Source organism: Trachypithecus francoisi, unplaced genomic scaffold (genome assembly GCF_009764315.1).
Source record: "Trachypithecus francoisi isolate TF-2019V2 unplaced genomic scaffold, Tfra_2.0 Lachesis_group4, whole genome shotgun sequence".
NCBI lineage: Eukaryota > Metazoa > Chordata > Mammalia > Primates > Cercopithecidae > Trachypithecus > Trachypithecus francoisi.
In genome coordinates, this window is record NW_022681469.1 from 102,008,937 (window position 1) to 103,148,442 (window position 1,139,506).

Here is a 1,139,506-nt window from a genome sequence, read left to right on the forward strand (position 1 = left end):
CAGCAAATCTTGTTGCCTCTTCCTTTAAATTATAATTAGAATCTCACTACTTCAGTACAGCCACCTCCACTTCTCTACCCTGATCCAAGCCACCATCATTTCTTGTCTGAGTGATTGCAATAATTTCCTAAATGGTCTATTCTTAGCCAAGCAGCCTGCTAAGTCAGATTATCTCCCTCTTGGGCTCAGAACCCTCCAATGTTTCCTCATCTCACTCAGGGAAAGTAAAAGTCCTTATAATTGTATAATCTGTCCCCTCCTCTGTTATCTCTTAGACCTTGGATACAAAAGTAGTGGGTAGAACACTGGAAGAGGAATTGGTGGCTACTGCCATTTACTCATTCAGTCATTCTTTCAACCAATGTTTATTGGGAACCTGCTATGAGTGCTTTTCTAGGTGCTTGGGCTATATATGCTTGTGGAAAATTAGATAAAAAGTCCCTGCATCTTCGATGTTGGATCTTACATGATTTGTTAGAAGGAAATCAGTGTCAGGGGAAAACATAGAACAGAGGAAAAGGTGGAACAGGATGAGAGAAATCCAGAGTGCTGGGGAAGGGGATGGTGGTTTTAAATAAGGTGGCCTTGTTGAGAAGGTGACATCTGAGCAAAGACTCAAAGGAGGAGAGGGAGACAGCACTGTGGGCAGCAGTGGTAATGAGATTTTCAGGCAGTGGCCATGCTGGGAGTTGAGCAATAGATGCTCTCTTCAGGGTGATGCAGGCTGCAGCTGCCTTGTAGTTCATGTTACCCACAGCCAAGTGGTGGTAGTGGTGGTCACAGTTAAGTCAAATAACTTGGGTCAAAACAATAAACTCTCTAGGTAGCTTTGATGAACATATATTTGTTAGTGCTCTACTTCTTTTAGAATCAGACTCCCAAAGTAGAATGAGGAATAGTTTTCAACAAGAAGGTTCCTTGGTCAAATAAGTTCAGGAAATACTCCCCATCTTAGAGTTTCACAGAGTGCATCAGCATCTTTCTTTTTTTGAGACAGGTCCTCCCTCTGTCGCCCAGGCTGGAGTGCAGTGGTAGGATCACAGCTCACTGCATCCTTGACCTCACAGGTTCAAGCGATTCTCCCACCTCAGCCTCCCAGGTAGCTGGGACTATAGGCATACACCACTACACCCAGTGATTTTTAAATTTTTATATAGACAAGGTCTTGCTATGTTGCCCAGGCTGGTCTCTAGTTCCCGGACTCAAGTGATCCTTCCACCTTGGCCTCCCAAAGTGCTGGGATTACAGGCATGACCCACTGTGCCCAGCCTTGCATCAGCATCTTTTTTTTAATTTTTTTTTTTGAGACGGAGTCTCGCTCTGTCGCCCAGGCTGGAGTGCAGTGGCCGGATCTTAGCTCACTGCAATCTCCGCCTCCCGGGTTCATGCCATTCTCCTGCCTCCTGAGCAGATGGGACTACAGGTGCCCGCCACCTCGCCTGGCTAGTTTTTTGTATTTTTTAGTAGAGACGGGGTTTCACCGTGTTAGCCAGGATGGTCTCGATCTCCTGACCTTGTGATCCACCCGTCTCGGCCTCCCAAAGTGCTGGGATTACAGGCTTGAGCCACCGTGCCCGGCCTGCATCAGCATCTTAAAGGCTCTGAGGAGTTCTCTGGTAAGAAACATGTTTTGTTCTTTAGCTCAGCATTGATTAAGCTTATTTAGTTGTGGAATCCCTCCCTTTTTTTAGTAGAACTTTTAGTCAAATTCCATAGAACTATTAACTTGGGAGTGTTTATACAGGCAGATTGACACCAACCAATTTGGGAAGATTTCATTGAATTCTCCCTGGGAACAAAGTGCTTAAAGGAGCTGGAAAACAAAGCTTGTTGCTAGGATAAGTGGGGTCCTCCGACTGGGAAAGCTAGAATAATTACGAGGTTGAAAAAGGCTGGGGTTGACTTTAGGGTCAAGTAACCATTAATCAAACATTATCCAGAGCTTCCTATCTTGTGGCATGCTATGTGCAAGAATTGGCAAATTTTGTTTCTGTAAATGAACAAATAGCATTTTAGGTTTTGTGGGCCATATGACAGCATGAGAGTCGCTATAGATAATAAGTTAATAAATGAACATGGCTGAGTTCCACTAAAACTTTGTTTATGGACATTGAAATTTGAATTTTACATAATGTACATGTATCACAAAATATTCTAATTTAATTCTTTTCAGCCATTAAATCATACTTAGATTGCATATCCTAAAAAGCAGGTGGCAGCCCAGATTTGGCCCACAGGCTGATGTTTGTTGACTCCCGCTCTATGCTCTGTATGTACCTTGAAGGAGGCTCACAGCCTGGTGGGAGACACATGTACAGAAAACCACAGTGTGCGATGGGAAGGGTTATATTAGAGTTCAGCACAGGATGCTTGGAGCTTCCAGAGGAGGAGCTCCAAACCCACGCTGAGGTGGGGGATTTCAGTGGGTTAGGAGGGACAGCTAACACTAAAGGCTCTCTGGACTTTCTGTTTCATCCTCAGGTCCTAACTAGGCATTGCCTGAAGGTTTTGCCTTGTTGTACTCAGGAGTTTCCTTTCTGGACCAGGCATCTGTATACCCTTTGAATCTTTTTTCTCATGCCACTCTTTTCCTCCTGGATCTTTGACTTGGTTCCGTGGTTGACATCCCCATTTGCCCAGAGTTTGTTTTGGGGGCTGGCAGCATGCCGCCCTACCTGCTTCAGCCTTCTGGAGATTGAGCACATGTTCTCTCCTTTCTTAGTGCCCGAGGCCTCTCTCCCTTAGGAGTGGGTATTTTCCTGCCCACCTAACTCTGGGCTCCTTCGGTTTCTGATTCACACTGCAAGAACTTCATGCGGTGGGGTGCTGGAGCTAGATCAGACTGGCTCTTAAGACCAGTTGTATGTATCTCTTCTCAACTCTGAGTTGAATTCAGTGATATCTGGTTGGTAGCCTGAAATCTGCCATCGTAGGAGTATTAACGCCATGGAAACTGGCAAAGTAAATCTGCAAATACTTGGGGTGCTTTTATTTTGGCTTTTTCTATTCTGGAGAGCTTTTTACCAGCACAACATTCTTTGTAAACCCAGTAAAAGTTATTCTTTAGGTTATGACACAACCCTGCTCATGGATTTACAGGATGGTAGAGCTAGGAGAAATTTGATGTTATATGTCTCTTTAGTTTGCTAAACTAAAAAATGCCTCAAATCTCTCCCCACCCCTGTATCTTCCTGAGAAATTCCTACTAGACCCTCCCAGTCTTTGTTGGTCCCTTTTCTCAAACCACTGAAGCATAGTAACACCTTTGTGTCATCTTCTGATTATATCCGTCTTCTTTTTTTTGTTTGTTTAAATAGAGATGGGAGGCTGGGCATGGTGGCTCATGCCTGTAATCCTAGCACTTTGGGAGGCTGAGGCAGGTGGATTCGAGGTCAGAAGTTCAAGACCATCCTGGCCAAGATGCTGAAACCCCATCTTTACTAAAAATACAAAATTAGCCAGGTGTGGTGGCAGGCACCTCTATTCCCAGCTACTTGGGAGGCTGAGGCAGGAAATTGCTTGAACCTGGGAGACAGAGGTTGCAGTGAGCCAAGATTACGTCACTGCACTCCAGCCTGTGTGACAGAGGAAGACTCTGTCTCAAAAAAAAAAAAAAAAGAAGAAGAAGGGATCTTGCTCTGTCACGCAGGCTGGAGTGCAGTGGTGCGATCATAGCTCACTGCAGCCTTGAACTCCTGGGCTCAAGTGATTCTCCTGCTTCAGGCTTCTGAGTAGCTGGGACTACAGGTGCACACCACCAGGCCTGGCTAACTTATTTTGTATATGTGTAGAGATGGGGTCTTGCTGTGTTGCCCAAACTCATCTCAAACTCCTGGTCTCAAGTGATCCTCCTGCTTCGGTCTCCCAAAGTGCTGGTTTTGGGAGGCATGTAGGCCACTGTGCCTGGCTAACATGTCTATCTTTTATTCAATTATGAGCTCTTTGAACGTGGGCCAGGAATGGCTGCTGTAGAGTAGTGATTAATTACCAAGGCTCTAGAGCCAGGCTGTGTTCAAATTCTTGTTTTATCACTTATAATCTGAGTAACCCTGAGCAAGTTACTGGATAACTCAGTTTACTTCATCTGTAGAGTTGGAGTAACAGTAGGATATTCCTTATAGAGTATAAGGACTAAATAAATAAATATACATAAAAGCTCCTAAACCATATCTGCCCTTAGTAGGCCTTCAGTGAATTCAACTATTATTAATACTCATTTTGTCTTTAGTCTTCATCATATTGTCTGGCTCATGTCACATAGCACACATTTAATACATTTAATGTACTTATTAAATCTAATTGTGTGAGAAAAGTGCAAACAGAGGTAGAGAAGAACTGATCTTTGTGGACTGGATTAAGGAGATTTGAACAACTGATGGGGTTTGAAATGGGGCTTCTAGGGTTTGTAGAGTGTGGATAGATAGATTAATTCAGGAAGCATTCGTAGAAAAACCCTGCCCTGGGAAAGTTAGGCTAGTTGGTAAGTATAGAAACTGAATGTGAAAAATAAATCAGCATTAAGCTGATTTCATCTCAAGTTAGTAGCAGATGTGCTATCAAAATTCCATCTCTCTCCTCCCCTGTGTGCTGAGGTTTTAGGAATATAATGGATTTTAATTAATTGAACAATGCGCTTGAAGAGAAGCAGGAAGAAGTCAGGAATGTTCCTTAACTCTGGAGCATCTATTTTACGAATGCTGGAGAAATTAAGATAACAGAGTAACATTCCCACAGCCTCCCAAAAGTAAGGGGCATCTATTTTATGCATGCTGGAGAAATTAACATAGTAGAGTAATATTCCCACAGCTACCCAAAAGTAATTTTACAGTGGTTTAGAGATTACAACCCCTTGATTCTTCTCCTCTCATATTTATTGTCATTTTGCCTTTCATAAATTGTTCTTCCTTTTGAGACTCACTTGTGCTGTGTTTTGGTAAATCAAAGCCGGGCTAATAATGCAGGCTCTGCCCTGTGATTGTACTAAAAGAGAGGCTGTGTCACAAAAGAAATGAGGGGTCTTAATTTGTCTTTTTTTAGGACCTGCATAGTGATTAAGGTTGGTGTAATTCTCTTTGAGATTTTTGTTCTTTTGTCCTTGAGCGATTGTTCTTCAGCTGATGAGAGTAGATCAGAGCAAGAGATGGGGGACTGCTGTATTGCAGGGATCAGGATTGGATTGTGAGATTTACCTTCTTTCTCTCCCCATTCCAAAACTGGGGGCCTGAATCAGGACTCTGTAGTGGGTGACCTAGGTCTGTGATGCACCTTTTATTTTGAGCCTCACTTTACTCCTCTGTAAATAGGGATTATGACACTATCTCCCTGTCAAGTGGTCGATGGATGGGTTTCAGGAAGATGCAGCTCTGGAGAGACTATAGGACAGAGCCCTGGGGGCTTAGTAGGTGCTTAATAAATGCTTCTTTCCTTACTCTGCTTTTCTAAGTTCCTTTCCCTGAGAGGCTCAACATGTTATATGAATAGTGGAATTTTCCTTGAGCATATTTAAATTGACATGGATATGTGAAAATTAACATATATGTGAAACTTTTATTTTGCTCATGTGGGAGAGTGTGTGTGTGTGTATGTATCTGTGTGTGCCTAAGCACCTGGTGGGAGTGCATGCAGTTGAAAGTGTGACAATATTCCTAGAACAATTCCTTGTGGCCGGGCGCAGTGGCTCAAGCCTGTAATCCCAGCACTTTGGGAGGCCGAGACGGGCGGATCACGAGGTCAGGAGATCGAGACCATCCTGGCTAACACGGTGAAACCCCGTCTCTACTAAAAAAATACAAAAAATTAGCCGGGCGAGATGGCGGGCGCCTGTAGTCCCAGCTACTCGGGAGGCTGAGGCGAGAGAATGGCGTAAACCCGGGAGGCGGAGCTTGCAGTGAGCTGAGATCCGGCCACTGCACTCCAGCCTGGGCGACAGAGCGAGACTCCGTCTCAACAACAACAAAAAAAATTCCTTGCATTCTCCCGTTAACTCTACCTTTTTCCCCAATTTTTAAGTTCAGGGGTACATGTGCAGGATGCGCAGGTTTGTTATATAGGTAAACGTGTGCCATGGTGGTTTGCTGCACAGATCACCCCATCATGCAGGTATTAAGCCCAGCATCTGTTAGCTATTCTTCCTGATGCTCTCCCACCTCCCACCCCTGAACTTCCGACAGGCCCTACTGTGTGTTGTTCCCCAGTTCTACCTGCTTTTCCCTGTTCCATCAATAAAGCAAATCGACTAACCAAGAGGATAGAAAACCTTTGATATTTGTGACAAACGTGATACTTAAAATTCAAAATACACAAGCAATGGTCATTTAAAAAATATACTACACATGCAAAATGACACACAAACCTTAGTAAACTTTATAAAATGTAATTACAAACAAAAGTTTGGTGGGGCAAAAATCTGTCAGTTGGTACTGTGGTGAACTGCTGTGTGACAAATTAATGTTCACTGAATTGGCTTCAAGTCGCCCCACCTAGCCCCTCCCCAATTTGGCTGTGTTGTAGGCAGGGAAGCTTTGCTCTGTCCCTAAGGTCATGGGATTCTGGGACCTCTTTTATCTATCCCTTTCATTTTTGGACTTTGAGATAACTAATTTTTACCTATCTATGTTCAGGGGACATAAAAACTATACAAAACAGAGGGAAAATACTTTCAGTCAACATGAAATAGGTGCAATTACACACTATCTTAAGAAAAATGTCTATAGGAGAAATTTCACTTTAGAATCCACTTGACTTTTCAGCCTGCATACTCAGAGGGGTCGCTGTTGGGAAGAAGAAAAGTGCAGAGACTTATTGAAGACAGGGTCCCAATCCTGCTGCTTCTGAGCTCTGTGACCTTGAGCAGATTACGTGTTAAGCTGAGTTTGTGTTTCCACTTGAAATATGGGAGTCACTATAACTCCTCACAGTGTTGTGGCAAATGGCATTCTATAGCAGAGTTTGGCCTACTTTTCCCGTTTGGCCTCCCCTAGACCATGGCCCTCAGGATGCAGGAACATGTGCCAGGTGGGGATCAATCCAGAGGCCTGGGGGAGCTCCCCTAACTTTCCCAGCTGGTTCTCACTCCGGCAATGGCTTGCCGGATGGCTCTGGTCCCTTCTCGTGCTGGCAGGAGGGAGAAGAGTCAACAGCACCTAAGGGCACAGATGCCATCACTAGCAGAGCCCTTGGGAACACCAAGTCAAGGGGCAGGGGCAGGGTGGAAGGCCCGCCATGAAAGGGCTGGGCAGGGGAGTGCACAGGAGCCAAAGTCAGGCAGAGGAGCTAGTGAAGTGTCTAAAAAGTCTCCAAGGACGTGGTGCTCTGGTTCTCTCCCTGCGCCTCACAGATCACGTTTCTTTTCTTTGCGGAAAGAAGCAGGCGTCGGGAGCAGGGCGGCTGCGGAGGACTGCAGCTCCCGGGTGACTCCCCGGAGGGCGCGGGAGAGCTAGGGACGTGGCTCGAATGCTCTCTTCTGCTTCCGCTGCCCTTGCAACAGCTTAAGGGAGCACGGACGTAACAATCACCACCGGTTCTTTTGAAAGGATGAGAAACCAAGTCTCAATGCACCAACGCTGATTTCAGCCATTGCGGAGTGAAGATTTAAGTCCAGCCCTCCCGAACCTCAGTCCAGTGCCTGGAGCTTCCTAAACGTTTCCAGTGCCCGAGCCCCAGCCTGGAAGTGAGCCGTGTCGCCCTTCCCATAGGGGTCTCGGTCACACAGAAGGCCTCTGCTGTGGCTCTTTTTGTGAGTAGATACACGGGCAAATGTAGTGCATCTTAATGTCCTCGTGACCAACTGTGTCGTGATTTCTCGCCGTATTCCTGCTCATGTGTGCAGCCCTTCACCCAGGTCACCGCTGGCAGACAAGTGGGGGCACCTACGTCCTGGTGAAAAGACCACCACGCTGCCCAAGAAGGCTCGTGCAGTTTTCAGAAAACTCCCTGCTCGCATGTCCTCTTTCACTTGTTCTGGGTCCCTGGTACCACACCCTTTTGTGTTCCTGCTGCCCTTCTGTGCGTGGTGGGCACCCCGCCAGCGGTGCAGGCTGTAAGCACAGCTGTGTGGACAGCAGCAGAGGGAGAGCGCCTCCCTAGAGGGCGAGAGTTGGGCAGGAAGAGCCCGTGTTTTCCCAAAATGAGGTTCCTGGTGGTTGGACTGAGCAGTTTGGGGAATGTTTAGAGGGAGGGAACCCCTCGAAACATGGTGAGGCCATTCGGGGTTTGGAGGGATTTTTATCACACTCAGAAGGGAGGTTTGGTTTGGATTCTACATATCCACAAGTTGCCTCTAGGTGTGAGGCCCTGGCAGCTGTGGAATGTTGCTAGAGAGGTGTCTCCCGGCTGAATGTCCCTCCTTTTTTATGCTTAAGGAGCACTGCAGTCATTAAATCTTTTAAAGGAAGTTTCTTTTGAAAATTCAAGGGTTAAAACAACTTTATAAAGTGTTGTTACGCATTGGAAATAACGTGGGCAGTCTGGTGCTGACACCAGAGCTAACTAGTTGCAATTGTGAGGGTTATCTGTTCCCCTCTCTGACCCTTTATGGTAAGGCATCACACCCTCCACGGACTATGTCAAATGAGATATTGTATGAAAGTGCATTAAAATGAATGAAGGGCAAAAACATGGTAACGATGACACAGTGATACCAACAGCTGATATTTATTGAGTGGTTACTGTGTGCCAGACACTACTCTAAACACCATTCATGTATTAAGTCACTTAGTCCTCACAACAACCATATGAGGTAACTGTTATTATCCATGAGGAAACTGAGGCAGAGCCCAAGGTCATGCAACCAATAAGGACAGTGCCAGGATTCGACCCCAGCAGGCTGGCTGTGGAGCTTGCACTGTTCATGTCAATATTTTACTGCATTAACATGGCTATGGGTAGGATGAAAATGACATGACCATGGTTAAGTTGAAAATGACACTAATAATGTAAAAAAAACAAAAAAAATCACTCTCACGTTCTGTCATGTCTTTTTATCACTCTCATCTAAAAAAAAGAGACAGTGCTATCTCCTTCAGGAAATTGTGGGCCAGGGAAGTGGGTAGAAGGGCCATCAGATGAGGGTATCTAGAATTTTACACCCTCTCAGTAGACAGAGAGGCAAAGGTGGATTGAGCCTTTGAGAGGACAGGTCTCCATTTAGATCTCATATCCACTTTACTGGGGCTGGGCCTGTGTCTTCATGTGTACAATGGGAGTTGCTGTGAGGGCTAAATGCAATTCTGTAGGTAAAAGAGTCTGGCACAGTGGCTGGACCACGGTATGGATCCCAACAAACATGAGTTGAGAATGAAGAACACTACCAGAGAGGTCCACCAACTCTTCTGTTACTTCTTTCAATCTAATCATTGAACTAAGACCTAATCTTTACCCTTTTCCATTTCTTGTTCTTTCCAACATGTGGTCTTGCATTCCTAGCATACTGCACAGTTCTATTTTCCTTGTGATTTGCTTCGGTTGTCACACATTTGGAGTCAATTCCTCAGGTGTGTGTGGAGCGCTGGCTGTGTAAGTGGCGGTGCCCTGTGCTTTGGAGGAGGGCTTCGAAACTAGAGGGAGAATAAATTAAGTCAAGAGGTGACACATGAGGAAAGAGGAAACCAAATTGCCTCTCATTCTCACAAATGCTCTTTGTTGGCTTGAGAGGCAGTGTGTTAAAAATGTGGTTTCCAAATGCATGTGCAAGAATTTATCACAATGAAAAAAGTACCTTTTGGTAACTTAAATGCCTGACAAAAGCATCTCAGCATTAAATCATGAATACTCCCACCTGCTGCCAAGTATAACTGCTTTCTTTTATCATGATAATACAGACTGTCTGACTCTCTGGTAGAGTTTTTGGGCAACAGTGTAATCAACATCGGGAAAGACTTGCTTGTGATTCTGAGATTTCAGTCATCTTGTCAATGTAGAGACTTTGTGCTTTCCCTGCACACGAAGATTTCGTAATTCATGATCATTAGTTAGAACTTCAGTCTCATGCAAGTCTGTGATCTACATCTTCTGGCATCAGCTTGCCTTGTATGGTGATGATGCCAAATATTTTTCTAATAAAGTACCAATATATAAGGTATCACATGTTGATGGTATGGTAGCAGGAGTTTTTCACTGGTCCTGGTATGATACGGAAGAATGAAGCCCCTTTTGCAAAGAGGAGCATGGAGTCTTTAGATGGCAGATGTGTGTTCTTCTTTATTCTATCATTGGTAAACATGGATCATCTCATACTGATATATGGAGAATAGTTACAGTGCATTCCTGACTTAGAAAGTTGACATGTAATTTCCAGGTTTCTTCTTAAGCTACCACCAAAAATAGAGTATTCATGAATTCATTCATTCAACAAGTATTTATTAACCACCTACTTGATGCTAGGCATTGTTCTAGGTGTTTGGGATACATCAGTGGTCAAAACAGACACAGCCCTCATGAGGTTTACAATCTAGTGAGAATATCAGATTGGATGGTTCATTGATCTGGCTTAGGACAATTTAGTTTAATATTTATTTTAAATTATAAAAAATACATATATTTTTTGAGATGGAGTTTCGCTCTTGTTGCCCAAGCTGGAGTGCAATGGCACGATCTTGGCTCACAGCAACCTCTGCCTCCTGAGTTCAAGCATTTCTCCTGCCTTAGCCTCCCGAGTGCCTGGGATTACAGATATGCGCCATCACGCCTGGTTAATTTTGTATTTTTCATAGAGACAGGGTTTCTCCATGTTGGTTAGGCTGGTCTCGATCACCCGACCTCAGGCGATCCACCCACTTCAGCCTCCCAAAGTGCTGGGATTACAGGCGTGAGCCACTGCACCAGCCAAAATATTTTAAACAAAGAAAAGTACAGGAAGTAATTTAGATATCTATGTCTATAGTGATAGCTGACTTTTAAAATGTTTATTTTTCTATTTTCTGATTATGAGCATGCTAGAAAATTTGGAGGATACATATAAGAAGAAACTAAATTATAAACAATATTCCTGGGTAGGAAGCCTCCAGGGTGCAGTCAGGATATGTTCATAAGAACAAACTTGAACTTGCTGGCTTTGGGAAACCAAGAATCCTATAATCCCAGCACTGGAATATAATCACTGTTACATTTTGATGTGTTTCCTTCCTTCCTGTCTGCTGTCTTCCTCCTTTCCTCTCTACCTTCCTTCCTTTCAATTTGCAATTTCTTTTTAATTCACAATTTAAATATTATTTTAAGCACCAAGCAGGCAAAAATCACCCCAAAACAAAAAATCACATCCCTGGGCTGCATTTGATCCCAGGGAAGCCAGTTTGTAACCTCTGATTTAAGCTTTTTGTCCTTGGCTATTCTCTCACTCATTGGGCTGTTCTTGCTCACTTTCCTGTCTTTCTTTAGTGCATTTTCTTTTTGACATAGTTGAGACTCTATTGAATCCTACTTTGTGTTTGCTCTTTTTCCTTAACATTTTGTTCTGTGACATTTTCTTCAGAACTCCAGCATCCTCATCATTGTCATCATCGTCAGAAGCCACATCTGAGATATAAAAGTGGGGTGTGTGTGTGAATGTCTGTGTGTGTGTCTGTTTGTGTGTGTGTGTGTAGCTGTGTGGGGATGCATGTTTGCTGGTGATAAGGAACATATTTATTGTTCAATTTGAGGTGAATAAGCTGGAAGAAAGTTCTAGGTGAATTTAATCACCAGTGAACAGCAGATGGAGGAGCATGTCTCTATTATAGGTCATTTCAGCAAATAGCTGGATCTACTCTGTAGGTCTGTGTTCCCTTTTGGGCTGCCTGTCTATTCTCTCTGGTTTCAATGTTCTTGGTGCTCTTGGTTATTCCGTTGCCAAGGATGCCACTGAGAAGAGCTACCTTCTCCAGGGATTTAAGAACCACAGTAAGAAAACCTAATTCCATAATTCCATTCTTTGTTACTGAGGGCTTGAAATGAGATGCATGAGTACTAAGCACAGAGCTTAACCCATGATGGCCTGACCAAGGCTAGACCCCCTAAGAAACCATATTATCTTCCTCATCTCTGAGTGTAAGTCCATGCCAGGTCTACCTGTAACCAGTTATCCATCTGGAACTTATCACTGTGCAAGTGGTATCCTGGGATGCTCTGTATTTAATTGCATATTTCCCAAATCCTCATCAGGAGTCTTTGATGTGACAAAGTTTGCTGGCCTGCTAAATATTAGTGACTGAATTTTTCTCTGCGATTCCCTTTGTCTCTTAATGAACTAGAATTTTTGTATTTCTGGGTACAGTATTTATGTTTTCTAGTTAGTGAAAGAAAAAAAATCGTGTTACAAGATGATGCAATTTTCACCTCCTCAGTGAATTATATTTTTGTCTTGCTTTCTAATGCCAGAACTGTAATATAGTATTAAAATTATCAATATATTTAAACCTTCTGTAAGTGATAACAACAATAAGCCACATGAAAAGGGCCTTTCTGGGGAAAGTGGGCCCACTTTATAAAATTTACATCACAGTAGTGGGTTCAGGTGCTTTGATCCTGTGAACCTGGGCTTAATAAGGTAGAAAGATTCCAACTCTGATTTGGGGACAGATTATGACCTCAGTCCTGGGCATGCAGGATTTAACCGTGTCTCCACCTGGCAAGTTAGTGGTCAGATTGAGTGAAAACAGTGGGGAGGATAGGGTTTCAAAGGATCGGTGTTTACCAAACCTCCTTTTCCTTCCTAACTTCATTTTCCAGATGCCACCTACCCCTTGCAGTTTGGTGGAGCCATATGACTAATTTCTGGCTAACAGAATGTGGGAAGAAGGGATGCGTGTTTATTCCATGCCTGGTTTCTGAAATTCTTCACAGTCTTCTACTGTTTTTTCTCTTCCTTCACTGGCCAGCTAGATGTGGAGGATACAGAGAAGGATTCTGAAGTTCTAGGTGCTGATAAAGCTATGAGATGAAAGCCAGCTTAGTCCCTGAATAACTCCATCGGCCAAAACTCCACATCCTGCTCCCCAGAACCTAAGCAAGAAAAAAAAAACCTTTATTGTGGTGTTAGGTCACTGAGAATTTGGATATTTGTTACAGACGCAAACTACTTACACGTGGTAGTGTACAATAAACGACTAAGTGCTGTTTTTCTTGGTCATGGGAAGCACAGAAGGTCTGAATCCTCTCCAGGAAATCAGAGGTGAGAAGAGTTGATAGGGCGTGTCAAAGCCAAACCCTTGAGAGAGTCCAGAATCAGGTCGGGAAACCAGATGCATTGCCAATGGCAATTTGACACTGGCTCCTGATGTTTCTTAGAGGATTAAGCCCCAGGTGCCCACAAGGGTGGTGGCTTTATTGGTTGCTTTCCCTTCGCTGACTAACTTCCCCGCTCCCTTTCTGATACTTCCTAAGTCCTCTTGTATGTGTTTTATGCTTCCCACTCCTTACAGGAGAAGATCCAAACTTCCCTGTGTTCTCCAGTTTCCCCCAAGATTCTGTAGGGCCTGATGAGCCAAGGTAAGGAGTTTTTACTTTGTTCTAAGTATTGATTTTTCTACAGCGACAGGGAGTCACTGAAGGGTTTTAGGCAGAGGAAAGACATGACTACATTTTTATTTAAAAAGGTCTCTTTGGCTCCTGGATAGACAGTGGCGTGGAGCAAGAATGCAAGCTAGCTGTGGAGGTGAGAGGCTGTTGTGATAGTTCATGTGAGAGACAGTGGTAGCCTGGACTAAGGCGGAGTCGTCTGTGGATAGGACTGGACAGATGCCAGACATACTGAGGGAACATTTCTGTTCAGACTTAGTGACTGTTTAGATGAAAAAGGCAGAGGGAAGAGTAATGACTCACAGGCTCACCAATTTGGTTGTGGAGCAGTAGGGAGGACCTTTTCCAGAGATGGCACTATTGGAGTAGAAGAGTAAGGCTTTGATAATATTCTGGAAGTATTAAGACCAGGAACCCAATTTACTGTATTAACCCATTTTAATGCTGCTGATAAAGACATACCCAAGACTGGGTAATTTATAAAGAAAAAGAGGTTTAATGGACTCGCAGTTCCACATGGCTGCGGAGACCTCACAACCATGGTGGAAGGTGAAAGGCATGTCTTACATGGTGGCAGACAAGAGAGAATGAAGGACCAAGTGAAAGGGGTTTTCCTTTCTAAAACCATCAGATCTATGAGACTTATTCACTACTATGAGAACAGTATGGGGGAAACCGTTACCCCTATGATTCAATTATCTCCCACCAGCTTCCTTCCACAACACGTGGGAATTATAGGAGCTACAATTCAAGATGAGATTTGGGTGGAGACATAGACAAATCATATCAATGCCTGACCGAGGGACTGGGTGGGAGCAGCATTCAGCCCAGGCCCTGCTCACTGAGCTCTGTTTGTTCTGGCATGGGGCTGCTTCCACCTGGGAGAAGGGCACCCTTTCCTAACTCTCACAGAGGTGCCACATGGGCTCTGCCTAGGAGAGACTCTTGCCCTAGTGAGTTGGGCCCAAGGAATGCCTGAAACTCTAATGAGTCAGATGAGAAATGCTCCTTCTATGGGGAAAGAGGGTGGTAAAGGTTAGCCTGGCTTGAGAAGTATGTAGAAGCTTTGTCTAGCTCACCTAATACCCCAAGGGAAACTCTGGAGGAAGGATAGGAAGATGAAGATTTCAGATTTGGATGAGTCAAGGCCAAGATGACTGTAAGACCTACTGAAGGAAAAAAAGGTCATTATACTTGTTGCATAGTGATCTGGGCTGGAAATAGATATTTGAGAGTCATTAACAGAGCTGGGAAGAGCCAAAAGGATTGTTCAGGAAAGAGGGAATGGAATGAGAAGATAAGAGTTTTCCCTGGTTAACAACAACAGAAAAGGCATTGGCTGCAGAGGTAGCAGGAAAACCAGGAGGAAGCTGTGCCCTGGAAGCCCAGGGAACAGAAGACATCCTAGCTGATGCAGCGGGTTCACAAGACAATATGCATTATGAGGACCATAATGCATCTGCTAAATGAAGCGAAGCATAGCTGACAGAAGTGTCCTGGAATAGGGAGGGTGATGGAGGCTGGGTCTTGTGGATGGAAGAGTGATTGAACAGGCCCTGTGCAAGCCCCAGACTCTAGCTCTCAGAAAGCCCATGAGTTTCTGCAGCTCAGCTGAGTCATGGAGACCTAGAACCTCTGGTCCCATTGCTCACAGGGTGATACTTTGGGGCTTTAGGCCCAGGGTTGAGTGAGCTCGAAGCCTGTAACTCTTGCCCCTGATTATGGATTACCTTAAGCACTCTGTAGAAAAGAGAAGGGCAAAAGGGAGCTAGTATGCTAGTGATGATGACGATGTTAAAAATAATAACATCGTTATGTTGTAATAATATAGATGATATAATAATAATAAGTAAAATGGAATGTTTACTCTGGGTTGGGTCCAGGACAAGTCTTTTACATACATTATTATAACTCATACATTTCTTATGAGATAGGTATATGTCCATTTTACAAAAGAAAAAACTAAGACTCAGAGAGGCTAAGTATTTTCCCCAGATCACACGGCTAGCAAGTAGAGGAGCTTTTTGTTTCATTTTATTAATTTTAAAAGTTACTAACCTATTTGCTACAGAGCCGTGTTTTGCACTTGCTCCAAAGCTCATCACAGAGAAAGACAGAGGATGAGTGGAGAGAGGGAATGACTAATGGGGCTGGCTGTCCTACCCCAATCCTATCATCTCCTGGCCACACAACCTTGCATTATACATCTTTATTTACTTTGTAATTCATAAATGTTTTAGCGAAGGCCTACTCTGTGCCAGGCACCATGCTGGGGCTGAGGATGGAAGACCCATCTCTGCTACCTGCAGACCATATCCTTATGAGGAGATAGGCAGGCAAACAGATAGTATGAGTTCAGTGTGATGATTTTATGATGGGGACACAGAATGGGATCCAGGGGAGGCTTCAAGTGGGGTGGTTACCTCCCCTGAGGAATGTCAGGCAGAAAATGCTTTCTGGAGGACCTGGGAGATTAGTAGACACCTGAAGGGTGAGGAGGGAGGTCTCGAGGCAAACCTGGTTGGCTGAGGGGGAAGAAAATTCCAGGCTTGGTAGTCTGGATTAAGCAAAAGAAATTAAAAGTAGTTGTTCTGGTCTCCCTCACCCCCACTACAGAAAGTCTCCACTTCTAACTCCTAACTTCAAAGGCCATGATAAAATTCTCCCCAAACTCTTAATGCAAAACAATAATTTAATTTACTCTAATTTGCTACATAATGTTATGGGGAGATCTTTGGCGGCCCTCAGCTATTATTTTCTGAGACACTAAAGGCAGGTACTTAAGAATAGTCACTTTCACAGATGCATAAATAATATGTAGACTCAAAAAAAGTTGAAGAATGAACAGGGGGCCAAAGAAAAAAATTGCCTCCTTGTGGAAATAGAATTCGGTAACTTCCATCAGGGCCTTCTGGGTATGTTTTTGGCACCTTTTTTGGACCCTCAAGTGTTTAAGCACACTGCTTTTTATCTTTCCCATTTAATTAGATTGTCTCTGCCATTCCTGGATCTAATTTATTTGAGGAAAAAAAAAAAAAAAAAAAAAGGACTGTAGGGAAGCAATAAGGTAGAAGTAAAATGAAACAGAAGAGGGTACCGGTGACAGCTGAAGAGGAACTGCATCCAGAAACACCGACTTTCTGTGACTGTTTTCTCATTCTGACACCCAGTTCCAGGGACTGTTCTGAGACTTATTCTTCCTGTAAAATTCTAAAAGGCAGGGACTGTTTCTTGGTTAGCACAATGCCTAGTATATAGTTGGCACTCAGTAAATGTTAGTTTAATTCCTTCTTTTCTCTGTTCATTTCTTCCTCCTCTGCTTCCCTTCTTCAAGGGAGTCTGTTTGGTAGACTAGCTAGAACTCTTGGTTTCAAGCAATAGCAACTCACATTGGGTCACTCACAAAAAGGGACTACTGTATAGTATAAGGGTAGTACGGTAGCTTACGCAATTTCGGAGGAGCTGATTTTCAGATGCCAGCTGGAACTGGGCCTGGAATGAACTGGGACTTTTTCTTTACCTCTCAAAATTCCTATTCCCAGAAATGGTATTCATCAGCCCAGTTTGGGTTCTATCAATTACAACCAAAGGAGCAAGGTTGCAGTTCAGAAACTTCCTTGCCTGAAGCCAATGATTATATGAATGGAAGGAGGCCCTTTCTAGAATTTGGAATGGTTGTCAGACAGCTGGATAGGTGTCTGTGAGGTGTGTGCACGATGCTCTTACTGGGGCAACTTGGGTCTGCAATTCTTGGACCATTGGCTGTTGGGAGAATTCCAAATAGTAGGTAGCTTCCTACCTGAGAATGGTTGAAATGCATTAGTGAGATGCTGAGGAGCTGTCTTCTCTCTCATATGAAAAATAAAAAGATGTTTTCTTAGAAACTACACTTTTTGATACATTCTATATATGTTGTCTTATATTTTTCTAGAACTTTAAAAGTGAAAAACCAATGAGCAACAAGAACTTGCCATTAATATCCTTTCTCTTATATAGAAACGTATAGTAGAATCCACCATCAGATCCACAGAGCGAATCAAAAGACTTGATATTAGCACTAGATTCAGAGGAGCATCCTGCCAGATTCTTTTTTATATTGTGTCATATACAGTTGTTATATTTGAAGGACATTATTTGATTCTATGAACTGATGTAGGTAATGAGTTCAGCTCTTCCTCTACTTTCTTGCAGTGAAGACAGGATAACACATTACTTCTTGGAAGAAATTAATCTTAACCTAATTAGTCTTAGCTATTGACTGGATCAAACAATTATGAGGGACCTTCTTCCCTCCCTGTTTCCCTTCTTTGTTAGAATGTACTCGTAGTTCTTCCATATTAGAATCCGTCCCGACCCGCAGGACAGTCGAACGGGCCCTGGAAGGGGGAGTGGGAATGGAGGAGACAAGAAAACACGAGAAATGGAGACAAGACAAATAGCCTGATCAAGTTTCGTTTATTGAATGCAGGGTCATGCCTTATATAGGCTGGCAGAGGAAGAGATTGGGCCAGGGCGGTGACGGGGTGCCGGGTCTTCTCAAATTACAATCGCCCATGCGCCGTGGGTTTGTACTTTTCCCGGGCGCGGGATCGCGCCTGCGTCCTAGGCTGCATATCTTCCTGGGCGGGAAAATGTTTGCGCGCGCGGGGAAAAGGTTGGCGCGCGCGGGAACAGTTTAGGCGCGCGCGGGAAGGGTTTGTAATAAAGAACCCGGAAATGTGCCGTCTTGTCTCCGCTTTGCGGAGATCAAGCAACAGAGGTCGGCTAATTCCGGGTCTCATGGCTCCGGACAAGAATCCATTCCAGTAGTTAAAAAAGATCAATTTCTCTCCAAACCCAAATTTTAAAGTAAATATAATAAAACTAGAAGTTACCGAAACCCTGACAGATGTAAAGTATACTTACTATAATTTTAGGAGTCAATAAGCATTTTATGTAAAGGGCCAGATAGTAAATATTTTTGGCTTTGCGGGCCATATGGTCCCAGGCACAGCAACTCAACAATGGCTTTGTAGTATGAAAGCGGCCAGAAAGAATATGGAAATAAATGAGCATAGCTATGTTCCAATGAAACTTTACTTGTGGATACTAAAATTCAAATTTCATGTAGTTTTAATGTGTCACGGAATATTATTCTTCTTTTGATTGTTTACAATCACTTAAAAACATAAAAGCTGTTTTTAGTTTGCAGATGTCACAAAAACAGGTGATGGGCCAGATTTCAGCTGCAGACATTAATTTGTCAAATCCTGCTCCAACTACCAAAGCAGATGATTGACACATCTGCTTGTCTGTCTTGGTTTAGTTTTCTTACTTCCCAGGCTTTATTGAGTGAGCATTTCTGAAAGAGCAAACAGAAGCAGTGCTTCTTTTGATCTCAGTCTTGAACTCATTCTTTCTTGACTTATGTAATGGTAGCATTCAACTTCACTTGGTTTGGTGTGAGAACCCAAAGACTGAAAAGGCTGCTTTAAGAGTTTGCACTTGAAGCAGTGCATTTTAGTGGTTCTGTAGGTGTACAATCTCTAAAACCAGGGAGAGAGATAATGATTCTGGGGAGAAGCAGTTTAAAAACAGTTCTAATTATTCAGGCAAGTTATTTTTACCAGACTTTAGGGGACAGAGAAATGATTGCATTTTTATTATTTTTATAGGTTATATTTCAAAAAGCTTTTCTGTTAAGATGATTAAATACTAAGTTTTAATTTCACTCACTTACGCAAGGAAAAATTCCATTTCAATAGACTTTTTCTTTTTTTTTCTTTTTTAGATAATTTACTACAGGAGACTTAGGGCTCTCAGCTGAGGACTTATTTTGGACAAAAAAAGACATGTTGTTCACTTAGAAGCTTGGTAAGATGAGAGAAATACAAGGAAAGGGGAACTATAAGAAACCTTTGGTGGTTACTATATTAAAAAATGCATAATATTAAGGTCAAGCATGTGTCTCATTCTTGTAATCCCAACATTTTGGGGGATGGAGGCAAAGGATGACTTGAGCTCAGGAGTTCAAGACAAGCCTAGGCAATATAGTGAGACCTTGCCTCTACAATTTTTTTTTTTTTTTTTAAGCAGCCGGGTGTGGTGGCGTGTATCTATAGACCCCGCTACTTTGGAGGCTGCAGTGGGAGGATCACTTGAGCCCAGGAGGTCGAAGCCAGTGAGCCATGATTGCACCACTGCACTCCAGGCTGGGCAGCAGAGTGAGACACTGTCTCAAAAACAAACAAACAAAAAACCAAGCCCACATTATATTACATGTAATATATATAAAATGTTACATATAAAAATTCTCTTCACCTGTAAAATTAATGGTGGCAACAATAACTAAAATACATTATTGTCACAGAGAAGAATTTTCCATGCAGTCTACGTAATAAAATCTGGTAGTCAGCTAGTGATTGCAATAATTGGATGCATATTGTGTGCCTAGGTTTTATGCCCTTACTCCTACTTAATCCTCATTGTCAGAGAAGGAAAGTAAGATTCAGAGAGGTCAAGGCAATGTAGCTGGTAAGTGGTGGAGCCAGCTTTCAGACCCAGGTCTATCTGTGAGCAGAGCCCTTTTCATGTCTTCATGTTGTAACAGGTTCCAGGCGTGGGTATTACAGTCTCAGGGACTACATGATGATTTTGAAACACCCCTGACTGCATGCTGAAATAAGCCATTCTATGTGGCATGAGGTTCATGACACTGGTGGTTGCCTTTATGATTAATTAATCTTGCTACCAACCTAACCAGACCATGTGAATATGGTTCTAGGTCTTCCCTGAGAGAATTTACAACTGAAGTGTCAACTACACTCTGACACAATTCCATTTCTTTAAAAATACATGGTGAATTGAAAAAGATTAAATTCTGGGGACACGCATTAACCCAGGTTCCAGTAGGCTTGGGGGTTTTAATGGGCCCCCTGAAGTTGTATGTAGAATACGGTACATGTGTGTCTGTGTGCTTTTTTTGGGACAAGGTTTCTAATCTTCATTAGATTCTGAAGATAAGTGGAGCCATTACCCTCTAAACTCAACTGGAATCAATTAGGAATATACCTAGTTGATTCTTATTATTGTTTGTTATTGGCAAATGTTTGTTAAGTGTGTCAAATTTCATCACAAAAATGAGGCTAAATTAATTGTAGTCTCACAATAGCTTGAGCGCAGAACCCTCATTCCACGTTGTTACACCGCGGACTCTTCTGTGGGACTCAGCTCTGGTCTCTTTTCCCGTGGGCATCCGCAGCCCCTAACAGCACTGCAACTGTAAATCCTCAATAATTGCTTGCTGATCGGTGGGAATAATTTTCCCAGTATACGCCTTGCCTAACTCGGTCATTTCAGGCACTGGAAAGGCCAATGGCTAACGTGGCATCATCATAAAGTGAAACTTCTGCCTCCTAAGTCCGCCGCTTCCTTGTGTAGCACTTTCCTCAAGCACCACCCAGCCTCAGTTTCCTCTCCTGTAATAAGAGCGTCAGCTATGGGATTGGTAGATATGTTCCACATCAGCAAATTCCAGAAGTCTATCACATTGGGCAAACCCAAATTCGAAAGGACAGGACAAGCTATTTGGAATAGATGGTAAGGGGCGAGTTCTAATTCGATGCTACATTTCACATCAGAGAGCCTCCGGTGACTTTGACAATTACCTTCCTGGGAGGGACAGTGGAGAAGGAACACTATCGGGGCTCCAGGTCATTGCTGGGGACAGTAGCTGGGAGGAAGTGGGCGTGGTGATTTTCCCGACTTCCTTGTTTGGAGTAAACTTCGGCAACATCTGATGGCTAAGGGGTTTGCTTTTCCATCTGTTGACGTGCTTTCTGGAAGCTCCCCCGTCTGCCAGAGAAAACATATCCAGAAGACGCACGACGCCAATCCAGCCATCCCTTGGGTCCCCAAATCCCCCCAGCCACCAGAGACGGAAGGAGAAGCTGAGGTGGAAAACAGAGGTGCCTGGGGCGCGCGGACCCCGCGGCTGGCAGAAAGTAGCCTGGTCAGGCAGGGATCTCCGCACCCACCCGTCAGCCCCGTCCACGCGCTCGGGCGCGCGTCCTCCCTTCCTGACACTCCTCTTGCCGCCTCTGGAGCTTGGAGATGGGGCATTCGCGACGGCTCCTGCCTCCGCCAAGCTCCTAGCCCTTTAGCTGTTGACGTTGGGTCCCCGCGCTTGTCTCCAGGCACTCAGCTGCCAGAGCGCGGCGGGGCTGAGGGTGACAGCGCGGCGCGGCCGGGGCAGAATTCGCCGCCGAGCCCGGGGCTGCTCACTCCGCGGAGGTGGAGGAGGGACCGCGGGACGCTGCTCACTCCGCGGAGGTGGAGGAGGGACCGCGGACGCCGCTGGTTGAGCTGTGAGGTCCCTGCCCGGCCGGCCGAGCCATGACGGACGCCAGCAACAGGAAGGAGGGCTTCAAAAAATGCCGGAGCGCCACTTTCAGCATCGATGGCTACAGCTTCACCATCGGTGAGAACTTTCCACCCCTCTCTGACTCCTGGCTCGGGCAAACGCCCTCCGCGGTGGCGGCCAGAGTTCCTTACTAAGCGGGCAGGGGGAGCTCAGGGGTTGGGCTGGGGCCGGAGGGTGCTCGCCAGGCGGGAGTCCCCGGGAGCGGCGACCGGGTCGGGACAGAAACCGCACCCTGGGCTGTCTCCCCGGCACTCCTCGCGGGCTCCGACCCGGCGTCGCGCGGAAGCTGGTTTTCAGCATCACACCTCCCCGAACCGCTCGGTTTCCTGGCTGATTTTAATAACGCAGGCCGGGGGACAGGAGGGGTGGAAATAGGGCTGGAGACACTGCGATGGAGAGATGAAGATAGGAGTGCCGAGAGAGGGAGACAGAAAGCGACAGGGAGATGTAGACATGATAGAGACACACAGAGCGGTAGGAACATCCAGACACGGGGACGCTGATAGAAACACCTAGACCCCAGAGATAGAGACGGACGTCAAGACAGACTAGTAGAGTGACAGAGACGTGGAGACAGGGACTGAAACAAGAGAGGAGAGGCTGAGAGAGGCAGAGACTGGGGAATTCAGAGAGAGAGAGAGATTGAGATTGAACAATAGTTTCTAATAAAAGTTGAAACAAAGGAAAAGGGACACATGAAGAGAGAGAAGAGAACAGAGAGATTCAGAAAAATAAAGCAGAAAAAGAGGCCAATTCAGTCTCAGAGAGAGAGGCCGCAGGGAGGGGGGATCATATGTCATGCTACCGAAAGTATTGGAGAAAAAGCTGTGATGTCTCTGAGCTGCAGGTGGTGGTTTCCTCTCCTGCCCTTGGGACTCCCAGTGGCTCCTGTTTTCTTTCCCCCAAAACCCTTCACCAGGAGGGGGACCACAGGGGGTTGTGGGGACCCTCAGGGAGCAGCAGGGCCACAGGGTTGACCCTGTGGAAGCCTAGCATTTGAAGAGGTGGGTCTTTGATACTGCTACCTTCCGTCCCATGCTGTGGCTGTTTTGAAACAACTTGTCAGGGATTGCCTCCACATCTTCCTTGGAGGTGAGTAGAACTCAAGTCCCAGGTAGAGCCCTGGAGGCCTGCTCCTTGGGACTTCAGCCTCTGGAGAACAACAGGACAGAGGCAGGAGCTACTCTGATTCCTACTTTTGGAAGTACTCAAGTTACTGTGGTCTTAAGCTGAACTGAACCCCAAAGCCTTTGAAAATGAAGGGGTAGGTTATTTTGCTTTCTGTGGACTGTGTCTGCTTGGATGTGTATCAGGAAAGTACCAGGGCCAAGAAGAGACCAAGGAAAGGATCTCATCTGAGGGCCACTTTTGTTCTTAATGAAGTCACCCAAGGTTTCTGAGGCATGGACTGAACACTTGCCCTTCTGCAAACGTACCAAATCCCACCCCTCTGAGCCTTTACCTAGGCTGTTCCCGCAGGCAGGAACACCATTCCCCCAGCACAGCATTGAGAAATCTTGTCTATGCTTTAGATCCCAGCTCTCACTTTCCACCTCTTCCGCTGTCCATCCCCATCAGAAAGAATTTCTTCCTTGGCACCCCCTCCAGTCTTGGAGTTCTCTGTTGGAGCTCACACCCTGCCTTGAATCAGTTATTTAGGCACCTGTTGGTAGTCCTCATTGCATTAACAATTCCTTAAGGGTGAGACTGCTTATGTATATTTCTCTCTCAAATGGTGTTGGTGGGTGCTAAGGGAGTGTTTGTAGAAAAGAATTAAAGGTTGCTAAAGTCAAAAGTGTTTCATTAATGGGTCATTGTCATGTTAAATTGGTTTTCTTGACTCTGGTAAGCAAATTCTCAAAAGTTATACCAGGTTGTCCTTATGAGATCTTATCCTCCAAAGTGTGGCTTTCTAAAATCCAGGATCATAGTGTGGTCCTCCTCCTCCTGACGTTTTCCCTTTCTGTTAGAAGAGATGGTCTAGCAGATTGGTATGGTCTGGTGGTCAGTAGAGACTCTAAAAATGAACTGGTCGCTTCCAAGTGAGATAGCTGCCAACTTATTTCAGATTGCTGAGAATTTATTCATTCACTTATTTCTGCTTATTCTTCTTCCCTCCCCCTTTCCACATTTATTCAATTTTACTATATTAAGAGATACAATTTAGCACAATGCCTGCCACACCGCAAACATTCAATAAATGATAATTGTAATTATTCAAGGCACTAAGCTAATATCATGGAGAGTTTATGAAGATAAATCAGACTTAGAATCTGTGTTCAAGGAGTTTGTATTCTTGGGGCGATGTGATATGTTCATACATAACCATTTTAAAAAGCAGAAATTAGTAAGTTGCTAGAGAGACATTTAATAAATTTTAGGCCAAGTTTAGAAAATACAATAATAAAAAAGAAAGAAAATCAACTGTCATTTTATCATCCAATGCTAATTATTATTAATTCTTGTATATACTTCTAATATGTACATTGTTTTTACAAAATGAAATCATAATTTTTGAAAAATGTGTTATTTAAAAAAATTATTAGTTTTGTTTCATGCTATATATAAAGTATTTTACAAATCAACTTCCTAATGTTGTGCTACTTAGGTTACTTTTAATTTTCACCATAATAAACACTGATAAAAAACTAAATCTTTGAGTATATCCATGAGTACTTTTTTTGAGACAGAGCCTCTCTCTGTTGCCCAGGCTGGAGTGCAATGGTGTGATCTCAGCTCACTGCAAGCTCTGCTTCCCGGGTTCACACCATTCTCCTGCCTCAGCCTCCCGAGTAGCTGGGACTACAGGTGCCCGCCACCACGCCCGACTAATTTTTTTTGTATTTTTAGTAGAGACAGGATTTCACTGTGTTAGCCAGGATGGTCTTGATCTCCTGACCTCGTGATCCACCTACCTCAGCCTCCTAAAGTACTGGGATTACAGGCATGAGCCATTGTGCCTAGCCCATGAGTACTTTTTAAAGATAACCTTCTAGAAGCTTAATTGCTTAGTCCAAGAGTATGAACATTTTTAGGAACTTTAAAACATATTGCTCAACTGCCTTCTGAAAAGATTTACCAGCTTCTACTCCCATCAGCAATGTTCTGACAGCTCTGAAAGGTAGCTGTTATGACCCCTGTTTTAGGAGAAGAAACTCCCAAGACTCCAGAGGAAATAATTTGCCAGAAGACATACAGCTAGGAGGTGGCAGAGTTGGGTTCAAACCACATCTGCCCTGACTCCTCAGCCTGGGGTTTGTCCCATACACCATGTGGCCTCCCACAGTGGACTTTATTTCTGCTGGACCCTTGGGACTAGCCCATCATCCTGCAGAAGAGAGATCTGGGAGTTTGTTAGCTCTGCTTAACCAGCCTAGGCTGGAGCAAAACCAGAAAGAGATGGGACCATTGCTGCAGGTGGGACAGGGTGGGGTTGCTGCTCCCTGGAGGAAGATCAGGTAGAAGAAACAAGGTTAGTTAATCTACCTCACTAAACTCCCTTAGTCCCATGCTTCCCTGTCCTGGGGCAAATGATTTTGCATCCTCTTTATGTAATTTTCTCAGGTCATGAAATGGGTGTGTGGTCAAGAGGTCTGGGAAACAAGACTATGAGATTGAACACGTGCCACATTCAAGCAGTGACTTTCAAAGCACCTTGATGCTTTGAGAGTTCCATCCCTGAGAAACTATTGAACTTATAATGATTGCAGCAAGTGATTATTCTGATGAGCATAATTGAAGGCCATATGTAGAAGTGCAAGTGTTAATTGACTCTGGTGTGGTAGTACTTGTGAAGGAGCATTTGCATATGAAGTGAATGACTGGGGTGCGTAGGTGCAGTACCTTGTATTTCAGAAGAACTTTCCTTCTGGAGTTTGGATGTCTCTTTGGGTTTGTATTAAGTCATTCACAGATTCTTGCTCTCTCCAGAAGGCTGCCTGAAATACAAACAAACACCTCCCCCTCAAAATGATGTATGTCTGCCAAAAACAAAAGCACATTTTTTTCTTTTAAATCACCTGAGTGGGCCCCACTTGATCTCTTTTGATGCTCCTCCCTGTTCATTTTACAGATGAGAAAATGGGACTGAGGGAGGGCCCATCACTTCCCTCCTGCCCTCGGTGATGACCTGCAGGGTGTCAGAAGGAGGTGGGTGAAACCAGAGGCTCAGAGGGATGTGAAGTTGGCGGAGTGAATGTCAAAGAAGCTGCTTCCTTCAAAAATGAACCTATTGGTGTTGTGGAAAATTCTAGGCCTGTACTGAAGAGGTGTTGCTAACAGAGATGTGTTTCCTGTAGCAACGGCCACTGGCTTTTCTGCCTTTTGTTTCTCTCCTTGGGTTGTCCCAGAGGAGGAAAAACAAGAAGCCCCTAGACAGCAATCAGAGGCTCAAGGGGCTGGGAGTTGGGGGTTCCCTGACTTACCCTTGGACAGCAGGGGATGGAGGCCAAACTGAAGGGAAGAGATTTGCTAATGGATGCTCCTCTCAGAGGGGATCTGGGCAGGCAGGGCTCTGTGGGTGGCCGAGGCCTGAATGAATTGGCTGCGCACACTGGGAGTGTGGCCCACTCTCCAGCTGAGGCAGAGAGGCCCCTGGCCTCCTCTGGGGCATATGGTTGAGGACTTTCTGAGCCCAGACTGGTCTCTGTGCTCTCTCAGCTGAGTGTCTTGTCTGCCTTCCATCCGCCTGCTTAAACAAGCAGGCAGTCTGGGTGAAAACAAGAACTTTGGACATTTTACACCTTGTTGGGAGTGATCGCGGGGAGCAAAGAACCCAGTAAGGATTCCATATCTATGGCCATCTCCCAGTGCTCATGGACCTACTTCTCTCCCTCACTTGTATCTCAGAGTCAGAGTCAGGTGCAGCAGGGTGTGCGAAGAGGAGTCTGCAAATGGAGGCTTGCAGTCTCTGCTCTGCTGTTCATCCTCTTCCATTCTGCACCATGGGCAAATCACATTATCTCTGAGCCTCAGTTTCCTCACATGTAAAATGGGGAGTAAGATCCTTAAGTTTTGGCAGTATGGTGAGGATTAAGTGAAGGTTTGCACGAAACAACTGCGCTGTTAACTCTAAAATGCCCTCCAAATGCTTCTTGTTATTAGGGAAAGTTAATGCTGGTTAAAACTGGTGTATGCCACTTCACAGCATTTGCACTTCCACCGAGAGCAGCCCTGTCTTTAGCCTGAGGAGCTCTCATAATGGAGTTGCCACTGTCAGCAAACAATTAGAGTGCACGCTTTTAGGGGGCCAGCTGAGAGCTTGTATTTGCTGTGGGAAACCCTGGGCTTTGGAGTCACACACAGATTTATCAAGCCCATCAGGTGAGCCATTTAACTTCTCTCAGCCTCAATTTTCTTCTCTGAATAAATGGAGGTAGTAACACCTTCCTTGTGGGTGAACCATGGCCAGGGGAATGAAGGGCCATACACAGTGCCTGGCTGTCACACTGTAGGTGTCCATTCAATGTCCTTTCCCTTTGCCTGAAATCATACTGTGAGTAGAGCTGGTGCTGGCTGGGAGTGGGTGAGCATCAGTGATGTGATCCCCAGGATTTGTGACTGCACTCTGTGGGTGGGCAGCCAGGATGCCCTGTACAACTGTGCTGGCCCCTGACACCAGATGAGAGTAAATGTTAAGTGGGTACTGGGCACCCTGCCACCCTCCTATAGGTTGATGCACTTTCCAGAGCCACACAGTGTGCCTGGCATGTCTTCTCAGCCTCCACAGACCTGGACAGGGTCCACCTGGGGCCATGGGGAAGTTGGGAGTGATGGGGAGAATAGTAACGAAGGAATAACAGTCCTGAGCTGGGCTTTGGAATCGGCCTGGAACACAGCAGGAGGAGGGGACCAGGATGGGTAAATTGCACTGAGTAGAGTCCAGAATATAACAGTCTCTGGAGTTAGACACTTGTGGTTCAAATCGAGAACCCCATCTTCCTTTGGTTGTGATCTTAGAGAGGTGGCATTTCATGGCTAATGTTAAGACTCCTAAGCTGTAAAATGGATATAATAAGTAGTATCTACCACACTAGGGTAGGAAATCAAATGAGATAGTGCAACTAGAACACCTAGTAAGGCTGATTGATCCACTGGGCACAGTAAGCCTAGTGATCAGACAGCAATATTTTTAGGATTCCGAAAATATTTTAATTTCTTTTAGAATTGAAAGAAAAAATAAACTTTTAGATTGAAGAAAATACTTGACTTCATAAAATTTCAGTCACGCTCTAAAGATCTGCAGTACAACATCATACACCTAAAAATTTGCTTAGAGGATAGATCTCATGTTAGGTGTTCTTACCTCAACAAATAATAGAGAAGTTAAGAAAACTTAACATTATTGTATTCTTCATTTCAATGGAATCCTAAAATATATTTTAAATTAATTTTTTTTTTTTTTGGTGGAGGAAGGGACCCACAAAAGCAGAAGTTTCTAGGGCCCATGAAAGTCATAATGAAGCTCCGGCTTCTAGTACAGGGCCTGGCACAGTCAAGGCATTCAAAATTGTGAACTATTATTATTGGTAGGTTAATAAATATTTGCTGAACATAACACTGAAGTAGACACTGTAGAAGGGTGGGGGAACCATGGAGAGGAAAAGCACAGACTGGCAGAAAACACATACTGGACACAGAGATGGGGTTAGCCCCTTACTAACTTGCTTTTTGATCCTGGGTAAGTCACTTAACCTGGGCCACGGTTTCTCCATCTGTAAACAAACTGGTTAAGTAAGGAAATCTCTGCAGTTCCTGCCTCTCCCGGAAGAGGTGAGTTTTGAGTCCTGACCCCGGCCTTCCCAGAGTAGATGAGATGCTGGGAATGGCTAAGTGAGGTACACCGGGGATTTGTGATGGATGCTTTGTAGAGTTCAGAGCAAAGAGGAGGCAAACTGCGTACAAAACTAGTTAAGAACTCAGAGGTGAAATTAGTCATGAAGTAAGCATACTACACTTTGTATATACAGCATTGTACAGTTTTCTTACAGTGAAGTTTAATAACCACTGAGCTAAACTCAAGAAAGGACCAAAGGCAAGTCCACGTATAGCTGCCCGGGCCTTCCAGCTATTTCACCTATATGCTAACCATCAAATTCCAGTGGGAAATGGGGACTAGCTGGAGATTTCCAAGTGTTTCTGAGTGCCTGCAGGGCTAACTCCATTCTGATGTGATATGAAACCTTTTTGACTTCAACTCATGTTACAAGATTTGTTATGAAGAATAAACGTACGAATGAATACCAAATTAATAATAGATATAGAAGCATCTAGCATGGATCCTGCTTGATAAATGCTTGTTGGACTTGAGAGGCAGTCTGTGCAGAGATTAAGAGTTGGATTCTGGAGTTTGACTGCCTTGGTTGAATTTTGGCTTCACAGTTTATTAGCTGTGTAATTTTGAACAAGTTACTTAACCTTATTGTATTTCAATGTACTCATCTATTAAATGTAGACAATTACATTACCTACCTCCTAGGGTGTTAGAGGAGTTAGTACACATCAAGCACTCAGAATAGCACCTGGTACAAAGTAAGTTCTACATAAATGTTTTTATTATTATATATTTATAGTTTATATCCATTATAAGATATTTTCATAATATTTTTAACTTGGAAATAATAATAACCAACTCTGAGTCCTGCTTGATCAAATCGCCATATGTACTGTTGTTTGAAAACCTGTAAGGATGACTGTCTTCTGCTTTCTGTTCAATGTTGGCTTTTTTCGTGTGCTTCACTTTTGTGTCTTTGGATAATGATCTCTTGATACTTTATGGTTGTTCTTCATGGATCCATGTTCCCGTTTCCTCAGCTGGTTAACATCTTTCAGGATTTACTGCATCACTTGTGATGGTTTTGCAAAGCGAGTCCCTAGGTGCCAGGCCCTTGTTAGAATGTTAGTTCTCCTAGGCCAGGATGCCAGGTGGAAAGGCAAGTGATACAGAAGACCTGGGCTCTAGACCTAGTTCTGGTACTTCCTAGCTCTGTGGCTGTGGGAATGATCATTCACCTCTGTGACCCTTGGGGCCCTCATTAGTAAATGGAGATAGCAATTCCTTCTTTGTTTCATTGTTGAGAGGGTTCAAGAGGATGAGGAATGTAGGAACCCGGTGTGCTCTAGGTGCCTGTTAATTGGTAGCTGTTAGTTGTGATGATGGAGGGACTCTGAAATCAGGGTGTGGGCAAGACTCCCAGACCCACAGCTGCTTCCCTGGACGGTGCTCACTCACCTGTCCCTGGCTGCCTCCACCAACCCTCCACCAGCTACTTATGTAGCATTCTGGCACGGCTGCAAGTCTATCTTTGTTTTAGGGTAGGATTTCCGACCAGGCCAGGGATCTGGAGTGCCTGTCTCAGCCAAGCTGGGTGCTTCCAGCTGGGTCGGGGTAATTGGTGCCAGCTGCTTTGGGGAGAGCTGGTTGGCATTTCCTGTGCTGCTGGCAGACAGGCACTGGAGTGTGTTGGAACCTTGGCCTGAGAACCAGGCCTTCCCCAGGGAACCCTGGGCAGGCTTAGAGACAGAATTGCTAGAAGTTGATTTTCACTTGGTGGAAGGCAGTGTCTCCTGGACAAGGGTCCAAAGCACCCAAGACTCTGCCCTTGAGTCACAGTACTGCTGCCAGAGTTTGAGAAGAAACCACATTGCAGGAATTGATCTGCTGACTTTGTCTCTGCTTCTCCAAATGGCTGTGCTTCCTCTCTTCGTGGTAACTTCATAGAGTGGCTCAGGTATGATTCCATGGGCTTGGGTAGGAGAAAAGGAGAAAAAACCCCTTCTGGACTTGCATGGACTGCAACCACCAGCATTATAGATAGTCTAATTCAGTTTTCAAAAGTTGAAATTAGACAGATGGGGAAGTGACTTGCTCAAGGTCAAAGTAATAAGTAAGGGTTTCAGTGCATTTCAACTACAGGGCTCTTTCCTGGCTTATTTTTTATTTTTATTTTTTGGTTTTGCTGTGTTGGACCTGTTGAATTACATATTTCATTTCTCAGACATATTGGCTCTTGGAGAGTATCTCAATAAAACTTTTGTAGTGTATATGGTAGAGAGAATATCCCTTCTTTATCTTTGGACAAACCAGAATGTGAATGGATAAGTTGTCATGTTCACCATTTATGAAATAGCTGACCACTTATTTATTTAGTTAGTTTTTAGAGACAGTCTTGCTTTATCACTTAGGCTGGAGTGCAATGGTACGATCAAGGTTCACCACAGCCTTGACCTCCTGGGCTCAAGCGATCCCCCTGCCTCAGCCTTCTGAGTAGCTGGGACTACAGGTGTGCACCACCATGCCCAGCTAACTTATTTTTATTATTTCTAGAGATGGGGCCTCGCTATGTTGCTCAGGCTGATCTTCAACTCGTGGGCTCAAGCAATCCTTCTGCTTTGCCCTCCCAAAGTGTTGGGATTACAGGTATGAGCCACTGTGCCTGGCCTCTGACCACTTTTTTTTTTTTTTAACTTTCTGAGTCTTGTTTCTTAATTTTGTAAAGTAGGAATAATAATATCTGCATATGATGTGACATATGTAAAGTTCTAGCCCAGTAATGACAATTGCAGGTGGTTATAAAAATATTGACTCCTTCCCCTTCCCTTTTCTTCTTCCTAGTTCATGCCAAACCTGAAGGTGTTTCTGCTGGCTTAGATGTTTGCCCAGTAATCACAAATATGGGAACCCTCCAGCCCTTCGGAAGTTACATCTCTCTGAGAGGCCCCAAAAGAAAACTGGCATTGTTTTTCTCTGACTTTGGGCCCAGGGAACACACATTAACACAATAGGATTTAAGCAGTGAGTGAGAAAGTGAATGGATTTCTTTTTTAAAGTGATTAGTTTACAGTTTCTCAGAAAGGTCCACTGTATCTAGTGACTCACCTTTAACAATTGGAAATTACTTTAGCTTTTCAAATTGTATTGAGTCAGTTAGTATTGGAGAGGAATCCATCATCTCTTAAAGAGGGAGCCAGCAGGACTTGAGCCAGACTAGATCCCAACCATCTGCTGGGCCCCACGGAAACCCAATTTTCCAACAGGATGCATTTTCTTCCTTTCTGGTCTGGGTCATTCGTGAGGCCAACTGTTTAAAACAGTGAAAAGTGTTTAAAAGATGCAGAATTTAGTCCAGTTGTGTAAGACTGTAAGCCTGGTCTTAGTGACTATTTCAAGGAGGCTATTTTTTTTTGGGTAATTATGCAAACCATTGCCCTCATGTTGCTGATGATAATGAGAGGCTTTACTATTGGTAAACATTCCCAAACATCAGCTCATTTGATGCTACCAATTCCCCTGAAAGAGAACTATGAGCAGCTCCATTTCATAGATGGAGAAAGGGCTACTTCAGGAAGTCGGAGTGAACCATGACTCCAATCCAGTTTCTACATTTTGTTTTTTAAGACGGAGTGTCACTCTGTTGCCCACGCTGGAGTGTAGTAGCATAATCTTGGCTCACACCAACCTCTACCTCCCAGGTTCAAGTGATTCTCCTGCCTCAGCTTCCCAAGTAGCTGGGAGATGGGGTTTCACCATGTTAGCCAGCCTGGCCTCGAACCCCTGACCTCAAGTGATCTGCCTGCCTGGGCCTCCTAAAGTGTTGGGATTACAGGTGTGAGGCACTGTGCCTGGCCAGTTTCTACATTTTTTAAAGTTTGGGCATTTGAACTAGAAACGTGGGAACCATTGTAGATTCCTTTTCCTGTGCAGATTCCCACCCTCACCTCATCTAATTAGTATTTAAAGTCTGTAGGCTTTTTGATCCTGCTGCCCTTCCATTTAAAACCCAGGAGGGAGACTCCCATTGGATGCAGGATCAAGCCCACATTCCCAGGTAGGGCCCATGGGCCTTCCATGACCTGGCCTTTGCTTTTCTCTGGACTCGTATTTTGCAGTGCATTGCCTGCACATGGGCTGTAACCACTCACTTAGCCCGTCTTTACGCAGTGCATTCTTTATGGCAGTGACTGTGTTAGGCACTAGGGATATTATGTGAGCAAACAAGCCAGCCCTGATGACATGGTGTTGACAGCCTAGTGGGGCCCACAGACATTGGTATAACTGTGCTTCGTCCTCTGATGGCAAGGCCAGGGTGCTGTGGTCATGCCCAGCAGGGTTATCTAATCTGTCTGGGGGTTGGGATTGGCTTCCCTGGTGAAGGGTGTTGGGGAGGTGATGGGAGAGCCTCCAGGTGGATCAGGCAGCCTGTGCAGAGGCCCTGTGGCTGGAGGGAGGAGATGGGATATTGAGGGCTGTGAGAGCATTAAGAAGAGACTGGAGAGGTGATTATATGAGGCCTTATAGGCCCACTGGAGGATTTTGTTTTTTTCTCCAAGAGCAGTGGAAGGCAGTTGGCCATTTTAGGGAGAGGGGACGAGATCAGATTTGTGTTTATAAACACACGCTCTGGCTATGCTGTGGAGAATCAGTTGCTGAGTGTTTGCTGAATGTTCTTGCTATTATGTAGTAATAATAACTAGCCATTTCTGTGTGACCTGCATTCTTCCTTTCTATCTGGGCCTTCCTGTAGCCTTCTGGGTATTAGTTCTCTCTTTCAAACAAACCAGGCAAACTTTTAGGCTGCCAGAGCGGTAGGTGGTCCTTGGGGGCTGGAGGCTGTCTTAATTTTCCTAATTACTTAATTCATTTTGTAACAAAATGAAGATAGCATTATTAATTTTATTTGCCTGTAAAAATGATCCATGTTCATTTTAGGAACTCAGGAAAGAAAACCTCATTATCCAGAGATGACCTCTTAATATCCTATCCTTGATCCACATAATATTCTATTGCAGTTCTATTTAAATGGGATCATACATGTTATTCTAGTACCTGCTTTTAAAACTTAATTGTATATATGGAAATTTTAAATTAGTCAGCTCTCTTGGTCTCTCTAACTTAGTGCCTAGGCTCTCTTTTGTGTTTGTATCAGCTTCCCTAATCCTGAATGCCCCATGAGGCGGGTGAAACTTTTCTGAGTATTTCACAGCATGGCCTATTTTGGCAGAGGTGTCTCACAAATTATATGCAAATATATTTTATATACAAACACACAGCCCCTCCACACACCATATATACTACTTTTTTTTTGTAATTGAGTGTTTACTATATGCCAAACGCTGTTCTAACGGCTTTGTAAGCACTAGCTCATTTAATTTCTCATTTTTGAATGAGGAAATGAACACACTTATCCAGGGAAGTGGAGAGATCTGGATTTGAATCTGATGCTACAATGGTTATGTGAGAGCTTGACTATGCATGGGACGTATCAGAGGAAGTGCCCTTCTTACACCTGTGGGACATGCCTTGGGTAAAAATCCAAAGCACTTTTGGGACATCTAGCATCTCCTCTTAGCATCCCAGTGAGAGCGTTTATGACTTTATAAGAGGGAAACTGAGTATTAAGTTATTAGAGGTAGAATGTTTCTTATGGTGTGTTTCAGCAGAAAGTTCAATCAACCACTCATTCCTTCCTACATTCTCTTACAAATATTAGTTAGTGCCTACTAACCTCCCTGCAAGTATAGGAAGATATTAAATAATTTTCTCTTTTTTTGAAAAGCATGTAGGCTTGTGGGGAAACTGACATTGACAAGTAACATGCTGAGGCCAAGTGCTGTTTGTGGGATTTATAAAGGATGAAGATAATGCAGGGGGAGGGGTTGGCAAAGGCTTGAACTTAGTTTTTTCCACTCTTGTTTGATCTTTCCCTTTCTTCCCCTCCCCTTCTCCTCTCTCCTTCTCTCCTCTCCTCCCTGTCCCTCCCCTCCTCTCTCCCCTCTCTCCTCTTCTCCCCAGTATCACTCCCTTCCCTTCCCTTCTCCTCCCCTCCCTCCTCCTTTCTTCTTCTTCTCCCTTCCTTCTCTTCACTGTTCTTCCTTCCTGTTCCTTTTCTCCTTTTCTTTTCCTTTCCTTCAGCTTTGTTGAGCTGTCATCTACATACCATAAAATTTACCCATTTTAAGAGTACAATTCAACAAGTTTTAGTGAGTTTACAGTTGTGTAATCATCACCATGTATAAGTACTTCATTCTGTTTTATTTTGAATAATATTCCTTTATATGAACATACACATTTGTTTATCCATTCAATAATTGTTGGACACAGGCTGTTTCCAGTTTTTGGTTATTTTGAATAATGCTGATATAAATATTTACATACATGTCTTTGTGTGGACATATGTTTTAAGTCTCTTGGGCAGGTTCCTAGGAGTGGGATTGTTGGGTTGTATGGTAAATTATTGTATAACATTTAGGGAACTGCCAAACTTTTCCAAAGTGTCTGCACCATTTTATGATTCCACCAGCGATGTATGAGAGTTTTTGAATAGAGTTTTAAAGAAGTAGGAATCAGCCACGTCAGTGGTTCTCAAACGCTGCAGCAACAGGGCTGGCCACATAAAAACCAAATGGAGAGTTTGTTAAGGATTTCTGGGCTCTATGCGCCGAAGATTCCAATTCCATAATTGTGGGTTGGACCTGGCAAGTGCATTTTTTTCTTTTTATTTGTGAGACGGAGTCTCGCTCTGTCACCCAGACTGGAGTGCAGTGGCACGATCTCTGCTTGCTGCAACCTCCGCCTCCCGGGTTCAAGCGATTCTCCCACCTTAGCCTCCCAAGTAGCTGGGATTACAGGCACTTGCCATTGTGCCCGGCTAATTTTTGTATTTTTGTAGAGATGGGATTTCACCATGTTGGCCAGTTGGTCTTGAACTCCTGACCTCAGGTGATCTGCCCGCCTCAGCCTCTGAAAATGCTGGGATTACAGGTGTGAGCCACTGTGCCCAGCCTGGTGTGTGCATTGTTAGAAAGCTCTCTAAGTGATTCTGCTGTGTGCCTTGTTTAGGAATCACAGAGCTGGATGAGATTGGGGATGGGATGGACAAGGGAGAAATTCTGGGAACATTCTAGACAGAGAAAACACCATGTATAAGAACAGTGTGATATGTGAGCATGTTAATAGCAGTAGGCGTGGCAAGAGAGAGGGCAGTTTGGAGACTCTTGCATTGGTTAAGACTTAATAAGGAAGCAATTAATTCATTGACATATCTGTCTAGTTTTCTGTGAAACTTTTCAAGGGGAACTAACTTTTTTTGGAACACTAGGTACTAGGCTCCGAGTTTTATGCTTAATTTTCCAACTCTTTTGACTCATTATTATTCTCAGTTTATAGGTAAGGAAATGGAGGCTTAGGAGGTTAAGTAATAGAGCTGGGACTTGACACCAGTTCTGTCTGGCTCCTTCCACCATAGCAGTTTGCCCCTATTCTATGCAGAGCACTGGTGCTAGTGCCATGTGAATAGGGTCTTGGGATTTCATATTCATTGTAGGAGAATTCATTATGCATATTTTGCAATTGATTCCCCAGCTTGCTGTGCAGTCATTCCTATTTGCCCTTCTTTTCTATGGGTTACAGGTGTATTAGATTTTCTTTAATGGAAATTATAATATTTAAATGTTCTAGGAGGATGCAAAATAAGATAACTTAGTTAAACACCTTGAGGCTCTAGTCTATGCTGGCGTTAATAAACGTCCTCTGGATGCTTCTTCCTGCCCTGGTCCCTGTTGATCAAGGTAGTGTTTACTGACTGCACCAAAACTTGACCCTGGTTCTCTGGTGGCAGTCAGTCTGAGCGCTACAGAAATGGAAGATTAAAGCCCCCTGTGAGTCAGGCATTGGAGTTCTGCGGTAGGGCTGTTTTCAAAGTTGGATGCGTGATGGAGGGAAACTTGTAGTAATTACTGAACAGATGCCCTTAATGAGGTCTCTGCTGGATTTCCAGCTGGTAGCAAAGCTCTGCATTGGGACGGGACCGTTGAAGTCACTGGATCATTATGTGACATCACATCCTCCCCTTGTTGTCATAGCAGCTGTAATCATCCTACTGAAAGTGTCCCTCAGGGTGATGGCAAGCCACATCTTTCTTTTAATGTGGATCCATGGTGCTTTCTTTCATGCTAAGGAGAAAAAGAACTAGCATGCCAATGCTCTTCAAAAAGAGAAAACGCTTAATGTCAGCATGTTATTACTATCCTTGTTACTATTTTAACAATTATTATGCAAGTTAAACATGATTGTGTGAAAATTTATAAAATAGAGATTGGCAAAGAGAATACAAAAATCCTACCTGTCATATCAACATGTAGACAGAACCACTATTAACATTTTGGTGAATATCTTCCTGAACAAAAAAAAGTTGTTTTTGCTTAATGAATGTAGATATGTACATTTATTACTATGTTTTCAAATATGGGACCATTACTGTATTGTGGTTTATTTTTTTCCCATCTGACAATGTATAATTAATGTCTTTTCATATCAATATTCTTCTTCATCACAGTTTTTAAGGTATCACAATTGATTTAGCTGATCCTCTATTGTTGGGTGTTTCAAGTTCTTTCTGCTTTCTTGCTGCCACAAATAACATTACAGTAACTATCATTGTCTCCACATCTTTATAAATCCTTTTTGCCTTAGGAATTGTTGAGTTGAAAGAATCGACTATATTTGACACATTTGAAATGTACATTCTAAACCACTCCCACTCTCCAACGTCTTGCCAGTTTACAATTCCCCACATGAGGTATGAATTTTCATGTTGATGTTATGAACATGGGATTTTAACCTTTAAGGAGTTATAACTTGATAAGTGAAAAATGGCATATAGGCCGGGCGCGGTGGCTCACGCCTGTAATCTTAGCACTTTGGGAGGTGGAGGTGGGCGGATCACAAGGTCAGGAGATCGAGACCATCCTGGCTAACACGGTGAAACCCTGTCTCTACTAAAAATACAAAAAATTAGCTGGGTGTGGTGGTGGGCACCTGTAGTCCCAGCTACTCGGGAGGCTGAGGCAGGAGAATGGCATGAACCCGGGAGGTGGAGCTTGCAGTGAGCCGAGATCGTGCCACTGCACTCCAGTCTGGGTGACAGAGCGAGACTCCATTTCAAAAAAAAGAAGAAAAAAAAAGGCATAAAACTGTTCTGTTATTTGACTATTTGTGAGATTGAAACTGTTTTGTTCATGTGTTAATTGACCATCTACATTTCTTTTCTTTTTTTGCTTTTTCTTTTTGATGGAGTTAGGCCCTTGTTGCCCAGGTTGGAGTATGCAATGACATGATCTCTGCTCACCGCAACCTCCATCTCTTGGGTTCAAGTGATTCTCCTGGCACAGCCTCCCAAGTAGCTGGGATTACAGGCATGTGCCACCATGCTCGGCTAATCTTGTATTTTTAGTAGAGACGGAGTTTCTCCATGTTGGTCAGGCTGGTCTCAAACTCCCGGCCTCAGGAGATCTGCCCGCCTCTGCCTCCCAAAGTGCTGCGATTACAGGCATGAACCACCGCAGCTGGCCGACTTTTCTCTTTCTCTTTCTTTCTTTCTCTCTCTCTCTCTTTCTTTTCTTTTTCTTTCCTTTCTTCCTTTTTCTTTTTTTTTTTTAAATTATACTTTAAGTTCTAGGGTACATGTGCCCAACGTGCAGGTTTGTTACATATATATACATGTGCCGTGTTGGTTTGCTGCACCCATTAACTTACCATTTACATTAGGTATTTCTCCTAATGCTATCCCTCCCCCTGCCCCCCGCCCCACGACAGGCCCCAGTGTGTGATGTTCCCCTTCCTGTGCCCAGGTGTTCTCATTGTTCAGCCCCCACCTATGAGGGAGAACATGTGGTGTTTGGTATTCTGTCCTTGTGATAGTTTGCTCAGAATGATGGTTTCCAGCTTCATCCATGTCCCTACAAAGGACATTAACTCATCTTTTTTATGGCTGCATAGTATTCCACGGTGTATATGTGCCACATTTTCTTAATTTAGTTTATCGTTGATGGACATTTGGGTTGATTCCAAGTCTTTGCTATTGTGAATAGTGCCGCAATAAACATATGTATGCATCTATATTTCTTTAAAGAGACTCATGCTCTACTGCCTCTGCTAGCTGTGCAACTTATTTCTTTTATAAGTAGTACGTTGCTGCCTTTCACTAGTTTTTCTACTGGAATATTTCCTTTAGTTTAGTTTTGTTTTGTTATAGGCAAGGTCTCACTCTGTCGCCCAAAGTGTAGTGGCACCACCTTGACTCACTGCAGCCTTGAACTCCTGGGCTCAAGCAATCCTCCCACCTCAGCCTCTCAAAGCACTGGGATTACAGGTGTGAACCACCATACCTGGCCTGACTTCCTTTATATGAAATTTTTATATATAAAGATTAGAAATTAAAATTAAATCTATTCAGCCTTTGTGATATTTGTTGCAAATAATTTTCACAGTTTTCAAATATGCCTTTTAACCTTGTTTATGTTCAGATGTTAAATTTTTAAATAAGCCAATCAGTTTTATTCATTTATAATTCATGTTTAGAAAAACTTCTACATTGAAAATATGCATCAATATTTTCTTCTAGTACTTTATAGTTTTATTTTTATATTTAAATCCTTACTTCAATGAATCTAAAATTCATTTCATAATAAAGTAGAGATTTAATCTTGTTTTTTCTGTAAATTTACCCCCTTTTTTCTGTGCTGATTTAAAATATTAATTTAATAATACTAATGTTACACACACATACATATTTGGGTCTTTTTTTGGAATTTTCCCTTTATTTTTAAGATTTTTTTAGAGAAAAAGTCTCACTCTGTTGCCCAGTCTGAAGTGTGGTGGCATGATCATAGCTCATGGTAGCCTCAGACTTCTTGATTCTAGTGATCCCCTTGCCTCAGGCTCCCAAGTAGCTAGGACTATAGGTGTGTACCACCACACTCTGATAATTTTTTTGATTTTGTGGAGACAGTCTTGCTATGTAGCTCAGGCTGGTCTCGAGTTCCTGGCCTCAAGCAATCCTCCTGCCTCAGCTTCCCAAAGCAACAACTTTGCCCAGCTATTTTTGCTCATTTTTATTCTTGATGAACTTTAAATTTGCCAGTTTTCATTAGAAAATTTTTAGGCTTTTTGATAGGGCTGTAGTCAAGAGCATAACTGCAACTTTCTATGTGGTCTAATTCTAAATCAATTTTTGTACATGTTTCATGGGCACTGAAAAATAGAGTATGTTTGTTTTTATATGTATCATCAATGTATTTATTAAATTAATTTAATTATGTTATAATGATATAATGAAGACTCATTATCGAGATTAGTAATTACATTAATACAATTATTTAGCTCTTTCTCTATTTTTTGGCTGTTTGACCTGGTGAAGACAATTTGTTTATTAAAGAGTTATCCTAATATAATTTGTTCTTATGAATTTCTTCTTGTATTTCAGTTGTAGCTTTATATATATTTTAGTACACTATAACTTGTTTCATGGAATTTATGAGAATTATATATTCACAATCAATTTTACTGTTTTCCAATATAAAATTATTGGGTAAGTACCACTAAATGGTATTTACCACTGTTTTTCTACAAGTTTATAATATCTTCTGTGTGTATCTGTGTGTGAACATATTATATTCTCATTGTTAAAAACTCAACCAGACCAAAGCATTAAAATCTCCCCAAATCTACTTCTGATGTTTTAGTGAATCCCTTTTATATATTCTATTGGGTGTGCGTGCACATGAACACACACATTCACAATTTGCCGTGGGATCATTCTGTGCATGCTGTTGTGTAGTCTACATTATTTTCCCACTTACAAATATGTCATGGTCACCTTTCTGTTGCAATAAACATAAAGTTGAATAACCATTTTAAATGACGTTCTCAGTTCAAAATGTTTATACTTTTCATCAGATCAAGAAATTAGGTTTTTGCCCTTATATATTTATTTTATTTTGTTTTAGGTACAGTATTTTGTTTTTTGACCCAAGTTTATAGTTTCAAAATTTTTAATAGAGGAGATTAATGTAATTGTTATAATTATTATATTTGCTCTTATTTCTGGCATATCAGCATTTTCTACTTAAAAGATGCTGTGTTGCTCTTTCCTTTATGTTTTCTTTTCTGGTATATAGATTATATTTCTTTTAAGTTTTTAATTGACAAATAATTGTACATATTTATGGGGTACAATGTCATATTTCAATGCATGTATATATTGTATAATGATCAAATCAGGGTAATTGGCAAATCTTTCACCTCAAACATTGATCCTTTCATTGTGGTGAGAATGTTCAGCATCCTCTTGTGTAGCTATTTGAAATATACAATACATTATTGTTAATCACAATCACCCTACTGTGCAATAGAACACCAGGACTTATTCCTCCTATCTAAGTGCAACTTTGTACCTGTTGACCAATCTTTTCCTATCCTCCCTCCCTGGGCTATATTTTCTTTAGCTTTTATCTTTTCTAATGTTTGGAAGACATATATTATAGTCGTAGTTATTTTTAATTTTTCAAAAATGTTCTTTGATCAGCCTTTTCAGATTGTGACAGTCACGTGTGAAATGGCACCTCTGGTGATAAAGTGTTGAACACACTCTGTCATCCTGCTTACTTCCTGCACTATGTTAGTGTATTTGATTTTGGTTTTTCTTTTTCTTTTTTTTTTTTTTGAGACGGAGTCTCGCTCTGTCACCCAGGCTGGAGTGCAGTGGCCAGATCTCAGCTCACTGCAAGCTCCGCCTCCCGGGTTCCCGCCATTCTCCTGCCTCAGCCTCCTGAGTAGCTGGGACTACAGGTGCCGCCACCTCGCCCGGCTAGTTTTTTGTATTTTTAGTAGAGACGGGGTTTCACCGTGTTAGCCAGGATGGTCTCGATCTCCTGACCTCGTGATCCGCCCGTCTTGGCCTCCCAAAGTGCTGGGATTACAGGCTTGAGCCACCGTGCCTGGCCGATTTTGGTTTTTCTATTTGATCAGTTTTTATATTTGAGTTTGGTTTTTAAAACAGCTTTATTGAGGCATAACTTTCCATAAAATAAATTCATCTTAAGTATACAATTCAATGATTTTTAGTAAATTTTCAGAATTGTGCCACTCCCACCACTATCCAATTTTAGAACATTTCTCTCATTCCCCAGAGAATCCTCACTCCAGTTTTCATTGAGTCCACTTTTATAGCCAGCTTTCTGCCAATTGTTTATCTTTTAAAACTAGTTTTCTTTTTCATTATCAGTCACTTTGTCCCCTTTCTGGACAACAAATTCAAGAAACTTTCTGGAAGCTCCTGTGTGTCTTAAGAGCTCGTGTATCTGAACATTCCTTTTCAACATGGCAGATACATTGGTGGCAGAAAATTACTGGATCATAACTTTTTTTTTTCTTCAAAATGCTATAGGCATTAAGACAGCATTTCCTTGGAGCTAGTCCAGCATTGGAGAACTCTGAAGCCTGACTAATTTTCATACTTTCTAGGCAACCTGGTTTATTTGCCTTGGTGCTTATAGGTTTCTAAATTAAATTTTATTTTAAACTTGTCCTTGTAAATAGTTTGTAAGCATGTGAGTAGATGTGAGTCTCTTTTAATGGATTTTTCAGAAAACTAAAGGCCCATTTGATCTGCTTATGCAGTTTGTCTTTCGGTGAGGAAGAATTTCTTCTACTATATCTTTGATTATTACTTTTTTCCCATTTGTTCTGAGTTCTCCTTCAGGAACACTCTTTTTCCTCATATTGACTTTCCAGTCTTTGTCTTCCACAACTAGAGTCATTTTAATTTCCATGTTCTTTCCCTCTATGTTCTACTAGAACTTGGAGAATCTGTTTTCCACACTACTAAATAGATTTTCTATAGCATCAGTTTGGTTCTAAACCTGTTTCCAATATGTATATTACTTCTGTAATCACACTTTTATCTTCTTGGAATCCTTCCCTCTCTCCTGCATTTTTTTGGCAACTTGTTGCATTTAATTTCCATCTGTCTGTGTTTCAGCTTTTTTTTTTTTTTTTTGACTATATAATCCAATTCCCTTTTCACACTTGTGGCATATTGGTATGCACTGCTGCCAGTCCAGTTTCCTGTTTCCATTAGGACATCACTGGTGTGTCCTGCTCTACTGAAGTGGCACCTTCTATCTCTTCCCACTGCCTGATTATCTGATATTGTGAACATGGACAAGCCAATTTCCAGTACGTGTTGTTATTAGGGTTGATCGTGATGGTATATTGCCTTTATCTAAGACAAATGTGTTGTGCTATCATCAAGTCTCTTCTTACCTACATTAGTGTTATATTTTCTAGAATTTGTGGTTTCTGCTTAGATTTGGAAGAGGTGGAGATAGAGTTAGGAATGAGGATAGGAGAACAGACATGAAGCTGAGGAATGAAAGAGGAGGTTTTTTGAAGCATATTTCTTTCTTCCTTTTCTCTGGTGACCTCTGTTGTATTCATCAAAGCCAGACTATGTCAAGAACTGAATTCTCAGCTGCTCATGTTTTAATTTAGTCCTGTCAGTTGCTCCCAGGTTCTAGTATTAGGGTGTGGTCAGTTTTAGTTCTGTTATTATTAAAAAAATCTTTTTCTATGTTTTTATTGCAGTTTATCAGAAGTATCTGCTTTAGGACTTGTGGCTTTATACCATTTTGGGCCAGATGCATCATATCTAATTTTACAAAGCTTATATAAAACTTTCCAGATGCCCTTTGGTAATTTGAGAAGACTTAGTAAAAGTGGGTTTATAGAAGATTAAATAAACTATTCATGTATGAGTAGTGTCATATGTTTCTTATTGTTGGAAAACAGCATGCATGCAGATATTTTTTGCTTTTGTTTTTTGAGGCATGGTCTTGCTCCATCACCCAGGCTAGAGTGCAGTGGCGTGATCGTGGCTCAAGCCCACCATGACCTCCCAGGCTCAGGTGATTCTCCCACTTTAGCCTCCTGGGTAGCTAGGACCACAGGTGTGCACCACCATGCCTGGCTAATTTTTGTATTTTTTTGTAGAGATGGGGTTTTTCCATGTTGTCCAGGCTGGGAACTCCTGGGCTCAAGTGATCTGCCTGCTTCAGCCTCCCAAAGTGCTGGGATTACAGGCATGAGCCACTGCGCCCATGCTGCATGCAGCTTTTGAGTGATATGGGGTATAGGGATTTTTTCCCCGTATGAATGAGTCCAAGAGCAAAGTAGTACACAACTGTCTTGTAAAAGCCAGGATTTTGTTCTTTCTATCTTATAAAAGCTTCAATTTCCAGTTATTTCTCCAGATGGTGGTAGTAGTGGTCATAGTAACAGTAACTGATATTTATTGAGTGGTTCTTATGGACCAGGTGCTATGTCACACCTTCACAAGGCTCATTTAATCCTCACAACATCCCTGTGAGATAGTTATTATTATTATTATTTCTTTGGAAAATATTAAACAACTTGCTTAAGATCACAGAGCTCACAAGTGGTGAGCCAGGGTTGGAATCCAAGCTCTCTGGTTCCAGAGCTCCAACACCTGACCATCACACAGAAGCCTTGCAAAGAGCTGCCTTTCTTGCAGTCACCCAGACCCCCTCCTAGATCCTCAGGTTCCATTCAATCTAGGATTTAATCAAACTGTTTGTTCTTGGATTGAAATGTCTCTTATTTGTGTTAACATGAGAGCTGAAGGAGATGTTGCATGTTTGGGAAGTTTAAACATGTTTTTATTCCTTGTTTTCTGAGTCATGATTAGATACCATTTAATATCTAGGTAGGAAGAAACACATACTCATTCAAATCCTGTTTATGCTTGTTTTTGTCACTTCTAATACCTCATTTCTTGTCTTTGCCTTGGTTTGCTTTGCTGTAAAATTGGGCTGACAAATAGTACTTATTTCTTAGAGTTATAGTGAAAATTAAAGAGCTAATACATGTAAAGTATTTATAGCAGTGCTTGTTATATGGTAAATAATCAACAAAAATAGTTATTGTTGATATCAGGAGTAGTATTGTGATACAGTTTTCTACTTACACTATGGTCATTTATACCCAAAGTAAATGAGAATATGTTTGCATTTTTATAAATTGGATATTGAGTTTTACCTATCTTGCAGTTAATAATTAAACTCGAGCTGATATCTACAGTTACAGGGTTGTACTAAGTGAGCATGCTTCTGTGTTATGTCATCCTGTTAATGAATTTGCTGGATATTTTCAGCAATGGGAATGATACCTTGTCTTAGACATTCAGTTAAATACAAGAGCAAGTGATTCATCAACTCTCTGTGGTTGTGGGGTTTAGGAGTACTTGCATAAGTGAACCACAAGGGGAACTACACATTCACTTAATTACATTGCCCTTCTGCAACGACAACCCATTTCCAGGACCTGTTTGCAGGGTCAACCTGAAAGACTTAAGGCTTTTTGTTTGTTTGTTTGTTTTTGGTTTTATTTTGTTTTCCCTGATGTTCCTGCTAACTTGCAGGTAGGGGAGGTTTTAGGTAGAGGCTGGATATGGAAAGGAGGTTGAGCTGTTTTCCTGCTGCTGGTATTTGTTTGATGTCAAACTCTTCTCTAAAATGTGCCTTTGTGAACATAAAAGCTTCTCACTTTTTGTTCAGCAAGATTTACTGAGGAAGTGCAAAGTATAGGCCATGGAGAGAGTGGTCACTAGCATGAGTGACTATGCAGGTGATGTGCCTACAAGCTCATCAGGAGCCTGCTTGGCTCACCAGAGCCACTGATGTCAGTAGGAGCTGGGTGTGGGCATCCTGCAGAGAAGTTTTTATTGAGAAGTTTCTTTTTTTCCTCATTAGCTTGGAAATACACGTCAAAGTGTTCAAGGTCTCATCTGATGAAATGTGTGAGCTTACTTTCTTTGCTAACAGTAGAAAAGTCGTCTATATAAAAGAGAACATTTTTGCATAGAACTGCAGCATCTTTAGGGGAAGCCCCTGTAGATTTTGGGTAAAAAGTTCTGGATTTTAGTCCTAGATATGCACCGCTAAATGTGTGACTTTGAGCAATAATCTCTCCGATCTGGACCTAAATTCTTTATCTATAAAAAGAGGAAATTTAATTCAATCAGTGTGTTCTAGATGGTTCTGCAGAATCTTAGCGACCTGTAGAGTTACTTTAGAAATTGGGCAAACATTTGATTCACCCATCAGTCATGAAATATATTTGTACTTAAACATTATATGCATGCCCTTGCTTCATGAACCATATCAATTTTTAAAGCACATTAGCAAACTGTAAACATGTTAATTTATGTTGCAGGATGAACTATTTTTTTGGTTCATCTTGGAATAAAGCTTCTCCTGTGATTTCAGTTTCTTTGAAAAGTGTCCTGAGATTGCAGGGTGAGTGGTGAAGCTCATCCCTACTTTCAAGTTTGTCCCTACTTACCAATCAGAAGTTTCTCGATTCTGTGTAACTAACATACAACGGAGAAATACAATGGATGCTGAAGCTGATCTAGTCACAATAATCCTTAACCCCTGATTTGAAATTTTCACATCCAACAAAGCATCTAATTGGTCTTGCAGACCCACTTTATAATATGAAAGTTTTCACTTGAAAAATAAACTATCTGCTAGGTGTGGTGGCTCACACCTGTAATCCCAGCATTTTGGGAGGCTGAGGTGGGAGGATCCCTTGAATCCAGGAGTTGAGACCAGCCTGGGCAACATATGGAGAACCTATTTCTTAAAACAAACAAACAAACAAACAAAACAAAACAAAACAAAAAAAGGCCAGGCATGCTGGGGCACACCTGTGGTCCCAGGTACTGGGGAGTCTGAAGTAGGAGGATCATTTGAACCTGGGAGTTTGAGGCTGCAGTGAGCTGTGATCATGCCACTGCACTCTAGCTTGGCTTACAGAGCAAGATCCTGTCTCAAAAAAAAAAAAAAAATTAAATTAAATTAAAAAACTACACTAATTAAATGCCATTATATCCATATTGGGGTTCTGTGTAAAATTTCATTTGAATAAAAGGTTCTACTGCTAAAAATGTTTGAGACATTATACTAGATGTTTCTAAGACCCCTTCTAGTTCTAGAGCTCTCTTCAGATTAACTATCTTCAAGCTTTCCTGCTGTCCTCTGGTGTATGTTTCTGCCCAAGCAGTCCTCCATTCTCCTCTTTTGTAATGAGAATGACACTCAAGTCATGCTTTGAGATCTCTAGAAAAGATGCAGCAGCGAGACTGATACTCTAACTGCATTGTTCTCAGGAACTCAACAAGGTGAGGGAACAATTTAACCTCAAGCACAATTTAAAAATCACTCAGTGTTTTTAAATTTAAAACACTTTTACATTTGATTTCTCTGAACGAGGCTGCCACATTTATGGTTTTGACACAACTGATTTTGGTAATGAGTCAGTTGGCGTCATGCTAACTATAGACACACCTATAGCTGTGGTACCCCCACAAATGGGTGTACAAGTCTTTGAAGGCAAAATGCAAACTTTACCCTCTGGTTCTCATGAACCTCCTCTTCTGAAAACCCCCGTGCTCATCTGTCCTGTCACCTGAGCCCTGAAGTGAATACTGTCTCCCTAACAAACAAATGCAATGAATGAAGTCCAGTGGGGTCTGAAATTGAGTTCCAGTTCCCCTTACTGTGATAACCCTATGTCTGCTGTGAATCCACTTACCCTTACTGTGATAACCCTGTGTCTACTGTGGCTAAGTAGATAGTTGTGGGATGACTGTCCTTTGGGGTAGCCCAGCCATACTTTTACTTCAGAAGTGCTGTAATTACAGGAAGTTCTTGGTTTATGTTAATACATTTGCTCAAAGCATAGGACCAAGACTTTTTCAATTCATTTTAATGGACATCTTTGCTTTTCTCTAATATGCTTTGCAAACTGCTGGCTGCCTATTTTCCTGGTTTAGGGGACTGATATGAGAGGCTGAACACTACTGTCTGCCCTCTCACTGGGCCACTCTTTGTCCTATGTCTGTCATTGCTAAGACTGTAACTACTCTTCTTTTTTGCAACTAATGTTATTTGAGTGCTGTGCTGAAAGTCACGTCCTGGGTATGTCCTAGCTGAAATAGATTTCTTCATCACCAGTAACTAGAGCACTTCTTTAACAACCTGAAACACCGTCACCTCCATCTCCATTTCAAAGCCAGTGCTATAGAGGTTGATAATTATTCCATACCCAGTATCACAGGGTTAACTAAGCGTATGGCAGAAGCTTAATAAATGCTTGTTAATATTATAGTATAGACCTGTTTCTTTTTGCTTAATGCATTCTTTTCCTTTGTCACATTCAATATTTATGCACAATAAGAATAGCTCTGCAATTCTCAGCTTTTGTTTGCCAGTTCATTGCTTAATGGTGGCAATGTGGCTGCTTCAGCAATTATTTCCTCAAATCTCATTGACTAGAACTGGGTCACATGCACACTCCTAAATCAATCATTGGCTTAGTGGAAGGGGGTGTCATTATTGAGTTAGAACAATCATAAGTCATTTCATGGGACTGGTCCATTGCACCCAAACATAGAATTCTGTTTGCTAGTCTTTGAAGGGAGAATGGCCGTTGATTGGATAGCCAAGAGTGACACAGGCAACTTAATTTTTAATATTTTGCTGGTCAAAAGTCAAAGTTTTTACAGCATAATAAATCTCACTGAAGGCAATGAACTTCAGCTTTGAGACGCTATTGATTTGTGCAAATGAGTGTTTAGAGTTTCTAGGATTCACTTAAGTGGGAGAACTACATCTTCATTAGTTCAATGAGAAGTCATTTTTTTCCTGAATTTCCCTTGTGGAGCAAATAGATGTATATGTAGATGATCTAGCCTGGTGGAATGGTTGGAATGTTTGTCCTGGATGTGTGACGATTTAATCATTTCTTAGGCCAGCTGTATTTCCCAGCACAGGACAGTCAAGCTGGGCTGTATGGGCTACCATTGAGTCTGGGCCTCAGCCTGCTGGCCGTGCCTCCTCACTATTCATTGAGGGCCCCATTGCAGTTTCACCCTCCTGATTAGTTTTCATTTCCCTGGCTGATCACACAAGGCATCTTAAGATTCAAGGTCTACAGGTGCTACACTGTCCAATCTACTGACCCAAGTTAATGAGCTTCTTCATTTCTCAGGCAACGTCCGTCTAAGGCTGAGCTGCTGCTGATGAGAACAGGTGAGACAAAGTGGGGGTAACTTCTTGGCATTTGTTGTAACTAATGCAATGGCAGAAACAATGGGTTGCAGCACCCCAGGAGTTCCTAAGCAAGACAACCCAGTTTATCTCCCCAAAGACTTCCCTTCATGGCGTCTTCCTGTATTTGCAGCAAAAAGTCCTGCTGCATGCCTCTGTGGATGTTCTCCAAGGTGGAGTAGATAGACCACAAGGCTGCCCCTCTGGCTTGTGTTCATTTTCTTTGCAAGCATTTGCCTCATGTATTATTATTATTATTATCATAAGGTGGAGGCCCTGTTGCTAAAGCTGGGAGGGATGGTGCAAAATCTGTAACAGGTATGTGAACTTCATCCTGTTTTGTCTGTTTGTCAATAAGTTCTTCTGGGGCTGTTAGTTTTCTACATTTTCACAAGAACGTTACTTAATTTCTACTAACTAATCTGCTACTATATCTTCTTCCAATGTAGTAGATTTCCTTCTAGTAAAAACTACCCACTTACAGCATTATTCCTATTTTGGATATGATTGTGTTCCTGGATTAAATATTCTTATTTTTAAATTTTTCTCCCGTACACTTTTCTTTAAGAAATGATATCTCTTATTGTTTATCTGTTCTAGAATAGTGTGGGATTACATCTTCATATGAAATTATCTAAAGGAAATAATGTGTATCTAATTTAGCACAATAATATGTGCTGAAGTTAAAAAACAAACAAAAAGCAAAACTCTTTCCACTGGCTCCACCCCTGTCAAGTAGATTAGACTGTCCAGAAGGCTTGCCCAAGGTGGCTGACATTGTGGAACAATTCTCAAAAGTTATCTCATGTGACTGTCAGCAGAGCCCTCTTTGTTTGTTTGTTGTTGTTGTTGTTTTGAGATAGAGTCTCACTCTGTCACCCAGGCTGGAGTGCAATGGTGCTATCTCTGCTCACTGCAACCTCTGCCTCCTGGGTTCAAGTGATTCTCCAGCCTCAGCCTCCTGAGTAGGTGGAATTACAAGCTCCCATCACCAGGCCCAGCTAATTTTTTTTTTTTTTGTAGAGATGGGGTTTCACCATGTTGGTCAGACTGGTCTCGAACTCCTGACCTCAGGTGATCTGCCTGCCTTGGCCTCCCAAAGTGCTGGGATTACAGGCATGAGCCACCATGCCTGGTCGCAGAGCTCTCTTTGTATGTCTGTTTTGCATTTGAGGAAACAGAGGCACAAAGTGGTTAAGCTGGTAAATGGTAAAGCTGGAATTTGAATCTGGATCCCATGTGCTCCAAAGCCCTCTGCACTGTGGATCCTCGTGCCCCAAAAGATACGCTCCCCAGATCTCTAGGGTCACAGCATCCAGCCCCTGTCTGGAGGCTTGGGGTGCCTTGGGCCTCCAGGCCAGCCACTATCTTCTTCACTATTCCTAACCAGCTCCTTACATGTTGAGTTTCAACTTGTCCTGTTCAAAGTCCTTTCTTCACAGCAAGCCACTGGAAATCAACCTCCTTTTCTAACGGCCTTTGGGGTACCTTACCTTGGTGGGTGGAGTGGTTACATTTGAAATTAGTTTGACTTTCTGAGAAGCCTTTCATATTTTTCTATTCTTGACTGATTGTGTATATATATTCTTATGCAATCATCTAGAGAAAAAGCATTTTTCTTGGGCCTTATAACCTCTTGCAGGTTTTTCCTTTTATATCACCCAGTGCTACTTGTTTATTGTAAAAAGAAAAAAAAAAAAAAGAAAAAAAGAAAGAAGGAAAGAAAATACAGTTGCATTAAAAGAAAAATAAATGAAATCACTCTAAATTTCACCACCTAGAGATAAATACTGCCAGATTTTGGAGTATATTATTTTAGATTTTTTTCTTTTACATGCAAACACTTGCATGTAAAATAGAACTATAATATACATATTATTTTATACTCTGTTTTAAAATCCTTAACTTTTCAGTTGGATGCCCTACTTTTATCACTTAACAATCCCACACCTGTAATCCCAGCACTTTGGGAGGCCAAGGCAGGAGAATTGCTTGAGGCCAGGAGTTTGAGACTGGCCTAGTCAACATAGCAAGACCCCATCTCTAAAAAAAAAAAAAAAATTAGCCAGACATGGTGATGCATGCCTATAGTCCTAGCTACTCAGGAGGTTGAGGTGGAAGGATTCCTTGAGCCCAAGAGTTCAAGCTTGCAGTGAGCTAGGACTGCACCATTGCACTCCAGCCTGGGCAACAAAGTGAGACGCTGTCTCTTAAAAAACAAACAAGCAGGCCGGGCATGGTGGCTCACACCTGTAATCCCAGCACTTTGGGAGGCCAAGGCGGGCGGATCATGAGGCCAGGAGTTTGAGGCCAGCCTGGATAATATGGAGAAATCCCGTCTCTACTAAAAATACAAAAATTAGCCAGGCATGGTGGTGTGTGCCTGTAGTTCCAGCTACTCAGAAGGCTGAGGCAGAAGAATCACTTGAACCCGGGAGGCAGAGGTTGCAGTGAGCTGAGATTGTGCCATTGAACTCTTGCCTGGGTGACAGAGTGAGACTCCATCTAAAAAGAATAAACCAAAAAAACGAAAACAAAATAAAACAAACAAACACATCAAAAAACAATATATCCTACACTCCCTTCTATATGCATATATACAGATCCACATCATCATTTTTAAGAGGTGTACATTATTCCAGTATAAACTTATTACTGGTTATTTTAACCAAGGTTTTGCTACTCAGAATTGTGGTCTGTGGATACCGTTCTCACCTAGAAGCAGCATCTCACCCCCAGCTGGCTCAGAATCTGCTGTTTTCACAACATCCTCAGGTAGTTCATGTCACATTGAAGTGTGAGAAGCACTGGTTTAAGGCAGTCTTCATTGAGCAACATTGAGGTTGCTTCCTGTGTTTTAACTATAAACAACACTATGGTGAACATTTAGTGGGCATCTTTAAGAAGGCCTCTGTGCTGCTACTGCCACTGCTGTTGTGACAACATGAATTCAGTTTGAGCGACTTGTGTTTTATAGCTCACTGTCTGTTTCAGGTCTCATGGTAAAGAATTCATAAGTTGTGAGAGGTTCTGTCCAAGTCAGAAGAACTAATAATTTATTATCAGTTACTCTGATAATAAATTAGCTAGCTGGTCCCTTGAACTCTCCTGCCCCCTCCCTGGCCAGCATTCAGGAATTCTTTCATATGCATGCGTTTGAGGACCCAGGAAGAAAAGGGGTATGGGGATGTAACGTTCAATGCTATTAACTAGTGAAAAGAGGCATATTATTTGGAATGTTACCTATTATCCTAACTGTACCTAAAAACTATAATAAATTCATTTTTTCCTTCCAGTGAAAGGCTGGAGTTCAAATCATTGATTTGAAAAACAACCTAATGAATTTCACCGTAGGCAATTTCCCCTCATTTTCTCTTTGAGCCTCTCTGTGGGAGATCAAGCTCATTAGTCTCTATTTTCTATTTTACATTTATTCAGTTAGCAAATATTTATTGTGCACCAGCGGCCTTAAATCTCTTTTGGAACAAGGAAAGTAGAAATAAATAAGTACAGAGCCTTTACTTTGTTTTTCTTGTGTCTCTATGTGCTATGCTTTATATATATTATTCAATCCTCCTATCATTCCAGAAAGAGAGGTTATCATTAGTCTCATTTTATAGTAGAGAAACTGAGGCGGGAGATGTGAGTGATTTGCTCACAGCCAAGGGGTCAGTAAGCGATGGGGCCAACACAGCAATTAAACCCAGGTCTGTCTCCAAGTCCTGCCCCTGTAGTCACCAGACCACAGTGAGCCAAACACCCTCCTGAGACTTTTGGAAAATGCAGCAGTGAACCATTCAGAAACTTCAAGACTGAACTGAACTTCAATTCCTGACATCAGGACTTAGGCTAAGTATCTTGGGGCTGGGCTTAGGAATGGACCTCCACATTTAGGTTCCAGGCCTGGTGTGACCCGCATGACTGGTGGGTAAACCCCGATGTTGCCCTGTGACCACTGCACCTAGTGGCTGGTCCTGCTAGCGGTGCCAGCCTGACTTTTCCTTCACCAAAGGTCACGAGTGTCACCTTCAGCACAGTCGTCCTCACTAAGCTTCTCTGAGCCTGTTTTCAATTCTGTAAAATGGGGAGAATAATCTCTAATTCCTAGGAGGGCTGTGATTATTATAAAGAATAACCCTTGTAAAGTGCCTATGCGCTCCATGGGTGGAGGGGTCATAACTGTGGTTTGTGGCCGAGGCATGCACGGCCCTGGTTGGACAGAGAAATGAGGCAATGACTAGGAGAAAAAGAAGTGACTTCTGAGGGGGTTTCATCTCATTGTGATGTTCCATGGCTTCCCTGTCACTGCCAGGGGTGCTGGAGAAGAGACTTACTTTGTTGGGGTGCTGTCATTTGCTGGGCTGTTAGAGAGCGTGTGTGTGTGTGTGTATGTGTGTATGTGTGTTTGTGTGAGAGAGAGAGAGAGAGGCTGCATTTTCTGTAGTTTGAGGAAAAGACCACTTCTGCCTTCTTCCAGAAGCCTTCCTTGGCCCCAGGGCTTGATGGGTCACCCTCTTCTACCCGACTCCCCTTTCTTCATCTGTTCCTTACATGGAGATGCCCCCTCTTTTCACTCCACAGGTTCTGAATGTTCCCATTCCCTCTGAGGTGTTTGTGCCACCTGTGCGCCACAGATTCCTGGAGATGTCTCCCAAACTCCAGAGCCATGGTCCACGGGATAGCTCCACCCAGTGCCCCTTAGACGTGCTCCCTCTCTGCCCTTAAGTTAAAATCTCCTAATCTCAGACTGCCAGAGGGCCTTTGCATTCCTTTCTGACCTGGTCTCCTTGCACTCAGCCTTGCTCAGGGTTGGGTCTCTAACAACAGGGAGGGTCATTGGCCAGGGGCCGCCACTGTGCAGGGCTTTGGGTCGAGGCCCTGCCTGTCAGGGCTTGGCCAGCTGGCAGGGAAACTGAGGCAGGTGAGTTCCTGGGACACTCTGAATTTTGACTGCTGACTTTGCTTCCAGACAGCCTTGCCAGACCATGAGAATGCCAGGTGGCCTAGGGAGCTTTCACCCAATTGTCTCTTCCTCTTCCAGCCTCTCCAGCGCCCCTGCCACCCACTTTATTCACAGGCATTGCACCTCTGAAATCCTTGCACCTTTAATCCTGTCTTGGCATCTGAGGACTGAGGCTAAGACACTCTTGTTGGAGCTAATTTGCACTCTGTCTTTGCACTGCCCCCTGCCTTGACTGTTCATCCGCACCGCTAGCTCCAGCTCCTGGTTCAGGTCTCTGCTCAAATGCCAGAACCTCAGCGAGGCCTGCATTGACCATTCTGTCTGAAGAAGTCCAACTCTTACCCCTGGCCCTGGACCTTATCTATCACATGATGGATTTTAATTCATTCATAGCATATCTGAATTATTTTTATTTGCCAAATTTGTATTTTGTTGTTTATTCCTCTCCCTCACCCATCAATTAGCATGTAAGCTCTGAAGGACAGGGATTTTTTTTTTTTTTTTTTTGACGGAGTCTCACTCTGTTGCCAGGCTGGAGTGCAGGAGTGTGATCTCGGCTCACCGCAGTCTCTGCCTCCCCAGTTCAAGCGATTCTCTTGCCTCAGCCTCCCAAGTAGCTGGGACTACAGGACAGGGATTTTGTCCCACTTGTTCTCAGCTGGGTTCCAGGGCTTATGGCAGACTCTCAAAAAACGATTTCTTTTTTTCTTTTCTTTCTTTTTCTTTTTTGTTTTTTGAGATGGAGTCTCGCTCTGTCACCCAGTCTGGAGAGCAGTGGCGCGATCTCGGCTCACTTCAAGCTCCGCCTGCAGGGTTTACGCCATTCTCCTGCCTCAGCCTCCCAGGTAGCTGGGACTAGAGGTGCCCGCCACCATGCCTGGCAAATTTTTTTTGTATTTTTAATACAGACGTGGTTTCACCATGTTGGCCAGGATGGTTTTGATCTCCTGACCTCGTGATCCGCCCACCTTGGCCTCCCAAAGTGCTGGGATTACGGGCGTGAACCACCGCACCCGGCCAAAAAACGATTTCTTAAATTGATTAATTTGTTCTCTAAGTCTTCTTTCTGCTTCTGCTAATGGTGCTACTTCCCCACTCTGCCTTCACCTTAATCAGAAAGTTATTTGTCATCCTTCATTCCTCACCTTTGATTCCTTCCCTTGTAGGAAGACTTTATCTCCTACATAGTTTCAAATCCACCCCTCTCTCCATCTCTACAGCCTCTTCTCCCTCCATGTTTCTCACTAAGATCATAGCTGTCACCTCCTAACTTACCTACCTTCAAAAGGTTTGTCACTTGTACATTTTTGAGATTGATCTTTTAAACTTGTAAATCTGACTGTTCAAAGCCTCTGGTGCCTGTCTTGCATCAGGATTTGAACAAATGTGAAATACACATTGGACACCACTAGAAAGTTGAACATAGACTGGCTATTAGATATTATTAAGGAATTATTTTTTGTTGGGTGTCAGAATGGTCTTGTGTTTATATTAAAACAGTCTATCTGTTTGAGATAAATACTGACAATTTTATTGGTGAAATGATGTCTGGAATTTGCTTTTAAACACTGTACACCTTTGCTGCTCTTGATCATCTTCATTGGTATATTCTCCTTCCCTCTTACCCCCACTCGACTTCCCACCTTATAGGGGAGGTCTTCCAGATGTTCCTAGAAATTCACTGGGAGCTTGTCCAAATACCACCTCTTCCATGCAGCCTTCCCTGATTGCTCCATTGGAAGTGATGTCTTTCTTCTGTGAACACGCCTAATACCACATGTTCTTCATTTCTGACAGCTACCAATCTGACACACTGTAAAGCTATTTGGATACGTATATGTCTCTGTTGGTTAGGATTATTTTGGTTGCAAGTAACAAGGGCTAAACTGAACTGATTTTGGTGAACATCCTAATTTCTTGACTCATGAAACAGAAAGAAACTAAGAAGTAGCCTAGCTTTGGCATAGTTGGATTTAGTGACTCAAATTAGGCCCTCACATTTGTTCCCTGTCTCTCTTTTTCTGTCTGTTGGCTCTACTTTCTTTTGTGTTGGCTTTACTCTCAGGCAAACTCTGTCTATATAGTGGCGTCCATTACATTGTCCTTAAAAGAGAAAGAACATTTTTCTCTTCCTGTTATTCTAGCTTTAAGTCTATGACAGAATCCTGTTGTCCTGAATTGGATCATGTGCCAATCCCTGAACCAATCACTATGGCTGGGGGACAGTTGGATGCATGCATTGGCCAGGTTTGAATCAGGTGGCCACCCCTGGAGCAGAAGGATAGAGCAGCTTCACTCAAACCTCATCATCTGAGAGAGATTGTAGGTGCACTGCCCAAGATTGCTCATTACATGTTAGTAGCATTATAAATATCTGGACTAAGGGGTAGTAAGACAGCACAAGGTGCTAGTGAAATAAATTCCCTTCTCTTTTACTACTTTCTTGCTAAGGTTGCTCTCTCTGGAGTAGCCACCCTTTCTGTTTTGTTAACTGCTTGAACTCATTACTACCCTTAATTTTATATATCTGAGTGAGTTCCATCACAAACTGGACTGTTGCCATGGCTTCTTGGCAAAGCCATTCCAGATTCCAAAGGGAAATGTAATTTGGCTTAAAAAACAATAGAGGACATTGTAGTGTGAAACTGGGGGAACAAAAAAGTATCTGTTTGGGCATTTTGGGAAAGCCTTCTTGAAAAGGAAAGGAGAAGTTCAAGAGGCTTCTCGGTAGAACTTTCACCAGGCCATATGATTGGTTGTTTTCTGGCTCCATTATCATGGAGCCTATCGGCTCAGACAATGTGGAAGCATGGGACATCTTGATTCATCAACTCCAGGACAGAAAGAAAAATGGGTCAGTGTGGGTACTGAATCCAGTGAATCTATTTGGATAATTGCTGTTGGCCTTCATCAGCAACTACTTGAGCACTGCACATGGGCTGCATCCAACCAAAGTTCTGGATGGCATGGAGTATTCCTGCATGATGTCTCCCATCCCAGTGGACACTCAGTTTGATGAGTAGACCTAACACTTGGATCCATTTTGGAGAGAACCAGAAGCTAGCCACGAAAATAGCAGAGCCTAAAAGGCATTGGTTTTTAAGTCAGATGGAACTAGGTTTACATTTCAGTGTAGTCACTTGGTAGATGTGTGACTCTGAGCATGTTAACTAATCCCTCTGAGCCTCAATGTGTTAACCTATAAAAGGCAGTAAGAATACCTACCTCAAAGAGTGGCCATAAAGGTTCATTGAGATAATGTATATGAAGGGCTTGGATATATTAATAGTAGGTGCTTGATAAATGTTGGGTTCTGTTCCTTCTTTGATAAATACCTATAACATTATCTTGCATAACTCCTCTACATAAAATCTTCAGCACCTGCCATTGTTTTAGGAATTCTCTAGCTAGTGGTTCTCAGTTGTTTGAAATATAGAGGTACCAGCACCCTAGTGACCTGCAGAGCTTCAACAATCATAATTTTGCATCCATCGTGGTAAAGATCAGATCAGGCAAGAATCATCAATGGATGTTCTATCTGGGGGGTGGGTGGAATTTTCATAAAGGGTAGGATATTTGCATGGCCTTAAAGACTCTTGCAGGGGAGAAAATAAGACAGCGAAATATTGAGGAAAAATTTGATAGTACCTTGACCAGGTGATCAAAATGAGAATTATTTATGAGAGACTGATATTGTGTGCCTCTAGATGTGAGGCCCCAGAAGGAAACATTGTTTATGCAGAGTTCTGGCTGAGAATACAAAACCTCAATCTAATCACAAGGAAACATCAGTCACACATAAAATGAGGAACATTCTCTTATTAAAAAATTGTTGGGGGGAGGGTGTATTCTTAAAAAATCTTGATGTCATAAAAGACAAGAATAGGCTGCTGGAAATGCTCCTGATTAAATAGGGCTAAAGAGGCATGACAATTAAATGCAATTGCTGACCACAGACTGGATTCTGCCTGGAGAAAAAAGTGCTATAAAGGATATTATTAGATCAGTTGACAAAACTGGAGTGTGTATGGGAGATAAAAGTACTGTATCAGTGTAAATATAAAAGGTTGATAATTGTAGTGTGCTATCGCTATTCTTAGGAAATAGAACCTTAAGTATTTAGGGGTAAAAGGCCATAATGTATGCAACTTATCTTAACATGGTTCAGAAAAATAAATAAAAATTAAATTAAATTTATTCACTACACACACACACACAGACACACAGATACACAGACACACACACATGTATATATGCAGGGGGAGGAGGGAGAAGGCAAGGGGGAGAAAAGCAAATGAGATAAATGTTAATAGTAGGTGAATCTGGGTAAAGTGTGTATGGATATTGTTTGTATTATTTTTGTTTTTGCAACTTTTTGTAAGTTAGAAATTACTTCCAAAAAAGTTAAAAACAATACCTTGTGCTCTTTCTACCTTCCCTGCTCCCAGAGATCTGGGTTAGCAGGGATGTTGGGGTGATAATCATGAATGTGGTGTGTTGAACACATTCCAGGAGATCTTCATATCCCACCAGCTCCACCTGACTGAAAGGAGGAAGCTGGACTCTGGCAATCACATTTGATATCTAAATTCGTTAATTATAATTCAATGGCGATAAAACCAAGAATCTTAATTTTGTAGAGTCTTGAATGAAATGAACTTTGTGAGTGAGGACTAAAGTGGGAATAGAAGCCTTATGGGGCAAGGAGAGCCTTTAGGTAGAAATTTTAGCTCCTATACCTAGGCCTGCAAGACACATCATCTGCCTTAATTTTCTAAAACTCAACTTTAATTTTATTCCAAAATACTATCCCCAAAGGTTGTCAGAAAGTTCAAAGAGTTTTTCCAGGGCTCCCCGTTCCCAAGGCTCACAAATGTCCTAGGAATCAGAGCGGCTCAGAGTGGGAGGGAGGGAAAAGCCCAGCTGTGGCTCACTGGTCTACATTGGGTACCATGGACCTGCGTGTCCCAGCTTGGCTCCCTGCAGTAGTATTGGTGGCTTTGCTGTGTATCTGCCATAGTCAACACACAAGGACCCTGTGTGCCAGGCATGCTCCCATGCTGGGGCCTCCTATAGCCACCCTTGTGAGGTCCTGCCTCCACCCTACTACATTGCAGGCCGCACAGTGCTCCTCAGAGGAACCTGTCTTCAGTTTGGAATTCTTGCCCTTTGGGGGCTATGACTCCCTTTTCTCCTTCAAAGGCAATCAGCACCCTCTGTTCCTTCCTCCCAGCACCTGCTCACTCACCAGCATAATTTTTTCATTGAGTTTAAGATTTTACAGAAGATAGGAGGGGACCACAGACTTAGCTACCTGGTTATTTGCTTAGAATTGAGTGTAAAGTGGAGGTGGGAATCACAGAGAATAAAATACAAATTAATGTCAAGAATTATTCTGGCAGATAGCTTTTCATCTCCTGTGAATAGTTCAATTTAGAAATTAAAAAACTAAAAAATATTCCCATCCAGTGGGAGTGAATCAGGCGAAGTTCTACCTCTCTACCTGGTTTTTGATGGCTGTTTTTTCACCAACCACTAGATGTCACATCTAAAAAAAAAAAAAAAAAAAAAAAAAAAAAAAAACCCCAAAGCAACCCCAGGTGTGAGTCATCCTTCTCAGGGTTAGCTCACCATGTTTGTAAATATTTTGCTTTTCTGAATGGAAGATTCAGGCTAATTATAGTCCATTAGTGTTTTTCCCCCTTAAGAACGATATTTTAAAACTGGTGGCATATTAAAAGAAAAATCTACTAAGTAGTGATATTGAATGGATGCTGAGAGAATACATGATTTCAAAATAACTTATATGCACCAAAATGTCTGCCTAGCTTTTCTGATCCACATTGTTCTAACTATAACATTTATAGACACTTCTGGGCAGGTTCAATGTAAAAATCAAAGTAGACTTAATTCTTGGCTTCTGATCCAAGAGGCCAACAGTGAACTCATAAATCATTGATGGGGACTTTCTGACTTGTGTCAATCCCACTGTAACCTCCCAGTGGTTTCACCTTGCCCACTACCTAGACAGAACGGATTTGTCAGGATGGGGAATTGCAATGGAGAAAGAGTAATTCACACAGAGTAATTCACACAGAGCTGGCTGTTCGAGAGACCAGAGTTTTATTATTATTCAAGTCCCTGAGCATTTGAGGATCAGTTTTTAAAGATAATTTGGCGGGCAGGGGCTTGGGAAGTGGGGAGTGCTGATTGGTGAGGTTGGAGATGGAATCACAGGGAGTGGAAGTGAGATTTTCCTGCTGTTTTCTGTTCCTGTATGTGATGGCAGAACTGATTTGGCCACATTACCAGTCTGGGTGGTGTCAGCTGATCCATCAAGTGCAGGGTCTGCAAAATATCTCAGGCACTGCTCTTAGGTTTTATAATAGTGATGTTACCTCCAGGAGCAATTTGGGGAGGTTCAGACTCTTGGAGCCAGAGGCTGCTTGACCCCTCAACTGTAGTTGCTTTTCTTTCTTTCTTTTTTTTTTTTGAGATAAAGTCTCACTCTGTTGCCCAGGCGGGAGGGCAGTGGCGCAATTTCAGCTCACTGCAACCTCCCCATCCTGGGTTCAAGCAATTCTGCCTCAGCATCCCGAGTAGCTGGGATTACAGGCACCTGCCATCACGCCTGGCTAATTTTTGTATTTTTGTAGAGATGAGGTTTTACCATGTTGACCAGGGTTGTCTTGAACTCCTGACCTCAGGTGATCCACCCACCTGGGCCTCTCAAAGTGCTGGGATTACAGGCGTAAGCCACCGCGCCCGGCCAGTTTCTAATCTTTTAGCTAATTTGTTAGTCCTGCAAAGGCAGACTGGTCCCCAGGCAAGAAGGGGGTCTTTTCAGGAAAGGGCTGTTATAAATTTTGTTTCAGAGTCAAACCATGAACTGAATTCCTTCCCAAAGTTAGTTCAGCCTATGCCCAGGAATGAACAAGGACAGCTTAAGGGTTAGAGGCAAGATAGATTTGTTAGGTCTGATTTCTTTCACTGTCATAATTTCCTCAGTTGTAATTTTGCAAAGGGGGTTTCACCGCAGAGGGGAGGAGTGAGATCGCTCCATAGAGAAAACCCACAGAGGGCTGACCTCCATGAACTGAGCCCTCTGCTCATGAAACAAAGAATCAAAGTGAACAAATTTGAGGGCCATGTTTTACGGGGGCCTTCTCTGTGCTGGATGTTTCACACATACGTCTTCTCACAGTGCTCAGGGCAGTCGTGAATATTAGAAATAATCACACATTCCCATTTTGCAAAAGTGAAAACTGAGAAAAGTTGAATAAGGTTTCCAGGGTCATGGAGCTAATGAGTGGGGAGTCAGGCTTCAAGGCCTCTCCACTGTTGACTGATTTGCTAATTGACTTTTGGTGGGACTGCGTTCAGATAGTGCTCTTCACTTCATTGCCTCCCTCTATGACTTTAACTCTCATTTTCACAGACCTTCTGCTTTGAGTCAGAACCTGAAGCCAAAGCCCTAAAAACACTGAAGCCTCCTATGGTCAGGTGGCCCCCATCAGTCTGCCTGGAAACAGGAAGAGCCTCGTAGCAGCCCTCTAGAGACTGGTTGGGCCTGGTCCTCAGAGTCTGATGACACCTGTTGGGGAACAGCCCAGTGTTCAGGTGGGATGAAGAATTTCTGGGCGCCAAGCCATGGCTGGGTGAGAGAAAGGACATGCTGCAGGATTGTGCCAGGTGTTTACCTCGTGTCACTTGATGGGTTCCTGTAGCTGGAGGTTTTGAGAAGCGAATGTGCAAAGTAAACCCATTCATCACCTGCTTGGGGGCAGGAGGGGCTCGTGGGGGTGACAGATGGCCTCTGTGGGCAGTGTCCTCTTACTCCAGACTAATTGGGTCCATTTTGGCTTCTTTAGCAACATCGTAGGGTAGAAATATGATAATGTTAGCTCAAGGAATTTCTCTGGGACTGGATGAGGAGAATAAATAAAATCTTTCCCTAAGAGAAGTGATTTGTTTTGTTTCACTTCTTAAAATTTCAGCCCAGGGTAGTGAGAAACCCATGAGATTTTAAGCCAGAGCTGGATTAGAGTCCCAGGAATGCCTCCTCATCCCAGATGAGGCCACAGAGGCTCTAAAGGGTTTGGGAACTTGCCCCAGCTCCCACAACTGGTGAGAGGCAGAGTCCAAATTGAATCCAGTTGCCCCACCTTCTTCCTAGAGCAGAGACTTGCCTGGGCCCTGAGCACAGTGAGACATTTGTCCTGTACCTTTTGGGCACTTATTCAGCCATATTAGCATGTAAGTGAAATTTAAAGAAGAGCTGATGATGGAAGGGAGAGAGGAAAAGGAAGAAAAGAAGCTAGACAAAGAAAGCCTTGAGTTGGGGTCTCCGTGCTGCCCCTCCCCAACCTTGGCTCTTTCTTGCTCTCCATTCTGAGTATGGAAGAACAATTTATCAAAACTTATGTTTGGTAGGAGAAAAATGCTGACACCATCTCTTGTAGGTGTAGGGAGTTAGGAAACATACACCACGCGAAATCCTAAAAATCCGGAATGTAAAAATGTCTTTCCAGTTAATAAACCTTTACTCATGTTCTACCATGTGCAATAACCCACCAAAGTCCAAACCATGAAGTGATATGGGGGGAACCTACTGAGGACCCCCTCAGTCCTGGATGCACCATGGACATTCCGTCCTTCAGTCTTCCCAGCTGCTCCAATAGGCAGATCCTACTGTTTGCAAGTCACACATGGGAAGACTGAGGCTCCAGGAGGGTGAGTGACTTGGGTCTTGCAGGCCTGGAGGGAGCTGGGCCTTTTGAAGGATTCCTTGAGGGTATGAAGAAGATATCCTTGGGTAAAAGATACTTGGCTTGAGTAAAAAATCATAGAAGGCGGCAAGCTTATCCAAAATCAAGTTTCAGGAAGTTGGCTGCTGTTGCCTGCTGGATTTCCTGGAGTTTCCATGTCTTAGCCAGTCCCTCTTTTTTCATTCATTGGCCTGGCTTTTTTTTTTTTTTTTTAACATTATGATTCCTCAGGGACCCCATAGTCTTGAATTCCCTTGGGTGGTACAGATTGTGCTGGGCATGTGCACAGCTTGTTAATGGAGAATTTGGCAGGGCGTGCCCTTGCCCCGTCCCTCTGCACATCAGCCACCCCCACGTGCAGGGCCCAGCTCTCGTGCGCAAGAAGGGAAATGCATGGAACATGTGTTGGTGAGTCATTGTCTTTTTCCTGTATGGAAGATGCAAGTAATAGTCAACGCCAATATTGATACCAGGTCCAATACAGAGTTTCATCTCACAGCTTCGAATGCCTGTAATGTGCTACACCTTTGGCTAGGATATAACTTAATTCTGAGAAATAGGTTTTATTATTCTCATCATATAATTGAGGACACATATAATCTAAGAGGTTAGGGAACTTACCCGTGGTCCCTCAGCTCGTGGGCGGCAGAGCCTAAATTCAAGTTCAGCTGCCCTGACTCTAAGTCAGTGTCCTTCTTAGAGCAGAAACTTGCCTTTGGCCCTAAGCACAGTGAGGCATTTGTCTTGTACCTTTGGGGTACTATTCCATGCATCTGCTGCCCCTGGAAACTCTGCAGAGAAACCCGGTGGCTTTGAATTGGCCTATTTGGCTCTTTGGAGATTATCCAATTTGCCTGAGCAGGTAGATGGATAGGCAGCACATAACCTGCTATGCCCATTTCCGTGGCTGCAGAACAGTCCCTGAGAGGTCTGGTCTCTGCCTGACTCTTTTGGACACATTGTCAGGAGTAATGAGGATATTTGGTTCTGCTCCCAGAGATAAAATGTGGTCATGCAAGTCAGAGAGCACCAGGCAGAGCCCTTGCTGGTGTCTGGTTGGCTGGAAGCAGCCCCCTCTTCTGGTGTTTAGCCTCACTAGGTTTGGACAATTGAGGTGATTGTGAACTTGAGTGGCTGCCTGCTGCCTAAGAGATGGCCACTACTTCTGTTTCATGATTGCTAATAATTATAGTAGTAGTGATAATAATAATAGCAATAATAATGGTAAACACTCATAGAATAATTACAAGGTGCCAGGCATTGTTTTAAGCATTTTGTAAGTATTAAGTCATTTAAATTTTCACAACAACATTTTAAAGTAGGTACAATCATTATCTACCCATTTTATAGAGGATACAGGGCACAAATAAGTCATATAATTTGCCCATGGTCAAACAGTAAATGAGGGAGTCAGGATTTGAATTCATGGAGTTGGTTCCTGGAACGTCATTTAAACATCAATTAGTCTTCATTGCACCTTTGTTGTGTTCCAAGAACAGGCTTAGCTTTGGAGTAGAGGTGAATAGAGATGAACTGGATATAGGAAGCCAGGGCAATTTTTGGGCAGCACCACAGAAGTTGCCATTCCTCTTTCTCATTTGTTTTTTTTTTTCTCCTTTCTCTGTCTAACTTCTTCAAAAATCTTATGTTTAGTTGTTCATCATCTCAGTCTTTCCTCATTTCTTACACTGGTGTCTAGTCACAAATCATGAAACTTTGGTTGAGAAGCTTATCTGTGAGATCCTTGAGGTCAGAAACTGTGTGTCTGATAATCCCAGCAGCTGCCTGATGCATGAAATATGCTGGGCATATGCTTGTGGAAAGCAGGGAGCAATGGATGGACAGATGGACTGATGAATTTCATCCCTGTCTCCCTGGGATCAACCTCAAAATGACCTTTGCTGGGGGCCTGCTCAAAGAAGGTAGAGACAAAACAAGAAGCTGAAATTAGGAGACTGGATTGGAAGTTGAAACAGTGGCACCCTATTATTGATTTGGATTTCACAGAGCATTTTAATATAACTTATATTTAATCTTCATAATGATGCATATTGTAGATAGAATAGATGTTATTACCTCTGTCTTACAGATGAGGAAATTGAGGCCAACAGAAGAGGTGACTTGCCCAAGGTCACATTACTCTCTATTCAGTAATTCTCCCACTACTCCATAGGACTGGTCAGACCCAGAGCAGGGCGGGGGAACCTGGTGAACAGCTGAGCAATCCTGTGGCCAGGTGAGGCTGAGTGGGCAACAGGAATTTGTTGGCTAGGCTGGCAGAGATGTTGGCAGAAGGAACTTGCTGCTTCTGGCAGAAAAACAGGCTCTCTGGGGAGCTGGCTGCCATCAGGCCCTTGCACTTATGCTTTGGAGGAAGGGGAGCTGAGGTGTGGACTCCAGGGCTTTGCCACCATACAACTGGCTTGGCTGCCTGGCTGCCTCCCTCTTGGGCCTAGTACTCCAGTCAGCTGACAGGACAGTGACACTTCCAGGGCTGCAGTGGGAGCCACTGGTTTGTGGCTCCAAACAGGATGTTTATGCTAAACTTTTAGAAAACTCCATCAAACAAGCTGTTAATGTCATCTTCGCACTTCAGAAAAAACTTCTTGGGAGACATCTGTTTGCTAAAGTTCATACGTTCAGGTCCCCGAGGAGTAATTTTTTTGTGTGAACCTTGCCTTGGGTGAAGTGGCAAAATACACTGGAATTACTAGTTCGGGCAATTCCCGTGAAATGCTTTCTGATTTCCTTCCCTGATCTCCTGCCCTGTGTAACACTCTGCTTCAGTCTTTGAGCATCTCTAACCTCCTGAATGGTTTCTCCACTTTTAATCTTCATACTCTGCTCCCCTTGCACACAGTTGCTGCGGTGCTTTATCCAAAACACTTGTGGGATTGTGTCACTTCTCTGCTTAGACATTCAATTTGTCCTCTTTCCCTCATGAAGAATTTCTTATCATAGTCCACCAGCCCTTTCTGTATCGGCACAGGTATCTGCACCAGCCTCTGCCACTCCTGACTATGCATACTTAACTCTGGGTATACCACAGGATGAGCTAGTAATGCCCAAGCTTGCCACCTATTATTCTGCCTCTGTACTTTTCTTTCTATTTGGGGTGTCCTTTCTCCTCCTTTTATGTATTTTCAAGGCCCATCACAAATGTACCCTCCTTGGTGAAGCTTTCCAGACCTCTTGTTTCCTTGCATGCAGGACAAATATCCTTTTCTCTTTGGCTTCCATGACCTTTCATAATATGTCTAAGGTGATACTTAGCACAGTGCATCGTAGTTGCTCCTGACGTATTCTCAGGGACAGAACTGGGGCCTGTTCCAATGTGTTCAGACCCCAGAGCCCGGTGTAAAACTATGGCTCCCTCTAATGTTTCGTGATTAAATGATCCTGAAGCCAGAGGCTAAGTGTTTCTGATGCACTCTCAAGTTAAGAAGTTTGAGTGTGGCCTAGCCACATGCAAACTGAGGTCTATGCAAATCCAAAGCCCAGGCTCCTTCGCCTCCCCTGCGTCTGCTGCTCTCTCAGTGAGAGAGGGAAGGATGTGAGGCAGGACCCCACTGGCATAGAAACAAATCCAGGCGGTTTATCTTGGTGTCTCCCATCTGAGAGGCCTTGACTCCCATGAACTCATTAATGCTCTTAAGAGCTTTGCAAAGTGACGTCAGCCACCCTGGGTTCACGCGCTGGGCTCTTACTAGCCTCTGGGACCTCTTGTTATCAATGTGGGTGATTTCCAAAACAGAGACTTCGGTTTCTGAGCTCTTCTGGGAATAGTTTGGCAATGGGGAAAGGTTCATGTTTCATCTAACTTAGGCTGGCTGCGTTTGGCAGATTCCGAAGAAGAAAGGAAAGATGTTTGTTTGATTTTTTGCAAGTCAGACTTAAGGGCATGAACTGGACTTTCTGGGGCAGCCATTATCTGCTGAGTGAATTTAGGTGGAGTGTGGGGGAATTGGGAGAGGGGTGCTTGTTGGAAGCACAGAGTTGATTGCAGGGTCTTGGACCCCTGAGTAGTGCAGCCCTTCTTGGAGTGGAGTGTAACTCCTCTGTAGCAGGGGTTTCTGAGATCTCCTCTGCCTTCCCCTCTCTTGCTTCGGCATGTGTGTACACATTCATATACACACATGCATACACACATACATGACACACACACAAAAACATACACACTTACTCTGCATGGATTTCCCCAAGTTGGTGCTGTCTCTGATGAATAGTAGAGAAAACATTATAATCTTTTGCTCTTCATTATCTACCAGAAAACTGCATTTATTTATTACTTTTGGAATGTGATATCAGTGAAGGAAGATGTTGGGCTTTCTGGCCACATTTTAAAGTTGTGGAGGAAAAGGGAGAGGGTTGTTTTCCTGCTCTCTCAGGAGGTCTGATAGAGGAAAGTTATGCTTTTTCCACCAGGGCCAACACAAAAAGTTCTGTACCTTCTCATGAATGTGCAGGGGACTTGTTTCCTGGACCTTTCAGTTCCAGTGAGGTCACAGTAGCAAGTCAAATGTCACTGGCCTTGGTCCTCACCTGCATAACATAGGACCTCCAGCTCCCTCAGAGTCTCATCCTGTTGTTTCTAGAGATATCCATGGAGGAGTGTCATGTGGACAGAACTACTCTTTTATTTTTTATTTATTTATTTATTTTTTGAGACGGAGTCTCACTCTGTCGCCCAGGCTGGAGTGCAGTGGTGCGATCTTGGCTCACTGCAAGTTCTGCCTCCCAGGTTCATGCCATTCTCCTGCCTCAGCCTCCCGAGTAGCTGGGACTACAGGCGCCCGCCACCACGCCCGGCTGATTTTTTGTATTTTCAGTAGAGACGGGGTTTCACCGTGTTAGCCAGGATGGTCTCGATCTCCTGACCTTGTGATCCACCTGCCTCGGCCTCCCAAAGTGCTGGGATTACAGGCATGAGCCACCGCGCCTGGCCCAGAACTACTCTTTTGTTCTCTTTCACCTGCAATAATGCGCCAACAATAACCTGTACTCAAATGTACTCTCAGAGTCTAACCCAGTCCAGATCCTCTGATACGCCCCGTATCGCCTCATTTCATTGTTTCAGTGGTGCATGAGGCCCTTTGGGATTCACTGTTCCTGTCCTGCCTTCTTCTATTTCCCTCATTCCCATGGATTTTCTCAGTAGTGAGCTGCCTACGTTTTCCAAATGCATCATGCTGATCCCTCTCCCTAGGATGGTGTTCTTAGGCTTATTTCCTAGGAAAATCCCTTTTCCTATTTTAAAAGTGAATCAGACACTGATCTCTAATCAGAGTCATTGATCTCTGATCAAATTCTCTGATCTCTGTCCCCTGACCTTAGAGTGAACACTCCCTCTTCTGGGCTCTGCTTATACGTGTGTGTCTGCGTATTGTGTTTGTTGTGCAGCAGCGCCCTTTATTGTTTATACATCATCTGCCCATGTCTATAACCTCCATGTCTAGCTCAATGCCTGGCACATTGCTTATGCCACAAAAATATTTGTTTGAATTAGACTGAAATCATCTTGCCTTTCCCTGAATCCTCTCTTTTCCTCAGCTGCATAAACTCAATTGTCTCCTAAAAGTAATCAGGACCCTTTGGAAATCCATCAGTTTAAGAGAGATGAGACAGCAGTGAAAAGAACAGGCTATTATAAGCAGATTCTCTTTCTACCTCTGGGGATTCATTCATTGTGAGACATTTGCATGAAGAATGGCAGCTGTATTCTCTGGAAGGCACGTAAGGCTGTTGGAGCACCATGGGGTTTCCGTAAAGGCCAGATCAGCTGTGAATGGCATAGAAAGGCTATTTACCGAAGCAACAAAAAAGATCTGTTAGAAGGTCACCAATAAGGTGGCCCTAAGGACTGTGTTTAAATAAGGCTTCAGAGAGTCTGGATTCACTGTTTTTGGAAATGTGAATTCTACTTCTGGGGATGACCTTAAATTTCCACTTCGTAATAGACGTTGATGCCTACTTCATAGGTTGTCACAAGTACTAAATATTTTTCTTTCTAAGATACATGATCTCTCACTAAGACATCTCCAATAGCCCCAATTGCCCCTCCCACCCCGAATCCATTCTCCATTCAGCAGCCAGAATGATCTTTGAAAAACACAGCTCTGAATTTGCTACACCTTCTGAATTTGCTACACCTATGCTTGGAGCCGTTTGATGGCTTCCTGTCCACTGTGCTACTCAAAGCATGAGCTCAAGAGCTGGTGTGTGAGCTGTTTGTTATGGTTAGGCCATGAGAAGGGACACAAATAGAGGTCAAGCATTTAGAAACTTTTAGAGTAACTGGCAGAATAATTTTATATGTGTTAAAACTAGTGGTAAAACATTTGGGCTCATATTTTGTATGTCTTTTAATTTCAATTTTCTAGTAATTAATTTTTATTGTATTTCACGAAAGTGTCAGTCCTTGACACGCTGCAAATACATAGTTTGAGTAGCACTGGACTGCGAGGCCTGAGGGCTCTGGCCCTGCCTTCCTGGATTGATTTTTTAGTCCTCTCCCACCCTCCTCTGTGCTGCAGCCACAGCGGCCTCCTCAAACATTCATCCTCCTTCCACGTGGACCTGTGCAAATGCTGTTTCCTCTGCCTGAATGCTTCCTCCTTGCCTGCCCTTACTGTGGATTTAATTCTTGCTTATCATTCAGGTCTCAGCTCACAGTTAGTTTCTCAAAGAAGTATCCTTTTTGCCCCAGACTAGACAGTTATATGCTCTCCTTGCACCTGGTTCTTCTCCCTCATGATATTTTACAAAATCATCAACAAATAATTGTGTGATTTGTTGTTAAAGTCCATCTTCCTACTAGAATATATGTTCCATGAGGGAAGAGATTGTGACTGCCTTGTGGTTTGTGCCTTATAGTCCTAGGATCCCGCACAGTGCTGGGCACAGAGCAGATGGTCAGGAAGTAGTTACTGAGTGAGCAAATGAAGAATCATTTGGGAAATATGTTTGTGCATTGTTTATATACTTATATTAGGAAGGAGTTGACTAAGAGTAGACAAGTCAGAGAGGAGGAGACATAAGTGATCTTGTAATATACAATTAGATAATTGGTCCCTGAATAATTGAAATTTGCATTAGATATTCATAACCACTAAGGATCCTGGCTCTATAGAGAGATGCAAAATGGAACCCTCCCTGAAGATATTCACGGTTGTCCATCAATTGGGTCATCTTTACAACCCCAGGAGGAGATCTGATTGATACTGTCAGACCAGATCTCACCTAAAAGGACCTCACTGTTGCTGGCCCTGAGTGTGAGGAGGGCAGTAGCAGGTGACAACCCGGGCTGATGGCCATGGCCAACCTTTGTCAGCAATCATAAGGAGTTTGGACTTAGTTTTAAGAGCAAGGGGCAGCTACAAAAGTTTAAGGGCAGACATGGTGGAAAATGGAGAATGGAGAAAGGGCAAAGGGTTATGAACATTTCAATAAGATGTTTAGTATTCATGGATGATATTCAGTGTGTGTATTATTCTCCTCTGAGCCAGGCACTGTGCATGTGCAGGGGGTGTGTGAGGGGGCAGGGTGGGGAGGGACAACTCTTGAGGCAGGGGAGCAGTTAGGAAATGATGACAACAATCCAGAGAAGATGCATGGTGGTTGGAACAGGGACTAGGATCATCCTGGAAGTGGTGGCTGGAAAGGGGCGGACAGGTTAGAGGTGGAACTGACAGGACTTGGTAATGGATTAGATTTGGAAGGCGAGGGAAAAGGAGTGAAGGATGATGCAGGTGCCTGGTCTGGAAAACTGGGTAGATGATGGTGCCCTTCCCTGAGTTGCAGCTCTAGGCCGCTTATGATATGTTTAGAGTAGGCCATCCCAGCTTCAAACATGCAGGTCAAAGTGGGGTGAGAGAGGGCATAAGGGGCCTAGTCCTGAGCTGCTGGATTCAGGTCTAGGTCTGCCTGGACTGTGGACACACCAGCAGCAGGTGAGCAAATGTGGGAGTGTATCCAGCTGGTAGAGGCTGGGGACAGAGGCCAGGTAACAGGGATAGTGTGACAGGGAATCTGTTGCCACAGTTTAAAGAAGTTAGCATTAGTCTGTGTGTGTGTGTACGCGCTTGTGCGTGCGCACGCTCGCATGTGTGTGTTGATAATCCGTCATTTTCTTTATCTGCATCATGCTTCACTAGAGCTCCTGACTTAATCCGGCTTGACTTGTACAAATGTCGCCATCTGGCACTAGATCATGCGCCTTTTCAATCAAAAGAAGCAGAATGATTCCATTCAGAAATGCAAGCCCATGACAGGATGCCTTCGCGGTGTGTTACAGCCAAATCTGAACTCATAATCAGGCTTTGAGGTATTTCTTTTTAGCAAAAAGCTTATTTGGGTTAACTATGAAACAGATTTCATGCAGGAAAAGGTCTCGTCGTTTCAAAGGCTTTACTCTGCCCCAGATCATTAAAATGAACCCAAGGTCACTGGGTGTGCTTATGGTGGGGCTGTGGGCTGTTGCTTCTGAACTGAGTGGTAAGAGGATGTGGCTACAGCATTATCAGTGATCGTCATCAAACATTTTATTTATAGTCCTCACGACATTAGAGAGATAACACTGACATGTGATTTCATAGAAAACGTATTAGGTAGGGAATTAGAGCCGACAGCAGGGTTTCTCAAAGTGTGGTCTGTGGACCACCCGGATCAGAATAGGCTGGGAAGGGAGCCAGGGATCTGATTCAATTGGTCTGAGATGGACCCAAGGAACTCTATTTTTAACAGGCTCCCTCCCCAGGTGATTCTGATGCACACCTAATTTGAGAATTGCTCCCCAAAGGCCATGTTTTTGAGTCAGACCTCTGGCTCGAGCTCTGCTGCCTAATGGCTGTATGTGTGACCCAGGGTCTCCTTTTCCTGTCAGTCTCAAATGTGTCATCTATAAAATGGGGATAGTAGCAGTGTCTTCCCCAGAGGCAGGGGGATGTGAGGATTCAATAAAGTGCTTAACACAGTGCTTGGCAGGCAGGCAGTGTCTAATAAATGGGAGCTCTTGTGTCATCATTCAGCTTCTGACAGGCCAGCTGACCTAGGGCAGCTCACTTGTCTTAATACAGAGCTATAGATTGAAGCACACTCTGCATATGGTGGAGTGGCAACCTGTGCACATTTTACTTAGGAAAAGTTAACTGTATATCCTGAATTTTTCTCTCTTTTATATAATTTAAAGGCAAATGCAAATTTAAAATGTATATTTTGTATTTATATTCTTTATTTGATACTCTATTGCATGGACTATACAATTGGATTAAGGGATTTTCACAGGTAACCCTTGAGCACATGTGCTTTTTGCCTCATGAACTAACTTTAGAATCTCACCCCCATAGAAGGTATGACTCCACTATACTTAAGACACGATGATTGACTTATTTTTGTGCCTTGATTTTTTTTTTAATCTGCAAATTGAAATAATGACATTTCCTGGGCTGTGGAATGGATATGCGAGATAGCATTTGTGAAAGGCACTTAGTTCTTAGAAAGAAAAAGTTTTAAATTAGTCCAAAGAAGAACTGACAAAGATAGTCGCCAGTGTGGTGGGATGGCTCTTCAAGATGAACTCTCAAAAATAGATTTTGGGTGTCCTTTGTCCTCTTGCTACAGGCATGAACAGCCTTTTTACTGAGTTAGCCTGGGGTTTAAGAGGGCATCTCCTCCCTCAGTGTCCCATGCAATCACTGAGGGGCACCCCTGCTTCCAGCAAGGTGATGGATGCCATATCCCTGATCCAAGTGAAGCTTGGACCTTACTGCTCAGCAGATCCTCTAAGGAGCAGTTAGATGCCTACTTCTGTGGGCTTGCATTTACCACCTTAAGGAAAAAACACCACCAAGTAGTTCTCCCATATATATTTTGTAGCATTTAGAAGCACCACCTGCAGTGACATGATCTAGGTTGTTTGGCTAAGAATTGATTGCAGAACCTTAGAATCTTGGAAAGGAACTTTAATTGAACCCATTCCATAGCACCCTTGTTGTCCAGACTCTGCCTGCACACTGCCAGCTGTGAAGGGTACCTTGTTATCCCCCAAGGCCACCTACTCCTTTCTGATACCTTTGACCGTTGAACATCTTTATAGTGGTTCTGGATTTTGACTCCCAAGAACTCCTGTTCACCAGCATCTTAGGGAATATGTCTAGTCCCTCTTCTACATGACAGCCCTTCATACACCTGAAGACTGTGGGCACTTCTCTTCCTTGCCATAAACAACTCCCCTGATACCCCTACCCAACATGTCTCATGTCTGTTCTTCCCACACATGGTAGCATGCACGTACAAAGCGCAAAAACAAAAGGAAGCTCTTCACAAAGTCTTTTCTCTCCAAATGTTTTGTTTTACAAGTGTTGCTGACATTTTTGTTCATCAGTGTGATTAGAAGTGAATTATAGTGCAATATCTGGGTCAGAGAGCATTTGCTGCAACAGAGGGTCCTGGCATGTCTACCTGATGAGAGATAATAATGGTTATTTGCAGAGGTTGTACTTTTCCTTTTATAAATCGTACCCATCCTTCTAGGTCTCTGCAGAGCTCACCTCCTCAGGAGGAATTTTTTCAGTCTGTGCCCCCTTGCCCCCCTGCCCCCCTGCCCCCGGCTTTGTATTTGTGTAATTCAGTGGGTAGTCTTTCTTCCAGGTTTTGGGAAATTCCTTCTGGGACTGAATCAAGCTGCTGTTTCAATTTTGCATGCTATATTTTAATTCTCTATTTCATGTTTATCTCTTGAGTCCCTGTTAGGTTATAAACCCATTCAAGCCTGGGAATCTGGCTTGTATACCTAAGTATTTATAATCCAGTGAATTTCACATTCTTGGTGCACATTCTTTGAAGAGGATTTGATCTTCTCCTCCACTCTAAATTCTTTCCCTCGAGGACTTCGCTCATTGCAATACATTTTGTCTGGAGTCCCCCACTGTTTCTATCAAACTCCGAACTTACATATCCCATTGCCAACTGGACCTCTCTACTTAGGTGCCCCACAGGGACCTCAAACCCAACATGTATAATATTGAATAACTATCTTTACACCCTCATCTGAGCTGCCCAAGCCTACTCTGAATGGCAACAGGTCTTACTTCAAACAGCCATCCTGTGCTCCTGCCCACATAGTATATTGTTACTTACTGAGCTGAGTCAATTTCACTTTGGAAATGTCTATGAAATCCAGTCCTTCCTTTCCATCCTTATTGCTATGCTTCCCTGGAGGCCCTTACTACTACCATAGTCTAGTACAAATGCCCCTTGTACTAGTACTTTGTACTAGTCTGTACATAGTACAGACTTTTGATGGGGTTATGTCCTGATAAAACCATTGTAAGTTGAAAATGCATTTAATATACCTAACCTACTCAACATTATAGCCTGCCTTACCTTGAACAGGTTCAGAACACTTATACTAGCCTATAGTTGGGCAAAATCATCTAAACCAAAGCCTATTTTGTAATACAGTGTTAAGTATCTCATGTTACTTATTGAATACTATACTAAAAGTGAGAGAAAGAATGATTATATGGGTACTTGAAATACAGTTTCTATTGACTGCCTACACTTTTGCAGCATTGAAAAATTATAAGTCAAACAATTGTAAATTGAGCCGTTGTAAGTTGGGGACTGTCTGTACTCACCATGTCACTTGTCTCTTCTTCCTGCAGGCCAAGTTTTATCCCATTGCTTCAGTGGGCTTACTATGGCCCACCCATCACCTTTGGGATAAAATTAATTCATTGCCTTAACAAATGGTTCTTGAGAGAATTTGCCATGTATCATTCCCTATCCTGGGCATTGAGGACACAGAAATGCATAAGACAAGAGCCCTTATCCTCATATAGACAGACAATACGTAAAAAAAATTTGAGTTTGGCCAAAAAGCCCTAGGCTCCCAGGACCTGGTCTGTGGCCCCTGCTTCATTGCGCACAAAACCTCTCTAGTCATTTCCAAACATGCCATGTTCATGAACTCTTCTTGGCCTTTGCATATGCTGATACCTTTCTTCATTTGTTAAAATCCTACTCCTCCTTTATAGGTTCAAGTGTCATCTTTTCTGTGGAGCCATTCTTGATTCTCCCAGTGTTATTCACTCCTTCTGGTTTCCCACAGCACTAATTTATGTACTTACAGTCTTGGCCCTATAAGGTTATGATGATCTGTTAGCATGACTTCTCTCCCACTGAATGCTTCTTGAAGGCAGGGACTGTATTTTATTTATCCCTTCAGCCTCAGTGCATAGTATTGTGCTTGACACAGAGAAAGCACTGAATACATTTAATAAAAAATTATAGCCACCATTTATTGGCACATTACCTGCTATGTATTGTGACAGGAGGTTATTAACATGAGTTATCTCATTTTGTTCTCATAACAGTCTTACAAGGTGGGTACTCTTATTAAACCCATTTATATCTGAGGAAACATAGCTGAGGTCACACAGCTGATATTTAGGAGAGCCAGTGTTTGAACTTGTGTCTGTTGGACTCCAGAGCCTCTGTTCTTCATGAACATGCTTCCCTTCTTGCAATAAATATTTTTTAAATGTGTCAATAAAGAACGTCATAGGGATTGTAGATTTCCATGTTCTCACATTCTGTGTAGGCTCACTTTTGCTAAGTGCTTCTTCTCTGTGTTCTAAGAAGTTTCCAAATACATAAACATTGACCAGCCATGGCCAGTAGCTACTTAGGGCTGTGTTCTCTGTGGGAGCATCTGATCTTCTGGGCTTTCTTGAAATTACCTAATTGGCTTGGGAGTTGGAGAATACACATCTGCCCCCTGCTACTGCCTCCTACCTGCCTTTAATGGGGCAGAGCTCTTCTTTATCATAAGCATAAGAGTCAGTGCCTGATTGCTACGGTCTGTGTGTTTATGCCCCCTCAAAATTCATACATTGAATGGCCAGGAATGGTGGCTCACGCCTGTAATCCCAGCACTTTGGGAGGTGAAGGCAAGAGGATTGCTTAAGCCCAGGAATTTGGGACCAGCCTGAGAAACATAGTGAAACCTTGTTTCTACTAAAAATAAAAAAATTAGCTGGGAGTGGAGGTGTATATCTGTGGTTCCAGCTACTCAGGAGGCTGGATAAGGAGGATTGCTTGAGTCTAGGAGTTCGAGCCTGCAGTGAGCTCTGATTGCGCCACATACTCCAACCTGGAGTAAGACAGAGCAAGACTCTATCTCAAAAAAAAAAAAAAAAATAATAATAATAATAATAATGTATTGAAATCCTAACCTCCAAGGTGTTACTATTAGAAGGTGGGGCCTTTGGGAGCTGATTGGATAGTAGGCAGAGCCCTTATGGTTGGGATTAGTGCCCTTACAAAAGAGACCCCAGAGCGCTTGCTAGTCCCTTCCACCATGTGAGGACACAACAAGAAGGTATTGTCTGTAAACCAGAAAGTGGGCCCTCACCAGATGCTGAATCTGCCAGTGCCTTGATTTTGGACTTCCCAGTATCCAGAACTATGAAAGATAAATCTCTGTTGTTTGTGAGCCACCTAGTTTATGTTATTTTGTTAGAGCAACCCAAACAGACTAAGATGCTGATACACCTGGGAGAGAAAACACAGAGCTATAAACTGCTCAATAAGCTGTGATTGGCTTTTCTTAGGTCTTCTCTGGGAGAGCAGAAGGCAGGATAGTAGAGCGGGGGACGGTGGCAGAAGGGGAAGCAGAACAAGGATTGGGCTGGAGAAGGTACAGAAAATGGTGTTAGAGAGCAAAGCTCACAGAAATGAATTCTGCTTCTTCAGAAATTGCCTTAGGATCAGCTTTGGGCAATCAGTGAGCTAATTATATTGCTTAGTTCCTTTATAGATGCAAGATATCTTAGGATTGGAGGGCATTTTAGGGGTTTTGTTGTTTCAGCTAAAGATAAACAGAGAGGGGCTATCTGTCTGCTTGGGCTGACAGGATGGCAGTACTATGATGGGGTCATCACGGCTCCCACACAAATTTATTTAGTTACAATGAGAAATTGAACTTCCAAGGGAACTAGGACACTGTGTTGCTGTGAGTGCATTTTCTCCCTGGGAAGTGCCCTTGGCATAGGAAAGAGCATGGCCTTGGGGATCCCTCAGACTTTGTCCTAGGTCCTACCCAGCCACACATTGATTAGGTGGAAATAGTAAGTACCCACAAAGGAAAAAGATCTAAAGTGAATTCCATTTTCCATGTTCAATGTCAGGACTCACAGACACCTCTTCTTAAAATGCTGCTTCAGTGCAGGACTGGCCAGGTCGGGTCAGTTGGTTCTGGAATACTGAGAGTGCTTGAAAGGCCAGCTTTCATGTGTGATTTTGGCTGCACGGCCTTTGGGTACACTGAGTTTTAAGAACCAGTCTGGGCTCTTGCCTTCTTTCTTGTTATTTAGCACCTACTAATTGTCCCAGGGCCAACAACTACATCCCCAACTACCTCTATCCTCCTTCCTTGGGTCCTATGTGGCCACTTTTACATGTCCTCCCCTCTTCTTTTTCCCTATCTCTGCATGAAGGGAAAACACAGCATTAGTTCATTCATTCATTCATTCCACAAATCAGGCGTTGGGTTGCTGCCTTCATTTCTGGCTTTTAGGCCTCGTCCTCCTACCATTCCATCATGTGTCAGAATGTAGAAGGAACGTACTGAGAGCAACGTATGATGTTATCTTGTCTTGGTAGAGGAAGCGTATCTCATAGTAGCTTTTGTAAAATCTGTCTCCTTGGAAACTCACTGACACATAAACCTTCATCTTGAAAGGCTTTTGAGACATGCTTCATTCTTTCTACAGCCAGTCCAGAATCTCTTGTGTCTAAGTGTCCTTCCTATCACGAACACCCACATTCTCTTGTCCTCTTACTGCACTGATTTGCTACTGAGAGCTCAACAGTCTTTGCTCTTCATAACTACCTTCAAATGCAGATATTATTATACTCCACCTTTACATGCAGAGAAACTAAATTTTGGAAATATGACTTCTCCCAGGAAAAGAGGCAGGATTTAAATCCAGGCCTGCCTGACCTACCTCTGGTTGTTGGTCACTAGAAGGACTCTTCCAGATTCCACTGTCACCACCTCCTGCTCCAACCATCATGTTCCTGATATCTTGACCTTTCTCCAGTTCTGTGTGATGGAAGCACTACTTCGTTTTGTGATGTCTGGTGTGCAGTTTGAACCATTTTGAGTCTACCTAGAGCTGGTCCTGTGACAGGTGGGTTGAGGAGCGTATGAATAATTGAAAACCACAGATAATTTTCATCTCCCATTTTAACCATTGTCATCAGCTTCCCCCCTCTCACAAACATCACCCCAAGCTGCTGATCTCTAAGGGCTCAAAGGACTAATGTGAGTTTTCCCCATTCTCCCTGCCTTGTGAACAGTATGTGCACCAGCCCAGGAAGACTGAAACCCCCTAGTTATGGAGGGACCTCTTCAGGTGTTCATTTGTAGAAAGCTCTGTCTCTGAACCATTTTCCTAAATAATAAACCATGCATATGTTCATTGTGCAAGAGTGTGTAGTACCTGTGTGGTCTAGGCAAGACCCACTCTCCCTCCTTACTCTCTCCCACTTACCATCCTAATCTGCCAAAGAGACTGTCTATCCCTGGGTGTCCACCAGGAGTAACTTGTTTGTGTCAGGCACCCCAGTAAGCCCAAGGTCATCCATCACAATCTCCTGGACCCGTGTCCCTTGTATCTCTTGTATCCTTGAATCTGATTGTACTGTATCCTTCAATCTCTCTCTTTTCCTTATTCCCCTAAACCTTCCACAGGGCCTTGTACAGCTCTCATTCTCTCATTGACAAAATTTCTTGTGTCCTCAATGTTTTCTCTGAATGGCCACTTTACCCTTTTGCTTCAACTAAAACTGGATTGTCTTTGGAGGACACTGGCAGTTTTATTCTCCCATGGCCTCCAAGCCCAGAGGCTCGTAGGTGAAATTCTCCCTTCTCATGGCTGCTTTGGGCCATCATTCTTACATCCTCCTTAGAAGCCCCCACAGCTCTTTTAAAGCTCCTGCCACCAGTCTCTGCCACCCACCACTCCTCCTTGTTATGGTTATCTGTACACTACCTCCAATTGTTCCTCGAAGATGTTTGCACTCAGGCCACCACTCTTGTCATAGTTTTTGGTGATTTTGATTTACCAAGTAGACAATCCTCCCAGTGACCTTCTCTTTTCATTAACTGACTTCCTCACCTTGAATGATCTTGCCGTCTTAGCTACTTGCTTCCATGCGCGTACCCTAGGCTTTTACCAATAATTGCACCCCTTCCAATACCCCATTAGCAACATTTCATTGACTACTCCTTTCTTTGCTCCCAGTTCATTCCTTCTAGACGCCCACCTTCAACAATTGTTCATGCCCCTGGGAACTCCGAATTCTTGAACCTATCTTCATTGTCCATCAGCCCTATTAGACTCTAAGTTCTCTCCTTACCCAATTTTGTTTTCATGGGCTACCATTACACTCACTCCCTTGCATATCCTTTCAACTCTCTCTCCCTTCTATTTGCCTGGCAAGCCCCAAATCCAGGTAAACCATGCTTACTGTCTCATTTAAAAATTCATGACCACAAATCTTATAATGGATGCTTGTGCTATCTGGCAAATCTTGGTCAGTGCATTCTCCCACTCTGAGAGACAACTATTTTATACTCTCAAAATTTGCCCACTCTTCCCATTCTCTGCTGATGACCTTGATTCTTATCCCCCTGAGAAGGTAGAAGCAATCAGAAGAGAACTTCCACATGCTCCCCTTGCTGTGTCTCCCACCCTCCCTGCATCTGCACTCACACACTCTGCATTTGTTTCCATCACTTGCTGTTTCTACCCATCTCCTCTCTGTGGATACAGCAGATAGGCAGCGGCTGAGGCTAGCATCCTTACTGGTGTAATGGATCCTATCTTTCCTCGCCTTCTCAGGAACTTTGCTTGCAAGTGCTGCCCCTCCACTGCATGATTGATTATTCCTTTCCCACTGGATCATTCTTACCTATATGCATATATGCTCTAATAGCTTCCATTTTAAAAAAGAAACCATGTATTGACATAACTGTTTCCTCTAGTGATTGCCCCATTTCTTAGATATCTTTGTAGAAAATTTTCTTAACGTAATTTTTTTTTTACGTAGAGACCCAGTTTTCTCTCTTCAGCCTACACCAGTCCTGCACCCCACCACAACTCCAATGGCATTGCTTTTGTGAAGATCACCCATGACCTCCACATTGGCCAAATCAGGAAGCCATCATATTTGACACCCTGCAGCATTTGACATGGTTGGCCACTCACTCCTTCTTAAAACACCTTCTTCACTTGGATATGAGGTACAAGTCTTGGTTCTTCTTCAGTGGAGGCTCCTTCTAGGTTGGCTGTGCTGCCTCAAGGTTAATTCCTTGGGTGGCTTCTCTATCTACATTTATGTTGTAAGTGAGCTAATTCAGTCCATGGCTTAAATACCAGCTGCAGGCTGACTGCTGTAGCCTGAACATTTCCCCTGAACTCCAGGCTCGTGTATCTAATTGCCTCTTTGATGCCACCATTTGGAATTCAAATAGGACTCTCAGACAGAACATAGCTAAACCAAATTGGTCCGGCCCTCTCCCCCAACTTGCCCTTCCTCCAGTCTTTTCTACTCAGTTAATGGCATCTCCATTCTTGCAGTTGCTCAGGCCAATGCTTTACAGTCATCCTTGACCTACCTCTTTCCCTCATACTGCATATGCAACCCAACCACAGATTCTGTTGTCCAACCCATAATCCTGAAGCAGATCATGTCTCACCACCTTCAGCTCTCCTTTTTGACCAAATCACTATTTTCTCTTGACTGAACCTTGTATTAGCCTCCCAAGTGGTCTCCCTGCTTCCACCCACCAGCTCTTAAAGATTCTTGCTACAGCAGCCAGAGTGACCCTTTAAAAACATGTCAGGTCATATCCCTGCTCTGCTCCAAACCCTCTGGTGGCCTTCTATGATCTGGAGGGCCCTATCTTGTCTTGTTCCCAGCTCTCTCGTTCAGCTCCAGACACAAGAGTCCTCACCTTTTTAGTAAAATTTTTGCCACTTACTGTCTCTCCTCCCTCTCCTAAATCCCTGCATTCTTTTCACCACTCAGATGTTTCTGTATCAGAGACTTTGTTGACCACACTGTTTAAAATAATACTTTTTTACTCTCTATACCCTTAACCTTGCTTTTTTTTTTTTATCATAGTAAAGAACACCACCTGACATATTAAATATGTATCTGTTTGTTTTCTGCCTTTCCTCTTGTAAAGTCTGCAAAATCTGGGACTTTCCATTTTGTTCACTGTTGAATCCCTAGCACATGGAAGAGTGCCTAGCACATAGTAAGCCCTCAGTTAATATTTGTAGAATGGAGGCATGTATGTCTTATATCTAACCTAGATAATCATTCATTATCATAAACTGTTCTTTAAAAATTATGAAATATTTTATATTCACAAAGTACAATGAATAATATAATGTGCATACACGTACCGTCCATCCAGTTACAGGAATAAAAGGTAACTCTCAGAATGGGCTAGCTTATGCTGCCACAACAAACAGCTTTCATGTGTAAGTGGCTTAAAACAAACAAACAAGTTTTACCTCTAACTCATGGTGCATGCCTATACATGGGGTGGCAGGGGCCCAATTCAGGATCCAGGCTGAGAGCATCGTTGTCAGTCACTGACAGACTGTGACAAAAGGAAAGAGAGATGCTGAATTGCATGCTGGCTCTTAAAGGTTTCCACCTATAAGTGACAACTCTGCATACATTACCTTGGCAGAAGCAAATCATATATACTTGCCTACCTTAAAGATGTGAGGAAGAACAATCCTACCATGTGCCTAAAAGGAGTGGAACCTAAATGTTTGTGAATGGTTCTAGTGATTGTCACAATTACAAATATAGTCAGAGCTCTCTGTGACCTCCTTCCTGGTCTCATTTCTTTCCCTGTCCTCTAAAGAACATTGCTATACTTAATTTGATGCCATTTCATTGTGGTTTTCATTTTTCATTTTCCTGATTATTAGTAAAGTTTAGCATTTAAAAAAGCTTATTATCCATTTTAGTTTCCACTTTTGTGAGTTGCCTGTTTATCTACTTTATCTAATTTTTAAAATTATGTTATTTGTTGCTTTCTATTGACTTATAGGGTTCTTTTGTATTTTGTATAGTAGCATTTTGTTGGTTATAAATATATTCTTCTGTTCTCTGGTTTGTATTGCACTTTGTTTATGGATTTTCTTTTTTAAAGAAACAGAGTCTCCTTCTGTCTTTTGGGCTGGAATGCAGTAGTGCAATCATAGCTCACTGCAACCCAGAACTCCTGGGTTCAAGCAATCCTCTCATCTCAGCCTCCTGAGTAGCTAGTACTATAAGCATACACCATCACACTTGGCTATATATATATATATATATATATATTTTTTTTTTTCTAGAGACAGGGCCTCACTCTGTCACCCATATTAGAGTGCAGTGGCAAAATCATGACTCACCGCAGACTCAACTCCTGAGCACAAGCGATCCTTCCACCTCAGCCTTATTTTTTAAAAATGTTTTGTGAAGATGGGGTTTTGCTACATTGCTCAGGCTGGTCTCAAACCACTGGCCTCAAGCAATTCTCCTGCCTTGGCCTCGCAAAGTGCTGGCATTACAGGCATGAGCTACTATACCCAGCCTGGTTATCTTGTGAAACACAGATGTTTTAAAACACTTTGTTGTTGCTTGTCAATCCTTTACTTTATGGTCTGCACTTTTTGGCTAAGGAAGTCCTTTCACACCCTGAGGAAATAACAACATTTTGCAGTTCATGTTTAAGTCTTTATTCTTCCTGGAATTGAAAGGTGTAAATGGTGTGAATTAGGACTTTATTTTCCCCAATATGGGTAACTAACAGTTCCCATGTCTACTAATTTGTAACTTGTTCTATATTGAGTTTTCATATAGCAAACATTTTAGAACTCTTTATTTCATTCCATTAGTTTGTGTGTCTACTCCTGGGCCAATAAAAACATTGTCTTAATGGTTTCATAATTAAGTGCTAATATCTGATAGAGTGAACATTATCCTTCCTCCCACCTCTGTTCTTCAAGATTGCTTTGGCTATATTTGGACCATTGTTCTGCCTTACAAATTTTAGAACAAGCTTGTCAAGTTCCATGAAAAACTTTGTTGAAATTTTGATTTATTTATTCAACAGCAGTTATATCTCACTTATTATATGTCAGGCACTTTTCTAAATGCTTTACAAATACTTAGTTGAAATGTATACCTTTATTTGGAGAGAACTGACATCTTTATTCTGTTGTCTTCCTATTCATGAAAGGATCAATATCTGACCTTTTAAAATATCTTTTAATAACATTTTATAAGTTTCTTCATAATGGTTTTGATGCATTAGCTAGATTTATTCCTTGGCACTTTATAAATTTGTATTGCCATTGTAGAAGATGTCATTTGAGAAGTTATACTTTCTAATTGTACATTGGTGGTGTAAAGGAACACAATATAGATTTTTGTCATTAGCCTTAGATCCAGCAACTTTGCTTAACTCTCTTATTAATTCTAATGGTTTGTCTGTGGATTCTCTTGGATTTCCTAGGTAAAAATTATAACCTTTGGCTGGGCGTGGTGGCTCATGCCTGTAATCCCAGCACTTTGGGAGGCTGAGGTGGGAGGATCACCTGAGATCAGGAGTTCAGCCTGATCAACATGGAGAAACCCCATCTCTACTAAAAATACAAAATTAGCTGGGCGTGGTGGCACATGCTTGTAATCCCAGCTACTTAGGAGGCTGGGGCAGGAGAATCACTTGAACCCGGGAGGCAGAGGTTGCAGTGAGCCGAGATCATGCCATTGCACTCCAGCCTGGGCAACAAGAGCGAGACTCCATCTCAAAAAAGAAAAAAAAAAAATTATAACCCCTGGCCTAACAGAGCCAAGTGTGGATAGTGGCTATCCTTATTTCATTCTTGACCTGAAAGGAAATTCTCATGTTCACCTCTTAGAAGAATGCTTGGTAGGTGTCTAGTAGATTCTCTTGATCAGAAATTTTCTCCTATTTTTAGTTGGCTGAGAGTTTTTTTGCTTCAAATTTTATTTTTTAAATTAATGTAGAAATATTTTTGGCATACTGTTCAATAAGTTTTAGCATATTTAAATTCATGCATTTACCACCACAGTAAGAGTATGGAATAGTTCCATCACCCAAAAGAAACTCCATTGTGTAATCTTTTATAATCAAACTCCCTCCCAATCCCTAGCCCTTGGCAACCACTGATCTGTTCTCTGACATTATAATTTTATTATTTTTAAGAATATTACGTGAATAGCCGAGACAGCGGATCATGAGGTCAGGAAATCAAGACCACCCTGGCTAACATGGTGAAACTCTGTCTCTACTAAAAATACAAAAAAATTACCCAGGTGTGGTAGTGGGTGCCTGTAGTCCCAGCTACTTGGGAGGCTGAGGCAGGAGAATGGTGTGAACCCAGGAGGCGGAGCTTGCAGTGAGCCGAGATCATGCCACTGCACTCCTGCCTGGACGACAGAGGGAGACTCCATCTCAAAAAAAAAAAAAAAAAAAAAAAAAAGAATATTATATGAATAGATTCATGCAGTATGTAACCATTTGAGACTGACTTTTTTGACTCAGCATATGCCTACAAGATCCATTCCAGATGTTGCATGTATCAGTAGCTTTCTCCTTTGTATGGCTGAGTAGTAGTATTCCATTGTATGGATGTACCACAGTTTGTTTATCTATTCACTCACTGAAGGGCATTTGGGTTGTTTCCAGTTTTTGGTGATTATGAATAGATCTGCCATAAGCATTTGTGTACAGGTTTTTGTGTGACTATAAATTTTCATTTCTTTAGGATAAAAACTTGTATTAGGTAGATGTTTAACTTTATAAGAAACTGTAAAGCTATTTTCCAGAGTGGCTGTACTATTTTGCATTCTTAATAACAGGAGTTGAGAATTCAAGTTGCTCAGTATTGTCACCAGCACTTGGTATCATCACAATTTTTAATCTTAGCCATCCTATACAGCCTGAGATATGGAATAGCATCTCACGGTGGCATTTCCTTAATAGATAATGGCATTTCCTTAATAGACAATGATGTGTAAGATCTTTTTATATGCTTTTTTGGACTACTGTGTATCTTCTGTGTAAAATGTGTAAATCTTTTGTCCATCTTTAATTAGGGTTGAATTTTTTTTCCTATTGAGTTTTGAGAATTTTTTATGTATTCTGAATACAAGTCTTTTGTCATATATGTCGTTTGCAAATATTTTCTCCCAGGCTATAGCTTGTCTTTTCATCCTGTTAACAGTGTCTTTTGCAAAGCAACATCTTAAATTTTGATGCAGTCTAGTTTATTTTTTTCTTTTATGGATCTTTTGTTGTCATATTAAGAACACTAAGAATTGGGTCTTCCAATACATGAATGTGGTATGTCTCTCATTTATTTAGGTGGTCTTTAAAGTTTTTAAAATAGATTTTATGTCTTATATTTAGATCTATGATCTATTTTGAATTGATCTGTTTATAATATATGAGGTCTAGGTCTAGGCTAATTTTTTTTGGTATATGGATGTTCAATTATTCCAACATCATTTGTGGGAGAGACTATTCTTCCTCCATTAAAGTGCTTTGCAATTGTCAAAAATCAATTGGCCATATTTGTGTGAGTCTTTTCCAGAACTTTCTATTCTGTTCTATTGATTACATGTCTATCCCTTTGTTAATACCATACTGTCTTGATTATTGTAGCTTAAGTCTTAAAATAAGGTAGTATGATCCCTCCAACTTTATTCTTTAAAATTATTTTGGCTATTTTAGCTCACTTGCCATTCCATATACATTTCAAAATCAGCTTGCATATATTTACCAAGATTTCTGCTAGAATTTGATCAGATTGTGTTATATCAGTAGGTCAGTTTCTGGAGAATTGATGTCTTTACAATATTGAATATTCCAACTCTGGACCACAATATGTCTCTCCTTTTATTTATGTCTTCTTTGGTTTCTTCAACAGTATTTTATAGTTCTCAGCACTCAAATCCTGTATATGTTTCACTAGATGTTTATGTATTTCATGGGGAGGGAGTGTATTGTAAACAGTGTTGTTTTTGAAATTTTAGTTTCCAATTGTCCTTGCTAGTATATAGAAAAATTATTTTTGTGTGTGTGTTGATCTTAGATTCTCTGACCTTACTAAAGTTGCTCATTAGTCCTAGGAGTTTTTTTGTAGATTGTGTGGATTTTCTACATAGACAATCATGTCACTTATGAATAAGACCAGTTTTAATTTTTCTTTCTAACATGCTTGACCTCTCTCTATCTCTCTCTTCCTTCCTTCATCACTCACTTTCTCTCTCTTTTCTTGCCTTATTGCACTGGCTAGGATTTCCAATATGATGTTGAATAGGAGTGGTGAGTGGACATTTTCCTTTATTCCCTTATTGGGAATTCCCCTAAGTTCCTAATAAGGGAATAAGGGAAAACATTGCTTTTCACTCTTTAAGTATGATTTTAGCTGTAGGTTTTTTGTTGATTGCCTTTATCAGGGCAAGAATGCACCTTTCTGTTCCTAGTTTGCTGAAAGTTTTCATCATGAACAGATGTTGAATTTTGTTGAAAGCCTTTCCTGCATCAACTGATATGATCATAGGGCTTTTCTCTTTAGGCTGTTAACATGGCAAAATTCACTGATTGATTTTCTAATATTGAACCATCCTTGCATTCCAAGCATAAACCCTACCTGTTTGTTTATATTTTGCTATATTCAATTTGCTAACACTTTATGTAGGTGTTTGCATCTATGTACATGAGGGATATTAGTCTGTGGTTGTTTTTCTCTTTATACTGTCTTTGTTTGGTTTTGGTATCAGAGTAATGATGACCTATAAAATGAGTTGGAGAGTCTGTCTCCCTTCTATTCTGTTTCCTGGAAGAAATTTTGTAGAATTGGTGTTAATTCCTCTTTAGACTTTAGTTTTCTAGAATTCAGCAGTGAAGCTATCTGGACTTGGAGTATTTTTTTCATAAAGTTTTAAACTACAAATTCAACTACTTTAACAGTTATAGGATAATTTAGGTTACTATTTCATTTTAACTGAGTTGTGGAAATCTGAAGTCTTTGAGGAGGTGTTCTAAGTTTTATCTAAGTTGTGAAACTTACGTGCATAGAGTTCATAATGGTCTTTTATTATCTTTTCATTGCCTTCAGGGTCTGTGTTGAGCCCCTATTTTATTCCTGATATTGGTAATTTGTGTCTCTATCATATTTTCTTTGTCTTGCTGTCTTCAGGTTTTGCCATAGGTTCATCAACTTTACTGATCTTTTTAAAGAATCAGGTTGTGGTTTGATTGGTTTTCTTTGTTGTTCTTTTAAATACTTCATTGAGTTCTGCTCCAGTGGGTATAATTTTATTTTCTTTTTCTAGTTTGGTAAGCACATATTATTGATTTAATAACTGTTTTCCTAATAAAACATTTGATGTTGTAATTTTTTTAAAGCACTGCTTTAGTTGCATCCCACAAATTTTGATAAATTGCATTTTTATTTTTAGTCAGTTCAAAATATCTTAAAATATCCCCTGATATTTACTCTTTGACTGATAGATTATAAGTGTTTGGTTTAATTTTTAAGCAATTAGAGATTTTCATGTTATCTTTATATTAGTGACTTTCTGTCTAGTTTCATTTTGGTGGGACAACATACTTTGTATGCTTTCATTTCCTTTAAGTTTGGTAGGCTTTGTTTTATGACCCGTGATTTAGTCTATCTTGATGAATGTTCTGTTCTGCTATTTTGGGGTAGAAAGTTCTATAAATGTCATTTTTATTCAGTTGGTTGATGGCATTGGGTTCTATATCTTGCTAATTTTTTGGCTAATCGTTCTGTTGATTACTGAGTGATAAGAATTGATCTACAATTTTTCTTTTTTTTCTTTTCTTTTTTTTTTTTTGAGATGGAGTCTTGCTCTGTCGCCCAGGCTGGAGTGCAATGGCCAGATCTCAGCTCACTGCAAACTCCACCCCCCGGGTTTACACTGTTCTCCTGCCTCAGCCTCCCAAGTAGCTGGGACTACAGGCGCCCGCCACCTCGCCTGGCTAGTTTTTTTGTATTTTTTAGTAGAGACGGGGTTTTACCGTATTAGCCAGGATGGTCTTGATCTCCTGACCTCGTGATCTGCCCGTCTCGGCCTCCCAAAGTGCTGAGATTACAGGCTTGAGCCACCGCGCCCGGCCCCAATTTTTCTTTCATGTGTTGTCCTTTTCAGTTTTGGAGAGCAGTGTCTCTCTGGTGCAGTTTGTATGTTTTGATTGATCTGTTCCTTGAATATTTAATAGAACTTGATTGTAAAACTATCTGGATTGGGTGTTTTCTTGTATCTTTTTTCCTTTGGTAGATAAATGTTTTATTACAGATTTAATTTCTTCAGTGGTATAAGGTCTATTCAGATAGTATTTCCATCTCTTTTTGAATCTGTTTTGATGTTAAATTTTTTCTAGGAATTTATCCATTTCAACTATTTTTACATTTATTGACATATAGTTGTCCATAGTTTTCTATATACTGTTAACGTGTGTGAAAGTGTGTGTGCATGCACGTGTGTGTGTGTGTACACATGTGTATTTATATTGGCATTCTATCCTATGCTCTCAGTTACTCTAAGCTGGTGAGTATCTTCCCAGAACACTATTGCAAATCCTTAGAACCAGTGAACTCTCTGTTGTATGGTTTTGGATTGGGTGTGATTTTCATAATTTCTTTTGTGTTCTGGATAATATTTTGACTGAGAATGACTTCTATATTATGACCAAATGTTGCACATTCATCTTGTTCACTTGCAAAATGGGACTAAACTCATTAGTAATACCAGGAAAAGATTAAATTTTCCCAGACCCTCTTTCAGGGTGTTTCTCATTTAAATAATTATCCCCACAGGCTTTAAGATTTACTTAGCTCCTGTGGGGTGGTAAGCTGGTCTTCCTACTTCATAAAAATTGGACTCCAATTATAATGGAAGAGTGCCAGATGAGCAGATAGTTGCACAGAGATCTGTTGGTGACTAATTAGACCCTTATTCTATGACTTACCCAAAAGCTTTGTCAGGCATCAGTTTTCAGGGAGCTCAGTAGTCATTGCTCCCCTGGGTTGTGTGAAGTATGGAGCTTCAGGAGTACAGCATCCTGGGTCTTCTACCTCCATGACTCCTAACCAGCTGTACATAGGGTCTGTATCAGTGACTCAAGCAGGAAAAGGGGTGGACTCTGGGTTCACGTGAGGCTAGAGTGACCATTTTCATTCAATGCTGCCTACAATTTCATCTCATGGCTGCCATTGAGCCAAGAAGGATCAGTTGAGTGATTTCAGGCAGGTAGGTCTCCCTGCCTCCCTGAGCTCCAGTGTCTGTTGGTGGGAGGAGGGGTGGTGGTTACTGTGATTCTAGAGGGTCTTAAGGCCTCTAACTTGGGCATGTTTGGGCTTCATTATCTGGAAAGGAGGCTGCACCCTGGGGACACTGGAAGGGGCTGCGAATGAGGCAGCCCCATAGGAGTAGGGGCTGAATGGGCATTCTTCTCAGACAGAAGCATTTTAATTGGCATCTTCCAAGGAAGAGCAAATTACGTGCTCGATTTCCTCCCTGTGTTTTTCCTCCTTTGGCTCCTGTCACCTTGGCATGAGCCCAGACAGAACTGAGTTGCCACTCAGGGGCCATCACCATGGTTTTCAGAGGCTCCATGGGAACCAGGATGGCTTGTGCAGGGGCTGAGTCCTCCTTTCAAGGTGGACAATGATTGCCTTGAGAGCCACATGGGAGGGCTTAGAAGCTTTCACTTGACAACATTTTCCCTCCCAGGACCTGACAGGCCTGCAGAGGAATGTTCTTTTCTATTCCAGAGAGGCTTCTGAGCTGCCCCCTCCTTCCCTTCAACCTCTTTTGTTTTTAAGCTTGGACTTCAGAAAGTTGTCAGGTGAGGGACACTGTCTCTTGTGACCCTTCACTCACTGCCTCCACTCACAACTGAAAAAGTGATTCTGCTGCAAAAGACAGTTGAGACCACTAGCCTACATAATCTAGCTCTGACCATTTATGGTTGTAATTAGAATGACTTTATAGTCAGGCTGACCTGCCTTCAGTTGCACAAGATGTAGGTCCCAGCTGTGCCACCTCCAGCTGTGTGACCTTGAGCAGCTCACTTTCCATCTTTATTCTTGTATTCTTCCAATGCAAAGGGAAAGTTTTGAGGTAGATTACAGATTGCCAATGTCTTTTCCAGCTGGAATGGTCTAGATGCCTGTGATTCCATCACTGTCAGTTCAGCTCTGAAGAACTTGATATGAACATGCTTGAAATTATCCCAAGAGAAGTATAAAGGTCTGGTGGAAAAAGACAGGGCTTTAGAGTCAACCAGACACGAGGTCAAATCACCACTGACCAAGAGGATACTCTCACAGAATCACTGCGACCCAGATGTTCCTTTGTGCAAATAGGAAAAGGTACCCCTTCTGAAGTCACTTTCTGCTGCAAAATTTTCACAATAAATATATAAATCTATGTTGACTATGATGTGACAAGTGCTCCCTAGACTTGTGCAGTACACAACCTGCCTGGCTGTACACAACAGTTGTCCATGACCTTGGGCAAATTAACTTATTTGGACCCCTGTTTACTCACCTGGCAAAAGAGAATAGTAATGCCTACCTCACAGGGTCATGGTGAGGACAGAAATAATGTGGAGAAAGCCCAGGACTCATATAGAGAAGTTGCTCTGAACTGTGAATTTCTTTTCTCTTTTTCTAGGTGTGGTCTTCAGGACCCAAAGCACCTCTCCCTTACAAAAGAGGAGCAGGTGGTAGTCTAATGTCCTCATGGTGGGCTTGGGGGTGGGAAGCACATCCTGTCAGCTTGCTCCAGCTTCTGCTGCTGTCTCAGGAGGTCATTCGAAGCTGCCTTGGAATGTTGCCTTTGCCTGGTCTACAGGAGGGAAGAGAGAGCCCCCCAGGGACAGAGTTAATCACTTGGGGGTACAGAGTGGCGTCATGGTTGTGAGGCAGTGGGGAGGCCCAGGAGAGCTGGGGCTAGAAAGGAAGAGTGTCTTGGGCTGTGAGGAGTTCCTCCCTGGAAGAAGGTGACCCTGGGGAGTCTTCCACATGGGCAGGGCAGGAGGACACAGGCTGTTATGTCACTTTGCTCTATGCAGCAGGCAGGGCAGAAGCACTGGATCACCCATTGGGTCAGGCTGTGGGGAGTCTTTGGAAGTTAGAAGTCACTGGGGATTGAAAGTTTTCTGAGCCTTTGAGGCCCCTGTTTGAGGAGCCATGGAGCTTTCTGGACACAAAGGTGTTGGAAAGAGCACCAGCTCTGGTGTCAATTTATCCTGCATTTGAATTTCAGGACTGCCACTTACTAGCTGGGTACCCTTGGACAAATTCCTTAAACTTTCTGAGCTTTAGTTGTCTCATTCGTAAGATGAAAATAATTATTCCCGCCTCTAAAGAACCTAGATCCTTTAGAATAATATTCAAGGACTATGCAGGACCCAGGTCCAATTTCCTCTTTCAATGACGTTCCTGGTACCTTGTGCTCCAGCCACCTGAGTTGCTCTCCCATTTCTTGATCACACAATCCCCTATGTACTTTCCTTATTTCATTGTATGAAACACAATGCATGTGTCTCTGGGCCTGGTGAAATCCTTTTTGTTCTTCAAAGTTTGGTTCTCTGAAGGTTCTCTAATTCCTTCTTGTATTAGTTATCTATTGCTGAGTAACAAACTACCTTGAAGCCTAGCAGCTTAAAATGACAGTAGAAAGGTATTATTTCACATACTTCCTGTGGGGCAGGAAACTGGAAGCAGTGTGGCAGGGTGATTTTGGCTTGGAGTCTCTCATGAGATCACATTTGAGATGTCAGCCAGGACTGCAGTCATCTGAAGGCTTGACTGGGGCTGGAGGTCCTACTTCCAATGTGACTTATTCACATGATGAGCAAATTGATGTTGGCTTTTGGGAGGAGGCCTCTGTTCTTCCCCAGATGCACCCATCCCCAGGGCTGCTTTCATGTCTTTATAGCATGGCTGCCTGGTCTCCCCACTAGAGTAATTGATCTAAGAGAGAGCAAGGTGGGAGTAACAATGTTTCTTATGAGCCTTGGACGTTTTCCAAGCCTTGGAAGTCATACATCATCATTTTACAGTATTTTGTTGGTGACATTGGTCCTTCCTGATTCAGTGTGGGAAGAGTGCACATAGGGTTTGAATTCTAGCAGGTGGCTTATTGGGAGCCATCTTAGAGGCAGATATCACACTTCCCCAACAGAATGAAGTGCTGGGTTGTTCATCAACCTTCATTTACTTATGGTGTCTTTCTGTGCCACTGCCATGTTCTAGCCATGTGTTAGGTGCTAGGAATACAGGTGTGAACAAGAGAGAGCAAGCCCCCTGGCTCACAGGGCCCCACAGTCTACCAGGGGAGATAGATTTTAAATCATTATTCATTTATAGTTTTCATAAGGGCCACAAAGGAAAGACAGGAAAGGAAGTGGGTACAATGAGAACATATAAGGGGGGACCTCATGTCATGAGCGGTATAGGTTGGGCTTCCCTGAGGATGTTCTCTTCTCTATGCCCCAGAGCTGATGATCACCCTGCTCCTTCTCTAGCCGGGCTGGCGTTACTTTAGAGAAGCTTTTTTCCTCTACCCATAACTTATCCCCAAACTGTGAGCCCCTAGAGAGAAAGAGCTCACCTTGTGGCAGTTCAGGGTTCCCAGTCCTAGCCCAGAGCTGGGCACACACTAGGCACTCAGCACATGTGAGCAGTGCGACTGCAAGGTTGGTCACTGGCAGAGACCTCCTTTCCTCAGAAGGTGCATTTGGGGAAAGGGAGGAGGCAAATATGGAGGAGGAAGAAAGCAATTGAGGATGAAGTGGAGTAAATATGCTGCTCACCTGTGCCTGTTCCTAACGGTCCCTGACTGCACCTGGCTCTTTTCTGTAGCAGCCTAAAAAGAGCCCCCAGAGCTGCAGTTCTGGCTGGGGAGCTGCTGTCTGAAGGGGCCCTAACTAGCATTAGTGGTGATGTATTAATATACTGGGTTTCCCTGAGTTTGGTTCACCCACAACTGGTAACTCGGTGTTTTGGCAGCAGTAAGAACAATGCTCATTATCACAGTGGCTCCTGCATACTGCGTGCTTCCTACGTGCTAGACACTGCAGTGGGCATGGTCTCCAATCCATCACACTCTGCCTCAGGGCCTTTGCACTGACCACTCTCTCCCTGTGCTGTGCTTTTCTCTGGACATCCCCACTTCACGTGGGTCTCCGCTCAAAGCCCCTCATCAGAGGCCCCCCTCTAACCAGCCCATCTAAACCCCAGGCCTGCTTCATCTTCTTACTGGTTGCATTTCTCCTCATTGTACTAATGATACCCATTATGATGATGTTTAAATACAGACTCTGAAGATGAATAAAGGGGTCATAGTGTTTGTCCAAGAGATTAAAACATTAAAATTCTTTGTATTAGTTGAGATATAAAATTTCAGTGTGTCAGGAAGTCCCTTTGAGGCCCTCGTCTCCTTATAGCTTACGTTAGCTCATTCAGTTTTTTCTCAGTGCTGTGAGATCTACAGGGCAGATACTGTACAGTTACAGTTGTTTTGTAGGAGAAGCAGCTCAGGCCCACAGAGGCTGAGGGAGGGAGTCAGGGCCAGACAGGTAGAGGTGGGGCTTTAAAACCAGGCCCTGGGACTCTAAAACCAGAGCTCCATCACTACCCTATGTTATAAGTGACAAAGAGCAATGGACGTCAAAATCCTCTGTCACACGATTAGAAGCAATTTTCGTTTTTTTTGTTGTTGTTGAGACAGAGTCTCATTCTGTTGCCCAGGCTGGAGTGCAGTAGCATGACCTCGGCTCACTGCAACCCCCACCTCCTGGGTGCAAGCGATTCTCCTGCCTCAGCCTCCCGCGTAGCTGGGACTACAGGCATGCGCCACCATGCCTGGATAATTTTTGTATTTTTACTAGAGACGGGGTTTCACTGTGTTAGCCAGGATAGTCTCGATCTGCTGACCTCATGATCGGCCCGTCTTGGCCTCCAAAAGTGTTGGGATTACAGGTGTGAGCTGCCACGCCCGGCCTAGAAGCAACTTTCATAATACAGCTTTGCTGACACTCAGTTGCTTACAGTGAATAGAAAAATCAGTTTCCTTTGGCTGCGCACTTCCTTGGTTTTTCCTTTCTCAAGGCTGTGCATGAAGATGAGCCGAGGAAATGTAGTTCCTCTTGGACACTCAAGGGCAGTATGTTTTTGAATTCTGGTGAGCTTAAATTTAATTTCCTCAGGGTCTTGTTCTAATCCCCGACCTAACACAAGAACCCCTACTACCTTCCTCTCTCAGTGTCCTGGACTTTTCATGGATTGGAATCCTTAGTGAGTAGACACTAAGCTCAGCAGCAGAAAGCTTTGTGAGACAGAAAATGAAAACTGCTATGGTTCTCCAGGTAATTAGGGGTTGTGAGTGTGTGTGTGTGTGTGTGGGTGTGCACGTTTAATGCTTTGGGATAAAAATGAACCTGTGTAGAAACGTATACAAAGGGAGACGAAAAGAAAAACCAATCAGGCAGGTCCATGAAGGTTTATAATGGACGTTCCAAAAGCACAGGCTGCCTCACCACCCCTTAATGTTATTCATTGTTTTAGAGGGGACACTGGAAGTTTAACAAATCCAGCCAGGTTGCCAGTATGTGATGAGGAACTGCCTTATTTGAAAACTGACAATGATAGGTTTGCCCATAATGCTTCATTTCTTTCTGGCTCACAAATACATAGTTGTATATTTTAATAGTCTTCCTTTTTTTTAAATAAGAAAGGTGATTCCTGAAGGTTCAATCAGATGCCCAGGTTCCTGGGGGAGCTCTTCATTGCCAGCCTTCCTTCTCCCATCCCCTCCCAGAGACCATAGCCGAGTCTTTCCTGTCCCCCCTTTTTTTTAGGTTATTTTCTTCTAACATAAGATCAAAGGTGCTGAACATGGAATTTTATCCATTTCCCAATTGTTTTTCTCTTGTTAATAGCAAAATGAAAGACCAGAGCAGGGTTTGGGCTTCCTGGGATCCTAGAGGCATCTGTAAGCAGCTTCCAAGGACATCCTTTACCCATTTCTACAGTAGGTGTTTATTGAGATTTATGTGTCACACACGTGCTCAGTGAAGATGCAAACAATGTTAAGGAAGTATCTCTATATGTTTCTTTAATACAAATAGACCTTAAACAATACCACCACCACCATCTACTTCTTACTGAGCAGCTCATCATGGTCACATGCCAAGACTGTTCTAAGTGTTTTACATAGTTTATCCCTCATTCTGACAACCCTGAGGAGTGAGTATGTGACATTTTTACCTACAAGGAAAGTGACTTAGAGAGGTTTGGTAAGATGGCAGAGGAGCCAGGATTCCAAATTAGGTCTTCCTGACCTCTAAAGCCTGTAGTCTTTTTTTTTTTTTTGAGATGGAGTCTCACTCTGTCGCCCAGGCTGGAGTGCAGTGCTGCGATCTCAGCTCACTGCAACCTCCACCTCCTGGGTTCACGTGATTCTCTTGCCTCAGCCTCTTAAGTACCTGGGATTATAGGCATGTGCTGTCACGCCTGGCTAATTTTTGTATTTTTAGTAGAGATGTGGTTTCACTATATTGGCCAGGATGGTCTCGAACTCCTGACCTCAGGTGATCCACCCACCTCGGCCTCCCAAAGTGCTAGGATTACAGGTGTGAGCCACTGCGCCCGGGCAAGCCTGCAGTCTTTACATTCTTCATTATAGAGAACTGGTGCCAAGGGATAGGAGCATGTACAGAGGGACTCGTTCATCTCGGAGGTGGGGGCACGCAGGTGGAGCGGCTCAGGACAGCTGATGTGCAGGTGTGTGTGGGAGGGGAGGAGTGGGGACAAGGCCAGAGGGATGGCTGGGCCACATTATGGAGCGTTTTGTCATCCAGATGTGGACTGTGTCCTATAGAGGAAGCTGCCGGGAGCCTATGGAATGTACAGGATAGGACAAGGCAGAGTATGGAGACTCAAGCGCGCGCAGGACCCCGGTGCTAATATAAAGTAGGCAGTAGGGTGGTTAATATTTGATGAGAGGGGCTTGCGCCAGGCACTATTCTGGTTCTTAGGGTACAGAGAATGAGGCTGCTGGTGGCTGCTTTCAGGGAGCTTATATCCTTTTGTGTCTGTGTTTGTGATGGAGAAATATGTAAGCACATGAGTAAATAGGCTAATTCTAGATACTGATAGGTGCTTGAGACAGGATATGGTCAGGGAAGTACCAGGGGACGTGATGTTTTGGCTGAATCTTGTAAGGTGAGAAAGCAGCTGTGCAAGTGACGAGCTCTGTAAGAGGCAGAGTGGCAGTGATTCAGTGAGGTCCTGGATAGACTGCTCAGATATAAATCCAGCGCTGCCATTTATCTGCTGTATGGCCTTGGGTGGGGCACCTCCCTGTGCCTCAGTTGCCTCATGAGTAAAGGGGATAACAATAGCCCTGCCTCCCTGTTACAAAGCTCTGTTACGAAGACTGCATGAGTTTGCACATGTAAGTGCATGTGGAAGGGTCTGCCAGGGTGGACACTACAACTGGACCCTTAGTACCAGCAGCATAGCATTCCAGGCAGGAAAAACAAGTGAAATGGGAATACATTTGGCAGATTCGAGAGCTTAGTTAACTAGAAGATGAGAGGAGAAGATGAGCTCTGGACAGGAAGGGATTTGGAGGCAGTGATTTGAATGCCAGGAGAAACACTGAGGGCTTTGCACAGGGAGGTGCCACAGTCTAGGGGAACCTCTAAGTGAGGGGCCTTGCATGCTTGGGTCAATTTCAGGGGAGAAGCTGGAAGGAGTGGTAGGAGTTTAGGATCTATTTTAAAAGTGAAGCCCACATGATTTACTGATGCAAGGGCTATGAGTATGACAGAAAGAATAGAAATAAGGGTACTGTCGCATTTTTGTCCTGATCAATTTTGGTGGGGAGGGCAGGGTAGGGGAAGGTGGTTCCATTTACTGAGATGGTAAAATCTGGAGAAGAGCAGATTTCTGGGAGAAACAGACAGTTCTGCTCTGGTATGTTTGATGTTAGAGTCCTAATGCACATCTGTGTGGAGATATCTGGGAAGCAGCTGGAATGAAGCAGGTCTGATGTTAGCAACAGGGATTCATGTGACCCTGGAGAACTATTCCCCACCAAATTCAGACAGATTTTTTTTTTTTTTAATTTTCTTAAAACATTATGAGTTTTATTATTGTTATTATTATCATTATACCTTAAGTTCTAGGGTACATGTGCATAACGTGCAGGTTTGTTACATATGTATACTTGTGCCATGTTGGTGTGCTGCACCCATCAACTCGTCAGCACCCATCAGCTCGTCATTTACATCAGGTATAACTCCCAGTGCAATCCCTCCCCCCTCCCCACCTCCCCGTGATAGGCCCCGGTGTGTGATGTTCCCCTTCCCGAGTCCAAGTGATCTCATTGTTCAGTTCCCACCTATGAGTGAGAACATGCGGTGTTTGGTTTTCTGTTCTTGTGATAGTTTGCTGAGAATGATGGTTTCCAGCTGCATCCATGTCCCTACAAAGGACACAAACTCATCCTTTTTTATGGCTGCATAGTATTCCATGGTGTATATGTGCCACATTTTCTTAATCCAGTCTGTCACAGATGGACATTTGGGTTGATTCCAAGTCTTTGCTATTGTGAATAGTGCCACAATAAACATACGTGTGCATGTGTCTTTATAGCAGCATGATTTATAATCCTTTGGGTATATACCCAGTAATGGGATGGCTGGGTCATGTGGTACTTCTAGTTCTAGATCCTTGAGGAATCGCCATACTGTTTTCCATAATGGTTGAACTAGTTTACAATCCCACCAACAGTGTAAAAGTGTCCCTATTTCACCACATCCTCTCCAGCACCTGTTGTTTCCTGACTTTTTAATGATTGCCATTCTAACTGGTGTGAGATGGTATCTCATTGTGGTTTTGATTTGCATTTCTCTGATGGCCAGTGATGATGAGCATTTTTTCATGTGTCTGTTGGCTATATGAATATCTTCTTTTGAGAAATGTCTGTTCATATCCTTTCCCCACTTTTGGATGGGGTTGTTTTTTTCTTGTAAATTTGTTTGAGTTCTTTGTAGGTTCGGGATATTAGCCCTTTGTCAGATGAGTAGATTGCAAACATTTTCTCCCATTCTGTAGGTTGCCTGTTCACTCTGATGGTAGTTTCTTTTGCTATGCAGAAGCTCTTTAGTTTAATTAGATCCCATTTGTCAATTTTGGCTTTTGTTGCCATTGCTTTTGGTGTTTTAGACATGAAGTCCTTGCCCATGCCTATGTCCTGAATGGTATTACCTAGGTTTTCTTCTAGGGTTTTTATGGTATTAGGTCTAACATTTAAGTCTCTAATCCATCTTGAATTAATTTTCATATAAGGAGTAAGGAAAGGATCCAGTTTCAGTTTTCTACTTATGGCTAGCCAATTTTCCCAGCACCATTTATTAAATAGGGAATCCTTTCCCCATTTCTTATTTCTCTCAGGTTTGTCAAAGATCAGATGGCTGTAGATGTGTGGTATTATTTTTGAGGACTCTGTTCTATTCCATTGGTCTAGATCTCTGTTTTGGTACCAGTACCATGCTGTTTTGGTTACTGTAGCCTTGTAGTATAGTTTGAAATCAGGTAGCGTGATGCCTCCAGCTTTGTTCTTTTGACTTAGGATTGTCTTGGCAATGCGGGCTCTTTTTTGGTTCCATATGAACTTTAAAGCAGTTTTTTCCAATTCTGTGAAGAAAGTCATTGGTAGCTTGATGGGGATGGCATTGCATCTATAAATAACCTTGGGCAGTATGGCCATTTTCACGATATTGATTCTTCCTATCCATGAGCATGGTATGCTCTTCCATTTGTTTGTGTCCTCTCTGATTTCACTGAGCAGTGGTTTGTAATTCTCCTTGAAGAGGTCCTTGACATCCCTTGTAAGTTGGATTCCTAGGTATTTTATTCTCTTTGAAGCAATTGTGAATGGAAGTTCATTCCTGATTTGGCTCTCTGCTTGTCTGTTACTGGTGTATAAGAATGCTTGTGATTTTTGCACATAAATTTTGTATCCTGAGACTTTGCTGAAGTTGCTTATCAGCTTAAGGAGATTTTGGGCTGAGACAATGGGGTTTTCTAAATATACAATCATGTCATCTGCAAACAGTGACAATTTGACTTTTTCTTTTCCTAACTGAATACCCTTGATTTCTTTCTCTTGCCTGATTGCCCTAGCCAGAACTTCCAACACTATGTTGAATAGGAGTGGTGAGAGAGGGCATCCCTGTCTTGTGCCAGTTTTCAAAGGGAATTTTTCCAGTTTTTGCCCATTCAGTATGATATTGGCTGTGGGTTTGTCATAAATAGCTCTTATTATTTTGAGATATGTTCCATCAATACCGAATTTATTGAGTGTTTTTAGCATGAAGGGCTGTTGAATTTTGTCAAAGGCCTTTTCTGCATCTATTGAGATAATCATGTGGTTCTTGTCTTTGGTTCTGTTTATATGCTGGATTACGTTTATTGATTTACATATGTTGAACCAGCCTTGCATCCCAGGGATGAAGCCCACTTGATCATGGTGGATAAGCTTTTTGATGTGCTGCTGGATCTGGTTTGCCAGTATTTTACTGAGGATTTTTGCATCAATGTTCATCAGGGATATTGGTCTAAAATTCTCTTTTTTTGTTGTGTCTCTGCCAGGCTTTGGTATCAAGATGATGTTGGCCTCATAAAATGAGTTAGGGAGGATTCCCTCTTTTTCTATTGATTGGAATAGTTTCAGAAGGAATGGTACCAGCTCCTCCTTGTACCTCTGGTAGAATTCAGCTGTGAATCCATCTGGTCCTGGACTTTTTTTGGTTGGTAGGCTATTAATTGTTGCCTCAATTTCAGAGCCTACTATTGGTCTATTCAGGGATTCAGCTTCTTCCTGGTTTAGTCTTGGGAGAGTGTAAGTGTCCAGGAAATTATCCATTTCTTCTAGATTTTCTAGCTGATTTGCGTAGCGGTGTTTACAGTATTCTCTGATGGTAGTTTGTATTTCTGTGGGGTCCGTGGTTATATCCCCTTTATCATTTTTTATTGCGTCTATTTGATTCCTCTCTCTTTTCTTCTTTATTAGTCTTGCTAGCAGTCTATTAATTTTGTTGATCTTTTCAAAAAACCAACTACTAGATTCATTGATTTTTTGAAGGGTTTTTTTGTGTCTCTATCTCCTTCAGTTCTGCTCTGATCTTAGTTATTTCTTGCCTTCTGCTAGCTTTTGAATGTGTTTGCTCTTGCTTCTCTAGTTCTTTTCATTGTGATGTTAGAGTGTCAATTTTAGATCTTTCCAGCTTTCTCTTGTGGGCATTTAGTGCTATAAATTTCCCTCTACACACTGCTTTAAATGTGACCCAGAGATTCTGGTATGTTGTATCTTTGTTCTCATTGGTTTCAAAGAACATCTTTATTTCTGCCTTCATTTCATTATGTACCCAGTAGTCATTCAGGAGCAGGTTATTCAGTTTCCATGTAGTTGAGCAGTTTTGATTGAGTTTCTTAGTCCTGAGTTCTAGTTTGATTGCACTGTGGTCTGAGAGACAGTTTGTTATAATTTCTGTTCTTTTACATTTGCTGAGGAGTGCTTTATTTCCAATTACGTCAATTTTGGAATAAGTGTGATGTGGTGCTGAGAAGAATGTATATTCTGTTGATTTGGGGTGGAGAGTTCTATAGATGTCTATTAGGTCTGCTTGCTGCAGAGATGAGTTCAGTTCCTGGATATCCTTGTTAACTTTCTGTCTCGTTGATCTGTCTAATGTTGACAGTGGAGTGTTGAAGTCTCCCATTATTATTGTATGGAAGTCTAAGTCTCTTTGTAAGTCTCTAAGGACTTGCTTTATGAATTTGGGTGCTCCTGTATTGGGTGCATATATATTTAGGATAGTTAGCTCTTCCTGTTGAATTGATCCCTTTACTATTATGTAATGACCTTCTTTGTCTCTTTTGATCTTTGATGGTTTAAAGTCTGTTTTATCAGAGACTAGGATTGCAACCCCTGCTTTTTTTTGTTCTCCATTTGCTTGGTAGATCTTCCTCCATCCCTTTATTTTGAGCCTATGTATGTCTCTGCATGTGAGATGGGTCTCCTGAATACAGCAGACTGATGGGTCTTAACTCTTTATCCAGTTTGCCAGTCTGTGTCTTTTAATTGGAGCATTTAGTCCATTTACATTTAAGGTTAATATTGTTATATGTGAACTTGTTCCTGCCATTATGATATTAACTGGTTTTTTTGCTCGTTAGTTGATGCAGTTTCTTCCTAGCCTCCATTGCTGTCTTCAAAGATGTCAGACAGAGTCATTTGTGTGTGCAGCGGTTTCTGCTGCTTTGTTGTTGTTGTTGTTGATTAGCTGTGCCCTGTCCGCAGAGGTGGAGTCTACAGAGACAGGCAGGGCTCCTTGAGCTGCTGTGAGCTCCACCCAGTTCGAGCTTCCCAGCGGCTTTGTTTACCTACTTAAGCCTCAGCAATGGTGGGTGCCCCTCCCCCAGCCTTGCAGTTAGATCGCAGACTGCTGTGCTAGCAATGAGGGAGGCTCCGTGGGTGGGCGTGGGACCCTCCATGCCCACCCACGGGCCCTCCTGGCTAGGTGTGGGATATAATCTCCTGGTGTGCCCGTTTGCTAAGACCCTTGGTACAGCGCAGTATTGGGGTGGGAGTTACCCAATTTTCCAGGTGTTGTGTGTCTCAGTTCCCCTGGCTAGGAAAAGGAATTCCCTTCCCCATTGCGCTTCCCAGGTGAGGCGATGCCTCGCCCTGCTTCAGCTCTCGCTGGTCAGGCTGCAGCAGCTGACCAGCACCGATTGTCCGGCACTCCCTAGTGAGATGAACCCAGTACCTCAGTTGAAAATGCAGAAATCACTTGTCTTCTGTGTTGCTCGCCCTGGGAGCTGGAGACTGGAGCTGTTCCTATTCGGCCATCTTGCTCCGCCCCTCCCAGATTATTCTTAAATGCTATGCTTGTCAAGCCAGATGCACCTGCCTCCAGTTTGTGACCCCCCAAATGGTCCCCAGACTTCCAACAGGCTTAGAAGATGCCAAGTTAACATCAAGTCCTTAACTGGTTGGTAGAAGGGCTCTTTGGCTTCTCGACGGAGGAGGACAGTTCCTAGCAGCATGGCTCATGTCCATTCCAGGACCTCTGTGACTTCAGGACTAGCCCTTTATGGAGCAGCTCAAGTGTGCCAGGCTCTGTGCTAGTCTGGGGGAACAGTATGCAAAGGTGTAGCTCTGCTGAGGACAGCTCAGTCTAGTGAACATCTGAGTTCCCAAAATGCCCAAGGGAATGATGTCCTGTGCCTCATTTCATTTATTTGATCCATTTTGATCTGTTCAGCCTGAAGCCAGTTGGTAACGATGCGATGATTTATGCTCCTGGATATCACAGTGCTGACAGTGCATGCCCGATCTGATGTTGGGGAGGCGTGTTTGTGTGCATGAGTGCATGAGTGTGTGCATATGTGCATGTGTGTGTGCACGTGTGTGTACATGCTAGATCTCATGAGCTCAAAGTACTGCCAGGAGCTTGGATCAAAATAGAGAACCTCAAGTGAAGTCGTGGCTGTACAGTTGCTTTCCTGTCTCAGATCTGAGCATCTCCTGATGCATTTTGGGCTTTGTGCTCCGCTGGCGGCTTGCCCAGGTGGGTAGTGATCTAGCTCAGTTCTGCTCTGTTGAATGCCAGTTGAGAGGGGTAAGTTTCTTTCCGTCACCCTCTGCATTGGATACGCCTTCTCATTCTTACACAGTATCAACATCTCTCCTTAGGCAGGTTTAAAAAGTCATGATGTTAACAGTTATTTTTCTCAAAAAAACATTGCTGAAGAAAAACCAAGAGAATTGAGCATTAAATTCCATAGCATGCATTTTCACAACCACCCATGGCTTTCCAGTGAGCTCTTAGAACATGTACTTGGCTTTTCCTTTTTAAAGAAGGTAATGTCCTTTAGCACCGAGCTACTCGAACTGTGGTACCTGGACTAGAACCATCACCTGGGAGCTTGTTAGAAATGCAGACTCTCAGGGCCTGGTCCAGAGCATCTGAAAATGAATCTGGAGTTTAACAAGACCACGGGCTTGTCAAAGGCATGACCATGTCTGAGATGAGCTGATTTAGATGACAGCCTCCTGGAAACTCCCAGCCTGTTTGGGTGGCTTCTGGGCGTATGATGCTGAAAATGGCTCCTAGGTGCCTTCTACTTCTCCCAAGAATCAAACAAGAAAGGGGCTTGATGGAGGGAGATGGAAATTTGACTCAGCCTGAAGATTACTGTGGGAATGAGTGGGGTTGAAGAATATGTTGCTGAGGCTTATTTAAGATACGAATATTCTCTTCTTTCAGCAATGACTTAAGTAACTTTGCTTTTTTGAGTAAAGGCCTTGGGACATTTTTGTCACAGGAGGAGGGATCTGGGCTTGTCAGTTTGGAGAAGAGAAGGCTCAAGGGTCTGAGTTCATGACAGTTGTCCTCAAATGTTGGAAGGGCCTTCAGGAGGAAAGGGAGCCAGGCCTATTCTGTGAGGGGCAGCATGAAGACCTTTGGAAAGATGGCATCATTATGAAGAAGAGCTTCCTTTCTTTTGGAGAACTGCTTCCTGCCTCTGGAAGCAAGGTGCTCCCATCCCTAGAGACAGTTCAGGCATGAGCTGGAGGCCCACTTGTTTGGGATGTTGTAGGGGATCCATGCATGATATGTGGAATTGGACCAGAGGGTTTTTTGTTGTTGTTGTTGTTGTTTTTGTTTTTTTGATGGAGTCTTGCTCTGTCGCCCAGGCTGGAGTGCAGTGTCGCGATCTCGGCTCACTGAAAGCTCTACCTCCCCGGGTTCACGCCATTCTCCTGCCTCAGCCTCCTGAGTAGCTGGGACTACAGGCACCTGCCACCTCGCCCGGCTAATTTTTTTGTACTTTTTTTAGTAGAGACGGGGTTTCTCAGTGTTAGCCAGGATGGGCTGTATCTCCTGACCTCGTGATCCGCCCGCCTCGGCCACCCAAAGTGCTGGGATTACAGGTGTTAGCCACCATGCCTGGCCAGACCAGAGGGTTCTTAATGTGTTTCCGACGGTGTGAACTGTAGAGAAAAGTGAATAAAGGGGCTCACACAGACTGGGTTTCAATCCCAGCTTTCACACTTCTCAGTGTTGATTTGGGAAAGTGACTTAACTTTTTCTAAATCTCACCTTCCTCAACTGAAAATAGGAATACTATTTACCTCCTGGAACAGTGTGAAAATTGAATAAAAATTATGGGCATAAAGTTCCTACTGGTGCCTGGCATGAGGAAGGGGCTTAATAAATTTGAGTGTCCCTCCACCTCTTCTGTATACTTTTCTTTGCTTTGTCCGGGGTGGGCTGTAATTAGTTAACAGCTTGAGCAACCAGCTTGATGTCTGTATTAGTCTATTTTCACACTGCTGATAAGGATATACCCAAGACTGGGTAATTTTTTTTTTTAAAAAAAGAGGCTTAATGGACTCACAGTTCCATGTGGCTGGGGAGGCTACAATCACTGTGGAAGGTGAAAGGCATGACTTACATAGTGGCAGATAAGACAGAATGAGAGGCAAGCAAAAGGGGAAGCCCCTTGTAAAATCATCAGATCTCATGAGACTTACTCACTACCACGAGTATGGGGAAAACTGCCCCCATGATTCAATTATCTCCCACTGGGTCCCTCCCACAACACATAGGAATTATGGAAGCTTCAACTCAAGATGAGATTTGGGTGGGGACACAGCCAAACCATATCAATATTGTATTTCTGTCTCAACACTTTTGATTCATGTTAACTGCTAGTGATTGGCTTTGCCTAGTTTGCTCAACTGGGTTGTTATAGTGGGATTGCAGGGGGCCTCATGCGAGCCAGCAGTCCTGCAGCCTGATGCCAATGGTGGCCACCAGGGTATCAACCAGGAGGGCTGGACTGGGCCGCCCAGGCCATCACCACAAGGAAGAATTCACATCCAAGTCAGGCGGCAGTGCTTTGGAGCGATTGCTGGCACTGGATCGGTGTCCCTGCACCTGAATTTAGAGCATGTTCAGACACATCTGCTCTTAGATAAAATCACATCCCCATCCGCAGATGCAACATATTTGTATATGGAAATAGGAAAGAAGGCAGATAGAAAAATCTGAGTGCTAGCCTTTCATGGCGTTTCACTACTCCCCTCCTCCAATAAAAAACTTTTCTTGCTATGAAAGGGAAATATTTATGAATAATTGATGCATCTCAGTCTGCTCCCAGGTCCTAGAATGCACCACACCCCTTTCCTCTCCCTGGGCAGACTCCATCATCCTCTCCACCTCTCTAATCTCACCTGTCCTCATCTTCCAGGAAACCTCCCACTACTAGTCACTCCAGGCCACAAAGGACCCTTTGTCTAGCATTCAACAGAGCTTGGGTCATCTCATGCATGAAAATTACATTTCCACAATGAGATCTCAAGTTTCCTGAAGTCACGGCCTGGTAGCTTGGCCTGATGATTTCCACAGAAACACCAAACACCTTGATAAATTCATGTGGCAACAAGTTGAATGATATGTACCAGGACGTTCAGGGCCAGGCCTTTGGGTCTCAGCTGGATTCCTGGCTACCTGAGGATGAGGTTACACCCATTCTCACATCCAGCACAGTTCTGGGATGAGGGAGCCCAATAGATGGGAGGGGGACTCAACAGACGGCAATTGATTGTTGGATCTCGTTGTAATGGAGGGCCCTGTAGAGTTAACCTGAAACCTGGAAGCCTGGAAAGCGGGATCAGGGAAAGGGAGCAAGGAATTGATTGAAATAAGTAAATTTCAGTTTTCATTAACATTTCACTTTGTTGCATAAAGGATAGGAGCATAGAGCAAAACATAAAATGTAATTTGTGAAATGAGATAGAGTGTAGATAAATAAGCAAACTTATGAAATTAGGTCCAGGGAAGAAGTAGATTGCTTGAGCCTCTACATATGACTCAAATTCTTCCAAACTAAAAGAAAAAGTACAGGATGTGTGTTTTTCAAGCTGTCTTCTCAGCTTGGTAAAGGCCTCTTTGATTTCACCTCTGTCTGTGTGATACCCTGGGCTGCATGAGCCAGGGAGCCATCCTGCCCTCTGGAAGATGAGCCTTGCCTTCTGTAAGGATTTGCCCATTACTCTAGGAGAGAAGGGTCTGGAAAGTGCACCATCCCTGCCACTTTCAAATTATCAGCCCTGATGCGTCATCAACTACAAATTGGTTTTATTTTCTTTTGTGCAAGTGCCTGATTCAGAGTGGATTTGACAGCCAAATTGGCCCGGAAGGTATAATGAAGCAATGCTGAGCATTTCTGAATAAAGAAATGGGGAAGGAACAGAGTGGGGGTTGTGATGCCTTTTATGGCTCTGGGGTACAAATTTCAACTGGATTGCTGAGATCTGTTCCCGTAAGGAGCAGGCTTCTGACTTGAGGCTAAGTGGAGGGGAGACAAGGGACTGGATTTCATGGCAATGAGGCTGATCCTGCGGTAGTAACACTTGGATGTTGAAAATGCGATGGGTAGCACGAGGTGAAAGGCACTGCCTCTGAAATAAGGTGGTACCAGCTTCTATGTCTGGACCTACCAGTATAAGTTATTTCATCCCATGCAATTAATCTGCATTTTCACAAGACCAAGAGCCTTGTGAAAGGCATGGCTAAGTCTGATGTAGATGACAGCCTTCTGGAAATGCCCAGTCTGTTTGGATGGCTCCTGGGTGTATGAAGTTATTGTATTATATAGCATTTCTCATTTTAAGCAACTGGGATAATATATTTTATGTGTTGAATGAAGTCAATTACCTTTGTGAATTATCCATTTTGTGGCCACATTCTTTTATGTTCCATATAACCTGGCAGTATTTTCCCATTTACCCATCCTACTTCCTCCCTTCAGTTTCCCCCCACCCCAACCATGGCAGGCTTTCGTCATGTGTCACAAAAACATCTTGCTAAGCTCAGTCTTGGCATCAGAAGACTTCTCAACACAGCACACGATTCAGCCATCGCCTGAGTTATACATTTACACATTTTTATGCTTGAAGCAGATCCCAGGCTTGTCAAGCATCAACATTTATCAAAGCACACGGGGGCAAAGGAAGTCAAGCCTTTTGCTTTACCATTGATCATTACACAACAATTAAACAGATGGGGCACATCCCTTCTCTGAGAATGCTGGACTCAGAGCTGGAAGGAATGGATGACATTTCTCACTCTACTGCTTTACTTTGGTCTGCTTTTGGACAAGCTACCTAATCTCTTGGAATGTCACTTTCCTCACCTGTTAAAGAGAATACAATTGCCTCGTAGGGGCTGTTTTTGTGAGTTGTACTTGTTCATACTGAGATGCATTTGATTCTAGATTCTATTTCCTTGTTGCTATTTTCTACCTATTGGAGGCTTAATAGGGTTAGGGAGACACCTTGGGGCTCTTGAATGAACATGGCAATGAAGCTCCTCCCCTCGTCAGTAGCTTCTCCCTCTACTGGATCCTATTGCTGTGAGTCCTGGCCTCCTTGCCCACCTCAACAAAGACCCTTTCTCTCCTGACAGTCTCCTGGCCTTATGCCTGGTACCAGGGGCCAGGCGGGTGACCTCCCCTATTGCCTGGCCCCTCCTCCTACTCGGGCTAGAGGCATAGAGGCTGCAGCCTGGCTCTTCTCTAGGTGCAGCCCTCTCTGGAGCACGGTTCCTACCTGTCTCCCCTCCTTAGAAGGCAAAGAGACAAAGGTGGAAGAGACATGGACTTTGGCACTAGATACTCCCAGGTTTAGATAGGGTTTGGCCATAAAAACCTGTGTGGTCTTGAAAAAAATTAGCCAGTCTTTTTGTACTCCTGCCCATTAAATTGGAAGGGCAGTGTTACTCAATGTGAAGGCAGGGACTATGACTGGGTGTTTGCAGATTTATTTGGTATCTGTGATTTATTCAGTGTCTGGTTTTTGAAGACCTGAACGGGTATTTAGGGTGTTCAAGGGATGTGATATCCTTGCACCTTCCTTTTCGTGTCTCCTTCCAATATCCTTGGCTCCATCACATTCTGAATGGTAGATTGCTAGGAGGCTGGTCATTAATTCAGCCCATAAATATTTCACGCCAGGCATTTGGGCACTGGGGAGATCACAGCTTTTTCATTGGCAGAGAATCTATGCTCGTGTGGAGCTTACATTGTCATGGAAGGAGAAAGGCAATAAGCCCACTGAAGTACAGAGCATATGAGAAGGTGATAAGTACCATAACAAGGAATAAACCAGGATAGGAGGATGGGGACTAGAGAAAGGAGGCAGTCGGGAGCTGCAGTCTTAATAGGTGGTCATGGAAAGTCCCACCTAGAAGATGATATCTGAGCTAGGATAGTTAATGATGATTTTGTACCAGGTCTCCTTCCCCCCAGCATTCCTTCCTGTTTTCCTTGCTATTGCTTGGGTCTTTGCAAGTTGAAGGTAAGATGAGGTGAGGTCAAACACCTGGAGTAATTCCGAGCTTCACCTTCTGCAGTAACTATTGAAAGTGCCTGGAACCTCATTCCAATGCTCTCTTCTTTGGGAATCTGTGGTGCCTGACATTCCAGCCACCAGCCTTCCCAAAAGAGTTCACTTGGAGAGAATGCCTGGGCCAGACCCAGGGCTGTGGTAAAGCAGCAGCCAACCAGTGCACTGGGCAGATTTCCTTGCAGGAAGCCAGGCTCTGCCCTGGGTCGGCTACTCGCTGTTTGCCCTGGCACCCAGGACACCAGCTGCATTTATGCTTACCCAGGTGCCAGGGCTTTCAAAACAAGGGTGGCACTGTTTTGGTTACAAAGCAGTGTGCACCTGCCTAGGTCACCACCACAACGGTTTGGCCCACCTTAGCTTCCCCCTTATTCTCCTTTGTCCTTTCTGATGTCCTATATTGTTTGTGTCATAGCTGGGACATCAGAGCTCTCCGAGTTGCCTGGGGTAAGGATGCTCATTGCTCCAAGTTATCTTCCTGTCTCACCTGCCTCCTCCTATTGATCTCCATGACAACTACTTACTCTGAGATTTGTTTCTGGTCAATTTTTGGGAGGGAAAACCTACAGCAAACACACCACGGGAACATTTCCTTTAGATTGCTGCTTCTCAGACATTCGTGTGCCCAAGTGGCTTCTGGAGCAATTGTTTACAACAGTAGTTCTCAACCTTTATGGCACCAGGGACTGGTTTCATGGAAGACATTTTTTTTTCTACAAAACGGGTGTTGAGGGGAATGGTTTCAGGATGAAACTGTTCTACCTCAGATGATCATAAGGAGCATGCAACCTAGATCCCTCACATGTGCAGTTCACAATAGGGTTCATGCTCCTATGATAATCTAATGCCACCTGGAGCTCAGGTGGTGATGCTCAGGCCCCCATTTCTCACTTCCTGCTGGGCACTCAGTTCCTAACCGGCCATGGGCTGCTAGGTTCTGTGGCCCAGGGGTTGGGGAAAACGTAGAGTCCTGTCCTCACTTGCAGGGATTCTGACCCAGTGGATCTGGCACAGGACCAAGGAAACTGCATTATCATCATCATCATCATCATCATCAAGTCACTTCCCTAGCTGATCACACTTAGATACTAACTCAGATTGAAAGGCACAGTTTGCCTTCCTTGCTTGCACGTCCAGGTTGGGTGGAATCCATTGTTGCAAAGCAACCCTCCTCGAGTCTAGTTCACTGCCCAGCGCCCAGGCAGAGCTCAATCCACATATGCTGAAGGATGCAGGCAATGTGAGGTGAATCCTTTTATAAAGAACTCTTTACAATGCAAAGAGTTGCTCACTAATAAGTCTCCATAGTTAGGTTTGCATCTTAATGGTTGAAGTTTTTTTTAAAGCAGAGATACACCTCGCTTGATTCAGGATTTTGACAAAGCAATAGCATCCTGAAAAGAAGAACTGAATAGGGATGATTATTTTTTGAAGGAATCAGAGCCACGTCCTCCTCCCTAAGTGTTGCTTTGGTAAGGATGTATGGAGTTGCACCATTTATTAATGCTTCCCAAACTCGGCTGCTCACTGGCATCAGGGGCTTAAAAAACACTGATGCTTGAGTCCTACCCCTAGAGGCCCTGTTGTTCTCAACATCAATATTTTGGTCTGGGCATCAATATTTTGTAACATTCCCTAGGTGATTCTCATGTGTGTCCAGGGCTGAAAACCACTGACCTAAAATGTGTGGGATCCCTGTAGTGAGGAGTAAGAGATGCATTTCTTGAGTCCTACAAGGAGCCCTCTTGGACTAGAGATGGCAGGTGCCTTGGATTCTGTGATCCAGGACTACTCTTAAATCAGAATCTAAAACACATCTTATATATATATGTATGTTTTTTTACATACATACATGTATATAAAAATGTGTATATATGTTCACATGTATATATAAAAATAGTGTAAACATTTATACATGTGTATGTATAAAGTCTTTTACATACACACATATACATACACATGTACATATATACACACACATATCCAAAATAATATATGGATTTTGAAACAGAGCAATAACCAATTGTCTGATGCCCTCTAATTAAAACATTTTTTCCTGATTATAAACACATGGTTATCATAAACTATAGAGTTTTTGCAGAAAAGTATTTCAAAAGTTACAGATTTTCTCAAATGCCACCACACAGGAGAATTAACTGTTAATATATCTGGTGACCACACTTCTACTCATCCTTCTGTGCCTATATACACATGTAGCCTAGACACTCAACTGAACGTCTACAGAATCATTATGCATTGTGAACTGGAATCTGTGTTTTGTGAGCATTGTGGCATAGATAACTTTCCATAAACCTACATAATCATTCTTATAAGATCTCATCACATTTAAGCTCAATTGCACCTGATAAACGGAACATCTACTTTATTGTGAAAGCTTGCTGTATACCTTTAAACATGCAAGGCAAGCAGCAGTGTTTGAGGGTTACTGTGCCAGTGGAGAAGGCTGGGTGTGTCCGAGCAGGCCTGCAGCGTGCTGGTGGACGCATCTGGGCGGTTCTGCACTGGGGACAGAAGGGCTTGGTGAGCTGGGCTAAAGCACTTTTGTGGTGCTAGCATCTGTTGAGGTTTAGTTTCATTCTTTAAGCTTTTAAGAGGTTCTGTTTTCACCTACCTTCTAGACCATGTGGAGTGTATAGTCCAACAACAGTCAGTATAGAGTTGCATTCTGAACATCCAGGAGGCAGAGCCACTCGAGGGGGCATCTCAGTGGTGAACCATGGCTGTCATGTGGGATGGGGGCCTTGTATTCCAATCACCCGAGTTATTTGAAGGAAGCCAGTAATATGTATTTCTATTTGAAATCTCTTGCTTTTAAATGTGGGCTGACAATTGTTTAAAAATTAAAAGCACTGTGAGACCAAACAAAACACACCTGGGACTTTCTGTAGTCATCTGGAAGGCAGTCTGAGATGTCTGGTCTACTAAACCATTTGTGGCATTCAGTCTACTTGAGTTCCAAAAATATTGACTGAATGCATAGTCACTGTACAAAAGAATGGAAATACAATGATAGAAAGTGATGATCCTTGCCTTGGGTGGGGTAGCTTTTATGGTCCCCAGACCAGCATCCACCATATCACCTGGGAGCTTGTCAGACATGTAAATTCTTGGGCCTCACACCAGATGCATCAAATTAGAAACTGTATTCTAAGAAACCCACCCAGTGGTTCTGATGCCTGCTGAAGTTTGAGAACAACAGGCAGGTGTGGGAAGGGGAGTTACACGTATGGGTAGAGATCTGGGGGATGGAGAAGGTGGGGTGTGAGGCGACGAGACTTTTCAGAAGTGAATGGCTCCACCTGGATCTTAAAGGATGAGTAAGGAGTTGGCCAGGTGGACATGAGGGAGGAACGCACCAAGATTAGGGGGCAGCAGGAGCCAAAGCCAGGCAGGAAGAGTGTGTGAAGTGCATTGTCCATCTAGCGCATGTGACTAAGTGCTGGAGGATGCTCTGGGAAATGAGGTGGGAGAATAAGTTGGGGCAGGTGAGCTGGATTATGTTCTGTAGGGGCTGGGAGACCCTCCAGTAGTGGAGTGTGGCATTGGGTATGTTTGTAGGGAAATCACGCTGGTGGTGAGGTTCAAATTCCTTCTGGATAGAGGAAACTCTCCTGGTGTCCCACTGGCCTGGATCCTGATTCTTGCCTTTCCTGGTGTGACTTGGATCTGGGTCAGCAATTCCCATCCTTGGATAGGGTGGCGGGCAGGGAAGGCCTGGCTGAGTGAAGATGTGGCTATTGCTGCACGTGAATTAGCGACATTGGTGTCTCTGTTCTTTTATTCTGGGAGGAATGTACATACTCTTGGAGAATGCGCAGACTCCAAACTGAGTATTTAGGTGGTTGCTTGTGTTCTCAGCAATTGCAATGGTCTTTGTAATCCCGTTTTAAAATGTCATTTTAAAGTTTCTGCAGCAAAGGTTTTGGTAAAACCCTGGATCTATTTCTTTTTCTTTCTTTCTTTCTTTCTTTTTTTTTTTTTTTTTGGATATAGGGTCTCATTCTGTTGCCCTGGCTGGAGTGCAGTGGTTTGATCACAGCTCACTGCAGCCTCAACCTTCTGGGCTCAAGTGATCCTTCCACTGCAGCCTCCTGCATAGCTGGCATTACAGGCATGCACCACCACATCCAGCTAAGTTAAAAAAAAATTTTTTTGTGGAGACAGGGTCTCACTATGTTGCCCAGGCTGGTCTCAAACTCGTGAGCTCAAGTGTTCTTCCTGCCTCAGCCTCCCAAAGTGTCGGGATTACAGGCGTGAGCCATTATGCCCCACCCAGCTCTATTTCTTTCTTCAGACATTTGCAGTGTCTAAATGGAAGAAACAAGTTGAACTCAAGGTCATGGAAATTCATGTCTATACCTAACTGGGGCTCATTCCTTCTTTCTCCATCCCTCCCTCCCTGCTCTCTTTTCTTCCTTTTTTTTTTTTTTAAATTATAAGACAACTTTGGTTGTAGAAAACTCTTGAGAGTTTTCCAAGTGCTCATAAGATTTTTTTAAATACTTAGCTATGATAACATCCAAGTTTTCCTGATGTGAGGATATGCAGTTGTGGTTAAAGACTTCTACCGAGATAGCTGACCATTGTTCTGAAATATTTTGGACGTAGCTCTGAATGGAGGCAGGAATATGAATGTGAATTATTTATATTCATGTGGTGGTTCTACAAAACATTTGAGAAGACAGCAAGAATAGCCATTGCTCTTAGAAGTCCTGGATCTTTTTTTGAATTGGAAATCTTTTCTTTTAAAATGTATTTGGTACAGAGTGTAGTAATTATTTCATTTCATTTTTTTTTTTTTTTTGAGATGGAGTTTCGCTTTTGTCACCCAGGCTGTAGTGCAGTGGCATAATCTCGGCTCACTGCAATCTCCACCTCGCGGGTTCAAGTGATTCTCCTGCCTCAGCCTTCCGAGTAGCTGGGATTACAGGTGCCCACCACCACGCCCGGCTAATTTCTCGTATTTTTAGTAGAGATAGGGTTTCACCATGTTGGGCAGGCTGGTCTCCTGACCTCGTGATCCGACAGCCTTGGCCTCCCAAAGTGCAGGAACTACAGGCGTGAGCCACCCGCGCCAGGCCCATTTCTTTTTTGAAATGCTGCCGTGTGACAGACGATGGGAGCTGGATGAATTATTGCCTCCCCCTGCTGGTCATTTTTATGTAACATCTTATTAGTAATAGTGCAGATGACCAGGCAAAACTAATGCCAGAAAAACAAAACATACTAAGACAGAATCAATTAATTTTTAAAAATTGCCCAAATTAGTAATAAATTGCCCAAACTAGTAATTGCCCTTACTAGTAATCGAGTGGAGATGGTGAGGCAAAGCTAATGCCAGAAAAACAAAAGATACTGAGATGGAATCTATTAATTTTTAAAAAATTGCCCAAATGTAGTAAATTTTAAAATGCTTACCTTTGTGAGAGGGTGGAATAAATTTTTGAACTTTTCATTCTTTGTAAAATCATGTAATAAGTTTAGAAAGTAGTTACTGCATTGGTTTTGTCCTGCTGCTGCAACTTCTCATACATTCATGATGACGTCAGCAATCTCCTTTATTCTGCCAATGCATTGAGTGTTTTTTCTCAGCTAGAATGAACAGGTGTTTCTTATTGATTGCTTTGGGTGTTTATTCAAGTAGATCACAAATACCCATGTCTGTCTGCTATGTATACATACAACAACCAAGGTATAATGTTTATGGGCATGAAACATGGTATTTAAAGTGAGTGAAACTTGTGTTTCCTCTTAATAACCATCTCTTTTACCCAATAAAATGGGTTCATAAGTTATAAGAGGCATTAAATATGACTATATCCACTGATAAATTGTATGGAGGCTTTTCGCAGGAGGTAGCCTGCCCTGCTGAGAAGCTTTAGGGGTAAGGTTTCTAGGGCAGTTTTCTGAACAATTTTATTGATGAACTTCCCTGTTTGTTAGCATCTAAATTTAGTATCTTTCTGAACATAAACCAGCTTTTTATCTTCCGAAATTCCTGCCTCGGCTTTGCCCCTATGGATCCTAGGAAACCAGACTCATTTTGATGCTTGGGGTGCATCAGCGTGTTGACAGACAGCCCTGTTAGAGGACTCTTGGAGCCAAAGGACGTCCACTAGCTTGGAATCTGGTGCGCATGCCTCTTACTAAGTGGATGTAAGCCAATTAACTTCTTTAGGCCTACTAAACTGGATGTTGTTGAGATCCTCTCTAGCTTCATCCAAATATTCTAATCAAAATGATTGAGACATTTGACGTCATTTAGGTGTTGAGGGCAGCCTTGGAAATACAGAAACGGAGGGAGTAAATTGCTTTTATTCACTTACAAAGACTCTTAAATACAGCCTGATGTCAAAGTATCCAGGGGATTGGCTGTATTGGGGAATATTTGGTGGACACATGTGCTTTATTTTAAATGGCATCCTATGTTTTTTTTTTTTCCAGTTGCAAATGAAGCTGGAGACAAGAATGCCAGACCACTGGCCCGCTTCTCTCGTGAGTAAATCTTGTTTCACTCCTTTCCTGGTCTCCATCAGAAAATGTTCTCCAGAGATCTTTCCCCTGTGAGGTATAGCTGTTCAATCCTATCAGGTGTTAATAAAACAGTAATGTAGGAAATGTCATCATCTGGTTAATATCCCACTTGAGCCCAGGCTGGTGAGCTACTCATTGCTGCTGCCTTTTCAATCCTTAGAACTGTGGTTTCCAAATTGTGCTCTAAGCCTTTGCAATTCCAAGTATGGTCCTCAGAGCAGCAGAATCGACATCACCTGGGGGCTTTTTAGAAATGTGGAGCTTCAGTCCCCCCACCATTCCTTCAGACCTATTGAGTCAGAATCTGTATTTTAACAAATCTGCAGGGGATGCCTGTTCACATTAGAGTTTGAGAAGTGCTGTTGACGATCCTTTTTATGAATGTTTTAAGATAAAGTGAGGAGACGTACGTGAAATGCTTGTAGCTATGAAGGCATCATCACCATTCAACATGGACTTATGAACTTACTCCATGGGCTCTTCCTCAATTTGGTGACATTTTGAAGCTCAGATGGATTGAATGGGTTTCCTTAGGCATTGGGGATATTCCTAGGGCTGTGGTTAGGCCATGGGGCTTCCCTTAGCTGCTTTGTCTCCAGGTCTTGATCCCTGTGAAAGAAGAATAGGAGTCTAAAGCCTCTAAATGGTTTCTGTACCAGGGTGATCAGCAAATTATCCAGCAAGCTAATGCACTTCCTGGAATGAAAACCCAGATTCCAAAGGGAGTGGAAATACTAGAGACGGATCAGGGTGGAGTGGAGATGCTCCCCAAACCCACTGTGCACCAGGTGGATAAATGGTAGAGCTGTAAACGGAAACAGATTTATCGCTGCCTCACTGGCTTTCAGTAAAAGTAATTTCACTCACACTATCTAGGCCTCTGTTTTCTCACTTGGAAAATATTCAAAATTGGACATTGCTACATTAAAAATAATTTTGTTTGCTTTCCTAAAAGCCACCCAATCTTTCCCTCTCTAGTATTGACTACAAAAAGACTTAGTAGCTCACATGCTGTATGACGTTTTTCCAGGGCAGTGAAAAATGTTGCTGTCTTTTGAAATTGTGGCATGGGAGGAACTCTACAAATCTCCAGTCACTGCATTCCTCATGCAGGGTTGACTAGGTCTGAGTGTGGACAGTGCCATAGTAAATCTTATTACATAAAGCTGAAAGTATAATTTCTCTATTTACAGGGCTTCCTCTAAACTCTACCTCCCAACTTTTTGGAAGGCTTTGAAATGTTGAGATTGATTTCCCAGAAATGATTTTTATAGAACTATAATAATGTACGATAATGAAAGAGCATGAAGTGCTCATATTTTAGAAATTGTGTAATAAAACACTCACTTCTCATGAGCCCCATTCCTCACTGCCCTCCTACCTGGAATCATTATTTCCAAAATAGATATTTCATCCCGCAGCTCAATGAGGTTGAAGAATGTGCTTTTATCCCATTTTTTCCTTCAACTCCTGAGTAGTAGTCAGGCAAATAAATAAGCTGGAATCGTGACCCAACCACGCTGTGGGGGCTATGGTGGGTGCCCCTCCCCCCATAGGAGTTCCCGAGGCTCACCACAAGACAGAGGAAGGTGGGGGGTCCTTGCATGAGAGTGAAGGCAATTAGTCCCTTCACAGACAAAGGAAGGCAATTTCTTGTGTGACGTTCTCAACTGTATGACTGGGTTGAAAGGATGATATGTCTCTTGAAAGCTTATTAGCTTGAGACAAGTGAGGACATGATGAACACATATCTGTAGAGGCAACAAGTAATTAGTGGCAAACCAATTAGGTTAGACTGATATAGGGGAAAAACAGGAGAAAAAAAAAATCTCCTGAGTTAATCGCATTGCCCTGGAAAAAGTCAGATGGCACGTGAGCTACTAAGTCTTTTTGTAGTCAAAACTAGAGATGGAAAGATTAGGTGACTTTTAGGAAGGTAAAAAAATTATTATTATTATTATTATTTTTTGAGACGGAGTCTTGCTCTGTCACCCAGGCTGGAGTGTAGTGGCCCGATCTCAACTCACTGCAAGCTCCGCCTCCTGGGTCTACGCTATTCTCCTGCCTCAGCCTCCCGAGTAGCTGGGACTACAGGCGCCCGTCACCTCGCCCGGCTAGTTTTTTGTATTTTTTAGTAGAGACGGGGTTTCACCGTGTTAGCCAGGATGGTCTCGATCTTCTGACCTCGTGATCCGCCCGTCTCGGCCTCCCAAAGTGCTGGGATTACAGGCTTGAGCCACCGCACCCGGCCAAAAATTATTTTTAATTTAGCATGTTGGATTGATGCTCACTTCACTTTACCACCTTGAAACTGAGCTTCATTGTGTGGTGTGAATGAAGAGTTCAGTTTGGGAAGATTGGGGGGATTCGGATGATATTTTTTTTTTTTTGAGACTGGAAGATGAAGTACTGCAACATTCTCTAATTTTTGCCTTCAACAAGAGAGATAGAAAGCCTTGACAGTGCGCATTGCCCAGCATGAAATCAGGTACGATGGGGATGGGGGACCAGAGCCTCTGCTGTGATTGTTGGACCCTCTAGGGGTCAGCATAGAAGATCTGGCAGTGGGGATGGGGGAAGGGCTGGTTATGGTCGTGGATGCTGTGGAGTGAGTCCTGTGAGACTCTGGCTCTACCAGGCCCTTTCACCACCCCTGCCCCATCATAGCAGGCTCAAGCAGTGGCTTCCGATCAACCTGACTTCAATTGGAGCATCTGCCTAGCAACTGTGGGCACATACAGTAACATGGGGAAGTCATTCTCCCAGAAGTGGGGGTTAGAGAGGAGGGAGGCAGGGGAACGCAAAGGAAGCAGAGAAGATCTCTTCCCCTCACAAATGCTGGGAGAATGACAGTGTCCAGGAGAGTGAGAAGTTGAGAATGACCTTGACTTCAGAATGCTGTGTGAATGCAGGCACGCCGGCTTCCAACCAGCAAATGGTTTGAGAATGGTATCCATCACAAGGCCAGCTGCAAGGCGAGAGCCACCAGGTGTGGGCACTGCCATGCTCTGCAGTGGGCAAGGTGAGCCAGCGGAGCACCTCATGTGCGTACTTCATGGTGGGCACCTCACATGGGTGCCGCATGGAAGTTACCCCATGTGGATATTGCATGGTAGGCACCAGAGCAGTGTGGGGAACAGCTGACCTCCCCAGCTCAGGTCCAGGCCTCAACTCGGTGAGGCGCTCCTGAACCCACTGTGGCTGGGGCTCCTGACATTGGGGACTTCTGGGATGAAGTCAGCTGGCTCTGGGTCCCTTGCTAGTCCTGCTCTCTGGGATGCTGGTGAAGCTGCCCTCCAGTACCAAGCCCTAAAAGCCCTCCTCCCTGGAGATGTCTATTTTATGCATCTGTCTGTCTAATAGGGAGACTGACAGCTCCTTGAGCCCATGGGCCCTGTCTGGTTGACTGTGCCTGGTGTAGAAACAAACGCTGATTGAATGAAGACTGCGTAAGCAGACCCCCTTCTGCTCTGTTAAATGCTCCTTATCCTAACATCACAAACACCTGTGAGCCGTCCCATTGCCAATGTACACACTCCCCAAACCCCTCCAGAATATGTCTTCAAGGGTCTCCTACATGCTAGTGGGAGAGTCCTCAGAAACCATTAGGTATGTAAGCGCTGGTGTCAAGCCTGGCGTTGGATTCTGCGTCCAGAATTATGAATTCTGTACCACCTTGGGCAGGTAACTTAACCCCTTTAAGCCACACTTTCCTCACCTTGATCCTAGGACAATACTGTGTCTGGAATTGATTCCTTCCGGTGGGTTCTTGGTCTGGCTGACTTCAAGAATGAAGCTGCAGACCCTCATGTGTTACAGTTCTTAAAGATGGTGTGTCCCGAGTTTGTTCCTTCAAATGTTCAAATGTATCCAGAGTTTCTTCCTTCTGGTGGGTTGGTAATCTTGCTGACTTCAGGAGTGAAGGTGCAGACCTTAGCAGTAAGTGTTACAGTTCTTAAAGGTGGCGCGTCCAGAGTTGTTATTTCCTCCCTGTAGCTTCGTGGTCTCGCTGGCTTCAGGAGTGAAGCTGCAGACCTTCGCGGGGAGTGTTACAGCTCATAAAGGTAGTGTAGACCAACAGTGAGCAGCAGCAAAATGTATTGCAAAGAGGGAAGCAACAAATCTGCCACAGCTTGGAAGCCCACCCCACAGCGTTGCAGCTGCTGGCGCAGGTGGCCTGCTTTTATTCGCTTATTTGGCCCCACCCACATTCTGCTGATTGGTCCATTTTACAGAGAGCTGATTGGTCCATTTTACAGAGTGCTGATTGGTCCATTTTTACTGAGTGCTGATTGGTGCATTTACAAACCTTTAGCTAGACACAGCCCTGATTGGTGCATTTACAATCCTTTAGCTAGACAGAAAAGTTCTCCAAGTCCCCACCCCACCCAGAAGCCCAGCTGGCTTCACCTCTCAATATTACAACTTATTTCCAAGTTGTTGTGGATGATCACATGCAAGGGTGAATGTTAAAATACTTAGAAATATGTTAAGTGGTCACTGAACATCGGAACAGATGTTGGTCATGGACTATATGAAGGACTAGAGTCCAGGAAGCCCCTGACAGGACAGACATGGACCCTTCAATTGCTGGATGAAGTTGGGGCAGCAGAGGTGGATATTGGCCCTCATACCCTGGAATCCATTATATGAAGCACAGGGACTGTATACCACAAGCGCTCAATAAGTGTGGGTGGTTGTTATTATCCTGAGTTTTCAGCCTTCCTCCTTTCTCTTCTTCTCTTTTTTCTTTAACTTTATATATACTTATTGAAGAATTTTCTGTTCTTCCGTGAGCCCTGGAGATAACACAGATGAGTCAGTTTGTCTTCAAAGAGTTCGCAATCTAATCAGGGAGACAGAAGTGACTGCTACAATACAGCATGTGGAGGGAAATGCTAGCGAATGGTAGGAGGAGCTGGGAGAGTCAGAACGGGGAGGCCTCAGCCAGCCTGGCGTGGAGGTGAATTCAAGGGAGTCCTCCTGGAGGAGGCGAGCATCAGCTGAGGCTTAAGGGCTTGAATGGGGATAACAGGTAAAGAAGGTAACTTCTAATCTTCAGTGAAAAAAACTCAATACCACATGTAAGGGAATGAAGGCCACATGTAGTGTTCAGACATGGCCACAGTGTGGCAGAAAAAGCCCAGATTTTGGTGGCGTCTCTCTCCTCTAGAAGATGTAAAAGACACTGCATTCAGTGCATTGGACAGAGCTTCTGTCGGGAGTCCAGGGCATTGGAGGAGCCAGAGCCAGGGAGACAGCGCCCACAAAGCTGTTGTGGCTGGGCAGCTCTATGCTGGAGTTCTGACTGCTTCCCTGAGGGAGGACTAATTTCTCCCCTAAGATGAGCAATCGTGGAAAAAAAATTACAAAAGTCTTCCTATGCTGGAGTTCTGACTGCTTCCCTGAGGGAGGACTAATTTATCCCCTAAGATGAGCAATCGTGGAAAAAAAAATACAAAAGTCTTCCCTTATCCGCGGTTTCACTTTCCCAGTTTTGTTACTTGTGGTTAACAGTGGTCTGAAAATGTGAAATGGAAAATTCCAGGAATAAACAATTCACAAGTTTTGATCTGAGTGCTGCTCTGAATAGTGAGATGAAATCTCACTCTGCCCCACCCATGATGTTAATCCTCCCTTTGTCCAGTGGATGCATGTGTAGATGCTACCTACAAGTTAGTGACTTAGGAGCCCTCTTGTTTATCAGATTGCAGTGCTTGTGTTCAAATCACCCTGATTTTATTTTATTTTAATTTTCTTTCCTTTTATATAAATCATTTTATTTTATTTTAAGGGTACATGTGCATAACGTGCAGGTTTGTTACATATGTATACTTGTGCCATGTTGGTGTGCTGCACCCATCAACTCGTCAGCACCCATCAATTCGTCATTTATATCAGGTATAATTCCCAATGCAATCCCTCCCCCCTCCCCCCTCCCCATGATAGGCCCCAGTGTGTGGTGTTCCCCTTCCCGAGTCCAAGTGATGTCATTGTTCAGTTCCTACCTATGAGTGAGAACATGCGGTGTTTGGTTTTCTATTCTTGTGATAGTTTGCTAAGAATGATGGTTTCCAGCTGCATCCATGTCCCTACAAAGGACGCAAACTCATCCTTTTTTATGGCTGCATAGTATTCCATGGTGTATATGTGCCACATTTTCTTAATCCAGTCTGTCACAGATGGACATTTGGGTTGATTCCAAGTCTTTGCTATTGTGAATAGTGCCGCAATAAACATGCATGTGCATGTGTCTTAATAGCAGCATGATTTATAATCCTTTGGGTATATACCCCGTAGTGGGATGGCTGGGTCATATGGTACATCTAGTTCTAGATCCTTGAGGAATCGCCATACTGTTTTCCATAATGGTTGAACTAGTTTACAATCCCACCAACAGTGTAAAAGTGTTCCTATTTCTCCACATCCTCTCCAGCACCTGTTGTTTCCTGACTTTTTAATGATTGCCATTCTAACTGGTGTGAGATGGTATCTCATTGTGGTTTTGATTTGCATCTCTCTGATGGCGAGTGATGATGAGCATTTTTTCATGTGTCTGTTGGCTGTATGAATGTCTTCTTTTGAGAAATGTCTGTTCATATCCTTTGCCCACTTTTTGATGGGGTTGTTTGTTTTTTTCTTGTAAATTTGTTTTATTTAGGAATTGCCTAAGTGCAATTTCGAAGTGCACTTAGTAAAAAGTGCAAGAGTACTGATGCTGGCAATTCAGATACACCACGGAGAAGCTATCAGGTGCTTCCTTTAAGTGAAAAGGTGAAAGTTCTTGACTTAATAAAGAAAAAAAGTAAAAAAAAAAATTGTATGCCAAGGTTGCTGAGATCCACAGGGAGAGCAGATTTTCTATCTGTGAAACTGTAAAGAAGGAAACAGAAATTTGTGCTAGTTTTGTTGTCACACTAAAGCTACAAAAGTTACAGCCACAGGACAGGATAAGTGCTTAGTTAAGATGGAAGTGTTATTACATTTGCACATGGTAGACATGAACAGAATCGTGTTCTGATTAACAGCAATCATGTTAGGCACCATTCCTGGTTTCAGGCAGTTGCTGGAATGTACCCCTTTGGATAATGGGGGACTACTATAGTGGTATCAAAAGCAATAAGAAAATAGAGATTAATTAAAAATCCAGGTATTTTTTGGAAATAGATTTTCCTGTGAAAGAGCTGGAGTACTTACGGTAGATGGGGAATTGAAGCAAGGGGAGGCCTTTTGTATTTTTGTGCTGGGTGAATGATCCCCTTCCCTCAGCAGAGGTGGGAAATGGGAGGCAGAGATGTGCAGTGGGGTGAGCGCCAGGGTTGACTGAAATAGAGGGAGGCAGCACCTATGACATGGTGATGCCATGTGTGGAACCCCAGGGAGAACTCAAAATCATGTCTGAGACAGTGCTAGAGTTCAGTCAGGGAACTTTGCTAGATCAGTTGTTATAGCTAAGAGGGTTGGTGACAAAAGAAGGGAGCTTGAACTGGGGATGGGTGAAGACAAAAAGAAGAAGAAGAAATAAGTGGGAGGAATGACTGAGAAATGCCATGAGCAGAGGTATGTGGCTGGTGGCTGGGCTTTCAGTGTTCTCAGGGGCATGTACTACATTTTAGGCAGAACCATATAAGGGATCCGGGACAGACGAATCAGGTACATTTTGGGTGCTACGGCAAGCAAAAATAGTCAAACTAATAGAAACGCAGAATTGGATGGTGTTTGCTAGGAGCTGGGTGTGGGGAGGAGCAAACGGAAAGTTGTTGCTCCATGGGTGTAAAGTTTCCATTATGTAAGAGGAATAAGATGTAGAGATCTTCTGTACAACATAATCCCTGTAGTTAACAGTATGGTATTGTGCACTTTAAAATACATTAAGAAGATAGCTCTCATGTTAAGTTTTCATACCACAAAAACCAACCAATCAATCAACCACGCAAGCAACACAAAAGAACACAAGACAGCTGGCTACTAGCTTCTTACCTACACTTATAATCATCCTCTCACAGCTCCCCCAGTGACCTGTGACACATCTGTGTTTCAGAGCCACAGTTAGACCGCAACTTGTGTTGACCCAAAATTTCTCTGATTGCCCACAAGGGGCTTCACCACTTTATCTTACCCCCTCTCTCCACCCCTTTCATCAGACACAGTTGTTATCAGGCAAGCCGATCAGTTTGGTTCAGTCAACAGATGTATTTACTGGGATTTGAAAAATTTCAAGTTAGTAGAGTTTACAAATGATCCAGTCCAGTGCTCACCACTCTGTCTAAAGCTCAAATTCCTTGTATGACATCCCTGTCATGGGGTCATGAGCTCTCTGCAGGAGCCCATCCAGCGGAGGAATATTCACCGTGTCCTGGAAAGCACTGATGGTCATGGTCAGAGTGATGGACTGGCATGTGTATGGGGGTAGGGGCAGGACACTGAGACTCACTCTGCCTTCTCTTTTTGAATGTGCTTGATAGAGTCTTTGCAATATATCCAAAGACATATCTCTAGGTCCCTAATATGTTAGCCAGTGGTCCACCAGTGGACTGGTTGATGATACCATAAGTAGCTTCTAGGAGTTTATGGATCATACATGTAACCCAGATGTCAGCTGGAAGCTCCCAGTCCATTGAGATCTAGGTGAAGAGGCTTACACTGCTGTTGTGTGCTGACATTTGGAAGTTCAGAGCACTCCCCGATGCTTCCATGAGTACCTGGCACGGTGGTGTTCTTCTGACCCTGACCTCTGTCGATTGCTTTCCTTTATTTGCTTCTGGCTATCTTCCTATTGCTCTGACATAGTCTCAGATGTGCTACAAAGCTCCTCCTCCTTTTTCTGGAGAGTAACCAAAGGCTTTGGTCAAAGCAGAGCTTGACTGAAGATTAAGAAGGGATGAGCAAGAGAGATCCACACTATGCACTGCAATTGCAGACCATTTAAATTCAGTTTGATTTTCAACAATCCATTTAGCCATTCTACCACCAATAAAAATTTTAAAGACTACTTCGCCCATGCCGTTCTTGACCTACCACTGTACATCCTTTTATCCTTACCCTCCTCCATTATTTACCCTTTATTTCCACCTCCCTTTTAGGAATCAAAGCCACTCCTGGGATCTCTCATGTAGAGCAGCAGCTTGACTATCTCTCTTGCTCACACCTTTGTCCTCTGCATCTCACATTCTATACTACTTTCAACTTATTTTTGCCTAAATGCAAACCAGTTTCTGCTCCCTTAATGGGAATTGTGGTACCACCTATTGAGATAATAGCAAATATTTACTCTTGCTACATGTGTACAAGCTTACATAATTGAAAAATATGAATAGAAATGTTTGTGTGTAATGTGACCCCAGGGAGGGCAAGGAAGACGTGGCTTGGCTGTTGCATTCTAAGCATCTCCTCCTCTATCCTCTCAATGTATACTCCTTTGAATAAAGTTAAGATGAAGTTTTAGGTTTCTGCAAGAGACAGACGAGGATAACCTGAAACCTTCTCAGTTTTTACAAGCACATAGAAATGCTGAGTGAAATGTTTTAAAAATACTTTTAAATGCATAGTTAAACTTGCAATAAAGAAAGGGAAGCCCACAGGTGCCAGAAATGAAGGAGGAATTTAATATCAGTACGGTAAGCTGTTAACATGTGTGCAGATTTTGCAGCTATGCTGCATGGGGGTGGTGCTGTTAAGTCCATGGAATCTAGTAACACATGTTTTAACATCTACATGGGGAAAGAAGATAAGACCTTGGGCTATGCAGGGTAGGGAAGTTGGATCTGAAACTTCTGCCTAACTCGGACTCTTAAAACATATGGCAGATTGTGTTTTCCAAAAATATTTGTAACTATATCTCCCATCCCACATGCTCTTCTTGCAATGTGATGCTGACAAGCCTCCCACTGAGATGGCGAGGCCTCTGTTTTCTTCCCTTGAGTCTGGGTGGCCTGTAAATGTGGCAGAGATGATATGATGTGACTTGCAAAGTTAGATTATCAGAAGAGACAGCTTCCACCTGCTGCCTGTTGGGATACTTGTTCTTAGTGTAGTGTCATAATGCTGTGAGGAAACAGAGACCCTGTGGAAAGCCCATCTCTGAGTGCTTCCCAAAGTGCAGGTTTGTGAGCAAAATGGGTAGTTACTGTTGTTGGAAGCCACAAGTTTGGTGTGGCCTGTTATGCATCAATAGGTAGTTGAAACAAGGGCTATATCTTTGATAAAAGAGAGATCAGGAAAACAAAACTCGTCCATTAACATAGGGAGGTAATAAGGTAACCTGCTTGGTTTTTCTGGCTCTTGAGGAAAAGTCTTCCCTGGGCAATTGAAACTACCTGAATGATCCAGGAACCCTTTGAGCCTAAGAAATTAACAAACATTAGTTCTGGGCTACTAATGGCAGAATCAAATGAAAAATCTTTTGAAATACAACCCAAGTCATAACATACTCTCATGGAGAAAATAAGACCAACTAAGTGTGAGCTCATAGTCAAAATTAAAAACAAAATAAAAAACCTATAAGAGGCAGCAATCCTCCATGATGAGCAAGAGTCAGTGAACACAGATAATTAGAGCCTAAGAACTTGAGATGCAGGTCGAGTATCCTTTACCCAAAATGTCTGGGACCAGAAATGTTTTGGATTTTGAGTTTTTTTCTGACTTTGGAATATTTGTGTATGCATAATGGGACATCTTGGGGATGGGACCTAGGCCTAAACACAAAATTCTTTTGCTTTTCATATATATCTTAAACACATAGCCTGAAGGTAACGTTATACAGTATTTTAAATAATTTCATGCATGAAACAAAGTTTCTGTACGTTAAATCATCATTAAACTGCGACCTGTCATGTGAGGTCAGATGTGACATTCCCACTTATAGTGACATGCTGGTGCTTAAAAAGTCTTGAATTTTGGAACAGTTTGGATTTCAAGTTTTTGGATTAGGGATGTTCAACCTGTGGTATAATGACAAACTGGAAAAAAAAAAGACTAGGTCTATTTAAGAATGACAGAAGATATAAAATGAGTTGAAACTCTAAGAAAGGAACAAGACCTTGGAAAAAAATGGAAAATTTTAAAGATAATCTGTAGAACTTCAAGCAATGTAAAATATAGCATAAAACCCCAACAAAACGAAACCCAAACACAGTTTACCAACTGTGTTGAATAGGACTAAAAGGAGAAATAATGAACCAGAAGAAAGATATATCTGAGGAGACTATCCAAAATGTAGCACAGAGAAATGGTGGATGTAAAAGAATGGTCAAACACTACAGAAGACAGAATGAGAAGGGCCAGCAGACATTAGTAGGAGTTCAGAATGAAAGACCAGAGAGAATATGGACAAAATAGTAACTGAAGATCTAGTGGCTGAGAATTTTTCAGAATTGACTAGTGATATGAATCCTCAGACTGATGACTTGTACCTAGTTTCAAGCGGGAAAATAAAAATCTGTTGGCAGATACATTATAATGAAACTGTAGAACAGTATAAATGATGAGCAAACACCAAAGATAATTGAAAAGACAGGTTACCCACTGTGTCTGAGACTATGAGTTTAGTGTTTATTTTTATTTTTATTTTTAAATTTTTGGTAGTTTTGCTCTTGTCACCCAGGCTGGAGTGCAATGGCGCAACTGTGGCTTATTGCAACCTCTGCTTCCTGGGTTTAAGACATTCTCCTGCCTCAGCCTCTCGAGTAGCTGGGACTGCAGGCATGTGCCACCACACCCAGCGAATTTTTGTATTTTTTTTTAGTAGAGACAGGGTTTCACCATGTTGGCCAGGCTGGTCTTGAACTCGTAATCTCAAGTGATCCGCCTGCCTTGGCCTCCCAAAGTGCTGGGATATAGACATGAACCACCACGCCCGGCTGAGTTTAGTTTTATCTGTGTTAAAAGAACTTCAGTTTTTAGCTGGGCCTATGTCCCCATATCCAAAAACAGAGTTAAAGCTAGATGTGACCATGTAACTAAGTTCTGGTCAATAGCATGTAAGCAGAACTGTCAAATAAAGGTTTCTGGAAACTTTCTTAAGGCTTTTGTGTAGTCTTCATCCCCTTTCTTTTTTATCCCTTTTTCATCCTGCTGCCTAGGACACAAATGTAATGCTTAGTGCTGTAGCTGCCATCTTGGACCACAATGGTAATGCTCAAACCCAAGGGTTGGTAGACTGGTAATCTAAAGATTTTGTGAAACAGAGCTGCTATATCAGTTCTGAAAGGCTTACATCTCACTCAACAGAGATATAAACTTCTATCTCTGATTTTTATATAACAAAGATACAAGCTTTTATTTCATTTAATCTAACTGGAATTTTGAGTTTCTGTTATTCAGACATAACTAATCACAACTGATGTGTCTATCATAGATTAATCGTCAAACTGACTGCAGACTTCCCAATAGTCTATTTAGAAGCCAGAAGTCAAATTGAATAATGTTTGTATAGAGATGAGGGAAGAATACTGTTGACCTGAAATTTTAAACTGAGAGAAATATCATTTAAGAGTGAGGGCAAAATAAAGACATTTTTCAGGTGAACTCATTCTGAGAGCATTTATCATACACGTCCTTCCTGAGATAACTGCTAAAGGATATACCTCAGGAAGACTGTTGAATCCAGAAGGAAGAATGAACATAGGATAAAAGGACTAACCATTATTTATGTAATTCACAATTAAAAATGAAAATGAATATTAAGATGATTGCTGCTATTTAATTTTAAGAAATAAAATAGCTTTATCAAAATATAATTTACATATTATAAAGCTTATCCATTTAAAGGGTGTAATTCAATGATTTTTCGTATATTTATGGAGTTGTGCCACCATCACCATAATCTAATTTCAGATAATTTTTGTCACTCCAAAAAGAAGCCCTGTGCTCAATAGTTACTTTCCATCTGAGATCCATACCCCCAGTCCTAGGAAGCTATTTAAATACTTCTTTTCTTATAGATTTGCCTATTCTGGTCATTTTATATAAATGAAGTCATACAACATGTGGTCTATTGTGACTGGCTATGTTTTTGATTTAGCATAATGTCTTCAAGGTTCATCCACATTGTAACATGTATAAGCAAATCATTCCTTTATATTGCAGAACAACATTCCATAGTATGGATATACATTTTATTTTTTCTTTCATCAGTTGATGGACATTTGAGTTGTCTCTAATTTTTGGCTATTGTGAATAATGTTGCTATGGATATTTGTATATTATTTTAAAAAGTGTGTATATGTTTTTATTTAGCTTGCTTATATACCTATGAGTGGAATTGCTGGATTATATGGTAGCTCTAAGTTCAGCATTTTGAGGAACTTCCAGACTGTTATCAAAAGTGATTTTGCTCTTTTATATTTCTGTTCACAATGTGTGAGGGTTCCAATTTCTCTAAATCCTCCTGTATACATGGTATGGTTATTTAAACAAATTTAACCCTAATGTGTGTGAAATATTGATCTATTGTGGCTTTGATTTGTGTTTCTCTGATGACTAATAATGTTTAGCATATTTTAATATGCTTATTGCCCACTCGTATCTTATTTGGAGAGCTAGTTAGGTTTTAAGAAAAGGGGTAGCATCCCATTCTCTGAATTTCTAGTTGAAGGAAGCATACTTAAGATGGAAAATTGCCATCACAAAGAAGCTGCCAAACTTATTTATTAACCAAAAGTAGAAGAAAGTAGAAACCCCTAAAGTGTTAGTTCCAAAACTGGACTCATAATTTCTCCTTATCCCTATACAAGTTTCTACTCCTGTGTTTTCTAACTGAATTGGTACCATCCTATTTATTAGGCAATATTAACTGAAAACCTACAAATCATATTCTCCCTCATCAGTCACCAAATTCCACTGATCCTGACTCCTGAATTGTCTTATTCAGATCATTCTACTTTATTCTCACAGCCACAACTTTATTTTAAATCCTTATCATTCCTTATGTAATGGATTCCACTGAGTCTCCATCTTCCTCTGTGAAATCAACTCTCCTCCCTGCCAGAGCAATCTTTTAAAAGATAAATCTGACCATGTCATTCTCCCTCTTAAAAGCCTTCACACATATTCTAGGAAGATAAAATAAGACATACATTTTTCTATTTTTCCCATGAATTATAACTAAAACCCCTGGATATTATATACAAAATAAACAAAAGAATACTCTGAAGATAAAATAAGACATACATTTTTCTATTTTTCCCATGAATTATAACTAAAACCCCTGGATATTATATACAAAATAAACAAAAGAATACTCTGAAGGCAAAAAGAAGGCAGAGTGACTAGAAGACTTGGGACCCAAGAAACAACATGGTGATGAGTTCCCTGAGTTTTCATTTTTATCACATACCATAGACTTAGAGCTGAAAAAGATAAAAACCTTGAAATGACAACAGGTACAGATAAAAAAGAGCCCCAACATAACTCTACTCTCTACCTAAGGACCAGGAAAGGGGAAGCCTAGCAAGACAGAAAACTTTTAGATAATAAATGCTCTACTCCCACCAAACATCACAGAAAAAGCTGTGGCCCCATCCTCACCCATTCCGAAAAAGGCTTGCTGGGAAACCTGGATGTCCACCCTCACAAGGCTGTAACAAGGTATCTCAACACCCTTGCTGGGGTGGTATCAGAAAAAGTTAAGCAGGGAGCTGGCCCTTTCATCTAAACCAGCCTTCCTCCCATCATGATGTCAGTGGAGAATATGTGGGGAACCTAGACTGCCACTTCTAACTGACAGTAACCAAGCATCCCTCTTCCTCCCTGCTGGGCTGAGTGTCAGGGGAGGCCTAGAGGAGAATCAGGAGTATAGCACTATGGAATGACAATGAGGTCATTCCATACACAGTGTCAGTAGAGACCATGTAGGGAGCTGAAACTCTCACCCCTTCCCAGTGATAACAAAGCTACATCCTTCCTCAGGTGTCAATGGAGCAATGGAAGCCCAGTAGGGAACTTGAACTTCTGCCTCCATCTGGCATAATAAGGGAGTGCACCTTATTCCTTTGCTTGATCTGTGACAGAGAAAGTCAGCTCAAACAGGATAAATATGAAGAAACCCATGCCAAGATTCATTATTATTATTATTATTATTATTTTCTTTTTAAAAATTTGAGACAGGGTCTACTATGTTGCCCAGGCTGGTTTTGAACTCCTGGGCTCAAGCAATCCTCCTGCCTTGACCTCCCAAAGCGCTAGGATTACAGGCATAAACCACTGAACCTAGCCTCATAATTAAACTTCTAAAATCTCAAGAGAAATCTTGAAAGCAGTCAGAGAAAAGAGACAACTTACTTATAGGGAAAACACAATTTGAATGAGAACAGATTTCTCATCAGAAGCCATGGAGCCACAATATTTTTCAAGTGCTGAAATGGTAGAACTGTCAACCTAGAATCCCCTCTAATCAGCAAAAATATTCCTCAGAAATGGAGGGGAAATAAAGACATTATAAAATGAAGGAAAACTAAGAGAATTTGTTGCCAGTAGCACCACTCTAAAAGAATAGCTAAAGAAAGTTCTCTAAACAAAAATAAACAATAAGAGAAGGAAACTTGGGACATCAGAAAGGAAGAAAGAGCACAGTAAGCAACAATGTGGCTAAATCAAATAATGTTTCCTTCTCCTCTTGAGTTTTCTAAGTTATGTTTGATGGTTGAAGCAAAAATGTTAGCACTATTTGATAATGTTCTAAATGTATGTATAGGAAATATTTAGTACAATTATATCAAAGAGGAGAAAGTAAAGGGACATAAAGGGAGATTAGGTTTCCACATTTTACTTACTCTTTCAAAATGATAACATCAGAAGACTTTGGTAAGTTATTTATGTATCTATAGTGTAATATCTAGTACAACTATTTAGAAAATGATGCAAAGAGATACACAATAGATAAAGTGGAATTCTAAAAAAGGTTCAAGTAAGCCACAGGAAGGCAGGAAAAATAAACTAGATAAATGAAAAACAAAGAGGGCAAACAGGAAACAAAAATTAAAATAGCAGATATAAGCCCTGACATATCAATAACTACATTAAATGTAAATGGTCTAAGTATAGTAATTAAAAGACAGAGATTGGCAGAGTGGGTTAAAAAACATGACCCAACTATGTTCTATTAAAAACTCACTTCAAATATGACTATATAGACAGGTTGACAGCTCATGCAAATATTAATTGAAGGAAACCTTGGCTATATTAACATCAGATAATGTAGACTTAAGAATGAAGAAAATGTAGAGGCAGAGAGAGACATTATATAATAATAAAAGGGTCAACCTACAAGGAAGACATAACAATCCTATATATCTATGCACAAAACAATACAGTTGCAAAATATATGCAGTAGAATCTATTACACCTAAAATGAGAAATAAAAAAATCTACAGTTATGATTGGAGACTTCAACACATCTTTCTCAACAATAGATTGAACACAAGACACAAACTATGAATATCAGGAATAAAACAGGGGATATCACCACAGACCATGCAGATATCAAAAGGATAATAAGGGAACACTGTGAACAGTGCTACACAGATATATTTGATGACTTAGATGAAATGGGCCATTTCTTAAAAAACATAAACTACCAGCCAGGTGCGGTGGCTCACGCCTGTAATCCCAGCACCTTGGGAGACCAAAGCGGGCAGATCATGAGGTCAGGAGATCCAGACCATCCTTGCGAACATGGTGAAACCCCGTCTCTACTAAAAATACAAAAAAATTAGCTGGGCATGGTGGCGGGTGCCTGTAGTCCCAACTACTCGGGAGGCTGAGGCAGGAGAATGGCGTGAACCCAGGAAGTGGGGCTTGCAGTGAGCTGAGATCGTGCCACTGCACTCCAGCCTGGGCAACAGAGTGAGACTCCGTCTCAGAACAACAACAACAACAACAACAACAACAACAACAACACACATAAACTACCAAAACTCATCCAATGTGAAGTAGGTAAGAAAGTTTAGTATGTAATAAAAAACTGCCCCCCTCCCTGCCACAAGCTCTAGGTCCACATGGTGTGACTTGAATATTCTACCAAATTTCTAAAGAAAAATTAACATCAATTCTACATAGTCTCTTCCAGAAAATAGAAGAGAAGGGAATATTTCTCAATTCATGTATGAAGCTAGCATTGTCTTGATGCCAAAACTGAGACAGTACAAAAAGAGAACAATTACAGACCAATATATCATGAATATAGATGCAAAAATCTTTAACAAAATTTTCACAAATAGAATTCAATAATATATAAAACAAAGTCTACACCACCCAACCAAGTGGGGTTAATTCTATGGATGCAAGTATCATTCACTATTCTAAAATTAATCAGTATAATTCACCATGTTAATAGGCTAAAGAAGAAAAATTACATGATCATATCAATTGATGCACAAAAATATTTGACAGCATTCGACATTCCTTCATGATAAAAACTCTCAGAAAAATAATAATTTAGGGGAACTTCTTCAACTTGATAAGGAACATCTACAAAAACCTTCAACTAACATTATATTTAAGGGCAAAAAACGGATGCTTTTCCTTAAAAATGAGAAAACAGCAAGAATATTCAGTTATACCACTCCTATTCAACATAGTGTTGAAAGCTCTAGCCAGTGTAATAAGGGATGAAAGGAAAAATTTAAAAACATACAGATAAGAAAGACAGAAGTAAAATTATCCCTTTTGCAGATGACATGGTTATCTACATAGAAAATCCCAAGGAAGCTAATTAACAAAATTTCTAGAGCTAATAAATGAGTTCTAGCAAGGTCACAGTATCTAAGATAAACATACAAAATCAATTTTATTCTTGTATAAAAATAAAATCATATTTACAACATATAACAAGGTGAATCATATAACAAGGTGAAATATGTAGACGTAAATCTAACAAAACATGTACAAGACTTGTATGCTAAAAACTATTCAGTGCCCATGAAAGAAATCAAATAACATCTAAATAAGTGGAGATGCATACTGTGTTCATGGATTGGAAGAAGATGAAACATAGCAAATATGTCAATTTTCCCTATAATTATATGCAGATTTAACACAATTTCTATCAAGATCCCAGCAAGATTTTTTATAGACATAGATAAGAGTATTCTAAAATTTGTACAGAAAATCATAGAAAGTAGAACAGTTAAACCATTTTTAAAAAGAAAAAAAAAAGTGTGAGGAGTATATCTACTCGATTTCAAGACCTAATATGTAACTACAGTGATCAAGATGAGTGATATTAGTGAAAGCACAGACTCACAAATTAATGGAATAGAATAGAAAACCCAGAAATGAATCCACAAAAATATGCTGAACTGATTTTTGACAGAGATGAAAAAGCAATTCAATGGAGGAAATATGACCTTTTCAACAAATTGTGCTTCAGTATTGGACATCTATAAACAAAAATGTGAACTTTGACCTGTCTTACACATTAAACAAAAAGTAATTCAAAATATATCATGGGCCTAAATATAAAACTGTAAATTTTATAGAGAAAACAGAAAATCTTTGGGACTTAGGACTAGGAAAAATGGACTTGACACAAAAAATAAGATCTATAAAAGTAAAAATTGATAAATTGGGCTTCATCAACATTAAAAATTGATGTTTTGTGAAAGATTTTGTTAGGATAAAAAGGCATTCTACAATGTGGGAGAAAATATTTGCAAACCACATACACAACAAAGGACTGGTATCTGGAATATATAAAGAATTCTCAAAACTCAACAGTAAAAAGCAAACAATGCATTTTGAGTATGGTCAAATAACATGAATAGACATTTCACCAGAGAAAATATACAGATGGCAAATAGACACATGAAAAGATATGAAAAGGGAAAATGCAAATTAAGCGCATGAAGAAGGAAATGCAGGTTAAAACCATAATGAGATACCACTACACACCTACCTGAATAGCTAAAATAAAAATGGTCATCACTCCAAATGCTGAGGTTGCAGCAGAGAAACTGAATTACTCATACATGGTTGGTGATATAGCCATTCTGAAAAGTAACTTGGTAGTATCTTAAAAAGCTAAACATACAACTACCATACGACCAGCAATTGCACTCTTGGGCATTTATCCCAGAAAAATGAAGACTTATATTAACAGAAAAACCTACATGAATGCTTATAGCAGCTTATTTCATAGTAGCCAAAACTTGGAAGCAACCCAGATGTATTCTAACAGATGAACGGTTAAACAAACTGTGCTGGACTATTACTCAGCAAGAAAGAGGAATGAGCTACTGATCCGTGCAACAACCTGGATGACTCTTCAGCGAATTATAGTGAGTGAAAAAACCAGTCCCATAAAGTTACATATTTTGAGTCTATTTTTATAACATTCTCGAAATGACACAACTATAAAGATAGAGAACAGACTAGTGGCTGTCGAGGGTTAAAAGAGGGGGTAGGGTGGAAGGAAAATGAGTAAGGCTATAACAGGACAACATGAGGGATTTTTGTGGTGATGGAAATGTTTGTAAATTGACTGCATCAGTGTCAACGTTCTGGTTGTGATCTTGTACTGTGGTGTTACAAAATGTCACCGTTGGTGGAAACTTCGTAAACAGTACATGGAATCTCCATATTATTTCTTACAACTGCATGTGAATTTACAATGCTCTCAAAAGGAGGGAGTGATTAAAAGAATTTAATTTAAAAACATCTTCACTGACTTCTCATGGCCTGCAGAATAAAATCAAAGCCCTTGGAATACCACATAAGCTCCTTCAAGCTGACTTCTTCTGTCATGCAGTAATTCACCATTTAAGCCCCAGAAAAATGTAACTAGTTGCTCTCCCAGGGTATTTCACTTCTCCATGCCTTTGCATATGCTGTCCATTCTGCATGGAAAATCCTGTCCCTCTGCTGATCACTAAACAAACCCACTCATTTCTCAAAACTTTGATCATAGACCACCACTTCTACAAAGCCTGGCCTGACTCCGCAGGGTAAAATTAATCACTTTCTCTTTTATTTGACACCTATATATTTCTACATGGTTATAGTATTGCTTGCTTCACACTGTATCCTAAGTATGTCTTTAATGGCTGTCTCTCCACTAGATTTGGAGTTCCTTGAAAGCAGAAACTGCCCCACCAGTCAGTGTATAGTAGGTGTTCAATAAATGTTTGTTTAACTGGGCTGAAAGCAGAGTGAATGAAAAGATTCTGGATCTGTGCCACCTCCAAACCAGGAGGGAAAATCCACTCATTCCCTGGAAGTTCTTAGAGATTCATACTCAGTTACTCTACTAGACAGAATTCAGATGCATTATTAATTTACGAGACTACATGATTTATCAGTCATAAGTTCCTGTGATGCCTCCTTTTCAATGAATACTTATGGAGTACCAACTCAATAGTGTGCCAAGCACTATGTCTAGCACACCTCCCCTGGACAGGCAGGTAGACCAAGGTGGTGCTACAGTTCCTGCCATGGTGTGCTTTAGGCCATGGCTAAGCCATGGGCTGAAGCCCAGGGTGAACACATACAGTTTTGTAGGCTGTGAAATGTGCAAGTCCAGGGAACATCATCCTATAGACTAAGCTATGAACAACTCCCTCTTCAACTGTGTAGTTTTGGAGGCCCTATTGAAATTCTTACATTTGCAGCTGCAGTTCTTGAAACCCATGAAATAATTGCCTGATTTCCAGGTCAGTACATTTTATGAAGCTAGTTTCCCTAATCCAATAGAGCAATCTAGTAAGAAAGGAGGTGAAGATGTGAAGCCAGTTGGGTCAGAAACCAAAGAAAGCCCATGAATGATATAATTGAAGCAGGTGGAAGACAGACAAGGCTAGTGAGATGTTCAGCCAAGTTTTTAATGTGGTTTCTATAACCTCAGAAGAAGACATCTTAGAAGTAGATACAAAAGTTAACCTTGAAAGGACATTCTGGGTGCAGGAGTATAAAAATGAGTAAGTCACAGTTCTTTCCCATAGGAGTTTAGTGTCTTCATTATCAGCAAAGGCTAGTTTGGGCAAAAAGTAGAAAAATTACTTTTTATGATCTATATATTACCCTAAAGCCTCTGTTTTTTCTGGAACTCTTGATTAGAAACCATAAATCTTCAATTACTTTCAAACACTTTTATTTTTGATCACAGTGCACATCCCATTTAAACGCATCTCAGATTAATGTGGCACACTCTTCCAAGTGCTCAGAGCACTTCATATGTACTATATCCCTGAATTCATTCCCACCAAATTTTTATAATGAGGTTAAAAATCAGCCCTGGAACTTCCCAAAGGAATACTAGGCAGATTTACAAAGTGAATCATCCAGCAGATGGTACGACTTGGATTTTTGCTTGCTTTGCAGACGTTAGCATACTTCAAGGTAATTACACATTAAAAAATTTTCACTTAATTTTGGGGGAGGCAGTGTCTGAATTAATGAAAGTATAAATTATAGAAAATTAAAAAAATGCTGTCTTGTAACTCTCAAGCATCCAGCTTACACTAAACATCAACAAAATGTTTGTCAAGTACATGTCACTGCTAACAGATAAGCTTTTGTTCTAATTAGTCTACTAAATGAATGCTGTTGAAGTTCTTCAAAGCAGTCTCCCTTTAATCTTTTGTACATCATTACTCTGCTGAACAGATTCATTCTTTTTATGTATGACAAAGAGTAATGGAGACCTTTCCTCTTGGAATTGATGGTCTCACTATATAGTGATCCACTGCACCATGTGAATTTCTAAACAGACTTTGAAAATTATCTCGGGGCTGTGCACGTCAGTTGGATGAGGACAGATGTAATGCTTTGCTTTGAAGCAGGTTGAGTCCCATTCTTGCTTCTAACTCTTTAGGCTTAGGTTATGCATTGCTTATTGTGATAACTAGCTGTTTGAATACAAATGTTAATCTTATTCTTGATTCTTTCTGCTGACAGCTCAAGTAAATGGTGCCCAAATAGATGATGAATAAAATCTAGAGTAACACACATACCTTGCCTTGTGAAAATTAACAAGCGCTTTATGAGTTTTTTTGAACCCCAGAATGATTAAACTAGGAATGAATCTAAAATAAAACTTCAAATAAAGTCTGAAGAACTAGGGAAAGAAAATACCATCCTGAAGACTTAGGAGAAAGGTAGACTTCTGAATATAGAAGCACAAAGAAAAATACAAATCTTACTTTGCCTTCTCCCAAAGAAATGAGAAGATGTAGCCTGGTGATATAGCAGCAGAAAGACTTAAGAAGAGAAACAGGTGTTTTTAGAGATAGAGATAAATAAAAATATGTGACATAGGAATTAAAATCCTCACTGAAATATAAAAATTACAGTAACAAAATTTTAATCAATGATTAGAAGATAAATTTGAAAACACTGTCTTGGAAAATAGATGAAAATTGAAAATGATGGGAAAAGATAGTAGGAGGTCAGAAAAGAAAGAACCAACATAAATAAATGAATCATAGGTATGCTGAGACAAAAGCTGGAAAAGAAGTAGTGAAGAAAAAATTGAAGGCAACTTGCTTGAACAGAAGAAAGTGAAGACCTGGGTTTGCAGATTAAAAGGGCTCCCTGTGTTCAAAAGAAATAATTTTTTTTTAGTAAAAATCTCCCCTCCCCCGTAATTTCATATATACTAGCAAAGTTTTTGAATTACAGAACATAAAGAAAAATGTTTGCCTGCAAAGAAAAAAAACCCATCAGACTTTATTCCTAATTCTCTTCTACAGCATACAAATAGCATAAGACAACTGAGAAATATGTTGAATTTAATGAAAATTCAATAAATCAATACCTAAGTTGTTGTTCTTGTGTATCTCATTAGCCACCATGCCATTCTTGGAAAGAATTCTTCAAAGATATACTTCAGCCAATTGAAACATGAATCAAAATAAATTCTGCAGAACTGTGCTGTCCTGTATAATGTGGCTATTAAGCACTTGAAATGTGGCTAGTCCTAATTGAGATGTGCTGTAAGTGTAAAATACACAATGGATTTTGAGAAAAAGCAAAAGAATATAAAAATTCCATTAATATTTTTTGTATTTATATATTAAAATGACCAGATTTTTGACTTATTGGCTTAAAATTGATAAAATTATTTTTGTTTGTCTTCAGTGAAAGTAGCTACTAGACAATTTAAAATTACATATGTAGCTTGCATCTGTTCCACTGAACAGTGTAGCTCTAGATTATAAATTGTTATGTTAAAGAAGTATTGAGCACCAAAACCAGGTAAATATATCTTTAAATCCAAATATTTATTGGACATAAACTTAGAAAACAGAATGTAATGTGAAATACCATCCTAATTCTTAGCAGTGAAGCATCATAATATTAAAATAACAATTTAGCAAAATATCTAAAAATTCACATGTTATCAGTAAAAGTGAATAGAGGGAAGGAAAGAGATGGGAAAGGTAATCTCATCACCTCAGACAGATAGGAGTCAGTTGACACTATTAAGTTATTGATGTTGATAAAAATACAAGAGAAACAGAATATAAGAATATATAATTTTAAATTTAAAGATAACTATCAGCCAGGCATGGCTGCATACACCTGTAATCCCAGCTACTTGAGAGACTAAGGCAGGAGTATTGCTTGAGTCCAGGAGTTGGAGGCCAGCCTGGGTGACATAGTGAGACCTTGTCTCTAAAAATAAAAGAAAGAGAGAGAGAAAGAGAAAGAGAGAGAAGGAAATAAAGAAAAAAGAAAATTATAATAGTTTCCCAATCTGGATTAAAACACATTACAGCTATATATTGTTTCAAGAGGAAAAACTAAAACCAAAAATGATAGGCAAGAATGTTTCAGGTAATTACAAATAAAAAGGAGCTAGCTCTGGTAGGATCAACTTTCTAAAAAGCAGAATTCAAGGAACAAAGAGCAAAATGAGTAATTTTCTATTGATAAGGGAGGGATGTAGTCCACAATGAAGATGTGAAAACGCTACACCTTATTTCAGCCATAGGATAGATCTTGCATGCTACGCCAGGTATGGTCCTTTTCTTTAAATTAGTGCCCATGAAATAGTTACAAAAATTCCCATAAGTTAGATGACAAAAAATCAGGTTAGATTAAATCAAGATTAGATTATGTAGGACATACTCTCTGACTCTACTGTTACAATGTTACCATATTATAGTCATATAATATGTAATATTATTAAATTAATTAATTATTAAATTAATTAATTACATATTATGTAACTATCCATAATGACCATATTGTTATCTAGAAAATAAAAAAGGTAAAGAAAGGAAGAAGACAAGTTTAAGTTGCACCACCACTAAAAACAACTATTGGAAATATGTTTTCAAAAATAGACAACTTCTGGGAAATAAAAATTGCCATTGTGGTCTTCTTAGAAGTTGACATGTCAAATGGGTGACCTGTAGCCAAAACCATAGACAGAAATTCTCTGATTTACAAAACAATTAGGGAAAAAAGTGGAAGACTAATCTATTGAAAGCACGGGAATGAAAATATCAAATCTAAAAGCAAAGACAAATGAATTAGAAATGAGAAAGCAGCAGAGTTTCTAAATTCAAGAACTACGTCTTTAAAAAGGCAATGAAATTAACAGATCTCTAGAATAGCACCGTCCAGTGAAACTTGCTGTAATGTTGGAAAATTCTATGTTGGTGCTGTGCAATACAGCAATTACTAGTCATGTGTCTATTGAACATTGAAATGTGCTAGTGAGACAAAAGAAGTAGATTTTTAATTTTATTCAATTTTAGTTATTCCAAATTTAAATTGCCACATACGACTAATGGGTATCACATTGGACAGAAGAGCTCTAGAAAGTAGACAGAGAAGAAAATCAGCAAATAAATACTCAAAAATGTTAATATATAGATGTGGATTAAAATAGAAGGTGCAAATAAATTTATGCAAATAAATTTGAATCTCTCTACAAAATGGCAATTTTAAGGGGAAATATTCCAAAAGAAATAGATAAGATGAATGCAGCAATAACAAAGACTTTTAAAAATTTGTGAAATAATTACTTTGCTAAAATTATTTTGGATTCCAAGAGTTTTATAGGCAATTTTATTCAAATATTGGGGAATAGACTATTCCCAGGATAAAAACAATGTAAAAGAAGAAACTAAAGGCTAGAATGGAAACCAAAGGCAAGGAATAGAATTACTGGCAGTACAAATCTGTAAGTATGTTCTAGTAACAATATAATATGACCAAATAGAACTTATCTGAGTAATGCAAGTTGGCTTTACTATTAATAATTTGCTTTTTCTTTCTTTCTTTTTTTTTTTTTTTGAGACAGAGTTTCGCTCTTCTTGGCCAGGCTGGAGTGCAGTGGCACTATCTTGGCTCACAGCAACCTTCTGCCTCCTAGGTTCAAGCGATTCTCCTGCATTAAGAATTTTTTTTTTTTTAATTTTTTTTGAGATGGAGTTTTGCTCTTGTTGCCCAGGCTGGAGTGCGATGGCGCGATCTTGACTCACCACAACCTCCGCCTCCTGGGTTCAAGCGATTATCCTGTCTCAGCCTCCTGAGTAGCTGGGATTACAGGCATGCTCCAGTACGCCCAGCTAGTTTTGTATTTTTAGTAGAGGCAGGGTTTCTCCATGTTGGTCAGGCTGGTCTCGAACTCCCGACCTCAGGTGATCTGCCCGCCTTGGCCTCCCAAAGTGCTGGGATTACAGACGTGAGCCACTGCGCCCGGTCAAGAAGTTTTTAATACATGATCCAGATGTCATTTAGACTTTCCCTTTAAGACCTATATAAGATTGTTTCAAACCTTCATTTTACATACAGTTTTAATCCTTAAAGTTTCTGTGAAAATTTTAGGGGTTTCCCCTCATTACTTCTGGCTATTGTTTTCTGAGTCTGTTGCATTTTTTCCTATACTTCGTGTCTTGCAGATAACAAAGGATGGGACACAATCCATTCTTCATAATTTCTAAATCCTCTCTGCATGGTAACTTTCAGAAAGCAGCAAGTGTGTGAAACTTTTATGATTCCAGACAGCCAGTTATATTACAATTCCACATAGCATTTAACTTAAACACAAATGCCAGAGGTATATGTTTTTGGAAAATTCTGCACTTATACCTGCCAAGTGTCTTACACCATTTGTGTTGCTATAATAAAATACCTGAGACTGGGTAATTTATAAAAAACAAAAATTTATTTCTCACAGTTCTGGAGGATGAATATCCAAGATAAAGGTGCTGGCAGATTCAGCATCTGGTGAGGGCCTGATTTCTGCTTCTAAGATGGTGTCTTGTTGCTGTGTCCTGTGAGGGGAGGAACGCTGCGTCCTCACATGATGGAAGGGACAAAAGGGAACCAGACTCCTTCCATGAATCCCTCATGACCCAATGACCTCCCAAAGGCCACACCTCTTAATATGTTATACTGGGGATTTGGTAAAACAGATTAATCTAATAAGATAACTCAGAAATAAACTCTAGTGTCTTTGGGAATTTAGAATGTATCATCACAGATCAAATTTGATTCTTATATTTTGATGGGGGAGTCCTTTTCCCCACCCCTGATGTATTGATAAGGAGTTGAATTTTCAAATCTTTTTGCAATTGCAGGAGACAGAATTCCTGAAAAGTTCCTAAAACCAATAATTACTGTATTGAAAATAACAAAACAGTATCTAGGTGACTGATTTAAGATATTCAAAACATTATTGGTACTTTATTTTTTGTACCATCATTATTTTTTTGTTTTAGTGAGCATAAAGTTCTTCATCTGGGCTTTATTCCATTCATTCCTGATTCCTATGTATCCCAGCCCCAAACTTCCTACCCACTGAGAATTTTAGGGGTTTTATTCATCAAAAGGAGAGGAAGGCTACAAACCCATGTCACAGATATTTTGAGAACCACCGAAGGTTTTCAGTAATGTTTTTTCCTTCCCTTTACAGAGAATTAAGTCTCTTTCTTTCCCTGTGCTTCTCAGGACTCAGCTTTCTGCCAGCATAATCTTTGAGTATTCTTATACAGAACTGAGTTGATAAGTCACTTGTCAGATTTAAATGGGATTACCACATCACCTTGGGCTCCTCCTAGCAGCAGTTTATCAAGCTGCCACTCTTAGCCACATCACAAAATGAATCTGTAGTTATTTCTGATTTAGATTCTTCTTATCTCATTTTCTTGCTTTCTTGTCTTTTCTCAGCCCATTAAATTCACCTTGCATTATTTATCCTCCCCTGCAGCCCGAATTTCTTTTGTTAAAGGAAGCTGCAAACTGCTGCATGCAAGATAGTAAGTCAGGCCTGTAATCCCAGCACTTTGGGAGGCCAAGGCAGGTGGATCACGAGGTAAGGAGTTTGAGACCAGCCTGGCCAACATGGTGAAACGCCGTGTCTATTAAAAATGTAAAAATTAGCTGGGCATGGTGGCGGGCACCTATAGTCTCAGCTGCTCAGGAGGCTGAGGCAGGAGAATCGCTTGAACCTGGGAGGCAGAGGTTGCAGTGAGCCGAGATCACGCCACTGTACTCTAGCCCGGGTGACAAAGTGAGACTCCAAAAAAAAAAAAAATCGTGGAGACTAAGTCAGGACTCTTCTTAGTTGCGATAAGGCAAATTCTATTTCCTATGTAAAAAATTGTCTGTTTCCTATTCAGAAATGCAGGACATTCTGCATCATCTACACTATGCGTCTGTTTATTTGCTCTGTAATGAAGTAATAAACACAGGGTGATGTATCACACAGAGCCTTGGATTAGGAGAATGAGAATTTAGGTCAAAGTAATCTGTTTTCTAACCCTGTAATCTGGGTTATTTGATTTCTTGGAGACTTAATGTCCCAGTGTTCAATAGTTTCCATAATACTTACTTTGAAGGGCTAATGATTCAGTAGGCTAACACAGGTGAAGTCCAGCACATAGCAAGTACTGAACAAATGTTTGCTACATCTGAATCAGAGACCCTGCTCTCTTGATGAGTTCAGTGGTACAGATGCTGCCAGTCTGGAGGATTTATAACCAGTCTGGAGGGTTTATGGGTCCATGAAAAGTTGTCTTTGTGAAAAGAAGGGAGATGATTTATGGCAGGGACAGAGGGGAGGTAAGAGGAAAGGAGAATGTAGTAGGCATTGAATGAGAGTCAGGAATAAGTCAAAGGAGAGAGGAAGGAGGTGAGGAGGGGAGTGAGGAGAAGCTGATGAGATGGAGTGGGTTGAAGGGAGATTGTCACCTCCTGCACCTGAGCCGCATTATTTTTGGTGTCCTGAAAGCTTATTTCACCTAAGAGTTCCCTCATGGGGTTTTTGATATTATTGAGAAAGACCTGTGTGACTCTACCTGTTTGTGTATTTTTGGCTCTATTTAGTCAGAAACATTTCATGCTTTCAACATCAGCTTAAAATAAATCAGAGCAGGGGAATTTTTATTTTTCATTTTGTCAGAGCAGACCTTTCCAGTGCCCCTGGAGAGTCTTCTGCCCACGTTTGTGGAGAGTCAGAGGAGGGGTTCTTTTCCACTCTCTCAGAGTTCACAGAGGAGAGTACTTACTCCAAAAGAGTCACCAGATTGAGTTGAGATGAGCCATGGGAGAGGTCCATGGTGATCCTTCTAAGGCAGGAACGAGTAGCAGATTAGATTCTGGCTGTATTTTCTAGCATATAAAAGTTGTGTGGATACCCTGTATCCTGGGCACCTCTTTGGCCTGGCTTCACATCCTCTTGGTCCTATTTTTAAGCTCCAGCTTAATTTCTCTTAATATCCACCCAGTTTATGTGGGAATCGCCCCATACTCATGTGTGGGTAGACCCCGAAGGGCTAGAGAATTAATTCCCTATGGAGTTACCTTTGACCATGGGGGATGAGAGCCTGCAGATAAATGTTCCCTGTTCGATTCCTCTGGGGGATAATTCTGAGCATGCTCCCCACCTTCTCTGTAATCCCCATAGAACCCAGCCCCAGGTATCCTGTCTTGATAGGGTTTATTATTAAGTACAGTAAGGCCAACAGATCAGAAGGTGACTGACATTGAAAAGATAGTGTGTTACACTCACAGATTCCAAGAGAAGGCACACATCATACCGTGGGTGCCATACAGGAAAGCACTGGGGCTGGTCACTGGGCAGAGGGGGATCAGGCTGCTGTGGGCAAGAGCCTCAATGTGGTTCAGGAAGCAGTGAGTGAGGCAGGGTAAGCAGATTTAGGATTGGCTAGTTGGATAATGTCAGTGGTCTTGGGGTAATTAAGGCAGATGGATAGTGGCCAGGAACACAAAAGCTCTGTAAGGGCAGTGGTTGGGGGTGCGGACTCTGGGTCAGTTGGTTTGTATTTGAAAGGCGCACCCCTGGGAGGAGGACTACTGCCTGAGGAGGTGCAGGGACAAGGTGACTCAGATATATTATTATTGGGTTGTCTGGAACCAGACATGTCTGGCATATGCACATAGGGCAGATGTTACAGTGTAAAGTTTACAGATGCTAGAAACATGGTGAATACACCCACGGGGATGACGACTTGACAGGATGACGACTTGACATTGCACCTGTGTCTTGGTTTTCCCTTGTTACTCCCTGATTTACTCTCCCTGTTCTCCTCTCCTGCCTCCCGGAATCACTTCCAAAATAAAAAGCTTGCCACAAGCCTTGTCTCAGAATCTACTTTTCAGAAAGAAACTTGGTCAAGACCTTATGCTGGGTGCAATTCAGAATGGGCTGAACAAGGCCCTTTTTTTCTGCACACGGCAGTGTTCTTTGTTCATCTTTCTTAGAGTGTTTCCTGCGATATATTTTTTTACTTTAAAATTGTTAATATTGTTATTACTCACCTTTTGCCTTAAAGTTTTATTTTTACTTTTTGAAAAATAGTCTATCATTTATGATTTCATTCAGCAAACATCTTTTCAGAGCCTGCTGAATATATAATCATGAGTTCACACTGATAGTTCTAGTTCAAATCTAACACAATAGGCATCTTTACCTTCTCCTATTGTCTGTTTGTATTTTCTGTCTCCTGGAATAAGAGCTGTGGTTTCCAGCACCCTCATTATGGCTGCTCATTTGCTCTGTCCTACAGTATATATGATATAGTTTAGAACTGCTCCTTTATGATTACTAACAACAGCAAACCTACCCAGGGAGGTTCAAGATTTCTCTGCTGTGTGTGTGTGAGTATGTGTGTGTGCATATTTAGAATTGATCTCTCTAGTGATACATAGTAGGGGTACTGTATTCGTAAGATATTTAAATTAATTATTTTCCATTATAATTATATTACTAATATCACATACAGTTAGGTTTGTTTCTGTTTCTATTCAATTTTAGGATTTAAAAAATTTTTTTGTTAACTATATATTTGAATATTAAAACATTTACATTATTCAAAAGTAAAAACTGTATAGAAATGTGAAGTCTTTCATCTCTAACCTGTCTTACTTTTTCCGAACTCATCCCTTGTGGGTAATTTTCATTGTTTCTGGTCCTGTCTTCTTTGTCTTTTGCAAAAATAAACACATATATTTCTCCTTGTTTCTTATTCAAGAGGGAGCATAATATAAACAGACTCATGCATGTTTCTTTTTCACTTATAATAGATCTTGAAAATCACTCCTTATCAGCTTATAGAGATCTTTCATTTTGGAATATTGGTCAGTGGCATAGCAATCCATTACATAAATGTACTATAGTTAATTCAGATGTAGTTAGGCTAACTACAAGAGATTTCTTAAAGGGGAGCAGCATGAGGACTTTGGCACTGTTAAAGGATAATTTTTTGAAAATTCATACAAGTACAAAGTGAACACGTGTCAAAGATCTTATTCACCACATTGATGAAGAAACTAGTAAGATGTTTTAACTAGTTTGGAAGAAAATCCAAAGAGCATACAAATATGTAAATCCATCAGGTATGCTGAAATGAATTTACTTAATGGATGTGAAACTGGCAAGACTCATCAATATCTACACGGCCATAATTAATTGCATTCCATGGGACACATTTTACATTTCTACGGACAAGATTCATTTGTGTTGCTATCAGTTTTCTCCAATTTACAGTACTGTAAAGTAGTTCCAAGATAGTGAAAAGTGAAGACAATTCAGATGGGTGAGATAGATAGGACATTCATGAAAGTTTTTGGTCAATTTCAAACACTTTGATGGATTGGAAAATTGTTTATGGAGGGTATTAAGGAGAGGGCTAGGGAAAACAAATTTAGTTTTCTAAAGTCTGACTCTAGTCTAAATCAATTAGCAGCTGCCTTGTGTTTTTCTCCCTCTTCAAACCTTCTTGAGTGCAGGGATGGTAGAGTTTTATTTTGAGAAACTGTTCCAGCCACCCAACCTTTAGCAGCACCACCCTGATCAGTCAGCAGCCATCAACACTGAGGCACGATTCTCCACCAGCAAAAAGATTACATCTCCTTGAAGGCTCAGATGATTGTTACCATTTTTTAAAATTTCAGCAATAAAGCATTTTAGAATTAAGATATGTATATTGTGTTTTTAGACAAAATGCTATTGCACACTTAATAGACTACAGTATAAACATAACTTTTATATGCATTGGGGAAACCGAAAAAATTTGTGTGACTCATTATATTGTGAATTTGTTTTATTGCAGTGGTCTAGAACTGTGAACCTATGATATCTTCTACGTATGCCTGTATATTGTTTTCTAACCTTTTTAGAAGATGAAGGCAAGCGAGAGGGGAGTTGAGAGTGAGTGTTGAGTGAATCATAGTCATCTCTTCAACCACAGTCTTCTTTTAAACTCATCAATGTGTGTCTTTGTGGGGCTGGTACTTTGGAGGTATCATCACAATTTTGTTTGGGAGCCCTTAATGTAGAGGTGGCTTTGGTCTTATGATCCTTCTGATTCATTGACTGAGAAAATGGTGAAAAAGCTCTTATGAATTCATTAATAGTTTTAGATGAATTTGTAGATTTATTAATCACATCTATGTATATTTAAAAATTAGTTACATATTTATGGGTAAGATGTAATTTCACCCACAGTTAAATGCATGGCACTCTATGGATTCAGAAGCTCTTCCTATGAGCCTGCCATTCCTCATAAGTCGCTACTCCACAGCACAGTAGTTTCCTCTCTGAAACACAGATATGGCTGTGTCACCACAACCTTGCTCAAAAATCTGTCTTTTCTTTCTTTTTATTGCTTGGAGGATAAATTCTTAAATGAGTAGCATTTTATTCAAGGCACTTTGCAAATGGTCCAACAGGCCTCTGACCCGATCTCTGGACACTGCCCCCGTGGCTTCGTGCCAGCCTCAGGAGCTGCTTTGTTACGCCTCTAAGCCTTTGCATATGCTGTCTGCACTGATTGTTTTCCCCTCTTTTCTACCTGCTGAAGAGTGTCTCATGCTTTAGACCATATCCAATGTCATGTTCTCTGTGTGGTTTTCCCCAGGGCCCCGAGGCAGAGTGAGTGAGCTCTCCTTCGGGTCCCATAGCCCTCTGTTTGCCCCTCAGTTATGGTGCATTGCCAGTTTATTGTGATTGCTTGTGGGTTCCCTTGGGAACCAGTCTCATTCATCTTTCCATTTCTAGGGCTAAGAATGAAACCTGGCACATTGAGGGAATTCAATATGTGTTTACTGAATGAAAAAAATGAAGGAATAAAGGGGGATGTGCAGGAACTTTATTGTAAGGCCTTCACTTAGATCAAGTTTAAGAAAACAGGCTGCTGTTCTTGTTCTTCCTCCCAGAAGCAGACCTTCATTAACATAGAACTGATCTTCATTAATACAGAACCAGACTTCGTTAATAGGACCAGATCTTATTAAGATATATGTGTAGGGCCTTTAAAAAACAAAAAAAGCTGTCTTGTCTTTCAGGGGTTTGAGGAATCTGTTTCCTTCCACTGATGCACTTTAATTTTCTCTTGATAGACACAAAAGCAGTTTGTATGGACACCCCAAGGGAGGTCAGTTATGGCATGGGCATTGAAAGAGCTGTTTGCTGACACATGGGTGTCCTTGCTTGTAGGCTCAGGGATCCATGTGAGGCACTCCCTGTTGTGCGTGAGGTTCTTTCAATCTTCCTGGCAGAGCTGTCCTTCTGGCACAACAAGCCAGGGTGATTTCTTCTGTGGTGGGCTGCAGGTGGCTGGCCAAGGTGTCAGGGAGGAATCCCCATGTGCACACAAATCCATTCTCTATCTGCCTATCCCATGCATGGTGTGTGTTAGCTAGCACTGCTTCTCACTCCTTCATGCCCATCCCTCATGCCCCATACGGAGCCTTTGTGTGAATTAGAAAAATCCAGTATTTTGCATAGACACAGCTCTACGGTGCATGGCTTAGTGATCTGACAGTGGTTTATTTTTTAAAAATTTTTATTTATTGTTATTTTATATTATTCTATTTTTATTTTACTTTAAGTTCCACTATATGTGTGCAGAATGTGCAGGTTTGTTACATAGGTATACATGTGCTGCGGTGGTTTGCTGCACCTATTGACCCGTCCTCTAAGTTCCCTCCCCTAAACCGCACCCCTCAACAGGCTCTGGTGTGCATTGTTCCCCTCCCTGTGTCCATGTGTTCTCATTGTTCAACTCCCACTCATGAATGAGAAGATGTGGTGTTTGGTTTTCTGTTCCTATGTTAGTTTGCTGAGGATGATGGCTTCCAGCTTCATCCATGTCCCTGCAAAGGACATGATCTCATTCTCATTTTTATGGCTGCATAGTATTCCATGGTGTATATGTGCTACATTTTCTTTATCTAGTCTATCATTGATGGGCATTTGGGATGGCTCCATGTCTTTGCTATTGTAAATAGTGCTGCAATAAACATATGTGTACATGTGTCTATATGGTAGAATGATTTACGTTCCTTTGGGTATATACCCAGTAATGGGATTGCTGGGTCAAATGGTATATTTCTCATTCTAGATCCTTGAGGAATCGCCACACTGTCTTCCACAATGGATGAACTAATTAACGTTCCAACCAACAGTGTAAAAGTGTTCCTATTTCTCCACAGCCTCGCCAGAATCTATTTCTTCTTGACTTTATTTAATTAATTAATTTATTTTTTAAGCTGGAGTTTTGCTCTTGTTGCCCAGGCTGGAGTGCAATGGCGTGATCTCGGCTCACTGCAACCTCTGTCTCCCAGGTTCAAGCGATTCTCCTGCCTCAGCCTCCCAAGTAGCTGGGATTACAGACATGCACCACCATGCCCGGCTAATTTTGTTATGTTTAGTAGGGACGGGGTTTCTCCATGTTGGTCAGGCTAGTCTTGAACTCCTGACCTCAGGTGATCCACAGATGCATTTTTTTTTCTGAATATTTTCCTTCTTTAGTTGTTTGAATCCATGGAACCCATGGATATGGAGGCTCAACAGTATTTGGTGCCTTTGGCTGTTTTGAAGAGCGCTAGTCAGGTGTTCTGTCACAAGTTCTTCAAGTGGTTTATCTAATGTTTTCTCCATGACTAGACTGGGTGTTTTAGACTGATTGTTTAATAAGTTTTATTTCTGTTTAGGTATGGTAAGTTCAACAGATAAGGAGACAAATGCCATTGTAAAGAGAATTTGTTACCCACAGTTCCCAAGAGCGGGCTTCCATGTCATGTTATGGGGCCATCTGGGGAAGCACTGGTGTCAATTAGGAAGCGGGGGTGGGACATTGTGGGCAGGAACCTTTGTTGTGGTTTCTGCAAGAAGGAACAGGCAAGGCAGGGTAAGCAAGGTTGGGACTGGCTGGTTTGAATGATTCTGGGGGGCTGGAGCCTAGGGGCTGCCTAATACCTAGTTTCCTGGTACCAGGCCCTGAGGTGATTAGGCCCAGTGGAGAGTGGCCAGCGGTGTGAAAGTCCTACAAGGGAGGTAGTTGGTGTGTGGACTCTGGATTGGCCGGTTTGTGTTTTAAAAGCACACCCCGGGAAGGAGGACTTTCCCTGGGGAGTTGGGGGTTCGGGGAGAGTGGGGCAACAAGGGAGACAGGAGGCCAAAGTCAGGTGACTCGGGCATACTATTGGTTGTCCAGAACTAGCTGTGTTGGGCACATGCATGTAGGGCAGATGTTACAGCATCAAGTTTATGGAAGCTAGAAACATGCCTACTATACAGAGCAAAGTGACATTTTCATGACTTCATATCAAGGGCACACACTATCAGCACAACTTCTCACTGTTGAGTTTGACCTTGATCACCTGGCGGATCAGGCGCTCCTTTTGTAGACACCGCTTTCACTTGATGCCCACCTTTAACATTTATCTCACATGTTTGAAGTTTTACATGCATAAACATACATGTAATTTTCCTGGGTCTTGATATTGTAGAAGAATCAACCTGTTGATCGTGAGTTCTAGTTCTTAAAGGTGGTGCCCTCTTTGGGGTGGGTGTCTCCATAGAATGGAGTCTTAGGCTTCAGGCAAGCCGAGTTTATAGGGGAGACTTGTGTTTGAACATCCTCACTGTTCCTTAAAATGGTAGTGCTTTATATACTTCCAATTGCTGACTAAACATCTAAATAGATACCTGCAATGAGACAAGGTATATCCAATAACTTAGCTTTGAGTCAAAATACTCAGAGTGGTAGCCTATTTTCTACATATAAATGTAAAAATTCCTGGTTACAGCTCTCTAATGTTGGTGGAGATGATGAGAAATATATAAATTTCCCTGCTCTGCTTTGGAAGATCCTGAGTTGGGGAAGGCAGGACATGGAGTCAACTGGTGGATGATTCACCTGCATCTCTCTTTTCCCTATGCCTCAGGGTCTAAGTCACAGAACTGTCTGTGGAACTCCCTCATCGACGGGCTCACAGGGAATGTCAAGGAGAAGCCACGGCCAACAATTGTCCATGACCCTCGACCCCCAGAAGAAATTCTAGCTGATGAATTGCCACAGCTGGATAGCCCGGAAGTCTTGGTGAAGACATCCTTCAGGTTTGGTGGATTGCAACTCAATGTGTTCCTTCTTATTTGCTTGTGGAGTTGTTTCAATCCAGTTAGATGCATAGTCAGTGTGGACAGCAAATTACTTCATTTCTTTGCACTGAGTAAATTAGAATTGATGAAGGAGGGTTGGAATCAATGCTAGCTGGACTTCTGGCTGGATTTCCTGAATGTAGTGAAGATCTTATCAGTAGTTAAGTTGCTGTTGGTATTTAATTGGTATTGGCATTTAAATGCGGAGGCAAAGGATTTACTGATGTTGGCAATTTGAATTGGATTAATGAGTCTTTTGCTTCAAAGGAGGATGACGCATCCAGATAAGGGCGTAGAAGAAAAGCACGTGTTGGGAATTAATTCAGTCCTGTGTCTTTAGAGTCTCTTGCTGGGGGAAGGTTTCCAGTTGTAAAAGATGTTAAGAGCTGCTGCTGACGGAAATGAAGCGAGAATTTTCTCGTGTTGTTTACCAGGTGGCTGTTTACTCTGTTCTAGTTCATCATTTAGCCTTGCATCTTCCCGCAAGGTCTCTTATTTTCTTTTGGTATTGTACTCCATTTTCATTATAACTCCGTCCCTTACCTTCTCACCCATATTAAATAAAAACCAATCTGAGTATGAATGTGGTGTTAAAAGGTGATTTTTTTTCCCCAAATGGGTCTTTCAGACTCACATTTGAAACAGTATATTTACAGTACTACTGGTTTCAGAAATTAAGACTCGATCATTTTTCCAGATTGCTTTCTGCCCCTCCTTTCTTCCTGTTATATCAATTTTACTTCTTTCACTTTTCTTTCCACTATAGACTTTCATACTCTCCACATGGTTAGCAGAACATATAAACCTCATTTTTCTTTCCCCATAAACAATTCAGACAGCTCTTGGAGTTCCATGAAATAGATTTGAAAAGTGTACTCTCTTTTGCATCCAGGTGATATGCGTAATTCCTCAGTGAGAGCCATTTCATTGTGTGAAGGTTCTTAGTGTCTATTGAATTATAGATGAGTTCAGAAAGGAGTGATAAATAGGGGTTTGGATTTCTTTATACAGTGTGACGAGTGCATTGGTGAGACAAGAATTGCAGGCAAATGCTGTTTTTATTCCTACTAAGGGCCTGGTTATTGCATCATAAGGTTTTGAATAAACTAAAACTCACTCACCTGGAGAGAAGTACATCTTATGAACCTGCAATTCTCAGCAAGTGACTGTGATGAAAGAGGGGACTGTGAATGGCTTTCACTGTCTATGTGTTCTCGCCTTGGAGCATCTCTTATGGAGTCAATCTCTTCTCCTAAGGGTTCTTATAGCTACTCTTTTCACCCCAAACCAGGTTCATCATCTTCTTCGATGAACGGGCAAAGAGCTACTCTCATGAAAAGAACATCTTATTTGTTCACTCAACTCCTTTACCATCATCTGTTTTGTTTGCATTCTCTTGGTGCTCTTTAATAGAATGTATTGATGCCCATGAGCGTCATTTGATCTGTTAGGTGTAACATGTAGCAGTGTCTTGGTTTCTGAAAGAGATTAAGTTATACATTGAATATCAGGACTTATTTCTGTTTCCTTGTAACATTTGGTGCTGTAGGAAGAAGACTGCAGGTGCGTGCAGGTATATGCCAACCCTTTAGCAATTGAGACAAGAAATCCATTAGCATTTATTTATTTATTTATTTATTTATTTATTTACTGGTACCCTTAATACAACTGTATACTATTCTGTAACTATCCTTTCTTCCAAAAAAGATGGTTGATTTTGATGACAATGCTAAATGGTAAATATTTTCTTCTGCAATTGTCCTTAATTGTGGTGGCATGATCAGCTGTGAGATTTGTTGTGCATAAATTACTACAAGTAAACTACTCAGGTATGGGAAGAGTTTATCAACGAATAAATCAGAGCAGAATCAAGGTCACCTTACAGCTCCTCTGTAGGGTCATTACCACTGACTGGTACCACAATAAGGGTTAGTGATAGCTTTGATTACTTCCTTCTCTTTTTCCTTGGTCATACTTGGAGGGCATTTGGAGTTTAGGGCCAGGAAATATGGTCATCAGCTCTTACCAAACAAGATACAAATGACAATGTCAATAAGCCCAATGTGCCAAATTATCAGGAGGTCCAGTCTTTTCTTGGGGTTCTTGACCCTCACTATTCCCAAGGACCCCCAGCCTTATTGACAATGGTTCAAGAATCATTGCTTATCCTGCTATGCCTTTTGTCCCTTGCTAGGGAAATGAGGTCTCATGTTGAGCGTGGACTTTCTGACCTCAGTGAAACTAGGCATTTTTGTCACCAACCTAGATTACCTCTTCCTTGTGATGTCTCCTGTCTGTGGCTTCTGTTGTCTTTTCCTGACCCTTGGCCTCAGCACAACCACAGTTTTTCTCAGATGTATTCTAATAATGTTGATTCTCAAAAGGAAGGGGTTAGATACTTAATTCCACTTTCCCCAGAAATCTTTTCTAGCTCTCTGCAAGGTGGAGGCAAATATATACAAGCTACCACCAGGACAAAATGTGTGTACTTGTTTAATATTTGCATTTAGTATTTTCATTTAAGTAGTTGTTCTCAGAGCAAAGGGACAGTCTGCTCTAAAGCTAAATTCTACTTTCCATTTCCAAATATATGAATTATTTACAAATTTATCAATGATGGGTGTTTTTCAAAAAAATTTCAAATGTTTGTATGTTTCAGTCTCCACCAGACTCCCTGTTACATCAGCAATAACTGTTCTTATTTGCCAGGCTTAACCCAAAAAACTCAAGGATTCTGCCCATTTTAGAGATGAAGAAACTGGCCTGGAGAGAGAAAGCCTATAAAAAATTGCTGGTGGATTGCTAGTCTCCAATGCAGCAGCAAGGAGTGGCTTGGGAAAACTTTAAGTCTTACTTTATCACCCCACCCCAAATAAGTATATCATCTATAAACTCACATAAAAAGCATGCTTGTGATTCAAATGCAGCTTCAAGGCATGTCCCTGGGCCTTGTCTTCCAATCAGGCTGCAATCCCTAAGTATGGCCTGCAAACACTCTGAATTGTTGCTGGATTAATGTCAGTTACTAATAATGCCAGAGGGTATAGCTGAAAGTGAGAATTTGACACACTGACTTGGAAATAAAGATTTTGGAAAATGAAGGCACCACCTTTCTTCCCCAAGGGTTGTGTCAATAGTTGAGGTTTGTGCAAATGCCATCTCAACTCTGGGTGTGGTCCCTGACAGTCTTCCCTCTTGTCCCCTTCCTGGCTGGGCAGTGCTGATGAGGCAAATACTCTGTGTATTGGGGCAGACAGTTTAGCAGAGTCTTGGGACGAAGCTTCCAGGGCTTGAGGGGAAGGTCTCCTCGTGGCTGCCCAGATTCAGATCCCAGCCAATATTGCTGGAAGGCAACACAGTTTAGTGCTTAGTTGTACTAAGGGCTTTAGTCTTTGCTCTCCAAGAAAGGAACAGTTTAAGCTATCCAGGTGGGAAAATTTGACTTCTGATAGTGGCTGTACTGGGTTTCAGTTCCAACTCTATTACCCCTGGCCAATTGCTTCATCTCTTCAAACCTCTGTTTTTTCCTCCTCCCCCCAACCCCCCGGCTTTATAATGGTATAATTGACAAAATTTGTATATCATTTACAATGTAAAATAATATGATGTTTTTTCATATGTGTACATTGCAAAATGATTAAATCAAGCTAAATAACATCCACCACTTCACATAATGTCTTTTTTTTTTGGTGGCAAAACCTCTGTTTTCTTAACTGCCAGGCTAAGGTTGGGCTTGAAGAGTGGTCTGATGACTCAAACTTGAGTGTGCATCACAATCACCTGGGGGGGATTGTTAAAACAGATTGTTGGGCTCATCCCAGATGTAGGTGGGGCCCAATAATGTTCCCTAACAAGCTTCAGGTTATACTGATGCTGCTGGTCCAGGATCACACCGAGAGAACCACTGCACTAGGTGAGAGTTAGGAGTGTTTTGCTATGTTAATTTGAGCGGGTCACTTACCTATTGATATGGTTTGGGTCTGTGTCCCCACCCAGATCTCATCTTGAATTATAATTCCATGTGTTGAGGGAGGAATCTGATGGGAGATGATTGGCTTATGGGGGCATTTCCCCCATGCTGTTCTTGTGATAGTGAGTGAGTTCTCACAAGATCTGATGGTTTTATAAGCTTCTGGCATTTCCCCTGCTTACTCTTCTCTCTCTTGCTGCTATGTGAAGAAGGTCCTTACTTCCTCTTCACCTCCTGCCTTGACTGTAAGTTTCCTGAGGCCTCCCCAGCCATGTGGAACTGTGAGTCAATTAAACCTCTTTCCTTTATAAATTACCCAGTTTCAGGTATTTATTTATAGCAGTGTGAGAACAAACCTACCTATTCCGGCCTGTTTTAAAATCTTTGAAATGGGGATAAACCCCTTCCCGGGGTTTGGGGAGGATTTAAAGGAGATAATGCATGTGAATGAGCCAAGCACAGTGTCCAGAACCTAGAACGAGCTCAGTAAGTGTTAATTTTGTATTCGTGCTCAGCACTCACTGGAATCCTTGCATGCCCTTGAGCTTACACACACAAAGTTAAATAGGATCAGGCCGGGCGCGGTGGCTCAAGCCTGTAATCCCAGCAGTTCGGGAGGCCGAGGCGGGTGGATCACGAGGTCAGGAGATCGAGACCCTCCTGGCTAACAAGGGGAAACCCCGTCTCTACTAAAAATACAAAAAACTAGCCAGGCGAGGTGGTGGGCGCCTGTAGTCCCAGCTACTCAGAGGCTGAGGCGGGAGAATGGCGGGAACCAGGGAGGCGAAGCTTGCAGTGAGCCAAGATCACGCCACTACACTCCAGCCTGGGCGACAGAGCGAGACTCCACCTCAAAAAAAAAAAAAAAAACAAAACAACAAAAAAAAAAATTTAATAGGATCAAACATGGGTTTTATGGCTCCATGTGCAGACAATGTGGGCCCTGAAAGCTCACTAAACTTGTGGCATAAAAGGTCTGTTTTCAAAATCTGAGATTTTTGAAAAGAAGAAAGTGGGAGCCATAAATAAAGAAAAAGGCTTCAGTGCCTGGAAAATAGACACTTCTGGGAACTCACCTTGGGTGCCTCTTTCCTTCTTTCTCATATTTTATCCCTTTAAACCTGTTGCTCTGCTTAGGCTTTTCTTAAAAGAGGATAGAAACTAAATTGAACCTGGGGCTAAGGAAGACAGACAAGTCCATCCAGTCTGATTAGTCACAGGAATCTCAATACCTGCCACTAGAGGACCCAAGGGAACAGGAAAGAGCTGGCTGCTGAGAGAGGTTTCTCTCCCCAGCCTCTGGTGTACACATTCCCAGAGGTGGGAGGGACCTGGCTCAGATGGTACCACAAGTAAGAGAAGCCAGTGTTTATTGAGCATCTGCTGTGTGCCAAGGACTGTGCATTCATTTGCTCATTTAATCCCCCCAAACCCTGGCAAGTTGAGTATTATTTTCTCAGTTGTACAGGTCAGGAAACTGAGGCTCAGAGAGATCAAGCAGCTTGCCCAAAGTCACCCAGCAGGTGGCAGAGCTGGAGATTTCAACCAAGTCCACCTAGCTCTACAGCCTTGCTCCTTCAGCATATTCTACTAGCACCACATAACCTTGGACTTCATGTCTCTGGATTTGTTGTTGGTGAAAAAAGATATGGTGTGATTGGTTATACTAATTTGAGTGTGCACTTTGGATATATAGTTTGAGTTATATTTTGATACATATTTTATGTATCCTATAAGACTGGCCCTGTTCTATTGCACTGAATCTTTTTCTAGTCTAGACTTATGTTTTCAATCCACCTACCCCTTTTGGATAGAAGCCATTGAAGGCACTGCTTCTCAAACCTTATGTCTAAATGAATTCCTTGGGGAATCCTGTTAAATGCAGATCCTGATTCAGTAGGTCTGGGGTGCAGCCTGTGAATCTGCATTTCTAACAAGCTCCAACTGATGCAGTGGTCTGAGGACCACCACCTTCTGTGTGGTGAAACACAGGCTTTGGAATCCCACAAGTGTGAATTTGCAAACAATCTTTTAAACTACATGATTTGAGTAATGGTTTTGTTCTCTTTCCTCATTTTTCACATGCAAACAGTAAAATAATGGGCTTTGGGGGCTGCTGTTAGGATTAAGTGGGCCAACGAAGGTGATAGCCTCTAAGTCTTTCTCACTCAGTTTTTAAAACCCTGTTTGGGAGAAGATTGATCCTGTACACCCCCAACTCTTTCTTTTGTGACTGGGTTACGCAATGGGCCCCAGCCAGGGAATATGAGCCCTATGGATGCTTTGTGAGTGATGCTGGCTGTGGGCCCGACCTCCTTGGGCAGTGGTGGAAATTCTGAAGCCACTCAGTGCATTGCCCATCTCAGTTACTTTACCTTGAATCATGTGACTCCCAACACAGGTTGAGTTGCCAGGTTTTGATAATTTTGCACTTGGAAGAATCGTGTGCTTACTCCCTACAGAGTCAGTGGGGGCTTGGTGAGCTTCTCTTCCCACTTAGAATGGACTTATTTGGGCTTTGGCAAAGGCTTTCTAGATTCTATAGATAGCTTACTAAGAATATGTTCCAGAGAGCAGAACCGCATTGAGCCAACACCCTCAGCTACGGATGAGATTAAGGCCTTGTCAGATCCCATTTAATGGATTGCATTTTCCATGCAGAATTAAATCGTTGAACTCATCCTAATTTTGACTTTTGGCAGTCATTTTTCCACTAGGGGCTGCTGCCAAAATGTCAGTTTCTGACTTGATTACTTTCAGGAAATGTGCAATCTGGCTGATGATATGGCATGGTGTGGGGTAGCGTCCCCTGGAGCTTCGGCCCCTCCCTAGGATGAATCATGGGTTAAAATTCCCAATTAGCTCATAGGAAGTCTAGTCACACATACTCTTCTATCACTGAGTGTTGCTCACCCACTGGAAACTTCTGGGGACACCTACTCTCCTGACTTAGTGTTGCCTTCCTGGAGTTATTTTTCACCTTTAGTCTTTGCAAATCCAAATCATTTGCCAAGGGGAAGAATGAAAGAATGAATTCTGAGAATTTTTAAAGCCTAGAGAAGTTTTTATTGCAACCTTGGCTTCACATAAAGGCAATGTTTAGGTCTCTCTTTGTAAGTTTTTAGAGACAGATTTTTCAGTGTTAAAAAATGACCAAGTATATATGAGGTAGACATTATTCCTCTTGCATTCTTGTTGGTCCTCTCCCTGGTATTTTGGGAAGGGAGGGCTTATCTCTGTGGTGGCCATGAGAATGTACCTTTCATATCTCTGATCACAGAAAGTGAACTTGACCCATGGCCTCCTAGCTTGTGTGGGGGAAATTTATCCCTGTGATGGCCGAGGCTATGCATCCCAGAGGAGCCCATTGACATTGACTGAGCATGGCAGGGACCCTAAGGTCAGCTGTTCCTGGGAGACATGGAACTCCTCTGATGGTGACTTTGGTATTCAGACTCACTAATGGCCTTGCTGAACTTTCTTTAGAGCTGCAGTACAGTCTCAGACACTTCTACCCAACTTTCTTTTACTGGGAGTCAGACCTGCATCCAGGTCTGATGGCTTTCTCAGCCTCGCTCAGCTCTTTACTCATTTATTTTTACAGATTTTACTCCAATACATCTCTTGTATGTCTAATCCTGTCTTGACATCTGCTTCTCAGAGAACCACAGTCTCCCATCACACTGCAGTTCTCTGCTGGTGCACTACTTCTAGCTTGGCGTGGGGGGCATAGCTCCAACGCTACTGGCATAGATATTCTGGGCCAGTCTCTCTATATTTAATTTTATATTTGATACTGTATCTTCCCTATGGGCTCTAGTGGGAGGGAACATGGGGCAAGCCACAATTTTCTTTAGTATCTTGTACTTTTATTGCCTTACAGGGGATTTTGGGGAAGCATTGAGATTAAAGAAACTACAACATAAGGAGAAAATTGTAATTGTACTCAAAATATAATGTTGAACTCCACACAGAAGGTCTGCTGATGGACGCCTCTGGCTCCTAGCCAGTGGGCTTGTCTCCAGGGCTGACTCCCCTTAGAGAATGCATCCTTTTTCCAACCAGAGCACATTCTTCTCAGGCCGTTGAGAAATCCAGGCTTCCACTCCCGGGAATGTAGCTCATCTGAGGTGTCCTCAACCCCTCAGCATATGCCTCAACCACAATAAATTTTAGCGGCACATTTTACCAAGTGTGAGTTATTCATCCTAGAATAACCCTCAGGAAGCTTTCAGTGCTGTTGGGTTGGGAGGAGGAGCGGGACATTCCTTCTGGAGCTTCCACCTAACTCACCCTGCCAATGTGAAGTGTGGATAAACTTCTCTATGTTTCCTAATTAGCAACAGGAACTGCTGTTCCAGCCCACATAAAGACCCAAAATATGCAGGGAATCCCTGAAGTTCTCTCTGGATAAAGGAAGGAAGTGTGAAGATTTGAGATCAGCTTGGACTAAACTACCCCTGGGGGTCAGTGTGGGGTACGAGGTAAATGCACTTCTCGTCTTCAGTTGCATAAGCACTAACTTCATTGTACACAACCTGTAGACTCACAGGGAAGAGATTTTCAATAGAGTACTTGATGTGTGAAGGTAGCACCAAGAAGCTATGAAGGTGGGAGCAGCAGAGTAGAGGAGATTGGCAGTGAGCTCATGGGTGTAGCCCAAGGTCAAGGGTGCTCTTGGATACCTCCACAACTGGGCTGCCCAACCTCCTATCCACGTGCTGTCTGGACACTACCATTGACCCATAGTAGCACATCCCACACTATTCTTATTCATATTTTGCATTAGATAGAAATTTTTCTGGGTGGCAGGGACCCACTGCCTGGATTGCCTGGCATATCATAGATGCTTTGGGTATATTTGTTGATTGAATGAATGGGCTGTGGTTTTGCAATCCAATTCATTTTTTATGGTTTAGCTCATGAACCTCCTATGAAAAGGGTGGTATAATTCTAGGAGCTGGAAGTATAAATTCAGTACATCTCAGGCATTAGAGAAATTCCTGGTTGGGAGAGAGGGCAGCAAGAGTAATGCTGTTGAAAATGCATTGCAGAATTTGGAAGCCTAAAATATAGGCAGTGGTTTGCAGAAGTCAGCTAGTAGGGGCCTACCCCCACCATATTCCTTCTCTCTCTCTCTCTTCCCTCTCCTCTCCTCTCTCTCTTCCCTCTCCTCTCCTCTCCTTTCTTTCTTTTGACAGTGTATTGCTCTGTCACCCGGGCTGGAGTGCAGTGGTGTGATCTCAGCTCACTGTAACCTCTGCCTCCTGGATTCAAGTGATTCTCGTGCCTCAGCTTCCATGCCCAGCTAATTTTTGTATTTTTAGTAGAGATGGGGTTTCACCATGTTGACCAAGCTGGTCTTGAACTTCTGGCCTCAAGTGATCCACCTACCTAGACCTCCCAGAGTGCTGGGATTACAGGCGTGAGCCACCACACCTGGGCCATATTTCTTTCTTCACTAAAATTTTTTGACTTGGCTTATTGGAGGATAGAGGGTTTATTCTTGTCAATTAGTAGGGAATGAAGAATTACTATCCAGAAAATGTACTTTATAGATTATCAGCCTAATGTGAGAAATACCTATGTAACAGGGCTGCAACTTTGTCAATACCCCAAGATGTGTGAGAAAATGTTGCTTCTTAATTTCCTTTTTAGTTGAACTACTCTTCCTCTGGAGCCCCCACTTTAAGGGGAACTAGGGAGGAACCCTACATTTAAAGTCAAACATGAACTTACCATTTGGATGACACTTTTTTTTTTCCTGATGATTTAGTTTTCTTTCAGAAAAATGCTCATTGGTTCAGATGTCCCTTCTGGCACCCTGCAGCTCACCAAGATGGTGTCTGGTTTGTGTGACTCTGCTGTCTGGTGTGATCTGGCCCCCCTTGCTGCCTGTATTTCTCTCCCAGCCCCTTTCCACTCCCACTACGGCAGTGCTACAGGCCCCGAGGAGGGTCTGGTTTTGATTATTGTGTGGTTCAGGATCAGATGGTCCAGACTTTAGCCTGTGGCTACTTTGTCCCCATGGCAACCTCCAGGACTAACTCTCAGTCACAATCCCAGGTAACTTCTGAGATTTGGCTTCAGGAGCTTGTGGGAGCCTCTGGGGCCTGTCCAAACCACAAAGAGCCTACAGACAACCTGGAAAAACTAAAACTCAGCTTCCCTTTACCTGACTCTACTGGCCACCAAGTTTACTTTGATGTAGAGCTTCCGGTTTTTGGGTGAATATCCCTCCAGAGAGAGAAGAGGAGGACACCCACGTCTCACCCTTGCCTCTTCTGCTCTAGTTTCTCTTCTCCCTGTCATCTCCCCTGCCAGAAAAGTTGGATCTCTGCCTTTCTACTTCTCCTCCCTTATAGCCTCCTCCTCCCCAGTACCAGGCTTAGGGCTAAGTCTTAATGGTGGATGAAGTAAAGAGACAGATTGGCCTACCGATATGGGACTCTACGCTGGGAACTATCTCAAAAACACCATATGTCACCCCTTACAACTTTCCATGATGAATGACTTTAACTGCATTTGTTTGTTGCAATGAAATTAAGGTACCCTAAATAAAAATAAAGCAGACCCCTTTAAAACTGTGCCCTGTAATAATGCAAATCTGTCTTGATGTGATTGGTTCATTACCTTATGATAATTTAGCCCTGTGTTTTACTCTGTAGAAATATTTGTTCCTATTTACAGCATTAGGGCAGGGTTTTTGACCTTGCTAGAGAAAAAGGAGCGGTTTCCTTCTTATTAAAATTTTTCTGATAACAAATGCTCTCTTCCCATTATTGTGCCCAGTGCATACTGTACAGTTGCATCCTGTGTTGGGCACTGAAGCTGCATGAGGTGAATCAGACCACTGCAGGCCCCATTTGTCTTCCACTACCCTCTCCCCGTCTCCCGGACCTCACAGAGATGGGTGAATATGTTGAATGGCACTATGGTATAACCATAAAACAGATCACCCTGGATTATGGTGGACATAAAAGGGAAGCAAAAGGAACAGTGTGAACCAAGGCCAGGAGACAGGAACACATGCCTTATGTTGAAGGAACTCTTTGATTTGTGACTGAGGCACGTGAATGAGAGGCAGGTAAAGTTTGGAACCAGGTAAAGGAAAGGTAAGCCTGGGACAATGCAATGTAGGGCCCTGTTTGCCATGAGAAAGAGTTTCAGTTTTATTCCACAGGCAGAAATCTTCGGAGCTCTCGGAAATCTTTGAGTAAGTGGAAAGGAGACTGTATATATTTTTAAATTAAGTTACAGAATTAGGAATTATATTTCCATGCCTCAGTTTCCTGCACACGTAGCATCGAAATGAAGGTTTCCTGGCCTGTGACAGAGATGAAATAATGGAGCTAGAGAACAGCATGGGGATTAAACACTGGGTGTTCTATGGTGCTTGGAGGAAGTACATGGACAATTTTGGGAAGAAACTTGTGAAAATACGCTTTCCCACGTGGATTGGAACAGAGACCATTTTTTAAAATTACATTCTTCTAAATGCTGTAGTAGCTAATGGTCATTGACTAAACAGCCCTACAACTGTATCCTGGCTGCAGATCCCCATTTATTGATTACTGTTAAGTGCAGCCAGAAGTGAATTTGCTAGGTCCAATTACCTCCTAACACTGGAAGTCAGCTCAGCTGTGGGAGCATTGTTATTTGCACAAGAGCTACAGACATGCTTGTCCTAATTTAGAAGGGATGATAACTCCAGCTCAGGCAACGAGGCTCAAGTACTTGAGGTGGGCATATCACAAACTGCCTGAGAGCGTGACTCATGAACTCTGCAAAGTCAGAAATAGGAATATGTCAGTCAAAGAGTAAACGTGGTCTAGGGATCCAAAATTTTAAACTTTGATTTGTTTAACATTCTCATTCTTTGAAAATGGCCCCGGTTTTGAATAAGAAAACTGTGTGTGAAGGGGACCTGTGTTATAATTGTATAATTACATGCTTGTGCAATGTTCTGCTAATTATTTTATCCTTAAGTTCATCTACTCAAATCAGGGTTGAGTTTCCTTAGTTGTTAAATTTCCCTGGTAGCACTCAATCTGGCTGTAGTGTATAACTCTAAGCCAACTTATAGGTACTTGTATTTAAGAAATGCTTTTGCATTTGTTTTTTAAAATAATGTTTTGACAATATTTAAACTTCTAGAACAATTGCAAGACTAATAAAATGACTATTGTCTTCCATCTAAGTCACCTTTTAGCCTTTTGCTACATTCGCTTTAAGTTTATCATCTGTCTATCTATCAATCTATCTATCCATTTCCCCCCCCAAATCTTTTAATCCTAAATTGTAGACATCATGACCTTTCAGCTTTAGCTTGCATCTCTTAAGAATAAGGTCATTTCCTTACAGTATGGTTACCATATTCAGGAAACTTAATCTTGATATTATGCTATTACCTAATATACAGTGTGTGTTCAAATTTCACCAAATGTCCCAATAATGTCTTTAACAGCCATATTTTTTTTCTGATCCAGGCTCCACTCTAGAAGCATACATCACTTTTAGTTGTCATGTTTCTTTAGGTTCCCTTATTTTATTATTTGTATTTTATTGACATAGTTGTACATATTTTTGGGATACATGTGATATTTTGATACAGGTATAAAGTGTATAATGATCAAATCAGGGTAATGGGGATGTCCATCACCTCAAACAATTATCTTTTCTTTGTTTTGGGAACACTACAATTCTCCTCTAGTTATTTTGAAATATACAATACGTTATTGTTAATTATAATTTTCCTATTATACTGTCGAATACTAGAACTTATTCCTTCTATCTAACTGTATTTGAAATAGGGAGGGGAATTGAAGAGAAGTTGGTTAATGGGTACAAAAAGATAGTCTCCTTTAACTGAAACAGTTTTTCAGCCTTTCTTGCCTTTCATGACACTGACATTTTGAAGCAAACAGGCCGTGTGTTTTGTTGTGCAGAATGTTCCTCAATTTGGTTTTTCAGATCATTGCCTCTAGTGTGCTCAAGTCATCCATTTGACAGGGATACTACATAATTGACACTGAGTCCTTCTCGGCACAGCAATGAGGAGGGAGATTTATCCTATTATGGGTGATGTTGACTTTGGTCACTGGTTAAAGTTGTTTCTCACAATTTGTCCACTATCAGGGTACCTTTCTCACAATCAATGGGCACCTTAATTGTGATTAAATCATCTGTGGGGAGACACTTTGAGACTCTGTAAATAACCTTTTCCCCAACAAACATATGCAGTGATTCTAGCATCACTTGATGGCTGAATCAATGATATTTTCTAACTCTATCACTTCTTTTCTATGTATTGGATGATATTTGACTATAAATAAGAGCTTTCCCTTTCTCTTCCTTTCTACATTTTAGTATCAGTATAGACTCTGGACTCTTCTCTCATCCAGTGTTTTATAAGCCATTGTATCTTCACCCTACCTGGAGTCCAGGCAGTTGCTTGTGAGAGAAAGGTCACGAGGCACAGCAGAGGTGAAGTGGGGTGGCCCGTCAACCCTAGAGGGAGAGACGTCAACCCTAAAGGGTAGAATTGAACTTTGACTTAGAATATGAAGGTGTGTATCAGCAGATCCAGGTCTGATTCCCTGTCCTGCTGGTGATGTGAAGGGCCAAGTGGGGCTCTTGTGGGGTCCCCTAATCTGGTAGAAAACACTCATAAGTGGGAGTTGAACAACGAGAACACATGGACACAGGGAGGGGAACAACACACACTGGGGCCTGTTGTGGGGGTAGAGGGAGGGAGAGCATTAGGATAAATAGTTAATGCATGTAGGGCTTAATACCTAGGTGATGGGTTGATAGGTGCAGCAAACCACCATGGCACACATTTGCCTATGTAACAAATCTGCATGTCCTGCACATGAATCCCAGAACTTAAAATAAGTAAAAATAAAATAAAATGAAAACAATGTCTTTTTTGTTTGTTTGTTTTTTGTTTTTTTTTGAGACGGAGTTTTGCTCTGTCACCCAGGCTGGAGTGCAGTGGCTCGATCTTGGCTCACTGCAAGGTCCACCTCCCAGGCCCACACCATTCTCCTGCCTCAGCCTCCCGAGTAGCTGGGACCACAGGCGCCCGCCACCGCGCCCTGCTAATTTTTTGTATTTTTAGTAGAGATGGGGTTTCACCGTGTTAGCCAGGATGGTCTCGATCTCCTGACCTTGTGATCCGCCCGCCTCAGCCTCCCAAAGTGCTGGGATTACAGGCCTGAGCCACCGCGCCCAGCCAAAAACTATGTCCTTTATCTGGCCTTAATGATGCCATTAGAATTATAGGAAATTGCACAGTAGAGAGAAACTCATGGAATGGTTTGGGGGAGGCAGTTACTTAGCCAGGGAAAGGAATTTGGGTGAATCATCCCACTTCTCACATGGCTGTTTCTGCCCAGTTATGCTGCTCCCTGCTCCTGCTGACCCATGACCCATGGCTGTGCCAGACACTGTTGTTACTGAGCGTTGTGTTCGTCTTAATGATGGGTGTAGTGGGAACACTGAGCTCTGGTTTAATCCCAGTTACACCCCTTGCCTGCTGTCTGACCTTGAGCACACTCTTTAAGCTGAGCCTCAGTTTCTTCATCTGTTTAACAGGATTAGATGTTCTTTCCCTCAGGGGCTACCTGTGAGGAGTCGAGGAGGCATGCATGCGGTGAGCATGGTGTCTGGCAGCAGCTGATGCTTTATAATTAGAAAGTGATATGATTCAGTGTCAGCATCCTGCTCAATGCTTGGAAGGTGCACTGTGAGCTCTGGGCTCTGTGTTGTTTGGAGGAATTAACCTTTTCTGGGTTAATCAACTATGTTCACTGGGCCGTCAGCACTGACCAACCACTCTGCTACCTGGGACCTTCGAGGTGGTTTCTCTCTTTCCTTTCTAGCATTTTCCTCTTATCCCTCATCCAGTCACATTGTGTATGATGACGATAATAGCTAACCTGACTAGAAATTGTGTGTCAAGCATTTTTCTACAAGCTGTATGTGTTAAGCTGTGGAATCCTTACAACAACCCTGTGAGACAAGTGTTTTTATTACTTCCATTTCACAGATGGAGAAACTGAGGTACAAAGACATTAACATATTCAAGATCCTACTATCAGTTGGTAGATCTGCGATTCAAAGCCAGAGAGTTTGACTGTAGAACCCACAGTTAACCACTGGGCCACACTGCCTCCCTGGTCTAGCAGTGAGGCAGAAGGTCTGCGTCCTCTGGTTTTGATGCTGCTGTGGACTTGCCTTTCAATGAGGTCTCTGCTTCCTGCCTGCCTCTGCACCCTGATCCAATGCCGGTGCCACACCAACCTGCTCATTTCCTGCCATTTCCTTGTGCCTGGTGTGGACTCTCACTGCAGCACTGGTTGGCCAGTCACCTTGGGCTTATTCGCTGCCTGCCCGGGCCTCCTGCCGAGCAGGAGATTGTTCAGTCTAAGAATGCAACTTTAGCTGCTGGGCTGGAGAACTAGGAAGCCCTTCTTCAGACTCACTGCCTGTCTGGCTGTGAGCTCATGTCTGCCACACATTTGCCTCCATAGACCTCACCTGTGAGCAAGTCACCAGCATCACCTGTGGGCTTGCCAGAGCCCTTTCTCTGCTGTGACCACAGTGGTGCCCGCTGTATGGTATGCGGTGGTAGGGAAGGTAGGTTAGCACTAGAGCTTGGAGTCAGACAAACCTGAGATTCCATCCTGCCTCTGTAACTTACAGAGTTGACTCAGTAAGTTACTCAGCTTTTCTTGGACTCAGTTTTCTTTTCTGCAAAATGGAAGCAATAATGATGGGAGGATGGAATGAGAAAATGTATGTGAAAATACTAGGCATAAAAATTCCTGAAACCTGAGTAAGGTTGTAGTTTAGGTAATTCTATTATGTCCACATCAATTTGCTGGTTTGGATAATGTACTAAAATATTATCATTGGAGCTGGATGATGGGTACCTGGGACCTCTCTGTACTATTTTTACAGCTTCTTGTGTGTCCCTAATCATTTAAATAGAAGGTTAAAAAAGGCATTTAGTGTAGTGCCTAATCTCTACTAATTATACTTATTTATTTATTTCATTTTAAATTTTTAAATTTTTAAGTTTTTGAGGCAGTCTCACTCTGTCACCCAGGCTGGAGTGCAGTGGTACAATCACAGCTCACTGCAGCCTCGACCTCCCAGGCTCAGGTGATCCTCCCACCTCAGCCTCCCAGGTAGCTGGGACCACAGGTGCAAGTGACTACACCTGGCTAATTTTTAAAAAATTTTTTTTGTAGAGACAGGGTTTCATGATGTTGTCCAGGCTGGCCTCAAACTCCTGGGGTCAAGCAATCCACCTGCATTGACCTCCCAAAATGCTGGAATTATGGGCATAAGCTACAGTGCCTGGCCATACTTTTTTAAAAAAAAATTAGAAAATATCACTAGGAATTCTGTTATTCGGCTCAAGCTCAACCTTTTGGTTGAGAGAGAGAGAAAAAGGCAGAGAAAGAGAGGAATCCACCTAAGATAAGGTGACCAAACAAATTCTAAAATCACTTCCCTACTCTAACACATTGAACAACAACACTTCTCTTCTTGCTGACATTTTATCTTCTCCCACTTGAAAACCTTGCCTTTGACTATACTACGTGGGCTCTATCCTGTTTAGATTTCTGATTGACATTCCATTTCACTGATTGTTAACTCAGGCTGCATAGTAGAATTATGAGCTATCAAACCAGCCTTGCTAGGTAGGGCTGGGAGGCACATGTTTAAAACTTCTTTGGTCCCATGCTGCTGCCATGCAGCAGGGCTGAGAACCCCGACTCTGCTTGTTCCAGGCTCCCCCTTGACCTTTTCTTGTTTTCTTTCATTCTTCTCCTTCCACACTGCCTTGGTGGGTGCTGCTTCTGCAGGTCACTGTTTCTCTCATGACCATTAAGGCCCATCTTAACTGTAGTCACCAGATAAAGACTTTGCTCCCTTCTCTTCACAAGTTTATAGCATTTATCTGGAATGGGCATCTAAAGATTTGGAATGATCACAGAATGAGCTTTCCCACCCCGTGAGATGCCATATGTCCATGCCATTTTAGATAACTGAAGTGTCACCAAATGTCCCTTATGTTGTCTTTCTCCAAAAGCCAATTCAACAGAATGCAGGCGAATTGCATGTATTCTTTTGGGAACGTGATCTGTAGAAGCTTTCAAAAGCCTGCTGGGCACTGACTATTTTTACTACTATTTCAATGGCTGCCACGTTTCGCTCTGGATAGGCTGACTTTGAGACATTGCCTCAGTTTCTTAGACACCAGTTCCTCCTTTCTTAGTCTTTTCCAAAGTGAAATGTTGACATAAAAATAATAGGCATACACTGTAGACCACTGATAAATGGTAAGAGATAAAATGTCCTAAATATGATCCTCATGATCATTTTGCTTTCTGAAGTCTTAATATCTATGCCTTATTCTCATAGTTATAATTATAGTGTGGCTACAATTTTTTTTTGTCCTAAGTTTTTCGCGGATCATTTTATCTTAGTCATTTTGCCATGTTGCCACATAGTGTGTATGTGCCTGAATGTGATAAATGAGCATTTATTTACCCACATCACTACTGCTGGACATTTAGATTCTGCTCAGATTTTCACTCTGTAAAGGAATGCTATGATATAAGTCCATATCCATCTAGATAATTTAAACTGCATTGTAGGGATAGATAACTAGAAACACTGGGTCAAAGGGCATCTCGACTTGATAATCCTCATTAAAAGAGGGGCCCTGAGTAGCCCTTTTCGTGGGGCTTCTTCCAGCAATTCCCATCAGCCTGGAACCCTTAGATTTCATGCAACAGGGCTCATTTGTCACAGCTTTGAAGTCACTATTTAAAATTATTATTTTCAAGGTAGCCTGCCCTTTTTTTTAAAGCCAGAGCACGCCTGTGCTGTTTTGGTGCCTTTTGCTGACACACTGCTCATGTGAGGACTGTAGTCACTGTCTGTTCTGCTCCTGGTAGGGATCCATAGCTTCCCTCTTTTATGCCCTAGCAAAGTGGGTTCAGAAAAATTATCTGCCACACCCAAGGACACACAACTGAACAGCAGCAGAGCGGAGGGTGAAACCTGCATCATTTTGACCTCCAAGGCTTTGTGCTTTCCGCTCCACTCCATGACCTACCTGGAAACAGGAGCACAGAGAATGGAGTCATGCTCTGCTCCAGAGCAAGGAGATGGGGTACAGGAGAGGAGAAAGCATGTGCCTAGGAAAGACTTCATGGAGGTTCTTGCCCTCAAGGAACCTAGAATTTAGTGAGAGAAAGAGAGAAGTAAATCAATGATTCCGCGTAGTGAAGTGGCATTTGTTTGCACTTATTCAAATAAAAATGTCATCATAGCAATAAACAGAAGAACATTTGAAAACAGCTTTATTAAGATATAATTGACATAGAAAAACTGCACGTGTTCAAATATTCAATTGGCTAAGTGTGACATTTGAGCCTGTGAAGCCATCACCATAATCAACATAATGAGCCATTACCCTCAAAAATTTCTTTGTTCCCTATTGTAACTCCTCCTTCCTGCCTCTCCATGCTATCCCCAGTCTGTCCTAGGCAGCCACTGATTTGCTTTCTGTTGCTATTGATTATATAGATTAGTTTGCGTTTCCTAGATTTGTATATAATGGAATTATGCAGTACATATTCTGCTTTCAAATCTGTATTAGTATAATTATCTAAAAAACCATTTATGTTGTTGCATGTATCACTAGGTCATTCCTTTTTGTTGCTAAGTAGTATTCTGTTGTATGGATGTACCATGATTTATCCATTCAGCTGTTGGTAGACATTAGCATTTGCCAGTTTCTGTAGTATAAATATTCCCACCATTTCCAATTTCAAATTTCCAAAACAGAGTCACAGAATGGAGTTGGGAAGAGATGCACACAATTAGCTCTCAGGAACTGTAAGAACAATCTGCTCCATAAAGGCTAGGAAATTAGTTCTGGGCAATAAGTAACTATAGAGTGGAGGGAATTGAAGCATTTCATGGGAACAGTTGGTAAGTGGAATATCTTTGTCTTGAGGAGTCTTTTATCATTCTATTTGTGGGGGTGGGGCTGGTTCTAACTTAAAAATAGCTGGTTTGGGGACTTTGCACATGTGACTGCTAAGAAACACTATTGTGTTTACAGAGACTGTTTGGTTTGAAGGAAGATTTATTGCTTAGGAAATAAATACTGATTATGGGCCAGAGTAAGTAATGTTTTTAGAAGTTTTTACATATATGATTATTTGAAGAATAGAAGTAAATACATTCAATCTTTTGGGGAAAAGCGTTTTTAAAAAACTCTTTACATTCCCTATCTAGACAGTTTAAAAAATCACTGTGTTTTAGATGAAGTGTGGAACTGTGCTCTGACATTTTAGGTATCATGTGGAATGCAAAAGAATTAATTTTCAAAGTTAATAGAAAAACATGTGGAAAGAAAAATTGAGCTACTTTACTTTATCTTTCAATATTTTATACATCTTCCTCTCTGTGAATAATAAACTATGTTTATAGGAAAACAATGTACATTTATAGCAGTGCTTTTCATTCCACACAATCCCAAAATGTTCCTCTCTGATCCCTCCATTCGTCATTGAATAGCAGCAGTTTTCTGGCAGAAACACCACCAGCAACCTGACTGTGACGCCAAGGAAGTCTCATTAGGGACTGTGGTCAGACATACGGCATGAGAGGTGGCTTGGAAAAGGGCAGGAAAATTGGGTCAGGCATGGACTTGGAAACGCTTTAGGTTTCATTCATTTATAATAACCATGTATTGAGCTCCTACAATGTGCCAGGCACTGTAGTAGGTACTGTGTGTAGAGTGAAAACAAAATAGGCACGGTCCCTGTCCTTGTAGAATTATTTATAGCTCCAAAACATAGCAGGGAGCTAAGAACTTTCTCAAGCCTTGTCGCAAAGAGGCCTACTAAAGTGATCCTATTATCCTAATCAAACATCATAGAAATCATTAGACCAAATCTTAGCTTTCCCTTGAAAAATTTAGGCTCTGTGGTCATTCAGTGCTTACCCCATAAGGGTATTTCTGAAATTTTCAGTTACTAGTCCATCTTTGAAGGTCAAGAAAAATCTCCCACTGCCTTGTCCCATGTTGACTAAAGCAAGATAATGTTACAGTTTTTCTTGAGGATTCTGTCATGACCAAGGCCTCTGCACCTCCGTGTGGCTCCAGACTCAGTTTTTCTTCTTTGGGTTAATGTGGTCGGGCATTGAACGTAGCACAGGTCCTGCACTCAGGCAAACCTGGATAGCATCAGGGGTTCAAAAGGAATGTCTGAAATGCAGACCCAGGGTCGCATATTCATTTTTTGGGGAATCTGAAACTTTCAATAGATTCTCATGAGGATTTGTGATTCAAAAAAACTTCAGAACCTTCAGTACATTGGAAAGCATGTTACACAGGTATCAAGCAACCCGGGCCCTTCTGTAGCCCTGTGGTATCAGGCAGGTTGTTAACCTCCAGGTGCCTCAGTTTTATCATTTGTACCACGGGGATACCTATTTTCCCTTTTACCCATCCCTTTACCCTGTGAGGGCAAAGGAGGTTTATGAAATTGGTTATGAAAGTGTTCAAGAAGTGGCCCAATATCATGTGAAATGAAATGTGATATTCCTGATGTTATCACTGCAGATTGTAGTAGGGAAAGGGGACTGGGGTGGGGGTGCATGACAGGGTGAGGAACCAAAGGCTGGACAAGGATCTGTCCTCATTGTCAGATACAGGATCAGCATCTTTCCTATTGCTTCAGTGTCTTTCATTCACACGAGCCCTGGGATTGTGGCTGTTGAAACCTAACTCATCCCGAGGTGAGAAATGAGGGAGGAGAGGCCAGGCATGGTGGCTCATGCCCGTTATCCCAGCAAGGCCAGGAGTTTGAGACCAACCTAGGCAACATAGCAAGAAAAAAAAATCAGCTGGGAATAGTGGCACATGCCTGTGGTCCCAGCTACTACGAGGCTGAGGCTGTGATGGCATCACTGCACTCCAACTCAGGCAACAGAGTGGGACCCTGTCTCAAAAATAAAATAATAAAATCAAATAAAAAGAGTCAGGAAAAAGGGGAGGAAACTCATGTGAATGATGTACACAGAGAGCACAACCCCACACCAAACAGAAAACACACTCACTTAACAGAGACAGTAAACTTTATTGACAAATAAGTATGATAAAGAAACATATGTATTTCTTGTGAATGTTAAAATTTGATGGACTTTCTTCATGAATGTTTAACTCCTCTTTGATCACATAGTATCATGTTCTAAAATTTACCATTATAACCCACCCAACATTTCCCCCATGTTTAAACATTCACAAATATAAAAAAATTGTAAATGTTCCTTAGTGGATGTACTGTAATTTAGTGTCCATATCTGGACACTGAAGTTATTTAAGTGTTTTTGCAAATGTAATATAAGCAGTGCCATGATGGACATCTTCATTCAAATAGATTTTTGTAGATTTAGAATAATTTTCTTGGGATAGATTCTCATACTTCAGGTGGAATTTGTGGAATTGCCCAGATGAGCAAGGTGGTCTGAGATCAGAGGTGGTCTGAGATCAGAGGTGTTCTGGCTAATAATTTCTCTGTTGTCCTTCTTCAGACACTGTTCCAACCCTCCTTCACTTGACATTTTCTTATCAAACAGGTGTTAACTGTAATCGTTTTGGTTTTAGAATGTTTTGCTTTGACCCTTCCCCTAATAGATGCATAATATCTAACTAACTTTGATGTTCATGTTACCTATTGATGTAGGACATTGAGGAGGATCCTTTCTCAGCCGTACTCAGCATTCTTTGTGTACTCCTCTGTGTTTAATTTAATCTCCACACATTTGTTGATTAACTGAAGAGCAGGTATGGTCAATGGAAGGGACTTTAATTGGGAGTCAGAAAATCTAGGTTCAACATCTGGTTTTGCCATTTTACCAATGTCTTTACACATAGCAGTGAACTTTTCTGAATCTTGTTTTCATCTTGTTTTCCACCTGAAAAGTGAAAATATCTTTCTCAGTGAGTGCTTGTGAGATGATTAGATAATGAGCTTGGTAAACTGTACAGTGTTATGTATTTAAAATCCACAATTATTGTCATATATGCAAAGTGGCCTCCTGGATGCTGTGGGTAACACTAAGATGAAAAATTCATTCATTTATTTATTCAACACACATTTATAGAGTAATAACTATGTGCAAAGCAATGACCTGGGAGCTGAGGATATGGCAGTGAGTAAGGCTCTGTAAATCCTTGAGGAGTTTACAGTCTATTAGTACATATAGTGGCATTGTCCAGAGTGGTAGCCTTTAGCTACATGTGGACAGTGCCACAAAGAGACTGAATTTTTAATTTTAATGTTATTAAACTTAAATATATAAGTTTAGGAACTAAGATCAATTTAGTTTTTGAAAAACACCTACTGTTGGAACAACTTGAGTATGTGAATCTACTTTTTTCAAATGTCCATTTTATGAAATAGAAACATAGATCAAGTATTTCTGAGGAAAACATATCTGCCAAATTGAGATGCACTGTAAATGTAAATTACACACTGATTTCTAAGACTTAATATGTAAAAAATAAAATATCTCAATAATTTTAATATTAATTACATATTGAAATATTTTAGATGTATTGGTTAAATACAATATGTTAAATGAATTCACTGATTTATTTTTGCTTTTTAAAATGTAGCCACTAGAAAATTAGATACGTGGTTTGCATTATATTTCTAATGGGCAATGGTAATAAAAATGAAAAGATGCATGATTCATAGTAGTGAGATTAGCACAGACTGCATGTGATGCAGAATGCTCTGGGAATTTTAGGGTTGTGGGGAGAACAGAATCATTCCACCGGCAGGGAGTTCAGCAAAACGTCTTGGAATGATGTCTTTTAACTCAGTTTTGAAGGCAAGAAATATAGTTATTTTAAAGGGTAGGCTTTTTTTTTTTTTAAAGAATAAATGGGTTGAGAGGCAAGTTCCAGGGAGAGGAAGTAGTTTTTGCAAAGATATCATGGTCAGAAAGTTTGGGGCCTGTTATTAGGGAGTATAATGGCTTCCCCCAACTCTCAATGGCATCAGCTTTAGCTCTCTGCCCTGTCTGGAAGTCTCAGCTGGTTAAGGCCCTTTCAAACCCAGATCCTGCCCAGGTATCCAGCAGGACTAACCCAATCCCTCAGGAAGTGATGGAGAAAATACATGTGGGAATTGTGGTTGTCTCAATGCTTGGAGGTGGGGGTGGGAGGAAGATTCTAAGTTCCTAAAATGGAAGGAGAGTCCAGGACAAGGAGGGATTATTTTGGCTAAAATGCCAATAGTGACCCAATTGAGAACCTCCTGGGATGCCCAACAGAAATGGCTTTGGGAGCTTTTTCAAAATATCCATGTGTGGGTTCTACACCAGACCTCCTGGACCAGACTCTCCAGAAAAAGCCCTGGGCATGCATATTTAAACAGTTCAAAAAAGGCACAATTAATGTGTGTATGTGATTAACAATTCAAGTAGTACAGAAAAATTTTAAAAGTCTTCCTTTTTGGCTAATGGCCACTGATATTTTCCCCAAAGACAAACATTTTATGCAAACACCAAACATACCTACAAGTAGTGTTTTTTGTTTGTTTGTTTTTTGTTTTTCATTTATCAAATGAGATCACACTAAAAGGGCTCTTCAACATCTTTTTTTTTTTCTGAAAACAATTAAAAAAATTTTTTTTTGGATTTTCCAGTCAGCATATGCTGATTGATTTACCTCCTTTTTAAAGACACCAGAGTATTCCATTATGTGAATATTTTCTAATTTACTTAGTGATACTTTCTTGGTGGGTATTTAGTATATATCTTTGTACTGGCATCTTGAAGTACTTTTGTTCATTTTTAGCAGTGGAATTGCCAGATCAATTAAAATGGAAAAACATATTGCCAAATTACTTTTTGACTTTTTTGTTTTTTACCATAGTTTATACTCTTATAAACAATATATGCGAACAACAATGGAAAATGCCTCCAACTTATCCCTTAGTTAAGAATCCCTGTTTTAGTAAACTTTCCTGACTTCCTTAATTTCTATAAAAACTCATTTTTTCTATACCTTATTCTCTTCATATTTTGCTTTCAGAAAGATGACAGCTACCTAATTTGATCAGTTAGATCACATTAGTATCTGTTAATGTATTACTCCTCGTGGTAGGCACAATAATTCCTCCCTAAGATGTCCACATGCAAATCCCTGGAACCTGTGACTGTGTTCCCTTACATGGCAGAAAGGGTCTTTGCAGATGTATTTAGGTTAAGAATCTTGAGATGGAGAGATTATCCAGGATTATCTCAGATAATCTAATATAGTCAAAGGTATCCTGATGAGCGAAAGAAGGAGGCAGGAGGATCATAGCCAGATAGAGATTTGAAGATGGCATGCTGCTAACTTGGAAAACGGAGGAAGGGGCCATGAGCCAGGGAATGCAGGCAGCTTATAGAAACTGGAAAAGGAAAGGAATGGATCCTCCTCTGTGAGGCCCTGCCAACACTGTGATTTTACCCCAGTAAAATCCATTTTGGACCTCTAACCTCAAGAACTGCAAAATAATGCATTTGTGTTGACTTGAAGCTACTAATGTTGTGGTCATTTGCTCCAGTGACAATGGGAAAAGGATACACTCCTCCCAAGTAGCACATTAGCTGGGGTGTTCTGGAGATAGTGCTATTATCAGAAATGCAGAGTTTTGGGCACCATGACAGGGCACTGGTGTCAGAGTGACCTTAGAGTCCTGGGAAATCCTTGAAACCGAGCCACATGGCAGCCATCTGTCCATCCGTCTGTTATTAGCTTCCAGTTCCCCCACACTAACTACCCCTTCTCATTCCTCCTTACTTAAATTTTCTCCTTGGAAAAAAAAAATGTAACCAGCTAAAAATCTGAAGGCCCACAGATAATCCAGTTCTCAGATTGAGGGTACAGTTTTCACTGATTTATTTTTACTGCAGATAATGAGCACAAAAACAAAGAGGAAAAATCACTGTTCTCGGAATTAGAAGTCTGGACGTTCAACCCTGCCTCTGCCACTTTGTGGGTTGTATGAATTGGGGCAATTCACTCAGTCTGAAATGGTTTGTAAAATGGGATTGGTAATACTTGCATCAGAATTATGGTGAAAATAAAATAAATACAGATAGATAAAAGTGCTTTATAAAGGGCTATAAAATTCAAGGCACTATTTTGAACAGTTATTAGTAACAATAATAATTTTATAATAATTATAGGCATCATTAGTGATGTCCATAGAATAATTATCACATCAAAATAGTCAATTATCACTATAAGTTATTTTATTTTATTTTATTTTTTGTATTGTATTTTAAAGTACAATTAATAAGTAGTTGTGAAGAAACACTCATTTGAACCTGAGAGTGGGAGCTTTGCTCAGACAGGAATCCTTATCTCTGTCCATCTCATTTACTGTTTTTCAGTGTGTGTGTGTGCTCACTGGCAAGTCACATAGCTAGTGGGAAAAAGCGTGTGAGAATGGATGGTCTGGAAGGTGTCAGCTAAACCTGAAGCATCATTACTCTGTTGTTGTCCTTCATTCAATACGTAGCTATGTCCTGTGCGATACCTCTGTGAGCAGTTTCTCCATCTCCATTCTCTTTATTAGTTTGGCTCAGGTCCCTGGTTCCTCTCCCTTCCTACCATGATAGCCTCCCATCTGACCTTTCTGCCTTTAGAATATTTTCATCCAATCCAGCCTACATTCTGCCATCGCAGTTATCTTCTTACAACAGATTCTACCATTTAAAAACCTTTAGTGGCTCCCCATTGCCCAAAACATCTGTGCTCAACAGAGGCGCTGGGAGACATTGTTGAATCAAAGTAATTTGTTATTGCTAATAATTAGAGAGCAAAAGTCTGTGAATAATTTATTCTTTTTGTTTTACTCTTTAAAAACCAGTTAGAGCAAGGTTCACTGTATCATTGCTGTCTATCCAGGGAGAGTAAGGGTGGAATAAGGGTGGAATTAGAGCTAATGCATGGAAAATTCACAAACAACACCCAGCCATGCCTGCAGATGGTGGTGTTCATCATTTACATTATGGGGGAAATAGTTGACACCCAGTAGCTTGAAAAATAAAATCCACTCCCTCTTGCATGTCAGCAAAGGGATTCATTATCTGGTGCCAGTTTGGTTTTGCTCCTGCCCTCTCACCCTTAGCCATACCTGCCTTCTGTACTTCTATCAGGTATAGGGACATTTGTTTCCTACTCAGCATGCATCTTTCCTTTCCATGGTGATAGTAGCCTGGTTTCCCTTTGGGGAAGTTCTGCTCCCCTACTTCCACCTCATAGGTTGATTCCACCTCTTAGCCCCTCAGGATGGGTCCTGTATCCCATGACTGGCTGGAAGAAATACAGGATTCCTCCAGCCATGATGATTGCCTGGAGATGAGCAGGTGTTTCTGGCTGGGTCAATCAAAACCAATCTGTGTTTTTTCAAGAATTACTGGGAAAGTGGTGCTGCCTTTCCACGAAGGCTGCCAAGTTGGTAGGATTCATGTCTGGAGCTGCAGGGTTCCTGTTGCACCCTGGGGATAATGCCTACCTTTATATGAAACTGGCACAGAAGAGAGACAGAGAGACACAAAGTCTTGGTGGCTTCATTTGAGCCCCTGGATCCATTTGAAGGTAGATAAAGCTTGGTTTTATGAGCTGATATAGTGTCTCTCTGTCTCTCTGTCATTTAAGTTAGCACGAGTTCCTTTTCTGTCATCTCAAATCAAGAGTCTGACACACTAGCCTCCTTACCACTGCCCACATGGCAAGCCCTTTATGCTCGTGTGTTTTTGCTCATTGCCTGGGATGCCCATCTCCATCTCTCAATTCAGCAGCATTCTATTTATCTGTCCAGGTCCGGGTCAGATATTCCCAGTGCCTTTCCACCCCACCTGGACAGAATGCGTGCTCCTGTAGCATGGGCTCACACATGTCATCGCATTTCGTCTTACAGTTAGCTACATGTGCATTGGAATTTCTGGCTCTTTGCATAAGGGACACCAAATTTCAGACACTTTAATTTATATCTGTAATACTTTGCACAACTTCTGTGAATAGACATTTAATATTTGTTGAACTAAATTGGCAGAAAAAGAGGACAAATAAAAGGAGGAAAGATAGAAAATAAAAGAGAAAAAGTACATTTTGCCCTTTAAAATGTGAGTCTTGGGCTTTGGCTATGAGTAGAGGAAGATGGGAACAACTTGTTGAATAAGTTAAATCTATTTAATCTCTTTTTCTGGGAACTGTTTGCACTTGACAGCTGCAAAATATATGGTAGCCTCCCAGACAGGAGGAATTTAGCACAGCACATGGAAATGGCAAGAAGAGAAGCTCAAGCCTGATTCCTTCTGAGTCACATAAAATCACGGTCAGTGACACTGTGTCCTGTACAGCAGATGGGATGTCTGCTCTTGGAATGTCTTTCAGGATTCTACCCTTCTTGCCGTTCCCTAGGTCAGGCCGTTCCCACTAGAATACTGAAGAAGTCTTCCCATGGGGCTCCCCAGTCATCTCGTATGTGGGATCAGAATGATCCTATAGTTCAGCTCTGTTCCTTTTACTGCCTTGTTTACAAAACTTAAGTACCTAAGGGATCTCTTTAAAGCATCGCTTAAGACTCACTATGGTATGACCTGAACTTCCTTTCACAGATTCATTTTTAAAAATCTTTCCATTCCTTCCCATAGTGTCCCAGCTGAAGCAAACCAGGTGCCAATCCCTGCTGTTGACCATGCCCTGCTGTGATCGTCTTGGTCATTCTCTTAGGACAATCTCTCCACCTACAATATTCAGTTCCCAACTCTGCAAGACCAAAAGTTGTCATTTTTTGAGGATACAGACGTGTGCTGCCTCTTCTCTGAAGCTATTTGCCGGTTGAACTGGTCTCTCTACACTCTGAACTACCCTAAAATGTTTCGGTCATGAGAGTTATTTGTATATATATATTCTGTGTTGGGTTAGGCTAGCTGCCAGATAACCCACAAGTCTCAGTGGCTTAACACACAAATACTTTATTTCTTACTCGTCCACCATCTTATGCAGCTTGAGCGTCTCTTCTTTGGGGCTACCTCCAACCAGGGACTTAGGAATCTGGGCATCTTCCATAGTGGGGCTTTGCCATCTCAGAGGCCTTAGCTTCCAGCTGCACGTCCAGAGAACAGGAGAGAAAAAGAGAAGATGGTGGATGGTCTGGGATGTTTTAGAGACTAGCCTGGGAAGTGGTGCATATTATCTCCACCTGCACACCACTGGCCAGAGATGAGTGATAGTGTCCCTGTCTAAAAGCAAAATGGCTGGGAAGTGCAGTTTTTTTTGTGGGCCCTGGACAAGAAAGTGGGATTGGTGAGTGTCTGGCCAGTCACTTTCACATCCCTTCTGGAGAAGTTTGTCCCATTTCTACACCCTCTGGCCATTCTGAGCAAAGTACCCTAAACATATCAGGCTGCAGGGAAATTGACACCCTTGAGAGCCTGTGCACAGGCTGCACTGTGCTCACTGTGTTCTGCTACTGTGATGTTGTTCCTTGCTTTTGAGCAAGAATAAAACCTCCTTGAGTGCCTTTGCCCTTGTACCTTCCTCTGTCCCCCTTCTCCCCTCTTCCTATTCTTCCTTCTCTATTTCCTTCTCCTCCCCCTTCTCCTTCTGCCTTTTCTTCTTCCCTTCCTTATCTATCACTTTTTCCTTCTACTCCTCTCCTATTCCTCTTTATTTAAAATTGTCCTATTCTCTTTGTCTTCTCATAACCTACTTTTCATTCCCACTCAAAACCCAACTGCAGAAGGTGTAAGTGCACAGAGTCAGGGACAGACACGTGTGTGGTCATGGACAAACTAAAAAAGGCCAACTATTTCATTTCCTTCTATTATTTTTTGGGGGGTGGGTGTTAAATAAACTTTTTATTTGGGAATAATTTTAGATTTCCAGAGAAGTTGCAAAGACAATACAGAGTGTCACCATATACTCCTCACCCAGTTTCTCCTAACATTAACATCTTATATTTCTGTGGTGTCTTTGTCAAAACAAGAAACCAACATTAGTACATGGCTATTGACTAAATTTCAAACTTTATTTGGAGTTTGCCAATTTGCCCACCAATGTCCTTTTTCTGTTCTAGGATCCCATCCAGGGTACCACACAGGATTTAGTTGTCCTAGTTCTTTAAGTTTCTCCTGGTCTGTGACAGTGTCTCAGTCTTTCTTTTCTTTGGATGACCTCAACAATTTTGAGGAATACTGGTCAAATGTTGTCCCTCTGTTTGGGTTTGTTGATATTTTTTCTCCTGATTAGTTTAGGGTTTTAGGTTCTTAGGAGGAAGATTACAGAAGTGAAGTTCTGTCCTCATCACAACCTACAAGGCATATGTGATATCCACATGACATAACTCACTTTGCTAGACTTGATCACTTAATTAAGGCAGTGTTTGCCAAATTTCTCTACTTTAAAGTTACCGTATTCTCCTTTCATGCTCTTTTTTTCTTTTTAGAAATGAGGGTCTTGCTATGTTGTCCAGGCTGGATTGTAGTAGCTGCCTATTCACAGGCATGATAATAGCGCACTACAGCATTGAACTCCTGGCCTTGAGCTATTCTCTCGCTTTCTTAGTAGCTGGGACTACATGTCCTTTCCATACTCTTATTCACTGGAAACCAGTCAGTAAGTCCAGCCCACACTTATGAGGGATGGGATTAAGCTCCACCTCCTGGCAGGAGGAATAGCTACTTATTTTGGAACATTCTATTCTTTTTGCTTCCCCACTTAAATGCTTTCAAAGTTTTTAAATAGACTTCAGCCTGAAAGGCGGACATAAATTTTGGCCTTAAAGCTATTTCCCTGGCAACCAAATGAGGAGTCTTGGAAATTTTTATTCCACAGGTAAGAGAGAGAGTCCATAGGGAATCAAAACAAAGCAAGTGAATGAACCACTTAGCATATAATTATTCTGTGAAGTAGCACATCTTGGAGTTCGCTAATAGTGGCAAGATGCTCCTGGATTCACTTACTGCCTCTATTATACCTCCCACATCCTCACTCTGGAGTGAGCACACTGCGGCACCAGCCTCTGTGGCAGGCCAAGGTGCTGAGCCACTCTGCTGGCTGGTAAGGGAAGTGGGTAGAAGGTTTGCTTTGGCTTGTAACAGCCCCAATCATACCCTACCTACCTAGCCAAGCTTAATGCCTCAGAAAGTCAGAGGACCCGCAGAATGTCTGATGGGAGGTAGAGTTTCCGCTTCAAAGCCTGCTTTCTCAGCTGTCAGGAAAAGTGTGAAGGGAATGCTTTTGAAATAAAAATTGAAATGAATCACAGCTTTAATTGTTTTCCATTTATAATCATAGTTGGATGAGATCATCTAGGCAGATCACTTTATTCTACACGTGAGAATCCACAGATGATGTGAAAGTAATGCAGCTGAGTGCAGGAAACAGGCCGCTCTGACTTGTCTGCTAATTCACATGCTCTTTGCGACATACAGTTCTAAGAGGCAGAGGCTGGAAGAGAAGTATGTGGGTTTTGGGATCAAGAATACCTAAGTTTCAGTCTTGACACTGCTATTTCTTAGCCAGGTGACCTCTGTAACTTCATCTCTCTTGAGCCTCAGATTTCTCAGCTGCAAAATGGAGTTTGAAATTTGCTTTGGTTGGTTGTCGCAAGGATTAAATGAAATAATGCCTGGTAAGTGCCTATCCAGCACATAATAGATGGCAACTGCATCAGAATGCTTTGGGCACAAGTAATAGAAAATCCAACCCAAAGTGGCCAAAAGAATCAAAAGAATATTTATGTTATTCCACATATGTAGAAGAATCATTGTAGGATAACTCCAGGATTGGTTGGTTCAGAGGCTCAGCATTGTCATCCAATGCCCAGGTTTTTTCCAGCTTTCTGCTCTGTCATCCTCAGCATGATGGGTTAGGTCTTAGACCAACTCTCCTCACAGCCACAATATGGCTGTCGAGGTTCCAGGCATCATGTTCAGAGGTTACAGCTCTGGCAGAAGATGAGGTATCTCTTCCAGCATCTTTCTTAAGGAGGAGGAACCCATTTTCAAAAATAACCCTACCCACATCCTTCCTTCTCCAGCTGACTACTTTTCATGTCTCATTGGCTAAAATTACATCAAAAAGTTAGTGTCTAAATCATGGGCCACCATAATAACGTTTATAACAATCAGGATCAATTCCTGAGGCAAAGCTTGGAAGCATCAGTCTCCTCTGATGCAATGATTACACTTTTACCTGGAAAAAAACCCTGGATTCCTGGATTCTATTAAGAGGGAGGAGCATCTGAGTACGTCTAACCTTTTGCATGTCCAAGCAAACAAGGGTACTGAGATCACTCATGAGGCTGGTTATTGGCCTGATTGATTAAAATATGGATACTTCTTCCTCCCTTTTGAATTGGTTGTTTGGTTCATTCTCTTCACAGAGTTTGAAGGACTCTCACTAAATCATGTCTAAAGAATGATTGATTTGAGACCAGCCCAGGCAATGTAGCAAGATTTGGTCTCAAAAAAAAAAAAAAAATTGTTTGATTTTGGTGTTTGATTTGTTGTTGGTTGTAGTCCTAGCCACTTGGCAGGCTGAGGCAGAAGGATCACTTGAGCCCAGTAGTTCAAGGTTGCAGTGAGCTGTGATCATGCCACTGTGCCCCAGCCTGGGTGATGGAGAAAGACCCTATTTCTAACAAATAAAGATTGATTACTCCCTCTTTTCAAATTCCCACCAGGATAGAAGTATCTGAATGGCTTCTGGTGTATCAAGTCTGGTTAGTTATTTATGTTGAAACTGAAATTAAATAAAATTACAAATTGAGTTCCTCCATTACACTAGGTACATTTTATGTGCTCAGTAGCCACATGTGGCTAGTTGCTACTGTGTTGGGCAGTGCAAATTATGAAACATTTCCATCATTGCAGAAAGTTCTACTGCACAGCACTTCTCTCCAAACTTTTCAAATTTTAAAATTCTGAGGAAGTGACAGACTCGGGATTACTAATGTCTATGTATGAATTTAATAATTTGGATGGGTAAATTGGTGAAAAAATGATAAAAATGACCTATGGGTCAACATTTAGAAAATTTCAGTGTAAGTTATTTGTCAGTTTATCTATATAAGCTGGAATTAACAATTCTCAACTACAAACAAAACTACATTTGCAATGTGTGTTTTAATTAATTAATAATTTTTATTAGTCATTAATGCCCACAAACCTCAACTCTTGGGTATTCAGGGAGTGATGGTCCCTGAACTTATTGTTTTTTCTCTTATCTTGGTCTGCACAGTAGTCTGTGTTTCCCAGCTGCTAACACCTTCATTACAGCCAGACGATGGGGCAAGGAGAGTATGCTAAATTCAAACAGTAAAAAATTACAGCTTGTCAGTGTCTTGGGTGAAGGTTTGGTGGGAGAACATTGGTTTGCAGAAGGAGTTCTGAGGATCTGTTGATATAATTATGTACTGACATTATTAATAATAGGATCTCATATTGGAATATCCCTTTCACATTTATTTCATTTATTTTTCATAACAAACCTCTAAGTTATTTTATTATCCCAATTTTTTAGACAAGAAAATAGACTAGATTACTACTATGTGGTACATTAGTTTGGGATAAATTTTTTTTAATAAAGTAAGAACTTGGCTTGAAAAAATTCTCACTAAACATATATGGCACGTGTTTCAAAAGGATATAAAACTAGAATTTGAACCCAGGACTCCTGATTCAAAATTTAGTGCTACTTATATTATCCCTGGCTTCCATTCTTTGTTTTCTACTACACCATTGTATTTTACCTCTTTGCCAGAGATAATTGACAAATGGCCATGCTAAACTCTCACAGGGAGTTGTAAAATACAAAAATAAATGGACTCAATCCATAAGTAATTGTGGAAAAACCTGGGGATTTTTATATAAAAGGTATGCTAAATTATGACACAACTGACCAATCAGAGATGTAAACACTTATGGATGGATACAAACCTCTTACTTACTGTAAGTAACCATTTCCTTGTACACACTGGGATGATGTCAAAGAGAATTGGAGGGAAGGAGGAGGGGATGGGGAATTGAATGGATAGACACATCTCTTTTCTCTTACATATTCACTGCTAATGTTGCTTCCAGACAGGAAGCACTCTTTCAACTGATGTAGACAAAACTTGAATAATAAGTTGAGTGAATTGTATAACAAATACTGAAGTAGAAAATGATTATTGGCTCTTTTTGTTATTTAATCTCATGATGAACAGCCTTGGTCATTTACCCTTCTGCTGCTTCTCTAGGGGATGGAGGAAATACAACAGGTGACAATGAGACCATTCCCCATCTGGTTAATTATTCTATTTTAGGGCTTTTATTTAACCGTGGTTACTAATCAGCTTTTTCCCAGGCAGCCTCCACATTGCTTTTTAATAATGGTGACACCTAAGCAAAGCATATGACGGGGATTGATTTGATTGTGTTGCCTAGAAAATGGAGCATGGACTCAAAAGGTGCTGCAATTGCACAGCCCTTGAGGAATCAGGTGACTCTGGGGTTTTTCCTGCTGGAGAATGAAGAATGGAAGTGCTGGGGCTAGGGGTGTATCCTGGTCTATTTTTAGATTGCTATGATTGCCTGCTATGCATCTTTGCTTGCAGCATGAAATCCGGTTTCTGGAAGCAAACTTCCCTTCGCAGTACATGTTGGGTTTAACATTGTATAGGGTTTTTATTGAAGCAGACTTTTACTTTATAAAAACACTATGACAGTCTCATGCTCCATCTGGATAACTACATACAGGGATAAAATAAATGATGAATGAATGATGGAGTGAATACATGACTCTATGATCAAGAATGAATGCATTAAAAGAGTATAATGCTATATAAATGTGGGGTTTAAAAAGAAAATCTTATGTGTATAATTGCTTTCTTCTTTCTATTAAGGACTGATAAATAAACAACATCAAACTACTTCAGTTAAACGAGTGAACCCTCCATGCCTTTTCAGATGAAGACAATTTTTGCAAAAGGAGGGAGATGTTTTAGATTGTGCTAGGCCCAGACACTTCCTCTGTTTAATTATGATGCAGTATAGATTTATCCTGGGGGCAAAGAATTGAGCTAAAGCTACCCCAATATGCACCAACATTTCAGCAGCTGCGGCCTTCCCATTATTAGTACATGCCTGTTTTGGCCCCTTCTCTCTTTATGACTAAATATGCATTAGAAATAGTCCTTTGGTAAAGTATAAAATCCAAGGAAGGTGTATCATTGAGCCATTTGGAACTAATTTATTCTTTCAGCAAATATTTATTGGGTATTTTAATATGTGCTAGACACTCTGGGCACAGGGAAGCAAAAAAAAAATGGATAAATGATTAGGTTAGGGTTAGTGGGATTGTTAGTGCTATTTGTGCTTCCTTTAGCATGCTGTCTCCTTTTAAAAAATAATGCTTTTTTTTTTTAATACCTGTCAGATAAACATTATGTACTCAAGGCATACAATGTGATGATTTGGTATATGTATACACCGTGCAGTGATTACCATAGTAAAATTAATGAGCACATCCTTCTCCACTCATGCTATATATTAGATCCCCTTAACTTGTTCATCTTAAAACTTAAAGTTTGTACCCTCTGACCAATGCATCCCCATTTTCCCCACGTCTACCTCCTGGTAACCACAATTCTACTCCCTGGTTCTATGAGCTCAACTTTTTTAGATACCACTTCAGTTAAATCATATAGCATTTGTATTTCTGCATCTGGTTTATTTCACTTAGCATAATGTCTTCCAGGTTCATCCATGTTGCTGCATGCTATCATGTCTTTGCAAATGGCAGAATTTTCTTCTTAATTGTGTCTGAATAATATACCACACTTTCTTTATTCATTCATCCACTGATGGACACTTATGTTGTTTCAATATCTTGGCTGTAGTGAAGAATGCTGCAATGAACATGGGTGTATAGATATCTCTTCAAGATATGAATTTCATTTTCTTTGGATATATACCTAGAAGTATAGAAGTGGGATTGCTGGGTTATGTGGTAGTTCTATTCTTCATTTTTTGAGGAACCTCTCTACTGTTTTTCATAATGGCTGTACCAACTTACATGCTTACCAACAATATACAAGAGTTTCCTTTTCTCCACACTCTTGCCAACATTTATCCCTTGTCTTCTTGATAATAGCCGTCTTAACAGGTGTGAAGTAATTGTTGTTTAGATTTTCATTTCTCTGATGGTTAGTAATGTTAAGTACCTTTTTAAATCCTGCTGGTCATTTGTATATCTTCTTTGGAAAAATGCCTATTCAGGTCCTTTGCCATTTGAAGATTTCTTTTGTTTGTTTGTTTCATTTTTTTGATATTGGGTTGTATGAGTTCTTTATATATTTTTATATTAACCCCTTATCAGATATATGGTTTGCAACTATTTTCTCTCATTTTGTAGGTTGCTTTTTCATTTTGTTGGCTGATCCTTGAGAACTCTCACTTCTCACCATCACTGCCTTAAACGTTTTTTCAAAGTATTCTTTCCAACATCCTATAGGGCTCATCATGAGAGGAGTTCTGGTAAATGCAGTTTTCTCTATTGTATCACATTTTCCTTGGTGTTTTGGTGTTCCTTCTAGACTGGCATGTTGGGAAGTGGTGCCCAGGATGTCTTTGTCTCTCATTGGCCTTCTTTTCTTTCCTCAGCCTCTTCTTATTGCCCTTTTTACTCTGCCCTTTCACTGGGATTGCTCTTGTCTTGGTTTCTACCAATTCCCATGCTGTCACGTTTTGGCCTCATCTCACTTGATCCATGGTACTGCATGCTACACAGTTAACTATTTATTTATTTATTTATTATGCTTTAAGTTCTGGGATACATGTGTAGAATGTGCAGGTTTGTTACCTGGGTATACATGTGCCATCGTGGTTTGCTGCACCCATCAATCCATCATCTAGGCTTTAAGCCCCGCATGAATTAGCTATCTGTCCTACTGCTCTACTTCCCCTTGTCCCCCACCCCCCGACAGGCTCTGGTGTGTGATGTTCCCCTCCCTGTGTCCATGTGTTCTCATTGTTCAACTCCCACTTATGAGTGAGAATATGTGGTGTTTGGTTTTCTGTTCCTGTGTTAGTTTGCTGAGGATGATGGCTTCCAGTTTCATCCATGTCCCTGCAAAGGACATGAACTCATTCTTTTTTTATGGCTGCATAATATTCCACGGTGACCAGTGTGATCATCACATTCTTCTATATATTTTTTTATGCCTCATTGGCTATTTCTTCTCCATATCTTTTACTGGCTCTTCATCTTCTAGTTGACATCTCCATTTTAGAGGATCTTAGGGCTTGGTCCTGGGCCTCTTCTCTATCCATATTTTAAGTGATTTAATCTGTCCCAGGTCTTTGTCTTTTGTCTCAATTCAAGGCACTAGAATGGGGATATGTGTGGCTTTCTTGAATGAATTCTTTTTGGGGTTTTCTAAACTTCCTGAATCTGTACATTTTTGTCTTTCACCAAATTTGGGAAGTTTTGGGCATCTTTTTTATTATTTCCTCTGGCCAATTTTTAAATCTTCTTCTGGGACTCCAACTACCTTATGATAGACCTTTTGAAATTTTCCACAGATATCTGAGGCTCTTTAAATTTTTTTCCAACTTTTTTTCCCCTCTGTTCTTCCCATTAGATGATTTCTATGATATCTATTTTCAAATTCACCAAATCTTTCCATAGTCATATTCTTTTTGCTGTTAAGTCCATAAGGGAATTTTAAATTTCAGGTATAGTATTCTTCAATTCTAAAATTTCTATTATGTTTCTTTTTATATTTATATTTATAAGATATAAATATATTTTATATTTACCAGCTGAAATTTCCTGTCTTTTCATTCATGATGAGCATGTTTTCCTTTATTTCCTTAAGCAGGGTTGTAATAGCTGCTTTCAAGTTTTTATCTGGTAATTGTGATATTTGGGTTATCTTAATATTGACTTGTAGAGGATGGATCACATTATCCTGGTTTTTCATATATATCCTGGAAGTTATGAACACAATATTGCAGAGATTGTAGATTTTGTTATGTTGCCCCAAAGAGTATTGATGTTTTTGATTTAGCTGACAATTAACTTGATTTATAGTCTAATATAAGCTGTCATGCATGTGGTGGGTGTTCGCTCAGATTTCATTTTAGTACTTTAAGACACAGCTGCGAGTGAAGGGGTCATCCAGACATTTGGGCTAAATTTATACACTGATTCAGGGTCCTTCCTCACTCCCTGGTAGCACTGGATGCCCCAGGATTTTCCCCTGGTTCCTTCAGCCACAAAGATGGCAGGCTTTTTCTTTGTGTCTTCACTATCTTCTTCCCTACCACTGTGATAATCCCTCAGAATGAAGCTCCAAAAGAGGGAGAATTTACTCTGTACTGGTGACATGCTGCAGTTTCAACTTCCTCCAAAATCTTCCTGCCTTTGTCTAGTCTCCAGAGCCTTCAGGTAGTTGCTTTTTAAATTATTTCCAGAGTTTATAGCTGTTGTTTGCTAAGGATCACTTTGTTAGACATGTTCTTCTGTATGCCAGAAGCAGATATAGCTCATGTCTTTAAATACTGTGTATATGTCCATGACTGCCAAATTTATATCTTCACTTTTCCCATCCCACCTGCACTCTCAACCCTAGCTTTTCAGTTCTGCACTCAAATATTCAACTTTTTATTTAATACTTCTAATGCACATCTAATAGAAATCTCAAATTTGAGATATTCAAACCAGAACTTATAAATTTTTTCCTAAATCTTATCTCTCTTAATATTCCCTATCTTAGTAAATGGCAGCACTCTTCACTTCACTTTCCAACTAAAAAATAAAAACCTAGGAGTTATTCTTGATTTGTTTTATCACAAATCCCACACCTAGTCTAATACCAAGTTCTCACTAGCTGTACTTCTAAAATGTATCTTCAGTTTGCTCTTTCCTCCACTCTAGTCCAAGCCATCCCCATTTTCATCTGTTACTAAAATATCCTTCTAACTGAACTGGACCCCTGATTCTATTCTTGCCCCCAACAATTTTCTGGGTAGCAACTTAACTGGTATTTTATTTTATTTATTGTCATTGTTGTTATTTTTGAGACAAGGTCTTGCTCTATCACTCAGGCTGGAATGCAGTGATCATGGCTCACTGCAGCCTTGACCTCTTGGGCTCAAGCTATCCTCCTATCTCAGCCTCCTGAGTAGCTGGGACTATAGGCATGTGCCACCACACCCGGCTAATTTTTTTTTGTATTGTGTTGCCCAGGATGATCTCGAACTCTTTAGCTCAAGCAATCCACCTTGGCGTCCCAAAGTGTTGGGATTACAGGCATGAGCCACTGTACCCTGCTTAACCGATATTATAAAAGTCAAATATGTATCATGCTACTGTATTGCCTAAAACCTTCCAATGGCTTCCCATTTTGCTTGGAAAAGGGTCTTTTCTCCTCACCTTGACCTAGGAGGTTCTCCATGACTGGCTCCTGCCTGTCTGTTTCCTCCCACCTGGATCTCCTTTGCTGCTTGCTCACTGGGCTCCAGCTCTGCTGCTTTCTTTCTGTGCCTTGGCTCTACCAAGCTTCCTTCTGCCCAAAGTCTTACGTTTAATCTTTCCTCTGCTTGAGTCACCCTTTACCTAAGTTATCATATGCTGGTTCCTTCTTGTCATCAGCAGTTACCTCAATATTATCTTCTTAGAGAGCCCTTCCCTAACCATTCAAACAAGCCAGGTTTCCCAGTCACTGTCTGTTAAATCATTTCTTCTTTTTGTCATCGCACATTACTACTACTACTACTACTACTACTACTACTACTGCTACTACTACTACTACCACCACCACCACCACTACTACTACTAGTATTACCACTACTACCTCTACTATTGTTTTCTAACTCCTTTGTGTCTCCCAACTATAAACTTCATGAAGTTAGAGTCTCTGTTGTCACATTCACTGTTGTGTCCCCAGTGTCTAAAACAATGCCTGGTTGTGGTAAATGAAGAGGTGTTAAATGAATGAAGAAATGAATGTGAAATCATTTGGAAGGCAATGTCTCTAGTCTAGAGGTGAGAAAAGGAGAAGCTGAACTAGGACAATGGCAATCAAGAGGAGGGAATATAGACCCATTGGGTTATCTTATCATGAATCATATTGTCAGATCAGTTTGAAATTCAATATAAATAAATTATCCTAAGGCAAAGTTTGAATTAAGCCCAATAGGCCTCATTGAATCTAATAAGATGGCTTCATCAGGGCTTCTAAGGGTCACTGATTCACGAATGGAAACTCAAGGCAGCTCTGATACTTCCTTCTAAGTATTTAAATATTTAAAATTTTACATTCATCCATCCAACCAATCAACCAACCAACCAAACAACAAATAAATCATTGCTGAGAATCTACCATGAACTAGGTTCTGGGCCAGATTCTGGAGACATAGAAGTGATTAAATACAGACCTTGTGTTTTCAGACTAGTAGAATCAGACATTCAAAAATGTCTGTCTGGCAAAAATGTCTGTCTAGCATTCAGTGCTATCTTACATGATAAATGCTCTAATGGGTGTGTGTGACAGAGGCTGTCACTCCAAGAGTGAGTGTAATTGCTTCAAGAAAAATTTTGAAAGGAGATGCTTGAATTTAAAACTCCCGAGACACTAAGAGAAATGCATGTGTACAGATTCATGTAGGGAAACCATGAAGAGATCCATAACCTGTGGGAAAGTTCCAGCACTCTATGGTGGAATGTGTCAGTCTTGATTCACATAGATTTATCCTGACCTCCTTAACTTGAAGGGACTTAAAGGGAACATGAAACAGAGTGTAGAGCACAAAATGCCCAGTAAAAGTTAGCAATAATTATATATGTATTACCATTATTATGATGATGGGAATTGGGCAGATCATGAGCTGAGGAGGTGCCCTTATACTTTTTGTCATCACTTGCCCAGTTGGAAGGGAGTAAGGGGAGAGAGGTTACCATTTTTTAGAGTTGTCGACTCTCTCCTTTTCTTCAACATGATGTGCATGGTGATGATATTTAAGTTCTTCATTATCTCCTGCACCAGAGGTGGTCAAGCAAAGGAGAGGTATGTGGGAGTCTGTTTTCCTGCTGGCTAGATTTTTGGTGAATACTACAGGGACAGGAAGAATTTGTAAGACAGACCATAGGGAGTTAAGGAAGTGAAGGACTGTGGAGATTATTTTGAGGTTGAGGAACAAGAGATGTAAAGAGAGGAATTCATTATGCTGAAATTACACATACAAATAATGACCATACGAGGACAGTAGTACTTGAGTATCCTAGCTCTTAGGACAGTAAGGTACTTATTCCAGAATACCACAGGAAAAGGAGGGAGAGAGAAAGCAGGGAGGAGAGAGGAAAGAGAGAAAGAGAGGAGAGGAGAAAGTCCTTGATTAACATTCATGTCTTGACCTAATTTGTAGTGTACTTTCCTTGTCTTAATTACCTCCTATGTTTTGTAATGAAGAAATGCTAGCTTCCATTTATTCCAGAAAAATATCTGTAGCATTTCTCCATCCAAAGGTAGATAGATAACTTCTGCAATGAGAGGGAAAGATAGTTGTTTTGAATGCGAAAGGGATAACTTTTCTGTTGGTCCTGCCTTTTCTGTTTGCATATTTAGGCACTATTTTCTGAAAATAAAAACAAACAACAACCAAAAAGAGAAATCTGTATTATAAAACAAAAATAATCAAAGTAAGGAGTTAGCTTGGTTTTTGGACTTGTATATTAAAAATATGTTTCCACTATTATTGTGGGAGGTACATTGTTTCCAGGTAACAGTGAAGAAAAACTTAGCAGCTTAAAATCACAATTTTATAATTCTCTAACTTTGTAAAGTACCATGTAAAAGAATGTTAGGACTAATTATATTGGAACAATGTGTGCTCTATTTTAATACTAAACTGAGATAACAGAGTCATTGGAAAAATTATTTCTGTCTTAACTCAGTAGAAGAAAAAAACATAAATCCATTAAAACAATTTGGAGTCTTTGAATGAAAACAATAAAGAAGTTATACTATTACAAGACTATTTTTGTGTTTTTTCAAGTTAATGTAGAGTGACTTGAAAGTGCTTGCAAAAAATTTTGAATCTGAGGAAAGCTAGTATTAATCTCAGGTTATTGAAAAAAACAAGAGTAAGTTTGTTAGCATAAGCTTTTCTTTTGATAAACCACTACTGATGTTAACACCATGATAAAGAGAAACTCGAGGGTTATTTATTATATTTTAACAAATTTGAAATTTTTTTTTACAAAAATGTTACATGTACATTTTTTTTTTTTTTTCTTTTTTGAGACGGAGTCTCGCTCTGTCGCCCGGGCTGGAGTGCAGTGGCTGGATCTCAGCTCACTGCAAGCTCCACCTCCCGGGTTTACGCCATTCTCCTGCCTCAGCCTCCCGAGTAGCTGAGACTACAGGCGCCCGCCACCTCGCCCGGCTAGTTTTTTTGTATTTTTTAGTAGAGACGGGGGTTTCACCGTGTTAGCCAGGATGGTCTCGATCTCCTGACCTCGTGATCCGCCCGTCTCAGCCTCCCAAAGTGCTGGGATTACAGGCTTGAGCCACCGTGCCCGGCCTACATGTGCATTAATATGCTGAATTTGATTAGCGAATAAGTATACATTAATATATTGAAATGAGTATAAATTAATCAAAAATAAAATTTAAAACATGTAATTCCAATACCCAGATATAATCATTGCAATGCTTTTTATATCTTTTTACTATTTGTGTATGTTTTCTCAAAAACAAATAGAAGTGGGATTACCTGCCTGATAATCTCTTCGCAAGAGTGCCATATTTTCCTGTGTCAGTAAATGTGCATCCTCAGTACGGTGGTATCTACCATTTTTTTTTTTTTTACTTTAGTACAACCAACAGATTAAACACAGTCTTGACAGTAATATTTTACATCAATTATGTTTTTTCAAGGTATAAGAGGTTGGGACAGAGAGAGGAAAAAATGGTCTATTTTTGTAGAAAAGAATTCACGTGACTAATTGTCAACATTACTTATAATGACTGCACAAATTATATTGTTTTATAAATATATTCCCAATTGTAGGCTGTTTAGGTTGTTTCTCATTTTCAACCATAATATGTAATACTGTGATACATACTGTTTTATGGCAAGCGTCCCCCTGCAAGACATGATTACTTCCTTACAGTAAATTCCTAGATGGATAATTACTTTATCAAAGAGCTCTTCTTGCACTAGTAGTACATTGATGTTAGGCCATTGATAAATTGTCCCCCAGAGCTGTGATACCAGTTTACACTATTACTAGTAGTTTATGAGATAGTCCATATTCCACCATTTAGGCCGAGATCATTAAAACAAAATGCATACTAACTCAATGGTAGAGAAATATTTATGGTTTTATTTACATTTTATAACTGAATAATGCAGTCAAACTTTTTATAGTGTTATAGACCATTTGAATTTCTTCTTTCATATGTGTCTCTTAACAATATATATTTATCTTATTGAAGTGTAAGAATTATAACAGTATCCTATTTATATGTTATACATGTTGCAGTTTCCCTGTTGTATGATTTTTTACTTTTAATTTTATGTTGTGTGTTGACTTATAGGAATTCTTAGAAAATCAGACTTCTCAATTCTTTATGTTTCATGTTTGGAACATATTTTCTACTACTATAATATAAATATTTCTTTAACTATTTACTATAAAGTTATAGTATTGTATATAGAACAAAAAAGTATATAGAACTCAGCTATTGCTGAGGGTGATGGCTTCTAGCTTCATCCATGTCCCTGCAAAGGACATGATCTCATTTCTTTTTACAGCTGCATAGTTTTCCAGGATGTATATGCACCACATCTTCTTTATCCAATCTATCATTGATAGGCATTTGGGTTGGTTCCATGTCTTTGCTATTGTAAATAGTGCTGCAATAACTATAACTATAAAGTTATAGTAAATAGTTAAAGCATTCATTTGGCTCTATGCTTTTCATTTATATTTTTAATACACTGGTGTTTATTTTGGTGTCTTATATACAATAGGCACTAAATTTTTTTACTGAATTGTTATGTAACTAATATAATACCAACTCTTAAGATTCTATCTCTAGTAATGTTAAATGCCACACTTTCTTACATTAAATTCTAAAGTTTACTTCCATTCTTCCTTTCTTCAATTATAATCCATGTATGTGTCTGATTTTTCCTACATTAGTATAACATTATTGTATTTACTATAGCTTTATAATGTACATATTGTTATCTGATTGGGTAAGTTTCTTTTCATTGCTGTTCTTTTCTTTTTCCCAGAAACAACATAATCAATGTGTACATTTATTCTTCAAGATAAAATTTAGAGTATCTTTGACATACTTCTAAAAAGTCCCATTGAAATTATATTAACTTTATAGTTACATAGGGGATAATTTACATCTTTACAATATTGAGTGTCACAGTCCAGGAACTGATGTGTTCTACTTATACTAGTCCTTATTAATTTTTGATATGATTTTTGTTATGCTTATTTCTAGGCATTTTATATTTTATTGTTGCTATTAGAAGACTGTCTCCCCCTATTGTATTGTCTTGCTTATTGTTGATATGTGATAAAGTAATTTTTAAAATACTATAATTTTTTACTTTCTTTTCCTGACTTCTTATTTGGTTCTATTTTTAGTTTTGCTGGTAGAAAATCATAGCGTTTGAAGATTAACCCAGGAAAGATTTTTTCTGTTATGTCTTTGGTTGTAACTCTTGTTTCATTGGTTCTGTCTTTTCTTTAGGAGTTCCTATTATAATAAAGTACTGTTTCAGAGATTTTCTCTGTATTCTAAAGAGCATTTAAATTGTTCTTCTACATTATTGCCTGTATTAGTCAGAGTTCTCCAGAGATACAGAACCAATAGGACATATATGTATGCAAATATGGAAAGAGATTTATTATAAGGAATTAAGCTCATACAACTATGGAAGCTGACAAGTCCCAAGACCTGCAGTTGGGAATCTGGTGACCAGGGAGAGCAGATGGTGTCATTCTCTTCTGAAGCCTGGCAGGCTGAAGACTCAGAAAGAGCTGACATTTCAGTTGAGTGCAAAGGTAGAAAACAATTATTGTCCCAACTCAAGCCAGTCAGGTAGGACCAACAGCCTTTTTTGTTCTATGCAGGCCCTCAACTGATTGGCCGAGGCCCTTTCACACTGGGGAGAGCAACCTGCTTTATTTGGTTTACCAATTCAAATGTTAATCTTCTCCAGAAACTCTCTCCCACATATACCCAGAGTAATGCTTGGCCAAATGTTTGGGCATCTTGTGGCCCAGTCAAATTGACACACAAAATTAACTGTCACACTGCCTCAGTTATCTTCAAGGTTCATTCTATGCTTTACTTCTAATTTGATTTTAATTCAGCCATTGTACTTTTTATTTTCTTGTAAGTCTTCCTTATCTAATCTAGTACCTCTCTTTATTTGTGTAGTAAAATTTTAGGTTAGTTATCCCTATTATTTCACTCTTCTATTTCATAGAGACTATACCTTTTTGTACCATGATATTGGGAATGACAAATAGTTATCTAAAATTGTTGTCTGCTTCCAGCATTAGATTATTGTCAAAGATATACTCCTTTTCTGAGTTATGCAAATTGAGCTTTCCAAACTCTGTAATACATCAGTTTTTCATAGATCCTATGTTATTTACTTTTTCCTTAGTTATCTAGCCAGACTCCCTGTTTGTCAGTGAACAAAATTATCGGGTTACGTTTCATCGTGCTCTTTATATACTTATGAGTGACAGCTATAGTGTCATACAGTGGTTAAATGCCTGAAGTCTGCAGCCAGACTGACTGCCTGAGTTCAGAACCTGGCTCTGCCACTCTTCCTTGAGTAAGTTACCTTATTTTTCTTGGTCTCAGTTTCCCATTTATAGATAATCACAGTGCATATTTCATAGGGTTGCAGTGATATTTAAATGAATCTATCTATCTATCTATCTATCTATAATGGTGGATTGGGTTTCTGTGATTCACAGGTTCTTTCAGAACTTTCTTTTATGCAGGAATAATGGTTTTCCAGTGACCAGAAGGGTTCCAGGAAAACAAAATCAATAATGATTAACCATGATTCCTGTTTCATTCCTCAAGTTATCAAAAGTAAACTTCTTCATGAGTCAGATTTCTCAATCATATTGGGACAGGTGTCTGTCCCAATAGTTCCAATTTTGCATCTATTAAGGTTACCTATAATGTGTAGGTCCAGTATCTTGAGGCATGTGACCAGCAGGGGCACCCAGAAACTGCTGGAGAATAGCTTGCTTCTTAATTATTTTATACCATTGTGTTTTCTCTTTATTTTTAAAATTTGCTTTAAGTTCTGGGATACATGTGCAGAATGTGCAGGTTTGTTACAAAGGTATACAAATGTGTGACATGGTGGTTTGCTGCATCTGTTGACCCATCCTCTAAATTCTCTCCCCTCGCCCCCCAACAGGCCCTGATGTGTGTTGTTCCCTTGCCTGTATGCATGTGTTCTCATTGTTCAACTCCTACTTATGAGTGAGAACATGTGGCGTTTGGTTTTCTGTTCCTGTGTTAGTTTGCTGAGGATGATGGCTTCCATCTTCATCCATGTCCCTGCAAAGGACATGATCTCATTCCTTTTTATAGCTGCATAGTTTTCCACGATGTATATGTACCACATTTTCTTTATCCAGTCTATCATTGATAGGTATTTGGGATGGTTTCATGTCTTTGCTATTGTAAATAGTGCTGCAATAAACATATGTGTGCATGTGTCTTTATAGCAGAACGATTTATATTATTTTGGGTATACACCCAGTAATGGGATTGCTGGGTCAAATGGTTTATTTCTGGTTCTAGATCCTTGAGGAATCACCATACTGTCTTCCATAATTGTTGAACTAATTTACATTCCCACCAACAGTGTAAAAGTGTTCCTATTTCTCCACAGCCTCACCAGCATCTATTGTTTCTTGACTTTTTAATAATTGCCATTCTGACTGGCGGGAGATGGTATCTCATTATGGTTTTGATTTGCATTTCTCTAATGATCAGTAATGTAGAGCTTTTTTTTCATGTGTTTGTTGGCCATGTAAATGTCTTCTTCTGAGAAGTGTCTGTTCATATCATTTGCCCACTTTTTGATGGGGTTTTTTTTTTTTTTGTAAATTTGTTTAAGTTCCTTGTAAATTCTGGATATTAGATCTTTGTCAGATGGATAGATTGCAAAAATTTTCTCCTATCCTGTAGGTTGCCTGTTCACTCTGATAATAGTTCTTTTGCTGTGCAACAGCTCTTTAGTTTAATTAGATCCTATTTGCCAATTTTAGCTTTTGTTGCAATTGCTTTTGGCATTTTCATCATGAAATCTTTGCCCGTGCCTATGTCCTGAATGGTATTGCCTAGGTTTTCTTCTAGGGTTTTTATGGTTTTGGGCTTTACAATTAAGTCTTTAGTCCATCTTGAGTTAATTTTTGTGTAAGGTGTAAGGAAGGGGTCCAGTTTCAGTTTTCTGCATATGGCTAGCCATTTTTTCCAGCACCACTTATTGGATAGGAGATCCTTTCCCCATTGCTTTTGTCAGGTTTGTCAAAGATCAGATGGTTGTAGATGTGTGGTGTATTTCCAAGGTCTCTCTTCTGTTCCATTGGTCTATGTGTGTGTTTTGGTACCAGTACCATGCTGTTTTGGTTACTGTAGCCTTGTAGTATAGTTTGAAGTCAGGAAGCGTGATGCATCCAGCTTTTTTCTTTTTCCTTAGGATTGTCTTGGCTATATGAGGGTCTTCTTTGATTCCATATGAAATTTAAAGTAGTTTTTTCTAATTCTGTGAAGAATGTCAGTGGTAGCTTGATGGGAATAACATTGAATCTATAAATTTCTTTGGGCAGTATGGCCATTTTCATACTATTGATTCTTCCTACCCATGAGGATGGAATGTTTTTCCATTTGTTTGTGTCCTCTCTTATTTCCTTGAGCAGTGGTTTGTAGTTCTCCTTGAAGAAGTCCTTCACGTCCCTTGTTAGCTGTATTCCTGGGTATTTTATTCTCTTTGTAGCAATTATAAATAGGAGTTCATTCGTGATTTGGCTTTCTGCTTTCAATTGTTTGTGTAAAGGAATGCTTGTGGTTTTTGCACATTGATTTTTTATCCTGAGACTTTGCTGAAGTTGCTTATCAGCTTAAGGAGTTTTTGGGCTGCGATGATGGGATTTTCTAAATATAGAATCATGTCGTCTGCAAACAGACACAATTTGACTTCCTCTCTTCCTATTTGAATATGCTTTAGTCCTTTCTCTTGCTTGATTGTCCTGAACAGAACTTCCAATACCTTGTTGAATAGGTGTGGTGAAAGAGGTCATCCTTGTACCAGTTTTCAAAAGGAATGCTTACTGCTTTTGCCCATTCAATATGATATTGGCTGTGGATTTGTAATAAATAGCTTTTATTTTTTTGAGATATGTTCAATCAATGCCTAGTTTATTGAGAGTTTTTAACAAGTAGGGATGTTGAATTTTATTGAAGGCCCTTTCTGCATCTATTGAGATAATCATGTGGTTTTTAAATTTTGTTCTGTTTATGTGATGGATTATGTTTATTGATTTGCATATGTGTAACCAGCCTTGCATCCCAGGGGTGAAGCCAACTTGATCATGGTGGATAAATTTTTTGATGTGCCAGTGGTTTGCCAGTATTTTATTTAGGATTTTCACATTGATGTTCATCAGGGATATTGGTCTGAAGTTTTTTTGTTTGTTTGTTGTGTCTCTGCCAGGTTTTGGTATCAGGATGATGCTGGCTTTATAAAATGAGTTAGAAATGAGCCCCTTCTTTATGTTTGGAATAGTTTCAGAAGGAATGGAACCAGCTCCTCTTTGTATCTCTGCTAGAATTTGGTTGTGAATGTATGTGGTCCTAGTCTTTTTTGGTTGGTGGGCTATTAATTACTACCTTAATTTCAGAATTTGTTATTGGTCTATTCAGGAATTTGATTTCTTCCTGGTTTAGTCTTGGGAGGGTGTGTGTGTCCAGGAATTTATCCATTTCTTCTAGATTTTCTAGTTTATTTGTGTCAAGGTATTTATAGTATTCTCTGATGGTAGTTTGTATTTCTGTGGGTCAGTGGTGATATCCCCTTTATCATTTTTTATTGTGTCTATTTTATTCTTCTCTCTTTTCTTCTTTGTTAGTCTAGCTAGCAGTCTATCTATTTTGTTAATTTCTCCAAAAAAGCAGCTCCTGGATTCATGGATTTTTTGGAGGGTTTTTCGTGTCTCTATCTCCTTCGATTCTGCTGTGATCATGGTTATTTCTTGTCTTCTGCTAGCTTTTGGATTAGTTTGCTCTTGCTTCTCTAGCTCTTTTAATTGTGATGTTAGGGTTTCAATTGAGATATTTGTAGCTTTCTGATGTGGGCATTTAGCACTATAAATTTCCCTCTTAACACTGCTTTAGCTGTGTCCCAGAGATTCTGGTATGTTGTGTATTTGTTCTCATTGGTTTCAAAGAACTTCTTGATTTCTGCCTTAATTTCATTATTTACTGAGGAGTCATTCAGGAGCAGGCTGTTCAATTTCCATGTAATTGTGTGGTTTTGAGTGAGTTTCTTAATCTTGAGTTTTAATTTGATTGCATTGTGGTCTACGAGACTGTTTGTTATGATTTTAGTTCTTTTGCATTTGCTGAGGAATGTGTTATTTCCAATTATGTGGTGGATTTTAAAATAAGTCCCATGTGGCACTGAGAGGAATGTATATTCTGTTGATTTGGGGTGGAAAGTTCTGTAGATGTCAATTAGGTCCACTTGATCCAGAGATGACTTCAAGTCCTGAGGATTTTCTGTCACGTTGATCTAATATTGAAAGTGGGGTGTTGAAATCTCCCACTATTATTGTGTGGGAGTCTAAGTCTCTTTGTAGGTCTCTAAGAACTTATTTTATGAATCTGGGTGCTCTATGTTGGATGCATATATATTTAGGATAGTTAGCTCTTCTTGTTGAATTGATCCATTTACCATTATGTAATGCCCTTCTTTCTCTTTTTTGATATTTGTTGGTTTAAAGTCTGTTTTGTCAGAGACTAGGATTGAAACCCTTGCTTTTTTTTTGCTTTCCATTTGCTTGGTAAATTCTCCTACTTCCCCTTATTTTGAACCTATGTGTGTCTTTGCACATGAAATGGGTCTCTTGAATACAGCACACCAATGGGTCTTGACTCCATCCAATTTGCCAGTCTGTGTCTTTTAATTGGGGCATTTAGCCCATTTATATTTAAGGTTAGTATTATGTGTGAATTTGATCCTGTCATCATGATGCTATCTGGTTATTTTGCACACTAGTTGATGCAGTTTCTTCATAGTGTCATTGGTCTTTATATTTTGGTGTGTTTTTGCAGTGGCTGGTACTGGTTTTTCCTTGCCATATCTAGTGCTTCCTTCAGGAGCTCTTGCAAGGCAGGCCTGGCAGTGACAAAATCCCTCAGCATTTGCTTGTCTGGAATCACTTCACTTATGAAGCTTAGTTTGGCTGGATATGAAATTCTGGGTTGAAATTTCTTCTTTTAAGAATGTTAATATTGGCCCCCAATTTTTTCTGGCTTGTTTGTAGGGTTTCTGCTGAAAGGTCTGTTGTTAGTCTGTTAGGCTTCCCTGTGTAGATGACCTGGCCTTTCTCTCTGGCTGCCCTTAACATTTTTTCCTTCATTTCAACCTTGGGGAATCTGATGATTATGTGTCTTGGGGTTGATCTTCTCGTGGAGTATCTTGGTGGTGTCTCTGTATTTCCTGAATTTGCATGTTGGTCTGTTTTGCTAGGTTGCGGAAGTTCTCCTGGATAATATCCTGAAGTGTGTTATCCAACTTGTTTTCATTCTCCTTGTCTCCTTCAGGTATTCCAATCAATCATAAGTTTGGTCTTTTTACCTAGTCCCATATTTCTTGGAGGCTTTGTTCATTCTTTTTCATTCTTTTTTCTGTATCCTTGTCTGCATGCCTTATTTCAGCAAGGTGGTCTTCAAACTCTGATATCTTTTCTTCTGCTTGATTGATTCAGCTATTGATACTTGTGTATGCTTCATGAAGTTCTTGTGTTGTGTTTTTCAGCTCCATCAAGTCATTTATGTTCATCTCTAAACTGGTTATTCTAGTTAGCAGCTTCTCTAATCTTTTATCAAGATTCTTAGCTTCTGTGCATTGGATTAGAACACGCTCCTTTAGCTCAGTAGAGTTTTTTGTCAACCATCTTCTGAAGCCTACCTCTGTCAATTCATCCATCTCATCCCCAGTTCAGCCCTGCACCCTTGCTGGAGAGGCGTTGTGATCATTTGGAGGAGAGAAGACGCACCTGGCCTTTTGGGTTTTCAGCATTTTTTTTCATTCATTCTTTCTCATCTTCATGAGTTTGTTTAGTTTCAGTCTTTGAGGCTGCTGACCCTTAGATGGGGCTTTTGCGGGGACTTTTGTTGTGGTTGTTGCTTTCTGTTTGTTTTTCTTTCAATGGTCAGGTCCTTCTTCTGGAGGGCTGCTGTCTTTACTGGGGATTCACTTCAGGCCCTGTTCATCTGGTTCACCCCTGTGCCTGGAGATGTCACTCAAGGAGACTGAAGAACAACAAAGATGGGTGCCTGCTCCTTCTTCTGGGATCTCTGATCTCATGGGGTACCAACCTGATGCCAGTAGGAATGCTCTTGTATAGGGTGTCTGACAACCCCTATACCAGTTGGGTGGCATGGGGAACAGAACTCGCTTAATGAAGCACTTTGACTGTTGCCTGGTGGTGAGGATGTGCTTTGCTGAGGGGAATCCCACTTGTCTGGGCTGCCCAGATTCCTCAGAACTACCACGAGGAAAGGCTAAGTGTGCTGGTCTGCAGAGACTGCGGCCACCCTTCCACCTAGGGGCTCAGGCCCCGGGAGATCAGGGTTCTGTCCCTGAGCCTCTAGCTGGAGTTGCTGGAGTTCCTTTAGGGAGGTCCTGCCGAGTGAGGAAGGATGAGTCAAGGTAAGACCTGAAGAGGTGCTCTGGCTGCAGTCTAACACAGCTGGTGTGTTGGGCTGTGGGGGGCACCTCTAGGTATGAAGCTGTCTAGCCTCCCTGGCTCCAGCAGGGGAAAAGCGTGACCTGGAGCTACAGAGATGGATGCTGCCCTTCCCCCACCCAGGGAACTAGCATGTTAGGCTGTTATGAGTCCCAGTGCTGGCTGTGGCCCCTCCGCCAAGGAACTCTAATGGCTTCAACAGCAGGCAGTCACAGCTATGGTGCTGGTTGCCCCTACCCCCGGGAGCTTGGCAGTCTTAAGCAGATTCTAGCTGAGAGGCTGTTGAGAATATGCATGGCTTCAGGGTTGGGACCCAAGGCCCTGGGAGCATGGGTCCCTGAGTGGGATCTTCTGATTCATGGGTTGCATGGCTGGGTAACAGGCTTACTCACCACCTGCCTTGGCTGGGGGGTGGGGGCTCCCTTGCCCCGTGTGACTCTCAGGTGTGCTGCTGCACCACACTGCTCTTCCTTCCCCTCTATGGATCATGCCAGCAGCCTAGTCACTTCTGATGAAAGAACCTGGATACCTTGCTTGCTGGTGCAGGATTTACATGCATTATGGTTCTTTTTGATTGGAGCCTCTGATTGCAACTGCTTCTAGTCGGCCATCTCTCATTATGTTTTGAGTTGCCAACCACCTGAAACTTTCAGTGTTTGGAAAGTTTACCAGCTTGTTGTAATTTAGTTTCAGGCTGTTATGGAAACTAGGACATTTCCCTTGAAGCTGTTGCTTTCCAGAGACCCCTTTGGTAGCTGCCAACAGGAGCCTGAAGTGAGGCAAGCCTGGAGTTGTAGTTAAGACCTTGGCGTAACCTGGAGCTTTTCAATGTCATTTTGTAGGTTTTCAGCTGGCAGTTTTGGCTTAGTAGTTAAGAGTGTTTGCAGTCTCCCTTCCTAACCACTAGAACAGTGAACCAAATAAATTTCTGTTCACCATAAATCATGAAGTGTTTGGTATTGTAGCAGCAGGAAACAGACTATAAGATAAGGTAAAGGAAGGTCACGTTTTGTTTTTATTTTTGAAAATAAAATCAAACTTGGCTCTAAGCCTCACTAGCTATGGTTAGGGGAAGAATTCTAATATTCATTTTTATTGGGGCTTTTTCCTCTCTACTGAATCACGCAAGGACCTTAGCACTTATATATTCTTGAACAATAAAGAAAGAGCCTGGCCTTAAGTCCACGGTGATCACATTGTGAATATTTCTCCATCTGCTCACAGATGTTCCTCTTGGGACTTGGTCCTTTGTGCTGTCAGGTTCTGCTTCTACACTTGTCTGTGGTGATGCTCACAGGATCCTTCCCCACTGACTGCATATTTAACCATGGCAATGCCATGTAACCCTCCACTCTCTCCTTAGCCCTTTTGCCCCAAAGAACTCACATGACTTCCCAGGTTCTGGGAATCCAACCCTTAGGGAAAAGACAAGTCTCTCTTCTTCTTGTTGCATCAGTGTCCAGCTTGTCCTCCTCTTGCTTAATCTCTCCTAAAATACTGTCCTATTAAAGCTTCCTTTAGGGTAGCAGACACCAGCCCTCAAGGATACAGAGTGCAGCCAGCTCCCTCTTGGGAGTGGATGGGAAGAAGCCCAAATTCTTTTGGCTGATGAGTTCACAACCACACCCCTTCCCCCAACCTTTGAATTAAAAGTATGAGACCAATTTAATTTATCAATAACTGACTCTATTCCAGAATTTCTTTAGTCATTCGGGAAAGAAAAGTGAGCAGTAGATTTTGAACACTCTTGACTGAAACCTGCCATAAGAAACACACCTCTAGCCAGAGTGATCAAGAAAATAGGTGAAAGGACAAATTACAAGCATTAGGAAGGAAGGAGGGGACATTAATATAGATCTTGCTATGCACATATGTATATGTGCACGTGTGTGCCCACATTTGTGGTAAACTGACCAACTGTTATAATAAGGGTAAAAGACTTGAAAACATAAAGATGAGAAAGGGTTCTATACTGCAGTTAGAAGGCTTAGGTTCCAGTTATGGCTCTGATAATAATTTCAAGCAGGTCTATAAACCACTAGGGCACTCAGTTTTATTATCTATAGAAGAGCCTAACAGGTCTGCATTCATAGGCCCTGAGACCCAAAAGGAATCACATATGTGAAGTCACCGTATGGAGTATACAGTTCATATGACATATGGTTACATGTGACATAGTTTTCTTATAGGTGTTATTATTATTAGTGGAGCATGGCCATAGCTTTTTGTCAAATAGTTTTGAAAGCCTATCTAGCCAAACTGGTTGAGATTCTTCATATTTTCCTTTTGACCTTTAAAACAAAACCTCTACAAAGGTTTGGATAGAAAGAGAAGTTGACCATATCAAAAGAGGTAGAAATTTCAAGGATGTTTTCCTACTGATGGGCTTCTAGATGCCTACCAAATGAAAGTTTTGATTTCTGCCTTTTGCATCTGTGTACTCTGAGGAGCCAAGAGGTAGAGATTTTTCACTTGTGTAGTTGAGCAATAACTTGCTTATAAAAGTGCTTTCCCTGTATGGTTCAGGAAGTCATAGTGAGATGAGGAGTGTTAACACTCTGGATGCTTATTGCCATGAAATGGTCTATAGGGTGCTGTAGATGAAATTGTCCAGAGATGTGACTAAAGCTCTGGGAAGAAATGACCATGAGATTATAAGGGACATAAGCTTTATAATTCCATAAATTTGTAGTTCTAAGCAATAGCAAAAGGGGACAAAAATTATCTAATAGGGAATGTAGACTGACAAGGCTTTCAGACCAACCTCCTGTATTCTGGCTTCTCACTCTCTAGCTCACTGCTTCCTCAGCTTCCAGATTTTCAAGGTTACTGCACCTTCTGTGGTTTCCAACAGCTCATCATTCCTCTCTCCCCAGGTGGTGAATCAGGAGAGGAAAGTACAGGTGGCAGAGAAATTCTGACACCTTCTCTTTTTCTGTTTTACATATGTATGCACCTATTACGAGCAGGCCCCCTGCCATTTGGGGAGGTCATTAAGGTGTTTACTTGGAATAAATCTGACAAAATCCTGCCTGCTTCTTGGTTATTATGATGTGTCAGCTTTGATCAGAGGCAATAAGGACACTCCTCCTATTCCCCCAAGAATAGCAGGTGTATTATCTTACGGGGTTTTCTGAGTACAGTTAGAAGCATCCTTTGGCAATGAAGTAAGTATAGCTCTGTGCTAGAAGGAAGATAAGTGCATCAAATCTTCTACAAATTGAATAGCATATGAGCACCACATTACAGTTGTAGGTGCAGAAATAAAAGGAGAAATGCATTGACTAAGATGCTATCAAATCATCACATGAAGTTTCAAAGCACCCTGTAGTTCCATCCCAGGGAAAGTTCATATTTAAGGACAAAACCTTAATTGTACTTATGTCTCTCTAATGTTTTGGGAATCTTAAGGGTTTGGTCTAAGAAAATTATTTTTAAAGTCTCTCATTGTTCTCTTTGTAATTTCTCAATTTCCTGAGATTTTTCTCATACTTGAGTAGACCTCTCTCACCTATGCCATTTTTTCCCTGCCATCTTGGTCCCTTAGTCATGCACAACTTTGTGTAATGGATTGCTGACAAGTCACATCTTTCCGCTGGGCAGTCTCATTGTGGGTAGAATTCTTGCCTCTGATGACAGTTCTCTTCAGAATCTGTCCGTATAGTTTTCATTCTTTCTTTCCTCAGAGAGCTGGGGACAAAGAAGAAGCTAAAAGGGCAAAGGAATTGGGGAAAGACGTCTCCTACATTTATAATTGTATCCCATAATGATTAAACTGTTACACTATTGTTGACCAACTATTTGGCGGATTGTCTAAAGTTGTTGGCATTTTGGCTTATTGTTTCTTTTTTTTTAATTGTACTTTAAGTTCCGGGATACATGTGAAGAATGTGCAGGTTTGTTATATAGGTATACATGTGCCATGGTGGTTTGCTGAACCCATCAATCAGTCATTTAGGTTTTAAGGCCCGCATGCATTAGCTATTTGTCTTGATGCTCTCCCTCCCTCCCTCCCCTCCCCTCAACAGGCCCTGATGTGTGTTGTTCCCCTCCCTGTGTCCATGTACTCTCATTGTTCAGCTCCCACTTATGAGTGAGAATATGCGGTGTTTGGTTTTCTGTTCCTGTGTTAGTTTGCTGAGGATGATGGCTCCCCTCTTCATCCATGTCCCTGCAAAGAACATGATCTCATTCCTTTTTACAGCTGCATAGTTTTCCACGATGTATATGTACCACATTTTCTTTATCCAGTCTATCATTGATGGGCATTTGGGTTGGTTCCATGTCTTTGCTATTGTAAATAGTGCTGCAATAAACACATGTGTGCATGTGTCTTTATAGTAGAATGATTCACATTCCTTTGGGTATATACCCAGTAATGGGATTGCTGTGTCAAATGGTATTTCTGGTTCTAGCTCTTTGAGGAATCACCACACTGTCTTCCACAATGGTTGCACTAATTTACATTCCCATCAATAGTGTAAAAGTGTTCCTATTTCTCCATAGCCTTGCCAGCATCTATTGTTTCTTGACTTTTTAATAATTGGCATTCTGACTGGCATGAGATGGGATCTCATTGTGGTTTTGATGTGCCTTTCTCTAATGATCAGGGATGTTGAGCTTTGTTTCATGTTTGTTGGGCTGCATAAATATCTTCTTTTGAGAAGTGTCTGTTCATATCCTTTGCCCACTTTTTGATGGGGTTGTTTATTTTATTCTTGTAAATTTGTTTAACTTCCTTGTAGATTCTGGATATTAGACCTTGTCAGATGGGTAGATTGCAAAAATTTTCTCCTATTCTGTAGGTTGCCTGTTCACTCTGATGACAGTTTCTTTTGCTGTACAGGAGCTCTTTAGTTTAATTAGATCCCATCTGTCAATTTTAGCTTTTGTTGCAATTGCTTTTGAAATTTTCATCATGAAATCTTTGCTCATGCCTATGTCCTGAATGGTATTGCCTAGGTTTTCTTCTAGGGTTTTTATGGCTTTGTGCTTTATATTTAAGTCTTTAGTCCATATTGAGTTAATTCTAAAGGTGTAAGGAAGGGGTCCAGCTTCAGTTTTCTGCATATGGCTAACCATTTTTCCCAGCACCATTTACTGGATAGGAGATCCTTACCCCATTGCTTGTTTTTGTCAGGTTTGTCAAAGATCAGATGGTTGTAGATGTATGGTGTTATTTCCGAGGCCTCTGTTCTGTTCCATTGGTCTATATGTCTGTTTTGGTACCAGTATCATGCTGTTTTGGTTACTGTAGCCTTGTAGTATAGTTTGAAGTCAGGAAGTGTGATGCCTCCTGCTTTGTTCTGTTTGCTTAGGATTGTCTATACAGGGTCTTCTTGATTCTATAGGAAATTTAAGTAGTTTTTTCTGATTCTGTGAAGAATGGCAATGGTAGTTTGATGGGAATAGCATTGAATTCATAAATTACTTTGGGCAGTATGGCCATTTTCATGATGTTTATTCTTCCTATCCATGAGGATGGAATGTTTTTCTGTGTGTTTGTGTCCTTTCTTATTGCCTTGAGTAAGTGGTTTGTAGTTCTCCTTTAAGAATTCCTTCATATCCCTTGTTAGCTGTGTCCCTAGGTGTTTTGTTCTCTTTGTAGCAATTGTGAATGGGAGTTCATTCATGATTTGGCTCTCTGCTTGTCTATTATTGGTGTGTAGGATTACCTTTTCTCATTAGCTCTTATGGATTTTAGAAATTAGAAATATAATAAGCTCAACTTTGCAAATTTTGGTGAAATGACCCAGCCATCCCACTACTGGGTATATACCCAAAGGATTATAAATTACTCTACTACAAAGACACATGCACACGTATGTTTATTGCGGCACTATTCACAATAGCAAAGACTTGGAATCAACCCAAATGTCCATCTGTGACAGACTGGATTAAGAAAATGTGGCACATATACACCATGGAATACTATGCAGCCATAAAAAAGGATGAGTTTGCATCCTTTGTAGGGACATGGATGCAGCTGGAAACCATCATTCTTAGCAAACTATCACAAGAAGAGAAAACCAAACACCGCATGTTCTCACTCATAGGTGGGAACTGAACAATGAGATCACTTGGACTCGGGAAGGGGAACATCACACACTGGGGCCTATCATGGGGAGGGGGGAGGAGGGAGGGATTGCATTGGGGAGTTATACATGATATAAACGTCATGCACATGTACCCTAGAACTTAAAGTATAATAAAAAAAAAAAAAAAAAAGAATGATAAAAAAAAATAAAAAAATAAAAAAAAAGAGAAAAAAAAATTTTTTCTCAAAAAATATACTGTCTGAGTAGGGAAGAACAACTACTGCCAATCTCATTTCTGAATATAGATGCAGAAATTCTAAAAGCATTACCAAATGGACTCTAGCTATATCATGACCAAATAAATATGCCAGAAATGCAAAGATGGTTCAGTATTAGAAATTTATTTCATTACTACATAAATTGATGTTAAAAGGTAATACTTATTTCTAATTAAATCTCATAAAATTAGAAATGAAAGGACAGTTATTTTTAAGAAACAAAGAATATAATGAGGGAGAATTTTTCCTATTAGAAAAATATGTTATAAACCTATAACAATTAAAACACTGTGTACAGATTCACATGTAGACAGACAGAGATGAATAAAACAGAATAAAAAGCCCAGAAATGGAGGTAAATATAATAAATATATATATATACACACAGATCCATATATATCCATATCCATATATATATTTATATTTATGGACTCTCTCTCTCTCTCTCTCTCTCTATATATATATATATAAATAAATAAATATATAACTCTTCCCTCAGGTGGAACTACAGAGTGCTTTGAAACTTTGTGTCATGATTTGATAGCATCTTAGTCAACTCATTTCTCCTTTTATTTCTTTACCTATAACTGTTATGGGGGTGCTCATATGCTATTCAATTTGTAGAAGATTGATGCACTTACCTTCCTTCTAGCACAGAGCTGTACTTACCTCATTGCCAAAGGATGCTCCTAAATGTACTCAGAAAACCTCATAAGATAATACACATGCTATTCTTGGGGGAAGAGGAGGAGTATGTCTTTACTGCCTCTGATCAAAGCTGAAGCATCATAATAACCAAGAAGCAGGCAGGGGTTGAGATATATATATATATATATATATATATGTTTTATATGTAATCAAGAAAGCTTTTTAAGGCCGGGTGTAGTGGCTTTTGCCTGTAATCCCAACATTTTGGGAGGCTGGGGCAGGGTGGGAGAATTGCTTGAGGCCAGGATTACAAGACCAGCCTGGGCAACTTAGCAAGATCCCATCTCAAAAACAAACAAACAACCAGCTAGGTGTGGTGGCAAGTGTCTGTAATCCTAGTAGTCCTAGGTACTTGTAAGGCTGAGGCAGAAGGATCACTTGAGCTCAATGTTGCCATAAGCTATGATTCTGTTACTGCATTCCAGCCTGGGCTACAGAGCGAGACCCAGTCTCAAATAAACAAACAAACAAAACAAAAAAAGAAAACTAAAATTAGGCTTTTAAAATTGATGGGGAAGGGATAGTTATCTCAATAAAATGTGTTGCAGCCATTGGCAAAACATTTGTTAAAAATGAAGTTGGATAATTTATCATTCACATAATAAATTTTGGAAAATATATAAAAAGAAGAAGAGGAGAAGGAGGAAGGAAGAAGATGAAAAAAGATGAAGGAAGATGAAAATAACCTAAGGAAGCAGGAGAAAATAGAAAACATCATTTTGGAGGTGAGAAAGTCTGAGTAACGGGGGCTTTCCAGCAATCTAAGGTGAGTTTTTCAAGTCCTGGGAAAACCCACAAGAGATCTCATGTTCATCTTAGAGAGACACATACTCTTCAATACAAGGATTCCCTTGATTCTCAGTGTGTTTAGAAAGTTTAGGTTTCAAATGGCCCATCTGTTTGGGAACAGAATTATGGTTTCACAACTGAAGGATAGTATTATTGCCATAAATGAATTAAGGCAGAATTGTAAGTAACTCTCACTTTGGATGAAGATACCAAAATGAGACTGGGAGAACATCAAGGAAAATCAGCTTCATTTATTTGACCATCTGTATTATCTTGTAGAGTGGGCAAGCAGGTAACTGATGTGGATTTGTTACTGAATTTTGTTTTGTTTACCCTTCTTCTCTTTAAGACAGTGTGAGTTACACTCTTATGGCATTCATATCTGATTCATAAAGTGAGCTACCAATCCCCACATAGTAGGGGTACACCTTCAGCATTTCCAAACTTTTTTTGATCACAATCTGCCTTATTAGCTCTGAACTTAGTTCTGGCTGCTGTCTGACTATGGTCCAAAGGTATCCTGGTCTGAATCTCAGTTTCCCCAACAGACATTGACCTGTGTGGATTCCTGGCTCCCAACACCTCTGTGGCTCCAGAAGAACCCAAATCCCAACCATGGTTCTACAATCCCAGGCTAATTGGTTGTGGTCAAGCTATCCTTGCCTGCCACCTCATCGCAACCCTGTTTCCTGCACCATCTCATGATGGGGGAAGGATTCTGACAAGTTTGATATAAACAGTCCTTTGTATCTTACACAATTTTGTGTCTTTAAAATGCTATGAATGTAGTACTATTCTTTAGAAGATTTTAGAATCTGTGTTCAAACCTACTGTCTTTAATGTCTCAGAAACAGATTCTTACCATCACTTCACATCTGCTCCTCTGCTCAAAGCTTGAAAATCTAGGGATGGTGAACTAGTTATATATAATTTTGGTACTTACTGATTTAATTTTCTTATATTTTTGTAGGCTTTTAAGAGTTTTGGTCCTTATGAGCCTAATTTGGAAAATGCCCTTGAGTTTTCTCTTGAAAAGAGGCAGGAAGACCCGTTTCTTTTAAGATGGGAATAGCTCCTCACTCTCAGAAGCCCTGTTTTGCCATCTGGTTTATGTGAAACCCTCTTCCCTGCTGTGGTGTGTGTGTGTGTAAAAGGCCTCACTATCAAGTTTAATTTGTGTCAGTCCACTGCCTCCCCTCACATTCCCTAACAGCACCCTCCAATTTGTGAGAGTATGTTCAATGTGAGATGTGTTCAATGTGAGAGTATGTTCAATGTGAGATGTTTTACTGGTAGCTATTTTACTGGTAACTATATTACTGGTAGATATTTTCTGATTTTTCTGGTAGATATTTTACTGGTAGCTGTTCTACTGGTAGATATTTTCATATATCTCAATGTGAGATATTTTACTGGTCGCCAATGTGTAGTTGTGCTCAGAGCTGATCTGGAGTTTTTGAAATTTTTCTGGGGATTTCAAGGAGAATTTTACTTTCTTCTCAGGCAATTAAAGTCATCTTCCAATAAGCTCAGTTGTTACTTCCCACCTGCCTCTGATCTCAGAATTCGATGCTCAGAAAACACCACCCATCTCGGGCTTAATCAGAGGGAAGTCTCTGAAAGGCTGCTAGGTTGGTGGCAGAAGTACCATCTTGAGGGATGATGATTCACTGGCATCTTGTTAGAGTGGTGCATAGATTGAGGTTAGTCCTTCGATGATATGGTTTGGCCTTGGCCCCACCCAAGTCTCATCTTGAATTGTAACTCTCACAACTTCCATGTGTCATGGGAGGAACCCAGTGGGAGGTGATTGAATTATGGGGGTGGGTCTTTCCTGTGCTAGTCTCATGATAGTGAATGAGTCTCATGAAATCTGATGGTTTTAAAAATGGAGGCCACCAGCCAAGGCCTAATATCCTAGAGGAGATACCTGCACATGGAAAGAGGATCAGCACACTCCTTTTGCAAGGGGTCAGACAGTAAATGTTTTAAGCTTTCTGGGACATACAGTCTCGGTGGCAACCACTCATTTCTGCTGATGTAGTGTGAAATCCACCACAGAACATTCCCATGGTTGGATTCCTAAAAATGTTATTTACAAAAGCAGTAGCAGGCTGGATTTGACCCATAGCCTTAGTTTGTCTACCCCTTAGCTAGAGGAACGCTAGAGGTCTTTTCTAACTCCAAAATGCTGTCATTCTCTGAATCAAAAAATCATCTCTTTCAAGTATATCTAAGTTGAACATCCCAAGTCCAAGTGCAGAAATAGTACATTCCACTTTAAGTTTATTAACAAACTCTGTTGACCAAGTGAGTTCTTTGTTTCATCTTGACTGTGTAGTATTTTAAAAATAATAGCTTCTCAGAAAACATATGCTTATGCCATGAAAATCTTTAAAGACACCTCAGAGGCCCTCTTCCCTCTAAAGAAAAGAAAAGAAAAATGAAAAGACAAATCACCTGTTATTCTACCAGGCAGAGATAGCAGCCATGGGGAAGACTTTGTTGAATAGTAAGTACCAAAATCTCTGCTGTGTGCCCCTCTAGACTTCTTCATTTAGACCAGTGATTCTCAACTGGGGACAGTTTTGCCTCCCAGAGACATCTGACAATGTCTGGAGACATTTTGGGTTGTCATGACTGGGGAGTTACTACTGGCACCTATTGGCTAGAGGCCAGGATGTGGCTAAACATCCTACAGTGCACAGGACAGCCCTCACAACCCAGAATTATCCAATTTAAAACATCAGTAGTGCTGAGGCTGAGAAATCCTGATTCAGACCTATTAGATGGGCTCTCTGTGCTTTTTTTTAAAAAAAAAAAACAAAATTGGAATCAAAGACAGATTCTAGTTTGCCGTCTTTTCCCTTGCTCAGTGATAAACATCTGTCCATACACATAAATCCATCTCTCTCCGATTATTAAAGCCTATGTTATCCCTTTTTTCATATGGCTCTACCATGATTTAAATAACGTTTTTTAAAATTTTCAAATATTTAGTTTTTATCTAGTTTTTCTGGCTATCAAAACAACACTCTGAGGAGGTCCCTTGTCATAAATATGAGTACATTTTGTTAATTTTGTACCTTCAGTGACTTATACTGCGCCTAGAGAAGGGTGGGCCCTCAGGAAATGTACCTCAATACTGAGCTTCCATTTTTCTTCATTCCTTTGCTCCTACAGTGTTTGTGGCCAATTTTATGCATGTTCTTTTGGCCAAAGGTCCTTATTTTACCTCAAGTCCTGGAGTGAAGGCCAGATGAATCAGAATATATATGTGCCAGGGGTAAGGCTGAACTGACAAGAACGCACGAATATTGGCACAGAAGCTTGTGTTAGCTGGCATACTGTACTGAGTGACTCAGATACCATTTACAATCTCCATGCTCTGGCACTGCTTGCAGGCCTGGGTCTGCAGGCGTGGACCAGGCCAGAGTACACCTGGGCTTATATCTGACAACGTGAAATTCAGTAGGAAACCATGGCTAGATTTTCCAAATCATGAACATTCATGCAGTGCATCTTACATACTTACTAGAACAAGGAAGGAACAATTTCATATGGATTTTGTGTCAAATGTTGGTCTTTGTCGTGGTACAGGTACGAAATAAGTGCCCAATAAATGTTTAGAGGAGGATTGAGGTTGTGGTATTTTGAATCTCTAGAATTTTCTTCTGGAATTATGGCCTGGGAAATACTTTTAACTTTCACTGTGTCCTGGATGGATTTTCTAATTTTCTTATTTTTTTCTATTTCTGCTTCTGTGTGTGTGTGTGTGTGTGTGTGCGCGCGTGTGTGTGGTTTTTTTTCTTTACCCCGTGGAAGATTTTCTCAACCTGTATTTCAATGTTTTAATTGAATTTTTAATTGCTTTTATCATATTCTTAATTTCTAAGACTTCTTTTTTATTCCCTTCTCTCAATGAAGGTAAATGTGATAGTTTCTGTTGTTTTTGTTGTTGTAGACAACATATAGTTAGGTATTGGTTTTTTTTTTTTTTTTGCCTTGCTTGTTTATCCATGCTGATAGTCTCTGTTTTCCAATTAGCATCTTTAAGTAACTCACATTTAAAGTGATTGCTGAGATAGTTGGATTAATGTCTACCATATTTGTAACTCTTTTCTATATATCTCTCTTCTTTGTTTCATTTTTATCTTCCATCTTTTTTGTCTTCTCTGGTATTAATTTAGTATCTTACCGAATTTTATTTTATTTCTTAGTATATTAATTATACTTAAAAAATTTCTTTTTGATTGCCCTAGAATTTGCAATATACATATACAACGGGTCCAAGTCCACTTTTAAATAACACTCTACTGCTTCATGATTATAATGGAGAATTCCCAATCATCCCTCCTGTCCCTTATAAGATTGCTGTTATTCATTTCACTTTTTCATAAGCTGTGATCCTTAAATATATGATTACTATTATTACTTTTAACAAACTTTTATTTGATAATTAAGAAAAAAGATTTTATCTGATCTTCATTTATTTCTTTTTTTTTTTTTTTCTTTTTTTGAGACAGAGTCTTGCTCTGTCACCCAGGCTGGAGTGCAGTGGCCGGATCTCAGCTCACTGCAAGCTCCGCCTCCCGGGTTCACGCCATTCTCCTGCCTCAGCCTCCCGAGTAGCTGGGACTACAGGCGCCCACCACCTCGCCCGGCTAGTTTTTTGTATTTTTAGTAGAGACGGGGTTTCACCGTGTTAGCCAGGATGATCTCGATCTCCTGACCTCGTGATCCGCCCGTCTCGGCCTCCCAAAGTGCTGGGATTACAGGCTTGAGCCACCACGCCCGGCCCATTTATTTCTTAATATTCTTCCTTTCCTTCTGTAGATCTGAGTTTGACTTACATAATTTTCCTTCTTTCTGAAGAAATTATTTTAACATTTGTGGCAAGGTAGGTCTACTGATAATAAATTTACTTGGTTTTTGTTCATCTGAGAAAGCCTATTTCTTCTTTACTTTTGAAGAGTAATTTTGCTGGCTACAGAATTCTAAGTTAGTATTTTTTGACTTTGCTTTTTTTCATTCAATGCTTTAAACATTTTACTCTTCTTTCTTCTTGCTTACAGGGCTTCTGACGAGAAGTTCAATGCACTTCTGATCCTTGTTCCACTGTAGGAACAGCCATTATTACTTTAAATTCCTTCCTTCCCTCCCTCCCTCCCTCCCTCCCTTCCTTCCTTCCTTCCTTCCTTCCTTCCTTCCTTCCTTCCTTCTCTCCCCTCCCTTCCCTTCCCTCCCCTCCCCCCTCCCCTCCCCCTTCCCTCTCACCCTCCCTCTCTTTCTCTCTTGTCTCTTTCTCTTCTCTTTTTCTCCTTCTGGTATTCTTGCTACATATATATCATACCTTTTGTAATTGTCCTATGTTCTTGTATATTCTGTTCTGTCTTTTTTTTTCTCTTTACATTTCAGTTTTGAAAGTTTCTAGTGACAGACATATATTTGAGCTCACTGATTCTTTCCTTGGCCATGTCCATTCTACTGATGAGTCCATCAAAGGCATTTTTCATTTCTTTTACATTATTTTAAAAAATGTATTTCTGGCATTTTCTTTTGTTTGTTTCTTCTTAGAGTTTCCATCTCTCTGCTTACATTATCCATCTATTTTTGTATACTGTCCACTTTTTCCATTAGAGCCATTAGTATATTAATTTTAGCTATTTTAAATTCCCTGTCTGATAATTGCAAAATCTCTGCCATATTTGAGTCTGGTTTTTATACTTTATTGCTTCAGATTATGTTTTTTGTCTTTTAGCATGGCTTATCCATATCAGATGAAAGATGTATCAGATAAAAGAACTGGTGTAGAGTCTAATTCTAAGGCCTAATTCTTGAGGAATTGGGTTGCCTTGTTGTAGCTAAAATTTCCTCTAATGTTCTTGTTTCTGTCTCTCCTGTTGGTTTTGAGTTTTCCTAGAGACTCCTTAAATGGGATCTGAGGCTTGGAGTTCTTTTAGCTAAATCCCCTATTATTATACAGGAGCCCTGTTGATGTGGTGTTAAAGTTTGGAGAATGGTAGCTTTTTAAAGTTTCCATTTCCTTAAAAAATCTCTTTCCTCTCAGTTTCTCCCCTTTCCTGCTTCTCTCTATCTCTGTCTCTCTCTAATCTCCATCTATTTCATTACATATTTTTGTCAGATGTCTGGCATTTCCCTGACTGCTCATATTTAAGAGAAGGACACTAGAACTCTAGTTGTAAAACTGGGCATAGTGGCTTGCACCTGTAATCCCAGTACTTTAGGAGGTTGAGGCAGTATTGTAATCCCAATACTTTGGGAGCCTGCCTGCTTGAGGCCTGGGTCATGAAACCAGCCTGGGCAATGTAGCAAGACCCAATCTCTGCAAAAATAAATAAATAAATAAATAATTAGCCGAGTATGGTGGCACAAGCTTGCAAGTCCCAGCTACTCAGAAGGCTGAGGCAGGAGGATCATTTGAGGCCAGGAGGTCGAGGCTGTGGTAAGCCATGATCGGAGCATTGCACTCCAGCCAGGGTGCCAGAGCAAGACCTTGCCTCTAAAAAGAAGAAAACTAAATACAAGTCAGTAAAACTCCAGTCGTAAGCTCTATACATGGATAGAGAGAAAATGGTGGGGGTGGTTCTTATTGATTGTGGGCTTCTCTGTTATCTAGTTAAGTTGTTTGGGGGCAGAATTTCTAATATCAGCATAGTTGGACTTTTCTCTTGGACTGCTCTAAATTGCTAAGAAAAGAATTTTCCAGACGAGGCATGGTGGCTCACGCCTATAATCTCAGCACTTCAGGAGACCAAGGCAGGTGAATTGCTTGAGTCCAGGAGTTTGAGACTAGCCTGGGCAACATGCAAATACAAAGAAAAAAAAATAGCCAGGTATGGTGGTACATCCCTGTAGTCCCAGCTACTTGAGAGGCTGAAGTGGGAGGATAGATTGAGCCTAAGAGATCCAGGCTGAAAGGAAGCTGAACGCTTATCTGCCAACATTCTGGGAGCTAAAGGGGAAGGGGAGTGTACGGCCTTCTCCCTCCAGAGATGTTCTACTTTATCTTCCACAAAGACTAAACCTTCAGTCTTATTGGGATAAGGGAATTGTCTATCTAGGTGGAACAGGTCAGTGAATCTTGATATCTGATTCTTCATCAGATTTTCACCCAATTTTCCTATTTCCACCTTTCTCTTCCAGAGGACCATGTTGCTACCAGTTACTGTGCATTTTAAAGATTTTTCCGTAGGTCTCCTGAATCAGTTATTACTCATCTCTTTGCTTGTCAGGTTCCTAAATATTTATGCTATTGTATCTTCTCTCATTTTCTTTGTTTTTCCAGGCTATACCTTAAAAAAAGAAAATTATCTCATGTCCCCTTTATTGGAAATTTAGGAGAGAAAGGGGGTTAGTGTGGTTTCTTCCATCATGATTAGTTAGAAATGTGCCTTTTGTCTCCATTTCACACTATCCCATCGGTCAACGCAACCACGGAATTTTTGAGCATGCTGAGATCTTCTTTTGTAGTTTGACCCTTATTTTCACCAGCTTGGGAGACATGAAGTTTTTAACCATAATTCATATGGGAGGACTTTGGCAGGTTCTTGGAGCTAAAAATATATATCTATTTTTTCCTGAAGCCTTGAAGAGGAAAACCAAATTGAGTTCAGATCTCAAAGAGATGTTTGAAGGGTTCTTTCTATCATGCATTTGAACTGGATCATTAGTCACTTATACTTTTGATGTGACCAGTGTAAATTGCATGGTGAGTCATATTTCAGCTTTTGGTCCTTTTTATTTTAAATTAATATGGATTTATCAAAATAATACATGCGTGTAGCACTGTTATTGCTTTCTTTAGTTTAGACATAATCCATTGACCTCCTATTCTGGTAAACAAAGATTCAGTTTCCTTAGACTACCAGTCCCTTTTCCCCACTCTGTATCCTCCCAGTGTATTTACATTATCTATTGGCCTCCACCATCAATATTTAGTGTGTATATCATTTTGACATGGGACCCCAAAAACAGAAAATCCAAGTCAGGAGAAAAGTCAAGTTGAGCCCTGCGGAGTGCATATCCTCTATTGCTTCCTGAGAAAAGGGATACTTTTCTTTTTTGAAAACTTGCATGTCTTAAAATGTCTTTGTTCTACCCTTACATTTGTTTGAAATTTTAGCTAGGCATAAAGTTCCAGGTTGAGAAATATTTTACTCAAAACAAGGCATTGCTTTTGGGTTTTTGTATTATAATTGAGAGTTATGATTCTCTCTGATTCTAGTTCTTCTTATGCTAACTGAACTTTTTTCACCCTCTCTGGAAACTTCTTAGTATATTCTCTCTAGTTCTGGTGTTCTGAACTTTCATGATGTTGTACCTTGATGTGTGTCCTATTTCTCTTTATGCTGGGCAGTGTGAGGACCCTTTTAATCTGGGAACTTATGCCTTATTCTGGGAAATGCTACTGCATCATTCCTCTGATAATTTATTTCCTTCTATTCTCACTTTGCTCTCTCTGGAATTCATCTCAGTCAGATGCCTGAGCTTAATTGATTGTTTTCTCATTTTTAAAAATCTTTTGTATTATTTTCCATGTCTTTGTCTTTTTGTCTTACTTTATGTTAGACTTTTTTCAAGCTCATCTCTACCCTTTATGTTGAATCATTTTATTTCATCTAATATACATTTTGTTTCTAATAGCTCTCTCATTCTCTTCTATTATTTAGGTAGCATCCTATTGTTTCTTCTCTGCAATATTTTATCTTATTGCAGTAGACATCAGTTACTCTTTTTCTCTAAAAGTTTCATCTCTTCCCTGCATTTTGTTGATTTTTCTTCCAGGTTCCTTTTTGTTATTTGTTTTTGACTCGTATCATTTAGTAGAAGACTTTTCTTAAATACATGACAGTCATTGTCCATTTGTATTTAAGAGTATTACAAGCTAACAGCAAGCCCTCTCTATGTGGGTGGGTCTTGTCGATTGTTGGGCTTTCATGTTTCCTGGAGGGCGGTTGGGCAGCTTTTTAGTCAGTCTTTTTTTGGAGAATCATGAATGGTACATTGTGTTATTTTTTCTAGAATTTCTTAATTTCTCAAGAGAAGAATGTTTTAGTTTGCTACCTGAGCATAAGTGGGTGGGAGACGCATCCATCTGGCTGCCAGCATCCCGGGGATAGGGATGCAGGCTAAGACCTCTGTCCTCCACTCCGTCCTCACCCCTACTTTCCAATGAACTTGATTCCTTCAAGTCTTGGGGGTCTTCTCAGGGTCTTACAGGATGAATCAACTCACTTTTAGTTAGCGGGGTATAGGCATTTAGATTATAGCATTCTCTTCTCTGGTAGAATAGCCACATTTTACCTTCTCCCCTTCCTTTTCTGCTTCCAAATATCTGTTGAAATTTCTCACCCTCTAATGTCTTCACCACATTCTTTTTGTCTCCTTTTATTCTTATAGGATATTTCACGGGATAGTTGAGGTGATAAAACTCTGAACTTAATTGATTGTTATTTAAATGACATCTTCTAGACCTGTGCTTTTAGCCCAAGCAATTCTCCCTTATTTGTAGGTGGCAACTGAGTTTCAGCTGGCCAAAGTGGGAGCCTCTCTCCCTATTGAATAGAATATGGTTTTATGTGAGTTGTCATGTGCTCCTAAGCCATCTGGGGATGCCTCACAATACTGACTTCTCTGTCTATGTGAAGCAATGCCACCGAGGCCAAGGGAGAGCTGAGAGGCCTCTGTGTATGCATGTGCAGAATGTAGAATGCCTATAATAAACCAGCTCCTCCATGGCCCGTTCTTGAGAGCAGGCAAGGGGCCAGTGCCTCTGCCGTTAGTCTCCAGGAGACAACACCAAGAACACAAAGACTAAACAGCAGTCACCTCAAAAGTCATCCTTTGTGCCTTTGTCTCCCATTTGGCAGTATGCCATGCTGTAGAAGCAGTTGTCACTCCAGACCTCCCAGGAATGAGTGTTATTTTTCCTGGACAGTTGCCTCTTCCTAGATAGGAAAGAAAGCAGGGAAGGGAATTGACATTTAATGAGGGGGCATCATGCCAGGTGCTTTATATAGGTTTGCTAACCTCATTCTTGTAACAACCCTTTGAGGATAGTATTATTACTCTCACTTCACAGATAAGGAAGCTGAGTTTCAGGGAGGTTAAATAGCTTGCCAAGGGCATGGCTGCTAAGCGGCAGAATGGGGATTTGAACCCAAATATGGCAAGAAAAAATCTGGTAGACCTCCAGTATATCACTCTGAATGACATTCTTGGGATGGTTTCTTTCCATTCCCAAGAAACGTCAAAGAAACCATGCTCTTTGTTAAGTGTATACCCAGGAGGCTCTCAGTCAATGTGGTTTGAGGGAACAAACAAGATGGAAGAAGGATTCTGCCTTTCTGACTACTCTTAAAATCTTCAAGAATACTGATATGGTTTCAGTGTTTTGTCTCCACCAAATCTCATGTTGAAATGTGACCTTCAATGTTGAAGATGGGCCTAGTGGGAGATATTTGGGTCATGGGGGTGGATCCCTCAAGAATAGCTTGGTGTTATTCTCATGGTAATAAGTGTGTTCTTACTCCGTGAGTTCATGTGAGATCTGGTTGTTTAAAGGAGCCTGGCATCTTTCTCTTTCTCTCTTCCTCACTTACTCTATTGCCATGTGACATGCTGGCTCCTCCTTCACCTTCCATCATGATTGTAACTTTCCTGAGGCCCCTACCAGAAGCACATGCTGGCACTATGCTTCCACATCTTCAGGTATCTTTATAGAAATGCCCCACTACTTTGTACCAATTTTCTGTGTTAGTCTGTTTGTGTCACTTTAAAGGAATATCTGAGACTGGTAAATTTATAAAGAAAAGAGGTTTATTTTGGCTCACAGTTCTGCAGGCTAAGAAGCATTGTGGTAACATCTGCTCCTGGTGATGCTTCAGGGAGCTTCCAATCATGGTGTAAGGCAAAGGGGGAGCTAGCATGTCACATGGTAAGAGTGGGAGCAGGAGAGGTTGTATAAGGCTCTTTTATACAACCAGCTTTCGAGTGAACTACCAGAGTGAGAACTCACTCATTACCATGGGGATAGCACCAAATCATACATGAGGGATCCATCCCCATGGCCAAAAAGCCTCCCACCAGGCCCACTTCTAACATTGGAGATGATATTTCAACATGAGATTTGGAGGGAACAAAACTTCCAAACCATAGCAAATACCTTGAATTATAGATCATGATTTCAAAGAATCCAGAAATTCAAATACACAACCAACTTTCAATTGTCCTTGGCCAAGAAATATATCTTGGGTATCTGATATTACCCAAACCAAATTTTTATTGTTACTTTTAAGGCTCCATGTGGGGAATCCTTGTGAGAACAACTTTGCTGGTTGATGTCACATCTGTGTTTGCTGTGACAGGTTGACCTCCTTTTGCTATAATTTTTCAAAAGAATGTTTTAGAAATGAGCAAGGGAAAAAAAAAACTTATATTGAGGAGGCAAAAAAATTTAGATCTGGGTCTTGCTTCTTAATTTCCAGTGTGGTGGTCCCATGTTTAGCAAGGGGGTTCAGTGTGGGAAGTGACATCAAATGTGACCAAAACATTCAATGAGTCTGCTACTGTGCTATGTGGAAATTCCATTAGTTATATTTAGGCCAAAGTGATGGTGAATTGAATCAACCCCTTCTTACAAGCATGTGTGTCCAATTCTTTTTTTTTTTCCCTCTGGCACATTTGTTTGAATACTAGGGAGAACGTGGAAACACATCTGACCTTCAGTTGGAGTGGAGCTTGGGTCTAAATTTTTCATCAAAGAGAAATTCAGGAGCAGGAAAACAGGTGTGTACATATCTGCGTGTATGCACATGTGTGTGTATAGGTACATGTGGTCATCTCACGCATTGCCTCAGATGCCATTTGATGTTTTGGGCTGATTTATTGGGTTTTCTTATTCTGGTAAGTAGGTGGGTTATGAATGAGTCAGTCTAAATTAAAGGGGAAGGCTGATCAACGTTTGACTCTAAAGGCATTTACACTGCCTTAGCCAGGACTGAAGTAACTACATGACTTTCTGAAAAATTCAAGTAAAACATCATCTTTACTATTTCCTTGATTTAATAGATTGGTAGCTTAAAGCATATGGCATGAGTGTGTAATTTAAGGGAAAGTAGATTAATATGCCACCAGGCAAAAGTTTAATTTATGGCACTGGATGACTAATGGGAACTATGGATTTATTTTTCTCTCAAACATAGCAGAATTTATACCACTTATTTTTGCGAATAAGAAATTCTTCTCTAGAAATGTCATAGTAAAACAGCCTGGAGTTCATTGGGACATATAGAAATGTTGATTTCCTTCATTCTTCCCTCCCTTCCTTTTTTCTATACTGTCAATAAAAACTGAAAAGTTGCCATGCGCTACCTGTGCTATGCGAGACACTGGGCGTAGGATGGAGTCTAAGGGGCTCTTCTGTGCCACAGATTCACTTGCTGTGGGGATAAGCATATTACCAAAAAAATTCTCCAATGTGAGTACAGTGGATAGTTGAAAGTAGAAAAGGTGGGTGTAGAAGGTAGAACAACTGCTTTTATGTTGGTGATGCTGACAATGAGGGGTGGGGGCATGGAAAAGTGAAGGTCAGAGAGGAGCTCACTGAAGGGGTGATAATTGAGTTATGTTGAAGCAAATGTCAGAGTAAACCAGGGGGATGTGTACCCATGTCAGGAGTGGGTATCGGGAGAGAGGAGGCATTGCAGGGACCTCTGGCCCATGGAAAGAGCATAAGTAAAGGCACAGGGATGGTGCACTTGAATAAAGGCAAATAATTATAGTCTAGAAAAGGTAAGAGTGATGGGAGATGAGGAGGCTGGAACTGTAGGCATGGGGGGGCCTTCTTTGCCATCCCCAGGAGTTCTGACTTGATTTGCAGACAAGAGGAATCCAGAGAGGTAGGTTTGTTGGCTTTTTAATTTGTTAATGTCCTGTTTATCTAACCATATAATATACAAGGACTCGTACAGAACATGCAAAAGATGGCAAAAATTATAAAATGTTAGAGGTGAAAAGGACCTGAAATAGCACTTAATCCAACATTTTTCTTCTAGATGACAACATTAACACGGAGGAGTAAGACACAGGTGAACAGTGCTTTGAGGAACAGCACACAGTTATGTACTGGAAATTCTTAGAAGTAACATCCTATTTCCTCATTCCCCTGAGGGTTCTTTATAATGGCAAAGATAACATTTCCTCCTGTAGGTACTTCCTTTTATTGAAAGCAAATAATCTGTGTATAACGTTCTTTTTTAGAAGACAAACTATTTTTTGGGTCTGGCTTATTTAGTGTATTTTACTTCATTTTTTTCATGTTTATGTAACAATATTTGTAAATCTCTCTACTTTTGTTCTATCTTTTCTGTGTATTGTCAAGAGTAACCACTGTTGCTATAGCAAATTTTCAGAATAATTCATTGCTTTCTCCCAACATTTTAAAATTATTTATTTTTATTGTGGCAAAATATATATAACATATAATTTACTATTTTAACCTTTTTGAGTATACAATTCAGTGGCATTAAGTACATTCACATTGTTGTGCAACCATCATCACTATCCATCTTTAGAACTTTAAAAATCATCCTAAATTGAAACTCCTGTCCTCCTCCTCAGCCCCTGGCAACCACCATTATACTTTCTTTCCCTATGAATCCTCAGCATTTCAAATGAAAAATTTCAAATATATAGTCAAGGTGATAGAATAGAGAAGATGGGGATGATTCCAGAGGAAATTACTTGAAGGTCTGCTGCAGGCCCAAGATATATAAGTCTGGATGCACCCTGGAAAGTCCACAGGGTGCATAAACAAAATCCCTAACAAAACAAAAACTTAGTTCAATGAAATCTCTCCAACTTAATAAAGTAAAAAGAGTAAGAGCTTTGGAATCAGTTAAATGTGGATTGTCAGTTTAGATGTCCTGTGTGTCTACCTTTCTACTTATCTTTCTTTACTTTGTTTCATGAAGGATTTGATGTGGCTTGCAAGAACGCAAGAGAAAAAAAAGAAATTAAATAAAATCCATGAGCAGGGATTGTATTAGGATCATTAGAATTTGAGTTTCCTATTAGTTTTAATGAAGGACAAATATATTCACTTACATGACTTCTCTGTCCTTAAAGAGAAGGGCTCAAGAAGGTCATATAACCTTGGGCAAATCACTTAACTTTTGGGAACTTCATCTATAAAACGGAGAAAATAAATGATTACCCACCTCAGGGTTGTGGTGAAAATTATGTGGATTTATGTCTTTAAAGGGCTGGGTACAGTGTGGCACATGGGCACTCACCATTATTAGCACCTTTCCTTATCTTGTGACTTGTGTTCCTATTACGAGTACCATAGGATGAAGGCTTACTTTTGTTAATCTCATTAATTGAGGTTTTAGTGCTTCTAGCAACTATGCTTTTCTGTTTACCTCCCCATTTCCCAGTGTGAATCTCAGTTGCACATTTTTATCAGTGGTGGCTGAGGTTAGCTGGGAGGCTTTATCATTTTTTCTTTTAAAATGCACCAACAAGGTAAAGTTATATGATTAAGAGAAAGTAAAACAAAACATCCCTCTCACCATGGGATGCTTTGTCTGGTGGCTTAGAGCATTTTCCCTCTAATTTATACTTCTCCAAATGTTGGCAATGAAGTTGGAGCCATGATCTACTGACCTTTGAGGGCCAGTCAGTGGGCAGCAGACAAAATTGCTGAAGAGTTGACTCCAGCAAGGTTATTGAATGTTTCCTCCAGTTATTTAGGCATCTGAGCACTGGAGTTGGGTTGTCATTTGGCATTCCAACTTGCTGTTTGGCACTTTGGTCTTCTGACAGCCCCAAATCCCAGATTTACTCAACCTAGTTAATTCAGTAGCCATATTTAGATGTTGTGATAGTTAATTTTATGTGTCACCTTGACTGGGCTGTGAAGTGCCTAGACATCTGACCAAATACTGTTCTGACTCTGTCTGGGAGGGTGTCTCTGGATGAGATTAACTTTTGAATCAGTAAACTGAGTAATACAGATTGCCCTCCCTCATGCAGGTAGGTCTCATCCAATAAACTGAAGATCTAAATAGAACAAAAAGGCTGAGTAAGGCAGAGAACTTTTCCTCCCTGATTTAAGCTGGGACATTGGTCTTTTCTGGCCTGGATTTGGATGGAAATATTAGCTCTTCTTAAATTTTGAGCCTGCTGGCATTTGGCCTGGACCACCACCATTGGTTCTCCAGGGTCACCTGTTTGTCCATTGCAGATTTGGGAATCTCTTATTTTCCATAATCTTTGAAGCAGTTTGTTATAATAAATCTCTTCATGGCTGACTGTCAATCCATCTGTCTGTCTATCTATCTATCTATCTATCTATCTATCTATCTATCTACCTACCTACCTACCTAGCTACCTATCTCCTACTAGTTCTGTTTCTCTGGAGAACCTTGACTAATACAAATTTGTCCTGGACCAGGACATACACCAGAGCTTGCAATAGGACAATTGCTTCTATATAAACAGAGCATAGGTTATGTGCAGAAGACATAGTGGGATGTTTTCCATGTCATAGAAACATAATAATTTTAAGACATGTTTTAATTGTTTATTATTATGTAGTAGTGTTCATTTAATTCTTAATACAGCCCCACAAGGCTGATTTAGAACTGGTGAAGAAGAGCAGAGCCAAGATTTGAAGCCCGGTATACCTAATTCCTAATCCTATAGTCTTTCCACCATGGTAAGATTGACAAGATGTCAGGGGAAATGAACATTTTGTTCTCTTAACAACATTTTGTGCACCTTATGGCCCTACAACTAAAGATTTAAAAAGTTTGTTTTGGAGATACTTTAAGATTTTCTGTTTAGCATTTTGTTGTCTGACTTCACCCTCTGACGTGGGCTTTAAGAAACGTTTTCCAAAACCCACTAGTACTTCCTCTCCCCGGCTTCAGTTGAAATGCACAGCCTGCTTACTGGCTGAATGAGCATGAAGGTAGAGCGCAGTTCCCAAGGTTATATTGGGAGCACATCAGTGCTTCAAGATGATCCACCAAAGTCAGGGTTGAGTAGGGTTTTCCATGGTCCATGAAGTCTTGGAAACACTGCCTACTGTACCCTATTTTGGAGGTTCATAATATGCTGTAGTAAGTTAAAGCTCTCAGATGTCATGTAGCAAAGGTACCCTCTTAATATTTTGTAACCCCGCATTTCTATAACTTATTTGAGCAAAGGCCATGTTTGTGATGCCAGTGACTAATTATATGCAACATAATATTATGGGAAATATTGGCCTAAGCATGGGGTCAATGTTGGGACTTGGCACCTGTTGAGACTGGAAAGGAGCCAGGAACAGGGTACCTCACATCATTTTGTAAGCAGACTGCCTATTCTGCAGGCAGTCTACTTACAGACAGGTTCATTTAGGTCTAGTTTGGGGTGAAGTCCTGGATGGTATATTCACATCGCATAAGGATAGTCAATGTGTGAGGCACCCTGTTTCTCATGTTCAGGAAACAGAGAAGCACCCCCAGCAGCAGCTTTCTAATTCTGTAAACTAAGCTGATGAAGATTGCCCATGCTAGAAGCAGCATATTTGGTATATCGAAAGGATGAAGAAAAGCCACACATGTATTTGAGGCCCAAAGTGGGCTGGAGAAATACAATAAGAACTTTGTGTCCCTCTTGGCATTCCCTTGGCCTAGGTCAGGGTTGGTATGATTCTGGCCAACCCATTATACTTCTGCAGCTGCAACTGAGACAGTAGTAAAGGGTGAACCAGTTTTAGCAAGGAAGCCTGCTAAGCATGACACATCTCGAATGCCATTGTCTGGAAGGAAGGGACTGAGGATGAAGGTAGGGTTCCATGTCTGGCCCTGCAAGGGTACTGGATCTGTCTGTTATGGGCACACAACCTGATTGTGGTCTAACTTCATGCTGTTTTTCCCTCTGATAAGGGTCTGCCCCTCATCAGAAATGCCACTGATGGGATATCTGGTTTCTTTCCCAAGATTTTCAGTCTTCAGGCAAGCTGAGCATGGAACATTCTTTTTGAGAAGCAAGCCTGATTTTTTGTAATGAAATAGAATGATTCAGCAAGCATTTATTACAAATTTCCTTTATGTTCTAGAGGACACATTGAGTTTGACCTTGACTTTCAAGGAGTTGATTTATAGTCTAGAGGGGCATACTGCTTTCTATAGAAATAAGGACCATAAATTAGTGGAAAGATATGCACATCTTAGCAGGGGCTGGGAGATGTCACAAGGAGGAGTGTTCCAAATAGTGGGGAAGAGGAAGGTATAGCTAGAGGCCAGAGCTGTGAAGGAGCTAAAGGAACTCCAAGCAGTGTGGTTGGAGGTTAGACAAGTTTGCAGGGCTGGTGAGGAGATGGGCAGAACAAGAGATGGAGCTGGAGAGAAGGTGGGGGTCAAGGTAAAGACCACCTTTGTGCCATGCTGTGTATCTGGGACTTCATCCTATGAGTAATAGGAAGCCACCGAAAGCCTTAAAGCCAGGAGCCCATCATCACACTCACTGCTAACTGGACCGCTGGACTCTTCCTTAGGGAGATGAGGGGGGTCCTTGCACAAATGAATAAATAAATAATGATAGAGCTTGGGCTCAGATTTAGTTGTTTGGTTGGCACTCTCTTAGCCATGCTGAGGCTGTTTGCTTATCTGTTTAACAAATAACTGCTGCTTCTCTTTCACAGCAGTTTGTCAAGTTGCTCTGAAATCATACATGTGAACTTGTTTAGCAGTTAAGGGAGAAAGTTCTTAAAGTAGTAAAAATCCACATACCCTCTGCTACAGTCAAGCAAAATATCATGTGCTTCTTCGTGTTCTTACAAGCACAAAATTTCCCTCCTCCCTCACTCAATAATTGGAAGAGAGTGTGACTAAAGATAAGGGGTTGAGTCCTTGGTGTGGGTTTTTGAGAGGAGGTGGGCTGGAGGCAGCTCTGGAGAGGACAGCATCTTTTCCCTACTTTTCATGGCGTCTCTTCCCTACTCTGTATTCAGTGCTATCATATCGGTAGCTTGGAATTGGCTATGGTGGGCCACAGGTATCAGTAAATGCTACAAATAAGAGTTTCTTCCCCCACTTCCAATCTTGAGAGCCAACTGTTAGACATTTACCAGCACACCTATGCCATGGGGGACACTTGCATGAGTAAGACAGTGATAGGCAGAGTGGCTCACACATTCCTGCTGGAGAAGGAGTAGCCCTTTACCATCTATTCCTGGGTCAGAGTGACTCATTCAACCTTCTCTCCCTTTTGGGTATTATCCCTGAGATTAAGAGGTGATCCAGAGGTTGTGCCTTCCTGTGCTCCTGGCCTGTGGAGAGAAGTGCAGAGAGGGCCCATCTGGTGCAGAGCTCTCCCTGCCAGCACTGTTCCAAAGCACACAGCAGCTTTCAGCGAGGGGTTCTGGCCCCTGGCACAGCTGGGTTAGCCTCTCAAAGCCACAGGGTCCAGGGCAACACTTCAACTGTTTTGGCTTATTTTTTGGCAACTAGTTTCTTTGAACCATGTCAATGAGACTCCTTGAAGACAGGGTTCTTTGCCAGTTGACAAAGTCATGTAAAGATAACAGCCCCAGGCTTGGCCTGATGTTGGCATAAATGTTTGTGGGAGGAATGCATGAGCAGGGCCAGCAAATGGTGCAACCCAGGCTCCGGAGAAGTAACACCACATTTCTAAGCAGTTGAATCTTATCCCAAGCCACTGAATTCATTGATATTCCCTCATCAAGATACTGGGCCAGAGTCCTTGGGTAAATGAGTCAGCAATATAAATTATAATGACCAAAGCAGGAGATGCAGTTGACATTCTGCAGCAAACAGATGCAAAAGGGAATGAGATTTTGGAAACACAAATGGCAAGCTTGCTTTGAGAGTCAGCTGGAGGAGGTGATCCTGGTGTGGGGTTGAATGTTTGGGAAAATGGGGATTAATGCTCTGCAGTAAATTCTCACCAAGGACTCCACTCTTGTGACTACAGAAGACTGGCCATTAACTAGGTGGGAAAGAGCTTGCTCTTCTGAAAGGTAAGCCCTCTAGGCAGTTATTCCACGTACCCTTCTAAGTATTCTTGAAATGACTGCACTTTCTATATGCATACTTTAGTATAATGATACAGATAGAGTGATCCTCTTGTTCTGGTTTGCCAGAGACTTTCTTGCATTTAAACCTGAAAATCCCATGAACCCTCTTAGTCCCCAGCAGACAGGACAGTCTGTCACCTTAGAGATAGTTGTGGTGAAAGCTGTACTTTGAAGTTAGACATCTGTACTGACTAGTGGGTCACTTTGGGCCAATTGCTTGGCCTTTCTAAACTTTCCTTAGAAAAAAAAAGTAGTAATGCTGAATTCACAATCTACATGTTGTGTAGATTCAGAAAGACAATGCTGGTAAGAATACTCAACATAGTGCCTTGCACACAGTGGATGTATAATACATTTTTTCCTTACAAAACTATAGTTTTTGTACCATCTTGGCTTTTCCATTTTAGTATTTTAAAAGGCAAGCCCTGAAAGCAAGTAAGTGGGAGACTTATCCTGTGTAAAACCTTTGGTAATTTCTGCTTTAACCTCCCATAGACTATCTTCCTGGCTAAGCAGTGGGATCTGAAAGGGCCCTCCAGATTCACTCTTGATTGTGTCCAGAGCTGATGGCTTAACATGTGCCTGGCAGTCTAGGCTAGCCAGAGATGCCTGTGTTTTTTATGCAGAGGTCGGGGGACAGGAGAGAGGAGCCCTGGTCTCTCATCCTTGTTGTCAGATTTGGGTCACTGGGAAGTCAGTATCTGCCCAGAGCTCCTAACTTTAGAAAGCTGTTTGAGGCCCCAGGGTTTAGTGACCAGCAGGGCTAGGTCCAGGTAAGCCAGCATCCCGCAGCGCAGGAGAGAAGATTATATAGCCTCCGACATGAAGGGAGGGAACATTTCAAAGCACACACTTTACTCACAAAACTCAAATCCAGTGAAAATCATGCTCTTTAAGGAACTCTTTCCTTCCTCTTTTCTCATGGGCTATACAGAGTAAGTATCTGTCTCTCTCATGAACAAAAAGAAACATCTTTGGAAACTGCAAAACATCCTATTCTTTCTCTCAGGTTGGCCTTGGAGCCTTGGGAATCAGCCCTCAGGCTTCTGCCCTTTTAGAACATAGGGATGAGCCTGAATATATGTTGGTTTTATTCCTTGGGCCAAAAATCTTAGAGTCATCAGTAAGTCCACTCGTCTCTCACATATCCAGAATATACTTCTCTCTGTTTCCATGGTTACCCCCTGACTGAGCCACCACCATCTTTTGCCTGGGAACTAGATATATAGCCTCTTACCTGGACTTTCCCCTCCTGCCCTTGCCCCTATCATGGTCTATTCTCAACCCAGCAGCCACAGTGGTTTTTGTAAACAGAAGTCACATCATGTCCCTACTCTGCTCCAAGTCTTGCAATGAGTCCTCATTTCACTCTGAGTAAAAACCCATGCCTTTGCAATGACTGGAGAGGTAATGGATTTTGCTTAGCGCCCATTTTCTCTCCAGCCTCATTTCTTTCTTTTTTTTTTTTTTGTTGTTGTTGTTGAGACGGAGTCTCGCTCTGCCACCCAGGCTGGAGTGCAGTGGCCGGATCTCAGCTCACTGCAAGCTCCGCCTCCCGGGTTTACGCCATTCTCCTGCCTCAGCCTCCCGAGTAGCTGGGACTACAGGCGCCCGCCACCTCGCCCGGCTAGTTTTTTTGTATTTTTAGTAGAGACGGGGTTTCACCGTGTTAGCCAGGATGGTCTCGATCTCCTGACCTCGTGATCCGCCCGTCTCGGCCTCCCAAAGTGCTGGGATTACAGGCTTGAGCCACCGCGCCCGGCCCAGCCTCATTTCTTATTACTCTCCACTGGCTCTTCCAACTCTGGCTACATTAGCCACCTTGTTTCTTGATCCACCAGCCATACTTCTGCATTTGAGGCTGGTTCCTGTGCCAGCCTCTAATAAGCCAGCTGTTGCCCCTCCCTGACTTACTCTTCCGCTCACCTCCTTTGCGGCTTTGCTCCCACCTCACCTTCTTGATGAGGCTGACTCTGACCACCCTGATCAATATTGCAACGTGTCCTTCCTGCTCCATATACTCCCAGTCCCTGACTTTACTTTGTATTTTTTCCCACAGCTCTGGTTGCCAATGTAGCATATAATTTGGTTATGTATTATGTTCATGTGTTTTATTTAGTCTCAGAGAAGATTGCATCTAAAGTTCATTGAAGCACAGGGGAAAGTTGCACAGAAAGACCTGAGTTCAAATTCCACTTCTCCCATTTCTTCCCTGTCTGATTTGTGTAAATTACTTAACTTTCCAGAGGCTCAGTTTCCTCTTCTACAAAATACTAATAATTCATTCAAGGAGTATTCAATAAGCACTATTGCTATGAAAGGCACTGGAGATAGAGAGGTGAATATGAAAGGCACAGTCCTTGCTGTTATGCAGTTGTAAAGACGATGTAATGCAAGAACACATATAACATGCCTGGTAGAAAACAAGGAATATTTTCGGTGCTCATTAAATAGTTCCCTTTCTGAAGAACTTGAATATATCTCTGTTAGTTATCTCCCCTTTTTAGTTTATACCATTTTCTTGTAATGCTAAAAAGAGCAAACTAGGTTAAAACAGACACCACATGCACACATGTGCGCTGGCTTGCATGTCATTGAACTGCAGCAGAATTTTGGGGGAAGGCAGCTTTTGGGTGGGCTCCAGGAGGGTCCAAGAGCCTCCTAAAAATATATACAAATCATGGTATAACCTATTTTGTTTAAACAGGTAGAGACAAAATTTGTAACATTTATCAGATTCTTAAAGGGTGTCCTTGATACATCCATCCAAGGACACCTTTAAAGGGTGTCCTTTATCCATCCTTGATCCAAACCATGGGATTTCCTTTCCCAACCCCCATTATTGGTCTGCTATCTGGGTTTTCCTAAACAACAATTTGAAGTGGAAACTCTGAAATGATGATTAATTCCAGAATGTAAGATGGTTTTTGACTGATATTGGTGCTGAGTCCCCTGCTTCCTGGGTGGTGAGAAGAAAGCCCATGCATGTCAAGGTCATTGCCTTCTGAGTCCCTGGTACTGCTGGAATTTAGAGACTTGCTCCCATGTAGATAAAACCACCCCTGAGATGGCTGAAGGCAGTGTAAGAAACGTAAGCACAGGTGTTAGGAATGCCTCATTAATCTAGGGTGATCTCAGATCACAGAGGGCAGAGCCCTTCAGGCACTCAGCATAATTCTGTGCTCTGATTTGGGAAGACTGTGAAAAGGATGGTCCCGAAGGGAGATAAATGTAGGAGCGTTGTTATTTTACTATTATTTTTATTTATGTTATTAGCAATAAGGCTGCTGGCTCACTTAGCTCCATGCATTATTTTCAGCTGTGTAGTATTTAATCCAAGCTCCCCTGTTTTCATTTTCATACATTGTATCAGGAAAACATTTTCATTTGATTTCTTGCGTCTCTTGCTAGATGCAAGAAATAAAAACTAGATAAAAGGAATAGGATAAGTTTAAAAGACAAGAAAATGGTACCAAGAAACTATTTTGTCCTGCCTTAGTGAAGCAGGCAAGAAACATTTTTACTGTGGTCTCTTGACTCCTTGTGGAGAGAAGGAAAAATGCTGTTGAGGCAAAAACAAGAAAATGGATTGTGGTGATAGAGAGTTTTCTAGATATGTTATTTGTAGGTTTCTTATCTGGGGTCCTTGACTCTGCTTCCAAGATTCCACACATTGCTCAGCATGCTTGGACATTTTCTTGTCATTGGAAACTTTTGTGAAGAGAGCATCGCCTCCCTGTGAAAGCTGTGCAGTATGCACTCCCTGAGGTCTTGGGAACCATTATAGCATGGCTGTGCAGACCCTCAAATGAATGATTGAAGCAGTTCCTATCATGAGAACTGCAGGTTCCTTTTTTATTTCAGCATTGCCACTGTCTCCACTTGTAGCCTTAGACTAGTGTTTTCCTCTCTGCTTTGTCTCCTCATTCTCAAATCTTTAAAGCTGCTTAAATATAGCTTGCTGTGGTTGGTAATTGCAAAGTCATAATACCATTGTCAGAGGGCTTTGAGCCAGAGGGCTGTTCATTGACCAGACACAGAGCTAGCCTCTCAACTCACACCAAAATACCTACTTCTGAGAGGCCCCAGGATTCTGTAGGTCAATGACAGGCTTTAGTTCAAATCCACTTCTACTACTTACTATATGACCTTGATCGAGTTACTTAAAGCTTCTATGTGAGGAATTTCTAGGATATCATGCTTGTAAAAAAAAAATATAGTACATACAACATACCAAAAATAAATAGTACTATACTTCTATTACTGCTACTGCATGTGTTGGTAGCAGTATTTATGTTTGGGGAAAGAAGAGACTTTGGGATATGCCCTCTGGATACCATCCAGCGTTAAACCTGACCTTTCAGTATCAGTGATGGCTCTGTCCACACATGACCTTTGAGAGCTATATTTTGGCAACTGTTCAATTACTCAGATAGCTGAAAAATATGTCAGCCATGGGTGCCAGTGCATTGTTGATGCTGGTCGTTTTCTTCAGCTGCATTGCACAATCCTTGTCTGCTGAGAGCAAGAAGCATATTCTGTCTTGTGTCCCTTGGAGGCAAGTTAGAGTGCCATCCTGCTCCAAAATGTTCCTTCCCTTCAGAGGTGAAAAGCATGAGTCACATCTGGTCATCCCCGTGGGTTATTTCCTTGCAGCCTCTCCTCCGCACTGCTTTTTTTCCTGCACCATTTCACGGGTGATTAAAGACAGGCGAGTAGCTCACTGGAGTGAGGTCAGAACCGCTGGTGCACAGAGGGATTTTCCTCTGCTTTGCAAACACCCAGCGACGTCACACAGCCTTGGGAGCGCTATTAATTGCAATTGTTGCCAGCAAAGCGCCCTCTGATGGGATATTGATTTAGTGCCGTGCTTAGCAGCAGCTGGGAAAAGTGAGGCCTCCTCACCGCTGCAGGGCTCTGGCCACCTTGGCGGACTAGGCAGATTAGAAAAGCCCGGCCCCAAATGCTTGCGGTTGCCAAGATAGGTGGGCTCAGCCAGCAGATCTATATTTCAGGCAGCACAAAAGGATGCGGTGTGAGGCTGTTGCCAAGATGCCCGGAATCATGTCTTCAAATGTAGTTTTGAAGAGCAAACGCTGATAAGCTCTTAAATTTAAACACCTGCTTAACTGGTATTTAAAAAAAGTCCAATCACTACATTTTCAGAAGTCTTTTTGCCTTGAAATGTTCTGCAGCTTTTTAAAGTTTTTTTCTTCCTTTTTTTCCTTATGTTTTAAGTGATTTATGATGATGCATTTATTAGTAGTCGTTTCCAGTGCGAGACAGTAATGGTGGAAGGTAGGCTATCACTGAAATGCTATTCAAATTTATAATAAAATTGAATGACGTAAGTTTTCCTGCCAATATTTTGACATAAACACATTTTCATTTTGATGTGAATGTCACTTCTAGAAGCCATGGTTATTAAATAAATCTCCCGAGGTCACCAGCAGTCAATGACCAGCCCTCTATCAATAAATCCTTAACCAAGTTGGATTTCACTATGGAAGGCAGAGGGGTTTTGAAAAGATCGTGCATTAAAATTTCCTCTCTTACCAACTAATTCCAGCACACTGTTTGAGATGATGAATCTGGCAATAAATGAAGAGGAAAAAGTGGCCAAAAGTCCTAGGTAACAGCAGCATCCTTAGGAATTGCTGAGTGTTGATCTGGCAGAATGATTGGATTCTGATAGGTTGAATTCTGTGTAGAATAGGAGTATAGGAAATATCCAATTATCAGTAGGAAATTCCATGGCAAATAAGTCTGATTTCAGCGCAGGATGCAGTGGATACTTCTGCTATGTTATATGAATGGGTGAGAGTGGGACTGATTTTCACAAATGCTCTTTATGCCTAGGTTGCGGGGGGGAAGTATTAAAGGAAATGTTTCTTAAAAAGAGACTCATTGATTCAGAAGGCTCTGTTGGCTTTGCCCGCAGTGAAGGGAGAATGGTTTCTAACAGGGTCATAATTGACTTGTTGGGAGCTATTTTCAAGGACTCAGCACTCTTTCCTTTCAATGCTTTCATTAAAATTCCCAAGTGCTTCCTAAATCCCATTGAGGAGAATAATTTTCATTTCTCCATTTACATTTAGCTAAGGCAGCAGGGAAGCCACATAGCTCTACGTGTGAGAGTCCACCTGTTTCCATGGCGGTACTGGCAGCACATAAGCAGTTTGAGAGTCTTTTGCTAAGATTGGCTTTCCATGTTAATTACTTTTAAATTGTGTCCATAAGTTTCCATGCCTCTCCATAAATCAAGTCCCACTCCCTGCTCATAGAAGCCAGTTTATATCTCAGGCGTAGAAATATATACATGTGTCAACTTCTGATGGATCTGTCAGTCTACGAGTGAAGGATTATGGGCCGAGTCACAGTGCCTTCAGGGTCTTTTTTATTAGCGTGAATCTGTTAAAAGCATGTGGGTGGAAGGCATTCATAGATATGTTATTCTTTTATATTCTTTTATTCTCCTGAGTATTAAAATCCTTTCACTTCTGAGAATCACAGGGACTAGCATGGACCATTTAGATGTCCCCAAGGGCAATTTTGAAAACACTGTCAGGAGTAGTAAATATCCCTCATTTCCCCCTGTGTGCTGAGTCACATGAAAAGTAACATTTCACTTATTATCTGGAGGGTGCAAGGAACAGTAATTCTCTGCCAGATAACTGAAAGGTGCAGCTAATCAAATAATTGAAAATTAACCCTTTATGCACTGAAAGGTAACTCTGGTCAGTGCTTTTTGCCTTTCCCTGAGTAGCCCCACATCTTCAGGTCTAGTAGAACACTCAAGTTTGTGTCCATGGCTGAGGTTTGCTCATTGAGTATAATGTATTGCTAGGAATCACTAACCTTGTGCCATAAATGAAATAAGTTTCACAGTACTTGTCTGAGAAGCCCAATTGGTCATTGGTCAATTGGTGTGTCAGGCATAGGGGGTTGGAGGGAAGGTCAGGGGGACAGGGGACAGTGAACAAGACCTTTGTGATCTCTGCCCTCTAGAAGACAGGTCCCTAAATCTGTCCCCAAGATTCTTCCCTTGTCCCCACCAGCCTGCCTCCTGACCTCATCACAGGCCACTCTCCCCTTGCCACATTGCTCCTGCCATGACTTATCTCCTTCTAAGCCCTTTAACTCCTCAAACTTCTCCCTGCTTAATAATCTTTGCACATGTTGTTCCTTCTTGTCAGAAATATTTTCCTCCTAGTTACCTGGCTGTCTCCTTTTCCTTCAGGTCTTAGATCAAATGTCACCTGCTCATGGAGGCCATCCGTGACCACTTGGGTATATTAAAGATGGCTGCAAATATCTGTGTTACTCCCTCCCCACACCCTGCCTCAAGAGGTGGGGTTTATTTCTTCTGCTGAATCAGGGCTAGCCCTGTGATTGCTTTAACCAACCCAGTGCAGCAGAAGTGATGTCGTGCCAATCCTAGGCCTAGCCCATAAGAGGACTGGCTGTTTCTGCCTCCCCACTCTTGGCACACTTGCACTTGCAATGTAGCTGCCATGTACGGGAGCCTAATCTAGCTACATGGTGAGACCATGGGGAGAAACCATGTGGAGAAAGAGAGAGGTCCCTGCCTTCCAGCTGTCACTGCCAAAGCACCAGACATGTGAGTGAAACCATATTGGATATTCTAGCCCAGGTTGCCATCTGGCTACAGCTGCACGGCAGACCCCAAACAAGACCAACAGAAGAACTACCTGGCCAACCCACAGGATCATGAGAGAGAAAAATTGGTTGTTTTAAAAAGCCACTAAATTTTGGGCCGGGCGTGGTGGCTCAAGCCTGTAATCCCAGCACTTTGGGAGGCCGAGACGGGCGGATCACGAGGTCAGGAGATCAAGACCATCCTGGCTAACCCGGTGAAACCCCGTCTTTACTAAAAAATACAATTTTGAGGATAGTTTGTTACACAGCAATATAGCTGAAATGCCACTCTATTTGTAAATAAATCCTATCCCTTCTGTTCTCTGCACTGCACCCTGTTTTTCTTTTCAGCATCCTTTACCTTTACAATGATGTATCTGTTGTTTTATAAACTGTTTAGTATCTGGTTTCCCAATTAGATTGAAGATCCATGGTGCAAAACTGGAGTATTCTAATTGACCATTGCATACCTAGTATCACAGAGTGTGCAGCACATAGTAGGCACTCAGCCAATGTTTGTTGAATGAATGAATGAAAGGTTCCAGCATTTATTTGTTTGTGAGATCATTTCCCTCCAGATACAGAGATAAGAATTTGTAAATCTTCACCTTTGGTGGCCTTTCAAAAACAACCTTCGAAAATCCTGTTTTTAAATCCTTCTTTGCAAATCAACTTCCACTTTGCATCTCCTACACACCTGCTCAACAGATTTTAATGTTTCCCTATTGGCGAGAGTATAAAGCCTTAGCATTTTTTTTTTTTTTTTTTTTTTTGAGAGAGAGAGTCTTGCTCTGTTGCCCAGGCTGGAGTGCAATTCTGTGATCATGGTTCATTGCAGCCTTGACCCCTGGGCTCAAGCAATCCTCCCACCTTAGCCTCCCTAGTAACCAGGGCCACAGGTGTGCACCACCACACCTGGCTAATTTTTAAAAATTTTTTATAGAGACAGGGTCTTCCCATGTTGCCCAGGCTGGTCCCCAACTCCTAGCCCCATGAGATCCTCCTGCCTCGGCCTCTCAAGGTTCCAGGATTATAGGTGTGAGCTACCATGCCAGGCCAAGCCTAAGCTTTAATGCGGTAGTCCAGGCCCCTTCAGTCTGCAGATACAGCCGTTGCCCAGTGTCCCTTTCTTGACCCTCTTACACCCATCACATCAGGTTCTTTGTTATTATCTAGGCTGCTGTGGACCTTTCCACTTTCCTGGAGCCTTTCTTCTCTACTTCTACCAGTTCTCCAAGAGACCCCCTTTCTTCAAGAAGCGTTTACCAACAGCCTATGCTTTTTAGTGGGCATTTCTTCTTAACTGAGCAAACCATTGGACCAGTCCTCAGTTGGAAGTGGGGGCCATTCTTGATCCCACAGAAGAAAGTTTAGAGACAGTGGAGGACTGGGCTGGGAGTTCGGGGACTTTGCTTCTGGTCCAAGCTCTGCCGCTAACTTGTGTGGTGACTTCATGTGGTTGAGCTGCTTGTTCCTTATCTGAAGAATTAGGAGCTTGGATAAAGATCCCTTTCAGTTCTGAGGTTTTTCCATATTCAAATTTGCTTTACAGCGATAGGAAGAACAACCCGCAGATTTACGTACACTTGGGTCAGAATTTGGCTGAGTTGTAGCATCAGCAGTTTTACATGAACAAAAATTTCAATTTCATTAGTACAGCCAAGGTAATTCTGCTGGGGTGGCAGTGTGTTCTGAGAGGCAGAATGGCCACGGAGCCAGAAGTCAGGAGGCCTGCACTGTCTTGCTGCCCTGCCACTAGCTGGAGGAGAGCAGACCAGCCTGAGGGAAGTCGGCAGACTTCTCGGACCTTCGCCACCTCATTTCTAAACTGGAGGTAATAATAATAATAAAGTGCGCCTGTAATCCCAGCACTTTGGGAGGCTGAGGTGGGTGGATCATGAGGTCAGGAGTTAAAGACCAGCCCAGCCAAGATGGTGAAACCCCGTCTCTACTAAAAATACAAAAATTAGCCGGGTGTGGTGGTGGGCACCTGTAATCCCAGCCCTCAGGAGGCTGCGGCAGAGAACTGCTTGAACCCGGGACGGAGAGGTTGCAGTGAGCTGAGATGCCATCACTGCATTCCAGGCTGGGCAACAAGAGCGAAACTCCGTCTTAAAATAATAATAATAATAATAAAATAAATAAATAAATAAAGTGTTTCATTCACTTCAGGTTTGTTCTGAGGGGTTAATGTATGTAACATAGCAATGATTTGATAGGTCATTATCAAAATGTAACTGAAAGAAAATTATTGGTATATCTATTTATCAAGATAATACAGGCTTTTTCTATTTACCTTGAGTGCTCTGCCCACCCCTAGATCCCTTTATAGTGTTCCAGTTTCCATCCTTTTGTGTACTGCCGGATGGATGAGATGGAGGAGGAATTATTTTATGAGAACCTCCAATGTACAAGGCACTGGCCGTATGTGGTTTTTTGTTTGTTTGTTTGTTTGAGATAGACTCTTGCTCTGTCGCCCAGGCTGGAGTGCAGTGGTGCGATCTTGGCTCACTGCAACCTCTGCCTTCCAGGTTCAAGTGATTCTCCTGCCTCAGCCTCCCAATTAGCTAGCGCCAGAGGCATGTGCCACCACGCCTGGCTATTTTTTTGTATTTTTAGTAGAGATCAGGTTACACCACCATGTTAGCCAGGCTTGCCTCGAACTCCTGACCTCAGGCAATCCATCTCCCTTGGCCTCCAAAAGTGTTGGGATTATAGGCATGAGCCACTGTGCCCGGCCCTGGGTTTTTATTTATTTATTTATTTTCTCCTTACAGCATTCCTGTAAGGGATAATGGTATTATTAGTTGGGATTCTTTTAGTTGTCAGTAACATAAATCTGACTCAAACTAGTTTAAGTTAAAAAAAAATAGGTGGGGTATATTTATTTGGTTCATATAACCTAAAAGTCAATGGGCATTCTGGCTTCAGGCATAGCAGGATCAAAGGGCTCAGCGGATCCTCTCACATTGTTTTTACTTTGTCTCTCTAGTTCTTATCTCAGCCTTTTCTGTGTTGACGTCATTTTTTTTCTTTTTTTTTTTTTCGAGATGAAGTCTCACTCTGTTGCCCAGGCTGGAGTGCAGTGGTGTGATCTCTGCTTACTGCAACCTCCGCCTCCCAGGTTCAAATGATTTTTGTGCCTCAGCCTTCTGAGCAGCTGGGATTACAGGCGTGTGCCACCATGCCCAGCTAATATTTGTATTTTTTTCATAGAGATGGGGTTTTGCCATCTTGGCCAGGCTGGTCTCGAACTCCTGACCTCAGGTGATCTGGCCGCCTCAGCCTCTCAGAGTGCTAGGATTACAGGCATGAGCCACTGCGCCCAGCCCTGATGTCATTTTTCTGGTATATTCTCTCTACATGGTGAAAAGATAACCCCATGGCTAAGATAACTTCAAGCCATATGGCTTGTTTTCTTGAAGAAAAGAGAAATAGACCATCTCTCTCCTAGTGGCCACATCAAATCTCCCGTAAGGACCGGATCTGTTTCAGTCACATGTCACCCCCTAGACCAATCACTCTATCCATGGGTATGGTGTCCATGGTTCTGGTTGGGCAATCTAGGTTATGTTTATTATAGTCAAATCTGGCCTGGGGGCACAGACGCAGGTTTTCCTGCAGCTTTTTTGGGTCCGTGAAAAGCTTGGTTAGCCCAGGCCAGACTAACCATGCCTCTGTTGATGGAACATTAGGGTATGTGAGCATTGGAAAGGGATCCAGAGGTCCCTGAGCCCAACCCAACCACGGCCAAACAAGAGAAGGATCTTGTCCTAGGTGGTGTGGTGAGGCAGTACCACTCCAAGTCCTTTCCTTTGCTTGTGCCATCTCTATCGGGAGGATTCCGTGAGCTTCTTCTGCGGGAGCAACTGAAGGATCCTGGCAGAGAGAGGCATAGAAACTGTGGGTCACATGCAGGCTACATCAGGCTGCCCCTGAGCTGCCCTGTCTCTTCTATCTTTTTGTCTTCTCACCTCTCTGGGCCACTACTTGGTCACGTAGTTGAGATTATGGCTCTTCAGAGTCCCATTTCAGATGAGGGCTAGAGTGAGGGTACCTCTGGGCTTAGCCAGTCCTTTGCCTTTTCTTTCACCTCTTTTTTCTAGGGAAGGTGGTTCCTGAGACAGAGTCTGCCCCAAATTATAAAATCAAACAGAAAAGACGTCAGAGGGAGAAGCAGGGTGACTGTCGCCAAAGAGGCCCCTTTCCCCACAAAGGAAGCCAGTGAGAGAGAACAGCCTCTGTTGACAGAACATTATGGGGGCTGCCTCACATCTGGTGTGGGCGGGGAGGAGGGGCTGCTGTGCCTGGCGGTGCTACTTCTGATGTCCTAAATGTGTCTCCAGAATTTCCCCCTCAACAGACTCTCTTCATGATGCCACTGCCAAGTTGTGAAAAATGGATCAAGGGCACAGGCTGGCTTCATGGAGGTCAAAGCAAGTAGTCATCATCTTGTAGCTGGAAGGAAAAACAGCTTTGCTTTTTCTGATTTTGCCTATTTTCCTTTTTCTACTCTTCCTTGTTTGTAAGTGGAGGAGCTTGTTTGTAGTTGGTCACTGGATTTCTCTTCTGCAGCCCTAGTTATCATTTGCACCATAGTTGTTGCATGCTCCTATGGCAGGTTCCTGGAGAGCTGACTTTTGTGCACAATGCCCTTGGCATATTCAGGGCAGCAGGTACCCTCCACATGTGGCCATGCCTCTCACCATTTAGATGCACCCATGGCTCCCTGACCTCTATAGGAGAGAGCCCAAGCTTCTTCCATGACAACGAGAATCTGGCTTATCTTTCCAGCATTTTTTCTTTCTGTTCCTAGTCACATTCACAGACACACCACACAAAACTGTTCGTGGATTGCAGGACACCCTACCCCTTATCATGTTTCTGTGGCTCTTTTCATGCAGTGGCTTCTTTCTGGAATCACCTGCCTCCACCCACCTTTCATGCAAACAATTTCTACTCCACCTACTTTCAAGATCCAGTTCAAATGTCACCTTCGCTATGAAGCCTTCCTAATTTCCCCACAGCATGAATGACCCCCTCATCCATGCTCCTGCTCCTTTCCCTACCTTCTCTATTATATACCTCTTTACTAGAGTTTTTGTGTGTCTGCATGGGGGTGGTAAAGTAAAGGCAAAAGAACACGAGCTTTGCCTTTTGGTCTGGGTTTGGAACTTGCTGTGCCATATATTAGCTGTATGTCTTTGCAGAAGTTATCTGACCATTGGGAGCCCTTTCTGTCTTTACTTGTCAATGAGCATAATTAAACTGTGCTGAAGTATTTTGTTGGGGATGAAATGGACCAACCTGTGATGTGCCTGCCATGGTGCCTGGCACAAGATAGTTCTCAAAAACTGGTAGGGGTGGTAGATGCAGTTATTGTGATTATTATTAAATCATGAAATCTTAGCAATGAAAGAGACCAGAGGGGACATTCTCATGCCTTCAAAGCCTGATTCATATTCCTTTGTCAGATTAACATCTAGCTTCCCCTTGAACTCTGGGACAGGTAGTTCACCTTCTTCCCTAATCTTTTATGATACTTAATTCTGACAGTGCAGAGGTTGGCTAGTCCATAGACTTACTCTGTGTGTATTTGGAGGAGTACTTTAAATTGTTGGTTATATGTGTGTATGCATGCATATATGCATGTATATGTGCCTGTGCATATATATATGTATGTATGTATGCATGTCTATATGCATTTAGTGATGTTAGACCATGTAATGTTTCCTAAACAGTCTTACTGAAAAATATGGGTTAGGAAGAAACAAAGGAAATTAACCTGTAAAGCAAAGTTGTGAGTGGCTTTGTGTTTTCTCAGACCTTTTGTTTCCAGGTCTGTTTGCATGTGTTTCTTTTTGCTTGCCTCTGAGCAGAATGCCAGTAGAAATTGTGGCTTGTGGTGTTGCTGCAACTATCAAAGATACTTTGGCTGTGATAGATGAAGAGAGAACACAATCTGAGTGACATAGTAACATGGTGCATCTAAAAATTGTAATATTTTGTTGGCAGAGAGAAGACAAAGTTGTTTTCTAGTGTGGTTTAGGAGCAAGGAATCCTTAGTTGTTTTGTGGTACTTTGGCCTCAGTTTTCTCATCTGCAGAGTGGGAGCACTGGGCACTAAGGGCTGGGGTAAAGAGGAGGCAGAGATTGACTCTGTACCTGAGAACTAACTACTTCCCTTCCCCATTCAACTGGAGCCACTCTATCTTTATTTTTTAAAGCTGAGTTATGCATTTGAGTTCCTTATATTATTTAAAATAAAATACTCTGTTGCTTCAAAAATGTGAAAACCTCCAAACTGTGTTGTCTTTTGGACTCCTTTCTGCTCTAAAGATTATTATGGCTGTAAATAAAGCAAAGTTATATTTTTCTTGACTTTCTAATATACATTAATTTTGTAAGAAATTTTCTAAAATGAAACAAAATCTAGCTTTAAAAACTTTTTAAAAGATTTTTTTTTGGTCTTTTCTCTCTGATTTGCTTAATTACAGCAAAAGTCGATTTTTTTTTCTTTTTCTTCCAAAATTTGCTTTACTCTGACAATCAAAATTCCACTAAGAGTAGGAAAAAAGTCATAGCTGTGGTATGGAGCAGAAAGGTAAGTATCATCCTTAATATTCCTTTGTATATTTTCATCCTAGGCCAGTACTTAGAGAAACTATGACATAGTTAAAATGTGAATTTCAGCATCATTCCTCTCTCTTTTCAGCAATTTCTTTTCCCAAGGCCCTTCAGATGACCTCAATGAATCATAATGGTGAAAAGAACACAAAAATATTTTTGCCTACATGTATCACTTTATAGATGTGGAAAATGGGACTCTGTGAGAGGGATGAATTTGTGTAGGATAAGGTAACCAGCCATAACTCAAACTGGTCTTTTCTAGCTCAGTTCTCTCTAGTTGGTCTAGGAAGCCTCCTGGCGCTTCAGTTTTCTTACTGTAAAATGGGGATGATCATAATAGTATCTACCTCATAGGGTAGTCTTGAGTATTACATGAGAGTAGAACACTTAGAACAATGCTTGGGCTATGGAAAGTTTCCGATACTTCTTTGCTGTTATTATCATTATTATACTTCCACATTCTGCCAGCAGGCTGCCCAAGGTGCACACACTAATGGAAATACCCATTTGGGGACCATGCTGCTGTCTTCCATTCTCAAAACAAGTCACTATAAAAATTTCCTCTTGTGGCATTCTATTCCCCAGGGCACTGTTTCTCTGCTGGGTGACACTGGAAGGGTAATTGATTTTATTCAGATAGATGAACTCCATGTTAAAATATTGCTTAATGTTACCATTGCCTAGTAATAATACCTTAACTCAGTGAAAATGTATGTGCCTCCATAAACCTTAAAGGGCTGACTTTAATGGGGCGACTTCAGATTTACCTGGTAGGTGAGTGGGTAAGTCGTTTTTCATCAAACAAGTCTTTTGTCTTACCTTGAGGTACTGCCTTCTCTGCTAGAATGCATGGGGCCAGCCAAGCATCCTCATCACTCTCACCTCTAATTTCTGGAAAACGAATACCAATTACGAAGTGGGTGAGCATTTATGATTTAGAGACCTTTTTTTTTTTTCCTTTGTTAAGGTCAGGCGAATGGAACTTGAGCAGTGAAGAAAAACTAGTCCTCACTTCTGATCATTGAATGGATAGAAAATTAATTCTGAGAGTGTGATGGAAAGAAGTATTACCTGTCATTGAGGAAAAATACTGTATAGGGCATGCCCCACCCTGAATCTCAGGAACCCTGAGAACCAGGTTTGAAATAGCACCTGATGGTGGCCTCACCTAGAAGGAAGTTTGACGGACCCTTCTGTGATGTCGCTTGCAATCATCTTGGGCATGGATTCCCCAGTCTTTGGTTCCTCTCTTCCTCTGTCCTCCCTCCCTGACTCCCAACTTCATACCTGGTCCCGTTCTTCCAGAGCATTCTACTTTACTAACATTGTGCATGACCTAGGGGAACCCTGACAGTGAGTTGCAGCTTTGTGGAGCTGAAACTTTGTCACCATCCACAGCCGCCCAGCCAGCCCCCAGGAGGGACCCTCTTGAGTAGCTTGTGGCATTGAACTGAAGAAACTTACCTCCTCACTGTTGGTATATTTTCTCCTTTTCTTCTGCACGAGATGGGGTTGCGGGGAGAGAGAGAGAGAGAGGGAGGGAGGGAGGGAGAGAGACAGAGAGCGCGCGAGAGCAAGCCCCTTTAGCAAGAAAACATCAAGACTTTCTGAGTGTGGTGTGTGGTTCCCTTCGTTCCCATCAGTCGCTTTAATATTTCAAAATGGACCCGGTTCTGTGGCGGGTCCGAGAGTGAGGCTGTGGGGATCTCCAGGCAGAACCTCCACGGAGCCTCGCGGCTGCTGCGTGCCCCGGGAGGATACGGATTTCCCTTCCCTCCTACTTGTGCGCGGAGCCCAGCTCTTGTTGAGGTGCGGGTTCCGGGAGCCCACGCAGCTCCGCAGGTCGGTGGTGGCCGCGGCTGCCCTGCGGGGGCGGGTGTGCCCGGCCGGGGTCGGAGCCGCGCGTGTGCCCGGCAGACGGCGGTGCCCGCGTGCCCCTCCCTCCACGCCCGCGGTGACAGCCCAGACGCCAGCCCGGGCGCTGACAGATGACTTTTCTCACTTGTCAGTTTTCTCGCTTGTCAGCAGAGCTGCTGGTAAGTGAGAGAAAACAGAGGGGCGCGAAGGCAGCGCGGTCAGGGAGTGAGCGGGGCGCCGGGCGCTGGGCGGAGCCGGGTGCGCGGCCTCCGGGTCAGGCCCCGCAGCCAGCGCAGGCTCCCGCTTGGCTCAGTCACAGCTTTTCTCTCCCTTTCTTCACTTTCTTCCTCTTCCTCTTCCTCCTTCTCCTCCTCACTTTCTCTCCTCCCCACCCAGTCCTCTTTTTCTCCTCCAAACCCTTTAAGCCGCGCACGCTGATCGCTTCTGTGGCTTTGTTTGGGGGTAGGGGGAGAATACGAATAGACCTGAGGTGCTTTCTCTTAGAGCAGAAGCCCTATCCCTATCCCAATCCCCATCCGTATCTCTATGCCTATCCCTGGGCATTAGCCCGGGACCATGGCTGGTTCCCGCAGCTGCCACCGGGGCGCACCTGGGGCCGTGGTTTCCCGCGATTGGAGTCCGCTCTAAGTCCGAGTCTGGGGGCGCAGAACGGGGAGCGCGCCCATAAAGTGCCGGGCAAACGCTCGCCGCGCCCGGCTGGGCATCGCGGGCTGGGCGAGGAGACGGGAAGGGGACAGCCCAAACTCTCTCAGCTTCACCGCCAGTGGTCACCTACCTGCAGCTATGGAGTCCCCAACCAAGGAGATTGAAGAATTTGAGAGCAACTCTCTGAAATACCTGCAACCGGAACAGATCGAGAAAATCTGGCTTCGGCTCCGCGGGCTGTAAGTCCACCTATTTACTTCTCCTGCCCCATTTCCCGCTCCCATCCTTATTTTACTACACAGCCGCAGTCACGACTGTTCACCCCGTTCCTGCATGGCCCTTTAAATACAACCCTAGAAGTTCCACAACTGCTGCTCTGTTAATTACAGTCACTGCTACTTTTCTTCCAACACAGAGAGTTGTCTTTCTGTCTTAGAATGGCTTACTGTTCCAAGTCATGCTTTTTGGGGGTTAAGGAGAGATGTCCTTTGGTGAGTCAGTTATGGTGGCCGAATACTCAGTGAGGTGTTTCTGATCCTTTTTGCCCAGGGAGAAAAGTTTGGGACCCAGACAGGGACTTTTAATTGAAAGAAGAGTTTTTCTCTGCAAACTGCTTGCAAACACTAGGGCAGGTGGTCCAAAAACTTACCAACAGTTAAAATTCAACATGCATTCTGGCTGCTACATTTCTCTTTTCCCTCTCCTTAGCCCAGTCGAACTTCTGATATTTCCTAGGGTTCTTTTTGGTGGAGAAATGCTTACTAGAAAGAAAGGTTCTTGTGGAGAAAGTGGGGGACAGAAACGATATTGGAGTTTTCTTGCAATATTCCAACAGTGAAATAGAGTGGCCAGAATTCTAGTTGCCCTGACGGATGGAGATCTCTGAATTTCACTCACCTCATTGGGTTCTGTCTGTTTTTGGGTATTGAGGAGAGGTGACCTGAAAATACGTAGTATTTCCTGAAAAAATATTTCATCATCAATGAATTGCTGGTCACTCCAGTCAGAAGCTGGAGGGATAGCTGTACATTCACAGTTTGCTCCTCAGTCACTAGGCAAGTCCCAAAGACACCTTCCATGATTACCAGATACTACTTTCATCAGACATTTGGCATCAGATATCTAGTGTGGTTTAAAAATATGGTTTTTCTCCAAGCATATTCTCTAGACATTCTGTTTCTAACAAGGGCACTGATGGGAAAACCAGCTTCCTGCCAGTTTGTTTGTTTTGCTGCTGTTATTGTGTTTGAAAGCACACACACAAACAAAAGACAAATAAAAAATGTGTTGATCTAAGTTAGCTTGATATTCAAAGTTTTTAAGGAGAAGCATTAAGGTAGTATGTGTTTCTTTAAGAGGTCCTTATTGACAGGTGCAATTTATAAAAGCCATTCCATATATAGTCCAAGTGAGCTTCATTGCCATTGATTTCAATGGGAAACCATGCCAAATAATTTGATTTTTGACTTGTCTAGCCACCGCTAGTGGAGGCTGTAAACTTATTTGGAAACCTTGTCTCTAGCTGGCAGGCTTTCCTGACAGTTTAGATGCCTGCAACGCAGCAGCTCTCGGAGTGGTGTTTATAGTAATCTCATGTTATATGCAGTGAACATTACGTCCGATTGTATTGCGCTGCACACAGAAAGTTTGTTGTGTCCACAAAGTCTGGGCCCGAAGTGTATAATGCGAAAGTGTTGTCGAGCTGGTTTCCTTGCCATGCTTACTAGAGGGATTCATATCCACACACCCAGGAACAACTTCTCTTGGGCTGCTTTTCAGTTTAAATAGACTCCATGGAGACATTTGGGCTAGAGACAAGTGTTTGGTCAAATCAGCAATGCTGAGGCGGGAACTTGTGTGGAAAAGCATTAGCACTTACAACACTCTGTCTTGTAGCTTTCTCAGTTTCATATCTGCTAGGCTTCTCTCCCCAGGGTGTTGCAGTGCACTGTAGCCACATTTTCATTTTCTAGTCTCTTGTATCTACTCAGAACCTAGTGCTTTTGAACATGGAAAGTGTGGGGTGATTCTTCCCCAAATGTGTGTTTTTGGATCCCTCTACCTATCCTTCCCAGCCCAACAGCAATCTCGTAAGATCTTTAGCTTCATTTTCTAGTTTGAAAAGAATATGCTATTATTTGTTATTATTATACATATTTTTACCAGTATGTGATGCTTACCACTTCCTCCTCCTCCTCCTCCTCCTCCTCCTCCTCCTCTTCTTCTTCTTCTTCTTCTTCTAAATGTTAACAGCAGTGCTAGAATAAATAGCTAAAGACTCTGGAAACCAAAGCACACACTCTTTGATACAACTTCGAATAACGTTTTTGCAGTCCACAAGTTGGAATAACACTTGTGCAGTCCACAAAATAGAAACCCTTAGGAGAAGGAAGGGTGTGTGCATATTTGTCCACACAACAGATTGTCAGTAAGAGAAAGGAAGCTGCTCTTTCAACATTTTAGAAAGGCTCAAACCATAATTGGATTTTCATATCAATTTATTACCATGACACCTTTATAGAAAGGGCTCTGTAGGTGACCACAGATGGTGAGGAATTCAGTTCAACTTGTCTGAGAGACATCTCAGTTCAGGATGTGCTCATCATCTCATGCCTGGATTATTCAATGGTATCTCATCTCCTTCTTGTTTGTATTTCCAGTATTTAATTTATTGCTGAATTTTTCATCTCCTCCATTAGAATGTAAGTTCCATGAGGACAGATACTCGCTGCAATACCTAGAACAGCATTTAGCACATAGTAGATGCTCAAGCAATAGGTGATGAAGCATAAAAACCCAAATGTGAGCTTTTAAATATTGAAAATGAAGATAAATATATATTTAGGCCAGCTTATGGCCATGAGACCTGTCAACGCAATGTGCCATGAGCTAGCTGGGATGCAGGTTTTATTAACATCATTGCCCAGGTTGGGGCATAGAAATCTAAACTGAGGTGGGAACTAGGCCAGATGTGTGGCAGAGTTGTGGCCCAGGGCTGAATCCCACTGTTGTGATCGTGCGGGCTTTCTCTTTCCCCTCTTTATAGCCCTTCTTTCACACTGGTGAAGGGTGGTCTTTACCAGAGCAAGAGGATTTCTCTGGTTATCACCTGCAAAGAATCAACAGCCAAGGATACTGCAGGGAAGTGTCCCCTATACATTCCAACCCCTACCCATACCCTGCCATGCTTTATTTTTCTCTGGCACTTCCCACCATCCCAATGCTGTACAGTTTATTTATTTTTAGGTTTATTGTCTGTCTCCCCCAGCTAGAATATAAGCCCCATGAAGACAGGGTTTTTGGTTCGCTTTGGTCACTTGCTTTTGGTTTGCTTTTTATCCCCAGTGCCTACACTTCCACCCAGTATACAGTAATACATATTTGAAACATATAGCTGTTTTACATATTTCTCTAAGAAAGAATTAGGAAGAACTCTTAACAGCATTGTAGCATCATCAACATACTAACAGTGCATCAAATATTGGAAATGCGAGTTTTGAACACTATCTTAGCTGGGATTATAGACATCTGCAAGCCCAGGTGTCTGTTATGATGATGGCACCCATGCCCCTTGAGCGAGGTGCTGCACACTAATGCTCAGAGGCTGGCTGTGATTCCAGGGAGGGTGCTGGTCCTCAGCCTTGCTCTGCGGCCCTGACGATCTTATGCACATGCTCCCGTTTCTCTAAGTGAGAAGAGAACAAATACTGCACACCTGAGCTTTCTTAATTGAAACTGTCAGAGGGATGCTGTCCTCTTACTCTTTGGAGAGGTGCCTCATTTTTCCTTTCCCATAAACCTCAGTTCCTCCCAATGAGCTGTTGTCATACTTCTTTTCTCTGGAGGACTGGGTAGAGTTTTTGAGTCCCTCTCAATTGCTTTTTTTGTTACAGAATCTTCCAGTCAGGGAAATAGGGCTGTGGGTGTTCTATAGACCCCTGATGAAGCCTCGTAGGGCTCCTTGGGTTTAAGCAGTTGGGTCATGACTGTACCTTGGGTCCCGACCAAAAGTTTTTCTATTGCCAGCCTGCTAGATGATGACAGAAAGGTGTTTCTATGCTGCATTTTTGAAAAACTGAGAGCAAGAGAGCAGGTTTTACTTATTCCTTGGCATTTATTGTCACAATTATAATTATCTAATCTCATATATTTATTTTGTCCAACTATGAGGTAGTCTGTATAATAAATTTTATGCTTATATAACACTCCATGAAGATGATGATGCTTTTTTGCATTACCTAAAGTAATATTATTAATATAAAGGCAAGAGAATGGCTATTAAGTTAATAGACTGCACAACTATTGTTTTTGTCTATGCAGCAAGCTTCCCATCCACCTTACTATGCTAACAGACTCTAGTCCTCACCCCAGCATAGTACAACTGGCCAATCACAGAATTTACCTTCCAGGCAGTAAAAGTTAGTCTCGAGTAGGGTATGGATCCCAAACAGAAGCATTAGAGTCTCTCATTGACGTTTCTATATTGACTGTGGGAAAGGGAGGCTTTCTTTTCTTCTGGACTTTCATGGGGCTGCCATTGGATCCATTTCCCACCTCATAGAGAAGACCTTTTTATGATAGGAGGCAGTGAGGCCAGTGCTCAAAAGGAAGCAGAAAAGATGGAGTGGAAATCCCTGGGTCAGTTCCTGGAGGTCCCAGTTCCTGTAGATGTGTCTCCAGTTCTGTTAGCTATCCCAGCCACATGAGCTAGTTAGACTCCGTTTTTGCTTAGGATGTTTTGAATTCAGTTTCTCTGAAACAGTCTTAACTAATACCCTATTGATGTACAGAGAAGTTAAGTGACTCTTCCAACCTACACAGCAAAGATGAGAAAAGCCATAGGCAAAAAAGCCTGGGCCTTTGGTTTTAAATTTCTTATTTAAGCCCTCTCTGTGTTTTCTTTCTATTTAACTGAATTTTAAAATGATATAATTAGTGTTCTGGCAACATGGGATTACTCAATTAACGTTTACTGAGTGTCCATTAGGTGCCAGTCAGTTTGCTAAGCCCTGGGTTTGCAAAAGTAGGTAAGATACTTACCTGACTTTCAGCAATTTGAAGGCTAGTGGCAGAGACTGACATGAGTACCTGGAGGTGATGAATACAGTTCCAGGGGGATGCGGGGGAAACTACCTCTACCTGGGAGGGCCAGAGAAGGTGTTACAGACTACAGTGAATTGTGTATTCATTCTAGCAGACTCATCAGAGTCATAAGGAATAAACTTGCTTAGACTCTTTTCATTAATGTCAGCCTTTTGCAAAAATGCAAAGAAACCTTTTACAAAGATGAGAGAAAAACAAGGAGTCTTCCAGGCAGCCCATAATAAACTAGTTGAGATTTCTGAGCTGTTCTTATGGACTACTGGCAAAGCTGCTTGCACTTAATTGAGACATGGCTTGAGTTCTAATGAATCTTCTCTATGTTCATCACTCACTGAGAATTCCCCAAGGAGAGAATATGGTTGGGTCTATTTGCTGTCATGCAACATGGAGCTATTGGAGAGAAATCTCCCCCGTCCCCTCAGAAGTAGTTGGCCCCTGAATTGGTCCGGGTAACAGGATTACCTTCTCCTGCTAATCAATGCCTAAGAGCCTTACTTTCCCTAAAGGTTAATGTGTGGTATCCTCTTGCAGCTCATCTAGTGCAATATTGAGAGACAGATAGAAGTTTAGTCATGAGAGGTGATGCTGGAAAGGAAGGCAGGGGCCGGGTAGTAATACATGACATTTAAAAATTTTACTTTTTGTTTTACTCAAAATTATATATGCTCATAGTTTGAGGAGGTGAGTAATTGAACACATTTTACTATACAACAAAAAAGTGCTGTGTTCTAGGTGTTCTTTCGTATCTTCTAGAGAAATATATATATATTTTTATGATACATAATATTTTTAGAAGTTTGTGTTTTATCCTTTCAGTTATAAGAAATTGTTAAAAGATGTTAAGCTGGAGAGTAACAAAATTAGATTTGAATTTTAGGATTGTAATTCTGGGAAAAGGGTGGAGGACAGATTGGAGATGAGACTTGAGGCCTGGAGACCAGTTGGGGAAGATGCCTGATTTGGGGTAGTGCTGCTGAAGATGAAAGAACAGGGGGCATGTTTGAAATGAGAATTGACAGAACATAGATTTAGAGCAGAGAAAGAAGAGTAGTTGTCTTGCAAGTTCTTTCAGCTTAGATGTCTCAGTGAATTTGGTGTTATTTGCCTCGTTAGGGACTATGGAGATTACAGCAGGCTTCGATAAAGCAGAATGATGAACTTGGGTGTAGATATGTTAAACTGGTAGCTTCTGGAATGTTCAAATAGCTATTGGTGATGGCAATATGGAGCCATGGAAAGACCTTTGGCCTGGAGCGGTGGGTCTGAGAATCTTGGTTCTTAGTTAAATTCTTGCAAGGAGATGACCCAGGGAAGAGGGCATTGCCTGAATCTTACCAGAAAAGCAATTCCAGAAGAATACTTTAAAAAATCATTGTTTGTTTCCTCCAGATTACATATTTAGTGTATTAATTGGTCCTTTTACTCTCCCATTCAATTGGAATTGACAGATCGTTCAGCATATTTTTATTGGGTTTCCATTATGTACTAGGTGCTAGGAGCTTCAGAAGGGATCTGAAAATATCAGAAGAAAATCCTTACCATCAGGAAACTTAGAATATATTGAGGGAAACAAGATAGTTCTCATACATGTGAAAAGGTTAAAAATCAACAACAAAAGAGAGGGCAATAGTTAATTGTTGACTAAGTGACAGGGATGCTACATGCTAGGATTCAGAGAAAGGAGACATTTGTGTTTGAAGGACTGTTTTTGAGTCTTTCTTTTCTTAATAAAGATCAAGTTAAATCTCTCTGAAATGCATTCTTAATGTATACTAAAAGTGAAAAAATGTGAATATCAAAAGGGGTAAGTAGATTCTCACATTTACAGTGAAATTTTCTTTACTTGACTACTCATACAGTTTACTAGTACATCATCACTTGATTATTCTAATTTGGTTATGCTAGTGTATTAGTTAATTACAACTCAATATTTAGCAGCGGAGTGCTTAATATTTTGACTGAGCTTTACAGCATACCTCTGTCAGTTGGGAAGCAGCCCTCAGCAGATAGTTTTGCACATTACCATCTCTAGTTTTCAATCTTTAATTTTCTTTGGCTCATGGAAGACTACTTTCCTTGGTTTCCATTTCCCCACATGGAAGGAAAGTGTTTATAGGACCTATCTCCTGACTTTTTGAGAAACAACTAAAGAAATGATTGTTATTAGGTTAATGCAAAAGTAATTGCAGTTTTTGCTATTAGTTTTAATGGCAAAAACTGCAATTACTTTTGCACCAACTTAACAAATATAAGCCACATTAAAATAGACTGTGACAGCTTTGAGAATGACCATCATAGATTTCTCACTAGCAATAAAAATGAATTCAACAAATGCAACACTTTATTTCTGGAGGAAATGTACTGAATTCATGTAAAGTGTTGGTATTCTTCAGGCTTTTATTGTACTCTTTATACAGAGTCCTCTTGACAGCTGTTATTAAACAAAATAAATGAGTCTTAATGACCATAAGAGAAAGCTAGATGTTCCTAGCTTGTGAGATTATGAAAAAACTTAGAGAATAATTCCATCCAGAAGATATAAAAATTGATAATTTTAGGTAATGAGTTTTATTTATATAGTTGAAGGATACACATCCATATGCAGAAAATTCAGTCATTCATTCACTTACCAAATATTTCTCAGGCACTTACTGTGTTCCTGGTGCTGTGCTAAGCACCAGGGAATTAGTGGGAAACAAGATAAAGGCTCCCTCCCTCGGGGGATATTCAGTAGAGGAATATATTAAACAATATTTCCATAAATTACTGCCTACTGTGACAAGTGCTGCAAGAAGTCCAGCACAGGAAGCTGTGAAAACATAGAAGAGAGGACCCAAACCTGGTCCAGGATTCAGAGAAGGTTTCTCTGAAGAAAAGACTGATGCTGAGACGTGAAGATTATGTAAGTAGTAGTTAAGTAGAGTTAGGGAAACGTATTCTAGGCATTTAAGGCCTGGGATGTTTATACCTGCAAAAATCTAAAGACAAGAAGGAGCATGGCCCCTCTGAGAAAATGAAAGAAGGCCAAGAGGCTGCAGCATAGACTGGAAGGAGGGGAAGGCTCCAAACACAGCTGGAGAGGAGCCAGGTCCGACTTCATCCACCAGGGGGCCTCAGCAAGGGGAAGCCGTTATCAGTAGGCATGGACGTGAGAACTTTTTAGGAGGTAGACCCAACAGGACTTGAATGTGGGGGATAAGGAAGAAAGTGGAATCAAGATCAACTCGCAGGTTTTTAGCTTGAATCCCCAGGTTCTATTTTCTTAGATTAGGATCACTGAGGGGGGAACACGTTTGCAGGTCTTGTCGTGGGTGGGAACAGAATGAGAGTTTAGTATGGGATGGGTTCAGTGTGGGACATACTGACTATGAGGAGAGATATGGGGAAGGCAAGAGCAGTTGGATAAGTCTGGAGATTAAACAGAAGGTCTGGAGATATAATCTACAGCCCAGCAAAGTAAGCAGAAAAATTCTGTGTATATCTGAATGATGCCAAATTAATATATCTATAAATTTTATAAGTAGAGAATACAGTTTAGTGTGACCCCTAAATAGTCTGAAGGAAGGTTTCAGAAGACCCAAAATTTATGTATATTTTCTCATTGGCATTTACTTTTTCAAAATATTGGCATTTACTTAGGCCAGCTAGTAATCATAACTTTACTTGAAACTTATATTGACTACTTAGTATCATGCCCATCACAACATAGGTTTGGAACAGAGACAGAAACCAGTATGGTCATTCCCAGTATTCCAAGGGCAGAAAGAGGCCATGACCCTGGGAGCCAAATGGGATGAGCCCTCATCACGAACCTTCTGGGAGGTAGAGGGCACATGCCATGGGGTTGAGACCTGAAGCCTGGAGCCTAGCCCGCTGCAGAAGGACCAAGTGAAGCTGGGCGGTGTGGAGGCTCTCTGGGTCTAGCAAGAGGCCTTTCTGCAGTTTAGGTTCCATTAAGGGGGCTTGGCCTCCCTGTGCCTGCTCCAGAGGTGCCTCCATGGATATGGCTGGGCCTTGTCTCCTGGAACAGTCCACAGTTCTGGCAACAATGCTCCCTCACTGCATCACCTCTGCCCATTCATGCCCTTTCTCTTCTCTTTAAGGCCTTCTATCTATTTTTCTACCCAAATCCAAGGACCCATTGCAGGGACCCAGTATTCAATGTTCTGCCAAAATACAGCTTTCCTTTCCCTTAAGGCCACCAGAAGAGCGATAATTTAGACAATCAGTATGAGAGTGCATGGAGCATTTTGTCTGAAAGTCACAATTGGATATCCAAAGACCATTAAACTGTTGTTTATCCAGATTCCAAACAAAGAAAATGCTTAAATAACCAAGACTTTTCCTATACTCTAGAGATACATCTAGTAAACATGGTAGTGAAAGATTAATCTTTGAAAGCTCCTTCCAGATGTTTTAGGAGTAGTTCAAATTCAGACTAATATCCCGACACTTATTTTCGTCTGTCTCTCTGACTTTTGTCTAAGGATGACCCACAAAAGTTTATTGCATTTAGTATACCATTCCATGTGGGTGTCACTGGAAACCCTGTCTGCTAACTGTGAGGAATTATAAATACTTTCATAAATAAGGTCTTGCCTAGCTCATTAGTGAAATAGAAGGATTAATTATCATAAATCAAGCCTCATAAATGTTGTTTCAGAACTGCCATTCCGACTACAAAATCACTGACTGAAATTAGTCATTGGTAAAAAAAATGAAAGAATCATTCAAAGCACCAATTTCTGGGGGATTTGGCATAGTTTCAGTGAAGGTAACTACTATAGCTCAGGAAAATTTGCTTCCAATGCTCATCTGATTTCAGTTGACAGAAGAGCTCAAAATGGTCCCAAGAAATGCATCTGCTAGTTGGCATTTTTTTCCCCTGTATTTTGGACAATGGGCTCATTTTGCCATATTTAAATTGTTGAGATTTACAGAGCGTGTGTTCAGGGAGGCTTACACAGATGATGCTACTACAAGATAGGATTTTAGAGGAAATAGGAAGGACTCATGCTCCCAAGGAGCCATGGCACTGACTCAAATTCACCTGGAATTGTAAATGACCAGCAGCTGCTTTCTGCCAGGAGTCGGTTTTGATAAGAGTTGGGAGGAAGGGCACAGAGTGGGGAGAGGGAAGGAACACTGCAGGAGTGGGTAGGGAAGACTTAGAAAAATTAGACTGACACTGAAGTGAAACTCAGCAGAAGATTACAGTTTTTGTTCTGGCTAAATCTACAAGGGGAAAAACAAAGTGGAGGATTGAAACAGCTCTGTGGATAATTCAATTAGAAAAAACCCTACTCCTCCCCTAATTACAGGGATAGATCTGTGAAGAGTGAGATTTTGTCTTAATCCTTTGGATTTATCTCTACTTTGGCAGTGCCGTCACAGATATTAAGAGATATTTTTGCTTTTAGCTTTTCTCATTGATGTTTATTTAAGTAGGAGACGGGCTCCCAGGAAGAAGGTCGCAAAAATCGCTTCCATTCCCACCCACACAGTTTTGCAGTACTTATAACACAGCAAGTGGTTGTAAATACGTGAATAGAGGACTAAATCAGTTATGCAAAAAACGTACTACTTGGGCTTCCACAAGCATGACATTTGCTTTCTATTTTCTTTCTCTAAAAACCTTTCCCTGTTTTTTCATTGGTGCCACTGATTAGCTCTTTGCCGGCTTTAAGCAATAGACTTTTAGCTAGAAGGAAAGGAAATTGTGTTTGGTTTACTAAAAAAAATCTTGCCTTCCAAAGGAAGAATTCAGCTTTCTATGGGGAGGGGTCCCATTTGGGGCTTCTCAAATAGTAGTCCAAGTGCTGGAATTTTTAACCCAGGCTCATAAGAGAAGCAGGCATGAGCAGGAGATTTGATTTCTGTGTCTGGCCAGCTGTCTGCAGGCAGCCGAGGGGATGTGGAGGGAGAACAGTGAAGAGAGGGGCTGGCTTTGGGAGGACAGGAGCCCTGGGGCAACCTGGATCTGCCATGTGAGTTGGTGTAGCCCCAGGTGGGGCTTCCTGTGGGGTTGTTTGGTTTGGAGTTACCTTCTCCTAGGGTTCTCTACTTTCCACTGCCTGGCCCGCACTAGGTAGAAATGCACTTGCTCCTAGGAAAGAGTAAAAAATTGACTGTCTTATTAACATCTCTGCTTCAGATTTGCCTTCTCCCATTCTTTGGAGTCACCATCCCCAGCTGCAAACCACACTATCAAAGCCTTCCTTCATGTGAATTTGATCTCATCACTTTTGGCTAAACATACTGGAGTTCTCTATCTTTGGGAGCTGGCTATCTCTGAATATGATCTTCCTTTTCTGAGAGAATTTAATGACAGTATGAGTCTGTAGAACAATTTTCTCTGCTAGAAAACCTAGCTAATAAATTCCTAGAATTTTTGTTTTTATCAGTTGTTTTTCTTTCCTAATGATTGGGCTGTTCAAGGTAAAAATGAGGTTTTTTTTTTTTTTTTTTCATTTTATAATCTTTTTTTTTTTTTTTTCTTTTGGTCTTGCTTTGGACCTTTGGCCAAGCAGGAAAATAAAATCATTGTGCACATGGAATTTCATTTCGTAGCTCATCAGTTAAATATTCGAGCTAGTAAGACAGGAGATTCTCTTACTCTGTTATCTCCTTTCTCACCCCTAAATATTCTTGTGGAAGGTGCCAAGAGACCACCAGTTTATATATATATTTTTCTCATTAGCATTTACTTGTTCAAAATGTGGGAAAGGCCAGAAAGCAATGGATAGCTTTGCAAAGTTAGTTTTTAATACGTGCATTATGGGAATGAAATCACTGGTAGGAATGAGAAGAAATGTACAAAGACTTTCCATTCTCAGTAGCATGTAGATTAATTCATACAAATGATGTAAGAGACCCATTAGAAGTTTCTAGAGATATCCAATTCTTTTCAATTTGTACCCTGCATGCCAATGAAAAACAAAACCAGAGGATCAGATGATCGTTCAGATCCTCACTCATTTCATGGTTATTTGTGACATTTTATCTCAGTCCACTTTCCCATGAGTGAAACATATGTGATCTGTAGTCGTGAGAACCTGTAGTTAACTATATGAGCCTTGCTGTGCATTTTGTGTTTATCTGAGCCTGTCTTTTAATGTCCTGTCCCTTGAGGGAACTGAGGGCTGAGAACCAAGCTTTCCGAAGCTGTCTGTGTATCGGCGGTCGTAGTGGTCTCTGGAGAAAAGAATGGAGACAGGATAGGACTTGGAGAAGAGTGAGTCATTGTTACCCAGAAACCCTGGAGAACGCTGAAGGCAGAGCTAGAAGTCGTATTGTGTGTATGCAGTTGTTGCGTATTCAACTTCCCATACCAGGAAATCTTGTGTCCAACTGGGAGGTATCTTTCTGTCAACTTAGAAACAGAGCACAAGTTATGGTTTTTCAAAGCCAGCTTGTTAGAATATTAAGCCTATTTATAAACCTCATTATTGCAGCACCCATATGGCTCTTGCTCAAAGATACTCACTTTAAAAAAGTGAAAGACTGCCAGGCGCTTCATAATTTAGCATCAATGTTTAATTGACTCTCACTTATCCAGGCTATTAGAAACGATTTCCAAATCATCTATTTGACTTTGGAGTACTTGATGCTTACATTTGACTGCAGGTGTGCCCAGTACTCTGGGAACTCCTAGCCATCAAAAAGCAAATAAAGACCCTTAAAAGCATCCTTGCTCCCACCTCACTGTTGTTTCTTGCTGTTTGCCTGCTTGTCTTTACTCTGCCCCTGACTGTGGACAGAATCACCCCTTAAGCTTGCTTAGTTTCATTCTTTATCTCCCTGACTGAGGGCAGGAGATGGAAAATGAAGTTCAGAGTCTAGAAGCTTCCGCTTTATGACACTGCAGTGGAGAGCTTTGGGGAACCTATTTAAATATTGGAGGCCAGTGCTCTTTGCCCTTTAATGATGCTCCTGTTTCAAAATCTGCCTGTCAGGATGTGACCAGCTGGCTGTAAATGCACCGAAGCCGTTGAGGGGGGTTTTGGGGCTCATTTCCCCTGTTGTGCATAAGTGCATGCACACATACACCTGCATCATTTAATACTTCTTGTGTAATCCACAGTTCCATTGAAACATTCTGGACGTAAATAGACATTGATTTTCAGTGAAGACCAGTGGTCCTTTAATTTACTTATGAGCTAAATGAGTATGGGCTAATCAATAATTCTAGTCATAGCACATGAGATCTCCGCATTGAGTTATAACTTCCTGAGACTGCTTAAGGATGTTGTGTAAGCAAGTCATTGGGCTCAGTTTTTAGGGAGTTATTGATAAAAAGGGCTTTTTTTGAAAGATAATTTTAGATATTTCTAAGGATTATTGTGATATCCAGTTCATAAGTACCCAGTTTTACTTTCTTTTTTTCCTGCCTTTTGGGCAATGGCTCAGCTTTGACATTTGAGAGGAGTGTGTGACTCTGCTAGGTTAAGTGGGACATTGCTGGGGTGGGTGGCAGGGTATACAGGCAGGCACAGGGCCCTTTAGGCATGGGAAAAGCTGGGCAGTGTTTCAGCTCATCCCCCTCTTAGCAGAACTGAGATTAGCACCTGCTTTCTTTGTGGTTCAAGTGTTCCAAGATAAGGAGAATTGGGAGTATCTAATTTTTCCATTCTAGAAAAGCAATCTTCAACCTTTTTTGGTGACTTTTATAATCAATGAAAGACTTTTGATCAAGTAAGTTTTGAAAACCTACTGAATTATAATGTCATTATTATTTATGCAGTACTACTGTTTTTAGTACAGTAGCTGAATCTTGAGCATTTCCAGGATGCCCAGCACTATACTAAATGCCCTGCATTCATCATTACCTTTAACTTTCACATCACCCCATAAAGCAGGCGCTGCTGTTACCCAAATTTCACAGATGAGGAAACCGGTGGTTGGAGAAGTGATATAAGTTGCCAAAGATCATGCAGCCTGTCAGATACAATAAGTTGGAGAAGGGATTTAAGCTCAGGCAAGTGATCTTAACCAGTATGCGGTAATGCCTCTCCTTAGAAAAACAGAAACAACAAACAGATGAAGCCGTGTGTGTGTGTGTGTGTGTGTGTGCGCGCGTGCGGGTGTGTGTGTGTGTGTGAGAGAGAGAGAGAGAATAGTAGAGCTCATTCCAGGGAACAGACGTTGCAAAGCGCCACTCTAGACCTTCTCTGAGGTGGTGTCCTCAGCCTGGTCTTGTAAAGATGCCCTTGCCTTCTCTCTCAGCATAAAGCTGGCCTCTCCATCTCCCACCCTACCAACTTTGCCAGGTCCCAGAACACAACAGCTCTTTGTCATTCTCTACTTTCGACATCAGCTTGGTCTAGCTACATGAAATCTTGAAGTTTGTAGTGTGTTGTTTCAAGTTTCAAAACATTATAAATTTAAATTAAGTTTTAGAAACAAATTTTAAAAGCAGGCCAGGAATGGTGACTCACACCTATAATCCCAACACTTTGAGAGGCCGAGGCAGGCAGATCACTTGAGGTCACGAGTTCGAGACCAGTCTGGCCAACATGGTGAAACCCCATCTCCACTAAAAATACAAAAATTAGCTGGGCGTGGTGATGTGCTCCTGTCGTCCCAGCTATTCATAGGCTGAGGCAGGAGATTTGCTTGAACCCAGGAGGAGAAGGTTGCAGTGAGCCGAGACTGCACCACTGCACTCCAGCCTGGGCAACAGAGTGAGATTCCCTCTCAAAAACAAAACAAAACAAAACAAAGCAAAACAAATTTCCTTTGTCTTTCAGATTTGAGTCAGGGATTCTGTTGAAGTTCTTAAAAATAGAAGGCCAAGAATAAACTGGGTTTTTTTTTTTTTTCCCAGCTCATTTCCTGCATTTGGGTGGCCAGAACGCAGTATGTTTTATTGTTATTAATTTTATTTTGGTTTTGTCTAGTGTCTAAGTTTCTTGGTAGTATCTTTTGCCTTCTTTGTATAAATTCCTTAATTTTCTTCGAAGGCTTCAGAATTTGCCTTCTTTCTCAGCCACTTTAAGGTTCCGTATCCTTAGGTAAGTTACTTAATCTCTCTGAGACTCACTTCTGTCAGGTGGAAAGTGGGTAGAACCTCTCAGGGTTTGTAGGAGTTGTAAGTGAGTTAACTTGTGTAAGAGGAATGGAACAGAGGAGGTGCTCAACAAATGTGAGCTCCCCAGCCTTCTCATTGCTTTCCCCCTGTATGTAGGAAACCACAGCTATGGTGGATGTCCTCACTGCTCATTATAAATCATTGCTTAGTAGAAGGAAAAAGAAGAAAAAGAAAGCATTTTTGATTAATTTTTGGGTAAATGCATTCATGAATTCAATAACAACATATTGAGCAGTTGCCATTTGCTGAGCACTATGTGTTAGACAAGGAACAAACACTAGCAGATGTCAGGTAAGCCATCATTCTTCCCACAAGCATAAAAGATCATGACGATGAGCAGTCATAAGTGCAATGTGGTGGGTAAGCTCCGGCCACTATGGGACACACAGAAGGAGTGTTACCCAGTTTGGGAGGCCCTAGAAGGTCTTTGGAAGTGATGTTTCAGTTGAGAACTGAAGGATGAGTAGGGGTCAGTCAGGCCTTACCAATCTTGTGCATTCAAGATAATCTGAGAGTTGGATCTTGAGTAATTTTTATGAGTTGCATATTCTCTTGTGCTTTAAGAGCTAACCTCCAAACCCCATTGTAAGATGACACCATTTGGGTTGATTTTAGGGCTATGTCTATATGGGAGAAGATTGAAGGGGGAAACTTTACAATATCTGAAGCTAGGAATATATCTGTGAATGTGGGGAGTGTCAGGAAGGTGAGTTGGACTGAAAATCGGACTTCTGGTCTGTCTTTCTTTGGGTCTACCAGATGCACAACCCATCTTTTGATGTGTATGGATGACAGTTGCAAATAGTTCATTTATTTAGCCAACCATGTGCCAGTTAATGTGCATGCCCTTGGGATAGATATAGGGATGCATATGACAGACCTCTGACCTCAAGAAGCTCAGAACGAGGGACCAAGGGGCCAAAAAGTCTTAGAATGCCTCTTACATGGCAGGCACACTACATGACAAATTTAATACATTATCTCATTTGAGATCATCTCATCCATTTCATAGATGAGGAAATGAAAGCTTGATTTAGCACAGAGCTTGCCTGAGGTCTCACAGCTAGTGAGGGTGAAGTTGGGTTTTTGAGCCAGGTCTGTCACACTCCAGAGTCCTGTTGCCTTTCCACAAAATCACAGACATGAGACAATGCAGTGCCATGGAGAATGGTGTCAGAGAGGTTTCAGCATGCTGTGGGAGCACAGAAGAGGGTGTGTAATGTGGCTTCTCACAAGAGGTGACCCTCCCCCTGGGTATCATCTTTTTCTAAAATATAAATTTTATTACTCTTCCCACTTAACTCTGTCCTTGGCACTTGCCAGCCTTGTTTCCTGCTACCTCACTCTATAGTCCCTGCTTGCTGGGCTGGTTTGAGACCATGAGGCATGCCCTCTGTTTCTGCTTGCCATATACTTCCATATTTCTTCCTGCTGACATTTCACCCATCAATCAAGACTACCTCTTTCACAAAGCTTCCCTGAGCGATCCCTTGTGTTTGCACTTTAGGTGCATGTCTTAACTTCCTGTTTAGAATTTGCATTCTTTCAGAGAGGGGATCCTACAGAGTTATGAGGATTAGAAAAGTATATTAAGTGCTTATTGCTAGTAGGTGCTGAAAATGAAGCTTTTCTTATTTTTGTTTATCTTTGATTCTTTCAGAACTCCAAGCAGGGACTTTATATATTTCCTTGGCAAGTGCTGGGAGAATTCTGTGGAAATCAATAGCAAGGGCTGTCTTCTTCTGATCTCCGAAGATACTGTCTGCTGATAGGATTAGTTCGGCTTCTGAGTAGAGGCTAGGGGCATTCTTCTTTTCCAACTGCCCCCCTTGCCTTTGGACCCTGTATACGCTCAATGGGTTATTTTTTTCGTCTTGCCAGCTGTGCCTTATATCAGTTTATTAGACTGCTATGCTAATGAGTCCAAGGGCACAGGTCACACCCACAGATCACTGTGCTCCCTGCCTGAAGGTGAAGCTTCTGCCCTTGGCTGCTGCCTGGAAAGTGTGAGCTGTCATTGGTGACAGGGTCCAGGTGCGAGAGAGTGATCAGTGCACATGCATCACAGCTTTTGTGGAGAGTATGAGGTAAACCACACAAAGAACTTGCCCTTGGGGAGCTCACATTCTGGTGAATTATCTCATTTATTTCTGATAACAAGGTCTCAGAAGAGGGGCTCTGATTCTTCCCACTTTATATACAAAGAAACTGAGGTTCATGGGGATTTAATAACTAGTCCAGCATTGTAAAGCTAAGTGCTAGAGCCAAGATTGGAACATGGGTAGTTTGCTTGAAAGGCCAAGCCTTAATCCACTTTTAGTCAATCTTCCTCCCTATTATATGTGATATAATTGAAACATGGAAATATCTCTATATAGTCCTGTATTTGTATATATCTTTATATGTAACTATATAGGTGTATCCATATTTTAATACTTTTTCTATTATAATACTCACTCTTTAAAGAAAATTTGGAAAATTCATAAAACTAAAAAGGAGTGATTTATTATTCTACTACCCTGGAGTCATAGTTGTCATTTTTGTGTGTCTCCTTTAAGATAAATAGATATCAGTACATATCCAGTCAAGACCACACTGTAGGTTCTGTGTTACATGCTGCTTTACACGCCTGACACTGCCCTGTGTGATTTCATTTTAACAGAGATGTAACAGGTCCTAGTGATTCTCAATTTGAAACCTCTTTAGTTTACAAAAAAATATGGTGCACAGCTCTCCATTAGCAAATCAAGAGTTTGCTTCCTGGGTACAGTGACTGTAATGGAAGTGCAGGTGCGGAACTAAAGTCTACTGGGAAACATTGTACTTCCTGGATATACTACAAGGAGATGGATTTTCTTTCCTTAGCACTTCCTCTCTTCTAATCCCCTCCAGTGCTGAGCCTATTGAAACTCTTTCAAGGGTCTTCAGAGTCTACAAAAATTGACCCACACATGAAGAACGTTGGGATATTGGGACAACATACATTTTATGGCCATTTTCCCCTTGTCTGCCACTCTGACCTAGGTCAGAGCAGATGTTACTAGCTTCATGTGATAGATTAAGAAGCCTGATGCACAAGATTTGCCTAAGGCTAAATGACTGTAAATAGCAGAGGTGGGCTGGAACTGGATTTCTTCTGCTTCCTGGGGGCGGTTCCTAATGCTGGTTCCTAATGCTCTTCTCAACATTTGCTTCTAGACTTTCTCATTGTCCCTTTCCTCACTTCTTTTTTTGAAGACCTTATGTCTCATCTCATAGTTTAGCTGCATGCTTGCACATTTACATTAAAAAAGGCACATCCTTAAAGGGACCTCAGTGCTAGATGTTGGGGATAATAGTAACAATAGTGACAACATAAATAACTGATAATTATTCACCATTTAACCCATTTAATATGTGCCAGACAAAAGAGATGTTTTGTAAGTGTGTGTTCATTTACTCTGCAAGAACCTCATGAACCTGGTAAAGGAAGGATTGAGGTTTGAACCTAGATTTTGTGGTCTTTAAAGCCTGACCTCAACTAAAATGCCATGGAACCTTCAAAAGGAAAAGGGAGGAACATGGGAGCAGAGCCACTGAGCTCTTGGGATGCTATTTTTTACTGTAAAGGCTTAGGTTCTGTACTTCTGACTACAATGTAACACAGCATTCCCAAACTTTTAACTAAGCTTTGAAACCCATAAGCTTCACAGAGAAACCCCCCTAAGAAGTGTTGACCTCCATGCCCATCCCCACTGAAGTAATCCCTTTCTTACCCACTGCCTGCCACAACCCTTTTCTGATATGTGTTTATGCCTCTTTTCCTACAGGAGGAAATATAAGAAAACGTCCCAGAGGTAAGAACATCTTTCTGAGCTGCAACTGGTTGATGCATTTGTGGCCCAGCTCTTCACAAGTCTGGGTCATGGTGGACTGGAATTGTAATAAACAGGCTCTTGGTTCTTTCTCCGCATGTTGCCTGCTTTATCTCCAATCGTGACTGCTGCTGTAATTAAAAATTGATTGCAGGCATCTAGTGAGGCACAGTAGGTGGATGCCTTCACATGAGAGTGGATCCTGTGGGCTCAAAAGCTTGTTACTGCCATGCTGTCTAGAGATTTTCCTAAAACCTTGACCAGAGAGTGATTGGGCTGGCAGGGACTGAGGGTTTATGGATGGGGAGCACAAAGCGGTCTTTATATGCATGTTTAGTTTCTGAATTCTCCTTTGTCTCAGACTCTCCTTGCTGGTTTGCCTGATTTGCTGACAAAATGCTGTTGAGCTGAAAGCACAGGTACAGATTCCTTTAAGGGCAGTGGCAGTCTTTCGATTTGACTGTGGAAAGGGTAATTTTAACTAGAATGACATCTGTCATCATCCCTCATGTGCACAGCCTGCCTCTGGGCTGTGCTTTGCAGACTCTTTGGCATAAGGTGCCATGAAGGATCAGTTGGTCACTGGCCCTGACCTATGTTGCTATTAAACATTGGACTTAAATCTTCCGTATTTATAGTTCAAAAATGACTTACCAGGTTTTTGAGTATATGGCCTCCTAGGTCCAATGGGAAGCCCATTTTTCAGTGCATATGTGATTTTCATTCCCCATTACAGTACCCGTTGACAGATGTAGTTTGCTGACTTGGTGGAACAGCATGTATATTTGTGCATGCACATAAGTTGTGACTATGGAGAGGGTGAGTGGATTCTCTAATAATAGAATAATGAAATGAGCTTAGGAAATGTCATGTACTTCCTGGTGGAATTTATTCATTGGTTCATCTTTTAAAAATTATATGTATCTAAAGTGTATGATATGTTTCCTTGTATATATATACATACACATAGTGAAGTCATTACAGTTAAGCAAATTAACATATTCATCACCTCACGTTGTTCATTCATTGGTTCATTTTGTATACACTGCTTTCTGTTTTTTACAATGATTTCTCACAAATTTGATTGAACAATAATGGCACAGATGGTCTTCCATGACCTCTTTTATTTCTCCAGTGTCATCTCTTGCTACTTCCAACCTCTATCTTTATTCTCTAAACCTTAGCTATGACTCTCCATCAAAGTTGGGATGCTAAAGGTCCAGCTGATCATGGTTGCTTTCTTAGGAAGAGTTTTCATAAACTTTTAGTAAGCATATTATCTTAGGCTTATCTAGGGGTGTAGACCTCATGTATGTTAGGCTTTTCTTGAGTTAGGTGGTCCATAAGATTATAATGGTGCTAAAAAATTCCTATTGCTTAGTGACACAGTAGTTGCAGTAACATTGTAGTACAATGCATTAGCTTTTCTATGTTTAGATATATTTAGATACCCACATAATTATCATTGTGTTACTGTTGCCCACAGTATTAAGGACAGTAGTATGCTGTACAGGTTTGTAGCCTAGGAGCAATAGGCTATACCACACAGCCTAGGCATGTAGTAGGCTATACCATTTAGGTTTGTGTAAATACACCTGATTTTCACACAATGCCAATATTGCCTAAGGACACATTTATTATCATGTAACTCCACTGTTATGTTCTAGAATATTTATTCTTTTTATTGGGAAGAATTTGGAAATAAAGTTGCTTAGACCTTTTGCTCACCAAGCATTTGAAGCCCACAATTCAATCTAGAAGGCCTGTGTCTGCTTTCGTTGTACTTAATTGGGTGTTATGGAATTAAACAGATTACATGTGGATTAAAAAAATGATTAATGCAATTAAACTTTGCCAGTAGGTTTCAACAATGGCAGTTGTAGCTGACCACTTTAGTTTCGCCTTTTCTTTTTTTTTTTTTGAGACGGAGTCTTGCTCTGCCACCCAGGCAGTGGCCGGATCTCAGCTCACTGCAAGCTCCGCCTCCCGAGTTTACGCCATTCTCCTGCCTCAGCCTCCGCGGAGTAGCTGGGACTACAGGCGCCCGCCTCGTCGCCCGGCTAGTTTTTTGTATTTTTAAGTAGAGACAGGGTTTCACCGTATTAGCCAGGATGGTCTCGATCTCCTGACCTCGTGATCCGCCCGTCTCGGCCTCCCAAAGTGCTGGGATTACAGGCTTGAGCCACCGCGCCCGGCCCCTAGTTTCGCCTTTTCTAATGAGCATCGTCTCACAGTAGAGATTCCTGTGTTGCATGGTCTCCTCCAGGGGTGTCCAATGGAGAGAACACGGTCATGAGTTCTAGTTTCTGCTTCTAGTTGGGCCAATAAAGCCCCTTCCTCATCCCTCTTTTATTGTTATCACTATAGACAGAAACTAAAAATCACGGCTTCAGCCTGCCAAAAGCCTAAAATAAAACAAAACAACAACAACAACAAAATAAGGTGGGCTGAGCAAACTTGGGTCCAAAGGAGTGGTACTATAATTTGATATGCAGCATAGAGTGCACCAGTCATTGAGAGGAAAATGAACTAAAACTTGAAAGCTTCCTGGAGATTGCTGTACTTTTCTAAATATAGTGAGCTTGTACAGATGGCTAAACAATTCTGTCTTGTTCAGGTTCGTTGGACTCACGGTAGTAATTGCATGTGAACCACTGAGCAGGATGTAAATTAATCACTCAGATTAGAGGGCACAGTAGTCTTCAGTAGTAAAAAGTAATTTATCATTTTCACATGTACTTAACCTGGAGTATGAGGTGCTTCAAAGTTGCCTCAATTTTATTTTAAGGAGAGAGACTTAGACAGTGAGAGGAAGTTTTACAAGAGAGCTGCTCAAACCTGTCAAGGTTCAAATTACAATGTCAATTTTGTTTTGAAAGTGTGTTTTTTGCATATCTGATGTGAATGCTGTTGCATTTTTTATTTTGTCACTGTAATGAAAAATAAGCCAATTGCATTGAACAAGCTTTATTGAAGTCATTTAAAGTGTGAATTAATAGAGGATCAGTTTGAGCTCTTCTAGTTTTAATGAGATACATATTTTTATATGAAGTAGATCCATGTGCTTCTGATCCATCACTGAATTACAAACCATCCTCAACTTAGTGGCTTAAAATAACTTTTATTCTGCTCATAATTTTGTAGGTCAGGAATTCAGGAAGGACTTGGCTGGCTGGTTTGAATCTGATCCACCTGGTGTTAACTGGGGCCGCTGGGGATGGAGACTCCACTTCCAAGATAGTGTCTTTGCTCACATGTTAGGAGTCTTGGTGCTCTTTGTTTCTTGCACTCTCCCTCTTTATTTTTTTTCTCTCTCTCCCTGTCTCCCCACATGGCTTTTGTCCTCCTGGGTGCTTCCATCTGGCTTGGACTTCTTACTACATGGTGGTCTCAGGGCAATTGCATTTATCTGGTTTCTTAGGTTAAGTGTTCTAACAGACAGGAAGTAAAAGCTGCTAGTCTCTTAATTATGGCCTGGGTCCAAAAGTGGGCACAGCATCACTTCTGCTGTGTCTTATTGGTCAAGCTATCACTGAATCTACCCATTCAAGGGAATGGAACATAGACTAAATCTCTTGTTAAAAGAAGTGTTAAGAAAATTTCCAGCCTTCTTTAATCCATATAGCAAACCTTCAGCCTTTTTCAGAATAATCTTGCTTGAGACCTTCTCTGAGGATCTGTAGATTTGGAGTAGGTGGATTCCTCATTTGATGAATGGTAGACAATTTTGAATATATCTCGACACCCCCCGTCAAGTAATGGTCTGTTTGAATGTTTGCTTGCGTACTTGATGGTTTTTTTGGACTGGGAATAGCTGTGATTCCTTTTTCATGGTAGGAATAAACACAGCAATGTGAACTTAACTGGTGAGTTTAATTCTAACTGCAGTTATTCGGCTGGAGTTAATAATTAGTCAAATAAAGTAGGTGGCTTAATATAGGAAAACTAATTGATATAAATGTTATATTAAAAACATTTCCAAATCAACTTCCCCATGATTTGGACATCAAGGGGAAGACAGCCCAGGATACAAAAATAATCTACATTTGTTTATAGTTTTCTTGCTAACTTTCATTTTATTTCACTTATGTATTTGTTTACCTATTAAAACCTTGTTAAAGCAAAAAAATCCCACAGCTTTCCAAGTAATTGTCATCCTACTACAACACAATTGAGGCAGTTACCTTTCTTTAAGTATTTCATAAAGTATGAGGCATATTTTGGTAGCCCAAGGGAATGTTTTGATAATAGTGATTCTACTGAATCTCACTCTTAGCATTAAGGAGAGTATACTAATCTCTTCCAAGACCAAATTTCAGTAGAAAGAGTGATTTCATAAGTCCTCTTTACCGGGTTTGCAAGGGAATCAATAGGTAGTAGGTAAGCCTCTCCTTGCACAGAAAACTTCATTGCATTGGGTTTTAAATCCATATAATTAAGGGGAAACCATCCTTTTGCTTGTGAAGGAATCTCGTTCATGAGGGTCAATCATTACAAGAGATTTGCAGAAGTTGTGAAGTAGTAATTTGATGGCTAGAGAGGATTATGCAGTAAACCCGCTTACCCATAAATTTCTCATCCGGTTTCTTTTAATACAGCTTCACCTTCAAGTTATCAGGTCTGGCTTGCAGAAGTTTATACCTTTGAGAAATACCTAGAAATAATCAAATACTTATGGGCTGCCCTTGAAGGAAGGAATTGCTATCAGAGCCGATGTTGCAAGCTGAATCTATGATAGAAGTGCTTCCAACACACATATACTCTCTCTCTCTCTCTCTCTCTGACACACACACACACACACACACACACACATCCCTATTTCAGTATGATAGCGGATTAAGAAATAGAGGCACAAATTAAAGACATATCCACAAACCTGGGGGAGTTCTGCAGACACACGTTCAATTTTCATGTGTCTGGATTATGGCAATACTTTGGTCAGAATGTTTAGGAGTTGGAGTTGTGGCTTAAAAAAGCCATACCACGTAGTGAAAAACCTCATTAGCGTGAACGTTTTTATCGCTTCTCGGCCTTTTGGCTAAGATCATGTGTAGCATGAATGTTTTTATTTATTAATCATAGCACCGTTTAGATAGTTTAGGTAGAAGTTGTAGCTCTTACTGTGTCTGATTTATTCATTTTCTAAATCTAGACATATTTCTGTGAGTAACTTTAGCCAACGGTGTCTCTCATGTTTTTGATAATCATATTATATTGATAGTCACATGCACAGTACTTTACAAAAATCTTCCAATTTAACAAAAGTTTATTTAATACTTACTATAGTATATTGCCATATAGTTCAGTAAATACTGGAAATAACAACATATGTACAAATGCCTCTGTTAATAGGTACACAGGCTTGTAGGTGAGATATAGGTGAACAAAAGGATTATAATAAAATGCGGTGAGTGCTATAATAGATACAAGTATTGAAGGTCATTGGGAACAACCAGGTCTGTTGGGAAGACACTTACATTATCGTATACTCTTCTCTCACTAGATTACAAAGTGAGCTTCCAGTATTGCTTATTAATTTTGGTGCTTGAAAGTATGGGCATACTGAAGTCTAATAGGATAACCCGGAATCTTTTCTCCTTGTTTTCTTCATGTTTTCAGTTATTTTAAAAATATATGTTTTGGCCGGGCGCGGTGGCTCAAGCCTGTAATCCCAGCACTTTGGGAGGCCGAGACGGATGGATCATGAGGTCAGGAGATCGAGACCATCCTGGCTAACACGGTGAAACCCCGTCTCTACTAAAAAATACAAAAAACTAGCCAGGCGAGGTGGCGGGCGCCTGTAGTCCCAGCTACTCGGGAGGCTGAGGCAGGAGAATGGCTTGAACCCGGGAGGCGGAGCTTGCAGTGAGCGGAGATCCGGCCACTGCACTCCAGCCTGGGCGACAGAGCGAGACTCCGTCTCAAAAAAAAAAAAAAAAAAAAATATATATATATATATGTTTTACTGACTTTTAATTTAGGCTTTCTTTTTGTTTCAAAAAGGCAAATGGCTCAAAAATATTCTAGACACTAGGAGGAAGACGGCCCAGGATACAGATGTGTGCAGATAATTGATAACCTAGATATTGCACATATATAATAGCATGGCCTCTATCTGTGGCAAGGCAAAGCAAGGAGTTATTTTTTCCGTGAATGTCTAATATGTTATTTCACTTGGATTTTGACATGGCTCAGTAATCACACTTGATGAACCCAGTAATTGATTAAATCCAGCAAACAATTCCCTTAGTCAGGCCTGCCCATGTTCGGTCTTCATGAATCGGCATATCTAATAAGTCATCAACAACAGCCACCTTTGCTGGTAATAATAGATTGCCATGGGTGAAGGGTGGGAAGGCGAGTGGTTATCACCCTGTGGGAGGCTGCCTTCTGAGTAGCTGTATCCTAGGATGGGATGTGGTACATCTTCTGCTGAACTCTGCCCGTGTTTCCTTCCCAGGATATATTAAGGCCCATTGGTTAATTCCGAAATTCTTTCAGCATCTTTGAAATAGAATTGGTAGACTGTTGTCCCCTACGTTTGCAGTTAAGAGTGGCAGCTAAATAACTTGTTGGGAAAATTATCAGGGGCGACACAGGATAAATCAAATCATACATTTTTGCATACTTAACGCACAACCAATCCTGCATTCTCCTTCTTACTTGGCAGTATTGATTTTCAGAGCCTAAATGGTAACATCAGGGACAAGAGGCTCTTCCAAGAGATAAATCCTTTTACAAATATTTTCCTATATTTGTGATGACTAATACAGTCTCAAAGTAGTAAGAACAAGTGCATCAGCCATGAGAATGTGTCCAGTTTACATTCCAAGATTGCCACCTGAATCAGGGTGACTTTATAGCAGCCACAGTGGTCTGGTTAGAGCCCCAGTCACAGATGGATGCTGAGACTTAGCCTGCAAGGGTAAGTCCTAGGGCAGTTAATGTGAGAAAGGGCCAGCAAGCACTACAGTTTCAGGTGAAACATGGCTGGGGGTAGGTGTAGGGGAGTGATGGAGAGTCTACATAGTTTTGATCAGAGTTGAGTACAGGCAGCCATCACTCATTCACTCCTTACTCAGTCATTCACTCACTTACCCTGCTAATGCATCAGCAGGAGTCTGGGGGCGGGGGCAGAGGTGGGGGTGTGGGCACAGCATAGGTGTAGGGATCTAGGCCCAGAAAGGCTGTTTAGAGGCTTTAGCCTGGGAACTAGGCATGGGATGAGAGGGTGCTGGGATGTAGCAGGCATAATATCTCAGGCACCAAGTCTGGGTGGTGTATCTAGGCACCAGTAGCAGGAGTGACCTTGGCATTGAACTGTCATTTTCTGAGTCAAGAAATTGAGCTATCATTTTCTGAGTCATCTAGGCACAATTCATTCATCTCTTCCATCTTCCTTATGTCTGATAATTGCTACCTTTCTTCCATTTATCCAGTATCAAAACTTCTGAGCCCCTTTGTATGATCTTCTGTTGGGTGTTTCTTCAACTTTAACTTTTTATTCTTCCTCTGCCCATGATCAATGGGTCTCTAACAGATTGTGGACTTTTCCTTCACATTACTTTGCCTCCCATAATCTTGGTCCAGTCTCATTGCCTGTCTCTTAGAGTATTGAGTAGCCTCTTTAATCTGTTTCTTTACTCTGGTTTCTTCATCTTCTCCATGCTGCACACCTACGTCTGATTACTTTCTCCACAGTTCCTCTGATTGTGCCCTCTATGTTTGAAAAATAGCAACAAATCTCCATCTGCTTCCTGTTGGCCGTTAAATGCCTGTCTTCTTGTCTTGGATTTTAAGGCTCCCTACAATTGCTTCTACCCAAACTTTGCTGCTTTGTCTGTTACCTCCTTCCATTCACCCTAAGTTCCAGTCAAGCTGAACTCCTTACTGACTGTCATATTTGCCTGATTTTTTTACGATCCTTTCTTCTTTCATATTCTTTCCAGTCCTCTAAATGTTCTCATTTTTATCTGTTGAAAACCCATCTTTTCTTCAAGATCCAAGTCAAAGACCATCTCTTTCAATGGTACCTTCTTAGGTATTTCCACCTAAAAGAGTTCCTGATTCTCTAATTCTGTGTAAGTGTTAATGGGGTGCATGTCATTCTTTGTGGTATCACTGCTTTTTTTTTTTTTTTTTTTTTATTATACTTTAAGTTCTAGGGTACATGTGCATGACGTTTATATCATGTATAACTCCCCCATGCAATCCCTCCCTCCTCCCCCCTCCCCATGATAGGCCCCAGTGTGTGATGTTCCCCATCCCGAGTCCAAGTGATCTCATTGTTCAGTTCCCACCTATGAGTGAGAACATGCGGTGTTTGGTTTTCTCTTCTTGTGATAGTTTGCTAAGAATGATGGTTTCCAGCTGCATCCATGTCCCTACAAAGGATGCAAACTCATCCTTTTTTATGGCTGCATAGTATTCCATGGTGTATATGTGCCACATTTTCTTAATCCAGTCTGTCACAGATGGACATTTGGGTTGATTCCAAGTCTTTGCTATTGTGAATAGTGCCGCAATAAACATACGTGTGCATGTGTCTTTGTAGTAGAGTAATTTATAATCCTTTGGGTATATACCCAGTAGTGGGATGGCTGGGTCATATGGTACATCTAGTTCTAGATCCTTGAGGAAACGCCATACTGTTTTCCATAATGGTTGAACTAGTTTACAATCCCACCAACAGTGTAAAAGTGTTCCTATTTCTCCACATCCTCTCCAACACCTGTTGTTTCCTGACTTCTTAATGATTGCCATTCTAACTGGTGTGAGATGGTATCTCATTGTAGTTTTGATTTGCATTTCTCTGATGGCGAGTGATGACGAGCATTTTTTCATGTGTCTGTTGGCTGTATGGATGTCTTCTTTTGAGAAATGTCTGTTCATATCCTTTCCCCACTTTTTGATGGGGTTGTTTGTTTTTTTCTTGTATATTTGTTTGAGTTCTTTGTAGATTCTGGATATTAGCCCTTTGTCAGATGAGTAGGTTGCAAAAATTTTTTCCCATTCTGTAGGTTGCCTGTTCACTCTGATGGTAGTTTCTTTAGCTGTGCAAAAGCTCTTTAGTTTAATTAGATCCCATGTGTCAATTTTTGCTTTTGCTGCCATTGCTTTTGGTGTTTTAGACATGAAGTCCTTGCCCATGCCTATGTCCTGAATGGTACTACCTAGATTTTCTTCTAGGGTTCTTGTCACTGCTTTTTTTAAGTGGGGAATATGCTCCCCAAAAGCATTGGGCATGACAGGTGTTTATTAAATATGTGTTGACTTTAATCAGATTGGGATCCTTCATATATTTCTATCATGAGTCAGAACTAACATCATAGTTACCAGGTGGAACTGTGGGTAAATAAGTTTGGATTGTGACTCATACTTTCAAATGGTTTTGAAACTGCATACTCCCACATGTAGACTCTTATTTGACCCTCACACTGGCCGGTGTAGAGGCCTGTGAGGTCAGCAAGACAGGTGGCATGCATGGCAAGAACCAGTAACTACATAATTACTTTAATCATTGACTCTGCCTTTCTTTTCTTTTTTGAGTCCCTGCAACATGGAACTCAAGTTTGGGTGGAAACACTAAGAGTATTTTAGCTTTAATCAGTGCCTCAATCTCTGTGTTTCCTCTACTCAAGCTGTTAATCCTGGAGGTGCTCAGTACAGTATCAGATGTATTTGCTCAGGGTAGATCATTCTGAATATTTGATAACTGTGGTTGTGCATCATTTGGCTGTTCGGTGGTGTTTTGCCAAAATGGTTTTGAGAATAAGTTTCTTAGACTGCCTAATAACACCGAAGTGCATTTACAGGACTGTCAATAGCACTTATGCCTGGGCATATCAGGGTGCTTCAAAAGTTATGTCCAGACTTTAAGTTACCTGAGGAGGTAAATCTGTAAATCCTTCCCAATCCTGGTGGCTCTCAATGCTAAGAGGCACAATTGACAGAGTTGAGTCAGTCATTGGTGTGGGCCGCCATGCTGGGGCCAAATTTAATTTCCAGCAGCAGCAGTTTAAAAGGCAGATTTCGGACTCCCTGCAGACACTGGTCCAATGGAGTAGATCAGCATTTCTTAACCATGGACGATTGATGCTTTTACTGTAGAGGCTGTCCTGTGCCTTATAGGATGTTTGGCAGTATCCCTCGCCTCTGCCCACTAGATGCCAGTAACATCTCATCTTTCCCTAGTTGTGGCAACCAAAAATGTCCCCTGGATGTCAAAATCACCTCCAGTTGAGAACCATTGGTATAGAGGTAAGATTAAGAGTCACGTTTGGGCTCTGTCACTTATTTAGCTGTGCCAAATTGCTCCTCTCTGGTTCAGTGTCCTTGTCTGTAAAGAGATGAAAATGAATCTGAGAATGAATATGGTCTTTAGCTCAAAAACCATATTCTCTGGTTCCAGTTACTGAGGTCCTTCCTGGAGGAAGTCCAGGTCACTGAACAACTTCTGCAGTGATGGCTGGCACTCTGTGCTGTTTAACCGAATCACCCAAAAAGAACAAAATTGCCAGTTAGCACAGAGATCACTGGGCAGGTAACATAGTCTATGCCCCATACATATTGTCTTTTAGCCCCTAGCCAGATTACCCTTGGTTTACAACACTTCTAAATTCACCTAATTAATGAGAAGTAATCATGGGACGTTAAAAGTATTGCTAAAGCACAAACTTTGGCAAACACATAGGTATGTCTAAAGGGCCCCCTACTGATTGAAATCTATTGCGTGTCTACTGTGTGCCAGGTCCTTTACATGCATTTTCTTATTTGATCTTCACAATGATCCTGTTTTACAGAAGAGGAACTCATGGAAAAGAGGTAACTCAACCGAGGTCACAAAGCAGACAAATGGTCAGGCCAGAGTTTAAAGGCAGGCCTTTCATATGTTGAAAGTTTCTTGAGTTCTTTCTATCCCTTTGTCTTTATACTTTTTTTTTTTTAATAGAGTCTTGAACTGTTGCCCAGGCTGGAATGCAGAGGCAAGATCTCAGTTCGCTGCAACCTCTGCCTCCCCCGTTCAAACAATTCTCCTGTCTCAGCTTCCTGAGTAGCTGGGATTACAGGTGCATGCCATCGTGCCCAGCTAATTTTTGTGTTTTTAATAGACACGGGGTTTTACTATGTTGGCCAGGCTGGTCTCAAACTCCTGACCTCAAGTGATCTACCCGCCTCGGCCTCTCAAAGTGCTGGGATTACAGGCGTGAGCCACTGTGCCCAGCCTGGCTTTATAGATTTTTACAGCTGTGGAGCCCCTCCTTTGTTTTTATTCCCCAGATGAAGCAGCTTAAAATGGAATAAAGTCAACACATCAAAAAGATCTGCCTTTGTTAGTTCAGTTCCCTGCTCTGCCAATTGTTCTTTTCTCCTCAGACATTTTATGTTTGAAAGTTTTTGTATTTGGCCTTAACCTAAAAGTTGAAGCTCTCAGGAAAGTTTAACGAAGACTTTACAAAAAAACAACAAGCTGTATTTAAGGAATGTGATTGAAAGGGAAAAATCCTCACCTCCACCACCAGGTTCTTTTTTCAAAACTGTCTATTTTCGTAACTTAACAGCTTAAAGTGCTTTGAAGCAATGTGATCAGTCATACATGAATACATAACTCTTTATGCATAAAAAAGTAAATAACAAAAATAGAATCAGATAAGAGAAAACATGTTCTGTGTTTTTCTATCCTCTGATTTAATATGACACTGCCTTTTCAAAGTTCGTGAGGTCACTGCCTGAATGTTTCCCTTTTCTATTCCACAAGTGAAGTCATGCTCAGCTCTGCTTTGTTTATTCCCATAAATTTGGGTTGTTGAGGAGAGGTGACTGGACTGATGAACTTCTAAGCAAGCTGGAGGGAGTATGTCATGATGAGAACATGCTTTGGAAGGGTTTGTCTGTAGTCTTTGCCCTGCCATGAAATTGGAAGAGTATAGGGTTGGAATACAGAGCAGAGGTTTGGAGTTGTCCATATTTGGGTTGAAATCTGAGTCCTGTCATGAACCTGGTGAAAAGCTTGTGTGGGTTTCCTCTGCCTACTGGAATCTATTTCTTTTGGTAAATGGAAGTAGTATTTGCTTCCTAGGGTTTTTGTGAGCCTGGAATGAAATAGTCTATGTGAGGCACATAGGAAGTCTTCGGTGTGTGGAAAGTGCCTGGTCACTGAAGGCTTGGGACTTCAGTGCCAGAATTCAGTGACCACTGTGCAGAAGGCTTGCACTTTGAGATGGTACAGGTGGAAGTCTTGGGTCATCTAAGGGAACTGGTAGGAAGCAGACAGGTCCTGTTCTTCAGGGCCTCTGTGAGGCAGAGGCTGGATCTTATTTACTAAAGGGTGGAATCAGCCTTAACAAGGGATTGGTGACTGTCTTTTGGGGCACATGGAGTAGGACTTAAAGAAGATTGGGGTAGCTGTGGCAGGAGATCAAGCTACATAAGGGCAATAGGCATTGGGACATGGACCTTAATTAGGAAAGGAAAAGTTTGGAAGGGCACAGTCTCTTGTGGCCATGGAATATCTTTCTATAGGAAGGCATTTATAGTTTGTCTTCATTTTTAGTTTTCTATTTTGGAGGAAAATTTATGTTCTGTAGACTATCACAGAGTAAAAAGCATTATATTTCATTGACTGAGAGTATACATTCTTGTGTCAGAATGCCTGGCTTCTGATCAATTATGTTCTAAGCATATGACCTTTAGTAAGTTACTTTACTTCTCTAAGCCAGTGGTTCTCAACTGGGGGCGATTTGGCTGGTTTGGCCCTAAAAGGATATTTGGCAATGTCTACAGACAGTTTTTGGTTGTCACTTCTGGGTATGGGGTATATTACTGGTATCTAGTGAACAGAGACCGTGGATGCTGCTAAATAGCCTATAATACATGGAACATTTCCACCACAACAAAGGGTTATCCAAACTGTTAGAGTGCCAATGTTGAGGTACGTAGTTCTAACTTTACCTTCTTCTTTAAAAAGGGAATAACATACTTATCTTACGGGTTTGTTGTAAGGGCTAAAAGAGATAAAGATTAAAAGCATTAAGTGTAAATCCTGGCTTTTAGTAAGTGTAAAGAACATTTTAGCAATTGTTATCAATGTTACTATTTTGACTTGTTATGTAGTAAATTTATGAATTATGTTTCATAAATGTAGCTGAAAATATTTTATAGGTGTATTAGATACATTTACATTTCACAAGGAAAATTTTTAATTTTAATCATGCTTTGAAAGAGATTTTAAAGTTGTCTTGAAGGGTTAATATTGTGTGGCTTATATAAACACAGTATTCTTCCTCCTGAAACAAATTAGAAATCATAAGTTCCACCTGCTATTATATTTTACTAGTCCTGAAAAGCACAGAATCACAGGTCTTAAATGGAACACTTTGGTATTATTGCACATTGTTACCTAGGAGGCAGTAAAACAAAATAAATTTACTGGGAAATGAAGTTCCATCCCTTACTTGTAGGGGTAGAGAGAGTAAATTACAATAGTGATTTCAGTGAAAATTAGTAGGTACAAAGCAAATCACAATATAAATGGGAATAGATTCCTACTTAGTACACCCTGATGACAAAAATATCCGTAGAAATTGATACAAGTCCAGTGCTTCTGAAAGCCTGGCTAAATGTGGAGGCACAGGCAAGTTCCTTCCTGCCGTGAGTTTCTGAATTGCAATGCTCTGCCACCAGGGGACAGGGTCGTCCCCGTTGTCTTGTCGTATTGTGGTACATATATAAATGGAGGACTTTGTGTTGACTTTTCTACAATTAGTTCTTTAATCTTTCGGATGTGTTCCACCATTAGATCATAATCAAGAGTTCTCAGAATTAGCATTGCAATTAAAGCATGTGAGAACCCGATGTGAGCAATATGGACTGTGAGATGTGCAATCATCCTTCTGCTGTCATACCAAATTCATAATTCCACTTCTTTGATAATTTTGCCATGATTTTTTGGATAATTTTAGTAACTACAAGTGTACTCTGTTGTTTGTAAGAGTACTATCTTTACTGATCACCCCCACTCACTCATGACCCATTATCAAGAGAGAAAGTAGGTTAACCCTTATAGCAATGCAAACAGTGCTGAGTAAACAGAAGCCCCATTCCTTCAGGGGACATAATGCTACTATTTGGGAATGAAAGTACTTAATAATAACAATATAATACTGGTGATGAGGATGATGATGGTGGTGCTGATGGTGGTGGTCCATGAGCACAATTATTGCTAACTTCATACTTTCACCTGTTTGCTTTACATCTGCTTTTCTTTCCTGCTGATTCACTCTATTGAGAAATATGTTCTGGGAGCATGATTTTGCGATTTGACAGATGAGATTCTGATGAAGCCATTGTAAAGCTTAAATCACATCCCATTTAGCATCGTTATTTTGAATAGAAAAAAATGTTTCTTAAATTAGTCTCTTATGTCGAAAATGAATCATGTTTAAAGGGTGCTTTTTGTCTTCAGATTGGTGGGGTAGATGATCTCCCCTCTTTGATATCAGTGACTTACTTTTGCCATTGGCTTGGGTGGGACATTGTAGGAGCATAATTATACCAGAAGTCTGTAAATAAGGCAATATAACACTAGCATTCAGAGCATGGATTTTGGGGTCTGAGAGATGCAAATTTAAATCCATTTTCCACCACTTCAACTTTGTAATTTTTCAGTCAGTTAAGCTTATTCTCAGGGTGGGGGTTACTAATGGTACCTAATTCAAAGGGTTGTAAGAAGTAAGTGAGACAATGTATATATGCTATATGGCCCAATTCTAGATATGTATACTAGCTGTTAATATAATGCCCAACTTCCCAATAAAAATTAATGGCCACAGAATGTCCTCCTTCATCACAATTAACTCTCTGCAAAACTTGGCCTCCTTTATTCTGCTTGTGCAGGAGATTAATTCTTCAGGATCTCGTTTATTGGAGGATTCATTGGAATGGGGTCTGCAATGGGTGGAGGTGGGAGAATCTGTCGCCTCGTGCTTCAGGATGACCTGCAAGGCTGTGAAGGCAAAGCGCAGGTCCACATAAAGAGGCTAAAAGAAGAAATTCAACCCTTTTATCCTAAGATTGTAGGTGTCACCTACTACAGCTATTATTGTGATCCCTGTATTTATCTTCTAGTAGGTTCTACAATGCATGGATCTGTGGGCAGGGACCTTACGTGTCCACCATAGATTTAAAAAGGGTAGGTGAGATTTGCAAAATGAAAGTCAGTCCATGTGGTTTGCATTAATAATACTACTGAGAGATTGAACAAATTGAACGTATTTATTTTTAAAAATAAGTCATACTGAAAGTTTTGAGTTGAGTGTATTTATGGAGGTAAATTTTGACCTGTCTGACTCCACTCTCAGACTCTTCATTTCACTACAAGTTTACTGAGTAGAACTATGCAATTAATAGTCAAGCACTGTGAGACATTAAACCAAAACTAAAACAAAAAATGAGATGTGGTTTCTGCCCTCAAGGAGCTAATGACATTAAAGGAGAGATACAGGACCCAGACAAGCAATTTCAATATAAGTTCTTTGACAGAGGTGCAAAGTCATAGAGAATTTCAATATTAAGCTCTTGGATTCAGATGTAAAGATTTAGTTACATCTGCTTAGTTTGGGGTTCAGAAAAGTCTTTCTGTAGATGACACCTGAGGCTTAAGGATGAGTAAGAGAAACAGCCAGATGTGGAAAGGTGGTATGGGTGTTTTATTTAGAAGGAATACTATGAGCAGATAGTTCATTTTTTATCACCGCTTTTGTTTTCTGAGCCCCAGTCCCTGCTCTGGCTTGAGTGAGGTTTGTATGCAAGAGTAGGGAAGGATCACTATGCTGTGGGTGTCCTTGTGGGTGCGCTGCAGTTCCCTGCCTTAGTTACCTTATTGTGAACTAGATTATCACTCCCCTGAGGGCTGTGAGCAAAAGACAGAAGACAACTAGTAAAGACCTTTCTCTGCTTGAGAACATGCAGTGTGGCCATTTGGGCTATGTGGACCACTTGTCTGTCAGAATGGCCCGTTTCAAAGAAACCAGGAATCACTTTAAAGTAAGAATCAGAGGGAAAATAAAGACTCTCCTACATCTTCCATAAAAGAGTAGAGATTGACAGTAAATGATGAGATGTGATCCCTCCTTTTTAAGTTTTCTCAGTTTTTGTAAGGTTGGTATGATTTCTTTCTTAAATAATTGGTAGAATGCATCAGTGAAACCATCTAGATCTGGCTTTCTTTATAGGAAGACAGTATTCAAAGAGTTCTCAAATGGTATCAGAATTACCAGCAAGGTCTGTTAAAACACAAATTACTAAGACCTCCACCCCCACCCATTCTAAATTTCTGATTTGGTAGGTCATGGCAAGAGCTGTGGATTTGCATTTCAAAAAGTTTCCAGGTATTGCTGATGCTGCCTGTCTGCTGGAGCTGCACGTGGATAACCTCTGCCTTAATAGGTATAGGGATATTCAGAGTTTCTATTTCTTCTTAAGTCATTCTTGGTTAAGTGGTGGTTTTTCAAGGAATTTGTTCATTTCACCTAAGTAGTGAAATTCATTGGCATAATGTTGCTTGCCATCTTTTTAATATCTGTAAGATCTGCAATATCTCTTTTTCATTCAGGACATTAGTAATTTGTGCCTTCTCTCATTTCTTGATCAACCTTGCTACTTGTTTGTTACTTTTATTAATGCTTTTAAAAATCTTCTGTGCTGGCCGGGCGCGGTGGCTCAAGCCTGTAATCCCAGCACTTTGGGAGGCCGAGATGGGCGGATCACGAGGTCAGGAGATCGAGACCATCCTGGCTAACACGGTGAAACCCCGTCTCTACTAAAATATACAAAAAATTAGCCGGGTGAGATGGCGGGCGCCTGTAGTCCCAGCTACTCGGGAGGCTGAGGCGAGAGAATGGCGTAAACCCGGGAGGCGGAGCTTGGCAGTGAGCTGAGATCCGGCCACTGCACTCCAGCCTGGGCGACAGAGCGAGACTCCGTCTCAAAAAAAAAAAAAAAAAAAAAAAAAATCTTCTGTGCTTGTTAACTTTTTCTGTTGATTGTGTTATGTTTTATTGTGCTCTGCTTTTATGTTTATTATTTCCTTTCTTCTACTTTGGGTTTAATTTGCTCTTCATTTCCTAACTTCTTAAGGTGAAAGGTAGGGCATTGATTTTAAACCTTCCATCTTTTCTAATATGAGCATTTAAGCTATACGACTCACTCTAAGCACTTTCTTCCTCCGTACCTCCCTGTTGCCTCATCCATACCCCTATTGTTACCCTAGTAAACCTGTAGGATGGGTATGCTGGGGCAGGTGAATGAATGAATGAATGTAGCTGACCTCGTAGTTTAGATGGTTTTGCCTTTGTCCTTGTTTCTTGCATATGTGGTTCTCAGACAAAGGAATTACATTTATAGGAGAAAAAGTCATTTTTGAAGCAAACAGTTTGTGAATGGAGAGACCTGTGTTTAGAAAGAGTATGGTACCTGTGAGGCTGGCCTGACCCTTAAAGAGCATGATTCCACTGCTATGTTGGCTGAATTTTCTCTGAGCTGGCCCCACTCTGGTGTTTCCTTCGCAGGCCAGGCTGTCCTTCTTGTTCATTATCCAAGGGGGTCAAGATGAAATCTCTCTCCCTTCAAGTCAGATTTCACAATTGACCAGGCACATTAAAGCTGAAACATGGGATTACCTTTCCTGTTTTCTCAGTAGCAGTTGGTGTCCATTGCCATCAGAGGCAGGAGCTGCCCTCTGCTAATAGACTCTATACACTTGGACAGAGATGACTCATACTGCTAGGATTTCGAGCTTCTGGGTCCTTGAGATGAAAACTCTCAGATGCATAGATTTTCTGGCTTTTGGCAACTCATTTAATGGGCAAATAATTCAGATGCTCTTTCCCCACTCAAGGAAATAGGGAATTCCCTGGGAAATTTAGTTTGGGAGCCATCATTATGTACATCATTTACAACAAACGTTGATCACAAAATATAATTTCTTTTTTCTCCTCTTTTTAAATTTATATCATTGGTATTGATTGCAAAACAACAACCAAACAAACAAGCTAGATGTAAGAGTTAAAGAAGAAAGAAACATGAAAAGCATCTCAACAGTCAAAGACAGGTTTATTTTAGAGAATAAACATGAGAGGGGCTTCTGACCAATTTTGGTCAGGAGCACTCTCTCTTACAGACTAAGAGTATTTAAGGGTTCAGGGTGAAACAGCTTATCACAGGCTCAGAATCTTTCTGTGTGGAGGAGAAGTTTATTGTGCGGTTGGAATGTCTCTGGTTGCAGGGGAGGTTATCTTGGGGCTGGCATGTCTTTGGTTGTGGAAGGGTTTATCTTAGGGTTGGAATGTTTCTGGTTGGAGATGTCATTTGTTGTTTGTGGTCATGCTGACATTAGCCATTAGGCTGATGTCCTTTGGGTTGGATTTAGGTGGTTTTTGGTCAGGGTGGTCAAGGGGAACTTTAAAATGGTGGTGCTTGTCCAAGATGGCAATGCTCCTGCTCTGTCATGAGGCTGAGGAGAAACTAAACATTGCCTTTAAATAATAGAGTATGATTGTAATAATAAAAATAGCCATAATATTACTTGAAGATGCATGATAATCATTATGTCCTTGGCACTGAGCTAAATGCTTTACACACTTATTTAATTTTTATTAAATCCTCTGAGACAGGTGCTATAATATTATTGCCTCCATTTTATGGGTTAGAAAACTGAGTCTTAGAGAATCATAAGTAACTTTTCAAGGTCAGGAAATGATGGGGCTTGGTTCAGTTGAGGCCAATTTGACTTTTGGCCCCAATCTCTTAACTCTTATGCTACCTTGCCTCTATATTTAACTTTGGAGGTATTGGGATATAGTGACAAAGGTGGGATTATGACTTAGTGTTTGCATTAAAGTTCACATCAGTACTGTTTGGACATTTGGTTAATTCCTGTTTAGATTTTTTGTGCATTTGAAGCCAAGCATGACAGGGGGCTACCACGGACACACCTTAGGGAGAAAAGAAAAATAATTTTTGTAGAGAATGAGTACCTCAGTGAAAACTGTGCCAAGGAATAGGATCTCCAAATTGCTCAGCCTCTTTTTTCATTGCTAAGGGGAATCCATCCACCAGATTGGCATCTTTGTCTGAGGTACAAATCTGTGTGGCACAAATCAGCTTTTTCTTCATTCTTGTGAGATTTATGAGATGTAGGGGGTAGGGGGAGGGGGGAATGTGAGTAGGGGAGAGGATAACCAGAAGCTCCAGCCCATCTGTTGGGCCACAAGAGGGCTTAATTTCTTCCTCCTTTTGCTTTTAGAAGCTCATGGAGGAAACCTGTTTTTCCAGTTCTTTTCTCATGTTGCCTCTCTGCTCTTTCCAGTAAGGGGCTGATAACCAGGTGCTGTGTAGCCACAAGTAGCTCTTGTGCTGGTTTGACTGTGACACAGTAAAAAAAATACATTTTACATTATGCTTGCAAACACACACACACACACACACACAGACACACGAACTCATCTTACTACCACTGATTAAGTCTAATTTTCCTATTCTATTTAATTAACATAAAAATTGTTGGCCATAACCCAGTAAGCTGATTTTATTATCTACTGATAGAGAGCCGTCCATAATTTGAAAATTACTGATAATGGTTGGTGGGAGTGGAGTATGAGAGCATAAGCTATATCCTTTTGGAGATGAATTTAAATGTCCAGGTCTAATCTGGACATATATTAATGCATATAAATATGTTAATAAATCAGGGTACCGTTTTTGTTTTCTAGAGATAGCTCAGTATCCTTCCAGGGGTCTTTGGGTTTTCATCCAACCTGAATTAGAAGCAAGCCATGACAATTTCTCTCTTGGGTGTATGGGTCAAGTCAAAGGAGGTAACCCACAGGGAGAGAACCTGGTGGAGTTTCAAGGTGACAGTTCAGGGTCCCCTGTTTGTCTCAGTGGTTCAGGGTGAAGACACAAGGTCAGGAAGCTGACTGTGCTCTTGGGAACCACTTCTTGAAAATCTGTATTCTTTAGAGTTTTGCAGTAGACAGCAGCAATAATGGAAAACAGGTTTTTTCTTGTTTTATTTTGTTTTTCTTTGCCAAGGTACTGACTGAAGGAAGGACATTTATCCCCTTAATAACAAAGGGAATCGGGCTCCTTTGATGCTCAGAGTGGCATGAAATGTATTCCATATACATTCTTCAACCTGCCTTCCAGACTGTAAGTTCATTAAAACTACTGAATGAATTCCAGGGTGAGGAAGATTAAGCTGTAATTTACTGTATTTCATGGCTCGCTTCTCCCTTTTCTTTGAGCCCATTCATCTGTGGATGAGTCACAAAGAGATAGGAAATACACCACAGAGCATCGTGACTCTAGGACAGCTTTGGGAACTGACAATTGATTCTGCTAGGATGCCATTAAGAGAGAGTCTGCCCCTTCCCTTCTGCTTCGTCCTGCCTGGGGATTCAGCACTCCTTTCATCCTGGGAAGGTCTTACTCTGTCAGCTGATCTCAGCTGAAGATTAGTTTTGAGAAGTTACCTGAATTATTGTGTTGGTAAGAGAGCTTGTGATCCCCAATTCATGGTCTGGTCCTTTCCCATCTCCAGCTCTCTGCTCACTTGTTAGTCCTTCCTTGTGTACCTGAGCTTTGCTGCTGCATTACTCTCAGGAACCCTACAAACAGCACTTCTCAAAAAGTTTAATGTGATCATCTGGGGATGTTTTTAAAATGTGGATTCTGATCCCGCAGAGCTGGGATGGCACCTGAGATTCTGCATTTCTAACGGTTGCTGATACCCTGGTTCTTGGCTGTTCTTTGGGGAGGGAAGCTCAGAGGTTGGTGCATAGGTGTGGAGAGGGCACTGTCTGTGTGCACATCCCTTATTTTCATAAGACCCAGCATGTGACCATAAGATGGTAAGTTTTTACCTACAATAAGAGAAGCAGGAATCATGATTCCTTCTTGGTAGAGCTGATCTTTTCTCTCTAGTCCAGTCCCTTTTCTTTTTGCATTCATCTTGTATTTACATGTGCCTTTTGGGAATCAGTGTTCTTGTCAGTGGCTGTCTGCACACACCTGTAGCAGTGAACAGATGCCCTGCGAACTTGATTCTTGCCTCAGAGTTGTGAGAAACAGGGTATGCCTAAGTGACAGAGAGACAGGGACACTCTCCAGTTATGAGGAACTCACAGAATAGAAAGCCTGGCCTTGCTGTGAAGTCCCTGCTGGTTTGGGACACAGCCTGACAGTCAGGCAAGGGCAAGTAGGTTTGTTTTCCTCTTTAGGCCATGAGGTCTTCTCCACCTCCTCCTCCTCCAAAATAAGCTTTGAGGCAGCCTCTTCTCTCCAGGACCCCACGTGGGCTATTCTGACTTTTCTGCCCCATGTGGCATCCTGGGTTTCTAGAACGCATGTGATTGATTATAACAGAGTATGCCACCATGATCAACTTTTGAGGAAGTATGTCTACTATTTTGACTTTACTGTAGTTTTTGGCCCTAGAAGGAATCTTGGATGTCATCTTTTTCAGCCTCAGGTGAAGCACAAGCTCAGATGGCAAAGGATTATGCCCAAAGTCAGGTGGCCAAACATTCTAGTCTCTGACTACTGGGAAAGCAGATAACTCATTTTACAGCCTCCAGGAATTTCTCCCCCAAGCAGTACTTCTCCTGCAGTACAAAGCTGTGGTCCCCTCTGACAATGTCTGGACACAGAGTCTCCTTGCCCCATCTCTTCCCACTCCCAGGCTCCCCACTGTGTAAATTTCCTGGAACCCTTGTGGTAGAGGGGCCTCTCCTACTTTCCATACCTCACATTCAATGTGTCCGGCCCCTCTTTCCTGCATCTTGCCAGTCTGTTGATTCTATTTATCCTTCAAGGCCCTAGTCTAATTTCACTTCCTCCCTGAATGCAAGATCACCAGGCTGGTTGTAAGGAACCTTCGGTTCTGATCCCTACCTGTAATAAGCTATGCAACGTGGCCAAGATCTTTATACCCTTGAGCCTTCATTCCCTCATATGATCAAAAAAGGAACTGGCCCTTAAGACTTCTGTGATTTCACAATACCCTGATTCCATCCTATTCTCTCCTTTCTCTGAAGGGTTGCCCTTGAAGCAGTGTGGAGGTGTCATCTAGACCCGGAGTTTAGATTCCAGCTCTGCTACTAATCAGTGTGTGGCTTTAAGCGAGTTACTTAATCTTTGTGGGGCTCCATTTTCTCATTAAAGATAGGGTTGCAAGGGGATATCAGTGTATAGTAAAATTATCTAACATTTTAAGCACTCAGGATAATTTTCAAAGAAAGGTAAAATTATACTCTCTTTTGGATATAAAATGAACATGTGTTAGAGATTTTATTTAACTCATTATTAACGAGGAAACTGGTAGGATGTTATGACTAGTTCAAATGACAATCCAAATAATAGCCACATTCATAGATTAGGAATGTGCAAATGAAGGACAGAACACTTTCCACAGTGGGAGAGGGAAGCTCACTGAATCTTCAAGAGACAGAAATTAATATTTGCATATCAGTGGACAGGAATTATTTCATGTTGTTGTCAGTTATCCGCAATTTACATAGTTGTAAAATAGATCAAAGGCTCTATGGGATGTACCTCTTGCTGCAGAGGACGGGGCAAGAGAAACTTAGACCACTTGGTCACCTTTAAATATTTTGCTTGGTGGTTGTTTATATTAAGGCAAATATCCTGGTCAAATCCAAAATGGGATGGAGGAGCACAGTCCTTCCTTGGGGAGAGAAGGAGGTCTTTATTTGCAAATAGTAATAGCGAATACCACAGTTCACATTTATTTTATAACTTTTTATTCAGGTTTATTATAAGTTTCTAGATAGGTTTATTATGAAGTGGACCAGAAAATCCTTCCTAAGTTTTATGCCTTGCTTCAGGGGAAGATCAGAAAGTCCTTCCTGTACATGCTGTTTCTCAATTCCTTCAGCTTAAACTATTCAGTATGTCCAGGTGACTTATTTTGGGGTAACATGTCTGAAACCCCATCAACATGTAAGTAGAAGCCTACTGATGTCTTCAGTTTTGCATGAGAAGATTTTCAGTGATCTAAATTTTTTAAAAATACCCAATTCAAGAGAACACTTTCTCTGTATTCAAGGATATCTCCACGTGTTCAAATATATTCATCGACATGGTGGAAGAAGCTCTTTTCTTAGGTGAGCATAAACCTGAGTTTGGTGGGTTTCAATATATTAAATTTTGATTTGGGATAAACACATTTGAGGGTGTGTACTGTTGTTTTAAAATCATTCTTTTTCTATCTAAGTAAAATGTGAATATATTTTCTTTATTAAAAAAATACTACTGAGAAGACCAAAGTGTCCAGTCTTCTTTGACTCCTCCTCTGTCCCCACAACCATCTTATCTTAGGTTCCTCCTGAAAGATTATAGTTATTGTCACTTTGTGGTGTGTGTGTGTGTGTGTATTGTATAATATGCATTTTCAGCAACTTGCTTTTTCACTCCGCCATAGCTTGGATATTTTTCCATGCCAGCTCATAGAAATGTACCACTTTTTAAAACGTTTACAGTATGGCTAAATCACGGTTAATTGGGATGTTCTCTTAATGATGGCACTTAGATTGTTTCGAGTTCTTTGCTGTGATAAATAATGTTGCAGTAAAATAAGGTTCATTATTGTGTTTCTTAAGGGACAGTCTTTAAAATGCACAAATGTATTGGCTAAACGCTGTGCTTTCTAGCTGTTTTGGATATACTGGTGCATGTAATCAATGTTCATTGCCTTGAAAATCCCTTTTACAACATTTACATAATTTTTTAAACCTGGGTTGCATTACCTGTTTGGGTGAAAGTCATTGAATGTGGGAATCCTGCTCTTAAACTTTTGACTCCTTGAGGTAATTTCTATGACCTGCTGTGATATTTTCCCCTTCCTTCTTTCTTTTCTGTCTGCCTTCTTTCCTCTCCTCCCACCCCTCACTACAGTTACCTCCACTTTTGTTGCAGACACTAGATGGCTTTGCACATATTATTTCTTGATTTATCCTATCGCAAAGATAAACTTGAGTTGAGAAATTATTTGTTTTCCCAAACAGTGTGAAAATGTTGATTCTGTAACTTGGCTATCGTGAATAGTGCTACATTGAACATGGGAGTGCAGGTATTTCTTTGACAAGATGATTTCAAATCCTTTGGATAAATACTAGGAAGTAGGATTGCTGGATCATATGGTAGTCGTATTTTTAGTTTCTTGAGGAACCTCTGTATAGTTTTCCATAATGGCTGTACTAATTTACATTCCCACCAACAGTGTATAAGGATTTCCTTTTTCCCCCATCCTCATCAACATTTATCTTTTTACTTTTTGATAATAGTCCTTACTGGTGTGAGATGGTATCTCATTGTGGTTTTATTTTGTGTTTCCCTAATGATTAACAATGTGAACTTTTTTTTTTCATGTATTTGTTGGCCACTTGTGTGTCTTCATTGGAGAAATATCTATTTAGGTCCCTTGCCCATTTTTAAATTAGTTTTTTTTGATTATTTGCGATTGAATTGTTTGAACTCCTTTTATATTTTGGATATTAATACCTTATCTGATGTATGGCTTGCAAATGTTTTCTCCAAGTCTGTAGATTGTCTCTGTACATTGTTAATTGTTTCCACTTAGATGTGGAATCTAAAACAATGAAGCTCATAGAAGCAGATAATAGAATGGTGGCTACAGAGGCTGGGCAGAAGGGAAGGAATGGGGAATTGACGGTTAGAGGTTACAAAATCTCAGTTACACAGGAGGAATTTTTTTGAAATCTATTGCACAATGTAGTGAATATAGTTAATAATATTGTACATTTCAAAATTGCTATGAGGGTAAATTTCAAATGTTCTTACCACAAAAAATATTAAGCATTTAAGGTGATGGATATGTTAACTAGCTTGATTTAATTATTCCACATTGTTTTCATAAATTATAACATCATTTTGTACTCCATAAATGTATGTAATTACAAATAGTCAATATGTAATAAAAATTAAGGTAAAGAAATGGGAAGGATATATACTGGAAAAAATTACTACTACTAATAATAACAGTAAGAAACTGAAGTTGAGCTGGTTTTCACATTGGCATAGAGCTTAATCTTTCTTATGGTTCACATAGATTGAAGGTGTGACTCAAGCACTGTTGCTGCTGACTCTGGTGAACCTCCAGTAGTAGGAATAATGAAGCATATGAAGAGACTTTGTGTGTTTGAATGAATAAATACATATTTGAAAGGGAGACACTTGGGACCTGTTAGATTCACACTGGAAGTCTAGATCTGCTGTTCAGTATGGTAACCACTAGCCACATGTGGCTATTGAGCCATTGGAATGTGGCTACCATGGCCACATGTTAAAATGATAAATAATTGGGTCTATTCATTAAATACAATATACTATTAATTTTAGTTGTTTATATTATAAAACATGACTACTTAGAAATTTTTAAATTATGTCTACAATTCAAGGTGTCTTGCTGTTGGACAGCCCTGCTCTAGCTGTCAATCAGGAGGAAGACTGGCAGTGAGCCAGGATTGCTTTTGCATCATCCTGTTTATTAGGGACATACTTAAGTTCTAATCCCACCTTTAGTACCTAAAGGTGATTAAGTCTGAATCCCAAAAAGACTTGCCTATGCTTTTTTTCTTATTGGTTTTTGAAGATTTAATATGATTTCAGTGTAAGGCTTGCTATATCAGATTTTTTTGTTGCTTTGGAAACATCAAGTGAAGAATTTGAGGAAAATAATAATCACTAGACTAGCCTAACAGCAGATTTTTTAAAAAGTTTTTTTTGCAGTAGTTTGTAATGCAGCTCATAACAGTGAGGCCCATCTTGATAGAGGATCAGAGTGATGAGTTTTGATTGATAAAAATTTCTTCCCATTAGTCTTTTTTACCAATTTTGATGTGTGTGTGTTTGGGTTTTTGGGGTGTGTGTAGGTTGTTTTTTTTTTTGCCTTTGCAAAGAAGTTGAAGCAGTGGTGTTCCATTTGTGGTGAATTTGGAGTCTTTTATTTTTCCATGTTGGTAAATTTAGCGTTCTTTTAGAATGCTGTAAATTGGTGTCTATTTAAACACACATATAAGTATAAACAAACAAACCCACACAATACACCATTAAGTTTGCATGTCGACATATTTTTTATTTGGCTTTTGTCAGTCTCTGAAGGTTTTTTTTTTTTTTAAATCAATAGGCTTTATTTTGTAGAGCAGTTTTAGGTTTACAGCAAAAGTGAGAGGAAGGTATAGATATTTCTCCATAATACCCCCCATCCCCACATGTACAGCTTCCCCCACTATCAGCATCCCCCACCAGGGTGGAGCATTTGTTACAATCAATGAACCTACATTGACATATCATTCTCACCCAAAGATCAGAGTATGCATTATGATTCACTGTGGTTCTTGTACATTGTACAGGTTTGGAAAAATTTATAATGAAATGTATCTATTATCGTTGTGTTATACAAAGTAATTTCACTGCCTTGAAACCTCTCTGTGCTCTGCCTGTTCACCTTTTCCTCCTTCAAATCCCTGGAAATTACTAATCCTTTTACTGTCTCCCTAGTGTTATACTTTCCAGAATGTCATATAGTTGGAACCATACGGCATATAGCCTTTTCAGACTGGGTTCTTCCACTCAGCAATATGCATTTATGTTTTCTCTATGTCTTTTCATAGCTTGATAGTTATTTTTTTTTTAATTCTTAGTGCTGGATTATTTTCCACTGTCTAGATGTACCACAGTTTGTTTAACCATTCACCTATAAAAGGACATCTTCGTTGATTCCAAGTTTTGTCAATTATGAATAAAGCTGCCATTTCTTGTGGACCCGAGTTATCATTTTATCTGAGTAGATTCCAGGGAATATGATTGCCAGATCTGATGTTAAGAGTATGTTTAGTTTTGAAGAAATCTGCCAAACTGTCTTTTAAAGTGGCTGTACCATTTTGCATTCCCACCAGCAATAAGGGAGAGTTCCTGTTGCTCCACATCCTCCACAGCTTTTGGTGTTGCCAGAGTTTTGTGTTTTGGCCATTCTAATAGGTGTGCAATGGTGAAGGTTGTCTTCATATGCCCAAATCAGTGGTTCAGTTGGAATTCTCTTGTCCCAGAAGAATGGACCGAGGTATGTTCTTGATGTTCTGAGATGGACAGTGAATGTCTTCTGTGGTTGTTACTGAGGAATAAGAGAAGATGGGAGACCAGAGGATGGATTACTAGCATTTCATTTAAAACTATAAGCTGCAGCCAGCTTTGCCCTATGTGCCTATTGTGTAGGCTGTGAGGCTGGTAACCAAAGAAGTGAGAATGCTGAGTCTAAGCTAGAAAAAATTCAATTCAGTCCAAACTCTAATTATCTGGGAGGCAGCCTTTGTTCCATTTGGTGGTTGATTCATTCTGAGCATGGTTTCTGAATTGTACTGGGGAGAGCACATGTGTGTGTGTGTGTGTATGTGTGTATGTGTGTGCACACATACGCTTGTGTGTGAGGTGGGGAAATACTGGTTACCTCAACAGGCAGCTTTTGTTTTCTGATAGCAGCTTGTGTAACCAGCTGTCAGGTAGAGGCGCCTCATTAGCAGAGCAGATTCCTGGGAAGGTCTTACAAGGAAACAGAAGCTGCCAGCATGTGGTTGGCCTGAAAAAGCACAGCTAGGTAGGTGCTCTGCTCCTCCTCCTTATGATCAAAGAGAGAAGATGCTCCCCTGTGAACAGAGAAGTGGAGAGGGGCCAGTATATTCACTGTATGACCTCTGGCTGAATGTACAGATGGGGAACTCCATTCATGACATGGACACTGAGTAAGTAATTATGGGCAAGCCAGTTGGAGCCAGCCAATAACTGACCTTAACATTCCCTCCCCGCTGTGGCGAAATCCTGACTATGGCAAATCTACCTCTTCATCTCATTTATGATGCTGGTAGGACTTGCTTGCTCAGAGCTGTTGCTCTCACTTTTTTTGGTACTGCCCACTCCTGCCAGCCTCCTCAGGTTGTCTGTCCAGTCTTGGAAACATCAACCAGCCCTGTTGGGATCAGCTCCTCATGTTCCTGAGCAGTGGCCTGCAGCTGTTTAGCAGTGTCTTCAAGCCCCAAATACATACATGCTCCTAATTGTAGTCTGCATGCCCCACTGGTTTCTGCTAATCCCCTTCCCCTCAACTCTCACCCCAGCTCCTCTCTACACCCACCTGGACCCTGGCCTTGGGTTTCAAACTCTGTTACTTGTGTCTTACCTCTCTGATCTCTCTCTTATACTGCCTTTTTGGTGCCTGGCAAACAAATGAATGTAAATTATATATGCAATGTAAATTTTACTCAGCTGTAAAAGCCCAGTTTGAGATGGGGAAGCATCTTCTGAAAAGAAGGTAACTCTACATGAGGATGATTCCAAGCTCGTGGCCCAGATTCTGCTCTGTCTGCTTTGACCCTGGGGGTCGGCATGAATGGATTGTATTCTGGGAAATTTGCCTCTTCTGTCAGTGATTCTGGGACCATTTCCTGCTTTGCTGGTCATTGGCGTGATTGACTGTTCCATTTTAAGCCCCCTGAATAGATTCCCTCATTGGGCTGGTACTTGAAGACATCACTTTTCCAGTGTTCTTTTACCATCTGCCCAGGTTATTACAGTTCTCTAAAAGGAGGAAAGGTAGTGGGGTTATATTCCCTGAGGGAAAAGGAATCTGCAGTTGCCTTGGGAAGGAGACAGGAGAGAGCTTGGGTGTTAAATTGTTCAAAACATGGTTGCTGATAAAATGCTATAACATTTCAGCCCTGTGGCCAAACTGTATGTGGGATTCTGAGCTTCCAAGAGCTCACAGAACTGTGTGTCAGTGGTTCAGTGATTCAACTTAGGCCTACGTACACAGATGCACCTAGATGAAAAGAGCTCTGATTTTGTGTTTAATCTTTGCTCTCTCTGTTAGTTGTTGAAGGAGGAGGAACTAATTTCACCAAGATGTAAGGTTATGCAATAAGAAAGAGTAAGAGAGTGAGAAATTAAGAATATAATGATGATTTTATTTTTCTTTTATCTTTTTTTGATTATTGGAAGAGAATTAATACTTCTTGAGTCCCAGGCTCTTACTAAATGCACTCTCTCATACGCGTACACACACACACACACACACACACACACACGTATATTAAGAAATCTGCGTATCTCTATATACCTTTAATTTTCACAACTGCCTTATAATGTTGATTTTAGTGTCCTTATTGTATAAAGGTGTATTGAAAACTTCAGACAATTTTATAAATTGTCCCCCAAATCAGGTTTTCATCAATTTTAGATTGACTAGGGATGGTTGTACACTTTCCTCCCTTCTTTTCTTTGAACAGTGTTTATTTTAGACCTTACTGTCAACTCAGCTCTATGTTAGATACTGTTCAACTCAGGAGAGAGAAACCTCATGACACATCCTGATATAAATTGACTACATATATTTTAAACTTTTTATTTTGAAATAATGATAGATGCATAGAGGCTTACAAAGAAATGTATAGGGAAGTGCTGTGTATTCACCTTCCATCTCCCTCAGGGTTCACATCTTACTTGACTATGGTACAATCTGAAAACCAAGGATTTAACATTGATATTATCCATAGAGGTTTTTCAGATTTCCCCAGTTGTGCACACATCATTTGCATTTGTGACAGTTTTGTCACATGTGTAGCCCTGTGTAATCACCTCCACAATCAACAGCCTGTCTACTGTGCCATCATCATATCACTTCTATTTTATGATCACACCCATCCCCTCTCCTCCATCCCTAAGCCTTGACAACCGTTACTCTGTTCTTCATCTCTATAATTTTGTAATTTCACAGATGTTTTTTAAATGGAATCATATGGCATGTATTCTTTAAAGACTGGCTTTTTTTTTCTTACTCAGCATAAACTGTAGATATCAGTATTCTGATCCTTTTTATTGCTAAATAGTCATCCATGGTACGGATGTGCCAGAATTTTGTCTTACGATTCATGCCCTGAAGGATGTTTGGGGAGTTTCCAGTTTGAGGCTGTTAATAAGGCTGCTATGAACATTTGTGTACAAGTTCCTGTGTTAAAAAGCAGTTACGTTCTCATGATGTATGTCTTAAAATTCATTTGCACTAAAGTATGAAAAAAAAAAAGTCACCAGATTGTAGAGGGAGTTTGACAGCTATAGAGAGAAAACCCAATGAGAACTTAATAACAGTGGCTAAGGTTGTTTTTCAGCAAGTATGATCTTTAACCAACATCATGGGTCCTAAGAGATTTCAGCCATTGCAAGCTGTGTGTTAAAGCCTTCACTAATCCCACTGGCTTTTATATTGATTTTGTTTTATCCGTCTTATTCTAGAGTTAACGTTTCTGCCAGGACCAGTTGTGCAGCAGTATGTCCTATTTCTTAGTTCTTTAAAGGCAATAACTCAGGCACAAAAGCCAGCAGGAGAGTACTTCATTGACAAATTGGTTGGCCGGTCTTGTTTATGTGCATTAAATCATTGGGAGCAAATGGGAAAGTGGAAGAGTGGGAGCAAAGCCTCTTTTGGTTTGCTTTTAAATGTTAAAAAAAAAAAACAGAAATAGAAGGTAAAGAAAGAAAAATTACACTGATGGATTATTGTGTTGGTGATAGAAAAGTAACAAACTATTTTATATTGATTTCCCATATCCCTGGGATTAAAATAAAGCAACATGCAAACACTGTGAAATAATAAAACTCTGTTGTTAATTTTTTTATTCAAGTAGATCGAATTTGATGGCAGAAGGCTTTCCCAGGAGGTCCTTTACAGAGATAGAGGTGTAATTTGCAATAGGAATAATTATAGAAACCACATTCATATTCTGCTTTGTCTTTAAAGTTCCAGACCTAAGTTAATTAATTTGTTTGTTTATTCATTTGTTTGTTCATTTATTCATTCGTTCAAATGATCTTCTGAATAATTATTAATATTTCTGCTTATAAGCCTAGATAATAATGGGGCCCCATCCCACCTTCTGTGCTCCCCTTAAACCACTTCATTCCCCATCACCCCATGATTTTCCACATTCATGACTTCTCCTTGGGACATTTGTCTCCTCTGATCACTTGTCTGAAATCTACCTGTAAATCCCACCTCAAGTCTTACCTCCTCTGTTGACTTGCTTCTGATTTCTCCTAGCTAGAAATTTCATACCTTTCTTCTGATTTCCTCCAATGTTGTGTCTGTGGCCCTTTAAAACTTTTACTTTATATTGTGGTTATTTATGTCCATTTAACATCTTTGCTACTCTGTTGTTAATTTCCTGAGTAGTGGACTCATGTTTGATTCCTTTTAGTGTTTATTTGTTCTCTCTTTCCCTCCCTTCATTTCTTTTTTCCTTCCTCTCACTCTTTCTTCCTTTTCTCCCTCTGTTCATTTTTTTCTCTCATTAAGTATATGCTGAACAACTAGTATGTACCAGACACTGTAATAGGGGCTTTGAGTGGAAAGAATTAAGACAATTAAGACACATTGTAGGTTTCTAAGGCAACCTGATTATACACTTACGTTAAACATGAGGAATTAAAAAAAATTCCTGATTGTTAGATTGAGATACTAAGAACATCCTAAGACAGAAAGTATTGGATATTCCTCTTTTAGAGGAATTTTACAAAAATTTTAGAGAAATTTTAAGTGAAAGGCAACTATTTTTTTTCTTTAGAAAAATAATTTAGAAAGGAGCATGTGAATGTAGAGTTCCTAAATGGCAATAGGATCCACTTCAGTTTCAGACCCAGGATTCTGTGAACCTAAGGAAAATTATTGTGTTCCAAGTTTTGTGGATAGGCATCAACTAGGTGTCAGCTGATGATATAAACTGAAAGTGCTAGAGTGAGATGTGACTGGAATTCAAATAATGTATTGAAATAATTTTTATTGGTACATAAAATGCTTCAGCCAAGGAAAACAGCTCTGAATTATTTTAAAAAACTATTTTAAAAGGCAAGTAGAACTAGAGAATAAGTATTTGGTTTGTTTTTACTTCCTGTGTGGTATCTAATTTTGTAAATTGTTCTATGACTGAGGAGTTTGATAAATGATAAACAAGAATGCCATCCTCTAACTCTTCTCCACCTTTCTCTCTTCTCAAAAAGTTATTGTGGAAAGAACATACTCAAAGCTGGGAACATCCACTAAATGTAATTTATTTAGAGAGGGGTCAGTGAAGTGGGGATTTGTAGATAAAAGTTTACAAAGCTGTCAGAAGTTCAGTGCCCTGGATTTTAGGGAATAAATGTAGAGTCTGCAAGAGTTCATTTCTACACAACAAAATCTTTGGGGAACATCAAGGCATCTGCAACTATGGATGTGGGAATATCAAGGCAGAGGGCTCAGAGATCATAGGAGCTCGGCAACCTTTAGCAGCCGGCTTCATTGGGGGATAGAACCACTATCAGGAGGGTCAAACCAGTTCTACTGATGGCCCCAGTAGGGCTGGCTCACACTCAAATTAGAAAGGAGACAGACGGGTGACCTGAGGACCTCTTTCTAAAAGCCACTTATTTAGCTACCTCATATGCTAGCATTGTGGCATTTCTTTCCTGTATCTAGTTTGTTTCCGTAGCAAAGCATCTGGCAGCAGAGAAATATGGCTGCCCCAACTATGTCACAGGTCACAAGAATGTTACCAGACTGAGGGTCTAGAAATTTCTGCAATGCAAAACATTGCTTTGCATTTTATGTTCCTGGCAATCACGATGAAAACAAATACTATATGATCCGCATGTTGTTAGGAAGATTTTGATTTGCTCCCCAGAGTAAAATTCAGATTTGTGTAAAATTTTTTTGACACTGACTGAACTCTTTTGGGCCTTGTTTGAATACAGTTTATCTCATTGTACAAATCACCAGGATTTGAGGCTCTAGTGTGCTTTTCAGAAAAATGTAACTGCAATTTTACCCTAAATGTTTTTACTCCCTAAAAATAAGTATCTGTGTTTTCTTTCTGTTTTGATTTTAAAGTATCTCTGTTTCTTAGGTATGAAATTTGGTTTAAGTGGCCAATCTTGAGAGAACATTATAAAACTTTGGTATTTTTGAAGTCCTTGTGTCATTTTATGTGCTTATTATTTCAGAAAAAAATAAATTTAGAATTTATAAAATTAATTTACCTTTTTAAAATTGTTTTTCTCACACAAAAGAAGGAAAAAATATGAAGAATTTCCATATGTCTATTTTGACCATATGTCCATATGTCCCTTGACCAACTAGAGTTTCTTAGGGCAGGGCATTTGTTGACTTCTTCGTATTCCAGTGTCTAGGAAAGTCCTTGACATATAGCCTTTCCTAAATATTCTTGGAACAAATGCTTATTGAAGGTGCACAAAAGGGTTAGGATGTCCTGAGGCCAAGAATGAAAAACCACTTTCTTCAGTGTTGGTCCTAGGGCCAACCACGCTGACCACTGAAGGTAGAAGAGAGACCACTTGAGAGCCTGAGGGATCCCAGAGTGGACTCTCCATGGCCTGTGTTTCCCGTGTTCCATGGGGTCTGCCCTGTTCCTCTTCATTCCCTTCTCTGACACCTCAGCTACCCTCAGAGCTTCATCTCATCTCTGCAGACTCTTAATTCTCAAAGCTATGTCCTCCAACCTGCTCTTTCCCCTGACCTTCAGACCTACGTATCCAACCTGATGTTTTCTATTAGAAGTTTCATAGACACTGGCGGGTGCGGTGGCTCATGCCTTTAACCCAGCACTTTTGGAGGCCGAGGCGGGCGGATCACAAGGTCAGGAGATTGAGACCATGATGAAACCACATCTCTACTAAAAACACAAAAAATTAGCCGGGCCCAGTGACTGAGGCAGGAGAATGATGTGAACCCGGGAGGCGGAGCTTGCACTGAGGTGAGATTTGCGCCACTGCACTCCAGCCTGGGCGACAAAGCGAGACTCTGTCTCAAAACAAACAAACAAACAAACAAACAAAAAAACTTCATAGACACTTCAGTTTACTACATCCAAATGGAATGTATTTAAAACCTTTTATTCCAGGTTTGCTGCTTTTGCATGTTTCCTATTTCAGTGAAGAGAACCATCATCCAGTTGCCAAAGCCACAAATCTGGGAGTCACCCTTCCCTCCCCTTGTTTCCCTATCCTATATATAGTCAATCACAAAGTTGTGTCTGTTCAATATGTAAAATATTTCTTGAATCTAGCTGCCTCTCTCCACCCACACCATTAATAGCATGGTTCAAACTATCATTTCTTTCCCAGTGGCCTCTAAATTTAGATATTTGCTTCCATTTGTATTTCCTTCAAGTCATGTGTAGCTGTGCTGAAGCCAGAATAATCTTTCTAAAACATGAGTGTTATCAGGTAACATTTGTGTTTGCTTCCATTTGTATTTCCTTCAAGTCATGCGTAGCTGTACTGAAGCCAGAATAATCTTTCTAAAACATGAGTGTTATCAAGCGATTTTTCATTTTAATGGTTCTGCATTGTTTTCAAACCCAAGTCTGAGCTCACTAGCATGGTGTGCCTGGCCTTTATGAGGAACCTCACTTGCCTTTCCTCACCACAGTGAACACTGTGTGCACCAACCGTATTGTATGTGTTTCAACTTCTCAAATAATATGTGCACCTCCAGTCCCTTGCACATTCCTTCTGCTCAGAACACAATTGATTCCTTCTTTCTTTAGTGCATTTGCTCACTAACTCTAATTCACGTTTTAGTTCTTTACGTAGACATTGCTGCTTCTATGATGTTTCTTTCACCCATGTGGCCTTGTGCTTCCAGGTACCTTGGACTTTGCCATCTTTGCTTTTTTTTGTTTTTTTAAAACAACATAATGTGACTTGTGGTGCCCCTCTACTCAATGATAAACTTGATTAGGGTGTGATTACCTTTACGCCCCATTACCTAGCACTATACCTGGTTTATCACAGGTACTGAATAAGGAGTTAATGTATCAATCAGGGTGTGGGGTGGGGTGGGGTGTGAATATAGAAATAAGACTGGATCCTCCGTAGTACAGTAGGAGATCTTTTCAAGCTGTTGTTCTGCTTCCACTATAAAATACTGGCTCTTCAAAGGGCATTCTTAGGAAATAAAGCTCAGAGTTGTCAAGGGATTAGAAAAACATTTTTAAAGCATCTTAATGAGATATAATTCAATACTATAAAAGTCACCCATTTAAAGTATACAATTCAGTGTTTCATATATTCAGAATTGTGCAACCATTCTCAAAGTTTAAGTTTAAAACATTTTTATCACTCAAGAGAGAAATGCTGTGCCTATTAGTATTCATTCCCTATTTTCCCCTCCTACTATCCTGTAACTCTACACAACCACTAATCTACTGTCTGTCTCTGTGGATTCACCTGTTCTGGACATTTCATATAAATGGGACAATACAATTTCTGATCTTTTGTGTTTGGCTTCTTTTACTTAGCAAGATTTGAAGATTCATCCATGTTATAGCACATATCAGTTCTTATTCCTTTTTTACTGCCAAACGATATTCCATTCTATGAGTTTGCCAGACTTTACCCATTCATCAGCTGATGGACATTGTGGTTGTTTCCACATGTCAGTTATTATGAATCATGTTGCTGCGAACATTCTAATGTAAGTTTTTGGGTAGACGTATGTTTTTAGTTTTCATTTCTCTTGAGTATATCCTTAGGTGTGAAATTACTGGGTCATATGGTAACTCTGTTTAACATTTTGAGGTGCTGCCAAGTCATTTTCCAAAGCAGCTGTACCATACATATTGCATTCCCATCAATAGTGTATGAGGGTTCCAATTTTTCAACATCATCACCAACACTTGTTATTATGTTTTTGGATTATTGCCATCCTAGATGATGTGAAGTTGTATCTCATTATGTTTTTCTTTTCTTTTTCTTTCCTTCCTTCCTTTCTTCCTTCCTTCCTTCCTTCCTTTTCTTTCTTTTCTCTTTCTCTGTCTCTCTCTTTCTCTCTCTCTCTCTCTCTCTCTCTCTCTCTCTCTCTCTCGTCACCCAGGGTGGAATCTGGAATGCAGTAGTGGAATCTTGGTTTACTACAACCTCCACTTCCCAGGTTCAAGCAATCCTCCTCCCTCAGCCTCCCAAGTAGCTGGGACCACAGGCATGCACCACCATACCCAGCTAATTTTTCTTATTTTTTGTAGAGGCAGGGTTTCCCCATATTGCCCAGGTTGGTCTCTAACTCCCAGACTCAAGCAATCCACCATCCTCAGCCTCAAAAAGTGCTGGGATTACAGGTGTGAGCTACCATGCCTGGCCTCATTGTGGTTTTGATTTCTATTTCCTTCAGGGGTAATGATGTTGAGCATCTTTTCATACGCTTATTAACCATTTGTGTATTTTCCTTGAAGAAATGTCTATTCAGATCCTTTGTTCATTTTTTATTTGGGTTATTTGTCTTTTTAATGATTAATTTTTAAGAGTTCTTTGTGCATTCTAGATACTAGTCCCTTATTAAATATATGAATTGCAAATGTTATCTCCCATTCTGTATGCTTTCTTTTTACTTTCTTGAAGGTATCGTTTAAGGCACAAAACATTTTGATTTTGATATAGACCTGTTTATCAAGTTTTTCTTCTGTGGCTTGTGCTTTTGGTGTCATATCTAAGAAACGAATGCCTAATCTAAGGTCATGTAGATTTATTCTTATGCTTTCTCCTAAGAGATTTGTAGTTTTAACTCTTATGTTTAGATCTATGATCTATTTTGAGTTTGTTTTTGCATATGATGTAAGGTTGTTATTCAGCTTCATTATTTTGTGTACAGATGTTCACTTGTCCCAGCCAGTACCATTTCTTTAAAAGACTATTATTTTCTCATTGAATTATCTTGGCCCTCTTGTCAATGTCAAGGCATTTTTGTCATAATTATCCTCATAATTATTTGCCATATAGGTAACACACTTTAACAAATAATGATTAGCTTTATTGAGTCTCAATTAGGTGTTAGGCACCATTCTAGAAGATCTCCATTTAGCATTCCCAGTAACTATGAAATAAGTGCTGCTGTTATCCTCATTTTTATCTTAAGGAAGAAGAGGCATGAAAAGATTAACTTGGCAAAGGTCATACAGGTAGTAAGTGTTGGATGCAGGCTTTGAACTCAGACAACCGAACTATAGAATCTCTGTTTTTAGACATCATGCTGTGCCTGACTGTGTCTTGTTTATAGGAGGCAGAAAATTTTAAAACAGCCAAAATTCTGTTATCCAGAGAAGTATTGTCAAAATTTTCATGTATAGCTTTCCAAACTTTGTTCTGTACAAAAAATGTTATAATAATGGGATTAGACTACATATACATTCTTCAAATGATTTTATTCGTTTTACTGATGTATCATTACTAATTTTCCTTCCTTCTATATCTAAAGCGTCATTCTTATGGCTACATAATATTCTATCTCATGTCTGCACCATTACTGATTTCACCAATCCACTGTTATTGGGCAGTCAGGTTGCTTTTGAGTTTTTCATTTATATACAATGTTCTGATGTATGTATCTTTGGACACACTTCTTTTTATATTCTTTCCACTGTTTTCTTTAAGATAAGAAAAAATTCCTCTAGAATAAATGTAAAGAGTATGGGAAAACGTTTAAAACTTTTAGTGCATTTTGAAAAATTGTTCTCTAGGAAGTTTCTGCTTACTTACGATTAATATTTTATAATTGATAGGTTACCTCGATACTGATTCAGGGTAGGCAAGCTCCAAATTGGGGCTTAGCTGGGAAGGTTCTTGGCTTTGTCGAGGAAAAAATTCAAAGGTGAGTCTTTGAATTCTTTCTTTCTCTAATAAAGAAAGCAGCTTTATTTAAGCGGCAGGGTTATAGGTCCGGCAGTGTTATAGCTCCATGACTTCTGCTGCAGCGCAGGGGTACCCCATAGGGAATATGCTGAGACTAGCAGCTCAGGACAGTCTTGTAGTCATATTTATTCCCACCTTTAACTATATACAAATTAAGGAGCAGTCTGCAGAAATTCCTAGAGAAAGGACGGTAACTTCTGGGTGTTGCCATAACAATAGTAAACTGACATGACACACTGGTGGGTGTCTTATGGAAAGCCATTTCCACCTTGTCCCTATTTTAGCTAGTCCTCAATTTGGTCCAGTGTCTGAGCCCTGCCTCTAGAGTCTGGTCCTGCCTCTTATCACTTTAGTGTGAATCTCATTGATTCTCAGTGAGATTGAACGTGTATCAATGATTATTATAATTTTTCTTCTGGGAATTACCTATTCATATTTTTACCCATATTTCCATGAAAAAGCTCCTTATATACTAAAATATTAACCATGTATCTTTTTTTGGTGTTTTCCTCTAGTTTGTCATTTTTCTTTAAAATTTTTAGGAATTTTTTGATGTATAGAAGATTTAAATGTCCAAGTGGCAAAATTTATCAGCAAAAAATATACATCTTTTTCTTTATGGCATCTTTGTGTTTGAAAATAAAAGGTCAAAAAACCATTTCTAGCTCCTGTCTTCTATGAGCTAGATGATGGTGGCAGGGGGCAGTGGGTGGGGGGGATGGGCAGAAATATGTGAAATATAAACTGTCCTTTTTATTTCTGCTGCATGTTTAATCTTAGACATTAATTACTTGCAGTCCCTTCACTGACAGGGAAATAAAGCATCAGCTTAACCATTTGGTGTTAACAATGTCAGTAGTGAGGCCACCTGTGGTAGAGAATTAGTGTCTCCTCCCAGTTATATGGTTTTCAGCAATATTTTCCTCCCTGTGGGGTTTTTTTTTTTTTTTAACTCATTTAAATTTGCTCCTAGCATGAAGACATGATGTATTAGTCTGTTTTCATGCTATAAAGAACTGCCTGAGACTAGGTAATTCATAAAGGAAAGAGGTTTAATTGACTGATAGTTCAGCATGACTGGGGAGGCTTCAGGAAACTTACAATCATGGTGGAAGGTGACAGGGAAGTAAGGCAGGAAGGAGAACAAGGTAGGAAGGCAGGGCAGCAGGAAGGAGAAGTGCCAAAGTGGGAAGAGCCCCTTGTGAAACCTTCAGATCTTGTGAGAACTCACTACCATGAGAAGAGCATGGGGGAAACTGCCCCCATGATTCAATTACCTCCACCTGGTGTCTCCCTTGACACATGAAGATTATGGGGATAATGGGGATTAAAATTCAAGATGAGATTTGGGTGGGGACACAAAGCCTAACCATATCACATACAAACGACTTTATGTGTATGAGATCATATGGACTTTTGTAGCACCATTGGTTAGAAAAATCACACGTTATCCAATTAGGGTTAAAAAAGGACATGGATGAAGCTGGAAGCCATCATTCTCAGCAAACTGACACAGGAACAGAACACCAAACACCGCATGTTATCTCATAAGTGGAAGTTGAAAAATGAGAAAACATGGACACAGAGAGGGGAACAACACACACTGGGGCCTGTTGGAGGGTGGAGGGCAAGGGGAGGGAAAGCATGAGGACAAATACCTAATGCATGTGAGGCTGAAAACCTAGATGACAAGTTGATAGGTGCAGCAAACCACCATGACACATGTATACCTATGTAACAAACCTGCATGTTCTGCACATGTATTGCAGAACTTAAAAAAAAAGACTAATAGATTTCTTCAAGACACAGTAAATGAAAGTTCTTGAGAGTGTATGCTTCTACACAAACTAGATTTGTGGGCATTAAAACAATGTTACTTTTTCAGAAACTACTGCTGTAATAGGGTGATCTTTTGAGTCACATTGTACCAGATTTTTTTTTTTTAAACGTTATAGCTTTTAAATGTTTTCAGACTATCTTCTTACTGACTTGACATTTAATGCCTTCAGCATGTGAGTTTTCCTTATTTCGTTTTCCAGAGTCTCAGGAAAATACTTGTGTTTCTTGCCTGTTTACCAGTTATTGCAGTGCGTTGCCCTTTTTTTCTGGGTCTAGTCTTTCAGCTACACATTGTGAAGGTGCTATCCAGACCAGTCTCTTTGCAAAACCCCACGGGGGCACCCACGTGATCTATGGGACAGGGATAACTCATTAGGGCTGTCTTTGTCTTCTTTCTTGAGGGTCTAAGCTAAACAGCACATATGTAAAAGAGCTTTAAGTTGAAATTCTTTTGAGGGTGTGTGTGTATTTTTTAAAACTGGAAATGCAGTTTTACCAACTGCAGTTGAGGAAGGCTCACATGTAAAAAGTAAAGTAGAGGTTCCTCTTCAAAGAGACTTTCCTCCCAGCTAATGAAGAATAAATAGTAACTTCTCTTAGAATTAAAATTTATTCAAAGACCTGTGCTAACATTCTTAGATATCTGCTAGCCGTAATAAAGAAATCAATATACTTTGTGTCCTTAGCTCCCACAATGTAGCCTAAATATTTGCCCTGGCATGCTTATACTAGTCCAAGCAAGCATTAGGTCATAGCCTGTTCCTTTCCTTATTTGGAGGTGTTTTTACCTTTCTCAGCATTCCACAAGTTACTTCCTCTTTCCTTTGTTCTCCTCTGCCTTTTCCTCTTTTAAAAAGTTCTAAGTTGCTAGCCAATTGGGACAAATACAGTATGTGAGGTTCCGTTCCAGCCAATGGAAACCAAACACAGCAGTAGGATGGATGCGTTAAGTTATAAATAACCCTGTCTCCTTTGTTCGGTGTATTCTCGTGGCAAAACTGCTGGCAAGTGTACCCTTTCTGCAGAAAGTAAAATTGGCCTTGCTGAGAAAATTAAATTTATGTTCAAGTGCTATTTCTTTATGGCACCAGGGAAAAAGCATTTCAAACACACATATGTGCGTAAGGAGTGTTATTTTGCTGGTACTTTATTATTGTCTAAACCCTTTGTGTTTCTAGCAGGGGAGATCACAAGTCATATTTGAAAATTTGATTTTAGATAATTAAAAAACTTACTTTTGAATTTCTTCCAGTGCACTCTTTACCTTATCAAAACTCATGTACATTACCACTGTCTGAAACACTGAATGAGAAATTGGGGAAGACTCAGCTTTTCAGTTTCTAAAAATATGAGTTGTACATCTTGGCTTTCAAATTTGCTTTTACAGGAAATTAGAAACTAAGAACAAGGGACTTTATTGTTGTTATGATTTATAGCTACAGTTGATTATCTTTTATTTTCAGGGATTGAATTAGTTATCAGTTGATATCACAATAATCCTGCGAAATGTATGGTATGAATGATCATTTTACGGCTGGAAAATGAGAGGCTCAAAGATAACTTGCTTAAGATAATAAAGTTAGAAAGAGGTAGAGCCAGGAGTTGAAACAGTAGGTCATCTGACTGTGGAATGCATATTTTAAAATCAGCTTTATTGATTTCATATACAATAAATAGCACATATTTAAAGTGTATAATATAAGTTTTGACATATGCATACACCAACATCATCACTACATCAGGATAAAGATCATATCCATCACTTCCAAAGTTTTTCTCATGACCCTTTTTAATGCCTCCCTCTCCCCCATATGACTATCCTCAGGCAACCAGTTATCTGCTTTCTAGCGCTGTCAGTTATTTTGCATTTTCTAGAATTTTACATACACAGATTCTGATATGGGTTTGGATGTTTGTCCCTTCCAAATCTCATGTTGAAATGTAATTCCCAGTGTTGGAGGTGGGGCCTGGTGGGAGCTGGCTGGGTCATGAGGGTGGATCCCTCATGAATGGCCTAGTTCCTTCATCCACTTGGTGATGAGTGAATTCTCACTCAGTGAGTTCACATGTGATTGGGTTGTTTAAAAGAGTCTGGTATCTCCACCCTCGACTCTGGCTCCCACTCTTGCCACCATGTGATACAATGACTTCCTCCTTCACCTTCTGCCACGATTGTGAACTTCCTCACTAGAGGCCATCACTAGAGGCCAAGCCAATGTTGGTGTCATGCTTCCTGTATAGCCTGCAGAACCATGAGCCAATTAAACCTCTTTTCTTTAGAAATTACCTAGCCTCAGGTATTTCTTTATGTGAAATTAATAGATTCATATAGTATATTCTTTTGTAGCTTACTTCTTTCACTAGTTTGACTACTTTGAGAGTCATCCATGTTGTTGCATATATCAATGGTTCATTCCTTATATTGTGGAATACTAGTTCATTATATGGCTTATATATCACAATATTCTGATTTATTCACTGTTGACTGGGAATTGGGTAGTTTTCACTTTGGGGCTGTTATGTATATAGTTGCTAAGAACATTCATATACACGATTTTGTATGGATATATGCTTTCACTTCTCTAGAAGAGATACCTAAAAGTGGAATGGCTACATCATATAGTAGCTGCATGTTTAATGTTTTAAGAAACTGTCAAACTTTTTTCCAAGATTGTACTATTGTACATTCCCATCAGTAGGATATGAGAGTTCTAGTTGCTCCATATCTTTGTCAACACTTTGCACAATCAGCCTTTTTAATTTTAGCCATTCTAATAGATAAACAGTCGTTTCTCACTGTGAATAATTGTATTTCTGTAACATCTAATGATGTTGAGCACATTTCCATGTGCTTACTTATTACCTTTGCATCTTCTTTAGTCAAATATCTGTTTAAATCTTTTGCTCATTTAAAAAATTGTTAATTTGGCCGGGCATGGTGGCTCACACCTGTAATCCCAGCACTTTGGGAGGCCGAGGTGGGCAGATCATGAGGTCAGGAGAAGGAGACCATCCTAGCTAACACGGTGAAACCCTGTCTCTACTAAAAATACAAAAAATTAGCCAGGCGTGGTGGCGGGCGTCTGTAGTCCCAGCTACTCGGGAGGCTGAGGCAGGAGAATGGCATAAACCCGGGAGGTAGAGCTTGCAGTGAGCCGAGATTGTGCCACTACACTCCAGCCTGGGCGACACAGCGAGACTCCATCTCAAAAAAAAAAAAAAAAAAATTGTTTATTTAAAACTGAATTTTGAGTCTTTGTATATTTCAGGTACAAGTCTTTTATCAGATTTGTGATTTGAAAATATTTTCTTGCAGTCTGTGGCTTGTTTTTTATTTTGTTAACCCTGTCTTTTGAAGAATATATCATTCTTAATTTTAATGAAGTCCAGCTTATTAGTTGGTTTTTTTGTATGGATTGTGCTTTTGGTGTCTGTTATGGGTTAATTGTGTCCACCTAAAAAAGATGTTGGTATCCTAACCCCTTGTTCCTCAGAATGTAACCTTATTTGAAGATGGAGTCTTTACAGAGGTAACCAAATTAAAATTAAGTCATTAGGATGGGCTCTAATCCAATATGACTGGCGTCCTTATAAAAAGGGGGAATTTAGACACAAGTGCAGAGGGAAGACTAATGTGAAGACATAGGGAGAAGAGAGCTATCTCCAAGCCAAGGAGAGAGGCCTGGAATATGTCCTTCCTTCACTGCCCTGAGAAGGAACCAACCTTGCTGATACCTTGATTTTGGACTTCTAGCCTCCATAACTGTCAGACAATAAATTTCTGTTTTTATAGCGACCTGGTTTGTGATACTTTTCTATGGCAGACATTGAAAACTAATATAGTGTCACAGAGATTTTCTCCTACATTTTCTTTTGGAACTTTTATAGTTTTAGGATTTACATTTAGGTCTATGATCCATTTTGAGTTGATTTTTGTATGTGTTGGGAAGTATGGTTTGAAATGCAATATGGAAATTTACATATGGAAATCCAGTAGTTTCAGCCCCATTTGTTGAAAATATTATCTTTCTCCATTGAATTGCTATGTTACCTCTGTTGGAAATTAGTTTTCTATTCTTGTGTGTCTATTTCAAGACCCTCTATTCTGCTCCAATGACCTATTTGTCTATCTTGATGCTAATACCAATCTTCCTTCTTTACTGTAGCTTTATAATAAGACTTCATATCAAGTTATTTTAGTTCCCCTATCTTTGTTCTTTTTAAAACTTGCTTTGGCTATTTTAGGCCTTTGGCATTTCCGTATGAATTTCAGAATCAGTTTGTCAGTTGTTACAACTGGATTGTACTGAATCAATAGATACATTTGAGGAGACAACATCTTAATGATATCATGTCTTCTGACCTATAAACATAGGTATATCTCAACATTATTTTAGGTGTTATTTAGTTTCTTTCAGCAGTGTTTTATAGTTTTCAGTATACAGGTCTTGACAATCTCTTGTTAGATTTATTAGTATTTCAGGTTTTTGATATTACTATAGATGGTATTTTTAAATTTCAACTTCTGATTGTTCATTCATAGTATCCAGAAATATAATTGAGTTTTATGTAATGATCTCATATCCTAAAAGCTTATTAAACTGATTGATCAGTTCTAATAGCTTTTCGGCAGATTCCATGACGTTTTCTACACAAAATGTCATGTTGTCTGTAAATAAAGACAGTTTTACTTCTTCTTTTCCAATCTGCATATGTTTTCTTTCTTTTCATTACTTTAATGCACTGGATGCAACCTTCATAATAATGTTGAATATTAGCACTAAGAGGGGACATCCTTGTCTCATTGCTGATCTTATAAAGAAAGTATTCAGTCTTTTACCTTTAAGTATGATGTTGATCATGTTGGCACCTTTTGTCTGAAAAGTACAAGGTGGTAAATTTTTGGCTTGAGGACCACAGGGTTTCTGTTATAACTACTCACTCAGATGTTGTAGTGTAAAAGCAGCCATGTCTTTCTCATATGCGTACATTCATCCTTACTTAGCTGGATGCTCAAGTGGGATTCTTTGCAGGTCTCTTTATTTAGCTCTCTTTATGTGGCTCTTTTTTTCTCTGGTATGCTGTCCTATGAATTCTAATTTCTTTGGCCTTCCTGGAACCCCAACTCCATCTTCTGACTCAGGGAGTTCACTGGGCTCCAGCTGGGTTACTCTTGTTTGACTGAGACCTGGAAACCTTCCTAAGGCAGTAAGCTGTGGCAACCACAGGGCTCCCTGCCTTTGTTTCCCATGTCTGCAATGCAAACCTTCATTGCCTGTTCCTTGTGATCTGATGTCCAGTGTCTTGAAAGCCATTGTTTTATGTATTTGTATGTTTTTAGATTGCTTCTTATGGGAGGATAAGTCTAGTCACTGATTCTTCATTTTGGGCAGAATCTGCCATATTTTCCCCCATAATCTTGCATTATTCTGTATCTTGGTTAAGAGTCTATTCATCATTATCTATGGGCTTTTCTTTTGTCTTATGATATCAAAATATTTTTGAACCCTTCATTTGGACCTTTAATATCTATTGATTTACACATAATGTAAAAAACTTTTGTAACTTAATCAATACCTTTCGATATTTGTATTTGTATTTGATACAGCATGGTAGCATCTATTTGATGCTGAAACATGGCAAAGTATGTGTCATGTTATATAGTCATGTCTTTTTTTTCAATTCACTAACAGTGCAGGTGTGCATATGAATTCACAAATTCCTTTGCAATAATGGCTCAGGTTTCCCAGATGTTCTTGCAGCCCAGGCTGGAAATTACTGGCCTACAGGATTTTTATGTGATGTATTTCTGGAGGTGTCCTTCAGTTCATGGTTAATTTGATCCAGATTTTCATGTGTCTGCAAGTTGGTGACCTATGAAATAGTGTTGTGGTTTAAATATCTGAACCCAATAGTAGGGACCAAGGTGGGCCTGGTAGGTGCACTTGTACTCAAATGTAGTCCATCAGAGACTGGACCTTGAGTTGCTTTGTCTACCCAAGGAAGACATGTGTGGGAAGGATCCTTAATGGGATGTGCCTGACTTAGAAACCTTGATGAACAGTGAAGGTCAAGCCTAGAAGTAGCATCAAGTCAACAGATTCGGAGGATACAAGCTGTGATGAAAATGGGAGACAGTCAAAAAAAAATAAAAAAAATAAAAAAAATAAAAAAAAAAAATAAAAAAGAAAATGGGAGACAGTCAAGAGGCAGAAACTAGGTGGACATGGAATAAAATAGCAGTAGTTTGGAAGCTAAACCAATGAGGTGGTGGCATGGGGCTTGACGCAAATGCCACTAGACCATCCATAGCTGCTTTTATATCTGGCATGTAGCTCATGGGTAGATTGGATCTGAATAGCCACAGGGTTATAGAAGGCAGCTGTAGAGGAGTTTTTGCCTTTAAGTGTTCATTGAAGGAATGGTGGAAAACAAGACCAAAAACCATGCTTGAATTGATATCTAGATATTTTGTTTGTAGATACGCATTCTTACCATTTATCTTAAAGTTTCTCTGAAATGCTTTGTTCTAAAATTCCTATTATATTAGCTTCTATTCCCCATAATAGTCTTTTTAGAGAGAATGTCTCAAAAAATGTTAGATCTGGCCATTCAGTCAACAAACATTTTTTGAATCCCTGCCCTGTGCCACGTACTGTTTTAGGTATTGAGGGTGTTTTAGGTGTATAGCGTGGACAGGAAAGGCAAATACCTGAAGTGACTGAACATTATATCTCTTGTCAGCTATCCTGATAATTTGTCTCATAATAAGCCTCCATGATATTTTAAAAAATAATAATTCAAGCCATCTTTTGCACATGTGATTCCTTCTCATGGCCTCCTTTACTCATTTTCCTGATCCCAGCCACAACAGCAGGATTGTAAAACTGATCTGATTTACAATATCTTAAAAGTCAATGGGCTGAAGCTTTGTTAGAAAAAAAGTAGAGCTAGGAGGCCAGTGTGGTAGATGTGCTGAGGTGGCTGTTTGGGGGAAAAGAGTTAGTGGGACATTTTTGAGGGTCAAGCTATTTTTTAGGACACATGGCCTATATACAGACAGTGATATTGAACAGAAGATGGCAAGCAATGGACTCTGACACAGCCAGATAAATTCTGTCTTTAAGACCTATTTGGTTCCTAATAGAGTTAGTTAAACTAATTTGATAAAATATAGGTGGCTTATGGAATTCCAAATTTCATACTCACTTATTTAGTCATGGTGCATGCACTTAAATGTCATAAAAATTAAGATAAATCTTGGAAGACATAGAGAACTATGATTACACCAAAGAGCATCACAGAAAGTGAGTGTAAGCGGGGAGGAAGGGAGTCCTCTACTACTTAAGTATTGATATGCCAGGTGCTGAGCTTTTGGTACTTTTGTCTTGCTTAAGAGCATTGTAGCTGCAGGGTGGCAGAGCCAAGATTTAGACCTGCCTTGGGTGACTCCATAGATGGAGCACTTTCCATCATGGCACTCTTCTTTTTTACTGTCTTTGGTGGCTTCATGGGCCATAATTTCTCTCTGTTTTTCACCTTTGTTGGCCATAAGTGCAGTTCTTTGCCAGCATCAACCATGTTTCTCCCATACCCAACTTGCCTGTTTATGGAATTTCATCACGGTTTTGTTTCCTGCAGTGCCTATGAGTAGAAGAAAAACATTCCAGCATTGAGCTCTTATCCTTCTAAAGGAAATGGCATCACTGCATCTTGTATTGTCAGTACCAACTGTAAGTGATGGGCCTGGCAGTGGAGCCCTCCTTGGACACAGGGCCTCTGACCCAGTTCTGCTGGTGGTGTCTGAAGGATCTGACACCCAAGACATGGCTTATTTCCCCTGTGAACATTCACCACCGTAGAAACATTTCGTTCCTGTAAAAAGACATCTTATATCCTCTACCCCTTCCTTGAATTGTATTGCATGGGGGAGGATTTTCTATTTTAAGATAAATAAGACAATTTTTTTTTTCAAATTGATCAGCCAATGCCAGAGAACATTAATTCTTCTGGAGAGCATTGTTCCTATAAAGTGAAACTACTTCACCAAATTAACATGCCAAGAAAACAAGAAGAGAGTTGTTTCAGGCAAAGAAGTAGAAATCAATTGCCTGCAAAAATTTAAATAATTTTTTTAGGTGATTTTATTTCCAGATTAAACAAATAAAACTCCTGTGTCTTTTCTTACGTGTTTGACTTTTCAGTCAGAACCAATGGAAGCAAGAAAGGAACAATAGACTTATTATTGATCTGCAAAAAGAAAAGGCCCCTAAAGAAAGGCAATAATGACATTTTAAAGAAGTGACTTTTCAAAAACAAATTTTTTCATGAATATTTTAAGATATCTTTTATAGTACTGGAAAAATTTGATTTAAGTCTGGCTTGAACATTTAAGTGTGTCTGTAAGTACCAGTGTGTGCAGAAAAAAAAAAAAAAGGTAGCAAATGCAGATTCTGAATCTGTCTGAAACCTCTTTAAAATGGGCACATTCAAAAATGCCAAATTAGCGGTAGACCAGAAACAACCCCCAGGACTCTGGATGTATGCTTCGTGTTGAAGTGTCTATTCTAGTTACACCCTTCAAACACACCAGCCATTTGGATGTGGCTCCTTCTAGTGTGATTGGAGGAACCCCTTCTTTTATACTAATATACACTCATATACCCCTTCTTTTACACAGTCAAAATTCTGGATCTAGTGAGGTTTGTGTGATTTCTCAGAATCTCTTTTTTTTTTTTTGAGATGCAGTCTTGCACTCTTGCCCAGGTTGGAGTGCAGTGGTGCGATCTCGGCTCACTGCAAGCTCTGCCTCCCAGGTTCATGCCATTCTGCCTCAGCCTCCTGAGTAGCTGAGACTACAGGCATCCACCACCAAGCCCAGATAATTTTTGGTATTTTTAGTAGAGATGGGGTTTCACCGTGTTAGCCAGGATGGTCTCGATCTCCTGACCTCGTGATCCGCCTGCCTCGGCCTCCCAAAGTGCTGGGATTACAGGCGTGAACCACTGCGCCCAGCCAGAATCTCAAAATTTTTATCCAGTTGTGAATGTGAAATGAGATGATGTGAGTGGGCACTTGATAAAAAGGGGCCATTCATGGAGTAATGATGAGAGTTCATGACCAGGAGTTTTGATCAATTCTGTCTAATTCTACGGACCTGAAGTTCAATGTTTTAAAGGTGCTCTATAACCAATAAAATGCTATGGATCAGTGAAACATTGGTAATGGTACTAGGATGTAGGATATGTACTTTGAATCCAAGGAGGTAATGTTTTATCCATTTCATTCCCCATGGAGCTAGCACCAATATGAACACATAATATGTATCAAATAAATTACCTCATGGAAATCAGAAGAGACCTCAGTTTTCTCTTACTAACAATCTAGATTTCTTTACAAGTGCCTCTTCAAATATGTTAAGAAGTATATTCTGTTCTCAATAATTTAGTATTAAGGAAAATGTACCTAGTATATGTACTTGAACTATTTCTGTGTCATGTGATAGAAAATCCATCTTAGTATAAGAAATAAAAACATAATTTATTAACAAAGTAATTGGAGAATCTGAGAGCATATTGGATTTAGGTGTGGGTTGATCTGGGAGCTCAGGTGAAGGCATAGAGACCAGGTGTCTTACTCCATCTTCCTACATCCCTGCTCTAAAGAGGCTTTGCTCTTTAGAGGCTTATCTGTTGCAGCTAGGCCTCACAAGACCCCAGGTTCAAATCCAGAAGGAAAAAGAGTCTCCAGTAACTCTTGCACAATGCCCAGGACTCACTTGGACTAGTGGAGCTTGGGACACATGCTTATCCCTTAACAGTTCCTGGAGAAGGGATGCTCAGTGTGCACACTGACCGGGTCTGGGTCAGGCTTTCCCTCTTGGAGCTGGGAGTAGGGTCTTCTCTAAGCGCATGGTCTGATAACGAGGGGTGAAATGAGTATTCTACAGCCAGAGGAAAGGAGGAGTGGACACCAGGTGGCCTGTATGCAGTAAGAGTCCACTCCATCTATGGACCTCTTGGTTACCTTCTCCAGGCCTTTGTAGCTCACTCCTCCTCAGGTAAAATTTAGAGAAGGGATATTATTTTTAATAAGATCATGAGAGGTCCAAATAGTCTAATTTGCTATATATATTTTTTTTCAGGTTTCTTGGGGGTCATTTTGTGTTCACAGGCAATAAAACAACAGAGGTTTTCCCCAAGTATCTAAACTGCACCCAAAGGTCTGACAGGATCTTTCTAGTGATCTTGGGATGCAGGGATTTGGGTGCAAGCAACTGAGTTCAAGTCCTCATTACCTGTCTTGGCTGTAGCTTTCTGGCAAACTGATCAATATGGCTTCCCCGGAGTTCCACATAAACACGTACAGAGTGGCCACATTACATTCTGTACAGAGGGAAGTCTGCACAGATGCCCCTTTCTCATCATTCACATTTCACCTTGTCAGAAAGGCCTTCCTCATTCTTCTTAATAAAACATTGTTATCTGAGATTAGTCGTTTATTTATTTTTTGTGTACTCTCATTAACCTCTCATGAGTATTAAACCCCATAAGAGTAAAAATGTTTTTCTGTCTTCTTTCCTTCAGTAGCCACAGCATCTAAAACAGTGTGGCATATAGTAGGCACTCAGTACACAGTTCCTAGAACATGAATGAATGGCTTCTAGAACCATTTTTCTACAATCTCTATAGAGGCAGTAGGTACAAACTGTGTTTTGTAAATGAGGTTGAATGACTACCATTGCTGAATCCAGTCATAGCTATGTTGTTATAATGGATGGACCATGCAATATAATGAAGTAATTAACTCCCAAAGTTTGCACTTTATCCAAAAGACGTATTACTGGCTTTAGGCGAGGAATGAGTCTGGCCTTCATGATGGATGGAACTTACATTTATTTAAAGACAATAAGCATTGTACTATACAGTGTTTTATCTTGAACCACACAGTTGCATCTGAGGACAAATGTGATTGCACTATACAGAAACAGAATACTCAAAATCTCACTATCTACTTGCAGAGATATTGAAGTAGTAGTTACTTCACTCATAGAATTCTATCATAGTTCCTGGAAATGAGCTAGAGTTTCCATTGTCAATTCCTTTGTGGATGCCCCATTGCCCTATTCTGTGAGAAAAAGAACTGATTTCAGCAACTGCACTCATTAAAGGGAGTCTACATTTTCTTATTCCAGAAAGAAGCCGTTGATTGGGTCTCTGAGTAGCTCTGTTGTCGGCTGGGCTCTTTGATGAATTGAATTCATTTACTCAAACATGCAGGCTTAAACTTTGCAGAAATGAAATTGAATTACCATCAAGAGAAGCTACAGTGCTGTTGATTTAGTACATTAGTAGACCTCAGAGCATAAGTTAGCTTTATTTATAGATACTACTTTTATGGTGAACTATCTAAAAGAATATCAAGAAAAAGAAACTGAATTTCAATTTTCAGAATACTGCTTGTAGTTATCACTCTGTTAGTCTAAATGATTTAAACATTTTCATTCTACGTTGACATTTTTAACAAACACATATGAGCACTTTCCAGGTACTAAGAACCTGTTTTGGTTTCAGGAAATACCCCATTGAAAGGAAGAGGGACAGATCTGTACACCACTGATTTTAATATATATTATAAGTAGTATGATAGAAATCTGCAAAATTTCATAAGAGGTGGCAAATAATTCTTATTGGGATGGGGGTGGTGTGTGTGTGTGTGTGTTGTGTTTATTCTCTGGCTATGGTTTCTGTTTAATAATACTGGAAACAAAAACAACACAACTAACATTTGTTGAGTGCCTTTTATGTCAGGCACTGTTCTAATTACTTTTTCACCTGTACTCTCATTTAATCCCCGATGTGGACTCTGTGGATCACAGGTACCTGGATCACCCCATTTTCACAGATGAATAAACTGAGGCTCAAAGAGGATCAATGACTTGCCCAAAGTCATGTGGAGGAGACTACCTCCAACTAGGTGACTCTTGTCAGCCATCAGCCTGCCAGCTCCATGGTGCTTCCTGCTTCTGGGTGGTTAGCAGGACCCTCCTGCATGTGCTCCCTGTAGATATTTAGGAGTGTGTTTCTTTTTTTCACTCTGTTCGTGTCTGTAACCCATGAACATGTGTGTGTGTGCCTCTAGGGTGACTTCATTAGTGTCAGGGGAGAAACTTGCATACATATGTGTACAATGAAATAGTGTTGTTGGTCTGTTTTAGAAAACTCACATCTTGGTAGTTCCCACTGCAGTTTTCACTGGGGTCTCTCTTAGTCTCCAGCACTAAGTCAGATCTATTGTGTTTTTTTGTTATTTTGATACAGAGTCTTGCTCTGTCACCCAGACTAGAGTGTAGTGGCATGTTCTCAGCTCACTGCAACCTCCACTTCCTGGGTTCAAGTGATTCTACTGCCTCAGCCTTCTGAGTAGTTGGGATTACAGTCACCTGCCACCATGCCCAACTAATTTTTGTATTTTATTGGAGATGGGGTTTCACTATGTTGGCCAGGCTGGTCTCAAACTCTTGACCTCAAGCGATCCACCTGCCTTGGCCTCCCAAAGGGATTACAGGTGTGCCCGGCCAGATCTATTGTGTTTTAATGTTTGCTGATGGGAAGTTCTGCCTTGGAGCCTTGGGATTTTGATTTTGTTTGAACTCCTCCCCTAATTTTTTTTTTACTTTTTTACATGACACCTTTTTCATCATCTGCAAAATGGAGATAAGGATGCATTTACTCCCTCAGTGATGGGGTCGCTGGGCAGGTCATTCATTCCTGTGGGTGTTGGTTTAGTAAGTCTGCAGCGATGAACTCCTTTGTGGAAGGTGGTGTGTACGCTGTTATGCCAGGGCCAGCCCTGATGTGAGCTGTGCTCATGGAGCTCACAGACTCACAGGGAAGATCTCATACACATAAATAGCCTTGATACATGATAATAATACAAATAATAACAGGAGCCATAGGCAGCTGCCACTTATCAGTAACTTACTGTGTATCCGAAATACATACTTTTATGTAGGCATTAGAATCAACTCCTGATATGGGATCTTTTGTTTATTTTTAAAACTCACTTAAAAAACAGCTTTTAAAATAGTATACATGCATAGTATAAACTGAAGGCATAAAAGTGCATTAAGTGAAGAGTTGATATTTTTTCCACTGTAGATTTCTCAGTCCTATTCACCAAAGAAAAATCACCATAAACATTTTCTTCCATATTCTTTAAGAGTTCTTATCCACGTGCTGGCATATATGCCTATCCATTCTTTTACACAGTGTGATCATATTATATACAATTCTATGCCTTGTTTTCTCACTTGGTGTTTTTGCTGTCTCCACCCTCCCCCACCCCCCACACACATATACACACACACAGGCACATGCACACAAATGTGGAGAGATCAATCTTGACCTTTTTATTTTTGATAGCAAGTAGTAGTCTTTTTCAGGGATAGGTTTAAAAAATTATGTCCTGTGAAAATATTCTGTAAAAGCAAAAATATATTTTAAAAAGTAAATATATTCCATATGAAGTGGTGTGGGGGCTGTATTGGAGCTTGAACTAAATGGCATCAGGAAAGGGCTCTGGTTCCAGGATACCAGACATCCCCAGCAGAGAATGGAGACTGGAGGTGGTAATGGGCAAGGCTGGGAATATGAAGAGTCCCATGGGACATGAACGTGTCCAGGGTTCATCTTGGGCACCTGCCCCACGATGAAAGCTCTGATTTCCACTCCTCTGGCTGTGTCTGAGCTGGTGAGAGGGTTCTGTGCTGTTTGTGAGTAGCTCAGGAACTGAGTGAAGCAGAAACAGATGATGAGGGGTGTGGCTGCCATCATGGGCTCAGGTCTCCCAGACCACTCTCCTGCCTCCTTGGTGCTTTCTCCCTTTGCTCCACATCTATGCCTTCTACCCCACCAGCCTTTCCTGGTGAAATCCTACTCTTTCCAAACCTTCCCCCAACCATCTTGTCTCCCTCTTATAGCATCAGGAATATAGCAGTGATAGGAGCCTACTTGTCTTGAGTCTTCACTATGCACCAGATCCACCAACGGTTCTGAGCTCATTGCATGAATTTACTCATTGAATCCTTACCCCACCTTATAAGAGACTGTTATCATCCCCATTTTATAGATGAGGAAGTCTGAGGCACAGAAAGGTTCCCCCCTTTCCTGAGCAGTGAAGCCCAATTTACATTAGTACAGTCTGGCTGTACTGCCTAAAGTCACCATAACTGCTATGGTTTAATCCTCACAGTGACCATGAAGTAGGTGTGGGTATCTCCGTTTTCACAGATGAAAACATGGGAGCTCAGAGGGGCTGAACAGCTTGCCAAATTTGTGCTGTAGGAAGTGCCAGAACTGTTTTTGTAATCTGATTCTCTCAACTGTCCCACTAACTCCCTGCCTCTGCACAGAAATCTGTATTAGGGGCACTTGTGCCTGTTCTTCCCACTACTCCTGGGGTCTTCTTTTCTACCCCAGCAACAGCCGTGCTCAGCTGTTGAACTCAGTAAATAATTGCTGAATGATTAATCTCTCTTATGACTGCTCTGTGTGTGAGGGTTCCTTGCATTACCAAAACTTTAAGGCATGTCTCATTGTAAATGTTTTGAAATTGTATATGGTAAAGTGTAAAGACATGTGATGTCTTAATGTTGATATCTCACCTTGAGTTCATCTGTCTCTTAACTAAAGGTGTTTTTATATCCATGTAGGAGAGCCTTTTACCCTATGGCTCCTGATCTGCCATGCAATCAACAGATTTAATAATTTATCAATGTTATATGAGGCTCATCTTGAAGCTGAGTGTGAGGTGGCTTCAGAGAGCTGGGTCTTGCAGATTCCTGGTGCTTTTTCCAGGCTCTGGTGGGCTCTCCTGAGCAAGGTTTTGCACAGTTCCCCTGCCTTTACCCTGGCTGTGGGACCCTGGGATAGGTATTTGAGCAGAGTTGTAGTAGTGTGTGTCAGTTATGTGGGATCATTTTCCTAAGTGTACTTTGAACATGTGCAACCTGTGATATGTTCTTACGAAGAGCACTTTTGCATATTAATGTATCTGCATTTTGATCGTAAGTCCTTTACTTCCATAGGACAGTGCCCTGAATTTATGCTTAGCTCTGAGAATGTGAGTTCTAGAGGGGATGTGCCTGTGTCTGATATGACTCTGCCCACCACTGTCCCCTCCCCACATACCTAGCACAGTGCCTGGCACACAGTGAGCAAGCCAGAAATACTGAGTGAATGAAAGGTTGTGTCTTCAGGAAGATGAGGAAGGGTCGGCATAGGAAAGAGTTTTTGAAAATGCTCCAAGTATATCAGTTCTTCTGTTGCTGATCCCAAAATTTCCTTCATGTTTGGGTACTTGCAAATGATCTGAGGTTTTTCTGGCAGCCCAGACTTTAGGAGGTGACACAGCAACCTTAGCTGTGACCTGATTGGTTGCAGTGGCTTTTGCACAGAGAGTTGGTGTAATTAAACTGTCAATTTGGCTTAATGCTGTTGATTTGCTTTCATCATTTGAGAAAATGTGAAGATATTATAAAACTTGCCAGGGGCTGGAATTTGGCTGTGGAAATACATTTTGGTTAATTGTTTATTTAGCTAAAGAACTTTTAGTATAAGAATTTTTGTGTTAATGAAATTGTTAGTTATGTTCAAATCATGATGTATATGATGACTAAATTACCTTAATTTTTCTTCTAATGGTCATTTTCTGCTTCTGTCCCTTTAGCTGTGTTATGGACCATATACCTGATTATGTAGGATTATTTAATTTAATAGTTCTTTTATGGATCACTAATATAAACTTATAGTTGTACCTAGATGTGTACAAGTATAGTTGACAATGATCATTCAGTATATAACCTTTGGTTTCCTTTGCTGGAATTAATTGACATAATATATGCACAGAGGCCTACTCTAGAGTCAGACATATGGTGAAAGATTGGTACGTATTTACTAATGTATCCAGTAATGCGTGCATTCATTTTTCCATCTAGTGACAATGCTATTAAAAATAAGATGTTTCTAACAGCCACAGAGGCGTTTTACTTTTTGATTTTTTTTAAGTAAGGGACATTTATTTTCATATATTCCAAGTTCAAATTATGCTCCAATGCTCTATGATGCAGAGTTCTGGAATCCCAATTCATTGTTATCTAAGCATTTGAGAGGGTCACATGTATGTTTTCTTTGAGACCAAGAAATGGCTTTATCTACAATCATGCCTTCAGCCAACCCTCTCTGTGTAGGTGGGATGGTCCACTATCTGGGTGAGACACTCAGATGATGGTTATCCCACTGCTTGACAAAGGGTGTCTCAAGCATCAAGTTATCTTTGATGAGCAACAGACAGCATCTACCTTTTAGGTACTTACCAGATGGCTGAGTCTTGACACCCCTTTAGCAACTCCCTCATTGTGTTGACACCATTGTCAGTATAGACAGGCCAGTCACCATCCCATCCGGTTCTCCAAGCTGTGTTGTTGCCTCTAACTGGCAATTTATTCAGGCCATTGTAGTATCTACGCTTTCTGTGGAAATGCTTCAAGGGCATTAGGTCTCTGATTTTTGTTCTATCCACAAAAAGACCTGAATCCTACCATTGTGTTTGGGGGTGAGGGATGGGAGTAGAGCCAACATTTCTTAAGCATCTCCTAGCCAGATACTGTGTAAGATCCTTTACCTGTGCCATCTTATTTAATCCTCATGATAACCTTGAGAGGTGTGTACCATCACCTCCATTTTAGAAGTAAGAAATTAAAAGCTTTATATGCTTAAGTAATCTGTCCAATGTTGTAGTGCCTAATCTGAACCCAGTCCTGCCTACTAAAAGTCCCATATTCAAAACTTCTGTACTAACTTGCTTTATGAAGCTCTGTTTGTTGTTATTTAATGTTTTGTCAATATTTGCCCACCTATTAGTCTGTCTGTATATTTCTATGCAATAAATTTATCCTAAGATTCGGTTCAGAGAGAACTATCTTTCTGTCCACTGATAATGTTCCTTTTTCTTCGATGGTGAGAACTATGTCACTTCTCATTATTCTCTTTTTGCTTGACTGCAGAGCCAGATTGACTGCTCAATTGCAGTAATTCTCATCTCTGATATCTGGTACTATTATCTCCCTCTTTCTTTTTAGAATTTCTTATTGCTGTCTTTTCTCTTTTTTAAAGTACTTCTTGAGTTTTCAAATATTTCTTAAGATAGGGTATAAATTACAAAATCACGATAACATTTTTCAAACAGTTAAACAAATTTTTCATCTCGGATATCAGTTTTACAATGTGCAGCAGCAGAGATGCTGGATCCATTTAAGCAATAGTTTCTATGTCCTGTCCTCCCATTCACAGGTGTGTCCAGACACTTACATGTGCACACACACAGATATTAGTAGGACAAGCCCCTTGAGGCTCCCAGCCCATGGCTTGCATATGTCTGTCTTGTGTGACCTTAGTCTCACTGACTTTATTCTGTAATCGCCTCATCAGACCAACCAATCCTTGTAATTAAAAGGTCACCCATCCAAAAGACACTTTCCCTTTTGCCTCTCTAGTTTCCCCTTATGAAAGCAGTTTTAAGAGAGGCATTTTTTCTGAGTGTTTGAAGACTTTATATCAGAGCTACTGCCTTGAAATTTAGGTTTGAAGATCATCACGGATGATCTTTATTAAGTCTTTCAGTCCTATAAGTTACTGTTCTAGCTTGGAGCTGGGCTGGAGGGGTATGGGCAGGGTGGGAAAACTTTTCTCCATCTAGGGATGCAAAGCCCATAGAGTAATCACGATGTTTCTTTATCGTGCACCCCTCCAAGCTCTGTTGCAAGGGAGACCTATGTTGCCAGCTTCTGTCTCTCTCAACTTGGTTTTCACACCCAGTAAATGCATGGAAGTGTGTGTGTATGTGTGTATGTGTGTGTGTGTGTGTGTCCGGAAGCGTAAAGAAACAGATGGTTCTGAAGGCTGGCACAGAGTGGAAGCTTCCTGCTAAACAGATGTCTCTCTTGGGGTAATGCAGGCTGCCCAAGAAACCTATGCTTTTTGGCTCCTGCACCCATTGCCAAGGGTCGTTCTACTCTCTAAATAGGCAGCCTACACTTCAAGTAGATGGAGGGAATGTGGGGCAGCCAGTAACCATGAACAAATACAAAGGCATATATTTTAGGCCTGAATGGTGATAAAAGTTCAGAATTGATGCTTTTTGTTTGTTTTGGACCTAAGATTTGGTGCCCTTTGCTAAGAGACCAGTTGGCCCATCAGCTTTCAGCAGCATTCACTCTATGTAGCTGTAAAACTCTTCTAGGTTCTTTGGGGAATTTCAAAGTTGAGTAGAAAATCTATTCTTGCCCACGAGGAACTGGCAATTCAATCAATTTTGCCAAAGCCAAAATCTAGAAGGAATGAGACTAAAACAAACAAAGCACAACAACAAAAAGCTTGATGCAAAAATAGGAACATAATATGATAATTATGTTGTAATTTTAAACATAATTTTAAAAATGGTTTAGTGTTAAATGGATTTAGATGTAGAGTTGGAAAAATGTTGGAGAAATATTCTCTGCTGTAAAACAGGGCTTCTGGGCACAGGGGGTTTGGTGGAGGATGAATCATTGCAGGTAGGCGTGAGAGTGTGTGTTTTGGGTCTTCAAAACAAAAATTGCAGCATGGGCTCTCTTGTCCATCAAGCATTTCACAAAATAGACCTCTCATCAAGAGGGACTTCAGTGGTTCTCTCCCTTCCTCTTATCTTCTTACTATAATTTTAGGAGCCCCTTGGGCAGTAGCTACACGTATAGTTAAAGGGAATACAGGTAGTACTCAGGGGAAACAAAAAACTGCCTTTCTGAATAAAAATATGGAAGAGAAGAAACGTTCAAAATAGCATATGGAAACAAACATTTTTATGAAACTAGCAAAGATGTTTTCTCCAGGACAGGTCTGTTTGGGATACAAGACTGAAAACATTTCTCATTAGCATTATCATGGTCAGTCCTGACCACGTGGGGTTTTTTTTGTTCCATGGATAAGGACCCAAGTTGTTGTAGACAGGCTTTTACTACATTTTCAGTAGGGCCAGGAATTTTGCTGCAGTATGGACTCACTGGTAAACAAGCATTTGTTAACACCTTCTGCTGTTGTTTTACAAGCCAGGTAAGAGTGGTAACTGAACAGTTACGCTATGCAGTTACTCTTTGTAATTGTGCCATCACTCTTCCTGGATTTGTCTAGGTTATGAAACTTAGGCTGAGTTTACTTATTTTGCAGATATTTTTTCAACCTTCGGGGAACTTGTGAAGTTTCCTGATTCACAGTTTTTGGACCTGTGAAACTTAATGACTGAGGGAGAGTGGAAAGTAATTAGCTTCCTTGCGATTATGATTATGGTGAGGCTATGAAGAACTCACTTTGCATAGCCTGCTATATATAGTTCAAGGAAAGCCATGCCTTCTATAATCTCACTTAAATTTGGCAATCTTGGGGTGGGCAGGGCATATTTAAAATCTTGCACTTATCAAATAAGAAAACTGAGAGGTCATAGGGTCACCGGCTCATAGATAGTATGAGCTAGTTTTAAACCCAGTTTTTTGTCTTATTCCAAGTTCAATGCTATTCTCATGAAGCACATTGCCTCTCAAAATTGCTACTTTTTATTCTGAAATGCCTCAATTTTTAGTATTTAAAAAAGTTTTGGTATCTTTTTATGACGAAGGTAGTTTTGAGAATATTAGCTACACATCCAGGTGAGAAAACTAAGACATAAGGAAATTTAGGGGCTTACTCAAGACCATAAAATAAAATTAGATATAGCATATCAGGGAAATTGTGACCCTTTCTACCACACATTGTGATTGTTGCTTTGCCTCTGTATGCAGGTCTCCTTGGGCTTGGTGCGCTTGCTACTGCTTTGGTGACTCTCAGGAAATAGAGGAAAATGGGAATTATATGTTAGACTCCAACATTGATTCAGTAGCAACATGGAATTCCCACTTTCTAGTTGCCCTTCATTGGAGGTTAATGATTTATTCTGTCTTCTACACAGGGAAATTGGGAAGATATACGTGTTGTTTGCTTTTTAAAGCACATATTGCCCCAAAATGGAAAATCCAGGGCTATTGCATATGTCCAATTATAAAATTTTTGTTGTTGTTAAGAGATTAGTTCATCATTTTCTTTTTACTGATGAGGAAGAAACTGAGAAAGATTAAAAGACTTGTCAATATCACGAAGCGAGGATAAGTTTTAGCAGAGCTTAGGCCTTCTGATTTTGTTTCATTCATTTTTTACTGTATTTCATCTTTTATGTTGGAATTCAAGCTATTTGTTTTTACTAATGTTTTCTATGCTTCTGCAAGATTTTATGAGACTCCCCAGCTCAAAATTTCTTTCCTTAATTTTCCACGCCCAAGCCTTTTATATCTATAACCTATTATATTGTGCAATAAGAAAAAATTAGACTTATAGAGGCTATTCATCCATCCACTTGCTTTCTAATTGATCACTTAGGAGACTTGTGACATGCCCTCCATCTCTGTGCCTCTCTTTCTTGTTCCCTTCTAACTTACACTTCCCCGTAACTGCAGTCATACCCTTTTAGGCTCCCTATCTGCCCTCCTTATTCCAGTCAAACTTGGACCTTGATCCTTTGCTTATCCCAGAATGCTTTGTTCTGAACATCTTTAAGCCAGCCTACTCAAATGTTAGCCAGAAAACAGCAATTATCTATTGAGCTAAACATTCATACTGAATGATCAGGAATGGTAGCGTTATGATCAAATAGGGAGGAAAGTCACAGCTATTCTCTGTCTGAGAGAAAGCTGAGATATATTCACAATATTGTTTTATATTATCTTAGTGTGAAACCACTTAAATCTTAACAGTACATGTTGGGACGTATTGGAAGAAATACATCACAAAAGTAACTATTGACTATGAAAGGGGTCCATAAGAAATGTTTTTAGAGCAACTACTGTAAGCTAATCAGAATATAATTATTCTAGACAATATCTTAAGTAGGTGCCGATTGTTTGGTATGAGGATTAGAGATAAAAACTTCATTATATTCCATATAAAATTCCAATGCAGAATGGAAAACAATAACACTTCAATTAACTATATTGATATTTATATAGTGTCTTCCACCCAAGATCCTGACAAGTACTAGTAAGCTATCATTATGTCATCTCTGTTTAGCAATGAACAATAAGAGTTCAGCATGTGTTTGTTTAAAAAGAGTCATGCTTATTAATATTGACAGCATAATATTTGGAAACTATTATTATACAGCCATAATGTAACCATTTATTCTGTTCTGCCATCAAGCCATTGAAACTGAGCTCTGCCCAATGACTGCATTTGCTTGACATAGGGTCGCTGTACTTCTTCGTTGGAGGTACCCTCCTATCTGTACCCTCCTTCAGATCTCACCAGCCTTTGGATGCAACATGAATCACATCAAGGGAATTCACATTTCCCTGGCTTGCATCCCACTGAGGTCTCAGCATCCCATCCCTGCCCTCCAGCAAAGCCTTTCACCATTTGTTTGGGAAGTCCCAGGAGTATCTCATATGTGATCACAAATCATAGTTTTTCTCTTTGAACTCACCTTTCCCTGATGTCCAAGGCACTTGGAAACACGAGATACTGGTGCCTCCTTCATCGTTGCCACCATGGCTGATATCCTTTTTAGTAACATTGCTTCCTTGGCTAGATATGGACCCCTGGTGTGGTCCCTTGGGTGTCACTGAGCTGGAGCCATGTGTGTTTTGTGCACACACAGGAAGTGTTTCGCTCCTATGCTTGCTCATACCCAGGATATCCTTGTGAAACTACAGCCTCTGTACTGCTCTTCTCCCTACTGGGCTTGGGCCTGGGGCATGGGATCCCACTGGGGAACAAATCATCCTCTTTATGCTCATCCCTGCACCCAAGGCCTTTTTCAGGCCATGCTGATCAGCTCACGGAAACAGATGCCTTCAGACTGCCTCCCTGTCCCTTTTCCAGATTAACCAAGGTAAGTCTGGAACCAGTAGGAACCCGTTAACATATTATCAACTAAAAACAATAGCTTTGCATATGTTAGGATAAATACAATGATTCACGCTGCAGAATTGGTGTGCCAGAATTTTTGCAGGCTGTGTCCAGGGAAAAGGAAACAGATTGTTAAGTATGCTACTACTGGAAAAATAAAACAAACCACTGTTTATTGAGTTCTTCCTATTCACTAGGCGGTGTATTTACTACTTACTGGCTTTATACATACCACGCACATACATATATACACAGACACACACATACTTTATTTAATTTTTCAACCCTACAACAGAGGTCATTTTCTCTGTAGGCCAAGATAGGTTACAGGTGCAGAAAGCCAGTGGAATGGAAGGGAGCTGTTATTTACTGAGCACCTGCTCTGTCCCAGGCATTATGGAGGTGCATTGCATATGCTGTTTCACTTCATCCTCACAGTGCTCCCAAGCCATTCCCCTTTTACAGGTAAGGATGTGAAGGCAAAGAACATAATTTCTTGATTACCACAGAGCTAGTAACTGGTGAATCTGAGATGACCCTAGTCTGTTTGAGTTCAAAGCCCTAGCTCTTTCCTTTGTATAGCACGAGAGCCTCAGAGACACTGCTTGACTGTCCCCACCACTTCATTTCCAATCTTTGCCTCAGAGGCCCTAACCTCATTTTACATCATCAGAACCAGAGCTCTGAATTTGACCATTGCCTAATGTTTCCCCATAGAGATGTTTGATAGGCTTTTGAGGACTAGCCTGAGAATGTAGGCACTATTAACTATCATTTCCATAGGAAGATACATGCCACATTCCAATTAAATGGCTTACAGATTAACTTTGAGTGTGTAACACATTCAATGCATATGACATATATAATAAACTTTGAAAATTTGTAAGTTGGATATTTATAGCGTTAAAATAGTTAAATTTATTAAAAATAAAAATGTTTCCCTCAGTGTTCCTAACTGTCTTTATTAGTCAAGTAAGAGGACTGAGGAGCTAGAAACCTCATTTGCTATCCACATTTGCTATCCAGCTTGGAGTTGCCAGTAAAAGCTCTGTTTGAGGAAAAGATGTGGTAGTTTAAGCATGAAATAAATATCATTGTTAGATCACAATGATGTATTGAATTTTTAAGTACAATTATAATTTAAATTCATTTTTTCCTGTATCTTGCTGCTCTTTGTGAATCTCCAGCAGAGGATAATTTCATCTTGAAGCTGAATTAAGTTTCATAGTCAGCCTCACCAAAGCAGATAATTTCTCTTTATGTAGAGCAGAATTCAAGCAAATTTGTATTAATTTTGGTTGTGAAAAGTATCTCTCTGCTGTTGCAAATGTGACTGACATTATTTTAATGATTCTCAAAATCAACCAAATATTGAGTTTTTTTTTTTTTGTTTTTTGCTTTTTGTTTTTTGTTTTTTTAAATTGAACCCCAGCTTAGAATTGGGAGTGTGGTTTAGCCATCCTTCTTCTGGGAAGTCTGACCTAGCCCATTCCTATTGTATTAGTCCGGTCTCATGCTGCTCATAAAGACATACCCAAAACTGGGTAATTTATAAAGAAAAAGAGGTTTAATGGGCTCACAGTTCCACATGGCTGGGGAGGCCTCACACTCATGGCAGAAGGTAAATGAAGAGCAAAGTCATGTCTTACATGGCAGCAGGAAGGAAAGCTTTTGTGGGGGAACTCCCATTTATAAAACCATCAGATCTCATAAGACTTATTCACTACCACAAGAACAGCATGGGAAAGACCCGTCCCCATCATTCAGTTACCTCCCACCGGGTCCCTCCCACGACACACTGGAATTATTACAATTCAAAGTGAGATTTGGGTGGGGATACAGAGCCAACCATATCACCCATCAACCCACCAGTTTAGGGGCCCTCCTCTGTGCTCCCCAGGGGCCCTGCACTAATGCCCGTGTTTCCCATAGCACATGTGACTGTAGCTGCTTTTCTATTCATCCACGTCCCCACTGGACTGCCAGTTCCTTTCAGGAGGGAGGGATTGCTTCAGATTCACTCCCTTCCCTGTGCCTGGCACAGTGCCTAGTCCTCAATAAGTAGTTAATGAATAATTGAATCGGTGAATGGCTAAGTTATTCCCATGTTTTTCTAGTTGAGGGATGAAATGTGAGCTTTGGATAAGACAGGTAACTTGCATATGATTGTATAAGTAGTAAGTGACAACACAGGCAAGATAAAATGCCTGCTCAGGAGAAGGCTGAGACGTAGACACAGCTGGTCGTTGCAGTTATCGTAGCCAGGGAGAGCAAAAGACAGTTAACAATCACGGGCCAACTATAGCTCTAATGAGTGATGTTATAAGGTCTCATAAAAGGGAAAAGGGAACAAGGAAGACAGTGAATTCTTTGTGGGTTGGCAGAGACATGTAAGTGTGAGAATGTAGAAAGTGTTTGAGAAACCACTTGACTGAAGGCAAAAACATTGTTGTGCATATATATATAGGCCAAATGGAAGAAGAAAAATTAGATAAAAGTTTCAGGTTAGGGTGTGTATGTAGATATATAATATGTATGTATGTAATGTATAAAACCTGATATGCATATTTATGGAAATATTCTGGGTTTCATGGTAGAAAAATCATTGAAAACAAGTAGCTGGCAGTAACAGCAGACATTTACTGAGTATGTGTACTGGGATTGAACTACTTACTGGGTTGGGAGGAGATACAGAAATTAGAGCCATTCTGTCATTGATCTTAAGGAGACTTTAGCCAGAGAAGGAGGATATGACCTGAATGCAAATGAAAATAAAGCAAAGTGAGGGAAATGTAAGTAAAGTCCAAAATATCATTATTATTTTGTATTATTTATTTGTATGTGCCTTTCTTTCTTTCTCCTTCTTTCTTTTCTTTTCTTTCTTTCTTTCTTTCTTTTTCTTTCTCTCTTTCTTCCTTTCTTTCTTTGTCTTTCTTTCTTTCTTTTTCTTTCTCTCTTTCTTCCTTTCTTTCTTTGTCTTTCTTTCTTTCTTTCTTTTTTCTTTCTTTCCCCTTCCTTCCTTCCTTCCTTTCTTCCTTCCTTCCTTCCTTCCTTCCTTCTTTCTCTCTCTCTCTCTCTCTCTTTCTTTCTTCTTTTCTTTCTTTCTTCTTTCTTTCTTTCTTTCTTTATCTTCCTTTCCTTTCCTTTCTTTCCTTTCTCTCTCTGTTTGTTTTGTTTTGTTTTGTTTTGATTTTGAGATGAAATTTCACTCTTGTTGCCCAGGCTGGAGTGCAATGGCACAATCTCAGCTTACCACAACCTCTGCCTCCTAGGTTCAAGCGATTCTCCTGCCTTTGCCTCCTGAGTAGCTGGGATTACAGGCACGTGCCACTACACCCAGCTAATTTTTGTATTTTTAGTAGAGACAGAGTTTCACCATGTTGGCCAGGATGGTCTCAATCTCCTGACCTGCCTCATCATTCTCTAAGAAAAACAATCTCGTGATCTGCCTGCCTCAGCCTCCCTAAGTGTTGGGATTACAGGCGTGAGCCACTGTGCCCAGCCTGTATTTATTTGTTTTTATAAGAGACAGGGTCTCACTCTGTTGTCCCCAGGCTGAACTGGAATTCCTGGGCTCAAGCCTGATCCTCTTGCCTCCCGAGTAGCTGGACTATAGGCACATGACCCTACACCAGGCAGTAAGGTCCAAAATAATCAAATTTAAAAAAAAGTTACAGAGGCCCAAATGTTTGGGAAACTATATGCAGTTAAAAATATGTTAAAGATGATCCTTGAAGGATAAGGCAGAATTTCAACAGGTAAAGGTGGAATAGAGGAGGCAGGTAAGGTAAAGTCATCTTTTGAGTGGTTAGGATTTATAAATAACATGGAATCCTTTAAAAGTGACTCACACATGTTGGCATTATTACCTTTGGTCATGACTCTGGCTGGAAACCAAGGCAGGCCCAAGGGTTTAACTTAGGGCTATTGATGAAGGTGCTCTTTACTGTAGGCGTCTGGGCAGAGTGGATGGAATCCAAAGCCTTGTGAGGCCCCCAGGGACTGGCAACAGCAGGGGGTTGTTGCCAACACTGGGGGGCCTGACCCAGCAGGGGAGAGGGTGAAGCCACAGTAGGGGTGGGCAGGGCTGGAGACAAGATATTGCTTATGAGACAAGCCATCCCACCTGTCACGGTCAGCCCCGGTGTGAGCTTCCTATGGTCCACAAATGCCTTGTTTACCCCAACTTCCTTCCCTTTCTACTTTCTGATCTGCTGGTGCCTCCAACAGAAACTCAACAGGAAACCAGAGGGCCAGAGAGCCAGCGATGCTCCATCCACAGTCACCCCCAGGCACAGAGAAGGGTGAAGAACAGATCCAAGGTAGCTGAGAATAACCAACACAGACACACAGCAGTTTCTACCGATTCCAGCCTTACACTGAAAGTTCATTATAGAGTTTTCTGCACCAGAGAATTCAGCAAAAGACAGCTCTATATTGGATATCATTCAGAGGGATTTTATTACTGACAGTACCAGAAATAACTTCTTTTAAGTCTACTTTGTGTGCTTCTAAGGATATAACATTGTTCTCTAAGAAAAACAAAAAAACAAAAAACATGTAGTGATGTTAAATAAGTTGGTTTTATTAGGGAAGGGAATATTTTATTACCCAAGACCCTGGCTCTTCATTTCACCTGGGTGCTTTTCAGAGCTAGGACTCGGAAAACAAAGCTCTGTGAGGAGATTGCAGCTGGAGACTTTTTCTTACTTTCTAAGTTCATTCTTTTCTCTTTAGGCTTGTGGGTGGTTTCCTTTATAAGCCATTTTAGAAGTTCTGGGTCTCTGTAATGTCTCCACTGCTCCTGAGGTGACCAGACTTTCTGGAAAAGGGAGGCTGAGGCAGGATGATGAGCTCAGCTGGGTGGGCCCTCATCCTGTCCTGATTCCTAAGCACTGCTGGGAGTAAATGCCTTAAATTGCACATCACATTTGCATTTCTCTGTTTACATTTCTTAATTTCCTCAAGAATCATTTGTTTATCAAGAGCTGGTTGTTTCTTTAGCAAGGATTTCCTGAATAAACAATGTAAAGGGCCTTCTTTTTTAAAAACACCACTCCACTGAATAAACAAATACATCAATGAATAAATAAAGGAAATATCTAGTAGCTTAATCCTAGTCCATGCAAACATGTTTTCCTCCACACAGCTGACTAAAGGCACAGATTCAATAGAATTCAAGTAGTTCTGACTCATGCTTATTTAATTTAATCAGTATTGACATTGACGATATGTTTGGAGTTTGTCTTGAAACAGAAGCATTTCTTCCTAGTTTTGTGTGTGTGTGTGTGTGTATGTGTGTTCAGTGAAAACTCTATAAGTGTTATAGTCTATTTTCAGCTAAAAACTTCTACACTCTGCTCTCCTCTCCTGGTTAGTTTCCCAATGTTGTTGCAGCACATTATCACAAACCAGGTGGCTTAAAACAGAAATTTTTTCCCTCACAGTTCTGGAGGCCAGGAGTCCAAAATCAAGGGGGTTGGTGGGACCATGCTCCTTCCATCGACTCTGGGGAAGAACCTTCCTTGCCTCTTCCCAGCGTCTGGTGACTCCTGGCAATCTTCATATTCCTTGGCTTCTGGTCTCGTCACTCAGGTCTCTTCGTCCTGCTTCACGTGGCCTTCTCTCTGTGCCCCCCTACTTCTTCCTAGGACATCAGTTTATTGGATTTAGGGCATCCTAATCCAATATGAGCTCGTCTTGATCCTTAACTAATTATATATGGAAAAATCCAATTTCCAAATAAGGTCACTGTAGTGGGTTAAATAAATGTCCCCACCAAAATTCATATCAACCCAGAACCTCAGGATGTGACTTTATTTGGAAATAGAGTCTTTGCAGATATAGTTAGTCAACATGAGGTCATCCTGGATTAGAGTGGGTCCCAAATCCAATGACTGGTGTCTTTACAAGATAGGGAGAGGCCATAGAGAGAAGAAGGCCATGTGAAGTAGGAGGAAGTAATCGGAGTCAGACAGCTGCAAGGCGCAGAACATGAAGAATTGTCAGAAACCACCAGAAGCTAGGAGGAGACAGGGAAGGATTCTTCTCAACAGCCTTCAGAGAAGGTGTCCCATAAACACCTTGATTTTGGATGTCTAGGTCCCAGAACTGTGCAAGAATAAATTTCTGTTGTTTTAAACCATTAAGTTTGTGTTAATTTGTTATGGCAGTCCTAAGAAAATAATACAATCACTCTCAAGGTTTCCAGGTAGATGTGAATTTTGGTGGTACACTATTCAATCCACTTCACCCTCACTGTGAGGGGAGTTGGCCAGTGTCATTCCACCTGTTATGCAAATGAGGAGCAAGTGCTAGGGGAAGGGGCAGAGCAGGAATCTGAGTTCCCTTTAAAAAAAAAAAAAACATTATTGCGGCACTATTCACAATAGCAAAGACTTGGAGCCAACGCAAATGTCCATCAGTGATAGATTGGATTAAGAAAATGTGGCACATACACACTATGGACTACTATGTAGCCATAAAAAAGGATGAGTTCATGTCCTTTGCAGGGACATGGATGAAACTGGAAACCATCATTCTCAGCAAACTAACACAAGGACAGAAAATCAAACACCACATGTTCTCACTTATAGGTGGGAATTGAACAATGAGAACACACAGACACAGGGCAGGGAACATCACACACTGGGGCCTGTGTCGTGGGGTCGGGGGATGTGGGAGGGATAGCATTAGGAGAAATACCTAATGTAAATGATGAGTTGATGGGTGCAGCAAACCAACATGGCACATGTATACCTGTGTATCAAACCTGCAGGTTGTGTACATGTACCCTAGAACTTAAAGTATAATTTAAAAAAAACAAACTTATTAAAGTTCAGTGCTCTTTTCTCTTAGAGATAAAAAGATTTCTCAAGGTTCCTGGAAAGCCAATTTTTGGGGGCCAATCATAAATGTAATTTAACAGATTATATAAATAGCCCTACTATTTAAAAAACTGTAGACCCCTTTAGCGCTTTTATAGAGCTCTAAGCAAAGAAGAATGGTAAGAAAACCCCATGCCTTCCCTGTGATGATCTGGTCTTATTTCATGACTGCTATGGTACTGCTGACTAGTCTGCTCTTGGCTCTTATCCTTGCGTTGATAAACCTTTCAACGCAAAGAGATGTTGCACTCATGGCTTGATGGTGTCTAGATAGCAGATTCCCATGGTTTGTTCTTTAACCATCAAGTTTTATAATTATTTCCTTGCATTTTGCTTTCTGGTACTTTGAGGAAAGGTCATGTTTCCTTCAGAGTAGCTAAGGCATGGACCTGGGGTAGGAGGTTTCAGGAATTGCTACTCTGAAGGACGATGTTTTCTGTCATCTTCCTAGATTTCCAACCTGGGGTTTTCAGATTCCAATTTGTTAGTTTACTGGAATTCTTAGAGAGGAAAAGGAGGTAGTGGTTCCACATGACAAGATCATTTGTGTCAACATTTAATTTAATAGTCAATGTTTTTATTAACTGAGGTAACAGATAATCTGCAAACGAAATACATTTTTAAAAGATTACTTTATCAAAGGGGACCTTCCTCAGGAATTATTTTCTATAATTCTCTATCTAGACTGGTGATCTTCTAAATCTTCTAGGCAAAACCACTTATGTAATTTGGAGAGCCCAGTGTGCACACAGTGAAAATTCGGGGCCCCTTATTCAAAAAACATGAAAAGGAGACCATGGCCCTTCAAGCATGAGAGAGTGATACCTAGGTTGGGTGTGTGGTGAGAGGATCCCAGGGAAGGAGAAAACAAGGAGCGACTTTGAGGCAATGTTGGTGGTGAACTGCATCCAGATGATCTAGCCAGTGGTCTCCAACCTTTTTGGTACCAGGGACCTGTTTTGTGGAAGACAATTTTGCCATGGATGGCAGGGGGATGGTTTCAGGATGAAACTGTCCCACCTCAGATCATCAGGCATTAGATTCTTATAAGGAGCATGCAACCTAGATCCCTCATGTGCACAATTCACAGTAGGGTTCATGCTCCTATGAGATCTAATGCCTCAGTTGATCTGACAGGAGCCAGAGCACAGACTGTCTTGCTCGCTTGCCAGCTGCTCACCTCCTGCTGTGCAGCCTGGTTCCTAACAGGCCATTGACTGCTACCAGTCTGTGGCCTGGGAGTTGGGGACCCCTGATCTAGCCCTTTCCTCTCCACCTCTATCATACTGCCTTTAGCTACTCTTCCTCCTCCTCCTCTTTTGAATGTGCCTCCCACCCCTTTATTTTCCAGCCCCTTTGCTCCCTTTCTCCTCCCACATGCCTTCATTTGGGCAGCCTGCAGCATCTTTGACCTACCCCACCCCACATCTCTCCTTCACTCTGCCAGTTCATCAGGCCTGGATTCAACAGCCTGAGCTCAGAAGAGCCCCTGTACGTGATCTGATGCTCTCATGTTGCCATCTTGAAATTCTTAATACTTTTAAAGTTGTTTTTACAAATAAGTGAAGTGGTGGAATGATACATCAGAGGGTTTTAAAATTTGCAAGTTAATGCTCATGTTGCTTGAAAGAAATACGCAGCTATTTGCACAATGCTTTGAGACACTAAAGATCTGTGCAGCCGCAGCAGTATCTTTCCCTGTAAACCATGGTGCTTTTTTTTTTTTAATTTTTTTTTTTTTTTTTTAGAGGTAGGGTCTTGCTCTGTCACCCAGCCTACAGTGCGAACATGGTGCTTTTGATTCTCATTTGACTTTTGTGGGAATATTTGTTTCACCTTCTAATAATAACGAAATGTTTGGAGTTCTCAGTTGTGGCAGTGAGTGGCATGCATCGTTCAGTGCATTTGCTTTTGTGTCAGATTTTCTATGGTGTGTTAGGAGTTATCCATAAATTGATCTTAAATGAGGGCTGGATATGTATCTCCCTCCTCCTGGGCTTCCCCCACCATCCTGATTTGGGTCTTATTTCCTGTCTTTTATGTAGAAGCTTTCATAAGACTCTTTTTGATCATTCATTGTCTTAGGAAATTTGAGTTCACTAAGGAGTGTGTAGGCATTAGAACTTCATTGTTCCCATCTTGAGTCTGTGTAACTAAGAGTAATTGGGAGATGTTTCTGTCATCACTTAGCACTGGAGCAATTTGTACTCTGACTTCAAGAGAGTATGACAAAGATAGTTACATGGAGAGGGGGATGGGTTTAGAATATTTTAATTGCTATTCTAGTACATGTCAGTATGACATGATCTGCAAAATGAAATTTCTCTAATGATTTTAGGTCTGTACCAGTTGCATTTTGTTCATTCAGAAGAGTTATGAAGCAATGTGGATTCCCATTTTCTCAGATAGTAGCTTTTATATAATGTTTTGGGAGTGGGGCTGTGTATGGAGAGAGGAACCAACTGGTCAGTCTGAATATGCCTCAAGTTTATGCAAATTTCTCAAAGCCCATGGGGTTCAACAATATCTTATGAATTGTTTCTTTTTCTATTTTACTTTTTTATTTCCAACTTTTGATTTTGTTTTTTTTTTCAAACATGCAGGCAAGGTAAAGAGATTAGTATAATGAACACCTACACTTGCTGTCTAGATTCTACAGTTGTTAAAGTGAGTTGGTTCTTGACTCCAACTAGGCAATTTTTGCATTTTATTCACAGGCCCCTTTCAAAACCTATTGGTTTTGGCTTGTCACTCAGATTTTTCCAAATTTAGAGGGACCTATTAACTTCTGCTTTTATGCTAAAAAAAAAAAAAAGAGGAAATTTAAAAAATCATAGAACCTTCCCTATTAGTGTTGTTAATGACAGTATTGATTCTTCTGTAAACTGGATTTACCTTTATCCTTTCATCTTCCTTTTTATAGGCTATTGAGAGTTTATTGTCATGCCTACCTGAGCACAGGAGTTTGGCATTAAATTCATGGTTTGTAACTTAACAATTGCTACTTCCAGAACAAAACAATTGGATGAACATCACATGGAACTATTTTTCATTCTTTTGAGTTCATTCTGATGTGCTTGTTGAGAGAGAGAAATATCTGAAACACAGGACCCTTGGTGTGACATCAGTGGCAATGCTACCTGTCTAGGGAACCTCGGCCCTAGACCTCGGGGTGCAGTTGAGAACGATTCCTGGGTTGCTGTTGGCTTCTTGGAGGAGACATTTAACCCCCACATGACTCTAGATATTTGCCGATGGAAAGTACAGTGCTCTACTGTGCACTTCAAGTGGAATGTCATGCAGATAGCAGTGAATTGTGTCATGCAAATTAGAAGGGAGGTTATCTAAGGCAGCATAACAGCCTCTTTTGAAGGCAATGAAAAACTATGTATTTGGGAATAGTGTTGGCATACAGCACCTAGAACAAGGTCTCACATGTAAACCATACTCAGAAAATGTTCTATTTAACTTCATCTGTAAGATATGAAACTGTCTTCTTTCTTTCTCATATTTAACTTTCAGTTATAAACTTTCTAAATTGCTTTGATAATATACAAAGATATAATACAGGCAGATTAACACTTTCTCTGTTATCTCCTCTTTCATGTGTATTGACACATACAGCTATATGTGTGTAGTGTTATATAAGTGTCAACTACTTAAGTGAAGAAAGTAGGTATGACTGTCTAGAAAAAGTGCTTTAAAAGTGGGAAGACATACTTTTAAAGCCAAAGCAGTGATAAGTTTTGTCATTTGAAATAGTGGGATAAACTGTAGATCATAGTTCATAAATTCTTTATTCTTAAAGAGTAAAAATATTATTGATCAAAATCCAGGGAGATTTGTTTAGGCTCATGGATCTATTGAAACATTTCAGTTGAAAGGAGATTAATTAGGTTTGAAATTTCTTTAGCACACGTTTTAATAATTAAAATATATGAAGTGATATGTTAAGTGAAGATACGTGATACATATCATCAGACTTTATTTATGACTTTATCTACCAAACCTCAAATTTTATAAAATTTCAAACTCTATAAATTGGTAGGTATATAAATATACAAAAGCAAAACTTGAGATTTAAAAATTCTTTTCTGTGCTTCCCATCCCCAGATTTATATAGGTAATATTATTATGGTAATATTCCTGACTATAGCCTGACATAACTTATTATTATAAGATTGAGTTACTAGATGTTAACAAGGTAGTGTGTAGTTAAAAGAATAACTTAAATATTCTTGATGAGTTTATAGATTAGGAGAAAAGACTTTAAGAGTCAAAACCTTAAGAGTCAATATGGTAAGTAGAATAATGGCTCTCCACAGGTGTCCACATCCTAATCCCTGAAACCTATAAATGCTGCCTGATGTGGTAGAAGGGACTTTGCCTGTGTGATTGAGTTAAGGGTCTTGAGATGGGAAGGTCATCCCGGATCATCCAGGTGGGGCCACCATCATTGCAGCGCTGCTTATAAGTGGGGGGCAGGAGAGTCAGAGACCAAGAGAGATTTGAAGATGTGCTACTGACTGGCTTGAGGATGGAAGAAGGGACCACAAGCGCAGGAAGGTGGGTGATCTCCAGAAGATTGAAAAGGCAAGGAAACTGATTCTCTCCTAGAGCCTCCAGAAGGAATGCTGCCCTGTAGACATCTTGATTGTAGCCCTATGAGACCCATTTTAGACTTCTGACCTCCAGAACTGTAAGAGAAGAAATTTGGGTTGTTTTAAGCCACTAAGGCATGGTATTTGTTAAGGCACCAACAGGAAACTGACATAGTCAGGAAGCAAGTTGGTCACAGGTGGAACTATGTCTTTGATCAGGAGAGTGAAAACCTGCTTGTGATCATTTCCTAGAATATTAACCAAAAAGTCTCATGAATTGTGGAAGAAATAGCAATCTTGTGACTCAGGATTTACTGAAGCCCTTGGAATTCAACACTCTGAGGTGTTAGGCAAATCCAAAGTACTTTTATCAAAATTAGTCACCACAATTATGTTAGTGCATGGAAATTAAGCTAGAATTTAAATCATTCTGCACAGGATAAAGCTTTAACTTCCATATTCCTGAAATTAAATATTATTCTAAAAATAATTACTTCATGAATTATTAATCCCTGATACTTAAGGACTCACTTTTTATCTATGGCTTGCCTGTAACCTTGTAATGAAGTGAACCTGGCCCGCTTTGTGCTGGGGTATGTACTCGCAGAATGCTAGATTGAATTGCTAGAAAAAAGCCAGCCAACTGTTTGGCTGGAAGACCTGTCATCTGCAGAGCACACCAGCGCTGACAGCCATGGGACACCTCCTTTCTGGAGTCTGCACAAGTGTGAAAAAGGCTACTTTATGCTAAAGGAGCCCTTTTCCTGGAATATTTACTTAGGCCTCCATCTCCCCATGATGATTTACATGTTATTTCTCACCCCTACTGTCAGGATAAAATGAGTATTTTGAGGTCTTATGATCTGAAGAGTGTTGGTACTACCTGTCACCTGTCAGGAAGATGGATACTAGCATCTGCTGTACTTGTTGATCTGTATCAAAATAACCACACAGTACTTGGGCACAGTGAATTCTGCTCCTTCTTTGTTTCCTTGGCTGGTGCTTAAGATAAGAAAAGTGCATAATTCTTTGTATTTTTCTAGTTCCTTTCATTTGGATCTTTCAAAGCAAAACCTGCAAATGTTTGTACTTTCATGAAGCTAATAAGTATAGAAATTGTTGTCTTCTTAATAGTATAGTGCTTGCATATGTGGGCTCTGGAGCCAGACTGCATGGGTTTGAATCCTGGCTCTGGCACTTACTGGCTGTGTGACCTTGGGCAAGTTCCCTTACCCCTCCCTGTGGCTGTTTCCTCAAAAGGGTCATAATGATATTTTCTATCTTGTAAGATTGTTTGAGTGTGAGATGAATTAACATGTGAAAAACACCTAGAGTAGTACGTAGCACATTTTAGTAAAATAATGACTATGTATTTACTGGAATTATTTAATTCTTATAACCTCCGTATAATGAGTTAGGGATGATTTTTATTCCATTTTAGAGATAGAAACCATGGCATGGATAATGGGTTCAATACTCATGGTTGGTAAGTAACAACACCAAGATATGAACTTGTGTCTGTGTATCTCCAGGGTGAAACTCTTAATTGTCAATCTATACTGCCTCATATACTTCTTTATTTCCATACAATTACCCACGATATGAGAGGCACATAATGTTGAGTGGTGATTCTGATTGATGGATTAAGAGGGATTCTAAGGCTGTGTTTTATTAATGATATCAGCCATGAATGCTCGAGTTGTGAAAGTGAATGGTATGTATATTTTGCTGCATACGGTAAAATGCCTTTACCTGAGTGTTTTTCATCTAGTCATATAAGCAAGTGTGGCATCATTTGGAGACCAACATATATATTTCAAGAGGAATTTTGAGAGTGAGATTTTTATGATGAGGAAATATACCAAACCTTTCTGAATGTGATGAAACTATGAAATGAAAATAAAATGGTTCCAAAAATCTGAGACCATTGGCTCCCCACTCCCTCTAGGAACCCATAGACGGATGATATGAACATGTCCTGGTCCTCTCTTAAGGCAGAGGATCTCATTAATCTCTTCCAGAAATTTCTGTTGAAAAGTGGAGTTCCAAGACAGTTCCAACATCCCTGGCATCAGATTAATGGTTAAAAGTTCCAGTGCCGCATCTACAAGTTGCTGTGAAGGTCTTGGCAAGATAATCTGCTTCCTTCCACTCCACCTGAAAACCTGTAGGTCAATCCTTCAGCTTCAGGTTTAGGCTTCTTACTCTGTCTCATCCTTTGGCAAAGCTGGGCTCCCCTCACTGATTTCTGAGTTAGAAGACCCACCTCTGAGTAACCTGGCCTACTTAGCAAGCACACATTTCTCCCATCCTGACCCAGCTTTTTGAAAAGACCAATTTAGTCTGCCTTAATGTCTGTTTAATGCTTTCTAATTTGACACTATTATCTAAACATCTGTACTCAATTTAAGAGTCTTCTAAAATGTACATTCTCTAAATACCCATCAGTTAACATTATAATTTTGTGAGACTCGATTGACAGAATTGAGTACCCTTTGCCCAGGTTTTATATATAGGAGATCTGAATTGGAAAGACTACTTCCTCAACAGGGTATCCCTGTAGTCTGCTGAAATCTATGTTGAAAATATCTGGTCAGATACCTTTTTCAGAAGAGGTAGTAGTGGGTGGGGGTGCAGTGTGTGAACTTTGGAGTTGGACAGCTGGCTTTGAACCCTGACTCTGCAAATGATCAGCTTGGTAGCCTCGAGTAATTTATTTCACTTATTTATATCTCAGCATTTTCGTCTTAAAGTGAGGATAATAATAGTTCCACCTCATTGAGCTCTAGGGAGAATTTAAAGGGGAAAACACAAGAAAAGATTTAGCCCAAGGACTGGCCCATAGTAAGCAGGCAATTTGGATACTTGTTATTATAAGTCAATAGTGGCTTGTTCACTATTCTAACTTTGTTATTCTAACCTTATGTTACATGGATTTATACTGGGCTTATTCATTAATTTCTTTAATAGTTGTTGAGCAACCATTGTTTGCAACTCACTGGGTGATTGATAAAGATAAGATTCTTGCTCTGAAGGAGCACATGTTTTCATGTACAGACAAAATCAACACACAAGTAAATAAAATCAGGTTGTACTAAGTGTTGTGATGGTAGTGAATAGTGTAGTATGATACAGAGTTATTTGGGTCAGGTAGAGTTTTTACATAGTTGATGGAGAAGGGGCAATCAAGGTGGTGACATGGGGTGGAGGTGAGGGATACATTCTAGGCAGAACTATAGTAAATTCAAAGGTGCTGAGATGGAAAAGAGCTTGGTATTTTCTAGCCATATAAAGAAGCCTAATGTATTGTCTTAGTCTATTTTCTATTGCTATAACAGAATTACACAGAATGGGTAATCTATAAAGAAAATAAGTTTATTTAGCCCACGATTCTGGAGGTTGGGAAGTCCAAGACCATGCCACTGGCATCTGGTGAGGGGCTTCTTGCTGCATCATCATACGTTGGAGGGCATCAAATGCTGAGAGGGCATGTCAGCTCAGGTCTCTCTTCCTCTTCTTAGTCCCTTCATGGGGACTCCACCCTAATGACTTTACCCAATCCTAATTACCTCCCAAAGGCCCCACCTCCAAATGCCATCAACATATGAATTCAGGGATTGTTCCAACATAGAAATTTGTGAGACAGATTTAAACTATAGTAGATATCTTGAGTAGTAATTCTTAAATTTTGTGTTTTGGAATCATTGAAATTCTTGTTAAAACACAACTTGTTCGGCGTCAAATCCAGAGTCTCTGATTCAGTAGGTCTGGGATGGGTGCTAAAAATCTGCATTTCTAAAAAGGTCCTAGGTAATGATGCTTCTAGTCCTGGGACCACCCTTTGAGAACCACTGGCTGGAGCATATGAATGCATCAGTGGCAGATGATGTGGATAAAGGGGCAGACAAGGGCCAGGGTGTAAGGGTCACGGGGTCCATGGCGTTTGCTTTTTATTCTAAGTACAATGGGAAACCTTTGAAACATGTTGATTTGGCACATGATATAATTTGATATATGTTTTAAAGGGTTCACTCTGATTGCTGTGGGGAGACTGGGTATAAAGCTGCTGGAATTGTCCATATGAGAGACTAATAATGGTGTAGACCAGAGTGTTGGCAGTGGGCTGCACAGATTCAGCGTGCATTTTGGAGGTAGGCTTTCCAATGTTTGTTGATAGTTTTGATATGGCAAGAGGAAAAATTACTAGTTAATGACGACTTAACTCATGTCACCTATTTAATAGAATACATATATCAGCTAAGAGATGTTCATCTTAGATTATTTTGGAACTAGTCATTCTTTCACATACTTATTATGAATTTAATTATCCCTGACCCTGAGTATTTTGTTAATTTTCTGAAATTAAGAACACAATAGCATTCCTGTTATGCTTTGTAGCATACATTTCACCTGAAGATTACAAGTTACCTCTTCTAGACTGGTTCTTTTATCCTTTCATACATCATTTGTTCAACAAACGTTTGAATAGTTGTTGAATGATAAATTTCTTCTTACCCACATTGGATTGCAAACAAAGATTCCATAATTCTTCATCTATTATGGAAGCGTGCCATTATATATTATTTAATTACTCAGATTGTATGTTAATCCGTTATGTACTAACATGTTGATTTTCCTTCTAAGAAACCTGTCTATAGTTGATAGGTATTTTCCAAACTTCTTAAACAGTGTTCTAAGCGGAGTTTAGTATTTTCTTTTTTTTTTTTCTTTTTCTTTTTTATTTATTTATTTATTTATTTATTTATTTTTATTATACTTTAAGTTCTAGGGTACATGTGCATGACGTTTATATCATGTATAACTCCCCAATGCAATCCCTCCCTCCTCCCCCCTCCCCATGATAGGCCCCAGTGTGTGATGTTCCCCTTCCCGAGTCCAAGTGATCTCATTGTTCAGTTCCCACCTATGAGTGAGAACATGCGGTGTTTGGTTTTCTCTTCTTGTGATAGTTTGCTAAGAATGATGGTTTCCAGCTGCATCCATGTCCCTACAAAGGACGCAAACTCATCCTTTTTTATGGCTGCATAGTATTCCATGGTGTATATGTGCCACATTTTCTTAATCCAGTCTGTCACAGATGGACATTTGGGTTGATTCCAAGTCTTTGCTATTGTGAATAGTGCCGCAATAAACATACGTGTGCATGTGTCTTTGTAGTAGAGTAATTTATAATCCTTTGGGTATATACCCAGTAGTGGGTTGGCTGGGTCATATGGTACATCTAGTTCTAGATCCTTGAGGAGTTGCCATACTGTTTTCCATAATGGTTGAACTAGTTTACAATCCCACCAACAGTGTAAAAGTGTTCCTATTTCTCCACATCCTCTCCAACACCTGTTGTTTCCTGACTTCTTAATGATTGCCATTCTAACTGGTGTGAGATGGTATCTCATTGTGGTTTTGATTTGCATTTCTCTGATGGTGAGTGATGATGAGCATTTTTTCATGTGTCTGTTGGCTGTATAGATGTCTTCTTTTGAGAAATGTCTGTTCATATCCTTTCCCCACTTTTTGATGGGGTTGTTTGTTTTTTTCTTGTAAATTTGTTTGAGTTCTTTGTAGATTCTGGATATTAGCCCTTTGTCAGATGAGTAGGTTGCAAAAATTTTCTCCCATTCTGTAGGCTGCCTGTTCACTCTGATGGTAGTTTCTTTAGCTGTGCAAAAGCTCTTTAGTTTAATTAGATCCCATGTGTCAATTTTGGCTTTTGCTGCCGTTGCTTTTGGTGTTTTAGACATGAAGTCCTTGCCCATGCCTATGTCCTGAATGGTACTACCTAGATTTTCTTCTAGGGTTTTTATGGTATTAGGTCTAACATTTAAGTCTCTAATCCATCTTGAATTAATCTTCGTATAAGGGGTAAGGAAAGGATCCAGTTTCAGCTTTCTACTTATGGCTAGCCAATTTTCCCAGCACCATTTATTAAATAGGGAATCCTTTCCCCATTTCTTGTTTCTCTCAGGTTTGTCAAAGATCAGATGGCTGTAGATGTGTGGTATTATTTCTGAGGACTCTGTTCTGTTCCATTGGTCTATATCTCTGTTGTGGTACCAGTACCATGCTGTTTTGGTTACTGTAGCCTTGTAGTATAGTTTGAAGTCAGGTAGCGTGACGCCTCCAGCTTTGTCCTTTTGACTTAGGATTGTCTTGGCAATGTGGGCGCTTTTTTGGTTCCATATGAACTTTAAAGCAGTTTTTTCCAATTCTGTGAAGAAACTCATTGGTAGCTTGATGGGGATGGCATTGAATCTATAAATAACCTTGGGCAGTATGGCCATTTTCACGATATTGATTCTTCCTATCCATGAGCATGGTATGTTCTTCCATTTGTTTGTGTCCTCTTTGATTTCACTGAGCAGTGGTTTGTAGTTCTCCTTGAAGAGGTCCTTTACATCCCTTGTAAGCTGGATTCCTAGGTATTTTATTCTCTTTGAAGCAATTGTGAATGGAAGTTCATTCCTGATTTGGCTCTCTGTTTGTCTGTTACTGGTGTATAAGAATGCTGGTGATTTTTGCACATTAATTTTGTATCCTGAGACTTTGCTGAAGTTGCTTATCAGCTTAAGGAGATTTTGGGCTGAGACAATGGGGTTTTCTAAATATACAATCATGTCATCTGCAAACAGGGACCATTTGACTTCTTCTTTTCCTAACTGGATACCCTTGATTTCTTTCTCTTGCCTGATTGTCCTAGCCAGAACTTCCAACACTATGTTGAATAGGAGTGGTGAGAGAGGGCATCCCTGTCTTGTGCCAGTTTTCAAAGGGAATTTTTCCAGTTTTTGCCCATTCAGTATGATATTAGCTGTGGGTTTGTCATAAATAGCTCTTATTATTTTGAGGTACGTTCCATCAATACCAAATTTATTGAGCGTTTTTAGCATAAAGGGCTGTTGAATTTTGTCAAAAGCCTTTTCTGCATCTATTGAGATAATCATGTGGTTCTTGTCTTTGGTTCTGTTTATATGCTGGATTACGTTTATTGATTTGCGAATGTTGAACCAGCCTTGCATCCCAGGGATGAAGCCCACTTGATCATGGTGGATAAGCTTTTTGATGTGCTGCTGAATCCGGTTTGCCAGTATTTTATTGAGGATTTTTGCATCGATGTTCATCAGGGATATTGGTCTAAAATTCTCTTTTTTTGTTGTGTCTCTGCCAGGCTTTGGTATCAGGATGATGTTGGCCTTATAAAATGAGTTAGGGAGGAGTCCCTCTTTTTCTATTGATTGGAATAGTTTCAGAAGGAATGGTACCAGCTCCTCCTTGTACCTCTGGTAGAATTCAGCTGTGAATCCATCTGGTCCTGGACTTTTTTTGGTGGGTAGGCTATTAATTGTTGCCTCAATTTCAGAGCCTGCTATTGGTCTATTGAGGGATTCAACTTCTTCCTGGTTTAGTCTTGGGAGAGTGTAAGTGTCCAGGAAATTATCCATTTCTTCTAGATTTTCTAGTTGATTTGCGTAGAGGCATTTATAGTATTCTCTGATGGTTGTTTGTATTTCTGTGGGGTCGGTGGTGATATCCCCTTTATCATTTTTTATTGCGTCTATTTGATTCCTCTCTCTTTTCTTCTTTATTAGTCTAGCTAGCGGTCTGTCAATTTTGTTGATGTTTTCACAAAACCAACTCCTGGATTCATGGATTTTTTGGAGGGTTTTTTGTGTCTCTATCTCCTTCAGTTCTGCTCTGATCTTAGTTATTTCTTGCCTTCTGCTAGCTTTTGAATGTGTTTGCTCTTGCCTCTCTAGTTCTTTTAATTGTAATGTTAGAGTGTCAATTTTAGATCTTTCCAGCTTTCTCTTGTGGGCATTTAGTGCTCTAAATTTCCCTCTACACACTGCTTTAAATGTGTCCCAGAGATTCTGGTATGTTGTATCTTTGTTCTCATTGGTTTGAAAGAACATCTTTATTTCTGCTTTCATTTCGTTATGTACCCAGTAGTCATTCAGGAGCAGGTTGTTCAGTTTCCATGTAGTTGAGCGGTTTTGACTGAGTTTCTTAGTCCTGAGTTCTAGTTTGATTGCACTGTGGTCTGAGAGACAGTTTGTTATAATTTCTGTTCTTTTCCATTTGCTGAGGAGTGCTTTACTTCCAATGATGTGGTCAATTTTGGAATACGTGCGATGTGGTGCTGAGAAGAATGTATATTCTGTTCATTTGGGGTGGAGAGTTCTATAGATGTCTATTAGGTCCACTTGGTGCAGAGATGCGTTCAATTCCCGGATATCCTTGTTAACTTTCTGTCTCGTTGATCTGTCTAATGTTGACAGTGGAGTGTTGAAGTCTCCCATTATTATTGTATGGGAGTCTAAGTCTCTTTGTAAGTCTCTAAGGACTTGCTTTATGAATCTGGGTGCTCCTGTATTGGGTGCATATATATTTAGGACAGTTAGCTCTTCCTGTTGAATTGATCCCTTTACCATTATGTAATGGCCTTCTTTGTCTCTTTTGATCTTTGATGGTTTAAAGTCTGTTTTATCAGAGACTAGGATTGCAACCCCTGCTTTTTTTTGTTCTCCATTTGCTTGGTAGATCTTCCTCCATCCCTTTATTTTGAGCCTATGTATGTCTCTGCATGTGAGATGGGTCTCCTGAATACAGCAGACTGATGGGTCTTGACTCTTGATCCAGTTTGCCAGTCTGTGTCTTTTAATTGGAGCATTTAGTCCATTGACATTTAAGGTTAATATTGTTATGTGTGAACTTGATCCTGTCATTATTATATTAACTGGTTATTTTGCTTGTTAGTTGATGCAGTTTCTTCCTAGCCTCGATGGTCTTTACGTTTTGGCATGTTTTTGCAATGGCTGGTACCGGTTGTTCCTTTCCATGTTTACTGCTTCCTTCAGGGTCTCTTGTAAGGCAGGCCTGGTGGTGACAAAATCTCTAAGCATTTGCTTATCTGTAAAGGATTTTATTTCTCCTTCACTGATGAAGCTTAGTTTGGCTGGATATGAAATTCTGGGTTTAAAATTCTTTTCTTTAAGAACGTTGAATATTGGCCCCCACTCTCTTCTGGCTTGTAGAGTTTCTGCCGAGAGGTCTGCTGTTAGTCTGATGGGCTTCCCTTGTGGGTAACCCGACCTTTCTCTCTGGCTGCCCTTAAGATTTTTTCCTTCGTTTCAACTTTGGTGAATCTGGCAATTATGTGTCTTGGAGTTGCTCTTCTGGAGGAGTATCTTTGTGGCGTTCTCTGTATTTCCTGAATTTGAATGTTGGCCTGCCCTACTAGGTTGGGGAAGTTCTCCTGGATGATATCCTGAAGAGTGTTTTCCAACTTGGTTCCATTTTCCCCCTCACTTTCAGGCACCCCAATCAGACGTAGGTTTGGTCTTTTTACATAATCCCATACTTCTTGCAGGCTTTGTTCATTTCTTTTTCTTCTTTTTTCTTTTGGTTTCTCTTCTTGCTTCATTTCATTCATTTGATCCTCAATCGCTGATACTCTTTCTTCCAGTTGATCGAGTCGGTTACTGAAGCTTGTGCATTTGTCACGTATTTCTCGTGTCATGGTTTTCATCTCTGTCATTTCGTTTATGATCTTCTCTGCATTAATTAGTCTAACTGTCAATTCTTCCACTTTTTTTTCAAGATTTTTAGTTTCTTTGCGCTGGGTATGTAATTCCTCCTTTAGCTCTGAGAGGTTTGATGGACTGAAGCCTTCTTTTCTCATCTCGTCAAAGTCATTCTCTGACCAGCTTTGATCCATTGCTGGCGATGGGCTGCGCTCCTTTGCAGGGGGAGATGCGCTCTTATTTTTTGAATTTCCAGCTTTTCTGCCCTGCTTCTTCCCCATCTTTGTGGTTTTATCTGTCTCTGGTCTTTGATGATGGTGACGTACTGATGGGGTTTTGGTATAGGTGTCCTTCCTGTTTGATAGTTTTCCATCTGACAGTCAGAAGGACTGTCTGTTGGTCTGTTGGAGATTGCTTGAGGTCCACTCCAGACCCTGTTTGCCTGGGTATCAGCAGCAGAGGTTGCCGAAGATAGAATATTGCTGAACAGCGAGTGTACCTGTCTGATTCTTTCTTTGGAAGTTTCCTCTCAGGGGTGACGCCACCCTGTGAGATGTGGGTTGTCAGACTGCCCCTAGTGGGGGATGTCTCCCAGCTAGGCTACTCAGGGGTCAGGGACCCACCTGAGCAGGCAGTCTGTCCGTTCTCAGATCTCAACCTCCGCGTTAGGAGATCCACGGCTCTCCCCAAAGCTGTCAGACAGAGTCGTTCGCGTCTGCACTGGCCCCCGCTCTTTCCCCTATTGGACTGCAGCTGTGCGCTGTCCGCAGAGGTAGAGTCTACAGAGACAGGCAGGCTTCCTTGAGCTGCTGTGAGCTCCACCCAGTTCGAGCTTCCCAGCGGCTTTGTTTACCTACTTAAGCCTCAGCAATGGCGGGCGCCCCTCCCCCAGCCTCGCTGCTGCCTTGGGGATAGATCGCCGCAGACTGCTGTGTTAGCAGTGAGGGAGGCTCCGTGGGCATGGGACCCTCCCGGCCAGGTGTGGGATATATTCTCCTGGTGTGCCTGTTTCCTTAAAGCGCAGTATTGGGGTGGGAGTTACCCGATTTTCCAGGTGTTGTGTGTCTCAGTTCCCCTGGCTAGGAAAACAGATTTCCTTCCCCCTTGCGCTTCCAGGTGATTCGATGCCTCGCCCTGCTTCAGCTCTCGCTGGTCAGGCTGCAGCAGCTGACCAGCACCAATTGTCTGGCACTCCCTAGAGAGATGACCCTAGTACCTCAGTTGAAAATGCAGAAATCACCGGTCTTCTGTGTCGCTTGCGCTGGGAGTTGGAGACTGGAGCTGTTCCTATTCGGCCATCTTGCTCCGCCCTCCGAGTTTAGTATTTTCTTGATGGCTGATGGCCTGAAAATGAACATCATTTATTGGAACATCACTATTGTGATTTGAAAAGAGACAGAGATGCCATGGGATAGACTGAATGCACATCAACCTGAGTTGGTCACTTTTTGGTTAAATGTGGAGGAGAGTGTAAATCAGTGATGTGGTTCTTAGCCTGTCTGTGGTTCAGTAACATCAATTATCAAACCAACAGCCTAAGTAAGGAAAGAAGTGAAAGTGAAATATATCTAAGTGGCACAACTTTACGCGAGTCTGTAAGGTAGTTATACCTCCACTTTACAGATGAGGAAATTATGTGCTCACTGGCAAGGCAACTTGTATAGTCATATGACTAGTAAGTGGTTGAGCAGGCTTCAAATTCAAGTCTCTCTGACTAAAACTTATACTCTTTCATATATATAGATCTGTATATATGTGTGTGTATATATATATGTATATGTGTATGTGTGTGTGTATATATATATATGAATGAGTGTTCAACACTCAGTCTGTTCCAGTATGTCCCAGTGGCCCCCTCCAGTCTCAGAGTAAACATCATTCAAAGGTATTATTGACCTGCCAGTTCTAAAAGGGATAATTTCATTTTGAAACCTGAAACCTGTGCCATGTTAAAATTGACAAAGATGTGTATATATATAGAGAGAGATATAGATATAGATATATAGATATATGTTTTAAAGGGGTTCACTCTGACTACTGTAGGGAGACTGGTTATAAAGCTGCTGGTATTGTCCATGGGAGAGACTCCCTCAGTGTTCCTCCCTTGGTGTGTCACCTTCTTGTTAGTCTCAATATACTCTTGCTTATTATCTGTATAGGTCTGAGAGGAAGGGATTGGTGCTACATGGACATTCTGATAGAATTGCAGATGCTTTTGTCACCTTTAGGGAAAAAGTATTTATAGACATTGAATGACTGAGTGCTCTGGAGGGACACAAGAAGAAATAGCCAATTCTACTCAGAAAGTCAGAAAAGCATCCTAGAATATAGTAGACAGGTTGAGCTGTGTCTTGATCCCCCATTTGGTGTGGTCAGGAAGCTGTGGGGAGGAAGACTTCTAGGCAGAAGGCAAAGAGGGCAGGGTGAGAGGCATAGGGCTGTAGTATGCAACCACTTTAGATTTTCTGAAAACTGCTGGTTGTTCAGTAAATAGAATATAGGTGGAGTGGTGGGTCAGAGGGCTGGGGGAACACAGGTGGCAAAGAAAGACAAGAAGTGAGATAAGCAATGACTATATCATAAAGGATTTTGTATGCTTTCACGAACTTGGCCTTTGTTCAGAAGGCAATGGGGAGAACCTGCAGGATATTTTTCCAAATAGTTTTATTGAGCTTTACTGTACACATTATAAAATTAATCTGTGAGAACTGTATACTTCTGTATTTTTAAAATTAATTTACAGAGTTGTACAACCATCACCACAGCAGTTTTTGAAAATTTCCATCATCCCCCAAAGTTCTCTGATTTCCATTTGCAGTCAATTCCCACACTGCAGGTTTTTTAAGGCCTTAGTTTTACATTTTATTCAAGAACCCTAGGAGTGAGGTGAAGAGACTTAAGGGACATAAGGCCAGAGGCTTGGCTAGCCCTCCCTCCCTCCCTCCCTGCCTTTTATCCATTGAGGTTCTATGTGTTCAACACTCAGGCTGTACCAGTATGTCCCAGTGGTCCCCTCCAGTCTCAGAGTAAACGTCATTCAAAGACAGTGCCATCATTTCAGTGGGTGTTGTTAGTACAGTTTAGTGTGTCAAAACACTTCAGCTTTCTCTTAGTTCACAGGAAACCACATTTCTGCAAATGGTCCCATATTAGAACAAAAAGGTAATATTGACCCGCCAGTTCCAAAAGGGATCATTTTATTTTGAAACCTGTGCCATGTTAAAATTTGACAAAGATTTTTATTGTGTGCCTATATGGTGTAGCTCATTTTTTTGTATTTTGCTTTTAATCAATAGAATAATGAAAAGACCTGCTTTCTGTATTTAAGAGTTTATCTGTCTTGATAAAAATCATTTAGGATGTTGGTCTGTGAAGAAAATGACATCAGCATTGATATTTAATAAAAGTTGTAAGCCAAGGAGACTAACTGCTTAACTGCAACTTTAAAAAACAATCACAGATGTCTTTTACTGTATGATTCTGGCAGAAAAAAACATTGCCCCCACCAAGTACAACTTTAGTATAAGCTTAATTCTCAACAATGAGAGTTACTAATATCCAAGCCTACATAAGCCATACTGTCCTGCTCTAATACATTTTAAAGAAAATCTTAATAAAACAAACATAAACAAAAACATTTGGAACTAAATCCTGGATTATTCCTTGTCTCTTTATCTAGTTTACAAGGACCTTGTCAATTTTGGTTATTGATTCTATACTACTAAACTATATGTGTATGATTCTGTACTACTATACTAGACCATTTCCAGGCATCATAGTGAAGAGTGTAGACTCTGTAACCAGAGTGAGTTTGAATTCTAGGCTCTGTCACTTACTAGCTGTGTGACCTTGGACAAGTTATTTAGCCTTTCTGGGTCTCAGTTTGTTATCTAGCCTTTCTGGGTCTCTGTCCAACTGTAAAATAAGAATAATAATTACTGCTTCATAGGAATTTTTTTAGAATTTAATGTTGCTATTTGTCAAAGGACTTGTAAGTATCTAACACATTGTAAACATTATATTGTGTTATAATTCTATCCATTTGTATGTCAGCTCATCAGAGCTGTTGTTATGCAGAGTCTTCTCAGTGCAAAATAACATCAAACTTTGACTTTTTCCCAGATGAATTCCATTACTTATTTTTGTCTTCAGCTTTCAGAAGTTTACTTATGATGTGTTTTCTTTCTTTGGGTTTATCTTACTTGGTATTTTCGTAGCTTCTTAAATCTGCAGGTTTGTTTTTTAGCAAATATGGGAAGTTTTTAGTTATTTTTATGAATATTTTTTCAGCTCTATTCTTCCTTTTCTCCATCTAAGATTCCAATGATATGACTGTTGGGTCTTTTGTTTCTGTCCCACAGGTGTCTCTTTCTATTGCTCTGTCTTCAAGTTCACTTATTTTTTTTTCCCTCTGTCACATATATTTGTCTATTGAGCCCTTCTAGTGAATTTTTTATTTATTTCAGTTATTGAAGTTTCAAGTTTCATAATTTCCATTTGGTTCTTCTTTATATCTGGTACCACTGGGTAGAGGATGAGAGATGCTAAGCCTGCAGGAGCAGAAACTATTTTCTCTGGCTTGAGCTGCCCAGTGCTGGTGGGGCTGTCACTCAATTCCTGCTTGCACTGCCTGTGAGGGTGAAAGGTGCTTCTGTGGGTTGGCCTGGCACCACCAAATTTGGAGGCAGAAGATGCCAGGCTCATGGGGGCAGAGAGTGCTTCCTCTGGCTGCCTGGTGCTAGCTGTGCGTCTGCTCAGTCTTTCCTGGTGCCTCCCACAGGGGAAGAAGCACCTACCTGGGACATCTTCTGCCTCTGGGTCAGTGGTTGGGAGATGCTGGGTTGCTGTGCTGCTCCTTGACATTTGAGGTCCCCAGCTAGTCTGTGTTCTTCTTTTGCCTTTCAGAATCGGCTTATGATTGTTTGTTGTGTTATATCCAGGGTTTTGGGTCATACTTAGCAGGGAAAAGAGTCTATGCCATCTTGTACAAAAGTAGAGAATCTCATTACTTTTCTAAAATATTCTGGAACCGAGCCCTCAGAATTGTAGCTGCACTTCTCCTGCACATGACAATGACAATAAGGATTATCCAAACTTTAAAGTTTGGTAGTACTTTCTTAGCATTATCATTTCATTTGGTTCTCAAAACAAGCCGATGAGGTAGTCAAGGCGAATTCTGTCCACAGCATCCCCCCATTCCACAGAGGAGGACACCAGGACCTAGGGAGGGAAAGGGACTTCTACTTAGTCACACAGCCCATAGGAGGGAGCAGCAGTGCTGAGTTGGGGGAAGAATTTTAGTTCCAATATGGTCCTGGGCCCATGTTTTTGCTTCGAGTGTCCCCTTCCTCATCTCCAGAGTTCTGTAGTATTGGAGCCTTGTGAAGTGGAGTATCTGAAGACAAATTAGTCAGCTAGGGCTGCCATAAACAAAGTACCACAGGCTGGGTGGCTTAGACAGTGATAATTTATTTTCTTGCAGTTATGGAGGCTGGCAGTCCAAGACCAAGGTGCCAGAGGGGTTGGTTTTGTTGAGGGTTCTCTCCTTGGCTTGCAGATGGCCATCCTCTGGCTTCCTCTTTACAAGGTCACCCCACTGCACATGCACACCCCTGCTGTCTTCCTCTTCTTATAAGGTCACCAGCAACACTGGATTAGAACCTCATCCTCATGATCTCATTTTAACTTAACATTTTTTTAAAGCCCTTATCTCCAAATTTGGTTACATTCTGAGGTACAGAGGCTTGAGACTACAAAATACAGATGTCGAAGAGGTATAATTCAGCCCATAACAGATAGATATCACATGCACTTTGACAAATTCTGAGCTGCTGGACACACATCCTCATCAGAGAAGGGACTGCTTTGCAGAAAGAATTGTCAGGAAGGGAACATCAGTGTGAGAAGCCTGGTTACATTTTCTCATTCCCCCTTTTGCCATGATGTGATTCAATCTAATTTCACTTTGGTCTTGGTCATCTGTTCTTCCTCTGCCAACCTTCTTTGCCAGTCTGGGGAATCAGAAGCCAAATGCATGGCCTGGACTCTGCTGTTAACTAGCTCTGTGGCTTTTGCTTGGGAGCTTAGCTTTCCCTCTGTGGGCCTGAATTTCTTTATCATTAGAAAGGAAGAGGTCTGAGCTCCATGCTCTATACTTTCCTTCTAAATGGAGACAGTTCCATGATTTTCTTGACATCTCCATACCAAATTTGTTCTTCGTGTTTTCTTCCTTGTGTTTTGACTTGGAATCATTGCTTAACTTTATCTACTAATCTTTCCAAATTCAAATAATTTCTGTGAAAAACACATGTGTAAAAGTTGACAGGGGCATCTTAAGTTTCTCATACAGCACTCAGATGAGGGTACGTTGTTTGTTAAATTGTTCATACTGATGGTAGCGCACATTTATTGAGCAATTATTGCATGCCAGTTATAGCTCTTTCTGCAGTGGCTGATTGCAGTGGGCCTGGCTTGGGCAATGCAAAAATAGAAAAGAAGGGATGCTCTGTGAGGGCAGGGATGGAGTCCTATGGTGTGTCTTTTTAAATGAATTCATAGAAAACTGATGTAGCAGCTAGGGTAGGGGCAAGGCAGGGCCCAAGCTCGTTGCTCTGGTTGAGGCAGCAGGGTTGCCAAATGGAGCCACAGACTGAGTTCTCAGGATGTGTGTAAACCAGGGAGGGTTTGATGGGTGCAGGATGCCCATAACATTTGCTTTGGAGCAATGAGGGTAGCTATTAATTAGATGGGAAAATTAGCTATGTTTTGGGACATTTGGGGAACTCATTCATTCATTCTTCTTCTAATCCACTTATTTGTTTATTTACTCACTCATTTATCAAATATTTATTTTCTGTCTACCATGTGCTAGGTAAGAACCAGAGAACTAAATAGGGGTTAAAGATTGCAAAGGTGAATGTAAATACAGAGACATCCTGACACAAAGGCTGAATAGGCTTAGATGAATAGAATGTGCTTACAAAGAAGCCCAAATGACAAGGAAGTGTGGCCAGGCTGCCTTTTTCTTCATGGGCCCACATGACTTCAACAAATTCTTAGGGCACCTTCTCTCTCATAGGGAAAGCTATTATAAGTCATCACTTAATCTACAGTGGAATGCCCCAGCATCTGGGCCAAAACTCTACAGCTGTGTGGCTGTGTGGTGCAGGATTCAGGGCAGGAAATGGGTAAAAGTTCTGTATCCAGCTTACATTGCAGCTGGAAGTGAAGACTGGTAGAATATAATTATTGAAAGTGGCAAGCTGCCAGGCTCTCAGTGCCCATACTCTGTGCCTGCTTTGCCAGCTTAAAGTTTCTTGATGACCTGCAATTGTCATGACCACTGCTTTATTGTTCCATCCCCAAATGGGAAATTTGCAGTGTATTCACTAGTAATGTGAGGGTCACTTATAAGATTGCTTCATACCATCAAACTGATTACACAGTCATGTGAAACACTGTGGCTCATTATTCTCAATGTTTCATCTCATGTGCCTGAGCTTCACACAGCAAAACTGTGTACTGAAACAAAGCTGCTAAAAAGAAGAGTCACAGGAACAGCAAAAAGGAAACACTGAAGCAAACACAAATTTGAGTCTTTGAAAACATATAGTATGCCCCCTTTGGATAATCCATCCAATATCCTTTGAGCTTGGAGGGTACAAATAAATGCCCATATAATTACCCTTTAACTGAGTAATTACATGCTTATTCATGCCCTGTGGATTGATTAGTCATTATACTTGGAATTGTGAGGGGAAAAAAATGAGACCTGCTAAAGTGGCTTCTGTCAAGACCTAAGTGAAAATGATGGTTTGCAGAATGGCTCTGGCGGTGTTTTGACAATGATTATTTTAGGGCGTGTAGTTTGTGATTAACAGTTTCAGAAGGACTGAGAAAAACTGTGCTGGCTATACTTTGGGAGACTTTCTCTAAGATTCTGTGAAGAGTTTTGGTCTTCTATTTTCTCAGGATAAAGTCAGGTTGACATTTCTCAGAAAGAAAGTGGGATTGTAGTTGGTGCTACTTGCAGGATTGGGTTTGCAACCTGTGTAACTGGGGTGCAGCCTTTGGAATGAGATATTAAACATTTTAAATATCATCCAAATAAATCACCAAATGCATTTCTCAGCAATTGCCAGCTATATTTTAACAATGTTCTATTCCCTTTTAAGAATGGTTATTTAATAATACTTGGTTGTATACTACCAGTACAGTTTAAATTATTTTTGGCAAATAAGTGATTTGCAAAGCATTGGCCATAGAGTATAGTAGTGACTGGGTCCTTCATTTACAAGTATATGATTTTTGAGTTTGGATATCAGCCAGGGTTAGGCAAGAAGCAGACTCCAACTCAGATGGTCCAAGAGATTTTGATGAAAGCACTGCTTACAAACATGAGAGCAGGCAACGCAATTACCAAGGAGTGTTGGACACCCAAGACTAGTTACAGTGGGCAGTTATTACCATCTTTAGTCCTGCAGGTGCAAGGAGAGGAATTAGCACTATAGGAAACCAGTGGGAAGAGGAGCTATGAGAGAGGGATCTCCTGTTGGAAGCTGGAGACACGGAGGGACAGTCACTATGAGAAAACATACCTCAGAGGAAGAAGGGAGTGGGGGAAGAAATACCTCAGCTCTTCTCCTCCTGAGCTCTGATCTCTTGTTGTTAGTGCTTCCCAATGGCTGGGTTCACCCAGAAGCCTGCCTATGAGGAAGCTCTGGCAATGCCTCTTTAGGAGGAAGCCTCAGGTCATACAGCAGGGCAGGGCAGGGCAGGGCAGGTGGTAGGATGACCCAGAGTGGGTGTGGACGCAGACTGAAGAATCAGTGCAGGCCATAATAGTGAGGGCTGCCATCTGTTGGATTCTTGCTACATGCCAAGCACTGCGCTAAGTGCTTTATTTGTATCATCCTCAGTGCAATCCTCAAAGACTCCCACCATTTGATTGATGAGGAAACTGAGCTGCAGCATGATTAAATAACTCACTCAAGATCTCACAGCTAGCAAGCAGCAAAGCTGGTGGTATTGGAACTGTAGCTTTCAGTTCCCAGGCCTGTGTAGATACCCCTAAGCCTCAGTTTTCAAGTTATAAAATAAGGGTAATATACCTATCACAGAAGGTCACTGTAAGGGAGACCCTACAAGGTGTTGAGCTCAGTGCAAGGCATGTAGATGTTCAACAGTGACACATTTCCTCTGATTCTGCTTTCTGTCATCTTTCTGTATTTTTATTTTTTATTTATTGAAACAGAGTTTTGCTCATGTTGCCTAGGCTGGCGTGTAGTGGTACGATCTTGGCTCACTGCAACCTCTGCTTCCCAGGTTCAAGCGATTCTCCTACCTCGGCCTCTGGAGTAGCTGGGATTACAGGCATGTGCCACCACTCTTGGCTAATTTTGTATTTTTAATAGAGACAGTGTTTCATCATATTGGTCAGGCTTGTCTCAAACTCCTGACTTCAGGCGATCTGCCCACCTCAGCCTCCCAAAGTGCTGGGATTACAGGCATGAGCCACCTCGCCCGGCGCTCTTTCTGTCATCTTTCTCTTTTGCAGATCAACATGGAAAACAAACATTATGCTATACAGCTCATGTGACTAGGATATTTTCCTCCTCAGTGGAGATGGAATGTTTTACAGTCTTTCCCCCATGTTCTTCAAGGATCGGTTTGATCTACATGTTGAGGAAAGTGACTAAATAGAAATTCAATGCAGGCAGCAAAGATACTTAATAAGTGTCAGTGAAAATAGTTTTACAAGTTGTTTATTCAACAATCACAATTTTCATTTCTAAGGAAAGGTGAAGCTACAATAAGTTCTTAACCAAAGAAAGGAGATTTGTATCTGGAACCATTGAATGCTTCTAAAGGAAGAAGGCTGCCCTTGCGTTTTTGGCTTTCCCATATCTTAGAAATACGTGCTATTGAAACTTTGAGGAGCCATTTCATAGGTGTGTTGTCCCTTTTCCTCCCTCTGCCCAAGACTTTTCAGGATTGTTGGTTGTTTTCACTATTTGAGAAATTACAGTATTAGAATTTAGTAGATATTGGGGCTCAGCATAAAGATATCATTCTGGTTTCATATTAAAACATCTGTGTTTATATTGGCTTCTTATCTGCAAATTGTCCACTGACTCAATGATATGTAAGCTCGTTTGTTTTGGTGGGATATTTTCCCACCACTTCCGTTCTCTAGACACTTTTTTCTTAACACCTAACACAGATAAAGTCATACTGCATGATTTAGCATTTACTAACTCCGTAAGTGCTAACAGATTTTCGTACATTGACTCCCAGCCTCCTAACCATTTTGTAAAACTCTTTCAGGTCAAGGTCAGTGGTTATAAAATTCTTTCATAACCCTCTCTAGCCTAATTCAATGCCAGACTGAGTTAATAAGTAGGTGCTGATTGATGTTTACTGCACTGTGTTTATTTCTGTCTCTTGCAAGGAAACCAATTCAAATTCACTTCTAGTTGTTCCTCCCTCTACCCTCAACTTTTAATCCTTATAAGAAAATCTTTTTTGGTTTTCTTCTAAAACGTAACAGATTACTCTCAAAATTACAGGAAATTCAGAATAAATATACAAGCAATAATATGATTGGGAGAAAAAGAATGCCAGTCATAATTGCATCACAAATATAGTTCTAAGAATAACTCAGCAAGATATGGACAGAAGTTGTATGAAGAACATTGTAGTCTTTTAGTGTGGGACATAAAGACTCTGAATAACTTGGGAAATAGTCCATGCTTCTGAGTGGGAAGACTTCAAATTTTAAGACAAAAATCATTTCATCCCTAAATAAATGTTTAAGTATATAAACAAACAAGCATATATTTGCTGAGCAAAATAACCTAGTGTTTCAGCATAACATTTGGTGTTAAACATCTGTAAAATGAATTTCCCACCTTTTTTAAAATAAGATTTACTGTGAGGATTGAATAAGATAATATATGTAAAATACTTAGTAGAGTGCCTGGCATATGATAATTGGTCAATACATGTAGGGAGTTATTTTATTTTTATTAATGATGTTTATCTTTATGGTAAGCATCTGGCTTTGAAAAAAATGTGTGTTTTCTAATTTTTCTAAAGCATTGCTTTTATAGTAAGAAGTTAACAAAAATTGCTTTTAATTGAAAGGAAAAGGGAGAAGCCAAAGGCACCATAAACAAGATATATTTTTTAAAGGGGCTAAACTTAGTGAGAGAGTTGACCTGGTCACAGGCTAGGTAGACCTGTCTTTTCAGAAGCCTTTTGATGTGTTCATGTCCTGCTTGTGGCCTGTCTTAGTTCTTTTATTCCTGCTTACTTCTCATCTAGCAAGCCCTAACTCATTTGTGTAGGTCTTGACTGGAGAAAAGAGTGGAGAAGCCTTAGATGTCAAACTCTAATGTGCAGGAATGGAATTATTTGGCTAAGACCTATCCCGGGGGATCTGAAACCTTCATGCTGCTTTGGTGACATTCTGTGTCCATTTCATTTCTGTTAGCCATCTTCCCGCCTATGACACACTGAAGATAACCACATCCTCTTCCCCTTTCTCCTGCTGAAGCCTTCTCTAGATTTTCAGACCAGAGCACTTTAAGGCTACACAGTTTTAGTTCCAATTCTATGCCTCTTCTATCCTTCCTCTGACCCCTCCTGCCCAGTCCTTCCATTTTTCTAGGCCTGTAGGGAAAGCAGTTGAAGCAGAAATGACTCACTTCTCTTTGAATGGAAAGTATGGGCCATAAGCATGTTCATTGCAGACTCTTTTCTGTCTTGACAGTATGACATATGACAAACTGGTTTTTAACGGTTGCAAGTAGCACTGAAGGACTCACTTCTCTGTGCAGACTCCAGAGCTGGCACTGAACAGTCATGGTGAACTTGTTTTGGAAGATGTTAGCACTTAGGTGCTTCTAAGGTAAAGAGGTCTTAGCAGTAGCAGTACTTTGAAATGCTATCTGGGTTCCTCTCATTGGTACTGGTTTGCTTTCAGAAAGAGGCCCAAGAGATCAGTGGGAACAAAGCATTTCTTCATTTTTGTACTATTGGAGAAAAGATACTGAAAGTTTCTTGAACATTTAGAAACCGGAGTTTGAGTTTTAATTATGAAACTGTGGGCATTGTAGACCGATGACAGTATACCATCAGTTTTCTTGTGCCATTTACTCTAGATTTTACAGAGATCACTAGCTATAAGTTTTGTCTCTGAAGCTGGAAATTTGAACTCTCTGGCTTAAGGATCATCTCAGCAACCTGAGTCAGGGTTTATTTTAGCTAATAAGAACTTTCCTCTGTTCAATTTATTAGCTCCTTTCATTGATAAGAACATTAGAAAAATGGTTTCTGGAGATATTTTTATTGGTGTTGGTTTTTGCCTTAGTTTGGGTGAAATGATATGTGTTTATATATTTACGTGTGTATGTTCATGTAACACAATGTATAGTATGGAATGTTACACATACATATATATGTTTGTAGACATCTATCTGTGTGGGGGAAGGGAGAAATTCTAGCAGATCCCAGCATGATCCAGTATGAAACTATAGACAGGCAACTGGGCAGGCTAATTTCTCAGTCTAATCGACCCGTCTCTTTACCTATGTCTCATGTTACCCCAGTGTTCTTATCTGTCAAATGGGATCGTTTCCTCTTTTCCTCAGAGGAGCAGAGTGGGAATAAATGAGAGAGTGCATCTCACACACTCTGATACTACATATAAAATAAATGTGAAATATGCATTTAGACTTCATTCCTTTTACAGAGAAATTTCAGTTATACTTTTACCAGATATGTTCAGAATAACTTTGTACGTATACTCTGAATTCAATTTTATATATGTATTTATGTGTGTAAATATGTGTGTGCATACTGTATATAATATATAATAGCCTGTGTGTGAGTATATATATACACACATATACATACACATATACATATAAGAGTGATTTAATAGTAGATACATTTTGTTTGTTTTCTGCTGGAAGGTTTTTCTTTTTTCTCCATATGCTGACAATATAAACTAAGCTAGATTAATTGTAGCTCATTCATCTTTAAACTTAATTAATTCATTGCTTCTCCAGGCAAAGCAGTTCATGCTTATCAAACAGAAAGTGACATTTTCTTTACTATTTCTTTAGAGGGTGGCAGACAGAACGTGTCAATTTGTTAGACCAAATTGAGAGAGGAGATGATGAAATTGAACACACAGATCTTGCTGCTGGGAAATGCATGAACAGGAGGCACTCAGGAGAGTAGAAACTGCATGACTGACAAAGATCCTGGAGAGAATAAGAGAAACAATCCAGAATTTGCAGCATTTTGCAGCACTTTGACTGATATACCTGTTAGATTTTGGGAAATTATGTAGTCACTCCCATGTCTTATTAGACATGTAGATTTTATTTATTTTACTTACTTTTATTTTGAAATAATTGCAAACTCATGAAGAATTGCAAGAGTGGAACAAAGAACTCCTCCAATACACTCTTCACCCAGATATTTTAATTGTTCATATTTTATCAGTTTTGTTTCATCATTAACTATTTTTTCCTGCCATTTAAGAAGTACTCTCTTACTCTTAAATATTTCAGCATGCATTTCTTAACATAGTCACTGTACAATGATAAAATACTGTTATCCACTTTACAGTTGTGTTAAAATTTCACCACTTGTCTCTATACACAATATCCTCCCCTCTCCTTTTCACCTTTCTTTGTTTTCATGAGCTTGGTAATTTGAAGAGTCAAGACTAGTTATTTTGTAGAATATCTCTCAACTTTGGCTTGTCAGAAATTGTCTCATGATTAAATTCAGACTCTGCATCTTTGGCAGGAACATCACAAAAATCATGTGTCTTTCTCTGTCTAACACACGGGGAGGCACAGGATGTCAGTGTCCCATCGTTGGACTTTTCATTTTGATCACTAGGTTAAAATAGTGCCCTTCAGTTTTCTTTGTTGTAAAGTCACAATTTTAATTTAGCAAGTCGAGGCCAGGTGCGGTGGCTCACGCCTGTCATCCCAGCATTTTGGGAGGCCAAGGCGGGTGGGTCACCTGAGGTCAGGGGTTCAAGACCAGGCTGGCCAACATGGCAAAGATGGAGTTTGTCTCTACTAAAAATCCAAAAAAAGAAAAAAGAAAAAAAAAAGCTGGGCATGGTGGTGGGTGCTTGTAATCCCACCTACGTGGGAGGCTGAGGCAGGAGAATTGCTTGAACCTGGTAGGCGGAGGTTACAGTGAATCAAGATAGTGCCATTGCACTCCAGCCTGGGTGACAAAGTAAGACTCTATCTCAAAACAAAACAAAAAAAAAATTAGCAAGTGGAAAATTACATTGTTTCTAGTGCATTCTATATATTGATAATTTAAAATGGAACTTTTACATAATTCCTTAAAGTGTATGCAATGAAGTATTTTATTTGATTTGACACCTATTCTCCTCCTTAAAAAACATAATAGGGACAAGTTCTTCTTTAAACAATTGGAAACTTTATTTTCATTTAGTCTGTTTGAAAATCTCTTATTGGTCACCCTACCATGATATCCTCAAACAACAGGAATATTAATCAAACTCTATTTATTTTCAACTTCCTGTCACCATAGTCTTAGTATTAATTTCTTTTCTTCTGGATTGGATTATCTTTATAATTATTGTTAGCATCCAATTGACTAAAATTAGGACTGGTACGGTGGCTCACGCCTGTAATTCCAGCACTTTGGGAGCCTGAAGTGGGTGGATCACTTGAGGCCGGGAGTTTAAGAACAGCCTGCCATCATAGTGAAACCTTGTCTCTACTAAAAACTACTAAAATTAGCTGGGTGTAGTTGTGCACACCTGTAATCCTAGCTACTTGGGGGGTTGAGGCAGGAGAATCACTTGAACCTGAGAGGCAGAGGCTGCAGTGAGCTGAGATTGTGCCACTGCATTCCAGCTTGGGCAACAGAGACTGTGTCTCAAAAAACAAACAAAACAAACAAAAAACAATAAAAAACAAAAAAAATGGATTGACCAAAATTATGTGAATGAATTATATTTTTTTGTAAACAATTGTTACATATAAATTATAAAACTAGCAATACATCTCATAATAAAATGGAGGGAGATGATGATTATGGCTGTTTGATTAGGCTTTTGGGACTCTTATTTTGTGTTGGCTTTTGTCCATCACTCCTGAGATTTTTGTACTGGGGCAAGGGGTGATAGGAAGAAGTGTCAGGAAGCCTCAGCTATAGAAAGTAGAAAGCTGTAGAAAGTTCTGAGAAAATCTACACATAGAAGTCAAGGTCTGGAAATTTATTCCTTACAATTATCTGTGTAGCATACACTTCAGAATATCCTTCCAGAGCTCCAGAGTATGAGGGGGATCCAGGGGAAGATTTCTTTGCTGATTAACCAATCCAGAGATTTCTCTAGAATTCCAAAATTCCTTGGAAAGTCATCTAATATACCTAACTCATTCCAAAGTAATAAATGTGTACATAGTACCCAGTTTTATGAATTTTGTCTGGGTGCACTATGATATATAGTAAATTATTTTGCAGATTTCCTGAACTGCAGCAAGATCGTTAAACCAGAACATTTATTGAATGACTGCTGTTCGACAGGCACTGTGGCAGGCAGTTTTTAGATATGCTTGATATATGAAGATTGGAAATTACAAGACAGATAAATCAAGGCTGGATATTCAGATTGGAAAAGGCAACTTTGCAAAAGAATTAGTCATAGAGTGTCTGTAAATAGAGTACTCTCAACTGCAATTTGAATTGCTCAATTTACAAAAATAATCAGTTTACAGACAGTTATTTAGGAATATTTTGACCACATAATGTCAGATGCACCTCTGGGCTTGAAGCAAGTGTTTATAAAGGCAGAAACATGTCTAAATATGATTGTAATTTTTAAAGAAGACCATTATGGGTGTTGGTTGATGGCTCATTAGGGTCAATTGATGAGCTCTGGGAAAAGGCACATGCTTGGAAGTGGAAACTGAGGTCAAGCATTTCTTTCTGTGTCACTTAACTTGGCACTAGCATGAATGAAAGGTAATTAACTCTGCAGATGTTTGGATGAAAAAAACATTTTTTATGTAATGTTAGCTGTAAAATAATTTTTAAGCCAGAAGAAGCATTTCATTTAATCACTTCAGTATATTTAAGGTTTAGAACTCCTGGTGAATGGAAAGCCAACTGCTCACTGGCACATTCAACATTCCATATGTGTCACACTGGAGATTTGTGGCTGGAAACTATGTTTTGAATAAAACTCACTTGATTTTCAGAGTCATTTAGCCTTTGGATGGTAACTTGTTAAAAAATATAAAGCAAATCAGATCCTGGTTGCTGCTTAGTGGCTTCACAACAGATGATATTTTCTACCTGCTTGTCTTCTCCTGACCCCATTCCACCCAGCAGTACCAAAGCCACATCTGGAAAGAACTTGCTGAGAAAATGCATTTTTGCTAAGCTACTCAGGAAGAGAACACCAGTGTATGCAATGCTGCACAAAAACTGTGCTACTATGGCAGTGTTTCCCATTTTTTTAAAAATGACACTGTTGATATACATAAAAAAGAAATAATTATCTTTTTATATCCTACAGAGAAGCAAACTAAATTTGCCAGTGATGACACAGTTTTCAAATGCTGAGTCACTTCCTATTGTTGCCTGCTGTGTATTTTGACTGTGAGAACCCAAGGCATCAGTGAGGGTGAGGAGGTTTGTTCCATCCTCTACAGGTTTAGATAATCCAGACTCTACTGGTATCTCATCTGCCACTGTTTTCAAGGACTACATAGAAACTGTTGAATGAGGGAATTGGGTGATGCCAGGGTTACAGCAAAAGGGTTTGTATTTGTGCCTGATAGCCACAAGCTGGCTAATGCCCACGGTAGGAAGAACCAGTGGAAAACTGATGCATTTTTCGTATGCTTGAAATGCCAATGTGGGGTTGCATAAACCTTCTTTACATTTATATCAGTTTAACTGACTTGGCTATCTAGTATGAAATGTAAGACTGGCGAAAATCATATGTATTTTTAAATTTCTATTTGAATGCCACTGTGGTTTTAATACAGAGCAATGATTTTTACCTCTTTAAAAAGAATAATTAAGGAATGTTCCTATTTTTGTTGCTCATTGTCAGTCAATTTCACCCCTGGTGTTTGCATATGTTTAGATTATAGTCTCTTTGTAGAGAAATGAGGCAGCCTTGTTAGGAAGAATACGTATATACTCAAGGTGAAAAATCTCTTCTGCATATGGAAGCATCCCAATTTATAAGCAGGTAGCTGAGACCTGTACAAATATAAATTGGTCCTCCTGTTTATCTGCCCATGATTTTGACCAATTTTGTGTTCAATTCTACGTCTATGAATACTTTGAAAGACTTACACTTGTGATGAAAGTTAGGAATTTTAGTTTGTGTTGAGTATTTTATTTTTGGAAAACAAGTGAGCTAGATTTTAATTTGAGTTTTTGCTGATTGACTCATTCTGATTTTTTTTGTTTTTGTTGTTGCCCTTGGTGGCTGCAGGAGACATGAATAATTTCAGGCTGTCCTGAAATTTGCTTCTGTGTAACCTATCTAAAGAAGGCTTTTTTCTTACTGTGAACAGGGCTTGTCTGCCTGTTTGCCTAGGAATGCTTCCAGATATATCTGAGTTGTAGCATTCAAAAAAAAAAAAAAGAACAATAATGATCAAAGAAATAGATGAGTCAGAAGGAGCTTGCCCCACTGTTACAGACTGTCTGCTTGGATGCCATAAAGGGAGAAAAAGGGGCTGGGCTCAGTGGTTCACACCTGTAATCCCATCTCTTTGGGAGGCTCTGGCAGGCAGATCATGAAGTCAAGAGATCAAGACCATTCTGGCCAATATGGTGAAACCCCGTCTCTACTAAAAATACGAAAATTAGCTGATCTATTAGCTGGGCGTGGTGGTGCACACCTGTAGTCCCAGCTACTTGGGAGGCTGAGACAGGAAAATCACTTGAACCCGGGAGGAGGAGGTTGCGGTGAGCTGAGATCGCTCCACTGCACTCCAGCCTGGGAGACAGAGCAAGACTCCATCTCAAAAAAAAAAAAGCGGGGAGAGAAAAAGTAGACCCTTGCTGAGGTCACATGAAGTGCCAGGACAGAAGCTCTGCTGGTCCTCACCATCGCCCTTTGACTGAGGTGCTGTTGTTAATCCCATTTTACTTGTGAGGACATGGAACTTCAGAGAGGGTCATCTAAAATCTCCAGGTCATTCAGCTCAAATCAGAGCTGCGTGTCCCTAACACTTTTAAGCATAAGCTGTGTTGCCTCTGAAGGAAGACAGTGCAGACAGAAGAGAAGAGCAGCTTAGACAGTGAACTTTGGATACCAGAGTGACATAGCACTGGCAGGTGGGACTCTTGTGGGAGCCACATAGTAAATCAGTATATTCTTTCAGTGACCTGAGTAAGTCATTTAATCTCCTGGGCCCTCAGTTTTCTTACGTTTCAAATGAGATAGTTGGGCAGGATGCTATCTGGACCTGGCAATATTCTCTAGGTGCTTCCATGAGTTAAATGATCAACCTGGAGTGCTTCAGCTAGTTACTAGAAGTTGGAATTTTTAAATTTTAAGACAATTAATCAGCATACTTTTTACTGCCCCACCCCATTTTGGGCACAAGGAAATTCCTATCATTGAACCTACTCTCTGGAAATTGCCTCCTGAAAACTAAACTTTTTAAGTTCTTTATAAGATTGGCTCATATTTAACTGGTGGTTTCAGCATTTTGTTTTGATTTGAGGGTAACTTTACTAATGAAGGTAAAACCTTAACCCTATTTCCCTATCTGCCAGAATAAGGGAGAGGAAAACACACTTTGGGTATATATGGGTGTCCTGCTTCAGTGGGAAGGATTTAATGAAATGGGCATAGTAGATATCAGTGTGATTAATCATACGTGACAAACCAGAAGCCACATCGAATTGTGCATAATGTAATCCAAGCAGGGGCAGGGAGGATTGTCAAGATAAACAGCCCTACATCCCATCACATTGTGGCTGCTTCTGGATGAACTGCTTATCTTCTATGCAAAATAAGATCTGTAATACTGGAATTATTGCCAGGTCTGTTGGGGCAGTGATTCAAAGTGCAAAGAGAGAGATATATATAAAATTGTTTGGGACTGAGTGAAAAGTTGTTTATTCACATTTTGAGACTAGAGAGAATGAAACAGCAAAAGCAGAGTAAAATGTTATTGTCCTTTTACAAATGAGAAAACCGAGCCTTGATGAAAGCAAGTAACTTGTCCAGTTACCCAGAATCAGCATTCAAACTTACATCTGTGTACTATACTACAACTCGATTCTAATCACTTCCATCAAAAGTTATTGCGGTTTTTGCCATTACTTTTAGTAATCAAAAACCTTTTGATGGCGTCATATGAGACAGCCTCTACTGCTATTCTGCATTAAGAGTAGTGGCAAAAAACCGCAATCACTTTTGCACCAACCTATAGTAGTTTGGTGTGATAAGCCAAGCTGTTACAGATAAGTGGAGAAAATAATAGATAGATAACTATTTCAGTAAGCCAGAGGGACAGATCCTTGGCAATCTTCACAGTACATAAAATCCAGGAATAGATCAGATAATTAATTGTTAGTTATAGAGGAATAGACCCATTAAAAACCACATCAAAATTAAAAGCTGTAAAGTGGAAAGGAAACCATGATAGCAAATTGGGTTAGCTAGGGTATTGCAAGCTACCTTAGCAAACACCAGATGCCAGTGGCTTAGCATTATTGATGTTTACTTCTTGCTCTCATGTTCCTAGTGGGTGGCCTTCCAGCTGGTGATTTGGGTACTCAGGCTCTTTCTGTTTTGTGGCACTGTCTTCTGCTACAGCCTCCAAAGACCCTGCCTTCTACCGGGGAATGGGATGGAAGAGAGAGATAAGGTTCTTGGTCCCGAAGTGACACACATCACTTCCACTCAAGAATTAGTCCCGTGCCCTCACCTCAGTACAAAGGGGTTGGGAATGTAGCCCTCATTTGGGCAGCCAATTCCCAGCAACAAGTCCACACTATGGAAGAGGGAGCATGAACCTTTGGTAGATCATTAGCCACTTGGCTACACAAATAGGATCTTTTTAGCCTTATAGACCTCATATTCATGAGTTTTGCTTACTTATAGCAGAAGATTGAATTGGAGGATATATGTGGTGAAAGGAGCAGAGTGGTGCTTAATTTCAACTGGCAAAGTTTCCAATCATCACAGTTTAAAGTATTCCTATCAAAATATTATGGACCCAAGGAACTAAGATACTCTATTTCTCCAGCTCTACTCCTACTGTTTTTTTTTTTTCTTACTATTTTACTAACTCAGAACAAGACTTATTGTCTTTTTTCCCTTCTTTTTTCTGGTTTACTTTTTCATGTAAGAGACAATGGAACAGGCCTTGAGTTAATGTGAATCTCAAAACGGAGGCTTGCCAAGAGCCTCTTTGATGGGATCCTATGAGACAGCTTCTACTGCTGTTCTGCTGTCAACATGCATTTCTCTCGGAATGGTGCTCCTGTGTCAAAGTGCCTGGTGGGATGAAGAGATATTTTCTCTGGAGAGAATGATTTGAAGTGAAAATAAAATCTGATTTTATAGAGGAAATCCAGCAAGCAGAGTCTTCCTGGTGAAGTTGTTCCTGTATACACCTTGTATACATCTATATACCAGATACATCCATATACCTGGCATATAGTATACATTTATATACCAGATAGCTGTATACACAGCTGTCAAGCACCCTGACAGTTACCAATTTCTACTTGTGGCTCCTTGTAATTTCAGTAATTTTGCTGAGGATCTGTCCATGACAAATTATATAGGGAGGCAAATGTTTTGTATTTACTTTGAGATTGAAGAATCCAAAGTTTCTCCTCTGCCTTCAGAATGGAGCATGAGTAGGATATAAATGGTGGAGTCCATTAAGCCAAGTTATGGGTAGAACCTGCCGGGGTTACTAATTGAATCAGCACAGTCGCAAACATGTGTCGTTGTAGGCCCAAACACATTCAAGTAGTTTGGTTAAAGATACCATTAGTAAACATTCAGTTAATTGTGAAATAACTTTAATCTCTTATTTAAAATGCTACCAGTAAATGCCAGCTCTCTGACCGTAAATAATTATTATCAACCCAACAACATGATATTTTTTGAACACCTACTGTAGAAAAGCATGCAGGGTGCTACAGGAAATATTAAGAATAATGAACATAATCTCCCAAATCAAGGTACTTACAGGCTCATCCATGTTTCTAGATGGATGCATGTAGAAAATTAAATAATACTAGATGTAGTGTATTAGAGGAGTCTGATGGGGCGAGGGAACTTAGATGGCTGGCATTGTCTTGTTAAGGTGATACCATGAAGGACAGTGTGATGGTATTCTTTTTTGAAGTTTGACTCATATAAATAAGTTTATTTATATTTGTATTGATTTTCCTCAAGCCCCATTCACATACGGCATCTCATTTCTATTTTTGTGGCCTTTGCAATGTGACAAGCAGGTATCATTAGTCCGTTTTCCAGATGTGGAACTTGAAGCAGAGAGAGGCATGGCTGTAGCCCACTGGGAATACCTAGTGTGCACAATTCAGAACTAAGCAGCATCCAAAACCTCTCTTCCTCCTCATAGAATAACGTTTTGCTAAAAGTAGGTAGCTCTCACTGGGTGCAGTGGCTCATGTCTATAATACCAGTACTTTGGGAAGCCAAGGTTGGTGAATTGCTTGAGGCCAGGAGTTTGAGACCAGCCTGGGCAACATGATGAAATCCTATCTCTACTAAAAATACAAAAATTAGCTGGGCATGGTGGCTCATGCCTGTAATCCTAGCTTCTCGGGAGGCTGAGGAAGGAGGATTGCTTGAACCCAGAAGACAGAGGTTGCAGTGAGCCAAGATAACTCCATAGAATGCCAGCCCAAGTAACAGAGCAAGACTGTCAAAAAGGAAAAAAAAAAAAAAAAGATAGTTCTCTAATATAGGTACATTCTTATACCTTAAGGAGGGTAGGGAATTTATACTTAGGCAAGCGGGAATAGACTATTAGATAAAACTTGAGCATTGGAAATTAGAATATTAACCCTGCCACTTACTACATGTATGATCCTGGGATAATGACTTAACATTACTGAGTCTCAATTCTCCCCTCTGTAATTACAGGCATTTATTGAGAGGATTTATGAAGTAATGTAAGGAAAGTACTTAGTACAGTTCCTGGTACACAGTAAGCACGCACTAATTCATAGCTTTTATTTTAATATTCTAAATTTTTTATGGATTTCATAACAGTGGTGGGGTAAGTGGAACTGTAAGCTGGTATCTCCTTGTGGAAGAGGGAAGGAGGTATTGAAAATCCACACCAACCTTTCCAGCAGGCAGAGGGACAGAGGCCAAGGTTCTACGTTCAGGGAGTGGGGAAATCCAGTTCTCCCACACACCGGGTTTACCCTGAGGTGACTTTCAAGACTGAGGGGAGATGTAGCTGTCTTTGGGATCAGGTATTATGTTAAGTAAAACAAAAAGTCTCCGATTAGAGAATGCCGGATAAAGGAAGCCCCTGATGTGTGGTTGTTTCTGAGGGAGAAATCCCAGGCCACTAAGTGATACCCACAGCCAGGAAGTTAACCTGAGAATTGTACTGTTGCAAGTCAAAAAATTGCTAGCTTCACCATCTCTCTTTTACCTGATTGCTCAGACCAAACTGCTGACAGGAAACTGTAGATGGTTTGAAATCCCCTTGATGAGGAGAAGGTAGCTTCACTGAGGGCGGAAGCCAGGAGTCAGTGGCTGAACTACCAGGCATACCATGATAGGTTTGGAACCTACCCTTCTTTGAGTCTATTTGTGGATAATTTCTGGGTCAGATGATTCTTATTTTAAAGGAATAATAGATAAACTCCTGGAGGTTACCATGTATTAGGGACTGAATTGGAAAATATGGACAAAAATGATATGTTGAAGCCCTAACTCCCAATGTGACTGTGTTTGAAGATAAGGCCTTTAAATAAGTAATTAAGGTTCAATGAGGTCATAAGAGTAGGATCCTCATCGAATGGGACTGGTGTCTTTTTAAGAAGAGGAAGAGACACTGGGGATGGATGTGCGCACACAAGAGAAACGGCCATTTGAGAACACCGTGAGAAGGTGGCCATCTACAAGCCAAGAAGAGAGGCATCAGGAGAAACCCAACCCAGAAACACCTTGATGTTGGACTTTCCACCTCCAGAACTACGAGAAAATAGAGTTCTGTTGTTTAAGCCACCCAGTCTATGGTATTTTATCATGGCAGCCCCAGCAGACAAACATATCATACACTCAGGGTATGCTATACCTGGCGAATGAAGACATTGAAAATTGAACCTTCTCTAATAGAATTTCAAGCTTAAATCTTATTTTGATTTTATACATAGAATTTATACTAAATTATCTGGTAATATTCACTGTGGATTGGTCTTGTGAGATGTCACAAGTAATTTTTTACTACTAAAAGATAAAGATTGTGAACGGTTTACTTAAATTAATGAGTGGATTCAAGTTTATTGCTGTAACTCTCCTTCAGACATATAATGACTAAGGGAAAGGAAGTGGAGTCAAGAAAGAACATACACTTAAACTCACACTCACACACACTGAAAACCTCTGTTGGAGATCCCGTATCTGGTAAGTGGTTAGCGTTGCGGCAGTAACTATTTTAGTTCTGTCCTACTCTGCATACTTTTGAGGATGTCTTGGAAATTGGGATGCCATGAGAGTATGCTTCGGTTTATTGAAATCGGGGTGGGCTTTGGAGGTGTGCTCAGTTGTCTGATATTGGGGTGCGCTGTCAGAGTGTGTTTCACAGGATTATATTGCTTGTTGGTGAGTCCTTCCTAAGACTTCTGCTTTTCATGTCAACACCCTCATAAGCCCATTGGGAGTAGAACTTGCATCTTCTTTATCTTTGCACACAGTGCCTGCCACGTAAAGAGCTTTAATAAATATTCAAATGGGAGTTTTAATTTTTTAACTTGTGGAGGGATAGCTTGACAACTATGCTAATTAACTGTTACCAAAATAAAGCAAGAGAAATGGGCAAAAACACTGTCTGCTCAAGCCTATAACTTTTCTTTATTAAGTAAGAATAGAAAGATATGTACTTTTTCTGTGAAAGCTGAAAAATTATACTTGCAAGTATCTGAAGTCTCTAAACTTCACTGTAGCAGGTCTTTGAAGAAGCAGGAAAATAAGAAAATCAGCTAATCAGAAAAAAAAGAAAATCTACTAAGAAAGTAAACTAGCAACTGTTTATGAAAACAGTTGGCTTCTTTTTTCGGGAGCTCCATCTGCCTAAGTATCTAGTTCATTTATCAGACATCTTCAGGGAATGTAGCACTTGACATAACTAATTTTCCAGATTACCCTATTAAGTCAAACTCAGAAATAAAAATGCCTTATTTTGGGTGAAATTTTATATAAAACATTTGAAAGCTCTCAATCCAGAGGACAGTGAATCTAATTCAATCTATTTCTGCATATTAATTACTTCATTTCTTCTATTTGATTATAAAATATACCATTACTGACTTCCTTAAGGCACACTATTACATGAAAGGAACACATCAATTCTAAGACTGACTTCAATTTTAGAAATATTGAAAAGTGAAAACATGTATATAAGAACAGAGGAAAAGTGGCAGTCTTTTATGTGTGTGTGTGTGTGTGTGATGGAGTTTCACTCTTGCTGCCTAAGCTTGAGTGCAATGGCAGGATCTTGGCTCACTGCAGCCTTCACCCACCCAGGTTCAAGTGACTCCCCTGCCTCAGTCTCCTGAGTACCTGGGATTACAGGTGTGTGCCACCACACCTGGCTAATTTTTTGTATTTTTAGTAGAAATGGGGTTTCACCATGTTAGCCAGGCTGATATTGAACTCCTGACTTCAGGTGATCTGCCCACCTCGGCCTCCCAGAGTGCTGGGATTACAGGCATGAGGCACCATGCCCAGCTGGCAGTCATGTTTTTTAGTCCCAAGTGGATAACATATTGGGCTAAAAATGTGTTGCATATTTTCATCAGTCTAAAAGACCCCAGATGTCATTTGTGGAGAAAATTTGCTTGCTCATTGTAGATTTTCCCCTGACCAATATAATCTCTCACTGATGACAGTGTGTCAGCCTCGCCCCCATCCCTAAAGTTTGCCATTTCTGATATGCTCAGGAGTGGAAAATCAGTCTGTTATATAAAGTTAGGATTACTATAAGATTAGGGACTTTCCAGCAAACTGTACAACTTTTTGTTCGCTGCCTTTAGAAAGCTTTCTTTTTGCTGTGCCCCAGTTTGGGGCTTGTTGTGGATCTTGGTTGCCAGATTTGTGATTACTGTTAAACTATAATCTATCCCTTTAACAAAACACCTGTCATCTGGATAATGGGGAAAGAGTACTAGGTATTATTAGGATGATGGAACAAAAACCACCCAAAACCAACACCAAAAATCTTTCCCCCTAGAAAACAACTCCTGTCTCTGCAAAAAGATAAGTAAGATGGAAACATCAATGATAGGGGCAATTAAGAAAGTTGGGAGGAAGAAAAGGGTCTGGAGAAGATATCAAAAAGTGGTCATTTTGAATACCTTCTCTTGGTACTCTACTGATTCATAACCTTCATGAAGCTAAGTGAATATAAAAATGTGAATCATTTCCAAATGAGATCAATAAAATGAAATTCAACTATAAAATAATTAAGTGTTTTTTAAGCCTCAGACTATACTTTCTTCAGCCAATGTCTAAACTGTTGTATTAAAGGGAAGCTGAACTATATACCTGTGCAATTTATCATTTACAGCTCCTTTTTCTGGTTGCCAACCAGCTAAGATATCTATGTTTACCACATAAGAGAGTTTCTGTTAGTCAAGTCCAAAGTACACATAACTCTATTGATAAGGCAAGAACTCTCACATGAGTCACTGTAGTGGCCATCTCTAGAGAAACTGGAATGCATTTTTATAATGTGAGTGTTTGAAAAGATGTCAAGTTGTTGCTTGGTGAACAGACTTGCTTAAAAGTTCCAGAGAGAAGCTGTGATTGAGGACGAGCATTGTTTTAAGTGCTATACAAGGGGAATAACCAGCACCTCTAATAGGACCTCATGGCTGTCCTGGTTAGAATTGGGTTTAGTCTTTTGAAATTTGTTGTAATCCTAAAAGTAGAGGTAAATCTCTTGCCATCTGTCAGGTTTTACCACCATCACCTGCGCATCTTACTGCATTTTCTTTAGTAATATAGCTTGAGTGGACTTTTCTAGGTAAATCTGCCTAGTATCAGAACTTGAACTCCTCTCCTTAAAAATCTATGTTGAACTAATGCACTGTATCTTGTTTCTGCAACTAGTCTTAAGCTCCTTAAGGTATTTATGACTTTGTGTCTCCTACAATGACTTGAGTCCAATAGATGTTCAACCAATATTTTGATGCTGAATTAATTTTGTAAAAGCTTCTTGGGTATAGGAACTATGAAAATATTTGCTGTTGGTGAACATACATACGTGAAGATCATGATGCTGCTCTATAAAATAACACTTAGGGTTCTTTGCTCAGCAGCAGTGAATGATGGGGGCTGCTCCTATAGTGAAGGCCTGACTGACTTTGGAGGGGCACAACCAGCCTTTGGAAATAAAACAGACCCAGCCTAACTTGGCCCCAAAGGCCTGCTGGCTTTTAAATGTTAATTTTCATAGAGATAAATCATGATTCAGTCAAATATAACATGAACACATGTTATGATGGTTAATTTTATGTGTAAACTTGTCTAGGCTACAGTACCCAGACATTTGGTCAAACATTATTTAGATGTTGCCGTGAAAGTATTTTTAGATGAGATTAACATTTAAGTCAGTAGACTTTGAGTAAAGCGGATTACTCTCCAAGCTACAGATGGGTCTCATATTCAGTCTTTGTACCCAATCCATTCTTTGATTGGAAGAATATAGAATACTCTACCTCCTGCACACCTTATCATCACACCAACATGGCTCCATTATTAGAACAGTGGATTATGACTGAAATTGCTGCAAGATACAGACCATATCTGAAGAGGAGGTACTTAAGGAAGCCCAAAGTTAAGAAGTGAGACAAAAACAAAGACCACCAGAGGAATTTCAGACCCCTGGCATCTGTAGCTACAGCAACAATTATATAGCTCAACTCCTAGCCAGATTAATATAAATCCTCACACACACTGAAGGCTCATTTACTTCAGTTCCTCCTGCCTGATACAGTATGTTCTGCCTTCAACAGAAAATAACAAGACAAGCCAAACAGCAAGGAAAAAAAAACACACACACACTTTAAAGATGTTGGGGCAGCTGGGCCCAACACCAGGCCATGGGGGCAACGAAGTCTGGTGGAGTCAAAGGAATGAGAAAAGACAAGTTTAAGAGTGCATAAAGTGGGACCAGGGGGCCAACACTAGTATGGAGGCTACAAAGGCCCTGAACTCTGGGAGCCCAAGCTATTTATTGGTAATCCAACAAAGAAGCAGGTGGTGAGGATGTGAGGGTTGAAAGGAAGTGGTGCATCAAGTGCATGAGCTATAGCTGTGATGGTTTAGCATTTCTTCTGAAGCATATGGAACATATTCTGCTACTTGAGATAATGGGGAACATGTTCTTCTAGTTTAAGATACAATCGTTTTATGAGCCTGGGAGTGCTAGAAGCAAGGAACCAGTAAGTCTAGACACATTCCAGAGGCCACAGGGGTTTTTATGCCCTGGGCCCTGGATTCCATCCAAGCCATGAAGGATTTTATGCCCTGGGCTTAGTTTATGGTGCTGCAGGGCAGCTTTCCACTCTTTGGCACAGAGTTTGGTGTTCTAAAGGCCATGAGGAGTTTTAGACCCGGGACCCCCAACATGTTCCACGACTCTTTTACATTTCATTAGAGATGCAAGCCCTGCCTCAGCTTTTTCCCCAACACTCAGGTTTTCCCCAACATAAAGAAACAAAACAATCATTAGACCCAAACTCAAATATGACACAGATGTTGGGATCTTCAGATAGGGAGTAAAAAAATAACTATGATTGATATCTTAAGAGCTCTAATGGAAAAAGTAGACAACATGCAAGAACAGATGGGCAATGTAAGCAGAGAGATGGAAATGAGAAAGAATCAAAAGGAGATGTTAGAAATAAAGAAATGAAGAATGTCTTTGGAGTTCAAAGTGAAATCAACTATCCAAGGAAAGAATCAGTAAACTTAAAATGGATCAATAGAATCTTCCCAAATTGAAATGCAAAGGAAGAAGAAAAAGAATGGAAAAAAAATAGAACAAAACACCCTAGAACTGTGAGACTATTTCAAAAGATGTAACATAAGCAATATTGGAATTCCAAAGGAGAGGAAAGAGAATGGAGTAGAAGAAATATTTGAAGTAATAATAGCTGAGTACGTTTTAAAACTAATGACATGTATGAAACTATAGATCCGGGAAGCTCAGAGAATGCCAAGTAGGATAAATGCCAAAAAATCCACCACCTTTAGGCTTATCATATTCAATGTTCCTTATAGAGGAACATGGATAAGAATTACATCAGATTTCTCATCAGAAGCCATGTGAGTGAGAAGAGAGTAGAATGAAATACTTGAAGTATTGAAAGAAAAAAAATTACCCACCTAGAATTTTTATTTAGTGAAATTATCCTTTATAAATGAAGGAGAAATAAAGGCTTCTTTGGACAAAGAAAAACTGAGGGAATCCATCTGTAGAAGACTTTTTCTTCAAGAGATGTTAAAAGCCAGGAGAAAAATGATACAGATTGGAGACTCAGATCTATATAAAGAAGAAAGAACATCAGAGAAGAAATAAATTAGTATAAAATAAAATCTTTTTTCTTATTTTTTAATTGATTGAAAAGAACTTTTTAAAGCAATAATTGTATCAATGTATTGGGTTATCATAAAATATGAATAAGTGAAATGAATGACAGCAATGTCCTATGGGATGACAGCAGCTTGTTGGGAATACTCTGTTATAAGGTCCTTGGAGCACATGTGATGTGGGTAGAATGTTATTTGAAATAGATTTCAGTTTAGATGGACTACATTCTAGGGACACCATGAAAATTTTTAAAAGGAAGTATAATCAATATGATAAAGTAAAATGTGATTATATAAAATCCCTAGTTAAAACCAGACAAGGAAGAAAAACAACAGGAAAAGAGCAGGGGAAAGAACTCTATATTTTCTTTGCAATTTTTCTGTAAATCTGAAATTATTCTAAAATTAAAAGTTTCTTCAAAAACGTTAAGGAGCTTGTTTCTGTATTTTTTAAGTGGATGATGGTGATTATTTAATCATTACAGTTTTTAGATATCACAGATACATTGTGGTATTTAGACTTCACTGGTTATACTAAAAATGTAATTTTTAGTTGTCGATGTTTACAAGATGCTGGAAATATATGTTCTTAAAACTATTTAAACTTATGCAAAGTAAGAATATAGATTTCAACTTTATAAAGTTTAAGGAGATACATGGTGTTTTAAAATACTTTCAGTTTGTAAGAGCAAAAAGTTAGAGGCTGCAGGCCTGTATTTAACCCATGCAGGAACAGAACACCCATCAGACTCATGTTGAATTGCATTTTGTGCCAGAGAACGGGGAGAATGGCAGATACTGGTTAGGTGAGGTGCAAGATCCACTGGTGGGCCAATTACTAACTGATCATCCTTCTCACCTACCCACCCTCAGGAGAGCCGCCTTGAATAGCAGCCTGGGGGAGAAGGACGTTGAAGCATCATCCAGGCTCTTTGAGGAAGGGTCCAGAATGGTGGACAATGTCTGTTCTGTGCTCAGGAGTGAGGGTGTTGAACCACACACAATATATTTATTAACCTTGGCCCAGGTGAATGCTCTAGTGCAACTGTAATGGGGAGGGAAAACCAGACAAAGCATAGTAGGATGAGGACGACCCTGAAAGAACTCAAGTGTGATCTAGGGTGTGTCTTATGCTGGTGATTTGAAAAGTGGGGTTTGGGCTAAGTGAAGTTTTAATGACAAGGTGAGAAGGAGTTCATTTTAGTTGAGGGGAGGCTGTTGGTCTTGGGCCAGGAGGGCAGATAATTGTACTGAGAATGGTGTGGGCAGCTTCTGCTGGAGAGCTCTGCTTGCCCACAGTTGGACTGGGATTGAAGTCACTTGTGAAGACTAGGGGTGTCAACAAATAGGAATTTTGTCTTACTTGGTGTTTGCCTGATGAGATTCTTCATTTTTTAAAATCTAGCTATTGATATCTTTAAGAAATTATGTCTTACAGATTCTGCCATACTTCTGAACTGGCTGTTTTTTCATTGGTAGGGGTTCAACAAACTCCTCTAATTGGTTTTGATCCCAGTATCTGAAATTCTGATCCGAATCCAATAAAGTGTAGAGTTTTAGATTCCTTGGCAGGAGATTCTCATTTACATGACTCTGAAAAGAAGATCCCTTAGTACACAGAAATTTGGGGAGAATAAATTAGATACCTTTGAAGAATTAGTCATTGTTCATGGGTTTATACTCCTGATCGTTGATATTTATGGGACTACTGTTGATGAACTTGCTGCCACCTTAATATTTGAGTAACAATGTTAGATTGGAAGAAAATGAAGACTCTAAAACCTCTGGGTATACTACCATGGGCAATACAAAATAAATCTGCTTGATTATTGCATAAAAAATAAAATATGGGTCAACAATCAGGAGATCTTTTTATTGAACAAAACTTCCCATAGAACCAATTCTCTGGAGTGGCCATGCCAGGCTAGTGGCCCCCAGGTGTCTGGTGAGCAGTGACTGCAGGACAAGGGCAAATATCATGTGTTCTGAGCCTCCCTGGGCTAGACCTCACATATCCTTTTGAAGTTGGTCCTATGTGATAGGCATATGGCTCTTAATTATCACCTTACATGATCTAATCCTGTGGCACTGGTTCTCCTTTTATAGCTCTTACACATGCACCCTGTACCTTGAGGCTCAAAGGTTTCCAAACTGCCAAAGGACAAGGTCTTTTTGGGGGATGGCCTAACTCCTAGTATGGGGAATTTGCATGCTATCCAGCATAGAAAATTTCCAGGGTTCCTTTCTCCTGTGGTCTTGGGCTGGGCTCACCTCAGCAGCTACAGTCATTCACACTCCGCTAGTCGTAGCCATCTGTATTTTTAAGTGTTATTGACACCTGCTCCTCTAGTAGCCCATGTGGTAGTATTTTTGAAAAGGATCTTAGTGATAGAAACAAGATTCTTTGGCTTATAAGCAGAAAATATTTCCCTCAGGGAATGAAGAAATCTTGTTATCATATAAGTGGATCGGCTCGACTGGATGACATTTATATGAAGACAATACAGATTTTGTTTGCTTTTATCATTGGAATGTGTCCCAAGGATAGCAATCAACCATCAAGATAGATTTAATCCAGACAAAACTATATTTGCTCATTACCATCTCTAGAAAGTAACTATCACTTGCTTCTTGAAATGAATAACTTCCAGGAAGAACGGTCTGCAGTTACTGTCTTAGATTCTTCTCATGTTTTTCATTCCCACTTGCTTGTACAGCATCAGTTGTAACCTGTGAGACAAAGGGCAGCACACAACCATTTTAATACTCCCTAGATTAGTTTAAATTCGTGACATCTCTAGGATATATTTCTTCTGGGAATTCAAATAGCTTCAACAACATCCTGCCAGGTTCATAGGTTACTGAGGGTCCTAATTTTTAAAATCCACCCTCTTTGGGGTCACTAAGGGCAGCATGAAGTAGTTAGGTAATGATAAAACACAGTTTAGGGGCATAATATGGGAGCTAGTGACCCTGAAACTGATACTTTTCCTGGAGAGCTTTATAAGAATTCATGATTCAGATGGACACAAAACAGGGTACTTGATACAGCTTATGATTTCTGCCCTGAGCTTTGAAACAAGGCCTCCACAGACTCTGGAACCTATGGAGCACACTGAGCCTTTGTTCCTGAGGTTTCCCCATGCTGCTCTTACAAAGACATTTAGCGACTGTCTTTGGAGGTGAATGCAAAAGAAAACCCAGAAAGAAAGATTTCCTCCATCCCTCCGTATATTCACGTGAGTAGGTACCTGTTTCACAGAATGATATCTCTCTTAAGGTGTTGCTGGAAGTACTATCCTTTGTTTTGTGCATATTTTGCTTAAAAAAATCCCTACAGTATTTATTGCATAAGTGAATCAAATAAAATAACTCAAAATGCCACTTTGTTAAGATTAACAGTTTTCAAAAGACGTTCATACCTTATCTTGTTTGACCAGCATAGGAACCCTGAGGGGCTCACATTCTTGTCATAATATCACAAGTGACAAACTCTTTGTCTTAAGAAGATAAGGGATGTGCCCAGGCCACTGGATTAAAGAGCAGTAGAGATAAAATTAGAAGCCAGTTTCCCTGACTCCTTTCATCCAATGTTCAGTTCCTAAAATGTCTGAAAGGCCTCAATTAGGAATAACTAACGGGAAGGGGATGTTGGGGGGATAACTAAATACTTGTTATTGCCATATTAATTTAGAGTACAAACATTATTGTGTACCCCCTCCCTGGATCTGTCAAATAACACAGGAGCAGACACATTCTTTGATTCAATTCTGGCAGCAATGACTGTAATAGGGATGATAGGGTGATTGTAGGAGAAGGTTACGAGGAGAGGTTAGTTTCCCTTTCTAGACTGTCCAAAGAAACTTCTGTGGTTTTGGCAAAAAGATTTCTGTCATCATCTAGTACAACTTCTGAGGGTCTCACACCATTGAAATTTGGGCTGATAACTTCTGCAGGAAGATTAGCTGGTTCTAGGGCTGATGGACTTAACCCTAGGGTGAAGACAGTGTTGGTGAACATGTCCCTCCAGTCAGGGATTTCCCTCTTGCTGCCATCTCTGCTTGCTCACCATCATTGCCTTTTAGTATTTTGCTCAAAGAGTGTGTTTATAGAACCATCTTAGGACCTTGTTTCCAAAGCTTTAGGGTAGCCAGAGCTCAGATCACTTTTGCTTTACCGTGGGATATTTACCTTGTGCTTTGGGTGAGCAGCTTAGGTAGCTAGTTGCTTAGTGTTTTGAAATGTCCGTGTTTCCACTTAGAAGATTGTTGTTTTGCTTATTGTCTGTCATGTGCAGAAATGAGGCTTAACTGGGATAGGTTTCCTATTTGTGTATGGAGGTGTTAGTTGGAAGGTGTACACTTGGTCTGTTCTTGTAAGGGCTGAGGTGGGCAGAGCAAAGGGACCTGGAGAAGGGGCGAGGGTGGGAATGACTTGATGGGTCTGTGTGGGTGGAGGGAGGAGGTCCAGTCAGGATGCTCAGGGTGAAACTGGATTCACCTGCTCACAGAGAATGGCTGGGTTTCATTCATCTTGCCATTCTTTATTCCTCACCAGAATTAATTATCAGTGGATGAGGACCAATGATGAACCAATGTGCACACAGATGGGTTTCTGTTCAGGTGACTACACAGGGGGCTTGTTGCCCTTCAGGGAAGCTCTGCCTCATAATCCCTCTTCTAAATGCTTCAGGGTGCCCATCCCTATGGGTTCTGGGAGGTCCCCAGACTCCTTTGTCCCTTTTACTTCTCCTGTCCTGTGCAACTTCCTCCCTTTCCTTGGCCTGCCTGGGCCAGCAACACTGGCCCATTTGCATGTATTGTGGGGCTCCATTCTTTGTCTGGACTTCAGGCTTCTGTAGTTTTCTTCTAGTTTAAAAGAGGATAAATCAGGAACTCTACCTTGCAGAGAAGAATTGGAAAATCATTTAGGGAGAAAACAGACTCAGGTCTTGACCATCTGCTTTTACAGTGACTGCCTCTGCTTTCATCGCAGACAGCTAAGCCTGCACTCCTGAGAGTATATCAGAGGAGAAACTACAGCACAGGCAACTCCACCCCTCCAATTCTGCTTGGTTGGGTAGGGCTAGAAGGAGACATTGTGGCACAATAGAAAAAGCCTGGGATTTGGAGTCAGATAGATATGAGTCAAATTCTTCTCTACTAATTACTACTTTAAAATAGTTTCTAAACCCAGATCCAATCTAAATAAAACGAATCAGGCTCTCCAGATGAGCATTTGTGATTTCTAAAAAGTTCCCCTGGTGATTCTAATGTGCAGCCAGAGCTGGATGCCATTAGTCTGACATTTTACTCTAGTTTGGGGAGATTTCCTAGTTTCCCAGATTCTACATTGCACATCTTTCTGATAGTGGATACTCACCCTTTCTCCAGGCTGTGGACAGCCAAACATGCCTCCTTTTTCTAAGACTTTCAGTTGTCCCTGACTGTACTGTTTTTTGGGAGTTGCCAATATTCTTTATCTTTCTAGATGACTTCATTGTGTATTGACCTTTGTTACATGCTCTCTTGAGTTTTATCCCTTCCTTTCTTTGTATTATCTTGATCAGTTTCTATCGTAATTCATTGGCCTATTTGGTAAAGAAGAGTTAGTTGCTATCTGCTTTCGTAAGCAGGTCTTGATGAGTCAAGTGAAGTGAGAACTGTTCTTGGATGTTCTGAAGCTGCTTTTAAAATCTTTATTTATAATCCTCATCTCTTACCAATTTCTTCTTAAAAATTCTTTGTTTTCATTTATATTTTTCTCAACTCTCAGACTGAGTTAAGATAAGGGGGATATCCCTTCTGTGTTTTTTGATGATATAGTGATCCTCCCTGTCTTCAACCAAAATCATATCCCTAAATATTAAAAACAAAGATAGGGTTTATCTTAAACACTTGTGTTCCTTTTAACTCTTGTCAAACAAGAGCATTTGGATACCAACCTTGAAAACTCAGTGGTGTGGTCTATTCATTGCTCACCCAAGTCAGTTACACTGAACCAAATAACTACGTAAATGATTTTGCTGCTTCTCCTCCTTCTCCTTCTCCTTCTCCTTCTCTTTCTCTTTTTCCTTCTCCTCCTCCTCCTCCTCTTCCTCTTCCTCCTCCTCCTTCTTCTTCTTCTCTCTCTCTGTGTTTAACAAAGATTCTTCTACATGAATTTTTAAAACCATAGCAACTGACTTGAAAAAATACAAACTAGTCTAACCACCTAGTTTTGTCCTCACACTGCTAGAGTAATAATTTTAAATTAAAATTTTTGCTAGTGCTTGAGCTTTTTAAATTTGGAGGCCTCTGAAGGACTTGGATTATGCTTCTGAATTGTCCTGTTCAATACCTAGAACATGCCACTGGGAGCTAAAAGTGCTTTGGCGCTGGAGGTGGTGAGGATGCTGAGCTCTTGACAATGATGCTGTGGCATTAGTGCCCTGTAGCTATAATTAAGCTTAGAAAGATACCATTTGCCATTGTGTCACTGAGACATGAAAGTGTCATTCAGTTATTCATTCAACAAAAAATTTGTGAATTATTTAATAGTTTTATGTGCTAGGGGCTGTTATGATGAATAAAGATGATTCAACATAAATTTTTGTAAAGTTTTACAATAAACTTTGATCGATGTTTTTATCATTTTTGAATAGAGGTAGATACTTACAGCATTGCATGCATGATTAAAAGGAAAGTATTCTAAGAGTAAATATCAGGTAAAAAGAACTTTCTACCAATAATATTGAATATGACTAAACAATTTGGTCTGACTCCTCCCTCCCAGCCTCCCACCCCTTCCAGCTTATCTGGTTTGCCTGCTCTCTTTTGAGATACTTTACAAGATAAAAGCTGCAGACAAATTATTTGGAATTACCCAAATAAGTGAATGGTTTGGGAAACTGCATGTTCTAGACCTCTACAAACCAATTTTAGAAGTTTTTAGATACCTGTTTATGTTTTCCTAGACTACTAGATTAATAACCATTGTTGAATCAGAAATGCATCCATCTTCCAAAATGACATTCTTGCAAAATCCCCAAATTGCTTGCAATTCCTACAGTAGGCCCTAGATTGTATCTACACAGTGTGAAATGTTTGGGTGAGTAATTATACAGAAAGCTCAATCAGTATAGATCTCAGTCTGGATGATTAAAGACAAATAAGGGTTTTCTCTTCATCTTAAGTGGGTTTATTTGAAACGAGCATAACATACCTCTATAAATAATGCACTTTTCAAGGCAAAATAAACACTATTTATCTTGCATTGTTTGGGAATGGAGTGCCCATGTTAACAAATTTTTACAAAAACTGAAGCTCACCACTTCAGAAGCTTTTTGTGAAAACTATTTTGTAGTGAAAAACCTTGAATGTATATTTTTCATGTTTATGACTCCTTAAGCATAATATGCTGAATAAAATGTGAGTTTCTTAATGGTGAGTATCATTAGATTTGGCAAATAGTAGTAAGCATAACTGATCTGTATAGAAAATTTTAAAGGCAATAACTGGTCCTGGATGTCTTTTGAACAGACTTTAAAACATTGTCTTTTTATTGCAAGTCTATTTGATGTGACTTGTTTTCTCATTTCCTTCATTCATGGAACTGTAAACCAAAAATAAAATTTCTAGTTACCCCCAACCAAAAGAATGGATCTTCCTCTTGGCCAAAGGGATCCCAAAGAAACCTGAAGAACTAGTTCCAGCCATGATGGGAAGGGGGCATCGGGACATGCCTCTTCGACTCTCCTCTCTTTGGAGTTTAGACACAATTGATCAACGTTAACATGAAAACAGAACTCTTATGACTGACAAAACAGACTCTTTGTAGCAATAAGATACAAAATTCCAACCTGACTCTGGTATAGTAGCACATAACACAGCAGGTCCTGAAAGAAATGAAAGTATTTTACCCCACAATATATTTCTTTGACATATTTTGAAATGGCCCTGCAAAGCTGTTTCTTGTGGGGGAAATTTGCATTCTATAGAGGCTCTCCTTCCATTACTAGTTTTTTTCCAGAGTCTGACACCGTTTAAGGTCTGATAAGAGACAGTCACCATCTATTCTTTCTGAAGCTTGCTATGGGGAAGCTTTGTCTGCATAAAAAGAACCTTGACTTCCACAATCCCCCTTATCTTAACTCAGACTGACTTCAACTCTTTCAACAATTGCCAGTCAATAAATCTTTGAATTTACCTATGACCTGGAAGCACCCCTCCCAACCTGCCCATTTGGAGATGGGCAAACCAGCGATAGCCTACGTGTGTTGATGTATGTCTTTACCTGTAACTTCTGTCTCCCTAAAATGTATAAAAGCAAGCTGTAACTCAACCACACCTTGTTCACATATTCTCAGGACCTCCTGAGGCTCTGTCGTGGGCTGGCTCTTAACCTTGGCAAAATAAACCTCTAAACTGATTGAGACATGCCTCAGATCCTTTTTGGTTTATAGAACAAATATTTATAGTTTGCCAGAATTCTTTGTATGCCTATCTTCAATACTTCTCTCTACCCCTTTTAAAATTCCTGGTTTCTAATCTGTGATGAGACATTAAACCAGAAAAGCAACGTGACTACACTTGTATGCAAAATAAGAATTAATAGGGTTCTTGAAGTTCTAAATGTCCTGTTTGATATCATTATGTTCGTAAGGTTTAGTACATGTTCTTAGTGGGGGATGCTATTGGCACGTCCTGCTTGCATGCTTGCTCAGGTGTGTGTGTCTGATGCCTGTAAGTTTGGGATAAATGAGGTGTTATAACTTTTCAGAGTTTTTTTTTTTCTTCTCCCTGGAAGGAATGAGATTAGAATACTACAGGTGTGTGTTGTAAGGGCATATTGTAGAGTTTCTTTTCTTGGGAATTGGGAAAAAACAAACCTTTCCATTGACTTTTTGTAGCATCAGCATCAATGCAGTTTGGATGTGGTAGAAGCAAAGACATGGATGCTACATGTTACTGTCTATCCCAACCCACATGATAGGTTTTATGGACCATTCCCTAATAAATAATGACTCAACAAATGTTGAGTATATAGCCATATGTGATTCCGTCTTTAGGTCTTTATAATTATTTAGAAAAATATACTTTTTTATTTGAAAAAAAAACTTATTTGTCAGATCACATGTCCCAATTTTTGGATTGCAGAATATGGTCACTTTTGGAGTAAAAGTGGGAAATGGCTGAAACTTTGATAGAGGTTGCTGTGAATATCTTACAGATGGCATTCCCTCCTATGTTCCCTGTGGAAGGTGGAGGGGTTTCCTCCCTTTATCAAAATGTGAGAAGTTGGGTAATAGGCCTTGTGAGCTCCACCCCTCTGCAGTGCCCACTCAGTGTGATGAGCACGGCTGAGGCTGCTGCTACTGCTAGCATTGTCTTTCTTTCCTTTCAGCTGCCTTTTGGTGATGTTAGACCCTGATAAATAAGAGGACCCAGAGGCAGAGACTTTAGTGCAAGGTTCATTCTTGGGTACCCGATAGCATTTTGTTTATACTACTCTTAGTACACGCATCCTAACTTTAATTTATGTTAGTTACCCTAACCAGATTGTGAACACCTCTGACACAAGGGGCTGAGTCTTATTTTATTGTTATGCGTGTCTCCAGGCCTAGCATTGGGCCTGCCGCAGAGTGGGTGCTGGCGAATGAATGAATGAATGAATGTGCCCTTGTATCATTGGAAGCTCTCCCTGACCTTCGCATTGATGGATTTTCATTTGTCCTGAGAGCTTATTTATAGGTTTTCCTTTCAGGTGTATGAACTTTAGTGCAAGAGTTAGAGATGGATGAACTTGTGCTCTGAAGTCAGTAGGAGGGAGGTTCTGTAAAAGGGAAGTGGAGGCCTGGGGCAAGGGGCAGAGTTGAAATAACTGATTTGATTTGTAAAGGAAATGGAGAATGCCGCAGGCTCAGGGCTGTCAGCCAAGCGGTTTTCAAAAGCACTGATTTCAGTTGAACAAAGGAATGTTGTGTCAATATGTGAAAGTTTTTATCGTTTTCATCTACTCAGGCTGCCTTCTCTTCACTATTTCTGTTTCTTGACATTTTAGAATTGATAGACCCCTGTATCAGCGCTAGCACTATCCATGGGCTCTTACTAGAGAAGGCATTCGAGTTTTTGTTGTTTTTGTCATAATGGAAGGTTATAAGATAAAAACAATTTGTTAACCTGATATTTTTGTCCTTACATGTATGTTCTAGAAATGAGATTAGTTTAACAATGTAGCATTATCATTGTATTTTAAAAATGAAATTGGAACATAGTCACTCATTTTCTCCCCATGAAATTGTATTATTGGAAAGAGAATTCCGTGTTGGAGGAATTTATTTTTTGTAGAACTCTATTTTCATGATTTTCTGGCCCATAGAGATCCTATAAAAGAACGGCAGGCAAGCCTGAACATCAGTCACTCACAGAGCATTCAGTGTTCCAACTGACCTTGAGTAAAATTTCTGCGATCTTAGGAGAATGATGGCATAAGAGGAGATTACCCTTCCTCAAACGTACCGCAGATCAGATAACTTTACAGTATTCCTTCTGTGAACTTTTAGATTATGAGGCAAGAGTCAGACAGTTTTGCCATATGAAGCAGACCAGTATCAACTCACATAAGCTGGTGTGATTTTTTTTTTTGTATTGGTGGTGCTAATTGAATTTGCTGGAAATGTTTATGTAATAAATTTTCTACTTTAAAGATGCTGTGCCAGGAACATAAACTAGTTTCAGTGCAAAGCGTGTTGCACAGAGAAAGTTGCCACTGGAATGAATGACAAGGATTACATTAATATCGTGTTATTGTCTGAATTACACTTATCAACAAAAATGTCATTAATGAACTAAGGCTAAGAGTCTTAGCTATGTCATAAACTTGGAATTCTAAGGGGCACATTTTAAAAAACTGAATCATTTTTTGAATCAGTGTACTTATCAGAGCAGAGATGTGCATCAAATATAGCATCTCTTTTCATACTCTGAAAAGCTGTTCTTAAGTCAGAGGAGTCCTACATTCATTTGATGGTGTCTTAGCAATCGTGGCCATCAGAAGGTACAAGGATATGAAGTCTCTTGGCAGAGACTTGGATGAAGCACTTAACTTATTCAAGACAATTCCCTGTTTCTTTTCATACCATCTTGAATTCATATAATTGTGAAAAAGCATAAAATGTATGAATAGTGCATGTTCAAATGCCTTGAAAAAGTGAAATTCATTTTTAGGGTATTATTTTCTTAAGTGTATTAGGCCATTCTCACATTGCTATAAAGAAATACCTGAGACTGGGTAATTTATAAAGAAAAGAGGTTTAATTGGCTCATGGTTCTGCAGGCTGTGTAGGAAACATAGCTTCCAGTGAAGCCTCAGAAAGCTTTTACTCAAGGCAGAAGAAGTGGGAGCTTGCATGTCACATGGCAGAAGCATGAGCAAGGCAGTGGGGAGGTGCCACACACTTTTAAACCAATAGATCTCCCATGAACTTAGAGTGAGAGCTCACTATCACCAACAGGGTTGGCCTAAGCGATTCATAAGGTATCTGCCCCCATGATCCAAACACCTCCCACCAGTCCCCACCTCCAACACTGAGGATTACAATTCAACATGAGAGTTGGGCAGGGACAAGTATCCAGACTATATCAAGTGTCATCCTAAAACTGTTACACGATGCACTTGTTTATGCAATGGGCCCTATTAGCTGTGGTTGGCGTAAAAACCTATTATTTAAATAGAAAGTTTCTTCCAATAGAATAACTGGTGTTGAAAAGCAAAAGCCTCCTCAGTTCTGGAAAATTGCATTAGGCATTGTTCTTCAATATCAACATTTGCTGTAGCATCACTTCCAGAAATAAATACTTAGGTGTTTACCCTGGTCATGTTGCAATGAATTGAAAATACTATATTGACATATTGATATATTTATTATTTTCTCTAATCAAAGAGAAAAACACCTAGTAGTTTTCTTTTTTGTTGTTGTTTATTAAACTTTAAGTTCCGGGATACATGTGCAGAACATGCAGGTTTGTTACATAGGTATACATGTGCCATGGTGGCTTGCTGCACCCATCAACCCATCATCTAGATTTTAAGCCCTGTATGCATTAGGTATTTGTCCTAATGCTTTCCTTCTGCTTGCCCCTTAACTCCTGACAGATCCCAGTGTGTGATGATCCCCTCCCTGTACCCATTCATTCTCATTATTCAACTCCCACTTATGAGTGAGAATATGTGGTGTTTGATTTTCTGTTCCTGTGTTAGTTTGCTGAGAATATTGGTTTCCAGTTTCACCCATGTCCCTGCAAAGAACATGAACTCATTCTTCTTTATGGCTGCATAGTATTCCATGGTGTATATGTGCCACATTTTCTTTATCCAGTCTATCACTGATGGGCATTTAGGTTGGTTCCAAGTCCTTGCTATTGTGAATAGCACTGCAGTAAACATACGTGTGCATGTGTCTTTATGGTAGAATGACTTAATAATCCTTTGGATATATACCCAGTAATGGGATTGATGGATCAAATGGTATTTCTGATTTTAGATCTTTGAGGAATTGCCACACTGTCTTCCACAATGGTTGAACTAATTTACATTCCCACCAACAGTGTGGAAGTGTTCCTATTTCTCCACATCCTCTCCCACATCTGTTGTTTCCTGACTTTTTAATGATCGCCATTCTAACTGGTGTGAGATGTTATCTCATTGTGGTTTTGATTTTCATTTCTCTAATGACCAGTGATGATGAGCTTTTTTTTCACATGTTTGTTGGCCACATAAATGTCTTCTTTTGTGAAGTGTCTGTTCATATCCTTCACCCACTTTTTGATTTGATGGGGTTGTTTTCTTTTTTCTTGTAAATTTATTTAAGTTCCTTTTAGATTCCAGATATTAGATCTTTGTCAGACAGATAGATTGCAAAAATTTTCTCCCATTCTAAAGGTTGTCTGTTCATTCTGATGATAGTTTCTTTTGCTGTGCAGAAGCCCTTTGGTTTAATTAGATTCTATTTGTCAATTTTGGCTTTTGTTGCAATTGCTCTTGGTGTTTTAGTCATGAAGCCATACCTATGTCCTGAATGGTATTGCATAGGTTTTCTTCTAGGGTTTTTTATTGTTTTAGGTTTTACATTTAAGTATTTAATCCATCTTGAGTTAATTTTTGTATAAGGTGCAAAGAAGGGATCCAGTTTCAGTTTTCTGCATATGGCTAGCCAGTTTTCCCAGCACCATTTATTAAATAGGGAATCTTTTCCCCATAGCTTGTTTTTGTCAGGTTTGTCGAAGATCAGATGGTTGTAGATGCGTGGTATTATTTCTGAGACCTCTGTTCTGTTCCATTGGTCTGTATATCTGTTATGGTTACTGTAGCCTTGTAGTATAGTTTGAAGTCAGGTAGCATGATACCTCCAGGTTTGTTCTTTTTCCTTAGGATTGTCTTGGCTATACGGACTCTCTTTTGGTTCCTTATGAAATTTAAAGTATTTTTTCCTGGTTCTGTGGAGAAAGTCAATGGTAGCTTAATGGGACTAGCATTGAATCTATAAATTACTTTGGTCAGTATGACCATTTTCATGATATTGATTCTTCCTATCCATGAGCATGGAATGTTTTTCCATTTGTTTGTGTCCTCTCTTATTTCCTTGAGCAGCAGTTTGTATTTCTCCTTGAAGAGGTCCTTCACATCCCTTGTAAGTTGTATTCCTAGGTATTTTATTTTCTTTGTAGCAATTGTGAATGGGAGTTCACTCATGATTTGGCTCTCTGTTTGTCTGCTATTGGTGTATAGGAATGCTTGTGATTTTTGCACATTGGTGTTGTTTCCTGAGACATTGCTGAAGTTGCTTATCAGCTTAAGGAGTTTTTGGGCTGAGACAATGGGGTTTTCTAAACATAACAATCATGTCATCTGCAAACAGAGACAATTTGACTTTCTATCTTCCTATTTGGATACAGTTTATTTCTTTCTCTTGCCTGATTGCCCTGACCAGAACTTCCAATACTATATTGAATAGGAGTGGTGAGAGAGGGCATCCTTGTCTTGTGCCCGTTTTCAAAGAGAATGCTTCCAGTTTTTGCCTATTAAGTATGATATTGGCTATGGCTTTGTCATAAATAGCTCTTATTATTTTGAGGTACATTCCATCAATACCTAGTTTATTGAGTGCTTTTAGCATGAAGGGATGTTGAATTTTATTGAAGGCCTTTTCTGCATCTATTGAGATAATCATGTGGTTTTTGTCATTTGTTCTGTTTGTGTGATGGATTACGTTTATTGATTTCTGTATGTCGAACCAGCCTTGCATCCCAGGGATGAAGCTTACTTGATAGTGGTGGATAAGGTTTTTTTTTTGTTTTTTTCTTTTTTGAGACAGAGTCTTGCTCTGTTACCCAGGCTGGAGTGCAGTGGCATGATCTTGGCTCACTGCAACCTCCACCTCCCAGGTTCAAGTGATTCTCCTGCCTCAGCCTCCTGAGTAGCTGGGACTACAGGTGTGTGCCATCATGCCTGGCTATTATTACTATTATTATTTTGTAATTTTAGAAGAGACGAGGTTTCACTGTGTTAGCCAGGATGGTCTTGATCTCTCGGCCTCGTGATCTGCCTGCCTCGGCCTTCCAAGGTGCTGGGATTACAGGTGTGAACCACTGCACCTGGCCAGGATAAGCTTTTTGATATTCTGCTGGATTCAGTTTGCCAGTATTTTATTGAGGATTTTCGCATTGATGTTCATCAGAAATATTGGCCTGAAACTTTCATTTTTCGTTGTGTCTCTGCCAGGTTTTGGTATCAGGATGATGCTGGCCTTATAAAATGAGTTAGGGAAGAGTTCCTCTTTTTCTATTGATTGGAATAGTTTCAGAAGGAATGGTACCAGCTCCTCTTTGTACCTCTGGTAGAATTTGGCTGTGAATTCATCTGGTCTTGGACTTTTTTTTGGTTGGTAGGCTATTAATTACTGCCTCAATTTCAGAACTTGTTATTGGTCTATTCAGGGACTTCTTCCTGGTTTAGTCTTGGGAGGGTGTATGTGTCCAGTAATTTATACATTTCTTCTAGATTTTTCTAGTTGATTTGTGTAGAGGTGTTTATAGTATTCTCTAATGGTAGTTCTGTGGGATCAGTGACGATATCCCCTTTATCATTTTTTTATTGTGTTTATTTGATTCTTCTCTCTTTTCTTCTTTATTAGTCTGGCTAGTGGTCTATTTTGTTAATCTTTTCAAAAACACATCTCCTGGATCTCTTGATTTTTGGAAGGGTTTTTCACGTCTGTATCTCCTTCAGTTCTGCTCTGATCTTAGTTATTTCTTGTCTTCTGCTAACTTTTGAATTTGTTTGCTCTTGCTTCTCTAGTTCGTTTAATTGTGATGTTAAAGTGTCTATTTTAGATCTTTCCCACTTTCTGTTGCAGGCATTTAGTGCTATACATTTTCCTCTAAACACTGCTTTAGCTGTGTCCCAGAGATTCTGGTACATTGTGTCTTTGTTTTCATTGGTTTCAAAGAACTTATTTGTTTCTGCCTTAATTTTGTTATTTACATAGTTGTTATTCAGGAGCAGGTTTGTTCAGTTTGCATGTAGTTGTGCAGTTTTGAGTGAGTTTATTAATCCAGAGTTCTAATTTGATTGCACTGTGGTCTGAGAGACTGTTATGATTTCCATTCTTTTGCATTTGCTGAGGAGTGTTTTACTTCCAAATATGTGGTCAATTTTAGAATAATTGCTACTTGGTGCTAAGAAGAATGTATATTCTGTTGATTTGTGGTGGAGAGTTCTGTAGATGTCTATTAGGTCTGCTTGGTCCAGAGCTGAGTTCAAGTCCTGAATATCCTTGTTAATTTTCTGTCTTATTGATCTGTCTGATATTGACAGTGGGGTGTTAAAGTCTCCCATGATTATTGTGTGGAAGTCTAAGTCTCTGTAGGTCTCTAAGAATTTGCTTTATGAATCTGGGTGCTCCTGTATTGAGTACATATATATTTAGGATAGTTAGCTCTTCTTGTTGCATTGATCCTGTTACCATTATGTAATGCCCTTCTTTGTCTCTTTTGATCCTTGTTGGCTTAAAGTCTGTTTTATCAGAGACTAGGATTGCAACCCCTGCTTTTTTTTTTTTTTTTTTTTTTGTAAGTAATCCTTTTTGTGCAGGGTGCTGATGAGCTGATGGGTGCAGCACAACCCCTGCTTTTTTTTTGATTTCCATTTGCTTGGTAAATATTCCTCCATCCCTTTATTTGGAGCCTATGTGTGTCTTTGCACATGAGGTGGGTCTCCTGAATACAGCACACCAATGGGTCTTGACTCTATCCAATTTGCCAGTCTGTGTCTCTTAATTGGGGTATTTAGCCCATTTACATTTAAGGTTAATATTGTTGTGTGTGAATTTGATCTTGTCATCATGATGCTAACTGATTATTTTGCACATTAGTTGATGCAGTTTCTTTATAGTGTCATTGGTCTTTATAATTTGGTATGTTTTTGCAGTGGCTGGTACCAGTTTTTCCTTTCTATATTTAGTGCTTCCTTCAGGAGCTCTTGTAAGGCAGGCTGTTGGTGAAAAAATCCCTTAGCATTTGCTTGTCTGCAAAGGATTTTATTTCTCCTTTCCTTGTGGAGCTTAGTTTGGCTGGATATAAAATTCTGGGTTGAAAATTCTTTTCTTTAAATATTTAATATTGGCCCCCACTCTTTTCTGGGTTGTAGGGTTTCTGCTGAGAGACCCACTGTTAGTTGGATGGGCTTTCCTTTGTAAGTAACCTGACCTTTCTCTCTGGCTGCCCTTAACATTTTTTCCTTTGTTTCAACCTTGGAGAATCTGATGGTTATGTGTCATGGGGTTACTCTTCTTGAGGAGTATCTTAGTGGTGTTCTCTGTATTTCCTGAAGTTAAATGTTTGGCTGTCTTGCTAGGTTGGGGAAATTCTCCTGGATAAAATCCTAAAGTGTGTTTTCCAACTTGGTTCCATTCTCCCCATCACTTTCAGGTACAGTCATATGTTTGGTCTTTTCACATAGTCCCATATTTCTTGGAGGCTTTGTTTGTTCCTTTTCATTCTTTTTTCTCTAATCTTGTCTTCATTCTTCATTTCATTAAGTTGATATTCAATCTCTGATATCCTTTCTTCACTTGATCAATTCAGCTATTGATATGTGTATGCTGCATGAAATTCTCATACTGTGTTTTTCAGCTCCATCGGGTCATTCATGTTCTTCTCGAAACTGGTTATTCTAGTTTGCAGTTCCTATAACCTTTTATCAAGGTTCTTAGCTTCCTTGCATTGGGTTAGAACATGCTCCTTTAGCTCAACAGAGCTTGTTATTACCCACCTTCTGAAGCCTACTTCTGTCAATTCGTCAAACTCATTCTCCATCCAGTTTTGTGCCCTTGTTGGAGGGGAATTGCAATCATTTGGAGAAGAAGAGGTATTCTGGTTTTTGGAATTTTCAGCATTTTTCTACTGGTTTTTTCCTCATCTTCGTGTATTTATATACTTTTCATCTTTGATGTTGATGGCCTTTGGATGGGGTTTTTCTGTGGGCGTCCTATTTGTGGATGTTGATATTATTGCTTTCTCTTTGTTAGTTCTAACAGGCCTCTTTTCTGCAGGTCTGCTGGAGTTTGCTGGGGGTCCACTCCAGACCCTGTTTCCCTGGGTATCACCAGAGGGGGCTGCGGAACAGCAAAGATTGCTGCCTGCTTCTTCCTCTGGAAGCTTTGTCCCAGAGGGGCACCTGCCTAATGCCAGCTGCAGCTCTCCAGTATGAGGTATCTGTCGACCCCTGCTGGGAGGTATCTCCCAGTCAGGAGGCGTAGGGGTCAGGGACCCACTTGAGGAGGCAGTCTGTCCCTTAGCAGAGTTCAAGTGCTGTGCTGGTAAATCCACTGCTCTCTTCAGAGCCAGCAGGCAAGAACATTAAGTCCACTAAAGCTGCATCCACAGCTGCCCCTTCCTTCCCCCAAGTGCTCTGTCCCAGGGAGATGGGAGTTTTATCTATAAGCCCCTGACTGAGGCTGCTGCCTTTCTTTCAGAGATGTCCTGACCAGTGAGTAGGAATCTAGAGAGGCAGTCCAGCTCCAGGCTTTTGCCACACTGCAGTGAGTTCCGCACAGTCAGAGTTAACACTGTGAGGGGAAAACCACCTACTCAGGTCTCAGTAATGGCAGACGCCCCTCCCCACACCAAGCTTGATTGTTCCAGGTCAACTTCAGATTGCTGTGCTGGCAGCGAGAATTTCAAGCTACTGGTTCTTAGCTTGCTGGGCTCCATGGAAGTGGGGCCCACTGAGTGAGACTACTTGTCTCCCTGGCTTCAACACCCTTTCCAGGGGAGTGAACAGTTCTGTCTTGCTGGTGTTCCAGGTGCCCCTGGGGTACAAAACAAAAACAAAAACAAAACTCCTGCAGCTAGCTTGGTGTCTGCCCAAATGACCACCCAGTTTTGTGCTTGAAACCCAGGGCCCTGGTGGTGTAGGCCCACAAGACCGGGAATCTCCTGGTCTGCGGTTATAAAAGTCGTGGGAAAAGCATATCATCTGAGCTGGAGAGCACAGTCCCTCACAGCACAGTCCCTTGTGGCTTCCCTTGGCTAAGGGAGGGAGTTCCCTGGCTCCTTGCACTTTCCCTGGTGAGGCAATGCCCCACCCTGCTTCTGCTCAACCACTGTGTGTTGCACCCGTTGTCTAACCAGTCCCAGTGAGATGAGCCAAGTACATCAGTTGGAAATGCAGAAATCACCCGCCTTCTGCATTGGTCTTGCTGGGACCTGCAGACCGGAGCTGTTCCTATTCGGCCATCCAACTAGTAGTTTTCTAACATGGTTCTATCTGTTAGAGGTTATTTGCTAAAATATTCATAGGTTTGCATTTACATTCAACACATATTTGATGCACTCATATTCCACAAACATTTATTGAGTGACTGCTTTGTGCTAGGATCTGAGTGAAGAACTGTCACATGCTTCAGTTTATTTAATTCTCATGACAGTACACTATGCAGGTTTGAACATTGGCATTACAGATCTCTGAGTTGGAAAACATTTTATGTCACAGACCAATGAATGACTCAGTGAAAAAGAAAAATTGTTTCAGGACACACAGTTGGAAAATACATGAATACCAGGCAATATGTGTGTGTGTATAATTTGTGTGTGTGTGTGTGTGTGTGTATACAGGCATGTGTGTAGGGTAAATAAAATGTCTTCTATCCATCCATTGTGAATATAAAGCATAATACTCTGTTTACAAACTGTAATGTATGATAACAGGTATACCTGTGTCCTACAACATAGACTGTTTGAGATTGTGTGGGGCTGGGTTGGGGTGGAGAAAGAGAAAAGGATTTAAAATGGGACATGGAGTGTGCACATATGCATACATGGAAATTGGGGTGAGTGGACTATGCTGACAGACACAACTTGCATATTTGCCAAACCCCTAATTATTTTATGAATACTAATTTTATTTGAAAATTCATAGTTTTAAGATTTAAAATTGGGGAAAATTAGGAAAACTCGTGATTCTTCATTCTCAAGTGTAAATTTTCTACTCTAGAAAATACTGCTCATGACTTAGACATTTTATTTTTTATTAAAATAACAAATGTACATTGTAAAAAATGGCAAACATTATGATGCAAATTGTCTCCCTTCCACCCCAGAGGTGCCCTAGTCTCCAGAGTTTGTCACTGGTTTCTTGTGTATAGCACCAAAAGATTTTGATGTAATTATATGCACATATAAATATAAATGTAAATAATTTTTAAAACATAAATGAAAGATGCTATACACATTGGGCATCTTTTCTTTTTTTAAGAGTTTTTCCTAAGCATGCTGTATCAGTTTCCTTCATTCTCTTTAAAGACTGAATGGAATTTTATTGTACGTGTGAGCCAGTGTCTTCTCTCGTACCTCAAACATGACAGACAATCAATATTTGTTGACTTAACAAATTAAATATTTAACTGTTCTCCCCACTGGTGGGTAGGGGCATCTGGCTGATAATAACAGACATATTCAAGGAAAGAAGCTAATAATAATAATGAGGATCAAGTCAGCGATAGAAACCTTTATCCATTTGGAGTCAACTTAATAGTGGGGCTGTTTAAAGAAATTCTTCAGCTCTCATCTTGATAGTGGTGAATCAATCTCTCTCTCTCTCTCTCCTCTCTCTCTCTCTCACACACACACACACACACACACACACACACAGAAAGAGAGAGAGAGAGAGAGATCTATTTTTAGCAGATTCAAGGATAGGAATACGTTTTCTACTAGGTCATTTGTGTAACTCTGGCAGGTTGAGCCATATATTTGAGAATTATACATTGATACTTGAATTAAAGACTGCTTTTTGGCCGTTAGCTCTACTTTTATGTAAATGAAGCGGCATTGAAAGCTTATTGATTGGTTGGGGTTGACCGAACACTGAAGTTCCATCTTTTTTCCCATCAGTTTTCCCTCTGGGAAAAATGTGATGCTTTGGACTCTCCAGTTGGTTCCAGCAGCAGAACAGAGCATGGACCAGTGCCCATTTACTTGAATGAGGGAGGCATCAGAGTAAAACGTTGTCTTCCTTCTGAACCCTGCTTATATATAAACTCAGGGGTTCCCAAAAGGAAGGAGCAGCTGTTGGAGGCAATGGCACTGGAAAGAAAAGGCTCTTTCGAGAAAACAGGTGCCTGTAGCTTTCATTGATTTGTTGATCACGCTTGTCTAAAATGCTGCAAGGCAGAGATTTATTTGTGCCAGTCATGATGCCTATAAAGCGACAAGCAAGTGCCTTCTGTCCCTGAAGTTGGAATTCAAAGCTGATTGCATGGGAGACATGGGAAATGCTTATCAGCTCAGAGGAATCTTCTACTCAACTTTGTTACAAATTATTTCCTTGAATGTGTCTGTTATTATCAACCAGATGCCCCTACCCATCAGTGGGGAGAATAGTTAAACATTTAATTTGTTAAGTCAACAAATATTGATTGTCATGTGTGAGGTACGAGGGAACACACTGGTTCATATATACAATAAAATTCCATTCAGTCTTTGAAGAGAATGAAGGAAATCCATACAGGATGCTTAGGAAAAACTCTTTTAAAAAGAGCAGGTCCCTGTAAAGTTTTTTGGGAGATCGTAATTTATCCTCCTCTACTGAAGTTAAGTTATTCTAAATGAACAGTGCTAGCCAAAATGATAGAAACCTCACAACAGGATTTTAAAACTCAAGTTTCTATTGGCTTCAAACCAGAGCTACACACAGAATGAGATCTTGAATAGAAAAAAGCTGAATAGAAAAAAAGTTCATCTTAGGAAGTAGGAATTATAACACCTATGTCTAGAGGATACCTTTGTATAAGCAGAGGACTTGGATATAGCTGAGCTTGGCTCTGCTGAGAGCAAATCCCACTTCTTTTATTACGTTAAAAAAATTATTATTATTTAATTTAGAAATGGGGTCTCGCTTTGTGTCCAGGGTGGTCTCAAACTCCTGGGCTCAGGTGATCCTCCCATGTTGGCCTCTCCAGCATGGGATTATAGGCATGAGCCACTGTGCACAACCCAAATCTCACTTCTCAGCTCCCATAGGCATCTAACTTTTCAGTGTCTAAGCTTTCTTGCAAGTGTGTTGTCAGACACTGACATGAACACTTGACAAAAAATATTTTCAATTATTCCTAAGCAAAATGTCGTTTTAACTTTATATAATAGTAGCTGGCCTCCTCCATGTTACTCAGAAGAGATTCATTAACCATGATTATATAAATTCTAGCTGCTATTTACCCTGAACGAGTGGTTTTCAACTCTGGCTACACCTTAGACTCACCTGGGGAGGCTTTTAAAAATGCAGGTGCCTTGGGGCCACTTGTCCTGTCCTCCCACCACCCACCCCCAGATTCCAGTTGATCTAGTCTGGCTGGGACCTGGGCACCCATAGTCTTCAAAAGTTCTCCAAGTGATTCTAACATGCAGCTGGGGTTGAAAACCACTGCATCTAAACCACTGCATCTGAGTCATGCTGTGTGGTCCAGGTGAGAAGCAACTCAGTCCAAAATTAGAAGAGCAGTTTAGAGTATCTTCCATTGGAATGACTGATTCTGGAACCCTCCAAGAAGACCTCTGTATGTTTTCTCTGGTTTGAGGCCTCCCTGCAGTGCTTCAGCATCAGCCACTCGGAGTCCCCCCAGCTCTCCCTGCCTAAGTTGATTCAACATATGTCACTGCTCTATGTTTAGTCTTAGCTTCCCAAATGCATACTCCAAATTTGATGAAAATGCACCCAAGCTGACAGAAACATCTTTATATAGAGAGATGCAGAAAGAAAGGATAGAGGCTTCCAATTCTGAGAGGAGATCCACTTTCCCAATAGTCATAAACTGTGTTGTTCTTGACATTCCTTCAAGGACTTTGTAATGAGGATTTGAAAAAAAAACCCAAACTCATTCTTAACTCCACACTTTTATCTTGAAAATTGACATCTTTTTTTATTTTTCTTATAAACCACTGAGTGAATGATTTTGTTTCTTCCACTGTTTCTCTAAGCATAGCTGTCAGCTTATACAATTGTAAAAATGTTGCATAAACAGGATGCAGTTCATACGTTTGTCCACCCAAATCACTTTGTTATATTCTCATTTGCTTCAAATACCCAAATGTAATTTGGCTAACTGTAAGAGAAAGATGTGCCAGGGAAGTTTTATGATGGCTTGCGCATAGATTAAAGTCTTCCGAATACATTTTACCTCTGAAATGTGCTGCTTAAAGAAAATAAACATTTATACATATTCAGAAAAATAGGCATGCAGACAAGTTAGTAGGATTACAGCCTCAAGATTGACAGTTCTGGAATATAAATTCAGAATTAAAACTATAAAAGCTCTATCACTATGCAAATGGTGGGGGAAAGACTATTAAACTATAAGCAAAACCTGGCTCTAATTTTAGAGAGAATTCTTGCTAGGGGCAATGAGATATTATATTTTAACAGCTCAATTCCATTAGTGTTTCCAAAGTATTTCCTGAAGATTGTTAAATAGAGTCTACACAAAACAATCTGAAGAATTTGTAAGAGCGGCCAAGGATATCACACAAGAGGGTACTTAAAGAAGGGTCGGTTATTATCAAGGCAGACTCCTTTTTCATTCTTCGTGCCGTGAATTTCATAAGCTTAGAGAGATAGTATAATAAAGAGTTTAAGAGGTGAGTTTTGGAGGCTGACAGGATTCAGATTTTATCTCTACCACCTATTAACTGTTTGACCTTGGAAAATTACTAATTAACCTCTCTTAACTCTAATTTTCTCACCTATAGAATGGATACTAATATGTATCTCATAGGCTTGTGAGGCTTAAATGAGCTAAGTGTATAAAATACTTATGTAGTGCTTGATGCAACATCAGTGTTCTGCAAATAATTATGTTTTATTATTGTTGATCATTGATAACATGGCCATGCTAAAAAGTAGTTATTAATAATAGTAAAAGCACTATATAAAATTAACAGTAAGCAATTTATTTAAAAATAAATATGTGGTTATGCCTTATTTTCTTGATAAAAGCATGAAGTTTTTTTATTATCAAGCTTTACTCTGTCAACTTCTCTCTCTCTATTCCATGTATTAGCTAGAATTAAATTGCCAACAGCAGTAAACCCTTTGGTTATTTTCAGCAGGAAAGGATTTGATATGAGGAGTTAAATGTTTACAAAATCACTGAAAGAACTGGAGGAGAAGGTTCTTGGTTTGGTTTTCAGGAATGAATCCTGAAATAACACCATATAGAACTGGCCATTAAGGGAATGTCTCCCCCTGCCGCATCCTGAAAGGTGAGAAATTGGGAAGCCAGTGTACCAACTTCTGACCTTAGGATCGCATCATTTACCTACTCTCTACAGACTAGAAACTCCTTTCGGAATGGCTAACTACAGGAATGCACAGTGTCCTCTGTGTTCATGCCCATCTCTCTCACCCCCAAACAATCTGCATGATACCTGTCCTATCTCCTCTTAACTCAGTTTCGAATTCAAGTATTATGCAATAATGACTGCTTGGAGGAAACTAAGTCACATCTAGAACTCTAGTTTCAAGAATGGATAGAAAGCATACTTATGTTTTCTAGCCTTGGTGGTCCTAAACGTGCACCAGACAAGGGTTGGAGTAGGTGCCAGATGACAGCCAACCTACCTTATCATTTGGACATCAATTTTTCAGTAGGTTGAGTTTGCTTAAGGCTTTGAGGGAACATTTCTGAATGGCTTTGATTCCTTGAGTGATTCCCTCTTCTAATGAAAACTCAGTCATGGATATACATGCACATAAAGGTTAACAGAATAAATGGTGGTAAGAAATCAGGCATATTAGAAGGGTTACACTGTACACTGTTAGGATGGAGACTTGACTATGAGTTTTCTGGTGGACAGGATGTGAAGGAAAATAGGATGAATAGCTGGCATCAGAAAATAGTCATACCACATTTTCTGGAGAGGCCATGCCATTGCCCTCATGTTGGGCTCAATAAGAGCTAATGAAGGACAGTGATCAACTTCAAGGGAGTCAGGGGAGTATGCAATTGGGAAAGGATCTTTTAGTTAATTATCTGTATATCCTGTTTCTTAAGATGGCTTGTGGGAACATGTGATAATTTTATTGTTTTTTTACAACTCTATATATTTTCATATTATTTTATATGTGCAAAATATTTCTTAATAAAAATCGTGGTTAAAAAAAAGACGTAACAAGGTGGCTATACCCTGAGCTCGGTCTCCTTTGACTTTCTCCTTCTTTTACTATCTCAGGAGAATTCTCCCCAGGCCACCCCAACTTCACCCCATGAAGAGCATATGTCTGATCTGCCCAGGGACTGGTGGTTGCAGGGAGCAGCTGGTTCTGAGGAGGGTGGCTTTGCTGGAGAGACTGGAGCAGAATGGATGTCCAGAATAGTGTGATTTAGGGGGAAGGGGAAAAAGAGACAAGATGTCAAGGAAACTTTTGGGGAGCATCCTGGAGATATCTGTGTGTCCAGATGGTTAGGATTGACTCCTGCCCTGTGGTATTCTGGTAGCAAATAGGAGACAGTACTGGTGCCAGGGAGTTAAAGGGAAGCAGGGACTCAGGGTATGGGTAGGACATTGAGCCCACAGACTGCCAACCCTACCCTTTATCTGAATGGATGCCCAGAAGATTGGTTCATCTCCAGGTCAGGCTTTGGGCTTTTCAGGGCAGATCCCACCTAAGAAATAGGGGTAGAAAAGGGAAGAGGAATAGTGGAGAGGATGAGCGCATATCTGGGGGCTTCACAGGAATCTTCCTCAAGATAGGCAGGGAGAGTGCAGCACAGCCTGGCTCCCAGGCAATGAGGCAGCTCAGAGCAGCCAGAAAATGCAACCTACACCTGCCAAGTGGAGGGTAGGTTGGGAGCACCACAGGCTTGGGTGCCCAGATGTCACCAAGCAACTTGGGGTTTCAACAGTTACCCTTGCATGGCCAGCCTCCAACAGGTGGACTGGATTTGCCCCTAGGCAAGCATTTAAGGTAAAGCCTGCTGCAGTTGAAAAATTCCCATTAAGACACAGTGTTTGTAAATCTTGAGGCCTGATATCTTGGAAACTCAGAAGTGAAGATCTTGCTTTTTTGGTTACTTTTCACGTTTTGGTTTGCCCTCATTTTTTTTTTTAGGGTAATGCAGGTTAAGCTCTAGTTTAAAATGGTGGCTTGAGGTTAGGGTCTTTTTTTTTTTTTTTTGTCTCTCGACCAGAAGAATCCATATTATTTTCACTTATTCATTTCTTCAACTACCTTTCTCAACACTTCTGTAGTAGTTACTGTGTGTCAGAGGGTATCCTAAGTGCTTAACAAGTTTTAATGTATTTACTCCTCATACCACCATATGAGGCTTTCTTATTATTATCACTCCCATTTTCAGATACAGTAACTGAGACACACTGAGGTTAAGTAACCTGTCTAAAGTTATGCAGCTGGTCAGTGGCAGAGGTGGTATTTGAACCCAGGCAGCCTGGTTCCTGGCCCTGTGCTCTTAACGACAGTGCTCTGGTACCCAAGCTAAATATTTATTTGATATGCTCTGTCTAGTCGGAGTTGTTGGGTTATGCCCTGGCACCATGGCTCAACTATTTCTGTTGTCTTGAGTTTTAGTTTTCTATTTTTAATATCTTGATAAGTTAGTAAACAATTGGCTAGATACTTACATTTGAACTTTAGGATTTATCTGTAAGCCCTGCCTTAATATGATTTATTCATAGCATTGATTATTATTATTATTTGCATGTAACCTGATCCATGGCAATGAAGAAACAAGAAAGAAGAAAAGCAATGCCGTTCAGTTTGTTTTACATTAGTCTGTCCCACCATGGAACTTAGCCATCTTGGCTCAAATAGATTTAGCTTGGAGTGGTATCACATAATATAGTAGAGGCTTCTGGCTGCACAGGACAGATTGAACACATGGATTTTCCTCTACTACTTCATGAAACCCTTTTATGTGACAGCAAGGCAATGACGAAGGTATAAATGCACAAGAACAAAAGGGAAGCAGAAATGACAGAAGAAAATAGATGTCAACAAAAAATTGAAAGCTGGAAATGATATGGACTAGTAACTGACTTAGCAGACTGGAAAAGCAGAAAGCCTTCAGAGAAGGAATGCAGCAAGAGGGAAGCTCATTTGTGCTGCAGAACAGCAGAACGACTCAGGAGCTGGAGGCCTGAGGAAGCTCTGAACGGAAAGTTTCATAGTCTTCAGAGGATCAAGCAGATTTCCAGATCACCTCCTTAGCTGCACAGCTAAGCAGCTCTTTCTCCCTCTTTTCTCTGGGATGAAGGAGAAATCACGTGGGTTTTTATGGGGCTACAGAGCTGGCCTGAGAGTACATGCATGACATATATCTATACACAAATGAATAGTATTTTGCCTCAGTTAGCAGTTTGTTGCAAATTTTATTCGTGTAGTGTGATGTATTCTATTTCCATAACTTTGAAGCCAGGATGGAATAAAATTGGAACATAGAATGTCCCTGTCATGCTTAACTTGAGCTCAGAACACTGAAACTACAGGTGAGGTGGGAGATTCTGATTAATATTTATTGATATCTATAATTGAAATAGAAAATGGACATGTTAAAAAATTGGTAGCTGCTAATTGATCTGTTTGATATAGTAAATCAATCAATCAATTTACATTCTAATTAAGGAGACCTAATCACCTCGACCTCTTGTAAATCTCCTGGGGCTTAGTATTGGAATGACCTTCAATACTAAATGTCCTTGACAGTCTTTGATATATGGGGTTGTGGGTAGCACTCAATATTATTTACTATGGTATTATTTTTTCCATAGGGTTTAAATCAGGGCAGTGATTTGAATCTAAACTATTCAATATGTTATTTCTCACAGGGGCTTTCCTAGAGCATAGGTATAGATATTTTTTGCAAGTCATTTGATAAGGCAAGTTGATGATCAAGCATCATGATTATATAGGAATATCTTACTTTGAAGAGTGTGATTATTTGGGAGAAACATGAAGGATTATGAGGCATGGACCAATAGCTTGCCAGGCTCTTAATGCAGGTTTAATATAATAATTGGGGACAGGGAAGCATTATTGATTGATTCTGTGGTTTTTCATGTGTCTCTTGTTAGTTCAGTTTTTTTTTTTCGTTCAGTTGCCATATGAAAAAGCAGTTTATCCAAAGTGAATCATAGGACAGTTGATGTTATTAGGTGAAATATTTCTTCAGCAGGCCTATTCACAGAACCAGAGCCTTAAGACTAGTCTAGAAAGGCTTAGTTTTGGCAAGGTAATGAAACATAATGCTTGGAGACTCATAGGTCTGACTCATTTATACTTAGGTTGACATTAATTTGTTTTAAACAGCAATATTTATTTGTGCTTGTTGCATTCGTGAGAAGACATAAAATCTTGAAGGGCCCTCAAAAACCTTAAAATGAAATTGATAGCTATAAAAATTTTATTTTCCTGTAAAATAATCTCTGGGAATTTCGAACACATCATCTAATGTAATCTATCTTCTATCTGCGAAAAGAAATTAAACCCTACCAAAATTAACTCTGTTTATCTTGTGGTGATATTTGAGATGGAGCCTGTGTCAGGGTTGGGACCATTTACCTATTGGCGGGTACCTCTCTACCCGTGGCTGGATAGAAGGTATACCTTTCTCATCCAGGGGTACTGCCTCACTTTGAGCTGCTGGATCTTCTTAGAGCCATTTAAGTTTCTGTCCATGGCTGGTAGTAGGATTCTTCCCTAGATGGGCTATGGAGTATAGTATATGTTTTTTACATCAGGATTGATAGCAGAATAACAATGTCAAACCCCTCTCAGAATCAAATCCATACATTTCACCTCATTGGCCAAGTGGTGGGGACCTCCAGTCCATTGCCTCCAGAAAGGAGTACGAATAAATGTGCCAGGAACTGATACTGTCATGGTAGGTGATGTGATGGAGCAGCCCCTCAATATTATGCTTCACACTTATCATAATTTAATATAAACTAGTATTTTGTTTTGTCCAGCTCTCCCAAATGTGAGTTTTATGAACCAATGCGCTTTGTTTGATTTACTGTAGTCTCCTGACACCTAAAGCAGGACCTGGTACAGGGCTGCCCGATACATACAGGAATGAATGAGCAATGTCAAAGTTACCCCATAACCTGCCCTTGCCCAGGGATAAGTAAATTTGCATGACATAAGGTTCGAGTAAATGCATCAGTTCTCACACTAGGAAAATGGTGTCATGTGAAGTTTGTCCATGAACCAGCAGCATGGGCTTATGACTGACTTGCATTCCTGGCTCTTTTAGTGATTTTCTGTTCTTAAGAAGGCAATTTGGTTTCTATGGTCTTACTTTCTACAACTATATCATAATCATCATGATATTTCCAGATATCTTTTTAAAGTACTCAGTAATTCAATTTTATTTGACAATCACTTACAGCCTGATTACAGATGTACAAATCACCATGTAGGTCTGAGGGGTTTTGAGAATGAAAGGAACAGTTTTTATCTTCATGCATCTGGTAGCTTACTCACTAGAGGAAGTCAATAGTAATAGTATTAATAATATAACAAAGTTCAGGACATGCTACCCCCCCAAATCTGGCACCTTGGCATTTGAGAAGATGGCAAACATAGGAAGGTTACTCTCTGGCCTTCCCTCACACTTCTCCTCTGAGGCAGGTCATGAGACCCTCATTTGAGAGGTGCCCCCCTATGCGTGGCAGAAAGTAACATCCTTATCTCTGAAGACATGGGGCACAAAGAAAATCTGGACAGGCCTTGCTAAGTTTTCCCCGGTTTATTACTATTAGATCATACCTTTTTGTATGTATTGGGGGCAATATACTTCTGCACAACTGTCCATTCTTCATCAAAACTAATCATAAAAAAATACAAGTCTACTTGTATACTTTCATTTTCAAAGGCCCCCACATCACATAAAACTTATCTTAAATAAATGTGTATGCTTTCCTCTTGTTAATCTTTCCTTTTCCCCTGCAAATACAAACAATAACATTTACATAAGCATGTGTTCTCTACCAGACAGTTCTCTCAGTTGCTAATATATAAAAATCATCACAGTAGCCTCTGTGGTGGATCCTAATATTCTTGTCTTTCACAGGTTAGAAACCTAAGACACAGAAAAGTTAGTGTCGCTGTTTAAGGCTAACTAAACCCCAGATAAAAATTCTCCAGATTCAGTGAAATACAGAGTACATGTAGATATCATTAATACAGAAAAATGCTTAAGTAGCATCAGTCTAGGCCAATTTTGTCAATATTAACACTGGAATTTGAGCAGATTTTCACAGTGAGGTAATGTGGTGGCAGGCTGCCTCCCTCCTGGCTAGGCAGGGATTTTTAGGAAGATACAGCAACATCTTGACAAGACCCAGGTTGAAGAACGGTGATGCACATGCTGAGCCTTGAATGTTGGAAATATTGGAGAGCCAGGCCAGGCCTGAGGCTGGGGCTGCTGGAAAGCATTTAGGTTGGGCTATTAGGGAGACGTTGGGATATGAAAGCACAGTTCTTACTGTGTGAGGCAGGAATTTATTAAAGGATACAGACTCAGAGCCCACAGACCAGAGTGGACAGCAAGAAGGCTTACTTTCGATTAGATACTTAAAGTACTTTAAATGCTATCCTGGGTAGCAAATCAATTGGTTCCAGAGGGATGATGGGATGAATGAATATTTGAAATAAATGAATGAATATCACTGTATACCTGCTTTACATCAGGCAGTGTGTTCAGCACTTTCAGATACCTTACTTTGTGGTGAGGTTAAGTAGGAGAAACTAGATGAACTGGCGATACTGGGGGCAGATGAACAAATATCATTGTCCCGTAAGTGGTTCTTGCGTGATAATGGATTCATTCTTGAGCACACCCTCTTATTGCTTTATAGTAATGATGCCCTTCATAATTAAACTAGAATCTTCTCTTGCAAACACTTTTTGATTGGGCAGCAATTTGTGCTATTATACATGGTATAAGGCAGCATTTAACATAGAAGAAAAAACTCAAGATAATCATGTTATATTTGTCTGTGTGGCATGAGTATCTTTTACCCAAGTTGTTCTTAAGGCAATGTCGTACGTATTTGGTAGCTTAATATTCAACCTTTGTGATAACTGAAGAAGACAACTGATAATAGGAAAAGAGGAATCAATTTGCCTAATCTACATATCCTTGCCTTGGAAACATTCAGAGTGAGTTGACTATAGCTGAAGGGAGAGGGATTATGTTAGGTCTGCTATTTGCTTTCACTAGATTCCCCTTATTATAGCTGGGGTAAGCCTTCATATTTATTTAACAAAGAGAAAACTCAAGGTATACGTTAACAGTTGGATATAGATGAATAACGTTGGATGTGGAATCACTAAGTTCTTCTCAGAACTTCTTGTCATAAAGCGTTCCCTTCCAGTCTGTTTATTTTACACATGTAATTCAAGCTCTTATATTTGTCTTGATGTGATATAGTTTTCCCATGATAATCTCTACCTTCTCTAAAGTAAACTATATTTTAATTAAGATCTTGGGCTTTGACTTCTTTTACAGTTGTTTTGGAAATGTTTTGTAATTGATGCATGTTTGATATAAAATTAACTTTGAAACTGACCTGTAAGTCAGATTGGAGTTGCTTGGAAACCACTTGAGTAATTTTGAGCCAATGTGAATTATGTTTATGTGAATTTATATATTTTCCTATTTTTTTTTACCTTGGACCTAAACCAGATTAACTATATGGCATGTCAGTGAGCAGGAATGAGGATAATTGCTGGTTTAAAAATATAACTGCTGTAGATCTAGCTGGCATACAACCCTGAGATGTGGGCGGAAGGTAGCAAGCTGAAGGGAGACTTATGAAGTGGACTGCGAAAGTTCCTTTTGAAAAACTTTGTTCTTTGTGCTCAAGAGCAGAGATGGAAAGCTAGCACACAGATGCTGTTCAGTAGCTATGGCCAAACTGGTTTTATGAGGCTGGGATTGGAGAACTGTGTGTAAGTACAAATATAAGTTCGCACTTGGTCCTTCAAAGGGGATGCTACAGCATCTCTTTAAATTTCTCCAGACTGCTCTTGTCTTAGTCCCAGACCACAGCTCTCAGACTTGATCACTTGGGTTGCCTTTAATCATGAAATCACCCCACCTCTTGTCTTATTCAGATTTTGGTGTCTTTTGTCTGCTGTTTCCAAGTTTATCCATAGTCGCATCTCTAATTTCACACCTGTTGCCTGCCCTTCTGGCTCCAGGTTCTGCCTTTGCCTTTCTGACCCAGTGTTGATTGCTACCAATAACCTCCCTTCCTACATGACCCAAATAGGAGACAATTTATTATTGATGGTTTTTTTCACCCTGATTCACTCTCTAATAGAATGGAGCCAGACACAACCTCTGTAAAGCATTAACTTGTACCTTAGTGATTACTTCTCTTTTAAGAAATGCTGAAATTTCATTGCAACATTTTTATTGAAAATTCATGTGCTTGGCATGAATTTTCACAGAGAGCTAAAATGGAACTTGAAACAGGCCCTTTGAGTTGTAAATAACATGGAAGAAAGGGTAGCCTTAAAGGCTAGCATCCTTTCTTTGTGATGATAATGAACCTGTACCACCACTACATTTCAGGGATGCAAGCTGAGGTTCAGGATGCTGGAGTCCTTAGACTGACATAGTGAATCAACAGAGGTTGGAAGACATCTGTTTCTGAGCCCTAGTGTCTCTTAATCACCAAAACTACAGGTTAAAATATGAAATACTACTATCAGTTAAAATATGAAAAAGTGCTTGGTCTAGCCAGCCATTTAAGGTCAAGAAGACAAAAATTAGTTCAACTATGTGGGCAAACATTGAGTACTAATATACGAAATACAATCATCTTCATTTATTATCTTTGAAATACATTTCCGTATACAAAAAAAAAAAAAACTATTTTCCAAATAATTTCTAGCCAGCTAACTCTGTTGCCTTTTTTAAAGAAACAGCCCTCTTGGATGCATCTTGCTAAATTACAGAGAACTAATTCCCTGTCCCACAAGCCAAAATAATTTTTTTATCTCCTTTTTTTTTGAGACAGGGTCTCACTTTGTCACCCAGGCTAGAGTGCAGTGGTATGATCATAGCTCACTGCAGCCTCAACCTCCCTGGCTTAGGTGATCCTCCCACCTCAGCCTCCAAAGCAGTTAGGACTACAGCTGTGCACCACCACACCTGGCTCATTTTTTGTGTGTTTTTTCTATAGATGGGGTTTCATCATGGTGCTCAGGCTGATCTCAAAGTCCTGGGCTCAAGCATTCCACCTGCCTCGGCCTCCCAAAGTATTGGGATTATAGGCATGAGCCACCACACCCCGCTTTATATCTATGTTTTAATACACCATGATATAAAAATAGTGCTTCCTCTTCCAAAGTCAATCTCATTTCAGAAGCATGGTTTTGAGCAAATGAAAAGACATCTGTATGTTAAGTCAAAGTATTCTGAATATTTATGGTAATAACTATATGACAATAAAACTGTGAGATTGTAAGATTAACTTGATTTGAGGTAGAGTTCTCTCTTCTTATCTATTGTTTCAGAACTAATAGGTTTTATTGACTTTTCTCCTCCTCACTGATCATGGTGGCCTGTACATATATATCATTTGGTCTGTTAACATAACATGCCTCTGTAGAGTAACCCTTTGTGCCCTCAAACCAATGGGTTAAACTTACGATTTTAAAAATTAACATATTGAAAATACCACCTGCCTGAACCAGGACAACAGAGAAGACCAAAGCTCCTGTAATGCTTTGGATAGAAAGCTATGGGGTGGTGATCCTCCGATGGGGAATGGGAGAGTGAACTCAATTTTGCTTCCTTAGGAGGTATGGACAACAGGCAGTACACTTTCAAAGAAGTAAACAAGGAATCTCAGTGACTGGTTGAGATACAGGCAATAGGGTATTTGCAGAGATTTTCTAATTGACTTGGGGGAAAGTTATTTACCATCTCTCAGCCTCAGTTTTTCCATTTGTAAATGGGCACAGTGAAAGCACCTGGCTCATAGGATAGTGGTGACAGTTTTCAGTGAAATGAGGCACACCTGGCGTATAGTAAATGGGAATGACTTCTAATTCTAGCGGGACCCAAAGGGAAGCCTCCCAGTCTGCACATCTCATGTGAGGGGCAGAAGTGATGATCCAGGGTGTGCTGGGAAGATTAGCGGAGGAATTAGCAACAGGTGCTACCTTCTTTGGAGACTAGCTAACAGGATGAGGTTTGCTCAGTTTTGGTGGCTAATACTGTAGTAGAATGCTAATACTGTAGCAGAATGCTGTAGTAAATGTGAGGAGGGGCTGCGTAGGAAAAACTCAGAGGTTACTTGAGTACTGAGCTCCTTCAGATTGTCCTTTTCCTGAAAGTTACACATCCGGTGAAAAGGCCATAAGTAGCACCACAAATATCATATAGGCCTCTCTCAATTTTCAAAGGATTAAAATCTAATCATGCATATTAATATTAATATTAAAACATTCTACTTGTTATTTAATTTTTTGATTCAGATAGAACTTCAGGATTTAAGGTCATTGTTTTATATCTATAGCTATATGTTATAATAACCAATATGTACCATCATATAGTATATCAGATAGTCAGGAGTGATTGTTGTTAAAACACTAATAATTTTACCATCACTAGAATTTACTAGTTTGCATGTATGTGTGTGTATAAACTAAATCTAAAATGATATCCTGCTCTGAATATATGTAAGCAATTGACACATATTTTTGCTAGTTTTAGGTTTAGTATTTCAACATGAGTATTCTGTTTAAAAAAATGAACATAAAAATTCAAATCCAGCCTATTGAATTAAGCCAAAAATGCACCACAATTGTTTTGAAGTTGAGCCACTAATAATTGCAAACACTTTTCTGGTGTTTATGTGGGCCAGGCCCTCTTAAATGCATTATAAACTTACTCCTTACACCAACTACATTAGATAAAGCTGCTATTTTCCCCCTTGACAGAGGAGGAAACTGAGGCAGAGAAAAATTGAGTAGCTCAGGCTCACACAGTTACTGAGCAGCAGGCAGAGCTGGGATTGAAATCCAGGCCATTTGGCTTTAGAGGTCATGGACTCATCCACCACACACATGGCCTCTTAACTTACAGGCTCCTGAGAACAGATGTATTCTTGAATGAGAACCTATTACAGTCAAATCATATTCATTTCTTTCCTGAGTTTCACTGTGCTACTAGCTTTTGAAAAGTCTCATCTTGGTTTCTTTATTTGGTCAAAGCTGGAGCAAGTAGATAGTGCCTGTCACCTGTCTTCTGGAGTATGGGGTGGAGCTGGTACAAGACAGCACTGAGATAGGTACAGCTCAACCAAGATTGTTCGGCAGTTAGAGGAACAGGAGAACTAATGCTGTCAGCACCTCCAGAGCAGTCCCAAATTAAGTGCCAACAAAATGAACAGAAATGGGACCTGGCAAGCAGTTGGAAAGAATACGTCCCGAAGCACTGTGCAAAGTTGAAAAAGGGGAGAGGGCCATAAGAGAAGAGTAAGAGTCAAAGAAGAAACTGGGGAAAAGGACCATCTTGAGGGAAAAGTATTCCTGCTTTCTGGGGTGGACCCAACTTGTTTCTGGCTGCAGTGGAAGTCACCCTGGGCATGTTTCCATTTTTAGGGAAAAATATATATTGCATAGTGATTAAACATGCCCTAGAATAGTGGGAGAGATTTGACCTCCCAGGAGGCGTTTGGCAATGTCTGGAAACATTTTTGGTTGTCACAACTTGGGGGTGGATGCTACTGGTATCTCGTGGGTAGAGACCAGGGATATTGTTAAACATGCTACACTGCATGGGACAGCCCCCACAACAAAGAGTTACCTAGTCCAAAATGTTAATGGTGCCAATTTGCAGAAACTGCTGCTTTAGTGACAGACAGCCTGGGTTCAAACCCTGACTTGCCATTTACTAATTTTGTGACCTTGGGAAAGGTACTTAGCCTTCGTGCCTGAATAACTCATCTGAAAAATGAACATGGTGATAATACTGTATTTCAATTAAAATAAAATGCTGTCAATCATAAAGTATACCTTCATCTTATGAACTACCAAGAAAGGCAACCCAATACCAAATAAGTTATGATATTCTATGTTTTGTACAATGCATCTCTACTTCAGAAATATTAAAATGAGGAAATGAATGTATCTTAGAATTGATAATCTCTGATATGACATCTCATAGAGTTTGGAGGAATTAAATAAATATGTATGTATATATTTCTACGCTTTGCATCCCAATGATTACAGTGATGAATCTGAGAGATAAAGCACAAGAGGACTCCAGCCAAACCAAGTCAGTCATTCATTCCCTCATTCATTAACTTGTAAGGTATTTGTCAAGCACCTATTATGTATGTAAAGATGACTAAGAGTTTGGGGTCTTTATTAAAAATCCACATATTTGTGTCTTGTAATTTTTTAAATTGTTTTTCATTGGAAAGATTGTAGGAAGTCCCAGCTGGTGCTAAGTTTTATATTGCTTCTAGACCCTGTGTGTTTCTTGAGTAGAGCCTGATGAACTGACTAGAATAACCAAAACTCTTTGCCCTGTAAGAGGACAAGAGTAATTGCAACAGTTGAAGTTCAACCAGAAAGTAGAGCCAGTAGGAGATAAATAATAAGAGAGTTCTTGCAAGCAAAAGCCTTATTTGATCGTGAGGACTGACTAGGTAAATATGAAATCTGCAGGGAAGACCATTAGGAAGGGCATCCTGAAACTCTAAAGTAAGGTTGAAGATACTGTCCACAGGCAGAATTTATTCTTTTTCAGAGAAGCCTCAATTATGCTTTAAGGCCTTTCCACCCAGGTTACATAGTATAATCTCCTTTATTTAAAGTCAACTGATTATGGATTTTAATAACATCTACAAAATACCTTCACATCAGCACCTAGATTAGTGTTTGATTGAAAAACTGCAGGCTGTAACCTAGCCAAGTGGACATTTAAAAAAAGACCATCACAGTAATGTTTGAGTCAAGTGCCATCACTTTTAGGTGTGTGACCCTGCTGAAAGTCATATAAAGTCTTTCAGCCAGTTTCCTCATTCTGAAATAGGAATAATAATATTAACTACATCGTATGTGTGTTTTGTGGACTAAATGAGGTTGTCAGTGCAAAGTCAGAATATGTATTCCTGGAAGTCATGGACTTGACTTTCCATCTTTATATGTATGTCATGGTACAGTCACTGATAAAGGCATTCAAATTGGCCATGACAGCACACCTAGATGTGCCCTGCAGTGGTGGGATGTGTGGAGCATACACTGGAAGCAGAGTACTCACACACCCTTACTGTAGAGGGGCGTTTTGGTCATCTGCTATCAAGACAGATAGTGAACTTTAGCACCACCTTCAAAACTTGGCATTGAGATTAAATGATGCAATAAAAGAGAAGCTATGGTTCTATCTAGAAGCAACAATTTAAAAAAGAAAACACTATTGTCTCCTTTCACCATTTAAAGATTCAAAATAATAATTTCTAGTTTATATAGCAATATTACTAATGACTGATATAACTAATGACTGAATGTCACTTTCAGTCATTACTAATGACTGAATTTCACTTTTTTAGCAATATTACTAATGACTGAATGTCACTTTTGTCAGGCTTTCCTACTGAAAATATTTAAATGAAGTCAAGACAATAAGTGTCCTATTGATCAATCATTGTGTAAATAGTGGCTGGATTTTAACTTTGTCTTCAGTTTTTTATTTATTTATCTCACCCTGCCCCTCTCCTTTTTTTTATTCCGTTCATCTATTTCTCCTATAAGATTTTATTTCACCTAGTTATTTGGTGGCATGTAAATACTTCTTGACTTGAATGAGTAATATTCACCTTTTTCCAGGTAATTTCTAACACTGAAAGTAGATTACTGTCTGCAAGCATATTCCCAAAGATCTTCTGCACAGAGAAGTTAACTGACTTTATGAATGCCTTCATATACGAGATATTTTCTAGCTGTTTATAATAAATCTGCTTGCATCTTTGGGATTTTTTCACATTCACATATTTTATTATTTTTTATTAGATTACTTTTCACACTGAAATAAATTGCCTGCCAATGAGTTGCAATACATTAGCTTTCAACAAAGAATGAAATGAAAGGGAGGAATATAAAATTATAAATAAATGTATAAATGGTATTACCCTAACAAAAGGATGCTTATCATAGTCCAGTTTGTGGGGCATGTGATTACATTCCCATCATTGTTCACAGACAGAACAGCCTCACAGTAGTTCATATAACTCTGTTAGTCTCATGATTTATAAAATGGGACTCAGACACCTGCTTCTCATAAAGTTTTACAGAGTCTAATTTATTAAAAATCTTTTATGCTTGCTGATTTTTCTCAGTGATAATCTCTGTATAGAATGAGTTACAACTCAGAGTTGATCTTACCTAGGCAGGCTTGCATGTTTTGGGAAGGAGGAAATCGTGCACAGGCATGCAGAGAATGAGACTTAATTTTTATGTAATATGTCTTGGATGGCACTTTTCTTGCTCTTGGCATCCTTGAACAAGGAAATTTATTTTGCATTTACCTATAGGGTCAGAATTTCCCACCGTCTGAAATTAGTTCTGGCCCTGAGGTAGAAACACACACACACACACACACACACACACGCACACGCACATGCACTTGCACACACACACACGTGCACACACCACATATCAAGAGATGGTTGGCTCATTTTCAAGTTCTATTCTTGCTCTTCAGTTTCTTTCATTCTACCTTGCATCATAGTTATTTATGTACCCAGCACAGTACCTGGCATAAAGTATATACACACATGCATTCGTGCACACATAGCAGCTACTGAAGGCTTAAAAGCGGGTTGTTAACCTCTCTACATACATTATTTTATGTGTAACCATCACCACATCTATGAGGAAAATACTCTGATTTCTATTTTACCAAAGAAGAAATGGAAATATTGGGTATTTAAAAAGCTTGTTCAAGGTCATACAACTAGTAAATGCAAAAGCCAGGCTTTGGAATGAAAGGCATTATACTCTAAAGGTCACATGCTAGACTCCTGGGCTAGCCCTTTTATTCGCTCACTGCTGCATGAGTGAATGCCTTTCCCTCTCACCCAACCTGAAGGTTCCTAAATCCCTTCTCTTTGTAGCCTACATAATACCTGCCATTGACTTGGCACCAACAAAAATGTTGTTGACTCAATAGTACACTTGGCCAAGAGCATGGGGATTTCTGATCTAAATATCATCCTATATCAAGACCAACCCAAAGGAAATGTACCTCACTGTACACTTCATTTATTTAAAGCAAAGTTAAAATGCAGGAATCACAGATTGGCTTTAGTCTAAGTGTAAGCTTCTACTGTAATACAAAAAGTTAACATGCTCTTGAAAATTATTAGGAGAAGTTGACATTTGAGAGATAATAACTAATTGGATCTCATGTTATTAACACTTTTAAAAGGGCCTGGAGAAACTAGAAGCATGATGTAAGAATAAGTGAGATGATTTAAGGTGTTAAACATTGGTGTTTGTGAGGACATGACTTGAGAATGTTTAACATAAAAAGAAGAAGGTTATCGTTAGATAATGGTCTCAAACATGAAATTTTGGAAGAAACTGCTAGTGTATTAGTCTATTCTCATGCTGCTAATAAAGACATACCTGAGACTGGGTAATTTATAAAGGAAAGAGGTATAATTGACTCACAGTTCAGCATGGCTGGGGAAGCCCCAGGAAACTTACAATTGTGGGGGAAGGGGAAGCAAACTTGTCCTTCACAGAAGCAAGGAGAAGTGCCCACTTCTCCTTCTGGCAGCAAGAAGTGCCCAGCAAAAGGGGGAAAGTCCCTTATAAAACCATCATATCTTGTGAGAACTCACTATCATGAGAACAATAGCATGGGGGTAACCACCCACATGATTCAATTACCTCCTACCAGGTTCCTCCCTTAACACCTGGGGATTATGGGAACTACAATTCAAGATAAGATTTGCGTAGGGACACAGCCAAACCTTATCAGCTACTAACCAATTTTGTATCAATCTGAGCACAAGAAAGTGTGCCTAAAGTGAAATATTTGGTTTGGTGTTCCTTATTCATCTAACCTATGTATTCAATGTCTACTATGCTCATAGCAGTATAAAGGAAATTTTGACCCCAAGGGCTTTAAAAGAAGATAAAAATTTGTGCACATTAAATTGTATAGTTCCCATTGTCCAATTAACGTGGGAAATATTTTGGCTCTAAAGTGTAGAAGGGATTTATTTTACTGATTCCTTACACAAGATAATCCTGCAAGAAAAGGTATAATATTTTCAAATAGACATTTTCATCTCTAAAAGTTTTGTGAAAATAGATGGCATAACATTTATTTTAATCCAGTATTTTGTTTTTCAGAAAGCCAAGATAACAAAGTCCAGGTCTGCTGACATCTAATTATATATTATAGTGATGATACTTAAATAATCTATAAAAATAGAGATGTTCTGTAAGAATCCACAACAATACAGATGTTCTTTCTTATATTTGAAACCAAATGGAATATTATCAATTTGTGACCTGTTTGCTTTTGATTTCTTGGATCTAGAATACTGTATGGCAGATTGATAATCTTTAAGTGTTTATTATATTAAATGGAACTAATCATTTGGTATTTTGTAGTGAATTCATACTATTAGGCTGTGAGCTGTATAAGGCCAAGGTCCATGTCAGCTTCACCTGTATTCTCCACAGCATCTAATATAGTATCCAGCCCATAGTAAGTATATGCAGCCAATATATAAAAGAATGTAAAATTTTAAAAAAATCTAGCATACTTTTTACCAGATTTATTAGTTGGATAATAACTAGGTAGCAATTCAACTACTGGATAAAATGCTCTTAATTTATGATGGTAAAATTATTTCATCAACAAATATGGTTGGTTGACAGGGGATCCAAACCTTTTTCCATAAGCCGTTTAAAATTAATCAGTTATAGGCATGAAACATAGAGGATAGGATGCATAATTTATGATTAAAATATTAATTTTACTCACTTGCAATTGAGATGGGAGTTTTAATGAGATCTTTATTTAGTGTGTGTGTGTTTTTTTTTTTCTTCAGAGAAATGATGGACCGTCAGTAAATGCTGGAAAAAAGTTCTTAGTTGTTCTTAGCCATTTCTATAGTGAGCTGAAGTAGTAGTATGTAGCAGGGATCAGTAGGGTAATACTTATACATAAAACTTGCTCCATATTTAAATGTCTGGACACAGTGGATTTAGTTTTTTTTAAAGTGAGTGGAGATGTGATACCTCCATTCAGGAGAATCTGAAGAATCTGCAAAATTAACAATTGTTTTAGGACCCTAAATCTAAGAGAAATTTTAAAAATTGCATACAGCTTATTTTAAAATTTTGGGTGATTTGCTAGCAAATTTCATGTTATAATAGCAGTGTCTCTAGATCTGGATTCATGGTTAGCTCTAATGAGAACAAAACGAAGAGTTAGAATGTTTTGTCTTCCTATTGCCCAGTGTCAATTCAGGCTGGATTCCAGCTTCTGTCCTAATGTGGTGCAGAACTGAAAGGACAAGCATTTCTCAAAAGGCTGCATATAGCACTCTCTGTTCTTGTGGATAAGGACGATTACTCATGAAACCAAGAGAATCTTCACTCTGAATTTTCTCACGAGCCAAAGTTCACTGTTCTTACGTATGTGCAACTATAAATGACATACATTTGTATAAATCTGCAATTATACACCAATGTTGAAGATCAGAATAACTTTATGAGAGAAATGACCACTTCCTATCATGTCTCAATCATATTTATCTCAATAATAGAGATACCCAAATAACTGATTATTAAATAAGCATTAATATTGGTCCTTAGACTAAAGTTGCAAATGTAATTTCCTAGACATCTCATGGGCAATTATAAAATATAATTAGATTGTAATAATAAATGGGTTTGACCAAGTGACTTCCTATTTGACTCAGGCAAAGCGTTCTCATCTTTGGAGAAATCTCTCTTAAGGAATCAGTCTTCCCATTTTGGGCTCCTCACTTTGAAACCTTGGGAAAAGAATAGACTATCCTGATATTTAATTTTAAAGTTATTATAATACAGCATTCCAGGCTGACTAGAGTATATAGTACTTGAAGGTTGGCAGGTTATACAACAAGTATTAATGCAGGAATTGATCTAAGAATCTGACCTTGTGGTATTTGAGTGACATTTACAATTCACCAACATACAGATGTATGAAAAGTTGGTTCTTTAGAATTTTTTACCAGTTGAATTTCTTTATTATTAGCATTGTTCTTAAGTTTATAAAAATATTTTTCCTTGTATTTTATGACATTTTTGTAAAAATAGGATCTCTCTTGACTTTAATTTCTAGCAGAAAATAAATTATAATATACTAAAAGTTTTGATCATTCCATACAACTTCAGACATTTTTCTGATTTATATGACAAGATTTGGTTTAGCATTTTAAAACAATATTATGTAGTATCCCATGACTCCAGCTTGCAAAAGTTTTAATTTTCTTTCAAAAATCTCATTTTTCCTGAAAATATTTTAATATTTTCATTAGAAATAGAATGATTTTATAAAATCACTATTTATTATTTATTGCCTTAAGTCTAGTTAATGATTATTTCCTTAGGAAAGAGTAGTACTACCATAAGTTAGCGTGTGAAGCTTATTTGTTCAAATGAAATATGTGGTTATAAAATATTCTGTTATGTAACAGAAAACAAAAACTGATTTCAGAAATAAGACATACTTTTTTGATAATCTCAGCACTTGGTTTAGGAAGACTAGGACAGATCTATTACGTAGACTCTATCAGGTAACTGATAAGTAAGTGTATCTACCCATTTCACTCAATATATTATGAACTTTTTAATGTTAATCAGTATTATAATAATATGTCAATATTATAAATAATTATACTATATATTACATAATTCTAAATTACATGTGTTACAATGATAATGATAGCTATAAAAATGGAAGATTTTTTCATTATGTGATATTACAGTAAAGTGTTTAATCAATTTCCTATTACTGGAAACTTTGCTGTTTTCCATCTTCGCTGCCATAGCCAGCACAGTGATGAACGTCTGTAAATGAATATTTCAGGGTATGCTTATTTATTTTATTAGATGAGTAACTAGAAGAGAAATTTTTAAATCAAAGGATACCTACATTTTTCAAGTTTCTGACAAATATTGCCAAATGCTTACCAAGAAGATCATACTAATTTATAGACCCATCTGCAATTTACAAAAGCAACCATTCTCTCCTGTGCTTCTTAGCCCAGAGTTTTATTATTGTTTATGATCCTAGCCAATTTAATAAATAAAATGAAATCCCAGTGAAATTTTAATTGCATTTCTGAGGATCATGAATTCTTCTAGGCTTATTGGACATTTATATTTCTTCTGTGAATTGCTTTTTTCGTTTCCTTTTTATATTTTCCATAAAAAGCATATTTGTGTTATTGATTTCACAAGTCTTTTAGAAGTGATACTTTGTTATAATATGTTGTAAATAGATTTTTTTCTCATTTCCTAATACAATTTTAAATCTTTTACAATTATAAGTTGTTATTTGTTTGTTTGCTCTGTTGGTCTTCTTTTATGCTTGTGAGCTTTGATGCTATGCTTAGCGAAACTTTTTCCACTAAAAAATTATAGAAATACAATATATAACTTACATTTATTTTAAGTATTTGCATGAGTTAATTTTTATACATTTAAATCTTTAAGTCTTTTCCATTTGGATAATATTTTGGGGTTAGGTGTGAAAAATGCATTAATTCTTTTTACAGCTATACTTGACAAATTTGTTATACGCTATTTGCTCAATAATTCAGACTCTTTTACTGTTATGAAATAAATTTATCATATATAAGTCCTATCATGTGACTTAGTATTTTTTCCTGGAAATTCTATTTATTCTATCAGATTGTTTTCTCAGTATTGACAATAGTGCTGTATTGTTTTTATTTTTAAAATTTATATTTTTATAGATGGTAGGTCAAGCCATAAAATTACTTTTCTTTTTAATTCCTTTTTGTTTAGAAATTACTTGGCTGTGTTTAAAAGTTTAGCCTTCTATGTTAAATTATATAAAAAGTTCTCAAATTGTACAATGAATGCATAGTTTAGAATTTAATTTGAGAAGAAATTTGTATCTTTAAAATAGTAAGCTTTTCCATCCAAAAATATGATGTGGGTCTCAATTTCTTCAATATTCATTTTATATCCTTTAGTAGAACTTTGTAGTTTTCTTCACTTGGAATTAGAGAATTTCTTTTTACATTTTTTTCTGGATATATAATTTGGCTGTTATGTTGAATAGAAGAGTTTTCTTTATAATTTTGAATGTTATCGGACCTTTAATGGGAAGATAGTCTTTTTTGTGTATCTGTGTTGTAATCACTTACCACATAATATTTCATTATATGTTCTAATGGTTTTAAAATTTATTGAACTTTCTATAATCTAAAAGTAATGAAATAATGCAATTTTTGTTCGATTTTTCATTCTTTCTACCTACTTTTTTTAATCTTCTTTCATTAACTATAATTTGTAACCTTTTTTTTTTTTTTTTTTGTAAATAGTGCTACTAGAGGGCATCCTTGCCTTATTCCAGTCCTTAATAGGATTCTTGTAGTGTTTGTTCCGTAAATATAATCCTGGCTATTGTTTCCAAATATGTATTCTTTATCATTTAAAAAAGTCATTAAATTCCTGGTTTACTATGAAATTTTTTAAATCAAGAAAAGTATTGAACTGCATCAAATTTTTTTTAGTGTCTATCAAAAAGATCATATAGATTTTTCTCTTATGAACTTATTTATTTGGTACATTATGTGAATATATTTTAAAATATTGAACCATCCTTGGTAGTATGAATCTGAAGAACTTGTTTAACAATGAAACCACTGAAAAAGTTTAGTTTTTAGATTTTTAAAGCTGAAAACGAGACTCTGAAACAGAAAATTCTAGAATACTCACACTGTCAATAGGGCTTCATAGACAACAACCTTGTTTTGTTGTGATATAGCTGCAGTATATGAATATATATTGCTATATATGAATATATAAAATTACTGTGCTTTTTTCTCCACATAAATATTATATGGGATATTGGATATCTAGTACATTTTTAACAGCGATTTTGCTTCCATATTTATTAATTGATAGTCATTATGTTTGTGTAGTAAATTTTAGCTTACTGTTAATATAAAAGATAAACCATCTCTAACATAATCTTTTGGTAGTACTTTCACAACTTTCAATAAAGGATTGTATATTACAGTAAAAAAAAAAAAAAAAGACCGGTAACCAGGAATAAAAAGATAATAAATGTTACCTAGTTCTTTTTCTTGTTTTCTAGAAGGTGTAACTTTTAAAATGGCATATTTCACATAAGGAACAATAGGCACTTGATAAGAGAATTTATTGTGTATTTATAATTATGCAACAGACATTTAATACAAATGCGTTGACAGCACTATGAGAGAGAATATATGAAATAAAACTGGAAAGATACATAAAACAATTATTATATAAGTAGAGAGTATCTGTGATAGGCTAGGGATTTTTCTTTTTGTACTTTATAACATTTCTTTTTGTGGGTTTTTATTTTTAATTAAAGAGATATTTAGTCAATGTTGTTGATCTTTTCCAACAGGAAAAGATACTACACTTTCGTTTTTCTTGGAGTGAGGTTTCTTGACATAACTGACATTTCGAGCCAGAGAATTTTTTGCTGTGGGGCTGTCCTGTGTATTGTGGAATGTTTAGCAGCATCCTTACATACTCATTAGATGCCAGTAGCACCTTCCTGTTGTTAACAACCGAAATGTCTTCAGGCATTGCTAATTTCCTATGGGGGACAAAATTGCAACCCCCTTGAGAACCACTCCCTTACTATGAGACTGTAATAGGGAACATATTCAAGGATCAGTTTAATCTAATGAAAGCCTTTGGGCAAAATGAACTGGGTAATAGATTAATCTGTTGCTTACATAGGCCTGCTCATACTAAGGGTTTACATATTTTTTTCATTACTGTACCTGCCTTTGTCCTTCTTTGTCTCCCTCACATGGAAGCTCCCTTTTTTTCACCCTATCTCTTATTCTTCCCTTAATTTCAACACCCTTCTCACATATAATGTAAAATCTGTGATGCTTTTCAAAAATATGTAACACTTGTTAATAACCGGGCATTTGGGATCTCCTGGGGCTCACACCATCAGCTGCCACTTTTCCCTGCACTGTGATCTACAGGCAAGACTGAGTTGTAGAAATGGGACTGTCAGGCTGGGCGTGGGGGCTCACGCCTGTGATCCCAGCACTTTGGGAGGTCGAGGAGGGCAGATCACGAGGTCAGGAGATCGAAACCATCCTGGCTAACACGGTGAAACCCCCGTCTCTACTAAAAATACAAAAAAAATTAGCCGGGCGTGGTGGCGGGCGCCTGTAGTCCCAGCTACTCGGGAGGTTGAGGCTGGAGAATGGCGTGAACCCGGGAGGCGGAGCTTGCAATGAGCCGAGATTGCACCACCGCACTCCAGCCTGGGCGACAGAGCAAGACTCCATCTCAAAAATAAACAAATAAATAAATACATAAATAAATAAAATAAAATAAAATGAAATAAGTGGGACTGTCCATGCTCTTGGTAGGGATCAGTACTAAAAGCAACACTCTGCTAAGGGTACTGACAGGATGCCACCCTGCATGAATTATGGATAGCTTCACAGTTGCCAGACAGAGGCAGGGAGGGGAGCAGGTGACTTCTTTACTCTTTTATATTAGAAATATAAATAACTTCATCCAGTTGAAATCTAGTTGCAATGGAGGAAGCCACTCTAGTGAAAGATGGTCATCTTATCTCAAGCCCTTTATTTCTGTCCTTTCCAAAATTTCCATTGAAAATCTAAGGATTACAAAAATGAGACAAAAAACATTTATGTAAATATATTTCGATTGCCTTCCAAACAGTCTTACCAGGTTTCTGTGATTACCTGGAGAGGTAGCCATGCTCCCGTTCTGCTGGAGAGAAAGAGGAGGTTGCTGTAAATGTTTAGATGCTTAGCAATAAGCATCAACAAATTTAGAAATATTTATCTCTTTTAATCCTGATATTAGACTTCTAAATTTTGTCCTAATCAAAACAAAGCCAAAATAACAGAAGTGTACAAAAATGTAGTTACAAAGCTTTCATTTTAATACAGTTTATGACAGCAAAAATCAGAACCTAAATGTCATACATTAGTGGATTTTATACATTATGATATGTGTATTTAGAGACAAACTATGCTGTTATTAAAATTATGTTAGAGAAAAACTCTTAATAACAAGGGAAAGTGTTTATAATACATTAAGTGTTAAAGCATACTACCAAATAAATTTTGTAGAGAAGTTTAAAATCTATCTATGGATACATGATACAATATAATAATTATATAAACATATTTTATGTTAATAGTTGTAATCCCTAGGTGGCACAATTTTATGTGATTTTATTTTCTAATAGATATTTTATAAATTTCCCACAATGACCATAGATTCTTTTAAAAATACAAATAAAGCAAAGATTTTTAAAATTTAAGAAAATTTGTGGGAGACTATGAAAGGAATTTCTAATGATAGGTATTTGTGAAATACTTATTTGGATTCTTCTCTTTTAAAAGAACATGAATTAAAACTGTATTTGTATCTCACATTTTTAAATATAGTAAAACACACACACACACACACACAAAGAAACCAAACCCTTCTGTTACTTAGGAAATATTAGGAAAAGTATTAAATAAAACCTGAGAAAAAATATATACCAGCATTGTAATTGAGAATGCTCTATGGTGAGTAAATAAATTATTGTTGGTTTTCTGACTATTAGAAAGGAAATAAATATGTATTTAAAAAACCCATTGGTTTGTTTGTAGTCTTGAGCAGATGTTCTTCTAACCAAAAGCATGTGAATATAGAAGAATTAATAAGCATTGGAGATTCTATGCTTTATTCAGGAACAATAATCCAAATATATAACAGGACCCTTGAGATTTGGCAGTCATAATGATACACCCATTTGTCCTTGACATGATGTTAACTGGTCATCAGAGAGTGTCCAGAGAGAGACAGAAAACAATATTAGAGAAAAGTAGTATTCAGAGACAAAAGGGAGAGATGTTTGAAAATATTCTCTCATCACTGTGAGGTAAAAGTGAAGTACGTCAAATTATCTGATCCTGTTTAATTTATGAGACCATAGGTTCATAATGTAATAATGCCACGAAATTGGAAATGAGAGAAAACCAAAGAAGTGATTGAAATGTTCATAAAATAGAAAAACTGGTTTCAAAGATAGCTGTATGCCATGGTTGTATAATCTTACATGTTTTCTGCCCGTTACCTTTGTATCTTAATTTGTAATAGGACACTTTCTTTGTGTGACAAAGAAAAACTATCTCATTTTAAATTTACAATAATTATTTCATGTCAAGTTCATTGAATCCATGACTTCCCTGACTGCACCTGCATAACCAGGGAAGTACAGTCCTGTGGCGGCACTCTCATGCAATAAAACCCTCTAATCCTGGGGGATTTACAAGAAAAATACAAGACCTTGTCAGATCTAGGAGGGAAATGATGTACACAATTGGCTCATCTTGGAGAGTCTAAGCACACATTAATGTAAAAAGCTCTGAGCTGGTGAAGACCAAACAATCTTTGCTTAACTTAATATAACCTGGATTTCTCAAACATTTGTGCAACAGAAATCTTGTCTCCAGCAATGCATGTTAACATCCTGTCGGCTACATGTCCTATGGTATATAGTTTAGAAAGCACTTGTCAGGATAATTCAAGCCATAACAAGGTCATTTAATTATTAAGATAATTAAAACCATGACAAGGTAGCTTAGTTATTCCAATTACTTGGCTGAAAGTGTTGTCCCACCCCACAAAGTCAGAATTACCATCAATTGTTACGCCATTTCACACTCTGGCCTAAAGTCAGACCTGAGTTTCTATACTTTAAAAAATATCCCCAGGAAATTAGAATGCAATGTTGGCTTTGGGAATCATTGCACTGGATTTAGAACAATGCCAATATTATCACCAATATCTTACTTCTTTAAGATACCTTCTTTCTTTTTTTCCCGTTCTTACCTCTTTATCAGTGCCTGCTGACTGGCTGCTATGGAGGTGAATATATCACAAGAAAGCTAAAGAAAGGTTTCTGGGGAGTATATTCAACAAGGCTAGCTGTCAGTCTTAAGTGGTGGGAATAAATCCTTACCAAGTAGATCAAAAGAGCTAGTAGAAGTGAACAGACAGGGAGAAGTCCGAGAGTAGGAATCTTTATTTCTGGTAATAAATTCATGTAGTTTGGTGATCTCATGTCCCATGTCTTCCCAACTTCTGTGCATTTTCTGCACAGGTCTTGTTTCTACCCCAATATTCCTCCTCCCTCTGGTTCTGGGGCAGACACCTTTCACCCTTCCAGCAGGGACCTCCAAACTACAACAATTATGCCCATCTCTGCTTCCACTATGCCCTTGCCTGCCACTAAGGAGTTGCTGAGTGCTGTACATATAGCAGGGCCAGATTTATTCAGATGTGCAGAGAAACTGAGGTTTCTTTACTTCCTATGTTTGACCTGATCTTCTTCATGAGCTCATCCTGCTGGGTGGTGGGGCAGTTTGTGTGTGTGTTTGTGTGCATGTATGTATGTGAGAGAGAGTATATTAGTCTGTTCTCATGCTGCTAATAAAGATACAGCTGACAGTGGGTAATTTATAAAGGAAAAGAAGTTTAATGGACTTACAGTTCCACATGGCTGGGGAGGCCTCACAATCATGGCAGAAGGCAAAAGAGGAGTCATGTCTTACATGGCAGCAGGCGAGAGGGCATGTGCAGGGGAAATGCTCTTTATAAAATCATCAGTGTTCATGAGACTTATTCACTGTCAAGAGAACAGCATGGGAAAACCCACCCCCTTGATTCAATTACCTCCCACCAGGTCCCTCCCACAACATGTGGAGACTATGGGAGCTTCAATTCAAGATGAGATTGGGTGGGGATGCAGCCAAACCATATCAGAGAGACAGAGCAAGAGAGAGAGAGAAAAGAGAGAAACTAATTATAATCCAATTCATGAAACCAACCAGTCTAGCAATTTAAACATTCTTTTTAGGTAACTCACTTTTAAAAAAAAGTAAATGCTTAGACTTTGAGATGTCTTTATTCCACTTACTGTTACCCTTGAAGACAGCAGGGTCTTGTATTGTCCTCTGGTTCCTCTTGACTCCATGGTGATGTCTCTTCTCTGCTTGGTCACCAGAAGTCTTCGTGACATCTCTAGCTAACGTCTGGGACTGCCTTTCTCCCCACCAGCTTGGCCCTGTTCAGCTCCCCCTCACACTATGGATCCAGCTGAGGTCTGGCTGTAGCACCTATTTGGTCCCTGACCCTCTGTCCCTTATCCATGGCAGTGCCCCTAATAATCCCTCCAATCAGCACTATCAGCTGCTTCCTGTCCCTCTGCAGGGCACAGGGACCTCTGACATCTTCCTCCTTCCTGCCTAGGAGCCAAGGAAGATGCAGGAGGTCTGAACTGTGTCCTCCCTCTATCTCAGATGCAACTGTTTTTAATCTGATGTAACCATCTTGGGTTTGTGTAAGAGTGTCCCAGGAGTCATTTTGGAAATCATCTGTCTACTGAGTCCAAGAAAAGGAAATGGGGTTAAATTCTCCAGCTCTCTGTTCTCCCCTTGCCCTATCTAACAATCTCTTGCCTCAGGACTTTGCTCTAGAACTCTGAGGTACTTCATAGATACCACTTTCCTGAGATTCCTCTTTCCACTGCTCCCTGGGGGCTTATTGTGGTGGGAATGGCTGTTGGCAGGGGAGATGGGGAAAATATAAATAAAAACATATCCTTCCCTGTCACACATCAATGCATTCAAGTGGTAAAAATCTCTGCACTAGGCAGAACTAGGGTTTTAGGTGACAAAAGTCAAAATGGTAGATCACCCAGGCCACAGGTTTTAGCTTTTCATCTCTGATTCCAATGGAATTTCTTTTCCAGGAAATATGTGAATGTAGGGGCTGAGAGAGAAGGAAGGAATCTGTACCTGGTCCACAGCAAGTAATAACAAATAGCCCAGAGCCAAAAGTCACACACAGACATGGCTTGGTGCATATGGTTCATGGAGCCATGTGTGTGACTATGAATTTTAAAGACCACCCTCAGTTCCAGCAAAGATGGTCATTCTGTTCTATTTACACTAGGGCTGGACCAAGTTCAGCCATTTTTCAGACTTCATGGGAAGACCCATAATTAGGTGTCACAGCTGCTTGAGCTTGCCTTTGGCTCTGCCAGGCTGCGGACAGGGCAGGTGCATCACCCCAGAGCACGAAGCATCACCTGGTATGAAGAAAAGAAGACTCCCTCTCAAGAAACACTTGATCGATAGCGTAGCTGTGAACACCACCTCCGGAGCTTTAAAAATTCTCATGTACACTTTGAGAGAGTCGGTAGCAAATGTTGAACATTTTATGATTCCCTCATTGTCTCTTTTTACTTTAAGAGAGAATCATTTAAAGGAATTGTGTTTTCCTCTTTCCAGTCCCCAAGCCAGAGTCTAAAGCTCAATAAAGCTCATTGGAAAATAATAATTCTTTTTACACACAATGATAGAATGTATTATGACACCACGTAGGTTCAAATATCATTTAAAACAAACCTTACAGAGTATGTTCCCTGATTTAGGAGGCTTTAAAAATGCTAAACGAGGAAGTCCTGGTCCAGTGGAGGCTCATGCTGTTCTTGAGGGACAAACTCCAAAGCACTAGATAATACTTTTAAAATGAACAGATTACCACCGTGAACAATGAGGGGTTGTTTGGGGCAAGTGGAGTGCTTTGTCCAGATTGATTCATCCGTGTTTGCAGTTATTACTGCTAATTCCTCTGTAAATCAACTCTCCTTGTAAATTGTGATAGAAATAGCTAACAGAGGAGGAATTTTTCTTCTAAATAGCAACGGGAGTTGGTCCTGTATTAGTGTTTACCTTGTGTCGCTACCTGAGCGATATCAAGCTCATGTTTCTAACCACAGAGAAAGCCAGAGCTATTTTAATAGAACTAAAAGTGAAAGGAGTCCCATTCTTCATCTACAAAGAAAGGGAGACAGTGCTGGTGAGTGATATGGGACTGCATAAATAAGTATTCCCAACTCTTCTTTTCTTTTTCTATTAAATATAGCACAAAATGAAAAAGCTTTAGGCTTTTGACACATTCAGTTATTAGGATACACTGGAGCAGACCACGAATGAAAATGTATTGCTGGTTCAGATCCCTCCCCTTGCCCCATCCCAAAGCTGTTACAAAATGATGTATAGTTGGAAGGAAATTTTGAATGGTAATCACATTGAATACAAACTTGAAATGTTAATAATATGCAAATTGTTTCCCTATTGATTGGAAATGACTATACAACAAAACACCATCTCTATGACCTGTGTTTTCACACCCCAACTTATCTACCCTCACTCCCTTAGTCTCATACCTAGCTCTAGATTTCATTCTTTTCATTTTTTATGGACTTAATTCTTATTTGTTTTTTACATTTACTTTTATTATAGGTTGACAAATAATAATTGTATCTACTTATGGGGTATAATGTGATGTTCCAATACATATATACATTGTGGAGTGATTAAATCAGTCTAATTAACATAACAATTACCTCACATACTTATCTTTTTTATGGTGAGAACATTTAAAATCTACTCTTTTAGCAGTTTTGAAATACATAATATATTATTCCTCACTATAGTCACCGTGCTGTGCAACAGATCACTGGAACTTATTCCTTCTGTGTAACTGGCACTTTGTACCCTTTGATTAACATCTCTCCTTTCCCTGTTCACTCCCTAGAGGACATTATGCTAGATGAAATAAGCCAGACACAGAAAGACAAATACCACATGTTCTCATATTCAGGATCTAAAAAAAAAAAAATCAAACTTTGAGAAGCAGAACATAGAACAGTGGTTACTAGAGGTTGGGTCTGGGTGTGTATATTAATTTCATTCTTTACAACCGCTTTGTGGCCAGCCTGCCATAGTGAAACCATCCTCAAATTGAAACAAACGTCTGAGAATGAACTGAAAAAGGAGAGGGAAGATACAAATCGTGCTTCATACCTTAGAGTCCCAGGGGATCACTGCCAGTAGAGTTGTAATTAGTGAGCCTTTAGTAAAGTCACTGGGATTCTTTTTCTCTCACCTTTTTAGTGTAGTGACCATTTGCTAGCATCTGAGTTTCTTCCGTTGATCCTGAGAACCTCCATTTGTCTTTCCTAGGGTTTCCTCAAGGCATGAGTCTGGTTCTCACCAAGCTCCAAACATCGCTGGTTAAAACCCTCACTGGATCCTCTCCAAAGTCATCAGACACAGTTAGTAGCTCACTGGTGAACATTTATCCCTAACTCTCTTACTGCTGCTGAGACCAAGCCGAAGGATCTGGAGGACACTAAGTAGACCACTAGTTAAGAACAGAGAGACACTTATAAAACTAGCTGGGGAAAGGACAACTATGTCCAGCCTTTTGTCATCAATATTCCATCGAGCTGGATAACTGTGTCTCACTTTTTAAAACTAAATGTTTAATTTTGAGATAATTGTAGAGTCACATTATTGTAAGAAATAATACAGAGGAATTCCCATGTACCCTTTACCCATTTTCTTCCAATGGAAACATCTTGAAAAACTACAGGACAATTTCACAACCCAAGATACTGATATTAGCATAATCTACCAATCGTATTCGGATCCCTCCAGTTTTATTGTACTCAAGTGTGTGTGTGTGTGTGTATGTGCATGCATGAATTTGGTTCTGTGTAACATAATTGCATTTGTAGGTTTGTACAACCACTGCCACAGTCAAGGTATAGAATAGTTCACCACTAGTTTCCCTGTGTTGCCCTTCTTACACAGGTCTCCCTCTTCCTCTCCCTTCTCTCCAGTCCCTGTAAACCACGAATCTTGTCCTCCATTTTAAGAATGTTACATGAGTGGAATCATATAGTATACAACCTTTTGGGATTGTCTTTTTTCACTCAACCTAATTCCCATGAGAACTGTCTCATTTTTGTCAAAATGCTTGGGAGATTATCTGATAATTAGGATGATTATGTTTCTAGCTTAATAGGATTTTAAAGTTAGAAAGTGTCTTTAATATACAACATTCCATTTAACTCTTTCCAAGGAGTAGAAAGTAAAGGTTTAAAGGAAAAAACAAGTATTGGTGATAGGATTGCATTTTCTAGATGCTGGCTCTCCACCAAAACCACCACCTCTTCCTCTTGAGCCTACCACAGGACTATGTTTTCCAGCTTCTCTCTTGGAAAGACATAGTTATGTGACTATGGCTTCTGGACAATTGGAAGTGACCAGGGGCAAGCAGTTCCAGTTCTAGTCTGGTTCATAAAAACCTCCCACACACGTCCTTTTGCATCTCTTTTCCTTCTGTGACAACTGGAAACGGAAACCCATGGTGAACTTAGAGGAGCCACAAGGTGGGACAAACAACCCCTATTTAGCTCTCCAGGATTTCTTGACCTTTAGAGTTCTGAGTCACAGGAGGTGTGGGAGCAGCTACTGCGCACTTGGAGGAAGTGGAGTGGAGGGAAACAATAGCGGACTCCAATAGTTCCTTTCCCATCATTTCCTCCCCAGCCTGGTGAGGCTCCCTCCTGTCCCAGACCAAGAAGATGCAGTCCTCACACACACATTCAAAGCAGCAGCCTCAGGTCACCTTAGAGGTTTCTCACAGTTTTCTTTGAGGTTTTTTTCCTATAATTTTTCTTGAGTTAATCTTAAGAAAAGGCACTGTACTAATTCAGCATCTTGTTAGCTATTATTTGAAGGTTTTTAATCTATGAATTAATTTTATTTACTTCCGTTATTATAAAAGAAAAAAGAAGCAGAAATGAGAAAAATGTAACCTCAGGTTTATTTTACCAAAACTTATATTTGTAGTATGGTAGAATTCCTGTGATTTTGCTGGCTGAGGGAGCTTTAGCTCCTCTGGATAATCATACCAGCGTGATGTAATTGAGGTTGAATGAGGAACTAAATTCAGAAAAAGAAAGCGAAGGAGTCACGGGGCTGGGTTGACTATGAAGACATGGAGAGATGTGTGTTGACATGTCTAGGCATGGGTTGTGACCTTCCTAAATCTTCCTGCAAACTTGCTTCTCTTTTCTGCTCAGCTTCCTTTTCTCATTAGTGCCATTCAAAGATGTTTTTAGTTCTTCTCATTTCTTTGGTCTATTAAGACAGATGTTGAAGTGGCATGTTTATCAGCAGGGAAAAGTGACAGTGATTCTTTCCACATGAATAGCTGCAAATGAACACTGGCTTCTGGAACTTACCTCTTGGTGGTCTGGCAGGATCTTAACTCCATCCCTCTCCCCAGTCCCCAGCATGGCCTGGGGTGGATTCTGAATGATGCTCTGGGTTGTCTTTTTCATTCTCTTTTGGTTCTTCACCCAGAAGAACAAGTGGGTTTTCATAATAACATCCTTTCCCAATAAGGTTTGCTCACCTACAAACTTTGGAGAGAGAATGCCTTCACGAAAGATTTTCTTAGCATAATTTGGAATCTTACCCTTAAAAAAAATCCCACCATGTCCTTTTAACAAAATGTGTGAATTGATTGGCAATAAAAGCAGGGGATAAACTGATTTTTAAGAAATAGTTACTTATAAGGCCAAGAATGACTGTGAGGGAGTTCCTTTCTAAAGTACTGCATTTGATTAGAAGTGCAAAGGAATGAAGTCAATATTATTACTCAAAATGGATTAAAACTTTAACCCTGAGTCATAATACCTTCTAGAATACCGTAAAAATAGAAGGCTTCTCTTGGACCTATCAGTGCATTTTGCCTGGTGTTCCCATGTAGTGAGCTGACACGATCACTTTGGACACACAGTTGCCCACATACTCTCACACCCACAAACATACATCCCCAAAGGAGATTCACTCTGTGGAGAAAAACTAGGAGGAGGCTGAGCATGCAGGGCTTCTCTGTGACATAGCTTCATGAAAACCAAAAGAATGGAGATATTCATCAGAAAATCCATGGCAACCGAGAGAGTATGCAGTGATACCCTTGACTGGGTATCCAAAGAATGGGTCCCTGCATATGGAATGGAACAATCACATGTAGAATAGGACAGTTCAAAAACAACTTACATTGCCTGTTTTCTTTTTTCTTTCTTTTTTTTTTTTGTAGCATATTTTCTGGTCCACTTATGTTGTGCTTATATTAATATAAAAATACATATGCACATCCTCAAACATACCAGCTGGATGTTGAGAGGAAGAGAGTTGGAATAGTGAAGTGGTAGAGGGACACAGGACCAGAATTAAATGCTTTATAATAAGTCTTGATATGTGGAATAGTAACAATAGTTTTGTTGTTTTACCCCATCAACTATATTTCATTCTTCACATTTTTAAGTAAGTTTTAGAATCAGTTTCCGCCAAATGACTTGTGGTGAATTTGTTTGTGATTGGATCTGCAGATGAATTTAGGGAGAATTCATATTTCTAAATGTTGAGTGTTACAATTTATGAACATGGATTCTTCCATTATTTAGGTCATTTAAACTTCTCTCAATAATATCTTACCATTTTCCATGTAGATGACTTTTATATATTTTGTAAGATTTATTCCTAGAAACTGTTTTATTTTGGTATTTATGTGGATGGTACCATTTTCTAATTGTTTATTGCTGTTTATCAAGTGGCGTTGCTAAATTCACCTCTTAATTAGAATAACGTATTTGCTGCTTTTTAAAGATATTATTTTTTTCCAGTCCTATGTCTGTTATTTCTTCTTTCTTTGTTGAACTGGTGAAGACTTCCCATACAATATTCAGTAGAAGTAGTCATAACAGGCATCCTCATGTTATTCGCTAGCTCAACAGGAAAGATTTCCCATTATGTATGACGTTTGCTCTAGCTTTCGTGTTAAAGACCCAATATTAGAGTTAGGATATTCACTTTTATTCCTTCTTTGCTAAGATGGTTGTCATGAATAGGTATTTTCTCAAATGCTTTTTCTGACTCTGTTATGATTACCAAAGGTTTTTTACTGTTAAAATAGGGGATTACATTTATTTACTGATTTTAAATGTCAAACCAACCTTGCATTTCTGCAAATTTGTTTGTTTTTTTCTTATTCTTTTTATTTATCACTGAATTTAATTTGTTAAAATTTTGCTTAGGGTTTCTGTATCTATGTTCATGAGAGATACTGGCCTATAATTCTTTACTTATAAGACCCTCGTTTGGTTTTAGAATCGAGTGTGCTGACCTCATAAAAGGAGTTGGAAAGTGTTTCCTCTTTTGCTATTTTGTAGAAGACTCTGTTATTTCCTCTTTGAATATTTAGATGAATTCACTGAAAACATGATTTAAGTCTGTAGTTTTCTTTGTGGGAAAATACTAAACTATGCATTCAGTTTTTAAAATTTTAGTTTTATTTTTCTTTTACTGTCAATCTCACGTGTATATGCTGCATTCAATTATTCTGATACAGCATTATTAATAGTTTGCCTTTTTCTTATGTCAATTTTGGTAAATTAAGATTTATGGAATTTTAAAATTTCATCTAAATTTTTAAATGTATCTTCAGAAAGGTATTTATGATATCCTTTTACCTTTCTAAATGTCCACAGAATCTGTAGTAATAGTCTCTTTTTGTTATTGATATTGGTTATTTATACCACTTCTCTTTTTTCTTGGTCAATCTTGCGTGGCCTATCAATTTTATTAAGCATTTCAAAGACCCCGGTTTTGGCTTTGCTAATTATTTCTGCTGTGAGTTTGTTTCTACTTAAGTTTTGTTTTTGTTTATTTTTTACTATTGTCTACTGTCTTTGGATTAACTTGTTCTTCTAACTTCTTGAGGTGCATAATGAGATCACTTATTTTTAGACTTCTCCTATTCTTTCTTTCTTTCTTTCTTTCTTTCTAGCCCGAGTCTTGTTCTGTCACCCAGGCTGGAGTGCAGTGTTGCGATCTCAGTTCATGGCAAGCTCTGCCTCTCAAGTTCACACCATTCTCCTGCCTCAGCCTCCTGAGTGGATGGGACTACAGGTGCCCGCCACCACACCTGGCTAATTTTTTTTTGTATTTTTAGTAGAGACAGGGTTTCACCGTGTTAACCAGGATGTTCTCAATCTCCTGACCTCATGATCCACCTGCCTTGGCCTCCCAAAGTGCTGGGATTACAGGCTAGACGTCTCCTTTTCTAATATATTTATTTAAAGCTGCACATTTTCCTCTAAACACTGCTTTACCTGCATACTACAAGGTTGTATGTTATTGTTCGGTTAGAATTATTTTGTGATTTAACCTTTGACCTATGGGTTATTTAGAACTATATTGCTAAATTTCTATACACTTGAAATATTTCTATTCATTTTTTGTTTTGGATCCTAATAACAAAATTATGTTTCATTGTTGTCACAGAACATTATCTGTCTGAGTTCAATTACTTGAAATTTATTGAGAGTCTCTGTGACCCAGCACATGGTCAGTTTTGATTACTGTTACATGTACACTTGAAAAGAATGGTGTGTTCTGCAGCAATTGAGTGTAGTGTCCAGTCCATGCCAACTAGGTCAATTTTGTTCATGACATTATTCAAAATCTTCTATAACATTACTAATTTTTTTATTAGTTAACAAGTTATGTAGTGAGGCATATACAATGCAGAAACAGAGGTATGCACCTAGGTACCAATTATTTTTCTTAAGTGAAAAAGTAACTGGAGTCCGGTAATTTATTTCAATTCATTTGTGCATCTGCTTTAAGCAGGTGTAATTAGAAACTGTAGAAGTAAAATTCTCTTTTATTTATAGCATTAACAAAAGGTAAAAGCTAAATAAGTAGGCTATTCTTGTCAGTCATAATTTTTGTTGGCACTGTTCTTTTTTTTTTTTTTTTTTTTTTTTGAGACGGAGTCTCGCTGTGTCGCCCAGGCTGGATGGAGTGCAGTGGCGCGATCTCGGCTCACTGCAAGCTCCGCCTCCCGGGTTCATGCCATTCTCCCGCCTCAGCCTCCCAGTAGCTGGGACTACAGGCGCCCGCCACCTCGCCCGGCTAATTTTTTGTATTTTTAGTAGAGACGGGGTTTCACCGTGTTAGTCAGGATGGTCTCGATCTCCTGACCTCGAGATCCGCCCGCCTTGGCCTCCCAAAGTGCTAGGATTACAGGCTTGAGCCACCGCGCCCGGCTGGCACTGTTCTTATTTTTGGTTTGGTGCTCACTCGATGAGGAAACCGCATGCCCCCAAAACAAGTTCTTTCCCAGAAATTCTTAAACGCAACCATCCATACTACCACCAAACTCGTGCAGCACTCAATCAAATTTCCATCACGTGAGAGAGAATATTCACACTGTGCTGTTCAGAGTATCAGACAAGCCTGATTACAATGAAAACAGAATTTTCCAACTTACTCACTACTTGTGCTCCTGTACTCAGCTGCTAGATTGATATTTCTAAAATGCCAATCTCATCATTCTATTCCTCCATTTAAACATTCTCCAGGGGTTCCCCATTATCTCCAAGATAAAATTATATTTCTTTAGCTTGGGATTCTAAGTCTACTGTGGTGTAGCTCCTACCTTCTGTTTTATCTTTTGACATGCCCCTGAGTTCCATACAGACATGGGAATCTCTGAATAGATCACTGCCTTCAGCCTACTTTATCTATGCAGAGTCTGCCGTTTCCCTATCCCATCCTGTGTGCCTGACTGACCCCTACGTGGCCTTCAAGATGGCTTTGATCAGGTCTATTGGGGAGGGCTTTGTTATTTGAATATTCCTCTCCTCTGTGCTTTCTTAGCCCCCATCACACCTCTGCCATTTCACTTACAGTACTGCATTGTAACCAGTACTGTAACCAGGGTGCTGGTTAGCTTTCTGTCTTCCCTACCTGAGAGAGGGCACTGCATTTCCCCACTTTGTATTCCTAGAGCCTATCTCTCCCAGTGCCTGCACACAGAAGACACCCAGTGTTGAATGTTTTTCAAGTGCAGCCATCTTAATCAGCTGTCATTAATTATAGAAACAAACAAATGGCCAGAAAAATGCTTGGATGACATCATCAGATGGCATTAAAGCATGAGACTAAAAGTCATGTTGGGGCATCCCATTTGGAAGAGTTGTTTTAAGTTATTTTCTATGGCATTTAGGGAAGTGGCAAAGGACAGGAGTGACGTGGAGGAGGCAGGTGTGTGAAAAGGACATAGAGATGAGTATGCCTTATGAATACATGGGTGTGATGAACTGAAATGAAGTTTTTTTTTTAATTCAAATGAGTTTTTAGGGCTCATGATTCACTGGGACATGTAGAGAAAGTACTGTAAAAGATCCAGTTCTCATATCGTTTCAAACAAAACAAAGCCTTTCTGAGACAGCAATACTTGTTGGCCACACTGGCATTTTAGGAGCTGCCTACCCATCCTCAGAGGGAATAACCTTGGACAGAATAGACAAACATGAGAAAGTATGTTTCCATAGCTTCTTTTTACAATTCATTTTTGCCTGTGCAAAGTGAATGAAATTCTAGCAGGGTCTAATGCTCAACAAATGTGTACATTTTCAAGGCATAGGGTCATAGGGCTTTCTGTGACCTCACTGGGGTGGGGAATAGTGCCTAGTCCAGTATAAGGCAGTTTTCTAAGTTATAAAGTTGAACCAATACGTTGCTTCTTAATGAAGTTCACCCCATTGGTCCTAGGAATTATCTTTGTGGAGAAAAAAAAGAATACCTCTCCTCCCTAACATCCTTTTAAATTCCAAAATACAGTGCTCTGGCCTTTCCTCACATAGTTTCCCTCTTCCAACACCTTTATGCATCCCACATGTTGATTGGTGTGGGGTCAGGGGAAGTCAGCATCCAGGGCTTGCTCTGGATCTGAGGGCACAGGGAACTGAAGATATGCAGTATCTCATCATTTGCCTTGCAGCTAAGAAGCATGCAGAAAGCAAAGAGTTTACACCAAGAAATGCAAGAGTCATGAAAAGATGCAATGGCTCATCCACAATGAAATTGCACACTGTCTTAACTGAAAGGCATCTTGCCAAAGTTGGAAGGCATAAGCACTTCCTAAAATGGTGTTGCACTTCTGTACTGGAACTGTTATCTGGCAGCCACAGTGATAGAAATGGATGGAGGGCTGGAAACTATGAACATTCTCTCAGAAGAGAAACATTATTATTATTATTATTATTATTATTATTATTTGTGTATTTTCCTACTTCTTTATCTTCCTTCCTTGTGAATTTATTTCGAATGCTCATGAAATAAATTCCCCTTAGGTGCCCAGGCCAAAAATTCCCCTGGGTAGTATTAAAACACCAGATATCCATCTTTCCCAAAATATAGGCTACAGCATACCATGGGACCTGGCCTCTGAGGACATTCACCTTTTAGATGGAATGGATTCACATGAAAAGCATCTAGACAACTTTACTAGGAAAACAAAGGAGAGCAGCTGAGCTCTCTGGTCTCAGCTAGTCTTTTCCAATTGAACAAAAATATTTTATGACATGGGTAGGAAAGATCCTGGCTAATTTTCAGACAACCCTTCTTAAGATTGATGAAGATCTAGGGAATATCTTCACTATAAAGACAAATGGAGAGGGGTCCTTATTCTCAGGAACTTTTGAAACTACTAATTGGCCAATGATAAAAGAGCTAGTTTGAAACTCTTTTGCCCAAAGAATAGCCATTTCACCAAGAGGTAGGTAGGTTATGGCAGGGCAGGGCTGGATATCCCAAATGGAAAGGATAAAGAGGTAGAGAAAAGTGGGCCGAGGGGCCGATGGAGCATAAGCACCTGAATGCTATGCTAAAGCTCAACAGAATTTGAAAGGGGCATCTGGAATTGCTAGGGTTTGTGTGGCAGCTACATAAAACAGAAAATTGGCAGCTGCAGCTTGTATCTGACATGGTGACACCCAAACAGGAGATGGGTATATACAAAACTGGTCACCACTTAACTTCTTTTTAACAGTAAGTTATTGTAGTCTTTCTATTGTCGTGTTTTGTTTCTTTTTAAAGAAACTTTTTATTATATTGATTTGGGCTTTTAGCTTTGTTTCACAGATCTATGTTTTTTTGAATTGTATTGAACACGGCAGATGCTCCCTAAAATTCACTTCTGTTTCCATTAGTGATTTTTTTTTTCAAAAGTGAGTCCTTTCGCATTTTGAATGCTGTATTATCTTCTGTCTTTATTGCTGTATCTCTTCATGAATGTTTTCTTCTGTTTCATCATCCTTGAGTAAAGAAAGGTGAATGTCAGCTGGGTGTTCTTCCATAACCAGAGTGACGGGTTGTGTTCTAGGTTCCCTCACTGTCTGCCAGGAAGTTGATTGAATCTTCTGCTCATCTCATAAGCTGGAAAGACAGGGTTACATTTAAATTTCTAGTGTCCCCCATGCATCCAAAAGGTGCATTATTTCTGTGTTATTTCCTCTCTGGATCTGTTGAAACCACTTGGCTGGGGTTTTGCTTTCTATTTACAGCTTCCTGTTGGGTCAGAACTTCACACTGAATGCATAAATATGACTGTCCAAAGTCTGCCTGGCACCACTGGTGACTACATCAGGGAGAAGCCTCTGAATGGCTGATTTTCTGCTAATTGTGGCACAAAGCCTGGGTCTCTCTGGTGGAGCTGATTTCAGTGCTACTTATTGGAACAGCTGAGTGAGATTCTGAGTGAAGCTTTTCCTGAAGGCCCCACTCCTGCTCTGGCCTGGGGTCCCAGCCCGCTGATCACAAGGTGATATGAGGTCCTTCATGACTTGATTCTCTCAATACTGTGCTTTCCCAGGAGTGGGAAGTCCATAAAATGTCCTTAATAATTCCAATTATTTTTCAACTGATGAGAATTAGCTTTTAGCTTGTAAAAGTGGGAGAGGAAGTGTTTGTATGAGAAATAGGAGATTGTCCTAGTAAAAGGAGACGTGTCAGCTCATTTTCACATTTAGTTGTCCCTGTATTATTAGCATTTTATTTTATCTGCCTCTTCTTGTCAGAATCTTTTTAAATTACTTGTCCATTTTGTAAAGTCTGAGTTAGTTAAATCTAGGTCATGAATCAACAATCCATTTAACTGGAGACTCACGAATCCACTGCCTTGGAAGACCACTGTCCTAGAGTATGCTTTAAAGTTTTTGTTTTGTTTTCTAGAAAGGATATGAATGATAAATTTTGAAGTTGTTGACAACTGAGAATACCTTTATTGGCTTCTTATGTACTTGGTAACTGTAGATATAGATATAAATGTCTTGAATTTTCCCATATTATTCTCAAAAATTGGTACTGTTATTAAATTGCTTTTTGATGTTTGACACGATAGAAGTAGATGACCAGGACAATTTTTTGTTACTTTGTAAGTATTATGTTTAATTTTCTCAAAGATTTTCAGGATCATTTCTTTATTATTTGAAATTAAAAATTACAGTAGCATGCATTTGATGTTTTCATTTACTTTTAAAAAATTGTATTTGATGCCTTTTCATCTGCTTATACAGATTTTACTTTAGCCTAGGAAAACTTATTCAATTTAAAAGCTGCTTCTGTTGTTTATTTTCTGCGAAAGTTCTATTATGGGTAGATAGGATCTTCTGGCTTTTACTTCTATTACTCTTATAATCTTTCTCATCATTTTCTTTGTTTTTGTCGTTTCCTCTTAGGTTCTAGAATTGAGATGGGTTCTTTTTTTTTTTTTTTTTTGAGACGGAGTCTGGCTCTGTCGCCCGGGCTGGAGTGCAGTGGCCGGATCTCAGCTCACTGCGAGCTCCGCCTCCCGGGTTTATGCCATTCTCCTGCCTCAGCCTCCGAGTAGCTGGGACTACAGGCGCCCGCCACCTCGCCCGGCTAGTTTTTTTTTTTTGTATTTTTTAGTAGAGACGGGGTTTCACAGTGTTAGCCAGGATGGTCTCGATCTCCTGACCTCGTGATCCACCCGTCTCGGCCTCCCAAAGTGCTGGGATTACAGGCTTGAGCCACCGCGCCCGGCCCGAGATGGGTTCTACTAGAAATTCATGTCAGTTCCTGGTAGAACCTGTAAGTCCCAAATGAAGAGAAGCATTTTTAAGAAGTTTAATTTTACTCTCATTTTTGAGAGTAAACTTTAAAAAGTTTAATTTTACTCTAATTTTTGACAGTAAACTTTAAAAAGTTGAATTTTACTCTCATTTTGTCGTTTAAGAGTCCAAACAGCCTACGGAGTAGCTGGGCACTGGAGGTGAGAGTCAGAACTGGAGGCAGACTTAGCCAGGAATGTGTTTTGCTAAAGAGCTTCCAATCCTTATTTGGAACAGCAGTCAGGGCTCCCTGCTGCCGTCTCCCCAGTCTTTGGCAGGCTGCTTATCCCTTCTGTGTGAGTGACTGGCAAGCCCTTCCCTGCCAAATCCCTGTCCCGTGCTGCCTCTGAAATTCAGGACCCTTTCCAGTGCTGCTAATGGCATTCCCAAGGCTGACCTTCCCCTCCAAGCCTGCAGGGGCCTCGGGGGATTTCCTTTGCATATTTCCCTTTGATATATTGGAGATTCATAATTCAGGTAGAGACAACCTGAATCTAATCTTATTTGTGTTTTATATCATTGAACTTCCTGGACATTTTTTTTTTATGGTTGACCCCCTTGCCTACTTTTTAAGGTTGATCCAAGATTTTTTCTCATTCTTTACTGTGGGTCATTTTCGTGAAGATTAGGAAGGAAGTAGTTTATACCTTGCCATGAAGACAACCTATCTGAGGATATTTTGATGTCAGGAAGGTGAGAACAGATTGCGTATACCCATGGGAAATGGAGATTTGACAATAATTTTAAATATCTTGCTATAATTTTTCTCATTTGTTTATCTGTGGTGATCAAAGTCATTGAATAATGACAGTAGTTATAACAAGTGCCTTTTCAAAGGACAACCATGAGTCACATACTCTATATCAATTTCATTTAATCTTTAGGTCAACTTTAGAAATTTCATACTTTGCTCTTCATTAAGATAACACTCAAAGATGTTACATAACTTACCTAGGGTTGCACAGCTAATAAGTTATGAAGTGAATTTCAAACCCCAGTTTGTCTTCAAAGTCTCTACTATTTTCATTGCTGGTTGTCAAACAGCCTGAAGAGTTGCCCAATCTCCAAATCTCTGTGGTATTTACAGTATTCTCAGTTACTACATGTTGATCATCTGTAGTCATTTTATTGTTCTTATGAATACTAAGTCCTTCTCTGTGCAGATAATGTTCATATAAATAACAGAAAAACATGTTTTATTGCTTCTCTTGTGTAGTCTGGAGTTCCTCGGTTTAAAATCCATCCTTATATTTCCTTTTTTTAAAAAAATTAGGGTATTTGTCTCCTCTCAGAGTGATTTTTTCCATCCAGTAAAACAATTTACTTTCATCTATTCTTTATGTAGCCTCTTTGTGGTTCTCAGTGGTTTAAATCTTTTCATCTGTCTTGGGACATGCCTGGGTCATGGGGCTGCCATTATCTGGGGCCACTGCTGAACCAAGTGCCTTCAGCAGAGCAGAATCTCAAGAGGTATTTGGTGATTTTGCTGCTGGTCAGGCTTTACTATGTCCACATAGAACAAAAAAGATGAAAACTTGAGAAAAAGCAAAATCATTGATAATTTAGGACTCATAAAGATAAAAGCTAGCTAGAAAGTATGGTCAGTGCCTGGTTGGAGAGAAATTTTTTCTTCTTACTTCACAATGGCAAAAATGTATACATTTATTTTATTACTTGCTCCTTTGGTCCCATAATTATTTTCCTTTCAGATGTATCAGAATAAGTGAGAATATTCAATGACTGTAAAATATATCACCATAGTTGTAGGATTATTCTTTGTTTCCTCTATTCTAATGAAATTGTATCTTTTTCTTTTTCTAGATTACGGTCTTTGGTCAAACAATTAGAGAGAGGGGAAGCTTCAGTGGTAGATCTTAAGAAGAATTTGGAATATGCAGCCACAGTGCTTGAATCTGTGTATATTGATGAAACAAGGTAAGCTAAAAATGACAAAAGAGATTAGTATAGTGATGGTAAATTTTCTCTTAAATGGCTTTTCTGACATTGTCCCCCATGCCAGGAATGGGGTGACGTTCAAATTACTCATCTTGGAGTTTTAGTTTCCACAAACAAAGGGGATAGATTTGGACAAGTCACTTACTCTCTGTACTTCCTCATCTATAAAAGGAGCTAATAGAACATATCTCACATGACTGTCATGACAAGGAAGTGAGATCATGAAAGAGGAGAAAAACTAATTTTTAAAGATCTGCTAAGATTTTAAAAATCAGATGTGGAGCTCCATTGTAATTATTGCATGTTTTTAGTGTCAGTCTAAAAATTGTGTTTATGTTTTAATTCATAATGTCCACTAGAAAATGGAGGCTCCTGAAGTGATCGAGAAGCATGTGTTCTCTTATGTACCTAGCATTCCCTCTTCAGTCTTATGTATGTAGCTGATTTACTTAGCAGGCTTATTGCACTTGAATTATCTAAATGTATTAAAGCGATTTCAGTTACTACATACGTTTGCAAGTTACAAAATTGCTTTTCTTTTGAAAAATGTTGCAATGTTGAATATGAAAGGTGGTTTTTTTTTTTCCTAATTCAGACAGGCTTCTCTGTCAGTATTTGTGATGTCTTACTTTTCTTTGCCAAATTCCAATCTGAAAGTATTTCATAGCAATCTAAGATTTGTACGGTTTCTATTATTATTATCATTATTTTGGTGACACACTTGGTTTCTAATTTAAGGAAATCCGATATCACAGCTTTTTTCCAAATGTTGTATTTCCTCCGCTTACCCCCACCTCAATTGGTAAGTCTAAAGGAAAAAAAAATCCAAACACCTTTACACTGGCAGCAACTTTTACTGCTAATTTGTAGTTGGGTTTACTATAAATATGCAACGCTATTTTAGGTTTTATTTTAACATTGCTCTTTGTGTTCCATTCTAGTGGTCTGACCTATGTATAAGTTTGAAAAATCAGTGAAACACAGCTGTGACATGATTCAATCATTGTGCAAAAATAAAGAACTACATTATTTTGAAAATTTTGCTTGAATTTAGACATTTAAATTTTGGTAGCAACCTATCAAACTAGAAAGAATATTAATTGTCATCACTTAGGATCACTACTTCAGAGTACTGAGTTGCTGTGATTTGGTAAATACTTTGCAAAGTCTCTAAGTGTCCATTTTTTAATAAAACAAAATAATGCCACATGGTCCATCTATGAACTAATACAGGGCTGCCTGTGAATGTATTTTTAAATAGAAGGTTTAAATTTCACTCAAATGCCACAGAGTACTTCTGGGTACAATGGACCAGTTCCTTTGTCCAGTCTGGTAAAGAGAACCATCCAGAAATATCAGTGGAGGCCAAGACCATCCTGAAACACATATGGGGAGCTTACATAAGCCTTCCCAAAAAGGCACTGTATTTTTTGTGGCCAATTTAATTTGGTTTCTTTGCACCTGCATGCAGGTGAGGCAGAGAGGAGCAGCTGCTTTGAACAGAGAGCTCCAACTTCAGATTTAATCTCAGTGTCCTGGTTCTCTTTCTTGTGTTCAGGAGACTCCTGGATACAGAGGATGAGCTCAGTGACATTCAGTCAGATGCTGTGCCTTCTGAGGTCCGAGACTGGCTGGCCTCCACCTTCACGCGGCAGATGGGGATGATGCTCAGGAGGAGCGAGGAGAAGCCCCGGTTCAAGAGCATCGTTCACGCGGTGCAGGCTGGGATATTTGTGGAGAGGTAAAGATGTCATTCATTGTCATTCAGTGACCAAAGCAGCCAGAGGAACACATTTCCAATAACTGGAAGCTTTGCTTTAATGTAGTTTTCCTATCTTTATAAATACTGAAAATTGTGGGTAGAAACACATAGTCTTGAATGAGAAATGGCAAAAACATGTCTATTTTAATCTCTGTAGAATCATTAGGAAAAGCTTTTTGCTTTTGCTTGGAAGTTTTTTGTTTACCAGAGAAGATTTAGTTTGAGTTCAGCCTCTAATTTTTAAAGCAGGAAATCATCTCATCTATCATCTTTTGAAATAGGTGGATGGTGTCTGCATTTGGAACAGATCTGGGATGCTTTGAGGTTGCTGGATCCAGGGAGGACAGTTCATTTCAGTGGTTTGAAGTCCCCATGACACTCAATTTTATTAGCTATTTTATTCTTTGAAATCAAATTGACCCCCTTACCCAGCAATAGATTCCAGAAATATATATATTCTTCCTATAATCCTTATTGTGTAATTACACATTTTAGAAATACCATGGTGAGTTTAAAGATTACCTGGGACATTTGTCCTTCTTGTTTTTGGCAGTTCTAAAGAACAAGCTATTCTAAATGGGTTACCCATAGGAGTTCTTCATTCAGGTTAAATTACTACAGCGCTTACTGTCTATTCTGTACTATAATTCACTCTGGCCAAAGAAGTGACCCATTTAATAATTTAATTTCCAGTCTGGGGCCTATAGAGTTAGGTTTCTTTCCCCCCAGTGGTTCTTATGTTTGGGATTGCTTTAATTTCTTTTGAATTTAACACTTAGACCACCTGAGTGAATATAAGAAAGGTCAAAAAATGAATTTTAGGTTCTAAAATTCACTTGACTTCTCATTATTTGTCAATACTTGGTATGAGTCTGTGGATTACAAATCCTACTTTGTAAGATATCATGTTGCATTTTTCCCTTTTGACTTTTCAGAATGTATAGACGGACATCAAACATGGTTGGACTGAGCTATCCACCAGCTGTTATTGAGGCATTAAAGGTAATACAAGTGAAAAGATTTTACAATGTACATGGTACCTAACGAAAAGTAGAGTTAAGTTGTTAGAAAATAAGAGGCTTTCATTTACAGTTACTTTTCCAGTTATTCCTGACTTTATTCTTTCATTATCTTTTTATTATGTGTTCTAACAGTATCACTGTCTTTTCACCCTTCATCTTCCCAATTTAAAAATAATCAAACTGTGTGGGTTTCATTTCTTCCTAGTACTCTACAGTAGTTTAGGTTTTATGCGGTGATCTGTCTTTATGAGATTTATCTGATTTTGCCATATGAGATCAAGTATGTTATGGCTATAAGTATTCAACATTAGGAGTATTTGTAATTGCCCCATTATCTGATTACCTACTCCAAGTCCATTTTATAGATGAAGAAACCAAGACTTAGCAAGATTAAAAAAAAAGAGTTAATTAGAGACAGAGCTAATGTTTGATATCAGAGTCTTCAGTACATGGTAAGCTCTTAGTAATGTTTTACTGCATGAACATATAGCTCAAGAGTCCTTGTCCCATCTGTATATCCCATTGTTTTCCAAAGGCTCTCATTGAGCCAGATGTTCCCTTGGAAGTCATACAAATGTTTGAATTTAAATGGGCTAAATTGTGCAGAATTACCTCTAATCAGGCAAGTTCTTGGAATTGTATAGGATATCTCTAGGAGCCCCAAAGCAGATGCATTCCTGAAGGCAGATACTGATGAAGATCCATTGGTCTGAGCGTATTTGAGATTTGCTAAACTTGATTTGGCTTCTGGATTCCAATGTGTTGCTGATCCTGTAGCCCAGGATCACTGAGTTTGTTGACATCACATGTTGTCTATGCATGGACTTGGGCCATGTGCTTAGGGACATTGTAGCGTTTTGACCTTTGCTAAAGTCATTGCTTTCTTTCTCCAAAACCTGAAAAATGTGATGATATTTTCAGAAGCTAAATTACGTATTCATGGAGTTAGGGGGTAGGGAGTGCTTCTTGATTAATTTAATGTCAGGAAAGAGCCACTTGGGACCATCTTGATTATATATTCATAGGCCTTTCTCTTGTCTCAGAGACATTTCCTAGCTGAATTTTAGAGACCATACATACACAGATTCTCATTTATCCTTGTTTGTCTCTACCCTTTCCGTCTCTTCTTACCTAATCTTAAAAGCAGGAAGGATACTCAGGAAGGACCCAGCAAGAAGATATGTCTTTTCTCCCATTCCTCTTTAACTCCTAATCTCGTGCCCAATACATCAGTGTAATGTACATTTTAATCAGTGAAATCACTTCAGGAAATCTAATAATTCTTAATATCCACTATGAAGTTGCACTGATTTTCATAATTGAACCTGAACGTTCAATCAAAGTCTTAGAAACATTAAAAGCATCTTTTGTCTTTAATTTTTTCCTTCATCAGGAACATAAATACAAAAGGGTATAGTGGTACCAAGACATTTATGAAAATGTTGCTTCTAAATTGAAGCCTCTTTTCTATGCAGAATAACTGAAAAAGAACTGGAACAAACTGTGATGTGCATGAATTGTTATTTTATAGTTCGCAAAAAGAAATTCTCAGATGCACACATGTTGTCTGAGGGGACGGGTACTTAGATTTTTCAGATAAGGAAGACCTACTAGCTCTCTAAATAAATTGCTACTTCTCCTCACATATGCTGTTGGTATGTGCATTAAAGCTGAGGCTTCTATTTCTCTTGGCTGTGTCCCCCATTTACTGGGGAAGTTCAAAGCTTTTTGCAATGTAATATTTTTCCACTTCTCCAGATGCTAATTTTATTTGCAAAGAGTTGAAGCGATCACAAATATAGACTCTTTTGTTTCTTTCTTTATGTACTACATGTTACAAAAAAGATTATTTCCACTTCATTGCCAGAAGTTCATATGGAATCACTACTGTTTTCTTTTATTATAGAAATTTTCCCTAAAGACTGAGAGAATACAATTCCCTAAAATAACCCTTATACTATTGTCATGTTAAGCTTTGTGGTTAATGTAAGAACATGACATAAAATTATATTTAAGTAAGAGAATAATGAACCAGTCTCTAAATTTGAAACATGTTGCATTATGTTCTTTTTACTTTTTCCATTATATATACATGTATAGATGTAAGCTTCTAACTTGAGGTGTTCTACCTCTAGTCTTCTGAGATTAGCCTAATGGAAATGTAGCTGTGTGCTCTTCTTTGGAAGGGCATCTGTTTTGTGACTCAGGAAGTGACACCTTGGAAAGACTCCAGGTTTAAAGTGGGAGAAGATGAGGAGGTTCAGGCTTCCTTTGTGTTAGACTAACAGGAAGTTCCTGCAATTTCTCTACAGGAAGTATCCTTGGGCAAAATTTGGTGAACGAGGAAGAATGGTTGAAGGCAGTTAAACTGGGTACTTGTTAAAAATGCGGATTCCAGGCCCCACACCAGGATTCTCTGGAGTCCCCACTGGAGGATCCATATTTTTGCTGAACCCCTCAACTGGTTCTGAAGAACATTAGACTGAGAATTACAGCTAAGCCTTCCCTAACATGAGGGACCAAAGAGGACATCCGTCTCACTGTCTCTATTTGCTCATCCTCTTTGTTCTCTAAGTCCTGATATTCAGAATAAATCTCGGCTTTTTATCATGATAATCTCTTTATTTCTAGTGATAGAGAGCCCTTTCCTTTCTGGACACTAGGATTAAAAATTGTCAGAAGTGACACAGCATTTTCCAACCTACTGAGTTGTCAATGACTTTTTCCTTAGGAATAAAGATAAGACAATATATGTGACTCATGACAGTGCCAATGATAGTAACTGAGGTAAAGCTTTAGGTCTTGGGTTAATCTTAAGTGTCCTTGCTGTCTATAGCCTGGGCTCTAGTGGGATATTAAAGGGATAAGGCCTGGGTCACAGCACATATTCATGGCATTTACAATTTCATCTGTTGGCAGTGAGATCACCAAGGGTTGTTAGTGAGGTTATTACCTGGCTCTACTACCTGATGGCGCTAGACATTTCAGTTAATCTCTGAGATTAATTGAAATGTCTAGCGCCGTAAGGTAGCACAGAAAATGTGCTCACAGAAATGTGCCTGTCACTATTTCTTTGGTTATTTTAATGGAGGGGCAGTTATTGAAGACTTAAGTGAGGTTACCACTAAGTGTGAATTGGAATAATTCAATTGAAACCCCTCTGGAAAAGTTTGATTTTCCTGTATACAATTCTGTTTTCCCTGAAAACTGTTTTTTAGCATCCAGGAGGGAGACTCTTGATGGCCTTGGGATGAATTTGACAGTTGGAATGTTTGGTCAGGAACAAAACTGGAATGGATGGATTATGTTGGAATTCAGTGAGGGCTGGGGTGAGAGTCACTCATGAGAACCAAGGTCTCTACCAGTGTACCATCTGACATCTTGCCTGTAGGCAGTGTGGTCTCATGTGAATCCTTGCTGTCAAGCTCAAGTCAATATGCTTCACTTAACTACAGGAAGTGAGATTTTGGTGCCATGAAAAACCAAATGACTGTTGCTTTAACCATTGCTTAAACAAATCTTTGTTTACTACATCCACAAGAAGTTGGTTACAATAAGCCAAAGCACATCAGACTGTATTTACATATATTTTGGAGTAGCTATTTACAGGCAAAGACTTTGAACTTCAGGGATGATATATAAGGTGTGTGTTCAGTTTAGTTTTTCCTTTTACTTTTTTTCAGTGAAGTGACTTACAGATTTGAGGACAAGATCCCAGACTAGTGACTCCAGAAATGGTAGCATTTTTCTCTCCTGTGAAATGAATGCTTTCTTTTTGGTTTCAGCTCAGCAGTTTAGATTGATGTGGCATATTATTTTGTGTTCTGTATCACGCATGTTTCTGAACACTTCTAAATGAGTTAACATTCTTTACTGTAAACTTAGAGGAAGTCATTGGATAGTGTCAACGGATTGGAGAGAAGTTCAGAGAAGAGGAGCACCCTAGGCTGTGGTGAATTAAATAGTAGCTGCTGCAGGGCTTAATGCAAAGCAACTGATCTCAGGCATCCAACCTGTGTTTGTGTTCTGGCCCTGCCTGTATCCCCAACACTTACTCACCTTGGGTGTTAGGGAAATTAGGTAATTTATCAATTTTTTCTTATCCATAAAATGTGACTAATATCTATCACTTAGAGTTGTTTTCAGGATAAATTACATATTTATCACCAACCATAATGCCTGTCATACGGCAGGTACTCAAGAAATGGCTATTTTTATTAGTAAGAAGACTATTTGATTTTTTTTTTTTTTAACAGTAAATACTATGTAGACTAGCCAGATTGGAAAAAGTTTGAGAGTGGAAAGGCTGTTAGTGTCACACTGTGAAATCTCCAGTGAGGGCTGCACGCAGACTACAAAGTGGGGAGATTGATAGGTGTGTAAGTGACAGTGGGCTTATGTGTTCTTTCTCCCCACCCTGTCCTGCAGGATGTGGACAAGTGGTCCTTTGATGTCTTTTCCCTCAATGAGGCCAGTGGAGATCATGCACTGAAATTTATTTTCTATGAACTACTCACACGCTATGATCTGATCAGCCGTTTCAAGGTCAGTACCTCTTTAGAAAGAAAAATAAATGGACTACGTGCATATGTTTATCCTCATATGACTTTTGGGTTCAGTCTCTTTTAATATGCAGAATGAAAACTGCTCCAGGCGACTCAGGAAGCACCCTTCGGATAGCCACTGCTGTGAATTCCTCTGTGGAGGGTGCTTTTGATTGCACTCTTGCTGGTGGGTCTCAGTGGCATGGGAGAGACCGGACAGACCCATTTAGATTCTGGTCTTCCTGGAAGTACAACCCAAAGCCTGTAATAACCAAGCTCCCCATCAGGCTCTGCCCATAGGTCTCATTTCCACATAACTTTGTGTCCTATTGGCCAATGCTGTCAGAGGGACAGTAATGGAGACAGAGTGAGCATGTGCTGTCTCTGTAAATCCTTTTTTCCCCACCACTTGTCTCATTCAGACAAATACTATCACTCATCATCTGTGACAGATCATTGGTATTTCCCAGCCATTCATGCTTCAAATTAATTCTTCAACTTTACATAAAGAACGTGAATTGTTTCCAGTGTTCAACTCCCTACAGCCTTATAATATTGTAGACTCTCGAGGTAGGGTCAGATCCTCTGCCAACATCTGTAGTATCGAGCTCCTCTGACTTCCCTCATCAAAGGGATGAGGCTCTGGAAAACACAAGTCTTTTTCTCTACAGCATGTTGATTTCTCCGGAGTTGTGGTTCTTTATATTCTCCTGGGGACTATGTATTTGGAGAGGTATCTATTTTTTTATTGGTACAAATATTGTATATATTTATAGGGTACATGTGATATTTTGTTACATGCATAGACTATGTAATTATCAAGTCAGGGTTTTTGGGGTATCCATTACCTGCATTATTTATCATTTCTATGTGTTGGGAACCTTTCAAGTCCTCTCTTCTAGCTATTTTGAAATGCACAATATATTCTTGTTAACTGTAGTGACCCTACTCTGATACTGAACATTTGACTTTAATCCTTCTATCTAACTGTATGTTGGTACCCATTAACCAACTCCTCTTTATCACCAACCCCTTATACCCCCCGACACATCCCAGCCTCCAGTATCTATCATTCTACTCTCTAACTGTGTAAGGTCAACTTTTTTTAGCTCCCACATGTGAATGAGAGTATGTGCTATTTGTCTTTCCATGCTTGGATTATTTCACTTAATGTAATAACTTCCAATTCTATCTATGTTGCTGCAAATGACATGATTTCATTCTTTTTATGGCTGAATAGTATTCCATTATGTATGTATACCAGGTGTTCTTTATCCATTCATCCACTAATGGACACTTAGCTTGATTCTATATCTTAGCTATTGTGAATAGTACTGCAATAAACACGAGGGTGCCGATATCCCTTTGATACACTGATTTCTTTTTTTTTGAGAAATCCCCACACTGTTTTCCGTAGTGACTGTACTAGTTTACATTGCCACCAACATTGTAGAAGTGTTCTCTTTTCTCTACATCCTCACCAGCATCTTTTTTTTTTTTTTTTTAAGCCATAATAGCCATTCTTACTGGGGTAAGATGATATCACATTGTGCTTTTGATTTTCATTTCCCTGATGATTAGTGATGACGAGCATTTTTTTCATGTACCCATTGTCCATTATATGTCTTCATTTGAGAAATGTCTATATATCTTTGGCCACTTTTTAATGGGTCACTTGTTATTTTTATCAAGTTTTTTGAGTTTCCTGTACATTTTGGGTATTAGTCCTTTGTCAGATGAATATTTTGCAAATACTTCCAAATACTTCTCCTATTTAACAGGTTGTCTCTTCACTCTGTTGATTGTTTCCTTTACTGTGCAGAAGATTTTTAGTTTAATATAGTCCCATTTGTCTATTTTTGTTTTTATTGCCTGTGTTTTTGAGGTCTTAGCCATAAAATCTTTGCCTAGACCAATTTCCTGAAGTGTTTTTTTCCTCTTGTAGTTTTATAGTTTTGAGTGTTATGTTAAAGTCCTTAATACATTTTGAGTTGATTTTTGTATATGATGAGAGATAGGTGTCTAGTTTTATTCCTCTACATATGGATATTCAATTTTCCCACAGTTTATTTCTTGAAGAAGGTGTCCTTTCTGTAAGTTTTTGTTGCCTTTGTCAAAAATCAGTTAGCTGCAAATATGTGGATTTATTTATGGGTTTCTTATTCTATTATATTGGACTTTGTGTCTGTTTTTATACTAATACCATGCTGTTTTGGTTACTATAGCCTTGTAATGTGTTTTGAATTTATGTAGAGTGATGCCTCCAGCTTTTTTCTTTTTGCTCAGGATTGCTTTGGCTATTTGGGCTCTTCAGGGGCTCCCTATATATTTTTTCTATTTCTGTGAAAAATGACATTGGTATTTTATTAGGGATTGCATTAAATATGTAAATTACTTTGGGCAACTTGGTCATTTTAACAATATTAATTCTTCTGATCTATGAGCATGGGATGTCTTTCCATTTATTTGTGTCCTCTTCAATTTCTTTCATCATTGTTTTATAGTTTTCCCTAGAGAGTTCTTGTGCCTCCTTGGGCAAATTTATTCCTAGGTTTTTTGTTTTTTTTTTTTTGGTAGCTATTGTAAATGATATTGCTTGCTTGATTTCTTTTTTTGGCTAGTGCATTGTTCACGTATGGAAACACTACTGACTTTTGAAACTTTTATTTTATTATTTTAAATATAGGGATAGGATTGCACTATGTTGCTCAGGCTGATCTTGAACTACTGGCCTCAAGCAGTCAGCCTCCCAAAATGCTAGGATTACAGGTGTGAGCTGCTATGCCCAGCTGGTACTGATTTTTGTATGTTGATTTTGTATCCTGCAACTTTACTGAATTAATCAGATCTAAGACTTTTTTTGGTGCAGTCTTTAGGTTTTTCTAGATATAAGATTATATCACCTGCAAAGAGAGAAAATTTGGCTTTATCTTTTCTAATTTGAACGTCCTTCATATCTTTCCTTTGCCTGATTGCTCTGGTTAAGACTTCAAGTACTATGTTGAATGGGGTGGTAAAAGTGGAGGTATTTATACTGTTCCAGTTCTTAGAGGAAAGCCTTTCAAAATTTCCCCATTCAGTATGAAGTTAACTGTGTGTTTTTATATATGATCTTTATTATATTGATATATGTTCTTTCAATTCCTAATTTGTTGAGAGTTTTTATCATGAAGGGATATTGAATTTTATTGAATGTTTTTCTGCATCTATTGAGATTATCATATGGTTTTTGTCTTTCATTCTCTTGATATGTGGTGTATCATGTTTATTGATTTGCATTTGTTGAACTATCCTTGTATCTTGGAATAAATCATACTCGATTGTGGTGTATAATCTTTTTGATGTGCTGCGGATTCAGTTTGCTAGTATTTTGTTGAGGATTTTTCATCTATGTTCATCAAAGATAGTGGCCTGTAGTTTTGTTTTATTGTTGTTGCATCCTTGTCTGGTTTTGGTATCAGGGAAATGCTGGCATTGTAGAATTAGTTAGGGAGAAGGAGAAATTGCCCCTCAATTTTTTGGAATATTTAGAGGAGAATTGATGTTACTTCTTCTTTGAAAGTTTGGTGGGATTTGATAGTGAAGCCATCGGGTCCTAGACTTTTCTTTTTCAGGAGAATTTGTATTACTGATTCAAACTCATTACTCATTATAGGTCTGTCCAGGTTTTCTATTTCTTCATGATTCAGTTTTGGTAAGTTGTATGTGTTCAGGAACTTATCCATTTCCTCTAAGTTTTCCAGTTTGTTAATACACAGTTGTTCGTAATAGTCTCTGATGACCTTTGTATTTCTGTGGTATCAGTTGTAATATCTCCCTTTTCACTTCTGATGTTGTTTATTTGGATCTTCTCCTTTTTTTCTTTGTTAGTCTAGCTGGCAGTTTATTTATTTTGATTGTGTTTTCAAAAAAATCAACTTTTCTCATTTCATTGCTCCATTGCATTGTTTTGTTACTCTCTATTTCATTTAACTCTGTCTGATCTTCATTATTTCCTTTTCTTACTAATTTGAGTTTGCTTTGATATTGCTTTCTTTTTCATTGAGGTGCAGTGTTAGATTGTTTATTTGGAATTTTTCTACTTTCTGAATGTACACATTTATTGCTAAAATTCCCTCTTAGGACTGCTTTTGCGGTATTCCATAGCTTTTGGTATGTTGTGTTTAGATATTCATTCGCTTTAAAAATGTTTTTATGTCCTCCTTAATTTCTTTCTGAATCCATTGGTAAGTCAGGACCATGTTGTTTAATTTCCATGTATTTGTAGTTTCCAAATTTCCTCTTGTTATTGATTTCTAGTTTTATTTTACTATGATCTGAGAAGACACTTGATATTATTTTGATTTTTAATTTTTTGAGACTTATTTTGTGTCCTAACAAATTGTCTAGGCTGGAGAATGTTCTTTGTGTTGATGAGAAACATTTGTGTTCTGTAGCTGTTGGGTAAAATATTCTGTAAGTGTCTATTAGGTTCATTTAGTCTAATGTGAAGTTTAAATCCAACTTTGTTAATTTTCTGTATAGATGTTCTGTTTGATGCTATGATAGAGTGCTGAAGTCTTAAACTATTATTGTACTAGAGTCTATCTCTTCTTTAGGTCTAGTAATATTTGCTTTATACATTTGGGTGCTTCACTGTTGGGTATGTATATGTTTAGAAATGTTATATCCTCTTGCTGAATTGATTCTTTTTTCATTATACCATGACTTTCTTTGTCTCTTTTTACCATTTTTGACTTAAAGTCTGTTTTATCTGATACAAGTATAGCTACTCCTGCTTGCTTTTGATTTCCATTTGCATGGAATATTTTTTACGTCTTTTTCTTTTCAGTCTACATGTGTCTTTACAGGTGAAAAGAGTTTCTTATAGGTGACATATAGTTGGATCATGGATTTTTTTAAATCCATTTAGTCAGTCTATCTTTTAAATGGGAATTTTAATCGATATACATCCAAGGTTGCTATTGATATGCGAGGACTTATTCCAGTCATTTTATTAATTAATTTCAGATTGTGTTGTATGTCCTTTCTTACTTTCTTATTATTTATAATTGTGGTTTGATGGTTTTCTGTAGTGGTAACATTTGGGTCTTTTCTCTTCCTCATTGGGTATTTGCTTTACCAGTGAGTTTTTACCTTTGGCATTTTCATGATGGTAGATATTGTTTCTTTATCTCCAGGTGTAAGACTCCCTTAAGCATTCACTGTAGGTCTGGTCAAGTGATGAGGAATTCCTTCTACAGTTGCTTGTGTGGGAAAGGCTTTATTTCTCCTTCATTAATGAAGAATACCTTTGCTGAATATAGCATACTTTATTGGCATTTTTTTTTTCTTTTAGGACTTTGAATCTATTATTCCATTATCTTTTTGCCTGTAGGGTTTCTAATGAGATATCTTCTGTTCATCTGATGAAGGTTTCCTTATAAGTGACTACATGTTTTTCCCTTGCTATTTTAAGAATTTTTTGGCTTTGATTTTGACAGTGTGACTCTTATGTGCTGTGGAGATCTTTTTGAATTGTATCTGTTTGGGAATCTTTGAGATTCCTGTGTCTGAGTGACTAAGTCTCTTTCTACATTTGGGAATTTTTCCACTAGCATTTTGTTAAATAGGTTTTCTAACTCTTTTGTTTCCTCTTTGCTTTTGGGGACACTGAAAATGCAAATATTTTGTTGTTTAATGGTGTCCCATTTGCCACGTACGCTTTGTATATTCTTTTCTCTTTATTTTTGCCAGATGCATTTTTTGTGAAGACCTGTTTTCTAGTTTTGAACTTTTTTGTTCTTGCTTGGTCTAGTCTACTGTTGAAAGTTTCAAATGTATTTTGTATTTCATTAAATGAATTCTTCCATTCCATAATTTCTCTTTGGTAATTTGTATGATAGCTATCTCCTTGGTAAATTTATCATTAATATCCTGAATTGTTTTCTTGATTTCTTTGTATTACTTTTATGTATTCTCTTGTATATCACTGAGCTTCTTTAGAATCGATAATTTGAATTATTTATCCAAGACTTCATAAATTTTGTTTTGATTGGGGTCTCTTGCTGGGTAATTAGTATGATCCTTTGGAAGTGTCATATTTCCTTGCTTTATAAATGTTTCTTGTGTCCTTATGTCAATATCTGTGCATCTTGTTTAACTGTCACTTCTTTCCATTTTTAACATTTGTTTTCACATGGGAAGACTTTTTCCTGAAGACGTATCTATGATGTTGGTTGAGTAGAGAACTTTGGCTTTGATTCTGGGTGTGTGTAGTAGTAGAGTCTTTGTATGATTCCTTGAGAACTTTGGCTTTGATTCTGGGTGTGTGTAGTAGTAGAGTCTTTGTATGATTCCTTTGGCTGTAAACCATGTCAGCAGTGTACATGATTTTTTCAGTAGCTTAGAGTATAATTGTTAGTGGAGGCTCTGATGAAGTTTCACTGGAGATGGGATGCAAGTTGGGCCCGACCTTGGGCCCCATTAGTGGCAGTGGTGGGCCAAGCATGCCTGTCCCATGCCTTGGGCCCCAGGGATTTCTACACTTGCACTGGTGTTAGCAGTTCCAAGAGGCCTGATTCTTGGTCTTCCAGGTGGCTTGCTCAGGAGCCAGTAGTGGCAGCAGTGGGCCAAGTGGATTGGGGCTTCTCAGTACCCTGAACAGTAGGCATGAGCCTTGGAAGTAGCAGTGGTGAGACTAACCCCTCGGTTCCAAGCATCATAGAGGTGGCTACGACAGGCTGGGTGGGCCAGTCTCCAGGCTCACAGGTGGCATGTGCAGGTGGATTACAGCTGTGATGGGAGCATCAGTTTGAGTGGACCTAATCTCAGGTGCTTGAGAGGAGTACTCAGTTCCCAATAGTGGTGGACTGGACTGGGCAGTCCTCAGGCCCCCAGATGATGTGTTGAGGCACTGGAAAGTGTGGAGCTGGGCCTGTTGGATCTGCAGCCCTGCTACCGTGGAGTGTGTGGTTGCTTTCAGTGGCAGCAGCTGTATACAGGTAACTGGGAGCATGCACTTCATTTGTGCTTAGGTCATGGCTGCAGCAGCCCTTCATGGAAGCTGTTGCAGGTGGGGGATTTTGTCCTTAGGGTGCATGAACATGCATGGTGGGTTTGTTGTTGGGGGAAGTGCAGTCTTTGCTGATGGTTCATACTTCAACCCTGGAGGCAACAGCCAGCCTCAGTGGTGGCTGCAGGCAGAGAATGTCAGTGGGGCTCCCGAGATATGGAGATACAAGGACTAATGAGCCCCCAGGTAATATGCAGTCTGGTGGGGGCTGGGCTCTCAATATGATGGCTTGCTGTCCCTGGTTAGGGGTTAGAGGATGTGTGGGACCCAGCATGAGCTCCCTGTATGGAGCAATGTCTTCATGCAATCTCCAGGCAGCTCCTTATCTTAGTCTCAGGGTCTGCCAGGGTTTAGGCTCTTTCTGGTAGCTAGGATGCAGGAGTCCAAGGTGGGAACGTGGACTGCTAGCAGTCACTCACTTACCTTTCTTTTCACTGAAGAGACAACCTCTCCAGGCTTTCAGCCAATCCATGCCTTGATTCCCTCTCCTTCTTTGCTTTAGGTGTTTCCTGTTACTTCTCTGTTGAATTCTAGTGTTGGATAATCTATTTGAAATGTGATTATCTACTTGCTATTTTGGTTCTTTTCTGTGGAGGAGGTGAGTGCCAGATGCCTATAGTTAGCCATCTTGAAACCCCTCCCACTGAGGAAATATGTCTTTGCATGACCACAAATACTTCCTGGCCATGGTCCTTAGGTCCTTAATTTTTCTTTGCATCGGAAATCTGTATGAAAATCTTGTGGATGCTGGAGAGGATGCTGGAGACTTTCCTTGGAACAAAGTTCCTGTGCACACACAGCCCTTTCAGCAAATCTTAGATCTCTATAAAACAACCCAAGGAGCCCAGTTTCTTTGGATTTTTATGTTTTAAAATGATAATGAATTCCTCTCTTACCTCTTAAAGGTCGTATTTAAATTTTTAAAAATCCACAAATGGTAAAATGGAAGAATACGACCAAGGGAGAACAGATTATGGAATCTCAGGAGCATTAACTTAGCATTTTCCTTATTATTATTATTTTTTTTACAAATGTAATTGTTAATCCTCAGGAAGACACATCCTCTCCTTTTCCTCTAGCCTTATATTGTATAATTTACCCAGAACCATGGAATGGATCCAAAAAACTAATACAATGAATGTTTTCTGGATGCCCTTATTTTGCCCTTATTTTGTACATGCATTTTGCAATGTTCTTCACTGCAGTGTTACATAGAAAGGAAGGCATGTATATTATACATATTTCAGATGAAAGAACAAGTAATCTAATTGGAAATACTCTGAGTGACTGGTAGTTGCAAATAAAGGCTGAAGTATTTTATTCATTGAGAAATAAATGAATACATACTATGCAGCATATCTCATTTATTTGTAGGAAAAGAAAGTGCACAAAAATCATAAGTTATAAAATTATTGCAAAACAAATATAAACTGCCTGAAAACAATGCCCTTTGAAAGGAATGGTTATATACATTGGACACATAAGAAAAACAAAACAAAATCAAAACCCAAAACCAAGCAAAAGCAAAACTCAAAACCAAAATGCGATAGTCTGTTATACATGGGAACAGAAACAGGCTACGTTCTTATGTTTGTTACTTGGCAATTTATTATTGGTGACTTAGAATTTGGAAGATCTCTTTCTACTGATATTACATTACAAATAGTGAATGATTCCACAAACAGGTACTAATTATTAGTATTATTTTTGAATTCCTCAGTGTTATTTACAACATTGTTTGGTGTCCTGTGTAGCATCCTTTTTTCCCTTAGGGTTAGAGGGGAAGGTATTTAAGAGTAGATGACGACAAGGAAATACAGAAAATTAACATAGTCACCAACAACTCAGTTTTCTGTGTGTGTATTAAAAATTACTGCTTTACATGTTAATAAAACTAAGTGTCTTAAAATGATTAGATGTCATTTCTCAGGGATTCTGAAATGAGCAACAAAGAAAAATTTACAAGGCAGGCTATTCCTCAACCAAGGACTTCCTGTTAGATTTTCAAATTATCTGATAATTTTGTCAGTACTTTTTATTAACTGTGTAAAGTTCCGGCTTCCTCATATGTTTTGCCTTCAGAGAAAAAGCAGTCCTGGTGCCTTAGACATTTGTGTCTCCATTGAAAGCAGTAAAGTCACTAGTTAATTAGCCTTACTGCTCTCTTTCAGATCCCCATTTCTGCACTTGTCTCATTTGTGGAGGCCCTGGAAGTGGGATACAGCAAGCACAAAAATCCTTACCATAACTTAATGCACGCTGCCGACGTCACACAGACAGTGCATTACCTCCTCTATAAGACAGGAGTGGCGGTAAGTAGGGATAGAAACTCTTAAGCTCCCCAAAAGATGTAAGGATGAGTTTTCAATGGTGACTGTTCCAATTCTGATGAGTTGGAGGCCACGAGTCGTGCATTGTTTTATGGACTTCCTATTTCCCGGGAGTAATCTAACCAATATGGAAAGTCTTGGAGTTCCCTGTTGCCTCTGAAATTTTCTCCATCCTGAGCCTGATGAGATAAATACCTAGTAGTGATCTGCATCTTCACTGGGTTATAACCAATTTAAATATAATGACTACAACTAAATATGTATTTCTAGATATGGAGAGTGGTACTATTAACCTTTTGCTATGGTGAATAACAGTGATATTCATGCATACTGAAATTGTATTCAATGTACTTGGCAACCATGTTATGCAAAGTTAGCTTTTGGTTTAAACCACTAGGTCTTTTTCACAGGGACTATGGTTATTCACATCCTCTTTATATGCCTTTGACTATTTTAACCTAATGGTAAATCTTTACATCTAACCATTTGAAATGTTTCTTGCTTCTTTTGGCCCAACATTTTAGCTCTTTAGATGTTTTTTGTTTTGCTTTAAAATTTTTTTTTTTTTAAGAGATGGGAATCTCAGTCTATCACCCAGGCTGGAGTGCAATGGAGAGATCATAGCTCACTGCAGCCTCGAACTCCTGGGCTCAAGTGGTCCTACTATCACAGGCTGCTGAGTAGCTGGGACTATAGGCATGCACCATCTTCAGTTGTTTTTGAATTTGCGTTCTGTATTTACTAACCTGCTCAACTTGGTTGTCTTTGCTTTTTTTTTTCCTTGATGTAAGCCATTCATTTAAAAAGATAAAGCCATTAAAGGCAAAAACAGGTCTGTATGACGTTTTACTTTGAAATCTCCTTTAGAATTGACATTAAGATAGACATACTTTGGGTATAGTTATCAATTATTCCATAAACCCAGGGCACATTTGTTATCTTTTCCTTCAGTGCCTGTTGAAAGACTTGGCCTAATAGCTCACTGAATTAAAAATTGATTATGTGGGAGAAGTGTGGGCTTTGGAGCTAGATACAGTGGCTATAATTCCCTTCTTAATTGCTTGCTAGATATTGTGACCTATGATAAATTACTTGAGTCTCTGAGTGAAGACTTCCTCATCTTTTAAAATGGTGAAAAATATTCCACTTTGTAGAAGTGCTCTGATGGTTAGGAATGAAGTATCAAAAATATTAAGTACTCGGCCTCCTGAAGGAAGCTCAACAATTAGGCATTATTGTTAAAACACTGCAGAATTTTCCTGAAACCTGTGATCATTTTTTCAGTTCTTCCTCATTATAAAGCTGATTTCTTAAAAATAGTATTTAAAACACTATCTTTGAAGTTAAGTTATAACAAGATTATAAAGGGAACATTTTTTACTCAATAAAAGATTTTTACCAAACATTTAGAGCAAGCATCATATTGAATGATGGTTCCATGAATACATGGAGCAAGACAGGGATACCCACATTAATACTCCCACTTGGCATTTTTCTGGACATCTCAACCTCAAGAATGCAGTATGCAATATGACATCTTCAAAAGTTGAAGATACGTTCTGTGAAATAATGTGATCATCTCCTTTAGAAAATAAAATAAAACCCTACAAATTCTTAGATCAAATAAAATACCTCAATAGGTCTAGATAAAAGAATTCTCCTATGCACTGGAAATTAATGAGTGTAATAGAAAAACATACATTCCCAACAGTTTTTAAAAAGCATATAAATCACCTATAAAGAGCTTCAAAAACAATAAAAAGGAAGCTGTAAAACTAAATCAAAGGGCACAAAAATGATCTTTAAATAAATGGAAAAGGCATCATTTTTTAATGTGAGTGAAACCTTAGTACTGTATAGATGTCAATTTCCCTCAAAGTAATTTATAAATTCAAAGAAATACTAATTAAAGTTTCAAGGATCTTAATATGAAACATGATAATTTGAATCTGCAATTCATGTAAAATAGGTATTTCACAACCTTAGAAAAGACAATTTTGTAAAAGAATAATCTAACGGGGAATAGTTCTTACTCTCTTAGATATTAAAATATCTACTGAAGCTGAGCATGTGCCGTTTGTGAAAAAATAGGCAAATATATCAATAGAATTGATTAGAGTTTCAAAAAATAAACCCAAATGTTTATTGAGAACTTATATGCTGGGTCCTTTATTATAGGATGCTATAGACTGAATGTTTGTGTTCTCCCAAATTCCTCTGTTGAAATCCTAACTTCCAATGTGATGGTATTAGGTAATGGGGCCTAAGGGAGGTGACTAGGTCATGAGCGTGGAGCTGTCGTGAATGGGATCAGTGCCTTTATAAAAATGAGTTCCCTTCCCTCTTCTGCCGTGTAAGGACACAGTCATCTATATAAATCCAGAAGCAGGCCCTCACCAGATGCCACCTCTACCACTGCCTTGATCTTAAGCTTCCCAGCCTCCAGAATTTTGGGAAATAAATTTCTGTTGTTTATAAGTCACCCAGCCTATGGCATTCAGTATCTTAAGCTTCCTACCCTCCAAAACTGTGAGAAATAAATCTCTGTCGTTTATAAGTCACCCAGCCTGAGGGGTGAAGCAAGATGGCCGAATAGGAACAGCTCTAGTCTCCAACTCCCAGCGCGAGTGACATAGAAGACTGGTGATTTCTGCATTTTCAACTGAGGTACTGGGGTCATCTCACTAGGGAGTGCCGGACAATTGGTGCTGGTCAGCTGCTACAGCCTGACCAGCAAGAGCTGAAGCAGGGCGAGGCATTGCCTCACCTGGGAAGCGCAAGGGGGAAGGGAAACCCTTTTCCTAGCCAGGGGAACTGAGACACACAACACCTGGAAAATCGGGTAACTCCCACCCCAATACTGCGCTTTAAGCAAATGGGCACACCAGGAGATTATATCCCACACCTGGCCGGGAGGGTCCCACGGCCACAGAGCCTCCCTCATTGCTAGCACAGCAGTCTGCGATCTAACCACAAGGCAGCAGCGAGGCTGGGGGAGGGGCGCCCGCCATTGCTGAGGCTTAAGTAGGTAAACAAAGCCACTGGGAAGCTCGAACTGGGTGGAGCTCACAGCAGCTCAAGGAAACCTGCCTGTCTCTGTAGACTTCACCTCTGGGGACAGGGCACAGCTAAACAACAACAACAAAAAAAAGCAGCAGAAACCTCTGCAGAGGCAAACGACTCTGTCTGACAGCTTTGAAGAGAGCAGTGGATATCCCCACACGGAGGTTGAGATCTGAGAAGGGACAGACTGCCTGCTCAAGTGGGTCCCTGACCCCTGAGTAGCCTAACTGGGAGACATCCCCCACTAGTCTGACACCCCACACCTCACAGGGTAGAGTACACTCCTGAGAGGAAGCTTCCAAAGTAAGAATCAGACAGGTACACTCACTGTTCAGCAATATTCTATCTTCTGCAACCTCTGCTGCTGATACCCAGGCAAACAGGGTCTGGAGTGGACCTCAAGCAATCTCCAACAGACCTACAGCTGAGGGTCCTGACTGTTAGAAGGAAAACTATCAAACAGGAAGGACACCTATACCAAAACCCCATCAGTACGTCACCATCATCAAAGACCAGAGGCAGATAAAACCACAAAGATGGGGAAAAAGCAGGGCAGAAAAGCTGGAAATTCAAAAAATAAGAGCTCATCTCCCCCTGCAAAGGAGCACAGCTCATCGCCAGCAATGGATCAAAGCTGGTCAGAGAATGACTTTGACGAGATGAGAGAAGAAGGCTTCAGTCCATCAAGCTTCTCAGAGCTAAAGGAGGAATTACGTACCCAGCGCAAAGAAACTAAAAATCTTGAAAAAAGAGTGGAAGAATTGATAGCTAGAATAATTAATGCAGAGAAGGTCATGAACGGAATGACAGAGATGAAAACCATAACACGAGAAATATGTGACAAATCCATAAGCTTCAGTAACCAACTCGATCAACTGGAAGAAAGAGTATCAGCGATTGAGGATCAAATAAATGAAATGAAGCGAGAAGAGAAATCAAAAGAAAAAAGAAGAAAAAGAAATGAACAAAGCCTGCAAGAAGTATGGGATTATGTAAAAAGACCAAATCTACGTCTGATTGGGGTGCCTGAAAGTGAGGGGGAAAATGGAACCAAGTTGGAAAACACTCTTCAGGATATCATCCAGGAGAACTTCCCCAACCTAGTAGGGTAGGCCAACATTCAAATTCAGGAAATACAGAGAACGCCACAAAGATACTCCTCCAGAAGAGCAACTCCAAGACACATAATTACCAGATTCACCAAAGTTGAAATGAAGGAAAAAATCTTAAGGGCAGCCAGAGAGAAAGGTCGGGTTACCCACAAAGGGAAGCCTGTCAGACTATCAGCAGATCTCTCGGCAGAAACTCTACAAGCCAGAAGAGAGTGGGGGCCAATATTCAACGTTCTTAAAGAAAAGAATTTTAAACCCAGAATTTCATATCCAGCCAAACTAAGCTTCATAAGTGAAGGAGAAATAAAATCCTTTACAGATAAGCAAATGCTTAGAGATTTTGTCACCACCAGGCCTGCCTTACAAGAGACCCTGAAGGAAGCCCTAAACATGGAAAGGAACAACTGGTACCAGCCATTGCAAAAACATGCCAAAATGTAAAGACCATCGAGGCTAGGAAGAAACTGCATCAACTAACGAGCAAAATAACCAGTTAATGTCATAATGGCAGGATCAAGTTCACACATAACAATATTAACCTTAAATGTAAATGGACTAAATGCTCCAATTAAAAGACACAGACTGGCAAACTGGATCAAGAGTCAAGACCCATCAGTCTGCTGTATTCAGGAGACCCATCTCACATGCAGAGACATACATAGGCTCAAAATAAAGGGATGGAGGAAGATCTACCAAGCAAATGGAGAACAAAAAAAAGCAGGGGTTGCAATCCTAGTCTCTGATAAAACAGACTTTAACCATCAAAGATCAAAAGAGACAAAGAAGGCCATTACATAATGGTAAGGGATCAATTCAACAGGAAGAGCTAACTGTCCTAAATATATATGCACCCAATACAGGAGCACCCAAATTCATAAAGCAAGTCCTTAGAGACTTACAAAGAGACTTAGACTCCCATACAATAATAATGGGAGACTTCAGCACTCCACTGTCAACATTAGACAGATCAACGAGACAGAAAGTTAACAAGGATATCCAGGAATTGAATTCATCTCTGCACCAAGTGGACCTAATAGACATCTATAGAACTCTCCACCCCAAATGAACAGAATATACATTCTTCTCAGCACCACATCACACGTATTCCAAAATTGACCACATAGTTGAAAGTAAAGCACTCCTCAGCAAATGTAAAAGAACAGAAATTATAACAAACTGTCTCTCAGACCACGGTGCAATCAAACTAGAACTCAGGACTAAGAAACTCACTCAAAACCGCTCAACTACATGGAAACTGAACAACCTGCTCCTGAATGACTACTGGGTACATAACGAAATGAAGGCAGAAATAAAGATGTTCTTTGAAACCAATGAGAACAAAGATACAACATACCAGAATCTCTGGGACACATTTAAAGCAGTGTGTAGAGGGAAATTTATAGCACTAAATGCCCACAAGAGAAAGCTGGAAAGATCTAAAATTGACACTCTAACATCACAATTAAAAGAACTAGAGAGGCAAGAGCAAACACATTCAAAAGCTAGCAGAAGGCAAGAAATAACTAAGATCAGAGCAGAACTGAAGCAGATAGAGACACAAAAAACCCTCCAAAAAATCAATGAATCCAGGATTGGTTTTTTGAAAAGATCAACAAAATTGACAGACCGCTAGCAAGACTAATAAAGAAGAAAAGAGACAAGAATCAAATAGATGCAATAAAAAATGATAAAGGGGATATCCCCACGGACCCCACAGAAATACAAACTACCATCAGAGAATACTAAAAACACTGCTATGCAAATAAACTAGAAAATCTAGAAGAAATGCATAATTTCCTGGACACTTACACTCTCCCAAGAGTAAACCAGGAAGAAGTTGAATCCCTGAATAGACCAATAGCAGGCTCTGAAATTGAGGCAATAATTAATAGCCTACCCACCAAAAAATGTCCAGGACCAGATGGATTCACAGCTGAATTCTACCAGAGGTACAAGGAGGAGCTGGTACCATTCCTTCTGAAACTATTCCAATCAATAGAAAAAGAGGGAATCCTCCCTAACTCATTTTATGAGGCCAACATCATCCTGATACCAAAGCCTGGCAGAGACACAACAAAAAAAGAGAATTTTAGACCAATATCCCTGATGAACATCGATGCAAAAATCCTCAATAAAATACTGGCAAACCAGATTCAGCAGCACATCAAAAAGCTTATCCACCATGATCAAGTGGGCTTCATCCCTGGGATGCAAGGCTGGTTCAACATTCGCAAATCAATAAACGTAATCCAGCATATAAACAGAACCAAAGACAAGAACCACATGATTATCTCAATAGATGTAGAAAAGGCTTTTGACAAAATTCAACAGCCCTTCATGCTAAAAACGCTCAATAAATTCGGTATTGATGGAACGTACCTCAAAATAATAAGAGCTATTTATGACAAACCCACAGCCAATATCATACTGAATGGGCAAAAACTGGAAAAATTCCCTTTGAAAACTGGCACAAGACAGGGATGCCCTCTCTCACCACTCCTATTCAACATGTGTTGGAAGTTCTGGCTAGGGCAATCAGGCAAGAGAAAGAAATAAAGGGTATTCAGTTAGGAAAAGAAGAAGTCAAATTGTCCCTGTTTGCAGATGACCTGATTGTATATTTAGAAAAGCCCATTGTCTCAGCCCAAAATCTCCTTAAGCTGATAAGCAACTTCAGCAAAGTCTCAGGATACAAAATTAATGTGCAAAAATCACAAGCATTCTTATACACCAGTAACAGACAAACAGAGAGCCAAATCATGAATGAACTTCCATTCACAATTGCTTCAAAGAGAATAAAATACCTAGGAATCCAACTTACAAGGGATGTCAAGGACCTCTTCAAGGAGAACTACAAACCACTGCTCAGTGAAATAAAAGAGGACACAAACAAATGGAAGAACATACCATGCTCATGGATAGGAAGAATCAATATCGTGAAAATGGCCATACTGCCCAAGGTAATTTATAGATTCAATGCCATACCCATCAAGCTACCAATGACTTTCTTCACAGAATTGGAAAAAACTGCTTTAAAGTTCATATGGAACCAAAAAAGCGCCCACATTGCCAAGACAATCCTAAGTCAAAAGAACAAAGCTGGAGGCATCATGCTACCTGACTTCAAACTATACTACAAGGCTACAGTAACCAAAACAGCATGGTACTGGTACCAAAACAGAGATCTAGACCAATGGAACAGAACAGAGTCCTCAGAAATGATACCACACATCTACAGCCATCTGATCTTTGACAAACCTGAGAAAAACAAGAAATGGGGAAAGGATTCCCTATTTAATAAATGGTGCTGGGAAAATTGGCTAGCCATAAGTAGAAAGCTGAAACTGGATCCTTTCCTTACTCCTTATACGGAAATTAATTCAAGATGGATTAGAGACTTAAATGTTAGACCTAATACCATAAAAACCCTAGAAGAAAACCTAGGTAGTACCATTCAGGACATAGGCATGGGCAAGGACTTCATGTCTAAAACACCAAAAGCAACGGCAGCAAAAGCCAAAATTGACAAATGGGATCTAATTAAACTAAAGAGCTTCTGCACAGCAAAAGAAACTACCATCAGAGTGAACAGGCAACCTACAGAATGGGAGAAAATTTTTGCAATCTACTCATCTGACAAACGGCTAATATCCAGAACCTACAAAGAACTCGAACAAATTTACAAGAAAAAAACAACCCCATCAAAAAGTGGGCAAAGGATATGAACAGACATTTCTCAAAAGAAGACATTCATACAGGCAACAGACACATGAAGAAATGCTCATCATCACTGGCCGTCAGAGAAATGCAAATCAAAACCACAATGAGATACCATCTCACACCAGTTAGAATGGCAATCATTAAAAAGTCAGGAAACAACAGGTGCTGGAGAGGATGTGGAGAAATAGGAACACTTTTACACTGTTGGTGGGATTGTAAACTAGTTCAACCATTATGGAAAAGAGTATGGCAATTCCTCAAGGATCTAGAACTAGATGTACCGTATGACCCAGCCATCCCACTACTGGGTATATACCCAAAGGATTATAAATCATGCTGCTATAAAGACACATGCACACGTATGTTTATTGCGGCACTATTCACAATAGCAAAGGCTTAGAATCAACCCAAATGTCCATCTGTGACAGACTGGCTTAAGAAAATGTGGCATATATACACCATGGAATACTATGCAGCCATAAAAGAGGATGAGTTTGTGTCCTTTGTAGGGACATGGATGCAGCTGGAAACCATCATTCTTAGCAAACTATCACAAGAAGAGAAAACCAAACACCGCATGTTCTCACTCATAGGTGGGAACTGAACAATGAGATCACTTGGACTCGGGAAGGGGAACATCACACACCGGGGCCTATCATGGGGAGGGGGGAAGGGGGAAGGGGGAGGGATTGCATTGGGAGTTATACCTAACATAAATGACCAATTGATAGGTGCTGATGAGTTGATGGGTGCAGCACACCAGCATGGCACAAGTTTACATATGTAACAAACCTGCACGTTATGCATATGTACCCTAGAACTTAAAGTATAATAATAAAAAATTAAAAAATAATAAAAAAAAAGAAAATAGTTACTGAGGTTTGCCTTATGTCAAATAACAGCCAATCTCTAGTACAAGGAATAAGTTACAAAATAGTCCTTATAAATACCCTTGTGAAAGTTTACATATGCTACATATCACCTTGTTTTATATCCTAAGAATTGTGTCAGTGTGTTCATTGAAAATTTAAATAAGTGACTTATTGCACCATATTAGCAGTTTAATTTGATTCCAGTTTTAAATACTGATTATCAGCAAAAAATTGTGGTTATGCTTTGTCTCTTACAATTAGAGATGGTGGTGGGGAGAGAGAGCGAAAGAAAGAAGAGAAAAAGAGAATATATCTTAAAATCTTTTTTTTTCTATCTTTCAACACATTCCAAATTCTTATGATACTACAAATGATTAGGAAAGTATAGTTTTGCATGAAGCTGTTGGTTTATAGTAATTTGGCCTGACCATATGCACTCTCAGGAAAGTATTTGGGTAAGGGCAACAATACTGCTATCTGTGAATCAAGATTTTTGTGATACTGTGAAGCCAAAACAACAAACTACAATCAAGTAATGCACTGTACCCAATGCTGATATAAGGCTGCAACCGTTATCCTTAATGCCTATCAAACTAGTTCCTAAAACCACACATCCTGTTCTATAGGATTTCCTTTATAAAAAGTAGGTGTTACAAATTATCATGACTTTTATGCAAATATGGCTTTTAATGTTTGTTCTAAAGTAATTTAAATAACTTTCACTTGTAGTTGTATATTTAGTATACAATTTAGTTGTATATTTAGTAATTTCATAATAGAAAGGTAAATGTCTGCCCCATCAATTTCAAATGATAAATTACTAAATGAAATTAAGCTAAATTCAGAATATATCCAATAACACAAGACCTTATACATAGGAAGCCTATCAAAGCACAAATTAAAGCAAAACATATTTCTTTATTACAGACATGTGACCTGTTACAGAAGTCAGTTTTATACTTGAAAAAAAAAAACACCTTGACACATAATTATCACTACTGAAACTAGTATTCATCATTTCATGTATGTTGATACATACAAGAAACATACAAATGACCATTAGTAATTATTCAAATGTTTTTTACAGTAACTATTACAGCTTACCATATCAGTGTTGACTTCTTTGCCTAATAAAATTAAGAAATCTTAAAAGGCAAAAAAAAAAAAAGTCACCCAGCCTATGGCATTCAGTTATAGCTGCCCAAATGGACTAAGATAATGAACAAGATAGGAGGATATCAGTACTCTTGTGGAATGTAACATTCTGGTGTGAAGTTACAGATAGAAGAGACCAATGGAAAGCAATCAAGAAAATGTTATTAATACTCTGTAGAGAATTAAAATAGAGGACCTACCCAGGGAAAGCTGGGTGTTTTATCAGATAGTCAGGAAATCACTCTCTGTAGAGATAGTATTTAAGCTGAGATAGTTGTGTTTTTTGGCTTCAGCCATGCTAACAGTGAAAGAAGAGTGTGACCGCAGAGTTAGTGCAGGGTTTTAGTACAAGAGTCCTGTGAGAGAATAACTTTGCTACATTCAAGGAGCAGAAGTAAGGCAAGCCTGGTGGGAACAGCACATGATGGGGACAGTGGTGCATTATGAGGCTGAGGAAGAAGCAGGAGATAGACCAGGTCTGGCTTTACAGACCATGCTAATGAGTTCCAATTTTATCCTAAGTGCAGTCAGTAGGAAGCCACTACAGGGTTTTAGACAGGGGAGTGATGTGATCTGATGAAGATTCGAAAAGGATTACTGTGGGGAATGGTTTTTAAGGCAGCCGCTAGGAAAATCCTGCAGAAGTCTAGTGAAGAGATGCTGATAGTTTGGACTAGGAAGGATGCTGCTGGGATGGAGAGAAGAAAATGCTGTTTCTGAGACAGTGTTAAAAGGACTGCTGTGGTGAATAAGATTTGGAACATTAAAGTGGGGAATTGAGAATATATCTTAGATTCTTGGTTTGATAAACAGTTGACAAGAATGCCTGGTGGCAAACCAATTTTTGGAGAAAAGGGGATCAAGAATTCTGATTCAGACATGTAGAGTTTAAGATCCCTAGTAGACACCCACGTACAGAGGCCAAGCAGAAAGAAAAAGGATGCTAGAGTTCCAGGGGAGGTTGGGGATAAACATGTAGATTAGGTAGTCTTGGGCATATCAATAGTATAAGAAGACATGGAACTAGATGAGGTTATCTAAAGAGAGAGTGAATAGATAGTTAGAAGGGGCTCTGAACTGAGTCCTGGAGCAGTCCAAAGATCAAAATGAAGGCAAAGAATTAGAGCCAACAATAGAAACTAAGAAAGAGTGGCCAGTGACATGGGATATAAACCAAGAGAGTTTGGAGCCATGGAAGCCATGGAAAGAGAATTCTTCAAGAAGACCATGGTGCATTGCATGGGACATGCTGATGGTCAAGTGAGGTAAGGACAGAGAAGTGACCGTTCACTCTGGCAACATGGAAGTCATTGTTGACCTTGACATGAGTCTCAGTGGTTTAGTGAGAATGGAACACTGACTAGAGTATAATGAAGAAAAAATTGCAGGTAAGAACATGGAAACTTGACTGTAGACAACTTTATAGGGAGAATTACCCAGTTTAGAAAACATTTTGGCCACAGCTATTTATTTAGAAAAAAACGGAATGCTTTCATTCTACTTCGAGTCATTCACCCCCCAAAAATCTGACAAATGAATTAAAGATATAAATACAAAAGTAAAAATTTGATCATATTAGAAGAAAAAATGAGAATATGTTTATAGCCTTGAAAAAAGACATTCTTTTTAAAATAAAATTAAGCTTTGAAACACAAGAGTTGTACAACAAAATATTGATTAATTTGAATATATTAAAGTTAAAAGCTTCTGTAGGATAAAAAGCATCATAAACAAATTAAAGAAGTAAGCATTTGGAGAAAATACATAGAGAACATAGATTAAGATCCAGATTGTATAAATGAATCAGGAAAATGACACAAATTCAGTCAAAAAATATGAACGGGCAATTAACAGAAAAGGTAATACATTTAATCGATAAAAGAAATACGAAAAATGTGCCACTCAGTGTCCAAATATATATAAACTTATATTAATTTTAATCCATTATATGCATATGGATAAAAATTTGAAAGTTTGATAATATTAACTATTGGTTAGGAAGCAGAGCAGGGTTTCTAACCTCAGCACTGTTGACGTTTGGGGACAGATAATTATTTGCCACTTTTCTATGCATTGAAGTGTAGCAGTATGCCTGACCTGTAGTCACTAGATGCCAGTAGCCCCACTCCCCACTCCAGTTATGACAACGAATAATGTCTCCAGATCTTGTCAAATAAACCACTAGTTGGAGGGGCAATTGGCCCAGGTTGAGAACCACTGATTGAGAAGAAATTATGTTCTCATATACTGCTCATCTGAGGGTAAATTAGGATAGTCATGTAAGAAAACAATTTTGCAGTGATTGCTATAAGAAAAAATATACATACCAATGCTCCAGCACTTCCAAGTGTACCCACAGAGGCCTTAAACAGTCGAATTCATTGTAGCAATATTTGCCATAGTGAACAATTACAGAGTATATACCTATCAATAGGGAGTTAGAACTCTGAAATACCATAGATTTCTATGACTGAAATTCAAGATGTATTATTAAGTTTAAAAAGTTTTAGAAAAATATGTTCTACATGATGTATATTATTAAACATAGCACATGTATATGCACATAGATATATATGAAAATATATTGAAAAACATCTAAAAACATAAGCAGTAAATTGAAGATAGTGGTTACCTCTGGGGAGATTCTCAACAATATCTATATTGTTTGAAGTTTTTTTTGTTAATACTAGTGGGTCATCCCACTAGTGGGACCATCTTATGGACCCTTATTGGGTCATCCTATCACTTAAACAGTTACAAATTGTTTAAATTTTATTTGTAAAATTACTTCTCTGTGAGACCGTTACTTAGGTAAAGTGAGCTGTGAACATTTTAGGATATTGGATATAAGATTAGAGGATATTGTAACATTATATCATATATCCTATAATATAATATAACTTTATATTATTTAAATTATTAAAGTTACATTACATTATAGGATATATAATATATACTATATTATAATATAGGATACTATAGGATATTGTACCATTATAGGATATTGGCTATATAAACAAATAGGATAAGTAAGTCTATAATACTGGGATTTATTGAAACAAACAGGATAAATAAGTCTCTAATACTTTATTGACTATATATAATATATTATGATATTTATTATATTTTATTGACTATATATAATATATCATATATTATGATAGTTTCCCTAGGTCACTATATATTTATTATGGTAAAAAAATCTTAATAGTTCATTATTGGGTTATTCTGTAACTTAAACAGTTAACATTTTTTTCACCCCTGTAAATGATAATGTGGTTACCCTCCTTGCACAGCAATATTTCCCCACTAAAGTTTCATATGTGTGTGTTTGTTTTTACTTTTTATTGTTAATACTAGTAAATTAAACATTTTCCTTATGTATTAACCACTTTCATTTTCTTTGGTTATGACATCTCCATTCCTGAGAACTTAATGTTTTGCTAAAAAAGTTTGAATTTCTCACCATTTTTTAATAAAAATGTTTACCTAATGCCTAGCATGCAGTGGAATGTTAGTAAATGGTAGTTATTATTATTACTAAACATAAGTAATCATGACTAACAACACTTGTCATATATGTAAAATATTTCAAAACTTGTGATTGCTTTTTAGTTGTATGACCTTATATACAGACTTTCTCAAAAATAACATAAGATAACATTAGTGGGAGAATACATCTTCTTCACTCCTAAGGTTTGCATTCATTTGGAGTGTTTTCCTTAGGGTAGGCTTTGTTTTGCTACAGGATCAAACAATCCCAAAATCTCAGTGGTTTAGAAATAATGTCTGTTTTTTTCACCCCCATAACAGTGAGTTAAAGAATCTGCCTGTGTCATTCTCACTCCAGGGCCTAGGTTTTCTGAACAGCCACCCTCCTGAGTGTTGTCAGGCATTATGGTAGAGAGAAAGGGTCTCTGGTCTTCTTATATCTGTATTTAAATTCTATGGCTCGGAAACTCTGCTCATCACTTCTGCTCACAACTCACTGGCCAAAATGACTCACACAGCCCCTCCCAACCATAAAGGGGCCAGAAAGTCTAATCCTACTATGTGCTTGAAAAGAAGAAAGCCAAACACTTTCTGTTATTTATTTGAGTATTTCACCCTGTCTGTTGTCTCTTCTGTCTGCTTCTGGCACTTCTCTTAGACCTTCTGAATCCATCTTCAGACTTCTTAGCTTCTCCCATGTTTTCCCGTCTTTCAGTATTTTAATGATACCTCCTGAGAGATGTCCTCAATTCTTCCACATTATCAGTTTGGCCTTCAGATATGTTCTTCTAGTTATTCAATCTGTTTATTTAATATTTTTAGTTAGCAATATTTTTAATTTCAGGAACTCCTCTTTTTTTTTGCCCTTGGAATGTGCTATTGTCTTAGCAACCTTACGTATTTATGAATATACCTACACGTTTTGAAAACCTCTTTTAGGAGTCTTTTTAAAAATAGAATTATCTCTTTTAACTCATGGGGAATATGCTATTTGTTTATGAGACTCTTCTTACACTATTGACTTTTTTCCCTCAAAATGTCTAGTGAAATTTGGTTGTTGGAACATATTTGTAAGTGCATGTCTAGGTGGGTTAGATGGGTCAGGGGTGTGGATGTCCTCTGTATTTGTGTGGTCTGTCCAAAGAGTTTTCTAGGGAGGGCATGGTAGCTTTTCATCAGCAACAGCCTTCTCAGTGTCCTTCCCACCTCTTTGACTGTAGCTTTTGTCCTTATGCTTGTAGAATGGCTGATGTACCTTTGCAAATCCAGGTACAAAGATAAGGGAGAATACAAAGCACAAAAGTTGGAAACCAAATAAATATGCCCACTTTTAAAGAGCTATCCAGAAATCTAAACCAGCAACTTTCACATCTCTTTTATTGGCCAGACCTGTGACTCATGGCCACTGCAATATATAGGGAAGTCTGACACATTGCCATCTCAAACAAAATCAGAGACATTGTTAGTAAGGGAAAAAAGGACAGTTGGGCAATCAAAAGTGATTCCCATTACAAGTAATGCTATTCTTATTTTAAAGAAGAGAAATCTCTAATTCATAGACATTAAAATTATTCTATTATAAAGTAGCTGTATGGGCTACATTGTGTTTCTCGTCAATTCGTATATTGACAACCTAGTCCCCAGGACCTCGGAATGGGACTGTATATGGAGAGATGGCCTTTGAAGAGGTATTAAGGTAAAATGAAGTCATATGGATGGGCTGTAATCCATTATGACTGGTGTTCTTAGAGAAAGGGAGATTAGAATACAGCCATGCACTTGCAGGGAGAAGAGTCCACTGTGAGGACACAGAGAGAATATAGCTATCTGCAAGGCAAGGAGAGAGGTCTCAGGAGAAAACAGTCCTGCTCACACCTTGATTTTGGACTTTTCTCCTCCAGAAATGTGAGAAAATAAATTTCTGTTGTTTAAGCCACCCAGCCTATGTTATTTTGTTATGGCAGCCCAAGCAACCGAGTACAGTATGGCAGCCAGGATTTGGTCACAGCTCTGACTTCAGAGGTTGTGCATTTGAATATTAGGCATGCTTCTACAATATGCCTTTGGCAAAAAAAAAAAGGCTCTTGTATTCTTACACCTCAGTATCCTCATGTACACTTACTTCCAGGTATTGTGATGAGGATGAAATTGGATGTAAAAATGCACTTTGAACTCATCTATTCAACATACCTATTGTGCAGAGTATACTCTGGGGACATAAAAGTGAATCCTGCACAGCTTCTTCATCTCTTACCAAAAACACCCAGCATTTATGCCAGTACAAGTTATCATTAACATAAATGTTGTATCATAGCAGTGATCACGATTTACTGCATGCTATTCTTAAATGAGCTCATTTTCCATTTGCCGTTGAATTTCCATGATCAATTCAGGCCATATTTAGAATGATTCTTAAATATAGAAACTATTTCCTACCTACTCTCTCTTTGAAATGCAGCTCAAAACAAACTTCTTTCATTGTGAGCTTACAAAAACAGTGGGGAGCATTCTGATGAATGGAGAACATACTGTGACACTAACCTTTCATTACAAACCAAGAGGGAGAAAATGCTTTAAATCATTTCAGTGTTATAAATTGTAAGACACGTAGAGAATCAAAACAACCCATTGATAAAGTGGTGTCTGGGCTTCAACATCAACAGTAATACTTTGTAAATGTAAAACATTGTAATCTGTTTGTATTACTCATTATTGTTTAACTTAAGTGCCTAGAAGATACTTGGATCCTTTCAGAATTATTTTGCTCATTTCCAAGAGAAAATCCTTAGACAGAAATAAATTGAAGAATTATCTATTGATTGAATAGATGTTCATCAGACTCTAAGCTCTAGTCTACTTTTGATTTAGGTGAAAAGTTTTCAAACTCCAAAACTATCCCTTGGCCACTTTCCTTGCTTTTGTCAAGCAAGATGCCAGTAATTTTCCCTTTGTCTATATATATATATTTTTTTTTCCAGAAAGGAGAAGCTGCGTATCTTGTTTTTGTTTTTGTTTTTGTTTTTTTTTGGTCGTTTATGACATGACCATAATTAATACAGGAAAGACTAAGGATATCAAAATTACATTTTGTTTGAAGAGTGCCAAATAATTTTATTAGGGATTGTGATTAGTAGAAATTTGGCTCCTGCGACCTTTGTTCTCTGGTGTCACATGTGTTTATTAATATGTTACATTGGATTGTAAAAGGGATTTTGCAGATGTAATTAAGGTTAACAATCAGAAGACCTTAAATAGGGAGATTAGCCTGGATTTTCCAGGTGAGCCGAATATAATCACACAAGTTCATCAAAGTCAAGGAGATATGGCTGAAATCAGAGGTTTCAAGTGTGCGAAGGACCCAACAGTCATTGCCAGCTTGAAGGTGAAGAGGGAAACCGTGGAAAACGTTAGAAGGAAATGAATTCTGCTAATGCCCTGAATACTCTTAGAAGCAGATTTTCCCCCAGAGCCACCAGAAAGGAATGCAGGCCTTTCCGAACCTTGGGCTGGGCTTCTGACTGGCAGAACTGTGTGCAAATAATCAGAAGTTTTTTTTTTTTTTTAGACAGAGGGAGTCTCGCTCTGTCACCCAGGCTGGAGTGCAGTGGTGCGATCTCAGCTCACTGCAACCTCTGCCTCCTGGTTCAAGTGATTCTTCTGCCTCAGCCTCCTGGGTAGCTGGGATTACAGGTGCCTGCCACCACACCCAGCTGATTTTTGTATTTTTAGTAGAGACGGGGTTTCACCATGTTGGCCAGTATGGTCTCAAACTCCTGACCTCAGGTGATCCACCTGCCTCGGCCTCCCAAAGTGCTGGGATTATAGGCGTGAGCTACCACACCAGGCCTGGAAATGTTCTTTAAGCCTCCAAGACTGAGCATTTGTTAAGATAGCATAGAAAACTAACAGATTACTAAAGAAACTCTATCATTCACATTAGAAAAGTCACAACTTGCTAGTAGTATCTCCTCTAACAATGAGAAATTGGCCATGTCCTTTTCCTTCAGGTTTCCTCTGGGCTGTTGTACCCCATTTCTCCTCATCTGCCCCTATATGCAGGAACAAGTGGCTTGCTTTCTTGCTGTCATACACAGCAAAACTCAAGATCCCCTATTACCAGTTGTCAAAGCATCCTTTCAAATGAACCAGTTGTGACACTCATATTTTGTAGATAGGAAAATACTGATAGCATATGTGACTTGTACCTTGCCACTAATTGGTAATTCTGGAATAAAATACCAGTGGGACTTTAATTTCTGGCTTCTTATGGGTTGACACAAAATCTTCTGGGTTCACGGTAGTTAATTTGGAAGAGGCAAGGAAATCTGAGCTATATTAAAATAGAAAGCTCAATGTCCTCCAAAATAGCTTCCCCTACTTTCTCTGTTTCTGTTAATGATGCTATCTAATACCACCTGAGGGGTTTGTTAGCCACTCAGTGAGGCCAGGAGTGTTGAGGTCATCTAACATATTGTTCTCCTGGACTGCAACCTCATCTGGGCTTCCTACCACTTCCAAAATTCAGATAATTTCTAAGTCATATGACTTCTACCTCCACACTGTCTGTACATCCTATATGAACTTTTCAATCTAAAAATACTGCTTTTAACCAGGCACAGTGGCTCATGCCTATAATCCCAGAATTTTGGGAGACCCAGATGGGCGGATTACTTGAGCTCAGAAGTTAGAGACCAGCCTGGGCAACATGGTGAGACTCCCGTCTCTACTAAAAATACCAAAAAAAAAAAAAAACAAAAAAAAAACAACAAAATAGCTGGGCATGGTGGTGGGTTCCTATGGTCCCAGCCCTTACTTGGGAGGCTGAGGTCGGAGGCTTGCTTGAGCCGTAGGGGCAGAGGTTGCAGTGAGCCAAGATTGCACCACTGTACTCCAGCCGGGGCAACAGAGTGATACCCTGTTTTAAAACAACAACAACAACAATGCTTTTATATCTCCCTTCTCTCCTCCTGTCCAAATATCCTTCCTGAAGTGGGGAGCTGGTTGCATGACTCTTGTGTGTGAGCTTCATCGCCTGCTGAATCTGCTTTATATTCCTCACTCACTCTCTTTTCTAATGCCTGACCTCATAGGGCCTCAGTCAGCCTTCACTCCTGCTCCAGTCAAGGGCATCATTTTCTTACCTGAAATGAACATGCTTTTGCTGCCGGGACTTGTTCATTTAGTTCATTCTTCTGAAAATGCCCACCTTCACTTCTTTCTCTGTCAAAGTTTCAAGACCGATCTTAAACATCTCTCTCCTCTGTGAAGCTGTTTCTCCCAGATACCACTTTTCTTTCTTCTTATCCCCAGACCAGCATAACTTATTCTAAGCATGCATGGTGTTTGTTGAAAACCTAAGGTGTTAAAATGAGTTTTAAAGACAATGGTTTTGTTTTGTTGTTGTTATTGTTGTTGAATGCCTGTTTAATCATTCATTGTTTTTGGTTTAATAGAGGTAGGTTATACCTAAGATAGGATTTTGTTCAATTATTTGGGTAAGGAGGGAAGCATCACTGATAGTTGTAATGTGAGAACTGTAATTATACTGTTATTTAGATGCTCTCTGCTGCCTGTGCTGATGTTCTGTAACTAGGATTTGTTTAGATGTTACACTGTCTCCCATTCATAATCTTATTTTAAAATGTGAAATTAACACTACATGACCTTAGAATAAGAGATATATGTGGGAGAGGAGGTAGAGGGAACCGGGAACAGATGGGTGGGGACAAAATATTAGGGAAGAAAAGAAAGACAATGCCAAAATGGAAAAAAAAAAAAATCTACATATGTAATATATGTATGGATAATATCAAGAAAAATGTGCAATATAAAATTATGCCTATATAATTTTATGCAAAATTGGATAAACACATGAACAATGATCCAAAGAAAATACAATGTAAGATTACGAGTGAGAATTCTGGAGGCATGGTATGTGGCTTGTCACGTGACTGGCTATGTGACCTTGGGTAAGTTCTGCACCTCGCCCTGGCTTGTTTCCTTATCTGTCAAGTGGGGATAACAACAGTACCTATGATTACGGAGCTGTGAGAGTTACGTACGTTTCTACATAAAAGCACCTAGCATAATGCCTGCCACGTTGTGGGCCCCCAAGGCAATGAAGAGACTGATGAGGAGGCTCTCTGCTGCCTTTACAAGGTGTTTTGCAGCTTTGATTTTCTTACAATCTTTCCTTATCTTGCCCATCTTTTTTTATCTCATTTTGTTGATTTTCGTCTTAGTCTGTTTTCTCTTTGACTTTCCATTGCACGTACCTCAATTTGTATTTTTGAGGTATATTATTGAAGATGCCAGAAAGCTTCCTGACATTTCATGCTGGATTCTGTTAGGAATCATTTTCAAAAGTACAGTGGTTTCTTTTTTCATGAGGTATGTTTATGCTCGTGTTTGCCCCAACTCTGAAATATTCTTCATAAATTCTATGTCATTTGTTTATTTTCCCCTCACTGATTTTTAAAGAAGGCAATAATTCTCCAAAATTAGTAGTTAATTGAAAGATACGGCTTAAGTGGGGAATTAGAAACACTTAAACGTTCATTTTAACTCATTTTGCATTAACTTATATAAATCTATTTTATGCACTAATCTTTAATTCAGACCGCAGGTCTTTTATGAGTTCACCAGTTTGGATACTCACATTTGTCTTACATTAGCCCTGCCCCTATCTAAGATTTCTAGTCTCTAAGATTTCTAGTCTCGTCTCTTTAAAGTTAAATGGGAACTTAAAGATGTGCCTGAAGCAAACTGAGTGCAGAAGCTCTCTAACTTTTCTGTAAATGTTTTCTGCTCTTTCACAGTTGTCACACATATTTTGACAGCAGTTCTTTTAGTGACTGTCCAAAGCATTAAACTTAGTTTCTACAGAAATAACAACCCCAATTTTGTGTCCATATTTTATTGGTTTGTGTCATGTTTAATTACATAATTATAATAACAAATATAATTTATTAAAATGCAGTTTAGAATAAACCAAACTGAATCATGTAAGTATGAATTTAACTAGTAACAAAAGTAAGCAAAGGATATGAGAAGGTGGCCAGAGTCAGGCATATTCTGTCGTGTGGGCATGGGGCAGGATGGTTTACAGAAGCAATAGGAAGTCAATCCACAGAGTCCTTTAATTAAATGGAAGTCAGTTAAGGAAGATTGAAACACAGCAGTAGTTTTCAAACTCTAGTGTGCATCAGAACCATCTAGATGGTTTGGTAAAGCATAGATTGCTGGGCTACAACCTAGAGTTTCTGATCAGTGGGATTGGGGTGGGGCTGAAAAATTTGCCAGCATTTCTAACAAGCTCCCAGCTGACACCATCTGCATGTCCAAGGAACACGTTTTGTGAACCACTGACCCACAGCCAGTGTTGATGGTGTGGATGGGGAGAAGTCCTTTCAAACATCATCAGCATGCGTAGAGCAGAAAGCCAAGTATTATTTTTCCATCTGTCTCTACCCACTTCCTAGTGGATATTCCTCCTATAATTAGACATTAGGTTTTTCTATTACTCTTCATTCTTGGTATTGCGTCAAAATTTCTAATTGTGTGTGTGTGTGTGGTGTGTGTGTGTGTGTCTGCCTAGGAACTTTATTTGGAAGTTGAGGGAGGATGCAATGAGGGCTTTTCAAGTCTTCATGTTCATTCTCTTTGATTTCTTGAAAAAGATAAAACTACTAGTTAGCTTATTCAACCTTGCTGAACACATTGTTTTCAAATCACAAGTCTCCAAGTCTCTTCACAGGAAAATAACTTATTTCTGTCTCTCAGAAAACTTGTGTTTGGCAATAGCTTATCAGCTGCAGGGTGGAAAGGCAGCACTGTGGGTGTGTTGTCAGCAAGCTGAAGACTTTGAGAAAGAAACAGATCATCTGATTGCTCTGTAATCTCCTTTCAGAACTGGCTGACGGAGCTGGAGATCTTTGCTATAATCTTCTCAGCTGCCATCCATGACTACGAGCATACCGGAACCACCAACAATTTCCACATTCAGACTCGGTGAGGGTGTTGAAATATTTGGAAGAGAGGCAAGAGGGGTCAGAGACAGTTTTAGAAATCAGAAAGGTGTTAGTCACCTTTCTTTTGCATAGTTTTCCTATTTTGAGTTTCTGAAACAATGAACCCCTAAATGAGAGATCAGTCTGGTCAGCTTCAATCAAGACTTAGAGTTTAAGAAGCCATCTGCTCCTAATTCTCCTGTTTTGTTCAGATCTCATATAGATATGCTTTTCTTCTCTGTTCTAATGTTCGCTATTTGTTTATGTATGTTCTGTGCATACTCTACCTATTTCTAACAGGAAATGGGGCAGTTTATATAAAGGGCCAGATGACACGTAAAGGAAATGAATAAGGACAGTGAGGATTAGAATGTTTTTGTTGACATTAACAACATTGAGCAATCTTACCCTCTGATCTCTGGGATTCTCATGAGATCTCTTCTCATCCTCTCTGGTTTCATATATGCTCTGTTTAGTGCTTGCATCACTCCCTGGCACAGGGCCCGGAGAGTAAGGTTGTCTCCTGTAGGCCACCTTCACCGTGAGCAACCTGTGCATCCTTCCTAATGGACTGCACAGGTAAACACAAACCTCCCATTGGAGACATTAAATATGGGTCCAAGTGCCCCACTCGGAGCCTCCTGACCTGTAACAGATATTGTTAATTGATTTTGGTACTTTTTCTTACTAAACTGTGGGTTTATTCTGAGTATTCCTCTCAGCACAGAATTCCAGGCAATAGCACCAGTCAATTGTCATTTCTACTTAGGATAAACTCTTCCTTGCCCTCTCCTAGCCTAAGAACTTGCCCTCTCTTAAGACAATGATGTGGAACTGGAGATAATCTGGCAGTAGAGTTAGTTAATTATCCTTGACATAGTAATCAAAAGGAGCTAGGATATGGTGAAAGGTAGTAAGTCAAAGAGAAAGAATGTAGCAGGGAGGGGTGAGAGTTTAACACCAAATAAATACTTGCCGATTTCACTTGAAAAAGCAGGTGCACACTCTAGATAGGTTTGTGTTCATTAAATCAATCTACACGTATTTAATGAACTCAACACTTAATTACAGTGTATACAAAAGAAAACAATATTGTCTGATCTCTGTTCAGAAGGAGAAATTTAATTGAATGGAAGCAGACAAAAGAACTTCAGCTACTCGCTTCAGTTCCACCTTCCTGCCTCCTCACTTAGTCTCAGCCACAGAAAAGCAGCTTTTTGTGGTTCTGTTCCAAGGTCTTTAATACAGGGAATTCCATAGAGTAGCACTGTTTAATGTGTGTCTGTGGGTGGAACCTTTGCTCTGAGGACAGAGACCATGGTGAATAGCACCTGCCCAAGAAAGATAGGTGGGTTGAACATATGTGGGTCTTGCCTGGAGCCCAGGATCAAAACCAGCCCCAACTCAGAGGAGAATGGCTTAATTACGGGAGTTGGAAAAGAGTGTCACAAAATACACATCAGTTGGTATCTAACTTACTCAACAGATGTAACAGCAGATCTTTCACCTCGGGATTTGAATGTTCTGTGTTATCTCAATAGGAGTGGGAAAATTCCAATGTGTTCAGTTAAGCTTGGTTTGGAACAAAATTTAAACATTGGCCCTGTTCAACAGAACTTTATCCAAAGCATCTCAGCCTGTGTGATCCCTGTTCAGAAAACAAAGTCTGTGACTAGGCCCTTAATCCTTTGATGAATCAAATGTTAAGCCTAACAGTTTCAGGGTATGATAGATACTGCCCAAAGTTTGGCCAATGGCAGGTGGAAGTTATCTTGGGGAAGCACTGGCCCAGCTGTCAGAAGATCTTGCCTTCATCCCAGCCCTGCCACTTGGCCACCAAAGGGCTCTAACAAGTTTTTTTAAGTCTCTGAAACTCAGCTTCCTTGGTGAGAAACAAATAATCTAAGCTTTCATTAAATTTAAGATCTTAAAATAGTATACAGTCCTGTGTTTAGTGATATTCAGCTATAGTATGGTCTTTGAGATAGGGACTAAAAACTGACATTATAATCTTTATATTCTTTATTCTCAATTTTCCACATGTGGTTTTTGCATGGAAAAACTTTAAGATCAAGCCACTATCAGAGGTAGCTTACAGATAGTACCTACTAGGTGATATGTGTTCTGAAAATTATAGCTGAAATAAATAAATCAGTGCATTCATTGAATAAAATAAAAATAAAAATAAATGTCATTCCAGAAAATACAAAGAAGTTTGACATGACCCATATTAAAAAAAATAAAAATAAAAAAATAAAAAGCACCTTTGCCACTAATATAGGTAATTGAGATCTGGTTGTAAAACAGTTTTAAGAGAGTTCTCAGGCTGGATGTTACATATTTCCTGCCCACACAGGTACCGATACTAAAATACCCTACATTCATCTATTGATGATTTGTAGTGTTAGTTGAGCTTTTGGTTCACATAAATGGCATGGGGACAAAGATAATTTCTAAGCATGGGAAAAAGTGGTAGTGTGTTCCAGCCTGTTAGAATTACCCAAATAAATCGCAACCGTTTAACATTCTGAATTTTGCTTGGTTTTCTGTTCAGGTCTGATCCAGCTATTCTGTACAATGACAGATCTGTACTGGAGAATCACCATTTAAGTGCAGCTTATCGCCTTCTGCAAGATGACGAGGAAATGAATATTTTGATTAACCTCTCAAAAGATGACTGGAGGTAAGGATGAGAAAAGAGAGAGATTTGGAGGCTAGGGAAGGAACTCTGAAGTTGGATGAAGTATGCTGCTTTTGAGAAAATAACACCTCACTTAAAATGTTGATTAGTATTGCTTTCTCTCTCTTTCTCTCACTCTCACCCTCTGTGTATGTATGTATGTCTTATTTCTCTCTTGTTTTTCTTTATACAGATATTCAAATATTTATAAATAAAAGCTATGGAATGTTATGATTAAGTTCCAACTACTTTATTTTGCCATCTTTACATTGCTATTTATTGATGAATTGGGAAGTGAAACTAGTTTGAGTCAAATAATTCGATGTTGTCCTAAAAATTCTCAAAGAAGAAAGTTTGAAAAATAACTTCTAACAGTGTTCAACTGAGGACACTTTGGATATATTTGCTTTTTTTTTTTTTTTTAACTCTAGGAAACTTGTGTTGCTTTTATCTGAATTCCTTAAATCTGAATTTTATCTTTTATTTAATAACATGTGTTTTTCACCCTACATTTGATTTGGACTTCTTATCAATCTTTTGACATTTTCTAAGGAAATTATTTGACACTTAAAAAAATTATGTACAGTTAATTCTGTTGCATGAATTTAGGCACATACCTGTGTTTTGAATATGGACTCAGTCACTTGCTAGCTGTATGACATTTGGGAAGTGACTCAATATCTTTACATCTTTAAAATTTTAATTTCTTGAAAATAGATAATAACATTTATTCTGCAGTTGGAATACATTATGATAAATGACAGAATCATTTTAAAATGCTTACCACACTTTGTGTCATATATAGCAAGCCAATAAATCATTGTAGCTATAAATATAGGTTAAGGTACTTCAAACCTTGCAGGCAGAGATCATCTAAATCCTTCCAAAATTCTGAATCCATTGTGACTCAAATAGTCCTTATATTTTAATTAAATAATCAGCTGTTTATTGGGTGTTTATGTGCTCATTTCTTTCAAGGATTCAGAGAAATAAACTGTACTGAACAATAAATCTGAGAGGCTGATTTTTATTAAGAGTGACTAAGAGTTTCCATGTAGCTTTAGTTTATTAAAACATATGGAAATATTTGACTTAAATTTTATTGGAATATGCTAGACTTAGCCAGCATCTGAGAAATTCAGAGCAATTCAATTAATCATTGCACAACTTCAGGAAAAAAGTAACCCTCCATGCAATTGAACTATTAGTAAAAGTTATAATAAAAGATTTGATTACAAAAATTTACCCCATTCTGTAGGTTGCCTGTTCACTCTGATGATAGTTTCTTTTGCTGAGCAGAAGCTCTTTAGTTTAATTAGATCCCATTTGTCAATTTTGGCTTTTGTTGCCATTGCTTTTGATGTTTTAGTCATGAAGTCTTTGCCCATGCCCATGTCCTGAATGCTATTGCCTAGGTTTTCTGCTAGGGTTTTTATGGTTTTAGATCTTACTTTAGGTCTTTAATCCATCTTGAGTTAATTTTTGTATAAGGTGTAAGGAAGGGGTCCAGTTTCAGTTTTTTGCATATGGCTAGCCAGTTTTCCCAACACTATTTATTAAATAGGGAATCCTTTCCCCATAGCTTGTTTTTGTCAGGTTTGTCAAAGATCAGATGGTTGCAGATTTGTGGTGTTATTTCTGAGGCCTCTGTTCTATTCCATTGGTCTGTATATCTGTTTTGGTACCAATACCATGCTGTTTTGGTTACAGTAGCCTTGTAGTATGGTTTGAAATCAGGTAGCATGATGCCTCCTGGTTTGTTCTTTTTCTTTAGAATTGTTGTGGCTATACAGGCTCTTTTTTAGTTCCATATGAAATTTAAAGTAGTTTTTTCTAATTCTGTGAAGAAAGTCAATGGTAGCTTGATGGGGATAGCATAGAAACAAAACGTGGTACTATGGGCTATAACTATAAATAAGTTTCTACCACATCAGGGTGTTCCAATACATAATCTATTCCATGATTTTATTCTCTCTTTGAGATATTTTTGTTTCACTCTCTCTTCAAGATAATAAAGCTAGTACAGAATAAGAAACACAAATATACAAGGGTAGCACATAAACAGATTTCACTAACCTTTATTTTCAAGAGACTATTTTGGCCATTTTTTATACTAAATTCACCTGTGTTTTGCTAAATCACTAATTTTATAACTTTTTTTAAAATCAGAGGCAGCATTCAAATTATTCACAACTGGTACTTCACAAATACCCACTTATAAGAATAAAAGCTAAAGATGAACACTAAGTATGCTTGCATTGATATACAGCAATGCATTCCAGTGTGAACCAATATGTCTGGTTTATTTCAGGTGATTATGGGTTTAGATCCTGCCTATGCCAGCCTCACTACCCTAGTTGTAGATTGAAAGAATGAATGAGACTTATGATTATAGTAGAGTGGAAATACAAATTATACAGCTAAGTTTTTGACAAAATTGTAGCTAAGCAGAAGTAGAAAATCTATAAGAAAAGTATATATAACAGAAGTAGTATACGTATGTTTGGAAAATATGTTAAGAGGCAATTATGCAAGCTTTAGAACACTTTACTAGATTGTCAGGAAGCCAGGATTATACGCTATCTAAACAAGCCCTCACAGAAATCCTTCAAAACTATGATATATCCAAATATGTGTGAAGCTGTTCTCTGCCATATTCAAACCTTTTATTATTATTATTATTTTGAGACAGAGTCTCACTCTGTCACCCAGACTGGAGTGTAGTGGCATGATCTCAGCTCACTGCAACCTTCGCTTCCCAGATTCAAGTGATTCTCCTGCCTCATCCTCCCGAGTAGCTGGGACTACAGGCATGCACCAACAGCCCTGGCCAATTTTTTGTATTTTTAGTAGATATGGGGTTTCACCATGTTGGTCAGGCTGGCCTCATACTCCTGACCTCAAATGATCCACCGGCTTCGGCCTCCCAAAGTGCTAGGATTATAGGCATGAGCCACTGTGCCTGGCCACCTTTTATTATTTTTTCAAACCGTTTTTTATTAGTTTTTTAAATTATATTTTAAGTTCTGGGATACATGTGCAGAAAGTGCAGGTTTATATATGTGCCATGGTGGTTTGCTGCACTCATCAACCTGTCATCTACATTAGGTATTTCTCCTAATGCTATGCCTTCCCTAGCTCCCCACCCCCCGACAAGCCCTGGTGTGTGATGTTTCCTTCCCTGTGTTCAGCGATATCTGATGTATTGCTTACTGAACCTGTACAGAGTTTGTATTTTGAGTATAAATTAAGTTTTGCCTGCTAAAACAAAATGTCAACAATCTTCAGAGCAATATAACAGAACCCAGATTCCCTACAACTTATATCTATAATATTCAGGATACAATCTAAGTGACATATAAAGATCAAGAAGAAATGGTTTCTTAGCAAGGGAAAAGACAACCAATAGATATACACTCTAGGATAAACCATTGTTAGAGTTATCAGATGAGGACTTTGGACTTTTAAAACAATTATTATTTCTATGCTCAGTGAGATAACGAAAAATGTGCTTGTATTGAATAAAATATGGTAAGGTTTATGAGTAAAATGAAAATATAAATGAAAAACAAATTTTAGAACTGAAAAATAAAATATCTACATTTAGAATTTGCTACATAGGCTTAGTGTATGGCAGAGAAGACAGAAGAAAGAAACAGTGACTTTCAAAAGTTCATTTTTCAAATTTCAAAGTTGGAAATTATTCAATTTGAAAAGTAAGAGGAAAAAGATGTTTTAAATGAGTAGAATGTTAGGGACATGTGGGATAATTTTATATGAGCAAACATAAGGGCAATTTGAGTCTCAGAAGAAGAAAAAAGAGAGAGAATGGGAAAGAAAAAGAATTTGAAGGAATAATGACTGAACAGTCTCCAAATATTGCCAAACATATAAACAGACAGATTCAAGAAATTCAGCAAACCAAAAACAGGATAAATTTGATGAAGAGAACGCCTAGGCACATATTATAGTGAAACTGCTAAGAGGCAAAGATAAAATTAAGGAAAAATGACAAATTACATTTAGGAGAACAAGTTGAATTACAGTAGACTATTCCTCAGAAACTGTGGAGGCCAGAAAACAATGGAATAATTCATTTAAGTACTAAAAAAAAAAAAAAGCCAACACAGACTACTACATCTTGTGAACATGAACTTCAAGAATGAAGATGAAATAAAAATATTTTCAGATAATAGAAAACAACAGGAATGTGTCACTAATGGAGCCGTGTTATAAGGGATACTAAAGAAATTTCTTTAGAGCTTTCATTAAGGTAGTTTCAAAAATATTATTTTGTTATTTTATATTTTATTAATTTTTAGATTAATAAATCTAAATATTTATTGGAAGGAAAATGATATAGTGAAATCAGACTTTTAGGAAAGAATAAAATGATAAATATCTGGGAAAATATAGAAGACCATTTTTCTTCATTTATTTAAATTGTGCATTTGACCATTTGAAACAAAAATTACAACACCATCTCATGGGGCTTATATGTAGAGAGGTGTAATACATGTGACAATGATAACATAAAGACCAGTTAATGTTAGTAAATGGACCTATGCTGTTGCAGGATTTTTACATGTTACACGAAGTTGTACAATAGACAGAAAATTAAAGATGTATGTTGTAATCCCCAAACAACTACTAAAAAGATTAACCATAATAGCTAAAAATTGTTGAAGTTTACCCATTTATCAAAAGATAAATTTAAATTGACCATTTAGCAGTGGATAAATTAAAATTAATTTAAAAAATAAATAATACAAAAAATATCTCAAGGAGAAAAGTTTTTGTGAAGGGAAAAAAACAAAGATGATAATCAGAAAACAAATAATAAGATGCTAGACCCAAATGCACTAAATTAATAATTACATTAAATGTTAAAGGACTAAACATTCTACTTAAAAGGAAAAGCTTATTAGAATTGATAAAAAGGCAAGCCTTAACTGCAATTGTACAAGAGATACACTTTAAATATAAATACACTAAAAGATTCAAAGTAAAAGTATGTAAGATGTACCAACAGTAGGAATAAGTAGAATGCAGTGGTGATATTAATATTAGCTAAAATGAACTGCAAGAAAAAGGATGTTATGAAAGAGAAAGGAGATTTTCCGATAATAAGAGTGCCATCAGAAAGATACAACAATCATAAATAAGTATTAGGTAACTGTAGACTTCCAAAATTTAAAATGTAAAAATTGATAGGAGAAAAAGGAGAAATATATATTTTCACAATCATAGAAGGTTTTAACATTCTTGCCTTAGCAGTTGATAGAAAAACTGGGCAAAAATATCAGTAAGAACCTAAGAGGATTTGAACAACATCAACCACTTTGCCTTAATTAATATTTATAGAACACCATGCAACAACTGAAATATAGATATTCTTTTTAAGTACACATGCTGGGACATTTTAAAATAAGTTTTAATAATTTTAAAATATCATAAGCTTTAAGAGTATGTTCTTTGACCTTAATGGATTTAAATTAGAGACCAATAAGAATAAGATATCTAGGAAAATCTCGTACATTTGAAAATTAACACTCTTCTAAATAATTTGTGGATCAAAAAGTAATCAGAGGAAACTAGGAAACATTTCAAATTTATCAAGAATGAAAATGCAATATATTAAAAATGTGTGCAATACTATTAAAACAGTGCCTAGAGGAAATTTACAGCTATAAATGTCCATAGCAGGAAAGAAGAAAGTTCCAAACCCAATGACTTCAGGAAGCTAGAACAAAACAGTAATGTAAATTCAAAGTAGATAGAAGAAATTAGTAGTGATAAAAGGAAAAATCAATAAAATAGAAAAAATAAACAGAAAAAAATTAACAGAGCTAAAGCTGTTCTTTGAAAAGAGCAACATGATTGACAACCTTCTACCTAGACTGGTCAATAAAAAGTAGAGAACACAAAGTACCAATATTAAATCCTACAGATATGAAATACATGAGAAAATGTTACAAACAACTTTATCTCAATAAATTTGACAACGTTGATGAAGTGGATAAATTTCTTGCAAAATACAACTTACCAAAATTCACACAAGATGAAACAAAGTCTGAACAATCCTATGTCTGTTAAAAAAAATTGACTTTGTCATCAAAAATATTCCCACAAAGAAATATCCATCCTTGGATAGTTTAACTGGTGAATTCTATCAAATATGCAAAGAACAGATAATAACAATCTTATGAAAGTTTATTTAGAGAAGGACGAAATACTATGCAAAATACCCTGGCAAAAAAATTCATAAAAGGAATATTAAAGACTAATGTATTTTATGAACATAGTTATAATAATTTTCAGTAAAATATTAACTAATTGAATAGAACAATATACTAAAAAGATAATATATCCTGTGTTATAGTTAATTCTATGTGTCAGCTCACCTGGGCCTCAGTGTGCACAGATATTTGGTCAAGCATTATTCTGTTGTTTCTGTGAGGGCATTTTTAGATGAGATTAACATATAAGAGGGTAGACTGAGTAAAGCAGATTGCCCTTCCTAACATGAGTGGACCTCATTCAACCAGTTGAAGGCCTAACTAGAACTAAAAGGCTGACCCCCTCCCAAGTAAGAGAATTCTTTCTGCCTGTCTTTGAACAAGAACAGTGGCTCTTCCTGGTTCTTGAGCTGTCAGCCTTCAAGTTGGAAGTACAATTTTGGGTGTCCTGGATCTCCAGCTTGCTGATATCCTGCAAATCTTGGGACTTGTCAGCCTGCATGATTATATGAGTCACTTCCTTATAATAAATCTCTTTCTTTATATGTATATATCCTATTGGTTTCTCTGGAGAATCCTAACTCATATATTGGGCTTATCCAAGGAATGCAAGATTAATTCTGCATTCAAAAATTAATTAAAAGAATTCACCATATTTAAAAACAAATAGAAAATCATACAGTCATCTTAATAGATACATAACAAGCCTTTGTTGACAAAATTCAACACTCATTCATGATAAAAACTCTCAGCAAGCCAGAAACAGAAGGGAGCTTCCTCAACTGGATAAAGAGCATATGTGAAAAACCTATAACTAACATCAAGCTTGATGGTGAAATATTGAATGTTTTTTCCCTAAGACTGGGAGCAAGACAAAGATTCTTGATCTTACATTCATCAACATTGTTAAGATGTTAATAACAAATGACATGATTGTCTAAGTAGAAAATCCTAAGGATCTGTAAAGGAGCTACTGGAACTGATAATGAATTTTGCAAGGTCATAGAATACAAGGTTAGTGTAAAAAACATTATACATATACATATATGCATATATACATCTATCTATCTATATATATATAGAGAGAGAGAGAGAGACTAGCAGCAAACCATTGGAAAATAAAATAATTTTTTATAACAGCACAAAACATATAAAATAGTAGTAACTTTCAAAAACAAGTGCAGCTCATGTTCACTAAAGATTACATAGCATTGCTGATTACAGAGGACCTAAATACATTGGGAGATATACTGTCATCCTGTAGTGGAACACTCGGTATTGTAAAGGTGTCAAATTTTCCAAAATTTATTTATTGTTTCAATACAATTCCAATCAAAATTCCAGCAGAATTATGTTGGAAATTGCAACAATTATTATAAACCTTATATAGAAATGCAAAATGATACTTTTTAAATGAAGAACAAGGTTAGAGAACTCATATTTCTTGATTCAAAGCATGCTTAAGTTACAGTATTCAAGGCAGCATTTCTTTGGTGAAAGATGGACGTATCTATGCGACAGAATTCAGAGTTTTGAAATTGACTCATCAATTGATTTATGACAAAGGTGCCAAATTAATTCAATAGGGAAAAGAAAATATTTTCAACACATGGTTTTGGAACAATGGGAAAAAAGTAACTTCGACCCTTATCACATACCATATTCAAAAAATAGCTCAAAATTGGTTGTAAACCTAAACGTAAAAGCTAAAATGGCAAGAATTCCAGAAGTCCTTGGAAGTAGATGGAGGTTTCTCAGATAGGACAGAAAAAGCGTGAAGCATTTTTTTAATGATAAATTGAACTTCATAAAAATTAAAACCTTTTGCTCTTTGAAGACACCGTTAAAAAAAAGCAAGCCAAGAAATTGGAGAAATTATTCACAACACTTATGTTTTACATATGTTTTGAATCCAAAATGTGTAAGGTACTTTCATAATTCAATAATAAGAAAACGATTCAATTTTTTAATGAGAAAGGTTTGAAACAGACATTTCCCTAAAAATTGTATACAAGTGGGGACCTCGGGGTTAAGGGGTGGGGCTGACGTCAAGAGCCAAGATGGCGGCGGTGGTCGCACTCTCCTTGAGGGGCCGGTTACCGGCCACAACCCTTGGCGCAGCCTGCCTGCAGGCCTCCCGAGGAGCCCAGACAGTTGCAGCCGCAGCTCCCCGTATCAAGAAATTTGCCATCTATCGATGGGACCCAGACAAGGCTGGAGACAAACCTCATATGCAGACTTACGAAGTTGACCTTAATAAATGTGGCCCCATGGTATTGGATGCTTTAATCAAGATTAAGAATGAAATTGACTCTACTTTGACCTTCCGAAGATCATGCAGAGAAGGCATCTGTGGCTCTTGTGCAGTGAACATCAATGGAGGCAACACTCTAGCTTGCACCCGAAGGACTGACACCAACCTCAATAAAGTCTCAAAAATCTACCCTCTTCCGCATATGTATGGATAAAGGACCGGATAAAGGACCTTGTTCCCGATTTGAGCAACTTCTATGCTCAGTACAAATCCATTGAGCCTTATTTGAAGAAGAAGGATGAATCTCAGGAAGGCAAGCAGCAGTATCTGCAGTCCATAGAAGAGCGTGAGAAACTGGACGGGCTCTACGAGTGCATTCTCTGTGCCTGCTGTAGCACCAGCTGCCCCAGCTACTGGTGGAACGGAGACGAATATCTGGGGCCTGCAGTACTTATGCAGGCCTATCGCTGGATGATTGACTCCAGAGAGGACTTCACAGAGGAGCGCCTGGCCAAGCTGTAGGACCCATTCTCTCTATACCGCTGCCACACCGTCATGAACTGCACAAGGACCTGTCCTAAGGGTCTGAATCCAGGGAAAGCTATTGCGGAAATCAAGAAAATGATGGCAACCTATAAGGAGAAGAAAGCTTCAGTTTAACTGTTTCCATGCTAAACATGACTTAAAACCAGCTCAGAGCTGAACATAATTTATATCTAATTTGAGTTCCTTTAAAGATCTTGGTTTTCCATGAATACAGCATGTATAATAAAAATTTTAAGAAACAAATGTTATTCTACTTTATTAACAAAAAAATTGTATACAAATGGAATATAAGTACATGAAAATGTGCCTGACATAATTAGTCATTCAAAGAAATGTAGATTAAAACCACAATGAGATACCACTACATATCCATCAGAAGAATGGCTGAAATTAAAGACTGATTAGAGTAGGTAAAGAAAAACTGAAAGTGTTAGACACTAGTGGTCAAATGTGAAGTGATACAACCACTTTGAAAAATATTTGGCAGTTTCTTTTCTTTTTTTTTTTTTTTTTCTCTGAGTCTCTCTCTGTCACCCAGGCTAGAGTGCAGTGGCGTGATCTCACCTCATTGCAACTTCCGCCTCCTGGGTTCAAACAATTCTCCTGTCTCAGCCTCCTGAGTAGCTGGGACTACAGGCACACACCACAACACCCAGCTAATTTTTGTATTTTTAGTAGAGATGGGGTTTCACCATATTGGTCAGGCTGGTCTCGAACTTCTGACCTCAAGTAATCCACCCACCTCAGCCTCCCAGAGTGTTGGAATTACAGGCATGAGCCACCATGCCAGGCTGGCAGTTTCTTATAAACACTCAGCTATCTTATAAACCAGTCATTCTGCTTCTAGGTATTCACCCCAGATAAATGAAAACGTATGTGTCTACACAAAGATTTGTGTATGAATACCCATAGTAGCTTTATTCACAATAGTCCCAAACTAGAATCTGATAGCTCGAATGTCTGCTAGCTGGTAAATGGATTACAAATTGTGGTATGCTGTTATGATAGAATATCACTCTGCAGTAAGAGAAAATGAACTATTGATGAACCACTATATAGACGAATTGTAAATCATTATGCTGAGTAAAGAAAGAGAACATTTTGTATTTTATATATGTGTGTATGTGTCTATGTATATACATAGAAACGTGTGTATATATCTAGTATCTATGTTAATATATAATGTGTATGTCTGTATATATGTATTATCCATTATATTTTAAAATAATTTGTGTATATATGTATGTATATGTACATATATACACACATATTTAATATATGGTACATATGTGTGTGTATATGCATGTCTACATGTATATATATAATAAATATGTGTATGTATTAAATATGTGTGTATATAATATGTAAATATTGAAATATATGTTAAATATTGAAATATATTATATATTATATTATATACTAAACATATATGTGTATATTTTATATACATATGTATAAAACTAGAAAATTCAAACTGTTTTAGATAGACATGAGCCAGATCAAACTTTGCCTGGGACTAGATTTGAGGGTGATGGAAATATTTGGTATCATGATTACAGTGGTATTTTCAAAAACGTATTCAACTGTTAAACTCCTTACATTCTGCAATTTATGTAAATTTTCAGCAGTTTATTCTATGTAAATTATACCTCAATAAAGTTGTTAGAGACAGTAAAAGGATCAGTGATTGGCAGGGGTGAGGGAAAAGAGAGGGGTGAATCGAAGGAGCACAGGGGATTTTAGGGTGCTGAATCTGTTCTGTAAGGATACTGTGATGGTGGATACATGGCATTATGCATTTGTCAAAACTGGTAGAAGTGTGCAACTTGCCCGGTGAACCTTAACGTGGACTAAGGACTATAGTTAACATAATGTATCAATATTGGTTCACTAGTTGTAACAAATGCACCACATTAACACAAGACTTTAAAAATAAGGAAACTGTGCAGGAAGAGAGGTAATATGGGAGCTAGCTATACTATAAGCTCAAATTTTCTGTCAACCTAAAACTCTATTAAAAAAAATCAAGCTATTTTTAAAAAGATGGACTACCTGTATCCAATGTGAAATATGGATTATCAATTTACTTCCTAGGATTATTTTTAAGTTAATTCTTTCTTAAAACTCTGTATTCATTTGAAGAAAAGAGCATTTTAACACAATTTTCAGTTTCATTGAATTTTTTCCTGTGAGTTAATTTTCCAAATGGTATGTGTATTCCATGTATCATATTCCTCATAAATGATTTCCTTAATCCTTAGCTTTCATTTATTCCAAATAAAAAGCTCACCTTAAAGACCCAAATTAGATGAGAAATGTCAGAAATAGTTAACTGATTTTGATTACCAGTGACAAAAACAAAAAAAACTGATTTTTGTTTTCCATTTTTGACTTCCATCCTTTTCCCTCCATGGTTGTCTCTAAAAGGGAGTTTCGAACCTTGGTAATTGAAATGGTGATGGCCACGGATATGTCTTGTCACTTCCAACAAATCAAAGCAATGAAGACTGCTCTGCAGCAGCCAGAAGCGTAAGTGTGCTTGCGGCTTGTGCTTGTGTTTGTATAGGTGTTTAAATGGGTCCTTGTCCATGTGGCTATCCCTTTAAACAGCATCTCCTTTAACACAACTTTATAGAGTGTTCTCATGCAATGGTGATGTTTGAAGGAGAAAGCATAAAAGTTGTACCTATCACAATGAGGTATGTTCTCATCAGGGTTGAAAAAATAATAGAGGCAGTATCAGTTGTCCCCAATGAGAATTTAAAATAATTCCCTGTGGGAAATTAAATGATCAGAGATCCCCAGTGCAGAGGCAACACATAAAAGTCAGTGACTCTTGGATTCTTGCTGTCTTTTTGAAGGATGCAGTCATTCCAGAAATGGATTTGAGTCCAGAGAGTCCAATTCCGTAAATATGGAGGCCAAGTTAATGAGTATCCCAGTTGTAGGATGAAATGATGTCTTTTCCTCCATTTAGCTGAAGTGGGGTTTGAGATGGAAGAATGACAGAGATTAAAAACTTAATAAATTTTTAAAAACTCTTATTGAGGTTCTGAAGAGTGTGGTCATCATGTGTTTGGGTGCTTTTGGTTTACAGCATTGAAAAGCCAAAAGCCTTATCCCTTATGCTGCATACGGCAGATATTAGCCATCCAGCAAAAGCGTGGGACCTCCATCATCGCTGGACAATGTCACTCCTGGAGGAGTTCTTCAGACAGGTACCTTGTTGCTCTCTCTCCATCAGGGCTGTCATCATTGGATATTTGATGAATTTTATATCTCAGCAATGCTAGGGTAAGGACTATTGAGATTACAGTAATTTTGGAGAGGGGAGGGGGACTCCACAGATTATTTTGTTTCTTGGTCATGTGATGTTTGAGTCTCACCTAAATACTGATTTTTAGGACATTATGGTATTTCTATCCTATGCATTTCTGTTTGGGGAAAAAAAGTGTTTCCTTGTGGCAGTCTTTTGTCAAAATGTCATTTGAGGGGTTCTTTTACTTTTTTTTCTAGTAGCTCAACAAAATGACAGTTACTTTGGCATCACCCTGTAGGATTAAGATGTTAATCTTGAACTCATGTCTCTATTATAATTGGTTGAGTTGTTTCTTTCTAGTGGACAAGTCCGTGATGCCAAATTCTAAACCAAATGTGGCAATTTGGGGTCAGGAAATCACTAGAAACTACTATTCCAATTATATTTAAACTTCACTACATCCTAAGTTCCAGAGTTGTGTTGTCTATAAGAATAGGCAGGATTGGTCTGGTGCGGTGGCTCATGCCTGTAATCCCAGCACTTTGGGAGGCCGAGGCAGGTGGATCATGAGGTCAGGAGATCGAGACCATCCTGGCCAAGATGGTGAAACCCCATCTCTACTAAAAATACAAAAGTTAGCCGGGCGTGGTGGCGGGTGCCTGTAATCCCAGCTAACTGGGAGGCTGAGGCAGGAGAATCGCTTGAACCTGGAAGGCGGAGGTTGCAGAGAGCCTAGATCGCATCACTGCACTCCAGCCTGGTGACAGAGTGAGACTCTGTCTCAAAAAAAGAATAAGCAGGATCTTTAATTATTATAAATTGTTTAAAAACAAATTTTAAAACTGCATAGAACTAGAGAAACAGAAAGGGAAATAAATTCTTGGCACCAAGGCTAAAATGTTTCCAATTCAGGCACGTGCGCTAACCTTATCTCTAGAGGTGCTGCCATTCAAACATCTGCCTCCAGACATGCGGGCCTGAGATTGAAGGCATGACACATAGATTTGGGGACCTAAATTATAATTAATTCAAGTTAATATAGTTAATTCAGTTAATTCTTGCTAATTCAAGAAAGAGGTTCAACAGCATGGATTCAGAGACTTCTGATTCCATAAAACACTACTTAATAACACGAGTCACAACTTCATCCTGCAAACTGACAAGAGATGGGCTCTTTTGCTATTTATTTAGATTTCTGAAAGACAATTGCTCTTGTGATAATTCTTACTCTTATATTTCGAGTTTGAATGGAGAAATTGTAGAAGGCACCTGTGTGTGTGTGTGTTTTCCTTCTGAAGCTGTACATACTATCTAGTAATGAAGTGGGGCTAGAGTTAACAGCACATTAAACAAATGCCAGAAGACACTTTATTGGAGTTTATTTCAACTGATTTATGGCTTGAGTCTAATCAAATTGCTTCTCTAATTCCCTATGGTCTTATCTATGATTTATGTTGGGTGAGTGGGGGGAGGGAGGGATTTAGGATAAGGTTGGACCAGATGTTTTCTTAAGACCCTTTCATTAGAAAATGCAAGGCATTTCCTTCACTCTGTCTATGGTGCACATGCACACATGCACACACACACGCCACAGCACCCTTGAGCTGTTATATGTGTATGTCAACAGGTACCCTATTTAGTTTATGGTTAATTATCTTTGCAGAGTCACTGCTCAGCCTCCCAGAGTAGTTCTCAAAGGAGACTCAATGGTATGGGAGGAACTAGAACTATAGAGGTGACTCTGGAAAATCATCCTTCACCAAGGGCTTCTTTTGAGCTATTTTTCCAAAGGCTGTTTTTCTAATAGTAGTAGGAGGATGTTCTCCAAATCTCCACTCCCCCTATCATGCTTTCTTTGATAATACTTTTGCAGTATCACCCTGTATTAGTCTGTTCTCCTGCTGCTAATAAAGACATACTCAAGACTCAGTAATTGATAAAGGAAAGAGGTTTAATTGACACACAGTTCCACATGGCTGGGGAGGTCTCACAATCATGGCAGAAGAGTAAAGGGATGTCTTACACAGTGGCCAGCAAAGAGAGAGAATGAGATCCAAGCGAAAGGGATTTTTCCGTTATAAAACCATCAGCTCTCATGAGACTTATTCACTACCACAAGAATGGTATGGGGAAAACCGCCACCAGAATTCAGTTCTCTCTCACCGGGTTCATTTCACAACATGTGGGAATTATGGGAGCTACAATTTAAGATGAGATTTGGGTGGGGATACAGCCAAACCATATCATTCCACCCTGGCCCCTCCCAAATCTCATATTCTCACCTTTCAAAATCAATCATGCCTTCTCAACAGTACCTCAAAGTCTTAACTCATTTCCACATTAACTCAAAAGTCCACAGTTCAAAATCTCATCTGAGACAAGACAAGTCCCTTCCGCCTATGAGTCTGTAAAATCAAAAGCAAGTTAGTTATTTCCTAGATACAATGTGGGTACAGGCATTGGGTAAATACAGCGATTTCAAATGGGAGAAATTGGCCAAATAAAGGGGTTACAGGGCCCATGCAAGTCAAAAATCCAGCATGGCAGTCAAATCTTAAAGCTCCAAAATGATCTCCTTTGACTCTATGTCTCACATCCAGGTCATGCTGATGTAAGAGGTGGGTTCCCATGGTCTTGGGCAGCTCTGCCTCTGTGGCTTTGCAGGGTACGGCCTCCATCCTGACTGCTTTCATGGGCTGGCAATGAGTGTCTGCTGCTTTTCCAGGCACATGGTGCAAGCTGTCAGTGGATCTACCATGCCGGGGTCTGGAGGACGGTGGCCTTCTTCTCACAGCTCCACTAGGCAGTGCTCCAGTAGGGACTCTGTGTGGGGGTTTCAACTCCACGTTTTGCTTCCACACTACCCTAGCAGAGGTTGTCCATGAGGGCCCTGCCCCAGCAGCAAATTTCTGCCTGGACATCCAGGTGGTTTCATACATCCTCTGAAATCTAGGCAGAGGTTCCCAAACCTCAATTCTTTACTTCTGTGTGCCCACAGACTCAACACCCTGCAGAAATCTCCTAGGCTTAGGGCTTGCACCTTCTGAAGCCATGGCCTTAGCTGTACCTAGCCCCTTTTAGCCATGACTAGCATGTCTGGGATGCAGGGCACCAAGTCCCTAGGCTGCACACAGCCATTTTTTTCTCCTAGGCCTGTTGGTCTGTGATGTGATGGGCTTCCAGGAAGGTTTCTGACATGCCCTGGAGACATTTTCCCCATTGTCTTGTCTCCTTGTTACTTCTGCAAATTTGTGCAGCAGGCTTGAATTTCTTCTCAGAAAATGGGTTTTTCTTTTCGATTGCATCATCAGGCTGCAAATTTTCTGAACTTTTATGCGCTGTTTCCCTTTTAAAACCAAATGCTTTTTTTAAAAAAATTATACTTTAAGTTCTAGGGTACATGTGCACAACGTGCAGGTTTGTTACATATGTATACATGTGCCATGTTGGTGTGCTGCACCCATTAACTCGTCATTTACATTTGGTATATCTCCTAATGCTATCTCTCCCCCCTCCCGCCTCCCCACAATAGGACCTGGTGTGTGATGTTCTCCTTCCTGTGTCCAAGTGATCTCGTTCAATTCCCACCTATGAGTGAGAGCATGAGGTGTTTGGTTTTCTGTTCTTGTGATAGTTTGCTGAGAATGATGGTTTCCAGCTGCATCCATGTCCCTACAAAGGACACGAACTCATCCTTTTTTATGGCTGCATAGTATTCCATGGTGTATATGTGCCACATTTTCTTAAGCCAGTCTATCACTGATGGACATTTGGGTTGATTCCAAGCTATGCTATTGTGAATAGTGCCGCAATAAACATATGTGTGCATGTGTCTTTATAGCAGCATGACTTATAATCCTTTGGGTATATCCCCAGTAATGGGATGGCTGGGTCAAATGGTATTTCTAGTTCTAGATCCTTGAGGAATCGCCACACTGTTTTCCACAATGGTTGAACTAGTTTACAGTCCCACCAACAGTGTAAAAGTGTTCCTATTTCTCCACATCCTCTCCAGCACCTGTTGTTTCCTGATTTTTTAATGATTGCCGTTCTAGCTGGTGTGAGATGGTATCTCATTGTGGTTTTGATTTGCATTTCTCTGATGGCGAGTGATGATGAGCATTTTTTCATGTGTCTGTTGGCTGTATGAATGTCTTCTTTTGAGAAATGTCTGTTCATATCCTTTGCCCACTTTTTGATGGGGTTGTTTGTTTTTTTCTTGTAAATTTGATTGAGTTCTTTATAGGTTCTGTTTATTAGCCCTTTGTCAGATGAGTAGATTGCAAAAATTTTCTCCCATTCTGTAGGTTGCCTGTTCACTCTGATGGTAGTTTCTTTTGCTGTGCAGAAGCTCTTTAGTTTAATTAGATCACATTTGTCGATTTTGGCTTTTGTTGCTGTTGCTTTTGGTGTTTCAGACATGAAGTCCTTGCCCATGCCTATGTGCTGAATGGTATTACCCAGGTTTTCTTCTAGAGTTTTTATGGTATTAAGTCTAACATTTAAGTCTCTAATCCATCTTGAATTAATTTTTGTGTAAGGAGTAAGGAAAGGATCCAAGCCAAAAGAACAAAGCTGGAGGCATCACACTACCTGACTTCAAACTATACTACAAGGCTACAGTAACCAAAACAGCATGATACTGGTACCAAAACAGAGATATAGACCAATGGAACAGAACAGACCCCTCAGAAATAGTACCACACATCTACAGTCATCTGATCTTTGACAAACCTGACAAAAACAAGAAATGGGGAAAGGATTCCCTATTTAATAAATGGTGCTGGAAAAATTGGCTAGCCATAAGTAGAAAGCTCAAACTGGATCCTTTTCTTACTCTTTATATAAAGCCAAATGCTTTTAACAGCACCCAAGTCACCTCTTGAATGTTTTGCTGCTTAGAAATTGTATCTGCCAGATATCCTAAGTCATTTCCCTCAAGTTCAAAGTTCCACAGACCTCTAAGGCAGGGGTAAAATGTAGCCAGTCTCTTTGCTAAAACACAGTAAGAGTCATCTTTACTCCAGTTCCCAACTAGTTCCACATCTCCACCTGAGACCACCTCAGCCTGGATGTCATTGTCCATATTATCAGCAGTTTGTTCAAAGTCATTCAACAAGTCTCTGGGAAGTTCCAAATGTTCCCACATTTTCTTATCTTCTTCTGAGCTTTCCGAACTGTTCCAACCTCTACCTGTTACCCATTTCCAAAGTCGCTTTCACATATCAGGTATCTTTACAGCAGCACCACACTCTACCAGTACCAATTTACTATGTAGGTCCATTTTCATGCTGCTGATAAAGAATACCCAAGACTGGGTAATTTATAAAGGAAAGAAGTTTAATTGACTCACAGTTCCACATGGTTGGGGAGGCATCACAACTGTGGGTGGAAGACAAAGGAAAAACAAAGGGATGTCTTACATGGCAGCGAGCAAAGAGAGAGAATGAGAACCAAGTGAAAGGGGTTTCCCGTTGTAAAACCATCAGATCTCATGAGACTTATTCACTATCATGAAAACAGTATGGAGGAAACTACCCCCAATTATTCAATTATCTCCCACCGGCTCCCTCCCACAACACATGGGAATTACGGGAGCTACAATTTAAGATGAGATTTGTGAGGGAACACAGCCAAACCATGTCATACTCTCTACAGCTAGGAGTATTTGGTCCATGGCTAAAGGATAGATAATAGCTAACTCATATAAGTTTAAGGTATTACAGTGATTCTTTTTCTAATTATGAGGAAATAAAAATGAATTACTTAAACACATGGACATTTTTTTCCTCGTAAAGGAAACCTTGTTTGCACATATATATACTCAAATAAAAACGTGCTGGAGGCAATATGAAAATAACCATATTGAATTTCTTGCCTGTTGGGAAGGAACTGTTAACTCATTGCACTGGAACTATTTTTTTGTAATTATAACTCAGTAAATTATTTTCATTGACTTAATATTTTAACCTCGATGCCATAAGCTATAGTAAGTAGCACATGTAAGAGAAATGTTGCCTCAGCTCTTAACTATAGATTTTAAGTTGGACAATTCAAATGGGAAATCTCGGTGGCACTATAGAGTGTTTTTAAAAATTACATTTGGAAAGTTGGGTTACATTTTAAAATAAGGGCATAGTCTCAGTGCTGATGGGCCACACATTCCATGGTTTGCTAAGAGAGTAAGTTACATCTTCAATTTTATAACCATAATTTACAAAATCCAAGCCACTGCCTCAGGGTACTTTTTGATGAAATATTGACTTTAAAGAAGTATAAGTTCACCTTGTTGGTAAATACATCATGTTGTAAAAACTGTGAGGTTCATTTTCTTTGTATTGCTGTACAATTTTATATTTTGCAAACATCTCTTACAATTTTTTTAATGTGTCTATGGTATTTTTCCCATTTTTATTTATTACACGTGTTGGTGAGTTTTTCCTTTTTTCTCTATGAAATTATCAGATTGTTTTATTGTTTCTCTTTTTGTTTATAGTGCCTTCACTGGTCTTTTTATTTTTAGTAATTCAGTTCTCCTTTGAGCTGCTTCCAGCACAATCTGCATTAACGTGATAGTTCTAGTTTTCTTCTCTTTTCAATATATTTCCTGTGCTCTGCTAGGTCTCATTCCCCTGAGCCCTTGTTCTTGATAATTTCAGGAGCTTCTTTCTGTTAATAGTGGCACCATTTTTCTGATGAGTGTTCCCCATCTGCTGTTTGAAGTTCTCTATTCCTGCTTTTGCTGCTGATGGTATAATACTTCCTTCTCCTCCCTTTGCTCTTTTTTTTTTTTATCTCTTCCTTCCTCTTCTTCTTCACCTTTTTCCTCTTCCCCTCCATCTTCTCCATCATCTCTTTGTCCTCCTCCTCCTTGTACTCTTCCTTCTGCCCTGCCCCTTCTCTTCCTCCTGTCTTTTCTTCTTCACTTTGTTATTATTATTTACCATCTTTGAGTGAAATGTATTCTTTTCAGGCCAACTATTTGCAGATTTGTACCACAGGGCAATCAGAGCAGTAGTATTCCAAGCTATCTAGAATTGTCCTTGGTTTATTATGAGTCCTATGAAGTGGTGTGTGTGTGTGTGTGTGTGTGTGTGTGTGCCTTGACTTTTTCCTTACTTTTGTAGGGCCTCTTGCAATTCAATGTCTATTCTCTACCTAGCCTCTTGGCATCCTGCCTCATTCCTATTTGATATTTACAGCATTTGGCAGCCCTTTCTCATATAGTTTTGATTTGAGATTACAGATTTTCACTTGGATGTGTGATTGCATTTCTTTTTCTTACCCTCCTCATTTTGAGGTGATAATTTCTGAAAAAGCTAAAACTTTACTATGCTATCTTAAATCCAACATCACAATGCCTTTCTCATATGTTATATTTGTGTCTTCCTCCTCTGGGAAAGAAGAATATACATTGCTGTGCTTTGTTCAACCTGATCCTTCTGTTGCTTTCCCAAACATTTCCTTTTTCTTTCTGAGAAGACTCACTTGAGATATTACCTAGATGTCTTTGGAAGCTCTTTCATTGACAGGTGCCATCTTCTCTGTGAACTTCCAATACAGATGGAGCCCTTGTTTCTTTTCACTGGTTTGCTGCCTACATATAGCTACCCCCAAATGTATAGCAACACACATAAATGGAAGTTTTGAACTCACTCATGTAAAGTATAGGACTCATGTTTCTTGATTGTCAGGTGGTTCTATGATAAGCAATGACTTTAGACCACACTCTGCCATCTACCTGGCTTCCAAAGTGCTTGTCTACATCAAACCACTAAACCAGGGAAAGCATGGAGAAGTAGGCATAAGAGATGTTGTAGGCCTGAACTGCTGAACTGTGGTAGAAATGCATCCCTTCTCTTCTTCTGTTATTGAGCACTAACTGGCAGTGATTCTAGGCAATGGAGTCTATCTGTGTAGACAGGAAATGGAGGAGGAGAAGAATAGGGGTTTGGTGAACAGCTACTTGCCTAATTGCTCTCTTTAGTTTGTCTGTCATAAATGTCTGAGTGACCAAAGGAACTTGAATGTTTCTAACCAAATTAGTCTTCTCATTTATTCAACAGATATTCATTATCTTCCTTCTGCATGCCAACTACATGACTTTATCAGTTGGAGTTATCTGAACCCCTACTGCAGGAATGATATTTAATTTTCTGAGCTGTCCTGGAAGAAAAAAATGAGTGATTTTTAAAAATCCTTTGTATAAATAGAGAATTTTGCCCTCTTTTGAAAATGTTGACCTCTTCAATAAAGAGGAAAGTGTATGAGTAATTTTAAGCTATAGCTATAGAGTCATACAGTATGGTGTTATCACTCAAGTTGGATTCGTCAGTAGAAGTTTATTCCTCTACATTATTATCAGCACTGTTTTTTTTCCAATTCATAAGTATATCTGCTTTCCAAAGGGAATTCAATTACCTCTGTTTTAAAAATAAGCTTTTATTAGTTGAGTCTACATAGCTCAATTAAATACAAAGCATGTAAATAATGTGTATATTTGGGTATGGACAAGTTCATGGAATTAGAGTTATTTAGTATCAGGTGATTGTTCAGTAATGAAATCCAAATTGGTGTTTATACTCTAATAGTCAAATAGAGAGTGTTCACATCCTCCCCATTAAAATGTACTGACAGAACAATTTGTATCCCTGCTACCTGGGAATTAAAAGGGTTTTATTTGTTTTAGCTGAACTATCCCACCAAACCATCTACATCACTAGAATTTATGTTATAAATACACTTCCTTTTCTACATATCACCTAGGTAGAAATCACTCAGGAGGAAATCATTTTTATCATGCCACTTGAGAGAGTAGTTTTCAGTAGAGCGTACTTAAATAAAGAAGCCATTTGTCCCCTGGGGTGTCGATATAGGAAGAGGGTGCAGAAGGAACTGAACCACTTAGGGACTATTCCTGAAACCCTTGGATGTCCCCAGCTCCCATTGTGACCCCACTGTTGAACTTCCTTAGACACACACTCCTTTTCCGTCCTTTCAGTTAATGCTGCATTGAGCCAACATGTGTTCTCTTTGGTAGCATGCCTTAGAAGGAAGAATCATCCAGTTTTGAACCAGGCCTGGTTGCAGGTTGTTACTATCCTTTATTTGCTATTAAATTAATTTATTGACAGTACTTATTACAATCAGAATGTATTAGGTGAACAAATTCACTAAAAGTTTCTCAAATCTTGACCTTAAATATTAGAGCCACCTGTTGGGAAATAACAGTTCATTTTATTTATTTACATGCATTTTTCTCTTTCATCCTTATAACCCTATGAGGTAGAGATTACTATCCCACATTTAACAAGTGATAAAAACTGAAATGCATGGAAAGAAAATAACTTACCTATGATCTATCTCACATCTAGTAGGAGAAAGAGATTCAAGCACAAGTCAGTAGCTATTATCCTGAACCAGTAAAATGAATTAGCACAGCTTCACTACTATAAGAAGGGTGACATATTTTTTTTTCCTTTCCTCTGGGGGTATGACAAGTATTAAGTCTCAGGCCCAAGTTTTTAGAAAACATCTCCATCATTATTTAGACTTTTCATAGTACTTACTTATTATGGTGACGCTTTTGGTAAGATTGAGAATATATTGGTCAGACAATTATGTTTTATTGTTGTCTAACTTCATAGACACAAGCAATTATTTATTCTGACTCTTTTTGGTCCACTTTTCATTATGGACTGACCTCTGAGGTTAAGAACCCAGAAGCACTTGCTCCAAGTGTGTGTGACTTTAAGTAGCACTAGGGGGATCAATCTGAATCAGTCCAGTTTGAATTTTAGTTTCAAACACTGCCCACATCTGGGAGGAGACCACAGGTTGACCCAGGATGACTTAGGAAAACACAGAAATTCTGCCTGCAGTGCTGGCTGCAGGCCACAAGACATATTTCCTGTTGCCTTATTTTCCATGGAGGTCATAGTACTGCCCAATGAGGCTTTCTTTACAGCAGCATGAGCTTTGTAGTTGGATGGAACTATTGGATCCCAGAGGGCTTCAGCCTTTTCTTGTCTTTTATGTAGAGAAGAAGTCTCCATAAAGACTTATTATATAATGTAATTGTAATAATTAAAATAAAGACCAGTGGCCTCTGTGGTGGCAGAAGTCTCTAAATGAAATCTGGGTGACCCAACCTACTGTTCCTTAATTTACTATGACCTTTTATTTTTCCAGGGTGACAGAGAAGCAGAACTGGGGCTACCTTTTTCTCCTCTGTGTGACCGAAAGTCCACTATGGTTGCTCAGTCACAAGTAGGTACGTGTTTGCCAGCTCTTTGGTTAGAAGGAAGCACCAAAGCAGGAAGCCTGTAGAAGTAAGCACAGATGCTCTGAGCAGTTCTTTGGCTGGGAAACTGGCTCCATTCTGCCATGTTGTGCTCATGGCTCTGCCTGATTGGATTTATGGAACCACTCTGTCCATTCTTCTCCCTGGAATGTAGCTGTTCATGGGAGAATTGGACAATGGTACTCTTGGTGTCTCTGTCATTCCCTGTCAAGAGAAAGAGGGGGTCCCAACTCTCCAAGGAGATAACAAATGTCATTGGCAGGAAGCCCATTCTACTCCATCCCTCCATTCTGCATGCAGCACTGTAAGCTGCCAAGGCATTTCTACTCACTGATGCTTCTTCTAGCCCCATTTCCAGGACAGCCCCATTTCCTGGTTGAATCTACTTCCATGAATGGATCTTTCAAAATGTTTTCTTCCTTCTTTCCTGTCTTCCTTCCTTCCTTTCTTTTCTTTAAAGCACTTTTTTTTTAGGTAAGGATAACTTTGGAATTGCTGATAACCATAATATATGCATTTAAAAAATCTTCATCTATGGGAGAGGGCACCAGTGCCCTATCTGAATTAAACGTTGTCAGTGATCTCCACCTTTGAAGGGTCTGAAATCATTTAAGAAAATTCAATAAGAATTAGGGATTTTTCTACTTTTGTTTTGAGTGCTTATGCTTTTTTAATAATATATATTGAGTCTTCATATATTGGGCACTGCTAGACATGGTAATAGATGTTATAGGAACAAAGAGAAATTATACATGGTACCTGCTGTCAAACACATTAAACCAGTATTGGGTGATGGGCAAAATGTTACAAAAACAAAAATCTATTAGAATGTTATAATGCTAAGGTAGACTTTTGTACATAGTACAATAAGGTACACAACAGTGTGTGAACCATTAGGTTTATTAAGGGGTAATATTTGAGTTGAGTCCCAAGAAGTGCGTAGGCATTGTTTGGGCAAACGGTGATCTGTGTTGGAGGTGAGCTAGGGGTGGGTAGAAGGTCATTCCAGGCAGAGAATGTAGCATATACAAAGCAGGGACACTTAAAACTGCCTGGTATGGTCAGCAAATTCTAAACATTTCCATATGGCAAGAACATTGGGTAGGGAGTAGGATGTAGTGAGGGACGTATCAAGCCCAGATTTTATGTAGTGTTAATAATAGCATGTGTTTATACTTTCTTGTGGGAAATGAGGGCATATCTAAAGAATTTTAAGTGAGGTTAAAAATATATAAATTTATGTTTTAGCCTGTGGGCTTAATCTGGCCCACCACCTGTTCTTGTAAATAAAGTTTTATTACAACACAGCTAAGTGCATTCATTTACATATTGTCTATGACTGCTTTTGCACTTCAGTGGCAGAGTTAAGTGGTTTTGATAGAGATGATATGGCCTGCAAAGTCTAAAATAACTATCTGGTCCTTTACAGATAAAGTTTGCCAACCCTGTTTTTAGAAGATTTCTTTGCCAGTAGCATGGAGGATTAATTGGAGGATTTTCAGTAAGATTAGAGGCAAGGAAACCAGTTGGGTGCCTCCTACAGGATTACAAAGAAGAGATGATGAATATCAGAACTAAGGTAGTAACAGAGCCTCTCCAGGAGAGAGGTGGCACATAAGGTGTCAAGGATTTGACTGAATGCAAAGCTGAGATAAAGGCAGAACTCTAGATTAAGTGGTTGGACCATGGTTCCATTTACAAAGGTTGTGGGGAAGCTTATGAGTTAGTTCTGGTTTGGACATGTTGAGCTTAATTTGTCAGGAAAAAAAAGGCAAAAGTGGTGTCATCAAATACTTTAGTTTCAGCTTAAAACTACACTATAATTAATTGTAACACACAACACATACTACACATACACAATTACAACACTATATTAACCATAATACACATTTGACTCTCACTGTTTCCTTATCAGTCAGGACACTATTGATATTTGATTGAGACAGTTCTTGTTTTGTCAATTACATTGTAGGACTCTTAACATCCTTTATGCTCAGCATTAATGCCACCTTTACCTCTACCTGGGCCATTGTGAAAACTAAATATGCATTCATACATTTCCAGATACGACCTTCAAAGGAGAATGGACAACATTTCCTCTGGTTGATATTTAGTTTCCTTCCAGTTTTCATGTGGCTGTGCAGGGAATTACCACCATCCCCACTAGCTTCAGCTCCTAGTTTTTCTCCTGATTGTCACAGAATATTTGGGTGTCTGAGCTGTTAGGACAATCTCTGTAGCCCAACTTCAACCATCTCTCTAGCACGGTGATCTCACAAAGGTATAGTTCTAGGTCTGAGCCCTCTTTCACTTTCCAATTCTGTTTCTTCCAACTCTGTTTGCCCCCTCCCATCTAGATGCACCCCCTGTACCTCAAAGTCAGCAAATATGAACCAGAGCCCATTGTCATTTCTTCGCCACATTCTCTTTCCATTTTCTGTTTTCCCTGCTTTGTTGTTGGAATGTCTTTGGCAGATCCCATATAGAGGCAGTACCACCTCCTGCTGTGCAGGTATCTGTGCCTGCTTTGCATTTCCACTTTATAGTGGCACTGGTTCCAGCCTTCTTTATCTTTTTTTTTTTTTTTTTTTGAGCAATTGCAATAGCTTCTAAATGATTTTCTCATCCCTCTCCCTTCCTGCTTTCTTCATTATTATCTTGCCAGATTAACTTTCCAAAGAACATTTAAAAATTCTTATGACAATGCTGCTCAAACATCTCCAGGAGCCTCCCATGTCCACCTAAGTCCCAACCCTCTATCTGAACACTTAGAAGCCTCCCTTCCTAGAGCTGTCAATAACTAACCTTCCCAAGCTTTCCTTCCACAAATCCAAAAGAATCCCTACTCCCTAGTCAATCCCCAGACGCATCTTACACCCTCCCATCTCTGTCAGTTGGCTTTTTCCATTCCCACTGCCCAGAGTGAATAGCCACATCTTCCTCTCCACCCATTCTTAAGGGCTCAGCTCAAATGTCACAACTTCAGGCAGGTCGTATTGTTCAGTCTTAGTCTTTTACACCGTTCCTATCACAGTGCTTGTTCTGTAGTGGGTGTTGAGTATTTCATAGGTACTTTATTGAACTGTATCCTGAAAAGTCATAGGAAGTTATGTAGGAGAAATGAAACTGATGTGTAATATTCAAATCAAGGAATATATAAAGTGAATAAGATCAACCCATTCTCTTGTAATCTGATCTGGAGCTTCTAGATCAGTTTCTTCTGGAAAGTATGGAAAAGCCCAAGGTAATATGTGGTTCCTCTAAAGCATTGCTGTTTCTCTTCAGGTTTCATTGATTTCATTGTGGAACCCACCTTCACTGTGCTTACAGACATGACCGAGAAGATTGTGAGTCCATTAATTGATGAAACCTCTCAAACTGGTGGGACAGGACAGAGACGTTCGAGGTCAGTAGGGAAGCCTGAGGGCTGGGGGTGAGGTTGGCCTGTCCATGAGGATAGAATTCTTCTTTTGCTGGGGATGGGGATGGTATGTCATAATGACATTTGCCTTAGCTCCTTCTCATAAAAAGTTGTCTGCCTCTTTCCTTTGCTCAGAGGAGTTGAAATTGTATTATCCGTACTCTCCAAGCTAAACTGTAAGAGGTGACCAAGGTCTAAATCATGACCAGCAGGAACCTGCTGCTTCCCCTCCACCACCCCATTTGCTGCATGTTTACTTGCTGTGCCCAGACAATCCTTGCTCATGTAATACTCCACAAAGACAGTATCACTCCTGGAGAGTACTTACAAAGAAATGAAACTGACATTCATTTCAAGGTTTGCACAAAGAATGAAGTAGAGAAAAAGAATCAAAAGCTTGAAATCACCTTCTACCACCACATCATTATATCAAGGGTAGATCAGTAAAGAGTACAGGCTCTAGAGTCAGAATGCCAGAGTTAAAAACTCCTGACCTCATCACTTACTAGCTGTGCAATCGCAGGCAAATTGTCTCACTTCCCCCATCTGAGAAAACGTGGATTATAATACTCAGAGGTGGCTGAGAAGATTAAATAAGATATTCAATCTATGTTAAACCTTACAACAGGGTCTAGAACAGAGGAAGTGCTAGCTACAATAAAGTCTTTGTTAGATATACTACTACTATTACTACTACTATTAATCTCCTTGTTCATGTAAAACATTGGGCTTTGTCATAAAGGAGGAAGAAGAGAAATGGAATGAATAGGAAAAGGAGAAGCAAAGAGCAGGAAAAGGAGTAAAGAAAGACAAGTGTTAGGACAGGGGGACCCCAGGCATGCTCCAGATGGATAGACTCTCTTAAGTTTGCTAACAAGGAGGACAGAGCCCCTGGCAGAGTCCCCACGGCCCCACAGCTCTTCAGGCAGTGACTGAAATACATTCTGCTTGTCTAGTCCATCATGAATTTGTGTTCCTACCAGTCACTGCTTTGACCACTTGGTAGCAGTAGTTACTTCTTTGAGATTTTCCAGAAAGATGGTACTTTCTAACATTTACAAAGTTACCCATAAGGTCTTTTGCATGACCTAGTCTCTCACTATCTCCATGCTGTCCGCATTTCCATCTTCTTCCAGCGATTTAAGGAAATTATCACTTCCCCTGGACTTTGGTATACTGGGATCAGAAAGACCCTTGCAGGGGAATGGTAGAGCTGGAAAGAAAGAGGAGCAAGTTGCTAGGTAACTTGGAAAAGTGGTCAGTGTGGAAGCAGATGGGTGAATTGCAGAATTAAGTGGATGTCCCAGTTCAAATTAGTCAGTTTCAGAGAACAGAGCAGAGAAAATTCACATGAGGGGGTTCTGGTTATTGGGAAAAGAGAAGAGGCCAAATAGCAAAGAAGAAATATGAAGAATATAGAGACTCTTGAGACTGCAATGTTGATATTTTTCCTGCTGAAAATTCAGAATTTTCCACCTGTCATATGTGGAAAATAGAATAATTATAAACCTCAGGACCCAGAAATTTTACAGCAATAACTCGATGAGTGCTAACCACTCCTCCCCTGGGCTAGTTCATTGGCAGACATTTTCCAAACACTAACTCTCTTCTTTGGTATGATTTTTTTGTTTTCCAGTTTGAATAGCATCAGCTCATCAGATGCCAAGCGATCAGGTGTCAAGAGCTCTGGTTCCGAGGGAAGTGCCCCAATCAACAGTTCTGTCATTCCCATTGACTATAAGAGCTTTAAAGCTACTTGGACTGAGGTGGTGCACATCAATCGGGAGAGATGGAGGGCCAAGGTACCCAAAGGTAACATGCCACAGACCTGTCCAAGCCAATTCAGCACCCAGTTGTAAAACAAGGTTGTCTTCCCTGAGTAATGTGTGTTACAAATAATGCACAGTTGCACAGGATGCAGATTCAAATTGCTGAATGTTAGAATCTACCATCTTTTGATCTTCATAATATCTACCAATCAACGCATGATAAAATGCAGCAGACCTGCAAGCCTCCTGACATGATGCCCTTTATGCTGTGGCACTAAACTCCTTTTTTTGGTATGAAGACTCTACAGGAGATGGGTGTTATTATTTCTTGATTTCTGCTAAACCATATTGTCGTTTTCACTTGATGTCATGTGGAACAACTGTGAGGCTTTTATTTCTTCTTTCACCTAAGTAAAGACCTGCTAATAGCCACCTTGCCTTGGCCATTATGTTGGGATATAAGGAGCTTTAATTTTCTTACATGCATTTCTATATTCCTTTCATATTCTCAGTTTCCCTTCACTCATTGCTCAAACCATATATCTGATCTTCTAAGATGATGGTAAATTGTTGGTAAACAGAAATTCCCTGAAGTAGACATCATCAAAACTAAAAATTGTGGCCTTTGGGAATATCAGCAGAAAAAGGTGGAAATTTGTATGATGTGGGAAGCTTAAATTCCTTTGTTCATGTGTGCATTTGTGACTACTGAGCATGACCTCCATGATGGGTACATTCTACATGATCATATTAGGGAGAGAGGCCCTCGTGCACAGGTAGCACAAACCTGATAAGGGGTCTGACACTGTGATGCCTGATTCAAGGTAAGGACAAATACGTAGGTGGCTCTGGGAGCCCAGTGAGGGAACTGGGCTTCCTGGAGGTGAGCCTTCAACAAGAGTCAGTTTTTGCTAACATCTATTGCATGCCTACTGTGTGCCAGTCTGTGCCGGGTACCCAGGGTACAGAGATGAGTAACAGACATCCTTGCCCTCAAAGCTCACAGTCTTGTGGCAGGGGAGGGAAAGAGACATTACTATATAGTTTCATTCAAAGGAAGAATGGAAGTTCAGTCAAAGCCCTGAAGTTGCCACCAGCACCACCAGCCTAAGCCCTAGGCCCTCACATCAGACAAAAATACATCATCCCCTCCCCAAACACAACATCTCACATTTTTACCCTCCCAGTGTCAGTATACTGAGTGAGAAGGGTAGGGACAGTGGATAAGAACATGTTCTAGCAGTGTTGGTTCCTGTATATCAGCGTGGGAGCTGGGGGTTCCTTGTGTAGGAAAGAAGCAGCCTCACTGTTGGAGTTATTCAAAGGCTTGTCCACAAAATTCTGTCCAATTTTGTGACTTGTCCATAAAATTCCATTCAAGTGGCTGCTCATTTCAGGTGAGGCAAAGGGTTTATATTTATGGCACTTTTAGGGCATAATTGAACCCTTATCATTTCAGGACAGATGTTGCACCCTGAACTGTGGAGGGAGCCAACACCTCTTCCATATTTTAAGTGCACCCTCTCCTAGTCCATTCAAATGCTTTAAACATTCGAATCCTCCCTGTTGGCAGGTATTGCAAACAGCGATGGCAGCTGCTGCATCATCTGCAAAGAAACACTCTCTTATAATCATTACACTCATTACACTTGAAAATTCAATTTCTGACAACATGCAATTTAAAGAGGTACTTCAAAATAATTTGTTTGCAATTATCTGGCTTACTAAAATTACCTTCAGAAACTAATCACCTGGGGAAGCATTTGACAGTTTCAGGAGAAAACTGGCCCTCTAAAAAGAACAGATAAATAAACAGCTAATAATTTTTAAATGCATTAGGTATGGGGATAGAGATATGTATGTTTGAACTATTTTGGAAGCACAAAGAATTTGTCTGTAGCCCTGCTTGGGCGTTTGGGAAGGCATCATGTGGCAGGACTTCTGGGATTAAGACCTGAATGAGGTTGTATTTAGAAATGGGAACAAGAAGAAAGGACTTGGGCAAAGGCACAGAGCCTGGTGTTATGGATATTTTGTGGGAGAATAATTTGGTTGTCAGGGCACATTTCAATGAGCAGGGAAGGGGAGAGAGAATGGAGTCTTGACTTGTAAGGGTTTTTGTTGTTGTTGTTGGCAAATTCAGATAGGTTCTTTGAGGCTCACTTTGGGGATGATAATGTACATCACAGAATTGAGGTGAATAGAAACAATGCCTATAAACCACTGAGTAAGGAGCCTGCAAGGTTGGTACCTAAGTAGTAGCTGTTATTTATGCAAATTGGAAAAGAAGATTAGAGATTTGAATACAAAGTTAAGGTGGTGGTGAAAATACCAACTTATAACTAATATTTTATAACATTCTTAGCAGCTCAGTAATGCTGTTGACTGGTTGACTGGTGCTAATAAGAAATCTAGTTTGCATCTGTTTTCTGTTGGTGGTGGCTGTTTTGTTTGTTGCTCTTTTTTTCCAGATGACCCTGATTTCAAGAAAGGCTGTCCTCCATGGGGCACTTGAACATGTATTGTTAATAAATGCACTGAAAATGGGTCTTGGTTTTGTTAACCAACCTGATTTACAAAACTAGGTAGGCAAGAACTGATAATTATTAGGAAAGATTAAATAAATATTTTTATAGCCCTTAGAGTTAAAAATCACTATTCCCAACCAAAGATGTATGGACATAACAATTTTCAAGTCTGATCAATATTGATTAATTTCCATTCAGTATTTAGTACTTTTTTTTAACACTTATTTTCTGGTGTAACACTAATGTGTTTAGGTTACAAATGCTGAAATATAAAATACATATATAAAAGAAAATGAAAATTACTCATTACTTCTCTAGACACATACAACTATTATTAAAATTCTGATGTAATTCTTTTTAATTTGCTTTTCTGTAAATATGTATAAGTAAAAATTCTGCCCATAAATTGGGATCATAATATAATATTATCTTGTATTTGGCCTTTCTCTATTTTGAGTATTTTATTCTGATACTGAATATTGTGATTTACAATATATAAAGTATTATTCATTTACATATTTTTCTCATTTTTGAGTTTTTAATGTTGATTGAAGTTTTCTGTCAGCTGGAGCAGTTCTTTGACTAAAATTTTCAGGAAGCAGGAACACCTTCTAAGTTCTTAAATGTCTAGAAGCACCTTTCTTTTCTTCTTGTATAGAACTGAGATTTGAACTAGTCAAAATTCATATAGTATTTTGGGTTTTCTGATCAGTTTCTCTCTCTTTTCTATGTTTTTTTTCTCTCTCCTTCTCTGGTTTTAGGCATTTCAGAAAATTATATCAAGGGATAATCAGCCCAATATGATTTTTAACTGAGACCCTATAGTATCATTATTCAGGAAGACAAATAAAGAAATCAGTGTATTTCTCCAAAACTGTGCAGACATGCATTGTGGGGTAGAACCGGCTCTCCACTGGGAGGAAGCAAATGTATGGCTCTTGAGGGTTCTGCTCCGCCTTAACTCTAACTGCTTACTCTTGGTTGTTTTTATCACAAGTCCCAACACCGCAGACAGTCTGACATGGGAAGCCAAAGGAAACAGAATTGAACCACACATCTCTTGCTTTCGACTAGTCAAGAGGCCTAGCAGATGCTAAATCTAAGACCTGAAAAGCGAATTCTCTATATACATCCTGTGATTGGAACCTATGAGCATGTACAAAATAGCTGTTCTCAACTCCTTTTTAATGTATATATATACACCAGCTTCTGGATCCATTGATTTTTTCTTTCTTTCTTTTTTTTTTTTTTTTTTGAGACAGAGTCTTGCTCTGTCACCCAGGCTGCAGTGCAGTGGCCCCATCTCGGCTCACTGCAAGCTCTGCATCCCTGCAACAGAAGAACAGGTTCACACTGTTCTCCTACCTCAGCTTCCCGAATAGCTGGGACTACAGGCACCTGCCACCATGCCCAGCTAACTTTTTTTGTATTTTCGGTAGAGACAGGGTTTCACCGTGTTAGCCAGGATGGTCTCGATCTCCTGATCTCGTGATCCGCCCACCTTGGCCTCCCAAAGTGCTGGGATTACAGGTGTGAGCCACTGTGCCCGGCTGATTCATTGATTTTTTTGAAGGGCTTTTTTGTGTCTCTATCTTCTTCAGTTCTGGTCTTATCTTAGTTATTTCTTGCCTTCTGTTAGCTTTTGAATGTGTTTGCTCTTGCTTCTCTAGTTCTTTTAATTGTGATGTTAGGGTGTCAATTTTAGATCTTTCCTGCTTTCTCTTGTGGGCATTTAGTGCTATAAGTTTCCCTCTACACACTGCTTTAAATATGTCCCAGAGATTCTGGTATGTTGTATCTTTGTTCTCATTGGTTTCAAAGAACATCTTTGTTTCTGCCTTCATTTCGTTACATACCCAGTAGTCATTCAGGAGCAGGTTGTTCAGTTTCCATGTAGTTGAGTGGTTTTGAGTGAGTTTCTTAATCCTGAGTTCTAGTTTGATTGCACTGTGGTCTGAGAGACAGTTTGTTATAATTTCTGTTCTTTTACATTTGCTGAGGAGTGCTTTACTTCCAACTATGTGGTCAATTTTGGAATAAGTGTGATGTGGTGCTGAGAAGAATGTCTATTCTGTTGATTTGGGGTGGAGAGTTCTATAGATGTCTATTAGGTCCACTTGGTGCAGAGCTGAGTTCAATTCCTGGATATCCTTGTTAACTTTCTGTCTCGTTGATCTGTCTAATGTGGACAGTGGGGTGTTAAAGTCTCCCATTATTATTGTGTGAGAGTCTAAGTCTCTTTGTAGGTCTCTAAGGACTTGCTTTATGAATCTGGGTGCTCCTGTATTAGGTGCATATATATTTAGGATAGTTAGCTCTTCCTGTTGAGTTGATCCCTTTGCCATTATGTAATGGCCTTCTTTGTCTCTTTTGATCTTTGTTGGTTTAAAGTCTGTTTTATCAGGGACAAGGATTGCAACCCCTGCTTTTTTTTTGTTTTCCATTTGCTTGGTATATCTTTCTCCATCCCTTTATTTTGACCTATGTGTGTCTCTGCACGTGAGATGGGTCTCCTGAATACAACACACTGATGGGTCTTGACTCTTTATCCAGTTTGCCAGTCTGTGTCTTTTAATTAGAGCATTTATCCCATTTACATTTAAGGTTAATATTTTTATGTGTGAATTTGATCCTGTCATTATGATGTTAGCTGGTTATTTTGCTCATTAGTTGATGCAGTTTCTTCCTAGCATTGATGGTCTTTCTAATTTGGCACGTTTTTGCAGTGGCTAGTACTGGTTTTTCCTCTCCATGTTTAGTGGTTCCTTCAGGAGCTCTTTTAAGGCAGGCCTGGTGGTAACAAAATCTCTAAGCATTTGCTTGTCTGTAAAGGATTTTATTTCTCCTTCACTTGTGAAGCTTAGTTTGGCTGGATATGAAATTCTGGGTTGAAAATTCTTTTCTTTAAGAATGTTGAATATTGGCCCCACTCTCTTCTAGCTTGTAAAGTTTCTGCCAAGAGATCCGCTGTTAGTCTGATGGGCTTCCCTTTGTGGGTAACCCAACCTTTCTCTCTGGCTGCTGTTAACATTTTTTCTTTCATTTCAACTTTGGTGAATCTGACAATTATGTGTCTTGAGGTTGCTCTTCTCGAAGAGTATCTTTGTGGCGTTCTCTGTATTTCCTGAATTTGAATGTTGGCCTACCTCGCTAGGTTGGGGAAGTTCTCCTGGATAATATCCTGAATAGTGTTTTCAGACTTGGTTCCATTCTCCCCATCACTTTCAGGTACACCAAGCAGACGTAGATTTGGTCTTTTCACATAGTCCCATATTTATTGGAAGCTTTGCTCATTTCTTTTTAGTCTTTTTTATCTAAATTTCTCTTCTCACTTAATTTCATTCATTTGATCTTCAATCAGTGATACCCTTTCTTCCACTTGATCAAATCGGCCACTGAAGCTTGTTCTCAGTAGCTGTATTTTTCATGTAGTTCTCATGCCATATTTTTCAGCTCCATCAGGTCATTTAAGGATTTCTCTACACTGTTTATTCTAGTTAGCCATTTGTTTAATCTTTTTTTTAAGGTTTTTAGCTTCTTTGCAATGGGTTCGAACATCCTCCTTTAGCTCGAAGAAGTTTGTTATTACTGATCATCTGAAGCCTTCTTCTCTCAAATCATCAAAGTCATTCTCCATCCAGCTTTGTTCTGTTGCTGGCAAGGAGCTGCGTTCCTTTGGAGGAGAAGAGGCACTCTGATTTTTAGAATTTTCAGCTTTTCTGCTCTGGTTTCTACCCATCTTTGTGGTTTTATCTACCTTTGGTCTTTGATTATGGTGATGTACAGATGGGGTTTTGGTGTCGATGTCCTTTCTGTTTGTTAGTTTTCCTTCTAACAGTCAGGACCCTCAGCTGCAGGTCTGTTGAAGTTTGCAGGAGGTCCACTCCAGACCCTGTTTGCTGGGTATCACCAGCGGAGGCTGCAGAACAGCAAATATTGCAGAATGGTAAATGTTGCTGCCTGATCCCTCCTCTGGAAGCTTCGTCTCAGAGGGGAACCAGCCATATGAGGTGTCAGTCGGCCCCTGTGGGGGATGTCTCCCAGTTAGGCTACTCGGGGTCCAAGGACCCACCTGAGGAGGCAGTCTGTCCGTTCTCAGGTCCCAAACTCCATGCTGGGAGAACCACTGCTCTCTTCAAAGCTGTCAGACGGGAACGTTTAAGTCTGCAGAAGTTTCTGCTGCCTTTTATTCAGCTATGCCCTGCCCCCGCAGGTGGAGTCTACAAAGGCAGGCAGGCAGGCCTCCTTGAGCTGTGGTGGGCTCCACCCAGTTCGAACTTCCTGGTCGCTTTGTTTACCTACTCAAGCCTCAGCAATGGCAGACGCCCCTCCCCCAGCCTCACTGCCGCCTTGCAGTTCAATCTCAGACTGCTGTGCTAGCCGTGAGCGAGGTTCCATGGGTGTGGGACCCACCGAGCCAGGCGTGGGATATAATCTCCTGGTGTGCCGTTTGCTAAGGCAGTTGGAAAAGTGCAGTATTAGGGTGGGAGTGACCCCATTTTCCAGGTACCATCTGTCACGGCTTCCCTTTGCTAGGAAAGGGAATTCCCCAACCCCTTGTGCTTCCTGGGTGTGGCAATGCCCCGCCCTGCTCTGTGGACTACACCCACTGTCTGACAAGCCCCAGTGAGATGAACCTGGTACCTCAGTTGGAAATGTAGAAATCACCCATCTTCTGCGTTGCTCACACTGGGAGCTGCAGACTGGAGCTGTTCCTATTGGCCATCTTGGAACCTGCAAAGATGACATTTAAACCCTATCCTCATTCACTGAAGAAGGATGAGATAAAGCCTGAGTGAACATTCCAGGGGACCTTCTGTGGTCCTGCATCCTACTGAGAATGCCATCTCACCATCTTCTTCTGCAAGAGCATTTTCACTCTGTAGTTGTACCTTTCTATAAAGGCCAGAAGACATATTGTACTTCACATGTACATAATTATGTTATTTGTGAAATCTTTCCTTACCTTTTCAATGTAAATTACAAATATACTCTTTTGGGGAGTAGAATGTCATGAAATACTAAATGGCAAACATTTAACATTTAAATCAGTGCTTCTCAGTTCTGCATGTTTAAATCACCTGGAAAACATTCAAACTATCCTATTATTGCCCTTCCTTCTCCAGAATCTTATTTAATTTGTTTGGGGATGAGGCTGGGGCATTGGTTTGGATGGATGGGTGGATGGATGGATGGATGGATGGATGAATCAATGAATGAAAACATGATATATTAAGGAAGACATCTTAGGTAAGCAAATATAAAGGCAGGAGAAATAGACTAAACCAGATATCACAGACTTCCACAAAACATATGTCATAAAGCCTCATGATCATGTGAACCTGGACCAAATTTGGACTTTGAGCTCTTTAGCAGCTAAAACAAAGGGAAATATGATAGATGCATAGTCACTCTGGTGTCCATTAGATTAAAAACAAATAGATTATTTATGAGCGTTAGCTTTTTTCCAGGACCAAGGCTAACACAAAGAAAATAAAGAAAACACCTGATAATGATGTGTGGAGCATTTTAAAACACATCTGGAGAAAAATGTAATAATGCTTTTCCCAATGGAAGTTTATGGCACAGGCTGGAAGACCTTTGGAGTGAATTAAGTGCTACAGGGGATAAGTCTCTAGAACCTTGGGAGGATTGGGCTCTGTTAAGTGTCTTCTGTGTAGGATATTCCCTACAACGCAATGCCACCTCATTGCCTGCAAAGCCCTGCATGATCTGAACCCTGCTTGTCCTTGGTCATTTGACCACACCATCTGTCACTAAACCCTTGTCAAATTTACTTTAACCATACTCAATGTTCTTTGAGCATACCAAACTCATTTCTACCTCATGGCCTTTGCATTTTCTAGTTCCTCTGGCTGAGATACTATTTGTCCAGATTATTGCATGGCCAGCTCTTCATCATTTAGGACTTGGTTAAATGTCACCTTGTCAAGGAGGCCTTCCTTCTCCACCTCCTTGTCTAATGCAATCTCCTTCCCCTATGCTGATTGTATTCCAGCATATTAGTCTGCTTTGGTTTTCTGCAAAGCATTTTTTACAACGTGCAAGTATCTTAGTCATTTGTTTACTTAGTTATGATCTCTTATTTATAAATTGACTTTCTTGCTGCTGTATTCCTCGTACCTAAAACAGTGCTTAACACTACAACTGCTCCATAAATATGAGTTGGATGAGTGAACCAATATTTTCATAAATTCTTAACCTATGCAATTCTGCTGTGGTTTTGAGTAAGCACAGAGCCAAGCCCTTTTATAATCAACTGGATTGGAAGTAATGCTAGCATCTTTTAATTAAAAGGAAAGACACAGACCAGGTACCTGGCCAAACTAAAGGCTACCTGTCACCTTGTGGACAGTTTGAAGACCATGTTTTTTTTCATAAGGCTCAATTATCCCCTTCCTTGTTTTAAATTCACAGTGTCCTCAGTGTGTTTGTCTTCAATTGCTCTAGTGTCGGATATTTTCCCTTTTTGTTTTGTAATCAATTGTTTGTGTTTAAACTCTAGGCCTTAAGCAAGCCCATATGAAGTTGCAGTTTTTACTGTGGCTATGGGAAAGTTTTATGATGTCTCTCAGCCTTGATTTCCACATTTGTCAAATTGAGTCACAGTAATAGTAGCTGCTGTAAGGTTGTTTTGAGGATGAAAATAAATAATCCCCAAAAAACACTCAGCATAATACTTGACAGAGAGAACACACTCAATAGAAGCTATTAATAATGGTGATATTAATAATATCATTACAATATTGGTTTATTAATTATTATCCTTATTATTTTCTCCCCAACCCCTCCTCTAACTATTTTCAGAATGACATCATCATGAACCTATTTTATCGGTTTCCTAAGTATACATGCCAATCTGATGAATTAAGCAAAAATGTATCCACTCAGTAAACACCTGAGATCCTCTTTGCGTATTAAAACAGGTCATTCTCCTAATGGCATTACCTCTTTTTCTCTTTTCTGTGCCTTTCCCAACTTGCCATGGATTCAGAGGAGAAGGCCAAGAAGGAAGCAGAGGAAAAGGCTCGCCTGGCCGCAGAGGAGCAGCAAAAGGAAATGGAAGCCAGAAGCCAGGCTGAAGAAGGCGCATCTGGCAAATCTGAGAAAAAGACGTCTGGAGAAGCTGAGAATCAAGTCAGTGGAACACGGATGAACAAAAGTGACATCCCTCGTGGGAAAAATTCCAAAGCTGAGAAGTCATTAGAACAGCAACAGAATGGTGAGTAGAATTGCACTGGTGAAGGGCTGTTTTCGAGGAGTTAATGACATGATGAATGGAAACTGGCAAATGACCCCACTGATGGGGACAGCTCATAGGACAAGGCTTTCCTGCTCATCCAGTTCCTGCTGATCTCACCTCAATGGGCCGCAGGATCCCAGCAGAAGCAGCCACCAGCTCACCTGTGCCATCCTCTTCAGGGAGATTTATACCTTTCTGGCCGTTTCCAGCTGCCCTGGAGACTCTAGCCAGTGCCTGCCTGCCTGCCAGGGGGAAATTACTATTAACAACCCTAGCACACAGTCCTGAGTGCAAAGTGGGTGAATGGAAAGTCATTTTCCCATATGTACCATCCCCCTATGAGGGTCAGGCCTCAGGTTTGCCTGAGCCTATTCCTGTAATAGGTATCTGTATATCTATATGTGTACAAGTGTATACTTTAGGGGGACAAGCTGTTCCAGTTTACCTGGGACTAGGAGACACAGAGATTTCTGTTTTAAAAACAGAAAAGCTCCAGGCAAACTGGGGTAAGCTAGTCACCATAGTGTGCATATGGTTATTGATTTCTTATATTTAATGAAACAAATATTGATTAACAACTATGTGCCAAGCACCATGCTTAGCACTAGGGATTTAGAAATAGAAAGGCCACAAGAAACCCAAAATATCAAAGGGCATAGAGACATCCTCACAAATATTTCTAGTGAAATGTGAGCAAGTGAAAGTAGTAGCATGGTAGATAAAATGCCCAGGAAACATGTGGAGAGAAAGACATTAGCTTTTTGGGGACTGGGGATTATAAAATGGGGTAAATGTCAGAGTAGGCTTCAAGATGGGGTTTTGAATGCTGAAGTTGGCTGGTCAGATGGGCAAAAGTGACTTCTGAGTGGAGAGAACAAGATGAGCACGTACGCAGGGCTTTGACTTAGTTCCCTTGATTAGGGGCGGGCAGGAAGTTCTGAGTCTCCAGAGCTTGCAATTGCCAGGTTGTGGCTGAATAGCAAGGTAATTTAGCAGTCAACAGACCTAGACTCAAGTCAAGCTGTGCTTCTCCCTTTTCAGTGTCCTTGGCCAGGCTCCTTAACCTTCTACTGTTTCTACACAATGTATATAGTAATACCTGTCACAGCACAGGCCTCATGGAACCTTCAGTAATACTCATGATGGTAAAAACAATGAAGAGAATAACAACAAATAGCATGTATCGACTGCACACTAGATGATGTTTTAAGTTCTCTTTTTACATATTCATTCTCTTGCCTGCCTGGTGGGGCCAGGTAATCTACTCAGAACTGTGTTCTAGCTATTATGCTACAGGGCCATGGTCAATGATTTCTGTATGTAGAAAGTGCTTAGCATGATGTTCTCCAATTATTTTTATAATTAACCATTTATAACATATAATCAGAGAGCAATATTTTAACACATATAATAATAATGATAGCTTATATCACATTCCAGGAACCTTGCAAAAATTATTTCAGTTAACCCTGGTGACCACCCTAGGAGGCACAGAAGGCCATTGTCCCGACTTGTCCTGCCCCTTTCTGGAGACTGCTCTTAATTCATTCGCTTTGTATTCAAGTGCATCACAGTCTAGAAAAAAAAGTTCTAAATAATTTAATAAGAATTTTTCATGTACCCAAACTACCGTTTGATCCAGCAATCCCACTCCTGGGTATCTACCCACAGGAAAAGAAGTCATATGAAAAAGATACTTGCACACTCATGGTTTATAGCAGCACAATTCACAATTGCAAAAATATGCAACTAGCCCAAATGCCCATCAATCCATGAATGGATAAATAAATTGTGATATATGTGTGTGTGTGTGTGTGTGTGTGAGAGAGAGAGAGAGAGAGAGAGAGAGAGAGAGAGAGAGAGAGAATACTATTCAGCCATAAAAATGAATGAAATAATGGCATTCACAGCAACCTGGATGGAATTGGAGACCATTATTCTAAGTGAATTAACTCAGGAATGGAAAACCAAACATCGTATGTTCTCGCACATAAGTGGGAACTAAGCTATAGGGATGCAAAAGCATAAGAATGATACAATGGACTTTGGGGACTTGGGGGAAAGGGTGGGAGGGGTGTGAGGGATAAAAGACTACAAATTGGGTTCAGTATATACTGCTCAGGTGATGGGTATACCAAAGTCTCACAACTCACCTTACTTATATAACCAAACAATACCTTTTCCTCAAAAACCTATGGAAGTAAAAATTTTAAAAAATAAAAACATGTTCATACAAAAATTTTTTAAAACAAGAATTTATTATGTACCTGTTTGTTTTAGAGGGCAGTGCAGGCCCCTCCTTGCTACCCCTTCTGAGGTCTGAACCAACTGAGAGATAGGTAACAAAATCAGAAAGTCAATGGTCAAGACATCAGCTCCACTAAAACTGGAGCTGACTTGAGAAACACAGAGTTGGTCTGCTGAATACATGGGCTTCTTTACATTTTGCTCTGAAATGAATTTATACAACCAGACACTGTATAGCCAGGCACAGGACTCTTCCCCCACCCCAGCACCCTCGCAGGCTGCTTCTGAAGTGACAGAAAAGGTGTGTGTCTTACAGAAAACATATCTCAAAGCAGGCTGGGATGTGGGTGGCTGGGCCAGGCTGTGCATGCTCAACCCTACCTCCTAGATAAATAATCACTCCTCTCAAAAGAGTAACATGTAAGGGGTGGTAAGAAAGGCAAGGTATGTTTCTTCCCTCTGGTTTGTTTTTTTTTTTTTTTTTTAACAGAGTGGATTAGAAATGTCTTTCCCTACTTATGGCTAGCCAATTTTCCTAGCACCATTTATTAAATAGGGAATCCTTTCCCCATTTCTTGTTTCTCTCAGGTTTGTCAAAGATCAGATGGCTGTAGATGTGTGGTATCATTTCTGAGGACTCTGTTCTGTTCCATTGGTCTAGATCTCTGTTTTGGTACCAGTACCATGCTGTTTTGGTTACTGTAGCCTTGTAGTATAGTTTGAAGTCAGGTAGCATGATGCCTCCAGCTTTGTTCTTTTGACTTAGGATTGTCTTGGCAATGTGGGTGCTTTTTTGGTTCCATATGAACTTTAAAGCCATTTTTTCCAATTCTGTGAAGAAAGTCATTGGTAGCTTGATGGGTATGGCATTGAATCTATAAATTACCTTGGACAGTATGGCCATTTTCACGATATTGATTCTTCCTATCCATGAGCATGGTATGTTCTTCCATTTGTTTGTGTCCTCTTTTATTTCACTGAGCAGTGGTTTGTAGTTCTCCTTGAAGAGGCCCTTTACATCCCTTGTAAGTTGGATTCCTAGGTATTTTATTCTCTTTGAAGCAATTGTGAATGGAAGTTCATTGGCTAGCCATAAGTAGAAAGCTGAAACTGGATCCTTTCCTTACTCCTTATACGAAAATTAATTCAAGATGGATTAGAGACTTAAATGTTAGACCTAATACCATAAAAACCCTAGAAGAAAAACTAGGTAATACCATTCAGGACATAGGCATGGGCAAGGACTTCATGTCTAAAACACCAAAAGCAATAGCAATAAAAGCCAAAATTGACAAATGGGATTTAATTAAATTAAAGAGCTTCTGCACAGCAAAAGAAACTACCACCAGAGTGAACAGGCAACCTACAGAATGGGAGAAAATTTTTGCAATCTACTCATCTGAAAAAGGGCTAATATCCAGAACCTGCAAAGAACTCAAACCAATTTACAAGGAAAAAACAAACAACCCCATCAAAAAGTGGGCAAGGGATATGAACAGACATTTCTCAAAAGGAGTCATGCATACAGCCAACAGACACATGAAAAAATGTTCATCATCACTGGCCATCAGAGAAACTCAAATCAAAACCACAATGAGATACCATCTCACACCAGTTAGAATGGCAATCATTCAACAGTCAGGAAACAACAGGTGCTGGAGAGTTTGTGGAGAAATAGGAACACTTTTACACTGTTGGTGGGACTATAAACTAGTTCAACCATTATGGAAAACAGTATGGCAATTCCTCAAGGATCTAGAACTAGAAGTACCATATGACCCAGCCATCCCATTACTGGGTATATACCCAAAGGATTATAAATCATGCTGCTATAAAGACATATGCACGTGTATGTTTTTTTGTGGCACTATTCACAATAGCAAAGACTTGGAATCAACCCAAATGTCCATCAGTGACAGACTGGATTAAGAAAATGTGGCACATATACACCATGGAAGACTATGCAGCCATAAAAAAGGATGAGTTTGCGTCCTTTGTAGGGACATGGATGCAGCTGGAAACCATCATTCTTAGCAAACTATCACAAGAAGAGAAAACCAAACACCGCATGTTCTCACTCATAGGTGGGAACTGAACAATGAGATCACCTGGACTCAGGAAGGGGAACATCACACACCAGGGCCTATTATGGGGAGGGGGAAATGGGGAGGGATTGCATTGGGAGTTATACCTGATGTAAAGGACGAGTTGATGGGTGCAGCACACCAACATGGCACAAGTATACATATGTAACAAACCTGCACGTTATGCACATGTATCCTAGAACTTAAAGTGTGAAAAAAAAAAAAAGAAATATCTTTCCCTTAGTAAAAGCAATAACCATAATACTACCATTTTATTGAATGCTTAACATGTATCAGACATTTTACTTGAGATTCTATCTACATTAAATCATGTAAAAGTTCTAACAACTCTGTAAGGTAGAAACACTCATTCCCACATTGTGGGTGGGAACATTGAGACTCAGATAAGTGAAATCACTTGTGTAAAGTCAAGCAACCATTAAGTAGAGATCTCAGGTTAAACTCTGATCTGCGTGAGTCCCAATGCTGTGTTCTGTAACCAGCATGTACCTGTGGTTTGGTGCCTTCAGGCAGAGGGGCAATCAGAGAAATGTGGAAACTTAACTGCTGTTTATAAGAGACTTACAATATACTTATTCCAGGGATTGGCATACTTTTTCTGTAAGGGACAAGATAGTAAGTATTTTAGGCTTTGCAGGAGGTGAGGTCTCTAATGCAACTGCTCAACATTGCCATTTTAAAGCAGCCACAAATAATATGCAAACAAATGAGTTAGCCTGTTTTCCAATAAAACTTTATAGAAATTAAAGTTTGAATTCTATGTAATATTGTATGTCATAAAATATTTGTCTTCTTTCAACCATTTAAAAATGTAAAAGCCATTCTGAGTTTGTAGGTCATAAAAAAACCAGGCAGCGGGGCCAGGTTTGACCCATGGGCCATAGTTTGCCAACCCCAGGTCTAGTCAGTGGGAGAAACCAATAAATGCAAATAAGCCAGTCACAAGGAAAAATATGAATTCTGCCATAGGGAAACAAAGACCCAGAGAGGGCAGATGTGGAAATAATAATTCATTTTGAAGTTGGTTAAGGGGAAAACCTGAACGAAACAAAACAGGAACCTGAGTCAACGAGGCTGGCTTGATTTCACAAGTGTGCTTATTTCCTGAAATAAGCAACAGTCTACCATTTCCCTTAAAAAGTAAGCTGTAAATGAGAGGTGGAAAAAGAAATTAGTTTAGAGCAATAATAAGAAAGGCTAATGGTGGTTCGGGACTGTATTACAGCAGCCTAATTAAAATGATTTATAACTGCACAGAAAGTCTTTTCACTTCCCCTTGTTTATTGAGTAACAACTCACATCAGTCATTACTCTAGATACAACCCATGGGAAATTACCTAATGGGTTTTCCTCAGGCGACATCATCAAACAAGCATGTGTCACTGTCCTGGCCCCCTTCTTTGTGGGGTGCCCAGGATATCTTCCAAGTTAGAGCCGAAGGATGTTGGTGAGGGGGGAGGTTCTCAAAGTTTGAACACCCATTGGCAGTGACAGGATCCTCTAATCTTTGTTCTTGTTGAGGTGACTTCCTCCCACAACCTCCCCATCCCTGGCTGAGAACAGGGACCATCATGGGCTGCTGGTTAGCAACCAGCAAAGGTAACCATCTCCACGACTTCCAGAAGACATCCTGGTGTTGCTGTAGCTGTGGGTAAAGCTCCAGTTCAGAGCAACCCAGAAGGCTTAAAAAGCATTCATTAAGAGTGTGGAGGCTCACTGAGGGAAGAAGGAACTAGAAGGAACTAGTTTGACTACAGGGCTTAAGATTCTTGAGTACATCTCTGGCTTCCTTAAAATAGGGAAAAGCCAGTATTTGGACTGTTTCGTGGGACCTCTAAAGGATTTCTTCTCTTTTGGTGGTGGAAGAGGTGATGACCATCTCCTCTACTTAAAATCCTCTGGTTTGGACCCTGGCCAGAGTAGACTCCTCTGCTCCTCAATTCTTCCAGCCAGTCTATATTAGTCTGTTTTCACACTGCTGATAAAGACATACCCAAGACTGGGTCGTTTATGAAGAAAAAGAGGCTTAATGGACTCACAGGTCCACATGGCTGGGGAGGCTTCACAATCATGGTGGAAAGTGAAAGGCACATCTTACATGGTGGTGGCAAGAAAGAATGAGAACCAAGCAAAAGCGGTTTTCCCTTATAAAGCCATCAGATCTCGTGAGACTTATTCATTACCACAAGAACAGTATGGGGGAAACTGCCCCCATGATTCAATTATCTTCCACTAGGTTCCTCCCACAACACATGGGAATTATGGGAGGTACAATTAAAGATTAGATTTTGGTGGGGACACAGCCAAACCATATCACAGTCCCTCCCATTTCAGAATTAAGAATGAGTGGGAACCTGGAGAGTTTATTGACTTCTAGCTTAGCTTAGTATTTGTCAAATTCCATTGAAAGTATGTGGTTTGTAGAATATATCACAGCCCCAAATGGTCCTGAATCATCCTTAGATAATCATTTCTTTATAAATTCATAGGCCAAAGGCATTTAGAAATGGAAACAGTAAACAGAAGTCTGAAATCTAAAACTTGAGCTTCATTGAGAAGTTGCAAATACTATAGCTGAGGGCTTGACAGTTTTGCTGCAAGAGGGAGATCCAGGTGCAAGGTTGGGGCAGATGTGAGTTCAGGGTGGGGTACGAAACATGCCATATTGTTGAACACATATGCCCAGAGATTATTAAATTATTTTAGATAGGGGTGCAGCACTTTTTTAGTGTAAAGGACCAAATAGAAAATATTTCTGGCTTTGCCTGTCTCTTGGCAACTATTCAGTTCAGCTATTGCAGCATGAGAGCAGCCAAAGACAATATGTAAATGAGTAAGTGTGGCCACGTTTCACGAAAACTTTATTTGCCATAATCGGTGGTAGGCACCATTGACCCAGGGGCCTTAATTTGCTGACTGATGCTCTTGAAGAACATGACTGTGTTTAACTTTATTTACTATTTGATTCAAGCCTAGGTACTGTGAAGTTATATGCTAATTTATAGATTTTTGACTGAGAGAGAAGATAACCCCAAAAGTTATGGTTTTATTGCCCTGTAGGATATAACCAGTTTTGTCTCTAACTTAGCAAATGTATTTTCACAAGTTTCTAAAATACCCATCAATACCCAGCTCCAGTATTCTTGGAACCTTTTTACTATTCCCTCATAAGTGGGTTAAATACATTTTTGACACGTGTTCTTTCTAAGGATAGCATTTTACAACTTTTACAAACTACACTTTGACAAGATCATTTATTAAAATACTATTTATAGCTCTGTTTTAGAATAATAACAACTGTATTGAGTGATATGCCTTCTAATTTATCCAATATGCCTATAAGATAGGTGTTAACATACCCATTTTGCAGATAAGAAAACTGAAGCACAGAGAAGTTAAATAGCTATTAATTGGTAGAACTTACAGTTAGCTCGGGTTTCTCCTCACTCCACAGCCTAACAGTACATTTTAACTGCTTCTGTTAGAAGATAAACACATAACTACAACTCTGTTTAACAAGAACTTTCAGTCTCAATTTCTGCATCACAATCCAATTTCCAGGACCTAACGTGATTACAAAAGATATTTACACTCAGACACATACACTCTCGTGACTATAAAATTATGCTGTACTTTTTAAAACCTTGACAGGTTTAAAGATGCTTATAACACCCCCCTCAGCTGTATACATGTACTGTTTGTCATGTTTATTACTTTCAGGTGACTTGAAAGATGGTAAAAATAAGACAGACAAGAAGGATCACTCTAACATCGGAAATGATTCAAACAAAACAGATGGTAAGAGTATTATTCTCATTACATTTTTCCATAAAATGTGCAGTTTAATGAAAGCTTGTTAGAATCATACCCAAAATTGAAATAGTGGTTGTGAATGTATTCTTACATCCTGAAAAGACCCTTCACTATATTTAAAGAGTACTATTATCCCTTTATCAATAATTTATAAATTATTGCTGTATATCTTCCCCTTCACCACACTTTCTCCATCACAAATGTTTTCTATACTCTTTCTTTTCCTGCTTGCCATTTTTCATCTTAAACATTATAAAAAGTTTATTTTGGACTTGCTGATCAGACAGCTAGAATGGAGTATCATATACTGCTAATGTATTCATAAGTTTTTGATGGGGAATTATGTAGCATAAATAAGAAATGTGTCATGTTTTATGTTTTCACTTTTTTCCCCTGAACTAGTTCTTATTTTTACTTAAAACAAAGACAAAAACGGGTCTATATAGTGCTAATGTTGGGAGGCAGTATATATGGTTGTAAAATACAGTTTTGCCAGCAAGAACAAGTCCTAAAGGCAATGACAATGCAAAACGCAAGCATAAACAACATTTCACTCTTTCTAAAACCTTAAAGTTCAAATTATATTACCCTTCACACTTTGAACTATAAGATTGAGACACCTGCCCTGGCCTTTTACATAAACTTCATTGTTTCAGCTATCACACAGGTTCATTACTATTTATCCCCTCATACACAGACATTATATTAAGCTAAAAATGAAAGTTTCCACAGAGTGGTTTTTGATAGCATCCCAAACTCTCTAAATCTTATGTCCCTGGAGACATCATATTTGATGCTAAACTCTTCTTTGAATCATTTGGTTAGAATACCTTTGAAGAACAAATGCTGGGTAACCAGGTGGAAGAGTAAGAAGAAATTGGAGCATAACTCTTTGCACATCTATTATAAAGGAAGCAACCCCTTTAGCTTTCTGCCCTAAGCCATTATGACATGCTGTTTTTGCTTGCATGCATGAAAACAGTTCTCAAACTTTTTCTAAAAAGATAATGCAAATAATTAACTCCAGGTGTCTTATTACATAATACCTGGGAACACATACCTGCAATTTTTTTTTTTACCAATGTGCTTATGCAAATGGAAATCACTTATCTAATGAGTGTACCCTTCTTGAATAATTGTGACTAAGAAGTAAATTACACCGAATAAAATAGAATTTAGAATGACAGTCTTTGAGCCAGACTCTATTATAGGTAAGTACAGACTCTATTTGTTTAAATACCAGAAGCTCTTTGCCAGCCATCAATACCAAATCAAGGCATCCAAAGCCAGAAAATGTACAGTGGAGGAACGGTGTCAACTTCAAACCCAGAACCCAGACACTTTCTCCATCCTGTATCCAACTATTGGCCCACAGCTTCCTGTTAAATTTCTATAGCATAAAAGCCCAGAATAAATCATGTCCCAAATTTTTCATATGCAGTTTTGAATCTTGTTGCATTTATATATTGTGGTACAAACATCTACTATAATGATGTCATATGGGTGCTGTGGATTACATTTTATCATCTTCATAAAGCCTTTTTAACTGTGCCCTTTTTAACTGAATCATACCCAAGTATTTAAAAGAATTAAACTGTTTTTGGGGGGGGGGAAGGGGGGAAGTGGTAAAATATATTTTATGTTCTATTGTGCAAATAAGTGTAAAGTTTGGTTGTTTAATGAGCAGGATTCTTGATCTCATGGGGCAGTAAGCAGACTGCAATAAATAAAAGAGACATTTTTTAATGTCTATCTCTGTTTCCTCCATAGCCTGTTCTTCCACTTCCTCAAGCAGGTCCTGGTGTGTCTGTATACTTGGAAGTTTACACACAAACATAATCATGAACAACTTTGCATTTTATATTCATTGATGGACTAATATGACATAATTACTGCTTTGGTATCAATAGAACTTAGAGCACTGAGTTTCACTGAGTTGTACTATTTTAGTCCAAAACCTTTAACAGGACTAAAGCTAATTCTTGGTGTCAGGAAGTGGAAAACAATTGATGAGTCCCACCTACCCTTTTCTTTTTGGTCATTAAAGCTCTCTACTTCAGAAAAATTTGAAAAGGAAATATGTAGATCAGTAGATATATTGATTGCTTTTAAAACTATGTGGAAACAACCAGATACATTTTTGAACATTTCTTTTTGGATCCTATTATGTCTGATAATGAGTGGGAGTCAATTTAACAATTTTTAATGTCCCTACCCCTAGACCAATCCGTGGGAACCACTGGTGACTAGTTCTCTTTAATATTTGAGAGGGAGTATCTGGGTACAATTCATGCCCAGTGTGAACACTGAGAGAGAAACCCAGTGGAAACTGGATCACAGTTGGTTATTCCCAAACTCCCATGAGCCAGGGCATGCACAGAGGGAAGCAGTATGTGCTGAAAGGTAAATTACATCCTGGCATAATGAACATAATGCAGCTGTACATTATCTCTGTAAGTCTACTGCAGTACTATTTACTTGCAGCAGTAATTTTCTAACTGACTTCAAAGAATGGATGTCCTTTGAAAGTACCTTACTTACCCCTAGGGAGAAGTGTATTGACATAAAAAGATCTAGGTCTCCGAGCCAAGATTCTAATCATGCTTAAACTTTTCCATTGGTATTGGAAGACTTGTGGGGTGCCACACAAATGTATTCTTTTCAGTGCATTTTTAGCCATGTTTGTAATAGCGTAACCTCATGGAGTTGCTGTAATTTATTATAGCTATCCTGAAATACAAATTTGCCCTTAACTTTACTTGATCACATTAACAGAGAAATAAGAGATAGCCATATTTTGTGCCTCTCAAACAACAGATAATGATTAGTCCCTGCGTGGTTATGAACCAAGTCTTAGGGAGAGAATTCAGCAGGAGTTTCTCCTTTATTGAATATTCTGGGAACTGGAATGTTTATGGATGGTCTCATGAAACTGAAAAGTGAGTTATGAAGAGTGGAAAGGGTAGTCAAAAGACAGTCTATGAATGTCTGCTTTTGCCAAAGAGATGTAACAAGAACTGAATTTACCCTCCCACCTGAAACAACCCAAAATCCCAGACAACATATGTGGAAGAGTGCTTTTTAAGATAACAAACATCAGGAAATGGAGAACAGTGATCTTTGAGAGCCAGGAAATCAATGAAATGAGCCCTACAATTGTCTCAGCTTACTGCCTTGAGAGGACTTCCAGGCAGCATAGAGAGGAGTGACATAGGCACATCTCAGTGACTCTCTGAGTTGAGAATTTGGATAAAAATCAGGGAGACCAAGATGGCTTTAGTTAACAGAATAAAATACTGGAGAGAAGAGGATTACAGAGAGTTAAACTCCAGAGATCTGAAAAATATAAGAGTACAGTACTACTAAAGTTTCACTTTCTGTGGTTTCAATTACCCATAGCCAACTGTGGTCTGAAAATATTAAGTGGAAAATTCCAGAAATCAACAATTATAAGTTTTAAATTGCACACCATTTTGAGAATGTGATGAAATCTCATGCCTTCCTGCTTGTATTAGTCCATTCTCAGGCTGCTAATAAAGACATACCTCAAAGCAGGTCATTTATAAAGGAAAGAGAAGTTTAACGGACTCACGGTTCCACATGGTTGAGGAGGTCTCACAGTCATGGTGGAAGGCAAAGGAGGAGCAAAGATACATCTTACATGGTGGCAGACAAGAAAGCGTGTGCAGGGAACTGCCCATTATAAAATCATTATATCTCGTAAGACTTATTTACTGTCATGAGAAAAACTCACCCCTATAATGCAATTACCTCCCAACGGGTCCCTCCCATGACACGTGGGAGTTATGGGAGCTCTGATTCAAAATGAGATTTGAGTGGGAACACAGGCAACCGTATCACTGCTCTATTCCACCTAGGATGTGAATAATCTCTTTGGCCAGCATTATCTGCACTCTACTGGCTGTACTTGCCACCCGCCTGTCACTTAGTAGCTGTCTTGTTTATCAGATTGACTGTTGAAGTATCACAGTGCTTGCAATTAAGTACCTTTATATTACTTAACAATGGCTCCAAAGCGTAAGAATGGAGATTTTGGCAATTCAGATATGCCAAAGAGAAGCCACAAAGTACTTCCTTTAAGTAAAAAGATGAAAGTTCTTGACTTAATAAGGAAAGAAAAAAAGTTTATGCTGAGGCTGTTAAGATCTATGCTAAGAAGGAAATATTCTATCAGTGAAATTGTGAAGAGGAAAAAAGAAATGTATGTGTAATACATATAGGGTTCAGTACTATCTGAGGTTTTAGGCATCCACTGGGAGTCTTAGAAAATATCCTCTGTGTGTAAAGGGAAACTACTACACTGAGCAACCATGCAATGAGGAAACTACCTGAGGCCAGAACAGAACCATCCAAGAGGATTAGAGGGAACAGTCGTGATGTTCACAGAAGTCAGGGAAACGTGCCTGTTCCCACTAGCCAGATTTAAATATTCATTATTTAAAGAAAATTAGGTAAAAGACTCATATTTGTCTTGCTTTAGTCATGGGGAATAATTAGCTGTAGCCTGTATGCTACTCTGGTTCTATCTATCAATCTTAAAAGCAAGACATAAAAGGGATCAAAGTGTCTCCAAGTAATTTAACTGCATCCCAGAATAAAACTCAAGAATATATATAGAGAGTACAAAAATATCAAGCACCCAACAAGGTGAAATTCACAATGTTTGGCATCCAATAAAAAATTACCAGGCATGCAAAGCAACACTACCCACAATAAAGAAAAAGCCCAACCAATTGAAACCAACCCAGAACTGAAGCAGATGTTAGAATTAGCAGACAAATACATAAAAGCAGTTCCTATAAGTGTAGCCCATATGTTCAGAAGTAGAGATATGGAAGATTTTTTTTAAAGACTAAAAGCAAACTTCTAAATATGAAAACTACAATATCTGATATGAGAAATGCAATAGATGGTATTGACAGAATAACATTAGATGAGATTAATGGTAAATAAAGTGGGTGGAATTAGACTTTGGAGAGGAAAAGAGTAGCAAAACGATAGCAATAGAAACTACCCAAAAGGAAATAGAAAAAAAGAATAAAAACAGAATTGTAGGACACCTTCAAGTAGCCTAATAAATGTGTATTTGGAATCCCCAGGTAGAGGAGAGAGGAGGAAAAATATTTGAAAAACCAGGGGCTATAATTTTGCCAGATGATGGAAATTATAAATCCACAGATTCAAGAAGCTCAACACATTTCAAGCACAGGGAATATAAGAAAAATTATACAAAAGCATACTATAATCAGATTGCTCAAAACCAGTGATGAAGAGAAAAATTTAAAAACTGCCAGAGAAAAATTACACATATGTACAGATAAACAAATGTAAGGATGACAGTAGATTTCTTGTGAGGAATAATGCAAATGAGAAGACAGCGGAACTAAATTTTTAAATTAATGAAAGGAAAAAAAGTCAACAAAGAATTCTGTGCCTAGCAAAAAATGTTTTTCAGAAACCAAGATGTAATTAAGTTTTCATTAGACATACAAAAACTTAATGAATTCATCACCAGTAGACCCACCATGCAAGAAATTTTAAGGAAAGGCAGAAGGATAATTATGCTGTATGAAAATACGGATCTGTACAAAAGAATGAAGAGCATTAAAAATGGCAACTACATGGATAAATATATATGATTTTTCTAACTTAATGATAATTGACTAGGCAAACAAAATAATATAAATGTACTGTTTAGTTTATAACATATACAAAAATAAAATGTATGACTACAGTAGCAAAAAGTCCAGTAGGGGAGAAATGGGATATCTATTATAAGGTTCAGTATCATGCATGAGGTGTTATAAAAATCACTGGAAGATAGATTCAAGTAAATTAAGAGAATATATATTATAAACTCTAATGCAATCACTAAAACAACAAAAGAAAGATATATAGCTGATTAGCCAACAACAGATAAAATGGAATCCTAAAATAATTAACCCAAAACAAGGTAGAAAAACAGTAAGAAGGGAACAAAGAGCAGGTGAGAGAAATAGAAAACAAATAGGAAGACTATAGAATTAAAACAAAGCAAATCAATTATCACATTAAATATAAATGACTTAAACACCTTAATTAAAAGGCAGAGATTGTGAGATTGTAATATTCAAATATATTATGCCTTTATACAAAAAGACACAAATATAAAATTCCTGACTTCACCACTATCAAATATATTAATGCAACAAAATTACACATATACTACATAAACGTATACAAATAAAAACAAAAACAATCAAGAAAGGACACAAATAGCACGAAATTAAAAGGTTGTAAATTGGGATACTGTCTTAACACTAATCAAAAGAAAGCCTGGGTGGCTATATTAATATATGACAAAGTAGATATCAGAACAAAGACAGGAATAAATAAGTTTCAGCAATAAAGAAGTTCATTTTATAATGATAATGTCCATTTATCAAGATAATATAATCATTTTTTACATTTCTACACCAAATACTTGAAACAAACTGCAAAATCATTTTTAATTCACAATTTATTTGGAGACATTAGTATGTCTTTCTCAATAATAGACTAAGTAGATATGAAAATCAGCAAGGAAACAAAGACTTGTACAATGCTGTCAATCAACTTGACATAATTGACATTCCTAGAATGCCCAACCATAGAGGAATACGCATCCTTTTCAAGTGCATACAGAATATTTAGAAAGATAGACTATATTCTGGAAGAACAAATTAGTCCCAATAAATTCAAAAGGATTCAAGGCAAACAAATATGTTCACGGACCACAATAGAATTAAATTGAAAGGATGTTTGTATTATGTTATTATTCTTTTAATATCTTTAGAAGTTTTAATAATGTTATCACTCTCATTTTTGATATGTGTAGTTTGTGTTTTCTCTCTTTTTCCCTGATCTGTATGGCTAGAGGTTAATATATTTTATTAATCACCACCATTGATATTTTCTGTTGTTTTTCTGTTTTCTATATTATTAATATCCATCTTTATTATTTCCTTTCTTCTGCATTCACTGGTTATACGGACCCTGAGGGCATCGTCAGTTTTCTTATCAACATGGACACCTGTGTTTCAGTTTTCTCATCTCAAGGAATCATACTCACATTATTCTTTTTTCCAAAAACATTTACTTTGTCTCATTCTTATAGTTTCTTACGGTGAAAGTCATGGTTACTGATTTGAAATTTTTTTTCTTTTTTTGATATAGGCATTTCATGATATAGATTTTCTTAAGTACTGTGTTAGCATCATGATCCAAACTCTGATATGCTGCATTTTCATTCACATTCAGCTCAAAATACTTTCTAATTTCCACTTGGAATCTACATTGACCTAAGAGTTATTTAGAAGTGTAATGTTTAATTTCCAAATATTTGGGGATTTTCCAGAGGCAGGTAACATGTAAGTTCTTCCCATGTTGATCTATAGGTTCATTACAATCTCAATTAAAATCCTAGTATGCATTTTTTGGTAGAAATTGACAAGATGATTCTAAAATTCATATAGAAATACAAAGCATCCAGAATAGACAAGGCAACTTTGAAAAAGGAAAAAGTTGGAGGACTACACAGAAGGTTTGATTACAAGACTTATTATAAAGCTACGGTAATTCAGGCAGCATGGTATTGGCATCAACACTGACAAAGAAGTCAACAGAATAGCTTAGATAGTCCAAAAATGTATCTACATGTGTATGGACAATTTATTTTTAATAAAGGGCAAAGAAAATTCCAAGGGAAAATGATAGTCATCAACAAATGATGATGAAATGCTTGAATATCGTATGCAAAATAATGAATTTCTAACTATACTTTACATCATATACAAGCATCATCTCAAAATTTACCATAAACCTAAATGTAAATTGTAAAACTATCAGTTTCTAGTTAAGAAAATGTAAGAGAAACTCTTTTTGATCTTGGGTTAAGCAAAGATTTATTAGGCATGACCACAAAAGTACAAACCATAAAAAACAAATTGATAAATTATGCTTTATCAAAATTTTAAACTTATTTTCTTCAAAAGCCTCTATTTGGAGAATAAAAAGGCAATTCACATTCTTGGAGGATATTTGCAAAGCATATATTTCTTAAACAACTGATTCATTAAATATAGATACTCAGTATTAAATAATAAGAAAACAATGCAATTAAAAACATACAAAAAAATTGAACAAACATTTCACTAGATAAGATATACAAGTAGCAAATAAGCACATTAAAAGATCCTTGACATCATTAGGGATGTGAAAATTAAAAGCCAAATTTAAAACCTATTAAAATAAAACAAAGCTTATATGAGGCGATATGTATATTACATCCACATAATAATTTCTTAGCTCTGCATTTCACTGTGGCTGTCAGGACACAGCTTTGTCAGTTTGTTTTCTCAGTGAGGAAATTGTATTTCTTACAACCATTCTTTCTGAATATTTCTCAAGATACTCATATTCTCCTATTTAGGATCTTAGTACAGAAAAAATGGAGGAGGCAGTGTAGCCAGTATTCATGTTAGTTTGCATAGAACAAATAACTGTGATCAAAAGGGTTGTTGTGTACATTATAGGAATTTGCCTCTAATCATATCTAAATTATATAATTCTTCACAAGGCTGTTATCTCATGACCTTGACTTGCTACATGGCTCAGAGGGGTCACCTGAAGAAATGTATGTGTTTTTTCTGTTTTTTTTTTTCCTAATTTTTTAACAATAGATGATTCCTAACAAGTTAGTTTGAAATAGAGTACATAAATAAATTTGGAATAGATAACTCTGAGCTTTTAAGATATCTTTTGTTCTATTTGAATTGATTTGCCAAGCTATTAATAAAAACGGCAGAAGGATACAACTTAACACTTGAGTTGTACTTAATTTTCATCATGTTCATATTTTTTAAAATGTTTGTTAGTTACCTCTAGGGTGAGGCATCATGACCTGCTCTTCGATGAAGCTGGTAGTGAAAGATAGAGGGGGCCTGTACAGATGTGGAGGTGTGCCCTGCTTTGCAGATCTGGGGAGAAAAGAATCAGACAGCAGGCTGTGGGTAGAACTGAGACACATGTATGTCTTTACTAGAGATTGTTTCTGTCTTAGGTTCATTTCCAGAGATTTGAGAAACAATAAATGCTTTGTCACATGACCATTATTCAGGAGGTGTGCATTCTATTCACTGGTTATACGGACCCTGAGGGCATCGTCAGTTTTCTTATCGACATGGAATAGACCTGTGTTTCAGTTTTCTCATCTCAAGGAATCATACTCACATTATTCTTTTTTCCAAAAACAATGTCCCCATACTACTTAGGATGATGGTTTTGGACTGTCTTTATATGCCAGAATAAAGAACTGCCCTATTTTAGATACCTCAAAACCTTCCTTTTGGTTGATGTTTCATTTTATCACCTTAGTTTTCCAATCTCTGCTATTTCTTCTTATAGGGCTTCGTGTTATCACTTGTTGACACTGGCTATGCATTGGTCCATGCAGAGCCATAGCAACACTTGAACACACTTACTTGTCTTCAGCACACTCATATTTGAATTAATCTTATACCCCCTAGATGTAGAAGATGTTATGGAGAGTTTTGTAATTCTTTTAATATTTTTCCCAATTGCTGAAAGATCTATTTCTTTCTAAGGAACTGTTGATGTGATTTTTGACAAAATTCTAATGGATTTACCATTCTTAGAGGATGGTGGTCTTAGTGACCATTTTTGTTCAAACTTCTACCCTAGTTTATGTTGCATCACTACACGTAATAGAAAATGTTTGGCATTTTGAGAATTCTTGACGTAGGACTTTTTAGTGAAATTTACTTTGCCATTCATTATTTTATTATTTATATAAGAATGGTCTCATTTGGGAAACACAAAATTCCTTCATCTGGAAGCTTAGGGGATATGTGATGATTAGAAAGAGAGGCTTGCTGATTAGCCAGAAGAGCTCTACACAATGGCGAACAAGGAATTCCATATTGACGGTAAAGGAAGAGTTGATTATGCTGGAGAGGATTTGTTGACACTGAAATGAATACTTGTGACCAGTGCATAGTTTTGACTGACAGTTTACTGATGTACAATGTGAAATATATACTGCACATACACTGGAATCCTCATATCAACTGGCCAGTTGGTGGTTTCTTCTTGAAGGAAAACCTACTTGAAAAGTCAAATTGTATCAGAAGGTTGCTGCTGAACTGAACATGTAAGGGGACTTTGTTGATGAATTGTGATCTTAAGATAGAATATCTTGAAATCTGTTTCTATCATTGGGACAGACCTGCCACGACGAGTGAATATGGGTCATCTTGCATGTTCTATATCCTGACAGTGCAAGAGGCACCCCGCTATGGCACCCCTTTTCTTGCCTGTTTTTCAGCCACATATTAATTCAGCCATCAGATGTGTTAATATCTTGGAGTAGATTATTATTCTTGTTCACTTTCAGTCATCTTTGATTGCTTTTCTGGGCCTTAATCTTGACAATACTTCATAGTTTTTAAGGTAGATGTTCTCGATTTTTTTTTCTCATTATTTTTTGTCCACTTTAGACTACCAGATTTTCACTGGCTCTACACCCCTCTGAAGGTGTGCCCAGATCATGTGATGTGTGAAATAGGCCAAGGAATGTGAACTGGGAAGACAAGCTGTTACCCTGTCCTTTTCTCTCACACCCAAGACAGTGTTGCCATAGCAGTAACTTTGAATCTCTTCTCCTTACCTTAAAAATTAACCCTTTGTAACTCCAGTGCTTAACTGTTTTTAGAAATGAATCATTTGTAATATACTTCTCTAGTGGTCATGCCACTGAAGTCAAAATCTGCTAATTTGCGGCAGTTTCTACATATAGTTAATCCCATCCTTTAGGTTTTAAACTTGTTTCTGTCTCAAAGGATAATATTTCTTAGTTCTGGGAAGGTATCCTGCAGCCTTCTATATATTGACAAAAAGTAGACATTTATTTAATGAAGGAATTGCTTTCAACATGAGAATCCAGCATCCGTGCAGGTTATTTTTCATGAGCAAAGAGAGACCAAATGTCTGGAGTGCTTTGGGTTCCAATTAAGTCATCATAAGAACACAAATTCTGACTAATATCCCATTTCCCTTAGCCATTTGTCCATGAAAACTCCTGTGGACCATTTACTTCACATATTTATGTCATGTGGAACATCAATAGTAAGGAAATGCTATGGTTTAGCATGTCTTTTCTAAAGCATTTACAACCTTATTTTCTCAAGTAGTTTGACAAATATCTCAACTCTCCACTCCAATGCCCCTGTCCAAGGAAAACAACAAAGAGCCAATAAATGGAGGAGAGAATTGTAATATTATTTTAGGTGTCTGTTATTCTCATGAATCTGGTTAAAACTTCACTAATTAAACTGTAAAAGGTTTTTTTTTGATTAAACATTTTGATTTAGATACTTCACTGTCATTTTCTACTTAATTTTGGAAGCTGTGCTGTAGATTGCCCCAACAACAAGAGCCATTGTGAATTCAGTGATGCTTACACCCAACATAATTGGGATTTTTTATGGATTTGGGAAAATCTTTTAACCAATCCATAATATGTGAGTGAGAAGTGGCCAAACGGGGTTAGCCTGAAAAAGCACCTTGTTCATTTTTTGCTATGGACTTCTGCTCTTGGGAGCATAAAAGTACAAAGCCTATTACTTACTCATGGTTCTAGCATTTCATCTGAGTCATAGTGAATCAGAACAGTTAGCGCTTTTGCTTATAAACATCCATTTCAAATCAATGCATTTTTTATATACTTTCAGGTTCAGTGAATGTCCTTGTGCTTTTCAAGGATGGTAGATAATGAATATAAGGAATTATAAAGGAACAAGATGGCAGGTGACTACCATTGTCCTCTTGTAGATTTTTGTGTCTTGAAATTCACGTTTGTAGTATACAAACGTGATACATATGGTATGTGAATCATATATGATATATCTGATATATGATGCATATATGACACATAACATAAAATTTATTTATATATCATATATACAATATATTCCCTATATATTATACCCTATATAATATATAACCTATATGATAAACTATATTTCATATATCTTAAATCATATATACGTATATGCATGTGTCCCTGTCCAAGGAAAACAACGAAAAATCCATAGAGAAGAGAATTGTAATATTATTTTTTGGTGTCTGTCATTCTCATGCATCTAGCTAAAACTTCACTAATTAAACTCTAAAAGGTTTTTTGGTTAAACATTTTGATCTAGATACTTCACTGTCATTTTCTACTTAATTTTGGAAGCTGTGCTGTAGGTTGAACCAACAACAAGAGTTATTGTGAATTCAGCGATGCTTAAATCCAACATAATTGGGTTTTTTTTTTCAATGGACTGAGGGAAAATCTATTAACAAATCCATAATATGTGGATTATATTAATATTATATATTATATGATATATGAGATTGATGGGTTTAAATAAATTGTGTTGTACTAAGGGAAACTTCTAACATCAATTCTTATTTTTTATATAGGTGTTTAGATCCCAGTCTCTTACCAAATAACTACGTTTTAGAAATATCAAATAAAAGTATATAGTGAACTCTTTGTTAATGATAAAATTAGACTTTCTGAACAACTTTTCCCTTGCAGTTATTGCTACATAAGCTTTCATTGTTTCACTCTGTCTTCTAGATACTCTGTGGAACTATTAATGTACCACTGTATTTGTAAAGGAATCTGGTTTAACAGAGGGAATTAGAATTTTGTAACTACTGGGCAAGGTGTGATTTTTATTTTTTCCTTAATACTGATGTTTAGGATGTTTAAAATAAAGCTTAGTAATCATGAAATCAATATTTTCTCCTAGAAAAATGATATTTTGTCAGATTCTGTGCAAAGGATTTGAGAAACACAAGTAACAATACATTTGCCAAAAGAAACGCTATTAACATTATAAAAATTATTTAAAATAACAGGTACCTTTGAAGTAAATATGTGCCAAAGGCAGAACCTAACACTGTCTACATTGGTAATGTCATTTCTTGTCTAGACACCCACATGGTCAAAAAAGCTATTAAAATGCAATATTCAGCAAGTATTCAAGCTTCCCCCTTCGCATTTTTTTTTTTTTTTTTTTTTTTTTTTGAGACGGAGTCTTGCTCTGTCGCCCGGGCTGGAGTGCAGTGGCCGGATCTCAGCTCACTGCAAGCTCCGCCTCCCGGGTTTACGCCATTCTCCTGCCTCAGCCTCCCGAGTAGCTGGGACTACAGACGCCCGCCACCTCGCCGGCTAATTTTTTGTATTTTTCAGTAGAGACGGGGTTTCACTGTGTTAGCCAGGATGGTCTCGATCTCCTGACCTCGTGATCCGCCCGTCTCGGCCTCCCAAAGTGCTGGGATTACAGGCTTGAGCCACCGCGCCCGGCCCGCATTTTTTCTTAGCATTCTCCACTGATGGGCACCCTGCTCTCTGAGTGACGAGATCTACGTTTCTTAAGTATTAGCCCCCTACAATATGTGCTATTTTTATTCTATGCCCTGGAGCCATAGTGAAAACATGAGAAAATGTTTGTTTTTCTCGTTCATTTAGAATCTTTTCTGCTTTTCCTGAACTAATAAAATTGAGAAAAAAGTGAAGAGTAGTCAGAATGTTTCAGGTCTAAAATCCAAGCCTCACTTACTTGATCTGAAGGACTTTCTTTATGGTCCTCGGCTTCTTCCTGACTTCACAGATTCAAAGACTGATCAGAAACAAAACTCTTTTGCGCAGACATGGGTGCTTACCTGTACCCTCACCTGCACCTCTGTGAATCAGGGATGTTGACTTACCATCAGAGGAGTTGTAGGAGTTACATATGCCTGACTTTTACTTGTCTGCTAAAAGTGGGCCAGGCCTTGGGGGCATTTAGAGAGTTCAGTGTTTTAATCGTTTTCTTTGTGTTAATGTGCTACATTCTTAAAACAGAGCATGAGAGCAGTAAGATACCTTGGGCAGTGTGGGACAGAAGAACAGAGACAGTTGTTCACATATTTTATGTTTGGAAAGAAAGACCATGCTAAATGAAAGAGAGAAAGCAACAAGGGTAGAGAGGAAGAGTTTAACGTCATTGTTATTTTCAGTGGTAGCGCAGATGCAATGGAGCAAAAGGAAAGACAAAGAGGGAAAGGGTTGGACTTAAGAACTATTAGGTTGCTGCAAAGTAGATGTGGTTTTTGCCATTAAACGTAATGGTAAAGACCACAATTACTTTTGCACTAACCTAACCATTCCCTTCTTGTACTGTTTTTATTCTGTGTTTGATCTGTGTGTTTGGATCAAATGGGTAAATTTTAGGAGTTAATGACATAGGCAAGGTTTTAAGAAGTTACATTCCCACAAATGTCATCTGTCTGTCTGTCTATGTATGTATGTATGTATCTATCTATCTATCTGGTTTATCTATCTATGTGTCTGTCTATCTGTCCTGTTTTATTTTTCTGTGCTGGAATAATAAATGATGAGAGGATTTTGTCTTAGCAGAGCTGTAGCATGGATATTATTTGTAGTGACAATTCATTTAGAATAATCCTATTATGATCATATGCTCTATTGTTTAGGGCAAGGAGAAAGCAGGCACATGTTGAAAATAACCCTTTAAAATAGCTGTCATGTACTTGTGACCTAGGACACTTAAATCCATACCTGGATAAAGCCTAACAGATAACTCTAAAATTGTTTTTTCTTAGTGTTTTCTTCTTATTTAAAAAAAAAAAAAGGACCCACTCATATGTCCAATAGAAGTCTTACATGACATTTAAAATTGGTTATGGTTTCTCTACACTTATTATTCATTTTTTTTTTCTATTTAGAGTTTTATAACTTGTCAGGTGAGTGCTGTACCACTTTGCTGTTTTTGTAGAAAGTCGACTCCATAGGGAGGCAGCTACGGTACAAAGTTCCTAGGACCTGAAAATCTGGTTTTGAATCCCAGCTCTCTCTTCAGCCAAGTCAGCTTACTTTTTTGAGTTTAGGTTATAGTTGAATCAGGCTGAAACATCAAATCCAAGAAAAATGGAAGAGAAATACATTTAAAATATTTTTTAAGCCCAGTGACAAATTATTATGAGGGCTGCCTCATTGACACTCCAATTGTGATCCAGGAATAAACATTATAATGGATAAACACATTTTTAGAATCAAGTCATGTTAACTTGAACTTCAATCTTCTTCTAAAACTAATTATCTTTAAATCACCTGGTTTTAAGACCTATATCCAGCATCTGCACTTACCTGTGGGAGTAGCATGGTACCATAAATAAGACCACATTGTTTTAAGTCCATCTCCCAATTTTCTAAATGAAGTTGCTGAAACATGATTGTGTGCTCCCATAGACTAAATACATTTCTGTGAATTCATATACCATGTATTTGCACTTCAGGATTTAAAGTCCTCACAGCTTTACCTTGTGAGATATAAAAAGTCTTGGGTAAAAGGACAAGCACTTAAATATATTTTCTTGAATTATTCCAAGATGTGGCAAGAAAGTTTTCATTTCAATTCATCAGTCACTCTTTAAAAAGTGGAAGGATTTAACTACTTTTTGTGGCCTTCAAAAAGTCATGCATCCCAGTTACACACAGAGTGACCTATTAACACTTTGTCTTCAGGGTCCTCATTTTCATATACTTTGTAGTCTTGCTGATGCTTACTTAATTTCAGTTGATATTGAAAACAAATACATAAAACCAAAACACAATGAAAGACAGGATGTGGAGTGAAAAGAGGACCAGGCCTGATTTACAAACCATGTCAAAGCTGCCTGGATAGCAGGTGTTCCTTCTCTGTGAGATTAGCTCCATAGAAAGCCATCCATAATTGAGCTTCTTCATAGGAAATGTAAATATTTTGATATATCATATCTTACTATTGAATAAAATATATAATTAGGGTGTTTATTATTTTCTTTTAAATTTTCGTTTCATGCTGTGAAAGTCAAAATTAGAAAACAGGTGGAGGGAAACCTCCTATTCATCACCAAACCTTATCAGTCCCATCCTCCTCATGCTTATTCAATTCTCTTCTTTTTCATTAAAAAAAATTGTTGAGCATATACTATGTGTCAGGCATTGCACTACATGCAAGAAGTGTTATAAACAGGTATTTTCCCTGTTCTCAAAGAGTCAGCAGTCTGGGTTGGAACATTATTTTGCAGATATCTATGACATAGGACCTTAGGGTATTTCTTAAGTGCCTTAAGAAATTCACAAACAGAAGTGCTTTTAGAGGGCATATGTTTGGGAAGGCCAGGAATGATCACACAGGTCAGCAGGTCACAGACCCAGCTATAGAACATATGCTTCTTGTTCTTTTATTGCTGGTTGTATTTAATGACAATGAACACAGGCACAGCTTAAACACACAAACTTCTTTTATTCACGCTTTCCCTTCACCCCTTGACACAAAGCTGGAGGGGGGGATGGAGATCCACAGCCAGATGGAACACTCCACCTTCTCACCCATAAGCAGTGATTAGAAATGGAGGAATATCTCCTCTTAACAGCCTTTGGATTTCATTAAGACCCTAGATAGACCTCTTTCCATCTCTGGGACCCAGCAGTCTGGACCGTGGGTCTCTGCTAACCCAGTCTGCAGGAGGTGCATCACTCTCCTTGTTGGCCAGGTGGGGCTCACTGAGTTAAATAGTGGTCCTTATCAGCTATCCCCAGCTATCTGTCTCTAGCTTCCTTCCAACCAATGGGTCTGTTACTAAAAAATGAAATCCAACCTTCTGTCACCCTAACAAAATTGGGCTTTACATTTGAGGGTCAGGGAACATCTCTGAAGGTGGTTAGTATTATGACGACTCTCTAAAAGAAGCCTCATACCATATGATCCCAACTTCATAATGGCAGGGTCAGAATACTAAGGACGAAGTCCATTGCAATTCCCATGTGGACCAAACTGTGCATAGACTATCAGCATCAATGGGAAATTTCTCATCCTTGATTTCAGCTTTTGTTTCACCTCCTTCTCTCACTGGCAAGTTTATCAGTGCTTGTATTGGAGTAAAGTGATTGGTCTGAAGCCTCACTTTTGTCTGTTATTTCTCTCAAATAGGTGAAGGTGTTAATGGAGGGTAAACATAATGAACAATCAAGAACATAATAAAGTTAGAGGAACAGCAGGAATTTTGGATCAATGGCCCCTGGAAAATAGAGAATTGACTGTAATTACAATAGATCAGAAGGAGTTCTCCTATCTCCCAATGAGTTTTCTGCTAAATTCACCTAAATCTTAGGAGAGTACCTTAGTCTTTAAAGTTGAATGAGAAACTTTCCTTGTCCTGTAAAGGCTTCTAACATCTCTGTAGATAATGGTGTTATCCTTCTTAAAGTCCAAGCCCACTGGAGCCCTGCATAGGAGGGAACACTTTCTGACTATAAGGCATGATGACTTGCAGAGCATGCAACACCAATTGGAAGAAATAATATGGTGGTTTTGTTGTGGCTGTTGTTTTAAATTCTGCCTAAGACCTTTGAGGTTACATGGGGTAGAGCATACCAGTTGAAAAAAATGCAATATTATCTATTTTCATTAACTTAGTCCTGTTTCCATCTTTGTCATCTTCCTCCACCCCCTTGCTCTGAGTCCAGTGGAGAACTCAGGTGATTCACCCATCTGCACAATGATTTGGGCTAGGATACATCTTGCTTTAAATGTCTCTGGGAAACTTCTGAGGATGGGGCAAGAATTCTGAGAGAGGCGCATTGCTTTTCATATGAAAACAGTTGGGATTAGATGAATCTGATTTCTTCCAATCCCACTGACCCTTGAGACAGATTGAGCAGATCTGGCAACAAAACCGCCATCTCCATTGCAAAAGAAGGTGGCTTACTATCCCTATTGCATGACCAAATGTTTGCTAATCTAGTTTATAGCAACTATTAAGATTTCAAATGTACTGATATTACAGTTTTGCACTGAGATTTTCCCCTTATGGATAGAACAAATGTTGTTACAAGGAACATAGCAATGACCAGTATGGAAATGTTTAATTGGTTCTCACATTTTTTTTGTCCCCTAGATTTTCTTCTCCTCAGACTTGGAGGGTGGAGGTGGGGGGGAAAGGCAGCATTGACACTTTTCTTTTTCTTTTTCTTTTTTTCAGATTCAGAAGAGTAAAAAAGACCTCATAGACAATAAAAGAGGCTGCCAATGTCTTGCATCATTCTAGCTGAGCTGCTTCATTCTCCTTCTTCTCCTTCTTCCACAAAGACCCATATCTGGAGAAGGTGTACAACTTTCACACACAAGCCCCCACCCCCGACCCTTGGCCTTCTCTCACACCATCTCCTCCCAGGGGATGACTCTTTGGGGGTTGGTTTGAGGTCTTAGAACTCTGGGGGACATTCCCCTGAGCAAACCAAACAACTTGAGATTTTTACTCAAACAGAAACAAAACATGAAGGGACATCCTCAAAATCCTTTGCTAATGACCTGGCTTTCAAGGCTCCTGTCTGGCCTGATGAGAATGGACATCCTGGATATGCTGGGAGAGGCCTGAAAAAAGCCACACACACAGTAATTGCCATTTTGTGACTGTCAATGCCATTACTTTAAATGTTGTCATTTTTGCACTGGCTACTGACGATACAGCCATGCTGACATTCATCACAGCAAAGATGATGATTCCAGTCTCTGGTTCCTTTCCTGTCAGGAACATTTGTTTTCTCCAATTTCCTTTCAGACTTAAAATTGTTCTTATGCTTTCTTTCCCATTTGTATAATATAGAATTCTGTTTGTTTTCTAAAAAAGATTATTCCATAAGAATATTTATTTGATGGCTAATTTATTGCATATGTTCATTCATTAGTATAAACCTGAATGTTTAGCTGATGACCATACTGTTGAGTGGGAACCCATTGTTTTCACTGGTAGCATCCATAACTAAGTGGTTACTGTGATTTTTACCACTGGCTGGCCATCTTCTTTTGGATATCTGTGGTTTCACTTCATCACTCTTCTTTTTATTCAGTAAAGTGCTAAGGGAATTAGTATCAGGGGATATAGCAGATAATTCTTTGCATTTTAGTGAATTTTTAAAAATACAAGATAGAAGTGGATTAATAGCATGAATCAAAAATAAGAATAGTAGATGTAGCATGGAAAGAGAATAACATTGCAGCCCCCTTGAGATCAAATTACAGGTGGGATCTAAGGGAGTGCCAGTAAAGGGTGATTTTATGAGTCTGATGTGATTTAGGTAAAAGTGATTCTTAAAATGTGGTTGTTGGTCACACAAGAATCTCTGTGTCCTTCCCAAGAGTAAAGCACATGAATATGCTGGTGATGAAGTGGGGATTAGTACTAGAAAGAAAGAGAGCTAGGCAATAGGTTTAAGTGTATTCCCCACTACAGATTTAATTTATACATGAAAAAGCACGAGAACAGACATTTAAACATCCTTTTATTACTAAGGTGAAATATTGGCATTTTTTCAGGCAGAAAGAAAGAGACTGTATGTGGTCTTCCAGGACCTTTGCCTTGCCAGAATGTTCCCCAACAGAAAGATTTGAAGAACTTTGTAGTAGAGAATACACAACAGCATGCTGATGTTTGAACAGATTTCTTCTGTCAACTTTGTATTTTGCCTTGGAGAAACACTTAGATTTTTCTGTTGTGCTCCCTGTGTTCATAACACTGACCTTACCACATAACGTGGCCACAAATTCAAATGACTTCAGGGTTCTAGCAGGTCAAGTAAATGAATAAAGCAAGCCATGTAATATCACAGTCATTGTGGTAAATGGCAATTCATGGAGGGCCTTTGTATCAGTAAGAGAAGAAGCAGCAATGGGGACTGAGAGAAATTGGGGAGGGTGGGTGCTGTCAAAACAGGGTAGTCGGTAGGCAGCTACTGAATTTGAGCTGTGTGGGGATGGGGGTCCTAGATACCTAGGATTTGATATAAGCTCTCTCCAAATTTTTACATATTGACAACTCAAAAACTTACACCGTGCTAATCAAATGAAACCTGCCTGTGAGCTGCATTCAATCCATGGGACATCAGTTTGCAAACTGTGTGCTTGGAGGTGGTATGATTTTGTATTGAAATTAAATATAACAAAGAGTATGTCAATTTTTGACCTTGGAACCTGGACCTTTTACCTCATTTATATTCTGTATTTTTATACGTGGAGCTTTTTGGCCAGTCAAAATAGAAAGTCTACGGCTTCCATTTTATAATCTAACAAGCAACAAGAAACAACATTTGAAAAAGATACAGGAATATAGCCATTTTTTTCTAGCACCAATAAAAATTGAAATGTTTTTCATTTGCTTTAAGTTATTAATCGGCTGAAAAAGAATGGAAAGAGAATTTCATTCCATAAAGAACTTCACCTAAAACTCTCAGTGAAGCAAAACAAAACTCCATGTAACTCACTCTTAGCTTTAAATCTTTAAAAAGTGTTTTGAAGGGATATTGAGTAAAAATGCAAAGTTATCTATTAAAAATACAAAATGCTATATTATATGATGCTATGAATTGATACTGGAGCTGATAAAACATTAAAGTAATTATTCCAAATCTGTGCTGACTGCAAGAGCAATATTTCCAAAGCTCTAGCTTATTTTCTGGGGTCTTTTAATTTTCTTAAAACAGCTTTCTTCAAGTTGAGCAACAATTTGGGACAAACATTCTATTGCACAGATGATGGCATCTTACTCTGGTTTACACACACAGAGCAAGGACTTACACACCTGAATTGACCAGTATGTGGGGACAGCAATAGGGACAGACCTACCACAGACAAAACCACGCACTCTACACATCCCTGGGTAAAATGTGACAAATTGAGTTAGCCCTTGAATTTGGGTCCCCATGTCACCAAATAGCGCTACATTTAAGTTGTGTTAATGTGGTACATTTCAGTGGCATAATGACCCGTTCTTATGGAGGACTTTGTTCCATGTTTTATTTGTGCCAATCTTTCTTAGGTTATGAGCCCTATTAGTTTACGGCAGCAGGCAAGAGACCCATTTCTAACCCATTAAATTCAAATGGACTTTCTTCCACTGTCCATTTCATTTTTGGAGCTTTGAAAAACTACTGAAAACATTTGACAGGATCCCATTGTGGATCTGATATACTTAAACAGTAAAATGATATCTAAACATCTGAAAGCCAAAGAATAACCTGGAGCACATGTTCATTCATTTGTAGAATTTAAGCCATTGTATTATATTTTCCACTTGGAACCATGCCTTTGGATACAAAAGTGTAAAGTAAAAAGCAACGTTATCATGGGATGTGAGACAGTAATTCAAAAGGTGGAGACCAATTTTTGTTATCCATATTTTGGAAGTATGGATACTGTTTATTTTAATATCACTTCTGTCATGGGTCACTTTTCCTTAGATAGATAGATAGGTAGGTAGGTAGGTAGATACATAGATAGATAGATAGATAGATAGATAGATAGATAGATAGATAATAATATAATATAATATAATATAATATATTTTCTTCTTTTTTAACCTATGAGCAGAGACTTTGATGATGGAAATTACTTTGTAACATTCCCCACAGAGCCTAGGAAAAACAATAGGAAACAAAGCATGAAATCTTTTTCTCATAGTGAAATGAAGATTCTAAGATTGGAAGTCTATATATGTGGTGTTCTATCCCAAATAAAGAGAATTTAGGGAATTCAGGCAACATTTTGTTTTTCCTAATTGGGAACTTTGTTCTGATTCTGAGGTGCCCACACACCCCACAGGAGATGCAGTGCTGGCCCACCACAGTGCTTGGAACACGGTCAGCATTCAGGAAACACATTCGAAATCATCTAACTGAATTCCACTATCCACTTGTGAATGCAAACAAAATTCAAATTTCCCTGAAAATTTATTCAACTTCTCCTATATGCCAAGTATGCTGCTAAAGGCTTATCTTCTAAGTATATGCAGGCATACCCTACTCACACAAATAGCTTATTATAAGAGATGGGAAACTGCAGGTAATTTGGGAGAAATTGTCAGCCAAATTTATGAAAAAAATAAAATAAAACTTCTCTGTGGCCTCTTGACTTAAGAAAAAACAAAACAAACAAAACAAAACAATAAAACAGGGTTTATCTGAGAATGTCTTTCCAAAAGGGAAGATGACACCAATCTATATAAAACATCAGTGGATTTACTGAGAATCCAAGTGGAAACCTTTAAAACCTTAAACAGACCCACCTAGAGCAAATAGAAGATTCTCTGTGTACAGCATGAGGAATCACTGCATAGTTCTGCTCCACCAATAATGTGATCTGGTACAGCACCGCACCGTGGCAAAGTTAGATGTTAAAGAACATAATGATGCAATAACGATGTTATATTGGATCTTATTCATGAACAAATGGAAAGTAATACTTATAATTTATCAACTGAGATCCATGATTAAAGGCCTCATTATCACTGAGAAAATGAACTTAATGAAAAAAATTGTAATGAGCAGTGACAATATTCCTATAAAACCTCCCTCTGGGAATCAAGAGACATATTACCTGCCAAGGCCAGATTTTAGTTTTTAAGGTTTTCTCTCTCTCACCAAAGACACTAGTGGGCATGGAGGTGACACTAGAATTAGAATGTTACCAGAGTCATTTACATTAGACAGTTTATCTGAGCATGAACATGTTCCCAGGGAGATTAGAAAAATGGGAAGCAGGCCTCTAAAGATTCTCCTTGGACATTTGTAAAAAGACTGGCTGCTTCTCCAGGAATGTCTGAATTAAGCAAGAACTGCGCCACTGAAAAAGCATCTTGTTTTTATATTGAACAAGAAACGATTGTGCAGTGGATGACCTGGACTGAAATATGTGTGATGGTCAAGTTTAAACCCTATTCATTCCTGATTGTTTTCTTCAATACCCCCACCCTACTCATTTTTTTTGAAAATATTGCCAGACATATTTGGCATGAATTCATGTTTATTCTGGCTTCTGTTCCCAAGCAGAAGTGGATTAACCCTGGCAATGGCTGGCTTCATTAACCACTTGCACCCAGCCTGGGCCGCCATCTGCTCAGCCAGGAGAAGCAGGGAATGGGGGTATGGGCCCTTTCATTTCGCTCAGGGCACTCATTCAGTCTCCCCTGAGGAGACCTTCTCCCCCTTGGGGGGTGAATGTTGGCTATTGCAGGCCAGAGGCAGTGCCAACTGGAGACACATCCTCTCAGCTTTGGTCAGGTTCAGCCATGATTCCTGAACCCCACCCATGTATTCTTCATGAGTGCTGGCTTCTGAACCTACAGGAGCATTTCTCAGTCAGTTTATGGTGCAGGGTAATTCATTTAAAATAAAGCCCATTAAAACCCAATGGCTATAGAATGGGGTTTAAATAGATTGCCCTGGAGATACATCATTGTATAGTCTTTGCTTCCCTCTCGTGACCTATCTTGGAGTAGAATTTGTGTACTACTGTCCTTGTCTTTGAGTGGGTATATGTGTTATGGTACAGAAATATAGTCACATATTATATTAATATATACAGATGGATAGGAAAAACCTATAGCCATAGGTATCGTCCAGTAACTCTAGAGGTAGAACTATAGAGTATACATTTCCTTTTTTCTTGCTTTGATGATATTTTTATACAATTTTATATGCTGTAAAATTTTCAGAAATATATTTGCTATTTTCATTTGTAGAGCTTGGTTAGGTTTTTATCAGCTCTTGTGCCCACTGTACAACCAGATTCCCCCCATCTAATTCAAATGTCTTCCCTTTTTCAAACTCTTTCCTTTATGTTTTCCTTTTTTTTCCTCCCATTTTTCTACCCTTCACAGATTCCTTCTTTTGCTTCTGCTCAGGTAACCCATTCTGCTTGCAGTATCATTTTAGCATGTACAAACACAAAATAATGGGAAAAATAAAAGCATCTTGTTCCATGTAATTCATATGGGAAAGTTTTGGGTGTAAATGTCACTGGGGATAGATGGGAAGACAGAAACAGCTTGGGAAAAGGAAGCAGGAATAAAGGAAATCTTTATGGGAAATCAATTACCCAAAGCAAGGTGAGTCACTTAGAGGCGAATATGATGTTGCTGTTGTCCTCCCTTAGTGTAGAGCACAACTTTTGCTCTCACAGGGTTTTTCTCTTTAGGATGCATAGCACCCTATGCATTAAATGCATAGCATCCTAAAGAGACCCTACTCACCATGAATCTGTAGGCTCTCTCCTGATGAGGGCACTGGCCATATGTGAATGGAAAACTCAACTCATCTCTTCAGCCTTAGATATTGCTGCTGTTCAGCTGGATTTGTGAGAAATATCTGGATTAATATCAAGAACATTTAGCAAGACTCAAAAGAGAGAGGCAAGCAGAGCCAAAACCCAAACCTCAACCAATATCTAGCTGAATAAGCCATTCTTTGGAGGAATAAGGAAGGGATTTCTGGATATGTTCTGAGAATGCTCTTCCAAAAGGGAAGATGGTAATATGACTTGTTTTGATTTCATAGTAGTGATAGAGTGTACTTCCATTATGTGAAATACACTTCTGGCAGATAAAATGCAGGTTGTAATTTGCATTTGTACATCACAAAGAATGGCCATCCATTCTAAGGAAGAGTGTTCCATTCCCTAAGATGCTGCTTAAACAACATATCCAAATGCCATAGTATCATATCTCCAAATACAAAATTAAATCATAAGGATTCATGTAGAAAAGAGTATACTGAGCTATTCTCAGAAAAATGTATGATGTGTTTATTGTAAATCTTTATTGCACAGATGAGCCTGACAGTCCTTCAATGTATAATTTTCCCCCAGCATCTAGTAATGCATAAGTACTTGTATGTTCTTCTGATTACCAAATAAAAACAATGAGTTAACCTCTTAATTGGAATTGGATAAATGAAAAGTCTGTTCTTTTTCTTCCTTTGAATGTTTCCCATTGTTGTCCATGTTCTGTCTCAGATATAGGGCTGTCCAAACTCAGTCAACCATCTGTCTCTTTTGTATTCCCTGAAACGCCTCATAATACCCAGGCACCAAGTGCCTTTGCCTGCACTCTGTAAGACATACACAGAGTATGACTATATCATGTTTCATTTCACCTTTTTTGACTATGAGGGATGAAGCAAATGGGTTATCAGAAGCTCATCAGAGGCATAAGAAATCTCAGCATTCGTGGAATTAAGCTGGCTTCCATATGTTTAATTTTCTTCAAGGTACAATGATATTATGGTTTTACAGCCCTTTGATGCTAGCTTTCTGAATTGCAAACTTTTTCTTTCCCTACTTTTGAAAGGGGTATATTTGGCAATATTTTCCTGCTCCGGCCATGAACATAAGGAGTCTGACTAGGGAATACAGATGTTCTTTGACTTATCATGGGGTCACGTCCCAATAAATCCATTGTAGGTTGAAAAAATCATAAGTCGAAAATGCATTTAATATGCCTAACCTACCAGCTATGTTTGCATCATAGCTTAGGTATCCTGCCTTAAGCATGCTCAGAACACTTACATTATCCCAGAGTTGGACAAAATCACCTAACACAAAGCCTATTTTATAATAAAGTGTTGAATAGCTCATGTAATTTATTGAATACTGTTCTGAAAGTGAAAAACAATGGTTATATACAGTTTCTTCTGAGTGTGTATCGCTTTTGCATCATCACGAAGTCCAAAAATTTAAGTTGGGCCATCATGATTCAGGGACTCTGTGTAGTCATTCATTACTCCTGTTTGTGGGGATATAACGGGTTTACATCCTGTATAGCATCCAGCCCGATGCCTTCAAACCGGCCCCAGAGAGAGAACCCTCTAGTGTTGATACTGCATATTACACAAATACCACCTCTTCGTTAGGGCCTCCTGGTGTATCGTTTTTGCATGGTAGTATTGCTCTGATGAAGGGGAGTGTGATGTTCCTCCAAAGCAGCCATGCTTGCCATTCACTGAAACATATTTTTAATGTTTTTTCCTTAAAGTAAAAATAGAATTTACTCAATTTGGAAAGTGTAGACAGTATAATAGGAAACTTAAAATCACTTGTGATACCCCATCCAACAATTAATCATTGTAGATACTCTATTTTCTTATGATCTTTTGCTGTGCATTTTTACACAGTTAAGACCATACAGTATAGTTAATTTTGAATTATGGTTTGTTCACACAACATTGGATTGTAAGCATTTTCTTGTGAGTGTTTTTTTAACCTCTCCATCAATATAATTGCAATAGCAGCATAATATTTTATTCTGTGGCTCTAGCGCAATTTACTTAACCACCCCTCTGCTGTTGGGCAATTAAGTTATAGGCTTTTATTTTATTTTTTGCAGTTGTAAATAGCAGCAATGGAGCTCTTTGTGCATAAGGCTTTGTCACATTTCTGAATATCTCCATTGGACAGATTTCTAGATATACCATTACTGGGTCACAGGTTGTGAACATTTTTTTTGAACTCCTCATTCATATGCCCAATTCAAGTTCAAAGCATATTCAAATATTTTGAAAGCCACATTTAAATAGCTTGTGGTGGTATACCTCTGAATAGCTCTTGTTTTTAATCATTGTTCTTTGTGATGAACAGACATGTTCAAATTACACAAAACCAAACCTAGTATTGATGGTGGTTGTATTGTGGAGGAAAAAAAATAAATACTCTGAGTATGCAGCTCTAATTTATATACTCTTGGTTGATTACTCTTAGGGCGGTGTGTGTGTGGTGTGGTGTGGGGGAGGTGTTGAAGACCTCCAGACTCTTTCAGTGATCCCATAGCCTGAAGCAGGACTTGGACTTTTATTGATGGTCTCTCTTCAAAGCTATAAAGGGCAAAAGTGATGATTTGTTCTGAGGCTTCAGGCAATGGCTTGTTGCCCTCCGCCCCAGCCCAAATGGAACACAAAGAAGATGTTGGCAGATATGCTCAACAATAATGATCAGAGGTCTGTCATTTATAATATGCAAAAACAGAGAGATTGAAAGTGGCCAATAAGTTGACAGAAACATTCATACCTCAGCTTTTCAGCATCCTCCTCTGCCCTGTGGGATCTGGTTGTACTATAATAACATTGCTATTGCCAGACCATTAATAATGATGATGTTTGGTCTCAAGGGCTCTTAAATCACCCTTTCCCCAGCAGGCATAGGCTTGGCCAGGCTAACCCCATTTTGCAGAAGGGAAATTATTTGTTTGAGGTTAAGCTGCAAATCACTGTGCTTCAGCACTAACTTTGTGAAGTCCCGAGTCTTAGGTGTGCAGTCACCCTGAGGTGGGCAGCCTTAGTTGTCACTTCTATCACTGTCCTCTTCTCCAGACTCTTGATGAATTGGATTCACTGCCCTTTAGTTGAACCAAACAAGGACACTAATTTGAAATATCTGAAAGCTATTCGTTTGTCAAAGGATACCTCAAGTCACACAAGCTGCAGTGGTGACATTTCTGCCCCAAGCTGACAGATTGGGTTGTTTACTCCTTAAATAGCCACATGCTGTGAGTCAAGGGCAACGTAATTCCTGACCTTGAAGTGTTTATTTCCCAAAGATGACAGATTACCTACTTAGACACACACACACACATGCACATATGTGCCCACACATGCATGCGCACATGCACATTCACACACGCCTTTCTAAAACAAATGAACACTATACTGTATGACACTGTTTGCTAAGCACTGTCATGTGTGTACTCTTACTTGATACTCACAATTATTGTCCTGACATTGATGTTTTCTCAATTTTATAGATGAGGAAAATGAAATTTAGCAATAGCAGCATTGACATAGTTGTTTGTTCATTTGTTTTTATTTTACCTCATTTATAAAATATTTGAGAATTCTAAACTCATATAAATTTAATACATTGCTTTTTTAATGATTAAGAAAGAGGAATAAAACCAGAGTCATAAAGTAGAGCTAGCATAGATAGAGCAAACCAGGGCAAATGTTAATATGCAGATGTGCAGTCTAAATCGACCTCCCCTGATTCCTAGCATTATGTCATAAACTGGGTCTAAGCTTTCTGGAATCGTAAGTTTAAATGGAAAGAAACCATTTACAAGATTCACATCTGTGAGGATGAGCACACCAGTTGTTTCAGAAGAAAGAAGGCTTCCCTCCCGACAACTGACAGAAACATCTGTGGGTATTCATGAAGGCGGTGCATCTCATGGCTGCAGATCAGGCTCACCTGGGAACGTTAAAAAGTCCTCATGCCCAGGTCCCACCCAGACCAACTAAACAGCATCTTGGGGTGAAGGGTCAGGTGTCAGCATATTGTTTAAGAACTCCCCAGATGATTCTAACATGTAGCCAGGACTGAAAACCACTGACAGAGTAGATTTCTACAATGAATCCAAGAACCAGTTCCATGTGATGGGTGGTCTGAAGCCTTCTGTGTGCATCGTACAGTACAGTTTAGAAGCTGGATCAGGACTGGCTGTTCCCACCTGGTTTCTGATGTTCTTCCTGGATGTAGGAGGGAGCAAGGGAAGGGTGAAGAGCAAAGGACTTTAGAAAATGAAACTTAGATATATTGGGTATTACTCCCATGAGTGGAGTAACGTGATAGGTAATTTGGTAGCTTCCACATGGAAAGTGATTTCAAGAACACAACCTCAGTGAACTGGAAGCCAGTGGGAGGCTGACTCAGAACCTAACCACCCCCAATGGCCCGTGGCAAAATCAAAACCAGTTTTATTTTATGCATCGCCGCCTGCTACCTGTTTATGACTCATGATTATGAGAGGTGGGATGGCTTCATCCCTTTCCTGATATATTGGGCATCTCACCAAGCAAACAGAGAAAATAACAGCATTTCCAGAAGGGCTTGCAGTTCTGCTTTTTCACTGACTCAGGGTTCCCAGAACTCCCCTACTCAGTGTTTGCAAAGAAGATACTAAGGGGATGAAAAACTACCTCTACGAAAAGCTATCAACCTGCAGGCTTTTGGAAGATTATAGTCAGTTATTTTTTTTTTTTTAATTCCACCAAGCATTTCTATGAAATAACCTGGCAATAGTAGATGTTTCTACAGGTAGCAACATTGAACGTTTGTGGTCACTGAGCGCTTTGAAGTTTTTCACGTACTCATGTAGGCAACATTAAATTTGTTCTCTCAACTTCACAAGAGTATCCACAGAAAGCACTTTTCGTTAGTTAGACAAAAAGAAGGAAATTTCTACCACACAAGGTGTTCCAAGTCTGCTTGGCGATGGGAATCACCTGAGCCACTTGTGAAATACCCAGGTCCCTAAGCCTCACCTCCAGAAATGCTGACTCCAAGAGCTTAGTGAGGCCTGGGAATCTGGCTTTATTTTTTCTTTTTGTTAAAATAATTGTCCCAGGTTTTTCTTCCTCTTAGATGACTTTGGGAGACTGTGCTTGAAGGAAACCCAGATAATGGGTTGGTTTAGAAGCAGCAAGTGTCAGGGGAAACATTTCCTTAAGTTTGAACTTTGAATGATCTTGACTTACGTTTTTCCCTCCTCCCCCAACACTCAGTAACATTAGGCAAGTTACTTAAAATATTTGGAGTCAAAAATAGTCTCAAAATCCTGTAAAATGGGATAATTTTGTTGTCAGAATGTTAGCATCAGAAACAACAGCAAATCTATATTTCACGGTGCCTACCTAATATGGCGCCAGGGCCACAGGAACTGCTTAATGTGTGGGAGTCACTATTAGCAATGACCAAGCAGCCAAATTGGGAACCACATCTGTAAATAAAAACTTGAAGCTCCGTCTCCAACCTAAAATAGCGATTCTCAATGTGGGGGGATTTGCCTCTAGAGGATATTTGTCACCATCTGGAGGACGTTTATGATTGTCATGAATAGGGAGGAGCTACTGACATCTCATGGGTAGAGGCCAGGGACACTGCTAAACATCTTCCAGTGCACAGGGCAGCCCCCACCACAAAGAACTGTACAGTTCAAATGTCACAGTGTTACTGCTGAGAAAACCTATCCCAAAGGTCCGGTGAGACAGGTAAAAAATCTTGTGGGACACAGAGGCATTTCGGGCAGAGAAGGAACAGCTCTGGATCACAAGGTAAAAGACACAGATGTGCCCTCTGGTAGTGCCTCCTAACAGGGCCTATTTGTTGCACACCCAAGGTCCACCATTCTTTGTGTAGGATACAATGCGACCAGCATCCGCTGGGGTTGTGAAGTGTGGCAGCACTGGCTTTGACACAGAGTATCACTTTGTGTGAATCTTCCACCCCGGAGTCTCCAAGACACTGCATTAGACCAGGGAAGTGCCAGATTACAAGATCATCATTGGATTCACCTGGTGACATTGTTAAAATTCAAATTTCTGCCTCTATTCCCCGGAGATTCTGCTTCAGGGTCCAATCAAGGACCTTGGAAGTCATTTATAAAAATCACCTCAGGAGTAACTGAGTTACTCAACTGAGGTTCAAGAACTGAAGCGGAGCTACAGCCAGGGTCGGACCCTCCATGTTCTCCACCAACTCTGACCTTCAGGGCATCTGTGAGACCTGGAAAACGGAGAAATAAAGTACCACCAGATACAGTGCTCTTCACCTCATACAAATTCAGTTTTCGTAGGTCTGAGCTGTTTGGATTAATTTTATGTTTTCCATTTTTACCACTACTGCTGCCAGAAAAGAAATAAACAATAATAATGATTAATAGTAACATGTGTTATTGTCTGGAGGGCGTTTGTCACAGAATGTCAGGATTGGCACCCTGTTGTTTAAAATTAAAATGGGGCCGGGTGCGGTGGCTCATGTCTGTAATCCCAGCACTTTAAGTGGCAGAAGTGTGTGAATCACGAGGTCAGGAGTTTGAGACTAGCCTGGCCAACATGGTGAAACCCCATCTCTACTAAAATCACAAAAATTAGCCAGGCACGATGGTGCACGCCTGTAGTCCCAGCTACTCAGGAGGCTGAGGCAGGGGAATTGCTTGAACCTGGGAGGTGGAGTTTGCAGTGAGCCAAGATCACATCACTGCACTCCAGCCTGGTCAACAGAGCAAGACTCGGTCTCAAATAAAATAAAATAAAATAAAATAAAATGGAATGATCTCAAACGTCATCCAAAGTGCATGTCTCCACTATTCCCCAGGGATTCTGGGGTAGGGAAAGCTTACTGCTCTCCCACTCACCTCCAACCCCAAGTCTCTGCTTCCTCTGACACTGCCCAGTCTTCAGATTCTCCAGTTATCTTTATTGGTGACTGTATTGACACACAAGGTCTTCTCCATCAGCACAGCTTCCACTTACACCAGGCCTCTGCATATAAAGTAGACTTAACTAAAAGTTTGGGAAGTTTGTGGGGACTCCTAACAGAAGTAACCTAACACTGACTCATGGATATCCTCTGCTGAGGAATTCTCTCTGCATTTCTGCCAGCTCAGACTGCAGGCATCTGCCGTGTTGCTAGAATCTGGCTTCCAGGCCTCTTTCTTCCCACTCTGGATGACAAAATAAATGAATGAATGAATAAATAAATATTTATGTTTATATATAAGATATGTGTGCATATATGTGTCTTGGTGTTTATATTTATATGTAAATATATGCGTGTGTATATATGTACACACCCACATACATATATATATAAAAGTAAAAATTTTGGCAGAACCACTCAGTTCTCCCTTTGTCCCTTTGTTCTGCTCTCTCCTTATTGATCCCATCCTGGGGTTTGACTTTTCATTGCCTTGTGACCTATTAAAGGGTTTATTAGAACAAAGATAATCCCCTTCCTCGTAGGAATTCTGTTGCCAGTTGCCAGGAAACTCAGAAACCCCACTAACCAAGTATTTGTGGAGTCTCCCATTGTTCCTGAGCAGTGGACACACTTTGCTTCCTTTAATCCTCACTGGAACACTTCGACGCAATTGGTGTTATTCTTCTCATTTTGTAGATGAAGACCTGAGCTTCAGAGAGATCCAGTTCATTGCTTGAGCTCCAATAGCGAGTAAAGCCTATAAGGACAAAACAGGGACAAAATCCCTGATTCCCTCATTCTAAATCAGAACTTCTCCTTCTTCAGATAGTCCTCCATCCTGGATGCACACTAGAATGAGGGGCTTTAAAAACATCAGTGCTGGGCCTCCACCCTTGTACTGTGGGGGTGATGCCCAGGCAACTGCATATTTAGAAAGCTTTCCCTGTGATCCTAAAATGTAGCATTGCTCAGCGGCACATTGGTTCCAGCATAGCAACCTTCCAGCCAGAGGAATTGAGTACTGTCACACACACAAAGGCAAAGGCGATGCTCCCAGCTTTTCTGGGCCACAGAATATGCACCACCCTGCAACCTCACCTAACCTGCTTCTAAACATTGTTTTCAGACCCCAATTTGATAACATTTCAGATGACCATTTACTTGTCCAACAGGTCTTTCCACTATCCTACTTTTCCTTATCCTCTTTTTCCTCTTCACAGGCATAAAACGACATTCTCACAGCTCACCAGCCCCAAGCACCAGCTCCACAAGTCGCCTTACATTGCCAGGTGGGTAAACAGCATTGCACCATTATCTTAGTGACCACAGACAATGGAAAGGACTAGTTTCTCGGGAATTGAGTTGATAAACTGAGAACCTGGCCCCATAGTTATCCAGTCTACTCACATTATCAGAGAGCTTTGTCTCTGTCACCCAAATTTGTGAGGTCCCTCTAGGAATGGGCATAAATATTTCTATAGTTGATTCACAATCTCCCCCACTCGCCTATGGAAAAAATAGAATTTTGGTCCTCTTTGATGTTCATCTGGACATGTTACAGAAGGATCTGCCTTTTAGAGGCAGATAGTGCAAGGGAAGTAGTGTGAGCCTGTGGTGAGATCGAGACCCAGGTTTAAATCTCGGCTTTGCTGTGTTCAAATTGTGTGCTCCCTCACATGTGCTTCTTCAGCTTCTTGGAACTTCTGTTTTCTCATCTGTCTGGGAAAAGATAAGAATTAGAAATAATGCTTGTAAATTTGGCCTAGTATTGACAGAGTGCTCACAATAATCTCTACCATTGAGAAATATGGAAGGCATGTATGACTTCTGTTCGACCCAATCTAACAGGTACTGGCAAATCATGAGTATTCATGAGGATTGATTATGAGTATTGTTTAATGTAAGGGGCACCTATTGATCATTCTGTCTCCATGCATGTGCTTACGTTCTCAACTACAATTTAATTTTTATTTAATTTTAACAAGCAGAATTTGGAAAAGCGCATCTGTTTGGGGTAAGGAAAGGTTATAAAAGATAAATACCATCAACGAAGAAAATTTTTAAAATAATAAATTTAAGAAGGAAAAATGTCTCCAATAATGCTACCACTCAGAGTTAACCAAGATTACCTCTCCTTCCAGTCTTTACTAAATACTTTTTCTCTAGAATTGAATTAGAGTAATACTTTATGTAGAGTTTTGTTTCCTTCCTTTTAAAGCTTACCACTACATTATGAGATTTTCCTCATGTTAAGTACTTTAACAAATATTTCAGTAATTGACTAACATTTCTATGACTATGCCACAGTTTATTTATATATCTATTGATAATTTAGCATTTATATAACGTGCATTTTATAAGTGACCTTACATTCTTGTACATAAATCTTCTGAGTCTGTAAGTATGGATTTATCATAGGTTCCTCTAGGTAAGATTACTGGCTCAAAGAATACATACATATTTAGGTTCCTGACACATTGTTACCAAAGTGATTTTCAGAAAGATGGTATTAATGTATGGTTTTAGCATGAGTTTGTCCATTTCACGATCCCCTTGCTAATGCTAAACATTATTTTCAATACCTTACTGATTTGATAAGAAAAAATGATGTCTACATTTGGTTTGAATTTATCTTTCTATTTAAAAAACAGGTTTTTTTTTTAGTGTTAATTCACCTCTACATTTCTTCTTTGGGGAATTACCACATTTCATCCATTCTGAGAGGCACATTGCCTTGCATCTTAACCCATTTTAGATTGGGATGTTTTGCAGTCAATAGTGTGTGATAATTCAATTAGCAGCATTTGTTTTCTTGGTTGTACATGAAAAAATAGTTCATTTTACAGTTAGTGGCATTTTAAATGAAATATGACTTATGTCTGCCTGCTTTTTTAACTTCAATTTCTATAGTTCCCTCACCCAAGTCAAACAAGTGGACTCTGCATCCGCTGAATAACCCTTGAACTTTTCTTACCTCTGTGACTGCCTTGGATTCTCCTTATTCTCTTCTTCCCTTTATTAATTTCTCTTTGCAGTCCTATCAAAATCATCTAGGTGGAATTAACAGTGCACTACAATGGTTTGCTTATAAGTCCTGTTGTCTATTGATAGGTGGCTTTTTCCATGATGAGGACTGTGTTATTCCTTTCTGTCGCCAGTGCTTCCAAAGTGACAGGCACTTATTGGGTGTGCATTAATGTTTCTAAACTGGGTACATGGTGCATGAGTGAGCAGCCTCCCATTTAGTTTATGACTACACAAAAGGGAACCATCCTCATAAAAAAATGACTCATCTTAAAGTTTGGGTTTGCTCAACTCTACTAACTTGCTTTTAATAGTGAGGAGACGTTGCTCTGTAGTCTCTGGAAGCCCCTCACATCTTGTCTCTGCCTGAGGTTATTATGCTCTTGAGACTACAGAGCATCAGGAGGAAATCATTTTTTTTTTTTTTTTTTTTGAGATAGAGTCTCGCTCTGTTGCCCACGCTGGAGTGCAGTGGCGTGATCTCGGCTCACTGCAAGCTCCGCCTCCCGGGTTCAAGCCATTCTCCTGCCTCAACTTCCCAAGTAGCTGGGACTACAGGTGCCTGCCACCATGCCTGGCTAATTTTTGGTATTTTCAGTACAGATAGGGTTTCACCGTGTTAGCCAGGATGGTCTCGATCTCCTGACCTCGTGATCCGCACACCTCGGCCTCCCAAAGTACTGGGATTACAGGCCTGAGCCACCGCGTCCAGCTGGAAATCAGCTTTAAACCAAGCAAATCCAGTGTGAAGTGATGGTGTTTGCTCCTGACAAGGTCGTAGCCTTGCTGGGTCAGGTGGGACTTCTGAGGGCATCCTTGTCACCTCCAAGAATATGCAGAGCTGTCCTGGGACCCACTTGCTCTGCTGGGGACTCAGGGATGGCCACTGGGTTCCCAAGGCCTCTGACTCAGAATCACAGCTACCTTGTCTTTAGCCAACCAAAATGGTCCCAAAAGGAGTGCCTTAGGCTCTGAGTTCTGAGCATCTCCAAAGCCTACGGGCAGTAAAACACATTCCTCTGCCCTACAGGACTTGAGAGATGGTCAGAGGTGGAAGTGGGTTGTTCTCAAAACACCAGACTGTGTAAGTGCTACTACACAGTGTGCAGATTGACACTGCAGGACAGAAGCTGCAGGGCAGCTATGCTCCACATCCTGAGGGGTGTAGGGAAGGAGCTGGAATCATGCTTTCACTAGCAGATGTGCTCACCACCTCATTGCAATACCCAGCTCTCTGCTTCCCTTCCTGCCTCGGGAGCATCACAGATGCCTCCCTCTGGCTTGTGTGCCATGGGGTCCCATCCCCATGCATGCTGACTCCTGCTCACAGCTCCATCTTACCATCTCACAGCTGTAGAAGAGATGACTCTTCTGAATGACCACCAATAGAAACTTTTAAAAACCTTTGATTTTATAGCCAGTGAATGGATTTAGTTGGAATTTTAGGGTTTTATATTTCCGCAACACCACCTACATGACTAGATCCAGTGCAGTCAAATCAATCTGCTGTAGGCTGATCAAATTCAGTCATTAGGAGATGAAAACATTTGCTGTTAATTCCGGTCAAGATGGTCGAGTAAGTTCATTTTTTGACAAACACTCTTCTGCTCAAACACACGAAAAGGTAGGTAAAATTATAACAAAAAATATATTTTTAAAAGCTAGTGTCAGAGACAAACAACTCTGGGAACCAGAAAAAAATGAAAACTACAGAAGCCCTGGGACAGCTGTGATCCATGTCCTGAGTAAGGAGTGGTAGGAAGGAGCTTGAATCCTGTGGAGCAAAAGGGACTATAAGTGTTCCAGAGGACACTGGGAATCAGAGCCTGGGCTATAACCTGAATACAGGGCATGGGGTGGACAGGCTGAATCAATTGCTGCCAACCTGTTTCTTCCAGGCTACAGCTTAATAATATTAACAGGAAGCTGTTGGCCTAGAGAGATGGATGGACATTGGGACAGCTTTTTTGCCAGACCGAGCTAGCTTTGGAATTGGATCTGCAGTATCCCAATATGATTATAGAGCATTAGTCATAAAGTGCCATTATAAGGCTCTGTAGTGGAAGGTTAAGGGATGAGGTGGAAGTAACTACAAAACTCTAGACAGACAAGAGAGAGAGAAAGAACACAAAACCCCAATATCTTCTACTTGAAATTAGCCAAAATGTCACAGGCAACAAAAGAAGCAATAGATAAATCGTACTTAATTAAAATTAAAAACTTTTTGTACATCAAAAGATACATTAGTACAGTGAAAAGGCAACTCACAGAATATGAAAAAATATTTTCAAATTATGTATTTGATAAGGGGTTAATATCCAGATATAGAAAAGATATAAAGAACCCTGGCAGCTCAACAGCAACAGCAACAACAACAAAAAAAGCAAAACCCAATTCAAAAATGGCCAAGGGACTGGAATAGACATTTCTCCAGAGAAGATCTACAAATGGGCCAATAAGCACATAGAAAGATGCCAGTCATTAGGGAAATGCAGATCAAAGCTACAAGGAGATGCCACTTCACACCCATTAGGATGGCTACCATAAAACACAAACAGAAAATAGCAGGTATTCGTGAGGGTGTGGAGAAATGGGAACCCTGGTATATTGCTTCTGGGAACATAAAATGACACAGCTGCTGTGAAAAATGGTCTGGCCAAAGGCAAAGTCAAGAAGCAGGGAAGTGTGGCTTGCCAGGGGGAGGAGCAGTACAGGTTAGAGAGCAAGGGGCACAGGTACAGGAGGAAGAATTGGTGTCAGTAGCAGAGTGTACCACAGAAATCGGCAACTGGAACATGAATTTCTCCCAGAAGGAGTTAATTTTTGGTGCAGGCTGTCAAACACTTTAAAATGTAATTAGGATACTCAAAGAGCCAAATGGAGGAAAAATTATCCTAAAAATGATAAAGAAAAATTGTACAGAAACCAGGAAGAGCAGAGATCATGTAAAAGAAGTGATTCAAAATCTGAAATTTTAAAAAAGGAAGCAAACATATAGTCATTACAATTTTAAAAAAGAAAAAAACTACCAGTTGATAGTATAAATTCAAGGTAGAACACAGTGGAAAAGATAATTAATATTGGAGGATAGTCCTGAGGACTTTACACCAAATATAGCATAGAGAGGGAACCATATTAAAAAATGAAGGATCGTGAACCATAAAATTCTTAGAAGGCGACAGCTGGATGCGGTGGTTCACACCTGTAATCCCAGCACTTTTGGAGGCCAAGGCAGGTGGATCATTTGAGGTCAGGAGTTCGAGACCAGCTTGACCTACACAGTGAAACCCTGTCTCTACTAAAATACAAAAATTAGCCGGGCATGGTGGTGGATGCATGTAATCCCAACTACTTGGGATGCTGAGGCAGGAGAAACACTTAAACCAAGGGGGTGGAGGTTGCAGTGAGCCAAGATTGTGCGACTGCACTCCAGCCTGGGCAACAGAGCAAGACTCCATCTCAAAAAAAAAAAATTCTTAGAAGAAAACGTAGAGGTAAATCCTCATGACCTTGGATTTGGCAGTGGTTTCTTAGATATAACAACATATAAACAACCAAGAAAAAATTAGGTAATTGGACTTCATTAAAATAAGAAACTTTTGTGCTTTGGAAAAACTATCAAGAAAGTGGAAAGACAATTCACAGAGAGAAAATATTTGTGAATTACATATCTGATGAGGATTTTTCTATCCAGAATATGTAAAGAACTCTTACAACTCAACAATAAAAAGACAACCCAGTTAAAAAGTGGCAAAGGATTTGAACAAACATTTCTCCAAAGAAGATATACAAAAGACATATGAAAAAGATGTTCAATATTATTAATCATTAAGGAATACAAATCAAAACCACAGTGATATACCACTTCACATGCACTAGGATACTATAATAATAATATTTTTAAAATACTGAAATAACAAGTGATGGTGAAGATGTGGTGAAATTAGCACCCTCATATGTTGCTGGTGGGAATGTAAAATGTTACAGCCACTTTAGAACACAGTTTGGCTGTTTTTCAAAAAGTTAATCATAGAGTGACTTAAATGAAGTACTGATATATTTTACAACATGGATGAACTTAGAGAACATTTTGCTAAGTAAAAGAAGCCAGACACAAAAGGTCACATATTGTATTATTCCATTTACACAAAATACCCAGAATGGGCTAATCCATATAGACAGAAAGTAGACTAGTGGTTGTCAGGGGCTGGGGAGAGAAGAGAGTGGAGAGTGACTTCTCATGGATATGAGGTTCTTTTTAGGGGTGATGAAAATATTCTGGAATTAAACAGTGATGGTTGTGAAACATTATGAATATAGTAAAAACCCTTGAAATGTACACCTCAAAAGCACAAAATTTATGGTTTATGAATTATATCTCAATAAAAAATTTAAAAGCATGGAAGATAGACAAATTGCTGTAAACTACTTCTCTCAGAAATTTTAGTAGGGTATGGAGAAAGTGGTGGGAAAGCAATATTTCAACAAAGAGGTAATAATATCCCAGAAGTAAAGAAAGACTCAAATTCTTAGATGGAAAGTACATCTCCAATGCCGTAACTAAACAAAAACAAATTCATACCTAAAGACATTGTATGACATTGCCCAAAGCTACATCAAGGGTGAGAAAACCTTAAATGCTATGAGAGACTGATTATGTGCACGAAAGATGCAAGTAATCAACTGACAGCAAAATTTGCATTGGTAACAGTAGAAGCCAGAAGACAATAAAGAATATATCTTCCATATGCTGAGGGAAAATAGAGCAGTATGTAATAGTTCAAACAGCTAAATTATTGCTTATGAGTGAAGGCACATTAAAACATTTTCAGGTATACAATGATAATTTAGCACTCACAGACAGACTTTCATTAAAAAATGTGTTAAGGCTGGGCACGATGGCTTACACCTGTAATCCCAGCACTTTGGGAGGCTGAGGTGGGCAGATCACCTGAGGTCAGGAGTTCAAGACCAGCCTGGCCAACGTGACAAAACCCCATCTCTATTAAAAATACAAAAATTAGCCAAGCGTGGTGGCATGTGCCTGTAGTCCTAGCTACTCAGGAAGCTGAGGCATGAGAATTGCTTGAACATGGGAGGCAGAGGTTGCAGTGAGCTGAGATTATACCACCACACTCCAGCCTGGGCCACAGATCAAGACTCCATCTCAAAAAAAAAAAAAAAAAGTGTTAAGGGAAGTATGTCAACAAGAAGAAAAGTGAACCCATAAGGAAGGTGTGAGACACATGAATTAGTGGTGAGCACATCAGTAAATAAAACATGTTGGTAAATTTGAGTGACTAGTCACCATAAAATAACATCTAATTTTTGTGTTAAAATAGAAAAGAGAAGCTATAGATGGAAGGAGGACCTAAAGAATGCTAACATCTATCTTGTCTTTGGTCAGAACTTTGTAATTTTGTAACTTTTTCACACAAAGGATCATCAGTAGAATAATAGAAACATAATAGCATTGTTATTCACTGAATATTTGTGTTCCTACCAAATTCATATGTTAAAATCCAATCCCCAGTGTTGCAGGGGCCCATTCCACAGACCCTGACCCAACAACAGATGAATAACGTACACTGACACAGATATTATGCTTCTCAGTCCAGCTGAGAGTCCGGGCCACTTACAGACCCCAAGGAGAGTGTGTAAACAGTGGCAACCGTGCGGCCCACACTCGCTGTCCTTCTGGGCATTTATTCAGCACACATTAAATGACAAAAGTCTCAAGTAAACACCACTAGAAGGTAATTACTATTGCCAACTCCCCAAGTAGAGAGCAATCATGCACCTGCTGATGGCAAAGGTTAGTCTTAGGACCACATGAGTAAACAAGCTATTTAGATAGACTCCTCTACATCCCTATGTTAATTACCCTTGCTATAGCTCAAAGAGGACTAGGTTGCCTTCAGCCATAACTCCCGTGGCTTTTGCTAAAACCTTCTGGCCTTCCAAGAAGGTTTATTTTACAATTTTTCTCAACATCCTGACTGAACCCCTACATAATGTGATGATGTTTGGAGGTGGAGGCTTTGGGAGGTAATCAGGTCATGAGGATGGAGCCCTCACAAATGGGATTAGTGACCTTATAAAAAAGACCCCAGAGAGCTAGCTTGCTCTGTTTTTTCCCAAATGAGGACACAACAAGAAGTCAGCAGTCTGCAACCTGGAAGAGGAAGACGGCCTTCCCTAGAAGCCAACTGTGCTGGAAACCTAATCTTGGACTTCCATCCTCTAGAACTGCAAGAAATAAATTTCTGTTGTTTGTAACCCACTCAGTCACAGTACTTTGTTATAGCAGCCCAAGCTGACTAAGCCAAGTGTATTAGTCAGTTCTTGCATTGCTATAAAGAACTATCTGAGACTGAGTAATTTATAAAGAAAAGAGGTTTAATTGGTCTACAGTTCTTCAGGCTGCACAGGAAGCATAGTGGCTATTTCTGGGGAGGCCTTGGGAAACTTGCAGTCATGGCAGAAGGTGAAGGGGGAGCCAGCACTTCACATGGCCAGAGCAGCAGGAAACAGGAGGAGGTGCCACATGCTTTTAAATGACCAGATCTCATGAGAAATCACTCACTATCATGAGAACAGTACCAAGGGGGAAATCCACCCCCATGATCAAATCACCTACCACCAGGCCCCACCTCCAACATTGGAGATTACAATTGGACATGAGATGTGGGAAGGGACATAGATCCAAACCATATCAGCAGGCACCTAAATCAACAAATGAATAACAATAAACAAAGAGAATGTATCAACTTAATAGAAGGCAGAAAGGAAGACAGAAACAAAGAATAAAGAATGATAAACACAAAACAAGATTTAACAGTAGAAATAAGTCCAAAAATATCAGGAATAACAATAATTGCAAGTGGCTTCAACTTACTTTTCAAATATAGAGGTTATTTGATTAGATTAGAAAGAAAAATCCAGGTCTATCTTGCTTTTAAGAGATGCCTTAAAAAAACTTTTGCCATACATTAGGTTTGCTAATGTATGGCAAAAGAAATTACATGCAAAATATAAAGCTAGTTCTTTGAAAACATTCATCCATTTTAACATTTATATAGCATTTTATAATGCAAATATTCCAAAGACATATAATCATTCTCCTATTGATGGTTGTCTTCCACTTTTTGCTATTACCAACAATGCTGAGCATAATGTCGAGCAAGTGAAGCAAGTTGCAACAAGATATATGCTTGCTATGTTCTCACTCATACATGGGAACTGAACAATGAGAACACTTGGACACAGGGCGGGGAACACCACACACTGAGGCCTGTCATGGGGTGGGGGGAGAGGGGAGGGGTAGCATTGGGAGATATACCTAATGTAAATGACGAGTTAATGGGTGCAGCACACCAACATGGCACATGTAGACATACGTAACAAACCTGCATGTTGTGCACATGTACCGTAGAACTTAAAGTATAACAGTAATAATAAATAAATAAAATAATTAAGAAGATACATGCTTTCTAATGCAATTTATATTGTTTTAAAACATGCAGAAATATTAGATATTTTGTGGATGCAAATACAATAATTTCATACATATATGTACAGCAATGATAAATACCAAATTCTGGAGGATGGCTTTTCTAGAGGGAAGAGAGGGAAGTATCATAGAGGGGATCTATTGGCTAACTTAATTCTATCTGTGTTAATTTCTTTCAAAAAGTATTTGAGCAAATGTAAAAAGTATTAAGATTTTGTTAAACTGTATTGAAAGGATGGGTATTTGTTATATCATTGTTTATACGTTTCTGAATGCTTAATGATTTTAAAGATTTTTTCTTTTTCTTTTTTTTTTTTTTTTTGAGACAGAGACTCACTCTGTCACCCAGGCTGGAGTGCAATGGCATGATCTTGGCTCACTGCAAGCTCCGCCTACCGGGTTCACACCATTCTCCTGCCTCAGCCTCCCGAGTATTTGGGACTACAGGCGCCCACCACCACGCCCGGATAATTTTTTTGTATTTTTAGTAGAGACGGGGTTTCTCTGTGTTAGCCAGGATGGTCTCGATCTCTTGACCTCGTGACCTGCCTGCCTCGGCCTCCCAAAGTGCTGGGATTACAGGCTTGAGCCACCATGCCTGGCCATATTAAATAATTTTTAAGTGGACAATCTGTGGCTGTTTGGCAAAACACTTTTGTTTAGTTTTATTAAGGTAGACATGATTTCATAGATATGGCCAAGAAATGTAATGATTTCCTTTTCTAACCTATTGGGTGAGATGGGTGTTGGGATATGGGGATCTGAGTATTTAGGAAGTTCTGCAAGTAACATATCTCAATCCAGAAACCACCAACAACCACTTCATTAAAGAACTGCGTGTGTGGTTTCAGGAATTATCTAAGGGGATGTCCTGGAGCTCCAGCACCAGAAAACTGCTCTGGGGATCTCACCTTGATTTCTTGCACATCTATAGCAAAGTGACTCTTATACCTGCAGCCATTTTTTTTTCCTAGAGCCGACTTTATTTATTGCCCCAAGGGAATTTGGGAACACAGTCAAGCTTCGTGGGTGGGCCATCCATGATGGAAGCTGGGGAAATGTTGGCTCTCACTGGAGGAGTGGTCCAGAGCTTCAGCACCACTAACAGCCATGACTGCTAATGATAGTGACTAGTCAGTGACTTACTTCTGAGCAGATTCCCCAGGGCATCTCCATCACCTTACTTTCCTGAAGTGATCACTGAATGGAAAGGTACAGTACCATAGTCATTCTTCCATGCAGATAGTGTGCACGGTAGTGTTGGCTCTGTAGATGTGACTCTGCTTCTCAACTCCACTGCCTGCTGTAGAAAGAGTTTGTGTATTTAGATGCCAGCTGGCTTGCAATGACATTGTTGTGTGTCCTGTTTTAGGAGACTACGGATAAAATGTCCATCCAGAGGATTCCTCAGAAGAGACTGGACCAGCTCTGAGGTCTGAAGACATTTTAGGAAGCTTATGATTCTTTTACCAAAGCAAAATATTATATGTATTGTAAGTTATTGAGTAATTAACTTCAAGAAATGATGACTTCTGATCTCCCTAATACAGGCTTTTAACAACAGATTTTTTTTTTTTTTTTTTTTGAGACAGAGTCTCACTCTGTCACCTGGGCTGGAATGGAGTGGTGCGATCTCGGCTCACTGCAAGTTCCGCCTCCCAGGTTCACGCCATTCTTCTGCCTCAGCCTCCTGAGTAGCTGGGACTACAGGCACCTGCCACCACGCCGGGCTAATTTTTTGTATTTTAGTAGAGATGGGGTTTCACTGTGTTAGTCAGGATGGTCTTGATCTCCTGACCTCGTGATCCACCCACGTCAGCCTCCCAAAGTGCTGGGATTATAGGCATGAGTCACCGCGCCCGGCCCAACCACAGATAGTTTAACATGTATTGCATATCTACAAATACCAGGGACAACATTAGGTCCTTAACATGTATTATGTCATTGAATCCTCACAACAACCCTCTAAGGGAGGTACCATTATTTCTGTTTCACAGATCGGGAAACTGAGGCACAAAAAGATGAATAACTTACCCACAGTTAGCAAGGGGCAGGCCTGTACTCCTTTCTGTGAAAGTCATTGCCAATGGTTAAAGACTGATCCCTAATAGTCCTCACTGTAACCACTTTTCTTTTGCACTTGTATTCTGCCTGGGAGTGAGATCAAACCCCATGTACCAATATCAAGCACATTGTTGGGGTGTGGGAGGGATCCTGCACTATCTTTTAAGTGAAGACTCTGGCAAGTATTCTCTCTGCAACTGTCTTTTACATGAGTTGATTGAAGGATGGCAGTTGTCACTTACTATGGACTGGATCAAAACCTATCCCACTTGATCCAGCTTTGTTATACAGGAGCTCTGTCACCTTGAAGAAATGTATCTTTATAGGCTTCTTCTGGAATTGGCCACTGTTAGTGTGAACAAAGGACACAGGAGCTTCTGAATAGCCTTACATTTCCAATCTTCTCATGCACAAGTGGGAAAATGCACACATTGTTGAGAAAAATCCAGCAAAAGACTTAGCTTGCATTATCTCCAAAATATGTCTCCATTGAAACAACTAGAATCATGCCAAGACAAACAAAATGAAAACAAAGAACCACATTAATGATGGGAAAGTTTATAACCACATTATAAATGAGAAAATTAAAGATGATCATCACCTTGAGGGAGTTCATTTTTAGTCTATTTTTATGTCCTCAGCATTAAATCATGAGGTCACAGGGCATTTGATCGGAAGCCATCGTTTGAAAAAGAGTCGATTTTTCCAGCCTCACTTAAATTACTCCTCCCCTTTCACCTATTTGTTCAGGGAAGGAAGGCTCAAAAGCTGTGTCTCAGTGCCTCCCCATATTATCATGAGACCAGTAGATATGAGCTAAGATTTTAGCATTTGTGTAAAACAAAGGACTCAAACTTGAAAGCTTGAGAGGAAAGGAACTTGCTGACGTTCTTCTCAAGCAAACGTGGGCAGCAAAATCTAAATATCAAGACACTGCTGAAGAAAGAGAGAAATATTCAGATCTGTAGATCCCAATCATCATTTCTAGCTTGTGTATATTCAAAGTGATTCATTTATTCTTTAGTAAATGGAAGATTTATGAAGGTTACTGAGTGTGAGGTAGAGTAGTTTATTCACTCATTAAATATTTCTCACCACCAATTAATACTGTGATTAAGTTCTGGGGATGCGTATGCTCCATCCCTATCCTCAGGAAGCTGATAGGCAGGATTGAGTTATTTATGGAATAAAGCACAAAGAAGCTCCAGCAAGTCCGGGGAATCACTGGCTCAGGAATGGTTTCCAATGAGTGACTCAAATAATTATCATGACTCAGCATAATAAATGCAAAGTGTCTTAAGAATGAGAAATGTCCTTGACAGTTTTCTAATTATTTCAAGATTAAAATTCAGGCACTGGAACTCCTTCCATCTTGGTTGGTTATCTAAGGCATACTTCCCATTGGGATTTCCAGCACTCTTTGTTCTTGTGGTTAGGCATTACTCAAAGTGACTGAATGGGCTGGGCAGGGTGGCTCACGCCTGTAATCCCAGTACTTTGGGAGGCCAAGGCGGGTGGATCACTGAAGTCAGGAGTTCGAGACCAGCCTGGCCAACACGGTGAAAGCCTGTGTCTACTAAAAATACAAAAAATTAGCTGGATGTGGTGTTGCACATCTGTAATCCCAGCTACTATGAAGTCTAAGGCAGGAAAATCACTTGGACCTGAGAGGTTGTAGTGAACTGAGATCGTGCCTCTGTACTCCAGCCTGGGCAACAGAGCAAGACTCTGTCTTAAAAACAAAAACAAAAACAAAGTGACTGAATGAACCACCATATTTTTGCATTGCCTAAGTGGTTTAGAATGTGGGCTAGCAGTTTTTGCTATGCTTAAAATAGCACATAGTTTGAGCAAAGTGGTTTCCTCAGGTAGCAGAATGGAAAAATATTTAAGTATATTTATGTATATTTTTTTCACAAATGCATATTTTAGATAACTGGTATTTAGTGAATCAAAGTGGTGTATTCTCTGCCAAATATTCACAAATAAATTCACTGAGTTAATCTCTTCATTGTGTGGTGAGATCTTTCATGTAATAAAACCCATCATGTGGGGAATTACATGACTTTTCTATATTGTAGTAAGAAGATCCACCAGGAAGGGCGCTATCGCGAGACAGCAGTGATGACCTTTTATCTTCCTGTGCTGTGTAAAAATGATGGCTATATACCAAATACCTACAACATTCTGGGCACTGTGTACTGTGCAATGGCACATGGGTACTGCATATGCATGTTCTCATTTATATTTCCTTTAAAATCCTCACCACAACCATGGAAGGCAGTTATTATTCTCATTTTAAAAAAGGAAGAAAGAAAACCAAACCCGGAGTTCTAGAACCGATTATTTACTCAGGATTTCACAGCTAGTAATAGCTCAGCCCAGTGACGTGCCCCAAGCCCATGGTTTTTTCATAAGACCACCCACCTCTCCCAAAAGTAGATGTCCATGGGCTCGTTTTCCTGTCACAGACCTTAGCACTAAGATCCTGTCTTAGATCTATTCTTAGTTTAAGAATAGATTATCACCTTAGACAACACTACACCTAATGCCCATGGTATGAGAGTAATTTTCTCTCATACCATGGGTTAAGGTTGCTAAATTGTGTTTCTACAATCTTAGCACCTGGTTGAGGGTTGGGCATTCCCAGACAACAGGAACAGGGAGCAAGTTGACTGCCCCAGCATCCTTCTAAAGCTAAGTATAAACAAAATTGCCCTCAAAACAAACTCAGTCCCAAAGCCAGTGGTTCTCAAGCCTGACTATACATTAGGATAACTGGGCATTACAAACATACTGATGTTTGGGCTCCACTCCAGGGTGATCAATTACTTCAGAGACTCCTGGGGGTAAGGCTTGGCGATCAGTACTTTTCAAAGCTCCCCAAGCAATCTGATGTGTGCCCAGGATTGAGAACCACCAGTGGGAGAAACAGCTTCAGGTTGCATGGAAGGTAGCAAAACTACATGGTTTATCTGTTTTCTATGGATGCATATCCCTCTGGAGATCTGGAAATGCTGGTTGGGTTGTCTTTCCTTACCAGGCTAGTAGTGGTTTGGTTCAGGCAGGCTCAGCTCAGCTCCTTTTAAATAGCTTCTCAGACTGCAAGCTTCCTGTCCCCTGTGTTCTTTGCTCTGTGTGATGAAAAAATGGAAGCCACAGATAATTCAGCATTCTCACTTTCTTGAGGTAAAGTCCTTGGAGAATCTGGGTCTTTAAAAATGTAGATAATGGGGACAGGCTTGGTGGCTCACATCTGTAATCCCAGCACTTTGGAAGGCCAAAATGGGCAGAGCACTTGAGATCAGGAGTTTGAGACCAGCCTGGCCAACATGGTGAAACCCCATTTCTACTAAAATTACAAAAATTAGCCAGGTATGGTGGGATGCACCTGTAATCTCAGCTACCCAGGAGGCTGAGGTGAGAGATCACTTGAACCCAGGAGGTGGAGTTTGCAGTAACCCGGGATGGTGCCACTGCACTCCAGGCTGGGTGACGGAGCAAGACTCCGTCTCAAAAAAATAAAAAATGTAGATAATGGGCTTAATCATTCTAGTTCTTAATATGAAATATACCTTGAAGAGTTTAAGAATAGATTATCACCTTAGACGACACTACATCTAATGCACATGGCATGAAAGTAATTTTTTGGTCGGGTTAAAGTTGCCAAATTGTATTTCTACAAAAGGAAGGGCTCTTATCAACGTGGCCTCACTATAAAGCTTTTATGTCTTACAGAGGCAAATAAATTCCCTAGCTGGGAAGGTATGCTGCTACTAAATTTTCCTGGCACTTGCAAATCTAGATAGTTCCTAAATGTCTTCATCTCAGGAAAGGATGGAAATTGATACTGAATGAGCACCTACTATGTGCCAGTACTGTGCCGGCTGCTTTCACATGCATGATTTATTTTCATTCTTACCGTTGCCCTGTGAAGTGAGTGTTATTATTTCCATTTTTAAAAATGGAAAACTGAAATAAAGTGTCCAAGTCATGTGGGGACAGAGCCAGAACTGAATCTGGCCAGCTTCCAAGGACGGTGAGGAGTTGCAAATGAGCTCATGGAAGATGAAGAACAAGAGGATTGGAGAGACGAAGACAGTAGTTTTCAAACTCCAGCACAGTAGAATTATCTGAAGAGCTTAAACAATTCCTGAAGGCTTAGTCCTACTGTCGGTTCTGCTTTAAGTGATCTGGGGTACAAATTGAGCACTAGGAGTTTTAAAAGCTATCTATGTGGTTCTCATATGCAGCCAGGATTGAGAACCACCAAGTTAAAGAGTCCTGAAGCTTGTCTGGCTAGACTCCACTGGCCTTAAGTTTTGGAATACTTGTTAATATTCCATCCTGGTAGAAGGGAGGGAAAAGATGAAAGCAGTTATTTAAGAGAAGTTTTTAAATCAGGACCTTAATGTAGTTACTTCCTGAGCCATTGCCACAAACTATTTTAAAGTGGGGTTAGGGGATGACTTACTTTTGTTTACTGGGAAGCAAGATTATTGCTTCAAAATTATTGATTATTCAAGGGTATTTAAGAATCCCATATATGACACAGGTATATACCTAAATCTTAATAATATAAGTGAGATACAATTTTTGACTTGACTCTTTTAATTTATTATTGGTAGTTACTAAAACTTACTCCGCATTTTGGTACAAGATTATTTTCAATACGGGAGGATGGGAGGAAGGGTCTGAATTCAGATTGCACGTGTATGAATCCAGATTCAAGACTCCTTTGTGCTCACTGTGTGACTCTGGCCAGTTACTTTAGCTCTCTAAGCCTCAGTTTCCTCACCCAAAGAGGGAGTGATAAAAGTACTTGCCTCATAGGATTGTAGTAAAGATTCAAAGTTAAATTCTTATCATTGTGCCCAGTACATAGTATCAACTATTATAATGATTTTACCACAGCGGTTCCTGAAATGAAAATCACAGGCTCAATTCTCATATTGTCCCATCCTCAGTGGAGCTCACGTTAACATTCCAGTCCCTTGCAGTTCAAAACTCCTGGATGGTTTTTGTGCATTTTTATAAGGGCTTTCTACGACAAACAGGTACTGATTTTAGAAACAGAATGTATAGTAGAATTTTTTCCTTCATGTTAAATAGCATTTAAGTGGCAATAAATGATTATTCTGATTTTGTTAGTTTAGTATATGTGGTTTGGGGGGTGTGTGTGTGTGTGTGTTTCTGTGTACACATTGCAGGTAGAAAGTGTCTATAGGAGGAAATGCTTTTTCCCAAGGTCATATCGTAGCATTATGTTTGAAAGAGAAAAAACACAGATATCCAACACTTATTTTTGTTTAAAAGTAAAGCTGCCAATATTAGAATTTACTCAAAAGCTCCGAGTAGACCAGATTATTGCCATTTGAGGTGATGCTCACCTGAAGAGGTTCAGAAAACCTCCACCTGAAGATACTACTACACTGCAGTGTGGGGTTCCAAAAGTCACACTGAAGTCACAGTGGATTGAAAGAACCAGGGCCAGTGCTATGGGAAATCATACTGAACTCAAGGGAATGAGGCCAGACCCAAGGGTGGATGAGGACTAGTGACTGTTCTCTCTGGATTGCTCTCACTTAGTGGAAAATAACAGGATATACTGGGTTAATGACTTGATATAGTATGATGTGATAATAAATTAATTCCATTTTTCTGAAAGTGTTTTCACTCTGTAAGATGCCCTTGATAAAAAGGAGCTATTTAGCCAAATAAAATTGAGAAAAACTACATGCTATTGGCAGTTCTCAGGGATTCTAAAGAGATGTTAGCATTATTTAAGGTACTGGTAAGTCCTGGTGTAAAGACACTAGTTTAACTTTAACTCAGTTAAATTTGATTGAGGAAATCTTCTCCCCCCCCAACCACACCTATTACACAGCTTTGATGAAGGGCACTTTGATTTCCAGTAGACGAATATAAATAATCCTAACAACTGTATTTGATATATTAATAAATTTGAACCTCTTTCCTGGAGAAAAATAATTCTGTGCAACTGTTTCCCATACCAAAACAAAAAAGTAGCCGCCAAGAAAAATGATCAGAGAGAGAGAGAGAGAAAGAGAGAATGGAGAGAGAGAGACAGAGAGAGTGAGAGAGAGAGAACAAAAGATAGACTGGTTGTGGCAGTGAAAGGGGAGAAAATCATAGACACTTTTTGGGAGAAATTGTTATGTTTATGAAAAAGAATTAAACAATTGAGAGTTAAAACTCCTAAAAGAGCATTGCTTTTATGAAAATCAAACATGGAGCATAATTGTAAAATAAAGGATGGTGATGTGTCAATTTTTGACTTGAACTTTTGTTTTTCTAAGCATGTTTAAAAGTAATATAGATAATAACTTTCCCAAGTTCAGGCTCTGTACTGAGATATGTGCCTTTGTCAAAATCTTCTTTCACTAATAGTATCATTTTCTCCAAGAAAATTGTTCTAAGAAATGAGGCCAGGCTTTTTAAAAGTATCCCAAGGGGATATGAACAGACACTTCTCAAAAGAAGACATTCGTACAGCCAACAGATACATGAAAAAATGCTCATCATCACTCGCCATCAGAGAAATGCAAATCAAAACCACAATGAGATACCATCTCACACCAGTTAGAATGGCAATCATTAAAAAATCAGGAAACAATAGGTGCTGGAGAGGATGTGGAGAAACAGGAACACTTTTGCACTGTTGGTGGGACTATAAACTAGTTCAACCATTGTGGAAAACAGTGTGGCATTTCCTCAAGGATCTAGAACTAGAAATACCATTTGACCCAGCCATCCCATTACTGGGGATATACCCAAAGGATTATAAATCATGCTGCTCTAAAGACACATGTACACGTATGTTTATTGTGGCACTATTCACAATAGCAAAGACTTGGAATCAACCCAAATGTCCATCAGTGACAGACTGGATTAAGAAACCGTGGCACATATACACCATGGAATACTATGCAGCCATAAAAAAGGATGAGTTCATGTCCTTTGTAGGGACATGGATGCAGCTGGAAACCATCATTCTCAGCAACTATCGCAAGAACAGAAAACCAAATACTGCATGTTCTCACTCATAGGTGGGAATTGAACAATGAGATCACTTGGACACAAGAAGGGGATCATCACACACCGGGTCCTAATGTAGGGGGGAGGGGTTTGGGATAGCATTAGGAGATATACCTAATGTAAATGACAAGTTAATGGGTGCAGCACACCAACATGGCACATGTATACATATGTAACAAACCTGCACATTGTGCACATGTACCCTAGAACTTAAAGTATAATAAAAAAGAAGAGAAAAAAGAAAGTATCCCAAGGGGAAGAAGTGTCTAACTTGCTGATAATCAACCATTTACTTGTGGTGGGGGTGGGGATCCAGGTTTGGTTCTTCTCCACTAGGGGTGGGGGGTTGTATGACTGCTTCGATTCAGCTGTATGACTGGTTGGATTCAGCTGTGGGAAGTGCCCAGTCATTGAAAGGAGGAGGGTCAGACCCTTCCAATAGTTTAGGTATAGCCAGGCAATGAATGAGGGCACCCTCAGAAGGCCACACCAGCACCCCAGAAGAATGGTCCACATTAAATGCAAGATGGTGCCCTCATGCCTGGCTCTGGTGTTTTGCTCTGTCACCAAGTCACAATCCATTGCAGTGGGGAAAGGTAATGAATGCATACAAAACAGCAATGTACGAAATTTTCCTTTATCCCACATTTTGAGTGAGGGTGACAGCAGCCATATAAGTATTTCCACAAACTCAGTGGGGAGCCGATCTCTATCAGCAGGTTCAACTCTATTTGCAGTGACTCCAGTGGCAAGGAGAGGTTTTGTTCTGACAGTCAGAATTCCAGCAAACGGTAAATGTTTCTTCATGCTGAGAAGTGGGAAATTCAATGATACTTTGGCTGAGTTCCTGCTAAGTAGTGAAAATAGAATGAATACGGAGAGGGACTGTGACTTGAAGAGCAGAGAATCAGCCGGCCCAGACATTGCAACAATCCGCTTTTAAGCTGAAGCCCTCTCCCCTTTCTACACCATTCTTCAGGGTAATAGCACTGTTTTTATGTTTGTTTCTAGGGAATTTGATGCCATAATTTCTTGTTTGCCCTAAGAAACAGAATTAAGCACTCTGAGATCTAATAAACAAACCTATAATAATATAGAAGAATATATATTACTATGCCACAACAGAGTCATTTGCTGCAACTCTTTACTTTATGTTAGGATATTGCAATAGGTAAAGTTAGCGTGGATATCAAGGAGCTTGTAGCAATGGCATCATTTATACCTGAACACCTTTTTCTTCTGTGAGTGAGTCAAAGGTTTCGGAGGATGTTATTAGAATGGAAGCTCTACGAAGGCAGGGATTTCTGTCTGTTCTGTTCACTGTTATATCAATAGCACACAATAGGTACTCTAAGAAGTGGGTGAATAACTATTAATCTGTAGGCTTTGAAAAGTGTACTCAGCTATGGCTCGTCTGAGATGTCTAGTACTAAGGTCCAAGGTGAACTTGGTTTTACTGATTTTCTCTCAGGTGTGATTTTGTAGAATAACTCTGATAGATGATTCTATAGAAGAAAATTTTTACTAGTATGTTTCTTTTTTAAAAAGTTACATGACTAGGGCCGGGCGCGGTGGCTCAAGCCTGTAATCCCAGCACTTTGGGAGGCCGAGACGGGTGGATCACGAGGTCAGGAGATCGAGACCATCCTGGCTAACACGGTGAAACCCCGTCTCTACTAAAAATACAAAAACTAGCTGGGCGAGGTGGCGGGCGCCTGTAGTCCCAGCTACTCGGGAGGCTGAGGCAGGAGAATGGCGTAAACCCGGGAGGCGGAGCTTGCAGTGAGCTGAGATCCGGCCACTGCACTCCAGCCTGGGCGACAGAGCGAGACTCCGTCTCAAAAAAAAAAAAAAAAAAAAAGTTACATGACTAGAACTTGATCATCATGAAAAATTAGAAAGTATAAACAACCAAAGAGATAAAATAATCATGTTTATGCTACTCAGAGATAACCACTGCTATGATTTAAATGTATGCTCTTCCAGATTTGCCTATGCACATATGTTTATATCTAATAGTAATGAGGTTAGATAATATATCCTGCTTTTTCATTTAACACTATTACATGAACCTCTATTTTTGTTAGTAGTCACCTGTATCATCTTTCCATAGTATCACAGTAGCATATTCTAAGAATGGACCAGAATTAACCAATTTCCTATGATTGTTCATTTAAGTTGTTTCTCATCTTTTATTTGATCACAAGCACCATGCATGTCCCTGTTATTGGAAGAGATGTGTAGAGCTGGTTTTTCACAAGGAAGCCTCAGGCATTGGACAGATGTGTCCCCGACCTTGGCCCTTCCAGCAGATCCACTGTGTGTCCTGCTCCTGCACTGGCTTTTTCAGTGACAGTCTAGGAGCCTCCAGGGAGAGCCAGTGAGCAAGGGTTCAACTGGCTCTGTTTCCTCGCACTTTTCACCTGGTTATTATATGTCATCTGTTTCTGATGATCATTTGACTTGTTTTCACCTTTATTCATGTTTACATTATCTCACTGACCAAATACTTTCCAGCAGAACCTAGAAGGGATGAAGGGGGGGCTGGCGCAGAGGGGAGCAGGGGGAGGACAAGTCAATGAGTACTTTACCTTCTGTGTCTAGATCTGCAGATTTGATGCTGTCCTTATTATTATTAATTATTATTATCTGAAGTTCCTGCTTTATTTAAATTTCCCTAGTTGTTACCTGGTGTCATTTTTCTGTCCCAGGATCCCATCCAGGATAACCTATTACTTTTAGTCATCAGCTTTACTTAGACTTTTCTTGGATGTGACAGTTCCTCAGACTTCCCTAATTTTTGGTGACTTTGACAGCTTTGAGGAATACCTGTTAGGTATTTTGTAGAATATCTCTCAATTGGAATGTATTTGATGTTTTTCATTATTAGAATGGTGTTACATATTTTTTGGGAGGAAGACTCCAGAGATAAAGTTCTATTTTCATCATAAAATATTAATTTTTATCACATACTAATGGTGTCAACCTTGATCTCCTGGTAGAAGTCATGTTTACTAGATTTCCCTACTATAAAATTACTCTTTTATCTCATATTTTTATTTACTTATTTATTTATGAGAAGGAGTCTTGCTGTGTCACCAAGACTGGAGTGCAATGGCGCCATCTTGGCTCACTGCAATCTCCACTTCCCAGGTTCAAGTGATTCTCCTGCCTGAGCCTCGCAAGTAGCTGGGATTACAGGTGTGTGCACTACCACACCCTGCTAATTTTTGTATTTTTAGTAGAGATGGGGTTTCACCATATTGGCCAGGCTGGTCTCAAACTCCCGGCCTCCAGTGATCTGCCCGCCTTGGCCTCCCAAAGTGCTGGGATTACAGGCGCGAGCCACTGCACCCGGCTTGTCTCATACTTTAGTCTGTACTTTTTGGAAGGATGTCATTTTGTCCAATCCATACCAAGGGCTTCTTCTCCTTAAGGGAGGTGTGTGTATACAAATTATTTGTAATTCTCCTGTACAAGATGTATAAGGTATTTTTCTATTCTCCCACAATTATTTATTTATTTATTCAATTATTTATTTATGTCAGTGTGGACTCATGGATATTTATTTTACACTTTGGGTTATAATGCAATACTGCCTTATTTATTTTGTTGCTCAATTTGGTTCAATTTTGGTCATTCAGTAGATCTTTCATTCAGGGCTCCTTTGTCTATTGTTGTATTTGTGTTTTGTTTGTTTGTTTGTTTTTTGAACACTTCAAATGTTCTGGCTCTACAAGATGCTTCAGGTGCTTCTTGTGTATTTTGTATCCTAGTTCTAGAATCAGTCATTTCTACAAGAAGCCCTGGTTTCTGCTATTAGCAAATGCCTTTGGAAACGAAGATCAGGGTAGTAGATGTGCTTATTGCTGCTGAGACGTCTAGATTTGTATTGACTTCATCGGTCCTAGACCCGCCCCCTTCAGCTGATAGAGCAAGAAAATATGTGTGTGAATGCCAACTCATGTACATACACATATCTATAAATATTTTTATATATAATCACCTGTATCTCTATTAAGCTAAATATTAATTCATAGTGATATCTCCAAGTTCATTACTACATGGACCATTCTAACCTCCTCCAACATTTCTCACCATCCACCCTTTGTTTACATAATTGTTGAGTTCCAGTATACAGGTAGAGTGGTCTGAGAATTGATAACCAATAGCCCCATGGGAAACTATTTTATCAACTAGAATAGGGTGCTTGTGTACAGCTTCTTTGGCCTTTAGTCTGCAGATTCTGTTCATATACAAGGTTAGTTTGATGACCATCTTGTCCCCGACTCTTCAGTGAGGTTGTTTCCTACGTTGGCAATGCATTTACATTGTCTTGTTACAGTTTGCATTTCATTCTAGGATTCCTCTGACCTCTTAAAAAGGTTTTTTTTAATTTGCATACATTAAGGATTATTCTATGTGCTATAAATCTCTATGGGTTATGACAAATGTGTAGTGTCATATATACACCACTACAGTATTGTATGCAAGAGTTTCACTGCCCTAGAAATTCCTTGTGCTTCACCTATTTAACCATCCCTCCTCTTTCCAAACCCCTGACAATCACTGATCTTTTTTATCATCTTTATAGTTGTGTCCTTTGAAGAATGTCATGTAAGTGGAATCATATGCTATACAGCCTTTACAGACTGACTTCTTTCACTTAGCAATATGTATTTAAGATTCATTCATGTCTTTGCATAGCTTGATAGTTAATTTGCTTTTTATCACAATGAATAATATTCCATTGTATAAATGTATCACAGTTTGTTTATCCACTCAACTATTGAAGGACATCTTGGTTGCTTCCAGCTTTTGGCACTTATGAATAAAGCTTCTACAAAAATTCATGTGTGGGTTTTTATGTGGACATACGTTTTCCATCAGTTGGGTAAATACCTAGGATACACAATTGCTGCATTGCATGGTAAGACTATGTCTAACTTCATAAGAAATAGTCAAACTGTCTTCCAAAGTGGCTGTACCATTTTGCATTCCAATCAGCAAGAGAGTTCCCATCGCTTTACAACCTTGCCAGCAATTGGTATTGTCAATTTTTGTAGATTTTAGCATTGTATAGGTGTGTAGTAGCATATAGTTGTTTTAATTTGAAATTCTCTAATGACACAAGTTGTTGAGCATATTTTCCTATGCTTATTTGGCACATGTATCTTCCTTGGTGTGAAATCTGCTCAGGTATTTTGCCCATTTTAAAATTGGGTTGTTTATTTTCCTTGAGCTTTAAGAATTCTTTTTATATTTTGAATACAAAATCTTTATCTGTGTTTTATAAATATTTTCTTAATGATGCACTTTTAGTTATCACTTGGGGATTGAGTACCACTTTCCAACACTAAAAGCTTACATACAATGCTAAATGCTATTAATGATCTACCTGTGTTCACCTTGTTTGCTTTGCTGTTCCCAGAAATGACCGCAACGCTTCCTCTCACTCCCTTAACTCCATCCATTCATTGTCAAAGGACCTTTATGTACTGCAGTCCTCACTGTATATCTCTAGAAATTTCTTTCCTTTGTTTATTTTAACTGAATGACCAAGGTGGTAACGTGCTTATTCATCTATCTGCCATAAGGTTTCCAGAGAGAATCCAACCTGCTTGTTTCCTGGTTTTGGAGGAAACAAATGGGTCTAGAGGAAGTTGCTCACAATATTTAGGTTGTGGCATGTTGTGGGTGAGGTTAACCATTGTCTGTCTTCCTTTCCATGGCCTCCAGTCATCAAGACTCCTTTGCGTCATTTTAAACACCCTGCTTATGCATCTAGCTCCTATGCACCTTCAGTCACAAAGAAAACTGATGAGCATCCTGCAAGATATAAGATGCTGGATCAGAGGATCAAAATGAAAAAGATTCAGAACATCTCACATAACTGGAACAGAAAATAGGCCAAGGGGAAGAAGAGAGGGAGTGAAGGAGGGTCTACCTCTCTGCTTCTCAGCACCCACTGGGCCACAGCAGGACACACCTCCAAGACCTTGGAGGTTGTTGGGGCAGGTACTATCCTGGTTGACTCTACCAAGGTGAAATGAAAGTTGCATGTGATTTTCTTCTTTGTTGTTCTTGTATAGACTCATCAATTGCTGGATGTGGGATCAGCCTAGACTCTAGCAATAAACTAGCAAGAGGGATGTTTTTATGGTATAGGTCTCTAAAAGTATAAATTGGACCAAAATTAAAATGATACAAACTTAAAAAATAAAATTCCTCTCATTGCCACTTTTTTCATCTCTAAAAGTTACTTGCCCCCAAAAGAATATTGGTTTAATAATCATCATATTTAAGAAATGCACTGTTAAAAACTTATTTTCCAATTTTAAGTACACCTATTTAAAATGTAAATACACTTATTTAAAATTCAAGTAAATATGTAACTATCAAAGTAAATGTATTCAAAACAGAAGCTGTGCTTCTGAATGTAAAAATATTAAAAGGAAGAGAAGACTGATGAATTGTTATATTCACGGACATTTCAGAATTCACGCTTACAAAGCAAATCAAAGTTAAAAAAAAAAGACTTGTGTGCCCCATGACGATTGTGCCTCATGCCCAATAACCTCATGTACCTTTAAGAATCTGAAGATTTTCAGGAGATGCATTTGGCTTCATTTTCCTCTAATCTTTTACTTCTACCAATAGTAGATGATACTAAAAATCTTGCCTTCAGGTTTGAGAGTCAGTTCAAAAGATGTCAGTTTGATTTTGTGGTCCTAGGCCAAGAGGGTGTAAAATTCCAAGCCTAGTTTAAATTCTTTATTTTCAGATTGTTCTGGACTGAAAATCAAGAATTTAAACTAGGCTAGAGATGCCTTTAAGTTACATTTCAGATCCTCTTCACAGCATGCTACATATCTAAAGCCCTTGGGATCCTGATTGCTCTCACAGTTGCTGGTGGAATCCACAGCTTTATAACCCACCTCTTTTCATGGTGGCATTTTTAGCCCTTCTGTGTCTCTCCTTAGAATTTTTACTTTGGGACTAAAATCACAGAAGTAGCAAGGAAAGGCTCAAGACTAGAGATAGCTTTCAATCTCTTCAGAAATAGCCTGGTGCAGTGAGAAAACTAGGTTTGTTTTCAGGCCAGTCTGATCTGCATCCTATTCTATCTATAACTACTTGCAGGTCCCTGGTCAGATGGCATAATTTTTTGACACCTCCATTTGCTTAACTAGAAACTAGGATTCATAATACCCACTCTGCACTTTGTATTGAAGATTAATAATAATGTAGGTTTTGGTTGCTGTGGCTGAGCCTGGCCAGTAATAGGTGCACAACCAAAGTAGCTAGGAGCATTTCATAATCAGGATGAACTCTCCAGGACAGCCCTACAAGGAAGGAGCTGTTTGTTCCCAGATGGCCTCCACCTTCGAGGCTTGATTGTAAAGAGTTTAGTGTCATCTCCTTCTCTCATTCCCTGCAGTTCATTTCCAATAAACCGCAGTTATTCAAGTTGAGCAAGTTCCAGAATTTAGTGCCTACCATGCTATTGAGCAGTTTATTTATAATACGCTTTATGATGATACTTCAGAGAAATGTAATTGCTATACAAAAAGAAAAATCATTGTGACTTTTTGTTAAGGAGGTGATTGCAATTCTTAACTCCCAGACTGGTGTCTGGGTCAGAAGACCCTTCTGCAGGCTGGTAGTGTCTATTCCATCTGGATTAGGTTAACTCAACAGGTAATTCCTATCTGTTTATAGACAGGTGCTTTAGTGCTTGCTGCACAAAGTCATTTGGCTACACAATGAGGAGGCCCATGGGAGTAGAAACCTCCTCAAATAATGTTCCCCATCTGTCTGTCAATACCTTCCATCTTAGGTACTGAGAATTTAATGAGGCTGTGTTTTCTTGGCTGTGCTTCTTGATGTTGGAAGCCATGCTCCCGGGGAAGAAATCACCTTCTGTATTCCTTTCTCCTAAGATATGATTTTTTTTCAAACTTTGCTAATATTTTAATGGAGCAAATGTACAGATGTGGAGATTTTGCATTGCTTATAAAATGCCTACCATATTTTTCGCATGATGGATTGTATAGAAATGCAGATTATATTCTTACAGCAAATAAAAAGATGCTTTTAACAGACTTTCTTGTATGTGAGCCATTTTCTTTTCTGAAATTCTGGGATGTTAGATGTTAGCTAAATTTGCTGCTGTTCAGCCCTGAATATCTTGTCAAGGTGGACAGTATAACTTATTCATTTCAATTTTCTTCCTTATTGTATAGGTGATAGTTCATTTTTTAACCTTTTACTCCCTATACACCCAGGAAATAAATTTGTTAATATAAATAACCCACAATAGGGGTTAGTCAGTAGGTAAGCACCTGTGTTAGCAACTCAGTTTATATCATTCCATACTAAGCTGTCTTGCTAGTGGTTAAGAATTGGGACTTTGTCCAGCTACTCGGGAGGCTGAGGCAGGAGAATGGCATGAACCCGGCAGGCGGGGCTTGCAGTGAGCCAAGATCTCGCCACGGCACTCCAGCCTGGGTGACAGAGTGAGATTCCGTCTCAAAAAAAGTAAAAAAGAATTGGGACTTTGGAGTTTAGAAAAACTTACAATTAAATCCTGACACTGCCTTTTGTTTGCTCTGGGAGCTTTACTAAATTGCATAGTATCTCTAAACTTTAGTTTCTTTAGCTGCAAATTGAGAATAATAATACCTGACTCATTATAGCACAGGGCTGGCCTTACAGCAAGGGTTCAATAAATATTAGCTATTATTTCTTGGAGACAGAGTGGAGTATGGTAAAAAGAAGTTAGGCCCTGAGTTCAAGAGTAATGTCCCTTACTAATTCCATGACATTAGGTAGATAATCTTAAACTTCAGTAAGAAGGAGTTAATTTCACCATGTATTTCCCATTTGGCTATTCCCACAGGCACCAACTTCTGACATCCCCACCTCCAACAATTTCTCCATCTGTATCCCCACGCCCTTGGCCTCCTTGGGCCTCCATCTACTGTGGCTGTCTCTTGCCCTCATGACTGACTAGGAGTCTCCCACCACCTCCCTGTGACTTACTTCCTGCAACCACTGCCCTTCACTCTGTTCCTATTTACCCTATCTCCTTCTCCATACACAATTGCTTTATTCTTCCAAATTTCCACTGACACAAGTCAACTGCAGAGAGCAGACTTTTCCTAAAGGTTTAGGATGATAGCGCAGCAGAATCAACTATTTGAAAATTTAAAAATTAGGGCCAGACATGGTGGCTCATGCCTGTAATCCCAGCACTTTGGGAGGCCGAGGTGGGTGGATCACAAAGTCAGAAGTTCAAGACCAGCCTGTCCAATACGGTGAAACCCTGTCTCTACTAAAAAATACAAAAAAAATAGCTGGGTGTGGTGGCACGTGCCTGCACTCAGGAGGCTGAGGCAGGAAAATCACTTGAACCTGGGAGGCAGAGGTTGCAGTGAGCCGAGATGGCGCTACTACACTCCAGCCTGGGTGACAGAGTGAGACTCAATCTTAAAAAAAAAAAAAAATTAGACAACAGCAACCACAAAATATCGGCCAGTCTCCCTTTGCGGAGGATTTCTCACAGTCTGTGGATTCCTGAGGCACAGATTTGTCTCCATCTTCTCACCCTTCTCCTTCTAATGAGACCTTTCTCCTCCCCTGTTGCATTCAAATTCCTTGAATGTGCAGGATGGTCCATTCTCACCCCCTACAGCACATGTTTTCAAGGCATAGAAACTCACCACATGTTTTCAGCACCACATATTTTCAAGAGGTGAGCTCACCCTGACAAACAATGGGCACTGACTCTGGGTCTCACTCCTATAAGCACAAAAAACCCACAGCAGATTTGAAATGGTAGTTTTTCGCTTAAACAAAATCCAATCCTTAGGGCAAGACCAATCCATGTAAGAAAAGAACCCTACAAATATGTCCTTTCCTCTTCTACCACCACCTCTCCTGCCCACCCCACTTGACCCTGCCCAGGAGTTCTGCTTGTTTATTTTTTTTCCCCGTTCAGTTATAATATCAACCTCACCACTTTGGGAGGCCGAGACGGGTGGATCACGAGGTCAGGAGATCGAGACCATCCTGGTCTACACGGTGAAACCCCGTCTCTACTAAAAAAAAAAATACAAAAAACTAGCCGGGCGAGATGGCGGACGCCTGTAGTCCCAGCTACTCGGGAGGCTGAGGCAGGAGAATGGCGTAAACCCGGGAGGCGGAGTTTGCAGTGAGCCGAGATTGCGCCACTGCACTCCAGCCTGGGCGACAGAGTGAGACTCCGTCTCAAAAAATAAATAAATAAAAAATAATAATAATAATATCAACCTCACAAAGGTAGGGCAGTGACTTTCATTTATAGGTGCTTAGAGAATGCAAATTCTCTTGTTTTCCCACCTTTTCCTTCTGCAAGCTGGTTAAGCCTTATCATGAGCACATCCACCAAGCTTTTGAAATAGAACAGACGCTCCAGCATCCCTCTGTTAGGATTTCTTGTCCCTGCAGGATAGAATGGGAGGGAAGAGATGGTTGATAGCCAATATTTTTTAAGTCTAGGATTTTCATCCAAATCTCTGTTCCTTAGATGAAAGGCCACTTATACATCAGCAAGCTTTCAGTTTGTTTTCCCATTGGCTGCAACTTCACATGATCATTTATTTTCTCTTTGATCCATTTTCATTTTAAAAGAAATCTCTGTTGGAACAACATGCTGATTTATTGAGAGTTTGTCAAATTAGGTTGGAACTGGGGATGCCCTGGTACTGAGGGTGGGAATGGGTGAAGGCTTCATGACTTGGCTTCCAAGCGTGACCCTAATGTAGCCTCAAATGCCCTCAGCAAGGCCAGTTAAGGCAAGAGAAGGCCCTGCATCATAGATGGTGACAGTAGGCCTTTGCTAGTGGTTTTATTTTTAAGACTGATCTAGGAGACTTATGAGTATTCATTATACTTTTGTTACATTCACAGAACATGAAAAGCTGCTTTTGGGGAATAACAAGTGATAATAACTATGGAATACTCTCCTCATCTGCATATTTTAACTTCACATGTTCATATTTTAACTGCATCTTTAACTCATAATGTTCAACTTGGGTTCTCTGTGAATGTTCAATGGCATGCTCTGTTTTGTACACCTGAATAAGCGATTCAGCCAAGCCAAGCATATAGAACCACCTCGTCTGGATCTCAGTCGTTATGGAGACAATTCATTTATGGTCATTGCCCTTTTAGCAGCATCTCTCATGATTCACTAGGTAAAGGAAGAGTCCAAATTTTGGAAGACACAAAGGTAAAAGGATACTAAATAAATATAACGAGAGAAAAAAATATGTGATTGTGAAACTGCCTTTGAAAAATTATGACAGTAAGAGAAATCTGACATAGTTGACTCCCTCTTGCTTCTGATCTCCAAGCTGCCCTTGGTCACTCCTGGGTGTAGGCTAAGCTAACTGTGGGAGGAATTTAGTGTATAGTTTAACTTGAAAGGGAGGATGGTAATAGTCCCTCCCTAAAACTAACCCTTTCCTTCCTCAGGGACCAAAAACTGCCTTTGTAAGACTGAAGAAAGGCCACAAGGACAGGATTATGGGAGGAGCCTGAACTCTGCTAAAATGTAGGCACAGTTTCTATAATCCTTTACTGCTCAGGAGTCATATGGCCAGAGGGCGCAAGATTTGTGACTTCCCCAAGTGCTCCTATAGATAACATCACTATCGTGGAACCCAAGACTGATTTTTTTTTTTTTAGATGCTTTTCAGACTGACCCCACCTGGATTTGTGTCTTCTAACTCAACTAATCCTGTGGCCACACCCAGGGGGCAGACTCAGTGAAAATGAGGACCATTTTTCACACCCTTATGATCTCATCCCTAACCAGTCAGCAGCACCCATTCCCTAGCCCCTACCCACCAACTTGCCCATAAAATCTCCTGACCTCAGAGCCCTGGAGCCTTCAGGGAGACGGGTGTAAGTGATAACTCCAGTTCTGCAGTGTAGGCCAGCCTTGTGTCAGTTAAACTCTTTCTCTACTGCAATGCTGAGATCTCAGTGGATTGATTTTTTTTCTGTGCAGCAGGCAGGAAGAACTCATCAGGCGATTACAATCATAATGGGCAACAATTTGAAATGATAGGACACTGCTCTAGCATAGTCAGTTTCAAAATCCAGGTAATAATTTTTGAGAATCCACCAGGTTCCTGGCACTTTAATATATGCTAATATATTTTTTAACTCTTATAATAAACTTTTGTGGGAAGACTTACGGTCCTTATTGCTGATTAGTCAATGGGTTAAATTTTTCAGAAAGTTTGCAGAACTAGTGAGGAAAGGTAGAAACGAGGTTCAGTTGAGGTCCTTTGATTGCACTGCTATATATTTTTTCCATATATCATGTTGTTCCCACAGACTTTTCTGGTGTACCCTTTTGTTGAACCTGCTCACTGGCATCACGAGTCTTTCATACTCAGCTGTGCTCCTGTCATCCAACATAGAATTCAGGACCAATGGCAATGGTATGATTCTTCTCAACACTCAGGATTGTTAGTTTCCCCCTCCCTCTTAGGCCAGGATTGATTGTGTCCTCTATTGAACCCATGTTATGAAGCATGAAGAAGACCTACATATCTTTCTAGGAGAAGAGCTGACATAACTACCCGCACATCTGGACCTCTGGCCTCCATGCGCCATTGCTCATTGGATGTGTCTCCCCCACCTCTCATCAGTTAATCCAAATGGTTGGCTCTTTCTCCAACTTGTGACTTTTTTCCCTGTCCTCTCATTTAGGACATGTCGAAAGCATAGTTCATGTGGGAAAAAAACATTCCCTAATTGTTGTGTTTCTCACTTCTGTGGATATCTGACTCTACACCATTCTCTTATTCTTCCCTGAAGTCTCAGAGGAAGCTGTATTCTCATGTTTAAAACCTATTTCCCCCATTGAACCATATCCTGTTCCTACTGCTGAAATGTATTTGATTTTTATAGAAAGTCAACAATGGAATCCAACCATTTTGGATAGATATCCAAACTGCCAGAGCACAGTGATGTTTCCACAGGCCCATTCCCCTCGAACTTTCTGAATCTATCAATTTGTCCTTGTCAGTCTCTCAGTCCTGTACCTGCACTCCCAATGACCTGCTGGACTTCTTCATCGGAGTGTCTTGGAGTGCTATAAGTGTCACTCCCATATTCTCCTGCAGTTCTCATACTGTCTTCTTCCTGATGTCTGTATTTCTGTTATTGCTACTACCATTTTCCTAGTTACTCATTCTCAAAGTCTTTATCTTTTATATTCCTCCAAATCCATCTTCACATTTGTCACTGATTCTTCTCTGGGATTCTGCTTCTACCTCTAGGTTCCTTCCTTAGGAATTATAGCCCTCCATTGCAAGAGAGCTATCCCCTCTCATGTCAGACTCCCCCTGGAGCCAGAAAACCCACCTCCACTGACCAGTGTCAGAGGCTTTATCAAGAGAAACATGAAGAACAAGTTTTCCAACATGTGCATTCTCCCCTGTTGGAGGAGTGTGTCCACTCCTGTCTCACCCAGAGGGCTTCTCACAGAGGGCTTCTCTCAGTCGCTGAGAAGACTCAGTACCTGTCAACGAGAAACAAACACTTTACAGAGAGATCTGGGTACTCCTGACACCTTGCACAAAGGTCTCTCTTTTCTCCTACTCCCCCACCATACTCAGCATAAAGAGATCAAATGAGTACAAAGCATTTGAATTCAAACATTCTAAGCCAAAAAGACATAAATATCACCAGACAATTCTGTTCAATAAATAAATACATGGGGAATATACTAATTTTCAAAGGACAAAGTTTCTCATGAAGTGACGTCTATTACTTATTACTATTTTGCACCACCTACCTTCACATGGAGCTGCTTGTTGACTGAGCCAGGTCTATTCTCAGTTTTGTTTGTATGGCTTCATTTTCATGAAATTTCTTTTACTTGCTTTTGCCTTTAGAAATCTTAGTTGTTTTCCTAGGCCCTGCATAAACTTTCACCTTCTCTGGGACTTGGTCCCTGATCTCCCCAAGTAAAAGTGGCCTTTGCTGGGATTAGTCCTCATAATACTCATTTTACTTATCTGAGACACTTAAATCATTCTACCACAAATTACATAGATCTTAGTGCTTTCCAACTATATTATCGTTTTCTAGAGAGCAGGGACCATCCCATTTCTTTTTCATACTGTATCTTCTGTAGTGATCAACATAGTGCTTTATATAAAACAGATCTAATGAGAGGCTGTGGTACCAAATGGAACTAAGAGAGGGATAGAAAATGTATAAACTCAGGGAAAACGTTACCACTCTTCATCTCCCACTTCCAGCAGACCATCACTAACTTTTCTCATGAGGCTCAGAAATAGTCTCAGAAACCTTGTCAACACAGAGTTCCAGGCAATTGGTTCCGATCCATTGGAGTTTTCATTCTGTTAAAATCAATTAGCATCCATAGATGAAGAGAGAGTATAGTTTTGCCTTTATCTTAATGCTCTGTTGTGCTGATTAAACATCTCTTTATGTGCCAAAATCTCACTTCATCCAGATAAATAAATTTGTGTTTAAAGATTGAAACGTCATATATTTTTTTTAAAAGCTACTTTGCTCTTCATGTATCTCTGCTATATTTTTAAGACTCAAAAGCCCCAGTGAAGAGAGGAACACAGCTCCAGCCCTTAGAACATTTCCTTAGAAGTAGGTAATTTGTCTGAACCTTTCTTTCCCTCAAACATCCTACTACGGAAAGTACTGTAGTTTCCTGAATTTTGGAAACAAATATCAGAGTGTGATCTCGCCATTTACTAAACTAGGCTAAAATGCCTTGGGAGATGTTGTGTGAGACAGCACAGTTGTGTTTTCTATGAACAGCCTCCCATCTGAAAAGAATTTGAATGTTAATAAGCGACATACAATGGTGTCACTGAAAGGGCATCGTGCCTTGATCATTTCTAGAAATGAGGTTGAAGCCAGGATGATTAAGTGGCTCAAAGGTTTCCGCTGGCACACAAAAAATTACACTGGTTTATTTAATTTGATGGACTCAAGCAACAGAGCACACCTGACTCGCTCACAGTCACTTCTTAGGCTGCACTGCCACCTGGTGTCGTATAGAGGCATGAGTTTCAGGGAATCCATGGTAGTTTTTAGCCGGATGAATATTGAGTCTTAGATTTTGAAAGGGCAAGTAGGTTGTGAAGAATACCATTTTCATTCATTACATTTCCGTATAGGTTTGTTCCTTCACCAAACACAAGGATTAGCTTCTTGAAAAGTCATATTGTTTAGGGGTGTGTGTGTGTGTGTGTGTGTGTCTACATAAACAAACCTTAATCTGTGAAGAAAATAGAGCTGGGGGAAATAGTGTGAGAGGAACTGTAGAAATAATAGTAAATATAATAAAGACAGAACTCTAAATAAAAGACAATATCCGTGATATTTTATATATGGAAACAAATAATAATGACTAAGACACCATTAATTTCTATTTATTAATCTTAGTATGCTAATGCTGACCCAACTTCCATTTCTAAGGTTGTCTCCCGCCTGTCTCTTCTAGAGAAGCTGAAAACACTAAACACTCAACTTCCCAGTTGTCCTACATCTGGGGCAGCCTCTTCCAGTTCTCCTTTTTCCTGCCTGGGGTGCCCACTTGAGCCTGGAGATATAGCAGCCCATGAATTCATGACAAGGATGGAAATGAAATCTGACATGCTCTATGTGGCAGAGCAGAAAGATTGAATGTGCCTGGGCTCCGATTAGATTACTCAACTGCTACGCCAGCCTTGGCTGACTTCTTGGGAGTTAATACTGTGTGAGAAAAATAAACCCCTATTTCTTTAAGTTGCTGTTAAGTTAGTATTTCTGTTGTTACTCCAGAAGCCAGTTTCTAATTAAGTAGAAAACCCTGCTTCCCTGAAATTTGAGTGAAATGCTTACACGTTAGTTTTATTTTACTTTTTTGCAGAACAGAATTGGCGCGCGCGCACACACACACACACACACACACACTGCATCCTCTAGTGAACTTCTCAATGCTGATGTGATTTTATGACTTCAGTCATTGACAGCATGGTTCTAGCTTCCTCTGACGTTGGAACTGTCATTTTTTCTTACACTCCTATTGACTCTCCTGTCTTACTTGTGGCAGGACTGCAGCCTCAGGCATCTGAATGACAGATAAGCACATTCCAAGGAGGGGGAAGAGTGGAGCAAAGAGCACACACTTTTGATCTGAAGAAGGCCCATGTTACGGTTGCAGAGTGAACAATTGGGAGGCTGGCATAAGATGAGCCTCTCAGGATAAGCAAGGGCTGCATCATGTTGGGGATTAGACTTGATATTAAATGTAATGAAAATAGTTTTTACAAAAACTTAGCAGGATCCCAGCAGGACAAAAGTCATATTTCACAAAGATTGCTGTGACTGCCAAATGGAGATGGGTTGGTAGAGAGTAGGAGAAAAAATTAAGAAGTCAATAACAACAACAAAACCATAGAGATAGGGAGGAACTGAGGCCAGACTAGGGGGTGGCATTGGAAATACAGAGTAGTAGATTTGATATGAACTTGGGAAGTAGAATGAACAGAATTTGGATAGAGAGTTGAAGACAGTTGAAGATAGAGAGTTGAAGACAGAGGGCGAATGTAGGCAGTGGTTACTGAGAGATCACTGGGGTAGGCTGGAGAAGGTGAAGAGGGACCACATTGGGGACAGAATAGAAAACAGTTTTCCTTTTGCAGAGTTTGTAAGACACACACTGAGCAGTTTGATTTGCTGGTCAGGTGCTCAGAAAAATGTTTGAAAGAGAACTAGAAGCTTCCAAAGGACCACCCTACGTAATTTCCAAATGTTCCTGGTCCACCTGGCCTCCCCCTCAACTATATTTATCATGACTTTTGATGGCCTAGGTGGGTTCTGTGAATTTAACCCTTGAGAATGTGGAACGCAAAGATCTTAGAGGAGAATGTAACACCAGTGTGGGATTTCAGTGAAGGAAGATTGGCAAGTGCTGCTTTAGAAAAGCATTTTAGAGATAGGGTCTCCTTGTGCTGCCCAGGGTGGCCTCGAACACCTGAGCTCAAGGGATCCTCCCACCTCAGCCTCCTAAGTAGCTGGGACTTCAGGTGTGCACCATCACACCTGGCTTGTGCTGCTTGAATTTGGTTAAAATGTAGTCCCAAGGCTCTAACTCATAAGAAACTTGTAGTTATTAAAAGAAACAGAAACTGCATAGTCTAGACAGCCATCAGCAAATGTCTTTATGAAAGTGTTGGCTTCTCAGTTTATGTTACAAACTGGTTAGGTCCAGCAGAGTACAGGACTCGGGGTCTTTATGAGCAAGTGGAAGTCCGATGGGACGTTTATTCTTTATTGTTTTCTTACTGGAATGTGCAGGATGCATGCACTCATTGTCCACAAATGTGTACCAGTCTCATTCTCTTTCTTCACGCCTTTATTCCTGATCTAGAATACCATTGATTCATTCCTTTATTCAATAATATTGGTCAAATTCCTTTCCTGTTTTAGGTACTAAGAATGCAGCAGTGACTAAAACACAATCTTAGGTCTCCAGGAGCTCTCATCCAGTGGGCTGATAGCTTTAGGAGCAAATAGCTAGCCAACGACGTGATGAGGGCTGTGCCTGAGCTGTGAAAACAGAAGGAGTTGTTAACTCTGGGGATGCTGCAGGAAGAGAATTGGTGCACATAGGACCTGGTCCCTGCCTCCCTCCCCAGTATCTTCTGCAGCCATTTATCTGCCCCTTATGCCTTTCATGCCAGTCATACCAAAGCTTGTGTTCATCCCTAGGTAAGCTCATTTCTTCCTGATCCCTATGATGAGCCACATTCCAGGAGAATATGTCTGTAACTGCCTAAAAGGAAGATAAACCTTTCTGGCTACAGGCAGGTAAAATATAGGCTGGGATAAAACCCAGTCACCAGAACCTTGTTAGAAGTCTAAAGAAGATGAAAACGGATAAAAATAACTGAAAATACACGTGAAACTTATCGTGAAAAATAAGATAGGAAGCAGTTAAAACATAGTAGAATAAAATTTAGAGAAAGTGATATAATGTAAGAATTTGAGAGATTGTATTAGTTAAGGTAAGGAATGAGAAAATTGATAATACTGCATATAATTGAGTGGATAAATTTATTTTAGAATAGGACAGTTAAAGTTTAAAAATATGAAGTTAAAATATGGTAAAAGATTGAAGTTGGATAAGGTAAGGTATATATTATGAAACTTTAGAAAGATGTAAAATTCAGCTAAAACCAGTTAATCTAGTTACCATCACCTCATGTAGGCTTTCCAAATTTCCCATAAGTGATAATACCCAGGAAAGATAAAATATAAAGAAAGATAGAAATTAAAAAGGTGAAAAATCACAGCACCACAAAGCTGAGGCTAAAAGATCAAAACAACATTATACTATAAATATGGTTAAACAAATTAGTAAACATAAAATGTACAATATGCAATTCTATTTTTTATTTATTTATTTATTTATTTTTTGAGACAGGGTCTTGGTCTGTTGCCCAGGCTGGAGTACAGTGGCATGATCACTGCAGCCTCAAACTCAAGAGGTCCTCCCACTTCAGCCTCCTGAATAGCTGGGACTACAGGCATGTACCACCACTCCTGGCTAATTTTTCAGTATTTTGTAGAGACAGGGTCTTTCTACATTTCCCAGGCTGGCCTCAAACTACTGACTTAAAATGATCCTTCTTCCTCAGCCTCCCAAAGTACTGAGATTACAGCTATGAGTCACTGTGCCTGGCCTGGAAATGCAATCCTTGATGAGATAGTGAGGCATTTTTCCTCAATTAGTTCAAGAATCCATTGCCATATATTATTTATTGCTAGAATGATATGTTTCATTTTTAGCATTGAGAAAACTAGTTCGCATAAATAAGGATATGGAAATGGATGAAGTTTTATTATAGTAATGTTCCTTAAATCTTTGAACTCTCTTTGGGTAATGTGTCAAAAATAAGCACATGGTAATCTAGCATTCTGACAGCTTAAATAGATCCTATTTCAATTTTGTTGTAAGTGAAGAATTGGAAACTACTTGAGTTGGAGAAGGATTTATAACTCAGGCGTTTGAATCATGCACTTTCTCAATTTTTTAAAGTGCACTAAAAGTCTTACCTAGACTCATCAAATGATTATAAATTATATATCTATATACGCCTGTCTGCATGTGTATACATAACATATGTATGTTAGTCATTCAGTGCTTGGAAAAAAAGAAACATTAATTATAACACATCTTTGTTGATACTATTATTTTTCTTGTGTCATGTTGAAGGGTGGGATAGTGGGTGACTTTGTTTGCAGAATTCCCTAAATAGCAGCAAAGAGCCCATTGCTACCCAATGGAATCCCATGAGGGCAACTCAAAGAGAGCAGAAATGCCACATTCTAGCCCTTCAGAGCAAAAGGTGCAAGACACAGGGAGACAAGTGCTAGAGAGGCTTACACAGCCAGTATTTCATGGCACGCCTTCCTTTTGTAGAGTGGGACAAGGTAAGATAGGAAATGATAGGCTGAGTGAAGATGTAGGCCAGTTCTCAGGCAGATTGGTTTTAGGGGAGACAGAGAGAGAGAGTAAAGTCAAAAATTAGGAAACTAAATTATTTAAAGTGTTCTACGTCAATGTGGCCCTCAGGAAGTTCATGATCCACTTGGTGGGCAAATCCCAATTGCAGACTGCTGTTTGAGACCACCATTTTGGGTGCCTGATTGGTTCTCCTTGGGTAGGATACTAATTCTAGGGTTTTACATTTTTGTTTAGCTGGTGGAGAGGGTGACGCTGACGGAGTGTTCACCCTTTCCTGCCCTGAGAGTGTGCTCTTATGTGGCCATAAGGAGGACCTCCCCTTGTGCCCTGGGCTTCTGAGCACACCTCCACTACTGAACTTATTCCGTAGCTCCAGGGCTTGCTGGCTGTGTGACCTTGGACAAATGATCCAATCCTTCAAGTAACCTCTTTCTTTGGATTAAGTGCACATCCTAGCAGCTGGAATGATTACATTAGAAAATGCACTAAAGCTCATAACACAGTATCTGGCACATAGTCAGTGCTCAGTGAATTATTATTTTTTCCCACCAAGACCACCATGCTTCCAGGAGCCTTCATAAAACAAGGGCATTCTCTCTCACCCATGGCGTAGATTTCTAGGGGCCCCAGGAAGGCTCTCTTGCCCCTACCCCTTCTATAAATTTTCCTCGAACTGGCTGATGCCTGAGTGAGGCTTTATTCCACTCATTTAAAGATGAGATCATCACTAAAATTTGCTCGAGAAAAGCTGGTGTGTGTGTGTGTGTGCGCGCGCGCATGTGTATGTATGTGTCTAAAAGTTACTGCTGACGTCAATCACTGACGTCTTAGTGAACAGGAAATCTTCCAGAGTTCTGCAAGAAGAACTCAATACGTAATCAGACAGCATGAGCAGAAGGAAGTCAGGGATTTGAGGATGGAAACAGGCAGGTGGGTGCATTTATAGGGGTGTAGGATAAGGTACATGCATATGTATATGTTGGGGACAGAGGCGTGGGGGAAGGGGAATGAGGTCAGGAGGGGAACCGGTATTCTCCAAAGACAAGAAACCTGTCCTGAGCGTTTCGTGTGAGAAGGTCTCCATGGCACAAGCTTTCCTGTGCTAGTTCATCACATACTCACCATATCCTGAGGCAGCCATTACCATCCTGGTCTACCCGGGAGAACATGCAGGCTGAGAGTGCTCTGTGCTCTGCATCACGTGACACAGGTGGCACCTGGGGATGCTTCTGTTCCATCCCAGGTCTTCTGGAGTCCCAAGTTTTGCTTTTTCCTCACCAGCTGGCCACCACCTCCAAGAAGCCCCTGGGCTTGCTGCCCTCCTGGCCCATGGGGGCCTCTTTTTGAAGTACTTGGTGCCATGGGAATTATTCCCCCTGGGATGGCCTTGCAGAAATGCCTCTCCTAGCTGGGCTGCTTCATAGGCAGCACCTGTGATATGGTTTGGCGGTGTCCTTACCCAAATCTCACCTTGAATTGTAATAATCCCCACCTGTCAAGGGCAGGGCCAGGTGGAGATAACTGAATCCTGGGGGCAGTTTCCTCTATACTGTTCTTACGGTAGTGAGTAAGTCTCAGGAGATCTAATGGTTTATGAGTGGGAGTTCCCCTGCACAAGCTCTCTTGCCTGCCTCCATAAAGATGTGACTGGCTCCTCATTCACCTACCACCATGATTGTGAGGCCTCCCTACCCATGCGGAACTGTGAGTCCATTAAACCTTTTCCTTTATAATTACCCAGTCTCAGGTATATCTTTATTAGCAGCGTGAGAACAGACTAATACAACCTGATTCCATTGAGATTGGGCTCATGCATCCTCTCTTTAGCTCTTCTCACCTCACCCTCAACTCTTCCTGGGTCTCGCACTGGCCTGCTAGACTGCCTGGCTGGAGGGAGGTGTGCACTGAGCATCCTCCAAAGCTGATGCCAGCACTGGGGCACTGGAGAGGACTGGGTGATAGCGGCGGAAAGGTGGGCACAGATAGGTAAAGGAACTCCAGCCCAAAGGGGAAGGAGACAAATCCCAGTGAATATCTACTAGGGTTTTTCAGGTTTTCTTTCTTTGTTTTTATTTTTTTTTGAGACAGAGTCCCACTCTGTCGCCCAGGCTGGAGTGCAGTGGCATGATCTCGGCTCACTACAAGCTCCGCCTCCCAGGTTCACGTCATTCTCCTGCCTCAGCCTCCCGAGTAGCTGGGACTACAGGCGCCCGCCACCTCGCCCGGCTAGATTTTTTGTATTTTTTAGTAGAGATGGGGTTTCACCGTGTTAGCCAGGATGGTCTCGATCTCCTGACCTCATGATCCGCCTGTCTCGGCCTCCTCCTGGGATTACAGGCTTGAGCCACCGCGCCCGGCCATTTTTCAGGTTTTCTATGCTGTCATTTAACCTATGTAACAGTCCTTTGAGGCAAACAGGGTTTAAATCTCTGGTTCTTTCCTCTCCTTATTTATGATGATCAAACCCAGAGTATTTTTGAATGGTTATTGCAGAAGAAATGGACTTCTTGGTTTTTTTTTTTTTTTTTTGAGATTGAGTGTCACTCTGTGGCCCAGGCTGGAGTGCCATGGTGCGATCCTGGCTCACTGCAATCTCCACCTCCTGATTCAAGCAATTCTCCTGCCTGGACCTCCTGAGTAGCTGGGATTACAGGCACCCACCACCACACCCAGCTAATTTTTGTATTTTTAGTAGAGATGGTGTTTCACCATGTTTGCCAGGCTGGTCTCGAACTCCTGACCTCAGGTGATCCGCCCACCTCAGCCTCCCAAAGTGCTGGCATTACAGGCATGAGCCACTGTGCCCAGCCTGGACTTGCTTTTCTACACTACAATATCTTGGAGTAGAGACGATGTTTTATATTTGAGAGTGAATTCAGACTTATGTTGACATGTCAGTCTGAACCTACTGAAAAGCTACATTTTTGATTCTAGGTTTCAAGAGAAACAGTTTTATTTTATATGAAGCAAAGAGACCAAACTAGGTTAATGGTGGTGGTATTCATTTATTTATATATTTTTTTCTATAGCTATGGTTAGAATTAGAAGAGTTGGCAGGGAGGGCATGGTAGCTCACACCTGTAATGCAAGCACTTTGGGAGGCTGAGGTGGGAGGATTGTTTGAGGCCAGGAGTTCAAGTTCAGCTTGCTCAACAAAGTGAGATACCGTCTCTACCAAAAAAAAAAAAAAGAGTGGCTGGGCGCGGTGGCTCAAGCCTGTAACCCCAGCACTTTGGGAGGCCGAGACCGGCCGATCATGATGTCAGGAGATCGAGACCATCCTGGCTAACACGGTGAAACCCCGTCTCTACTAAAAACTACAAAAAATCTAGCCGGACAAGGTGGCGGGCGCCTGTAGTCCCAGCTACTCGGGAGGCTGAGGCAGGAGAATGGCGTGAACCCGGGAGGCGGAGCTTACAGTGAGCTGAGATCCGGCCACTGCACTCCAGCCCGGGCAACAGAGCAAGACTCCGTCTCCAAAAAAAAAAAAAAAGTAATAAAATAAAATTAGCCCAGCATGGTGGTGCATGCCTGTAGTCCCAGCTATTTGGGACACTGAGGCAGGAGAATCACCTGAGCACAGGAGTCAAGGCTGCAATAAGCCATGATCGCACTACTGCACTCCAGCCTGGGCGACAGAGGGAGACCCTGTTTTTTTTTGTTTTGTTTTGTTTTGTTTTGTTTTTTTAAGGGGGGAAGAAAAGAATTAGAAGAGTTGTTATAATGAACAACTAGTTTGTAATTAGAACATCATCCGCATTAAGTGGCTACTTTGCAGATGCCTGAAGGAAACCTGATTCAGCCTCCCCACCTCATTTCACACTGCTGTCACACTGAGCCTCCCTCCACATAAGGGATTCTCATAATTTGGAATATCACGTCTCTTTTTTTGTGCACCCATAATGTGAACTCTATAACATTTTTATCTGTGAGAAAAAAAGTTTGCCAGGCAGAAATAAACCTCAACCTTACATGAAGTATCATAACACATTGAACATGCAGATTCCAAATCAGTGTTTCCCAAATATTAAAGGCTCTAGCATTAGCAAGAAACTGCAGTGTGACAATTTGTCCTGCAGGTGGCGGTGGTGTGTAGGGGAAAAAGCCACACTGTTGGACCAAGGTTCCCCAGGATAGAGAAGAATGGCGGCTGGCTTGGCACATTCCACTCAAGCCAGCAAACACGTATTGAGCCGTTCTAGTCTCCAGGCACTGCCTTAGGTGTGGGGTGGATCCAGTAGGAGTGAGCCTGGGTCTTCAGTTTGGGGAACTCACAGTCTTAAGGAAGAATGTGTCCTTGTCTATTGGGCAGGATTATTCAGGCTGCCCTTGGAAAACGTAAAAATCAAGCCCACAGCCAGTTTTTCTCTGTCTATAGGCCTCATTGTAGGGACAAAGAAATCCCTAAGGCAAGCCTGCCCACATTTCCAGCGAGTACCTGTTGATACAAGACCTGGAACGAGAGTGCATGTTTGCATGTGCTTGGCTGTTCTCATGGGCACTCATCTCCCCACTGACTACAATCAGTCAGCCCTTTGTATTTGTGGGTACTAAAGCCTTGGATTCACCCAACTATAGATTGAGAATATTTGGGGGAAAAAAATCCACAAATCTCCAAAAATCAAAATTTGAATTTGCCACACACCAAAGCACTATTGAATCCACGTGAATGTGTAGGCATTGTATTAGGTATTGTAAGTATTCTAGAGATGATGTAACATATATGGGAGGATGTGCAAATACTATGCCATTTTATATAAGAGACTTGAGTATCCTTGGATTTGGGTATGGGGAGGAGGTCCTGAAACCGATCTCCCACAGATACGGAGGGATGACTGTATATACAATTACAATCTATCAAAGGCACAGAAGTAGATAAACAACCTGCCTAGAGCCACAGACCCAAAAGGAAAAAGAAACGATTGCTTTTTCACCTTCTACTCTGGAGCAGACATTCTATTTTGTAAGCATTATTTCATTTAACATTTATGACTACACCAAGGTGACAGAAGTAGCCATTATTCTCACCTGACAGATGAGGAAACTGAAATTCAAAGTTCACAATGTCACCCAAGAGCCACAGCTACTAAGTGTCCAGGGCAGGATCTGAAGTCTGACCCCAGCAGATAGATGCCTTCTGTGTGGTTTAATGAGGCAATAGCAGGCCTGGGACATTTGCTTACACTGCCCTCATGACACTGAAATGCAGTGCGTTTTTCTTTCTTTTCCTTTCTTTTTTTTTTTTTTTTTGAGACAGAGTTTCACTCTTGTTGCCCAGGCCGGAGTGCAATGGCACAATCTCGGCTCACCACAACCTCCACCTTCCAGGTTCAAGCAATTCTCCTGTCTCAGTCTCCCAAGTAGCTGGGATTACAGGCAAGCACCACCACGTCCAGCTAATTTTATATTTTTAGTAGAGACGGGATTTCTCCATGTTGGTCAGGCTGGTCTCGAACTCCCAACCTCAGGTGATCCGCCCATGTCAGTTTCCCAAAGTGCTGGGATTACAGGCATGAGCCACTGCGCCCAGCCTATGCAATCCTTTTCAAACATTAATCAACTGCTTACAAATCACCTATGGCTCATGTAAAAATGAAATTCTGATTTGGGTGGGGCAGGAGGTTCTGCATTTGTAATGAGCTCCCAGGTGACATCAAAAGATGCTAATTGGGGGACCATACTTAGAGTAGCAAGGCTTCAATTTGCAGAGGTCCCTAAACTTTTAAAATTGTCTCAGCAACTCTAGGCTAAAAGATATTCCTAGTCTACCTTTTAAGTTGTTAGGTACAAACAACTAAAGTCTTTATGTTCTAACAACTTGGCAGCCATTTGAAAAACTTACTCGTATATAAATAAGAAATAATTGTTTTTTGTTAGATTACCACAATTACTTACTAATGGGATAATGTGCCCCGGAGCCTCATAGCTTCTCAAGCCTTGAAATGAGATGGGACCACACTGCCCTTATTTCCTGTTCCATTTTGATTTTTTTAAATAATTGCTCTTGGGCACAAAACAGCTTTAAGATGCAGCTTGATATGACATCATCAAAAGGAATTTTGTGCATGTTGAAACGGGAAGCCAACTGGAACTACTAGTTCACATGGAGTCTGACAAATATCCCTCAGAAATCCCTGCTGTATTTCCCTTATAAATTTAAAATATCCTGTGGTGCCCCAGGACTCCTTGGTGCGGGGGCTTGCATGTACTGTCACTTGTATTAACCAACAGCAGTGCAGAGAAGTGGACTGAGGAGTCAAGAGACTCTCGCTAGAATTCTGTGTGGCTTTTGCTGGTTGCCAACCTCTGGGGCCCCTTTTTTGATGAAAGAGGGGGGCCTTGGAGCTGCTTTAACCTTTAGGACCATTCAGATATAAAATCTGTGATTCTAATGTTCCATACACACATCTCAGCTCCCCTGTGAGATTCAGCTCTTCCAGGGCAGGGGCTGTGTGTTACTCGGCATCACACCACACGGTGCCTTCCCCATACCAGGTGCTCAGTAAAGAACGGTAGAACAAATGCCTTCTGAAAACATCTGAATAAAGTTTCGGTGGTGGGAGAGGGGTAGTTTTATTACTTCTTTAATATCCAAAACATTTTTATGCATCAAAGAAGCATTTTTTTTTTTTCTTTGAGACAGAGTCTTAGTCTGTTGCCCAGGCTAGATTGCAGTGGCATGATCTTGGCTCACTGCAACCTCCGCCTCCCAGGTTCAAGCAATTTTCTTGCCTCAACCTCCCGAGTACCTGGGATTACAGGCACCTGCCACCACACCTGGCTAATGTTTTTGTATTTTTTTTTCAGTAGAGACAGGGTTTCGCCATGTTGGCCAGGCTGGTGTTGAACTCCTGACCTCAGGTTGACCCACCGTCCTCAGCCTCTCAGAGTGCTGACATTATAGGCATAAGTCACTATGCCCAGCCAAAAGAAGCATTTTTAATGGCCAGTGTTTTAGTAATAACTTCAAAAAGAGATGAAGGCATGTAATGGAGTATGTATGTATGGGTATGTAGTGTCACTGCATTCCAGGCAGGAGGAATATAAATGGCAATGTGAGAGGATTGAGATGCAAAAGCCTGGATTCCGATGACAGGATAACTGCTTGCTGCCTCTGAGAACTTGGGCAAGTCACCTGATTCTCTGCACATCAGCTTCTTCATCTGCTTAATGGGAGTCGTAGTGGCTGTTCTCTGCCTATGAGATAATTAGGAGCATCAGAAGAATACTGAATGTGAAAATGCTTTGTGAGTTAGGAATCTCAATTACCACCACATCACCACCCTGGTCTTCTCACCATCCCCTCTACAAGTTGATTGTGCAATATGCTCAGCAATGACATTGGCCTCCAAAAGCCATAATCAAAGAGTAGAGATCCCTGCCTAATGCCACCATCTCAATCACGGGGTGCAGATGTTATCCAGGTGATTGGAAAGGAGCTATTAGGTGAAGGCAAGGAGATGCTCAGTCTCTATCCATTTGAGAGATAACAACCTAGGCACCGTAAGTCAATTTAGCTCATAAATATGTATGTGCCCTTGGGGGAAAAACCTTTAACCCTGATCCAGGAAACAAAAGAAAACAGACATTGGAAGAATGCTTACTATTTTTCTTTTCTTGGGACAACCTTATGGAATGGCTTTCTCTTAGGAAAGGAAATTCTAAGCTCACAGCCTGACATTTCCCCCTAAAATGATAGGACCACCTTCCAAACCCGCCTTAATGTAGAGATGAATCACTTTTTTCAATCACCTAATTCATCAGTCAGTCCTACCCTCCCAAACTGACGAGCCTCAGGGCTTTACCAACCCTATCTTTTGAAGAATTAGATCCAAGAACATCTGTCAAGAAATCCCTGAGGTCCCCCTTGCATTACAGTTTACCGTTATTGATTTTCCTCATATTAATGGTTAAATGTAAAGCAGACCAAACACAAATTGTGGCAATAAAGAGCTCTAAGTGTCTTGGTAGATTAGTCAGGGTTCTTCAGAGAAGCAGACCAATCACACACACACACACACAACACACACACACACAGAGAGAGAGAGAGAGAGAGAGAGAGAGAGAGAGAGAGAGAGAACGATTTTAAGGAATTGGCCTATGTGATTGTAAAATCTGGCTAGTCTGAAATCCAAAGGGTAGGCCAAGTATGCTGGAAACACAGCCAAGGTTTCTATGCTGCAGTCTTGAGGTCAAATTTCTTCTTCAGGAAACCTCAGTCTTCACTCTTAAGACCTTCAACTAATTGGATGAGGTCCACCCACATTGTGCTTTACTCAGAGTCTACTGATTTTAGTATCACTCACTTCTAAAAAAAAGAATATGTCTTCACGGCAACACCTAGACTAGTCCAACAACTGAGTACTGTATTCTAACCAAAGTGACCCATACAATGACTGGACATTGATGTCCAGTTGATGTCCGATAATGACTGAAGCCCTCAAAAATAGCCTAAAATGAGTTATTTACCATGATTCAGCTGGTAGCACCATAAGAAGAGTACAAACGAATGGCAGAAAAGATTGGAAGAAGGAAGAGCTTTCCCAGGGAATGTCTCAGGAAAATGAAGTACTAAAGCCCCTCCTTCCACACCTCGCATCTGGGCCGTGTGGCCCCACACAACCAGCGGGAATATCTGAGGGGGTGTGAGAGCATCTGTGTGCAGGCGTCCCCTGGGAAGCAATCCATCTGGGTTGATACACCCTTCTCATCAGCATTTCCTCGTGCAGCAGGGCAAGTCCTGCTGTGTAACATCCCACTTTATTAGGATCAGAACTGGAGGAGGTGCTGGAGCTCTTTGGAAAGGTAAACGATGCAGAAGTAGTCACCCAAGGACTCCGGGAAAGAAATATCTTCCGTCCTCAGCTCTGTCCCCTCCCTCTGCCACAATATGGGCCACACTGGCCTGATGGCAAGAGGTTAGCCTGGGGGAAGGTTGGCACCAGACCTGGGTGCTAGTGAAAAGGAACTTCTGGAAATATTCTGCCTGCTGATTGAAAAGTGCCAATTCTGGCCAGGCGTGGTGGCTCACGCCTATAATCTCAGCACTTTGGGAGGACGAGGCAGGTGGATCACGAGTTCAGGAGTTTGAGACCAGCCTAACCAACATGGTAAAATTCCCTTTCTACTAAAAGTACAAAAATTAGCTGAGCTAGGATTAGGTGTCTGTAATCCTAGCTACTCAGGAGGCTGAGGCAGAAGAATCACTTGAATCCGGGAGGCGGAGTTTGCAGTGAGCTGAGATCATGCCCCTGCACTCCAGTCTGGGTGACAGAGAGAGACTCTGTTTCAAAAAAAAAAAGTGCCAATTCCCTGTCTCTCACCCCCAATGTTGTACTTAGTGATATTAGGAGGTGGTTCCTAGCCAGTGATTGGCTAGGGCTCCTGAAGAGCTAAACGAACGGGCCAGTTGATCCTCAGCCCCACTTTGGCACCTACATGGGTCCTGTGGGTTCCTGTGAGCTTGGTGAGGTGTTCTCCCTATTTTCCCTGCCCACCTCCCTCAGGGCTTGATCCCAACATGCCACATCCACCTCCAGCTCCCGTGAGCTTCTGCAACAGAAGTCAGGCAGCTTCATTCCTTCTCATGATACATTCAAAGGCTCTTCTTGATGGAGTGAGGAAGGTCACTTTCCCCTGCACGTAGTTTGGGAACCCTCCCACCCCGGCCATGATTTGCCTATCTGTAATTTTCTAGTTTGATTCCCCTTTTCTCCTTGTGTCTTCTGATCCAGTAGTTAGATTTTTCTGACCTGTTGGGATATTTTAAGTCCATTTTTTTGTTGCTTCCTTTGCAGTGTGCTTTCCTCTTTTGTTCATCCTTCCAACCCTTTTTTCAGACCTGTCATCTTATCGTTACATTTCTTCCATCCACTTGCTTCTTTCCAAGCAGAAGAAACTCGACTATCTCATGTGTGACTTCTGTTCCTCGGATGCATAGCTACGGTTGTGTTTATTACAGAGGCTTGTGCTTATTTATTGATATGACTGTCTTCCCTGGCTCATCAAGGACAGAAACGACTCAACCTCTATATCCACAGTACCTAATAAAGTACTTGGCACAGAGCAGGATTCACTTTCCAACTGGAAAAATAAAAAGGCATTTAGTAAATGTTTATTTAACTGAGTTAACCTGGAGGCCCGCTTTTCTTTCCCATACTGCACAAGGGCAGTTCCCAGATGGATGCAATCAGATCAGACTGAGACAAACACCCTGGTTAGTTTCCAGTGGAGAGGTTGGAGCGGCTGAGACGGGGTGGAAGGGTGGCTGGGATGACACTGCAGAGCACGAGTGGCCCTGAGGTGACCCTGGAAGCCTGGTGCAGGAATGAGGAGACGGCAGTGGGAAGAGAGCAGAAACTGAACCTGAGAACGGAGGTGGAGGTCAGCATTCCTGAAACATGTCTTTTGAGCTGAAAAGCTGACATCTGTGTATGTGAGTGTGTGTGTCTGTGCTGTGTAGGTTTGTGCAACACAGTATCTATGGGTGAACTACCTGATTAGTGTAAACAAGTTCGCAGCTACCAAGAGGAATATGGTGGGAAAGGATGGTAAACTAAGACTGAATTAACGTCTAGGGGAACCAGAGGCTTTAAATGCATAATCTCACTTACTCGTCAGATCAACCAGGTGAGGAAGGTGCATCAAATCCTTGTATAGATGGAGACATGGATACTAAGAGGTGGAGTAACTTGCCAAAGAAGGCATGGCTAGTGAGTGACTGGGCTGATACGTGTACCCCATAAGTCTCATTCCAAAGTTCCCTATTATACCACATGTCCTCCCTGGAATTTTATTTGGCTTCTCAAATTATGTCTTCATGCTTTGCCTATAGAAGGCTCCTGAGAATGGTTTAAATTGCTTTGCTTCCCCAAATGGACTCAATCAGAAAAACTTGCCTGGAGTAGTTACAGATCATGGGTTAAAGGGAGAAGATCTCTCAAGATTCTACAGCAACCCCAAGCCCACTTCATTACTGACCCTGATTCCTTACTGGACTAAGCTTACAATTTGGGCCTGGTCTTCAGTCAACATTCTCACTGTGAATCAGGTAGGTTGCAGCCCTGCCTTTCTCCAATACACTTGATGTGAGCAGCTCTTCCTTGAGAGAAACAGGTGAGTCACCTACTAGGTGCCTTAGATTCAGAGTCAGCAGGTAATGCTGAAGTTAAATTTACTGCTATGGTTAAATTTAAAAAGGTAAAATGCAATGCAACTGGGAAACTCGGTTTAAAACAATGCAAGACGTTTTGCTTTTTTCCTCTCGCTGGGTCCTCCATAAGTGCCCCCTCTTCAGGCTTATGTTGTACTAACAGTTGAGTTTTTGTGAGATTTGTGATTACTTCCAGAGCAGAGCCTTCGATAAAGAGCAAATGGAATTCACGTCAGCTAAGCTAACCTTAGACAAGGCTCTTCACTGTGGTTCTCTGAGCAGGGTATTTCCCAGAAAGGCCTATGTGGAAGAACGAAGAAACAAAACTTTTATGGAAAAGCTTTTATTGTTTATTTTGTGCTTTTTAAAATGCCAGGCCTGGTGCTAAAAACTTACGCATTTGTTTATACATTTGGTCCTGACAATAACCTAACACAGTCTGTATTTATCACTTATGTTTTTCTGATGGGGAGGCAATGATCCAGAGAGGTAAAGTCAGCTGCCTAAGGTCCCATATCATCTGCACTATGGAGCCGGAAATTGAACCAGGGCTACCTGATTACAAGGCAAGAAGTCTAGGCTCTAGACTGGAAATATTTAGCCCCACTGGGTGCAAGATATATTTTTTCACTTCCACCCCTCTTTGCGCTTACTCTGTTAGCCTTAGCTCTAAAATGTTCTTTCTTCTTTTCATCCTCACTTTCTTTGCTAAATTAAAACCAAGCTCAAATGTCACCTTCTCTGTGAGTTGCTCTAAGACCTCCCTGGCAGCACTTCACCTCCTGCTTTTGGGGTTCCAGGACTGACATATATTTAACTCTGGGCAGACTGGGCCATCAATATTTGCATGACAGCCTCCTCCAGGATGGTGTGAACTCAGGGAAGGCTGGAATCATGTCTTATTTTATCTCTGCACCCTCAGTACTCGGAAAACAATTCACAAGTACCTGAGGAATGAGGGAATAAACACATGAATGAATATAAGTTCTAGAACTAAGGAATAGAAAACTGGCTATAAATACTATGAAATAGCTTCCAAAACAACATAGGCAAAAACAGAGGTGAATAAAACAAATGTTGCATTTATCTTACTTTGGGGATTTGGTTGGCCTGAAATGACTCTTATTAGCCAATGGGAGAAACAGGTTCATGTCTCCCTGGGACTGATGGGTTGTAGCTTAGGGTCCTGGTTGTCTTCACCCAAGAGAGAAATGCTGGCTTGTTTTCTTTCTCAGAGGACAAATGGCAGCTCTAGGCTCCCTTGGGCCCACAGGTTCTAGGAATAGTACCTACAGGACCTACGCACCCAAAGCACTTAGAAAAGATCCTTGTCCACAGGGGCCTGAGAGACTTGAGTGCAAGATACTTTCAGAGAACCTCAGCGTGGCTGAGAACTGCTCAAAAGCTTTGCCCCATGTTGGGTCCCTATAATCTCAGTGACCATAAATCAACCTTAAATGGATATCACATAAAACTTTTATTTATTTATTTTGAGAAGGAGTCTTGCTCTGTCATGAAGGCTGGAGTGTAGTGGTGCGATCTCAGCTCACTGCAACCTCTGCTTCCCAGGTTCAAGTGATTCTCCTGCCTCAGGCTCCCGAGTAGTGGGGACTATAGGTGCGTGCCACCACGCCTGCCTAATTTTTTGTATTTTTAGTAGAGATGAAGTTTCACTATGTTATCCAGGCTGGTCTTGAAGTCCTGACCTCAATTGATCCTCCTGCCTCGGCCTCCCAAAGTGCTGTGATTATAGGCATGAGCCACTGTGCCCAGCTGAAACTCTTAATTTATGGATTTATATGCACACATCTCCCATTGTAGTCTAAAAACATTAAAGAAAGCTGTGTTTAGAGTCAGGAAATCTTTGTCTTGAATCTGATATTAGATAGTTATTAATTTTGGACTAGTCATTTTCCATCTCTGTTCCTCAGTTTCCTCCTCTGTAAAATGAAGAGAGAGAGAATATGCACCAAAGGCCCTAAAAATATCCAACTATTTGTCTTGGGAATTCCATTAATTTTACCTGAGCAAATCACCAGAAATATTTATGTAAGAAGGCGCATGTCACAGTGGTATTTACAAAACGGAGAACCTGAAGGATAACTGAAGGTCTATCATTAGAGTCAAATGAACTATGGTCCATTCATTGAATGGAACTTAATGCAACTATTAAAAAGGAGAATGAAGATGCATGTGCTCAGTTGAATGTTTATAATCTTGTTTCGATGGCCTCCAGCAAAAGGCCACCAGAAACACACCTGTAGCTGAACAAGCTTAGTTTATTGCTCATTGCAGCAAGGGAGAATGGGCACCACAGAGAACTGTGGGGTGTCTCAGTAAGATGTTAGAAACGACTTAAAGAATTTGGGCTTGTGATGAATTATTTGGAGAGGGCTTTGAGGACTATGGCTTTGTTCTGAATTGGATGCTGCCAGAAAATAAGGGGAATTCTAAGACTGAGCATCTTTTTTTTTTTTTCTTTTTTGAGACAGAGTTTTGCTCTTGTTGCCCAGGCTGGAGTACAATGGCACGATCTTGGCTCACTGCAACCTCCGCCTCCTGGGTTCAAACGATTCTCCTGCCTCAGGCCTCCTGAGTAGCTGGAATTACAGGTGCCTGCCACCACACCCAGCTAATTTCCTGTATTTTTAGTAGAGATGGAGTTTCATCATGTTGGCCCGTTTGGTCTCGAACTCCTGACCTCAGGTGATCCACCCGCCTTGGCCTCCCAAAGTGCAGGGATTATAGGCATGAGCCACCGTGCCCGGCCACATCTTAATAAATCTTACCTAGGAGGGAAGACTAGACTGAAGCTAAAGCCGTAATTGATAGAGGAGCAACAGTCACTCATATTGGCCAAGATGAGGGATATTTTCTTTGGTTATTTTGTGGTTTGGAGAATGATTGTGTTTTGTCTGTGATCAGACATGACTACGAGTGGTCTTGTTTCTGTTTAGGTCCATATCATGGTCACAGAGTGGCCTTGTCTGACGGTGGTTTTCTGTGAAATTGTTCCAGTTCAGCAAGAGAATGCCAAGGCCTGCTTGTGAATGCCTGGCCAGCTCCCTGATATAAGAGGCTGCTGTTTTCTTTCTCAACTGTTAATTTTAAAAGCGTAATACAAAATTAAATATACAAAGTACAATATTAAGAGTATTATTTTCCTAGGTGCGGTGGCTCCCGCCTATAATCCCAGCACTTTCGGAGGCCAAGGTGAGATGATCTCTTGAGTCCAAGACAGGCTTGGGTAACGTACTGAGTCCCCATCTCTACAAAATTACAAAAAAAAAAAAAAAAAAAACTGATCATGACGGTGCACACCTGCAGCCCTAACTTCTTGGGAGATTGAGATGGGAGAAATGCTTGGGCCCAAGAGTTTGAGGCTCCAGTCAGCTGTGATCATTCCAGTGGAAGCCAGCCAAGGCAATGGAGTAAGACCCTATTTCTATAAAAGACAAACAAAAAGAGCATTGTTTTTAACTCTGTAAAAGTCATGTGAAAAGAAATTCACCACAGTGTACACCATCATCAAATTCACGAAGTGGAAATAAACATAATTTGTTCTACCTTTGTTTTTCTTCCTATTTTTCAGGATTTTTCTCTGTCTTTTTTAAATCAGACTTTGCTTCTGTAAGAAAAAGTAACCTGTAAAGGGTAGTTAGATATAACTCTAAATCCAGTAAGAACAAACAAACCAATAAATAGAAGGCATTAAACATGATTATCTCCCCTCCTTTTTAAAAATTTTAATTTTGAGATAATTGTTGATACACAAGCAGCTGTAAGAAGTAATATGAGAAAATCCCATATACCCTTCACCCAGTTTCCCTCAGTGGTAACATCTTGCATAACTGTAGTACCTTATCACACTAGGGACCTGGCATTGATAATAATCCAGGCCCTTTTTACTTCAACATTCAAAGACTGTTGACAAGTGTTCCCTCACTCCTGATGGACAGTCCTTAGAACCAAGTGGACAAACTGATCTGCTGGCATTTCATAATTTGGTAGACAAACATCACCATCCCAGGATCTATGTTTGGGGTGAGCTCAGGAAGTTCTCAGTTGTAGCTCTCTTTTTGGTAAGAAATGCCCCTTTTAGCTGCCACAAGTTTTTCATGCCAAAAAAATTGGTTGGGTCTCATCGTTTTGATGGACTGTTACCAGAAATTGCAATAAATCATGTTGTGAGGACTCATTTGTAGGGCCAAGGCCACTGATGTTTGCATGTTTTGTGGCTGATGAAAGCAGCAATGTAGAGCGAACTCTCTTCATAGCTACCAATACCTCCTGATGGCCAGGACACTGGGTCATCTTTGTGCGGGCCACAGAGACCCCTGTGGTCCTGGAGAGATGGATGCTGTGCAACACAAGTGGGAGATGCAGTAAGGGTGGTAAGGCTTGCACTTTTCCCAGACAAGTCTGTGCTAGGTCCAAAGGAATGAAGGGAACCCTTAAATGCCTATCATATGCCCTGTGTTTTATATATAGCAGCCCATGGCATAGGATTTTTCAATGGTATTTTCCTGTCCCTGTATGGGCGGAGGCTCCACAAAGAAAGCAAAAACAATACTTGGCACATACCCTTGCATTCCGGAGTGCTAATTCACTGATACAAGACTTTCAGAAAGGACAGTCCCAAAACAGTTTTGCAACCCTTAGCACACAGCCCACCTTATAGGTCTATCAAAGGATGAAGTCCAGAAGCCAAGAGGAAGAGTTTTTTGGAGAAAGCTGTTGGGAAAAGAAAAAGGTTTTGAAGAGGATATTGTGCTCTCTGGATGTGACAGATGTTTAGAGCTGCTATTTCCTGTCATAACACACTTTAGCAGGTTTCTCAGTCTTTCCTACTAGAAACTTCCAATTATAATTTCTATGAAGAATCAGAGCCTGGGCTGTGGGGCACCGGGCTAAGGAAAGAACGAGCAAGAATTGGGAAAGAATGATCAATGCTCTTCCCCCATAAGATTGACAGCAGGTGGGAGATGCTTTGGATTGGCTGTCAGATCAGAATTTTGGATGACATTGGATAAATATTCTAGTGCCTGAAAGTCAGTCTTAATGACTACATTGAGACCCTTGTAAGTAGAAGTGCTTGGAGAGCCACAGAATCTTTCCAAGTTGTCATCAAGAGGTGAAGGGACATAGACAGGGCAAAAGGTTGTGGAAGGTGATGGGTAGGAAGACACTAAAATTTCAGACAAGGCTGGCACTTCCATGCCCCTGAGCATGAGCACCTCCTTCCATTTTGCACTGTAGACTCCTCACTTGCCTTACCTTAATCAGCCCTGCATTTAGCCACAAAGACACCAAAGAACACAGGATGGTTGCCAGGATAACAGCACTGAGGCAGAATATATTTGAAAGCAGAGGTAGGGCAGATATAAAGTTGTTTCTATCTGTACCATTGAGTTCAGGCACAAAAAATAAAGAGTGAGATCGCAAGCTAGCACGGGGTTTTAGCTTCTTTTCCTGACCCTGACCCTGAAGATGATATAGAAGTAAGAAGGAGGTGGAAGAATCTGATAAAATAATGCAAAGACAGAAATGCTCACAAAGACTGAGGGTGGTAGGAGCTTGCTTCATATGTGGATTTGCGTGTATGTATTTGGGGGTCAGGAGTGGAAAGGAGCAGCCAGAGAGGCCAGGATGCTGTAGATGAGAATTAACTAAAGAAAAGCTTCTTAATTTTTATGTTCCTTTTTCTCCCAGCCCTATTATCTGATGTAGATAATTTTTTACTTCATAACCATTTTGTAGCAGAATAAAAACAGCATCCGCTGGCATGGTGGGGAAGTGTGAAGGCTGTGATCAGGGCTGACTGGAGTGGGGCCCAGATGACAACAGGTATGGAAGGACCTGCCTGCCCTGACTCCTCCTCCTCTCCCAAGTGTGTCCATCCACCCTGAGAGTAGCTCATTACAAACAGGACAGGGGAAAACACTGCTGGCAATAGAAGGACTTTCACAGGCATGAAGTGGCTTGGGGAGGTCCAGCACATGGAACTCAGCGCCTCTGAGTTGATGCCAGAGGACCAGGCAGGCCCCACCCACTCCCTGAAACATCAGGAGGGGACCAATCCTGACTTAGGCCAAAGTTGTTCCCTAGGTACAAATTCTCAGCTGTGGTAGCTCTTGTACACCCGGGAATATGAGCTCATATACAGGAAAAGTGGCAGGTACCTGAGGAGGACAAACCAACCAACCAAGAGATCTCAGGCAGCAAAACTTACAGAGAGGAAGTGCATCTAATGGACCTGGCAGAACACAATTTTAAAAGAATCATCCTGTGCTTCTTTTTATGATCATAAGCATCATAGAAAGGAAATTGAGAATGTTGGTGGCACGAAGCAGGAACGAGCAGTTTTTATAAGGATTGGGTGAGAAAAATAGAATAGTTGACATGAAGAATTCCACAGATGAGTTGAAGGGCAGAATGAATAAAGGCAAAGAATATATGAGTTAAGTAAATGATCAAGTGGAGAAATTCTCCCAGAAATCCTTTCCAGAAGACACAAGAAAAGGATGAAGATATGAGAAAACATATGACACACTGAAAGATAAACAGGAGAGAACAACTCTCAGCATCTCTGTGATAGGAGCCCTGGAAAGACTAAAAACGAACTGGAGGGATAAACAGGAAAGACTGAGAATTTTCCTAATTTAAAGGACTCTCCGCCTCATCTCACACCATCCCCCTGCTTCCTGCAGTCCAATCATGCTGGCTTACTCTGAGTTCCTCTAAGAAGCCTTGATCCTTCCTAGGGGGTTAACACCTGCCCTTCCCTCACCTGGAACAGCTCTCCCCTCCCACCATCCTGCTTCTTCACCTGCTCAGCTCCCATGCATTCTTCAGCTCTCAGGTGGAACATCATTCCTTGGAGGCACATCTTCCTAACAGCCCCATCCACCCTCAGATAGGTCAGGTTCCCTTGTTAAAATCTCCCATAGCCCCAGTATAGCCAGTATAATTGTGTATAAATACATAATTGAATTCTTTCCTTCTTGACAGCTGTCCAAAGGTAAACTGTGAGCTCTGCAGGCAAGGTCCTTGTCTACGTTTTTACCACTTTGTCTGTTTTGTGCCTAGCCCAGTGTTCAATAAGTATTTGTTGAATTAATGTTGCTATTACATTGTATGTCAGGAGAACATAGAACTTTTAGTTAAAGACCATGAAAACAGGTTGACAGAACTAACATGTTTGAGCATGAAGTGGGAGCAAGGTACCTCCAATAGCAACTAAAGATTGGGGGCCCAGAGCTTGTAGGAGGGCTGGAGAGAACCTGGTGGATAGCTAAGCTCACCAGGGGGTGAGATGGAAGAACATCTGGGAGGAAATGTGAAATGGAAGGGAGAAAGTAAGAGGATGAAGAGAGTCTAACACGGAATTGGTCTCCTGGAGAAAGCCCTTATCAAAAGAGAGACACAATGCCTTCTGAGGAGTTCCGGTGCAAATATGACCAGAGTTTGAGCCATGAGAGTTATACGTAATCTCTGTTTAAGTCTTGAGCATTTGCTTTTCTGAGACTTTTTCTCCTTCCTGCTCTCTGGGAGTGGGATTGTTGTGAAGATAAACTGAGAGTCCCTTGGTGAAAGCACCTGGTACAGGGTAGATATTCAGGGAATATTATTTTCCTTCCAGCCCCTCTTGGTTCAGCCTTCTTTGGGCAACCACAGAAGTGGCTGGACATTTAGCCTGACTCTTTCAAGGCCAAAATCATCTTGGCAGGTGATTGTACATGGGTTGGAGCTTCCTGACAGCTGTGTTTCCAAGTATTGCTGTTACTCCTATCAAATTCCATTATGGTAATTAGCATTTAACACGAAGTTCCTAAACCCTTCTGTCTCTGATACCTGAGGATGCTAAGGTATCTTGCAACTTAAAATCTCTGGCTTCTATATAATCAGTCAGACTGACTGCCTGTATGGTTGATTCTATATCCAACCACAGCCTTCCAAATTAGTGTCTTAATGTTTCAAATCTATGCTGCCCAATACAGTAGACAGTACCCATAAATGGCTAGTTAAATTAATTAAAATTAATAAAATTAAACCTTGAGTTCCTTGGTCTCACTAGCCACATTTCAAGTGCTCAGTTAGCCATGTGGTAGCTACTGTCTACCGTCTTGGACAACACAGATATAGAACATTTCTGTCACTGCAGGGAATTCTATTGATCAGTGCTGCTCTAAATAATTGAATGTCATTTACTAACTTAAGCACAAAGATAATAGGAGCTCTGTTGCTGAGAGTCAATCATTTTTGAATGGTGAACATAATCTCTGTTCTATAATTCTCTTCCTGCTGACCTCTTCCCTTACCACTTTCAATAAGGGCTGAGCTTCAGATACAATGGACCCTGGAATACAATGGTCCCTTTTGCCAAGCATTATGTAGTTAACATTAATTAGAAAGAACATTTTGGGCTGAGATTTACACACATACAGTCATACACACATACAATCATGCCACTGAGGATTTGGTGATGGGGCATGTGTCTTTAAACCTCTTGTGGCAAATCAAACATACTCTTTTTTTCTCTGAAATTGTATCTGCCAAGAAGAACTTTATTTCAGAGGTAGTGTTTGGTAAAACAAGGCACTGATTCTTTGGAACTCCACAACATCTGAGGCAAGGCGTTAAGGTACTAAAAAGTATCAATATTTGCGCTGTTGGCAAATGTACATTGCTCCTTCACCAAATACCCAAATGGAGAAAAAAATAAAAGCTTTCTCTGTTTTGGGTCATTAGAGCAAAGCTCTAGGAGGGGATTTATAACTACACAGTTACAAATTATGAATGTGCATTTGTTCAAGAACGACACCCTGTTGATTTGCTATTGAGTTTTTTTATTGCTGGCTTTTTGCATTGCTCTATAGGAGACCGGCTGCAGATTTGGCTGCTGCTCAGAGTGAGGAGTCGCCAGGGACATTGTTCCTATTCAGAAATGCACAGGGTGTATCAAAGACAGAGACTGCAAACTTGTATATTAAAACCCATACATTACCCACACAATGAAAACCCTCATCCCACTCGACACAGGCGGCTTGGGGCTGAGTGTGAGCCGAGACACTTACAATGTAGGCAGTGGAAGGGAAGCTCAGAGCTGCCTACTTACCTAGAGAGGTGCTTTCTGACCCTGCTCTGAAGGGCCCTAGGGCTTTCCTTAAAGGCCATTAGATGAAGGCAGTGGTTGAGGGGGGCAGTAAGGTAGGTACAGACTTGGGGCTACCTCCCCTATTCCAATTTTGCACCTCTGCTTTTATGTGTTCTACACATTAGACTTCTAAGTATGATTGCCTTTGAACAAAGAATCCCCCGCACATTTGACAATAGAAAGAAGATGCTTTCCTATGGGATAGAAGAGCCTGGGGTAGAGCAGCATTGGCCATGGTGCTGGTTTCTTTCAGAGTAGAAGCTTTAGGCAATGAATATTGACCAGTATGCCCAAGTACTTTGTCTGCCTAATGGGCTCATTTAAATTAATGTGTGGAATTTATTTTTATTCCAGCTACTGTCTGTTGGACAAAATGTAGAGCCACGTGACCATGCATTGCGAGGGGATGGGGAGAGAATCGTGTGGCTGGGGACAGCATGGAAGGATTATGTCAAGGAAAGATCTTTGTGTCCTGGAACTTGTGAGAACATTGCACCAAGAAATTATAATAGCATTGACCAGGGTAATGAGAGTTGTACTCAGTTGCTCAGTGTTGAAGGACAACATAGACTGCTGCAAAACTGTGGAAAAATTCCTTTTTTGAATTTCCCGAAACAGTGAAGGAAATAGGCGTCAACTTTCTCGGGTTCATAGCAGCCCCTTTCGCCTCACAGGACAGGCCGCTGCCTGTCTCTTGGGCCCAGCTAGGGGCAGATTTTCCTGGAAGTTAATGAAGCTTAAGTTTCAGGACTTAAGGAGTCCTCATTTGCGTGGTCCTTCTCGAGTACTAGGGATGGCTGGGAGCCATAGAGTGTTCAGAGAGGAGAGAAAGCCAGGCTACCTTCAGGAAGCATTCTTGTCAAAACATTTCTGGTAGGTTGTTAAAGAAATATTGGAAGGGATCTCAACCATCAAGATTGCAGAACCTGGATGTAACACTGGGCCCAACCCCTACCTCTATCCTACCTTCTATTTTTCCATCTTCAGATATTTCTTTCAAACTGCCTGGCTGTCACTCAGCCTGCCGTTGCCTGCATCACTGCTGCAGTTTGGCAGTCTCATGCTGGTAACTGAGGATCTGGTTGGTATTTAGATCCTGGTTCCAGAATGTGGGAAGAGGCAACCTTGACTCTACTTACTCTGGAGGGTGTTTCAGACACTTCCCCCCAAGGTGATCCCAGGACTTATGACGAGCACAGGAACAACTCTGGGTGCCTGCAGCAGCCAGGGCTGCAGAGGCTCATGCATGATAATAATTCACCCATGGCCAGCTGCCAGGTCTGTGCCATGAGTTCCCACCTTCTGGCTCCCAGTTCCAATGGGGAGGTGGTTGTTACACAGGGATTCCCCCTCTTCATTTCACAGTGCTTGCCTGCAATAGGAATATATGAATAGGGGCCCCATATGCCCAGCCCTCAGCACTCCGGTGCTGATCCTTATATCCCCAAAGAGAAACCATCGGCAGCCTGGAGACTCTGACCTCCTGTCCCTTCGGATGTAGTTGAGCCATTACCCTCACACTCCAGGAAGACAGTTCCTAGTTTTTCACTTAGCTGGGAGTCACAAAATTAATTTTTATGTCCTGAGAGGGCCAGGTTTTGCATTCACTGTGGTGGTTTCCATTCCTGTCTTCAGACCTGTGAGTAGCAGAGAAGAGCCGAGTGTTCTCAATATGCTCTCCATGCACCCTGAGGTTCTCTGTCTCTCCTGTTAATCTCCTGGTGGGCCCATTTTCCAAGCCTTCCTCCCAGTCTTAACCCTGGGCTATCCCTCTGCCTGTTGCCAGAGGTTCCAGAAAAAGATGCAGCTTGTGGAGCTAGATGCTGGGTGGGGAAGGAATCCTTTGGTCCCACCATGCCCATGACCCTGCAGTCCACCTCGTGCTCTGGGACCAAGCTCCCACACAGCAAGAGTATGCTTTCAGTCCAGGACTGCATTAATATTCTAGAGGAGCCAAGTCCTGGAACCTCAGGGAGCCACAAAGGTGAGAAGACTATGCTACCTGCTATTTCATCTACTCTCATATCCTTGTATTAAATCATCATTTTTGAAAGCAATTTGGTTGTGACATTTCTTCTCTTTGCTTCTCCATTTGCTCTGTCCACTGTAGATACCAGCCAGTTTTGAAGACTCTGATGTCCATTTCAGGTTCTAGATCACTGGCCCAGGGCAGAAATCACCTTCTCTCCTTTTGGATTAAGGGATATAAAACAGTAGAAATCCATTCCTAAAGACCCCTAGATCCTTTAAGGGCCTGTCTCTGTAGCAGAGAAGTATTCCTTACTGTGAATAAAAGCAGAGCCTTAGGCATATCTAGCTCCAGAACTGGTATAGCTAATGCATTGAGAACCTGATTAATTTTTGGTCTTTTTGTTACTAATATTTATTTATTTTCTCTTTTATTTTTCTACCTTGTCCTCTAGCCTGATCGGTTAACTTCCTAGCTTCCAACTTGGGGCACTGTTCTCTGGATTCTAATCAATACTTCTTCCTACTTTCTGGATTCTCTGTCCACTGATGAGATGCAATCTGCGCCTACCTTCCCTTCTGCCCCTCCATCCCACTCCAAGGGCAAACATTCACATACTCTGGCTTGGCTCCCAAGGCTAAAGGCAGGTAACCTTTGCTTTGCATGGTATTTTGGGACTGTTAAACAGGACAGTTCAAGCTGAAACTGTGCAAAGTGATCTTAATAATCCGTTGGAAAAATTACCATTGTTCTGTGACCTTAAAAAGTTTTGTGAAAATATTAAACATTCATTAACTTTTTAAATAAATGTATAAAGAAATTCAAAATAGTAAAAATTATATGTAGTACATTGTAACTTGTAATTTAAGATTTTAGAGGTATTGAGAATATTAAAGTGTTTTATTTCTTTGCAAAAACTAAACAAGAGTAACCTGAATATCACTGACCTTATTCTTGCCATATGACTTACAATACAGAGCAAGTACCTTTCCTGTGTCTTGGCGAATTGTCAGGTTTCCAAGTTTGGACCAGCTTCCAACATTTTATCCTTTGCACTTTCGGCATCATGAAATATCTTCAAGAGTTCTTTTATGTGAAATTTTGGTTGATGTCGCTTCCTCTGGACAAATTCATTTTTTTCAGTCTCATTGATCTTGGTAGGTTGGTCTTCATTGAGTTCCTCTGGCTCTGCAGCAAGGGTCTCTCCTATGGTGGCCATGTCTTCTATAATTCCATTACCTTCTAATTCAGTTTCACTTTCAGCATTATCACTTCTTGTTTCTTTCCTGTGCTTTCCTTTTTGTGGCCAATCCCTTGTTTTAATTATTTATAAAATGCCATATGGGTTTAACACTAGGAGACAAGAAAGTAATATAACTACTTGCTTTGCTGTCTGTGCAGGAGCTACATAACAGATGCATAGTGACCACTCACCTTCAGACTTTGGAAGAAGTGACATGTGGTCAATGATCATGGTTCACATCTATTATTGCACAATAATTTATGGACTGAAGAGCTATCAGTAAAATTCATATTTTATGTAATTACAGTTAATATACTATCAGTATGCCACTATTAGATACTATAGTATCTGAAATGTGAACCATATGATTGTGGGTCTAGTGTTATTTAACTAAATCATGGTAATAGCTGACCCTCCCTCTGTCTGCATATTTGTGCATATTAGAACTGTGCAATGTGAGAACTCAGTATTCTCTACCTGGAGAGCTCATAGTGGGCAGGATCTGGCCCCGCAGGTAATAACTTGGGCAACTGAATGAAAATAAGACTGTGGAAGGTGATGGGTAGGAAGATACTAAAATTTTAGGAGAGAGGAAGATGTGAGTCAGACAAGGCTAGCTCTTACATGCCCCTGAACGTGAGCACCTCCTTCCACTTTGCACCATAGACACCTCACTTGCCTCACTTTAATCAGCCCTGTATCCAGCCACAATGACACCAAAGAACAAAGGATGGTTGCCAGGATAACAGCACTGAGGCAGGTAGTTTGTCCTTAGCTGTCCAGCAAAACCATCAAACGATCAGGGATCTTTGTAACAGGAGGTCCCGGCAAAACTCATGGCAAATACAAATTCTTCTAAGACCTATGCACAAGTAGGCATGGGCTCACAGAGTCCTTAATGCCACACTACCACCAGACTCTCTTAGAAATCCTGTGGAACAGTAGGGATGATTTAGGTCCTGATGAGTCTCAGACCTGTTTACCTCAGTTTGTTAAGGTATTTAGTGCACAAGGGGACACTTATTCTCAGAACTCTAAGATGCACAGGACTTTGGGCTGTAGCCAATGGGATGGAATAAAACTCTGTAGGCCCAAGGTCAAGAAGAATGAAAGTTGTATCTACTAGTTCAAGGCTGCCCAGCGTAAGTTGTCAGCATCTGGGCTATAATGTCAACACATGGAGAAGACTGACTCAAAATATAGAGAGGGTTATTCTATGATTAGAAAAGAAATTGGACAAAGATGCCTTTACAGGCTGGGTGCCATGGCTCACACCTGTAATCCCAGCACTTTGGGAGGCCAAGGCAGGCAGATCTCTTGAGGTCAGGAGTTTGAGAGCAGTGTGGCCAACATGGTGAAACCCCATCTCTACTAAAAATACAAAAATTAGCCAAGCATGGCACTGGGCACCTGTAATCCCAGCTACTCAGGAGGCTGAGGCAGGAGAATCGCTTGAACCTGGGAGGCAGAGGTTGCAGTGAGCTGAGATCGTGCTACTGCACTCTGCTCTGGGTGAAAGAGCAAGACTTTTTCTCAAAAAAAAAAGGGGGGGGGCTTTACATATAATTAATGAGGAACCTAATTGCTATTGCAATAATAATAATAGTGCATATTGTTAATAAATAGTTACACAAATGACTATAATTGTTGAAATATTTTTACATGATCAACCCCAAAATTAGTTTTTCTCTTGTCATTAGGTTAGTTCTCAAATATCACTGATGATTGGCATTTTTTCCCTCATGCTACATAACCAACTGGGTGAGAACACATGGTGATAGTCCAGCATCTTATAAAGCAGATGCCTTAGATGCCAAAGGACAGCACCCCCTGACCCATATGTCTTATAGTGAAACTCCCCAACTTCAGCATCTGTGAGGTCCTCATCTTGGCTAGTGATATGGTTTGGCTGTGCCCCTACCCAAATCTCATCTTGAATTCCAACGTGTTGTGGGAGGGACCTGGTGGGAGGTAATTGAATCATGGGGCCAGGTCTTTCCTATGCTGTTCTCATGATCATGAATAAGTCTCATGAGGTCTGATAGTTTTATAAAGAGGAGTTCCCCTGCAGAAACTCTCTTTGCCTGCCACCATCCATGTAAGACATGGCTTGTTCCTCTTTGCCTTCTGTCATAATTGTGAGGCTTCCCCAGCCATGTGGAACTGCAAGTCCATTAAACTCCTTTTTCTTCCCAGTCTTGGGTATGTCTTTATCAGTAGCATGAAAACAGACTAATACAGTAAATTGGTACCAGTAGAGTGGGGCGCTGCCGAAAAGATACCCAAAAGCGTGGAAGCGACTTTGGAACTGGGTAACAGGCAGGGGTTGGAACAGTTTGAAGGGCTCAGAGGAAGACAGGAAAATGTGGGAAAGTTTGGAACTTCCTAGAGACTTTTGAATGGCTCTGAACAAAATGCTGATAATTATGTGGATAATGAAATCCAGTCTGAGGTGGTCTGAGATGGAGATGAGGAACTAGTTGAGAACTGGAGGAAAGGTGACTCTTGTTATGTTTTAGCAAAGAGACTGGTGGGATTTTACCCTTGCCCTGGAGATTTGTGGAACCTTGAACTTGAGAGAGATGATTTACAGTATCTGGCAGAAGAAATTTCTAAGCAGCAAAGCATTCAAGGGGTGACTTGGGTGCTGTTAAAAGCATTCAGTTTGAAAAAGGAAACAGCATAAAAGTTTGGAAAATTTGCAGCCTGACAATAGAAAATCCCATTTTCTGAGGAGAAATTCAAGCTGGCTGCAGAAATTTGCACAAGTAATGCGGAATCAAATGTTAATCACCAAAACAATGGGGAAAATGTCTCCAGGGCATGTCAGAGACCTTTGCAGCACCCCTCATCTCAAAGGTCTGGAGATGTAGGAAGAAAATATGGCTTTGTGGGCAAGGCCCAGGGTCCCTCTGCTGTGTGCAGTCTAGGGACTTGGTGCTCTACATCCCAGCCTCTCCAGCCATGACTAAAAAGGGCCAAGGTACAGCTCAGGCTGTGGCTTCAGAGGGTGCAAGCCCCAAGCCTTGGCAGCTTCCACATGGTGTTGAGCCTGCAAGTGCACAGAAGTCAAGAATTGGAGTTTAGGAACCTCCACCTAGATTTCAGAGGATACATGGAAATGCCTGGATACCCAGGCAGAAGTTTGTGGCAGGGGCGGAGTCCTCATGGAGAACCCCTGCTAGGGTAGTGCACAAGGGAAATGTGGGGTTGGAGACCCCACACAGAGTCCCTACTGGGGCACCACCTAGTAGAGTTGTGGGAAGAGGGTAACTGTCCTCCAGAACCCAGAATGGTAGATCCACTGACAGCTTGCACCATCCACCTGGAAAAGCCACAGACAATGCCAGCCTGTGAAAGCAGCCATGGGGGACTATACCCTGCAAAGTCACAGGGCAGAGCTGCCCAAGGCTGTGGGAGCCCACCTCTTGCATCAGCATGACCTGGATGTGAGACATGGAGTCAAAGGAGATTATTTTGGAGCTTTAAGATTTGACTGCCCTGCTGGATTTGGGACTTGCACGGGCCCTGTAGCACCTTTGTTTTGGCCAATTTCTCCCATTCGGAATGGCTGTATTTGCCCAATACCTGTACCCCCATTATATCCAGGAAGTAACTAGCTTGCTTTTGATTTTAAAGGCTCATAGTCAGAAGGGATTTGTCTCAGATGAGACTTTGGACTGTGGACTTTTGAGTTAATGCAAAAATGAGCTAAGACTTTTGTGGACTGTTGAAGAGACATGATTGGTTTTGAAATGTGAGGACATGAGATTTGGGAGGGGTCTGGGTGGAATGATATGGTTTGACCGTGTCCCCATCCAAATCTCATCTCAAATTCGCACATCTTGTGGGAAGGACTTGGTGGGAGGTAATTGAATCATGGGACAGGTCTTTCCTGTGCTGTTCTCATGATAGCAAATGAGTCTCACGAGATCTGATGGTCTTAAAAAGAGGAGTTCCCCTGCACAAATTCTCTCTCTTTGCCTGCTGCCATCCATGTAAAATGTGACTTGTTTCCCCTTCCACAATGATTGTGAGGCCTCCCCAGCCATGTGGAACTGTAACTCCATTAAACCTCTTTTTTTCCCCCAGTCTTGGGTACGTCTTCATTAGCAGCATGAAAAGGGACTAACACAGTTGGCCATGGCATTCTGAAGCCATGACACCAGAGCCCTGAGGTGGGCAAGCAGCTGACCCCTGCTCTCTCTGCCTCTGCTGATTCCTGAGAGTAGGAGGATTTGATGGACAGGAAACTGTTTTTAGGGAGATGGGCTGCATATTGGGAGCACTACCTCATGCCACAGAGGAGACAAGGGGTCTAGGAAGCAGACCACCTTCCTGTGGCTGACATTTGTGTTCAGCTCCATAGTGATTATCTAGTCTATTATAGGAGTAAGTAACCTTGTGTTCCTGGAATTAGGCAAATGGTAGGGTAACCTTAGGCTGTTAGGCCTGGCTTCTTACAAAGTCTTTTTATTCATTCATTCATTCATTCATTCACTCACCCACTCACTGTAGATTTTTTAAATCATCTACAACCTGGTAAACGCTATGCCAGGTACAAAGAACAAGTGGTAGAAATCCATTTGAAATCCCTGTGTTTATGGCCCTTATACAACAGTGAGGAGACAAACATTAACCAGTTATACAAATGGATGATCACAGGAAGAGGTAAGAACTATGGAGAAAAAGAACAGGGTGACTTGTGATCAGGTTTCTCCTGATCTGATTAAGAAGGCAAGGAAGAGTTTCTCCTCGAGAAAGTGGCACTTTGCTGAGGTTTAGAGGATGAGCAGATCTTCACAGGGTGGTGAGGGGCAAAGGGTAGGGGATGGGTAGGAGAGAAGGGAGAGGAGGGTCCCAGCCATGACAGAGGCCAATGTCACTGGAATCCAAAGGAGGGTGGGGGGGAAACAGGGCCCAGGCTTGAGATCTCTACCTTTATTCTAAGCAAGCTCAGATTTGTTTGAAAAGGGCAACTTGAATTGCAATGTAGAAAATGGATAATATGGAGGATGGAGTGGGGGCGGGAGAAAAAAATAATCTTATCACCTCCTTAAAACATACGGTTGAGAATAAGGATTAAATTTTGAGTACTGGAAAATTGAACACATGTATTAATATACTTATTCAAAAACTGAGAGAGAGGGTGGAGAAAACCGTCAGAAAGCACTTGTATAATTTACTCTTTTCTGGATCATGGAATGATCTCCTTCTTTAATCTCCTGTGTATTTTGAACCCTATTTTCAGAATAGTTCCACACTATATAAAGAGCACTGGGCTAAAAGTTCAGAGACCTGAGTTTCTTCTTGGCTTCCTCTCCATCTCAGCTCCCCTGGGTACTTAGATTTTTCATGATTGAATTTGAGGATCAAATGTGATGAAATGGGAAAAAGACTGAGCAAATGCAAGGGCTCAGAGCACAGTCTTCCTTTTCTGAAAGGCATTATTTAAGTCGTGCCTTTAAATAAAATACATATGATTTGATTGATGGATATTAAAGTATATATTGTTCTTCCGAAACCCTAACACGTAATTATAAGAACACAAGGATCTGTATTATACTCTTTGTTCCATGCTCAAAATACATATTTGACATCAGATTAAGCCACATTTTCCAGGATAAGTAAAATTGTCTTCTGTTTTCTATTTTTCCTTCTCAGGAAGTCTTCTGCAGTTTCCTTGGAGGAGTCTCATCTTGCTGGAAGGAACTGCTACTGAAGGTAAGGATACACTTATCCTTTTCTTCTTCAGGAAAGTAAGCTGATAGCTTGGAGTGTCCAAGGCAGAGCTGATTTCAAATAACACATTGTTTTCCCCATAAGTACATTTACTTGTGGAGAGTCTTCTGCCCTGATTTTTGGGTCAAAAATGAAGGCCATTATAATGTTCTGAAACTCTGCAGACATTATATATTATAGCAAGTTCAAAGGCAATTGCATGTCCAGGAAAACTGGCGGAGCATATTCTCAGTTCATCCATCTCCTGCGCATTCACTCCCTGCCTTGGGGAGATTTTTGAGTAACACTTTCACACTTACAAATTACAAGTGGCAAGGGAGCCTCATTTACACAGGATGACAGAGATTCTACAAAATCCATCATGTAACCAGCCTCTTATTCTCAGCTAGCAAAAATAATTGCTTTACTAACTTATTTTCACAACCACATGGGATCTCAGTCTATCCTTGTTTCAAGAAAACAACCTGGACAGCACAGGGAAAATTCACTTAATTGCATTTAAAAGGAAACACTGCTTGAGTCCTTTATGGTTCTTCCCCAATCCTTCCGCACCAGCCTCTGCCTTTCCAAGTGATAATTAGGCATTAGAAGTTGGCTGTATGATCTCAGCCAACTGCTTTTAAAGGGTGTCAGGATTTAAAGAAAGCCTTTGTGTGAAGCTTTTGAAAGAGCGCTAAGTCTTGCACATCTAGGGCCTCCTCATACCAGCCTGGGTTCCTGGTAGATGCCTCCAGAATGAACAAATGGCCAACTGCTTTGCTAGTTCCATTAAAGAAGCCTTTTTTAGTTTGAGCCTTCTTTCTGAATGGGCTACCCTGTAACGCTTCTAATTTCTTTTCTTTTATTTCTTTTTTCCTGAGATAGAGTCTCACTCTTTCGCCCAGGCTGGAATTCAGTGATACAATCATAGCTCACTGCAGCCTCAATCTCCTGGGCTCATGAAATCCTCCGACTTCAGCCTCCTGAGTAGCTGAGACCACAGTGCATGCCACCATGCCCAGCTTATTTTTAATCTTTTTGTAGAGATAGGGTCTCCCTGTGTTGCCCAGGCTGATCTGGAACTCCTGGGTTCAAGTGATCCTCCCGCTCGACTTTCCAGTGTTGGAATTACAGGCATGAGTCACTGCACCTGGCTCCCTTAATTTCTTAATGTAACTATTATCCATTTGGAGGGAAGTTGTTCACAATGCTCTGAGAAGTATTTTAATTGAAATATAATGCTAATCATGAAACTTCTACTTTACCTGCCCAGAAAAAGTCCTCAGGGGACAAAGGAAGTGAGGGAGGTTTGGCTTCCACCCAAGTCACCCAGTGATATCCAGGGTTGGTTATGGTTTGCCTGGCTTTGCCTCTCACCATGCTGTGTATGCTCTTTTAAGATTGGGACTCTATTACAAAGTCTGGTCTTTCAGTTAAGGCCATATAATTGATGGGATCCCCCTACTTGAAGTCTTTCAGATGCTGTGAGTTGAGTCTCATAATTGCTGCCCATTCAATACTCAGGCAATGGAGATTTGGCAATAGAAAAAACACGGTGCAAACTCTGGAGGTGTCTTTAAATTATCCTATGTTACAGTTGGATAGGGCATTTTAACTTACGGAGGTCTTTGCCCTCCATTATCTTATTTAATGCTCAAATTATGAACAAGGCAAAGTTAGAATTATTATCCTCACTTTCAAGATAAAGAACAAGACTCAGTTCCAGGGGCTTGCTTGGCATCACATAGTTGAAGCTAGACCCAAGGCTTTTATTTCCACAACAGCTGGTCCACTTTCCACCTTAACCCAGGAAGTCAGTAATGATGAAGGTTTTCGGAGTAGCCTCAGAGGTTATCGAGCATCTCTGTAGACATGGCTACAGATGTATACTGTGTTCATACAGCAAATCTGAAAGGATGAGGTGAGACTGTTTTCTGAGTAAAGATCCCTTTGTAAGCATTGCTGCTGGTGATTATACTATCCTCTTATCCATAGACCTGTAATTGCTTTTGGTTTTGTAAAGACTTTATGGTGCCCTCCTTCACCAATTATGCTTCAACCAACACGCCAGCCACAATTTTATTCCCCTCTACCCAAAGCTGGGCATCAGAAGTGGGAGTCAAGCATGGAGTGCTGGAATAAAAAAGGTGAGATCATTAGGATCACAATATGTGTCTTCGCTAAGGGGACTCCAAACTGGAGTCAATGGATGATATACTCTAGGTGGGACATATGGCAAACAAGAATGCACGCTCCTTCTAAAATTGGCATCCAGTAATCAGTTCCAAATGATGCTGCCATGATTCTAATTAGGCCCAAAATTGACAGGTCTTGAGATATTTTTCCAAGAGAATCTGGAAATCCAGACTTTTACATCACTTTTCCTGACTGGATTAACAAATACAAACATTTTAAAATCGCTGCAGATGAAAAAAAAAAAAAAAAGCAAAACTTTGTGAGTCTCTTTTGCAACCTCTGCTCTTTATAACTGTGAGTAAACTGGGTATGTTTAGGAGAAATGCACCAGGACAGAGATGTGGATAGATGTAGCTTTATTTCCGGCAAGCTCCTGCATCTTTTCCATCTTTGTGAGAACAGAAAGACAGAAGGGATTAAACAGTTGGAACCAGCATACATACAGAGCTACCAAATTATCACTCTTAGTTGTGACAATTTGCGTATCTACTTTTCCTCCTTCTAAGAATAGTTCTCACCTCTCTCCTGTCTATTGCCTGGTGGATGAGGCCTGTATGCCACAGATTGCAGGCTGGGGCAAGGACAATATACAGACCTTCGCTCACTAGCTAACACCACACTCTCCCCTCTCGTCCAGGAAAGTGTATTGAAGTCTAAATAAGTGAGAATGCTAAAAATAACAGAATGGCTTTCACTGACTAATTTTTTTAAAGTAAATTCATCACAATCATTAATATTTTATCTACCATTGATAATTACTCACTTGTGACACAACTCACAAATGTTGGGACAGCATGTTTAAGAAATATTTTTAAAAACAAAAATAAATTTGAGGATGCATTGCTAAGCTTCCCAGACAGACCAGCACTCTCTGCCTCTGGGATCATCAGCCAAGGCATGGTGGGCTGGGTTGACCCCCCCAGCTCATACAGTCACATTTAGAGTATCTGGGACAAGGGTCTTAGGAACTTCACCAGAGACATTTGGACCCTTAAGATAGGACAGGAGAAATAAAAGACCTTTTTTTCCAAAGCAATCAGTGAGTTAGAGTCCAAACAATTTAATCTAACTGGCAACAGGGAACCCCACTTGGACTGGTGCTTGGATGATGCTAAGTCAAGTCCTGCTCAGCAGCAAAAACCAAGAAGGAGCCCATGTAATCCACAATCTTTCCTCCATGAATTGATCCAGAAGATGCAGAAACTGAACCCCAGTGCTTTCCCTGTTACCTCCTCATTTAGGATGATCTGTTTCTTTTCCACTGCATTAGAAAATAAAAATTCAAAACACAGAATAGAAACCATACTCAGAAAGAAGACAGAGACAAAGAGGTGACTGGCAATTTGATGGCATACGTCTCCTTGGGAGAAGGTGTCTGAATCTTAAAGTCAGATGATGACAAAAATGAGAGCAGAAACAAGTCTATTTTTTCTCTAGGTCACCATAGGGAACCAATCTAACCTATTTACAAGTGGTCTCAGGGGAACTATCTTTAAATAGCTATCTTGTCACCATCCTTTTCGTCATCTTCCACGATTGCTTTGGGTCTCTCGTCCCTGAGCAATGTCACACCTGCAAAACAAAGCACAGACCTGCAATTAAGTCCCTCTAATTAAAACATTAGGCAACCTTGCCGATAGACACAATACAAAGGAGCATGGCAACCCAGAAACCTTAGTGTCTACAAGGCTATCTGCTAAAAGTGCAAACCCGGAGAGGGAGCTGGGTGGCTTTATCTGGCCTTCCCAGAGGTGCTCAATGAGGACACTATTCTGGTTACAAAGGGATGCACCACCTGGAAGTCAGAGGCAGCCTTTATCTTCTTCTCTAAGTTCTGCTCCTAAGCTTGCAGCATGGAGGGATGGAAAGTAACCAATTGCTTTGCACTCACAGTTCTGCCACTCACTTAATCTGTGTTGGGCCAGAAAACACATTCACATCTAAGTCTTCTCAATATAAAATGAGGACAGTAACAATTATTATAAAGGGCTATTGTGACAATTAAATAAGATATATGTCACAATGTTTAACCCAGAGCAACTAAATGTCGGCTTTTCCTTTCCCTTTAATATTTGCTCGTTTATTTACCTTTCAAAAAGAACTGGTAAGCCTCAGGAAGTCAAACTTAAAAGCATTTTACATCCAGGGAAATATTGAGCTCAGGCTCTGGACATGCCATTTCCAAATGTCAGTACTGTACCAGGAGGTGATGACGTTCACATGGTTCAGAGCAAAATGAGAATATAAGGAAAGTGTACTGAGCTTTTCATATGGCTGTATGCCTACACTTTTAAAAGCTGTTCGTTATTTCGAGATTATTTTTCCTTCTTTTGGGGATTAAAATATCCTTTGTTTTATGAAATTTTAGAGATGTTAGAAGGTTTTTAAAATGCAACCTTATAAAGTAAAATAAAAAGTTGCTGTTCCTATGTCGGGCTTCACAGTATTTTGTTTAAAAAATGTACTGGGCCAGGCATGGTGGCTCATACCTATAATCCCAGCACTTTAAGAGGCCGAGGTGGGCGGATCACCTGAGGTCAGGAGTTAAACAGCAGCCTGGCCAACATGGTGAAACCCCATCTCTAGGAAAAACACAAAAATTAGCCAGGCATGGTGGCGAGCGCCTGTAATCACAGCTACTCATGAGGCTGAGGCAGAAGAATCCCTTGAACCCAGAGACAGAGATTGCAGTGCACCAAGATTATACCACTGTACTCTAGCCTGGGCAACAGGGCAAGACTCCGTCTCAAAAAAAATAAAAAATAAAAAAATTACTGGTCTGTGAAATTCAGAAGTCTGAGCACAATTTTCTGGACTGATCACCCCAGAAAGGACCAGCCAATAAGGGTCACATGGTTCTGCTCATCCTGTGAAGTATAAAGTAAGGTCATTTAATGAAAGGTCGAAGGAAGTTGTGATGGAAGGCCAGTCCTCCATGGTCCCCATCATCCCACTCCAGCCAGTTTCCCCACCACTGCCTCGCACTGCCTCCTTCCTTCTTTTCATAATGAGAGGCCTTCCAGTTCATGAAGCATTTTATAAAGATCTACACTTGAGAAAGAGAAGCTGTGCACCACAAGAGGCTTTTCTACCACACTGGACTCCATTCAACAGCAGCAAATTAATGAAAACTATGTGTTGATCTTAATGACTATTCATTTGTTTCAGTTCCTAGTTTGTTCACATGGGTTCTTTACCAATTAGCCGGTATTTATTGGAGGAGAAAAACAATTTCAAGAGTCTGGCTGAAACTACGGCTTTTGCATAAATCACTTATGAAACACAGTGGGAGATATTTCTCGTACACCAGCTGCACAGAAATTTGGATTTCTGTTTGGAGTTAAGGCTAGCATGGCAGGAGAACATAGAGTTAGCTATGCCGAGCCTCAAATGTTTCCATCCTTCCTTCTTTGATATCTCTTCACATTAAGCCAAAATCGAGTTGATTCAAAGTGGGCAAGAGCCTTTAAGTTTCCAAACGCAGATCAACTTTCTGGTTACTTTGGTATCCTGTAAACTTAATCATATGAGAATCTGCTCCTCGCTGACTCCCCCAAAAGTTCCTGCTATTTCAGGAATAAGAAGAGCCTGTTAAATCATCACAGCCAGCCCTTCCCAAAGTAGGCTGGGCTGTCCACAGGAGCACAGGAGATAATTTCAAGTAGCGGGTGAACCAGCATTTTATATTAATACAGTTAAGAATTAATTTTAGTGTCTTATAATGAAAAAGTACATGGTAGCTCATAGAAATCTTGATTTCTTGGATATCATTGCTTAGGATGAGCCTTAAATCAAGAGTATCTACATGTCACCACTGCATTCTTGTTCTTGATGCTTTGGTGACATGAAGATGGCCTGGGTTTGGGAAGCATTGGTCTGGTTTAACCTCCTTCTGACCCTCATGCTTTCAGGGGAAGCAGAGGGGCACCATTAAAGGAATATGCAGATACTGAGACCAGAAAGCTTTGCCTTTGGTGATCATTAAGCCTTGCGCACTCACTTAACCTATCTGAGCCTCAGTTTATTCACCCGTAAAATTGGAGAACAAGTAATTTGTATCTTCCACAATATGTGATGTCCCCAAATAGACTTAGGCCCACATTGTGGCTGCAGCCACATCATACATGAACCTCTGTTACAGCATATTTCACATTGTAGGAATCACTGGGCAATACATCCTTCTCCCCTATTGAACCATGAGATTCTCTAAGGATATGCTAACATCTGGCACAAGACTTAGAATACAGTAGGGATTTAGCAAATGTCATTTCCTTCCCTTCATCCTCTCTCTATACAGAAGAGTTTAGGGAACTTGGCTGCTTGTAAGAGCTTAGTGGGTTTTAAGACCAAGGCTGCCAGTCCGAAGTCTCCAAGGGCCAATCAGCTTTGCAGCAAGCTGTTTTAGAGCACAATCCCACCCAGAGCACCAGCTAAAATAGTTCATGCACATTACATTATGGTCTCAGGGAGCCAGGGCTAGGACACCACCTCCTCTAATAAGTCACACTAGAGAGAATGTTCTATTCCCAGCAAGACAGAAGACATGTCACTTTCAATGGACATCCTGGTCCCTTTCTCATGTAGAAGTGCAGGATTTTGATCTTCGATGTCCCAAACTGTCCAAATGTCCACAGCTCATGGACAATTTTCTAGGAGGATTCTCTTCAATGCTTCTAGCCTCATTATTTCTTTATCATGGTTCCATTTGCGACAAACCTCTAATAACACTTCTTTCACTCTTAAGCAGGCATTGGTTACCCAGATCTGACTAGTCAGAACCAATGCTCTCTGCCGTGCAGTCACTGAGATGAGGGCCCCTGGCAACCATAGGCCAAGCTGGGAGCAAGCCTGAGTCTGGCAGAGAAGCTTGAGATGACCCCTTTGAAGGGCTGTGCTCGCAGTTGGAACCTGTCAAGTAAGCTCATTAACTAAGGGGAGTGAAGGTAGTTAGCAAGAGATTTAGAAGAGAGACTGGATCCTTGTCCAGTTTTCACTTGCCAAGGGCTAATGAGAGATGTCTCCAGAGTGTATTTGTCTGTGAGTTTCTCTCAACACCCTTGTTAGAACCAATGTGAGTCCTTCTGAACATCTGCCGAAGGCGCTATCCTTATCAGCTTAACTACCATTTCAATTACTGCCAAATCTTTAGCTACTAAAAGGCACTTCAAAAATAAAGTACTTCAGCTAATATGCTAATGAAAGATAGAATCACACAATATCTGTAATTGCACTTACTTATGGTATAGAGATTTGCTGATTCAAGGAATTCCATAATGTGTACAGAGGCTATGGCTATACAGCCTCTCCCCGTCCCCACCCCTAACTCTTGTTTACTCTGTGTTGTTTGATAAACATTTTTGATTCAATAGAGAAGCTACTCTCTTAGGATGTAGATATTGGGATGTAGGTAGCTGTCATGTCAGGTAAATGAGCTCAACCCATTAGGAAGTTCCTTGAATCAGCAGGTTTATACAGAGAAGTAAAATGCTGTGGCTTAGACAATTCTCACCTTCAGAAATGGTTTGATTTATCTCACAGAATATAAGATTGAATAGAGAATGGAAGGAACTAACATTTGTTGAGAGGTTTTGATAGCCAAGAACTCTGCCAAGTGATTTATGTACTTTATTAATTGTGTTAACAATGCTGGGAGACATATTTATGGTCCCCTTTTAGATTTATGGGCAAAATGAAGAAAGTTTTACAGTTTATGTTAATTGTCCAGGGTCACAAAGCTAGTATGGAGCAGAACCAGGGATGAAACCTAGACCTTTGTGAATCCAAAGCCCGTGTTCAATTTTGTATACTAGGATGACTCCCTGCCCGTAAATATTTTTGTTTCTCTACCAAGTCTTCTCCTAGAAGGTCTTCAATAAAAACAGATACAAGCGGCCGGGCGCGGTGGCTCAAGCCTGTAATCCCAGCACTTTGGGAGGCCGAGACGGGTGGATCACAAGGTCAGGAGATCGAGACCATCCTGGCTAATATGGTGAAACCCCATCTCTACTAAAAAATACAAAAAAATAGCCGGGCGAGGTGGCGGGCGCCTGTAGTCCCAGCTACTCGGGAGGCTGAGGCAGGAGAATGGCGTAAACCTGGGGGGTGGAGCTTGCAGTGAGCTGAGATCTGGCCACTGCACTCCAGCCTGGGTGACAGAGCGAGACTTCATCTCAAAAAAAAAAAAAACAAAGAAACAAAAAAAAAAACAAAAAAAAAACAGATACAAGCATGAACAGAAAATAATCAGTCTCCATCAGGTATCGCAAAATTGTGATTGCCAGATAAAATATCAAACCAAACCAGCATATATGTAGTGAGTATTGCTATGTAGAAGTGATTGGACTAGATATGAAGATCAATACCAGAAACATAAGGCAGTCACAGCCAGTCCTCATGAATTCATCATGCAAGTTGTTCATGTAAGTCAATTTAAGCAGCAGCGACAATACAGGCAACAAGAAGAATAAAGACAATACTAAATGAGATGACAAAGTTTTGTGTATTTGCATGCCGTGACTAATACAGAATTAGTTAAGAATAGAAAAGAGTCATTCTGGACCTGAAGGAGTCTGATAGCAGAGGCTTTGAGCTGGATGACTATTGAAAGGTAGTTGGGACCTGGACAGAGGCAGAGCATGAGGGAAAACATGTAATGGATTAGAGGATTCACCTAGGCAGGAATGTACTTAACCTATGAGAAACACAGATGAGGGAGGTTCAGAGCTTCCTCTGGTCCTTGTACCATTTCTCTATTACACATGCCGTGCACCACCCTGCCTAGCTCTTCTCCTTCCTAGCAAGTCTGAAAACATGTGATCCTGCCTATGCTTCTATTTTCTTCTCATCTTATTTGGAAACAACAATCTATTGGCAGAGGCAAAAAAAAAAACAAACAAAAAAACAAAAAAAAACAACAACAACAAAAACAAAAACAAAAAAAACAAAGGTGAAAAGTTGATTTAAGCCATATCACAATTCTAAGGCAGAATTTCCCATATTGTAGCATAATCTATAGAATGACTAGACTAGTAAAACTAATAGGTAGTACCAAAAAAAGTTCTATGGAAAATAGATCAGATCTGGGTTATACAAAGTCAAAATGATTCCTTTTGCAGGACTTCTAAAAAATTTTATTACAGGCATACCTCAGAGATATTGCAGGTTCTTCCAGATCACTGCAATAAAGCAAATATCTCAATAAAGAGAGCCATACGAATTTTTTGGTTTCCCAGTGCACATAAAAGTTAGGCTTACACTATACTGTAGCCTACTAAATGTGAAATAGCATTATGTCTTTAAAAATAATGAGAATAGCTTAATTTTAAAATACGTTTTTGCTAAAAAATGGTAATGCTTCTCTGAGTGTTCACTGAGTCTTAGAGAGGCTTGCCTCAATGTTGACGGCTGCTGACTGATCAGAGAGCTGGTTGCTGAAGGTTAGGTGGCTGTGGCAATCTCTTAAGATGACAGTGAAGTTTTCTGCATTGATGGACTCTTCCTTTCAAAGTAGATTCTGCTCTAGTATGTGACGCTGCTTGAGAGCATTTTACTCACAGCAGAACTTTTTTCAAAATCAAGTCAATCCTTTCAAACCCTGCTGCTACTTTATAAACTAAGTTTACATAATATTCTAAACCCTTTGTCGTCATTTCAACAATGTTCACAGCATCTTCACCAGTAGTAGATTTCATCTCAAGAAACCACGTTCTTTGCTCATCTATCAGAAGCAAGTCCTCATCCATTCAAATTTTATCATTAGATTGCAGCAATTCAGTCATATCTTCAGGCCCCACTTCTAATTCTAATTCTCTTGCTATTTCTTTTACAGTTATTTCTCCACTGAAGTCTTGAACCTCTCAAACTCATTCATAAAGGTTGAAATCAACTTCTTCCAAACTCCTGATAGTTTTGATATTTTGACCTCCTCCCTTGAGTCACAAATGTTCTTAATGGCATCTAGAATACCAAATTGTTTCCAGAAGGTTTTCAATTTACTTTGTCCAGATCCACCAGAAGGATCACTATCTATAGCAGCTCTACATTTGCAAAACATGTGTTTCTTAAATAACAAGACTTACAAGTTGAGCCGGGCGCGGTGGCTCACGCCTGTAATCCCAGCACTTTGGGAGGCTGAGGTGGGTGGATCACGAGGTCAGGAGATCGAGACCATCTCGGCTAACATGGTGAAACCCCGTCTCTACTAAAAATAGAAAAAATTAGCTGGGCGTGGTGGCGGGCGCCTGTAGTCCCAGCTACTCGGGAGGCTGAAGCAGAAGAATGACGTGAATCCGGGAGGCGGAGCTTGCAGTGAGCCAAGATCGTGCCACTGCACTCCAGCCTGGGCGACAGAGCGAGACTCCGCCTCAAAAAAAAAAAAGACTTACAAGTTGAAGTAACTCCTTGATCCAGGAGCGCCAGTATAGATGCTACATTAGCAGGCATGAAAACAACATTAATCTCCTTGTGTGCCTCCATCAGAGCTCTTGGGTGATGAGGTACATTGTTAATGAGCAGTAATAATTTGAAAGGGGCCTTTTTTTGGAGCAGTAGGTCTCAACAGTAGGCTTAAATTATTCAGTAAATTATGCTGTAAACATGTATGCCTTTATCCAGGCTTTGTAGTTCCATTTACAGAACACAGGGAGACTCAATTTAACATAATTCATAAGGGCCCTAGGAGTTTCAGAATAGTAAATGAGCATTGGCTGCAAGTTAAAGTCACCAGGGCATTATCCCCTAACAAGAGAGTTGGCCTATCCTTTGAAGCTTTGAAGCCAGGCATTGATATCTCCTTTCCAGCTATGAATGGCCTAGATGGCATCTTGTTCCAATAAAAGGCTGTTTCATCTACATTAAGAAACTATTGTTTAGTGTAGCCACTCTCGCAAATTATCTTAGCTAGATTTTCTGTATCACTCTTGCAGTTTCTACATCAGCATTTGTTGCTTCACTTTACACTTTTATGGGAGATGGCTTCTTTCCTTAAATACCAAATCAAATTCTGCTACATTCCAACTTTTCTTCTCTGCTAGCTTCCTCGCCTCTTTCAACCTTCATATAACTGAAGAGAGTTAGGACCTTGTTCTGGATTAGGCTTTGGCTTAAGGAAAGGTTGTGGCTGGTGCGATCTATCCAGACCACTGAAACTTTCCCCATATCAGCAATAAGGATGTTTCACTTTCTTATCATTCCTGTGTTCACTGGAGCAGAACTTTTAATTTCCTTGAAGAACTTTTCCTTTGCATTTACAACTTGGCTCTTGGCTAACTGGTTGGTACAAGAGACCTAATTTTCAACCTGTCTTGGCTTTCAACATGCCTTTCTCACTAAGCTTAATCATTTCTAGCTTTTGATTTAAAGTGAGAGACGTGCAACTCTTCCTTTCAGTTGAACATTTAAGGGCCCCTGTAGGGTTATTGATTTGCCTTATTTCAATATATTTGTGTCTCATGGAATAGGGAAGCCAGGGGAGAGGGAGAGAGATGGGGGAATGGTTTGTCAGTGGAGCAGACAGAATGCGTACACCACTTATAGATTAAGTTCAGTCTTACATAGGCGAGGTTTGTGGCACCCCAGAACAATTACAATAGTAACATCAAACATCACTGATCACAGATAACCTTAAAAGATATAATAATAATAATAATAATAATAAAATTCTAGACAGTGTAAGAATTACTAAAATGCGATACAGAGACATGAAGTTAACATGTGCTATTGAAAAAATGGTGCTTGCTGCTGGAAAAATAGACCTGCCAGATGCAGGGTTACCACAAACATCCAATTTTGTTAAAAAAAAAAAAAAATCAAAATCTGAAAAGCACAAAAAAGTGAAGAGAAATTGAATGAGGTAGGCCTGTATTTCATTAACACTGCAAACCTCTAGTAAGGAAATATCACCCTGTAACAATTCCTTCTCCCCTTGGGAAACAGTCAGACTTAACAAATTGTGACTGTTGTGTATTATTCTTAAATCAGTTATTCCAAGATCTCTGGACCCCTCGACCCATATTAAAACTGCTCTGAAAGAAGACAGAATACTGCCAAAAAATCATCTGTGAAGGCCCTTTGCTGGCTTGCCCCCCTCTCTGTTAGAAAACAGGAACAACTTTATCCTTCATGTCCCAGTGAGGTAAGAGAGCTGTGATGGGCCATCACAGTTGACTCAATGTTGAATGAGGTAATGACTGATGCAGGATGTTACTGAGGGCCAACAGATCCTGCCCAGGGAAATAATGAAGGCAGACCTCACAACCTTTCCTCTTTCTGAGCGAGCCATCTTCTGGTGTCCAATTTGCCTGACTGTGAGTTTTAGAGAAACCTCTTTTTCCTACTTTAGCACCAAATATTTAATTATCTCTCCCACCTAGAATATAAACACCATGAGAGCAAGGACTTTATATTTGGGGTTTGTTTTCCAGTGTATGCCCAGTACTTCAGCTATGCCTGGCACACAGTAGACACTCAATAAATATTGACTGAGCAAAAGCCAAAAACATCACTGCCTTAGGACTCTTGGATTTGTCTTTTCTGCCTCAAATACTGTGCTCAGTTACCCCCATGGCACACCCACATTTTCCTGAGGTCTCTGCTTAAATATCCCTTCCTCAGAAAAGGTTTCCCTGTGCACCTTGGAAATCTAAAGAAGCAATTCCTATCTCCCATTCTTCATCTAATTAACTTTATTTTCTTCACAGCATTTATTCCTAGCAGACTTTCTATTATGTATTTATCTATATGGTTATTGACTTTCTTCCAGTACCACTGCCTAGAACAGAGTCCAGGACATGACAAGTACTCAGTAAATATTTGTTAAAAGAAAGAAGACAGTTTGAAGATTAGACTTCTGCATGTCCTAAACTCCTCGTACGTTTAGCACACGTGCATGATCTCAGAAGCTTGCATGTAGTCAGTGTTTAGAAAAGCTGGTACGTAGAAATGTGTGTGTGTGAAAGAGACAGCGAGAGAGTTGTCCCTGGCATGACTAGGTGGGGTCATAAACCCACCATTCATCTTGGTATACAGGTAAGTGATGAACACGAAGGGATGGACAGAGGTAAATGGATGTGGGAAGAGAAGAAGAGGTGGAGGAACAAGGACAGAAGTGCAGAGAACACAAATCCCATTGAGCATAGAACCAGAGCCTCTAATGTAGCTGGGGATCTTAAGCCCCTGACTCTTTTTGTCATGATGTCTTCTTCTGAGCTGTTTTTTCCTTCTTTTTCTTTTTAAATCAAACAGTGGGGAAATACAGTTTTATAACAACAGCCAAATTTTGTCTTCTCCCCAGAGTGTTTCTTCTATTCCTATAATGCTAAAATTCCAAACTACAGCACAGATCAGTGAAAAACTGCCCAAAGGTGAGATAGACCTGGGTTTGAGCCCCAGTTCTGCCACATTTTAGTGTTTGATCTTGATCATAATTTTATCTCTTCATTTATCCATCTAGTCATCTCATCTTTGATCCAACCAATTAGCCAATTAGTCATCTATCAATTTTATCCACATAAGACTTTAAAGCCGATGAGTAAGTTAATTAAATTCTCTCAGTTTCTTAATCTGTAAAACGAGATAATAGCCTCAATAATAGCCTCTCTATTACATTAGTTAATTTATAAAAATCCATGAGACATGACAAACTGAGTGCCTAGCATTTAGTAGAAACTCAATAAACATTAGCATATTTTCCCCTCTGTCACTCCCCCAACACAACAATCTGTATAAAATACACACATACACACAGAGTCATACTCTAGTCATAAATGTACTTGTCTTATTCCCCAACTTGCACTTGTCAAGGACAAGGACTATATCTCACAGAGCAGCTCCTTTAAAGACTGGGGTTGTACTCATAGTTCAGTATGATTTTTTTTTGTTTGATATGACACATATTAAGATAGCTATCCATATTTCTGCATCTCTTTTTCTGTCTCTCATTTTGAAGATTTGGCCAATTAGTCCAAGTATCTCAAGAGAACCAGTCATAAGATGCAAAATCCATGGAAGCCTTGGGAGGAGGGCATTCCAGCTCTTCTCAAGGACCCACTGACATTTCTATTCTGTTGGCTCAGTGAATTCAACCAGCTCTGCTGAGGCATGAGTAATGCTCTGACCCTTTCCCATCCCCAGATCAGCCCCTGGGGAGCTACTAGTGGAGATAAACCTAAAAGGTAGCAGTGAGTGTGGCTTCTCCCCAGAGCACTTCAGCACAATGCAGCTTGCTGGGCCAGGACAACGGCCAGGCCCTGAGGACCTCCAGATGGTAAGGCTCTTGACCTGTCCCTGTCACCCCCTGCAAATGCCCTGCACCAGCTTTTTTACCTGCTGCAAAGGGGGACATGTGCAGGGCAGGTGTGTCTTTTCTCCTTGGCTTTTTCTGTTCCAGGTCAGTGTTATGAAGAGCAGGAATCATTTTGCCCTTTGGATGTCTCTCTTGAACATCATATCTTTTAATTAAATGTTCTGAAAACACACCTGCATGGTTAGGGGAGCACAGAGAGAAACAGGGTCAAATACATATATCCTAATATATGAGGACTGTGCATATTTATAGACATCTGGTGAAGACAGTCAATATAGCTTTCCAAACTTACTTTAATAAAGCAAGTCTTTTAATAAGAAGCATTAGTATTTATTGAGGCTCCACTAGGAACGTTGTCCATACAAAAGTTTTGCATGCTTGATTTTATTTTAGCCTCACAAAAACCCTGAGGAATTTAGTATTATGGCCACCATCACATAGCTGAGAGAAGTGAGGCAAAGAAATGTGCCCACGATATTACAGCTCATAGGTGTCCGAGAGCAGTTGAGCCCAAGTTTTTCTGCCTCCAAATCCCATCCTCTTCAGCCAGAGGGGTTCATTTGATGTACTGCAAGCTGTGTCTGCACACTTATGCCCTGATACCTCTACCCTCCTGCTTTCTCACCTCTATGCTACAGTGAAATTTTCTCCATCATTGAGTAACTCTCTAAAAACAGCCTCTTGCATAAAATTTTCCACAATTCGCTACCCACACTGAGCCCCAATGGTCCTTTTTAAGAACTTCCTTATGACGTCACTTCTTACTGCATATTTCAGCTGTTATGTGCTGTTGTTATTTCTTAGAAAGCTGAAAGTTCATTCCCAGAAAGATCTATGTTTCATTTGCTTTGCAGCCCTCAAGGTGTGCTGTGAACAGAGATGATAGTAAATTAGTGACTAAGAGGGAGGGAGAAAAGAAAGCAAAGCAAGGCAAAACTTTTGAGAATAAGAGAATGTCATGCATCACATCCAAGGGTGTTACAGAGACATGTTAGCTGTTTGCCAGACTGCTTGCTTTTCTCTTGAGCATTGAGCTGGGCCCATTTCCCGACTTTCCTCATTGTCAGGTGAGGCCTGGTGACTGATGAAGGCCTGGTTCATGCAAATCTCCCTGCCAGTCCTCCACTCTGTCTACCTCCCATGCCTGCTGGACATTGGTACTCATCGTGACTGTGGAAGCTCGTGGTGACTTTGCTCACCATGTATTTATGATGTCAAAACACATCAGACTGGGTCCCTGAATGACTCTTTGGAGCAGAGCTTGCCTTCATACCCCATGATTTCACTATTGGTAGGTAAAAAATAAACTTTTATTGTATTAAGCCCCTAATATTTTAGAATGTATCTGTTATAGCAGCTTGCTATATTGTAACTAACAGAGATACAGAGGTGTCTAGTGCACAAATTACTTTAACATACCTGAATATTTAAGGAAAAATGTGTACGACCAATGCAACCTAGTTGCAAGTGGCTCTCCTTTAGAGCTGTGCAGATGACTTTGTCCATTACCTGGTATGAAAGGCGGGATGTGCAGTGCTGGTGTATCTTTCCTCCTTGGTTTTTTTTGGTCTGACTCAACATTCTGGGTGGCCTGTACATTTTTTCCCTTTCTAGGCTTCTTTTTGAGATCACAGTCCTTAATGAACTGGTCTGAAAGATCACCTAATTTTGACAGGATACAAAGAAATAAAGAATATAACATGACTAAGGATCCAGTCACAAACTGTTCGGTTCCTAATTACAATTGATGATGGTGCAGAGGTGATTTGGCCTGAAAAGGAAAAGTGTTTATTTATTATGGCCTATTCCACAAAGGACTTTATTAGCCTTTCATAAATTCATATAACAAAATCAAAAACTAGAATTCTGTAAAACTCCAGATTAAGGAAACTCAAATGGCTGGATCACTGAGGCAAAGAAAACTTAAAAAACATGGTCCAGCAAGCCACACAGCAGGTTTGAGTTAACTTTCTGATGGGAGAATAGGCTCTCTCTGCTGAACGTACCTCCATTCTTTTTGCTCAAGACTTGCTGTCTTTGGAGACCCCAAGGGCCAGTATGGAACCTAAATTTCCCTCAATCTTGGAAAGGTTCCCTCGGTCCTCAGTCAATTTCTCACTTGACTTCATCATTGTGCCAGCTCCATTCTCCTGGTGATCCAGGCCTCAGGTTTCATATTTGTCTTTTCACTGTTCCTGGCTTTGTAACCCTCCTATTTGCCCATCCTAACTCAAGATCCTACTGTTTTCTAACTCATTTCTTTACTTTTCTCAATCCTCTGCATTACCCCACCAGAGCTTTGAAGACTGGCTTTTACATCGAGTCCATCAGAAGTCATTATGGGTAATGAATCCAATCTGATCATGCCCTGCCCATTCAAGTCTCTCCTCTGCTCCCTCTTACTCCTTTGTCCTTTGTGTTGCTCTGCTTTGGGCTTCGCTGTCATTGTCTCAGCAATGGTTCACTGTTCCATAATGGTTTACCCCCTGCTCCAGACACAGCCTTTCTGGAGATTAAGGATTATAGTCTTTTTGTAATTTTATTCTTAATTGCCTCTCCCTCCATTAAATGGATGTTGAATGGTTAAGTGGGGTCAAGTTGATCTGAGTTCAAACATGGACTCTTGTCATTTTCTAGTTCTGAGAACTTGGACCTTCATTTCTAGAAACTTTAATGTTCTCTCAATATTTAGAGTGGGGATAATACTAATATTAAATCAGTGTGTGTGTGTGTGTGTGTGTGTGTGTGTGTTAAGACAGAGAGCTAAATTTGTTAATGTTTGTGAAGCATCTGATACATTTGATATATTTCAGATGTCCCAAAATATTCACTCTGGCCATTGCTCACCCTCTAACCTTCCTCTAAATTTAGGGGAAAGCTTCCCATCTTCATAAATCTATCTGTACTAACTCCAGTCCTGAATGCTCTTTCTCATTTTCTTAATATTCACAGCATTTTTGTTCAAGTAACATATTTAAAAGATGATCTAGTTATTATTTCTGCATGTCTTCTCTGACCTCTTTACTGACAGGTGCCTTATCTTCTAACACTTCAACAGCAATTAATAAATATTCGTTGAATGAATGCTCGAATGAATAAACTGGAATATATTTTGTATAAGGAAACATTCTGTTAGGATTCAAAGAAGCCACAAGACAGTGAAGCTTTTTGTCTTCTTTGGAAACTCTAACTATGGCCTGGATATAGTCTGGATAGATCTACAGATATGAATAAATATGGAGAAATTTTAAAAGAGTAATTGGATATTTTAGTCCCTTCCCTTCCCTTTCATTTCCTTCTCTTCCTTCTCTCTTTTTAATTTAAAAAGTATTCAGGTAAATTTCTCTCTTTCCTTCTCTCTTTCTTATTTAAAAATTATTTGGGTAAATTTCCTTAAAATGTTGAGGATTAAATGTGTTAAACCTTGGTGGGTCTAGATGCAACTCTGTTATTCATTCATTTATTACACCTTTTCTGATTTTTCAATGCCTATGCTTTATCAGTTGTTAAATATGTTTACCATCCCTGAACATATGATTTCATTGAGTTCTCATGCTAAGTCTACAAGGGTGTTATGCTCTTTTCTCCATGTTGAAGATGAGGAAACTGAGGCTCAGAAAGCCAGGTAAAAAGCTGAGGGGTACACTGCTGGCAGGTTATAGTATCAAGATTAAACCCACCCTCTTGGGACTATGTATCCTAATGCCTGGCTGCAAACACAATTTTAAAAGTTTATTGCCACATAGCACAGCTAATCTTTCCCCAATATTTTACATGCCGTAGTCATGTGTTGAATAAATGAATGCTGCTCTGAATGGATACTGCCCTGCTGTGGGTCTCTGGAGGTACAAACCTGTCATGGGCTACAATTCAACCCCAGGATGCTGCTCAGTGCACAGCCATTTGCTTTAATTTTGACTTTTACTTCAATTGCACTTTTCCCCACTTTTGGAGAAATCTTGAACATAAAATATCTTGATGGCAAACGGGGAGAGGGGAGAGGAGGGGGGAGTCATAACCAGGCGAGGCATAGACAAAGGCTATGAATATGCAAAAGGCCCATCCATCAAAAGTCTGAGTGTCTCATTTTTAGAAATGGGTAGAGGCAGAAATGTTTCTGGTATTTTCATTACAAAGGTTATGCAAAAAGTCAGTTCTGGAAAGGAAACAGATTGACAATAAAGCAGAAAAGGGCTATTTAAAATTCTGTCTTGATAGGCAAAGAGAGATATTTGAAATATTTTATTGGTGCTGCACATGGGGTAAAAGTGTGTCAGGAAATACTGGAAACAAGCTATACTGACGCATTCCATTTATTGCCTCAAAAATGCTGTGCCTGGGACTCTGTCAGACCCAGAAAAAGAGGACGATATTTCCTCTCTCTCTCTTTCTCTCTCTTGAATGAACTTCTCACTGGTGCTTCAGCTAATATTTACATGGCAGACTCCACAGACCCATGGCTATTTGCCTGCCCATCTGGTGTTGGCTGTCACCAGAAGGCACAGACTATCAGGTTTCAGGGGGGCCTCTCTCTGACTTGCCTGCAAACCTCATGGCTGAGACACCTCTTCTCTGACTTCCACCACTGACATTCACAATCAATCATTTGTTTACCTAAGTGGCTGCAACGAGGGTCTAGCTTGTCCAGTCTGTCTTCTGAGAGTTCCAGTGGCTGCATTTGCTCAGTGGACATCATCAAATGAGGGTGGGTGGATGTATTTCTTCTCCAGCACTAAGGAAGGATAAAAACAGTGAATAAGTATGGCTCTGTTTATTCATTCATTCATTCATTTACTAAGTAAATATATTTGTTGAGCACTTGCTATTGTGTTCCCAGTTCAATCCTGTTTCTTTATGTATGCTTCTTAAACTTCCCTATTAGAAACTCTAAACTTGGGACTTAAGCCAAAATAAAATAAACCCTCCGACCCTCACACTGACAGATTTATCGGTAATTGTCATGTATCAAATGTCCAATATTTGCCCTCTCTCAGAGACACTTTTAGAGTTTCAGAATGAGCAATTGTCAAGTCTGAATGAGAAGTGAGTTAGCTGAGAGTCACAGAAAATCATGATTAAACCTTGCCTATGTTTTTTCTGTTGAGTTCTGCAAAGTAGGATTATGTCTACTTCACAGAAGAGGAGACAGAGGCTCAGAAAGTTTAATTAATTTAATCACATGTCTATTAAATAGCTAAGCCTATATCCAGGTCCAGTCCTGTTGACCTCCATTAGACACCTGAGTCTCTTAAAAATAAAATGAGTCCTTTGAACCTGAATTGAATAAGGCTTCTGTTGTGGGGTTTTTTAAAAAAATTTTTTATCATTACATTCTATAAATTACATTCTGTAAGTATTGTATAAAGTAAGGAGACTACCTCCCCATCCACATTATGATGGTGGTAGAAACATGGTAGGAGAAAATCTGGGTTTTGGATAGATCTTTATTTTCTCCCTCGGGATTCCAGACATGAGAACAAATCTGTCTCCCTCCCCACCCTCCATCTTTCCTGGAAAGTTCACTGAACTTTCCAGAGCTATCAGTCATAGCCACTGCCCAGGAGCAGTGGAAATCCAGAATGGATATGTGTCAGGTCTGAAGAGAAATGCATTAGCTCAGATTTATAGAAAATCTTCATTAGAGCCTGGCTAGATTCTGTATCTTGAGTTCTTTTTAGATAATTTATTACTCATGTCCTACCATAGCAAGAGAGGTGGGGGAGGAATGAATAAGATTAAAATCACCCAACCAATTCTTTTCTTTTGAGATTCTTTGACAAACAGCATGCAGATGAACACACAGACCAGTTGTGCTAATGTTTCAAGCTCATAAAATGAGTTCAACTCTGTTGTCTTTTGAGGAATAAACCAGTTTTCTCTGCAAAGGCGGAAGAGTCTCTTCCTTTATGTGCTGAGATCACTGGATAGCAGATGGAGCTATTAACTGATCACTTGAGCACGGCTTTTAGTGTCATTCTGTGCAGACTGATTGTACTGAGTGACTTCAGCAGAAATCAATTCAGACCATTGTTTTCAGTGTTTGTGTAGAGATTGTCAACTCCCTGTGACCATCAGGAAGTATGCTGTTAGCTTGGATGGGCCATGGGAACATCACTCAGGATGAGTGCTGAGGTCTCAAGGCAGCATCAAATATGGTCTTATGCATGTATTTAACCAATTTTCTTCCTCTTCAGGCACAGTCACGGGCCTAGTCATACACGTTATGTTGAAAATTACCCCATAGAGGATCTGGTGAAAATATTCATTCCTCAGAAGAAGAAACTGAGGCTCAAAAATCTTGTAACGACCTACCATTAGTAAAACACTTAGGATCAGAGTCATCATTTGAAGCTATGCACTTACTGTCTACTGCAGGTCCTATCTGGTATTAGTACCTTTCTCCTTCTCCCTAACCCTTGAAAGGTAAGGCGTTTTTTAACTTGGATCCTATGGCTGTTCTTATGTGCCTAATAGCAGGTTATTTATTTTGAATCTGGACTCTTGAGTCAAACAGACCTAGGTTAAATCTCAGCTCTTAAACTAAAAAGCCATATGACTTTGATGAAGTTGCTAAATCTTAAAGATGTAGTGAGAATAAATGGAGCCCAATGCAATAGCATCATTTTTGCCCCCTCTGCCCACAAGCTAAGGCTGCTACAATAAAATTTGCAAAGGCTAACATCTTTGTGGTGCCCACACAGTCTGGCACCCAGAAACATATGTCCCTCTCTGTCCCCCGAGCTTAGCCTGAGTTTCCTCATCTGAAAAATAGAGATAATAATACCTACTGGGTGGAGTAACTGTGAAAATGAAATAGCATAGCTGCATGCTGAGCACATTGTAGGCACAATTCAACTGGCAGCTATTTTTATGTAATGTTGGCTATCTACCACGCTAGATTTTTGGCTAAGGAAGACCTGTTGTATAATGAAAAGATTTTAAAAAGCAATTGAACTTTTCTTTCAGATGCTAAGCCATGGGAGGTCCAGCCCTCCTCTGAGCAAAGCAGCTATGGCAGCACCAGACTAGAAAAAGAAAGCCTGCCTCTGGCTAGTGAATTCAATAATCAAACATGTCAGAGGCCCCTGGACAAGGCAAGGGAAACTAGTGATTCATCACAAAACTGACACATGCTTCCTCCACAGCATAGCTCATCTTGTCTATGGGAGAAACAACACTATTTTAAATCAGTGTGATTTAAAGAATGATGGTGGTGAACCAGCAAGACTGTTTGCTAAGGGGCTGAGAGACAGTTTCCAGATCTGGGATTTTACATTACAAAAATATCCCATGCTGGGCAGGGATGTGTTTTGCTCATGGGATTAGAAGATACTTTTATCATGAATGATGTCATTAAGGACTTCTTGGAAGAAAATTTTCGCACAAAGAAAAGAACAAGTAGGTGGACGGGAAAGACATTTGGAGTTTAGTATTGGCTTATTGATAATTGTCATAGCCTGTTAGTATAATGGCCCCATCTCCCAACTCACTCTCCATTTCCATCCTCAGCGAGAAGAGGCGCTCTTTATGAGTGAGCTGTTGTAAGACATGAGCCAGTCTAATTCTTGACATAGGAAATGGAATATTTCCATTTCCTATTCCTGACTCTGCCCACGCCTTTCTCTCTTTAATTTAGTCTCTACCCCAAGCAGGTGTTGTAATGGGATGCTGTACTTGTTGGGCTGCCCAGGGAAGGTTTCATCATCTCCCTGTAATTTGGGAACTTTCTAAGGCAACAGCTCTTTCTTTCATGCCTAAATAGTTGGTCCTCTGGGTCTTCAGATTTCAACCAAAAAGCTAGGGCCTCCAGAGAGGCTTGTTGTCTAATAGTTCACATTCGGGGGTGTTTCATAAACTGTCTACTACAAAGACTTGTGACTTTTTAACATCCTCATGCCACTTATTGGTTCAGTGTAGGCTCTGAATTCTAACACTCACACAGAGACATGGATTGCCACTGTCATTGCAGTATCAGCCACCTACCCTTGTGACAAGCCTGGAGCCAAATGTGCTGTGGAAATCAGCACTCTTTAAATTATATAACAGCTCTAGAGGGGTCTCCAGGAGCACCAGCAATCACATCCATTATTTCTGCAGCAAAACTATGAATATTCACACTAAGCGACATAAAAGACAAACCACAAAAAATTCACATTCTTTCAGGTCAGGCTTTGCTACGAAATGAGTTTGTGTTGAACTTCATAACAAACCTTTTGGTTTTCAAAATGTTTCAGATTTCTTAATTAGAGAATGAAAGATTATTGATCTGAATTATTCTTCTGGTGGTGGTTGCTTGACAGAATATAGGTAGTCAGTGTAGCATGCAAGAGACCAAGAGATATGATTTCAGGGTTTGAGAAAGGATTTCAGATTTTAAACTCTTGTGACTTGCTCTTACTAATCCTTACCTTCCTTTTCACAAGGGACAAAACCTTTCTTTTCACAGACAGACACTTGCAAATGCAAATACCACTAAGAGCAGCAATATGTAAATTGCTGTCACAATACACAGGGATTGTTAATGACAAAGGTCACCTTCTCTTTTGAGAAGGAGATCTGAAAGGGGGAAGGAACTGGGTGCCAGAAAAGGGACCCCACTATATTGCAGAAAGGCAGGCACACTAGCAGAGCTGAAACACATTAGTTGGTTCGGTGTGTGGTCAGAAGCTGGTCTGGACATTTTGCCTTTTCTCTTATCATTGAGCAATTTTCTCAGTTGGATGTGAGAATATGTGTTTTAACTTATGGGAAGAAATTTCCTCTCACCTGTAAGATTGGATGCTGTGAGTCAATATAAAGTAGAAGCCAAGGTTTGGCTGCTTGTACCACTCTCTAGCTGGGTGAACTTGGGACAGTTATCTGTTCTCTCAAAAATTTAGTTTTCAAATCTGTTAAATGGGGAAGATAGTGGCTCTTCTTCAGGGTTGTTGAGAGTATTAACCATAGAATATGCATACATGGAGCCCCGAGCCCAGGTCCTGTACACACATTTTCCTGAGTGTAAGGGGCCTTCTTGGATCTTTCAGTCCTCCGTTTGTGATTATATGTCTATCTAAATTGATCCACCAGAATTATCTCCTTATCCCATCTCTGGCCTTCTCTGAAGCCGGCAATGAGATGAGAATAGTTCAAGACAAAAATCAACTGCAGAATACCCATTTCTAAGTCTTGGGAACATAATAAAACTGATTCTCAGAAGCAAGTTGACACTTAGCTTACCCTACGATAATCTAAAGAATATCCCCCAAAGTAATCAGGTCTTGATTCGCTTGATGGAATTAAAAGGTAGAAGGTTGTACCCAGCCTATGTGGTGTCTCATTAACGCACCCTCTGGCTATGTAAAATATATATTCATTGTCAAACCTCTTTTTAACCAGAGGATTGAATTCAGGTCAAAAAGTACCATCTTTTAAAATCAGATTTGTTCATTTAGGAAACCTAAATTGGCAGTATTCCTGGAGGAGAGTCTGACTTAAAGTAGGGCATGGAGATGTGCTTTGAGAAGCATACTTTCTGTACTTTCCCCAGCCTTGGAAGATAAACCTCTCTATTCTGTGTGAATACGCAGATACACCAACTTCATCTTGAGACTTTGCAAATGAGTTTGTGAGGACTCAGGCTTTTACAAAACGCAGTTCCCTCCCTTGGAAGGATGACTTGAAAGTGGTAACTTTTTCTGCTCTCCACTCAGCCCCAGCTTAGCCTTGCTCCCTAAAGCACAACCCCCTGTCCCCAGCTACAGCCTTCTTTGTCCCAGTAACTTACTGCAAACTTGCTTTTCTCACCACAAAAGTTCTTGGAGTAAAAATCTGAAGCACTTACCAATCAGTGCAGATGCAGAGAAGAGAAGGCGAGAGACAGGGAGGGTGTGTGTGCTCACCGAAGCTGGGCCTGGCTCCTCTGCGGCAGTGGCTGCTGCTGGCCAGCTCCAGCTCCTCTTATCTAGGGACCAGCTGCTGCTGTTGCCATGGGGATGCTCTGTTTCACAGGCACCAGGGCAAGGGGGATGGAGAAGGAAAGAGGACTAACATCTCCATCGCTGCTCTCCACAGCAATAATTGTACATTACAAAAGTACAATATAGAGTCGTGCTTTGAGTTTCCAGTGTGCACACCAGAGAAATTCAGACAAACCAGCTACATCATTAAATTCCCATGCAATAGATTTTTTGGCCTGATTTTGTAAATATGGAAACTGAGGCACAAAGAAGTTAAGTGATGTGCCCAAGAGAAACCACAGCTAATTTTGACTCTCAAAACTGTTTGAGTTTAAATCCAGAGTACTTTCAATAACCACTGCTCCTTCTCAAAGTACTATCATGAGGAGGAAGAGAAGGGTAGCTACTGCTAACATTTATTTAAGGCTACCAACATGCCAGACACTCTTCTAGAGACTTCACACACATCGACTTACTTAACCCTCATGCCAACCTTGTGAAATGAGCTACTGTCATCATCCCATTTTATTGATAAGGAAGCTGGGGCTCAGAGTTACCAAGTCATCTGCCCGAGGTCTTCCCACATGGTGAAGCTAGAGTTTGAATGGGGTAATGAAATGCTAGGGTCCACGCTCATAACCACTTTGCAATACCTCTCACCAAAGAGAGCATTTGAAACAGCACATAGCAAATAAAACAGCCCCCAACTTTATAGGTTATGGTGTGCAGGTCAGAAAAACTTTCCTCCTTCAAAGGAACAAAGCCAAGTGTGCCAATATTAGGAATACATAGGCACTCATGAGTGGATGTTTAAGCAAGGTGGGGAAGAGGGGTGACATACTGTCTTCTGGAGAGGAAGGGTCTATGTTTTGGGTCTGCTCACTGAAAGAGAGCCCACCCGGATTTGGAGGAGCAGCAGTTTGGACTCCAAAGCAGGAAAGTCAGTCTGGGAGATCAGGTAGGTATCAGGACCCACTGGAAGGACTCCAGACCCCCGATGGCAGCCAGTGGAGCACCCAGTGATGCCCAAGAAATATGTTCTCACAGAAGATACACGAGCACCATCCACACATCCACATTTTTTCCAACCTTTCCCGAGGCTCCCTGCAGTGCAGGTCCCTGGCAATTCCTTGTTGGTTTCAACTGCCTGCTTGCCACTGGCAATGTGTTTTGGTTGGTGCCTCCCTCCCACTTGCCAGAATCCTAAATAACAGGGCTAGAACCATAGTAAACTCACCAAGAGGTTGACTCCGTCACCATAGTAAACTCACCAAGAGGTTGACTCCTAGGGTTAGAATTTTGCCGTGGTAACAGATAAGTAGAGAATGGACTTCTTTGCCTGTTCCATTTTGTCGTGGTCCTTATTGGGACCGCCTGGAAAGAGATGAGGGCTGCTGAAAGGTGATGCTCTTGGCTAGGAAGGGAAGGCCCTAGATGTTGAGAGACAGTGCCTAGAAGCAGATCTGTGTTCCAAACTGCCTGCTTTATCTTCTTCATTTTTAAAATTGTGTTTTATTTTAAGTTCTGGGATACATGTGCAGGACGTGCAGGTTTGTTACATAGGTAAACATGTACCATGGTGGTTTGCTGGACCTATCAACCCATCACCTAGGCATTATACCTTGCATTACTTTATCTTTTCAACAACAGCCTTGTTGGTCAATGAGTTAGCATCATCACTCCTAACCTGAGTGGAAAAGATATACTTTCCTTCTGAAATCCTTACATTCTTCTTTTGAATTAAACTGTTTTGAGATAATAGATCTACATGTAGTTGTGAGGGATAATACAGGGACTCCCGATCCCCTATACATAAGCAGTTACACCTAATGGTACCATCTTATGAAACTATCCTACAATGTCAAAACCAGTATGTTGATACTTACATGATTATATACAGAACGTTTCCATCACCACAAGGCTCCCTTATCTTGTGGTTATATAGCCACACACACCCCCACCCTTCCTTCTTACCCTCCTGCTCCCAATCACTTTTTAACCTCAGCAACCACTAATCTATTCTCCATTTCTATAATTTTGTCAATGCAAGAATGTTTTAATAATGGAATCATACAGTAGGCAGCCTTTTGGGTTTGGCTTTTTTTTTTTTTTTTCACTCAGCATTATTCCCTAGAGATCCATTCAGGTTGTTGTGCGCATCAATAATTTGTTCTTTGTTATTGCTGAATAGTATTCCACAGAATGGACCACAGTTTCTGTGACATCTTGTATATACACCTGGATTGTTACCAATGTTTGGCTATTACAAATAAAGCTGCTATGAACATTCGTGTAGAGAGGCTTTTGCATGAATATATTTTTTAATTTCTCTGGGATAATGCCCAGAAGAGTAATTACTGACAATTGCATGTTTCCTTTTACAATAACACCAAAGCCGCTGTAGCATTTCCCATTCCCACCAGCAATGTACAAAGAGTCCAGTTTCTTTGTATCTTCACCAGCATTTTGTGTTGCCAGTATTTTTAAAAAGCCATTCTCAGAGGTAGGTTCAGTAGTCATATCTCATCGTGGTTTTAATTTGCATTCTGTGCATGGCTAATTATGCTAAACTTTTTTTCATGTGCTTGTCATCCATATATTTTCTCTGGTGAAATGTTACTTCATGTCTCTTGTCCACCTTCTAATGCGACTTTTTATATTACTGTTGAGTTTTGAACTGGATCCTAGGTAGTCCAGATACTAGTTTTTTATCAGAAATACGGTTTGCAAATATTTTCTCCCAGTTTGCAGTTTATATTTTTAATCTTTTCATGTAGTCTTTCACAAAGCATAGCTTTTAAATTTTTATAAAGTCCAATTCATCATTAATGAATTTTAAAATATATAATTTAGATTGTTCTGAGGCTCTTTGGAGAAGCTTAATTGTGTTAAGCATATTCTAGCCTGTAGATTTTAACAAATCCTTTTGTCACTTAATTTCCACAGTTCAAAGGGAATATTTTCAAAGAGAGAAGAGTATGAATCCTGTATTTCCCCTTTGAATAGACATGTCTACTACTTCCAAGTTCAGGCTGTTGTTGCTGTTGTTGATTTTTCCCAGGGCTTTGTACATACTCTTTAATTGATTATGCCCCTCCCCCTTTTAAGGCAGATGTAAACAGCAACTGACAGGGCAGATGGTAATGTAAATCTATACCTTGGAGAGTTCTAAATAACAACCATGTATGTGCAGTGCTGAAGTCATAGACCCTCAGCCTACAGCGCTCCCAGCATAAGTGCAAGGAGCCATTGTGTCCACGGCATGATTTGTAGTCCAAAAGCCCTTTGATGTATGGCTGAATTCACTTGTGCCTTCATTCCTGATGGATGCCTAATGGTAACTAGCTTTAAATGAATATATTTTCACTTTAATCACAAATATCCCATTTTTATGAATAAGAATGATTTATAAAATGATTTAACATTTCCAGACAACTTATTTTAGTCAATAATCTATAAAATGTTCTCTTAAAAGATTTGCCTTTCATAGCCAATCTAGGGGTAGTTTCTGTGTTGATGAGTGATGAGGCTCTACCTTCTCAATCCGGGGAGGGGGAAAGAGAGAGGGAGAGAGAACACTGAATATTTATAGGCCTGTTTTATCCCAGAGATCTTGCTGGATCTCTTTGGTTGTCTCCATCAGCCTCCTAGAGAGGAGAGTGAGCTGTCTCAGATCAATATCCTCTGGTAAGTAAGCAGTCTTTGCTCTGGGCAGTTTTGAACACATGTCAGGTCCTGATAATAGGGAACTCTTTAATCTATAAGAAAATCTGATGTCATTTATTGTCATTTCACTGACAAAAATATAGAACATATTTAATCTTTCAGATATGAATTGCCATATTAAACAATAAATTCCTACTAAAATAAGAGGCGAGGTGAATGGTTGTCTTTTCCTATTTTATTTTAATTGGCATTTTAATTGAGATAATTGTAGATTCACATGTAATTGTAAGAAATAATACAGAGAGATAGATCCCTTGTATATTGTGCACAGTTTCCCCCAACGGTGACGTTTTGTAAAACTACAGCACAATATCACAGTATCTCAAAGACAATATTGATATTGGCACAATCCACCTATCTTCAGATTTCCCCAGTTCTGTGTGTGTGTACTGAGTTCTATACAATTTTATCATTTGTATAAGTTCTTGTATCCAGTACCAGTCAAGACACTAAACATTTCCAACACCGCAGAGCTCTCTCCTGTTGCTCTTTTACAGCCATGCCCCCTCGCTTTACCATCCCAGACTCCATAGTGGTCCCTGACAATCACTAATCTGTCCTCCATCTCTATCATTTTATTGTTTCAGGAACGTTATATAAATTAAATCATGCAGTATATATAACATATAACCATTGTTATTGTTTTTTTCACTTAGCATAATTCTCTGGAGATTCATTCAGGTGGTTTCATGTATCAGTAGTTCGTTCCTTTTTATTGCTGAGGAATATTCCATATTATGGATGTACCACAATTTATCTAACCTACTCATCTGTCAAAAGACACCTGAGCTGATTGCAGTTTCATCTATTGCAAAGGAAGCTACTGTGAACAATTGTGTACTTGTTTTTGTGTGCACATAAGTTTTAATTTCTCTAGGGCAAATAATCAAGAGTGCAATTGCTGGCCCATATGGTAGTTGCATGTTTAATTTTATAAGAAACTGCCAAACTGTTTTACAGAGCAGCCTGGCCATTTTTTACTTCCACCAGAAATGTGGGAGGATCCAGCCCCTTTGCATCCTCAGCAGCTCTGATGCTGTTACTATTTTTTATTTTACCCATTCTGATAGGTGTGAAGTGATATCTCACCAAGTTCTTAATTTGCATTTTTGATGGCTAGTGATTTTGAACATGTTTTCATATACTTATTTGCCATCTGTATATCCTCTTCTGCAAAATGTCTCTTCATTCCATTTGCCCATTTTCTGTAATATTTTGTCCAGACCAGAAGTTCTCTATTTTCCTTTCCTATATTTAACAAAGGGCAAGTTGTCAACAAAAATATTTGGTACTTAAGTTGTTACTACATACCAGACACTGTTCTAAGCACTTATTACCTAACTATTTGTTTAATTCTCACCACAATCCTATGAGGTAGGTACTATTCTTATCATCACCTTCTTATGGATGAAGAAAGTGAGGCCCAAGGAGGTTAAGCAAACAGCTAAGAATTGGTAGAGACAAGATGCAATCCAAGAGTGTCTGACTCCTGCATCTGTGCTCTGAACCACTGACCAGACTCCAAATCTAAAGCTGCTTGAGAGTGAGAGAATACATACAGTTCAGGGAGACCCACTTTCAAAAAGACACAAGAGGACATTTTGCTAAAATTTTAACTTGTTATGGTTACTGGTGCTGACTTCCTTGGTGAATTTCATCAGAAGATACCAATGTGTGGACTTCTCTCCCAGGCCTTAAAACATCTGCTGTGGGCCAAATAAAGCAGCAGCCAACTTTTGGCATCCAAGAACTGAAAGGGAAGTCTTCTCGCACGAGGGGAATAAGTTTATTCAATTATCATTCACTGAAGGTTGACTTGGTATTGTTCCTGGTGTTAGGGAGTAAATATGAATAAGAGACAGCACAGATCTTTTAAGAGCTCATAAGCTGATGGAAATAAGAGACGAATGCAGAAAAATCACAAGAAGGTGCACTGAGTGCTCTACCAGAGATATGAACCAAGTGCTTTGACAGCCCAGAGCAAGAAGCAAGAATCTGCTTCTGAGGAAATAAGTTAGGGTGGCTGAAGAAAGGAGAGATGGTTTTGAATAAAAGGAAGGAAAAAGATAATCTAGACAGAGAAATAATAGCATATTCTTCCATCCATCCAACCATCCGTCCATCCATCCATCATTTCCTCCATCCATCCATCCATCCATCCATCCAACTGAACTGTGAGAAATTTCATGTGGGTGGTATGTTAGGTACTGAGATTCAATGGTGAATAAAGTACCACCACAATTTCAAAGTCCTTTGTGTGGATTGAGGCAGTGAAGATGGCCAAGTACAGTCAAATTCCAAATGTTGGAAGAATGCAGTAGCCATTTACCTACCCCTCTCAAAAAGAACAAAAAATTCCAATCTGTCTGTAGGAACAGTGTCATATGGTTTCAAGAACTACCAAATTTTAAGTAAACCATTAAATTATTTCTGATGTTTTGGCCTCAATGATAGCATTTCCCCCAGGAATGTGGGGGAATTACATTAAATGGCTAGGCTAGTCTCTACTTCCTGAGGTCAGTTGGTTGGCCTATCTCTGAGGATGCACCACTCACTTTTCAGGACCAGGCATCAGAGCTTTCTGATGCTTGACTGGGAATCTGATCTGCAATATGTCCCCTTTTTCCACACCTACCTTATCCTTTGTGCCACCTCTTTGCCCTTATACTCATTTTTTGCAGCTGACTCACTTCTAGGGTTTGACCTATCCAGGTGTATTTATTGTCCAGTCTCTGGGTCCTGGCCTATACTGGTTTGTCTTGTCGAATGGAGACTCAGAACCATGAGGTCCTTAAGTGTCATTGTGACCAAAGGGGCCATAGTCACACTGACATTGAGAACCATTCTGATCCAAGGGACCACAGTTACTCTGACCCAGCTACCTTCCATTAAAGTCCCACTATGATCTCCTAACTATATTCTGGCTAATGCTCATCACAACCCCATGAGGTATATGTTCTCACTTTATGTTACAGGTGTAAAACCTAATTTTCAGAGACCAAGGTCCCTTGCCAATGCTACATAGCTAGTAAGAGCAAAGGAGTAACTAGAACAGAGCTCCCTCTTCGAGTCAGTATTCTTTCTTCCACTTCACTCCATAAAAGGCTTGATGCCTTCCCCAGTTGGTTCTGCATTGATGGTCTTCATGCCCTTCTATTCTCCTGCATCAATGAAATGGGTAGATCATTTACTCACTCATGAAAACCAAGCTGATTTTATTCTTTTTGAGTATCATGTTCTCAAAGCTGGACATCTGGCAATTGTATGAAACAGTGATCACCACTCAGTTGAACAGCAAGGGAGCCATGTGGCTTTTATTCGGTTACTAATCCAAAACTTTTCTTGAATATTAATTTGATCACGGCTTCTCTGATGCTCAATTAAGTAAGTGTACTAAAGATGAGACACATGTGGAAAATATGCTGACTAATGCAGCTCCTGGTTATTAAGGGGCACCCAGACACTCTTTGGTGGCTGGTTACCACCTGCAGCACATGGGAATGAACAGGTCTGCAGAGAACTAATTCATTGCCCTCTTCCCTCGCTTGCTTTCTTCCAGCTAAGCTATGCCCTCTTACCTCACTTGCTTTCTTCCAGCTAAGCTATTAGAATTTTTCAAATCTGAGAATTGCCCGGATTCTGAGAAATCTCCACCACAGAGGCAGCACAATAAAGGAACCAAGCCTAATCCCCACTGTGTCACCAAAGCCTGTCAAACATTACCTCAAGCATTCATATAAGGCTGCCTTGTTGGAGGAAATTGGCGAGGGAATTGATGTCAGCTACCAGATGGTAATAACAGCAGACACAATGCACTGTTTATGGGGGCTTCTGAACACAGAGGGAACAAGCACATATATTTTCCCAAAGGGCACATAGAATTTTAAGGTATGTGCAATGTAAAGCTTTGTTGCTGAGAGAGAAGTGCTTAGATATGAGGGGATATCACATTTGAATTGTAGCTGCAAAAATATTAATAAGTAAGTTCATTAACTCTATGAACATAAGGAAAAGTGTTGACTAAGGTTTTTATGATGTGGAAAAAAATCTTTTAAAGTTTTAGGACTTTGCCTCTTTGGTTTCAACTGCATGAAAAATGACACACAATTTAGGAATATGCGAAAGCAAATTTTAAACTCAGCATGTATTCAAAATAGGGGCTATAACTTCTGCACTTGATTTCAAGAAAATTACATGCCTCATATTACTATACTCATAAAGCCCAGTGGGAAACTCTCTTGCCTTTTGCCAATGAGAAGGTCAGCTACCCAGTTTCTGGCAAGGGTCTCTGTGCAGAGTTTTGGCTTTCTTCTCCCATCTGTCCAGAATACCCTGGCCTGGAAGTGACAGCTCTGTATTGCCTACATAGGAGCAGCCCAGGGATGCATTCTGGTCGGAAAACGAGGTTAGAGAATCTGCCTCCAAGCTGTATTTACAAAGTAAGCATGTAGTTTTTACTAAATTATATGTTCATTTGGATTTGGATTGGTGGCATAGACTAAGTCAACCTTGCTTTATTTCTGCCAGTGCTTTCAGGGAAACTTTTCTTACATCTGCATCACAATCCAAGAAATTGTAATAATTCCTTTTGCTTTTGAGGTCAGTTTTGAATAACTATAACAAGAATCAAGGTTCACTTGACCTAATCCTATCTTACCTCTTCGACCTGGCTGCCCACTACTCCTTGAACTATTTCCTCCCTGATCTCCATACATACTCCTGTCTCACATATACTGGAAAAGAAAGCACAAGATTTGAAGTCATAGAGAACTGGGCTTAAATCCTGTCTTTTCTATTTATACTCTTGGTGACCACAGAAAATGTAATCTCTTAGACTTCATACCCCAACTATGAAATGGGAATAATAATATCTGTCTTACAGAACTGTGATGAGTATTGAGATAATACTATCAAAGTATCTGATACAGTGCTTGGCTCCATAGTAGGCACCTAATAAATACTCATTTTCTTCCCTTTCCTTTGTCTCATTATTTATTCTTACATTCCCATGAATGGTAAACTTAAGTTTAAAAGTTTACTCCCTTCCCTCACCCTATTGATTTGAGATGTCATCTTTATCGTATACTTAATTTCTATTTGCAATTGAGTCTACCTCTGAATTTTCTATTCTGTTCCATTGCTCTGTTTTACCTAGTCAAGCACTAACACTACACTGAATTTATACCAGGTTTATGATATGATCTACTATCTGGAAAGACTATCCCCTTCTTTCACTGTTCTTCTTTTTCTGGGGTTTTCTGCTATTCTTGCTTGTTTATTTATTTTAAAGAACTTTAGCTCCAGAAAAATGGTGTTTTTATTTGAATTCAATTAAATTCATAAGTTTATAAATCAAGTAGGGAAAAACTGACGTCACCCCTTTATGAGCTTCAAATCTACTTTTTTGTCCTTCAGGACTGATTTTTAGTCTTTCTCATAGAGCTTTAGAACATTTTTTATTAAGTTTATGTGTATATTTGTGAGTTTATTTCATCTTTGCTATTATAGGTGGGGCCTTTTATTGTATCTTCAAACTAGTTTTTATTTATACATATAAAAACTATTACTTTTTACATATTGATTTTATAATCTACTATCTTATCAAATGATCCTATGATTTTTAGCAATTTTTCCATTGGTTCTTTGAGTTTCCCACATAAAAAATTATCTCATATGTAAATAGAGATAATTCCATCTCTTTCTTTTCACTTCATATATCTCTAAGTTTTCTCTTTATGATAGCATTGTCTGATACAATATGAAAACAATGCTTAATTGCTGAGGAAATTCCATAGCTGGCATTTCTATCTTGTTCCTGACTTTAGAGAAAAAGCCTAGAAGTTTTCTAATACATAGGGTACTACATTTGCTATTGCACTGAGTCATTTGGAAAGTATATAATAATTCTTAGTTTATTGAGTTTTTTTCTTACATTAATGAGTTTTGAATTTTATCAAATACTTCTGCACCTGGGGAGAAAAAAAATATGATCTTTCTCCTTAGCTTGATTAGTATGATGAATTATGTTCAAAGACTTTCTAATATTTAACAAACTTTATATGTCTGGGAAGAGGAATCACTTAGGACACAGTATTTTTTAATTTTGTCATTATAGTCTATTGGTTGATAGTCTAAGGTTTTTGCATGGATAGTTATAAGTGAGACTGGTTTATAGTTTTCTTTTTGGTGTAATGTTTTTCAAGTTTTGGTGTCAATTGTCTGTCTTCACAAAATAAATTTGGAAATTTTTCTTCTTTTCTGTGCTTTGGAATAGTGTAAGTAACATTAGTATTATCTAATCTTTAAAACTTTGGTAGAATTCCCCCAAAAACAGATCTGATTCCAGCGCTTATTTTGTGAGGAATCCACAAAACTGTTTCCTCTCTGTCTTCTAGGGAGATTGGCCTATTTAGACTTCTGTCTCTGCTTTGGATAATTTTGCTGCTACACATTTTTTAATATATTATTCATTTCAATTTAGGTTTTCAAATTTATATATAGACTTGTGTACAATTAAGGTGAGCATAGAAATTATTTTCCAAATCAGGACATTCTTGAGAGCTACAAAGTGTGGTTATTGGATGGAATGCTGGGAGCATAGGCAGCCACTGCTCTGTGGAGTGGGACTAATGGTCACTCAAAACCAAAGTCATTTCTTAAGATTTGTTGAAAGTCCCTGATTGAGGTTATTTCTCCTTTATCATTTCCCCACCATGACGTTTTTTTTCTTTCATTAGGCTGGCTAATGAATTGTCTATTTAAATTTTATTCAAAGAAACAATTTTTGTGTTTGTCTACTAATACTAGTATTTTTGTTTTCTAACCCATTAAATTCTGCTTTTGTCTTATTAGTTCCTTCCTTTGGCTTTTTAAATTTTGCTTTGTTTTCTTCTAGTTTTTGGAGTTAGGAATTAATTATACACACACACACAAACACACACATATATGTGTATTCTTTATATAGCATATATTTTTCTCTTTCAGTGCTTCAGCTATATGTCTGATATGCAATGTTTTCATTTTTTTTGTTTTTAAGAAATTCTCAATTTTGTTTAGTATTTCTCTTTTGACCTAGGAGCTAATTGTGTGTGTGTGTGTGTGTAATTTTAAAAACTATTATTATTTTTAATTCATTGCTAATTTTATTTCACTGGTGTCAGAGAATGCTCTTAGTGTTATTACTATTCTTGGGAATCTATTGAGGTTTTCTTTATGATCTAAAATACCGACAATTTTCCTGAATGTTCCATGTGCCCTTGTAAAGAAAATGTAGTTTATATTGCCAGGATTTAGGATTGCGCTGGGTATATCTTAGACTCTGGTTGACATTATCTAGTCCCACCATTTTGTTCTGACCGTTGCGGACACCCTTGGCTTGGCTGCACTGGCATATCTCTTGCTTTCTATCCTGGGCTTCTCGGCCACTGCCATGTGGAGCATCTGCAGGGGCCTACTTAGTCACTCTGGAGCATGTACAAAGCTGAAAGCATCACAGTATTAACAAGGCATTAACATGTTTGAAGGCAACTCTGGGAGATGGGAGCCAATGGTTACATATGTCTCAGGTGGTAGATTCTGAGATATATCACACCCAGACCTTCAGATGGATACCTTGTCACCTGCTTTGCTGTAGATGCTGTCAATGGGCTTAGATTGTGCTAACCTGTTGCCTATTTCCTTTCTTTCTCTTTTACAAGTGGCTAATTTAGTGATAGTCAAAAATTATATTTTCATTGCTGAAATTTTCCAACAGCTTTTTTTTTTTTTTTTTTTTTTTTGAGACGGACTCTCGGTCTGTTACCCAGGCTGGAGTGCAGTGGCCAGATCTCAGCTCACTGCAAGCTCTGCCTCCCGGGTTTACGCCATTCTCCTGCCTCAGCCTCCCGAGTAGCTGGGACTACAGGTGCCCGCCATCTCGCCCGGCTAGGTTTTTGTATTTTTTAGTAGAGACGGGGTTTCACCGTATTAGCCAGGATGGTCTCGATCTCCTGACCTTGTGATCCGCCCATCTCGGCGTCCCAAAGTGCTGGGATTACAGGCTTGAGCCACCGCGCCCGGCCTCCAACAGCTTTTTAAAATAAATTTAGCACACATTTTTAGCCCTAACCAATGTATTATTTTTAAATAATATTATTTATTTATTATATTTATTGCATTTATATGAATGCAATTATATTGTTGGTATTCTGCTGCCATTGCCTTCCTTTTTCAGGTTTCTATGATTCATTCCCAGTGATGTTTGCAGTTGTGTGTATCAGTCAAGGAGCAGCCAGAGAAACAGAAACCACTCTGCATGTGAGACAAAAGAAATTTAATACAGGATGTTGGTGGCATGGAAGATGAAAGATCTGAGAAGCCCAGTGGGGGATGTTGGGGCAAGCCAGCTATTAGCAACAACACAAAGCAACCACCAACACTAAAGCTTGGGTGATTTCAAAGAGGGAGTTAATTCTGATGAAATCTACATTAGCCTCCAGGAGTAGGCTCTAGGTTGAGCCTCCAGAAATGATGCCCAGAAATCACAGAACTGACCTTTGCACAAATCTGGAAGAAAGGAATCAAAAGGCCAAGACTGCAACTATTGAATTCAAGAATGTACCACTGTAGCTATGATCCAAGATCAGGAAATCATGATTGCAAATTGGCCACAGCCACCAAATCAACAATATCTTGACAGATCTGAAGTTGATGACCAAAGCCTGGCACAGAGCCCAGCTACTGCTGCCAGTGCAACTGCCCCTCCACCACTCAGGCAGGTGGACAACCAGTGGGGCTCTCCATTGTCTTGCTTGATGCGGAAAACAGCCCAAAGTAGCAAGCTTAAGCCTTTTTGCCACCTTCTAAATCCCATGTGAGTATACCTAAAAGATGAGATCTAATTTGTATCAACATCCTTAGCTGCTGGGATAGTTGGGATTTTGTTTGTTTATTTGTTTGATTTTCAAGATCTCTGATCTTTTGGGACACATATCAGAAGAAAGTGGAAATGGATTCTGAACATCAGTCAACTACATCTAGCACATTTTCTAAAACTTTCACAGGTTTGCCCTCCCATTTAAATCTTTAAGTCATCTGGCATTACACTGTTAGAAAAGCATATTATTTTATTTTATTTTTCCATGTAGAAAACTAATTGTACAAGTATCATTTCTTAAAAAGTCCATTCTTTCCCCACTGATCTGCAATGCTCTTTCTGTCATAAGTAAAGTGTCTGCATACATGTAGGTCTATTTATGTGTTCTCTATTCTGTTCCACTGTCCAATTTTTCTATCTCTATATCAACACATTGCATGGATTTATATATCTTTATATCTTTCTTGATATCTAGCAAGATATATTTCCTGATCACGATCTTCTTCAGAAGTGTTTTAGCTCTTCGTTGGAATTTTTCTTTTCTTTTCTCATTTCTAACATTTTATTATGTAAATTTCCAAGCATATAGAAAAGTTGAAAGTATTTTACAGGAAATAGTCAAATACCTACTACTCAGGTTTTATCACGGCATTATATGTACTTTCTTTATTGCATATCTATCTCTTTATACATTCTTCTATCCTTCCATCAAAGCATATTATTTTTCAAGCATTTCAAAGCAGTTTGTAGATGACAACAGACAAAGCAAATGTATGATGATGAAAAAAATCAAAACAGTGATTGCCTCTGTAGGGTGGGCAGGGCTGATTGGGAAAGAACATGAAAGAACTTCTAAGGTAACTATAATGTTCCATATCTTGATAGTTTAAGTTGCATAGGTATATGCATTTGTGTGAAGTCACTGAATGGTTTATTTAAGATTTGTGCATTTTACTGTATATTTAAGACCAAAACAAGTACACACATATTAAGCTTTTGTGAATGAAATGCATGCCCCAGCAAGTCTTTCTGAATTTTCTTTTCACTGCCCATGATGATGTTTACTACCTGCCCTTCTCCGGTTGGACTCCAATCATTTAAGGATCTGAAAGGCATTTTATCAGTTTAGAGTTTAATTAAAATTCACTCTCTGATATTATAATTTCATCAAAATCAAAATTCTTACTGGAAAATCCCTTGCTAGGGAATGAATATGTTTACCAATCAGTGATGTTGAGACAACCGAGTATCAATTTGGATTTAAAAAAAATAAACTAGTTTCTACCTTACACCAGCATAAATTCCAGATAGGTTAAAATAGGAAATGTAAAGAAAAAAGTAGCACTATAAAATTACCATAAGAAAATACAGGTGAATATTTTAAATCTTTGAATGTAAAAAAGAAATCTAATTAACTGAAATACAGGTCATAAAAATGATAGCTTCTATAAAATTTTAAAACACATTAGAAAAATTCAAAACTTAGCATCAGTTTGCAATGTACAAAACAAATATAGAATCCCCTTAATCTATACTTAATATCTCAAATATTAAAGAGAGAGAGGCACACATCTTTCCCCTTCTAAGAGTCTGAAAATACAAACAGACAATGACCAGACCACATACAAAAAGAATTCTGACCCTCAACTTCTGCAGCAATCGAGCTTGATCCAAATGGTAAGGACTTGGTCATGTTGGCTTCTCTAATTACATGTTCAACTTCATAAATCAACCAGAATCTTCATCTATAAATCATATAAAATCCCCTCCTTGTAGTTAGTCAGCCTCCAGTTTCCCTATGCCAACAGTTTGCAATTAGGGCATACCTGAAATCTTCTTTTTTTTCCCCACTGTATTAGTCCATTCACTGCTATGAAGAAATACCTGAGACTGGATAATTTATGAAGGAAAGAGGTTTAATTGACTCACAGTTCTGTGTGGCAGGGGAGGCCTCAGGAAACTTACATTCATGGTGCAAGGTGAAAGGAAAGCAGGCACTTTGTTCGCAGGGAAGCAGGAGAGGAAGAAGGGGGAGGCACAAGACACTTATCAAACAACCAGATATCATAAAAACTCACTCAGTATCACAAGAACAGCAAGGGGAAAATACTCCCCTTTGATCCAGTTGCTTCCCACCAAGTCTCTCCGTCAACACGTGGGAATTATAATTTGAGATGAGATTTGAGTGGGGACACAGAGCCAAACCATATCACCCTCACTGTAAAGCTTTCCCATTCCCTTTACTGCCCTTGAGTCTCTGACAAACAGGAGTGATGATGGCTGATGGCCTGGCTATGGCAAGCTCTGAATGGAAAGTCTCAGCTTCTTTTCATTTGAATGGTCTTTATTTATTTCTACACTTCCCAAAATGTACTTAATAGAAAAATAGGCAAATAATTTGAATATACAATTAAAAAATAAAAAAGGAAAAAGAAATCAGAGAAGGTCAAAAATGTATAACCTTATTACCATTCAGATAAATGCAAAACAAATTGATCAGATTTGCAAAGATTTAAATAAATGATAATGACTTACCATGGAGAGGGTATGGAGTAAGGTTGTTGTAGGTGAGGTTTTCTTTTACATGTATATTGAGAAGTGATATTTTAGTAACAGAAGAAGTTATTTATATATCAATATGGGCAATCAGCAGGATAGGAACACAATTTATAAGAATACAATAATGCCGGGCGCGGTGGCTCAAGCCTGTAATCCCAGCACTTTGGGAGGCCGAGACGGGCGGATCACGAAGTCAGGAGATCGAGACCATCCTGGCGAACACGGTGAAACCCCGTCTCTACTAAAAAAAATAAATACAAAAAAGTAGCCGGGCGAGGTGGCGGGCGCCTGTAGTCCCAGCTACTCGAGACTGAGGCAGGAGAATGGCGTAAACCCGGGAGGCGGAGCTTGCAGTGAGTTGAGATCCAGCCACTGCACTCCAGCCTGGGCAACAGAGCGAGACTCCGTCTCAAAAAAAAAAGAAAAAAAAATACAATATAGCCAAGAAACAACATCCATAATAATGTTTTGAAAGGCCGTATGATGTATTTTCTCTTTTTGGTAAAATATACTTCCATCCATCTTGCCAAGCAGTTTTTCTGACATTCAGACTTGGCCGAGAGTCTGAGACTTTTTACTCCAGGAAAGGGGAAGATGGACAGTGCTGAGAACAAAAAAGTCATAGTTCAGCTTTGAGCATTTTAAAGTCCGTATCAAGACAAAAATCATAAAAACAGGGCTTTAGGAAAGAAAAATAATAGTTTTCTAGAAAATTCCCAAATGGAATTTTCACAAATCAGGAATCAATTGTTGAAGCCTGAAAGAATAGAAGTTATGCCAGAAGGGACATTTCTATCACACAAAAGACCTTGTGGGGCTAAGGGTAGGAAAAGCTAGGTGAGAGAGGAGGAAAAATTAATCTCATTTTAGTGTGGGCTTTGTGCCCTGGTTCCGGTGTTCTATTAGATCTCTGGGATTCCCCGAGAGGTTTGACAGTCCCAGAGCTCAGGGAATTTACAGCTTGCTTTCCATATGAGATTCTGGTTGATCATCTAGCAAAGTGTCTTGTGGCTATGTGGAGTGGGCACAGCAGGAATGCCAGCATGGTGGACTTATGTGGCGAGGGCTTGAGACAGGGTCCCATGATTCCCCCTAGTCTGAGCACGGTGTAGAAGATAGCCAGATATTCCAGTGTACCCAGTTTGGAGGGGTGTGGTGGGGTGGGACATGCACAGCAGGTGACTGACAGCGAGAGCTAGTGGACCTATCAGGCTACTACCATAGCATAAAGCAATAAGTGATCACGGTGAGGCAATGTTACTTGGCAACAGGTGGTAATGAAGCAGGAAATTACCCTGACCCTTTCACAGGTGGGAACTGGAGTGCACAGGCACTGGCCTGGGCAAACTTCACTCACTTGAACTTGCTGTGCTCAACCCTTTGTGGGAGGGAGCACACAGGTAAGCAGGTGGAGGAGCCAGGGTGAGCACTTTTGGGTGCCATCAGGAACGAATCTGTGCTGGCCCTGTGGCAGCATCTATGGGGATGCCTGCAACGCCTGAAGCACCAGAAGGAGTGTTCTAGTCAGTGCTCTTTTAGTTTTGCTGTCCATGGATGGCTTAAGTGTTAACAGCTCAGTGAAGGGTCAGTGTGACAGCCTTTTGCAGCCACACTCAAGTTCCTGTCCACTGTACAGGAGGAATTAGGTTGCATGAACAAATTGGAGATGGCAAATGCAGGGGATTTTATTGCCAATGAAAGTGGCTCTCAGTGGGAAAGGGAGCTGAAAAGGGGATAGAGTGGAAAGGTAATCTTTCCCCAGAATTCTGCTGTACCCAGCCAGACTCCTCTTTGAAGCTATCCCATCAAACTGTCCCTCTGAAGTCAAGCTGCTTCTCTCTGACACTCAACTGTAGTCTCCGACCTCCAGCTGCTTCTCCTGTCTGCTGCCAGTGGATCCTGTAGTTTTTATGGGCACAGGATGGGAGGTGGAGTGGGCCATGGGTGGTTTTGGAAAAGGCAGCATTCAAGTGGGAAAATAGGAATATATGTTCTCACTTTGGGCTGCAGTTCCAACCTTGAGGGTTGGGCCCTTGCCAGGAACCTACTCTCTTCTGCCCAGAATTTCCCTGCCTCCTGTCCCTATCAGTAAGATAGTGTCATACCAGTTCAGAGACAGGACTTAAGCTTAAGTTCTAAAGCTACCTGCAAATCTACTTTAATGCATACTTCAGCCTTTTTAGAATCCAAGCTATAATTGGGACAGGAATGAACAGTTAAAGGGATTAGGGGCACAACAAACTTCACAAGAGGATGCAAAGCATTATGAAGGGTAGAACCTGGAAGAAAATTGCACTGAGACAGGAGCAGATTTAGAATTGATTAACAGGATCTGTAACCAGTGTGGGGGGCGGGGGGGATGGCTCAATTTTATAGAGAAATGAGCATGTGATACAGTGGCATCTCCAATTTGAAAGTCTAAAATCCCAAATGCTCCAAAATCCTAAACTTTTGAGCACCAGCATGGTGGTTAGAGGACATGCTCATTGGAGGACTTCGGGTTTCAGATTTTCACATTAGGGATTCTCAATTGGCATAATGCAAATGTTCCCAAATCCAAACAAACAAAAAATCTGAAATACTTCTGGTACCAAGTATTTCAGATAAGGGATACTCAGCCTATATATGAATGTTTGGGGCTGACTGAAAGACAAGGTGTCAAATCACCCTTACTTTCAAGGTTGATTGGCTCCTGACATAGAAATATCTGGGGCATCTGGAGAGATACCTTGGGACCTGTCACAGGATGGAAGGAAGGCTGGAGGAGTCCCAGATGAGAGTCAGACATTCCAAGGTTGAGCACAGTTCCCTGATATGCAAACCTCCTCTCTATTAGATAAACTGACAAACTCAAAGGAGGGGTTAGAGAAAATAAGGGGTATTTTGTCCTTTTTTACTTTTAAATTGTATTTGATAATCAAAATGTCTGTAGGCAGCAATTTAGCCCTGGGGAAAGTGCCCATTGAAAATTGTGTTGAATAGCAGACTTCAAATCTCATTACATGAGTAATGGTCTAACAAAGCCTGCCTATTCTCTGCCACCCACTTTAGTTTGCACAAAGCAAATAACCCCTTGGGCAAGAAGAGTCTGATGTAAATTCTGTTTTTCTGCAGATGTCTTATTGTTCCTGTTCCAAATTTAGAACTGATGAATGTAGTTTATGATGAAGAAAACCCATTTTGTTGCTGTGAGCCAGGGAATTAGTGTGGAAAGAGTTGTCAGAGACACAAAAAGTGGCCCATATTTTACCTTGACAGTGCTTTTTGAAGGGAAAAGTGATTTTAGATACTAAATTGGGATAATACTTCCTTTATAAATACTATTTATATAAGAGTAGCTTAAGGCCGGGCGCGGTGGCTCAAGCCTGTAATCCCAGCACTTTGGGAGGCCGAGACGGGCGGATCACAAGGTCAGGAGATGGAGACCATCCTGGCTAACCCGGTGAAACCCCATCTCTACTAAAAAATACAAAAAACTAGCCGGGCGAGGTGGCGGGTGCCTGTAGTCCCAGCTACTCGGGAGGCTGAGGCAGGAGAATGGCGTAAACCCAGGAGGCGGAGCTTGCAGTGAGCTGAGATCCGGCCACTGCACTCCAGCCTGGGCGACAGAGCGAGACTCCGTCTCAAAAAAAAAAAAAAAAAAAAAAAAAAAAAAAAGAGTAGCTTAAACTTTTCAGTATTAACAGATTTTTTTTTGTATATCTTGTTTAGGGTAGTAAAGATTAACAGTGGGTCAAATATTTTGGCTAGTGTCTTGTCCTGGGATGGCTCATGAGAACTGTTCTACTAAATATAAGGTGACCTTGCTTTTTGCTTATGAAAAAGAAAAAAGAGAAGAAAAAAAATCTACAGCATTTCTGAGTCTTACCCAAATTACTGCAATGGCTACTGGCTGGTCTTACTGCATCCTTTCATGCCCCCAGAGTCAATACCCACAAAGTAGCCAGACTACTCTTAAAATACGTCACATCATGTCACTATCTTACAAACTCTCCAGTGACTTCTTATCACATTCAAAATAAAATCCAAACTCCTGGCCATTCCTTAACAGACCTAGGCTGAACTGGCCCCTACTTCCTTCTCCTTCCTCAACTAACTTCAGCCTTACTGACATCCTCTCTGTTTCAAACATAAAGCAATTCATTCCCACCTCAGGCACTCAGACTTGCAGTTCCCTCTCTGGAAACTCCTTGCCCCTCATGTGTTTGCATGTTGGTCTCAATTTTTTTTAATAGTTCATTGAGATACAATTTATAAATAATACAATTAAAGGGAACAATTTACTGGATTTTAGTATATTTACAGAATTGTGCAACCATCACCATAATCTAATTCATAATATTTTCATCATCCCCCAAAGAAACCTGCTATCCAGTCACAGTCACTCCCATTTTCCCTTCCCATTCTCCAGCCCTAGACTAACCGCTAAGCCACTTTCTGTCTCTATTAATTTGACTATTCTGAACATTTTACATAAATGGGATCATAAAATACATGACTTTTTGTGGCTGGTTTCTTTCACTCAGTATGTTTATGAGGTTTATCCACATTGTTGTAGTAGACATCAGTATTTCATTTTTTTTATTGCTGAAGAATACTCCTTTGCATGGATAGACTGCATCTTGTTTATCCATTCATCAGCTGATGAAAATTTGTGATGTTATTTCTACTCTTTGGTTATTATGAATATCGCTTCTGTGAACATTCATGTACAAGTCTTCGTGTGAACATACATATTTATTTTCTTGGGTAGACAGAAGTGGAATTGCTGGGTCAAATGGCAACTCTATGCTTAGCATTTTGAGCAACTGAAAAATTATTTTCTAAAGTGGCTACAACCACTTTAATTTCCCACCAGCAATGTAAGAGGGTTCCAGTTTTGCTACACCCTCGCCAATACTTGTTAATATCTTTTTGGATTTATAATAAAGTCACACAAAAGCCTAATCTCTATTCCCTCTTTTCACATGTTTACTTTATCTTATGTAAAATGTAAATTTACTGAGCAGGGATAATATATAGTCCAGTTTTTCTCTAGTCCCTCTTTTCACATGTAAAAATGCAGATTTACTGAGGCTAATCAGAGCCTCACAAGAAAGTGAGGCTTCCTCATTGCCTATCCTCCCTGTCTCTTTATTTTCCCCTCCTGCTTGCCCTTTGAGTACTGAAGTTCCCCAAATCCCCTTTGGAAAAAGCACTGGTCACAGATCCTCCTGTGGCTTGAATTTTTTTCCCCGGATGAATCCTCCACCTCAGCTGATGAAAACCTCTATTGACTGAGACCTGCCTCAGTCATGTTTCAGCTTCCAACCCCAATGGCAGAGCCATCCTACCTCGATGAGCCGGTACAATATGACCCCTGCCATCGTGATCCTATCTTCTATCGATGATATAAAAGCACTTCACCATTATTTGAAATTTCATTTCTTTGCATATTTGTTTACTTGTCCATTCATACTCTGTCCTCCATCACTAGAACATGAACCATATGAAAGCAAGGCCTGTCTCTCTTGCTTTGCCTGTTGTGACCCTACCCCTACAACAGTGCCCAGCATAGCATATGCGTCAATAGCTATTTAGTGAATAAACCAGTAAATATGGTTTCACTATATTTAAACTATATTCTGACTATGTTGTCCTGCATCCAAATTAGCAAAGCAACGTATAATTATCAAAGCAAGTTTAGAAGAAAGTCCTTGAAATGCACAGTCACATAGGATAATGATTATACCTTTGATATAGTCTGTGGAATTCCACAGGGTGGAGTCCTCCTAACTTTTTAAGCTAGGGTTAAAGACTCCTTCCCAAGGATCCACTGTCACCCCAGATTCCGGTCCTGAACCTAGTCAGTCACAAAAAAGGGGTATTCCAAAAGCTATAGGCCAGTAGGTCAGCCAGACATCAGTCACCATCTGCTTCTAGTGTGACCACCCTTGTACCCCCATCTTCTGTCACCTCAGCTTACTCCTGTAACTGGCTTCCACCTGAGACCCCTGCCCAGTATCCATGTCCCTAATGCTTAGCCCAGATGCTCTTCCTGACTTCATGTCTCCTATCCCTAATAGAACAGGGGTCTTTCTTCTCTGTTGTTTCAATGAATGGTACCTACTCCAACCCTAGCCCTCATGCCTAGACTCCTACAACCCACTGCTGGACTTTTGTCATGACAGTTTCTCTATAAAAGACACTGTTAAATGATAGTCTGTATACTCAGAGAAAATATTTGGTAAACAACATGTATCTGGTAAAGAACTTGTATTCAAAAACACAGGACCAAAAACAAAACAAAACAAAACAACAAAAAAAAGGGGGCTAGATTTAAAACTGAGTATTAACAACAAAAAGAGGCATAAGGGGACATTTGGGGTGATAGAAATATTCTATATCTTGCTTTGTGGTGATAGTATATGACTAAATGTATTTGTCAAAATTCATAGAACTGTACACCATAAAGGATGAATTTACTGTACGTGACTTACACCTCAATAACCTGACTTTAAAAAGCAACTAATTTCCTTCCTAAGAAACTAAGCAGATTTACATGCCCAATTTATTTTCCTTTTAGTATAATCAAACCTATTCATACAAATTACAGTATTAATTGTGTAAAATGTATAATTTTCCAAATGATTTTAGAAAATAACTTCATTTAGATACATAATAATTGTCCAAATGTTACTAAACTCATTAATGAGGGAACTAGCAAGATAATAAATCTAATTTAAAGGACAGCATGAGAAAGGTTTGTTTTATGATGAGTGAAAGACAAATGTTTGATAAAATTGCTACTTTACATAAAAGACCAGTTAATTTCTCACAGGCCAATAAAGTATACCTTAACTTTTTCAGTTTTCTTCATTGGGTTAATATTACTTACATTTGTGATTAGATAAAAAGTCATTTGTATTTTATCAGATTTCTACTAGCTAACATCCAACTTTGCAGAGTTGTTAAATACCTTGGCTCTAACCAATAGCAAGTCAAGCAAGTGTAATTTCCACTGAAGTATCAGATGACCCTGATGTCAATTTATAAAGCAGGTCCCTGGTCTTAGGACAAAGAAGTTTCTAACAACAAAAACGGGGCACCCAGCTAAAGTGGTTTCTCCCTAATCTTTAGGTTTTTCCATCAGAAACAATAGTGCAGGTGGCAGGGAAGGAATCTCATCTGGGTCTGCTCCAATTTGCCTGAGTCCTGCACAGAGGTAAACTATTAATCACTGTCCACTTTTCCTAATGTTCAACCCCCTGGAATTGCAGATAATATATTATCTGTATACATCAAAGGAAAGAGCTTCTTGAGTGGGAGTTTGTTCCTTTTAGAAGTTTCCCTGAGGGTGGCCCTCCCCTGAGAACTTGCCCCTATTGAGCTATTCGCCAAAAGGGTAGAAGAAGTATGACTGGATGCCCAGAAGTCCAGTTTGCAACAGGAGAGATCAAAGTACTAGCAGGAGAGGAAATAGTTTTCCTCCCCAAACTAAAAATGGATTAAACTGCCTTGTTTGTGCATAGAGATTGTTTATTAGTGTTAATATATTGATTAATTAATATTAATTAAGTACCTTATGAAATCCTTTGTGACCTCACTATGTACCAGGAAGTGCTTTAGTCCTGGGGATAAAATGTGGAAAGAAGAGAGACAAGTTTCTCTTCCATAAGGCTTACATTTCAGTAGGAGAGAGAGCTAATAAAGAAATAAAAATACAAATAATACATGCTATGAAAGAAACAAAATAGGGTCAATGAATATAGATTGTGTAGAGATGTGTGTAGGAAAAGCCTTGTTTTGGACATAATTGTCAATGAAGTCTTTTTGAAGAGGTGACATCTGAACAGAGATCTGAATGAGAAGGTACCAGCAATGTGAATATCTGGGAAAAGTAGAAAAGCAAATGCAAAGAGGCAAAAGCCCCTGGCATGAAAATAAGCTTTAATGCATTCAGAAAATAGAACACCCATGAAGTCACAATGTTGCAACATAGTGAGAGAAAGGAGGAAGAAAACGGTATGAAATTAGGTCAGAGAGCTATGCAAGGCCAGGTCATGTAGCACTTTGCAGATCTTGTAAGGAGTTGAGATTCCATTTTAAATGTACTGAAGAGCCTTTGGAGATTCTTAAGTAGGTGGCCAATGTTCCTGATTTATGTTTATAAAAGGCCACTCTGGCTGTAGAGTGGCAAGTGAATAAAGGAAAGAATGAGTTAAATATTATTATGATACCACATTATGAGCATGAATGTCTTGATCAGGTGAGGCAGATTGAGTTTCCCAAGCCACAGAATGGAAAATGTCCCTTCCGGCCATTTGTCAGGGATATCCTCATGATCTGAAAAGACTCAATTAATCTCTTTGAAGGGAAAAGTTCCTTTGAGAGGCTATTCCTGTTGGATGAGGTCCTGTGCTGTTGGCAAAAGTTTATAAAGCACCTTTCCTTCAAGCCATCTCAGACGTGATGATCCAGGAGGATTCAGGTACTGCATCTTAATTGTTGTCATCATAAACAGTTGCATCTGGTTGTTGGAAGAGCCAGACATGTGAGTCTGTGTCCCATTCTTATGGCAACTGGAACATCATTTTCTATTATGTTCTATTTTGTTCTGACAGACAAATGATTAATTAGCACAGTCATCATCTCTCCTTGAAAATGGCCATGGATCAGTGTGTCCCCCTCCATCATGTAATTGAATCAGGGCCCACACACCTGTTTCCACTTCCTTTAAACAAACACCTGCCCAATAACTAACACAAAGCAATATTAAATCTCAACTGACACTGTGCGTAAGTACATCTTTCAACTTGACCTAATCAATGCTGAAAGCTAAAAAAACATGGGTTTCAGAGCAGACTGCTGCCTACTCGTCACCTGTAATTGGAATGTCTGTGGCTTTGGCCTAATTTGGGCTGCATGACAGAGCTGGCCATGGTTATACTGGACAGTGGTTCAGAGTTTGGTTCTGGAGTCAGACCAACCTGGGATCATACCTGGTTTTCTAGTTGTGTGACACTGAGCAAATCACTTAATCTCTGTAAGCTTCTGTTTCCTCATCTTTAAAATGAGGATGATCCTATTTACCAGAAATATTTGTTATTCTAAAAAAAGGTTTGATAAGAAAATGAATAGAGACTCAAAGAACTGGGGGGTAATATCAGAAGTTATTACATTTGAGCTACTGTCATCCTGGAAAAAGAAGAGAAATACATGCAGAAATATATTTGAAGAAATAATGGTTGAAAATTTCCCAAATATGGTAGGTAAATTATGCATATAAAGAACTTAGCACAGTATTAGCACATGGTAAGCAAGTGTCAGCAATTTTTACTATAATAAGAATCTTAAATACAATTAGGTTGGGCAAATTTCATTTCTGGTTATGATAGCATAAGTACATGCTATCTTTTCCACTAAGCACCATGAAAAGTCCTCAGAATATATGAAGCTGAGAACTCTGAAAAGTAAATAATAGCAGGTCAACTGGAGGAGAGAATTTAAAAACTCAAAGAAAAACAACTGTGGAAAAGTTTCTGCTTTTTTATTTCCTCCAATATTTTCTGGCATAAATTCTAGAGCAGTCTGAATCTTGAAACTGTGCAAAAGGTGCTAACAGGAAAAGCTGCAAGACAAACTCTCTCTCGGACCAGAGGATTGGGAAAGAAGCCCCTGGAAAGCAGAAATCTTTTGCCTATCACAGTCCTACTCCCAACATGTATCGGTAAGGAATGGCATTACAACCCGGTGGCAAAGACAGCAGCAGTGGTGGTGGAATTGGGGATAGCAGCTACAGCAGTAGAGGCTCTGCAGACTCTCTTGTCTGGCCACTTTGCCCTGAGGTAGACCCAACTGGAGGAAGCTCATGACAATGCAGGGAATCCAAAGCCACAGTTTTCTAGCCAGAGCCAGGAAAAGCAGCCCATGAGAATCGGAGAGGATGAAGAGGATTCACAGACAGGCAATAGCTGGATAGAGGACTGAGAAGCACAGCAGTGTCCAGCACTGGGAGTTATAAGTGGCATACAGGGTTTGAAGAGGAATTTGTATGGGATAAAGCCAGATAGGGGTGGGATCATGGGGCTTTGTAGGACAAGGAAGAGTTAAGACTATATCCTGAGGCCGGGCGCGGTGGCTCAAGCCTCTAATCCCAGCACTTTGGGAGGCCGAGACGGGCGGATCACGAGGTCAGGAGATGGAGACCATCCTGGCTAACACGGTGAAACCCCGTCTCTACTAAAAAATGCAAAAAACTAGCCGGGCAAGGTGGCGGACGCCTGTAGTCCCAGCTACTCCGGAGGCTGAGGCAGGAGAATGGCGGGAACCCGGGAGGCGGAGCTTGCAGTGAGCTGACTTCCGGCCACCGCACTCCAGCCTGGGTGACAGAGCAAGACTCCACCTCAAAAAAAAAAAAAAAAAAAGACTATATCCTGCATGCAATGAGAACTCATTGAAGACTTTTATATTAGAGAATAGCACAATCAGATTTTTGGTTCTTTTGGTATAAATATGGATCAGAGGATAAATATTAGAGAAAAGAAATCACCTAGAGGAATTTGGAAATCATCTAGCTGTGGGATAAAAAGGGCAGAATCAAGGCAGTAGAAGTAGGAATGGGAAGTGAATTGAGGGTTTTATATAATTTTCTTACCGACTGTGGAAGGATTCAAAGATAATTCTTGGAATTCTGGATAAGGTAACTAGCATTTTAGGTTATTTACACATTTACAGAACAAAATCCAGCACACATACATGCATAAAGTCACACAGAGTCACATACATCTACACAACGTAGACACACACACTCAGACACAAAAACACTATGAGTTCCTAATTGGCCCAGGTTCCAAAATCTTATTGAAAGTGCAGTGCCCACACAGGTGGGAACAAATACAGCCTACTGGGATTTTTTTCCAGGTATTGAGCTTCTTGTTGGGACACACAGTTAGAGATGCTTCTGTCTGTGGAGAATAGAGTCTTCCAGATCTGAGAATCAGCCAAATTTTTGCTTCATTTCATTTTTTTCTACTCAGGAGTAACCTCATCACTTTAGAATAATCTTTACTAAAATCTCTGCATGCTCATTTAAGGAAATTTTAGTAGATATTGGTTTCTTCTGGTCCTTATTCAAAATTAGTGCCAGCAGGACAATATTCCCTTCCAGGGTAGATAAATAGAGGCAATGTCTGGGTGCCCTTGAACAATATCACTTTTCCACCTCACTAGGGTTCTGGAAGGACTGGCACCCTACAAAAGTAAAAGTGGTGACAGTATTACCTGATACAGGTAGCATAGGTCACATAGAGCTGGTTTAGAGAAGGAAATGACTCCAATAACCATAACCATTTGGAATGGACAGCAGAGGTCTTAGTTAGAGATATGTATATGTGAGCCATTTGCACTTGGAGAATCAAAGGTGGAAATGCGATTGCTCAGGAAAAATAGGAAGAGATTCAAGGAGAGAAACTTGGGGAATATCAACTGAAGGGAGTAGGCAGAGGGAAAGGAATTAATGAAGTAATGAAGAAAGATGGCAAGTGTGATGGGAGTACTGACTTTTACTTAGAAGAACTAACAGAAACAACAGTATTTCCAATATTATTATAATTATTTTTTGAGATGGAGTTTTGCTCTTGTCGCCCCAGACTGGAGTGCCATGGCAGGATCTCGCTCACTGCAACCTCTGCCTCGCGGGTTCAAGCGATTCTCCTACCTCAGCCTCCCAAGTAGCTGGGATTACAGGCATGTGCCACAACGCCTGGCTAATTTTTGTATTATTAGTAGAGATGGGGATTCACCATGTTGCCCAAGCTGGTTTTGAACTCCTGACCTCATGTGATCCGCCACCTCAGGCTCCCAAAGTGCTGGGATTACAGGCTGTGACCCACCGCACCTGGCCCAATATTCCCAATTATGTAAGTTTTCTTCCAAAGACTATCTTTCCCTGCGGGGTCAGTGATTCGCAGGTGAATCAAGCACAGAAGGTAGCAGTCAATAGTTTTTGCAATGTCTTAACATTTTCTTTATTATATCCTAAATATAATGATATCATGCATCCTAGGTAGAAACACACTTTCTAATTAACATTGTTTTATAAACTACAGCAGCTTATTGGATGCTCAAAATAGGCAGCAGCCTATCATATTCATCAACGTGACTCTGAATGTGGAAAACTGACTGATATAGACTTATTTAACAATCACGTACCTCTCTTGTGGTACTGAATTTCTATTTGTGGCTTTTACTGATATTATGTTTTCTTGAGCTTATCTCTACCCTATTCAACAAATCTGATTCCCTTGCAACCAGGAACTTCATCACATTTCTTTTTATCATCAACATTATTTCTGTTTCTGTTTTTTGTTTTTGTTTGTTTGTTTGTTTTTTTAATTATACTTTAAGTTCTAGGGTACATGTGCATAACGTGCAGGTTTGTTACGTATGTATACTTGTGCCATGTTGGTGTGCTGCACCCATCAACTCATCAGCACACATCAATTCATCATTTATATCATGTATAACTCCCAATGCAATCCCTCCCCCCTCCCCCCTCCCCATGATAGGCCCCAGTGTGTGATGTTCCCCTTCCCAAGTCCAAGTGATCTCATTGTTCAGTTCCCACCTATGAGTGAGAACATGCTGTGTTTGGTTTTCTGTTCTTGTGATAGTTTGCTAAGAATGATGGTTTCCAGCTATATCCATGTCCCTACAAAGGACGCAAACTCATCATTTTTTATGGCTGCATAGTATTCCACGGTGTATATGTGCCACATTTTCTTAATCCAGTCTGTCACAGATGGACATTTGGGTTGATTCCAAGTCTTTGCTATTGTGAATAGTAGTGGGATGGCTGGGTCATATGGTACATCTAGTTCTAGATCCTTGAGGAATTGCCATACTGTTTTCCATTAATGGTTGAACTAGTTTACAATCCCACCAACAGTGTAGAAGTGTTCCTATTTCTCCACAAACTCTCCAGCACCTGTTGTTTCCTGACTTTTGAATGATTGCCATTCTAACTGGTGTGAGATGGTATCTCATTGTGGTTTTGATTTGCATTTTTCTGATGGCCAGTGATGATGAGCATTTTTTCATGTGTCTGTTGGCTGTATGAATGTCTTCTTTTGAGAAATGTCTGTTCATATCCTTTGCCCACTTTTTGATGGGGTTGTTTGTTTTTTTCTTGTAAATTTGTTTGAGTTCTTTGTAGATTCTGGATATTAGCCCTTTGTCAGATGAGCAGATTGCAAAAATTTTCTCCCATTCTGTAGGTTGCCTGTTCACTCTGGTGGTAGTTTCTTTTGCTGTGCAGAAGCTCTTTAGTTTAATGAGATCCCATTTGTCAATTTTGGCTTTTGCTGCCATTGCTTTTAGTGTTTTAGACATGAAGTCCTTGCCCATGCCTATGTCCTGAATGGTACTACCTAGATTTTCTTCTAGGGTTTTTATGGTATTAGGTCTAACATTTAAGTCTCTAATCCATCTTGAATTAATCTTCGTATAAGGAGTAAGGAAAGGATCCAGTTTCAGCTTTCTACTTACGGCTAGCCAATTTTCCCAGCACCATTTATTAAATAGGGAATCCTTTCCCCATTTCTTGTTTCTCTCAGGTTTGTCAAAGATCAGATGGCTGTAGATGTGTGGTATTATTTCTGAGGACTCTGTTCTGTTCCATTGGTCTATATCTCTGTTTTGGTACCAGTACCATGCTGTTTTGGTTACTGTAGCCTTGTAGTATAGTTTGAAGTCAGGTAGCGTGACGCTTCCAGCTTTGTCCTTTTGACTTAGGATTGTCTTGGCAATGCGGGCTCTTTTTTGGTTCCATATGAACTTTAAAGCAGTTTTTTCCAATTCTGTGAAGAAAGTCATTGGTAGCTTGATGGGGATGGCATTGAATCTATAAATCACCTTGGGCAGTATGGCCATTTTCACGATATTGATTCTTCCTATCCATGAGCATGGTATGTTCTTCCATTTGTTTGTGTCCTCTTTGATTTCACTGAGCAGTGGTTTGTAGTTCTCCTTGAAGAGGTCCTTGACATCCCTTGTAAGTTGGATTCCTAGGTATTTTATTCTCTTTGAAGCAATTGTGAATGGAAGTTCATTCACGATTTGGCTCTCTGTTTGTCTGTTACTGGTGTATAAGAATGCTTGTGATTTTTGCACATTAATTTTGTATCCTGAGACTTTGCTGAAGTTGCTTATCAGCTTAAGGAGATTTTGGGCTGAGACAATGGGGTTTTCTAAATATACAATCATGTCATCTGCAAACAGGGACAATTTGACTTCTTCTTTTCCTAACTGGATACCCTTGATTTCTTTCTCTTGCCTGATTGCCCTAGCCAGAACTTCCAACACTATGTTGAATAGGAGTGGTGAGAGAGGGCATCCCTATCTTGTGCCAGTTTTCAAAGGGAATTTTTCCAGTTTTTGCCCATTCAGTATGATATTGGCTGTGGGTTTGTCATAAATAGCTCTTATTATTTTGAGGTACGTTCCATCAATACCAAATTTATTGAGCGTTTTTAGCATGAAGGGCTGTTGAATTTTGTCAAAAGCCTTTTCTGCATCTATTGAGATAATCATTTGGTTCTTGTCTTTGGTTCTGTTTCTATGCTGGATTACGTTTATTGATTTGCGTATGTTGAATCAGCCTTGCATCCCAGGGATGAAGCCCACTTGATCATGGTGGATAAGCTTTTTGATGTGCTGCTGAATCTGGTTTGCCAGTATTTTATTGAGGATTTTTGCATCGATGTTCATCAGAGATATTGGTCTAAAATTCTCTTTTTTTGTTGTGTCTCTGCCAGGCTTTGGTATCAGGATGATGCTGGCCTCATCAAATGAGTTAGGGAGGATTCCCTCTTTTTCTATTGATTGGAATAGTTTCAGAAGGAATGGTACCAGCTCCTCCTTGTACCTCTGGTAGAATTCAGCTGTGAATCCATCTGGTCCTGGACTTTTTTTGGTGGGTAGGCTATTAATTATTGCCTCAATTTCAGAGCCTGCTATTGGTCTATTCAGGGATTCAACTTCTTCCTGGTTGAGTCTTGGGAGAGTGTAAGTGTCCAGGAAATTATCCATTTCTTCTAGATTTTCTAGTTGATTTGCGTAGAGGTGTTTATAGTATTCTCTGATGGTAGTTTGTATTTCTGTGGGGTCGGTGGTGATATCCCCTTTATCATTTTTTATTGCGTCTATTTGATTCCTCTCTCTTTTTTTCTTTATTTGTCTTGCTAGCGGTCTGTCAATTTTGTTGATCTTTTCAAAAAACCAACTCCTGGATTCATTGATTTTTTGGAGGGTTTTTTGTGTCTCTATCTCCTTCAGTTCTGCTCTGATCTTAGTTATTTCTTGCCTTCTGCTAGCTTTTGAATGTGTTTGCTCTTGCCTCTCTAGTTCTTTTAATTGTGATGTTAGAGTGTCAATTTTAGATCTTTCCTGCTTTCTCTTGTGGGCATTTAGTGCTATAAATTTCCCTCTACACACTGCTTTAAATGTGTCCCAGAGATTCTGGTATGTTGTATCTTTGTTCTCATTGGTTTCAAAGAACATCTTTATTTCTGCCTTCATTTCGTTATGTACCCAGTAGTCATTCAGGAGCAGGTTGTTCAGTTTCCATGTAGTTGAGCGGTTTTGATTGAGTTTCTTAGTCCTGAATTCTAGTTTGATTGCACTGTGGTCTGAGAGACAGTTTGTTATAATTTCTGTTCTTTTAAATTTGCTGAGGAGTGCTTTACTTCCAATTATGTGGTCAATTTTGGAATAAGTGCGATGTGGTGCTGAGAAGAATGTATATTCTGTTGATTTGGGGTGGAGAGTTCTATAGATGTCTATTAGGTCCGCTTGGTGCAGAGATGAGTTCAATTCCTGGATATCCTTGTTAACTTTCTGTCTCGTTGATCTGTCTAATGTTGACAGTGGAGTGTTGAAGTCTCCCATTATTATTGTATGGGAGTCTAAGTCTCTTTGTAGGTCTCTAAGGACTTGCTTTATGAATCTGGGTGCTCCTGTATTGGGTGCATATATATTTAGGAGAGTTAGCTCTTCCTGTTGAATTGATCCCTTTACCATTATGTAATGGCCTTCTTTGTCTCTTTTGATCTTTGATGGTTTAAAGTCTGTTTTATCAGAGACTAGGATTGCAACCCCTGCTTTTTTTTGTTCTCCATTTGCTTGGTAGATCTTCCTCTATCCCTTTATTTTGAGCCCATGTATGTCTCTGCATGTGAGATGGGTCTCCTGAATACAGCAGACTGATGGGTCTTGACTCTTTATCCAGTTTGCCAGTCTGTGTCTTTTAATTGGAGCATTTAGTCCATTTACATTTAAGGTTAATATTGTTATGTGTGAACTTGATCCTGCCATTATGCTATTAACTGGTTATTTTGCTCGTTAGTTGATGCAGTTTCTTCCTAGCCTTGATGGTCTTTACATTTTGGCATGTTTTTGCAATGGCTGGTACCGGTTGTTCCTTTCCATGTTTAGGGCTTCCTTCAGGGTCTCTTGTAAGGCAGGCCTGGTGGTGACAAAATCTCTAAGCATTTGCTTATCTGTAAAGGATTTTATTTCTCCTTCGCTTATGAAACTTAGTTTGGCTGGATATGAAATTCTGGGTTGAAAATTCTTTTCTTTAAGAACATTGAATATTGGCCCCCACTCTCTTCTGGCTTGTAGAGTTTCTGCCGAGAGATCTGCTGTTAGTCTGATGGGCTTCCCTTTGTGGGTAACCTGACCTTTCTCTCTGGCTGCCCTTAAGATTTTTTCCTTCATTTCAACTTTGGTGAATCTGGCAATTATGTGTCTTGGAGTTGCTCTTCTGGAAGAGTATCTTTGTGGCGTTCTCTGTATTTCCTGAATTTGAATGTTGGCCTGCCCTACTAGGTTGGGGAAGTTCTCCTGGATGATATCCTGAAGAGTGTTTTCCAACTTGGTTCCATTTTCCCCCTCACTTTCAGGCACCCCAATCAGACGTAGATTTGGTCTTTTTACATAATCCCACACTTCTTGCAGGCTTTGTTCATTTCTTTTTCTTCTTTTTTCTTTTGGTTTCTCTTCTCGCTTCATTTCATTCATTTGATCCTCAATCGCTGATACTCTTTCTTCCAGTTGATTGAGTCGGTTACTGAAGCTTGTGCATTTGTCACGTATTTCTCGTGTCATGGTTTTCATCTCTGTCATTTCGTTTATGACCTTCTCTGCATTAATTAGTCTAGCTGTCAATTCTTCCACTCTTTTTTCAAGATTTTTATTTTCTTTGCGCTGGGTACGTAATTCCTCCTTTAGCTCTGAGAAGTTTGATGGACTGAAGCCTTCTTCTCTCATCTCGTCAAAGTCATTCTCTGACCAGCTTTGATCCATTGCTGGCGATGGGCTGCGCTCCTTTGCAGGGGGAGATGCACTCTTATTTTTTGAATTTCCAGCTTTTCTGCCCCGCTTCTTCCCCATCTTTGTGGTTTTATCTGTCTCTGGTCTTTGATGATGGTGACGTACTGATGGGGTTTTGGTATAGGTGTCCTTCCTGTTTGATAGTTTTCCTTCTGACAGTCAGGACCCTCAGCTGTAGGTCTGTTGGAGATTGCTTGAGGTCCACTCCAGACCCTGTTTGCCTGGGTATCAGCAGCAGAGGTTGCAGAAGATAGAATATTGCTGAACAGCAAGTGTACCTGTCTGATTCTTACTTTGGAAGCTTCCTCTCAGGGGTGTACTCCACCGTGTGAGGTGTGGGGTGTCAGACTGCCCCTAGTAGGGGATGTCTCCCAGTTAGGCTACTCAGGGGTCAGGGACCCACTTGAGAAGGCAGTCTGACCGTTCTCAGATCTCAACCTCCGTGTTGGGAGATCCACTGCTCTCTTCAAAGCTGTCAGACAGAGATGTTTGCGTCTGCAGAGGTTCTGCTGCCTTTTTGTTGTTGTTGTTGTTGTTGTTTTTTTTAGCTGTGCCCTGTCCCCAGAGGTGGAGTCTACAGAGACAGGCAGGTTTCCTTGAGCTGCTGTGAGCTCCACCCAGTTCGAGCTTCCCAGCGGCTTTGTTTACCTACATAAGCCTCAGCAATGGTGGGCGCCCCTCCCCCAGCCTCGCTGCTGCCTTGCGGTTCGATTGCAGACTGCTGTGTTAGCAATGAGGGAGGCTCCGTGGGCGTGGGACCCTCCCGGCCAGGTGTGGGATATATTCTCCTGGTGTGCCCGTTTGCTTAAAGCGCAATATTGGGGTGGGAGTTACCCGATTTTCCAGGTGTTGTGTGTCTCAGTTCCCCTGGCTAGGAAAAGGGATTCCCTTCCCTCTTGCGCTTCCCAGGTGAGGCAGATGCCTCGCCCTGCTTCAGCTCTTGCTGGTCGGGCTGCAGCAGCTGACCAGCACCGATTGTCCGGCACTCCCTAGTGAGATGACCCCAGTACCTCAGTTGAAAATGCAGAAATCACCGGTCTTCTGTGTCACTGGCGCTGGGAGTTGGAGACAGGAGCTGTTCCTATTCGGCCATCTTGCTCCGCCCCAATCTGATGGTTTTTCTTGTTTGTTTTTTGAGACGGAGTCTCGCTCTGTTGCCCAGGCTGGAGTGCAGTGGCATCATCTTGGTTCACAGCAACCTCTGCCTCCCAGGTTCAAGCAATTCTCCTGCCTCAGCTGGGATCTACAGGCATGTGCCAGCACGCCTGGCTAATTTTTTTGTATTTTTAGTAGAGATGGGGTTTCACCCTGTTAGCCAGGATGGTCTCAATCTCCTGACCTCGTGATCTGCCCACCTTGGCCTCCCAAAGTGCTGGGATTGCAGGCATGACCCACCATGCCCGGCCATCACCAACATTATTTCTAAGTGTTTTATTTATAATTGAAACACTATATATCGACATATATATGTGTGTGTATATATGTATATACACACATAAACACATACATATATGTATATATTATATATAATATGTATTGCATGATTGACTTTCTAATGGTGATACTGGTGGTTAGTTTTCTCTAGATATGTATTTTCATAATTAAATGAATATGTATGTGGTATTAATTGGCTTGTATAATGCCCTGTCAAAGAGATCTGAGGTGGTTTACAGAAAGGAAAATAAAAAACACCATGATGGAAAAAGCTGAAGATATCAGAAGAATGGAAAAATAAGGTCTGACAGATAAGATAAAGTCAGAAATAATAATTCTTCAAAAAATGTTGTGCTCCTTTTATGTACAGTAGCCAGAGGTGGGCTACAAAACAGTCTTGGATTTCCTTAACCAAACTAAAACAGAAAAATAAACAGACAAAAAAATGGGGGAGAAACACAATCAATTTTCAGAATAAATAAATCAGTTGCTCTGGAACAATCTAACCTTTCTTGGTAGCGATTTAAAAGAAATTTCTATTATGTGTCTTTATAAAGGGAATGTTACATGATATAGTAGACCATGGCTTTACATAGATATATGTTTATGTGTTTAGATATTCCCCTTTGATCATAAATAAAGGAAATCCCCAAACATTGTTTTATAGACAGAAAAGCAGTTTTTAGAAATTATTTTAATAAGCATTTATAGAAAAGTGACAATGGGCTAGTGTATTAGTCTGTTCTCAGGCTGCTAATAAAGACATAGCCAAGACTGGTTAATTTATAAAGGAAAGAGGTTTAATTGACTCACAGTTCAGCAAGACCAGAGAGGCCTCACGAAACTTACAATCATGGTGGAAGGCGAAGCAAACATGTCCTTCTTCATATGGTGGCAGCAAGGAGAGGTGCCAAACAAAAGGGGGAAATGCCCCTTATAAAACCATAATGAGATTTCATGAGAACTCACTCAATATCATGAGAACGACATGAGGACAACCGCACCCATAATTAACCTCCCACCGGGCCCCTCCATGACATGTCAGGATTATGGGAACTACAATTCAAGATGAGATTTGGGTGGGGACACAGCCAAACCATATCAGCTAGGTACTGTTATTATCAGACGTTATGAAGGCTAAAAAGGTGAATAAAATAGAGTTGGAAGTTTCTGCTATAGCTCTACATGATTTGAGTGTTTTGCAGAAGGCTACACAAAGTTTTCTTGCAATATAGAGCTTTTCAGAAGCAGACCACCAAACTACAAGAAAAGAAACTGAAGTTTCAAGGAACACCCCTATTTTAATAAAGAGTTTTCAGAGAAAGCAAATGTATGACTCTACATTTATTCAGATTAAATGGAGAATAGGGAATTGTTTTCTGAAACAAGATACAAAAGTCTACACATACAGTGACCAAGTGACGAACAAATAGCCTAGTCTACCCCTTGCACTTTCAAGGGGTAGCCCTGAAGCCTCCACTGGGGGCAGAAGAAGAAGCAGAGAGGTTGGTGGAGTTTGGGGCTGTGTGGAACAGACAGGGAAAGAGTGAGGCTGGGCAGGAATCAGAGTGCTGCTGCTGCCCCAGGCAGGAAGTATCACCTTCCAGTGTATCAGTGTCAATGTACTCCTCAAAACAATATGAAGTTCACAAGTTTCAACAGCTTTCAGCACAGCGCGTAACACAAAATATAAGTAAATTATTCATTTTATTCATAGGAGTTGCTAACAAAGCAATGCGTTTGACAAATGCCTATCCATGTCCATAGAAGGATATAAATTATCCAAAGTAGAAACAAGTGACTTTAAATACACACACACACACACACACACACACACACACACACACTTGGTTTCAGGGATAGAGAATACCAGAAACATTATTTCTTAAATCCTATCAACTACACAGTCATAAAATATCTCCAAATACTTTCAGTTTTTAAAAAGAAAAATATAGATACCTTGTGACTTTGGTAGATTGCCGTGAGCAAATAAGCAATTACTAGATGACCATGGGAATGAAGAAAGCATTTATACACTGAGGATATGTTTTATTTCATTTTCCTTGTGAATGAAGATAAGGTTTGCCTCTGAGTTTTGGAGGGGATTAGCAGCATTGGATGGCATTGAGTTCTTAAAGTACTCAAAAAGGAAAAATCTTCAATTGATTCTTATGATCTGAAATCGTTCTTGATGTGAAGGGTTCTTTCTTTACTTAATTGGGGACAGATTCTGAGAGGAAGCACCCCGTACCAACCTCTGATCTGCCAGTGTTTTAAGATTAGGCAATTAGAGGCTGAGTTTGGGTTAGAGAAGGGTGCCATCCATATTTTGGCTTCTGTTCCTGTTCTCTCAATTTTCAAGAAAAACAATTTAACAAGGCTTTTAATAACCTACAATTCTTGTACATCATGAACTATTTGTTGTTTTAAATTACAATTTGAAATTATATATGCAACCCACCATTCCACATGAAAAGACTCTGAAATTTTTCTCTCAAAGGGACACCACTTCGATCCTCTAACTTCTTTACAAATGTTCTATTTGTTTGACTTGTGTTACACCCTGAAAACTGATTATTTCTCAACAAAGAAAAAACAATTACAACAGACCAGAGTCTTGTGTCTTCAGAAAGTCTTTTGATTTTATTTTTCATCTTTAGCAGAATTATTTGCTTTTGAAGAAAAAATAAAAGGGCTCCAGCTCTGCAGACAATAATTCACTTATAAGAGAATATCTGCTAAATAAACAAAACCTAATGCTACATTTTTCTGGGGAATATTTTTCTGTGGGCTAAAAAACGAATCTACATGGCCTATGCATACACTGTGGTTCAGAGCAAGCTTCAAGGTTTCATCTTTTTGTCTCCATGATGTAACTTAGGTCTTCACTTGTGCGTAACGAAATCAAGGAAAAGATGTGACTTGAGTTTCCAAGTATTGTTTCTCAAATTGATCCTACCTATTCAACGCTTTTGGCTCTGAATACTGAAATGGAATCTGGATGGAATGAAATTAATACAGGGTAGGACCCTGTGCTTTAATGTAGAAGGGGCCACATTTTCCCTTGGCTAATTTCTAAATTTGAAAATAATCACATAGTGTGACTTTACTTTGTCTTCTTTTTCATTTCCATTTAAATGACATGACTCCAAACTTGAGTTTGGTCTCATAATTAAAAGGTTTGCTATGTTAACTTTCTGCAAATATTTAGTACAATGATGTGATTTTCAAATATGTGATCTGGATTTTCCTGAATATACTCATCTTGAATATGGTCAATGCATAAGACAAAAAAGGGAATACAGGATCTTGGGACTTCATAATGGAACAGTAAGATTACAGTAAGAACTGCAGATTGCAGTAAGAACTGCAAAAGGACTCTTGTCATTATTCTTGGCAGTGGGCAAGTAGTAGTAAGCTAAGAGTTGCTAGGATGGTGGTTTAAAAGGATTCCTATGTGGCAGAACTCATCTCCTTGTATGAAAGCGACTCAGAACCGATACCTGACTGCAAGCATCAGATGCAATTAGCACAGTGCAGTATTTTTGAAACTTTTCTATAGCAATGAGATCTTTTTTTTTTAAATAAATTTCTGCTAATGTTCAATGTATAATGCACACAGAAGCAGGACTCCTCTGGTTGACTTGCGCCTAGCAATAGGCACCACATAAGCCCCAAAGCTTGGCAGAGCCATAACAAACCATTGATTTAACAAATCAAGAAATCAGAGAGTCAACTCAATCCCTTAATAGTTGCCAGAGCTTAGACAACTTACAGTCTTTTTGAATGAGTGTGTGTGTATCTATGTGTGAGTGTATATGTGGGTAGATTAATTCCCACTTTTCAGGATTGTTGTGAAGATAAGTGATAATGCAAATAAGGCACTTAGCCCTGTCCCTTGCCTGTAGGTAGACATTCAAGAAATTGTTACTATCTTGTTATTATCATCACCATCCTAACCATCATAGTACTACCATTTGCTAAGCACTAACCATGTTCCAGGCTTGCTGTAAAGGGCTCTGTATACATTAACTCTGTTAAATTACAGATGATGACACTGAGGCTTAGGGAAGTTACATACTTTATCCGAGACAAATAAGTAATGGAGTTGGATTTAAGCCCCAAATCCTGAATTTAACCCCAGAGCTCAGTTACTTCTTACTAGTAATAAACTGCAGGACTCAGTATGTATTTTTGTAGGATAGTCTCCCTATATCTTAGCTCTTCCTTACTGTATTAGTCAGAGTTTCCCAGGGAAACAGAACCAGTAGGTTTTGTGTGTGTGTGTGTGCATGTGTGTGCCTGCACATAGAGATACATACACATACATATTTATATGTGTATGCATTCATATGTGTGTGTATATATGTGTGTGTGTGTATATATATGTATGTAGTGTGTGTGTATATATATATGTTGTGTGTGTGTGTGTGTGTGTGTACACACACATTTATTACACAAATCAGGAAAGCCAGTGGTGTAATTCAGTCTGATCATGAAGGCCTGAGAATCGGGGGTGGTATTTGGAGGTAGCATCAGCAAACATTGTTCATCATGCACGGAAGACAGCAAAGGTCCTGGGTGGGATACAGCAGCCTCTCTACATTTTGATTTCCCTTCTGTGCACTTTTTTGGAGAACTAGGAGAGTAAACCAGGAAATACCATTAAATGTTTGGAGACCTTTGTTCCATTTGCTACTCTTCATCAGAAGATAATAAATGGTCTTTTCCCTCCTCCATCACATATGAAGTCATCTTTCTGATGTCAAAACCATCCAAAATAAGTACTTTTTTACAATCTAAACTCAGTTCCTTCTACAACATATAACCTTGCTTCTACCATAGCCAATTCATTCTCTTCATTGTCTCCTGAGACTGATAATTTATCCTCATCTCATTCATTCATCAAGCAGTAGGTAATATTCTTTGTGCATAAAGTACTTAGCTAACAGAGTTGTTTTCAACAGAAGGAAGACAGTAATTTCAGTTAGCATTTATTGAGTTTTTGGTACGTGCACTTGTAATAACAGCCAACATGCATTGAGCACTTACTATGTGATGGGCATTGGATTAAATACTGCACGGGATTCACTGTATTTATTCTGTCCAACAACTCTGTGTTGTTTTTCTTCTCCCTATTTCACAGAGGAAGAAACTAGGGTGAAGAGAGGAAGTGCCCGAGATCACACATGATAAAGAAAGGAGTCTATACTTTCATCCAGATAGTCTCTCTTAAACACGGGGTACTGGGTGCTACACAGTCCTCAAGTAGCTTTAAGTTTACTGGAAAAGATATGACCTACATGGATAATGGTAACACAAGACAGGAGGTTTTCAGTGTCCTAACAAAAAAGCAAAGCAATATAGGAGTTTCAAAAAATAAGGATCGCTTCTGCCACAGATCATCAAGGAAAGCTTGTGCAGGAGATGGGGTCTGCCCTAGGGCTTACTGGTGAGATACTTCATTTGTTTCAGCAAAGGAGAGGGAGCAGGAACACACGAGGTGGTTTAGGGGAATAGAATTGGAGATTCATCTGAGGGCAGAGCAGGAAATGAGACTGGTAAAGCAGATGGCTGCCAGGTGAGGGATATCCTAGAGCCAGGTGTTCCTCTTCATTTTGTAGGTGTTATAGGGAAGGAGCAAGGGATAAACTGCATGAGAGCTTGGAGTCGACATGGAGAAGGGAAGGTCAAAAGCCAGATCTGGGTAAAGAGTAAAAAGCTTAGGAGTTTAGCAAGGGAAATGATTTGGAGGCAGAAATGCAATGCAATCAGGAGTCAATTTGGCTGAAAGCTGAGCCATGATATAGGAGCCAAGATGGGGATGTGGCAAAAAAGAATGAGGCAGTGGGATGCGAGGAGAGGGGCATAATAACTCCAGGGCCTGGACTTTCATTTCTGGTGGAAGGCTGCTCTGGGAAGTATGGTCCTGTGATTTCTCTCTCATTCTCTGGGATATTCTAAAAGTACTTTCTGGGTATTCACTGTAGGTCTGGGAAATATGACCCACTTGGTGGCTGGGGGAGCCCAATCTGGCACAGGCCAGTGCAGTTTGGAGAGAAAGCGGCTGGAGGCTGTTAGACGGCACCTATGTTGCGCTGTCACCAGGTAATTGGTTCTGAGGGGACTTCTGGGAAGTATTTTTTGGTAATACACTCAGCACTGGTGTGGTCATTGACCAACTGAGTGGGGCAGGGTAGAGGGGCAGGAGACCATGCACACTGTGGCACTGAGCCTGCAGCAAGGAGAAAGGCTGTGCCACCGACGGAGAGGATCAGGAAGATGAACTGAGTCAGGGCAATGACCAGGTCAGCTTTAGCTACGTGTGAGACATACAGCCAAGTCTTCCATATCAAAATGTCATGTGGACAGTAGGAAATGCTGGGCTGGCATACTGGAGAGAGCTGGGAATCAGGCTCATAGATGCTTGGAGGGTCTGTGTATATGCTGAGGACAGAGGAATGGAGAAAGAAAAGAGAATTCAGGACAGAATGGGGATGTCCACACTCTGAGGATGTAAGTCCATGGGTAAAATAGTGTGGTGTCCCAAAGGTAGGAAGGCCCCACTGAGTCAAAGACTTTCCAAAAAGCAAGGAAGAGGAAGAGTGCAAACAGGATGTGACATGGTTTTGAGTAGTGGGTGGTTTCAATAGAATTAGTTTCTGAGGTTACTTGCTAGGAAGGGACCTCTCCTTTGACCATCTTTTCATACAAATTATAAACTTCCCTCATGGCATTACTTTTCCCAGCAACTTTTCGTGACTATTCCATTCTGCATCTATTCCCCATTCCTTAGAGACCTAGTGCCTCTGGCCTTTGTGAGCCATTCCCTGCATTTCCACTGGGGTGGGAGCCTCACAAACTTCCAAGGCTGGACAGAAGCAACTTGACATTTGCTTCTCACCTCGGGGATGACAGCAACAGCCTCCTAGCTGGGCACTCTGCCTCGCTTTAGGCCCCAAGGGATGCTTTCTCCATAAAGCAGCCAGCATGACTTTAAAACATAAATCAGATTATATGATGACTCTGCTTGAAACCTACAGTGGCTTTCCATTACCCTTGGAAAAAGGATTCAGGTGCCAAGACTTGGCCATGGCCTATAGTCTGCCCGACCCCCTCTCAGCCTTTCCCTCCCTCCATCCCCATGCCCCACCACACTCAGGAGCACTGTCTATCTCTATATCTGGTGGCCTGTTAACTTTCCATTGCTTCTGCTTTGAATGTTCTTTTGCAAAATTGCACTTGGCTTCCATTTCCTCACTATTCAGGTCTTACCCAAACAGCCTCCCGTTCCACAAGCACCCTGACAAATGCAGTACAGTTTCACGCCACATCTCCCTTTGCAATATTATCACACTGTCTTCTGAGGCTCTTTTCAGGATTGTAATTATTTGCTTGTTGGGTTTTGTGTGTTTGTTTTTGGTCTTACTCTTCATCTAACTCTTTCTGAGTAGAAAGTCCATCTGTCTTATTTATGACTGTCTCCAGCACTAGAAAAGTGGTCTGCACACAGTAGGTGCTTCATTGGTACTCCCACCGGCTGCCTGACTGGAGGGTTTTAGACAGTCTGGTACCTCTGAGGCCCGGATCCTCCTTCATTCTGTTGTTACTTCCTCAACCAGGACTGTCTGAACATTAATCTAAATCGGGCTCCCTTCTGTGTTCTCTTTCATAAAACCTTGTTATTTCCTTCAGAGTTTTTAATAATAAATGTATGTACATGTTATATTCTGTGAAAGGAAAATAAACCTCAGGACCCCAAAATTATGAAGTAAAAGGGAAAAGTCAAGCTGGGAGCTGCATCAGGCAACCTGCCTCCCATTTTCTTTCTAAATGAGATAGCTACAAAGATTTTTTTAAAAGCTACATACCTCCCTCACAATTTGCCCACTGGGAAACTCCTTGTGGGTCCTAAAATCTTTAGTCTAAAACAGTTCTGTTAAATTTTAACCTGACAAAGTACATTGATAGCTTCTCTTCACAGGTGCAGGACAAAGAACAGGACTCAAAGTCATCCCTCTGCCCCTCCCCCCCACCGAGACAAATGCATATCTGATTGCTTCCTCTGCCCTATGTTTATTTTACCTTCTGTAAAAGTGCAGATCCACTGAGCTAGATGAATGCATAAGTGACTGTTCCTCTACCCCCTCTCACATAGAGAAAAGCTGATAGGACCCAAAAGAAGGCGACTGTTTGCCTCTTATGTACCCACACCTTTTAAAAATGTCTTCCTCTTTCCCCATTAGCGGCTCTTTCCCCGCTAAATGCTGAAGTCCTCAAAACCATCTTTGGAGAAAGGCACAGACCTGTCTTCTGGGTGTATATCCTTAACCTTGGCAAAATAAACTTCTATATTGACTGAGATCTGTCTCAGATACTTTTTGTTTGCAATTCTATCTCCCCCACCACACTATAAGTTCCAACAGGGCAGAGACCGTATACTATTTAGTCATTGCTGCATACTCTGTGCCAGGCACAGACTAGGTGATCAGTTATTCTATATTGAATGAATATTAAAGTATTCTAAACTCCTCTTGGGTTTAACCATGGGTAGAATATGAACGCTACAGCTGACAATGGGTTGGCAGACCCTTCTCCTTGGGGAAAATTGACATTTCCTTGCTACATCTGTTCTGGACCTTTACATTTTTATATGAAGGTTATCAAACCTGCTCTGATCTAGAGGAAGACATCTGTATCCTTTTCTCCAATAGGACAATTTGACAAAGGGGTTGGACCTAACTTTGCACAAGCTGATGATGAAGGAGACATCCTGGTGCTGTTCTCCAAGGTGGGTGGATTGAAGGCAGCCAACTGGGTCCCACCTGAACAGGGAGCCTGCTGGCCATCACTGCGAGGAAAGACAGTCCTTGGGGCCATGCCTGGGTGGATTTTAGAACATGAAGTCTGGCCATTGCTTTCTTCTATCCAGTTACATTGATGCAGATTTGAGTAGTGTTCAGGTGGCTCTGCTGTGAGAACCTCCAGCTGCTAAAAGGAAAACAAGAGGAAAAAGAATAAACAGCACATCACATTCGCACCAAATAGCTTACTTAAACTTGTGAGCTAGGCATTATGAGGTAGTGAATTCTCTAAAATGGGCTCTTTGAGCCAGCAGCAGATTCTGATAGTGACTTAGCTTATATTGGCTCCAAAGATGAGCTTCACTGTGCCTGTGATTCTTATTCTTATTTGGAAAATGGGCTAATAAGACTTCTGTATGATGCACAGGGCAGGGGGAAGATTGGTATGACAGGTGAACTGAATTCTGATGCAGAATCACCATCAGCTGGCTGTGGACCCTTGAGCAAACCAAAGTACTTCTCTGTATACTTAAAATGAAGGCGTTGGCATGTAAACCTAGATTCTGAAATGATTGCACAATCGGGTTTCTCATTTAATGCACCTCTCATGTGGTAGGCTGGAGACAGTCAAACTCCACACCCCATCACCCATACCAGTAAAATCCCTTCTCTGATTTGCTGAGCCCGATCTCCTAACTGAAATTCCAACTCTGCCACCTGCTGCCTCAGGGCCTCACGTAACGTTTGCAGTTGCTCAGCCTCCTCCCTGCAAGTAAATAATAGAAAACAACCAAATTTAACAATCCTTCCCAGGTGCACTCTTCCATTGTCTTCTCATAATATAGGTTCTTCCTTTGCAGTTTCTTAAAAGAGAATGTCATCTTTATTTGTGTCAGTTGCAGACATTACTAAGGTTGTCTTCTTTAAAAAAACATAAAACTCTATTGCAATATAACATAGTTCCCTTGTTTTAAGAGCACAATTTAATAATTTTTAATAAATTTACCAAATTGTGTAATCATCACCACTATCCAGTTTTAAAAGACTTCTATTTCCCCAAGAAGAACCTGTATGCCCCTCCCTTTACAGTTAAACCCGATTTCCATCCCCAGCCCCAGGCAATGAATGACTAATCTACTTTTGGGATGTGTTTTCAATCTATGTGAAAATAATGCAGATTTTCGAAACTCTTATAACTCCTCACATTTGCATTTGCACGAGCCCCATCCCATTGATTAAAGACATCCTGCTGGCAATGCCCCTGACTGCCTGCCTTTTGACCTTCTCAAATAGCCCTTGACTTAAAGAATAAGTATTGCCATCTAGCAAATGGCTCTCACAGACTCCCACAGAGAAAGCAAGAACAAGACCATGAAAGCAAAGGAAAAGCTGGCCGGTTTCTCATTAGCTCTGCTCCAGGGTGCTCATCTGTCCTGCCCTGATTACCTTCCTTGCTCCAGGTGTGTGGGTTGGTACTTACTTTTACGGCTCCCTTAGGTAATTACCTTTCCTCCTCTGACATGTCCCTGGAAAAGAGGGCCTGCTGTCTCATAAGGTGCTGTTCAATTTCCTCTAAATACTCCCGGAAACTCTGGCATATCGTCTTCATGGCTTCCATCTCATGGACTGTGCACTGAGAACAATGAGAAAGAACTGAGAAGAAAGTCCTTTCCGATCTTCTGAAAGAGCTCACCATGGTGGAGCCTGTCTTCCCATTTGAGCTCACTTTTTTCGTAAACAGGCCCTACTGCTAATTTAAGGGGAATAGGAAAAGCCCAATGTTTGGGTTCACAAAACAACTAGTGACAGTGCTCATCTGGGACAGAAGGGCAGCTGTTGTTGGGTGGCCTTTGGGTGACAATCATTTTGTCCCAGAGGCTGGAAGGCATTCTGAAGGCCTAGGTGATGTAGGGATGCAAGGATGTAGGTAGAAGAGAGGAGGGGAAGGGCCAGCATAAGGGTTTGTGAGAAGTTGAGTCTGTTTAATCTTGTTTAACTTTGGTGCTGGCTACTGCCTCACTCTGAGTATCAATAACATCGAACACATCCTTTCAGCTGGTATGTGTTTGATTAAAGAAAATCTGCTTAGAATAATTTTTATTAGTCTTAGTCCTGCTTAGTCACAGTCCTGGATGTTGGAATCTGCAGGATCAGCTTCATCCACCGAACAAGCCCCCCCTGAGGAAGGCAGGCAAAGGTTAGGCATCCTGTCATCTCCTGGAATTGGAGTCTAGAATTGAACTTCGTCTACCCTTTTAATCCTTCCCATTGCTGCTGATGTAGTCATCCTTTAAATCTGACTTTCTCTCTCAGGCTGTGCCTTTGCCTTGGTTTTCTAATTTAAATATATTTCTGCAGCCCCTAAGAACTTCGAAACTCTCCACTAACAGACTTGACCACCCTCCAGTCTGGCTCCAGCAGACCAGGACTGTGTCTCTGGGATGACCTCAGCCTCCCCATGCCCCATGAAAAAGCCTGCCTAAGAAATCTGAAGGCTGCCAGGAAAATGTACTGTTTGCTTTTGCCAACATCTGACATAGGTCCTTTCTGAGAGTATTTATTAAAAGTTTATTATAATTGTAAATATGTATTTCTTACAATTCACAAGCGTCTCTCTCAAGGACCTGAGAGCCATTCCTTTGAAATGTAATCATCTGGAAGGTTTGGGCCTCTGTCCCCAGTCTCTTGGAGGGCAGAATCCTAACTTCAGTTACTGCTGGCTCACAAACACAGCTGGTCTAATGGCATTGACATGGACCAATTCTTTGTGATTTTTCACTTCTCTGGCTCTACTGAGCCCCTGCTCTCCACCCTCCCTTATTCTCTCTTTAGAATACTCAAATCACCTCTGCACAAATTAAAGTGGAGCTCAGCTCTTTCCCCTACTGTCAGTAGTTACTGAACACAATCTGTTTTCATGGCTTTAACTAAAGCTATTTACCTTTGGCACCTCCAAGCCCAGTCCATTTGCCGGCACTCTGATGACTTGCTGAGTTCTTACCAGCGATCCCTTTTGTTTTGCATCCTGGGTTGGATCATGCTTTGAAATCCATGACCCAGAACTCCAGGGCCACTAACCATCTGAATTTGAGTAATATTAATGCTTGTTGGGCCATAAAACCATCTCTGTCAGACCCATAGGCTTGGACCCCTTCCCAAAATCAGCTCAGCAGAGGCTGCTAGTTGACTACTCACAATCTTTCTCTCCTTTATTCTTGTTAACAAGAATACTTTAGAGGCAGCCATGTGTCTAGCTAAAAATATCATATTTCCCAGCATTCCTTGCAGAGACAATGGCCAATGAGATGGGAACAGAGAACATGCTGTGGGGCTTCTGTGATGTTCTTTAAAGGAAACTGATTTTGCAGCCTGGCTCTTTTTAACCTTCTCTTCTTCCCCCTTCCATGGAGACCAACCTTACAGTTAGGTGGACTTCTCTAGCCCTGTTTCTAGGAAGTCCCAGATTTCTTACCTTTCCTCTCTAAACCACATGGCCAACATCCTGGCAGCCTGACAGCTATTTTTACCAGAATTGTCATAATGAAAATACTTTCCTAAGAGTAATGTTTTTATATTGAAAACTCTCCATATTTTGGTTTAGGAGTTTGGTTTTGATTCTATCCTCTAATTTTTATACCAAATAACATATTTTGCATAGTAAAGCTCCCCAATTACTCTTGCATCAATGTGAGTGAATTTGAACCAGTTAGGGAATCTCTGAAGCGATACTGATGTTGGCAGGAATGCTAGATTATGGCTCTTAAGGCCAGAAAAGATCTTGGAGACCACGAAGGGCATCTGTTATAGATACATGTTCTGACATAGAATGGCTAGTTAACTTGTCTGTGGTCAAAAAGTAGCACTTAGATTTCAAACCCAAATCTCTTGGTTCATTTCTTTTCTTCTAAGATCTGAGTCACAGCAGGGACCACAGTATAGCTGAACACAAGGATAAGTTGCTTGTCCCTTAGCAGAAAGCTGTTTGAGTGGTTCTAGTAGCTTCCTATCAGGTAACCAAGACTTCCCAAATGGTTCAAATTCACTTCAAAGTTCTAGGGACAGTGACACCAGGGTCATGGAAGTGTGGTGCTCAAATAGGCTGAACATCATAAACACTGAATTTTATGCTCATCTAGTTATTTTGGGGCAGCCTTTTGTGATTGAAAGGTATAAGATTCGGGTGCTTGGGTCTGGGAATAACTGATGGAGTGTTCTCTGAGAAGGGAGGGATGTGGAAGATTCTGAAACGGTGCCATCTTCTGGTCATTAGGAAATATCGAAAAAACATTTTAGCCCTAGGATAAGTAAAGAAATGATTTCATAATAAAGAAAATTGCAGGTAAGAAAAATAAATAAATAAAACCCCTCAAAAACAGAATGTTTTGAATGTTTCCTCTTCTTCTTCTTCTTCCTCTTCTTCTCCTCCTCCTCCTCCTTCTTCTTCTTTCTTCTTTTTCTTACAACATAAAGGCTTGATTATAACCTAAATACCAAATGCAAGTTCTGCTCTACTGACCCAAACCCATTTAAACAAACTTTAACTTCAATGGTAAGAGCACCATCACCAAAAGACAATGAATTTTCACTTCAAATATGCTCATATTACTTTATTTGTATACCTTTATTTTTCTCTAAAACTAAATCATAAACAATATGGAAGCGCTTCTAAAATTCAGAAATCTTATTTCTGATAGATTTCATTTTATTTTCTGGAATTTTTTTTGAATTAACACTTTTTAAAATTAACAAATTATCCTGAAGAATTTACCTATATATAACAATTTAGTTATACCAACAAACCATTTTTTTAAATTAATAAATTATTGTGAAGAACTCACTTATATGTGAAAATTTAATTATATCAACATCAACAAATCATTACCCTAGACAACCCAAAAAGGCCACAAAAATGGCATTTATCAATTATTCAAATGTTTCTCTACAGTGTTATATATTGCTATTGCTATATTAGGGGAGTAAGATAAGGATGTTTTTGAGTCTTCAAGTCCTTTACGTAAAATTGCTCTTAGTTTCAACATCTGCTCAGAACTCCCATTGTCTTCTTCTTCATCTTTTTTTTTTTTTTTTTTGAGAAGGAGACTCACTCTGTTGCCAGGCTGGAGTGCAGTGGCATAATCTTGCCTCACTGCAGCCTCTGCCTCATGGGTTCAAGTGATTCTCTTGCCTCAGCCTTCTGAGTAGCTGGGATTATAGGCACACATCACCACACCCAGCTAATTTTTTTTTCTTTTTGTATTTTTAATGGAGATGGGGTTTTGCCATGTTGGCTAGGCTGTTCTCGAAGTCCTAACCTCGGGTGATCCACCCACCTCAGTCCCCCAAAGTGTTGGGATTACAGGTGTGAGCCAACATGCCCGGCCTCCCATTGTCTTCTAAGAGATGTCCATCTCTGCTTATAATCTTCACTTGGTTCGAGAGCTATTTCCTGTTAATATTTTCATAAATAAATTTTCTAGCCATGTCTAGCGCTTGGCATCTAATTTAAAGCCAATTTTCTTCAGAACATTTTTCAGGCCTTACAAACCCAGGCTCACTCACAGAGCTGCTGCTGCATGCAATAACTTGTTCTCTTTGTGCTTTAAATGTCTTTAAGTGGTCTCCTCTTATGGAAGAATGCAATCCCCTATTTCTACTTGCTTTCCAGCACATGTGTCTGTAGACATATGGATGCCTGCATAGAAGTATAAATATGCACACGTATATGTATATGCATGTATGTTTGAATTGTTTCCTTTGAGTGTATTTTTCTGTTTCTTTGGCTGTAAATAAAGGGAAATTCATTGTCATCTGGTAAAACCTTATATAGCATCCATTTCAGCAGGTGTATGATGCCAAATCAACTGGATATAAAAGTACCTTTTTTTGTATAATTGCAAATTCTAAGAGGAAAGAAGGTGAAGGCAATAGGAGACAAGGCATTAGAAGCCTTTGGATAGTGGCCTTCACACCCATTCAAACTCCTACTTGTTTAAAATCTACCCACGTCTGAGGATAGTTACTGAGCATAATGGGCCACAAAACCTCCCTGTTTTCTGCAGAAGTGTTGATATGCCAAAGTGTCAAATCAGGAGGAACATCTATTTCCAGCTGCCAAATCTCTCCACACAGCTGGGGCTACTCACACCCAAAGCCCTCTTTTGACACTAGGCAGGAGGAATACACATAGGCAGGAGGAATAAGAAGAGCTGGGTCCACACTTGGTCACCCTGGAGCTGGCCCAAGTTTAATCTTCTACTCCTATTCTAAATAATGTCCTTACCATGATGAATCTGGCTCTAGCTTCCTGTGCCTGTTTCCCCAGGGCTACCTCTTACTCTTTCCAGCCTACCTTCCTCTGAGAAGCTGCAATCCTTCTACCTGTGAATCTGCTCACTCGCACTTTCAATCCCCAGAACCGTGCTTCTGCAAATTCATCAGAACACCCCCAATACCTCACAGACTCTCAAACCTTTTACACTAATGGTCTTACTGGGCTGTGCTACTGACCAGTCATGGTCTCTGGATGCTGTGGTTTGCCTGATGGATTACACACCCTCTGGCACCTGTAGTCAGGACCACCTTTGAGCCACTCTCAACCCTGGTACTTCTTTTATTTGCACTGATTTGTCCCAGGCACCCCAGCTATATGAAAGAACCTCATTAGGTAGGTCGTGTTTTCAGTTTGTGTCATGGGAGGCTGTGTTAGCCATTTTTCTGTTTTCAAGATATAGCTTTCATTTTTTCAAGATACAGCTGTTGCCATAGATACCTAATTATAATACCAAGGAATAAATTAAGTGATGGTACATCCCAAAGACAATTTGATGCAATCGATGTCTCACTTCTTAGTCTATGAATATATGTTTGTTATTTGTCTTCTGAACACAATCAATAAATTATTTATATTGTTTTTAAGAGGGGTGATGTAAACAAAATTTAGATAGTATCTTATTGTGGAATAAACATCTATAGCATTTACACTAAAAGAATGAAATTGGATATGTCTAGAAGAACCATTTCTTCTGGAGTTTTGAACACAATTTTGTTATTTTTAACAAAATATAAAACTAAATATGACTTAAAATCTTTGTAATGCTTGTCTTAAATGTAAATTAGAAAAATAATCTTTCTTCGGGATGTGCATTCCTATGTTAGACCAATAACTGGTCTTTCTTTGTGGAAACTGGAGTACCTAATTCTAGGATTTAATATTTTCCCCCCATACGGCCTCTCAAAATGTCACCTTCTCCAGCTATCTTTCATCCCTAACATTTTTCCCTTACAAACTATGTGATCGAGTAAATGTTTATTCTCTTGGAGCTGAGTTTTACAGCCTTGACATTACTGACATTTTGGGCCAAATAATTCATTGTTGTGATGGCTGTTCTGTGTATTTTAGGATATTTTTCAGCATTCCTGGCCTCTACCCACTTGTTGCCAGTAGCAACCACCTGCCTCCCATTGTGGCAACTAAAAATGTTTCCAAACATCGCGAAATGTCATCTGGGAGTTCAAGGGTGAGAAATTATCCCCAGTTGAAAACCACTTAGTTAGGGCATTTAAAATCCCCTCAACAAATGATGTAAATAATGACCATAGTAATGATGATGGTGGTGGTGGGTGGTGGTGGTGATGGTTATGGTGATGACGACCTTACTGTTATCCAGGGCTTGAACCAAGGTCTTTTGATACTCAAGAAGAACCCAGCATACATTAGGTTTTGTTCTTTTCTTCCACTGAACTTTTGGAGGATATACCTAGAACTGAGCACTATGCCTAAATGAAGCTTTCTCTTGCCTGTTCAACTCTAATATTAGGTTCATATAAAAATATTCCAAATGCCTGGGAGTCTTGCAATTAAAAAATGATCTGATAAATTATTTAAACTTTCCTGTAATCACTTTCTTTATATCACATTTATGTAAGGCGATTTTCATATGTTGAAAGGCCAAGTAGTAATTTGTTTTATCTTTCAAATAATCACTTTCTAATGTTAATTTTACACTTACATAGATTTAGATATTTTAAAGTCAGACATTTCTTTGCTTGGACTGTAGTGTCAAGCAATTTACTGTTACTCAAATTGAATTTGAATTTGGACTTCCCACTTAGTCATTAGGAGGCATTGAGATAATTACTTAAACTCTCTCAGTTCTAGTTTTCTTGTCTGTAAAAGAAGAAGGACCTGGCATATATTAGGAGCCCAACAAATATTTATGGAATGGATTAAAATGAAGATTAAATGACATAATGGAAAATGGTCAGCATAGGCACTCACTAAATATTTGTGGAATTAAGAGAATGGGAAGGTAACTGCAGGCACTAAACAGTAGGCGCTCAGTAAATCATGGTTCCACTTTACCCTGCTCTACCTACGTTCTCTGTGCGAGCCCCCTCACCTTTTCAACTCACTATACAAGTGGTTTTATGTGCAATAGGCTTAAGTTTTTAATCAATGGCTGGCCTTGAAAGCCTAGATCATCTGTTGCTTTGAAAACTTGCTAAAAAAGGAGAAACTGGAAGGGCTCATTAAACACTTACTGATGAATCAAGGGCTAGAGAAGGCTGGAGCCATTTAGTCCTCAGTAACCGTAGGGTCCACCTTTCAATAGGTTCAGCAAAGGTGACCAAAAGCCTCTCTATTTGACATGAGAAGCTCTAAGTTCAAGACCTGAACAATGCAAAACCGTCACAAAAATTGATTATAAGAGTAACATACCCACACAATTAACATTACCTAGAGCTTTCCATGTGCCACATGCTGGGCTGAGTGGTTTACAGGGTTCATCTTATTTAATCCTAAAACAATCCTGTGTCAGTGGCATGAATAATGTCCCTATTTTACAAAAATATTAAATGGCTTGTGCAAGATTATACAGCTAAACGAATTTAAGACACAGAACTTCTCAGCTAGAACTGGAGATGAGTTACAGATGTATTAATGCTTATAACCTTAGACATATGAATGTATGGTTCTACCCCTCAGTTTTCCTGTCTGTAAAATGAAGACTAATAATAAAATTTGCTTTGCTTATTTCTAAAGGTGATTGATTGGAAGTATGAAGAAGAAATGTGTGATACTGTATCACAAACAATAAAGCACTCTACAAATGTTATTCATGATATAAATAGAAACGTTTGCCCTGATATCTTGCATTCAGCAAGGAAGTATGAACATTATCCCTGAGGTGTTTATCGTGGGTGCATTTGCCTTTCCATCTTTGCAAGGGTGAACACTTACGGAACATAGCTCCCTCACTGTAGTGTCCTGAAGGGCTTTCAAAGTCGTCATGAACTGGGCTTCCCGGTGACCAGTGAGTGAGCAGAGGCAGTGCCTACAGACTGAGGGTTCAAGGCCAGGGCTTTGCCTCTCCCAGTGGCAGTGGGGGTGGTGATGACAGCAGATGCAGCAGTGGGTGGGTATAGCATGGCAGGTGCCCAATGGGCAGATACTAGGGAAGCCTGAGTCTAGAGAGATGGATTTGGTGAGGGGCTGGGACCCATGTGTCAAGGCCTTGTTGCTTGGAACTGAACAGAAATGCCAGGGCCTGGGTTCACATACAAAAGTCTGAATGGAAGCATCATTGTAGTGTCTTGCTTCTGTCCCCAGTCTTGGTTCTGTTGTGGTAACAGGTTCACACATAATGCATTCTAAAGATGTTCCTCTGGGACCAGTCCCCAAGGACACAGCACCCTGCGCAGTTGACACCAGGTTGGAGGACATCTGGGTCATTACAGACCTGGAGTTGCCAGTATTTAGAGGAAGGTTTTCCATCTCAGTTTCTGGCCTAGGTAGTATCTGACCCAAAGTACAAGACCTTGACTTCACCTGGGCAGGATCTCCAGGCAGTTTATGGAGGTGGATAATGGGCTTTTCAGATGTTTGAGCAAGGTCAGTTGCATAAGGTATGATTTCACTGTGCTTGGGGACACACTGTGATGAGCTTTCTGGTGCCAGTAAGCTGTGGTTGGTGTCAGGACAGAGTCCACTGCTTTCCTCTTCTCTTGGGGCCTCAGAGTCAACATGAAGGAACTTGTCTTGAGTATGATCATTTCCAGGTGATCTTTGAGACTCATAGTGGTGGCTTTGCACTTCGCCAGCCCCCTCAGGCCTCAGAAAACTGTCCTGCATTTCTGTGATGTGGGTTATCATAAACCCCAGAGGATGATCGTATTTGGAAGTGGCTGTGGATCCAGTAACCTCATATTCATTGTGGGACATTGGCAGAAGCTGCCGCAGATGGCTGTCTTTCCTTGGGTGTTCTCCCCTCATGGTGGTCTTGGCACAGGCCATGTCTGGGATATACAGCTCTGGTGGTTCCTCCATGGCCTCAAGCAGAAACTCTTCCTCCACTATAGATGCTGAGGCCTTTTCTTTCAAGGCACTCGTGTCTTGGCTTGAAAAAGATGTGCTCGCCCTACTCTTGGAATCTGGCCCATCTGACTCTAGTTGACAGTCCTGGGATGATCCTACGCTGTGACTCTGATCTCTTGGTTTTCTACCTCCATTCTCAGCAGGACTCTGGCTGCTTGGCAAGGAAGGCATCTGTAGAGGAAACCAGGACAAAGGGAAACAGGTCAGGAAGTGGAGGAGGCAACAGGTTTAAGGCGAGATTTTCTTCTTGTCATTGCCATTGACTTAGGAGTCAGGAGATAAGGGTTGCAACATTAGGTTTTGCATCTGTTTACCACTTTACCAAAGTCCTCCTCTCTAGGGGGCTCAGCTTCCTTGCTTAGTAAAATCAAAAGGAAAGGAAGGCCACACTTTCTGGCACCTCGTCTAATATGACTCCATCTTCCCCTGCCCCTTGGGTGCAGGTGGCTTGTGCCTTCTCAGGCTTTCCAACTGTGGGTTGGTTTAAAACACCCCTCTTTCTGAGTTAGCTGTGAGTGAGGTTTGGGTGGCAGCCTGGTTGATAGGGCTGAAGTGGGATGTGAGGGATGAGCAACAAGGCCCTGTTCCAAACACTCCTACCTGGAGGGGCAGCGGTTCCAGCGGCTCCTCCAGGAACCCACTGCTGTCAGACTGGCAGCTATTTGCTCTGTCCACCGTGGCACCTGCAGAAGGAAAAAGGTCTTTAGGTTATTAAAGGGAAAACATGCGGCCAGCAGGACTGGGATCAACCCCTCTAGGTGCCTGACACACCATGGATGCTGCAGAAATGCCCACTGTGTGGAAGAAAAAACAAATGAGGGAATTCCAAGGATGTTTTTTTCTCAATTGTCAGAGAGCTCACATAAAATTGCATTACTGGTTTCCTGATACAAAGAATAAAACATGAAATGAAGGAAGAGAAACTAATGTCTCTCAAAACCAAATAACAATATGGTCGTGAGATGAATCTTTACTAAGGGAAAGAAAATCCAGAAGGAAACACATATGCCTTAAATGCCACACTAATAAAATAATAAAAGACCACATTTTATATATTTGTGTGTGTATATATATATATTCTTGTTCTTTTTACTAAAATTTGGATAAGGACCCCTTGCTAGCTGCAGCTGGACTATTTCTATGACTACAAGTTTGTGCTCGTGTTTTAGATCACTGTTCTTGTCACCAGGAGAGGCTGGGACGTGCAGAGAAAGGGCAAGGTCACATGTGGACAGGTTATGACTTTGTAAACAGGAGCATCCATGAAATGTTAAATCTATCTGTAGATTCTTAGGTAAATATTAAGTTATATATTGTGGGGGAAATAGTTGGCTACCAGAGTGTCACCATGCTAAAGATTAAATGATGGAATTTTTTTTTAAATCTTCTTTAATGAGAAATGCTTTCAGTTATAACACAATATAGGCTCTAATAGGCAGTCTCTTAGGAGGAGGGGAGTTGCAAGGTGGCCTCCTCAGAATACAAGGAGCAGAGGGAGGAGCCTTGTCTGTCCTGGGAGAAGATTGGGTATGTGTCTGGGAAGTGAATTAAAAGGAAACAGTTCATTGTCCTTAGATATAATGCTTGAGTATTTGGTACCTAAGTGATAAATAGGGGATTTGCCTTTGCTTGAACAACTGCTGAGGAAGAGTTCAAGGGAGGGAAATGATCCTAATCTCTGCTTAGATCTCTGCTGGACCTCACCTTGAAGGACAGTTCCACTCACAAACCCAGCATCATTCTTCTCCCTGTAGACAACAATCCCCAAGATCCTTAACGGTCCACGTGTCTGAGCAAAGACAGCAAGTGGACACAGTCCCAGAGGTGGTCGACCCAGCCCAAACCCCAGCTACCTCAGCCTGAGGCCAAAGTCAAGAGAAAGTAGCAGCTCAATTTTGTATAATTAAACATTATAAACTCCATATTCTTTAATTCAGCCTCAAACCTAACTAAAAGCTAAAATTCAGAGGGCATACATTTTAGAATAGCTCAATCCTAGAGAGATTGAGAAACTTTGAGCAAAATTTTGAGAATGCTTATTTTTGACCTAGCCACTGCCTCTTGTTACACAGTTAAGGGTAAAAAAATAGAAAATATTTGCAAGTCATAGATCTAAATGAGACTTCTGCTTCTGGAAAGCTGTAGTAATAGGGACTAGATTTTTCCTCCTACCTGAAACAACTGAAAAACTAGACAAGATATGTTAAAAAAAATAGTTTTCAAGACAGTGGACCTCAGACAGTTATAGACAGCAGTCCTTGAGAAACAGGAATAAGTGATGTGATGTAAACCCTGTAGTTACCCAGCTTAGTGCTTTGAGAGAGTTTACAGGTCTTGGTATGAGAAGGGGGAACCCAGGCTCAGCCTGGCAGACACGTGAAGCTGAGGAAACAGAGCTAGGAGTCCAAAAAGACTGAGCCACCTAGAGTTCAAAGAGCACATAGAGGAGAGGAAGGAGCTGCACACAGACAGAACTCTAAGAGAGTCTCCCTTGAGTATTCAGCTGAGTACTGATGAGCTCATGCATATGAAAAACCACCAAAAGCTGGGAAGAGAACCATCAGAAAGGATCAGGGGAAACACTGCCCAGTACTCATCCAGAGCCTGGAATAGGGAATGCGCCCACCAGTCAGATGCAAAACCTTCTATTTCATAGGACATTGAGGGGTAGAATACTCAGAAGTGTCTTGCTTCAGGAGTAAGAAATAATTAGCCTTAGAATGACCCTGCTGTGGTCCCACCCGATGAGGCTTAAAAGCAAGACCTGAAAGAATTAAACTGTTTCCAAGTAACTTAATTGTTTCCAAGATACAAGCAAAAGAATATTTATGGGAATATAGTACTATCTACCACCTATATGGTCTAACATATTTTACCTATATGGTAAAATCCAAATGTCTGGCATATATTAAAAAATATCAAGTGTGCAAAGAAGCTGGAACATATGATCCATTATGAGGAGAAAAATCAATCAATTGAAACCACCCTATTACTAATGCAGATCTTAAAATTATCAATTGAGAAAGAGCATTAAAACATTTATTAAGACTATATCCCATATGTTCAAGAAGCTAGAGGAAAGATGACCTATGTTAAATGGAGATATGCAAGATATTTAAAAAAAAACCCAAATTGAACTTCTAGAGATGAAAACAACAAAGTCTCCAGTAAAATTTATAATGGATATATGTAGCAGATTAGAGATTACAGAAGAAAAGATTAGTGACATGAAGACATGGTCGTAAGAAGCTATACCAAATGAAACATAGAGATTTAAAAAAAGAAAATAATTTTTATTTTTTTATTTTTTATTTTTTGACACGGAGTCTCGCTCTGTGGCCCAGGCTGGAGTGCAGTGGCTGGATCTCAGCTCACTGCAAGCTCTGCCTCCTGGGTTTACGCCATTCTCCTGCCTCAGCCTCCCGAGTAGCTGGGACTACAGGCGCCCGCCACCTCGCCTGGCTAGCTTTTTTGTATTTTTTAGTAGCGACGGGGTTTCACCGTGTTAGCCAGGATGGTCTCGATCTCCTGACCTCGTGATCCGCCCGTCTCGGCCTCCCAAAGTGCTGGGATTACAGGCTTGAGCCACCGCGCCCGGCCTGAAAATAATTTTTAAAATGAAAATGCATCAGCAAGCGATGAGACAAGTCCAAGTAGCCTCAGGTACAGGTAATTGAAAAACCCCAAAGAGGAGGGGGAGTCTTTGAAGAAATATTTCAAAGAAAACTTTGTTTCACAAAGTACAACTAACTCCAAGCACCAGAAACATGAAGAAAACTACACTAAGGCACATGAAAATCAAATTACTAGCCGGGTGTGGTGGCTCACTCCTGTAATCTCAGCACTTTGGGAGGCCGAGGCAGGCAGATGACCTGAGGTCAGGAGTTCAAGACCAGCCTGATCAACATGGTGAAACCCCGTCTTTACTAAAAATACAAAAATTAGCCGGCATGGTGGCTCATGCCTGTAATCCCAGCTACTTGGGAGGCTGAGGCAAGAGAATCACTTGAACCCGGGAGGTGGAGGTTGCAGTAAGCTGAGATTGTGTCTTTCCACTCCAGCCTGGGTGACAGAGCAAGTCTCTGTCTCAAAAACACAAACAAACAAAAAACAAAAACAAAAGAAAGAAAAATTACCCAACACCAATGACTTTTTATAAAAATCCTTAAAATCAACCAGAGAAAAGGAACATCAAATATAGAGTTAAAAAAGATAAGGATGGCAGATTTCTCCTTGGAAATAATCCAAGTAAGAAGACAGTTGAGTAACATCTTTAGGGTATTGAAAGAAAAATATCATGTGGGTAAGCATTGAATATTTTATTTATTTATTATCTACATCTTTAAAAAAGATAATTGACTATTTAAACAAAAAAATTAACAATGTCGTGTGGGATTTATAACAAAGACCTAAAAGAGTCTACAAACATAAACACCTGTTACTATAAAACTGAATAGTGTGTAGAAAAGGTACTGCCTGAGAGATTTTCCTTTAACTCTGATGTGTGACTTTTACAGAGCCTTTAACCTGAGTAATAGAACAGCTGTTCACGGTTGTCAGAGGAAATAGCATATACTCACTATATATTTATTATAAGAAATTTACTAGTGTAATATTTAAGACTTCACTGCCATTGTTATAATTAGTTCAATCCATATTAAAACTTTTCAGTTTCCTTTAGGATTAGCAAAAATACCACCCGTTTTCCTCCTTATGTCACTGTGGGTATGAAATTCATGATGATTCTTGTAGTAACCTTTCTAAAGCTCAATGCAGAACTTTAAATGTTTTTTCAGTACTATGCAAATGGCCCTGCACACTTTGATGGGAGCCCCTCTGCTTAATAACCTGTTGAGTGGGCAGCCCATCCTGAAGAATTTTCCACACAAACTTCCTGTTAAACGCTCCCTTTATGTGCTTCTGGGCCCACAGCCTGTTAGTACTCCAGAGGTCTCTGCAGTAGACAAAGTATGGGATAGGACAACATGAGACAGGACTAACTTCCACTCCTCATTCCCACTCCCAGACTATAGAGGCATTAGGGGAACCAAAGATATTCAGCAGAAGAGGTTGAACCTTGGTGAAAGATGGACAAGACAGACTTTGGAACCTCTTGCTGTTTCTATATGTTTTGATGCAAGATTTGCACAACAAACTGTGAAGCACTCTCCATACATCATTATTGTTTTTTCAAATTTTCAAAAAATTTCTAAGCAGTTACTATTCTTGAATATAAGCTTCATATGCAATGGTTGCTATTCCCCCTCTTACAACGCACGGATGAAATTTTACATTAGAGCACTAGGACAGAGTGATATGTTAGAGCCCATTTGTCCATGTGCTGGCTGGTTTATACCAATCTGGTTGATATGGTATAGCTGTGTCCCCACCCAAATCTCATCTTGAATTGTAGTTGACATAATCCCCACATGTCATGGGAAGGACCTGGTGGGAGGTAATTGAATTATGGGGGCAGTTCCCCCACCCATGCTGTTCTTGTGACAGTGAGTGAGTTCTCATGAGATCTGACGGTTTTATAAGAATCTGGCATTTCCCCTGCTGGCTCTAATTCTCTCTCCTGCTGCCCTGTGAAGAGGTGCCTTCTGCCATGATTGTAAGTTTCCTGAGGCCTCCTCAGCCATGCAGAACTGTGAGTTAATTAAACCTCTTTTCTTTTTAAAAAAATTATTTAAAGTTCCAAGGTACATGTGCAAGCTGTGCAGGTTTGTTACATATGTAAACGTGTGCCATGGTGGTTTGCTGCACATATCGACTCATCACCTAGGTATTAAACCTACAATGCATTAGGTATTTTTCCTGTTGCTCTCCCAAGACCCCCGCCCTCCCCTGACAAGCCCCAGTGTGTGGTGTTCCCCTCCCTGTGTCCATGTGTTCTCATTTAAACCTCTTTTTTTTTTTTTTTTTTTATAAATTACCCAGTCTCAAGTATTTCTTCATAGCAGCATGAGAATGGCCTAATACACTGGTCCAAATGAAAATAAACAACCACAAACAAAGGGTCCCTAAAAGGTAGAAAGAGTAATTTCCTCCAAAAGAGGTATACTTGTGACATAACTGTTGCCTTTCATTAACTGTACTTGTGTAAAGCACAAAAAACAAACCAATCTCTGAAACTCACTTAAGCAGTAAAAAACCAGACATTGAGAACTTCACTTAGATGATGAGATCAAATGGTGGAATTGGGCGTAGTTCTCCCAGGTGAATAGGCTCGTTTATCTTGTGTTTGTTTTAGAAGTGAAATGTATGCATCTCAATCATTTTGAGAGATTCACCAAGCAAAATGTGGGCCAGGTTACTGACGGTTTAGTTTCTTCAAGAGGCTAAAAATCCTTTCTCCTTATAAGAGTACCTTTTCAAAAACTATGTGCATCTAGATATAGGATTTCCAAATTCTAAATATTCCCTTAGGGTCGTAGAAATTAAATGAGACAAAGGATGAGAAATCACCTAGTTCAGAATGGCCATGATGGATTATTAAACAAACAGACAAATACAAATGTACATCGTTTATCACTCCCACACCCTCACACCTAATATGTAATACAATATATCACACCTAATACGTAATACATTGCCTTTGGGGAAGGCAATATGGCATCTGGCAAGAGTAATAGAAGTGGTACCAGCACGCCTGGCCAACCCCGCCCAGTTCCTTCAGCTAGCTAAGCCAAGACTGGGGGAACTTGAGATGTCTCATTAGCCCTAGTGATATTTTCCCTAGGCACTCAATATGCTGAAGGAGCCACAGTTCTTCCTTACTCTGCTCCAGTGGGGCCTTGACCTCCCACCTGGCACCTACCAGTCCTTTCCCTCCAGCTAGATCTTATCACCTAAGCATTCTACTGCTGGTTGAATCCTGTTCCAAAACAGCTGTATAAATGGAATCCTTCACCACCACCAAGTCCTGCACAATTTTTTTCATGCCTCCTTAGACTGCTTGTTCCCCCATCCTGCCTATCCCATAGCTCAAGGGGGTCCACTTCTGTACACTGAATGCTATTGAAATCTAGTTAGGCTCCATGCTGAGTCATCTAGAAAAGTCGAAGCCTGCTCTACTGGGGTTCGATTCTGACTCTCTTACTTAAGAGACTGTGTGATCTGGAGCTTGTCACTTACTCTCTCTGAGTCTGTCTCCTCATAGAGAAAATAATGAATATGGTAACACTATGTTACTTGTGGGGCTGCAATAAGGATAATATCCAATAATATATTTCTAATAATATATAGGCTACATAATGTTATATGTAAATTTTTGCTGCAGGACATCATTAATATCTATTATAACTCAATCTTCATATCATTACTAATAATCATGGTTAATATTAATATTAATTAGAAAGTACCTTTTTCAGCACACAACTGTCTTCGTGGAGATAAATTTTACCCTCCCAATTAGGGGGACCCTGCTTGGGACAGGACTACTCTACTGACTTGTGAGTTGGGAAACATTTCTGCCTAGGAGACAGATGCCTCAGGCACTTTGATGGAATAATCACCAGATGGCAGCATTACACCAACCACAGAGTGGAAGACCCCGGTTCCTGCCAAAGGACCTTTGGAATGGCTAAAATTAGTAAGAAAAGTCAATCTGCTTTTCTGGGCTGGGCTGGTAACAAAAGCTTCTGAATTCTAGGTGGAAAGTTCACGTTTAAAATAGTCTGAGTTCATAGAAGCTAGGAAATTGAAAGATACATAGGAAGAGGGAGAAAAAGCAAAGAGGTGACGGGGTGTGAAGTGTGATAAAGTTGTGTAGAGCAAGAGAAATGTTTCAACCTCAGACTGTTTGAAGTTAACTGTCTTCATCAATCAATTCTACTTTACCTATTTCATTGTCAAGTTCCTATCTCTTCTGTCCTCCAATGGCACAAAATTCTGTGACAGCTCTATGGTGAAGCTGAGTTACCAAGCAAGTTAGCCTGGAGTTGGAATGGACATTAGAGATTAGGCCAACGCCAATGCTTTTAGGAGCTGGGCAGGTGGCATAAGTATGTGGAACAGCTAGGCTTCAGGACAATGAGCAGTAGTGTGAATTGTTTGGACCAGAGAGCAGTTGTTCCTTCGAAGGCATTTCACAAAATTAATTTTCAATGTTTCGTAGAACAAACAAAACCTCTCTGTGTTTCCCAGGTTGGAAGACAGGATGGTGCCACCTCCCTTCCAGAACATTCCTTATAGATGGTCATTTAGCTAGTGCTTACTTTTGGTGACAAGCAATGACTCCTATCTGGTCAGAGCACATCATACCTTTTAGGACATTCGTCTTTGTATTGGCCACCTCTACCTTAGCATTTTACATTTGTCGGTCGTAGCTCTGCTCCTTGGAGTAATGCACAACGTGTCAAACTCCCTTCCCAAAGACAGCTCCTCCAGGCCTTTCTCCTCAGCGTAAATCTCCCCAGACCTGGGCTCACGCCTGTAATCCCAGCACTTTGGGAGGCTGAGGCAGGCAGATCACGAGGTCAGAAGATAGAGACCATCCTGGCCAACATGGTGAAACCCCGTCTCCACCAAATATACAAAAATTAGCTGGGTATGGTGGCGCCAGTCTGTAATCCCAGTTACTCGGGAGGCTGAGGCACGAGAATCGCTTGAACCAGGGAGTCGGAGGTTGCAGTGAGCCAAGATCGTGCCACAGCACTCCAGACTGGCGACAGAGGGAGACTCCATCTCAAATAAATAAATAAATAGAAATAAAAATCTCCCCAGACCCTTTAAATCAGCCCTCACAGGGAAGGCTTTTCAGGCTGTTTGTGTCTTGTACTTTTGAATAGGCTTTTACTTAATGCTTGCTGTAAAACCTGTCACCCAGCTGGGCTTCAGTAGTAGGGCTCATGGTCTGGCCAACACGGAAAGGAGGGGGACTGCGCTCTTTTCCTACTTCTAGATTTCACTTCCATACACACAGCCTGAGGCTGTGTTAGTTTAGTCAGAAGTTGTGTTCCCAGTGTTGGGTTACACTGATATCAGTCTCTATTTTGAAATCAATAAATAAATGTTTTGAAACCTAAGTGAATGATTTAGTTTATATCCTTGTGAAATTTGATCTAGCTTGTTTGGGACCATGGTTCCATCCTGTCATGGATAATTTTTATTTTTATTTATTTATTTATTTTGAGAAGGAGTCTCGCTCTGTTGCCCAGGCTGGAGTGCAGTGGCGTGATCTCGGCTCAGTGCAACCTCTGCCTCCTGGGTTCAAGTGATTCTCCTGTTTCAGCCTCCCAAGTAGCTGGGACTACAGGCGCCAGCCACTACGCCTACCCAACTTTTTGTATTTTTAGTAGAGATGGGGTTTCACCATGTTAGCCAGGATGGTCTCAATCTCCTGACCTCACGATCCGCCTGCCTCAGCCACCCAAAGTGTTGGGATTACAGGCCACCACGCCCGGCCTCTGTCAAGGATAATTTTAATCTTCATTCTGAAATTGATTTGTGGATTTGTGTTGTCTATGAAATTGAAAAACATTCTTGCTGTAGAACAAGTCACTGTTAATATTCTGAAGAGAATAAACCACAGAGAAAGAGCATGGTGGAACCTCCTACTTTCCTACTGGAAACCTTCATTCCTAGCAGGTGGTCACTGGGACCTGCAGGGTCCTACGCTGTGCTATATACTGGTCTGCTAGCGTCAACAAAGGTACCTGCCATCACGGAACTTATATTTATCTTGACTCTCATCCTAAAACTGAAGAAAGACTGAAAATATTAGTAATTATGGAAAATAATCCTGAGACAAGGTAATTCTTTTTCTATGCCAAAAGTCGTGGGCAGAAGAGTCTCTATCCTATGAAGATTTCTACATAACATTTTAATAACTTCCATTAGCACTCTCCTGAAGTTTTGGTTTCAAGGTCTTACAGCCTAGGAATTCTTCCCTTCCTTTCTTCCTCCCTTCTTTCCTTCCTTCCGTTGCTCCAGGTCTAGCAGTCCCTTTGTTCTTCAGTCAAAATAACCTTCCTTCATCATTTAAAAAAAATCTGCTTCTCTAAAATTAACTTATCTTTGGCTCAATACTCTCACTTTTCAGTATTGTAGAAGTAATACAAGGTGGTAAAGAAAATTTGGAAAAATAAAAAATCATAAATAAAAAATAAAGATCATTATAACTTAACCATGTAAGAAAATGACTAAAATATTTCTATGTATTTTCTATGTATTTCGATTTAGGGCATTTTGTTTGTGCACATTTATATGTCTGTGTTTTGTAAAATAATAATCCTAATACACATTTTATATCTTGTTTCTTTTTATATAATGTGAATTTTTCTTATCAAAAATTATGATTTGTGTGTCTGTGTGTGCCGCACATGTGTGTGTTTGTGAGCACATGCCTTTGTCCCCCAGATTTTGGTAGCATAATTGTGCCACTTCTGTAAAAAACAATGGATAGGTTTCTCTTTTCTTTTCTCTGCTCTTCAGCAGCTTGGAAGTCTTAGGTAGTATTATTTTCTTACAATGTTAAAAGAGCTTAGCCATAAAACTGCTGACAATGGTATACCTTAAAAGACGAAACTCTTTAAAAATTTTCTATTTCTTCAATAGTTATTGATATTTTGGGATATCTGCTTCTTGAGTTAATAACTCGTTTTTCTAATGTCACCAAGTTAACAATTTTTGTTCATTCTATATTCTCTAAAAAGACTGTTTCTACTTCTCATCCTAGCTTTGACCTTATTTCATACATTTTTGTATGTATATATATATATTTTTGAATTCAGCACTATCTAATAATGTTGTAATTCCTGTTTTCTTTTTGTTATCATTGACATACTTTTTGGTATATTTTGCCCATTCATTTTGCTTTTAACATCCCTTTGATTCCTTATTTTAAATGTGGATAAAATTTCTTAATGACTTTTTGAGTCTTTTTCTTTGTAGGTTCATTTATTCCATCTATAACTGTTTCCATAAGCTATATATTTAGTCTTATTGTTTGTAATTTTACATGTATTTTTATAACTGATTGGTAGAGTAAATATGTGACATACTTGATGCAAATCTTCCCACTTGTTTTGAAAGTAGGCATCACTAATAATCCATAATCCAGTCTTTTCTGTTGAGCTGAAATTCAGCCTCAGAATCTTTATTAGTTCAACATTACTAATAGTTAATACTAATCAATGAGAATTGGGACACAAATTTTAATCTATTTGTCATCCTACTGGTGTATTAATAAAGACAGAGTATAACTTCACATTTAAGTAGACTGGATTTTGAACTACATCATAAATTGTTATGTCAGAGACTTAAATGAGGATTAAAAGAGATAATGTAAAAACACTTAGCATAGTGCCTGGCCCTCAATATTTGGTGATATTACTAATATGATTAATTTTCAATGTTTATTCTTTTGCCAAGTAGACTATATTTTCTTTGATTGCCTTTTTTCCTCTGGTAATGTAGAACACATACAACAAATACCATGTTTTTAAATTTAATTAGTGTAACATCAAAAATTCAAACATATTTCAAACACCAAGAATTAAACAAGTACCTATTGACTCCCCAATTAATCAGTATTTGTTGACAATTTCATTTTCTTCTGTCATTCAGCTTTCTCTGATATAATCTAGGATTTTAGATCTAGCAATTTTGTGTCTGTGTGTTTCTTCTCTTTTAAGAATATTCATGATATTTATGATATTTACATTATGTTTGTATATTTGACAATTCTTTAGACTTTGCCTAACTGTCCTTTTAAGCAAGACTTCCTAATTCAGTAGACTGGTGTACATCTTTGACATTTCTTTTTCAGGAAGAATATATGGATGTTCTATTTCCTGAGGCCTTTCTTATCTGAAGTGTTCCTTCATATGACAACTTGAAAGGTACACAATTTGTAAGCTGCAAAATTTCTACTTTAAAATGCAACTATGCATCTCCACTATCTTCTGGCATCTAATATGAGGATGCTTTTTGAGAGGTGAGTGATCTAGGAAAACACTCTCTATTGGACCCATGGTCTGACCATTGTATTTTGAAAGATAAAATTCACACTGCTTCCTCTGGCATCTTTTCATACCATTTTCTTAAAAACTGTCATATCAAAATACTACCATAAAAATTGTTGAAAAATATCCTTTAGAGTAATATGTTCAGAGTGTTCAACCTAATGATAACTGTTCCTATTCCTCCTGACTACAAGCTGTGTTTCTGCCCAGGGGAAGGAAAACAGGCCATTGTGCCTGGAGCTTCGTGGCATGGAGTAATCCGGGGTTTGGTCATGCAGGGACTTGTAATGAAGCAAGTTAGAATCTTAATCCAATTAAATATTTCTGAAACAGAACATTTACATGAATCTATAAAGATTGTATTGTTTAAACACACATGTCTTCTTTGTCTACATAGATACTTATTAGATATTCCTGAGACAAAAAGGAGGGCAGATCTGATTTTGAATAGCAAATGTGCATACAATGTCCTGGAAGAATGCAATGACAAATTTTAATTTAGATCCAGTGCTTACTCATATTTTACAGAAATAGAAGGATAGAAGTTTCCAGGGCTAAATGAACAATGTCCCATGACCATTTGAGACAATAGATAGGTTTCAAATTTTGTAATGCCAATTTTTTTGAGACTTTAATTTTTCCACTGATTCAAGTGCCATAGTTCTAGTGATAACCAGTTTAAATGTTTTTTGTTTTTGTTTTTTCCTTTTGTGAAGCTGGCTGGGAGCAAATATTGTCCTTGTTGAGTTCACTGGTTGATTGGCAGAGATTACATCAAATGTTCAGACACTAAGAAGAAATAGTCCTTTTACACAGTAGCATAGTTCCTCAAGTTTTGTAGTTACCAAGCTGAAGAACTAAAGTTTCCATCAAGAATTGCGCTTATGCTTCTCATCTTAGCTGCATTCTGGGGGACAGATGTGGGACTCCTGGCTCCATCAGAGTCAGAAGGCATTCTCAGGGAGAACAGTTCTTTGTGGGCTATTCTCCATTTGTCCTTCCTTGCCCCTGTTATCTTCTATTCTGATCATTCTCTGCCCTGCCTATGCTCCAGGCTTTCTCTTGTGTTCCATCAATGGGAGGCACCAATAGGAGTAGGAGATTGAAGGGCAGAAGAAAGAGCATGGATTATTTGTTGACCACTCCCTCTTTCAGGGCACTTTTTGAAAATGGCTGCCATCCTTTATTGTGAGAACTCCTTTTGAGAAGTCTCTCTTCTCAGGCTCCAACTTTCACAGGCTCCAGTAGCTGGCTCCCTCTGCTTTTTAAGTCTTGGGGTGACAATGGCTTTCTGCTCTTATTAACCTTGAGGTGCTTCCACATTTCCTGTTGGTTCCTTGAATCCCACCCACTTCAGTAAATAGCCCCTTTCTAAAACTCTCTTCAGTTAAACCCTTTTGGATATGCTCTTTCCTACCTGAATGATACTCATAGTACAATAACCAGACAACTTAACTTAGTATTCACTTAATATTGTATCTTTTCATTTTAATTCCAATTAATCTCCTTTTTAATAAAAAGGAAGTTTTTGTTTTTAGGGACATCAACCACCCAAGCTTGGAAGAAAGATGTGCAGTGGATTGAGACACTGCTTTCCATCTCTGTCAAGTTTAGTCACTTTCATTTGTGACCTGTTTACCTGCATTTTTTTTTTGAGACAGCGTCTTGCTCTGTTGCTCAGGCTGGAGTGCAGTGGCATGATCACAGCTCACTGCACAGCCTTGACCTCCTGGGCTCAAGCAATCCTCCTGCCTCAACCTCCTGAGACGCTGGGACTACAGGTGTGCACCACCCCATTGGACTAATTTTTTATTTCTTTGTAGAGATGGGATATTGACATGTTGCCCAGGCTAGTCTTGAACTCCTGTGCGCCAGTGATCCTCCTGTCTTGACCTCCCAAAGGGCTGGGATTATAGGCATGAGCCACCATGTCTGGTCTTCACTTGCATTTTGATGATTCTCTAAAGAATATCTTCCACGATGTCACTCTTTTTTGTTTGCATCACCAGTATTACTTTTTACTGATTCCAACCCATTTTAAATTTTGATAAAATTATTTGATATAGTCTCACTTATTCATGTAACAATAATTTACTGATTGGCTGCTCTGTGCCAGGCACTGCATGGACAACGGAGAATACTGAAAGACACAGCCCAGCCATTGAGGAGCTTCTCCAGTGGACACAATCCAAATAAGGATAAAATAAACGGTAATGGAAAACACTAGGAGTGCTTTGGAATTGTATTTGATAGTAATAAAAAATACTCCAGAACACCTTCCTCAACATATGTGTTTTAGACATACATAATTCATAAGGCATACCGCCTAAGCATTGAAATAAAATAAATAATCTTCAAGCTGGGTGACCATCCACTTTCTAGAAGAAAGCTTGCTATATTTGTTTGTTTATCCCACAAATATTTTTCTGTTGGGTGCTTACTGTGTGTTAGGCAATGTGCTAGATTAGGGAACACAATGGAGACTAAGATTGTGCCTCTGCTCTTTCAAAGTCTAACGTTCTGAGAATGAACTCTGAGTATGTGTAGTAGCCTTTACAAAGATGAAAACTGCCACAACAAGAGTTTTGGGGCACATTTAAAACTGAGTCCCTTTGGGGATCCAGAAGCACTGACTCCTCCTTTAGAGCATGGTTTCACCGACATGTCAAAAACTGTTTGGATTCAAATGCTAAAAACTATTCAGAAAAGAAATTCTGAATAACTACTGCAGGAAAAATATCAAATTAAACAGTTGTATCCATCTTTGTGATGTTCATTACAGCAAAGGGAAGCATAACACAGAAAGGAAATAGTAAAATGCAAACAGAAATATACTGGAAAAACTTACTTCTAAGTAGCACCAAATTAATTATGATAATTTTAAAAGTTATCAGTGACACTTCTCAAAACATAAGGTTACACACCCAAAGTTAAAGCATGATTATGGTCACTAGGTGACTTATTTCCAATGAACTGTTCAAAAGGAGTTACGCAGTTGGCCTAATTTTAAACAAGCCATTTTAATATCTTTAGTCACACAAAGTATATTTCATTACTTTATGTGATGTTCTGATTCTTTTTAAAAGAACTTTGCTTTTACAAAAAGAAAGCCCAAAGATGCATACACATAGTCACAGATTTTTAGATGGGATTCGTTTTCCTTTTTTCTTGACAAAACATGTTTTCGCCAAGTTTACAACCCACTTGAACTTCTGTCTGTTCTTTGATTTTAGAATCAACTTGGACTCCTTTTAACACTGGAAAAATCACAGAGTTAGTCATAAAGTTTTTTTTTAAAGTCTTAGCAAAGTTTACTGAAGATTTTTATTATCACCAAATTATCTGTAAATAAAAACCCTTCTTACTAACATTCAGTGTACCTGTATCTGAAATACAGTGTTTCAATTTTAGATGAGATCACTTTATTTTAAGCATTTATAAAATAACTTTATAAAGAAAAAAAAATTTTTTTAAAGACATTCTAAGAAAGGCTTATTCTAATTCTTTAACTGTCAAAAGAACACTCTTTACAAACTTGACCATTGATTTCCTCAGCATACATGAGGTAAATTTTGGAGACTGAAAATAAATCAGATATTATTCTTATCAAAATGTTATGATACAGTAACTTTACCTGCTTTAAGCTTAGCTCTACACATATGGTTTAAACAAAGAATAAGTTAGGAACATGTTACACAGAAAAGTAATTAATTGCAAAATAATAATAATTGAAAGTTCAACACTGAGAGTTCGGGGTCTGGATTTGCCACCAATCATTGTTGGCACCTAGAACAAATCACTAACTTTATGGACCTTTCTTTCCTCATATGTAAATTATGAGAGTTTACCTAGAAATCTAGTCATTACGCCTTCCATTTTACAATGACAAAAATGTGATCACCTGAAAATAGACATAGAAAGGACACCTTGCCTGTACTTACAAAGCAAAGGAAGAGAACGAAAATTGCTTTTGAAAGACTAATAAAATGTTGTGATTAACATACACAGATTAAAAGTAATGTCACCATGCTTTAGAAATTGGAAGAAGACAAAGGTCAATATGGAATCAGGGAAGAGAGTAGAGACGGATTTCCTCTCTCAGACACACTGTGAGGGGATGAAGAATCAGGTCTTCCACAGTGAATCCTAGAATGCTTTGAGTCACCTACTCTCTTGACACATGTGATAAACCATTTTATCCACTTCGGCTTCTTATGACATGCAATCTGCACAGCAAAGTATACTTTATAATGTGACATTCACAACTTATATTTGCAGCGTAGAATTTGGGCAGGGCATGCCATTTGGAGTTAGAGGGACCTGGGTTTCATCCTGATGCCAACACTTGCCAGCTGGGTGAACTTGAGCAAGTTGCTTAGCCTTTAAGAGCCTTTGTTTCCTCACTCAAAAGCTAAAAATAATTATTGGTAAGCCCTAATACTCAACTATAATTATGGGGTTCTACATTGTGACCCCATTAATATAGGGGAGTTTATGAAATCTGCCCTTTGGCCTTTCTGGACTCCATTTTGGTTTCAAAGCCTTTCCTAACATCATCTCTACCTTTTCTGAGAAGAAGGGGCCCCTGGAGGCATTTTGTCTTGGGATTAGGCTTTGGATCAGGAAAGAAATATTTCCTTTCTTGACCAAAAGATTCATGAAACTTGGATGCCAAGAACTGGCAACAGCCAGATGCCTCTTCTTCAGTAGCCTAATTAGTAGTGGTGTGCATTAGCAGGAAAGGACAGGGCAGGAACCTCCCAAAGAACAATGTGAATTTGCTCCCTTTGTATTTTCTCATGAACAATCCTAATTATTTGTTATGGGGTATTGGTTGTATTGTTTAGGGAGAAGTGAGGGGACACAAATTGGGTGGGGGCTGGGGAAGACATACATGAAGTGAAAAGGCTGATCTTAAGTTTGGGGAAATGGTCACACCTTTGATCTAGGTGACTTATGTCATAGTCCTTGCTCCTGTCACAATGATGGGCACCAAGAGGGCTTTAAGGTTTCCTAAAAGTCTGTGAACCTGATAGGCTTCTGTCATCTCTTGGCTTCTTTAGGATCCCATGGAAGCCACAACTACTGGAAATGCTCTGACAGCATCAACAGTTTCTCTAATGACAATAAATATGTGTGCTTCTAAAATTCATTCCCCACCATTTTCTTTACTACAAATAGAAAAGGGACTTTATTTTCTTTTCCTGCAATGATTTGTAGTGTTAGAAGTAAGTATAAGTAACTTTCTTCTTAATAAGTCAGATGTTTTCTTCTGAAATTTAAATATTCTTTAAATATTTTATCTTCATTTTCATTTTATCTTTATTATCTTCAATTTCAGCCAAACTCATTGAACTCATTTTAGGTAGAGTAGCGTCCTTAAAGTAGTGTGGGGGTAGGAGGGAGCATGAGCATAAACCAGAAAATGACAAGACTATGGTGGTTTTTTTTTTTTTTCTTTAAAAGATGGAGCATTAAATCATTTAGAAGGTAAAAGTTGTCTCTAAAGAGCTGCTGTTAATGGAAGAGACTAATCAGGATGTATTTTCTCTGAAATAATTTTGTCTGAAGTCTTATTTCCACTCACAGTGAAGTTGTTTTTTGTTTGTTTGTTTTTTACAAAAAGCAGAATAGTTTTGATTTTTATACTGATTCACATTTTCTTTTAATTAAACTGTTGGGGAGATTTGGTTATTATTTCAATGACTCTCTTGCCTACCTCAGAAATGCTTAATACTACATAGAGGTATGATATCTTTGGCAATCTAAAACTTAACGCTTATTCTTTAATAGCTTATCAATGAAATATTTGTTATTGAGAAACCCATTTATATTAATCATCCCCCTTGCAAAGATCTATCATTTTAAAATTGTTGTTATCTCCATTCTAATTAGAACAGTGCCTCAAACCTACTGAGGTTATAGAAGAAATATAGGATCTTCCCTTCTCCAAGCTTGTCTTCCTGAAAGATGACAAATGTTTCAAAAGCTGAACAAGTTGATAGATAAATTGTACTGGGAGGAACTCACCCACCACTGAAGTGCAACCATCTTTGGGGTAGCTCCCTCCAGCTGTTTACTACCATGCAGTGGTGCCTAAGAGCAGTTTGTCATAAAGAAAAGAAGAATGCACTTGGAATATAAGCAACAGGGAGTTTGCAGAAGAGAAGATATAATTGTCTAGATTGGAATATGACCAGGACAACCACACCATTCCCACAAACCACCAAGAAGGCAAAAAGTAAGCAAGAGAGGTTTCGGCATCTGACACTTGTTTGAATCACAATCTAATGTTTTTATGCTACCAAAAAATGAAATTTAGAAATCTTTTTGGTCTTGTATCTTGTTGTCTCATTCACGTGTACATAACCCTTATGCTGCTTCCTACTGTGGTCACAGAGGAAATCAGAAAAAGGCCATTGAAAACTACTCTTTGAGCTATCTGAGGAATTTACCATATGATCTAAGATACTATCTATTTCTAAAGCTGAAATAACATTGTGCCTGTGGAATCAATGAGATGATAAAAAAAAAAATGGACTTTGTCAGTGGGTGGAGGGATGTGTTGATGGGCAGGTTACCTCCTTCTCCTCAGGGTCCCACTCCCCTACTGTACTTCCTCAGAATACATCTTAATACATCAATTTAATAAAACTCTCCCTGAGGTCCATTTCTCAGGAATCCAACCTAAGACAGGTGGTAGGGATGATTCAGAACAAAACTCCAATACCTACACATTTAAAAATCTAATTATGGAAATCAATAGGACCCAATATGCATATGTTCACTACTAGACCCTGAAGGGATAACCATAAATACAATAATTTTTTAGAGAGATAAATTAGCAATGGCTTACATTAAAATTAATCAAAAAGAGGCACAATTAAAAACCATAGTCAATTTAAGATGTTATTAATATATTTATAACAAATCATAATTCTTGAAAACTGGCAAGAATTCCAATAATTTATATTTTTGCATGTACAGTAGGAACCTTGCAACATTGTCAAAGCATTGCATAGCAGCCAGGCCTTTTAACAGAAAACAGAATTAGAATTCTCGGTAAACTCTAACACACTACTGGTATTAGCCTTTAATTAGTCACTTAGACATGATATTGGTCATGTCTAAGAATGAAAGTCTATGTAATTACACAACCATTGTTCATAATACTGAAAGAATCTCCATTTTAAAAAAATCACTTAATGTCTTATTTTGCTTGAGAGAGTACCAAGAACTATATATTGATAATCACTCACATCTTCACATCTTTGTCCACAGAAATAGCATGAGAGAATTTGCAAATGACTTCAAGATGCATCCATAGTACTAACAGCTGCCACTTACTGCTTGCCATTATTGTTCGTGGTATTCTGAACACATTGTCTGTAATCCTTACAACTGCTAAGCTGGATAGATTTTATTATGCCCATCATGAAGATGGTAACATTGAGGTATGAGGGCTTCCAATAACTTACCATAGGTTACACAAGTAATACTTACGACCTGATCCTATCTTCATGTTTTTTGCTATTAAAGCATGCATGTCAAATCTTTGATTTTTCACTAGTCAGTCCTATATCCATGTCCAAAGAATAAATGGGAAAATATCTACAGTATGTGTTCAGCAAACCTACATCACCCTTTTTTCTAAGGGCTAAGTTCTAGATTACATAACTTTTAGAATTTTGCTAATTACTATACACTTTCTAGAAGTCACCTTTATTCTTTTTAAGAAAATTGGCCGGGCGCGGTGGCTCAAGCCTGTAATCCCAGCACTTTGGGAGGCCGAGACGGGCGGATCACGAGGTCAGGAGATCGAGACCATCCTGGCTAACACGGTGAAACCCCGTCTCTACTAAAATATACAAAAAATTAGCCGGGCGAGATGGCGGGCGCCTGTAGTCCCAGCTACTCGGGAGGCTGAGGCGAGAGAATGGCGTAAACCCGGGAGGCGGAGCTTGCAGTGAGCTGAGATCCGGCCACTGCACTCCAGCCTGGGCGACAGAGCGAGACTCCGTCTCAAAAAAAAAAAAAAAAAAAAAGAAAATTACTATAAAATTAAACTGAAACTAAATTACATTCTCAAGGCTACAGCCTACAGCTTAAAAATAAATTAATCCCTTGGCTCATGGTGATGGAAAACACTAGCAATGGACCCTCAGTGGGGTGTGCTGTTCATTCCTGCCATACTCTAGGGAGCAACAAAGGACATTCTAGGTTTCCTTGTGACCAAAAATATAAATGGGGCCCCCGAATCAGGAGCTTTCTCAGTGGCTGTTTGTGAAGCAAATTTCATAAAAATGATCAATGGCTGTTCTCAAACCAGATGACAATGATATTCAATGATCTCTCTTCAGAGAACCTTTCCTGGCCACCCACTACAATGCAGCTCCCTGTGCCACAACGCTGTACACTCTACTAACCCATTTTGTTTTTTATAACCTTTAAAAACATGTGAAATTATCTCAGTTAATCAATTAATTCCATAATATTTATTGAGCATCCAGGAACTGTTCTTAGGATACTCAGGAACTGTTCTAAGGATCTGGGTATATGGTATTAAATAAAACAGGAGAAATTTACTGCATTCATGCAGTATATACACCTATTAAGTGTCTCTCATATCTTCATTTTGTAGAGGCTTTTTCTGTCTTACTTCAAGCCCTAGACACGTAACGGGTGCTCAATAAATATTTGTTTAATTACTAGAATAGGTGTAAATCTGAAACTGCGTGGAAAGTTTTTGTTTTTTTTTTTAACAAGTTATTGAGCTAAAGTTCAGCCTTGCCCTCACTTTTACTCCCATAATCTGACCAAAGTAAAAGGAAATAAATCTAGCCTTCCCTTGTAAAGCATAATTTTATTGGAAAGCATTTATGAAGTTACTTCTTCACCTGCCCTTATTCCAGATGCACAAGAAGGTATTGGATACCGTATAGGTATTTTAAGCATTGGATGGTTTGGACTAAATGACAATCTAAGACTCCATAATATCTGGGGTAAAGAATGTTGTGTGGCAGAGGGAAGGGGTCCCTAAACTTTGATATACCTGACCTGGATTCAATTCCCAACCTTGGTGCCTACCAACTGGTTATTCGTGGCAAGTCACTTCATTCCTCTGAGCCAAAGTTCAGCATCTGAAAAATGTGGATAATCCTGACTGCTTAAGGTACTTCACAGGGAATATGGAATATTTCCATAAGGAACTTCCCTTCCCCTACACATGCACTAGAAAATATTGAAGCTCTCCTCAATGGCAAGAATAACACAAATGTAACAATGTCATTATGCTGTGCAAAGGGCAAAAAGAATTCAAAAGGAGATCTGCATTGCTGAGAAGCCACCTTGCAAATTCAGAAAGGCCCAGAGTGCTGTTGGTTATTTAACATAAATATAGACATAGCCACTGGATTTGGCTTTAGATAGAAACAAAACAAACTGCCGATTACGTGGGAATTTAAAGGAAAAAATGGCCTTAAACAAGAATGTCTTTCTTTCTGATTTGTCTTCCTACCTGATATTCTACTACTAGAAAAATTGAAATTCATTGTTACTGACTAACAGAGCAAATATAGACTCTGACTAAAATATTCGAATGAAAATATTTTTTTCTTTGCAAAAATCCCACAGAAACTACAGTAAGCAAATTGGTTTTATTAAAAAGACAAAGAGAGGGAAGTATTTCTGAGGTAGTGGAAACAGAACCTCCAAAACCTCATTCCTACATAAAAACAAGAACACTGGCAAAACCTGTCAAAATTAACTTTTTCAAAACCCTGGAAATTAACCAAAGGCTTTCAATAATCTGACGAGCATTTATACAAGAAAAAATTGTTGAGTATCAATAAGAACAGTGAACTTCGTGGCACTTTAACTTATCCTATTTCCATTACCCTCTCCCGAACTCTTCATTAGCCTTAAAACAATCAGCCTTGGAATAGTGGTAGCTGTGAAAAACAGCATCCCATCAGTTAGAGGAAGCAGAAAGGGTGTGGACTCTCAAACAAAAAGTCCCATTTCTGGAGAATTATCACTATTAGGCCTATCTGGCAGCTCTCTGGCAAAGCCCATTCAGTAGGCATGTCTTTATTTGACCTAGTAAGGAAAGTCATACCAGCAGGATGTATGTTTAAAACAATTAATGGTAATTGTTTAATATTATAGCTGCCTGAGATGGTGATACCAACTGGGGCAAAATAAAAAGCTTGGCTAATAGTGGACTTTGAAAATCTCTGACATATTCATGTAGATCTATAAGGCTGGCTGTGCACATGTGCAGGGCTGTGTTCATGCCCAAGAAAGATCTGAGAAGACCCTAATTTCTCACATCTGGAAGACCTCGAAGTTGCACAAACAAGAAGGGAAGACTAACACTGAGTTGTAAATAGGTGGAGCATTGAAGGCATGCTCCAACAAAAACACAGAGACCTTCAGAAAAGGGTGGTAGACATATTTGTTCAAGTCACTTAAAAAAATCTCTGCCCAGTCATTAACTAGGCTATTCAAGTAGGAACTTCAGTGCTACACTTGACAAAATACATAGGCTTTATAAAATTAGTCCAGCAAAGTCTCTTTAAAACAAACAACAAACCAGAAACAACAACAAACCACCACCACAACAAAACCTAGGAGTATACCTAAGTTCAAGAGTTTTCATATTATCATATTATTTTAAATGCCCAGTTTACAACAAAACATCACAAGACACACAAAGAAATGAGAAAGAATGGTCCACACACAGAAAAACAAAACAAAACAAAAGCCAATCAATAATAACTGTCCTTCAGGAAATGCAAATGTTGTTCTCAGCAGACAAAAACAAAAAATTGAGCTATTATATATATACTCAAAATAACTAAAGGAGTGTATAAGAAAGAATGTCTCATCAAATACAGAGTATTATAAAGAGGTAAATATTATAAAAGGACCAAATAAGAGTTTAGAGTTGCAAAATATAGTAATTTAAATAAAAAATTCAGTACAGGACCTCAACATCAGATTTGAGATGGCAGAAGAAAGAATCAGCAACCTTGAAAATAAGCCAATTGAAATTATCCAGCTGAAAAAATAAAACAAAAAAAAAATGAAGGAAAATTAACAGAGCCTCAGAGACCTGTGAAACACCATCAGATATACCATCACACATAATGGGAGTCCCAGAAACAGAAAAGAAAAAGATATAAAGAATATTTCAATAAATAATGGCCCCAAACTCCCCAATTTTGATGAGAAGCAATGTATAGAACCAAAAAGCTCAATGAATTCCAGATAGGAAAAACTCAGAGAAATACACACTCAGACACGTGATAATAAAACTCAAAAGACAAAATATTTTGTAAGCAGCAAGGTAAAAATGACTCAAGGGATACTTAAAAAGATTAACAACTGACTTCTTAGCAGAAACCATGCAAGCCTGAAGGCTGTGGGATGACATTCAAAGCATTGAAAGGATAAAAGAATGCTAATATCAAGAATTCTATATTCAACCAAACTATCCTTCAAAAATAAGAGACAATGTAAGACATTCTCAGATGAACAAAAACAGAATTCATCACTTGAAAAACTGCAATATAAGAAAAACTCATGAAAGTCCTTCAGGTGGAAGTGGAAAAACACTAGACAATAACTCAGATTCGAATGAAGAAATAAACAGCACTCATTAAAATAACTACATAGTTATTTTATATATGAAGATGATAAAAATGTATTTTTGCTTGTAATTATTTTATTCTCTTATCTGATTTAAAAGACAATTTAATAAAGCAATAATTATAAAATGGAATTGATATAATCATAATGTATAAAAGTGTAATGTGTATGACAATAATACCACAAAGGAGGGAGGAGGAAATAGAACTATACTGGAGCAAATTTTTAATATGCTATTGAAATTGTTGGTACTAATCCTATCTAGATTTTTTTAAGTTAAGATATTGGAATTCCCAGGGCAACACCTAGAAAAGTAACTTTAAAAATATAATAAAAGAAATAAGAAGATATTCTAAATGGCATACTAGAAAATACCCATTTAACTCAAAAATGCAGTAATGGTGGAAGAGAGGAATAAAAAGACATAAGACATATAAAACATATAGTGAAATGACAGACATAAATCCTGCCTTATCAATAATTACATTAAATCTAAGCAGATTAAACATTCTAATCAAAAGAGATTGGCAGCATGGATAAAAATAAAACATGATCCAACTACATGCGATCCACAAGAGAAACACTTTAAATTCAAAAAACACATTGGTTCCAAGTAAAATAATGAAAAAGATATATTATCCAACTAGTAACCAAAATGTAGCTGGAATGGCTATATTTTTATACGTTATATCATATTATATTACATATTATATATATGATAAGATAAAAATTGCTAATAAAGACAAAAACATTTTATAATGATAAAAAAGTCAATCTATTAGGAAGACATAACAATTAAAAACACATGTAGACCTGAAGATGGAGTCCCAAAACACATTAAACGAACTGACAGAAATGAAGAAAAAAACAGATAATTAAATAACAATCATTGAATACTTTAAAACTCCACTTTCAATAATGGATAAAACAATTAGAAGACCAACAACAAAATAGAAGATTTGAACAATAATAATAAAACAAATAATAATAATAATAAATAAAATTCAAAAATTATTTGAATAATAATTTTTCAACACATTTAAAAATTGAAATGTTTAATCTATTTAGACTGAATGTAATTATTGATTAGATAGGATTATTAGATAGGATGCCATTATACTATGTGTTATATGTCATATCTTTTTACGCCTTTACTCCTGCATTACTGCATTTTTTTGAATTAAATAGGTATTTTCTAGTATGTCATTTTAAATAAATCACATAGTCCTAATAGACATCTGTAAAAGACACCACCCAAAAAAACAATATCTATGAGAAGAATACTTACTTTTCTCAAGTGTACATGGACTATTCTATGATAGTCCACAAAACAAGCTTCAATAATTTTAAAGAATTGAAATCATACAAAATAACATTTCTGACTGCAGCAGAATGAAATCAGAAATTAACAGAAGAAGAAAATTTAGGCAGTTCAGAAATATGTAGCGATTTTTTAAAACACTCCTAAGTAACGGGTCAAAGAAGACATCACAGGGAAATAGAATATACTTCAAGATGAGTGAAAACCAAAACAAAACATATCAAAATGTATGAAATGCAGCAAAAGCAGTGCTTTGAGGGGAATTTTTAGCTATAAATGTCTATATTTAAAAAGAAATAGAATCTCAAAAATCAATTACCTAACCTCTTACCTTAAACTACAAAAACAGCAAACTAAATGCAAAGCAAGCAGAATGAAGAAAATAATAAAGTTTGGAGCAGAGATAAGTAAAATACACAATAGGAAAACAATATAAAGAATTATTAAAAATAAGTTTTTCTTTGAAAAGATAAAAAAACTGACAAATCTTTAGCTAGAGGGATAAAGAAAAAAGTCAGAAGATTCAATTAATAAATTATGAATGAAAGAGAGGATGTTACTACTAATTTTTCTAGAAATAAAAAACAATTATATGAATACTGTGAATGACAAATTAGATGACTCAGGTGAGATGGATATACTTCTAGAAAGGTACAAGGTATTGAAACTCTAGCAGAAACAGAAAATTTTAATAGACCTGTAAAATATAAAGTTATTTAAGTAGAAATTTTAAAACATTCCACAAAGAAAATTTCAGGCCCAGATGGCTTTGCTGGTATATTCTACCAAATGTTTAAAGAAACATTAACAATACTTCACAAACTCTTCCAAAATATATAAGAGGAGAGGACACATCCCAGCTTATTCTCTGGGGCCAGTAATACTTTGATACCAAATCTAGACAAAGATATTACCAGAAATGTCCTTGTGAATATAGATGTAAAAATCCTAAACAAAATACTAGCAAACTGAATCTGGAAATATAAAAAATGGATTATATACCATGATTATGTGGAACCCATCTCAAGAATGCAAGGCTATTTTAATATGTGAAAATCAGTGAATGTAATACACAATGTGAAAAGAATAAAAGAAAAAAACCACATGGTCACCTCAATTGATGCCAAAAAGTATTTGACAAAATTTAACACAACGTTATGATATGAAACCCAACAAACTAGAAAGAGAATTGAATATCCTCTACCTATAAAAGACATGTACAAAAAGGCCACTGCTAACATCATACATAATGGTAAAATACTAAAATTTTTCCCTATAAGATTAAGAAGAAAATAAGGATGTCCACTATCTCCACTTCTATTTCCAGGATAATAAGGCAAAAAGGAAAAAGAAAAAAAAATTCAGAATCAAAGGAAGAAGTAACACTATCTCTACTTGCAGATAATATGATCTTATATATAAAAATCCACTATAGAATTATTAGAACTAATAAATGAATTCAGCAAAGTCACAAGATATAAGATCAATATACAAAAAATAATTTTATTTTCTATATATTAGCAATGCGAGCAGTCCAAAATTAAATTTACAAGAACAATTTCATTCACAATAACATTAAAAAGAATAAAATATTTAGAATAAACTGAACCAAACAACTACAAGACTTATACATGTAAAACTACAAAATGCTGTTGAAAGAAATTAAAGAAGATCAAATAAATGGAAAGATATCCCATGTTATGAATCACAAGACTTAATGTTGTAAAGATGGCAATAATCTCCAAGTTTATTTAAAGATAGAATACAATTTGTATCAAAATCTCAGCTACCTTTTTATATGGAAATTGACAAGCTGACCCTAAAATTCTTATGGAAATGCAAAGGACATAGAATAGTCAAAATAATCATGAAAAAGAAGAATGAAGGTGAAGGATGTATTTCCTTATTTAAAACTTACTACAAAGGTACAATAATGAAGACAGTGTGTTAGTAGTATACAGACAGACATATAAATTAATAGAATAGAACTTAGATTAGAAATAAGATTGTATACTTATAGCCAACTGATTTTCAGCCAAGGTACTAAGGTAATTCAATGGAGGAACAAATGATGTTGGGATAACTAAATATCATTATGAAACAGAAACTATGCAGTGAGAAGAAAACTTTACAGATACATACATAAATATGTGCATATATACACAGAAATTATCACTGATCTTTTCAAAGAGATAAGAGGAAGCATTGCAACCATGACAAAAAAAATAGGATGCTATGGGAGAAAACATTCTGAGAACATAAACTTCATAAGGTTAAATACATAAAAACAGAAATAAATTTAATTAAACTCTGGAAGATAAACTGAGAAAGTCTTCCAAAAATTAGGCTAAAAAATAAAGAAATGAAAAAACAGGGGAGAAAATTTGAGAAAGAGGACTAATTCATGAGTGCCAGTATTCACACTGTAGATTTTCCTGAAAAAGAAAATTAGTGCGGCTGGGCGCGGTGGCTCAAGCCTGTAATCCCAGCACTTTGGGAGGCTGAGACGGGCGGATCACGAGGTCAGGAGATCGAGACCATCCTGGCGAACACGGTGAAACCCCGTCTCTACTAAAAATACAAAAAACTAGCCGGGCGAGGTGGCAGGCGCCTGTAGTCCCAGCTACTCGGGAGGCTGAGGCAGGAGAATGGTGTACACCCGGGAGGCGGAGCTTGCAGTGAGCTGAGATCTGGCCACTGCACTCCAGCCTGGGAGACAGAGCCAGACTCCGTCTCAAAAAAAAAAAAAAAAAAAAAGAAAGAAAATTAGTGCTTAAAATTATTGACAGATAATTTAAAACTGAAGGGCATGGGGTTGTGATTGAAATGGACCCTAAGAATTCTACCTAATGGATGAAAATAGACCAACACATATTATTATAACATTTCAGAGCAGTAGAGTCAAAATGAAAATCTATAAGCTTCTGGAGAAAGAAAGAACACAGTTCACTGTAGCTTTCGACTTCTCAGCAGTACAACACAAGAAGACAATGGAGAAAGGCCTTCAGAATTCTGAAGGAAATAATTTAGGTCCAAGATACTGGTGCTGAGCCAACATATTTATCAGGTGGATTAAACATTTTCAGATACACGAGATCTCAAAAATCTTGCCTCCTTTCCACATTTCTTAGGAAGCTACTCAGACAGTCTGGCATCAAAGTGAAAGCATCAGTCAAGAGAAGGAAGTGGCCCCAAAATGGGAGATCCAACAAGGATCCAAACATGAGAATCTCCAAATTAATTTTGCTAAGATATCCTAGAATGACAACTGTACATCAGGACTAAGAGCAACCGTCTTGCAGGTGGGAAAGCACACTGAGGACAGAGTTTTGTTTTCTGATTCTACATTCTTTGAATCTAATAAAATTGTTGGAGCATGTTTCAAAAATAGAAAAAAAGGACTATCCAAAGAAAGAAAGACATGAGCTCTAGGAAAGACAGAATTGAACTCAGAAAAAGGCAAAGAGAAGCCCAAGGATGACAGCTTCACTGCAGTCTTGGAAAACGTCTTATCCAGGAATAAAAATAATAAAAATGACCAGAAGAGTAGATACCAAGAGTAAATTAAAATTATTAGATTTATTAGATTACCCGAAATAAAAATTTACCTTGTGAAAAAAATATATTGAGAAGATACTGAAAGGCATAGAAAGAGTTGCCAATATGCACAAAGGAAAATACCCAGAAAGAAAACAATTTCTTTGCTGGAAAAATTTGGTTCATATATTTTTTTCAACATCTCCATGTAAATTTTTGGTTTCCTCTTCAATTTTCCTAATGAAAACCCCAGTTGATACAATATTTGATATTGATATTTGAAACAAATTGTCTAATGGACATAAGAATTTTTAAAAATTTCTCTAAGCACAAAGTTCTTTCTCCATATCAAGTCACATCAAAAGCAATCTATGGTACTGGACTACACACCTTTGCAGTTTTACCTAAGTGGCATTTGCTTTATTTAAACATCTAGGGTTTAACCATCGTGAGTTATCTTTTCCTTTTCTCTCTCTCTCTCTCTCTCTCTCTCTCTCTCTCAAGTTTTCTTTTCTGTGTCACTTCACTATGAAGATATTTAGTGAAGGATTTGACTTTGTTGACTTTTTATCATAGATACAAATACAGCCCCTGAGAAATCTTTGTCGATCCTAGTCACCCACTGAATAAACATTTATTGAGCTTCTAGGTGGTGTCAGGTCCTACACATGGGATTAACAGGGTATGCATGTCAGGATTTTTGGACCCCTAGGAAATCACAACTTGTTCAATCATAGTTAACAGAGAGCAAATACTGGTTTTTTAAATAGTCCTATTTCTCACAAGGCAACAATTTATACTATTAATGTATCTATTAATAGAGTAAGAATCATTATGATAAATACATAACTTTGAAACTCCCTTAGACCAGCTCTACACATTTTCAATGACAGTTATTTAACGAACACAGAATATCTACATGTTCATATTATGTTTTATAAAATAAATTTCAAAACCTATTGGTTAATGCATCAGTCCATGACCAAGGTTCCACCCATGAGACTGCCATGCAGGTGGGCAAATTGCACATGCTAAAGGAAATAGACCATGTCAGATATCATCACTGAGGTCTGTATGGGCACCAGAAGCCAGCTAGAGTTGGCAGCAGAAGAAACCAATCAAAATCTCAGCTGCTCTGGCACTGAACTGCTTTCCAGCCTCTCTTCCCAGAAAGAAGAATCAGCCTCACCTCTGGCTTCAACTTTCCCAGGAAGACGAGAAGGGGGAAATGCCAACTCTTTTTTCCAAAGCAAGAATGGCCAAAATAAGAGCAGTTATGAGAGGAAGAACCCTAATACCCAAAGCCTCTTCAATACCAGTTTCTTTTAACTGGTATGCCTTATTTGCTCAACCTTTTCTAAAGCCTCATGCTCATCATAAAGGATGATGTTTGCTACAGGAGACAAGAACTTAGATCTTCCTTCCAACATGTCCCTGAAAAGGAGGTGGGAAGCTATGATGTTTCCCTTGCTTGCTCCCAAGCCATTGATCTTTAATTTCACACTACCTGAGAATTTTAGCACAACACAAACTCCTTAGTGAATGGCTTAGGTTTTTTGATGCAATATTCACTTTGAATTGTTTTATACTAGCACTTGGGCAGTAATTAAAGGCACCTAGAAAGAAGCAGGGGAATTGTGGAGGTGAGCTGGGGAAAGAATAGGGAATAAGAGTAAGACGAAGAGCACCTGAAATACATCAGCTTTGCCTCCCTTCTGCCTTGAAGGCTTCTCTCAACTACCTTGGCTACACCCTCCCTTCCTACCATAATCACCTCTCCAGATTCAAAAAGGCCTGTGAAAGATTTATTTTCTTTCTTTCTTTCTTTTGAGATGGAGTCTCCCTCTGTCACCCAGGCTGGAGTGCAGTGGCATGATTTCGGTTCACTGCAACCTCCACCTCCCAGGTTCATGGGATTCTCCTGCCTCAGCCTCCTAAGTAGCTGGGATTACAGGGGCCTACCACCACGCCCAGCTAATTTTTTTGTATTTTTAGTTGAGATGAGGTTTCACCATATTGGCTAGGCTGGTCTCAAACTCCTGACCTCAAGTGATCCTCCTGCCTCAACCTCTCAAAGTGTTGGGATTACAGGTGTGAGGCACCCTGCCTGGCTGAGAGATTTATTTTCTAACCTTCCAAAACACCACCAGGCTAAAATAAAAGGGTTCTCGATTTCCTATCTGACATAAGCTATCCCTTGAAAAAACTGAGAAACACATCTCTTGTTAAACTTGTTAAATGTAATTTTTATAGGAAGCATATAAAAACATGCTCTTTTCTATCTTCATATCTAGCATAGTCCTAGGGGTGGGTGGTAGTGGTTTAGGCTTCTTATTCCTAAGCTTGAACTTAAATCAACTCAACCCCTAGTTAAATCATAAATTTGGTTTGTTCCCCTGTTTGGTGTGGAGCATTTCAACCATACCTTGATTTTAATACTCCCTTAGAACAGAAGTGTTTTCTCTGTTGAACCATATATCTGGTTCTACCAACATTTTTGCATTAGGATGATACCTTAACTATACAAACATAGCAACATTACATTTTTTGCTAGAGAAATAAAGGGATGTCTTAGTAAGGATCAAAGCTTTGAAATCACATCGATCTGTGAATACTAGCGAATACTAGCTCAGTTACACCCTTGCTGAATTACTTTGATCCAATGACTTACCCTCTCTAAGCTATGGTTCCCTCATCTGTAAAATGGGAGTAAAATCCACTTGCTCCCATGGTGGTTTTGAGGATCAATTAAGAATGTAGGCCGGGCGCGGTGGCTCAAGCCTGTAATCCCAGCACTTTGGGAGGCCGAGACGGGCGGATCACGAGGTCAGGAGATCGAGACCATCCTGGCTAACACGGTGAAACCCCGTCTCTACTAAAAATACAAAAACTAGCCGGGCGAGGTGGCGGGCGCCTGTAGTCCCAGCTACTCGGGAGGCTGAGGCAGGAGAATGGCGTAAACCGGGAGGCGGAGCTTGCAGTGAGCTGAGATCCGGCCACTGCACTCCAGTCCGGGAGACAGAGCGAGACTCCACCTCAAAAAAAAAAAAAAAAAAAAAAAAAAAAAGAATGTAAAGTGCTTTTTGTAGTGCCTGTCACACAGAATGCTCAAAAAAGGGCTACTTCCATTCCTTATAGCCCCACATGGTAACCCCTGTGTAGATGCCACAGCAGCCCTTAGCTGAGACATGGCTACAAAGATGCATGCAAAGGGTCCTTACAAGGAGTAACAATTTAGTTAGGTACATATGTTTTGTACACAGCTAATTATAATACAAGGCAAAATGTATTAAGGCCTACGGTAAAGGCACATATCAACAATATTTACGGGAGCACTAAAGGAGGAGTATGTCTAGGGAGCAGAGTTCTTGCAGACAATAGAAGAGGTAATCACCGCAATAAGACCTTGAAACATGATGACTTTTGACATGTGGAAAAGGAGACTGGAAGTGAAGTCTGTGAAAAAAGGAGCAACGTGGCTACAGAGAGGCCAAATTGGGCAATTCTGGGGGACACTAAGCAATCCAACACACGCAGAGTCTGGGCTGTGGGAGAGGAAGTAAGGTAGGAAGAATGGGCTGAGGCCAGAATAAGAAAGACCCTGAATTCAATTCTACGGGGATTCACATTTATTATTTAAACAATTAAGAGAAATCAATGTTTAAAAATTGTCAATGAACACTACAGTGTCCCTATGGAAGTAAAAATGCCCCAAGCAAGTGTAGTGTGTTATATCTATAGAACTTAGCATCAAGCAACTGCCCCTTTCATTCGAGAGTGAATAATACCAGGCTTCACACTATTGGAACATACTCAGTCAATTAAGAAAAGTACTGATTGCCGGCTGCAAAATATCCCCATGGTGCCAAAGTGTCTGTGGAGTGGGTGGGGAGGGGGAGGGAAGGTGTGATAATTAAAAGAATTGTTACTTGCAATGTCACAGGAGCCAATGTGTTAACTCGGCCTGCTGGGAAGCTAGAATGCTCCCAGCTGCCACGGGGAGGGAGGATGTGGTTTGATCCCTGGCACCACTCGTTGGGACAAGATGAATCACAAATGTGTTAATAGTGAGGTTCCATGTCATAATGTGCCAGATGGAGGTGGTTACATCTCTGATTGATTGCCTCCTGGCCAAGACAGGAGTTTTCCAGAAGGCAAACGTCTCCAAATTGGCATTCGAGCTCTAGGGATCAGCAGGTCTTTATCATGGTCAACATGGACCTGACATTCTCGACTTTATGAAGTGTGGCTACCCGCAAGACATGGGCAGCCAGAAACAGTATCTGGATGAGGAAAGATGTGATGAAACAGGTTGGTGCCTGACAGGGCTCCCATGGCTAAGCGTGACTATTAACAAATCTATGAATGTACTGGAAATAAAGGGGAGGGGGTGGGGAGACACAGCGGGTACCCTACTTGGGAACAAAATAAATAACCAGAGAGAGAAAAAGAAAGGTAAAAAAGAGAAGGAGCAGGATAGAAAATACTTCCCAGCCTCAGATACCAAATCCCCAAAGCAGATGAGTCTAGATGCCAGGCTAAGGCCACCGGGCAGGAATATAGAGCAGGGGACAGCAAGATGACTCTCCTGTCCTTTCCCTTCCACTCACCCCAGCAGTGACTACCCAGCCCTTTGTTGTTGCTGCTTTTTTCCCCCAATGCAAGCTTCCAACTATAAACAGCCAACTACAAGGGCAATAACTGTGGTGTCCTACTGGGAACTAACGCAGCCTCTCGTGCAGGCACTGGGTCCTAATACAGGACAGTGAATAAAGCTTCATTACAGAACAATGGAGTTAGCTGCCAGAGCCTACAGATTTGAATAAACAACAAATAAGCAACATCTGCTCCAGCATATGTGTATGGTAAAAAAAAGTCACAAAATAAAAGAATTTGTAAATGCCAAAAGCAACACTAAACTGCCAGTGCTACTGTAGAGTGAATTTTTAATTGCACATGCAAAGAGGCAGGCTGTGGGTATTAGTCTCACATATGTCTTGTTGCTGCCAACCTGGGAGTATAGATGAATTTAATTAAATAAGGATTATCCCTTCTCCCCAGTACAATTACTTATTTATAACAATGATAAAATTGCCTAATAAAAAAATTGTAATATTTTAAAAACAAGGCTAGAAAACACCCTGCTTTCTGTGTAAGTCGTTCAGGGCTGTTTGAGTTTGAGTGTGTCTTTTAAAATTAAGTCTATGCCTACTGCCAAGGAAGAAAAAAAAAAACTCTTATCATAAAGCCTGCTGCAGTTAAACAGCCAGAGACTACATTATGGAGAAATATAAAGAAGACACAGAGCAGCATGGGAATTGACTTTCATGGGTGTGTGGAAAATTAAGCAATTGGACTCAAATTGAGGCCAGGTGACTAAGCCAAGGGACAGGGCCACTGAGACTTGTTCTCTACCAGTGTTCTGGTCGCTGGTGAGCAGTTCCCTTCATGTTGGCTATCCCTCTTCCATATGCACTAATTAATTCGTTGAAAATGAACAGCACTACCCAAAACAAACCAACAACAAAAGAGATGGGCACTCTCGTCCCTCTTCTCAGTGACGGCAGAGTCCCTTTTTAACAACCTGCATCATCATGGAGGCCAGTGGTAATAAACCAGGTATGAAACTAGAGACGGCAAAGTAGATTCATGTGTAGGATGTTACTACAGAAACCAGTATCTTCTGAGTCTCAGGATCTCGTTTCTTTCATCTTTGAGCAATTTGGTTATTTAATCAGTTTTCCTCACTAGGATTCAAGGCAAGTCAGAGCACTTGACCAGCGGCATTCTCTCAAGGTCAATTCAGAAGGCAACCAGACCCAAAAAACAGTCAAGGGCTCTAAGTGTGTGGCCGTGGGCAGTTACACAATCGTTCTACCTCAGTTTCCTTATCCGTGCAGTGGCAGTGGTAAAAGCAGAATTCACCTTCAAGGAAAGTTTCCATGAATTAATAGGTGTAAAGTGACTGAAGCCTCAGTAAGGACTCACTCAATAAACATTGCCAAGAATTTAAAAGGATGCTTTATAAGACACCCAGATCTGTATCTGTCTCTTCCTGGATGTTAGCAGCTTTCTATTTATCTGTTGTTTTATTTCTTCCTGACACTTATCACAATTATAATTCAAGAATTAATTGATTTCTTCTGATACTTACAAATTCTATGACACTAGGGTCTGTTTTCCTTCTATTTGTATCTTCATCATTCTCTGAAGGTCGAATCAGGGGGCAACCAGAATTAAAAGACAGTTTAAGTCTTACAGGTGGCTAGGCATGAGCAGGGCAGGAGAGGGCTCTCCCCCAACCCACTAGAAATGTTGGGTGATGGTTTGACAATTATTGCATTGCCTCTTTAAAAATGATAATTTAGCAGCGCCAGGGAGAGGCCATTTCCTGATGATCCACACCTGTTAACATCAAACTAGTAAATGAATTCAAGCCCCAAGAAGAGGCAACTTCCTGGGCATGCATGTTGAGACAAAAATGGTGAAGTATGATCTGCTGGGTACACTCCACCAGAAAAGGGAAGAAAGCCTCGATGATTCCCATCGAGGAATAACACCCTAAACAGACCAACTGTGGTCACTTCCCAAGGGTAAGGAGGGCTCTGCGCATGCACATAGCTCACCCCAAGGGAAGAATCATGGGAAACAGGCAGGCTTACAAAGTCCTAGGATCCTGGTTATGCAAGGCACTTGACTTTCTTTCTCCCTTTAACCTTTTTCTGTAGGAGAATACATTTTACTTTTTGACTTGGTTTTGTCGCTAAGCTATAGGCTTTTAAACCATTATGTCATGAAATACCAGTTGTGTTCTCATTTTTAATGACTGCATGATAGTCCACTTTATGCATCATTTTTTAAAATTTAAACACACCCCTTTATTGAATGTTTAGGGCAGTTCTAATTTTTCACACCTCTCTTATAATTGTCTTAGAGCAACTTGCTAGAGGTTATACACAGGTGAAAAGGTAAATAGAGTTAAAGCTTTCTGACACATATTGTTATATTCCTTGCAGAAAGCAATATGCTTCCTTGCCAACATTAGCTTATATGAACTCTTTAGCTTCCACCAATTTAATAACTCATTTGTCTATTTGACTATAACATTAAGTTATATGTTTTAGATTATAACTGAGAGTGAAAATTGCTTCATTTACATATTTCTTATTTAGTAAAATTTCTACTGTTTTTTCTTTGTTGTTAAATCTTTTGTAAAGAAATATTTTGTGAAATATTTGGAAATATTTCTAACACATAGAAAACATAGAAAATAACCGGCTGGGCACAGTGGCTCACGCCTGTAATCACAGCACTTTGTGAGGCTGAGGCGGGCGGATCACGAGGTCAGGAGATGCAGACCATACTGGCTAATACGGTGAAACCCATCTCTACTGAAAATACAAAAAATCAGCCGGGCGTGGTGGCGGGCGCCTGTAATCCCAGCTACTCAGGAGGCTGGGGCAGGAGAGTGGCGTAAACCCGGGAGGCGGAGCTTGCAGTGAGCAGAGATCGCGCCACTGCACTCCACCGTGGGCGACAGAGCAAGACTCCGTCTCAAAAAGGAAGGAAGGAAGGAAGGAAGGAAGGAAGGAAGGAAGGAAGGGAGGGAGGGAGGGAGGGAGGAGGGAGGGAGGAAGGAAGGGAAATTCACTATTTTAGCCACTAATATTTTATTGTAGCTAAATTGCAAATTACCTTTTCCTACTTTGTGACTTGTCTTTGAACTTTATTCTGTCTTTGTTGAACCAATGTTGACAATTATGATGAAGTCATCTTATCAGTTTCGTTTTATAGTGTGTACTTTTTTGTGTCCTGTTTAAGAAATGGTTTGTTACCCTGAGGTCATAAATGTATCCTTCTGTATTCTCTTTTGTAAGTATCAATGCCTTACTTTTTACACTTACACTCTTGCTATACTTGGAATTTATCTTTGCATATGGGTCAAGCCAAGGGTTTAATTTTCTATTTTTTTCTATATGGATAACCACCTTACTGTCTCAATTATGTCTATCCTTTCTCCACTGATTTTGAAGTGTTCTAACTTATTGCTTTATATCAGGGAGTCTATTTCTGAGCTCTTTATTTCATTGGTTTATTATCCGTTTTTTAAAATATGGCACCTGTCTTAATTACAATTTCTATATAATAAGTGTTGATTTCTAGCAGGGAAAATTTCTTCTCCATGATCTTTATAATAGTCTTAGCTTTCCTCAGCCCTTTACTGGTACATACGAATTTTAGGACAAGCTTGCAAGTCCTACAGAAAAATAAAACAAACTTATTAGCATTATTATAGAAATTATGTTGCATTTTAGATTAATTTGGTGAGAGTTTATTTCTTTTTGATATGGAGTTTTCCCATTTATGAACATATCATGCCTCTGCTTTTATTTAGTTCTCCTTTATAAGACATAGTAATATTTATAATCTTCCCAGCAAATATTCTAAAAGTATTCGTTTAAATATAAGGGACTTTAATAGGTTTAATGTTCTTGTTGAAGTTGTGAAAAGAATCAAAGAATCTGTTGTTGTGGGTTTTTTTTTTTTTTTTTACTTTAATGTGCTTCCAATTGGTTATTGCTGACGCATGGAGACTGATTTTTGCATTTTGCTCTCATATCCAACAAACTTGTTAAACCTTATTACTAACACACCTGTTAGCTCTCAAGTTTTGCATGCAGACAGTTATTTTGTCAACAAAAGTGAACATTTATCTAGTTTATGAACTTCTTACTTTATTGAGTTGTTTTTCTGCTTTTACCTTTAGTTTAACGTTGAATAAAAGTAATGTGGGCAGGTTGTATTCCTGGTTTAACGGGATTTCTTCTGAGATTTTACTGTTGAGATTGAAATTGCTATCAAGATTTGATAGATGCCCCTAATTAGGTTAAGATATCTTTCTTTTATTTCTACTTGCAGAGTTTTTGTTTGTTCATTTGTTTTGTTTTTAATTATGATCAATTACATTTTGTTGTATTTCTTTTCTGCATCTTTTAACATTGTTTTCCTTTTTAGAACTGTTAATGTAATGTGCTTTATTAAATAATTTTACTGATGTTGATCCATCCTCAAATTTATGAAAAAACATGGTTCTTGTTAGATGGTAATTTGTAAGAAATCTTTATGTACTCCTACTATATTTTATCATTAACTGTTAAAATTTTAAGTTTTTAAATATATGTTTTCAATTTTAGATAGTAAAAACTAATCAGCTTAATTGCTATTTTATGCTGAGCTTAAAAAACCGTTCTCTATTCCAAAATTATATAAATATTCATCTACATTTACTTCTGTTCCTTTTATATTTTGAGGGTGTTTTTACATTTAATAATTTATCTGAAATGTCATCTATCTTCAATTTCTGTTGGTAAAGGATGATAGGGAAATATTTTTTATGCACACATCTTTTTCAAAATCTATCCAGGTGATGATGTCAAGGATTTCCTTTATCCTATGACTAGTTAAATTATATTAGTTTTTCAATTGTTAAAACATTTTTGATATCTTATACTAAAAGCTATTTGTTCAAGTATTTAGCATTTTAAAATATTGTACTTAAATCACCATTAGTTTATTTATTTATTTAAACATTTTTGCATCTATTTTCGTAAGTGGAATGTATCAATTTTCTGAGACATTTTAGTCAGAATTTCCTATCAGGTTTCTCTAAAATCTAAAAGATGCTTGGAAGATTTACAAATGTTTACATTATCTGAAAGACTTACATAAGCAAGAAATTATCTCTTTCTTGAAAAACTGAAAGAACCAGTCATCTAGCAATTTTTTTCTCATTGCTGTTCTCAGAAGTAATTTCTGACAAACTTAGTTTATGTTTATTTATTTTTCCCCTATGGTATTAGTTTATTTATCTTTTCTATTATGTTACTTTATTAATTTTTGTTATATATATGATACAAATATTGGGAATGTAGTATCAATATATAAATAAATGACATATGCAAAATATATTTATCTATCTAAATTTCCTTAAGTGGCATCAATAGTAATTATCTCTGGTTTTAATTACATTAGTTGTACTAGTATTCCTTTATAATTTTAAAATGGGTTTTGCATGTTAGGTCATTTACTTTCTATATCAGTGACTATACTTCTTTTCTTTAATGTTATTTTGATGTTCTAATTTTGTTTGTATGTATTTTCAGTTTTTTGAACTTTGTGGGTTTTTTCCTATAAAAATTTAGTGCTTGGATTTTACTTATCAAATAATTTGTTTCTTCTTTCCACATTACCAATTTCTACTTATGTTTATTAATGTCTAACTTCTAATTTTGTTTTATTGATTTTATGATGACTTCTTGAGGCAAATACCTAATTTATTTTAGTTTTTTCTGCTTTGATAATAAAAACAATCAATGCTCTGAATTTGCCTCAGATTACTGCTTGTGGTAGAACTCTGATTTTATATCAAATGTCTTTATTCAAGTGATCTGAATTTGTAATTTTAACTTATACTTTTCTATACCTTTGTTTGGGATGGAGGACCCAGCCCCCAAGTACTGGGTTTGTCATTTTGGTTATTTTGAAAATGTTACTTTTTCTGGCCGGGCGCGGTGGCTCAAGCCTGTAATCCCAGCACTTTGGGAGGCCGAGACGGGCGGATCACGAGGTCAGGAGATCGAGACCATCCTGGCTAACACGGTGAAACCCCATCTCTACTAAAAAATACAAAAAACTAGCCGGGCGAGGTGGCGGGCGCCTGTAGTCCCAGCTACTCGGGAGGCTGAGGCAGGAGAATGGCGTAAACCCGGGAGGCGGAGCTTGCAGTGAACTGAGATCCGGCCACTGCACTCCAGTCCGGGCGACAGAGTGAGACTCCGCCTCAAAAAAAAAAAGAAAATGTTACTTTTTCTTCTGTTATTGAATTCAAGTGTTACTACACTGTATTTATATCTATAAAAATGTGGCTCATATTGTGTGTGTGTGTGTGTGTGTGTGTGTGTAGTCTGGGCATGGTGGCTCAAGCCTGTAATCCCAGCACTTTGCGGGGCCAAGGTGGGTGGATCACGTGAGGTCAGGAGTTCAAGACCAGCCCGGCCAACATGGTGAAACCCCATCTCTACTAAAAATACAAAAATTAGCTAGGCGTGGTGGCACATGCCTGTAATCCCAGCTACTCAGGAGGCTAAGGCAGGAGAACCACTTAAACCTGGGAGGTGGTTGCACACCAGCCTGGGTGACAGAGCAAGACTCTGTCTCAAAAAAAAAAAAAAAAGAAATCATAAAAGAATCTTTGCATTTTCATGTTGTTAGATATTTTAATAAATATTCCAAGAACACTGGCAAATAGTACTCATTTTAATATTTTTCTATTGAGTACATATTAATTAATATCTTTTTATTCTCTTGTATTATTTTATGCTTGATCTGTAAAAGACCGAAGGAATATTAAAAGCTCCCCCCACCCTTTCTTTTTTGAGACAGAATCTTGCTCTGTCGCACAGGCTGGAGTGCAGTGGCACGATCTTAGCTCACTGCAACCTCTGCCTCCCGAGTTTGAGCGATTCTCCTGCCTCAGCCTCCCGAGTAGCTGGGACCCACCACACCCAGCTAATTTTTGTATTTTTAGTAGAGCCAGGGTTTCACCATGTTGGCCAGGCTGGCCTCGAACTCCTGACCTCAGGTGATCCACCAGCCTCAAACTTCCACAGTGCTAGGATTACAGGTGTGAGCCACCACACCCAGCTAAAACCTCCCATTTTTATTGTATCCATTTCTATGGTATTGCCAGAATTATTTCTTGCGTAGTGTTTTGAAAATAACATATGCACATTGTAACAAAAGAAAATTAAAATATGCCAATTAATTTAAAACATATCAGTTTTCCTTTTATTAAGCTACCACCATTATCAGTTCCTTATACATTTCTCCAGAAGCAATCTGTGCGTGCCTTTCCCCCAGTAGAAATATTATACAATCATCTGTCACTTAACATCTAACAACAGGGACACATTCTGAGAAATGCAGGCTTAGTTGATTTTCTCATTGTTTGAACATCATAGAGTGGACTTACACAAACAGAAAGTACAGCCTACTGCCCACTTAGGCTAGATGGTATAGCCTGTTCCTCCCAGGTTGCAAACCTGTACAGTATGCTATTGTACTGAATATTGTAGGCAACTGTAACACAATGATAAGTATTTGGGTATCGCAACATAGAAAAGGTACAGTTAAAATATGGTGTTATAATGTTATACGACCACTGCTGTATATGTGGTCTGTCATTGACCAAAGCATCGTTATTCGGTATGTAACCATAGATACACTTTTTTTAATACAAAGGAGTGTATAGATAAGACTCTTGCATGTAACTTTTTTCTCATTTAACAACTCTATGTCTCAGAGACCTTTCCATATAAACAGATATTAAAATCTTCCTCATTTTAAAAAATAATGACTGAATAGTTTTGATGTAAGGATGTACTATAATTTTAAAAGTAGATAATTATTGTGGGCATTTAGCTTGTCTCTAGTTGTTATTATGAACATTATATATATTACAGCAAAATTCTTTGTGTGTACATTTCAGTCTATTGGCAGGTCAAGTTACAGAACTGGAATAAATACATCAAAGGCTGCATCCATTTAAAATTATGAGATACCACCAGGTCACATTTTAAAGTAATTATGAAAATTTAAATTCCAAACAACAGTGGGTGAGTGTCAGTTTCACATTTTTACTGTTACTCTGTATTATTTAACTTTTAATTATTTGCTAATGTAATAAGTGAAAAGGTGAAGTCAATCTTGTTTGTGGAGCTTTTATATTTCTTCTTTGAACTGCCTATGTATTTCCATTCCCTTTATCTAATAAGATCTTGTTTTTCTCCCTGATTTGTAGGGGCCTTTTTACAAATTGATAAAGTCAGTCTTTATATATTAGATGTTAACTACTTGGTATGTAATGATGCATGATTGTTTTGTTTTTGTTTTTGTTTTTGTTTTTTTGAGGCAGAGTCTGGCTCTGTCTCTCAGGCTGAAGTGCAGTGGTGGGATCTCGGCTCACTGCAACCCCACCTCCCAGGTTCAAGCAATTCTCCTGCCTCAGCCTCCCCAGTAGCTGGGATTACAGGCATGCATCGCTATGCCCAGCTAATTTTTGTATTTTTAGTATTTTGTATTTTAGATGGGCTTTCACCATGTTGGCCAGGCTGGTCTCCAACTCCTAACCTCAAGTGATCTGCCCACCTTGATTTCCCAAAGTGTCAGGATTACAGACATAAGACACTGCACCCAGCACGATTGTTAATTCTTAAATGAAATTTTGATAAATTTTTAAAGGGTTTTATTAAAAATATTTTCTTTCATTTTAAAGTAAGCATTATTAGATTTTAGTATTATAACCCCAATTAATTTTTGTCTTTATTTCTTGCTTATTCTAGGTCCAACCTTTCCCAATTAACCTTTCCTGGTTTTATTACTTGAGTTGAACTTTTCCGTACCCTATTTTTATTAATACAGAGCAGGCTTCCCCAACCCCTGACTTCAGTCCATGACTTGTTAGGCACTAGGCCATACACCAGGAGGTGAGTGGTGGATGGGCAAACGGGCTTTGCCACCTAAGCTCTGCCTCCTGTCAGATCAGTGGTGGCATTAGATTCTCACAGGAGCACAAATTCGATTAGAACTACACATGCAAAGAATCTAGGTTGTGCACTCCTTATGATGATCTGAGGTGGATTAGTTTCATCATGGAACCACCCACCTGCCTTGGTCCGTGGAAAAATTGCTTTTAATGAAACTGGTCCCTGGTTCCAAAAATGTTAGGGACCGCTGTTCCAGAGTACTTTATTTTGGGTAACATCTTAATCAACTTGAATGGTAGTAAAAAGAGTTGATACATAAAATAAGGGATTTGCATATATTAGGCCAATCTTTTTAACAATCCCATGAGATAGATGCTGTTATTATGCTTATTTTTGTTTTCTTTAGATGAGGACACAGAAACATAGAGATTGAGTAATTTGTCTAAAGTTACGCTGTTGGCAGTTGCTAGAGTGTGGAATTGGAATCCAGGCAAGCTGGCTCCAAAATTCATGCTCCAACCATGGTCTCACTTACTTGAGGACACTGTCCTGGAAAGGTAGTGGATGATATACTTGGGGAGTCCTGTTATCTTTGAGGGTGACGTTATACTGCCCTTGTGCATAGAAAGAGTAGGGCTGGGTATAAAATTGTTGGTTCACATTTTCTTCCCCTTCTAAATTGTATGGTATTAATTTATTCCCATCTGCCATTTTATGTTGCTAATGAGATATTTGAAATTTTTTCTCTTTGTAAGTAATCTGCATTTTTTTGGTCCAGAAATGTGTGAGTTAACTCTCATCCCACTGTATCCTTCTACTTTATACATTTTACTGTCATAGTTAGATGTTTTCATTTCATTGATGTACCTGAATTTAGTAAAAACAATTTTTGTTGCAATTGTTATTTATTTATTTATTAAATCAAAGTATAATATGTACATTAAAAAATCAAATAGTGCCAAAATATTGTGTCATGGAAAGTAAATTCCCCAAAGACAACTGCTTTTAACCCTTTCCATATGAGATCCTAAGAGTGGCAATGTCACCCTGATGTTTCCAGACCTAGGATTTGGCACCATTCATTGTTGGTTTTGCTAAAACTTGCTCCTACTTCCGTGAACACCACTCATGGATACCCAGTTTGAGCATACCATCTATTTTTCTCTTTGGAAGAAAGTCCCTACCCTTTTCACCAGTTTTTCTTCACACTTCCCATCAACCACTTCTCAACAGCTACATTTTTATCTTCAAAATACTCAGTTTGCTAATATTTCTAATTTGCTATGTGACCAAAATTGTCTCCCTGTTTGTCTCATTGTTGATTCTCAAAGCAGAAAGCCAATCAAGAGTGTTTACGTTGTTATGGCTGCATACATGTGTCTCATAGCCAGGCCAGTAGTTTCATCAGATGACGTTACATTTTCCATATGTCTACTGTCATCGAATATTATATACCATCAGGTTTAAGACTCTCATTATTTTATAATGAGAAAAAAATAACTCTAGCAATTAAACTAAGACCTGTCATCAATTATAACATGTATCTTGATTGCAAGGATGACAAATTGGGAAAAATCACTCATCTTATAATTGATGAAACACTGGGGTCAACACCTCTCTTGCTCACTAGAGTTCTTGACCTGGAGGCACAGCCCATTCCACAGTCAGTGTTGATGTTCTCATGCATGAGCCATGTGTCTCTCAGATGCAAGGGACTCATTTTCCAGATGCATAGCACAGCATTCAAGAGTGTAGACTCTGGAGCTAGACAGGCTGAATTTGAAACCTGGCACCACTTTGAACTCTATAAGAAACTGAGGCACATTATTTAACCTCTCCGTGCTTGTTTCTTCATCTAATACACAGAAATAGTAATACTGCCTACCTTAAAGGTTTATTTTAAGGATTAAATTAAGTAAAGTGTATGAAACATTTAGAACAGTACCTGTCACAGTGTGTCTGTATTTGTTAAATATAATGACACTGCTCTGTGAGTAATCTCCTTGCAGGCTTCCTACTGCTTAGGAGTGAAATTTAGTGTCCTCAATCTTCCTCCAAAGAAGGAATGAGGATACCCAGCAGGGAAACAGTGTTCTCCAATGAAATATCTTCATCCATTTTTTTCTTCTCTCTGCAACTTGTCCCCTCTTTATATTCATGATGGCTGAAAGGTTCAATGTTGTGGAACTGATTCCTACAAATTCCTTAGAAAACTGCATATATATGCTTGTCACATATTGACTTTGTATCTGATATATATCTTTTTTAGAACCCCAGTCAAAATTTAAGACATTAAGAGTCCAACTGCAACCACCTCTTACATCTATGTAGTATTTCTTGGATCCGTCTTCCTTGACATTTTGTTTATTATATTCATTTCTTTTTCTTTTCCCACTTAGTTCTTAAATAATTTCTCAAACATCTCCTAGTTTTCAGTCATTTTTATATATATACCAGTCTGTCTCTTACTAATTCTATTGTATTTTAAAAATTATATTTTAATTTTAAAAAAGTCGCTGGGCATGGTGGCGTGCGCCTATGATTCCAGCTACTTGGTAGGCTGAGGCAGGAGGATCTCTTGACACTAGGAGTTCAAGGTTGCAGTGATTTAGGATTGCACCACTGCACTTCAACCTGGGCTACAGAGTGAGATCCCCATCTCAAAAAACAAACAAACTATATATATATATATATATATACGCACACACACATATATATGTATATAAATTTTTATTAGCATTTTGCTATAATTCTCATTTTTTGTCTCTTTTACATCCTTATTTTTTCAGTCTACTTAAAGTTATATTGTACCACTTCATGTAAAATGTAGAAATCTTGTAGATATCTTTGTTCATTTACCAACTCCCCCATCCTGTATGCTATAAATTGTCAAGTATAACATCAACATATGGTACACAACACCACGATACCCTGCCCTTTAGCAATGCTTAAAGAACTTCCTTTAGCAATGCTTACAGTACATGGGTACTGGTGATGAGTTATTTTTGTTTGTTTGTCTGAAATTTTATCTTTAGTTTTGAAGGATATTTTTGCTGCATGTAGATTTCTGGCTCATAGTTACTGTCTTCTGGTCTCTATTATTTTTAATGAGAAGTCTTCTGTCATTCAAATCTTTATTCCCCTGTATTCAATATGTCATTTTTGTGTGTCTGCTTTAAACATGTTCTTTTATCTTTGATTTCGATCAGTTTGATCCTACTATTATTTAGGTGTAGTTTTCTTTGTAATTTCTTTGTAATTATCCCACTTAGAGTTTGCTGGCTTTTTGAATCTGTAAATGTAAATCTTTGAGCAAAGTTAGAAGATTTCCCACCATTATTTCTCCAAATATTTTTTTCCTGTACAGTTTTCTCTGTCCTTTCCTTCTCAGACTGCAACTATATGTATATTTGACCTTTGATATTGCCTCACAGGCTTCTGAAACTCAGATAAGTATTTTCTATAATTTTCAAATCTTTTTCCTGATCTTCAGATTGTTGGATAATGTCTATAGATATATTAAAATCCACCAAGTCTTTCTTTCATTGTTTCTGATGTAATGTTAAATGAATATTGAATTTCAGAAATTATAGTTTTTATTTACAGAATTTCCATGTTATTACTTATTATAATTCTGTTTTTTAGATTTTCTATCTTTTCATTCATTGTGAGCATATTTTCCTCTACATCCTTCAGCATAATTATAATAATCTCCCTATCTGCTGATTAGAACATCTGGGCTTTCTCATGGTTTGTCTTCATTAATTGCCATTTTTCTTGCATATGAGTTATATTTTCTCATTTCTTCATGTGTCTAGTATAATTTTATTGTTCCTGAATATTGTGAATGGCATGTTGTTTAAGGAGGCAAGGAACTTGTCTGGAATCAAACTCCAAATGAAAATCTCAGTTCACATCTTTTAGTCTTAACAGCTTCTTTAAGTCCTTGCCATGTGTGTTTGGTTCAACAATTGGCTAGAGATTTGAAAAGATTTAATTCCTAGAATTTGAAGATTTTCCTCCTTGGTTCTCTCCTTTCTGTGATTTTCCCCCTTCTCTTTTCAGCTATTATTTCCTCAAATTTTATATTCTGATTTTTTTTAACTTGTAAGACTGCTACTTTTTATTTTATTTTATTTTTGAGATGGAGTATCACTCTGTTGCCCAGGCTAGAGTGCAGTTGACACAATCAAGGCTCACCGCAACCTCTGCCTCGCAGGTTCAAGCAATTCTCCTGCCTCAGCCTCCAGTAGCTGGAATTACAGGCACCCACCACCATGCCTGGCTAATTTTTGTATTTTTAATAGAGACAGGGTTTCACCATTTGGCCAGGCTGGTATAGAAATCCTGACCTCAAGTGATCCACTCACCTCAGCCTTCCAAAGTGCTGGAATTACAGGCATGAGCCACTGCACCCGGCCAATACTGCTACTTTCTATTAGAGTTTTAGGACAGTGTCAACTGGAGCCTACCCTCAAGCTAAAAAGCTTTTAAAAAACAGGACACTCACCCAGTGCCATTCCTTCCTTCTATGTGTTGAAACTCCCTCCACTCTCTGTTCACTTTTGGTCACTCTTCAGTGCCTTTATGTAGGAGTTTTAAAAATGTTTTGTCCAGAGTTTATGATTATTCTCTGTGGGAGGGTTGGCTCTCTAGGAGTTACTTAGCATCAGAAACAGAATCAAGCATTGTATGTTTTATCTGAAAGGAATCTGCTCATTGGAGATGCTTCTCTTACATAGATGCCATGTCCTCATACAACTCACTGAGAATAGTAATTCCTGAGGATTTGTCATGTTTCTTTGTAATCATTTTTTTTAGTGGACATTTATTCTGAATAACTTCTGATTTTTGAACTGTTAAATCTTACAATTTTGCTTGGTTTGATGATTTTATAAGGTGGCAGGAAGGCATGTCTTATCCAAATTGATAGCTAAGTGAGATTCTCTTGGAAATTTTTACCTTATCATGTTAGTATAGTCCTGCAGTAGACTCATCTTTTTAATCCCTAGGTGGGCTCTTTACCTAGAATTGTCTGCAACTTCATCCACAATAAATCCCACACAAAGTCCTAGTCTTACAGAATATGAATGATAGACTTCTCCTCCTCTTCTTCCTTTTAAATAGCACTATTATATATTTCCTTTTTTTCCTTATATTCCCTTGTCATTTAAGTGACATTTTATTTTTAGAGGACTCAGAGAGGATAATATATTTGTGGCCTTGGGTCCCAGTTTTCCATATAAAGTCAATTTGTTCACATTCAATTAGGAAATGCTTAAATATAATCTTTCTGTTAGTATGCACAGTATTGCACATGAGCAGAGGCAATACAGTCTTAATACTGGTTTTTAACAAATTTTAAAGGTATTTGAAGAGTTCATCATGTACCTTCACCTATGTGTTTAAAACAACAATTTGCTATCTCCTGATTCTGTGGGCTGGCCAGCTCAGTGTGGTTTTCTCTTGGATTCTCTCACGTAGTTGCATCAGATGGCACCTGGGCTAGAGTCATCTGAAAGTTCGGGCCAGACATCAAAGATGGTATTCACGTGGAGCTCATGCAGCACTGTCCACCAGGGAGTCCACGCGTGGCATCCTCATGTCACTTGGGCTTCGCACAACATAGGGACTGTGTTCCCAGAGGGAATGTTCCAAGAGGAAATATCTCAAGAGCCAGGAAGCAGCTGAGTGAGTGGCGCCGAAACTAGCACAGTATCACTACTGCTATAATATTTTGGTCAAAATAGTCCATGTGCTTTCATCTTTAAAATGAAGTAATTGTTTTATACTTTGAGAAAAAAAATGCATGTATACAATATCTCAAAGTGATTACACACACAGTTATCACATACATATGATAATTTCCTTTTCCCATTAATTGAACTAATTTTACATATTTATTCTGAGTCTTATGTTTGTTTTGGTTAACAACACTATTTTCGAAAGTAACAAAATCACATTTGCTGTACTATAATTCAGATTTTATCCATTAGGCTCTCCTTCACCTACCTTACTTTGCTCTCTCAATTTGAGATGAAATGTAGATTAGTAATTTTTGTCTAACTTCCCAAATAATTTTTTGGAATGATTGGGGCGACTTACATGGTATTAATTGACCTCTTAATAGAATGTCAAAGAAGGCAATTCCTGTTGGCAAGGGGACCTCCAGCTTCATTGAGAAGCATTCAATTAGATGGAAAATAGATGCTTATTTTTGTCTTATAAGCCTCAATGTAGGTTATGTGGTAATTACTTCGAAGAGCAGGATAACAATTTATGTAATCAGCAGGACCCTATAATTACTAATGCATAATTTCTAAACAGCATTTAGCAAAATGAGGCCCATACATACACTTTGTAATGAAAAAGATGTGTTTGACACAGCACTAAATTAAATTTAAAATTTGCATATTTTCTTCCAGGAAATGCATGAGCTTCATCTGCTGTATTTTGCTGGACTAATTGTGCCTACTTCTAAACTGCCTTATAGGACCATGGAAATGCTGAATCAGAGTGACAACTGAATGGGGGAATAAAAACCAGGAATAGAGAAGGGTTTCCTTCTCTCTTGTTTAGGATGTTAGAGCATCATTCTGAGAGAAAACTTGCAAAGCTACATCTAGGGAACCTCTGTCCACTGAGAGTTTAACATTAAGATTATACAAAACGTAGAATGCAAGGGCTAGCAGAGAACTTAAAATTATCTACACTTATTTCTTTATTTCAGATGGAAAAACTGAGACCCAGTTAAATGAAACGGCGTGTACACTATGAAGCAGTTGGTGGAAGGAGTGAAAAAGTACCCTCCTCCCCACAGTCAGGCTCAGTCCCATGAAATTCGTTCCACTATGGTAGTCAGATCATATAGAGTTAGTGTCAGACAAGCCACACACACCATTAGCCCCAGGGATACTGACCGTTTCTGTGGTCTTTTAAAATTTACATGTACATTTACATTGCCAGTAGTTTTTTTTTTTGTTTTGTTTTGTTTTTTGAGATGGAGTTTTGCTCTTGTTGCCCAGGCTAGAATGCAGTGGCATGATTTCAGCTTACTGCAACCTCCGCCTCCTGGGTTCAAGCAATTCTCCTGCCTCAGCCTCTCAAATAGCTGGGATTACAGGTGCGCACCACTGTGCCAGCTAATTTTTTTGTATTTTTAGTAGAGGTGGGGTTTTGCCATGTTGGCCAGGCTGGCCTTGAACTCCCGACCTCAGGTGATTCCCACGTCTTGGCCTCCAAAGGGCTGAGATTACAGGCATGAGCCACCACGCCTGGCCTACCAGTAGGCTTTTAATATCTCAGAAGATGCATGAATGTAGAGTATCTTCTACAGGTAATTTAAGCTCTGTACATATTAAGAAATTTAAATACCAGTTATTTACATTCTGAAAGACCATTAATGAGACCACACACCTTGATGAATTCTTACCTACAGTTCCTGAAGTCATGTCAAGAGGATTACCAGTCTCTTCTTCAAAGCTCTGGACCTAAGATATCAAAATACATCAATGTCATTAGAAATTTTGTCAAATAAATTCACTTATTTTAATCAATATATAATGAGACTGGCAACTGATAAGAAGGATAAACATGAGATCCTGAACTGAAATAACTTGCAGTCTGCTGGGAGGAGGTAGCGGGGACAAGGTACCCATGATAAAGATTCAAAGAATTAAAGAAGTTGAGGAAAGGGGAAGATCACATCTGGATGGGCTGATCAATGCTTCTTCTGGAAGTTGTGCATTTGAAAGACATTTACATAATAATATTTCTATTCTAGATTGTTTTTGGCTTCCAAAGAACTTTAAGTATATTTGGAGAAAGCTAATTAGGGCTTGATAAATTTATGGAAAGTAATTCAGAAAATTTAGTTGCTATATAATGCTTAGACATTTTTTAAAATTTTAGTTTCCAAATTGCTAGAACAAAATTTATTTTTGAAATTTTTAAAGAAATTAATGAATACTTCTGTATTGATGAAAATAAAGTTATCATTAAAATAATGCATATTACTTCTAAAATAGCAATACAGCTAATTATAGAAACATGATACATAGAAAAAGAAGGTAAAAAAACAGGGCTGGGCTTGATAGCTCATGCCTGTAATCTCAACACTTTGGGAGGTCAAGGTGGGAAGATCATTTGAAGCCAGGTGGTTAAAACCAGCCTGGGCAACATAGTGAGACCCCATCTCTCCAAAAAATAAAAAGAAGATAAGAAAACAGTTACTGTTACTCCAAAAACATTTTGGAGTCTTTCTTTGAAAGTTTTCTTTTGGCCGGGCGCAGTGGCTCAAGCCTGTAATCCCAGCACTTTGGGAGGCCGAGGCGGGTGGATCACAAGGTCAGGAGATCAAGACCATCCTGGCTAACATGGTGAAACCCCGTCTCTACTAAAAATACAAAAAAAAACTAGCCGGGCGTGGTGGCGGGCGCCTGTAGTCCCAGCTACTCGGAGGCTGAGGCGGGAGAATGGCGTGAACCCGGGAGACAGAGCTTGCAGTGAGCCAAGATCGCGCCACTGCACTCCAGCCTGGGCGACACAGCAAGACTCCATCTCAAAAAAAAAAAAAAAAAAAGAAAGTTTTCTTTTATATACATTTATTCTGGATGTTGTCATGTAGTCAAATTGTTCCCTCAAAAATTTGAAGTGGGAATTTTATTCCACATCATAAAATTTCTCTGAAAACATATTTAATGACAGGACAATAGGCTGTTCTCAGGAAGTACATTAGTTTACTTAACAATTCTCCCACTCTTGGAATGTTTTCTAAATTTTGCAATTAGAAATAATGCTGAGGTGAATATTCTTGTTCATAAATCTGTATCTACCTGTCATATTACTTATTTGGAATTGATATTTGAACACTGAAAGCTGAATCAAAGAACATAAACATTTTAAACATTGTAGTACATATGGCCAAAAATGACCTCTAACCCAGGAATACACTGGAGACCATGAGAATATAGCTCAGATGTCATAAGAAAAAATTTTTAATCTCTTTTTAATCCTTCATATCTTTTTTTCAAATAAGTTACTTTATACTTGTAATCTATTAGACATACTTCTTAGCATTATTTTCACTGGAGTTGGTAACTCAAATCAGTGAGTGTCATATGCATTTTCAAATGTAATAAAAAGTTTTTGCTATGACCATTATCATGGAGAAAAATCCACTTAGGGCAATGTGAAGCACATGTTTGTCTTTTGAAAAAAAAGGAAGAGCCCTATTCATTTCAAATGAAAGCCATGTGTATTCCTGGGTTATTCCACCTGAGCCAAACTTACTAATTAATAAAAAATAAAATAAAGAAATAGTTATAGCTTTTGAAATATTCCCCACCTAATCAAGATGTTGACTGGGATTGTTTAATAATATGGTTAATGTTCTCACATGTGACTTCTAGAAATAGGATGCTTATATGCAAACAGGAGGGAAAGCTAAAAATTATTTATTATGAATATGAAGAAGCATCCTACCTTGAGTTTACATTGCACAAATTTTACAAGTATCAAATTCACTTAATGTATTCGGGAATTTAAAAAGAGAGGGACTGACTCAATTTTACTAAGTAAAATTAAATTAAAAAATGTTGATTTTTCCGTTAAAAAATCTATGCACAATTTTGTTGAAATTATACTTTTGAGAAGTGAGACAAACATTGCCAAATTCAGCTTTTAGTACAACTTTAGGGAAAGCATCATTGGTTGATTTGGAGGCAAAATTTGGCCAATCATACTTGAAATTCTGATAGCTAGATATTTAAGTACATTGGCTCTTGTTTTAAATGCCATGAAAATCTGCCAATTTCACACATATTTTTCATTTCTTATAATTAGATTTTAAAATTTGACATTGAAAAATAAATATTAAATCTGGCATTGGTTTCTGTTTAAGATATAATCTACCCAAGCTTCATTTACTCATCCACTGGTATTGAGTGAAACAAGTATTTTTTCTCCAGTGAGAATGTAATATTTTATATGCACTTTTTATTAAAAATGAAATTCAAGTAGTGTGTTCCTTTTTTATCATTTTTAGGACTATCTCTGCCTTACATACACACACAGTCTCTCACACACACAAATCCTAGAACATAATAACACCAAGATGGCTGTGAAATTTGACAGAATATTTTGTTTTCCTATGAAAGCCATCCTTAGATTAAACCAATATTGTCAAATTCTTTGGATGTTTACTCAATTAACAAATATTTACTAAGTACCTACTGTGTGCCAAAGAAACATGTGAATTTGCTTTCTTTATTTTGGTGTTGAGTGTGTTTCTACTCTCTCCCCAAATATATACTAATATGTAGTATTTTCTTGAATAATCGTAATTTAAAAATTCTTGAAAGTATAACAATCAAGGACTAACATTCTTTTCTTATTTATTTATATAAAATTTATCAAATTTGATAAATTTGATGTTTGTCTATTCCTTTCCTCTGAAATTTCAATGGCATACTAGGAACATTATTTTTCTCTAAATCAGTCTAGTTTGAAGCAGAAGAACCTTCAGGGACAATAGAGTCTGATGAGGCTTGACAATGGGTTGGAGTTTGGTGACACTTTTTGTTTGGATCCTAGCTAATAGCAGGTTGACTTCACATTCTTTTACCTTTTATTTATTTTTTATTTTTATTTTTTTTTTTTGAGACAGTTTCACTCTTGTCCAGGCTGGAGTGCAGTGTTGCGATCTCAGCTCACTGCAACCTCCGCCTCCTGGGTTCAAGTGATTCTCCTGCCTCAGCCTCCTGAGTAGCTGGAATTACAGGCACCCTCCACCATGCCCAGCTAGTTTTTGTTTTTGTATTTTTGGTAGAGATGGGGTTTCACCATGTTGGCCAGGCTGGTCTCGAATTCCTGACCTTAGGTGATCCACCTGCCTCGGCCTCCCAAAGTGTTGGGATTACAGGCGTGAGCCACAGCTCCTGGCCCACTTGACATTCTTTATAGTAATTTAACTATTGGCTTGGTAATTAAATAATCTTTGCAAGATTAAGTTTTAAAAAATTCTTTTTTTAGTGTCTTCTCAATTTATCCTCAAATCAGGGCATTTGACCAAAGGTATTTTTTTCCTCCTTTTATTATTGTTATTCATTTTAATGCTACTACTTAAATTCAGTTTAACATTTTAAGGTTCTTTAATTTTTATACAAGGCATATATGTATACAAACATACATACACATACATAGATATTAGGAACCTTAACATCTACATATTTTAAAATAATTTTTATATCTTTGTGGGATGCAGCTATGCCAATAGGCATATTCACCTGACTCAATCTTATTCTTCTTTTAAAATTGTGATTAAGCCTTACTTTCTACAAATTTCTTTATCCTCTCAGCCCCAGGCTGGCTAAGAATGCCTTTACTTGCTCCTGGAATACCCGACAATATGTCTGTGTAGTGATGTAAAGTGTATCTGTAGGGCTGTCTCTGTGCCTACCATCTTACGGTTTCAGTGCCCATCCCTGCCACTTCTCTGTAGCTCCCTTTTCAAGGCAGATTCTGCAACCTCCGCCTCCTGGGTTCTGTGCCTGGCACATAGAGGGCTCAATGGAGAAGTAAGCCCACTTTAGAACTGGCATGTAAATATCCTGCCCTACTTTTAGATAATTTAGATGAAAGGAGAGAAAAGCCTTGTTCCTCCTTTGTAATGACTTATTTGTAATTATACTAAATAACAGAGTTAACAACAAGTTAACTTCCAATCCTAGCTGCCATTATGAATAGACAGATAAGCAGACATGTATACGTATTTTTTGGAAAACAAACAAACACCTGTGAGATGTACAAGTGACAATGTCATCTAAGTGAAGATAAAAACTAGTGTAAATGAATGAAGGTAGGGATGGATGAGCAAAGAACGTGTGTGAAATGAAGGTCAAGCTATGTGAAAATCAATACATCCCAAAGCAAACAAATAAACATCATACTAACACCCTAAAATCAAGACCATACCCAAGTCCATACTGCTTTGTCTGAGGCCCTGTGTTAGACATTGTGGGGGAAATTATTTCCAACACACATCCCCGGCCCTAAAGGAGCTGAGAGTTTTTTGGGGAGACAGCACTGACACACACTCAATCTCTGACATAACGAGCTCACACTGCTAAAGCCATGAGAACACAGAGAAGAAGTGGTCAAGGTAAGTTTCACTGAGTGAGAAGTGGTTGAACTGATCCTTGAAGAAGATAAAACATGAAAAGTTAGAGAGTAGATAAAAAGCACACATACAGGTACATAAAACAATTACGCAAAAGCAAAGTCAGAAATGACCTATGGATTCAACTGTAAGCAAGAAAAAGGAAAGACATTGGAGCAAGTGAAGGCTGGTTTCCTACTAGTTTATTTCCAACAAAAGCAACTAGAATGACTTTAAATCACTAAACTGACTCAGAACACTAAGATGTAATGCTGAAGGATTAAAAGATGAAGTGGTGAAATGAAGTCTGGAAAACAAGGGTGTCATAGTGAAGGTTATTTCCCTTAGGAGGTTGGGCACATTGGTGCAACACTGACCTCTTCCATTTCAAACGAGTCTGGTCCTTTACCCACAAGACGAGACAGGCACTTGAGCTTGTTATTCTGAAATAAGTTCTCCTTCTGAGTTTTGCCCTTGACTGATCCCTCAGACACACAGGAAGGAGCAGTCTGCTTGGCTGGCATAGATGAGCAAGGCCATTGCTTGCCCAGAAGATCGCGGGGAGGATAAGGTAGCAAATCATCACAGGCTTGGAGAGACTGATGTTCTACTGACAGAGACAAATGATTTTGCTTGTGGTTGACTGAGGTTGCTGCTAGCTCTGCTCCACACTCCCATGGTTTTGTAAAGGGGATAAAAACTTCATCTTTCATCTTGAAGGACTCTGATGCCTCTGGGTTACAATCCCTCCTGATGTTCTGTTTCGAAGCTCTCCTTATGAGTTTACCCATCCTTCTTCGATGCTCTTTGGCGGCACTCACTGAGGTTCTTTGCACACTCTCTCCTCCAGCTTTCTCTTCAGCTCTGTTTGGCAGGATGCTGACGTCATTCAGCAAAGATGAGAAGGCATGGGTCACATGGTCCAGGATTTCCAGCTGTCGGAAACGGCCTGCACAACACAAGAAACAAGAAAGTTTTAGACTGGGTCTTTTTGCTGAAACTGTATTCATGTGGTAAAACTGAAGACTCAGTTAAAATGAAATTTTCAAGATAGGAAGGATATTAGGCTCTTGAAACTGAAGTTTTTCTCAGTATATGCCATTACTATTATGGAGATGATTTCCTTACGCAATAAGATTTTGCTGTGTTGTGAGGAAAGTGAACAGCTTTTATATTTAGTTGAAGATGCATAATTATATAGATTCATATATGCCTATAGTTTTTATGTATTAGGTATTAAAAACTGTAGGCAGTGGTGAATCTGTATACTAACATATATTAAAGAGTGAACCCAGTGCTATCAACATGAGGCTACCTGAATATTCCTCCATAACTCTATGTGATGTATATTCCTACCATCACTTACATCATCCCTATCCAAACTGTCACCTGAGAGTGTGGAAAGATCATGGCATATAGAGTTGGAAGGCCTGGATCCAAATCCCAGGTCAACCATTCACTGGATGTTTGAGCTCAGAATAAAATAACTAAGAGCTAAACAGTGCTAGAGCCATGCCAGGCACATAGTAAATGGCCAGTCTTTTCATCTCTCATGCATTTTTCACATCTGTCATGGTCACTAAAGCAAAACTGTGAAGACACAATGCTATGTAAGTATCAGTTGTTAAAATAATGATTATAAATGAGCAAGACTTAGGAAGGGAATATATTCTCCTCAGTCTTTCCAGAGAAGATAGTCATTAATGTAAAACCCCATTTGCCCTTCAAAACAAACCAGCTCATCAACTTGTTAAGCCTTTCTGGATGATCTGGCCTCTATCATTTGGGCCATATGCAAGTACAGTATTGACTTAATTAGCCTGTGGAAGAGACCTAATGCAGCAGGCTAAAGTGAGAACATATTGCCAGTTTGAAAAAAAAAAAAAAAACATGGAAAATATTTTTGATATCTCAAGATAATAAAACTATTGTAATACAAATGGAATATTTTGTTTTTATTACCCAGCCTCTTCTTAATCACAGTGATAGCATGTGAGGTTGCGTAACTCAGCGAAGGTCAAGGACCACATAGGTAGGCAAGGATGTTGTCTTTTGTTGTGTTTGCACCATCACAGCAATGTCCCTGACTCTCATGAGCCAGTGCCTACCTGTTTCTTTTACCTAAAAGAAGTATTGACTAATCATCCTTCTACTCCAAAAAAAGTGACAGATTTCTCCCAGAGGGCTGTGATATTTTTCCAAGACCTATAGGAACTGTGGGGTTCTGTATGTTTTAGGATAATTCTGATTACATGAAGCTGTAGTTGAAACTAAATCTCTTTTGTGATCCAGAGGGTACAATTGAATGATAATTCAACTTTTATGATTGCTTTACATCCATCCATGGCAGGTTTTTATATTTAGACTAAGACAAAAACCTACCAATTTAATTGGTTAAGTCAATTCAGAGAACACAACAGTCTGAAGCGTCAGATAAGTGTTTTCTTTTATTTTTGCCTTTGGGTAAATTGAACAATGGACTAATTGATTCTCATTTCCCAAGTTTAAATGTTTGTGTTGACTTTGAATGAGATACAATTTTCCATTCTATCTGCCAACTAGCTTTATTATTGGTTGTTTTATATTTGACCTTCTCTTTTTCCTTGAATCAAGGGTTATGTTGTAGAAATAAGAGTGCACCAGAGATCACAGAATCAGGGACCAACTCCTAGTTTCTCTATAATTCATATGTCAATTTCATTTGTGAAATATTTACTTCACAGCAGCTCAAATGCTATTCAAATATTGGTAAATGACATTGTTCTGCTGAAATAAAGGAATGATCAAAGAATTTGCATCTCTGTGCTGCTTGCAAGAGGAGATACAAAGAACAACATTAATTGCGTCTAAAAAGTAAAGAAATACTACATTTCAACACCTTCGGCTTTACATACTCGTTTAAAAAAAATATATCATTCCTGAAGTTTGAGACCATTTTACCCACATGAAAATGGGAGAAACAGGAGCTAAAATGAGAACTCCAAGTAAAGCCTCTCTTCCAGATCATTGCTTGAGAAAAACACTTTGTCTCTCATGACTTTCCTCTTAGTGAATTTATTTATTTAAAAGAATTTATTTGATAATCATAATTTTGTCAGTTCCCTCCTCTGGAATTCCTCAAACTCTGTACTATAGACAAGGTCTTCCTCAATGCCTCTCCAAGAGGCCTTTTGTATTTAAGTGGTTTGGAAATGCTGCACTGCATCCCATCTAGGAGACTGAAAGTGCATCTTAGCATATTAAATCAATCCTGCAGTAAATAAACCTATTGAGCTGCAAAGCATCTTTCCCCCAAACTGTTTGAGCACAGTACAGACACCCCCAAGAACATCCTTAGTAATGTCCTAGAGAAAAGGATTACACGATTACATTGATCACCAGCTGAAGAAATATAGCAACATGCCTGATTAACTATAAGGTTTAGACACAGTAAATCAGGAGGCATGGCAGATTAATAACTATCACTTACAGCTCAAGGTATAAACGATAGTGTTCTAAATCTCATAAATGAGGAAATTAGGGTTTCACCTAATCATTCATGGTAATCCTTGCCAGATTCCAGTTTCTCTGCCTCCTGGGTGTGTGGCTATGGTACATATTAGTGCTTCCCACCATTACTACCAGCTTTCCTCCTTCTGGGCAATTGTTAGGGTTATACATTCCCACTCACTTGGAGTTAGGTGCGGCCATGTGACTTATTTTGGCCAATGAAGTGTGAACAAGACCTGCTGTTAGGACCAGAAGAATGAAGAGCTGAGTATCGTTCTCCATTTCTACCTTTCCTTATTATTGCAACTAGTGATGTTCCAGATTAGAGGCCGTTTTCCTGAGTGAAGACAACATGGAGCAAATAGATACTCCTTTTTCCCGAACATACACACCAACTCCCACTGGACAGTTGGATGACCAAGAAATTCATCTTTTGTGTGTGAAGTCACTGTAATAGAGGGTTTGCGTGCTACTTCACACAATCTCCTCACCTACACTGTGGCCCACCTGCCCACTCATTGCCAGTGCTGAGATGTGAATGCCACGGGGACCTCCTCGCTTACCGTACAAGCTGGGGTTCTCAATGTCCATTCGCTGCTTTTGAGCTTCAAGAAAAACACGGATATTGATCCCTCTGGCTGCTGAGCCACAACCAAGGAATCTGGCTGGGATTTGCGTGCAGATGTCTGGTTCATCGGCACCAAACCCCAAATCCAACAGAAGCTCCACTGGATCTTTCTCCCAAAATTCCAGCCATTCAGGAATGCTGTGGTAAAAATATGAATATCTTTATCGAAAACCAGTTAACCCCACACCATTTTTTTCTGGTCACCTCACCCACCCAATCTCCCAGATGTTGCGTGAAAAAGGATCCTAAATAGACAAATGGTACATTCACTAGCGTTTCTATATGCTTAAAGGACTGACTGCACCCCCACTCAGGGATCACTTGCCTGTACTTTACATCCAACACTGTGAGTTTACTTAACTGGCTTCCCATTCCACAACAGGCACATGGGAAATTAGATAGGGCAGGGAGACTGCAGGACAGACGCCAGCCAGAGGCAGTGCACTGACAACCACAAAGGAGTGGTCACTGAAGGCAAGAAATGAAATAGAAAACAAAACAAAAGAAAAAAAACAACAAAAAAAAAACTGTAAACAGTAGACTCAAAGAAGGCTATTTTAAAAGAGCAACAGTCTGTAGCATCCTGAGCAACACAGATCTGTCCAGGATATCACTAAATGCAGACTACAAGAACTGATGTTTACAAATGATGATTATAAGTCCCTAGGTAGAATTAAAATGTGTTCTGTATGATTTTTGTACTTGGCTAAGAAACAAAAATACTTTTATCAACTTGATCTAGTCCACTTTGGCACTTTAAATGGTAAACATCAATTAGCTGAAAATTATATTTATAATTTTTACCAAAATTATATATTTAATTTGATTTATATGTATAAATATCTAAATTATTCAATTTTATTATAATTATATACATATTACAATTCTATATTTAATTGTTCTATTTATAAATATAAATGATTATATTATGTAAGCCAGTTCACGTCTGAACTTCGCCTAAGTTACTAAGCTAACCCAGGAGACTACGGGAGTCTTTCATGGATTCCATGGGAATCAGACCTTTTGACAAGATTTTACCAGGTTTGCTCAGCTCTTGTTGAAGTTTTTGTTTGCCTTTTCTTTACATGCAACACTAATGAGCCTATTTGGGAGAGTTTAGATAATTATAGTTCAGTGACTTCATAACTGAAATCGGATTAACTACAATTCATTTACTTAGCCATTTACACATTCAACAACAGGTAACTATCTCACTGAGGAATGCCCACTTACCAGATACAACCAGCATCATGTTCACACTTTCTTTTCCTCTTTATTTTGTGTCTCTTTTTTAAAAAACGAACTTATTTATTTTTAATTGATAAGTAATAATTGTGTGCATTTATGGAGTACAGTGTTTTATTTTGATCTATGTATATGTTGTAGAAATAGTCAAGCCAATTAAAACACTCACTACCTCACTTGTGGTGAGCACATCTGAAGTAATATTCTTTTAGCATTTTTGAAATACACAATAAGTTAATATTAACTGTGGTCACCATGCAGTGCAATTGATCACCGAAACTTATAATGTGAAGTGGAGATGGCTCCATTTGGATATCTTAATCATGGGATTAACAGGGGAATCAGGAATGCCAATCACTTGATTACACTGACACAGACACCTGAATATAAAAGAGGTTCAAGAAAGAAAAAAGTTCTGGTGAGAAACCTAAAGTTGCAAGAAAGATTTAATCTGTTATCATATTGACTTCACTGTACAAATGTTTATCCTACTCATTTATACATATATTTATTGAATATCTGTCATGTTCTAGGTTCTGTGCTAGGTACACACGGCACAAAAATGAACATAGTTCCTGCTTTCCAAAGACTTCAGTCTCTTAACCAAGAATATAAGTATCAATTGGTCATTAAACATATTTTCATGTCATCATGAAAAATCATTAACTTTTTAAGTAACATTTAATGGTGGAAGAAATTCGATATACTGACTTTGTTAAAAAAATTTTAATAGTACACATAATGCTCTCACTCCCCTCAGCTATTACCACCACCAGTCCTGATCCTCTTCCAGTTAAACCTATGTGTATCGTTCCAGACATTTTCCTATGCAGTTACATACATGTTTTACAGTTTTCATTTGTTTGCTTTATGTATTGTAACATACTGTACGTACCTTCCTATATCTTGCTTTTTTTAATCTTAAAAAATATGGCATATAGATCTTTCTAAACCAGTATGTGTATGTCTACCTATTCTTTTTATTACTATACGGAATTCTGTAAAATGAACTGACCAATCATTTATTTGTCCATTTCCCCACTGACAGATATTTAGTCTGTTTCCAATTTTACTAAGTCTTTTATATTGTTATTGCAAGATGGGGTTTGAAAATCTTTTATTCATTCTCTCATCCATTCATTCAACAAGTGCCTATTTATAATTTCATGAAATCCATTGTTGCACAGAATGATTTCTCTGGATGAAAAGCACCTGGAAATTACATACCTTTGTGGTACACTTGCAGTAGAATAGCAAGAGTTGAAACTGGTCCCTCTGGATAGGGTGGGAGTTTCTGAAAACTGATGCAAAGATCTATAGTTGGGAAAATACCAACAATGAGATGTGTTGATTTAGATAGTCTCCTGGGAGGTCATTGTGAATCTTTTCCTTCCAGAGCAAACATTTGCATTTCCTCTTAATCTCTAATAATCCCATAATGGCCACACCTTTGCAGAAGAGAGCTTGCAGTGGAGGAGCTGCTTCTGTTTTCAAGAGTGTTGTATTACAGAAGATGTGAGAATTTAAGCATTAGGTGCCCGCTAGTGCTCATTATGAAAGTGACAGAATATCTCACTTTTGACAGATGGCATATCATTGGGGAACCTTTCAGGAACACAGCTTTGCTAGGCACCAACTTTCAGGAAGAAGTTAAAATTATATGCTGAAAGAAGTACAGCCAGCCATCACTGAAGTGACTCTACATTAATTCTCATACTAGTGAAGGATTTCATATCGCATGGCTAACACTCTGTAAGTGCTGTCTCCAGTGCTCCTGTAGCCACCCATATGCATTTCTAACAAACTCCTTTACTATGGAAAAAAATGAACATCACTATCCAATAGGCCTGCTTTGCAGATCATTTGAAAGTGCTTCCAAAGAGAGTGGAATCCTGTCATAATATAGTTCAGTTTTATATACATAGCTCAGCTATACCATGGATCACATCTAGCCCCACCAAATATAATAGCCAATTGGCATATATCTAGAATTTATTAAAAATACAAGGCAGATATCAATGTTTCTGAGAAGAACAAGTTATCCTACTTGCGTTGCTGACTTTGTTCTAGCTACATTTGCTAAGAATAGCTGGGCCAGGCACAGTGGCCATGCCTGTAATCCCAGCACTTTGGGAGGCCGAGGTGGGTGGATCATGAGGTCAGGAGTTCAAGACCAGCCTGGCCAAGATGGTAAAACCCCATCTCTACTAAAAATACAAAAATTAGTCAGGCGTGGTGGTGGGTGCCTGTAATCCCAGCTACTCGGGAGGCTGAGGCAGGGAATTGCTTGAACCCGGGAGGCGGAGATTGCAGTGAGCCGAGGTCGCACCACTGCACTCTAATCTGGGCAACAGAGAGCGACTCTGTCTCAAAAAAAAAAAAAAAAAAAAAAAAAAGAATGCCCTTTACTTGATTCTGTTCTATAAAGTTGAGAAAGCGTGTTTTTCTGGATAATAAAAACTCTGGTGTTAACAGACAGTTGAGCTCCTTGAGCCTCAAGAAGAGGCAGAAGATACCCTTTCACTTATTGCCCCACCTCAGTTTTCATTAGGCCTGCCATAATTTCTTTTTCCTTCTTCGTTTGAGGGCCACACCTTATTTTGTAAGGTGCAGCACAGCAACCCAGAAGCAGCCTGCCCTTGGATCCAAGGAGAACCATCACAGGGTCACTGTTGTAATAAAGCCTGGAAGCATGAGGTGGTCACAGAACCTGGCTCTCATTTTCCTCTTCAACAAAACGAGAGTTGCCTGAGAGATTTCTGTGGTCTCTTATAGCTCTATGATTCTATGAGTAGCAAAAACAACCAATCCTGCAAGGAGAAAAATCTGACAAATAGCATCTTAGGTGTGAATTGGTAGCAGCAGGGGGATGCAGTACTGCAGATTTGGTTTACAACTAGTTGGAATTACCCTGAAAATGCGAGGGTGTACAAAAGCACAGGAAGCAGAGTTCCTAACCTGAAAGAGCTCATAGTGTATTCTAGTGGTTTGTAAAAGAGTGTGGCTGAAAAAGTCATCTGAAGAACATGCACAAATACAGATTTCTGGATCCTACCTCCAAATGATCTGGTTCAGTAGGTCTAAGGTGGGGATTGGGAATTTGCATTTTGATGAAGTTCCCCCATAATGTTAATGCTGGTGTTCTGGGCACCACACTTGAGACCTAGTGTTTTCTCCAATGAAGAGACTCTCACTGCTTTCTACCTAACACTGGAAATTGTATATATTATTGTACAGTAAATAGAATAATAATCAATTACTTCAGCAAAATGAAAATATTGAATGTAACTGTTTTTATAAACAGGCCCTTATGAACAGTTGCAGTACAGTAGAATGTCATTTATGCATATGTCCTAATTAAATTTCCCCCTACATCAACATTTGTTGATTTAATTTGCTCACAATTTTATGATTTTTAAAGAACCTCTATTTCTCTCAAAGCTGATGTAAACATTCTAGGCACTGCGACTAAACCAGTGAACTTTCACGAGATCCCAAGAGCCATGGCAATATTAAGAAAACTTCCCTACTTCTATATTATTCAGCAAAGGTGTGGCTGTAAAATAATGGCATGAAGTAACACTGATTCTGCTACCTACCTCATGTAGTCTTTCACAGTCATTTGAACCATCCCTTGTTCACACAAAGAAACTGCAACAACAACAAAAAGTAGAGGGGAACTTTATTTTGCTTTATCTTCTGGAAGATTTTCTCAACCCCAAATGAAACCAAGGTAGAATTGAATTTCCATATCCAAGGTTATATAGGCATGAAATACAAGGCATCTCTGTAGTGAATAGACAGAATGAAATTAATGACCACATTGTATGACAAACACGTGAAGAAATGTACTGCCTCAATGGAGAGGGAAGTCAGTGCTAAATGGAGTATTCAGCAAAGGTTTAATGGAGGAAGTGGTACTTGTCTTGGATTTTTAAGAATGGGAGAATTTGATGGCTGGAAAAGAGGCATTGCCCTTAAAAGAGGTATTGCCCTTAAAGAGAAAAAAGATGTCTATAGCAAGTGCAAAGCAGAGTGCTAGGGGTAGTCTGATTAGCTCATAGGGCATTTCGGGATGCTCTCTCGTGATACAGGAAGCTGTGAAGCAAGTGTGGGGACAGGCAAAAAATAATACATAAAGGGCCCAGCATGTATTAAGCATATTCCCTTCATTTGTATCATCGAATCCTTCCAACAGCCTTATAATTAGAACCTATCCTCATTTTTCAGATTAGAAACTGAGATTCACAGAAGTTTAGAAATGAGCCCTTGGTCACACAGTCCAGTAGTGCATCTAGGAATTTATTCTTACCTTTATTATTGATTGCAGCAATAACATTGACTATTTATTTAGTACTAACTTAGTGTGAGGCAATGTGCTAAGCATATTACACACACAATCTCTTGTAATTCTCACAACAAATCCCTGAAATAGATATTATTTTAATATCTTAACCACTTAACACAGAGGAAAACCGAGGCTGAGAGAGATTAAATAAATTTCTCATGGCTAGTAGGATGCTGCAACTTATTTTAGCTTGTTGTTGTTGTTTCTGTAACACCACACTGCCAACAGAGCATTTTATAGCTTATTTGAAAGACAGAAAGAGGAGTCTCTATGTATGTATCAGGACATGAAAATCACAAAAGGTTTTTCAGCAAACAAGTAAATGTGAGAAAGATGATGCTCAATGTTCATTTGCCTGATAGTGGTGCTGAAGACAGAATAGAGGAAATAAATATTGGTTATCAGAGAGGCTTATTCAGGGGCCTTTGCAAGATTCAGACCCTGTATCATGGTATAACATGTGGCTGACACCTGCAGAAGAAAATGCTTAGAATATGGGCAGATTCCTCAGAAGGTTCACCAGTATTCTTATTTCTGCTTACTTGTTGCTCTCCTGGGTGCAAATGTGTGACATGTGTGAAACTGGGAAGTGTTGCCACGCTGTATTTCTATGAGAACATAAAGATTTTTACCGTAAGAAAGATAATAGAGATTAGGAGAAATTTTGGAAAAGCAATCCTGAATGATTTAAACATATGAAATAATACTGAAGAGAATAAAGGGCTAGGGTTCTTGTCTGAGTAGAGGGTCTATGAATAGACCACAAGTATCTGTGAATTTGTCTCTAAATGCCAAGTTTTGGGGGTGGAGATAAGAATACCCATCATTTTGAGATTTTCAAAAGGCTTAGTGACCCTGTTAAATGGAAACAGAAGACTGGTCTAGAAGGATAAAGACTGGAGATGTATTACTGACTTGCAAGTAAATAGTGAATTTTTTTTTTCAGACAGTTCGCTCTGTCACCCAGACTGGAGTGCAGTGGCGCGATTTCAGCTCACTGCAACCTCCGCCTCTCGGGTTCAAGTGATTCTCATGCTTCAGCCTCCTAAGTAGCTGGGATTACAGGCGTGTACCACCATGTCCGGCTAATTTTTTGTATCTTAGTGGAGACGGGGTTTCACCATGTTAGCCAGGCTGGTCTGGAACTTCTGGCCTCAAGTGATCCACCCGTCTCCATCTCCCAAAGTGCTGAGACTACAGGCCTGAGCCACCACACCTGGCAATAGTGGATTCTTAACTAAGCTCAGAATACAGGACTACAATCTAAAGAAGTAGTGAGAAAATAGATACAGTAATATCTCTGCTCTACAAAACAAATGTAACTCTCTCTCATCACAAGAGTCAGGCAGGGTGAGAAATAAAATCAATTTTAAAGGTTTAAATAGTGAGTGGGAATATATATGGCCTCTGTGCTATCATTCCCAATGCTACTCCCATGGCAGACATCATTACCAATTTTGTCTCTTTCTTATCCCTTCTTCAGGAAAACCACTACCAACTGATTGGAATTATCACATAAGATTGAGTTATTTACTATCCTTTCTTTAGAATAAATTTCATTAGTAGATTTTTTGAAAAAAAAAAAACAAAAAACAGAGTAAGCTGGGGTACGTATAAACTTGAGAAGTTGAAAACAAAGAGAATATATAAATACTCATAATAAAACATTCTGGGGAGCCACTATCAAGGATGGAATATCAGAGTGAATGACCATTATTAGGAAACAAGTGTGATGTTTCAAAAATTTTCCATGTGACATTTGGTGACAAATATTTATGTAAGTTACAATAGAATATTTGACTCAAACTTATGCACCAAGTCAGAAATGAACTTAGAACACCAGTCTTTTTTTTCCCATTACCTTCGTAGTTTTAAAACAGTAGGTTTTATCATAGGAATTCCACAATCATATAAAATCTTTTGCAAAACTCTAATAATTTAAATGAACTTGAAAAGAGTTGTTCTGAATATAGTGCTCTTCCACTTAGCTCTTCCCTCACCCATAAGGCACCTCCAGGAGCCAGAGTTTGAAAACTATCAAGTCAATACCCAATTCAGCTAATCAGGCATGGCTAATCCATTGTAGCATTCTTGCTCACTGCACCCAACTCCATCTCAGAGCTTCTGAAACTCATAAAACCACTGCCAATTGATTGAAGCTGTCAGATGACAGAAAGCCCATTTGCTACCTTATTAATCATGTCATAGATGCAAGCACAGTGTAATTTTTAGGTGATCATATTGTAATAACTTGATGCCACAACGAATTAAATAATAAGTTGCCCAAATGGAAGATAAAATATTTATTGTTTCAAGCAATTTTTTAAAAATTTATTCCTGCCCCCTTCCTACCAGCAGCACTTCAATCTACTACTTTGCATGTAACTCACAAAGTAAGGCCTCCATTTGTGCCTGGTTTCGCTCATCTAGATAATTCTGGAGAGTTTTTGAACACCCATTTTCACCTAAAACATTCCGTGTTTCTAGGACATTTGGCTGCATATTCTGCCAGCACTGACATTCTTGCCACTGCTTTGGTCTTTTTTGTTTGCCTGCTATTGCTCTAGGTTTCCTAGAATGTGTGAATAAACGTGTACATCAGGTCAGGGATCTGGCCTTGTAGCCACAGTGCATTGCACAAACTGTCAGAGAGGAAACGATCCATTTTCAGATATTGATGAGAAGAGTTAGCTCAGCCTTGCTGAGTTTTCAAAAACCCTAGCCCTGCAGAAAATCGAGTCATCCAGAAAACCCAGTCATCCAAATGTGGAACCCTTCACCCAGGACTTCTTGAAGGGATTCTAGTGCCCACACAGATCTAGAGGATACACTCCATGGACCACACCCTGTGTCCTGTCGCCTGATCAGGAGCAATCTGGTTGCTAGGGAGCCAAGGGCACTCTCCAAGACAAAAAGTCCCTAACGGTAATATGTTTGCTAGGGAATGTGCAAAGTGGACCCGTTTGGGTCACAGTGTGGTGTTTTCTGGTCTGATGACACATATGAAAGCCTTACACAGTTTTAGAACCAGCTGAGGAAAGGGCTTTCTTGCCTTCCACAGTACACCTAGCATCCTGTGGGGGGCCCAGCAGTCACCAATAAATAGAGGATGTCAGGTCGGGTGTCTGACTCCCCTCACTGGAATCTCACCCTTCTATATGTACAAATACAGTTAGCAGACTCCTGTACTTTTTTTTTTTTTTTGAGACGGAGTCTTGCTCTGTCTCCCAAGCTGGAGTGCAGTGGCTTGATCTCAGCTCACTGCAACCTCCGCTTCCCAGGTTCAAGCAATTCTCCTGCATCACCCTCGCTAGTAGCTGAGAGTACGAGCATGTGCCACCAGGCCTAGCTAATGTTTTTGTATTTTTAGTAGAGACGGGGCTTCACTATGCTGGCCAGGCTGGTCTCGAACTCCTGACCTCAAGTTCTCTGCCCGCCTTGGCTTCCCAAAGTGCTGGGATTACAGATGTGATCCACCACAGCTGGGCTTTACTTTTTCTGCTTGATCTTGTTTCAAATGATACACATGTCTGTCTAAAGACAGCACATTCAGACATACAGCCTTTTCTCCTGCTGAGGTTAGATTTTGGAGAAAACCAAGGCAAGGGAAACTGAATATAATTTTTTTAACTCACAAGATGAGCCTCATTTTTTAAATTGTTATAAAATTATTGAAGATTAGCTTTATTTTTTGATTTCCATTTTTTACGTTCCGGGCTTCCAGGGTCCTGGGAGACCAAGGGGTATTTTCACAGTGTTACTGTGAGTTTACTTCCTGATCATTGCGGAAACAGGGATAGCTTTTTCCAACATTTAGACTCAGGTAGTTGGGACCCTTGCACAGGGCAATACAAAACTATTATTCATTGTATGTTGGGTGGTTGTTTTGTTTTGGTTTTCTTCATTTTGTTAATTTGTAAGGTAAATTTCCTGAGGCCTACGGTTGGGTTTGTCAGGGCCAGGAACTTGAATGGAGAAGTGCAAGCTGGTGGCTCACAATGTGCCAGTTTTCACAGGGATTGTGGTTGCTAGACTTTCCTTAAAACTTGGAAGAGCCAGCAGCCCCGGCCCAGGTGTCTTCAGGGCAGCAATCTGTTGAAGGCAACGTGCTCTCCAATTTTCTGCACTTGCTATCCCACTTGTTTCTATCATTAGCAATTACCTGTCTGGCTCCAGGAAGCATTTGAGTCTGCTACCTCTGATCAGAGCAGGAAGCTCACACCTAGGAAATGCCATCACAGGACAGACAAATTACTCCTGTTACCCGTATTTTCCCAGGTTTCTGCAGGCACCAGGCTTCAGACTGCCCCAGGTAAGACACATGTGTACCTGTAGGCCCAACAGAAGACCGCTCACTAGGCCTTCCTCAATTCTACACTTGCTTCTCTAGTTGCTTGGTTTTGATATTTTCTCTATTCTTTCCCCTCCAGGATATCCTTGTTAGGTTTTTTTAAACCAGATTTTACTCTCTAAGAGTGTTTGGGGAGGGAGAAAGAGAAAAACAAACACTAAGTCCTACTATCCCCAAGTTTCCTATGGGTTGGTTTGGGGAAAAATTATAGTGAGAAAAATTTTTTTCCTACTCTATTCGATACATCTCCTTCCATGGGTTAAAATGTCAGTTTTAACTCCCTTTTAGATACTTGAGTCTCCAGCCACCCTCCCCACTGTTAGGTGGACTTCTGCCATCTGAAGCAGCAGACACCGCACTTAACCCTGCAAAATGTATTACTGGAGAAGATGTAGTTAGATATGCAGAAGGCACTAATTAGCACCTTTATTGGCTTAGAAAGCATTTTTTATTTTGGTTTTCCTAAGCATTTCTGACTGATTCATGGAAGACATTTGGTTCTTTGGAATATCGTCCAATAGACTAATCAAATTACATGTTTGCAGGGCTCTAAAATAATAGCATTCTACAGCTTTCTGTAGATTTAACTCCTGCATGACTAGGACACTTAGTAGAGGCAGTCAGCAGCATTTGTCATTTGTCTCAGTTGTCAAATTATTTATCTATATTCTTATTTAAAAGAAAGTCTCTTACACTCTGCTGCCACTCATGCTCAATACCTTAAAGCCTACTGGAATACTTTGCTCTTTTTCACCCACTTATCTGTTTATTTCCAGATATCGTTGACCCTTCCTCCCCATTCCACTGCCGCCCCCTATTGTAAACCCTCATCACCTCAAGCCTGAGTTCATCATAACTTCTTCCCAACGTGTTCCCTCTCCCCACTACCAGGATAAACACTGCCTCTGTCATTCTTCTTCTCACTACAGTGAGTCCAGAACTCACTATAATAGAGCTGGCAAATACGTAACATGCTTGCTTCAACTCCCTCAACACCACACCTGTGACAGTTATCACTAATTTTTATCACAAATTATTCATGACCTTTTCAGGTAAACAAAGATATAGTGTCAAAATCCTGCTCAGCCCAGACCACAAGTACAACTACCTTTCTATTTGAACCAGAACCTGAGATGACACTCCAGTGTCATCTCAGCCCTAAGACGTCAAGTGTTATTCCCCCTTTCTGGATTTTAAAACATTTATAATATGACCTCATCTTATCTAACAGAAAAAGTTCTACCATTGCTCCCTAGCATGAAACCGTTTCTTTCATCTGATCACCTTCCATGTGTTTTTCTGCACATATTTAGCTTTCTTCTCATTTCTGTGCCTTTGTTCAAATCTCTATTGCTTCCAGCAAATTAATTTTCCTTGCTTTGCCTCTTTGTTTTTTAAAAACCATATCCCTCTTTCATTTACTAGTTTCAGGCTCACCTCTTTTGAGAAGACTTCCCAGCCTGACAACATCTTCATTATGTTTTATTGAGATCCTTTTGTCAACTAACTTTGGGGAAATCAGGTAATTTACAGATGATTCTGTCTCAGTGGGGTTTATAATTTTGTCAGTGAAATGGATGATATCCCTAACAATTTGAGGCAGCACTGGCCAAGAGCCACATGGGTAGAACCCAAAACGCATGTGAGTGGTTTTCAGAAGAAAGATTAAATATCAGTGCAGAAGTCAGGAAGGGTCTTATGGAGAATATGGTACCTGGGTCAGGTCTCAAAAGAAGGAGAGGAGAACACAACAGGAAAGACTTTAAGACAGGAGGAACTGGATGAAGAAAGATAAAGAACTAGGAATATAATAAGAAAGAATAAGACTAGAGGGTCTTGTAGAAAAGTTGGTGTAGGTTACATTTGAATTACAATGATCCTGGACAGTTTGAGTGACATTCTGGAGAGCAAGAGTCATCTATTTTACATTGTTGTTCCCTTGACCTAAAACAGATCATTGTTATGAATATTGTCACCTGACAAGCAGTAAGGGAACATTGATACGTTTACTTGGATTTACTTTTCTTTTTTTTTTTTTTTTTTTTTTTTGAGACGGAGTCTCGCTCTGCCGCCCAGGCTGGAGTGCAGTGGCCGGTCTCAGCTCACTGCAAGCTCCGCCTCCGGGTTTACGCCATTCTCCTGCCTCAGCCTCCCAAGCAGCTGGGACTACAGGCGCCCGCCATGTCGCCCGGCTAGTTTTTTGTATTTTTTAGTAGAGACGGGGTTTCACCATGTTAGCCAGGATGGTCTCGATCTCCTGACCTCGTGATCCGCCCGTCTCGGCCTCCCAAAGTGCTGGGATTACAGGCTTGAGCCACCGCGCCCGGCCGACTTTTTCTTATAATACAGACCAGAAAATTTAGATTTTTTTATTTTATAAGTTCCTATTCTGAAACAAGTTCCTTTTGAAAAGAAATGAGTTTATTCTTCTGGGACCTCTCTGGGAATAGGAGAAGAAATAACTAAATATAAAATAGACAAACGAATTAACCACCTATCAAGTACTAACTGGCACCAAGCATATCTTTGACAGAAACGGTCTTTTTGCTGTAGGAGTTACTTCTAGTCTTTTCACTCACAGTTATGCTTGGATGTGTTGTTAAACAAGTGCTAATTATATAAACCTACATGTTAAAATGTGCACTCATTGTATGTGTCTTATCCTTGCATTATAATGACAATGCATTCTCACTCGCATCATAATCCTGGCATTATAATGACAATGCACATCTCAGCTAGATAGCACTGATGTTTAATTCGTTTGCTGATGGTGGGAAAGAGTTTGCTATGAACCAGATACTCTCTCTAGGCTCCTTTCTTTCTTTCCTTTCTTTCCTTTTCTTTCCTTTTCTTTCCCTTTCTTTCCCCTTCCTTTCTTCCTTTCTTCCTTACTTTCTTCCTTCCTTCCTTCCTTCCTTTCTTCCTTTCCTTTTTCTTTCCTTTCTTTCCTTTCTTTCCCTTCCTCCCTCCCTCCCTCCCTCCCTTCCCTTCCTTCCTTCCTTCCTTCCTTCCTTCCTTTCTTTCTCTTTCTTTGCTTTCATATGGAATCTGAGATTAAGAATGAATTTGCGGCCAGGGAACAGACACCTTAACACCCATAATCACGGGCTCTTTAACACCACCATTGACCTAAAAAAGACTCTGAATGTTCTATCTTGTGTTTGTGGTTATAGGAAGGTCTGTGGGTCCATATTCAGCCCAAACTGAAACTCAGATATGTTTGCTTGTGTAGTTGGTGACCATGAAGAAGAGTTAATCTGCCCACAGAGGTGGTAGTTCTTGGAAAGGGAAAAGAGAAAGAAGTTGAAGGATGCCCATGAGGCACTTCCCTGTAAGTCATCCAGGTGCCCTGAACAGACAACGCCCTGGAGATGAGACTGTCAGACCACTCAGCTAAGATGCCCTAACGTTTGCCAGAAGACAGAGCAGAAGATGAGAGTCCATCCTTTGGGAAGTGCTTCAGCGAGACGCAGAATGTAAGCAGCAAGGGCAGTTGTCCAACCTTTTGCAGTTATTGAAATTCATATAGAAAGAAGGGGCACAGGAAGGCATCTGTCATAGCTAAAGGGAGAAACTCAAATCATTTCTATCAGCAAATGAGCTTGGGTAAGCAATGTTTTATTGGAAGAGATTTCAATACCCCAAGAAGTCTCAGGACAACAGGTCCAGTCTCTGCCCACAGCTTCAGGAAGGCCAGAGGAAGGTACTATATGCCTCAGTACATCTCAGCCAGCAATCATTCCCATCACACCTGGCTGCAACAGCTTCATCTCCTGAAGAGAAAATCTTCTCTGCCTTCACTTTTCTTGCAGTTGTTATTTCAATTAACTGCTCCCTTTCACCTCTTAACTCCTCAAAGCAGTTCTCTGTTTTCTGTCTCCAATTCTTCTACTACCATTCCCACTTGAAAGCTATACAGTCTTCTCCCCACCTTTCCTCTGAAATAACTCTTCTCAAGGTTACGGTGTCATTCCTGCTCATAATAATCAATTAACAATAGCTGATAGGATTGATCACTCCTATCGTGACACACTGATTTCACTTGCTTTCAGACTCTTCTCTTTTGGTTGTCTTCTTACCTCATTACCTATCTCCTCATTTGCTGGTCCTTCACATCTTCCTGGCCTCCTCTTTGTCTGCAGGCACTTGTGTGGTCTTCTGTCTCTAAACACATCTACCCATCAACTAGTCCCAAATGTATATATCTATTCCTGGACCTTTCCTCTGAACTCCAGATTTGTATTTCCAACTACCTACTCAATAGTATCTTCTTGGATATCTATTAAGCATTGAATCACAACAAGCCTAAAATTGAATTTCCTATCTCCGAAGCAAAGCCCTATCCTTCTATTGTTTTTCCCATCCCAATAAATTGCCACTCATTCTTCCAGATGCTTGGGCAACATTTTTTGCAGTCATCTTTGAGTTCTTTCTTTCTTTGATATCCCACATTCATTTCACCAGCACATGCTGCCCTATCTACATTTCAAACAGAACCAGAATCCAACATTTCTACAACAATTGCTACTCGCCTGGTATAGCCCTATCTTCTCTCCTCTGGATTACTGTATTAGCCTCTGAATTGGGATCCCTGCTTCAACCCTTTCCAACCTCCTCCTCCCATAGCCAACTCTGTGAACAGCAGCTAAAATTGTTCTTTTAAAAAGAACAAAGATAATACCACGTATTTGTAACACTTTGTAGGGTTCCCTTGTGACACTGAATAAGAGTCAAAATACTTACAGGGATATGCATAGCCCTAAATGATTTGGCTTCTGGATAATTCTTTGACCCCTAGCCCTCTACTCTCATCTTTGCTGACTTAATTGAAACCATTCAGGCACCCTTGCTATTCCCAGAACACAGAGGACATACTCCTGCCCCCTGGCTTTGCATATGCCATCTTATTTGCCTGAAACAGCTCATCCCCAGATAACAAATGTTCCCCTCCTTCACTTCTTTCAGGTAGCTGCTGAAAGGTAACCTTATTTGAGATGCCTTTCCTCATCATCCATCCTCCTAGCATATTATATTTGTATTTATTTGTATATTGCCTCTATCACCATTGTGTCTATTTTCTTCAGCATTTTCAGTCCTAACTGAATGCCTCATTTATAGGAGGCAATCAACACATATTTGCTAAATACGGAAGAGAGGAATAAAAGGGGTTCTGTCAGAAATTTTGTGTTCCTGTGGGCAAGGAAATAGAGCTGATGTCATGTTTGTTCTTCAGTCTCCAGTCTCCAGCCTAAGTTTAAGGCTCAAGGAGAGATATGGCCTGTAGGAAGAAGTTGAAAAATTACTTTCATCATGGGTTTTATGTGACATAAAATACTAGTAATGCTGCCTAAATCTCCAGATGATAGTCATGTAGTATAATGGACATGAGTATTTCTTTTTTTTTGAGACAGAGTCTTGCTCTGTTGCCCAGGTTGGAGTGCAGTAGCACAATCTCCGCTCACTGCAACCTCTACCTCCAGGGTTCAAGCAATTCTTCTGCCTCAGCCTCCTGAGTAGCTGGGACTACAGGTGTGCACCACCATACCAGGCTAATTTTTTTTTTTTGTATTTTTAGTAGAGACAGGTTTTTGCCATGTTGGCCAGGCTAGTTGTGAACTCCTAGCCTCAAGTGATCTGCCGACCTCGACTTCCCAAAGTGCTGGGATTACAGGCGTGGGCAACTGTCTGGCCATGGAATACAAATTCTGCAATAAATAGAGCACCATAAAAGCTCAAAGGCAATGATGGTGGTTCCCAGAGGAGTAGAAGAAGAACATGATGCTCAGAAAGTATTGAAATGATTTATCTATGTGGTGATACCAAGAGGATTCTATTGGAGTAGTAGCAGGGGCAGTGGAAGGGAGCTCATTTATGAAAATATTTGATTGAGATAGCTAATAACTCCCAGAAATACTTAAGGGGAGATATTTTGCAGATAGACCTTGTGTCACCAAGAAGGGGGCAATAATCCAGCAAATTTTAGGTACCAATGTTATTGTAACCGAATTTGTATCTAAGGACTCGTGAAAATTGAGGCAAATTTTAGTTATAGGAGTTATTTATAGGTTAATTTCAGCATAGCTTTATACTTCTTTGTTACTATTAGAACTGTTTCTTAGTAGTAATTTTTCTTTGAATTAAAATCTGCTCTATGTGCCTCTATATTTTAGTGGCATTAAAACCTTAAATTTAGAGAGCATTCTTTTCTGCCACCCAAAATTGGCTCACAGAAGTAAGGAAAAGTTAGAGATAAACTTAATGACAGTTGATTTACACCAGTGTACAGTCATTGGAGGTATGCTAGTTTCTGGTTAAAAGAGCAGGAACTTTTAAATCAGACAGACTTGAATTCAAATCATCTCTATCTTTTACTGGGGGTGAAAAATACCTCCTTTTGAGGTGAGAATATACCCAAGATCTACTCTTTCAGACAATTTTAAGTATAAACTACATTATTCTAATGTAGTCATCATGCTGTACTTAAGGTCTCTAGAACCTAGTCATCTTATAACTGCAAGTTTATACCCTTTGACCAACTTTATGTATCTTTTTAAAGCTATGAATATAGACACTTGACTGACATAAAAAAAAAAGTTGGTATTGTACCACATCAAAACAATTGAACTCCAGAGGACTGTGTTGTGGTCCCAAAGGGCTGATGCATAAGAATCAGAAGGCCTAGAGGGAGAAATGCCAGTGACTCACCCACACTGCCCATGCTTTGACTTTTCCAACAGGGATGTGTATACAGGGTGTCTTAGTCTATTTTCTGCTGCTATAACACAATGGCGCAGACTGAGTAATTCATAAAGAAAAGAAGTTTATTTGACTCACAGCTGTGGAGGCTGGGAAGTCCAAGATCAAGTGGCTGCATCTGGTGAGGGCCTTCTTGCTGTGTAATTCCATGGTGGAAGGCAGAGGATAAGCAAGCACACAAGACAGAGAAAATGGGGACCAAACCCATCCTTTTATCAGGAGCCCACTCCCGTGATAATTAACCCAATACTGTGATAAATAACTCACTCCAGGATAAAGGCATTAACCCATTCATAAAGGCAGAGTCCTCACAACCTAATTACCTATCAAAAGTCTCACTTTTCAATACTGTCACAATGGTGATTAAGTTTCAACATGAGTTTTGGAGGGGACACTGAAACCACAGCACAGGGCTTTCCTCCCAGGTGTTCCCATGCATAACATGTGTAGTAAATGTCATTAGTCTTCTAGAGGCAAAGCATGATTGTACAGACAGAGACATCTAAGTTGAAATCTCAACTCCCATACCTACTAACTGGATGGCTTTTGTTAAGTTACTTTACCTTTCTGAGCCTCATTTTCCTCCATGTAATATTCACCTCAAAGGTGGTCTGGTAAGCAAGATAATATATGTATAGTATCTAGCATGTGCATCTTCAATATGCATTAATTTTCTTCCCCTCCCAGTTCTACTGATTAAGAGGCCGAAGTGCCAAGGGCTTTACCTGGCTTAATGGTGGCAAACAAGATACAAAATGGGCCAACCAGATTCCCGCTTAATAAAAATGAGATTTGAGATTTCAGGTAGCTGCAGATGAGCATGACAGCCAGAGAGTCACCATAAAAGGCCAAGCCCCATGTTGGCCATCATAGAACCCAGGAGGAAACCAGGAACAGGACCACTAAAGCCTTATCCCAACTATCTATGTTATTTGGGCCCAGGCCAAGGGCTGAAGACTCACTAGAATGCTTTCTATGGGAGGCATTGGGTCACCTGTAAGATGAAGACACTTAGATCTTGCTGCTACCTTAGTGTACAAAGCCTCATAAGTGATTAATAAGGAAACCAGCCTTAGAATGAATTCTAGTTAGTTGACTAGAGTCCCCTGGAATTTCATGTCCACCTAGAACCTCAAAATGTGCTGTTATTTGGAAATAGGGTCTTTGTGGATAGTTAATTAGTTAAGATGAGCTCATACTGGATTACACTGGATCCTTAATCCAATGACTGATGTCCTTATAAGAACAGGAAAAGACACACAAGGAGAAGAGGCCATGTAGAGATGAAGTCACAGAAAGGAGTTATGTAGCTGCAAGCCAACAGACACTGAGGATTGCCAGAGGCTACCAGAAACTAGAAAGAAACCAGGAGGGATTCTTCCCTAGAACTTTCAGAGGGAGATCAGTCTTGGTGACACCTTGATTTTGGGCTTCCAGACTCCATAACTGTGAGAGAATACATTTCTGTTGTTAAAACAACAGAACTTGGTGCTTAAAAGCAACAAGTTTGTGATAATTTGTTACTGCTGCCCTAGGAAATTAATGTGCCACTCTATATCTTATCAGTATTTTATGAGTTTTGCCAGGATTTTCCCTCCGACAGTGACTTCTTTTCTTCCTCCTCTTTGGGTCCTTTTCATCTCCACAGTTTTTCTCCTTTTCACCTTTGCCATGACCTTCAGGTCCCCAGTTTCTGGAACTGTTCTAGCATCCACCCTTCTCAGTGTGTCTCTCAGCTCCCCCAAGCTCAGTGCAGCTCTCTCATCATGGCTGAAGTCAGCACGCAGCGGGGCTGATATTAATAGAAGGCTGGGCCTCCATTCATCCACCTGCCTCTAACCAGCTGTGACCAACAATCATGGCACTTGACCACTCTGCCCCCCAAATTCCTCATCTGCAAAAAACAAAAAGACCAACCATGCTACCACACGGGCCGTGGAGTTTAAAATATCATCAATGAGAAAGGGCCTTGTACAAGCAAAGGCTCAATTAAACGTGTAAGAAGCTATTCCATTAGTATTAAAAAGCTTGCTAGCCGGGCGTGGTGGCTCAAGCCTGTAATCCCAGCACTTTGGGAGGCTGAGACGGGCGGATCACGAGGTCAGGAGATCGAGACCATCCTGGTGAACACGGTGAAACCCCGTCTCTACTAAAAAAAAAATACAAAAAACTAGCCGGGAGAGGTGGCGGGCGCCTGTAGCCCCAGCTACTCGGGAGGCTGAGGCGGGAGAATGGTGTAAACCCGGGAGGCGGAGCTTGCAGTGAGCTGAGATCCGGCCACTGCACTCCAACCTGGGCGACAGAGCGAGACTCCGTCTCAAAAAAAAAAAAAAAAAGCTTCCTGAAGATAAAGGACCTGGCAAATTGAGACTGTGTTTCTGATCTCAGAGCCATATCACTATCCCAATTTTCCTCCAGGTCTTTACTTCATGTCTGTGCCTTTCCAGTTCATTGACTTGGTTCAGAAGAGGAAGGGCTGTGATTTGTCTTTAATTTCTGGGAAGTGAATCTTTTAGTATAGTTACTGATGACCCTAGTACCAGTGCCAGGCCTCTCAACACAACTGGGGCAAGAGAAAACACCAGGGGGATAAGAAATGCTGGCTATATTTCTTAAGTTTTTGCTTTTCCTTGAGTCTGCACCATTATGAGCAGAGAAGTACTTACATTTGATTTATTGGCAAAAATCTTTACAGTATTTGGCATCATGGAACTTTTATATTAGAAAAAATAAAGAAGGTTTGTGAAAAGGGAAATTTCAATGATACATATAGGTTTTCTTTTAAAGGTAGTGAAAAATTCGAAATTTAAACTGATTTGTAGCCAATCATCAATCTTAATGTAAGACTGCAGTAGAGGAAGTGAAATAACTAAAACCAGCAAAGTAAGTGACTATTAGACTAATAATTTTTTCATCTAACCATTAAGTTCCTAATTTATGCCATTTTTTCACACAAATTCTTCATAATATTTCATCCATTTTGAAGCATACTTTCTCACATTTTTAACACCTGTGAAATCAAGATACGTCTTACAGTCAATATTGCCTTTTATTTGTAACTGCCAGGTTTTTTTTTTTCCTAAAATATGAATGCATTTTATAATTGAAGAGTCTTAGATCCTATAAAATAAGGTATTGCATTTAATGAAGGTGGAAACTGTGAGTCCTGTAATTAAATTTCTTTTTCTTTTTATAATGCTTTTATCAAACCTCAGTGAAACAAGTGTGATACATTTTCTCCTTCAGAAATACTTGTACTTTTTGCTTTAGAATTCAGATATTTATTCTTCTCGTGAACAAGTGCATTATTAGAAAGAGGGAGTGTAAGTGCAATTTTGAGACCAAAGAATAGAAAAAAAAAAAACTAGATTCAGAAATAAAAGTATAATACAGGATGGGGAAAATGAAACAATTTCATTTTCATAATTACATCCTTGCAAATGTCTTCATAGAACCCAGTGAGTTTATGCTATCGTCTGAGCTGTTGATGATATGGCAAAGGCCTGGGTTCAGCCCTTAACCTGCTGCTGGGGAAGCACCTATCATTTTTGTCGCAGTTGTATGTCAAGTGAAGGGATTGAACTGGGTAGTTTTTGAGGGCTGATCATTTCTAGAAGCCTCTGATAATTCTCATTTTAAGAAGATTTATTCACATAGGTATTTTAATATATCTCCTACTCAGCTTCGCAAAGCGTAACTGCTTTTCTTATCTTACCAGTGCGGTCAATGACTCGTTGAAAGTTTTCATTTGCAGAGGCACTGTAAAGAAACAAAAGTATTGTGAGTCAAACAAAGTGTGTAAATAAATTATACTAAATTACTTTTTAATTAAACAGATGAGAGCAAATGCAGAGTTAGGTTTTAGTAAGAGAGGACTTTCAGAAACCAATAAACAGTCAGGGACTAAAGTAGTATTTTATTTTGTAGTTTTAAACTGATACATAGTTTTTACAATAATAGGGTAATACTTCAATTACAATTAAAATGAAAATCCCTACACATCCCCCACCTTGCCCAGGCAGAGTTACACTCATTGTTTTCATGGATCTTTGCAAGAGAAATGTACAAGACACACACACACACACACACACCACACACACACACACACAAAACTTACAAGAATCCAGAGTCCAGCCACTGCTGAATACTTTCTTGCTTGGAATCTTCTACAAGTAGGAAAGAACAAATCTGTTAGTCAAAGCACAACCAGCTAAAAGGATGCTACCCTGTTTACTCAGCCACCACTCAGTCGCTCTATTTCCCACATATTTAGTCACATGTTTCCTTCCATAAGCATATTCATTTTTTTTCCTGAAGGCAAAACCTCCTGTTTTCCATGATCAGCCTTTCCTGAGAATGAAGTGTAAACTTGTCAAAAGACTGTAACTTAAAAGAAAAGAAAGAAAATGTGAGAGAGAAGAAAAATAAACCACTGAAGAGCAAGAGATGTTAGAATAATTTTTAAATTACCTGGTGTGAATACAAAGGGTGAGAAAGCATAAGAGACTTTTGTCTTTCTCTTGTTGGATATAAATCACCACAGTGCCTCTCCTTATTGAATCACGACATTTACCTAAGGCAGCCAGCCAGTGATGGTTATTTGCAAGGAGTTCTCTGCCAGGTTAGAAACCAAATTTGCATTCATTCCAGGGACAAATTGCACTAGAGTCCCTGGATTGCCAAAGGCACCCTGTGTTAAAAAGGCACTAGTCTTTTAAGGTGGATCTTTATCATTGGCTCAACAAATAGTCAACAGGCAAAAAGGAGAGGATGTAAAGCTGCATTTTCTGTTAAATATTTGTTTCCATTCTGCTTGGCAACTGTGTACCCTGGGCTAATTTTGTTTGACTTTATGCTGTCAAATAGTGAGGTGCCTGAATTATCCCCCTCACAAGGTGTCAGGTGAACCATAAAAGCCAGGTAGACACAGGAGGTCCATATTGCTCTTCACTTGAACTGCTGTGAAGTTAGAATGAATTGGGCGATGGGCAAAGAAGAAAAACCATTCAACAGTTACATAATGGAGGCAGGGGGGTGCTGGAAGTATTTTCTTACTTATTACTCTTTAAATGATTAAAATCTTTGTCAATGCCTCCTGCAGGACCCAACAGATCAGAGTTTTTCAATAAAATGTTTGATGACCTGAAAGAAGCCTCATGCCCAGACCCTAAACAGCTTCAAAGTCCTGGGAACTTAGGATGAGGGATATCTGGAGTGGAAAGGAAGCAGAGTTCATTCATTAAATGGTCTACTTCTTTCAAGGAGGTCTGTGTTCTGAATGTCTATAGCAGAAGTCAGAAGTGCCCATTTCATAAATGTTTTTGGCATCAGGCCAGGAACACTGGTATCTTCAAAGCCAAATGCTTTTGTTCCAAAATCACCTGCCCCTGGCCAAAAGCTCCCACATCCCTCACCACTCACAGAGGAATGCTTTCAAATAGGCCTGAGGGTCCTTCTCACCCAGCATGGGGATGGTGAGACCCTGGCTTTCCTCCTCAGGGTCAGGGGGTAGCCGCTCATCCAGTGGAGCCCACATGCTCTTGGTGCACTTCAGGATGTCTCTCTTGCTCTTTTCCTTGCCTTCTTGAAGGTTGTCAGATCCTTGTGATTTCTGTGCCATCATAGGAGAGTAATTCTGCAAACTAACTTAAAACACACACACACAAACAAACCAGACACAATGAGTTCAGCTTCTGGGCTTGGCTCAGTGAAAGGCAGAAAGAAGGCCAGAATGCCTACAGTCAGATGAACAATCCAGCTTCACAGTCATACATGAACCTGGCTTACCCATCTGAGCCAAGCTCCCTGTCTCAATTTGGTGAAATGCTTCCCTCTCCATGGCAAAGCAACTGGGACTCAAGTGGCCATGTCAGTCATCAGACCACATGTACACTCTGCAGATTCGCTTTGGTGGTCTGGGATGTGGATGGAGAGCAAAGAAATTAGACTTGAGGGCACACCCAGTAAGTAGCCTTCAAATTTATCCAACAGTTATATCTACAAAATTATTTTTGAGACCCAAATATTGGAAAAAAGTGAGGGCTTTGGCAACAGATTCGCTTGGCTCAGTCCTATTTCTGCAACTTGTGTGGCCTTACGTAAACTATAGAACTTTTCTGCATTCCCTTATTTCTGAACTGGGGATACACTCTACTGAATTTTAACAACTTAACCTCAGTGGAATACTTACTATGTGCTAGATTCTATGCTGAATTCTATACATTCATTATTTAATTTAATTGTCAATGAAGGAAGTAATATAGTAGTCACAATTTTATGGTAAATTGAAGACTAGAGAGATTAAGTTGCATGTCCAAAGCCAAACAGCCAGCCAGGACTCAAAGTCAGGCACTGGACCCCAAGTATGTTCCTATGAGTATACTATATACCCTATACGATGGCTGGGGCAATTAAAATATTTATGAGTATATTACACACCTGGCGCAAAAAGTATCAGCTGCCCCCATTATTTAACTTGACCTTCATGAACATCCTGTAAAACTAGCAGAGTAGGAGCAGGACACAGCAGCTTAGCACAGCAACAGAAATTGTTCAGTCTCCACAGACTATAAGCACCATGAAAACAAGGGCCGTTCTCTTACTTATTTATGTATCTCGAGAATTTAACTGTATTTTTGGCACATAGTAGGTGGTGAATCAACAAATATCAAACAAAAATAGCAAAGTGAGGTTTCAAACCACACTTTCTGATGCAATTACTTCCATGACATATGCTTTAATTTGAATTTGTTTATTCTTCAGGTTTAGAGAAATGGCCAAATAGCCAAACACTTAACTTCAGTAGCATTTCTAGGATCCCTAAACTTATGCATAATCACTGATCACATGACATGTAAATCATTTCTAATCTGTTTGAAAAAGGCAAACCATTCAGATTTATTACAAATGTAAATATTTTCTTTCAAGTATAGGTGAGCATTCTAGATGCAACTGGCAACACAATTTTCTTACCTGCTTTATATACTCAAATTCTGTCAGGTATGAATATATACAGTTATTGTTGCAATTTTAAATTACTACAAAAATTAATAATGATGATGGCTGTCAATTTTATGTTAAAAACAAACCTTTCAATTACTTAAAAATTAAGGGAAAAATAGTTAAATCTACATTAACAGTCAATATTTTAGCCAGTTAACTTTAGGAATATCCACTGGTAGCAAATTATAAAAATTTCAATAATAATATAAGACAAAATAATGCAGATTGAATTATATTCCTAACCTTTGGAGAATTGTTTGGTATACTAGAATTCATAACATTAAACAAAATAACCTTTAAAAATCTCACTGAAATTGTAGCTACTTAACTTCACATAGGTTTTGGGTCTTTCAAGGAAACAAATAAATCTCTTCAGCAGTGCCTTGTATCTCGTGAGCATGAATGATGATAACAGCATCAACACTGACAGTGCAAAATTTCACAAGAAGGAAAAACTCCAAAATTATGCTTAACAACATTCATGAAATGTCAGATTCAATAAAAGACCAAAAGCTCTGAAGAAAACAATAACATATTACAGAAAACGTATTACAGAAAAATAAGATCCCCAAAATAATCTCACTCCTTCACTGACCTTGGCCGAAAGTGAGTTTCATTTAGAATGGGAGAGTTTGCACTGTGGAGGAAACAAGAAGCTATCAAGTAGCTGATAGTACTCAAATTGCTGCTTCTGTATCATAATGACAAATTTTAAGTTAGCGACTGCTTTTTCAAATGTAACACTGGAGAAATTGTTGAATTTTTAGGTAAACGTGCTGCTTTATTTGTACGTCCCCAAACTTCCATCTTATAATGAATGACATACTTGACCTCAGCCTCCAGCCTTACACAACCAGTGAGGATATTCTCTCTGCCAGCTCTGTTGTACTTGGCCACAGAGCAGGAAAAAGGCTTGCCAAAGAAAATGGGAACCCTTGCTAAAGCAAGGGTCAGGGACCAGTTCATAAAGAAAACCTCTTTTGTTCCTTCTGTTTTAGTGGATGCCTTCCCAGCTGGTAAACAAATCTGCTTCTGGAAATGGATTTTCTGAAGCTTGTGTGGTCTTCCTTTGGCATTCACTCACTTGACCCACAGAGCAGCCCTTTGGAAAGGGACACAGATCAGGCAGCATCCTGGAATTGCTCAGTGGGTAGTCAGGGCACAAGTTATGGCATGTGACTGCCTGCAGACTTCTCTAATTAGTCCATCTACCCCAAGGGCCTTTGGGAACCCAGTTCTTGCTAATTCTTTGACTTGGTCCCAAAAGGAGTCCTCATTCTGGATCATGTCATTCCATGCCTGGGGAATCCAGTACTTTCTCTTTCTTCAAATCCCTTCTACTCTGATTACTATGCTGTCATTTATCCTCACGTGTATACAAAACTTCTACTCATGTGGGAAATTGCATATAGTATCACATTTAACTAAAAAAAAAAAAGAGGATGTAAAACTGTATATGCACTAAGAACTCAATTTTGTAAAAACAAAACAAACAAATGCCTTGAAAAAGGGGGAAAAAAGTACCAAAATGTTATCAAGATTTAAAAATGTTTAAAATAATCAAAATCAGAAAAAAAGACTTTGTTACATTAATTCGACCTCACATTTTCTTAACTTGAGCAAATTCATCCATACATGCTCCTTTTCACTGTGAAGCTTTAGAGCCACAGTGAAATCATAAAACTTGGTGCTTTGACACTTAAAGCAGTGACAATGATTACATTCTTGACCTCTGAGTTATTTCACTTTTTATATCTTTATGCAAACAGGTTTTCTTGCCAAACAGGTTGTTCATACTAGGAGAATACAGATCGTGTTTTATTTAATCTCTGTTCCCCATAGATCCTAACACCTTTGACCCAAGGTAACTAATCTTTATTAGTGAATTGCTTGGTTACTTGGGAAAGGAGCATTCAGTTGGCTTTGTCAGCTTTCTTAGTTCTTATCTGGTTAAAAGAGCAAGTGTTTTCAGGTCAGATAACCCTGGATTTTAATATTAGCTCTGCTGCTTTCTGATATCTTGGGGAAATTTTCAAACTTTTCTGATAATCTATTTCGTCATATCTATAATGAGTATGAAATAAACACCTTATGGAATTGTTAGGAAAACTTAATGGAAAATATATCCAAAACAATCATCACTCATATTGGTCAGTTTTCTTTCTTTTTCCTTCTCTTCTGTATGTTGCTTCTTGTCTTTATCCTGTCAGGAACTGTCAAGTAAAGAAGTATCACCAATCAATGCAATCATTTTTCTAATAGAAAATAAATTTGACCCTGTTAGTTTGTGGGTAACCTGTGTTGTCTTGAAATTACTTAGTTTGGATGATTGAGAAGCAGATGTATTTGGGAGAGTGATAATAGAGTGTTTCTGTGACCATGAGAATGTGGATTTCCCTGAGATGAGTTAGAGGTGCTTATCAGAGTCTTGAGATTCCTTCAATTATAGACTAAATTTTAAGGTTATAATTGTAGTCTGTAGCTCCAGCCTTGGCCACCATTTCTGATTAAACTCGGTGGCCAAGAAAAGAACTGCATAATGGGAGAACGGCCCAAGGCATTCTGCAACCAAATGGATCTCTAACACCGTGTCTGCATCTCATCCATGGATCCTCATTGTCATAGCCTCTGTTCAGGCCTTCCTAAGATCTCAAATAGTGTCCAGGCTTGCCTTGTTCACCTGCCTACTTCATATAGTGACTTCCCCAAGAGCAGCATTGAAGAGAAGTCTACATAGATCCATGTGTTCCATTAAGACCTGCCGCTTTCCCAATCATTATGCCATTCATGGAAGTTTATAAAGGAAGCCTCCAGAACCCCTCCTGTTCTCAAAAAAATGATCACCACAAATCTCAGTACCACTTATATTACCTACACAAACTAAGAGACCAGTCCTGAGAGGCTGGCACTCTCAGAGAACCAACTCATCCTTCTTCCCCTGGAAGACCACAGGAGCAATCACATCATGCCGTTGGGCCATACTCTTGTGGCAGTGAACATCACTTCATCTGGCCCAATCTTCCACTCTTCCTGGACACTCTCCCAACACCTGTGCCCTCTGGAACTCATGCCCTGTCACCTACCAATACCCCTTCATCCTAACCTCTTCACTGAATGTCCCTTCATCTTCTTTCTCTAACTGAAACCAGGATATGGCTTCTCAAGCTATGGCCCTTTCATTTATTCCTTTAAAAATCTGCACTGTAGTCTTCAAGACAGTGTAAATTTCATCTATGATCTTTGTTGCTGCTTCCAAACCTTGTTTCCTCTGTCCTTTGAAGTATATGCCATCAGACTACATAGTTATCAACATCCAGGGCATTCACCTTCATTTACTGAAAATTTTAGGATGGTATTTCTATAATCTTTCAGGAAGATTTCATTATCAATGTAGATGGCTTGCCAACACCAGGTTACTCAGTTCAATGACCTGTTCACTTTCCATAATCTGTCCCTCTGCTTGATTCCTATGGTTTTACTTCACTGTAAGAGAACACTCTCCAAAATCCTAATTTCAAACATCCCCCATCACCTCTATTCTACTCATAGACTTTGCTTGGACACCGTTTTTGTTCTCCTTACTGGATCATTCCCTTTACTTTACAATATACTTTAATGTGACCCACCTTAAATGTATCTTCCATGTGACCACCTTGAATCCCTCTCCAGCTCCTACCTTAGTTTTTAATGAAACCAGTGATGATTCCCAAATTCTCATTTCCAAATCTGGTCCAGCCTGTGAGTTTACTTCATACCAGGGCATTCCCGTTTACTTAACATTTCCACTTGAATGTCTGTACACATTTTGTACCACACTGAATTGTTTATTCTTTCCTGGACTTCTTGACCCTCCCATATACCTGCCTTTATTCTAATGTGCTTCATCTCAGTAAACAGGGCCACTATTCAGGCAGTTGCTTATGTCAAGAACTTATGAGTCTTCCCTGATTCCTCTATTCCTTTCATTCCACTTTAAACCACTAAAAAAAAGAAGGAGCTGATATGGTTTGGCTGTGTCCTCACCCCAATCTCATCTTGAATTATAGTTCCCATAATCCCTACATGTTGTGGGAGGGACCCGGTAGGAGGTAATTGAATCATGGAGGCAGTTACCCCCATGCTGCTCTCATGATAATGAGTGAATTCTCATGAGATCTGTTGGCTTTTTAGGGAGCTTTCCTCCATTTTGCTCTCCACTTGTCCTTGCTGCCAGCATGGGAAGAAGGACGTGTTTGCTTCCCATTCCACCATGACTGTAAGTTTCCTGAGGCCTCCCCAGCCCTGTGGGCCTGTGAGTCAATTATACCTTGTTCCTTTATAAATTACCCAGTCTCAAGTATTTCTTCATAGCAGTGTGAGAACTGACTAACACAGGAGCCATTAAAATATATCTCAGACCAAACACCTCCAATGCTATCAACCTAATATCAGCAGAACTCACAGTCTCACTTGTATCACAGCAAAATGCTTTCACCTGCAGTACTATCCACACCTTCCCTTCTCTTTATAACCCACTTGAGTCAATATGCTAGTAGTCAACTTTCACTTCTTATCATTTCAGAATTTTTGGCAGCATTTGATGTCATTAACCACATCATCTTAATGAAAATAATCATTTAACTTGGTTTTTAATATAAGCCTCTCTAAGATTTTCTCCTACCTCAAAGCTTTTTTCCTCAAGCTTTTTTGCTAATTTTCTTCTCTCCAACCTCTAAATTTTGAGTGATCTATACCTCAGTCCTAACCCCCTTATCTTTTCTGTCTACATGCCTCCCTATATGAGTGGGGCTTTAAAGGCCCCTCTGTCATCCCATAGTTCAGTATAAATCACTGGTAAGGTACTTTCACATTGTTTTATAAGTCTGTTACACTGTGTTCCACTTATATTTAACCATCATGGGATTTTCTTCAAGACAGAGATCTTAGTGTTTATATCATAATTGCATGGAAAATGTACTCAATGTATATTTGTTGGATGAATGACTATTTAAATGAATACCGACAAGGAATTGAGGAATACCAAAGCCAATCTGATTATGAAATAATTAAGGACTGTTTGGTATTTAGCAGTCAGACAACTTATCAGAAAGTGCACACTAACCAGAATTAGGTACACAGTATCAGAAAAAATATAGCATTATAGATTTGAATTAGAAAAAGTATGAGATTATACACACATAGACACATACACGCACAGACATAGACACACAGTCAAATGCACACACTCACACACACACACACAATCTTTCTCTGCAAAATTTTCTGAGTTATCACTTGATGCCTGCTTATTCTGTCATTTTTACAAAAATTAGCTGAGTAAATACCTTCTTTTACCTTCTCTTATGTGCCTCCCAACAGCCAACAAGCAGATGAAAAATCTTAATCCATTGCCAAGGAAACAAAAAAAGTAATTTATTTTTAATTAATCAGTAAATAGTTATCAATTGGCTGCATGATATTGGGCATGCAGTTTCAAGTTCTCTTGGAATGTAATTTCCTTTTGTATAATATGAGAGAATTAGACAACATGAGATAATTCCATAAGTTCATTATTCTGTTTCTAGCCTCCACATATACTGTTTAATGTTTGGCCAATGGAGTTCACATTTTAAAGACATTTTAAAGTTGCAGTCATCAAAATAATAATAATAATAATAATAATAATAAAATTCTTCTATTACTCAAAGGTTTGGAAGATCACTCAAAAACTCAAGCAACAAAATCAAGCCAGGAATGTTCTTCTGCTCTCCCTCCCTATCCAAGTATTAAAGTCCCACAAACACTTGTAAAGATTTTCAAATGATTCAGTGAAGTAGAGGCAGATCCTGGGGAATACAGTGTTCTGTCAACACTCTGCTGGGAGGAACAAGCAGTCTGTGATGACTTGTTCTGTGGGTGGCTTCCTCCCACCACAAAATATGTGAAGGGTGCTCACTCCTGCCATTTAGGAGCAAGCTGGATTTAAAGACAAGGCAGTTGTGCCCAAGCTGGAACCCAAAATCAGACTTCCTGGAGTTGGAGTATTCATCTTTTACTGGTGAAAATAAGCAAAGGACTATTAATTCAAAGACTGTATATACTGCTTCCTGGAAACTTGAAATGACTTCAAGGCTGATAAAGTTGGATAAACTGATTCACGTACTGCTAGCCCTGTTTTAGTCCCTTTCCAACTTTAAAGAGATTTTTTTTCCTTCATGAGTTCCCTCTTTATCTACCATTTCTCCTTTTGCCTTCTCAACATTTGCTTTGCTTCATTTTGGGGAGGAGGAGTGAAAGGTGAGAGGGCATCTGTGATCCACCTCTCATCTCCTATTCAAACATCCCGGCAATCCAAGTTCCTTCATGGACACCATATTCTGGATGCACAGAACTACTTGTTCCAAGATGCATCATCGTCTTGACCCTACTAAATGCAGATCTTTCTATAAGCAATGACCTTGTCTTCACTAGATACTATTTCATTAAGCTCAAATAGAATTTATTCTACAGAAACTTCTTTCTGTCTCACTCTTCACACCCCTGACTCTAACCTACTTCTGACACTCACAGCAACCTGTGTAGCCCCTTATTGTAGCCTCTTCACACTCAAGTTGAGAGGCTTATTTTCATCTCTGCTTTTCCCACCAACTAAATGAACTCCTGGAAGGCAATGACCATGACTTATTCATTTTAGTATTTGTGCTACTTAGTTCAAGACATAGATAACAGTGGATGATGAGCAATAACTGTTTAATGAATGAATGAGTACTTCTAACTCTGGACTCTGCTATCAGTACCTGGGAATTCTGACTTACTTTTTTTGTAGTGTCTATCATGTCAGCACAGCATTAAGCTCTAAAAGTTGCTTATAAAAGTACATTGTACAAATGAGCTATTAAATCAATAAATTCAATGACGTCTACTAATTCAATTTAATTAAATACTTGAGTGTCTACTGTGTACAAACAATCTTTGGAGGAGATTACATTTGATTACAAGCAATAGTTCATGCAAACTGTATTATAAGGCAGAATGTAATATGCATCTTAAGAAAGGTAAAAAGAATTATTTTCAAATATTAAAGGACAATGTTGTTTATTTGAGGGTATTAAAAAAAGCTTCTTGGAAGAGGAACCCGTGGTTCTGATCCTTGAAGATAGGATAATGGATGAATAGGCAAACTTTTCAGACAAGAAGATTGAAAGACATGTGGACCTTTACAGCATAAATTTCACCAAAGAGCTGCTAAGCAGTGGCTTTGTGATAATTAAGCATATGTTCTTTAATATTAGTTTAACAAAATAACTGGTCATCTTCTTTGATGGTTATTTCTTTCAAGGAAAATTTTAGTTGGGCTCTATCACACCTGCTTTCCATGTACCTTTTCTATTATCTTTAAAAATAATGGTCAACTAGGGATCTTCAACTTGATAAAAAAGATCTACAAAAAATCAGTAGCCAACATCATACTTAATGGTGAAAACCAGAAGCTGTCCCACTAAGATCAAGTACAAGTTAGAAATGCTCCCTCTTACCATACCTTTTCAACATTGTGCTGAAAATAAAACAGAACAATAGAACACAATAGAGAGCCCAGAAATAGATATAAAAATAGTCATCTGGTCTTTGACAAAGAAGCAAAGGCAGTACAATGGAGAAAAATTCATCTCTTTAACAAGTGGTGCTATAAAAGTTGGACATCATATGCAAAAAACTAATCTAGATTAAAAACTAGTTCAAAATGGATTATAGACCTAAATGTACAATACAAAACTATAAAACTGCAAGAAGATAACACAGGAGAAAATCTAGATGCCCTTGGATTTGGTGATGAACATTTAGATATGACACCAAAGGGACAGTCCATGAAGTAAAAAAGTGATATGATGATCTCCATCAAAATTAAAACTTTCTGCTTTGTAAAATGTAGTGTCAAGAGAAAATGAAAAGACAAGCCACAGAGTGTAAGAAAACATTTGCAAAAAAATTATCTGATAAAGAGAACTATAAACTAAAATAGCCACAGAACTCTTAAAACTCAACAGTAAGAAAACACAGTCTCACTAGAAAAAGAGATAAGAGATATCTCACCAAAGAAGATACACAAATGGAAAATAAGCATATGAAAAGATACTCAATTTATCATAAAAAAATGAAAATTTAAACAACAATGAGATACCAGTAAACATCTATTAGAATGGTCAAAATACAGAACACTAAAAGCACCATGCTGGCAAGGACGTGGAGCAAGAGAAACTCTCATATACTGCTGGTGGAAATACAAAATATTAATAGTACATGACAGAGCAGGAGTATCGCCATCTTGGACAAGCACTGCCATTTTAAGTTCACCTTGATCAAAAACTGCCTAAATCCAAAGGGTGTCAGCCTAATGGCTAAGATCAGCATGACCATAAACCACAAATAACATCTCTGACCAGAAACATTCCAAACCCCTCCCCAACCAGAGACATGCCAGCCCCGAGATAACCTTCCCCCTGGCTGGAGAGATGTCAACCCCAAGATAACCTCCCCTACAACCCAAGACATTCCAACCCTTCAATAAAATTCTCCCCTACACAGAAACATTCTAATCCTATGATAAGCTCTCTTGCCATGAACCCTTAAATAATCTTAGTCTGGAAGAGACAGTGTTCCTGACTGAAATCATCCAGAAGCCCCTCTCAGGTTTATCTCCAAAATTAACCTGTCTTTGACTATTGAGCCACTTTTTGTGCTTCTTTCCTCTTTCTTTAACTCTTACATTTGGTGGCAAAACCCGGGACAGATTTTGGGGGTAGAAGATCTCTTGCAATCAGGGAAGCAGTGGACAGCAGCTGATTGTCCTGCTGGATCCTGAGAGTCTCTGGGAACCCACCCCATCTTGCCTCTCACTTCACTTTTTGAGCAATTTGCCTGAGAAGCACAACTAACCTGAAGGGGGCTGCAAGGCTCAGGCTGGGGCTACTCTCCAGTGAACCCTCAAAATCCTCAAGTCTTAGGAATCCACCTCTGACTGCTGACAATGGTTATCTTGCTTCTCCTCTCCTTCTCCCTCATCCTTTTCTCTCTCTCTCTCTCTTTCTCTTTCTCACTATCTCTCTCTCTCTCTCTCTGTCTCTCTGTCTCTTCCTCCTGTAGCTCTAGTCCAAGAGGCCGTTTGTCAATTCCAACTGGAACATCCAACATTGGACACTAATCCAGCCAACTGGTAAGATCTGCCATCCCCTGGCTTTCTCGCCATACCCAGGAAAATTCAGGTCTGCCATACAGGTCCTCAGAGGACCAGTGGGACTAAGCTAGAAGAAATCTTGGAGATGCCCAGTTTCTTCTCAGCTTGATTGTCCTCTTTAGAAAGAGGATTCCAGGTCTCTGTCTTTTGTCTGGGGACACCTAGAACAAAAATAGACACCCTCAGCGACTTCTCACCTGTCCACATGGATGCCAAACAATCCCACATTCCTACATCCTCTCCTTTGGGCTGTCCCCTTCACAACCTTGCCAATCTTGGCTTATGCATTTAGTTTTTTATTGAAACATGGCCTGATTCCAATGCAACTTAGATAGTGACAGCCAATGGCCTGAAAATGGCACCTTTAACTTTCAAAGTCTCAGGAACCTTGACAACTTTATAAACAGGAATGGCAAATGGCAAGAGCTTCTCTGTATTCAGGCTTTCTTCTATCTAGATTCCAATCCTCCCTGTGTCATGCTTGCACCCCCTCATGAAATCCTTCTTTTTAATGAAAACCCTCCCTGGGTCTCTCCTTCCTCCAAAAACCCTTTTGACCCTGAAGATGAACTCACTCCCTTCATATTCTCATCTTCCTGCATCCACTCCATGCCTGTCTAAACCCTCTGCCCCAGTCATCCTTCCTGCCCCCAAGCCTTCAGCCCCAAACCTGGCTCCTCCTCTTTCTCCACCTGTTACCTCTTCAAAACTCACCTCTGCCATTCTCCTTCTCTGGGAAGTGGCTGGGGTTGAAGGCATTGCTTGCGTTCATGTCGCTTTCTCCATGTCTGATTTGTCGCAGATTGTACTGTGTCTGGGATCGTTCTCTAAACATCATGTCCCTTTCTCCATGTCTGATTTGTCACAGATTGAACAGTGTCTAGGATCTTTCTCTAAACATCATGTCCCTTTCTCCATATCTGATTTGTCACAGATTGAACAGTGCCTGGGATCTTTCTCTGAAAATCCCTCTTGTTATTGCAGGGAATTCCTGCACATAACCCAATCCTTTAATTTCACTTAGCATGACCTTTATATTAACCTCCACCCTCATCCCTGATGAAAAAGAGTGCTCAGCTTAATTAAAAGGAATATCCAAGCTATGAATATATTCAAAAAGCCTTTATGTTTTCCTCTTCATAAATCTTGTTTTCCTGGAAAAGGTTTTTTCCCAGTGAATTGAATTACTTTTCTCCACTCTGTCTTGCCACTCATAGTACATGTACTTCTGGTGGCCTGGGACTCCTTGGGAAAACAGAAAAGGCACCACAAATCCTGTTTTGGGAAAAATCTCTGTTTTCCTTATGGAACTCCTAGAATTAGAGGTGAATAACTAGCTCTCAAAATCTGTCTTTGCCTTCCAGCTATGCTTTTTTATTAGGCCCTGGAAATTGTTTTCCTGGCCCCATTCCTAAAAGGCCTCACCCAAAGGCCAATAACCCAGTCGGGAAATTAGTAAAACAAACAAGCAAACAAACAACAACAAAAACATAATCTACTGGATATTTTTCTGGTTGTCTGTGTGGCTATATATGTGTTATGTGTGCAATCTGTATTTTAAAAGCTCTAGTTAATTGGCCTAAGAAAAATAAGTGCTTAAATCAAATATTTTCAAGGAAAGAGTAAAAGCTGTGGGACCTTTCAGTTCACATGACCTTAATCTTTAAAACTTACTGCAATAGTAAGATTAGAAATGTCTTAAGAGTTGCCAGCATACATTTTTGCTTGCATATATTATTCAAGCAGTTCCATACTTATCTCTGTCAAATACTATAAGGTGTCAAAATTTGGCATAGAGACTACAAAACTAGAACTCAGCCCAAACAATAATCTTTGTTTGTGTAATTTTTTAATAAATGAAATGTTAATATTGGTTTAACAAAGATAGCTACATCTTGAACTATTTAGTAAAATATCCTAACTTCTAATCTTGTAGCCTTAGGCAGTCTAGTCCACAGACATGAAGGAAGTTTATTTTGGGAAAGAATTGTTATCACCGTTGATATTAAAGAAGAGAATTTATATAAAAAGAATCTTACATGGCAAATTCTTGCCCTAAAGTAAATTAACTGGTTGTTTAAAGAAAGGGGTGTTTACGAGTCAAAAATTTGAGGCATGTCAGAGATTGTGCAAGTCATAAAAAATGTATAAAAGGGAATTTATGCAAGAAGTGTTGTACAATTTAAAAGGGTTTTAGCCTCCTGAATGCTAACTGTTAGCTGTATAACTTGTGTGACTTGCAGCTAAGTAAGACCTAGGACACGTGGAGTTAAATGCTAGAATAAGTCAGACCTTATCTGCACTTTTGTCTAGGTCCTAGGCTCTTTAGTACATAATTAAAATCGCAAGCTTACCAACAAAAGTAAAGGTTGCTAGAAGTTAAAAGTGTAACATATATTTAAGACTATTGAAAAAACAATTTACACATACTTTTGGTAAGAAGATTATAAGGAGGCATGAGAATGTTGATTTTTACCTACATTAAAAGGTTAAAGAATTGTTTTAAGTTGAATAAAATAAAAATGAAGGTTTAAGCAAGTTTTGAAAGGTTAACTATAAAGGAAATTCTGTGTGTAAACATTTTGGCTAAAGCTGAAGGGGTATCATCCAATTTTTCTGTAAATTGAGCATTAAAAAAAAAAGCACAATGAGTTTCTCTTAAAGCACTAACCTGCTCTTTAACAAAAATGATAAAGGGTTAAAAAGGGTCTATACAAATCTTATCATATGGCCAAACATTAAAACTGGGTAAATATGTCTACAAGGTTTTACTAAAAATTGAGTTTACTATTAACAGCACACTAATATAAAGGTAAAATTTGGCTTGTTATAAAATCATACAGGAAGCATTGTCAAATATAAAATGGTATTTGACTTTCTTTGCGTTATGTTTGTATATATGTTATTGGTATGTGCTCCAAAGTATGACAGACTCCTATAATTCTGATATATCTTAGTGTATGTTATCAGTAATAATTATAATTGTTATGTTAAAATTGTTGTGTGCCACAATGGTACCAGATATCCTTGTAACTTTAACTATGGCTACCCTAAAACTTTTTGTCATCCATAAACAATTGTTGTCTTGTTTTGGTCCCCCTTTAGAAAGTGGTTTTATAATCAGCTATAAAGCTGTAACAGGTGCTCTTGAATGCAGGTTTCTGATAACTTTGGAGATTGTGACATCAGAATAGAGGAAAAACATTCAGGACTCTTGAAGAGCTAAAATGTTCATTAATATTATGCAGAACAGGGATTAACTGCATAAACTGAACCAACAGGAGACTGGAGTGATCTTTTTGACATTTTGCTTAAAATATTACTAATCCTTTGTTTTGCTTTTCAAAGTCAAATAAGCTTTTCTTTTGAGCTATTGACAGCTTTTAGCAATTTAGTATACTCCCATGAACAAAATTTGGAGCATACTTGTTTCTCTCTACCTGATTTTCTCCAGAATTTGGAAACTATCTGTGAGTATTCTTAAGTTATGACAATATAGTTATTTGCATAAGTGGAATAAGAATCTGTTTTCTTTTGTAACAGGATACAATTGGAAAAACTGGTTATTTTTACCAAGGCTTTGACTGGAATGGTATGCTTTCCTTTAAGGAATCAAACTTCACTTATGAAGGCAATAAAGCCCTTGGAAAACCAGCCTCATGTTTTGTGTACACAGTCCCTGTACATGGTTTCTGATCTGTGGTAAGTAAATAATGTCACTTTCTGACAGGCCGGGAACCCCAAGTTATCTTGGAACCTCTAAAGGAGAGGAATTCACCCAACTCATAGGTATTTGATGGTATAAATCCATGGCTGGGCTTGGCTTTAAAAAGGTCTTATCTCATCTCTGGAACAAAGTTCCATCAAAGCCAATTTAAAAGGCCTATGTAACAAATAATTATTCTTTCTGTACTGTATGCAAACAATTAATCCAAGTATAATAAAGCAAACCAGTCCTACCATGATTTATCTTTTAATAAAAATGGGAAATTGGAGAGAGAAAATTGTGTTTCAAAAACTGTAGCACACCTGTTGTTAAATTCTAGTCTTGACTAATGTTTTTTAATTTTTATTATTTTTTACAGTTTAAATTCAATTCTAATTTTTCTGGCTCCAAGTTTCCAAAGTAAGCTGTGTCCTAAAGTCCTATGAACTGAAAACTAGACATTTCAGCAGGCGCTGCCTCTAAACCCCCCAACCATCACAGGAGGAAATCTCTTCACTGCTGGCACTGACAACTAATAACTGAGGGTGCCTGGAATCTTTCACCCCCATGTCTAGTAAGTCCATGGAACCCAGGGATCGTGGCCATTTCATAGACAACTACCCAACAACATCTACAGATGGTGTTACTCCTACAGTCAATCTGAGAACAGAAAACTCTCCATCCCCTCATCAGCAGGAAGTAGCTAGAAAGAACACACCACTCCTCGTCCTTTTTATAACTACGGGGTCTGGACTGACAGAGCAGGAGCATCACCATCTTGGACAAGCACTGCCATTTTAAGTTCACTTCGATAAAAAACTGCCTAAATCCAAAGGGCATCAGCCTAATGGCTAAGGTCAGCATGACCATAAACCACAAATAACATCTTTGACCAGAAATATTCCAAACCCCTCCCTGACCAGATACATGCCAGCCCCGAGATAACTTGCCCACTGGCCAGAGAGATGTCAGCCCCAAGATAACCTCCCCTTCAACCAGAGACATTCCAGTGCTTCAATAAACTTCTCCCGCATACAGAAACATTCTGAACCTGTGATAAGCTGTCTCACCCTGAACCTTTAAATAACCTTAGTCTATAAGAGAAAGTGCACCCAATCAAAATCAGCCAGAAGCTCCTCTCACGTTTATCTCCAAAATAAACCTGTCTTTGACTGTTGAACTGTTTTTTGTGCTGCTTTCCTCTTTTTAACTCTTACAGTACAGACACTTTGGAAGACAGTTTGGTGGTTTCTTACAAAACTAAGCTCACCTTTAACATACGATCTATCAGTTGTGCTCTTTGGTATTTACCCAGAGAGTTGAAAATTTATGCCCTGCCAAGTGCAGTGCCTCACATCTGTAATCCCAGCACTGTGGGAGGATTAATAGATTGCCTGAGCTTAGGAGTTCAAGACAAGCATGGGCAACATGGTGAAACCCCATTTCTACAAAAAATACAAAAATTAGCCAGGTGTGGTAGTACATACCTGTAGTTCCAGCTACTTGGGAGGCTGTGTTGGGAGGATCACTTGAGCCTGGAAGGTGAGGCTGCAGTGAGCCAAGATGGCACCACTGCACTCCAGCCTGGACAACAGAGCAAGACCCTGTCTCAAAAAAAAACAAAAACAAAAACAAAACGTATGTTCACACATAAAATTGCACATTGATGTTTATAGTAGTTTTGTTAATAACTGTCAAAACTTGGAAGCAACCAAGATGTCCTTCAGTAGGTGAGTGGATACATAAACTGGTACATCCAAATAATGGGATATTACTCAACGTGAAATAGAAATGAGCTCTCAAGCCATGAAAAAGACATGGAGGTGCCTTAAGTGCATACTACTAAGTGAAAAGCAGTCTGAAAAGGCTACATATTTCATGATTCCCATTACAATACTTTCTTTAAAATGGCAAAATTATAGAGATGGGGAAAAATCAGTAGTTGCTGAAGGCTGGGGAGAGAGGAATGAATAGGAAGAGCACGAGGGATTTTTTGGCAGTGAAACTATTCTTTATGATACTATAGTAGTGAATACATTCAATTTCCTGAGCATTTGTCCTGAGGACTAAGCTCTGATATTTTTTTATCTTGCCCAAATTCCTAACTAAATGTCCACATAAAATTCTGCACATAGATATATATAGTAGCTTTACCCATAATAGTAAAAACCTGATATTAAAAAACCCCAGAAGTAAATGGTTAAACAAACTAGAACACTCCTATCTTGGAATACTATTCAGCAATAGAAAGGAACAAATGAGTGATACATGTAATGCTGTGGACTCAATTATGTGTCCCTCAGATTCATATGTTAAAGCCCTAATTCCCGATGTGACTATATTTGGCCTTTACACAAGTAATCAAAATTAAATGAGGTCCTAAAGGTAGAGTCCTGATCAGATAGGATTAGTGTCCTTATAAGAAGAGACACCAGAGAGCATGTGCTCTCTGTCTCTCCACCATGTGACAACAGAGAAAGAAGGCAGCCATCTGCAAGACAAGCCCTCACCAGAAGCTGAATTTGCTGGCACCTTGAACTGGGACTTTTAGCTTCCATAACTGTTAGAAAACACATTTCTATTGTTTGAGCCACCCAGTCTGTGGTATTTTGTTATGGCAGCCCAGGCAGACTAAGATATGCAGCAAGTCAGATGAATCTCCAGAGAATTTGTTGAGTGAAAAAATCCAATCCCAAAAAGTCACCTATTATACGATTTCATTTATATAACATTATTAAAATGACAAAATTGTAGAAAAGAAGAATAGATTAGTGGTTGCCAGAGGTTAAGAAGATGGGGCAAGAGGGAAGAGGTATGGTTATTAAAGAGTAACACTAGACATCCTGTGGTGATGGAAATGTTCTTATTTGATTGTATTAATGTCAATATCCTGATTGTGATATTACATGGCAGTTTTGAAAGACGTTACCATTGGGGGAAAACTGGGTAAAATGTACACATGATTTATGTATTATTTCTTACAACTCCATGTGAAACTACAGTTATTTCTAAATTTAAAGCTTAAAAAAATACAAAACAAAACAAAACTTAGAGTTCTAAAAACAATACATCAAAATGAATTCCAATAGTGTCAAGGACTTAATGTGAAAAAATAAAATAATAATAGTCCTAGAATACAATATTCATAAATGTTTTCATATTCTTCATGTATAAAATGAAATTAAAAACCAGTAAGAAAAAGACACATAGATGTAGAAGCAATGTAATGTTTGGGTAATTGAAAAATAAAAAATCTATGAATGACTAAAAAATGTTAATATGATGAGCCTTATTGATATTCAAGGAAATGAAAAAGAACAATGAGTCATCATATTAAGATTCTCAGATTAGAATTTCTTAGAATGAAAACATCTAGAACAGGAGTCCTCAGTCCCTGGGCCAACCAGTCTGTGGCTTGTTTGGAACCAGGCTACAAAGCAGGAGGTGAGTAGCAGTCGACCAAGTGAATGTTCATCTGTATTTACAGCTGCTCCCCATTGCTCACATTACTGCCTGAGATCCGCTTCCCATCTCATCAGCAGTGGTGGCATCAGATTCTCACAGAAGCACAAACCATACTGTGAACTGCACATGTGAGGGATCTAGGCTGTGAGCTCCTTAGGAGAATCTAATGCCTGATGATCTGTTGCTGTCTCCCATCACCACCAGAAGGGACCCTCTAGTTGCAGGAAAACAAGCTCAGGGCTCTCACTGATTCTACATTATGGTGAGTTGTATAGTTATTTCATTATGTATTACAATGTAATAACAATAGAAATAAAGTGCACAATAAATGTACTGCACTTGAATCATCCTGAAACCATCCTCCACTCCACCCCTGGGCCATGGAAAAAATGTCTTCCATGAAACTGGTCCCTGGTGCCATATAGGCTGGAGACTGCTGATCTAAATCATGGGAAAATTAACACTAATCATGTAAAAATAAATATTAATCAGTAAAAATTTACTGAAGAGCAGTTAGGCAATATGTACCAATGTCTAAAAGATACATACTGTGAGATATTCTTTACAGTAGAGTAACACAAATAATGGTAAAAAGAATGATGGAGTTAGAGAATTATCAACGTAACTGCATCATGGTAGTAAATAATTTCAGGAACCACCATAATTGGATACAAAACTTAGGGGGTGAGAGTCCAATGAAGAATAGGATATCAAGATAGCCTCAAAATGCTTCTTCAAGAAATGCAAAAGGAAAAACAATAACTTTGCGATGGAGAAACTTAGCAGAAGCTTCCTTAACCAAGTGATCAATATTCACATCTCGGGTAACGGAATATAGCAACATCATATTCCTCCTGATATGAAGCACTCAGAAACACAGTGGTTATTTCTGTGCTATTTCCATGTTTTAATAAACCAAATGTAATTATGAAAAATATCTAAAAATCCAAATTGAGGGACATTTTATAAAATAACTAGCCTGTTGTATTTAAAAATGTTAATGTCATGAAAGACAAAAAAGATTGAAGAATTTTAAAACCCTGAAACGATATGACAACTAGATTAGACTCTGGGCCATAATTTTATATTTGCTTTAAGGACTTTACTGGGACAAAGGCCAATTGTGAATATGGTCTGTAGATCAGATAACAGTATTGTGTCAATGCACATTTTATTATTTTGATAATTATACTATCATTATGTAAGAAACTGGCCTGTTGTTTGAGAAAATAAACACTGAAGTGTTTAGGAAAAAAAGAGCATTATATCTGCAATTTACTCTCGAAAGACACTATATACATAGTGTGTGTGTGTGTGTGTGTGTGTTTGTGTATGTATAGAGAGAGACAATAAAAAAGCAGGGGGAGTAAAATGTTAACAATTAACGAATCAGAAGACTACACGAGAGTCTTTTGTATTGTATAGACTTAAGTCCAATAATTTTACTTCAAGTATTTTTTCAAAGGAAATAGTCATAAATATTTCTGAAGATCAGTCCAGTGTTCACTGTTAGAGCAAAAGTTTAGAAAAAGACCTACATGGCCATCAATAATGAATTGCTATTATATAAGTTATAGATTTTTACCTGATGGAATACTGTACATCCATTGAAAATAATTGTGACAATGTATGGTTCTTGATTTATCCCAGAAGATGTCTGGAATATTTTGTTATAGAAAAAATGTCACAGAAAAATATGTATACTATGATCTCATTTTTGGGGGAGAAGAAAACAATCAATATTTATATTAAAAAGATACTAATCCAAAATGCTAAATATTGTTATTTCTGAATGGTAGGCTGGGTGACTTGCATTCTTATTTTGTTAATTCAGATTTGTCTGAATGTTTTTTAACAACCATGAATTACTTTTATTATGAATAAATAAATAATGTCATTTTTATTTTAAAAATCAATGGAATAAGAAGAGTGAAAAACAATAAAATATAGCATAACAAGCAGTTAAATAGTCTCTAAATATAATGTATCATAAAATAAAGTGTCAAATGTCTAATTTTATTAGACAAGTTTTTAAAAAATAGACTTTTGTTAAAATTTGGGGGGGGGAACTAACAAATTAATACTTAGGAAATGGCAAGTCTCTTGTAGCAGAGAAAAGACCCATGTCTGTTTTCATATTTGCGAAGCAGTAAAAGGAGGAGAAAAACTCCATGGGTAAGATAAAATGATATGATTTTCAACAAATTTTTAAACACCAATTGTGGGGTGTCTAATACTTTAGAACCCCTATGTGTCCCAGGTGAAACTCTCAGCCATTCACAATGTCTCTTCCATGGGCTTTATGTGAGTATTTACCAGGAAGATTGGGAACAAAGTAGGATAGTAAAAAGACCAGTTCCTCTTCGACCGGCAGTGTCCTTGGAAAGGGAAACACACACACACCACACACACACACACACACACACACCTTCCAAGCATACAATAAATAGGAAGCAACAGCAGGCTATGGCTACAGGAGGGCAGGATAACTAAGTGAAATTTTCCCTTAAGCTCAGGCATGCAAACCCTGCTGAAAGCCTCATAATAGAGCAGAATAACTAAGAGAAACTCCCCTAAGCTTTCCAAGACTTAACTCTGAATAAGAGCAGCAGCTGCCTATGGGTAAGTGAGGAGGAGAAGAGCTAAGAGAAATGACTCGTAAGGTGCAGGTGAATGAGGCCTGTTTCAGACTGAAGGCAGAACTGAGACAAGTTTTATACAAACTCAAAAATTCCAGTCCCTGATAAAGGGAAGGTTCTGATTCTATCTTTCTATTATTTCAACTCAGTGATGAACTCAAACTAACTAAAGTGACAACAAATCCAAGACCCAACAAGACTACAGACTACATTGACTCAGTGCTCTATACAAGTGACTTGATAGATAAAAAGGATGTTCCTGTTGAAGATTATAAAAATATTTACTTCCGTTTTTTATCTTTTTTGTTTTAATATATAATATTTAGTATTTAATAAGAAATTACAGGAAAGAGAGATGAAAATGAGACCCATCATTAAGAGAGGAAACGGTAAATACAACCAGACCCACAGATACACCAGGAGGTGAAATTATCAGACAGGGACTTTAAAATAATGATAATAAATAAGCTAAATAATCTAGTTGAAAACATGGAAAAGATGTGAATAGAGGAGACTTCCAACAGGAAGATGAAAAATGTTGAAAAAAAACACAAAAAGAATGCAAGACATGAAAAATAATGTGGTAATAAAAATGAAGAATTCTTGTGATGAGTATAGCAGCAGACTGGACAAAGCAGAGGAGAAAATAACTGAGCTTGAAGATGAATCAGTAGATATTATCAAAACAGAACTACAAAGAAAAAAAGATTTTCAAAATGGAACATAAGACCCAAGATCTATAGGAAAATATCAAGTGATTGTATTTTTGAAGCCCCAGAAGGAGAAGAGAGACAGAATAGAGAATAAATATTTCAAATCAAAATAGCCTGGCATTTTCCTAAACTGAAGAAATGTATTAAACTACGGATCCAGGATGCTCAGTAAATCCCAAGTAAGAAGACTACACTGAGTCACACCATACTCAAACTTCTGAAAATTGAAGATAAGGAGAAAAATCTTAAAAGTGTCTAGAAGACAAAGACATTACACAGAGAGGAACAACAAATAAAAATGATCCTTGATCTCTTATCAGGAGCAAAAAGAGCCAGAGATAATTGAAAGACTCATTTACCTTTCTAAAATCAAAACAAACAACTGAAAATCAATATGAATCTATAACTTCATAGCCAGTTAAAATATTCTTCAAAAATAAAGGATAAACAAAGCATTTCAGATGTTAAAAAATGGTAAAAGAATTCATCTTCAGCAGACCATATTAAAAAAGAAAGTGCTTTTAAGAGACCTTTGGATTGAAGACAAATTATATGAGTTAGAAAACTGATTCAACAGGAAGCAAAAATTTGATTTAAAAAACGTAAAAGTTATTTCTATTATGTTTAGGAATATACCCACACACACATATGTATAAAAATATATGTACATCTATATGTACACACACACATATAATTATTAATCACATATCTACTGAGTCTATCTTCATGCAATCCAACTGATAAATAAAAATACATTTATATTTCTCTCAAAGACTAATGATTGGTTAATATTTGCAAGGTACTGTGAGATTGACATATCCATAGAATCAAAATATGTGAAAACAAGAGCATAAAAAGTAAGAGAGTGATATTTTGAAGTATACCATTACAAGGTTTCTACATTGTGAAATAGTACAATGTATTTTAATGATAGATTCTGATAAGTTAGGCAAATATTATAATCCATAGAACTGTGCTGTTGACAAGGTAACCACTACACATATATGGCTATTTACATTTAAATTAATTCATATTAAATAAAATTAAATATTTAGTTCCTTGGTTTCATTAGCCATATTTAAAGTGCTCTTAAGTCACATATGGCTAGTGAGCTACTCTATTGCACAGTTTAGACTGGAATGTTTCCATCATTGTAGAAAGCTTTATTAGACACTGCTACTCTAGGGAAAACACTAAAAAATGAGATAAAAATAAATTTAAGGTATTAGGTCTAACATTTAAGTCTCTAATCCATCTTGAGTTAATTTTTGTATAAGGAGTAAGGAAAGGATCCAGTTTCAGCTTTCTACTTATGGCTAGCCAATTTTCCCAGCACCATTTATTAAATAGGGAATCCTTTCCCCATTTCTTGTTTTTCTCAGGTTTATCAAAGATCAGATGGCTGTAGATGTGTGGTATTATTTCCGAGGACTCTGTTCTGTTCCATTGGTCTATATCTCTGTTTTGGTACCAGTACCATGCTGTTTTGGTTACTGTAGCCTTGTAATATAGTTTGAAGTCAGGTAGTGTGATGCCTCCAGCTTTCTTCTTTTGACTTAGGATTGTTTTGGCAATGCGGGCTCTTTTTTGATTCCATATGAACTTTAAAGCAGTTTTTTCCAATTCTGTGAAGAAACTCATTGGTAGCTTGATGGGGATGGCATTGAATCTATAAATTACCTTGGGCAGTATGGCCATTTTCACAATATTGATTCTTCCTATCCATGAGCATGGTATGTTCTTCCATTTGTTTGTATCCTCTTTGATTTCACTGAGCAGTGGTTTGTAGTTGTCCTTGAAGAGGTCCTTTACATCCCTTGTAAGCTGTATTCCTAGGTATTTTAATCTCTTTTAAGCAATTGTGAATGGAAGTTCATTCATGATTTGGCTCTCTGTTTGTCTGTTACTGGTGTATAAGAATGCTTGTGATTTTTGCACATTAATTTTGTATCCTGAGACTTTGCTGAAGTTTCTTATCAGCTTAAGGAATAAAAACCCTAGAAGAAAGTCTAGGTAATACCATTCAGGACATAGGCATGGGCAAGGACTTCATGTCTAAAACACCAAAAGCAATAGCAACACAAGCCAAAATTGACAAACGGGATCTAATTAAACTAAAGAGCTTCTGCACAGCAAAAGAAACTACTGTCAGAGTGAACAGGCAACCTACAGAATGGGAGAAAATTTCTGCAATCTACTCATCTGACAAAGGGCTAATATCCAGAACCTACAAAGAACTCAAACAAATTTACAAGAAAAAAACAAACAACCCCATCAAAAAGTGGGCAAAGGATATGAACAGACATTTCTCAAAAGAAGACATTCATACAGCCAACAGACACATGAAAAAATGCTCATCATCACTCGCCATCAGAGAAATGCAAATCAAAACCACAATGAGATACCATCTCACACCAGTTAGAATGGCAATCATTAAAAAGTCAGAAAACAACAGGTGCTGGAGAGGATGTGGAGAAATAGGAACACTTTTCCACTGTTGGTGGGACTGTAAACTAGTTCAACCATTATGGAAAACAGTGTGGCGATTCCTCAAGGATCTAGAACTAGAAGTACCATATGACCCAGCCATCCCATTACTGGGTATATACCCAAAGGATTATAAATCATGCTGCTATAAAGACACATGAACACGTATGTTTACTGCGGCACTATTCACAATAGCAAAGACTTGGAATCAACCCAAATGTCCATCAGTGACAGACTGGATTAAGAAAATGTGGCACATATACACCATGGAATACTATGCAGCCATAAAAAAGGATGAGTTTGAGTTCTTTGTAGGGACATGGATGCAGCTGGAAACCATCATTCTCAGCAAACTATCCCAAGAACAGAAAACCAAACACCGCATGTTCTCACTCATAGGTGGGAACTGAACAATGAGATCACTTGGACTCGGGAAGGGGAACATCACACACTGGGGTCTATCATGGGGAGGGGGGAGGGGGGAGGGGAGAGGGATTGCATTGGGAGTTATACCTGATGTAAATGATGAGTTGATGAGTGCTGATGAGTTGATGAGTGCAGCACACCAACATGGCACAAGTATACATATGTAACAAACCTGCATGTTATGCACATGTACCCTAGAACTTAAAGTATAATAAAAAAAAAATTTAAAAGAATCATAATGAAAGTCTTAAAAAGAGAAGATAGAATGTAATTTAAAATTATGTAATTCAACCACCTCTCCCTAATAAAACAGAAAAGGAGGAACACAAAAAATAGATGGACAAATAGAAAGCAAATACCAATATGGTAATATTTAAACAAAACATGTCAATAATTACATTAAATATACATGGAATAAACACCTAACTACAAAATAGAGATGATCAACTGGATAGAGAAAAAAAACAAATTATATGTTGCTTATAGTAATGAATTTTAAATATATAGACACAGAGAGAGGTTGAAAGTAAAAGGACAGAAAAAACTTTAACATGCAAACACTAAGCATGAGAAAGCTGATATAGCTACATTAATACAAGATAAAGTACGTTTCAAGACAAAAACTATTAGCAGAGTAAAAAAACAAATTTTATCATAGTAAAAGGTCAAATCAAGAAGACTCAATCTTAAATGAAAATACAATAAAACAGTTCCAATGACGTGAAGCAAATACTGGCAAGACTAAAGAAATAGGACAAATCTAATTCAGAGCTGGAGATTTAACATCTCTACTGATAAACAAGAAAAGTAGACAGAAATTCAGAAAGAATATGAAAGATTTGTCTTAATGGACATTTTAACCAAACACTCCACCCAGCAAAACACAAATTCTTCCCAAATGCACATGGGACATTCACCTAGACCGGCAGTCCTCAACCTTTTTGGCACCAGGGACTGGTTTGGTGGAAAACAGTTTTTCCACTGGAAGGAGGGTTGTGGAGGTGGCAGGGAATGGTTTGAGAATGAAATCGTTCCACCTCAGATTATCAGGCATTAGAGTTTCGTAGGGAGCACACAACCTAGATCCCTTGCATGTGCAGTTCACAATAGGGTTCACACTCCTATGAGAATCTAATAACATGGGTGATCTGACAGGAGGCAGAGCCCAGGCAATAATGCTTGCTCACTTGCCACTGGCCTTCTCCTGTGTGGCCTGGTTCGTAGCAGGCCAGGGACTAATACTAGTCCACAGCCTGGGGGTTGGGGATCCCTGACCTAGACCATACACTGGGCCATAAGACACATAGTAATAAATTTAAAAAGATCAAAATTTTACAGATCATGTATTGAGATACATTAAATTAGGAACCCTTAAAGTACCTAAAAAATTCTCAAATATTTGGAAATTTAACCATAATGCTTTAAATGACCAATTGGCCAAAGAAGAAATCACAAGAAAAATCATAAAATATTTGAACTAAAAGATAAGGGAAATATATCAAAATGTGTAGGATGCAGGGGAAGAAATTAGAGAAAAATGCAGTTTAGAATGCATATATTGGAAAATAAGAAATTTAGAAAATAAATGACTCATGCATCTACTTTAGGAAGAGAGGGAAAGAAGAAAAACTAAATTCAAAGTAAGTAGAAAAAGGAAATAACTTAAAAAGTGTAAAGATCAATAAAATGCAAAACAGATAACAAAGGTAATTTTAAAAGTCAACTGTCATTTCTTTAAAAGTTTCAAACAGTTGATAAAAATCGATATTTTATCAATTGATAAAAAGAGCAGGAAGATATCACAGCAGATTCTGTGGGTGTCAACAAATGTAAACATATGTTATCAAGAAACTTCATGACAATACATTTGACAAAGAGATAAATTGACAATTTTTTGGGAAAACTCAGCTAACTAAAACTAACATGAGAAAAGAAAAGATTTTTTAAGAGATTCATATCCATTGAAGAAATTTAATTTGTAATTAAAATCCTTCTCATGGAGAAACTCTGGGTACAGATGTCCTTACTGATGAATTTTACCAACAATTTAGAGATTATGTCACATCAATGTGACACAATTTTTTTCTGAACATAAAAAAAGAAAAAAATTCTTTTCAATTCCTTGTATGAATCTGATATCCAAACCTGATAAAGGCATTTCAAGAAAACAAATTATAGATCAGTATTCTTAATAAACATAGATACAAAAATATTTAACAAAATACCAGCAAATAAATCCAGCCATATGGAAAATGGATAACCCAAGCAGGGTTTGTTAAACGAATGTGAAATTGGTTTATTATTAAAATATCAGCCTAGAGATGTTGTGAATGGCTGAACAACTAGTACATCTCTGTGAAGTGGCCAACTTGCTTGGCCAGCTTGCTAAAACATCATCTGGTATCGGCTTTGCGTTCTTCTGTTTTCTTTTTCCTTACCCTTTCTACCCTGCAAGTGCGTTTCTCATAAAGCATTAAACATTTTAACAAATCAATGAACAAAATTCATCATAAAAACAGAATAAAGGAGAAAAATTATGTGATCACTTAGCAGATGCAGAAAAGGAATTTGACAACATTCACACCCATTCATGGTCAAAAACTCTTAACAAACTAGAAATAAAAATACTTCTTCAAACTGCAAGGATATCTGGAAAAATCCTACAGCTAATGTCATACCTAACAATGCAAGACTAAGCACTTCCTCCTCAAATTACAAACAACACAACGATGTTCGCTCTTATCATTTCTATTCAATCTTTTTCAGAATGTCCTAGTTAGCTCAATAAAGCAAGAAAAGAAATAAAATTAGGAAGAAATAAAACTGTCCTTATTAACGGACAACATAACAAACAGAAAAGAACAATTTTTCTAATAAACAATGCAGAATTATTCAGTTTTAAATATTCAAACATCCAATATTAAAACTGTTGCTACTATAAACTTTGTCATTAGAAAACATTCATGATACAATAAACATACACACAACAAAGTAAAATAAACGTTATAAAATTATATATATGTATTATCTCAAAATGGAAAGGAGTTAGTTCAGAATGCCAATAGGGAAACTCTCTTGGTGGATTGGGATGATTATTTTCTTACTGTCATAAATTTGTTTAATATAGCTACTGTCCTGACATTCATTTTTAGGCCTGACGTAAGTTGTTTAAAATGCAGTCGTACTCTATTACCTTCAGCTCAGTTAACACTTCTCCTCCTTATGTGGTTGTTTCTAATATAGCACACTTGTTCCTCATCTCACTGACCCAAAAACCTAACACACCCCACAGCTGCTAAGGTAAAACCTAATGATCAACATCAGAGTCATGTAAATAAGCTTTCCCTTGTGTGTGTGTTTTCTTTAAACTATCCAATCCACAACCCCTGTGGGAAAGCCTAAAGAATAACACCCATGGGTCTTAATAAAGTCCCACAGACTGCCTCTCTCTCTTACTCCCTTCTACTGGTTGAGTTCCCTGCAGGCTTCCTGTAGGCCTCCTGTCAGCACCCCTAGACGGTCTGGGACTTGTGAGTAATACATTTCTGTGGTTTCACGCATTTTATTTTCACAGTTTCATTGTGTCTCACCTGACTGACCCACCCAAACCTAATGCTCCCCAAGTGAACAATCTCCTGAAAAGCGACTATCTTGGCTTATGGCCACTCAAGAGAGAGACCTCAAAGCCAAATTAGAAAGAAACTACAACAACGAAAATCATAACACTTCCTCATATGCTCCTTAATCTCTTAATCTTCTATCATGTTCATGAATTATTTTTATAATCAGAAAAGTAGGTACACTTAAAAATATCTTCTTTTGTACTCTGTGGGATAATTCCAAGTGTTACCAAGGCGAATGTTTATTTTCTCGATATTATTTCCTTCTTCCTAAAATTTATCAACTTGTTTTATTTACCTTTGTAGTACATGGAGATCATCTTGTAATTATGCAAACTCTGCAGGAATTCCAACATGCCTAAACTATGCTCTGATATTCTGGTCAGTGCTTTCCAGCTTTTTGATGTGCAGAGCTGCTCTACACCCAGCTCCATTTGGGCTCCCTCTAAAGTCCTGGAGGAGCCTACTCTGGGAGATGACCAGCCCTGGAGTTTTCCCAGCCCTGCTCTGGAGGCAACCCCAAAAGACAAAGTATCAATATCTCCCAGAACATTGGATGCCCACTTGAACAGTACTTGTAGAGAAGTTCTGAGCAAGGCTAATCAGGCAGTATTCTGGTGTCTTAACTAGCAAATATAGATCCTACTTATTATCATAATCATGATCAGTTTCAATACCTAGTTGGGAAACTGATTAAGAAAAACTCTCATATGTTCACATTACAAAACAAGTAATGAACTCTGGACCTGTCATACTTATTTGGACAATTGCTTCCTTTTTTAAAGGTTTGAACCCCAGTATTAAGTCATTTCCCATATTGTACAATAAGACAATGATAATTAGGCAAGTTTTCAATGGAAAATTACAGTGAAAGTTTACAGTGAGAAATGGATAATTTTTCTCATTATCTTTTTCAATTTTCATCTTTGAATTGAATTGTCTTAGCAAATAGAAATAAAAGGCAGTTACATCTGAATTTCAGATCAAAAAATACATTTATGGGCACAACTGTGACCTATTTATTTATAACTGTACCCCATTATTTGGGACATACTTATACCCCCCAGATATGCTGTTGATCTAAAACTCAAATGTCACTGGGCATCCTAAATTTTCCTGGCAATTCTATCCCTGAGTAAGCTTTCTCCATTCTGTCAAAAGCAGATATTTTTACTCCTATAGTGGGTTCCACGTGTACCAAAAAATCCTACATGGCTCCAGTACATCACATTCAGTCTTTATATTTAGTGAATTCACTGATTAATTAAAAATGAGAGAGTTCATTTCTTTGCCTTTTTCTTAATGAATTAAGCCTCCTTCAAGTAAGCAAGAAAGACAAAAAAAATCTTAAGTACAAAGAATAGCAATAAAAAGAAGGGGAAATATAATTTCTGCATCACTCCTCAGAAGCATTGCTTGAACTAGTATTCAGAACATAGAGGCTATAACCGAGCAATTTTGAGCCTAAAGCATTTTCATCCCCTGTGTTTTAGACCTTTCCATGTTAATGGCAGCCACCTAGGCAGTCCTGAGGGTAAATGAAATCATCTAGGCCCAAATCCATGACAACTAGATCACTTCATCTACTTGCTAATAGTTTTTCTTCCTAGGAATCACCCAGTCACACAGCTGCAGGTAAAGAAGTTTCAGAATATGCCATCACTGCCCTTTCATTCCAACTGAGAGAAAATGAGAGCAGGGAGCTAATACCCCTCCCCAACAGGCTGGATTTAAAAAAAAAAAAAAAGTATAAGAGTTACTGTACCAGAATAAAGGAGTCTCAGCAGAAAAATGGTCTTGCAACTTGCTGTAGTTGGCATCAAAATATGTGTGGAGGTCATGTGTACCTTTTTGTCTTCTTGAATGTTCCAGTAGCTAAGACTGCAAAGCCAGTGTGACTGCAGAATAATGACCTAAGTTTCTATCTGCTCCTATTTAAAAGTTGGTCATAGAAAGCCAAGACAGTCTGTTTGCCTAAAGCCATGGTCAAGTTGAGGGTAAAGACACAAAGTGATTCTCTCTACCCGCTTCTCTACAAGAAAGAAAGTGGTAAAAACGTCATTAGGAATGGCAGGAGTTATTAGTAACAACTTCTGGATTCAAAGGAAGAGTGTGAGGGGAATGAATACAATGGTTTCGGTTGTGGCTTTATTTCTATGAAACCTCTTGCTGTTCCTTTAATGCCCTTTGACCTGTTGGCAGGTCTGAATGCAGGACTGGAATGCACTTCACTGAAGAAGTAAAGCAAACTTGTCTTCTTTGGTTACCATGGTTATGGCACTGTGTGTTACCAACTCAACGATTTGCATTGCAAACCATCACTGGAAATGAGGACAGCAGAACTTGATATTCAGGATGGAGAGATTCAATTCACTGGAAATTCTATTGGAAAATTGAGAGGGAGCAAAACATACACATACACTCATACTCCTGAACCCATAAAGAAGTCCAAATTGTAAGAACTAACAGAGTCAGTCTTATCATCCATATAATTTCACTATCTATGAAGTATTTTAGTTGAGAGATGAGACGATTTCACATTAGGAAGATGAGTAGGCACATTATTGACCTCATTTTTTGAATTAAATTCCACTGTTACATTCGCCATGCATTCTTATATATGACATAATGCTAAAGCACTACCTAAAAATAATGTTTTTCTTGAGACATGCATTTCAACAATATCCTTCATTTTAATAAGTTGCATTATTAGAGTTTAAAATGATGGAAAAGATCTTGTGCATTTCAAATTATATTTCACTTCAAACAAAGAGGAACCCCAAGACGAGAAAAGATGAATTGGAAGTGCTGAGATTAAAGAGCAGGGGAATGAGGGGAGGAGGCCTCATCAACTCTTTCCTCTCCTCTATGACAGCTCGTGACGTTTCTCAGCAGGACTCCAAGCATCAATGAGCAAGATATGAATACCTTCCTTCTAGCCCTATAAACTAGCCCTCAGCCTATTCTGGGAGATCTCTCTTGTCTCTTAAGACTTCTCCCAGCCTTCGTCACCAGTGGCTGAAATTCTGCCTCTCGGGAGCCCAGGAGTATGTCAAGGCTGACATGACAAAACAGCCTCCTTTTCCTCTGTGGCATGTACTGCCTTCTCAGCCCTGAGAAGAGCACAACTTTGTCTCAGCATCCACCAGGATGTGGTGGCTTTGTAAAAAGGCTAATGACACAGCACACTTTAACCGAAATGCCATGGCCAGAACTGTACTTGCAAAATGACGTCCTTATTTTAACAGTTTAATTCTAAAAGATTTTAATAGACTTGATCTTTAAAATAAAACTGGGCATAGAATTGCATCTACACACACACATAAACAACCTCAATTCCCATACTTTGATTACCCATTAGTTATACATGTATTTGTATATCTTATTTTTGTGGGAGCGTGCAGTACTCAGAGCACTGAAGGAGAATAGGACCCTATCAAAACACAGTTCCTATTAACATTATCTTGGGAAATCAATTTCCTTTTTAGAGGCATAGTTAATTCAGAATAATGATGTGTGCATCACTGGATTTTTTTAAAAAAGAAACTTTCTTCGTGAAAATGAATGTATTGTGTTATATATATGGTGGTCCATGAAACAATGGGCAATTCATAACCAAAGCACTGTAATTCCAAGAAAACTCTTCCAAATACAACCCTTCCCTTTCAGTTCTGTCTTCCAACATACAGATATCATCCTTAGTGACAAAGAGATACTTAGAATAAGTTGAAGTTGTTCACTCTCTAAGAAAGAAGACAAGTAAGTTCTAAGATGGCAATATAATTACTAAGGGTTTTTGTTGCTGTTGCTGTCGTTTGTTTTGGGAAAAGGAAAGGATTCTATGAGATCTAATAGGTAAGGAGCTCAGTCCAGCTTCAAGGGTTTGGAAAAAGCATCCTGGAAATTACAGTCTAAGCGTGATTCTAAAAAGGGATAGAATTTAGCCAAGGAGGCTGAGAAAGGAAAAGAAACTACAAGGAGGAGGTGCTCAGGTTAGTAGGGGGTTGAGGGAGATGACAAAAGGTGAGATTGAAAACCTATGTCATGCATTTTCCACATTTTTAATAAGTAAATAATTATTATAACCTCTTTGGATCTACAAGAGTATCCTACAATAGGAAAGTAGGAGTGAGGAAAGCGAGACCCAGAAAAGTTAAGAGATTTGACAGTGCCACAAAGTGAGTTTTTGACATACTGCATACTAGGGCTAAGGTCTCTGAAATCTCTGACATAATGCTTCTACCATTAATGGGAAACCAGGCTAAAAGAAGAGGCACAGTCTTGATGTCTTCTCAATAAACTCAGTAATGTAATTAACTTTGACTGGAATAGCCTTCATAAAGTATGAGTTAGTAAATGTAAGCCTCTATCCTTTGCATGGGGTGGGGAGAAGGAGGATGATTCAGGGAGACAGAACAGCATGTGCAAAGGTGCAAAGGCCTAGGGTCAAGAGAGAGAATAAATTCCACTTGAAAAATTACAAGAACCTCAGCATGGCTACTACATAATATATGAGGAGACAATATCAAGTGATGTAACTGGAAAGGGAAGGAGTAACCACAATATGAAGGATTTTGCATGCCAATAAGGGGTGTGAACTTTGTTCTGAGGGCAGTGGGAAGTGACATGATCAGACTTTCATTCTGAAAAGGTCTTCTTGCTTCAATATGGAGAATAGAATGAGTGGAAGCAACAAGACTGAAAAAAGGAGGCTGGGGACCAGGTAAGATATTATGGTGACTGTAATCATGGCCCCAAGAGTAGAAATGTAGATAAGTGAGTTATCGCAGTACTATGTGGGAGAAAAAAACTGCAGGTCTTACAGACTGATTACTGTTGAGGGACGCAGTGGTCAAAATTAATCTCAGTTTTCCAACTTGTGCAAGTGGTCAATACCATTTCATTTATAGAGCAGGCATTAGAGAAGAAAGTCTAATTTGAAAATCGTTAAGATAATGAGATGATAATGATAGCCACCATTTATATTGGTTTGCGCCAAGCCCCACAGTTAAAGTTTTACAACATTTTCTTACTTCTCACACAAAATTTAGGTAGAAGTTATTATTATCCCATTTTAGAGATGAGGAAACTGAGCTTCACAGATGTTAAACCATTTTTTCCCACAGTTTGACTATGCCTCTCTGACTCGCGACATAGGCCTATCTGACTCCTAGAACTCAAAAAATACAAATGCTTCTTGATTTATAATGGGGTTAATCCCCTGATAAACCCATCATAAGTTGAAAAATTGTTAAGTCAAATCATCATATGTCTATATACCAATTGTGATACACTTTCTAAAGTTATTTTGAGGAAGAAGAGCATGTTATTTTAGAGATATCAGAATCTTTCTCAGTTTTCCAACAATTCTAAATACAAGGGAAGCAGAGGATTTAGTCTGGCTGTTTTATGTTCACCAAACCAAGCCAGAGAATTAGTTGTCATGTTTACTGATAGAGTTACCAAGGAGGTCCAAGAGCCCTGGCTAGATGAAGAAAGCTGAAGGTAAGCTTTCCTTCCTTTCACATTCACGCACAGAGACTCAAGCTTAATATTTTTTAACATTCCCAATGAGCCAGAAAGTTATTAGAAAACACAATCTCTATGTACAGTACAATTAAATGATGATTGAGACTGATTTATAGGTTAGTAAGCTACAAGAATAAATAGGAGGCAATTCTTTCGTAAGTAATCTTTAGTAGATATGATAAATCTAGCTGTTAAATGCATAGCATGAGATTGAGTGGCCCCAAATTGCTCTATGTTCCACTAGATGGGCTTTAAGATGGTGTTTCATTTTAATAATGCTTTTATTGTATTTCCCCCCTTAGAGTTAAATTTGACACATCATGCATGCTCCACAAATATTTGGTATTCATTCTCATCACAGTAAGTCCTGCCAGGTCAATTCAATCTTTCCACAGTAAAGATTCAAATCAAATGCCGCCTCCACTGTGTAGGAGGTCCCCATCTTTTCCCCTCATTTTGCTTATGCCTGTTCCAGAACATTTACCACATTGTGCTTGTTACTATACCATTGAGTCTCAACTAGAACTGATTTTTCACCAAGGGGACCTTTGGCAATGTTTAGAGACATTTTTTATTTTCGCAGTGGGGTGGAGAATGCTACTGGTATCTGGTGGATAGAGGCCAAGGATTCAGCCCTATCCCAAATAATTTTTTAACCCAAACATCAGGATTGATGACATTGAGACACCCTGTATTAGACAAAGGAAAAGATGGAAAGCTTAGGACTTAGGGTCACAAGTGCTCAGTTGCAACCCTGGCTCCAGCACTTGCTAGCTATGACATTGGGCATGTCTCCATTTCAGGATTCTCATCAATACAGTGTAGATGCTTCTTTTACAGATGCTTTCTTCACAGAATTATCACAGGGATTAATCCAATAATGCATGATAAATGGCCTGTAAACTTGATAGAGTCATCATTATATGTTTTATGATTGTATGTGTAATGGTGAATGTAATAATAATAATTGCACAGTCAGTTTGGATACATAGGTCTAGAGCTCAGTAATGAAATTTGGACTGGATTTCACATCTGAACCTGAATCTTATTTCTTTGTATTTCATCTCAATAAAGATTTCATATTGAGCCGAATCTCTGAGCTAGCACTCTTCTAGGTACTATTGATATAAAAATAAGATATTCTTCCTAAATTAAGGAACTCTCTTTGTAAGGTGAAAATAGAATCATAAACAAATAGCTACAATACTATGTAAAATAAACTAAGATAACAGAGGATAGGTGAATAAAATTTTTTAGAAGCAGACCAATTCAAAACACATAAAAAAGTTTATGGGCTGCATTATAACCAGCAACAAAAAATTTCCTTTACTACCTTGCTTTACTGATCCCCATGGGGGAAAATGTACACTCTTATGACTTAGATTACTTGCTCTACAGAATAGATGAAAGTCAATAAGAAAACTGAAATTGCTTTTTAACAATGAATATGTTAATTCTGGCCATATAGAAAAGTAACAAAATGGAGGCAGCTCTCTAATCTTTAATCTTGAAATGGAACCGCTAATCATGACTCAAAATGGCTGCATGGGCTGTAAATTGCTCATTGCTATAACTGAGATATAAAATGCTTTCAGGACACAAATGAATGTTTGGGGGAAAGTTTTCTAAGCCACTCCAGGCAGCTGGAAAGTATTTTCATTTACTTTGCTCATAGGAAAGGACTGCTCAATAAATACCTGATAAACTGTACTGGATTGACCTGACACAGTAGTATAGGAAGTGAGCATTCATTTTCTCTCTTTCTCTACCAACCCCCTACATGATTGGTTGAAAGGGAGAATCCTGGGACATATCATAGAAAACTGAGTGAACTCATCTTGCCTACAGATTGTCTTGGATACTCACCAATATCAAGGTCATTAAGTAGTTGTCATATTACTGGCATATACTTCCTGCACTGTTCCCTATAGGATTTTCTGCCATGGATTTCTTGACCTAGAATGTCCTCAGTATTGCCTAGGGTAATGATTCTAAGACATTTTAGTCTAAAGAGCTCTTCAATGGTTCAAGAAGAACCAACACCTTTACAGCTAACATTTATGTCAACAAACCTTAGTAAGAAAAAAGCCCAGGCTTCTGATATAATCCTAACAAGAGTTAGTTTATATTTTGCTATTCCACACCAGGAACATAAAACAGTCTGAGAGCACTTATCACTCCCGTATTAGGTTATTCTTACATTGTTATAAATAGCCGAGACTGGGTAATTTATAAAGAAAAGAGGTTCAACTGGCTCATGATTCTGCAAGATGTACAGGAAGCATAGTGCTGACACTGTTTGGCTTGGAGAGGCATCAGGAAGTTTACAATCATGGTGGAAGGTGAAGAGCAGGTGGTAAAAGCAGAAGCAAGAGGCAGGTGTGCCACACATTTAAACAACCAGATCTCTTGAGAATTCACTCACTGTTATGAGGACAGGACCAAGTCAGGAGAGATCCACCCCCACGACTGAAACATCTCCCACCAGGCCCCATCTCCAACATTGGGGATCCCATTTCAACATGAGATTTGGGCAGGAACAAGTATTCAAACTACATCAATCCCTCATGGATTACTATTGGATATCTCTGAGTACCCAATTACCCTCAGTTTAGTTGGGAGTTACTTTAGGGATATCATCAAGGTAGCTCTTCACATGACACCCTTCTCTGGCAATCAGTTTAAAGAGTCAACTAGTTAAGAGTAAAAGAAGCATTTATATCCATTTTTTTCCCTAGTATCTACTGTTTAGGTAAATCCATACATCTCAGTCCTGTATACAGGAATCAAAATGGCTGAATTCTTCTTCGATTAGTAAGACTATAATGCTTTTGTCTGCAACTTAGTAAACATACCCTCAACACCAGCAGCCTTCTTGTTGTCTTAAAGAATAAATTTGTGTTAAGACAAACTTAGAAAGGAACTAAGCATGGGTATCTACTAAATGCAAGGCACTGTGCTGAGTGTTTTATAGACATTATCTCATTTAAAACTTATATTAGCCCTATGAATCAAAAACTCACTATCTACATTGCACAGATGAAGACACTGAAGATCCAAGGTTAAATACATTTCCCCATACAATATAGGTGGTAGGATTTGAATACATACATTACAGCTACAAACCCCTTATTTTCTCCCTATGCCATATTTTTGGGAAAAGTAAAAAATGTAGCTCATATGCAGTCAAACTAACTCTATTTATACCCATAAGTTAATGAACACTCAATTGCCATATTATGAGCTACCAAATAAAGAATATGGGATTTTTGGCTTGCTTTGTTTTCAACTTTCTTACAATTTAAAATTATGTTCTACATGGCTTGCCATCCCTGGAATTTCTGTCTAATGCCTAACATCATGAAAACACACCTAGGAAATTCAGGGAAAGACATTCAAACCAGATCATAAGCAAACAGGAGATTTCCATGACAGACTGATACTGGGTGAAAAGGATCCTCAAGGGAATGCATCTGTCCCAACTTTGAGTAAGATGGACTTGCTCTACACTGCAGAAAGCAGATAAAAGTAAAACCTCATTGAAACAAAAGTGTGGCTTATTCCTTCATAAGCGACTTTCATCATAAGTTCCAGAAGACGAGCATTTATTATGTTTTGGCTCATCAATGTATCCCCAAGAAGGCTGTAGCACAGTACCTCACAGTGAGTGCTCAATGGCAGTAAATGTGACCTTCACATCGCAATCTTAGACTACAAGGTGGTGAAGGATTTCAAACAGAGAAGTCAAAGTAATAAGGTGGCTAGCATAAGGGAGGGGAGTCAGAGAGGACATGTTCATTGTTTTCACATACTTCAATGGTAGGTCTGTGGAAGAAACAAGCAGGCTGACATAGGTGCAGTCAGACCTGATGGATGGATCTAGAGGGAGCAGCGTTGGACAAATATGAAAAACAACTTCCTAATACTCAGTAACAAGATAAGTAATGAGTTCCCAGTACTGGAGGTGCTTGGTTAGAAAAAGACTTGCTCACTGATTTTGGGGTGCCATTGTAAGAAAATACAAATCTTTTGTTGAAACTTCTGGCTTTGGCTTTTTTTCCCATAAAGAGCTTGGAAGTTGTCACTCCTATCCTTATAAAGAGAAAAAATTACTGGGTAACATAGTGAGACCCTGTCTCTACCAAAATCAATCAATAAATAAATTAGCCCATGTGGTGCTACATGCCTGTAGTCCTAGCTACTCAGGTAAGTGGTGGGGGCTGAGATGGGAGGATCACTTGAGCCGCGGAGTTTGAGGCTGCAGTGAGAGCTGTGATTACCGCCTGTGCTATAGCCTGAGTGACAGAGCGAGGCCCTGTCTCAAAAAAAAAAGAAAGAAAGAAGAAAGACGGAAGGAAGGAAGGAAGGAAAGAAGGAAGGAAGGAAGGAAGGAAAGAAGGAAGGAAGGAGGGAAGGAAGGAAGAAAACAAAAAGAAAAAGCTGGACAAACGGAAATAAACAACTTTCCTTGGACATATCCAGAGCTGAGGTCTCAGGGACGATCTGTATATCATAATCTGAGTGGCAGTCCCATCCAGAGAGTCAGATCCAAGATATGCTTAACTAAAGCAGTAGTTACTGGAGCCATAAACCAGTAGAAACACTTGAATAGTAATTTTGATGAACCACTGGAGGCTGAATATAGATTAACACAAAAGTGAGAAAGTTATTGAGCTGCAGCTCTAGGAAAATTACCCATGTTTTGGGAGACTTTTACCTCCAGGAAACCCACCAAGTTTTCATAGTGAAGATAAACAAAGATCCCCTCATGGCTCTGGAATAGGGAGGAAAGGAATAATCACTGTGAAATATGACCAGTTCCTTCTGCATAACAAAAGCCAACTCTCCAGGGAAAAAGACTTTGCCACAGCATTACCCCAGTTGTGGAAGAGCATCCCTCCTATACTAGACTAGATGGGCAAGGTAAGCAGCGAGTAGGAAACGCTACAGGAAAAAAAAAAATCGAAAGAAAATTTTATAGGTCAGAAATTTGAATCTGCAAAAGAAAGGAGAAATATTGGAGAAGGAATAAAGGTAAAATAAAATCATTATTTTTCTTATTCTTAGTTTATCAAACAGATAACTTGGTTTAAAGTAACAATAGTGTCATTGTATTGAGTGATAGTAATACAGCAAGGAATAGCAGGGGGAAATTGGAAATAATCCATTATAAGTTACATGTATTACCTGCAAAGTGTTATGGTGTTATTTAAAGCTGAATTAACATAAGTTAATTAAAAATGTGGGTTGGGCACGGTGGCTCACACCTGTAATCCCAGCACTTTGGGAGTCTGAGGCGGGCAGATCACAAGGTCAGGAGATCAAGACCATCCTGGCTAACATGGTGAAACCCCGTCTCTACTAAAAATACAAAAAAAAATTAGCCGGGCATGGTAGCAGGCGCCTGTAGTCCCAGCTACTCAGGAGGCTGAGGCAGGAGAATGGCGTGAATTCGGGAGATGGAGCTTGCAGTGAGCTGAGATTGTGCCACTGCACTCCAGCCTGGGCGACAGAGTGAGACTCCGTCTCAAAAAAAAAAAAAAAGGTGTGAATTTTAAGGAAACCACTAATTTTTTAAAAATAAATGTAATTGACACACTAAATGAGGAGATAAAATAGGATCATATAATGCCCAAATGAAACCTGAGAAAGCAGAAGAGGGAAAAATCAACAATAAATATAAGAATAGAAAATAATCACAAACATAGGAGGTGTATCACTCTATTAGATTATTGTATCAATAATCACTCTAAATGTGAATATTCTAAACACATTTACTAAAGGACAGAGGTTGTCAGAGTGGATTAAAAGACAAGCTCAATTACATGTTGTCTATAGCAAATCGACATTAAATATAAAGACTCAAGATAAATTAAAAGTAAAGGAATGAAGAAAAATACACCATCCTACCACTGATTGAAAGAAAGTCGGATTAGCTATATTAACCTCAAACAAGGCAACTTCGGACTCAGGAAGATTATCAGGGTAAAGATGAGCATTACATCATAATAAAGGGACCAGTTCTCCAAGAAGACATAACAATCCTAAACGTGTATGCACCTAACGCAAGAAGCTAAAATACATGAGATGAAAATTGACAGAACTGAAAGGAAAAATAGACAGTATTATAGTTGCAGATTTCAACACCTCTCTTTCAGCAATTGATTCACAAATCAGGCAGCAAATCAGGATCCTGATAACCTGAACATCGCTATTAACCAATTTGATATAACTGAATTTACAGAAAATTTCATCCAACTATAGGAGAATACACATTCCTCTCAAACTCACATGAGACATTTAGCAAGATGGAATGCATTCTAGGTTATGTAATACACCTTAATAAGTAAGGTTCCAAGAATGGAAATCATACAAAGTGTGTTCTCATGCCGTGATAGAATCAAACTAAAAACCAATAATTGAAAGATATCTATAAAATCTCAAGATATTTAGAAAATTTTTAATGCACTACTAAATAACACGTGTTTAAGAAGAGAGAATTAGAAAAATATTTTGAACTTAATGCAAATGAAAATACAACCTATCAAAAAATTTAAAATGTAGCAAAAGCAATGCTTGGAGGGAAAGTTATAGCATTAAATGCATATTTTAAAAAGAAGAAAGATCTATAGTCTAAGTTTCTACTTTAAGAAAGTAGAGAAAAAGAGCAATGTAAGTCTACAGCAAGCAGAAAAAATAAAAAGAAATAATAAACATAAAAGTAGAAATAAATTAAATGGAAAACAATGAAAAAAAATAAATGAAACCAAACCTTGTTCTTCGAAAAGAACAATAAAATGGATAAATTTCTAGCCAGAAATGAGAATAAAAGAGAGAAGACAGCCTTTGTAATGTGAAGCCAGGGTTCTCACAGTTGTGGAAATTTACAACTAAGGAAGTAGAAGAGTCTAGAATAATTCATGTAGAAATGGATTAGAGATGGGGACATCAGTATTAACTCATGTTTAACTTAATATAGGTATAGATGATTACATATAGAAGTTTTATGGGTATATGTATATACATGGATTAGCATACACACATATATTTCGTTCCTCTATCTGTTGAGAGGGCCTAGAAGCAAAACACTCCACTAGTAATGAACATACCTGGTATCCAGATCTTGGTTTCTAAAACCATTCTGATTCTAGGTCTAGGGCAGAAAATACAAAAGATGAGCCTATAACATTTTATAGTGCCAGAAAGTAAGAAAAGTGCCTAACTCTCTCTCTCTCTCTCTCTCACACACACACACACACACACACACAAAATGATGTGGTATGTCCAAGAGACACAGAAGTCAACTTAAAGAGCTCTTATTGGCAAAAGTTGGGAAGAATAATTCCAAATAATTTATGTAGATACTCCACCTTCAAGGAAGTAGAGTATAACTTCTCATTTCTTGGGTGTGCGATATACATAGTGACTTTCTTTCAAAAAATAAGTATGGAAAGGGAAAAGCGTAACTTTACAGTGCAGAAACCTGACAAACACTATCTTAGGCAGGTGTTCAGATTAACATCAATGGAGATAAGTCACGTTGATAGTGTGTTTTCTTGACATAATTTGATAAAAGTGCTACTTTACCTTTGTGGTTTTCCTCCCCTAAACCCATAACCCCAGTGTAATCATAAGAAAAACAACAGACAAATCCCACTTGAAAAAAAGCCTACAGTATACTTGATCAGTATTCTTTGAAAATTTAACCATCATCAAAAACAAGAAAAGTTTGAGAAACTGTGACAGTCAAGAGGAGCTAAGGAGATGTGCCAACTAAATGTGGTATGGCATCCTGGATGACACCATGAAACAAAAAAAAAGTTAGGTAAAAACTTAAACATGTTTAAACAAAGGTGGACTTAGTTAATAATAATGTATCAATATTGGTTCATTGATTATAAACACATGTGTCATATTAATTTGTTAATAATAGAGAAAGTGGGTATAGAGAGATCTCTACAATTTTGTCTATACTGAAAACTATTAAAAAATAAAAATGTATTTATTTTGTGGTTGGATTAAAAGATATTTTGTATACCTACTCCAACTCTGAAATTCAGTGATTCTAAAATAAGGTATTTATGATAATGTGCAAAGAAAGGGACAAATACCAGTAGGATAACATAAGATTAAAATAAATATATATATAAATATATAATATATAAATATATATTTTATAAAACATATACATATATATCTAGAGAGAGAGAGAGGCCAGAAATAGAACCATATACGCATGGTTGTGTATAGATGTAACATCATTATGTAAGGATATATAACACAATGCTAACAGTAGTCATCTCTGGATGATATGATTTCAAACAGTTTTTACTTTCTTCATTTTATTTGATTGCATTTTTAGAATAATTGACCGAGGAGACACAATTATTTTTGTAAAATAACAAGAAGTTAATCCAATTCTAGTATATAAATTTAATGAGTATTCATGATGAGAAACGCCTCTCTGAGCTATGTGCCCCTCCTCCAAGCTCAACCAATACCCTGTGCTAACTTCAATCATTATACCTTAGCAACCATTCTATACACGTATGTTGTCTATCTTCCTTCCTGGATTATAATCTTCTTGCGAACAAGAAATATATCATTTTGCATCATTACCATTTTGTGTAGAACCTGGCATCTTGAGCATTTGGGGCACCTGCATAGCACGCTGCAGTATACAATCCTGGACAAGTCACTGCCTCAGTTTTCTCATAAGTACAATGAGAAATTTGGGCTACTGTCATCTCTGGAGATTTTTCTAGACCTAAGATTCAAGGTTCTTTGCCTGTTACAATGAATTAGGCAAAACGTCACAAAATAGGAATCTCAGGGAGATTATGTGACTTGCCCAACTTCTTTTGCATCTTCTGGAATCTGATAGAAGATTAAGATTCAGGATATGTCTGCTCTGTGGGAATTGGTTTAGAAGACTTTTTCTGTAGATTTTAAATAATTTATTTGCTGTTAAATTTGTCCTTGCAAATTTACAAAAGACTGAACATATGAGATTGGCTAAAATACAAGGATAATTATTTCCTGAGACCTTGTTAGAATTGTTTTTTAGATTTTTCTACAATACGCAGAAAATACCCGTGTGATAAAGTGAGTATATTGCTACATGTGTTTCATTCTAATTACACCACTTTTTCCTTGGACCTGAGATTAAGGAAGAATGATGGAAAATCACTATTCATGGTTTATGCACTTCAAGGTCAAACTCAAATGGCCTTCCAACATCATTGATTCTGCCATCTCTCACTCAGCAACATTCTCTAGCTATCCAATTCCTATTCCCCGTGGACCCTGATTACTTGAAACATCGAGTTCACCTAGAAGAGCCTATTATAGTTTATGTGTTTCCTTTTGCTGGTATGACAAATTATCACAAACTTAGTAGTTGTAGGCAACACACATTATTATCTCATAGTTCTAGAAGTCAGAAGTCTAAAAATTAGTCTCACCGGGCTAAAATGTGTATGTGTCAGCAGGCCTGCACTCCTTCCTGGAAGCTCTAGAGGAAATCCATCTCCTTGTCTTTCAGAGGCTGTCTCCATTTCATGGCTCGTGGCTTCTTCATCTTGAAACTTAGCAGTGTAGCATCCTCAACTCTCCTGACTCTGCCTCTCTGCTTCTATCATGACTCCTCCTCCTCTGACCCTGACTCTCCTGCCTCTTTCTTATCAGGACCTTTTTATGACATTGGCCCCACCCAAAAAACCCAAGGTAATTTTTCTTCTCAAGATCCTCAACTTAATCACATCCACAGAGTCCCTTTTAACACACAGTGACATCCTGACATCTTTGTTGTGGGGAGGCACTATTCTATCTACCATACACCCATCTTTCTCCCATCACTCAGCACAGTGGACAACTCTTATGCTGATTGAGAGGTGAACACGTGCTAGCAGCCCTCGCTCGCTCTCGGCGCCTCCTCGGCCTCGGCGTCCGCTCTGGCCGCGCTCAAGGAGCCCTTCAGCCCGCCGCTGCGCCGTGGGGGCCACTCTCTGGGGCTGGCCGAGGCCGGAGCCGGCTCCCTCTGCTCGCGGAGAGGTGTGGAGCGAGGGGCGCGGGCCGGAGCTGGGGCTGCGCGCGGCGCTCGCGCCGGCGCGGGTTCCGGGCGGGCTCCGGCTCTGCGGGCTCCGCACTGGGCGCGGCAGGCCGGCGCCTGCTGGGCTTGATCGAAGGCTGAGTCCCGTGCGTGGACCGCCGTTCCCTCTTCGCGGGGTCGTTGGCCACGATGGCGGGTCTCTGTCTCTTTCTTGCTTCCCCTGTTTTCCTGTTGGTTGTATGGGACGAGCTCCCTATGGCTGACGGAGAGCCCGGGCTAGGTGCCGTAAAGTAACGCGCCGAGTGCCAGTGAGAGGTGAAGCTGGCGGGCCTTCTGGGACGGGTGGGGACGCGGAGAACTTTTCTCTCTAGCTAAAGGTTTGTAAGCGCACCAATCAGCACTCTGTCAAAACGGACCAATGAGCTCTCTGTGAAACGGACCAGTGAGCGCTCTGTAAAACGGACCAATGAGCTCTCTGTAAAACGGACCAATGAGCTCTCTGTAAAATGGAACAATCAGCTCTCTGTAAAATGGACCAATCCGCAGGATGTGGTGGCGCCAGATAAAGGAATAAAAGCAGGCCACCGGCGGCAGCAGCGGTAACCTGTTGAGGTCCGCTTCTGTGCCGTTTCTTTCTATCTACGATAACTCTTGGTGCTGCTCACTTTTTGGGTGTGCACCGCCTTTAAGAGCTGTTAACAGTCACCGCGAAGGTCTGCAGCTTCACTCCTAAAGGCAGCGAGACCACGAACCCACCAGAAGGAAGCAATTCTGGACACACCATCTTTAAGAACTGAACCATTCATGGCAAAGGTCTGCGGTTTCATTCTTGAAGCCAGCGAGACCAAGAACCCACCAATTCCTAACACAGTATCACAGCAACTTCTGGGGAAGGCATCTCTGGTACAAGTCACATCTTGTCACAGATAAGTAACTACTTTGGAGGTTCTATTAAAAACTCTTCTTTTAGAAAGTACACAATGGACATATAGGCTCTAATTGAGGCTATCTAAGCATGTACTACTTCTGTATTCAGACAAATTTTTTTTTCTTAAATTTATAAGCTTCGGCGAGAGACAGACTTAGATTCAAATCTGGGTGCTGCCAACTATTATCTGTGTCTCTTAGAGCAAGCTGTTTCTTTTCCTGAGCTATGCTGTCTCTAACTCAGCCACATTCTCTACCACCATCTCTGGAATTTCTCAGTGTGAGAGTTGAGGGATATCTAGGGTGTTTTAAATTAGAGTCATAATTGAATTTACTATAGGTGTGGAAATAAATAATAAATAAGACTGTAGAATTTGGGTCCGCTTTTTATAGAGTCTGAAGTTTGATGTATTAGTTCTTTTCTCTGAAAATATTTTCCATATTTCCCAGAACCAGTAGCATGTATACACACACACACACGCAGAAATCTTCAACAAACCTAACTGCCCAGTAAGACACCCAGGTGATTATGCACATTATAAACTACTGTATTTTACAAAGAGGGTTTATTATTAATCTTTTAGTGTTGTTCTGTTTCCTTTCCTCACCCAATCCTATGTGTCTCTGTGATTCTCTGAAATTCGTCCAAGTTGTTGTGCGTTGCCCATGGTTCCTTTCTCTTTTCTCTTGTTAATACTGTATTTAATTTGCTACAAGGTCAATGTTTATTTAATAACCTAGTGTTTTATTGGCAAAAAAACTGTTATGAATGATACAAATATATAGCCTATTTCTTCTCCTAACACAATACTTTTATCATCTTACAACATGAAATAGAAGCTTATTAGCCCCCTCAAAACTTCACATTTTTGGGATCTGTTTGTTCCCTGGTCCCTTCATTCTCTTGTTCTCATTCTCTCTTCACATTCCCTCCTTCGGTCATTCTTTCTCTAGATAAGAAATATATCCGCCAGGCACGGTGGCTCACTCCTGTAATGCCAGCACTTTGGGAGGCCGAGGTGGGCAGATCACAGGGTCAGGAGATCGAGACCACGGTGAAACCCTGTCTCTACTAAAAATACAAAAAATTAGCCGGGCGTGGTGGCAGGTGCCTGTAGTCCCAGCTACTGGGGAGGCTGAGGCAGGAGAATGACGTGAACCCAGGAGGCGGAGCTTGCAGTGAGCTGAGATCACGCCACTGCACTCCAGCCTGGGTGACAGAGTGTGATTCTATCCCAAACAAAACAAAACAAAAAACAAACAAACAAAAAAAATGTCGTTTTGGCTCATTGCATTTTAAACAATACAATGTATATAAAATTAAGCAAAAATTCATATCCCTACATTTTCAATCTTATAATGTAATAATCACATCAAGTTGTTGCCAATCCTTGTCCTCTGGACTTTTTCACATACTGGACATCATGCTATGTCAAAGTAGATACATTTGACTTTTTTTTTTTTTCAGACGGAGTTCACTCTTGTTGTCCAGACTGGAGTGCAATGGTGATAGTTCACCGCAACCTCTGCCTCCCAGGTTGAAATGATTTTCTTGCCTCAGCCTCCCGAGTAGTTGAGATTACAGGCATGCGCCTCTATGCCCGGCTAATTTTGTATTTTTAGTAGAGATGGGGTTTCTGTATGTTGGTCAGGCTGGTCTCCATTTGACTTATTTTTAATGGCTACCTTCTAGTCCATTGCGTGGACATACCACAGCTTGTTTCTTTCTTTTTTCTTTTTCTTTTTTTTTTTTTCCTACCACTGCTGTAGAAAGCAGAGCATTTCCCTCATGGCCTTTATAAGTTCATGTATTTTTCTAGTGGAGAAGTAGTGGAAAGGAATGAAAAGGTATTCCTGTAACAATTTTTTTAAAAAACAAAACTCTTCCTGCAAACTCTCCCACTTCTTGATCTCTTGCCTTAGAGGATTTAGGAAAATGGTCTGGTAAAATTATAAGTTAGCTATATATTATCCAATAAGAATAGATAATTACTAAATCACCACTTCCCTCTCTCCTGTCAATTCCCCAATAATTGTGACTGAAATGGGCCAAGCTCTCAGCTCTGAACCAGGAGAAGTGAGAGGGAGCTGTGAATGACTTAAAAAAGGTACCTGCTAAAAACACAGTTGCTTTTATTTCGTATATTATGTAAAATATTAACCTTTATATATTACATAAAATATGTGTATATAATATATATATAAAGCAATTTATATATCTATTTGTGTATATATATGTGCAAATATACTATCTCGTCTGGTTGAAACATTCAATTTCATTAGTATTTAACACATCTTATTCATTAGCAATGTATATCTGTTAAAGGTGAGGTACCAACATACTATTCTGACTTGTTGCATTTTGCAAATTATGCTGGAGCGATATCCTCACACAAAAATATTACTGGCTGAAAACTAGAAATGGAGCGACACCGTACTTATAAGCTGTTCTTACCTGCTGGACTCTGTCCCTCATTCCCTGGAATTGGTTAGCTTTCAAAACCACAATATTTAATTGTCAGTTATTAGCCCCCACAACTCCAGATTAGCTTTTTTCTCCTCTGCCCCCATCCAGGAAATGGTCAATACTCAATATTCCTTCTTATATTTCAACTCCTTTATCACCAACAGCATTTAATGTTATTGTATTTGATTCTAACAACTTCAATCTGATCAATTTCACCTGCATTTAAAGGAAGCCTGTTAGCTAGGTTTACAATCCAGAGGGAGAGAGAAAGGTAAAGGTTTTGTGTCCCTTTAATGACCAGGGAGAATATTTAGGTTCCTAAAGCACACACATACAAAAGGTTTTGATAAACAGTCTTACCTTCCTTAGTTGGAGGAGAGGACAAGCAGTGTCTATCCCTTAAAGCAGAGATCATGAAAGCCCCCTTCAGCAGCCTCTACACACCTGCCACACTAGCCCCACTCCTGAGCCATCTGAAAGTTCCTGAAGGAAACAGGGTAGCATTTGACTACTCTTGCATAACATTTTCATAATCCACACCCATTGTCCTAAGGAAAAACCTGTTTTCCTCATCCACAGGGATCAGGAAACAATCAAAACAGAAGCCTGGGACAGAATGGCACCTTCAGACAACTGAATCAGACTGAAAGAGACTTCCAGCACTGATGGACACTCAGAATTTTATGAGCTCTACTTCATGCCAGACCCTCGTCTGGGAAAAGGAGGTGTGAAGATGAACACATTGCTTTCCTCTCCCCCTAAGAGCTTGCAGCCTTTTAGGGCCACAAATGTAAAAACAACTAGTAACTCCCGTGGAGGAATATTGAGGCCACAGATGGAGAGGGGATGAGTTATCCATAGGGAATTTGGGAAGCCTTCTCCCAGGAGATAATGCCTGTGGTGAGCTTTCCTGATGAATGAGGGTTGAATAGGTTTGGGGCTGTGGGCAGGACATTGAAGGCAAACAGCACCATATACCAGAGGCACAAAATTAGCCAACAGAATGGTACATTCAGGGAATTGTGAAGAAGTCTGTGTGACTGAAACATAGAGTATGTGGAAACAAAAGAGAGAGATGAGACTGAAGAAGCAGAAGTGTTGTCTGATGGGCTAACTTATGACTTAGAAAATAATAACTGTGATGGGGGTACTATAATTATTCTACATTTCAGTGTCTGAACGTAGCACATTGTTTGTAATTGAGAACGAGAAGCATTGGTGGAAGTAGTTTCATGTATATCTAATTGCTCTGTGTGCTCAGAAAATGGGTGGTCTGGTTAACCAAATGACCTAGCTTGAGTGAAGGCACTGATTACCAACTTCCAAATAATTAGAATAATTAAAATACTTTAAATATTAAGGCTGTCGTTACTGCATAAGAATATTCCTTTCACAATTCAGAAGGATGTTCAATATTTTAGAACTGTTCAGTCCTGTTATCAGTGTTAATGTCATTCACCTGTCATGAGTGTGAGTGTCATCCTGCATAAGGACAAAGGTGATTGCTAACAAGGTCTGAGGCGGAGGTGAGTTTAGGGTTCTCCTGTTTGAGAAAATCACTTGCGTTTGAGTGTTTTTATACCTTCATGTGCTGGGAACCCTCCTGACACACTGAATTTGGGCCAGTGTAATAAATGAAGCACTATTCTAATAATGTTAATACAAACAAATAATCGAAGTAAATCTCATCTCCCCATGTGATCTCACCAACATATGGTCTTGTGGTTGAAACTTGGCAAGTTAATTGTCATAAGAACCCTGAAAGGAAGACGGAATGAATTGGTAATTTTATTCCTAGGTCAAACCTCCTTCCTTATTTCCCTGTTCCCACAGACCCGCAAACCCTTGAAAGAGCAAGTATGTTCTATTGTTAACATTTCTTCCTCCAGTGAAGTCGCATTAATGACTATAATTTGCTCTATTACTACTGGCTTTGAAGTTTCATTAAATGCTCACATCCATTATTTTGTTTTGTTTTGTTTCTAAAGACCTGTTGGATACCTCGAGCAGGAATCTTGTTTTGTTTTCTCCCCTACATTTAACATGTCAGAAGCTAAAGCTTAAGACAGGTGACTTTCTTTGCCCAAGGTCACGTGACCTGAACTACAACTCATGCTTCTATCTTCAAGCATGAATATGCTTTGTGTAAGATCATAGTGCCTTGAGCACATTTCCTTACAGCAGAGTAATCCAAAGACAGTAAATTGTACTGTTGGTCTCCAAGAAATCCTGACCAGTTTTCATAGCCTCCCAGTGAATATCTTTTTATAAGATCATAGTGCCTTGAGCACATTTCCTTACGATAGTGTTGTCCACAGGCAGTAAATTGTACTGTTGGTCCCCGGAAAATCCTAACCAATTTCCACAACCTCCCAGTGACTTTTAGATGATCCAGTGTCCATCTTCCTTAGCTTTCTCTAATGTCCTAACCAGGTCATTAGAGATAGGTTGTTTAAAACTTGGCTTGCTTCCTTTCACCTTGACTTTGACTTGTCTTGCTTTCACCTGGTTTTCTCAGGTTCTTTCTCCTGGATCTACTTGGACTTCTCTAGTAGCAACCTGAAATATCATGTCTCTTTTGGATGGCCCGTTTGTCCTGAACTTGTTTCTTCTATCAGTATTGCTTTTTTTATCATTTCTAGAAAGACTATGGACTACAGGTCATGAAATAAGTGATGTCTTACTCTTATTTTTGGCCCAGTGCCATGCTCAGCATCTCAGCCTTCCAGTCACCTATGAGAGAAATTTTGTCACTGGGGGATATAGGCATAAAGCCAACATCCCCCAAATAACCTGGACAGGTACAAAGCTCTTCCACTGTACACCAGTAAAGGGGACAGTTGAACCCTCACTGCATCTACTTCCTGCTTTATGAACCAGAAGCAAACGATGAGACCTATCATCCGGTAGGTTAGCACCAAGGTGAGCGTCATGGGGCAGGTCAGTCCAAAAGGGCTATTTACCCAAGGTAGACTGGGTGGATAGTGTAAAAATCTAAATCCTAATCAAGAGGAACCAAAGCCATAGCTAGGAATACAATGTAGAATGTCATGTCTAAGGATCAAGATAAGTTTTCAAGATGAAGGTTCTAAGGAATATGGGGTCCAGTATGGTGAGAGTGAGACCTGCTGCTATAGCACCCAGGTCAGAACAGGAGACATGTAAACAATAAGGAGTAACTTGCTTTTGGCTTTGGGATTAATTATAGATGCAGGCGTGATACAGAGGGCAAAGACAACCAAATACACAGCTCCGTGAGTAGCCATCTGCAAGACCAAGACAGAAAGCAGAAAAAGGAAAGGAAGTACCTGAAAGAGGAAATGGTAGGCAGTGGAAAGGAGGATGACAAAGAGTAGCAAAAACTCTGGTTTAATAAAATCAGGGCTCCACCCTTATCCAGCCACACTGAGCTGGTCACACCTTCCCAGATTCTCTGCTCTATCTTGCCTCCATGACTTTGCATGCACTTTTCCTTCTGCTTGACACATTCCTGGTTGGTCCACTTGAAAAATTCCTAAGTATTGGTGCAAAAGCAACTGTGGTTTTGAACTGGGAATTTTAAACCATTATAACTAGGCTCAAGCACATCTTTGTTAATCAAAATAGGAACTATTACCATCAACACATTTTTGCCAATGAGAAAGTTTGTTTATTCCAGTAGCATAAAAATCCATGCTTCAGGATTTGATGAACTCTTGGAAAGCATTTTCTGCATCTTTCTGTTTGTGGAAGTGTTTTCTCTGCAAAAAGTGTTGACATGCTTGGAGAAGTGGTAGTCGGTTGATGAGAGGTCAGGTGAATATGGCAGATGAGGCAAAAACTTTGTAACCCAGTTGGTTAAACTTTTGAAGTGTTGGTTGTGCGACATGCAGTTGGGCATTGTGGAGAAGAATTTGGTCCTTTCTGTTGACCAGTGCCGACTGCAGGCATTGCAGTTCTCCATGCATCTAATCAATTTGCTGAGCATACTTCTCAAATGTGATGGTTTTGCAGGAATTCAGAAAGCTGTGGTGGATCAGGCCAGCAGCAGACCACAAAACAGTGACCAAGACCTTTGGTTAATGCAAGTTTGGCTTTGGGAAGTGCTTTGGAGCGTCTCAGTCCAGCCACTGAGCTTGTCATCACTGGTTGTCTATAAAATCCACTTTTCATTGCACGTCACAATCTGATCAAGAAATGGTTTGTTGTTGTTGTGTAGAATAAGAGAAGGCAACACTTCAGAATGACGATTTTTTACATTTTTCCTCAGCTCATAAGGCACCCACTTATCGAGCTTTTTCACCTTTCCCATTTGCTTCAAATGCTGAATGACCTCAAATTCTTTGTCAACTTCTCGGTAGTTGTAAGAGGATCAGCTTTGATGATTGCTCTCAATTGGTTGTTGTCAACTTCCCATGTACAGCCACTACACTCCTCATCTTCAAGGCTCTCCTTTCCCTTTGCAAAACTTCTTGTACTGCCACTGCACTGTACATTCGTTAGCAATTCCTAGGCCAAATGCATTGTTGATGTTGCAAGTTGTCTCTGCTGCTTTACAACACATTTTGAACTCAAGAAAATCACTCAAATTTACTTTTTGTCTAATCTCATTTCCATAATCTGAAATAAATATAAAATAAACAGCAAGTAATAATTCATTAGCAAAAAAAAAAAGTGAGATGTGAATTAAAATGATGTGTAAAATAACCACACTTATTTAAGAATGTATTTTAATATCAAACAGCAAATTTCAACAATGCAAAAACCACGGTTATCTTTGCACCAACTTACCAGGGCTTGACTTATAGATGATTTTCTTTACAAATCTCTCCTTGAAACCTTACTTGCCAATTTATTTGAACACTGTGTTCCCAACACTATTCTAATTTAAGCCTCACCTCAACCCCATGTTATACATGCTGCTGTTATTCCCATTTTGCAGTGGAGAAACCTGAGACACGGAAAGGTTAAGGAGCACAACTTCTCCGAGGAAGAATCAGGATTCAAGTCTAGGTAGTCAGCTTGAGGGTGTGCAGTCTGAACTACATTACCCTGTGTGTTTCCTAGTGCAGAGTTAATCCAGCCTTACTGATGCCTTTAACCGTGCCTTGCACATATTACTGTAATATCACTTACCACACATCATGGTAACTATTTAAGTGGCTCTCTTACCCATTAACCTTGAAAGTTCTGGGTCAGCAAGTCAATAGCGAGTTAATCACTGTTATTCATAGCCTCGTACTTGTTAACACCAGAAAATGTTCCCCCTGTATTTCTGATCTCAATTAATGACATAACCATTCACTCAGAATCCAAACCAGAAATGTGGGGATTATCCCAAGCTTATCCTTTCTTCCCCATTCTCATCACAACCAAGTTCTGTCAGTTCATTCTCCTGAATTATTCTCAAATTTATCCTTTACATTCCATCTCCACAGCCACGACCTGTTCACACCTGAACATTTTTTCCTGAGTTACAGCAGCCAGCTTTCCATTCTTCTTACTTCCTGACTTCCTCTCACTCCAATCTATCCTCGCAGCTAGTAGTAATTTAACATGTCACTCACTCATCATTGTCACTGTTTCCCGGACCCCAAACATTTTTCCCCACACATCACACCCCTGTAGATGCTGCTTCCTCTTTTGGGACAAACTTCTCCTGACTTCTTTGTTTCTATAGTTCCCACTCATCATCATCTGAACACCCAACTCAATCAGTTTACATTACTTTCCATTCCACAGTTACTGGAAGCTCAGTTGGGCTCCAATGCTACCCATTCACCCACAATGAAACTAAGCATTCTTGTTTATTTCTGTCATGACTGGTCTTCCATGACCCTGTTTTGGGTGTTGTTTGGAATATATACCTAGAAATGAGATTTAAGGATTTGGGTAGCTAATCAAAGTCACAAAGCCTGGAAAATCAAGGATTGGTGTGAATGATTATTCAGATGTGGCTAAATTTACATTTTTACTTTGGTTTTGTGCAAATAATATACTGAATATTCATGATGTTGTGAATGATTAGAGCTCCTGGGGTCTCTCTTTAACTGAAGGGGAGACCTCCAACATTCAGGCATCTCAACTAGTCTAAAAGAATGAAGCTCATGCCATAGCCTCAAAGATGGTCCAAGAGGCCTACAGCCTTACTTAGACTATCATTTTGTTGTTTGGGGTGTGTAATTAGTTCTTTTGCATGGCTGTAAAGAGGTACACGAGGCTGGGTAATTAATAAAGAAAAGAGGTTTAATTGGCTCACCATTTTGCAGGCTGTATAGGAAGCATGGTCCTGGCATCTGCTTCTGGTGAGGGCTTCAGGAAGCTTTCCATCGTGGTGGAAGGCAAAGGGAGAGCAGGCATCTCACATGGTGAGAGAGAGAGCAATGGTGGGGACTTGGGGAGTGTCACACTCCTTTAAGCAACAAGCTCTCACATGAACTAACAGACCTAGAACTTACTCATTACCATGGGGAAGGCACCAAGCCATTAGTGAGGGATCCACCTCCAGGGTGCAAACACCGCCCTCAAGGCCCACCTCCAACATTGGAAGTCACATTTCAACATGAGATTTGGAGGGGACAAACATCCAAACCATATCCAGGGTGGGAGCGTAAGGTGGGTGTGAGTAACATCAACCATCAGTGGCCCACCTTATTACCATAAGGAGAATTTTATGCCATAGCTGATGAGTAATCTGGGTGCATTTCTGTTGATTCCTCCTTATGGCATCATTGTTCCTACATCATCTTCAGAGGTCAGGCTGTTGTCTGCTCAGGAGGGTTTATGCACACTTAATTTCACTCAGTTCTGCCACATTGCTCTCCAGAAGGGTGTTGTATTATCCACACTCATATGAGTAGTGCAAGAGAGAGATAATTTTCCAAGTCTTGCTAATTTTGGGTGCACTCTGATTTTCATTCAGATGGGTATAAAGTGATGTGTTTGTATTGTTTAAATTTTATCTTATTATACCTTGAGTAATGAGGTTGAGAATCTCTTCATATACTGGTTATCATTTCATGTCCCCCTTTCTTTGAATCCTATAGTCATAACTTTTGCCTGTTTTTGTATTGCATTCATTTTTGTTTCTGATTGATTCATGAGAGTCCCTTGTACTTTCTAGATTAATCCCTTGTTGGTTTTTAAAGTTGCAAATATGTTTTCCTAATCTACCACCCATATGTTGATGTAATCTATAGAGTGGTTTATTGGACAGAGGTCTTTAATTTTGATGTTGTCAAAAAACAGTTTTTGCCTTATGGTTTGTGCTTTGGGGTTCTTATTTGAGAAGTACTTCTGCACCCAATGATTTTTTTTAAAATTCTCATGTTTTTCTCCACTCACTTTATAGTTTTACCTTTTATATTTAGGTATTTTATACCTCTTGAGTTCACTCTTATATATGATGTAAATTCTGGGTTCAAGCTTAATTTTTATGCATATGGTGAGCCGGGGTTCTGAATACCATCTACTAAACAATTCATCAGTCCATCTACCTCCCCTTACATCTGTCTATGAGGCTATTTCTTTAATACACCAAATCTCCCTCTCTCTTTTCATGTATTTGCCTGTCTTTACCACCACACTGTTTTTACTTACTGTAGTTTTAAAGTAAACTTTCATAATTGGGAGGGCAGGCCCCTTTACTTTGCCCTCGTTTTTGTCTTAAACATTATTCTTAAATAAAATGTTACAACTCTGTTGAAATGTTAATAATCAAGGTATTAATATTAATCTTTGAATATTAATGTTAGTACTCAATAACAATAAGCAATAAACAATAAAATAAACAATTTTCCCTCAATAAAATGCCTTGTGCATTTTTACTTAGCTTTATTTCTAGATATTTTATAGTTATTTTACTATTGCAAATGGCATTTTGTTTTTCATTATATCTCCCCGTTTTCTGTTTGAACTTTCTTTTTTTTTCTTCAACTTTTATTTTAAGTTCAGGGGTACATGTGCAGAATACGCAGGTTTGTTACATAGATAAACCTGTGCCATGGTGGTTTACTGCACAGATTAAGCATCACTTAAGCATAAAGCTCAACATCCATGAACTATTCTTCCTGATGCTCTCCTGCCCTTTGCACCCTCCACCCCCTCCACCATCAGCAGGCCCCAGTGTGTGTTGTTCCCCTCCCTGTGTCCGTGTGTTTTCATTGTCCAGCTCCCACTTGTAAGTGAGAACATGCTGTGTTTGGTTTTCTGTTCCTGCTTTAGTTTGCTGAAGATAATGGCTTCCAGCTCCATCCAACTCCGTGCAGAATACATGATCTCATTCTTTTTTATGGCTGCATAGTATTCCATGGTGTATATGTACCACATTTTCCGTATCCAGTCTATCACTTATGGCCACTTCCATGTCTTTGCTATTGTGAATAGTGTAGCAATGAACATATGCAGGCATGTATCTTTATAACAGAATGATTTATATTCCTTTGTGTATATACCCAGTAATGGGATTGCTGAGTCAAATGGTATATCTGGTTCTAGATCTTTGAGGAATCACCACACTGTCTTCCACAGTAGTTGAACTAATTTACATTCCCAGCAACAGTGTAGAAGTTCCTTTTTCTCCATGTCCTCACCAGCATCTGTTGTTTCTTGACTTTTTAATAATCATCATTCTGACTGGTGTGAGATGGTATCTCATTGTGATTTTGATTTGCATTTCTCTAATGATCAGTGATGTCGAGCTTTTTTTCATGTTTGCTTTGTTTCTTGTAAATTTGTTAAAGTTCCCTGTAGACTCTGTATATTAGAGCTTACAAAGATTGCAAAGATTTTCTCCTATTCTTTAGGTTGTCTGTTTGTCTGATGATAGTTTCTTTTGCTGTGCAGAAGCTCTTTACTTTAATTAGATCCCATTTGTCAATTTTTACTTTGGTTGCAATTGCTTTTGGCATTTTTGTCATGAAATCTTTGCCAATACCTATGTCCTGAATGGTATTGCCTAGGTTTTCTTCTAGGAATTTTATAGTTCTGGGTTTTACATTGAAGTCTTTAATTCATTTTGAATTAAATTTTGTATAAGGTATAAGGAATTCATAATATCTTCTAACTGGTTAATTGACGTGATGCTAAATTTTATGTATCCACTTGACAAAGCTATGATGCCCAGATGTTTGATTAAGCACCAGGTATACTTTAGATGAGACTGATTCTTAAATCAGTAGACTTTCATAAAGCTGATTACCCTCCCTAATGTGGGTGGGCCTCATTCAATCATCTTAAGGCCTCAAAGGAAAAAAATTGAGGTTCCCTGAAAAAGAAAAACAATCTGCCTTCAAAATAAAACTGTCTCTCCAGCCTGCTAGCCGGCCCTGCAGATCTTGGGACTTGCTAGCCCCAACAATTGCATGAACCAGATCCTGAAAATAAATAAATAAATGAGAGCAAAGGAGAAATATATATACAAAATCAGCTGTATATATATACACATATAAATATATATGCACATGCAAATATAAATAAAAAAATATATACACACACACTATATATATGTATAGCTAGTTTTGTTTCTCTGGGAACCCTAATACATGGATACAGAAGAAGGACAAATTCTTATGTCATTAATTATGTTAATTATCCTTAGTATTATTCGTTACTATTTCTTTTCACAGATTTATCAAGATAAAATTCATATATCCCAAAGTTTATTCATTTAAAATATATAATTTTATATTTTAAATATGCAATTTTATATATAAAAAAACTTTGAAAATTCTTTTGGTGCAGATAATCATGTTTTTGATGCAGGTGATCATGTAAGTCACATGATACATATCATATTTTCCCTTTCCTTTCTGTCTTCATAGCTTTTATGTCTTCTTTCTCCGCTTTTATTTAATTTTTTGTCTTATTGCATTGGCCAGAACTTCTGATACTGTTTTAAGCAATATAGTAGTACTGATAGCGAGAAAAATCCCTCTCTTATTCCCTATATTAAGAGGATTGAGTCTATATTTCTCTATTGCACAGGATGTTTGCTGAAGGTCCTTATATGTAGACTTTATAAAGATAAGGAGACTGTCTTCTAGTCCTAATTTTCTAATATTTTTCTAGGTTTTTCTACCACTTCCTGAAATAACTCTTCATTAATTATGGCATAATATCTCTTAAATATACTAAGTATTTTATTAGCTAACAAATTTATTATTAATATAATGTGATATAATAATATTATTAGTAATAATGTTATTGTGATATTATTGGGAGGCTGAGGCAGGAGAATCACTTGAACCTAAGAGGCGGAGGTTGCAGCGAGCCGAGATTGTACCACTGCACTCCAGCCTGGGCGACAGAGTGAGACTCTGTCTCAAAAAATAAAATAAAATAAAATAAAAAAGAATGAAGGAAGATAAACAATAAAAAATATGTCAGATGGTTGTAAGTGCAGAAAATAAGTGTGAAGCAAGTAAAGGGACAGGCAATGTGTGTAGCAGTCATATTTTAAACCTTTTTGACATAATTTTATTCTTATAAAAATCATTTTTACAAAATAACACCAGTGATATATACATGTCCTTCACCCCAATTCCTTATTTTTAGCATTTTACCGTATTTGTTGTCCTTACTGTCTCACCGTTATCATATAGACAAATATGTCTATAGATGTAAATATATATATCTAAATCATCTTAAATTGCAGATGTAGTGGCTCTTTATCCTTATGTACTTCAGTGTTTATTTTCTAAAAACTACCCAGTGCTTTGGAGGCTAAAGCGAAAGGATCATTTGAGGTCAGAATTTCAATACCAGCTTGGACAACATAGTGAGAACCCATCTCTAAAATAAAAAGTTAGCTGGGTGTGGTGACACACGCCTAAAATCCTAGCAGTTCAGGAGGCTGAGGCAGGAGGATCACTTGAGTCCAGGAATTCGAGGCTCCAGTAAGCGATGATCATGTCACTGTACTTCAGCCTAGGTGACAGTGAGACCCTGTCTCTAAAAAATGAACAAATACATAAATACATTAAAAAATGTAAAATAATCTCTTACATACTATATACAATAATCAAAATCAGAAAATTAACATTGATAGAATACTATCATTTTATCTATATGCCTTATTCAGAGTTCACCAATTGTTCCCAGAATGGTTTTTTGTTTGTTTGTTTGTTTTGGAGTCTCGCTCTGTCGCCCAGGCTGGAGTGTAGTGGCATGCTCTCGGCTCACTGCAACCTCTGCCTCCTGGGTTCAAGTGAAGCTCCTGCCTCAGCCTCCCGAGTAGCTGGGATTACAGGCGCATGCCAACATGTCCGGCTAATTATTTGTATTTTTTGTAGAGATGGGGTTTCACTGTGTTAGCCAGGATGGTCTCGATCTCCTGACCTCATGATCCGCCCGCCTGGGCCTCCCAGAGTGCTGGAATTACAGGCATGAGCCACCGCGCCTGTCAATGTGTCTGTTGTTATTGGCTCAGACCACAGCCTGGCTCCAGCCCTGCTCTGACTAGGTGTACCCCTAGCTGTACTGGGCTGGCTGCTGATTTTGACTTTCAGAGGCAGGTAGGTAGTGACTATAGTATACTCAGAGTAATGTGGGAGAATAAAAGGGCACCTGTAAATTTCCCTCCCCTACCACCTCCCTCATCTACAGTGCTTGTTATTCTCTGGTCCAGGAATATCTCCTGTTTTATTTACACAGGTGGAATCTGTCTTTGTCTTCCTTTTTCATCTGAAGTAGTTGCAGGGTTGGCCCTTGGAAAGGGGGTCTAACGCCATGTTAATTTTCTATCTTATGTGGTGTTTTAATGAGCATTAAATGAAGTAACTGTATAAAAGCACCTGGAGAAGAGCATATCATCAGTAAATGGTATCCACAACTGTTATTAATGATTAGCATCATGATCACTAATAATAACCTTTGCATTTTTCATAATAAGGATTCTCATGAACACATACAAAGTCTCTTCTGCATTTGAGACTCTGTGCTGAGTGAAAACATACAAAATATATTTCACAGGGGCTTTGTGTCTGTAGGTGACACAAACTATTGAATATTTTCAACGCACACAGCTGAGGGGCACTTTCCCACTCGGAACAGAGAGGGCGACCATGGCACATCAGAAAGGAAATGGTTTCTAAAAAGCCTTGTCACTTTGCCAACAGCTCTTACTAGATTTTTACAGAGACACAGTGATAGCCATGAACATCAACATGCAGGGCCATGACTGTGGCCAGAGATCCAGGTGGACATTCAAAGTGACTGAGGATAACATCTGTGATATGGTGGGAAGAGTTGGAGACAAGGAGTCTAATGTTTGCAGTGTATTTAATTGTTCTGGGTTTAAGAACTGTACCAGCCACTTGGTAGCCCTGTGACTTTGGCCAGCTGTCCAGCATTTTCTGATCCTGTTTAATTTCCTTATGGACCAAATGAGGATATAAATGTCATACTCATCTGACTCAGAAGGTGGTTTTGAGGTGCAAAAGAATGAATGGATATTCACTTGCTTTGTAAATAAGTACAAATGCATTGCATTGATGGTGTGCTATAGAGTGGATTGTCTTAGGGTAGCTTTAAATCCTGGATGTAGTCAAGCTGCATAACTGGATCCAATACTTTATTTTGTAATCACTGATGAATTCCTGATTGGTGGGCCTAAGTTCATTTGCTAATTTCTTCTTCAGGGCTGAAAACTATAACTATTACAATCTGTCATTCCCCCACACCACAAGGTGTTTTCATTTACCTTGAGTGTAGACGTGAGTTAATCACATCAGTTACTCACAGTCTAATTTCCCTCTTCTGCAGCCAAGTATTTTAGGCCACTGGCCAAACACTGTGGTTAAAGAATGCCACAGGTGGAATTTAGCTATGATGCTTTTATCCCATTACAATGAGTAATGCAGCAGCTCCCTGCAACGATAAAATACATTATATTTCCACCAGAGAAAGAAAAAGACAGTGTTAACCCAATTCAAAAAGAGGCCATCCCCGTGCTTTCATTATTATGGAATTCTACTTGTGAAAGGTTTTCCCATATGCAGCAATCTTTCCTTGTCTGTCTTCATGCTCCTGCCAAACTAGAATGAATCTACAATCTTTGGAGCCGATTAGTGATGTTGAGTATGTCAGCACTCTGAGACCACTGTGAAAATATCCTCCTGGGTCTGTTGAAAGAGCAGGAGAGGCAGAAGCATTTCTTTTCCCAATTAAAGGGTGTTGAGACATGACTTCATTCCTTTCTCCCTCCAGTTGTTGTAGGGAGACAGTGTTGACCATTTTACCCATTTCACAGGAGCAGAACTGAAGGCACAGAGGCTTGACTATGAAGACATTATGTGCGGTGAGAAGAGAACAAGAACTTTCCGACTTTCAATTTTAGGAAATATGACCCTCTCCCACTCCCCAAACTTCTTCCGTGATGATAACAAATCAGTTCTCCCCACCATAATATGTGACCTAAATTTCATAATAATCTTGCCCAAGACCAAACAAGTCTTGGGCAAGACTTGGGGAATCTGGGGTACAAACCCAGGTCTTTCTAATCCCAAAGCTTACAGACTTTCTACGAGGTCATTGTGTTAGATGCTTTACGTGTGCTGTCTCATACCAATCCCCACAGGTTCCAAAACTTATCTTCCTTTAACTACCTGAAGCCCAGAACAAACAGGCCATATTTTTTTCCATAAAGAATCAAAACAAAATAATACCTTTACATATAATAACACAGAATGTGGAAAAATCCAGTATGCATTGTCACCATATACGTTTTTCTTGGGCTCTAATATTTCCAATAAATATTCACTAAATGTCTACTGCCCTTCTCAGCCTGTGTTAGAAGATCAGTAAATTTAAAATATGGGCAATCAGACCCTGTCATCGTGATTTATCTTCTCTGCTTTAGGAATCCAGCTCACATCTTACTCCTGGCAAAAAGGCTCAGAGACAGGACCTTCAACACAATCCAAGTCCAAATGAGAATATTAGTTTTCACTCTATGAAACGCTAAACATTATGGTTCAACAAAGCAATAACTCCACACTTTCAATGCCAGTAGTGTATCAGCATTGTATTCAAAAGCAGTTAAAGAATTAAATGCATCTTGCTGTTTTCAAAACCCATGAGGAATTACCCACGGAGCAGCGTGTCAAGACAGCACAAAGCTGATGGGCACCTAGGAGAGGAAGGGAGCAAGGCCATCCCCAAACCACTGGGCCTGAGCACAGCACAGGACCGTCCCACAGGTCTGTGACCCACACCGCAGGCAACTCTGCCCTATAGGACTTGGATAAGAGCCAGGAGTCAGGGCCTGAACTTCTGGGAAGATTCTACAGTCCTCAAGGGACTGTAGAAAAATAAATAATTCAGATAACCTTGTAAAGAACAGGCTAAGGAGGAGAATAAAGAGAGTTTGGTGACACATATTTTCCTTATCAGTGAAGGCTCACCCTTTTGGAGGAAGGAAAGGAATGTTTATAAGATCAGTAGCAAGTAAGTGAGCACATGCCTAATTTGGCAAATATTTCCTGTTTCTCTCAAGCTATTTGGAGTCAAATTACTCTTATAAAATATTTTACATTACTTACAAAATAAATTTGACCTGAAGAGTGAGGCACCACTTGGCAATAAGGGCCATTAAGGAAAAAAAAATTTAATATCCTCTAAATTTCACATCTTACCTCTCCTTAAACTAGCAATGTGGCATCCTGTTCAATACCTACCCACCTCTGAGATTAAAACAAAGGAAACTTGTCATTTTCCAAAGACTTCCAACACATAGCACCTAAGCTAAAAAAACGAAACCCAAAAATTTCATCTGGTTTATCTGGACATTTTATTTTTTTAATCTATTGGTGTTTTTATATGTTAATCTTTTGGTATTAAATTCTATTATTATTGTATTAAGTCAGAGATCAAAACACTGAGACATGCCTCATAGCTTCCTTGGAATTTTTGATGCTGATTTTGAGTTAGCATAGAATTGATTTTTATACATGTTTAATTGGCCCTGAAATTTGGGAAAAACTCTTAGGTTGCAAGGATATAAATTTGATGTACATTTTTAAGAATCAGCTGTATTAATGATATTCATGTTAAGGGAGGAGACCACCCCTCATATTGTCTTATGCCCAATTTCTGCCTCCAAAGAAAGAAAAAGTAAAAACCAAAAAGCAGAAATGAAATCCACAAGCAGACAACCCGGTGCCACACCCTGGGCCTGGTAGTTAAAGATCAACCCCTGACCTAATCGGTTATGTTATCTGTAGATTACAGACAATGTATAGAAAAGCACTGTGAAAATCCCTATCCCGTTTTGTTCCGATCTAATTACCGGTGCATGCAGCCCCCAGTCACATACCCCCTGCTTGCTCAGTTGATCACAACCCTTTCACGCGCACCCCCTTAGAGTTGTGAGCCCTTAAAAGGGACAGGAATTGCTCACTTGGGGAGTTCGGCTCTTGAGACAGGAGTCTTGCAGATGCCCCTGGCCGAATAAACCCGTTCTTTCTTTAACTCGGTGTCTGAGGAGTTTTCTCTGCAGCTTGTCCTGCTACAATATCACCTATAATCTTTTTTGTATGTATATACATATGCATACATACAAACTACTTTGGTCTGCTTCTACTCTCAATGCTCTGACACCAAATATGTGTGGTTCTGCTACACCAACAACCAGTTCTAAAACTCTCTGGACATCAACTAGGTGTCCAGTGATTCAACTGAATTTTGATATTAAACTAGTAGTGTCAGACCCCACAACTTCTATGATTCAATGCCACAAGACTGCTCCTACTTCAGACACCAGTTGGCAAGCCTAGGCCTCCTGTACTTCAGATTGACTAGCTATAAATTGGAGCCTCCCATGACCCTCTCAATTAATTTGCTCTAACAGCTCACAAAACTCATGAAATGTTTAGTTACTATTACTGGTTTATTATAAAGAATACAACTCAGGCACAGCTAGGTGAGAGATGCATAGAACAAGGTATAGGGGTGGTGCAGGGCCCGGAGATGCCATACCCTCTCCAGAACACCACCTTCTTAGCACCTCAATGTGTTCACCAACCCAGAAGCTCCCTCAACCCCTTTGTTTAGAGTTCTTTTAACGGAGGTTCCATTACATAAGCATGATTGATTAAAACATTGGCCATTGACAATTAACTCAATCCCCAGCCCCTCTCTGCTCCTCAGAAGTTGGAGAGTGGGAGCTCAAAATTTCAACCCTTTAATCATATGTTTGGCTCCTCTGGCAGCCAGCACTCATCCTCTAAGAGTAACCTCAGTAGCAATAAGCTCAGTAGCATGGTTGAATGATGCTTATTATGAATAACAAAGAGGTTCCCATCACCTCTATCACTCAGGAAATTCCAAAGGTTTTAAAAGTTCTGACAGAAACCAGGAGGAAAGACCAAATATGTATTTGTCATTATAACACAGTATCACAATGTAAGTATTCACCATGCATTTGTTCTGACAATGGATGGCTAAACAGGCCAGTTTGTACTCTAAGCCACTCCTTTTATATTACGACTTCTTCATTCTTGAACTCCTGCTAGCTTTGCTTCATCTTTCAGTTAATTGGAATGGATCTTCAAATAATTATATCAGGAAGGGAAGGTACATTGTTGGCATATTTTTTGAGCTTCTGTTTTCCAGAAAATATATTTCTATTGCCTTCTTACAGTTGACTGAGTCTAAAATTCTTGGGTCTGAAGCTCTTCAGTGAGGGAGGGAAAAAACATTACTTTCTTGTCTACTGGCATTTAGGATAGTAAATGAGAAACTGAGCTAAATTGATGTTTGTTGCTTTATAAAAACCTGTTTTCCTTATTCAGATCATAATTGATTTTTATCTTTATTCTAGTCATTTGTCTTTATCCAAATGTCTAGATTTATGTGTCATTTCGTTGACTTACACGGATTTGCAGAAAGTGTTTTTATTTCATAGTTTCGAAACCACTTTTGCAAAAATTATAACTAAGGAAATTATGACAGTGAAAAAGATCTGACCTAACCAGCTCCATCTTGCTTCTAAATCTCTAAGCTGTTCTTGTTTATTCCTGGGCATAGGCTAAACTAACCTTGGGAAGTAGTTTAGATTATAGTTTAACTTTGAAACAAAAATGGTAATAGCCCTTCCCAAAATAAACCCCCTTCTTGCCTGGGGACCAGTCTGCTTTTGTAGGATTAACAAATTAGCTACAAGATTAGATATGACGGTTTAGGAGCCATGCAGCCTCTGGCTGTAAAAGTCTGAACCTCCCCAAATTATTTCTGTAAATAACATCACTGTTGATCAGCGCTTGTGGTATTTTGTAAACTTTGCTTTCTGATGCACCAGCTGACACGACCCAGACAGGTAATCTGGCTCAACCAGTTCTTTTTCTTTTTTTTTTTTTTAATTATACTTTAAGTTCTAGGGTACATGTGCACAATGTGCAGGTTTGTTACATATGTATACATGTGCCATCTTCCTGTGCTGCACCCATTAACTCGTCATTTACATGAGGTTTATCTCCTAATGCTATCCCTCCTCTCTTCCCCACCCCACAACAGGCCCTGGTGTGTGATGTTCCCCTTCCTGTGTCTAAGTGTTCTCATCGTTCAGTTCCCACCTATGAGTGAGAATATGCAGTGTTTAGTTTTCTGTCCTTGTGATAGTTTGCTGAGAATGATGATTTCCAGGTTCGTCCATGTCCCTACAAAGGACATGAACTCATCCTTTTTTATGGCTGCATAGTATTCCATGGTGTATATGTGCCACATTTTCTTAATCCAGTCTATCATTGATGGGCATTTGGGTTGGTTCCAAGTCTTTGCTATTGTGAATAGTGCCTCAGTAAACATATGTGTGCATGTGTCTTTATAGCAGCATGATTTATAATCCTTTGGTATATACCCAGTAATGGGATTGCTGGGTCAAATGGTATTTCTAGTTCTAGTTCTAGATCCTTGAGGAATTGCCACACTGTCTTCCACAATGGTTGAACTAGTTTACAGTCCCACCAACAGTGTAAAAGTGTTCCTATTTCTCCACATCCTCTCCAGCACCTGTTGTTTCCTGACTTTTTAATGATCACCATTTTAACTGGTGTGAGATGGTATCTTATTGTGGTTTTGATTTGCATTTCTTTGTTGGCCAGTGATGATGAGCATTTTCTCGTGTGTCTCGTGTGTCTCGTGTGTCTGTTGGCTGCATAAATGTCTTCTTTTAAGAAGTGTCTGTTCATATCCTTTGCCCAATTTTTGATGGGGTTGTTTGATTTCTTCTACTAAATTTGTTTAAGTATTAGCCCTTTGTCAGATGGGTAGGTTGCAAACATTTTCTCCCATTCTGTAAGTTGCCTGTTCACTCTGATGGTAGTTTCTTTTGATGTGCAGAAACTCTTTAGTTTAATTAGATCCCATTTGTCAATTTTGGCTTTTGTTGCCATTGCTTTTGGTGTTTTAGACATGAAGTTCTTGCCCATGCCTATGTCCTGAATGGTATTGCCTAGGATTTCTTTTAGGGTTTTTATGGTTTTAGGTCTAACATTTAAGTTTTTAATTCATCTTGAATTAATTTTTGTATAAGGTGTAAGGAAGGGATCCAGTTTCAGCTTTCTACATATGGCTAGCCAGTTTTCCCAGCACCATTTATTAAATAGGGAATCCTTTCCCCATTTCTTATTTCTGTCAGGTTTGTCAAAAATCAGATGATTGTAGATGTGTGGTATTATTTCTGAGGGCTCTGTTCTGTTCCATTGGTCTGTATCTCTGTTTTGGTACCAGTACCATGCTGTTTTGGTTACTGTAGCCTTGTAGTATAGTTTGAAGTCAGGTGGCGTGATGCCTCCAGCTTTGTTCTTTTGGCTTAGGATTGTCTGGACAATGTGGACTCTTTTTTTTGGTTCCATATGAACTTTGAAGTAGTTTTTTTTTTCCAATTCTGTGAAGAAAGTCATTGGTAGCTTGATGGGGATGACACTGAATCTATAAATTACCTTAGGCAGTATGGCCCTTTTCACGATATTGATTCTTCCTATCCATGAGCATGGAATGTTCTTCCATTTGTTTGTGTCCTCTTTTATTTCGTTGAGCAGTGGTTTGTAGTTCTCCTTGAAGAGGTCCTTCACATCCCTTGTAAGTTGGATTCCTAGGTATTTTATTCCCTTTGAAGGAATTGTGAATGGGAGTTTACTCATTTACTCATTTGGCTCTCTGTCTGTTATTGGTGTATAGGAATGTTTGTGAGTTTTGCACATTGATTTTGTATCCTGAGACTTTGCTGAAGTTGCTTATCAGCTTAAGGAGATTTTGGGCTGAGACAATGGGGTTTTCTAAATATACAATCATGTCATCTGCAAACAGGGACAATTTGACTTCCTGTTTTCCTGATTGAATACCCTTTATTTCTTTCTCCTGCCTAATTGCCCTAGCCAGAACGTCCAACACTATGTTGAATAGGAGTGGTGAGAGAGGGCATCCCTGTCTTGTTCCAGTTTTCAAAGGGAATGCTTCCAGTTTTTGCCCATTCAGTATGATATTGGCTGTGGGTTTGTCATAAATAGCTGTTATTATATTGAAATATGTCCCATCAATACCTAATTTATTGAGAGTTTTTAGCATGAATAGCTGTTGAATTTTGTCAAAGGCCTTTTCTGCATCTATTGAGATAATCCTGTGGTTTTTGTCTTTGGTTCTGTTTATATGATGGATTACGTTTATTAATTTGCATATGTTGAACCAGCCTTGCATCCCATGGATGATGCCCACTTGATCATGGTGGATAAGCTTTTTGATGTGCTGCTGGATTCAGCTTGCCAGTATTTTATTGAGGATTTTTGCATCGATGTTCATCAGGGATATTGGTCTAAAATTCTCTTTTTTTGTTCTGTCTCTGTCAGGCTTTGATATTAGAATGATGCTGGCCTCATAACATGAGTTAGGGAAGATTCCCTCTTTTTCTGTCGATTGGAATCATTTCAGAAGGAATGGTACCAGCTCCTCCTTGTATCTCTGGTAGAATTCGACTGTGAATCTGTCTGGTCCTGAGCTTTTTTTGGTTGGTAGGCTATTAATTATTGCCTCAATTTCAGAGTCTGTTATTAGTCTATTCAGGGATTCAACTTCTTCCTGGTTTAGTCTTGGGAGGGTGTATGTGTCCAGGAATTTATCCATTTCTTCTAGATTTTCTAGTTTATTTGTATAGAGGTGTTTATAGTATTTTCTGATGGTAGTTTGTATTTCTGTGGGATTGGTGGTGATAACCCCTTTATCATTTTTTATTGTCTCTATTTGATTCTTCTCCATTTTCTTCTTTATTAGTCTTGCTAACAGTCTATCAATTTTTTTTATCTTTTCAAACACCAACTCCTGGATTCATTGATTTTTTGAACGGTATTTGTGTCTCTATCTCTTTCAGTTCTGCTCTGATCTTAGTTATTTCTTGCCTACTGCTAGCTTTTGAATGTGTTTGCTCTTGCTTCTCTAGTTCTTTTAATTGTGATGTTAGGGTGTCAACTTTAGAACTTTCCTGCTTTTTCTTGTGGGCTTTTAGTGCTATACATTTCCCTCTACACACTGCTTTAAATGTGTCCCAGAGATTCTGGTATGTTGTATCTTTGTTCTCATTGGTTTCAAAGAACATCTTTATTTCTGTCTTCATTTCATTATGTACTTCATTTCATTATTTCAGGAGCACGTTGTTCAGTTTCCATGTAGTTGAGCGGTTTTGAGTGAGTTTCTTAATCCTGACTTCTAGTTTGATTGCACTGTGGTCTGATAGACAGTTTGTTATAATTTCTGATCTTTTACATTTGCTGAGGAGTGCTTTACTTCCAACTATGTGGTCAATTTTGGAATAAGTGCGATGTGGTGCTGGGAAGAATGTATGTTCTGTTGTTTTGGGGTGGAGAGTTCTGTAGATGTCTATTAGGTCTGCTTGGTGCAGAGCTGAGTTCAATTCCTGGATATCCTTGATCTATCTAATGTTGACAGTGGGGTGTTGAAGTCTCCCATTATTATTGTGTGGGAGTCTAAGTCTCTTTGTAGGTCTCTAAGGACTTGCTTTATGAATCTGGGTGCTCCTGTATTGAGTGCATATATATTTAGGATAGTTAGCTCTTCTTGTTGAATTGATCCCTTTACCATTATGTAATGGCCTTCTCTTTGTCTCTTTTGATCTTTTTTGGTTTAAAGTCTATTTTATCAAAGACTAGGATTGCAACCCCTGCTTTTTTTTGGTTTTCCATTTGCTTGGTTGATCTTCCTCCACCCCTTTATTTTGCTGGCTGGGTTCTGTGATCCCATCCAGGAACAGAAGTCAGCAAGAAAAACTCACTTCGACTCCCTATGATTTCAATTCCAAACCAACCAGTCAGCACTGCCCACTTCCAGAGCCCCACCTACCAAATTATCCTTAAAAACTATGATCTCCAAGTTTTTGAAGAGACTGATTTGAGTAATAATAAAACTCCTGTCTCCCGTACAGCCGGCTCTGCATGAATACACTTTCTCTATTGAAATTCCCTTGTATTGAGAAATCCGTTCAGTCTAGGCAGCAGGCAAGAACCCATTGGGTGGTTACAGTTTTGATTATAGTAGTCTTTTCTGCTTTTCCTAGGGTTTCATTCAGAAATTGTACTTATTCATAAGTTAGCCATCTATATCTCTCTTTAGTTTTATCATCTTTTTTCCCATTATGGTTCTTCTCTTTTTGCATAATTTCTCTACATTCTGGAAATGTTTTTACAAATGTGCCCTTCATATCACTGATCAGTTTTTTTACACATCAGTTCTACTGTCCTCCAATGTAAACTTTAGCACTGCTATTGTCTTTTAAGATTCCTTGAAATTCGCTATGAGTCTATTTTAATCCTACATTTCAATCTTTTAATCTCAATCTGTTGTCTCTTTATGGCTGTCTGCTTATATTTCATATGGCTATATTGTTGTTGTCTAGTGAATTTACAAAACAGCTTCCCAGACTTTTCTTTGGGATCATGTATAGGTATCTGTAGAAATGCCTTCCTCTTATTTTTCCCCAGTAATAAGCCAGAGGTCCTGCCTGGAGGTTATTTTTTCCCATCGTCACCATGCTGTTTTCTTACAATTTTTATTCCTTAAAAAATGTGATGTCTAGTAATTCTTCATATTTATTTTCAGATAGAGTGAACAATAGCCTTTTTCCTCTTCTCTTTCTACTTTATTGATTCCTTGTCTCCAGTCTAAAGTGCAGGGCAGATTGATGGGCATTTCTTCCAGATCCATGACCAGTATCAGTGTCAAAAGACAAAAATCACAGCACATTTAAAGATCCCAGTTAGCTTTATTAGCAGTTCTAGAATCCATAAAATAGAATAAGTGTTCAGAGGAACTGAGCAGCAAGGATTGGCTTTATAGGCAGAGATGGGCTGAAGAAAAGAAAGAGAAAGCAAAGAAGAAATGTGTTAGTTTCAAAGTTACTTTCTTCATAAGGTGGGGGCAGGGAGACAGAGCAATAGAAAAATAAGTGATTCGTTAACATCAGGTGACTTCAGGCTACTTCTTTTGGGTAAGGATTAAAGCAGGGCCTACTGAAGATTGAAATTGATCTGTTTGTGAAATTGGATATTATGTCTCTTTCCTGATTTCTCAGAAGGTCAGAGAACAACTAGTTTGTGTTTGGTGACTTGAAACTTTAGCATGAGTAGCTCCATTTTGATTTTTTGTTTAATCTGTTGGAGTCTAGCACAGAAATTTATTCCAAAACTTGTAATTTTTATTTAACACTAGCGAGATTTTAACCAGTGAATAATCTTCCTGCTGCTTTCACGCCTTAGTTCTCTGATGCTGTGAATCCAAACAGTATATGAAAATTGATCATTCCAAATGATGATGGAAAAACCAAACTTCCTTAAACTAGTTTATTTTGAGCCAATATGAGTGACCATAGCTTGAGGAAACACAAAGTGTGATGGAGAAAGTCAGATTATAATTTGGTTTTGTACATTTCCGGGAGACAGGAATTGCAGGTAAAATCATAAATCAATACATGGGAGATATATACTGGTTTTGCCCTAAAAAGTGGGACAACTCAAAACAGGAACTTACAAGTCAAAGATGGCTTTTAGGGATTCTTTAGTTGGCAATTGGTTGAAAGGGTTAAGCTTTGTCAAAATACTTGAAGTCAGTAGAAAGGAATGCCCGAGTTAAGATAAGGGGGTTTGTTACCTGGCATGTGATGCCATGCTAGGGTCAGATTGGAAGTAAGCCACACTATACTGGATCAAAAAATATGTTTAAGGAGATTTTATGGCTTGTAAGGTGTTAAGTTTTCCCAGACCTACTGAAAAGGATTTTGAGCCAGGGAAAAAGGTCACAGAGTTCAGTGTTCACAAGCTTTCTGTAATGTGTGAGTTTTTCCTGCCTCAGCCTCAAACTTCACTGTTGTTTTTTTTTTTTTTATGGGATGGAACTTTTCGGAATGTACTCTGCTGAAGTTCTGCCCTTTATATGTCCTAGTTGAGCTCTGAGATTTATAGTCCCTGCCTTAGAATTAAAAAGTGGAAGGTGGAAGGAAGACTGAAGGATAAAGACACTGCTAATCTTGTAGGCACAGGTCCTAGTTCTTAAGTCTGCAGGAGATGATATGGAATGAAAGAAACACCTATTATTTCATTAAATATTGAACCAGGTCATGGTGCAAACTGGTTTTTTAAAGTATTATATTGAGTATTGAGGCATTCAAACTCCTAACAATAACTTGTCTATAAATTCCAGTTTCTAATCCTGGGAATTTTCTCTTATTTTGCTTCCTTATGAGTATTTTATTGAGAAGCTGGGAGAATCCGCGTTTGGAGCTACTTACCAAGCAGCATTCTGAACAAGAATTTTATAATGATGGTTGTTAGTAACCCTTTTGTTGTAAAGATGATCAAAATCATCAAATCATCAGGCATTGATCAGTAGGTAACCTTAAATATTGTCCAGTCCAGTGCGTCTACTTGAGATATAGATCAAAAATTCCATCAGAGAAGACTCTAAAATTTCCCTCTCAGCCCTTCTCTCTACTCCTGGCTATAGGTCAGGGCTGCACCTGCAATGTCTCAGGGAAGTTGGGTCCTGACTACCCTGACAGCTTTCCTCGGGAATCCTGGTGCATTCTGTCACATCTCACAGTTGCATCCCCTGTTCACACCAGGAAATGAATTCGTGTCTCTACCTTTCCTTTCCTCCTCATTCCCCCTCCCTCCCCAACTCCTACCACCCCCAGCAAAACATGCTAATCTCTGACAAAATTATTTCGCATTCATAATTATTTCCATTCATACTTGTAACATGCATATGAGAAAGGGTGAGAAGAAAAGTTGGGGCAGATCCTTGAGCTCAGTTGTAGGAAAAGCAAGTGAAGTGACACGTTTTGTTTATCTGTGTACATTCCCCTGTTCCTCTTCTCAAGTAGACATGGGGATGGTGCTTAGGTTCTCAGGCTCATGTGCTTTCCATGTGTTCTTTCTGTCTGTCTCTCCTTCGTTCTCTTGCTTTCTCTCTATCTCTGTCTCTCATGCACACATACATACACGCAAAGAGTATTAAGGATTGCCTATCCCTGTTATGACCTTAGTTGTCTCATCAGAGCAGAATAGAGTATCCAGTGGATTGTAATCCAAAGTGCATGGGATTTTAATATATCTTACATGGAAACAAAGAACAGTCTCTTCAATAACAACAACAACAAATGGTGGTGGGAAGAGGCATGATGGTAAAATACATTTGGGAAATGGTGATTAAGCAGGAACAGTCCTCGTAGCAGAAACTCTTAGGATTTTCCCTATACTAATGTGCCTTGAGACACTCTCAACCAGGGTGGAATGAACAATGCTTCCTAATTTATTGAACCATGAATACCTCACAGGGATTGGGGCTTTTGCCCAGGACAATCATTTTTCAAAGCAGTGGACTAAATATCTTCCCCAATTTCCCCCAAACCTTCTATATTTTTGGACTTTAGAATGAGAAAGAGCTGCATTTAAAACCACATTAAGCTACTTGCTAGCTATGTGGCCTCTGGCATGTTGTTAAGTCATGCTAAGCTTTAGTTTCCTTTTCTACAAGAATTTAAATAATAATATGTGTTTCATTGGTTATTGTGAGCATTAAATGATAGAAATTTCTCTCAAGTGCCTAGTAGAATGCTTTATTCCTTTTCCCTGAGGCAAACATTTCTGATTAAAAATTTTCAGATATGATAATAAATTTGGTTGACCCTGCTCAACACACAGATGTCCAGCAAGTCACTAGTGTTTGAAGAAAAATCTCCCGTGCCCTATGTATTTGCCAGTGTGCCCAGACACTTCATATTCTGAACATTTGTGCTACAGCATTGAAAACAATGCTAAAAGGTAGAGGCCCTGGTGAACAGTAACAGCACTTATGGGTGTCAGCTTTTCAGATCAACATCTACAAACCCACAAGACCCCTACAGAGGGAAGTGGCTGAAAGATCTTCTGTGTGGGGTCAACATTGAGGGGTAGGTTTTAAATTCTTACTCTACAACTCAGTGGGTAGGGATAGGGTGACCAGTTCTTCCTTGTCTGCCCAAGTCATTCCTGATTTCAGCATTGAAGGTCCTGCATTTCAGCAACCCCTCAGTCCTTGGCAAGAGGGACAGTCTCATCCTAGATGGGGACCTGAGGCCCATCATTAACCTCTTGAAGTCTTGGTATCCCATGTGAAAATAGGGGTCTAAGCCAAACAACCTCCAACAACCATTCTGGGGCTCAACTTTGATGTTCTGGGACATTTTTTTTTTTTTTTCCCTGAGACGGAGTCTCACTGTTGTTGCACCAGCTGGAGTATAATGGTGCAATCTCGGCTCACTACAACCTCAGCCTCCCGGGTTCTAGCAATTCTCCTGCCTCAGCCTCCAGAGTAGCTGGGCTTACAGGCGCCAGCCACCACACCTGGCTAATTTTTATATTTTTAGTAGAGACGGGGTTTCACCATGTTGGCCAGACTGGTCTCCAGCTCCTAACCTCAGGTGATCCACTGGTCTCAGCCTCCCAAAGTGCTGGGATTACAGGTGTGAGCCACGGCACACAGCCGGGGCTTTTTTGTTGTTGGTGTTGCGACCTAGAAAAGAATTCCAGTTTGTCAGGGCTCAGAACATGGTACCCCAAAAAAGATGGTGCTTTCATATATGGAATACTTTGAGCTGAAGGAGATTGGAAACATCTCAGAAGCAAGAAATTCTCTGTTCTTCTCAGACATACACCTCTTTCTCGTTTCCTTATCTCTCCCTGAAGTTGAGTCATAGAAACTAGAACCCCTCTCCTCTAAAGCAAGCCATAAAACCTGGGAAGGTAACTCTCTGACCTCCTCTCATTTCCTTTGAAGGTTCTCATGTGACAGGAGTCCTGCTCCATTCCTGGGGAGCAGTGGTGGGGAAAGGAATATCATACAGACATGCAGGAAAGTCTGAAGGAACAAGCCTTGCAACATTCCCCCCAGTTTACCATTAGATCGGATCCTTTTTGTACAATCACATCTCTCTACAGCTATCCACTTTTTTCATCAGACTTAGCATAAAAATACAGTTTTTCCTGGGTGTTTGAGTCTTCATTTCTGATGGCCCCTGTGTCACCTAAAACTTTGTACATAAATTTATTATGCTTTTCTCTTGTTAATCTAGCTGTTGTTTTAGGAGTGTCAGCTGTGGACCTTGTGATGGGTGAAGAAAAGATACCACTTTTTCCTCCTTACATGTTCTAGCAGCAGTTATGAATATAGACAGGATACAAAATGGTTTGCTTTTAGGAAAACCTCATTGGCTGTTGCTCATCAGCATGATCATTAAGAATAAAACCTTGATCCTATGATGACTTCTGTGTGACACTGGACAGTTCCCCTAGCCTTTGCGTACTTTGTTTGTGAAGACTGAATGATGTATAAAACTCTTTAGCATAATACCTAGTACCTTGTTAGTACTTGATTTTAAAAGTATGTATGTATGTGTTATTATGTACTCATTAATCAATCAAAGATTTATTGAGCAATAACTGTGTGCCAGGCACTGGGGATACAATTCTTGCTCTCATTATATGGAAGTGTTCACTGAGAAGTTCATGCACAGTTTAAGTAGTATTACTTAAGGTCGCTATAATTCACTCTCTACCATCCAATGATTGAATCCACTTCACTTATTACCGCAAGGGATCTCCCAGGCTCTGCAGGACATGTGAATGGAAATGAGGATCACGCCACTTCCCAAGACAGCTGATTCAAATGTAGAGGCTATGGTGGGTGGTATCATCTCCCTGCCTTCAAGGGAATCCATACCTCCAACACTGCCGATTTTGCCTCACAAAAGTAACTAGCATGTGCATATCAAATAGCCTTGACCCATGTTAAAAATCACAGGCAGCATAATCCTTCCTTTCTTTTTTTAACAGTAATTCACAGCCAAGACATTATCTTTACCTGCCCTTCCTTTTGTGTGGTACCACTAGGGACCTCTGCCCTTCTTTTGTGTCGAATGGAGCTGATGCCACAATATCTGACTTGATTAACTACAATGTCCACATGGATGTTTGATTAACTGCAAAGTCCACTTGCCCTCCTGCACAGCAAGGACTTCCCATTATCATCACAGGATGCAGCACAGAGTGTTTATGCTCACATCAGCAGTGAGGTCCGCTTCCCTGGGGGACGAGGTAGCTGTTTACTGCTGTGGAGCTGGAACAACAGGAGAGCCATTGTCCTTTGCTTATTCAGGGTCCTCATGGCCTCCATCAAAAGGAGCCCCAGGATTTCTATCTTCCCCTTTAGTGACGGTGTGGAAAAGCTAAGGTGGAGTAACAGGGTAGACGTGCTAAGGATCTAGAAAAATTCTTTTTTTTTTTTTTTTTTTTGTATATTTGAAAGGGACAGACACAAAGATTATTCAAAATATTTTTTATGAGCACAAATGTTGATGTGCTGTATCATCTCCTGTCTTCTTTTTTCTCTACGCTCAGGCAGCACCCACTGGTGGTCAAGAATTTAGATCAAGTCTCTTTTCCTTCCCTTATACTTCCTCATTTCTTCCAACAATGATTGGCCAAACATTAAGGTTGGCTGATTGGGCAAATGAGATTTAGGAAGATTTGATAATTTCAGTGCTATTATCTCATAGGGCAAATGTGACTATAAGTGGCTGGGATCAAATTCTGGTTTGCCCTTGGCTAACGATCTCATCTTGAATTGTAGTTCCCATAATCCCATGTGTCATGGGAGAGGCCCAATGGGAGGTAATTGAATCATGGGGGTGATTACCCTCATGCTGTTCTTGTGAACTCTCGTGATTGAGTCCTCACGAGATCTGATGGTTTTACAAGGGGCTTTTCCCCCTTTGCTGGGCACTTCTCTTTGCTGCCACTATATGAAGAAAGACATGTTTGTTTCCTCTTCTGCCATGATTGTAAGTTTCCGGAGGCCTCCAACCTCTTTCCTTTATAATACCCAGTCTTGAGTATGTCTTTATTAGCAGAGTGAGAACAAACTAATACTCCCTCTAACACTCTGTTTCCTCACCTTCAAAGTGGGGGTAATGAGAATACACTTTATAGAGTTGACCTAAATTTTAAATAGAGTAATTGGTATAAAGCACTTAGAATGGGACCTGGCACTCAATCAAAGAGTAGTAAATGCATGTGCTTAATTCCTCCAAGAAGCTAGAGTTGAATTTGGAATCTCTTATCCTTTTACCTATGTATACCAGCTGCTTGCCCCTTTTAAAGATAAAAGGTCATGGGCATGATTGATGCTGAGCAAATAAGCATGGCCTCAAGGTCTGGATGAGGTTAGAGTTAAGCCAAGATCACTAGGCTGCCTCCCATACCTCTCAAGTACAGGGCAAGGAGGTTCTGCCTGGCCTGGGCTCCCCTTTCTCCTCACAGCTCAGAGTGGACTGTTGCCTAAACATCTAGCTTATTTTGGGTTGATACTGTCTCCAGTTTCATAAAGGGGATGTGAAGTGGCTTACAAAATGAAAGCATGCAAGTGGAACAAGAGGAGGAGAACTAACTTTTATGGAGCACCTACTATGTGACAAATACTTTCATGTATAAAATATTATTCTCAAAATGACTCTGGAAGATGTGTGTTAATAACCCCATTCAAGAAAAGAGAAAACCGTGGCATGAGAGAAACGTTACTTGCCTAAAATAAAAAATAAACCATGTTCCAGAGTTAGGTTTTTTGTGGTTGTTGTTATTTTTGTTTTTGTTTTTGTTTTTCTTTTTTTTTGAGACAGGGCCTCACTCTGTCACCCAGGCTGGAGTGCAGTGGTGTCATCACAGCTCACTGCAGCCTCAACCTCGCGGGCTCAGGTGATCCTCCCATCTCAGTCTCCCAAGTACCTCGGACTACAGGGATGTGCCGACATGCCTGGCTAATTTTTGTATTTTTTGTAGGCATGGGGTTTCATCATGTTGCCCAGGCTGTTCTCAAACTCCTGGACTTAAGTGATTCACCCGCCTCAGCCTCCCAAAGGTCTTAAATTTAAGTCTGAGTCCGAAGTCCAAATTTTTGTCGCCAACCAAGCTGCCTGACCAACTAAAAGATACTGAATGAAGCCATGCCAATTGCTAGAAAAGACTGAACTGTGAGGAGCCAGGGGCGCTGTATTTGAGCAGCTATCATCTCTTAGTCCTGACACTATCCCATGAGAGAAGTGTTTCTTGTCTCGTAGATGAGGATATTGAGGTTCAAAGAGGTTAGGTGACTTGCTCTGTAGGCAAAATGGAACTCGATCTCAAAGCCAGTCCCCTTGAAAGCTGTTTCTGGATGTGCTACTAAAAAGTGATGTAGATTACTCCAGGAAAAATCTGTCACTGACAAGGAAAATCCGTGCATGGGAGGCCTCAACTTCCTCATCTAAGAGACAAGAAAAATAACACTTCTCCCATGGGAGAGTGTCAGGATTAAGAGATGATAACTGCACAAATACTTTTAATCCCTAAAGCCCTTTATATGAGCATAAAGGGTTACTAGTTCCATTGCCATTGTGGTGACTCATCCGGGACTCTGGGGGCAACAGCTGCTATGCAAAAACATGAGCTCCCTTTTTGCCAAAAAGAAAGGAACCTGTAGAGGAAGTGGCCAAATCCCCACTTTCAGATGCAAATAGAAAATGAGTGGCCTCAGTTCCTCATGGAAGAACTATTCCCGTTGCAATGTGCAAAGAACAATGAGGAAACAAAAAGGCTCTGAGGAAATGGCATTAATGAGCATGCCTCAGCCCAGCAGTCTGAATTCTTCAGAATGGAAAAATTTAAATGGTTGAATCGCCAGGGGCAGGAGCAATGGGAATTTTTCCTCATATAGTTACAGTTCAGATAGTCATTTGATGGCATCCTTGATCATCTTACCTCTTACTCAGTTACTCTGCCATCATTGTACATGCGGCAGATATTTAACAAGTATTGATTATGCTCCAGGTTTGGAGTAAGGGAAGTGAACAAGGTCAACAAAGTTCCTGGCCTCATAGAATATACCTTCTAGTAGGGGAGGATGAACAGGAAACAACCAAGCAAATAAATAATAAGATGGTTCGGGTGATAATAAGAGTAATGGAGAAAACACAAGATGGTGGAGTTGAATCCAACAAGGGATTGGTGAAAGTCCTCTGCATCCTGAGGAGCTAAGCAATGGGCAGGAACTTGACCAGTGAACTGGCGATGCTCCACTCACCCCATGCATGTGACTGCCTGCTCTTCTCTAACTCCACAAATAGCACCATTGCCCGGATCCCTTACCAGATGGTTTCCAGTGAGCTTTGGTCAACGAGAGACTCCAGAAGGCAGGAGGAGGGACAGGTGAGGACCTTGTTTCTCCTCCTCTTCCCTGCTTAGGAGTCTTTGGAGAGAGTGTGGCCCTCTGTGACTGCAGCTCCCATTCAGTGGCCCCTCCTCTGTGACTCCAGCTCTTCCTGGGCTCCAGTGGCATAGTTCCTCCCATCCCTACCCCAGGCCCTCTGACCATAGAGGGAGTAATGGCTTCTCACTTTGTTACTGTCTGGGCTCTCTCCTTTCCTGGTTGTTCCCTTAACCCTACCCACACTTCTATCCCTTCATTACAGCATCTGCCTTAAAAACTGTGGAGGAGATTCTGCTTCTTGCTGGAATCTGGACTCATACCCCTTGTGAAGGCATAGGGATGAGCATTCTAGAGAGGACACTTATTTTATGGACAAAATAAAGAGGATGATAACTAACCTTTGTGTAACTTTTTATAGATTAGGAAGCATTTCCATAATCGTATCTCATTTAAATCTCATGACAACATAGAGAGCTTGGGCAGGCGTTATTCCTGTTTTTGTGTTTTTTAAATTTATTTATTTATTTATTTAGATGGAGTCTCACTCTGTAGCCCAGGATGGAGTGCCATGGCATAATCGCGGCTCACTGCAACCTCCACCCTCCAAGTTCAAGCAGTTCTTTTGCCTCAGCCTCCTGAGTAGCTGGGATTACAAGTACCCGGCTAATTTTTTTTTTTTAATGTATTTTTAGGAGAGACGGGGTTTCACCATCTTGGCCACGCTGATCTTGAACTCCTGACCTCGTAATCCACCCGCCTCGGCCTACCAAAGTGCTGAGATTACAGGCATGAGCCACCGCACCTGGCCCGTTATTCCTGTTTTACAAACAAGGTACCAGAGGTTCTGGGAAGTAAATTAGTCACCAGGTGCTATGAGTGGTCAATGCTAGAACCTAATCTCAAACCCAGGTTTCTGGCTCCAAGCCCAGGTTTCTTCCCCCAACACTGTGACCTAGCAGGCAAGTGGTAAGGAGAATCTAAGGACACTTAAGAGACCAGCTTACTGGTTTCAGTAACAGCTCACAGGATCTGTCATAGTCAACAAATCGCCAACTAGACTCTAGTTTAGTCATAGATCACATGGATAGGAAACTCCTCTCAAGCTCAAAAGTGATCAAGACTACCAGCAATTCTTATTATGGGGAAAGCCATGTGATTAAACCTCACAAGTTGACACTTTGTTTCAGAGTACCTGCATCTCCACCTTACTCAAAACATTTCTTTCTCCTAACAGGTTTGAATTGTCACAAATCACCTATTTTAGAGGAACCAGAGAAGCTAGAAGTTTATAAGAATCATTTGGCCGGGCGCAGTGGCTCATGCCTGTAATTCTAGCCCTTTGGGAGGCTCAGATGGGCAGATTGCCTGAGCTCAGGAGTTCGAGACCAGCCTGGGCAACATGGTGAAACGCCGTCTCTACTAAAGCACAAGAAATTAGCAAGGCATGGCAGTGCGTGCCTGTAGCCCCTGCTACTGACTGAGGCTGAGGCAGGAGAATCGCTTGAACCCGGGAGACAGGGGTTACAGTTAGCCAAGATGGCACCATGCACTCCAGCCTGGGTGACAGAGTGAGACTTCATCTCAAAAAAAAAAAATCATTTGATTAAAAATTATTAATAGAACTTTAAAATTCAAGTAACTACTGTATGTTAAATCTATTTTGAATTTAAGATTTTTGTATAAAAAGTTTTCATAAACTGGGTCACATCTTCATAATTATAAGGCTACCTTTATGAGCAATATAGTATAGATCTAGAATTAACAAAAGAATTTATTCTTAAAAGCAAAGCCACAGAAAAATCCAATTTTCAGCAGTAGATCATTCCTTTTAAGACGTCCAGAAGCCACCATCCAAATGAACTTATCATTTACAGTTTAAAATATCTACATGCACCTCTGTAATACACCGACAGTTAGTCCTCTGGGGGTTTAAGAGCCAGATTGAACATCTGGATTTTGCAGCAAATCCTAAAGGTCACCAGCTTCAGAGTGGTGGAAGTAGATGGATAGATGGGCACATGACGATATGCAGCCACCGGGACAACCTGCTGCTGCTGGCCCAGGCCAGCCTCTGAAAGCTTAGACGCATCAGACCACATGGATATCTGCTGAAGGATGAATTGTTATATGGCTTTGGAAAAAGTCAGTGTTTCCATTTCTTCTCTCCCACTTGGCATTTTGGAGCCTGCTGTCAGGATTCACACCGATTTTTGGCTTGGTTTCTAAAGGCTTTTATTTTTTTTCCTACTACAGTTGAGCTTAAAGAAAAATAGCACAAAGAAATTGTTCAGAAGAAAGAAAATTATGCTCCAGATGGTTTTAAAGAACTCTAAACTGACCCAGAGCCCAAGTAAAGGCCTTTCCTTTATAAAACATTGAGGAAAATGGTATTGCTTTCATTTGGTCATAAAAGCAACAGCTGAAATTGCCCTGTACATCCATAAGAATACACCCTAGCATGTGTGTATGTGTGTGCACTTGTACATCTATGAAGAGACAATACATATGTCCTATCTCAGGGACCTCATAGAATCTGTGGAGAATACCAACTTACAGTCTTCCAATTCCTTAACTGCTGCTCTGATAAAGGCCATCTCAAAAAACAGAGAGACAGTCAAATTCAGTTTCCCAGTAGTAGAAGTTTCTGACAAACATGCTTTGGGAAACATGGACTTTTCTTCAGTGTATTTAAAATATATCAGGGAAGATGAAGTCCCCAGCAATGTGGGAATATGGGAAAGGGTGATCCCTGGAAGTCGTGAGGAGCCTGGGAAGCTGTATTTTTAACATGTTTTTAATTGCAGATCACAGAACCTTAACTCAAACAGGCTTAAGCAAAATAGTAAGTAACAAAGACTTATTAGGTTTCTGGCGTAATGCACAGAATGAAGGAAGCAGGGCAATATCCCAGGGTCAGAGCCTGGGAAGGGAAACTCACCACCATTCCAGCTCTCCATCCATCCAGCCTTTATATTAGCCAGCCTGTTGTTTACTTCATTCTCTCTCAGTGCACACACATTTTCTTCTTGAGGCAGGGAATCTGGCCACAGGCAGTTTGGGGTTCAACTACAAAAGAGGCATCATCTTTCCTGTTGGTTCCAGTTAGAGTAAACTCAAGGAAGTAATCTGATGAGTTCAGCTTGGGTCCCAGATTCTTCTCTTGACCCATCACTGAGTCTAAGCCATGACTGCCCAGCCTGGGTTCCCCAGGGACAGAGATCAGCGTCAGCACACAAAAAAGCGGCAATGTGGGAGAAGCAGTCACAATAGATGGTGGTGGAAGTGCACAGCAAACATAAAAACAAGTGTCCAGGCCAGATGCAGTGGCTCACACCTGTAATCCCAGCACTTTGGGAGGCCGAGGCAGGCAGATCACCTGAGATCAGGAGTTCAAGACCAGCCTTGCCAACATGGTGAAACCCCGTCTCTACTAAAAATACATGAATTAGCTGGGCATGGTGGCACATGCCTGTAGTCCCAGCTACTTGGGAGGCTGAAGCAGGATAATCACTTGAACACAGGAGGCAGAGGTTGCAGTGAGCTGAGATCGCACCACTGCACTCCAGCCTGGGCCACAGAGCGAGACTCCATCTCAAAAAACAACAACAAAAAAACCAAGTGTCCACCATGGCAGCTAAAGGAGGCATCTCTGGAGAGTGGGATTGTGCTAATCATACTCAATATCCCAAACCATATACAATTCAAATATGGTGCACATGTTTTGAAGTAGGGTGCATACATCTCACCATGGCTTACAGATGCTGCATGATGTGGCATACTACCTCACCAGTCTTCCCTGGCATGTTCCCCTCTGCCTAATGACACTGCTCTCCATTCAGGTCCTGGACCACACACAGCAGGCTCTTCCCCTCCTAGGGCTTTAATGCATTTCATTCCTTCTGCCTATCAGGGTTTCCCATTTATTATTTGCATGGTTAAGACCTTGTTGTCCTTCAGGGATCGTGTCCTCAGGAAGGGCTTTCCTGAACATCCTATTTAAGTAAACCTTATTCTCTTATTGTTAATCAGAACACTTAGTTTAGTTTTTCTAACACTTCACAAGTGTGACACATTTATTTATTTGTTTAATTGTTCTTTCTGGTCTTTCCACTAGACTGTAAGCTCCTTAAGGGTAGGTACCCTGTCAGATTCATGGATCGCTACTCCCAGCATCTGAGAATGTGCCCTACCCATAGTACAGGCTCAATAAGTATTTGTTGAATGAACAGATAGACAGATGAATTCATTGTCCAGATGAATGCAGCAGCAAGTGAGAAAGAAAAAGGAAAAAAGAAAGCCCACCAAAAAGGTAAACGGGTATACAGAGTGGGTGGGCCAGGAGGGCCTACTGCAGGACTCACACAGGACTGTTGCGCTCCCAACATCAGGGGTCGCCATTGATATGGACAACAATGATACCGGGGCTCCTTGGAGTTAGTATGTCCAGCCCACATCCTTTCACGGTTTGGTACATCTCAGTTCGAAATAAATGAATCAATCCTAGAAAACCACAGAGCTTTGGGGTTGCGTTGAATTTCAGAGCAGTGCTTCCTAAGCCATCTGTGATGAAGGAACATTTTTGTAAAATTATTTCTAATCCATTGCTCACCAAAACTCTTGTAAACTGCAATACTAAAAAGAAATTGCTTAAAAAAAGGAAATAACAGAAGACATACAAAATTAAAGCCCAGATTTGTAAATGGATGGAATATACGTAAAACCATTCTGGCCAATTACTACTAAAATATAGAAACACTTTGACCTCCTGTACATTCCAGGCCAACCACGGTTTATAGAGTGCCACTGGTCACTAATGACCAGTAATGTAATGTCAGTAAGAAGGACAGCAAGTGAGGTGAGTCGGGTAAGAGCACGGTCAGATACGGTCTTTATTTGCAATTTTAAAATTTTGTTCATCGTGGATTTTTTTCACCAATTTTGACTTTTCCAAAAAATATTGTATTAAGGTATTTTCTTGATTACTGAGTTTTTGGTGCTGCCTTAATTTTTGTGTCCAAGGTAAATCCCTCAGTCACCGTTCCCTAGTTCCAGCTGTGGGAGGAGCATAAGTTTTTCTATTATATACAGAGAAAATTAGGCTAAAAGAGGTTAATTGCTCAGTATCAGTGGGTAAGTTTCAGAGGCCTTAACACAGGTCTAACCCCAAATCTGTACAGGTTCCATTGCATCATACAACCCCCCACGCTGAGCAAGTGCTATTCATTCATTTATTCACTAGCAGTGACCCCGAAGATCCTCTTTCAATGTGCAGGAGCTGTGCAACTGGGAATGAGTACGTCTGGAGCAGTAAGTAGCGGGTAAGTGATAGGTGACCTTGAATGTGAAACAGAGAAATACGGATTTTATCTGGAGTTTGTAGGTTCTAGTTACTGCATTCCAGAAGTGGTAGGTCAGATTTATATTTAGAAAGTTCATTCTGAGTGCAGTAGGGTGAATGAGTAGACTGGAGTGGGCAGAACTAGAGGCAGGTGCCCAAATAAAAGGATACAGTAATCCAGGGGAAAGATGACAAGGGGAAGTAAAGATGGTAGCCATATTGGAAAGGACCCTTATCATTGGTATCATGAGGGTTCAAGAGAAGAATGAGAATGAATCACCCCTGCTATCCCCAGGCTGTGCCCGGGCATGCTCACTGGGGTAAGGAAACAGCATAGGTCTGTTGGAGAAACCAAGCAATATATAACTGTGTGTGTAGGGGGTGGGGAGGGATAAGAAGGAAAACGCAGTAATGAGAATCTGAAGTAAGGAAAACGGGTACAAGGAGACATGGAAATGCAAGAAAATGGTGAAGGAGAGAGCAGAAGGCAGGCAGCATCTGCGTGCTCAAGGACAGGAGGAAGGAGGAAGGCGGGAGTGGGCGGAAACAGCAGTCAGATTCTCAACAGCACTAAAATTGTCCCTGCCACTTGGCAGGAGGCAGTTCAGACGTCGCAGATCCAAGAGCCTTGTCTTGTCCTTTCCTCATTCATGTAACTGCACAGGGAGCCAATTGGTGAGATTCATGGACCAAAGGATCCCTTGGCAAATATCAGTTCTATCCTCGGTGATGTTTTAAGCCCTCAAAGCTTTGTTTATCAAAGTGATGACAATGACAATGAGTTATTTCTGCTAGAGTAGACTATAAAAAATTTAGTTCGGCTGATAAAAAAAAGTTTATGAAGTGCAGTTGAAACATTTATAATGTCTCTTAGGAAAAATTAATTTAGAATAAAAATAAATACATAATGGACACTGCAAGTCAATGTTTAGAGACCTAAATGGCACTCTTGATTAATGACCATTTTTCAGCTATATGATGCATTTGATTCTTTCAACAGTACTATAAAATAGAAAGGGCAGGGACTGTTACTTCCATTTTGTGGAAATGAAAACTGACGCCTAGCAAGGTGCAGAGATTTGGCCAAGGTTACACATATGCTAGGTGGCAGAGCTGGCCCTAGGACAGGCTCTCTTGACCAGAGCATTTCTTCCACCAATTTCCAGGATTCCACCCAAAGCAGCCTGAGTTTGTGGCTTTCTGGGAAGTGCATCATGATGATCATTCATTATCCTGTCCCAAGGATCTGCTGAGGAATAGTTTTTCAAGGATCACATTGCTCCCAGGGAGGCAACTGCAGAACCACGGACTCGCTGTCAAAAGGCTTAGATGCCCCCACATTGTGACTTACCATCCCTATGGCTTAGGGCAAGACACTAATCTCTGGGCTCTGTTTTCTTCATTGGAAGAGTGGCAGTTGTCCCTATGGCATTAGGTTGTTATAAAGTGCTATTGCCCATCATAAGGTAGAGGACAAAGGGGTGGAACAAAGGAGCCAGCAAATGTGATGGGGGAGAAAGAAGAGAGAAACCCAGCATATTTAGGGCACCCAGGGAGAAGCAGACCACTCTAGGTGTATGAATGGGGAAGGAGGCACTCAGAAATATGGTTTGGAATGACCATGAGTCTTGTGAGCATCTGGAGGACAGAAGGAAAGCATACTTTCTGAGTACCTACTGTGTGCAGGGACTGTGCTAGACACTTTTGAGTACATTTTTTTTAAAAAAATTATTTCAGTAGGATTTTAGGGAGCAGGTGGTGTTTGGTTCCATGAATAAGTTCTTTAGTGGTGATTTCTGGGGTTTTGGTGCACCCATCACTCGAGCAGTGTACACTGTACCCAATATGCAGTCTTTTATCTCTCGCCCCCTCCCACCCTTTCCCCCAGTCCCCAAAATCCAACGTATTATTCTTATGTCTTTGAGTCCTCATAGCTTAGCTCCCACTTATGTGTGAGAGCTTATGATGTTTAATTTTTCATTCTTGAGTTACTACACTTCGAATAATGGTCTCCAATTACATCAAAATTGCTGTGAATGCCATTATTTCTATCCTTTTTATGGCTGAGTAGTACTCCATAGTGTATGTGTGTGTGTGTGTGTGTGATATTTTCTTCATCCACTCATTCATTGATGGGCATAAAGGCTGGCTCCATATTTTTGCAGTTGCAAATTGTGCTGCTATAAACGTGTGTGCAAGTATGTTTTTCATATAACGACTTTTCCTCTGGGTAGATACGTAATAGTGCATTGCTGGATCAAACAGTTCGAGTACATTATTTTCTCAGTGACTGCTTTTTGACCACTTACCATGTGCTGAGCTCTGTTGTGAGCATTGACAATACCCAAGTGGGGGGAGAGGGGTTGAGATGGCCCTGGAGGCTCCCCTCTTCCCCTTGCTGTGGGTTAGCAAGGAGAGGTGGTTCCTGAGACAGTGACCAAAGCACACAACCACAGCAGTCTGAAGGCTCCACCTCTCTAATGAGGTTGCTTCTCTATTAGGAAGTTTTACTTTACAAGATCACCCATTCTTACAAATATGCAGAACATGGTGGGAGTGGAGGCTTTCCCTCTGCTAGAGACCTGTCTATAGTCATCCTGACCTGGGCACCCTTCTCTGTGGAATAATGAACTTGGAGGATCATGAACATGCAACAATTCTCCTGCTTGTAATTTTCTCTCCAAGGGATTACTGTCTTGCTACAAGTCATAAGCATGGCTATCTAAGCCTTTGATTATTTCCATAATTCTACAAAATAGAAAGGGCAAGGATTATTATTTCCATTTTGCAGAAATGAAAACTGAGGACTTAGATAGAAGGTTCTCTTTTTATCACATGCTATCAGTGGCAAGTGTGTCTATGCCTTTGTTGCAGAAAACAAAGCTAACATGAAGCTAATATCCCTGTGGATGAGGCAGACATTCAGCAGTTAAGTAAAATATACTATGCCATAAAAACCTCTCGTCTTTACAACTGTGCGGGTTTGAACTCCCTCAGGCGAGAGTTGTAACTGTCACCCAGCTATGTCCAACACAAAAGCACAAACCTTCTTTCCCCTGCACTAGCCAATACCAAGGGATTTGGGTCTTGTTGGGGATAGTCTGGCGATCCTAAGGACAAGCTCTGCCAACCAGACAATTTGGTGGCCAGTTGACCCTGAAGAGCACACAGCAAGGCCTCCTAGGAGCATCTCTAAAATGGTCATTTCTTTGTGGGCAGCAGATTTAAACACTCTCAGAGCTTAGACCTCAAGTCATCTCAATGATCATCGCACTATGAGGAATGAAGTGGTGAAGACTAGTGCATGAACAGTTTACAAGCTAGTAAAGAGAAATCATGTGATCTGAATCTCCATGTTCTTCACATTTCTGCCTCGGGTCCCCAGGTCCCCCGGGCATTCTCAGCTGCTCCTGTGACTTCTGCTGTCATCTACAGGCTTGATGAATTCCCAAAACCTTTACCCCTAGCCTAGGTCTCTCCTCTGCACACCAGACCCATCCACTCAGCAGCCTCCCAGGTATTTCCACGTGTATTCCAGAGGCACTGCAAATACTGCCCTCTCCCTTTTTTCAGTCTTCCCTTACATAGTCACCGTCAATCCTGCCACCAAGCTAAGGACCAAGAATCAATTACCCTCAATTTTCCCCTCATTCTTTCTTCCTCCAGCCACTGTTACCAAGCCCTATGAAGTCTTGCATCTCTGGACTTGTCCTCTCCCTTTCCACACCTCCTCCGCCTTAGATCCAGCCCTAGCCCTCTGACCTGAGGCTCAGAATAGTCTGCTGATATTAAAGAAAAAATTATTCATGACCTTTGTTACAGATATCAAGAAAGACTGTTCGGAGGTGGGGGATTGCGGGGTAGGTAGGAGATGTCTGCAATGAGGTCTCACAGCTGGGGAGAGAGACTGGGCTCAACTCCAAATACAACAAGGACAAGTGGAGATTTATAGCCAGGGAGCAGGGTGGCAGTCAGTGCATGACAAATTACTAAGAGGAGACATCCGTGTAAGGGGATTCCGGCTAAGCTGATGACAGGATGATTGCTGAAGGTAGGCCAGGATGATAAGATATCAAGAGAGGGGCAATAAGAAATTTGATCAGATTATCAAGGGTGGTCAGACATCAAGAGGTGGGGGATTTTTGCTCAACCAACGCTTTGTGAAGTCAACCCAGTAGCTTGCCCAAACTGGACAAAATGGACAAAGCCACTGGACTAAGGGTCAAGCCCACTTCAATTGCCCCATGCTAGTCCCACCTCCACTGTGCACCACTGGGATCTTCCTGTTATGCACATTTAAGCAGTTACTCTCCTGCACCCAGACGTTTGTAGAAAGGCCACACTCCCAAGTATAGTTCAGCAGTCTCTCTTTCATCTCCTCTCATTCTTCTTCTGGAAGGGACCTATGTCTGGCTCCATTAAACCCCTCACCGATCTCCAAATATACTTGCTGTTTGGGGGCAAGTTGTGTTTGGAGCTATGTTAGCAGACTTAACTTGCATTTAAGTCTGCAAACCCTTCCTAGAAGACCCACCCTCTCATCAGCCTGAAGAACTCCTCTCACCTTCTAAGACCCAGCACCATCCCACAGCTATTAAAATGTCTTTCCCAACTCCCCCTAGTAGAGTTGGGCTTCTCAAAAATCTCAGAAAAACCTGGTTTAATTTATCTTCTTAACATGCTTGTTTCTATTCGACTTTGAGCTTTGTAAAGAGCTCTTTGTATCTTTAGGGCCTAGGAGTTTTTACATAATAATAATAATAATAATAATAGGAACTGTAATAACCATAATGTCTATCACTTATATAGTACCTACTGTGTTCCCAGCAACATGTATTTGCAGGCATACATGTATATTCAAGTAATCTTGTGAGGCATGAAACCCATTTTACAGATGAAGAAACTGAGGCAAAGATGTTACCTCACTAGGCAAATATCACACAGCTAGTATGTGACAAAACTGAATTTCTAAATCAAGACCAGCATCCCTGCTCTTTTGTAAGAAGTTTTACTACATCACACAGGGGTGCTCTGCAACTGTATTTAAGATACAGCTGACTGTCAGAGCAACTAAAACACGAGCCACAGGGCGATGAGGATAATGAAAATGGTTAAAGCCAAGAGACCAGGAGCTATGATTCACCTCAACAGTGGCACGGAAGTGGGTGACATTAGAGTGTTTGCCAAGTGGAGAAGATGGTGTAGACAGACGGAATGGGGCAAACAGCAAAACTTGGGAAAAATTGCAGCACATTTAGGAGAACATTAGGGAATCAAATGTGGCTGCAGAACTACAGAGCAATATTTAATTCAATAAAGGGAATGTCTCTCTTGGAAGTTAGAAGTGTTTTCATTGCTTGTTACTTCTCTCAAGCCTGCAGTATGACTTTCGTGGACCCTGGGCGCTTTTGCCTTTGTGGGTCCTTCTCCTATAAAGAGTATTAAAAATTATATTTTACGACTGCATTGGTATGAAGATAAACATATTAAAATTATATATTAGGGGCTGGGTGCTATGGCTCGTGCCTGTAATCCTACCACTTTGGGAGGATAAGGTGGGAGGATCACTTGAACCCAGCAGTCTGAGACCAGCCTGGTCTATACAGCAAGACCCTGTCTCAATAAAAAATTAAAAAGTAATAATTAAAATTATATATAAAAATATTATATTCAACTTCGAAGTTCATTTTTTTCCTGGTGTTAAAATAATTTAAAATGGGCCCTGAAAAGATTGTAAGCCCTAGATACTTTGTCTTCTGTGCCTAATGAATAAATTGGCCCTGACTTCTCTCTTAATGGTGCAAATTGACAAGGTCCTCAGTTCTGTTTCAGGACCGAACTGACGGTAACTCTGGCCGAGTTAGTGTCCTCAATGATCATTGTTTATTGTTAGTTTTATTACTCGCAAAGTAAGAAAATAGACTGTCTCATCTCTGAGGAGCTTTCTGACTAAAATGTTTGTCATTTGTGAGGTACTTAACAGCTCATAAATCTCTTTCAAGCTTATTGTCCAATGTAATTCTCACAAATTCCCTTTATTCATATAAGGAAACTGAGGCTGAGGAAGGTAGGCTGCCTGGTTTCACAGCTCGTATGTGGCAGAGGATGAGGCAAGCCCAGGTCTTCTCACTGTCACCCCACGCTCAACATCAGTGGATTTGTCCCAAGAAATAACCACCAGGACAGAAGAGCAGCTGCTTAAATCCACACGTGGTTTTAGGTCATGAACTTGGAGCCAACCACATGGTGTAGGGGAAATCGAGCTGGGATTGGTGTCGGGGTCCTCATTTCTACCATCTCATAGCCATGTGCCCTGGGGCATCTTGCTTAACCATTCTGGGCACCCTTTTGTCTTAGTCTGCTTGGGCTGGAAATCTGAGATCAAGGTGCTAACCGATTGGCTTCTGGTTGGGAGCTGTCTTCCTGGTTTACAGGTGGCTGCCTTCTCTGTGTCCTCACATTGCCTTCCTCAGTGCATGACCTGAGGGACAGAGACAGCTCGCCTCTCTTCCTCTTCCTACAAAGCCACTAATCCCAGCATGAAGGCCCTACCTTTATAACCTGATCGAATGAGGTCACATTACCTCCCAAAGGCCGCATTTCCAACTACCATCACATTGGGAGTCAGCGCTTCAATACATATAGTTGTGAATTCATATATATATATACACACACATATATATACATATATATGAATTGTGTCCCCCCGCTGGCCCCAACATATTTGGGCGTGGGGCCTACAATTCAGTTCACATTGTTTAATGTTCTGAGCATCACTTCTTGTGTTGGTCAGCTTGAGCCAATTAGCACTTCTTGAATCCAAGATGCGGACATAACAGAACATTTGGGAAAAAAATAAACTGAAATTCAATGAGCAATTAGATATTTTTAAAACTACCTTACTAAAGAGTAGATATTTGGCTTTTAAATGATTAATTTCTTAGACTTTATCTTTGCTGGTGTTTTTGTGGCCTGCCCACCAGCAGGTGATAAACTGAACTCAGGTACTAATCCCACATCTAGTCTTCTTCCAGACCAAATGCACCTGTCCAAATCCTCAAACATTTCACTTTACAGTACTTAAAATGTTTCGGGCACTGTGCTGGACCCAAGCAGGGCAGGGGTAGGAGAGAAAGGTACACAGCCACACACTAACATTGGCATGAGAGTCTACACAGAAAGCAGGTTTTGACAAGATGAGAATGACCAAGATTACATTGGGTGCTGGAGCCGAGCTGGAATAAAAAGGAAGGAAGGGCAGTGAGAAGGAAAGCCTGAGTCTTCTCTCCTTTCTCTGGGGCTGGTATGCTCTTCCCCTTGCTGCTTCACCTCACAGAAAGAGAAATCAGGAACAGAAACAACTAATACAAAAAGAAAGATTTGTTTCTATCATTTCCTGCGAAAACTGTAAAAGCTGGCCTGATTTGAGTCAGCTGAATGCTCCTCCCCCTCACTGTTGGCCAGGCTAATAAGAAAAGCATGGTATTGAGGAAGTTTAGGCATGAATTTTATCACTCCCTGGACATTTCTAAGCAATGGAAAGGGAGGCATTACTATGAAGTTTTAAAACGCATACTACTTTGAAATGACCACGTAAGAATACTCACAAGGGAGCCCAGTAAGACTGCAATTTCTCCTTGTTTTACACCACAGGACTGAAAAGGGAGTTGAAGGAGATTAATTACATTCCCTGCTAATCAATGCAAAGACATATTTTTCTGCTTCTCCATCTCATAATTTTTATTTCATCTAGTTTGGGCTTTTTTAGGGTTGCCAGATGTCCCAGTTTCAGTGGGACAATCCTGCGTTTTGAAGGTACGTCCCATCTGCTCTTGAAAATATTTCTGTTCACTGCTCTCTCATCGACTGTAGGGTTTTTAGAGCTGCCAGCCAGAGTACGGCTGCTGGAGAGAAGATGATAAATTATTGTAACACTATAAAAAAAAATCACTCACATCTACCGCTACCCCACCTCAGCAATGCTGTGAATTAATTCTGCAAGAATGTTTGTCATGAAAGGTGAATCTCCACATCTCCATATGGGAATTTGAAGCTCTTTTCACAATGGCTTTGAGAAGATGCTACCAGGCAGGAAAGAATGCATGGAATGAGTCCTGGACTAGTCCTCAGAACATCTGGTTCTGCCATTTTCCTGAAAAGTAACAGTGGGCCAGTTACTTAAGAGAAGAGACTGTTTTTTGAGTACCTACTCTCAACTCAACGCTAGGCACTTTAGATAAAATATCCAATTCATTTCTACAGTAACTTGGATAGCATAGGGTTTATCCCCACTTTATAGATAAGGGTGTTGAGGCTCAGATCTGCTGAATCCAGAACTCCCTGGTGCCAAACTTCGCTTTTTCGACTACAGATGTCTCACTTGCTTCATCTGTTAAGCAGGAATAATAACAATAATAATAATTTATACCTTATAAGATTTGAAACAGAGGTTGATGAACACTCTCTAAAGGTTTCTTGCAGGGCTTCTCTAACAGGGAGTAGGGGAGCTTATCAATTAAGTTCCTGTCCATGGGAGGTTTTAAGTGGATAGGTTCCACTGAGCAAACATTCTTAGTGCTGGTCTACGTACTTTTTAACATGGCCTCAGGGTAGATGCCCAGGTCAGCTCTATCAGAGCTAAACTGAGTCACCTTAGTTAGGACCATGGAACCACCGTGTTTTCATGCTTGGTATTCTCATATTCCTCATTTCTCATAATTGAAGCATTGAAACTGCGGCTTCAATTCAGCTGTCCTCTGAATCAGGCCACTCATTACATTATTAACAGCCACTGTAACTTACTGAGAGTGAGTTTATCATAATTATTCTAACAGAACAAGGCCCTGACAGCAGAGGCCAGGCAGGGCAAACACTAGTGGTGGTTGCTGTCCCAGGCAATGGGGTAATGTCTGGGAGGCAGACTTTGCAGGGAAAGCTTGTTACACCAAGATGCCAATGAGAATGTTCTGGAATCCTGAGAAAAAGCACTGGATGATTTCACTAATATTCTTTGCCTAGTTTTCATCACACCAATAGCTTGGTGTTCTTTTCCAGGCCCATAGCTTTTTTTTATTGTCATGCTTTAATAGAGAGGCCTCCATGGAAGGAGAGTTGATAATCATCTCCAGTATGAGCCTTTGTCAGTGCATCTATGTAACAAACATGCAGGAGGAGAGATCCTAAAATACTACAAGCACGTCAGCTGTCATCACTTTGGATGTTTTGCTGGTAGCGGCATCACACGGCCTACTCATTTTGTTGTTTTTCCTCTTGCCCTTCACAAAGGCATTTTCTCCCAGTAATGATGAAAATCTTTTTTCTTAGATTTCAGTTCCTTAAACTCTTACCTGGTCTCTCTCTGCTCCTTATTGAGGGTGAGGAATTTTTGTCTTATGGACTATGGAAGACGCTTCAGGGGGTCAGTAGACCCCTTACAGTCTTTTCAAAAGCATGCATACGTATGCATATGCACATTTCATCAGATTCTCGGAGGGATGCATGATACCAAAATGATTAGAGATGAGTGCAGTAAAATATCCCTTTCTCCGGGGTTACAGGGCCAGATTTAAGAATCTGGATGGGAGATTGAAACCACAGCTAATGTTCTACTGGTAAAGAGATGAAGAGTTATTTCAAATTCTCATTGCCTATGTTACTACAAGCAAATTAGTTTAATTCCTCTGTTTTCTTAGCTGTAAAATGGGCTCCATCTGTCTCTGCGACGGACTCCACGGCCCTCTGTTTTCCCTGTAGCTGTGTTCCTGGCACATGAGTTTTCTCACCAATTGTGAATACGCTATGCCCTCACGGCCTGCGCTGTCATGTGGTGGTTTCTCTACTCCAGCTTAGGGTGAGGAAACTGCACTTTTCACACGTTCCCAGCTGGTCCTCTGGCATGGTTTAGTCAGGTTAGGCAGAGATCTGGCTATTAGGGGGTTGGAAGAAAACTGAAAACTCTTCCTGAGATCAGAAGAGGGTCTGTCAGGGCAGGACAGAAGCTGAAGAGCCGAGGGAACTGTTCATTTCCTTGAGTGTCCTCTGGCAGTGCCGTGCAGATGCCTCCACCCACAGACGGCAGTGCCCCACTGGGCTCTTGAGAACTCGTTTCTCAGGGGTAGCCCTAGGTTGGGCTTCTGCTGTGGGGGCAGGATGCCAATGCCAGGGATTTACAAGAGGTGACCTCTGGCAAACACCCAGTTCCCCACCCTATTTCTCAGCTCATCCTGATTTGTGGAGGGAAGGTCGTTTCAAAGGCAGGACGACGTGTCTGGGTCTCAAGGGCACTTGTCGCTTCTCACACAAAGAGTGAGATTACAGTGGCGGGACGGTCAGTGACTCGACGAGTCACTTTCCTCCTTGACTGTTGTTTCTAATTACAGAGGCATGCTTTTGTAGATGATTTCAAAAAAGGCATATAAACAAAAATAATTTTTAAAAGTCACCTGAAATCACACCACCCACAGATAACCACTGTTAACATTTAATGCATATCTTTGAAAGGATACTGTTTGGTAACCTGCTTTTTCTAACTTAACAATATAACAAGAACAGATTCCAGGCTAGGACGCACATATAAATCATTTTAGAAAGTTACATAGTATTATTGTAGTTCATTTACAGATAGACAATGGTTTACTTAACCAACCCCATATCGTGGGACATCAAAGTCCTCTCTCTCTTTCTCTGTTTCTTCTTCCTTCCCTTTTTTCCTTTCCCCTCTTTAAGTGTCTTTGTCTTTTATGGGCCACTTTGCCAAAGGCATTCTTAAAGTTAGTTAGTTACATTCTTGAGTTAGTTACTCAGTTGCCCCTTTCTCTCCTTTCCAATCATTTCCTAGAGTGTAAATTCCTAGGAGTAGAATGTCTGGGACAAAGTTATATAGAAAATTACAAATGCTTATCACCTTCTGGAAAATTTGCCCTTTTTACCCACACCACCAGTGAATGAGAGAGCCCTCCCTAAAGGGACCCTCTGAAGTCTTCTGAGAATCTGTCCTGCTGCTAGTCTGGCAGAATTCTGTGCTAAATCAGCTAAAGGAGACAGGAATGGTGGCTGTGGAATGCCTCCATAGAGGGGCCATCCATCCATCCATCCTGCTAGATCCTCACAGAGGAGTCTGCAGGGCCAGTCTGCTCATCCTCTCTCACCCCTCCCCTTGGCGAGGGGCTTGGGAGCCTGGAAATTTACTGGAAGTCCTCCAGAATTACTCTGAGAGAAGAAATGTGGGCAAGGCAGTGGCACCCTCAGCAGTGGCTGATGTAAATTTGATGTCAACCATATCGCCTCCTCATCTCTCTTTTGGAGAACAATTATGACTGTTTTTCCTTCCTGCTACTCTCAAGTCCCCAGGAATGGGCAGTGGGAGAGTGACCAGGACTTCGTGCATTGCCCCAGTGTAGGTTCTGAGGGTCCCAACAACATTTAGGGACAAACTGTTGGACTATGTTTTATCCCAACAAAAAAGGGACAGGGGATGGAGGGAAGATAGGCTTGCCCTGGCAGGAGCTGAAATTCCATATGGCCATGAGTTTAGGATAAAGGAAATGCACAAGGTAACAAAAAAACAGCAAAAGACATAGGAATGAACCAGCCAAAGACTAAGAAGTAAAAAAAGAGGCAAGAAAGTTGCCAGAGGATATTAGAGGCAGCCGTCAATGTTGGATAGAGAGTCCAAAACCTGAAGCCAAGAGTCCAGGAGAAAGGACAAGTGGTTGGAAGCCCTGGGCACGGTCTAGAGTGTCTTGTTGCTTAGAGTTTGCTTTAGTCAGCCCACATGGACTCTGCTTGGATGGATGATGCACTGCCTGGCTTACACAAGCTCACAGGCCCGCCTGTGCAAAGGCCTCAGGGCAGAACAAACTGGCAGATACAGCTGGATCCTCCACATGCACAATGCGGTGGTCATAATGAAATCACCAAGTAGTGGAACTGACCTTTGGCAGCCAGGGTACCTGGGGTGGGAGTAGGGGGCAGAACATTTTGTAGAGTTAGGCAAAAACTAGCCAGGAAGAAATGTCTCTGGTTACGGAGAAAATCATTTCTAGATCAAGAGAAGTCATGTACAAGCACTCCTATCCAATTCTGCAGCTCAGCTACAGTACATTGGCCCCAAGGAACATGCCCCAGAGAGTCAGAGACTTACCCTAACAGCAAGAGGTGCTACTCAGGCCAGGCATTTTTGCAAAGTGTGCTGGAGATGAGAGAGGGCTGGGTATGGGTAGGGAGATTTCAGACCCTTGTATACCCCTGAGTTGTGTTTCATATGAATATATATTTTTCACAATTAAAAAAAAAATTGGTTTCCCAAACTGTTTTCATAGAATTTCATATAATTTTGCATGCTGTAACAATACACAGTTGAGAATAACAAAGCAGAGTATAAAATTATGTATATGGTATAATTTCAACTCAGCAGAAGTGTTTATACATATATATAGAAAGGGTCTTAGCAGGAAATAAACGAATATTTTAACAGGTTGGGCAAAATATTGAACTTTGATCTATTTTATCCACTGATACAGACCATTCTCTACCATGGGTAATAAGTCTTCTGTTTAAGGAAGCAGGAAGCAACAGCCCCGTGCTGCCACCCGCCTGTGATAAGAACAGAGTTGAGCCTAAACAGAAGCATTTGTAAGACTCGGGAAATGAACAAAGAAGCACAGGGCTCCCCCAGATAAAGCCACATCCTTGGCCAAGTATGAATGAGAACTGCTGTGTTTTCCTGAGCTTTTTCCTAATGTCTTATTTTTGCTCCCTCTGATTTCTTCCATAATATTTTCAGCTTGTTAAACTGTTTGTACCCTTTCATCACCAAGCTAGATATCAGTCAATTAACTAATTGATTACAATGAGGCAGACGTGGCAAATGATGTCAGCAGGAATATAACAATTACACTTAAGTTAATTGAAGAGTCAACTGCAGCTAGCTCTTATCCCATGATGCAGATTCAGCCATTTTCACATAATCTGTCTTTGTAACTCTCTGATTAGAAAACACCTCCAAGGGTTGTTAGAGATATCTAGACTGGGAGGGGAGGCAGAACTGTGTGATGAGAAGCAGCTTGGATAGAGCAGAAGGGATCATGCATGAAGAGGAAAGCTTTGGGGTTTAATCCCAGCCCCACCCACTCCTGCCAAATTGACAGCTGTGTGACCTGGGACAAGTTCCAGACAGTCTCTGAGCCTCCATTTTCTTATTTTTGTAATGGGGATATAATACCTATTCTCTTGGTAAATAACATTTATATAAAATGAGAGCTAGAGCAGGAGTCCTCAACCCCCATACCACAGACCAGTACCGGGGGTACTGGGTCACACAGCAGGAGGTGAGTGGCAGGTGAGTGAGCAAAGCTTCATCACCACCTGAGCTCCACCTCTTGTCAGATCAGTGGATGGCATTAGATTCTCATAGGAATTCTCTATTGTGAACTGTGCGTGTGCGGGATCTAGGCTGCATACTCCTTATGAGTATCTAATGCCTAATGATCTGTCACTGTCCACCATTATCTCCAGATGGGACAGTCTAGTTCCAGGAAAACAAGCTCAGGGCTCCCACTGATTCTGAATTATGGTGAGTTGCATAATTATTTCATTATATATTACAGTGCAATAATATTAGGAATAAAGTACACAATAAATGTAATGTACTGGAATCATCTGGAAACCATCCCCCACCCTGTAACCCACCCAAGTCCACGGAAAAATTATTGGTCCCTGGTGCCAAAAAGGTTGGGGACCGCTGAGCTAGAGGACCCAGCACCAAGATGAGAGCTGCCATATTCTCCACCATCCCCACCCCCGCCACACACAGCAATTTCCCCTCCAAGTTATTGCAGTTAAGACTATTCCTGAGAAGACAACTCTCTGTTTAAATTACAATTCCTTGGCCCAGAGCTTCAAAATGGGAGCCTTCCTTCTCTGCTCCTATGTGCACCTGGGGCTGGATTCCTGCCTGTGGAATTCACTGTGAACTAGTTTTACCCCCTGTAGGCTGAAGCTTTAGCTTTGCTAAGTCCTATGTTTGTGCCCTTATTAGTCCATGGTGAGTACCACTATCTTTCAGGTAGGTAGAATGCTTTTTAGAAGAAAGAAATTAGTACTTAGAAATACCAGAACTTACTGTGAATATTTTCTTTACTTGACAATACTAAAAAGTAGCAAAGCTGTCATTGCTGCTAAAAGATAATATTAAAATACATATTCCATCAGCTAAAATATATATTTAATCAGCTCTGAGTTTCCAAAGAATATTTCACCTGGTATGAATAATCATGTCTAATCATTTACCCTCTCTTTTAGCAATTTTTTTTCCTGTGGAAAGTTGGGAGTTTTCTGCCCAATCATCGTACTAGGTGTTTTTTCCCTTCTTTTTCCAGAGACTCCAATCTTAGCCTCCAAACTCTAATTCTAGTTGATAAGCAATGGAAACAGCAATATCCCTCATGGGCTACAGTTCTGTAGTTTGAGATGTAATTCACAAAGCAACCTTCAACAGTCCCATTTGCTGGCCAGGTGCAGAGGCTCATGCCTGTAATCCCAGCACTTTGGGAGGCCGAGGCAGACAGATCACCTGATGTCAGGAGTTCGAGACCAGCCTGGCCAACATGGCGAAACCCTATCTCTACTAAAAATACAAAAATTAGCTGGGTGTGGTGGCGCATGCCCGTAATCCCAGCTACTCGGGAGGAAGAGGCGGTAGAATCGCTTGAACTCGGGAGGCGGAGGTTGCGGTGAGCTGAGATTGTGCCATTGCACTCCAGCCTGGGCAACAAGAGCAAAACTCCATCTCAAAAAAACAAAAACACAAACAAAAGAACAGTCCCATTTGCTTACAGAAATACTGAGAGCTAGCCTTGTCTATGTGTCTGAAGACAGTTTCCAACTGGTCCTGATTGTTTGAGTAACAATGACATTGACATGAATAGTGCAGCAACCATTATTTTATTACTGTATCAAGTGCCTTTTAAAGAATAATAGAGGTTTGGCATTCAAGACATTTCTAGCAATTAGGAAGACAATCACCTCTTTCTCATTCTCCATCACTGCTTTCTTTCACATTCAATTTCTACACGCAGTTCTTCTTTAGTGATTACTGACAAGTTCACTCAGAGGTAGAAACCAATCCAAACCTCTTGGATTGTTTTAAGGCTCTGGTATATTAAGAGATATAGCAAGAAATGTCAAAATGGGTCACAGATATGGTGGTATTTATCAAATATTTACATTTAACAAGTTGATATTTCATACCCAAAATATGATCTAATATAATCATGCTGTTGTTCACAAGTGTCTGGTAGGAATAAAAATAAAAACAGCTTACATTTATTGAGTGCTTACTGTATGCTAGAGACTGCGTATATATATATATATAAAGTACTTTTTATATATTATGTCATTTAATTTTTCCCCTCAATCTTATCAAGTAGATTCTATTACCGGTATTTCAAAGACAAGGAAGCTGAGGCAGAGATGTTCATTAGCTTGCCTGGGTGGATAAGCAACAAAACACAGATTTTCAGTTTTCAGCTGACTTTTTTCCAGTCCTGCTTGTGTACTTCTGAGGCTGTGCATTTGGCCTCAGTGAGAGTCAGGGATGTAAGTTCAAATTTGAGACTGAATATGAAACCTGTGCCTCCATGGGCTGTGGTCATTTGCAATAACCAGGAGGCCACTTGCTTTGTAGTAATGCCAGGACCTCACCATAGTCCCCACTTGGCATGTGACCTCTCAGTGGAGTGCACACCAGCCACACACTTCCTCTTGGTTCTGAGTCCCGACATGGACACAGGAATTAGGTCTTCCCCATGTTGAGACCGCAAATTCTGCACCAAAATTCTTTGCCTTTTCAAAAGGAAACACTTTAGCCCACTTCCTCAGTGACTTTCCCAACTCCAAGCATCATTCCCAGACAAAGACTTGGAGCTGAACCTGAGTGCAGGGAAGTCACCTTTTCTGTCTCACCATTTTCCATCAATCCAGCTGGAAAATTGTTTCTTCCTGGACACCTCGAGATATGTCTCAAGTTTTCTCATTGAAATGACTGAGCAAAACTGAGAATGGCATGGCTTGATTCTTTGTAGCTTTCAACAGGAGAAGGAGGGAGAGAAAGAAGCAGAACAACAGCAAGAGTGCATTTCTACCATTTTTATCCCATCCACTCCTCAACTTACCCTAGCCTATCTCTGTCCTGATGACCTCTATGATAATCTAATGAACATGTCTCTGTTCTCATCTTATTGTACCTACTTGTAGCTCTTGACACCACTATTGCTTCTTCTTAAAATAATCTTTTCCCTCAGCATCTGTTCCTGACATAGTTCAGGTTCTTATTCCCCAACTCTCTGCCCCCAGCCCTTCTCAGTCACACAAGCAGACCTATCTATTCTTCAAGGGGTTGGTGGCTGCCTCTTTTCTTCTCTCTCCCATATTTTCTTTGCTTAGGTGATCTCATTGATAGCTAAGACCCCAATGACTCATTACACACAGGTAACTTTCAAATTCTTGTCTCTAGACCAGACATTTTCTTTTATCCCCAAATGCATGTGTCAAAAAGATTACTTATTACATCTCCTTTAAAGCACTCGGGAATCAACTTTTCATGTGCTTCTGAAATCAGACTTATAATCTTCCCACCATAAACCTAGTTCCTTTTTGGTGTTTCCTTTACCAGTCAATGGCCAGAATTTACCATGTTCCTTTCTTTCCCAAGGTGCTTGACACATACTACTCCCTCTTCCGCATTAATATATGTTATGTAAATAGATGCATGCATAAATATACATGTAAACACGTGTGTCTACATACAAAACGCAGATCAGTAGAAATAAGTCCCATTTTATCACTTGCTAAATTTCAGTCTTAATGGCCACTTTCATTTATGTACTGAGGTAGTTAAAAATTATTTATTACCAAAAAGTAAATATAAACTTGGTGTTGAATTCTACACACATAAAACATTGATCTCAGCACAGATTGCAATTCTTTCCATCATAATCATCATAATTTCAGCTGAAATTGTAATCTGCCATTGCAAACAACTGGGTGAATTTTCTTTTTCTGTTTCTTGTTTTCCCACTCCGTGCACAGCTGTTTACACTGATGTTTTTCTGATGGAATCATACCAATAATTTTATTGCTGCCACAGGTCAGCTGTCAGTCTGTTTCCTAATCTAAAAATAAGATTAGAAAAGAATGCATGTACTGGTTTATTTCAGTTTAAATAGAAGCACATGAAAAAAGGATTCCAAAGGCCCAATTTCTCACTTTTATCCAGATGTAACCCTCAAGTGCAACTTCATCCTTCCAAACATTTTCTAAATATTTAATTTCCCTTTTACTTCCACCATCTGTACACAGGACTGGCTAAGTAATTTGCAGGGCCCGGTGCAAAATGAAAATGCAGGACGCTTGTTAAAAAACAGTATTAAGAATTTCAGAATCCCAACATTCGAACATTAAACTAATGTGAAGCCTTCCTAAGCCCAGGGCGCTGTGTGAGTGCAGGTCACTACCCATGCAGCAAACACTGCCAAAACTCATACAGAGTTTTCTTTTTAATTTCTTATATTGCAAACCCCATGTTTCCAGTTCTTTTGAAATTTTCATACCTTCTTTAGCTCCTTCCTATATTAATGTACCCACATTTTATTTATTCATTCAACAAACACTGAATTAATGAATGTTTTCATATGTTAGGACCTGAGCTGAGTGTTGCAGATGCGGAGATAAATTAGGGATGAATCTTACCCTCAGAGGTCTGGAATCATTCTCTAGAGAACTTCAGGTCCAAATCCTTGAGCTAAAGTCTCCTCATGAGGTAACAAAAGCGTTGCAACCCTTTTGCTCTTAGAAGATCAATAAGATGCCGGGCGCGGTGGCTCAAGCCTGTAATCCCAGCACTTTGGGAGGCCCAGACGGGCGGATCACAAGGTCAGGAGATCGAGACCATCCTGGCTAACACGGTGAAATCCTGTCTCTACTAAAAAAAAATACAAAAAACTAGCCGGGCGACGAGGCGGGCGCCTGTAGTCCCAGCTACTCGGGAGGCTGAGGCAGGAGAATGGCGTAAACCCGGGAGGCGGAGCTTGCAGTGAGCTGAGAACCGGCCACTGCACTCCAGCCTGGGCGGCAGAGCAAGACTCTGTCTCAGGAAAAAAAAAAAGAAGAAGATCAATAAGAGCATGATATGAAGCTCAAAGGTGCTCAACATGAAAACTGGATGTTTGTCATGATGTCCTCACAAACTCTATAAAGGTAAAAATTGGAATTGCCTCCCAGCTACTGAACCCATTTTCTTCTTTTTCCTTTCCTTCCTCTTGCCCTCTCCAAAGTTCATAAACAATAAGGAGTAGATTATGTTGCAATAATAAAAGACCCCTAAATCTCAGAAGCTTCCAGCACAGAGGACTGTCCTCACTCATGCTAGGACCCAGCACTGGCTGCGGCTCGCTCCAGTCACCTCCACTCTAGAACCTAGACTGATGGAGCAGCCTAGGGCATCGCAGCCTCCATCTGGTTCATGGCAGAAAGAGAAGAAAACATGTCAAAGGCCACACAGCTCTAGTACTTCTACCCACAAGAGGTAGACATCACCTCTGCTCAGGCTTCATTACCCAAAGCAATCTCATGGCCACACCTGATTTCAAGAGGAAGAGATGTATCATCTTGCTACTGGAGAGGATGGTGAATTTGGTGAATAATACTACAGAGAACAACATGAAGAATCACAATTAGCAGCCCACATTGACAGCAAGGTCAAGACTTAAAGTAAAGGGCCAGCATGAAGAATAGGCAAGACAGCAGAGCAGAGAGTCTAAATCAGCCAGACGGTGTTTTTTTCAAATTTTATTTTAGCTTTTGATGAAAGCCCACATACCAGCTTTTGCAAAGACAATAAGGGAGATCAGAAATATTCTAGAGCAGCAGTATAGTTCAGGGAAAAAAAATCAAGAGACAAAGAATCAAAAAACTAGATTTGTAATATTGTTTGTTATCCTCTCTAAAGCAGCACTGTTCAATAGATAAATAATTCTAGGCACATATGTAATGAAATTATTAGTAGTCACATGAAAATGAAGTACAAAGAAACAGGTAGTTAATTTTAATAAATTGTATTTAACTCAATATATCCAAAATATTTCAATAAGCAATCCATATAAAACTTATTGATGAAATATTTGCATTTTTATATTGTCTTTTAAATCTAATGTGTGTTCTATGTTTACAACATGTCTTGATTCAGATGCTAAATATTCCTCAGAAATAATCTGTATTTAGATTTACAGTTGAAAAAGTAGATTAACAAAGCCAAATTGCTCCAGATGTACTTAAAATTTTTCAGTAACTAAGTAAAATATCAGTATGTAAATTGAAATTAATTAAAATAAAGATTGAGTCAATTTTTTAGTTACTTTAGTCACATTTCAAGTTCTTAATAGCCACAGGTGGCCAGTATTTACCTTATTGCACCTTGGAGACATCAGTTACCATCTTGAAAATCAGATTTACTGACTGGGTCATGGGATATTGGATTAGTTCTTCACTTACACAACTTGGGGTTCTGTCACTTGGTAATTCAAAATGACAAACAACAAATCAGAATTACAGAGCATCTCGGAATCTCCTCTTCACATCCTTGAACAATTGCCGGGCTGGTTTCTGTATCAATGAATTTCAGATATTTCTGAGAGTATTTTAGAAATCTGAGAATGTTACTTAGAAGTGAATAGAGCCCATAAAATATTTTCTAAAAAATATCTGCAAAATTAATCTTGGAGTCATTCTATCATGATCTTCTAACATCTTTTTGATGTTGTTGTTATATATTTAAGTGTTTGCCCTAAACTTCTGGAGATGTGCAAGGTGGCTGTTCCAGAACCAGTAAGGCCTGGAACATAACACAAACCACTGCCAACTGCTTCCCCATATCATTCCTCATCTGATCAAGGGTGGTTCCTCTCCATCTCACATGAGCTTGTTTTCTACTTCACCTACCTGTCCATATGGGTTAAATTCAACTTCTAGTTTTCCATATTATCTAAGAAGCCAAGAAAATAAGTTCAGAGCCAAATGTATTTGCTTTCATATTAGATAACTATGTGCAATAACAGCCTACATAGGGATCACACTCTATACATTTTGAAAATAAATCATCTCACTTGAACATTCAATATTCATGTCAATATGAATGACAGGAAGAGAGCAGTTTAAAATCAATCACGCAGCCAGTACATAGAAACATCTATATTACAAAAACAGACGGTAAAGTGTTTGTCTAATACCTCACCCTATATCAGTGACATCAGGTTTCTGCTGGGACTAACATAACTCTAATTCCACTTAGTACGTGATCAACCTTCAATGTGGGCACTTTCTTCTGTGCTCAGGATGTGCTGCAAAGAGCAACCTTATGAAAAATAGGGTATAATTCCACTGGTTCCAGTGTCACACTGCTGGCAAGTTCTTTCAACTCTCCACAATAAAGTCCTGAACCCAAAATAAAAAACAAATAAACACAAAATATTCTGTTACTTGCTACTGAGCAATAACTGATTAAGTGGCGTGTCAGGAACCACTGTTTCTAAGGAGTTGTCACTTGGAATGTTCCACAGCCGAAAACAACGGGGAACATTTTCTAACTCAGGATTCAAAACAGGAAGCTACTCTTCCCTCCCGTTGGATGCTTTTCTCACAAGAAAAGAACATGGGAAAGAACAGGGCACAGAGGTACAATCGGGGACAACAAACCGTCCTTTATTCCCGAGCACAAGGAGCAGGATGAGATGAGGCTCCCTGGAGGTAATGGAGTGGTCCCATGAGTGGGGAGACTTACTATTCAGCCCATGCTTTCAGCATCCCAACAAATATGGGATGCAGTAAGTCAAAGGAGAAATAACAACCATGTTTTCTCATCACTGCACCATTTGAGAGAGCATAGACTTAGAGACTTCAGGTTGGCGAGACAGAGATACAACTTCTCCCAGCTATTTCAGGGTAAAGAAGCACATTAAAGGTTGGGTGCAGTGGCTCACACCTGTAACCTCAGGACTTTGGGGGTCCAAGGCGGGTGGATCACTTGAAGTCAGGAGTTCAAGACCAGCCTGGCCAACATGGTGAAACCATGTCTCTGCTAAAAATACAAAAATTAGCTGGGTGTGGTGACACACACCTGTAATCCCAGCTACTTGGGAGGCTGAGGCAGGAGAACAGCCTAAAGCCTGAACTGGGGAGGCAGAAGTTATAGTGAGCCGAGATCATGCCACTGCACTCCAGCCTAGGTGACAGAGTGAGACTCTGTCTCAAAAGAATAAAAGCACATTAAATTTGTATGTAATAATTAAATAATTAAATTTGTATGTAATAATTAAATTTGTATGTAATAAATAAAGCAAGAAAGGGATACAGTCATGCGTTGCTTAAACAAAGGAATATTTTCTGAGAAACTATATTCTTTTCTGAAAAATGCATTATTAGGTGGTTTTGTCATTGTGAGAACATTATAGAGTGTACTTACCCAAACCTAGATGGGATAGCCTCCTGCACACCTAGGCTATGCGGTATCACCTATTGCTCCCAGGCTACAAACCTGTCCAGCATGGTACTCTTCTGAATCTTGTGGGCAACTGTAACACAGTGGTGAGCATTTGTGTGTCAAAACATATCTAAACGCAGAAAAGATACAGTAAAAATACTGTGTAAAAATTTAAAAATGGTACACTTATATAGGATAGCTCCATTATAATCTTAAGGGACCACTGCAGTATATGTGGGTCTGTCACTGGCCAAAATGATCCTTATGTGATGCCTCATTGTACTATTAAAAAAAAATTGACAGCCAGGCGCGGTGGCTCACTCCTGTAATCCCAGCACTTTGGGAGGCCAGGGCGGGCAGATCACAGGGTCAGGAGATCGAGACCATCCTGGCTAACATGGGCACGTCTCTACTAAAAATACAAAAATATTATCCAGGCGTGGTGGTGGGCTCCTGTAGTCCCAGCTACTCGGAAGGCTGAGGCAGGAGAATGGCATGAACTTGGAGCTTGCTGTGAGCCGAGATTGCACCACTGCACTCCAGCCTGGGCAACACAGTGAGACTCCGCCTCAAAAAAAAAAAAAAAACAAAAAACAAAAAACTGACAATTACAGTAAAATTAACAGTATTAATGATAATGATGATACCAATGACAGTGTCATTGGTGTCAATGTGAAATACTGATTTCCTTTCTTCTCTTTTTTGCTTACTTGCAGTTAGTGAACTAAGGCAGGTCTGAAAGGTCTGGATCGGGTCAGTACAGTTACTCCATCCTAGACATTGTGGCGAAGTTTGCTCTGACTACTCCATGGCCATCTGGGTCACCTCCAGGCAGGTCTTTCCTTGCCATTGGAGTAGGAAGATATGGAGGACTTGAGAATAATGTGTGAGCTTAAAGGAGAAGGGAGCACAAGAGGTTGCTCAATTGCTTTAGTCTAGGCCAGAGTCTTCTGCATGGTTCAGTCTAACTCCCCAGAAGAGTCTATTGTGATTTGGGTCCAAAACAAGTCCCCATACAATACCCAACACAATCCCAACTTGCCTTGAAGTGTCCCCTTTCCCAGCCTTATCCTCTGTGCAGATGATGTTTTGGCGAGCAGTGAGATTCTGGCAGAACAGAACTGGCGATGGGTTCCTGGAACCTTTGGCGAACCTCCAAAAGACCAAGGTCATGTATGCACAGAGGGCTAGAATGTGAGCAGCTGAGTCCCACATTTTGGCAGGTACAACTGGCATTAGGAGAGGCCTCCAGGGCCATGTTTCCAAGTATTATCCACAGATTTCTAGGTGGAACTACCCTGAAGATGGGCAGGGAGGCTGTGTGTTTAAGGCTCTGAGCCAACAACTCTTTGTAATTACTTTATACGTTGGCCACCTAAGAAAGATTGTATTTGAATATAGGGTTCTATATAATAAAGCAAGCCAAAACAAAAAGTCCTAAGAAACACTTCTTTAATATTTGCACCCCCAATAGCAAACTGTATTAATTATGCCTTTTTATTTTCTGTATTCTGATGCTTTGACATCTGGGGTCTTGCTGACTTTGAATGGATTGCCCCACCTGTTAGGAGTGTGCCTTTCATATGCAAACCAAGCAAATGAAACCAACCACCATCCCTAACATCTTCTTTATTAGACTATCATATTCCAAGCTACTATTTCCCTGCCCTAATCACCCCAGGGCCAGGTACCAAATAACTAGGGTCTGACCCTACACCCCAGTGCCAGCCAAAATTATTCCAACGAGCTAATCCTAAATCTGCACACCCTGCCTTGCTTTTTCCTTCCCATAAAACCATAATAAGGCTCTTGCGCACATTTCCCCTGCCCCCAATGCATTGTTCAAGTATCGAACACATATCCATGCTACTGGTTCCCTTCATCTGATTTTTCAAACTCGATGTCATGATGCAGTTTCCCTAATTAGCTTCTTTAATCATAAAGCTTGGAATGTTATTTAGAATTCATCAATTCAAAATACATTTTCAATTTTTTTCTTTACATATCAATGCTTATACAGAACAGGGGAAAAAAATCCAAGCAGGACAAAAGGATATAGAAAGATATAGATTTCCGACTTCTATTCTCAGCCCCCTGTTTTCCCCACTTTTACCAGTCTCAGGTATGTGATCCTAGAGAACAAATACACTATTGCTGTTGGTTGTACACACCTTAGCCATTGTGTCTTTTAGCTATGCCACAATCAGGGAGGGGAGGGGTGCCCATGCAAACAGCATCTGCTATGGGGAAGAACAAAGATACTTTACTGAATTCACATCTTACCCTTGCTCCTGCTGCTCCATCATCCTTTCTCTGCTTTGCCACAACTGTAAATTCCTTCCTGAAGGCTCAGGTCAAATATACCCAGCTGCTGACGATGACCTCCCTGCCCACTAAGTCCTGCCTGCTGCTCTAACTCTTCAGGAAGAACCGTCGTCCCCCTTCCAGTGCCCCATTACTAGCTCTTTGCATGTACCAGTATTCTAGCATATTTTTCCAAGAGTCCTAATTGTTGGAATGCTTGTCCTCCCCATGTTTGTTCCCTCTAAGTTCCTTGATAGCTGAGACCCTTTATTAAAAATCTTTGTTATTCTACGTAGGAGAGTGCATTTCATGTAGTAGGGGGTCAATAAATTTTTAATAAATAAAAGAATGAGGCACAGACAAACCCTTCCCACCAGTGAGTGGAATCTAATTGAGATGTGATTGAATCCTAAAAGCAAACCCTGGCTGGGTTTCTTGGTAAGAAACTGTGATTTTCTCACTGCGGCTCTCTGGAGGGGCTGCTTCTCAGGGCTCAGTGTGTGGTCTAGAATCATGTGCACCGACATATTGCAACGCGGTATTTTAATGATGCCTTAGGTAGGAGGCAGCGCTGTCACATATGAAATAGATCGAGAAAGAGACGGCTCTTCCACTTCCCATTTTGAAAGTTATCAGATATTTTGGAGGAAGATGCAAATATCAGATCCCTTTCAGACACACAGACATGGGCAGAGACACATACGCACACGGAAACGTTGTGTCTTTGCTAAATATAAACCTTTGTAGCGACAGTATCTCAATAATTTTAAAGTGAAAAGATAACGAAGGGGAGCCAAGTCTTTCATAATGAATGCGAGCCTATAGCTTTTAAACAGGGCTAACATATGGGCCACTGATGTGAATGTGAATGCAAATTAGGTATTTTTGATTGCTTGAAATAAAGTCAGCAGAATCAAAGCCTCACACAGCAAATGGTGCAGCTTTAACTACGTCGGTGCCAGGTTGGAAACAAGAGCTCCTAACACATCCTTGATGGGGGAAGAAAAGGGCTTTCAGGCTGGCATTTTGGATTGAGGCCTTTCTAGGTAGGACAAGGATAGGGTGTGCCCTTCCCTTGATTGCCATTCTGGTTCTTCTTTTATGAGAGTCTTTCATTTTTACCGCACAGAACTAGACTAAAGATCAACTTGGATCTCTAACCTTCCTGATTTATTGTAGGTTGTCATACATCTTGGGGTGATATGGAGTCTTTAGAGGTATTTTATCCAGCTCCCTTTACCTTCAGGTTGGTAAAGTCTTATGCCCACCGTGATAGGCACTGTCCTGACTGCTGGAGAGCCACAGGGGACTGAAACAGTCACTTTGTTCAAGGAGATTTGTAGTACTGGGAGAAATGAGACCTCCTGTCTCACTCTTGTGTTGTGTGATGCTGGGGTGGAAGTGTTCCTAGAATGCAATAGGGGAACAGGTGTGGGCCATCTCCAAAGTGTGTGTGTGTGTGTGTGTGTGTCTGTGTGTGTGTGTGTGTGTCTGTGTAGGACATGGAAGGCTTCCTGAAGGAGTGACTGCTGAGATAAACCTGGAAGGATAATGAGCAGCCAACCAGTTAGAGGAAGAGGGATTAGCCTGTGCAGAGACACGGAGGTAAAAGAAGGGCCCATGCAGTGGGGCACATAGTTCCCTGTGAGGTAAAGGAAGAGGAGTGCTGAGTAGGTAACCTGTGTCAGGGGAGCTATCCCTAATCCCAGCACAAAAGCTACCTGACCTGGTTCCCAAGAGCAGTAGGTACGGGACCAAGGTCAAGATAAAACCTCTAGGGGGTGGATTGCATGAGCTCAGAGTTCAAGACCAGCTGGGCAACATGGCGAGACCCTGTGTCTACTAAAAATACAAAAAAGTAGCTGTGTGTAGTGGTGCATGCCTGTAATCCCAGTTATTCAGGTGGCTGAGGCATGAGAATCGCTTGAACCCAGGAAGCAGAGGTTTCAATGAGCTGAGATTATGCCACTGCACTCCAGAACTCTTGCCACCTCTAAAGAACGAAGTGCCTGTCAACTAGGATGGTCCATTAGGGTGCCTGCCCAAGCTCAGGTGGTTAAAACCTGAGAGTCAGAGCTGGTCAGGCAGCTCCTGTCCTCTTGTCCTTTATTCCCAGGCCTGAATTGCAGCCTCCAAAGTTTACCACTAAGAGGGACTACCATTGTCAAAGCAGCCCAACCCTTCTGTCCCCTTCTATTATAGTAAATGCAAGGTTCTCCCCATCCTACCCTCTAACTCAGGGTTTCTCAACCTTGCTACTATAGATGGTCCCTGACATAATCATGGTTTGACTGAAGATGTTTAGATTTCACAGTGGTACAAAAGTGATATGTATTTGGTAGAAATTGTATTTCAGGCACTCAGTCATCATTCTGTTTTTCACTTTCAGTACACTATTCAATAAATTATGATATGCAGCATTTTATTATAAACTAGGCTTTGTGTTATATGATTTCCTCAACTGTAAGTTAGTGTAAGTGTTCTGAGCACATTCAAGGTAGGCTAGGCTAAGCTACGATGTTCAGTTGGTTAGGTGTATTAAATGCATTTTTGACTTATAATATTTTCTACTTATCAATGAATGGGTTTATCAGGATGTAACCCCATTGTAAGTCAAGGAAGCCCTTTATTGACATTTTGGACTGCATACTTTTTTGTGGTGGGGGGCTATTCTCTCTATTCTAGGCTGTTTAACAGCACCCTTGACCTTGACACACTAGATACCAGTGGCACACATACATCTCCCCCACTGATTGTGACAATCAAAAATGTCTCCAGACATTGCCTGATGTACTCTGGGGTAAATCGTCCCCTGCTGAGAATCCTGGCTCTAAGCCAATACATACAGATACACTTTTGTGGGGGCAAATGCTTATTTCTCTATTCCAACACTCTGACCTCGATGGGGACTTCTGGGCCTCACAGGCCTCTCCTCCTATCCCAACTATGCTTGAGGCTGGATGCCTGGTTTGAATGTAGCAACCAGAGTACTTCTGAGGTACTCTCTTGGACCAGGGAGGCTCTCAGTTTCTTCCAGGAGCAACTTTGGACAACATGAGCCTGCTGGTGGCCGTGCTACCAGCGACAGCCTTTGCTTCTCCAGGGTAGTCTAATGATGAGGCAGAGATGTCACAGAGCAAAATTCTAGTGGCATTTGAGCACCTGGTTCTAGTTTCCCTAAGACCCACTTATATTCTGTGCTCATTCTGTGGTTTTTCTCCGTGAACACTACCCTCCTCTTTATACTGAGTTAGTCTGAGTTGCGTTTGTGTCATTTACAACCAAAACAGACCTAAAGAATACACCATGCCAGGATGAGAAAAGTCCAGTCCAAAGAAAGGCAGACAAGTCAACAAGATGAAATGAAGTGAGAATGAGATTGTGTTTCTTTCCATGTCTAGAGCACAGTGGGTGGCCCATATCAGGCTGGCTTAGGCAGGGCTGCTGGCTGGGGTTCATCTTACCTCCCTGAGACAAACAAAGAGACAGCTGTAAGACAAAGAACTAGGAGTCAATTCTTGTGTGGGATCAGATTTTTAACCCTTTTGCTTATCCCAGTGGAAGTTCCTGTTCCCAGAACTCTTACCTAATGAAATGTGTGATATTGGAGGTATCCTTGCTCAAAGGTCAAGCAGCAAATACCTAGTCTCCCAAGGATAAATCATACTCACACTGCAATGTAAACTGCTAAGAATTGCTCATGTTAACAGGAGTGCATGCTGAAGGAAAAAGGAATAAGAGCTGTGCCACTATGGGGCCTGGTCTGGGATGGCATTCACCTCACTGTATTGAGAAATGATGTCCTCTCTGCTTGGGCGGAGCAATCCTGCACAATGGCCCTGCAAAAAGAGTATGTGAGAGGGAAATTCTAGCACCATTTGGAAGCTGGAATAGGACAGAATTATTTTTTAAAATTCCTGAAAATCTTGCTTCCTAAGTGGCCAACTGTATACAACTATCTCCTAGTGGTCATTGTTCCCCTCCCCCACTTTCTTTCCTTAGCAATAGGAATGTTTTAACTGAGTCTAAGATCTTCCAACTAGAAACTACATTTCCAAGCAACTCCTGATGGAATTAGGCCAATGAGGTTTGAACACAAGTGATCCTGTAACTTCTGGGTCGTCTCCTTAAAGAAGCAGCCACTTGTCCTGGATCTCTTCTCCTGCTCTCTGGGAAAGAGTGATGCTTGGGGCAATTGGAAACTATGTGTTGAAGATGGCAAAGGCGTGTGAGAGAGTTACTGCATTTTGAAGTCTCTGGTACAGCAGTTTCACATGTGACCTGTCTAAATGACTTCCTTTTCTCTCTATTGCATTCTGATTCTCTATGATAATGCCCACTGCTGTTCGCTCTGGCTGAAGCAAAGGACAAGACATGTCAGTCAATTTGTCAGCCATGCTCAGGTTGCCTGGGAGCCCTGCCTTTACCATTTATCATGTGACCTGGTATAAGTTACTTAGTTTCTCTCTGTCTCATTTTCCTCTTCTATGAAATGGGGATGATAGTATTACTTTATAGGGTTGTCATATGAAGCAAATGGGATGGTGTATGTAAAGTGTTTGGTGTGGTCTTTGGAACACAGTAAGCATTAAATAAGTGCTAATTATCATTCTTATTATTAGTAGTAGTGGTACCTTCACAGCTCTTGCTCAAAAAAAAAAAAACAAAACAAACAAACAAACAAAAAACAGCCCAGGGCTGCTATTTGCATTGCTATTTGCACTAGGCTGAACAAAAGATGAGGCATGGGAAATGGCCTGTACATGGACTTGACATGGAAATCTGACCTGTATGGCCTGATTCAAAATGACGATCTGTGTGCATTATGTACCCCCCTTTTGGAATCTGAACAGAATCACCAAATAAAGTTGCCAGTCAGATGGGCAACTTCATCTTATATCATATAGATGAATCAGAGAGGTTAAGAAGAAGTAGAGAGCAGAGGCTGAAGTACACGTCCTGAGAAAATGAGAAACAGAGAGAGCAACCTTGCAGCTTTTGTTAAAGGTAGTCCAAGTTCCTGGCCATTTTCCAGTCCCCAGGAGTCCTGGCTGTACTTTGGCTTCTGTCCTTTGATTTCAGTAAGTGTCCTTTGTGTGACTTTATAATAAATGTCCCCATTTTGAAGCTGACTTGAGGGACTTTCCATTATAGTCATCAAAAAAGTTCCAAATACAAATTAGTTGCAGACGTGTCTCTCTCCACCTCTAAACTATAGACTGTGATCACCTTTAAGTAAAGCATGAAATCACTTTTCTATTACTTATAAAACATTTCAAACATAAAGAAAAATGAAAAATAATGAATGTGCATTTATGAATCTATACTTCATTTTAATGATTATTAAATAATTTTGCCATATTTGCCTCACCATTTAAAACAAATAAATGAGACATTTCAGATGAAACCTTTCAGATACTCCTCCTCAATTCTATTCTCATTCTCCTCAAAAGTAGCCACTATTTTGAATTTGGTATTTGTCATTCACATGTGACATGTGTGTGTGTGCACATTAATATGCACACATTAGTATGTACACAAACACATACATACACACATATACACACACATATATATGCTTTTATTTTGCATTATTTAAAATTTGCAAAAATTATATAATTTTGCAACTTCATTAGACAGGTTGAGCATCCCTAATCCAAAAATCTGAAATCAGAAATGCTGCCAAATCTGAAACTTTTTGAGTGCCAACATGACACCACAGGTGGATGATTCCACTGCTGACCTCATGTGACAGGTTGCAATCAAAACAGTCAAAACTTTGTTTCATGCACAAAATTATTTAAGATTTTATATAAAAATTTCTATACAATTGTATAAAATTTTCTTTTTTTTTTTTTTTGAGATGGAGTCTCGCTCTGCCGCCCAGGCTGGAGTGCAGTGGCCGGATCTCAGCTCACTGCAAGCTCCGCCTCCCGGGTTCACGCCATTCTCCTGCCTCAGCCTCCCGAGTAGCTGGGACTACAGGCGCCCGCCACGTCGCCTGGCTAGTTTTTTGTATTTTTAGTAGAGACGGGGTTTCACCGTGTTAGCCAGGATGGTCTCGATCTCCTGACCTCGTGATCCGCCCGTCTCGGCCTCCCAAAGTGCTGGGATTACAGGCTTGAGCCACCGCGCCCGGCCAATTGTATAAAATTTTCTTCAGGCTGTGTGTATAATGTGTATGCGAAACATAAATGCATTTTGTTCTTAGACTTGAGTTATATCCCCAAGATATCTCATCATGTATAGGCAAATATTTTAAAAACCAAAAAAAAAAAAAAAAAAAAAAAAATCCAAGGAATATTCAACCAGTATTATGTTTTTGAGAATTATCTATGTAGGTATATAAGTTTCAATTTTATTGTATGACTAAATAATAATTTGTCTGTTTTCTTGTCAATCATTTGGGCTCTTCTTAGATATTTTTACTATTATAGAAAATATTTCAAAGAATATTATTGCACATATTTTCTCATAAACATTTTGAGACTTTCTCTAGGACAGTTGCTTAAGGGTGGATATTAAGTTCTTCCATCTATGAACACGGTATACATCTCCAATTTTTAAATCTTCCGTGTCTTTCTGAAGTATTTTATTGTTTTTGTAAAGATATTTTACATTGTGGCAGTATATGGATAGGCTACTAAAAACCATTCAAATACATTTCCTTCCTGGCTTTCCTCTGTCTTAGACAATGAAAACCAGAAATACTTAACTACTTAGTCTCCCTTACCTAAGAATTATCAAAAGACAGAGTTTGGTCCTTGAGCTGAAAAGCCTTTGGAAGTTTTGAAAACCATAGTGGCAGATCTGTCTCATATTTTTAAAGTATTACTCTGGCTGCTGTGTTGAGAGTAAATTGTATGTAGGGGACAAGGAGTAAAACAGGAGGAACACTTCAGAGGCTTTAGCAATAAACCAGAGCAGGCATAATGGTGCTGGACCAGAGTGGTAGCAATATAGGTGATAAGAGGTAGTCAGATACTCAACATATTGGGAATGTACACCTGATAGGATTGCCTTGTTGGATGTGGGATATGAGCATTTATGAAAGAAGTCAGTGATAGATACCAAGCTTCATGTCTTGAGGAACCAGATGGCTGAAGTCATCATTTACTAGAATGGGAAAAACTATAAGGAGAGCCAATGTGAAGGGAATTTAGAAGTTTTCTTCTGGACATATGTTTAAGATGTATCCTGGACATCGAAGTGGGAAGGTTAACTCAAAAAATGGGTTTATAGGTCTAGAATTTAGAGGGGAGATCCAGAATCAAGATACAAATTTGATATTTATGAAAATAATTGGTATTTGAAGCACAATACTGGAATACATCAGTAGGGGCATAAGCGTAGATGGAGAAGGAAAGAGTTTCTAGAGCTGAACGCTGTGGCACCCCAACATTAAGAAGGTGATTAAATGAGGAAGAACCAGCAAAGAAACTTTGAAGAGTTGGCCAGTGAGATGGAAGGAAAAGCAAGAGAATGGTGTATCCTGGAAGTAATGTGAATAAGTGAAGGTCTTCTCAAAGAAGAGGGAGAGACTGTGTCTAAAGCTGTTGCTGGGACAAGTACATTAACAGTAGAGAATAAACCACTGCTCTTTGCAATGAGGAAGTCACTGATGACGTTAAGAAGAGTGACATTTGGTGGAGTGGTTTTAGCAAAAGTCTGATTCAAGTGAATTCAATAAAAAGTGAGAGGTGAGAAATTAGAGAGAGTGAGTAGAGACAACTCTTTGAAGGTGTTTAGCTGAAAAGGGAAGCAAAGAAGTATCCCAGTAGCTGAAAAGGGACCTAGGTTCAAGAGAGAATTATTTTTTATGTGGTAGAAATGATAGTACATTGATATGTCAATAGAGATGATCCAGGGGAGAGGGGGGAAGTGATGATAAAGGATATTGGGAAGGAAGACAATTTATAGGGCAGGAATAATGGGATGGAATCTAGGGCGCAAACAGAGGGATTGGCTTTAACTGGAAGCATAAACAGAAAAGACAGCCTGAGAGGCAAGTAACACAGCCACTGATGGGCACAGGCGAGCAGGTGGGGGTGGTGAACTCTCTCCTTTAATTGCTTCTACTTCTTCTTTGAAATAGGAAGTAAGGTCAGCAATTAAGAGGGTAAGGGATGATGTGTTAGAGTTCACGCCTGTAATCCCAGCACTTTGGGAGGCTGAGGTGGGCAGATCACGAGGTCAAGAGATCGAGACCATCCTGGCCAACATGGTGGAACCCTGTCTCCACTAAAAATACAAAAACTAGCTGGGTGTGGTGACACCTGCCTGTAGTCTCAGCTACTCGGGAGGCTGAGGCAGGAGAATTGCTTGAACCCGGGAGGTGGAGCTTGCAGTGAGCTGAGATCACGCCATTGCACTCCAGCCTGGGCGACAGAGCAAGACTCCATCTCAAAAAAAAAAAAAAAAATTGCTACTCCCTTCTTTTGATCTGATAAGCTTTTGGAAATGGAAGGCCAAAGTGAACCCAGAAGAGTGTTCTCACTGTTCTAACATGACCTATGCTTTAGGGTACTGGAAAGCCTAAATCAGTTTCACAGTTAATTGAGAGGAATTATTTTATAGATTTGTATATCCACTATCCCCATAAGGCTATTTTCTATAATCTACCATTCAGTTTCCTTATACAGATTTCACTCACATACAACCATAATTCATCCCTCACACTCTGCAGTAGATTTTTAAACACACAGACACACACACACAATCATTTTATTCCCCATATTTGCCAGCTAGATGAAAGACTCTTTGAGAGGCAATGTATCGTTAAGTATGAGCTTTGTAGTTAATAGACCTGAGTTCAAATACCACTGCAGCTAAATACTAGGAATGTGAATTAAGGAAATTTACCTGAGTTCAATGAGGCTCAGTTTTCTCATCTGTAAAGTGGGGATAATAGCCCACCTCATAATGCATCCATTAAAATTAACAATTATGCATGGAAAGATTTGAGCATACTGCCTGACACAAAATATTTGCAAATATGTAGCAACTATTATTATTATTGACCTCACTCATTTTACGTCACACATGACTACTTGCCAGTTTTGAAACATGCTTTTTCATGACTCCCTGCTTTTAGCTATGCCTTTCCTTGTACTTCAAACAGCATGCCCTCTTCTCCACCTGGTCAACACCGTTGGACAAGTTTGGGCTTAAATATCACCTCTGTAAACTTTTCACTAAACCAAACCCCCAATTCTGCCAGCCAGAGTTAATTTCTTCTTCCTCTATGTTCCCATGATACTTTGATTAGGCAGCCTCAGTGGTACTTATCATATGGTATTTAAATTACCTGTTTGTATGTCTGTTTCACAAACTGGATCCTGAGCTGTTCAGGCACAGCTGTCCACAGTGCCTGGCACACAGTGTATGTGAAATGAATACTCACTGAATGAGTAAGGAGTGGGGAGCTATGTTAAAACCCTCCACCAAGCACTGTGCAGGGTTCCTGGAAGACATGTGCTTAGTCTGAGAGTCATTCTATCTCTTGTTAAAGCGTATGTGTAGATTTCAGGTGGTCTTTGTACATGCCCACGTGGCATCTAACCAAGAGTTTTGGAGAAAATGAATCTCCAGGGCATGTGCCCACTACCCTCATTTCCCCCCTCTTTTTTTTTTGGTGCTTTCTTTCTTTCTTTAAAAAAAATTTTTTTATTATACTTTAAGTTCTAGGGTACATGTGCACAACGTGCAGGTTTGTTACATATGTATACATGTGCCATGTTGGTGTGCTGCACCCATTAACTCATCATTTACATTAGGTATATCTCCTAATTCTATCCCTCCCCCCACCCATCCCCACAATAGGACCCGGTGTGTGATGCTCCCCTTCCTGTGTCCAAGTGATCTCATTGTTCAATTCCCACCTATGAGTGAGAACATGCAGTACTTGGTTTTGTGTTCTTGTGATAGTTTGCTGAGAATGATGGCTTCCAGCTGCATCCATGTCCATATAAAGGACACGAACTCATCCTTTTTTATGGCTGCATAGTATTCCATGGTGTATATGTGCCACATTTTCTTAAACCAGTCTGTCACTGATGGACATCTGGGTTGATTCCAAGTCTTTGCTATTGTGAATAGTGCCACAATAAACATACGTGTGCATGTGTCTTTATAGCAGCATGACTTATAATCCTTTGGGTATATCCCCAGTAATGGGATGGCTGGGTCGAATGGTATTTCTAGTTCTAGATCCTTGAGGAATCGCCACACTGTTTTCCACAATGGTTGAACTAGTTTACAGTCCCACCAACAGTGGAAAAGTGTTCCTATTTCTCCACATCCTCTCCAGCACCTGTTGTTTCTTGATTTTTTAATGATTGCCATTTTAACTGGTGTGAGATGGTATCTCATTGTGGTTTTGATTTGCATTTCTCTGATGGCAAGTGATGATGAGCATTTTTTCATGTGTCTGTTGGCTGTATGAATGTCTTCTTTTGAGAAGTGTCTGTTCATATCCTTTGCCCACTTTTTGATGGGGTTGTTTGTTTTTTTCTTGTAAATTTGTTTGAGTTCTTTATACATTCTGGATATTAGCCCTTTGTCAGATGAGTAGATTGCAAAAATTTTCTCCCATTCTGTGGGTTGCCTGTTCACTCTAATGCTAGTTTCTTTTGCTGTGCAGATGCTCTTTAGTTTAATTAGATCCCATTTGTCAATTTTGGCTTTTGTTGCTGTTGCTTTTGGTGTTTTAGACATGAAGTCCTTGCCCATGCCTATGTCCTGAATGGTATTCCTTAGGTTTTCTTCTAGGGTTTTTATGGTTTTGGGTCTAACATTTAAGTCTCTAATCCATCTTGAATTGATTTTCGTGTAAGGAGTAAGGAAAGGATCCAGCAGCTTTCTACTTATGGCTAGCCAATTTTCCCAGCACCATTTATTAAATAGGGAATCCTTTCCCCATTTCTTGTTTTTGTCAGGTTTGTCAAAGATCAGATGATTGTAGATGTGTGGTATTATTTCTGAGGGCTCTGTTCTGTTCCATTGGTCTATATCTCTGTTTTGGTACCAGTACCATGCTGTTTTGGTTACTGTTCATGCTAAAAACTCTCAATAAATTCGGTATTGATGGAACATATCTCAAAATAATAAGAGCTATTTATGACAAACTCATAGCCAATATCATACTGAATGGGCAAAAACTGGAAGCATTCCCTTTGAAAACTGGAACAAGACAGGGATGCCCTCTCTCACCACTCCTATTCAACATAGTGTTGGAAGTTCTGGCTAGGGCAATCAGGCAAGAGAAAGAAATCAAGGGTATTCAGTTAGGGAAAGAAGAAGTCAAATTGTCCCTGTTTGCAGATGACATGATTGTAAATTTAGAAAACCCCACTGTCTCAGCCCAAAATCTCCTTAAGCTGATAAGCAACTTCAGCAAAGTCTCAGGATACAAAATTAATGTGCAAAAATCACAAGCATTCTTATACACCAGTAACAGACAAACAGAGAGCCAAATCATGCATGAACTCCCATTCACAATAGCTTCAAAGAGAATAAAATACCTAGGAATCCAACTTACAAGGGATGTAAAGGACCTCTTCAAGGAGAACTACAAACCACTGCTCAGTGAAATAAAAGAGGACACAAACAAATGGAAGAACATACCATGCTCATGGATAGGAAGAATCAATATTGTGAAAATGGCCATACTGCCCAAGGCAATTTATAGATTCAACACCATCCCCATTAAGCTACCAATGACTTTCTTCACAGTATTGGAAAAAACTACTTTAAAGTTCATATGGAACCAAAAAAGACCCCACATTGCCAAGACAATCCTAAGGCAAAAGAACAAAGCTGGAGGCATCATGCTACCTGACTTTTTGGTGCTTTCAAAACAAAGCTTGGGTTTCTGAGGAAAAGTTCAAGACAAAAGTTCTCATTGGCTGACGACAGATCACGTATGCATTCTATTTCATTTATAATGTTCTTCCAGCAGCACACAAAGAAGAGAGAGAAGACAGCTGTAGTTAAAGTTAGTATGTTTTAGAAACCAGTTATTCAAATAATCAATATTTATTGAGTACCTATTTTGTGCCCCAAACTATGGCAAGACAATGGTAAGAGCTTTCAGTCCCTGGATGTCCTGTGGGGTGATGTTTGCGCTCACGGGCATTGGACTAAGACAGACCTGGGTCCAAAGCCTGTTTCTTTATCTTCAATAGCTATGTGATTGTGAACAAGTGCCGTAAGTTATCTCTGTATGAGGTTTCTGTTCTGTGAAATGAAGTATTGTGAGACATCAACAGGAGAATGCATGTAAGGAAACTTGCACAGTGAATGACCTAAATAAGTGGTAGAAAAATAAACAAATACAATTAAAACAGAAAATACTTAGAACCCCGTTGAAGTCTGAAAGGTAAAAGTGAACTCAGGGTATCATCATTAAAAGTCAACTGGTTGCCTCAGAATCTTACAAGGTTGGATTTTTACCATAGTGAATGTATATGATCCAGAAATGTGCTTTTATCAGCAGAATGAGAAATTTACATTGTGAAGAATTTACATTGTCCCAACTCACAAGAGCCTAAATAAAAATGAATGAAATGTATTAATTTATACTGAGAAACATATCCCTTAGATGGACCTTAATACTTCATATTATCAGTACATGTGATGAATGAAAATTTAAGGGAAATTGAATTTTTCATAACTGTTTTTCAGCTAAACTAGTTTGTAGCACTCTGCTCTGTTACATATTGCCATGTAACAAATGACCCCAGTGCCTAGCAGCTTAATGCAACAATCATTTTATTTTATCTCAGAAATTTATGGGTCAAGAATTTGGGCAGGGCTTGGGTGGGTTATTTCTCTGCTCTGAGTGGCATCAGAGGTCAACCAGTGTCCAGATGTGCAGTCCAGAAGGGCCAAAAAGATTTCTCACACACACCCAATGCGTTGATGTGGATGGCTGTAAGATTGGTCTCCACTAGGGCTTCCAATAAGAAGGCCCCCATGGAGCCTCCCCTAGATGCTGGTCTCAGGATACTTAGACTTCTTACATGGCTTCCACAGAGAGAGTTCCAAAAAGCCCGGGCAGAAGTCCCAGACTATTACCTCTACTGCACTCACTGGGGCCAGTCTAGAAACAATGGGTGAGAAATCAGATGCCAGCCCTCAAGGGGAGAAGTAGCAAATAATTTGTGGCCATTTTTAGTCTACCACACACTCTTTCTCAGAACAAGAATTGCTTTTCCAGTGACCCCAGATTATCCAACAGCTTTTGGCATGAACCCCTCTTCCTTGAACAGTACTCTGATGGGCGTTTCCTTTAGAACTTAAGTTTTTGTGTCTGTTTCTGGAACTGACCTCCTAGGCAACACAGTCGATTTATACAACTGTTACATGGCTGTGGTTTTGTCTTGCTTTGGCCCTAATAGCCTATCAATCAGTCTCTTTTAGGTGATTTCATTTATCTATAGATTTTCACAAATTCATTTAGCACCTTAATTAAGTTCTCTCTTCTATGTTGTATTCACCTTGCCTTTTCACTGCTGAATGAATGGAGGGAAAAGTGAATAAAAAGAGACAGAGAGGAAACAATATCTCACATATCTGAAAATGGCAATAAAAACAAAGGCATATTGATATTCTAAAGTCTATTGAACACATCTCAAGGCATTCTAATAAATGACATGAAGAAAGAATTGAAAAACTCACAAAGTTCTTATGAAAGATGTAAGACTTCAGCTAAGTTTAAAGGATGGACAAGAATTTAAATAGACCAAATTGAACTTTCAAGAAAGACAAAATGAACTTTAAATCCTGAATTGAGTCGTTTTAAATCAGCAGGTGACTAAGTGATCCTTCTAAAGGATCACTGTTCTTTTCACTCCTTCCACGTCTTTCAATGACTTGGGGTCTGCTGGCCTGGAATGCACTGTTCAGAACAGCACTCAGAAACTCTGAATATGCTGTATCTAAGTTGCTTTATCACCTGTTCTCTTTTATGTATTCAAATCTGCAGATACATGAAAATGTTCTCTTTCTCTCCTGTCCTCATAATTTTGGCATAATGTTCTAGTGCCTTCCCCACCTGATCTGAATGGTGAGTCTCTCTTCACCTTCCATAGCAATTCTACAAGAGTTCTCAGATGCAACTTCTTTTGGGGGATTTCTCCTCTCTTCCCTCTGCCTCTTATCTCTACCACCATCAAATTAGTCATCCAAGTATATTGTGATTGACTGTTTGCATGTCTACCTCACTCACTCATAAAGAGATCCTAGAATAGGGGTCAGCCAACTTTTTCTGGGCCATAAAGTCTCTGTCACAACTATGCAGCTCTGCTGTTGTAGTACACAAGCAGCTGTAAACAGTACCTTGCCACATGGACATGCCTGCGCTTTAATAAAATTTTATTTGTCAGCACTGAAATTTGAATTTTATGATTTTTACCTGCCAATAAATATTATTTTTCTTTTAGCTTTTTTCAACTATGTAAATATGTCAAAACCATTCTTAGCTCATGAGCTGTACGAAAACAGGCAATGGGCTGGATTTGGCTCACATGTCATAATTTGCCAGCCCTTGCTCCAGAAATCTGAGATTAGGCCTCTTCTGCTTTGCATCTCTGTTTTGCCCGTCCAAGTGCCTGACATATAGTATGTCTTTATCAAACTTTATTTGGATAAATTAATGAAGAAACGAGAAGGGGCAATAGGAGTAAATAAGTGTATCTGCTCTCTCTGTGCACAAGATATAGGGCCCAAAATTTTCAGCCTGTTGAGTTACTAGAATATAAACAAAGTATACACACAACCTAGGACCTGCGTCTTCTAGGATTCTCTTCTCAGCGGGGCCACCAAAATCCCTGAAACAGGTCAGAATCAGGTTAGCATTCCCAAAGGAGTCAAAACAAGAAGGCAATGCCTAGATGTGGAGCTTAGCTGGATGGAAAAGGAGGAAAGTTCATGGGGTCCATGAGCGGGCTCAGAGCAGCCCCATTGCAGGATTAAGCCTGGGAGGTTAACGTGATGCATCAGTAGCTGCCACGGCCTTTATTTCCCTCCTACAGCTGCAGACAGTGGTGTTCCGAGTCCTTGAGAGAACAGTTTGGGAAATGAGGCTTATGTGAGATGACAGGAAGAGTCATTGCAGCAGAGGGATGGGACAGAGCAAGAAAAAATGTGAGATGGCTAACATGGTGCCAGGTTGGAGGGAGTTTTATAAAGCAGGCAGAGGGTGTTAGACATGAAATATTATCAGAGAGGCAGAGCCATGAAAGTTTTTTTATTGGGGTGAAGACAGGACTGAAGAAAGTTTTGTTGCCACTTGTAGGATTGGAGGAGACAGAAGTAAAAAAAAAAAAAGAAAGAACAAAGCTAGAAGTTTCTTAAATAAATTCAAGTGTAACATGATAAAGGTTCGCAAAGGAAATTAGAAAAAAAGGGTGACTTTAAGAGAGACTTCAAAGGAACAATCTTTAAGACTGTGCATAGCCTCAGTGGGTAGAGGAAGGTAAACCAAAGCTGATGCCAAGATTATATGCTTAGCTGATTGAAAAATGTGTCATTTCTGGCCAGGCACTGTGGCTCACTCCTGTAATACCAGCACTTTGGGAAGCCAAGGCGGGTGGATCACCTGAGGTCAGAAGTTTAAGACCAGCCTGGGCAACATGGTGAAACTCTGTCTCTACTAAAAATACAAAAATTAGCCCAGCGTGGTGGTGCATGCCTGTAATCCCAGCTGCTTGGGAGGCCGAGGTATGCAAATCGCTTGAACCCAGGAGCTAGAGGTTGCAGTGAGCTGAGATCACGCCATCGCACTCCAGCCTGGACAACAGAGCAAGACTTCGTCTCAAAAAAATAAAAAGAAAAATGTGTCATTTCTTTCTCAAAAGAGACAGAGGGTAGAGAAGGAAAAGGAAACAAATGTGAGAATCAAGTTTTACCTTTTGCCAGTACAGTTTGAGATGGTCATGGTACATTCAAATAGTTACGGCTATCAGGCTGAAAGTTAGAACTTGAGTGGAGAGAGGTTTACTGGTGTGCTGATAAATGTTTAACAACTGGCTCTCCAGGAAAGAAAGCACCCTGATTTATATCATTTGCCAATTCTGCGGTGTAAATGCTTCCATCATGGCTGATTTTATGCTGCCAACCTGAAGTCATCAAATGCAGAGTTGGGAAGAACTGCCTGTGGGGACCGATGGGAGCTGACCCCAGAATGACACTGGAAGATGATAGGGATGGAGACTTGAAAATCAAAGAAAACATAAAGTCAAGACCTGCATTTTACGATGATGAAACTGAGACTGGAAATGGGACAGAGAAGAGAGAGCTGAACTCTTGAAAGCAGTAGGATGGTTTAGACGCAGAAGACCAAAGTGTCAGAGGTTTAGCCTTTATCTCTATAGACAGAGTTTGGCGCTGCTGCAAAAACGATCAAGAAGATTATGATATTTAAGGTAAGAGAAATATAATTCCCAATGATTATCTGTAGACAGAAGAAAGATAATGCTCAGAGGGTTGGTTGCAGTTTTTTATTCTACCTAAATTGTGATTTGCTTATTGTCTGTCATCCTTAGCTACTAGCACAAATTACTTCAGGTACTAAGGCTCTGAGTTTGCATGCACATTGTATTTGGCTTATTCCTGCAACAGGTCAAAAGAAGGAAATGAGCCTTGTGCGTCCTTACCTGGGCATTCTAAGAGAAGGCTACAAACCCATTACCTCTCACATTCATTCAGAGCACTGAGACACCAGGAACATGGTGAGAGCTCATCTGTTGTCTTTGGGGAGCTCATCTGTTGTCTTTGGGGATCTTGGGGATCTTACCTTACTTCCCCATCATAACTCATAAAACCTTATTCTAAAGAGGCTGCCTTGGGAACACTTGCAGCTTTTACTGCCCCCTAGTGGTTATGACACATTACTTCATCCCGCACGGCTTTATCTGCTGAGAGAGGGGTTAGAGGTCTCATCAAGATCTCTAGTTCAAGGAAAGCCCAATAAATAGCTTTCTTCTGACAACTTAAGCTTCAATAATGTGACAGTTCTCAATAATCTCGGCACTCTGAGTATGCCCAGCATTGCTTTTAGGGAAATACAGGTTCGTTCAACTTCGTGGTGTGACACTAGATTGCCCCCCAAAAGTCTCATTTAAATGTTGTTTTAGCCTCGTTTCTTATTTTAAAGCTTTTTAATTAATTGAGAGCATCTGAGAACTTGACTTTAAGAAGGAAGGAGGATCTCTTGTTCTATGAGTATTCTATGGGTTTCTTTCCATTTTGTGGAAATAAAAATAATCACAATTTTCTCTTTAAGCTTTTGACCTTTGTGAGATTAGACCCTGTAGTCCATGAATAGATCTCAGACATCAAAGTTGATATGGCCTTCAGAAACTTAAAAAGCCATATCAAAATTTTAAGTGTACAAAGACCACATTGTTCACCGGGCCCCCTTTGACCTTGCTAAGAAGGGAAGGGAAACCCTGTAGTCTTGTGTGCAAATACTTAGGAGTGCAAATCAAATCTACAGATAACGTCTTTGTAACCCACTTGTAACTCACTCATTCTTTCTTATTGGATGTTCCTCTCCATTGCTCAATCAGCAGTCAACTTACTAGTTACGACTATGATTTTACTTTACTTATGTAATCGGAATTAAATTGGCCTTTTGACTATGGGTATAAGGCTTATCTTATCATACACAAAATACCCACCCTCACACCACCCCCCCGCAACACACACACAGACATCTACAAAAGCTTTAAAGGGGAATGTAGCCCTTTTCTGAAGTTTTTCTTAGAGGTGGGTAGGATGTCAAGGAAGGAATTATACCACATTTGATATATCCAACTTTATAAAAAACATCTTAATTGCATAGCAGGGTTTCCAGTCTCCTTTCATTCTCAAACTTCCCCTGTCCTCTCCTTCTCTCTCCTCTCTCATGTTGGTCTTTCTGGCCTCCTCTCTGTTTCTTTCCCTCTCTGCCCATCCTTCTTGTTAAGGTGATCAACCTGGTCTGTTCTTGGATCCTCTCCAAACCTTATTCATATAAAGCCCATGTGAGAGAAAATGTAGTAAATATTTTCACTTTAACTTTTTGTCCTACGATAAAAAAATTTCTTTGTGATGATTATTGTGCAAACACGAGAGTTTGCTATTGGACCAAATTACTGATATCATCCACGTGGAAGTGGCAAATACTGATGCTTCTCCTCCTCCTTATTTCTTCTCCTCCATACAGTGTGTCTCTAGACATTCCTCGGGGAGCCAGCAGAGTGGAATCACTGCATTATCTATGGGCTTTTGTACACAGGCCACTTGGGTGTCTACACTGAGGATAGTCCTGATCTCATTGGAACTTAGGAAGGAAGGAATGCCCCTTTCAACTTGTTCCTGATACCACTACTCCCTTTCCTCTAAATGAAGACAGTGTATTTTCAACTCCATGACCATTGGGAGATCATAAAACCAAATTAGTGGTCACATTGGGAGTTTAAAAAAATGAAATATAATAGAAGAAAATATCAGGGTGCATCACCTAGGAAGGGTGAGTACTGTTTTATGTAACTTTTCAGTCATAACTAATGCATAGCATATCCCCTACTGTGACCTGGAAGTCAAACATATCTGACAGTTTGAAAGACACTTTTTCCAGATTTTTTTTATGTGAAAGTTCAAAAATTATCTCCAAGTAGACGTGGGTGGGGGAAATTAGGCATTGTCCTGATCAGTCCCTTGTGTGCCTTGTATCAAAGTAAAGTGTCCCTCTGGGTCTTTAAGGGAGACAGTTCTCAAATAATCTCCCTGCAAGCTTTCAGAGGGTGTTCCACTAGGATAGCTATCATTACAAAACTTTCTCTTCTGCATCCCACAGGCCTCTGCTTTTAAATCTCGCTCCATATAGCATCCAGTTCTGCCTCCAATTTTGTTAAACTGGGACTCACGTTTCTCCCTAGAAAATCTGCTAAAGCTTAGCTATCATTATAATCTTCAACAGGATTATATACTTAACAACCTCAAGCATTTGCTATCTGCTTCTCAAGGGTTAATGAGCTCTGGTGTCCCTGAGGGGGTGTGTGTGAGCTTGCCTGAAGGGAGAAAACTCTCCCCGTACAGTGCTTCTCAGACTGTAGCGGAGATGTTGTTATAATGCAGGTTCTGAGTCTGTGGGTCTGGGGTGAAGCCTAAGAGTCTGCATTTCTACCATGCTCTCAGGTGGTGCTGATGCTGCTGGTCTTTGGACCATGCTTCGAATAGCAAGGCTTATAGCACATAAGCACATTTAGCCACCACTAGAATTAACTTCCCACTTACATCCCCTTCTTCTCTAGTATATGTAAGACATACACATCTCTTGTGTTAAGATAGCTTGATTCCTTCTTAAGAACTAGTATCTTGACCTTATTATGCTAGGAAGATATAGGCACTCTCCCTGTCTTCAGTTATCACTCATGGGACCAGGACATCTCCAGTAATTTAACAATGAAGAGCATCATACCCAGTCCTCTTTTTCCTGCTCCCTAGAGATGGAGTGGGGAGAAGTCTGGCTTTGCCATGTCACATCTATGACTGCTGTACCAATTAGTTCTCATAGGTTAGAATGGCTTGTTAGACTGTCTTTCAAGTCATCATTTACAATATGAACTCTCACACCCACAAACATGTTAGCATCTCTGAAAACTGGGTGTCTTCCAATTATTGTCAACCAGGTGGCAGGCTTGAAATGGTTGAGATTGCCTGTGCATGAGTAGGTCTTATTGCTGGTGGGATAATTGAGTAACTTCAATTGCTGAAACTTTCAGTCAACAAAGAAAGCATTCAAAGACCATTTGATGGGGGAATATCAATTTTGGTAGTTTCCTGAAAACATCCAGTTGAAACCTTCTGGTGAAACTAAGAAACTGTCAAGGTCGAAACTTGCATAATGAATGTCAGCAGCTTCAAAAGAAAATACTAAAACCAGAAGTGGCATGTTCTTTCAAAGAAACACACATCACTAGCATTCTTGATGATGCAGATGATGATGCTGAGTGGAAAAGCGTGGACATCGACAGCCCTGAGCTAACAACTGATTCAGAAGACTACAACTATGAAGAGTGTTTGATTCTGTTTCGATTTTTCTTTGCTGTGTACCAAAAAAGGATATACAATTGAAGAAAACGGATGTTTAAATAAGTCTAAAAGAGCTCTTCCAGTATATATACAATAAAAATTCCACCTGGATAAAAAAGAATTTTGTCATAGCTTAGTAAGCAGTTTTTATTATATCTTAGTGGCACATTAAATAAGGTTCTTCCTACATTCAACAGCATCTTGAATTGATGAAACATGGATTTACATTTTGAACCAAGTTTCCTCACTGGTGAGATGTCCAGGTCAGAAAATATGACAAATCCAGAACCACCATTCACATTTCCTAATTCTTAGCCTATTCCACCCCCCACAATATCAATGTTTGTGCTAAACCATCAAGTCTTTACAGGCAGACACTGTCTGTCATTAAATTCCAGCACAGTGGCTAGCATGGAATGTCATTCAACTAGTATTTGTTGAATGGGTAACAGTATGGGTGTCTAAGCATTCAAAGCAAAATGATTTTTGCTTTATAAGAAGTAATGGCCAGTAAGTACCAAACTCAACTGCAGAAAAAAGGTGACTATCTCCTTTCTTCCACAACAAATGGAATGTGACCAAAATCTAGGTCAAGAGGCAGTGACTCATCCTCCATGAGTACATCACTGTATAATGCCATTTGTATAGTAAGAATGAAGAAGAAAAGATTTAGATCTATCTAAATTTCATTAGCATAGCAAAATGAAAGGTACCTTATTTGTAAAGGATTATTATTTCTTTCTACGTGGAAGAACACATTTTTCTTTAATTTGTGCATGGAATGGCTAAAGATGACAGGATGTACAGCCTCAGCTCTAGATAAATTCAAACCAGTACCCGAGACACTCTCTGAGCCTTTCAAGAGGCTCATCAGTGATGGAAATTTGTCACTTTTGCCTAAGGCAATGTCATTGCTCAAGGGAAAGTAAAGCATAAGTGTTAGGTCAAGGGAGTTGTAGACACAGAACACCCACGGGCATAAGAGGTTTCTTCAAAGAAAAGTGTAAGGAGAACTAGCAGTGAAAGTATGCAAATTGCCTTGAAAATGAGATGAGAAAGTCTTTGAGAACTATGCGAAGCCCTTGATAAACCCAGAGCCCTGATGCCTCATTTACGTGCCAATTAATTAGAGGACCCTTCTAAAGAAGAAGACAGACAGAAACGTTGGATTGAAAACAAAAATTATAGCAGTACTTGGGCCCTTAACTGTAAATTACCAATAAATTTTCTGATGGACTAATATTATACCTATGACATTTCAGCTCAGTTTGGAGAAAAAATTCCTTTCACGGACAAAGAGAAAACACACAAATCATCAGTTGACCATCAAGAATAAACCAGAATACCTAACTCAAAAGCAGGGTCAGGGCTTGACCTCCCACAGAAAATAGTCACCTAGCTATTCACTTAATCAAATCTGAGAACTGTCTTGTCCTCCAGTCCTGGAGTGGGGGTGGTGGGTAATTTTTAATCCTTTTATTATACCTCCTTTCCCAAATGGCTAAATCATCATTCAGGTGAGGGTAAGAGACTGGCGAAGGCTGCAGAGGAGAGGAACAGCAGTTCACTGGTCTACAGTAAGAAAATGACCTAGGAGGAACTCTGCACTCAGCAGCAACAGGAGCTCAACCCAGGCATCAGACTTCAAGTCCCAAACTGCTACTCTACTGCCTTTTGAGTAAGGAGAGCCCTGGGCAAAGAATGTTCCAGGATAAAGAGTCCTGCTGCAAATCACCCACTTTCATTGGTGCGAAAAAACTGGACAAAGTTGTCAGAAAGTCTAATCTCTCTCCCGGTTCTGTCTTCAACTAAATACACAACCTGAGAACATACAGGTCATGTCTTTGAGTCTCAGTTTCTCCATATTTAAAATGAAGACGTGAAATTACAAGACCTTACAGATCCATCATGCTACCATCACTCCAGCTCTCAAAGAGTTCTATTTTAGTCAATAGAAAGTAATACAACTACAAAGCAGAAGCACAAGTTAGGAGTTGACAAGTTCCAAAAGGGAGGAATAAATAAGTTCTGTATGTGTTCAGGGGAAGAAGAAATATTTCAGGCAAGAAGTTCACATGGAGTTTATGGCCTGAGTATCATTTCAGATGGGTAGGATCTGGACTTTCAGAGAAATAGGAGAAACTATTTTAGGCAGAAGGTAGTGCAAAAGAAATTATGAAAACAGGAGTGATTTCTGTGACATATAGGAAAGAAAGGACAGGATAAAAAGATAGAAGGAGAAAACTAAGATTTGTGAATTTTCTCTTGCATAATAGACTATGTTAAGGACTTTATATATGTTAACTGTCTGAATCTATAGAGCCATAAGAAGTAGTTATTATTAAGCATACTTTATAAATGGAGAAATTAAGGGTCAGAAAAATTAACAATATGGCTGAAGTTTCATAGTGAGTAAATATTAGAGTAATGATATGGACTCACGTCTGCCAGGCTCCAACCTTCAGGGATAAGCTGGGAGCTGAACAGAATCCTAACGAATACCCAGGAGTGGCATGATTTGAGAGAAATAGGAATTGGCCATGTGGGTAAGCTCTCAATGTTGGGGATGCAGCCACTTCTTTGGAGAAGGGCCACATCTGCCTTGCATGACATGTATCTCTGCAAGCATCACAAGTCCCCAGGGCATCCTGTCACATTAGGGGATGGGGATGTGGAATGAATGGAAAGGTCTCGATGTGGAAAGAATCCATTTTTGCATACAGGCTGTGCTTACTCACATGCAAAGGTGCTTGTATTTTTCACCTCACTTCTTCCTGACTCTCCGGGGAGGCAGTACAGGAGCTATCAGAATCCCTTGATGGAGGGGAGCCTTGATGAGTGGCCACCGCCACTTCCATAGTTACTGACAAGCTGGGCGCTCTCCAGTTTCCTCTCTTCTCCCTCCCTTCCACTCTCTCTCAGATCATCCTCTCATGAGTGTTCACACCTTCTAATTTGTATAGCACTTAGATTACATAGAATTTCATGAAATGAAGTCCTTCCAACAATTTATCCTCATTTTGCATGTGAGAAAAGTATAGTAAATGGTATAGAAGACACAATTAGGAGCTGTGGATGAGACGTGGGTGGTTTCTTTGCTCAGGAGCTTGAAAGCCAGGGTGATGTGGAATCACAGGTATATTAGTCCATTCTCACATTGCTATAAAGAACTTCCTGAGACTGGATAGTTTATAGATAAAAGAGGTTTAATTGACTCAGAGTTCTGCAGGTTGTATAGGAGGCATGGCTGAAGAGGCCTCAGGAAACTTACAATCATGGTGGAAGGCAAAGGGGAAGCAAGCACATCTTCACATGGCTACAGGAGAGAATGAGTGAAAGGGGAAGTGCTAGACACTCTTAAACAACCAATCACATCTCATGAGAACTCACTCACTATCTCAAGAACAGCAAGGGGGAAATCCACTCCCATGATCCAATCACCTCCCACCAGGCCCCTCCTCCAACAATGAAGATCATAGTTCAACATGAGATTTAGGTGAGGACACACAGCCAAACTATATCAACAGGTAAAGCTAAAATTCTTGGTTGGCAGCTCTCTTCTAATATTTGAACACTGTCCTATGTAACAAGGAGTAGATTTGCTTACCCCTCTATCTCTACAGAGGCACAGGAAGCAATGACTCAGATAGGAGGAAGGGAGATTTCAACTCAATATAAGGAAGAATTTTTTTAATGTTTTCTGCTTATAGAGGAAGTACATGATGATTCAAAATACAATTTTAAAACAAAGAAAAATAATAATTATTCATAATCCTATAACCTACAGGGAACCATTCAAAATATTTTAGCATATTTCTTTCCAGCAATTTTCAGTAAGTATGTATGAGTAAATAATTGAGACGATCCTATATATAAAATTTTGCATGCTATTTTTTCATTCAACATTATATCATCTTATAAGCATTTTTAGCTCATTAAAAGCTCTTCATAAACATAATTTAATGAGTGCATAATTTTCAATTGTATGGCTGTATCACAATTTATTTAACCAGTCCCCTATTTTGGGACATTTATGTTGTGCATAATCTTTGGCTATTATGAAATAATGCTTCAGTGAAAATCTCTTGTGTGTAAATCTTATTCCACCAGTTTTAGAATTTTATAGGCTGGATTCCTAGGAGTTGAATTACTTAATAAAAAGTGTGATTATCTTTAAGATATTGGTACATATTGCCATTTTCCCTCCATAAAACTTGATACTAATTAACCTCTGCATCTTCCATTTTTTTCTTTCATTCAAGACTTAGCACACTTATGTTTTTATTTTACTTCTTCATTGACTGTTCCTTCTCCATCTTTCTGTTTGCCTTTTCTCCTCTCATTGATCCCCAACTACTGGCAATCACAGGACTCTCTTTCTGAGCCTCCCTTCTTTCCACTTTCAAGGTATTTTCTCTACATGAATTAAAACAGTCTCTTGATTTTGAAAATTATATAAAACTCCCAAACTTACATCTTCATCTCCAGCACTGACTTTTCACTGCAAATTAAACCTAATATAACCAATTCTTACTTGACATCTACAATTGGATGTCTACCAGATATCTCAAACATAACATGGCCAAACTCTTGATTTTCCTCCAAAACCACCCCAGTCAGCTTATCTGTAAGCCTTTTCCATCTCAGTAAATGGAAAGCCCATCCATCCAACTCTTCATGATAAGAGTTATCCTGGACTCTTCTCTTCCTTGTACTCACCAAATACAATCCACCAGCAAGCCCTATCAAGCCCATCTCCAAAAATTATCCTAACTATCCTAATAGGATTCTCTCCTATCCCATCTCTTCCAGCCTAATCCAAAATACTATATTCTCTTGCCCTCTCACAGATGTAGCTTGCTAGAAGTTTGATTTTCAATCTTGCTATGCCAACAATTCCTTGTCCACTTAATTGCCATCTTTTTTCTCACATGCATCCATTCAACAAATATTTTTGAGCATCTACTACATATTAGGTGCTCTTCTAGGCATTGGGAGTATATCAGAAAACACAATAAAGTGTCAGATCTCATGTAATTTACATTCTAGTTGGAGAAGACAGACAATACACAAATAAAACATAGAATATAAAAAGGAAAGCTGCAGGGGAGATCAAATTACTATTTCATTTTGGGTTATCAGGGAAGGTCTTTCTAATGAGGAGATATTTTAGCAGAGATGTGAGGGAAGTGAGGGAATGCTCCATAAACTTACCTTGGGAAAGTATATTACAGGTGGAATATACAACAAGTGGTGTGTCTACCAAGTTCAAAGGCAGGAGGACGTTTGGAATGTACAAGGGACCATCCACATTGAATGTCATTGGGTTGATATGGTATCATTCAGCTGAGCCAAAGATAAACTCTACAACATCTGCAGAATAAGTAAGGAACAGGCTTTATTAGGGAATCTTACAAGTGAGGAATCCATAGGATTGGAAGAGGCATACAATTTCCTAATCTGTCTTCATCTCATGATGAGGCATGCTGAGGTTTGACACACAGTGGACTTGTCCTCCCATGGAGTGACCCAATTCTCTGGGAAGGTGAGGGTGACCTTCTCAGTGGGAAATAAGTGCTACTTGGAGGCAAGCGGGTAGGATTTGAGGTGTGAGATGTTTACTAAAGTTATTTGGGGATCTTGGAGTCCATGAGTATTTGTAGCCCCTCCTTCCAGGGGAAAGAAGCCACCAGACCCAAGGGAAGCTAAGTTTTGTGGAAGCCCCTTCTGCCAGATCAGTGTCATTCCAAACAATTCATTGTATAGGTCACCCCAAGTGAGCTTCCAAGGCCACCTTTGAACATTCTTGCTTATCAAACCATAGCAGGGAACAGGGAGACCATTGTTTTGGGGGCAAGAAGGGTGAGGGAGGAGAGTAGTAGGTGACAACCAACTGGCAATGGTAGGGGAAGATCCTGTCCCTCTTGTAGGCCATTGTAAAGACTCTACCCACATATACTACCTGTACTCTTGTCATGAGAGATAACAAGTGTACGCACTTTTCTAAGGCTTCTAGTGAATGCCTTCCATTTCTCTTCAATTATCCGTTTCTTTCTCTGCACTAGATCCTGCAACATGTCATTATTTTCCAACTTTGCAAATCCTTCCTTTCTCCAGATCCCCTGTCTCCATCCTGCTCCTGAGAGTTTTATGGATGGCACCTCTCACTGTGTCCTGCTTTCTGGCTTTTGGTTAAATTTCCCCATGGAGATAGGGTTGCCAGATTCAGCAACAACAACACAGTTTGAAATTTCAGACAAATGGGTCATTTGTTTTTTAATATAAGTACATCCAAATATTGGACTAATATTTTAAAAATTCCTTATTTCTCTGAATTTCAAATTTAACTGGGTGTTCTGCATTTTTTCTGGTAAACCCACATGAAAGTCATGGAGGAGATTGTAGGGCATGGCAGGTAAGGACTGAGAAGATTTATCTTCTACCACTCCATCCCTGAAGGACTGCAGTGTAATAACTTCTGGGATCCTCTACCTAGGCCCCAGTTCCTGTCGGGGAGCCCCTCTCCCAGGGCCACAGCTCTCAATTTTTCTGCCCCTTCTGGCCTGGGAGTGGCAAAGCCTTTTTGCTCTGTCTAGTCCTCGGGTGCATTACCATCCCTGTGGTTCCATGAACTCGGTCCACCCCACTGCAAATAGTCTCCCTTCATTAATCTTTCTTTGATTACCCACTTTGAACATGCTGTTTTCTGCTGATACACTCAGACATACAGCCCTTGTTTATTCGCCCCCACTTGAAGTTTCTTCCTAAGGGCCTAGGATGGTGTCTGATTTGCTTCCTAAGCCTGGCACTAGTACCCACTCCATAAGTATTTATTGACTGACTAGTTGATTGGATACAATTCATTCATTCATAAATATTTATTGAGCCAATGATTCTCAAAGGGTAACCTTTGGACCTTGGATAATTTAAGAGGCATCATGCTCGCTTCGGCAGCACATATACTAAAATTGGAACGATACAGAGAAGATTAGCATGGCCCCTGCGCAAGGATGACACGCAAATTCATGAAGCGTTCCATATTTAAAAAAAAAAAAAAAAAAAAGAAGCATCAGCTGGGAACTTGATAGAAATACAAATTCTCAGGCCACACTGGGCCTATTGAATCCAAGACCCTGGGGATGAGGCCCAACCATCTGTGGTTTAACAAGACTTCCAGGTGATTCTGATTGCTGCTAAATTGGAAAACTATTAGGCTAGGGAATGGGGACATAGCAGTGTACAAAAATGACAAGGTCCCCATACTCAGGGTAATTATCAATAGAGCAGACACATCTGCACACATTCATCTTAACGAGTGACATAGCTGACTTTAAGAGACAACATGTGAATACAATCTACTCTCTTATTCCTATGAATGGCTGCCCCATGTGATTCATAGTCTGGGCATGTCCTCTGCAAGAAATCCCTAGAAACTTCCAGCAGGCCCTTTAAGAACCTGACCTGAACAAAAACTGAGCTTTGCCATTTTAGAAAAGCTGAATTCTCTACCCCGAATTAAAGTTTGTCCTAGGCAAGATGGGTCCTTGAGATTTTCATGGAAAATATAAGAAAGCCTAAAGAATTGTCCTATAATCTGCACTACTTTCAAATATTCTACCTGGTATTACCTGGTATTAAAAAACAAAAAACCTAAATCAGCATAAACCCTATTTATAATTATACAAGTCTAAAGACCTAACTCCGTTTGACATGTAAACACAAAGCATATTTTACATCATTTATTATACATTGTATTTCCGGTAATGCAACCATTATGCAAACTGAGGTGCATTGTATTTTGTTTTGTTCTCATCTCAAGAGTTGTTCATCATTTCCAAAAATCATATCACCAATGGATGTTTGAGTTGCCAACACATCTGTACAGTCAACATTTGCGGCTGTCGTATTCAGCATGATTCTACAAGCGGTGAGAAACATTTGACTACATTATGTCTTCCAGCACCTTGTGTCCCAAGCTTTAAAGTGCACCCTGAGTCTCTTGGGAATGTTGTTACAATGCAGATTCTCGCTGAATAAGTCTGGGCTGGGGCCTGAGGTTCTGCTTTCCTAACATGTTCCCAGCAGGTGTTGATGCTGGTCCGTGGACCACAGTTTGAGTAATGAGGTTCTAGTGTGATCATGCCCCACCATTTGCAGATTGAAATATATATTATTTTATTATAAACTCCTTTCATTTATTTTATATTATATTATAATTTTGATATTATATCAATTTTCTGAGGTTAAACATTTAGTTAAGTTTAATTCTCTATGGATTTTACTTCATAATAATAAAGGGAACAATACAACAATTTAATATTAAAAAAGGGGTACAAATCGGATAGAGATGAAAACTATTGGCTAACCTCTTCAAGGTCATCTCGAGTTGTCCCTCCTTTCTGGACAGAACCAATATACATATCACATGTATTGATTGATGTCTCATATCTCCCTAAAATGTGTAAAAACCAAGCTGTGTCCCTACCACTTTGAGCACGTGTCATCAGGACCTCCTGAAGCTGTGTCACAGGCGTGCATTCTCCTGCATGCTAACCACACGAGTGATTTAGGGATGACAAGGCAAAACAATCTCCACATGGAAATTGTCTTGGAAGAACAGGTTTAGGAACAGGCATGTCCCAGTTTAGAACAGCGAATCTCACAGAAGGTTTTGCTGGGAATTTTGGGGAAAGAAATTTCCTCTGTCTCCTGAGAGTGGGTCCAGGATTTATCCTTCTTTGTTTCTGTGGACACTGAGGAGTGAGGATCTAAGGTCTCAAACCGCAGAAGTCCTGTCACTAACAGCTAGCGGACAAAACTGGCACATGATGTGGGAAGGGGAGAGACAAGAGAAGCACCACCAATTGGAGCCATAGTCTCTGGATTAAGCCAGCCCTTGAGTTCACCTACTTTTGTTTGCCTGTGATACGTGAGTCAATAAATGTCCTTTTGTTTAAGTCATTTGGAGGTGAAGTTTGTGTGCGAATGGGGCATCAGAATAGAGTGTCAATTAGATGAAAATGGGTTTGAGAGACAGCAACAGATTTTTTATTTCCATAGGATAGGCACTCACCTAAGGAGAGATGATCATTAGAGAATAGGAGAGGCTCAGACTCAAACCACAAACTTGAAACTATGGACAGAGAATAATAGAGAAAGAGTGGCCTGCAATGGACAAGAGAACCATCAGACTTCTGCCACTGACAGCAGGGAAAATGAATATGAGCCTGAGCTTGTCTTCCTTAGCTCTTGCCAACATAGTGCAATGTTTAGTTTTATTTTTCTCCACTACTGCTTATAACATCTTCCCCAGACTCTAAACTTGCCAAAGCTCTCATGCGAATGGGAATTGTTTTCATGTAAAAATCAATTAATATGCATGAAATGGATTATTTTAGTGTTTGAATTGTATCCCCCCAAAACACATTTTAGAATTCCACAAAGCAGTGTGAATACAAATTTCTCTTTCTTTCTCTCACATGGGGAAAGTCCCTGCTTAAAAAAAAAAAAAAATGCCTGTAGTACACATTCAGAAATCACTAAATATGTGTGCAGGACAGCTGCTGCTTTTCAGTCTACAAGTATAAAAAAGTAATTGGCTCACATGAGCTTGTGGGCCAGGACCCTGAACAGTGGAGCCATGGTGAGCCTGAAAACTTCTCTCCACTTCTCCAGGAGAATAAGAAGAATACAAAAGCAGGGAGGATGGTGGACAGGGAGGGTAGGAGCAACAATCTGCAATGCTAGAGAGAAGCACAAGGCAAGGCCTTGAGAGACATTGATCTGGCCCATTCTGAGCAGAAATGTCCTTAACATTTGTCCATATTACAAAACCACCTCCACTAACAGTTTAGTTTACTCTTGACAGGTGGCTGCTTCCCCTAGGCTTATTATTGCCCTTTATCTGGAATGGCATCCCCCTTATGCCCTGGCATTTTCTCTGGGAGCCCCACTGAGTCCTGAGTGACTGAACGGTGGCACCCTCCACCACACTGGATGATGGAGATTAGTTCCTTTCTAGAATATAGAATAGTTCCTTTCTAGAATCCCTACTTGCTCCAAATACACACCATGAACCCTCAACATTCCATTGCAAAAGTGTTATATACTTCGTATAGTGTCCCATTCAACCAAATAGATTTTCTGACAAGCCCACTGTGTACACACACATGCACACATGCACACATACATACACACGCGCACATACACAGCATCTCATATTTCCCTTGAAAGTTCAGCAATTTTATTCTAGAAAGGAACTAATCTGCACATCAAATACCTCACTAGAGTTGCTCCCATGTGGATCTCTTGCATTATTTTTTCTCCAAGCAGTAGTTGCACACTTAAGGTCTTCTAGCTGAATTTGACTGGCAGTTGTGTTTTATTTGTCCCATAAATTGTTTTTTAATGGATATAATTTTAAAATTACAACATCTCAACATAGACGGTTCTCCTGCCTAGCCCACTGGACTGCTTGTTTCTCTTGGAAACTCAAAAGGCCTGCTGACACTGGGCTTCATTCCCACATGCCCACCATTGGACATGTTTTGTTGTTTGCCACAGTCCTCACCATTCCCTACTGTCTCCATGATCTAAAGGTGACATAGCATATGCCACTTAGCATCATGTTTGTACTGTTTCTTTTCTTTTTGTAGAGAAATATTTCTCTGTACTCAGGGAAAAATGATAAGCAATACACCACATGTTTAAAGAAAAATGAGCTTGGGCATCTTTGTGACAGTGAAAATTATTCATATGTACTCTAAAGGAAATGCAGTGCCACTTTGCTTATTTTTTTTAAGTTACCACAGTTCCTATTTGAATTTGCAATCCTTATATATGAGGCACTGACTTTCACCCCTGTATCTCCATATTACAAAAGGAGCTATAAAACCCCACAAAATAAAACATTGTATTAGCTTCAAAATTAAATATGGTGTTCAACCTGTTTTTAAAGAAGGGGTAGAAACAAGGTTATGGAGTTGGGAAATAAACAGTAATATTCAAGATTATCCCTACTATAGCTCAGAACCAAGGCTTTCTTTCTGAGAACAGGTAACATGTTCTCATTTGACAAATGCACATCCAAATATACTGGTAGTTTGAATTCTGAGGGTATAAATGTGTAAATCTACTTGCTCTTATGGAGAAAAAAAAAATCTGACACTGAAAAATAATCTAATTGAATGAGAATGGATTTCTTTCTAAAACAATAAATCTAATTCTTTGTCTATATTTAAAGTAATACCAAATTTCAAAATAGCCCTGAAATTTAACCAAAAAAAGTAAACATATTTGTCTTTAACTTTTTGCAAAAAAAGATAAACATATTTGTCTTCATTTTTTTGCAATGTACAGACTTCAGTTTAAAAGAAAAAAATAAAGTAATTGTTATGTTTCATTAGGAATTTTAGGAGCAGTTCTTCCATTCAAAACGTACTCATTTGGATTAAGGTTATGGAGAACACATCACTTCTTAATGGTGGAATGTGACAGTTATTTCTCTAAAAGAACTATCTCATTCAGGCGCATGCTTTCCATTAAATATTTGTTTGTATATTGGCTTTATATTGTTCCTTTCAGTCTCCTTAAATCTTTTTTAGGAGAAGGAAGGGTATTAATTATATGAAAGTATATATTGCATCTTCTTTCTAAATGGGGAAGGAAGGAAGCTAAGATTTGAGTTTCCATGAAATGAAGGAAATTCTGTTACATAGTCTTATTTAGATAATTTAACTTTTTAAACTCATTTATCAACCATGTTGTAGGGTAAATGCACCTCCTAGCAATACCTTAAGCATACCTAAGAATGACCCTGTGTGGCAGACACACCTGAATGTGTGTTCTCAGCTAAGGAATCCAGGAGTGGCCAACCTGGAGATTTGTTGCTTGCCTGTGAGGAACATCTGAGTCCCCCAACACCTGTCCCATCCCATCCTGTGGAAAACAGGCCACACAGGGGCTCGAGGCCCCGAGTTTGAATTGAATGAAGGATGCAGGGTGGAGGTCATTATGGGGAGGGTATTGAGTGAAAACATGCTGTATAAACTGCATGCCTATTGCAAGCCACTGCAGTTCTCCTGCCTAGCCCACCGCCACTGGGCAGTATTGTTATCCTGCCCAGCCCCTGCCACTGGACTCTCTCCCCTGTATGCAAGCACCTGATAAAACCTCATGTCTCATTTGCTGGCTCTGGATCTCTTTTTCAGCCTCTTAAACCCAGTGCCATTCCAATTGTAGCCGATCAGGGTTTGATATGACACAGGTGAAATACATATTATTCAGGCTTTTTTCTATGACAAATGTTGCGCTTTAACACCACTAACATTTAGAGGAGCTGAGATTCAATTCCAGGGTCATATAGATTTCAAACTCTCTAATTTCCACACCATCAAAATAAGATGTTTAAAGAGAAAATGTGAATCTTGCTTTCCAATACAATTAATTTTGACATGAAAAATAATGACAAAGAAATGGAGATGGAGATTGAAGCATATATTGATGAAGAAGCAAAAGATGTGGTCCATAATTATTTAAGTACCCAAAAATCTGTTATTTAAAATGTTTACTCTTTAATTTGTACTTGAATCTTAAAATGGGAAGTTTCTCAAGGAACCCAGCCTGATATGGGATCCCAAAAGGGGAAATTTCAGGAACCTGATAGTACAAATAGTTTGAAAACAATAACCAGATGCTGGCACAGCCCTGGAAGGAGGCCGCAAGGTACTGACCAGGGACCTCCCCCTCCTCAAAAGGAGAGTCAGCTAGGAGGGCAAGATTCTCTTGAAAAATGGGTCACAGGGATCATCTCTCTTTATCCTTGCAAAGCAGAGTTCTCTACCTTCCCTGCACTTTGAAATCACCTGAGAAACTTTAAAAAATTATTGAGGCCCTGCTCCAAGAAATTCTGATTAAATGGACTGAAGTGTGGCTTGGGTATAACAAGTTTTAAAAGCTCCCCCATTAATTCTAATGTGCAGCCACAGTTGAGACCTACTATTAGAAAGGAAGAAAATCCCCTCTACCTATATGATCCTTCTTAGCTGGAAAAGCCTTTGTCCTGACTGGGAAAGGCAGCTGAAAGTAGATCACACTGAAGAAGAACTTTGTTTCCCAACTTCACGTCAAGGTTCAGAAAACCTGAGAGCTGTCAATAATGATTCTCAACCTACTATGGGCATCTATCTCTCCTCTGGGGAAGCCTAGTGATCTAATTACACAATACCTTCTCATCCTGGGTGCAGAGCCTTGCGTCTCGAACTGTGATCCTAGGTCAGCAGCCTAGGCACCATCTGGGAGCAGGTTAGAGACGTAGTCTCAGGTTCCACCCCAGACCTATTGATTGAGAACCTGCGTTTCAACAAGATCCCATGCGACTCCAATGCACATTAAAGCTTGCAAAGCCTTGTTGTAACAGAACATGTATTCTTTCTTTTTTTATCTGTAAATTATTTAAGGTTGGCAATAAAACCTGCATGCATTAACACAACACGTTAGGAAAAAATACATAAAAATCAAGACAAGAAAAATGCAAATTAGAATGAGGTATTAAGAAAAATAAAAAGTAGTACATAGATAATTGAATCATAAGAAACTGCTGAGTTAAATTATTAAGCACAAATTTGAATCCAAGTTTCCTATACTCCAAAGAGGAAAACAGAGATAGTTCATCTTGCTCAAGGAGAGAGGCAGTCATTTATCATGGGGCTTCATGAGGGGTACTACATGATCTAGTAGAAAATATCTTTAATATGCATGCATGTCAAAGAGATTCTGCACATGTCATTTCCTGAATGTCTTCACACAGACATGTTAGCTAACACCACCAATTCTTAGTTTCACGGTGTCTAAGATGGGAATAACACTTTCAATCTTACGAGGCTGTTTTAAGGACCAAATACAGACTGTATATGATACATCCCAATTCCTCAGCTTGTGGTCAACGTTCACACCTGGTTTTTTTATTCAAATGAAGTGTCTTAAAGCATAAGCTCAATATCTAAATCACAGCTTTCTAATTTTCAAGAATAAAGGTGTGGGTCTTGCCCTATCAAATATCAAATCTTGCCATAAATCTATGATAATTAAAACAATACTATATTGGTTCAGTGATAAACACATAGATTAATGAAATACTAGAGTAGTCAAAAAGCAAACCTATAAGTACATCAATCCCTGAAATAGAAAACAGGAGGCTTTACAAAACAGTAAAGAAAAAGACATCTGATCCCAGAATGATACTGTGACATATGGAAATACCACAGCACACATTATACGAAAATAAACTCTAATTTAATTTAAAAATTAAACGTAAAAAATGTGAAAACTGGAAACAAACCAAACATCCTTTAATAGAAAAATGGATGAAGTAAAATATGTAAATAGTATACAAAGTGTTACATGTATAGAAACATGTATAGTATATATAGAGAGGGAGAGATTAAAACAAATGAACTAGATCTAATTCTATTGTATCAAATGAATAACCTTAAAAAGTTAATGTTGAGTGAAATTGAAGAAGGACACATAAAATATAACATTTATATATATTTTAAACCCATCAATATACTATTTATGAACACACATGGGCAGTCAGTGTGTAAAAGCACAGATAAGAAGGTTCACACGCCTATAGACGAGTAGAAAGAGGAAGGAGGGAAGAAGAGAAGGCAACGAAAATGGATTACAAATACTTTAGCTCTATGAGCAATTGTTTTGTTTTTCATCTGAGGAAATATGACAAAACTTTAATGGCTACTGAATCTGGGCATCTGATACTGTGATATTACGATATATATTATTGGTTTTCATCCACGGTACCCGGCTCAAAACTCCCACAGCCCTGGTTATTTTTTAAGTGACTACAGCAATAAGCATATCTTTCGTTAGAGTATTTGGCTTTTTGCCTTTGGTTCCTGCAGCAGCTTCAGAGCCATAAAGGTGAAAGAGTCTTTTGTTTGAAAGTTGGGTGCTTTACTTCACAGGAGCAGGCCTCAGAAAACAATCTCTCTGACCTTCTCCTGCCCTTCTTTTACCTGCTTCTTTTTCCTTCCTGAGGCAGGAATCTTCCCTCACTTTTCTTTCTTAGACCACAAAGAAAATTTCTTACCTACCTTGCCTGCCTGTAGGTCATAAGATCCCATTTCAGAAGAGGTCCTGCCCCATAGCCGGGAGGAAGAAACACCACACAGAGAGGCCAGGAAGAATCTGGACAGAGAGACCCTACTGGCTCCCCACTGTTAGTGTTGGATGGTACCCTTTGTGTCCGGTCACATTTCCACATGGTTGTCCATGCCTCCATCATGCCTGTCCAATGAAGTCTCCATAAAAGGCCCAAGAGGACAGGAGAGGATGAGCTTCCAGATGGCCGAGCACATGGAGATGTGGAAGGTGGCGCAGCAGGGAGGGCTAGGAGCTCCATGCCCCACCATGTGCCTTCTCGTATGAATCATCTCTTCATCTGTCCCCTTTGTAATATATTTTATGATAAATGGATGAATGTGTTATTTCGAAGTTCTGTGAACCACTCTAGCAAATCAGTCAAACCCAAGGAGGGGGTTATGGGATCCCCCAATTTATAGGCAGTCAATTAGAAGCACAGATAAAACAACTTAGGGTTTGAGATTGGCATTGGAAGTGGAGTACAGTCTTGTGGGACTGAGCCTCAACTTAGGGGACCTGACATTGTCTCCAGGTAGGTCATGTTGGAAGGGAACCTAATTGGAGCACAGGAGCTGGGGTCTGCCACAGAACTGATTGCTTGTTTGGTGTGTGGGGGGAGCTTTTACTTTGTGGTGTGGGGGCAGAAGAAAAACAGTGTGTTTTTTCCTACATATATGTAATAATTTATCATATAATTACATAATATTTATATATTATCTATTTTGTATATTATAAATAATATAATTCTAGGTAATCATTTATTTACATATATTATTATATAGTTTATATTATATAATATTTATATATATTATTTCTGCATATATAACCTACTTATTATTTTATTGTCTTTTGTATATTTGAAATGGTTCTTTAATATATTAAAATGTTCTCCTTCAGTTCTACACTGCTGGTGGGAATGTAAACTAGTACAGCCACTATGGAAAACAGTGTGGAGATTCCTTAAAGAACTTAAAGTAGAACTACCAATTGATCCAGCAATCCCATTACTGGGTACCTACCCGGAGGAAATGAAGTCATTATATGAAAAAGATAATTGAACACGTATGTTTATAGCAGCAAAATTCGCAATTGCAAAAACGGAAAACCAACCCAAATGTCCATCAGTCAATGAGTGGATAAAGAAACTGTGGTATACTACTCAGCCATAAAAAGGAATGAACTAATGGCATTTGCAGGGACCTGGATGAGACTGGAGACTATTATTCTAAGTGAAGTAACTCAAGAACTGAGAACCAAACATTGTATGTTTTCTCATAAGTGGGAGCTAAGCTATGAGTATGCAAAAGCATAAGAATGACACAATGGACTTTGGAGACTCAAGGGGAAAGAGTGGGAAGGGGGTGAGGGATAAAAGACTACAAATACGGGAGGCTGAGGCGAGAGAATGGCGTAAACCCGGGAGGCGGAGCTTGCGGTGAGCTGAGATCCGGCCACTGCACTCCAGCCTGGGCGACAGAGCGAGACTCCGTCTCAAAAAAAAAAAAAAAAAAAAAAAAAAAGACTACAAATAGGGTGCAGTGTATACTGCTCAGGTGATGGGTGCACCAAAGTCTCACAAATCACCACTAAAGATCTTACTCATGTAACCAAACTCCACCTGTTCCCCAATAACCTATGGAAATAAAAATTTAAAAACAAAACAAAAACAACAGCAATGGGAACAACAACAACAAAAAGTGTTCTCCTCTATAGACCTCATATTCTTGTGACAAGTCCAAGAGCTTTGGGGTCTTACTCTTTCCATGAGGTCTGATTAAATCCCTGCAAGGACAGGAAGCAGTGAGCATGCTTCTTTCTCTGGGGAACTCCATGTGACAGTTGTCATGGTTGCAGCCACATGTTGTCCCTGACAGTCCATTGGGCCAATTTGGTGTAGTCCTCTGCAGAGTCAAGGAACAGAGCCTGAAACTCAAGCTCTGCTTTAGCCCAGGAGTCCACAGCTAGGCCACAGTCACTGCCACCGTCCCGTCACTCACAATCTACATGCAGAGGGCAATGCAGAGGACGAACAGGTGCCAGGTCTCCAACCCAAGTTCCTGGCTGCCAGGCACAGCTCAGGCCATCTACTCACACACATACAGCTCCTCTCCCCAGCACAGGTCCACATATTCCCAAGGTATGTTCTGGGGCAAGGGTGGGGCATACTAGTCTGTCTGTCCGTCCATTATCTTAGTATGTGTCCATCTTTCTGACCTTTCTGCAACCCATCCCTCCCTGCATAACCAGATACACTGTACCTCAAGCACGATGGAAGCCTCTGCTCCTCAGTGTCCCAGGCACTAGCTCAAGTCTTGCTTCCAATTTCTGTCCCACAAGAGGTGACATCTCCTCCAGGAAAAATCCCAGATGGTTATAGTTTGTTAAATGAGAGATCTCAATATTCTCCCAAACTAGAAGAATATACATTAGCCTAACAATTTTGAAAGCTGCCATTCTATATGAAGAGAGCTTTTTTTGGTAGATATGAATGCATGGAAGCAAAGAATCTGATAGCAGACCACAGATTTGGTTTCACCCAGCAATATCTAGGCTTCAAGGTACATTTTGGGGGCCCTCGTCCTCTAGTCATCCTTCTCACCTGAATCTTTTCTCACCTGGAATCTAAAGGGACTTAGGTATCTTAATTAAAGGAAGCTTTGGATTGGCCCACAGAGTTTGGTAACAAGCTCAAGGTCTCTCCTAGTGGAAGCCTGGATGGAAGGCACTAAGCTTCTCTGGCCACAGCCCCCTGTCACTCAATTCTTCCCTCTATCCCAGTCCCTTGAATCAGGGAAAAGAAACCCCTGATGTTGTCCCCAGAGATTGATGCAGTTCCTCAGTGAAGTGGAGCTTTCTGGAGCTTCTGCGCACTGGAGCATTCGCCACCTTTTTTTCTCTATTTATTCTTTACTACTTGTCTTTTCTAAAGCATGTCCACATAGGGTAATTTTATGATTGAGTCCCTGACCCTCCAGCCTCAGTCCAGAACCTTATGTGAGCAGACTTCTCTTTTCCTCAGCTGAGCCACCTACTGCATTTCCTTTTCTTATTTGATGCTACTTCTTATTCACGGTTCATTTGCAAACAGACCCAGCCCTTGTTCCGACTTTAGTTCCTTCCTCTTCTAACTCAGGTTTCCTTCCATGACCTCCCACAGCTAACCTCTAGGAAATAATTTTTTAAAATTTGCTAACCACCATTTTACAAGGGAAAAATGCTATGCATACACAGTCATAAATGTATATGTTTCTTATCACAGCAATTTCCTTACTCACCTATGTATTATTAAATACGTCAAGTGCTGAACACGTAATAAGCCTGTCATTCCTTGTTAACTGGCTGGTATTGAAACCATCATTGTCAACAGCATATATAAATGTCTGTAATATGGTGTAATGTTAATGAGTCACATACAAATATAGGTAGTACTGTGATCATTTATACTTTGATGGGAAAACAGTATGTGTAAGAATATGGCATAGGCTCTTAATTGCAATTCAATCATTAGAAAGCTTTGGAACATCAAGTGGTGCAAGTATATTCTAAAATGTAATTAGAATGTAGAAAATACTGTTAGTCTCAATGGTATTTAGGTTCCAGGAGACTGGAACTAAATTTGACATTAATTACAGCCATTTCCAAGTGACATGCTAAGTTTGAAAGCAAAGTACTGTTTCACAAATCAACTTACCTGGAAGCTGTTGTGTTCATCTGAAGCATTTTGAATGTTTGGTTCCTCAAACCATTTGTAACACTATTTTGACATCCCAACATAGCATTATGATTAAGCTTACCAGTTTTGGGTGCACATCTGGCTTTGCCACTTTCTGGTTATGTGACCTTTGATAAGTCTCTTAAGCTTTGTGCTCCTCACTTCCTCATCTGGAAACTGGTGAAAGCAATAGATCTACCTCCTAGGATTATTGGGAGGGCAGCTAGTACAGGCAAAAGCACTTAGAATAACGCTGGCAAATAGCACTCAATAAATCACCATAATCATCACCATCATTGCGATTTTCATTTCAAAGGAAGTTACTAAAACATCTCTATATGCAGCTTACCTTCACTATGCACTCTTCGGTACAAGGAGTGAGAATCCGAACACTGGTGGAAGGGGACTGGCAGGAGTGGGGAGGGGTCTCTCTGACCCTGGATTGTGGGCTGGTGTTCAGGGAAGAGCTCCAAGCCTAGTGGGGACCTGGCAGGTAGGGCAGGGAAAGGAGGCCAGAGCTCCCATCCAGAGGAGGAGCCGTGGCTAAGGGTTATTACACATGGAAGACTGCCACCTGGAAGGGACACAGGCCCCCAAGTGTCATTCCTGACATACTAGATACTGGCTTTACAGGTAGCAAGACCAATGCCAAGCCTCATTAGATGGTGGCCCTGAGGTTTTGCTCTATTTTCTGTCTTGGCTATGAAACTTAGCTAAGCTTTGTCCCAGAGATGGAGACCCAGTTGTAAACAAAACTGTAAGATGATAGAAAATATCATGGATATAAGTGTATGCCCTGGTCCTGAACAGACAGGGTGTGAATATAGGCTTGCCACTTTCTAATAGATAGCTTTTTAAATTGTTGTGAAGATTAAATGAGATAATCTGTTGAAAGTCCTTGACCTAATATCTGGCCTATGGAAGTGATCATAAATGCTGGCTATTATTACCATTATTATTAAGACGGGATGATGATGATGATATGACAATCATGGTGATGAAAGAGAAGGACCAATGGAAAGGAAACAGGGATGAGAGTGTTCCTAGTAATGGAAAAGGAGGTAAAGCTTTAATCAATTTTTTTAATCAAGTAAAATGAACCCCCAAAAGAAGTGATTATACTTAAATTGTAATGGGACACAGCTAGCTGGTTTTGCACAGCCATCTCTTCCAGACACAGGAGCTGTATTTCTAAATTGGTTTAGGGGGCCCATTTCTTTCCACAACTGCTTAAAGATCTGCTTAGCCACAATAGGATGCAAGTCCACAACAGACTGTGCACTCAGGAAGCAGAATTTAAAACACAAGAAGCAAGGGTTTAAATAACAGAGCTGACAGCACAGTTACAATTCCCACACCTTTGGCAGTGTGGGCAGATCTTTGACATTTCACCAAAGCTAAATGTTCCGTCTCTAGAACCTGACTCGTTCTTTACTATTTTTATTGTGTTGCAGCTTAAAAAAAATTGCCAATTAAGTTAAACTAAACTGTCGCACAATCAGCTTCTATAATTACCAGCAATGGTTTATGATAGGTTCGAGCAAACAGAGGGTTTGAATTTTCTTTTTTTTTTTTTTTTTGCCAGAGTTGTAGTTTCTTTTTGTAGAAACAATTATCATAGCAGTGCTTCCCAGCAAAGGGAAAACATAGCCTGAAGCCACTGCATATTTCATTTTCAGTCCAGCAGTTTTAGAGTTCTTGCTTTTCCTAGTGACTATTCAATGGGAGGAACAGACAGCTGAAGATTCTGGGTAAAGCATGGTGTGTCACAAAGCAGGCAGCAAGGCCACCAGAAGCTGGACAAAAAGATTGCTGCCCTGTCTGGTGGCTCTCAGCTTCTGAACATGCACGTTTGTTTGTCCACAGGAAGTAAAGGCAGCACTGGGATCTCATATCAGAACCCAATTAATGCACCCTCTCTCCAGCAACAGATGTCATGATGTGTAAGAATACAAATATAAAATGCATTAGGCATTAAAATACATTTATAAAACATACAAATATAAAGTTAGATTTACCAATATTGTCAATAAATGGCAATATGCATACAATAGCTAGTTGGTAGGAATCACAGGAATGTGTCTGGGTTGAAATCCCTGCTTCATTGCCTACTGGTTGAACAAGTAACTTTATCTTGTCAAGTCTGTTTTCTCATGTGTCAAATAGGATTACCAGAAGCATTTAGCTCAGAACTATTTTGAAGATTAGACAAGCTAATAACGGGTTCACCCATTTATTCAACAAATGTTTATCAAGCCATTACTATGTGTCATATACTGCTCTAGGTGCTGCGGATACAACAATGAACAAAACAAATAAAACAGTCCCTTAACCTATAGAGGCTTAGAGGACAGTCGTTTAGCAACATTCTGGGCACATAATAGGACTGTGATAAATGTTAGCTGTGACTTTTATATTCTTATTAATTTTTTGTTATATGTGGTTTTGGTTTTGTTATTGGCAGCTATTATGTTTTACACTCACAATGCTATGATATTTTATTACTTCCACTTCACACATGGGAAAACTGAAGATGAGAAAGCCTTTTACCGCCGGGCGCGGTGGCTCAAGCCTGTAATCCCAGCACTTTGGGAGGCCGAGACGGGCGGATCACGAGTTCAGGAGATCGAGACCACCCTGGCCAACACAATGAAACCCCGTCTCTACTAAAAATACAAAAAACTAGCCGAGCGAGGTGGCGGGCGCCTGTAGTCCCAGCTACTTGGGAGGCTGAGGCAGGAGAATGGCGTAAACCCGGGAGGCGGAGCTTGCAGTGAGCTGAGATCCGGCCACTGCACTCCAGCCGGGGCGACAGAGCAAGACTCCATCTCAGAAAAAAAAAAGAGAAAGCCTTTTACAAGGTCACATGGCTAGTTGTCAAAGAGTCAAGTTTCTAAGGTTATCAGACTTGAGTCCATGTTCTACCTAAGCTCAGGACACAGTATTATTTCCAATGAGTCCGCCAGCCTAGGTCTCTCATCTGGATCGGACCATAGCTCTCTCATTCCCTTTGCCTCTGGCTTGATCCATGAATTTCTGGAAAACGGTATAATCTTAAATCTTCTTTATGCACAGTAATGGATAGCTCAATGTGATGGACATTATCTTTTTCTTGGAGAAGAAATAAGAGCCATGGGTAGAAATGAAGAAAAGTTATGATTCACTTGATCATAAAAAACAACACTTGAGCTGGGTGTGATGGCTTACGCCTGTAATCCCAGCACTTTGGGAGGCTGAGGTGGATGGATCACTTAAGGGCAGGAGTTCGAGACCAGCCTAGCCAACATGGTGAAACCCCGTCTCTACTAAAAATACAAAAATTAGCTGAGTGTGGTGGCGCACACCTGTAATCCTAGCTCCTCGGGAGGCTGAGGCAGGAGAATCGCTTGAACCTGAGAGGCAGAGGTTGCTGTGAACTGAGATTGTGCCACTGCACTCCAGCCTGGGCAACAGAGTGAGACTCTGTCAAAAAAAGAAAAAAAAAAGAAAGAAAGAAAGAAAGAAAGAAAGAAAGAAAAGAAAGAAAAGAAAAGAAAAGAAAAGAAAAGAAAAGAAAAGAAAAGAAAAGAAAAGAAAGAACATTTTAATAATTAAAATGATTAGACTGTGGTCTGGGCTGTGTTTTGCACTAGCATAATATCTCATCTTCAGAAAATTCAAGGATATCTTATCTTAGGGAAATTCAAGGACAAGCTGAAGAAACATTGAATTAGACTATTTCTCAGGGGATTTAAATACCCATTAGGGAATTTGGTCCAGATTTTCTGCTTCCCAAATCTAGTCAATCCCAAATCAAGAATCTCTCAAAGTGCTTGATAAAAGTACAGATTCTCTGGTCCCCCTCTCAGAATTTTAGTGTATCTGGAATATTTAGTATTTAGCTTAGAGTGCTATCTGAAGGTTGGATAAGCTAATAATGCATTTGTGCATTTATTTCACAAATATTTATTGAGCAGTTACTATGTGCCAGGTCCTGTCCTAGGAGCTGAGGTGACAACAATGAACAAGACAAGCAAAACAGTCCTTAACTTAAAGGAGTCTAGAGGAAAATTTTATAGCACAGTGCTGGCCACATAAGTGTGTGATAAATGTTAGCTATGATCCGAATTCTCCTACTCTTATTATTCAAGCTCCTAAGGCTGTGTTTTTAATGGCCATCCCTGGTCTTCTAACGCAGACCATCCTTAGGCTAAACTGAAGGAGCAGCTCTAATATATGACCATCTCAGGTCTCAGGAATGGTATTTTGCACAAACTCTCAACAAACATTCCCTTGGCTGGTTGATTATTGAATGTGTCACTAGTGTTTATTCACCTGCATCACTGAGATGTAGAAAAGCCAATAGAATGTGGATTCTCAGTACCCATTCATGATCAACTGAGTCAGAATTTCTAGGTAAAAGGTCTACAGCAATACTTCTAACAGCCTTGCTCCCCCAGGTGGCTGTGATGCCAGGGACGAACTGATGTAGGCTAACCTGCCCTGACTTGGTTAGACCTGAGACTTTTCTGGAGTTCCGGCTCAGGGGACTCTCTCCATCCGGGGGAACCTTGCTCTTGATTGGGTTGCCTATCAGGGACACTGGCCTGGAGACAAATTCTGATGCTTGATTTTCCCCAGTTCATTTCTGAAACTGCCATCCACGTGGAGACCAGGGGTAGGGTAGCAGTGGCTCATGCTGGGTTAGGTGACTGAACTTAATTCACCTTGCTTTTTCTACCATCTCCTCTGCTGTGCTAAGCACCTATTTTAGAAGAATTTCCAAAAAGGTCTCCTAAATGCTCATTTTAAGGCGAAGAGAAAAGCTACAAGAAGTGCATCTTTTTTTTTTTTTCTTGCTGAAATCAAAACCTGCATTTTCTTCTTCCCCCACTGATTAGAATCTCAGCATTCCACCAAGACAATCTCCATAAAAGGAAAAGCAAATGAGTAGGGCTGTTTCTGAGGATATGAAATACTTTACAATTAAATAAGGTACGGCCGGGCTCGGGGCTGATCACTGGTGATGGGTAGGTTTCTGCGAGGCTGCAAATGAATTCAGCACGGGACAGCGTTCCAAATGGCTCCTACAAGCTTTCCTTTTATTATTTTTATTTGGTTATGTGCTGACTCTCATCCAGAATTGCACTTAATGCCCTAGTCTGAAGTTGCTGAAATGGCCCCCCATGGCACAGTGTGACAGTGAAAGGATATTGCCTTTGGAAGCTGCTAATGGTCCATGAAAAGGAAACAACAGCAAACAGGAAAGCCATGCTCCAAAATCATGTCAGATAAAAATATTCACGTCTTCACTTTCCCATCCATTTACGGGGAGAAAGTCATGATCCCAGGGGAGACCAGAGTCTCCAAAACAAGCAAATATAGAAAAAATGCCAGCATCGAGGTTGAAAATATATTCACATTCACATATATATTTTTCTACAGTTCTTAATTAAAAGACAGAATTTACATTTGGAAACCTAATTGAGTTCCAGACTCTAAATGCAGAAGGGAAAGAGCTCGAGAGTTGTACTGGCAAGAATGGTGGTCAGGTGTGGGCAGGGGCACTAATTTCTCTACCAGCCTCCATGGGCACTTATGATATGCCAGGCCATGTGTTAGAAGCTGAGGGTATGCGTAAGATGGGTCTCTGCCCAGAAGGAGCCCACTCTTGGCAGGGAAGAGACACAATGCACATATTATGGTAGCACAACAATTCCAAACAAAATGCTGGAGGAGCCCAGGAGCATTCCGGATTCAGAGAGACCCTAGCATCAGAGCTTACACATTGCTAAGAAAAGGTCAAGTCAGGTGTTGGGTGGGAGGCAGGGAATGGTAAGAATATCCCAGGCAGAGGAAAAGTCAGGTGCAGTGATACAGCATGGGAAAAGGGTTGATGGGCTGGGGGAGCCCTGAAAAGGGCAGGGTGGAGGGAACAAGGGCTGCTCATGGGAAGAGGTGCTGCGCAAGGCCCAGGCTGCAGACCAGAGCAGGGGCGGGCAGCAGGGAGACTCAGAGGCCTGGTCAGACTCCAGTGACCCATAAACCCCTCACTAACTGACAAGACCCCAGCATAATCTCCTCTTAGGACTTAGGATATGTTTGGCTGTCAGTGTCTGGAGTGTGAGTATGAGAAGGCATCATACCTTTTGCCTTGTGGCCTTCAGAACCTGGCCCACATTACACACGCCTCCCACCCCTCCCACGTATACTCTGATAGGAAGAAGAGGAGACATTCTAGACAGAAGCAATCTCTTACTGCAAGAGAATAAAAAGTAATAAGAATTTTCATCATTTGAAATGCAGCCATGTGGCAATTTTCTCCATCCAGAACAACTGACTTACAGTAAATGCTTAACATGTAGCAGATTCTGCTGTGTTTTTTGATGTCTTGTTATATTAAATCCCTTCAACCACACTATGAGGTAGGTGCGTCTTTCCTTCCTATTCTGTAAAGTAAGGAAATGGAGTCACAGAGAAGTTACATGTGCAGGCCTCACAGCTAGTACATGCTGGAAGTACATTCCACCTCTGAGACCTGGAATCTTTATTCTTAACCATTTCAGAACATGACCTCTGTTTAGCTGGAATAGAGTAGAGGAATGAATTGCAAGAAAGTGCAAACATACTCTGAGCAGCTAACTTACTATTTATGTTAATTAAAGAAATTAATGCATTTAGGTCCCTTCCCTCTTCTCTCCCATCCCCTCTCCACTTTGTGAACCTTTTAATGATTTATATACATCATTTTGTGTGTTATTTTGGTAAGGGTTAAGAAGGCCTTGCGGCATCAACTCAGGGATGCCATGGTTTAACAAAGATCAATGGATAGAGAGCTGAAATACCTGGTGTTAGTCTGAGTTCTGCCACTGCTAACTATGTAATTTGGTCAAACCAATTGCTTTTCTTTTCCGGATTCCATTTCCTCACCTGTGAAGTGGGGATGGGTGTGTGGGTTGCCGAGGTGCTGTCCAGCTTGGACATCTAGGAATTGTATGAGCACCTTTGACCGCCTTGCATGCAGAAACAGCTCTGAACCCAGCAGTGTTACTTAGAGATTTCACAGAAAGGGGAGGCAGAGAGGAAGATGTTAGTCAGGACAAGACCAGAACAAACCCAGTGGCCCTATGTCTAAGTGTTGCTGACCCCACTCCAGAAGCCAGAATTTCTGCAAACTGATCTTCAGCCCTAGTTCCACACCCACAGACATGGACTCCATATCCTCAGCAAAGCACAACAGGGGAATAATAATAGCTAATTAATAGTTCACACCATATGCCATGCATTGTGCTAAAAGCTCTGTCACATTTAATCTTCAAAGCAAAACTTTCTCCATTTAGAAAATGAGAAAATTTCAGCTCAGGGAGTTTCAGAAACTTTCCCAGGGTATCACAACTAAAAAATGGTAGAGCCAGCATTTGAACTCAGGCTGCCTGACTCCTTTACTGTGTGTCTGCATCCATGCAATGCTGCAAGACTTGACTACCTCACCCTGCACACCCATAAATGTCAGACATCAGAGTCCATTAAGAAGCTGGGAATCAATTAATTAACAATTGATTAAAACTGTTACAATGTATTTAGGATGCATTCTGTATAGGGCTGAGCATACAGAAATTAGCCAGATGTGGTACTTGGTTTCCCAGAACTATTTACAGTAAAAAAGCAAACACTTATGAAATGCTTATGATGTTTTAATGTATTAATTTTTTAAATAATTGCAACAACTCTATGAGAGAGACAGTATTATATCCCAATTTTGGAAGATGAGGAAACTAAGAGGTTAATAACTTGCTCAAAGTCACAAAGTTAGGAATCAAACCCATGCTGACTGGCTGGAGAGCCATACTCTTCACTGCCACACTGTGCTGCCTACACTTCCTCAACTCAGTGCAAATGGGCAAGTGTTCTGAGCCATATGACCAGGGTCCTATGCTGGCAGTCTTCAATCAATGCCCTGGGACTATGTTGTGGAGAGAAGCCATGGAACAGCTGTGAACACTGCTGGGCAGAATAACATGGAGAGGGAGAAAGCCTGGAATATAAATGATTCTGAGAAGGCAAGAAGGTCAGAGGAGGAAGTGGAGGAGGGTGAGCTGGGAGGCAGGGGTATCCAGGGATGGTTTTCTTAGGGAGGAACACCTCTTCCTTTCCAAGACCACAGCCTTACCTCCATTCTCCTCCTTATCTCCCCCCTACCCTATGCTAACCCCACATGGCTTCCTTTCCCTTTCAGCTCCACCCATGTCAAGGCGACATGCACAGGGCCCTACTGGAGAGTCCAGTTTATTCTGCATCTGCTCAAGAGAGGGCATCCTTGGGACCTGAGGATTAGTCAGGGGAAGGAGGGAATTGGCCTACTCTAGACAAAAGCTAACCCCAGCTCCGCTCTGGGGTAGACCCAAGCCTAATCACACACCTTCTGGCTCTTATCTCAGTGTTCTTTCCTGAATGTTGAAAAGTCAGGGCAGAGAATTCAGGGTTATTTTTCAAAATCACACAATGCAAAATCAGGAAATAGAAAACATTTGTCCCTATCCTTCCTTTAGGGACTCAGGAACCCAGGACTCTGGCAGCTCCATGATTGTCTGAAAGCTACACAGCCACACTTCCATCTAAAAGACCTGAGCCCCTTCCCCATCACAAGCTTCCTCTCCTGGGTTGTGTTTCTGAGAAATTTACTCTCTTCCAGACAATAATAAGACTAAAGGGATAAATCAGATCAATTAACTTTTGCTGGTGCCTTAGAATATTTAAAAGGGAAAAGTCTCCAGAAGATACACATAAGAATCCAATAACAGAGAATTTAGAACCCAATAAACAGACCTTTGTATGCCCTTCAATAGCATCATATCATTTTTTGTTCACCATTTACAACGACAGCTGGCCGAGGGGAATCATGAGGTGGTCTGCCTGCCTGCCTGCCTGCCTTCCTTCCTTCCTTCCTTCCTTCCTTCCTTTCCCTCCTTCTTCTTTATCTCCCTCAACTGTATCTCTCCGATTGTCCTTTCCTTCTGCTCATCCCTCCTCCTTTCCCCTGATCCCTCACATAAATACTTAGTGCTAATTTTATGCAAGACTTTGGTATAATAACATAAAATTCTCCCCATAAATATCCAGCCAGTGTGGGCATTTTGTATGGCAGACCATGTCTAATTGCGCACGAAAGCTGCAACACATTAGTAGGAACCATTTTACAACTTAAAAAAATTAGTGACCTTCCAGACCACTCACTTTCTCGCTATAAAGAATAAGACTGTTTCGCTTTCTTATCATTTGAATGATCATTGAATAATCTCTGAATCACCTTTGGGGTAATTCTTCTCTTTCCTTTAAGAATAGCACAAGCTTACAGCAAAAGAGCTCTGTGGTTCAGACCTGTAGAATCCAAGAGGCCCAACAGCCTTCCTTCATTCTGTCCCATGTTGTCTGTCCCCTTTAGTTCAAACTGACAGCATCTCCGCAAGTATAATCCCATCTCTGTTCCTAGCTTCCGCTGAGATGGCTGTCAGTTCATGATTTGCCGTCATGGTCTTTCTCAAATGGTTTTCGGTTACACTCTTAGTGTTAGCTTCATAACAAGCTTTCTCTTTTTTTTTTTTGCGATATGGATAGACTGAGAATTTTCCAAATCTCCAAGTTCTGGTTCCTATTTGTTTAACAATTTATTCTTCAATTCCTCTCTCTCTTCTGGCATTTTGCTATAAGTAGTAAGAGGGATCCAAACCACACCTCTAGTACTTTGCTTAAAAATACTTTGAAATCTCTCTGGCTATTCAATTATACTACTCACAAGTTCTATCTGCCACAAACCACTAAAATAAAATTCAGCCAAGTTCTTTGCCACTACGTAAGAATCCCAGTTTCTCTAGTCTGATAACCTGTTCCTCATTTCTGTCTGAGTCCTCACTGGAATGTCTGTATTTCTTACACCATTCTAGTCAAAATTGTCCATGTTCTCTGAAAAGATGAAAGCTTTGTCTACAGCTGTTCTCTTTTCTTTCTGAGCCTTCATCAGAATTACCTTTAAAGTCCATATTTCTATCAACAGTCCCATCATAGCAACGGCTTTTTCTAGAATGGACCTCAAAAGTTGTCCAGCCTATGGCCATCACCTAGTTCCAAAGATGATTCCATGTTTTTAGATATTTGTTAACAGTAGCACCCACTTCTCAGTACCAAAATCTGTCTTAATCTGCTCAGGCTGCCATCACAAAAGACCACAGTGTGGGTGGCTCAAACAACGGGAATTGTTTCTCTCAGTTCTGGAGGCTGGGAAGTCCCAGATCAATTTGCTGGTCAGTTTGGTTCCTGGTGAAATCTCTCTTCCTGGCTTGCAGTTGGCCTCCTTCTTGCTTTGTCGTCATATGCCTTTCATCTGTGTTTACAAAGAAAAAAAGAGAGAGAGAACTATCTCTCTCTTGTTCTTCCTATATGACTTTAAGTCTTATAAGACTTATAATCCTATCAGATTAGGGTCCCATTCTTATAATCTCATTTAATATTAATTATCTCCTAAAGATTCTATCTCCAAATATAGTCACATTGGGAATTAAGAGTTCAACATTTTCGACATTACAAATTTGGGGGTCACAATGCAGTCCATCACACTTAGTTTGGCTGTCCTTTGAAAAAAATAACTCTTTAATTGTCTACATTACATGTTGCCTAGAAATAAAAGACTTAATTTTCCAGTGTGACTATAACTCAGAAGTTTTCTTTTCAACTTTGAATATCCTTAAACTTTCTCTTGTTCCCCATACAACAACAACAATAATAAAATAATAATAATACATTTAGGAGGAAAAAATATTACCCTAAGAGATATCTTTGTTTACTGAGCAGTAATTTCCCAACAGAAATTAATTCCAAGCAAATTTACATTTTACATTTAAAGAAGATATAAATAATTCATATTTTGATATCATCAGCACTGTGCATTTCCTACACGGGGGTACCTGTAATTTTTTCAGTTTGTCTGTTCTAAATTTTGGTTTCATAGCTCATTATCACATCGTTTGTGCTTCTGTTCCAAGGTGGTAATTTAATAGTCTTCAATAGAATTATGGTCAATTAAAATGTATTCAGTTTTACCATTCAAAACCTTTTTAGTTTCTAATTTAATTGTTGTAGCCTTCATTTTTAGGTACCATAGACATACCTTATTTGCTCACTGCACTCACACAAATATCAAACCTTCTAAGTAAATGAAACCCACGACAGCTAAGGGTGTGCCTGAGCTGCTTCTCCCTGTGTATAATATGACTCATTCATGCCAGCCTCTTTGAAGGAACTGATTCAGCAAAATTTTCTTCTAGTAACTTCAACATTTTGATTTTACTCTCTCCTTAATGGGCTGCACTGTGTAGGAAATTGAGTAGTTTTTTTCCAACTCCTGTTGCTTTTTTGAAAAGCTCATGTAGTCTATTTATATTACGGTGCTACATTCAGCATCAGTCTGCATATTACATATTCATGACCTATATCTAGATAGATTTATAAGCAAGAGCCCAGGGAATATCAAGCCATAAACTGCGTAAACCTCACTGGTTTCTTCACTAAACTTTGCAAATTGTAGAGTGTGGGTTTTGTCAGGAAGTCATCTAAAAGTTGCAAGAAGTATTCTATCTACTGTTTACAGTAATTTCACCTGAAAGGACATGTGACATGTTTCAAGTAATAAAAAAAGTCAAACAGGTGACATAAAAGGTAAGATGTAAAATTTTACATCAAATCACACCTACTGTACCTAAATAATAATGAAAATGTAAGTGCTATTTATAGTCATCTATGTTTCAACTGATAATTCAGGGAAGCAAACATATTATTTTCATGGCTCTTTGGAGTCTGGTAAGGCCCTGAGACTTCCTCTGAGGTCTCCAAGGAAACAATGTATAAGACAGGGAAGAATGCATATCCAGAATTTCTCTATTATAGCAAAGACCTCTTTAATCATCTCCATCCCCCTTGGATTTTGTCCACCTCTGTTAATGGGTAAAAACGAATGAGAAAAAGAGAGGTCAGAGGATGAGTGGTGGGAGAATTCTAGGGTAACAGCAAAAAGTCTGTGGAAGAATATGATGATGGCTGTGGCCTTGGGATTTGGGATCAGGGAATGCACCTCACCTATTTACTCAAGGCACCAAAACCCACAGAACTGGCCTTCTTGCTATATCCACAAACCTCATCATTAATTCAGTGACTTCCTTGACTCCTTGCTGCAGTTGCTTGAGCAAGCATGAGTTTCTCTCTGTGGGGTCCCTGGATCTTTGGTTCTTGCTAAGTTGTCATTTTATTTGAAAGGATCAAGAGCCCACAATTTATGTGAATATAAATATAATCCTTTGAAAATATGGGGGGATGGAGTTCAAGCACTAATAATCCCATTTTCTTAATCCAAAAAGGAAGACGACTGTAATTAGGCAGAGATGTCTGCCAAGTTTCAGACACCTCTGGAGGGACTATTTTGGCCAAGATATAAACCCCTGAGAATAGAGGCTTATAATGGACGCATCAAATCACACTTAACTATGGCAGAACAAGTAGCTGTTTTGTAATGCAATCACTCAATGATTGTGCCTTATGTTAGCATTTTAATTAAAATAAAGAATACTTCCCTTTTTATTGTCTATCACCCTCTTCTCAGGTATTACCAGATAAGACCATTAGGTTAGCAAAAAAAATCTGCAAAATACAAAAACAGAAATGAAATATCAACTTTATCACGCCCCTTCCCACAAGATACGTCCACCAAGACAGGTTGGGAGGCAAAAAAACACATAAGATGATCCTCAAGAAAGACCCAGGTTTGGATATATTCATCCCTAAGTATGTTCAGTTTGAACCTCAAATTCCACTAGGAACATAGGGAATTTCATTTTTAGGTAACTTGAGTATAGTTTAATTAATTATAGACACAAAGCACTAACTGGAACCTTAATGACTCGAAAGAAAGAATTCACCTCCCAATGAGCCTAACTTCCTCTCAGGGAAAATTTACACACAGGGAAAATCAAAATTATTATTAAATGAAATTACTCAATGCAATCAGAAACAGCAGCCGTGCCACGGATTTCATACTCTAGCCCACAGAGACTTCCAATGCAAACTGGCACCCGGCTTGAGCTCCAAGTCGAGCTTAGATGAAAGCTCATAACAGCAGGAAAGCTCACCCTGAAAAGCAACCATATCTAGGTATCCAGGGGCAAATGACATGTGTTATGAGCAGGATGCTATTCAAAATATTTATCATCCAGGACCCTGCATGAACCTACCAAGACAGTCATGAACAACTCTAAAGGAAAGTACTGGCTGCACATCAGCCTCAGTTATATGGAAAGTAGACTGTGGCTGAAGGGAATGTACTCAGGCTTCAGTAAGTAAGACGTTATGAAATAGAGACCATGGATCAAGAGGGAGAGTAGAGATGATTGTGCTTCTTCCCACCAATCTGTACCCTGCCCTGGAGATATAGGGCCTGCATCTGTGAAAGGATGCAACATCAATCATCCTCTGCACTTCTTGCAGTAATCTTCAAGGCAGCTGGAGGATGACCCATGACCTCTTCTCTCTCCCAGTCTTCCCGCATTGATATTGGGACTGGAAATTCCAGAAAACAGTAAGATAGCAAAAGGAGTTGAGGAAGAAGTGATGGTGGCCCAGTACATTCTAGGAAATGTCCCTCCACACAAAGCAATCAGCCAAAGGCACAAACAAGAAGAACTTTAGGAAGAGCATGTGAGAGGAATCATTCAAATATTTTATTTTTAAAAAGTTCAACAAGCCAGGAAAATAAATGAGGTATACCTCTAAGTAGCAAACATTAAGTGAAAGTCTGAAAACACAGGGAAATAGAATAAGAACCAAGTACAGCACCCTGCCTTCCAGCTGAGACCTGGGACTGCAATGTGATCCCTACAGAGTAGGCAGAGGGAGGGACCACGCATAGCCCACTCACCTCGATTGCTGACAGACACTGAGTTGAAACAGATCTAGTTTATGCAATGAAAACAGACTACACTCAACAAAAGGCCTTTAAAACTAACTGTGTACAAAGAAAATGGGAAAGCAGGTGCAAGACTATGTTCACTGAAAAAGATGTACCTCATATTGGAAATAGTCTTTTTTTTCCTGAAATGGGTATCAACAAGAGTGCAAGAAGATGCAACCCTTATGGGTCAAAATAAAATGGTCATAAGAAGGGAATAGACTAAGAAGAAGAAACAGGATGAGATGAAAATGGGCAAGAATGGGGAGATCTGCAGTGAAATTCAATTCAAATGTAAAATTTGAATCCATATTTTAAGCAGAATGCCCACAACTGATACTCTGAAAAATTGCATCAGTGATACTAATGTTCATTGCTTATATTTATTTACCAATAACTCATTACTTGTAAAGCATTATTCTAAAAACTTTACATGTTTTCCCCACACATCAGTTTCATGAAATAGAAACTATAGTATCCCCATTTATACATAAGGAAACTGACGCTCAGGAGGCACACAATCAAAAAGCTGGTGAATGACAAAGTCGGGATTTCAGTCTGACTTGAGATTTTGGTCATGCATTCTTCACATGTTCTCTCTGAATCCAAAGGAAAAGATGAAGATGAAAGAAGATAGAAAATATAAAGGAGAAAAAGAACAAAACCAACGTGCACATAAATTAGTATTCCTAAAGAACATACCAGCATGTAGGAGGCAAAACAATACCACAGAGCAGGGAGAATGTTTTCCAGGCTAAATAAAGACCTTGATGTGCAGAATATAAAAACTAACACTGTTTTAAACAATGCTGGTGAACAGAGACCATCACCTAGACATATCCTAGCAAAATCTGTAAACTTTAAGATTTTTAAATGTCTGTAAACATCTAGTAAAAAATTAATAAAGTGAGTATCTAGTCATCTCAGGCTACCATAACAATATACCACACACTGAGTGCCTTAAACAACAGAAATGTATTTTCTCTTAGTCCTGAAGACTGGGAAGTCCATGACCAAGTGCTGGCCAGTTCAGTCCCTGGTGAGGACTCTCTTCCTGGTTTCATATGATTGTCTCTTCACTGTGTACTCACAAGGTAGAGAGAGAGCTCCAGTGCCCCTTCCTCTTCTTATAAGGACACCAGCCCTATCAGATTAAAGCCCACCTTTATTACCTCGTTTAACCTTTATTGCCTTTTCATAGGTACTACTTCCAAATACAGCCAATTGAAAGTTAGAACTTCAACAGATGATTTGGGGGGGACATAAACATTCACTCCATGAGAGTGACTGAGCTCATGTTTCTCCTCTGTATCTACAAACATGAAAAGAAACAAAACTCCAAGCTAACATCATATTTAATGGAGAAAAATGAAATGTTTTTCCCTCAAGGCCAGGAACAAGGTAAAGTTGTCACTTTTGTCATTTCTATTCAACACTGTCTTAGAGATTCTAGCCAGGGAAGCTATGCAAGATAAAGAAATAAAAGGCATCCGGATTGGAAGGGAATAGGTAAAATTATCTCTATTTGCATGACATGGTTTTATATATATATAAAATCCTAAAAAATAGACTAAGAAACAATTAGAACTAATAAGTGAGTCCAGCAATTTGGCAATAATCAATATCGATATGCAAGTAACAATTGTGTTTATGTACAGCAGCAATGAAAAACACGAAAATGAAGTTAAGAAATAATCCTTAAGAAACTATTAAGAAATAATTTGTAGTAGAAAAAATATAACTAGGAATAAATTGACAAAAGAAATACAGGAATTAAAATTATAAAACATTGGTGAAAGAAATCAAAGAAGATTTAAAATTATAAAACATTGGTGAAAGAAATCAAAGAAGATTTAAAATTATAAAACATTGGTGAAAGAAATCAAAGAAGGTCTAAAGACATCCTGGGTTCATGGATAAGAGGACTTAACATTGTTAAGATGGCAATACCCCATCTCTTCAAATTGAGCTAGAGATTCAACACCATTTCTATCAAAATTTCTATTAGAATTTTCCTATTTTTCCTGTTAAAAATTGGTAAACATATCCTAAAGTCCAAATGAAGATGCAAGAGACCCAGAATATCCAAAACAATCTTGAAAAAAAGAAACTGTTGGAGGAATCGTACTCACCTATTTCAAAACCTACTATAAAACTACAAAAAGCAAGACAGTATGGAAATGGTATAACAATAGACATACAATCCATGGAATAGAATTAAGAGTTCAGAAATGAACCCTCACATTTATGGTCAACTGATTTTCAATAAAGGTGCCAAAACAATTCAATGGGAAAAAAATCTGCCTTTTAACAAATGGTAGTGGGACAACTTGATATTCACATACAAAATAATAAATTTGGATCCAGATCTCACACTGTAAAATGAGATTAACTCAAAATGGATTATAGACCCAAATGTAAGTGCTAGAACTATAAGACTACTAGAAGAAAACATAAAAGTCTTTGTGACTTTGAGTTAGGCAACAGTTTCTTAGTTATAACACCACATATTTAAATGACAAAAGAAAAAAAAAGGGCAAAGCATACTTCATCGAAACTAAAAACCTTTGTGCATCAAATAACACCATCAAGAAACTGAAAACTCACAGAATGAGATAAAATGTCTGCAAATCATATATCTGACAAGTGACTTGTTTCCAGAATACGTAAAGAACTCTTACAATTCAACAATTAAGAAAACAAGTAATCCAATTAAAAAAAAAATGGGCAAAGGATCTGAATAAACATTTCTCCAAAGAAAGTATACAAATGGCCAATAAACACATAAAAATATGGTCCACATTATTAGTCACTAAGGAAGTGAAAATAAAAACTACAATAAGATATTACTTCACATCCACTAGGATAGCTATAATACAAAGACAGACAATAACCAGTTTTGACAAGAACATGGAGGAATGAGAACTTATAGGCTGCTGGCAGGAGTATAAAATGGAGCAGCCACTTTGGAAAACAGCTTATCCATTTCCTAAAAGGTTAAACATAGAGTTATGCTATGGCCCAGCAATTCCACTCCTAGGTATTTTTCCAAGATAAATGAAAAGATATGTCTACACAAAATTTGCACATGAAGATTCATAATATATTCATAATATCTCCAAAAAAGAAACAAAACAAATATCTAGCAACAGTATGGGGACAGATAAAATGTCCATACAATGGAATACTCTTCAGCAACAAAAAGGAATGAAGTACTGATCCATGCTACATACAGCAGTCCCCAACCTTTTTGGCACCAGGGACCAGTTTTGTGGAAGACAGTTTTTCCACGGACATGGAGGGAAGTAGCAGGGGAATGGTTTCAGGATGAAACAGTTTCATCTCAGGATCATTAGGCACTAGATTCTCATAAGGAGTGCCCAGCCTAGATCCCTTGCATGTGCAGTTCACAATAGGGTTCCCACTCGTATGAGAATCTGATGCCAGGGCTGATCTGACAGGAGGCGGAGCTCAGGGCTCCTTTCAGATCAGGCCTCCATTAGAATGTGGTAAGGCCACACTCACTTCCTGCTTAGTGGCCCGGATCATAATAGGTAATGGATCAGTACAGGGGTTGGGGATCCCTGTGCTACAACGTGGATATACCCAGAAAACATGCTAAGTAAAAGAAGCCAGACACAAAAAATCATATATTGTATGATTCTATTTATACAAAACGTTTAGAATAGGCAAATCCATAGAGACAGAAAGTAGGTTAGTGGTTGTCAGGGGCGGAGAAGAGAGGAAATGAGAGTAACTGCTAATGTGCATTAATGTGGATAGGATTTCCTTTTGGGGTCATGAACATGTTCTAAAATTGATCGTTGTGTTGGGTGCACAACTCCATGAATATACTAAAAACCACTAAAATGTATACTACAAATGAGTGAATGTTACGGTATGTAAAATACATCTTAATAAAGCTTAAAAAGTAGCTACAGTGCAGTGGCTCATTCCTGTAATCCCAGCACTTTGGGAGGTCGAGGCGGGCAGATCACCTGAGGTCAGGAGTTTGAGACCAGCCTGGCCAACATGGTGAAACCCCGTCTCTACCAAAATATACAAAAATTAGCCGGGTGTGGTGGCAGGCGACTTAATCCCAGCTACTTGGGAGGCAGAGGCAGGAGAAACATTTGAACCTGGGAGGCAGAAGTTGCAGTGAGCCAAGATCAAGCCGTTGCACTCAAACCTGGGGGAAAAGAGTGAGACTGCTCTCAAAAAAAAAAAAAAAAAAAAAAAAAGGGCCACAGGGTTTTGAATGAGAAAGTTTAAGATCCAAGGCAAATGTGTACTTTCACATGTAAAAGCTATTGAAATACAGTCTCAGAAACACAAGGGATTAAAAATGTACTATTTAAAAAATGCTAATTGAAGACATATTTACACTAACCTAAGAAAGGGATCACAAGAGAGAGACTGTGGCAAGACTGTATTTGCCTATTCAATACCCATTTTCTCTTTCTAATCAACAAGGGAACTTTAGTTGTGTTAAGATTGGCCACGTGTGCCTCTAAAAGCCACCAGTCTTTCTAGTAATTGGGTGCGTATGGGAAATGTATTAGTATGCATTTCCTTTTAGGGTCACCAACACCTTCTAAAATAGATTGTATTGATGGGTACAAGTTCCGTGAATGTGTAAAAAAACCACTGAACTGCATAATGGAGAATATTATATTCTAGATCTAAACTTCAAATATTAGAACAGACTAGATAATAGAAGTGCAAGTATAACAAAGGGAAATTTAGGAAATAGTAACTACTCTTAAATAATGGGATATTAAAGATATTGCATGTTTGAATCTTATTATAAGGAAAACACAAGAATTTTTTCAGCAAACATTAAGTTAATACTAGTAGAAATAAAAAAAGAGGAGAGAAGAAAAAAGGTAAAGAAATTATCATCTACATAATACTAAAGTATTTAAAAAAACAGAAAAGCATGATGTGAAAATTAAAATGAAGTAAAACCTGTTGGGTTTGGAAAAGAAGGGCTGGGAAACTCCAGCTCATTAGAGCTTAGGTAGGTAGGAAGTGACATGACTGAAGTGGTGTTTTAGGAAGAGTCAACAAATGCATTTGCTAAAATTATAAATTGAAAAGACACATTTCAAACTCAGTAAAAAAAGAAATCATATGTTATTTCCAAAAAACATATTGAGGTAGGTAAGAGTTAGTTGGCTAATCTAGTCCTCCTCTATGTCCTCTACTACAGAGTCTAGAACAGATAAATACTTATTTTCCAGCCTTCTTTGCAGCTAAATGTGATCATGTGATACAGTTCCAGCCAATGAGATGAAAGTGTGGGGTGTCTGGGAAACTTTTTGCTTTTCAGACAAAAGGAACTGACATAGCTGGAGTACTTCGACCGTTTAATCCTGACTTGGAAATCACTGTGTTGTCTTGAGCTGCAGTAGACATCTTGTAAGCATGAGGCAACAAAGCAACATGCTAAAGATAGCACTAGGAAAGAAGGTGAGTACAACCTCTAAAACTCTTGAAAATGCAAAAAAAAAAAAAAAAAAGCTAGAAAAGCAAAAGAATATACACTTATTTGTTTAAGTTACGGTTAGTTCTGATTTCTGACTTGTAGCTAAAAGCTTTCCTAGCTGATATTTACAGTACTCATAAAATAAAGTGACAGAAAAAGTTTAAAAGTAATACATTATGTGAAGATAAGCAATAGCATTAACACAAAAGGACATGCTCCTATGTTAATAGAAGACAAACTGGAATGAAACAGAAAAGTAGAATCAAGAGGGCCTTGTTACGCTGATAAAGGACAAACGTTATAGTGATGATACAATGACCATAAACCTTGGAACAAATAAAATTGCATTGAAATATGGGGGAATATTGAAATCCAAAAAATATTTTATAAAAATGTAACGATGGTGGCAACTTTTAAAAATCTGGTATCTGAACAAAATAATTACTAAAGTCTATTCTTAAAGCATCTCTGTAGGAGAATACCTTATAAGCTAGATTAGGGAAGACCTTTCTAAAATGACCCAAAAACTCAAAACTCTAAAGTGTAAGAAAAATATCTGACTACAATGAAGAAAACATTTTTCTTTAGCAGCAAACACCATAGGCAGAATAGAAAGTTAAACAACTAATTGAAAAATGCTTACAAAATAAATGTCAAAGGTTTAGTATTTTTATTCCCTAAAAAACTCTTAAGAATCAGCAGAGAAAAAGTAAATAACTCAATAGAAAAAAAAAGACAAGTCTGGGTGCGCTGGTTCATGCATGTAATCCCAGTGCTTCGGGAGGCAGAGGCAGGCAGATTGCTTGAGTCCAGCAGTTTGAGACCAGCTTGGGAAAGGTAACAAGACCCCATCTCTACAAAAAATACAAAAATTAGCAAGCCATGGTGAAGCATGCCTGTAGTTCCAGCTACTCTGGAGGCTGAGGTAGGAAGATCACTTGAATCCACGAGGTTGAGGCTGCAGTGAGCCGTGACTGTGCCACTGCATTCTAGCCAGGGCAACAGAGGAAGACCCTGTCTCAATAAGAAAAAGAAAAGAAAAAAGAGGATAAAGATCATAAACAGGCAATCCTAAAGAAACAGATTAAACATAAGTATATAATATAAATATATATAATAAAAACATAAGTATATAAAAATATGTCCAGTGAAAAATTAAATATGCATTTAAACAATAATGAGTTACTATTTCTTTATAGTGGCAAACGTTAGATTGTCCCTACGTTTTATTTGTGAGTGTGACAGAGAGAGTCACTTGCATTTTCTGTTTAGTGACAGGCCTCGGAGTCACCCTTGAAGCTAGTTGTGGCCATGTGACTAAATTCTGTCCAATGAGCTGGAACAAGGAGTGCTGTGTGGGGCTACTGGGAAGTACACTTAAAGAAAATGCCTCAGTGAGGAGCAGCAGCACTCTGGGTACTTCATGTCTCCTCCTTTGTCCTGTGACTTGAAGACAACAGGTAGGGATCCAGGAGCCCATCTTGAACAGTGAGAGGACCTGAGAATGGAAACCAGATGTCAGAAGAGTGGAGCAGAGAGACAGCGGGAATCTGGTTGTCTGGTTGGTTTGGAGTCTACAAACCAAAGTCTACAAACCCAAAGTGCAACTCAATCCTTAACAGCTATACTAAAGGTGGTGAAGAATAAACTGGTGGAGGAGACTGTGGTGATATGTCAGAGAATTGTCAATGTGCTTGGATTTTGGCCCAAAGAATTTTACTTTTGGAAAGTTATTTAAAACAAATAATTAGCCAAATGTACCAATATATAGATATATTAAGACACTCATTGGAGCATTATTTTCATAACGAAAATTTTGTTAAGAAGAAAAGGAATGGGAATGTTTTCTTTACCCTTGTATCATAATGTTTAGTGCAAACCCTGATATTTAAAAGTTTCTTATTTATGTATTTATTTAATATTATTATTTTTGTAGAGATGGAGTCTTGCTCTGTCATCTAGGCTAAAGTGCAGTGGCATTATCATAACTCACTGCAGCCTCTAATTTGTGGGCTCAAGCAATCCTCCCATCTCAGTCTCCAGAGTAGCTAGGACTATAGGTACCTGCCATCATGCCTAGCTATTTTGTTTATTTTTTATTTTTGTGGAGATGGGATCTCACTGTGTTTCTCAGGGTGGTCTTGAACTCCTGGCCTCAAGTAATCCTCCTGCCTCAGCTTCCCAAAGTGCTGGGATTACAGGCATAGGCCACCATGCTAGGCCTAAAACTTTCTTAAAGTTTGCTGAATAAGTGAATGATTAAAAGATTGCTTAAATAAACCATGACATACTCACATAATAGAATGATATATAATGGTTATAAACTTTAAATGCTAACACTGAAAGATGTCCACAATGTTTTTCATTAAAAAAGGTTGTAGTCTAGAATGTGTGCATCTTTATATAGTATACATTTGTATAGCACTTTAATTTCATAAAAACAAGCACATATTTCTATTACCAGAAAAAAAGATATTCCCATTTTATAAAAAAGTAAATATTTTTCAAATTTTGTGCCATCAGTGAATTTTCCTTAACATTCAAAAATTCTAATCACATAAAAATCTACAAATAAAATCTCAAAAATCAAAAAGAAAATTTATGAAATATTCATTTTGGCTACTATGCCACAAAATATAAAACAAAAGAATTACTTGGAATTCTATGTTTTTTTAAATCTCATAAATAATGTGAGTCCGAGAAACAATTAAAATGAGATAGGCTGGGCATGGTTGCTCATGCCTGTAATCCCAGCACTTTGGGAGGCCGAGGCAGGCAGATCACTTGAGGTCAGGAGCTGGAGACCAGCCTGTCAAACATGGTGAAATCCCATCTTTACTAAAAATAAAAATTAGCCAGGCATGGTGGTGGGCACCTGTAGTTCCAGCTACTCAGGAAACTGAGGCAGGAGAATTGCTTGAACCCAGGAGGCAGAGGTTGCAGTGAGCCAAGATCACACCACTGCATTCCAGATTGGGCAGCAGAGCAAGACTCCGTCTAAAAAAAAGTTTTTTTAATTAAAACAAGATATTTTAGAAATTGATGACATTGGGACCAAGTCTTAGGAGAATTAAGAAGATGGTGTAGCCAAAGAACTGTACTCAGTGTCCTGAATGCTTTTATTGAGCTATGAAAACAAGAACAAATAAATTAAGTATGGAAAATAGGAGGGTGAGGATAGCAAAGACAAAAGTAGACAATTGAACAAAACAATGATAGAGTTGAATACATTAATCCAACAATTGTTTCTTTGCAAAGACCAATAAAATAAGCAATTCTAACATGTAAAAATGATAAAGAAAAAACAAATATTTTAAATATTTTAGACTTAGAATATAACATATAGGCAAGAGAATATAACAACAGTTAAGTAAACTGAGGCACAATAAAATTTTAAAGAGTTTGTTTGAGCAAACGATTCATGAATCCATAGCTGCAAATCAGAAGTGGTTTGGGAGCTCCATTAAGGGAACACAATGGGGAAACTTTTCTCTTTTTTTTGGTAGAAGCTTTTGTTTTGTAGAACAAGCGCAGAAGTAAAGCAAAGAAAATATTTGGTTACAGTCATACAATTGCCTTCTTTGTTTATTCCATTGGAAAGTCCGTAGCTATATTAGTTTGTTGTTTGTTTCTGATTGGTTGAGCTCCAGCTCTGTTTGCTTGTTGTTGTTGTTGTTGTTTTAATATTGTATAGGCATTTGCAAGAAACAGCTCCAGTTAAGTTTCACTTCTGTTTGTAAAAGCAAGGTTGAGGTCATTTATGAGACTCAGCTGGCTTTATCTGCTCAGGGCTTCTTCAGGTCTGGTCTCCACTTTAACACAGCTATAAGTGAATATAGCTATAACTCTTTAAGACTAAATTCAAAAATACAGATAAAGTGAATAAATTTTTTAGGAAAATGTAAATTGCCAAATGTAACTGAAGAAGAGGAAGAAAATGTGAATATACCAATAATCATGGACAAAATTGAAAAGATATTCCAAAAATTACTCAGCCCAGATGGTTTTACAGGCGAGACTATAGACTGTCAGAAATAGATGAATTTTATACAATTTAAAATTCTAGGGCATAGCAAAAGATGGAATTCCTCAAGTGCTGTTAGTAAGTTAGCAAAACTTTGATACTAACACATGGTTTTAACATAAAGTTTCATAAAATTGAAGGTAAACATCACTTGCTAATATATTAATAGATATAAAAAGACTAAATAAAGCATTAACAAATATAATAATAGTATCTATATCATGGCCAAGAAATAGTTCAGCCAGAAACTTGAGTGATTCAACATTATGAAATTGATTTAGTCCATGATAATAATAGCCACATGAAAAAAGCATATAATCATCTTGGAAAATGGTCTAAGCATGCACCCTTGTTTAAAAAGAAAAAAAATGATGAAAGAAATTTCTAAGTAAATAAGATCAAAAGAATACTTTTCACACACGGCAAAACTCTAGAGTGTTAATGACCAATGATTTTCACTGTGTGTTCATTCCTATCAGTTAGTGGTAGCTGTGGGGGTAGAACTGGTTGGAGACTGATGCATCAACAGCATCTAAGTTCCTAAGTTCTGCAGGAAGAGCTCTGAGACTGAGTCCTGGTTTCTATCAGTAGTGGAAGGCTGTGGAGAGGCAGCATATATTTCATGAATGCCATGAAATCAAGAACACGACAAGAATGTTCATTTTTGGCTTGGCGTGGTGGATCATGCCTGTAATCCCAGCACTTTGGGAAGCTGAGGCGAGTGGATCATGAGGTCAGGAGATTGAGACCATCCTGGCTAACACAGTGAAACCTTGTCTCTACTAAAAATACAAAAAATTAGCCAGACATGGTGGCACATGCCTATAGTCCCAGCTACTCAGGAGGCTGAGGCAGGATAATCACTTGAACCTGGGAGGTGGAGGCTGCAGTGAGCTGAGATTGCACCACTGTACTCCAGCCTGAGCAACAGAGCGAGACTCCGTCTCAAAAAAAAAAAAAAAAAAAGAATGTTCATTTTCATGTTATTGTTCAACATTTTCTGAAAGTTCTAGCAAACATGGTATAACAACTGTTGGAAAGGAGGAAAAATATGTTACCATTATTTCTATTGATGTTGTCTAGCTTGAGTGAAATCTGGGTCATGGTAAGTAAAGAACTGCATTATGGCAGTTCATAGAGTAGGGCAATGTGGTTAAAAGAACAGCATGAACCTGCAGTGATGAGTCCCACCCTGCCCATCCTTTCCTTTTCGTGTTTGCCCATGACCTTTGGGAATGAAGCACCACCAGCACCAGTGTGACCCCAAAGCATCACTGTTGGAGTATATTTCCAAGGAACTATGGGAACTTACAATGCATGAGGAATATCCAAAAAATTAGAACGCAATGTATTGGTATAGGAAGAATAAGAACCTTGCTAACATCACTTTACTTTTGTGCCAATCACCTGTAACATATGGAGTCTTTTAAAAAGGAAAGAAAAAAAAACTCTAACCTTCCATTCTTTCCTGCTATGTAGTCAAATCATTTACTGACAAAACTTAATGTACTTTCCAGTGAATGGAGCCCAGAAATTGCTCACACCAAAGACAATCAAGTTAGTATTATTATAATCATATTATCCTTGAGAAAATAGAAGTAGGATAACAGTTTTGATCTCTGCTTTTGCTAAATAAAGACTTTTCACATAATCTGTGCTAAAATGTGTTGAACACTGAGTTATTATCTGAATAGAGCTCTATTTGGCAACTGGTTTAATCAACTGTTTCACAATTTGTCATACATTTATGCCAGTTACTTTGGTTGTCTGACAATGGGAAATTTGCTTTTAAAGATTGTGATTACTACATGGCATCACCCTTCTGACTTCTAAATTAAATGCCACAAATTTTAATGATAATGCCCAGACTGCCTAGAAATGAACAAACAAATAAGTAGGTAAATAAATATTCCTAGCTTTCCAGAGCGAAGGAAAGAAAAACAATTATAGGCCAGGCATGGTAGTTCGCACCTGTAATACTAAAACTTTGTGGGCTGAGGAAGGAGAATTGCTTGAGCCAAGGAGTTCAACAACAGCCTGGGCAACAAAGTGAAACTCTGTCTCTACAAACAATATAAAAATAATTAGCTGGGCATAGTGGTGCATGCCTGTAGTCCCAGCTACTGGGGAGACTAAGGCAGGAGGATCGGTTGAGCCCAGAATTTCGAGGCTGCAATGAGCTATAATCATGTCACTGCACTCTAGCCTGTGTGATAGAGTGAGCGCCTGACTCTAGAAAAAGAAAAAAGGAAAACAAAAACAAAGCTGTTTCCCTCATCAGCAGCTTTCAATTCATCATAATCACAAGGTAGTATTTTCACAGTTGCTTTTGGATGTGACCCTTGATAATTATCTGCATGACCTATTTTCAAATGCTTTTCTAAAAGCCCTGCATGCATACATTGATTTTTAACATTGTTTCTGTAAGAATTTCAAAAAATACATGGAGAAGCAGAAAATCCTGGTGCGAAGAAAAGCTAAAGAATCATAGTATTCCTAGTTCACAATAAGTGGTTGAAGTTGATGCTCTTTTTTTTTTTTTTTTTTTGAGACGGAGTCTCGCTCTGTCGCCCAGGCTGGAGTGCAGTGGCCAGATCTCAACTCACTGCAAGCTCCGCCTCCCGGGTTTACGCCATTCTCCTGCCTCAGCCTCCCGAGTAGCTGGGACTACAAGCGCCAGCCACCTCGCCTGGCTAGTTTTTTGTATTTTTTAGTAGAGACGGGGTTTCACCGGGTTAGCCAGGATGGTCTTGATCTCCTGACCTCGTGATCCGCCTGTCTCGGCCTCCCAAAGAGTTGGGATTACAGGCTTGAGCCACCGCGCCCGGCCCAAGTTAATGCTCTTAATGAAAGGAGTGTAGAATATTACATTATCAAAGGATACAAACATTCATTTAGACAGGCGGAATTCATTTTTGAGATCTATTGCACAGCAGGGTGACTATAATTAATAACAATATATTGTATATGTCAAAATTGCTGAGAATAAATTTTAAATTTCTCACCACAAGAAATGATGGATAAATGATGTCAACCTAAATGACAAGCAGAGAGGAAGACTCTCAGAAAGAAAATGCTATTTATTCAGAGATAGATATTACAATAGAAATATGCATGCCATAATCAACTATGGTGTATTCAGGGAGGTAAAAGAAGACAAAGATTTTTGAAAAAGTAATGGAGAGGAAAACAGTTGTTTTAAGATAATTTTCCTTGGCTACAAAGATCAATGACAAGGGTTGTGGCCAGTTGGAGGTTGGAAAGGCAGTTGCTAGGCAGACATCCTTGAAGAAGTGTATTTTTGTGTAAGGTTTTGATGGCCTTTGCACAAAGTTGTGGTTTTTGCTGAGCCTTTTGTGATAGTTCTAGTTATGAGGCATTTGTGTATGAGAACCCTCTCTTCTTGGTTTTCCTCAGCTCTATTTGTCAGGGTTTTTAACACAAGAGACTTTATTTTGATCCCGACAACTTTCACAGTGAGGTGATGCATATGTTAATTAACTTAATTATTTCATGTTGTATACATATATGAAAACATCACATTTTACTCCAGAAATATATATATATAATTATGATTTGCAAACTAAAATAATATTAATAAAAAATAAAATAAACGTCAAGATTGGTTAAGAAGGCAGACTTGAGAAGCAGAATTCAGCTCAGCCACTTAATAGCTAAGTGAACAAACATTGTAAAGTTATTTAGCCTCTCTATACCTCAGTTTTCTCATCTGACTAGTGATTAAAACAGCGGTCTGCTCTTGTGGTGGTTACAAAGAAGGCAGTATGTAAAGCGCTTAGAACAGTGCCTAGCCCACAAATGTGAGGTGCTATTTTTATGTGGATTATCTTATTTCATTCTTACAGCAGAACTAAGATGCATCCATGAAGTCCTTTTTTTCACAGTTGAGGAAAAGTTAAAGGTTAAATGATCACCAGAAGCCACACAGCCTCGGGGGAGGGGGCGAGATTCAAACCCAGGCAGTTCTTTTCAGAGCCTGGGACTTATGAATTACAGGCACAGACTATTGAAAAGAAGTCTTGATATTAAGACCATTGAGGGGAAAGGTTGAGAGTATTTCCCAAACTCATCTGCCTGGAAATGGAAGTCACAAACTCTTTCCTTTCTAATTAACTCACAATCTTCCCTGAGCATAGGCAGTTCAACCAGAATTTATTTAGGGAAGTCTTTGTGCCAGATCTTGTGCTAGATGTTGAGGTTAATAAAAACAGAGAAATAGAGAATCTGCCCTGAGAGAGCTCAGTCTATGGAAGACATAGATAAACAACAACAACAAAAAATTAAGACTATAACACCACGTAATAAACTAGATTACAGAACTATGTATGTTGAGCCATTGTTACATTGCATTGATGAGGAGTCAGGGAAGATTTATAGAGGAAACAGCATTTGGATTGAGTTTGAACACGGGGCTCTGAAGCATGAAAATCCCCATGTGCTTGTGCCCATGTAGGGGCATAGATGGCAGTGAGCGGATTGTTGAAAAACAGGCTAAACAAGATCAGGGCCAGGATGTGAGGAGATATAAATGCCATAACTAAGAGTCAGAACTTTATTTCAGACACAATGAAGAGGTATTCAAAGCTGTTGTTAAGACAGGGAAGTAAAATGGAAAAGTCCTATAATTTAAAATAAGAACAAAACCAACAGAAGCCTCTATCAGCAGTGAGAACCAAAAAGAAGAGCCTGGAGGCAAGGCCAAGGGCTAGGAAATAACCTCTCTTAGCAGTGGAGGTGAGGAAAATCTCTCTTCCCTCCATCCTAGAATCTCTTTGTTTGTTTGTTTGTTTGTTTGAGACGGAGTCTCGCTCTGTCGCCCAGACTGGAGTGCAATGGCGCGATCTCGGCTCACTGCAAGCTCCACCTCCCGGGTTCACGCCATTCTCCTGCCTCAGCCTCCCCAGTAGTTGGGACTACAGGTGCCCACCACCCACGCCTGGCTGACTTTTTTTTTTTTTTTTTTTTTTTAGTAGAGACAGGGTTTCATCGTGTTAGCGAGGATGGTCTTGATCTCCTGACCTCGTGATCTGCCCACCTGGGACTTCCAAAGTGCTGGGATTACAGGTGCGAGCCACCACACCCAGCCTAACCATTGTAGAATCTTTTGTGAGAGCCCTGCTCAAGAGAAGAACCTCCAATGACCAACTGCCTCCATGAGGCCTGGGGTACAACACTTGTCTTTCTCCTTGAGGCCTTTGGAGTGGACTCAGCCAGAAGAGGCCAGAAGAGGCAAGTTCATTCTATTTGAAGTATCCCTTCTATTTACAGCCATTGTGTGAGAGAACAGGCACAGAGCAAAGAGGCTGGTGTCCTGTATAACCTCAAACATGAAAAGCCCGTTACCAGATTTCATCCCAAACTTATATTTCTTAGATTAAACCCCCAATATTTCTTTAACTTTTCCTTAAAATTTTGTTGTGAAGTTGTTAATTTTATCATTTTTCTCTGAACAGATTACAAGTTTTAAAAATTATTCTATATTTGGAAGCTTAAAAGCAGAGAGAGTCACTACAGGGTCAGTAAAATAAAGAGCCTCAGAGCTTGAAGACAAGACTTTCAAATTAACCCAATACAACAAAGACAAAGAAGAAACATTTTAAAAATATGAACAAAGCCTCCAAGAAGTTTGGGACTATGTGAAATAATCAAACTTAAGAATAATTGGTGTTCCTGAGGCAGAAGAGAAATCTATGAGTTTGGAAAAATTATTTGAGGAAATTATCGAGGAAAACTTCCTTGGCCTTGCTATAGATCTAGATATCCAACACAAGAAGCTCCAAAAACACCTGGAAAAGTTATTGCAAAAAGATCATCACCAAGGCACATAGTCATCAGGTGATCTGAAGTCAAGACAAAGGAAAGGCAGCTTAACAACCATGAGGCAAAAAAATCAGGTGATCTATAAAGGAAAATCTATCAGATCAATAGCACATTTTGCAGCAGAAACTCTACAGACTAAAAGGGATTGGGGCTTTATCTTTAGCCTCCTTAAACAAAACAATTATCAGCCAAGAATTTTGTATCTACCAAAACTAAGCTTCATAAATGAAGGAAAGGAACAGTCTTTTTCAGACAAATGCTGAGAGAATTCTCTACTACAAAGCCAGCACTACAAGAACTGCTAAAAGGAGTTTTAAATCTTGAAACAAAACCTCAAAATACACCAAAATAGAACCTCCTTGAAGTATCTCACAAAGCCTATGAAACATAACACAATGAAAAAAAAAACCCAAGATATTCAGGCAACAACTATCAAGATGAATAGATTAGTACCTCACATCTCAATACTAATGTTGAATATAAATGGCCTAAATGCTCCACTTAAAAGATACAGAATGGAAGAATGGATGAGAATTCACCCACCAACTATCTGCTATCTTCAAGAGACTCATCTAACACCTAAAGATTCACATTAATTTAAGGTAAGGGGGTGGAAAAAGATATTCCATGCAAATGGACACCAAAGGCAAGCGAGATTAGATAGCCTTATATCAGACAAAACAGACTTGAAAGCAACAACACTTTAAAAAGACAAAGAGGGACACTGTATAATGATAAAAGGACTAGTCCAACAGGAAAATATTACAATTCTAAATATATATGCACCTAACACTGGAGCTCCTTAATTTATAAAACAATTACTACTAGGCCTGAGAAATGATATAGATAGCGACACTATACCAGTGGGGGACTTCAATACTTCACTGACAGGACTAGACAGGTCATCAAGACAGAAAGTCACCAAAGAAACAATGGACTTAAACTATACCCTACAACAAATACTTAACAGATATTTAGAGAACACTGTACCCAACAACTGCAGAATATACATTCTATTCACTAGCACATGGTACATTCTTCAAGATAGACCATATGACAGACCACAAAACAAGCCTCAATAAATTCAAGAATATTGAAATTATATCAAGTACTGCCTCAGACAACAGTGGAATAAAATTGGAAATCAACTACAAAAGGAAGCCTGAAATCCATGCAATACATGGAAATTAAATAATCTGTTCTTGAATGATCATTGGGTCAACAAGGAGAAATAGGAACACTTTTACACTGTTGGTGGGACTGTAAACTAGTTCAACCATTGTGGAAAACAGTGTGGCGATTCCTCAAGGATCTAGAACTAGAAATACCATTTGACCCAGTCATCCCATTACTGGGTATATACCCAAAGGATTATAAATCATGCTGCTATAAAGACACATGAACACGTATGTTTATTGCAGCACTATTCACAATAGCAAAGACTTGGAATCAACCCAAATGTCCATCAGTGACAGACTGGATTAAGAAACTGTGGCACATATACACCATGGAATACTATGCAGCCATAAAAAGGATGAATTTGTGTCCTTTGTAGGGACATGGATGCAGCTGGAAACCATCATTCTCAGCAAACTATCGCAAGAACAGAAAACCAAACACCGCATGTTCTCACTCATAGGTGGAATTGAACAATGAGATCACTTGGACACAGGAAGGGGAACATCACACACCGGGTCCTATTGTGGGGAGGGAACAGTGGGGAGGGATAGCATTAGGAGATATACCTAATATAAATGATGAGTTAATGGGTACAGCACACCAACATGGCACATGTATACATATGTAACAAACCTGCACACTGTGCACATGTACCCTAGAACTTAAAGTATAAAAATAAAAAAAATTTTTTTTAAAAAGAAGTCAAGATGGAAATGTAAAAATTATTTGAACTGAATGATAATAGTGACACAACCTATGAAAACCTCTGGAATACAGCAGAAACAGTGCTAAGAGGTAAATTCATAACATTAAATGCGTACATCGAAAAGTCTGAAAGAGTACAAATAGACAATCAAAGGTCACACCTCAAGGAACTAGAGAAACAAAAATCAAACCCAAACCCAGCAGAAGAGAAGAAATAATAAAGATCAGAGCAAAACTAAATGAAATTGAAACAAAAAAATTACAAAAGATAAGTGAAACAAAAATTGGTTCTTTGAAAAGGTAAACAAAACTGATAGACTATTAGTGAGATTAACCAAGAAAAGAAGAGAGAAGATCCAAATAAGCTCAATGAGAAACAAAATGGGAGATATTACAACTGCTACCACAGAAATACAAACGATCACCCAAGACTACTATGAACACCTTTACACACACAAGCTAGAAAACCTAGAGGAGATGGAGAAATTACTGGAAATAAACCATCCTCCTAGATTAAATCAAGAAGAAATGGAAACTGAGTAAATCAATAACAAGCAGTGAGATTAAAATGGTAATAAAAAATTGCCAGAGAAGTGTTTAGGATCAGATGGATTCACAGCTGCATTCTATCAGACATTCAAAGAAAAATTCATACCAATATTATTGAAACTATTCCAAAAGATAGAGAAAGAGGGAATCCTTCCTAAATCATTCTGTGAAGCCAATATCACCCTAACAACAAAACCAGAAAAAGACATAACAAAAAAAGAAAACTACAGACCAATATCCCTGATGAACATAGATGCAATAATCCTCAACAAAATATGAGCCAACTGAATCCAATAGTATATCAAAGGATAATCAACCATGATCAAGTCGGTTTGATACCAGGGATGCAGGGATGGTTTAACATGCACAAGTCAATAAATGTGATACACCACATAAACAGAATTAAAAACCAAAATCACATGATCATCTCAGTAGACACAGAGGTAATAAAAGCTATCTATGACAAAACCACAGTTAACATTATATTGAATGGGGAAAAGTTGAAAGCGTCTCCCCAGGAACTGCAACAAGACAAGGATGCCCACTTTGACCACTTCTATTTAACATATGACTGGAAGTCCTAGCCAGAACAATCAGACAAGGGAAAGAAATAAAATGCATCCAAATCAGTAAAGAGGAAGCCAAACAGTCGTTGTTTGCTGCTGATATGATCATATACCTAGGAAATCCTAAAGACTCATCCAAAAGACTCCTAGATCTGATAAATGAATTCAATAAAGTTTCAGAATACAAAATCAATGTGCACAAATCACTAGCACTGCTGTACACCCCCAACAGCAACCAAGCTGAGAATCAAATAAAGAACTCAATCCCTTTTACAATAGCCGCAAAAATTAAAACAAAATTCTTAAGAATATACCTAACCAAGGAGGTGAAAGACCTCTACAAGGAAAACTACAAAACACTGTTGAAGGACAATGTAAACAAATGGAAACACATCCCATGCTAATGGATGAGTAGAATCAATATTGTGAAAACGACCATACCGCCAAAAGCAATCTACAAATTCAATGAAATTCCCATCAAAATACCATGTAATTGGCTGGGCACAGTGGCTCACACCTGTAATCCCAGCACTTTGGGAGGCCGAGGCAGCCGGATCACAAAGTCAGGTGTTCGAGACCAGCCTGGTCAACATGGTGAAACCCCATCTCTACTAAAAATACAAAAATTAGCTGGGTGTGATGGCAGGCACCTGTAATCCCAGCTACTCAGGAGGGTGAGGCAGGAGAATTGCTTGAACCTGGGAGGCAGAGGTTGCAGTGAGCCGAGATTGTGCCACTGCACTCCGGCCTGGATGACAGAGCAAGATTCCTTCCAGGAAAAAAAAAAATATATATATATCTAATTAAGCCCTATCTATTTATTTTATTTTTGTTGCACTATATATATACACTATTTTATATATATATATAAAATATATATATATATATATACACACAGTATTCCATGGTGTGTGTGTGTGTATATGTATACATATATTGTATGTGTGTATACCTATACATACCTATGTGTGTATACATATATATGTGTATATATATACACATATACATACACACACACACACACCATGGAATACTACTCAGCCATAAAAAGGAAAAAAAATGGCATTCACAGCAACCTGGATGGAGTTGTTAGAGATTATAATTCGAAATGAAGTAACCTGGGGATGAGAAAAACATCGTATGCTTTCACTTATAAGTGGTAGCTAAGCAATGAGGATGCAAATGCATAAGAATGAAGCAATGGACTTTGGGGACACAGGCGGAAGGGTAGGAGCAGGGGTGAGGGATGAAAGACTACACATTGGGTACAGTGTACACTGCTCAGGTGATGGGTGCACCAAAATCTCAGAAATCACCACTAAAGAACTTATCCATGTAACCAAACACCACCTGTTCCCCAAAAACCTATTGAAAAAAATGAAAAATAAAAATAAAGAAAAGTAAAAAATAAAAAGTTAGGCAAAACCCAACAAATAAGTCTAAACACATGAGAGGTTATTAATCGTATTCTAAAAATGACATAAATGAGAGACAGAGAAATAGAGACGGGGGAAAAAATAGATGGCAAGCCCTCTCAAGAGAAACTAGATCTTGAAATCTAGAATGTAGAGGCTTGTGAAGGGTCACTCAAGATGTAAAAGGTAACCTGGGTTCACACTACCAGACCAGCCTGGGTAAGAGTACCTTTTTCTCTGGCTCCGCCTTTACCCATTTCTCAAGTGGAAACTTGAGCACTATCTTGAAGACCTCCATACTGGTCCTTCTTGGTAGTCCATGCATCTATCATGCCATCTCCTTCTCCTCCAGCCACTGAGTGACATCTGCTGTGGGCAGGACCCAGAGCTCCTGAAGCATACTGTCCCCCAGGTCTCTTATGGCACATCACCATGCCCAAGACTCTCACCATCACAAGGCCCATGTATGGAAAGCGTCCTTTATCTCCCTGTGCCACACCTGCATACATGAGCTGCCACACAGTGCTGGCTCCTGCTCACAGCATCTAAAGTTCTTGGTAAAACCCCATTTTCTGGTTTTTGTTTGTTTGTTTTTTGTTTTGACAGAGTCTTGTTCTGTCACCCAGGCTGGAGTGCAGTGGCGCAATCTCGGCTCACTGCAACCTCCACCTCCTGGGTTCAAGCGATTCTCCTGCCTCAGCCTCCCAAGTAGCTGGGGCTACAGGAGCGAGCCACCATATCCGGCTAATTTTTTGTATTTTTAGTAGAGACGAGGTTTCACTGTGTTAGCCAGGATGGTCTCAATCTTCTGACCTCGAGATCCGCCTGCCTTGGCCTCCCAAAGTGCTAGAATTACAGGCATGAGCCACTGCACCAGCCCAGTTTTCTGTTTTTGACTTGTTCTTTATTATACTGCTCATCTTTAAATGCAGGCAGAAGTTATGAGGCGTGGGCTATTGGACAGTCTGCATGGTGGACACCTTGCTGTATAAAGAATCCCCTTGGTCCATGACCTCAAACTGACTTCATACACCTTTCCTCTCTTGGCATGAGTTTCTCCCTGAGAGGACCTCCAGGTCAGTCTCTGAAGAGTAACGATTACTGGTTTTGACCTCACTGTTTGCCAGCGCTAGATTTCACGGGAGTTATTTTACTTAATCAACAATCCTTTGGGATGGAAATTATCCCCACTTCACACATAAGGAAAACCGGCTTAGAGAAATGCATGCCTCACCCAGCATCTGTCAGCCAGTATATTGCAGAATCAGAATTTATATTCAGGTCTTCTGTATACCAAGAACAAAAATCTTAATGGCTTGCCAGAATGCCTTCCAGGGGTAACACAGATGACACAGGGCTCCTATGCAGAGGGAGACAGTCTGCAGGGCTGCCACTTGCCTGGGTTTAAAGCTATTACATTCCTTTTAAACTGGTACTCAAGAAAGGAGACATGATAAAATAATTTATTCTGTCTCAGAGCTGTGGCATTCCTTAGTAACTTTGATTTGTACAGACCAATCTCACTCACACTGGATAAAAGGAGTGAAAAGGCTTCAGGCTAAAGAGATGTTATATGAGATTTTAAAAAGTGGCATTTTTCAAGTCTGAAAAATCTCCAAGATCTGTGTTAACTCAATGCATGTATACTTGCAATACGACTTTCAAAAGTGTACAATCATCTCAGAAATGTCTTCTTTTTTAATATTTCAGTTTTACAAGAAAATTAACTACAAGAAATATGGCCATAGGAAATTAGGCGGCATTGTTTGACGCTGCCTATGTAGTGGAAACAATTGTAAATTTTAATTTCATGACCCAAATGACTCTTAAGACAGTAGACAACAGTCACTCTATTTGGTGTTCAGAAGCAACTAGACAAGTGTAGGAATGTATCTGGGTTTGTGAGAAATCAAAAATGACAAAGCATGTACAAATAGTCATCTTATATGTATAGGGAAAACCAGCTTGCTGTGCAGATTCTAGGAGTAAATTGGCAGGCTGAACATGGGGAAATTATAAAATAAATCAATTCCACTTCCCTGAACTCCTTTCACTTCCCAGCCCCCATTCCATGATGCTCTCACTCACAATGAGGTTCTGCTCTCTGTTGTGCACAAACCCCTAAGACTACAAATTCTTAAAGAGACATATCTCAACGTGTGGCATTCCAGGGACACTGTTGTAGCCATATGGCAGCCATTTTGTACCATTAGGTTCACACCTCAGACAGCTGCCTTCTCTAATTTCATCATGGTGGGTACTCTATATATAAATATGCTGAGTTTGGCCTGGCATGGCGGCTCATGCCTGTAATCCCAGCACTTTGGGGGGCCAAGGTGGGTGGATCATGAGGTCAGGAGTTTGAGACCAGCCTGGCCAACATGGTGAAACCCTGTCTCTACTAAAGATACCAAAAATTAGCTGGGCGTGGTGGTGGGTGCCTGTAATCCCAGCTACTCAGGAGGGTGAGGCAGGAGAATCGCTTGAACCTGGGAGGCGGAGGCTGAAGTGAGCTGAGATCGTGCCACTGCACTCCAGCCTGGCGACCGAGCAAGACTCCATCTCAAAAAAAATATACTGAATTTATGTAATAAATAGATTAACGTAACTTTGCCCTGATTTATTTCTATTATTTTTGCTTTATACTTTTTGATATATTTTATAATACAAAAATTTAAAATTATTGCATCAAAGGTCGAGCAGACCCATATAGGCAGGTGGGGAGTTAACCGTCTTTTATTTTCTGGAAGAGTTTTATAAGATAGATGCTGCTTTTCTTCATCACATTGATAGAACTGGGTGTGGTGCTTTTGGGAGGTAGATTTTCATTAATAGTCTATAAATTCTTTCAGAATATTAGGATTTACATCCTTTGAAAATATTAAAGCATTCTGATAATTTTCAAGTCAACTTTGGTGACTTGTTCAAATTTGTCTACATTTTATAAAAATTTAGCATAAAGGTTTTCAAAATGCTCTCTTTTGACATATTTAATTTACACTGTCACCATGACCCTTCTGTGTTTCCGATATTACTTATTTGTTTCTTTTCTGTTTTCCATGAACAATACTCACATTTTTTTCAACTTATTTGAATAACTAGGTTTTTACTTTTTTGATCCTCTCACATATCTATTTCCTGTATCATTAAATTTTGTTCTTCCTTTATTAGCTCATTTATTCAATTTTCTTCTATTTACATTTTGAATTGAAATATTAGCTCATTTATTTACAACCTTTCTGAATTTCTAACGTAAATATTCAAGTATGTACCAAAATGAGTCATGAGAGAAAGCAGTACATTCAAATGACTCAAGTGAAAGAGCTTAAAATGTGATTATTGGTAAACTGTGAGCAGAGCTAGCAAGCCTACGGCCCATAATGAGGTCTGAAGTTCACCTATAAACCTATTTATTCTACACTACTATGGCCTTTGGACAGCTTAAATCCATTTTCCCATTACCAGTCTTCCATGTTATTCTGACCTCATATGTTAATTTCAACTTGTTTTAAACCACTCTATCCCTACCCCATTTAGTTATTATTGTTATAGTTTTGCTTTTACAGTCATTTAAAATTTATATTTATCTTTTATTCTCTCATGATTTCATCCTTCTTTGGGGTCTTCCTGGTTCCAATTTCCTTCTTTCTAAAGTTCAGCCTTCAAGAGATCTTCCAGTGAGTGTTTGCATATAGTAAACTGAGTCACTCACTGACATTCTTATTATTTTGTCTTCACTCTGGAATAACTTTTATGTTGATTACTCAGCATGGGGTCTCCTAATGATGTTTGTGGTTTACTTGGGACTCCTTAGTGCAGGGTAATAGGCCTAGAATTTCAAGTTTTTGTGAGTGCCTTCTTTCTTCTGAGAGCAAACTTTTTTGCTGCTTCACAAGGCCGGTGAAGGAAATTTTTCTAGATGGTGAGGAAAGAAAATACTTTGAAGCTAGAAACTTTCTTTGTGGAGCTCTGGTCTTGCTTCCCTGTTCTTGATGGGCTGCAGTCCACTCCCTGCTCTGCATGGGCATTCAAACTCCAGACCTCAGTCCCAAGACCTTCATTTATTCTGAAAAATCCCGTGGCTGCTCCAGGATCAGCTTCTCTTTTAACACGCACTTTTCCTTTCTCTTTTCATTTTCATTATCTCCCCTTTTCATCAAATATGTAGCGTGTTCATTAATGTTCACTGCTGTATAGTATTTCATTAATGAATACACCACAATTTATTTACTCACTTTCTTATTCATGGATATTTTACCTCTTTCATAGCCAAAGTATGTTCTTCTTAGACATGTCTTCCGTGTACATATATAAGAGTTTCTCCAGGGTATATGTCAGTGAGTTTGCTGGGTCATAAAGTATGCACATCTTCACCTGTACTAGATTTTGCCATATTGTTTTCCAATGTAGTTGTACTAATTTAATCCCACCAACAGAATGTGAGTGTTCCGGTGGTCCCACATTCTCGCCAGTAGTGTGTATTGTTAGTCTTTTTATCTTTTCGACAATCTGACACGTGTGAAATCTGTGGGTTTTTTCATTTTTTGTGGGTTTTTTTGAGATGGAGTCTCACTCTGTCACCAGGCTGAGGTGCAGTGGTGAGATCCCGGCTCACTGCAACCTCCACCTCCCGGATTCAAGCAATTCTACTGCCTCAGCCTCCTGAGTAGCTGGGATTACAGGCACACGCCACCACGCCTGGCTAATTTTTGTATTTCTAGTAGAGACAGGCTTTTACCATTTTTGCCAGGATGGTCTTGATCTCTTGACCTCATGATCTGCCCACCTTGGCCTCCCAAAGTGCTGGGATTACAGGCGTGCAGCACCACACCCGGCCATGTGGTCTTATTTGAATTTTCCTGGTAGTTGAAGAGATTGAGCATCTTCACGTTTTTCTTTACTTTTTAGTTTAGTTTAGTTTAGTTTTCTTTAATCAATGTCTCTATTTTAAAATTTCTTCTTATTGATTTGTTGATACCATATATTTACATATATCTGGGTGCTAATTCTGTATTGATTATACAAGCTGGAAATATCTTCTCCAGGCTGTGGGTTGTCTTCTCACAGTTTTGTTTTGTTTTTTAATCCCTAATACTGTGAAAATTGTCTATCTTTTTCTTCAGGTCTTGTACTTCTTTGAAAATTGATTAAAATTTTTTTCCCTACTCCAGCTTTATTAAACATTATCCTCTGTTTTCTCCTAAATGTTTAAATTTTTGCCTTTTATACTTAATGTTTAAATCTACTTGTATGTTTGGCATGAGGAAGTAATCCAATTTCATATTTTACTTTATGGATAATTATCAGACTCTTCTTGGTCTTCTTGGTAAGAATTGAACTTAATTTTTGTGAATGGCCTATTAAGGAAAAAATGGGCTAAACATTGAGCAACCCTCAGTAATTTGCTATAAACAGCATGATTTAGGGCAAAATATTCAGGTCTCACTCTTCTTGTAAGCCTTTGTCTGAAATATTTCCCCTAAGATAAAGAGTTAAGTAGCCCTTCTCTCTGCAACTGAACAGTGAATTTCTCTACTTGGCAATGTGTTTTCTTTGTTTGTTTGTTTTGTTTTGTTTTTTATTAGGGTTCTCTGTGTGACAATCTATTGTCCCCAATAACCCATTACATCCTGAGATTTCAGGGTGTGCCTTCTGATCTTTGCACCCCTAGTGTCTGATATGTAACAGACACTAAACCTTTGGCAGATTAATGAATTAATGAGCCTATCTGAAGCACTCAGAGGGGAGTTTGGAAGAGCCTCATTCTGTTTGCTTAATGCTGGATGGAATCCTGTACAAATTCTTTACTCTTCTTATTCCTATGTCTAAAAATTTGAGAAGAGAAAAATATTCTAAGCCAGGCAACAATTAGTTCTATAAGTGTCTTGTCCTAGGCTTTTGTGAATTAATTTGGGAAGCAGCACAATGCCCCATTTACTTTCATTTTTCTTTTAAAGAGAGGCAGAGAAGCATCATGCATACAAAAAGCTGCATTAAGCTGAACTCAGCTCCAAGTGGTTAAAGAGTTACAATCCAATCCTGTGCACATTATTCTAATGTTTTTTCATTTGTTTTATCCTAATGATTAGTTATTTCATACCTCACATTTTTTACCTGTCTTAACAGGTAAAAAAAATTTAACTCTGTAAAATTCTCCTTTGCACATGAATTAGTGTGAAATTTATTACCATATTCTTTCCACTTATTAAAAGGGCTGTACTTTACAAATATGACTGCAGTGCAAATTTATTATTTACATCCCGAGTCCTAGCCTTCATAACTACTTAATATGGATAAGGTGTTTAGTTTTCCAATGGAGTCCAGCTGCATCACTGGAATCAAACTTGTAATTGTCTCTTTGGGATTTAAAACCATTATAGTTGTGCTTTTATGTTCTCTTTTGTTTTGCTTGAATCACTTTTTCAGGTCTATGAAGTACAGCTGGCACAATAAAAGTTTGATCAATGCATAACCAATGCAGTGTATATTTCTTCCAGAAATATAAAACCCAGGTGAAAAATGTTAATCTATGAAATTATCTTTGTCAGCTACTTATTCTTGGAATTTAAATGGGTTTCAATCTTGAAGTAGGGCTGAGCTTGGATTTCTGTGTTAAAGTTTTCTGACTTTGGTGACATTGTACATTGATGTATACATTAAGGGTTGCAGGGTAAAGTTTCTATTACCAAAATGTCCACTTTATTGTCCTGAAAATACTCTATATTCAGACTGGTTAAACAATGTACACTTAGATATTCCCTTGATTAAAAAAAATGGGGGGTGATGAGATGAAATTTTTTTAACTTTTTGTTGGGGAGAGGGCAATTATCACAAAATTTATTTTAAATATATAAACATTATATTTATAAATAAATATTTTCCAAAAACCTGAGAACTTAAAACTGAGTACTAGGATTTCTTTTGGCAACAAAGAACTCAGGCTTACCAATTTCACTGGAAGATAATATTGTGATTTCAAAATGGCATGATCGCCTCTGATTTCTCAGTGCAATTGGGGTTAATCATGGACAGATGTTCACTATTAACTTTAAATTTCTTTGTTCTTGTCCATTAAAATTAGCTATATTATGAAGGAAATACAAACCTGTGCCCATGGCTCCTCCGTCAAGAAGAAAATCATGCATACTTATATGAAAAATATGGAAGTAATAGCCATTGCCTTAATGAGCTCTGAGTCTGCCACTTCCACCATCTGGGCATGACCCGGACTGTAACACCAATATGCCCATCTTATATGTGTCCCAGCCTTTCCTTCCTGTGCATTTTCTCCCCTCAGGGCACATGCATTTAGTTGGATTCTTTGCTCATCATCTTTCTCTTAAATCTGATTTGTGGAAAGAATTGCTATTAGTCATTTACTTATTAGTGTGAACTAAAATCACTCTTGTATTTTTTCCCTGACATATTAAGTCTAGAATTTATTATTGTGGAATGAATTGCTTTATCCCTAAATACATAAGCAGGAGCCCATGAGAACAGGGAGAGAGATGCCATCCCAGAGTTTTCACAACATTTAGACAGCCATGAAGTCTGCATGGTGCAGGGTCAGGACTAAAAAGAGGAGAGTGAGGCATTTGCCTCAGGTACTCATTTGTGTGGGCATGGTTATGCATTTTGTTGGCATATAATTGTTTATAGTAGTCTCTCATGGAGCTTTGTATTTACCAGTTTTCAGTGTCTGTCAAAAGAAGAATGCATAAAGAAAATGTGATATATATATGTATGTGTGTATATATATATATATATGTATGTATGTGTGTGTGTGTGTGTATGTATATATATAGAGAGAGAGATAGAGAGAGAGAGATAAATATAAATCCATTCTCACACTGCTATAAGGACATACCCAAGAATGGGTAATTTATAAAGGAAAGAGGCTTAGTGGACTCATAGTTCCACATGGCTGGGAGGCCTCACAATCATGCCAGAAGGTAAAGGAGGAGCAAATGCATGTCTTACATGGCAGCCGTCAAGAGACTGTGTGCAGAAGAACTCCCCTTTATAAAACGATCAGCTCTCATGAGACTTATTCACTATCATGAGAACAGCATAGGAAAAACCTGCCTCCATGATTTAATTACCTCCCACCAGCTCCCTCCCACGGGATTAAAGAAGACAATTCAAGATGAGATTTGGGTGGGGACATAGCCAAACCATATCATTATACATAATGGAATACTATTTGGCCTTAATAAAGAAGGAAATTTTGCCATTTACAACAGCATGGATGAAGCTGGAGGGCATTATTCTCCTTAACATACTCTATATTTAGACTGGTTAAACAATGTACACGTGGATCTTCTCCTGAACAAAAAATAAGGGCCATGAGATAAAATATTTTTTCATTTTTTCGGGGGCATGCCAAGTGAAATAAGCCAGGTGTAGAGAAACAAACACTGCATGAGCCCAGGAGTTTTGAGGCTATAGTGTGCTGTAATTGGGCCTGTGAACAGCCACTGCACTCCAGCCTGCACAAAATCATGAGACCTTGTCTCTAAAAAATATAATTAATTGATTTTTTAAACATTTTAATAAAATTGAATAAATAGATAACAATTTAAGAGGGCACAAAAAATCAGTAATCAATATAATATTTTAATGCGCGATTTTTTTTAATGTTGATATTTTGTTCATCATGGATTATGATGCCTCCCTTGAAACCGAACCTGAACTGAATGCTTCACTCGTCTCCTAGTTCTAGCCTCACTGAGTGGTTCTCTTTCAAACATTATTGATAGAAACTCCCTCTGCCTGGGATCTGCCTAATACATCTGGCATCAGGGACAGTCTGCACCAGGTTCCCTACGGAGGGTAATCAGCTTGTCATACAGGCCCTGAAAAAATTGTTCCTTGTTACAGTATGCCTGGTAAAAATAAATGTTCAATAAATATTTTGAATAAGATCAAACATGTGAATTCATGAATGGATGAGTCAAGATAGGTTAGGTGTTATCAGTGCCTGATGAAGAAGAGACTGTTTGTTTGTCTGTTTGTTTGAGACAGAGTCTCATTCTGTCACCAAGGCTGGAGTGCAATGGCATGGTCTCGGCTTACTGCAACCTCCACCTCCCGGGTTCAAGTGATTCTCCTGTCTCAGCCTCCTCAGTAACTGGGATTACAGGCACCCGTTACCACGCCCGGCTAATTTTTATATTTTTAGTAGAGACAGGGTTTCACCACGTTGGCCAGGCTGGTCTCGAACTCCTGAGCTCAGGCAATCCACCCGACTCAGCCTCCCAAAGTGCTGGGATTACAGGCATGAGCCACCATGCCCGGCCAAGAAGAGACTGTTTTAATGAGTTCTCTAAATGAATGCTGTCTCCACGTGGGCCTGCTACACAGGGAGAAAGCAATGTAAGCAACAACAAACAGTGCATTATCTTCCGCTTCAAGCCACCAATAATATTAATTAGACCTGCAGCTGGTAGCACAAGCATAATAAAAAACAGTCTTCAATTTCTTATATAAGACAAATAAGCCACTTATTTGTAATAACCATATTGCTATTTAATCTTGGGATGAACTTTACTTCTTTGGAGTGAAAGGCACTTTTTTGACAGCAAATTCAGTTGTCAGCCTACATATTTTTATATCCATGGAATTATAGGAGTTTAACTTCCGGAAACCTTATTCAATCACAGCCTGGTTCATTTTCACCCATGCCTTGAAAAACATGTCAAATCTTATTGTATTAAATGGTAGGAAGGCAATGACTCTATTAGTTAACCTGGCCACTAGTTACAGCTTAGAAATATTTATGTTCTAGATAGCTGCCAGTCAACTCTCATTCTTCCTAATAAAGGGCATCAGACAATTTTAAATGGTGGAAAACCCAAGAATCAGTTACAGAGCATTTGTGTGAGCTTTTAAGGTTTATTTATTTATGACACAAGGTCTTGCTCTGTTGCTAAGGTTCATGTATTTATTTTTTTTACTGTTTTCTTCTGTCCCACAATATGTCCATGCAAAGGTGTGTGTATTTCAATGTGCAGAGGTGTGGCACTCTTAGAATTCTTTTAAATAAAATAGACAAAACACATAATGAAGATCTGATGCAGGAGGAGTTGGAAATTTATATCACATATTTTTCTTACCAGTACCTAGACTGTTCCCCCACCTCTCCTTTGCCAAGCTATAGTTTGGCCAAGTCACCACTTAGAAAGAAGCAGGCTTCTTTTATGTTATTTGTGCTTCTGTTGAGCACATTCAATATTGACTGAGCAATGTACTTGGTCCTAAGGGGCAGATATGAAAAAGAGAGAATCTCTGCCCCTGCTGGGGAAGCCTACAAGGAAGTGCTGAGCAGGTGCAGCTGGGGTGGGTGGTTCCAGCTAAGACACAGAGTGTGATGCATTGTGTGTAAATGGACGGGGTTTGGTTAGAACCGCAGAAGTGTGTGGGGTCTGAGAGGGCCAAAAAAAGCAGACGGGGCACAGTCATGTGGGGTCCTAAGTCTTATCCTGAAAACATCTGGAACCATTGAAGGATTTGGGGAAGTGGGGTGATATATATGTTCAAATACGCAATTTGGAAGGATCCCTCTCGGAGCAGTGAGAAGTTTGGACTGGAGCAGGGGAAAAAGCAGAGGCAGGGACACTAGGTACAGAGAAGGTCACAGAAACATAGATGAAAGCTGAGAGGAGGTTGAACCAATATAGTGTCTGTGGGTACAGAGGTAAATGGGGGGCAACTTTTGGCCTAGAGAGTGTAACTATTTTTATTCAAAATACCTTTTCCTGGTGGTAAGCACCAAACAGAAGTAAGCAAGACAGGAGATGGTAAATGATGGCCTAATTTTGGTAAATTCTCTGGAAAATCTCAGTAGGAATTTGATGAAGTTCATCTCAGATAATTTGAGGTATGAACGATCCTAAGTAGAAATGCAGATGTGTGCTTCTAGGTAAAGTCAGGGACTAATAATTACATTAGTAATTTTTCATTTTAATGAGGCTATGTCTGCACCCTGGCCACCAACTGAAAACTTTGCTCTGCTGTTAGGCTCACGTTTTCCACTGGAGGGGATGGGAGGCCAGTTACGCTTTGATCTATGTTCACAAGTTCCTCTCCATTTAATACAGATTCCTTCCTTCCTTCCTTCCTTCCTTCCTTCCTTCCTTCCTCCCTCCCTCCCTCCCTCCCTCCTTCCCTTCCTTCCTTCCTTCCTCTTTCTCTCTTTTTTTCTTCTTTCCCTTTATTCCTTCTTTCCTTCATTCCCTCCTTCCCTCCTTCCTTTCTGTCTTTCTTCCAGTTGGGAAAAGTATGTCTTTTGGGAATGCAGTAACAATTATATTAAAATGTTTTTACACACACATAAATGTAATGCTAGCCACACATTCTGTGGCTGTTTGATGTGCTGCTGAAAGTTATCTGCCTGTTGGATTTAATTAATCATCTCAAAAATATCTAGGATCCTGCATCTACATAGGTAAGCACGGAGAAATTCTAAAACGACCTTCGTCTTAGCAGCCAGAGGGTTTGCTGAATCACTCCCAAATGATTCCTTGATGAGGGCCCCTTTCTTCCTCACGTTGCTCCTTCTGGCCACACACAATGGCCTCAGTGGAGGGAGGTGTTCTGTGGCAGTGGAAGTGTTTGAGTAGCTACACTCTCCCTGCCCCAGCAAGATGCTGAGTTCTATTAGTCAAAATCTACCCTGTAGCAATCACCATCAGCACGTTCCGTCATATGCTCCTCTCAACTCTGGGAGGAAGACAGTAGCCTTGCCTCATCTGTGTCCAGTGCATTGGCAGGCTATGTATATCTATACATGTATCATTGAGCATGGTGGCCCCGGTGCTTGCATCACAGCCCTTTGACTCATGTCTGTTTTCAGTGACAGCTTGTCTGGTTTCAGATTCACCCACCTTAAGTGTGTACCATGCGTCTCCACTTTCTGTTCTGAGGCCTTCTCCTCTCCATGGTAAAATGCATTATCCTCAGAGACAGCCTTCACTCCATATGGGATAGGAGCTGGCAGACAAATGGCCCAGCCTCCCAGAGGCACTCTACCCTGCTAAGGAGGTCTCCCAGGGCTCGAGTCTCTGCCGTGCTCAGCAACCCCTCCATGACATACCTGTAGGTCGGCTTTTCTTCATTCTGTGTCACCCTCAGATGGCATCCACAATTTCCGAAGAAACCACTGTATCACGTCCTTGTCTCAGGCTTTGTTTCTGGAGGAAACTCTATTAAAACAAAAGCTATGTCTGGCACCTAGTAGGTCCTCCACAAAAGTAAGTTCTCAACCCCTTCTTCTTCCCATTGTAAAAATGAGGACACTGAGGCCCAGGGGTTCTGAGTAACTTGTCCCAGACCACACAGCCTGAGACTCACAAAGAAGTCAAATTGAAGGCCTCTTTCTGGTGGTTTACATCTCAAAACCTGCCTTTTGCTCTGTCCTGAACAAACCAATGAGGACCCCTAGTGGCATGAACAGAATGGACATGCAGGAACTGCCGATCGTGCCTTTGACCAGCCTGACCCTGATTCTGGGAGAAGTCTAGCCTTGCGAGTCAGCAACAGGCTCCTAATTAGGCTTCCTCCCCGGTAGTCCTGAAACCATGGAGGCTGTCCCATCAGATGATATTTCTCTTTCTTGTAGAGGAAAGAGGAGCATCTTATTCCTAGGTTTTCAGGGAGGCTCTCTCTCTGAATGTCAAAGCTCCCTTTGCTGGTCTGGACCATGTCTAGCTTCTCCGGCATCAGACAATTGCTTTGTCAATTTCTGAAGTGAGGGAGATCCCTGTCTACCTGCTGGAGCATCAGCGAGGGGCAGGGAACAGGTCTACATTGAAACAGTGTTCAGACAATAGGGCATTAGCTGAGGACCCAACTGCCTTGTGTTGGAGCATCCTCCCACCAGGGTAGGCACAGAAACCCACAGGCCTCCTGGAGTGCAGTTCATTTGCAGAAACCATCATCTCATTTCTGCTCCTTTCAGAAACCTTTGCAGCCCACAAACATTCATTCAAGAGATGCTTGATGGGTGTCTTTGTCTTCAACATGCTCACACCTTTCAGCCCCCACGAAGTCAACCATATGTTCCTAATGAGCAACCGGTGTTTATTATAACAGGGTCCCTTTATCGTGCATGCCCTGTAGCCAACTGTGTCACACTCTCTTCTAAGAAGCTTGGGTATGTGGAGTCATTGTTCTGGGCAGGCTGGATCAAGAGCTACCGGAGGTTGTGCAGTGTCGAGGAAACAGATGGAACAGATGGGGACGCTGTGGCAGAGCACAGACCCAAGAGTAGAGCCAACGGGTGCTGGACCAGCCGCACAGGGTGTGGGAGTGAGAAGGAGGCAGAATTTGGCTTTACTCATCTTTTTTCCCAGCTGGTGAAGCCACCTTCTTCTCCTTTACCTGCTTCCTACCTAAGGTATAACTCATGTGCCAGAAGTCCAGGCTCCCCTAAATGCAGGGCAATCCCCCAATTCCTCCTCCTCTAGGACTGCCTGCTTAGAAGAAAGACAGCTTGCAGACGTATAACTTGGGGGAAGCATAAAACAAAATAAGCTAAGTACAAAGGGCAGATATGAAACAGATTTTTTTCAAGGCTCCAACTGTGGTAGATATTATAAGCAGAACAGATTTCATATGGAAGACATTGACAAGGAATAAACATAGCACCCAAAGCTAGCGTTTTCAAGGATTTGCTTCTTTGAACATAAGGGCTTTTTAAAAAATCACATTTTTATCAAACAATGAGCAGCAAAATCTCTCCCCCAAAATGGCAAAGGCAGATCAAACCTAGGTATGGGTTACCTGTATTTGCGGGAACTGTTTCAAAAATCCCATTTCAATTTGCTATGAAAGCATGCGTTGCCCTGGCTTTCTAATCTATGTTGAAAGCTCAAAGGTTAAAGAGACTTGGCTGAATTTGTCTTAAGATATAGCCTTTGTTCTGATTCAATCATTTATTTGAATTTAATATTTTAAAGGACACTTCAAACAGACTTCACAATGCGCTGTTACCATCCGGGCCATATTTATTGTTTAATATTTAACTGGGGAGATTTGTCAAAACCCTTAAGAATTAATGGTTGCAAACTTGTGGAGTTAAAAGGCTTGTGGAGGAAACTATTTGCTAACAACAGGGAGAAAATGGCCCTGCAGACTGGGCCACCAGAAGGCAAATACACATTTGGGGGTCTAGTGGCCTGGTGAGCCCAGCTACCCAGAAAGAGCAGGAGGCGCAATTGCCTTTAAATAAATATTCTACTGTGTTTAACTTCTGAACTATAAAGCTCAGCTTGCACCTTAAGAAGAGAGGTGAAGGTGAGAGCAAAGCAAACTGTTATTCCAGGCCTTCTACAAACACACATAAGAGAGTCCCAGGGCTCAGAAATGAACCAACTGCATTGAAATGCACCTCTGACTAAATGGCCTTAAGACCTGGAGAAAAACATTTTTGATCATCAGGATCCATGGATGTCGTCTATATTTTTATGATATCAAACATCAAGAGGGAAATGAGAAACTTAAATATCTATATATAGGTGAATGGATCATGTTGCAGAGACAACGTATCAGGGTGGTTTACTGAATTTGTTCATTCAGATATTTCTGTGCTCTGTAGAGCAACAAAGCTGTTGGGTGGGATTTTTCATAGCTCTTTATGTCCTTAACAGTGTGGTCCAATCATTTCAGTTAAGTGTCCCGACTATGCAGATTCCTATGAAAATAAAAATGGGTGATAATCTGTTCACTAGAGCCGAGAAATGTTATAGACTATTTTACAGACATAGTGCCGACCACCAGACTGAGGAATTGAATGCCTAGGCTGAAATTTTCAGCAGGAAAAAAATATATTTTCCTGTGAAGAAGGCAAACCACCAGCAGAGCCCCATGAATACCCCAGACTGACAAGTACTGGGGCTGGGGCCAAGGGTGGGCCATAGGAACAAATCTCAATTTTCTGAATGATGCCATGAAATAGTGTAGCTTGTAGTCTACACTCCTCGCTCTCAGCATGTACTTGGCCAGGTGGGGCACAAAGCCAACCTGGAGCAACTATAAATGACACTAATAGGGATCATGATGGCCTGGGGGTCTGTCTCCCACCTCTAATCTGGAGTTGCTAGGGCCTCTAGGCAGGAGTGAGCAACACAGCTGTCAGTAGGGTGAAAAAACCACCCTGCCAGTGGCTTCAGGAAGTGTGAATGGAACTGACAATGGCGTCATTGCTGCTGCCTGGGCTGCACATGGCAGGCCAGGTACTAAGTGAAACAGAGAGCCATGGGCAGGCAAATGCTGCTCCAGAATGCAAAATCGCTTCTGGCTATATTTCCCACTCTCTCTTCTCAAGCATCTGGAACCTTTATCTGCCAAAAATAAAACCACAGAAAATATAAGCTGCTTTCATTTCTTTTTTGTCTGGAACTAAAATACATGTGAAGAGGGATTTATAAAATTGCCAACAATGCCATAACAACACTTTAAAATAAACAAGCATCCATCTCTGCTCCCACCCGCAAGGGTGAAAATTCACCAGACATGTGAAAAGATTCACTTGACCCAAAGAAGCAGCAGAGTCAATTTCCCAAAACAATATAGATTATTGGCAAGAAACTTAAAAACTGTATTTTTGGAGTTGCACTCTAAATTTGGTATATTTCAGCATTGCATCTCTGCAAAAGAAAAATCTACTTCCAGGAGTGGATGCTTTCAGGTGAAAAATAGAATTTTCAAATATAAAAAGGCAAGGGAAGTGGTAAACAGCAGAATAGAAAGTGCAGAAAACTGAATTCATGAATTGAAAATCCAGCTTTTGAGCTTCTCCCAGAGTTCAATGTAAAAGGACAAATATGGGACATAGGATATGCAGAAAGACCAATGACATGGATGATAGATCCACAAGACACAACATAAGTATGCTGAGAAAAATGTGAGAAAATAGAAACATGCAGGAAGCAATTCTCTAATATAAAAATAACAGCAGAAAGATTCCTGTGATGAAAAAAAATACGAGGTGAATCTGGGTTTCATGGTTCCATTACACAGATAGTGAAGAATGGCACATATCACACAAATTTATTTATGCAGCTGTATTTGAAAGACAAAGAAAAACAACCTATACATAGTCAGGCATCAGTGATTTTCTGTTGCTGTTGTTAAAGGTAATCTAGTTAAAAAAAAATTCAGATTAAAACTCAAAGCCAGAAAATAAGTGGGAGAAATACGTAAAAATAATTTGAAGAAAAACTTAAATTGTGAGCCATTTGTGTTTGAAGACAAGAGAAAGTTTTTTTCTGCCATGAAAGGGCTAAAAGTGTTTATCATTCACCTACACTTTCTGAAAAATGTCCTCACAAAAGTACTAATAGGAACAGGGGGCAGCAAAATTCTAGGCAGAAAAGGGGAGGTCTTTGACAAAAGCCCCACCTTCAAACCCAAAGGCCTGAAACTGCTGCTTACAGTGAAAACTTCTATCCCTGTTTTCCTGCTTGAATGTTGCCTTTTCGTAAATTACCCATAGCCTGCCCTGCCCCGCACCCTGTGCCTATAAAGACCCCAGGCTCAGCTGGCAGAGAGGAGAAACAGCTGGATGACAGGGACTATGGCTGGACATTGGATAGAAGTGACTTGACTTCAGAGGGACAGCTTGATGGCATAACTCGGGAAAAGAATCCAGCCAGAAACGGCCGGACTCCAGGGGAAGATTACCTACCTCCTGTCCCCTTTTCAGCTCCCCTTCCCACTGAGAGACACTTTCACTGGCAATAAAATTCCCTGCATTTAGCATCCTTCAGTTTATTTGTGTGACTTCTTTTCTCCTGGATGCTGGACAAGAGCTCGGGAGCCGCAAGTGTGGATACAAAAGGCTGCTACACTGGCCCTTTGCCCTCACTGGCAGAGGGCAGCTGCCTCACACGGGTAGAGGGCTCACTGAGCTGTTCATACTTAAGCCGTCCATGGACGGCAGAGCTAAAAGGGCACTGTAACACGCCTTCTGGGGCTTCCAGAGTTGCAGACACCCTGCCTTGACGCTGCGGCAGGGCCTGCATGGAATTCGCTCCTGCCAGCACCCAAAAGCACTTGCTCTGGCTCCTGCACCCACTCACCTGTGCACTCCCTCCCACAGTGGGTGGAACGCAGCAGGTCTGAGTAAGTGGAGGTTGATCCCACTGGCACTGAAGGGGCCTGCCAATTCCAGTGCTTGTGCACTCCAGTTCCCGCTTCGTTGGCTCACCTGCTCCCTACCGTAAGGAGTTGAGAGCAGCGGGCTGAGTAAACAAGACAACCCTGTCGCTAGTCCCACAAAGGAGTCAGGGAAATACCCTGGTTCAGTATTTCAGTTCACTGACAAAGGTACCAAAATAAAGAATTTAAATATATGTAAAATGTTGTTTGAAAGAAATGACAATGAGCAATGAAAATAGTAAAGTTCAGAGTTAATAGCTGAATAACCACTAACATAATTATAAACAATGCAAATGTCAAGCATTATTCTTGGAAGAAGAGATACAAATTTTATTTCAAGAAATGAACCTGAAAGCCCTCAATTATTTAAACATCAACTGACAATTGGAGATAAAAGGTGACAGTAAAAGCAGGAAAAGTAGGGGTGGGGAAATAAACAGAATTGAATTAAATCCTAATGCAAAAAAAAAAAAAATCCTAATGCTAATAGACAATTATTGATTCAAATATTTTCAGTAAAATTGTAATGACCACTAGAGAACAATAAGAACTCTATAGCCCTTTCAAACCATTAGTGGAAAGAGATGTTAGCAACAAAAATAACAAAGTAAAAAAGAAGATTAAGACCAAAATAGGATGATATATAAATATCAAATAATTGAATTGAAAACAATTCAAAATGTCCCATAACATGGGACTAGTTGGATAAATTATAGAATATCAGCACAACTGAATACTCTGTAGCCATAAAAATGATGTGCATTTTGAAGGAAATGACACCAGTAAGTGACAAACACATGCACACACACGCACACGCACACACACAACAAACCCGTATGGAGAGGCTGACACCACTTTTGTTAAACAGATACCAGGTGATATTCAAAGTATGTATCACCTGTACAACACTGACTCTAGCCAATCAGAACAAGTCTTAAACAACTGGTAGAGCTGCAGCATCAGTGCAAACACCAGGGTGTCAGAGACAGGTCTGCAGAGAAAAGTATGTACATATGTAGATACTTAGAGCTCTAGATAGAGTTATGGATACACGTTTAAAAGGGTACAGCCCAAATGTTTATAGGCATCATCTTTGCATTGTAAGATTAAGGCTAATGTTTTTGTAAGGCTTTATTGTGATATAACCGATATATACAAATTGCACATATTTGATGAGTTTGGAGTTTTTATTTTTCTTCATGCTAAAACATGAATATGAAATAATATGTTTTAAAAGGGCATTAATTTTAAACTGCTTTTCCTAGAAACCTAAGGCATTTCTTCTCATATCAGGTAGCACATGTTTTTAGAAGAGGTGGTCACAGTGTGGATGTACAGAAGACAAGTTTCTTAGGATATGTCATCTGGTCATTTTTGAACATAGAATATTCAACCTCAACTCACTGGCATCATCCTTTAACTACAGATGATTGCTGAGAAATGTGAGACCAAAACAAACACAAAACTCAATATTCTCCTATTTAAAACATTGGTTAGGAAAAATAATCTGTTGAAAAATGCATTTTTGCTAGGAAAACATGACTCAAATACAAACATCTTACATGTGGCACAGAGTTTTTAATTAATTATCTAAAGAAACAAATTTATATTTTTTCCACTTCATCTTCACGAAACATTTAGTAATGACATTTATTCTAGGGTTTTAGATGGAATTGTAAAGATTTGGTTCTCCAGGTTTTGAGCCATACCCATTTGTATTCTTAAAATTTGCATCACTGTTCACTTCTATCAGTCTAATTATGATCTAAGATAATTAACTCTCTCATACTCTCACATTAAAGAAGTAATCAGTCCAGCTCCCCCTTTTGGACTCTGCAGAGCACAGCTGTATGCCCTGCAGAGTGGAGGAAAAGGAACTCTCCCATGTACATAAACCCGGAGAAGGTCCTTACAGGCTCTTCCCAGTGCTCTTCCCAGACCAGCAGGCTGGAGGATTCAGGTGAAGAAATGTTAGTCATCCAGCACAAACCATGGAATACTTGAAAGATGTTTACTTTGTTTTATCTTTGAGAAAATAATCTCCAAATTGTGTTCATATCAAAATATAAAATAGAAGTAAGTTTCACTGAGAAAGATGGGGGTGGGGCATGGAAAACACTCTTTGATCTTTGATCCACAAGCACTTATTGAGCACATGTGACCTGGAAGCACTGTCTTTGCAAACAAGGTATATACCAAGGAATGTATCACTTACAGTTCATAAGCATACACTGAAATAAGTTTGGCTTTAGGTAAGTTGTGCTGGAAATGAACACAGATCATTTAAGAATGGCTTTCAAAAGCTCAGTGGGTGACCACAAACATGGTGCTAAAACACCCAGTGGCCAGTTACCCTGAAGTAGTCAGTGGCTGTTGAAACTTTGGGGAGAGACTGGACTCACGAAGGAAAGTTTAAGGACAGTAGAGAAAGAAGATGAAATGAGAGCCCTGGAATCAACTCCTGCATGGAGTGGAAAGAAGAAACAGAAGGGAGCCTCCTAGCTGGTCACACAATGGTAGTATTATCCAGAGAGGGAGTGAGGATTTGGGCACATTGGTAGGCTAACTAAGTACTTACAGTTCAGCCTGTCAGCCACCTTCTCAGCTGGAAGCTCTCCTGCTCTTGGACATTGGTGCCATCTCTCACTTTTGTCCCCCACAATCCAGCTGGCCATTTGCTCCGGTTACTGCATGCTCCCTTTTCCCCACCCCTGCTGCTCTTGTCTCTTATTGTCTCCTTCAGTTTAATTCCTTGGTTTGTCTTCTCACTTTCCATCACCCACACCTCTTTCTTTTTCCTATTCTGCACTTAGGTCACTTAATTAATTTGGGGGAATGAAGTTAATCGTTGTTCCTATTCTTAAATGCATTATAAACGTGAACGGTTCTGAAACTTCAGAAAACTTCAAAGACACTTGAGGAATACTCGTATGCACAAAGAAGGAAAAGCATAATGGACTCTTATTGATGACTAATATTTGTATAGCCCTATACACAGTGCTTTCACAATGGTGATTTTCTTTTACCCCCAAAATAATTACCTACAGTGGTGAAAATGAAAACAATAATGAAAATGCTGAGGACAGTGACACATGACAATGCTAAGGATTCTTCGTGAATGATCTCATTTATTCCTCACAACCTCCCTATGAGGACTGGAGCATTATTATCCCCACTTTGTAGATGAGAACACTAAGGAACCAAGACTTAGAGAACTTGCCCAAGCAAGGGTGTCAGGAGGAGGCAAAGTCATGGTAAGTCATGGTAAGCGAGTGAACTGGTATGTCCTCTATGGAGGGGGGGCTTTGCAGTGTTTCAGAGTTTAATGTATGTATCCTTTGATCCAGCAATTTTATTTCTAGGTATCTGTCCTACAGGTCTACCTCCACATAGACAAAATGTTGTATATACAGAGACGTTAATTGCAAAGCAGCAGAAAATTGAAAGCAATTTAAAATGTCCATCAATTGGTGGCTGATACAAATACATTCCTATGTTCTCATACAATGGAAAACATGCAGGCTTAACAGCATCAAAATAGCTCTGCATGTACTGATACGTTAAGGTTAAAAAAGTTAGATTCAGAATAGAATTATGGTACACTATGATTTGTGTGTTGGGGAATATATATTATTTAGAAATATAGTGTCTACCTCTGGAAGGATACAAAGAAGTTAGTTGTTGCCATTGGGGAAGAGAACAGAGAGGGCAGGGATCAGGGAAGGAGACTCGCTTTTGTTTTTTTTTTTTGTTTTTTTTTTTTGTTTTTTGAGACAGAGTCTTACTCTGTTGCCAGGCTGGAGTGCAGTGGTGCGATCTCGGCTCACTGCAACCTCCGCCTCCCAGGTTCAAGTGATTCTCCTGCCTCAGCCTCCTGAGTAGCTGGGATTACAGGCACCCACCATCATGCCCAGCTAATTTTTTTATATTTAGTAGAGACGGGATTTTACCATGTTGATCAGGCTGGTCTAGAAGTCCTGACCTTGTGATCCGCCCACCTTGGCCTCCCAAAGCGCTGAGATTATAGGCGTGAGCCACCACCCCCGGCCGAGACTCGCTTTTTATTGGATACCTTATATGCTTTTTGAATTTTGTACCATGTACATGTGTCCTACATTCTAATCTTTCAAAAAGTTAGAAAGTAAATAATTTGTTTGTAAATAATAAAAAATGAAGACCTAAAGCCACGAAGAGAGCAGTTGCAGGGTGAGGAACCAGTGCTGAGCTGCCTGACTGCAGAGCCCTGGCTCCACCATAGCATTCTTCATGCACTCATTCCTCTTGCTTTTACAGATAAGGAAACTGACTTGAGGAGGTTAAATAGTTTGCTAAAAATCACAAAACCAGGAGATGGGCAAGCCAGAGACGGAGGGCGGCTGTAAGGATAGCAGTTTCCTCTTATTGCTCAAACATCTCATGCCCCAGTAGTAAGGCAAAACCACAAGGAAGTCAAGTAGACATTTCGCTTAGAGAAAATGGAAATGAAGGATAGAAATGAAGAGACATTTAACATGTGAGAATTTAAATCTGAACCACCACATTCTCACTCCTCTCATCTCCTAAACTTTTTTGTTTGTTTGTTTTGTTTTAGGGACAAACTCTCCCTCTATCACCCAGGCTGGAGTAAAGTGGCACCATCCTAGCTCACTGTAACTCCTAACTCCCGAGCTGCATCTATCATCCCACCCCAGCCTCCCAAATAGTGGGGACTACAGGCATGTGCCACCACACCTGGCTATTTTTTAACTTTTATGTAGCAACAGGGTCTCACCGTGTTGCCCAGGCTGGTCTTGAACCCCTGGGCTTGAGTGATCCTCCCACCATGGCCTCCCAAAGTGCTGGGATTACAGGTGTGAGTCATTGTGCCTGGCCATCACCTCGCAATCTTGACACATACCCAACAATAAAGGCAATACTGGACATGAGTAACAGTTACTGTCACTATAACTCAACAAGAGTTTTTAAGGCTTCAGCCATTCACTCTTTCATTCATATATTCATCCATTCATTGTGGAATATTCTATCTGGGCAAAGAACTAGGAACACAGAAGTAAATGACACTTAGGGTCTTATCTTCAAAAAATCCACAGTCTAATTGGGAGAGATGTTTCTCACACATCACATGCATGTCACACCATCCCTCACAGTGGACAGCTGGGAACATAGTAAGTCTCCAACAAGAATTTGTGGAATAAATAAATCTGAGTGTGCATCACTCCTAGCTATTGTGAAAGACTGTTTCCTAACCTCTTCTACCAGCAAATCCTCACCTCCCTGTTTCCAACCCCCTCCTACCATTCCACACCCCTTCGATGTATCCCAAAACTGATAAAACTTTTACTCCAAGGTTATGAAGAGCAGGATGATAACTTTAACTTAAAACAATAACAACAACAAGAAACCCTGAAAACATTTGCTCCCAAGCTATCATGTTCCAGCAAAGAAATTTGATTCCCTCTCTATATTCTCATTTTATTTATAAGTGTTTTGCTGCAAAGTGGGTGAACTGCCGAGCTCCATGTCACAGCCTGCAGCACAGCAGACTGGCTTTTTCTGAAGCTCATAATGTGATAATTAAATTGCTAACAGGCACCTTAGTGATGGCATTTGCAGAAGATGTGAAAGCTCTCTCACAATTGCACCTTTCTGTAGAGGACTTGTCAGTGGAAGCACAGTGATCAGCTCATGATTTCCTTTTTTTTAATATACTTTCTTCCATGAGTACATTAAATTTTTATGTGGAGTGAAATGGGACAGGACTTGTTTCCCTTCCACTGCACAATGATTTATTACCCAAAAAAGACCGCAGAACTAATTAGCAGAGTAATTAATTAATATAAATTTGCATATTTGCATTTGCAATTAGTGCAGCCGACTGATTAGTCTGAAAATGAGAAGTTTGACTCATTAGATGTTAGTGTCTGCTGGACCAGAAAGCGGCTGCCAGATGAGGCGGAAAAGGGTGGAATAAGCATGTGTGTTTCTTTTGTTAGAAGAATGGAGAATATGCTCAAATATCTGGGGCCAGACATCAGGGTTTGCAATTTAAAAAAAATAATAAATTATTTGTTTCCATTTCTGCTACTCAATGTTCCTTGCCCTTTTGCCTACAGCAAGTTATTCCAACCAACCCTGGAAGCCATTGCACCCCTGAGAGCAGGCTCCTCCTATTCCCTAAAGGCAGAGGGGTCTCTCTTGTTTGTGGACGAGCAGAAAATCTGTCCTGGTTTGATGTCCCAGGAATTTGACTCTTGCACCCAATTCAGTGGTTCTGTCAAAACAGTTCTCTAGTGCTGATGAGGACCCTCAGGGGACTCTCATAGAGTAGACTACCTTCCCTTCAGGGGCTTCTCCCCGATTGCAGTCTCTTTGTTCCTCCAGCTGATTACTGAGCTCAAATCTCTCATATCCAGTTGACTGAGTGAATCCATTTCTGCAGAATGACACAGGGCAGATAAACTATAAATATACACACAGACATGCAGATACACAGACATCAAATAACAAACATCCAGCACCCGGAGTAAAATGAGGGATTTGCTCAAAAATGTTAAGGAAGGTTGAGGAAAAATGAGAAATGGTGTCTTGATTTGACTTCACCGGATCTATTTTCAAGTTAAGAATTCACATCAAATTAGGAGAGAGTCTGACTTATTATGAATGCTTTCTTTAGTAATAAGTAATACATTTAGTCTAAAGTCAATTCAAAAGACAAATAAGATTATTATCATTTGTTCTCTTAACATTCTTTCTAAAAATGAAATTAATTGTATTATTTTCCTTGATGTTTGTATACCCTTTATAGATGCCAAAAGAAAATTTTGAAAATATGTCATATTGGCTCAATGCATTAGATTCTTTGTAGATGAAAAATTACCACTGAGGTTTGTTAATTTAAAAAATAACTCTCTAAAGTATGAAATTAGATATGTTGTGGATCACTTCATTTCTTCAGGATCTGGAAAGATTTTAGAAAGAACATAAACATGCCCTTCTCTTAAAAAAGTCAGAGTGGTGCCTTTAGTCATTATCCCATCCCTTCCTTTGCATTACATTGCCTAGGTCCAAATGACATGAAACGTCTCGCATCGCACTGAATCCTAAGCCAGGAACTCTGCACTGCATATTCCAAGAGGTACCAATCCCATAGTTGTCCTACCTGTCCTTCAAACTTCACCCTGACCTCACCTCTCTCATTGACCACAGAGCAAGTTCCTTCCTTCATCCTTTGTCCTCCCAAGCACCTTGTTCTTGACCCTGACACTGCTTGCCTGGAAGTCTTACAGCCATTTCTGGAGATCTTTACTTCACTTCTTAGACTGAAAACTTTTTGGACATAACTATCTTATATTTGCATCTTTATATCCCACAGCCTAGCACACTGCCTGGTACCTAGTAGATGATAAATAATGCTTGTTGAATCACTGCATGAATGAATTAACAAAGGGATTTATCGTTTGACTAGAGAATAAATTCATCTAGGGAGGTGCCTACAAGAAAAAAAAAAGCAGCTACACAACACACACACGAGGAAATGTGTAACTCAAAATGAGTTGAGTAAAATAAGAGAAAACTAAAATGACCAGTGGATCAGTGTAGTCCCCAGTTTGAACTTTTACTTGGGATTAGATTTTGGGTTAGGATTAGGGAACCACGGACTTCATTTATTTTGGATTTTTTTCTTGTCTCAGCGCTTTGCATAAGAAGAGTTCCTGGTGCTTAACAATTGCTCAATAGATGTTAAAATTTTAATTCCTTGTCATTTTACAAGAAAACACTTACTATTCACACATTTTTTTGAGGCGGAAGTCTGGCTCTGTCGCCCAGGCTGGAGTGCAGTGGCACAATCTTCACTCACTGCAAACTCCGCCTCCCGGGTTCACTCCATTCTCCTGCCTCAGTCTCCTGAGTAGCTGGGACTACAGGCGCCCGCCACTAAGCTAATTTTCTTTTCTTTTCTTTTCTTTTTTTTTTTTTTTGTATTTTTAGTAGAGATGGGGTTTCACTGTGTTAGCCAGGATGGTCTCGCTCTCATGACCTCGTGATCCGCCAGCCTCAGCCTCCCAAAGTACTGGGATTACAGACGTGAGTCACCACATCCGGCCTGCCTGAATGTAATTTTTAACCATAACTTAAAGCTTTCATTTAACTAACAGCCCTGAAAGAATTGGAACTGGTGAGCAGGACCAAAAACCAAGGTAAAAATATTTAGTGGGAAGGCACAAGGCTTAATGTGATATTGGAACCCACATTTAAAGGACACAAGTGTTTATTTTGGTCCTTTATCAAGTATTTCTTTTGTTTATTTGTTCTACTATCATTCATACAGTCTTCCTAAGTGAACTCTCGTCATGTTCTACTGTGCCTAGGCAGGCATCTAGCATAGCACCTGCAATGCAGTAGCATTTGATTAAGGTAAAATCAATTTTGATAAGACTACCAGGAACTTCACTTAAATGTTACTTCAGTCTAGTATCCTTGATATTAATGTCACCATGTTTCATTAAAACACACACACACACACACACACACACACACACACACACGGGGAAGATTCTGGGTTATAAACCCTTTTTCCTTCTTGCAAGTTTTTGTCCACACATCATACTACACTGGTAATTGCTCAGTCATTTATGTATTTGTTGCTCTGTCTGTTTTAAATTTACCTCCAAGAAGATTTAAGGTAGCAATTGAATTGAACATTTTTATATCCTTTGTAAAGCAATTCACCATCTAAAAAGATAGATTCCTTACTTCCTAACTGTGCCGTAATACATATGATGAAATATATGTTTATATTTGTCTTCCGTAAACTGCATGGTTTATTTTCTGGAAAATTATCGGATATACTGAGAGGATACCAGCAAGGATAATAGATGGTAATACCTTCTGTCTTTATCACTGGAATAGAGGGAAAATAAAGTCAGATCTCAGAGGATGCACAGTAAGAACAGTTGTAATTGTCCATTGCATATTTGCTTGTTGAGGAAATGAAGAGGGATTTTTATATTCCTCTGAAAACAAATTAGGACTTGTTTATCCATTTAGTCATTTCCAAATGAGACATGAAAATATAAGGACTCTCACACCTGCAAGCCCCAACATGAAATTTTGGTGCAAAGACCTTGTTGTTGTTTCTGATTTCTTATTCAGACAGTGGCCAGAAATAAAAGAGGTTTAGTTGTGTGGATTGTTCTTTATATTTGGGAAGTAATAAGCCAAAGGTGACATACAGCTCTGGAAACAGCGGAAACTTTTTTGCACCCTAGTAACATAAACACTGATTTTTTATTTTTATTTTTTTTGAGTCGGAGTTTTGCTCTTGTCACCTAGGCTGGAGTGCAATGGCACGATCTCAGCTCACTGCAACCTCCACCTCCTGGGTTCAAGTGATTCTCCTGCCTCAGCCTACTGAGTAGCTGGGATTACAGATGCCCGCCACCATGCCGGGCTAATTTTTGTATTTTTAGTAGAGACGGGGTTTCACTATGTTGTCCAGGCTGGTCTCAATCTCCTGACCTCATGATCTGCCCACCTCTGCCTCCCAAAGTGCTGGGATTATAGGCATGAGCCATCGCGCATGGCCCCCTCCTTTTTTTTTTTTTAAAGAATCATTCCAGATCATTAGTCTATTTGGTGAATTAAACACTTTGGTTATTTTAGCAAAACACATTTCAGACTTTTTAACATTTTTTGAAAAGGGAGGCAGTTATACCCCTTGCGGCATCCAAGTCTTCGACAACTGCATCACCTCTGTGGTTTATGCGTCCCTAGAATACTCACTGGCAGGCAGGATCCTTCTGACCACAGACCTTTAACATTTAAAACAGTATTTTGTGAATTCATCCTCTATCTTTCACAAACTATAAGGTTTAATAGCGATTAACACTAGACCACAGCACTTTCAAATTAACGATAGCCCTGCCAGTTCTAATTGGTATTCTAATTAGCCCAACCGATTCAACTAATTAAGAACATTAAACTTTTTAACAAAGGCTATCTTGCTTTGTGTGTTGTAAAATGGAATTTAAGAGGGGTGGAAAGGGGTAGAGATGATGGGAGGAAGAGGGGTAAGAGCAAGCCTGGATTTCCATTGCAGACCTAGAGGAGCAGCTGTTTGGAGAGCGCAGCCTCCAGAAAGAGCCCAGGGAATGGGCTGGTGCCCTGCTTTCATGGGGTGAAGGGTCACAGCAGCTTTTGCATTCCAGAAAGGCAAAAAGTTAATGCTGCAATGCCACCCTATGGTCCCTAGGCCTGCTGAGACTCCTGATAAGTGGCATTAAAGGACAAGCCATCCTTGTGTTCGTTCACAATGAAGTGGAACCATAAGCCATCCAGCTTTATGTACAGTGTGACCTTTGTTACAATGAAGCAGCTTGGAGCTGCATAACTAAACCTCTCTGCAATTTCAAGATGTGTTTAACTGAAGATCTCCTACTTTCAAAAGAACTCTGTGCGCTGGTAAATTGGCAATGGATGAGAAAGAGCAAAGTGGGCTACACTAGGGGCCCGCTGGGTTTACAGAAAACCAAAAATGTGGTATCATCCCGGCTTCTCTCTTCTGCTCTGACATCCCATATCCAATCCATCAGTATAGCCTGTGGGTTCTTCCTTCAAAATATATCTCAATTCTGGCTACTTCTCTCACTTTTTATATGGAACCCTTCTTGTCCAAGCCGCCAGGGCCAAAATTTAATGAGGTGCTCACTGCCAGGATTGTACAGCAGCACTCACTTGCATGATCCTAGGGGTGAGTGCCTCCCTAAATCTAGGACCCCAGGCACCTCACTGGCTTCATTTTCATCGTGGCCATGCAGGCACCATCATAGGCCACCTGCAATAACTTCATGACTGCCCTCAACTTTGTTTCGTCTCTGGTAACCCTATTCTCCAAAGAGCAGCAGCCACGGTGAGCCTGCTCAAAGTCCTCCAGTGACTGGCCATCCACTTGGGAGAAAGTTTGAGATCCTCACTGTTGCTTACCACACCCTACAGGATCTTCAACTCGATACCTCTTTGGCAATGTCTCATATTCCTCTCTAACTTGGTCACTGCACTCCAGGCAAGAGGGCTTCCAGGGCTGAACCAAGGTGGGGGTCTGCATTGTCTAGAGAGGATTTCAAAGCATTTAAAATGGATTTCAAAAGAACTCTGTGCTCTGGCAATTTGGCTGATATAGTCTACCTGCTTTTTATAATCACCATTTTCTAGCAATTCTAAACGAAGACGGTGATCAACTATTCCTCTTGGCAAACAAAAAACAACAACAAAAAATACCTTTTGTTGGTCTAAGTCTGTGCTGTCCAATGTAGTTGCTATTGAACACTTAAAATATGGTTAGAGTTATTGAGAAACTGAATTTTAAATTTTATTTCATTTTAATTAACTTACATTTAAAAACCGATACTTGATTGAACAACTGGAAAACTTTCAGAATGTTTTCTAACACCATGTGTATGTCTATTTTTCAACCATAAATTTTGTGAAATCTGAAAACAAATCAAGTATTTCAGATGAAAATTTATCATACAAATGGAAATGTGCTATAATGTAAAATATAGACCATATTTGGAAGACTTGGAACAAAAATAAAGAATGTAAAATACCTTAATACATTTTTATATTGAATATGTGTTGAAATGATGGTATTTTGGTTGCATTGGAGTAGTCAGACAAATATATTATTAAAATAAATTCTACCTTTTTGTGTTTCTTTTAACTATAAATAACAGAACATTTTAAATTACATATGTGACTCAGATTATATTTCTATTTGAAAGTGCTGGTCTAAATTCTAAACCAGGGTATGCAAATTACTACCTATTGGCAAAATTCAGTTCACCACCTGTTTTTCTATAGGCCAACAACTAAGAATGGTTTTATCTTTTTTAATGGTTGAAAAAAAATCGAAAGAAGAACAGTATTTTGTGATGTAAAAACTGTATGAAATTCAAATTTTAGTGTCTATAAAGTTTTATTGGAATACAGTCACTCTCATTTGTTTCTATATTGTCTATGGCTCCTTTCACATTGCAACAGCAAAAGATACCTTACCACCTGCAAAACCTTTAAATATTTACTATGTGGCCTTCTACAGAAAAAGTTAATCCACCTCTGTTCTAAAGAATTGATTCCAGCTGGGTGTGGTGGCTAACGCCTGTAATCCAGGACTTTGGGAAGCTAAGGTGGGAGGATTGCTTAAGCCCAGGGGTTCAAGGCTGCAGTGAGCTATGATCATGCCTGCCATTGCACTCCAGCCTGGGTGACAGAGTGAGATCTTGTCTCAAAAAAAAAAAAAAAAAAAAGAAAAGAAAAACAACAACAAACAATTGATTTTGTTGTTGCTGTTGAGTTTTAATATATTGTTCTAAAGGGAAGTGAATTCAAAGAACTCCTAGTTGCACAGTTGGCCCCTGACACACATAGATGGAGTTACATGCCAGGCACAAGGATGCAAATTTCTAACAGGCACAGATACTTCTAGTAAGCACTAAATAAATGCCTTCCCTCGTCGTGTTCCTGCCCCCTAAAAAAGCCTCCTAAAGGGAGTATCACAGTCCAGTAGGAGAGATACCGATAAGCAAGTGGCTACAACTCCTCATGTCAAGTGTAGCCATCACGTGTTTCCAGGGGACATTTAATACAGTCTGGGGCAAGGTCTTGGTGAGCGCACCTCCAGACTGACTCAGGTATCACCGAGAGAGGCCACTTTTGCAATGCCATCGTTGCTTATCTCCAGTTCTGAAATTGCTAGCATATTGTGGCAGTACTTCTTAGTGGTAAACGACAGAAACTCAAATCAGAATTTTTTAAAGTTATTTTACTTCTCCTATGACTAAAAGTCTGGCACAGACCTAGCTTCAACCATGGCTTGATCCAGATGCTCAGGAATGCCATCAGGACCCTCTGTACATTCTTCTCAGTAAGCCCACCTTCAGGAGTGGCCGAGATGCCACCTGCAGCTCCATCCAGGCTGATGTCCTTATTGCTCGACAACTTCAGAGAAAAGGAGGCCCCTTTCCTAATAGTCCCATCAAAAGCCTGGGGCCAACTTTTATGGGGCTCACTGGGGATCCAGGCTGATCCGCAACCAATGGCTTTATCCAGAGGATGAACTTTGTTGACTGGCCAATGCTGGGCCCTGTGTAATCTATCAGCAAGGGACTTAGCCCCACAGAAGGCATGTGGGCTAAAAGTACAAGAGGGCTCATAAAGAACATTTTCCTCCAAATAGGAAGAAACAGACCCTCGGCATGCAGAAACAGCTACCACAAGTAAGCAAAATTCAAAGCAATAAACCAACAGTAGTCTAGAAACTTAAGAAAAAAACTAAAGCTGTGATTTGTTCAATAAGACCAGCCTCTTTTACATCATTCAGAAGTTGTGATTAATCAGATAACTGTTTATTAATATTAAGAAAGCAGAAGACGCCCAGAAGATAAATTAGCAGATAAAATATGTTAGGCCACAACTTTTTTTTTTTTTAATTTACCTTCTTTGAAGCAAACACTCATATAAAACAAGTGTTATTCTAATGAGAGAATAATTGATTAATCTTACTTTTTTCACTTCTATGTGAAGTCTTCAAGAACGGTTCTAGATTTTGCGCTAGCTTTTCTCTGGGTGAGTTGTAACCCATAAACAAAGGAAATGTTTCCCTTTTAAACATATTTTTTAGAGTAAATAATGATAGAGTATAACTTTTTCATCATCTTCCACTTGGCTAAGACAAAGATGAAGTGAGTGTGTCACCCACCCCGGTACAAAGGGGCATCTTATAAACAGACTGTTTGTGTCCTGCCCCCAATTCATATGTTGAAGCTTGACCCCACGATGTGCTGGTATTTGGAGATTTTGGGGAGTTTGGGGGAGATAATAAGGGTTAGATTTGGTCATAAGGTTAAGGCACTTGTGAGAGTGGGGCCTTCTTAGTGGCCTTATAAGAAGTAGAATATCTTCCTCTCTTTCCCCGTCTGCGCACACATGCTCAGAGTCAAGGCCATGTGAGATCAGGCAGCAAGAAGGAGGGGTCCTACCATCTGAAAGCCAGGAAGAGAGCTCTCCCCAGAAAACTAACTGAACAGCACCTTGATCTTGGACTTCCCAGCCTTCAGAACTTTGAGAAGTAAATTTGTGTTGTTCGAGTTACCCAGTCTATGATATTTAGTCATGGCAGCCCAAGCAGAAGAAAGATCGTGTCAAAATCAAAATAAATATTTAATACAATATTTTTTATACAAAAATTCTCAATGAACAAAATATCAAAAGTGTCTATGTCCCCTGGGGCCCAGTCTCGTGCCCTTGCTTCCTCTTACAAACTCTTGGTATATGAAGACACTGCTGGTGATCAGCCTCTGAAAACTCTTCTTGGGGTCTTCTAGGCAAGGGCTCTCTCAGCTTCATGACACCGAAGGTGGCAATGCAGTAGGCTGGCTTCACAGGCTGTGACCTGTGCCTTTGAACCAGGGCTTGGCTATGACCTGTGCCTTTGAACAGGGCCTGGCTGTGACCTGTGCCTTTGAACCAGGGCCTGGCTGTGACCTGTGCCTTTGAACCAGGGCTTGGCTGTGACCTGTGCCTTTGAACAGGGCCTGGCTGTGACCTGTGCCTTTGAACACAGCCTGGCTGTGACCTGTAAACAGGGCCTGGCTGTGACCTGTGCCTTTGAACAGGGCCTGGCTGTGACCTGTGCCTTTGAACCAGGGCCTGGCTGTGACCTGTGCCTTTGAACCACGGCCTGGCTGTGACCTGTGCCTTTGAACACGTCCTGGCTGTGACCTGTAAACAGGGCCTGGCTGTGACCTGTGCCTTTTAACCAGGGCCCACATTTGGTTTAATGCTCTGCTGTTGCCATCTTGAAATTCTTACTCGTTTTTGAACAAGAGGACCCATATTTTCATTTTGTTTTGGGCCCCCAAAATTACATAGCTGGCCCTATACACCAGTTCTAGATGCCCTTCATTCATGAGAAGGTAAAATAAAGACCCCACACTGTAAGCTCCAGTTCTAACTAAACCTACTCTAGTTACAAAGGGAGACTGTAAAATACTCTGAGATAAAAAAAGTAATCTGGATTCACCCTGCTGTGTGTGAACCACCATAGAAGCCACTCAGCACAAAAAAGGAGAGGAAAGTAAATCAGTAAGGCAGATAAAAATATTCATTACACTCATCACAAATAAAGACAGATGGACCACTGGCAGAATAAGAAGCGTGTTCCGTCAAAAATTTCAGTCCTGTGAGAAACTTGGGAAAGAAGGGAAACCATTCAGCGGTCAAATAAATTTGGGACCCATTTCTATCATATCCTGCTCTTGGATCTCCTGATGTGCATTGGCAAATGGGACAATCCAAGAGAACCTGCATTAAAGAAAATACACGGCTGAGCGCGGTGGCTCACGCCAGTAATCCCAGCACTTTGGGAGGCTGAGGGGGGTGGATCACAAGGTCAGGAGATCAAGATCATCCTGGCCAACATGGTAAAACCTCATCTCTACTAAAAATACAAAAATTAGTCGGGTGTGGTGGTGCGGGCCTGTAGTCCCAGCTACTCAGGAGGCTGAGGCAGTAGAATCGCTTGAACCCAGGAGGCAGAGGCTGCTGTGAGCCAAGATTACACTCCAGCCTGGGTGACAGAGCTAGACTCTGTCTCAAAAAATAAAAAAATAAAAAAATACACATTTTAAATCACACAACTCTTTTTCAAAAATGTGATTCCTAATAGTCTACAGAGCATTCTTTAAGAAACACTTGATTAGTGCCTAGCATATTCATCATAAAATGTATTTTATGAGGAAGAAAGACTTTGGGTTCCAAGAATAAAGGAAACATGTAGAGTTGCCAGGTGAAATACAGGATGCCCAGTTAAATTTGAATTTCAGATAAACAGCAAGTACTTTCTAGTATAAGTTTGCCCCACCTATAAGTATGCCTGAAATTCAAATTACACTGAGTAGCCTGCATTTTTATTTGCTGAATCTGGCAACCTTAATAGTATACCCATTCTGCCATGTCCCTGAATCATCTGTATATTTCATATGGGGAGTGAGAAGGTTGTGAAAACTAGAGCTGGAAAAAGCAGAAGAGGCAGACACTTCCACAAATAATTCTGAAGGCCCTTGCAGGTAGCAGGTAACCCTCACACCACAGAGATTCTCAACCAGGTGGAGGTTTTAAAATGCTGTTGGCCAGACAAAATCTCCAAGGACAGGGGACTTATCCATTAGGCATAGTACACACAGTGCCAAGAGCCCATAATATTGTAAGTGGCCCACAAAAAAAAAATCAGAATAAAAAATGAATATAACTCAGCCTGGATTATATTTGTCTTCATACTAATATAATTATAAAATATATTTATTTTTATTTTTTATGGAGGAAGGGGCCTGTACTAATCTGTTTTCACATTGCTATAAAGATACTACCCAAGACTAGGTAATTTATAAACAAAGGAGGTTTAATTGACTCACATTTACACATGGCTGGGAGGCCTCAGGAAACTTACAATCACGGTGGAAGGGGAAGTAGGCACGCCTTACATGGCAGCAGGCAAGAGAGAGTGAAGGGGGAAGAGCCCTTTTAAAAAACATTAGATCTCGTGAGAACTCACTCACTATCATAAGAACAGCATGAGAGAAACAGCATCCATGATTCAATCACCTCCCACCAAGTCTCTCCCTCAACACCCGGGGATTACAATTTGAGATGAGATTTGAGTGGGGACATAAAGCCAAACCATATCAGGACCCCAAAAATCAAAGTGCCTAGAGCCCAGAAAAGTTATAATTTCACACTGCTCAGAGATTTGGATTTAAAGGACACATCATCTCATGTGCACAATTTTCACTTTTTATTTAGTTATGATGAATTTCCATGGAAAAAATAAAAATAAGTCCAGTCTCCTGAGGAAATATTAAAAACCAAGCACTCCAAAAGGCCTTAACTTAATTTGTTCTTTCTAATTGTAGAAAAATTATGCTCCTAGATTGGAATGTTCATTTTATAAAAATTCCCAAAGGGCTAGTATATATTTTTACTGCCATCACCACTGAAAATGTCTAGGGTCATTTCAGACATAAAAGAGGCAGGCTCCTATGGCTCGTACCCCACTGCTTCAGCAATAGGTCCTTGTGCGTCTAAATGCTCCTCAAGCGCAAGGATCATGTTCTGTTCATTGACCATGCCAGGCATTTGATAATGGTGGTTAGTTAGTTACATGCTGGCTTTAGGTGTCCTGTTTGGCCTTTATTCCCAAATGCATAACATATTTACTTATTTCTATTTCACTTTCTTCATTAATTCTCTTTCAGACTCCTCCCAACATGGATCATTTGGAAGAGAGATGCTAGTCTGGAAGGATTTTTACTTTGGAGAACAGAAAAATGTTGTCAATATCATGGGTTTCCCATTCCTTATCAGTCCAACAAATATATGTGCTGCCTCAGCAGCTGAGGAACCAGCAGGGTCAAAGAGGACAGGATGAAGAACTGCCCCTCTGTTCTCTTCAATGTCCAACACCTTTCAACAGAAAGCAGCAGTGGAACTAATAGAGCTGGTGTAACGTGAGTTAGCTTCACCACTAACAAGCCAAACCCACATCGTGCAAGTGGTAGAAAGTCCAGCATGGGAATGCTTGATCTCTGAATAAAAAAAACAATGATATAATGATATATTTCCTCCAGAAAAGGACACTGGCTAATAACAGAATCAAAAGCCATGTGCCACTATATTAGACTGGATCTTGTACCAGTATTGGTGGCCAAAATGCAAACTGCTCAGTAAAAAAAGTTATTCTAGCTTTTGAAAGAAATAATTAGCACTGGACAGCCTTGTTCCTTTGAAAAAGCCAGGAGAGAGTATGCTGGGGTCAACCTTCACATGCAGACTGCATAAAATTATGGATCATTATTGCTACTATATAGCCTCTTGCCTTCCAAAGGATTTTTTACTGCTGAAGGAATTACATAATCTACAATCTAGCTTACGGTATGTGGGACACAAAGCCTTTTGTCACTGACTTATTATTTCATTGTTTAGCCATGGTGTTAACGAGGCAAAGATCACAGCTTTTATTGACAGATGGGCCTCATTGCTCTGAGGTGTTCTGCAGCCAAATCTGCTGTAACTACAATTGATCAATTGATTCTACCATCAATACTTATTGAGTTCCTACTATGTGCAAATCGGTGTGTTATGTGATGCAGGTAATGCAAAGCCAAATGAAACAAACAGAAATCCGAGATCATTTTTGTCCTCACAATCTAGTAGGGGAGACAGATGCAGTCACAAATAGCTATACTACAAAGCAGATTACTCTAAGCACAATAATAGAAGCACAAAGTGTAGTGGGAAATCAGAGGACAAAGATTACTTCCAATCCATGAGGATGCGAATGGATCGCCACAAATTTATCACCACCCTAGGAATAACAACTTACCACATATGTTATAATAACAATGGGTTAGGATTGCTATTTTAAGACACAAATGAAAAATATACTGTAATTAGATGAAATTTGCCAACAAAACAGAGCAAACCAACCAGAAGTCTAAAATACTAAAAGATAAATAATGATTTGAGCTTTTTCATTTTTGCTTAGGATTCATTAGCTGTTTATTCCTATAAAGTGTGAACTATGAATTTTTTTAATGTGTTCTAGGGGTTATAAGACCTATCTGCGTATGTTATATCCCAGGACAAATAAATGCATTCCCTTGGTGGTGACTAGCTCCTGCCTTTTTCCATTTGAATCTGTGGCTTTAGCAAGGTCAGCCTTCAACCTAAAGCTTTAGTTTCCAAACTCACCTTGCTGACTTCTGTCTGCAAGCATGTAAACATCAGGACTGAAAATGCTTTCTGTGTGTCTTTTTGCTGTGCAATGTACTCCTTCCATCAAAGCCACCAAGAGATTTGAAAGTAGGTAGCAACAAAGAACAAAGCCTGCAGTGCTTCTGTAGGAAAGAATTGGAGTATGCACAGCCAAGAAGTTCAAGTCACTGAAAGATTTGTAGCCTGGCTCAAGCTTCACTGAGAAGTTATTTGTCCTTAAAACATTGCCATATTTCCTAGTCCAAGGTGCTGAAATTGCAAGCAAAAATCTATATAATACCTTCAGAATAATTGGTTTCATTGACAATATAATACATGTTCCCGGCCAGGCACGGTGGCTCACACCTGTAATTCCAGCATTTTGGGAAGCCGAGGCAGGTGGATCATGGGGTCAGGAGATCGAGACTATCCTGGCCAATACAGTGAAACCCCGTCTCTACTAAAAATACAAAAAATTAGCCAGGCGAGGTTGAGGGTGCCTGTAGTCCCAACTACTCGGGAGGCTGAGGCAGGAGAATGGCGTAAACCCGGGAGGCAGAGCTTGCAGTGAGCCGAGATGGCACCACTGCACTCCAGCCTGGGCGACAGAGCGAGACTCCATCTCAAAAAAAAAACAAAACAAAAAACAAAACAAAAAAAAACCATCTTCTCCATCTACACCCTGAACTCTTGAATGACCAACTGTGGGACATTGCCACAGACATGAGTCCTTTCTTCACAGACTTGAGAAATTATTTCACATAAATGCCTTATACTCAACTCTCTCACCCTCCCTCAATTTTTATTTTAAATTAATCTGCCAAATAACACGATGCTTCCTGTGTAGTAAGTATCATTCTAAGCCCTTTATATCCAGCAACCTATGAGCTAAGAATAGAACCAGTCCCAATTGGCAGACGGAGAAGCTGAAGCATAGACACCTTGCCCAGGGTCATCCAGCTAGAAAGTAGCAGAACCAGGGAGTCTGGTGCCATTTGTCATCCTTAACCACTATACCAGTCTGCCTATGTATATAATCCTCATATAGCTATTGTAAAAACTACATAATATATGCAGAAAAGTTAGCACAATGTATTCAAAAAATTAGTCTTCATATTAACATTGATCAAATATTAGTTTTAATAATTTAGCCATAGTGTTTGAAAACTTAAATTTCCACTAAAGTACTCTCTAAAGACAAGTATTCTGAAATATGTTCTTGGTAAAGTACTGCATAATCTTAGGTTTGCACTGTCTTCCAAAAGGCTGTTAGGAAAACAAAGCAGATATTCATTTGTTTATACTCTATACCAGAGTGGTGCATCTCAATGTTTCGAATATGTCAGTTCTATTTCCTCAACAGATCTCTAGACTCCTTGAATGAATGGATTGTGTCTTCTGCTCTCTCCAACATCAAACACAGTTGTTTGACACAAAGTAATCATTCAAGAAATATTTGTAGATTGATGATCAATACCCTTCTTGATTAGTGTGTTTATAGCTTTGGGAGAATGTTATCAAACTTGTGTAATGATTTTAGGATGTGTGTGATTGTCAGGTAGGTAATTAGTAAAGATTACCTTTTCCCAAATGTCTCATTCTAAATGAAACTTAAAGTCCTACACACAGAATACATGTACACATTTCTGTTGGATATATACATAGGAATGGGATGCAGCTAACATACACATGTTTACTAAGTTAAATGTACTAGAATAGCACTTATGATAATCCCAAACTAGAAATTACCCAAATATTCATCAACAACAGAATGGAAAAACAAAATGTGGTATAGTCACGCAATGGAATACTATATAGCAGCGAGGGTGAACAACCTACAATTGCGTACAATGTGAATAAACTTCACACAAAAAAAGTTGAGATAAAGAAACCAGGCCCATGATTTCATTTGTATAATGTACAAAATGGACAAAATTAATTGATGCAGTTAGAAGTCAAGTTGTTGGTTTATTTGGGGGAGGACTGGCTGGTAGCTGTAAGATGGAAGAAGGAGGCTTCTGGGTAGCTGGAGGTGTTGTTTCTTGATCCTGTCATATAGATGTGTTCAGCTTGGAAAAATTTAATTGAACTGTGAACTTAATGTCATGTGTGCTTTTCAGTCTCTGTTATATCTCAAATAAAAGTAAAAGAAAATTCTTCACATACTTGCAAGCTCTAGTCAAATGTTTTATTTATCCCTAACAACAACCTCTCTCATAGCGAGCTCTTACTCTTTTTAATTAGATGATTATGGATGCGTTTCATGTGCCTAATTCAACTATGACTTCCATAAGAGCTGGGCCTCTGTTATATACCCATATTTCCTCTCATATCTACAGCAGTAACATAAAAAGTAAGAGTTTTGTTGAATGAATGAAAAAGAATGAAGGAATAAAATTGAACAACTCAACCCTCAACTCTTCTGGGTCAAATAAGAGCTTGTTGTCAGCTGGGCGTGGTGGCTCACCCCTGTAATCTCAGCACTTTGGAAGGCCAAGGTGGGCGGATCATGAGGTCAAGAGTTCAAGACCAACCTGACCAACACGGTGAAACCCCGTCTTTACTAAAAATTCCAAAAATTAGCTGGGCGTGGTGGCGCGTGTCTGTAATCCCAGCTATTCAGGAGACTGAAGCAGGAGAATCACTTGAACCCAGGAAGCAGAGGTTGCAGTGAGCCGAGATCATGCCACTACACTCCAGCCTGGGTGACAGAGAGAGACTCTATCACAAAAAAAAAAAAAAAGGCTGTTGTCATGACAATTGTAATTTTGTACTTATGTTATATGATTTCACCATACGTAACAGTCTACAACTACCTATACACATTGATCCAAAAATGAAAAGCATAGAAAAGTGTAATGTATCTGGTGACTTAAGAAGAGTCACTTCTTAAGATAGTTATTCACTTTGTAAATAGATTCATGGTCAAATTTTGCTACTTCATCTAATGTGTGTTATTAATTCAGTATTTATTTTATACCAGAGGCAGTCATAGGCAGTTCATTGACATTGATCATCTAATTCTTAATGTAGCAAGGTATAGTAGTTTAGAAGGCAGGATTTGGATTCAAACTGACCTAAGTCCAAATGATGATTCTCTCACTTGAAAACTGAGCAGTCCAGGAACATTAGTTAATATCTCTGAGCCATAGATTCATTATCTCTGCAATGAGGACACTCACGTCTACCTCTGCAAGGAACAAATGTGCTAATGTTTATAAAGCCCTTAGCCTGATGCTTGGTGCCCTGTGTATGAATGAATACTTTGTTCATTGTCATCATCATCATCCTCAAGACCAGAGGTTTTGTAACTTTCCTACAGGTAATCCACATCCAATCAGTAAATTCTGTCGATTTTCCATCTCTAAAATATATTTCCATGCCTCCTTTTTTCTCCTTTTCCATTGTCTCCACTCAACCTGGGGCCACAGTCATCCCCTCCAGCTCTGTCTACTCTCACAGGCTTTGTAATTTCTGAGGAGGAGGAGAAATATATCTTTTCTTACCCATCCTAGGTTCATGGATGAGGCCCCTATAATAAAAGACAGATTAACCAGAGGAAAGCATACACATTTATTTAATAAGTTTTCTATGACATGGGAGCCTTCATAAAGAAATGACAACCCAAACAAAGAGTTAAACTTTAGTGTTTCTACACTGGATTTTATAAAAACGAAGAGTCAAGAAGAAATATGATGGGACAAAGAATATAATCTAATGGTAATACACTGAGGAAACTTAGCGTGATCTGTTTGTTCAGATTCGAATCTGTGTTCCCGTGTCCTCAGAGACAAAGGATTCCTTTTGTCTGGGTGTAGGGAGGGCACCTCTCACATGTGGGTCTTCTGACCTGCTTCAGGGGAGGTCAGAAAATCCTTCTTGGTCCAGGTGTGGTGGTTCACACCTGCAATCCCAGCACTTTGGGAGGCCAAGGCAGGAGGATCACCTGAGGCAAGGAGCTCGAGACCAGCCTGGGCAACACAACAAGACACTGTCTCTAAAGAAAGGAATAAATAAAAAAGAAAATCCTTCCTATGTTTTATCATCTGCTTCAAGGGAGAGGTGGGGAAGGTCTGAGAGATCTTCCTGCTTCTAAGGCTTCTCAAATTCTTTCAGCTCCAATATGCCATATTTTGGGGTAATGTGTCCTGAGCCCTGTCTGTTCTCTCCCAGTTTCTTCTTTTGCCCTCTCCAAGTCTTCTCCTTGGAGCCAGCTAAAGAAAATGTTTCAAATCTTAAATTGCCTCAAGCTCTCCAAAGGCTTCCTTTGGAATATATTCAAAATACTTTACCACGACCCAGGCACACTTGGACGATCCAGGGCTTACTGTCACGGCACTGCTCCTGGTCTTCCCAGACCAGCAGAAACAGCATGAGCTCCTGCCTCTGCTGTTCCACCTGCTCGTCTCAGCTTAAAGGATGACTCAGAAAGAGCTCCTCGGTGCTTTAATCAAATAGGTCTTCCCATTTTTCTCTGTCGCCTCTGATGTGTACATTCCACATGTGTGTGTGTTTACCTGTTCATTGTCTGCCTCCCCTACTAGACTGCAAACTCCCCCACAGCCTTGTACAGCTTCTCTACACACTGCTGAATGGCTGTCACTAACCCAGTGCCCAGAACACATTTCTTCATTCAACAAGTATGTACTTAGTGACTTTCATGGGCAGGCATTAGAAATGTAGATTAATACACACTGGAAATCAGTAATGTATTGTGTTAGAAAGTGATAAGTACTACAGAGAAAAGTAAAACAGGAAAATAGATAGAGAGGAATGAGTTGGTGCAGGGCTACAGTATAAATTAGGAGAGCCAGGGGAGGTCTCACTGAGAGGGGCCATGTGGACAGAGACTTGAAGGGTGCAAGAATGAGCAATGGGGATTTGCAAAAAGAAAATGCCAGGTGGAAGTTCAGTGCCATGACCCTAAGGTGGGAGTGCACCTCAGTGTTCAAGGCATCGCCAGCAGCCAGTGTCACTGGAGATGAGTGAGTCCAGGGGAAAGCAGAAAATGGAATTGCAGAAACCAGGAGAAACCTCTGGACCTCTGCCAGGACTTGGCCTCTGCTCTGAGGGAGAGGAGAAGTACTGGAGAGTTCTGAGTGCAGGAGAACACAGTCTGATTTATGTTCTAACCAGATGCCTCTGGCTACTGAGTTGAGAATCCTATATGGGATGTAAGGGGACAAGAGCGAAAGCCCAATGCCATCTAGGCCAGGTGAAGGTGATGGTGTTCTGGGTCAGAGTAGGAGTAGGGCAATTGCTGAAAAGCGCTCAGAGTCTGCGTGTAATTTTAACATAGAACTGAGAGGATTTGCTGACATATTGATTGTGGGATGTGAGAGAAAAAGAGGAGTCAAAAATTACTCCAAAATAGATCTTCAATAAGATTTTGATGAACTAATGAATGGATGAACGAATGAACAACATACAGCTATTAAACAGCAGGATCAGGATTTGAAACAAGGTTAGTAAAATGTCAAAATACTCTTTGCCATTCTTATCCTTTTAGAATCTGACAAAGCCTTTCCTTAGAAAAGTGCACGTATGTATATACGTGCCAAATTTGCACAGCATCTTGGGAGGCTCAAGGACCTCTTCAAATCCATCCAGGAATCGTCTGTGTTAAGACAGCCTGCACTTCATCATACCATCTACCGAACATAAAACTTGATTTTCAAAAATGCAGTTTGTATAAAACTTTTGCAAAAACATCTCTTGCATAAAGGTCTTATAAAATGGTCTTACTTCAATCTTACAAAAAGAATGAATGTAATAGGAAAAAGAAACAAATTGTATTTCTGTCTTCTACGTTTAAAAATAATCACTACGATACATGTACTGAAATAGAACAATAATTTCTAATTCAGTATTATAAAAAGTAGTAATTAGGGTTAACACATTATTCTTAATATTTTTAAAGCCTAAAGAAAACTGTACATTTCCTTACAGTGAGATCACAAAAGTTAAAGCATCATCTTTCTACTTGTGGCTGGAATTATAAGAACTCAGTCCAGTAGTACTAGTTTTCTCATACTGGTGGAAGTTTTAACTAATGGAGTTAGATGTCCTTATTTAATAACAAATGAGAAATAAAAATTAAATGTGGTTTGGTCAGTAAAATGTTCCATGGGGGAAGAATAATAAAGCATATTTCTAGAAGGAGCGCTATTTTGAGCAAAGCATAATAGAAGACTGAATACTGCAGTGTTTTACGAGCCACATAAACAACAAATATAATTTATTACATAATAATAAGATAATTCAGTGTAGTCTTCACCTTAAAGTAAATCTAAAAAGCAATCCCAGAGTTGCCCTCACATTATTACAGATTATCTGTTTAGTCTACATAATCCTCATGTGTATATATAAACAACATCTTTGTACCATCTATGTTTAAATTATATTTTTAAGCCCTCTAAGGCTTTGAGGGAATTGGGTTGTTTTATATTTTGCCTCATAATTTAAACACTTTTACGTAAATTCCAAGGGCTGTTTTCCAAAGTGGGACACTGCCACAGCCATAAAACTATTTCAAGCCACTGGGGATCACAAAGTTAAAACTCTAGGAACTAACACTGAGGAGCTTTGCTCACAAGCTTCATGAGCACCTGAAGATCTGTCTAAGGCAAAAAGAAGAAGAAGAAAGACAGAAAGACAAAAGAAGGAAGGAAGGAAGGGAGGGAGGGAGGGAGGGAGGGAGGGAGGGAGCGAGGAAGGAAGGAAGGAAGGAAGGAGGAAGGAAGGAAGGAGGAAGGAAGGAAGGAAATAAAGAAAAATATTCAAAATCAATCTCTCTGTGTGTTAGTACCCCACATCTGGGGACAAAACTCTGGTCCTGGGCTTGTGCTGCTTGATCCTGTCGCAGTCTACGTTTTGTTGCCCTATACCCTTGGAGAGTTGAGAAAAATGCCTGTCATGTTTCAAACTGATTTCAGATGATGAGGGGACTGTGAAAAGGGGAGTCAATAGAATTTCCAATTGCTAAGATACAGGCACCAACAGGATGACCACAAAACAACAACACTCAAGCCTTCATTGGGACTTTTGGTTTTTATTGTCTTACAACAGAGTCAAAATTATATTTAAATTTTCTGTGGCTCATTTTTATGAGTGAAATATGAGCATTTACCCAGTGAAAGAAAGAGGTAGGCAGACAGGCAGACATTGGACACGTTTTAAAAAATCTATAAAACTGTATGGCCCCAGAAGCAAAAATCATTATCAATTAAATTAATACCAAAATGAGTTATAGATATGAACTTTGGTATGCGGTAGTTGTTGTAAAATGAGAAACTACATTATAGAAATGGTGATAATACACTTCTCATACTCTGCATATTCATCTATAAGTCAGAATGTATTTCTGTTTGGAGTATTGGTGTGAACACGCTTTCTTAGCAGAGAGTAGAACAGCCCTTATGGTGTATGTTATGAACGCATATTAACAGCACAGGCATTTGCATATCTGGAACTATAGTAGAAAATGCATAACAAAATTTCTTTTGAAAGATTATTGTACAAACATACTTAATTCTTGCTAAATCTTGACATAACAACTTTTTATTCCCCCCCATTTTTGAAAAAAACAAAAAGCTAAAGCATCCAAACAATAGATTAGCAGTCAGAAAACCTGAACACTAATTCTGTTCCTCCACCGCATCAGCACCAAAGGTTTTTCTTTCATGTTCAAAGGCAGGACTAGCACAGCCTCAAATGTTTTTATCAATAAATTGTTTCTCATTTTTCTGCAAATGCCAGGATAAAATATAAAATCTACCCTTTCAATGAAGTACATTCATGATAATTTTCTATTGGCGTATCATGTCATCTATTCCTTGGATTTTGATTTTCATGTTTGTGATGACTTTAATACAATGCAGCTTTTGGAGACTTTGCAAGTTTAGAATATGGTGCAATATACAAAATTCAAGACAGCACTGGCTGCTTTGTGGCTCATGACTCTGATACTTATGCTCCTTTACATTTAAAAATTAAACCATATGTGAGACCAACAAAATTCTGCAACTGGCCTTCCTATAGAAACTCTCTATGCTAATATAAAAACTGTGTGTACTTCTTGAATTAAAAGTCATATGAAATATACTCAATGCACCCATTACCAAGTAATATATTCTTAAACAACAAATTTTACAATGACTATGGTATACCTGGTTTTTTGAAAAACAAGAGCTAGGCCAACCTACCTATTTTAACTTAGGAGTTTATAGTCTGACTCTTATTTTAATTTGCATTTTTTACTGGGGCATTAAGAGAGAAAAATGATCTGCTTTTACATATTTGATTCTACTTTTTGCCGACTTCCCCATCTTTTCTAGAACTGTCCAGGAAAAGTCGAGCAACTTTTTGAAGAAGGTGGAAATTAGTCGGGTATGACAGGAGCAAAATTGAATTTAGTGTGAGGCCCTTGGTGCCAATTTGGATCCAAAGTGCATTAAAGCAGCAGAATTCTAAACCTTTCAAAACTGGGATTGATAAGGGGAATGCTAACACAGATTCAACAGTTACAGCTCTGCCAGGGATTACTTTAATACCAAAAGCATACTCTCTCACTTTATAGAAAGAGATTACTCAGTTGTCAAACAACAAAGGTTGTGTTTATTTGTTTATTTTAAAACTTTTATTTATTTATTTATGTGTAAGCTCACTTTTTACTTTACTGGCAGGCAATCCTGAAATCAAATGTCCTTTATAGGGGTGGGGGCAAGGGAGAAGAGAAAAGGGGAGGAAGGTGGAGTTTGTCTCTGGCTCCACAGCTCGTTTTATCTATAAGGCTTTGCCAGCTTTGCTTAACTGTTTCCACCCTGCTTTTGTTAAGAAGAAATCAAAAGTGTGGAGTGGGGAAAAAAATAAATCTGAAATACACCTGATCGGGAAGAACAACTGGACACTGATAAAAGAACAAGAAGATATTTAAATTGATGTTAGTCTAGAGAAAAATGTGAGGACAAGATTTTTAAGAGAAAGAAAAAAATCTGAAAGTTAAAAAAAAAAAAAGAAACAAAAACAGGAAAACTAATCTTTGATTAAAATACTCAGCAGAATGTCAGGGAGAGGAAGACAAAAAGCTAAGTGATAATTTTTATGTTTATTGTGTCTGAAATGAGAAGGAACAAGCAAGTTAACACTGGGAAGAGATAAGGGACAATAAAAGAGTGAAGTTAGTGACTTTCCGCAGAGGACAAAGTATGTAGTTTTAAATCCTTAACAATGGACTTGCAGTGTCTCTGCAAAAGTTGGTGAAAGATACCAGCAAGTGTAGGAAGGGTAGTATCTGAGGATGTCTTTCACAGACCCCAGATGGAGAAGCTGTTCTTTTATTCCAAATCCCTAAGAAGCACAGAAGTCTTACATGTTAATAAGAGAACACACAGACACACACTCATAAGTTACATGCTGTGAAACAAAACAAGAAAATGAAACCTTTGTTGACCCCTGTTCACTTACACGAATCTTAGTTTGGTTAAACATCTTAAGACCAGTTTCCAGCTCCTTTTCATGGCTTTCTTTCCCTGGGTACCCAGGTGCACAAATGGGATGGTGATCTTTACAAAACAATATCATCAACAACAACAAAAACCTCTTGCTCACACAAAAGCCCACCTTGTAAATGAATGGAATATTAACGACCACCTAATACTTGCACCGTTGGCAGGGCGAAACTGAACACTAACACAGCTATTTCTACAGATTGCCAGTGAAACCGAAGCAGCTCGAGGAGAAATGCACCTACTGTACGTGAAATGCTGGTGCAGATTTTTTTCCTATCAGTCTAACCTTCTGTGTTGATGCATGAATGCTGGTACCCACTTACAGGGATGCCAGATGATCAGTGCAGAATGAAGGTCCCAAGAGAGAGGATCACATGGCTCTCTCTGCCCTGTGACGTCACTAGCAGATGGCATGGGTACCAGCTCTGGCAGTTGGCATCAATGTCACTTTTTAGAGATCAATGAGATAGTGCAGATATACACAGATCTAGAGACTCCAGGAGACGATGCGACACTCAGCCTGAAAAGATTTGGAAGACCCAAAATGAAAACTGATTATTGAATGAAATTAAAACCTAAGGTAATATAAATAAAGATATACTTCAATTGATGCTGGCTTTGCATGCAAGTATTTAAAGATACAGTGTCACTGTCTTATAGTATTTATATGCTCTTTGCCATCTATAACTTCTTATCATATTTCATTCTTATGATGTAATTATCACATACTTTCACTGCTATTATGTAACACTGCAAGTATGTGGACATTACTAAGAGTTTGTGTATGTGTTCGTGTGTATATGTGTGTGTTGAGGGGGCTGGAGATTGTTAAACTGAAAAGTCTCTGCTTTAATGTGCCTATTTGTTTGAAGACTTTAGATGAAAATACTTGCTGCTTCACCAAACAAAAACCAAAATGCATTTGAAACACAAATTATTTTCCCCTTTCATTTGGGATTCTGAACACACGTGCACAATTGCAGTCAGAATCCTTGGACCGTTCCTGTCAGATATTAGCTAGAGGGAGACTTGTATGGCTCGTAGAACAAAAACACTACGAGAGTGGTTTTTGTCCAGGATGATTTGAACAGCAGTAAACAGACAATTCTATTCGGAAAAAAATTAAATGTAAATAAAATCAGTCTCAATTTTTTTTTAATTAAAAGAAATTGCCAGTGATTTTTATGTTTTAAATTTATTGATAGAGTTTATTCCAAATTAGCCTAATCCCCTTTTCTTTTTGAAGCCTGGGAAAATAGTGCTCTTTTACATAATTCTTTACTGATCAGAAAAAATCAGTTTAAAAATTGACTCTGATTATAATCTTTTCTTTAAATTTGTATACTCCCACACCCACTTATCTAAATTCACAGTTGTGTGATACAGCAAATAAAGTTAAGGTTTTGTTTGTTTGTTTGTTTTAAAAAAAGAACACAAATTTGTCAGCTAATGGAGAGATAGTACTTTCCATTTTAAAAACTGGTTTATCTTCTCATTTTGTGCTCAGGGGAATTAGAATTAATGAAATTCTGCATTGAAATTTCATGTTTTGCATTTGCTTGAATTCCACAATCTTTTTTGGGGGGTACTAAAATCCAGTTTAAAGGCAAAGAGAAATGGAGATGGTGGTGATCACAATAATTATATGTTTCATTTTTATTTTCTTTTGATAATTTGCTCATATAAATTAATCCTATTGAATGCATCAATGTCTTCATAATTACTTATCTTCACAAACTCAAAATTATATTTAATGTTAAAAAATCAGCCCCAGAATCAGTCTTTTTCACGTGTTTTTGTAGTCTTATGATTAAATAATTAAATATGTTTTAAGTGTATAAACTTTAAAAATGAAAACTCTTTAAATATTGTGCTGGCATTTTTTCAGGTAATTTAAGATTAGAGAACCATGTTAACACTACCGTTTGATGAGTCTGTTGTAATGCCAGAATCCCAGATGTGCAGAAAGTTTTCTAGAGAATGCGAGGACCAGAAGCAAATTAAGAAACCAGAAAGCTTTTCCAAACAGATTGTCCTTCGAGGAAAAAGCATCAAAAGGGCCCCTGGAGAAGAAACCGAGAAAGAAGAAGAGGAGGAAGACAGGGAAGAGGAAGATGAAAATGGGTTGCCTAGAAGGAGGGGTCTTAGGAAAAAAAAGACAACCAAGCTGCGATTGGAAAGGGTCAAGTTCAGGAGACAGGAAGCGAACGCGAGAGAGAGGAACAGGATGCATGGCCTCAACGACGCTCTGGACAACTTAAGAAAAGTGGTCCCCTGCTATTCTAAAACCCAGAAACTGTCCAAAATAGAGACTTTACGACTGGCCAAAAACTACATCTGGGCACTTTCTGAAATTCTGAGAATCGGCAAGAGACCAGATCTGCTCACATTCGTCCAAAACTTATGCAAAGGTCTTTCCCAGCCAACTACAAACTTGGTGGCAGGCTGCTTGCAGCTCAACGCCAGGAGTTTCCTGATGGGTCAGGGTGGGGAGGCTGCGCACCACACAAGGTCACCCTACTCTACCTTCTACCCACCCTACCACAGCCCTGAGCTCACCACTCCCCCAGGGCATGGGACTCTTGATAATTCCAAGTCCATGAAACCCTACAATTATTGCAGTGCGTATGAATCCTTCTATGAAAGTACTTCCCCTGAGTGTGCCAGCCCCCAGTTTGAAGGTCCCTTAAGTCCTCCCCCAATTAACTATAATGGGATATTTTCCCTGAAGCAAGAAGAAACCTTGGACTATGGCAAAAATTACAATTACGGCATGCATTACTGTGCAGTGCCACCCAGGGGTCCCCTTGGGCAGGGTGCCATGTTCAGGTTGCCCACCGACAGCCACTTCCCTTACGACTTACATCTGCGCAGCCAATCTCTCACCATGCAAGATGAATTAAATGCAGTTTTTCATAATTAATGAGGAAAATGAAAATAAACAGTGGTCATTCACCTTCCCCGTCTAATTAAGACAAAGCAGATGCTTGTGGGCTGAGTAATTGGCACAACTCTATCTAAGGTGTTTACTAGTTTCTGAAGTGTGTTTCAACTATTGTGAGAATTTTCTATGTAATAATAAATCTCTTTTCGTATGAGAATTTCTTTTCCTTTCCTTTTGTCTGTAAAGCACTGTGATTCTGTTTCTACTGGAAAGATTTTTTCCTTTTTAATTTTCTTTTAAACTTAATTTGTTTGAACAAGGTGTCTAAGAATATACTGTTGAATAAAGACATGCACACAGCATAATTCAATGTCTATTTTGGTTGTACAGTAATTATAAAATGCATGTTATTAAAATCAGATGAATAAAATGATGTGTTTATAATTATTAGGAATTATATATTATGTATCTTTTAAAAATTGAAATTTTAAAATATTGAGAATATCACTAAGCTGACAATGATATTGGGAGATGCATTTGCAACAGTATAAAAAGCTATGCAATTTTCTTTTTATTAAGGATGAATCTAAATGCATTCAATTGGTAACTATTCCTCTTCAAGTATTTGCAGATGGGGCAACATGATATTTGGGTAGCTGATGTCATAATTTGGGGACAATTATCTCAATCATCAAGAAAAAATTTCAGCACTTGTTTTGTATTATTCAGAAATTAACTGTACAGGTTTGTTATCACAATGTATAATTGTGTTTTTCCACCCCACATTTTTAAGGCAATTAAACATAGATATTTCCACTCGTAAAGGACATCTATTAGCTGTGATATTTTTGCATGCTACTTATTATTTCCTGGTACACAGCTGCTTTTTGTCTCCAATACTCCCCACTCCTCATTTCAGAAATATTTCTGGATTACAAAACCGTAGGAGCTAAAACAAATTTCTTAAACAAAATGGCCAAAGCGCTTACAAGAATTGTTTTTTTCAGGTGTCTTAAATGAAAGAAGAGGAGCCCATGAGGGTTAAACATCCTGGGGAAACAATGATAAATCCTGGTAACCTTCAGCTCGAGCCTAAAATCGGTGGCAAATTTCCAGCAAACACCAGAGTGGATGTTAAAAATGGAAGGTTTTACTCTGCGCCGTTTAAATGTCTGGCCGATCAGAGGCTAAATTCTGTGTGATTAAAAGTTTCCTTATAGAAGGCCACCAAAAACTTACTTATAATAGCGCCTAGGGAGCTAAACCTCTTAAACAGGATTGAGCCTCTTCTACAGTCGTGGGCGGGGTGGCAATGACCTTGCCAAGATGCCCTCTGGTGCAGTTTTGCCTCAGAGGGAGAAGTGGGGACAGCTGCGCAGACCAATGAGGGCAGCAGAAAGTGGGTGCGGTGGTGGCGGGACGGGGCAGGTCTTGGGTGAGCCTGGCCAGCGCTGCCCCTTGGGGGCTGTGTCTTTACCGCCAGAGCCGGCGCAGGCCCGACAGGGCCTGGCGGGCAGCTCGGGGAGAGGTTGCTGGCGGCGTCGCGTCCCTCGGTGGCCGCCCTGGCACAGGCTGCAAGCCCGTGTCACGCCCGCAGTGGGCGCCCTGGGGGCTGGGGTCCTGCGCCCTGCGAACCCGGGCCGCGGCGCCCACACTGACCTGGCCTGCCCAGGAAAGGGGCCGGGTGGCATAGGGAGCGGCGAGCGCACCGCAGCGCGCGGGCCTGGAGACTGCCCCGCACTCGCTCGGAGAGGGAGAAAGGGGGTCGCCCCTTCACCCGCCCCTTGTGCCACAAGGAGGAACGCGGCGCAGGCGGCGATAGCTCCAGCTCTCTCTTGCCCAAGTGCAGCCGAGAGCTGACCCTGCCCTGCCCCTCCTACGACTGGCGGGACTTCCTGAGCCGAGGCTGCGAGGCCCGCTCCCCATTCAGCAGAGGACGGTGTCGCCCTCTCCCTCTACGCCTCCAGCTTTACGATCATGGGCCTTTGGTGCGCCTGGCAGCAGCCACCGAGGGGCAAAGGTGCCGAGCAGCTGCTGGCGTGGGTGCTGAACGCGCCCTTCTAAGCTGGTGTGTTAGCACCTGTTCATTCAAACCCCAGAGGGCAGAGGGAAAAGCCAGAGAGAGAGGAGGAACTGTGCCCCCCGCCCCAGGTAGACAGAAGTTTGCCCAAACTAGACAACCGTCTGTCCCCTCTGCCTGTCTCTCTGCACCGGAGTGACTCGCGCTTGCTTCCTCCCATATGCGCAGAAAACCTGCTTTCCCTGGCACTGTGTCCGGGACTCCGAGGCCTCTTTAAGGACCCTCAGACACTAAAAGCCCGACCATTGCTCATCCTGTCTGAGCAAGCAGCAAGAAAGTGAAGAAGCATCTGGAAATGGAAGAATCTGGCCTTTTTGGTTTATTTTTTTAAGCGGTCCAGTTAAATCACTAGCAGAAGAGATGTGGCTTCCCCCACCCCCCGGGCCCCATTTTTCTCCCCTGATCCTTGCTCCAAGGTGACCCGCTGCCCAACTGAGAACAGCCTCGCGCCTGCTCAGAACCTTGGTTCACACAACTTTTGAAACCCGCACAGTCTTTCCGGGGTCACAAATTCACGTTGGAACGAGAGATTGCAACAAGAGATGTATCCTCCCGCCCCCCTCTGGCAATGTGGGAGAGCTAGGAAGAAAAGCAGCTGGCTGAGTGAGGAAGAAGCAAACCTCCAAGAGCTTCTGATCTCAGAGCTTTGTCCATAAGGAGCTCAAGCAAAAGAGCCGGGTTTTCGGGCACAGATCCCCGAGAATACGAAATTTCTTTAAAAACTTGGATGCAAAAATGCAATGGTTGCTCCCTTCTTCGGTGATGCTTGCCGTGGGGGACAGTGTGTTGTGTGTGACAGCGTGTTGGGTGATCCTTGTGGCTTAGTCCTCCTTCAGAAGCTCCTGATAACCCCTGGCATGGAACCCGCCCTTTACACACCACCCTGGCTGTCTGTCAGTTTTCTTCCCCAGCAGAGCTCTTCCTGTTCTCTCTTGATTGCAATCCTGAGAAATCATGTGACTTGTTCATTCAAACACCAACATCACAGATGCCATGCACTGCAAAATCTTTTTAAGATAGCACTCCAGTAGAAGGGAAAATAGTATAGTATAAAGAGCATGCAAGGCTTGGGGTCAGATAGGTTTGGGTTGAAATCTTTGCTCTTTTTCTGACCTCATGATTCCCTCACCTCCCAGAGTGAAAAATCTTCTTCTCTTCTGAACGCTTTTAACCACTATTGTCTTCCATATTGATTAGACATCTCTTCTTTTGAGCTGAATTATGTCAGTCTTATATTCGCCTTCACATAATTTTGTTCTTTTTCCTTTATTAGGATTAGGTTTCACATATATGTGTGTATGTGTGTACATATATAATCTATATTTTATATCTATCAGGATATATATCTATATCTATATCAATCAGTGGCCTCAACAAAATAAAGATGTACTTCTTTCTCATATAGAGAAGTCATGGGAAGTAGTCCAGGACTGATACGGTTGTGCCAGGGGCACCAGGGGCCTAAGCTCCTTCTACCTTTCAACTCCACTATCTTTAGTGTGGGGCTTCCATTCTCATTCACCTCCTGGCCCAAGATTGCTGCTGGAGTTCTAGACATTGCATCTTCACTCCAATTAAGAAGAAAAAAGGAGGCCTGGCACGGTGGCTCACTCCTGTAATCCCAGCACTTTGGGAGGCCAAGGCAGGTGGATCACGAGGTCAAGAGATTGAGACCATCCTGGCCAACATGGTGAAACCCCATCTCTATTAAAAATACTAAAATTAACTGGATATGGTGGCCCATGCCTGTAGTCCCAGCTACTGGGGAGGTTGAGGCAGGAGAACTGCTTGAACCTGGGAGGCGGAGGTTGCAGCAAGCCAAGATCACGCCACTGCACTCCAGCCTGGCGACAGAGCAAGACTCTGTCTCAAAAAAAAAAGAAAGAAAGAAAGAAAGAAAGAAAGAAAGAAAGAAAGAAAAGAAAAAGAAAGAAAGAAGAAAGAAAAGAAAAAAAGAAAAGAAAAAAGGAGGATGGTAAAAGGATGTTCCATCCATCTGATCAGACCCCTTTAGAGAATATTTATAGAAGCCCCACCAAATGACTTGTACTTACTAATTGTAGATTTAAGAGAAGCAGGGAAATATATATCCTTTTTAACAAAGTATATTGCCACCTGGAATAAAATCAGGTCCTATCAGTAAGAATGCAAGAGAAAATGGATGTTAGGCACGTAGCCATGCCTTGAATTCTACTGTCCAACCATTTCCTTCCTCACCTGTCTGGTACCTTATATTTTTCCCAAGCATTCTCTTTTGGTTTCTATTACCTCTTTCTCTTTTGACCACATACATTTGTGTTACGAATGTCTCTTAGGCGTCCCTTGCTTGCAGATGCTAGGTAAGATTTGTCCTTAAGTTTCTTGTCCTCAGGTTTCTTGCTGTCTGTGTTTTGAAAGCATGAAGGGACCTGCTTTCATCTCCCATCCCTGTTTCTATCTGTGCCTTTTCTCAGTCATATTCCCCATGCCCAGATTGCCCCTGTTGATGCCACCTCCAATGAAACATTGTGTGGCTGGTGTTCTAGTTCATCAGCCCACCTTTAACCTCAGTCATCTTTTGGGCATTTGTACCCCCCTTCAAAACTGCTTTCTCTGTCTCTCATCACCTGTCTCTGGTTCTCTGACCAATAAGGAAAAGCATGTTCTTATTTTAAAGAGCAGGCAGAGTGCCCAAGCTCCTGCTGGTAAAGTTCTCTTGCTTTAACCACCCAGCGCTCTTGGTTCTAGGGCACTCAGTCACTCCCGTGTGCTGAGTCAGGGTAGGTTCAAGTGTAGCCATTTGATACTCAGAGCAATTGCAACATGGCTCCCCTCAGGCCTGTTTCTGAATGTTCTCATGTATTCTGATACCTTCCCTATTTATGGGATATCTTCCCTCTTCCAAAGGGGTCCTATTTCTTCATCAGGTACTCAATGAAAATCCAAATTAGGAGAAAGTTCAAGTTCTTCTCTTGAGCAGCTCTATACCAGGGACATAGAAAGAGAGGGTCTACAATCTGTCCTCTCATGCTAGAGTATATCACATGATGCTCTAATCAAGGCAAAGATGGAGCTAATTGGAGACCCAAATTGGAGAACCAAAATAAAACAACAACCAAACATCTTTATTCATCATCCTAAAGCCCCAATTAACCTCTCGTTCTTTTTCTTTCCCAAAGTTCTCAATAAATACCTGACACAGAATACCTCAACTTCTTCAGTGCCTTCTCTCTTTGATCTCCTCTTTGATCTTCTTCTATGGTATCATCCAGTTGAGACTGAATGTTGTAATATTTACCCTAACTTCTATGATATCATTTGGACAAAGAATACTGGTGGTTGCTTTTTTTTTTTTAAGGTGTTGAAAACCACTAATAAAAAGAACTAGGATATCAGATTGGAAAAGTGGGCTGGAAATCTCATGACAGAAGGCCCTGAGTGCCAGCTAAGCAGCTATGGAAGATCACTGCAGGCCGTAAGCTCAAGGACCCAGCTTTGTCCACCGATGTACATTAGCCTGTGCCCTCGGACAAGTGATGTAACTGCCCATTCTCAATTTCCAGTCAAATAAACATCATAAGAAGTAAAACAAATTACTTAAGTCCAGTGACTCTTCTTCAATTCTTACTTTCTTTGCTTTCTAGCTGCCCCAGCCCTCTCAAGCTACTGTGGCTCTCCTCATCCTTGTTTACTCTTCTTCAACTCTTCACCAGCACTTAGGCCTCTCTACCTCTCTCCACTGCATCAGAGATCCCACTTCCCATCTCCTGTCCCATCTACATGAGGACTTCATGGTGGGGTGGCAGCCCACCAAATATCTTCACTTGGATATCCCACTCACTCTTAAAACTCACTGTGTCTAGAATGAAGCCCTCTCCAAAACACTGCCCCTCCTGCCAGCCCCTTCCAGAACATTTCTGTAGCTTCTTGTGAGTAAATTCACTGAGCCTTCTTTGATTAAATGAGATTGGGAATGTGAAAAGCACTTTGCAAAAAAAGTGATACTAAATATTTCTCCTGTTTCCTTCTCTTTCTGGCTGTCCCCTTTAAAGTTAGTCTCCAGGTTCTGTTGATTTCTTCTTCTCACTTCACACCTGGACAAATATCCTAGTCTCCAACTAATGTCCCCTGTGCCACCTTCCCTACAACCAGTCCACTCCCCAATGCCAAATTAATCTTCCTAAAATACTGCAACACACCAGTCCCTTGGAGAAACACCTTTCATGGTTCTCATTGTCTATCCAATAAGTGATAAAATGCATTTTAATTTTTATTTATCTAAATCCTCTCTATTAAAACTATAGACAATTATTGACATTACATGTAACACTTTAGAATTTATAAAGTCCTGGCCGGGCGCGGTGGCTCAAGCCTGTAATCCCAGCACTTTGGGAGGCCGAGAAGGGTGGATCGCGAGGTCAGGAGATCGAGACCATCCTGGCTAACACGGTGAAACCCCGTCTCTACTAAAAATACAAAAACTAGCCGGGCGAGGTGGCGGGCGCCTGTAGTCCCAGCTACTCAGGAGGCTGAGGCAGGAGAATGGCGTAAACCCGGGAGGCGGAGCTTGCAGTGAGCTGAGATCTGGCCACTGCACTCCAGTCCGGGCGACAGAGTGAGACTCCGCCTCAAAAAAAAAAAAAAAAAAAAGAATTTATAAAGTCCTTTTTGCATATTCATCTTATTTAGTCCTAAGAACATAGTCATGAAGTAACACTTCCCATGACCTTTATTTTACCAGAAACTGAGAATTAGCAAAGTCATGCCACTGTCTATAAGTAGAGAGATAATGGATGTAGCTGGCCAAAGCTGGCTTCTCATACTTTCACTCTCAACATTTGACAACCCCTTAGCTGGCACTGAAGGCCCGTGTAGGGATCCCCAGCCCACTTTTCTAATCCGAAATCTCATTTCATTGTATCAATGATAAACGGTTTCCACCAATTTTTTTAATTTTTTTTTTTTTGACAAAGTCTTGCTCTGTCACCAGGCTGGAGTGCAGGGGCGCAATCTCAGTTCACTGCAACCTCCGTCTCCTGGGTTTAAGTGACTCTCCTGCCTCACCTTCCTGGTTAGCGGGGACTACAGGCACGCATCACCACTCCCTGCTAATTTTTGTATTTTTAGTAGAGACAGGGTTTCACTATGTTGGCCAGGATGGTCTCGATCTCACGACCTCGTGATCCACCCACCTCAGCCTTCCAAAGTGCTAGGATTACAGGCGTGAACCACTGCGCCCCGCCAACTTTTTTAAAAAACAGCAGTATGTATGCTTTATTCAAAGGATATCTTAGGAGTCAGTATACACATGGAAACGTTTCTGCTCCTGGTGAAGACAGGTGTGGAGGGCCAGGAACCAAGACCCCCTACCGTACCTGCCCTAGCTCTGGAGGTGTCTCTGAGGAGAAACCTTATGATCATTTTTTCTTTTTCTTTTCTTTTGTTGAGAGACGGTCTGACTTTGTCACCCAGGCAGGAGTGCAGCGATCCTCTCATCTCTTTTTTTTTATTTTTGCCCTAAAGATGAGGTCTCACTATGTTGCTCAGGTTGGTCTCGAACTCCTGGGCTCAAGCAGTCCATTCTACCTCGGCCTCCCAAAGTGCTGGGATTACAAGCATGAGCCACCACGCCCAGCACTTTTTTTTTTTTAATAGAACAAGAATTTTATTACTCCCACTCAGTAGTTCCTGGGGACTTTGATGTTAAGTTATCCATAATTTGAGAAATACCAGGAATCTTAGTAATCTCAGTGACCATCTTTAACACCATCTTTACAGGGGTCTCATTGACAGGTGTTGCAGGCATACCAGTCATGAAGTCACTAGTAAAAAAGGTTCAAATTACCATAGTTCTCTGGCAGAGTTTGAGGAGCGAGGTCTAAAGGCCTCTATTCTACAGAAACACACCTATAAGGTTGGACCTGTTTACTGCACATTTGTCTGCCTTCACATCTTGCAGTGCATCACCTGTTAGAGATGGTCTCTTTTCTCTCCTTCAACTTCTCAAATTCCCACGTGCTTCAAGGTCACCTCCTACATGAAGCTACCCAAATCCCTCCAGCCTACAATGGCATCATGTTGCCCTGAAACCACAGCCCTGTTGTTTGAACCACGCAATTGTCAACTAAATTTTTGGTGCCTAAATTGTGTGGCATTTAAAAATCTTATTTAGAACATGTATTGTTATTTAGCTTATAGAGATAACTAGCTTGTATGCTCCCTGAGAGCAACATCAGTGTTCAATCCTTTTTGTGTCCCTACAGTGCCTGCACTCATTAAATTCTTGATTCATAGATTGTACTTAGGGACACAGCTCTGTTTTAATTAGAGAATAAGCCCAATTGAAAGACAAAGCAGCATGAACCTTCACATCCAACAACAATTGACACTGAGCAACCATCAGAAGGTTCAGATTTTTCACCTTTCAAGTAAGAATAATGATAATCATGTCATATGAATTTGGTGAAGATTGAATGCAACCATTTAGAAAAAATACTTAGCTCACATCATGATTCAAAGTAAGCACATCATTGATGAGATTGACTACTATTCCTTTTACTCATGTGGTATGCACATTAACCCCTCCTAAATCTGAACAATGTAAGCAACAATGTTTTTCAAAGTAAAAGTTCAATCCCAGTAGCATGTTTTGATACAAATTTGGTCTAGTGGATGTTATCAATATATTTTTTAATACAATAGAAAACAGAGTCTCTTACACATAGTAAAAGCAAAGTTCATCTAAAACTTTGCTTTAGACACACACACACACACACACACACACACACACTATGATGTCAAATGTCAAAAAAGTTGGAAAGCCACTAATCTGGAAGATATCTGTGGTAGCACAAATGTGTGAGAAGATCAGAGAATTCAGGCTCTGCAATGCCTGAACCCCAACTTCTGAACTGTATTATATCATGGCAAATCCTATCACACCAAAAAGGTGAGAATTCCTGGGAGAAACCCCTACAGAATCCCCTGCCAGTTTCCAGATGACTTTTGCAATGTAGCAAGAACCACTAAGATGCCAAGTCAGGAACCTTAGTTCTTATTTCTTGCCAGAGTTTGGAAAAGGCAGTACTGTATATAAGAACTCTAAGGGGTGGTCTCAGCCCTTCAGCTGATAAGCAACTTCAGCAAAGTCTCAGGATACAAAATCAATGTGCAAAAATCACAAGCATTCCTATACACCAATAATAGACAAACAGAGAGCCAAATCATGAGTGAACTCCCATTCACAATTGCTACAAAGAGAATAAAATACCTAGGAATACAACTCACAAGGGATGTGAAGGACCTCTTCCAGGAGAACTACAAACACTGTTCAAGGAAATGAAAGAGGACGCAAACAAACGGAAGAGCATTCCATGCTCATGGATAGGAAGAATCAATATCGTGAAAATGGCCATACTGCCCAAAGTAATTTATAGATTCAGTGCTATCCCCATCAAGCTATCATTGACTTTCTTCACAGAATTAGAAAAAACAACTTTAAGTTTTATATGGAACCAAAAAAAGAGCCCGTACAGCCAAGACAATCCTAAATGAAAAGAACAAAGCTAGAGGCATCACACTACCTGACTTTACACTACCAGGGTACAATAACCAAAACAGCATGGTACTGGTACAAAACATGGTAATATATAAAACAGATATATAGACCAATGGAACAGAACAGAGACCTCAGAAACAATAGCACACATCTACAACCATCTGATCTTTGACAAACCTGACAAAAACAAGCAATGGGGTAAGGATTCCCAATTTAATAAACAGTGTTGGGAAAACTGACTAGCCATATACAGGAAACTAAAACTGGAACCCTTCCTTACACCTTATACAAAAATTAACTCAAGGTGGATTAAAGACTTCAACGTAAGATCTAAAACCATAAAAACCCTAGAAGAAAACCTAGTCAATACCATTCAGGACATAGGCATGGACAAAGACTTCATGACTAAAACACCAAAAGCAATAGCAACAAAAGCCAAAATTGACAAATAGGATCTAATTAAACTAAAGCGCTTCTGCACAGCAAAAGAAACTATCATCAGAGTGAACAGGCAACCTACAGAATGGGAGAAATCTTTTGCAATGTATCCATCTGACAAAAGGCTAATATCCAGAATCTGCAAAGAACTTCAACAAATTTACAAGAAAAAAACAACCCCATTCAAAAAGTGGGTGAAGAGTATGAACAGACACTTCTCAAAAGAAGACATTTAGGGGCCAATAAACATATGAAAAAAAGCCTATCATCACTGGTCATTAGATAAATGCAAATTAAAATCACAATGAGATACCATCTCACACCAGTTAGAATGGCGATCATTAAAAGGCCAGGAAACAACAGATGCTGGAGAGGGTGTGGAGAAATAGGAACACTTTTACACTGTTGGTGGGAGTGTAAATTAGTTCAACCATTGTGAAAGATAGTGCGGCAATTCCTCAAGGATCTAGAATCAGAATACCATTTGACCCAGCAATTCCATTACTGGGTATATACTCAAAGGATTATAAACCATTCTACTATAAAGACACATGCACATGTTTGTTTATTGCAGCACTGTTCACAAATAGCAAAGACTTGGAACCAACCCAAATGCCCATCAATGATAGAGTGGATAAAGAAAATGTGGCATATATACACCATGGAATACTATACAGCCTTAAAAAAGGATGAGTTCGTGTGCTTTGCAGGGACATGGATGAAGCTGGAAACCATCATTCTCAGCAAACTAACATGGGAACATAAAACCAAACACCGCATGTTCTCACTCATGAGTGGGAGTTGAACAATGAGAACAGATGGACACAGGGAGGGGAATATATCACACTGGGGCCTGTCGTAGGGTGGGAGGCTGGGCAAGGGATAGCATTAGGAGAAATACCTAATGTAGATGATGGGTTGATGGGTGCAGGAAACCACCATGGCATACATATACCTATGTAACAAACCTTCACGTTCTGCACATGTACCCTAGAACTTAAAGTATTAAAAAAAAATAACTGTAAGGAAAAGATGATAAATAACTGGGATCCTTTTAACGTTAGGAAGGAGAAGAGGAGCCCAGTAAGTTCAAAGACCTTACTTTGAAGTATAAAGTAAGAACAACAAGAAAAAAAATGTCTTGAAGCACCTATCAGCGTTGTCTGAAGAATCCAATCAAGTCCTGGATTCACTAGGTCAGGAACGCCAAACATGGCTGGGCATTTGAGTCATCCAGGGATTGATTCTGGTGTACCAGTTTTCAGACTCCACCTCCACCTACTGAATCACTGGGCCACTTCATTATATGGCCCACATACATTCCTGGAATGCCATCAACAGACGTATTCCACATCATTAAACAATAAGCACAGTCTTGGAAGTGACAGATAAAGGCTAGTGAAAGGAAATCTACAATACTTTGGGCCAAATATTACAGCCTGTCAGCTCTCAGCAAGACAGTTGGATACAGAAAATTGGATGCAGATGATGGGATAGAACAAGACGAGGAGGAATTCCAGGTGCCCATTTGAATTTGTGACAATGAGAAAAAAGAGTGAAATCAGAGTATGAGCCACCCTAGCCTTTGTGGAGCAGCAGCGAAGTAATGTCACAGGTGTGTGATCTGCCTAGATACAATGGCAGCTTTTCTTTCCCACCTCTGAGTAGTTAGTGCTCTAGTAAAAAAGTCATGTATGCATATTGAAGACCTTGGGATCTGTCATCAGAAAGCAATGATCCCCAAACATTTGGCATTCTTCCTGGTTCAATTTTGAAATATACCTATTCTCAAATTTCCCTTGATGAACATTCCATAATTTATTTTCAAAATATAAGTGAAGTATATTAGTCATCAGATTTTTATGTGTTTGTGTGTGAGACACAACTTGAGATAAAAGGGGACATCCTAGTGGATTGAGAGCTGGGACTGTCACTCCTCATTTGTGAAGGAGGAATCCAGACTTGCAGTAGCCCTGGGAACACTGAATGCAGCCAACCTCACAGCAGTGTCTCAACGGCAGCATCACACAATAGCAATTAGGATTGTGTGCTTGTTATAATGGCAAAATCGTCTGTGTGCATGTTCTACAAGATCCTCTCACAGATTTGGAGAATAAAAAAGATATCCTGCAATTAATTTTAAAAATGTTATTCTCTACTACATCTGGAGAACTGCAAATTGAGATGCTTCAGTCTCTACAGGATGACTATGCAAGGTGGCGGCGGGGCAGGGGAGGCATCCCACATCATAGCAAGGAGAATCTAGACAGGAATGCAGACTGGCCAACACCTTCCAGGAACTTGAACTGTGGGGAAAAACATTTTCACTCTTCCAGTTGGCTATTTCAGGGCTGTATAGCCATAGCTTTCCATTAGCTGGTGACTCAATGGTCATGAAAAGAGGGATAGAAACGCTGTCAACTTTCCTTACAAAAAACAAGGGAAATACTTTGGCAGTTGCTGTATGTCTTCAACTAAACCTCAAAACAATAGGTCTTAGCCTTCACATTTTCTGCCTGAACAAGGGAAGGAAACTGGAGGATTCAATAAGAGCTGTTCATTCATTGAACAATTCTTTATCGACTCCCTACCCTAATGAATTCTCTGCTGCTCCGGGCAATGAGAATGCAGTGAAGGAGGAGGAAGTGGCAAGCTCCCGGTGTTTGTGGGGTTTCTAGTGTAGTGAGGATGTCTATACATCCTTTCACCCAGTCATCACTGTTCAGGACATCCCACACCAAGTGCTACGCAATGTGGGGGAAGAAGGTAGACTCAGTGGTGAACAGCGTAGATGTGGTCCCTGCTCTCTTGAAGCCTGAATAATCAAGGCCCAAAGACCACCCATTGTCCAACAAATACCTATGACTAAACTGCAGTTTATCAGACACCTCACTAGGTGTGGAGGATAAAAAAATGTAAAAGACACAACTTCTATCCTCCAAGAACAAGGAATACAAGATGAGTGACAGATATATAAATTATATATATAAATAAGCAAATCAAAAGCTTTAGTGGAGGGAACACAGATGGGGGCATTGTCTGCTCAGCTTGGGCAGGGCCATAGGGGGACGGGAGAGGAGTTTCCTGAAGGAACAGGCACTTGACCAGGACCGTGTGGGTCAGAGGTCAGAGATATTTCTCAGACCTTTACATACAAATTAACAATGTATGTAAAGCCAGTGTGGGCACTTCATTTCCAGATTATTTCTCCTATTATTTCTTTCCAGATGGAAATGTGACACTCCCAGCCTCCCAGTATCTCCTATACCCTTCTCTCTAGGGACGGAATGCCTTTGTCTGATTGGAAGGCATTGGGAAGGAAAATTGGGCATGCTTGACTCAGTTCCTCCTTCTTTCCAGCCAGCCCACTCTTGTGTGTTCTCAAGTGCTCCAAGGTAAGGAACCGTGGGAGGCCCGCAGTGGTTCAGGGTCTTCTATGATTATTCAGAATAGTCTGTCCAATTCCAGGGTTGAGTTAGCAAGTGCATGTAGCTCATGCTCCAAAAGACATTCTCTGACCTCTACTTTGTCAGTTATAAAGTTGATCTTTGGCTTCCATTTACCTTGTTTCCTATTTCTTTTTTTTATTAATATACTTTAAGTTCTAGGGTACATGTGCACAAAGTGCAGGTTTGTTACATATGTATACATGTGCTATATTGGTGTGCTGCACCCATTAACTCATCATTTACATTAGGTATATCTCCTAATGCTATCCCTCCCCGCTCCCCGCTCCCCCCTCTCCCCACCACACGACAGGCACTGGTGTGTGATGTTCCCTACCCTGTGTCCAAGTGTTCTCATTGTTCAATTCCCACCTATGAGTGAGAACATATGGTGTTTGGTTTTCTGTCCTTGTGACAGTTTGCTCAGAATGATGGTTTCCAACTTCATCCACGTCCCTACAAAGGACATGAACTCATCCTTTTTATGGCTGCATAGTATTCCACGGTATATATGTGCCACATTTTCTTAATCCAGTCTATCATTGATGGACATTTGGGTTGGTTCCAAGTCTTTGCTATTGTGAATAGTGCCTCAATAAACATATGTGTGCATGTGTCTTTATAGCAACATGATTTATAATTCTTTGGGTATATACTCAGTAATGGGATGGCTGGGTCAGATGGTATTTCTAGCTCTAGATCCTTGAGGAATCGCCACACTGTCTTCCACAATGGTTCTAAGCAATTGGATTCAAAGAGAAAGGGGTTGCTACTTATTGAGAGCTCCCTCTGAGACCCTGAGAGAAGGGGGTTTCAGGTAGAAATGTTCCCCTAGAAAGGGGGAAGTACAAATCACTTTCAAGAATTGCAAGTTCTGTTTGACTTGGGTGTTTGGAGTAGCAGGGAGTTGCCTAAAGTGAGCCTGGAGAAGCTGGCCAAGGCAACATCATGGAGAGCCTTGTAGGTCTGCAGAGGAGTCAGCCGAGGGATCCTCCACAGAGGAATGTATCAGCAGATTTGCATTTTAGAAGGATTGCTGCTCTATGGTAGCAAAGTGAGAGCTGCAACCTGAACCAGGGAACCAATTAGGAAATAGCTCCAATTAAAGATGGCAGTGAGTCAGAAAGGAGAGGAGAGGCTTCAGGGGTGATTAATAGAGAGAAATGAGAGTATGCACTGCCTGAATCTGGAAACCAAGAAGAAAGGAGGGGGGAAGAACACACACGTGTGACCTAGATCAGGTAGGTTGGGGTGGGACGGTGATGAGACCCTCAGTTTTGAACTTGTTGAGACTAAGTCCCTTGTGGAAAGTCCTGATTGACTTATGTACTAGGCGGTTGAATGGCAGCTCTCTATGTCTGAAGTTGAAACGAGGTCTGAGCTGCAGTTGTGGACTTAGGGGCATGGATGGGCTCAAAATCAGTGCAGGGCCTGAAAAGAAAAGAGAAGCAAGGCCAGAATTTTAATATTTAAGTGTCCTGATTACAGCTCCTCATCTGTATTAAATATTCTGCAGGAGAAGCTCTCTGTTTGTATTTGGAGTTATTATTCCAGAATTCTCCCAGAATTACTGCAGAGCAACTGTAAGTGACAATACTAGGATTTTTATTTTTTGGCTATGATTAAACACCACACAGGCAAATGCAAAACACAATTTTTAATGACAAGATTTGTGAAACAATGTTGTTGTAAAGTTTTCAAAACTTCTCTGTTGTATAGTTTCGTGTCATAGAATCAGAAACGGTAACGAGAAAAAGTTAGTGACCTAACTCAAAACCATTCTATTCGCTGAGCTGAATGACACATTTAGAAAGTGACCGGAGAGATTTTTTTTCAACCTCTCTAATGATCAGTATCCTTATTTGCATTTGTGGGATCCATAACATATTTATTGATAGCATTTGGGGGAGATTAAATTAACAATGTATGTAAAGCATTCTATCACATAGTCAGTGCTCTGTAAGTAATGATTATTGTGATTATTTGCAAGAGAGCTGAACATTTTTGGTAATACAATTGTAATTCTTCTGCATGCAGATCACCCACAGCAACATTTTGAAAGTATGAGCTGACTTGTCTTTTGCTATCACCTCCTTCATTGCCAGTTTGTGTTTATTCTGGGAAGGCCAACTAATTTTAGTATTATCCCAAATCAAATAGAATTAAGAACAAAAATGTGTAGCCTAAACCAAATTATAATATACGTTAAAGGTCATATATAAACACTATATTATTTGTGAATGCAGATTTTTCATACCACTGTCCCATATTATCAGAGATCCCCTTTGACATGGAGCCTAAGAAGATGAGGGAAACGGGCCACCTGACTTAGTTGAGACCCTCCCAACCCTCTCCACCCCAAATAATAGAGAAATGGCTACTTCCCATGGAGAGAAAGGAAATGAACATTAATTGGTATTTTTGAAACTATTCCATGACCATCATTATGCTGACTTCACGCTTCATCTCATATAGTCCTCCGAACAGTGCAGGGAGAGGGATATGGTATGGCAATTCCATTTTACAGACAAAGATTGAGATTCAGAACAATGAAGCAACCTGCCCAAGCTCATAAAGTCAATCAACAATGGATCTAGGATCCAACCCAGGTCTGTGTGACCAGCAACCTCACAATCTCTCCATGCACCTCCGTTCCCCAGAGAATTACAGTAGTTCACATTTAACAAGGCTTCTTCAAGGCAGGCCCCATCTAAGCACCTCACATGTACTTTTTCTTTAATCCTCCTAACAACGTGGGGGGTACATACTATTAAAAGCCACATCAGGAAACTGAGACACAAAAACTAGCCCAAGACTATACAGTTAATAAGCAGTGAGTTAAAAATTCCATCCAAGGGAGTCAACCTCCAGATCTTATACTCTTCAACTCTAAACGAAAAGGCCTCACTTAAGAGAACCAACCACAACGTTCCAACTTTTAAAGTGACATGAAAGCATGTTGAGTTTCAACCCAACAAGGGAGAAAAAAATGATGTTATATGAGAAAGACAAATCACCTATAAAATAGGGGGGGAAATTCTTGCAACAACTCAGCTCCCACCTGGTTGTACTAGAATAGTGACTGTTTCTAGGTATTAATACACATATTGTTTATCAACTAAGTTATCCGGTCTGAGCAAAAGAGTTTTCTCTCCAAAAATTTTGTGTTAGGGGAAACAGTAAATGAACTCTTAAGCTTTCAAAATGATAATCTAGCATTGCTTAAAAGTCTACAAATTTGTTCCTAAATGTATTTAAATCTTACCAGCGAACATGATTCTGGTTATTAAAAAGTAATTCTGGAGAAATCAGCTTGCAGCTACAAAATTAATATAATTCATTTATTACTTGCAGCCACAAATCAAGATGCTGTTAACACTGCTACACACAATTTAATATGCACAGTAAGTTTCCATATGGCTTCAATTTTAGGTTTCTGGTCACTCCATTGAATCATTTACAGAATAGCCCAGCATGTCTAGTTAGAGGGCACTTTACCTAACTGAAATGTGAAGGATGTACTTTCGAAATGTGAAATTAAAGTTGTGGTTTACATCTCATTTTTATTGTATAAAGCAAGAATATATTTTTAAATCTATAGCCATACTATTAAATAAAGATTTAGTGATAGAGAAAAGCCCAAAGCACTCAATCTTCAATACTAGCTAAGACTCTTCGATTTTTTCTGGTTCCCAACTTTCCTTCTTGTTTTCACTATTTTTCCGAAAAAGATGTAGAAGGAGGAGAACACACACACACACACACACACACACACACACACACACTCCTACTTGATTTATTTAAGAAGGTTGGGATAAAAGAATTGTTCAGAGCTTAAGCCCTCACAAATAGTATGGTGTCATTTTTTTCATAACTAGGTTTCATGCCTCCATTTACAAGAAATTCAAGTTTTATAATAAATGAGATACACACAACTTATATCATTCCAGAAGAGCAATAAACATGATAATTACATTTCATATCTCACGCCTCAAAGATAGGGAATGTCTCTCACCTGTGTTTTCCTTTACTGTTTCATTTTCTGGGGAACTTATGTCCCCAGAAACATAAGTTTGAATTGCATCCTTGAGTCTCTCAGTGTGTTTTGTAGTGAAGACTTCTTGTCTCCTTGGCCATTCCCACCATGAAAGCTGGTTGAATAGACCAGACAACTCAAATCATCTTTATTCCAGAATTTGTCCTTCATCTCTCTGTCAATCACGATGAAATCTGTGATGACATCACTATGTTTCACTCTATATATCCTGACAGATTCTTTTCTGCTGTCACTTTCAAAAGTTAAACTGACAAGAGAAACCTCTGATTCAGAAAACAAAATAGTGGCAGTGATTTAGCTTCTCAACTTTACATTTGGCAATTGCACACTTTTGCTTCTGTTCTATAGAGGACAGGCAATGGATAAGTAGGAAAAGAGAAGAGGAGCTGAGAATACAGAAAGGCAATAAATCTTTGGCCTGATTTGTACCAAACAATGATGTTCTCATTAGAAAAGGAAGCAAGGCTAGATGAGAGAAGCAACCCCAAACGGTTCTTATTCTCAAACTGACATAAAGGTTCACATCTCTGCAGAAGTCTTTTGTATTTTGATCTTAAGCTAAAAAAAAAAAAAAAAAAAAAAAAAAAAAAAAAAAAAAGTGGAGTAATTAGAAAAGAAACGTTCTATAAAGATCTGTGAAGAAAATTAGATAATTGTTAGGGACTAGCAAAAAAGGCACTGAATATACCCAAGAGTTTATTTCAAAGCTTGTTAGAATAATGATACGTTCCTTCTGAATGATACTTGTAAATGTTACTTTACAAGAATTATCACAACAACTCTTTTGACATATTGTGGCAAATAAATGTAATTACCTGTCTCTGATTGCGAAAAAGCAGAGAAGTTTGAGAGAAGTAAGGTGACATCCAAATTCACACTGTTAGCAAGTAGCAGAATTTAAATTAGATCCAAGTCTTTCAATATACAGTCCCATAGTTCTGCCATAGCATTTTTTGAAAAGACCTGGTTAATGTAGAAGTTTAGTTATTTTAATAAAGTAATGTAAAATCTTGCTTTAAGAATGAGACCAGGCCAGGCGCGGTGGCTCACGCCTATAATCCCAGCACTTTGGAACAGCGAGGTAGGCGGATCACAAGGTCAGGAGTTCGAGACCAGCCTGATGAACACAGTGAAACCCCGTCTCTACTAAAAATAAAATGAAATAAAAAAATTAGCTGGGTGTGGTGGCATGCGCCTGTAATCCCAGCTACTCAGGAGGCTGAGGCAGGAGAATCGTTTGAACCTGGGAGGTGGAGCTCGCAGTGAGCCGAGATCGTACCACTGCACTCCAGTTTAGGTAACAGAGCGAGACTCTGTCTCAAAAAAAAAAGGGGGGGACGACTAATCTGATTTGCATATTTCCTGGAAACAGTGGACCATAGTATCTGTTTTATGACTTTTAAGGATTAATTATATTTCCTTGAAAGTTTTACTACAAATCTAAATACATAAGATGCTTACGAACATCATAAATCTATGCATTTAAATATAGACTCCAGACCATGGAAAAAGGTATATTCTGGCAAGAGACCTGAGAAGGGTCACGAACAGATTGGGTGACTTGGTATAGGCATTGAGGAAAGATACTGGTTAAGAAAACCTTAGAGAAAAGACAATCGGCATCATGGATTCCCTTTTGTCCTCTGCAACACAAACATGCATCGCCCATCACCCTCTCAATTCCTGGAGTATTTAGTCCATCATCTTATCATATTGTATTTATTCACTTTGTGAACCTTCTATATGAACACTCTATAAATGTCCGTGTAAGGCCATATGCTTTCTATCAAACTGTAAATCCTGGTCATATTGTTGATTCACATAGCATTTGATATAACATTCAACACAGTATTCTGCACATAGCAGGTGCCCAATAAATGTTTAACCAAATGTATTTACATTATATCCAGAAAGTATCCTATGGGTTTACCAAGTGCTATCCCTGTCAAAGATGATGAGAATGAGTTTGATTTGTGTCTCCTATCAGTTTGAAATGCTAATTTCTTATTTGGTCGCTGAATGTCAAGTATCCAGGCTACGATGTGGAGTCTGACATATAGTCAGTACTAAAAGGCACTCCACTGCAATAATTAAACATAGTTATATTTTGTACGTGTCAGTTTCTGCAGAGAACCCTAGAAGGAAGTAGGATCTCTTTGAATGTCTTTTAAGAAGTTTAGAAAATAGCAGGCTTTGCTCCTTTAAGAAATCACTTGTGTCAAAAGGTTGGTCAGAGGTCGAGCTATAAAACTACAAGGAGATTAGTAAGAAGTTCTAGTGAGTACACTTTCCTAGTTATTTGTTAATGGAAGGGAAAACTCAGTTTCAAACGGGAGAAAGCTAGGCAGGAAAATAATGAGGCAGAGGAAAATTACTCCCTTCTGATTGGAAAAGGATCATTAGGAGGGACTCACACTGAGGAGCCCTGGTGGGGCTCTGATCTCTCCCTTTCAGCTTGTCCTAAGCAATGCGGGGCAGAAAACCACGTGACTCTGAAAGCCGAAAAAACATCAAGCCCAGTCCTTCTGTGAGCAGAGAGATGGGGGACTGTGCGGTTGCATATAGAGTGCTACATAGCAAACGAGAGAGAGAAGAACAAAGGTCAACTTTTCCATCATTTGTAATGATTGCTCACCTGAGTTGTCCTAAAACCCAGATATTCAGGACAGCATCTCAGAATTTAAAGCTGTAGACTTCCAACCCTTTCTGTCCAGGTCTATGTTGGACACTGAATCAGGGTTAGAGTAAGAGGGAACTGGTGGCAGTTGCTTGACAACAGTTGAAGAGTAATGAGAAGGTACCTACATGTTTACATGATTATATTCTTAATAACGTGTCCTATTTATATCATTCTCAAAGTGTTACATAAGACAGATAACAGTGCATTGAGTTTTAAACAGCTGTGTAACAAAAACTCACCATTCTGCTTAATGTCACTATTCCTCTCTTGGAGTAATTTCCCTTCCTCCAAGAATGGTGTTTTTGCACTAATACGACAGATTCTGGCTATGTGATGATAAGCCCATTGAGTGTTCAACCTAGCCAGCCAAGGGAGGCCTTCCTCTGTGAGATCTTTATGGTTTGCTCTGTTCCTCAGGGTGGTAGTAGGGTGTGTTGCTTATTAGTCTTTGTCCTGCTGATTAAGGACCTACCATTGTGAGCAATGAGGTATACTTCTATTTGCTTAAGCTCCATAGTAGATGTTCTGTTTTATTGGGCTCCTCTAGAAGCTGGGACAGTTTTGGTTGTGCCTTCTCTGTCCCATAGGCTTGGGGACCCTGGGAATCCTGGCTGTTGGCACCCAAGTGCCTTCAAAGCTTCTTGCCAGAGCTCAATGATTTTTAAGCAAACATGAGTCCTGTATGCTTTCTCAACACACCAGCGTTTTTAAATTGTATGTCCCGATTAGGTTTTAAGGTTTTAGTTGCCTGCTTTAATGTTTAACTTTTCATAATTAGTTCTGATAGTAAAAGTATTGCATGTTCATTCTAGAAAATTTATAGGAGTCTAACAGACTATAAAATATGTCCTATCCTCTATCTCTACAAATTATGCCTTCATAATGACTGATTTTAAAAAGGCCAAGTTCAAACAGAGAATACTCTGGCTCCTTGGAGATTCTTCCTGGAATCTGGCAGCATGGGAAAAGTCAACCCCCAGGTGTTGGCCCATGTCTCTTTCCTTTCTATACCTGACTCTATGTGGCCATCACTTAAGGCTAAGTAAGCATGTTCCACGCTCTGAGGACTCACCCTGCAGGTCAGCAGCCCTGAAAACATGCTCTAAGACCTTCAAGAAGGGAATTCTGGGTCCCAGGCACCTGGAGCTTGGTCTAGGGTGTGTGCGCAGATTTAGGGTGGACATGTACACATGGCCCTCTGTCCCTCTACCTCTCTCTATCACAAGGCCATTGCTCACTGATGACATTTTTGGGACCTGGCTAAGATATGTTGACATGAGGATACAGATATTGGGTTGGTACAAAAGTAATTGTGGTTTTTGACATTTCTTTTAATGGCAAAACCCACAATTACTTTTGCACCAATCTAATAGTTTGGGTTACTGGGATTTATTTATGTAGTTCTCAGTCATGTCATACTCTTGTGAGCATCCTTGGTACGAGAATGACTTCCCTGGAGTACTCCTACTAACCACTAAGCTGACTGAACCCTCTACTGAGACATGAAGATGCAGCCCCAGAGGTGGGGTTATCATAGGAGCATGTGCTGTAGCATCAGCATATGTGACAAGGCTCAAAAAGTAAGAAGCCAGAAGCTACTCAGTAGAAAGTGCTTCCATCTATCAGGTGTGTATCATTACATGTGAAACTTTCAGTTATATACATGTCTGGTCAAACAGAAGCTTCTTCCTGTCAGCATTGTACCCGATTAAGTTGCACATCCAAGTATAAATGCACCATACATGTGCCCCCTTTTTGATGCAATAACACATTTGATAAAGCTAAAATAAATACCATTTAACTGCCACTTGTAAAGACATTTTGGAATGTTCAATAAAGCAACTGCAAAATTGCCAGATCTTAATATGAACATATGTGAAATATATCTTCTTCTTTGCTAATCATTAAATTTATTTGTAAACACATATACACAGAGAGAGAGCAAGAGAGAGAGAGAGAGAGAGAGAGACAGAGAGACTGAAGATAAAAATAATGGGCCATTAAACAAAAGCAATATTGTAATCAACTATGGTAAAGACTGGCTTAGCTTTCTACATTATTAAAAATTATATTACCAAATTGTTATTATGAGAGGAGATAATGAACAATTATGTAGCCAAAAAATGTAAGGGAAAGGGTATTTTCAAGTTGTCAATAAGTTGATTATTAAAAATACTATACATACAAAAATTTGGATTTCATAACATTTGTAGTATTTTCCAACTTAAAAAACATCTTCAATGCACTGTGATTTCTTTTCTTACTTTAAGTAAATATTCAGTTAGGACTCAATTTTGCATTTTTCATTTTGCCTTTTTAAATTAAAGATTCCCTTTCCCAATAATCATATAAACTCCAGGCTTCACCAACCTGGTTCTGCCTCTGGGTACACGGTTGGAACAGATGAGCAAAGGTGATGGTCCCAAACCTTGCAGGTGGGATTAAGGTCCAAAAGGCAGGGTGACAACCAGAGAGTTTAAAGAGATAGGGAAAGGTATTTTTAAAGTCAAATTAGAAGGCATAAATATTGCCTTCTAGAAGCCAATATATTCAGACTGATTGGAGGAAAAAGTCAATGTGAACAAAGAAAATATTTGACTTATAAATATTTTAATAGAAATGTATTCTTCTTTCAAGTCCAAAAGTGAGCTTCTTACTTTTTGTCCCTTATCACATATGCTGATGCTACAGGACACACTCCTGTGATAATCACACCTCTGGAGCTGCCTCTTCATGTCTCAGTAGAGGATTCAGGCACCTTGGTGGTCAGCAGGACTATTCCAGGGAAGCCATTCCCATACCAAGAATGCTAGCAAGAGTATGAAGTGACTGAGAATCACATAAATAAAATCCCAATTATTCAAATTACATGTATCCCCAAGTCAGCAGCTCTTAGCCAGGTCCCAACAATAAAATAAAATATTTGAGTACACATATCCTTAATTTAATGAATAAAACACAATTCATTTTTTAGGGTCATTTACTGTATTTGTATGTAAATAGTTAATATGTGGTCCTAAAACTCTAAACAAAAACTGTGTGTGTGTGTGTGTGTGTGTGTGTGTGTGTGTGTGTGTTAAGAGGTTATCAAAGCACAGACTGTAGATTCACTCCACATAGATGCAAATCCTCACTTCATTGCCTACCAACTGTGTGGCCTTGGTCAGGTAACTCATTCTCTCTGGGTCTCAGCCTTCTCACTTGTATATTTCCTCAAACAGTAGCACCTGCCTCTTGGGGTGATATGAGGATTAAACGAGATAATACATGAGATAATACAGATAATACATGTGGACAGCATGCCTGACCCAGAATAAACACTAAATTCATATTACCTCTAACGTGCTAATCAAATATTTTTCTTATAGACTATGATAAAATGAACTTCAGTCAAGCTGGAATAGGTTATTACAAAACTTGAATCAGATGGTAGCCAGATAGGTTTGGCTGAACAAATTGTTTTGTCTCCAGCCCAGTCACACAATGGCAGAAACTCTAACAGGTCATGCCGTGTTACACTGATGAGAGAACATGGCAAGGAGGATATTAAATTAGTCATGAATGTGGCAAGTGACTGATATCATCTGTAACCCTCTAGGATTTGTCGGCGTTGACATGCTGACCAATTTAGAGCCCAACACTTACTCTCTCAGTCAGATGTTTGAATTCTAGATTTACACTGAGCAACTTTCATCCACTGACAAAACACAAAAAAGAATTACAAGACAGAATAAATCCGTAAGTGGTTAATTGTCAGGGCAATAAAACTAAAATAGATTTGTCACATGATCATAGTATAAGATTCTAAGTACTGTAGCTGATATTCACAAATATATATTCAAGAACTTTCTGTTCTACTGCAATTATATTGCAAACTAGTAAGTTATAGTAAGAAAGTATTAGCATGTCTCCTCTTTATCTTTATAATCTATTCCTTTACTTGAAAAATTAGCTTTGGACCTACCATAATGGTGTTTTAGAAAAATAAATGATGAATGCCAGTTTTATGTGAAAGGCTTGTTATTTTTCAGGCTTAGACACCGTGGCTGTCTACAAAGTAATATGATCATGCACAGAAATCTCTGAAAAGACTAACAGTCCCATAAGCTTTTATAGTTTTTTAAAAAAATAACAATTTTCTATTAAAATACAAAAAAGAATGAATGGATAAAGATACTGTGGCACACACACACACACACACACACACACAAACACACATACACATTCTGGAATAGTATTCAGCCTTAGAAAAGAGAGGGTTCAATATGGATGCACCTGAAGGACATTGAAGTAGTGTCAAACACAGAAAGAAAAATACTGCATAATCTCACTTATATATGGAATCTTAAACAAAGGATCAAATATAAAGAGAAAACAACACAGTGGTTACTGTGGTTGGGGTCAGGGTGGTGGGGAGGAAATAGGGAGATTTAGGACAAAATAAGTAGTAGACAGATAGGACAAACTAGTCTAGAGATCTAATATACAACAGGAGGACTAAAGTTAATAACTGTATTGTATTCAAGATTTTTGCTTAATGAGTAGATTATAGCTGCTCTTGCCACGGGAAGAGGTGGTGGGGAGAAGGAGTAACTATGTGAGATGATGAATGTGTTGACATGTTCCACTATAGCCACCATTTAACTATATATGTATCTTATAACATCATGATGTAACCTTAAATACACACAATAAAATTTATTTTACAACATAAAATACAAAAGAAATTAATAGAAGTAATTTAAAACATGTTCAAAAATGAAGAACAGACAAGAATTGGATATTTCTTTTTAACGTGTCTCATCCTCCATAGTAAGCTCACATAAAAAGTATTCTTTTCTTCAATGTTGAATCTGGAAATGTGGAATGGATGGGCAGGTCCAGCATTATGTTTCCTAATTAAAGTATAGATCCCTAGTATTTTATGTGATTAATACTATTTCATCAAGCATGTATTTTAAAGCTTCTTGGCACAAAGTGTCCACAATGCTACAGTTAAATTTTGTTTTGTTTAGTTACAGGCATAAATAGTAATAACCAACCCAGAAATAAATGCCATAAAAAATAATAGAGGAAGACTTCTGGTTAAAGATGGCTGTGACCATGTGTTGCCATCACTCTCTCCCAAAATTCTATTAAAATGCAGGAAAACATTAAAAAATTAATTTCAGCACACAGCACCACTGAAAATCTGGAAACTCTAGCACCAGCAGACAAGAACACAGAACGATTTCTTAAATATGTAACTGGAAGAAAGAAAACTGCAGCCACTTCAGTTCAAGGAGAGAACTTCTATTGTCCAGTGAGGTTCCCCAGGAGAAACTCATTATAGCAACTCCAAGAGTCTAGCAGGAGGCAGATGAGAGAGGCTGGCTAGTTAACAAAGTAAGTGGCAATTAAAAACAAAAAAGGGCAGGCCGAGCACAGTGACTCACGCCTGTAATCCCTGCACTTTTCGAGGCGGGTAGATCACCTGAGGTCAGGAGTTTGAGACCAGCCTGGCCAACATGATGAAACCCCATCTCTACTAAAAATACAAAAAATTAGCAGGGCATGGTGGCACATGCCTGTAATCCCAGCTACTCAGGAGGCTGAGGCAGGAGAATCACTTGAACCGGGGAGGCAGAGGTTGCAGTGAGCTGAGATCACACCACTGCACTCCAGCCTGGCCAACAAAAGCAAAACTCGGTGTCAAAAAAAAAATTAAGGCGGTTCAATAAGTTTCGTGTTCTTGGATGTCATGTTTGGCTGTGGATTAAATTATGGAGGACAACTTTCTGATTTTAGAATTCTGACCTCTGAAATTCAACAATTAGTATGGGGCAGTAGAAACAAATAGCGCTGTAACAAATGTATGGTCACTAAACAATTTGTCTCCATACCCAGAAGAAAAATCACCTGTACTCCTAGAAAGGAAGAGCCTTTCTGACTCTACTTAATGTCCTTTTCCTCCATCCAGCTATCAGAAAGCAGGACTTTCTAAATCAGAACACAAACCCACAGCCAGACCGGAAGTTTCACTTGACTGAGGAAGTGACTCTTCCTAACAATATTGTTTAAATTAGATCATCTATACTACAAACAGACCACACACACATACACAAAAATCATCAAACATGTGGAAAATTCTGGCATGAGACAACAGCAAACAGAAGAACTATATACCCAGAGAATACAGAATTACCTTTAATTAAAAGAAAACTTTAAGTGCATTATTAAGAGATCTGTAAAATGATCACATTCATAAATTTAAAAAGAGCAGGCTACTCTTTAAAAAAAGCAGTGAGAACTCTTGTCAATTAACACAGATTACTAAAAAAAAAATCAATAGACAATCTGAAGTGCAAAATGCATTTTTGATACTAAAACAGAACTGCAACAGTGCTGAAGCATTGTTAGTCACCTTCTACGGGAAAAGAAAAAAAAAAGCATGGAAACACCTGGGGCATGTTCAGGACAAGAAGCCATTTAGTTTGACTGCATTGGAGGTTACGGGCAGAGAGAGTGGTGGCAGATAGTGTCGGAGTGTGGATTAGGGGGTCACCAGAGAGAAACAGGTTGTCCCAGTGCTGGCGAAGAGTCAGTGACTGGGATATGCAGCAACAGAGAGAACAGGTACAAGGCAGCTGACCATGTAAGCCTTGGCTACCTTTATCTTCCTCTCACTCTGATGAGAGCTAATCCCAGGGGAGCCCACGAATACAACAGAAAACATCTGGCTGGATATTCGAGTGTAGGAGCAAGAGCAAACTGTTTTCTAGCAGCTGCAGTTCTCTGCAGGAAAGGAGCTAAGGATCCCTGGAAGCTGCATGACCCACATTGGAGGGACCACTCCCATCCTTGGCCAAGTAACACTTGATGGTAAGGAGCTAACTAGCACAGGCAAGAGTGCTCGCCTGTCTTCCAAAGGAATCCCATTCCACAGTATCCCTGCTTCCATAAACGAACACCCTACGCAAGCTAGACTTTTAGACTTTTGGAAACCTGTTTTTGTTAAAGTTCTATTGGCATAGTGCATAAGTAAGGGAGATTTATCCTAGGATAACTGCTAGAGTTCTGTGGACAATAGAGGTGGCATTTACACTTGTGTCATTGGTGAACACAGTAACAACGCTGTGTTGGCCAATGTTTAACAACTGGCTGTGCAGGGAAAAAGCCTTGATTTGTAGCATTTGCCAATTTTTGTGGTACAAATACTCCCACCATGGCCAATTTCAAGCTACCAGTGTAACGCCACCACATGTGGTATTGGGAAGAGATGCACAGGTACCCAATGCCTGCAGTGGTATCACTCCCATGATAACATTTGTCTTTCCAAAACAAGTCCCACTACTTGCTGGGACTTTTTTGACCCTAGGTGAACCCTCAAAAATTCACAGACACCTCAAGTGGATTATCTTTCACCCTGTTGAAAATTAGTCACCTTCTTGCTGACAGTTTGAAACTTACTTGCTTAATACCATTCCCACTGAAAGGAAACACAATCATTTAAACGAGTATTTAGGTGAGAATATGGATACATGTCTAAGAGAATGGTCCATAGCAAACTCAGTTCAGAAACCTACTGAAATGACACAAAACAGGAGGGGAAAAAATCCCTCTCTGCTTCTGAAAAGCTGGAGACAAATCTGGACTCTATTCCACTATTTTCCCAGAGCTAGAAAGAAAGTAACTAGTTCATAAATTCCATCAGGAGCTCGGGGATTTTTGATGTAATGAGTTTTACAGTTTCAGAGGAGAATGCTTTGCTAATAATTATGTAACAGTAATTAAATCTGAAAAAGGCTGTACTCTAACTATGTTGATTTATTGCAGCTCCTACAAAGTACTCCTCGAGCGTGCATTGGAGTGTGGGCTGCCTCCCTCCAGTTTTCTTTAAATTCTCACAGAGCACTGGGTCACAGATGGTCTGAGCTGCTATATTTTCCCTATTAAATTCCTAATAATCTTTTTCTGAGGCTGAGTCATGGAAGCCTGGGGATTTCTCATTTTAATTAGAAGGTTTAAGGAGCTAACTCTGTTTGAAATTTTCTCCTAGGAGGGATGGGTGCAGGTGATCCCATTCAGAAGAATGACACAGTACCAGAGCCAGGACCACATTTCCATATTAGATTGCAGCTTGTTTGGCTCGACTCCTGTTTCTGAGGTTGATGATGCATTGTCTGAATTTGAAGAATAAACTTCAGAAAATAGGGTTATTCGGAAATTATTCTTTTTGGGGACATTTTTGGCATTTGCTTCCCATTTCTGCTTTGCATATAGAGAAGTGATTCAGGAATGTGAATTATTATCCCAAAAGAAGTTTAAATCATATTGATTTGAGCCATAGTCACCAGGGAACAGATTTGGTGACCATTTGTCCTTCTTTATCCCTATTGTTTTCTTCCTTTGGCTCACTCTGACTTTATTTTTAAATATCTCAAATTCTGGGACAGTCTCATATTAAATATGATCTTCAGTTTTACTAGCAGAAGAATGTAAAAATGTATATGAAAGGACAGAATACGATATTTAGAGTAATACCTATAATTCGTTGGGTAATCAGAGAGCAGCCTGCGGGATGAACCATGGGGCTGGGATAAAATTATCTTTTAGAGTTTACCAATGAGTTTGATCATTTGCAGGAAACCTGTTATGTAAAATGGAGTGTATGGTGCTAGGCACAGTTCTCTTGATATTGTAATGTACAAAAAAGAAAATGCTTCTAACAGGGCAGCTGCTCAAGTTTCACCTCCCCCAGTCACAGAGCTGGTTTCTCTGCTTTTGTAAAATAATGAGCACCTCATGCTTTGAATGTAGCACAATCCAGAGAAGAAGTCAAACTGAACTGCTGCTACCTTTGTAGCCCCCTGTAGTTTTAACAGAAGCACGTGCTTCAGAGCTGCAGCAACTGCATTTTTATAAATCCAAAAAGTATAAACAGCATGGATGCATCATTTAAAAAATCTATTTTGTAAATGTAGGATGTTGGTGTTTTAGTTAATTGTACCACAGAAGATTTTTTCCCCCTTTCACGTGCTTTCTGTCTATATTCTAAAATTCTCTAACCCCTTCAGTTTCAGCAAATTGAGTCATTTCAAGGTTTGAAAAGTATCCTTATTTGAGTATAACTAATCTTCAATGATTATTTTCATGGCTTCATATCGTTCATACATTTCTCAGAAAAGATTTTAGTCTTTACCGTCACAATTTAAAATATAAATATAAGTATAAAATATAAGTAGAAAATATTTATATTTTAAATTCTCTGTATATGGAATAAAAATATATAACTATATATACGTCCCACTGTTAACTGTGTGACATTTGCCATGTCTATAATGGAAATTAAATTGAGAAAGAATGTAATAGCTTCCATACTAAATTCTGCATCGCATCAGAAGGTTAAAAAAGTAGAGACACGTGCAGCTTAAGAATGTTATACCAAAAACAATTTTAGTATAAAAAAATTTTGTTAACGTATTTAAGGCTTTTCTATCTGTAAGTCCAAGCTGATGTTTCTCAAATGTACTGGCTACAGCCATATGTTTAGTGGTTTCATTCGTGAAATGTGTGGACAAGTGGCTGAGGGCTGCCAGACTGCCGCTGTGTGAGCAGGCTGGCCTGTGTGATGGGTGTGGATGATACCATGATCACATGGAAAGCCACCTGCACCTCGCCATTGTGTGTGGATCCAACCAGGTTCACTCCTAAAGGCCAGATTGAGGGAAGAGGGAGCAACCTTTTTACATCTCATTCACAAAATGGCTGGCTAGGAGAGTCAATCCTGTGGGAAATGGCCAAGTGAAAATGTACGTGGGTGTAGGGACCTAGAAAAAAAAAAAATCCCAAGTTGTGTAGGTTTATTCAAGTTCTTAGATGAAAGACAAAAGCTTTGTCTGAAACTTCTGAATCTCCTTGTACCAGGCCTCATCAAGTTAGAGAACATTCATTCAGTCAGGGGAACAGTTAAGGGCACTATGGCTGCGGCCAGGTTCTTGAAGGAGTTAAACAAGAAAACGTATCAGACTTCTGATTAATGGCCAGGGACATTCCAAGCTGCTTTGCCTACCTCAGCAGTACATGGCTGGTGCAGCGGGGTAAGATCTAATAACTAATCTTTGACACAAGAATTAAGTCATTTTGTAAGAAAGCAGATCATTAGAAGCCAAATTGAATTATAAGTAATACTATCTCTGTGGAGGATTGTAAATTAATTGGTTTTTAACAATAACATTTCTGTATTTTATTAAAGCAGCGTAAGAACTCGGTGAAGAAACGAATGTAGCAGATAAACAGGCCAGGTGCTGGTGATGCAAATGAAATAGATGACAGATGGTGAGTAGCACGCTCACTCACTGTGTGTGTATAATGGATAGAGGTAATCAAATTCCTTTGTGAATTGGCGACTTTCTTTACATCAAGAACTTTAACACAGGCTGGCGTACACTCCTCTCCGCCCCCTGCCCCTCAGCATGCACATGTGCCCGCACACACACACCTCTCTGCTTACATGCAGGTCCATCCTAATTATAGCCTATGCTACTATCAGAAAGATGGGCCATACCGCTATTTACATAACACCACACACAAATATCGTTTCACCAAATCAACCTGTATACACTAAACAACAGATTTCTCTGATGAGAACACCTCACTGAGGAAACAAAGCAACCTGTTTAGATTAAAGATGTTCCATTCAGTAAGAGAAGTGATACTTAGACCAAAAGGCTGGGCTTCAATGGAAAAGAATTACCTTTGGCTATTACGCTGGGTTTTCCACTAGCATCTTTAAAAAGTGATGACCATTCTGATGGGTCTCCTTTTCACCCCCAAATCATGGTTATGGAGTCTCAAAACCCAGAGAAAATGCTGATCCAAGTCAACTATTAGTAGATTCTATGCAAATTGACTTTTCTCCTCCCCATTCTGATAGCAAAGAGATTGCTTTATTTTAGTGCTGCCTCTGATAAAGAGAAAAGTATATTCAACCAATTCAAGGACACAAATTCATGTCCCATGTGGAATCCAGAAAAGAATTCCACCCAGGGTCATAACATATGAACATACAACTCTCTGAGAATCACCTTGTACATGTTCAAATCTATATTTCCGGTCGTTTATTGTAATCTTAGCTTCATTTCCATCTTTCTAACTGCTCACCAGACATTTCCACTTGGACGTTTAGATATTACTTTAGTATCAGTGTGTCCAATATAATACATCATTCTTGCCCAAACCAGGTTCACATGGAAAGTCTCCTTTCTCTGACCTCCCTTTCCCTTGGACTTGAAATTTTGGAGATATTCTTGATGCTTCTCTTCTTTATACTTCATGTGCAGTCAAACACATAAGCTCTTTGACTTTTCTTCTGAACTGGCATAACAATGATGATTTCCTCTCTGGTCCCACGGCTGGGCCACTTCATCAACCTCCTGTGTGGTTTCTTCTCACTCTGCCCCTGACATCTCCAATGCTCCCTGTTCCCCTTCAGACAAATCATCCCTTCCCACTGCTTTCAAAGCTTTCTGTCTTTCCTACCTCACTCAGTCCTTCGCTGGCCCATACTCCTCCAGCCAGATTCACTTCCCACAGGCCCTCAAAGCCTACCATTTGCTCCACGGGGTTCAGTCTTCCAGGCTGTGCAGTGCCATGTTTGTTCTGGGCTAATCACCCATGTTTCATGCAGCCACCATGTCATGTTCCCTCACCCTCAGGACCTTCGGGCATGCTGTCTGTTTGCTTGAAATGTTCCCATCTCTTTCCTGCTCCCTAACCTTACAGAGGCCTGCTCAAGTTCCCTCCTCTGTGAAGATTTCCCTAATCACTGCCTCAGAACCTCACAGACAGGGACCTATTATTTAGTCCTTCTCAATCATTTGCAACTTTGAATTGTTCTCTGGTTGCTTCATATGTGATCAATGAGTGTGCCCAGATACACCAGGAGTCTGCTGAGATGAGGGCTGCATGTTACACACATCTGTGTCTATTGCCACCAACAAACACTGTCTGGTGCCTTTAAACCATTGTGCCTGCTTTCTCACTGCACAGCAGGTACCAGGCGCAGAGGCCTCTAGCATTCTTACTTTTCAGGAGCATTTCATCCTTGACTCAGACTCTTGCCCTTCTTCCCGTGCCCTTGAAATTTGATTCTCACCATGGTCCTCTCTGACTGCCTGGCTTCTTTGATTTCTGATTGGGAGCCCTACCTTACTTCAGCCACTTTTCTCCCCATGGCCCTGGGGCCCATAATTTGCAACCACCAGTCTTTTCCCTTTGAGGAATGTTCTCAATTGATCTACTCTCATAATGCTGAGCAATATAGTAAGAACCTACCTAATGTATGTTTGGGATGGATTATTTAGGGGAAAATACATTTTTCTGTACTTTTTCGGCTATGGCACAAATTTACCAGATCATTCTAAACTATACTTTATTTGCCCTTTCTTTATATATACATAGGCCTACCAGAACACCTCCACACACCAGGCCCTAAATTTAATTCCAAGGAGTTAAAATGGCATTTGCATTGCAGGATTCTGTGCTTAGGGCAGCACAAAGCACTAGACTTTGGTCTGGTGGTGCTAATTTTGTGTTGACTCTTCCTAAGGGAATAGTGTGCCTTTCGACTGTTTCTGATTTCCTATTAGATGGCATTAAAGGAAGTGTATTATATCCTGAACCTAAAAGGATCAGCTCTTTAATAAACTAAATTGACCTTTCTGCTTTTTTCCCTGAGGGAATTGGGGTCTTCCTCCTTGCTCTGAAGCCCCCTTTCTTCCCTGGCAACAAATTGATTTTGTGACTGTTTTGTTTGGTTTTTTTACATGACAACCACATATATGGTAAAGAGTAATGACCAAAAGTCAAACTCCTGGGCAACTGGGGATAGCCAGATGAGACAATAAATATAATTTGTGGAATTACTGAGGTAGCTCCTGTTCTGCTGGATGTGTGTTCAGCTTCAACATCTTGGCAAAGAGATGATGTCATCAGAGTCATAAGGCAAGTGGCAGACCACCTCTTAAGTGTCTAGTCACAAGTTAAGTCCAGGAGCCCCGAGTTTGTATTCCCCTTTATTTTATTTATTTTTTATTTTTTGAGACAGGGTCTCACTTTCTCACTCGGGCTGGAGTGCAGTGGTGCAATGACAGCTCACTGCAGCCTTGACCTCCTGGCTCGAGTGATCCTCCCACCTTAGCTCCCCAAAGTAGCTGGGACTGCAGGTGCACACCACCATGCCTGGCTAATGTTTTTGGTATTTTTTGGTATTTTTTTAGGGATTGGGTTTTACCATGTTGCCCAGACCCCTTAATTCTCATAATTCCCATTTGAAGCTCTACGCTGTTCAAAGCTTACCAAAGCTCCAGAAGACTTGATGTTTTAGTCCCTACCTACAATTCTGAATTTATAATGGTGCAAACTTCTGAAAATTGGCAGCCTTGCAACCCACAGACAATTCAAACCCTAACAATTCCTTAGCAAGAATGAGCTTTATAAATATTCTAAATGAAAAACAAACTGGCACACATATATAAGAGTAGCTGATACATTGGGAAATAAAGGAGTGATTTGACTATTCAGAACATAAATCACCTTTCCTGTGACCAGTAGAAACCTAGATTCTGACTGATTGCAGCTGTAATACTCAGGATTAGCACATTGAGCTCTTGCTGAAAATTAAATTTACTTATATCCCCTAGATTTCCTCCCTCTCTGACAATTTTGGCCTTTCTTTTGCACAGGAGAAATTGTGCAACTGAGTTCCAGAGCCTCGCCTTCCTAATGCATCTGTAAACAGCTGCAGCTCCCTGTTCAATATTGGCTGCAGCTGCCATAATACCCCAGAAGGAGAGCCAAATGGAGAGAGTTCCCCTTAATTGCCTTGCCACCCCCGATTGAATTTATGTTTTGTTTTTAAGTAACATTTTGTTGCATTTGCATTACTGAAATTACCAGGTTACAGTAAACTATAATCCCAAATCAATGTCCCCCCAAAGAAAGCAGACGTGAACTTTATCACCAACAACAAATTCAATTTTCGCATTACCTACTGACAATGAAGCTTGTGCCAGCAACACTTGCGGCTTCTGGAAAAGTTCTCCAAACAAGAGGAAAACCACTAATCTTGGGCTTTAATGTCACATAGCTTTGCTTTTAATTTAACTATTGGTTTTCACCTGTAGGTGAAAACTAATCTTTACATATTTTGCTTTTGTTTCTAAAATTGCGTGACATGACACATAAAGATATTCCCAATTGGAATCTTCACACATTGCTGGTGGGAATGCAAAATGGTGCAGCTACAGTGGAAAATAGTCTGGGAAATTCCTCAAAAAGTTAAATATAGAATTATCATATAATCCACCAATTCTGCTCCTAGGTACATATGCCCAAAAGAATTAAAAACAGGGATTTAAACACATACACATTAACACCATCATTCATGGTAGCCAAAAAGTGCTCATCAACAGATAAATGGATAAATAAAATGTGGTATAGACATACACTGTGCCATAAAAATGGAATATTACCTAACCATAAAAAGGAAGTTATGAGTCATACTACAACATGGATGAACCTTAAAAATGTTAGGCTAAGTGAAATAAGCCAACACAAAAGAACATTGTAAGATTCCACCTAACATGAAGTATCTAGAAAGGGCAAATTCATCAAGACAGGAAGTAGAATGGAGGTTACTAGGGGCCAAAGGGATGGGACAATGGGGAATTATTGTTTATGAGTACCGACTTTCTAAGAAGATAAAAAAAAAAAGTTCTGGAAATAGTGAAGGGTATAAACATTGCAAATGTACTCAATGGTGCTGAATCGGAGACTCAAAAATGGTTCAAATGGTAAATGTTATGTTTTGTATATGTTAACACAATAAAAAAGTTACCCCCAACCATCTAGAGTTTAAAGTTGTATTATACATTTTGATATGAATCCTAGCAAATTGAGAAATTAAATGGGCAAAGTGTAAGATTCAAGGCAACAAGGCATTTTTGTCTACAAATTTCTAAACTCTGTCAAAGATAAAGCTAGAAAGAGCCCTCAACTCTATAACAAGATGAGGGATGCCTATGAGAAACAATTACACCTCTTAGATAAAAATGAAAAGAAAAAAATCCATTTGATTTCTCCTGTCAATGATGGATGTGCTCGACTCATCTCACCTTGGGGAAAACCAAGTGGAAAACAGTTTGTCCTGAAAACAATGTGTTCCTCTCCTTCTCACTTCCACAGTACTTCATTCCTGGGCATTGGGAGAAGGATTCTAAACCTTAAGGAAGTTTAGAATTATCACATGAAGCACATAGTCCCACTCCTTAAAAACTGTGCCCATTCTGGCCGCGTGTGGTGCCTCACGCCTGTAATCCCAGCACTTTGGGAGGCCGAGGTGGGCGGATCACGAGGTCAGGAGATTGAGACCATCCTGGCTAACACGGTGAAACTCCGTCTCTACTAAAAATACAAAAAATTAGCCGGGCGTGGTGGGGGGGCGCCTGTAGTCCCAGCTACTCGCGAGGCTGAGGCAGGAGAATGGTGTGAACCCGGAGGCGGAGCTTGCAGTGAGCCGAGATCGCGCCACTGCACTCCAGCCTGGGCGGCAGAGCGAGACTCCGTCTCAAAAACGAAAACAAAAACAAAACTGTGCACATTCCATGAGGAAGCCTGTTTACCTGTTCTGCCCACTTTAAAGTACTTTGACAAGTAGCAGTTGTTAACAAAGGTAACTAAATCAGGCCTACCTGGGTTCTTTAACTTGAAGCTTTACAACAGTGGTTCTCAGTCTTTAGCTGCATTCGAGTCATCCAAAGCGCTTGTTAAAAACGAGAGCCACTGGGCGCCACCTGCAGATGTTTCTGATTAAGTGGGTCTAGCGTGGGGTTAGAGAATAAGCATTCTAACCAGTGTTCAGGCAGAATCATATGCTGTTGGCTCAGGGACTGCACGTTGAGAATCACTGCTTTAGAAATGTAACTCAGGAATGTAGAAGACAGACTAAAGTCAAATGACAGGATGGATTCTCTAACTAAACACATATACGGGCATGATAGAAATAATGAACAATTTAAATTTTAGCGTGGGTAGGGGATTAGCTATTTACCTTGGGCTTTAGGACTAAAACTTATGGATAAAAAGAAGAGTATTCTGATCTCATCCTGGTTTTTTTGAGTGTTTGTTGTTTGTTTTGTGTGTGTGTGTGTGTGTGTGTGTGAGAGAGAGAGAGAGAGAGAGAGAGAGAGAGAGAGAGAGAGAGAGAGAGAGAGAGATGGAATGTCTCTCAGCAACGCAGGCTGAAGTATAATGGCATGACCTCGGCTCACTGAAACGTCTGCCTTCTGAGCTCAAGCGATTCTCCTGCCTCAGCCTCTGGAGTAGCTAGGATTAGAGTCATGCGCCACCACACCTAGATAATTTTTGTATTTTTAGTAGAGACGGGGTTTCACCATGTTGGCCAGGCCAGAGTTGAACCCCTGACCTCACGTGATCCGCCTGCCTCAGCCTCCCATAGTGCTGGGATTACAGGAATGAGCTACCACGCCCAGCCGCTTAACTATCTTTCTAATATAATATTTGATATATTCTCCAGAATGTCTATAACCTATATGTAAATTACAGAGAAAAAATTATACAAACACCTGTGACCACTTCCCAGCCAAGAACCAGAACGTAATCAACAACTTATATCCACCTATGTGCTTTATTTCTCTCCCATTCCAAGTCTGGTCCCTCATTAAAAGGTAACCACTATCCTATTTTTATATATTTTTTTACTTCCTTTTGCACATTTTTGAGGATTATAAAAATGCCACTATACTATATATAGTTTCAAGTACTGTTCCAGGCAGGATTTCCTTCTAGACATTTCTCAGCAAATTTACATATTTTTCTGAATCCCAAATTCTGAAAAAAGTCAGTCAGAAAAAAATTTCTTTAAATGAGGAAAAGTACTAGAATTAGTACCTAGAAGTGACACTGCTTTGATGGAATCTAACTGATGTCAAGTCGAAAGCAAGAGTGGGAAGAGTTGGAAAATGGAATATTAAGGTTGACTTTTCTAGGAACCAGGACAGTAGCATCATGGAGAGAAGGATCGTGATCTGATCAAGTCAGCCTTGCTTCTAGCAGTTCTCATATCATAACTATGTGTTCCTGGTCCTGTCTGCTCCTAACAGTGAATCATTCTCACAAATAAAACAAATATTAATGAATTTATAGACGTGGTATACTTTGCATAAATCCTTTGAGTGGTGTGAATGCAAGATCAGTTCTTAACAATGTGAACACGTGGACACAGGGAAGGAAACAACACACATTGGGGCCTGTTTGTGGGTGGGGAGGGAGGGCATCAAGATAAATAGCTAATGCATGCTGGGCTTAATAGCTAGGTGAAGGGTTGATAGGAGCACCAAATCACCAGGGCATACATTTACCTGTCTAACAAACCTGCACGTCCTGCACATGTACCCCAGAACTTAAAATAAAATAAAATATCAGTTCTTAAATAGACAGTTTCAACATGTGATTCCATGAAGTGCTTTTACATTGCTGGGAGATTGAATATTAAATTATTCCCATGCTATGCATAATTTCCACTGCTGTTTTTCATTGTTTGGATATTTGCTGTAGGCTGCAGTTCTTAGTAAGTACTACTAATCAGTATGTTTTATTTGCTAAACAAACATTTTAGATATCCATAATAACAAATAAAGTGTGACATAATAAATGAAGAGTTGGCAGTATTTTAAGAATAACTATGATTTCAGGAATTTCTGAGAATTCATGGGAATTCTGAATTCTCATGTCTGAATCCCAGAGTTTGCTATAAGAATTTGAAAACACTGAGAAACTTGCTTTTTTTCACTATATATTGTAATTCTAAATTATATCAATGTTGTTTAACAAATGTACCTTATTTTCCCTGCAATATAATATTCAACTAGGTTAATACACTACAGTTGATGTATCCAGACTGTCAATAGACATCTGGGATTTTTTTCTTACTTTTGTGAATATGAAGATTTCTGATATAAATTATTTTTTCTGGCACATATTTCTTGCTACATTTGTGCAAGAGATGGTTTTTCTAGGGAATACAACTTTTTAAGATAATGACAAATTTACTTCCAAAGTGATTGCACAAATTTATTCTTTGCTACCATTATGTAAGAGGTGATGCTGCTGCACATCCTCTCTGACACTTGAAATTATTAGACATCATTTTTTGTTGTTAGAAAATTTCCAGTCTTTATTGTAAAATCAAAACAGAAGCAAGTTATTAAGAATCCCAGTGCCAGTTGAAGAGTAAAATGTTGAGGGAGTATTCAGTAAGTTCTTTAACAAGAACAATAAGATACAAATATATTAGGCAATTGATAAAGCAAACAAAATTCCATTACAGATGTTAAGTAAATATAATAGTGCATTCTTGTACAAAAAATATCTGCTAAACTAAGAAACTTTCAGCCATCTACAAGAGCTTTTATCACCTTTCTTTGTCAAAAATAAACAAACATAAGACCATTTGGCTACACTAAAATCACCAAGTTGCCATACAGTATATGAAAATTCATTATATGGAATTTCAAAATAAATATTTGATTGCTATAGTATAATATACTTAAGACATATGTTAGTCACACTTCTGTACACTGGAAACTTTACATTGTAAATGTTAGAAATAGAATTGCCACAAAGGGAGTTAATTTTAACACACTATGCACAGTGGAGCTATGGTGCAGCTATGGCTGTAATTAAGGTGTCAGCCAAGCCTACGGTCTCATCTGAAGACTCAGCTAGGGAAGGATCTGCTTCCAAGCCCATGTGGTTGTTGGTAAGATTCATTCCCTCATAGGCTATTGGACTGAGGGTCTCAGTTCCTTGCTGGCTCTTAGCCAAAGGCTATCTTCTGTTCCTTGCCAGGTGGATCTCTTCAACATGGCAGCTTGCTTCATCAAAGCATGCAAGCCAAGAAAGCAATAGAGAGAATCAGCTAACAAGATCATGAGACTTTATAACCCAGTCACAAAAGTAACATTCTATTCTCTTTTCCATATTGGTAGTACAAATAAACAAGCTGTTAGGCATCCTAATTTTGCCAGACAAGTTGGTGAACAATATCTCATTGTGATACTAATTTGCATCTCCCCAATCACTAATGAGGCCAAGCATCCTCTCATAGCTCCATTCACCATTTTTTCCTTTTTTGTAAAATGACTTTTTATGTGTTTTTTCCGTTTTTCTCAATGGTTTGTAGAAATACATACGTACACATATAAAATTAACCTTGTTAATTAAATGTGTTACATATTACTGGATATATGACTTGTATTTCCACTTTATATTGTTTACGAATAAATTTTTAATTTTAATGTAGACACTGTCTAAAAAATAAAAGCTTTATTTTTAATGTAGACACTGTCTAAAAGATAAAAGCTTTATCTAAAAAATTCTTTCCTATACTGAGTATAGGAAATATACTGAGGTCAAAAAGATAACGTTAGATTTGTTCCTCTAAACTTTTTATTGTTGTGCTTTTCATATATATATAAATTCAATAACTGGTTTTTGTACATGGTGTGAAGTAGGATTTATCTTCACTATTTTTCTGCAAAAAAAATCCTGCTACCATTTATTGAATGAAATGCTCTATCCTTTCCCCGACAATCTAAAACACTCCCCCGTCATATATCAAAGCTCAACGTGTATGTGGGTCTATTTCTGCACTCCCCCATCTGTCCAATTACTCAGTTTGTCTATTCCTGTATCAATACTATAATGTCGTAATTACATAGTTTTATAATAAGTCTTGATATCAAGAACAGTAAGATTTTCTTCTCATCTCCTATAATATTTTGATTCTTCCTGACTCTATGGTCTTTCATATAAATTTTAGAATCAACCTCTCAGATTTCATGAAAAATCCTCTTAAGAGTTTGATTGGAAATTAATTTATTTGGAAATAATTAGCATCTGTAGTATATTGGGTCAGTCTATCTATGAACATGGACTACCTCACTATTTACTTGTCCTTGTTCAGTGCATCTTGCCAAAGTTTTACAATTTTCTTCATATAGGACATGCATACATTGTGTTAGGTTTATTGACTTATAGTTTGCTGTTGTTATTAATGTACATCAAACCTTTCTTTTTCTTTAATTGAATTTTTAAACTGTGGTTAGAATTCATTATTTTTGAATTTTCCCCCAGTAAAAGCAAGCTGTCATGTTGTGAGCTACCCTGTGAAAAGACAAGGAACTGAGGCCTCTAGCCAATAGCCAGGAAGAAACTAAGACCTGCCCGGAGCCAATGAGTTAGCTTGGAAGAGGATCCTACCTGGGTTGAGTTTTGAGATGACTGCACCCTTGTGAGAGATTCTGAGCCAGAGGACCCAGGTAAGCTTTCCTGGATTCCTGACCTATAGAAACTGTGATGTAATAAATATTGTTGTAAAACCCTAAATTTTGGGGTAATATGTTATGCAGCAATGGATAACTAATACACATACAATGGGGAAAAAAGAGGCTAAAAGCATAACATTTTTAGAGAGATTTTGAAACATCACAATTTCAATTATTGTTTTCAATAAAGATCTAACTCCTACTATTTCAGGCGTTAATCAGCTTGGTAGGGAAAATCCATTTGGTGATAAGAGATGATTGGTAAAAATGAGAAAACACTGAACTACCATTCTGTAAGAAAACACATCTATTAACTATTAATTAAATCAATAAGCATTTATAAGACACCTACAATTTGTGCAGCAATGTTTTAGATGACAGAATGAAAACAACATAATTAAAAGATAGCCCCTGCTGTTGATTGAACTAGAGTCTATCGATGCATAAACTACTCACTGAGATTATGCAAGGCAGGTTTCGAAGCCATTTTCATTCTTCCAGACCATCTGGATACCTCACTCAGAAGCTCTAAATGGACAACACAGCTTCTAAAATTTGGTTAGCTTACTTCTAGAAATTAGTTTATGTAATAGGAGGAGTGGCAATTAAACACCAGCATCTGGCAATATCACTGTAAGATGACAGCATAAGCATAGATGCAAGGGAATCAATTTTCCAGCTTCTTTAAAAAATAACCGTGAAAATACACAAATAGAAGAACATTTGAGACAATCATTAATTAACAAAGACTTCTTGAGCACCCACTGTGTGCTAGGTACTGTGTTATGCACAGCATAACACAAGCGAATGAATTAGACATGGTCCCTGTCTCCACTCAGTTTATCCCATGGTGAAAGATATACAAATACATTATAACCACATATGATGATGCATCCGATGAGGGAAAATATAGCACGGGGAGGATCGCTTCTCTGCAGAAGTTTAATGTAAGCTGTGACCTGAAGGAAGAAGAGAATTTAGAACATTTCTAGTGGAGGAAGCAGCATTCCCAAAGGCCTGGAGATGAAGAACTTGGCCTTCAAAGAACAGAAAGACCAGTGTGGCTGGAGTGTCGGGAGTCTGCTGGAGGGGAGAGTGAAGAGAGCTCTGTAGTCAGCTGAGAGTTTTGTATGTGAAATGCAATAGGAAGCCTCTGAAGGAATGTAATTAGGGGAGTGACCTGGTCTGATTTACACTGTTAATATAGCACTCTAGCTGTTGTGTGGGTGGGAAAAGGTGGGGAGAACAGCAGTGGAAACTGGCACTGACCTCTGGATTTCATAAACAACTGTCCCTTGTGTCTGTCCTGCATTTATCTTACCTTTGCTCCTATTATATTCTGGTTCTTGTTCATTCTTTTCTTCCACATTCTGAAAGAGTTTACAGAACTCATCTTCCGATGTGCCACTTCAGTTGTCTGAAGTACCCAATTTTCTGTCTCTATTACAGTTTTAAAGTGTTCAATTGTGCTTTTTGTCTTAACATAGACTTTTCACATCTCAAAACTGCATTTTCTTCATGTCTGTTGTATCTAGTTCCACGGGTGCAAGATATCTTTTATCTTTTAAAAAAGTTATTGTTTTTTTCCCTTATTTACAAAATGTAGGCATGTTCACATTTGGAAAAAATAGAAAGTGCAGATAAGCAAAAGGAAGAAAATAAAAATATAGTTGTAATTGCACACTTCACAGATCATTAGTGTGTGCATATGTGATTGTAAGTTTTGCCCCCTTTTATTGCGTATCTTCTTTCACTTAAAATACATCATGAAAATCTTTCCATACGAACATTCATCTCCAACATATTTTAAAGCAGAATAATGTTTGTGTGTCTATACTTGTCATTTCAAGCAATATCTTCTTTTCTACTTATTCCTGAAATGTCACTGTTTCCCAGGGATCTTTTGGGGACCCTTCCTTCTTTTTACTGTATGTAATGTCCTTGAGAGAGTTTATCTATTCTTATGGCTTCAAGGATCCTTTCAAATAAATGATGCAAATCACTGAACTACACTTCTAGCCCAAACAATTTTCTACTTAACTTCAGACCCATACGTAGCCAAATACCTAATATATCCATTAGATATCCAACAGTACTGTTTCTCAAATGGTAATGCATATTAAAATCACCTGGAAGTTTGTTAAAACACAGATTGCTGGACCCTGCCCCCAGAATTTTTGATTTAGTGCCTCTAAAATGAAACCCAAAGATTTGCTTTCCTACCAGGTTCCTAGGTGATGCCAATATTGCCAAGAGGGCCACACTTTGAGAACCACTGTCCTATAGCTATCTCAAATATATAGTATTCTAAGTGGTAATCACCCTCTTTATCCCCACAGCCTCTCACCCTTACTTTTAACATTTTATTACAGCATGAAATTCAAATAGAAAAGTGCTCTTATCAACCATATTCTACTCAGTATGTTTTTCATAAAGTGAACATTCATGTGTAAGCAGTACCTAGATCAAAAAACAGAACATTGCCAGTGCCCTCAGCAGCCACCTCATGACCTATTACTGTTGCTAATCCCATCTTCCAAACTGATTTCTGACTCCACAGCTTGGTTTTGCCTAGTGCTGCGCTTATGGAAACTGCATCGCACACTATGTGCTTGTTTGTGTCTGCCTTCCTTCACTCACCCTATTATTACACTGTGATGTCCATTTCATCCTCATTTGTGTCTGTCAGTCACACACATGGAAAGGTTAGGCACATTCTAGTCTCCCCACTTTCACATCCAATCTATGACTGGGTCTAGCAACTTTAACTTCTAGTCATGTTTTCAACTCATCTCTATAATTAAAGTCTCAAAAAGCATTCTTATCACCTCTTATGGGAACCATGAAGATATTCTCTCAACCTGTTTTCCTGCCTCCTTTCTCTTGGTCTGTCCACTTTGGTGCCAATTTGGTCATTTAAAATGGAAACTTGACACTCTACTTCAAAGTAAAAATTAAGAATCAGGTTTTCAAATGCCACCACTTCTCTTTCTTTCTTTGTGCAGTTTTATTCTTTCTTACTGTAGGTGGGGATTCTCCACAGGGCAGAAAGCAACACTGATCGCAAGCTAAAAACTTTACATCTCTCTTCCTCCTCCACTCAGGAGGACTGATTTGCATCCTTTGGTTCAGTTTGAAAAAAAAATCCTGAAGAAGAATTTTAATGGATTCAGCCTGGCTCAGGTGATGGACTCTGGATGGCCAGCAGGGATCAAGGCCTAAAAACACAGGCACAGCCACAGGGAACCCATATCAGGGGTGGCATCCCCAGTGCCTGCAACCCACACTGAGACCTATAACACCCCATGTAACTGGAGTTCCTAAAGGCTGAATTTGACTAGACAGAGAGAAACAACTTCCAAAAATAATAGGAAAGATGAGGAAAAACTTGAGTCATCAGATCTAAAAGGTCCTGGGTAAGAATATTGAAACTGCACTTTAGCCATGCCGTAATGACATTTCCAAATTCCAAGGAAAATCAACAAGCAAACTAGAAGAGCACCGCACTAAATACTGGGATAAATTGTGAGGAAACAGGAACTTTATCTTAGAATTCTGTACTCAGATGGTTGTTCATATAAGAAAGAAAGTATGACATTTTTGGACATTCAAAGACTCTGAAAATATGCCACCTATGTCCATTTTCGGTTGATTAAGAAAAAGAAAAGCACTAGGGAAAATTATTGGCTATTGTTGAGTATTGACTAATCACTCAACAACAAAAAAGACTGAATGTAGAGCTCAAGAGAGGGAAATTAAAAATACAACAATGAGCAATGTAAACAGTATAACTTGTAATTATGTCTAAATAATTGTTAGTGGAGTTGTGAAGTTTAATCCTATTAATAATAGTTAAGAAGGCCAGAAATGGTGGCTCACACCTTTAATCCCAACACTTTGGGAAGTTGAGGCAGGTGGATCGCCTGAGGTCAGGAGTTTGAGGCCAGCCTGACCAACATGGTGAAACCCTGTCTCTAATAAAAATACAAAAATTATCCGGGCATGGTGACGGGCCCTGTAGTCCCAGCTACTCAGGAGGCTGAGGCAGGAGAATCACTTGAACCCAGGAAAGGGAGGTTGCAGTGAGCCGAGATCACGCCATTGCACTCCAGCCTGGGTGACAAGAGTGAAACTCCATCACAAAAAAAATAAATTAACAATAAGAAGAAGAAGAAGTGTTTCTTACTTAGAAGATGTTAAGTAAAGGATACTGAAACTACAATTCTGAGTTATGAAAATGATTAGCAAGAGGGCAGGTAGAAGGTAAGTAAAGCATATTAATGTTCTTTTATTTTTGAGGAGACAGTGTTGCAAACATTATTACATTCTGGTTGTTCAAAGACGAAGTTAAATTCTAATATGCTGAATGCAAAACTAAAATCAAATTAGCAAACTGTAGCCTCAGGGCTAGCTGGCTGTTTTTCTAAATAAAGTCTTATTGGAACCAGGGCTAGGATTAGGATGAGGCAAGTGAGGCAGGGTGTGAAACACCCTGTGATAGGAGGATTCCTGTGTTTACTTATTTTTACTTATTTTTTCATGTATTGTTCATTATGGATTTTTTGCATTGATTTTGTTTTTTCATATACAGTCATGTACCACTTAACAATACATTCTGAGAAATGCATTGTTAGGTGATTTCACAATTGTGCAAACATAGGGTATACTTACACAAATCTAGGTGGTATGTCTATTTGTTTTTTTGTTGTTGTTCCTGTGGAAAATCAATGTCCCAGCACCATTACTGGATATCAATCATTTTCCTACTTGATCTGCCATGGCAATATCAAATGCCATATACCAGGTTTCTACATATGCTCCATGATAATCTTTTTTTTTTTTTTTTTTTTTTTTTTTTTTTTTTTTTTTTTGAGACGGAGTCTTGCTCTGTCGCCTGGGCTGGAGTGCAGTGGCCGGATCTCAGCTCACTGCAAGCTCTGCCTCCCGGGTTTACGCCATTCTCCTGCCATTTTTTGTATTTTTAGTAGAGATGGGGTTTCACCGTGTTAGCCAGGACGGTCTCGATCTCCTGACCTCGTGATCCGCCCGTCTCGGCCTCCCAAAGTGCTGGGATTACAGGCTTGAGCCACTGCGCCCGGCCGCTACATGATAATCTTATAGGACCACTATTGTATATGTGATCTATCATTGACCAAAAGTCTGTTATTAGGGGGTATGATTTTAACGCATGAAAATATTATTTATCTTGACTTCTGAGTTTTTGTCTCCCTCATAAATTTTGCCCTCAAGTTTCCTCATGTGTCTCACTCTTGTGTAAGCCCTGCATCAAACTTTTTGAGGAAATATTATTTTAAAGTAAATCCTAAACAACATATCATTTCATCCATAAATATTTCAGTATGTATCACTAAAGATAAGGCCTCTCTGTTTAACATAGCCATAATACCATTTTCACATATGGGAGTTTATTATATAATTCTATTTTTGTGTATGTTTTACATTCTGTGTGTTAAAAAGTTAAAAAAAACTTATTTGAGGAAATAAACAAAACAGAGAAGCTTTTCCAATCCTTCAGATAAACACTAGAGAGAAAAAAGAAAGTAACAACAATACACATATAAATCTATAAATTGGGAGAGAATTGTTAGGCAAAGTATACTATATAAAAGCTAATGAAAACAATGCAAATGAAATTAGTAAGTTCAGAAAAAGAAAAAATCAAAATAAAAGAAGTATTTTCCATTGATAACATGGATATTAGTACTTTTGTACTTGATAAGAAATATCCATTTATATTTGCTAAAATTTTATTCTGTATCAAAGAGATACAGAGATATATCATTTACCAAGTGACACTGCATTAATTTTTATAAATCAACAATATCAGAAAGACAAAGACATTTAGTAAAACTTTCAAGGGTTTTCCATTGCTCTTAAGAGAAAATTAGAAATCCTCTCAGTCTCTCTAGACTCTGCACAATCTGCCCCTAAACAAATTCACTTTTTGAGCTTCTTTCCCACGTCCACCACAGGCTTTCCCTATGCTCAAATGTGCCAAAAAGCTCCCGAATGGGGCTGGTTCCGTTCCCGGCAGGATCATGTCCTCCCGCCAGTTCCCTCCTTAACCTCGCTCCCTAGTGAGTGATCCTTCCGGGCGCACTCTCAGTGAGGTTTCTCTTGGGTCCACATTAGGATGGATCCCTCTACGCTGCATCTCATAGCACATTTTATTTTCCCTCTCTGACATTTTGTAAATATTCAACCTGTAGTTCACCCTCTATAGACCGTGAGCTGCCTGAAGGCAGTGGCTGTGTATTGTTCACAGCTCTTTAACCAGTGACTAGAATAGCGTCTGACACACAGTATGTGCCCAATAAATCATTTGTTGTTGAATGATTTCAATGAGATGTTTACTATATATTCTCATGATTTATTTGCTATTTCTATTCCAGTACCACAGAATTTTTATTGCAGCCTTTTCAGTATCTATTTATAACTGATGGAGTAAATGCCTCTTACTAGTTCTTTTTCAAAATTCTCTTGACAACTATCATATATTTAGAACTAGCTTGTCCAGTTCCAAAAACAAGCAAACAGAAAGGACAGTTGGGATTCGGATTGTAATTGCATTATATGTCTATATTCATTTGGGGAAGAGCAACATTTGCATTACATTGTTTCCTGCCATAGCCAACCAGGATGCATTTTCCCCTGTAATGGTAGCCCCCAGGGTATATGCACAGCATTCAGTTGACTGACAAATTTTAGGGGCTTCTGTTATCCTCGAGGTGGAAGATAGACAGGGAGTCATGGAACATTCCTCTTCCCGTACATATACACAAGCATCCTCCAAAAGTGATGAAGTGGTAGAGCTTTCTCAGGAGAGCTTTAACCTTCTCCACACTTTGCCCTGGGAGTTCTCTAATTTTACGCAGTCCCTGTGAGCTCTTACACCTTACGTGATCTTTCCCTTCACTCATACACTAAAGCATCCAAGCATCACCGGCGTCTTGGAATCCAGGTCCAGCCTCTAATATTCTAAATGTACATACCAGCTAGAGGAAACTGGCATGCTCCACCTTTTCCACCTGAAGTCTTATTTACAGAGGGCTGTAATAGTTCTAAAGTCTGGAGGCAGGCACGTTTTCCTAATAATGGAGATTCTCTAACTCAATTAGCCAGGAAGAAAAGCAATAAAGGAAAGGCAGATGTCTGGCAGTTCTAAGCATTCTGCCTTAGGATGCCTCCAGTAATGAGTAGGGGGAGGGAGCATAGTTTGACGGTTTTCTGCTTCTTTTGAAGCTTCTGTGTACTTTATTTTAATATTAGAAATCCAAATGTATAATAATATCACAATGCCTAACTCCATTTGTCCTGGTCCTATCTTATATCCTTCAGAAAAACTGCATCCACACTGGAGTCTCATCTCAGCCAGGAGTTTGTTTCCAAAACCAGCATTCGAGGGGACAATTGCTTATAGTCAAAATTATCCTTGAAAATTATTTAAATTGCCCCTGAAGACCAGTATACAGATGTAATTATCTTACAATAAATTCAACACCGCTTTTCCTTCCAGTACTGAAATAGATTACTATTTCATAAGTTGCATACCCAGTGAAGGAGTTGGCTTACATTGGGGAGCTCTATTGCATGAAATATACATATCTTTAAAAAATAACAGAAACATGTGCTGCATGGAGTAAATGAAATTTAATTTGTGTATGCTAAATGGGCATATGATATGACTCCACTGTATTTCTTTTTATGTATTTTTTAATGAAATTTATTCACAAGTAGTTTATAGTTTCTGTAGCCATTATGAATGAGCTCTTATTTTTTTTCATTTCAATTTTTTGCTGGTTCTATCTAGCAGATGGGAAGCTATTGATTCTCATGTGTTTTTTTGTACTCCAACAATGTAATAACTTCTGTTAGCTTTATTAATAGTTTTAAAACAGATACTCTTCTACTTTGTAGGTATACAATTATGCAGTCATATCAGCAGTAAATAATAGTTCTTCTGTTCTAATATTTAGACTGTTCATTTTGTTTTCTTGTATTGTGACATTTCTTTGAAACTTCAAAATGTTTTAAAACGTAGTGATGATAATGGGCATCTTATTGTTATTAATCTAATTGTGAATACTTTAGTCATTTTTCCCCTATTATAATTTTTGCTCTTGGTTCCAGATAAATTATCTTTATGATGTTCAAGAAGTTTCCTTAAGTGCCCTATAATAAATATAAATTCAATATTTCTTTTAAAGCATGAATGGCTACTTCTTATTTAAGACACCCTAGAAAGATTGCTACTAGGGTATTCCGAGGGGTGAACTAACATATTGATTAAATTAGGTTTGTTTCCCATGCTCTTAAGGTTTCAGAAGATATCAGAGAAGACATTCGAGAACATGAAGTAGTGTGGACCTCCACAATTATCCCCATGTGCTTCCCAGGCTGTGATGAAAAGCACCTATCAGAAGGATCTGGAAATGCATTTTGAGTTTCTTAGAGTGTAAACTACTCTTAATTTATTTTGAATCTCTGGGTGTTTATGCTTTTTAAAAGATCTGGTGATCTGGGTTTACACCATTCACTACTTAGCAGACTCTTATGGCAAGGCAACTCAGAGTGGATTAACATCTTCTACACGAAGTTATAAGCTTACATGGGTTCTGTTTGTGGTACCAATCAACAAGACAGCAGATCACTATGATTTCCAGACCCTCAATCTAGTTCTTAAAACTCTGCCACACCAGGAGAAAGAGTTCTACCATCTCCCAGTCCTAGTATTTTCTTTTAATCAGTAACAGCCACCACAAGAACTGAGAAGGCGACAGGAATTCATGAAAACACTGACTATAACATCATCACTGGGAGAAATGAAACATTACAGAACCAAGTGCTTTATGCGCTGCCTGTGAAATCACTTTTACTTGCAATCCAAGACCACCCTTCATGCTCTTGTCTTTTTGCCATTGCACATGTCCACTCCACCCACTCCCCAGACTTTTCCCCAAGGTAAAGAACGTGACACTGTATGTTTCTCTATCACCAATTGCAATTGAATTTATTTGCATACGGCATTTGTCCATTTTAATATTATGGTCATGAGTCAGGGTTCTAGAATTGTGGCAGTAGAAAGTGGTGCGTACACAGTTGTGTGTTAGTTGCATCTGCTCCACTATCTGAACTGCAGTTGTGTTTCGGGCTCACATGAAGCTTACTTTGAAGGATGTAAGCACTACGTGGTCTCCTTTGCTAACCCATTTCTCCCAAGGTTTTCACTGAATTCATAAATAGCATACTCTATTTCTGCCGACTGAACCTATACATTCTCCTCTTTCAGTAATGTTTCCTTGAAACAAATTACCCGATATTTATTAAAATATTTAGATTTTCTTGTGTTAGACTTTAGTTGAATTCTCTGTCTGTGTATGTGTGTAAACCTAGCCATATTGCTTTCGTCTTAAAATTAGTAGTGTTTCTTAGTATGTTTAGAATCTTATTTACTCATTCTTCTCACTATTACTTACCACATGACTTCTGGGTGCCAGGTATTGTGCTAGGGAAAATGTTGGTGAAATTTATCCACTTTCCTCCCAAATGGATGATTTGGGATGTTTTGGAAGAGCATAAAATTAAAAGGACAAACTCAGAATAAACTGTAACACATACCATAGCATATAACAGACCTTCATTTCAAAGTGAGTTTCAATGTTCAGAACAAACTCGATCATAGTCATTAGCAGATCCTGGATAAATTTAAATTCTTAGCTATTTCAACTGGAAAAAAATAAATTTTGTTATTTCTCTTATGTGTTATTGATATTATACTTAGAATTCCTGATGAGTACATTTGTTTTTAAGGATTACATATAATTCCTAAAAAACCTATTCTGAGAGGATTTCAATTTCCAGCCAGGATGGAATGAAGACACAGCAATAGAAATTATCCAAAATGAAATACAGAATGAAAAAGACTAAAAGAAATGAACAGAATCAATGTGTGTGAGACAACTTGAAATAGCCTAATGTACATGTAACTGATGTCTCCAGAGGTTAGGATTAGGGGTCTGAAAAAAACATTTGAAGTAGGGCTGGCCAAAAATTGTCTAAATTTGATGAAAACTACAAACCCACAGGTTCATGTTCAGCAAACTCCAGATACAACCTGAAGAAAACTACATCAAGTAACATATTTAAATTACTGGCCAGGTGTGGTGGCTCATGCCTGTAATCCCAGCACTTTGGGAGGCCGAGGTTGGTGGATCACTTGAGGTCAGGAGTTTGAGACTAGCCTGGCCAACATGGTAAAACTCCGTCTCTACCAAAAATACAAAAATTAGCCAGGTGTGGTGGCACATGCCTGTAGTCCCAGCTACTTGGGAGACTGAGGCAGAAGAATCACTTGAACCCAGGAGACAGAGGTTGCAGTGAGCCGAGATCATGTCACTGCACTTCAGCCTGGACAACAGAGAAAAACCCTGTCTCAAAAACTAAAAATAAAAATAAAATTGCTTAAAACCAGTGATAAAGAGAAATCTAGAAAGCAACCAAAGGAAAAAATTCACATTATGGAGAAGAATAAAGATAAGAATGACAATGGGGCAACCCGCTTGGGTCCCCTTCCATGCTGTGGAAGCTTTGTTCTTTCGCTCTTCACAACAAATCTTGCTGCTGCTCAAAAAAAAAAAAAAAAAAATTACAATGAACTTCTTATCAGAAACAATCCAAGCCAGAAGTCAGTGGAGCAACATATTTAACTACTGAAAGAAAAGGGAAAAAAACTCATCAACCTGGAATTCTTATCCTAGCAAAAAACTTTCAAAAGGGAAGGCTAAATACATACTTTTGCAGACATACAAAAGCTGAAATGCACCACAGAAAAATGTTAAAGGAAGTCCTTCAGGCTGATGAAAAATGAGAAATGATACCAGATAAATATCTGATGCTACACAAACTAATGAAGAGTAAACAGAAATAGTAAATATGTGACTAAATAGAAAACACATTTTTGTTACTTTTAAAATATCTTTAAAAGAGAACTGATTATTTAAGACAAAAATTAAAATGTGTATTGTGGTATTTGTAACATACACAGAGGAAAAGTATAGGACAAAAATAACACATAGGCCAGGATGGAGGGATGGAAAAATCCTATTTTAAACTCCTACTATACAAGAAGTTCTAAACTATAATGAAGGTAGACTGTGATAAGTATGAGATGTATACTACAGACACCAAAACGTTCACTAAAAAAAAAACAGGTTATAACAAGTGAGCCAGTAAAGGAAACAAAATGGAATCATAAAAAAAAGTCATTAATGCAAAAAAAAAAAAAAAAAAAAAACAGAAAAGGTAGAAACATGAAACAAACAACAGATGGGACAAATATAATCTATTCTGAGAGAATAATCAGAAATACCAAAGTTAGAAACAAAGGGATTTATCATGGCACTATCTACAATACAAAACACCGGAAATCACCTATCCAACAACAGGGAAATGGTACAAAGGCACTAAAACTGTTGTTTATGAAGAGCATGTCATAACATGAGGAAATACTGGTGTTATAAAGTAAATTGAATTAAAGCAAAATGTTAAATTTTATATTGAACAATACCTCAGCTATGAAAAACCATGATAGGAAAGAAAAAAAGTGGGTGGTATGACAATAGTCATTTTTGTCTACTTTTTTTTCAATTTTCTATAATAAGATTATATTCCTTTAATAATCTGAAGAGAAAAACTGCAACTAAGTTTTTCAATATTGTCAGGTCCTGTGCTAGACCTAGTCACATACTATCTCCTGGCTCCCCACAACGATGTTGCAAAAAAGAAATATTTTTCAATGTTTTCAAACAAGAGAATTGAGGCTCAGGGAGTATATGCCAGGCACACAGAGTTAATGTGTCAGAATGTTGGCAGTTATTGGTGTTTTCTGCATAGATTTAATTCCTTAATCTGGGTGTTAGAAACCAGGTATGTCTGATTCCAAATACCGTGATATGTATTTGTCGCAGAACTAATTTTTAAAAGGTATTCTCTTTATTTTGTATGGTTGTTTTGCAATTTGGGGGATAAACAATATGTAAGATTAGCTGAGGTAATTCAATCAGATTTTTAAAAATTGAATTGCCAGATATAAGCTGAACTTGATAAAGCAGAAAAAAAAATCACATCTTACAGCTAATAAATACAAAAAACAAAATGGCAACTATAAAAATTATTCATGTTCTTACAGGCATTATCTTCTCAGAGAAGCACAGATCTTAATTGATTAAAACCATCATTTGCCCAGTGGAATTTAAGACATATTAGAAGACTTTATTCATAGAAACAAATATCAACATGCTGGTTGGAAAGTCCCTATGCTCAGTGGTCTTATAAAATACTGTGCATTAGCATATGTTGATGTTTTATACATACAGACATACATGTTTACTAAATAAATGTATTGTCAATTGTTAATCCTTAATCACAGAGTAATTTATTTACAACAACATAATTGAAACTGATGCTAAGTACTTCTACTATTCATAAATGCAGAGAAATCTAGTTTTAAAACATATCAGTACCAAACTTGAAAGGATGATCTGTTCCAAAATCAAATGACCTGGAGAAATCTGCATACTATTGAGATACGTATGGCCAGCAGGCACAAGGTATTTATATCATTTATACTGGAATTTTCTTAATATGTTGAATCATTTAGCAAAAGAAATCTGATCTGATGCAAGAAGAAAGCAAGATACTGTGTTTTTATTTTTGTTTTTCAATGCTGGGCGCCTGGACAGCAAACACAAAGCTTCTACTGCTCTGGAAAATCCGAAGCTACAAAGATGATTTTCAAAATTAAGGGCAACTCACAGCTGAAAATTATACCTTTTGGCAAAGGGCCAATTCGGGATGCGTTTCTCTCTGATTTGGAGCCGTGCCAAAGTCCCTCAGTCCCATTTGTTCAGTTTTACAGCTAACAAATAAAAAGGAAATACTGAGAATGTAGCTGAAGTGTGGCTGTGTGGAAGTCAGTATTTAAAGTCTTGCTTAAGATGCATGTTAACATGTTAGAGTTGTATGGTAAGAACAAGAACCGTTGGGCATTTTCAAAGGAGCAGAACCTTACTATGGAAAGAACGCTGCTTATTAGTGGAGCGTTCCAGGGGTACCAGACCGCCAGGATTGCGAAAGGAGAAATGGGAGGGACTAGGAAACTCTCCGCCAAACAGGACCACATTTTGACTTTAGCACGAAAACCAGGATTCGTTGAAATAGACTTGGAAGTTGACAACACCGATTTCTAAAATAAACGCATGGTATAATTTCACCTGATTACCATACTAAAATCGTTGTTTATTTTCACCTTACACTTAGATGACTGCTAAAGATCAAGCTAATTGGATTTGACAGTTTTCACAAACAAAATCCCCCAAATAATTTTATTAATACTATTACTGTTTTTCAGGTTGCAGATAAAAATGTCTCACTTAATGGAGAAACAAACTTAGCCTCCTGTGTCTTTCAACTTAAAAAGAGCTGTTCTTTTTGGAATGCTACAACTTTTAAAAGAAGTAACTGTAAACGAAATAAAATAAAAATTATTCTGATTTAGCCACTGTTAACTCTTAGAGTATTAATAACCACGTATACATAGTGGAATATGTATAATTATGTAATTGTGTATATAAAAATAAAGTATACATAAATATGTATTATATATAATATATACATATATAAATATATTTATTAATTAAAAGGCTAAAAATTGTTAATGTTATATATATCATAAGTAAAAACATTTTAAAGCAGAATGATCAATAAGAGTGAGTTATTCTGCTTTGCAATATACTTAATTTTCATTTGACCATGTATATTAAACAGCTTTCTGTAAGACTGCTATTTTAACTGTAGGTAAAGTAAGACTTTGGTATCCTTTTGGAATGGGTTTTAAATGAAATGTGAGTAACACCATTCAGTGAAACTGGTTTTTCCTCTAGGCTCTACATTCCTTTTTTTTTTTTTTTTTTTTTTGAGGAGTTTCGCGCTTGTTACCCAAGCTGGAGTGCAGTAGCGCCATCTCATCTCACCATGATCTCTCACTCAGATTCAAGCGAGTCTCCTGCCTCAGCTTCCCGAGTAGCTGGGACTTGAGGTGTGCACCACCACGCCCGGCTAATTTTTCGTATTTTTAGTAGAGATGGGGTTTCACCACGTTGACCAAGCTGGTCTCGCACTACTGACCTCAGGTGATCCACCCGCCTCAGCCTCCCAAAGTGCTGGGATTACAGGCGTGATCCACGTGCCTGGCCGGATCTAGATATTCTTAATACAAAAAATTAAAATAGCTGTTGCTTTTGCAATATACAGCACGGTTTTTTAAAATCTCAGGTTTTGGAATAAGGCCGTCAGATCTATGTTGGAGTTCCAATTCCACACAGCTGTGTGATCCCTGAAAAATTATTTAAACTTTCTGAGCCTAAATTTGAACTTAAAAATGTTTAAAGATTAAATATGATAATGCATGTTATGTGCTTAACCCCAAAATGCTATTGACAGCTAGCACTTACTCTGTGTTATTTGAAAAATAATTTTATTGATCTCACCTCCCTTTCATTCCCAAAAATCTCATAGGGATTTTCACTTGGAGTGGTGGTAAATTTATACCTGGAGATTGTCCATCTGTATAATATTCAATCATCTTGCATTGCTTCAAGAAATCCTTTGTATACCTGGAGAAGTAGACCCAATTCAGGGTTTTCTCCCCTACACATAAAGTACTGGCTCAGGCTAGAGTGCAGTGGCACGATCTCAACTCACTGCAACCTCTGCCTCCTGGGTTCAAGCAATTCTTGTGCCTCAGCCTCCCAAGTAGCTGGGATCACAGGCGTGCGTGCACCACCATGCCCAGTTAATTTTTTGTATGTTTAGTAGAGACAGCGTTTCGCCAAGTAGCCTACGCTGGTCTTGAATTCCTGACCTCAAGTGATTGGTCTGCTTTGGCCTCCCAAAGTGCTGGGATTACAGGCGTGAGCCACCACGCCCAACTGGTGTTTTCCCTAGGTAATGTTATTTCCGCTTATTTAAACGTGAACATTTTCTGATACATTTTCTACTGATTATTGATTCTGCAGGAAAAAGTTACTGCATTTATTTTTTAGCTTGTTACGTTATTTAAATATATTAGCTCAAAATGGTCTCATTAATTCTCTTGGCAGAAGTCCATATCACCTGTCAATAATAATTATTCTATATCCTTTCTTATGATAATTTTATGTATACCTGTTTCATATCTATTGCATTAACTAGACTCCACAAAAATGCTCAGTAATACTAGGGAAAATAGGAATTTTGTCTTCTTGATTTTAACAGAAGTGTCTCCATGGACTTTGAGTTATTGGTTTTCAATATGCATTTTTTAATCATGTAAAGGTAGTTTCCTATTATTTTTAGTTTTCTAGTTTTGTTTTCATCAGTGGTGGATATTTATTATTTTCAAATTCTATATAGAACATCTATTGTGATATTTTGTATTCTTAACTGCTAATCTGTTGATTTAATGAATTAATAGATATCCTAACACTAAGTCATCTCTTCTAGAATAACACCTATGTAACTATGTTGTATTATTATTTTTGAAAGACTGTTCTATTCAGTTTGGAAATATTTCATTTAGAATTGCTGACACTGATTTTCCTATGTATAGTCATCCTCTAGTTTTCCTTTCACACCCTCTTTACCAGGTTTTGGTACTAATATTGTGCTGTTTCTTAAAATGATTTAGGACATTTTTTCATCCTTTCATTTGTCCTGGAAAAGATGAATATAGGAATAACATGTTCTTCAAAAACTAGACACACTCTCTGGGTTGCAACTTTTTCATTTAAAAAATTAGTTTAAAGGTTTATCTAATTAACTTGTCAAATGTTTTGCTGATTATTTGTTCAAAACTCCTCCGGAGGCTGCCATTTCTCCTCATCCTCTTTTCTTCAGGATTAAATTCTGTCATTAATTTATTTTATTTTTAATTTTAGTTTTACAAATTTTTATTTTATTTATGTTTTCTACTATCCCTTGTTTTTTATTTATTATAGTCACCTTTTATGTTTTTCAATTCCTTTCTCCCAACTTTCTTTTTGTTTGTCAATTTCTATACTTGGTTCATTTATTTTTAGCCTTTTCTTTCCTTTATATCATTGTTGATCGCAACCCAACACCTTCCTTCTGGGTTCATTTTCTTTCTTGCTGAGTGAAATCCTTAGTAGTTCTTTCAATGAGTGTTCTGTGAATGGCACATTCATGGAGGATCTGACTGAAAATGCCCTTATATCATGCTCACTTTCTGTGACCACAGTGAGTAGAGAATTCAAGGTGGACAATTGTTTTCTCCTTGCATTGTGAAGATGTTTTTTTATTGTCCTATAACATCTATTGTTGCTGGTGAGAAGTCTGCAATAAATCTGATGGTCATTTCTTTACTGCCTCTTATCTTTTCTCTCTGGTAGCTTTTCAAGTTTTTTCTTTTTCATAGATATTCTGTAACTTTACCATGATGTGAAAAAGAGATCATTTTTTAAAAATCTATCTTGTGCAGGACTCTATGTTTCTTCACTCTGAGAGCTCATTTGTTTATTCAATTATGAATCATTATCATCCATAATTTCTTTTAACCTTGCCCTTACCTTATTCTAGAGTCTTGCTTTGTAGAACTACTATTATCTAACTTGCTCTCTTTCTCTTCTCCATGGCTCTTCTCTTCTCTCTGATATTTAAATCTCTTGTTTTCTCTCTGAGCTGTGTTCTGATTCATTTCCTATAATCCATATTTTAATCGACTTATTTCACATTCAATTATATTTAAGCTCCGTTTGAACTTCCCTATTATTTTAAAATTTTTTTTTCCTTGACTATATTCTTTATCTCTAGAATACCCATCTGTTCTTTATTCAAACTTGTCTATTCTTTTATTCATATAATCTCAATTTTGCCTTCTGGATTTGATTATTCCTAAATTTAAAATATATATATATTTCTTTTAAAATATTTTTACTTGACATATTATCTTCAGTTCCTCAAATGTATTTTCCATTCTTTATTGTACTGGCTAAAAATCTGGCATGGGTCTCTTAGGCGTTGGAAATTAAGAAAACTAACCTTTTAGCACTCTCAGAAAAGAGAAGCATTGAATTTGGTGTAGGTATGCTTAGGTCTTTCCATGTCAGTCCTGTTATGGAATCACCTAAATTCTTGGTCCTATGTTTCCCAACTCACAGACCCTATGGGTTGGGGTCTATAAATCTATAGCCATCGAGTATTGTTGTAGAATAAATAAATAATGTAAGTCTATTTCCATATATATTTAACTTCTGCCTCTCTTGAGTGATAAGCTTTATAAATGACAGGAATCTTGTTTATCATGTTCATTATCTTGTTTGAATCAATAATATTAAATCAATCAATGTACAAACTGATTTCAGTGCATTTAAAAATAACATTAATGATAATACATATATTAATTAACAAAAACATCAGCTGGGGACCTTCAAGGGTTCTATAAAATTGGTAGTTTATGTCCTGGCTGCCTAAAGCACTCTCCAAGACTTCTGCAAATTTTTGAGCAGCTTGCATTCTCTAGTCTTCTTCTACTTGAAGTCCCCTGCATCCTTACAGGCTGTCTAAGACATTTGCTACTTCAATCCAGCATGAAACTTGTCTCCTTCTTTAGTTTTCACAACCAAAACGTCTTTACATCTTACATTTGTGAGTTTACAAAACATCGTTGAAATTTGTGGGTGGGAAGGTCAAAGGAAGAGAGTCATTTTAGGGACTGATCTCCCTTCCCTTTTGCTAGCCACTCTTCCTGTCTTCTCTTCCCCTTTCCCACTCTTCCTCCCTGTCATCCTCTTGCAGTGCTTTTTTTTTTTTTTTTTGAGACAGAGTTTCGCTCTGTCCCCCTTGCTGGAGTGGGCCATCTCGGCTCACTGCAGCCTCTGCCTCCTGGGTTTAAGTGATTCTCCCACCTCAGCCTCCCAAGTAGCTGGGATTACAGGCACCCAACATCATGCCCAGCTAATTTTTTTATTTTTGTAGCAATGGGGTTTCACTATGTCGGCCAGGCTGGTCTTGAAATCCTGATCTCAGGTGATCCTCCCACCTTGGCCTCCAAAGTGCTGGGATTACAGGCATGAGCCACCACACCCAGCCTGCAGTGTCTCTTAAACCTCCAAATCCTATCCTCTCTCTGTGTTATGGAGAGCAGTGCCTGCCTCACATTCCTGCCATCCCCTCCACGTAATCATCAGGCTGTTTTCTCAAAGCAAATTTGCCCCCTAAAAACAATCCTAGTATTAGCTGTTTCTGGTTTTTTTTTTTTTTTCTGGTGTTAATCGTTATAAAAAGTTTGTCTTTTTATAAGAATCATCAGGCTGTTTTCTGAAAGCGAATTTGCTCACTAAAAATAACTCTAGTATAAACTATTTTTTTCCTGGGACTAATTCTTATAAAAAGTTTGTCTTGTTTACTTAGTTATTAATATGATTAATTCAATATAATTTTTTTAATTTGAGTATTACTCAAATTCATAGCAACTTTTTATCATTATGTATTTTCTCAAGCCAGAAATGTTAAAAGTTGACAACCACCACTGTGCAAGCACCTCTGTGATGAGCATTAGTGCCACGTGGCCAATATTTCCAGTTCTCCCCACTTTCTGAGCCTGTGCAAGGGTTGCACATGTAGGCCCCCTTGGAGCTAGGTGGGGCCATGTGACCAGCTTTGGGAAATGAGTTGTGAGTGAAAGTGATGACTTCTGAGCCAGGCTTGAACTGCCAGTGAGAGATTCTCCAGCATTCCACTCTTCCTTCTGCTTCAGCGATCAGAGATGATGGTGGCTCCATTGGCCTGGCTGCCAGAGTGGCCACAGTGATCAGTGGCCTTCACTGATTCAGGATGGATATGTAGAGTGACCTAGAAACAAAACTGATGGTTTTGTAAGTTACTAGCATTTTGAAGTTGTTTGTCATTGCCACATAGCCTACCCTATCCTGACTGGTAAAGGGTCTACAGTATCTTTTGACATAAAAAGGAACTTCTCATATTTTAAAAAAGGTTGTGAGCTATTTTCTGAATAACAGACAGCCATCACAATCCCTGGAAAAGGACAGGATGATCTGGAGCACATCCAGCCTCCTAGATCTACACTGGCTTCATTCAACAAATATTACTATCAACTCTTCAGGAGCATGGAAGGTCCGATCCTTCATCTGAGTCCTCCACACCATCCCTAGTGATATTTCAGGAACCAGCACATAAACATACCCAGACATTTTAATTGCCTTATTTTTAATTGTTTCTTTCCATAAAAGCTTTGAAATGTAATATAACTAAAATTACTGTCAAAAGAGTAAACAAAACAAAATTAGAAATTAGGATTATAGAGGGGAAAAGAAGACTGTAAATATATTGATGTATGTAAGTTCACAAACCCTAAATGCAGCAGAGTAATTCTAATTTGGCAACTGTGACAAAAAGAGAAACAGGACAGTAACTTTTCCTATTGAAAATTAGGCAGCAGTTAAGGCTTTTACAAGGAGGAATAAGAGATTGTGGGAGAGTGGAAAAACATCTCATCAATTAGAAACAGAAATGTGGTGAAGGTAAAAGGGAACTCCACCTTTTTTGTTTGTTTTGTTTCATTTTGTTTTGCCCTGCTGAGTGAGACACACAGAAGATTCTACTAAGTTTCAACTAAGTTGCTAGACTCAAACACTGGGAGCCTTTGAGAATGCCACAACTAGCCTCCAACCATTATTTTAAAATGTTCAATTTGATTTAAATGTTTGATTTTTATATGTCAAAATTGGCTCCTATTTCTTCTTTGGGTTCTGACAAATCAAGTTAGAAAATCTTCATGTGAATAACAGCTAAGCATAAAAAAAAAAAAAAAAGCTCTGATCACAGGGGATTGTTATTTCCCTGGCACACAAACTACAATGGGAATTGCTATAAAACTACAATACAGAGCTAGCTTGTCATTTGTGTGTGTGTGTGTGTGTGTGTGTGTGTATGTGTATACTCACATGTTGTGCTGTATTTCAATGAATTTGGGTCATTGCATAGCTTTTCATTAGTGTGTGTACATTTGTGTGTGTACATCTGTATGTGTGCACTCACTTAGACTATGTTTTAATCAATCTGGTTCAGCAAAAACAGTATCAGAAGATCATCTGAACACATTTTTAGGTAAAAGTTACATTCTTTTGAATAGCATAGAAGTTAGAAACACTGTAAGAAATGAATATAAAAGAAAAAATCAAAATCTAGAAAAAGAATGAGCAAAATCTATTCAATAGTAAAATACTAAACTTTAAAATACAAAGCACAGGCCAGGCGCAAGGACTCACGCCTGTAATCCCAGCACTTTGGGAGGCCGAGGCAAGAAGATCACCTGAGGTCAGGAGTTCGAAACCAGCCTGGCCAACATGGTGAAATCCCATCTTTACTAAAAATACAAAAATTAGCCGAGTGGTGGTGGGAGCCTGTAATCCCAGCTACTCGAGAGGCTGAGGCAGGAGAATTGCTTGAACCCAGGAGGCAGGGGTTGCAATGAGCCGAGATCATGCCATCGCACTCCAACCTGGGCAATAGAGTGAGGCTCCATCTCCAGAAAAAATAATAATAATAATAAAATAAAACACAGAGCACAGAAAAAAGAGTACAGAAAAAAATACAAACCACCAAGGTTCAACTTATCACATTCATCTATTCAACAAATATTTACTGAGTGCTACTGTATGCCAGGCACAGTTCTGGCCTCTGTGGATATAGCAGTGGACAAAAGAAACAAGAATTCCTGCCCTCATGGAATTTACATCCTGGAAGGTGGGGAGGGAAATAGATAATAGACAAATAAATAAATTATAAATATATTAGAGACACAGAAGTGCTGTGGAAGGAACCAAAGCAGAGAAGAAGGATAAGGAGTGGGGGTGAAATTTGTCCCCAACACTTGGAACAGTTCCTGGCACAGAGGTTTCAAACACATGTGTTTGAAAAGGCAGAAGTTCATAGCTAAGTGCCTTAGTCTCAAGACCGAGTGTAATATTGGAAATTTTACAGACTTACTATGTGTTTATTGTTTCCGTTAGCACCTCAGGGGTGCTAACAAAACTTTAAAAAGACAAGAGTTCTAACTTGGAACAAAATTTTGATGTATTTCTATCAGTTTCTTGGAAATGAGGACCTAAACAAGTTGTTACTGAGTGACAAAGAAGTTTTGTTTGTTTTTGTTTGTCTGTTATTGTTTTTCTTTTTCTTTTTTAAATCATCAGGAATAAAGTGTATTCTGTCTCTTTTGCCTTTGGGGCATCCTTTCTCCCATGTCTACACTATCTACATGTCTACAATGTCTACACTTTGATTTTTCTTTGAAGAACTGCCTTTCCCCATTCTTTGTCCATGTGGCTCCAGTGGGGATCAGGAGGGGAGAAATGACCTGGCCTAGCCAGTAAGCCTATTTCAACTCCTTGGCCAGAGGATTTGGTTCAGGTGTGTTGCCCAGTAGAAGCCACTGGAGCCCTGAAATTCTGCTGGTGCTACTGGAAAAGAGGTGTGTCCTCTTCTCTGGATGTTTTAACTTTGCATGATGTAAGCCTAGGGTAGCCAGGGACCAGCTGGGGGAAAGATCTGCTGGAAAGTGAGGCCAACAGGAAAGAGGCAGAGCTGGGGACTGGAGAGAGGCCCAGTGACATTATATGGGTACTTCAGAAGAGATCATTTTAATTTCATTGAGCCAATAAATTCCCTTTGATTGTTAAATAACTCTTCCATCAGCATATTTATGAGTTTGTTTATTCAGAAAATATTTTCTAAATACCTAACATATATTCAAGGCACTGTTTTAAATGTTGGCAATATAGCACTGAACAAAACAAAGCCTCGCCCTCATAAAGCTTATATTGGTGAACAGATAACAAATAAATACATCAATGAACATTTAATGTCATGCCAAGAATTGTGACCTGTAAAGAAAAAGAAGGCAGGGTTATGGGAGAGCAAATATTGGGGAATAGTTTAGAAAGAAGAGCTAGGGAAGGCCTCTCTGAGCAGAGACCTAAATAAGTGAGGGATAAAAAACCCCTCTAAGTATTTATAGAAGGTTATTTTAAGCACAGGGACAAAAAGTTCAAATTAAGAAGCCAACATGCTTTGTATATTTGAGGGAGACACAAGGAAGCCAGTGTGGCATGGCTTCCACAAGGAATGACAATTATTCTTTCAGTGACCCTCTGAACCCACCATTTGTTTGACCTTCACCAAATATAGATAGAAAGAATGCAAAGACATGACAACACTGAGTCACCATTAAATAAACAGATAGTAAAACTTTCTTTGACTTAGGCTTATGACTAAATCTTCAAGAAGTGCCCTTCATCTGGGGTTGCCCACAAGGCCGGAGAGTCTGATGAGGCCACTCAGACACTCCTGGTTGAGTATTTAATCACTGCAAGATTTTGCTCCTTGCTTATCTTACCGCTGCCAATTTTATAACAACTCAGTTTTCAGCAATTGTTGTATTCATCATTTTGTTTTCTGGCCTTTCTCAGTTACCTATAAAGTGTAGAGAGGGTAATAGACTCAGAGAGTCTTGCTTGGAATTTTGTGAGAGAACACAGCATGTGGGGATGAGGTGCTTGGTAAAAATTAGCGGGTACTGAGTGAAGTGAAGAAGATACGATCAATAATTCTTTGGCAAGAGGATAAAACACCCAATGTTTTCATATTATCTTCTCACCTTTCTCCCTAAAAGGCAAAGTATTAAATTTTGATTTAATGCAGCCACCACAAACCACTACAGAACACCAAGTTGTATGTAGGACAGTCCTCCCTGTGGTCCTTCTCTGTTAACAACACCACCTACAAGTCATTCTCAGCATTTTAGTAGGTAGTCACATCCTGCTTATATAATGGAGAAAGTTCTATTTCTTGTGTTTGTTTTGTGAACTGAACTAAATTATAAAGAGGAATTGATTGAAATTCAATGACTCTCTCAAAAATGGCAGAGTCCAACTGTCAGAGTCAAAGATTGAAATCTAAATGCTCTGTGTTACTCTAAGCACCTGAATTTTCATTCTAATTGTTAGATATTTTAGACTCATTTCAGGTATTAATTTATCAGTAAAAGCGTTTCCCAATATGAATAACTTGTTCCTCAGTCAAATAAGTTGGGAAGATGCTGACTTAAAACAAAGTTAAATGGACCATACTCAATGCTAAAAGACTGAAAACTCTCTCTCTAGGGTGAGGAACAAGACAAGAATGCCTGCTTTCACTACTGCTATTCAACATTGTACCGGAAGTTCCAACCAGAACTATTAGAAAGGTAAAAGAAATAAAAGCCATTCAAATTAAAAAGGAAGTGGTAATGATATCTCTATTCACAGGTGATATGATTCTATACATAGAAAATTCCAAAAAAGGATGAGTTCATGTTCTTTATAGGGGCATGGATGAAGCTGGAAAACCATCATTCTCAGCAAACTAACACAGGAACAGAAAACCAAACACCGCATGTTCTCACTCATAAGCGGGAGTTGAACAATGAGAACACATGGACACAGGGAGGGAAACATCACACACAGGGGCCTGCTGGGGCATGGAGGGTTAGGGGAGGGATAACACTAGGAAAAATACCTAATGTAGATGATGGGTTGATGGGTGCAGCAAACCACCATGGCACATATATACCTATGTAACCTGCACACTCTATACATGTATCCTAGAATTTAAAGTATAATTAAAAATAATAATAAAAAAGAAAAACCAATGAACTAGAGGAAAAAATTTTTTAAAAAAGAGAATTCCACAGAATTTGTAAGGAAGCTACTAGAGCTAGTAAACAAATTCAGCAAAGTTTCAAGGTACAAGATCAACACAAATATTAAGTTCGCTGCAATATACCATCAATAAATAACCCAAAAAGGAAATAAAGAAAAACAATGCGGCCAGGCGCGGTGGCTCATGTCTATAATCCCAACACTTTGGGAGGCCAGGGTGGGCAGATCACCTGAGGTCAGGAGTTTGAGACTAGCCTGGCCAACATGGTGAAACTCTGTCTCTACTAAAAAATAAAAAATAAAAATAAAAATAAAAAAATTAGCCAGGCGAGTTGGCGGGCGCCTGTAATCCCAGTTATTCAGGAGGCTGTGGCAGGAGAATCGCTTGAACTCAGGAGGCGGAGGTCGCAGTGAGCCGAGATCGTGCCACTGCACTCCAGCCTCGGTGATAGAGCGAGACTCCATCTCAAAAGAAAAAGAAAAAGAAAAGGAAAGAATACAAAAAGCTATGTATAATAGTCACTAAAATACTTAAAAACAAATCTAAACAAGGTTTATGTTTATTACTAAATATTTAGTATTTAGTAATTAAATACTTAGGAGTACTTAGGAATAAATCTTAACTAATTAGAAATTAAATACTAATGATAAATATAAAGAAAGAAGTAAAAGACTCATATACTTAAAACCACAACATTGCTGAAAGAAATTTAAGAAGACTTAAATAAATGGAAAGACATTTCATGTTCATATATAGGAAGAGTTACATTGTTAAGAGGTCTATAATACATAATATGATCTATAGATTTAGTGCAATCACTATCAAAATTCCAACAGTCTTTTTTTTTTTCAGAAATAGAAAAGCTAACTCTCAAATTTATATGATATTGCAAGAACCCCTACATAGTCAAACAATCTTGAAAGAGGAGAATGAAGTTGGGGCACTCACATTTCCTGACTTCTAAACTTACTACAAAGGTACAGTAACTAAAACAGTATGGGACTCACATTTCAACAGTGAGATAGACCAATGGAATAGAACAGAGAGCCCAGAAATAAACTCTTACACATATAAATCAATTAATTTTTGACAAAGATGTCAAGACCATTTAATGAGGAAAGGATAGTATTTTCAACAAATGGTTCCAAGAAAACTGAATATCCACATTCAAAATGTGAGCTATATATATCTAGCATTTACAAAAATTAACTCTAAATATATCAAAGGCTTCAAACAAAATAGCTAAAACCATAAAACTCTTAGATGGGGACAATGGGGAAAATCTTTGTAACATTGGATTTGGTAACAATTTCATGCATTTGACACCAAAAGCACAGATAATGATATATATATATATATATATATATAAACATATATATATACAAACATATATATATATAAAATGTGGATTTTATCAAAATTAAGAATTTTTTATGCATCAAAGTATACCATCAAGAAAGTAAAAAGACAGCCTACTGAATGGGAGAAAATATTTCTAAATTATATACTTAATAAGTGATGGATACTCAAAATATATATTTTAAAAACTCCTACAACTCAACCACAAAAAGTCAAACAACTAGGTTAAAAAGTAGATGAAGGACATGAATAGACATTTCACCAAATATGATATACAAATGTCCAATATAATCATGAAAAGATGCTTATCATCATTAATCATTAGAAAAATGCAAGTCAAAATGACAGTGGATAGCACATCACACCTACTAGGATGGCTATAATTTTTAAAAAAGGGAAAATATTTTTAAAAAAATAAAAAAAATTTTAAAAAGGCAGGTGTTGGCAAGGATGTGGAGAAATTGGAAGTCTCATAAGTGCTGGTGAGAATGCAAAATGGTACATTTTCTGTAGAAAACAATGTGGCAATTTCTTAAACAGTTCAAATAGAACCATCATATGACCCACCAATTTCTCTCCTAGGTGTATATCCAAAAGAATTAAAAGCAGGGACTCAAAGACATTTGTGCACTGATGTTCATAGCATTATTCACAATGGCCAAAATGTGGAAACAATTCAAATGCCCACCAACACATAAAGGGATTATGCACATGATAGTATATTATTCTGCCATAAAAAGGAATGAAATTTTGATATATGCTACAACATGGATGGTCCTTGAAAATATACATAGTGTAAGAAGCCAGACACAAGATAAATATTGTATAATTCTACTTATATGACGTATGTAGAATAGACAAATTCAAAGAGACAGAAAGTAGAGAAGAGGTTACCAGGGGCTGGGAGGCAGAAGGAAAGGGAGTCGTGGACATAGAGTTTTTGTTAAAGATGATGAAAACATTTTGGGTATGGACACTGGTGATGGCCACACAACATTGTAAGTGTATTTAATGCCACTAAATCACATACTTACAACTGATTAAGATGATAATTATGTTATATATATTTTTTTTCCACAATAAAACATTTCAAGGAGTTTCTTTTCTCAGAGGCTTTTTTATGAATTGCCAAAAGGGGGAAATATATGATACAACGTAATTGTTGCAGAAAATTTTATATGAATGTCATGATATATACTCTGTGAAATGTTGGTCATCTACAACAAATCTATAGAACAGTGTGTTTACTTGAGGCTTTAACTGCATGAAAAATGTTCAACCTCCCCCACAATAGAAATAATGCAAGTTAAAATTATAATGAGATACCATTTCTTAAGCTAAGCTACCATTGACAAATGTCAAAATTAAAATAACACAGTATGTTGTTAAGCTGTGGGAAAATAGGCATGTTCATATAATCTTTGGAATATAAATTGGTATGAGTTCTACAAAGGATAATAGGCAATGTATACCAAAACACAAATGAATACTCCCTTTGATTAAGCAATTTTATTGTAAGACTTTGTATTTTATATATATTTGTATATGTGTGCACCTGTATAGATAATGCACATAGAGTTATGTACATACTAAGTTACCATTATTTATATAATTTATAATGTACATATAAGCTACTGCTTTATGCTTTGCAATAGTAAATATTGGAAACAACCTAAGTATCCATAACTAGGTCTGTACAAAGGAATTTTAGAATAGCTATACAATGGTATACTATGTAGCTGAAAAAAAAAAAAGAAAAGGAAAAAGGCATTCCATTTGTGACAGGGATTAATTTATAGCAGACCAAACCTCCCACAAATAACAACTAGAATAACTAGATTAAAATGAAATTTGAAGGCAACAGAGTATTACCAGGGTAGCCAGAACTTGAAGGGCCACGATCTTTAAGAGATGGGAAACTGAGATGGCTCAAAATTGAACAGGCAAAGAAGCTGAGAAAAGGAGAAAAAGAGGCTGCTAAGAGACAGAGAAACGGAGAACAGCTTTTAGAAATCTCAAGATCTAGTGAGAAAAACACACTAGAGTTCAGGGCCACTAAGATATCCAGGAGTTGAGGAGCTAAGAGAAAGGAAGCAGATGTGAGACTGAAAATTTGCAGCTTTTCCCCTCGAAGTATTTGCAGATTCCTGATTTCGACAGCATAGAAGAAACAAGAGAAGCTTGTCGTTCAAGAGAAGCTTAGAACAAGAGAAGCTTAGAAGAAAGTGGGAACCAAGAAGTTTAGAGCTTTTGCCAGTTTCACAATGCTAGGAAGATATTTTCATTGATGTTTAGGACTGTCTGAAAGACAGCGATAAACACCCCAAGTTTTCGTTTGGAGTCCCTTAGAATCACAACCTAGGAATTAGAGAAAGCAGAAATAGACCAAGGATTACAAAGTCTGAAACACAACCTTAAAACTATTTAATCCCTGATTGGAATAGGGTAATTTTCCCTATTCTGCCTGTCACAAGCTAAACTCATAGAGAAAGATGTCAATATTTCATACACAATGTCTGCCATACAATTTATTCTTTTCTTCCAAAAGAGAAAGAATAGAGCAGAAAATAAACAATAGGAATAAATCTAAAAGTGATCCAGACAACTGAGTTTTCATAAACGGGCTTTAAAATGACTATTGAAATCATGTTTAATAAAATAAACTAAACAATTAAAACAATCAAGTTGAAAATCTAGAATGTAAAAATAAACATTTAGTTTAGGAACTCAATAGGTGGATTAAATATTAAATTTGACACAACTGTACAGAGGATTTGTGTTTTGGAAGGTAGGTCAGTAGAAAAGATAAGAAATATTTTATAATGATAAAAGTGTTAGTTCATCAAGATTATGAAAAAAGCATAAGAGAAGCTTAAATATATAAAGCAAAAATCAATAGAACTAATAAGATAGAGAAACCCACAGTGTGAGTTTAGACTGAGATCCTTAACATACCTCTCAGTAACTGATAGAGAAGCAGACAAAAGATGAGTAAAAATTAGAAATTTTGAACAAAGTGGTATAAAAATGTGAAACCAAGAACTACACACATAAGCAGAAAATATGTATGATTCTCAGCCTGTGTTTGGAACACTTACCAAAGTGACCATATGCTGTACTATAATCAAGCCGAGTATGTTCTCTGATCACAGTGGAATCAAGCCAGAAATTAGTTACAAAGAACCCACAAAATCTCCAAATGTATGGAAATTAAGAAGTACTCTTTGACATAACACAGGATTAAGGAAGAATCTCAATGGAAATTTTTTAAAATGTTAGACTGAAATAATAAAAATATAACAAGTCAGATCTTGGGGAATACATGTAGGGTCACTATTCAAAAGAAATCTATAGCCTTAAATGCATGTTTTAAGAAATAATAAAGACTGAAAATAAGCAAGTGAAATATTAGTCTCAAAAAAGTATAGAATAAGAGCAAATTAAACCAAAAGAAGAAAGGAAACATGTTAAATGAGAACAGATACTGATGAAATTGAAAAATAGAGTTAATCAGCAAGGTCAAAACTTGGTTCTTTGAAAAATCTAATAAAATTGATAAGCCCCTAGTAACATTGAGTTTTTTAAAAAGAGAGAGAAAAGGCACAAATTACCAATACTAGAAATAAAATCACATTACAGATTCAATAGACTTCAATAAATAAACAGGATATTATGAATAACCTTTTGTCAATAAATTTGAATCTTTAATTGAAGTGACAAACTGCTAGGAAAACAAAAGTTACTAAAATTAACACAAGAAATAGAAAATCTGAAAAGATCTGTATTGATTATAGAAACTGAATCCATAAAAAATAATTCTGATATGAAATCTTCAGATCAAGAAAGATATTTTGGTAAATTCTGCCAAATATTTAAGGAAGAAATAACACCAATATATTTCAAACAATTCGAGAAAACAGCAAAAACAAAAGTGCTTCATAACCCATTTTATAAGGCAAGCATGATCTTGATATCAAACCCTGGTAAGATACTGTTAAAAAGAAAAAAAAATCTGACATTCTTTACAAATATAAATTTAATAATTCTAATAAAATATTAGCAATTGAATTCAGCAACCAAGAGAACTTTATTCCAGAAAAGTTGGTTTAACATTCAAAAAGTAATTAATTTACTTTTATAGCATAAAATAGAAAATCATAAGATAAACTCAGTAAATTAAAACATCTTAGAAATCTGTAAATAGAAGAAAGCTGTATTGCTATAAGAAGACTATGGGAAACCTATGGCTAAGATTATACACAACAATGAAACATGAAAAGCTTTCCCCTGGAGATCAGAAACAAGGTAAGATGCCTGCCATCATCACTTATTTATCTTCAGCATTGTTCTGGGGGTTTCAGCAAGTACAATGAAGCAAGGAAAAGAACTACTGGAAAAGGAGAAATGAAAAATAATAGAATAAAAATTATGTTATCACAGATACCATATTGTGTGTATGTAGTAAATTATGTAAATGAAAGAAATCCATAAGAATATGGAGACAAATTATTAGAATTAATGAGTGGACTCAGTGAGGTCACTGGTTACAAGATTCACATCAAAAATCAATAATTTATATATACATAATATATAGTCTAATGAAAACTACACAACTTTCTTAAGAAATACTTTTTAAAACCCTTATAAATGAAAGAATAAAACACATTTATGATTCTAGAGATTCAATTTTGTTACCTGGACAGTTCTTCCCAAAATGATCAATAGGTTAAATACAATCCTAGCTGATAACCCAGCAGAGCTTTCACCTGTGTGGGGTAAGTTCATATGAAATGGAACAGCCAAGAATAACGAGGATAATTTTAAGTATGAAGAATGAAATTAGAGTACTTATACTTCTGGATATCATAACTTACAATATATAAAGCCACAGTAATTAAAATAGTATGATATTTGGTGCAAGCATTGATAGATAAATGGAACTGAACAGAGAATCCAGGAACATACTCTACCTGATAGAAACATTCACATTATGACAAAGGCGAGATAGCAATGCACTACTGAAAGGATGGTCTTTTCAATAAATGGCTCTGAGTGAATTGGATATTCATACAGATTGAAAAAACACATTATTCCTGTGTCACCCCACAAACAAAACTTAATTCAAGGAGGATTGTTGATATCAATGTGAAAGGTAAAACAATAAAACTGCTAGAAAATAACATATGAAAATATCTTCATGACTTTGGGGTAGACAAAGATTTCTTAAGTGGATCCAAGAAACATTAACCATTATAAAGGAGGTTGATAAAATGGACTAGTTAAAATACTACAACTTCTGATTATTTAAAAAACACCATTAGGAGAGCAAAAAAGCAGACTGCAAGAAAGCATTTGCAATACAAGTAGCTGACAAAGGACTCATATCAAATATCTCTAAGTTTTACAAATAATTTTTTAAAAAACAGAGATAACTGAATGGAAAAATAGACAAAAGTCTTTAATAAACACTACAAAAGTGGATATCCAAATGGTCAATAAACATGTAAAAAGAAACTCTATGTTATTATTCATCAAGGACATACAAATTAAACAATGAGATATAAGTACACACGCTTTAGAATGACTCAAAAACACTGATAGTAAGTGATAACAAGTTTAGGCAAGAATGTATAACAAATGGAATGCTCATAAACTGCTAGAGAAAGAGGAAATTGTAACAATGACGTTAGAAAACTATTTGGCACTATTTGCTAAAGTTTAATGTGTACAGATGAAATGACAGCAACATGTATGGAATTTGTGGTCATTACGATAAATGAAATCAGCCAAGCACAAAAAGACAAGTATCACAGGCTCTCACTCATGTGGGAGCTAAAAAAGTAGATCTTTTGAAGCTAGAGAGTAGATTGGCAGTTGTACCAGAGGCTGAGAAGGGTGGGTGGGGGAATGAAGAAGTTGATTATTGGGTCCAAATATACAGTTTGATAGAAGAAATAAGACCTAGCATTTCATAGATTAGTAGGGTGACTACAGTTTACAATAATCTGTTATATATTTCAAAATATCTAGAAGACAATAATTTGAACGTTTCTAGCATAAAGACGAATATTTAAGATGATGGCTATCCCAATTACATGGATTTGATTATTACAAACTATATAAATGTCTTAAATATCACACGTACCCCAATAATACGTACATCTATTATATACACTATACATTCTGTATATTTTATATACAATACAAAATTTAAAAAATGTAGTCCTTCAGGTGATTCCGATGCACACTAGTGTTTGAAAATCACTGATCTGAGCTCTTCTTCTAACATACCTGCAAGTGCTAGTTGTAATAATTGTAATACACTATTTGTAGCCCTTGAGCCATCATGATGTTTCACAGCTCCATATCCCAACCACTGGTACCTCCAATTGGAGTGTCCTTCACCCACATCTTTCTCCATATGACTAATTCCTGTGTATAATTTAAGATACAGGTAAGCATTACCTCTCCTAGTGAGGTCTGATTTTAATCTTACTCCTAACTCCCTCTGCATACTTTTATTGTAATATATACATCATATTTACTTAGCAACCTCCCCTGTTCTGAGGACTGGATCTATATCTCATTTGACTTTATTACCAAAACATAGTAGGTGTTCAATAAACTTTTTTTTTTTTTTTTTTTTTTTGAGATGGAGTCTCACTCTGTCACCAGGCTGGAGTATAGTGGCTGGATCTCGGCTCACTGCAAGCTCTGCTTTCTGGGTTCAAGCGATTGTTCTGCCTCAGCCTCCCAAGCAGCAGGGACTACAGGCAGATGCCACAACACCCAGCTAATTTTTGTATTTTTAGTAGAGACGGGATTTCACCATGTTGGCCAGGATGGTCTCGATCTGCTGACCTCGTGATCCACCCGCCTCAGCCTCCCAAAGTGCTGGGATTACAGGCATGAGCCACCGTGCCTGGCCTCAATAAACATTTTTTTAAAAGAATAAATTAATGCTAACAGAACGATAGACAACATTGAATGAAGAAACCAGACCCAAAAGAGTAGGTATAATGTATAATTGTATTTATATAAAATCCAAAAACAGGCAAAATCAATAACCGGTGATTGTGGCTGATTGCAAAAATGACTGCACTCCTCTGAAAATTCGTGCATTAAAAGGCAGAGTCTCATCCTTGGAAACTAAACTGGCCTTGTGACTTGCTTCGACAAACAGAATGTGTCAATACAACTTATCAGTTCTGAGTTGAGACCTCACGAAGCCTTGCAGCTTCTACTCTTGCTGTTGTTGAAATACTGCCACTCTGTGAACAAGCCTGGGTTGGCTTGCTGGAGGGATTACACTGCAGCCAAAAGTCAGCCAGTCCCGGGCATCCAGCAGCCACCTGCAGATGCATGAGTGAGCCCCTGCTGAGATGAGCTGAGTCTGCTCCAGCCCCACAGAACTGCCCAGCAGAGCTGAACCCAAATTGCCAACCCACAAAAATGTAAATAACTGTTGATTTAAGCCCCTGAGTTTTGGAGTGGTTGGTTATGCAGCAAATCTAACTGATAGGGTGGTGGAAGGAGTAGCAGTGATTGGGAGACCTGTTAACATGGGCTTTCAGGGTATTTATAATAAATCTGTTTCCTGATTCAAGTGCTGATGAAAACATATGCATTCACACTGTTAAGATTCATTGAGCTGCATAATTATGATATTTATGTTTTTCCTATATATACATTTATTTCAATTCAAAAAGTAAAAATAAACTAAAATCTTTATGACTGAGATGAGATAATCTCATAGATATATTTTTAAGGGAAAAAATGAGAGCTCAAAAGGGGGCATATGGTATCTACCATTTATGTAAAAAAAAATGAAATGTGTGGGTGTGTCCATATGTTTATGTGTGTGTGTGTGTGTTTAATGTATTTCTGTACTTACTTGTATATGCATTGTCTGTATCTTTAAACATACAGTATAAGAAACTAGCAATACTGCCTCCAATAGGGAAATGGGTAACTTGGGGATGGAATGGTAATAGAAAGACAATCTTCACTGTTGACCATTTTATGCTTTTTGAAGTTTGAACCACATGAATTTATTACCTATATTTTAAATTTTAATAATAAAATTATAGCTTTAAAAGACCATTCTCTTAGGTACTCTGTTATAAAAGATCACATAAAAATTTGGAGAAAGTAAATGTCAAGAGAATTGCTAGAGAGATACTTTATTGCATGAGGTCAAGTGGTAGGATTTGGGATGGGAAATAAAATATTATATCACTTCTACAGTTGTAACTTGTCACCCAAATCTGCAATCAAGAAAAGCTATTCATGGGATTTTCATTGTTTTATACAAGAATTCTATTGGCTTGCCATCAATCAGTGGAATGAAAATGCAAAAATTTTGAGTTCAGAGAATTGATGAGTATTGGAAAAGACAGTAAGAGACAAGTCTGAGACTCCAAATTAGAAGTTGAGTACTGAACATTCAGAAAGATCTTTTAATTGGTACTTATTCATAAGATTATGAATCTTAGCACAATTGAAATCCTGACAGACTAGTGGAAAAGTCACCATTTTTTTTCAATATAATTAAGAAAATGCTGTCTTTCCTAAGGGGATGAAAAAAAAAATTTACTTCCATGTAATTCTGGAAGGAAAATTTTGTTTGCTGACATACCAAGAAATACCACTTTTGTTGCCTTGAGCTTACATTCCCTTTTATTATTTTTTCTTAGAAAGGTAAATAAATAAGCTATCACTTCTGCTTTACTGGGCTGCAGCCCTTGTTAGGACCTCTGCTTCCTTGATACCGGAACTGTTTCCAAGGGCAGAGACTCCTGATACTACAATCTCCAACTTTTCTCTGCCTTTTCCATCCTTGGTTCTTTCCTTACAAAGAACGAAATGTCAAGAACAAGACACCTTTAATTTCACACCTGAGAGCTCCTGTTTCCTGATAGTGAAGCATGCCTCTTTCCTAGATATTTGACACTAGAAATTCTCCAGGTGAGTCTCTGGCTGTAATTCTGCAGATTAGCCTGGTACCCATTCTCTAATGGGAGACCAAACCTCATTTGAATGTGGTTACTCAAATAGAATAACCTCAAAGTGCAATGCAAAATCATATAATAAAATTATGGTTTATATAATTAAATTATATAATAAAATTCATATAATAAAAATTAAACATACATGCTTCTTTCTTTCTTTCTTTTTTTTTTTTTTGAGACAGAGTTTCACTTTTGTTGCCCAGGCTGGAGTACAATGGCGTGATCTCGGCTCACCACAACCTCTGCCTCCCAGGTTCAAGCCATTCTCCTGCCTCAGCCTCCCAAGTAGCTGAGATCACAGGCATGTGCCACCACACCCGGCTAATTTTGTATTTTTAGTAGAGACGGGGTTTCTCCATGTTGGTCAGGCTGGTCTTGAACTCCTGACCTCAGGTGATCTACCTGCCTCGGCCTCTCAAAGTGCTGGGATTACAGGCGTGAGCCACCACGCCCAGCTACATGCTTATTTCTTAAAGAGTTTTATGGCTTAATGTTTTAAGTCAATCACTATAAGAAATTAAAATAGATCTAAAATAAAATTTTAAAAGGAGGAAGTAGGGTTATTTAAATGTAAACTAAACTGCTTGTGACTTGTATTAGACAGGGTAACGTTAGGCTATGTTGTGGCAACAAGCAAGCCCCCAAAATTTCATTGATTTACCACATATCACAATAAACTATTTATTTTCCATTCATGTAAAGTTCTCCATGGATCAGCAGCTGGCCTGTGTCTTTCAAACTATGGCTTAGGGACCCAAGCTCTTACCATATCAAAGCTACATCACCAGAAACATGTGGTCTCCAGAGTCACCATGGGAGGGGGAAAAGGGATGAGGAGAAAAGGGATGGAGAAAGCATATTGGCGCTTCACTCCCTTGGCCTAGAAGTGACATAGTTCACTGCAGCTTGAAATTGATTGGCCAGGGATAGTCACACAGCCCCACATCTAACTTCAAGGAAACGTGGGATCCATAGTGGGTACATGGATATTTGGGAAGCACTAACTCACTATCTCTGCCACATGGCTTGAGCCTGGTAGTTTGGGAAGGCAAGCCATGAATACATTGACTCATTTTATCCTCACAGTCACCCCTCAAGGCAGGAACTATTAATATTCCCATTTTGCTGATAGGGGAAGTGAGGCATACTGAGTTTTAAGTAAGTTTTTCTAAGTCACACAGCCACTAAGTGAAAGAGCTAGGATTCAAATCCAGTGTGGCTTCAGAGCCAGCACATTTAACTCCTACACTCTATTGCTTACCACATAGAAGGCAAAGTACAGGGCTAAAAAATTATCAACACAGTGGCCAGTCATCTTCTTTAATGAGTTAGTTAAAAACTTGGTAAATATGGGATTCTTTCAATCATAGAAAATTTTCTGTGTATATATTTTGTTTGAAATATTCAGCCAAATTGGCAGGAAAAAAAAGTCAAATAATTGAACCTTGCTGTTTGTTTCAGCTATATAATCTTGGCCTTGAGGTTCCCTGGAAAGTTTTGAAGTTGGAATCCACGGTGCATTTTCTCACCCTCATCCTCTTTATACAGGTTGCTGCTGTATGGAACATATGCAATGCACTGAATTAAAAGGGTAATTGCTCTGGCTTAATGAGTAGGGAAAGAAATTCACATTTTAAAAATTTTGAATGTTATTCATTTTTGTCTAGGTGTCTGTGAAAATTTGATCAGAATCACAAAGGGATAATATCATTGAATAGCAAGTGGCCTCACCTTCCATTCCAGGGGTTACATTCTGTGGGTCCAAAGCCAGGTGAGCATACTTGCATACTTTTTTTTTTTTGGTCCCCAAATAAAGTTGACTAGTGCTTTCAGAGTAAAAAAAAGTGGGAGGGAGCGGGGGGAGGTTCAACTTTTAGTTTCATGCAAGAAAACTGGGATCCATAAGAACAAATCTAAACTTTATTTTGCATGATCAGCTACACACATTAAAGGAAAATTGACTTCTACAATAAATAGCTTATGAGTCAGTGCTCACTGTGAGATTCTCTGGTACTGTAAAAATTGTGGTTTTTCCACCTAAACTGGTTTTTAAGCTTCAGGGGAAACAAAATTAAAGACAGGACTATCATTTACTTATTCATTACAATGTTTTAAATGAAGTTAATTTTGGTGTAGCCAGCCTAGTGAATTAACAACAAAAAAATATTGTTATGTCTGGAACAGGTGTTTCTATAATTGTGATACATTAGTTGGAATTTTTGCAGTGTACACTAGTTCTGAAATTCGTGCCTCTTTCTGAAAGATATAGAAAAAAGTCGACTCTGCTGGAGTCAGCGATCTATAAGGATTCCTCAATCAAAGTTCCTCAAGGGCCTAACATATTTGCAAAGGCTGTGCTGAGTACCAGGGACAAGAACTGTCCATATATTCTCATTTCTGTTTTGCTCAGTGTCCTAGAAACAGAGATAGCATTCTTTCTTTAATAAACCCTTTTCATAGCTCTTCTTTCCTGCCCTTATATCTTGTCCTACCATCCCTCAAGACTTAGCTAAACATTTCTCCTCTGCAAATTCATCCTTGATTCTCTAAGAAACATTTTTTTTTCTAGGCTACCACTACAATATTTTGTACACGCTCTCTTATAGAAATAGTCTTAATGTATCACAGTGGTCTCCTTGGTAGACTGTAGGTAAGTTCACAGAAGCAGGAATCATGAGTTTATCTGTTTAAGCCCAAGACTTCTTAAACATTTGGTTCTGACACATTTAGGTGCTTAGCACATATGGTTTAATAAATGAATACATCCAATTTCTAGGTGAAAATAAGAAAATACACTACATTTAGATGTGGAGAAAAGAGAATCTTCTATATTGGTGGTGGAAATGTAAATTGGTTGTTGGAGCACAGAAAACGATTCCCCAAAACATGGCACTCCGGCATGCTGAGTGCTTTGAAAATTGAAAGCCTCAGAAATAAGCCTCAGAACCAAAGTCTCTCTGATCCTCTTTCTCAAAGCACCAGGAAGGACTCTCCCTGCAATTTCTTTATCTAAGAAAGCTTTTTTCCAAAAGAAATGCAATTGTCTTCAGACCCCTCTCTTGGATTCTCATCACATAACCAGGAAAAATCAACCACAGAAGAGACTGGAAGTTGTCACCACACCCAAACAGACTTTTCATCTATTTTCCTGAGGGCGGCTCCAGAGACTGCCGGGGAGGCCTTATCTGCATAATAAAACAGCCTTTGTTCACAATGAAGTTCCATCCTTCACCTTCCCAACACCTCCCCCAGACCTCAAAGGAAACTTGTCATTTACTTCTGCATTTCTGTCTCCCCACTTCTCTATATAGAAGGGTATATAAGTATCTGTGCTCCATTAAGTTATTGGGTAATCATTTTCCTGCAATTCTCCTGGGCAATGTACATTAAAATATATTTGTGTGCCTTTTTCTCCTATTGATCTGCTTTGTCAGTTTATTTTCAGAAAACCTGCAGAGGGTGAAGGGGAAAGCCTTCTCTCTTCACTCCTACATGGTTCATCCATAAGAAAAGCCATATAGAGGTTCCTGAAAATATTATTACCATTAAAAGTAATGGCAAAAACCACAATTACTTTTGCACCAACCTAATAAAAATGGAACTCTCATATGATCCAGCAATCCTACTTCTGGGTATATATTCAAATGAAATAAAAATCACTCCTTCAAAGAGATATTTGCACTCCCATGTCCACAGCAGCATTATTCACAATAGCAAAGATAGGAAAACAATCTAAGTGTCCATTAATGAATAAATTAATTTAAATATATTTATCTTTCTAATATAAAGATATATTCGCATATCTTGTTTATGTAAGTATATGAATATATCTTTATATTTAAAGATATATAGATTACATAAATATCTTAGGATACATATATATGTAAGTGTGTGTGTGTGTGTATATATGTATTTTTTTGAGACAAGGTCTCACTCTGTCTCCCAGGCTGGAGTGCAGTGGCACAACCATGGTTCACTGGAACCTTAACCTCCCAGGCTCAAGCAATCCTCCTGCCTCAGCCTCCTGAGATGTTGGGACTACAAGTGTGTGCCACCACGCCCAGCTAATATTTATTTATTTATTTACTTATTGTAGAAACGGGATCTCACAATGTTTCCAGGGCTTATTTTGAACTCCTGGGCTCAAGTGATCTGCCCACCTTGGGCTCCCGAAGTTCTGGGATTACAGGCATGAGCAACCACGCCCAGCCATAAAATATATTTCTATATAATAGAGTATTATTTATCCTTTAAAAAGAAGGAAATCCTGCCATTTGCGACATCATGGATGAACCTGGAGGATATTATGCTAAGCCAGGCACAGAAAGACAAATACTACATGATCTCAAATGTCGATCTTAAATAATGAGATTCAGAAAATATGGTTGAGTATAGCATTTATTCCATTCCAAAGCTTGGGAATGACCATGCAGAAAACATAGACTTCAAAGAATGGGTCAGCATTCCTAAGTGAGGAAGTTAAGGTTTCACTTATACAGACAACATCTTCTATTCAAGGTAAGTATGTATGTTACAATAATCTGTACAGCTTGCTACATTCCAAAGAATATTGCTTTAGCATTCCACAAGACTCCCATAAGGAGGAGTCATGGTCTCGAGGGGGTTTATCTCTGGTGCCATTTGGCCTTTCCTAATCATTTATAGGACAGGAATGAGGAAGAGATTTAATCTATAAATGGAGAAGCAGAAGTTGCAGCAACCTATCACGTGACTCAGGCCACATATCCACCTTCTTCTTGATACTAGTGGGCTGGAAGAGGTCCCCAAGTGCTGATGGGACCTCAACTCAGGCAGCTGTCCAAGCTCTTGACACCATCCAGAAAAAGCATTCAAGGATAAGTCAGAAAATAGTGATAGTATGAAGAGTTATTGCAAAGGGAAAAGTATACACTCAAGAAAGGGGAGCATAGGCAGACATACTCGAGTCTTGTGATGGAGTCTGGGGTTTCCACCTTTGTGGGTTTCTTTAATCAAGGGGTGGAATATTTATGAAGATTCCTGGAAAAAGGTAGCAATTTCTGGAAATTGTGGTGCCACTCATTTTACACCAAATATGGGAGTTCCCAGAACTGTTACAGTGCTGGTGGGTGTGTGATTGAGTATGTTAATGAGTATACAATGAGATCCTAGGAGAAAGTCAGGCTAAACTCAGTGCCATATTGGGTCCAGTAAGTTTTAGCCAGCTTGGCCCATACCCTGGTTTTTAGGGTCTTATCAGCCCCTAGCTTCTGCAGCTATTTCAATAGTTTCCTTTTGCTATTCATATGAAACTGCTGCCTGGAATTTTCTGTTCTCCAACAACCATCCTGTATTATTCCCGTCTCACTCTCAAGGCTCAAAATAATGTAAAGCTCCAACAGCTTTAAATCTGAATTATTATGTTTGAATTATTTAATTTCACACGTGTAGAATCTAAAAAAACTCAAACTCATAGAAACAGTGAGTAAAAAGGTGATTTTCTGAAGTTGAGGGATAGGGGAAATGGAGAGATGTTGGTCAAAGGGTACAAACTTTCAGTTATAAGATGAATAAATTCTGGAGACCTAATGTACAGCATGGTGACGATAGTTAATAATATATCGCATATTTGAAATTTGCTAAGAGAGTAGTGTAATGTAATGGGGAGCCGAGCAAGAAGACATGAGGCAGATGAGAACAGAGGTATCCTTTATTGGGCTCGCGGACGAGGTTCACCAGTCCCCTAGGAGGAGGGCCCAGGAAGTCGCGCTCGGGGCGGGTATCGGGGGGCTTTTTATAGGGTGAGGTAGGCGGGGTTTATAGGTTTCAGTTTCTGAGGAATGACGTGTCCAGGAGCTTGCGCAGAGCGGGGGTTTTTTGGCGGGCTGGCTCTTTTGGTGCACTGAGAGTCTTAGCAGGAAGTGAAGGGCGGGGAGTCCTAACAAAGGGCCTACCATGCCGGGTGATACCGCCATGTTGGGCCTAGCTTCCTGCCTAACAAGTAGATCTTATTCTCAACACACACAGAGTAACTATGTGAGGTAATGAATATGTTAATTAGCTTGATTGTGATCATCAATTCACAATGTATATGTATATCAAAACATCACCTTAAACATATACGATTGTTGTCATTTATACCTCAATAAAGCTAGAAAACAAAGAAAATACATTGCATTTGGAAAACAGAGTGAATTCCCTACAATAACAACCAAACTGTGATTTCCTTACTGTTTGAGAATTCAAACCAATTTAAAACATAATCTATGATAAAATAATTTCTGTTATACAAGCCACACAGTATTTGAATGCAAGCAATTCGATCTTCCAGTGGAGTGCAGCAGTTTCCACTACTACCCAGATTTTGCACGCAGTGTTAGAAGTTGGTAGGATTAAGTTCAAATTTGAGCTGACAAAAAAGCTGGAAGCATGCTGGCTCCTTACGAAATTAGCATAACACTTCTCCAGTTAGAGTCTAAAAGGGTAGGAAGATGCTTTCTCCTTTGGCTGGTCCTCACCACTCATTAGTGAATGGTACAGAGGACAAAGAGGTGGGACAGGGATCAAGAATCAAGGCTCACCTGCAGGAGAGATCTGTCTGCCTCAGAAAAAAATTTATTCTCCAGACCTGTACCAAGTGGTAGCCTGGGCTTGCCATGGTGCCTGCAAACTAGCACAGGGTCCTAGCTGTGGCCCATTATTGGGAAGCTGCAAATTTATCTTTGCAAGAAGACCAGGAGAAACCTGAAGCTTTCATCAGCTGCTGGCCTCTAAGTTCTAACAATGCCTCCCAGAGCCCATCTGATCCTCCCTGCAGCCTCTACTCAATCACCAGGAAAAAGGATGCCCGTAAAAGAGCCACAATTAAATATCAGAATTCAGCACACCCCTCTTTCCTTATTATCACTAAATTTCTAGACTCACTCTGCTACTTTCACTGGCAACCCAGATATCTCACTGTTCTTGCATTGACAACATGGGATTATATAGGTGCACTTAGTCACCAGATTCATTCATATAGAGAAAGGGCAGCTTACAAAGTACTTGAGCCTTGGAGCAGCAGTCAATGGCCCCATGTTGTCAGAGATGATCTGACACTTCCCACATGCCCAGAAATGGGACAATGTCAGCAGTTCTTCTTTCTCCATTCCCGCTCTTAACTACTCTCCTAACCTTGACAATCACTCTAGTGGATTTATTATTTAGTCTCTGAATTTACATTCAATGTGTCTATTTAGTTGTCATGTGCCATGAAAAATAGGGTGTTGTTTTGTGTGTGTTTTTAGATTGTATTCATGGTGTTATGCCATTAAGCATTTTTCTATTTTTCATGCTACCTCATATTTTGAAATCTATCCGTGTTTCTCTAGTAAACCTGTTCCATTATTGTTGATGGAATATACCACATTTTTACACATTCCCCTCATGATCTTTAGCTCTTACTTTCCACAAATCATCCTGCTATGACTATAACCTTTGGCAACCTGAACCCATGATGTTGGCTTGGTGCCTAGCTTTGAAATCAGCCTTAGCATAGAATCATATTCGGAGGAGCATTATCTTGACAAGCCACAATAATTGAAAAGCTATTAAAATAGCTTTAAATATATTCCTTTCTTTATTTTTCCTCTAAACCTTCACTCAAATCCTGCCTTTAGAAATGGCTTTTTGCACTGGGGTGCTCTCCCTTTGTGGGGTCATTCTCTACTCCCTCTGTTGCCTCTCTGTTCCTAACAGAAAAGTCTCCACTCATCAGTACTAACACCATCATAACCAAGAATCAGGTAGATAGAGGAGCAGAAGGGGGATAGGCTGACATTTCTCCCTAGCAGCTTCCCCTCCAACCCCAAGACTCTTAGCTTTCTCTGTCATAAATGACATTCCCGACCAGGGAATTATGCTATTTACTTTTACCGTGCTCTCTTTTGGCCATTCTTAAACATCTTGAAAAAGTTGTTTAAGAATGACATGACCAGGTCGGGCGTGGTGGCTCAAGCCTGTAATCCCAGCACTTTGGGAGGCCGAGACGGGCGGATCACAAGGTCAGGAGATCGAGACCATCCTGGCTAACACAGTGAAACCCCGTCTCTACTAAAAAATACAAAAAACAAGCCAGGCGAGGTGGCGGGAGTCTGTAGTCCCAGCTACTCGGGAGGCTGAGGCAGAAGAATGGCGTAAACCCGGGAGGCGGAGCTTGCAGTGAGCTGAGATCCGGCCACTGCACTCCAGCCTGGGCGACAGAGCCAGACTCCGTCTCAAAAAAAAAAAAAAGAATGACATGACCATTGGTAATATGCATTAATTTATTCCTGGTGATTTTAAGTGAATTTGATGCATGCCCACTTGACATATCCCATAAGACAATGCAGACTCTTCACCAGGAGCCTGGAGCTCTCCAATCAACACTTACCTCTCTAATATCTGTGCCCTGCCTCCTGTGGCACTGCCAGGCCTCCTGACTCTCCTCTGAAAGTAGAGCACAACAATTACTACTTTCCAACATACACTATAATGTATGTATTTATCAAGTTTAGTTCAGTCTGCCAGCCCTTTGCTTCTGAAAAGCAAGCATTTCTCTGCTTCTTTTGGGTTCTCTGGTGTATCCCAAGCACCAGGAACAGTGTCTGCCTAGCATTAGGTACAAATATTTGCACCTAGCATACAGGAATGAATGAATATGAATGAGTGGGCAAGTGAGCAATCTGCACAGGTGCTTCCTGGCCTTTCTATGGGTCTTACCCTGGAGCATTTGGACAAAATCCACAGAAAGTTCTTCTCTGGGAACACCAGCCTCTACCTCCCTCAATCTTCCTCCAGGTGGCAGTTTAAGCAATCGCTTCAGCTCCTGCAACCCATGGGTCTCTTTCTGCCAAAGCCATTCCTCCCTGTAAGGAAGTCCTCCTGAGCGGAGTTTGTTTGCAAGCCACCCGCTTTCCATGGGGCTGTGTCTGATCCATGAGAAATACACCCCCCTGAATGCCTTTGGTGGAGGCGCAGCGTGCTTTCAGTGCAGCCACTCCTGGCTCTGCTGCTGGGCAGATGGCTCTAGCCAGTTTTTTGACTTAACTCTTCCGGGCAGGTAACACACTGGCTCTCTCTGTCACCAGGCTGCAAGTGCCAAGTCCCTTTGGGCCTTTCTCAGGAGGCCTTAGTGGAAGGAAGCATATCCTCCTCTCTCCCATGGAAGAGGCAGGGGGAATGATACCGAACTCTAACAAATGTCTCCCAAAGTGTATCACCTGGCCTCCTCGGCCTCCCCTCTTTCATATATTCAAGGTGTCACCAAAAATCTTCAGACATCTCCTTTTGCACATCTTATACATTTGCGACACGTTTATACTAAAAATTTATTTATGGTCTGTCTGAAATACACATTTAACTAGGCATGCTCTATTTTCTCTGGCAACATTATGTACAGCTGGCATAGTCCTCATGTTGAAATAAGGTCTCCTTGCCACCTATTGTTTTTTTTTTTTTTTTTTACTTTGGTTTGTGGGCCTCAGAGGAAGAAAGTCCAATTTAAATAGTGTAATGATGCCAAATAAATCTATCTACAGGACAACATAGGAAACCACATAGCACTTCACCCATATTATTTATCTCATCTATATTATTCTTTGCCCCCTATTCTCACTGTATATTGACACAACCAGACTGTTCTCTTCATTTTTGTATTTTCATCTAGTAGAAAAGATTCATCAAGGTGTAATATGTCCAAAGATCAAACCTTTAGGAAAAGCCACATTGGAACTTTTTGGATGGTGAAAGCAGGCATTGCTAGTGCTGGACTTCGGAATCTCTCAGGCAATTTTTTTCATGAAGAATTTCTTGCCCAGATATTCAGGGCAGACTGAAGCCCTTTTTTCTTCATGAAGTGCCCTGGCCTGGCCTGTTGGTATTCCCTGAAGAACTTTCTGTGCAGTGATCACTACTCTACAGCAAGGAATGAAACTGTGGCTTGTTAAATAAATGGATCAGCTTCAAGTGATTGCTGGCTGCTTCAATGCCTCATTAAAAAACCTCTGAAGAGACACAAAGATGAAAACTCATAACACCTGTGAAAACTAGCACACACCAAGCTTGTTGTCAAAATCTAGGAGAATCTGGCTTTAATGCCCCTAGTACCAGACTCATAAGTACCATGCTGCAATGAGGGACCCATTTTGCTTTGTTTCTAAAGGAAAAAACAAAACAAACACAAATTACACCTGAAAGGAGAGATGAACTCTTGGTTTCACCTCCGCTATATACGATATTTAGTTGAGAAGCACATGAACTGTACCAACCAGAAAACCAGCCAACTAGTCCTTCACTAAGCCATGTTTTTAAGGACAGCCAGATGGTAATTTCTCATTTCACTCACCCCCACCTCAACCCTATCTACATCCAGAGACTGCAACTCTTCAGAAAACACCTGAGCAAGACTTAGGTTGTGGGCTACCAGCATAGTAGTCTCCATAAATAAAGCACTATGGGTCTGGGAGGAGATAGAAATAGAAGCAGTAAAAACCAGGGCTAGAGTTTTCCATGTAGTCCATCTGTTCCATGTACTAGTGAGCCGGCAGTGGACGTAGGAGTGGATCCCATTTCTGTCTGAGAGAGCAGAAGCCGACAGGAAATGTGTGAGGCGCTGGGCTCACCAACCTACCCGCCATCTGCGACTCCGGCAGAAATTCAGCCGCTACAGAAGCGGTCACAGCAGAGGGCTGGGGCCCCCTCCCACCTGCTTCCTACCTGGGGATAGGGCTTCCCAAAAGTCAGGAAGATTAAGGGAGAGGGAACACCTTCTGGAAGACTTAGGAAAATTCTTTTTATAAAAAAAGACGATACCTCTAGAAATTTTTACTCAAAGAAACCAAAGAAAAAAATAGTGTAAGTTGCTTGTATGTCAATAGATGATGAGATGAAGTAGAAAAATGTCAGTGAGAAAATAGATCTAAAAGGAATAAGATGAGAAGAAAGTAGGGTTTTTGTGAAGTAAGAAATGCTGTAAGGAAAAAAAAAATTTAAAAAGCAGAATTAAGGCCTCATTTAAGGCAGAAATAGCAGAATTGGCACTGGCAGACTGAGTAAGTAATGTGGAGGACAAACTTGAGAATTCATTATAGAATAAGGAGGGAAAAGACAAAGATGGAAATGGCGAGAGAAAAAAGTGACAGATACAGAAATTCAAAACAAAGATCTAATCAAAGATCTAAACGATGTTCTGCCTGCAAATATTGGTGGGCCAATTAATCAAACTAATGGATCAAATTTAAATGGGAAGGGGATATGTTGAAAGAAGATATTTGTGAGAGGCTTGAAACTTACAAGAGATTACCACCTGGAACAGCAAGGAATGCCTCCAAGCCAGCAAGGGTAAATGGATAGATAGACGATAGATAGATAGATAGATAGATAGATAGATAGACAGACAGACAAATAACCTAACTGGAAAATGGGCAAAGGCTCTGCAGGCTGAATTCACAAAAAGGGAAACCCAAATGGCTAATAAAAACATGAAAAGATTATCAATCCCACTGGAAATCACAGAAATTCAATTCAGAGCAAGACTTTCCTCTTCACCCATCCAAATGGTAAAAATAGAACAGTTAGAATATATATATATATATATATATATATAATATATATATATATAAAGGGTGGGATTATAGATGTCTTTGCAGAGTACAATCTGGCAATGAATAAAAGTGTGATCCCCCTTTCCTCATGCAAATCAGAAGAGAAGGTGAAGAAGGAGAAAGAAGCAGGGAGAGAAGGGCCCAGGAAGGTACAAAGGAAGGCATTGGGAAAAAGATAAATGATAGTTGATCTGGAAAAAGAAAGTAAAATAATGAACAGAAAATAAGCCAAAATTAACTTTATTGCCTTCTTACTTTTCTGTAATTTCCATTTTTAATAATCTATTTTATAATATATATGTATTATGCATGCATTTTGTAATGTATCATACATAAATATCATTTAAGAAGTTATTTTTAAGCAGCCCACCACCCCGGGTTTACAACTACTATTAACATTTGGTGTATTTATTTTGGAACATTTTCTACGCATAAGCACTTTCTCAAATCATTTAATAGCCTTCAAAAAATAATTTCATCATTTTTAAAGATTGGGCAGCATTACCTTAATTGAATATACCATAATAATTTCTACTTTGTCCCCATTATAGAAAAGGTGTGCTATTTTCAGATTTTAAAATTGCTAAATAATTCTTACATAAATTTTGTTAACATTTCCGATTACTTTTTTACCAGGCATTCATAAATGTGGAATGACTGTATTTAAACACTGTTAAGATTCTTTATTTCCTATCATCCCATTGTCTTCAAGAACAATTATACAAGTTTAATATGTACTCCTATGGTGTGAAATCTCCACATAACATTGCCAATCTTATTTTTTAAAGTGTATGCCAATTTAATAAGTGAAATACCATAACGTTGTGTGAATTTGCCTTTATTTATTTGTAATAAGTTTCTAAACTTCACATTTGTAAGACATCTGTTGCTACTGACCTTAGGAAAGTCCACCAAATCCGGGCTTAAGCATCATTTTCTCCTGGGGCTCTGACCATTCCACGCAGGGTCTCCATATTCAAGCCTTACCTCACCTGCCCCAGCACTCCCAATGCCCTTGGCCCAGGGCTGCTTTTTACTTTGCCTTAGTATTCACCACCTTCTTATGTGCTTCCTAATTTATGTATTTGTTGTTTCTCTTTGGTATTTTCTGTGTGTCCCCCTCTTCCTGCCATTTTGTAATCCTCCCAAGAGCAAAGGTTGATACGTTTTTTTCATTGATGTATCTCAAGATTCCATATAGAAGAGGGTCTGGCCCATGGTTAGACTCTCAGTAAATAATTTTCTTTTATTTTGCTTTAATGAATATTACATATTCTTAAGTATCTAGATCTTTACTAGTTAAATGGGTTAACAAAAAACTGTGGCACACCCATACAATGGATTATCCAGCAAAATAAATAAGCTATCAAGCCATGAGAGGACATAGATGAATATTAAAAAGGTATTGCTAAGTGAAGAAAGGCAATCTGAAAAGGTTATACACCGTAAAACTGCAACTATATGGCATTCCAGGAAAGCCAAAACGATAGGGACAGTTCAAAGATAAGTGGTTGCCAGAGGCTTGAAGGGGAGGAATGGAGGGATGAATAGGTGAAACACAGAGGATTTTGAGGGCACTGAAACTGCTCTGTAGGATGCTGTAAAGGTGGTTACATGACATTATGCATTTGTCAAAACCCATGTAACCATACACCCCGAAGAGTGAACACAAAACGTGAACTACAGACTTTAGTTAATGATAATGCATCAAGATTGGTTCATCAATAACAAACTTATACCAATGCAAGATGTTAATAATAGGGAAAACTGTGGAAGGAAAAGAGGGTATATGGGAATACTCTGTACTTTCTGTGCAATTTTTTTTGTAAACCTAAAATTCCTCTAAAAAACAAAGTCTATTAGTGTAAAAGCAAAGTATCTGCATTGCTCTTAGTTCTCTTGTGTTTTGCTTCTTTAATGTTTAAAATTTTAACCTACATGGAAATTGTATACAGCATGAGACACAAAATTTAATTTTAAAAAATTGTTACCCAGTTTCTGCAGTAGCATCCCCCATTCTTACATTTATGTGAGATTCTACCTTTATTTTACCTTACGTCTTTAGGCATAACAATGCCATTAATATCTCTTGAGTTATTCTTGCACATATAGTATAGTTTCAAGAATTTTGCCTTTTAATATTTAAATAATCGGCATTGCTGTCTCCTCAAATTGCTCTTCTTTATTGCTTTTTCTCGGCTGCTTTCATCCATTTATCTTCCAAACGAACCTAAGAAATACTTTATCAAGTTCCAAGCTGAGATTCTGAATATCACTGTGTTCAATCAATATCATCATATAGCCGACTACAGTATTGAATAGTCTCATTCAGAAATATAATCTCTCTACTTTATAGATCTTTTTTGTTTTTGTTTGTGTTTCAGAAGCAGGGTCTGGCTCTGTCACCCAGGTGTAGTGGTACAGTCATGGCTCATTTCCTGAGCTCAGGAAATCCTCCTATATCAGCCTCCAGAGCGGCTGGGAGTACAGGTATGTGTTACCACACTTAGCTGATTTATTTTTTGTAGAGACGGAGCCTTGCTGTGTTGCCCAAGCTGGCCTCAAACTCCTGGCCTCAAATGATCCTCTCACCTTGGCCCCCTAAAGTGTTGGGATTACAGGCACTTGAGCTAGAGTGCTTTGGCTTGTTTCTGAATTTTAAGTAAAGCCTGCAGTGCAGTGTTTTTCAAGCTGTTTTTGTTGTAAGGAATTAGTTCCAACAGGTACTACACAATCACACACACACAAAAGTTTAAAAAAATAGTAAATAAGTTTACTAATTGAAAAACATGCCAGAGCCTTTAATATTCTAATGAAAATAGCGACTTTTTGGAGAGAGAGAATATGCAGCATTTTCTACTTCCTTAACCATGGAAGTGTTCTGTCCAGGACACCTATAGTATTTCTCAGAAGCAGTGTTTTCTGAAACATACTTTGGGAAAATGTCCATTGGTTATTAACATGACATTGACTGTTGGTTTGAAAGCTGGCTCCTACTAAGTCATTCACTCACTTAACAAATAGGTATTAAACCCCTCCTATATAACAGGACTCTGCCAACACAGAAGGCTTGATGAAGATCTGACTATGGCAAGTAGACAAGTAAATACAAAATAGCAATACTGTGTAGTAGAATGCTTAAGAACACAGAGGAGAGGAAACAAATTCAGACAAGGTCAGGGTGGTTAAGGAAGTTTTTCTAGAAGTAGTGATGTCTGATCTGACCTCCAAAAAATGGTATTAACCTGGCAATGTAGTTGACAATGGAGATGGCTATTCATTCCAGGAAAAGGAGAATGTGCAAAGGGGGAACTACATGGCATATTTGAAAAACTGCAAGAATTTAGGACTGGATGGTAGGAATAGCTTAAAACCAGCAAGTGACAGAACGAAATAGAAATATGGTCCTGGCTGCCGCATAGAGAAAAGACTCAAAGCATGCAAGATTGCAGCCAGGGAGACCAGTTAGGAAGCTAGTGCAATATGAAAATAAACCAAGACAATTTATATTTGAAAACAATTAGAGAAAGGACATAAACAATTACTCTAGATCCTTCAGACTGTGTTGCTACATTTATTTATTTTTATTAGAAAACACACGCCTTGGCCAGGAAGTGGCTCATGCCTGTAATCCCAACACTTTGGGAGGCTGAGGTGGGAAGATCCCTTGAGCCTAGGAGTTCAAGACTAGCTTTGGCAATGTAGTGAGACCTCGTCTCTACAAAAACTAAAAATAAAAAATTAGCCAGGCGGGGTGGCATGCGCCTATAGTCCCAGGTACTGGGGGGGCTTGCTTGGGAAGATTGCTTGAGCTCAGGATGTTGAGGCTGCAGTGAGCTATGATTGTGCCACTGCACTCCAGCTGGGGCAACAGAGTGAGAACCTTTTGCCAAAAAAAATAAAGAAAAGAAAAGAAAAGAAAAAACATGTCTTGGCTACCTTGGCTATATCATCTCTCATCTGTCTATGTAAATACCTTGAAGAAACCTCCAACACAACTCTACATGCATAGCTTTTAATTTGCACTTAATATATGAAATAGGATACAGAGGTCCTTTCTCTGTCTACTATAAAATTTCTGCTGTCTGTTTCAATGTCTCTTAAAACAGAACCAGTGTAACAATTAATTCACATTACAGTTAAACTAAAATTCATATTTCTTACTTTATCAAATTTTATATTTCATTTTATTAGAGTAGGATGTGACTATTGCATTTTGCTTTTGTTCATTTCCAAGAAGCTCACTATTAAGTTTGTAGCTCAAATAAAATGGACTTTCTTCACTTATCATTTCTCCATTTACCATGTTTTTAATTCCTATTCTTTGATTTTCTTTATATTATTAGATTCTATTTTATAAGATAACAAATCTCAGTCTTTCATAGAATATATCTGAGGGCAAGAATGGGTAGATAAAAAGATTTTCACGTATCTTATTTTTTGTGGCGGTAATAATAATATTGTTAATTATAAATATAATTCTCACTTAAGATTCAGAGAAGTTAAGTAGCTTGCCCTTGTGCATATTTAAAGTGGATTGCAGGGCCAAGCTTGGAATCTATGTATTTCTGACCCTAAGTCTCATATCTCATGCTAGTCTACTCCCCAGTGCCTCCTAGGCAGGAGGACTTGAAGCAGCTGAATTGAATGTATGAGTCTTTAAATTCAAAATAAGGCCAGGTACAGTGGCTCATGCCTGTAATCCCAGCACTTTGGGAGGCTGAGGCAGGAGAATCACTTGAGCCCAGGAGTTTGATACCAGCCCTGGACAACATAAGGAGACTGCATCTCTACAAAAAAAAAAAAAAAAAAAAAGTAAAAATTAGCGGGGTATGGTGGCATATGCCAGCAGTCCCAGCTTCTCAGGAGGCTAGAGGTAAGGAGGATTGCTTAAACACAGGAGGTTGAGGCTGCAGTGAGCCATGTGCCACTGCTCTCCAGCGTGGGGGACAGAGTAAGACCCCATCTCAAAAAAAAAAAAAAAAATTAAAATTAAACTAATGTTTAAATCATAAAAATAAGAAATAATGGAATTAAAATTGTTTAGCCTAAATCAGAGCAAGGTGAGTGGTGATTTCAAGTACTTAAAATATATGTTAGTTGAGTTCTTTCGGGTTGGTGGAGACAAACACCTAGATTACTTCAGTTAACCATTTCTCATAAGTCTGCACATGGGAATTGAAGAATGCAGAAGAGTGTCCCAATAGCCTCAGAGGCAGACTCACAGATGCTGGGTTTACTTTTAAGACACAAGCCAGGTTAAGCCACTTGGTTTCCTTTTCCTCTCTGTGGCAGGGAAACATTGCTTCTCATTCCAATGACCCTCTGTGATGAGCATAGCTCCACACAACTGCTCTGCATTTGTGCCTAAGATCTCTCCACCACAACCAAGCAATTCTCACACTGGGCTCTCCTTACCATGAGGCTTTTAATTACATATGGCTTCTATTTACCAAATGTCTTTGCTAAACTCCTTGAACAACAATGTAATTGACTCTTCAGCCTCTAACCAGATTCAATAATCTCTATTTGACAGAGGTGTTTTGTCAGGTCACCTGGAAGATCAATGATCTTGGTCTTCTGGGCTGAATGAGGCTGAATGTAGCTCAGTCATCAACTCCAGGTGCCTTGCTTGTATACCCAGGTGCACAGCTTACCACTGCATTCCACTCTGAATACATTACAAACTTCAGAAGCAGGTCATGTTCTAGACATTTCTATAGGAGACTTGAGAGAGCTTTGTTCAGCTCAAAGATAGAAATAATAAAATGGCTTATAATGGCTCAGGGAAAGATGTAAGTGAAAGAACAAGTCTACTTTTTATGATAATGAGGCCTCATAAACCATGGTAAGACCCTAAGTGGTGTTCAAAAGTCTTGTCTACCCAAATCATTCAGACTAACATAATTAATGCCTGAAGTGGCATGATTGAAGGCTACTTGGAAGACTACTTGGAAGTGGCATTATTGAAGACCACTAATCCCACATATCTATAGTTTGGCTATATGATAATCACTAATGAAAATAACATACATTAGGTGTGATTCCAAGGCATCAAACTCATCTGCCTTTCAAATATCCACTCATATCCTTACTCTCCCCCATGTCTAGCACACATGTTTTTTCTTATATTACCAAAGAAGCTGTGTCCACACAGGGAAGAGTTAGGCAGTCAGTGCTGTAGAATGAGCTGACCTGGATAACGATGTAGACCCATTGTAACATCACCGTCACTGTCCTTCCTTACCATTTCATTGTGCAATATAGCACAGCTTCCACCTGCAGCATCTGCATCTTTTTGTTGGAGAACTTTGTCAGAAAGTTGAGGTTCACTCTGCCCATAGGCTCAGCAGGTACAATTAGCAACCTCTGCCTCCACCACAGACTTCAACTGACAACTGGTAGTTACCCCAACTCCAATTCCCCTCAGGTAGCATGGCTCAAAGGCACATGTATTGCACCACTCTGTGTTTCTTAGTAGGAATAGGTTCCAGATGCCCACAGTGGCAACTTGCTTTCCTATCTCATTTCTCCTCTCCCCTACCACTGTTTCCTAGGATCATCTCCCAGTAAACTGCTTGCATGGAATCCTAGACTTACGGCTTGCTATTGGAGGAATCCAAACTAAGACATCCGATGTTACCTGCCTTCTCGTGTTTACTCATTTGTTGCTGTTTGACTATAGAGGTGATTCCCTGCACTTAGGGTAACCAATTCTAGTCCTGTTTAGGGGGTTCCCAGGACTTGGAATCTTCAGCACTAAGAGCAGAAAGTTCTGGGCGAACTGGGATAAGAGATCACCCTACTTGCACCTTGCCTGCCTGCAATTAATATTTGTAGCCCATTTCTTTCTTTTTTTTTTTTTTTTTTTTTGAGGTGGAGTCTCGCTCTGTCGCCGGACTGGAGTGCAGTGGCCAGATCTCAGCTCACTGCAAGCTCCGCCTTCCGGGTTTCCGCCATTCTCCTGCCTCAGCCTCCCGAGTAGCTGGGACTACAGGCGCCCGCCACCTCGCCCGGCTAGTTTTTGTATTTTTAGTAGAGACGGGGTTTCACCGTATTAGCCAGGATGGTCTCGATCTCCTGACCTCGTGATCCGCCCGTCTCGGCCTCCCAAAGTGCTGGGATTACAGGCTTGAGCCACCGCGCCCGGCCGTAGCCCATTTCTTTCTTATGGACTCCACTTTCATCATCAAAAGCTTCTGACCAGATAGGAGGCTGACAGCTGGAGGTTTCTCTGAATCAATCAAGGGCAGAAGAGTATTATTGGCAGGTGGGTTAATTAACTGGAAAAGAAGGAGAATTCTTTACCTATTGTATGCAACATGCTGCAGGAGGAGAATAAAAGACCTGAGAGGCTGAGTGAACCATATGACTGATGGTCATTGCCTTAAGATAGGAACAAGTGGCTCTCATTTAACAGTTATTAGTATTTCCTAGCTGTGCCTAGCACAAGGACCTCACATTTTGCCGAAAGTCCTGCAGCGCTTCATGGGATATGAAGAAAACTGTGATATTGATTAAACCAAGTGTCACTAAGTGCAATGTTCAACTCTTAAGCACATCAAGGTATGTTAAAGTCTCTTGTGGCATTTGCTAGCTGACTTTCTTCCTAATTACTGAAATGGGCTCTTAAGCATATCCTTTTTAATGGAAAAATATAAGCACAAACAATACTTTCATGATATATCAAGACTCTGTAACCAGAAGCATCAGTCCAAATTTGAATGTTGAGCTATGTCTGGAATGTCCCCATGCTTCCACAAGGAGACTTGGGTTGTAATGACGTGTGAAAACATTTTGTAAACCACAAAGTATCATGTAAGTTGATTAACTTATAATTCATCCATTACACATCATGTGACAATTAAAACTGTAAAATTTTATATTAATGTGCTGGAGTCATTATGTGGATTATGAGCAGGGACTTTTTCTTGTTCATCACTCCATCACAGCCCTAGAAACATGCATGGCACAGACTAGGTAATCAACAAATATTTGCCTCATAAATACATAACTAAATAGATAAATAAGTGCTGCATTTTGAACCGATATCTGCACATCAGAGCCTAGTGGTTCTGACTTCCCATTAATAGTTCTCTGACAGGAATTCTTTCTCTGTTCTAGGTTTAAAGGAAAGAGTGTACTCTATTTCATCATAGTTCTTGATTATATGATAATCCATTACATTACAAACACTTTGAATTGTTTCTTCTTTCTTCCAAAGGTTAAGTCTATGTTGAATTACTACTTTTAGAATTTCTGTCTTTGCAAACACTTTTTTTTCTCAAGGGGAATGAATATGCTTCCTCCTTTTGATAAAAAATTTATGCATTTTTTCATGTTTCCCTTTTTGCTTTGGCTCCCAGGGAACCCAGAAATAAATTTTATGTATATTCCATTCAAACTTAACTTCCTAGTGTTATTTCTTTGAATCTTAATTTTTAAAAAATTACTTTTGTTTTGAGACATTTTATATCTTTCCAGGAGACAGAATATGAATATACAGTTATTCCTTAGTATCAGTGGAGGATTGATTCCAGGACCTACTGCTAGTATCAAACTCCACAGATGCTCAAGTCTCTCATGTATAATGGCATAGTATTTGCATACAACCTATGCACATCCTCCTGTATACTTTAAATCATCTCTAAATTATTTGTAATGTCTAATACAGTATAAATGTTATGTAAATAGTTGCTATACTGTATTGTTTAGGTAATGACAAGAAAAAATTCTATACATGTTCAGGACAGACATGACCAACCATCTTGTAAAAATGTTTTCAATCCATGATTAGCTGAATGCACACACGTGGAACCTCCAGATACAGCGGGTTGACTGTACATATATTTGGTGCCATAATTTTATAAATTTTAAAGTAGGCATCTAATGTATAAAGGCATTGGCCTAATACTGTGATATTAAGTATCATTCTTACTTCACTTCACTTTAAAAAGTAATCACATGGTGTCTACAAAGCATAATTCCTTAAGACACATGAAATCAACCAAACTTGCACATTGCAACCAAATTGCAAAACAGTACTGTTGACTTACTTAGGCAATGGGAAAGTTGTTTGGAATATGTTATTCAGGGTCCAGACAACATCGGTATTGTTTCTGCCTAACTCTCCTGACTACCTAATAGTTTAGATTGTATTTTCTCTTTTTTCTTTCTTTCTCTTGCTTTTCTTTTTCTTTCTTTCTTTCTTTCTCTTTCTTTTTCTTTCGTTTTCTTTCCTTCTTTCTTTTTCTTTCTTTCTTTTCTTTCTTTCTCTTTTTTCTTTCTTTCTTTCTTTTTCTTTCTTTCTTTTTCTTTCTTTCTTTTCTTTCTTTCTTTTTCTTTCTTTCTTTCTTTCTTCTTTCTTTCTTTCTTCTTTCTTTCTTTTCTTTCTTTCTCTTTTTTCTTTTCTTTCTGTTTCTTCTTTGTTTTCCTTCCTTCGTCTCTCTCTCTTTTTTTTTTTTTTCCAGAGTCTCGCTCTATCACCCAGATTGGAGCGCAGTGGTGCAATCTTGGCTCACTTCAGCCTCTGCCTCCTGGGTTCAAGCTATTCTCCTGCCTCAGCCTCCCAAGTAGCTGGGACTACAGGTGCCTGCCACCATGCCCAGCTAATTTTTTTTGTATTTTTAGTAGAGACGGGTTTCACCATGTTGGCCAGGCTGGTGTTGAACTCCTGACCTCAAGTGATCTGCCCGCCTCAGCCTCCCAAAGTGCTGGGATTATAGGCGTGAGCCACCGCCTGTGACTGGATTGTGTTTTCTCGACTGGTTTAGGGGCTAGAGCTCAAAGCCCCACATGGCCAAGAGAGCAGCCAGATCTGCAGTGCACTATTGTTTATAATCAATAGTTGGGCCTCTTGAATAATCATTTCAATATTGACAGTGGAGCAATGTGATTAAGAACATAGGGTTTGGCTTTTGAACAATCCAGACTCTGCTACTTATAGAGTATCCCTGGCCAAATCACTTCAGTGTTGTTCACAGTGCAAGCCTTCACGGAAGGGTGTTGTCACCCCCTCTCAGCCTTTCCTGGACAAAAACATCTAACATTACAGATCATTTTCTCCAGAAATGTTTCCCAGTCCCTCTAAACTGGGTGTGCTGTTCCTGGTCTGTGCTCCCCTATCTTTTGTGCTTCTCATACCGAGTTAATTGTCTTTGCTTGCCTCTCTACTACTGGACTGCAAGCCTTGGAAGCACAAGGACTCATTCGCCATCGTCTCTCCAACAGGTGGTACAGTACCTGGCACACGGTAGGTCCCTGATAAATCCCAGACAAATGAATAGATGAATGAGTGAATGAGGGATCTTAGAAGTCTTCTGATGTAGTCTATTTTTCAGCAGTATCTTAAGTTTGGCTTACAGGAGGGTCATTACCAGCAGGTCCCTAACCCATGACTATTTCAACATTTCAAATTCCTACCCAAGTACAAGTGGGTTCTCCAATAACTCAGTCAGCGTAACTCATGTGCAAGAAATGGAATCCATAAGCCAGGCCATGACCTTGGCCTTTCTCTTAAGTGTTGGCTTCTCCAAGGCCAAGTCCCCAAATTGGTCAAACTTACTCTGGTAATATGATCCTAGTGGTTGTCACAAATATATGAGCACCAGAGTTGGAACCACCTCTATATCTGTCCTTCCTTCAGTAAGAAAAGAGAAGATAATTGTCCACACAATTCTCAGAAATGCCAACCAAAAGGGTACAGCTGCCAGTTCTCATCAGTCAGGGCTGGGAACCCCAGGGCCTGGCCATGGGTTTGTGGGGCAGGTTAACCTGCTGCCCTTGGGATTTCTCTTCCTGGATAGAGTCCATGACCATCCTCTTGATCATTCAACCACATCCCTCAACCCCACCTCAGCGCTGGGGCAGGTTGGAATCTCACTCCCAGCACTTCGTTGAGGAGCTCTGTGACCCTCACTGGATGTGGCTCTGAGCTCCGGCCACAACCAGTACCCCAGCTGCAGGCCCCCAGGTGACCAGATGACCAGAAAGCATGTGTGGTGCCAAGCAGGTGTCTGCCCTCCCCAGCAGCTAGAGGATAGGGAGGTGAAAGGTTCTAGCAAGTTGATCAGACACAATGTTCCAACAGGCTTATAACGGATGAAACAGGATCGGGAGAGGCTGTGGGACCTTTGCTCAGACCAGAAGCTCCTCAAGAGCCACAGGGGTGGGCTCAGATATGGAAAAAAGAACAGATTTGGGTCTATTTAAGACATATGGGCCTGTCTGAGGGTGTGGCGGTGGGGGAGGGGCAGCCTGTACTACCATACTTGAGTGTACAGACCTGCCCAAGACGGCCGAATCTGAAACTTTACTATTAAGATCAATCACTTTTTACCATGGCTAACCAGGGCAAAGAATGGTCTAAAACACTGTCTTTTATCCACCTTCCTCCTGGGGAGTAGAGTGGGCATTTCCTCTCCTCTGAGGAAACAGTTGCAGGGGAGATCCCAAGTTAACAAGTATTTCCTCCCAATAAGTCCAGCTGTGGCTCTTGCTCCAAGGGGCTGTTACAGAGTGGAGCAGAGTAGAATTGGAGTGGGGGCAAGCAAACCCTTAGTCATAGCTATGATGCCAGGCCCTCGGAGAAACCTTTTTATTTGAAGTATGTAACCACCCAGTACATGGGTAAAGAACTAACATTCAAAGAAAACAAATGAATTGCCAAATGAAGTTGATGGATGGTAAAACCCGGATTTGAGCTTGAGCCCATTTGACTCTGCCTTTTCAGAAGATGGAACTGACCCCAAGGTCATGCTCATATCCTCAACCAGTGGCAGCCAGCAGCAGTTCAGCACACACTCTGGAAGCCCTAGCCCTCAGTCTCATGCACTTGGCACTATAGTCTATGCTGCTTCCTCTTAGGAAAAAAAAAAAAAAAAAAAAAAAGCCACAGAGGCACAGGTATATCTGATGGAAAAAAAAAAAAAAAAGATTAATTAAGGAATGGCTTCTACACTATGAAAAGATTCACTACAGGGTTCCTTTAAATAACCAGCTCCCCTAGTGCTTTTATTATGTAGGTCGCTTTACAAAAAAAAAAGTAAATTTACAAAAAAACTTTTCAAGATGATATTTGCTACATAAAGCAAAGCACACATTAACATGACTCTGAACCATTATCTGGGCTGCAGAAACAGGTTGCAAGGCTGGTCAGCTGGTCAGAACCTCCATGGGACCAGGGAGCACAGGTGACCTACATAGCCAGCACTGGCCACCAAGGATTTCAAAGAGCAGGATGAGAACAGGAGACCCAGGCTAAGAGGAAGACGGTGATAGGAATGCTACAAAGAAGGGGACTCCTGGCAAGTTACTTTTTCAGGGCTGTGGTTTTCTTTCCGTCAAGAGGGAGGTGCAGGCCTCTCTCTCTTTCCCAAGTCAGTGGGCACACGTTTCCCTGGCCCTATTACCTGACTCCCTGAGCCGGCACGTTAGGAAGGGGGCTGGCTCACACTGGCCCAAACTCTTTCATTCTGCAAAATACAACTGCCTTCTTCTCAGGCTTTTTCTCACTGATCCTTTTCATCAGCTTTTCCTGGAAGAGGTCACCTGCCTGGTCCTCGGTGACTGACACCCGGAATGAACTAAGAGTCAATCCTCTATAGCCCCTGGATTCATATAGCTACATTATTGCATTATATAGATGGTATTATATGTATTATAATTGTGATTTTAGCTAATAATTTTAACATTTAATAATTTAATGGTATAACATTATAATTATACGTATGTGTATTTGTCTCCCAGCCTAGGCTATGCCTCTTCAGTGCAGGGATGACAATATCTGATTCACCTCTGTACCTCCACTGGCTAGCTCAATGCCTGACAATAAAGGGGATTGAACTGTTCTGCTTTCATAGAAAAGAACAAGAATATAATTTTTCAAGATTGAGTAATTAACTGTTGAGGCCTAAACTAATGTGTAACATCAAAAGTACATTTTTAACATGACAGTAAGAGTCTCTAATTGTTATATTTCAAATCCGATCTGCCCCACTCCCTCAAAATACCTTAGTCAAATTATTTCATAATTGAAATAATTAAAAGAAAACTTTCCTATTTCTTTATATAATGTTATGCTGTTAAAGAAGGCATGTCAAAATCCCACATCACCTTTGATAGAATTCCAGAAGATAACCCTTTGTGATTCCAACCCACATTCCCTTCCATCTGCAATTAAAGAAAGAAAGAAAAGAAAAAAAAACTGAGGTGAAAAGTTAAATTAGAATAATATTGCTGTGTATACAGTTCTTTTCCCCGTTTCCAATGTTTTTCTCCTCAACGCGTGCAATTGGTAATTAAATATATTTCTGCTGGTCTTGTGGCCATATGCCTACAATATGTAAAAATACATTTGCGCTTTTTTCCCTCCATTCCTTTTGTTCCCAGTGCTGACTGCTGTCAGAGTGAGCCGTCCAGATTCCCGTGTGCTGGTATCCATGGGCTCTGTCTTGCCAAGCTGCCAGTCTGGAGCGTCACACCTTACTGCCTTTAAAGATTGCCCTGCAGAGATAGAGGGAAATGGCAATTTTTACATGATGCAGTCTGGCGACCCAAGAGATTTGAAGTCAGAACTGGTGCCAAGATTTACCCAGGAGAGCAAGCAGAGGCAAAAACAGAGAACCTGGGCCAAAAGGAAAAAAATAAAAAGAAGAAAGAAGGGAAAGACTGGGGGATGGGAAACCACAGTCAACTCTCTCTGGGGGTTCTCTCAAAAGGCCTGGACCAAAGGCCACAGAGAGGGTGAAGGCCATGTTTTTAGGAGTATATGGCTCCTAAAGAAAGTCAAAGGGAAGAGGTCGGCTTTTTTTGCATGCCCTAAATTGTAGTAGATTGCAGAATGTAAATGAGACAATTATTACACCAACGCTCATCAAGCTGGGCTGGAAAGACTTCAATAGCCTGATGAATATGCATGCAAATTTGTTAATTAAGTTAATTATTCTGCTGAAAATTCATTTGTCTTCCAAGGACATTTTCCCAATGATTTTAACATGCTAGCGCCATTAGTCATGCTCCATGCTATTTAACATTACTTTTTGTCCACTTTCTTTCCCCCCAACCCTATTTTTAAAAATATTTTAAAGTTTTAAAAAACAGTTGATGGGTTCTTTTAATTGACCCCTGCAATGTTGGAGGACGCCTAGAGCCAGCTCGGTAGGCATTCTCAGAAGCACGTTTCAATTAAATATTTCCTTGATATATAAAATGTTTGCAAAATGTCACATTGGTGGGGAGGAGAAGAGCTCTATCTGGGATCATTAAAGCTAGGATTTGAATTGTTCTCCATAGTGACTGTAAGAGGTAATCTGTCCCTGCTGTGGGCGATTTCCCAAGCTCTGAGTGTTATTTGATGTACAGATTTACCTTGCTGTGGGAAGTGTGGTGATTCCAAGCCTCTTCTCTTATTGGGCTGCAAGGCGAAACCCAGCGAACGTGTGTGTTCAAAGAGGAACCAGAACTCTGGTACTTTTCTGTCACCCATGAGGGCCCAAACCTGTTACCATGGCAACGGAGGGGAATAGTGTGTTTAAAATCACATCTAAATGGCAAATTGATATATTTGAAAGAAACAGTCGAGTTTAATTTTGATGGCCAAGAGTAGCCAACAAACAGTACGATGGTATTTTTTTAAAACTGCATGTTATTTTGCTGGGTAAAGCAGGTTTATTATAACAGGCCTTCATCATGGCCTCAAAATTGGAATCTTTAGAGGTCTGGATGAGTTGTATTCAACCAGATTCTTGATCTTAAGGTACATAGACACACATGAAGCAGCCTATTTAAACCTCCCAACATTCTACGTAGGGAGATTATAGCATTACATCCCAACTCAGAAATCGGAACATGCGGTCTGACAAATCTAAGTGTTCTTAGTGGGACAGTAAGGTAGACATTTAAATTAAGACTATTCCAGGAAATCAGAGAAATATGGCTGCCTGCACACATAAGGCAATCATCATTAGAAGGAGAAAGATTAATCTGCACATCACTTGAGGGGACAGCCATATGCACGCTTAAAGCTTGTCTTAAGATTATTTATTTTCTTTAGATTGAAGGTAAATTCAGATTCTCCCTATCCCTCAGTCACAAAAGAAGCTTTCCAATATGATCTCAGCTTACAACCTGTATCTTCACAGTCAGGGTTGATCAGACTTGCTGCGAGCCAAGCTAATGAAAAGGGAAGAAAATAATGAAGAAAACAAAATTAAATTGAAAGAGTTAAAAAGAAATTAATTGGTATGCCATCTCTTTTGAGCCATTCGCATCTATTTTATACAGTATGAATGGCGCTACGTGTCACATAGATCGTAAACCAATTAAGATGATATTTTAAACCCTGTAATTTCTATAATTCCATCTGTTTTAGAAGGTTTAATTAGCAAAGTTACAAAAGCCAAATATATTTGAATATTTTGAAAGCAGGCCGAATGGCAAAAAAATGAAAAGTTCCCATAAACATTTAACTACACAACCATGTACATTTCATGAAAATATACTTTAGATGTACTTTAAAATGATACATGTGGGTTTTTCTAAATTTTACCAACAATAAACCGGATCCGAGGGAAATTATGATCGCATGTTGTTAGGCTGTGTAAATTAATTCAGTTTTGTTGTTGTTTTTCATCATACTTACAGAGATTTCTTCTGATGAAAACCCCTTACCTGTCATTTAATTGTGGGCCCAAAGTAGTAAGAGCTGCATAAAACTAAACACTTACTGAATTCTCTCCTTTAAATGTTCTTTCCATAGGCTTAAAAGAGAGGTTTGCCATTTTGCAAGGAAAAGGAAATATTTTTCAGATATATCCAAAACATTTTTTCAGTCTACCAGTAACCTATTTTTGAGAAATAAGAGTACATGGAAGTGTGTTAGCTTCAAAATGTGAACACAAAATCTAAAGGTACAAATTTGATAATCTAGCCCCTTTCTTCACTACTGAAGGAAAATATTATTTTGAATTTTTAAAATTAGTCCGAACATGAGATCCTGCCACGTCCTTTGGTTTGGTGCTGTGCTGAGCAGCTGTGCACTATCCAGGGCCTCATATGGCCCAGTCACCAATGACTGACAGGACGATAGTGACAATGTGACGCCCAATATTCTCTCTTCTCAAAATGCCTGCCGCACCGCGATTGTGACGCAGTGGGTGTCCAGTTCTGTCTTTCCTTCCTACTGGATTTCTGACACATAACAAGGTGTAATTAATTTTTTATATGCTTGTCTTTTTCATTACCAGAAATACAGTGAGCGTAATTTATTATCAATTCTATTCATATTCTGTACTACTTGGATGAACTACTTTTGTTTCCATTTGCACTAAATACTGTCAAGTGATAAAAAAAAATGGCTAACAAAGGAAAAGGGGAGTCGAACCTATGTTCAGCATATATATCACTCTAGAAAACTAACGGATCTACTATACTGGCACGTGTTTTATGTGCATCATCTCTTCTAACCCTTGCATCAACCATCCAAGAAAGGTCTAATTATTCCATTTGACAAGTGAAGAAAGCAAAACTCAAAAAGATTATGACCCTTGCTTAAGTAATGACAAAAAAGAAAAAAAAATTCCAATAAGCAAGCAGCAGGAGCAGGCTTGAGAGCCAGAAAACACATCTAGATTATTTATTTGACTCCAAAACTTTTAAGTATTTTAATGTACCTGGCTACTACTACCACTTTTTAAAAACTCACCTTGGAAGGCCATGATACAGCCAACACTTAATATTTTTAGTATATGTCAGCATCTACCTTACTTACAAAACACTGCCTGGATTTCCCATCTTTTATTTCATTTCATTATATTGTATTAACTTTTACTCTTTTATGGACTTCCTATCTTTGAAAAGGACTATCCTTTCTACTTTGGAGCAATTTAAACAAAGAAAAAAAGATAGTGAATTATCCCAAGAAGAAGTTTAAATAGATTTTGTTTGCAAACAGTTCAGCAGTTGCAGGGGGCATCTGCTCGTTTGCCTCACCTGCCCTTCTCATTCTTTCCATCTCCACGTCCTCCCCACCTGCCATGGGCTGTCACCAGAAGCAGCGGTACCGGGAGTCCTGAAGAGAGGAACTGAGGAAAGAGGTGCTTTCTTCTTCTAAACAATGAGAAATAAGGGTCCATGGAACTTCTGGGGCCATATTTGCTGCTGTAATATATGATCTGTCCTGATAAAACCAACATGGCAGGAACATGTTTTGTAACATAGAGAGACAGACAGACAAAGAGAGAAACAGGATCAGAAACTTGATGTCAGCACAAGTGGTCTGAAACTTCTTGGTGACAGGAGCCTAAAAGTCTTCCCCTCCACCCCCAACCCCACTCACCACTTAAGGTACTTACAATTGGCTAATTATCCTAACTAATACAGGCATCATGCAAAAATCAGAAGAAATATTACACACTAATTTATATTTCTTAATTCTACAGTGCTTTTTATTCAAATTTCCTAGAGGCAAAAGTGGATCAATATCTCAAAAGATCCATATGCACTGATTTTTAAAATGTTACTCCACTAACCCATCTTTAATTATGTCATTTGTAATCATTTATCTCTATTTTCCAAACATTTCAATAATTATTATGAATCACCCATCCACTATGAAAATGTACCCATTTGTAATTACATGCCAGAGTCAAGTTCTTATACAAAACAGACTGGCCATGAGACAATACTGAGCCTTTAAAAGTCCATACCTCAACATATAACACTTTGAGTATGTCATTTGTAAATAATCTTTGTGAATTACGAGCTAAATAATTCTGACCGAAGAATCCACTTTGCACTTTGAACTTCTTAATTCACCTAGATAGAATTTGCCAATGAATTTAACAAAAATTGATGTTATGCTCATCTTTCTAAAGTTCTAAACAGGATCCAAAACTGTATTACACACTTAGGAGTTAACGTTCCTCTATTTTGTCAGAAATATTTGAACCATATTTTATAATACTTAAAGAATCTAACAATATATCATCAGAGAACTGGATTAGCAAGCAGTAGAAACAGTATAGGGTCTTAGAGACTGAAGTCAGATTACGGATTACACAGGTTCAAATCCCAAACCTATGCTCTATCACTTACTAGCATTTGGTGTGACTTTACTTCAGCTCTCTGTATGTCAGTTTTGTCATGTCCCAACTTGGGATAATAATATTTTCCACCTCATAAAGTTGCTGTGATTACAAAATGAGTTAATAATTGTAAAGTGTTTGAAACAGTGCCTGGCACATAAGCAGTGGAATAGGCATACTAATGGAATAGACTACTTTGTGGCATTCCTTCTACCTTATAGCAAGACTAAGCAAAAAGAACAAATCTGGAGGCATCTCACTACCTGATTTCAAACTATACTATAAGGCCATAGTCACCAAAACAGCATGATGCTGCTATAAAAATAGGCACATAAACCAATGGAACAGAACAGAGAACCCAGAAATAAACCCAAATACTTACAGCCAACTGAACTTTGACAAAGCAAACAAAATCATAAAATGGGGAAGAGACATTCTTTCAACAAACGGTGCTGGGATAATTGGCTAACTATATGTAGGAGAATGAAACTGGATCCTTATCTCTTACCTTAACAAAAATCAACTCAAGATGGAGTAAGGACTTAAATCTAAGGCTTGAATAAAAATTCTAGAAGATAACATTGGAAAAACTCTTCTAAACATTGGCTTACATAAGGATTTCATGACCAAGAACCCAAAAGCAAATGCAATAAAAACAAAGATAAATAGTTGGGACTTAATTAAACTAAAGAACTTTTCCACGGCAAAAGGAACAGTCAGCAGAGTAAACAGACAACCCACAGAGTGGGAGAAAATCTTCACAGTCTATACATCTGACAAAGGACTAATATCCAGAATCTACAACAAACTCAAACAAATCAGTAAGAAAAAACAAACACATCAAAAAGTGGACTAAGGACATGAAAAGACAATTCTCAAAAGAAGATATACAAATGGCCAACAAATATATGAAAAAACGCTCAACATCACTAATGATTAGGGAAATGCAAATCAAAACCACAATGCAATGCCACCTTACTCCTGCAAGAATGGCCATAATCAAAAAATCAAAAATCAGTAGATGTTGGCATGGATGTGGTGATCAGAGAATACTTCTATACTGCTGGTGGAATGTAAACTAGTACAGCCACTGTGGAAAACAGTGTGGAGATTCATTAAAAAACTAAAAGTAGAACTATCATTCGATCTAGCAATCCCACTATGGGATATCCACCCAGAGGAACAGAAGTCATTATATGAAAAAGATACTTGCACATGCATGTTTATAACAGCACAATTCACAATTGCAAAATCGTGGAACCAACCCAAATGCCCATCAATCAACGAGTGATTAAAGAAACTGTGAGATATACATATATTATATATATTATATATAATATATATATATATGATGGAATACTACTCAGCCATAAAAAGAAATGAATTAACAGCATTTGCAGTGACCTGGATGAGATTGGAGACTATTATTCTAAGTGAAGTAACTCAGGAATGGAAAACCAAGCATCGTATGTTCTCACTGACATGTGGGAGCTAAGCTATGAGAACGCAAAGGCATAAGAACGACACAATGGACTTCGGGGACTTGGGGGGAAGGGTTGGGGGCGAGGGATAATAAAAGACTACAAATAGGTGCAGGGTATACTGCTTGGGTGATGGGTGCACCAAAACTTCACAAATCACGCTAAAGAACTTACTCATGTAACCAAATAACACCTGTATCCCAATAATCTATGGAAAAATTAAAAAATGAATATTCAGCAGTTAGCTAGCTAGTGCAATCAATGCTAACAGTATACAAAACCCTGGCTAACATTCCTCATATTTCTCAGTAGGTATGTATTTGCAAGAATTATCCAAATAACTGGCTGTGATCCAAATCCATTTGAATGTAGTTATTTTTCACATGCCAGGTCTATTTTTTTAAAAAGTTCTAATCTGTTTTCTTATTATCTTAAAAACGCATTGTGGAAGATGGCTGACTACAGGCATTTCATACTTACCTCCTTGAAGAAGAAGAACCGAAATAGTAAGTGGATAATCACATTTCAAACAGATCATGCAAGAGAGAACACTGGAATTCAACAATCACAACAACAACAACAACAACAACAACAACAAACCAGAAATACCTAAAGCAAGGAAGGAGAAGGAAACAGGCAGCCTGCTCAGCTGGGGTAAGCTGGGAGCTGAGAAAGACTCCCCAGTCTGGGAAAAGGAAAAGTGAAAGATCCTCAGCAGTTCACATCCCCACCATGTGCTCCTGCAGTTCTAGCCACGGGAGATCCTCTCAACACTCATGGGGCCTGAAGCTAACACAGAGAGGAGCTGGGAGGTTCCCAACCCACCAGCGTAGGCTGCTGGCCACTGAAGGCAGTACCACCCTTCCCAGTGGCAGGGGCAGTGGCACAGCTGTTGTTGCCCCACAACCCAAGCATTCTGCTTGACGGTGAGTGCAGACACTAGCCATGGCCCTGTCCTTGCCAACCAAGGCTGGCACCTGCACTCTCCATCAGAAGGCCTGAGGACAAATGTACCCAGCCAGGCTTTGCCCTCACTCCATGCCAAAGCACAGAGTCTGGCCACGGAGTCCACCTCTGTTGGTATCTCAACACTCCTGAGTGTTGGGCCTAGCACCATCAGGCTAGCACACTCTGCCCAGCCCAGTCTACCTCTGTTGGTACCTGAAGATTCCTGAGATTGGGCCTAGCACCCAGGTGCTATCACCACAGCTGGCACTTACCTGTACTTGCCATCTGTGGGCCTGGTGACTGATGTACCCAGCCTGTTACAGCCACGTCCAACAGCGGCATGCATTACTCAGGACCCAGAGGGCTGTCCCACCACTACTGCTGACATCACCCATCCCACACCTGCTGTCCAGGGGCCCAAGAACAGACCCACTGCTGGAACTATCAGCATCTGAGTAAGCCACCTATAGGTCAAAGAATTAATCTTCCTAGACCCAGTAACATATGGGCATATACTGCCCTGGGTCCCAAGGACAGACATGCTCAGCCCACTGCTGCCACCAATGGGGCCAGAAGACTGACCTACCTGGCATCTAAGTCCCCAGCAAAACTTCACCACAGCTTTCACTAATAACACTATTTTAAGCCATCAAAGAAATCACAGATACCACCTGTGCTGTTCACAGCTGAAGAAATACAGAGACTACACTGCCGCACAAAACCAGATTAAGAGCAAAAGTGTCCTACCCAACTGTATTAAGTTTGTTTTCATGCTGCTGATAAAGACATATCTGAAACTGGGAAGAAAAAGAGGTTTAATTGGACTTACAGTTCCACATGGCTGAGGAGACTGCGGAATCATGGTGGAAGGCAAAAGGCACTTCTTACATGGCGGCGACAAGAGAAAAATGAGGAAGCAAAAGCAGAAACCCCTGATAAACCCATCAGATCTCATGAGACTTATTCACTATCATGTGAATAGCACAGGAAAAACCAGTCCCCATGATTTAATTACCTCCGCCTGGGTCCCTCCCACAACACGTGGGAATTCTGGGGGATACAATTCAAGTTGAGACTTGGGTGGGGACACGGCCAAACCATATCATTCATCCCCTGGCCCCTCCAAATCTCATGTCTTCACATTTCAAAACTAATAATGCCTTCCCAACAGTCCCCCAAAGTCTTAACTCATTTCAGCATTAATTCAAATTCCACAGTCCATCTGAGACAAGGCAAGTCCCTTCTGCCTATGAGCAAACTAGGTACTTCCTAGATACAATGGGGATACAGGTATTGGGTAAATACAGCCATTCCAAATGGGAGAAATTGGCCAAAACAAAGGGGTTACAGGGCCCATGCAAGTCCAAAATTCAGCAGGGCAGTCAAATTTTAAAGTTCCAAAATGTTCTCCTTTGACTCCAGGTCTCACATCCAGGTCACACTGATGCAAGAGGTGGGTTCCTATGGTCTTGGGCAGCTCTGCTCCTGTGGCTTTACAGGGTACATCCTTCTTCCTGGCTGCTTTCATGGGCTGGTGTTGAGTGTCTGTAGCTTTTCCAGGATCACAGTGCAAGCTGTCGGTGGATCTACCATTCTGGGGTCTGGAAGATGGTGGCCCTTTTCTCATAGCTCCACTAGGCAGTGCCCCAGTAGGGACTCTGTGTGGGGGCTCTGACCCCACAATTCCCTTCTGTACTGCCCTAGCAGAGGTTCTCCATGAGGGCCCCGCTCCTGCAGCAAACTTTTGCCTGGACATCCAGGTGTTTCCATATATCTTCTGAAATCTAGGCAGAGGTTCCCAAACCTCAATTCTTGACTCTTGCGCACCTGCAGGCTCAACACCATGTGGAAGCTGCCAAGGCTTGGGGTTTCCACCCTCTGAAGCTATATCCCAAATTGTACATTGGCCCCTTTCAGCCATGGCTGGAGCGACTGGGACACAAGGCACCAAGTCTCTAGGGTGCACACAGCATGGGGATCCTGGGCCTGGCCCACAAAACCACTTTTTCCTACGGGGCCTTTGGTCCTCTGATGGGAGGGGCTGCCCTGGTCTCTGACATGGCCTGGAGACATTTTCCCCATGGTCTTGGAGATTAACATTAGATTCCTTTCAACTTATATAAATTTCTGCAGATGGCTTGATTTCTCCCCAGAAAATGGGTTTTTCTTTTCTATCACATTGTCAGGCTACAAATTTTCTGAACTTTAATGCTCTGTTCCCCTTATAAAACTAAATGCCTTTAACAGTACCCAAGTCACCTTTTGAATGCTTTGCTGCTGGGAAGTTTCTTCTGCCAGATGCCAGATACCCCAAATCATCTCTCTCAAGTTCAAAGTTCCAAAAATCTCAAGGGAAGGGGCAAAATGTCACCAGTCTCTTTGCTAAAGCATAACAAGAGTCACCTTTACTCCAGTTTCCAACAAGTTCCTCATCTCCATCTGAGACCATCTCAGCCTGAAACTTAATGTCCATATCACTATCAGCATTCTGGGCAAAGACATTCAACAAGTCTTTAGTAAGTTCCAAACTTTCCCACATTTTCCTGTCTTCTTCTGAGCCCTCCAAACTGTTCCAACCTCTGCCTGTTACCCAGTTCCAACGTTGCTTCCACATTTTTGGGTATCTTTTCAGCAATGCCCCACTCTACTGGTACCAATTTACTGTTTTAGTTCATTTCCATGGTGCTGATAAAGACATCCTGAAACCGGGAACAAAAAGAGGTTTAATTGGACTTACAGTTCCACATAGCAGGGAGGATGCAGAATCATGGCAGGAGGTGAAAGGCACTTCTTACATGGCAGTGGCAAGAGAAAAATGAGGAAGAAGTGACAGTAGAAACCCCTGATAAACCCATCAAATCTCGTGAGACGTATTCACAATCACGAGAATAGCATGGGAAAGACCAGCCTCCATGATTCAATTACCTCCTTCTGTTTCCCTCCCACAACACATGGGAACTCTGGGAGATATAATTCAAGTTGAGATCTGGGCGAGGACACAGCCAAACCATATCACCAACCAATACCATAGATACATCTTCAGGAAGTAGTTCTCCCTTATGTAAGAAAATTCTAAAAATTGGAAGAAGTGACTATTATACCAGATGTACAGATATCAATGTAAGGACACAAGAAACATGAAAAAGCAAGGAAATATGACACCTCGAAAGGAACACAATAATTCTCCAGCAATAGAGCCTAATCAAAAGGAAATTCACAAAGTCCTGGAAAATGAATTCAAGCTATTGATTCTTAAGAAGCTCAGTGAGATAAATGAAAATTCTGAAAAACAATGCAAAGAAATCAGAAATAACTGTTCAAATTATGAATGAAAAATCTACGAAAGAGACAGATGCCATAAAAAACAACCAAACAGAAATTCTAGAACTGAAGAATTTATTGAATGAAATATAAAACACATTTGAGATCTTTAACAATTGAGTAGATCAAGAAGAAAGAATCTCAGAACTTGAAGACAGGCATTTTGAAAAAATAAAGAAAATGAAAAAAAAAAAGGAGAGAATAAGCAATGCCTTCGTGACATATGAGACACCACAAAGTGACCAAATTTTTTAATTACTCAGGTCCTGGAAGGTAAAGAGAGAATAAAAGGATTATAAAATCTATTTAATGAAATGAGAGATGAAAGCATTCCAAACCCAGAAGAGATTTAGATATCCAGATATAGGAGGTGCTGAGATTCCCAAACAGATACAATGCAAAAAGATCTTCTCCATGGCACATTTTAGTCAAACTGTCTAAAGTCCAACACAAAGACAGAATTTTAAATATAGCAAAAGATAAGCATTAAGTCGTCTGTAGAGGAACCCCCATCAAACTAACAGCACATTTCTCAGCAGAAACCTTACAGCTCAGGAGAGAATTAGATGATATACTCAAAGTGCTAAAAGAAAAAAAAAATAACTACCAGTCAAGGATACCATAACTAGCAAAATTATCCTTCATAAATGAAGGAGAAATAAAGTTCTTTCCAGAGAAGCAGAAGCTAAGAGAATGCATCATCACTAGACCAGCCCCACAAGAAAAGCTCAAGGAAGTCCTATACCTGGATGCAAACAGATGACACTTATCATATCATGAAAATACACAGGCCGGTCACGTTACTCATGCCTGTAGTTCCAGCACTTTGGGAGGCCAAGGCGGGCAGATCACTTGAGATCAGGAGTATGAGACCAGCCTGGCCAACATGGTGAAACTCCATCTCTACTAAAAATACAAAAAATTAGCTGGATGTGGTGATGCATGCTTGTAATCTCAGCTACTCGGGAGACTGAGGCGGGAGAATCGCTGAAACCCTAGAGGCAGAGGTTGCAGTTAGCCAATATCGTGCCACTGCACTCCAGTCTGGGCAACAGAGCAAGACTATGTAAAAGAAAAAACACACACACACACACACACACACACAAATATAAAACTCACTGGTAAACCAAACATTGACACAAATGAGGGAGAGAAATAACTCATATGGTATAAAAACCACCAAACCACAATAACAATAAAAGTAAAAGAAAGAAAGAATATACAAAACAACCAGTAAATAATTAAAAATAGGACAGGAACAAAACCTTACATACCAATAATCACTTTGAATGTAATTAGATTAAATCATCCACTTAGACTGGCTGAATGGGTAAAAGAAAAATATAATTTAACTATATGGTGCCTACAAGAAATGAACTTTACCTGTAAAGACAAAAATACACTGAAAGTAAAGGGATGGAAAAAGATATTCCATGCAAAGGGAAACAAACAAAAAAAAGCAAGAGTAGCTATAACTCCATTATATCACAAAGACGTTAAGTCAAAAACAGTAAAAGAAAAAAATGAATAAGAAGGTTATGGTATAATGAGAAAGGGATCAATCCAACAAGAGGATGTAACAGTTCTAAATATATATGCACCTAACACTAGAGCACCCAGATAAAAACAAAACAAAAACATTTCTAGATACTTAGTCTACCTCCAAAGGAACACAACAATCCTCCAGCCATGGAACCTAATCAAAAAGAAATTCATGAAATCATTGGAGAGACAGACTCCAATACAATAATAGTGGATACACTCCCAGAATCACACAGATCATCTAGACAGGAAAAGCAACAAAGAAACATTGGATTTAAAGTCAAAGTTAGGACAAATGGACCTAACAGACATTTGTAGAACACTTTGTCCAACAAATGCAGAATATACATTCTCATCAGCTTAAAGAACATTCTCCAGGATAGACCATACGTTAGGCCACAGAACAAGTCTCAACTAATTTTAAAAAGTCAAAACATATCAAGTATCTTTTCAGACCACAGTGAAATAAAACTAAAAATCTATACCAAGAGGAGCTTCAGAAACTATACACATACATGGAAATTAAATAATAAACTGCTGAACAGCAATTGAGTAAATGAAGAAATTAAGATGGAAATTTTAAAGTTTATTGAAACAAATAAAAATTGAAACACAACAAACCAAAACCTGTGGGATACAGAAAATGCCATGCTAAGAGGGAAGTTTATAGCAATAAATGCCTACATCTAAAAAGTAAAAGGATTACAAAGTAACAATTCAACAATGCACCTCAAGGAAATAGAAAAGCAAGAACAAACCAAAACCAAAATTAGCAGAAGAAAAAATAATAGTGAAGATCAGAGCAGAACACAATGAGACTACAAGAAAATACATTGTTTCATTGATCAAATGATCAGTGAAACAAAAATTGGTTATTGGAAGATAAACAAAATTGATAAACTTCTAGTTAGACTAATCCAGAAAGGACCCAAATAAAATCAGAAATGAAAAGGGAGACATTACAACTGATACCACAGAAATATAAAAGATCATTAGAGACTATAATAAACAAATATAGGCCGACAAACTGGAAAACCTAGAGGAAATATATAAAGCCCAGGAAATATACAACCTACTATGACGGAATCAGGAAAAAATAGAAAACCAGAAGAGACCAATAATGAGCAAGATTCAATCAGTAATAAAAAGTCCTCCAACAAAGAAAAGCCCAGGACTTGATGGATTCATAGTTGAATTCAACCAAATGTTTGAAGAACTAATATCAATCCTCCTGAAACTATTCAAAAAAAATTGAAAGGAAGGAATTCTCCCAAACTCATTCTATGAGGTCGGCATCACCCTGAGACCAAAATCAGACAAGGACATGACAAAAAAAGAAAACACAGACCAATATTTCTAATGAACATAAACACCAAAATCTCAACAAAATACTAAGCAAACTGAATTCAACAGCACAGCAAAAAGATCACATACCATAATCAACTAGGATTTATACCAGGGATACAATGATGGCTTCACATACACAAATCGATAAACATGGTACATCGCATCAACAGAATGAAGAACAAAAGCTATATAATCATCTCAATAGATGCAGAAAAAGCATTTGATAACATACAACATCCCTTCATGATAAAAACTCTCAACAAACTAGGCATAGAAGGAGCACACCTCAAAATAATAAAGGGAATATATGAAAAACCCACAGCTAACATCATACTCAATGAGAGAAATTGAAAGCCTTTTCTCTAAGAACTGGAACAAGACAAGGAAGCCCACTTTTACCACTCCAATTCAACATAGCACTGAAAGTTCTAGAAAGAGGAATCAGGCAAGAAAAAGAAAGAAAAGTCACCCAAATTGGAAAAGAAGAAATTGTCTCTTTTTGCAGATGACATGATCTTATAACTTAAAAAGCCAAAAAGCTTCCTCAAAAAACTCTTAGAATTGATAAGCAAATTCAGTAAAGTTATAGGATATAAAATTAACACAAAATTAGTAGCATTTCTATACACCAATAATGAAATAGCCAAAAAAGAAATTTAAAAAGCAATCCCATTTACAGTAGTTAGAAAAAATACCTACTAATAAATTTAATCAAGGAGGTGAAAGAGCTCTACAAGGAAAACTACAAAATACTGATGAAAGAAACTGAAGAGGACACAAACAAATGGAAAGACATTCCATGATCATGGAATGGAAGAATTAATATCATGAAAAGGACTCCATTGCCCACAGCAATATACAGATTCAGTGCAATCCCTATCAAAATACCAATGTAACTTTTCACAGAAACAGGAAAAACACTCCTAAAATTCATATGTAAATAGAAGAGCCAGGATAGCCACAGCAATGCTGAGCAAAAAGAACAAAGTTGGAGCCATCACACTACCTGACTCCAAATTATATTACAAGGATATTGTAACCAAAATATCATGATATTAGTATAAAAATAAGCACATAGACCAATGGAACAAAATAGAGAACACAGAAATAAATCCACATATTTAAAGCCAACTGATTTTTGACAAAGATGTCAAGAACATATAGTAAGGAAAGGATACCTTCTTCAACAAATGGTGCTGGGAAAATTGAATATCCACATGCAGAAGAATAAAACCAGACCCCATATCTCTCATCATATACAAAAATCAACCAAGATGGATTAAAGACCCAAATGTAAGATCCAAAACTGTAAAACTACTAGAAAAAAACAAAACAAAACAACAACACTTCAGGACATTGGTCTAAGTGAAGATTTTATGGCTAAGACTTCAAAAACCTCAAAAGTACAGGCAATTAAAACATAGACAAATTGTACTATATCCAACTGAAAAGCTTCTGTACAGCAAAAGGCAAAGGGAACAATCAACAGAGTGAGGAGACAAACTATTGAATGAGAAAGAAGGTTTGCAAAATAGTCACACGACAAGGAACTAATATCCAGAATATATGGGGAACTCAACAAAACAAAAACAAGTAATGGCATTTAAAAGGGATCACAAGGACATGAATAGACTATTCTGAAAACAAGACATACAAATGGCCAACAGGTACATGAAAAACTGCTCATCATTAATCATCCAGAAAGTGCAAACCAAAGCCACAATGAAATATAATCTTATCCCAGTTATATTGGCTATCATTAAAAAGACAAAAAGTAACAGACTGACAAGGATGCAGAGAAAAGAGAACCCTTATACACTGTTGGTGGGAACATAAATTAGTATAACCACTATGAAAAACAGTATGGAGATTTCTCAAAAAACTAAAAATCGATCTACCATACAATCCATTAGTTGCACTACTAGGTGTCTATTCAAAAGAAAAGAAAGCACATCAAAGGGATACCTACACACTCACGTTTACTGCAGCACTATTCATAATAACAAAGATATGGAAGCAAGCTATGTCTATCAATGGATGAATGGACAAAGAAAGTATGATATATATATACAGTGGAATACTATTTGGCCATAAAAGAATGAAATCATGTCATTTGCAGACAAATGGATGGAACTGAAGGTCATTATGTTAAGTGAAATAATCCAGGCACAGAAAGACAAACACTGCATGTTCTCACTCATATGTAGGTGTTAAAAAAACTTGATGTCCTGAAGATAAAGAATAAAATAATAGATACCAAAAGCAGAAAAGGGTGTGAAAGTGGGAGTGGGAAATAAAGAGAAGTTGTTTAATGGGTACAAACTTACAGTTTGATTGAAGTACGTTCTAGTGTTTCATTGTACACTAGAGTGACTACAATTAGCCACAATATACTGTATATTTCAAAATAGCTGGAAGAGAGAACTTGAAATGTTACTAACACTTAGAAATGATAAATACTCAAGGTGACGGATACCTCAAATACCCTGACTTGATCATCACATATTCTATGTATGTAAAAAAAAAATGCTCATATGTTCCTCAGAAATATGTAAAAGTATTATGTGTAAATAAAACATTCATTATTTCCCACATGCAAGACACAGTATTGAGTATTTATGGGGTTTATACAGGCAGATGTCATAGAGAAAATATAGATCCTTCCCTCTCATACTGAGAAAAAGGTGGTAAACTTATGTACATAAAAAACTAGAGCACAATGTCTAAAGTGAGACATGCTGCAAAGATATGTGTTACGGGATGAACTGTGCCCCATCCCCAAGTTCACATGTGAAAGTCCTTACGCCAGAACCTCAGAATGTGATAAACTGTCTTTAAAGAGGTCATTGAGTTAATGTGAAGTCATTAATGTGGGCCCAGTAAGCAGGTGTCTTTATAAGGAAAGAAAATGTGGGCACAGACATACACAGAGGGAAGCCCTTGGGAAGACATAGGGAGAAGGTGGCCATCCACAAGCCAAGTAGAGGAGCCTCAGAAGAAACTGATGCTGACAACACCTTGATCTTAGACTCTTAAGCCTCTGTAATTTTGAGAAAATAAATATCTGCTGTTAATCCACCAAGTCTTTGCTACTTTGTTGCAGAAGCCCTAGCAAACTAACATAAAGATAAAAGAAAAAAGAGTTCCACCTTGAGTTGGAGAACTGGAAACATCATTCCAGCTGGAAGGACAGGGAAAGCTTCATCTAGAAAGTGCCTTCTGTAATGGCCTTTGGAATAGAAGATGGCCACATGAAGCTGGGAAGTTGGGTGCTTTTCACAGTGAGAAGAGTATGTCAAGCACAGGGCTGCAAAACACCACAGGAGCTAATGCTTTAATTAGGCTGAGTGGGAGAAAAGGCTAAAAAGTACAGCTTAAGGCCAAGACAACAAGTTTGGATTTGGTGCTGAATGCAATGGAAAGCCATTGAAATATTTTGGTGACAGTAAAAAAAAATCTGAACTGTGTTCAAAAAAGATTAATCTGAAAGTCACAGGGTAACCAGTCGGAAGAAGGAAGCAATTTGAGTTGAAAAAAGATGCCTCACAACCCAGTACAACAGAGTAGGGGATAAAGACAAAGATTCAGAAAAGACAGAGAGGGAAGGGGTAAAATCACTGGGACCTGACAGATGACTCTGCTATGGGAGGCAGGAGAAAGAAGAAGAACTGAGAGACAACTGGGAGGTTCTGATTTTGTTGTCTGGGAGGATGGAACGATGGAATTAATTCTAGAAACAGGAAGAGAGGAGAAAACCAGGTGAAGATGATCAATATAGTTTTAGAGATACTGAGGACTAACCATTTTAAATGTGATTGGAGATACACAATGGTAGATATGTAGATCAGAATAAAAGAATACATATGTATACCTATGTGTGTATATATACACACATATACATATATACATACGTGTGTGTGTATGTGTGTGTGTATATGTACACACATATGATATGGCTTGGCCCTGTGTCCAAATCTCATTTTGAATTGTAATCCCCACGTCAAGGGAGGGACCTGGTAGGAGGTGATTGGATCATGGGGGTGGTTTTACCCCATGCTGTTCTGGTCATACTGAGGGAGTTCTCACGAGATCTGATGGTTTAAAAGTGACAGTTTTCTCTGTGCTCTCTCTCTCTCCTGCCACCATGTAAGATGTGCCTTGCTTCCCCTTTGCCTTCCACCATGATCGTAAGTTTCCTGAGGCCTCCGAAACCATGAGGAACGGTAAGTCAATTAAACCTCCTTTGTTCACAGATTACCCAGTCTTAGGCAGCTCTTTACCGCAGTGTGAGAACACATTAATATAATATGCAATCTTTGCTTAGAAATATATAATATACTGGCATCAGCTTTTGTTAAAGTATACTTATATTTGCTTGGGGCACTCCCAGGCTTAGAATTAAGGATGGAGGTATAGATTTTAGATCATCATTGGAGCCATGAGAGGGAGTTAAATTGCCAAGAGAAATAATAGAAAAACAGAAAAATTAATTTGGACAAATAACTTAGGGGGTATTTAGTGACAAGAGTCAAAAGAGAAGTAGTGCACTCTTTGAAAGGTAGTTTTACTTGTCAGAAAATATCTACTTGGCCACTGTAGTAGTTCCAGAACCTTGAAGAAAATCCCCTCCAAGTGTACCCATTTAAATGATTAAAATTTTGAATAGAACAGATAAAAGGATATCCCCTGTTTATGTAGTAAATTAGATCTCTTTACACTTGCATTACCAGAACAGAAAACAGGAATCTCAATTTCTTCTTAGTTATAGTAAATCTAAATAAAAGTATCAAAAATCAAAGGACTTAGTATTTACTAGCTATTGCTCACCTCAAATTTTCCTTTAGGGGTAGGAAATATGGTCCTAGATGATCATTGTTGAGGGTGTTGAGGGTGGCTACAGTAAACCACAGATTTTGAACGTAGATGAAACAGTCTTCTATTAGAAGAAAATGCCATCTAGGACTTTCATAGCTAGAGAGGACAAGCCAATTCCTGGCTTCAAAGCTTCAAAGACAGGCTGACTTTCTTGTTAGGAGTTAATTCAGCTATTGGCTTTATGTTGAAGCCACTGCTAATTACGATTCTAAAAATCCTAGGACCATTTCTAAATCTACTCTGCCTGTGCTCTATAAATGGAACAACAAAGCCTGAATGATAGCACATCTGTTTGCAGCATGGTTTACTAAATATTTTAAGCCCAATGTTGAGACCCACTGCTCAGAAAAAAGATTTCTTTCAAAATATTACTGCTCATTGACAGTGCACCTAGTCATCCAAGAGCTCTCATGGAGATGCACAAGGATATTGATGTTGTTTCCATGTCTGCTAACACAACATCCATCCTGCAGCACATGGTTCAAGAAGCCATTTCAATTTTGAAGTCTTATTAGGAAATACATTTTGTAAGACCATACCTACCACAGATAGAAATTCCTCTGATGGATCTGGACAAAGTAAATTGAAAACTTTCTGGAAAGGGTTCAAGGTTCTAGATGCCATTAATAACATTTTTGATTAATGGGAGGAGGTCGTAATATTTACATTAACAGGAGTATTGAAGAAGTTGCTTCCAAAGCTCATGGGTGACTTTGAGGGGTTCAAGACTTCAGTGGAGAAAGTAACTGCAGATTTGGTGGAAATAACAAGAGAGCTAGAGGAAGTAGAGCCTGAGGATGTGACTGAACTGCTGCAATTTCATGATAAAACAACATCAAAGATGTTGAAATGACAACAAAGGATTTGAAATATTCCATAAACCGAGTTGATAAAGCAGCAGCAAGGTTTCAGAGAATTGACACCAATTTTGAAAGAAGTTCTACTGCAGGTAAAATGCTATCAAACAGCATCACATGCTACAGAGAAAACTTTAGTGAAAAGAAGAGCCAATGAATGCAGCAAGCTTCATTGTTATATTTAAAAATTGCCACAGACACCCCAACTTATAGCAACTACTAGCCAATTAGAGCAGCCATCAACATTGAGGCAAGACCCTCCACCAGCAAAAATATTACATCTTGCTAAATATTCAGATAATTGCTAGCATTTTTTAGCAATAAAGTATTTTAAATTGAGGTACGTGCATTTTTTTTGGAATATGCTATTGCACGTTCAATGGACTATGGTTTAAACAGAACTTTTATATGAATTGGGAAACCAAAAAATTAGTGTGATTCATTTTATTGTGACATTTGCTGAAACTGAAGCCACAGTGTCTCTGAGATATGTCTGTACTTCTTGTGTGTCTGTTTATATGATACCCAGAAATAACTAACTAATAGAATATCAATTTAACAAGCACAATTTATTATTCCTATTGAAATACCGTTAATATCAGTATCTATCAATCATTTGTCAATAATTAATTGACATTTCAAATAAAACTTTAAAGCACGTATAAAATAAAGATTTATAGGAAACACAGACCTTGTAATACAGTTAAAGATAATTCATTATTTCTCTTTTGCAAATGAAAAATCAATAGCCAGGAAAAATTAAAGGTTTCATTTGTTTGACCAAATCAATTCATAGTCATTGACCTGAGTGTGTCTGTGTATCTCCTTATAAATAAGATTTGAAGAACTACTCTCAACATAGTGTATATTCGATAATTTTGTTTTAGAAGTAGAAAGTCAGAGCCATGACTAGTAAAATAAGAAAAACATAAATGAAGATAAATCTGTAGAGAAAAAACAGAAAGCTAGGCATTCTACATTTCAGTAAATTCAAACGATCAACCTTCATATAAAGAAGCAAACCCCAAAATACATTTGCTAGTGCCCAATTATAGAACCACACGTCATGACTATCACAGGGATCCAGTTAAAGGACATTGAAAGGATTTTCTCTGCATGTGCCTTGTAGTGCATAACACTGGTACCTTGGGTGCTTGCTTACTGCAATCTTTTTCAGTAAAAAATACTGAATTCAATACTTTATTGAATTCAACATCATAACCACCATAACATACCTCATCTCAACATTTCTCCCCACACAAAGCCTTTCTGAATATTTTTATAGCAACAAGAAATGTCAATTTGGCACATTTTGGCACAATTAAATAGAATTTGTATGAAACCATGCTATCTTTCCAACTGTGTATGTACAGACCATGGTGTTAAATTTTCCTTTAAAAAAGTGGCAACTTTGATGTGTCTACAAGCATTGGTGACTCAGAGACAGAGGTATTTAATTATAGCAGTAAAAGGATTAGTATGCATCTGCTCTACAAAGGATAATTTTAGTTAAATTTTGTCTATGTCGAGTGCATTGACATTGCAAGAAGAAAATGGTAAAAGGTTTCTGGAGATGCTTTTTGCTTTGGGTGTGGGGGATGGAAAATTGGGTCAGTCAGATTCATATATCAAAGAATTGTCTGCCGGCTACTGCGTTGGCTGTCACAGCCTGTCCCAGTGAAGCATAACTGCAGATCTCAGAAAGCTGTTGTTATTGATCAAAACAAAAATCCGCACTTTATTCAGGTTCAAACAGAAAGCCAGTGGTAATTTTGACGATATATTTGATCACCAAGTGGGTAATAATTTAATATTCAGCTTAACTGTAGTATAGCTTATTAAAATGAAAAAGAGAAATCTTGGCCTTCTTTGAAATATAGATGGGTTTGAATTATTAGTCTCAATTTGAGAAGAAAAAGTGAGGTTGGAAGAATGGATGTAAGAGTGCATCTTTGATGATGTCCCACCTCCAAAACAAAAAAGAGCAAGGACAACAAAAACAACAAATATGTAAACATTCCTATCACAAACATTTCTGACTTCCATAATCAATCAACATTTCCTGAAGACAAACATATTTTTCTTCACAGTCTATTTAAATGGCTCAAAAACAGCATGACAATGGACAGACTCCCCTGTTAAAGAAAACAATTACTTGTAGTATAGGTTATTTTAATGGACGTATCACTTTAAACGAAACCATCACATCTGTTCCACCTTCTAATTACAAATGCAAAAGGAATACAATTCACCAATGCATCATAAAAAAGTAAAACATAAGTGATTTAAATGCATATGTATGTTCCTTAGTCAATGCAGCATGCAATCTGCTATGTTTTTTACATGTTCTGGGCACAAATCAGATGGCAAACCTGTTCTCTGTTGAAATGTGATTTCTTCTTCCTGGGTAAGTTTGGTACTGTATGGAAGCTGTGGCTTGCATAAATGTTATATAATGCACACAACACATCTAATAAGTGTTTCTAGTGAAACTCTTCCTGGGGACTGATATTTTATGATCAATATGATGCATCACAGCACTTTGATGCTGGTTGAGTACTAAAACATATTAATCTAGAGTATAGGAGAGACTCTCACTGATACATAAGAAATAATTTATTTCTCTCTCTTCATAAAAGGAGAACACATGAAAAACATTTCCATAGTGCTAGTCCCATTCATCCTTGCTCTACAGGGCTGACTAAATAGCATTTACTGCTGCCAAATGACTGTTTAAGAAATTGTGTGTACTTTTCATAGAATATGTAAGTGGTATAATAGACACTGGGAAATGATCATATTATTTCTTTCTCAGAGATAATTTGCTCCTATTAAAAATAATCTCATTTAAAGAAAAGTTTTGAATGGTGGAGATATTTTTCTGGACCTCTGAGTGGGTCAGGAAGGCAAGAATTTGATTAGAGTTAGAGATCAGGGAAGCAAAATTTCATAGTTAAGTAAATGAGGACAAAGCAGCACAATCAAAGTGCCATGACATCAATCACAATCGAACTAACAATTCAACCTTCAGGCTAGAAAAATGGTAAATTATTCTGTCTTTTCCTGAATCAAGGTTGAAATCCTCCAGGTTCCTCTGCCTGCTTTTTACCAAGACTGGGAGTGTTGATGGGACGTGGTTGAATTCAGTTTTCTCCCTACTGAAAAGTACCTCAAAAGAGGAAGCCATCCTTATCCATGGGTGTATCCCATGACAGAACAGAACTTGACAAATATTAGCGGTCAGGAAGTGTTTTCGAATGAATAAATGACTCTGAAAGTATAAGCAGGTAATTGACTGGTCCTGACAAAATTCTGCTTCCAAAGAGTCACTTTATGTCGAAATACTAAAGCAAGTGTTAATATAGCTTTTCAATATGAGAATAATTTTCCCCCTTAATTTACTGTGCTATAACTCACACGAAATCTTTAGCATCTCCCTCCTAAAATTGTTGTGAGGATACAATGAGATAATATACATAAAGCACTTAAAACAGTTCCTGGCCCATTTTTTCAAAATTCACTGAACACACACACAAACACCCCCCCACATACACACACACACACATGCATGTGTGTGTATGTGTAATTGAGAGGCTATAGGCAAACATTTCACTTACTGTGCTTGGGAAATCTTAACTATGTTTTTGACTTTCACCATGATGTAATGTTTATTAAGTGCTAAGGCTGCAGGGGATAAAAGACTTGAGACTCAGATCTTGGACTCCTGCCTCCGATGCTAGGGATCTCTCCTCTCCACCAGAACCCACTGAACATTTTTCTTTTCACATCTGCTTTGGTTCCAGATGAACCAACAGAGGCAGGTTATTGATCCTCCTCTTCAGACTCAGTGAATTCATCAGTAGATTAGCTGAAGGAACTAGTGGCTTATAGGAGTCTTTAGGCACAAATATTGTGGTTTGTAGGGTTTTACATAAGCAGTAATTAATTTTACAGTACTTCAGAAATCTGAGATATAAATATATTATTACCTATAAAAAATGGGAATTTCATGGGAGCTATCATGGAATGACTACTAACTATTACCAGACAGACTTCAGGTATATTCTTGATTCTAATAGTTTCAGGTAGTTTACTGCATCTGATTTTTTTTAAAAATTGGGAAAACAAATGCAGACAACTAACAATAATATTGGACATTCATGAATTTTACAAACGAACAACTATCTTTTATGCATCTATCATATGGAAATTTTCATTTGTGTGAATAGAAAGAGGCACCAGGATTCTCACAGGAAAGTTATAATAAGACATTGACAGAATTAAGTTCATCCCCAGATAGCAGCATCGGGTAAACTAGATTCTAACTAGTTATGTGTGCTTCACAGACAGACTTTCCACGATATTGTGGAAAATGATAGTGTTTTCAGGTGAATATGTATAACATGATAGCATTAGGTAAGTTTTCAATAAAACTGTGTATATATACATAAATTAATACTAATGTTATGGAAACATCATCAGATACATATACCCACCAAATTCATGACAGTGATCACCTTTTGGACACAGATGGTCAGAGAGAAAATGTAATTGTTCAGATAAATTTAAAATCCCTGTGAAATATGGATTCTGAAGCAAATATTACTGAAGTTTACACTTTTAGTATGGGGAGTATTACTAATAACGGGTAACCTTAATAGAACATTTACTATGTGTCTGGCAATATTCTAAGCCAGTTGCTCTCACCCTTAATATAAGCCATGGTTATTCTGTACACTTTTATCTGTGACTCAAATAACTGACCCAAAACCTGGTCAATTTCTGTATTTTTGGTGGTTTCTTTCCTTATTTATTTTTTTTGACAGGGTTTTACTTTGCTGCCCAGGCTGGAGGGTGGTGGCATGATCTTGGCTCACTGCAGCCTCAACCTTACAGATTTAAGCCATCCTCCCACCTCAGCCTCCAAAGTAGCTGGAACTACAAGCATGCACCACCAATTTTTGTATCTTTTGTAGAAATGGCATTTTGCCATGTTGTCCAGGCTGGCCTTGAACTCCTGAGCTCAAGCAATCCCCTTGCCTTGGCCTCCCAAAGTGCTGGGATTACAGGCATGAGCCACTGTGCTGAGCCAGAGCCTGATCAGTTTCTCATTCCATGATTAATTCATTATATGCTTAAAAACCTGAATTTCCTGAACTAATGGCTGCATTGGATACAGGCAGTTTCAAAATGCCTTGAACACACACACACACACACACACACACAAACACGTGTGTGTAATTGAAAGACAATAGGCAATCAGCAGGCAAATTTTATACAGAAATCATTTACCACTGAGATACAATAGAAAATGAAGGTTAGGAGTATGGGCTTTATAAGAGCTGAGCAGTACTGCCTTAGAGAACCAACTTGTCATTTCTTCTGTATAAGACTGGGTTTAACTTGCCTAATCTTCTGTTTCCTCATCTGTAACATAAAGAATACCATTGCATAAAGTTGGTAGTAGTGATTAATAAGGCAGAAATGCAAAGCACACTGCCGGCAAAGTACTCAATAAATATTAGCTATTTCTATTGTTGCTACCACCCCTGGCATCAAATTTCACCGTTTGCTTTCAAAGCTTTTAAAGTGGATTCTGTCATTTTCGTAGGCAAGAAGAAGAAAATCTTAATGGCGCTTGACAATTAAAGACTCCAAAGAAAACTCTTTCTCCTTTACATACACAACTGACTTCCTTTGATATTAATATGCAATCTACGTGTGCATAGAAATGAGGACGACCAAATGCTCTTCACATTGATTTGGCTTTCTAACTTCAAAAGCACAACTCCGAGGCAATCTGCTGTAGTGTGCCGTCCCCACAGCCTCCTGGTCCGGCTCACTAACAGCCTCAGCCAGAAGCTCTGGTCTTCAAACAGCGACTCTCTACCACCTCATTGACATAAAAGGCATAAGATAGTTCCCCCTTATCTGCAGTTTTACCTTCCACTGTTTTAGTTACCCGTGGTCTGAGAATATCAAATAGAAAATTCCAGAAATAAATAATTCCCAAGTTTGAAGTTGCCTGCCATTCTGAGCAGTGTAAGGAAATCTCATGCCACCCCACTTTGTCCCCTCCAGGACATGAATCATCCCTTTGTCTAGCATATCCGCAGTGTAGACACTACCCTCGTAGCCCTTTCAGTGACCAGATAAACTATGGCAGTATTGCAGTGCTTGTATTCAAGTAACCCTTATTTTACTTAATAATACTTTACCAATAATAACTTAATTAACAGTTGTTGTTAATCTCTTACTGTGCCTAATGTATAAATTAAACTTTATCTTAGGTGTGTATACGATACATTTTGGATATTTGTCCCCCTAAATCTGTTGAAATGTAATCCTCAATGCTGGAGGGAGGGCCTAGTGGGAGGTATCTGGATCATGGGGGAGGATCCCTCATGGCTTGGTGCTGTCCTCACAATACTGAGTTTGTTCTCCTGAGATCTGGCTGTTTAAAGTGTTTACAGCACCTCCCCCTCCCTTGCTTCCCCATGTGACTTGCTTGCTCCCTCTTCACCTTCCATGAGTGTAAGCTTCCTGAGGCCTTCCCAGAAGCAGATGCCAGAGCTATGCTTCCTGTAAGGCCTGCACAACCATGAGCCAAATAAATCTCTTTTCTTTATAAACTGCCCAGTCATAGATATTCCCTTATAGCAATGCAAGAACAAACTAACACAACATATATAGGAAAGAAACATGGTATACATAGGGTCTGGTACTACGCATGGTTTCAGGCATCCACTGGGGGTCTTAGGATATATCCCACAAGGATAAAGGGGAGCTACTGAATACATGTATCCACTGAATACTTTCCTTCCAGCATCTTCCACAGCATCTCCATTCCCCCGG

The 1,139,506-nt window shown here is 39.7% G+C and overlaps 4 protein-coding genes, 1 non-coding gene and 2 pseudogenes across 14 annotated transcripts; 5 read left to right on the top strand and 2 right to left on the bottom strand.

The window, feature by feature from the left end:
* Positions 1 to 21,331: 21,331 nt before the first annotated feature.
* Positions 21,332 to 585,667, top strand: PDE1C (phosphodiesterase 1C). 9 transcript variants are annotated; one of them, XM_033192698.1, is made up of 20 exons: positions 21,333 to 21,762; positions 21,802 to 21,949; positions 114,695 to 114,745; positions 150,428 to 150,599; positions 441,689 to 441,802; positions 443,382 to 443,564; positions 444,521 to 444,587; positions 449,036 to 449,152; positions 458,377 to 458,517; positions 479,859 to 479,959; positions 482,513 to 482,641; positions 494,105 to 494,206; positions 494,775 to 494,895; positions 505,128 to 505,209; positions 508,525 to 508,645; positions 510,297 to 510,472; positions 519,973 to 520,200; positions 528,294 to 528,371; positions 560,782 to 560,850; positions 584,961 to 585,667. In XM_033192698.1, the coding sequence occupies exons 2-20, from the start codon at positions 21,865 to 21,867 to the stop codon at positions 585,128 to 585,130; spliced, it is 2,307 nt and encodes a 768-aa protein (XP_033048589.1). In that variant the 5' UTR covers positions 21,333 to 21,762; positions 21,802 to 21,864; the 3' UTR covers positions 585,131 to 585,667. The 9 variants fall into 9 exon arrangements, with proteins under 9 accessions (XP_033048590.1, XP_033048589.1, XP_033048591.1 ...); XM_033192700.1 differs by lacking the exon at positions 584,961 to 585,667 and adding an exon at positions 571,471 to 571,680 and having other exon boundaries at positions 21,334 to 21,762; XM_033192699.1 differs by lacking the exon at positions 528,294 to 528,371 and having other exon boundaries at positions 21,332 to 21,762.
* On the top strand, positions 269,562 to 269,707 carry LOC117073928 (annotated as a pseudogene).
* Positions 490,902 to 491,916, top strand: LOC117072488 (annotated as a pseudogene). Its single transcript, XR_004432813.1, has one exon. The product of XR_004432813.1 is annotated as a succinate dehydrogenase [ubiquinone] iron-sulfur subunit, mitochondrial-like (transcript).
* Positions 585,668 to 630,565: 44,898 nt separating the features above from the next.
* PPP1R17 (protein phosphatase 1 regulatory subunit 17) lies at positions 630,566 to 652,486 on the bottom strand. The gene is made up of 5 exons (XM_033193543.1): positions 652,351 to 652,486; positions 647,142 to 647,259; positions 644,037 to 644,189; positions 642,548 to 642,700; positions 630,566 to 631,798 (listed from the first exon to the last, which is right to left on the bottom strand). The coding sequence occupies exons 2-5, from the start codon at positions 647,221 to 647,223 to the stop codon at positions 631,719 to 631,721; spliced, it is 468 nt and encodes a 155-aa protein (XP_033049434.1). The 5' UTR covers positions 647,224 to 647,259; positions 652,351 to 652,486; the 3' UTR covers positions 630,566 to 631,718.
* A 38,357-nt stretch (positions 652,487 to 690,843) lies between these two features.
* ITPRID1 (ITPR interacting domain containing 1) lies at positions 690,844 to 786,228 on the bottom strand. Its single transcript, XM_033193441.1, has 13 exons — positions 786,048 to 786,228; positions 784,705 to 784,753; positions 784,303 to 784,346; positions 768,732 to 768,783; positions 766,360 to 766,446; positions 763,823 to 764,025; positions 760,148 to 760,719; positions 755,046 to 755,103; positions 706,191 to 706,273; positions 704,457 to 705,761; positions 696,721 to 696,848; positions 695,870 to 695,981; positions 690,844 to 695,402 (listed from the first exon to the last, which is right to left on the bottom strand). The coding sequence occupies exons 1-13, from the start codon at positions 786,208 to 786,210 to the stop codon at positions 695,091 to 695,093; spliced, it is 3,168 nt and encodes a 1,055-aa protein (XP_033049332.1). The 5' UTR covers positions 786,211 to 786,228; the 3' UTR covers positions 690,844 to 695,090.
* Positions 786,229 to 919,777: 133,549 nt separating this feature from the next.
* LOC117073947 lies at positions 919,778 to 919,884 on the top strand. Its single transcript, XR_004433475.1, has one exon. It is a non-coding gene; the product is annotated as a U6 spliceosomal RNA (small nuclear RNA).
* Positions 919,885 to 1,011,170: 91,286 nt separating this feature from the next.
* NEUROD6 (neuronal differentiation 6) lies at positions 1,011,171 to 1,014,633 on the top strand. The gene is made up of 2 exons (XM_033192624.1): positions 1,011,171 to 1,011,502; positions 1,012,811 to 1,014,633. The coding sequence occupies exon 2, from the start codon at positions 1,012,832 to 1,012,834 to the stop codon at positions 1,013,843 to 1,013,845; it is 1,014 nt and encodes a 337-aa protein (XP_033048515.1). The 5' UTR covers positions 1,011,171 to 1,011,502; positions 1,012,811 to 1,012,831; the 3' UTR covers positions 1,013,846 to 1,014,633.
* The last annotated feature ends 124,873 nt before the right edge of the window (positions 1,014,634 to 1,139,506 follow it).

Excerpts from the sequence above, each read along its gene's own strand:
- PDE1C (XM_033192698.1), top strand. The coding sequence starts at position 21,865 with ATGACGGACGCCAGCAACAGGAAGGAGGGCTTCAAAAAATGCCGGAGC. Across the intron at positions 441,803-443,381 it reads GTGTATATTGATGAAACAAG|GAGACTCCTGGATACAGAGG; the intron begins GTAAGCTAAAAA and ends TCTTGTGTTCAG. Across the intron at positions 508,646-510,296 it reads ACAGGACAGAGACGTTCGAG|TTTGAATAGCATCAGCTCAT; the intron begins GTCAGTAGGGAA and ends TTTGTTTTCCAG.
- PPP1R17 (XM_033193543.1), bottom strand. The coding sequence starts at position 647,223 with ATGATGTCCACTGAGCAAATGCAGCCACTGGAACTCTCAGAAGACAGA. Across the intron at positions 644,190-647,141 it reads CCCTCGTTGCAGCCACTTAG|GTGATCTTTCAGACCAGTTC; the intron begins GTAAACAAATGA and ends TGTCAAAATTAG. Across the intron at positions 642,701-644,036 it reads CATCCCGCCTTTCATACCAG|GTGTGTTTTCAGAACATTTA; the intron begins GTAATGGACAAA and ends CTAACCATGCAG.
- ITPRID1 (XM_033193441.1), bottom strand. The coding sequence starts at position 786,210 with ATGATGGCACAGAAATCACAAGGATCTGACAACCTTCAAGAAGGCAAG. Across the intron at positions 760,720-763,822 it reads TGAGAACCCCAGCTTGTACG|GCCGTTTCCGACAGCTGGAA; the intron begins GTAAGCGAGGAG and ends TGTGTTGTGCAG. Across the intron at positions 695,403-695,869 it reads TCAGAGAAGGGATTTTACTG|CAGCTGGAGGTTCTCACAGC; the intron begins GTATGGGTGATG and ends TTTTCCTTTTAG.
- NEUROD6 (XM_033192624.1), top strand. The coding sequence starts at position 1,012,832 with ATGTTAACACTACCGTTTGATGAGTCTGTTGTAATGCCAGAATCCCAG.